General features: G+C 40.3%; 5 protein-coding genes, 5 non-coding genes and 1 pseudogene across 12 annotated transcripts; 7 read left to right on the forward strand and 4 right to left on the reverse strand.

Annotated features, from left to right (window-relative positions):
- Positions 1–296: 296 nt before the first annotated feature.
- Positions 297–12,626, forward strand: FBXO43 (F-box protein 43). The gene is made up of 4 exons (XM_049773905.1): positions 297–1,729; positions 8,356–8,458; positions 12,062–12,271; positions 12,381–12,626. The coding sequence occupies exons 1-4, from the start codon at positions 306–308 to the stop codon at positions 12,624–12,626; spliced, it is 1,983 nt and encodes a 660-aa protein (XP_049629862.1). The 5' UTR covers positions 297–305.
- Positions 12,627–49,957: 37,331 nt separating this feature from the next.
- RGS22 (regulator of G protein signaling 22) lies at positions 49,958–197,345 on the forward strand. Its single transcript, XM_049772955.1, is given in 27 exon segments — positions 49,958–49,992; positions 51,753–51,852; positions 53,596–53,658; positions 67,647–67,868; positions 71,575–71,660; positions 74,430–74,598; positions 78,809–78,941; positions 81,424–82,039; positions 84,600–84,761; positions 86,074–86,248; positions 88,928–89,061; positions 89,657–89,768; positions 93,052–93,174; positions 94,518–94,619; positions 121,061–121,255; positions 124,396–124,488; positions 129,590–129,762; positions 131,983–132,145; positions 135,686–135,844; positions 164,330–164,491; positions 168,010–168,189; positions 173,266–173,418; positions 179,400–179,498; positions 182,054–182,147; positions 183,557–183,658; positions 185,271–185,341; positions 197,190–197,345. Coding segments are annotated over 27 exon segments (4,032 nt in total).
- LOC126010064 (small nucleolar RNA SNORA51) lies at positions 190,458–190,590 on the forward strand. Its single transcript, XR_007496203.1, has one exon. It is a non-coding gene; the product is annotated as a small nucleolar RNA SNORA51 (small nucleolar RNA).
- A 22,411-nt stretch (positions 197,346–219,756) lies between the features above and the next one.
- LOC126009498 (cytochrome c oxidase subunit 6C) lies at positions 219,757–225,881 on the forward strand. The gene is made up of 4 exons (XM_049773954.1): positions 219,757–219,815; positions 220,191–220,319; positions 224,628–224,756; positions 225,761–225,881. Exons 2-3 carry the CDS (start codon positions 220,209–220,211, stop codon positions 224,739–224,741), a joined length of 225 nt encoding a protein of 74 aa, XP_049629911.1. The 5' UTR covers positions 219,757–219,815; positions 220,191–220,208; the 3' UTR covers positions 224,742–224,756; positions 225,761–225,881.
- On the reverse strand, positions 223,688–223,794 carry LOC126010574 (U6 spliceosomal RNA). Its single transcript, XR_007496596.1, has one exon. It is a non-coding gene; the product is annotated as a U6 spliceosomal RNA (small nuclear RNA).
- A 1,250-nt stretch (positions 225,882–227,131) lies between the features above and the next one.
- On the reverse strand, positions 227,132–951,343 carry VPS13B (vacuolar protein sorting 13 homolog B). 2 transcript variants are annotated; one of them, XM_049773957.1, is made up of 61 exons: positions 951,197–951,343; positions 929,577–929,720; positions 911,629–911,749; positions 901,924–902,091; positions 898,972–899,153; positions 894,760–894,934; positions 888,802–889,070; positions 882,280–882,375; positions 881,707–881,829; positions 880,904–881,041; positions 878,525–878,612; positions 868,736–868,927; positions 863,978–864,147; positions 860,216–860,410; positions 844,168–844,292; positions 806,370–806,551; positions 755,555–755,689; positions 754,642–754,815; positions 670,532–670,641; positions 664,496–664,643; positions 627,907–628,034; positions 609,878–610,112; positions 586,665–586,885; positions 578,723–578,920; positions 560,303–560,474; positions 559,792–559,906; positions 557,067–557,208; positions 553,174–553,582; positions 546,998–547,109; positions 504,777–504,980; positions 487,804–487,930; positions 484,388–484,531; positions 427,765–428,455; positions 409,206–409,343; positions 382,714–383,097; positions 362,456–362,658; positions 358,366–358,573; positions 357,825–358,009; positions 310,135–310,331; positions 298,085–298,266; positions 296,670–297,019; positions 290,847–291,008; positions 268,989–269,144; positions 260,774–261,040; positions 260,131–260,214; positions 259,781–259,956; positions 259,089–259,262; positions 258,040–258,241; positions 256,535–256,723; positions 253,864–254,010; positions 252,556–252,839; positions 250,900–251,027; positions 250,019–250,218; positions 242,400–242,518; positions 238,865–239,661; positions 236,011–236,187; positions 234,721–234,891; positions 233,289–233,459; positions 231,228–231,330; positions 230,588–230,837; positions 227,132–227,449 (listed from the first exon to the last, which is right to left on the reverse strand). In XM_049773957.1, exons 1-61 carry the CDS (start codon positions 951,341–951,343, stop codon positions 227,207–227,209), a joined length of 12,027 nt encoding a protein of 4,008 aa, XP_049629914.1. In that variant the 3' UTR covers positions 227,132–227,206. The 2 variants fall into 2 exon arrangements, with proteins under 2 accessions (XP_049629914.1, XP_049629913.1); XM_049773956.1 differs by lacking the exon at positions 557,067–557,208 and adding an exon at positions 557,715–557,781.
- LOC126010519 (U6 spliceosomal RNA) lies at positions 416,256–416,362 on the forward strand. The gene has a single exon (XR_007496544.1). It is a non-coding gene; the product is annotated as a U6 spliceosomal RNA (small nuclear RNA).
- On the forward strand, positions 583,659–583,765 carry LOC126010626 (U6 spliceosomal RNA). Its single transcript, XR_007496645.1, has one exon. It is a non-coding gene; the product is annotated as a U6 spliceosomal RNA (small nuclear RNA).
- Positions 869,170–874,038, reverse strand: LOC126009370 (eIF5-mimic protein 2-like; annotated as a pseudogene).
- A 75,829-nt stretch (positions 951,344–1,027,172) lies between the features above and the next one.
- Positions 1,027,173–1,030,200, reverse strand: OSR2 (odd-skipped related transciption factor 2). 2 transcript variants are annotated; one of them, XM_049773923.1, is made up of 3 exons: positions 1,029,527–1,030,200; positions 1,028,323–1,028,422; positions 1,027,173–1,027,355 (listed from the first exon to the last, which is right to left on the reverse strand). In XM_049773923.1, exons 1-3 carry the CDS (start codon positions 1,030,186–1,030,188, stop codon positions 1,027,173–1,027,175), a joined length of 945 nt encoding a protein of 314 aa, XP_049629880.1. In that variant the 5' UTR covers positions 1,030,189–1,030,200. The 2 variants fall into 2 exon arrangements, with proteins under 2 accessions (XP_049629880.1, XP_049629879.1); XM_049773922.1 differs by having other exon boundaries at positions 1,027,199–1,027,273; positions 1,029,527–1,030,188.
- Positions 1,030,201–1,044,327: 14,127 nt separating this feature from the next.
- On the forward strand, positions 1,044,328–1,044,456 carry LOC126010159 (small nucleolar RNA SNORA51). The gene has a single exon (XR_007496291.1). It is a non-coding gene; the product is annotated as a small nucleolar RNA SNORA51 (small nucleolar RNA).
- The last annotated feature ends 108,977 nt before the right edge of the window (positions 1,044,457–1,153,433 follow it).

Genomic DNA, 1,153,433 nt, shown 5'->3' on the forward strand with positions numbered 1-1,153,433 from the left:
ATTAAACCTGGGTCAGCTACATGCAAGACAAGCATGTATTACTGCTTCAGCCCTTTAGGTCATTTGCCTTGCACACAGTTGATTCCAGGATGGGAGGTAGTTCAAATGTACAAAAATAGTGCTCAGGGATCACTTCTGGCAGTACTGGGGCCCTATATGTAATGCTGGGCTCACACCAGGTGGCCATGTGCAGGGCAAATGCCTCAGAGTCTATTCTCTGTGTTCTGGATATAAAAGCTGTCCAATTGCACATTTCAGAGGAAGAACCACCTTTGTTTTTTCCTCTGTAGACACAGGTTTTAAAGATGTCTGAGAAGCTTTCGGGCGAGGCTTGCATGGGAGAACGCGAGGAGGCAGACATTGCCCTCAGTTTCAAGGAGTCCAGCTTTAGAGACTTTGGTTCAATGTCCTCGCAAGACAGCGGGTACAGTGAGCTATTAAAATCTTACAGTTTCGAAAACGCTGATAAAGATGTTTGGGGAAAGAAAGAAGGAAAGCCAACATCAGACGATGAACACCCCACGACTCCTCTGCTGGGCTTCCCATCCCCTCTGAGATCTCTCACGCACAAAAAGAGATTTCTCTCGCACCAAAAGGCAAAGGATGACGCCCTAGAACTCTGTGAAACCCCCAAAGTGGGTGGGAAGAAGTTTTTGCCTCGGAGAAAGTTGCACATCCCCTATGCCCGGCTACAGGAGGTTACGGAGTCACAAAATGGTTCTCTGGAAAATCAAATCAGCCACCTTCTAAGTTTGGAGGCAAATGCTTCCAGCAGTGCAGCAAGGAAACAATATTTGAGTCCTTTAGTTTTTAGCACTCGCAAGCCAGAGGCAGAAGCTGAGAAACTAAGGCTGATTTTTGCTCAGCAGAAGACTTCCACAGTGGACGAGTCCAAAGAGAGTAGTTGTGGCCTCTTTGAGGTGGACTGTCTGTCTCCGATTCCTGGAAACAGTTCTCAAGACTCTTTCCGCCATGAATTTAGTGACAGCAGCCTATGTGTCAACGATGACAAGATGCACGCTGGGCCCCTGGGCGCCTCCCTCTGTAGAACTGCTGATGGGTCAGACGAGGATGTGTTTATGACTCCAATAAGTAATCTCGGAGCCAGCATGAACTTTAATGCCAGACAGAGGTTCTCACTTTCCACACAAACCAGGGGCAGCATTTCTACCCCCAAAGACAGCGGCTTTGACTCACTGTCCTGGGACCGAGCTGAAGAAAGCCTCTCGGATCAGGATCAGGAAAGTTCTTTCCAAGAACTGCTGGAGAAACCAAAGGGGCCATTGAGAGTGGGGGACACTGTGAAAGGGTCCCGGCAGCTCGTGAGGCTGAGAAGACTGTCCACACTCCGGGAGCAAGGCTCGCAGTCTGAGACAGAAGAGGAGAGGCCGGCCCAGAAAGTCTCCTCAGAAGTGACCCCCGACAGCCCCGAGACACAGCGTCAGGGCAGAGCTGAGGCACGCAGTGCCCTGGCGGATCTCTCAAGCACCCCGGCCTTGCAACTGGTGCACGAGCTCTTCCTGACCAACAAAAGGAAACGATTCCAGCAGGAATTCTTGGAAGAAAGGGATGGGGGCCGGATCGCCGTGCTGCAGTGTGTGCTGGCAGGGTTGATAGGCAAGAAGATGGGGCTAAAACAACTGGACATCCTAACGGAATTAAAGCAGAGGAACTTGAAGCACGTCCTTGCTATGATTTTAGATTGCTTGATGGCAGAAAGCCTGTGCAGGTAAGACTTAAGCAAAACAAATAAAACGGCCATTTGTTCCCATTGGAAACGTTTTCCATGAGTTAAGCACTGCCTCTGGTCCCCCTGAGCACCTCCATGAATGATCCCTGAGCTCCCACGTGGGTGAAGGTCATGTCACTGTTGGGGCCAGAGCAATAGCACAGTAGGGAGGGTGTTTGCCTTGTATGCAGCCAATGCTGGTTCAATCTCCAGCGTCCCATAGACACCCCTACACCGTCACAAGTGATTCTTGATTGCAAAACTAGGAATAACCCCTGAGCATTGCCAGTGTGCCCCCAAAACTAGAAAAACAAAACAAAACAAAAATGTTCATGTCCTTGTCATTAGGAAAAGAGTTTCTAAAATTTGAACTTAAATTTTTCCAAACAGGTCAGTGGGATGAAGCAAAAAAAAAGAATTTTTTTTCAAGACAGACAGTAACTTTCCAAGTTATTTAATGATATGCTTGGTAGTTCATAACCTCTGATCAGCTGGAAAATTTTATTGCTTTTATGACTCTCAATCAGAAATAATGTTAAGCGGGCCGGAGAGATAGCATGGAGGTAAGGCGTTTGCCTTTCATGCAGGAGGTCATCGGTTCGAATCCCGGCGCCCCATATGGTCCCCTGTGCCTGCCAGGAGCAATTTCTGAGCCTGGAGCCAGGAATAACCCCTGAGCACTGCCAGGTGTGACCCAAAAAAAACCAAAAAAAAAAAAAAAAAAAAAAAAAAAAAAAAAAAAAAAAAAAAAAGAAATAATGTTAAGCACCATGATCCTTTAAGAAATGGCAACACGGGGCCAGAGAGATAGCAGAGAGGGCATTTGCCTTGCATTCGGCCAACCCAGGACGGACCTGTGTTTGATTCCTGGCATCCCATATGGATCTCTGAGCCTGCCAGGAGGGATTTCTGAGTGCAGAGCCAGGAGTAACCCTTGAGCATCTCCCGGTATGGACGGACGGACACACACACACACACACACACACACACACACACACACACGAAAAAGAAAAGTTAACTCTGAAACATGGTATCTTAAGCTGGGCACTGTTGATATTCAGTATTCAGACCAGATGCTTTGTTGTGAGGTTCATCCTGTAGATCAGGGGCCGCAAACTGCCCTCTGTACAACATTTTGTGGCCCTGCCCTAGAGGAATCTTTTTTTGTTTTGTTTTAGCTGTTTGGGTCATACCCCCCAATGTTCAAGTCTTACTACTGACTTTGCACTCAAGGATCACCCCGACTTTGCCTCCTGCGGCCCCCACGTAAATTGAGTTTGAGACCCCTGCATAGATAGTAGGATATTTAACAGATCCCTGGTTCTACCCATTGGCTACTAGTAGCACCTGCTCATCCTAGTTACATTGTCACCAGGTGCTTCTTAGGTGAGAACCACTGTTCTCTAAAGGCTGTGTTGTAGGGAAGAAATAGTATTTGTTTTAGATATTTTTGGGTTATAGAACATGTGTTTATTTGTTTTTAAATTGTACTTTGACGCATGAACTTTTTAAAACTATTGTCATAGGTTTCTCAGACTTGAAATCTTAAGATTTATTACCTTTGAATAGCTGTATAATAAAGGAGAAAAAAAAAATTTTTTTTTTTTTTGTTTTTGGGCCACACCCGGCAGTGCTCAGGGGTTACTCCTGGCTGTCTGCTCAGAAATAGCTCCTGGCAGGCACAGGGGACCATATGGGACACCGGGATTCAAACCAACCACCTTTGGTTCATGGATTGGCTGATTGCAAGGCAAACGCCACTGTGCTATCTCTCCAGGCCCGAAAAAATTATTTCTTACAAAGCTCTAAACTCAAGAGTAAAATCCATTTCTCATTAATCCTAAAGATTATAATTTCAGGCAAGACTTTAGCAAATACTTACTGGAAAGTAAAAACAATTAAAATTTATAAAAAAAAAAAAAAAAAAGAAAAAAAGAAAAAAAGAAATGGCAACACAAGGATATCATTAAATGATTTCATTTCAATTAAGAATCCAGGCGGTGGCGCTAAAGGTAAGGTGCCTGCCTTGCCTGCGCTAGCCTTGGACGGACCGCGGTTCGATCCCCCGGTGTCCCATATGGTCCCCCGAGCCAGGAGCAACTTCTGAGCACATAGCCAGGAGTAACCCCTGAGCGTTACCGGGTGTGGCCCAAAAACCAAAAAAAAAAAAAAAAAAAAAAAAAAAATAAAATCCAAAGACGGGGCCGGGCGGTGGCGCTGGAGGTAAGGTGCCTGCCTTACTTGCGCTAGCCTAGGAGACGGACCGCGGTTCGATCCCCCGGCGTCCCATATGGTCCCCCAAGCCAGGAGCGACTTCTGAGCGCATAGCTAGGAGTAACCCCTGAGCGTCACTGGGTGTGGCCCAAAAACCAAAAAAAAAAAAAAAAAAAAAAAAAAAAAAGAATCCAAAGACAATTTTAACAAATCTTTAAAATTTACGATTTGTCCTTTCCAGAAACAAGAAAATTTATGTTTGTTTTTTTTTCCTTTTTTTTTTTAACTACACCCGGCTATGCTCAGGGGCTATTCCTAGCTTTGCTTAGGACGCCTTCCTGGCATGCACAGGGGGCCATGTGGGATGCCGGTGACCGAACTCAGGTCGAGCGCGTGCAAGGCAAGCGCCCTACCCGCTGTTCTATCGCTCCGGCCCCGAAAATTTATGTTTTTTGATGTCTATTGCTAGTGGGAATTTTGAGTCCTTAGAAGCAGAAAAATTCATGTTGACAGAAATTTCAGTATGATTTTTGCTGTGCAAAGAAAGAGAAAGTGAAGTCAGATCTTTTGGTTTGGGTCCACACCTGACAGTACTAATTCTGCACTCAAGCATTACACCTAGTGGGTTCTTGAGTATATGGGATGCCAGGGATTGAACCTGGGTAAACCTTGTGCAAGGTGAGCTTCTTACTTGCTGCACTAAATAAATCAGGCATTTTGGAGTATTGGAAGCAGGGGCCAGGGTTACAGACTAAAATGGGACTATATTGAGTCTGGTAATTTGTGGGGGAGGTGGAGATGTTATAGGACTGTCAGAAGAGAATGCTCACGAGAATGCTGTGACCAGGAAGAGAGGAGACCTGGATGGTGGGATTTCTGCATGGTCATGATTGCGGGAGAGGTGAGCACGGCCAAGTAAATAATTTCTAGGATTATGTCAAGAATCTGTCAGACAATCCTTGCTGTCTAGCAGATGTTTCTGTGGGGTTTTTTTGTTTGTTTTGTTATGCTCTTCAGTGCTAACTAAGGGCAGGAATGTTCTACCTTCTCACATTTCATTATGCATTTTGCAGACCAGGAAACTGAGCTCCAGGAGGTTGAATGACCTGCTAACCTGGGGAGAGGGAGACATGAAGAGAAAGGTCCATAATCTGTTCTCAGACTCACTGTTTGCCACAGTGACTCTCAGCCTTTCAGATTAAAGAAGATCAGGACCTATCTGATATAGCCGAATAGGTCTTAAGCAGATTAGCTCATCCTTATGCTGCGTGAGTGCAAATATGTGCTTAAAAAATTCCTTCCTTCCTTCCTTCCTTCCTTCCTTCCTTCCTTCCTTCCTTCCTTCCTTCCTTCCTTCCTTCCTTCCTTCCTTCCTCCCTCCTCTCCCTCCCTCCCTCCCTTCCTTCCTTCCTTTTTCCCTCCCTCCCTTCTTCCTTCTTCCCTCCTTCCCTCCCTCAATCCCTCCCTCCCTTCCTTCCTTTTCCTTCCTTCCTTCCTTCCTTCCTTCCTTCCTTCCTTCCTTCCTTCCTTCCTTCCTTCCTTCCTCCTTCCTTCCTTCCTTCCTTCCTTCCTCCTTTCTTCCTTCCTTCCTTCCTTCCTTCCTCCTTCCTTCCTTCCTTCCTTTTTTCCCTCCCTCCCTTCTTCCTTCTTCCCTCCCTCAATCCCTCCCTCCCCTCCTTCCTTCCTTCCTCCCTTCCTTCCTTTTCCTTCCTTCCTTCCTTCCTTCCTCCCTTCCTTCCTTTTCCTTCCTTCCTTCCTTCCTTCCTTCCTTCCTTCCTTCCTTCCTTCCGTCCTTCCTTCCTTCCTCCTTCCTTCCTTCCTTCCTTCCTCCTTCCTTCCTTTTTTCCCTCCCTCAATCCCTCCCTCCCTCCCTCCCTCCCTTCCTTCCTTCCTCCTTCCTTCCTTCCTTCCTTCCTCCTTCCTTCCTTCCTCCTTCCTTCCTTCCTTCCTCCTTCCTTCCTCCCTCCCTTCCTTCCTTCCTTCCTTCCTCCTTCCTTCCTCCTTCCTTCCTTCCTCCTTCCTTCCTCCTTCCTTCCTCCTTCCTTCCTTCCTCCTTCCTTCCTTCCTTCCTTCCTCCTTCCTTCCTTCCTTCCTTTCTTCCTTCTTCCTTCCTTCCTTCCTTCCTTCCTTCCTTCCTCCTCCCTCCCTCCCTCCCTCCCTCCCTTCCTTCCTTCCTTCCTTCCTTCCTTCCTTCCTTCCTTCCTTCCTTCCTTCCTTTCTTCCTTCTTCCTTCCTTCCTTCCTTCCTTCCTTCCTTCCTTCCTTCCTTCCTTCCTTCCTTCCTTCCTCCTCCCTCCCTCCCTCCCTCCCTCCCTCCCTTCCTTCCTTCCTTCCTTCCTTCCTTCCTTCCTTCCTTCCTTCCTTCCTTCCTTCCTTCCTTCCTTCCTTCCTTCCTTCCTTCCTTCCTTCCTTCCTTCCTTCCTTCCTTCCTTCTTCCTTCCCTCCCTTGCCCATATTGGAGATCCATTTGGTTTCAGTGTTCAAACCTGGATCTCCTGCATTCTAAGAATGTGTTCAGCCCATTGGGATATATCTTTAACCCTAAGTCTTTTCTTTAATAACAGTTGCTTGTTGATAAGAAAGTAATTCATGGATATAATTTCTTTTTTTTTTGGTTTTTGGGCCACACCCGGTGGTGCTCAGGGGCTACTCCTGGCTGTCTGCTCAGAAATAGCTCCTGGCAGGCACGGGGGACCATATGGGACACCGGGATTCGAACCAACCACCTTTGGTTCTGGATCGGCTGCTTGCAAGGCAAACACTGCTGTGCTATCTCTCCGGGCCCTATAATTTGTTCTTAACTGCTTCATTCTCATAAACTTCAGGTTATAAGATTAGGAACTTTATAGCTACCCATAATATTTCCTTGATGTTTTATACTTCCAGTGAAGGGTTGAGTATTTTCATGTTTACTGGACTAAAGTTATAGGAAAGGTGCTTTTTTAGAAAATCAGGTTTGGGCAATTGTTCCAGGGGAGGGATGTGTGAGCCCGAATTCTGCCTTAGTTCCTCTCCATAGGACATCGTTTAAAAAAAGAAGAAGCAGCAGAAATCCTTTTGCTGGAGCACAGGCTTTGCATGTGGAAGTCCTGGGTCTAGATCCCTGGTCCCCCAAGCACTGTTAGGAGCAATCCCTTCCCTCTCCGAATCCACTGGGTGAACTTTTTTTTTTTTTTTTAAAAAGTAACAAAAATTATAGTTAATTATTTACTGCATATGTTCTAAAATTTTAATCTTAGTGTCACTTTTGTTTTGGGCCACACTCAGCTGTGCTCAGGGCTGACTCTGGTTCTATGCTTAGGGATCATTTCTGGCAGGGGTCAGGAAACCATAAGGGATGTGGAGGATAGAACCTGGCTTAGCTATGTGTAAGTCAAATGCCTTCCTTGCTCTGCTCTCCCCCTGACCCCTGAAAATAATTTAAAAAATTTGTTTTACAAATTTGGTGGCTGGCTGGATAATCAAGCATTGCTCAGTGGGTAGGAAACCACACAGAGATAATCAGTGACCTAGCCAAGGCTGAGGATTTGGTGCTGCTGGGGCTCTTTATGGCCAATTCTGCATGCAAGGTCCCTCCAGAGTTTCCCCCTGTGACCACGCAGAGTTAGCGGCAAGCCTCCAGCCCTTTGAGTCATCTCACCAGTCTTCATGGCAGAAGCGTAGAAATAGTTTGGTCTCTCAAGAAATGCTTGGGCTGTCATCCTAAATGGCCAATAAAGAATCACCAGGGTCACATGGAGTTCAGAGTCAGGACTGTGGCATGAATGGCCTGCGTTTTGGTCCCCTTACATCTCTCTCTAACCTAGTCCTCAAGTCACATATATATTGTATAGAGGCCTTCCTGGTTGCTCAGAGGATCTGGGAGGCCCTCCCAGTGATCCTTGGCCAATCAAATGGCAGTTTGGTGCCAGAACCTGAGGCTGCTGCACAGCCAGGAATTCCCCTAGCCACCCCCAGGGACGGGGGTGAGGGGCTTCAGAGCTCCACAAGGTGGTGCTCAGGAGATCAGGGCTGGCTCTGAAGATGGAATAAGGATTGGTTGTGTACATATGTGTTTTTACTTCTGTACTTTCTCTTAGCTCTCAAGTCATATTTTTATGAAAAGTATTTTGGGTTTTTTTTTTTTTTTTTTTTGGGCGGGGGCATACCTGGTGGGTTATTTTCTGGCTTTGCGCTCAAGAATCACTCCTGGAAGGCTTGGGGACTATATGGGATGCCAAGGATTGAACCTGGTTTGGCTGTGTGCAAGGCACCCTACCTGTTGTGCTTGCTATATGGCTCCAGCCCTTATTTTCATGGAAGTTTTTAAGATTAAGTTTACTGTGCAAGTTGCTTAAAACAAGTCACATTCAATCTTTTGGGCTATGTGTGTGTGTGTATTTATATACAAGGACTGATCCTTTTTTGCTACAGTGTTTGGAAAGTGAGCAGAAATTGGCAAGACATTATTATTCAAGATAAAAAAGCAAACCAGAGGAGGAAAAGTTACATGGCACAACTGAAAATGGATTCTGAGGTAAATGTAGCTGATTTGCCCAATTTGTCTTGACAGATTAGGTAGCATTGCTACCTAATTACCTTGTCACTGGGCTAACTTATGTGAGTTTCCTGTCATCTTTAGCATCTATTAAATATATATACACACAGATAAGTAGCAATGTTTACTCAGCATTTCTACTTTTCCAAGACTCCATTAACACGTGGAGTAAAGAAACCCCAAGAATTTTAGAGCTTTTGTTGAAGGGTGACTGAGGTTATCATTTTTATTTACTTTGTTTTTGGGCCACACCTGGTAACACTGGGGGGTGTGGGGGGGGAGTTACTCCTGGCTATGTTCTCAGAAATCGCTCCTGGCTTGGGGGACCATATGGAATGTCGGGGGATCGAGTTGCGGTCTGTCCTAGGCTAGCGCTCTGCAAGCAGATGCCTTACTGCTTGCGCCACCGCTCTGGCCCCGAAGTTACCATTTTTTGAGCACCTCCAGAGAGTAGTTTTTTAGAGCTTTCTCTATCCAGAGTTTGAGTCTAGGTCTGGGGCATAAAGGTGGCTCAGTTCCTACTGCAGATGTTTCTGACCTGGTGTTTGCTCTCTAGGGACTCATCTTGGGGGTGGAGAGGGAATCAATCCAGGAAAACTAATGTTTGCCATCCAGATGTGTCCAGGGGAGCCCAGTGTTAGTTGGTGCTGTTAGAACTTGAAAAGGAATGAGTAGTTGCTACTCAGAGGTGGCTTGTCAGAAAATGATTGTCTCAGGTGAGCCCAGAATAATGAGTTGGGATAAACCTGGTGGAGACAGGGCTGGGAAGCTCTGAGCCTAGAGATGAGTGACGTGGAGATAAGCACTGAGACTTTGCCAGCAGCAAAGTCCTGGAGCTTCTTAATTCTTCAAGATTCTTTGAGTGACCACTTGAGGGTGCTTATTTTATTGGATGTTCTGCTTTCAGATCTTTCTCAGGCACACCAAGGTCTAGTTCCTCATACTTGCTGTAGGAAACAGTATTAACTTGATTTATTTTGTATTTTTATTCTTTTGGGGGGGGGCACTGTTGGCAGCATTTATATTCTGTGCTCAGAAATCATTACTGGCAGGCCCAGGGAACCATATCGGATGCCAGGGATCAAACCCGGGTCGGCCATGTGCAAGGCAAAAGCCCTCCCCACTGAGCTCCAGCCCACTTTTTTTGTTTGTTTTTTGGGTGTTTTTTTTTGGGGGGGGGTCACATCCGGCAGCACTCGGGTTAATCCTGGCTCTACGCTCAGAAACCTCTCCTGGCAGGCTCAAGGGACTATATGGGATGCCGGGATTCAAACCACCGTCCTTCTGCATGCAAGGCAAATACCCTACCTCTATGCTATCTCTTTGCCCCCCCTTTTTAATTTTGATTTAAGTTTCTTTTTTTTTCATAGCTAACATAAGTACATGATTTCAAAAGTCAAGTTGGATTTAAGAGGTTTATAAGAGAACATGTTATTTCCTGCCAAGTCCTTTTCTCCTTTTTTGTTTGTTTTGGGTGCTTCTTTCCTCTGTGCACAGAGGTTACTTCTGGTAGCATTCAGCTGAGTGAATCATTCTGTGGTGCCAGGGGTCGAATAGGGTCAGTAGAAACCAAAGAAAGTACTTGAATCCCTGAACTACGTCTCTGGCTGGTCCATCCCTTCTTAGTTTCCATTCTGGCCCCATGAAGACAAGCATTTTGAACTCTTTAAATTCTTCTATTATTCTCCCTTCTTCTTTTTTTTTTTTTTTTTTTTTCGGTTTTTGGGCCACACCTGGCGATGCTCAGGGGTTACTCCTGGCTGTCTGCTCAGAAATAGCTCCTGGCAGGCATGGGGGACCATATGGGACACCGGGATTCGAACCAACCACCTTTGGTCCTGGATCGGCTGCTTGCAAGGCAAACGCCCACTGTGCTATCTCTTCGGGCCCTGTTATTCTCCCTTCTAAATAGCATGGCTTGATTGCAATTGTATTTTGGTTTTCAGAAGCGGGACTAGGTAACTATGTCTTATCTACCCAGCTCTCTCTGTGTTCCTTTTTCTTTCTCGAGTCTGATATAGGTAAGAATCATTTGGAAGTGATCCTGAATTAGGTGCTGGCATTGATAATGCTAAAATTGCATTTGGATTGCTGTGACCTTTTGAGAGTTGTAATGTGTCACACACTATGATAACATCTTTTCTGGTGTAACCCCCCCCCCCCTCAGAGTTATGATTGATTGTCTACTTTTCTTCCTTTTTTCCTTGTTTTTTTTTTCTTTTTTCTTTCTTTGCTTAGTATTTCTCTGTACAGATCCCTGACTCATCTAATATCCATCCAAACTGAAAATCTCTGTGTAAGTCTAAACAAACCAAGTATCTTGTTGCTTCCTTTTCTTAGAAGCAGCATCCTTTTTGGTGCCCTTTACCCTTCTGGTCCAAAACAGATTGGCAGATTGGCTGCTTTCTCCCCAAACTATCCTAAATGTATTCTCTCTCTCTCTCTCTCTCTCTCTCTCTCTCTCTCTCTCTCTCTCTCTCTCTCTCTCACTTCCTTCCATTTCTTTTCTTTCTTTCTTTCTTTCTTTCTTTCTTTCTTTCTTTCTTTCTTTCTTTCTTTCTTTCTTTTCTTCTTTCTTCTTTCTTTCTTCTTTCTTTCTTTCTTTCTTTTCTTTCTTTCTTTTCTTCTTTCTTTTCTTTCTTTCTTTCTTTCTTTCTTTCTTTCTTCTTTCTTTCTTTCTTTCTTTCTTTCTTTCTTTCTTTCCTTCCTTCTTTTCTTTCTCATGGTTTTTGGGCCACACCCAGCGGTGCTCAGGGGTTATTCTTGGCTATCTGCTCAGAAATAGCTCCTAGCAGGCACGGGGACTATATGGGATGCCGGGATTCGAACCAACCACCTTAGGTCCTGGATCAGCTGCTTGCAAGGCAAACACCGCTGTGCTATCTCTCCGGCCCCGTCTCTCTTTTTTTAATTAAAATTTCTAAACCATGATTACAAATATATTTGTAGTTGGGTTTTAGTTATAAAAAAAATAGCTACCCCTCCACCAGTGCAACATTCCCACCTAAATGCATTTTCAATCAGAACAAATACACAGTAGTTACAGGGTGGCTTCCTGACATTTGCAGAGCGTATATAGATGTGTTTCTTCAAGCTGAACACTGTAGTGTGGGGAACCCAGGAAGTCCCATCAGTTGCATACAGGACAGAAGATCTTAGTTTTCTGTTTGGGACCCCAGTGAGAATGAGCAGTGGAAGGGGAGGAGGAAGGGTAGGCACTACCTTCTGCTTTGACTTTCTCAAGGTCCCTGGACGGAGGGGTGATGCCTACTTGCAGCATTCTACTCGCTGCTAATGCGAGGGTGAGGGCTAGGTTTGGTGAAATTCTGGCATTGGTGAGCATATCCCTTGATTGACTTCTTTGTCTCTTGAGGGGAGAGAGGGAGAAAGAGAGGAGAAGCAGAGAGGACGGATGGATGGAGGGAAAGGGGGAGGAAGGTGTAGGGAGAGAGGAGGTAGGCAGGGGAAATATGGGAGAAAGAAACAAAACATACTTTAGGTTTTACGAGGACAAAGATTAGGCTGTTAACATCTTTAGGTATTCTACAAATATATGTTGATTGAAAGTTTCATTTCACACAGGGAATGGCTGTCTTACATGTGCAAGATGCTGGTACTCGGCTTCATCTTTTAAATCGATCTGCTTTAAGATTGGTGCAAGCTCAGGCCAGGACGCCAGCTTCTCAGAAATACCAAGTTCCAATTGTGTCTCCGTGGGGAGAAGCATCGTGGACTCCAGGAACAAGCTGTGGCGCCCCACACTTCAGTCGCAAGCAGGAGGAGTATGTGAAGGTGAGTGTCCGAGGGTTCTGTCTGAGAAGTGTGCGTTTCGGCGGACAAAAAATAAATACACTCCCGCTTGGACCCCGGACCCTTTCAGTGTTGTCTGCTTTCATCACAGGTGGCCCAAACCCTTTTTAGTGACGAAGCCTTAAAACCCTGCCCGAAGTGTCAGTCCCCAGCTAAGTACCAGCCACACCAGAAAAGGGGATGGTGCAGCCGCGCTGCCTGTGGCTTTGACTTTTGTGTGTTGTGCTTGTGCCATTATCATGGGGCTGAAGAATGTAGGACAGTGGCCAAGTCAAGACATAGGAAAGATGCCCTGCCAGGAAGTACGCGGAGTAAACAGAATTTAAAGCGTCTCTAAAAAAAAAAAAGACTTGATGGGACCAGGACCACCTCGACCCCGACACGTTTTGTTTGCTTGCCTTACAATTATGAGTATTTCGGAAACCCTACAAGTTCCCCTGCTAATGATAGATTAGTGATTCGTTTCTCTTGTATATATTAGAATCCATGCCATTGTCTGTGTTCCTTAGAATGCGAAGTTTTGAGAAGTATTTATTTGACAAGGTCACTTTGACTATTTTAATGAGTTGGTTTTTAAATAAAGTATTTTCAGCCTTTTATATAGATATATATTTAACTGTTTCCCAGTACATGCTCAAATTTGTGCCCTTCAGCACCATGCGCTGAAATGGTTCAATTTTATTTTTTTTTTAGTTTTCCAAATAATATTTAAACATTTGGACTCAAGACAGATGTTCTTACTGATTTGGAAAATAAATATTGGAAATGAAATAAAAGCTTTTTAGAAATAAATAAAACCTTTATTTATTTATTTATTAAAAATTTTGAAAGAAATCAAACCTTTCTAGAAGCTGTATTTCTTGAATGCATTATATAATTTCAATCTTTCTCTTAATTTTGTACCTCATTCAGACAAATTTAAGGTGAAATAAAATTTAATGTTGTGACCTGGGAACTGGAGAGAGTACTGCAAGCAGGTAGGATAATTGCCTTGAATGTGCCTGACCCAAGTTCGATCCCCAGCATCCTATATGGTCCCCTGAGCGTTGCCAAGAGTGATTCCTGAGTGCACAGTTAGAACTTAACCCTGAGGATTGCTGAGTGTGTCTCCCACAAACAAACCCTTAATAATTAGGAAGCTGGGGGCCAGAGCGATAGCATAGTGATAGGGCGTTTGCCTTGCATGCAACCCACCCAGGATGAATCCTGGCATCCCATATGGTCCTCGAGCCTGCCATTAGTGATTTCTGAGTGCAGAGCCAGGAGTAACCCCTGAGCGCCGCTGGATGTGACCCCTCCTAAACCCCCCAAATTAGGAAGCTGTCAAAGGTGAGATGAATGTGACTATTCACATTAGATATGATAGCCAATTAATAAACCCTTCCCACTCACATTTTATAAAAGTAGTTTTAAAGAGCTGGAGCGATGGCCCTTTTGCCTTGCACGGCTTACCCAGGACAGACTTTGGTTCGATCCCCTGCATCCCATATGGTCCTCCAAGCCAGGAACGATTTCTGAGCGCATAGCCAGGAATAACCCCTGAGCATCACCGGGTATGGCTCAAAATTAAAAAAAAAAAAAAAAAGTTGTTTTAAAATGTTCAGAACTCTTTTCTTCTTCTTTTTTTTTTTGGCCACACCCATTTGACGCTCGGGTTACTCCTGGCTAAGCGCTCAGAAAATTCCCCTGGCTTGGGTGGACCATATGGGACACTGGGGGATCGAACCACGGTCCTTCCTTGGCTAGCGCTTGCAAGGCAGACACCTTACCTCTAGCGTCACCTCTCCAGCCCCAAGTTTTTTTTTTTTTATTTGGATCAGAACTCTTGTTTTGTTTTAGGGTCACACTCAGCAGTGCTCAGATGTTACTCCTGGTTCTGCACTCAGGAGTCACTCCCGGCAGTGTTCAGGGATACTGGTGATCACAGCTGGGTCAGCTGCGTGCAAATGTCCTATCCACTGTATCATCTCCAGGCTCATAAAAATTCACATTTTAAATGTAGCTCTTTTTGTGTTTTCTTTTGGTTTTGGTTTTGGGGCCATACTCGGTTGGTGCTCAGGGCTTATTTATGATTCAGTATTCAGGGATCACTCCTGACAGGGGTCTGGGGGACAAAATGTGGTGCTAGGGATCAACCCAGTTTGGCTGTGTTAGCAAGTGTTAGCAAATAATGCCTGCTGTATTATTTTTCTGCCCCTAAACGTAGCTCTTAAAATTTCAAAATGTGAGGTAGAAATATTTAGAAAAAGTTTCCTTAAATTTTAATTTGTTGAGGCTGGAGAGATCCTTAGATACTTTTTTTTTTTCTTCAATTTTTGGGCCCCACCTGGAGGCACTCAGGGTTATTCCTTGCTCTCAGCTCAGAAATCACTCCTGGCAGACTCAGGGGACCATATGGGATGCCAGGTATCCGAACCCTGGTTTGCCACATGCAAGGAAAATGCTCTCCCTGCTGTGCTATCCACTCTAGCCTCTCCCTGCTTTTTTGTTTTGTTTTGTTTTTGTTTTTGTGTCACACCTGGCAGTGCTCAGGAGTTACTCCTGGCTCTGTGCTCAGAAGTCGCTCCTGGCAGGCTCTGAGTACCATATGGGATGCTGGGATTCAAACCTGGGTCCGTCCTGTGTTGACCAGGTGCCAGGCAAATGCCTTACCTCTGTGCTATTGCTCCAGTCCTCTCTGTTTATTTTGTATTATTTGCTACAGCTCAGGTCTCAGGAGTTGTTCTGTTTGACTTTTCAATTCCAGAAGGACAAGGATTTCCTCTTTCTATTTTGTCTTTGTTAGAAATAAGTGCCAGTTGGGATTGGAGAGATAGCATGGAGGTAAGGCATTTACCTTTCATGCAGAAGGTCATCGGTTCGAATCCCAGTGTCCCATATGGTCCCCCATGCCTGCCAGGGGCAATTTCTGAGCAAGGAGCCAGGAAAAACCCCTGAGCACTGCTGGGTGTGACCCGAAAACCACAAAAAAAAAAAAAAAAAAAAAAAAAAAAGTGCCAGTTAATTAAAGAGGAAACTAAAGTTAGAAAATAGCTGAAGGTGGGGGAGGGGCAGAGTATCAATGGTACTAGCCCTTCCTACTTCTTTCACATGACAATTTTCTCTGGGCGCAAGTAGGAGATATCTATGTTCAGTCTAGATTTGGAGCCTTAACATCATCTTAGGCTTTCTTAGCAACTGAAAGGCAGAAAGTGTGGTTGAGGAAACAATTTTGATGCTTAGCTGAGTACAACACTATGCCATTTTCTTTGCTACCATAATGACAAGTGAACTACAGAACAAATTCCCTTTTTTTTTTCCTTTCTTCTTTTTGGTTTTTGGGTCACACCTGCGGCGCTCAGGGCTTACTCCTGGTTCTGTACTCAGTAATTGCGCCTAGCAGGCACGGGGGACCATATGGGATGCCAGGATTTGAACCACACTGTCCGTTCTGGTTCAGCTGTGTGCAAAGCAAATGTCTTGCTGCTGTGTTATCTCTTCGGCCTCCAGAACAAATTCCTGACAAAAACTTATGCCTTTTCAAAATCTGCGCCTAAGCTGGCATTTTTGTTTGCTTGCTTGTTTGTTTTGCCACACCCATTTGACACTCTGGGGTTACTCCTGACTATGTGCTCAGAATCACTCCTGGCTTGGGGGGAACATATGGGACACCAGGGGATCTAAACGTGATCCTAGGCTAGTGCTTGCAAGGCAGATGCCTTACCTCTAGCGCCACCGCTTTGGCCCATGAGCTGGCAATATTCAAAACTTTTTTATTTCAGGGCCAAAGCAATAGCATAGTGGGTAGGACATTTGCCTTACATGAATGATTTGAACTGGGGTTTGATCCTGACATCCCATATGGTCCTCAGAGCCGACCAGGAGTGATTCCTGAGCACAGAGCCAGGATTAAGCCCTGAGTGCCTGAGTGTGGACCCAGACAAAACAAAAACTTTTTTATATCCCACTCTGAAAATGAATGAGAAGTGTAGGGATATAGTGCAGTAGTGAGTTCGATTGCCATGGTTCCCCCAAAGCACTGTAGGGTGCAGCCTGGGAGGTCCCAGAGCAGAATTGGGGTAGCCCCGGGAATCTCTGGCCCCCAGAAAGCAGCAGCATCTCCTGCTGCTTTCCAGTCTTCACGTGAAGGGGAAGGGGAGCAGGCAAGTGCTTTTTAGTGAGCTGTGTACAGACAGACAGACAGACAGACAGACAGACAGACAGACACACACACAAGTGCTTTTTAGTGAGCTGTGTACAGACACACAGACACACACAGACACACACACAGACAGACAGACACACACAGACACACACAGACACACACACAGACACATACACACAGACACACACACACATACTTGCGGCTGGCAGCTCTCGCAGCCACTAAACCGTCCATCAGGGGGCACCAAAGACTCATGCATAGAGATTTGGGCGTCCCTGCACCCCCCTCTCCAGCAGCCTCCTGACCCGACATTGAGCTTTTTATATATTTGATGGTGATGTGCTGTGACATTGCCAGCTAGGAGGGAAATGTTCCCTGACTTCATTTCTAGAATGTCTATAGAATAAACTGCGGTGGTGGCTATTATGCAGAGTGGGTAATTAAAATATTTGAGCTGGTCTGCAGGGGTTCTGCTTTCCGGGATGGCTTTGCACAAGGGACCCCCCACCCCCGGTGGCCACCCAGCCTTAGCCATCTGTGTTTACTCCTTCATGGGCTCGCCCACCTGGCTGCCCCATGGCAGACCTTGTGGAGTGGAAAGAGCCAGTAGCAAGCTGGAGGTGGGTGCCGACCATGGGGCTCCCTACCAGCATTTCTCCCCAAGGTGCTGCCAGGTTAGTTCTTTTCCAAGCCCCAGTAAATGAAATGCCTCCTTGCAGGTCTCTCTGCTGCTGACGTTTTCCTTTCATCTGAATCTTGCATCGATGTCTGTCGCCAGCTAATTTGTACTAAAATGTGGCTTCAATTATATTGCTCCCTATTTAAGATGTAGTCCCTTTTAGGATCTCCTTAGAGTCCTTTCTAGCTATCTCTACCGATATTCTAGCCTGAATACTTGGCTCCCACCAGTCAGATTAGACTTCTATTTCCTCAACTCCCCCCACCCACCCCTTGGCTAAATCCACCAAATCTGCTAATCTTTTATTTATTTCTCCCTGGATCATTTTCTCATCTCCAACAAGATGGATTTTTTTTTTTTTTTTTTTTTTTTACCTTCTTTCAATGTACTGTTTATCCCTCCCGGGTGCCCTCTCTGGTCTTTACCATTAGCAGATTCCTTTGGGTTAGATTAGTTTCACTCACTTCTCTGCCTTCTGAAGTACAGAATGGGTGATGTAGCAAATATTAGTGGAATGGTTGGATGGTTTCTCTACCCGGTGACAACGGTGTGCATGATTAAATAATAAAATTAAAATATGGGTGGGGCCAGAGCAATAATACAGCCAGTAGGGCATTCGCCTTGCATGTGCCTGTCTCAGGTTCAATCTCCAGCACTCTGTATGGGTCTCTGAAAACTGCTAGAGTAATCCCTGAGTGCAGACCCAGGAGTAAGTCCTGAGCATTATTGAGCGTGGCCCAAAAACAAAAAATTAAAATAAAACAAAAGATGGGTGCTAGAGGGATAGCACAATAGATAAGGCATTTTTGTCTTGCAGGTGGCCAACCTGTGTTTGATCCCTGGCACCCCACATGGTCCCCTGAATACTGTCAGGAGTTATCTCTGAATGCAGAGTCAGGAGTTAGCTCTGAGCATGGTGAGTGTGTTCCCAAAACCAATAGGAAAAAAGGAAAGAAACAAGACATAAAAATATAAAGGAATATAGGATTGGAGCAATAGTATAGTAGGTAGAGGGCACTTAGCCTTGCATGCAGCTGCCTCAGGTTCTATCCCAGCATGCTCTAGGGTCCCTTGAGCCTGCCTCAGAGTGAGCCTGAGTGCAAAGCCAAGAGTAAGTCTGGAGCACTGCTGAGTGTGTCCCCAAAATAAACAAACAAATAATAACACCTTAGCCAAGCAAAAGATCAGTGAAAAGCAACAATGGGTCTGGTTTATTAGAAATATTTCTGCAGTGTCGCTAGCAGTTGGTCCAATGTCAGTAATCTGCAGGAAGGGGACCTCGGGGCACTCTGACATACTTCCATGCTTCTGACTGACTTTGTTTTTCCTTTCCTTTTTTTTTTAAAAATATATTTATTTATTTTTTTGGGTTTTGGGGTCACACCTGGCGGCACTCAGGAGTTACTCCAGGCTCTGTGCTCAGAAGTTGTTCCTGGCAGGCTCGGGGACCATGTGGGATGCCGGGATTCGAACCACCGCTCTTCTGCATGAAAGGCAAAGGCCTTACCTCCATGCTATCTCTCCGGCCCTAATCATCCTTATCTTAAAGGTGGAGGCTATTGAAAAGCAAGATGAGACTTTTTTGTTGTTGGGGCCAAATCTGGTGTTGCTTTAGGAGGGTCAGTCCTTCCTCGTGAGTGACCATACAGGTCAGTTGGAGGCAAGGCAAGCACCTTAACCTAACTTATATTATGTCCCTTGAGTACCATTAAAAGTGCTCCCTGGGGGCCGGAGAGATAACATGGAGGTAAAGCGTTTGCCTTGCGTGCAGAAGATCTGTGGTTCGAATCCTGGCATCCCATATGGTCCCCCGAGCCTGCCATGAGCAATTTCTGAGCATAGAGCCAGGAGTGACTCCTGAGCGCTGCTGGGTGTGACCCAAAAACCAAAAACCAAAAAAAAAGTGCTTCCTGGGGCCAGAAAGATAGCATTTGCATGTATCGGATCCAGGATGGATGGTGCTTCCAATCTGGAGTCCCATATGGTCCCCCGTGCCTGCCAGGAGTGATTTCTGAGCGTAGAGCCAGGCGTAACCTCTGGGCGCTGCCGGGTGTGACCCAAAAACAAAACAAAACTAAACAAAATTCATAGTATCGTAACTTTGAATTTCTGGACAATTTCCTTTATTTGATGTTGCCATCCCTAAAAGAACACCCCAATTTAGTAGACTGAACCTCTAACGAGCTTACTAAACCTTCTGCCATTGTATTTAATGACTTCATTGATGGGCTTGCTATAGAACGTTTTCTCTTTCTTTTTTCTTTTCATTTCCATTTTATTTTTTCTTTCCATTTATGGTTTTGTTTTTCACTTTATCTGGAAACAAATATATTATGATCGACTCTGTCAACTCTGATGCATTTTCTTTCTTTAATAAATTTTAAAAATGTTAGTAACTAAGTGTACTTTTTATTTCCTGAATGTTCATTCCTTTTGGTAAATATCAATGACCTGAAGTTTATTAGAATATTACCTGAAAAAAAGATGAATAATCTATATTTTATTTGTTTTTAAATTAAATAAAATTGTTACTTTTATTGAGATTTATTTTGTTTTATTATATGATTTTATGAAGTTGATTATATTAGAGTTGTTTCAGGAACAGAGTTTTCCAGCACCAGCCCGTGATCAATGTCCTTTTCTTTCCACCTGGGATCTCTGAGGTATTACCAATAATCAGTTTAAGGATGATAATCTGGGTACTCTCAATGGAGTACAAATCTGAGAGTGTCTGTCATCAGCAAAAATCTCAATTGAAGGGCCCGGAGAGATAGCATAGCGGCGATTGCCTTGCAAGCAGCCGATCCAGGACCAAAGGTGGTTGGTTCGAATCCCGGTGTCCCATAGGGTCCCCCGTGCCTGCCAGGAGCTATTTCTGAGCAGACAGCCAGGAGTAACCCTGAGCACTGCCGGGTGTGGTCCCCCCCCCCAAAAAAAAATCAAAAATCTCAATTGAAGATGAGTAGTGGGCTCAGTGGTAAAGTACTTGCTTTGTAAGTCTGAGGCCCTCGGTTCGATCTCAGGCACCAAAACAAATCAAATCTTAATTGAATTGTTGAATTCATGGTTCATTTTATTTTATTTTATTTATTTTTTGAATTTTGGGCCATACCCTGCAACGCTCAGGGGTTACTCCTGGCTCTGCCCTCAGAAATCGCTCCTGACAGGCTCAGGGGATACCAGAAATGAACCGGGGTTGTTCAGGGTTGGCTCTGTACAAGGGAAATACCCTACCACTGTGCTATTGCTCTGGCCCCTAATGACTAATTTTGGGGCCGGAGAGATAGCACAGCGGTGTTGCCTTGCAAGCAGCCGATCCAGGACCTAAGGTGGTTGGTTCGAATCCCGGTGTCCCATATGGTCCCCCGGGCCTGCCAGGAGCTATTTCTGAGCAGACAGCCAGGAGTAATCTCTGAGCGCTGCTGGGTGTGGCCCAAAAACCTAATGACTAATTTTAATAGGATAGAAATTTCCCAAAATATCAATTCTTTTTACTTTTTTAAATATTTTTGTAGGGTGCTGTGAGTGGTTTGCTGTTTTGGTTTGCTTTGGGGGCCACATAAGGTAGTACTCAGGGCTTACTCCTGGAGGGCTGAGGAGAATCATGGGATACTGCGGATCAAACCTACCTGCTTTACTATCTCTTCTCCTTATCAAGGTCTTTTTATCACTCATAAGTCACTTCTTCTTATCCTAGTTGAGTCTTTTAAAAATGATCATGGTGGGACCAGAGCAGTAGGGCATTTGCCATGCATAAGGCTGACCTGGGTTCGATCTCCAGCATTCCATATGGTTCCTGGAGCCTATTCCAGGGAGTGATCCCTCATCGCTGCCAGGTGTGGCCCCCAAACAAAAAAACAAAAACAAAAACAAAAACAAAAATAATTATGGGCTTGGGGCCAGAGTGATAGCACAGTGGGTAGTGTTTGCCTCACAACCAACCTGGATTCGATCTCTGACATCTTATATGGTTCCTCGAGCCTTCCAGGAATACTTTGTGAGCATAGAGCCAGGAATAATACCTGAGCGCTACCAAATGTGGCCCCAAAACCAAAAGAAAAAAAATGTTCTTGGGCAGTACTTGGGATTGAAGATAGAGCCTTGTATTTGCAAGTGACGTGCTCTACTTCTTGAACCTTATCCTGGCTCACCATAGTTCATTTCTTTTTTGTTTTGTTTTGGGGCCACTGGAGGTGTTCAGGGCTTACTCCTAGCTCTGTGCTCAGGAATTACTCCTAGCAGTGCTAAGGGGACCGCATGGGATGCTAGAGATTGAACTCTGGTCAGCCACATACAAGGTAAACGCCCACCTCTCTCCTCACCCCCACTGTGCTATCATGCTGGCCCCATTTCTTCACAGCAGTGAATAACTGTCTGGATTCAGCGATTTATTTATCCCTTCACCCTCTGAAGGGCATCTGAATTGCTCCCAAATGTTGGCAACAAAGAATAAAGTTACTTTGGGGTAAGAGATATTGCATGTAGCTGACCCAGTCGATCCCCAACAAAGAATATGGGTCTATCAAACATTGTCAACTGTGTCCCAAATTCCTCCTCTCTGCCACCCTCCAAAGAACAAAGCTGTCCTAAGCATTCACAAGCAGCTGATTTGGTGGTTATTCTCTGAGCTCTTCTGGGTAGTAAGTAGAAGGTAGCATGATTTCTGGACGGCCTAAGAAAGCTTACACCTGAACTTTCCCAAGAAATCAAACTTTTCCAAGGGGACTACATTCTGTGAATCCCCAGGGAGAGTTTTGGTTCTCTTCTGCTCGGACTTGGCAGAGTTAATGTTCCAGATTTTGGCCATTTCAAAGCTCTACTTGACAACTTTTAATAGGTTCTTTATTACCATATTAAATGATTCATGTAATATACTTCTTTTTGAGCTTTTAGAATATCATGCCATGGGCCGGGCGGTGGCGCTAAAGGTAAGGTGCCTGCCTTGCCTGCGCTAACCTTGGACTGACCGTGGTTCGATCCCCCGGTGTCCCATATGGTCCCCCAAGCCAGGAGCAACTTCTGAGCACATAGCCAGGAGTAACCCCTGAGCGTTACTGGGTGTGGCCCAAAAAACCAAAAAAAAAAAAAAAAAAAAAAAAAAAAAAAAGAATATCATGCCAAATGATTTCTTTTTTGTCTATTTTTGAGCCACACTTAGAGGTGCTCAGGGTTTTTATTCCTGGCTCTGCACTCAGAGAACACTTCTGAAGGTGCTCAGGTGACCATATTGGAAGCTGGGTATCGGATGCAGGTTGGCCAAGTACAACTGCTGTACTGTGGCTCTGGTCCCTCATGCTGGATTTTGTTTTAAGTGTTGGGGCCACAGACAAGACTAGCATATCCAAAAATATCTGACTCAATTTTTCTCTTTGGAGGTGCAGGGCAGTACTACCCAGCTCTGCTCAGAACTTGCTCAGGATCACCATGAGGCAGGGACGTGGGGACCTTTTATGGTGCCAAAGATCCAATGAGGCTTGGCTACATACATGCAAGGAAGTTCCTTAGCCCCTCAATATTTTTTTCTGGCCCCCATATTTGCTTTAAATGGGAGTGGGAAGAAAAGGAGGGGTGGTAATTATGGTATTCTCTGCTTGTAAAAATTAGAATCTCCAGGGGTCAGAGAGATAATACAAGCTTGCCTTATATGTGGCTGGCCCAGGTTCATCCCCAGTATCCCATATGGTCCCCAGAGCACTGCAGGAGTGATTCTGGAACTGAGAGCCAGGAGTAATCCCTGACCATTACCAGGTGTGGCCCCAAAACGAAAAGAATTAGAATCTTAGGCTGAAGAGATAGTACAGTGGGTAGTGCTCTCGCCTCGCATGTGGCCAACCTGGGTTCAATCTTGAGCATCCTATTGGTCCCACTCAAGCACTGCCAGAAATAATTCCTAAGCACAGAGTCATGTGTAACCCCAGAGCATTGTCAGGTGTGACTCAAAAACAACCACAACAAAATTTAGAACCAGTATTAACTTTTTTTTTTTTTTTTTTAAATTTTGGCTTTTGGGCCACACCTGGCAGTGCTCAGGGGTTACTACTGAATCTGGCCAGAAATCACTCCTGGCAGCTCGGTGGACCATATGGGATGCTGGGAATCGAACTCAGGTCTGTACAGGGTATGCCACGTTTAAGGCAAATGCCCTACCACTGTGCTAATGCTCTAGCCCCAATATTAACTTTTGTTTGTTTGTTTGTTTGTTTTGGGCCACATCCGGTGGTGCTCAGGGGTTACTCCTGGCTATCCGCTCAGAAATAGCTCCTGGGAGGCACAGGGACCATATGGGATGCTGGGATTCGAACCAACCACGTTAGGTCCTGGGTTGACTGCTTGCAAGACAAACGCCGTTGTGCTATCTCTCTGGCCCCAATATTAACTTTTTCAAAGTTTAACTAGGAAAAGGTTAAAGACAGAATTATCTCATCAGTTCGTGCAAAAAAACAAAGTAATGGAATATATTGACAATTAGAATAAATCTAAACCAGCAGGCCCAGATGGTAGTTATCTTGGGAATGCTAAGAAATTGCCTAATGAATGTATTAAACTAATTATGTTCCTCCTTCAAAAAATTATGAACTGTTAAGTTAGGAAATAGGAAAAAAATTACGTTTTCCAGTTAAATGTGATACGGATGTGTGTCCTAGTATTCAAGATAGCTGAGATGTATGATTACACAGAAAGGAGAGACCCGGGGGGGGGGGGGAGCTAGGCTCAGTGCTCGCCTGTACTTGGTTCCCCCTCCCCCGCAAGATATCACCCACTCCAGGATCTGCAGGCAGAATCATGGCCAGCTCGGAGAGTCATTCCTGGTTTGACAACTACAGCTTAGCGCTGGGAAGATATGAGAATGAGCACAGGCCAGGGGGACTTTGTCTGGGCCAGGTAGACACTTTCTATCAGTGGGTTATAGAGGCTCAGGAGGTAGAGGAGGAAGGGGAAGGCAGGGGAGAAAAAAAATAAAGGAAAAGAGGGGAGGAGAGAATGGAGAGGAAAAGACAGATTGGGAGAGTGGAGGGAGGGGAGGGAAAGAGGAGAAAGGAGAAGGAAGGGGAGAAAAGATGAAGGGGAGGAGAGAGGGCAGAGAGGGGGAAAGAAGAGGAGTGAATAGGAGGAGAGGAGCAGGAAGGGAGAAGGAGTAGGGCAATGAGGGCAGGGGAAGGGAGGGGAGGAAGGGGAGAGAAGGAGGAGGAAAGATGAAGGGAGGAGAGGAAAGAGGGGAAGGTAGAGGAAAGGAGGGGAGTAGGAGGGGAAAGGAATAGAGGGAAGAGGAGGTGAGAAGGAGCCACAATAAAGAGGAGTCTGGGGATACCTTCCTTGGGCTGGGGATATGCAGGGGGCCCAGGAGAGGTGCTGGCTGTAATCAGTGAGCTGTCTTTGTAATGGAGGTGAGCATATTTCGCTCAGGATGAGAAGAATCATGGGATGATTCCCCCAAAGCAGTTGGCTCCTGAGCAGAAAGAGAAAGAGGACAGAGTCAGATCTGGGGATTTCCGGTGTTGCCTACCACTGAGCTGGCTCCAAAGCAAGGCAGGTGGAGTCCAGGGCTTGCAGAGCCAGAAAAGCACAGTAATGCTCAGCCTGCAAATGCAGCTGGAGGGTAAACTTGGGCCTATGAGGCTGCTCTTCTTCACAGTCAGACCTGGCACCAAGTTGACCAGGACCCCCCACACAACTGAGCCAGGATTGACTAGCCGTTTGCTGTAATTATATATGGTCACCATAATGGAGACTTTGCTCTTGACAGAATATGTCTACCCATGCGAACCAACCTGCCCAACATAAAAGTGCCAGTGCTTCTCAGCCTGAGCCTGAGCTCTGCTATAAATTCATCCTCAGAATGCAGATTGGCCTGGGAGACATTTGGTTTGATGCTCACAGGAAATCTGATCAGTTATCCAGAGCAACTTGACATGACAGCACTTGTCCTGTTCTATGGTGAATTGGCTTCTGGTGGTACTGTAGGTTTAGCTCTTGTGTAGGGAGACTGAGATACAATTGAGGACCAACCCCCAGTTGAACTGCAGGGTGCACTACAGAGTCTCATATTCAAGAAAGGTCACCCTAAACACATCCGATTGAATTGTTCAGAATATGTTCAGAGCCAAGTTTTCTAAACGTCATTCACCGAGTTCTCATAAACTGCTGGTTTTGAATTGCCCTAGCTTTTAACAAGACACACACTAGCTGTGGAGAGGCCATATTTGAAGAAAACAAAAACAAAAACAAAAACATCTAGATTATTTGGACACAGAACTAGAACAGAACATGTCTCAGTGAAATCTGGTCATGGGAAAAATGCAAACTGAACCCTCAGCACTTACATTTCAATCGAAGTAGAATGGCCATGATCAGAAAGTTAGAGGATAAATGGTTGGTAAAGACGCAGGAAGATGAAATGCTCCTCTGATGGTGGAGATATAAAATAGTGCAGCAAACTTGGAAAATCGTCTGACAAGGCCTTACACAGACAAACAGGTTTTGGCAAATAAGTCTACTCCAAGGTGTATGACCAAGACGAAAGCAAATATGCTTAGAACATTCACAAATGCTCACGGCAATATTAAAAATATTAAAAAAAAGAAGATACCTGTAGAATCAAATAATTAATAATGGACCTGGATGGTGGTGGATGGCAATGGATGGAGGGATCTTTCTCTTTGTCATCCAGGCCACGTGGCTCCACAACCCCCATCAAGCCGGCGGGTCCCAGGTTAGGTGAACGGCGAAATCAAACTCATCCAGAGACAGGCATCAGGAAGCATCAGCTTTATTCATACCCTATCCACCACATGTGTGTGGCCTACATCATAACCAATTAAGCATTCAGCCATTCTAGGCTAGCCCTGCGTCTTAACTCCTTTCAGCCATCTTCCTTTGACCTCCATCCTGGTCAAAGACCAAAAGAGGCCAAGACCCAAAAGCCCGAGAGCCCAGCAGGGCAGACCCTGCTCAAGGGTTTATCTACCTATTCCAAGACCCCTCCCAGGAATGGGCGGGGTCTTACAGGTAAGGTCACACATAATATTTGGTTCCCAAGACCCCTCCCAGAAATGGTGGGTCTCAGGTAGGTACACCTACAGATACCAACCAAAAGCTTCTCAAAATATAGACAAGATGTTTTCTATCTGTATCACATTATTTTACAATTAATATTACAAGTGGAAGATTAATCAGCAAGGAAAGGAATAAAGTATACTGACGTATGTCAAAAACAAATTAATCTTCAAAGTGTTTTTTGGAGGTCAAATTTTGGGATGCTTGGAGGTTCTTCCTACCTCAGTGCTGAGGACTTCTGGCAGTGCTCAGGGAGACCAGGTGGGGCCAGGGATCGAATCCAGGTTTCTTGCAAGCAAAGTCTGTTCTCAGCCCATTGGAGTATCTCTCTGACCCCTGTAAAACATTTTACAAAGAGAAAAGAAGCAGTTGCAAAAGTCTACCACTGCATAATGATTTCCACTCATAGGAAATCTCCAGAACAGCCAACATAGAGACAGAAAGTTGCTTAGAACGGTGGAGGGAGAAGAGTGAGGAGGAGGATATGATAGTTAAAGGGTCTGGGGTTTCTTTGATGTGATGACAATGTTCTAAAATTAATTATGATGGTTGCACAACTCTGAACAGACAAAAACTCAGGGAGTTACACACATCCAATAGGTTAATTTCTGTCTGGATTACATCGTCAATAAAACCGTTCCCCCCAAATCCTCAAAACATGAGAATAGCTTATAACCTACCCTTGGGGTTCAATCGACTGTTTTGTGTTATTTTAAAATCACATGAGATTATTTTTAGAGAATTGTCTATCGTGACTGCCAAAGCTCCAAGGGTCGGGATTGGACGGGTCTGGATGAATTTAGAACTTCAACACTTTCAAGCTGTTTGTCTCAGAGCTATGATCTCACCTCCTCAATCCATTTCCTAAATTATGGCAGCTTCTAATATGGAGGATTAACCCATCTCGCCTGCGAGCAGGGCACAGGGCGATGAAAGACACTTCCACAAGTGTGGAGTGAGTGGTGGGTGCTGCAGGGAGGCCAGCTAAGGTCTCGGCTTCTAGAAGCTTTCGGTTGGGTTGGAATGAGGGGAGCAGATGGACTTTATATGAGCAGGGTTTCAGGAGGAGTTTGGACCAAGGATGCAAAGGCAGGAGGCACGGCCAGAAAGCAGGCTTGGGAGATGGTACCCGGTTGAATACTGAGAACGAGGGATACTGCCTTAGCCAAGGCCAGGCCCGGAAGGGCTTGCCTGGAGGCCGGATGGAGTGAACCAGGTCTGAGAAGCTGCATATAGGCTGACATACACATCGCCTCAATTCCAGACTCAGGAACCAAAGGCAAAGGTGGGATATGTGCTGGTTTGGCTAACAAGTGTCTTCCTGTCCCCTGCATGCTGTGGTCTGCTCATGACACAGCTCTCCTCCACTGATGAAGGAAATGCTTGACCCCACCAACCTATGGAGTTACTCTTTACTGGCTTCACTGTTTTGTTCTCACAATTCCGTCAATGCCCTTGACTCTCCTTTCTGTGGAGGGGCTGGGGCTTGGTAAAGTGCCTACCTTGCATTCAGGAGATGTTGCTTTGATTCCAGGCACCCCCACACACACTTCCTCCACCCCCCCCTCCCACACACACACAGTAAAAAAAGGGCCAACGAGAAAGTCCATGGGCTGTGGACTTGCTTTGCATGTGGGAGATCCAGGTTTAATCTGGAATCCTGTGACAACCAACCAAGAACTGCTGGATGTGAAGCCCCCCCCCCCAAATATACACAGACCTGACTGCCCTGCTGGATGTGAAGTCCGTCCCCCCCCCCCCCAATATACACAGACCTGACTGCCATCCCAGGTGGGAGCCAATGTTTCTACTCTGCTGGAAGGCAGAAGTTCCTCCAAACTCTCTGAGGTGTTATATTCCAAGCCTCTCTCCCTCCACTCCTGTCCTGGACCCCTTCCCTTCCCCTCTGTGTCTTCCACGTGTCTGTGACTTGATTTGATCTTCTGTGCTGGGCCCAGGCTGTGTTTAGCACTGAATTTTCTTTCTTTGTTCTACTGAAGAGAGACCATCTAAGGGTGGAGAGATGGGAAGGAGAGTGAAGTGCCTGTGGTCTCATCTACACCACCACCTATGGTACCCTGAGCCCTACCAGGAACGCTTCCTGAACACAGAACCAGGAGTCAATTCTGAGAGCAACAGTGGTGTGGCCTGTAAAATAAAAATGTCCATGGGTGGTAAGACCACCCACACACCGTGTTTTTTACCCTAGGTGGACAGGTCTGAAGGAGAAAGGTAGTGGAGAGGCCTTACACCAAGCTAGCCATGGAAAGATGAAAATGCCATTTGGGGCCTTTTGACCTCATGCTCACTGAGCCTGAACCCCAAGCTAGAATTGCCTTTTTTTTGGGGGGTGGTCTTTGGACGCTCCCATCCCCACCGTTCCCTAACACCCCCCCCCCAAACCAACTCCGGACCTCGCAGGGAGAGATCCCCACCCGTTTTGCCATTGTGCAGAGAAAAGGGGGGCAGGTGCGGGGCAGGCAGATCCCCGAAGCGCACGGGAGAAGTGCGGGTTCCTAGGAGGCCTGTCCTCCGCCCAGGGACCCCTGCAAACGCGCAGAGGGGCTCGCGGGCCCCCCAGTGTCCTCGCGGCGCGGGGAAGGGCCCAGCGGGGGAGCCCAGCGCGCCCCATTGTCCGGCTCCAAGGCAACGCGGCGGCGGCTGCGCGCTCGGGCGGCCACTGCGGGCCGGAGGGGCCCCGGGACCGCGATGACCGAGAAGCGGCTCACGGCGGGTACGTGCGGGGCCCCGGCCCACCAGGGTCACGGTGCATGAGGGGCCACGCGGGGGCCTGGACCCCTCACCCCACCCCGCCCCGGCGGCGCCCCCATTTGCAGCTTCAAACTCAATCCCTGTGCCCAGGCCCGCACCCTGCCCAGCCCATGACCACTCCCAGCCCCCATGAAATGAGACTCTTGTGATGGCACCTGTGACTGGTTTCCAATCTCGTTTCAGAGCCTCCCAACATCACAGAAGAAGAATTCGTGAGTATCTTGCAGGGGTCCTCAAACTTTTTAAACAGGGGGGCCAGTTCACTGTCCCTCAGACCATTGGAGGGTCTGACTCTAGTGAAAACAAAACTTAGGAACGAATTCTTATGCACACCGCATATATCTTATTTTGCAATGAAGAAACAAAACGGATACAAATACAATATGTGGCCTGCGGGTCATAGTTTGAGGACCACTGATAGGGGAACCCCGAGAATAGTGCAGAGGGGCTGCTTGGGCTCTCTGCCCACTTGCCCGCCTTCCCCGACGCTTGAGTCCCGAAATGCTAGAAAAATACTACTACTATTACTACTTTACTACCACCACGACACTACTACTAACTACTACTACTGCTGCTACTCCTACTGCTATTCCTACTACTATGACCTCTTCTTCCTCCTCCTTTTCTCCTTCTACGTCTCTTCTTCCTTCATTCTATGGTACTGCTCTTCTACCTCCTTCACTTTCAGAATTTTTTATTCCTTTTCTTCCTCCTCCACCTTCCTTTCACTTCCACTCTACCACTTCCTCCTTCATATTCTTCTTTCCTTCTTTTCCTCCTCCTTTTCCACTCAGTCCTCCTCTTTTCCCTCCTCCCCCTCTTTCTCCTCCTCCTCCTCTTTTCTTCTCCTTATTCTTTTACTCCCCCTCCCTCCCTCCCTGTCTGCCATGCACCGGGCCGGTTCCTCTTATACTGCTCTGTGCCCAAGATTTGCCCAGCATCAGGCATCTCTGATATACGCCATAACTTCATCTGGAGTCTGAGTTTAGTTCTCATCACTCTCACCTCTTCTTGGCCTTTTTTGGGGGGGGGTCACACCCAGCAGTGCTCAGGGATCACTCCTGGCTCTATGCTCAGAGATGGCCCCTGGCAGGCACGGGGGACCATATGGGATGCCAGGATTCGAACCATCGTCCTTCTGGATTAAAGGCAAAGGCCTTACCTCCATGTTATCTCTCCAGCCCCCTCTTCTTGGTCTTAATCACTTTCTTTCTTTAGCTCTTCATGCTCTTATTGGCTGAGAACATTCTTTGCTTTTGGCTTTATTGACCCAACACACATTGAAAGGCTTTCAAGGTTTCTTCTAGTCCTTGACCAGGAAGGTTCCTTGACTCCAAAGGTCAGGAAGAAGGTGACAGTGCCAAAGGCTGGGAGAGAAGAAAGGGCTAAAACTCCTAAGCAGGCATTTCCCTATAGCTGCTCCTGAGACTCCCCCATCCCTGTGTCCATGTGGCCTGGGGGGACCAGATAGTGATACGTCTGCTATAAGAGGCTTCTCAGAGCTGGCTGAGCCTGTGTGCTCTGAATCAGTGCTCACAGAGCTCAGCACTCTTTGTTTTACTCAGGAATCACTATTTTTTAAAATATGATTCTCAATAGTGTGAACATTTATGCTTTAGGATATCATTGATGTCGTCCCACATCCACCACCAGAAAAGTGATAAAATGCCATGACCACTGTTACTAGCTTATTTCTCCTCTACCTTCCATCAAACTCCCTGATATATTTATTATCTCTATGTTCTTGGGTCCACTCAGTTCTCTCTTTTTAAAAATTTTTATGACTTTATTTAAACAGTGGTTTGCATAGGTGCTCATTATATATTGGTTTTAACCATTTCACATTCAACATCCATCTCACCATCAGTGTAAAATTAATTTCCTTCCCTGTTGTCCCAGATATCCACCTACCCCTAAGCAAGCCCCCTTATCAGGCACAAAATAACTTACTTTGGTTTATAAGTGGTAATGGAATTTATCAGGGGGAGGGGAATACCACAGCAAAAGAAAACCTGTGAAAAATTTTCTATCTCAGAGTAGGGTCATGAAGTCATTGTCTGAAGGTTTACTAAGCTTTTTGTTGCTCATTGATCATCCTGTTATTGGTTTTGCTTGTTAGGTTTAGGTGGTGTGTATGCTACTTTGACATCTAATTTGGTGCATTCCTACTGATGTGTCGGTATTGGAAACTTTGGAGGTGTCGAATGGCTGCATATGGACTGCCTGATCCAGGAATCCCATGTTCTGTGGCTGTAGGGCATAGTTAAGGCTAGTAGAGCTTCCTGAAACTCTGACTCTATGACAGATACTTTTCTTCTCTTTCTCTCCTTACCCCATTTTTTTCCTTTCAGGTATCAGGCTTTGTTTTTGTTTTATTGGGGGGGGGGGCACACCTGGAAGTGCTTAGGGGTTACTCCTGGCTTTGCACTCAAAATTTAATCCTGCTTGGCTCAGAGACTATATGGGATGCCAGGGATTGGACCCAATGGGCCATGTGTAAAGCAAATGCCGCTCCTCAGTACCATCTGTACTATCGCCACACAGGCACCAAGCTATGCAATCTATTACTGAAAGAGTGTCCTGCATAGGAAGGATGGAATAAGAAAAAGAAGAAAAGAAAGAGGGGCCAGAGTGATAGCACAGTGAGAGAGCATTTGCCTTGCACGCTGCTGACCTGGGACCAACACGGGACTGACCTAGGACCCACTCGGGTTTGATCCTTGGCATTCCATATGGTCCCGTGAGCCCACCAGGAGTAATTTCTGAGTTCAGAGCCAGGAGTAACCCCTGAACGTCACTGGGTGTGGCTCCCCAAACAAACAAAGATACCCTAGCTAGGAACACAGCAACACAACACAAAAATGCCTTCTGTGCATCTATATTCATTGCAGTGCTATTTACAATACCCAGAATCTGGAAACATACCAGATGCATCTTCAACAAATGAATGGCTAAAGAAACTGTGGTACATGTATACAATGGAATATTATGCAGCTGTCAGAAGAGATGAAGTCATGAAATTTTCCTATACATGGATGTACATGGAATCTATTATGCTGAGTGAAATAAGTCAGAGGGAGAGAGATAGACAGAGAATAGTCTCATTCATTGTGGGATTTAAGAAAAATAAACGACAGCATGGTAATAATACCCAGAGACAATAGAGATGAGGACTGGAAGGACGGGCCCACAACATGAAGCTTACCACAGAGTGGTGAGTGCAGTTAGAGAAATAACTACACTGACAACGATCACAACAATGGTAGTGAGTGAGAGAAATAAAATGCCTGTCTTGAAGACAGGCAGGGGGTGGGGGAAGGAGGGAGATGGGGTATTGGTGATGGGAAGGTGGGTATTCTTTTTATGAGTGGAATCCAACTGCAAACATGTTTGTAACCATGTTGCTTTAATAAAGATATTATTTATAAAAAAAAGTTAAAAAGCAAGAAAATGGGCCAAACTCTTAACTTATTTTTTTTTTAATCTTCACCTCCTGATAACAATACCAACGGGGGCTTTTGGGGACCTAAATTGCTCACACACCCCTCAGTGGTGGTCTTCTGGCATCCCCTGTCAAGTTTGGTCTCTTTCGCTCTCCTTTTTCCATATCCTGCTCTTCCACATGTCCATGTGCTTCCATGCCTAGCTCAGCTCTGGGAGACTGTAGCAGCCTGAAATTGGGCATGTTGTTACCTTTCAGTCGGAGACTGGATGTGAGAGAGACTCTCCCAGGTCATCAGCTTGCCAAGATGCCTTATGAAACCATTTGTAGGTCTTACTTGTAGCATTGGCTATTGTTTTGCAAGGGGGTAAAGGGACCTCCCCCCTACCCACACATCCAGTATTCTTAGACTAAGTGTGTGTGTGTGTGTGTGTGTGTGTGTGTGTGTGTGTGTGTGTGTGTGTGTGAGAGAGAGAGAGAGAGAGAGAGAGAGAGATCTCTGGTTCCCCCACTTCCACTCCATTCTCTGCTGTGTAACATACACCATGTTCTTGAGAGTAAACCACCTTTCCTAGTGTCCCACAACCACCTTCAGGCCAGTTGAATGTACGGAGAAGCTTTGCATGCTCCTCCTGGGTGATGAATATAAGCCAGTATTTACAGAGATTCAGAGATCACAGAACCACACAGTAAGGAATGACTGGAGCTGTCATTAGAGCCTGGGTCCTTCTCACTCTCACAGTTGAGAAGTCGAAAGGAAAAACGTGCCCTTTTCCTTCTTTCCTACTGCCTGGAATGCAGCTGTGATTCTGGTGCTAAAGCAATCATCTTGGGTCCAGAGGTGAAAGGTGCACATGGCAGAGGTCACAGGTAGAGGTGTGGGTGCCCCCCACCATGGTGGGGAGATTGTATTTGAGAAGCCTGAACTTATGTAGTTGAACAATATTATTTGGCTATCCCATCATTGGCAGGGAAGACGTAGACAGGTAGAAAATGCTCCTGCCATCGTAGGAACTTTCCATATTGTATTTGCTCAATCTGTGTCCTCAAAAGTTCCCCACTGCTGTGCACCAGTGCTGAGGAATTTAGCCTGGATGTGGGGTTTCAGCCCTCAAACCAAGAAGGAATGATTCAGAATAAATCCCTATGCCTTCTGTTTAATTAATTTTCTATATGTAGTTTTGCCATTTTTAGATATTCTAGTTTTCTTTTTGAGAGGAGGTCACACCTGATGCTACTCAGGATTTATTCCTAGCTCTGTGCTCAGGAATCATTCCTGATAATGCTCCAGGGACCACATGGGATTGCATGTGCCAGGATTAAACTCAGGCCAGCCACGTGCAAGGCAAGTGCCCTCCCTCCTGTGTTGTCTCCCCAGCCCTCAGTTTTGCCATTTGTATTTTTTTTTTACACAGGTATAAAGTTGTGTTTTTGAGCTTCAGTGATACAATATACAACACCTTTCACCAGAGCACATTTCCTGCCACCAACATCCCCAGTTTCTCTCCCCGCCTCCAGCCCTTCCCTCTCCCCTTCCTGTCTCGTGGCAGACATTTTTCTGTTCTCTCTTTTCCTTTTTATTTTCATTTAGACATTGCGGTTTGCAATATCGTTACTAAATGGATATATTATTTCCCTTCAGCACCCAATTCCTGTCCAGAGTGATAATTTCCAACTCTCCTGGTCAAAGTGGTTCCTTCTCTGCCCTAACTGTACTTCCTATTCTTTGTCGCAAGCTTTCTTTCATGGACTGGTCCTCCTGGTCCTCATCTCTGTTGTGTTTGAATATTATTAGCAGACTAGCTTTAATTTTTCATATATACCACAAATGAGTACATTATTCTATGTCTATCCCTCTCCCTCTAACTCATTTCACTCAGAATATTCTCCATATTCATCCATGTATGAGAAAATTTCAAGACTTCTGTATAGCATTCCATTGTTGTCGAGGTACCATAGTTTATTTTTTTCAAAGTGCAAATATTATTTTTATTATTTATTTTTAATATCTTTATTTAAGCACTATGGTTTCAAACATGTTTGTAGTTGGGTTTCAGTCATAGAAAGTACACCATCGGGGCCGGAGAGATAGCACAGCAATAGGACATTTGCCTTAGATGCAGAAAGATGGTGGTTCAAATCCCGGCATCCTATATGGTCCCCCAAGCCTGCCAGGAGCAATTTATGAGCATAGAACCAGGAGGAACCCTTGAGTGCTGCCGGGTGTGACCTAAAAACCAAAAAAAAAAAAAAAAAAAAAAAAAAAGTACACCCTCGCTTCATTCACCATTGCAACATTCCTTTCACCAATGTCCCCATCTCCTTCCTCCCCCACTCCCTGCCAGTCTTCGAGACAGACATTCTATTTTTCTCACTCACTACCATTGTCATGATAGTTGTTAGTGTAGTTATTTCTCTAACTGCACTCACCACTCTGTGGTAAGCTTCATATTGTGAGCCAGTACTTCCAGCCCTCATCTCTATTGTCTCTGGGTATTATTAACATACTGTCTTTTATTTTTCTTAAATCCACGATGAATGAGACTATTCTCTGTCTATATCTCTCCCTCTGACTTATTTCACTTAACATAATAGTTTACATGTACATCCATGTATAGGAAAATTTCATGACTTCATTTTTCCTGAGAGCTGCATAGTATTCTATTATATATATGTACCACAGTTTCTTTTTTTTTTTTTTTTTGGGGGGGGTTTTTGGGTCACACCCGGCAGTGCTCAGGGGTTATTTCTGGCTCCAGGCTCAGAAATTGCTCCTGGCAGGCACAGGGGACCATATGGGGCGCCGGGATTCGAACCTATGACCTCCTGCATGAAAGGCAAACACCTTACCTCCATGCTATCTCTCTGGCCCCATACCACAGTTTCTTTAACCACTCATGTGTTGTTTTGCATCTGGGTTGCTTCCAGATTCTGGCTATTGTGAATAGTGCTGCAATAAACATAAGAGTTTAGACCTGGGCCTTTCTGCATTGTGTTTTTGGGTACCTAGGATATATTCCCAGGAGTGGTCATATGATCATATGGAAGATCAATTTCTAAGTTTTTGAGGAATATCCATATTGTTTTCCAATAAGGTCGAACCAATCAGCATTCCCACCAATGGTGAATGGGAGCCCCTTTCTCCTCACATCCTCAAGTTTGGCAATTTTTTTAAACAACCTTGTGAGCCCCAGTCAGTTTGGTTTTCTATCTCAGAGCATTCTGGTATTATTGAGAGTGGAAATGTCACACAATGCCCAGAATGTGCTGTTAGATAGTTCAGTTGGTTAGTGTAATAGCATTATTTATTTGAAAATTTTTTTTGCAAAGCATCATTGGATATTTCTTGAGCATCTCTCTCATCATTTTCCTACTTTTGTATCTTTATTCAATATATTTCATCTTTTATCTTTATTATCTATATTTCATCTTTATTATTTGTATCTTTACTTTTGTATCTTTATTACCTGATAGATCCTTGATAATTTTCTTGGCGACAATTTCTACCCCAAATTTAATATATTCAATATCCTCTCATTACTTCCTTTGGGAATGTATGTTTTATGGTGCAAGCAATGTTTGAACACAGTCTTGTAAATCAACTGATGAAGTAAATGCTTTTCATTACTTCATTTGGTCCCAGCTCTCTTGTTTTCATATTTCATAAAGATGGAAACATAAATCTATCCCAGCATGAATAGTAGAGCTTAGACTGCTTTATGATACATTGGGATTTGATTAAGTGTTAAGTACACACAGAAAAATGTAATGTGACTGACTTCTAAATTTTTTTAAATTTTTTTATATTTTAAAATAGAATATAAATTAGTATAAAAAGGTAAATAGTTGTTTGACTCTTTTTTGTTTTGTTTTGTTTTGTTTTGTTGGGCCACACCCGTTTGATGCTTAGGGGTTACTCCTGGCTAAGCACTCAGAAATTGCCCCTGGCTTGGGGGGACCATATGCGACGCATGGGGATCGAACCGCGGTCCTTCCTTGGCTAGCGCTTGCAAGGCAGACACCTTACCTCTAGCGCCACCTCACCGGCCCCAGTTGTTTGACTCTTAAATACAAAATAATAATTTTTTCCCCTTATACCTCAAAACTAAGTGGGTAAGTATGCCCTGATTTGAAAATAGTCTTTGTAGTACCTATTTCAATAAATATTTTCTAGTAAAGCGGCTGAAGCAACAGTACAGCAGGTAGAGGGCATGCCATTGCATGTAGCCAACTTGGGTTAGATCATAGATATCTCATATAGTCCTCTGAGCACAGCCAGGAGTGATTCTGGAGTGATTCCTAGAGACAGAAGTAACTACTGAGCAATGCCAGGAATGGTCCAAAAGCAAGAAAAAAATTTTCTGGTAAAACAGATACCATTTTACTTATTTTTTTTTTTAATTTTTTTTTATTTTAATTATGACAACAAAGATGTAAAGAAGAGGACAGGGTAAAGTTACAGTGAAAGCCCAATCACCCATAAACAGAATTCTCGGTAGTCCCATCGATATCCCAGCCTTGAACTTTCAGCCAAAGAGCATTAATAAAAACAAAACTGAACCCATGTACAATACAATTCCTTGTCCCTCAAATCCCCAGTTGTAGTACATACTATTTCTTAGCAGCACACAATATAATCTAAAGACATTATACTTATGTAGCTCCTTACACATTGAGAGCAAAGTACATTTCTCTAGTTCCATGTACATACAAACTAGTTTAAGTTAACCTCAATACTTATTTGTTTTTAATTAAAACATTTAAAAGACATTTTGGTGTTTGGGCCACTCCCAGCTGTGCTTAGGGGTTACTCCTGCCTCCAACTTCAGGAATAACTTCTGGAAGTACTCAGGGAATCAAAACTAGACTGACCATGTGCAAGTCAATTGCTCTACCCACTGTACAGTCTCCCCCACCCTAAAACAAATACCATTTTAAAAAGAAATATAACTTATTTATTTATATCACCTAGTTACTTTTCCCCATCTCATAAGTATATGCATATATACTTTATTTTTTGGTTTATTTTGGTTTATTTTTTGGCCACACTTGCTGGGGCTCAGGAGTTACTCCTAGCTCTGCACTCAGAAATCACTTCTGGCAGGGCTGGGGGACCATATGGGAAGTTGGGAATCAAACCCAGGTCAGTCCCATGCAAGGCAAGTGCTCTACCCACTGTGCTATTGTCCAGCCCAATATTGACTCATATTTGACTTGTTCAAAAGAACACTCATTCGTAGCTTATCTCCAGTCTGTTCAATTTTATATTCTGGTATTTGTACAGGTTGAATGAAATTTTAATAAACACAGAATGTTTCCCAAGCATGAGGCAATCCTCCTCATTCTTTTAGATTTGTTTTGTTTTTTGCTTTTTGGGTCACACCCGGCAGCACTCAGGGGTTATTCCTGGCTCTATGCTCAGAAATAACTCCTGGCAGGCTTGGGGGACCATATGGATGCCAGGATTCAAACCACTGTCCTTCTGCATGCAAGGCAAATGCCCTACCTCCATGCTATCTCTACAGCCCCAATCCTCCTCGTTCTAATGCAACATGCAAAATATATATATATATATAAAGACCATGTGTCCAACAGCGATATGTGGGGGAAAAAAAAGGTTTATTACCACTGCAGACAATGACTTGGATTGGACAAGCTAGTATGCCTGGAGTCTAGAAATGGTCTTATGCCAGAAAACTTCAGGGGGTAAGGTCTCCTTCTATTTAGACCAAGGCTTTCCCTTTCCATGTCCCCCATATTTTGCTGTGCCTATGCACACTCTAACAATGTTTTTGCTGTACTTCTTTAAATCTTCTCCTTAAAAACAAAAAAAAGAAAAACTTATTAAACCTTCTGCTAGGTCTTTAAAAAAAAAAGAAAGAAAAAAAGAAAGAAGCTTTGACATTCCTGTAATGTGTGTGATGCTTTGGTTGATTTGATTTGCCTAAAGGATTGCTTAGAGGACATGAAACCAGCTTGCCTAATAAAAGACTCTAAGGAAACAGATGAAACCTGGTACTGCAAAGCAGTTAGTTAAAGCACTGGCTGCTAAGACCAAGGGTAGATTGGAAGTGTCAGTGCTGAAGGGCCAGATCCATCAGACCCCAGGTTCAACGAACACAGCATGAAGGAGAAGTGCCTCAAGGACCAATGAAGGCCCTGGTCACAGCTCTAATGACACTCACTGGGCTGCCATCTCTTCATTTGTCCTCGTACTGTGGATATAAGAGTCTGATATTCTGATTTCAAAGTGAAATGAGGGCTGGAAAGATATAGCACTACAGGGCATTTGTCTTGCACACTGCAGTCCCTGGTGAGTTCAATCCCTGGCATCCCATCTGGTACCCCACCCCAGTGCCATCAGGAATGACCCCTGAGTGCAAAAACAGGAGTAACACCTGAGCACCACCAGGTGTGCCCCCACCCAAAATCAGCAAATAAAAGCAAAAAATATAGGTTTATACCTATAACTACCATCGGCCTGTCTATACTTAACTAGTGTAACTTCTTAGCTCTCTAGTACCCATTATCATGATTAGGACAAAACATTCCCATTCAAGGCACACTGGGCTCAAACCCCATATTTGTCCTTAAATCTAAGCTGTTTGTTCTCTGCTATTCTCTTGAAAGAGCATTTCTTCAACCTCAAGGCTCATACCATTTGGTGGAGTAGTGAGTGACAGACCACCAGTGTCCCTGGCCATGTGTAAACTCAGCCAGAAATGCAAGTAGGTGGTCAGCAACCTGTGTACTTGTGAAACCACTTACAGAGCTTAAGTTCTAATAGCAACTCTGCAGGGCAGGAGGCCTCACAGAATTTGATGCCAACCAGAGATATAAACTCCCTAAAGAAGCAAATAACCTCACACTTTCCTGAAGAGCTTTGGGATCCGTCTCCAGTTTCCAAACTGCCTGTTGGAAATCCTTCTGACATCCCATTCCACACACTTGGGGGAAGAAAGGAGATGGGGGAAGAGGAAAGGTCAGTCTTTCCTGCTCAGCAGCACCTCATGAGAATGCTACCTAGTGGTCCATCCAGGCCAACTTGGGCTCTAGGCTACATCTGACAAAATAAACATTGCAGGTCAGAAAGTTTCCATGTAATTAGGCAGTCTTGTTCACTAGTTTCACCTCACAATTAGAGGGCAATTCAGATAGTCATGCCCTGAAGGCAGGTTGTTGTTGTTATGTCTTCTAGGTGTTAAGGAACCTCTCTATGGAATAGGTCAATGCCAGGGCATTGGTAGAATCTTCTGTGGTAGAAGATTGCTCCCAGATAATGTTATAGACAACTATGGGTGAATGGACAATGCCTGTTCTTCTGAGGCCTTAGCCAGATCATTATGGCAATGTTCAGGTGTTAGGCCCCACTGCTTTACAAGATTTGTGCATTCCTATCTCTATTAGATAAGAACTTGTCTGTATGTATAGTATTTTCCCATTTTAATGTACCTATCCAAAAGCAGAACAATGCCTCACTGCGTTATTGGTGCATATGGGGACCACTTGAATAAGTCCAACAATCCCCGTAACTTGGTTCTAACATAAGCTCTAAATCTTGGGACTCTTTTACCAGAAATCCTTATTGAACAGATCATAAATAGAAGAACAGACAAAACAGTGGGAAAAATCGTCCCTGTATAAGAGAATATTCAGTAAGGGTTATAGCTGTTAAGGGAATACATACAAGATATTCAAAAGACAGGCCTGGAGAGATAGCACAGTGGCGTTTGCCTTGCAAGCAGCTGATCCAGGACCAAAGGTGGTTGGTTCGAATCCTGGTGTCCCATATGGTCCTCCGTGCCTGCCAGGAGCTATTTCTGAGCAGACAGCCAGGAGTAACCCCTGAGTACTGCCGGATGTGGCCCAAAACCCCCCCCAAAAAAAAGATATTCAAAAGATATATGTGTGTGTATCTATCTATCTATCTATCTATCTATCTATCTATCTATCTATCTATCTATCTATCTATCTATCTATCTATCTAAATGTCCCTTTTATGTCTCTGAAATAGTTGGGGGTGTGTTAAATCACTTCAGTCTGTGGTTTGGCTTGTGCAGTCTGATAACCGGCTGGCGATGGACCCATAGCAGGAAAAATCCTTGAACCGTGACTTCTCAGAAACCAAGTCTCTTAGCAAAGGCTCACAATGAAGGAAGGAGGTGGTAAGGAGGCCTCTGAGAGTAGATCAATAGCAACAGAATATTGGGATCTTCTTAGGCTGAGAGTCTATCATATCACTTAGGGTACAGTATGGCAGCTGGTTTTGTATGGGGATAATTATCTGCTTCTTGAGGAGCCAAGAACTGAAGGTAAAAAGGGTTAAATGTCGGGTAATGGTGGTTGGGGGTGAGGGAGTGAAGGACTACACATGAGCTTGTATGGCAATAGGCAAGGGCAGAATATAATATGGACATTCTGCATCTGCAAAACATATATTAATCATAGAAAACCCTATTGATTAATAGTTTTGAGAATGGAGATCAGTGAGAAAGAAAGTTGCTGGTGATTGCCCCAGACCAACCATAGAGTTCTCCCCAGCACCCACATTTCTGGTGGTCTGGGCCAGCACCCAAGCATGCCCCTGGAGTCTGGGAGGAAGGGGGAGATGGCTGGGAGCCTCCCTGGCCTCCCAGAACCCCCAAGCTAGGGAGAGGGCCTTTGGCCTGGGGTCTCCACACACCCCATGCCGGTTGGCCAGAGCTAGCCTCCAGAACAAAAAAGGATTAGGTGTAAAACCGGAAGCTAGAAATCCGCCCGCCCCCTCCCTAATCTCTTACTCCCATGTGCTGGGTGGGGGCTGGGGGTAGTCCTAGGGTCCCCTCTAGAGTCCTCCCTGGAACTCACCTTTCTGGCGGCCTGGGCCAGCACCCAGGCATGCCTCTGGAGTCCAGGTGGAAGGGGGAAGGTTTCTTCTGAGGTGCGAGCCAGTGTGGGAGGCCTGTGGATTAATGTCACAGTTTTGCAGTAGAGGAATTGGACTCAGTACTGCTCTAACAAGTGGAGGAGAAAGAGCACAGGCAGGTGCATGGGGACTAATCCCATGTGGATGAATCAATGTGACTATGGCATGTGGTATGGTCACAGGAGATAAGACTGGAGCCAATCACATTCACTCACTCGGGTAGAAAAGGGGTCACAAGTGGAAGGCTGATTAGCTTAGGTATGGTTAGGAAGGTGGATCCATCGGTGGAGTGGCTAGAGGGGTAGGAAGGATGACGGTGGTTGGTTATGGGCAAGAGAATGAGGTCTGGAGGCCGTAGGAGAGAGGATCCCAGGGCAGTGGACAGAGGCCTTTGAGTGGAGTTTTGGCATCTGTTATCTACTCTGCTGGGTCCTAAGAAGACTGTCCATGGGTACCGAGCAACTTGATAGTTTTTCCTTTTTTATATTTTTGAGTTGGGGCCACACCCAGTGGTGCTCAGGGCTTACTCCTGGCTCTACTTTTAGGAATCACTCCTGGAAAGGCTCAGGATACCACGTGAGGTAACGTGGATTGAACCCAGGAGAGGTTCGTGCAAGGCAAGCGACTTACTGTACTATCTCTCTAGCCCTGCACAAATCATCCCCAATATCTCATTAGAAAAAATTTAAACCTATAGGAAAGAAGATTAATGTAATGAACATGTCTAGATTGACCATCAAGATTTTACAGATTAGGTAGGGCCAGAGCAATATCACAGTGGGGAAAATGCCTCCCTTGCACGTGGCTGGCCTAAATTTGATCTCCAGCATCCCATATGGTCCACTGAGCCTGCCTGGAGTGATTTCTGAACACAGAGCCATGAGTAAACCTTGAGCACTGCCAGATGTGGCACCCCCAAAAACAACAAGAGAAAGATTTTACAGATTATTAATGTACTATTAATTTTACTTGTTTTTTTAATTTTGTTTTGGGGTCACACCTGGTAATGCTCAAGGCTTACTCCTTGCTTTGGGCTCAGGGATCACTCCCATTGGGGCTTGGATAACTTTATGGGATGTTGAAAATCAAACCTGAGTTGGCCACATACAAGTCAAGTGGCCTACCCACTATACTGTTTCTCTGGTCCCATGTTACCCTTGCTTTTTCTTGTTTGTTTATCACTCCACCCATCCATCCATTGATTTATTTTCATTTCTTTTCATGTTTTAAGTTGCCAGCATCAGTCTGGTACCCGTCACCCCTACATTTTTTAGCATGGATATCACAAACCAATGCTCAGTATTAGTTTCTAATTCTTTTGTTGATGAAGAATTTATGCACAGTGAAATGAAGTCCTTGGAATGAATTTAGGTAACTAGCAATAGAATATATGGCTATATCCACATGAAGAACAACTTTATAGCCAAGAAAAACCCTTCAAACATCTTCAAACCAGTTAACTCTTGTTCCCCCTTCCCAGAGACAACTTCTGTCCTACTTTGTACTGTAGATTAGTAATACGAGTTATAACTTGAACTGCTTAAACAGAAGCAGAAAGCAGCATTGGCTTGTTCAGAGCAAAGCTTTTGGGATTCATTGTGCTTGTAGCATGATTCTATTATGTTTTTATGATGCTAGTATATACATAAAATTAAATTGACCATTTTTTTATTTGGAGGAGCTTTCTCATGGTGTGCAGGGCTTATTCCTGACTCTTTCCTCAGAGCAGTACTATTGAGGAACCCTATGCAGTGTCAGAATCTTGCTTCCTGCAAGACAAGTGTCTTAACCCCCTGGACTATGCCTCTGACCCTAACCGTACCATGTTCATCATTTTATTTAACTGATTTAGTTTTTTTCTTAGGGACCACACTCATCAGTACTCACAGCTTACTCCTGGCTCTGTGCTAAGGGGTCACTCCTAGTGGGGTGAGAGTGGGGAGACTTATGCTGTGGATAGAATCTGGGTTGGAATCCAATTGGGTACAGACTTGCTGTGACTTGCTGCACATTTTGGAGGGTTGTTTATTTACTTTATATTTTTTGGTGGGAAGTCACACCCAGCAATGCTCAGTGGTTACTCCTGGCTCTGCACTCAGGAATCACTCTTCTTGGTGCTCAGGAACGCTGGGACTTGAACCCATGATGGCTGCATGAAAGGTTAGCATCTTATCCACTATACTATCACTCCAGCTCTGTCTGTTTATTTCTTAATAGAGTCTTTTGCTGCAAAACAGTTTTTAAAAGCTTGGGAAGTCCTCTTTTGGTGTCATATCTCAGAATTGCCAGATTCAACATCACAAAGATTTATCCTTATGTTGTCTTTTATATCTTATAGTATATGTATATATAAATATTTGGAGGTTATTGGGCCATACACAGAGTGCTCAGGGGATATTGTTATTTCTGTGCTCAGGAGTGACACCTGGCAGTATTTAGGGAACATATATGTTGCCAGGGCTTTGAACTGGGGCTAGTTATAAAGCAGAAGGCAAGTGCTTTATATCCTGTCCTATCTCTCTAGTCCCTAGTATTTTCTTTGTTAATAGAATTTTATAGTTTTGCTTTGAAGTATGAGTCTTGATTCCCTTTTGAGTTAGCTTCTTATATTAGGACCAAGTTTCATTCTCTTGCATATATACTGTCGTTTTCACTTGCATCATTTATTGAAGAGAATTCATTTTCCATTGACTGGTGTTGGAACACTTATTTAAAGTTATTTAATCAAATATGACAGGTTTTTTTTTCTCTGAATTTTAGTCTTTTCCAGAGGTCCATACATATGCCAATACCACATTGTATTAATTACTGTGCTTTGGTTTTTGTTTGTTTGTTTTTGTTTTGGGGCCATACCTGGCTGTACTCAGGGATTACTCTTGGCTCTGCGCTCAGAAATCACTCATGGCAGGCTTGGAGGACAATCTGGAACGCCAGGATTGAACATGGGTTCATCCTGAGTTATTTGCTTGCAAGGCAAACACCCTACTACTGTGCTACCTCTCTACCTCTGTGTTGTTATTGTGTTTTTTTTGTTGTTGTTTTTGTTGGCTTGTTTGTTTGGGTTTTGTTTTTGTTTTTGGATCATACCTGGTGGTGCTCAGGGAACCATATGGGGTACTAGAGGTTGAACTCAGGTTGGCTACATGCAAGGTAGGTGCCTTACCCTCTGTACTATCTCTCTGGTTCATAATAATTGTTCCATTATAGTAAGTTTTAGAATTTGGATATCTGAGTCCCCCCCCCCCCCAGTTTGGTTCATGTTCAGAATTGCTTCATTATTCAAGGTTACTTGAAATTCCATAAAAAATTTAGGATGGACTTTTTTTGGGAAGAAAAAGTCACAGATTTGAAGAATTTGTGTTATATCTATAGAGAGCTTTGTGTTGGTATTTACCTTCTTAACAATATTGTCCTCCAGCATTGAACATGGTATGTCTGCCTTTCCATTTATTTGTCTTCTCTAGTTTCTTTGAGTAACATTCTATGGTTTCTAAGCACAAGTCTTTGCTTGCTTAATTTCTTTCTTTCTTTCCATGCTATTGTAAGTGGATTTTTTGTCTTAGTTACCTGCTGGGATGTATTCAAAATTGAGGTTTTATGCTTGAAGGAACAACACTAAATATTTAACAAAAGTGTTTTAGAGCTGAGATGTTCTCCAAGGGCTGGCGAGCATGCTTGGCATGTGGTGGGCACTAATTTTGACCCCCTGTAACTGTGTGTTCTCCCAAGCACCGTGGCCAATGGGAACATCAGGGTTAGGCCTGGGGACCCACAGCACCACGGGGTCTGAGCAACATATTGGTGGGCCAGACCCTAGCAGTGTACCAGCCCATCCTGAGAGTTGATGGGAGATGTTCTTCAAAAAATGTATTTTTAATTTTTGAGCCACATTCAGTGATCCTGCACTCAGGAATCACTCCTGGTGAGATCCAGGATCAGATTGGGGGGGGGGTGTTCCAGGAATCGAACTCGGGTCTGCTACATGCAAGGCAATCTCAACTCTCACTCCAACTTCTTAAAATCTTTTAAATAATAAAAAATACAATTCTTGGACTTTGTAAATCACAATGGTTTCAATACAATTAAAATTAAAATATACAATCCTTGAATTGTTTTATTATTAAGGAAACATAGCTCAGAATAGGTGTTAAATTTTAGATGGCTTTTACATCTAGATGGTTTTCCAACCATTTAAAATGGCAAGATTTGGGGCCGGCGAGGTGGCGCTAGAGGTAAGGTGTCTGCCTTGCAAGTGCTAGCCAAGGAAGGACCTCGGTTCAATCCCCCAGCATCCCATATGGTCCCCCCAAGCCAGGGGCAATTTCTGAGCGCTTAGCCAGGAGTAACCCCTGAGCATCAAACGGGTGTGGCTCGAAAATAAAATAAAATAAAATGGCAAGATTTAACATAAATGAGGGTTAGAGAGGTAGGGCATTTGCCTTGCATGCTGCTGACCTCGGATGGACCAGGGTTTGATCCCCGGCATCCCATATGGTCCCCTGAGCCTGCCAGGTACAATTTCTTTTTTTTTTTTTAATCTTTATTTAAGCACCATGATTACAAGCATGTTTGTAGTTGGGTTTTGGTCATAAACAGAACACCCCCTTCACCAATGCAACATTCCCACCACCAATGCCCCTCCTACTCCACCCCTGCCTGTATTCTCGACAGGCATTCTACCTCTCTTATTCTTTAACATTGTTATGCTATTTGTTAGTTATTTCCCTAATAGCATTCACCACTCTTTGTAGTGAGCTTTAAATTGTGAGCTAGTCCTTTCTGCCTTCCAGCCCTTAACTCTATTGTCTCTGGGCCTCATTACAATAATGTCTTAAATTTTTCTTAAAACTCATAGATGAGTGAGACTATTCTTTGTCTATCTCTCTCCCTCTGACTTATTTCACTCAACATAATAGATTCCATGTACATCATGTATAGAAAAATTTCATGACTTCATCTCTCCTGATGGCTGCATAATATTCCATTGTGTATATGTACCATAGTTTCTTTAGCCATTCATCTATTGAAGGGCATCTTGGTTGTTTCCAGAATCTGGCTATTGTAAATAGTGCTGCAATGAATATAGGTGTGAGAAAGGGATTTTCGAATTGTATTTTTGTGTTCCTAGAGTATATCTCTAGGAGTGGTATAGCTGGATCATATGGGAGCTCAATTTCCAGATTTTTGAGGAATCTCCATATTATTTTCCATAAAGGCTGGCTATATGACATTCCCACCAGCAGTGAATGAGAGTTCCTTTCCACATCCCTGCCAACACTGATTGTTCTTGTTCTTTATGATGTGTGCCAGTCTCTGTGGTGTGAGATAGTAATTGTAGTTTTGATTTGCATTTCCCTGATGATTAGTGAAGTGGAGCATTTTTTCATATGTCTTTTGGCCATTTGTATTTTTTTTTTGAGTAAGTGTCTGTTCATTTCTTCTCCCCATTTTTGATGGGTTTAGATGTTTTTTATCCTATTAAGTTCTGTCTGTACCTTGTTTGTTTGTTTGTTTGTTTGTTTTGGGGCCACACCCAGCGGTGCTCAGGGGTTACTCCTGGCTGTCTGCTCAGAAATAGCTCCTGGCAGGCACGGGGACCATATGGGACACCGGGATTCGAACCAACCACCTTTGGTCCTGGATCGGCTGCTTGCAAGGCAAACGCCCCTGTGCTATCTCTCTGTCTGTACCTTGTATATTTTCAGTATTATCCCCTTGTCTGGTGGTTATTGGGTGAATAGTTTCTCTCATTCTGTGGGTTGCTTTTGTATCTTAGGCACCATTTCCTTTGAGTTGCAGAAGCTTCTCAGCTTAATATAGTCCCATCTGTTTATCTCTGCTTCCACTTGTTTGTAGAGTGCTGTTTCCTCCTAGAAGATGCCAGTAGTCTCTATGTCATATAGTGTTTAAACCAGGTGTTGTTCTATATACCTTATGGTTTCAGGTTTGATAATCAAGGTCTTTAATCCATTTGGATTTGATCTTTGTGCATGGTGTTAGATGGGGGTCTGAGTTCTCTTTTTTGCAAGTGGCTAACCAGTTGTGCCAACACCACTTGTTGAAGAGGCTTTCTTTGCTCCATTTTGGATTTCTTGCCTCTTTATCAAAAATTAAATGATTGTATGTCTGGGAAAATTATCTGAAAACTCAAACCTATTCCACTGATATGAGGGTCTGTCTTTATTCTAATAACATGCTTTTTTGATAACTATTGCTTTGTAATACAATTTAACATTGGGGAAAGTAATGTCTTCTATATTCCTTTCCCCAAGGATTGCTTTAGCTATTCATAGGTGTTTATTGTTCCAAATTAATTTTAGGAGTGTTTGATCCACTTCTTTGAAGAATGTCATGGATATCTTTATAGGGATTGCATTAAATCTGTATAATGCTTTGGGGAGTATTGCCATTTTGTTAATCTTGCCAGTCCATGAGCAGGGTATGTGTCTTCATTTCTTTGTGTTCTCTCTTATTTCTTGAAGCAGGCTTTTGTCGTTTTCTTTGTATAGGTCCTTCACCTCTTTTGTTAAGCTGACCCCAAGATATTTTAATTTGTGGGCAATAATGTGAATGGGATTATTTATTTATTTTTGGTTTTGGGGTCCCACCCAGTGGCGCTCAGGGGTTACTCCTGGCTCTATGCTCAGAAATCGCTCCTGGCAGGCTTGGGAGACCATAATCCCTATGTTGATTGATTTATGGATGTTAAACCATCCTTGCATTCCTGGAATGAAACCTACTTGGTCATGGTGAATGACTTTCTTGATGATGCATTGAATTCTATTTGCCAGGATTTTGTTGAGGATCTTTGCATCTGTGTTCATCAGGGATATTGCTCTGCAATTTTCTTTTTATGCAGCATCACTGTCTGGTTTTGGTATCAAGGTGCTGTTGACTTCATAGAAACTATTTGGAAGTGTTCCTATTTCTTCAGTTTTATGAAAGAGCCTGAAAAGTATTAGTAGAATTTTCTCTTGATAGGTTTGAAAGAATTAATTAGTGAACCCATCTAGGCCTGGGCTTTTGTTTGGGGGAAGATTTTTGATCACCATTTTAATTTTCTTAATATGATGGGGCTGTTTAGATATGCTACCTCATCCTTATTCAACCATGGAAGGTTATGAGTCTAAGAATTTATCCATTTCTTCTAGGTTCTCATGGTTCATGGCAGAGTTTCTCAAAGTAGTCTCTGATTACTGTTTAAATATCTGCAATATCTGTAATGATTTCACCCTTTTCTTTTTTTTTTTTTTTTTGTTTTTGGATCACACCCAGTAGTGCTCATGGGTTACCTCTGGCTCCATGCTCAGAAATCGTTCCTGGCAGGCTCGGGGACCATATGGGATGCCGGGATTTGAACCACCATCCTTCTGCACCTAAGGCAAATGCCTTACCACTGTGCTATCTCTCTGGCCCCCCTTTTAATTTTTAATCCAGTTTATCAAGTTTCTCTCGCTATTTTTGTGAGTTTTGCCAGTACATCAACCTTGTTTGTTTTTTCAAAGAACCAACTTTTGCTTTTGTTGGTCTTTTTGATTTTTTTTTTTTTTGGATTTCCACTTTATTGATTTCTGCTCTAAGCTTTGTTATTTCCTTCTGACTACCTATTTTTGGTTCCTTTTGTTGATCATTTTCTAATTTTATAAGCTGTGTCAGTAAGCTATTCATGTAGGCCCTTCTTCTTTCCTAATGTGTGCTTTCAAAGCTATAAATTTTCCTCTCAGTACCGCTTTTGCTGTGTCCCTAAATTCTGATAGTTTGTGTTTTTATTGTCACTTGTTTCCAAGAATGTTTTGATTTCCTTTTTGATTTAATCTATGACCCAAAGGTTGTTCAGTAGTAAGTTGTTTAATCTCCAGGTGTTAAAGTCTTTCTTCTGTATTCCTTTGTAGTTCACATCTAATTTCAGTGCCTTGTGATCAGCCAAGGTAGTCTGCAGGATTTCTATCCTTTTGCTTTTATGGAGATATGTTTTATGGGTCAGCATGTGGTCCATCCTGGAGAATGACCCATGCACATTGGAGAAGAATGTGTACCAGGTTTCTGGGGATGAAATGTCCTATATATGTCTACTAGTCCACTTTCTTCCATTTGTCTTTTCAGAGCTAGTATAGTTTTGTTGACTTTCAGTCTGGTTGACCTATCAAGGGGTGACAGGGCAGTATTGAGGTCTCCCACAATTATTGTGTTTCTATTAATATTCTTTTTTAGATTTGTCAACAATTGTATTAATTACCTTTGCTGGTCCCTCATTGGGTGCATATATGTTTAAGGAGTGTTCTTTCTACTATCATCTTGGAAACCTCAGACAGAAGGTCCCACAGCAGCTTCTTGGCACCATGCTACACTCAGCAGCTCAGTGAACTCAACATCAGAAGCCTGATCTCAGTGTCATTCATGGGCAGTATCTTGGGAACAGTGGCTCAGGAATCAGCATTTCCATGGGAGCAAGTTTCATCTAAGGAGCCTCCCGCAGGACAGGGTTACCCCAAAACCTGGGTTCACTATCTTGAGCATGTTGAAATTTTCCATCTCTCCCTCTCTGAGCCTATTTGGGGGTTTGAAGAGGTCTACAGATGGTTTTTCCACTGGATCTGTTGAATACTAACTGTACCTCATTGTCTGCCATTGCACCCCACCTCCCCAAGCTGGTGAGATGTGTAAGACCAGTGATGGACTTGCTTAAGGAGGAGAAACAAAGAACTCAGTGAGCTTCAGGGAAAAAGTGACGAGAGTTTCATTCTAATATGAATTATTTTGGAAAGAGACTTTACCCTCTGCTCTGACTGTTGACCTCCAGTGCACCACTTGAGGACTCTGCAGGAGAAATTCAATGAATGGCTTTGGTTTCATGTCTGAATGGTTTGAGGGGAAGTTGGAAACTTGGATTATTTTTCTACTTCTGCCATTACCTAACTGACAACTTTTACTATGTTTTGCTTTCCTGTCTTGCTCGATCCATACATCACTCTATGCAATTCTCTTTCATGTGTGTTTGTGTGTGTGTGTGTTGTTGTTGTTGTGTTGTGTTTCTAAATCAAGAGACTGAAGTATAGATATAGAATGGAATTCAAATGCTTTTTCTCTTCCCACTTTTGATGCTTTTCTTCTTATGATCAGATAATACCTTTAGGATTGTCAAAGTTCATGGTGTAACTTTCTTAGGGCACATCTTTTCTTCTTTGGCTTGTGTCTGTATTTATCTTATTCTTCTTATTTATTTGTGGGGGTCACACCTGGTGGCACTCAGGGGATACTCCTGGCTCTGCACTCAGAAATCAATCCTGGCTTGGGGGGCCATATAAGATGTTGGGAGATCGAACCTGCATTCGTCCTGGGTCAGCCACTTGCAAGGCAAATGCCCTATCACTGTGCTTCCACTTTGGCCCCTTATTTTCCTTATTTTGAAGGTTGTCTTGACTTGCTTCTTAAAGACTTGTGAAGTGGGTCCAGAACAATAGTATGGCAGGAAGGGTGTTTGCCTTGTATGTGGCCAAATTGATATGGGCATATGGTACCCCAAATCTGCCAGGAGTGATTACTGAGCACAGAGCCAGGAGTAACTCTGAGTACCACCTGGTGTGGTCCAAAAAACAAAAACATAACTGTGAAGAGTTAGTGGTTGATCTGATGATGAGGTTGCAACAAAATAACTTTGTCTACATATGTCTACATATGAATATTGGGCCTATATGTAAATAAATTGGGCCGAACATATATATACATATATATACACACATATATATACATATATATACACACATATATATATACATATATATATATAAAACACAATTAGCAGGTACATGTGTGTTATTTTGCTTAACTTAAAAAAACTTGGAGATTTTGGGACTGCAAATGGAAAAGCTGAGCTTATTTCACAGAGGGCACACTTGTGCTACATAAAAAAGTTGGTTTCCAGAGTATGTGCAGTTCTGAAAAAAAAAATACTTCTCTCTTTCCTGCCATCTCTTGGCAGAGTTTGGCTTAGAGAACTTGCAGTCAGACTCCTGAAATGATGTCATGGAGGAATTGATTATGATTCATTTTTACCCAGGATTGTATACTATTAGCCATCAGCAGTATTTTTGGTTCTTTGGAAGCTGTACAATCCAAATAGAACAACTCTTTTTGGGGGAGTGTGTGGGGTGCCTAGGATTGAAGCCAGAGCCTCTCACAGGTGAGGTGTGTGCTCTACCACTAAGCCACACCCTGACTTCTTACTCATTTAAGTGTGGGACTAGGTTATGAAGACTTAACTAAGTAATGAAGAGAAGAACAAGGCCTTTAAACTTCTTTTGGGCTGCTATCTCTGGCAATTGCCGTACCCACTGTACTATTTCTCAAGTGCCCCATGTATTTAAACTTTTCTTAGAGAATGTTTAATTAAAAGCTTTGTCAACTCCTCAGTGATCAGGAAATGTGTTTTGCCTCTAAAGTGATATTGCAGCCTGTCTTCTGTTGCAGACCCATCTTCCTGCCCTCAGATTCCACAAAACTCCACATGGTAGAAATTGAGATAGAATTGAAGAAGAGCAAAGCAGATGGCCGAGAGATAGCGCAGTGGGTAAGGCCTTGCCTATGGCCAACTTGATCCCTGGCACCAAATATGGTCTCTTGGGTGCTACCAGTAATGGGTCTTTGAGCACAGCTGTGTGTGAGCTCTTGAAAAACAAAACCTCGGGGGCTGGAGAGATAGCATGGAGGTAGGGTGTTTGCCTTGCATGCAGAAGGACAGTGGTTTGAATCCCGGCATCCCATATGGTCCCCCGAGCCTGCCAGGAGCAATTTCTGAGTGTAGAGCCAGAAGTAACACCTGAGCGCTGCCAGTGTGACCCAAAAACCAAAAACCATAAACAAAAACAAACCAAAACCTCACTTTTGGGACTGGAATGATAGTATAGTTGGTAGGTCACTTGTCTTGCATATAGCCAGCATGAGTTCACAGCCCCATACCCCATATGGTTCCCTGAGCCCTACCAAGAGTGAGCCCTGAGCATGACTGGCTATGACTACAAAGTAGGGGGAAAAACACCCTAAACTGAAAAACAGAAAGTTAATTTTAAAAGGCAATGTGTGTGTGTGTGTGTGTGTGTGTGTGTGTGATTAATGAGAGTCTCTTCACAGACTATCACCAAATGTGCTCTGCTTAATTAGATAATTAAATGAACTTGAGTACACTTATGAAACCCTCCATTTACATTGGCTGTTTTCATCAATTCAGGACTTAGAAGCACTAAATGCTTTACTCATGATTTTCAAATAGTTCAGATTTTTAAACAAGTTTCTGAATTAAAGTGTTATGGCTGATTGCTAATAACTGTATGACAATATTACAGTGATTTCAAGAAATTACCCTGAAAATTGATTTTCCAAACTATGTGTTAATATAATTTTATATCTTCCTTATACTTCAATACTCTTAGCGCAATTTTTTTTCTAAAAAATTGGCCAGTAGGGGAAGAAAATATTCAGCCATATGGAAATAATAGCATTGTGTCATATTGTCAACTTTCACATTAGATTTGTAAAATTGAAACATAATTATGGATAACAAAATAAATGCATGGACCATATATACCAGCGCATGCCATGGTATATGCCTTTGACACAATGGAAACAATTACTAATAAAAGGTGTTTCATTTGGAAGAGAGAATTGTTTCTTGGCCATGATCTCCTAGTTTGCCAATTTAAAAAGTGACTCTTATGGTGGATGAGTTTGTCAAGGGAGTAAGCGTATCCAGCTTCTCTGTCTACAATGCAGGCTCAGTCAAATTTCTTTATGAAGAAGGTGATCAGGATGCAGATCCCCAAACTTGCAAGCTGGTGGGGTGCAGGGTGGTGTCCCCAGTAGAGCAATATTTCTCCACTTATCATTTTTTCCCCATTGGGCCGTTTAAAGAAACTTACATTCTGGGTTTCATTTTACCCCTGGACACAGGTTCTGACCCTTTTGGCTTGGATTTTCTTCTTTTATGAGGACATACATGGAAAAGTTACCCTGCAGAGCATGGGTTGGGTCCTGTGATGTCTCTGTTAGGATTTTTCATGTGCTATTTTATGGCTGAGCACAGAAGCTCAGTCTCCTAAGAGTTAGTTTTACTCCATTGTCTTTTTTTTTTTTTCCTGGCCAGAGGTTGTAGCCATGAGCTCTGTTTATAGTGAGTATTCCCAGTTGACCAACTGAAAATGATGTGAAAATCGACCTCATAATCTATTAGTGTCAGAACGAGAGAATATTATTGGCCTCTAATAACACATAGTTTAGTCTAAGCATAAACGTTGTATTTTTAAATTTTCTTTTACAGGAAGATTCTTTGGCAACAGATGGTTTCCTTGTGGATTACTTTAATGAATTCTTAAGTCTGCCTGTGAGTATATTCTGTTTTCTTGAATATATTTCCAAAGCAACATATTGTAATCACTGAATTATCTTGTGCGATAAACTCATCAGGGTGAATTGAATATAATCATTAGAACTCTTTAGATAAAAAAAAATCTGTGTACATGTATTAACAATTTGTACTTGAATCATGGTTAAGACCCTACTTGAAGAAAACTGATTTTTCTAACCATCAAACACATTCTTTTGATGCTTTGTATCCAATTGGATCCAGTTGTATCTGGCACCATGTCAGGCTTTGAAAAAAAAAAACATGATAAGGATGGGAAATGAAAAAAAGATTTAGAGCTAAATTTTATGCCTCTGGGCCATTATTGTCATCCACTTGGACAGATATGAAAGTAGCTTGTGCGTAAAGCAACTAAACTTTCACAGCAAGAAGGTAGAAGATGTATGTGTGTGTCAAAGAATAGATTTTCAATTTTTGTGATTATGAGTAGCAGTGAAGGATCAGGGTGGGTGTGGGGAGCAAAAAGCATTTGTCCTGTATGGAGACAGAGTTAACCAGAGATGTCAGATAAAGGAAAATTTGATAGCGAAAGGTTTCCATGGCTGTTATGAAAACAGGAAACTTTTCCTCATGAAAAGTCTTAGAAGGAGAATATGTGGAATAGGTGTTAAGGAAGTAGATCATAAATGTGGAATCTTTTCCAGTGCAAACGTAAAACATGTCTTTTGAGGAAAATGTGTTGGAGATCCTTGTATCTCTACTGTATTGGTATATACGCACATGTGCTTGTTTCCTGATATTTTCTGTTTTCCAAAGGAATCTGTTGCTCTTGCCCTGATTGGCGCATCTCATGTCTGGGATGCGTATGAGAATGGGGAAGGCACAAGATCCTTCCCCAAATAGGTGGCTTGGTAGGATTCTGTAGGGGGCCTTGCTGGTCTTACTCTTTAGAGATGCTTGGCCTTTTGTACTCTACTCAAAAACCCAGATTGTTTCTTGAAGCCTCTGCATTCTCCAGTCTTTCCCCCTCCTAAGAAAAAAGTACATTTTGGGTAAAGTTTTCATGGAAAATAGCTGTATTGGGTTTGATTTCGATGTTCCAAGATTTTTATCTTATTTGTTGCTCACTGTGGGTGATCCTGTAGATTAGTGCTTGCCAAAGTGGGCAGTACCCACTGGGGTGCAGTTGGGGGGGATTTCTTTCTGTTTGTTCCCTTAAAGAAGGAAAATAATTTCTTTTCCTCTTGGAAATTTAGGAGGCACGGAGTGAATTATTTTTCTTTTTCAAAAAGGGGGCAGTAGGCCAAATAACTTGAGGGAATGAATCCCTTTGAGACTTCATCTTGCTTCAAGAAAACAAGTATCCCTGCCTAATATTCTTGTCTTCTCTCTTGTCCTCTTCTTTTCCTTCCATTTCTTTTCTTTTCTTTTTTCTTTTCTTTTCTTTTCTTTTCCTTCCTCCCTCCCTATTTTTCTTTCCTTCCTTTTTTCCTTCCTTCCTTCTTTCCTTCCTTCCTTCCTTCCTTCCTTCTTTCCTTCCTTCCTTCCTTCCTTCCTTCTTTCCTTCCTTCTTTCTTTCTTTCTTTCTTTTTCTTTCTCTCTTTCTTTCTTTCTTTCTTTCTTTCTTTCTTTCTTTCTTTCTTTCTTTCTTTCTTTCTTTCTTTCTTTCTTTCTTTCTTTCTTTATTTCTTTTTTCATTTCAAAAGTCATTATAGAAGATAGAGAATAAGAGTACAGAAAATGAACTCCAAAATGTAGGAAAACTGCCACATTCCTACCCCCAGCCAGAATAACTGCAGCCTGCTTGTTTTCCCTCAGGTTCAGCGGAATGACAGAGGTTGGTTTTCTGGAACTGCTCTGTGTGGTCCTGTCTTCATCCTGCCACACTTTATCCCTGGGCTATGACTCCTTCCTGCATCCTTTGACCCACTGGACCAGCGTCCCCTCTTCCCATCACTCCATATCTTTCTGTCTTGATACACACACACCATCAGCCCCTTTCAGTTACTCAGATTTGATGCCACCAGAAGAGAAAAGGAGAAATGTGTGTCCAGAGTCTGGGGATCAGGTAGCTGAGGAACGTTGGGTTGTCACATCACAAGAAACTCTGGCAATTTCTCAAATAAATTAGCCAAGGCTTGGTTACTCACACATCTGAGAGTGAGAAGCCATGCTGGGGGTTTACTAAGAGTAATAATGCCAGACAAATCTATCTTTTGGTTAATCATAAAAAATGGTATTTTAAGAAAACATAAATTTAGCTCTATGATTTCATGAAGTAATAATCATGCTGATGGCAAGAGTAATAAAAAGTTATGTCATGTTACTTCCTGCTCCAAATCCTGCCTACTGGCTTCTCTTTTCAATCCAAACAGCATTCAGGATCTTATAGAGTCTGGCTCTTGCCAGGCATCTGGTAATCTTTAGTTCCCTCCTCCTCTTCCTCTTAATAATTCTTTGCCAGCCCCACCAGACTTCTTCACATTTCCCAGACAGACAAACTCCCCCAAATCTCCTGGTCTCTGAGCCTGAAGAGCTGCATGTCACCTTGTCCCTAGTTTCAGTCATCTTGCCCCTGATTTCAGTCACTTTTACTCCAAAAGCTTTTACCTTCCCTGTTAGCCCTCACCAAAAACAATCAACCCCACATTCACTCCACATAGGCCACTTCCTTAAAAACCCTTACTTATCATTAGCTATGAAATTAGTTTTCCAACATTTGAACAAGCTCACTCACCATAGCTAGTCGGGGCTGACCCTTAATAGCCCAGAGCCTGGAGATCACATTCCTAAGTGTGGAGTTCCAGATCCTTTACTGTTGGGCCTCTACCTCACCTTTCTAGCCTTTTCTCTAGCTGGACAATTTTTGCACCCCTCCCCCATTACCTTGCCTTCTGCTTCTCTTCCCACCCCCAATCTAGCCTGTTTTCACCAACATGGTGTGTAATTTCCCTGTGCCCTGCCATGCTTACCAACAGGAAAGCAATAGAAGTGAGTTCCACCACAGCATGTTTACGCTAAAACTTAGTCACACATAACCTCCCCCACATGACTTCATTCTACCATTTTTCTCCTGGGAAGACCATGCAATGCTCTTGCAAGACTCTGGTGTAAGATTAAGATTCCTTCCTTTTCCCTTTCCCTCACTTGACCATGGTGTCTTCTATTGTAAAGTGTGAGGACTGTCACCCTGTTGTCTGGTTGTTGGATAGTTTATCTTCAGCACCACACAAACTGCTCTTGGACTTGATGTTAAAGACAGTGTTTTGTCAGAGATTTGGCCAGAATCTTGAAAGTGAGCCAGTGTTTTCCAATTTAAGGCCACTAAGCTGGGAAGTGACATCGTCCATCATGGTCTATATGGCTTCCAGTTTACCCTTTTATTCCACAGTGTATAAACCTAGTAAGAAAAGACTTGCACTGGTCATTTGGACAGTAGAATGAGCTCTTTTGTTTAGGGTGGTCCAAAAAAAAATGGCTAAAACCAAGCTTATGTATTGTGGGCCAGGGATTTGGACTACACCAGGCTGTGTTCAGGACTTATTCCTCACTCTGTGATCAGGGATCGCTCCTAGTGGTACTCAGGTAATCGTATGAGGAGCCAGTGATGGAACTGAAGTTGACCATGTGCAAGGTAAGTACCTTGCCTGCTATACTATCCCCCTGGCTCCAAGTCGATGTATTTTAAGGTGATGTCATAGAAGAGAATTAAGAATACAGAAGAGGGCCTGGAGAGATAGTACAGTGGCGTTTGCCTTGCAAGCAGCCGATCCAGGACCAAAGGTGGTTGGTTTGAATCTCGGTGTCCCATATGGTCCCCCGTGCCTGCCAGGAGCTATTTCTGAGCAGACAGCCAGGAGTAACCCCTGAGCAACGCTGGGTGTGGCCCAAAAACAAAAACAAACAAACAAACAAAATACAAAAGAATGTGGAATATAGGAAAATGTAAAATCAGTAGATAATTGAGTAAAAAAACATCAATAAATGTTTTTAGGGGGTATCAGGTTGACTTATCAGACCACAGAGTTGCCCTCCTGAATCAGAGAGATAGTACAGGAGGTAGGGCACTTGTTTTTCATGTGTCAGAGGCAGCCATGACTTTAGTTTGACACTCTAGTATGACATATAATATCCAGAGCATTTTCAGAGATCAGAGAAAGCCAGGAATAGCCCCTCTGCACACTGCTAGTTGTGTCCCCACCATTCCCCCCAAAATGAGTTGTTCTGCCAAGTAGATCCAGAGAAACTTACTTAGCCCTTGAACATTATAAATTATATCAGAGGAGGAAGGGTCATGCAGCGCAGGGGTTGAATCTGACTTGGAATGACGACTCCAAGTGTTGGAAGATCTGATAGAGAAGAGGAAGAGATGCTGTGAAACTGAAGGTAGTACCAGGCAATGTTTAGGAGGAAATGGATTTTTTTTTCTCACTAAGAAAGAGTAGATTTGAAGTACTGTGATGAGAGGAATTCATGTACAGACAGGAAAGAATCCTTCATGAAGTATTTTGTGGGAGCTGTTTGGACCCACTCCTTTTCTGTTGTTTTGTTTTATTGGTCCATTTTGTTTTGGGGACATGCCTGCATTCAGAGATATCTCCAGGCAGTGGTTGGTAAACCATATAGGATGCTGGGGATTGAACCCAGATTGGCATCAGGCAAGGCAAGTAGGGATATCCCTACTATCTCTCAGGCCCCTGATCCCTTCTTTCTTATTTGGTTCAGGAACCATGTGGCAGGTTTCCTTGGGCCAGGAGAATGTCTTGTGCCTTTCAGAAAGTACACTGAGGGGGATTCTCTTTTGATGTCTATTCATCCTACAGATAAATGTTCATACCAATCTCCTCTCTTTGTCATGTCTGAGCCCCTTATGCCCCTCAACAATCTGATCCCGAGAGCATAGAAAGATACAGAACCTGCCTGATCATGAAAGATCCTTAGACCCTCCACTCCTGGGCTTTGTCCACGTCTATAGTGACATCATGGCCTTGGTCACCTAACTGGACTATGTCTGCAATGGGCTTAGGATTCAGACCTCTTCATTCCTCCATTTTTTTTTCATTTTGCCCTCCCACCCAGGGGGGCCTCACTGAATGCTGCAGACATGGAGGGCTGGCGGCGGCCTCTCTATTCTTTTCTGATGAGGGGAATCCAGGACAGTTGCTGCTATTACAAATGATTATGGCCCATTCCAAAACCGTGCTTTCATAACTTTGCTCCCTTTGTTCTTGTGCCAGGCTCACATTCAGATATTGTTTTCATTTGGTGTCTGGGAGGTTTTGTGCATGTGTGTGTGTGTGTGTGTGTGTGTGTGTGTGTGTGTGTGTGTGTGTGTGCGCGTGTATGAGAGAGTTTGTTCCTGTCAACTCTTTATGAACAAGTGTTTGCTTATTAAATTTTCTTTTGTACTATAGTGTGAAAACATTTCTCCCCACCTCCTTTTGGTCTTGTTTGGTGTGTTTTATGCTCAGTGACTGTTGGGGGGTTGAACTGATGAGCCCACATACAGATTTAGGTTGGTCCTTGGTGGGTGGCTTGGAATGTTTGTGACATTTATGGTTTGCAGAAGCTGAAGGGGTGGCCTGTTGTCTACCCTCGTGCAGGCTAGGTATGGCATATGTTTGCCAGACAGAGCTTAGCTATGTGCCTTTGGAATTTTACAGCAACCCCCTTTTTATCCTCCTTTTTTTTTCTTTATGAACTGATTCTCTATACTTCCCCCCCTTTTAATCTGTAAACAATTATAATTTCTTATAGCTTTATGAAGGAGTTATATGTTAACAGGATTTGTGGGGAAGGGGAAAGAGAGAAATAGAGGGAGAGAAGAAAAGTGGGGACACATGAGAGATAGAAAAAAAGCCTGGATTTGGGAAATGAGTGGATAAAGGGGAAGGGTGCTTTAGGGTTATCTTATCTCTGCTTGAGTTTACCTGGGCACACTGATTTGTTTTGTTTGAGGCTCACACCTACTGGTGGTACTCAGGAGTTACTCTTGACTCTGTGCTCAAGGTCACTCCTGTTTGATTCCTGGAAAATGATATGAAGTTCTGGGATTTAAACCAGGGTCAGCCAGGTGCAGAGCAAGCACCTTCACCCTGTCCTATCTCAGTGGCCCCAGAGACTAATTTTTGGAGGTGTTAGTGGGCCTTTGAGGGGCTTGAGGGGGCCTCATGACTCAGATGGAAGAACAACACTTACATGACACAATGCAACACATTTTATTGACTCTGGATGCTTTCTGTGGATTTCACATGGCCCAGCGTTCCCACCATCCAGTTAGCGAATATGTTCAGTAAATAGCTCATGGTTAAACATCTAAAATGACAATAAAATTTAGATAAAAGAAAGTTGTTATGAGTAAGTGCCTTGTTGCGGTCAGCTGGTTTTCATTCAGGGTCCAGGATGCATGTTTAAAGCACAGCTTTGGCGCTCAATTAGTAGAGACAGAGTTGGAGCAGAGATGAACATGTATTAAATTAACCTAGTCATTAGTTTTTAATTTAAATACTGTTCAGCTAAATAATTTGGCAGCTGGTGTGTTTCAGTGGTGCTGGGCTGGCGGTTTTAGCACGCCACTAATTATTCACAGGTTTGGGGGTGTGTTTTCTTTTTTTGTTGTTGTTCCTTTCCCTCCTCTTTTCAAAGAAATGTGGAACCAGCAATTTATTGTGGTAAGAATATTTTCATGCACTTGCTTTTTCTGTGAAAATATTTTTCGCACATGGATGACTGGTCCTACAAAGTTAGCTTTCATCACCTTCAGGAAGATTTCTTGCAGAACACTTGGAACAGGAGACACCCTGGAAAGGAGAACATAAAGTTGGGCATTGAGTGTGAGGTTCCATTTTTCTTTATTTTTTTAAACTTTATTGATTAATTGATTGGTGGTTGGGCCACACCCAGTGGCGCTCAGGGGTCACTCCTAGCTTTGCACTCAGAAATCGGGGGCCTTATGGGAGCCAGGAATTAAACTGGTCCCTCCCAGATTGGCCACATGTAAGGCAAAAGCCCTATTTCTATGTCCACTTTTCTTGAAGAGGATGGAGTTGGAAATTCAGTCTCCTTCAGTTAGAAGCTGAGAGATTTCTCATAAGTCTGGTGGTTAAATTCCTTGCATCATTCATCTCTCTCTCTCTGCTTACTCCCCACTTCTGTCTTATGTTGCCATTTATTCTCTTTAAGTAGACAGCAGTACTTGAGGTAACAATCGCAGAGCAGGACAGGCTCTTTCATGCCGGGACATAGATGGCACCACCATGTGATTCTGTATCTGAAGACCCCAAAGTGGTGGCCAGAAGTCGAAGACATGAGCTTTGGGGGTGGGTCACCTGGATTCTGTCCTTCCCCAGCTCAACACCCTTTCATGGTTCCCCATTTGCTACAGAGGTCAGCTGCAACTAATAGACCCTGGGACTTAAAAATGAATGGAGCTCAGAGAGAGGCCAGTCCATATAGCTCCCTACCCTGACCCCAAACATTCTGAAGACAGGGAGGAAAACTGCCTTTCCCTCATTGCACTCTATCTTTCTGCCTCCCACCTGCAGCACCTCATGCTGGTTTTGTAAACCCTGAGCTTTAAACAACCACCCCACCCCCACATCTCATCTGGTCATCCACTGAAACATCCATAACCACCCCCCCCTCCCCAAATGCTGGAATAGTCCTTACAGGAGTCAACTCTCTTTGGAGGCAGAATACTGATGTATTCTGTGGGGATGTTCGAGGATTTTTTGGGTCCCTTTCGATTCGGCTTTCTTCTTCCATGCTAGTGATAGAGAGCCCATTCTCTGCAGCCTCAGTGAATTTACATCTCTTGCTTCTCATTGTGTGGGTGTCCGCCCTCCAGCACCCCTCCACATTCCTGAGGCTAGAGCCCTGCTGGGGGCTCTGGGAAGGGTGCTCTGATGGGCTCCAAGTGCAGTAGGAAGTCTCTTGTCATGTAAGAAGAAATCAGTACATGCACTGAATGAGAGTAGAGATAAGATGCAGGGGAGTTGGGTGACCCTAAGTAGGGACCTTGGGAGCAGTACTGGAGTAATGGATGGTCTAAAGGAGAAGGCCAGGGACTGGAGAAAAGGTTCGAGAGAGCTAAGTGCTTTGCTTATACTTCTTGTGCAAGGTGGGGAGGGAAGCTGTAGATTGAACCTGGTTGGCCATGTGCAAGGCAAACACACCATCCTCACTGTGCATCATTCAGCCCCATGCTGACACTTCTTTCTATTCGCCATGTTTCCTGTCCACTCCTGAAGTGTTTCCTCAAGCCCCGTGTCCTAAAGTACAGGAATAAGCTATATGCAGCGATCCAGGTTTAACCCTGGGTGCTTTGCAGGCAACCCGCACTGTGGTTGTGACCGCTGGATTTATCTGGAGTATCCGTCAATCTTTGTTGCCTTGTCCTCATAAGGAAGGAAGAAAGAGTGTGGACTGTGACCTGCAGAAAAAGAAGCCATATTCTGTTCTCCTTCCTCTCCTCTCCTCTCTGGACACTGCATGGTGCCTGGATAATTTAAAAGTTCTGTTGGGCCATAATCAACAATTGGGAGAAGTGTTGACTCCATTTTCCACCACTTCCATACTCTTGGAATCAGAAGTCTCAAGCTCACAGCTTCCCCCCCCCTCCTTTTCTTTCTCTCTCTTTCTTTCTTTCTTTCTTTCTTTCTTTCTTTCTTTCTTTCTTTCTTTCTTTCTTTCTTTCTTTCTTTCTTTCTTTCTTTCTTTCTTTCTTTCTTTCTTTCTTTCTTTCTTTCTTTCTTTCTTTCTTTCTTTTTCTTTCTTTCTTTCTTTCTTTCTTTCTTTCTTTCTTTCTTTCTTTCTTTCTTTCTTTCTTTCTTTCTTTCTTTCTTTCTTTCTTTCTTTCTTTCTTTCTTTCTTTCTTTCTTTCTTTCTTTCTTTTTCTTTCTTTCTTTCTTTCTTTCTTTCTTTCTTCCTTCCTTCCTTCCTTCCTTCCTTCCTTCCTTCCTTTCTTTCTTTCTTTCTTTCTTTCTTTCTTTCTTTCTTTCTTTCTTTCTTTCTTTCTTTCTTTCTTTCTTTCTTTCTTCCTTCCTTCCTTCCTTCTTCCTTTCTTTCTTTCTTTCTTTCCTTCCTTCCTTCCTTCCTTCCTTCCTTCCTTCCTTCCTTTCTTTCTTTCTTTCTTTCTTTCTTTCTTTCTTTCTTTCTTTCTTTCTTTCTTTCTTTCTTTCTTTCTTTCTTTCTTTCTTTCTTTCTTTCTTTCTTTCTTTCTTTCCTTTCTTTCCTTTCTTTCTTTCTTTCTTTCTTTCTTTCTTCTTTCTTTCTTTCTTTCTTTCTTTCTTTCTTTCTTTCTTTCTTTCTTTCTTTCTTTCTTTCTTTCTTTCTTTCTTTCTTTCTTTCTTTCTTTCTTTCTTTCTTTCTTTCTTCCTTCCTTCCTTCCTTCTTGCCTCCACCTCCCTCCCTCCCTCCTTCCCTCCCTCCCTCCCTTCCTTCCTCCCTCCCTTCCTTCCTTCCTTCCCTCCTTCCTTCCTTCCTCTCTCCCTCTCTCCCTTCTTTCCTTCTTCCTTCCTTCCTCTCTTCCTCTCTCCCTTCTTTCCTCCTTCCCTCCCCCTCCCTCCTTCCCTCCCTCCCTCCCTCCCTCCCTTCCTTCCTTCCTTCCTTCCTTCCTTCCTTCCTTCCTTCCTTCCTTCCTTCCTTCCTTCCTCCCTTCCTTCCTTTCTTCCTCCCTCCCTTCCTTTCTTCCTTCCTCCCTCTCCTTTTTTATTTAGCTGAGATCAAAAGGGTAGGGAAGAAGTCCATGTATGCATACTCAAGAGAGAAACGGGCCTCTCCAGGGTGGTAGAAGCAAAGTGGAAGAGAGATAAGCAAGTGAGATTCATGTGCAAGGGAGAACACAGGTTTGGGAAGCCAGTCTGACTTCTAACCTTGTTTTTTGTCTCTCAGCTTGCAATAACTGCACAGGCTTTAATTTATTTTCATGCGGTGCCAGGGCTGGAACCAGTGTGTCACATATGCAGAGCATGTGCTCTGCCGCCAAGCTCTGCCTGTAGCCCTCTTGCCCAAGTCAACTCCAACAGAGAGACATCCTCAAATTTATAAACTGTAAAGAGTTTAACATATCATCCAGCTGTGTTCACAAAGGGGAGAGGTCTTTTTTGTATGTTTTAATCTGCGTAATTTTGGGGGGCAGTGCTCGGGGACCTCCAGGTAACTCTGGCCTGGTGCTCTCAACTGGACCCTCTGCACCCCAAACTCCAGCTCTTTGAACCTCCCCCCTGCCTCTTGGAAGTACAAATATGGTTTTCTTCTTTCTGGTGTTATTCTTTTGGTAATCAACAGCTCCTTCATTTGTTTATATTCTTCAGCTCTTTGTCTGTTGAGTTTGGAGTGTTTGGGCCACACTCAGAGGTGCTTTAGGAGCCATTTCTGGGGTTGGTGGTATGAAAGGAAGCATCTGAGCCCCTCCCTGCACTATCTCTCTGGCTTGCATCTTTCATCTTTCCCTTTCTCACAAGGGATCTCAGCTCCCTGACTCAGTCCTCACTTCATTTTCATGAGCAGCGGAACCTTCATCACAAATGAGATTGTGTCATATGAGGGCATCTGTGTGGCAGTTTATGTTTTGATTTGGGGCCACATCCAGTGGTGCTCAGGTGTTACTCCTGGCTCTGCACTCAGAAATCACTCCTTAGGCTCAAAGGATGATATGGGATGCCAGGGATTAAACTCAAGCCAGTCTCATGTGCAAGGCAAATGTCTTGCCCTCTGTGCTATTAACCCCTAGATGACAATTTTTAGGGGTCTCGACAGACGTTTGGGAGTTGGGCCTGACTCCAACTGACAGAATCCTGTGTTCATGACAACAACGATGAGCAGTTGCTGATACCATGAACCAGAATCCCCTGTGCTAGGTCTGATGTAGGTCTTGCTTGAAATCATCTCCCCTTGTCAGCTGTGGGAAACTGGGCACTTTGGTGGCAGGAAATATGCACTGGTGAAGGTTGTTGTTCACTATATGACTGAAACTCAATCATGAACTGCTTTGTTATTGTGTTGGGGGACCCTATATTATGAACAACCTTGTAAACACAACAGCCTTGTAAACAATGTAAACAATTAAATAATTTTTTTTTTGGTTTTTGGGCCACACCCGGCGGTGCTCAGGAGTTACTCCTGGCTGTCTGCTCAAAAATAACTCCTGGCAGGCACGGGGGACCCTATGGGACACCGGGATTCGAACCAACCACCTTAGGTCCTGGATCGGCTGCTTGCAAGACAAACGCCACTATGCTATCTCTCAGGGTCCAAATAAAGTAATTTTTAAAAAGAAAAAATGGAAAGAGGTTGCTGGCTGTCTGCCCTGGGCCCTGAGTGGCAGGGACAGTCATCCCATTTGGAGAACAGAACAGCCACACTGACCCAGCTGGGCTCCCCTCACACCCTCAGCCTGCTGCTCTCCGAGCCTGGCACCCCCCCCCCCCCACTGCTCCCTGAAGACCTTCAGATCTGCATCCTGTGTTTCCCATCATATGCTCCATCATGGTTGAATCCTGTGAGCCAGAGGCAGGGCCTGGGCTACACTGCCAGGCCCAGCTTCCCAGCCATTCAATGAGTTCCATGTGCCAGTTGTCTCTAGGACTGGCTGCTCTGGGACTCCAGGTGGGAGGAGAGTAGGAGAACTGAACAGGGAAGAAAAGTGCAGGTCAGTCTTGTTCACTGCCACTGGGACACTCAGGACTTGAGGAATCCCTCCCAGATGCTTGCCTTTGGGAGATACCTACCCTCAGTTTCTGAGGCCCCTTATCCCCCCTCCTGAGTGTCATGCTCTTCTTCACCACCCCAAGGACCAGCAGTTGGTGGGGCTGCTCAGTGATAGGGTGACTCAGACAGGGTATGGTACATTCAGATCAAGTGGTGGTTTGAATCTAAGGTTGAAATACAGCTATTGTGGGTCCTCATTGACATGAATTTGTAAATCGAAGGGCCTTACACACCATTCCCTGCTGCACAGTTTTAGAGTTACACGTCATCTTCCAAAGCTGCTGGGACTATGCAGTGACATTCCTATTTATTAAATCACGGGGGTGGGGTGGGGACTGGAGAGATAGTACAGTGGTGTCACTCTTGGGGTTGCTTGAGGGACCAGATGGGGTACCAGGGATTGAGCCTAGGTTTGCTGTGTGCAAGGCAAGCTCCCTCCCAAAGGCAAGCTCCCTCCCAACTGTACCATGTCTCTTGTCCCAAGAGCTCTACTGTTATCTGACATTGACATTGCACACACATATGTACCTTATTATTTCTAACCCCAGTGTATCTTTATTCTGCCCCTTACTGACTTTCAACTCTGGTTTATCTTGCAATCCTGGTAAATTTTGAGAGAAGTAAAGAACCTGGTTTCTGGTCCTTGGGGAAGAGTCTGTCAGCTGTCAAATGACTCAAGAGATATACATTAATCCATTGGAGGTATCATGCCCTAAAATCAATCAGTATTTTCAAACAGCTCTATTCCGAATTTGGGGTGTCTGAGGGGAAAGGAGAGCTGAGCTAACTGCTTCTTTGTGAAGAAGCTGGTGTTCCAGGTGCTGCTATTCTCCCAGTCACAAAGCCTATTGGCAAGTGGGTATCCAAACCCCATGTTTCTGGCTGGGGCAAATTAACTGACTGCCTTTAAATAAAAGTTGGCAGCCCCTAGCAATTACTGAGAAAAGCTCAGAAATGTTATTGTCTTTCACTTTTTTTTTGGATACATTAAGAAGAATGGTGTTGAAATGCTTCTAAATGAGGAACACATTCACTTGATTTTCTCCTTTTGGGGCAAAGGGAGCCAGCTTTATGGCTCCTAGGGATGAAAGAGAGCCTGAGTGTTAGTTCTTCCCTTTTCTCATTCTTTCCTACTAATACAGCCAGCCAAAGTGGACTACATTGCTTCAGTGAAATAGGTGTATGTCCTTTTTCAGTCCCAAAGAATCCTAGAGACTTATTTAAAGGGAATTTCTGCTACCACTTACTGCATAAGAAAGGATTCAGTGGGTTACTTTGCCTTGGAATTCCAAGCTGCTCAAGGGAAGAGAACATAAAATTCAGGGGCCAGAGTGATAACACAATGGGTAGGGGGCATTTGCCTTGCACTCAAACAACCTGAGTTCAAGCCTCGGCATTCTATATAGCCTTCCTGAGCATAGTTGGGTGTTCCTTAACCCCCCCCCAAAAAAAAACAATCCAAATTCAATATATCTTTTCTATATATACATAAAGAATATACATTTTATCTTTCACATTACAATTAGCTCACTCACTAATTTTTTAATTAAACACATGGATTAGTTATGTTATCTAGAACTCTAATATCAGGGTAAGTTACAAATTAATTGTTCTAAGGAGGGATTAGGAATGAGAGTGAGAATAATCACTGGTTCTTGGGGCCATAGCAATAATACATCTGGTCTTCCAATTCTGTCAGGAGTGATCCCTGAGCACAGAGCTAGGAATAACACCAGAGCACCACTGGGTGTGGCCCAAAACCCAATAAAAGAAAAAATATTCAGAATGTGTGTGTGTGTGTGTGTGTGTGTACATATGTGCATGCTTTTATGTAATATATGCTATTGGTAACAGTTTCTAGTTTAGAAAAAGTTAGGTGACTAGGGTGATAATACAGCAGATAGGCTGCTTGTCTTGCATGCAGCTGACCAGGGTTCAATCCCCAGTACCCCATATGATCTCTTGAGCTTCCAAGAGTGATTCCTGAGTGCAGAACCAGGAGTAATCCCTGAGCATGGCCAGGTATAGCCTCAAAAAAATAAAAATAAAAACCACCACCACCACCAACAACATCAACAAAAAAACCTAAAGTTAAAGGGACCAGAGAAATATTACAGTGAGTAGAGCACTTGCCTTACATGTGATCGACCCGGGTTCAATCCCCAGCATCTATAGGGTCTCCAAACCCCACCATGAGTGATCCCAGAACACAGAACCAGGAAATAAACCCTGAGCACTGATGAGTGTGGCCCCCAAACAAAGCGAAGTGAATTGTTCCACACATTTCTATTTTGCAGACTTTTCCAGAGGCAATTCGATTTAATGCAGATTATAGCATTTTTGAAGTTATTAACAATGCTCCACAACTCCTGGAAAAGCAACTGAAAAGAATCCTGAAAACACAGCAGCCTCGAAATCCTGTCTACGATGTTATAAGAAGAGGAAAGTCTGATGTGAAACCCCTTCAAAAGAGTGGCCCCCATGAGGACGAGACTGTAAATGTCAACTACAGTATCATGGTGAGACAGTCAGTGTTCTGAGTGTGTCTTCCAAGATTGAATGCAGGTGAAACTGACAAGAGTAACAACAATATTTACTTTCCCAGGGGATACCCATCATGGTCATTTCCAAGTGGCTGTTTTCACCAGGCAATCCGGCTGCTTTTTATCATGAATAGGAAAATTCACCAATGCGTAGTTAGGCCTTCAAGGTTCCAAGTGGTTAATAAAATATGTGCATCATCTCTACTCTTAGATGCATTCTAGAAATTGGGGTTGCGCCATGAATTATTTTCATCTGAGTTCTAGCCCTTCCAGCAACTTGGGAATCAAGATTTCTGACCCTCTAAGTAAGTGTTGTGACTCTGACTTTTCTAGTCTTTAATCAACTCTCAGCTTCTGTGTTTTATGTCCTTAGCATAAGGTAACAGGAAAACCACCCAAACTCAAATGTTGGCTCTTTAATGTACTAGCTCTGAAGAAGAACAAATCATCACCTACTTCTTGGGATAGATATCTGGAACAGATTAAATAGTAATAAAATGTCTAGTTTTCTATTAAGTAGGCTAAAAAGAACCCTCAACACTTAGGAAATCTCAAGTTTAAAAGTTCTTCAATTTTTTAAGGATTTAGGTTGATTTGTTATTATTATTATTATTATTATTATTATTATTATTTTTGGTTTTGGGGCCACACCCGTTTGACGCTCAGGGGTTACTCCTGGCTATGCGCTCAGAAATCGCCCCTGGCTTGGGGGACCATATGGGACACCGGGGATCGAACCGCGGTCTGTCCTACGCTAACGCTTGCAAGGCAGACACCTTACATCTAGCGCCACCTTCCCGGCCCCTTATTATTATTATTATTATTATTATTATTATTATTATTATTTGGGTTTTTTGGGGGGCCACATTTGATGGCGCTCAGGCTCTGCACTCAGAAATCACTCCTGGAAGGTTCGGGAGACCAAATGGGATGCTGAGAATTAAACCCAGGTCGGTCCCTGGTTGGCCGCATGCAAGGCAAATGTCCTACTGCCATGCTATCTGGTCCCTCTTTAATTCTTTTATTGAATTAAAAGTACAATTCTGGGACAGAAGTGAGAGTACAGTGGGTAGGGCACTTGCCTTGCACACAGGGCACCCTGATTATATTCTAGCATCACATATGGTTTCCTGAGCACAGACAGGAGTGACTCCTGAGTTCAGAGCCATGACTAATCCCCTTAGCATTTCTAGCAGTGGCCTCAAACCTCCCCAAAGTATATCATTCTTTCTCACTTCCATTAAAAGAACATATAATGATTATAGATATTGTTCATAATTAATAAAATTAAAAGTGGTGATTGTTATAGCATTTTTGATGCTGAGACAAGTGATGTAATCCATTACAAATACTAGGGCAATAATATTATAGGAAAAAAACAACAACAGCACTCAAGCCCAAAAGACAGGGAAAAAATAAAATGGAAATTAAAAATATGGAAAGCAAGAGGGTATAGTTTTTATATCTTCCAAAAGCAACTGTAGTGAAGCTGGGATTGATTAATATGCAGGAGTGAATTATTAGAATATGGTCAAAAATAAACAACATAATTATTAGTAGCACATTAACCACATATGTAAATAATTACATCTAAGTGGGTTATATATCTCAATTAAAAATCAGAGTTTGTTTGGCTAAAAAAGAAAGTCTCAAATATTTTCTGTCATCAAGAAACCACTTGCACAAATAAATAAAAGGGAAAGATATACCATTAATCTTTTCTTGAGAACTTCTGATAACTATATTAATTTCAGACAAGATATATCAAAATGAGGAATCTTGCTATGTTTATTTTTATTTTATTTTATTTTATTTTATTTTATTTTATTTTATTTTATTTGGGAGTTGGGTCACACCTGGCAGCACTCAGGTGTCGCTCCTGGCAGGATCGGGGGACCATATGGGATGCCGGGATTTGAACCACCATCCTTCCTGGTTCAGCTGCTTGCAAGGCAAACACCCTTCCTCTGTGGTATCTCTCTTGCTCTGATCTTGCTATGTTTAAAGAGGATATTACATAACATAAAGATTGATGCACCAAGAAAGCATAATAATATATGCTCAGCAGAGTTTCAGAATTTACTAAACAAAAGCTGTTAGCACTGAAAGAAGAGAAAGAAAACTCCAGTAAAAATGGTGAATTAAAACCCAACAATATATAGGAAAAAAAAGACATAATCTCAACAAGGGTATTAGAGTTGGAGACAAAAGTCATTCAAATTGATGTTTATACAATACTTCAAACAACTTTCTTTTACAAGCACACTCAGAACATTTACTAAAACACACTATTCCTAGGCCATAAAACAAGTTATAATGAATCTGAAAGATTCAAAAACTGAAAAAATGTTCTTTGCTCATAGAAAAATTAAACTGTAAAAACAGTAATACAAGGATACCTGGAAAATATCTGAGATACTATTTAAGTGACCCACTTCTAAGTAGTACATAGGTACAAGAGTGAGTTTCAAGAAAAATTAGAGATTTTGTTAAATTGGGTAAAGTAAGGCTCAATATAAAATTCAGATGATATGCCTGAAATAATAAAGAATAAATAAATATTTATTCCTTGGAGATAAAGAATCAATAATTCTTGGAGATAAACTTATGATATTATGTGCTTAGATGAGTATAGATTAAAGGTCTTGAATAAAAGATTCAATTTTCTGCTTTGAAAAATAGAAACTAGAAAAACATGAAATATTCACTATATTAAAATAAAACAAAAAATAAAAATATTTTAGTGAGCTATGAAAATATAAAATTTGAAATGATATGGTGATAATCATTATGTTTCAGTATATTAAATAATTTCCTTTTAGATAACTCTTATATTTTACAAATTATTTATACAAATTTGATAAAAAAATATTGATATTCTCTGAAAAAAAGAAATCAACCCAAAATAAATAAATAAATAGAAAATTACAAATAAATGAAAATAGATTTTCTTAAAAGAAAACAAATTGGCAAACTTTCAGCTAAACTTATCCGAATGAATGATAGAAAAGAGCAAGATCACAGGGGCTGGGTGATGTAGAGTGGGTAGGACATTTGCCTTGCATGAAGCTGAACTGACTCTGATCTCTAGTACAGCTTTATGGTTCCGCAAGCCTATCAGGAGGAAGCCCTGAATACTGCTGGATGTGCTCTCCAAACAAAAACAAAAAAAGAAATCAAGATCACAAGCAAAGTGGAGGTCATCATATAGAACCAACAGCCATGCAGAGAAAAATAGGGGAAAATTTCAATATCATGTTCATAAATGTAATAGTTTCAATGAAATGGACATGCTCATTGAAATATACCAATTTACTTGAGGGACAAAGTAATTGTACATAGATTCTGTCTTATTTATCTTAATGTTCTTTGGCTGAAATTTCAAAGTTAAGATATCAGCAAGGGGACTTCTGAGAATTATGTTATGGGTGATTGTCCTTCCACTGTAACTTTACCTTGTCCTCTTTCTTTGCATCTTTGTTCTCATAATTAAAAATAAAAAATTAAAAAAAAAGAAATATACCAATTTACGAATGTCCATTAGCTCTAAGGACCATTTTTCCCCTCAAGGATGAAAAAGCATACATCCCGGGATCTCTCTGCTGGTATATTCAGACCTTGTTGAATCAGGAGGTGACTTTTTATTGACACCTTTTTTCTTTTTTCATCCCATCTTTCACAGTGTCTCAGCCGAGAGGAAGGGATTACATGGGTCAAGAAAGAAAGACTTCCAGCATTTCTGGAAAGCGACTGCTACTTTGAGTACAGGTACTATTAAATCACTCTATCAGTGGGTCTTCTCATAGGAATGACATTGAATCTTACAATGCTCTGGGAATACTGTCAATTTGACAGTTAATTGTTCCATGAATTAAAGTGGCATTAGCATAAATAGGGGATGCATTTCCATTCCCTCTTTTATTTCTCTAATTTTATTTTATTTTATTTAGTCCTCTTTTTTCCCCTTTTAATAGTGTTTTCTAGTTTCCTCTGTATAAGTATTTTGTATCTTTTGTTAAGCTGATTTCTATCTAGGTGCTTGATTTTTCTGGGGCACAAATGTTAATAGCATTGTTTTAAACATGTCTCTTATTTCATATTTGTTTTTTTTTTTTTTTTTTTGTGTGGTTTTTGGGTCACACCCGGCAGTGCTCAGGGGTTATTCCTGGCTCCAGGCTCAGAAATTGCTCCTGGCAGGCACGGGAGGACCATATATGGGACGCCGGGATTCGAACCGATGACCTCCTGCATGAGAGGCAAACGCCTTACCTCCATGCTATCTCTCCGGCCCCTTATTTCATATTTGTATGTAGAAAAACCGCGGATTTCTGCAAACGGATTTCTGCCACTTTAGCTATGCAAGTCTGTTGTTTCTACGAGCTTTTTTTTGTGTGGAGTCTTTAGGGCTTTCTAAATATAGTATCATGTCATCCACAAATAGTGAGAATTTTACTTCTTTTCCTCTCTGGATACTTTTAATACCCTTTCCTTGCCTAAATGCTATGGCAATGACTTCGAATATTATATTGAATAGAAGTGGTGAAAGTGGGCAACCTTGTCTTGTGCCTGATCTTAGATGGAAGGCTTTCAGCTTTTCTTCACTAAGTGTGATGTTTGGTGAGGGCTAGTTGTGGACTTAAATGACTTTAATTATGTTAAGAAAAGTTACTTTAATTTCCATTTTATTGAGATTTTTAAAATTATGACAGTGCTGATCTTGTTATATACTTTTTCTGCATTTATTATTTTACTTTTTCTTGTATTAATATGGTGCTATGTTTATTGATTGCATATATGAAACCAAAAATGCAATTCTAGGATGGATCCTACTTGATCTTGGTGTATGACCATTTTTATACATTGTTGGATTCGGTTGATTTATATTTTGTTGAGGATCTTTGCATCTATGCCCATCAGGAGTATAGATTTAATTTTTTTCCCCTTTTTTGGGTGAAGCTTCGGTCTGCTTTTGGTGTCAGGGTAGTGTTTGTCTCATAGAAACTATGAGAATTCCTTTATTTTCAAATTTCTGAAGGAGTCTGAAAAGGATTGGCAGTAGCTCATCTTTAAAGATCTGGAAGAACCCATGAATAAACTCAATTGGGTCTAGGCTTTTGCTTTCATGGGACTTTTGATTACCATTTTTATTTTCTTGATAGTAATTGTTGTTCTTAGGTGTCCTGCTTTTTTTTTCCAAACATGGGAGGTTATTGGAGTCTAGAAATCTATCCATTTCTTCTAGATTCTCCTGTCTGTGGCATAAATATTGTCAAAGTAACCCCTAATAATCCTTTGAATTTCTGTAGGTGTCTGTTGTAATCCTTTCAATTCTGATTTTACTTACTAGAGGTTTCTCTTTTTATTTCTTTATGATTCCTGCTAGTGGTTTGTTGATCTTGTTTATTTTTCCAAAGAACCAGTTCTTGGTTTTGCTATTTTGGCTTTTTAAAATTTCCATTTACTTAATTTCTCTCTTTTTTTTAAATTAATTTCTTTTTTCTTGCTTTAGATTAATTTTGTTGATATTTTTTTAGTTGTTCAAGCTATTCAGTTAGATTATTTATATGAGCTTTATTTGCTTTCTTAGGAATGCTTGCATAGCTATGAAATTTTCTCTAAACAACACTTTTACTGTGTTTCATATGTTTTGGTAGCTCATATCTTCATTCTCATTTACAGGAATCTTAAGATTTTTCTCTGACCCACTATTTACTCCGTAGTTAGTTCTTTAATTTCCAAATGTTTGAGTATTTTTTCTCCTTTCTGTTTGTGATTAATATATATTTTCAACACATCATGTTCTGAGAAGTTAGTTTATGTAATTCCCATGCTCTTGGTTTTATGGAAGTATAAGTTTTGTGGCCCAACATGTGGTCTTTGTATAGAATGTCCCATGTTGCACTGAAGAATAATGTGGAATTGAGTTTTGGGTTTGTGAAATCCCTAAGCTTGTCTCTTCCAATTAATCCTTCAAAATCAATGTTTTCTTGTTGAATTTTAATCTAGTTAATCTGTCTAGAGGTGATAAAGCAGGGCTGACATTGCTAACTACTGTCAATATCTTCCTCTAGACTTATTAGTAGTAGTTTTATTTTTAATGGTTACTCATTGAATGCATAAATGCTAAAGAGTGTGAGTTCTTCCTAATGTATAATAAGATATCTCCATTATTGTGTAATAAGAAATTGCCATCCATCTCCTACAACTTCTTTTTTAAAGATAGAAGTCTATGTTGTCTGATAGATGTATGGACACCCAAGCCTTTTAAGGTAATTGTTTCTTTGGAATATTGTTTCATAGCCTTTAACTAACTTCAAGCCTGTATTTTCCCTGATTGTTCAAAAGTGTCTATTGTAGGCAGTAGAAAGTTGGGCTCAGTTTTTTCATTTGCTCTGTATCTCTTAATTAGTGTATTTTTGCCATTGACATTGAGTGAACTTATTGACAGAGTTTCTTTGCTACCTTTTTGCAAATATTAAACATGTTTGTGAAAGTTTACCCTATATAAAATTTACTTCAAACATTTTTTTAATGCAGGCTAGCCAAATTGATCTCCCAAGCAAGATGGAGTCGAACAGGCATGAATGTGACAATAGGTACAGACTTTTCTCCATGGCTGCAGAATAAACCACCCAGTCAACCACCTCCTGCCACTGAAAGTGATGATACGATAATTATGAAAAAGTTCTACGTTTCTTTGGGCGAGGTAAAAAGATGAATATTTATTTGGGATGGGACACTTTAATAAAATTTATTTTCGAAAGGTGTTAGGTTTGTGGGGATGGAGAGATAGAATAGAGGTAGGACTTTTGCCTTGCATGCAGAAGGATGGTGGTTCAAATCCCAGCATCTCATATGGTCCCCCAAGCCTGCCAGGAGCAATTTCTGAGTGTAGAGCCAGGAGTAAACCCTGAGTACTGCCAAGTGTGACCCAAAAACAAAACAAAACAAAAAAAATAAAAAGAAAGAAAGAAAAATAAAAAAATAAAAGAAAAAGGGTGTTAGGTTTGCTTGTTTTTCCCATATGAACGGGAAGTTATTTCAAATGCTTTTAAAGCACAGACAGAAAATATTCTTAGAGATTTATGCATTTCTCTCTCTATACTATCTTCTGAATTGCAGTAAAAGTATTACTGTCATTGTTTGAAGGAGCAAAATCAAGAATGAAGGAAGTGAGCACCTAGGGATTAAAAAAGTGTTTATGATTTTATTGCTCATGGAAAAGTATTATTTGGGTCCTGTAATATGTACAAAACTATGACAGATTGTTGTTCTTTCCCATTGTCTAGAGTTTTCCTTAGGGAGTCACTGAGAACTTAACAGGTTAGTGTGCTTGCTTTCCATGCAGGAGTTCTGGACTTGATCCCATCTATTGTCCCCTGAATACTACAAGAAATGGCCCGTGCCTGAGCATTGAGCTGGGAGTAGTCCCTGAGTATTGCTGGATATTGTTAGGACTTGGGGAAGATGGTTCTTTAGTCATGGAATGCATTATTGATTGATGATCTGTTATCAGAATGTTGTCTTCCATGAGTGGAGAAATGTTGGGTTGGGTGAGTGCATTTGTAGAGATCCAATTAGAATCAACGCTTTTCTGAAGATACAGAAATCTTTTGTTTGATCTTGGCCTCTGATCCTCAACTATCTGTGTTGGGAACATGCTTACCATCCACAGTTCAAAAACCAGGAATGGCAAATATGCAGCCCATGTGTTGCTATTCTTCCAGTCTCCTCTCATGACAGACATACCTAATCAATTGTGGCCATTTCCCTGCTGAGTGTGGACTTGGTTCCAAATTTTTTTCAACACAACACTCTAGGCAGACACTTTCAATTGACCAAAGATGTCATGCAGAAAGGAAAGCCATTTGGCGTATTTTTTAGAATGGATATACTTATGCTATTTTACTTGAACATTCATGTGTAGCTTCTGTTTAATTTTGTACTTTGGCATTTCTATCAGTGATAGTTGGCCAAAATGTTTAAAGTATGTTAATCTTATTATTTATACTGAAGACGCTTAGAGATGTAGCAAAGACGTGTTTTATTTATTTTTTCCCTTATCTTCATCCCTGTTTTTCTTTCTCATTCTTTATTTTTCTAGTTCAAAGAGATAGTACAGGGCCTAAGGCATTTGCCTTGCATCCTGCAGATTCCAGTTTGACCTCTGGCAACACACAGGGTTCCCTGAGCACTTCCAGGGGCCACTCCTGAGCACAGATTCATGTGCAGCCCCTGAATACTCCCAGGTAGGGGTAGTCCCACTCCCCAAAAAGGTTTTCTTCATATATATATATATATATATATATATATATATATATATATATATATATATATATATATATATATATATATATATATAATCACAGAAATGTCAGGAATTTCTGGCACATAAAACTAATAGAAGAGGTCAGTAAACATCAATGAAAGAATGAAAGAATTATCCTAGGAAATAATTCTGATTCCTTATATGTAAATTTAGCCAAATATATGAGAATTGAGAATTAAATTCAAACTAGTTTATTTTTGCTGGTGGTTTTGTGTGTGTGTGTGTGTAAACCTCCTATTGGATTACTTAATACTTTAATTCTGTGTTACTTCTTAGATAACTTTTGAACTTAGTGTTGTTTTTTTTTGGGGGGGGGGTGAAGGGAACAACACCCAGAAGTGCTCAGGAATAGCTCCTGACAGGATTCAGAGGATTATATGGGGTGCTGAGTATTGAATCCAGACTGATACATACAAAGCAAGCACTTTACCCAATGTACTATCTCCCTGGCCCACAACTTTTGAACTTTGAGTATTCTATTTCTTTGGGTCCTTAGGTCATTTGAACCTTGCCTATAGTTAGAGATTATCTTTATACGAAAATTTTTCTTTTGAATCTTCAGTAATACCAACTAAGTAGAAGCAATTGACCCATCTCTTAAGTATATAGTAAAATAATATTTAACTGTTCTCATGTCCGATCAACTTTCTTCACATTTCTTTCTCTTCCCTTTTCTCTATCTCTCATTTTATGGGCTATACCCAGTGATACTTATGCAGTATCAGAGATAATATCTGGGGCTTCCACATGCAAAGTATGTGCTTTTCAACCCTTTGAGTCATGTCCCAAAGGGTTGTCTTTCTCCCTTTTTGTGTGTAATTAAAATTTCAAGGGATGCTCTTGTCTATTGATCTCTCTCAGTTCTTAGGAAGTTCATTCTTCTGATCTCATTGGTTAAGATACTGCTTGAAAGAGGGGCCAGAGCAGTGGCACAAGTAGTAGGCATTTGCCTTGCACACACTAACCTAGGACTGACCTTGGTTTGATCCCTTGGCATCCCATGTGGTCCTCCAGCCAGGAGCAGTTTCTGAGAGCATAGCCAGGAGTAACCCCTGAGCATCACTGGGTGTGGTCCTGAAACAAAAAACAAAAACAAAAACCAGGGCCTGGAGAGATAGCACAGCAGCGTTTGCCTTGCAAGCAGCCGATCCAGGACCAAAGGTGGTTGGTTCGAATCCCGGTGTCCCATATGGTCCCCCGTGCCTGCCAGGAGCTATTTCTAAGCAGACAGCCAGGAGTAACCCCTGAGCACCGCTGGGTGTGACCCAAAAAAACTAAAAAACAAAACAAAAACAAAAACCAGATACTGCTTGGGAGAGAGTAAATGGGTAAAAAAAAGAGCTCAGTAAATGGGTGTTGAGTGAACATGTGTGTAGTAATAGATGATTTGTTTTATATATATTTTTGGGGGGGTGGGAGGGCACAACTGGTGGTTCTTGGGGGCTACAAGGCTACTCTCAGATGAAAGGTGCTGAAAGGGGGTTTGCAGTCGAGATCAAACCCAGGGCCATCTTTGTAAACACAAAGCATTTAGTCTCCTAGTGAGCCACATCCCTGGTACAGATGACTGGCTTTGGAAAAAAGGGGGGAAATACCCCAAAAGGAAATGAAAGTCTCTCAGAGCTTGTATCCATGCAGGATACCACCCTTCTCAGAGGGACAGAGACTGCTCCGATGGTCCCTCTCACTTTTCTTACTTGCTTTGGGCCTGGTTGTGCAACCTGACTTGCAAATTCTGCACAAACAATAGGTGCAACCTGGATTCCTGGCCCCTCATGTGAATGTTCTTTAAAACCAAGGCCAGCCAGCTAGTCCAGGTGGATAAATTAGGGGCACGCTGGATTGACCCCTCCTCTCTGCTTCTGTCAGATAGGAGGGACCTTCTTGCAGAAATAGACGAAGACAATACTGAGTAAAGCAGGCAGAGGAACATTCCCCCAGAGAAATGAGGGTATGCAGAACTGCAAGCCAGTTTGGGAACTAGCTCAAGGTTACGGAGAACAAAGGCTCCATTGCAGGTCCCACTGGGGCAGTGGAGTCTGGAGGAAGTCATGATGCAGCCCAAAGCAAGATCTAAAACACATTCTAAGGCTTGGACTTGGGAGAACTTTCCGGGGTTACACGAGCAAGTCTTTGTGATACTAGATCAGGATTGTTAGAAAGAATGAGCCATGAGCCATGCCAGACAAAATCGGGGCCCGAGTTTCCTCCTAAACAGGAGAGACCAACGAATGTGCAGTCAGAGATATGATAGCCCAGGTCAGCTGAGGTGAAGCAGTCAGTGGGAACTGGTGGGCAGTCAGGAAGCCCAGGATCACTTGCCTTTGGTGGAAAAGAATTTACTGAGTCTTCCTTTTCCTTGCCTTTCAGTCATCTAACATTGAAAGTAATCTCAACTTTCCTCCTGGTTATTCATGGGTTTTCTCTAATGGGTTTGCTTATGTGCACTTTCCTCGCATACTTTCCCCTTCCATGTCCTGTACTCTACTAGCTGAATGTTATACCCTGACAGCTTTTCCAGGTTGCGGGTGGGAGAGGGCTGTTAATCTCATGTCAAAACAGCATGTTCCTGTTCCTTTCTTCCTAGGCCTCCTATTCCCAAACAAAAAGTTGGTTTGACTTGGCTAAGCAAAGCCAGAAGACTATGACAAACTTCTTACCTGCTTCCATTTGCTACAACAAAATTGAAGTGCCAGCACCAACCATCACATCTGTGACTGGTAAGTGGGAAAGGACAAAAATGATGTCAGAACATCTCTAAGTTTTCTGGTCTGTCATTGATTTTTTTGTTAGTTTGTGTGGAGGCCATATCCAGCAGTGTTCAGGGATCACTTTTAGTGGGGCTCTGGGAATTATTTGTGGTAATGAGTATTGAACTGTGGCCAATTGCATAAAAGGCAAGTGCCATATCTGCTGTATTATCTCTCCTGACCTATTATTGATGTTCTTTTTTTTGTTTGTTTTGGGGGCACAAAACTACTGGTTCTGCACTCAGGGATCATTCCTGGAGGTGTTTGGGGAATCGTATGAGTTGTTGAGGATCAAATCCAAGTGGACTATGTCTTACCTGCTGTCCTATCTTTCTTGCCCTGTTGTTTATGTTCTTTTTAATTTGGGGGGGGAGAGGCTGGGGGTATTGTTTTCTTTTTTTTTTTTTTTTTTTTTTTTGGTTTTGGGGCCACAACTGGTAATGCTCAGTGGTTAGTCCTAGCTCTAATCTTAGGAATCACTTCTGGCAGTGCTTGGAAGGACATATGGGATTCTGAGGATCAAACCTAGGTGTGCTGGGTGCAAGACTAGCTTCTTACCTGCTATATAAGCGGAGCCCCAGGTTCCAAAACTAGGACCTGGAGAAAAGCAGGTCTGGAAGCAAACATCAATGCAGGAAATAATCCACACAATGAAAGGATGCAAGAACAGGTTCAGGAATTCCAACACTCGAACCAGGAATCTCATCACACAAGACTTCTGCTCCTAAGAAGGAAAGCATCTTAGTGGAGGAAGACCAAAGAAATGAGTGCTTTCCTTCCTGAAACCCAGGCTTTTTTTTTTTTTTTTTTTTTTTTTTTTTTTTTTTTTTGGTTTTTGGGCCACACCCGGTAACGCTCAGGGGTTACTCCTGGCTATGCGCTCAGAAGTCGCTCCTGGCTTGGGGGACCATATGGGACGCCGGGGGATCGAACCGCGGTCCGTCTCCTAGGCTAGCGCAGGTAAGGCAGGCACCTTACCTCCAGCGCCACCGCCCGGCCCGAAACCCAGGCTTTTATTAACAAGAAGTAAGCCACACCCTAGTGTGGAGAAGGAATACCAAGTAAGGAGAGATCTAGTAATCCCATCACCAGATCACACCCTAAAGTGGAGTATGAATACTGATTGGGGTAGAACCAGTAATCCAACACTGCTGTACCCCAAATGTTACTTTATTATAGTAAAGGAAGAAAAATTTATTTTCCACCTTAATCTCCAGCTTCCAACTTCACTTCCTACATTTTAAATTTAACAATTGTGCTTCAGGGAATAAAATATCTGATAATAAGCTTATCAAAAAAGATTAAAGACTTACAAAGGAAACCATAGGGGCTGGGGAGATAGCACAGGAGAAAGGGTACTTGCCATGCACAAGACAACTGGCTTCAATAACCAACATTCCAGATAGTCAACTGAGAAACACCATGAGTAATTTCTAAGCACAGAGAAGGGTGTGTACCCCCAAGAAAACTATAGTTTTATTGTATGAAATTATATATGAACTGGAGAGATCGTACAGTGGGTAGGGTATTTGCTTTGCATTTGACTGACCTGGGTTTTATTTTATCCCTGGTATTCCTGAGTACAACCAGGAGTGATCCTTGAATGTAGAGTTCATAGTAAACCCTAAGCACCACTGGGTGTGGCCCAAAATAAAATAAATCAAGTCAAGAGGAAGGAGTGAGGATTGGAAAATAGGAGCTAAAAAGTCCATGTTTAGAAAAATTGCTGCCATTTTATCCATTTAATAACAGCATGCAAGTGTGACAGTAATTGAATTTTCTAATACAATAGTGAATTTCTGAAAATTGCTGCTTTGACTCCAGTTCTGATCAGTTCATCCATGAACTCATGACTTTTGGCAGTTAACTGCACTCTATCATGCAACATATAATACTAAAGTACCGAGTATAGTGTCATGTACACATTTTGATTCTTCAGTAGATTTTCTGTCCCTGGTATATTGCCATTTTCTGTCCATCTGAAATACTGTAAGTTAATAGTCTTCATTTTGGATGTCAAATCTGTTCGTTCTCCTCTTACCATTCCCTCACATCTCCTGGAAGACAAGACTAATACCTACTGGCAGGTTTCCTTCTTTCCATAGGCACCAGATGCAGCTTTTGATGTCCTTACAACCCCATCTGTCCAGTCACTACCTGTGATAAACTTGTTGGGCGTGCTGGATCTTGTTTATTTTAATATTAAGAATAATAAGCCCTTCCTATTTCTTTGGGGAGGGTGATTTGGACGGTACTGGTGATGCTCAGTGCTTGTACCTGGCTCTACACTCAGAGATCACTCCTGGTGGGTTTGGGACCATATGGAGTGCTGCAGATAAAACCCAGGTCAGCCACATGCAAAGCAAGGCCCCTACAAACTTGTACTATCACTACAGCTCCACCTTTCCTATTCTTATTCTGATCTCATAGTTCTTTGTGCCTTTTGATGCAGAGAGTTCCATCTTTGATTACGGACTTCAATCCTGGACAGAGAAAGGCCTCCCTATGACTGAAAACTTGCTTTCTCATCTTGAAGAGGAATATGGGTCTACATCTCTACAAGACACAGCATCTCAAGCGCTCCTAAGAATCTACCTCGAAGCCCAGCGGGATGATGAGGAGCACGTGACCTTGCATTTCAAAAATTGTGAAGAGTTTTTAAAATCTTACATCTTACATATTTTGAAAGTAGCAATGTACCAGGTCCTGGGGTCGCCCTGTCCAACATGGCCCAATGACGTAGATTTCACCAATGTCTCTCAGGTAGTGGTGGAAGAGATTAAGCCGCGACATAAACAGGACCAGGAACCTCTGCCAGAAGAAGGAGCCGAGATCCCCATGCAGATGCCAGCAGAGTTAGCTGAGAAGGAAAGTTCAAAAAGTGAGAGCTTGGCCTCGGAAAGCAGGGCTGCCTGGTGCATGTCTCATCGGACCTATGACATTGGCAACAGGAAAGAGTTTGAGAGATTTAAAAAATTCATCAAAGGCACCTTGGGCGAGAAATACTGGTGTCTGTGGATGGATATTGAGAGATTAAAGGCATTGAAGCACTCTGGAAGACATCAAAGGTATTTCTGTTTTAAGTTTTCCCAGCAATTAAAAAAAAAACAATTAGATTGGGCCAAATAAACAGTACACAGAGAGAAACTAAGGCATCCAACTTGCAAGTGGCTAACCTGGGTTCAACCTGTGGCACCAAAGATAACCCACTCAGTCCCAAGAGGACTGTTGTTCCCTGACAGTAGAGACAAGAGTAAGCCTTGAGCTGCTGGGTATTATTTAAAAATAAATAAATAAATAAATAAATAGAAACCTATCCTAAAATATTAGTCTGAGTCATGTCTTCAGGCAGAAAAGCCTGAAGTAATGACGGTATAATTTATGCTTTTAGAGGAAAGGATAATCATAAAATTTATTTCACCTCAATTTCCTCACATAGATTCTGAGGCTGCCTTCATAGGAACCACTCATTTCTTTTTTGTTTGTTTTACTGGGACACACCCAGCAGTGCTTAGGGGTTACTCCTACTCTGCACTCAGGAGTCATTTCTGGTGGTGCTCAGGGGACCATATGGGATGTTGGAGGATCAAATTTGGTTTGGCCACATGCATGGCAAATGCCCTACCGACTATACTATTGCTCTAGTATGCTATCTTATTTTTATAATGGTAAGAAGTTTTGGCCACATTTTTGTGTTAGTAGTATTAATAGTTATGATTTATTTTTTGTTTTTTTTTTGGGGGGGGGTGCACATCCAGCAACACTCCAGGTTACTCCTGGCTCTGCATTCAGAAATTGCTCCTGGCAGGCTCAGGGGACCATATGGGATGCCAGGAATCAAACCCTGGTCCATCCTGGGTTGGCCGCTTGCAAGGCAAACGACCTATGCTATGCTATCACTCAGGCCCCAGTATATGATTTTTTTTATTGTTGTGTTCTTATTTGTTTGGGGGCCACATCTGGCAATATTCAGGGGTTACTCCTTTTTTTGTTTGTTTGCTTTTGGTTTTTGGGCCACACCCAGCGGTGCTCAGGAGTTACTCCTGGCTGTCTGCTCAGAAATAGCTCCTGGCAGGCACAGGGGACCATATGGGACACTGGGATTCGAACCAACCACCTTTGGTCCTGGATCGGCTGGTTGCAAGGCAAACGCCGCTGTGCTATCTCTCCGGGCCCTCAGGGGTTACTCCTAATACTGCACTCAGAAATCATCTGTGGCAGGCCTGAGGAATCATATGTGATACAAAGGATTGAACCTGGGTCAGCTGCATGCAAGGCAAATGCTATCCCCTCTGTACTACCACTCCAGCCCAAAGTTTATGGTTCTGATGTCTGCACTTTACCCATCACCAACAGGCCCGAGACCCTCCATCACTGTCCTGGCATTCCTTCTATTCACTTCTTCCTCCCATGATACACATTTCTAGACAAAAACCCAATCATGATCCTTATAATCTCTCACTAGGGCACAAGAACGTGCCTAGGGTGAAAGATGGCCCATGCCAACATGTAGACCAATGGCCACTGCTGTCTGCTCAGTTAACAACTTCCACTACTGCCTGAACATACAGCAGAGCCACTTTGGATATTTTTGTCATTTTAGTTCTTCGATGGTACTAAGGCTGGAACCCTGGCCTTCCAACATATGAAACAAGCTCAAGTCCTCTGACTCTGGCCTTTCTCCTGGTCAGGCTTTCCAACATATGAAACAAGCTCAAGTCCTCTGACTCTGGCCTTTCTCCTGGTCAGGCTTTTTACCACATTAACTCTTTAGGAGAAAACTCTTTTCTAAGGAAGGCTCTTCTAGGCTACACGGGTCCCAGTGACCAGGTCCTAGTGACCTGCTCTTTCCATGCTTCAGATCCTCAATTCCGTGATTGTAGAAGCACTGAGAGAGAGCAAGAGTTCTCACAAGGCTGCTTGTACTACTAAGCAGGACTATCTTTCCAGACTGGTATTATTAGCACCTGCAAGCAGCCTAGGTAGGCTTGCCAAGATCCATCTTACATCCATTTATTCTTTTTTGTTTATTTGTTTATTAATATCTTTATTTAAGCACATGGTTACAAGCATGTTTCAGTCATAAAAAAGTACACCCCCTATACCGAGGCAACTGTTCCACTACCAATTTTCCCACCATATTTTTTTTTTTTTTGGTTTTTGGGTCACACCCGGCGGTGCTCAGGGGTTCCTCCTGGCTGTCTGCTCAGAAATAGCTCCTGGCAGGTACGGGGGACCATATGGGACACCGGGATTCGAACCAACCACCTTTGGTCCTGGATCGGCTGCTTGCAAGGCAAACGCCGCTGTGCTATCTCTCCGGGCCCTTCCCACCATATTTTTTATGAATAATTTTTTATTGAATCACTGTGAGATGTACAGTGACAAAGTTGTTTGTGATTGAATTTCAGTCATACAATGTTCCCACACCTATCTCTCCTCTCATACTCCCCATTTTCCTCCTAGCCTTCCCATACCTTCCTCCACAGCAAGTATATTTTCACATTTTTCTGCATTCTCTCTCTCTCTCTCTCTCTCTCTATCTATCTATCTATCTATCTATCTATCTATCTTTTCCTTTTAGGCACCATGGTTTGCCATATTGTATGTGTGTTGCTTGCATTTCAGACATCTCGAGAAGATGAAGAAATTCTACCTGGTGAGTAGTGGAGATTGCTACCTTTCCATGGAGATCTTAACCAAGTTTAAACTGCTGGATGGGTCTCAGTGGAATGAAGAGCATTTAACTGATATCCAGTCTGAGGTGGTCAAACCCTTACTTCTGTATTGGTAAGAAAAGGACATGAACCAGAGTTAGTGGCTTGATCTGCAAATAGAGTACAGCGGACAGGTCACTTGCCTTATACATGGCTGACCCAGGTTCTGTAGAGCCTGGGCATTCGGGTACCATGTCCCCCAAACCCTTCCAGGAGTGATCTCTGAGCACAGAGCCAGCAGTAAGCTCTGTGCAACACTGGAGGTGACCGTCCCCTAAACCACACTGAGTGGCTTTTCGGGCCTGGGAACATTGCTCAGAGGACCGAGCATCTCAGACATTGTATGTAGGAGTCCCGGGTTTGGTCCTCAGAGCACCAGTGGGGGACTTTTGTAATCTCCACTCTTAAGGTTAATAACTTTTATTTTTCTTAGTTTGTTACATCTTTTCTGTCTTATGGACGTCAAAGTTTTTGTAAATTTTGAATAACAAGATTATTGTGATCTTGTTCTCCTTTTAAAGTAACCATTTGCCAACATTATAATGGGAGAATTTCAACACTGACGGAACTGAATGGAACTGAAACTCTTTCTGAGCTCCATTTGGGTCTCATTTTTCCATTTTAGGTAGCTCATCGGATTGGGGGATGTGTGTATAAGTGTATGTGAGTATATGTATGAATGCATGTGTGTGTAGGGGTTACCTGTCACTAGTTGAAATGCATCACCTCAGTAAACATTTGGGGCTCCCACTAAGCCCAATGCTGTGCCAAGAGTGGGTTCAGGGCCCCTGGGCAGAGTCTCCAGAAGAATAGGAGAAGAAGCAGGTAGAGGGTCACAGGAAGGCTGTGGTTCAGCCTCAGCGAAGGAGCAAGAGGTGTGGTAGAAAGGGGTGTCCCAAAGGCAGGGAGCCATCAAGAGATATGCCTGCCCCTGCCTCTCCCTTCCAGTCCTCCACATTACCTCCGGGTGCTGGACTTCCTCACAGAAAATGTTATTTCTTCTCTCTTCCCAAAGTTCTCAAATACTTAAGATATTCTGAAAAGTATATTATACTATTGTAGCCCCCATTTAAGACCCACTGTCCAACTCATTAAAACATTGCTAACATAGCCTTGCACATGGTTAACCCTGGTTGGCTCTCCAACGTACATAGGGTACCTCCTAGAGTGATCCCTGAGCTTAGAGCCTGGAGTAACCCTAGGCACTGCCAAGTGTGGTACCAATTACAACACAAAGGCAAAACTGGAAATCCCAGAAAGAAGTGGAAGTTACTAGAAATAGGGCTTGGCCTGGCTCATGTGAGTTCTCAGCCCCAACTATTGAAAGCTTTCAGTGTATATAACCTGTTTCCTGGTTTATCTTCCCTTTGCTCTCTCTCGGCCAGGGCACCTCGGTTCTGTGCCACTCACTCACGATCCACCAAGTCTGCCAGTGCCAAGCTCAAGTTCTGGCATGTCCGCCAGGAGAGACCCAGGAAGGATGTGGATCCCTTCCCACAGATGGCCACACTGCTGCCACTGCGGCCCAAATCTTGCTTTCCTCGGATTGCTGAGATGCAGGTAGGGTTGGCAGCGTGCTAGTCTCCTCAGGAAGTTCACAGCTCCTCACTGCCAGCAGAATTGCTCTGGAGGGGTTTTTGGGCACTCATCCCTCTTTCAGCTTCACTTTATTTGATTGATTTAATTTGGCACAGCTGTGCATACTGCAGAAATTGGGATAAGAAAATCTCGTGCAGCTAAAGTGATGCTTTAAAAGTATGTGATCAGTGGCGTTTGCCTTGCAAGCAGCCGACCCAGGACCAAAGGTGGTTGGTTCGAATCCCAGTGTCCCATATGGTCTCCCGTGCCTGCCAGGAGCTATTTCTGAGCAGACAGCCAGGAGTAACTCCTGAGCACTGCCGGGTGTGGCCCCCAAAATAAAATAAAATAAAAGTATGTGATCAAAAGAGAAGGAAGGATACAAACAAAAAAAAAACCGACAACAACCAAAAAAATTAAAAACAAACAAACAAACAAAACCCTCAAGAAATTAGAAAAATAAAGTGAGGTATATCATTCACCTGCTCAAAATTCCCTTGTGGTCTTCTGTCTCTTCCTCAGTGAACATTAATCTTGGTCTGGGGGATTGTGGCTCTGCAGGGGAGCAGCTGCCTGGTATGTATGAGGCCATAGGTTGGCCTGCAGTCAACCAATTAAAGCCCAAATCCTTGAACTATTGTGCTTGCCTCATTAGATTCTGGTGTTTTTGTGTTGCATTCCAGTGCGGCTGCCTCGTCTGAGAACACACCAGCCAAAACCTTGACACTGGTCCTTACTCTTCTCTCCACTGGGAGCTCTTATTTTGTCTGCAGGTGTCCACATGTTCTTGTCCTCTACTCACTGGGGACTCTTCATCAGAGAAGATCTCTGGGACTCTGAAGTGAAATGGCCCCATTGCTGTCTGCTCACAGCTCTGTTTTTTCTGTAGCTAGACTGTCCTGGCCACATTACTCACCTGCTCACTGTCCTGTAGCTTCTGCCCCTAACTAAGAGACTTTTCACTGGGGGCGGGTTGCCTCCAGCATCTGGAGCAGTGCCTGGAACTACAGACATTGGGCACTGGAGTTAGAAGTTGTAATGATCAGGGCCAGAGTGATAGTACAGCAAGTAAGGCATTTGCCTTGCACAAGGCCTACGTGGGTTAGATCCCGGACAATATATAGGGTCCTGCCAGGAGTGAACCCTGAGCTCACAGGTAGGAGTAGACCTTTAGCATAACTGGGATCATCCACAAAAGTAGTACTTATTATTTCACAAGGGAAGATGAAAATAGTATGGACAAATTAGAGGAGAAAGTCTGAAAAAGAAGATAAGTTCACTTACATGAACTTTGTAGCTATGGGTAGGATATACTCTGAAGCAGTGAAGAACATTATCTTCACTTTTCAAGGTGAATTGGAATTAAATGTTAAGTTGTTTGATTTTGTTTGTTTGGTTGGTTGGTTTTTGGGCCATATCCGGTTGCCCCTGGCTTGGGGGACCATATGGAACGCTGGGGGATCAAACCGTGGTCTGTCCTAGGCTAGCATGCACAAGGCAAATGCCTTACGTCCTGCGCCACCTGCCACCGCTCCAGCCCCTAAATGCTAAATTTTAAGAGTCATTGCCAATATATATACATAGTTGTTTTATGTCACTTAAAAAGGCAAGAATTCCTTCTTTTTTCCAATAAACTATTCTATCTTTATTAAAAAATATGAAACGAGGATATTGTGATGTAATATTTCAAGTTTGCCCTGTCCTATGATTTAAAGGTGGGAGGACCCAAGAGGTTTTCTTCACCCTGAAACAAATAGGAACCTGTATTCTGCCTATAAAGATCCACATATCATTGAAGTGGGATGGCTCAGGCTTATTCTGTAAAACCAAGGGATAGACCTAGAACTGACAGTCCGATTATTATTCTTTTCTTTTAGGGGGACTGAGCCCAAGACCTCACACATGCAAGGCAAATGCTCTCCTGCTGAGCCCTAACTAAGACGGTTGTGATTTGAATGTTAGGCATTGCTCTCTATTGTTAGGCTGGTGCTTCTCAAACACAGAGCATGTGGAGGCAGATTCCTGGGTCCACCTGATCAGTAGGGTTGGAGCTGGGACCTCACATGGTTTCGTGTCTCACATGGTCCTTCCTCACTTTGTGTTGGTCCAGCACCACACTTTGAAGGAACATCACTCACTCTAATGTCCTTGTGGTTTCTTCCCCATCGTTGTGCCCTCGGCTTCACTCCTTTGCCCTTTGTGGCTTTCGCATGTGCTGCTCCATTGAGGAATCTGATCTCCCAGTGGCTTGTGGGACTCATCACCAAGTCAACCCGCACCTCAGAGACTTAAAATAAGGAGAGGCCTGCTGTTATGTCAGCATTAGTTCAAATAATGACATAGAACATTTTTCTCCTAGAAAACCTTTGTCTCCACTCCCACCCCTGGCAATGATGAGACTAAGGAACATATAGATACAAGCCTCTGCCTGTTTATTTCTTATAGTCTCAAGTGCTGCTGCATTTTAACTTGCTGATTGCATGAAAGTTGGAGTTGGAAAAGCAGAATATTTTGATTGGGAAAATGGGAATTTAGAAAATCTCATACCTTGTGGAAGGCTGGAGTCCTCTAAAGAACAACAACAACAACAATGTGCAGAGCTGTGTGTTTGTATAGGTTTTGTCCATTTTCTCCTTTATTATCTTCATTTTCCTTTTGTAGAAAGAACAGTCCTCTGCAGTACAGCCTCCAAAATCTCCCAGGAAGACTCTTCTCCCCAAAACAGCAGCTCAAAAAGCCTTTAAGAGTGAGCCTTCAAGTCAACCTCCTCCTAAGGAAGATCTGACTGACAGAGAGTGAGTATAGGCAACTTCTCTCGCTGAAGTTGCCTTTTCTGCAATAATTGGATTTTCCAAGTCTTTATACATTAAACAGACATGATTAAACAACCTCCACCCTTTAATTTGGTCTGGTGCCAGGAAAGTACATTTATTTTGTATTCATTAACAGTGGTGGTGATTGAAGGCTCTCACTTTCCTTCACAGTCTTAAACTAGAACAGAAGGCCAGATTTTGAGCAATTTGAAACAGCTCATGCCCCTAATCTGAAGAGAACCCAAAAATGGATGAGGAGCCTGATCTCTGATTCATTTGGTTCCATTTGGTATAATTCCATATCCTCCCACTTGAAAATTCTTAAGACTCTAATAGCTTCATTAGTTACTACAGTCTGGCTTTTTTTTTTTTATTATCATTTTGTATTTTATTTGTCCACATGTTTACTTACATATTTGAAATGGGATATTTTCCTTTTAGTCTGAGAAAACCTTCTTCAACATTGACTTTGGTGTAGGGTCTGCTGTCTTGGGAACGTGGTATCCCAAGGATGGCAGCAGTCAGGGCCGCTCCCCATCCCTCTCTTGACTTCTCACCCCTCACTCCTTCAATACAGCTCCAGGTACAAGACTGAGTGCAACAGGGTCTTCCGACTGACATCCTTCACAGACATTTCTGAGTGTCTGAAGCCCGAGCTGGAAAGAAGGTTTACGTACACTGAAGAGACTGTGAGTATTTTTTTTTTTTTTTTTTTTTTTTGGTTTTTGGGCCACACCCGGTGTTGCTCAGGGGTTACTCCTGGCTGTCTGCTCAGAAATAGCTCCTGGCAAGCACGGGGGGACCATATGGGACACCGGGTTTCAAACCAACCACCTTTGGTCCTGAATTGGCTGCTTGCAAGGCAAACGCCGCTGTGCTATCTCTCCGGGCCCAGACTGAGTATTTTGAAAATGGATCAAGATGATTTGGCTGCTTATTATCTTCTGATTTTAGATTCTTTTTTTTTTTTTTAGTGAAGCAAGAAAGTTGTTATTGAAACATATTTAGGCAGATGTGAGGGAATAAAAAGAGTCTTGTGTGTTTGAGAGAGAACATGAGAGACAATATTTGTGTATTCCCCAGAGTGAGAATAGGCAAGGAGAGACAGAGACCAGCCAGTGAGGTATGTGTTCAAAGGAGAACGTGAACTTGAAGAGTTAATTTGAGATAATTTTTACTGATTTGTCATTGTATTTTTCTTGACTAAACAAGACATTTTCTTTTCTTTTCTCAAGGATTTTGTCTCAAACATGTCTCCAGTTTCCTTGCATAGAGCCGTGTTGTGATTACTGCTTTCAGAATCAGCCATGGTCTTTATTGATACATAAATGAAGAGTCGAGTCACTTTATTAGATTTTATTAAATAAATTAAATGAAAATTTATTACGTTTTAATAAAAATTTATTCTAGCAAATCATTAAATTTTAGTAAATCAAATACATGTATTAATATTTTATTACATTTGTAATATTTGATAAAAATATCTGATATCAGATTTAGGGAGTATACACATTTTAAAAGGTAGAGATAGGGGCCAGAGCAATAGCACAGAGATAGGGCATTTGCCTTGCATGCAGCTGACCCTGGATGGACCCCTGTTTGATTCCCAGAAGCCCATATGGTCCTCGGAGCCTGCCAGGAGTGATTTCTGAGCGAAGAGCCAGGAGTAACCCCTAAGCGCCACTGGCTGTGATTCCAAAACAAAACAAACGAAAAGTAAAAGGTAGAGAGTATTAGTTCTAATAGCATGCATTTAACACACCAGTTATAAGTGGAAACTACATATTTCCTAAAGAGATAACATGGAGGTAAGGCGTTTGTCTTGAACGGTTTGCTAGAATAAATTTTTATTAAAATGTAATAAATTTTTATTTAATTTATTTGATAAAATCTAATAAAGTGACTCGACTCTTCATTTATGTATCAATAAAGACCATGGCTGATTCTGAAAGCAGTAATCATGAATCCCGGCATTCCATATGGTCCCCTGAACCTGCCAGGAGTGATTTCTGAGCATAGAGCCAGGAGTAACCCCTGTGTGCTGTCGGGTGTGACCCAAAAACCAAAAACCAAAAAAAAAGATTATTCTGTTCTTTGTTTGTTTGCTTTGGGGTGTTGGGGATTGAGCTCCAGACCTCCTGGAAGGGACACCCTCTTCTTCCCTCTCCTTTGAGCTACATCCCTGACCCTATTTCTTTTTTTCTAGTTTCAGGTAAGATAATTTTATAAAACTTTCTGCTAAGTCTGCATCATTATAAATCGGCATTGCTTGTGCTCTATAAAGTTCACCACTTGAGGGCCCGTAGTCATACAACAGTGAGGTGGTCATTTGCCTTGCATGTGGCTGACCTAGGTTTGATCCTCTGATCTCACCAGGAGAGATTCCTAAGCACTACCGGGTATGACCCCAAAACTGAAAATAAAAGTTCACCACACAAAGTCCAGTTCTAGTCTTCACTGTGCAGTATAACTCTTCTACCCAGTCTCCAAATTCTCCACCACCACCCTCACCTCTGTTACCTTCAGTAACTATTAATTTAATCTGACTTTTTTTTTTATTTAACCAACTTTATTACATACATGATTGCGACTAAGTATTTGTTTTTGTTGACTTGTTCCTTTATATTTCTATGCACCATAGATGAATGAAATAATACAGTGTTTCTACTTCTTTCATGGAGTTTGATCTAGGTCTATTTGTGTTGTCAAAAATTATAGAATTTCATCTTCAATATATGGAACTAACAGTTGTACTCCATGGTGTATAATGCATATACATATTATATACCATATATATGCCTTTTCTTTAGTTGAGGATTATATTTAGTAAAAACGTTGTTGTCCCAATTCAGTCTGAACACTTAGATATAAATTAGTAGAGCTATTTATCATAGTCTAAGCAAACTATACTACTTCTAACAGTGTATTTTATTCACTGCTAGCTAAAATATTGTTGGGTTTTTGTTTGTTTGTTTGTTTGTTTGTTTGGAAACACCAACAGTTAAACACTATTAAAAATTAATTAGTTAGGGTAGGAGAGAGGCAGAGGGACAATACAATAAGGCAGAACAAGATCCTTACATCTATTAAACCTTAAATTGTTCATGCTCCATATTTTGTTTTGTTTTGTTTGTTTGTTTGTTTGGAGAGCAATACCCAAAGGTGCTCAGGGGCTATTCCTGACCCTCTGCTCAGGTATGACTCTCCTGGATAGGAGAGAATCATAATTTAAACCAGGTCAGCCATGTGCAAGACATGTGCAAGTCGTCTCTCTGACTCCTCCATGTTTCTGAGGATGAGAAAGAAGTAGGAGAGGGGAAACCCAAATAGCACAAAGCTGATGTAAATTAAGGGGTCCCCTTTTATAGTTTGGAGTTTCTCTTGGGCTGGGAGAGTTTGCCAGTCCTGTGTTTCAAGAAGAGGCTTGCCAGCCCAAATGGCAGAGCAGCCTATGCTAGCAAACTTTTATGAGTTCTTCTCTGCCATTGAGACTTTGTGGGCCATGACCTGTCCACAGGGAAACCCCCTTGGGACCATTAATGAGCAGCCTGGTTAGACCAGAAAAGAGTCAGCCCTCTTGATAACTCCCTTGTCATTATGATAGCAGCTCTTCAAGGCTAAAATAACAGTCAAGAGAAAGGAGGAAGGCCACCAACAGAGATCTGGAAGTTTCCAGGAATGCTATCACTGTTCCTGAAATTCAGGCTAGTCAGTCACTGAAGTTGGAGAGTCCCTTCAGCTTCACCTTTGGAATCAGGCTGCTTGTCTCTACCCTGGCTTCAGAAAAGCATCTTATCGGACAGTCAGAGGCAAACATTCTGTCTTGATTACATGTCAGGCTTCCAAATGAAATCGGCTGGTTAGAAAATGACAGGCTTCAGGCTCAGAAGACCTCAGGGCTGTGCAATGACATTAAAAAAAAAAAAAAAGAGTATTTGAGGGTGCATAATGGCCTTCTGTGTTGTCATCCAGGTGAAATCCTCAGCTAATGGTGCCCTGGGAGGATCTGACATGGAGCGTTTGCTGCAGTCTCTTTATGTAGAAACTCGAGCTGGATTTTTCTTTACTAAATTCTGTGAACAAACTGGAAACAAGGTAGAAACTATATATATATATATATTTTTTTTTGCAAGAAACTATTTTTTTCAAATGACATTTCTCCAACAACATAACTGCATTATTTTTGGCTTGGTTGTTTTTTCAGGTCATACCTGGTTGTACTCAGGGGTTACTCCTGGCTCTGTGTCCAGGAATTACTCCTGGTGGGCTTGGGGGACCCTATGGGATGCCAGGGATTGAACCCTGGTCAGCAATGTGCAAGGCAAATGTCCTAACTACTGTACTATCACTCCAGCCCCTGTAACTACATTATCAAATAACAGGAGTCCAAATTGTTCAGTACCAAAATAACAGTATTTGATGTTAACATTTCTACCTCCTCTCTTAAAGATTGTAATTCAAAATAGTTTGTAGAAATGTATATATCTCAAATTTTATTCTTTGTGTTCTCTGTCATAAAAAATATAAAAGGACAGAGAAAATGAATTATTGATAGAAAGAAATTTACTTTCATATTTTTAGCAATAGTTGATTGCTAAACATGACTTATTTTCAGCGTAATATATTCTATTTTACTTTCATTGCTATCGGGTCATGCCATGCTGGGGAATGAGTGGTAAATGTTGCTGAGATAAAATCTAGGGCCTTGCAAATCAAAGTGTCCTCTGTTCCATGAGACCAGTTCCTGTCCCTTTCATCTATTTTAAATTGAGAATGGATTTGTAATAGTCCTTTAATTATTCTAACAAGTACAGATGATAGTAAATGGTAGCAAATATATTTCCAGCTTTTAGTTTAGTTAAAAAAAGAAGCATTTTTAATTTTGGGAGCACACCCAGAAGTGCTCAGAAGTACCCTAGAGATGCTTCTGGAAATGCTTGGGTCGGGGAACATGCTTGGGATAAAACCTAGGACTCACAAATACAAAGCCTTGCAGCCATCCCCCAACCCATTTCTACCTTTCTAAATTGTCTTCACAAGCTATCTTCATTGTGCTTAATGGAAAGAATTTAAGAGGCTCAATGACTAGGGCCAGGCGTGAGGTTCTGCTGAGTCTCATTTGTCCTGATATCTCAAAGTACCTTAAGATTTTGGTCTAGGGTCAGAAATATGGACTATCTTTAACTAACTAGAATATGTGATATTTTAATGACCAAGTATGTGAGGCTATACATGCAAAACTTGAGTACATGAGTGATAATACTAATCTGTATCTAGTATGCTACTCATTTTGATAATAGAAGGTGGAACTATCTTTCCTGGAGCCTGATTTATGAGGTGCTAAACTTCAGGCATGTTTGAAACGAGAGCTTTGCTGAGTTTTTTGCCAAAATTTCTGGACATGGTGGTGCTAACTTGTATGCTTTCCTCCCCCACAGCTATGGATGAACTGTGTCTATTTCTGGTTTGATCTCCAGACTTACCATCAACTCTTCTACCAAGAAACACTTCAGCCTTTTAAAATATGCAAACAAGCCCAAGTAAGTAGTAAGTCATGTTGGTTTTGCAAGAACTTCCCAGGACAGAGATAAACGAAGAGCCATGTCCAGACCCAAACTGGAGAAAGTGAGGGGTACAGAAAGAAGGCAGCAATCAGCTCACTTCCAGTCCAGGCCACTTCAGTGGTCTTGTTTTATCATCTGATTTGTGGCTTCTTTTACTTTATTTCTGAGTTGGTTCATTTTTTTATTATTGTTAATGATTTATTTTAAACCAAAAGACATCTCATATCTATGTCAACTTATTCTACCAGCAAAAGATACCCCGTGCCATCTCTCTCCTCACTTATTCAACTAGAAAGACATTCCATCTCTCTTTCTCTCTCCACTTATTTAACCAGTAAAAGACACCAGCATATCTCTCTCTCCCCCTCCCCTTATTCTACCAGCAAAAGACATACCACCTCTCTGTCTCTTTCTCTATCTGTCTCTCTTAGGCCTTTTCTGTTTGGATGTGAGTAATTTCAGAGAGAACTCCAAGAGAAGGACTTCCATGGACCCCAGAAGGCTGGGTGCACAGACCACTATCAATTTCTGAACTTTGGCAAAAAGTAGCTGTTGAGCAACCCCATAGTCAGGGCCCCTTGAGAAAAGAATGGAGGCAGAACTGCAGGACTGTACTCCGTGTCAGGCAGACACTCAGGGATGGCGAAAGAGGCTTTCTCAGAGCCATGTTGGAGCCCATCAGGGAAAGAAGTAGAAAGAAGAGAGAAGGAAGGACAAGGTTCTCAGGGAATGGTGACAGTAGCCTTTGGGGAGATGGTAGAGGGGGGGAGAGGAAGGATAAGAAAAGGGAATAGAATCCAGCTTTTGCCTTTCCAGGTCTTTAGACCCTTCTATCCGAGGTCTTGAAGTGTAACCAACAGCCAGGAACTTGGCATCTGTTGGCACACCACTGGCTCTTGTAGTCTGGAAGGACCCCAGCCACAAGAACTACCCTGGAAAAGCTCTGTTCTCTTGTCATTGCCCTTGGATAACCTTATGCCAGACCTCAGGGAGTGTGTGGGGTATCTGCTGCCCCTCCCCATCTCCTCTGGCATGACCGACTTTGGGGTTCAGAAGTGCGTCCTATGCATAGGGTACCCCTGCTCATTAAACCCTTCTCTTGTCTTCCTCTTCTCATTCCCACCCCTCTCATCCTGGCTGCTAAAGTATTGCCCAGCATGAATGATGCCTCACTATTACATGGCATCCTCCACTCAGACCTTCAGCTGCTCAGTCAACAAGGTCATTTTGCTGTGGTAATTTCCGTGCACAAGTGGAAGTTCATTGCACTTAGTAGGTCTATTTATTCGTATACTATTTGATCGGCGATGAATGACTGAGAAACAGAAGTCTGTTTGGGTTGTTCTGAGATGGAATTTTCTGTTTGTGGGTTATCGAGGCCTGTAATAAGCTTAAAAATTTTTTCTTAAATCTTAGTCACCGTAATTTACAATTTTACAACAGTGTTAATGATGGTGTTTCATGAACTCAGCACTCCCAATACCACATCCCATGAGTATTCTGTTTCCCTTCACCACTGTCCTAAGGGTTCCCCCCACCCCATTTTTTTTTTTGGTTTTTGGGGCCACACCCATTTGATGCTCAGGGGTTACTCCTGGCTAAGCACTCAGAAATCATCCCTGGGGCCCGGAGAAATAGCACAGCAGTGCTTGCCTTGCAAGCAGCCGATCCAGGACCAAAGGTGGTTGGTTCGAATCCCGGTGTTCCATATGGTCCCCCGTGCCTGCCAGGAGCTATTTCTGAGCAGACAGCCAGGAGTAACCCCTGAGCACCGCCGGGTGTGGCCCAAAAACCAAAAAAAAAAAAAAAAAAAAAAAAAAAGAAAAAAGAAAAGAAAAGAAAAGAAAAGAAATCATCCCTGGCTTGGGGGACCATATGGGACGCCGGGGGATCGAACCGAGGTCCTTCCTTGGCTAGCGCTTGCAAGGCAGACAGACACCTCTAGCACCACCTTGCTGCCACCCACCCCCCCACCCCCCGCCCCATTTCTCTTCTCTTCCTTATGCCTCTCCCAGACCCCTGCTTTCACTGCCAGGGCCAGCTCAGCTCTGGAGAGCATGTCTTAAGATTTTGTTACTGTTTGCCTTCTGTTAAACCCTTACTATGATGATTTCTATCTCAGGTAAGAAGTTTTTATCTAGCCCTGAGTTTTCTTTTGAAGCCAAAGCAAATTGGGAAGGTAATAGTGGAAACAAATATTTTGAAGGTGAACAGGAAGGAAAAAAGGGAAATAACCATGTGATTTTTTTAATCTGTTTTCTTTTTGCATCTATGGTTACTTTGGTTTCTGTTAGTGTAGAAGTGATGGCTTAAATTGTTTAAGATTTTACTTGCCAGGACTGCTATACCTATATTTAAAAGAATCACCTCTAATACCATAATCCTATGGATTTGCTTCACACAAGGAAACCCTATTCATTTTTTCAACAACTGCTTGAATGCTGGGGCTAGGGATGTGGTTCAGTGAGACAGCAATGTTTCTTGCATGTGTGAGGCCTTGGGTTCCATTCCTGATCCTAGAAACAAAAGCAAAACAAACAAAAATAAGATATAGGAAGGGCTTTCTTCAAGGGTAGGTACATTTACAGGACAGATCTTTGGACCGGCAATGCCAGTAGCAGAATCGAGTCAGCTGACAATGTCTTCAGGCTACTGTAAGTTTGATTTTTAGAGATTTAATGCCTCTGCCAAGCTGGAGGACAGACAAAACTTACTATATTTTTCATACCATAAGACGAACTCCCCCGCCCCCAAAAGATGCATCATATGGAGTGAATGCCGCCTGGAGCTGAGGCCTGAGTGCAGGGGGAGGAGAACATCTAAAAACTATGTGTGTCTTATGGTCAGGTGCTTCTTATAGAGTGAAAAATATGGTACTTTAGAGAGACTTGCATGGTTTTTTTTTTCTACTCTACGAAGCACATTGTTTATATTGATGCTTTCCGAGCTCCTCAAGTGCTGCAGAAATATATGAAGCAGGGTAGAATATTCTTTGGGTGGAGGAGAGTTTTCAGGGGGGGAATCAGTGATAGTGATTTCATAAGGCTTAAAATCATAGCCTAAGAATTGGAACTGTAGTCTTGGTTTCCCTTAACCTCATGGTTTCCAGAACAAATAGGACAATCGAAGCCAAAAGAAATGCCCTTGGCAAGAAGGACAAGGAAGTGTACTGCAGAGATGAAAAAAAAATTTTTTTTTTGCTTTTTTGGGCCACACCCAGTGGTGCTCAGGGTTACTCCAGGATGTCTGCTCAGAAATAGCTCCTGGTAGGCACGGGGGAACATATGGGACACTGGGATTTGAACCAACCACCTTTGGTCCTGGATCGGCTGCTTGCAAGGCAAACACCGCTATGCTATCTCTCTGGGCCCCAGAGATGAAAGTTTTGATTCTGGCAAGAGTCAAGGAAATGACCCAAAGGGTTAGAGCATATGCTTTGTGGGAACCCCAGCTCTGAGGCCCTAGGGCTTTATGGGCCCAAGTGCTTCTGGGAGTGTTTCTAAGCATCTTTGCCCATGACTGGAGCATGCTAAGATTTGGAGTAGAGGGCTGCCACCAACGGTCCTGCAAGTTAATCCTGTGATTAATCTTGTGCAGGATAAAGTAGAAGTGGATGTGACTAGCTTTTGTTGCTCAGTTCCTCCTCAAAAATCTCTCTAACAAATGCCATGACCATACAACTTGGGATCTATCATGCTCCGCAGCTTATGTCCTGACATAAACACACACACACACACACACACATACACACACAACTATGTGAGGCCTAACTATTGGTCGCACTTACAGATATGTATCTAATTATACACAAGCATGAGAAAATAGTGAAAATGAGAGCCCTGAGTCACTTTGGAGAAGGTAAGAATGAGGGGTTGAAGAGGGCAGGTAAGAAAGAAGTAGGATAGTGCAGTGCTGAAATGAACATAGGAGGACAGAGGGCTTTTCTGCATTGTTTTTTTGGGTTCCTAGTATATATTCTCAAGAACAGTATCTCTGAGTCATAAGGGACCTCAATTTCTAGGTTGTATAGCAACCTTTGTTTATTAATTTTGCTTTTGAAGCCACACCCAGCAATGCTCAGGGGTTACTTTGGCTCTGCACTCAGAAACACTCCTGACAGGCTTGGGGACCATGTGGGATGCCAGGGATTAAACAGCATGCAGCATACAAGGCAAATGCCCTACCTACTGTGCTATCCCTCCAGCCCAAACTCTAGGTTTTGAGGAATGTCCAATATTGTTTTTCAAAAAGTCGACATTCCCACCAACAGTGAATGTGAGTTTCTTTTCCTCATATCTGCACCAGTTCTATCTGCACTAGTTCTTATCTTTTGCGATGAGTGTCAATCTGTGTGGTGTGAGATGATATTTCATTGATTGCACTCATTTGAAGGTTATGCTTTTTAAAAGACACTATAGTAAAAAAAAATACCCAAAACAATAGAGATGATGGCCAGGAGGACTGGTCCATTATAGGAAGCTTGCCACCTATAAGAGTGGGGGAGTGAAGTTAGGGTAGAAAAGGGACCACTATGACAATGGTGGTTGGAAAAAATTACCCTGGACAAGACTGGGTGCTGAAAGCAGGGATAGTGATAGGCATAATACCCTTTCATTAGCAATATTAAAAAACACAATGTCTAAAATTAGAAAAGAGAGAGCATGATATGAGAGAGAGAGGGAGAGAGAGAGAGAGAGAAAGAGAGAGAGAGAGAGAGAGAGAGAGAGAGAGAGAGAGAGAGAGAGAGAGAGAGAGAGAGAATGTCTGCCATAGAGCCAGGCAGAGGAGTGGGTAAACTAAAGGACATTGGTGGCCAGAAAAGTGCACTAGTGAAGGGACAATATTGGACATTGTATGACTGAAGTTCAATCATGAACAACTTTGTAACTGTGTATTTTATGGTTATTAAATAGAAGAATTATATATAAAAAAGAATAAAGTAGGAATGAAAAGGCAGAGGATCCTTCCCTAGTGAGCCCCACCTCCCACTCGTCCCCCACTTTCTACCCAGCTTGAAAGCTTCTTCCCTGTGGAATTGGGACAGATGGCTGCACGCTGTTACTTTCATGGCCTCCTATAATGGCCTCCTAGATATAGAACTTGAGTCTACAACACATAGAACTTTGAGCTGAGAGACAGGAAGGTGAGACTCTGAGTACCCAGTGAGTAGCAGGTTAAATCCGGTCAGCAAGTTTAAAGGACTTAGTTCTGGTCTGGAGAGATAGTGCAGCAGTGGGGCATTTGCCCTGTATGCGGCAGACCCAGGAGGGACTCGGTTCGATTCCCGGCTGCCATATAGTTCCCCAGCCTGCCAGGGGTGATTTCTGAGTGTAGAGCCAGGAGTAATCCCTGAGCACTGCTGGATGTAGCCAACAGCCAATCAACTAATTAATAAATAGTTTAATAAAAATAAAAGACTTAGTTCTGTAGGACAAGAGATGCTACAAATATATTAGTGGCTCTAAGCCAACTTCTAAGATCTGAGGAAATATGTCTTTTATTAGTTCTGGAGAACCGTCAGCCATTATTTCAGTTTGTTTGTTTGTTTATTTATTTATTTATTTATTTTGGTTTTTTTTTTGGGGGGGGGTCATACCCAGCAGTGCTCAGGAGTTACTCCTGGCTCTATGCTCAGAAATCGCTCCTGGCAGGCTCGGGGACCATATGGAATGCTGGGATTCGAACCACCGACCTTGTGCATGAAAGGCAAATGCCTTATCTCCATGCTATCTCTCTGGCCCCCTTTCAGTTTATCTTGGTAGGCGGGAGAAATGGCTCGAAGGGTTGAGTCCATACTTTTTATGCAGAAGTCCCCGTGTGACCCCCAGCATCAGATGGATCCCCAAATCCCATCTCCATAGCACAGGACTAGCTTCCAAACACTGCCAGGTATGGCCCAATTTCTTTTCCCCAAAATAATTCTATCCTGTTAATGTTCTGCGTCTGTCATTCTAGATTCCCTGTCTGCTCAATATTGGTGCCCTTAAATAAGCCTATTTAATTCTATCCTCTACTTCTCTTTTAAATGTTTCCAATTTTTTTTTTTGCTCTGTGATATATGTTATATAGCAACATTGGTCAATTGCCTCTGATCTGTTTACCAGTTCACCATTTATTTCTTTGGCAGATTTTTGGTCTGTTTATTAGCTCACCCTGTTGAGTTTAAACATTTTAGAAGCTGTATTTTATTTTTATATTTTTATTGTGGGTTTTTTTTTTTTTTTTTGGTTTTTGGGCCACACCCAGCAGTGCTCAGGGGTGACTCCTGGCTGTCTGCTCAGAAATAGCTCCTGGCAGGCACGGGGGACCATATGGGACACCAGGATTTGAACCAACCACTTAGGTCCTGGATCGGCTGCTTGCAAGGCAAACGCCGCTGTGCTATCTCTCCTTGTGTTTATATTTTATTGTTAGATGTTCTGTTTAGGTTTTTAGAATCTTCTTGATTTAAAAAAATCTGTCTTATTATTTTATGCTAGATTTTCATGCTAAAAATTTTTCTTTTGTGCCCTTTAGTATTTCAGTTATGCAGTCTATAACTGTGTTATCTATAGCTCTCTAATACTATTTTTGTAACTCGGTCTTTACACAGCACATGTCCTTCTTCACACTCAGGCCCAAGGGGTACCCCCAGAATCCCACCATCAACTTCTCATTTTTTGTTTGTTTTGGGGCCACATCAATGACACTCAGGGGGTTACTCCTGGCTCTGTGCTCAGAAATTGCTCCTGGCAGGCTCAGGGGATCATATGGGATACCTGGATTCAAACCCAGGCTCATCCTGGGTCTGCTGAGTGCAAGGCAAAGGCCTTACCACTGCTCTATCACTCCAGCCCCCAACTCCTGAATTTTTAAACTCACTCTCCTCCCAGCCCTGGGGGATTTTTCTTTGCTGGCCCTGTCATGCATTTGGAATCATACTTGTGCCTTATCCAGTATACTTCAGAAGGGAAGGGGCTTCAGGGAACCACGTCTGCCAGGGTGCTGGAGAAGAGAGTCTCCACAAAACATCTGAACAATGTGTGATAAGGCAACAATACCAGGAAGCTGGCCAGGGAACCTTAGATCATCTCTTACATTTCAGAAGTGTTTGTCTTGCCATATTCCAAACCTGGGAACCAAATGAAGTTCAGACTTGTGCCTCTGCAGGCTTGCCTGGGCCTCTATGCTCTTGGCCTTTCTACCCCAAAGGACTTCCATATAATGGTGTCAGTGAGAAGTGTCACCTGCTATAGAGCAGTTCTGCATTTGAGAAATCTGCACTATTAAGACAGGGTCCCGGGGCTGGGGAGAGAGCAAGGAGGTAGGGCATTTGCCTTGTATGCAGAAGGACAGTGGTTCGAATCCCAGCATCCCATATGGTCCCCCGAGCCTGCCAGGAGCAATTTCTGAGCATAGAGGCAGGAGTAATCCCTGAGCGCTGCTGGGTGTGACCCAAAACCAAAAACAAACTTAAAAAGATGGCACAAGAAATAGCACAGTGAGTAGGGTTGTTGCCTTACACGTAGATCCCATATGGTCCCCTGAGCCTACCAAGATTGATTCCTGAACACAGAGCCAGTAGTCATGCCTGAGTACCCCCAAATCAAAGCAATCTAACAAAAATAAAGTTATCTACATAACAGGCATGGAAAGTGGGAACCTAAAGGGCAAAAAGCCTGGAGAAAGAGCAGCCACAATCAAGTCATCTGTTCCACCAACATGTCAACTTACTCTGAATTCTGTAATACATCTTCAGTGGAAAGACCTCATAAAGACATTAACCATATATCACTAACCATGTATAGATATTAAGAAGTTGGCTTGAGGATGTCCAGCAGGGCTCATGATCTAATCCTGGATCTGTACTCGTGGTCACCCCTGCCAATGGTGCTGGGGATCAAACCGGGGTTGGCCGTGAGCAAGCACAGCCCTCTACTACCTCTTTGGCCCCAATTTTCATATTTTACTTTCTTGTTTGTTTTAGGGTCAGACCCTTCAGCGCTCAGGGGTTACTCCTGGCTATGTGCTCAGAAATTGCTCTTGGCTCAGGAGACCACATGGGATGCTGGGAATCAAACCTAGGTCCATCCTGGGTCAGTCGCAAGACAAATGCCTACCGCATTTGGCCCTCAAGTTTCCATATTTTAGAGTATCTGTTACTTTTGTTAATTTTGGTTCAATGAAAGAATCAATGCCACTTAATGTTCTGAGAATATCCCATGGCTCTTAGCTTGAAGCACTCGCTTTTCAGCAGGAGACTGAAACATTTGAAACATGCTTGAAATAAAGCCAGACCATAGCATCTTGGCTGGAAATTAAGTATGTTGAGAGCTGACTACATGCTTGGTGAACTGTAGATTCAGACTTGATCTCCAGCACCACACAGTGTCCCATACACCACTGGGAGTGACCCCAGGCACAGAATGAGGAGCAACTTTTTTTTTTTGAGGAGCAACTTTTGAGTGCTGCTAGATATGGGTCCAAACCCAAAAACTGAAAAATAATTTAAGTTTCCTTTTTATAGGGCCGGAGCAATAGCACAGCGGTAGGGCATTTGCCTTGCACGCAGCTGACCCAGGGTGGACCTGGGTTCTATTCCTGGCATCCCATGTGGTTCCCCCAAGCCAGGAGCAATTTCTGAGCACATAGCCAGGAGTAACACCTGAGCATCACCAGTGTGGCTCCCTCCCCGCCAAAAAAGATTATATATCTTAAAGTGACCAAGATTAGCTTCTTTTCAAATCTTTGTATGGGGACAACCTTATTTCCTTCATTGGGGGCACACCCAGCTGTGCTCAGGGGTTCCTTCTGGCTCTGGCTCAGGGATCATACCTGGCGGTGCTTGGGGGACCCTATGAGATGCTGGGTATCAAACCCAGGCTGGCCACATGCAAGGCAAATGCTCTACCACTATGCTATCCCTCTGAGTCCACTTCACTCATGTTTTTGAGCTATCAGTTTTCACCATCCTTTATTCTTCTTTCTTTTTTGGGTGGGCCATACCCGGTGATGCTCAGGGGTTACTCCTGGCTATGCACTCAGAAATCGCTCTTGGCTTGGGAGGATCATATGGGACACTGAGGGATCGAATCGCAGTCTGTCCTAGGCTAGTACTAGCAAGGCAGATGCCTTACTGCTCCGGCCCCTTTTATTCTTCTTTCTGCCCCCCACAAAATACATCTCTCACTTTTAGGGTGTAAGCCTTCAAATCAAAATAAGCTGATCTATTTCTGTCTAGTGCTTTGACCAGTGGCCCTGCTGTTCAGTGGTTTTCATCAGAGTTGGATGAGTTCTTGGCCTTGGGCAGTTAGTTTCTCTCCTGGCACATCTACTAATCTGACAGCGTGGGAAGTCACTGGCCTTGCAGCCTCTATTTCTCTACACCCTTTCCCCCCCCAAATCCTGCATGCAAGTCCCTCTGCATTCTAGCCCTCTGGATTCAGGGGCACTGACGCTGAGAATTGGGCCTGGGGTATCCGCACTGCTTTCTCTCTGCCCTCTTGCTCCATCTCTCCAGCCCGGAACCATTTCTGTATCCTGTTAGGTGACTCGAGTTCCACTAGCTGGGCCCAAAAGAAGTTTCTGCTGGCCTCAGAGTTGCCCAGTGTATACGATAGCTCCAACTACATAGTATGTTTGTAGAAATGGGAAACCAGTAGCAATCAGAGAGCCCTGAGACCTTCAATTAGAAACATGTTCTTCCTGGCCTGGAATGTTTCTGTTGCCCTCATGCCTGTTGATAAGGCATCTAGTACTTCAATTCTGGGAGGTCTGTGCTGAACCAGGCATATGGGGTGCTGCAGATTCCTGATTCTTGAGTTGAAGAATGTGTTTTTCAGAAGAGAGATCTGCCTGCACTGAGAGGACAGAGCTGAGCATGGACCAGGAGCGACCATCAAACTGAGCAGAGAGTAGCCCCTGTGCTCCACTCTATGTGGCCACAAAACAGAACAAAACAATATAAGGTAGAATGTGCTTTTCCAGAACCTCCCAGAAAAATGAAGAGAAGGGGCCATGTAGTTTCTCACCCATGACATTTTCATGGCTTTGCTGTTTCGCACTAAATGACGAGCTACTTTTAGGTGACCCCCTAACCTCACAGAATCCTTTGAAAAGGCATTTTTATAGCCAAAGCAGGGCCGCCTTAATTTTCCTCTGATCAGTTTAGTTTTTCTTCACATTCTCTCATCTATTTCCTCATTTGGTTTAGAGGTTCCCAAACTTAACAACCTACTGCCCCTTTTCAGAGAAACAAAAGACTCAGTGCCCCTTGGAACTCTACCTTCTGGAAACCAATGAACAAAGCACCTCCTAAATGAAGCTAGTACTGTATCTAACCCCCAATGACATAGGGCTTCCTGGGTTAGAGGTTCCACTGATTTGGGGCAACACTGACTTAGCTCCTCATCCTTGGCATTTAGGGCCACAAATAAGCAGGGTACACCGTGGCATTCTATGAGGTGCCTATGCTGACCTTGCTTCTCTGATGGCTATTGTTTTCTGCTCTCCCTGCCCGCAGTATGAGCACTGAGCACTGTTTCTGGGCACCTTGGTGAACAGCACCTGCCATCTTTTTCTTCTTTTTTTTTTGTCCCGTGAGCCTGTTGGCTTGGGCTTGACTTCACTCATTTTGCTCTGTTTTCCCTTCTGATTCTTCAGTCTGTCCATAGTGATTCAAGTTTGTTTTAGTCTTTTCTCCAGTGCCCAAGGCTCTTTGGAGCCATGTGGGATTTTCAGCATGTTGAGTCTTGGGAATTGGGCTCCTTCTTGAAGCCAACTGTGACCCCTTGGCTTTGTTGTCGGTGTGTTTTTGTTACTGGATTGAGGGTGTCTCAGACACTTTGGGCTGGGATTCCTGAGCAATGTGGATCCCCCAGCATTGTTGCAGCAGACCCTTCCCTGCATTCTAAAATCAGGACATTATCATTAAGAACTGACACTATAGTATTCAATATTCATTCTACACCCCAGAGAGTATGATCTGGTGTTGATTACTGGATCCCTCCCTACTTTGTATTTGTTTTCCACCCTAGGGGGTAGTTTTTTTTCTTGCTAATAAAAAGCCCAGATCTCAGGAAGACAGGGCATTTATTCTCTAGTCTTTCTCCACTAACTTACTTTCTTTTTAGGATTGGAAGACATATGCTTGGAATTCCTGAACCTGTTCTTAGCCCCTTCACTGTCTGTATTATTTCCTGCATCAACATTTGCGATCTGCATCTCTCCAGGTCCTACTTTTGGAGCCTGGTGCTTCATTCACAGACACGCACAGTCTGACTTTCCACAGTGGCAAGGAAAGAATGTTCCAGGGCTGGGAAGATAGCTCAGCAATACAACACATGCCTTACTTCTCAGAGGGCCTAGGTCCTCTCATTGACATGTGACTTCTGAGTACCAGCTGATACAGCCCTGGGTATGTCCCCACTAATGGCAGCAGCAAAAGAATATGCCATTGAAGGAGCCAGAGAGATAGTGCAGGGGTTAAGGCATATGTCAGGCATGTGGCTGGTCCTCACTTGATTCTGGTGGCTTGTGGTTCCCTTGAGGATATTACACTGCATCCTAGGACTGTTATTTGATGCCACCAGCCCTACCTTCCCCAAAGAACATTCCTTAACTTAAGAAGAGACTGTGGGCAACAATGCCATGTCAAGAAAGGACACACAGAGGAGTCTGCCTTTGACCACTTGAGGGTGCTGGTTAGCTTAGTCCATTCATGAATTTTGGGGTGAACCAGAGGGATTGACTCCCAGAGGGACTGATGGTTTGTGAGTCTTGTGAGGACCTCCAGAATCTTTTGTATTTTTTTTCTTGTTTTGTTGGTGGTGGGCTGGTGTATCCTCTTCTCTGACTTCAGAATTTTTCATTTAGGAGTGTCCCCACAAACATTGGGGTGGCCATGCTCAAATTCTATGAACCATTTCATGCTTAGTTTTCATGGATATAGATTAGCGTCCTTTAGAGGCAGTCCTTTTTTTTTTTTTTTAAGCCAAACTTGTTCCTAATAGAGTCACAATTTTCTTATTGAATTATCCCTTGCTTGTGGATTTTCAAGAAATTTTTATTAAAGGTTAAATAATTTCATTAGTTTAAAGACTCATTTTGTTTTCATCGACTTAAGGAATTTGTTGTTGTTGTTGTTTTATTTTGTAATGAAATACAAAATGGACAAAATAAAATACTTATTGTCACCATAAGCCTATTAATAATGATCCTCTTGTGTGATTGTTTATTTTGTTCCCTCATCTACTTAATCATCTGGCCTGAACTGGGCCCAGGCCTTTTTTTTTTTTTTTTTTTTGTCCCTTGAGCCTGTGGTTTGGGCTTGACTTCACTCATTATGCTCTGTTTTCCCTTCTGATTTTTCACTCTGTCCAAAGTGATTCAAGTTTGTTTTAGTCTTTTCTCCTACTGGCCTCTTTGGCAGGTCTTGCTTGCATTGTCTTTCCCTTAGTGGCAGGTGAGTCATTGCTAGAGAGTCTTAGAACATTCTGGTGCCATGTGGGCCCCCCTGGGAAATCTCCCGGGCCCCAGAATGTCTCAGTCTCTCCACCCCATCCCTTTGAGCCCTAATTGCGAAGCCCCAAGCCCTTCCCCTGAAACCCCACTTATGGAAAGCCCAGTTGTAATTTATTCCCTCTGGCACAGGCTCCTCAGCTGTGTTCTTGAGTCTTTCATAGGACATGAGAGAGGTCATTAAACATAATTTTTTCCTCTTTTTGCAGAAATGAAAACATGCGATTGCTGGCACTTTGCTCATTATTTTCTTTTTCTGCCTCATCTGAACTCTGCCTGCTGGAGTTGTGAATGGTCATTTTGAACATAGGCTGGTCTGTTCGGGGCTGTAACTACTTGGTGAATTCCAAAAGTATTCTAGCTCAGGGCATTTATTCTCCTTTAAGAAACTCCTCTGGGGACTTGAACATTTGTAGAACCTGCTTCATCTTCTTGTTTCACATCAATCCCAGTCAGAGAACTGTGAAGCACAATTGGGAAGGCCACACAGCTCTGGTAGCCAGACGTGGCTGTATGTTTTTCTGTGGGTGTGACAATGTCATGGGTATCTGCTCTGCGTGCTGTGGTAGACCAAACGGTATATGGAGTCACTATACATTCAGCGGGGTGCAGATGCTGCTCCTGTTGTCCTGACTTCTCATGCTGCTTTCATGTCTTCTTGTCACAACAGAGATCAAGTGAACACTCTTTTGCCAACGACACTCATTACCTCTTCCTGTCTGCTCATCACCGTCAAGGAAAATTTAGAGTTGGAAGAACTTTGCTCTTTTGTTTGTTTGTTCGCTTGTTTATTAGGTCACACCTGGTGCAGCTCTGGTTACTCCAGGCTCTGCACTCAGAAATTGCTCCTGGCAGGCTCAGTAGACCTTATGGGATGCTGGAGACTGAACCCAAGTGCTTCCATACAAGGAAAAGGCCCTAGCCCTGTGCCCCGAGTTTTGTTCTTTTCTAAAGATGTTCTGAATGGAGACCTTGTCAAAGGCCAGTCAGCATCCTTGCTTCTACTGGTAGCTCTGCGTTATTGTGACTGAACTATTAAAAAGTAACTCTCTGACCAGGTAGAGAACTTAGTTACAGTGCCTACTTTTGAATCATGGAACCTCATCCCTGACTTCAGCACCACCAGGTGCAACCTTGGAAGCTCTGGGTGAATCTGGTCCCCAATTTTGAGGGACCTGAGCAGTACTGCATTCCCGGACCCTTGCACTGAACTACTCCTAAGTAGTGCCAGGAATGATACTATGTCCATACATTTTTTTTTGTTTTGGGGCCACACCAGTGATGCTCAGGGATTATTCCTGACTCTGCACTCAGGGATCACTACTGGTAATATTTGGGAATTGTATGGGACTATGGGGATGGAACCTGGTCTGCTGCATGCAAGACAAAAGTCCTCCTCGTTATACTATTGCTTCAGCCCATCTGTGTCTATACTTTTTAGTGGATTTCAGTTCAGTAGATGTGAATTTTTAAAAAGCAGTATGTAATTAAACCAACAAGCCATCTCAAGTGAAACTTGGTTCATTCTGGTCTGTGGCTTTGCCGCTAATAAATCTTCAACGTAGAGTTTGTCATTTTTCTTTTTTCTTGTTATTTCTCTTGCTAAGCAGCTAGGAAGGGAGAAGAGTCTTTGCCTTGAAGATGTGATGATGAGGGTCAGCCCCAGCCCTTAGGCAGAGAATGGAGCCCCACTGGGCAAATTTGCTACTGCCCGGCTTCTCTCCCACCAATGAGTCCAAGCTGTCAACACAAGGCCCCTGACACAGTGCTGAGGAGCGACTCCCAGTAGCCCTGTTACGTGGCAGCACTACCAAACAGCTGGGACAGAGATGGGACCTCACAGCAAGAAGATAGCATGGTCATGGGAAAGCAATGAGCTTCAAGGAGTACATTGTTTTTGCTTTTAGTCAAATGTAATTACTTATGGGCTGGAGTAATAGCAGAGCAGGTAGAGCATTTGATCTTTTTTTTTAACAGTTTATTAATTGATTGGTTTGGGGGCCATACCCAGCGATGCTCAGGGGTTACTCCTGGCTCTGTGCTCAGAAATTGCTCCTGGCAAGCTTGGGGAACCATATGCGATGCCAGGAATTGAACCAGGTCCATCCCAGGTCGGCCGCATGCAAGGCATTAAATGCCCTATCGCTGTGCTATCTCTCTGGCCCCAGGAACAGCATTTGTATTGCATGAAGCTAACCTGGGTTTAAGCTGCAGCAACCCATATATAGTTCCCTGAGCATCACTGGGAATGGTCCTTGAGCATAGAGCCAGGAATAAATCCTGGGCACTTCCAAGTGTGGCCCAAAAGCAAAACCAAAAATTTGACTAATAAATGAATGTTTTTTGAATTTTATATAAAGCCTGGGCCTAGGAACTGGAGCAATAGCACAGTGGTAGGGCATTTGCCTAGCACGTGACTGATCAGGGATGGACCTCAATTTGATCCCTGGCATCTCATGGTCCCCCGAGCCAGGAGCGATTTCTGAGTGCATAGCCAGGAGTATCACTGGGTAAAACCAAACCAAACCAAACAAACAGAAAAAGACTGGGCCTAATAACCTCTTCACTGAGTTCCTGAAAATAATTGGATTCTCTTGTGTGAGCTGTTGAGAACTGGCTGTCATCTGCTTTGAGACCCCTAGATCACTGGTAACTGAGTCCCTCTACTCCTTCATGTCTCCAAGAAAGTATTCTGTTGGAGCCAGAATAATAGCACTATATGTAGGGCATTTGCCTTGTACGCAGCTGACTGGGTTCTTTATTGACTTCCCATACATGGCAGTCCCTCGAGGACTGCCAGGAGTAAACCCTGGCTGGGTGTGAAGTAAAAACAAACCAAAACAAACAAAATGTGTTCTTCGTCTCTCAAAATGGTGCAGGCAGAGACTCCCCCTTCCACCTTCAGTTTTCCTCTCATCCCTCTGTGCCCCTCCTTACTTGCACCTACCAGAGAAGTAAAGAGGCACCTTATCCATGGCCCTCTGGCTCCAAACTCCAGCTCTGGGGCATGGGTGACTGCGTTTGTCAGAGGTGCCAATGAGAAAGTGTCATATATTCCAGCAGTCAGAGATGCTTCTTCAGTCTTGGACTTTAGAGTGTCTGAATCCTGCGCCATAAGCTTGGTGGTAAATGTCTGTTGTCCTCTGGGGGGGCCAGCTGGGTCTTTGCTGCTCCCACCCTGTCTGGCAGAAACCCAATGCTATGGGCAGAAACAGTAGCAGACAGCTGTAGTTCTCCTGGGCTCCCTCGATGGGCACCCTGGACAATCATGCAGGAGCCATCACAGATGTTTAGCTTTCTGCTGTCTCCAGCCTCACACTGCAGCAGCATACAGGTCAAGAATGGGCCTGAACCATTCGATCTCAAGGATGGTAGCAAGAATGTTTTTTCTCTTCTCTCATAGTACTTTAATCTATTGGGTGGGAAGTGGGGTTTTTCAGTCTCCCTACTCCCTGTGAACCAGCTTATATGCCCCTTCTAGATGTCTTCCCTGAAGTAGTTCTATGGTCCTGCCACATTCATGTTAAGGCACAACCTTGTCCACAGTGAACAGAGCACCCTGTTAGAATAAAATGTCCTTTGAATATGAAGTTGAAGCTTCTTTTCTTTCTTTTTTTTATTAATTATGTAAACACTGTGGTTACAAGGCCGTTCATATGCAGTTGGTTTTCATCTCCCATAATTGCAAAGTTGTTCATGATTGAGTTGAAGTCGCACAATGCCCAACATCCTTCACAAGCGCATATTTCTCAACCTTAATGTCCCAGTTTCCTTACCATTCTTTCTTTCCCCTTCCTTTTCTTTTTCTCTCTCCCCCACTCTCTTCCTCTCTCAGTTTCCCTCTCTCTGTGTCCTTCTCCCCCTCCCTTTCTGTTTTCCTTTTAGGCACTGTGGTTTGCAATATTGCTACTGAAGGGGTATCATGCCTATCACTTTCCCTCCTTTTAGCACCTTTTAGCATCAGAGTGATCATTCCCAACTCTCATAACAAAGAGCAGAAGAGTGCAGTTAGGACAGAGAAGGGACCACTATTACAATGAGAGCTGGAAAAGAAGCTCCCTTGCTTGCTTCTAGCCCAACCCAGTGGGGACATCAGAGCAACATGCACCTCGATGGGATGTCTCCCAGACAACCCCGCAATGTGCAGACATGCATAAACACACTCATCAACCCCATCATATGAAGTCCTCCCATAAATAGAACAGCTGAGACGTTTACATGATAAAGCCACACCCGTGTCCCCACATTTCGGTTACTTCTTGACTTTGCTTTTTAAAGCTGTACAGAACCGGGACTTGTTTTCATTGGGACATAGGCAGCGGATATCAGGCTGCAGTTCACCTCAGAGCCTTTTCTGGATGCTTCCCAAAAGCACTGCTCACCTTTGGCATGACCACAAGATGCTGCCTGTGCTCTGCAGTGCCAGTTGGAATTTTATTCCCGTCCTGTCATTCAATCCTGGGTACAATGAGAAACCCAAAGAATATAAGCTGTTCTGGAAAATTGATTTTTACTTTTTCTTGTGACACTGTTTAAAAACCAAGAATAAAGGCCAGAGCATAACACAGATGGTAGGGTGTTTGCCTCGCATGAGGGCAACCTGGGTTTGATCCCCAGTATCCCAGATAGTCCCCCCCCCCCCCCCGAGCATGCCAGGAATAATTTCTGAGCACAGCCATAAGTGCTGCTGGGTGTGGTCCCAAAAGCCAAAACAAACAAAAACAAGAATGAATTCAGTCAACCATCATCTTCCTCCAAATTCTCCTTTCCCAGGTATGTTTCTATAGGCCTTTCAGTGCAGTAAGCACACTCTAGAAAGTGAGAGTAAGTTAGATGATGTGTATGTTTGTGTGTGTGTGTGTGTGTGTGTGTGTGTGTGCTCGTGCGCATGCTCACACGGAGAAAACTGAGTCTTTAGTGCAGTCTGATATATCTGCAAAGACTCGGGGATGCACTTCCATCCACAAGACTGTGTTTGATAACATAGACTTCCAAAAGGATTTTGAAGACTATTACATGGCCTTGCTGAAAGTTTGCATGAAAAATATCTTTGGGCTGGAAAAAACAGAACATGTGCAGTGGCAAAAGTCCTTTTCCATCACTTGAGTCACTTCCTGTGAGGTGCAAGGCAGCTGCTGTTTCCAGGCCATTGGGTCTAATTAATAAAGCCTTTGAGGTCGCCTTCAAGAGGCAAATATGAAAATATGTTTCGGCTTGGTGGGTTTCTTTTTTTCTTTTTTCTTTTTTTTTCAGTCCTATAATGCCAACAAGCAATTTGGCACCAATATTTAAATTATTTCTCATCCCTTTGCTGTCCTTTAGAAAGCAAAAATTAACCCCAAAAATCATCGTTTTGGGAGCTAGAGCAATAGTGCAGTAGGCAGGATATGATTTGCCTTGCACATGGCTGACCTCAGCATCTGATTTGGTCTCCCGAGTACTGCCAGGAGTGATTTCTGAATGCAGAGCCAGGAGTAAGCCCTGAATAATGCCGGGATATAGCCCAAAAGCCAAACAAACAAACAAAAAGGCAAGCAAGCAAGCAAGCAAACAAACCATTTTATTTCCAGTTCTCCTGGTGGCATCTCTGTTCAATGCAGAGCTTCCAATCACTCACATGTCTTTTTTCTTCCCTCCTTTTCTTCCCCTCCCCTGAGAGTCCTGTTTAACAACATCATAGGAGTCTTGAGAGCTTGAATGAAAAAATTAATTCCCAGAATTTCAAGACTGCGAGTGTTTTAAAAGAAAGCCATTGCTTTTCCCCAAGCGGCCCTCTTTGACATCCTCCAAATCTGACTGTGCTGCCAAGAAAGTGAGTCAGAGGCACAGGTGCTGAGTGGTCTGGGCATGTGGCCCAAGCCTGCTTCCTGATTGCATAAGCTCAGAATGGCTGCAGGAGCTATGGGTCTGCAGGCAGAGCTGTGCGCACTGTCAAGCCACACTCTCTCTCTTCTCTTCTCCTCTCTCCCCTCTCTCTCTTTCCTCTTTCTCTCTCTCTCAATCTCTCTTTCCTCTCCCTCCCTCTCCTCTGTCTGCTCTTTTTCCTCTCTTCTCTCTCTCACTCTCTCTCCCTCCCCTCCCCTCACATGCTCAGAGCCCTTCTCTAACCCTCCAACCCTCTTGTCAGTGGCTAAAGCATCCCAGGCCCATGTTTAATTTGGACTCGTGTCGGCCACAGCTGCAGCCCAGAGCCCAAATGCCATGGGCTTTAGTAGGAATCAGGATGAAAAGAGCAACTTTTCTTCTCCAACACGAGTTGCTACGTGGTTGTTTCCACAGAGGTTTCAACGGAAGAACTGGGTGGCCAATAAAAAAGGTGTGTTTTTTTTTTTTTTTTTTTTTAAAAAGCAAGTGACCCAAGAGGTCATGGTTAGCTGTGTGTCAACCTTTCCGAGACCATAATTAGACTATGACTAGCTTTCCATGGGTATGTTCTTTGTATTCCAACCGAGAGTTAGTTTTCTTCGAGTATGATTTTCATTACCTTGATAAAGATTTTAAAGATGGTTTAATGAGCATTCCTTCCTTCTTTCCTTACTTCCTCTTTCTCTTTCTTTTTTAAAATGTTTAAACTTAAACACCATTGGTTCATAATACAGCTTTTTCACAGATAAAGTTGTTCATGGTTGAGTTATCGTCCTACAATGTACAACAACCTTCACCCAGGTGCATTTCCTGCCACCAATATCCTCAGTTTCCCTTTCACCCTCCCTATCTCTTTATTTTCTTTCTCATGCTTTATTTATTTTTCCTCTCCCTTTCTCTTTCTTTTCTTTTTCCTTCCTTCTCTCTCTGTTTCTGTCTTTTTATTTCTTTCCTCCCTCTTTCCTCCACACCCACTGGTGCTCAGGGTTTACTCCTGATTCTGTGCTTGGGGCAATCCTGTCAGGGCTCAGGGAACAGTATGTGGTACTGGGTCAACTACATGCCAGGCAAGCACCCTACCCACTCTACCTGCTCTACTATTTCTCCAGCTCCAGTGTTTAAGCTTTTGGTCTCTTTGCAATCATTTTGCTCTAAATATAATTCTTTCCTATCTAAAAGGATGATCCACGTTCAATCCACAGTACCATATTGGATCCCTAGAGCAGAATGAGAGGCGACTCCTGAGCAAAACGTCAGGAGGGGGGCCTGAGTTCTACCAAGTATGTCCAACCCACCTCAAAAATTGTTCAGTATCACTTAAACCTTTTTTTTTGGAGGGGGTTGCAGGACTTTGTTTTAGATATTTGGTTAAAACATTTGTATTTGTGACAGTGATCAGTTTTTCTGATGGGTCATAAGTTAGTAGAAACATCAGAAAGATAATAGCATTTTAATGGCATGGTTCTATTGAATGTACTATATGATTACAGTGGTCCCAGCTTTCAATGGGCCATCACATTAAATTTTGTCTCCTCTCCCCTACCTACTGCTTTGGTCCTGGTTAGTCTAGAGAAGAGAGCGGGCCCAGAAGAGTGTGGATCTCAAAGGAAGAGCTCATTTGGGCTTGAAACCCCATAGCAGGATGACTTTGCAGCTGGTTTTCAATTTTCCTGTTGTGTGATTTTACCCAAAACTTACAAATATTAGGAGGTGAGATTATGAAGGCTATTGGTTATTGGTATTTGTTTCTAACAAAGAAATGGCTTAAGGGGCTGGAGTAATAGTATAGTGGAGAGGGTGCTACTTTTCACAGGGAGAGCCAGGTTCAGTCCTTGGCATCATGTATCACATATGGTCCTCTGAGTGTCACCAGAAATAATTTCTGAACACAAATCCATGAGAAACCCCTGTGCAACTGCTAGGTATTCCCTCACCCAATAAGGAAGTTTAAGTGATACTGAACAATTTTTGAGGTGGGTTGGACACAATTGGTAGAACTTAGGGCCACCTCCTGGCTTTTTGCTCAGGAGTCACCTCTCATTCTTCTCTGGGGATCCAATATGATACTGTGGATCGAACCTGTATCATCTTTTTAGGTAGGCAAGAATTATAGTTAGAGCAAAATGACTGTAAAAATACCAAAACAAATAAACACAAAAGAAACCAGGAGGGAGGGAAATCAAACCCTGAATTTTGGTGCTAATTAGGTAGAGAAAAAGCTTTTATTTTTCATTTTCCTTTAAACTTTAAATTTAAGCACTGTGGTTGTTTGCAATGAGTTTTCAGGCAATGTAGCCCCTCCCACCCCCAATCTCAACGTTGACCCCATGTGCCCATCCATTCACTGATAAACCCCAGGTTCCCTCCCAACCAACAGCCTGACTCCTTGACAATTAATATTTTTAAGTTTCGTTGCTGGAGTTTGGATCTTTGACTTAGTATTGGCCCTAACAGTTTAGACATACAGATTATTTGTATACACTATAGAGGGGCCCTAATCCTTGCACCTATTTTACTTATGATCTCTTCCTCCTGTCCCTTCTATCCCCTTTGTCTTGGTATGATTGTTTCTGTGATCCAGAGTAGATGCTTTTAAATCTCCACCAGGGCTCTCATGTCCTGACTTTTTTCTGCGCAGGGAAGGCTGTGTAGCTTCTATATCTAGTCTCTAGAATTCATTCCTGAATTGGCTTTCCTTTATCGCTCTTCGACTCATTTGCTTATGGACTAGACAAATCTGTGTCTTCGTGTATCTTTGCAAGAAAAGCCTCTAGCTTTTCTTTCATTGACCTTCAGATCCTTGTCCTGTATTTTCAGGGGAGTTTTATTTTTGTGATTACACAGACACAGCCCTTGAGTACAGGAAGACCTTATCATTTATCATCCAAAACAAGACTCTGTCAGGAATAAAAAGGGAACTATTAAGAATTAGGCTGGGACAGTGAGCTGACCCCAGAGTAGAACCATCTGCCTCCTGAATTATGGCTCCTTGCGACAGAGGGGTGTGCAGGAAACTTGCTCACAGGGGCCCTGAAGGTTCCAGAGAGTCGGGGGGGGGGGGGGAGGGCTGAAGAGGCAGTTCCAGCCTGCATAGGGCTGCCTGCCTGCTTGCTCAGCTGAGCTATGGTCCTTGTTGGGAAGGAGCAGCCCCTGCTTATTTCCTTCTCCTCCTCTTAACTTTTTTCCTTCTTGTACCTGAATTCCTAGAATGTGCTTTACGGAAGAAAGCCAGGAAGAGATTTAGCCATAATACATTATCAATGAGAACCTGAAACAATGGGAAGGGAGAGACGTGGGGGCTTGGAAAAGATCATTGATGTGGGGCTGGGAAGGTGGCGTTAGAGGTAAGGTGTCTGCCTTGCAAGTGCTAGCGTAGGACAGACCGTGGTTCGATCCCCCAGCATCCCATATGGTCCCCCTAAGCCAGGAGCAATTTCTGAGTGCATAGCCAGGAGTAACCCCTGAGCGTCAAACAGGTGTGGCCCAAAAAAACAAAAAAACAAAACAAAAAAAAAAAGATCATTGATGTGTTATCAAGTCCCTAAACTCAACAGTTCATAGACTTGCTCTGTAGTTCCGGTTAAGAGGCAACAAGAAAATAGGTCCCAAATCTAGGAGGAAACCAGTTCTTGATCTATGTCTATTGTCTATTTGGATGTCTTTTGCTTATCTGTAATTAATAAGTCCTTGGAAGTAGGTCAAGTCTTTGATGGAAGCATTCACTCTAAATTTTGCTTTGTGCTAGATCTTAGCTCTCAGAAGTAGGCTGATTGCAGAACTAAAGCAAGAAGATCTTATCTCTGTCCTTACAGGGCCTGTGGTCCAATGGGAGAAGCTAACCAGTACAGATACAAGGGTCACACAAAAGAAGGACACCCCAGCCAGATTTTAGGAGTCAGGGAAGGTTGAATCCTAAAATGAAAAGCTTAGCAAAAGGGGAGAGAGGCTGAAAACAGAGTAGAGAGAGAGGTTCTAGGGCACATTGTATACTAGCAAATGCATGGCACATACATGAAACTGAAATGAGTAAGCCAAGTTTAATGAGATAAGGAGAAAGTGATATGGTAGGAGAGAGGATCAAAAGGAGGATAAGCGGGGCTGAAGAGATAGCACAGTGGTAGGGTATTTGCCTTGCAAGCAGCTAACCCAGGACCAAAGGTGGTTTAAATCCCGGCATCCCATATGGTCCCCATGGCTGCCAGGAGAAATTTCTGAGCAGTTAGCCAGAATAACCCCTGAGCACTGCGGTTGTGGCCCAAAAACAAACAAACAAACAAACAAACAAAATGGAGGGAAAGCAACATTGTGAAATTAGCTGAAGGACAGAAGGAAGCTTATGAGCTGGTGATTGTGTGTTCTGAATTTTAGCAAGTGTTTGATAGAGGCCAGAGTATGGTGGAAGACCAAGTGAACATTTAGTGAAGATTATGTTATTACTATTAATATGTTTTGTTTTTGGTTTTTGTTTGTTTGGGTTTTTTTTCGGTTTTTGGTTCACTCCTGGTGATGCTCAGGGGTTACTCCTGGCTATGCTCTCAGAAATTGCTCCTGGCTTGGGGGATTAAACCGAGGTCCTCGTAGGCTAGCAGCGCACACAAGGCAGATGTCTTACCACTTTGCACCACCACTCTGGCCCCTGTTTTTATTATTATTAAGATTATTATTATTAAGTTAAGATTATGGAGAAAAGAGAGAGATGTGGGATGACCTTGGTGGACATGGCAGTCGAGGAAACAATTTCCAAAGAGAAGAACACTAGTTGGTAGCTTGGCCATCTAAGAAAGCAGATTTAAACTCTGGGAAGGTTGGTTCAAACCCAGTAAGAAAATCAAGTATAGCAAGATTGAGGGACAGAGAGGATGGATGGAAGGAATCAAGAGCACCCATTAATGGTGTAGCCTTGGAAAGGAATCTCTTGGAAACATCAGTGGAATAAAGGAAATATTTGAAGAAAGCTCTAGAGTGGAAAATGGAGCATATTCATAGCAGCATTTTTCCTCTGGGCTCAGTGGGAGATGAATTCTGTGCAAGTAAAGGAGCCCCAGGGGACAGTTTGGAGCTTGTAGGTAATGTGGAGAAATGAAAAGCTGGAGCTGACTAGAAATGAGCAACAATAAATCCAAAATGACCACATTTTGGGCCAAGAGAGCTGGTTCGGAGGGCCACAGCACATGCTTTGCATGTGGAAACCCAGGTTCTGTCCTCAGCACTGCATGGTCCCCAAACATTCTAAATGTAACTCCCCCAACAACAGACTTTGAATTCACAGCACATGTGTTACAAAATTACTGATTGACTGTCTTTGTCTTTGTTTAATTTAATTTTTATTTTTGACTATGGCCCCCCACCATTTGTGCTCAAGACTTACTCCTGAGTCTACACTCCGGGGTCACATGAAGTTCTCGGAATTGAACCACATACACGGCAGCCACATACAAGGCCAACACCCAAAGCCTCTCTTATTTCTCCAACCCTTTTGTGTTTAAACTGGATTTTTCCTTTGGCTCATGTCACTGCATACTGTCTTGGTTTACTCCTTGTTTATCTGGCTTCTCTTTTTCAGGGTCTTTTTACTATTCTGGCTTTGTTCATTGTTGTTATACATGACCTACATATGTATGCTCTCTGCTGTTCTCTATTCAGACCTGCTGTGATCTTGAGTCTCTTATTTATATTTTTGATGGCATCTTCATTTTGTTTTCTATTGATTGGGTGTTTTTACTGGGTTCACCATGATACCTCAGCAGTTACTGTCAGTGGGTCACAATGTGGGTCCATCCCTGCCTTCAGGCTACTTTGAAAACCTCCATTCTTTTAATAATATCATATGACTATAATCCTTGTTCCCATACACTGAGAAACTTTCAGATACCTCATTAATGGTAGTTAGAAGGACATGGGCCTTGATTCCACTTGAGAGGAAATTCCTTGGAGCAGCTGTAGAGAGGAATGATGTGATAAATGGCCTTTTGGATACTTTGGTTTGAAAGAATGCAAAGACCAGTCAAATCTAGAAGACTAGTTATTAGACTATTGCAAAAATCAGGTGACATGACATCGGTTGTCTTGTCATTGAAAAAACTTCTGAACTGCTTCAACTCTTAAGCTCTTTGAACAATTTCTGGTGCTCCTGAATGTCACAAATAAAAACTACCCCCGGGTGTCATTTATTTGTGATATTCAGTGATGTCATGGTTCAGAGTAGCCCCATTCATTCCTTCAGGTGAGAAAAAAGTCCTTAGCTCCCAAAGATTGAAAAGCATCAATCTCTAGGGTCTGGGCCCCTTCCTAGAGCTTTCTCTTTTCCTCCCTTTATTCTTGATCCACTGTTGCTATTATGTGAATCCTAGATTCCCTTCTATCAAACCCTTTTGCTTTAAATCTTCTCTAATCACCTTTATAATAGCTTTACTTCTTTTTCCAATTAACTCGACTTTTCTTTAAAGACTTTAAGAATGAGCTTCCTGGAAATGAGCATCTCAATCTTTGTCTTCTCCTTCCAAGAGATAAATAAGTTTTTGGAGTTCAGTGTCACTCAATAAACAATTTAAATGGTATATGGGTGAACTTGAAAGTAGTCATTGAGAATCTTAGTTGAATTGATTGCCTTAGTTGTAGGATTTAATCTGCTCTATTATAATATTATGACCATTTGGTAGACATCTCCATGTTACCCTCAATAACTCCTTCAAGTAGGGCCTTAATCATAGCATCAACCCAGTATCACAGTGTAGTAGATACTTGGTAAATGCTTGTTTCATTACATGTGGATCCTTTAAAACCTTTGAAAGATATTTCTGGCATGTTTCTTTTTTTTTTTTTTTTTTTTTTTTTTTGGTTTTTGGGCCACACCTGGCGTTGATCAGGGGTTACTCCTGGCTGTCTGCTCAGAAATAGCTCCTGGCAGGCACGGGGGACCCTATGGGACACCGGAATTCGAACCAACCACCTTTGGTCCTGGATCGGCTGCTTGCAAGGCAAACACCGCTGTGCTATCTCTCCGGGCCCTCTGGCATGTTTCATATGATTTATATTTGGTATGCATTTTTTTTACCAAACTATATTTACTGTTTCCAGTGGGGGGGGACAGACTGCCACGCCCCACACCCCATGCCCCCTCAAGCAGGCTGCACCGAGATCCTGGAAGGTTGGAGAATTGGTATGCATTTTTTACCTGCCTATTTATCCATTCATTCATCCATCAATCCATCCACTTATCCACCCATTCATCTCTCACTCACCTGGTTTGTCAGGATTTTTAATATGTTCAAAGTCTTAAGTATAAAGATTTAAATTGAAATTAAATGCAGTTTACTAAGGATTTGGAGTAAAACTGCACTTAGAGCTGGCACACCAAATACCACATATTCAGGATTTAATATTTAAACAGTGAAATGTTAAATTGCTTCCCAGCTTTACAAAGGTACTGAGAAACAAATCAGCAAGAATAAATAGAATAGCCATCCCTCTAGCTCTGTTTGGAAAGCTGAGATTAGTTCCACGTATTTCTCTCCAGACATTCTTATTTTCTTCTTGAAGCTCTCTTACAATGTTGGAACACCAGATGGAGACATTTTTACAGCAGAAGAGGTTAATCTGATGCAGTTTGAAGAATTCTGTAGCACAATTAGAGTAGGGCCCATAATGTGTTGGTCCTGTAGATAGAGATCCAGCTTTCTAGTCTGAGTGCTTTCCAAAGGGTATTTCAACACCATTGAGTATGCTGTATAAATGTGCTAGAAATGGGAACCTAAGGGCAAAAGTAATCAGGCAGTCTGTGTTCAATCCTAATAATGCATAGTAGTAATCTGAGAAAAGTTGGCACATCCAGATCACAGACTCTTGTGGAAAATCAGTGGCTGATTGGTTATTGATGAGGATATAATGAGAAGGGAATGTCAAGTTAAGCATAATGCTTTGTCTTTAGTCCTTGCTTGCATCTTTTGGAGAGAAAAGTCTCTTGTGTGCTGACCTTCAAAGAAAACTACTGAGGAAACTGGTAACCCATGACGGTTTATGCCAACAGCCTCCCCTTTCTTCCCCGTCCCCCCTAGTACCTTTTTGCAACATATGTGGCTCCTTCAGCACCTTTTGACATCGGGCTCCAAAAGGAAAAGAGAGGAGAAATTTACAAGCAGATATACCCACCTTTTGAAGACCTTTTCGACACAGCAGAGGAATATATCCTGCTCCTACTCCTAGAGCCCTGGACAATGATGACCAACGCAGACATGGACACTTACAAGCAGGTACATTGGACCTCACTGGCAAACTTCCTTCTTCCTTTTCTTTTTTTTTTTTTTTAATTTTATTTAAACACCTTGATTACATACATGATTGTGTTTGGGTTTCAGTCATGTAAAGAACGCCACCCATCACCAGTGCAACATTCCCACCACCAATGTCCCAAGTCTCCCTCCTCCCCACCTAACCCCTGCCTGTACTTTAAACAGGCTCTCCATCTTAATGATGAGCTAATTTTTAAATTGGACCGTTATGGTTTATAATGCTACTATATCATAGTTCACTCCTTATCCTCCACTTCTTCCTCCTCTTTCTCCTTCCTTTTTCCCCCTGTTGCCTTTTAACCAATATTTAATTCAGCATCAGAGCTTTACTTCTCTGTGCACTGATACGAGCAGAGAGAAATCTAGGTTCTGGCTCCTAATGGGGACCAGCCAGAATGTGCCGTGATTCGGGCCATTACTGGCACTACCCACATATCTCTATTTCTCAGCAGCAGCTTTAAATTTGGATCAAGGGAAACTCTCATTTAATTTCCATCTGAGTGAGCGACCATATCAGAAAGGGAGAAACAAGAACTTTCTGTGTGCACTAGGGAGGAGATCCCTTATTAAAGAACCCCAGATATGTATCGGGGCAGGTTGATTGTTTGGGACGTCCTTTCAACATTCATTCCAAGCAAGTTCATTTAAGACTCAAAGCTTGTATTTCCCCCCTCCCCACTTATTCTCAGTGATAAGGGGGTGGGAGAAGGAAATGTCGTTATCATTATTCTGTTTGTTTTGGCTTGGTTTGGGAGGTCATAATCAGCAATGCCTAGGGGTTTCTCCTGGCTCTGTGCTCAGGGAAACCATATAGAGCTGGGAATAGGACTCTTGTATGCAAAGCCAGTGCTCCAGCCCATAGAGCCATCTCCCTGCCTCAGGACATTGCTTCACATAGGTACTTTTGAGTTACAAACTACAGCCATGTCTGAAAAAAAAACGAACTTTTTTTTTTTTTTTTTTTTTTTGCTTTTTTGGTCCACACCGGCAGTACTCAGGCGTTACTCCTGACTCTGCATTCAGAAATCTCTGCTGGCATGCTTGGGGGACCCTATGGGATGCTGGGGATTGAGCCTGGATTGGCTGTGTGTAAGGTTCTACTCACTATGTTGTTGTTTTGGCCCTATTTTTGAATTTTTTATGCTAAGCTAATGCAGTGTTTGAGATGATTACAGGCAAAGCTTGGCTGTCTCTGTGCCCTCAGCAGCCTCTTAGAAGAGACACAAGTTATGTACCATACCTTTGTCATAGGTTAGATGTGTGATTAAATTGATAAACAAATACCAAGGAGACTGACCTTATAGAATTAATTACAATGAGCCTTTTGGTCTACTAATTTATTTTTTTGTGGGGACAGATCTCCTAAGTCGTACCCAGGAGGCCAGGGACCCATCTTAGTGACTCTCAGCCAACTGGGCTCAAGGTTCAATGCTAAAGTCTGGAGGTGATACTGCTTACTTTGAAATGCTGTGAATTACTTAAGATACCCCAGTACTACTCAAGGATAGCCAGGACCACACCTGGGAATGATTTGGGGACCATGTAGCACTGGAGATCAAATTGAGGTTATCTGTATACGAGGCTGTATTAATGCTCTGATTCCTGGCTTACTGAGGTAAATGACTGAACTCATTATACTTTCATTCCTCATCTCTCTTTGTCCTGAAAAATGAGCAACCCATCGAGGGATGTGTGTTGGAACATTGTACAACCGAAACTCAATTATCAAAAAATTGTTAACTGTATCTCATGCTGATTTTATAAAAAAGAGAAAGATAGTAATGTGCCTTTCTCTTATCAAAAAATATGCACATTACTCAAGGAAAATTAATATATCATGTGAAATTTTAGAAATTTTTTTCCAGACATTATTATCTTAAATGTCATATATGGTATACAGGGAAATGGTATTGAGATGACATAAATGAACTTGAATTATTAGTCACATCCCTTTATCAGAGAGTTTGGATATTAGCAATGATTCTTATCAAAGGCGAGGGATTAATTTATCTATTTGTTTTAATAATAGATAAGGGGCTGGAGAGATTGTACACTTGGCACATATACACAGTTGATCCAGGTTCAATTTTTGGCACTACATATGGTTCTCAGACACCTGCAGGAGTGATCCCTGAGCACAGATCCAGGAATAATCTCTAAGAACTCCTGGTTGTGCTCTAAGCACCCCTGGTTGTATAAAGGAGGCAGAGAGGGAAGGAGGTAGGGAGGGAAGGAGGAAGGAAAGGGGTTTTATTTTAAGGGCTGGTCCCCTTAGCACCACTAAGAGATATCCCTGGACATAGGGCCAGGAGTAAGCCCTGGGCACAGCTGGATGTGAACCAAACACCCACAGATACACACACACATACTGAGAGGAGGAGGAGGAGGAAGGGAGAAAGAGAGAGAGAGAGAGAGAGAGAGAGAGAGAGAGAGAGAGAGAGGGAAAGAGAGAGAGGAGAGAGAGAATGGAAAGGAGAGAGAGAGAGGAGAGAGAGAGAGAAGAGAGAGGAAAAATAAAAGCACTCAATTCTAGAAATACTTTTGCAAAAGATTTCAGCCCTAGGCCTTGCCTGAAATTCCAGCTGGCTGGATCACATGGCCTGTTTCCCGGGAAGGGTCACCACGGAGACCCCAAGCTCTTGAGTATGAGACCATCTCTCCCCTCATTTTGGAACTTGGATGTCACCTTGTCCTGCTGACTGTGGGACAGTGTGATGCTCATGTCTGAGATTGCTCACAAGGCTACAGAGCCTAGCTCCCTTGGCTTTCGTGGGCCAGTGAGCCACAACTCTTGGCCTCCTCCAATGAGAAGCAGCTGGACATGGGACTCAGTGTGTCCTGTTGCCAGTGAAGTCCGTGGTGTTTCCAGCAAGGGGCTGTGACTTTTGATTTTGTTCGTGCCCTTCTTTCCCATGTGCATTTAAAGTCAGACTCTGTTCTCATACTTCCAACTCTGTCTTTCCAACCTCTACCGCTCACATGCTTTAGTGCCAAGTGTGTGTCTCTTCAGCCCCTTCCTGTTGTGATTGTTGTTCGTCTTCCACTTTCCTTCGTAAAACACAGCCGTGTCCATGTTACAAGCTTGGTCATTCTTTGACTAGGTAAAACTGGTTCAAGAGACCCGACAGTTGGACTCCGCATACTTCCGAAAGCTGCAGGCCTTGCAGAAAGAGACAGTGTTTAAGCAAACCGAGGTAAGACAGCTCTCCCCTTGGGGGGAAAAATCACAAATACATCCTGGAGAAAAGATTACTACTGTGATACTGGCAGGGGAGTGGAGCATAGATGGAAAAGATCTTCTAACTATGGTAGAGGACAGGCAGCTCCATTGTTCTGCAGCCAGTAAACCTAATGGGATCACATGTCACACATCATTGACACATTTATTAGTCCAGCAGGTAGGGCTGAGGGTGGCAGACACACCTGACTGAGCTAGCAGCCTCCCCAGCTTAAGATCTAAATGTTACAGTTCACTTTCCATCTGCCAGTAATCCTGCTTGTTACCCAGATACAAGAATACAAATAAGAAGCAGCAAAAGGGAAGACAAAGATGAAAGAAATACAGAAAGAATTTGGAGGAGTCTGTAGGAGGGTTGGTTGGATTGCTAGTATTAGCCTGTCATTTTGTTTGTTTGTTTGTTTGTTTGTTTTATTTTGGTGTTTTGTTGTTGTGGTTGTGGGTTTTTTTTGTTTGTTTGTTTTGTTTTGTTTTGTCTTTGGCCACACCTGGCAGCACTAAGGGGTTACTTCTGCATCTGCACTCAGAAATTATTCCTGATAGATTTAGGGGACCACATGGAATGCCAGGGATAGAATCCAGATTAGCTGCATGCTAGGCAAATGTCCTACATGCTATGCTATCACTCCAGCCCGTAGCCTTTCATTTTGATTGATCAAGTTGCGGCATTTGAATTGACTTCATAAACTATGATAGGTCAGAAAGTGCGTCTAAGCTACATATAAAGAATTGTATAGTGGCTGAAGAGATAATTCAGAGGTTAAGGCACTTGCCTGACATGTGTTTGCGGCTCTGAACCTGCTTTGAATTTGACACTGCTTATGGTCCTGGGAGTACTACCAGGCATGGCACCCCAGCACCCCTAGGTGTGGCCCAAAAGCCTAAAAGAGAAAGATGATAGTTTATGTACATATCTAGTGCCATGGTAAAGCTCAAGACAGACTCTTGTAGAACGATGTAAGAAACAAACGAGCTGGCATAATCCTTACATTTATTTAGACTCACAGAGATTGGTTTGTATGCAGGGATCTGTGAAAAAGAAACCATTTAGATTTGCTTCCCACAATTTTTATCTCATGGTAGCTTTGGGTGGGAGAGATTCTGGCTGCTGTGTTAGTCTTTTTTTTTTTTTTTTTTTCCTACCTGGGTGAAATTTTTATTATTTTGAATTGTGCTCCAATAAAGTCTTACAAAGACAGTGAATGTTTTGTTTTATCTTGTTTTCGGTTCACACCCAGTGGTATTCTTGAATTACTCATGGGTCTGAGCCAGAGATCACTCCTAGAGAGGTTTAGGGGACCTTTTTTAATGTCAAGGTCTAAATGCAGGTCAGCTGCATGCAAGGCAAGTACCTTAACCACTGTGCTGTGTCTCTAGTTATCATTCTTTAAGTGTATCTGATGAAAACATTTAAAGAATGAACTATTTCAGGGCCAGAGAGATAGCATAGAGGTAAGGTGTTTGCCTTGCATGCAGAAGGATGGTGGTTCGAATCTCTGCATCCCATATGATTCCCTGAGCCTGCCAGGAGCGATTTCTGAGTGTAGGCCAGGAGTAACCCTGAGCGCTGCCAGGTGTGACCCAAAAACAAAAACCAAAAAAAGAATGATCTATTTCAAACTCTTATTTTAATTTACATGAAATTTAATTTATGAACCATGATTTCTAGTACTGTTAGTTATAGAGTTTCATGTATACAATGTTCCAATATCATACACCCTTCAACTATGTCCCCCTTAACTTGTATCCCATCCCCCCACCAAAGTAAGCTCATTGGAAAAGTATTATATTACTCTATAACTTTTAAAAATTCAGATAGAAGAATGTTTTAATTTCATGATATATTGTTTTAAAAAATGAGGCTAGAGGGGCTAAAGTGATAGTACAGTGGGAAGGGTACTTGCCTTACATGCGGCCAACCTGGCTTTTGATCTCTGATATCTCACATGCTCTCTCCCACCAAGCATGCCAGGAGTTCCTGAGCATCACTGGGTATGGCAAAAAAAAAAAAAAAAATTAAAGAAAAAAGGGGCTCTATCTATCCTCTCTTGAGTTGAAGGCTAGCTCTAGCCACATGGGGTTTGGGGAGACCCCATGTGGAAGGCCTTCTCCCTAACTTGGGTGCGCTGGGAGCCTTGATAGGCCCCCAGCCTTGCTCTCTTCTGCCCCCGGCCTCCAGGCCTTCTGGGGTGGCAGCCCAAGCGGAAAGACAAGGTGGGTATGGGGGTCCCTCCTGGATAGGATCCCAAGCTTACCCCGCCCTTCCCCCAGCTCTAGGGTGGAAAGGGCACAGGGTGTAGGGTGGGCAGATCCTGCTTCCGGCTCTCTATCCATCCTCTCTTGAGCTGGAGGCTAGCTCTAGCTGGCATGGGGTTTGGGGAGACCCCATGTGGAAGGCCTTCTCCCTAACTTGGGTGCACTGGGAGCCTTGATAGGCTCCCAGCCTTCCCCTCTTCTGCCCCCGGCCTCTAGGCCTTCTGGGGTGGCAGCCCAGGAGGCCAGATATGATGGGTCTTAACTTGGGGTGTGCTGAGATTTGCTCGGTTGCGCTAAGTTTGTCACTGGCAATTTCTGACTAGTCCACATATGGAAAACCGTGCAGGGGCTAGTGCCCCCGCGCGCACTGCATGTATCCCTTATCTTTATGTTTGTTTGGCGTATCCAGAATGTCCATTTTGTATTCTTCCCTTTCCCACACCCCTACAAAGCTCATTTTTACTCCTTAACTCTCTCACCCCCCCAAACATCACTAACCCACATTACTCTTTCTAACTTCAGTATTGCACAATCCTAATCACAGACCAAAGCTGTGCATTGTGTGTGACAACCCCAAACTGTTTCAAAAGACATAAAATGGACACGTATTTCTTTCGAATATTTTGTGTTTTTTTTTGTCTGACAGCTATAAGTCTTACTAAATATTCTCTTATACAGTGACGATTCTAACCACTTTTTATCTTCTCTTTATGAGCTGTTCAACAGGGAATTTTGTTGAAAGAGTCCCCCAGTTTAATGCTTATGATTGAACCATGTCATGGGGATTGTTGGACTTGTTCTTATGGCCCCCATATGCGCCAATAATGCCACGTGACATTGCTCCTTTTTTGCATAGGCACATTAAAATGGGAAAATACTATACATACAAGTAAGATCTTATCTAAAAGAGATTGGAACACACAAATCTTGTAGTGCAAAAGGACCTTACACCCTGAACATTGACATAACGACCTGGCACAGGCCTCAGAAGAAAGGGCATTTTCCATTCACCCCTGAACCAGGGAAGCCATCCAGGAAACATCCAGGTTTGTCTATAACATCACCTGGAAGCAATCCTCTACCATGGAAGACCCTACCACTGCTCAGACATCGACCTGCTCAAAAGAGACTTCCCTTAACACTGAGAAGACTTAACAACAATGACCTGCTTACAGGACAGGGCTCTCTGCATTGCCCTTTAATGGTGAGGTGAAACAAGAGGACGCTCCACATCCTGACTTCAATGTATGATATGCAGATTCCAGGATATTTAACACAGAAACATGATACCAACAACAGAGACTGTGTGAAAGATAAAAGTGTGTTGGCACTACAAACAATGTCTTGAATTGGACGATCTAGCTTGCCTGGAGCCTAGAGTTGGTCTTATGCCAGGAAACTTCAGGGGTTGGGTCCCTTTATATTTAGGCCAAGGTTATTCCTTTCCATTCCCCTCATATTTTGGTGGGCCTATGCAAACAACAATTGCCACTTTAACACCATTTTTACTGTGCTCCTTTGACTCTAATCCTTAAAAAAAACCCACTTAAAATTTGAGGTTAACTTAAGCTAATATGCATGTACATGGAAATGTAAAAAATACTATGCCTCTAATGTTTAAGGAGTTACATAAGTTTTATGGCTTTAGATTGCCTTGTGTGCTGTTAAGAAATATAATGTGTTACAATCTGGGGACTTGAGGGACAAAGTAATTGTACATGGATTCTGTTTAATTTATCTTAATGTTCTTTGGCTGAAACTTCAAAGTTAAGATATCAGCAAGGGGACTTCTTTTGAGAATTATGTTATGGGTGATTGTCCTTCCACTGTAACTTTTCCTTGTCCTCTTTCTTTGCATCTTTGTTCTCATAATTAAAAATAAAAATAATTAAAAAAAAGAAAAAAGGAGGACTGGAAAAATAGTACAGTGGGTAAAGTACTTACCTTGCTTGCAAGCACATATGGTCCCCCAGCTCCCTGCCACGAGTGATATGTGAGCACAGAGCTAACCAAGTGCGGCTCTAAAGCATACAAACAACAGCTGCAAAAAGAGCCAAGTAAAATGCATTCATTGGTCATCCCAATGAATTCATTTTATTCTGCTTCATCTATAATAGATTACTTTTATATTTTCTTTTGTTTTTTTTTGTTTTGGGGCCACACCCGGTGGTGCTCAGGGGTTACTCCTGGCTGTCTGCTCAGAAATAGCTCCTGGCAGGCACGGGGGACCATATGGGACACCGGGATTTGAACCAGCCACCTTTGGTCCTAGATCTGCTGCTTGCAAGGCAAATGCCGCTGTGCTATCTCTCCGGGCCCTAGATTACTTTTATATTTGCACAAAAGAAGACTAGAAGAAGGTCATATAAAATTTCATTACGTGCAATATTACACATATACCTTAGTATTGGTTCTCTGAATAATGTTACATATGCTTTGTATTTGTCTGTTACTAAAGCAGAACTTCTGAACTAACAAATATAAAAATATATTATAGCATTTCGTAACTATTCTTGAAAAAAGGGGAGTGGGATGCAAAGAAACAGACTTCATTCTAAGACTGACCTTGGCTCTGGATTCTTTATCTAGTTCTACTCTTGAATTCTTAGGTGGACTAGAAGTGGTGGAGGATACGGGGTGCTTTGGTGATGGTGAGGTACAGTGCTAAACACTATTATAACCATGTTGCCTAATACAGAATCTTTCCAAAGCAAAAGAGTTGACTTTTATAGAACTTCTGTTCCTATTTGGAAAATACGGTGCTACATTTGAGACTTTTATGAAAAGTATTGTTTTCCTAGGAAGCAGCAATGGATGTTGGACATGGGTTTTTACAACTTCCTAGTATTTCTAAGCAAACAGAATATTGGAATAATGTTCCTGAAGAATTTAAAGGTTTTACTTTTAATGATTTGCTTAACAACAAACTGGAATTTGAACATTTCCATCAGTTTCTTGAGACTCATTATTCAAGGTGAGAAATAGAACCTTTTAAAAAGTGTCTTTCATACAGGCAGCCTGGAAGGGGGTGTTGAGGAGGAGAAACTGGGGACTGGTGATTGGAAAGGTGCACTGGTGAAAGGATGGGTGTTGGAACAGTGAGCGACTCACTTTCGGTTGTATATACATATCATTCATAGACATATACGTAGACTATATATATACATATATATATATACAGTTATAAACAACTGTATAACTATCTCATGGTGATTCAATTAAATTTTTTATCTCTCCATTTTTCCAAACTTCCTTTTATGAGTAAAAAATGTTTCTTATTCTGATTCAACTTTATACTAGTTACTTCTACTAGATTTTACCCAGGTTCAATAAATGTTAATGACCATAATATTTGAAAACAGTTGGAAAGTGAGTACTGATACTAGGAACCTCCCAAGTGTTATTTATTTATTTTGGTTTTTCTTTTTGGGGCCATACCCAGTGATGCTCAGGGGTTACTCCTGATTATGCATTCAGAAATTGCTCCTGGCTTGGGGGAACCATATGGGATGCTGGGGATTAAACTGAGGTCCGTCCTGGGTCAGCTGCTTGCAAGGCAAATGCCTTATTGCTGCACTATCGCTCTGGCCCCAGTTATTTTAAGTGCTTTGATGATATTTCTTATTTCACATCAGTCTCTCATTTTTTATGCCTCTTCTACTTTTCTTTAATATTTCCTAGGCAGATGTTTTCATTGCCATTTCTGATAGTTTTTATATATTTCCCTAAGTGCTTGAACTCTGTATACTGTTTCATAATTTTTTACAATCTTGATTCTTTGTGATATATTTATTTCATATAACTGAAGTACTGATATTTCTTTTTAAGAATTTTTCTCAGCAGAAGCTGGTTGAACCTGGGAACCAAATTTTACTTGTGGTATCTACCTTTGTTGTTCTAAGGATTTTTTCTGAATTTAGTGTGTTACCAATTAGATTGGCAGCAAATGGGCATTTCCCCATGTTGACAGGTCACCTACACACCAGTCTTGGTGGTGGTCTCCCCTGATTCCAGCCCTCCTTCATCCTTTTATGTTTGACCCTTTCTGGAAGGGTCAAGAATAGAAAAATTGTTGGCTTTAGTTCCATAAGACAATCACTTATGCTAATTGGCCAAGACAACCACTTCCTTTTTTTTTAAAATCAGGTTGTTGTTGTTGTTGTTGTTGTTGTTGTTAGTTTTTGGACCACACCTGGTGGCACTCAGGGCATACTCCTGGCTCTGGGCTCAGAAATCACTCCTGGCTGGCTCTGGGGACCATTTTGGATGCTGGGGATTGAACCCAGGTCCCTCTCAGGTCAGCAACATGCAAGGCAAATGCCCTACCATTGCACTATCACTTCAGCCCCCGTATTTATTTATGTTTTTATTTACTTGGTTTTTGAACCACACCAGTGAGTCTCTGTGCTCCAAGAGAGATCACTCCTGAAGGGATTCAGAGGAACTATATGTGGCACTGGGGTTTGAAACAGGATCAGCCACATGCAAGGCAAGTGACTTAACCTCTGTGTTACATCTCTGGCCCAACAACCACTTTCTAGTTCTGTTCAAATTATGTGTTTGATTACAAGGAGCAGGATTTATCACAGTAAGTTTGTATGTCAATATTCTAAACATTAGCACTATTGTTGCCATGTTAACCTGAATTATTAAAAAATAATAATTATTATTATTTTTTAGTTTTTGGGCCACACCCAGCAGTCCTCAGGGGTTACTCCTGGCTGTCTGCTCAGAAATAGCTCCTGGCAGGCACGGGGGACCCTATGGGACACCGGGATTCGAACCAACCACCTTTGGTCCTGGATCGGCTGCTTGCAAGGCAAACGCCGCTGTGCTATCTCTCCGGGCCCAAAATTAATTTTTTTATAAAGAATTTTTATTAGGGGCTGGAAGGATAGTACTGTGGGTAAGGCATTTGCCTTGCATGCAGCTGACCTGGTTTTAATCTCCAACACCATGTACTCAGGTCCTCTGAGGTTCTCAGGTCCTCTGAGCCCTGCCAGGAATAATCCCTGAGCACAGAGCTTGTTATAAGCTCTGAGTACTGCCAGGTATGCCCCCTACCTCATCCGAAACAAAGCAATTAAAAAAAGTCTTTAAAAGCTTTGCGCACACACAAACAGAGTAAACATAAGTTCTTGTTTGGTATTGGGGAGAAATAACTAATAAGTCTACACTTATGTTTGTATTTTAGCATGGACCTTAGGTGCTGGATGGAAATTGAGCAGTTTCGAAGAATACCATACATAGATCGCAGTCAAAGGGAGGCAAAATCTGTACTCATTAAAAACAAATACCTGAATAAAAAATATTTCTTTGGACCCAATAGTCCTGCTTCTCCGGATCAGCAGAACCAGGTACCTGTTATTTGTTATCTTTTCTATACTTAAGTATGAAAATCCAATGATTTCTTTCTTTTCACCAACCACCTGAAAGTTGACTCTTTTGCTTTTGTGCATGTTGTCCTATGGGGTCAATAATTTGGGATTGTGTCTTTTTTTTTTTTTTTTTGTATTTATAAGACTCTCTGAACCGAGTGCCTCCTTAAAATTCTCCCATATGTTACATCTTTGTGTGTGTGTGGGGGGGGGGGGGGAACAAAGTGTCATTTTAAGCGCATAAAGACTCCAGACTTCATTTGTGAGAACTCAAGGTTTGAACCTCAATCCTGTGTCGTTTCTCCCAATCACTTCACCAGGAATATCCCCCAACTTCTTCAGGGTATGGCTAAAAAATATCCAACACACCTCCAGACTTCTTTTTAAAGCAATTTGTAGAATTGTAGAGCTGTGCTCAGGACTTACTCCTGGCTCTGTGCTCAGGTTTCACTACTGGCAGGACTCGGGGAACCATATAGGGTACTGGGGATTAAACAGGGTGGGCAGGCAGCATGCAAAGCAAGCATTCTGCCCTCTGGTCTGGTATTCTGGACCCTAAAAATGACTTTCATTCATCCACCGAACCATCCATTCATAAAGGTGAGCGCCCACGTGAGATGCCAGGCAGTGCCCAGGTGTTCAGGATAGGGGGTATGAAAGGGAAGGGGATTACCACTACACCTATCCAAAGCAGGAGAACAGCCACTCTGGCCAGGTATCCCCTTTATTGCCTCTTTTCTAGGGCTCTCTTCACTTATAATGCTTTGAATATACTAAATAATCTTGGAAAATTCCTATTTATTGTTCCCAGAAATTATCTCCATTAACTAAAAACAGAAGAAGCAAATGGGGTCTGGACCTGGTTCTGCACTCAGTAATCTCCCCTGGCAGGGCTCAGGAATCCATATGCAATGCTTGGAATTAATTTAGGGCCAGTTACATACAAGGCATGCACCTTACTTGCTTTACTATCTCTCCAGCCCACATTTGGCATTTTGTTAGATACAAGTAAAATGATCTTTTCCATCAATCAATCCATTTTTATTTATAATAATCATTTATCCTGAGATTAAATGCTTCCAATGGTAATACAGTAAAAATGTCAAATTGAAATTCAGCAATAGGATTGAGTACTCCTATAACATACTGAGCGCATGGAATATGCTAAATTTTTATTCTTTTGCAATGACAAGAGTTAAGAATTATCATTTCTTTCATTTAAAGTTGACTATGATAAGTACCTACTATGTTTAGTATCTAAAGATCAACTGTATGGCACTGATTTTTTAATCACCAATACTTAGCTAAAAGAATATCTATTCCTGGGACTAGAGCTATAACACAGCAGGTAGAGCATTTGCTTTGCAAACAACCAACCCCAGTTCAATCCCTGGCATCCCATATGGTGGTCCCCTGAGCCTGCCAGGAGTGCAGAACCAGGATTAACTCCTGAGTACTGCCAATATGCCCAGAAACAAAAAAAAATGCCATTCCTAATGGTCTATATTTATAAAAAAATATTGACTGCAGATCAATGTTAAATCTAATAACTTAAAGGGGAAAAAATCAGAGGATATATCACATATATGCCCAGAAACAAAAAAAAAATGCCATTCCTAATGGTCTATATTTATAAAAAAAATATTGACTGCAGATCAATGTTAAATCTAATAACTTAAAGGGAAAAAAATCAGAGGATATATCACATTAAGAAATGAGATCTAGAAGTGACAGACAAGGAAGAAATGGCAGGAGGTGAATGAGAGATCTTTGAATTAAGGAGAGGATAAAAGGCCTTCACCAAATTTGCTGTTGGTCTCCAGAACAGAGATCTGGGATGGATTAGCAAACATGGCTGGGTATCTCTATAAACAAGTTAAGAAATAAACAGAGGGGAAACGTTGGTTTTCTATCTGGCATGTGCCTCATTGTGTGGTTTTGTGGTATCTGACGCTACTGTGTGAGCCCTTCATGTCTAAGTGGAAAAGTCACCCACTTCTCTCAGAGAAAATGGCTGTGCTTCCTGCACTTCCACAAGTGTCTTGTCATCTCATCTCTTTTTTTTCTCTTATTTTCAGTACCAATCAGTACCAATGACGCTTTCGTAGATCTTATCTCCTCCCATTCCTATATCTCCCCTTCTCTTCCTTCACTTCCTCCTCCTGCTTCTCCTTCCTTTTCCTCCTCCTTTTTCTCCTCCTCCTCCTTCTTTTCTCCCTCCTATTAGTAGTAGCAGAATTAGATTCTTTTTAATAATCAAAAGAGTGCTAAGGAGATAATTTTTCTGATAAGCACTCTAAAATTGTGGGAGCCAGTAATTGTGCAGAAGGGAGATTTGGTTGTAAAAATCTCTTTTAGAATAATTGAACCTTGCAATCACAGAGTATTGCTGATAGAGTGACTTTTCTATTTCAGCTGCTTCAACTTTCTTACAAGTTGTTCCTGCAGATAGATGTTTACTTCCAATATCACTGTCTCCACTCTCCAAGCCAATGGTTCCATACATATATAAAAAATCTGAGTCAAAGCTGTTACCCTCATGCATGGAAGAGAATGCTCTCATAACTCAAGATGACTAAATCAGATACTTAGACTATTAGACCCTGAGGCAGAGCCAGTTTTCTGCTACTCTTTTAGCCAGGAGTGAGCCTGCGCATAGTGCCCAAGAGTAAGCCCTGAGCACAGCTAAACAGAACTAAAAGAATATTATCAATTTAATTTGCTGCTATCATGTTGAGTCCAGTTAGTCAGAGGAAGAGGTACAGACCTAGAATGAACTTTCATCTGTGGGTTATAAAGACACCTCCCAGGAGAATATCAAATGCTCAAGGCAATAGAAATAGGAATAAAGAGCAGAGAACTGGTCTCCAGTAAAGAAGCTTACCTCTGGAGGGCAGGCGATCGATAAGTTGGGAAAGGGCACATTGTTAGAACAATGGTGGAGGAGGAAAGTGCCTACCACAGCGGCAGGCTGGGAAAATTGGGGACATTGGTAGAGGCTAGTGGACACCAGTGAAGGGATAGATGTTAGAGCATTGTATGCCTGACATTCAATCGTAAGTAGTTTATAATTTTATCATTCCTGATGATTCATTGAAAAGAAGAAAACGAAGAATATTAGACATACAGGCGAAGTTGGAGAAGGAGTATACTAACCCCCTTATTTTAACAGTTGACTATACTGGAGACAAGGTGAAAAAAATAAAACAACAAAACAAGCCATAGTGATCATTGTCATATAGACCCCACTGTCGCTTAACCTAGACTCTCCAGTCACCAGTCCATGATGGAGAAAGATTGAGTCCATTGGTCTACACTAACCCCTCAGTTCAGGGATTGGCACTGTGGACTCACACTTCTCTGGCCATCCCACAACATGAGGGTGGCCAGGGTTTTAGTTGGAGAGGGAGAAGAGCGCCACCTGTTGGGTGTCCAGCCTCTGGCTTGGAGGAGAAGGAGTCCAGCTCCCTCCTGAGGACTAGCCTTGGGCAGCTCCCATCTCCTCTCTCCTTTGCCCAGATCATGTTGTTAAATGGCGGCTGGGGCCAGATTCTGCACGAGCACCTGGACGCCTCTGTTCTCCTGGAGATCCAGAAGCATGTACTGAAGCGGCTGGAAAATGTGTGGCTGCCCTTGTTTCTTGCAAGTGAACAGTTTGCAGGGAGACAAAAGATAAAGGTATGGACGTCAGCGTGGACTTGGGGTGGCGCTTTCTCAGCCCTGTCTGACATCAGGGGTCGCTGTCACCCAGACACTATCCGCAAAGCTTTGTGAGTAAGAACAAAGTCAGATCAGGGGAACTTGGGATAGAGCACATGCCCAGCCTCTGAGGGGTCCTGAGTTCAAGTGTCACTGTGTATTCTCCCATCACCACTAGGCCCTGGGTATCACCAGGACTAGCTTTCAAGGGCAAGGCTAGGAGTAACCCCTATATTTATTTTTTTTTTATAAAGTCAGATGTTAAATCTCAACACTGTCAACTGTTAATCGTACGACCTTACCTTTTATTTCCTTAGTTTCCTCATTTGACAGCCATGGGTAGTAACCATTGCTTTCTGAGATCACCATGAAGAGGAAATGAAATGACGTGTGTTTGGTTTCTTGGCATGGTGTCTTCCTTGCCAACAAGCACACCCAAGAAAACTTATCTAAAAGATGGTTCTTTTCTTATTTTGTGGAGCCAGAGATTGAACTCAGGACATTACATGGGCTAGGCAGGTGCTTTACCACATAAACACGTCCCTAAATCTGTGATAAAAAAATTATTATTATTATTATTATTAAATACTCATATAAAAGGGCATGGATGGACAGATAAGAAATCAAGAAAAATTCTTGCTATGCAAAATTATGAAGTTTTGATGTAAAATGTGGACAAGTTGCTTGCCTTGTATGTGGCTGAGCCGGGTTTAATTTCCAGCACCCCACATGGTCACCAGGAGTGATTCCTGAGCACAGAGTGAAGAGTAATCCTTGAGCACCTCCACTGGGTGTGGCACCAAACCAAACCACCACCACCACAAGTCAAAGAGAGATAGAGACTTGATTGTAAATCAGTGTGGGTTATCTGTACACAGATCTGATTCCCGAAAGGGCAGGAGATCTGATTCCCGAAGCATTAAGGTCTAGAGTGATACAAGACAAAACAGCAAGAGTCCTCAGCTCCTTTCTCCGAGGCAACAGCCATTAGGAAGATTCAAGTGTGGGCTCAAGCCCACCTCTCTAGTGAAGCTCTGTTTCTAACTGTTAGAATGGGGACATAGAGTCCCATGGGCACAGCATAGTTGTGGGAGTGCTCCCATGCACATCAAAGATATGGGAGTGCTTCCCAAGAAAGGGGAAATACTGTCATTGAACCAAGCCTCCAGGGCTGAGCGTCATGGTACTCTCCTGAGTGTGCTATGGCTTGAAAAGCACACAGGACTGTGGGAAGAACCCCAGCCTTGGGATCCATGGCATCACTAGTATGCCAACCCTGGGCAAGGCTGCACCCTCTCTGCCTGGCTGGCTGGGACCTCACTACTTGCCTGGAGCATTATTATAAGCATCTGAGCAAGACTCCAAGTCTGATCCTATGTCTCTCCCCATTAATAGCCATCCTGACCTCCAGCTCTCTTTTCTTTTTTTGGAACTACAACTAGAAATTAGTTTATTTTCTTTTTTTTTTTTTTTTTTTGGTTTTTGGGTCACGCCCGGCAGTGCTCAGGGGTTATTCCTGGCTCCAGGCTCAGAAATTGCTCCTGGCAGACACGGGGGACCATATGGGGCGCCGGGATTCGAACCAGTGACCTCCTGCATGAAAGGCAAATGCCTTACCTCCATGCTATCTCTCCGGCCCCAGTTTATTTTCTTTTTTATTGTTAAATTATCTTTATTTAAACACCATGATTACAAATATGATTGTAGTTGTATGATTACAGTCATGTAAAGAACACCCCCTTCACCAGTACAAGATTCCCACCACCAATTTCCCAGATCTCCCTCCTACCCACCCCACCCCAGCTCTCTTTTCAAAGCAATAAATTGGTGAGTGGTTTAGCACTTTGGCACATTAGGGCTAATTGGGGTGCCCTCCCCTGCAAGATATCTTCGCCGTTATCTTGGCTGGGTATTTGTGAATCCAAGAACAGTCCCCAGAATGAGAAATTACTTCCCATCCCCTTGTCCCCTTTCGGGGGAAGACCTTGGTAATATTTATCCGCAGCAAGTAATAATCCACACAGACAAGAACGATAGGGTTTAAAAGATCGGGCAAGGAGAGCCAGAGAATCCTCCTGCAGCCAGCAGCTTTTCACAGAAGGCCCCTCACTCCTGTCCCTCAAGCTATTTATTGCCAACTCCACAGCGCCCCACCTGGAAGGGTTAGGTGGGGCAAAAGTCACAGAACAATCCTAAGGAAACACTTTTAAATACAATTCCAAGAATCATCTTATGGAAACTTTTTCATATGCTACAATTCCCCCTTTTTTGTAAAGAAACAATAAACAATAATAATGTACAGAAATAAATAATATATATATATTTTTTAATTGTAAAAAGAATAACTAAGCAATTGTAAAAGAGTGGCTTTTTGCATAAGTGCATCACGGGAAAAAGTATAGAAAAAAAATTTTTAGCCTAACACAGGGTGTTCAAAACCAGAAACAGATGTAAAGGAATCAACTACAAGCTCCAGAGTAGAATAAAATCTACAGCATCCAAGATGATCAATTCCGAGTAAGTATTCCCTTGAAAAGCAGAAGTCGAGTAAGAAATTCCAATATTCAGGACCTAATAGGCCATGGGGAGCTCCCGGGGCAATCACAAAGCCCGAAAGTAATTCGGAGACAGAGATCCTTAGATGAGATGCTCACAAGGCTGCGTAGCAGGTTAGAAGACACACATTTTCCATTCCAGTCCAGTTTGAGCAGAAGAAAGCCCATCTTTGGAGGCAGTGAATTAGGCCCCTATTTCGAAGGAAGAGGCACACACACACACCCGCACAATGGGCGCCAAAGTAAATAAGATCCATATGTACTTGAATTCAATCCAAGATGAGTTCTAGTCCAGTCAGCAGTTCATAAGAGGTCCGAAAATGAAGAACCATGTACGGCCGATTATTAGGTGGGAGCTTAAGTTCAAAACCAAAACAAAATGCTTAAGGCAGAGAACTTCCCCGTGTAAATGAAAAAATTGAGGGTCTATGCAAAATGGATAAAACCTCCTTTTGCACCTGCTATTTTTTCCAATGATGCACCCATGCAAAAGGCCAAAATACCAGCCAGGATTACAATCTAGCAACTTATATATGACAGTATCTAACCCCTAATCCAAAGCAACAAAAGTAAAACCTTAATGAAATACCATATCAATTTTGAGAATTCACAACTAAAATGTAAAAACATTAATTACAGTAATCAACAAAAGTGTAGACTCAAATATAACTTTACAGGATTACAATTATAAAACTACAAGAGCTGAAATTTCTCCCAAGTTCAAAAACTACTATGAAAAGATAGGGAGTCCAGAACTCCCAAAAGTCCCACCAAAGAAACTTGATGAGTCAGGGAAAGCAGTTGTAATAAGAAGCAGGATACAGCACTGCAACAGTTTACGATGTCTTTCTCAGTCAGAGATCAGGAGGCTTGTCATAGTGGGTGATGATTTGCACACGATGATATGCAAATGTGGAGGGATTCCTGAAAATAGACTGTTAGGGACTCGGAAAAAAGAGGGAAGGATAAGTAAGAATAAATTGGGGAAGATAAAGTCAGGAAAAAAGAACTATATACAAAACATGTAAGACATACAAACACACAAGACATACATAAACATATTTCACACAAACATGGCCATCACTCACTCATACTTACCAAAAAATGTTAGCTGGGAGGATCCCAAATAGAGCGAAAACAAAAAAAAAAGCAAAAAATTCAGCTGAATCAACAAAAAGCGCTTTAAAATACAATAGCCGGCAAACAGTTTAGATGAAAATCTTCAAGTTCACAGCAACAACAAAAGATATATTTTTAAGGCATAGTCGAGTAACTCTGCAAGAGAATTTCATGCACAATACGACCAAGGAAACCAATAATACAAGTAGAGACAAGTAATTGTATCGTAACCATAGATGATGAGCACTGTAAAGAGAGTCCACCTAAAAGGTACTGTTATGTCAAAATTATGAATTCACCTCCATCTAGAAGCCTAAATTGAGGCAAATAAAACAATGACGTTAGAGTGAAAGAGTGAAAGTTGTTAGATGAGTATATCTCAATATATTGCTATATAATACCTTAGTACGATGAGGAAGCTTTCTCTCGAGTGAGCCTGGATCAATAGTGGTGATAAGACATAAATACATCATACAAGCAACTACAATGGGGATTCATCATAATAAATCCTATTCAGCGGGAGTACCTGTGAAATGAATCATAAAGCATTAATGACAACTAACAAATAAAATAAATAATTATTAAGCATTTATAGTAGATCTCTGAGAAGTATAAAACAGGATGTATGCTGCTGTGGATTTTACCGATGCAGTAGGAATTTTCTTGATTTTCTTGTAATCAAAATTGATTCAGTGTTGTCTTGAGTCAATATTACAGTATGATGTACAGTGTCCAAAATGAAGTTTACCAAAATGGTTAGACACTGATGATAAGATGTATTTTTCAGTTTTGTAAGTTTTTTCCTGAGTGAATTCTGCTAAGTTGAGGTCTTCTAAAGGAAAATGCACATAAGTGAGTAGTTTTTTTTTTTTTTTTTTTTTTTTTTTTTTTTTTTTTCCATTTTCTTTTTTTTTTTTTTTTTTTTTTTCCTTTAATTAATTTTTTTATTTTGAATTATGAGAAAAAAAGATGCAAAGAAAGAGGACAAGGTAAAGTTACAGTGGAAGGACAATCAGCCATAACATAATTCTCAGAAGAAGTCCCCTTGCTGATATCTTAACTTTGAACTTTCAGCCAAAGAACGTTAAGATAAATAAAACAGAATCCATGTACAATTACTTTGTCCCTCAAGTCCCCAGATTGTAGCACATTATAATATTTCTTAACAGCACACAAGGCAATATAAAGCCATAAAACTTATGTAACTCCTTAAACATTAGAGGCATAGTATTTTTTACATTTCCATGTACATGCATATTAGCTTAAGTTAACCTCAAATTTTAAGTGGGTGCATTTAACCTCAAATTTTAAGTGGGTGCATTTTAAGGATTAGAGTCAAAGGAGCACAGTAATAACGGTGTTAGAGTGGCAATTGTTATTTGCATAGGCCCACCAAAATATGAGAGGCATGGAAAGGAATAACCTTGGCCTAAATACAAAGAGATCCTACCCCTGAAGTTTCCTGGCATAAAACCAACTCTAGGCTTCAGGCAAGTTATCGTCCGATCCAAGACATTGTCTGTAGTGCCAACACACTTTTCACACAGTCTCTGTTGTTGGTATCATGTTTCTGTATTAAAGATTCTGGAATCTGCATATCCTAAATTGAAGTCACGATGTGGAGTGTCTTCTCGTTTCACCTCACCATGAAAGGGCAATGCAGGAAGCAGGTCGTTGTTAAGTCTTCTCATTGTTAAGGGAAGTCTCTTTTCAGCAGAACGATGTCTGAGCAGTGGTAGGATATTCCGTGGTAGAGGATTGCTTCCAGGTGATGTTATAGACAAACCTCACAATTAAGGGGCAATGCAGGAAGCTCTGTCCTGTAAGCAGGTCATTGTTTTTGTTAAGTCTTCTTAGTGTTAAGGGAAGTCTTTTTTTTTTTTTTTTTTTTTTTTTTTTTTAATTTTTATTCAAAAAATTTATTTTTATATAGCTACCATGAAATTTCAAAGTTATTCATAATTAGGCTTCAGACTGAATACAATATTTCAATCCCAATCCCAACACCAATCCCCTTAACAATCCCTCTCGCACCCCATGTGTCTTCTATCAGTCTGCTTTTACAAGAGGTACAGTTTTTATATACATATAAAGTTTTGCACAGTGGTTTACAGTACTGTTGCTGGTAGAGCTTCAGACATAACACTTTACCACCTAAGTAGCACCACTTCCTCCTCTGGTTGAACATTTTCCTCCATCATAGCATTTCTCACCTACTCCATCTCCATTCTCCCCAGTCCTATCCTCCAGCCTCCTCAGGGGGCTATTTTCTTTTACATTTTTCTTTTATCTTATTTAAAAAAAATTTTTTTTTTTTTTGGTTTTTGGGCCACACCCGGCGGTGCTCAGGGGTTACTCCTGGCTGTCTGCTCAGAAATAGCTCCTGGCAGGCACGGGGGGACCATATGGGACACCGGGATTCGAACCAACCACCTTTGGTCCTGGATCGGCTGCTTGCAAGGCAAACGCTGCTGTGCTATCTCTCCGGGCCCAAATTATTTTTATTTTTAATTTTTTGTTAAAACACCCTGGTTACAAGATTGTTCATAATACGGTTGTCCTTTTTCCACAAATAAAGTTGCTCATTATTGAGTTACAGTTATACAATGTACAACAACCTTCACCAATGCACATAACCCACCACTAATGTCCCCAGTTTCCCTCTCACCCTCCCCAAAGAAGGGGCTTGTTTTTGTTTGTTTGTTTTTTACTAAATATCAGTTCTCATGTTCTTTGTTTCTGTTCTCTATTTCTATTGTCTTTAGGTTTCCATTATTCCACCTTTATGTTTCTTTATATCCTACATATTAAGAGATCATCTGGGTCAGTCTCTCTCCCTCTGAATAACTTCACTCAGCATGATACTCCCCAGATTTTTCCATGCAGCTGCAAATTGCCTGACTTTATCTTTTCTTACGGCTGAGAAGTATTGATGATCCTTATATTTTTCCTTTTGAACTCATTCCATAGTTCTCTGCTATGTTGTTCCTTTCTTTTCAGACTATTTTTCACCTTCAGTTTTTTTTCTAGCTGTTTCTTTCTCCTCTTGGAATTCCTAGACCTTTTGCTCAGTTGCTATTATCCTGAGCTTTTGTTGAGTTTATATTTTATATCACCTACTATGCTCTTAATTTTTGTCACTTCTGTTTTAGTGGGTTTTTATTTTTTATTTTTTATCTTTATTTAAACACCGTGATTACAAACATGATTATAGTTGTATGATTACAGTCATGTAAAGAGCACCCCCCCTTCACCGGTGTAACATTCCCACCACCAATTTCCCAGATCTCCCTCCTCCCCACCCCCCCTACACCTGTACTCGAGACAGGCTTTCTACTTCCCTCATTCATTCACATTTTATGATAGTTTTCAGTGTAGTCATCTCTGCAACTGCACTCATCACTCTATGTGATGAGCTGCATGTCCTGAGCTGCACCTACCAGCCCTCATCTCTCTTGTCTCTGAGATATTGTTAAAAATGTCCTTCATTTTTCTTAAAGCCCATAGATGAGTGAAACCATTCTGCGTCTTTCTCTCTCCCTCTGACTTACTTCACTCAGCATAATAGATTCCATGTACATCCATGTATTGGAAAATTTCATGACTTCATCTCTCCTGATGGCTGCATAGTATTCCATTGTGTATATGTACCACAGTTTCTTCAGCCACTCATCTGTTGAAGGGCATCTTGGTTGTTTCCAGAGTCTGGCTATTGTAAATAGCGCTGCAATGAATATAGGAGTAAGGAAGGGTTTTTTGTATTGTATTTTTGTGTTTCTTGGGTATATTCCTAGGAGTGGTATAGCTGGATCGTATGGAAGCTCAATTTCCAGTTTGTGAAGGAATCTCCATATCGCTTTCCATAAAGGTTGTACTAGACGGCATTCCCACCAGCAGTGAAAAAGAGTTCCTTTCTCTCCACATCCCCGCCAGCACTGCTTGTTTTCCTTTCTTGTGATGTGTGCCAATCTCAGTGGCGTGAGGTGGTACCTCATAGTAGTTTTGATTTGCATCTCCCTGACGATTAGTGATGTTGAACATCTTTTCATGTGCCTTTTGGCCATTTGCCTTTCTTCTTTTTCAAAGTGTCTGTTCATTTCTTCTCCCCATTTTTTGATGGGGTTAGTTGTTTTTTTCTTGTATAGTTCTGTCAGTACCTTGTAAATTTTGGATATTAGCCCTTTATCTGATGTGTATTGGGTGAATAATTTCTCCCACTCAGTGGGTGGCCTTTGTATTCTGGGCGCTATTTCCTTTGAGATGCAGAAGCTTTTCAGCTTAATATAGTCCCATCTGTTTATCTCTGCTTCCACTTGCTTGGAAAGTGCTGTCTCCTCCTTAAAGATGCCTTTAGTCTCAATGTCCTGGAGTGTTTCACCTACATGTTGTTCTATATACCTTATAGTTTCAGTTCTGATATCAAGGTCTTTAATCCATTTGGATTTTACCTTTGTATATGGTGTTAGCTGGGGGTCTGAGTTCGCTTTTTTGCAAGTGGTTAACCAGTTGTGCCAACACCACTTGTTGAATAGGCTTTCCCTGCTCCATTTAGGATTTTTTGCTCCTTTATCAAAAACAAGGTGGTTATATGTCTGAGGAACCTTCTCTGAGTACTCAAGCCTATTCCACTGATCTGAGGGTCTGTTTTTATTCCAATACCATGCTGTTTTTATAACTGTTGCTTTGTAATACAACTTAAAATTGGGGAAAGTAATGCCTCCCATATTCCTTTTCCCAAGGAGTGCTTTAGCTATTCGAGGTTGTTTGTTGTTCCAGATGAATTTCAGAAGTATTTGATCCACTTCTTTGAAAAATGTCATGGGTATCTTTAGAGGAATCGCGTTAAATCTGTACAATGCTTTTGGAAGTATTGCCATTTTAATGATGTTGATCCTGCCAATCCATGAGCATGGTATGTGTTTCCATTTCCGCGTGTCCTCTCTTATTTCTTGGAGCAGTGTTTTGTAGTTTTCTTTGTATAGATCCTTCACATCTTTAGTCAGGTTGACTCCAAGATATTTGAGTTTGTGTGGAACTAATGTGAATGGGATTGTTCTCTTAATGTCCATTTCTTCCCTATCATTATTCGTGTATAAAAAGGCCATTGATTTTTGTGTGTTAATTTTGTATCCTGCCACTTTGCTATACAAATCTATTATTTCTAGAAGCTTTTTGGTAGAGTCTTTAGGGTTTTCTAAGTAGAGTATCATGTCATCTGCAAACAGTGAGAGCTTGACTTCTTCCTTTCCTATCTGAATTCCCTTGATATCTTTTTCTTGCCTAATCGCTATAGCAAGTACTTCCAGTGCTATGTTGAATAGGAGTGGTGAGAGAGGACAGCCTTGTCTTGTACCAGAATTTAGAGGAAAGGATTTTAGTTTTTCTCCATTGAGGATAATATTTGCCACTGGCTTCTGGTAGATGGCTTTGACTATATTGAGAAAGGTTCCTTTTATTCCTATCTTGCTGAGAGTTTTAATCAAGAATGGGTGTTGAACCTTATCAAATGCTTTTTCTGCATCTATTGATATGACCATGTGATTTTTATTTTTGTTGTTGTTTATGTTGTGTATTATATTAATAGATTTACGGATGTTAAACCATCCTTGCATTCCTGGGATGAAACCTACTTGATCAAAGTGAATGATCTTCTTGATGAGGCACTGGATCCTGTTCGCCAGGATTTTGTTGAGGATCTTTGCATCTGTGTTCATCAGGGATATTGGTCTGTAATTTTCTTTTTTGGCAGCATCTCTATCAGGTTTTGGTATTAAGGTGATGTTGGCTTCATAAAAGCTATTTGGAAGTATTCCTGTTTTTTCGATTTCATAAAAGAGCCTGGCCAGAATTGGTAGTAGTTCCTCTTGAAAGGTTTGAAAGAATTCATTCGTGAATCCATCAGGGCCTGGGCTTTTGTTTTTGGGTAAATTTTTGATTACAGTTTTAATTTCCTCAATAGTGATGGGGGTGTTTAGATATGCTACCTCTTCTTTATTCAACCGTGGAAGGTTATATGAGTTCAGAAATTTATCCATTTCTTCCAGGTTCTCATATTTAGTGGCATAGAGTTTCTCAAAGTATTCTCTGAATACCCTTTGAATCTCTGCAGTATCTGTAGTGATCTCCCCCTTCTCATTTCTAATACGCGTTATCAAGTTTCTCTCTTTCTTTTGCTTTGTGAGTTTTGCCAATGGTCTATCAATCTTGTTTATTTTTTCAAAGAACCAACTTCTGCTTTCGTTGATCTTTCGGATTGTTTTTTGGGTTTCCACTTCGTTGATTTCTGCTCTCAGCTTTGTTATTTCCTTCTGTCTCCCTATTTTTGGGTCCTTTTGTTGAGCACTTTCTAGTTCTATTAGCTGTGTCATTAAGCTACTCAGGTAAGCTCCTTCTTCCTTCCTGATGTGTGCTTGCAAAGCTATAAATTTTCCTCTCAGTACTGCTTTTGCTGTGTCCCATAAGTTCTGATAGTTTGTGTCTTTATTGTCATTTGTTTCCAGGAACCTTTTGATTTCCTCCTTGATTTCATCTCGGACCCACTGGTTATTGAGTATGAGGCTGTTTAACTTCCAGGTGTTAAATTTTTTCTTCTGTGTCCCTTTGCAGTTCACATCTAACTTCAGAGCCTTGTGGTCAGCAAAGGCAGCCTGCAAAATGTCTATCTTTTTTATTTTATGGAGGTATGTTTTATGTGCCAGCACATGATCTATCCTGGAGAATGATCCATGTACATTGGAAAAGAATGTGTATCCAGGTTTCTGAGGATAGAGTGCCCTATATATATCTACTAGGCCTCTTTCATCCATTTCTTTTTGCAGGTCTAGTATATTTTTGTTGGGTTTCCATTTGGTTGACCTATCAAGTGTTGACAAGCCTGTGTTGAGGTCTCCCACAATTATTGTGTTATTATTGATATCCTTCTTCAGATTTGTCAACAATTGTATTAAATACTTTGCTGGACCCTCATTCGGTGCGTATATGTTTAGGAGAGTGATTTCTTCTTGCTGTACAAATCCCTTGATTAGTACATAATATCCATCTTTGTCCCTTACAATTTTTCTGAGTATAAAGTTTGTGTCATCTGATATTAGTATGGCCACCCCCGCTTTTTTAAGGGTGTTGTTTGCTTGAATGATTTTCCTCCAGCCTTTGATTTTGAGTCTATGTTTATTCTGACTATTCAGGTGTGTTTCTTGTAGACAGCAGAAGGTTGGCTTCAGTTTTTTGATCCATTTCGCCACTCTGTGCCTCTTAACTGGTGCATTTAGTCCATTGACATTGAGAGAAATAATTGTCATGGGATTTATTGCCATCTTTGTGTAGAAGTTTGGTGTGTTTTTTGTTCTGTCTTGTTTTTAGAGTAGATCTTTCAGTTTTTCTTTTAAGGCTGGTTTTGAGTCTGCAAAGATTTTGAGCTGTTGTTTATCTGTGAAGCCGTGTATACATCCGTCAAACCTGAAACTTAGTTTTGCTGGGTGCAATATTCTTGGCGAAGCATTTATTTCATTGAGTTTTGCCACTACGTCCCACCACTGCCTTCTGGCCTTGAGTGTTTCTGGTGACAGGTCTGCTGTAAATTTCAAGGATGCTCCGTGGAATGTAATTTCCCTTTTCGATCTTGCTGCTTGCAGTATTCTATCTCTATCGGTGGGTTTCATCATGGTGACTAGGATGTGTCTTGGGGTGTTTCTACTGGGGTCTTTTTTAGCTGGTACTCTTCGGGCATGCAGGATTTGGTCACATGTTTTCTTTAGCTCTGGTAGTTTCTCTGTGATGATGTTCTTAACCATTGATTCTTCCTGAAGATTTTCTTCTTGGGTCTCTGGAACTCCAATGATTCTGAAGTTGTTTCTGTTGAGCTTATCAAAGACTTCTATTTTCATCTTCTCATATTCTTTGAGTAAATTTTCCATTGTCTGATCATTTGATTTGAGGTTTTTTTCTAATCTCTTCTGCTGTGTAAAGTTGTTATGCATCTCATCTTCTAAAGCACTAATTCTATCCTCAGCTGCTGTTAACCTGTTGGAAAACTCATCCATTATGTTCTTCAATTCGTCTATTGAGTTTTTCAGACCTGTTATCTGATCTGATATTTCAGTTTGGAGTTTTCTGATTTCTGTCTTCATATTCTCTTGATTTTTATTAGTGCTCTGATTTATACTTTCTTTGATATCTGATAGCAACCTCCATATTTCGTCTCTAAACTCCATTTCTGAAAGACTGCTTAGGTAGTTGGTCGTTGTTGGGTCATCAGAGTTTCCATCTTCATTCTCTATGGTTGAAGTTGGTCTGCGTAGTCTCCCCATTGTCTCGCTTACGCTGTGGGTTTTTCTACGTGTTGTGGTGGTACTCATTGGCGAGGTGGAGTGCGCGGCCGCGAAGCGCAGCGGAGCGGCCGCGCTCCGGCCCCCAAACACTCACCTCAGCCGAGGCAAGCCGTCAGGGGATGCCTGGGGAGGCCCCCAAGTGTCTGCCAAGCAAAGAAACCAGCACAATCCACAACTCCAACAGAAAACTCACAGCCCCAGCGAGACACGCCTTGAAGAGATTAATGCTGAATCAGGTCAAAGTTCCCAGGTTGATGCAGGCTGGGGGAGGTCCCAAAATGTCTGCCGGGCCTAGGGGTCCAGCAGTCAGCCTGATCTGCAACTCCGGCCCCCAAACACTCACCTCAGCCGAGGCAAGCCGTCAGGGGATGCCTGGGGAGGCCCCCAAGTGTCTGCCAAGCAAAGAAACCAGCACAATCCACAACTCCAACAGAAAACTCACAGCCCCAGCGAGACACGCCTTGAAGAGATTAATGCTGAATCAGGTCAAAGTTCCCAGGTTGATGCAGGCTGGGGGAGGTCCCAAAATGTCTGCCGGGCCTAGGGGTCCAGCAGTCAGCCTGATCTGCAACTCCGGCCCCCAAACACTCACCTCAGCCGAGGCAAGCCGTCAGGGGATGCCTGGGGAGGCCCCCAAGTGTCTGCCAAGCAAAGAAACCAGCACAATCCACAACTCCAACAGAAAACTCACAGCCCCAGCGAGACACGCCTTGAAGAGATTAATGCTGAATCAGGTCAAAGTTCCCAGGTTGATGCAGGCTGGGGGAGGTCCCAAAATGTCTGCCGGGCCTAGGGGTCCAGCAGTCAGCCTGATCTGCAACTCCGGCCCCCAAACACTCACCTCAGCCGAGGCAAGCCGTCAGGGGATGCCTGGGGAGGCCCCCAAGTGTCTGCCAAGCAAAGAAACCAGCACAATCCACAACTCCAACAGAAAACTCACAGCCCCAGCGAGACACGCCTTGAAGAGATTAATGCTGAATCAGGTCAAAGTTCCCAGGTTGATGCAGGCTGGGGGAGGTCCCAAAATGTCTGCCGGGCCTAGGGGTCCAGCAGTCAGCCTGATCTGCAACTCCGGCCCCCAAACACTCACCTCAGCCGAGGCAAGCCGTCAGGGGATGCCTGGGGAGGCCCCCAAGTGTCTGCCAAGCAAAGAAACCAGCACAATCCACAACTCCAACAGAAAACTCACAGCCCCAGCGAGACACGCCTCAGCCGAGGCAAGCCGTCAGGGGATGCCTGGGGAGGCCCCCAAGTGTCTGCCAAGCAAAGAAACCAGCACAATCCACAACTCCAACAGAAAACTCACAGCCCCAGCGAGACACGCCTCAGCCGAGGCAAGCCGTCAGGGGATGCCTGGGGAGGCCCCCAAGTGTCTGCCAAGCAAAGAAACCAGCACAATCCACAACTCCAACAGAAAACTCACAGCCCCAGCGAGACACGCCTCAGCCGAGGCAAGCCGTCAGGGGATGCCTGGGGAGGCCCCCAAGTGTCTGCCAAGCAAAGAAACCAGCACAATCCACAACTCCAACAGAAAACTCACAGCCCCAGCGAGACACGCCTCAGCCGAGGCAAGCCGTCAGGGGATGCCTGGGGAGGCCCCCAAGTGTCTGCCAAGCAAAGAAACCAGCACAATCCACAACTCCAACAGAAAACTCACAGCCCCAGCGAGACACGCCTCAGCCGAGGCAAGCCGTCAGGGGATGCCTGGGGAGGCCCCCAAGTGTCTGCCAAGCAAAGAAACCAGCACAATCCACAACTCCAACAGAAAACTCACAGCCCCAGCGAGACACGCCTCAGCCGAGGCAAGCCGTCAGGGGATGCCTGGGGAGGCCCCCAAGTGTCTGCCAAGCAAAGAAACCAGTGAGTAGTTTTTTAATTTGTTTGCCATCAAAAGCAAAACGTTTCAAATGAATAATTAATACTGGAGGTAATTTCCACAAGTATGTCCTCTTCAAAAAGTCCCTTTTAGTGTTGCAGCTGTTACAATGAATTCTATTGTTACCTTTCAAATCTTCTTCTTTAAAGAATTCAAGGAGGCATTCTTGTAACGTACATTTATCTGTAGGCTTGATTGCCAGGGACAACTGAACAAATGTCTCATATACTTTAGACTTTTGGTGACATGTGAGACACTGTAGTATAGATTTGAACTGTTCTTGAAAGAGGTCATATATAAGAGATTTGTGAGCCTTTTGGTGTTTAGGCCTAGATTGTTCATGTTTTTCATTGTCTATTAGGTGTATAGTTTTATCTGCTATTGAATTTTCAGTAAGCAAATCCTGATGTAGTCCCTCTATAAGGAACATCAATAATTCGTGAGGATCCTGTTGGTTGTGTCCGGCAAATTGGTTATTAAGTAAACCAATTGTTGCTTTGAAGTGTTCAGGATTGACATTCCTATGACATCCATCTCCCATGATTTTTATGAGATGACCGAATTGTTTTGCTAATTTACCTTTATGTTCACTTGGATTTTCTTTGTTAATGTCTTTTTTATAATGATCTTGATAAAAATACTGAGTTAAGTCTGAAATATTATACAGGCATTGTAATATTGAGTTCATATAGCATGAGTTCCCTAAATTTCGTAATCCTGTAAATGCAGGTCTCTGTTTCTCTATTTGCATTCTGGAATGTAAGGGCTTCTTACTCTTGTTTGCCTTATTCAAGGTATTGGGTGTAAACGTTAATCCCTTGTTTACTTTCTCAGAGGCCACAGCAGTGTTACAATTGTCAGTGTTTTGGGCATTTTGTATTTGACGTGGGGGCAGGCTTGTAGTCCCAGCAACCTGATCCTGGTGGTTTGTACTAATTCGATTTCTGATGAGGCGTAAAGGGACCCAAAATTTCTTAGAGGGGTTGTCATTTGTACCAACATATGCATATCCCCTTCCTCTCAGAAGAAGATATCCAGCGATCCATTTTTCATCCTCTTTGATCCAAACAGGTATATGTGATGTTTCTTGTCTCTGAATATCTTCTTTAAAATGTCTTTCCCCAGCAGTGTAACTTTCCCCTTGGGGTAAATTTAGGTAATTTAGTGTAAGAAGAGTCAAAGATAACAGCTCAGTAGGTGCTAAACCTCTTTTTCTATTCTTTTGTAATTGAGTTTTTAGCGTCCTGTGCGCTCTTTCCACAATGGCCTGTCCTTGGCAATTATAGGGGATTCCTTTCAGATGTTTTATCTGCCATTCTTTACAAAAGAATTCAAAAGTTTTGCTGATATAGGCGGGTCCATTATCAGTTTTAATGGAATACGGAACACCCATAACTGAAAAGCATTGTAAAAGAAAACTGCAAACTGCCTTAGACTTTTGGGAAGACATAGGGATTGCCCAAATAAATCGAGAATAAGTGTCCACCACCACATGAAGATAAGGTTTCTTTGGAAATAAATCTGTTTGAGTTACATCCATTTGCCACAGTTCATTCGACTGTAAGCCTCTTGGGTTTGCTCCTGCTATGTGAGTCTTTTTTGCTAATGGGGCACATATGTCGCACCTTTCTATAATTTCTCTAGCTTGCCTCCAGGGAATCTGGTAATTTACATGTAAGCGGCGAGCATTTGTGTGTAAAGCTGTATGTTCTTCTGTAGGTGACTTGAATATAGGCATTGCCAACAAATCTGCAGTTTTATTTCCTTGAGCCATTGGCCCTGGAAGACCTGAGTGGGCTCTAATATGCGTGATGAAGATGGGTTCAGTTCGTTTTTGAATAAGCTGTTGTAATGTTTGTAGTAAATTCTGTATAATTGGGCTATGAGCATTGAGAGAGGCCGTGGCTATCACAGGACATAAATTTACCACATACAAAGAATTAGAGACAACATTCATGGCGTCAGATACATTTTCTAATAGGTAAATTAACGTTGCTAATTCAACTTTCTGTGCTGACTTATACTTGGTATCTATAGTTATATTCATGTTTTCTCCAGTTATCCCACCCCTACCCCCGCTGGACCCATCTATGTAAAAAACCTTCGCATTGGGGATAGGAGAGTCTCGAACGATAGAAGAAATAACAAACTGAGTCTTTTTCAAAAAGTCCCATGTCTTTCCTGGTAGATAATGAGAGGAAATTTCTCCTGTGAAATCTGAAAGGGCCCTTTGTAAAGATTCATTAAGAGGCAATATTGACTCAATTTCCTTTTTTGGTATTGGCAATACTAATATATCAGGGTCAAATCCTAGTAAAGATATAGATCTGAGTCTTGCTTTGATAATGAGTTCTGAAATTAAATCCAAATAAGATATCACAGACCGAGGCTGTTTGTTATGTAAATATACCCATTCCAGGGGACCTGCCTGTTGCATCAATGCCCCCGTAGGGGTTTCTTTTGTAGGGAAAATTAATAAAGAAACCTTCTCTCCCGGGATGAATCTTTTTTTTTTTTTTTGAATTAAAAGTGATTTTATTGGGCATTTGAGAATAAAAGATACAGTTTAAATGTACAAATAGCAAAACAATGATAAACATCTAAGAGCCTATATAGATTAACCTTGATGTTTCTAGATGACTTTAGGGAGTAAAAATTAGAATAAGAAGACAGTCTTTGTTAACTTGTACTGCTTTAACAAAATACCATAGATTGGGTGACAAAATTAATAGGAATTTATTTAGTACAATTCTGTAGGCTAAAATTCAGGATCGAAGTATCATCAAATTCTTAGTAAAAGCCTTATCTAACCCTAATTATATTCCAACCATTCCATCCCCTAATACTATCACTTTAGGGGTGTTAACATCAACAGATAAAAAGGGGTCATAAATATCCAAGTCATAATAGATAAGTACTACGTCCCCAGGATGCATTGTTGATACTACAGAAAAACTAAAAGAGTATGAAGTGGGAGGAGATAAAAACTAATGTCTCGAGCTTTATATTTTAAAATACGTGGGAGCCGGGATGGAGAGATAGCAGGGAGATAAGGCGTTTGCCTTTCATGCAGAAGGACAGTGGTTCAAATCCTGGCATCCCATATGGTCCCCCGTGCCTGCCAGGGGCAATTTCTGAGCGTAGAGCCAGGAGTAACCCCTGAGCGCTGCCGGGTGTGACCCAAAAACCAAAAACAAACAAACAAAAAAAGAAGTAAGTGGAAACCAAGTTCCTTCAATAGCTCAGTTGATCCTTGAGTGAAGGATGTAAAATGCTTAAAGGCCAGAAAGATGGGATACACAATTTTGTGCTTTGCGTGCTATTGATCCAAGTTCAACTCTCAGCTTCACACAGTCCCCACCACAAATTCTTGAGGCCCCAGAACACCACTATAGTAATCCCAGAATTCTCTGGCATTGCAGAGCCAGTGCACTTATTGCACCAATTAGTCTAGGATTCTCTGAAAGAGGTTCCTATTTTCCTGGAGGCTCACAATAATCTGAAATGAAATTTAATTTAAAAAAATTTAAAAACAAGACCTTAACTAGGACCTGGAGGAATAACACAAAGATGAAGGTGGTAAGTGTGCATCCTCCTGCATCCCACAAGAACGATTCATGATCCTGCTCTCTACGACCCCTGGTAAATGATTTCCAGCTGCACCGTGGCCAATTATATGTGAGTGCCACAATATGGGGTTTGATCACCAGTGAGCACTGTAACTGTGAAGATATATGAGTGCCCAAGCCAGGAAGCAGGACACCCCTGGCAAGCCATGTTTTTTTTTTTTTTAATGCATAATTTTTTTTTATTTAAACACCTTGATTACATACATGATTGTGTTTGGGTTTCAGTCATAAAAGGAACACCACCCATCACCAGTGCAACATTCCCATCACCCAAGTCCCAAATCTCCCTCCTCCCCACCCAACCCCCGCCTGTACCCTAAACAGGCTCTACATTTCCCTCATACATTCTCAATATTAGGACAGTTCAAAATGTAGTTATTTCTCTAACTAAACTCATCACTCTTTGTGGTGAGCTTCCTGAGGTGAGCTGGAACTTCCAGCTCTTTTCTCTTTTGTGTCTGAAAATTATTATTACAAGGGTGTCTTTCATTTTTCTTAAAACCCATAGATGAGTGAGACCATTCTGCTTTTTTCTCTCTCTCTCTGACTTATTTCACTCAGCATAATAGATTCCATGTACATCCATGTATAGGAAAATTTCATGACTTCATCTCTCCTGACAGCTGCATAATATTCCATTGTGTATATGTACCACAGTTTCTTTAGCCATTCGTCTGTTGAAGGGCATCTTGGTTGTTTCCAGAGTCTTGCTATGGTAAATAGAGCTGCAATGAATATAGGTGTAAGGAAGGGGTTTTTGTATTGTATTTTTGTGTTCCTAGGGTATATTCCTAGGAGTGGTATAGCTGGATCGTATGGGAGCTCGATTTCCAGTTTTTGGAGGAATCTCCATATCGCTTTCCATAAAGGTTGAACTAGACAGCATTCCCACCAGCAGTGGATAAGAGTTCCTTTCTCTCCACATCCCTGCCAACACTGTTTATTCTCATTCTTTGTGATGTGTGCCATTCTCTGGGGTGTGAGGTGGTATCTCATCGTTGTTTTGATTTGCATCTCCCTGATGATTAGTGATGTGGAACATTTTTTCATGTGTCTTTTGGCCATGCGTATTTCTTCTTTGTCAAAGTGTCTGTTCATTTCTTCTCCCCATTTTTTGATGGGGTTAGATGTTTTTTTCTTGTAAAGTTCTGTCAGTGCCTTGTATATTTTGGAGATTAGCCCCTTATCTGATGGGTATTGGGTGAATAGTTTCTCCCACTCAGTGGGTGGCTCTTGTATCCTGGGCACTATTTCCTTTGAGGTGCAGAAGCTTCTCAGCTTAATATATTCCCATCTGTTAATCTCTGCTTTCACTTGCTTGGAGAGTGCAGTTTCCTCCTTGAAGATGCCTGTAATGTCCTGGAGTGTTTTGCCTATGTGCTGTTCTATATATCTTATGGTTTTGGGGCTGATATCGAGGTCTTTAATCCATTTGGATTTTACCTTTGTACATGATGTTAGCTGGGGGTCTAAGTTTAATTTTTTGCAAGTGGCTATCCAATTGTGCCAACACCACTTGTTGAAGAGGCTTTCCCTGCTCCATTTAGGATTTCCTGCTCCTTTATCAAAAATTAGATGGTTGTATCTCTGGGGAACATTTTCTGAGTATTCAAGCCTATTCCACTGATCTGAGGACCTATCCTTATTCCAATACCATGCTGTTTTGATAACTGTTGCTTTGTAGTACAGTTTAAAGTTGGGAAAAGTAATTCCTCCCATATTCTTTTTCCCAATGATTGCTTTAGCTATTCGAGGGTGTTTATTGTTCCAAATGAATTTCAAAAGTGTCTGATCCACTTCTTTGAAGAATGTCATGGGTATCTTTAGAGGGATGGCATTAAATCTGTATAATGCCTTGGGGAGTATTGCCATTTTGATGATGTTAATCCTGCCAATCCATGAGCAGGGTATGTGTTTCCATTTCCGTGTGTCCTCTCTTATTTCTTGGAGCAGAGTTTAATAGTTTTCTTTGTATAGGTCCTTCACATATTTAGTCAAGTTGATTCCAAGATATTTGAGTTTGTGTGGTACTATTGTGAATGGGGTTGTTTTCTTAATGTCCATTTCATCCTTATTACTATTGGTATATAGAAAGGCCATTGATTTTTGTGTGTTAATTTTGTAGCCTGCCACCTTGCTATATGAGTCTATTGTTTCTAGAAGCTTTTTGATAGAGTCTTTAGGGTTTTCTAAGTAGAGTATCATGTCATCTGCAAACAGTGAGAGCTTGACTTCTTCCTTTCCTATCTGGATTCCCTTGATATCCTTTTCTTGCCTAATCGCTATAGCAAGTACTTCCAGTGCTATGTTGAATAGGAGTGGTGAGAGAGGACAGCCTTGTCTTGTGCCAGAATTTAGAGGGAAGGCTTTCAGTTTTTCTCCATTGAGGATAATATTTGCCACTGGCTTGTGGTAGATGGCCTTCACTATATTGAGAAAGGTTCCCTCCATTCCCATCTTGCTGAGAGTTTTGATCAAGAATGGGTGTTGGACCTTATCAAATGCTTTCTCTGCATCTATTGATATGATCATGTGGTTTTTATTTTTCTTGTTATTGATGTTGTGTATTATGTTGATAGATTTACGGATGTTAAACCAGCCTTGCATTCCTGGGATGAAACCTACTTGATCGTAGTGGATGATCTTCTTAACGAGGCATTGAATCCTATTTGCCAGGATTTTGTTGAGGATCTTTGCATCTGCATTCATCAGTGATATTGGTCTGTAATTTTCTTTTTTGGTAGCGTCTCTGTCTGGTTTAGGTATCAAGGTGATGTTGGCTTCATAAAAGCTATTTGGAAGTATTTCTGTTTGTTCAATTTCATGAAAGAGTCTTGCCAAGATTGGCAGTAGTTCCTCTTGGAAAGTTTGATAGAATTCATTAGTGAATCCATCTGGACCTGGGCTTTTGTTTTTCGGCAGACATTTGATTACTGTTTTAATTTCATCAATGGTGATGGGGGTGTTTAGATATGCTACATCCTCTTCCTTCAACCGTGGAAGATTATAAGAGTCCAAGAATTTATCCATTTCTTCCAGGTTCTCATTTTTAGTGGCGTAGAGTTTTTCAAAGTAGTTTCTGATTACCCTTTGAATCTCTGTCATATCAGTAGTGATCTCTCCTTTTTCATTCCTGATACGAGTTATCAAGTTTCTCTCTCTCTCTTTCTTTGTTAGGTTTGCCAGTGGTCTATCAATCTTGTTTATTTTTTCAAAGAACCAACTTCTGCTTTCGTTGATCTTTCGGATTGTTTTTTGAGTTTCCACTTCGTTGATTTCTGCTCTCAGCTTTGTTATTTCCTTCTGTCTTCCTATTCTTGGGTCCTTTTGTTGAGCATTTTCTAGTTCTATTAGCTGTGTCATTAAGCTACTCAGGTAAGCTCCTTCTTCCTTCCTGATGTGTGCTTGCAAAGCTATAAATTTTCCTCTCAGTACTGCTTTTGCTGTGTCCCATAAGTTCTGAGAGTTTGTGTCTTTATTGTCATTTGTTTCCAGGAACCTTTTGATTTCCTCCTTGATTTCATCTCGGACCCACTGGTTATTGAGCATGAGGCTGTTTAACTTCCAGGTGTTAAAGTGTTTCTTCTGAGTCCCTTTGGAGTTCACAAATAATTTCAGAGCCTTGTGGTCAGCGAAGGTAGTCTGCAAAATTTCTATCCTCTTGATCTTATGGAGGTATGTTTTATGTGCCAGCATGTAGTCTATCCTGGAGAATGTCCCATGTACATTGGAGAAGAATGTGTATCCAGGTTTCTGGGGATGGAGTGTCCTATATATATCCACTAGGCCTCTTTCTTCCATTTCTCTCCTCAGGTCTAGTATATTCTTGTTGGGTTTCAGTCTGGTTGACCTGTCCAGTGTTGACAAAGCCGTGTTAAGGTCCCCCACAATTATTATGTTGTTGTTGATATTATTTTTCAGATTTGTCAACAGTTGTATTAAATATTTTGCTGGCCCCTCATTCGGTGCATATATGTTTAGGAGAGTGAATTCTTCCTGCTCTACGTACCCCTTGATTAATATAAAATGTCCGTCTTTGTCCCTTACAACCTTCCTGAGTATAAAGTTTGCATTATCTGATATTAGTATGGCCACTCCAGCTTTTTTATGGGTGTTGTTTGCTTGGATAACTTTTCTCCAGCCTTTTATTTTGAGTCTATGTTTGTTCTGACTATTCAGGTGCGTTTCTTGTAGGCAGCAGAAGGTTGGATTGAGTTTTTTGATCCATTTAGCCACTCTGTGTCTCTTAACTGGTGCATTTAGTCCATTGATGTTGAGAGAAATAATTGTCCTGGGATTTAACGCCATCTTTATTTCAAAATTTGGTGTGTCTTTTGGGTAGTCTTGTCTTAGATTAGGTCTTTCAGTTTTTCTCTTAAGACTGGTTTTGTGTCTGTGAAGTTTCTGAGCTGTTTTTTGTCTGTGAAACCATGTATTCTTCCATCAAACCGGAAAGTGAGTTTTGCTGGGTATAGTATTCTGGGTGAAGCATTCATTTCATTCAGTCTTGTCACAATATCCCACCACTGCTTTCTGGCATTGAGCGTTTCTGGTGACAGGTCTGCTGTAAATCTCAGGGAAGCTTGCTTGAACATGATTTCCCCTTTTGATCTTGCTGTTTTCAGAATTCTGTCTCTATCTGTGGGATTTGTCATTGTGACTAGGATGTGTCTTGGGGTGTTTTTTCTGGGGTCTCTTTTGGTTGGTACTCTTCGGGCATGCAGGATTTGATCACATATATTCTTTAGCTCTGGAAGTTTCTCTTTAATGATGTTCTTGACCATTGATTCTTCCTGGAAATTTTCTTCCTGGGTCTCTGGGACTCCAATGATTCTTAAGTTGTTTCTGTTGATCTTATCATAGACTTCTATTTTCGTCTGTTCCCATTCTTTGACTAATTTTTCCATTGTCTGCTCATTTGCTTTAAGTTTTTTGTCCAATCTCTCCTGCTGTATGGAATTGTTATGTATCTCATCTTCCACAGCACCAAGTCTATTCTCAGCTTCTGATACCCTGTCCCAGAGCTTATCCATTTTGTCATTCACTTCGTTTACTGACTTTTTCAGGCCTGTTAGTTGACATGTTATTTCAGTTTGGAGTTTTGTCATTTCTGCCTTCATATTTTCTTGGTTCTTATTAGTGTTCTGTTCAACTCGATCCATGGTTTCTTGGAGTCTGTTGAGCACCTTCCATATTGCTAGTCTAAAGTCCTTATCTGAGAGGTTGATTAGTTGTTCAGTCATTATCTGGTCCTCAGAATTGTCATCTTCATTCTCTATGTCTGATGCTGGCCTGCGTTGTTTCCCCATTGTCACACTTGTATTGTGGGTTTTTCTACGTGTTGTGGTGGTATTCATTGTCTATATGATGTAGGCAGCACACTCCTCTGGCTCCTCCCTTTCTGGATGGGCTGACTTGCCTCTAAGGGAGGGGAGTCCTCCGTGGATGAAGCCTCACACTGGGTCAAATCTTAGGCCCGAGCATGCAACAGAGAAGACAGTCCAGAGAGAAATGTTTGCTTCTGTGATATAGCGCCGTTCTTAGTGTGATTTTTCCTTCTTGTTGCAATGGAGTTCTTTCCTTAGAAAGAGTGCACGGCCGTGTAGCGAAGCGGAGCGGCCGTGCTCCTCTGAGCCTCTTTTTGCCCCACTCACAAGAGTTTCACGCAAGAGGACAGTAGACAGACATAGACAGGTCACACTCACAGTCTTTCACAGCTGAGCCCCACTGGGCCGGTGTACTTTCGCGGATTTTCCCCGCCTGGTGTCACACACAGGGAGCCAGCTTTTGCAAAGGTTAGCCGTTTTTTATGCTCTGAAGTCCCTCCCTGAAAATGGCGTCTGGGCGAGCGAGGTTTCTGGAGGCTCTTTTTGCCCCACTCGCAAGAGTTTCACGCAAGAGGACAGTAGACAGACATAGACAGGTCACACTCACAGTCTTTCACAGCTGAGCCCCACTGGGCCGGTGTACTTTCGCGGATTTTCCCCGCCTTGTGTCACACACAGGGAGCCAGCTTTTGCAAAGGTTAGCCGGTTTTTATGCTCTGAAGTCCCTCCCTGAAAATGGCGTTCCGGGATGAATCTTGAGAGAAATGATTGTTGCAACCTGTTCAAGAAGAAGTCCAATTCATTTTTTGCCTCTATAGTTAAATTTCTCGGGCTGTCTAGGGCAGAATCACCCTCCAACGTTTTAAACAAATTAGACAGTTCTGCATTTGGGATTCCTAGCGCAGGCCGGAGCCAATTCACGTCACCTAAAAGTCTCTGAAAATCATTAAGTGTTTTGAGGTTTTCTTTTTTGATGGAGATTTTTTGTGGACGTATAGACGTTCGGTCCAAAATAAAACCCAAGTATTGATATGGTGGCATAGTCTGTATCTTTTCTAAAGCTATTTTCAGTCCTGCTGTTTGCAAACAGTCAATAACAAAAGAATATACATCCTGTAGATCTGTTTCATTGTTCATTGTGATAAGAATATCATCAGTATAATGAAAGATCATGGCTTGAGGAAATCTTTCTCGAGCAGGGCTCAAAATCTTATCTACAAAAAATTGACACATTGTTGGGGAATTCAGCATGCCCTGGGGGAGGACAGTTCATTGGAACCTCCGGCAGGGATGGGTATTGTTTATAGAAGGAACTGAGAATGCAAACCGGTGTTTATCATCCGGGTGAATAGGAATATGGTAAAAACAGTCTTTCAAGTCAATTATGACTAGTGGCCATTCCTTTGGGATAACTACAGGTGATGGTAAACCTGTTTGCAATTTTCCCATGGGTACCATAGATATGTTTACTGCTCTCAGATCCATCAACAGTCTCCATTTTCCGGACTTCTTTTGTATGGTAAATATAGGCGAATTCCATTGAGAAAATGAAGGCTCAATATGCCCTAATTCTAGCTGTTCTTCCACTAATTCTGTTAGCACCTTTAATCTATCAATTTTAAGGGGCCACTGACCTATCCAAATTGGTTCATCAGATTTCCATTTTATTTTTATCGGTGCTGGGTTCTTTCTGTCAGTGGCCCCTACCAAAAATTCTGAGTTTTCATTTCAGGAGAAGTTCCAGACTCTTCTGGAGCTAATGGGATGTGGAATTCAGCTTTCCACTGCTTATGTAGGTCGCGACCCCACAGAGAAGGTGAGAAAGGGCCCACATGAGGTCTAATTATGGCCTTTTGATTTTCTGGGCCGTGAACTACCATAGTCCTTTTACTTAACAGACAGGAACTTAAACCTCCTACTCCTTCTAGCGAGTATGGAATTTCTTGTAGAGGCCAATTTTCTGGCCATTCCTTATCAGAAATTACTGTGATTTGCGCCCCGGTGTCTATCATTCCATTAAAGGGTCGCCCCTGAAAGTGAAGTTTAATCATCGGATTTTCCTCTTTAAATTTAGTAACCAAAGCGATAATTGGGTTATGGGCGGCCCCTGGATCTGTGCTTCCAAAACCTCCAATTCGTGTCTTATCTGAAGTCCCAAATTTGACATACGGCACTATTACTATCTGGGCAATTGCCTCCCCCTTTTTGAAAGTCCAAGTATACGGTACCGTAATTACTACAACAATTTCTCCCTTTGAATCTGAGTCAATGACACCTGTGGTTACTGATATACCCTTTACATTGAGGGAACTTCTGCCGAGAATCAATCCCATTGTATCTGGTGGTGGCGGGCCCACAATGCCAGTCTTTAACATGAAAGGGCATGCTCCTGGGTAAATTGTAATGTCCTCTGGGCAAGTTATGTCGAGCCCAGCGCTCCCCGCAGTCGCATGAATTAATTCGCTAATTGTGAGCAATCTTGGGCTGGGCTCAGAAGAAGTATAGTTTGTGGACTTTGCCCCTGATTTGCACGGGCCTGGGGACTGGGGTTCAAAGGCCATTAAAACAAGAGAGGTGAAAGCTTGCACCACCTCTGGCCAAGGCCCAGAACTAAAACTTTGTTACAAAAACCAAAAACCTCGGCCTCTTCAAAAACTTATTAAAAGTCTAAATTGGAAACGGAGGAGAAAAAAGACTGTATTTAAAGTGGACTGATTTTCTAAAAATGACCTTTGGCTTGAATTTGGATTTCGACTTTGGAAATTTCGAACTGAACTTTTAGTTTAAATCACTTGAAACTCTGAACATCCATAAGCTGCTTCCAAAGTGCGCCCGGAGGGAAAAATAAGGCAGCGGTGAAGCCCCTCCAGCATCAGAAAAGTGGCCGAAAACTTGCTTGCAAAGTGCGCCCAAAGAAAAAAAAAAGCTGCGAAAAGCTCCAAGCGGCTGGGCTCGGCTCAGCTCGGCTCGGCTGGGATCGGCTTGGCTGGGCTCAGCTTTGCCCGGAAAAGCGAAAAACCTGGAATCCTCGCTCCAGATCACAAACCGGCAGCGGAGCCTGGAACTACGGAAGAAAGCCACGTGGTAAGATCAGCGTGGGACAAACCAACATCTGAACTTTAAAAGTTTACAAAAGCCACGTGGTGAGATCAGCGTGGGACAAATTAATCTAAACTATGGTTTTAGGTGTAGAAAATTAGTGGGTAGTAATATTTTACTCATAGTTGGTGATGGAATAAGTTTTAATTAGTTAGTGGTTAAAAAATAAAAATATAAGGGAGGTAATACAGATTAGCCCATTTTAACATCTAATTTCTAACCACCTGCATCTTTGTCTTAGTCATTTTCTTTATGATTTAAATGTGTTTTGTTGTCTTTCAAAGTTAATATTTTCAATTGCAAAATGTTTTACTGTGTATTTTAATGTACTTAGCCTGTTTTTAAAATGTATGTTATGCATGTATGCTGCAGTACTTGTGTATAGAAAAGTTATAGGAACAATGAAGTTCCCCTAATATAGTTTAAAAGTATAGGAACATGAAAGTTCCAAAATAGTGCTTGGTAAAAAAGCATTAATAAAATTTTAGGTTACAGGTGTAAAGTATATTTTGCAAATAATATGTTTTTGAAAAGGGCTGGTATATTAATTTTCACTTTATTACGTTGGCGCATGAAAATATTTAAAAAAGGGGGAAATGTGGTGTACCCCAAGACCCACCCATATCTGGGAGGAGTTTTGGGAACCGGATAATAGGTGTTACTACCTGCAAGACCTCCCATTTCTGGGAGGGGTCTGGAAAAGGATAGATAAACCTCTGAGCCAGGGGATTCGGGCCTTTTGCCGTTTCTCTCTTGGCCCGGCTTGGCTTCCTGGCTTTTGGATCTTTGGGCCGCATGGAGCCCAAAGGGAAGATGGCTAACAGGAGATAAGATGCAGGGCTAGCAAAATATAGCTGTGCTTAAAAGGTTGACATAGGCCACACACCTGTGGTGGCAAGGGCATGAATAAAGATGATTCTTCCTGATGGCTGCGTGTGAGTGAGTAATTTCACCTGGGCCTGGAACTCGCCGGCTGCATGGAGGTTGCAGAGCCACGTGGGCTGGATGGCATCCTTCACCATCCAGCCCCATCGTTATTTATTTAACACAACACTCCCCTTGTTTTGGCTTGTTAGATTCAGCTGCAAGACATCACCGAAGAGCTCATGCTACAGAAACAAGAGAGGAAGATTGGTGTCTGGAAGGCAAGTGGCCCTTTCTTGTAGTCTGAAATTTTCTTCTTGGGGCCACTGGGTGGGAATTCCATGCCCCAGGGCAGGCATGGCTATCTAAGCACCCCAGATCCTGCAGTTGCAGAGTTTGGAGCTCAGGAGAGCTAGGAATCTATCCTAACTCCTCTTCTTGACCTGTTCAGCTCTATAGCATGTGTTTGGACTTATAAATATGTATTTTCCTTTCTTTTGCTTTTGATGGCTTTCCAGGGACTAGCCTGTGTTGCTTTATCCCCGAGAATTGATGATGATCTTAAATGGAATGAGGTATATGCAGAGGAATCCAGGTCAAACTTAGAATGACCTTTGAGCTCTAAGGAGAGCTAGCTCTTTTCAGCAGTGTTTTACCTCTCTCTTGTGAGGCCTTGGCTAGAACTGGCCTTGCTACACCTTTTCTTTTGAGCCCATGAAATGCATTTTGGATTTATCCCGCCCTGTGTTAAAGACAAACTGCACCCTAGTGGACCCCTCAACCCACAAGCAAACAGGAAGATTTCTTCAGATTGTAGAGGCTTGTCCACTGTGGGGATCCATATACTCCAAGACACCCCTTCTCTTGAAAAGAAACTGTTCTTGGGCTTGTCTTTTACAATTCGTTTATATTCAGTGCTATTGTACACTAGATACCAGAATATTTTCTGGTGAGTTTCATGATAGGCTTTGTTAAATTACTAACTGTTAGCACCTTCAGAAGCAGGTCTTAAGGCCCTGCTGTTGGGTTTTGCAAAAACATCAGGAGCTTAATGATCCTTTGTTCTACTTTTGGTTCTAACTGTAATGTGAGGTCAAATGCGGTGGGGTTAGGACCCCTCTGCCTCAGTGACCAAGTGAAGATGGTGTTTCCAAAAGTGGGATGTGCAGGCCCTACCCTCCAACCATCCAGAAAGCTGACAGTAGCACCATTGGGGAGCCTCCTGCTGGATTGCGTAGAGAAGGAAGACTTTTTCCAAGGGGGCACTTACATTTTAAGTCAAGATAATTAATTGATCATTTTCTCTAAAAATTTTGGAAAAAAATCCAAGAGTTCAACTATGTTTACTTATTCGTAGAGTAAATTAAAAATTACTAGAGGGGTTGGAGGAGTGAAAGAGGCATTTGCCTTTCCCACTGACCCAGATTCAATTCCCAGCATCCCATATGGTCCCCAAGCAGTATCAGAAATGATTTTTGAGTGTAGTGCCAGGAGTAGGCACTTTGCACCCTGAGCATCACCCAAAAACAAATACACAAATAAAAAGTGGGGAGGATTAGATAGAAGTGAGTGAAGAGAACAAGACAGACTTTAGCCCAATAATTGACTTGAATTCATTACTCTTGAAAACATAGCTCATTTTCTGCATTGCGTTTTCTGTCTGGCCAGCCTGTGGAGAGTAAGTGGATATCTTCATCTGGTGAAATCATCGCTTTCCGTAAAGCATTATTGAATCCAATCACCGCCAAACAATTTCAGCGATTTGTGTCTCTAAAAGGAGATTTATTGGGAAATGGGGTACTCTTTTGGCAAGAAGTACAAAAATATAAGGTATTTTATTGGGAGCTTGGGGGGACGTCCTGTTTCGAGGAGAAAATAATGCATTAATATATCTATTTTATCTTAAGAGATTTTAAGAATTAATAACTAATTAACATATTATTAACATATCTATATTATTATTTTAAGTCAATAGATTTTAAGAATTAAGAATATTAACATATTAGTGTGTTTGTGGAAAAGATCTGTATAAAATATTCCAATTTTCTCTCTTTCTACCAATATGGAGGAGACATTTATATTTTTATTATTATGTAGGGAAGGGTATTAGTGAGCTCAGAAATTATGTTGTTGGGTTTTTTTAAGGTATTCCAAAGTTATAATCTAATAAGAATGTCTCTGAAAAATTTTTGCTTAGTTTTTGCATATAGAACCTCTATAAACATACTAAATGCCTGTGTCCTGAAAATAGCTCTATTTAATATTTTAATAAAGAAGTCTTTATAGGAATCCCTCCCAACCATGTTCACAATGAAAGTAACCAGAGACCACGGATTACAGATAAACAACCTAACACAGTTGAGAGTGGTGTTTGATAGGATTTGTATATGTAGCAACGAGGGCTCACCCTAAAAGTCTGCCTGTACTCCCAAAAGAGTAGGAACCTAGGGACAGTGATGGTGGGATATCACATTATCACTGACTCGAGTTTACTGATTAATGGAATGTGATGAGGTTTAAAATACTGCATGCTTGTATGTGTGTGCTCTAAGGAAGACTGGGAGCATGTGTTTACTCAACAGCTGAGCACCTGAAAAGACCCAGGTTAAATTGTGAGGTGGTCCTTCTGGCTCATCCCCTCCAAGAACAGGCAGTATCCCTTCTACGGGATGGGGACACAAGTCACTAACTTGTGTGAACAGAGGGATGGCAGGACTGTAAGGTGTATGTGGAAGCTTGTGAGACTAGCTTGGATGGAGGTGGGCTCAGGGAAATTAGCTTGGCTAGAAACTTTGGCTGTAGATATTCTAAGAGGGCAGATAAGTAAGTAGAGATCCATTCTTCCCAATTCTCCCCTTTCACCCTCAGAATTTCAAGGATGGCTAGAAGACCATTTGTCTGCACTCCCCACACCTCAGAGTCCATAATTATAACCAGACTCAGGAAAGAATTCTATGTTATGATCTTGTTTGCAGTGCCCTCCCAATAAAACCCCGTATTTCCAGTAACATACCAACCACATGTGTTGCAAACAGGCTTTTCCTGAAGGATGCTCAGTGGAATAAAAAGTGTTAACTTGGGGCCGGAGTGATAGCACAGCAGGTAGGGCGCTTGCCTTGTATGTGACTGGTCCAGGTTCGATCCCCAGCATCTCAATCCCATATGGTCCCCCGAGCATTGTTGGGAATGACCTGAGCGCAGAGCCAGGATTAACCCCTAAACACCGCTGATGTGGCCCCAAAACCAAAAAACAGTGTCACCTGTTGTCACAGGTACCAATGATACCAAGCTTCTTTCACTCATACCACCTGTGCCAAATCTTAAGTCAGACCTCTCATGGCAAAATCCAGAACTTTTTTTCTTGAACTGTGTCTATATAACATGGATGACTTTTTTGGTCGAGAATTCAGTTTCCAAAGCCTGTGTGATGATGTATCTTAACGTAGTAAGTAATGCCATCATTCCAGCTAAGCTTTCACCTTCAATTCATTTTATATTATCATATTTATTTCTCATTATTATTGTTTTATTTCATTGGGCCTCCCAAGTAATGCTGGCAGCTATATGGGCCACCAGGGCCATACTTGGGCAATGCTGGGGTCACCAGCTCTCCACCTGTTTTTGTTTTGTTTTGTTTTTGAGCCACACCCAGTGGCACTCAGGGGTTACTCCTGACTCTGCACTCAGAAATCACTCCTGGTAGGCTTGGGGACCATATGGGATCCCGGGGATCAAACCCAGGTCCATCCCAGGTCAGCAGTGTGCAAGGCAAATGCCCTACCATTGTGTTATCACTCCAACCTACCAGCTCTACACCTGATTGTCCATCAGGGGCCATGGGTGCTCAGAAGAGAGTTTCAGGGCTCTGGTCTACCCAGTCTGTGCTCCAACCCTTTGAGCAATTAGCCTGGCTTGCCTCTTTGTTATTTTTTGTTTATTGTTTGTTTTTTGGGGGGGAGGGGGTCACACCTGGCAGTTCTCAGGGGTCACACCTGGCTCTGCACTCAGAAACTGTTCCTGGCAGGCATGGGAGACCATATGGGATGCCGGGATTCAAACCACCATTCGTCCTGGATTGGCTGCAGACAAGGCAAATGCCCTACCATTGTGCTATCTCTCTTTGTTTTTTAAAAAGAGTACCCGGAGGGCCGGAGGGCCAGGACTTAAGACACTTGCTTGCATGTGGCTGACCCCTGGGCATCACCTAGGATCCCCCAAGTTTTATCCTGAGCACCACCTAGGATCCCCCAAGCACCACCAGGAGTGACCCCTAAGCACAGAGCCCAGGAAGAAGCCCCAAACACCACTGGGTATGATGACAAACTTTAAAAATAAAAGAAATCAAAGCCCTTCATCTGCACCATGACACCAAGCTTAGTTAATATTTTATCACCATATGAAATGCTTCCATATAGAGGACTATATGATGGTAACTAGAGAAATGCAGAGCCTAAAAGATGCTGTCAGCAGGTAGAGCCATGGTACGTTGAGGAGGGCACTTGCCTCCTCAATGCTGAAGACCTGGGTTTGATCCCTGGCATTCCATATAGTCCCTGACCCACCACAAGATATTTCTGAGTATTGTTGAGTCAGGAGTAATCCCTGATCAATTCCAGTGTGGGAAATAAACAAACAAACTAACTAACTAACTAACTAAAAGAGATGCTATTGGCCAACTTGAAGTGCCTCAGCACTCTGGTTCCTTTTGCTTCCTAGAGCCTAAACCACCTGGGCCTGAAGCAGTTCTGTCTGAGGAAGCCTTGGCTCCCACCCATTCATAGGGTTGTTTTGTGTCCCAGGACTGTATCTGTCTCTATTCATATCATGACAAGTGTGCCCAGGCTGCTTAATATGTTCCTAGGCCCCTGGCCCAGAAGAGATGCAACTTTTCTGGGGCAGGTCCAGTGACCTGGGCCTAATTCAGTTTATAGTTAAGAAATGGAGGCACAGTGGCCTCTTCTTGCCTTGGAGAAGTTATGATAAGGTGGAGACAAAACCTGTATTGATTAAAAAAAAAACTGCTGTCTTCAGTTCCTCAAACTCTAGTCATGTTTGTTTGGCTTTGGACACTACACCTGGTTCTTTGCTGAAGAGGGTCAGGGATTAGGGAAACCCTAGGCTGTGCTGGGGATCCAAACAGGGGTGGGTTCCATGCCAGGCAAACACCTTACCCACTGTGCAATCTCTCTGGCAGGGAGAGACTCTTACAGGGAGTCTTAATGGGCTCTAGTCCCCTCTCAGTTGAATTTAAATGTCTGTCTGGACTGAAACCTATGTGCCTGTGAGTTGGTCAGGCATTGCCTCACAGGGGTTGTATCATCTCTGTTGTCTTTCCCCTCCTCGCACAGGACCTGTGCCATTCTCACTGTGATGAGGCCACCATCCAAAAGAAGATCACAATGATCATCAACTGCTTTATTAACTCCACAATCCCCCCAACTCTACAAATCGACATCCCACAAGAGCAAGCCCAGAAGATCATGGAGCACAGGAAGGAGCTGGGACCATATGTGTTCCGAGAGGCCCAGGTGAGACAAGGCCTTCAAGTTGAGTCAACAACTGGATGTTCCTTGAGAACTCTGGGGGCTCTCATATTTGGAAAGTCATTTTTTGTTTGTGTGTTATTTGGGGAAGGGCCATACCTGGTGGTGCTCAAGAGTTAGACCTGACTCTACTCTCAGGAAGTACTCCTGATGGTGCTCACGGAAACCATACGGGATACCAGGAGTTTAGCCTGGGTCAGCTATGTACAGGACAAGCACCCTACCTGCTGTGTGCTGTGCTGTCACTTTGGTGCCAAGTCCACTTTTTGTTTATTTTGTTCTCATTTGGGAGCCACAACAGGCAATGCTCAGGGGTTACTCCTGACTCTACATTCAGAAATCACTCCTGGCAGTGCTTGGGGAAACAGATAAGATATTGGGGAGGGAACTTATCCTCAGTCCACTGCACACACACTGTGCTCTTGTTCTGGCCCGAGTTCCAATTATTTTAAAACAAGTAAACAAGTAAATATCTGTTCTCTTCTATGAAAGCTGCTGCATGGAGGCCACAGAGCCAGTTACTTGTACTTTTGCTGCTGCTGCTACATAGTAAATTCAGTGATTATAAGTCACTTCCAATTTTAAAATTTGTTTCTAGTTTCTAAAACTTCAGCTTATCCTTCCTTCCTTTTTCATCATTCACGTTTCTTTTTAAAAATATCTGCTGCCACTAGTGTATAAAAAATATGCATGTCTGAAGATTTGCGTATTTATCTGGATGGGAATGTTATCCTGATCACAGAATCAGAAAACAGATGGGTATGCCTGGCCCACACAAAAGTCCTTCAGTTAACCTGCTTGAGTTAAACTCTTATTTTTTTTGATAAGTAGTTGGAAAACCTGATTTGGCGAGCAGAATTTATTTGCGTTTTGAAAAGTCTATTAGTATGTTCTTGAAAATGATTAAGAAGAATACATTTCCATAGGGGTACTTGTGAGGACCCTGGCGTGACTGCAGCAATAGGAAGGAGAGATTTGGGGTATAGGTGTCTTGGGGCATGAAAAAAAGGCCATTGTTCCTTTACATGATTGGGGAGGCAGCTATGTTCCCAGGCCTCAAGGAGCTAAAAGTGGCCTTCCAACCCACATGATGCATTAGGAGAGGCAGAATTGGGGAGGAATGATAGAGCACATGAGAGAGAGAAGCGGAGGAAGCCCAGGAATAGAACACTGGTCTGTCCCAGCTAAGATCTTGGGGACTCCTTAGCCCAGCCAACGTTTGCTAACAACCAACCAGAGCTGGTCTGACCTGAGAGAGGGTTTCTGATGGTGAAAGTCAGGGGCTACTTCCAGGCTGAGCTGGCTGCTTTGTGCAGGTGGGCAGATGGCACTCCTTCTCATAGCCCCTTCACTCAGACCTTCTACTTGACTTTCTAAAGCAGAGGCCTTAAACCTGGGACAGGGAGCTGCTGAAGTTCACAGACGATTTCTTAGGAAACCTCACCTCCCACCAAACCACATCTTCCCTCCAGCTACCTCAGCACCTCAGAACATTTTCCCTTAGGGAAAGGTGCTGATCTGTCCCGTGGGAACCTTGGTTTCATCCCCAATACTTCATGTCCTCTGAGTACCAGCTGGTGTGGTCCCCAAATCAAACAAATGAGAAACCAAGTACTTGAGAGCAAGAGAGTTAGTACAGGGGTTAAAGGTCTCACTTTTTGGTAGGCAGCCAACTTGGCATTCATCCTCTGCTGACTCAAGAACTGGGATTAGGGACCAGAGCAGTGGAGCAAGCTGTAGGGCATTTGCCTTGCAGGCACTAACCTAAGACTGACCTGATGGTGGTGTGGTTTGATCTCTCTTTGACCCATATGACCCCCAAGCCAAGAGTGATTACTGAACGCATACCCAGAAGTAACCTGAACATCACTGGGTGTGGCCCAAAAAGCAAAACAAAAAGAAAAAACAACAACAACTGGGATTAGCACTGGATGTATCCCAAGACCCTCAAGGAAATAAACAAAAAACATACCCTACACTGAGCCCATTGTCTTCGTCATCTGAGATTCTACCAGTGTTTACCTTTCAGCTTTCTCACAGTGCAACCTGAGTTCTGTGAATCACCAGACTTCTAGCCTCAGAGACACCCCAAACTATCCCCTCTGCAGCATGCTCTGGAGCCACTTTGTCAGTTGTCCATTTCCCCTCCCCCGGACCTCTCAGAACCAAGTCCACTTTCCTTTTTTTCCAGCCACAGCTCTCACTTCTGCCTCCTCACTCAGGACCTCCAGAGCTCCAGGCCCATATCTGAAGTAGCCCCAATGCCCTGCTGGCTTTCTCTGACCTCCCATTTAAGCAGGAAATGGCTGTGCTGGACCCAGTCTCCCACCCAGGCTGTGAAATGGCCACAAGGGCATCTTTCTTGGTGACTTGCCTGGCCTACTTTTGCCACCAGTAGCAGCAACTGCATTTCTGAACCTAGGAACGAATGCTGTGAAGGAAAGGAGTAAAAGTCAGCGATAGTTGAGAGCCAAGTTGAAGGGTTGGGCCTGATTGTAAGCAAAGAGCCTCAGCCTAGCCCATTTAGGGAGAGTTTTCAGGAAAGTCTCTACTTGTCTCCCCCCACTCCCCCCCCCCACATATCTGCATCCCTAAGTGCTTGAAAGTTTACATTAGCCCTTTGTCTGCAGGCCTAAACTACTGCCCAGTTTCTGAGAGTGAGAAAGAGAGAGAGACACATGTGTGAACATTTTCCTGCTATCCTAAAAGTATGGTGATTTTCTCACAGTTCTGCAAGAACTAGATGGTTTTTATCCTTAATATGACATTAGTAGCCCATAGCTTTCCCTGTCACTCTGGGAAGAGTAGAGTTTTGTGTCTTCTAGTCAGAAAATCAAGTTCCCAGTGTAAGGAGGACCTACTTAGAAGGGAATGACTGTATTAGAGAGAGGAGGGAGTGGTTTGGGAAAGGAAACCAAGGTCAGCAATTGGTCAGTAGATGAAGAGGGTGAAAAAAGTAAATTTAGGAGATGAGACTAGAACTAGATTAGTACAGAGCCAGGAGTAACCCCTGAGTGCTTCCGGGTGTGCCCCAAAACAAACAAACAAACAAACAAAAAAGTAAAGTTCAGATGAACACTGAATATTGTAGCAGGGAATTAGCTCATAAAATGAGTGGTAGGTAAATAATGTAAATAAAAAATATTTTTGTTGGGGGGGGCACACCTAGTGAAGTTCAGGGTTACTCTTAGCTCATTGCTCAGAGGACCATTTCAGGTGATATAGGTGGCACCATTGATTGAACCTGGGGCTTCCAAATGCTTTACATGTGCTCTAGCTCCTTGACCCATCTCCCAGTCCCCTGAGAACAAGGTTAAACCTGCATTTCACCAGACAAACCATCTCTAGGGATTTGTACACAATCCCAAAGTAGCTGTCGAATTCGATGACAAAATTGTGTTTTAAAAATACATAATTGGAAGGCCCACAATAGCACAGTGAGTAGGGCATTTGCCTTGCATACAGCAAACTTGGGTTTGATTCCCTCGCATCTCATAGAGTCTCCTGAGCCTGCCAAGAGTAATTTCTGAGCACAGAGTCAGGAGAAACCCCATAGCACCTCAGGGTGTGCCCCCCACAATAAAACCCCCACAAAAAGTAAATAATTGGTGTGTTCTACTTGGGGCATGTCATTCCTATCTTTTTCTTTATGGCGTTCCCTTCTCTCTCTCTCTCTCTCTCTCTCTCTCTCTCTCTCTCTCTCTCTCTCTCTCTCTCCTCTCTCTCTCGTCTCTCTCTCTCCTCTCTCTCTCGTCTCTCTCTCTCTCATCTCTCTCTCGTCTCTCTCTCTCATCTCTCTCGTCTCTCTCTCTCTCTCGTCTCTCACTCATTCAGATTTTCCAAATATAAAACTATTTGAATTCCCAAAAAGAGAAGCAAGAAATTAAGAGAATTACTCATGATCTTCCTATGTGGCCGAGGGGAGCAGTGAAATAAACCCATGCAACACTCCTTGAACACGCCAGCATTCACTTTTTAGAAAAAATAACAAATTCCTCCTTCCCCATGAAGAACTGGCTTAGAGCCTAATGGGATGGTTCATTTTCCTCCAGGGCATTCGGTAGAGGCCATTCACAGCACCAAGATGTTGGGCTTGATCTGATGCGGGCAACTCCTACCTCTTGGAAGTCAGGTTTGCCTCTGGAACTAATGGGAAAACTTGGCCCAGGGACATGAGTAACGCAGCTTATCTCCATAAATATCACAATTAATCACTTAATGTGGAGTGTCCTCATAGAAAGCATTTGTCTAGGATTCCACTCTGCTTTTTAAATGTTCTTTTCTTGCTCTCACATAAAAGAAAGATTATATCATTTAAAAGTTACTCAAGATTTATTCATAGATCTACAGCTTTGTTTAAGAGCTTTTCCAGAGGCAAAATGGTATTTCCTTTCGCTAAAAGAAAGAAAAGGGGGGTGGTGAGAGGAGTTTCCCCATGAAGTGCATAGGAGGGAGTGCTGGCATCCAATAGAAAGTTCGGGAGAGGGGTTTGCAGATCAACCAGTATATGTTTTAAAAGAAAACATCAATTTCATATTTATAAAGTCCTAATGGATTCTTTATTAATACAATCAATTGGTTAGGGAAACATAAGGAATAAAGTGACTTTTAAGTGTGTTTAAGTGTATTTTTTTTTTTTTTTTTTTTTTTTTTTTTTTTTGGTTTTTGGGCCACACCCGTTTGATGCTCAGGGGTTACTCCTGGCTATGCGCTCAGAAATCGCCCCTGGCTTGGGGGAACCATATGGGACGCCGGGGGATCGAACCGCTGTCCGTTCCTTGGCTAGCGCTTGTAAGGCAGGCACCTTACCTCCAGCGCCACCGCCCGGCCCCTAAGTGTATTTTTTAAAAAGAGAGAGACTTCTTGTTGGTAGTAAAAAGCCATTGATGATAAGCATGTGTTGAGCCAAACTCCACCAAGAAGTCTGGAGACAATAACTAGCGGAAACATGCTGGATGTTGAAGATAGAATCGTGAATCCATTATGATAGTGAATTAGGTTAAATTAGTACATTTGTATAAAATTATAATCGGAGACATGCTTTCTTTTTTATATATACAGATGACAATATTTGGGGTCCTGTTTAAGTTTTGGCCTCAGTTTTGTGAATTTAGGAAGAATTTAACGGATGAAAAAGTTCTGAGTGTTTTAGAGAGAAGGCAGACAGTTAAGCAGAAAAAGAAATCGGTGCTGGAAGATGAAAAGTTTACAAAGGTAAGTCGAAACTCATTTGGAGTTGACTCATGATTTCTTAAAAGCTTTGCCATTTAGGAGAGTTGATAGAAGATTTTTGGTGTTGGAGGCACACTTAGAGAATATACACTCTAGAGGCTTTCAAAGCTGGTTTTGGATTTGGCTTGGATTGGAATTCCTGTGAATGCATCTCAAATGCCCCCTTTTCTATGCAGGCTTCCTTCTTGGCCTGATCAAATATGTCACAACCCCAATTCTCACTAAACTATCGATTTCACAGTCACTGGAAACTCTCCACTTGGGTGCTTCTCCCTCTCCTCTTCTGCTGGCCTAAGGTCTGTGGTCTGAATTCATAGGTTCATTTACATATGTTTGCCCCTGATTGGTCTCTTGAATTCACTTAACTCCCAACTATCCCTGAAGGAGATCTTTCCCTATTTGCTTTTCTCCTGACTGACCCAGGAGTAAGATCTAGCATAACCCACTCCAGTTGTATCCTTGCAGCAGCTGAAGGCTGATGTTCATCTTTTCTCCTATCTGACTAGTATTCCAGGATGGGCCTGTAGACCACAACTTCTTTAGCATCTCATCTGCCACTAGACACTTGGATTGTTTCCAGCACTAGACTATTGCCAGTAATATCACAGATGTGATCCTGGGAGTTCTACCTAGGATATGTGTTGCTGGATCCTATGGACGATCCATGGGGAATATTTTGAAAGATCTCTGGACTTCTTTTCACAAAGGCTTCACCAATACCCATTTTCACTTTGAGAGTAAAGGATTTCTTTTTCTCCACACCTTACCAGCACTTCTCATCTCTGTCTGCTTGACAAGGGGCCTTTCTACTAGTGTCAGGTGGCATTTCCCTGTCCTTGTGAATTCATTTCCCTGAGTATCTGTGATAGATGGGTATCTCTCTATGTTCCTGTGGACACTCCTGTGTCTTCTTTGGGGGAAATGCTCTGTTTGGTGTCTCCGCCCTAGTTTTTTGATAGTGAGTTTTTTGCTTCTTGAGTTTTGTGAGACCCTCCTATATCTTGAATATCAGACATGTAGTGTTTAAATGTTCCCTCCCATTCACTAGATTGTCTTTTCATTTTAATGATAGTTTCTTTTACTTACGGGAACTTTTAAAATTTTATTATTATTATTATTATTATACTGATTTGAAAAGTTTTTATAATACAATCATTTTAGACATTTAATATTCCAGCTCCAACCTCACCACCATTGTGACCTTCCTTTTACCAATGTTCCCAGTTCCCCCCCTCTTAGTAGGACAAACAAATTTACTTCATATTTATTTTACAATAAAAAAAGCACATGGAATCATCAAAAGTTAGATTAATAAGGGGCCAAAGTGATAGTACATCAGGTAGTGTACTTGTCTTGCATATAACCAACCTAGATTTTATCCCCAGAACCCCAAATCCCTGGAGCACCACCAGGAGTGACCCCTGATTGCAGATTTGGGAGTAATCCCTGACCACTAAAGGATATGGCCCAAAAACAAAACTAAAAAAAAAGGATAGAGCAATGGAATTACATTTGTGAAAATAGTTGTACTTCACAATGGTGTCACTAAAGTCATAGTCTGAGGGTTTAATGAGCTAGTTGGTGCTATTTGAGCCTTGTGTGTTATTGTTTTTACTCATTGAGCTTTGTGGTCTTGTATGCAACTTTCCCATCATCTTTGCTGTGCGTCTACTGAACTATCAGTACTATGAAATATGGAGGGATCTATGGAGTGATTTGGTGACATGGTGGCTCGGTGGCTTGATGAGGTTCAGTTGAGAAGCTGGGCCATTACTATTTTGGAAGATATCAAATGTGGGTGGGGGCTTCTATGCCTTCAGGCAGAAGGGGGTATCTACTTGTCTCCATTCTTTAGAAGATCTCAGAGTTCTCCTGGACTGTCTACCTGGAATAATACAGTGACATCATGTTCTTTTGTAGATTAATTATGGAGCTGGACCACTTCTATGCGGAAGATTTTGGGTGTGGGCTGGCAGCTGCTGAGTCTCTTGGAGTGAGGGGAAGGGTAGGGTGAATGCAGAAGAAACATTTTAGTTTTATATAATCACATTTGCTTAGTTTTTCTAGCTGCTGGAGTCTAGTCCCTAAACACCCCAGATCCTGTTTGCCAGATCCAGTTTTCAATGTAACTTTATGAATCTGGGTCTAACACCTCAGTTGAATCAAGGCAGCTGGGTTTAGTTTTGGTTTATTTTATTTTATTTTATTTGTCCTCTGTCCTTTCATCCCTCTCCTTTACTCTCTCTTTTCTCAATTTTACCTAATTGCTTTTATTCTGAGGATGCAATCAAAATGGAATTTTCCCCATGTAACTTGAAGAGTTTTCATTTTTTTACTTAACACAAATGCTCATAAGATTCTCTGAGTGGTGTTTTCCACAGTTTGTGCCTTTTGTTGGTGAGTGCTATGCTCTGGTATCTCTGTGCCTACTTTAACTGTCTACTTTTTGGGGTCTATTGGGGTCATGCTTTGTATGGACAAGCAAATATTAATAGCTGCTGTCATTGGCCATTTGCTTCCCATTTTTCCATGTACAAAAAGTGCTACGGTTAAATGCCTGTAGATGTCTCTGTGGTCACATGTGGAGCTGCTGAGTATCAGTGCATATGTGTTTTTAGTCCAGTTAAATGCTTTCTTCCCTTTGCTGTTATTTTAGTACTCTTGTTTCATAATAGCTTGGTTGAAATTGAACTCACATACCATAGACCTCACACTTTTTAAAAGTGTATTTTGTTTTGGCTTTAGTAGAATCAGAATTGTGCAACCATCACTAAGACTTAATTTTAGAACATTTTTATCACACACACACCTCTCCCAAAAGAAACTCGATTCCCATTAGCAGTTCCTCTCCTCTTCCTGTAACTCACAGAAAACACTGATCTATTTCTGCTGTTTCCTATTTCAGATCAATGAAATTATACAATAAAGAACTTGCTTTGACTGGCTACTTTTCCTTGGTCTGTTTTCAGGGATTGGCATATTGTAACATATGTCTGTAGTCCTTTCATCATCAAATAATAAGTCACTGTATGGCTATAGAAGATATTGCTTACCCTTTCATCTGTTGGCATACATTTGGATTATTTATGCTCTTTTGACCATGATAAAAAAACACTACTATGAATGTTCTCATGCAACATTGTGTATTGACAAATCATTTTATTGTCACTTGTGGAGGGTGGAGAACTTGGAAATGAACTCGCTAGCACATATGATAACTATGTGAGGGGCTGCCAGACTCCTCCCAAACTCTGACCCAGCTTCACTCTCTTGGAGGTACATATCTGTGTTTCTCATTCTTTCTTTCTCATGGCTGCCTCTATCATGGTATTCAAATTAGTCTCCTTGTAGACAGCTTAGAGTTGCATCACAGTTTTTTGGTTTGTTTTTTTTTTCATCTGCTCTGCCAGTCTGTCTTTAAATAGATGTATTTTGTCTCTCTTTTATAAAAAAAAAAATGAGAGTTGACATATAACATCATATTGTTCCCAGGTGTACTAAATATTGATTCCATGTTTGTATAAATTAGAAGTGATCACCATAAAAATATCTAGTTAACATCCATCATAAAGACAGTTACACATATTTTCCACATGATGAGAACTTTTAATAACTCTCTTAGCTATCAACTTTGCAATACAGTGTTATGAATGGCCATCATCAAACACTGTAATATGTTTCTGTGACTAATTTGGAGCTAGAACTTGTCCTTAAACCCCTTTACCTTTTCTGTCCAGCTTTTCATGACCACCAATCTGTTCTCAGTATCTTGAACTTGAACATTCTTTTAAGATTCTACATGTAACATCATATAATGTTTTTCTCAGTGCTCTCATAGTCCAACCATATTTTCAGAAAAAAAAATCCACCCCCCCTTTTTTTTATTAGGGAGACATATCTGGAAATACACAGTATTATTCTCAATTTGGTGCTCTGGGATCTCTCCTGACAATGTTCAGAGGAGCAGAGCATTAACCCCAGGCCTCCCGCTTGCAAAGCATGTGCTCAGCCATCTCTCTGGCCCTAAGAAAACTCCAGGGCATCTACTTAATGGTGGAATAATATTCCACTACATGTACATATACACTTTCTCCCTTCTTATTTCTTTCTTTTCTTTCCTTTTTTTTTTTGGTTTTTGGGTCACACCTGGCAGCGCTCAGGGGTACTCCTAGCAAGCTCAGGGGACTCGTCCTTCTGCATGCAAGGCAAACACCTTACATCCATGCTATCTCTCTGCACCTCCCTTCTCATTTCTTACATTGATGTAGTGCCAGTGTCCAGGGATTGCATATATGGTTGTGAAATTCAAGGGGAAATGGGGGGGAGTGATTAGCTTGCATGGTGGTAGCGGTGCTCACACATACTTTGCTATGGTGCTCTGGAGGAAACATTTGTCATAATATTGGGGATGCCACCCAGAGGTGACCACACTTAATGAGTAGATGGGGCCAATACTGTAGGGGTGAATTCACAGCCTCACAGATAAGACAGGCTGCTCTGCCCTTAAGCCACATGCCCTGGTCCTCTGCCCACGTTTCTCTCTCCTTCATTCATCAGCAGACACTGGGGTTGTTTCCATGTCTGGTCTTTTGTAAATGATGCTGCAGTCAGCAGGGTGGGAAATGCATTGGGGGGGGGGGGTTCTTCCTTCACAGAAACTCTCAGGAGTGGAGTCAACAGGTCCTCATATGGCAGTTTTCCTTTTTAATTCCTCTGGAGGGAACTTTATACTGTTTTGGATAGTACAGGAATGAACACCAATCTCATCATCAGTGTAACCTTCCTTCCACCATTATCCTGTTTCCCACCACCCCCCAAGCCTTCTCCATTGGCAGACACAAGATAATTTATTTGATATGGCTTGTTACAATTAAATGGTAATATAATTATTGGGGGAAATATTTAGTAAGAGAAATGTTGTGAAATCTGCTCTACCTCACATTGGGGTCATTAAGTTTGTTCTCTGAAGGTTTACTGAGCAGTTTGCTGCTTGTTGAGCCTTCTGTGTTGTTTTCATTTTGTGAGCTTAGGTGATGTCTCTGCTAATTTCCCATCTCATTTTGTGCATTTCTACTGAGCTGCTAGTATCAAGGAATTTGGAGGAGTCTTGTGGCAGCAAACATTTCAGAAACTCCAGGATCTGTGGAGCTAAGCTATCAGCTGGCATGTTTGTTGATGGCTTTAGGATGTGGGTATAGCTGCCAGGGTTTTAGGAAGTACAAGGTGAAGGAAGATTGGCCACCATCACTTTGAGCATGCCTCAGGGTTTTCAACCCCATCAACCAGCATACATGGAGTTAGAGTCAATTTGGTGTCTCTGCAGAGATCAGTGATGATACAGAGAAGTTGGGTCTCGGGCATGGGCCAACTGTGGAGTGTAGATGTAGTTGCTGGAGCTCTTGCAGGGTGAAGACTTAGCTTACCCCCTCCCAAGAGTTTTGGTAGGCACTCCAGAATTTTCAGTATATCCATGACTTTTAGCAACTTGGCTGGCTTCTCTACCAAGAATAGTGCCCGTCTGTGGAGCTGGCCAATAGATTTACCTGGCAGAGGCTGTGGGATGTGGTTCCATTGCTTACTTTTTGTCTTCTTATCACCGGACATTTTCTATTGCCTGGCTTGGTTTCTCTTGGTCCCATAGAGGAGTGAAACCCAGGATTTTTCTTTCTTAGTCTGATTTGTTTCACTTAGCATGTCCTACCCACCATTCCCTTTACCTCCAGCAGAGTCTAGAATATTCCCTTGTAGTCAGAGAGAACAGCTTCCACACCCCTTCATTTGTCCTGGAATGGTCTGGCTCCCTGTCCCAGCTCTATGTGGAGATCAGACATTCACCCAAAGCTGCTGTACTCCATACCTTTAAATCTTGCACTTTAGGAGTGACTAAGATGGCTCCTCACTTAGCAGAACACTGTTCATATGAAATAATGTACTTCATTTGGAATCTCTTTATGCCATTACAGGAGAGCTCAAAACATCGTGGAAGTATTTCAGGGTCTGCACCCAAAGCTGGTACATTGAACAGTGATACAGGACTGGGCATGTCAGTCTACGGAAAGCAGGTGAGTATAACAAATGCCACCTCTCCTGTGGATGTTGCACCAGAGAAAATGCGTGACATGTCAGACCAAGAAGTGGGAGCTGGTTTGAACAGAAGGTTAACATTTTAACATTAGGTGCATGAGACATAGTATAGCTGGGAGGGTGCTTGCCTTGCATGTGGCCAACCTGGATTCAATTCCCCCCACCACCTTTGGTTTCCCAGAAACCAAAAAGCAATAACATTTAACACTCAAGTGTCTAGAAGGGAATTTCCTTGAACCTTCCAAGAAAGCATAATTTGGAAGCTAGTCTTGGACATTATCATTGAGGAAAATTATTTCCTGAGCCCCCAGGAGAATTCTATGGCAGAGGCTGGAATGATGATGTGGACAGGCTACAATCAGTTAGAGAGAACCAGAGACATGATCTATGTGCTGAGTCTCTGACTGAGCGAGAAGAAAAGAATGTCCAAGGCCTTTGTCTCAAGTTTTTATTTCTTTGAAGAGGTCATAAAATTAAACAACGTGTGATAATCTATTTAAACATTTACAGCTTTAAGTTTATAGACACAGTAATGCACTGCCTGAAATCTCACAAATTTAATTTATGTGTATTTTAAAGACCCATGTGGAGTGTTTACCTCTTGGAGATTGAACCAGGTCTGATGCGTATAGATCAAACGCTGGACACCACACTATCTCTCCAGCCTCAGAAGTATTTACTTCCTAATATAATAATAGGGTGATAAACAGACCCTTTGGGTACTACTATTAAGGACTACCAAATCAGTGCTGGATAATAGCACAGTGGTAGGGTGTTTGGCCTGCATGCTGCCAACACAGGACCAACCCAGGTTCTATTCTTGGCATCCTATATGGTCCCCCAAGCCTGCTAGGTGTGATTTCTGAGTACAGAGCCAGGAGTAATCCTTGAGCACTGCTGGGTGTGACCCCCAAACAACAACAACAACAACAACAACAAACAAAATCGGTTAATCTACCCTGTTAGTTTTAACAGATAGACTATGAAGCTATTATTGAGAGAATAAAATGCCCAACTTTGGGGAATCATTAATTCTGAGGAATGGTGTTAAGTGCAAAAATATGGAAGTAGAGATACCAAGCTTTTGTCTCATTTTTATTTTTTGTTTTGGGGTTACACCCAGCAGTGCTCAGGGCTTACTCCTGGCTCTGTGCTCAGGGATCATTCCTAGTGCGGAACATAGGTGATATTGGGATTGAACCTAAATCACCCACATGCAAAGCAAGCACCTTACTTCCTGTCCTATTTCTCTGGCTCCTCCCATTGTCATTTTCACTATTCTTTTTAAGTCAGTACTCGGGAAGCCTGAAATAAAAATTACCTAATTTCTTTAAGCCCTTTTCCTTGTCTATTAAGAAGAAGGGGAGGAGAAGGAAGAGGTAGAAGAGGAAGAGAATATGCTGCAATTATAATCTTGTAGCTCCAGGTTTTGAGAAGAAATGAAAACTTTTGGAAGCCAAGCACATTTAATAAGTATATTTTTTTTCTTTTTCATTTTTTTTTTTTTGGTTTTGGGGTCATACCTGGTGGCAATCAGAAGTTACTCCTGACAGGCTTGGGGAGGCATATGTGATGCCAGGGCTCAAACCTAGGTCTGCTGTGTGCAAGGCAAATGCCCTACCAGCTGTGCTATAGCTCTGGCCCCTATACGCATATATTATTTTTAATTTAAGATAAATATGTTTATGTACCTATGTCACTTATTATATGATATTGTTTTAATTTTATAAGTATAAATTGAAATCACATTATAGAAATAGTATAACTTTCTAGACTGAATAATAGTCATAAAATTGACAAAGCGATTGCACCAGGGTTTCACAGAATAACAGAACATTTTTATCTTCATCTGCTCATCCCAGGCCACCTACCAAGGGCCAGAGAATCCAAAAAATGCAGATGAAGATGATAGAAAAAAGTGCCTTTCTTCATCATGACTAGGTTATACTAAAATGAAGTGAGGTAGACTGATAATAAATTGCGGTATGCAGTTAAAAGTTCTGTTTGTAGGTCAGGGAGATAGCACAATGGGTCTGTCTGTGCCTTGCTTGTGGCTGACCCTGGTTAAATCCTCAGCATCCCATATGGTTCCCTGGGCCTGCCAGGAGTGATTTCTGAGTGCAGAGCCAGCAATAACTCCTGAGTGCCAATGGGTATGAACCCCCCTCCCAAAAAAAGAAGTTTCATTTGTGGGACAGAGAGATAATACAGCAGGCAGGATGGGCACTTGCCTCACATCATCAGAGCTGGGTTCAATCCCCATCACCACATTTGGTTCCCAGAGCTCCGCCAGGGGTGATGTCTGAGCACAGAACCAGGAGCGAAAACCTGAGCACTGCTGGGTATGTGCCCCTCACACAAATGCTCTTTGTAGAATTTTTATGTAAGTATAAATATATGTGTACATGTTCCGGTGTCTTATGCTTCAGTTAAATCTCTGCCGGTCGAAAGGCATTGATAAAATCCACCTTACCTTCTGTTCATTTCCTGTGGCAAGTAGTTCCAAAATTCACCATGAAAATGCTTTTTCCAGCCAACCTGGTGTTACTCAAAGTACATAGAAGCCTTAGAACAGGAGAAGCTGCTGCTGAAGATTCAAGAGGAACTGGAGAAATAATTGTTTGCAGGTAAGATTTGATGGTGGCCTGATACCTGGCTGTATCCCAGAGGAGGAAGAGGCTGTGCTCATGTCACTTTTCCTTAGCATCCCATTTCTGTGCAGTCTCTTCATCTTTTGCAAACTTTAAATCCCATGCTTCACTTTTCTCTCTGGAAAAAAAAAAGTCTCTCCAAAGCACCCTAGAGCAAGCTGCCAGCGTTAATCTGTCTCTGGTCCTTTCTTTTCTTTGCATTTTTGTTTGTTTGTGGAGTGAGGAAGGGTTTGAGGCTACCTGCCCTGGTGCTCAGGGAATGACTCCTGTCTCTGTGCTCAGGGATCACCCATAGTGGAGCCCAAGAGACCAGGTGTGGTGCCAGGGATTGAGTTGGGTCTGCTGTGTACAAGGCAGTGGTCTTAAGCCCTGAACTAGCTGGAGTCTTTCAGTGCTTTTTTTCTTAGAGATCGAGCCTTGACCTCGACATTCAGACATGAGGAGGCAAAGAAAGGCCTGCTTCCCACCAACTGTCCTGACCCCCAGCATGTATGTGTGTGTGTGAGAGAGAGAGAGAAAGAGAGAGCACTTTGTGAGTACCCCCAATATCAGGAGCAATTTCCATGTTTGTCTTTGTCCTGTCTGTGTGCCCCATATTGTGTGTATCCATTGTGTGTCTGTTTGATTCCATCTTGCATGTGTGTTCTGCATGCTGCTTTTCATGTCCATCTTTCTTCCTGCACCAACACGGCTTCTACTTTCCAGAGTGAGCAACTGGGAGAAGGTCCTACTGCTGAGGGCTGTGTGTATGGTAAGTCAGACCCCACCACGCCCCTCTTACCCCCCTACAAATACATAGGCATGCCCCTGCCCCAGCCACACTTGAACACATGTGTGCATGTCAGAGCAGCTCTTCTAAACTCATTCAGCATCGAAATTACTTTCTGTGCAAACCGCTCCATTCCCGTGCTCCCCCGCACAGCCTTCTCTCACCCTGGAACAAAATTGCAGTGGGTGAGGCTGAGCACTGGCTTCCTGGAATAGGAGGGCATCTGAGGTTGGGAACTAATAGTTCCTACTGCTGTTGATGTTCTCAACCACTTTCTTTCCTTTTCCAGGGTTCCCACCACCCCAGTCTGCATCTGAACACAGCCATTCCCGAAAGCTGTTTGTTCCACTTGCACATGAGACAGTGGGATTTGAACCTCCTTGAAAAACTTATCTGGATTAAGAGCATCTTTCTTAAAGACCCCAACAGTTCTGCAGTCACTGAATTTAGGGGAGCCTAGGAGTGTGACCCTCAGGCAATGTTTGAACACAAGTTGAGCCTTTTCAGTCCTTGGATAGAAGAGATATTTAGTAGATGATCAGAGAATTAATATTCATAGACCCTAAATAGAAAAAAAAAAAGAGATTTCCTGGCCTTTTGTTCTTCTCACACGAAGATTATGAAGCAGAACAGCACTTCTCTGATCTTGGCGTAACTGGGCTGACCAGGCCTCACCATGGATTCTGGAAAAACCTAGGCTTCTGCGGGCAGGACTCAGGTACGGTTTCCTCTCCCAGACAAGACAGCACCTGGAACCCCACTGTCTTGTCCCAACAAAACTGAGCGGGGAACCAGAAATGGCTTGTTCACCACACAACTACAAAGGAGCCCACTTTTTCAAAGGATACCCCACCCTTCAAAAGTACTTCAAACACCTTTTTTACCCAGACTTTCCTGTCCTTTGTCCCTTCACTGCTGACTTCTCTATGTGCGACAGTCATTGAATGTACCATTGCTATTCTTTTGAGAAAATTGTTATCAATTAGAAATAAAAAAAAAATAAAATGTATCTTTGGCTTTTCATTTAATACCTTCTAGGAGGTTCTTGCCCTCTTTCTCTGGCTTCTGACCTGCATCATTTCACTTTTGTCTGAAAAGTTCCTTCTACATTTCTTGTAATATGATTCTACCACAGACAAATGACTCTAGTTTTGTTTTGATTTTGACTTTGATTTTGTTTTTGTTTGCTGTTTTTTTGTTTTGTTTTGTTTTTAGTTTTTGGGTCACACCCAGCAGTGCTCAGGGATTACTCTTGGCTCCACGCTCAGAAATCGCTCCTGGCAGGCTTGAGGGACCATATGGGATACTAGGATTCGAACCAATGACTTTCTGCATGAAAGGCAAATGCCTTACCTTCATGCTATCTCTTCAGCCCTGTTTGTTTGTTTGTTTGTTTGTTTTTATTTAAAAAGTCTTGGTTTCTATTTTGTGCTTGAGGAATCATTCCTCAATTTTGGAGAGAATTTTTGTTCTTTCAACATTAGATATTTCACTTGCATGTGTGAGTTCTGAAGAGATAGCAACTACTTCCAAAATGGCTTCTTTCTACATGCTCTATTTCAATTTTCTGTGATCTAAATAGTATGTGTTGGGGCCAGAGCAATAGGACAATGTGTAGTCAAGTGCCTTGCACTTGACTGACCCAAGTTTGATCCCTGGCATCTCATAAGGTCCCCAAAGCACTGCCAGGAGTAATTCCTGAGTGCAGAGCCAGGAGTAACCCCTGAGCACTACCAGGCATGGACCCCCCCCAAACACAAAAATGATATGTTTAGGTAATGTTCTTTTTTCAAGCAAGTTCTTTGTGATTTCTGAAATCTTGTTTTGTGTATTGCTAGTTTTGTCCTTCTTCAGTCCTGATTTCTGCAATTCTTTTATTTTTTCTCTTCTAATATTTCCACTAGATTATAACATGATACCATTTATGATATCCCCCAGTTACTGGTTGTTCCTTGTTTCTTTTTCCAATACATCTTTTTTTAATTTGCACTTTATTTGTGAAACTTGCAGGCCTGTCTTCATGCTCATTAATTCTTTCTTCCATTGTATTGTTTGACTGATGAGCCTATTAGAACAAGTCTTTATTTTTTCATGTCTCCAGCATCTATGCTTCTCTCTCTCTCTCTCTCTCTCTCTCTCTCTCTCTCTCTTTCTCTCTCTCTCTCTCACACACACACACACACACACTTTCTCCCTGTATTTACATTTTTATGTCACCCACTTTTTATTAGGTCTATTAACACATTAGTCATAGTCATTTAAAAAAATACTACACAATATTTCTTTCTGAGGGTTGTCTTTGAGGTTCATCTCCCACTATTGACCCCCAGATGCCTACAAAATAGACTCCATTCTCATCTTCCCTTGGATGGCAGCTTCTCCATTCTTCCCTCAGCAGCAGGTACTGTATCATTTCTTTACATCCCCCCAACACAAGTCATCCTTGCATTGACATTCCAGCATTCTGAAAATCGGACATTTCTTAAATAGTAGGGGGGTTACAAAACAAAGCAACCCCCCCAAAAAAGAAATATCTCTGCTGTAAAATCACGGGAAGGCAAATAGCATTGCCTCATGCCAAGAATGAAAACCAGTGTCAGGTTTATCCCCATTTCTCATTTTGCAACTGAGTTGGTAGAGGCATTGCAGGGTCACAGAGAGTGAAGCACCCAGGTCTTGCTACATCCCTTTTCCTCTGTCTCAGTGTCATCCCATCTTTCAGCAAAAAGTGCTCATTTCCTTACTAAAGTGGCCTGATACTGACTTTAGGCCCAGCTTTGGCATGGTTGGCAGTTCTGCTTAGTGAGTATTTCTGCTAGGGCTGTTCCATGCATTGTAAGATGTGAGCATTGTGGGGACCCTTTGTCCATGGGAAGTCCGTATAATCCTTTTCCCTCTGCCTGACACACACCCTTAGTTGACAACCACTCTGAGAACCACTGCTTTCCATTCAGGACCACACTGAGGGCTTGGTTTTTGACATCTCTGTGTACACCTTGCAATTCTAGTTCTGACTTTAAAAAACAGCACCTCACTTTCTATCTCTGACATTTCTCCACAGTGTAGTCACACCCACATGGTTTATGTTAGCAAGTATATCTACTATACCTCTTGTCTATATACTTTTGTAATACCTAATCCTAGAAGTCTGTCTACAGGAAATTCTAGCTTCTATTTATTCAATAAAAATTAAAAATCCCTTACTTGAATTTAATGTTAACATATGCTGAATTTTTTTTGAGATTATCTTCTGTGTCCTTATATCTAATGTGGACTCATAAAAATAAGTAAATAAATCTAATTGTGCTAAATGTGCTTCTTGATTTTATGGGTTATTATTCGGAAAAAAAAAAAGAAAGATGACTCACTTTTAAAAAGTTCTTTATATTTAAAACCACGCAAATTACTATGTATAAACATCATTTAGGCATTCAAAATATAGGAGAACTGCTCATACGGATTACATTATTTTGGAGGTGGACAAAGATATTTGAAACAAATATAATAGTGAAGTAATTCCAAGGTAATACAGAAAGTTGGGACAGATTCAGCCTATGTATATTACTTTTATTATTTTTTTAAATATTTATTTATTAATTTTGATTTGGGGTCAATACCCAGCAATGTCCAAGGCTCTGTGTTTGGAAGTCATTCCTGAGAGTGCTCAAGGATTGAACCGGAGCCTTCTGGATTCAAAGTCTCAGGCATTGCATAGATTATTTTTAATTAAAATTTTCAATATTAAATGTGTAACCACCAAAGGGGGATGGAATGATAGCACAGTGGGGAGGACATTTGCCTTACACACAGCTGATCTGGGTTCGATCCTGGAATCCCATATGGTCTCCTGAGCCTGCCAGGAGTAATGTATGGCTGCAGAGCCCAGAGTAACCTCTGAGCACTGTCAGGCATGGCTCAAAAAAACAAATAAAAACAAAACAAAACAAAAAAATGTGTAACCAATTCATTTTTCTTAAATATATCATTTTTACTAGTCGTGTGGTTGAAATGTTTTGTCATATTCAACATAGGATGTGGTTTTTGTTTTTAGTTTGCACACACATAAAATTATTGGGAAAGTACCGGAGTGATAATACATGGGTAGAGTGCTTGCCTCACATACAGCTGACTCAGATTCAATCCTTGGCACCCAACATGGTCTCCTGAGCCCTACCAGGAATAACTCTTGAGCACAGAGCCGAGAGGAAGTCCTGGAACACAGTTGGATGTGACCCAATACTAAAAGAAAATAAGAAATAAAACTAAAGTAACAGTTCTACCTTAAAAACTCTGTCAGTGAGCCAAGAAGATTGCCCAGTGGTCAGAGATGCACACTTTGCTTGCACAGAGACCTAATTGATGCCTTCCACTGTCTGCTTTAGTGAGGTGGCCCGGTTGAACCCAGCACCACTAGGCAAAAGGAGCACAATAGGGCTGGAGCAGTGGTGCAGAGCGTAAGCATCTGCCTTGAGCGTGCCAGCCTTGACGGATCCCTGACATTCCATATGGTTCCCCAAGCCTGAAGCGATTTCTGAGCGCATAGCCAGGAGTAACTCCTGAGCATCACTGGGTGTGGCCCAAAACCCTCCAAAAAATTAAAAAGAGGAGCACAATACTATGAGAACCAGCCAGGCATTGAACTATCCAGCCCTGATGGGCTGAGTATGAATAAGAGTATCTCCCATTTCCTGAACATTACTTGGGGATCCCCCACTCCCAAAATCTCTGAATATATTCTATCTACTTATATAATATGACTAAGTCAGTAGAGTTTGTTTGTAATCTTGAGTCTGTTACTGTCTTTCTGATTTGAGGCCATTTTGTTTACCCCTTTGCAGCTAGTTTATTTAAGTATAAAAAGCACAGAGTTCTGTTATAAGGGGAAAATCTTTAATATTATGCAATTCTGTGTTCATATCATCAAAGCTTCAGAAGGCATAACTGCCTGGAGTTTTGTTGTACACGTCAATGAGCAATTGTTGCTGTATTTTGAACTAGAATATCATTAGGTCAACATGTGAAAAAGAAAAATGTTCCTGGGGCCGGAGAGATAGCATGGAGATAGGGCATTTGTCTTGCATGCAGAAGGATGGTGGTTTGAATCCCAGCATCCCATATAGTCTCCCGAGCCTGCCAGGAGTGGTTTCTGAGCATAGAGCCAGGATTAACCCCTGAGCGCTGCCAGGTGTCACCCAAAAAAACAAAAACAAAAACAAAAAAAGAAGAAAAAGAAAAATGCCCCTTCTCTGCTGTTTCCTTTTTTGATTCACGGTTTGAGCCTAACTTGAAAGAGTGGCCAGTTTAGCAACTTCTAAATAAACCAAAGAGCAGCTTACCTTCTTACCAAATAAGCAATTGCTACACTAACTTAGCAGCTTAAACTTCTCATTGATTGTGGCAGTCATAAGATTTATGCTCGCACTTGGTAAAGACAAATAGACTCACCTGCCCAGATAGGTGTCATGTGGCCATGGGCCACCCATCCCAGGGATGACTGAGAACTTTGTTCCCTCTTCTGAGCCATGTGGTCCTCTAATAATGCTCATGACCCTGTACCTGGGGCTGTAACCTTCTAAGCAGGTGGGTGTGTCCCCAGGTACTATGTCAGGCTGCAGGGCTGGAAGCAAAGTGTTGAGTACCCACTTGACACTGGCCAATCATTTGCCCTGGCTCCTCCTCCAGTACTGTGGCTCGCAGATGTGGTGCTGGCCCCACAGGGACACCAGGTGGCAGGTCCCTCCCTATCGATCTGTGGAGGGCTGCCATGACCTTGTGGAAGTGTATCTCTCTGGTTGGTTATAGGTGTGGGACAAACTCTTGTTAGGTGCTTTATTTGTGGACTTTTGGTCAGATTCACTGAAAAAGTGGTTAATGTGTTTGCCTTGCATGCAATTGTCTGCAGTTCAATCCCCAGTATTGGGGCCCGAGAGATAGCATGGAGGTAAGGTGTTTGCCTTGCATGCAGAAGGACAGTGATTCAAATCCCGGCATCACTTATGGTCCCCCGAGCCTGCCAGGAGTGATTCCTGAGCATAGAGTCAGGAGTAATTCCAGAGGTCCATGCACATGGACAAGAACAAACCGGCTTTCAAGCAGAGATGAAAACCAAGGAACTGTGGGATATCTATCTATATGTATATATGTATATATATGATAGTATGGTAATAATATCCAAATATTAATAGAGACAAGGGCCAGGAGGACCAGTCCATGTTAGGAAGCTTGTTACAAAAGGCAGGAAGGGCGATTAGGGCAGAGAAGGGAAAGGGACCTACTTCTCTAAGAGTTGGAATGAGAGTTGGAAATGATCACTCTGGACCAGAACAAGAAAGAAGATAAAGGTGATAGGTATGATACCTCTCAGTAACAATATTGTTAACCACAGTATCGGGGCTGGAGAGATAGCATGGAGGTAAGGCGTTTGCCTCTCATGCAGAAGGTCGGTGGTTCAAATCCCGGCATCCCACCTGGTCCCCTGAGCCTGCCAGGAGCGATTTTTGAGCATAGAGCCAGGCGTGATCCCTGAGCATTGCCAGGTGTGACCCAAAAACAAAACAAACAAAACAAAACCACAGTGTCAAAGGGGGAAATTAAAAAAAGTGAGTATATGTACCATAGTTTCTTTAACCATTCATCTATTGAAGGGAATCTAGGCTGTTTCCAGAGTCTGGCTATTGTAAACAACGCTGCAATGAATATAGGTGTGAGAAAGGGATTTTTGTATTGTATTTTTGTGTTCCTAGGATATATCCCTAGGAGTGGTATAGCTGGATCGTATGGGAGCTCAACTTCCAGCTTTTGGAAAAATCTCCATATCACTTTCCACAAAGGTTGGACCAGACGGCATTCCCACCAGCAGTGAATAAGAGTTCCTTTCTCTCCACATCCCTGCCAGCACTGCATGTTCTCATTTTTTCTGATGTGTGCCAATCTCTGTGGCGTGAGATGATACCTCATAGTTGTTTTGATTTGCATCTCCCTGGTGACTAGTGATGTGGAGCATTTTGTCATGTACCTTTTAGCCATTTGTATTTCTTTTTTGTTAAAGAAACTATGGCACATATACACAATGGAATATTATGCAGCCATCAGAAGAGATGAAGTCATGAAATTTTCCTATACATGGATGTATATGGAATCTATTATGCTGAGGGAAATAAGTCAGAGGGAGAGAGATAAACACAGAATGGTCTCACTCATCTATGGGTTTTGAGAAAAATGAAAAACATTTGTGTAATGATTCTCAGAGACAAAATAGAGGAGGACTGGAGGGTCTAGCTCCTGACATGAAGCTCACCACAGGGATCGTTTAGTGCAGTCACAGAAATAATTACACTGAGAACTATCATAACAAAATGTGACTGAATGAGGGAAGTAGAAACCTGTCTAGAGTACAGGCCTGTGTGGGTTGTGGAGGAAGGACACTTAGGATATTGGTGATGGGAATGTTGCACTGATGAAGAATTTATATATATTATATATATGTATATATTAAAAACAAAAAAAAGAAAAGATAAGGCCTCCCAATTCTTACCACAGTCTGTGTTCTTTACACTGACAGTAGAGAAAAAGGAGGTACAGTAAATGCACCCCATATACACCTCAACCCAGGCCCTTTGCCTGGTCTGTATTGTGAATTGGGGGACCAAAAAGTGAGACTGAGAAAGAGAGGAAGAGGAAGGGAGAGAGAGAGAGAGAGAGAGAGAGAGAGAGAGAGAGAGAGAGAAGATGTTTGCCCCATAGACAGACAGGAGCAAAGAGGGGGGGGGGGAAGGAAACTGGGGCTGCTGGTGGTGGAAAATGTGCACTGGTGAAGGGTGTTAGACATTTCATGACAGTCATAACTTTGTATAATAATAACTTTGTAGCCTTTTCTCTGCTGAGCCTGCCTACATCCAAGAACTAGAGCCTCTTCAGGACCCATCCCGGTAAGATGTCCCCACCCAACGCACATGGGGCCAATTCCTGCCGTGATTGGGTACCCAGAGACTTTTAAACCACAGCGGCCTTGCTCTCTACCTTTTCTCTGCTGAGCCTGCCTACATCCAAGGACTAGAGCCTCTTCAGGACCCACACCCGAAACGCGGCCGCTCTGCTTCACTTCGAGGCCACGCTTATCTTGTAACCCCTGAATTCCATTTCTGTACATTTTAAGAAGCAATCTACAGCCTTGCCAATGGAGTAATTTTGCAGTACACCCCCATATTTACAGAAATCAAGAAGGCTCCTCTAATAATCTAAAAAGTAGGAAACAAATAGGTATCCTCTCAAGAAGTTTAGAGTAGAATTATGGAAAATGTTCAGGGAGCTAAAAAAAAAGCATCGATAAACTTGACTGGAGCAAAATTAAGCATCAAGTTTTGTCAACTGAAATTAGAAATTTTCACACTGAACTAACAGATCAGAAAAACTGAACTTACTGGGACCCTTATTCCTAGCCTGAGGAGTGCTGGGAGGCTTGGCAGGCCCCCAGCCGTCCTTGTCTTTTCCCCCTGACTCCAGGCCTTCCCTGGGTGCCAGCCCAGATGGCCAGAGGTGGGTTCAGGTGGACTCTTAGTGGTCCTCAGGTTCCCCCCTCCCTCCGTACTCCAGGGGGGAGGTGCATGGGGAGGAGGGCAGGCAGACATCTGGCTTCCAGTTTCCTCTTTGATTCTGGAGACCAGCTCTTGCCAGGTATGGGGTTTGGGGAAGCCCCATACCAGAACCTTTCTCCCTAGCCTGGAAAGTGCTGGGAAGCTTGGCAGGCCCCCAGCCGTCCTTGTCTTTTCACCCTGACTCCAGGCCTTCCCTGGGTGCCAGCTCAGATGGCCAGAAGTGGGTTCAGGTAGACTTTTAGTGGTCTTCAGGTTCCCCCCTCCCTCCGTACTCCAGGGGGGAGGTGCATGGGGAGGAGGGCGGGCAGACATCTGGCTTCCGATTTCGTCCTTGATTCTGGAGACCAGCTCTTGCCAGGTGCAGCTAATGACATGAAGCTCACCACATAGAATGATAAGTGCAGTTAGAGAAATAACTACACTGAAAACTATCATAACAATGTGAAAGAATGAGGGAAAAAGAAAGCCTGTCTTGAGTACAGGTGTGGGTGGGGTGGGGGATAGGTAGATCTGGGAAATTGGTGGTGGGAATCCTGCACTGGTGAAGGGGGGTGTTCTTTACATGATTGTAATCATACAAGTACAATTATATTTGTAATCACGGTGTTTAAATAAAGATAATTAAAAAATAATAAATTTGTATCTGGGGGAACAATTAAACCATGATGTTTAAATAAAATATTAAAAAAAAAGAAAGGAAGAAAGCCCAAGGACTCACCTCCTCCAATGCACAATCATCATGACAACAGATGTGGGGTCTGATGGTTAAAATCTTCTGAGTTGGACCAGTCACCTGCCCACCCCCCAGCCTGCCTCTCTGCTCACAAAGCAGAGACTTTGGGTAGGCCCCTTTCCAAACTTTTCATCCTGGGTCATGGCGTCAGCTCCAAGGGTCAGAGCAGAGATCTTACATGCCGATGCCCCTAGTTGGATTCCAAGCACCGTTTGGTCAGCTGAGCAAAGCCAGGGAGACAGGAGTGCGCCTCAAGCACTACGAAGTATAACTCCCAAACTCACACTGGATTAGATTAAACCAGCTCTATTGAAATAACAAGAACTGTGCTCAGCACACAGGTGTGTGAATGAGAGATCTGTCAGGCAGGCAAGGATTGGGCATGGCTTTATGGTGTTCAGCTTGTTGGAGTTTGGGTGGAGACCTGAGGGGTCGAGGCAGAACCCCATGCTCTGCTTTCCATGGGGGCTGCTCCAGCTGCGTGCTGGGGAATCGAACTTTGAGCCTTTCCTTTGCCTGCAGTTTTTGTTTGTTTGACATAGGCTCATACGCTCATTTTATTTGACTGTGATTTTTGAGTCATACTTAGCAGTGCTCTCAGGGCTAACTCCTGTCTCAAGGCTGATTCCTGGCTCTCACTTGCAATACTGGGGATTTGAACTCAGGTCACCCACATGCAAGGCAAGTGCCTAAGCCCCTTTCATATTTCACCAGTCCAGTCTTGGTATTTTCATCTCATCTATGTGGGGCATCCTGCAGATCTCCTGGTGATTTCTTCAAGAGTGAATTGCAACCTAGTCCCATTAGAACTTTCCCTGCTGCCCCAGCTGAATTGCCCACACTGAATTTCATCTTCTTGTGGTAGCTGTGTGCACAGACTTTACTAGGGTTTTCAACAGTTGTGCTGTGATTTTTATTTGTATTCTTATCTCTCTTCTGACAGTACTTTAATGAGGCTGAATGTTTTCTTTATACATCATTTTTTATTTAATCAATCGTTTTAATTACATTATTATGAGATACAGAATGACAAAGGTATTCATGATTGAGTTTCAGTTATACAATGCCCAACACCCCTCCCTAGTACACATTTCCCACCCCAATGTCCCCCCAGTTGCTCTCCTGTCCTCTCTGTCTTCCACCTACCTCTCTATGGCAGACATATCTCTTCTTCTTCTTCTTCTTCTTCTTCTTCTTCTTCTTCTTCTTCTTCTTCTTCTTCTTCTTCTTCTTCTTCTTCTTCTTCTTCTTCTTCTTCTTCTTCTTCTTCTTCTTCTCCTTCTCCTTCTCCTTCTCCTTCTCCTTCTCCTTCTCCTTCTCCTTCTCCTTCTTCTCCTTCTCCTTCTTCTTCTTCTCCTTTCCTTCTTCTTCTTCTTCTTCTTCTCCTTCTTCTTCTTCTTCTCCTTCTTCTTCTTCTTCTCCTTCTTCTTCTTCTTCTTCTTCTTCTTCTTCTTCTTCTTCTTCTTCTTCTTCTTCTTCTTCTTCTTCTTCTTCTTCTTCTTCTTCTTCTTCTTCTTCTTCTTCTTCTTCTTCTTCTTCTTCTTCTTCTTCTTCTACTTCTACTTCTTTTTCTCTTCTCTTCTCTTCTTTTCTTTTTCTTTTTTTTTTGTGGTTTTTGGGTCACACCCGGCAGTGCTCAGGGGTTATTCCTGGTTCCAGGCTCAGAAATTGCTCCTGGCAGGCACGGGGGACCATATGGGACGCCGGGATTCGAACCAATGACCTCCTGCAAACGCCTTACCTCCATGCTATCTCTCCGGCCCCTCTTCTTTTCTTCTTTTTCTTTTTTCTTCCTCCTTCTCCCTCTCCTCCTTTCCCTCCTCCTTCCTTCTTCCTCTTCTTTCTCTCCTCCCTTTCCTCCTCCTGCTTTCTCCTCTTCTTTTTTCCTCCTTCTCCTCCTTCTCCTCCTCCTTCTCCTTGTTCTTCTCCTCCTTCTTCTACTTCTCCTTTTCCTCATCTTTTTCTTTCTTTCCTCCTTTTCCTCCTCCTCTTCCTCCCTTCTTTCTCTTTTCTTTTTCTCTCTCTTCCCTTTCCCCCTTTTAGACTCTACGGTTTGCAATATTGTTACTGAAGGGGTATCATCCATATATCACTTATAGCACTTATAGCAATTCTTGTCCAGAGTAAAATTTTGCAATGGTCTACTAAAAATCAGCTCAATGACTACTTTTACTTTTGTGAGCACTGTCTGTTTGGTTTGTTGTTGTTGTTTTTTTTTTTTTTTGAGGGGTCATACCCAGCGGTGTTCAGGGATCACTCCTGGCTCTGCACTCAGAAACAGCTCCTGGCAGGTTGGGGGTTCATATGGGATGTCAGGATTAGAACCACCACCCATCCTGGGTTGGCTGTGTGCAAGGCAAACACCCTACCATTGTGTTATTGCTTTGGCCTCATAGAAAGTCCATATTTTTGCCACACCCAGAAGAGCTCAGGGGTTACTCCTGACTCTGCACTCAGAAACTGCTCCAGGCAGGCACAGGGGACCATATGGGATGCTGGGAATGAAACCCAGGTCAGCCTTGTGCAAGGCAAATGCCCTGCCACTGTGCTATCTCTCTGGTCCAAGTACATACTATTGTCTGCCATTATACTAGGCTTGGTGTATGTGGTCCAGCCTATTCTTATGCAGATATAGTTTTTAGACAAATTTCCTTATGTATTAATTACCCAATACACACAAGTTTCACTGCTAAAAGTGCTGAGATTATATATAATCATTTTTAGCCACGTCTGTTTTATCTTTTCTGTTTGCTTTTGTTTTAATGTCATATTCATTAACAAACATTTATTAAACTTTTCATATGGTCAAAAGGAGAAAATGGCTGAAATGTCATTCAGAGAGTAATTTGCCTCATATGAAAACACTTTAAACAGTGATAACACTTATTTCATCTATGGATTTTAAAAGGATTATTGCATAGAATCAGTCACTTTTTTTCATTTTGTATACTCTTCATTTGTAAGGCTTGTCAACGTACAAGAGCAATGCACTTAATGGGTTGTGACCCTATCCGAAGAGTTTTTGGGGTCCATTATGACTATTAAAAGGGCCTGGTGTTTTCATGCCAGATGTGTTTGAAATGCCCCTCTTGCCAGAAATATAATTGTTTTCAAGTCAAGAGAATTATCTCTTCTAAGAAAAGTATTATTGCACACAGAAAAGCAATTATCTCATTAACTAGCATGTGAAATGAGACAACTGACAGGACAAACAAGGAACAAACACATTGTCATCTGGGAAGAATGTGCTAGCATGCAAGGCCTTACGTGTTACTGCTGTGAAGGCAAATAATGAAGATGCATCAACAAAATGGAACAGTGAGCACGAATTTTATAAATGTAGGTGTACTGTGCAGAGCGTGGCTCTTGCTGATACATTTTTCTTCTACTTGATTCAAAGGAGGATCCCTACTTTAAGTCAGTGATCATGTAGTGAAGACCTTGGTGTAATCGTTACAGCTATCAACAACCTGACTCATGGGCATTTGGTCCAAAAGTTACCAAAGCTGTTTCTGAGCTCTTGTCTGTACCCACCATCTTAGGGTGACATCAGAATGCAGGCATGTGGTGGAACAGACTTCAAAGACTCAACTTAGACTTCTAGCTAGCTTAGCTTTTTTCTTTTATTGGTTCATGTTTTCCATTTGGCTTCCATATCCTGTTCTTGCTTGATGCCCCTTCTAGAATTTCATTTACAAATCTCACAGTATTGGTTGGTGAATTCACACTAATTCATGTGGTGATGCAGGCTGAGGATTTTAGCAATCTCATTCCTCCTGCTTGGAAAAATATCTGCTGTTTTTCCACCACCCAGTCTAGCATCATATTGAACGCAGCAAAATGCGTCTTAAATGGCTCTCTAAGTGCATTTAATCAAAATGCATTTAAGGAAGACTGTTTACATTATCTTCTGCCAATACTATTAATCATGGTGCTCAAACCCTTGAGTGAAACAGAAATCTGATATTTACTTTTTCCTAATTAGATTTTTTAAAGAAAGAAGAAAACAATCAAAAGCAGGACATCACAATATATTTTTAAAGTCCCAAGTATTGCTTCCAGTTAGCAACATTCCAGCTTCATAAAATGGAGTAATGACAATTCGATGGTATCTATAAATCTCTTATTATGTATTAAATGCTATTAATTCAAAGTATAAATTCTAATCCTTTTGATCTTTGGTCTACATGGAAACCAGGCTCCCATTGCAGTTGTCTATGGGCAACTTTTCCAAATGTTGTGGCTAGTGGTATGGTACATCTGTCATTTTGTAGTCGAAATTGCATAACCTTAAAATGACTAGATTTGGGCCCGGAGAGATAGCACAGCGGTGTTTGCCTTGCAAGCAGCCGATCCAGGACCAAAGGTGGTTGGTTCGAATCCCGGTGTCCCATATGGTCCCCCGTGCCTGCCAGGAGCTATTTCTGAGCAGATAGCCAGGAGTAACCCCTGAGCAATGCCGGGTGTGGCCCAAAAACCAAAAAAAATAAAAAAAATTAAAAAAATTAAAATGACTAGGTTTGCTTTACCTCATCCAAGAGTTTAGATCCAGAAGGTACTAACTAGATGTTTGGAATTGAACCTAGGCCCCATTTCTTGGCTTGCGGTTTTGGGATGGTCCTGGAGGTGCATGCCAATTCAGTGGGGCTTTATTTTTTGAGTGAGAATGTAAAGGGAAGCGAGGTGTGAGAGAGAGAAGGTGACAATTTAAATGACCTCTGTGCTCAATGGTCATATGTGGAACAGAGATTAAACTGAGCCAGCCTCATGCATGGTAAGATGGATAGAATTTAGGGGCCAGCCTTGTAAGCAGGCTTTAAACCTTTGGGAAATAGTTGATAACTTTATAAGAGATTTCTTTGTGGCTTCTGAAATGATTGTTCAATTTCTGACTCTTGGAACTCTCCATTCCTCGCTAACAGGCGAAGAGCAGAACCCCAACTTCTCTTGAAATGCCAAAGTTCATGAGCCGGAGCACAACTTCCGGGTTCAATGGACTGGTTTGGCCACATCTGTTTGCTAAGTATAAACTGGGGGTGATGAAAAGGATGTTTTGTGACTCTGTGCTGGAGTTGTAGCAGCCTTCCCTGCCAAGCACAAAGCTTACTGCCAGGCTCCCTTACTGTCCAAATCCTCCCGCATTTGAAAGCTTTATGAGACCCTGGAGTCTACCGATGGCTGCGATTCCACCTACTTCCAAGAACTTGGGGATCCAGGATGAACTCATGAAAACATCACTTGTAGCACATATACCTGGAGAACTCATTTGCAGCGTTTGTGCCAACACAGTTCCTGTGCGTGTGCGTGTGCGTGTATGCTTGCACACACACAAACCCAAAGGAATGACAAGCTGGCTCCAAAACAACAATTTGTAAAGTACAAGGGGAAAACTCTGGATGGGACTGTTTTCCTCATTATTTAAATCAACTGAGGTGAAATGCCAGGATTTTTCCTAACATTTCATTAAATATTGCAGTCGAAAATTGAAGATGAAATTGAACCTTTCCATGCAGGTCAGAAATGTGTCCCCTGATTTTTACATTGCGTACATCTGTTTCAGTTCTTAGGAGCCTAAGCACATGAGCCTTTGATGGCTCATATGAATGATGCTGGTCATATATATTCTTTCAAGACATAGTAAGAAAGACTTGATAAAGCAGAATGTCACATTATCTTTCACAATCTTATATAAGGTAAGAGACAAAGGTGCAGCCAGTATTAATAACGTCACAGTTTCTTTCTTTATGTAGTGATATTATTGATGCAGATTCCTGATATTTGTTTCAGACACTGCTCCTGGCTCAGGCATTACTCCAGGTGGCACTCAGGGAACCATAGAAGTGTTGAAGATCGAAACTGGGTCTTTTACATGGAAAGCCTGTGTCCCTCCCATTGAACCATCTCTTTGGCCCGATTTCTAACTAGCATTTGTTAAGTAGTTATTTGTACCAGTTATTTTTAGCATAAAGAGTTCTCTTTTTATTGTGAGGCAAGATAAATATGTCTTATTACTTTAATAAAATACACTGGATACAAGGTTGTTCATAATAAAGTTGTTTTCTTTTTAGTCACAAAGTTGTTCATGATTGAGTTCCAGTCGGACAATGTCCATCTCTTCACCAGTGTACATTTCTTCCACCTATATCCTCCAATTCCCTCCCACCCTCCCCTCCCTGCCTCTATAACAGACACTTTTGTTCTCTCTTTCTCTCTCTCCTTCAATTTTTCCCTTTTAGACACTGTAGTTTGCAATATTGTTGGTGAAGGGGTTCATGCAACTCAAGTGCCCAAGAACAGTGAGTGGATTAAGAAACTGGTGATGGGTGGTGTTCTTTACATGACTGAAACCCAAATACAATCATGTATGTAATAAAGTTGGTTAAATAATAAAAAAGAAAGAAAGAAAGAAAGAAAGAAAGAAAGAAAGAAAGAAAGAAAGAAAGAAAGAAAGAAAGAAAGAAAGAAAGAAAGAAAGAAAGAAAGAAAGAAAGAAAGAAAGAAAGAAAGAAAGAAAGAAAGAAAGAAAGAAAGAAAGAAAGAAAGAAAGAAAGAAAGAAAGAAAGAAAGAAAGAAAGAAAGAAAGAAAGAAAGAAACTGGTACATCTACACACTGGAATACTGTGCAGCTATCAGGAAAATGAAGTCATGAGATTTGCTTGTACATGGATGGATATGGAAAGTATGCTTAGAAAATGAGTCAAAGGGAGTGGGATAGACATAGAATAATCACACTCATTTGTGGAATATAAAAACAAGATAGTATGGTAATAATATCCTGAGACCATAGAGATAGGGCAAAAGGACCGTCTATGGTAGGAATTTTCTTACAAAAAATGGGAGAGTGAAGTAGGGTGGAAAAAAGGATCATTATGACTACGAGAGTTGGAAATAGTCACTCTGAACAAGAACTGCGTGATGAAAGGAGATAAGTTGATATGCAACAGAATTTTTATTGACTAAACACTTAGAAAGATGCAAGAAGGTAGCAGGGAGAAGGAATGAAGAACACGAACTTGAAAGAGTGAATAAGCTAAGAGGCATAGAGACAAGCAAGCAAGAAAATATGTGCTCAACAGGGAACATAGACTTGAAAAGAAAGCCAAAATGTTTGAATTTTTATCAAACATAAATTATTTCTTTATTGGTGATTCTGGTATAATATCTTTTTTATTTATAATATCTTTATTTAAGCATCTTGATTACAAATATGATTGTGATTAGGTTTCAGTCATGTAAAGAACACCACCCTTCACCAGTGCAACATTCCCACCACCAATGTCCCAATGTCCCTCCATCCCACCCCACCCCCACCTGTACTCTAGACAGGATGTTCCAGTTCCCTCATTCATTCACATGGTTATGGTAGTTCTCAGTGTAGTTATTTCTATAACTGCACTCACCAGTCTTTGTGGTGAGCTTCATGAAGTGAGCTGGAAGTTCCAGCCCTCCTCTCATTGTCTCAGGATTGTTGCAAAAATGACTTTTATTTTTCTTAAAACCCATAGATGATTGAGACTATTCTGTGTCTCTCTCTCCCTCTGACTTATTTAACTCAGCATGATAGATTCCATGTACATCCATGTATAGGAAAATTTCATGACTTCATTTCTCCTGATGGCTGCATAATATTCCATTGTGTATATGTACCACAGTTTCTTTAGCCATTCATCTGTTGAAGGGCATCTTGGTTGTTTCCAGAGCCTGGCTATAATATCTTTTTTAAAATGACCTATTCCAAAGTAACAACAATTTGTGCCTGTCTTCTATGAATTATGGACCAGTGATATTTTTTCTTTATGTCTTCCAAGAAGTAGAATCCTCAGTATAATGATAACTTTACAGAGGAGATAGCTGGGCTACAAAGAATTTCTGACTTATACTGGTCACACTGCAACCATTTATATCAGTAAACCACAATGGCCTCCTTCCATTCCTGGGGATATGGCCCAGGCATTCACACATGCAGGATAAAATAAAGGCTGTATTGCTGAATTATACTTCTCACCTCAAACTACTCCTAATAAAAAATAAAAATGAAGAAAAAACATTTTTTTCATTTAGAAAAGAAAGTTTAAGAAAAACAAACAGGGCCCAAGTGATAATACTGGAAGGGAGGAGTTTGTTTTGTATGCAATTTATCCTAGTTCAATCCCAAGCAGCACATGTAGTCCCCTGAGCACTTCCAGGAGCAACTTCTGAGCAAAGAGCCAGGAAAAAGTTCTGCTGGATCACTTTGTGGTCCAACACCACCCACTCCACCAAAGGAACATACAAAAAGAAACCCAGCCCAGAAAAATATCATTAAAAACATAAAAACAATATACCAAAACTGTGTGCCACACCTGATTATCATAACAATAAAACCAACACAACAAAAGGAAAGAGATGGGAAAATCAAAATTAGAGTTAAAAAATTCTACTTGTGGACTGCAAAGATAATATAGGGGCAAGGTGCTTGCCTTGTGTGCGGTCAACTCTGGTTCAATCCCTGATACTGTATATGGGTCCCCCACCAATGGTCCTGAGTGCAGAGCTAGTTGAGCACTGAGCCTTGAACACTGCCAGTTGTGTTCCCAAAGCATAAAGAAATGAATTAACTTCTTTTGGGATCCTGAGACAATGGTGGTAAGAAGTGGGCACTCTGGTGAAGTCTGTGGAGTTGGAATATTATATACATGAAACGCTATCACTAACAGTACTATAAATCACTGTGCTCAAGTTTTTTTAAAAAAATCAGCATCTGTGAACTTCTGATAGACCTCTCACTCTGTCTAAAAAATTGATAAGACACACAGCACCATTGCCTGCAGGATTTGGACAGTAGGACCCAGTACATAGCTGTTAGTCTTTGAGAGGGGAGAACCATAAATCAAGAGCACTAGACTCACACTAAGCATTTCCCAAATAAGGTGCAGGGAATTGAGCAGAAAGCATCTGCAAGACTCAGATTTTGAGCTGTCTGGGAATACAAAACAACGTACAAAGAAGGAGTCCCTGGTATAGGCAGGATCCAAATCCTAGGTTGCAAATAAGCCTGATGAGATACTACAAGATTTGGGGTTCAGAGGTGATAGAAGATATTAACCCAACAGAGGGGAACTTCCCAAAAGACCAGGCCCTTGGAGGAAGAACAATGCCATCCTTCCATCAGTGCCAGAATTGAATCCCTCAAATGGCAGAAAGTCGTAAATAGACCCCAAGTAAAAGCCTATCACTGCTGTCGTTCTCATACAAAGCGCAGGATATTGTGAGTTAAAGAGTTCAGTGGCATCCAGTTCAGTTCAGCGCCTACCTCTTGAGCTCAGCGGTGACTTGTGGACTGAGCTAAAGTACCGACGGCCCCCTCCAGCAGCCTGGAAGCAGAAGACGACTGGGGACTATGTGCATTTGATTCGGTGTGCGCGCACTGAATCCAATAACCTGCATGACCCGAATATAAACCGAGTTTGGGGTTTTGTGCCAAAAACTCGGTTTATACTCGAGTATATACGATAATCTTCTGTAGATCAAAGAGGATCCATGGTCAATTAGTTTCTTTCTAGAACACTATTCAACCCTCTCCAGGTAACAGTTGGCACTTTGTGCCTGCCTTGTCTATCAATGCCACACCCCTGTGTAAGGAACTCTGACCCTGAGACCAAAGGAGGACACCAGGCTTGAGAGGCCTTAATTGCCTTTACCCACAAGGGAGGGTAACAGGCTCAAGAAGCCATCTGTACCCACAAAGGAGGGCTTTTAGGCACTGAGAGAACTTGGCTGCCTGTTCATGAGGCACAGGGAAATGGGGAAACTGATAGGGGATGTTGCATAAATATTATTTGAGACATAACTTCACTAGCATTTTAAGGATTTTTCTTTGAGCGATTTTGTGTATGCCTAAGCAATTCTTTATTAGTCTTACAAAATTATAAACCACCCTCAAACCTAGCTTTGCTATTAGCCTAAGAGCAATCATATTAAAGGTTAATAATTCAGGCCCCACCTCAGAATGCATGAACTGGAACAAGGCCAAAACAATAAGAAGTACCAGTCTTTGTAAACTGACCTTGCTAGCAAAAACTTCAGACAAGATAGCTAAAGCAGCAGAGGAGCACAGAAGTTTGCCCTGGGTATTTTGTTTAGGTTCAGTGTAAGAACTAACAGTCATGTTTGCAATTATGATGCCTTGCTAAGAAGTTAAGTATAAGCATTCCAGCTTTAACATTCAATAAACAGGGGCCAGCGAGGTGGTGCTAGAGGTAAGGTGTCGGTCTTGCAAGCGCTAGCCAAGGAAGGACCGCGGTTCGATCCCCCAGTGTCCCATATGGTCCCCCCAAGCCAGGGGCAATTTCTGAGCACTTAGCCAGGAGTAACCCCTGAGCATCAAACGGGTGTGGCCCGAAAAAAATTCAATAAACAGAAGAGAGTTTGAATCCCACTTCTGAGTCTTTGCATCTCTGATCCCATTTGCCAATTTCATGCACCCACCTTCCTGAGCAGGAGCCTGGAAATTCCTTTAGTGTCTGGACAAACAGGCCATGACATGTGCCTCCCTCTCCACAAACATGCACACACACACACACACACACACACACACACACACACACACACACACACACACACCATCAGAAAATATGGCTCATTCTTCCCTGGTGAAGACATAGATTGCAGAATGAGAGATTGGTTGATCTAGCTAATTTGGATTTAATACTTTTGTGGTAATGAGGACACCTACTCATTACATGTCAAGAATATAATGTTATTGACTTTTATCAGCATCTATACATTAGATCTCCAAGATTTATTCAAGTTCCTTTCTTTTTCCTTTTTATTTTTTTGTTTTGGGCTCTGCACTCAGAAATTGCTCCTATCAGGATCAGGGGACCATATGGGATACCGAGAATTAAGGCAAACGCCCTACTGCTGTGCTATCACTCCAGTCCCCAACTTCTTTTATTTCTTTTTAAAAATTACAGCTAATCTCCCCAATATTTACTGTGCCTATGCAGAAAAAAAAAAGAAGTAGCACAAAAATATTTTTTTTTGGTTTTGTTATTATTGTTGTTGGGTGTTTTGTTTTGTTTTACTTTTCATTTTTCTGTGCTTTGTTTGGTTTTTTATTTCAGGGCTGTAGTTATTGTGTGGTGTTTGTCTTTATTGCTGTGGTGCTTTTTGGATTTTTTGTTTGGTTTTTCTTTTTGTATTGTTGTTGTGTTTCTCTTCCTTTTTCCCTCTCTTTTCTCAAATTGATATGTATAGCCTCCCTAAAAGGACTCGACCCATTTTTTGCTTGTTTGATTTTTGCCCCATTTTATTTTTTTATTTTCTTCAAACAGAACCACATAACTTGAACCATCTTATTCCGCCTCACAAATTGAGGGGGAAAGAATGGGGGGTACCAAGACCAAACAGTTGTGTGATCACTAAGTAGTAATAAAAAAATGATTGGAATTAAACACCAAATCCAAAGCCAATGACAACAGAATCGATACCCAATCTACAAGCTAGACACAGAGGGGACCACTTATACTAGCAGCCCAGGGGGTAAGGGAGAGGGATATGGGATGCATGCTGGGAATGGGAGTGGAGGGAGGACAGCTTTGGTGGTGAAAATTCCCCTGATTCAATGTCAATATGTACCTAAAATATTACTATGAAAGATATGTAATCGACTTTGGTACATATAAAAATTATTATAATAAAAATAATTATAGCTCAGGTAATATATGGGTATAGCAATATTAATGTTTTTAGTTCTAATGTACAAAGTACATCACTACTATAGTACCCACCGATTTCCATCTTCTTCCTTTTTTCTTTCTTCTTTCTTTCTTTCTTCTTTCTTTCTTTCTTCTTTCTTTCTTTCTTTCTTTCTTTCTTTCTTTCTTTCTTTCTTCTTTCTTTCTTTCTTTCTTTCTTTCTTTCTTTCTTTCTTTCTTGTTTATTTCTTTCTTTCTTTCTTTCTTTCTTTCTTTCTTTCTTTCTTTCTTTCTTTCTTTCTTTCTTTCTTTCTTTCTTTCTTTCTTTCTTCCATTCCTTCCACCAACTTCCCTCTATTTTCTCTTTTCCTTTTTTTTTTCTTTTTGCTTTTTGGGCCATACCCAGTGATGTTCAGGGGTTACTCCTGGTTTTGTGCTCAGAAATCGCTACTTGCTTGGGGAACCATATGGAACACCAGAGGATTGAACCTCATTCCATCCTAGGTTAGAACTTGCAAGGCATCTTTCCTTCCTTCCTTCCTTCCTTCCTTCCTTCCTTCCTTCCTTCCTTCCTTCCTTCCTCCCTCCTTCTTTCTTTCATTCTTTCTTTCATTCTTCCTTCCTTCCTTCCTTTCTTTCTTTCTTTCTTTCTTTCTTTCTTTCTTTCTTTCTTTCTTTCTTTCTTTCTTTCTTTCTTTCTTTCTTTCTTTCTTTCTTTCTTTCTTTCTTCTTTCTTTCTTTCTTTCTTCTTTCTTTCTTTCTTTCTTTCTTTCTTTCTTTCTTCTTTCTTTCTTCCTTTCTTCTTTCTTCCTTCCTTTCTTCTTTCTCTTTCTTTCTTCTTTCTTTCTTTCTGTCTTCCTTTCTTTCTGTCTTCCTTCCTTCCTTTCTTTCTTTCTTTCTTTCTTTCTTTCTTTCTTTCTTTCTTTCTTTCTTTCTTTCTTTCTTTCTTTCTTTCTTTCTTTCTTTCTTTCTTTCTTTCTTCTTTCTCTTTCTTTCTTTCTTTCTTCCTTTCTTTCTTTCTTCTTTCTTTCTTTCTTTCTTTTCTTCCTTCCTTCCTTCTTTTCCTTTTTTTCTTTCTCTTTTGTGGACCACACCCAATGGTACTCAGGAATTATAAATATACTACCCTGAAAAGAGAAATGGAAGAAAGAGGACTAGTAGATATATATAGGACACTCCATCCCCAGAAACCTGGATATACATTCTTCTCCAATGTACATGGGTCATTCTCCAGGGTTTGATTCTTGATACCACACGTTGCCTTGAACAATATGCTGGGTATGCCCTCCAAACAAGCAAACAAATATCATGACTCATATAGGGGAAAATATTTAAATATGCACCAATGAGACCTCAACCAGTGAGACAGTGAGACTGTTCAGGGTTAAGGTACTTGCCTTGCCTATGGCCAGTCCTGGTTGGATCCCAAGCATAGCCAGGAGAAACCCTTATACATCACTGGGGGTGGCAAAAAAGTAAAATAAATGAATAAAATAAACATTCATAAGCACACCAAGAAATAACTGTCTGCTTGGGATGTTAGTGAGATAGATGGGCGACATTGTACAAGGGAAGAGAGAATACAAGAAGGAAGGCGCTTGCCTTGCATGTAACTGTGGTAGGTTTTGAATGTGGGTAGTTGTTGTTTGCATTTTCATTTTTACTTAATTTAAACACTGTGGTTACAAGTTTGTTCATAATAAAGTTGTTTGTTTTCCACAAATACTGTTTCATAGTTAAGTTTCAGTCAGACAGTGCCCATTGTCCAGTGCACGTTTCCTGCCACAAATGTCTCGAGTTTCCCTCCCACTCCAGTCTCACTGACTGCCTTTCCTCTTTTTTCTTCTCTTTTTTCCCTTTTAGACATTGTGGTTTGCAGTAACATTACCAAAGGTGTTGGAAGCCATAAGACTTAGAGAGCAAAATGGAGTCTCTGATGCCTGAGAAACCAAAGGCCTGTGTACCTGACAGGCTGTACTGTGGCATTTTTCCCATGGGCCTAAAGGAAAGAACAGCCACATAGTTCAGTTAGCAAAAGTCACAAAATGCTCCAATAAACCTTCTGAGTTGATAGGATATAGCTCACATCCTGTTAAGCTACCATTGTGAAAGAATGTCTGTATGATCTAAGGGTATGCTGTAAAACTGGAAAGTCCATCCTGTACGACCCCCCTACTTTTCTATAGACGCCATGGAAAAGTACTGACTGTTACTTCCGTATTTTGCTTATCTATAAAAACTAGCCCCCTTTCAATAAATCTCAGCTCTTGATCAGCCAGCTTGACTTGAGCTCATTTCTTTCTCAGCCTCTTTCCTCCATTTCAGGTCGGATCCCACTCGTGACCCACGAATTACTTCGTGATCCTCATTCTCACACCCCCACGGGTCGGGGGTCCCCCATCGGGGGTCACACAAAGGTATCATGCCTATAAATATTATACCAGTTCTTGTCCAGAGTGATCATTTCCAACTCATATTATTATAGTGGTCCCTTCTCTGCCCTAACTGCACTCTTTGTGGCAAGCTTCCTACCATGGACTGGTCTGTCTTGCCCTCATCTCTATTGTCTTTGGATACTATTACCATACATTTTTAAAATCCCACAAATGCATGCAAACATTCATGTTTATACCTCTCCCTCAGACTCATAATTCTCTCCATATTCATACATGAATAATTGAATTAATGACTTCATTTTTTACCAAATGCTGTGTAGTATTCCGTTGTGTAGATGTGCCCTAGTTTCTTTATCTACTCATCTGCTCTCAGGCACTTGGGTTATTTCCAAATTATGGCTATTGTGAGTAGTGCTGCAATGAATACAGGAGTTTAGAGGCTTCTCTACATTGTGTTTTTGTTTAGGGTATATTCCTAGTAGTAGTATAATTGAGTCCTATGGAGAATCAATTTCTAGTTTTTGAGAAATGTCTATATTGTTTTCCAAAAATGGCTCGACTAGTTGACATTTCCACCAACAGTGAATGAGAATCCCTTTCTCCCAAATCCATGCCAGCACTGGTTGTTCTTGTTCTTTATAATGTGTGCCAGTCTCTATGATGGGGAGATCATATTTCATTGTCGTTTTGATTTGCATTTCTCTAATGACTAATATTGTGCAGCATTTTTCATGCTTTTTTTGTTTGTTTGTTTTTGTTTTTGGTTTTTTTTGGTCACATCCAGCAGCATTCAGTGGCCACTTCTGGCTCTGCATCCAGAAGTCGCTCCTGGAAGGCTTGGGGAACCATATTTCACCTTTTTAAGCCTGAAGTCTATGCTATCTAATATTAGTATGGCTTCCTCAGATTTTGGGGGGGTGATCACACCCGACAGCACTCAGAGGTTACTCCTGGCTCTATGCTCAGAAACTGCTCCTGGCAGGCTTGGGGGACCATATGGAATGCCGGGATTCGAACCACTATCCTTCTGCATGCAAGGCAAACACCTTACCTCCATGCTATCTCTCAGGCCTCATCTCCTCAGACTTTTTAAAGGAGTTGTTTAATTGAAAATTTTTATTCTAACCTTTGACTTCAAGTTTGTGTTTGCTCAGACTATTCAAATGTGTTTCTTGTGGGCAGCGAAATTCTGGATTCAATTTTCTGACCCAATTGGCCATTTGTGTCTTTTAACTGGTGCATTGACAGTAATAGAGATTATTGTCATGGGGTTTTGTGGCATCTTTTTGTAGACGTTTGTTATTTTTTTGTTTGTTTGTTTGTTTTTGTTTTTTCTTAAAGTAAGTAAACCTACCTTTAAGGTAGGTTTTCAATCTGTAAAGTTTCTGTTGTTTATCCATGAAGCTGTGTATCCTTTTGAGGGTGGGCACACCCGGTGACACTCAGGGTTTACTCCTGATTATGTACTCAGAAATTGCTCTTGGCTTGGGGGACCATTTGGGATGCCAGGGATCGAACTGCTGTCTGTCCTGGGTCAGCTGTGTGCAAGGCAAACACCCTACCTCTGTGCAATAGCTCCAGCCCTAGTATCCTTCTTTTAAACCTGAATGAAAGTCTGGATGGGTAAAGTATTCTTGGGAAGTGTTCATTCTATTGTTTTGTCACTATATACCACCACTTGCACTAGGCCTTGAGGGTTGCTAAATGATAAATTTGCTATAAATCTAAAGGATATTTCTTTATCTGTAATTTCCCTTTTTAATCTTGCTGCTTTCAGTATTTTATATCTATGGTTTTTTTTTATCATTGTTACTAGATTGCCTTGAGGTGCTTTTACTTGGGTATCTTTTAGGTGGTATTCTTTGCCCTTCTCTGCCTAACTGCACTCCCCCACTCTTTGTGGCAAGCTTCCTACCATGAATAGTATTCCTGGCCCTCATCTCTATTGTCCTTGGATACTATTACCATACTTTTTTTTTTTTTTTTTAGATTTTGGGTCATACCCGGCAACTCTCAGGGGTTACTCCTGGCTCTACACTCAGAAATCGCTCCTGGTACACTCGGAGGACCATATGGGATGCTGGGATTTGAACCACAGTCTTTCTGCATGCAAGGCAAACACCTTACCTCCATGCTATCTTTCTGGCCCCATTCTATTTTTAATATCCCAGAAATGCATGTAGACATTTATGTCTATGCTTCTCCTTCAGACCCATTTCGCTCAGCATGCATGCAACATGCATACATGCATTCTTTAGGTCTGGGAACTTCTCAGCAATGGTATCTTTGACTGTTAACTTCTTCTTAGGGGTTTTGTTTCTGGCTCTCCTGGACCCCAATTATTATGTTGTTTCTGTTGACTTTATCCCAAAGATTTATTGTTGTCTGTTCACTTATTTTGAGGATGCCCCCGACATCTTCTGTTTGTTCCTTTATGTTAAGCTCTTCTTCAACTTCTTCTGTTGTATAGAGGGGTTATACAGCTTAACTTCTAGCTTACTGATTCTGTCCTTAGCAACAGTTTCTCCACTAGTGATGCCTTCCAGTGAGTTTTTCATACCAAATTTTTCAGTTCTGTTATTTCTGTTTGAAGTTTATTTTTGTAATTTATATTTTCATATCCTCTTGAATCTTATTGGTTATCTGTTCTATGGTTTATTTTGCGTTCTTTCAACATCCTCAACATTTACTCTCTCAAGTCCTTATCAGAAAGGTCATATAGGTATTTGATACTAGTTGAGTTTTCAGAACTATCATTTTCATTCACTAATGATGGAGTTATGTGTTGCCTTTCCATTGTGACTTTTGCACAATGGTGGTATTTTTTATATGTTGTGCTGGGTCTCTTTGACTAGAAGAAATGTACAGCGACAGAGTGAAGCAGAAAGGCTGTACTCTTCTTGGGATACACTGACCTGGGTTGAAAATAGCCTTCCAAGTCAAAGAGGAGTTTTTTTTTTTTTTTTGTCTGTCTCAGTTTCTTGGGACAGTGTGGCTGTTTGGAGCTCAGCTGGATGGTTGTAAGACCACTTCCCTCATCTTGCTACTTCTCTTTCCCTAGGGGCACACTGATCTGAGGAAAAAAAAATGGCTCTCCTGAGTCAAAGAATATCCTTTTGTCAGTCTTTCTGCCTTGTGTTTATAATCTTCTCTGGGTGCATTAACCTGAGTTCAGAATGGCTCTTTTGATTCATAAAGCTGTTGCTGCCACTCTGGTCTCTGGACCTGTCTGTCTCACAGCCACATTCTTTTTCAGAGTTTCTTCAGAAACACCAACCACTCTCTTCAAATATTCTGTGTTTATCCTGAATGTCCATTCATTTATCTGTCCATCCACTCTATTCAACCATCTGAAACCTATCTATTATCTTTCCATTTATCCACTGACTCACTCACCCATTTGCTCATCCATAGATAGCTCCATTCTTTCATATATCTAATTATTTTGGTTATCTACTTACCTATCATATATCTAAGATATCCCAGAATATAAAACATTAAAAGCAGGGTTCCAAACTATTAGTTCTGCATCCATTTTCATAGCAACATTGCTCACTACCTAAAAGCTGGAGGTCCCCAGCACCACCACTCTGACCACTTCCATGGGACAGCACAGAGCTATAAACTCCAAGAACCTCCAAGTGTAGCCCCCAAATCTAAACAAATAAAAATCATAAACATTGACAAACACGAGTAGGCTGGAGAGATCATCTCAACTCATTGTGTACAGGCTTTGCACACAGGAGACTGGGATCCAATACATGGTCCTGAACAATAGCCAGAGAACATAAACAATGCATGTCCAGAGACAAGCATCTTCAAGTGTGACCTCTTCAAATCAAATAATGGCAACAAAAAGATTCACTATAGTAACCGTGTTACCTAAATGACAATAAAATGTTGGGGTTGTGTGGAAATTGGGACTATGAGCATGCCAGTCGGTGCTCCCCATTTCCTTTCCTAAGGCTTAAAAGTTGATCCTATTCCCTGTCTGTTCACTAAAGTAGCACCTGCCTGCTGACAAGCCCTACAAGCAAGGATATAGAAACCAAGGTGGGCTTTTGTATTGTCTTATGACTAGGCCTAGCTGAGCATGTCTTCAGAGACAGAAGTGTACAAGGACTTGACTCAGGAAAAACTTTATAATTTGTATCCTCAGCTCTCTGTCCAGATACTTATCCACCCACCATCCATCCATCAACCCATCTCACCATCCATCCATTTATCCATCCATCCATCCATCCATCCATCCATCCATCCATCCATAGATTCATCCATCCATAGATCCATCTAGTTATCCATCTAATGATCCATGTATCCATTCATGCACCCACTCATCCATTCACCTATCCATCAATCCATTTATCCATCTATCTACCCATCCATCTACTTATTTATCCATCCTTTCATCCAGGTATCTGTCCATTCATTTATCTGTTCATCCACTCTATTCAACCATCTAAAACCTATCTATTACCTTTCCATTTATCCACCCACTCACTCATCCATCTGCTCATCCATAGATAGCCCCACTTTTTCATATATCTAATTATTTTTGTTATCTACTCATTTATCATATATCTAAGATATCCCAGAATATAAAACATTAAAAGCAGGATTCCAAACTATTAGTTCTGCATCTATTTTCATAGCAACATTGCTCACTACTTAAAAGTTGGAAGAAACCTCAATAGATGAATGGATAAATTCTGGCATGTATTACAACATGGACGGACCTGGAAGACTTGACACTAAGAGCCAAAGGAGACAACAGTCTTTGAATATACCTATGTTAACTTGATTCAGGCAAAAGAAAAGTCCTTTTTACCACAGGCCAGGAAATTATAGCACAAAGGGCAATGTCAGCATACTGCTTTGATCACTGAAGTTTTATTGGAACATGGGCCAACTCATTTTTTTTTCTATTTGAACTGTGTTTGCTCTGAGTTCTGGCAGCAAGCAGCAAATCTGGCCCTGATATGCAATGGTCTACTAACCCCTGATTTATTCCCCATGACCAGCAACCCCTACTCCCCATACTTGCCTGCAAACACCACTTACACCATTCTGAGGCCAACATTTATAATGCTCTTTGGTTGGCAGCTATTTCAATGCTATTTCCTTAATATTATAAGAAGCTAATACACATTCAAATTTCCAGTAACCTCCAGGCTGATAAAACTCCAGGCTATATCCAATATTTTGTTTGTGTTTCTTTCATTTTGGTTAGAATCAAAATTCAGTAAGTCCGGGGTCGGTGAGGTGGCACTAGAGGTAAGGTGTCTGCCTTGCAAGCGCTAGCCAAGGAAGGACAGCGGCATCCCATATGGTCCCCCAAGGGCGATTTCTGAGTGCTTAGCCAGGAGTAACCCCTGAGCATGAAACGGTGTGGCCAAAAAAACAAAAAAAAAAAAATTCAATAAGTCCTTCCCATTGGGATTGTCTGTGTTATTCTGAAGTCATTTTAACTTATTTATTTGGGTTTTTTTTTTTGGTTTGTTTGTTTATGGTTTTTGGGTCACACCTGGCAGCACTCAGGGGTTACTCCTGGCTTTATGCTCAGAAATCACTCTTGGCAGGCAAGGGGGACCATATGGGATGCCGAGATTCGAACCACCATCCTTTTGCGTGCAAGGCAAATGCTCTACCTCCATGCTATCTATCTGGCCCTTTTTATTTGGTTTTTGAGGGGGTCACATGCCAATGTGCTGAGGGGCTATTCATGGGGAGCACCATGTCCAAGTATGTGCGAATCATAACCTGTTGTGTGAGGAAAACAACTGGAGGAGGACCTAGTACAATACCAATAATAACAATAGCAATGAAGGGAAGAGAGAGTAAGAAAAATGAGGACAGGATAGTTTTCTTAGTGAGTAGGGCATTTGCCTTGATTGTACCTGACCTTAATTGGATCCCCAACACCACATAGGGACCCCTTTAACCTGCCAGGATGGATTTCTGAGGTCAGAACCAAAAGTAAGCTCTGAGCAACACTGGCTGTGCCCACACCCCTCAAAGGAGATGTTGGGCAGAGAAGATTGGGAAATTTTTAAAGGATTTTAAAGCAGATTCTATTTTTGGCTTTTTTGATATTCTATTTTATTTATATATTCATTTATGCTTTAACATTTTAGTTTATAGCTGTTCTGTGATATATAAGGCTGTTAATGATGGTTTCCTCTGTGCATAATTCCTACCCCTGTGTATGGGCAGATTTTATTTTAATACATATATTTATTTAAGAACCATGATTACAAACACACACACACACACACACACACACACACACACACACACACACACATATATATATATAGTTGGGTTTCAGCTATATAAATAAAAATAGAACACCCCTTTACCAGTGCAACATTCCCACCACAAATCTCCATCTCCTTCCTCCGCCACCCCTTGCCTGCATTCAAGTCAGGCATTCTACTTATCTCATTCACTACCATTGTCATGGTAGTTGTCAGAGTAGTTATTTCTCCAAATGAACTCACCACTCTTTATGGCAAGCTACCTTCCAGCCCTCATGTCTATTGTCTTTGTGTATTATTGCAGTATTTTATTTTACTTTTTTTTTAAAACCCATACATGAGAAAGACTGTTCTGTGTCTATCTCTCCTTCTGACTTATTTAACTCAGCATAATAGAGTTCATGTCCATCCATGTAAAGGAAAATTTAATGACTTCATCAGTTGCATAGTATTCCACTGTGTATATGTACCACAGTTTCTTTAGCCACTCATCTATTGTTGGGCATTTGGGTAATTTCCAGATTCTGGCTATTGTAAATAATGCTGAATAAATATAGGTGTGCAGAAGGCATTTTTGTGTTCCTAGGATATATTCCTAGGAGTGGTATTGCTGGATTATATGAGAGCTCAATTTTCCAGTTTCTTGAGGAATCTCCAAATTGTTTTCCATGTAGGCGGAACAAGATGCATTCCCACAAACAGTGAATGAGAGTTCCTTTCTCCCCACATCCCCGTCAGTCAGCACTGATTGTTCTTATTCTTTGATATGTGCCAGTCTTTGTGGTGTGAGATGGTATCTCATAGTTGTTTTGATTTTGCATCTCCCTGATAATTAGTGATGTGGAACATTTTTTTTTTTGTGGTTTTTGGGTCACACCCGGCAGTGCTCAGGGGTTACTCCTGGCTTCATGCTCAGAAATTGCTCCTGGCAGGCACGGGGGACCATATGGGACGCCGGGATTCGAACCGATGACCTTCTGCATGAAAGGCAAACGCCTTACCTCCATGCTATCTCTCCGGCCCCGATGTGGAACATTTTTAATGTGTCTTTTGGCCATTTGTATTTCTTCTTTGAGAAATTGTCTGTTCATTTCGTTTCCCCATATTTTGATGTAGTTAGATTATTTTTCTTGTTTAAATTCTGTCAGTACCATGTATATCTTAGATATTGGCTCCTTATCTGATGGGTATTGGGTGAATACCCAATAGTTTCTCCCATTCTGTAGGTTGCATTTGTATCCTCGTCACTATTTATTTTGAGGTACAGAAGCTTCTCAGCTTAATATAGTCCCATGTTTATCTCTGCTTCCACTTGCTTGGACAGTGCTGTTTCCTCCTTAAAAATGCCTTTAGTCATTAGCATTTCTTCTTTGTCAAAGTGTCTGTTCATTTCTTCTCCCCATTTTTTGATGGGATTAGATGGTTTTTTCTTGTAAAGTTCTGTCAGTGCCTTGTATATTTTGGAGATTAGCCCCTTATCTGATGGGTATTGGGTGAATAGTTTCTCCCACTCAGTGGGTGGCTCTTGTATCTTGTGCACTATTTCCTTTGAGGTGCAGAAGCTTCTCAGCTTAATATATTCCCATCTGTTAATCTCTGCTTTCACTTGCTTGGAGAGTGCAGTTTCTTCCTTGAAGATGCCTTTAGTCTCAATGTCCTGGAGTGTTTTACCTACGTGTTGTTCTATATATCTTATGGTTTTGGGTCTGATATCGAGGTCTTTAATCCATTTGGATTTTACCTTCGTACATGATGTTAGCTGGGGGTCTAAGTTGAATTTTTTGCAAGTGGCTACCCAGTTGTGCCAACACCACTTGTTGAAGAGGCTTTCTTTGTTCCATTTAGGATTTTTTGCTCCTTTATCAAAAATTAGGTGATTGTATGTCTGGGGAACATTCTCTGAGTATTCAAGCTTATTCCACTGATCTGAGGGCCTGTCCTTATTCCAATACCATGCTGTTTTGATAACTATTGCTTTGTAGTAAAGTTTAAAGTTGGGGAAAGTAATTCCTCCCATATTCTTTTTCCCAATGATTGCTTTAGCTATTTGAGGGTGTTTATTGTTCCAAATAAATTTCAAAAGTACCTGATCCACTTCTTTGAAGAATGTCATGGGTATCTTTAGGGGGATCGCATTAAATCTGTACAGTGCTTTGGGGAGTATTGCCATTTTAATGATGTTAATCCTGCCAATCCATGAGCAGGGTATGTGCTTCCATTTCCGCGTCTCCTCTCTTATTTCTTGGAGCAGAGTTTTAAAGTTTTCTTTGTATAGGTCCTTCACATTTTTAGTCAAGTTGATTCCAAGATATTTGAGTTTGTGTGGCACTATAGTGAATGGGGTTGTTTTCTTAATGTTCATTTCTTCCTTATTAGTATTGGTGTATAGAAAGGCCATTGATTTTTGTGTGTTAATTTTGTAGCCTGCCACCTTGCTATATGGCCAAAAGACACATGAAAAAATGCTCCACATCACTAATCATCAGGGAGGTGCAAATCAAAACAACGATGAGATACCACCTCACACCACAGAGAATGGCACACATCACAAAGAATGAGAATAAACAGTGTTGGCGGGGATGTGGAGAGAAAGGAACTCTTATCCACTGCTGGTGGGAATGCCGTCTAGTTCAACCTTTATGGAAAGCAATATGGAGATTCCTCCAAAAACTGGAAATCGAGCTCCCATACGATCCAGCTATACCACTCCTAGGAATATACCCTAGGAACACAAAAATACAATACAAAAATCCCTTCCTTACACCTATATTCATTGCAGCACTTTTTACCATAGCAAGACTCTGGAAACAACCAAGATGCCCTTCAACAGACGAATGGCTAAAGAAACTGTGGTACATATACACAATGGAACATTATGCAGCTGTCAGAAGAGATGAAGTCATGAAATTTTCCTATACATGGATGTACACAGAATCTATTATGCTGAGTGAAATAAGTCAGAGAGAGAGAGAAAAACGCAGAATGGTCTCACTCATCTATGGGTTTTAAGAAAAATGAAAGACATTCTTGCAATAATAATTTTCAGACACAAAAGAGAAAAGAGCTGGAAGTTCCAGCTCACAACAGGAAGCTCACCACAAAGAGTGATGAGTTTAGTTAGAGAAATAACTACATTTTGAACTGTCCTAATAATGAGAATGTATGAGGGAAATGGAGAGCCTGTTTAGAGTACAGGCGGGGGTTGGGTGGGGAGGAGGGAGACTTGGGACATTGGTGATGGGAAATGTTGCACTGGTGATGGGTGGTGTTCTTTACATGACTGAAACCCAAACACAATCATGTATGTAATCAAGGTGTTTAAATAAAAAAAAATCTAAAAAATAAATGCCTTTAGTCTCAATGTCATTGAGAGTTTTACCTATGTGTTCTTCTATATACCTTATGATTCTGGGTCTGATATTAAGGTTTTTAATCATTTGTATTTGACCTATGTGCATGGTGTTAGATGGTGGTCCAAGTTCATTATTTTACATGTGGCTGACCAGCATCACTTGTTAAAGTGGCCTTTCTTGTTCCATTTTACATTTCTTGCCCCCTTATCAAAAGTTAATTGGTTGTATGTCTGGGGAACATTCTCTGAATACTCCGTCTATTCCATTGATCTGAGGGTTTGTCTTTATTCCAGTACCATGCTGTTTTAATGACTATTGCTTTGTAGTACAATTTAAAGTTGGAGAAAGTGATGCCTCCCATACCCCTTTCCCAAGGGTTGTTCTAGCTATTCGTGGGTGTTTATTGCCTCAAACGAATTTCAGGAGAGTTTGATCCACTTCTTTGAAGAAAGTCATGGGTATCCTTAAAGGGATTGCATTAAATTTGTACAAAGATTTGAGGAGTATTGCCATTTTAATAATGCTAATCCTTCCAATCTATGAGCAAGGTATGTGTCTCCATTTCTTGTGTCCGCTTTTATTTATTTATTTATTTATTTATTTATTTATTTATTTATTTATTTATTTATTATATTAATAATTTTTATTTTGACCAAAATGGTTTACAAATTATTCACAGTAGTATTTCAGGTACATAGTGACATTGAATCAGGGCCATCCCCACCACCAATGTTGTCTTCCTTCCACCCCTGTTCCCAGCCTACATCCCATATCACCCCTTCTTTGCCTCCTGGGCTGCTAGTACAGTGGTCCCTTCTGTATTTAGCCTGTTGTAGATTGGGTATTGTTTTTATTGTAGTTGGCTTTAGATTTGGTGCCTCTTTTATGTCTTGAAGCAGGGTTTTTAATTTTCTTTGTATAGGTTCTTCACCTATTTAGTTAAGTTGACTCCAAGGTATTTGAGTTTGTGTGATACTGATGTGAATGGGATTGTTTTTTTAATGTACATATCTTCTCTGTCATTATTTGTGTATAAAAAGCCATTGAATTTTTGCATGTTAATTTTGTAGGCTGCCACTTTGCTATGTGAATCTATTGTTTCTAGATGCTTTTTGGTAGATTCTTTAGGATTTTCTAAATATAGTGTCATGTCATCTGCAAACAGTGAGAGCTTGACTTTTTTCTTTCCTATCTGAATGCCCTTGAGATCTTTTTCTTGCCTAATTGTTATGGCAAGTACTTATAGTATTATGTTGAATAGGAATAGTTAGAGAGGGCAGACTAGTCTTTTACCAGATTGTAGAGGAAAGGCTTTTAGTTTATCTCCATTGAGAATAATATTAGCCATTGTCTTGTGGTAGATGGCCTTTACTGTATGGGCAGATTTTAAATTGTTGCTCACTGACAGGCAAAATGAAAGAGACTCAGTTTTTTGATTAAGTGTTTGGGGATTCTTGTTTTTGGTAACAGATGCTGACACTGTGGGTTTGAAGTTGAAATTTTGTTGTTAGCTGATTTGTAAATAAATGGTAAATTAAAAAAAAGAGGGGCCAGAGAGGAGGCTGGAGCAATAGTGCAGTGGGAAGGGCATTTACCTTGCCTGTCGCTGATTTCGGTTTGATCTCTTGCATCCTGTATGGTTACCCAAGCTTTCTAAAAGTATTTCCTGAGAACAGACCCCGTAATTACCCCCTGAGAATCCTTGGATTTGGCTCCAAAACAAACGAACAAAAATAGGTCCAGGGAAACAGCTCAAAGAACTGAACCCTAAGTCTTACATGTGAGTCACCTCAGTTTCCATCTCCCTCACTTCCGGGTACACCCAAGTAGTGGGTTGAACCCTAAACTGGCAGACCAGTCTAGCTCTTCCAAGTACCATTGGGTCCTCTGAGCATTGCTGGGAAACCCAAGAAATCAAGCCACAAAGAGTCAAAAACATTCTACATGGACTAATCTAGAACCTCCTTGCAGTGCGGATGGACAGCCACTCCTCACCCATGGACTAATCTAGAACCTCCTTGCAGTGGGGATGGACAGCCACTCCTCACCCATCTTGTACTGCCAGAAGCCTCTGCAGACATACACACACACACACACACACACACACACACACACACACACACACACACACACACACACACACACACACCTCACAATCTCCGGTATATAAATGATAGAGCTTCAGGACTAATTTCAAGCGATACCAATTCCAAAACAACCTTTCTGTTCTACAGCTCCTAAAATATGTGGCCACATATGTGGCTATGGGATATCTTCAAATTCTGCAAAACTGTTATCCCAGTAGGAGCTCAGAAAAGTAGATGGGAAAGTAGCATAGAAGCCCATTAAGCTTGATAAGTTAAACCAATAACACAGGAGGCTCAACCAGCAACAAATAGCTCAGTCAATTTCAGACAATAATTTTAACAATATCATTGTGAGATATAACAATTTTTTTAGGTTTGTTTTGGGGTCACACCCGGCTGCACTCAGGGGTTACTCCTGGCTCTATGCTCAGAAGTCACTCCTGGAAGGCTCAGGGGACCATATGGGATGCCGGGATTCGAACCACCGACGTTTTACCTCCATGCTATCTCTCCCGCCCTAATAAAGTTTTTTTTTTTTTAAAGATACTTTTCTGGGCCAGAGCCATAGCTCAGTAGGTGTGCATTTGCCTTGCAAGTGGCCAATATGGGTTCAATCCCTGGCATCTCCTAGAGGTCCCCTAAGCCTGATAGGTGAGGCTCTGGAGCTCAGAGCCAGGAGTAACCTCTGTTTTGACCCAGAACAAAGCAAAAGAAACAAAAGATCCTATCCTGTGCAGTAGCTGGGATTCCTGGTGAGGAGAAACTCCTCCATGTCTTACTGTCTTTTACAAATGGTCACCTTTACCACACAGCCTCAGAGCCCTCAGAGGAAACAATTCTGCTTGACACAAACTTGTATATCTTCCCTCTCCTTGGGATTAGTATTGATTTTGGTTTTCGTACCATCCATCTGTTGGGCTCTGAACTCTTAGAATATGGTGTTCTTGGTCCTTAGCACCGAAGCATTTTGTTAAGGGAAAGATAGTGAAAACGATGGTTTGTGCCCATGTTTGGACTCTCCGTGGGGCCACACTGGCATTTGTTCGCAAGATTGTTTTTATGGAGTACTGGGGGTGCAAGAAGAGATCACCTCAGGTCAGGATGTAGCTCAGTAAAGAAGCAGGTGACTCTCTTGTCTTGAGGCTCCAAATTAAAATAAAAATGCCTTCATTCCCCTGAAAGCCCATAATACTGCAAAACAATGAGAAATCAACAAAGAAAACAAACAAAAATTATGTTAGACTATATTGGGGGTGTGCTGCGTTGGGGTTCAAATATTTTGCATGTGTAAGCAGTGCCACAGTGCAGTTTAGGTGCACCGTGAGCTGCACCCTGAGCCCTCAAATGTCCTCTGATTCCTCCCAAATGCGATGCATTTATTTGGGAAAGCCATAGTCTTTCTTAGATGCCCAGAGAGAGGCTTCTGAGATCAGTGCTTAAATGAATCTTTCCAGGCCTTGCTTGACAGCTTGCTTGGTCTTCCTCTTATCCACACCTCTGACCTCTCTATGGAGTTCGTAGAGACGGAGTGAGATGAATCTCACCGATGCCACAGTAGAACTACTCCAGATCCCTCCTACAAATCCAAGGCACCAAACAAAAATCCACCTCCAGTGAAAGCAAGGCCTTTTCTAAACGCAGGAGGCGTGCCGAGGTCTTTTGGGACCCGTCGGCCGCCGTCGCGTCGCGACTGCGCCTGCGCCCGGGCACCGCGCCTGCGCACTTGTGTGTGCCGCGGTTATTTCTCCTTGGTCCCTGCAAGGACGCGGCTGCTCCGGTGCGTGGGGCCTGTGACCTCTGACCTCGGTGCAGGTCTTCGGGGATTCGAACCTCCTGGCGCCTGGTGCTTTGGGGGGTCTCGCCTGGCACCCCGAGGGGGGGACGAGTCAAAGCGGGGCCGCTGCTTAAGTGGCGCCGATGGATCTGCATGGAAGGGGGTGGGGGTCGAGTTTTGGGCCCCCCAAGAATCACCTTGCTTGAGCACTTGGAGTGACAGCTTCCGCCCACTGGCTGCCAGAGGTGTGGGGTGCGGGGCTGGCTGCTTTGCTGCGCTTCTTGCTCTGGGTGACCCCTGGAGGGGCTCGGGGTGATTTTGGGGGGCCTGGGGGGTGCTCAGTGGTGCCCCCCTGATGATGATCTCTTTCCCCTCCAGGAACAGAAGGGCGCGAGCATGTCTTCTGCCTTGGCGAAACCCCAGATGCGGGGCCTGCTGGCCAAGCGCCTGCGCTTCCACATCATCACCGCCTTCTTCGTGGCCATGGGGGCCGCGTCCTTCTACAAGGTTTGGACCCCCAGTTCTTCTTCCCCTTACAGCCTCCCTGCACAGCAGGACTGGAGGACCCACACCCAGTGACCCTCCTCTCCCAGAAGAAACTTAGCAAATTTCATCATTATTTATTTATTTATTCATTCATTTATTTATTTATTTTTGTCCCTGTTCTGGAAGCCCAGAGCCAAAGTGGTGGTTCCTCTAAGGTTCCTTTCACCTTTCCTGATTTCTGGGTGCCCCTGGTATGTCTTCACCAGGGCCTTCTGCCTGCTTTTGTATTCACCCTCTGGAACCCTGGGCCTCATGCTGGGCTCCAGTCCACAGCCCCAGATTTATTTTCATCAGAACCCAAAGCCCATTTATTGGATTAGGCCACAGCCATAACACCTCATTTGCACTCCACATTTCTTTTTTTTTTTTTTTTTATTTTTATTTTTATTTTTTTGGTTTGCTCAGGGGTTACTCCTGGCTGTCTGCTCAGAAATAGCCCCTGGCAGGCACAGGGGACCATATGGGACACCGGGATTCGAACCAACCACCTTTAGTCCTAGATCAGCTGCTTGCAAGGCAAACGCTGCTGTGCTATCTCTTGGGCCCTGCGCTCCACATTTTTTTTTTTTTTTGGTTTTTGGGCCACACCCGGTAACGCTCAGGGGTTACTCCTGGCTATGCGCTCAGAAGTTGCTCCTGGCTTGGGGGACCATATGGGACGCCGGGGGATCGAACTGTGGTTCGTCCAAGGCTAGCGCAGGCAAGGCAGGCACCTTACCTCTTGCGCCACCGCCCGGCCCCCCTGCACTCCACATTTTAATCTTTCTGCCCTTTTTGTTATTTTCACTTTTACATTTGTAAGGAAATCATGTCATTAGTTTCTGTTTGACAAGATCTTTTGAGGGCCATCTGGGAGGGTCCATACCTGCCGTGCTCTGGGCTTAGTCTTCACTCTGCTTGCTGGCTGTATGTAGCTCAGCGGACTGTATGGTGGTGGAGATAATCAGGCAGCCTTGTGCAAGGAGAACCCTTCAACTACTGCATGATCACCCCAACATAGTTTATTGGTTTTGGCCCACACACAGCAATGCTCAGGGAACACTCCTGGTAGTGCTAAAGGACGATATGGGATGCCGGGGATCAAACTCGGTTCAACCACATGTAAGGCAAGCGCCTGGTCTACCGTGCTTATCACTCCAGCCACCAAGATATTTTTTTTTTAGTTTGTTCCTGCCTAGATCAGCCTGAGATATAAACTTCAGGTCTTCTTAGGTGTAGTTTTTTTGAGCCTGAGCCTTTTCCTGGGGCCTGTGTGGCCATTGTTTGTTATTTTCCTGCGGGAATTAAATTTGATTTAATAGGAAATTAAATTTAAATCTGAAGAGAATGGGAGAAAGCAGGACTTGTTCCCAGGAGGTCATACTTGGAGAGGCCATCAAGCATTAGGACTGTTGTAAACACCATGGTGTTTAGTAAATTAATGCATTTAAAGTAAATTGCATAATGCTTAAAATATTAAAAAGTCACCCCATTTTTTGATGTCTGCAAAAATAAAAGTGTATGAACCAGAGAGCTAGTACAGCTAACTTCCATTGAGAACTGAGCTCTGTCAAAGGCTCTGCTAGAGTTGGAATTTGAATCTAAATGCTAAATTTTTTAACTAAATGCTAAAAGGAGGAGGGCAGATGGACAAGCCTCAGGAGAGGGCTTTGCTTTTTGGGAGACACTAGGACTCAGCGCAGACCTCTGGGACTGTTGGTCGTCTTCACTAGTTTGAAAGGTCTGCTGAAAGTCGGAAATGGCAGCTGTGTCTTTCCCACTCCTCAAACTCGGCCCCTCCGAGCCTGCAGGAGACTGGTCAACAAGATAGCCTTGTTGAGTTTGCCCAAGGAAGAGAGCCTGCAGAGCTAAGAAACTCGCTCCAAAGCTTTCTTAGATGCTGAGGCTGTGGGAATGGATCTATCCTGTCGTCGGGGCAGGACTGTTACAGGTGGTCAAAGTGCCATCCTGGTCTTCACTGGGGCACTTTGTCCTAACAGTTTCTCTGGATGGGTCCCATAAACTTTCCTTTGTTATAGCCACCAGCAGCCCTTCAGCATGGGCAGCAGTCTCAGGCCTTGGTGGCTGACCTTGCCTTCCCCCCACCTTGTTTGAATCTTCCCCTCTGCCAGTTCCACCTAAAGACTTACCTGCACCCAGATTTGTATTCTCCCATGCTTTTGGACAGTGGAACTGCTGATCTCACTGGCAGATGTCTTCCACAGGGGTTCTTTCCTCCTGTTTTTCCCAGGAGTGACTGGAACCTGTCTGTGCAGATGGGCTGGCTGTGACCTTCTCAGTCCTGTGGTACCCATGGCAGGCCTCATTTTGGGGGAGGGGAGACTTATCATATTTATGATAATGTCTTGGGGTATGGGACATATTGGAATTTAAATAATACTTCTAGGGGATTACTTAGACTTGGGTATAATTTATTAAAAAAAATAAGTTAAGAGCTGGGGCCCTGCCAAATGCATGGTCGTGAGAGGTGAAAAACAGACTGTCAAATCAGTGGAGTGCACCTGATCTGAAGGGACACTCCCCCAGCATTGGGAAACCTGGGTTTTGGGTTTGGGGCCTATACCTGGTAGTGCTCTAGGGCTACTCCTGTCTCTGTGCTCAAGGGACAGTGTGGTGCCAGGAATTGAATCCAAGAGCTGCATGCAAAGATGCACTCCAACCTATTGAGCTCTTTCCCTGAGCCAGAATCCAGACTTTTTTTTTGTCTTTTGTTTGATACAAAATAGCTTTTTATTAGAAGAATTGTGAGGGGGGAGAGAGAGACATTCTTTTTTTTTTTTGGTTTTTGGGCCATACCCGTTTGACACTCAGGGGTTACTCCTGGCTATGTGCTCAGAAATCGCCCCTGGCTTGGGGGGACCATATGGGACACCGGGGGATCGAACCGCTGTCAGTCCTACGCTAGGGCTTGCAAGGCAGACACCTTACCTCTAGCGCCACTTTCCCGGCCCCGAGAGAGACATTTTCAAGAGAACAGTTTCTCTAGAGGGGAGAATGCCTTATCCAGACCCTCACCGATGGATGAGGCTGGGATAAAATGAACATAGTAAACTGCATTTTCTTTACCAAGTTGAATGCTTTGAAAGATTTTGTTTTCATAATTTCAGTTTTTTTACTTGATGTAGCTATGTAATGGATATTTTTAAATAAAGTCTAACTTTAAGGGACATATGAACTTGTTTATCTGGAATAGAAATTTTTTTGACCAATTGCTATCATAAACTAGTTGTTCTTTGCCTTTTAGATACTGTTCATGTCTAAAAGAATTGTGTTTGGTCAAGTTGATATAAATGATTCATATTTTGTTGTCGAAGTCCACAGATATTTTTTTAAATATGGAATGCTTCATAAATTTGCGTGTCATCTTTACGCAGGGGCCATGCTAATCTTCTCTGTGTCGTTCCAATTTTAGTATATGTGCTGCCGAAGTGAGCACGAAGTCCAGATTTTTAAAGTATAACAATAATTTGTGTATGGTTATAATAAATTGTTTATTTTGGGGGTTTACTGCCTTTTGCTCCATATTTTTTCAAATGAGGGGTCAAAGAATACAGGAGGTAAAGTACTTACCTTACAAGTGGCATATTCTAGTTTGATTCCCCAGCAGTTCGAATAATTCTCATCTGAAAAAAATTGCCTAGGTCTTTTTTGGAGTGGGGGACAACTGGGTGGGTGGTGCCGGTAATGTTACTGGGGACCATACTCTGGGCTCCTGCGTACAAAACGGGCACTGGTACTCTAAGCCATCTCACCAAAGTTTTTTTCCTTTTTTTTAACTTTCCCTTTGTGTGTGGGGGGAGGTTGGCCCATGTATGTTCAGGTCTTACTCCTAGCTCTGTGCTCAAAGGTCACTACTGTTGCAATGGCCATAACTGCTGTTCCAGCCCTTTGTGGATTGTATGTGGATCCTTATTCACATGTTAAAATCTACCAGGCAGTGTTTTGTGAAGAAGTTTTTCTCTCTCAGCTCTGGAAATACTTGTGCTTTCATGGTGGGGGGTGGGGGGAGTGGGTCCTGTAAGTTCCTGCTCCTCCTGCTCTCCTCCCCCTGTCCTGAATGAATAATCTGACCCTAGGAAGCTGGGCCCCTCTACCATCCTCAATCAGGCTCAGCTCTGAATTGACTTTCCTACATCATAACTCCTTCACTTTTTGTCTTGGAATTGAAGTACTTCAGATCACGGTGAACACAAGCACACGGATGGGCCTTATCTTTCTTTAGCTTCTAATATGTAACAAGCCCAAATGATGTTTTCTCTCCTGTTTTAGTTTGGCGTGGCTGAACGAAGAAAGAAGGCATACGCAGATTTCTACAGAAATTACGATTCCATGAAAGATTTTGAGGAAATGAGGAAGGCTGGTATCTTTCAGAGTGCAAAGTGACTTTGGAACTGAAAGGTAACATGGCTATTTAATACACTTCTAAATACAAACAACATTTTGTTTTCTGGGCCATACCTGGCTCTTTTTGGGGGTCACTGCTAGAGGGGTTTGGGGGACCACTTCTGTGCCAGGGGTTGAATCAGGGTGAGGTACCATCTATCCAGCTGTTGAAAATAATAAAATAGCCCCCAAGATGTATGAACTTTTATGTCTAAAATTATTTCCCCTATTCTGGACTGTGATGGCATGAAATTGAGAGGGATAGAGAAAAAAGAAAAAAGTGTTATGTGGAGAAAAAAGGCTGCTTCTGGGGCCCCGGAGTGATAGCGTAGTGAGTGGTAGGGCATTTGCCTTGGCACGCACTGATCCAGGACAAACTGATTAGACCCCCCCACCCCCGGGTGTGGCCCAAAACAAAACAAAAAGGCTGCTTCCTACTTACCAAGGGCCAATAAATTGATTCAGAAGCCTGTTATCAGGCACGTAATCAGATACCAGACTCTGGAATCTTTGTGTTTTTATTCAGCACACCAGAAAACCCCATGGGTCTCCTGTTTTTTGAACATGCTGTACCTAATTGGGCATCCCAGCCATAATGTGTATTTCTTCAATATGTGGGGAAGACTGTTGGTGTGAGAGCTTGGTTTTCCAAAGATTCCAAGGAAAATTTGAAAAGCCTCCATTTCTACAGTTTCCTAGTGTTACTGAGGGTCACTGGAGCAATGTGGAGATGGTGGAGGTAGCATTGATGCAATTTTGGGTGGGTGTTTTGTGGATAATGTCGACTTTTGGGACTTCCATGATTTCTCCTCCTGCCCCCTCTGAAGACGAGGTGGTGAAAGTGTGAAAATCTCTTAACCTAACACCCAAAAGTGTAGTACGTACAGCTAGGTCATGCAGCTAAAGGCAGACAGGTGGTCAAGGGAAGTGAGCAAATGGAGGCTCCACCGAGAGTCAGGTAACTATTTAACATGTGTGCTGAGAGAAAGCGGTCGGTAACTCCCCTCTTTTCTCCACAGAATCGTCTGTTGACTTCTATGGAAGCTTGTCACAGGCCTGTTTTCCCTGACTATGAAACATGACTATTTAAGCTAAAGGTAGCTTCTCTTGGTCAATAAAGAATTACCAAATGCCATATAAGTCTGATCCTTCTTACGGGTAATTCAGTTTTTTTGAACACAGGTGAGATGTGGAGGAGGTGGGAGGTGGACTCAGTAAACCTGGGTGTCCTCACATGCAGGTGCTGCTGAGTACATGCAGGTGTGCCTCTGACATGTGGCTTTTCTGTACTCGGTGGTTGCCTTAGTGGAGAATTGGTGTTGTGTCTGTATTGCACATAAGTTGTTCAGGTGAAGTGTTCTTGTTGTGATCCAATTGGTTTTATAGGGAACTTTCAAAAGAAAACTATCAAAGCTAATCCAGTCACTGATTGTCACTTTATTAGGTTTTTATTCTTTCAACTGAGTCCTCATGACTCAGCTATTCAGAGAAACTATCTTAAAAGTGCCCTGGTGGTAGTAACCCAAGTATTCCTTTTATCTCAATTAATTTTTATATAATAACTTGGTATGCAAAATCACCATAAGAGATTGAATTAAAACATATTTACAGCTCTTAAAATAATTACTCTTGAAATTAATCTGACAAAAGTCTTGTGACGCAGGTTCATGAACTATTGTCCATTGATAATGTTGTTTTCCAGAAACAACTTTGAAGGATTTCTCACACCCTACAAGACTTAAGGATCAGCAGGCATTGGAAGTCGAATTTATTTAATGTGGCACAATTGCAGGCACTAGACTGCAGTTTCAAATCTGGATATTACCAGTTGAAATGTCTTTGGATATTACTGAAAATTAGGGAACTGGTGCTCTAGGCAGTATGAATCCTGCTTCCAAATCCTCACAAGGGCATATTCCAAACAGTTTCTACTGTATTTGCTTCTGGAACCCAAGAAATTCACCTGAGCATTTGGGGTCTATTTTTATCCAAAAAGATGGGAGGTTCATGCAAAACTGGAAAACATTTTCTGAACATGAACCTGGCCTGTCATCAGAATACAGTAAAACATAGAAATATTATACACAGAAAGATTCAGTTTACAAGTATCAGACTAGCATTACATTTCAGTAATAGTCTAGCCGACCAGTAGCATTTACATTCCAAACCTTTTCCTAAAAACAGATGAAATTGGGAATGTAGTTTCAACTCTGCCTCTGTGCTGATGCTTAACTGACCGTACTTTGCAGAGTTTACAGATTTCCAGTTACAAGGAATACATTTTCTACGTGTGCTGCAAAGTATTCTAGTTACAGACTGCCTCCATTTAAAGTAGCCTTAGGAAAGAAAGAAGAATGTGAATTTTAGAGACTAGAAAACTTCTAGAAAAGTTGCATCCTGGCCAGCTGTTAGGATGCCAGTTAATTTATTTCCCAAAAGTACATTCCACGCTGGAATCAGCAGTCTCAAGGGAAGCCCTTCCTCAGAGCTTTATTCTTCACCATGATAAACTTACTGATGAAGACTTGAGCAAAATGAGCATCAACCAAGTAGTGGTAGGTCTTCACGGGGCAGAGGGGCGGCTCCACAGGCACCACGGGGCAGGGTGCAGGTGAGCAGCTGGGGGCCAGGTGGCAGGATGTCTTGGTGATGTAGTCCACGAGTCTGTTGTACTGCTGCTCTGAGAGCCGCTCTCGGGTGCCGTCCACCTGGGAGCCAAACCCACATAGAGTTAAGTGAAAGGGCATCCTGCTCTGCCTCGTTGCATTGAGACACCACCTTGGAGTTTGTGTGTTCGAGTCATTTAATCTAGGGGCTTGAGTGACAGTACAGAAGGTAAGGCCAACCTGGATTCCATCCCTGGCATCCATATGGTCCCCTGAGCACTGCCAGGAGTTATTACCGAGTGCAGAGCCAGAAGTAAGCCCTGAGCACTGCTGTGAGTAGCTTACCTCCATCCCCAAAGTCATTTAATCTAAAATACTTAACCTCTGAGCTGTTAGTGCAGTGTCCGCTAAAACTGCACAAGAATACTTGGATGCCTGTCCTTTAAATCATCATTTCTTAACCTTTTTCCTCCTTGTGGTTCCCAAGTTTTGTGCTGTGCCCACCTTCCATTTATGTGAGTTTCCCCTTAGAAGATCATGGGAGTGAGTGTACATTACAGGGGGTGTAAGACCCCCTGTCTGAGAATTTGTGGAGGTGGGGAATGCGTTGGGCCACATCAGCATTGCTCAGGGCTCACTGCTGATTCTGCTTCAGGGATCAGTCCTGGTGGTTCTTCGGGATAGCTTTACAGGATCAAGGTTCTACCCGGCCAATATTGTGCAAGTACCTTAACCTCAGTACTGTCTCCAGCCCAAGAAACATTGCTTGAAATAAGCACTTGGGTATGGACTTCCCTTGTATTTAAGGCTGATGTTAGTACTTGTCAACTAGAAAAACGTCTGTCACGGCTTTCCCAACCATCCCAGGAACCATCCATCCTCTTAAGAGGCACTCGAAGGCAACGTGAAATCCAACTTTACCCTGAAATAAGGGTCTGGTGGCTGCCAGCCTCTTCAATAGGAGTGTGGTGAAGAGTGCTTTCAAATCAGTGCCTTTGGACAGACAATTTTTAAAAATTACACCTTTGGGGGCTGGAGCCATAGCACAGCGTTAAGCCTTGCATGCAACCAACACAGGACTGACGGCACTTTGAATCCCAGCATCCCATGTGGTCCCCCGAGCCCGCCAGGGGTGATTTCTGAGCACAGAGCCAGGAATAACCCCTGAACATCACCGAATGTGACCCAAAAACCAAAAATAATAATAATAATAATTTTACCTTTGATTTATAACTTTAAAAAACTACTGGGATCTAAAGCCAGAGAAAACAAAAACTAGGCAGAGGAAGAGGACTATTTTATGGAAAAGGGGAGGGACAAAAGGTACATTTATGGTTTAGAGATGCCTGGCTGGCCTCGGGGTGTAGAGGACTAGCTATACTGACCAGACTCTGCAGCGGCTCATAAAGGCCCTTCAGCTGTAAGCGCTGCTTCCCGGAGTCCTGCTCTAGCCCTGTACATCAGACAGCCCTCACCCTTTCCTGTCCTTACCTACTGAAGGCCAGCCTGGGCTTTGAATGAGGGCTTTACTCCTAGGGCAATGTAAGGAATTTGCCTTTTTGTGTAGCCTAGAAACTGGCCCTGCGTGGGTGAAAGTGCAGGGTCTGTGCGGAGGACGCAGGGACCATGGGGGGGCCCTGTCAGAGACTTGTGTGCAGGAGTAGGGGTCTGTTCCTAAAGGCCAGTTAGAGAAGGCTCCCCAAGAATTCCTGACATCAAAGTATGCCAGAGCACTACTACAGGCCCCCTTCAGCTGGAGAACTACCTTCACAACGGCTTAGGCAGCACTGGAAACCCCATGTTGGGAGAGGAACCTGGCCAGGGAAGTTAAGGCCTGATGGCTGCTGGTGGACAGAAAGTGAAACCTGCTGGCTTGGCAGCTATGCAAAGTCATCTAAATTAGTTCCTTCCAGATCCCAGGGGCCAGCTCCTGGCAGCAGAGCAAAGAGGCACCTGAAAAGAACCTTGCATGAAGAAGAGCAGTGGTCTAGTCTTCCCCACCTCTGGTCTGATTGGGGTGCAGCGGAGGAAGGAAATGTGTGGGGTTATAGTATTTGTTAAAGACCCAACTGCCCCATGAGCAAGAGATGAGCATTTGTTGTTTTTAGATCCACACCCAAAACACTCCGAGGTTAGTCCTGGCAGGCTTGAGGGACTATTTGGGATGCCAGGTATCGAACCCAGATCTCTGGCCCCATGAGACAAGCATTTTCTTTGGGAATGTGGGCTGCCTTGAAGAGGGGCTCTTAGGAGGGCTGTGGGGAGCTAGGGGGCTCCTTGGCCTGGAGCTCCACTATCTCACCTACTCATATCCTGGGGTGCTTCCAATATCTGTTCCTTATTCAGAGCACAGGGAACCTTATTCTGAGCTCATGGTCTGGGCCATGGTGCCTTGGCCTCTAGCTTTAACAAGCCACGGTCCTTCAGGAATAAAGGCAAGAGAAGGCTCACCTTTGAGAACAGGAGAGACAGGTGGGCAAGAGGAGTGTCCGTTGTCGGCGTTAAGACCTGGGATATTCCCCCAATAGCAACTGAAAAATAGTGGCTGGGAGCTCCTCAGGAACCTGGGAACATTCTTGTAGGCCTGTGGCCTTAAAAACAATGGCTCCAGGGCTGGAGCAATAGCACAGAGGTAGGGCATTTGCCTTGCATGTGGCCGACCTGGGATGGACCTAGGTTCGATTCCCGGAATCCCATATGGTTCCCTGAGCCTGCCAGAGTGCCGCCAGGTGTGTCCCAAAAACAAATGATGGCTGCTTGCCTTTTTGTGGGACTGGGAAATTTTGGCAGCCACAAAGTCAGACCAGGTGCATTGGGCCATCCACGTGAAGTGGCAGGTCCAAACACCAGTGCCTCGGGCCTGGCTGATTACAGACCCAGGAAGCAAAAACTTGGTGGTGCTATGGCTGGTGGTCATCCAAGCTCAGGGACTCCTGCCTCACTGTGGGGAGTAGGGGCAGGCAGGGAGAGGCCGGGGATGGGGTCTGCTGTGGCTGACCTAGCCACAGGGAAGGGTCCCTGAGGGGCTCTTGACTTCGTCACGTTCCTCAGAAGCCACCTGGGGTCAGAGGCGCCATTCCTGCCTGTGCTGGAACAGCTTTGTCCTGGGTCCCCTACGCCTTCCTGCCACCCTGAGACACGTGCGATCCTCCAGCCCCGAAGTCCCGGGGTTAGGTGCGTGTTGAGCCAAAGCTGATTGGTTAGCTCAACCCCCAACACCTCTGCACAATCCTCACTCACCTCCGTGTCACAGGCCACTCGGGGCTGCTGCAGGCACACTACAAGTAGGTTGCTCTGGCTGCTGTGGCAGGCACAGTCAATCTCGGTGACCGGGAAGGCCTGTTGCTGCGCATCCTCACTGACGCTCACCACGAACAGAACCTCGGACGTCAGCAGCAGGCAGCCCTCATGCTCCTGGCCTGAACCTCTCACCAGCATCACGTCCAGGGCCATGTGCACTTCTGGTCTGCCCAGAGACTGCAGCATCTTCCTGTGTCCAAGGAAGATGCATTTCATCACTCACCCAGCAATGCTTGGGGGACCAAGTGGGGTTGGGCATGAGGCTTGGGGCTCCTTCCTGTATTTAAGGCCTGCACCCTAGTTCCTGGCTCCCTCTCCCTGACCAGTAACTCATTTTAACTCTCAAGCTACTTGGGATGGCAAGAACCCTGCTCCCGGGACAGGACTTCTCGTCCTGAGGAGCATCACCTCAAATTACAGCACTGGAGACCCAGAGTATCTCAGGTATCCCTCAGTGCAGACTCCCCTGGGGTCAGGGCTCTGTGGCCACCTCTAGCCAGGGCGTCATTTCCTGGTGCTGCTGGACCATTTGGGATGGCAGCTCTGTGGGGTTCCCTGCAAGCAGGCCAGGGAGTCTTACCAGATATATTTGACGTGGCTGTTGGGTGCCTGGTCAGCGAGGAGAGTGCGGGGCTCATGACGCTGTTTGGGGAGCTGGGAGAGCCCAGCCCCATGTAAGATGCCTGTAGTGAGAGAGGGAGAGTGTGACAGGGACTTCCAGCAGTAAGACCACCTGGGCCCAAGACAGACACAGTCCTCCCTCATCACCCATGCTCCCCCCTCCCTCCCACCCTCCCTCCATCTTTCCTTCCCCACTGCCATCTGCAGAGTGCTCTAGATCCAGGAAGAGGCTAGCAAGTAGGGTGCTCCCACATCCAGCCATCTGAGGATGTGCCCAGAGTTTGGGAGGGGTGGTCCCTGCTCCCTAGAATTGACAGCTGAGTCCTCCCAGCCACGTGCTCTGTCTGCTGCTGCTGAAGCCACTTCACCCTCAGCGCAACAAGCCGCAGGCTCGGAGACAGTGAGCGTTGGCTCTGGCCTTCTGCTGATTCCCTGAGGGGACATCACAGGGTTGGGGGCCCTGCTGCCCCCCAAGAGCCCAGAACAGTGTGTGTGTTTCCTTGGGGCTTGTAAATGTTTACCAAGAGGCCCTTTCATTAGGTGGAGAGTTCGTGTCTGTAAAACCTTCAGTGTGGCCATAAAAGTTTTACGGGGAAGGAGGGAAACATGGTTGTGGAGAGCTGCTCTCGCTCAGGGAAGGGGCAGACACAGCCTGTGGGGAGGCACCCTCCCACCCAGCTCCCTGGATCTTGAAAAAAAAAGAAAGCATATTGGTGACTGTGCACATCAGCTTGGCCAGGGGTGCTGGCCAGGTCCTCTGACAAGCGGCCCAGCTCTGCACAGGGCCCAGGAGGGAGGGATCTCTCATGGAGGGGCACAGCCACCTGCTCCTCAATAGGCTGGGAGGGGATGATGCCTACCACCCTTGGGTCCAGTTCTCCAGGCCCTGTGCTGTGATGGACTGCAGGGGAGACATGGGGGTGTTATGGCCAGAGGCCAGGAGGCTGGCAGGGAGAATGAACAGTGAAGAAGCTAGTGCCAGAAAAGGAAGGAAAGGTGAGCCAAGGTAGGGGCACATGTTCACATGTACAAGTCATGTACCCACGGCACACACAGGCCAAGTACACAGATGTACAGACACATCTTTTGCTCAATCTCTAGGCTATTGTGTTTTGGTTTTTAGGTCCCACCCGGCAGTGCTCAGGGATTACTCCTGGCTCTACGCTCAGAAATCGCTCCTGGCAGGCTCAGGTGACCATATGGGATGCCAGGATTTGAACCACTGTCCTTCAGTATGCAAGGCAAATGCCCTACTTCCATGCTATCTCTCTGGCTCCTAGGCTATTGTTTAAAATATCTTTCTGGGGGCCGGAGCAGTGGTGCTAGAGCTAAGGTATTTACCTTGCAAGCGCTAGCCTAGGAGGATGGACCGCGGTTTGATCCCCCAGCGTCCCATAAACCAGGGGTGATTTCTGAGTGCACAGCTAGGAGTAACCCCTGAGTGTCAAACAGGTGTGGCCCCCCAAAAAAAGAAAAAAAATCTTTCTGTCCTGAGACCTAGCTTTCTTCTCAAGTAACTAACCAGTAAGTTGACCATTCTCGTCTCTGCTTGATACAGTGCCTATGTGCTACCCTCAACCTCAACTCATGATTGTTCATCGAGGTTGATTCTGTTTCTGTGCCACACTCAGCAGTGCTCAGGGGTGATTTCCTGGCTCTACACTCAGGAATCACTCCTGGCAGGCTTGCGAGACCATACAGGATGCTGGGGATCATCTGCGTGCAAGGCAAACACCCTTCCTGCAGTACTATCACTTGACCCCAATCTAGGTTCATTCTATTAAATGCACTTAACAAGATTCTTCCGTGAACAAATACTGAAATTACGGGTTCGTTTCCTGTCCTGACTGATGATTCAGATCACACCACTCTTCCAGTTAAACATGCAGACGGAGATGAGGAAGCTATTCTCACAGGCCTGCCCACTCTGTCAGGCCTTTGTTGAGTGAAGGGCTGGCTGGCTTGGGGGCCAGTGAAATCAGAGTGCCATGTGAGCAGCTGTTGGCCTCCCCCAACTCACCATAGCCAGTCTGTGACACGAGCTCTGCAGCACCCCCAATAGGCTTGGTCAGCACCCCCATGATCCCCTTCCCCACTCCTGAGATGACGCCCTTGGCTTTGTGTCCCATAGAGGCCTCTGATGTCCTCTGGAAGTTCTGCATCGGCTGATCTACGATGCCTGCGATGGCACCTGTGGAAGGGCAGACACCCCAGTGAGGAATGAGGATTAGAGCCAAGAAAGGCCATTCTCCAGTGACATCCATCCGTGAGGTGCAATGTCACGGGGGAAGGTTTGTGTACACCCAATAGTATCCTTCTGTGGTGGATGACAGAGCCTGAGCCTGACCATCCTGTGAAGCAGCTCTGACCTTCAGGTCTGGGACAGATTGATAGGGGATGGAGCCCAGCATGGTCCTGCCCGACTCTCGTCTTCCCACCATACACTGGGCAGTTCTTGGGCCCAAGGTTCAGGCAGGGGACAGAGTCTACCTCTGAGGAAAGGGCAACAGCTTGGGCCAGGCCGGTTCAGGCTGGGGAAAGTCCTGAGTGTGGAGCCAAGGCCCCTTGCTGGATGAGGACACTGCTATGGCGATTCAGGGAAGGCCTCCTTTCTTGGCTCCCCAAAGGTCTTGGCAGGGCACCACTCTGGTTCCTCACAGACTGATCAGTCATGGGGTACATCTTCATATGGGGAACTTCCCTGCAATAGTCTCCATAGCCCAAGACTGCCACTGGGCCCAGCAGCTCCCAGTCCAGTGGACAGGCTCTCAGGTGACCAGGTGTCATTTTCAGACCTTCACCTGCTCCATGCAACTGCTTGCTCCCCCTGGAGCAGTTCCAAGCAAGTTCCAAGCTGCAGGTCAAGCCACCCCCACTCTCTCATACACCCCTCTACACCCAGCCCTCCTCTCCGGGCCCTTTGATCTTGGAGGACGCACATGCCTTCAGATGCTCCATGGGCGTGCCGCCAAGCAATACAGTTTTAAATTCCTTTGCAAACAAATAAACAAAGATGCCCTTGAAAATCCTGCTCTGCGAAGTCTCAGCTATAAGGATCTTCTTAGCCAGTATTTGTAAAGCGACTGTGTTTTCAAACATTTGGGATATTTGGAGACGAACATCCGTGGCACTCTTGGTTGCTCTCTGTACCATCTGCTGCTCTGCAAACAACCACTGGGCACCCTGTCCCTGATAAAATGAGCTTCAGTGGTGTTGAAGACTCGGAATGCTCTGGGGAGAGCTGCTAAGGCCAGAGATGGGGTCACCTGAGAGGCCAGGAAGCAGGCATGGGTGCATGCCGGGGCACTGGGCCATTGGCACAGTTGCTTCTCCTGGCGAAAGGTACCCCAGGATTTAGGAGAAGGCCCCAGGCTCTGTCTTCCAGAAGCCCTGGTGGTTCCAGGACTCAATACCCCCTACTTGCATGTGCACTGGGCACCCGCGCCCCTTACCGAGGAGGCTGATGCCCAGACGTGACAGGCCCTCTCGGAGTCCCTCGCCCAGACTCTCGGGGAGCCTCCGCCGCCACTCCTCCTGCCGGCTGGAGTGCTCCTCGTCCAGGGACAGCCGGTCCATGTTGCGGGCCAGGCTGGTGGCCAAGTTGGTGATGGAGGTGAGGGTTCCTGTGGATAAAGAGCACGGGGTCGGTTGATCTCCTGGGCAGAGCACGGAGTAGGTTATGTGGCCCTGGGGCAGTCTGGAGCAGAGCAGAGCCGAGAGGAAGCTGAGTGTCAGGAGAGGGGTGAGGTAGTTTTCCAGAGGGCAGATGAGACCATCCAAGATGGGCCCTACCATACCCGCTGGTCTTCAGGGAATGCACCTAAGTGTGAGTGGACCCATGTGGGCCGGACTCTGAGAGAGAAGCATCAGAGCACCTATCTGCATTGACAGAATGCCAAGCACCTCCCACAGGCGCTGAAGTGCAAACCACTTCCCCCTCCTGCCCTGGAACTTACAGTATTCTGGAAACCAGTGATCCCTACCTGGGGATATTTGCCGTGGAAAGCCAGCCCCCACCCCAAAGGGGAAATGGTGGGGAGCCTAGTCCCCAACAGACTCATCCTCCCCAGCAAGTCTGCAGCTCACAATAACCTTCCAGGCCTTGAACACCAGGGAGGGCCTCTGCACAAAAAAATCCCTGGTAGGGCTGCTACACATACACGTATGCATGAATACACCAACACATATTTTTATGCATGCAACTCAAACACATACGTGGGACACGCACACCTATGCTCACATACACACAGGCACGCATATAGACACTCGCACATAAGCACCCCCAGGGGGGCCTACACATATAGACACCTGTAGGGGTTTCCACATGTACACTCGAACCCTGCACAGACGAGAGTTGGGTTTTTGCCTAAATACAAGTCCCGGAAACCCCCAAGATCCAGACACCGCACATGGTGGGGGCCACCCCTGAGTATAGGCTGGGAACCGGTTTCTGGTTCCCGCTGTTGTGGGCTGCTTGCTTGCCCTGCTCCATGGTCGAGGACTCTGCAAGTTCAAATTCCTCTGAGTCCTTTAGGAGGCCTCGGGAACCCGCCCGCACAGAACTGGGGGCCAGGGCTCTGCAGGCGAAAGGGGACCCCGCAGCCCATCCATCGCCCACCTTCTAGGGCAGAACCTCGAGCGACCCAGCGGGGCCGCCAGCAGGTGGCACTGCGCTCACGCGCACCTGCAGGAGCCGGAGGCTGGGAGAAGGGGCGCGCAGCCCAGCCCGGGGGTCACGTTACCTTTGGAGATGTGCTTGACGAAGGACGAGGTGCCCCTGGACACTCCGCTGACGAAGGCGCCGGGGCCCCGCGTCAGCCCCTCGTAGGGCAGGCGGAAGAAGTCGGCCACGCCGGTGCCGATGCTGCGCACCAGGCTCACCGGGCTGCCCAGGATCTCCAGCGACCCCACCACCCAGCCTGCGGGCCAAGGCGAAGGGCAAGAGATTAGCTTGCAGGGCGCTGCCCAGCCCGGCCCCCCCCCCCCCCATGACCAGAATGCCGGCACCGGGGACGGGGGAAGCCTATGGCCCGCTCCATGTCACTTAGGCTCGAGGACCTTGGCACTGGGCCCCTCCACAGGACCCCCTTCCAGATTGCTCCAGGCCTAGAGTTTGTCCTTGGGTTCATCAAGATGACATCAAGAGTGTTCCCCTTACCGGGACATTTTAAAACCAGGATTTTCAGAAGGAACATGCCACAGAAGATGAAGGCATGGAGCAGGGAAATATGTGGGCCCAGGCACTTCAGACGACCTTCCCATCCATCCCTAAACTCAGGGGAGCAGAGCCAGACCCCTGCCTGGCTTCCTTCTAACAACCCTCCCCTCCTCCCCATGCTCTCTGGTTCAAAAACCAAGTCCATTACTGGTCTGAGTCACACTGATTATCCTCAAGTGGGTAGGGATCAGGAGGGCTGTTGGACTCTCCCAGGTTGACGGCCCAGAATGTTCCTTCAGCCCGGAAGGCCTGAGACTGCCCTAACAGCATCTCCATGTCCCTCCTTGCCGGAGGTTCCCAGGAGGAGAGCTGAGAGACTGTTACTGCCTAACAAAGTCACTGTTCTGGCCTGGCAGAGCAGTTACAGGCAGGAACACTCACCTGTCCCTGCCAGCAAAGGAGGCCCAACAGGGAATGCTAAAGCCACATTGGGATTTTGGTTTGGGGGCCATACCTGGCAGTGCTCGGGGCTCACTCCTGCCCTGCACTCAAGGATCACTCTGGACGGGGTTGGAGGGCCAGGAGTGCAGGGCAACAAATCCAGACCTGCGATGTGCAAGGCAAGCGCCCTCTGCACTGTACTCTTTCTCTCTCTGGCCTCATAAAGCCCACGTTCTTTCCTTCACAGCGAGGCATTTATTCTCTTGTTTTTCCCATTTCCTTTTTTTAAGGGGTGCCATATCTGGCTCAGTGCTTGGGGGACCATGCGGTGCTGTGGACGGAACCCCGCACCCCTACTTCAGCCCTTTAGGCCTCCTCCCGCACCTCTGTCTCGGTTTCTTCTGAAAATCACCTTCAGGGTATCTCTTCAGAGCTCTCTAGAAACCAAGCCCGGCATTTCTTCCACTCGGAACTGCATCTATGCAGGTGGGCACCTCCCACTCTGGGACCCCCGCCCCCGACCCTGCCCCGGGAATGCAGGACTAATCTGCTAAAACTGGGTGGGTGGCGGTGGGTGAATGCTGACCACCTTCCCACTCACCACTTCCCTCCAGATAAGCCCCAGATTGTCCGCAGGCTTTTAGTGACCGAATTCTCAACAGGCATGAGAACTTGGCGCTCGTGTGAGAAGTTCTTGTCTCTGCGTATAATGAGGTTGGGGCAATAGCTTAGAGGATTTTTAGGTGGATTATAGAAAATCCAAACAGAATGTGCTTGTGAAAGCTCATTAAAAACATAAAGCAAGAGTGAGCGAGCAAGTGAACGCATTCGGAGCACATGGGCCGCTGTTCCGGGGCAGCGCCTCTACCAGTGCACGGCCCAGAAGGGTCCACCTACCCTGGCTGTGGCCTGGGGTGCCCGCTCCTTCCCAGGACCCCCAGTCTGAGCCCGGCAGCCCAGGCCTGCTGCCCAGGCTAAAAAAGCACAAGCTGGCTGCAAGGGCAAGTTTTCTGGGATTGTTTATAAATAGAGCCAGCAATTAAATGTGAAATGTTAACTGCTTATTTTTAAACCATTTCTTAGCGAGGGGGAAATATTTCCCTCGCCGTTGTGCAAGCTATCAAAACATGGACTCTGCAGGCCTCCCTGGGTCTTGTCATATTCAGTTAAGCGCTGGGGCTGCTCGCTTAGCACTTATGAATTTCATTATGAGCAAACCGGATCTCTGCAGCCGAGCGACACTACGGGTCACTGAGCCTCCCGCTGACCATATATGGGCACATGTTTCTCAGCACCGAGGTTCCTGGGCTGTGACCATCAGAAGCAAGAAGTTTATGTTGAGTTTAGGTTTTCCTTTGAGGGGGACCTCCTAGGCAGTACTCAGGGGTTCTGAGGGGGTACATCCAGAAATACTTGGTAGTACCAGGCCGGAAGGCTCAGAGCTGGTGATAAGCCACTACACTGCCCTGGTGAGCAGTGTAGGGGGTTGCTAGGCAGTGCTGAGGGCTTAACTCAGGGCCTTTCTTGTGCCTGCAGGAGTGTCTGTGGGTCCTCTGATTTACCCACCCTGATAAGGATTCCTCACTCTTCATTACGAGGGGCCCTGCTTGGGTTCATGGGAGCTGAGGGGAAAGCCAGATCATTATCAAACAGGAACCAGTACTGCCAGCTCCCTGCACACATTCACCCCTCAAAGCCCCCTACAGAGGTCTGGAGAGTGAGGGCCGGATGCTGTCCTGTGCCAGGAACTGGTATTCCTTTCCCAATGTGTCCAGTGTGCCTCTACTGATGCATAGATGTGCCATGAGGTGGCCCACAAAATACAGGAATTGCCCTGACTTTATGTGGACTGGAAACTAGCTCATGGTGGGGCCACAGCCACAAGGTAGCTCGTTAGGGGCCCAGAGGCAGAATGGAGACGAAAGCTACTGAACTCCCACATCAGGCACCAATGCCCTCCATGTGCTGCCTTTCTGCCTTCCCAGCTCGGGCCTTACCTGCTCGGAAGAGCGCCCCGGCAGCATAGTGCATAGCCAGGGCATGGACAAGCTGGCGGGCTGTGGTGAAGACGGGGCCTCGCTCAAACACCGAGAAGGACAGTGGGGTGTGGTCGGAGGCAATGTACAGTTTGAGGGAGGCATGGATGCTGACCAGCAGGCTCACAGGCTGGATCACCAGCTTCCGGAGCCTCACAGGGTGCACCAATGCACTGGCATGCTGCCGGACCTGCAGGGGCAGTGCCTCCTGGCCTTCGGTGATGAGTGCTGGAGTGTAAGTGGCCGGCAAGTAGGACTCAAACAGGGTCTTGATGTAGTAGATGAACGTGTCTTCCACGTAGAGACGGCCGGGCTTCAGCTCAAAGTGGAACTCGTGGATGTCCAGGGGCGAGCGCATGCTTGCAGCCAGGGTGAGGCCGAGGCGGACGAAGCAGTTTTCCCGGAAGCCCTCCAGCTCCTGGGTGGATGCCAGTGGCCCAAGCGCTCGCAGAAAGGGCATTGGCTCAGTCTTCTCACCCTGGCACACCAGCACAGCAAAGTGGAAGTTGGACTTGCTGAAGAGCTGGTTGTCAAGCTGTAGGTCTCCACAGCAGGCCTCCAGCTGGTAAAGCTCTGGAAGTGCCCCCAGATCCTCGTCCCCAGGGAGCAGGTTGGCCAATGGGGCCACCTGCAGCAAAATGCCGTCCAGGGTGAGTCTAAGCAGTTCCGAAGAAGCTCTGTGGTGTGTCAGGTCATCCAGCATGATCAGGCTCAACTGGGTGACAGACACTGTCAAGGTCAAAAGCCTGTTCAGGTTCCTAGAGAGAAAAGAAGAGAAGCTTTAATCAATTTCTCTGGCCTCCATGCTTCCCTCCAACACAGCTGGGCCTTCTAGAACCTTTTGCTGTCCCGGCCCATTCCCCTCAACAGCAAATGAGTATCTGAGCTCCAGAAACCAGTTCGCGAGTCTCTCCAGCCATCCAGGCACTGCCATGTGGCAGCCTGTGGGGCCCTGATGGGCACTACATTTGTCCTCCAGGGTCTGTCTTTCCTGTCTGTGGGCAGGATGGCTGCCCTAGCCCCACAGTGCTCCTGGAAAGGCCACGTAGCCAGTCAACGCCCTTCAGGGATACTGAGTGCCAAGAACTGCTGGCCTGCAGGCAGGCCCTCAGCCCGGCTCTCCCTGTGTTCTCCATTTCAGTAGAGCTGCTCCCACTCAGGAAGACCCATGGAGTGCTGGATGCCTCGATCTCAATTTGGTATCCAGGAATTCTCCACTAATTGAACTGCGGGCTTATCAAGGAGCCCAGGATGATATGCTGCTGGGCCCTCAGAGCTGGGAGGGACTCCACTACCCAGCAGTGCTGAAGGGACTACAGGGCCAACCCCAATGATACTGGTTTGGGGTTAGGGAGCCTCCAGGAACCCAGGAGAGCCTATGTGGTGCCAGGATTTGAACCAAGGTCAGCCATGTGCAAGGAAAGTGCCTTATGGTCTTTTTCTATCTTTTTTTTTAATTTTGATTTTGGGCCATCTCTGGCAGTGCTCAGTGGTTACTCCTGGCTCTGCGCTGAGAAAGCCCTCCTGGCAGCCTCAGGAGACCATATGGGATGCTGGGGATGAAACCTGGGTCTGTCCTGGGCCATGTGCAAAGCAAATGCTCTACTGCTGTGCTCTCTCCGGCCTCTCTCTTTACCCTTTAATTTACTGCTTTAGATTCTTAAATGAGACATGACTTTACACCCGTAAATGAAAGTGTCGTAAACTAACATTACCTCAATGCAAAACTTATTTAATTTAATTTTTTTTTAACAGAGCAAAAGGAAGGAAAATCCTCTAAGAGTTCTCAAGCCAAAGGGAATTTGGGGTTTATAAATGCACCTGGCTCAAGTACTTTGAGAGAACAGAAAGATTTACTCCTCTCTAGGTCTTTGATGATGGGGGAAAGTTATTACCTTATTACTTAGGCATCTCCCAGATTACTTGCATTTCATTGTCCTAGATTTTCTGTGGAATGTCTTTTGCCCTTATTTAATATGGGCACTGGGGTATATAAAGTTCTTATTCTGGGACCAGAGCAATTACATACCAGGGAGGGTGCTTGTTGCCTTGCATCCCATGATCCCTGCATCCTATATGACCCAGAGCCCACCAGGAGTGATTCCTGAGTGTAGAGCCAGGAGTAGCCCAAAACAAATAAACAAAAAGTTCTTGTTCCCCTGAACTTTCTAAGTCAGAAGACAAGGATCTGAGCTCTTCGGCTTTGCTTGTGAAGCCCATGGGCAGCTCTGAGTCTGCAAGGGGAACACGGGGCTCCAAATGGCTAGTTGACTTCTGAACCGGCACAAATGGCTAACGTGTAGGTCAGTATGTGACTGCGGTGGGTTCATTTATATTTCAGGCTGAGACTGATGTGCTATCTAAGAAGCACACTTTGAGCTGTGAACCAGTTTGCTCTACTTGTTATAGAAGAAAATCCCAGAAGGCAATTCAGGATGCCTATAGCAAAAAGGATTTACTTTCCTTTCCTTTTGAGTCACATCTGGTGGTACTCAGGGATTATTCCTGGTGGGGAATCATATGGAGTTCTTGGAACCAAATCCAGGCTGGCTACATGCAAGGCAAGTGCCCTGCTTGCTGCAGTTGTTCTGGCCCACAGGGATGATTTATTTATTTATTTATTTATTTATTTATTTATTTATTTATTTATTTATTTTTGGTTTTTGGGCCACACCCAGTAACGCTCAGGGGTTACTCCTGGCTATGTGCTCAGAAGTTGCTCCTGGCTTGGGGGACCATATGGGACGCCGGGGGATCGAACCGCGGTTCGTCCAAGGCTAGCGCAGGCAAGGCAGGCACCTTACCTTTAGCGCCACCGCCCTTTGTATTCTTTATTTTGGGTTTTAGAGACATCTCAAGTTCAGTGCTCAGGTGTGAACTCTGGTAGTGCTCAGGAGCTATTCCTGGCTCAGTGCTCAGGAGTGTTCCATGGTGCTCAGAGGACTGAGTGTAGTGCTGGGGATTCAACTGTCCTTGCCACTACTGCAGCAAGTGTCCAGCAGGTACAACTTTATGCCAAGACACAGATGAATGAGTCACACAAGAATTCACCAGAAACTCTAACATTTATCTAGGCTGAGCAAGGATGGTGGGTTGTAAATTCACCACTTGCTGGAAGGGGAAAGAGTACTTGGCTGCTACGGCAAAAAGTATAAAAAAGGGTTTGTCTGTCCAGGGGCCAAAATGAGTATACAGCAGATCAGATAAGGCCCTTGCCTTACATGCAGCTGGGTTCATTCCCTGACACCCCATATGGATCTGGATCATGGCCAGGAGTGATTCCTGAACAGAGCCAGGAGTAAGCACCACCAGGTGTATCGCCAAACCAAAAAAGTGTTCTTCTGTTTGTTTTGTTTTATTTTTTTGGATTATTTGGAAGAGGTGCTCTGGGTCCCTGAGGGGTGGTGCTGGGATGACAAAGGGGTCAGCTTCATACAAAACAAGCACCTAGCCCCCCAGAGGATCTCTCTGGATCTGGAGTTGTACTTAAACCTACCTGGGGGTACCAGTCATAGCAGGTCCTGCCTTCTCTTCTGGGGCCACTGTGATGCACAGGGTGCCACATTGATGGCCAATGTCCACGTAGACATAGCCAAAGCCCGTCAGAAACACCACCTGCAGAAAACAGCCATATCTGAGTGCCAAGGAAGCATTGCCACTGAAACACTTGCTTTGCACTCTGTCCTGTGATTCAGTGCCACAAAAGCCCTGGTTACATTTCCCTGTAACCAAATGAGTGGTTGGAAATGAAAGGGGGTAGCGAGGATTAAAAAAAAAAAAAACGCAAGCTCAGATTTTTCAATATCCAGTTGTCAGGCTTGTGGGGAGCAGTGTGGAAGGTGGGGTGGGAGGGTCCCCATTCTCAGTTTCCTGGGAACTGACAAATACTTGTCCATGGGTTAGAACTTAGCCAGGACTGGATGCAGGTGCATATCTGAATTTCTGCAAGGAACAGGGGAGCCTGGAACATGGGACTTGAAATATGAGGCTCAAGATGCTTCAAAAGTACTGACTTTACCATAAATATGCCATTTCCTCATTTCTTAGCTGGAGACCTAAAATCACTGTACCCCCCACTCCCCAAACAGATGGACACTAACCCCTAGACTAGAGCAACCCACCAATGCTGCCTGGATGGGGCATCAGAGGCCAGGGAGGTCCCTGAAGTTTCTTGGTCATACCTGACTGTGTACGTGTGCCAGGAATCAAATTTGGACTGGCTTCATAGAAGGCCATGCCTTAACTGCATCTCTCTGTCTTTGTCTCTCTGTCTCGTCTCTCTCCAATCCCTAAAGCTGCTTAAACTTGACCCTGGGGACTCTGTGTCCACAGTCAGTAGCACCTGGTGGTGTGGTTAGAAGTGCCAGATGTGTGGTTGTTGCTGGTGAGTGGCAGCACCAGTTAAGCCCAAGACTTTGCTTGGATTGTGAGTCCCAGGAGTGAGACATCTTGGGGAAGGACCAGAGCCAGCAATGGGTGACCTGGATGGGCCACACTTTTATCATGAACTTTACAATGAAGAAGTTCCAGCAGGGGCATGGAAAGGACCACAGAGAGGACCCCAAATGCAAACATGAACTGGATTTCCATATCCTGGTCTTTTTCTTGGGTGCTGTCCTGCTCTGGAAATCCTGACAACCCCAGCAGCCAAGGTACCTGCTATCTTCTTGGTTTCCTCCTTCTTCTTGGTTGGGGCAGCCCAGGAGTCACCTGGTCCTCCCACTTTCCCGCAGTCTCCCCAACTCCATCCTACTCCTCCCTTCATTTTTTACAGGCACAGAAGAAATACATCACAGGACCCAGCCTCTCTCTGGTGCAGTAGCCACCCCAGGAATTAGGCCCCTAGCCTCAGGCCCCCATAAATAAAAATTAGAGCTTTTTGGGGGTGTGATTAGTGGGGGATGGTTCTGATTCTCAGTGCATTGGCCAAGAGGGTCACTTATATAGAACGTTAGTCATAGACCTACTGCTGGAGTCAGTCCTCAGCTGCTCAGCAGGAAAGCCAAGTTGATGACAAGTGAGAGTCTAGAGAGGGGCATGGCCAGATGAGCACTATACAGCTGCTTTGGGGGGCCCCATATAGAGGCCCCTTGGCCCATGTGCTGAGTTGGACAACCCATGTCCAGAGCTCAATCACTGTGTTTGGGGATGCCTGCCAGTCTAGACTGCGCCCCCTCTTCTAAGCATTTAGCAAGATTCCATTCCTGACCCCATGACTTGCTGTATGTGGAGCCATGTGACAACTTGCAGTTACTGAGCAAAAACAGGCCAGATTTGTTCCTTTGGAGCCAGAGCATCAAAGAGGCAGCTTTCCACCATTGCAGACACTAAACACTCAAGGGCCCTGGTGGGCCGAGTCCAGTCCATGGCCTGATACCAAGTCTGAATTGCACCAGACACAGTTTCTGGGATGGAGAGATGTACACTTTCTTTTCTACTGGCTCGAATGGCAGAGCTGAGAAACTGGGAACAAAGATGCAATTGGCCTGCTAAGTCTGAACTATTCTAAACCTGTTCTAGTTGGTTCAGTACTCTGAACATCTCCTACCCATGCCTGTGTGAGAGCCTAGCTGTGCTAATAGGTCAGCAGCAATTATTTCCAGTGGGAGAGGAAGTAGCTTAGAGGCAATGGGGACTGAGTCCACCACTTGCCAACACAGGAGGCTGCTGATCCAGACTCCGTCAGACAGGATGCTAGCTAGCCCTTCTGGGCTTGCCCCACCCATCTCCTCCACTGGGGCAAAGCAGCAAGAGTGAGCTCAGTATCACCTTGGACACCAATGTCTCCCCAACAAAACCCTCAAAGATCAAAGAACTAGTGCATCCCCATTGTTGTGTATGTAAATATTTTGGGGGATTACTATGTTACTCACCCTAAACTGATTGGTGATTGTGCCCTACCCTAGGGTGTGACCTGGCATTCTGCCCCCACCCTAGGGTAGGACCTGATTCTGCTTTCACCATTGGTTGGTATCTGATCCCACCATTGGGTGGGACCTGACTCTGGAGTATAAAAACGGGAGTCTGTGGAAGGCCAGGAGCTTTTGCTGGCTGGGACTGAATCTGAGTCTTTGGACTTCGGTTTTGTCCATCCGAATAAAGCAAATATTTCCACGAGCCTGACTGTCTGCGAGCTGTTTACCCGCCGTTTCACCTCAGAACCGTGGGCTAGACAGGGTGGCAGACGCGTGCTCCGAGCTGGAAGAAAAGGGCCTCATTCTCCATCCTACCATCAGTCAACCTCTTCAGGGGCTGACCTGCTACACCCATTATTTCAAGCCTTCTGGTTTGGTTGTGATTTGCTACACAGGTAGAAAGAATTGGATGGTATCTCCAGCCTTCTGGTCCCTGACTGATGGTGTAGAACAGAGACTCCTGAGTGAACAATGATAATCTTAGAGCCTGAGCAAGAAGAAGATTAGAAAAACAGCAGAAGACTTGGGATTAGGAGGCAGGGCAGAAGCTGAAGACTGGACAGAGGTTTTATTTCTGCTCTTGGCTTCATGAATTCCTAGGAGAGACTTGAATTGACACACATGAAGCGTCGTGTCAGCCATGTCAACTGACATGGTTAGGAATTGACCAGGCATTCAGAAGAAATGCAGCCTGATGTGACCAGGGAGGCAGTTCACAAACCTCATCAATGGGTAACCCCAGAAGGCAAGGTTTGAAAACAAGACCCTGAGAGTAAATGCTGGCCACTGCTAAGAAAGAGATAATTCAAAAAAAAAAAACAACTAGGCAGTTTGCAAACAAAAATGAAGGGACTAGAGAGAAGAAATCCAGCCCCTTGCAAAGCTAGACATGGATTTAAAGCCCCAGACAGCAAAAGATAAAGCTGTACAGGTGTAACTGCACCTTTGAGCATATAAGCTGAGTAACACAAGCCTCAGGGCTTGGTGCAAGCAAGGGACTTGTGGCTGAAATGACTCAGAAGGAAGTTGCTGAATGCAGCCTTCCCATTGAAGCACTCAAATCTACAGAGGTCAGGAAGAAGACACGGCCTGGTAGGTAGATTCCTTAGCAACTCAATAGGTAAGTTATAGATGTGGGAAGCTAGAGTGAAAGGTTTGTGGTTACCTGACATTTTGAGCTGGTTCCAGACACAGCCAAGAAAGAGCTTACAGTGGGCAGAAATGGAGACAGAAAGAAGGATATTGAATTCTGTGAGCAGAACAGCTCAAAGACCATGGCCTGCCCCTTGGGCCAGATGCCAGTAAGCACCCAGAAAAGCTTCACCTGTAATTAGCGTCCCTCTCCCCCCATCTTCCCATTTTCATCCTGCCCTGTAAAATAGCAGCATGGGTGGGTGAACTTAGCATGTCTTGGTGGAGTTTCACCCTGATGCACTAGATGGCCAGTGGGAGGAGGCAGGATTGGACCCTGGGGAGAGACCACTCCACTCTACTCCATGTGAAAAGGACAGACTTGCTGATGGCCTCAGGAATCATGTCTTCCTGTAATGTAGAACAATTGAGCCAACACCCTTGGGCCCCATCAGTGCATTCCTTTTCACAGAATTGTGGCAATCTGCTCAGAGCTGAACCTAAACTGAGCCCCACTTTCCAGGGGTTTGGGCAGCAGGACATAGCTGTTTGGTCCCTGGCAGTGGCTTGTTAATCTCTGCAGGGAACTGGGGAGTATTCTCAGGGCTCTGCCCATGGTGCAATAACCAAGTGAGTGGCAGCTAAAGAGAAGAAATTAAGGGATGAGAGCTGGACCCGAGAGAGATGCAAAGGCTGAAATGCGAAGGCAGATGATAACCAGAGATGAGTAGGGGTGGTTTCTTCCAGGACAGGGGGACTTTCTGAGTGAAGGGGAAGGAGTTGAAAGACACTAGGTGCAGGAGAACAAAGGATTAAAATAATAATGAAATGGGGTTGGAGCGATAGCAGGGCGATAGGGCATTAGCCTTGCAGGTAGCCGATCCAGGATGACCCAGGTTTGATTCCTAGCATTCCATATGGTCCCCTAATCCTGCCAGGAGCGATTTCTGAGTGCAGAGCCAGAAATAACCCCTGAGCACCGCTGGGTGTGGCCCAAAACCCCAAAAATAAACAAATAAATAAAAGATAGAAAAAGTATGTTCAGTGGGAGTGGTGGCACAAATGGTAGGGCATTTGCCTTGCATGGGCTAACGTAGGATGGACCATGGTTCAACCCCCGGCGTCCCATGTGGTCCCCCAAACCAGGAGCAATTTCTGAGCGCATAGCCAGGAGTAACCCCTGAGTGTCACCAGGTGTGGCCCAAAAAGCAAAAATAAAAAAAAAGAAAAGAAAAGAAAAGAAAAAGAAAAAGTATGTTCACAAAGCCTGGACTGGATCGCTCTAAAAGTTGGCTAGGCACTCACCAAAGGCAGGTGAGTGAGGCCAGCGAAAGTATCTGCCTACACACTCTGAGGGACACACACTAGCTTGGCTTAACCACCTCTTTGCTATGTGAATTCTCATGGGTGGAGTGGCAGGTATCCCCCAAAATGGGTGCATGCTCTTTACATAAATGGACTCAGAGTTGTCTCCTCTGCCCCATACTACATGGATTGCATTACACAGGTGAGTCCTGATTCATTACAGGACACCCAAAGTATCCCATAATTTTCCTCTCCCATAGGATGACTTGTGGGGAGGTTCTTTCTAGCACCCATTCCACCTAAAGAGCATTGGGGAAGTGCCAGTCAGACTAGGGCAGCAGTTTAGAGATCCTACACATTAGAAGAATATCTATTGATTCTCAACAGCACAGGGCCTAGGGCTGGCTTTGTTCAACATGTTTATTAATGACTTGGATGAACATGGAGCATGCATGCTTACCACATCTGTAGATGACATAAAGCTACCAGGATACTTAATATGTTGGATGAAGGTTTCACCCCACCTCTCTCTTTAAAAAAAAAAGTGATTTCAACAAGCTGGGCTGGGCCAACAGCAACAAGATTTAATTTATTGGGGATAAATGTAAAGTCGTGTCATTGGGTTCAAAAAGTCAATGGTACTGCAAGTTGTGAGATAAGGACCTGGGGGATGTGGTTGACCACAATTCAGTAATAACAGACGGTCTGAGCTCATTAATAAGGATGAACTCAATCTTCTCTTTCATGAAGGGAAGCCCGGGTGGGTCAGGTCACATCTGGACTCCCATGTGGAATTCCAGTTGCCAGCGCTTTGAGAGGGGTCCCAGCAAACTGGTATGTCTACACCAGGGTAACTGGAGATGTGTCTGGAAATCACATTTACTCAAGGAATGATGGGAGGAACCAGAAATGTTTGGCCTGGAGAAGAGAGTTTAGAGCGAAGGATGGAAAAGGTCCTGCAAGGGCAGTGGTGCTGTGGTGAGAGGGGCCATGAGGAACTGGGAAGGATAGATAGGGCGGGGGTGGGGGGTAGGAGGAGAAGGAATCCCTCCCAGGGGCTCAGTGCCAGCACGGGCCAAGGAGAAACTGTCCGCAGGTGCTATGACCTGGCAGGGCAATGGTTTCAGGAGGTAACTTGCACAGGGATGCACCTCTTAGAACACTTTCGGGGGTCAATGTCGGTGGCCAGGCACTATTCAAAGGGCAAGCAATGGTGGCCTGGTACAGGGAGATGAAGCTCAGGCCTGCCATTCTGACTTGCTGAGTTCTAAAACATTGACATTCTCCCAGGTGGGGAGAAGCCTAGAAGTGACAGCCTGGCCACCTCAGAATGTTCCAGCCACCCGAGGCCCCGTTTCATCACTCACTACACTTGACTTAGTAGGTGGATACCTAGAAGGCCAGGATTGTGTCATATTTAGGGCTTTGGCCCCCAGAGGGCTCAATAAAGGTTTCCAAATAAAGAGGGAAGGAACAGAAGCTGTGAGATGATGGGACTTTCTAAAGCCCCCACCCTCTTCACATCCCATGATTTGACATCAGAACACACTGTGCTGAGTGTGAGGTTAGAGAACATCTTGGGCTCTGCAGAGGAGCACTCACTAAAGAGAAAACGTCATTCACAGAGGACTCACCCATAGAGGGCACAGTTTAATCTACATTCCTATTTTATTCTGCAATTTCTAGGACTCAGAAAATGTTTTATGTAAATAGCTCAAGGGTCTAATTGAAGAATCAATCCCCTAATGGGATGCAGGATTTTGCCAGCTTGGGGCCTTTCTTATTTGTCCCACTCGTCTCCCCCACTTTTTACATGGCTCCATTGACATAGGACCTTCAGAGAATAGCATACCTTCTCTGACCACCAAGGCTTTATTTATTTCTTATTATATTTTATATTTTTTTTGGGAGGATGGTGTTTGGACCACACCAAATAGTGCTCAGGGCTTACACCTTGCTCTGTGATCAGAAATTACTCCTGACAGGGCTCAAGAGACCATATGGGGGCTCGAAGAAATAGCACAGCGCCGTTTGCCTTGCAAGCAGCCGATCCAGGACCCAAGGTGGTTGGTTCAAATCCCGGTGTCCCATATGGTCCCCTGTGCCTGCCAGGAGCTATTTCTGAGCAGACAGCCAGGAGTAACCCCTGAGCACCGCCGGGTGTGGCCCAAAAACCAAAAATCAAAAAAAAAAAAAAAAAGAGACCATATGGGATATTAGGGATCAAACTGAATCAGCCATATACAATGCAAATACTCTTCCCACTAAACTATCTCTATCTCTTTCATCTTTTCTTTTTAAATTAGTATCTTTATTTAAGCACCATGATTATGAACAAATGAGTTAGGTTTCAGTTATAAAAAAGGACACGCCCTTCACCAGTGCAACATTCCTACAACTAATGCCCCCAATCTCCCTTCTCCCCCACCCCATGCCTGTATTTGAGACAGGCATTCTATTTCTCTCACTCACTTCCATTGTCATGATAGTTGTCAGTGTAGTTATTTCTCAAACTGCATTCACCACTCTTTGTAGTAAGCTTCATATCCTGAGCCAGTCCATCCAGCCCTCATCATTATTGTCTCTGTGTATTCTTACAATAATGTTTTTTATTTTTTGTAAATTCTGTAGATGAGAGAGACTATTCTATCTCTCTCCCTCCCTCTGACTTATTACACTCAGCATAATAGTTTCCATGTCCATCCATGTATAGGAAAATTTCATGACTTAAGGGGCCCACCCTGGACCAATAGCACCCACTCACCTGAGTGCCTTGACTATTGGTGTCCACAGGATCGCTCCACTCCATACTGGCTCCATCCAGCAACTCCACCCTCAGAGAGAGGCTGGGCAGAACGTCTTTGGTCTTGCAATCAGGGTAACTGGAAAGCTGGTGATACAGTTCATGATGTACTGCACACTCGGAAGGAACTCTTCTGCAATAAACCTCAAATTTTGGTGCCTCTGGAATGAAGAATAAGTGATAATGAGGCCTGTGCATACTTGGATCTGGCAGACAAAGATGTAGAGACAGTAAACCTAATGTGGCTTAAACTTCTCAAAGGAAGAAGAACATCTTTTTTTTTTCTTTATTGTTTTTTTTTTCACTCCCTCCAGGTTGTTTATTTAATAATTAAAAAAAGACACACACATACATAAACCTCATCTTCCTCTACTATTCCTTCTTTACACCCAGTAACAAGTTCCAAAATGTAAAAATTTTCCTTGTCCCACCTGGGGACTCCATTCCCACTTCCACATCCCTACCCACCCCCAAAACACAGAAAAACAAAAGAATAAGGAAATGCACACACCCCAGTTCAACTTCACTCAATACCCTTCAGGAAAGGAGGGGCTGGGTTTCATAGATATTAGAGGAGCCCTAGGTTCCCAAAAGGGGCAGAAGAAAGCTGAACCCCCTAACCTCCCAGTAAGTGCTTGACTCCCATAACCTAAGCTTTCCTTTACCAATTGCCCTAGGACATAGGGAAATTAGAGACTTGGTCCCCCCGCCCACCCACCACCCCACGGTCTAGGTCAGTGTGAGCTGCAGAGGTCAAGGATGATTGAGGTAGAGGGGCTGACCACCAACCTACAAATGGGGTCCTCGTTTGGACCAATTTATAGTCAAGCCATAGGCAGTACCTTTGATGTTTTCCTTCACCAGTATTGTCACTGGACATCTGTTGTGGAGAATGATCCGTGGACTAGGGTCTTCTGAGAAAGTTAAATAGGTCACTCCAAGGTGTTCTTGATAGGTCAGAGCTATGGCTCTGGGGCAGGAAAAAAAACAACAGGAGAAAGTCAGGAATGAACTTGGCGCAGCCTTTCTTGGTGTTTCTGCAGCAGGAAAGGCACGTGCTTTGCATACTCCAAGCCAGCTTAGATTTCTGGTAACCCAGATGGACCTCCAGGAAGCTCCAGGAATGAACTCTGAGCACAGAGTCAGGAGTAAGCCCTGGGCAAAGCCAGATGTGGCCTTAAAAACAAAAAACTACCCACTTATATAAATAAATAATATCTAACACAGAAAAGAAAGAAAACCTGTGCTGTCAGTTCTGGCTTATCTCTGCAATGGTTTGAAGGAAGAAGATGGACAATAAAGGCATGGTGATGACCAAACAATATTTCATATCAAAACAGGGGAAAGACTCTCCTCTGAAGTTTTAATTACTTGGACCGACTGTTCAAATTAATCCAATAAATAAGATCTGTGTCAAATGTGGTCCTGAGTTTATGCTGATTAAAAGTGCCCTGCCTTTTCAAAGTAGTTACCTTTTAAAATCATCCTACTAAAAATTTCTGCAGACATCAAAAAGTTGGGATGGCAGAAACCACTAAGAAAGGCTATAAATTTCTAACTGCAAGAATAAGATGCTGCCGCACTATGCTTTCTTTTTTACTCTGTAAATTATCCCTGACAGCTAGAGAAGGTGAAATCCTTTGCAAAAGAGATAGCACAGAGGTAGGGCATTTGCCTTGCATGCAGCCCACCCAGGATCAACAGCGGTTTGATTCCCGGCATCCCATATGGTCCTCTGAGCCTGCCAGGGGCGATTTCTGAACTCGGAGCTAGGAGTATCCCCTGAGCATCACCAGGTGTGGTTGAAAAAGAAACAAACAAACAAACAAACAAACAAAAGAGCCACAAAGTCCAAGTCCAAGTTGGCACTAACCATTCTGGGAATTTTGTGATGGTCTGGCTCTGCAGCCATGTTTGTACAACAGGTTGCAAGTAACTGCAGTGACTACTGTGCCAGTAAAGCCACAGAAAGATCTTCCACAGAATGGCATGGATCTCTCCAAGTTCTTTCTTTGACTTTCAGTGATTTGGAAGGAGATGTAAAATATGGGAAAAAGGAAAAGGCTTCCTCATTCAAATCTCATTTTCCTTATCTCTGACTTATCAACTGTTTGGCAGGGTCTAAAAAAAGCCATCAATGAAAATAAATCTCCTTTTTCCTGGATACCATGGCTGGCCTATGACATGGACACCCTCATTTCCTTCTGGTATAAGCCAGGAAGGGGAAAACCTTATCAGCTCATCCCTGGGATCATTGACATGTGACTGTCATATGGCACCAGTTACCCAGTTATACAGTTATACTAGCTACACATAGTATGGAGAAGCCATTCAAAGGAATTGGCATTGGAAGCCACTAGTTTTACTAATTTTACTAGTTTTATAGGGGAACCTGATGTTGGCTCCCACTTCTGTCAGCCCCAAGGAGAGCACCAGGCAGAGACCATATCCTCTGGAAAAAAACTTCTCCCCAAGTTTACCGTGTGGCCATCGCATACCGGGTACAAAGTCCATTTTCCCCAAAGCTTGCCAAGGGCACAGCCACACTCTGCCTGGGAAACTCTTGTCGGACCGGGGCGGGCAGGCTCCAGCACGCAGTCCCATCAGCAGGGGCACCGGGTGAAAAAGTCAGCAGGATTTGCTTCTGTAGTGGCTCTGTGTCCCAGGTGGTTGGGCTGGCATTGGGCAGGAGGTCCCAGCATGGAACAGAGCTGCAGACCCCTGACTGTTGCTGTCCCCGGGGACCAAGGCTAAAAGTGGTGCTGTCAGGGATGTGGAAGAACTGGAAGCAGAAAAGACCAGTTAGAATACATATTTACCACTAACACACCATGCAGAGTCCTGCTCAGTAAAGCCCACTGGAGAAACCAGAACATGCGTTATTCCCTGGAGATGGTCCTCAAAGCCCTGATCCCACCCTATTTGACTGTACTCATGTAATTTTTTAGGAGCAGACAGAGAAAAAAAAATAAATGCACATGGCAAGAAACATCATTTTTCCTATCGTATCCTTTAACAATGTGCAATAGTTTCACTACTTAGCATATGCTGGGGACTCTTGTTGGTCTTTTATTTGGTTCTTGGGCCATGCCAGGCTGCTCATGGGGGTGGGGTGGTTGAACCTGGGGCCCAGACCTTTGTTCCAAATCCCATGACTACAGCATATTCTATTTTTAAGCCCTTGCTTGTAAAGTCCTTTACTCGCTCAAAATGTGGCTGTTCGTTTGAAATGAATTAATAGCCAAGCTGAAAACTCTTCCTGGACTTGTTTCTTGCTCCCTCCCCCTCAGAGATAGTCCACTCATGTAGACTTCCTGGTGTGTGTGTGTGTGTGTGTGTGTGTGTGTGTGTGTGTGTGTGTGTGTGTGTGTGTGTGTGTGTGTGTGTGTGTGTGTGAATGTTGCCTGGGGCTGCTCAATTCCCCCTGGCTTCCCCCTATACCCTCCACACCCCAACCTGCCAGGCAGGTATACTTTCCCAAGGGACTGAGGACCAGTCCTTGGGGCCTTCCCTAGCTTAGGGGGTGGCTGGGGTTCGAAGAGCAAGTATGCTGGCCATGTGGTCTTTTCAGTTAGGGTTTTAGCTGCAGTGGTCCGGTAGAACATCAGGGTCTCTCCCCCAACACCCCAGGATTTCTGCACATTAATGAATCTGGAAGCTCAGATGAAAGCCATGCCAAGCATAGTTTTAATTAAAGCAAGTTTCTTGATGTTGACTCAGTGCCAGCTTTGGATTTGCTGTAGGTTATCAGCAAAATAACTATTTCTGTCCACAGAGCACAAGTCAGACCAAAGGCTCATGCTTACCTCCTGCCCAGTCTGGGCCCTGGGTACAGTGAGCTGTGGCTTGTAGAAGAGCTGGTAGGGTGTGTTATTGATGACTGTGGTCTTGTCCTCGATCTGGAGGATCTGGATGCCCTGCTGCACCATGGAGGAGATGCAGAACTGACACAGCTGCAAAAACAGTGTGAAGAGTCCTTCACCAGTGAGCCCAGGGCAGGCTCAGCTCTGCCTTCTATACCATGGAATAGTACCATAAAGATGCCTGGCCCTATGAGGCACCTGCCCTCCCCCATTACTTTCTGATCTTTTTCTCTGGGGTCTTCGGGGCTCAACATAGGGCCTGTTCCTGGCTCTGTACTCAGGAGTGGCCCTGTGCAGTGTGATGGGGAACCATAGGTGGGGCCAGGATTTGAACCAGGGTCACGGCCATCATAGCCGCATGCAAGACAAGTGCCTCAGACCCCGGAGCCCCAATTGCGTGCTTAGCAAAGCACTTATAGTCTTCCACTGTGGAGGCACTGAGGCTTGTTTTCAAGTCATTGGTGCATTTCCTCTGAGAGGATCAACTTATAACATGCTTGATGTGAACAGAGAGGCTGGTCTGTCAACCTAGAGAATTCTACCTGTGCCCTCCCTTCCGTCACAGCAGCCACCTCATCAGAGGTCCCATTGAGTGCTCGATTATTCCTAGGGATGGTAACTACATAAAGTTACTCAGGATTCTCTTGGATCCCATGTGGGGACATCCTCATTTTAGGATTAAACAGCATAGAGAGGTCTGAGGGGACAGTGGTCAAATATTGGGGTTGGGAGTAGGATTGTATGTTTAGGTTAGGCCAGCTCACCCTCATCTCACCTCACTCTACCTTACCTTCACCTCACCCTCTCAGCTCATCCTCACGTCACCTCACCTCACAACACTGAGGAGCTGCAGTGCAAGGAGGCAAGATTTGTTCACAGTAAACCACTGAGTGACAACAGGTGAGTGGATCCCCAAGTGAGGTTGGGGCTCCCTTGGGAAGGTCTCTGAGAGCCTTTCAGGGTCTCAGGTCAGAACTTCGTGTATATTTGTGTGTGTTATGCTAAGGATCGAACCCAGGGTTTAAGATCTATGCTACATCCATGGCTAGAACTATTTTGAAAACAACTCTTAGATGGCATCGGTGTAACCCTCACCCCCTGGATTTTCTCCTGAGTATCAGTGGAAGTTTCCAGAGGCTCCATGACAGCTGGTTTCATAACTGTTAGGGCTAAAGAAATGTACATATATAAAGAATTCATTCTTACTTTATAAAAGTCTTCATTTCTCATTTGATACCCATCAGCGGGCATAGTCACACCAACAGAGGCTTACAAATCCTCAATAATTTCTAAGAATATGGAAGGGCCTAACACTGACAATTATGAGTCACTACTAAAGAACGGTAAGGTAATAAAAAAATGTATGTAACAGTCTATTTACCAGTTCATGCATTTGCTTACTATTTACCCTTCAAGGGCCCGTGGTTGCTCTGTAAAGTGGCTGGAGGGATGCTTTGTTTGACTCTATACCATGACATTTCTTCCAGGCTGGGATGGTGGTTCTCAGCTTACAGCTATTCAAATGGGGGTGAATCATGCTCCCAGCTCTTGGCCATTTATACCCATACTGCCATGCCTGGGCCAACAGAGCATAACATGTGTTACCCAGACAACTTGGAGGAAATGGATACCAGCCTTGAGTCCCGTGGAAGGCCTCATTTCTTTGTATCTGGGAAATTGAAAGTCACCAAATGACCCTACCCACCTTTGCTCAGTAACTTCTTCAAAGATCTGCTCATAGCCTAACTTCCCCCCGAGAAAGTCAATCTGCATTATACTATTCAGATCAAGTATCTCCCTCCCCCCTTTTCAGAACAGTTAAAAACACGTCCATATTATTAGGTAGAGTCTGAAACACTGCATGGCACATCAGAATCCTTTAAGCTCAATTAGTTCAAGGTCAGCAGTTCCCACATTATTCTGCTGAGAACAAATTCAGGCCCTGCAGGAAATACTAGGCTAAAACTCTGTATTTTGTATAGGAATGGGTTGAGCAAATTTGGGGGAGGCCATCCCCAGTGGTGATCAGGGCTTAATCCTAACCCTCAATCATGGGATTAGAATGAGGGATTGAACCAAGGCTGGCTTCATGCAAACAACATGACCTAACTTGTACTTTTGTTCAGGCTCTTCGAGTTGTTGTCATCATGTCTTTGTAGACAGGGCAACAAGACCCTCCCTCTCATAATGTGGGTTCTCAGGGAAATGCAGAACCCCTCCACATCCACATCACTCTGCTCAGATCTTTCCAGAAACAGAGCCGTCACTACTAAAGCCTTTTTCCTTTGACATGGGGCTTCAGTGCCATCCACCTAACCTCTATATGAAAGGAAACTGGGTACAACTGGGAGATATTTTAGAATCAGCCCAACCTCCTGCTACCCTTCCTCAATCCCAGTTGATAAATCAAGTAATTGTTGCAAAGGGTTCTGAAAGAGAGAGTTAATTGGGTAAGTGATGTAACACAGGGAAAGAAAGGGGAAAAAAAAGATTAAGTTATCAAGTTTTTCATTGTTACAAATGGCCTGGGATGAGCTGTACCAAATGGGACGAGGAAAGAAAAGATTAGTGAATGTCCAGAGAGCTGAAGGGAGGACCCAGACGCTGTGTCTACCTTCTGATGTCCTGGGAATGCCCCGAGTCGGATCTCGGCATCCACACAGCCCTCCTCGTCCAGCATCGCCACCTCCCCATTTCCACCATCCTTCCACTTGGGCGATGTCAGGTCGTGGACCACTTTAATTGCAACTGACTTGTGCACAGTGTTGGTATTTGCCCAGTAGATGCCAATTTGAAAAGCTTCCTGGAAAAAGAATGCCTCAATTATAAAGTCATTTTTGAAACTTTGATATTTTTACCTCAATTCTCAGGAATTTTGTTTTATTATATAAGAGGCTTACTTAGGCAACCAAATCCCTTCAAGTTTTTTTTTTCTTTGATAATGGCAACATACATATTATTTGAGTTCCCAATATTTTCTTTGATTTGCAATGGAAATCCTAGTTATAGGGAGGGAGGGGACTGAAACAAATCCAAGTGCGACTACCCTGTAAACGCCGAAAGTTCATAAAAAGAAGGTTTCATCTCATGTGACAAGAGAGTAATAGGTTCACGCAGGTCAACATTCCAGTTTCATAAGGTAACATCATCTGATTATTTAAAAAAAAAAAAAGGAAAATGCAATTGAATAAAGATGTTTATTGAACTGGAGCTCAGAAAAAAGGACTTTGAAATTGTTTCCCAGGAAACAGTCAGAAAAACATTTTATTTAGTAGTTCCTCTATTTTCTTTTTTTTTTATTTATTTTTTTTTCCTCTATTTTCTTATGGATTGATGTGTCTTCTTAAAATTGGGCTAGTCTTATGGAGAATACTGTGTGGTGAAAAAATAAAAATGATCTCCTGGTGAAGTTTTGTTTTCCCAGTAACAATTCCATGTTGTTATGCTCCATAACTGGACAGAAATGAATGGTTATGGGCATCCAAGACTACTTACAAAAAGAACAGGAGCTGGATAAGAAATGATTGCCCAGAAATCCACATTTCTCCCTTATCCTACAAATATCAGAGAATTTCTATAGAACCACAGAATAACCTATGGGGTGCACAAGCATAGAACATGGTTATATCTTTATCATATCATTTTTTGGAGGGGAGACCACACCTAAAGTGTTCAAGGTTACTTTAAGCTCTGTGCCTTGGGTGGGTGTCATTCTGGTGATATGGGGAGAACCATGCTTTGCTAGGGATCATACCCAGGCTATCTGCAAGCAAAGCAAATGCTAAGCCCTCTGGGCTCTCTCTCTAGCCCCAGCAGCCTGAATGTCTAACAGGGAGGCCAAGAGGAATGCTTGTCAAATACCCACTCCACAACGGTAATGAGAAAGCAACCAATGCAAGGCCCCAAATATAAAGTTAACTCAAGCCTAGTAAGTGCTGATGGAGAAGAACGATGTCAGAAACATATCAAAGAACATTCTAGCCTCCTTACAGAGGCATCTTAGTGGACAGTTTTTCCACAACTGACTGATTTTTTTTTGCTAAGAACATAAATGTAAGTAGGGAATAAGAGCTTAGTCGCTGAAAAAGAAAAATTTCCATTTTCTCAGAAAAGTGGTACCTGAAAATTTGGAGGGATGATAATTTTGCCCGCAGGAACCTGCAGAACAATCTTCTCCCCTTCAAACAGCCAGAGGTCCCACTTGGACTGATTGATGAGCAGGGCCCAGGGCAGGAGTTCAATCAACAAGGTCTTGATGTATGGCTTCCAGACTGATAGCTTCACGTGCATTGGGCTGTCCCACTGACTCAGGTGCTCAGTCCTGTCCAAATACCACATTCCGGGATTGAGAGAGATACCACTACTCCAGTATCTCCAAAATACCAAGTCCAGGCACACAACACTCATGGGTGATACCTTTTTCACACCAGAGTCCCTCTCTGCTGGATTTGCATCCAGGAGGAAGCCACTGCTTTAAATGTTCTACAACAGAGGTTCCCACATTTGTTCATTGCTGCCTCTTTGGTACACTAAAAAAAAGTCAGCACCCACCATGAAGATCTACTTATTTTAAGAGAATAAACAGAAAGTGGATGGGCTGAAGAGATAGCATGGAGGTAGGGCATTTGCCTTGCACACAGAAGGACGGTGGTTCAAATCCCAGCATCCCATATGGTCCCCTGAGCCTGCCAGGAGCGATTTCTGAGCATAGAGCCAGGCGTAATCCCTGAGTGCTGTCGGGTGTGACCCCCCCTAAAAAAAGTGGCCCCCAATTATACTCAAGGATAATTTTACTCTGCTCCTGCACCCCCAGGCAATAGTGCCACCCACTTTGGAAAAGCTCTAAAACCTAATACAAAAGTTGCCAGAAGATAAGCAGATTTCATCTTTTTTTTTAAATTTTGGGTTTTGGGCCACACCCAGTGGGTCCTCAGGGATTACTCCTGGCTTTGTGCTCAGGAATTACTCTGGCAGGCTTAGAAAACTGTATGTGATGCCAGGGTTGAATCTGGGTCAGCCTTATGCAAGGCAAATGCCCTCCCCATTGTGCTATTGCACCAATCTGATTCCATCCTTTAAAGCCCCTTTATTGTCTTGGGCATTTTTGTGAAGGGCCATTTTTCTCAATACCATAGCTGCAGAGAACAGCCAAGAGTGGAGGCCATTACCTGTCTGCATCCTTTGCATGGTATGGCCAGCTGGGCCCATGAGTCTTTTCTATGCCATAGAACTCATCGAGGATCTGATGGGGAACGGGGCCCACAGGGTGCATCTTGGTGGCAATCTGCTTCACAAGGGCAGTTGAGACGGGGATGGCACAATCTGAAGCACCCTCCTCTTCCCTGGGGAAAGGAGGAGATGACACACAAATAAAGAAAAAGAAAACACCAAACAACCAATGACCTGGACTCCCCACTCTATGCTAGGAAGAGACCTTTGGTCTCTTCTGCTACCATGAGAAGCACAAGTCACATTGTTTGATCCTTCTCTATCTTGCTCTTTTATTCTCTTTTGATTTTGGGTCATATTGAGAATGCTTGGGGGCTACATCTGGATCTGTGTTTGGTGGATTTCCCCAGGTGGGTGTGCTCTGGGGGAACCCCTGGAGGTGGTGGGGATGGAGCCCACCAGCACAAGCATGGAGCTCTCTCTCCAGCCCTGATCAACTCTTTCTCTGACAGTTTCATTTAATGAGAGTGAGCTAGATCTGAAAATAATGACAAGAAGAAGGTAGGGCAATTTACAAAACAGGACCCAAACACCCATTTTTCCCAACCTGAGAAGTAACACCAAAAGCTGGGTCCCTGCCCACCTGCTGTAAACAAACCCCACCAGCTTCCCTACCAAGCAAACCCAGTACCTTGCTTGAAAAGTCAGGTGGTGGGTAAGGTCAGGTTCGATGTTCTGCAGTGCTTTCTCCTGCCCTTTTCCTGGAATGATTTGTGTTTCACTCAATCCCAGACTCCTTTTCTCCAAATGGATGATAATGGGGTCTGGCAGATGACTCCTCATGATAAAAAGAGGGCTGAATGCAATCTATAAACATAAAGGACAGGACAACTCTCATATTTGCTTTGTTGCAGGGTCCCAGCTGTTTGATGCTAAAACCCAAGGACCATAAATCTCCTCCCTGGGTCAGCCTGACCTTTTTTGTATGGAACAGGAGGGCTCAGAATCCCCGACCATGTGTGGGGGGCGGAATGCACTCACCATGCGCTGTTCTGCTGGCGAGTTGGGCTCCACAGTCAAAACTGTGCACCAGACATAAATCATACAGCTGTCTGAGGATGGCACCTGCCCGGAGACAGAGACTCCAGTTAAACACCAAATGGGGCATTAACGAGTCAAAAGAGAGTAAGAGGCCTGGACAAGAAAACTTTTTAGAGGGTGAAGTTTCAAGTAATTGGGGGAAAAAAATTTTTTTAAAATATGCAGTTAAGCAAAACGAGACTTGATTAAGGTATGACACAAAGGCAGTTCATAGAGCCAGCCAGGACATAATGGACCATATTTGCATATGGTGAAGATTACATGGACTGGGGGGGGAGGGAGAGGAGACACTTTCATGTGTGGGTGGGAGCTAATGGGGCTCAGATTGAAGAAGAAACAAAGAATAAAAAAAAAAATGAAGGAACAGGATCTACACCCCCGAATCTTCTGGAAAGTGCTCACCCCCTTGCGCTAGAGTGTTCTTGAGATCGGAACATCAGAATCTTTTTGAAAAGTAGCCCAGTTCAAGCCTCCTAATGCAATTTCCCATCACCTCCTCTTCATTTGAGGAGCTTAAATGCCAGCCTGAATCAATCAGAAACAGGCTGAGGGCAGTTATACACTTAATGCTGCCCTGACCTACCTGAATGACAATGCTGCTGTCCTCGGGGGTCTTGGGCTCCAGACGCACGTCCCGTGACCAGTCCTCATCCCCTCTGGCCCTTACACACAGCTCTGTGAGTTCACTGTTTTCCAAGATATAGGACGGCAGCTTCTGCTTGGCTGCGAGGCAGTCAAAGTGTTCCCGAACCACGGCCTGCCCATCTTGCCCAATATAATGCTGGACCACTTTCAGTTCAATGCTCTGAGACAAGTAGCTGCAGATCGCCTGTCTCCCACAGATGATGATCTGAAAGACAAAAATATGGGACCAGCATGCCTACAGATAAGGCTTTGGCGACTCTCGTTTCAGGGACTGATAGTGCAGACACATTCTGTGTAGACCAGGTGACTTTTAATGGAGAGAAAAGGCTTCCTTGAATTTTAGGAGAGAATAGAAGAAGGAAAATCAGGGTGGGAGGGGGGGCAAGGCAGACTGCCCCCAGACTCCAGTCACAGCACAAAGAGTGGTTTAATTAATTCAAATGTAATCTTACTCTTTTCTTCAATGAGATGATGAACTAGAAAATTTGTCACTCTGAGCAGAAAGCATTTTAATGGACATATTTCTGATGCCATTATGAATTATTGTGCTTGTCTTGGCAAACAAAAAATTATTGTGCTTGTCTTGGTAAACAAAATAGCTACTTACATACATATACAAGTAGAACTAATCATTTGTATAATTATTGTAAATGAACTATAATTTTTGCCCCAATGAACCTGTTAGTCTGACAATCCCAAAACCAAATGGCATTATTTCAGTTCACATTATTTGAATAGTGAAATTTAGCTTTTTCCTAGCCTTCAAATTTGCTGAGGAAGAGAATTTTACAACTGTAAAAGTCAGGCCATGTTTCACTGCTTTATTTCACACTGGCCATTCTAATGGTCTAAATAAGGACTGGACAATAACATCAAAGTCAACAGTCCTGAGTTCCAATTCTGGAGCCAATAGGCAAGCAGTGATTACAGATGCTCACAAGACCGTTTCACCTCCAAATTTGATGGAGTCTATGAAGCCTTTGTACCTCCAGATTTAATGGGATCTCTGAAGGCAATTACCATTTTCTCATCACTCTCCCAATGCATGTGTGCTTAGGCCTGCAACGTAGGCACACACTCTGCTGCAGTGTAAGAACCTTTAGAAGATTCAGGAGAGAAGGCTGCTGTCTCTCTCAGAAACCACAGAAGCTCTGTAGCCCTGGGGACTCACTTTGTTTAAAGACAAAGATCACCAGAAGGAAAAAAAGGAAAAGAAAAAGGGGGATGGAAGGCATAGGGAGGGAAGGGAAGGGAAAGGAAAAGGAGGGAGAAGGAAAAGGGAAGGGAAAGGAGGTAAGGGGAGGGAGGAGAAGGGAAGGAAAGCAGAAAGAGAAAGGGAGAGGAAGGGAGGGGAGAAGATGGAAAAGGAAGGGAAGCAGACACAAACTTCTTGGGAATCTCTGGTCCATCAAGTCATGCCCTTGGGTACCTTCTTTTCAGACATCTTTTGAAGCCACTTTGTTGGTGGAGGTATCTTAACACTGCTAGTAGAGGTCAGCAACATCTTTCTCATCATCCCCATGATGATGAAAATCAACAATGCCCAAGATCACTTCTATTATCAGGTTAACAAGGATGTCAACTTGGTCACATACTTTCTCTTCTGCCTGGCTCCTCAGTCCTACCTTACTCATTTTTTCCGCGGTTATGCTGGTCAGTGAACTCTGGGCATCTTTCTACTGGGTATCTTGCTAATGTTAGTGTCATGATCTTCATCTACTTTTTCCACCTCCTCTGCTTTGACTTCTGTCTTCAATGTGTCCCCATCCAGCAACACAAGTTCCTAACTGAGTGAGGTAGTACCTGGAAATGGATTGTATATGTGGCAAGGATAGCAGAGCCCACTCCACATAAACTGAGAAGAGACATGGCCCCAAGCCTGGGGCAGGCCTTTTACCTTCCAAGTCTGCACCCATTACTGAAAACACTAATTAATGAACGTAAAGAGAGGGCAGGGAAGGGAAGAGGATGGGGACTTAGAAGGAGGAGAATCCAACATGGCTTGTGCTGAGTGGGGCTCATCAGAGTCGCCCCATGAGGCTGCAGAGGCAGGCCTGCTTTGCTTCAAATGGCAACATTTCCAATGTCTTTGTTTCAAAATTATGGTTCCAATTTCAAGATTAATTTATCAGTTGGAGACAGCTACCGATTTTTTTTAAATAGGTTTTTCTCTTTTAGACACATTTCCAGGTTTCACACTAATTCTTCTCTATTCCCAAAGCCACAGAGATGTGTATTGAAGATTTCCACATATGATTTTACTTAGCAGGTTTCAGAACTCTCATTTGAGTGGCGCCAAGAAGAATAGTGATATTAGAGACCAACGCCAGCGCACCAGATGCCCTGGAACATTATCCTGGAGCCATGGTAAAAAGTATATGCAAGGAGACACTTACATGTCTCCGCATACAGGAAGACACAGGTGTATGAAAGTCTGGCTGGGGCAATGCTTTCCTCAGTGAAGAGACAGAATGTCTGGAAGTAAACCAGTGGGCCTGGGAACTGGATGAGATGTCAAGCTTCTGAGAAATTTGCAATAATGTCCTATTTCCACTCAGTTGTAGAAATATATAGGAAAGGCCAGGTACAGTAGTCCTGTGGTCAGGGCATAGTGCATGAGACATAGGCACCCACTCACATGTCACCAACTTGGCTATGCTTGAAAACCAACTTCTCAGTGCAGGGGCATAGAAAGAAAGAACCCAGGAGTGGCGAAGGCAGAAGCACTTCTGAAAGAATGGTTTATCTTTCTTCCTTTTAAACTCTTACCCTGGCTAACAGAGGAAATCCTGGGCCTTGGATGTGACTGAGCCAGAATCCATCTGAAATTAGTCTATATTGGCAATTAAAAAAAATACATGAATCCAGTGGAAAAGAATGTGGACACTGTGTGTGTGTGTGTGTGTGTGTGTGTGTGTGTGTGTGTGTTTGTGTATAATTGGGGTTTGGGGTAAAGACAGGCAAAGAATAGCAAAAAGAAAGGTCGAAAAACAGCAACCCGGGGCTGGAGAGAGATGGGGGGGGGAGGTGTCAATGACCTCTGCATGCTTTACTATCCCTAAATCAGAGTGACCCCTGAGTACCAATAGGTGTGGTCCGTAAATATCCTCTCATCACCCCCTTCCCAACAAAAAGCACTAACTAGAAAGATCTTTCACAACAGAGACATGTACAGTTATTCTCAAGTTCTTCTGGCCTAGGGGCCAGAGTGGTGGTGCAGGGCATATACCTTGCACTAGCTAGCCTAGGATGGATTGCAGTTTGATCCCCCGGTGTCCCATATGGCCTCCCAAGCTAGGGACTATTTCTGAGCGCATAGCCAGGAGTAAGCCCTGAGTGTCATCGGGTGTGGCCCCAAAACAAAACAGAACAAAAAAAGTTCTTCTGGCCGAATGCCTACTGAATCTTGAGTGCTACCTGGGCTTATTGGAAGCTATTTTCCATCTGCCTGTTTTGTTTGTTTCTGAGCCACATCGAGTGGTGTTCAGGGCTTACTCCTGGCTCTGTGTTTAGTGATCACTTCTGGTGGGGTTTGAAAGACCTTCTAGGGGTGTCCGATCACACCTAAGTGTGCTGCATGCAAGGCAAGTGTCCTCCCCACTGTATTCTCACTCCAGCTCTGATAATTATTATTATTATTTTTGGTTTTTAGGTCACACCCGGCAGGGCACAGGGGTTACTTCTGGCTCTACGCTCAGAAATCACTTCTGGCAGGTTCGGGGGACCATATGGGATGCCAGGATTCGAACCACCAACCTTCTGCATCTAAGGCAAACGTCCTACTGCTGTACTATCTCTCCAGCCCCTGATAATTAAATTTTATGGCAAATTCTTTTAAAGACATAGCCAAGGACTTGGTCACATATGTAAACACAAAGATAACTATTGGATGATTTAATAAACAACACTTTGGAAATGGTCTGAAGGCTAAATAAGGACCTGTGCCTGGCCTGACACCTGCCAAGCTGTGTACCCTTCTGAGGCTATGTTCCCTAGCCCTGTAGAGGAAGATCAGTTTCTGATGTTAAGTGGAAGAAAGAAGGTAAGAACTTGCAGCTGCAATCAGGTCTCTGGGTGAGTCGTATGGGGCCCTGGGACATCCAGGTAAGATGAAACCTGCTTTGACAAGCTGAGGCAGGGAGCATTGTGACCAAAAGAGGTGTGAGCACCATAGCCAAGGGCCAACCTGTTTGTGCACTGCCCAAGCATCACAGAAATCTATGGAAGAAAACAGAAAACTACCTGCAGGGGAAAATAAAGTCCAGAAAAGCAAAACATAGTATGTCTTTGGGTAGCAGAATTATGATTCATTTTATTTTTATTTGGGGGGTGGGTCACACCCAGCATTGCTTAGGGGTTACTCCTGGTTCTGTATTCAGGAATTACTAATGACAGTGCTCAGAAGACCAAATGGGATGCGAGGGCTTGAACCCAGGTCAGCCCATGTGCAAGGCAAGCGAGTTAACCACTGTACTATCGCTCTGACCCCTGAGTCATTTTTATTTTCTCATTAGACTTTTTCATATTTTCAGAAATAATTTTGTGTTAACATTAAAAAAAAGTCTGTTAGACTGAGTAGTTATAGGATGCTTTCTATCAAATAAAAAGGAATATGAGGTATTGAAAGATTTGCTTCTGGGGAGCCAAAGAGGCTCAGAGATCTAGTAACCTTCCTTAAAGGCCTAAGATCAAGAGTTACATCTCCAGTTCCACCCTACATACCAAAAAGTTCTGAAGACAGCATGATAGCCAGCCCTGGCTCCATTACTAAGTATTCTTTTGCAATAGTGGAGAAAGAACAGTGATGAACGGGGAACAGCGACAAAAAAGAAATGTGTCTCAAGTCAGATAGTGTTGGATTAACATGATGATGATGGATTCAGTATATGCTTGTTACTCATTGGTCGGAAGCACTTTTGGATGGAAACATTCTTTGAATTGGTTCCTTAGATCACCTGCTCTCCACCCCAGGGTGGTCTGACGTTTTCCTAATAAACCCAAAAATAAACCTAAAAAACCGCTTGCAGTTTGGGTTTTCCACCACTGAGCTTCTTAGGAACGAAAGGCTTGCTTGTGGAATTTCTGAACCTGTTTTATCCCCTTCACTGCATTGGCATTTGCTTCCAGACCCCATCTCTCCAATGTTCTGGTCTTGGGACATGAAACTTCCACTTCAAGACAGGATTTTCTAAATCGGACAGTCGAGTCCCCTGGGAGTACAGGAATGATCAGGGCAGCAGGAGTCTTGGGTGCAACTAGGGGGGCACTTTCTGTCTGTTTACTTAAAAAAGGGCAGTTACTGGGAAGGAGGGAAGGCACAACGTGAATATTTATTTTTATAAATATGGTAGGCCAAATAAGTTTGGGAACCTCTTGAGGAAGTTATGAAGTACTGGGCTGGGAAACCCAGGAAAAAAGAAAACCAACCAGAAAAGTAGGGAACATTTTGTGAGACTTTTTAAAAAACATTTTTTTTTCTTATTTTCATGACTGACAGGCGCCTTATTAGAATGTTGCCATGAAAAATGTCAAATTAGCACACACACACACACACACACACAAATAGTATCACTCACATATGGAGACAGTTGATTATTCTTTGGGTTATGCCGGGTTCAGGCTCCTTTTACCATAGAAACTCATTTGATACTGGGGCCAGAGCGATAATACAGTGGGGAAGGTGCTTGACTAGCTTGCGATCAATCTGGGTTTGATCCCTGGCACTCCATATGGTACCCTGACTTCTGCCAGGAGTGATATCTGAGCACAGAGTTAAGTCCTTAGCACCTTTGGGAATGGTCCCAAAAAAAGAATGAAAAACCTCATTTAATCCTCATTCTGACAATGTGAAAAAGACACTATTATTCTCTCTCTCCTCCCCTCTCTCTTCTCTCTCTCTCTCTCTCTCTCTCTCTCTCTCCACTCTCTCTCTCTTTCCTCTCTCTCTCTCTCTCTCTCTCTCTTTCTCTCTCTCTCCCCCCCCCCCTTAAGACATGGTTCAGAGGGCTGGAGCTGGAGCACCTGTCTTGTATGTGGGATCATGGGTTTGATGGCTGGTCTCACTGACTCATAGAGCACAGTTGAGAATTACTCTAAATCACTGAGCTGGGTATGCCCCCCAACAACAACTACTATTACAACCCTCATATTTGAGTGGAGGTTTTATGTCCTTCTATTCACGGTTAACTTCTTGTTGTGACTCTTTGCAAAAGAGCCAAATGAAATCAGAACATTGAGATCAAAACCCTGATGGTCAAGATGATCCTGAGACTCAGCGTCAACATCACCTCAGAACTGGTTGGAAATACAAATGATCACACCAGGTCTCAGACCTACTGACCCTGGATCTCAGGGCTTGGTATAGTAGTCACTGTTTATATCTGTTGTATGCTCAAGTGTGAGAGTTGACCACCAGCAAAAGGGAATGAAAAGAAAATACATATTTACTGATGCTTCTGGAGAACAACAACAGAGAGCAGAGAGGTGATTGACAGAATCGCTACCAAAAAAAAAAAAATCAGCCTGTGCACCTCCTAAATTTCAAGGAACTGACTAATGGCTCAAAATTAGAGGAGAACTTAACTGATCTGGAAGTCAGATACAGCAGAAAAGGCTGTGGGCAGGAGAGTGAGCACTCATGGCCAGATGTCCTTTTTGGGGAACAGAAAGAGGCACAAGGTGTGCTCAAAAGATCCTTTCACAGTAGAGCCAGAAAACTAGTGTGGCCCAGTGGGCAGGCATTTGTGAAGAATGAATTTATTCATGTCAAAGTCCCAGGGTCTGATGGAACTTGGTGACACATCTTCTTGTTCCAGCGCAAAGGCTTAGAGCAAGGTGGGTCCCCTGTATTACCTCACGAAGACCCATTATTTTACCCCTTGTCTCTGGCCTGTTCTAAATCCAAATTTGCCACATTTTCCAAAGCCTCACTCAAGTCTCCCTTCCAAGTGTACCCTTTGAGCTTCCTTTACACTGTCGGTTTGGATTTCATGTTGGGTTTATAGAATTGTTTGATTTTGACATGGATTATGTCCCTTTGGTGCCATTTTGCTCAGTTCACTGTTAGCAATCAGCAAGCAACTGTGGCCAATGACAAGGAAGATGAGATCAGGGGCATGTTTCTTTTTGGACATTCCTGAGTATTGCCTCTCTTTTCACTTCTCTTGTGTGGAGAAGCCCCACTGGACCAGTTCCCTGCTTAAATCCCAGTAGAGCAGGACATGAGTTGGGTCCTTCTGGTCTCTGACAGCATTAGGCTTGCACTGGGGAATCAAAAGCTCCTTTCCACTATGTCCTGCCTTCACTTAACCTGGTGAGATCTTGCTCATCTCGTGTGTGTGTGTGTGTGTGTGTGTGTGTGTGTGTGTGTGTGTGTGTGTGTGTGTGTTCAAACTCGGACAACGAAGCCCATGATTATGTGTGCTGGGAAGTGGGCTCTCAGATTTTATTATTTCCGCCTCCCCTGCACTCCCTTTCCACTCCTGTCATATGTCATATGCTCCATCTTTAAAAAAAATATTTTCACATCTTAAGAACACACACAAGAAAAGTGTCAGATACTTCCCCCCCCCCTTTTTTGCCGTCTTAGAACTTCAAAACCAGCCAAAAGGAAGTTTTATAAAATACATTAAAATATGTGCTGAGAGCTGAGGTTTTATATGCCAAGACTCAGACTGCAGTGAATTTTTATTGCAGTTAATATGAACTCCTAGAGGAAGACAAGCCTGCCTAGAGCTAGGCCCTCCTGAAGGGCAAGAAGTGGGGGGACCTCCTTTTCTTCTCTTCTCAGGTAAGGCTCAACTCTCAGTCAGGGATAGGTGACCCCATGTCCTTTTCTTGGTGGACTTTTCAGGCCCAGAAAAGGCATTCTGGCCATTTCACAGCTCATTAGCACCTCCCAGGAAGGTAGGTGGTGACAGGGAGAAGAGGTGAGATGAAAAATCAGTAAATGTGACTTATCGTTAGCAGCTCTTGTAAAAAATGCTGGGACAGGGGCTGGGGACCATCCTCTCTCAGCACTGAGGTCTTCCTCCAGCACTGAGCAGGTGCTCTCAAGCAGAGGAGCCAGAGGTGCATCATTTCACACTGTCTTTCTCTCCCGAAATTCAGGAATTATGAGTGAGAGATCCAGACTGTTGGAAGGAGGGACATACCTGCTTTTGTACCCCGCTGAGCTGCCGCACCTTGATGATGAGTGAGGCGGTTCGGCCCTTGTACTGAATGGTTCGGATGAAAGTCCCAGCCTGGTCCATGCTGAAGGGCTCCGACCAGCGCCAATTGCCCCAACCTTCGATACAGATGTGCAGCAGCTGGAGAGAAAAACAATCGTCATCATGCCGAAAGTGCCAACAAAAATCCCGTCCTGAAATGAAAAGCCTAGTTGGCGGAAAACCTTCGTATTTGGAATATTCCGCATCTGTTTTCTTTCTAACCTGCATTATTCATCTACTTCCAGCTTATCCAACCAGGCTAAGAATAGCAAATATGCCACATAGAGTCAATGTGGTTTTCCAGATCACATTTTAAACCTTCTTAAAAATAATTGTCCTATCAACTGGGAAAGGGCCTGTTGAACATTTCAGCAAAGACCACTTCATTCATCTGGAGGACAAGAGAGCTGAAATGGGAGATCAAAGGACCTTGGTCTTGGCAGAGTTTGAGCCTTCTTATGGCGAGACAGTAATTAAAGCTAACTTTGGTTTGGGGCAGTATTTTTTGACCCTAATTGTCATTCCTTATTTTTCCCTCTGATAAAGAACAAAATAGCAATTTGAAGATGCAGTTCTCAATTCTCAGTTTTCATTCACATACAGCTATCAAATTAGAAATACCTTCAACTTTTTGAATGTTAGAGAAAATGTCCTTTTCCATTTTCCCCCATATATATTTATTGTGACTTTGACCGACGAGGTTTCCTGATTGATATTCCTATTATTTTGGTCACCAAATATCTCCTATACCCAACTCTTGCTGGATAGCTGCAACTACACACACACACACACACACACACACACACACACACACACACACACACACACACACACACAAAAGCAAAACAAAACAAACAAACAAACAAAAAACCAGTTGAAACAGGAATTCCAAAGCACCCATTACAGCTTCTTTAGGAAAAGCATTTAAATGAAACTGAAGATCTGTATTATAAAAAAATATGGGCAGGGGCTGGAGCAATAGCACAGTGGGTAAGGTGTTTGCCTTGCACATGGTCAACCTGGGATGAACCTGGGTTCAATCCCTGGTTCCCACATGGTTGCCTAAGCCTGCCAGTAGTGATTTTTGAGTGCAGAGCCAGAAGTAACCATGAGCACTGCCGGGTATGGCCCCAAAACAAAATAACAACAACAACAACAACAACATTGATTTGTATTATAAGAAATATAGGCAGGGGCTGGAGCTATAGCACAGTGGGTAGGGCTTTTGCCTTGCACATGGCCAACCTAAGTTCGACCCTGGTATCCTAAGCCTGCTAGGAGTGATTTCATGTGGCCTAAAAACAAAATAAACAGCATCAAAATGATTTACTTGAGAAATGCCTTTAAAACTAATGTCTCGTGGGAGAAAGACTACTTTTTCGTTTCATGTTAGGAGCCTTCAAGAAGCCCTTAGCCTAAAAAGTTTCCCATTCTCATCATGGTCTGGTTTCTGGTGAAAACTCAAGAGAGGGATTTGTTTTTAAAATCTTAATAAAAAATTCAATGAAAAGCCCTTAACTTATTGTTCTGTTTTCAACATGACCCTACTCTGAGCTCCTCTTCCCTATAACTACTATGCTGCTGTGGACCAGGAAAGCGATGAGGCAGCTGACAGTGGAGGAAAAATATCTTGGACAGAAACGCCCCAGGGAAAACTCAGTCTTCTATACATGGTACAACATGAAAGTACCAGAGTATCTTTGATGTTTAAATATTCCTTACAGGGGGAAAAGGGGGAGGGAAACAATAGCAGAGCTTGGAACCACTTCAGTTTTCTTTTTCTTTTTTTTAATAACAACAATTGGGACTAAAGCTCAGGGAACACACCAAACTAAAAGCAATGAGAATTGTGTTCTTTGGAGAGATTGGTAGCTGAAAATGACAATGATGATGATAAGGAGGAGGAGAGGAGGAGGAAGAAGAGGAGGAAGAGGAGGCATAGTGCCTCACATCAAACTTAGTTCTAATTTCCTTGCAAATTCCAGAGGCTCTAGAGTTTCTGGGACCTAGTGAAGCCGAAGGGGGAAAGCACTTATGTTCAGGCCAAGCTCCATTCCAGGAGGCCAACCACACCACAGCTGCAGGATTCACCTGGCAGCCACTTGACATTTGTTTTTAACCTTTAATTTTATTATCATTTAAGTAACTTGATTTCCAGCTATGCTTGAGTTCTGAGGTTCAACTGTCCTCCTCCACCTCCCCATGCTAGAAACCTCCTCCCACCATCCTCATGGTGCTGCAAATTCTCTTCATTCTGCCTCATCCCTTCCACCCACTGTTCCCACCTGGTGACCCCTATTCTGTTGTCTGAACCTAAGGGTTCAAAGGAAAGCACTAGTCACTGTCTTTCCCTTGCTTTGTTTCTTCCTATCCACTAGATGAGTGAGATCACTCAGCATCTGTCCTTCTCCCTCTAACTGTTGCCCTCACCTTCACTCCCTCCAACTCCATCCCTGTTAAAGAAAAAGACAAAACTTCATATTCTCTGAGAGCTGAGTACTAGTCCATGGTGTCTAAAGGATGTGATTTCTTCAGCCTGTCGTGGGACATTTGGTTAGCTTTCAGCTGTTGCCTACTCTACAGAATGCTTGGGAAGCTCTTTGCTCTCAGAATGCTGGAGCAGATACTTGCTCTATAGTATGAAAATTCACACATTTGGATTTTGTTCAAACCGAAAAGCCAAATAGGAGGCAAAGGTCCCACTTTTCCCATTCATGCATCATCAGTTGAGTATCTGTAATGGGTAGCTGGCCATTAAGAAGTTTCTGAGCAGCACTGGCCATTCAATGTATAAAACATCTGAGGGCAAGAATCACATTCCTGAGAAGGAAGCCAGAAACAGGAATGCAGGAATTCCATATTCTTCCTGCCCAAGGCAAGCCTGCGCTGGACACTAAACATCAATGCTCAGCTCGCTAGGGACTAACTACAAGGAAGAGGTGAACTTGGATCTTCAGATCTATGAGCAGTGTTTCACAGCTAGAAGAATTTGGAAGCAACACATTCATCCATTTAGTGGCCAATACTCATACATCTAGTTTCATTTCTTGACTGAAAAGACTATGGAAGTAGGCAAAGACTATGTGAATTTTCTGTTAGATTGTCAAATCCTCCTGAGATTTCTTCCTTCCACCCCATCCATGTCTGACTCCTAGGAGGAAAGAAAGTCCATCTGCAAGACACCAGGGAGGCAGAGAGGGAACCTGGCTCTGAAGGTCTTAGAAGAAAAACAAGACCAGGCAAATACCCCAAAAAGTCTGAGGATGGGGCTGGAGAGATAGCATGGAGGCAGAGCATTTGCCTTGCATGTAGAAGGACAGTGGTTGGAATCCCGGCATCCCATGTAGTCCCCTGAACCTGCCAGGAGCAATTTCTGAGCATAGAGCCAGGAGTAACCCCTGAGCACTGCCGGGTGTGACCCAAAAACCAAAACCAAACCAAAACAAAAACAAAAAGCCTGAGGGCCTGAAGAGTACATGAAATGATGTGAGAGTTAAGATCATAGAGGATCTATTCCAGTGTGCAGGGACGGGAAAGCTTCTGGAAACAATGGGTCTCAGGTTGGATGAGATTTTTAGTGGCAAAGATGAGGGTTCACTTCCAGGTCAAAAGTAGTCTGAAATGTGAAGGAATTTTGCTTGGGACCAGGTTAATTCTCTCAGCTGGCCTGAGAAAGGAGACAGGAAATAGCCGGGAGGAATAAGATCAGACAGACCCACCTCAGTTCTCTACTTTGATCAGAGATGAGAGGCCACCCAGAGGCCTGGGTGTATGGGAGGAATGCACTGAAGCAGCTGATATGAACAGTGCAGGAGAGAGGTCTTGTGGTGGGTGCCTAAAATATAGGGTGAGGAAGACATGGGTTTGGCAGTGAACATTTCTATCTTCGTCTGGGGCCCAGGTATTTTTCTGTTTCTTATCACACTGGAAATTTCCTTTCCCCTCTGTGAAGTTTCCTTACTGACTCACTTCCTCAGACTTTTTATTCTCTGGCTTACTTAAGCCAGAGTAATAGTTTCCATGGGGGAAAGAAGGTGAAACAGGAAGCATTCTTGCTTCAATGTTTCAATGGGAACTGAACTTCAATAGTAAGGCAGGTTGGTTGTTCTATGTCTATGACCCACCACACTCACTGAAAGGCCCAATGGGTTATATTTTCTTTCTTTCTTTTTTCCCTCCCAGCAGAATACTCTCAGTGCTGGGCTAGCAGCTAAATTCATAGCTTTTCTTTTTTTTTTTTTTTTGGGGGGGGGTCACACTCGGCGTTACTCAGGGGTCACTCCTGGCTATCTTCTCAGAAATAGCTCCTGGCAGGCACGGGGGACCATATGGGACACTGGGATTCGAACCAACCACCTTTGGTCCTGGATCGGCTGCTTGCAAGGCAAACACCGCTGTGCTATCTCTCCGGGCCCAATTCATAGCTTTTCTATTGAAAACCTCAAATGGGAATACATACAGTTTTTCCGCTTAAAAAAAAAAAAAGAAAGAAAGAAAAAAGATTTCACTACAATGCATGCTGAGAACAGGGTTGGAGGGAGAACACTGGTGGTGAGAATGCTCCTGATTCAATGTCACTATGTACCTAAAATATTACTGCGAAAGATTTGTAATCCACTTTGGTCAAAATAAAAGTTATTTAAATAAAAAATATTAAAAAATAGGGGCCGGGAAGGTGGCGCTAGGTAAGGTTTCTGCCTTGCAAACGCTAGCATAGGACGGACCTCGGTTCGATCCCCCGGTGTCCCATATGGTTCCCCCAAGCCAGAGGCGATTTTTGAGCGCATAGCCAGGAGTAACCCCTGAATGTCAAACGGGTGTGCCCAAAAACCAAAAAAAAAATATATATATATATATATTAAAAAATAAATACTAATAAGGGGCTGTGGATCAGCACTGAGGACCACCCAGAGTCATGTCTGAAAGTAGAATTCCTGGATAGTCTGAAGAGGAAAGAAAAAGAGGATACATTTTAGGAAAACTGGGCACACCAAAGAAGAAAATGAGAAAGGGCTGTTTCAGGAAAAGTTTTGAATGGTATCTTACATGATAAAGGTACTTTTCCTATGGACTGCATTTCATTATTCTATATTAAAGTCATTGGCAAGATTATTGCTTCCTATATAATTACAAATTAAAAATGTACCTTCAGATTTATTTGTGTATTTGTATTTCCTAATAATTTATTGTGCAGTAAAATACAATAAAGCTAAAAAAAAACAAAATTCCAAAAATTTTTCCAATCCTTTGTAGAAAAAACTTAAGTCCTAAAAAATTAATATGCAAATCAATGAAAAGAACTTGAGACCATTGAATTATCTCGGACAAACTAGTTCAAACTGAGAACTCCGGGGACTTCTCAAAATGGGGCTGGTATATCCCCCTTTCTGTCCGAAGTCCCCAGAAAATAGCAGCCCCCAGACAACCCTGACATGGTCCAGGTCCACAACTGAACCTCACCAAGCTGCCAAGTCATCCCAGCTTCACTGTTCCCTCCAAATTTCACAGGACTGACAACCCAGTAGGAACACAGACTGATGGGTAAATTATGTAGATGACCATGAAGCTAAATCAGTAACATGGAAGGCTCAACTACCAACCAACTCAATGAAGTCTCAGCGACTTTAGTAACACCATTGTGAGAAATAACAATGATCACAAATTGACTTTTTTGGTTTATGCTTTGATAGTCCATTTGCCTTTTTGTTGCAACAAACATTATGAAAGAAATCTTTGTGTGCCTGCTCAAGGTTGGATGGGAAACTGTAGGAACTGGTAGAGGGAACGTCACACTACTGATCACTAGTCCATAAAACTGGTGAAGGGAATGGTGTTAGAACAATGAATGTCAGAAATGATTATACTATGAATAATTTTGTAAAGCATAAAAAGTGCAAAGCAAGTGGAAAAAATCTATTAATGGCATATTGACAGTAAATATACTCATATGTAGTAAACTCTAGGCACTCTACTTGTTTTTTCTTTTTTCACTAGCAGTGGAGGCCATTCAGAAGTGGTGTCAATCAAGCGGTGCCTGGTGGTCTTCAGAGCCACAGTGCTGGGAATCAAACTCAGAGTATCACACGTGCAAATCACATGCTCTGCCACTTAAGTCACATCCCTGGCCCTCATACTTATTTAATTTTAACTGTTGATCCCTAGATCCCAGAGCACTGTAGGCATTCAGTAAACATTTGCTGAATAAATCAAGATAAGCCTTGAATTAGCAAGGAAGATAGCCAAGTTTTTGGTGGTGATATTTATGCCTATAAGTATCAAATAAAAATCACATATTTAGGGGCCGTCGAGATAGCACAGCGGTAAGGCTGTTTGCCTTAGGTGCAGAAGGACGATGGTTCAAATCCCGGCGTCCCATACGGTCCTCAGAGCCTGCCAGGAGCGATTTCCGAGTGTAGAGCCAGGAATAACTCCTGAGCACTGCCTGGTGTGACCCAAAAACCAATAAATAAGTAAATAAATAAAAATCACATATTTAGGAGCCATCCCTTTGAAAATCTTTTGGATTTGGGGGCCACACCTGCCAGTAGTAGGGGGCTAATAATGGGAATGCTGGGAGAACCATGTGATATCAGGGGTCAAACCCCAAACTCCCATGCGCAAAGCATGAGTTTCAGTCTTTTGAACACTCTTCCTGGCCCATTATTCCTATTCCAAATGACCTTTCAACACAAATGGTTTTTTTTTACATGCACATCATCAAACTATAAATCAATGTAATCTTTCAGATCCATAGATGAGACCTTGTAGTACTAATATAAAAAACATAAAATATATCCCAATGATATAAAGAGCATCATAAATGGAAATAAGTTAAAAAATTACGAGGGAACTTTGTCTTTCTGTCTAGATGGATGCTAACTGGAAAGCTACAGAGCAAATTACACAGATCCAAGTCCCATGTTTGTTTGGAATGCATAAGTGGAACTGATAGTACATTTCACACCAATAAATTAACATACAAATAAAGCGAAACATGCTGTTCATCATTGTTTTGTCAAGGCTGTTGAGTTTCAGGATGCTCCTGGAGAGCAGAAACAATGTGAAAATCCAGCTGGATTAAGTTTTAGAGATGGGAGAGGGCTCAGCATGGCTCTAGCTCAATGTGGGAAGTCTCAGGGCCGATCCTCTCACATGTATAGAACAGTCTCCTTCAAAAAAGAGTGAGGAAATGGAAATGGATCAAATATTTCAGTTATTTTCTACTAAGCAACCTTGACACTGGAGATGGAGGAAAAGTACAGTGGGGAGGGTGTTTGCCTTATATTCGGATGACCTGGGTTTGATTCCTTGCATCCCATTTGGTCTCCCGAGTACCGCCAAGAGTGATTACTGAATGCTGAGCCAGGAGTAACCCCTAAATATCGCTGGGTGTGGCCCCAAAACAAGAGCAAAAACAATTACAAAAACAGGGGAAAATATCACCCTGTACTCCAAGGCAGTGCCTTCTGGAAGAAAAGGAGAGAGGAAGGAAGCTTTCTGGACACACACCTGAAGCCTTCCTGCTAGCTCTGGTGCTTTCCTTCAAGACTGTCTGTTCAATGGAAGTGGTAGGACTGTGTAGATCACACAGAGCTTTGGCCTCTGGGAAAGAGGAAATCCTGGTTTGTGCCCAGGTTGTGTGTGTGGAGGAAATTGTAGTTATAAGGTAATTCTCTAATCAGAAATCTCCTTCCACACTTCCAGGTGCATCAGTGCTCCAGAGGACTGGGTCCTCTGGTAGCAGTTAGAGATAAGCACAAAAATTTACCAGGAGGTGCGTTCACGGGGGCATTGCTTTAATAAAGCAAACTGAGCAATACCAGGAAATGGGATCAAGGAAATCTTGTGAGAAAAATCTCTCATTTATTTGCACATGACCTGCCAAGTCTTGGGCTAAGTGCTCTAGGTTATAACTTTGCATTTAGTCCTAACAACTCTGTTGGATGCTTTTGCTTTACAGCTCAGAATGTCAATTGAGCTTTGCAGGGGACTCTTGAACAGGGTCACAGATCTGAGGAGGGCAAGGTCTGAGATTCAAACTGGGGGGAGATTCTGAGCCTTTAGTTTTTTTCCCTCGACTTTTTTATATCAATCTTTATTTTTTAAATTTTTATTTTAACCTGTATTAATGATTCTTGGTATAGTCAGGCATGAAATCCAAGGCTTCTCACATACAAGGTAAGTTCTCTGCTGCTGATCTATATCCCTAGTGCTGAGCTTCTATTCTTTCTATTTGTTTGAAGGCCCCATCCAGCAGTACTCAAGGGCTCCTCCTGGCTCTGTGCTCAGGAGATCCTATGAGTTTCCAGGGACTGAACCAGGGTCTCCTGCATGCAATACCTGTAAACAGTCTATTAAGTTTTCTCTTGGCCCTGGGCCTCTATTCTTACATACTTAGTTGCAAAATCCTGGGTCAGTGAGAAAAATCACAGCATGGAAAAAAATGGTTAATAGTATTAACATCCGATAAACTGGAGAAAGAAAAACGAAAAACCAACCTACCACTGGGGGAAATGCAAAGCTGTACCTGATTTTGGAAAAGTGAATAAAAAAGTATGCCTGGCTATTCCTAAGGAAGAAAATGGCTAGAAAGGGGCCAGAATGCTAACAAGGGATATCTTTGGGGTTATGAGGTTATGTTTTTTAAGCTTCCTGTGTGTGACTTATGTACTTTTATATAATTTCTAAATTTCATAATATAAATATGTATTATTTTGCAATCAGATAAAATTAATGCTATTAAAATGGGGGAAAAGGTTTAATAGAAAGCATACAGTGACTGTATTTCAGGCAAAAAAAGAAAAAAAGAAAAAAAAGAAAATTTTCTTTTTAAAAAATCGAGTTTGGCCTCCGCCATCTGGGGTCACTCAGACCCTCACCTGATCCCCACTTTCTCAATTGGCTGAAGGTAACACAATGTTAAAAGTCACTGCTGGAGCCCCACAGATCCTTCCTCAGGGACAGGCATGTTCTGTACTTCATGTGATTCCTAAAGCAGTTTTAATATAGTTATTTCACATATCCCCCAAGGGAAATAGTGTTTTTTCCATTTAGCAAATATTACCAGGATCTACAGTTATTAAATGTTTACCATAAACCATGAGAGGAGACATATTCTTTACAGTTACCATTCTTAAAAGACAGTGGGAAAAAGGGATAATTGGGAGGAATGAGAGAGGGTGTGGAAATCATCCAGTAAAATGAGAAGAAGGGAAAAATAGTTGCAGGGCTCCTGAGGTACATATTCAGCTTGGAAAGTGAAGCTTAACCAGAGGACATATTTTACTTAACCCAAACAACAACATGCAAAAGAGCAAGTTGAAATCCAGTTAAAGATATACAGGCCCATTATTTCTGATAAACGAAAGCAGATGACAGCTTCTCTTGGAGGGGGCTCTCTGCTCAACATTTCTATCTACCAGGCACATTGATCACATTACAAGGATAAGTCATAAAGGAAATAAGCTATGGCTTCATGACATGTGTCAATGTAATTTGGAAAATTAACTTTCTATTAGGAACTCATCAACTCAGATTCCTCTAATAGCTCTGATCAGAATTCAAATAAAACCACTGATTTTTGATCCCAAAATGCAAGAGGCAGATGAGAATAAAAAAAAAAATCACAGGTTTATGAGATCCACTCTGGGTTCAACAATCAAGAGGTCTATGTATGCATTTTGGATTAGGAGTTTTAACTCTTGAGTCTGTAACTGCCATTTTCCCCTAAAGCATTAGTTATGTCTAATAAATACCAGCACGAAAGGCAATAAAATGAAGTAAGTCAAAGGAGGAGATTTTGAGCTGTAAAAATATAGGTATGTAAAAATACCATACGACTTTCATATCTAATGCCTAGAATCTTCCTTACTTTGAAACAGAGCTTCTTACCATTTCACTGAGTGGTTTATGAGAAAACATTTTCCATGTTTCTATGTTTCAATGGCTAAAGGGAGATAAAAATGTTATATTTTTCAAGCTAGCGTTAAAGCCCAATTAATGTTTTTTTAACAACTTTATGCTCAACTCATAGACTCTTTAAAAGTTTTATTTTAAATGAATAATGATCAGAGAAATCTCAATTCCAGAACTGACTATAGTTTCTTCATGATTCAGGCATTTAACTCTATGTAATCTCTGGCTGAAATGGACACATTGAGAGAAAAATGAGTTGGAAATAAAGCAATAGTCTGAGTAAGGTGTATAGGAGGAGTACAAATCTCTATAAGACTATGTATGCTCAGTGAACACTGTTTTCCAAAAATAATCTAACGTTAAGTTAGATTTACTTTATACACATTGTGACCAAAAGATTAAGTAGATTATTTCACATCTAAGATATAATTTAATGTGTCTTTTTAGAAACATGTCAGTTATTACATCAAATAGAAATGCACAGTCAAAATATGACACTATTGATAGGCTTCTTTAAATAAGGTCATTTCAACACTATATGTAGCTATTGCTTTCGTGTTTCTAAAGGTCTTGGTTTACTCTACAGTTAAGTGGTATGTGACTAAAAATATATGTGCTGTGATACTAATAATGACTCTATCCTAAAATTGTGTGGCAGACTTTCAGACCATTTTCCCTTTGAGTACCACAAAGAGGAGTTATATTAAGAATCAGGAGCTTGGGCCCGGAGAGATAGCACAGTGGTGTTTGCCTTGCAAGCAGCCGATCCAGGACCAAAGGTGGTTGGTTCGAATCCCGGTGTCCCATAGGGTCCCCCGTGCCTGCCAGGAGCCATTTCTGAGCAGACAGCCAGGAGTAACCCCTGAGCACCACCAGGTGTGCCCCCCCCCCCAAAAAAAAATCAGGAGCTTCTGGTGCTCTGTAGATAAGTGCTCTTAAAAAGAATTTGCTTGAGGCTCTCCTGCTCTGGGTCAGCCCAATCTTCAGTGGGAGAGATGGGAGTGTGTTGGATGGAAATAATAAAGAACAGTCTTGGTGATTGGAGAAATGGAGGCTAGTAAGGAACTGAAGAAACTATTGGGTAGTTATTAGAATTTAGAGAGGCATCCTGACTGTGGGCAAAATTATCAGCTTTTGTTTGTGTAAAATAAATTTTGACCAAACACATTTAAAAATAAAAGAGGAAACCCCAGCAAAATTGGATGTGAGAAGTCCTTTTGAATGATTCTCAAATGTAGAAGAGAGGGTCTGCTGACACTTTTACTAAGAAATCATCAAGTAGTTTCATGAAATCTTTAGTTTCAGTCATCATGGCAATTCAGGCCATTTTAATAGTTTTCCCTTACTTCTAATTAGCCACCCCCCAAAAAGTGTATGTATGTAAGTGTGGGGATAGGAATCAACAGATGGCTATAAAAGAAATCCAAAATTTTTTACAGTTATTTATTTTCATTTAACTAAACAGCCTTGCCATACTAAGAAAACATTTTTGTAAAGGTTAAATAAAGTATTTCATGGCAACCGCTGCTTCTCAGGGCCTGTATAACAAGAAACATGAGCCCGCCAAAGTTGTGCAAGTGGGTTTGCTTTCCCCAGTTTGGGAATGCGGCATCGAAGACCTTGTCCTAACTCACTTTATCCCCAAGTGTAAGTCAAGCAAGTCAAACATGAACTAACGCCTGAAGGGAAGGCCCTGACTCCAAAAGTATGGATTATTTCACATTTATCTTCAAATCTGCTCTCAGAGTTCTTAAAATTCACTCACTTGGCAAGTGGGGAATTATCAGGAGAAATGAAATAATTTCATAACTATGAAGTAATCCAACATTCCATGCATCTGACACTCACTAGGCTTGGCCATGTCTTGGGCATTATGCTGACCTTTAGATAATAAGTTCTTCAATATCCTGTTCAGCATGGAAATCATTAAAAAGTGCCACAGCATAATAGGTATGGCCATTGTCCCTAATAGAGTTACTGCTTTTGTTACACAGATTTGTGGTAAGAGGTTATGATTAAAGACAATCATATTATGTACGCTGAAGTCTTTATAACATTCTTAATCAGTATTTCCCAGTACAGAGAAATGGCAAAATACCATGCTTTAATGACCCAGCTGCACGCTTTTTCTCCAAGCACTCTGTATTAAAATTCACATTTAAAACTAGTTCAGTAAAGGACCTTTATGTTTAGACATCAAGAATTCACATTTGCAGAGCATTGGCTCGTGAAAAGCCTTTGAGTGTCTTGTAAAAAGCTGAAGGAATCTTCAGTACATTTTTTTCCTCCCAAAGCTATATTTCAATAACTAAAATTTATTGCCAGAGAAGGGATAGGGAGCCCATTAGTGGCATGTAGCAGTCAGCCCTCTGGGTGCTCCACAGCTGAAATAACCCCCAGTCTTTTTTTTTTTTAAGCAGGCCTGTAGAAAATTCCAGAAACCTGCCTTGGGGCTGACTCAAGCACCCTATCTTGCTTCTGCCTGTACCATTTCTTGTGAAGGACTTTAACAGTCTTTACCAGGTCATGTTGGGAGCCACTATTAGAAGGAACTTGGAAAAACCCGCCTCCAAACTTCTGCTCCTGGTTTACACGGAGTCAGCCTGTTTCCAAGCAGAAAAACAAGGGGGTTACCGAAAGATGCTCTGTCTACTGAGACACGGTGCAGCCTGGACTGGGAGAGTCTTGCTGGCTTCCCCAGGCACAGCAAGCCTCCCGCAGAGAATGGGGGTGGCCTGGAATGTCTCATAAACTCAAGAGTATTTTATGGGTGAGTGAGGAAGGACCTGTGCTGATGGGTCTTCCACTGGGCTGTTAGCATCACAGATCCAGACAAAACCCAAAATATGGGTGCTAGTGACTGGACCGGAGGTCTTGGGGATGCACACGGAGTCAAATGTTTATAGAATAGTTTCTAGATGAAAGTCCTTTGCCAGATGGTCCCAAGAAGTGTTTACCTCACTGTTGATCTTAGTGATTGTGGGGTCACAACAATAAAAAGGAGGCTTGGGATGGGAGAGTGGAGGCAGAAAATCTCTCCCCTCCTCCAGCCCCACAAGTGGCCAGCTCCAGACAGCTGTCCTCCCTTCACGCACTACTGTGGGCTCCTGGGGACCTGGTCCCAGAGTTATAGAGAGAAGGCGGATGGTACTTTTAACTGGTAGCAAGGCCTTTGTAAGGTCTGAATACCAAACCCCTCTACTGGCACCAATGGATATGGGAGACCATGATCCAGAATAAACACATAGCAGGAGAGGGCAGAAATGGGCTCCCTGGGAGGCTGGAGTGTGAAGAGAACAGTTCAAGGGCCTCTGTGGCCTTTTTCATTTTCAGCTTTTCAGAGCAATTTTGCCCAGAGGCCACTGGGGGTGGAGGGAGAAGTGTCAAAAGGGGCCAGGTGGGGTGGGGAGTCCTGGGGATGGTGTGTGTGTTTGTGTGGTTAACAAAGCTTCTAGCATGATGTAAAGGGTCCCATTGCCAGCTCCACATAGCTAAGATAATGAAACCTTTTGATATATGGTCTTCAAAGGTCAGAGACACTACATGAACTCTCAAAAGTGACTGGGTCAAGATTTACTGAAAGCTGAGTTAGACATTGTGGGACTCGCTTGCTTCTAGCCCTCCCTCTCTGTACCCCAGGATCTGGATGACTCCCTTCTTCCCCTCCCAGACCCTGTGCCATCCATCACTCCCTCTCCCCTACTCCCCACACCTCTCACCCACATACATGCCACCCAGACCCTCGCCTGACCTCCAAACCTCCTCCATCATGATCTTTAGCAGCTCGACTCTTCCTTGCCTCCACTCAGAAAAACACAAATGACTTAGCACACCCCTAGAAACGGACCTTCTTTAAGAAAACAAAGTACCTTCTCTCCAACTGCACAGGAGAAAATTACCATGCATCATCTAAATTGTTCCAGTATGCCTGGGAGGCACTGCCCACTGTGGGCGCTCCACCGCAGATGCCCACCCTTGCTCTTAACAGCACCATTATGTCCTACTTTTGTGGTGAGTCCTTACTGTGCTCACTCCTTTTTGGTTTGTTTTGGAGCTAAACCCAACAGTGCTCAGGGCTGACTCTAAGCTGGGCTTAAGGGACCAGTTCTGGCACTGGGATTCTATCCTGGATCAGCCGCATGCAAGGCAAGACCCTTACCCACTGTACCATCTCTCTGGCTGCTCCTTATTCACTCATAAATCTCAGCTTCAGCCCTAAGTTCCTTTTGGCCTGTCCACAATGTGTGTCTGTGCCATCATAGCCCACTTCACGTGAACTAAAGCTCTCCTCTGGGCTTGACAACTCTTCCTCAGAGCACTCTGACTTGCCTCCTCACTGCACAGCCCTGGGGTTCTCTGGGGTGAGGAAAAAGGGAGTGAGAGGAAGCTCTGGGCACAGAACTCTGTGCCCAGGAAAATCATGGCTTCACAGGCTTCTCATGGTAATTGTCCTGTTGTGAAGGAGATGGGCCCAAGGAAGCATTCAGGGGCTTGTAAAGCTCTGGCGCTCTGCTGGCAGTGACCCTAATGCCAAAAGCCACTTCCGGTGGCACCACCACCAGGCATGTGTGGGCACCACAGAAAGGTGTGGAACCCTGGGAAGCACCACAGCCATCATCTGTGTGGAGCCTGTGCCCAGGTGAGCTCAGGGCCAAGCATCAGCAAGAAAGGGGTTCGAGTTCCAGGCTGTACCCTGATGTGTGACACCTGGGGGGCCCTACATCTGGGTGTGTGACAACCCATGGTCACTGACAATGAGGGGAACAGGAGGGTTCAAATCATTGTATGGGGTGCCCCAGGTTGCCCCTCCTATTCGTGCTCTCACTTCAGAATTGACATGGCAGTACCTGCTGGAGGGCACAGTGGAGACCTTCAGAGAAGGGACTGCCAAATATTCAAGAGCTCCATGACTTGGCTGCTGAGTCACAGGTACACTGAAATGGGCTTTGAGGGAAGTTATGTCATGAAAGCTGCCCCCCCCCCCACTGGACTTCCCTACTACCTCTGGCCATGTAACAAGCTCACCCTTCCTCACAGAAAAACCCAGCTAATGTTATGTCTGGGCCTACTTGTCCTGAGCATGACTTGCTGTCTCTCCATCTGTTCAACCATTCTTTCATCCATCAACCCGCCCACACATCCATCTGTCATTCAATCCATCCATACCACACATCCATCCACCCATCCGTCTGGCCCTCCATCTTTCTGTCCATCCAGACTGTTGTGTTCCCAACACTTCTGTCTACCAGACATGCCCTTTGAGTCCAGCCTCTATGGAGAGTCACATTGGGCCCTCTGGGCTGCAGATTACCTTTAGGCAGTGCCTATCTGCATCGTAGGGTGCCCTCTTGGCCTGCTCCAGGTCTCCTTCTGATGGAGCCTTGCTTGCCTGCTTTCCTGCAGCCCTGTTCACCCAGCCCCTCTTTCCTCCACTGCTGCTTCATGCCTCTGTGTCTTTCACAAAAGCTGGTTCTACTCCCTGGATGTACTACCTTGGCCATCTATTCACGAGCCTACCTGATTCATTTCATTGGAAAATTTTTTTAGCAGAGCACATATTTTATTAGACCTATAAAGTCACAATAAATGTAGGGCTACTGAATAAAAAGGGGTGGTGATGGAAGGTGGCACAGTGGTTAGGGCACATGCCTGGAGAGCTTCTGACATGGTTTCAATTCCTGGCACCACTGGAACAGCCCCAGAGGTCTTCAGAAGTAACAGCATGACCCGGGTATCTCCAGCACTGTGGGGCTCAAGCAGAATCAGATCCTGATGCCCTGAGACTCCTGGGAAGCATTTGGGAGTCTCCATCACAAAAGAACGAAAGAAAAAGCCATGAATGGGCATGAAAGCCATGCCTACAGGTTGAATCTTGGCACCCTGTGATTCCCAAGCACTGTGGAGGAATGTGGTGAGCATTGAATGCTTCTGGGAATGGCCAGTGGGCCCTCTGAGCACTTCTGGGGAGCCCCTACCACAAGTAAGTGGGAGGGGAGGCTGGATGAGAGGTGAGAGAGTCAGGTATGTGCAAGAGGTATGTGCAAGAGAGTCAGCTAAAGCTGCCAGGCCACTTAGAAATCAATGGCTGCATAACGGAGAACACTGTGGAGATTTCTGAATGGGTGTTGATAATCAACATTCTTTAGGAGATTGATGTGGGGTATATTCTGCAAGATAGACTGGGGAAGTGGAATGCTATAATGAAAAAAACATCCAAGGGGAAAAACTATGATTTTTATGAGAAGTAATATAGATGGTCATGGCACTGCCATTGTCCCAGTTAACATGTGGAACCCTGGTCCTTTAGACTAGCCATCACAATTCCCAGGAGTCTCTGTCAACTTTGTCTAACTGAATAATTTATATCCTTTACCTGAAAAAGTTGAGACATGTAATAATATGATAAAGGAGAAGAGTTCCCACCCCCCAGAGGCAATCACAGAGAACCTACCCTGCCCAGTCGTTTTCTTATGCATTTTTCTTTTGTGGTGGAGCCTATGAAGCAAATGTAGATTTTATATTCTCCTTTCCTGGAAAATACCACGGCACTGACTAAAAACTTAAACATCTCCTAGTAGCTTATTTTTTAAATATGTCACACATTTCTTCTTTCCTTCAAAGTGAACATTTTGGCAATTACTTTTCTAATATTATAAATGGATTGTAATGAATATATCTGCATCAGAATCCTCATTTTAACTTCATTTGTTTCTTGAGAGCTGATGATTAGTTGAGTTACCACATTAACATTTATAATAGTTGATGTTTTTTATAAAATCAAATTGCTTCTGGAAAAGAAAAAGAAATTCTGTTGGGGTCTGGAATGATAGAACAGTGGGTAGGGGATTTGCCTTGCAATTGGTTGACCCAGGTTTGATTCCTGGCATCCAATATGGTCCTCCGAGTGATATCCAGGAGTGATATCTGAATGCAGAGCCAGGAGTAAAACCTGAGCACTGTCAGCTGTGGCCCCAAAAGAAAAATAAAAACCATTAATATACATGGCAATACTCAAGAATCACTCCTGGCCATGATTAGGGGACCATATGTAGGTAGGAATTGAGCCCAGGTCATCTACATGCAAGACAGATGCCTAAACTCTTGTACAATGTCTCTGACCCTCCTTCTTATTGAGAATGGACCTGCCTGATGGTGTGGGGCCATCTCAGGGCTACACTGTAGGTGCTGAGTTGGGGCCTATGGGTGCGGGTATATTCTCTGCCATTTGAGCCATGCCCTCAGGCCCTACATTTCTTCTCAGTAAACTTTTCCATATATGTAATGTGTTCCCTACATTACAGGTTAGTACTTGAAACATTATAATTCAAAGTTTGGTCAACACAGGGCATTATTCCTTTGCTTCCCAAGTCAACTATTAAAATTTTTTGTCATTGTTTTTTAAGTTTGTTTTTGTTTCTGGGTGGCTTGGGTATGAATAGAGGGTCTTATACAAGCAAAGCATGCTGTCTACCACTGAGCCTATTTAAATCTTTTAGTTGTGATGGTGGCAAAGGATGCTCTTTTTATAAAGTTATGTATACACATGAATTATGTATCTCATGTTTATTATGGGGAGAATAATAAGAATTGCATTTTATTTGATGAAATTGATAAATGAGGGGCCAGAGAGATAGCATGGAGGTAAGCCGTTTGCCTTTCATGCAGAAGGTCATCAGTTTGATTCCAGCTTCCCATATGGTCCCCCATGCCTGCCAGGAGTAATTTCTGAGCATGGAGCCAGGAGTTTCCCCTGAGCACTGCTGGGTGTGACCCAAAAACCACACACAAAAAAAAAAGCAAAACAAAAAATTTGGGGCCGGCAAGGTGGCCCTAGAGGTAAGGTGTCTGCCTTGCAAGCGCTAGCCAAGGAAGGACCGATATTCGATCCCCTGGCGTCCCATATGGGCCCCCCAAGCCAGGGGCAATTTCTGAGCACTTAGCCAGGAGTACCCTGAGCATCAAACGGGTGTGGCCTGACAAAACAAAAACAACAAAAAACAACAACTAAAAATGGGACTACATGGTGTGGGGGATAAAATTAGGGTCAGGTATGTGCAAGGCAAGCACTGTAAGCTCTCCTGAGCCTCTCAATTCTTACCTAGTTAGTTTGCATTTTTGACACATCTATCATCTCCCTTAAGTTTATGAAAGATCTGATAACATAAATTTATTTATTTAGTTTGGTTTGGGGGCTACACCCAGCAGTGCTCAGGAATTATTCCTGGCTTTGCACTCAGAAATCACGCTTGACAGGAGGTTTAGGGTACCATATGGGATTCTGGGGCTCAAACCCAGGTCAGCCGCATGCAAAGCAAATGTCCTTCCTGCTGTGCTATTGCTCTGGCCCCACAACATTCATTTTAAAGAAACAGTTTATTATTTCCTATGCTTTTCCCTAAACTCATTTTCTTTTCTTTTTTCTTTTCTTGTCTTTTCTTTTCTTTTCTTTCCTCCCTCCCTCCCTCCCTCCCTCCCTCCCTCCCTCCCTTCCCTCCCTTCCTCCCTCCCTCCCTCCCTCCCTCCCTCCCTCCCTCCCTCCCTTCCTTCCTTCCTTCCTTCCTTCCTTCCTTCCTTCCTTCCTTCCTTCCTTCCTTCCTTCCTTCCTTCCTTCCTTCCTCCCTCCCTCCCTCCCTCCCTCCTTCCCTTCCCTCCCTCCCTCCCTCCCTCCCTCCCTCCCTCTCTTTCTTTCTTTGTTTTTGGGGGCACACTTGGTGGCGCTCAGGGGTTACTCCTGGCTCTGCGGCTCAGAAGTCACTCCTGGCAGGCTCGGAGGACCATATGAAATGCCCGGGATTCAAACCACCATCCGTCCTGATTGGCTACATGCAAGGCAAATGCCCTACCGCTGTGCTATCTCTCTGGCTCCCCTTAAACTCATTTTCACCTAGTTTTATTTGGTGGCTAAAAATCTCCCTGGGCCTTGGAACTGTGCCCTCTGGAAAGATGTTATAGTGTCATAGCAAATACAGGTCCTGATGAACTGGAGGGAGGCACTTCAGTTGAAAGTTGTGGAACTGGGCAATGGTGCTCTCGGTTTACCAGATAAGGAAGTTACCAGATAAGGAAGTTCACAGAGCAAGGGCTCTATGAAGCCTGTCATTGCTGACTATATTGGATTTGCTTCCATCAAACAAAAGTCTCTTAGCTTGAACTGCCCATTTCTGGGGACAAGAGCTCATAAATGAACAATTCCAGCCTCTGTATTCAGCTTCACAGGATGAGAAGCACATCTTTCAACATTCATCTCTCAATGGGTCTTTACTTCTTCCGATCTGCTCTCAAGTTCACTCTGTTGGGTGGTGTAGGGCCCTGTGTGGTGGCAAATGGGACAGTGCAGCTGAGCATGCTCTATTATTCCCTGGAAAATCATTTTCTTCTTCCTTTGTTTGCTTAGGCAAGAAACTGCTGTTGGACGTCCAGCACTTTTAGTGACTCTATTTTGGAACATGTACAAGGGCAGTTTATAACTTTTCATTTCGGCAAAGGTTTTCCGGCTAGGGCTTTCTGGAATTGTTTGAGTCCATGTCCCATCCCCTCCTGCCGAGATTTACTGTTGTTAGCAACCTCCGGGGTGGTGCAAGGGCCAGATGACCTCTGAAGCCCTGCCAGGTGTCACCCCTCTTGTGTGGCTTCTGCAAGCTAAAACTCTGGGTTTAGTAGAGTTAATTTCTCCCGGCTTCAGAAACCCTCCCTAAGAAGATGAGCTGGTTAACACCCAAGGTCGTGTCAACACATAAGACTAAGGTCATGTCAACACACAGACCTAACTACTCCCTAAACCTAGTCCGCTGTGCAACGCTTGGAGTGTGGAAAAGGAACATTGTGTTCACTTGTGAGACACTGACCCCTTCCAGGTGCACTCTAAAGCAAATGGAGTTTGCCTTTTTGCTTTTTAAACTATTTTTTCCCCTCCTGATCCTCAACTGTAACTCTCATTAGAAAACTGAGTTTGAAATTGGGGATGTAAGGAATTCCACACAGACCCTCTGGGTCCATTAAGACCTCAGACTTCCAAGGGTCCTAAAACAAAACTTCCTTTCACAAATGTAGATGGAGTTTAAGAGAAAGATTTTTATAAGTCTCATCTAAGTTTTATCCTAAATACTAATGCCATTGGCTTATCCAGAAAATGTAGTAGTAAATTCAAAGGTAAAATAGAAACAACAGACCAATTGCCCTTGTCATTGCTGTGTGTTATGGTTGTGGTTTGCATTGGGCAACACAAGGAAAGATCTGCCAGGGCACATCCTGGATCTGGATGCCTGATTTCGTTTGAAAGGTGGCATTTTAGTGCCCTCAATGATTCCCAGCCTTTTGTTGCCAACCTGGTGGCTGGGTTATTCTAAGAGACAAATTGTGTGTCCTGAACCTAGGAGTTCACCCATGTTGTGGTAATGGCAGTAGAGAGATTATTAAAACACATGGATTCAGTCCCAACTCACAGCTCTCATTGCTGACCATTCCCAGATAAATGTTAGACAGCCCCGGAGGCAACATGAAACTCAGCAAGAAGCAGACACAAAGGCTAAAGAACAAGATGATGTGAGAATCTAAATATGGCCAGGCATATCCATCAGGCTGTCCTACGGCTCCTCTCACACACACCCCCAACCCCGCCCAGCTGCCAGCTCTGCTTCTGGGCATGAGACTCTCTGTTCTGAACTTAGAGAGTCTCTGGGAGCCAGGGTGGAGTCTGTACCAGGAAAGGATGGAGGCTGGGGGTGGTGGTGCATGGTGCTTACTCTGTTCTGTTTCCTCTTACCAAAGCCCCAGCTGCTGTAGGAATGCCTAAGGAGATAACAGGGGATTGGGGCACTTGCCCTCAGGAGTGTCTTGTTCTAAAGAACGCACATCTCCAGAAAGATCTCGAAGGTTCTATAAGTATGAACATGGGTTCTCTATGAGTGTTAAAATCTCATGTATTCATCTGTATCTGTTATAGTCTCACTTTTAGAGCTAAAAACAAATAAGCAAACAAGAACAAAGAGCAAAGAGAATTCATTTTGACCCAAACACAGAAGTGTCCTTTGACTATGTCACAAGCTCAAAGAACTGAAACCTGGTGCCAGGGAACTTTGCTGTGGAGAAGCCAGATCATGCAGCAGGGCTGCATGTGCCAGACTCAAAGAAGCCGAGTGGGATGGCGTGCCTCCGAAACATTTCCTGAGAACCTCGATTTCAGAAAGATTATTCATTATAGTTTTCTCACTTCTCATCAGATGAAGTCAAATTCTGTAAGAACTTCCTTACTTCTGTATGAACTTCCTTGAAATTTTTACTAGCAATGTGGCCAAAGCCGGTCAGAAGTCACCATCTGGCTACTGGGGAGCCTGAGGGCACCTCTGGAGGAGCAGATGGGAAAACCTGTTTGCTAATTGAATCATATTAAATCACTCTTTAATCACAAGCAGACAGGATTTTCCTTATTTGCAAAATAAGGAATAGCAGTCCTCTGGAGGACTGCTAGAGTTTCCTTGTGGAATCTTCCCTTGGGCTGCCTTTTCCTGGGCTCTTCTGATGGATCCTGTGCTGCCTCTGAGGGTGAGTAGGATCTGAGGCCAGTACAGAGCAGCACAAGGGCAAAATTCAAATCTCTTATTGCACCCTGAATTGAACTAGAAAAGCACTATGCTGTGGCTGGCATGCACCTATTCATTGAGCCCTTCAATCCCCCAGAAAGCTTTTCTTGGATCTCCTATTTTCCATTGAGGAGACCTTGGGACTTGCCATCACTACTCTGCAGCTGCCCAGCTTGGGTCCCTGCAGCCCTCAACTGCAGGAGTTTCCCTGGAGGGAGCCTGGGTGGACCAGGCCTCATCCCCCGACATTACTGTGTTCCTCACATGGGGGTGCAGTGCGTGACAGGGGCTGGGAGAGTCCTTTTACCTGTGCAGATCTGTGTGAGCGCCAGCTGTATTGATGACTGTGTAGACTGGCCAGCAGAATATTCTCGTCTGTGTCCACCTGGCCAAACCGCAGTGTCTCCTGAGTGTCATTACAGATCACAAAATGGCTGAAGACCAACTCCTCGACCTCAGGGCACTTGTTCTGAAAGAAAAAGAAGACATGAGCCAACGTGCATCAGATTAATCGCAAGCTGTTTGGCAGCTGTCTGCCCAGTGGCCACTGTTAGAGCGCAGAAAACTCTATGGGAACTGTTGTCATTAGCTCTGGTATACAAATATTCTATACTTCAGGGTGAACACAGAAAACCCCATCAAGAGATCTGCAACGGTCCAAGGGTATGTTTCGATTTAGGCTCCTGCAAAATGAATCAGAGACCTAGAAGAGTTGAGAACAATGAGATCCCTGAAACACTGAACATTTTCCAATGAATTAGCATGCACTGGAGAGAGCAGGTTTGGGAGCAGAGCACTGGCAGATAGAATTACCCAGTTCCTGGCCTTCTCTATGCAACAATCAGGGCCAATCCCCAAAGACATACATTGTACGTATTGTACAGAAAGTAAGGATCATTTAGGTAATATGGTTCCATATCCCCGAAGGAGAAAGAGCAAGAGGGAAAGAGAGAGAGAGAGAGAGAGAGAGAGAGAGAGAGAGAGAGAGAGAGAGAGAGAGAGAGAGAGAGAGAGAGAGAGAATGTGTGTAAAAATCCACTCAAGGAGACATGTATGTAAAACCACAACTTTCCCTCTATTATGAGGTTGAACATATAAAACAGATCAAGTCTAAGAATAGTATAAGCCAAGTTGTCATTTTTCAAGAGGAATCACATGAGTTAAAAACCAGTTGCTAGCAATTGTTTCAACTCATCCATCAACGATGTCACCTATTAAAGCCGCCCAGGCTCAACAAATTAGTAATACATTTCTGTGATGATACCTCATCTGTGTGGTGATATCTCCATTGGCTGCTGTTAAACCAAAACACTGGCCAAGTGATAAGGCATTGTCAGTGGTTATTTATTTATCAGGCTGGCTAGGTGATGGCTTTAAGAAGTCAACAACACACGCCCTAATAAATAGGCCTTTGGTAAACATATAGCTTTAAGTACATGATAAACTGGGTACAGAAAATATATAAAATATATATATAAAAAAATTGGCCAATCTGTAGTAACAGCACATGAGTTACATGGATGCTTTTCTAGTCGGCCTGCATTTCCCAGATGTGGGTGTAAATAATGTCACGATGCCATAGTCTGTCATATTCCATTTGTGGGATGAGGAAAAATATAGGAGGCCACCACTCATGCCTATAGTTGTTTTCACTGAAACTTGAAACCCAAGAGGCCCAAGGACAAAAATTCTAGGAGCCCTGTGCATGCAAAGGACAGGAGAGAGGGTCGGAACTGCCATCACATCCTGCAGGTCCAGGTGGTGAAGTTATGCTCTGGGTTGTCAGGGATGGGGATGAAGGCCCTGAAATGTCTTATTTTTCCAGACTGTTGCTCTATCAGCCATCTAGTCTTCTGAATATCTCTGCCAGTCACACTGAGATAAGAACAGTTGCAGCCAACACTCATATGGTGTGGCCCACTGTCAATCTTTCTAAGCTGAGGTCCCAAAGCCCAAATGTCCCATTGGACTGTCCCCAGTCATCCCAAGCCACTCCTAGCCGGTTCTTCTGGCCCTTTGGCACCCCCCGACCCCCCGCCCCAAACACTCTTTCACTGACTGACTTCTCCATGAAGCTCAGGTGCCAAGTTTCAGGCCACTTCCTCAAAGCAGCATTCCAAGGTCATCCAGATCCGTATTTTATGCTCATAGGATATTCTTTCTCTAGCCCTTCTTCCCAGCACTGACTCCACGTTAGGATCCCACAATCACCTGTGTGACCAGTACTATCCTCATCATGAACTCTTTGCTGCCCAGAGTACACAAGCCTGTCTGTTAGCCAAGGCTTGGCTAATGGTGATGTGTCTGGTAAGTTCTATCAGCACAGAAAACAAATATATACAAATCTGTTTGATGTTCAAATGACACATGAAATATTATGTTCACTGTATAGGAATTAGAAAATACAGAAATCATGTGTATTTTTCCCCAACTCTCTAATTTTATATTTGGAGGTAACTGCTATGAATACATATTTATATTTGGGGGGGGTTGGGCCACACCTAGCTTTGTTCATGGTTTACTCCTGGCTCTGCATTCCTGGTGGGCTCAGAAAGACCATATGTGGGGCCAGGGATCCAACCTGGGCCAGCCAAGTACAAGGCCTTGCTTATTGTATGCTCTCCCAATAAATATTCTACTATAAATATTTTGATTAATTTTCTTCCAAAATATTTTTTCTTTCCTGTACCCTTACTGTTCTTATCTGCTCCTCATTTAGCCTCTGCATATACATTCATTTATCCAAACCTATGGTCAAACTAATATCACAGGATCTAAATCATTCAGATGAAATATTTCCAGATTTCATCATATAATTACATCACTGCTCTCCTGTAAACACTTTTTACTCCTTTCAGATCCAAAAAGACAAATATGACGAAAGGGCTAAGATTCCAAACTCCCACTTAGAGATTCAAAATTCAGTTTTCACACTGAATTGGGATCCCTCTGTGAGTAATGCAGAGGTTAAGTTACCAGGTGGAGCTCGATTAGAAACAAACAAACCAATCAAATTACTTTCCTCATCTCTGAAAACTGACCTTTAATACATCTAAGGGTGGGGACGAAATGTAAATGGAAAAGCACAAGGGGGTTGTTTACATTTTTCTAAGGAATACTCAAAGTCCTCAGAGGACAGTTTCTAGAGTGTTCCTTCATCTGTGGAGTTCATTACAACTATAAGTTGAAACATTTATGGGAATGCCTTAAATTCTGGTATCTTGTAAAAGAAAAGTTCCTACACATTTTATGTGATATCATACTGGCGGAGTCTCAGAATACTCAGATTTGAAATGAAAAACAACTTCTTCCTATTGAAACTTTGTGTTAGAATGCTATAAAGTTTTGCACTTAACAGAGACATCATTTTTATGTAAGGAAAGATATCTGGGAAGAACCTTAGTTTTTAAATCAAAATCCTCCTGAAGAGCATTGGGGTCAAGGCAAAGAAAGAAAAATTGAACCTGAACTGAATTCAGGTTCTTAATCTGGTTTCACAAGACATTCATCATTTATGAGAAAGAAACCTACAGCTGGAGAAACTTGATACTGAGGAAGGCTTCTGTTCATCTTGATCTTGTGACCTATAAGTGAAAGGCCAAATTGTTTAATGCTTCAACTGTCTGGTCCTTCCATGCCAGGGACAAATGACTTGCTTGGGATATGAGTCTGATGGGAAGTACATGGCTACTCCCATGGCCTATCCTAATTGATTACATTTCTGTTTCTCCTTGGTGACAATTTCGCTGCAGAGCAGTTGCCTGCCTATTCCTGGGAAAACAAAAATTCCCTCGTTAGTGGATAAAGCTGATTCAGAACATCTTAGAAAACAATGAACCTAATAACCCTTGGTAAGCCCATTTCAATGTCAAAAGTCCTGTGATTTCAAAGTGGTATGATTTCTGTATTTACTTTAGAATAGAGGGCTAGATGCCTACCACATTAAAACTTGGTGGCAAGTACCCTTGACATGAGAGGAAACGAGAAAATTACAGCAACAATTACAGAAGTATATCCTCTTGTGGCTCATGTTAGCATTGCCAAATCCCTGTATAAATCAGAACCAACTATTCATAGAATGTACCTATCAGCAATATGCTATGTGACATATGGCTCTACTTAATGAAATATAGCATTCCATTAAAAAAAGAATATTCCTTCAAGGCACTGTATTAGCTAGTCAGTCATTCACACTCTGATGTGGCTTAAAACATTTCAGTATTTATGCACTGTATTGTATTTATGTGTATATCTGTAGCTAAGAGAATGCTTTGACCTAGGGAGGAAACTGATAGTTCTGAGAGACATTTTTGCAGTAGTTGCCACACGCGAGTCCTTTTTATATATTGACCTGATACCGGGACGAAAATATCCTAGGTTTAGATGCCCTGTCAATGACTCTTTTATATTTTCTGGTTTGTTTTTTATTAAATGCATTGTTCAAAATATGACAAAAAACAGAAATTGGAGCCACAAAGGTTTTTTTCACATTCGCTATTTGAACCAGCTGCAAAGATTTAGATCACACTAGCTCTTATTTTACGCATGTCCTTTGCAACAAGAAAACCATGGAATGCCCTTAAAAAAGAATTTCAAAATATGAAACAGATGTGTTATCTTCTTTCCCTTTGCTATTGTAGTGCCATGTTAGGTAATTAATTCCTTAGTCTTGTATAGGTCTTCATGCATATAAAGAAAATAGTTGATTCCCATAAAAATTGTTGAGTTTGAGAACTAAGTCCCCCAGCCCCACACCCCAACCTCCCCTGTCCCCACATGAGGTCAGTGAGGAATAAAGGATTGTTTCTCATGGGGAGTCAGCTCTAGTACAAGTGTATGATACATACACAAAATGTGGGGAAATGGCTCAGTCTTAACAGCTACACAAAATTTATGAAAACATCCTACTCCTCTGAAAATCAGTAATAGAAGCAGAGGTGTTATGCTCTTGAATCATTATGGACCTTATTGTATTTGTTCTTAAATCACTGAGCACAGTACTCTATTGTGCCTTGGCAATATTTTCCTAGTAGCAGAGATATATGCATCTCCCATATTAACTAGCTTATTCAGCAGCAGAGACTTTCTCGGCATAGACTTCATCATATTTTGGATATGGCTAATTTCTGAATAGTGAGAAAAGTAAAAAGTCATCTCACTCATTTTAAGGGCATGAGAAAAAATAAAAGATAGTATGGAAATAATATCCAGAGAAAATAGAGGGCCAGGAGGACCAAACCATGGTAGAAGCTTGTCACAAAGAGTGGGGGAGTCCAAGTAGGGTAGAGAAGGGACCACCATGACAATGAGAGTTGGAAATGATCACTTTGGACAAGAAATGTGTGCTGGAAGGGGATAAAGTTATATGCATGGTACACCTTAATTAATAAGAGTGCAAACCGTAGTGTCAAAAGGAAAAAAATAGGAAAAGAGAGAAGAGAGAGGAAAAGAGAGAAGTAAAATGCCTGCTCTAGAGGCAGTTAGGGAGGAGAAAGTGGGAGTGAAACTGGGGACATTGGTGTGAGAAATGTGCACTGGTGAAGGGTAGTATACACTGACTAAAATTTAATAATAAATAATTTCATAATCACTGTGCATAAATAATTAATTTTAAAAAAGTTAAGAGCTTTTGATTAGAACAATGATGCCCTGGTAAGTGCTTTCTCTGAATGAATCTGCAAGGCAGCTGCTGGCAAGCTCTGTGGTTCTCCCCCATTGCTACCTGTCGCTTCCTCTGTCTGCAGGACATGATCCTCACTATCTTTTTTTCTGCTGTGGATACCTGGGCCATCTGAGACAGAGCTAAGCTGAAAGCTTGGCACCATCGAGCCATAACACTTGGAAAAAATGTCTGGGAATAGGTTCCTTTCCACACAGATGTGGTACATTAGTTACAAAAATGTGGGTATGATCTACGACGCATGCACAGAGAACCCATATTCCCCAAGTCTTTCAAAATAGCATGCTGGCCCTGGCTACAACAAGGACAGCCCATTGCAGTTTGGGTGCCCGTCAAATGCTTTACTCTCTCCCGTTTGGGTCTGCCCTGAACTTCTTCAGAGGAATGATAAGAGACTGCCCAGCCCACGAACACACAATGGCCAACAGTTGTGCTCAAGAATGTGCTTACTTGCTGCCAAGCTTGGATGGCCGTGTTGAGGGAATGGACCGCATGCTGCCCAATATTTAGGAACAGGGAGTCAACGGTGACCGTCGTGTCCAGCACCTCTTCTCCCACGTTGCCAGACCAGGCCACCTGGCCTGAGACGCCGAAGGGCAGGATCACGCTCTGCATGGTCACGTTCCGATACTCAAGAAGTTTACAGTCCATTTGGGCTGAGAACCGAAGCTTCTGGCAGACACGGCTGTGATTCCACTGCTGAAAGTTCCCGTGAGGGTCTTTGAGGGAAACTATCAGGTATTCGAGTTCGGATGGCAGGTTCTTATCGGAAATAAAAGGCTGCAGGTATTGTGGTCGAGCTGTTGAGAAATAAATAAAAAGAGTAAGAAACAAACAAACAAAAAAACCCAACAAAACAGTAGCTGAGCTGAGCCCATACTTTATGGAAAGAAAAAAAGGTATTTCCATTGTTCACTTGGGGTTACTAAGCTCAATGCTTGCTATCAAATGACTTCCAAATTCTCTTAAAGGAAAACAACATCAACAACAAAATAAATTATCTCGAAGGTAATGCACTATTTTGATTATCACATGACACTGCAAAACAAACTTTTGGGTTCAATCAGGGCACTATTCGTTTCTCCTTTGTTCAAAGGTTACATTCATTTCCAGAGACAAACACTAGGGGGCTAAAAAGAGGGGCTAATCTGTGTTAGCCCTGGGTAACCCTCCTTTATTCCCCACCAATAGTCCCCTAAGCCCTGTCACTGAGCCAGGAGTAAGCCCCAAGCATTGCTCGGTGTGACTCTCCCACCTTTCAACAGTCATAATTAAAATGGTAAAACCTGAAACGTCATAATTTCCTTGAAAATTTTCATGAGGAAGAATGCATAATAACTTCAGACACTCAATAACCTTGATGAGGGGTGGGGCCATCAGAAAGAGGCTCTGGTGAGTGAGACAACATGGCTACTGAGGATGGAACATCACCGATGCTCACATGCAGTGCTCACCAACCTTTCTTCACTTGTGCATATGAATCTAAAGCCCCCTGAGCTAATGCACAAAACAGAAATTCCTCCAAGACATTTCACTTCCTGAAAAGAAATCCACTGAGTAAAAAAGGATGTACCACATTAAAATAAAAAAAAAACCCTCAAAATAAACAAGCCTAGAAAAAAAATAAATAAATAAAACCTCAAAGCAAAATGGTAAATACCAAGGGGTATTCTTTTTTTTGGGGGGGGGGGGGAGGTCATACTCAGCTGTGCTCAGTGCTTACTCCTGAAAATGTGCACAGGGAAGACTCCTGGTGGGCCAACAGGACCTTATGGAATGCTGGGGATAGAACCTGGCTTGGCTACACGAACGGCAAGTGCCACTCTGCTGGACTGAGACTGTTCCATTCTGAAGCTTTACGTTACCTGTGCCTAGTTGGTCGAGGTGATGACAAAGATGGAGCTCAAGGTAAGCAAACTGCAAGGCGACACAGAGAGAGGGGACAAACCATGGCGTGAAGCAGGAGTCAACCCTAGTGCAGGCAGCCAAGGCTGTGGGTGTTATTAGTTGGTCGCAAGTGCTCTGAGAGCCAGATTCACTAGCAGAGCTGCGGGGAGGAAATAATAAAAGTTCAGTAATTACAATCTCCCAAAATTCTGTAAGTGCAGTACACTCTATAAGGGTTTTTGAAGCTGGTTCCCATCGTCTGAGAGTCAATCTGTGCTCATCTAATCTTGTATGTTTTACTCATACCATAAACATTTCTTATAAAAATGGTTTGTCTGGATTATTTTCAGTGAATTATGAGCAGAGAAGTCTCAAAAGTTTCCTTGAACCCCAGGCCATGTTGACCTTCTTTCTAACCCACACTTCCTTCCACATTTCCCACAACTTACCCTCCTCATAGTTTACGACTAACACAATTCCTCAAGTGATGCTGCTGCCCAAACACCCACTTTCCAGATCACCATCAGTGCTTCACCTGTTTTACTTCTCCAAATCATCTGTGTCCACAGATATAAACAGTCAACATGCAACTGAAGATTGTCCTATGTGATAGAAGCATTAGGGTCCTGAGGACAATGACCCAGCTGTCTTCACTTGCATGGTATCTATCAACATCTTCAATGTACACAATGGGATAAGGTGAAAAGTGAGGGCAAGAGCTGGAAGGAAGATAAGAATTTGCCATCTGGTTGCCTCACTTCCATGGAAACTACCAGAAGCACAGGAACTGCGCTTGGGGAAAGGTTGGAAGGTATAATCTTCACAGTGCTTCCTGGCTGCTTGCTGTCCTTCTCCCTGTTTCCCATCTGCTGACATATATTGCCTTAGAAACTATGGTATGTATATACAATGGAATACTACACAGCTATAAGGAAAGATAAAGGAATGCAATTTGCCTAACCACCATACTATCTCACAGCTCCTGTGCAAATTATTTTTTTACTATTTGTTTTTTGGTTTTTGGGTCTTACACAGCAGCGCTCAGGAGTGACTCCTGGATGCGCTCAGAAGTCACTCCTGGCAGGCTCGGGGGACCATATGGGATGCCAGGATTTGAACCAGGGTTAGTCCTGTGTTCGCTGCATGCAAGGCAAATGCCTTAGCGCTGTGCTATCACTCTGGCCCTGGGAATTTTTTTAATAAACTTCCTTCCTTCTTCCTTCCTTCCTTCCTTCCTTCCTTCCTTCCTTCCTTCCTTCCTTCCTTCCTTCCTTCCTCCCTCCCTCCCTCCCTCCCTCCCTCCCTCCCTCCCTCCTTCCTTCCTTCCTTCCTTCCTTCCTTCCTTCCTTCCTTCCTTCCTTCCTTCCTTCCTTCCTTCCTTCCTTCCTTCCTTCCTTCCCTCCCTCCCTCCCCCCCCCTCTTCTTTTCTTTTCTTTTCTTTTTGTGGCTTTTGGGTCACACCCGGCAGTGCTCAGGGGTTATTCCTGGCTCCATGCTCCGAAATTGCTCCTGGCACGAATGGGGGACCATATGGGATGCTGGGATTCGAACCAATGACCTTCTGCAGGAAAGGCAAATGCCTTACCTCCATGCTATCTCTTCGGCCCCTTTTATAAACTTTCTAATTGATAAAGAGAACTTATTTGGGCTTTACTATTTAGTCAATAGTGTAAAGATACATTCAAGATGTGATAAAAGATAAATAGCTTAAAAGGACAGGCTCACAATTTGAAGCTCACCACAAAGAATGGTGAACACTGTTAGGGAAATAATTAGACTAACAACTAGCATGACAATGTTAAAGAATGAGAGAAGTAGAATGCCTGTCGTGATACAGGCAGGAGTGGGGGATGAGAGGGGGCCTTGGTGGTGGGAAGGTTGCACTGGTGACTGAAACCCAACAACAATCATGCTTGTAATCATGGTGCTTAAATAAAAATTAAAAAAAAAAAAGATACTCAGGCCAGGATTTAATTATCTTCTTTCCAGAAGACACCTGAAGGTTAGGTTTTTTGTTGTTGTTGTTGTTATTGTTTTTGGATCATACCCAGTGACACTCAGGAGGGGTTACTCCTAGATCTGCACTCAGAAATTTCTCCTGGCAGGTTGGGGGACCATATGAAATGCTGGGGATTGAAACTAGGATTGAAACTGTCCTGGGTCAACTGCATGCATAACAAATGCCCTATCACTGTGCTATCTATCACTCTGATCACTGAAGGTCAGTTCTAACCTTTTTTTTTTTTTTTTTTTTTTTTTTTTTGGTTTTTGGGTCACACCTGGTGGTGCTCAGGGGTTACTCCTCACTCTACACTCAGAAATAGCTCCTGGAAGGCTCAGGGGACCATATGAGATGCCGGGATTTGAACCACTGTCCTTATGCATGCAAGGCAAACACCTTACCTCCATGCTATTCTCTGGTCCCAGTTCTAACCTATTTTAAGTTAGAAATTACTCTCTCTCAAATGCACACTTACAAAAACAATTACCAATCACTTGCCTTAATTTAATTTTCATATGCTCAAGAAGAAAACTAAAGATGATGAAATATAATTGTCATCATATGTCAAGTCTAAATTAAAGATAATGTGCCTGTACATAAACCTGTCTGGGATAGACAGCACAAGGCCTACAAGAGTGAATCTCTAGTCTTGGTGCTCACCAAATAATGTGCCTATTTACATTCAGGTTCTGCCATTTAGTTGCCCTACAATCTGGGAGTCTTATGGAAGCTGGAGGAAAGATCTCTACATCTCTACATCTCTCTCTCTCTCTCTCTCTCTCTCTCTCTCTCTCTCTCTCTCTCTCTCTCTCTCTCTCTCTCTCTCTCTTTTCGTTTTTGGGTCACACCTGGCAAGGTGCAGGGGTTACTCCTGGCTCTATGCTCAGAAATCGCTCCTGGCAGGTTCAGGGGACCATATGGGATGCCGGGATTCGAACCACTGTTCTTCTTCATGAAAGGCAAACACCTTACCTCCTACGGCCCCTCTACATTTCTCTCTTTTAAGATTAAGGTGCATAGGACTGATTTTTGTGTGTGTGCCTCACTGGGGATTCTCAGCCAACCAGGCTGGTGATATAGTGAAGTGGCCTCAGGAAGTGGTGCTGTTCAGGCCACATGATGCTGGGGATATCTGGTCATGTGTGTGTGTTGGGGGGGCCAGGTTTAACTAGTCAGTGCTTAGGGGACCATAAGCACTTAGGGGACATGAGCCAAACACATGCTAATCATGTAGCCTAACCACCATACTATCTCACAGCTCCCGTGGGAATTATTATTATTTTTTTATTGTTTGTTTTTGGTTTTTGCATCACAGCCAGCAGCGCTCAGGAGTTACTCCTGGCTCTGCACTCAGAAATAATTCCTGAAGGGAGGGACTTCAGAGCATAAAAGCCGGCTATCCTTTGCAAAAGCTGGCTCCCTGTGTGTGACACCAGGCGGGGAAAATCCGCGAAAGTACACCGGCCCAGTGGGGCTCAGCTGTGAAAGACTGTGAGTGTGACCTGTCTATGTCTGTCTACTGTCCTCTTGCGTGAAACTCTTGCGAGTGGGGCAAAAAGAGCCTCCAGAAACCTCGCTCGCCCAGACGCCATTTTCAGGGAGGGACTTCAGAGCATAAAAACCGGCTATCCTTTGCAAAAGCTGGCTCCCTGTGTGTGACACCAGGCGGGGAAAATCCGCGAAAGTACACCGGCCCAGTGGGGCTCAGCTGTGAAAGACTGTGAGTGTGACCTGTCTATGTCTGTCTACTGTCCTCTTGCGTGAAACTCTTGCGAGTGGGGCAAAAAGAGCCTCCAGAAACCTCGCTCGCCCAGACGCCATTTTCAGGGAGGGACTTCAGAGCATAAAAACCGGCTATCCTTTGCAAAAGCTGGCTCCCTGTGTGTGACACCAGGCGGGGAAAATCCGCGAAAGTACACCGGCCCAGTGGGGCTCAGCTGTGAAAGACTGTGAGTGTGACCTGTCTATGTCTGTCTACTGTCCTCTTGCGTGAAACTCTTGCGAGTGGGGCAAAAAGAGCCTCCAGAAACCTCGCTCGCCCAGACGCCATTTTCAGGGAGGGACTTCAGAGCATAAAAACCGGCTATCCTTTGCAAAAGCTGGCTCCCTGTGTGTGACACCAGGCGGGGAAAATCCGCGAAAGTACACCGGCCCAGTGGGGCTCAGCTGTGAAAGACTGTGAGTGTGACCTGTCTATGTCTGTCTACTGTCCTCTTGCGTGAAACTCTTGCGAGTGGGGCAAAAAGAGCCTCCAGAAACCTCGCTCGCCCAGACGCCATTTTCAGGGAGGGACTTCAGAGCATAAAAACCGGCTATCCTTTGCAAAAGCTGGCTCCCTGTGTGTGACACCAGGCGGGGAAAATCCGCGAAAGTACACCGGCCCAGTGGGGCTCAGCTGTGAAAGACTGTGAGTGTGACCTGTCTATGTCTGTCTACTGTCCTCTTGCGTGAAACTCTTGCGAGTGGGGCAAAAAGAGCCTCCAGAAACCTCGCTCGCCCAGACGCCATTTTCAGGGAGGGACTTCAGAGCATAAAAACCGGCTATCCTTTGCAAAAGCTGGCTCCCTGTGTGTGACACCAGGCGGGGAAAATCCGCGAAAGTACACCGGCCCAGTGGGGCTCAGCTGTGAAAGACTGTGAGTGTGACCTGTCTATGTCTGTCTACTGTCCTCTTGCGTGAAACTCTTGCGAGTGGGGCAAAAAGAGCCTCCAGAAACCTCGCTCGCCCAGACGCCATTTTCAGGGAGGGACTTCAGAGCATAAAAACCGGCTATCCTTTGCAAAAGCTGGCTCCCTGTGTGTGACACCAGGCGGGGAAAATCCGCGAAAGTACACCGGCCCAGTGGGGCTCAGCTGTGAAAGACTGTGAGTGTGACCTGTCTATGTCTGTCTACTGTCCTCTTGGTGAAACTCTTGCGAGTGGGGCAAAAAGAGGCTCAGAGGAGCACGGCCGCTCCGCTTCGCTACGCGGCCGTGCACTCTTTCTAAGGAAAGAACTCCATTGCAACAAGAAGGAAAAATCACACTAAGAACGGCGCTATATCACAGAAGCAAACATTTCTCTCTGGACTGTCTTCTCTGTTACATGCTCGGGCCTAAGATTTGACCCAGTGTGAGGCTTCATCCACGGAGGACTCCCCTCCCTTAGAGGCAAGTCAGCCCATCCAGAAAGGGAGGAGCCAGAGGAGTGTGCTGCCTACATCATATAGACAATGAATACCACTACAACACGTAGAAAAACCCACAATACAAATGTGACAATGGGGAAACAGCGCAGGCCAGCATCAGACATAGAGAATGAAGATGACAATTCTGAGGACCAGATAATGACTGAACAACTAATCAACCTCTCAGATAAGGACTTTAGACTAGCAATATGGAAGGTGCTCAACAGACTCCAAGAAACCATGGATCGAGTTGAACAGAACACTAATAAGAACCAAGAAAATATGAAGGCAGAAATGACAAAACTCCAAACTGAAATAACATGTCAACTAACAGGCCTGAAAAACTCAGTAAACGAAGTGAATGACAAAATGGATAAGCTCTGGGACAGGGTATCAGAAGCTGAGAATAGACTTGGTGCTGTGGAAGATGAGATACATAACAATTCCATACAGCAGGAGAGATTGGACAAAAAACTTAAAGCAAATGAGCAGACAATGGAAAAATTAGTCAAAGAATGGGAACAGACGAAAATAGAAGTCTATGATAAGATCAACAGAAACAACTTAAGAATCATTGGAGTCCCAGAGACCCAGGAAGAAAATTTCCAGGAAGAATCAATGGTCAAGAACATCATTAAAGAGAAACTTCCAGAGCTAAAGAATATATGTGATCAAATCCTGCATGCCCGAAGAGTACCAACCAAAAGAGACCCCAGAAAAACCACCCCAAGACACATCCTAGTCACAATGACAAATCCCACAGATAGAGACAGAATTCTGAAAACAGCAAGATCAAAAGGGGAAATCATGTTCAAGCAAGCTTCCCTGAGATTTACAGCAGACCTGTCACCAGAAACGCTCAATGCCAGAAAGCAGTGGTGGGATATTGTGACAAGACTGAATGAAATGAATGCTTCACCCAGAATACTATACCCAGCAAAACTCACTTTCCGGTTTGATGGAAGAATACATGGTTTCACAGACAAAAAACAGCTCAGAAACTTCACAGACACAAAACCAGTCTTAAGAGAAAAACTGAAAGACCTAATCTAAGACAAGACTACCCAAAAGACACACCAAATTTTGAAATAAAGATGGCGTTAAATCCCAGGACAATTCTTTCTCTCAACGTCAATGGACTAAATGCACCAGTTAAGAGACACAGAGTGGCTAAATGGATCAAAAAACTCAATCCAACCTTCTGCTGCCTACAAGAAACGCACCTGAATAGTCAGAACAAACATAGACTCAAAATAAAAGGCTGGAGAAAAGTTATCCAAGCAAACAACACCCATAAAAAAGCTGGAGTGGCCATACTAATATCAGATAATGCAAACTTTATACTCAGGAAGGTTGTAAGGGACAAAGACGGACATTTTATATTAATCAAGGGGTACGTAGAGCAGGAAGAATTCACTCTCCTAAACATATATGCACCGAATGAGGGGCCAGCAAAATATTTAATACAACTGCTGACAAATCTGAAAAATAATATCAACAACAACACAATAATTGTGGGGGACCTAAACACGGCTTTGTCAACACTGGACAGGTCAACCAGACTGAAACCCAACAAGAATATACTAGACCTGAGGAGAGAAATGGAAGAAAGAGGCCTAGTGGATATATATAGGACACTCCATCCCCAGAAACCTGGATACACATTCTTCTCCTATGTACATGGGACATTCTCCAGGATAGACTACATGCTGGCACATAAAACATACCTCCATAAGATCAAGAGGATAGAAATTTTGCAGACTACCTTCGCTGACCACAAGGCTCTGAAATTATTTGTGAACTCCAAAGGGACTCAGAAGAAACACTTTAACACCTGGAAGTTAAACAGCCTCATGCTCAATAACCAGTGGGTCCGAGATGAAATCAAGGAGGAAATAAAAAGGTTCCTGGAAACAAATGACAATAAAGACACAAACTCTCAGAACTTATGGGACACAGCAAAAGCAGTACTGAGAGGAAAATTTATAGCTTTGCAAGCACACATCAGGAAGGAAGAAGGAGCTTACCTGAGTAGCTTAATGACACAGCTAATAGAACTAGAAAATGCTCAACAAAAGGACCCAAGAACAGGAAGACAGAAGGAAATAACAAAGCTGAGAGCAGAAATCAACGAAGTGGAAACTCAAAAAACAATCCGAAAGATCAACGAAAGCAGAAGTTGGTTCTTTGAAAAAATAAACAAGATTGATAGACCACTGGCAAACCTAACAAAGAAAGAGAGAGAGAGAAACTTGATAACTCGTATCAGGAATGAAAAAGGAGAGATCACTACTGATATGACAGAGATTCAAAGGGTAATCAGAAACTACTTTGAAAAACTCTACGCCACTAAAAATGAGAACCTGGAAGAAATGGATAAATTCTTGGACTCTTATAATCTTCCACGGTTGAAGGAAGAGGATGTAGCATATCTAAACACCCCCATCACCATTGATGAAATTAAAACAGTAATCAAATGTCTGCCGAAAAACAAAAGCCCAGGTCCAGATGGATTCACTAATGAATTCTATCAAACTTTCCAAGAGGAACTACTGCCAATCTTGGCAAGACTCTTTCATGAAATTGAACAAACAGAAACACTTCCAAATAGCTTTTATGAAGCCAACATCACCTTGATACCTAAACCAGACAGAGACGCTACCAAAAAAGAAAATTACAGACCAATATCACTGATGAATGCAGATGCAAAGATCCTCAACAAAATCCTGGCAAATAGGATTCAATGCCTCATTAAGAAGATCATCCACTACGATCAAGTAGGTTTCATCCCAGGAATGCAAGGCTGGTTTAACATCCGTAAATCTATCAACATAATACACAACATCAATAACAAGAAAAATAAAAACCACATGATCATATCAATAGATGCAGAGAAAGCATTTGATAAGGTCCAACACCCATTCTTGATCAAAACTCTCAGCAAGATGGGAATGGAGGGAACCTTTCTCAATATAGTGAAGGCCATCTACCACAAGCCAGTGGCAAATATTATCCTCAATGGAGAAAAACTGAAAGCCTTCCCTCTAAATTCTGGCACAAGACAAGGCTGTCCTCTCTCACCACTCCTATTCAACATAGCACTGGAAGTACTTGCTATAGCGATTAGGCAAGAAAAGGATATCAAGGGAATCCAGATAGGAAAGGAAGAAGTCAAGCTCTCACTGTTTGCAGATGACATGATACTCTACTTAGAAAACCCTAAAGACTCTATCAAAAAGCTTCTAGAAACAATAGACTCATATAGCAAGGTGGCAGGCTACAAAATTAACACACAAAAATCAATGGCCTTTCTATACACCAACAGTAATAAAGAAGAAATGGACATTAAGAAAACAACCCCATTCACAATAGTACCACACAAACTCAAATATCTTGGAATCAACTTGACTAAATATGTGAAGGACCTATACAAAGAAAACTATAAAACTCTGCTCCAAGAAATAAGAGAGGACACACGGAAATGGAAACACATACCCTGCTCATGGATTGGCAGGATTAACATCATCAAAATGTCAATACTCCCCAAGGCATTATACAGATTTAATGCCATCCCTCTAAAGATACCCATGACATTCTTCAAAGAAGTGGATCAGACACTTTTGAAATTCATTTGGAACAATAAACACCCTCGAATAGCTAAAGCAATCATTGGGAAAAAGAATATGGGAGGAATTACTTTTCCCAACTTTAAACTGTACTACAAAGCAACAGTTATCAAAACAGCATGGTATTGGAATAAGGATAGGTCCTCAGATCAGTGGAATAGGCTTGAATACTCAGAAAATGTTCCCCAGAGATACAACCATCTAATTTTTGATAAAGGAGCAGGAAATCCTAAATGGAGCAGGGAAAGCCTCTTCAACAAGTGGTGTTGGCACAATTGGATAGCCACTTGCAAAAAATTAAACTTAGACCCCCAGCTAACATCATGTACAAAGGTAAAATCCAAATGGATTAAAGACCTCGATATCAGCCCCAAAACCATAAGATATATAGAACAGCACATAGGCAAAACACTACAGGACATTACAGGCATCTTCAAGGAGGAAACTGCACTCTCCAAGCAAGTGAAAGCAGAGATTAACAGATGGGAATATATTAAGCTGAGAAGCTTCTGCACCTCAAAGGAAATAGTGCCCAGGATACAAGAGCCACCCACTGAGTGGGAGAAACTATTCACCCAATACCCATCAGATAAGGGGCTAATCTCCAACATATACAAGGCACTGACAGAACTTTACAAGAAAAAAACATCTAACCCCATCAAAAAATGGGGAGAAGAAATGAACAGACACTTTGACAAAGAAGAAATACGCATGGCCAAAAGACACATGAAAAAATGTTCCACATCACTAATCATCAGGGAGATGCAAATCAAAACAACGATGAGATACCACCTCACACCCCAGAGAATGGCACACATCACAAAGAATGAGAATAAACAGTGTTGGCGGGGATGTGGAGAGAAAGGAACTCTTATCCACTGCTGGTGGGAATGCTGTCTAGTTCAACCTTTATGGAAAGCGATATGGAGATTCCTCCAAAAACTGGAAATCGAGCTCCCATACGATCCAGCTATACCACTCCTAGGAATATACCCTAGGAACACAAAAATACAATACAAACACCCCTTCCTTACACCTATATTCATTGCAGCTCTATTTACCATAGCAAGACTCTGGAAACAACCAAGATGCCCTTCAACAGATGAATGGCTAAAGAAACTGTGGTACATATACACAATGGAATATTATGCAGCTGTCAGGAGAGATGAAGTCATGAAATTTTCCTATACATGGATGTACATGGAATCTATTATGCTGAGTGAAATAAGTCAGAGAGAGAGAGAAAAACGCAGAATGGTCTCACTCATCTATGGGTTTTAAGAAAAATGAAAGACACCCTTGTAATAATAATTTTCAGACACAAAAGAGAAAAGAGCTGGAAGTTCCAGCTCACCTCAGGAAGCTCACCACAAAGAGTGATGAGTTTAGTTAGAGAAATAACTACATTTTGAACTGTCCTAATATTGAGAATGTATGAGGGAAATGTAGAGCCTGTTTAGGGTACAGGCGGGGGTTGGGTGGGGAGGAGGGTGATTTGGGACTTGGGTGATGGGAATGTTGCACTGGTGATGGGTGGTGTTCCTTTTATGACTGAAACCCAAACACAATCATGTATGTAATCAAGGTGTTTAAATAAAAAAAAAAATTAAAAAAAAAAAAAAAAAAAAGAAATAATTCCTGGCAGGCTCAGGGGATCATATGGGAATGCCAGGATTTGAACCGGGGTCAGTCCTGTGTTGGCTGCATGCAAGGCAAATGCCTTACCTCTGTGCTATAGTTCTGGCCCTGGGATTTTTTTTTTAAATAAACTTTCTTCCAGTAATGTCCAACCAATGAACCTATGTACTTTCCAAATGACTGAGAGTATTCTTTCTGATAAGAACATCTCTGGGCACAAAAATAGACTCCTATTTGTTCAGTTCTAGGTTCTTAGATGACAAAATATTCTGGATCAGCATAAATGCAATAGTTTCCTTTTTGTAAAGAATGTTGACATAGCATTGAAGTTCTGATTTTTTTCTTGATATGGAATGAAATTTACGACTATCCATCTTGAAAAGTGCATTACTGGTGTTTTACTATGTTGATTCTGAAGCCAACAGTTGGAAGCAATTTCATATTATCAGTGTTTATCTGAAAAAGAGTTTGTCTCAAAGCAGAGAAACTCTGCAATCATAGGAATGCTGGAAATTCCAGGTGAGGACAACAGACTTGTGACTGCCATGTCAGAAGCCTAATAAAAAGTTGCTTGAACCCTTTTCACATCTATTGTATTCTGCAAAATCTTCCTGTTTCTAGAGTGCCAAACTTCATTTTTATGAATCTTTCTGGTTCAGAGTAATCAATGAATCTTTCAGTTTAATCAAGAAATTAATTTCTAGTATTAATGAAACTATTAAAATTATATTAATGATCTGTATCTCTTTTTTATAATTTTGGTCCCTGTTCAAAAATGTCAATTTTCCTCTCCATCCACTAACTTTTCGCAGATGAAACTGTTTTACTAAAGTACAGGTAAAAAAAAATCAAAACTGCAATTCTATAACACATGTTCACTAATTGTACATCAGCAGGTATTATACTAATATATTTGTATACAATGAGGGATTAATTTTAAACAGCCCAAATGATGCTGAAATTAAATACATACATTCTTATTAAACATACAAAGTAATCAGTGAAAAAGATTAGAGTACTACATACTAGTGAACTTTAATCTCAGTGTGGTGGGATTACAGCTGGTATTATTTTATTTCCAAAATGTTTTTCAGTGAACATCTTTGTCATTATTAAAAATTATTTTGTTATTTCTTATTATTTCATTTGAGCCACACTTGGCTTTCTCCTGACTCTTATGTCCAGGAAGCATACCTGCCACGCTCAGGGGACCAGAGAAGATACCTGGGAATAAACCTGAGTGGGCCGAATGCAACGCGAGTGCCCTCCTTGCTGTACTATTATTCTGATCCTTCCTCTATATCCTTTTACCTAGGATGACTATGACATTTTTGGTTAGTTTGATGCTTTTTTTTTTCTTCCATTTTTGATTTGAGGGAGGGTCCCTGTGAGGGTTGACAGGGCTGTATTTGGAATAAAACAGGACTTTTAGTTCACAGAGTTGAAACATCAGCTTGAGTAACCTGTACTCCGTTGTAGCTATGCCCGATAGAACCACTGACTAGCTGAGGCGAGCCCAAGAAGGATCCCAGATGACAGGAACAGATCTGCCAGTGGATGCCTACCATGCTGCTATCTCACCATTCCCCAGTTACCTTTGGTCATCAGCTCCACTCTGGTTGCTGTTCAACACGATTCTCCACAGATCCGAGGACACCAGCTGCTTCTGGTCACCTACAAGGTTGATATCTGGCAACTGCAGTTCACAAACTTTGCTCTCGGACAGACTAAATTCTTGAAATGCCACAAAAACCTTCTGGAGTTCATCCCAGTATTCCAAACTACAAGGAACCTGTTTGAAAATAATAAAGATTTTAGAAACTGCAATAAAAACCATGTTGCTGTATTAGTTGAAAGACTGGTAATGAAAACATCATAAGCATTATGAAAAGGAATACATTTGTAAAGGACAATACTTGGGCTTTCTTTTCATGCTATATTTACCTTGCTTCTCTACATTCCTTTAAAAGACCATTTCAAGAATCATATGTAAAGCTACTCATAAGGAGTTTTACATAAAAGAGAAAAAAAATCTGGGAAACCTCTCCTAGGTTATAAATACATTTGAGTTATAACAATAAAAAGGGTTGGAATCATAACATACAGATAGGCTAGAAGAATAGTATAAAGATGTAAGTATAGATACATTTTAGACTATAATGAAGATATTATTTCAAACAAGTTGGGGAAAGATGAGGAAGGAGATTGCAATAATAATAAAACTGGCTGGCCAGTTGATAAAGCCCACATAATTTCTACATGAAAGTAAACAGCAAAAGGATCAAACAATAAGGAGGAAAAAGTAATTTGGTATTTTAATCATTAGAGGGCAGACTTTTCTACCCATGAATGGAAAAGAAATGATAAAACCCACTTTTTGTTTTTGAAGAAAATCACTTTTTTTTTTTTTAATAAAGCAAGCCTGACAAGACACAGAATCTTCAAGGATGGATACAGGATCATTACTGTGACTGTAGAGTTGCTTACAAACCCATCAGAATGTTTGCTTTTCAGTGGACTCAGAGCCTTAAAGGCAAAATGAGCATATTATCTTTCTTGAGGGGGGATAAAAGTGGATTTTACTTGAAAGTACTGAGGAAGGTGAGGGAGAGAATAAGAAAGAGAGAGAGTTATGAGTTATGTTATAACTCATAACAGAGAGAGAGAGAGAGAAAGAGAGAGAGACAGAGAGAGATACTAGTACACAACCCATCATGCAGGTAGCGAAGTAGGAAAGTCTAGATCTCAGGAGAGAAGATGTGGCACCATGTGTTTGGACACCAGATATTGAGACAACGCATATTCAACAGTCCACATTATTAAAGAAACATTTTTGGCATCTCGTGTTCTGGGCATCATCTGATCTGAGTAAAATCTCCCTAAATGAACAGACGGATTCACGATCTTTCTTTTCTAGAGGAGTGATTCCCAGTCATTTAATGAGAATAAATTTCCCTCCACCAATAGTAAAGTTCCTTAGCACAATGTACTGAGATGTGTTGAATAGAAGGAAGAAGGAGAAAAGGGGTCAGAAGAGGTGAACAGAGATGGCAGAGTCAGAAGCTATGCAGAATGGTGAAGACACACACTGCAGTATTCCTCTTGGAGTTAGCTTTTCTGAAAATTAGGTTTTCAACGATTTGTTTCCATACTTTGTTCTGCCTTTACCTATCCTTGAAAGGGTTTTGGTGATTATATTCTCTTTCTGACAGAATCAGAGGCTTCCTCATGCTCATATTGAAATAATAATTTACCTTCCAATCTATTAAGGTCCAAGTGAGGTACCACCTTTCATTGAGCCTCTTCACCTCCCCAGAAGGAAACTCTCTCTCCTTTTTCTGAGTGCCAACAGTGCATAGAACATGAATCTGTTTCAGAGCCCCACTCACTGTACACCTCATGCAATAGTTATTTTCACACATGACATATTCCCTGGGAGACACATTCCTTGAGGAAATGATTTCCATTTGGTTAAGCTTTGGATTTACATAGTACCTGACAAAGTGTACAGTGTGAATGTTCAAAAAAAGGTTGTTGAATGAATGAATGAATAATTCATGAATGAATGCATGAATGTATGTGCATATACTGGAGGATGCACCCCTTCCCTGGCACATTAAAGATTCTCCACAAAGTATAGAAGATAAAAAGCATAAAATTTGAAGTCAGACCAAATAGAATTCATATATCAGCTCTTCTAGCAATAAGCACTTGGGCAAATTCTTCTAACATCAGTTTCCAATTTCTAAAAAGGTAAGAGTGACAAGACTATTCTCACTGATTTTTATTGATTAAATGGGACAAAGCATCTTATTTAATGCTGCTTAGTAAAAACTTGGGAAATATGAACTCCTCCTGGTCTTCCCTGCTCATGCAAAAAGAACATTCAGTTCCAGCACATGGAGTCAGAATCATGCCTGATGTCAGGAGGAGACTTGCTTGCAAGAATTTCTTGTTAGAGCCCTTTCTTTTTGGAAGAAAATAATAAACCCGGGACTTGGATGCTCAAGAACATGACAATCCAGTTCAGTATGGCTTTCTGGCCATAACTATTACAATGCTGGCCAAGACGTAAGGGAGAAAGAAACCTCACATTGTTTAACTCCACTTTGGAAAGTGAGGTGACAAAGTTAGTGTTATGGCTTAGGGCGCTCATAACCTGTGGTGGACATTGAGATAAGTGGGGGTTAAGACATCTAAGAATACAAGAATCTCATTGGGGGAAGGAAAATAAATTTAGAAAAGCCTATACAAACTTAAAGAAAAAGGAAAAAGACTATGCAGTAAATTGATTTATAATACAAATAATGGAAGTCCATTAGAAAGTCCAACATCATTTTCTTGGTAGAGAAGTTATACAGGAAATGGGGTGAAAAAATGCCTTGTTTCTGGTATCATCTGCAGAAGTTTTCCATTAAAATTAATACCTGTATGAAAATGATGAAGCTTAAGAAAATTAGCTTCATCATTTTCATATATATTGGGAGGCCCTGGGAGACCCAAAAGAAAAAAGGCCTCGTCAGTTATGCTGGAGAAGAGAGTTCTGGAACACAGCCATACTCTAAGGCGACCAATCTGGGAACCATTGTGGGCGGCCATTATGCAGTTTAAGGCCCATGAAAATGGACTGAACCAAGCGAGTGGCTGATGGAAGGAGGCGCTGTGGGAGCTAAGGAGATATCTGGGAGGCATCCAGAAACAAACTTTATTTAGTCCAGAATTTAGTGTGAGGCTGGCTCTGTGGTTACATACTTCCATTGGAACATTCCAGGCTATTCTACAAATTCAGAAAACAATAGGCGACTACTATAGAATGCAACCCAAAATATGCCAGCTATGTATTTGTCAGGATTTTCCTTTATACACCCTATTTTCCTGGACTAATAAAGAGGTTATTAATAAATTCACTCCACATGTAAACTTCAGTGAGAAACATTTCAAATAGTATACCTATATTTGAACAACCCACACACCAATTTTTCTTTTGTTTCGTTTTTTGTTTTTGGGCCACACTTGGTGATGCTCAGGGGTTACTCCTGGCTTTGTGCTCAGAAATCGTTCTGGCTTTGGGGACCATATGGGATGTTGGGGAATCGAACCGTGGTCATCCTAGGTTAGTGCGTGCAAGGCAAACACCCTACTGCTTGCGCCACCGCTCCAGCCCCCAATTCATTTTTTTTATTTCCTTTCATTGTTGTATATTTATCCTAAAATTTTCTAAAGAGCATCAGGGAGCGAGATTTAAAAGGAATGAATCACATACTGGAGGCCTGGGTTTGACCCTAGGCACTGCAAAGTCCCCTGAGCATCACTGTAAGTGACTCCTAAGCCAAAAGTCAGTACTGGCTGAAAAAAAGGAACACCTCAAAATTTAAAAAATAACAGTCCCCAAACAACAAAAGAAAAACCAAACAATTTCAAAAAAAAATTCTAGTCACAATACTGAGTATAGAATCTCTTTCAAAGTTAAGTTTGGTCCATTGTCTTTGCAGATATACACTGTGAGGTAAGTTCATGATCCACATGAACTTTTTTATGTTTTCTCATGTATCCATTATAAAGAAATCTTCTTACTCCCATTGAGGAGAAAACCCTGGCCCTGCCAGTAAGGTCATAGCTCTGTGAACTGAGAGACTTTCTTAGGAATCTGCACTTTACCTCCCAAATCTGTAAAGCGTAGTATTTGTGAAACATAAAGTTTGTAGGTAGAGCAATAATAATCATTAATGAAAGAACCCTGATTTGTTGTTGGTGCAAAGGTAAGCCAGTTCAGCCTAGTAGATATTTCTTTGAAAAATTAGAAACAGATCGGGCCCGGAGAGATAGCACAGCGGCGTTTGCCTTGCAAGCAGCCGATCTAGGACCAAAGGTGGTTGGTTCGAATCCCGGTGTCCCATATGGTCCCCTGTGCCTGCCAGGAGCTATTTCTGAGTAGACAGCCAGGAGTAACCCCTGAGCAATGCTGGGTGTGGCCCAAAAAACCAAAGAAACAGATCTATCATAGCATCCAATAAACCCACCTGTAGGCGGCTACCCAAAGAGTATAAAACACAGACCCAAGAAGGTGTATGCCCACCTATGTTCATGGCAACGTTATTGACAATAGCGGAGGGCTGGAGCCATCTCACATGTCCCACTATAGGTGGGCAAAGAAGAGATGGTGGGAGAAGCCATGGAAGATTCCCTTGCAATTATTGGGAAGATGAAGTCTTGCCTTTTGCTACAACTGTTAAGTCACAAGGGGTCATGCTGAATTTATGCTGAAGGAGACAAACACTGGATGAGCTCATTTGTGTGTGGGATAAAAAAGGCAGGGAAGAGGCAAGGGCCATGGAAGATGAGAATCAGACTGTAATTCCAGAACTGAGGATACCAGCATGGGGAAACGAGGGGGGCTGAGGGCTGAAAGAGTTTGATGGACTATGGCAGAGGAATATTGACATTTTGGTGATGGGCAGGCTATTATAATCTGTACTCTTCGAAGAATATAAACACTCTTGTATACAGTATTATCTTGTTGTTTTACAATTTTTATCACCCTAAACAAAGCTGACTTTCTGTCTCTTCCCTGCCCTCTTTATATCAAAGAGACTCACCTAGGTGGAGTTCACCCATACCCACCCCAGTGTGGTCTTGGTACTTAATAAAAAAGGGTGGTTTTCACAGGTGTTCTCTCTTGCCCACCAGATCGAAAGCTCCCTGACTACACATGTGTTTTATTCTCTCAAACTTGGCCTGGTTCATATCCTGTGGTGACCCCTGCTTCAGATCCATTTTCCTAAGGTTAGATTACAGTGTGTGCAGCCCTACATTATCTCAATAAAAAGAATACAACACTAAAACCAAATTGTTATACTGTGGTCTTTAACTTATACAGTCTTTGTCACTCTACCTTGAAAATTAATCTGGGGGAATTTCAATGTTTTTGAATAAATGGCTAATTTTCTCCATTATATCTTTGGGGAGGGCCTACATCCTACAGTGCTGTGAGGACCATACAAGGTACTGGAGATGGTACCAGGGTCTATTGTGTAGAAGGCAAATGTGCCATCCCCTGGTAATATCTCTATCATTATTATCTATCCATTATCTATGACATTATTATTTATCCATTATTTTTATTTTATCTTAAAATAAAAAAAAAAAAGAGAGAGTCGGGCCCAGAGAGATAGCACAGCAGCGTTTGCCTTGCAAGCAGCCGATCTAGGACCAAAGGTGGTTGGTTCGAATCCCGGTGTCCCATATGGTCCCCCGTGCCTGCCAGGAGCTATTTCTGAGCAGACAGCCAGGAGTAACCCCTGAGCAACGCTGGGGTGGCTCAAAAACCAAAAACTAAAAAAAAAAAAAAAAAAAAAAAAAAAGAGATAGAGTCTGTGAATGGGGCTCAGTGGTTAGTTGCGCCTTGCGTACATGAGACCTGGATTGCAAAACAAATTTTTTCTTTAAAAAAAGATATTGTTGGGTCAGAGAGATAGCATGGAGGTAGGGCATTTGCCTTGTGGTTTGAATCCTGGTCATTCCATATGGTCCCCTGAACCTGCCAGGAGCAATTTCTGAGCACACAGCCAGGAGTAACACCTGAGTGCTGCTGGGTGTGACCCAAAAACCAAAAACCAAAAAAAAAAAAAAAAAAAAAAAGATATTGTTGAGGTGGTCTCCCATAAAAAAAAAAAAAAAAGATGTTGTTTTGGGGCCTGAGAGACAGCACAGTAGCACAGTGGTAAGGCGTTTGCCTTGCACGGCGGCTGCCGACCCAGAACCGAAGGAGGTTTGATTCTCAGCATCCCATATGGCCCCTTGAGCCTGACAGGGCAATTCTGAGCGGAGGAGTAACCCCTGAGCATCGCTGGGTGTGACCCCCCCCCAAAAAAAAAGAAAAAGATAAAAAAAAAGGGCCATACTTGTCTATGTTCACTTTACTGTGTAAGAAGAATGCTATTCTGGCCAGGATGAAATGTGGCAGAGATGTTAGTCATGTCTCACAGGCCACAATAAAGAACAACAAATTGGCTTGCTGTCTACCCAAAATATACATCGTATCTCTTACACATATCTATCAATTAAAAGTGAAAATAAGGGGCAGAGTTGGATATGGGGGAGATTAACTGAAGCTGGTGCAGTCTGTTTGGTATTAAACAGAGATGCAAATACACAGAGGGACGGTGAACAACCAAGTGCAGACTCTTCTGTTGTTGGAAATGGCCAGAATACGACTGTGAAGAGTTAGAAGGGATATGAAACCAGTGGGCTGAAGTCCCGGGAACAAGGAGAGGGCAATGCAAGTATGTCTGAGTGCCAGGCTGCTGAGGGGAGCAGGCTAAGGGAGTGGGGTGGCAGGGGTTCGGGATGTGGTCAGGAATGACCTAGGGAGGAGGAGTAGGCTGGGATGATAGCAGGGACTGGGGGCGAGTATGGACTCAGAGGGTGAAGTAGGCGGGGAAAGGAAGCTGGGGTCAGGAGGGGTGTGGATATTTCGGACAGAGAAGAGAAAGGCAGGAAGCCAAGGAGCAAAGACCTATGAGAAAGAGAAAAAGAGACAACTGCAAAGATGAGTGAGGACTACTCATCAAGGACGGGTCTAGGGGGAGAGGGGCAAGTCTCCAAAAAGGGGACAGCACCAGCAGGTGGCGCCAGTGAGATGGGCCAGAGACTCCTCTCCTGACCCCCAGGCCAAAGAATGGGGAGAAGCAAGTCTTTACCTCGGGGCTTGCAAAGGTGCCTGTGTTAGGAGGGACTGAGAGGAAGAGGAAGAAGGAAAGAAGGTGGCAGGAAGAATAAAGAGGGGTCCCAGTCAGGACGGTGGGAGGATCTTCCTGAAAGCCGGGCCAAGAGGAAAGTGAGGAGATAGAGTTGACCTTGAGTCTGGACTGAAGAAGGGTCTTGGAAAGGGGGCAAATCTGCATGGGGCCTGCTGGGTTTTGTGTGCCTATGTTGTCTCCACCATCACCACCACCACCACCACCACCACGGGAGCAGGCTCCACTCCTCCCCTTTCCCAGCAGAGGCTACTGTGTGGTCGAGAGAATAAATTGCTTTCTATTAATGAAGATCAGTGTTGAAAAGGCAACAAGCTCACCTTGAACAGTCTGTTCTCAAACACGGGGAGGCTTGTCGCATATTTGAGCTCACCCTCCAATTCATTTGCAGTCATGCCCACTTTCTAACAAACTTTTCATCCCTCATGACTCTGTCTTTCAGCTGGAGGTGGACGTGGCCCAGCAAATCTCTGGGCTAGTAGTAACCTAATTAAGCTGAAAATGGAAGGCAGTCCTAGTGCACTTCATCTGGTAGCAATTAATTATTCTTCAGGAATAAATCTGGCCTCTATTTGTGTGATCTATTTAAAATAACTTTATTATGTGCTTTTAGGCTTGAAAGATATGCGAATGATCTTTGGTTACATATCTAGAGCTGGGGATTTATTATTAATGCTTGCACCAAATAACTTGAAGGAAAGATGACTATTCCAAGAAAGTTTGGTTGCCAAAAAATAGTTGAGAGAGCCTGAATATCTAGTACTGAGTCATGGGAAGTGGGAATAAGTAAATTGGTTTCACTGGAAAACATTCCACATGTAACACATGGTACATTTCAAGTGACTGTCAAGATTATATATTTTTTTATTACATTTTGTTTTCCTATCCATTATTTGACAGGACCTAAAAAATTAGCCAGCCATACATAATAAACTGTACTCTAAGCATATGTGGTCTTTGCATATGAATACATTTTAGGCTGTATCTTTGCCAGTTGGTAAGAGCACATGTATTTTTGCATTTAAAATGTTATTCCACAATTTGTTTCCATTTGATGGCTAATTTGGGAAGATTAGCATGTGTGTTGGCCATTTAAAAATATTTTTGGTACAAAGAAGATTTTGGCACTTAATTTGTTTTTATTACTTAATAGTACTGCCAAGACTATTAACAGGGTTGCAACTGCCATCTGTCCTCCCAGGGAAATCTCTGGTTTCTGTGTGCTGGGTGACTGGCCTTTGCCCACTCGATCCCTCTAAGCAGCACAGGCAATGGACAGGGGCAAGAGGAAGCCTGCAGGTGGACAGAGATCTAGTGAGTGAAGTATTTGTTCATCAGTCACTTCAATATTCCCTTTCTCCTTCCCACAAGGACAACAGAGACAGCTAATGGGAAAGGACTGTGAGTGAGACAAAAGGGTGCTGGAGAGAACAGGGGACATGGCATAGATCAATACTGTACCCACAGATCCCAGGCTGCCAAGACAGCAGGTGAATATGCAGGCAGGAGAAGGGCTGCTTTGCAATAAGAACAACAGTTTGGATGCTAGTAATAACAATACTTATAGCTACCACTAGAGAAAAAACCAACATGCCAAAGCCCCTTTGCAAATACAAAGGTGTCTGCTTTTTTTGTGGAGGGTTGATGCCACATCTGGTGGGACTCAGGAGTTATTCATGGTTCTGTACATAGGAGTGACCCCTGGTGGTAAGTGGGAGACATGTGGTGCCAATGATTGAATTTTGGTTGGCAGCATGCAAAGCCCCTGTATAATTTTGTGGGACTCAGGCCTTTTTTTTAATTTATAATATATTGTTTAAAGGAGAAAATTATTATTCCCATTACATAGGTAAGTTAATTAGCTGTGCGGTTCAGAGTAGTTAGGTAAAGTGTTTAAGGTTACACATTTAGGGGGCCGAAGAGATAGCATGGAGGTAAGGCATATTTGCCTTGTGTGGAGAAGGTCAGTGGTTCGAATCCAGGCATCCCATATGGTCCCCCGAGCCTGCCAGGAGAGATTTCTGAGCATGGAGCCAGGTGTGACCACTGAGCGCTGCTGGATGTGACCCAAAAAACAAACAAACAAACAAAAAATTACGCATTTAGGGCCAGAGAGATAGTAAGGCATTTGTCTTGCATGCTAAAAGGGCGGTGGTTCAAATCCCAGCATCCCATATGGTCCCCCGAGCCTGCCAGGAGCGATTTCAGAGAGTAGAGCCAGGAGTAACCCCTGAGCACTGCCGGGTGTGACCGCCCCCCCCCCCAAAAAAAAAGCAAGCTAAAAAAAATGATTACACATTTAGGGGGCTGGAGAGATAGCATGGAGGTAGTGTGTTTGCCTTGCCTGCAGAAGGATGGTGGTTCGAATCCCAGCATCCCATATGGTACCCCGAGCCTGCCAGGAGCGATTTATGAGATTAGAGCCAGGAGTAGACCCTGAGCGCTGCTAGGTGTGACCCAAAATCCCAACCCCCCCCAAAAAAGATTACACATTTAGTAAGTGGCAGGCATTTTGGCTGATAACCTATGTTCTTTAAAGGAATTACATGTTTATTAAAGAAGAAAAATGGGCCCGAGCTGTGGCGCAAACAGTAGGGCATTTGTCTTACACATGCTAACCTAGGACAGTCCTGGGTTAGATCCCCGGTGTCCCATATGGTCCCCCAAGCCAGGAGCTATTTCTTAGCGCATAGCCAGGAGTAACCCCTGAGCATCACCTGGTATGGCCCCAAAACTAAAAACCACCACCCCCCCCACAATAAAAAAGAAGAAAAACAGGGTATGTAATTTATTGTTTCCTAGTTCTGGCTTCCTTTAAGTGAAATTTTAGGGATTAGATCGATAGCATCTATGCCAATCATTTAGGGTCATTTGATTTGACAATTTTTCTCCTTAGAATCTTTGTTTTTTTAGCACTTTCAACAAGTTCTTTCTCTTCCCTGGATGTTTTGGTTTTGTTTGTTTGTTTGTTGGGTCACACCCCGAAGCGCTCAGGAGTTACTCCTGGCCCTACACTCAGAAATCACTCCTGGCAGGCTCGGGGGACCATATGGAATGCTGGGATTCAAACCAACTGTCCTTCTGCATGCCAGGTAAATGTCCTTCTTCCTTCCTTCCTTCCTTCCTTCCTTCCTTCCTTCCTTCCTTCCTTCCTTCCTTCCTTCCTTCCTTCCTTCCTTCCTTCCTTCCTTCCTTCCTTCCCTCCTCCCTCCCCCCCGCCGCCCTCCCTCCCTCCCCCCTCCCTCCCTCCCTCCCTCCCCCCTCCCTCCCTCCCTCCCCCCTCCCCCTCCCTCCCTCCCTCCTTCCTTCCTTCCTTCCTTCCTTCCTTCCTTCCTTCCTTCCTTCCTTCCTTCCTTCCTTCCTTCCTTCCTTCCACTCTTTCCTTCCTCTCTCTCCTTACTTCTTTCTTTTTCTTTTTCTTTTGGTTTTTGGGCCACACCCGGTGACACTCAGGGGTTACTCCTGGCTATGTGCTCAGAAATCACTCATGGCTCAGGGGATCATATGGGATGCTGGGATTTAACCCAGGTTAAACCCTGGGTCAGCCGTATGTAAGGCAAATGCCCTACAGCTTTGCTATCACTATGGCCCCTCCAGGAGCAATTTCTGAGCACAGAGCCAGGAGTAACCCTTGAGCACTGCTGGGTGTGGCCCCAAAATTTAAAAAAAGTAAACATTTAAAAATATATACAATTTTATTATATAAATGAGTATCTTAAACTCTACTACTACTACTACTACTACTACTACTACTACTACTACTACTACTACTACTACTACCACCACCACCACCACCACCATCACCACCACCATGTTATGAATCAATAATGGCATTCATGGATTAAGATTCTTTCCTGTCCCAAGGCCTTCCTGTTATTGCTAAGTCTTGCAACTATTGTTTTAGTCTTATTCATGAGTGAATGCTAAAAGGAAAGTATTCTTTGTTGTGTGGCCACTGAAGTCTCAACTTGGTGAGCTTAGCAGTCAGCTACCGATTGGGTATTTCCTTAAGGTCTGGAATCAATAAGACTCCTGGTCTTTGCTGAGGGGCTCTGTGTGGAAGGTAAAGTTTGCCTTCAACTCTGCTTGCACAGAGCCTTGAGGTGGGGGAGAAGTGGGAGGACAGGGCCTGCCCAGGTCCATCCCGAGTGTCTCTATAGCCAGGGCCAGTTCTCAGCCCTCTCTCACTGCCTGGCCTTCTGGTATCCCAGGAATCCATTCAAGCTTCTTAGAGACTCGGTGGACATCTCATTCCCCAGTTTCCTTTTAAGGTTTTTCAATGGCGTAAAAGTTTATCTGTTCACTACTGCCTCAAGCAGCCTGCAAATTAATTGATTTCCTCGCATTCCTTCTGACATACAACACTGAGGCAGGGGTGTGTGGGGAGTGGGGGGAGGCATCTCATACTGGAACATTCCTAGTCGATAACTTTTGAAAGAGTAATTGTTATGAAACTCTTATGTTAGTAGAAAGTTATTTTACCTTATTAACCAAGTAAAAGTATATTCTGTATTTATACTAATGTCAAGGTGGGGATAAAATAAAAAGTAGTCCCCAGCTGGGAAAGTAGTGGAAAGACTAGAGGGAGATAGTTCAAAGTTCTTAATTGATGATTGGAAGAAAGTAGGCTAGTGGAGAAGTACAGAATACAAAGTGAAGTCTGAACATAAAAATAGCAGATACCCTTCTTCTATGCATGCCTCCATGCAATATACAAGAACCCATATTATTGTGCAAGGGCTCAACAGTTCCTTCAAACATGAAGAACATTCCTACCAAGTATTTAAAATAGGACCAAAAAATACTTATTGCACAAATAAATGCTACTGAGTAGAGACAGATTTAGCATTTAGTATGAGCTTTCAGTAGCTAATATTTAGAAAGAAATGCTTACTATTTTAAGACAATGCATTATGATCCTAGCATTTTTCCTTTTCTTCTGTTTCTGAGTAAACCTACCATTTCCCAGTCATAAAATAAAGCATGTTTGTAATCTCCAAAGTTTTAGCTTCTATTATAGCTTTGTATATGTATTTGCTTTTTGAGTTGATTTTCAAAAAAGAAAAGAAAAGCTTCTATACATCTTCAACTAATAGAAGTCATCCAAGGGGGAAAAAAAGCTCTTAAAAATATTGGAACCAGTTGAGAAACCACAAGTATTCAAATGCAGGAAATCATGATTTTATAACATTTTAATGTGATCTACTCTTGGGAAACAAAGTTAACCAAACCCTATTTCTGTACAGGAAATATTCCAGCATACAGTTGTAATACGTTGTGGTGAAGGGGTACAGCTGCAGTTTTCACCTGTAATGCCCCGCTGGTATTGTGGCTTACTGCATTGCATCAAGACTGCTTTCCTGTCCGGAAAACCCTCTAAGTACAAACAAGACTCTAAGTCCAGATTTTATTTTCCCTTGGTATCAGAATATGGTAATTTAAGAGCCCTGAGAAATACTTTTTTAGCCTTTAAAAGGAAATATGTAACATTCTTTTATTCGGATCTATGTTTGGGTTGGTTTTTCAGAAAACTTAACATCTGACCCAGTTATCTTATCAATTTATCAAGCTACCAAGTTTCAAGCAAATGCAGGTGCGTCATATGACATCTTTCAAGATAATATTTTTCCTGAAAAAGAAATAATAAAAGTATATTAAGAACTTCTGGGTCAAAACTAACTTAAAGCAGAGGTAACTTTACTATTTTTATGTTTCTTATACTGTGACTACAAGCAAGCTCTCAACTCAAAGATTACGTTTTTCATCCTTTTTTCCAGCTCTTTGGAAATTTTGCCTTTGTCACAAGCTTTCAAATGGAATGGGATAATGTGAAGAGCACAGAAAGTGTAATTCCAATCTGACTTAGCTGCGAACCAGTTTTGTCATCTTGAGCTGAAGTTACAAAACCATTCTGCCTTTTTTCTTTTTTCTTTTGATTTTTTTTTTTTTTGGGTGGGGGCACCACTGGCAATGCTCAGGGTTTATTCCTAGCTCTACACTCAGGGATCAGAACTCAGGGAATCATATGGGATAGTAGAAGCTGCATGTGAAGCATGCATGTATTGCCTGCAGTACTATTTCTCCAGCCCTGACCTGAGCCTCCATTTTCTTTTCTTTTCTTTTTTTTTTTTTTTTTTTTTTTGGTTTTTGGGTCACACCAGGTGGCGCACAGGGGTTACTCCTGGCTATTTGCTCAGAAATCACTCCTGGCAGGCACGGGGGACCACATTAGGTCCTGGGATTGGCTGCTTGCAAGGCAAACGCCACTGTGCTGTCTCTCCGGCCCCGAGCCTCCATTTTCTTAACCATAAATAATTAGATGTGGGATAAGATTACTCTTTCCAATTCTAAAGTGATATATAATTTTTGTATTTGCATTTTAAAGTTTCTGCTTTGGGAAATCTTTATATTTTAAAACACACACTTAGTGACAAAATTTACATAATTTTATTCAAGCTTATATGATATTTAAATTAGAGAATTATCAACTTTACAGATGAGGACAATAAAGTCCAGACAGTTAAGCAGCCTGCGAAGGATCTCAGTGCAATTAAGTGATAGAGCCAAGCCTGCTGAGTTAGAATCCAGCAGAGGGGCCGGAGAGATAGCATGGAGGTAAGGCGTTTACCTTTCATGCAGGAGATCATCGGTTCAAATCCCGGCATCCCATGTGGTCCCCCGTGCCTGCCAGGAGCAATTTCTGAGCCTGGAGCCAGGAATAACCCCTGAGCACTGCTGGGTGTGACCCAAAAACCACAAAAAAAAAAAAAAAAAAAAAAAAGAATCCAGCAGTATTCAGGGAGCACCTTCATTTCAATACAGACTTCCCCTTTTAGTGACTGATGCTGTAGGGTTTCAAAACTATTAGACTTGGTGACAAATAAGCAGTACACATAAACTAAATACTCGTGGCAATTCTTGGTGACACTTCTAACAAGCTTTCATAAGGAGAACTACAGGGCAGACTGAGCAGCTTTTGATCATTGGGAAGAAGAGAATATAGATTTTAGAATAAAGAAGACTGAACATTTTAGCACACAAAGCAAGCTTAGTATATTGGGTAAAGATGTGCCATAAAATTAATGTCCATATTAGGACCCAACATTTACCTAAGTGAAGGGAGTAGCGGCGAATGAGAGCCTTTATGCTAACGAAGCTGCTGAAACTCTTTTCTCTGGAGCCTGCAGAAAATACCTAGTAAATGTACCAGCGTCCCAGGGAAATTTAATTTAGGAAAACAGGTAGGTGTGTGTGTGTGTGTGTGTGTGTGTGTGTGTGTGTGTGTGTGTGTGTGTGTGTGTGCGTGTGTGTGTTGACATCTGGCTTATTTTATCCCTTGGCTAAATAGAAAGCATTGTCCTGGACATACCCTTTATTTTTCTTTTAACATTTTTTATTACTTCCTATAGTTGAGATAACATGGTTTACACTAGTTTATGCTTTTACTTTATGTGGCTTTGTTATGCTTTGGCTGTATAAAGCTAAAGCACCACACCTGCCATCCAAGTGTTACCTGCCAAAGTGCCAGATACCTCCCACCACAGTCCTCACATCACTGCCCCATCCTCCCCACCAGTTGCACCTCCTTGCTGTTCAAGCTTTAGGGTTTGTCTGCATTGGTCACTGTCCTTCTCTTGCTTTGTTTCTTCCTATCCCTCAGATGAATGAGATCACTCAGCATCTGTCTTTCTCCCTCTGACTGTTGCCTTTACCCTCACCCCCTCCTGCTCCAACTCTATTGATTCCATCTTCCCACTGAGGTGAGTAGCAGTCCAGTGGGTAGAGAGGAATGCTCATCTGCTGGGTGGGGGGCAATTCTTAGACTGCTCCAGACTGTCGATGAGAACAGATGTGTGGCCAATAGATGTAGCAGCCTTGGCAGGGCTGCCCACCAGGAGAAAGGCAGGATGCTGGGCCTCAGGCCCCATGTGAGCAGGAAAAACACTGGTAGGCAATGGCCTATCTTTTCTCTGAGGCAGTAGCCCCAGGTTTTCTAAATATTCTGTGACAGGCAGAGTAGCTGACATGCTATTGGAGTCACTTCTCAACAACAGTTTAGGCATATTTTCTCTTCATCATCAATGTCACATACACACACTCGGATGTGTGAGGAGTGTATTTGCCTGTCCTTTACACATCGTTGCTACTTTGAGGGGAAGAAAGGATAAGGGATAATGCTCACCAAAGTGGCAGGCCTGGTCCCCCACTTCATGAACTGATGACCCGCTATGCAAAATATGCATCTGCCCACCAGTTACCACACACTTCTTTGGTAAACTCGCACCTATCTCTATAGCTGCCATCAATGGGGTGTACTGGCATAAGTGTCACTTCACCAAGTGTGAGTTCATAACTTTAAATGATTTTTTGGGATAAATGGTCCACAGAGCTGCTAGCTTATTGGCAAGTGGTTGGCATTTCTGACACTGATGGAGGTATGATGGGAAGCATTTCAAAAAAGGTAGGAACAGGAGGGGGAAAGAAGAAAAAGTGGGAACTATTTGAAAAATGAGGATTGCCTAACTGGCTCCTGAGCCAGGGCAGACCCTCACAGTATATTTTCCAAGCAAAAAAAATACACGTAGGGGACCTGGCTATTTATTAGGCTTCGTGTTCCAGGGGGATAAACTTAGTATGGTAAGAATGAAGCTGAAAAAAGAAACAAACAAACAAAAAAAGAATGAAGCTGAGTGCAAATTCCATGGCCACTACTCAGTAACTAGGTCTAGGTTCTGGCCAACTCTCCCCTATCCTTCTCATTGGCCAGGGCCTGCACCAGTGAGTCCCCCTCAGTGCTGCCTGAAATCTCATCCATCTCTCAAAACCATTCTCTTCACCTGCTCACAGAGAAACCAAACTCCACACTAAACCCAGAGCCATGCTAATTATGGAAATTAGAAGTGATTGCTTTTCTGGACAGCTCACACACCCAGCTTATATGCCCCACCCCTAATACACACACACACACACACACACACACACACACACACACACACCCAGCATGGACCCATGCCTCTCCCTGACTGGCGTACCTTTCTTGCTCTTTCCAGAGGAACCCTTTGAAGAAGACTTAGCCGGATGGCTGCTCTCCTAGTTCAGACCACTTGATGGGAATAGTCCCACCCCTAATACACACACACACACACACACACACACACACACACACACACACACACACCAGCGTGGACCCATGCCTCTCCCTGACTGGTGTACCTTTCTTGCTCTTTCCAGAGGAACCCTCTGGAGAAGACTTAGCTGGATGGCTGCTCTCCTAGTTCAGACCACTTGATGGGAATAGTGCAAGGTTGAGAGTCACCTTAGCTTCAGCCTGCTCCTGTGCACCCTAAATCCACCTGAAATCACAGCAGCATGGGAAACAGCAGGCTGCAAAGATGACTCGGGATAGGACCTTCCTGTGGCAGTTATCTTTAGAAAATGGTTTTGATGCATTACCTTAGTCTCCTCCATTTGGCATCCATCAAGTACCAAATCAAAACCAAAGATAAATATCTTTTTTTATTTTTATTTTTTTTTATTTTTTGGTTTTTGGGCCACACCCGTTTGACGCTCAGGGGTTACTCCTGGCTATGCACTCAGAAATCACCCCTGGCTTGGGGGGACCATATGGGACACCGGGGGATCGAACCACGGTCCATCCGCTTGCAAGGCAGACACCTAACCTGTAGCGCCACCTTCCCGGCCCCAAAGATAAATATCTTAAAAGCAATGCCCTCAAAGATCCCAAAAGAAGGAGGGAATCCCTGATATACCTTCATGACTAATCTCTGCAGAGACACAACACTGGCAAAAACTCCAGGTATAGTGGTTAAAAGGTTGAAAATTCTAGGGTCTTCTTGGAGTAGGTGGGTAGCTTCCGTCCACCCTTCTGTACTTCCAGAAACCCTGGCAGCTATACCTCTATCCCACAGCCCCCACCATGTCAGCTCATTAGCCCAACTCCAAAGACATTGTAGTTCCTAGAACTTATGGGCACATCTCTAAATTCCTCACTCCTGGCACCCCAGTAGGAACACAGCAATTCAGTGTGGCAGTAGCCTAAAAGCCACCACACTCCACAAACAAAGCCAATAACAAAGGCACAACTGCTTAGTAAACCTTCAAAGACTTGAATACCCCGTCTCCCATCTACTCCCATCATGGATAGAATAATTTTCCCTATATTTTTTAATAATTCCATAATCATTTAGTTGTGACAAGAAATATAGAGTTGAATTATTTTGTGCCTGCCGAGAGGCCAGGTTTAGGGGTGGGTAGAAAACTAGGGACAATGGTGGTGGGATTGGTACTGGGACATTGAAACAGGAACAACTGTATGATAAACAAATTTGTAAACAAAGGTGTTTATAAAAATTTTTAAAAGATTGGAGTCCAAAAAGAGGAGAAATTACCTAATATATGTGGAAAAAGAGGATGTCAAGGAAGGCTTTTTGGAGGAAGGATAAAAATAAAAGAACAGAGACATTTATACACCTGAAAGATATGTTTGATCTTTCCAGGATTCAAGTCAAGGTTTTCCCTACCATGAAAACACATTATGAGTGAATACAAACATATTCATTGCACTAAAACTAAAAGAACTCTTGCATTTAAAATACATATAAATCCAACTGACGAAACATGCATGCCAAGGTTCTTGCCACAAATAGTTGAAGAGTGTGTGTTTGAAAAAAAAAAGTCTCTGAATAAAACTGGAAAAATACAAAAGCATGAACATTTTGCCAACATAGATACATTCAATATTGTTAACCGCACAAAAAACTATTTGGAATTTTAGAATGTATGTTCAAAACTTGAGAGAGCAAACCTGAGTAAATGGTCTAGTTCCCCCAAGATATCAACATTCTCAAGGGACACTCCACTTGGCAGTCCTGTCATAAAATGCAAAGAAAATGGGGGGAGGCAGATCAGGCTTCACACCACTGCTAGGTAATGTGAATGTCTTTGATACTGATCAGGGTTCCTTTCCTGTTATCTGTCATATCAAATTTGCCTGAATAATGACTTAGGGGGGTTTAGTGCCAATCACACTCAACCGGAGCCTTCCCTCCTAGACCGTTAAGAGTCACCATGGTCTGGAGGAAAACATGTCTACTTACATACCTATGGAACAAGGCCAACCACAACTCTGCCTTGTTTTCAGGTTTCAGGTGGCCACAGAACAAAGACCACTCTTACAGCTACCTGTGATTATTAAAGTTGCAAAATCATATCAAAGACAAATCTACAGAAAACTGCATTTTCTGAGCTGGAAGGACTGGCTCTTCCTGTGTGGAGCTGCCGATAGAATTTCTGGCTGGACTGATTACCATTTCTTGGTGGTGACCTGTGTTCTTTTAAGCGAATCATCATGTAGAAAGAATGTAATGTAGAAAAGATGAGCTTTAGAATGGATCTGAGACAATTTCCCTCAATCACAGAAGAGAATAAAAGTCACAGGTACCTAATGTACCTCAGAGATCTTATGGGGCAAACTTGCTCTCTTGAGATGCCCAGAAAGATAAAAATTAAATGGTCAATAGAAACCCAACAAGCAGTTGGGATAGAGGTAAGAGCCGTGCTGCATTCCAGCTGTGCCTGAGGATCCAGTTTTGGGTCACAACGCATCATCAGGCCCCTTCTTGGGTGTTCCCAGCTCAGTTCCATTTCCTCTGACCCTACTCCTAAGGGAAAAGTATTCTTGGAACATGTCATCCTCAAAAAAAAAACAAAACAAACCAAAACAAAAAACCAAAAAGAAAAAAAAATCCAAAACCACAAAGAATAACTTATTTTCTCTTCCCCAAGACAACCAATTCTTTACAATTTAGTAAGCAATGAAAAATAAAGGGCATTTATTTTAGAGGCCATTATAGAGACCTTTCCAGGAAAGACGTCAAAAGAAAGAAATGCCTCCTGTGATGGTTAAAATGTCCAAACACGGCTGCCATCTCTTCCATAATTAGGAGCTACATTTTCTTCTCATTTCTCTTCTTTTCTTTATTATGTTCATTTAAACACCGTGATTACAAACATGACTGTAGTTGAATTTCAGTCACGAAAAGAACACCCCCTTCACCAGTGCAATATTCCCATCACCAATGCACCCCATCTCCCTCCACCCACACCCCCTACCTGTATTCGAGACAGGCATTCTACCTTTCTCACGTGTTAATGTTGTCTTGGTAGCTGTTAGTGTTCTAACTGCACTCACCACTCCTCGAGTGAACTGGTCCTTCAGGCCCACATCTCTGGGCATCATTACAATAATGTCTTTGATTTTCCTTAAACCCAGAGATAAGTGAGACTATACTGTGTGTCTCTCTCCCTCTGATTCATTTCACTCAGCATAATAGTTTCCATGTCCATCATGTATAGGACTATTTCATGACTTCATCTCTCCTGATGGCTGCATAATATTCCATTGTGTATATGTACCACAGATTCTTTAGCCATTCATCAGTTGAAGGGCATCTTGTAAATAGCACTGCCATGAATATAGGTATAAGGAAGATATTTTTGTTTTGTGTTTAGTTTTGTTCCTAGGGTATATTCCTAGGAGTGGTATAGCTGGATTATATGGGAGCTCAACTTCCAGTTTTTTGAGGAATTTCCACATTGTTTTCCATAAAGGCTGGACTACACAGCATTTCCACCAGCAGTGAATGAAAGTTTCTTTCTCTCTTCACATCCCCACCAGCACTGATTGTTCTTGTTCTTTGTTATGTGTGCCAGTCTCTGTGGTGTGAGATGGTACCTCATTATTGTTTAGATTTGCATCTCCCCGATGATTAGTGATGTGGAGCATTTTACATGTGCCTTTTGGCCTTTTGTATTTCTTTTTGGAGAAATTGTCTGTTCATTTCTTCTCTCCATTTCTTTTCCCCATTAGATGGTTTGTTGTTGTTGTTGTTGTTGTTGTTGTTGTTAAGTTCTGTCAGTAACTTGTATATTTTAGATATTAGCCCCTAGTCTGACAGTATTGGATACATAGTTGCTCCCATTCTGTGGGTGGCTTTTGTATCGTAGGTACTATTTCCTTTGTGATGCAGAAGCTTCTCAGCTTAATATAGTCAGATCAGTTTATCTCTGTTTCCACTTGTATGGAGAGTGCTGTTTCCGCCTTGAAGATGCTTTTAGTCTCAATGTCATGGAGTGTTTTACCTACGTGTTGTTCACGGGTCTGATTTCCAGGTCTTTAATCCACTTGGATTTGACCTTTGTGCATGGTGTCAGATGGAGGTCTGAATTTGCTTTTTTGCAAGCAGCTGACCAGTTGCTCCAACACCACTTGTTGAAGAGGCTTTCCTTGCTCCATTCTGAATTTCTTGCCACTTTATAGAAGATTAATTGATTGTATATCTGGGCACATTCTCTGAATACTCAAGTCTATTCCACTGATCTGAGGGTCTGTCTTTATTCCAGCACCATGCTGTTTTAATGACTATAGCTTTGTAGTACAATTTAAAGTTTGGGAAAGTGATGCCTCCCATACTACTTTTCTCAAGGATTGTTTTAGCTACTTGTTGGTGTCTATTGTTCCAAATGAATTTCAGGAGTGTTTGATCCACTTCTTTGAAGAATGCCATGGGTATCCTTAGAGGGACTGCATTAAATCTGTACAATGCTTTGGGGAGTATTGCCAATCCATAAGCAGGGTATGTGTCTCCATGTCCTTGTGTCCTCTTTTATTTCTTTTTTTTTTTTTTTTTTTTTTTTTTTGGTTTTTGGGTCACACCCGGCAGTGCTCAGGGGTTATTCCTGGCTCCAGACTCAGAAATTGCTCCTGGCAGGCACGGGGGACCATATGGGACGCCGGGATTCGAACCGATGACCTCCTGCATGAAAGGCAAACACCTTACCTCCATGCTATCTCTCCGGCCCCCCTCTTTTATTTCTTGAAGCAGGGTTTTGTAGTTTTCTTTGTATAGGTCCTTCATGTCTTTAGTTGACTCCAAGATACTTGAGCTTGTGTGACACTGATGTGAAAGGGGTTGTTTTTTTAATGTCAATTTCTTCTCTGTCATTATTGGTGTGTAAGAAGGCCATTGATTTTTGCATGTTAATTTTGTAGCCTGTCACTTTGCTATGTGAATCTATTGTTTCTAGAAGCTTTTTGGTAAAGTCTTTAGGGTTTTCTAAATATAGTATCATGTCATCTGCAAACAGTGATAGCTTGACTTCCTCCTTTCCTATCTGGATGCCTTTGATATCTTTTTCTTGCCTAATTGCTATGGCAAGAACTTCCAGCACTATGTTGAATAGGAGTGGTGAGAGAGGGCAGCCTTGTTGTGTACCAGATTTTAGAGAAATGGCTTTTAATTTATTACCATTGAGAATAATATTTGCCATTGGCTTGTGGTAAATGGCCTTGACCATACTGAAAAAAGTTCTTTCCATTCCCATCTTGATGAGAGTTTTTTTTTTTTAATCAAGAATGGGTGTTGGACCTTATCAAATGCTTTCTCTGCATCTATTGATATGACCATATGGTTTTTATTTTTCTTTTTTGTTGATATGGTGTATTATGTTGATTGATATGATGATTATGTTGATTATTTTTGTTAAGTTGATTATATATATTAAACCATCCTTGCATTCCTGGAATGAACCCTACTTGGTCATGGTGTATGACCTTCTTGATGAGGCATTGGATTCTATTTGCCGGAATTTCATTGAGGATCTTTGCATCTGAGTTCATCAGGAATATTGGTATGTAGTTTTCTTTTTTGCGGCATCTCTCTCTGGTTTTGGTATCAGGGTGATGTTAGCTTCATAGAAACTATTTGCGAGTGTTCCTGATTCTTCAATTTTATGAAAGAGCCTGAAAATATTGGGAGTAGTTCCTCTAGAAAGGTTTGAAAGAATTCGTTAGTGAATCCATCTGGGCTTTTGTTTTTGGGAAGACTTGATTATTCTTTTAATTTCCTCAGTAGTGACGGGTCTATTTAGAAATGCTAGATCATCCTGCTTTAACCATGAAGAGTATAGGAGTTCAAAAATTTATCCATTTCTTCCAGGTTCTTATGATTGGTGGCACAGAGTTTCTCAAAGTAGTCTCTGATTACCTTTTGAATCTCGGCAGTATCTGTAGTGATCTCACCCTTTTCATTTCTAATCCAATGCAGTTTATTAAGTTTCTCTCTGTTTCTTTGTGAGTTTTGCTTGTGGTTTATCAATCTTGTTTATTTTTAGAAAGAACTAGGGGGCTGGAGAGATACCATGGAGGTTTGCCTTTCATGCAAAAGGACAGTGGTTCAAATCCCGGCATCCCATATGGTCCCCTGTGCCTGCCAGGGGCAATTTCTGAGCATAGAGCCAGGAGTAACCCCTGAGCGGTGTCGGATGTGACCCCAAAACAAAAAACAAAAAAGAAAGAACCAACTGGGCCCAGAGAGATAGCACAGTGGTGTTTGCCTTGCAAGCAGCCGATCCAGGACCAAAGGTGGTTGGTTCGAATCCCGGTGTCCCATATGATCCCCCGTGCCTGCCAGGAGCTATTTCTGAGCAGACAGCTAGGAGTGACCCCTGAGCACTGCCGGGTGTGGCCCAAAACCAAAACAAAACAAAATAAAACAAAAAAAAAAGAACCAACTTTTGCTTCCATGGATCTTTCGAATATTTTTTTTCCATTTCATTGATTTCTGCTCTAAGCTTTGTTATTTCCTTCTGCCTACCTATTTTGGGTTCCTTTTGTTGATCATTTTCTAATTTTAAAAGCTGTGTCATTAAACTATTTATGTAGGCCCTTTCCTTTCTGATGTGTGCTTGCAAAGCTATAAATTTTCTTGTTAAAATGGCTTTTGCTGTGTCCCATAAATTCTGATTGTTTGTTTCTTCATTGTCATTTGTTTCCAGAAATGTTTTTATTTTTTATTTTTTTTTTGGTTTTTTGGGCCACACCTGTTTGATGCTCAGGGATTACTCCTGGCTAAACAGTCAGAAATCACCCCTGACTTGGGGGGACTATATGGGACACTGGGGGATCGAAGCGTGATCCTTCCTTGGCTAGCGCTTGCAAGGCAGACACCTTACCTCTAGCGCCACCTCGCCAGCCCCTTGATTTGCTTTTTGATTTCATCTCTGACCCACTGGTTGTTCAGCAGTATGCTGTTTAATTTTCAGGTGTTAAAGTTTTTCTTCTGTGACCTTTTGTAGTTCACTGTTAATTTTAGTGCCTTGTGATCTGAGAAGGTAGTCTGTACAATTTCTACCCTACTGATTTTATGGAGATGTTTTATGGGCCAGCATGAGGTCTATCCTGGAAAATGACCCATGTGCATTGGAGAAGAATGTGTATCCAGTTTTCTGGGTTGGAGTGCCCTATGTATATCTACTAGTCCACTTTTTTCCCATTTCTTTTTTAAGAGCTAGTATATATATTTTGGTTTTGGGGCCACACCCAGTGATGCTCAGGGGTAACTCTGGGCTAATGTGTTCAGAAATCACTCCTGGCTTGGGGGACCATATGGCATGCCAGAGGATCAAACCGCAGTCCATCTAGGCTGGAGTGTGCAAGGCAGACACCATCATGCGCCACCGCTCTGGCCCCAAGATTTAGTATATTCTTGTTGGGTTTCAACCTGGTTGACTTATCAAGGGGTGACAGGGCAGTGTTGAGGTCTCCCAATATTACTGTGTTGCTATTGATGTCTTCTTCAGTCAACAATACAGTCTTTAATACAGTCAACAACTGTATAAATATTTTGCTGGTCCCTCATTAGGTCCATATATGTTTAGGAGATTGATTTCTTCCTGCTGTACATATCCTTTGATTAGTACAAAATGACCTTTGTCCCTTATAACTTTTCTGAGTCTAAAGTTTGTGTCATCTGTTAATATGGGCACTCCAGCTTTTTTTGTTTTGTTTTGTTTTTGGTTTTTGGGTCACACCTACTGGCACTCAGGGGTTCCTCCTGGCTCTATGCTCAGAACTTGCTTACCTTACCTCTATGCTATCTCTCCGGCCCCTCTCCAGCTTTTTCAAGGGAGTTGTTTGCTTGAATAGTTTTCCTCTAGCCTTTTATTTTGAGACTATGTTTGTTCTGTCTATTTAGATGTTTCTTGTAGGCAACGGTATGTTGGTTTTAGCTTTTTGATCCATTTTGCCACTCTGTGTCTCTTTACTGGTGTATTTAGTCCATTGATATTGAGAGAGATAATTGTCATGGGATTTAATGCCATCTTTGTGTAGAAGTTTGTTGTGTCTATTGGTCTGTCTTGTCTTAAAGTAGACCTCTCTGCTTTTCTTTTAAGGGTGGTTTTGAGTTGGTAAAGTTTCTGAGCTGCTGTTTATCCGTGAAGCTATGTATACTTCCTTTCAAACCTGAAAGTGAGTCTGTCTGGGTGCAGTATTCTAGGTGAAGAATTCATTTTGTTGAGTTTTGTCACTATATTCCACCACCGCCTTTGGGTCTTGAGGGTTTCTCATGACAGGTCTGCTGTAAATCTTAAGTATGCTCCTTTGAATGTAATTTCCTTTTTGATCTAGCAGCTTTCAGTATTCTGTCCCTATCTGTGGGATTTGTCATTGTGACTAGGATGTGTCTTGGGGTACTTTTATTCGGGTCTCTTTAGCTGGCACTCTTTGGGCATACAGGATTTGGTTGCATGCTATCTTTATCTCTGGGAGTTTTTCTGTAATGATGTCCTTGATTATTGATTATTCCTGGGGATTTTCTTCCTGGGTCTCTGGGACTCCATTGATTCTTATGTTTCTGTTGAATTTGTCAAGGACTTCTATTTTTATCTGTTCACATTCTTTGAGTATTTTTTCCATTGCCTGATCATTTGCTTTAAGGTTCTTTTCCAGTCTCTTCTGCTGTATGGAGTTGTTCTGCATCTCATCTTCCAGCTCGCTGAATCTGTCCCCGGCTGCTGTTACTCTGTTTGAGAGGCTTTCCATTGAGTTTTTAATTTTATCTACTGAGTTTTTCAGTCCTTTTATTTCAGTTTAGAGTTTTCTGGTTGTGTTCTCTTCAGCTTGATATTGTTTCTTTGAGTTCTATGAGCATCCTCCATATTACTACTCTAAACTCCTTTTCTGAGAGGTTGACTACGTAGTTGGTACTTTCTGGGTCATCAGAGCTGGCATCTTCATTCTCTATGCATGCTGCTGCCCTGCATTGTTTCGCCATTGACACATTTATAGCAGAGCTTTTACTGTGTGTCATGGTGAAATTCATGGGCTAGGAGATGCATGCAACCATGGAGCAAAGCCGAGCGGCCATGCTCCTCAGTTTCCTGGCTGGTGACTCTTTCTGGGATTAAGTTCACTGGGGTCTTCCTCAGTAGTCTCCCGCAGGGATCAGGAAGCCCTTTCTTCTCATTTCTAATTCCCGAGATACACAAAAATAAAAAAGCCCATTCCAAAATGTATCAAAATTGCTGGGCATCTGAATGAAAAATCCAGGGCTATGGAGTATCCAAAAGGTTTGATCTCGTCTGGGTCTGGGCAGCTGAGAACTGGCCTGCGTTTCCTTGAGTGTAATGAACTGTGATTATTTTTTCTCAAAAATAAATCTTCAACCATAAGAGTTAACTGTACCTCAACTGATTCTTATGGCTTTATAATTCTATCTAAGTATTTAAAAAAAATGCTTCTGGCTAAAAGCCAAGTTGAAAGCACTTTCTTTCCTTCTTTCTTTCTTTCTTTCTTTCTTTCTTTTTTTTTTTTTTAGTACAATAACATATCGATTTCTAACTTCTGGCCTGCACAGCCCTTTGGACCTCATCCCTGACAGACATCTGTATTTTGTAACTTTTCCTCCATTTTGGCTCTGAAGAGACTCTGAGTTTTGGCCCAATAATCCTTTTCTATTTGAATTCATTAGTGTGAGAATCATGGGACTGGAAAGGAAGAACTTGGGGAGGTCATAGAGCCATCAGTTTGCTGCTCTGGACAAGACCAACTTCACAAAGATAAATGATGCTTTGAGCCTTGTAGAAGTGCTTGGACGGGATGGTGATGGGTCTTCCTCACTACCTGGATGAAAGCCAGTCTTCAAAGTTTTGAACACCAGCTAAAGAAAACCCCACCTGACAGTTGGTCCCCACAGACACTGGAGCCCCTCGACCCTAGACTGATAAGAAAAAGAAGCAGCTGGTGTGGATAGCACAGGCTTCCCCACGAGAAGACAGATTTAGCCTCGGACTTTGAATCCCTTTCTCTTTCTGTCCTCAAGCACTGGATTGACAAAGTAATGCCTTCCGCCATATACTTCACTACTAAAAGCGTGTGTAAAATGGAGTACATGGGGGAGCCTCTCAGACTTATGGGTCTGCTTCTATGCTGACTCAAAAGCTTTGCCTATTACCTGGCATATTTCCCTAGAACAAACTCAAGAGCCCACCTCCTGCGGTTCCTCCTTGTCTCTGGTTATCAATAACTTGGCATAGGAAACTCAGCTCCTGATTCTTTGTGAAGAAGAGGACACAAGGCCAGAGGCACCAGAACATGAGTATTTGTTTGGGTCAAGAGCCCCCCATTTCACTGGCCCCTCAGCTGGCTCTCTGCTGCGCCCTGTGAAGGTAGTACAGAATTGGCTTCCAGAAAAAACCCTTGATTGTGTGAAGGGACAGGAGATGGAGGGCGCCTGGGCCCAGCGCACCCTGCTGTCCCTGCAAGAATACCCTGGAAGAAATAAGAAGTCACTTGTGTCAGCTTCCAGTGTCAGCTCCTGGCTTTAAAAGGGAAGAGTCCTTTACTGGGATATTTGAGTCTTAGGGGTCCTGCCTCTAAAACAAGTTCCAAATCTGGAGAATGATCATGTTTATGAGTATCCCAGTGAACTGTAGCCACTCGAAAGACCCGTTTATAGCTGCTGCCCACCCATTGGGTGCACTAGGGTTCTGGAACTTTCTAGGAGGGAGGTTGAATGACAGAAAGAAGGGAAAGCCTAGGGTTCTGGTAGACATGACTATGAACTTCACACAGGAGACTACTTAGAGCTGACAGTGGGTAGAGGGGCTGAGATCTTCAATTGTTTAGAGATCCAAACTCAAAATATTTCAAGATCAACTATTTCAAGACCAATCAAGGTACAACTAAATAACTAACTAACTAGCCTTAAATGAGGAAAGGCTGCTTGACCTGAAATAATCTCTCCTTTCTGCTAAAAATCTTGTCTCACCCTCTTTGGGGCTACAGATACTTCCCATTTGTTCGATATAATGAGTCTTTTTAAATTCGGGCAATGAGGGCTTTTAAAAAGACAAGACAGAATTTGGCAAAATTTCGAGATTTCCTGAGTCAATACTGGCAGGCTTAACACACCTCATGATTTGAAAATAGTCTGTGATCGAATTTTCATTTGATAAAAATGTTATCTGGCAGACATTGAAGCTTTCTATAAAATGGATGATAAGATTCTATTTTATATTTTGAATCCACTGATGGGCTAGAATGAGTACATTATTTGCTGGCCCCCAACAGACCAGAATATTTAAGGCAAGGGAAGATTCAATGGTATAAATGATATTAATATTGATTTGGCGGGGCCAGAGAGATAGCATGGAGGTAAGGTGTTTGCCTTGCAAGCAAAAGGACAGTGGTTCGAATCCCGGCATCCCATATTGTCCCCTGAACCTGCCAGGAGCGATTTCTGAGCGTAGAGCCAGGAGGAACCCTTGAGCACTGCTGGGTGTGATCCAACACCCCCCAAATATTGTTTTGGTGATAACAGAAGTGCTATTAATATTGTTTTATATATATGTACATATATGTACTTTCTCAGTTGGTTTTTCATGTCAATCCCCATAATCTCAACTCTTACATAAGAATTAGGATGCAAAACATCTAGGTTCATTTTTTTTTTTTAAATTCCTACACATGGTCTAGGTTTATTGGTTATATGACCCTGATCAAATGCCCTATACTTGAATTTTCTTTACCAATAACATTATAATGATGGAACACAGAAGATTTAAGAACGGATGAATAAAGAAGACATAGTAAAAAGCCAAGTAAAAATTTTGGCATATAGAAATTACTCAATAAACATCCCCCTCCTTCTACCACTCACATCCAGGCACTGTTGATTCTAAATTCAGATGTCTTACTTTCATTTCCTTGTGAATATCATCATCACAACCATTTGGTTCCTCTCTCCTCATAACTTGAACAGAACAGACACTAAGTAGAACAGATAGAGACTTAAAATGTGTTGACACCAAAATATACATCGAACGAATGGTAGGTGAGTAAAATGAGCTACAGCCATAGAATGAAACAGGATTTGGTCATGCAAAGGAGTGAAATACTGGCACCTGATCACACATGAAGTGGGAAAAACATGCTAAATGGCAGAAGCCAGGCACAGAAGACCAAACACAATTCTATTAACATGAAATGTCCAGAAGAGGGAAATAGAGTCAAAAAGAACATTAGGGCTGGTGAGATAGCACAGGGGTTAAGGGGCTTGTCTTGCATCTCACTGGTCCCGGTACATATACCTGGCACCACATATATGGTTCTCTGAGTACTGCCCAGCGTTACTCCTGACCACAGAGCCAGAAAGAGCCCCTGAGCACCACAGGTATAGCTTTCACACCCCAACCTCTTCTCCCATTCCAAAATGTAACTCGGTGGTGGACTGGGGCTGGAGACGAATAGTTAAAGGGTCTTAGGTTTCTTTGGAGATAATGAAAATATCCTGAAATGGGTGTGATGGCTGGATAATTTTGTGAAATTACTAAAAATCAATTCATTATGTCCTTTTAATAGTGAAGGGTAATGTTTATGAAATTTTTAAAAAATATATTGTAAATTTTCTTTGCCTTTTCTTGTTCTTTAATAAAAATTTTTGGCTCCTGGCAGACTTGGGGGAGCATATTGGATGCCGGGGATCGAACCCGATCGACCTCGTGCAAGGCAAATGCCCTCCCTGCTGTGCTATCACACTCATTAAGTTGTTGACTGAGTTTCAGTAACACAATCTTCCAAAACGTGTCTCTTCACCAGGGCCCATTTCTGCCACCAATATTCCCAGTTTCCTCCCACCCCCTTCCTCAAAATTGCTTCTAAAGTAGAAATTTCTCTCTCTCTCTCCCCCCTTTCTCTGTCTCTCTCCCCTCTCTGTGTCTGCATCTGTCTCTTTCTGTCCGTCTCTCTGTCCCTGTCTCTGTCTCTGTCTCTGTCTCTGTCTCTCTGTCTCTCTCTGTCTCTGTCTGTCTGTCTGTCTGTCTGTCTCTCTCTCTCTCTCTCTCTCTCTCTCCCTCCTCATCTTTCCTAAATAAACTATTTTTGCTTCCTTGTTCCCTTCTTCGTCTCCTCCTGAAATTCTCTCCAGCTTGGATAAACAGTGCTCACTGGCCCAGGACTGACTTTCCTTTTCCTGCAAACGGCAATGCCTAGGGCCACCCCTTGCTCAAGACTCATGTATTCTAAAGACTCTACCAAAAAGCTTCTAGAAATAATAGACTCATATAGCAAGGTGGCAGGCTACAAAATTAATACACAAAAATCAATGGCCTTTCTATACACCAATAGTAATAAGGAAGAAATGGACATTAAGAAAACAACCCCATTCACAATAGTGCCACACAAACTTGGAATCAACTTGACTAAAAATGTGAAGGACCTATACAAAGAAAACTATAAAACTCTGCTCCAAGAAATAAGAGAGGACACACGGAAATGGAAACACATACCCTGCTCATGGATTGGCAGGATTAACATCATCAAAATGGCAATACTCCCCAAGGCATTGTATAGATTTAATGCGATCCCGCTAAAGATACCCATGACATTCTTCAAAGAAGTGGATCAGGCACTTTTGAAATTCGTTTGGAACAATAAATACCCTAGAATAGCTAAAGCAATCATTGGGAAAAAGAATATGGGAGGAATTACTTTCCCCAACTTTAAACTTTACTACAAAGCAATAGTTATCAAAACAGCATGGTATTGGAGTAAGGACAGTCCCTCAGATCAGTGGAATAGGCTTGAATACTCAGAAAATGTTCCCCAGACATACAATCACCTAATTTTTTGATAAAGGAGCAGGAAATCCTAAATGGAGCAGGGAAAGCCTCTTCAACAAGTGGTGTTGGCACAACTGGCTAGCCACTTGCAAAAAATTGCACTTAGACCCCCAGCTAACAGCATGTATGAAGGTAAAATCCAAATGAATTAAAGACCTCGATATCAGACCCAAAACCATAAGATATATAGAACAACAAACACATAGGCAAAACACTCCAGGACATTGAGACTATAGGCATCTTCAAGGAGGAAACTGCACTCTCCAAGCAAGTGAAAGCAGAGATTAACAGATGGGAATATATTAAACTGAGAAGCTTCTGCACCTCAAAGGAAATAGTGCCCAGGATACAAGAGCCACCCACTGAGTGGGAGAAACTATTCACCCAATACCCATCAGATAAGGGGCTAATCTCCAAAATATACAAGGCACTGACAGAACTTTACAAGAAAAAACATCTAATCCCATAAAAAAAATGGGGAGAAGAAATGAACAGACACTTTGACAAAGAAGAAATACAAATGGCCAAAAGACACATGAAAAAAATGCTCCACACCACTAATCATCAGGGAGATGCAAATCAAAACAATGATGAGATACCACCTCACACCACAGAGAATGGCACACATCACAAAGAATGAGAATAAACAGTGTTGGCGGGGATGTGGAGAGAAAGGAACTCTTATCCACTGCTGGTGGGAATGCCGTCTAGTTCAACCTTTATGGAAAGCGATATGGAGATTCCTCCAAAAACTTGAAATCGAGCTCCCATACGATCCAGCTATACCACTCCTAGGAATATACCCTAGGAACACAAAAATACAATACAAAAACTGCGTCCTTACACCTATATTCATTGCAGCACTATTTACCATAGCAAGACTCTGGAAACAACCAAGATGCCCTTCAACAGATGAATGGCTAAAGAAACTGTGGTACATATACACAATGGAATATTAAGCAGCTGTCAGGAGAGATGAAGTCATGAAATTTTTCTATACATGAATGTACATGGAATCTATTATGCTGAGTGAAATAAGTCAGAGAGAGAAAGAAAAACGCAGAATGGTCTCACTCATCTATGGGTTTTAAGAAAAATGAAAGACATTCTTGCAATAATAATTTTCAGACACAAAAGAGAAAAGAGCTGGAAGTTTCAGCTCACCTCAGGAAGCTCACCACAAAGAGTGATGAGTTTAGTTAGAGAAATAACTACATTTTGAACTGTCCTAATAATGAGAATGTATGAGGGAAATGGAGAGCCTGTTTAGAGTACAGGCGGGGGTCGGGTGGAAAGGAGGGAGACTTGGGACATTGGTGATGGGAATGTTGCACTGGTGATGGGTGGTGTTCTTTACATGGCTGAAACCCAAACACAATCATGTCTGTAATCAAGGTGTTTAAATAAAAAAAAAATATATATATATATATATAAAGACTCATGTATTGGGGATCCTATCCTTCATGTGCAGAGGTAGCCTGCTGGGGCTGAAGGGACCCTAGAATCAGCGCCCTGCAGGTCTGGGGCAAACCTGACAGCACCAAACCACCTGCACCCCCCACCTCCACAGCAATTTGTGGAGGACACGAAAGCAGGTCCAGCAGGCGACAGACAGCTCGATTAACCAGGAAGAAAAGGACAATCAGGATTTTTATGTCACTAGAGCAATAGCACAGTGGGGAGGGCATTTGCTTTGCATGGAGCTGACCTGGGTAAGATCTCGGCTGCTTTGCATGGACCAAAAGCAAAACTTAAGGTTGCTACAGGGCAGAGCAATATTGAGGCAGGCAGGGGGCTTCTCTTGCACCCAGCCAGGCTGAGCTTAATCTTCCTGAATCCCCTGAGCACTGCACTGCACTGTCAGAGCAGCCTGCACTGGAAAAGGCATCCTGGAGTTTGATCAATGATATGAGATACATGACAGAGAGTGCAGTAAAAGGTACCAATGCACAGAGGAGTAAAAATGAACCCCCAGGAAATGATCGATGGCCAGTGTTGCCTGTGCGGGGCCCAAGGTAGCTCTGGAGACAGAACCCCTGGGTTCAGATCACAGTTCTGTCATTTAGTGGCTCTGTGAGTGATTTTGCAGCTTTTTCAGCTCTAAGTGGAGTCGCCAACAGCGCGTCCATCCCAATGGCAGCACATTCTCTCTCTCTCTCTCTCTCTCTCTCTCTCTCTCTCTCTCTCTCTCTCTCTCTCTCTCTCTCCTAAGTGGAGTCGCCAACAGCGCGTCCATCCCAATGGCAGCACATTCTCTCTCTCTCTCTCTCTCTCTCTCTCTCTCTCTCTCTCTCTCTCTCTCTCTCTCCTAAGTGGAGTCGCCAACAGCGCGTCCATCCCAATGGCAGCACATTCTCTCTCTCTCTCTCTCTCTCTCTCTCTCTCTCTCTCTCTCTCTCTCTCTCTCTCTCTCTCTCTCTCTCTCTCTCTCTCTCTCTCTCTCTCTCTCTCTCTCTCCCTGTCCCTCCCTTCCCCTCTCACCCCTCTTCCTTCCTTCCTTCTGTCACACCCAGGGCTGCTCAGGGGTTATCCTTGGCTTTGCACTCAAGGGTCACTCCTGCTCTGTGCTTGGGTCATTGCAGCTGGGGATTGAACCAGGTCGACTGTGTGCAAGGCAAATGCCCTACCTGCTCTGCAAAAACAAAACAATTTTTTGTAATTGAATGAGCATGAGATAGTTAAAAAGTTGTTCATGGTCCAGTTTCAGTCATATATTATCCAACATTCTTCATCAATTCACATTTCTCACCACCAATGTCCTCCAGTTTCTCCTGTCCATCTCTATGGCAGACATTTCTTTTCTACCCTTCCCTCCCTTTTCTCCTCCTTTTCTCCCCTTCCCTCCCCTCCTCTCTCCTCTCTTCACAGCACTGTGGTTTGCAATATTGCTACCAAAGGGGTATTATGCATATTATATTACTTTCCCTCCTTTTAGCAACCAGTTCTTTTCCAGAGTAATCATTTCCAACTATCACTGTCATAGTGGTCCCTTCTCTGCCCTAACTGCACTCCCCCACTCTTGATGACAAGCTTCCTTCCAGGGACCAGTCTTCCTGACTGTTATCTCTATTGTCTTCAGGCATTATTACCATACCTATGTTCATTGCAGCGCTATTCACAATAGCCAGAATCTGGAAACAACCCAAGATCCCAAGAATAAAGATAAAGATGTAGAAAAAGAAATGGTGGTACATCTACACAATGGAATATTATGATGGTGCTAGAAAAAATAAAGTCATAAAACTTGCTTATACATGGATATGGAGAGTTTTACACTGAGAGAAATAAGTCAGAGAAAGAAGGACAGAGAATGATCACACTCATTTGTTGGATAAAATAATATGTTTTAGAATAAAACTTCACCCCCCAAAAAACTATAAGCCCTTTGTTTTTAGGAGGGAGATTTGGGACATTGGTGATGGGAATATTGCACTGGTGGTGGGTGGTGTTCTTTACATGACTGAAACCCAAACACAATCATGTATGTAATCAAGGTGTTTAAATAAAGTAAAATATATTAAAAAAAACAAACAAAAAACCAAAAAAACAAACAAAAAAAAGAAAACTCAGATGCTGGAGCCAGAGTGGTGGCGCAAGTGTAAGGCATCTGCCTTTCCCACACTAGTCTAGGAATGCGGACTGTGGTTCGATCCCCCAGCGTCCTATATGGTCCCCCAAGCAAAGAGAGATTTTTGTTTTGTTTTGTTTTGTTTTGTTTTGGGCCACACCCAGGGGTTATACCTGGCTCTCTGCTCAGAAATCACTCCTGGCAGGCATGGGGGACCATATGGGATGCTGGGATTTGAACCACCATTGGTCCTAGGTGGGCTGCTTGCAAGGCAAATGCCCTACCCCTGTGCTATCTCTCCAACCCCAACAAAGAATGATTTCTGAGCACATAGCCAGGAGTAACCCGAGCATAACCAGTGTGGCCCCAAAACAAAACAAAACACAAGAAAACTGAGATACTTCATTTTCAAGAAATTTTTGGAGGTGCTGCTACAAGGCATGCAACGTCCTTAAGCCAGACTGTTTTTCAAATGCAACATTTTTGTAAAAAGCAGTTTATTTTTGTTTATCAATATCTTTATTTAAGCACCAGGGTTACAAACATGTTTGCGGTTGGGTTTCAGTCAAAAAAAGTACACACCCCCCTTTACCAGTGCAACCTTTCCACCACCAATGCCTCCTGTCTCCTTCCTTCACCAACTCCTGCCTGTCTTCAAGACAGGCATTTTATTTTTATCATTCACTACCATTGTTATGATAGTTGGAATAGTTTTTTTTCTCTAACTGTACTCACCAGTCTTTGTGGTAAGCTTCATTTCATGTACTGGACCTTTCAAACTTCATCTCTATTGTCTCTGGGTATTATTACCATACTATCTTTTATTTTTCTTAAATCCCACAGATGAGTGAGACTATTCTGTGTCTATCTCTCTCCCTCTGAATCATTTCACTCAGCATAATAGTTTCCATTCCCATTCATGTATAAGAAAATTTCATGACTTCATTTTTCCTCACAGCTGCATAGTATTCTATTGTGTATATGCATCACAGTTTCTTTAGCCACTCATCTGTTTTTTGGGCATCTGGGTTGTTTCCTGATTCTGGCTATTGTAAATAAAGCTGCAATGAATATAGGGAATGCTGTCCAGCCTTTTTGGAATACAATATGGAGATTTTTCAAAAAACTGGAAATTGAGCTCCCATATGATCCAGCTATACCACTCCTTGGGATAGACCCTAGAATACAAAAACACAATACAAAGATGCCCTCTGGGCCCGGAGAGATAGCACAGCGGCGTTTGCCTTGCAAGCAGCCAATCCAGGACCAAAGGTGGTTGGTTCGAATCCCGGTGTCCCATATGGTCCCCCGTGCCTGCCAGGAGCTATTTCTGAGCAGACAGCCAGGAGTAACCCCTGAGCAATGCCAGGCGTGGCTCAAAAACAAAGATGCCCTCTGCACTTTTGTAAGGAAAATTGTGTGAAGGCAGCTCTGCTTGGGAACATAACACAAAACTGCCTCATTTGATCACTACCTTTGTGACAGGGATGGACAAAGAAAGAATTGGCCCTTTCTGATCTGAATCTGATTTTTCTGGGGCAGGATAAAGCCTATGGCAGAACTGAGGTGGCACAAGGGCAGGCTCCTGCTAGGTCCTGTCCTAAGGGCTCTGTCCTCCCTACAGTTATATCTGCCTGATAATTCCTCCAACGCTGACCACTGCAGCACTGCAAGCAGTCTCGGGGCAACTCTGTGGCCTCCAAGCAGCTAGAAAGTCTGATGCTAAACCCAGGACTGGGCTGAGCTGTCTCTGGACCTTACCTCCTCCTCCTTCCCCTCTTTACTCTCTTCAATAATGTAGTTTTTGGCCAGAGAGATAGTATAGAAGAGAGTAGCACTTGTCTTATATGTAACCAACCTGAGTTCAACCCCATCACCCCACCTGTTTCCTTGGATACTGTCAGAAGTGATCCCTGAGCACAGAGCCAGGAGTGAGCTAGGCGTGCCTCCCCTCCTTCCCCAGTTATAGCTTTCAAGAAATAATAAATAAGGTCTCAATAATGTTCACATTTACTGAGCATCTCAGGTTAAAATACTTCTATTTAGGGGAGAATAATTCATAAAAATAAAAAGATCATTGAAAACCATCAATTGATACTTAACTACCCTTTCCTCTTTTTTTTTTAACACCCCAAACACTCTTAATGCGAGTGGTAAACATCAAGCTTAGCTCTTCAGTCCCAGAAAGAAAAGCTGCTCTCCGCCCCACTTTGTAATGCAAGAGTATTTAATAGGAAAAGAGAAAATAGGCTAATAAAACTTCTACCACCAAATAAAGTGACAGGACAAAAATGACTTCAGAATTCTTCCACTTTGCAAATGTTTTCCATTTACTTTAAAAGCACGTCCCATTGACAGTCCATCCCCACCTCTTACTTTTCAGAAAGGCAAGGAATGTGGGAATGTGAGCATTTCACAAACTCATTCCTTTTTCTTCCAAAATCTCTTTGTCTTGTTAAGTTTTTTCTACAATGTTTGCCTCAGCACACATTGTCTAAAGAGCAAGCAAGTGCCACCAGGAACTCCCCTTAGCAGCCCACAGGGCTTGGGGTGCCCTGTGGGGAAAATGGTCTGACTGGAAAGCATAGAGCAAACTGGAGCCTGAGGCTGGGGAGCTGAGTTCTCCCCTCTCCCTCCAACCTCCCACAGCCATAATTAAAAGTTGCAATTTCCTCTGGAATCAGAAGAGGCCTAGTGGCACATAGGATCTGAGGTTCAAGGAAGTTTCCGGAGGAAGAGGGAGATCTCTCTCTCTTTGTCTCTCTGTCTCTCTCCTCTCTTTCTTTTTCTCTCCTTCTCTTTCTTCCTCCATCCCACCCTCTCCCCGTGGCAGAGTCATGGGCTGCCACCTTGCCCCATAAAGGAGGTGTATGCTGGGCCACAGAGCAGTGGGAAATAGAGACGAGCTCATGGGACTCTGGGGATCCACCTTAAGGGTTCACGTCATAGGAGAAGTTCGGCCTACTTAGTTTCTTCTGCTTCTCCTAAGGTGGCCTTTTATGACTGTTGGGAATTTTGACAGGAATCTAGAAACCTCTGCAGATGGTGTTGAGTCTGGTGGATGTGGGGGTCACAGTGATTTAGGAGACTATCCTGGTGCTGCATGTTCTTTCCCATGTTCAGGCATCAGGGAACATGTGGCCCAGTGCAGGGCTTCTCCTATAGTTTCAGATGTTAAGCTGACAATGGTGCTGTGTGCCGCTGAGGCCCAACACGGCAGCTATCTGATGTCTCTTGTGCCTCTGCCTCAGTGCAGCCATCCTGACCACAGTCCTTGGCCACATGCAGGCGCCTGGTTTTATCCACACACAGGCTAGAACAGCGTTTTACAACCACTGTGCCACTGCACACTAGTGTGCCGTGGGAAAAATTCCAATTTTATCTGTAACATGTGGCTTCAGCTCACAAATAAACCAATCATTATAAAATACATTATTATTTCATAATAAATTAATTATAAAATAATTTCTTTGTTTATTTAATTCCTATTCAAGAGAATTACTTTATATATAGTCAATATAGTCATAGAGTTAAATATTTTTAACATTTTCTTTTTTTAATTAAATAAGTTCTTTATTTAAACACCGTGATTACAAACATAATTGTAGTTGGATTTCAGTCATAACAAGAACAACCTCCTCCCTGCAACATTTTCTAATGGTGGTATGCCTCATGATTTTTTTTTTTTATGAAAAACGTGTGCCTTTGCACAAAAAGGTTGAAAAACACTAGGCTAGAACACAGCAACACCACTGGGCTCTAGATTTTCCTCCCTCCTAGACACTCTGAATAGTTCTCTCATTCTCTCATCCCTACTCCATTCTGCTCTTTCTTTGAGGGCCAAGTTCCTGGCAAAGCTGGCCCAGGGCTGTCCGCCAACACCTAGAGCAAGAAATACAGTTTTTTCTGACAAAGTGGTCAAAGAAACACAAGACAGAGAAATAACTGTGGACTCAGGCACGGGCTGAAGGCCTAGGCCAGCCCCTTGGCTGGCTTTGTGATCACTTCTTAGAAACTGTATTAGTTTAGCTATAACGAAGAGAGGAAGACTGGGGATGGATTTAGAGTGAGGGACCAGCACAGACTATGTGCTCAGTAAACACACCTGCATAACTTTCTGCCATCACAGGGACAGGCAGGCTGTCCCTCGGCTCAAATAATCAACACCACCAGTCTTGCCCAGGTATAGACCACGGCCTCCCAGATACAAGTTCTCCTGACTCAGTTCTAAAGGTTTGTTCGAGCTGCTTTTTCTACATGGCCTTTTGTCCCCTCGTGACCTGCTGCAATCCTACCCAGCTCTGCAGGGGTCAGAGCTGCCAAACCTCTGTCACTGAGTGAGGGCTTCACTTGGGTTCATTCCCCGTCACGTTTTACCTAACAGCTCTAGCACACACTCTGAAGCTTCTTTATCCTCCAGTTGCTCAGGCTCCTTCTTAATCCTAATAGTTTGGTAAAATATTCCTGGTCAGATGAGAACACTCGGTATCACCCAGTGGATGACAAGCTAGACATGGCCACCCAGTAGAACTCCATAACTGCCTCCCAGGGGAGTGTTACAGAGAAAAAGGTTCTGATTCAGCTCAGGGCAACACCCTCAAAAGGAGAACTGGCTGTGAGGCATTTGTAATGGAATGTGATTCGCCTCTTTGGTGCACAGCTTGCCCCCTGGCAGTGGTCTTTTTTCTTATTCTAATTGAAGGGCTCTAGTACCCAGAGAGACTCAAGAAATCCGTTGGGAGAAAATGGTCTATCTAGAGAGGAGGTAACCACAAACTAGTAATACAACAAAAGGTCAACTTTATGGGTATTCATCACAAAAAGACAGATGACAAACCCCACTATTTTGAGAAAAATGTCATTAGTATTCTCTTCAAGCTTGACTAGAAAACCAAAGTAGAGCTGTTTTTGACCCAGACAAAAATGAACTGGCCTCTTGCTTGGTTTTCCATTTTAGTGACCCCTTCATATATCATAAGAAAAATGTATATACATATATTTATGTGTATTTAAGAATATATGTCTTACTCTTGATATAAAACAGCTAATATAGTAGATTGTAACCATAAAAACATAATCATGTACAGTGTTATGAATTGACTGAATAAAGTTTTTTACAAAATTCAAAAACAAAACAAAAAAAATCACTGACTAAAAGGAAGTGCTTCTGGGGATAGCTTTCACCTGTACACATATTCCCAGAACCTCAGGCCATTCTACTTTCTAAGCATCTTCTGTCCATTGGCAGCTGCACTGATGTGGATGGAGACACTCTTTAGCATTACGGACACAGGAAGATGCCGGGTGCTGAGCAAAAAAGAAAAAAAAGCTTGGTGGATGGGCCCGGAGAGATAGCACAGCGGCGTTTGCCTTGCAAGCAGCCAATCCAGGACCAAAGGTGGTTGGTTCGAATCCCGGTGTTCCATATGGTCCCCCGTGCCTGCTGGGAGCTATTTCTGAGCAGACAGCCAGGAGTAACCCCTGAGCACTGCCGGGTGTGGCCCAAAAACCAAAAAAAAAAAAAAAAAAGCTTGGTGGATGACACAGAAATGGCACAACACAGGAGTTGGTGGGTCTCAGAGTGAGGAGGGCTGAGAAGAATCCAAAGGGGGTGGCCAAGGCTTCTGAACAGTAGTAAGCAACAGCCATGCTGGCCATCTGCAAAGGCCAAACTGGAAGAGTGAGAACAGAAAGGAGGAGATCCTGGAGGGGGCGGTAGTGGGGTCTTCATAGAGAACCTTTGCCTGTGGGGGCTCTGCCATATGCATGTAAGTACAGAATCCACTAAGAAGATCTTTGGTACAGACTAGAATGCAGGTACTGTGAGGCCACCACTGACCCTGGAAAACTAGAGCAGGAAGATGTGAAGAGGAAGGAAAAGGTCTGCTCAGAGGGATCTGCCACATTCTCTTGGCCCAGGTCCTCAGCCCGGCAGAAATGTGTCTCTACCCATGGTTGTGGTGACTGAGCCAAGAAGTACAAGAGTTCCGGACACCAAACAGGTTAGTGCAGAATGTGGACCAGGGCTAGGAGTGAGGGTTGTCAAGGTGACTTGGGGAGTGGAGTGGTAGATAAATAAAGTGCATCTGATGGAAAGAAATGAAGCAGATAAGTGGGAAACAGCTGTATCTTGCTATCTTCTCTGTGGCTCCCACTGTAGCTTTGATACTAGACCTGTCTGTTTCTGGGTAAGTCAGTTCAGGGGGCATCTGCTCCCTGCAGCCCAGAGGGCAAAAGTTAACAGTCAAGCATCATACTGTGCCACTGTGGAAAAGAGTGGTGTCACTTCCAGCAGCTTTTCCTGGTGAGTGACAGCAGCCAGCATCTATGCCTTCATTACGTGCAGGGATGGGCAGCCCAGGGCAGCAGAACCCAGATTCCTGGGTGGACTGATGGGGTTGTGGTGATTATGATAAAACAGGAAGCAGTTCTGGTCACAGGGCCCGCCACAGGCAACTAAGTGTCTGACTAAGGAGGAGCTTCAGAAACATTCTCTCAACTTTTTAGAACTCTGGCTGGCAGCGAGAGCAGAGTCTTGGAAAGGTCTGTGCTGTATGGCATGTCAGAGAGGTGCCCACCTGGGAAATGTTGGGGAATGCTGAAGGCCAGGAGCCTCATGTATATTCTGCTTGATGGATACCCCATGATGGCATCCTCTGGCAACCTTTGATTGATTATGGGGGTCCACAAAAGGTCCTGGGGATGCTGAGTCAGAGCTGTGTTATAAAGCAGATGCCAGGCTAGTCATTTACCTTGGGGTGCTGAACTGCCCTGGGTACTGACACTGTCTTGGATAGGAGCAGCTTCCTCATGCGGCAACAGCATCAGGAGTCCCACTTTGAGAAGATGGTGTGGAGGTGAGGAGAATGTTCACAGAGGAGACTGAGCTGCCCGATGAAGCGGATGTGGACTCCATCTCTGGAACCTACCAGGAGGGCCTTGTGCCAACAAATGCCCCTGTGGCCTTCAAGATGTTTCTGCTGACCAGTGCTTTGGAAGGAATCTTCTTTTGATTCTCCTGTGCCCACTCCATGTTGCCTACCCATGAGTCCTATTACTCCAGGTTCTCTGGCGCCCCTTTGTCATGCTGGAAGGTCTGAAGGGAAAATTTCCCTTCATCTCATGTTTCTCAGCAGAGCAGCTCTCCAGAACCAACATGGACCATCAGATCCGCCCAAAGGGCCCAGGCTCCGGAATCAGACCCAAAATGAAATTCAGGTTCAGACTAGTGCATCTCCCAGAATGAAATGACATTGAGTAAGTCAGGGGTGCAGAAGCCTTAGGTGGCTGTAAAATGCAGATCGCCAAACATCCAAGATGCGATTTTCCCTGGATAGTCCTTCCAGTGTGGTTTCACTTTGAATTTTATAATCAGCTTAGTGTTACTTTAGAAACTCATTTCCCTGACTTTTGAACTGGATAAACAGCAGTGAATCAGACACAAAATACTGATTTGTTTGGCTCACAGCTTGGCTTCTCCACCAGCAATAGACAGAGAACCCAGCTTTCTCGGGTCTCTTTTCTTCCTGTTAGCCCTTGAATGTCTCTTTTAAGAACTCTATGCCTGACTTTTATTTTTTAATTCATGGATTTTGCACTAAAATTTGAAGCTAGAAAATGCCTTTTAAACCAAGGATGTGGTATGAAATCATAGTTTTAGGAATCATTTTTCCCCGAATTCAATTTTCACTTCAGCTGTGACAATTCCCCAAATTATACGATTCCTCTATAGAGTAATAGTTTATAAGCTTGCATATGTCATAAATTACATTCACTTTTTTCCCCATGAGCCTTTTTAGGGTGGGTCCAGGACTTTGGTGTGTGAGCTTCAGATCAACTATTTGTGAGGGAGAAATGTGATGGGGTAGAAACAGACAGGTTTCTACCTCCTGTGCTCATGCGAGCCACAATTTTTAAAGGTGTAAACTTGAACCAGAGTCTGATGGTTCTAATGTAAAGTTTTTTGTTTGCTTGTTTGTTTTGTTTCTGGGGTCATACCCAGCAGTGCTCAGGGGCTGCTCCTGGCTTTGTACTTAGGAATCACTGGTGGGTTTGGGAGACCAAGTGCTCTACCCACTGTACTATTGCTCTGACCCTCTAATGTAAATTTTATGGATGGTGTAAATGTGGACCCAAATTGCTTCTTTTTCTTTTCAACATTTTCTTTCCTTTTTCTCTGTGGTTGGCACAAAGAATCTTTTTTTGTTTGTTTGTTTGTTTGTTTTGGGGCCACACCCAGTGACGCTCAGGGGTTAGTTACTCCAGGCTATGCGCTCAGAAGTCGCTCCTGGTTTGGGGGGACCATATGGGTTGCCGGGAATCTAACCCAGGCTCATCCTGGGTCAGATGTGTGCAAGGCAAACCACTGTGCCACTGCTCCGGTTCCAACGCAAAGAATCTTTTTTTATGTCCTTTTTTGTTTTTGGGTCACAGCCTGCATGGCTTAGGGCTTACTTCTAGCTTCATGGTCAGAGATCAAGCCTGGTGCAGTTTTGGGGACCATACGGGGTCGAACCTGGGTTGGCCATATACAGGGCAAATGTGCTACTCACTGTCCTATTGCTTCAGCCCCTGTATGTCCTTCTTGCACTAGAGAAAGTCCTGACTTTATATTTCTTCTTAATCTACAGTATGTTCTCCAGGTCAAACTATGCTTTCATTTTACTTCTTTTGTCAGGGGCTGGGAGGAAGAAGCCATGTGGTACCAGGGATCGCACTCATCAGGGCTCTGTGCATGAAAGCATCTTCCTGGTTCCCCATGTTCCTTCTTTCACTTTGCTTTCCACGTATTTAGATCTCAACCCTTTCTGCATGTGTCTTGAATTGAAATGCTTACACTGTATTCTCTCACGATCCTTGGGGAAAGATGTTTAGTTTGGTCTGTTGTCACAGACCAGATGAAGAGATGGAAAAATTTAGTGCAATACATAAATGAAAATTAATGTGCAAACAAGGAGAATACAGAATTGAGAGAATAAGAAGAAGCATGATGACAGAATGGTGTGAGAATGCAAATATTCACTGCCAATTTGTCACAGAGGATGAATGAAAAGTTTACAACCTGAAGAACTGGGGATATGATTTGAGTGGTTGAACACATTCCTAGCACCCCAAGACCACACAGTTCCCACTACCTAGTACCAAGATCTTTGCCTTGATGACTGCCCCAAGTACTGCCAGGTGTGGTTCTCACAATGATTAAAAAAAAAAAAAAAAAACGGAAACATGGGTATTTCCAAATTGGCAACCCTAGTTGGGAGTGGAGGCAGGATGTGGAGTGAGAAAAGCTTAGGGCATGCCTGAGACAGATTGAATTTTCTTATTTAAGCTTGTTTAAACAGAACAACACTCAACATTGATGGCATTCCTCTACCTCACAGAGCCTCTCATTTTATTAACAACTAAATATCCTACCAATACTCAAAATGTAACATGTGAAATTGCACATAAACCACAAAATTAGGCCTCTTTTTGCATTCTGAGAATAATAACTTCAGGGTCTCTATCAAACCTATGGGCAATTTGATTAAATATTATGAACCTTTTACCCACAGTTTTCATTATCTTTCCAAAATAAATTCCATCAAGTCATCTGTGGAGCATATAAATCCCACTTTACTCATGGAAAGATCCACAAATAGACAAATATGTGCTTGTAACATCACCAAACCCTTATCAGCACAGTGTTTTATGAACCAAAGGGTCCTGCAGGAAAGAGTCAACTGAGCTCTACTCTGTTTTCAGGATCAGCATCAAGGAACTTATCTTTATTTTTTAGAACTTGCCTGTCTTGGGGCAATGGACTTGGCCAGATGAGTGAATGACCTCACTGGTCTGTGGAACTTAATGCCATTTGTCTACGTTTATGGTAGATAATACCACTGAAACATAACAATGCACCCTGACATCAACTACTCTGCCAAATGAAAACTCCTGCAGCAGTCCCAGAAAATCATAATAAGCAATATGATACTTTCAGACAGTGACACTGCTGCTCTTGGTCACCTCAGTAGACTGATGGCATATGACCACTGCTGTGAGTGGCCACAGAATGCCTACTCTGATACTGTTGTTCCCTTTGGAAACCAGAGCTAAAATGTGCCAGGCAAGGTGTAGGTGGCTCCATGAAGGGGCTGTGGCTATCTGTTGGGCAAGTTCATGTGGAAAGCTGAGTTTCCAGATCACACACATCTGCCCTGTCTGACAGCAGGAACAGTTTTCAGCAGAGGAGTGAGTGGAAAAATGAAGTGAGATCTGAGGGGATTTCTGGGATCTGTGGGGATGCTTCTGGGTTGGAGTAGGTTGCTCTTGGGATCTGAGGGTGCTGTCCTAGGGATCTGTTGGGCTATCCCAGAGATCTGAGGAGCTGCCCAGGCTTGCTCTGGAAGATCGGAAAAGCCATCTTTTCTAGAGATCAAGAGCAAGGGAGCAAAAGGCAAAACGGGGCACGCGGAGTAGATGAGTGGGCAGTACTGAAGGCCCCTGAAAGCCAGTGTATATGCAGAGAGAACTAAATGACAGAGCAACCTGGGCTTTAATAACTTGAGCTGCTGTGTTTGTTTTGCTTTTGTTTTGGGGTGACCAGCAATAGTTTGGGGTTGTTCCAGGTAGCCCTTTGAGCTCGACCCACCCCCCTTTTCTCCTCTTTGAAGGACTTTGTAAGTCTATCTGAAACAAGGTTAGCTTCTGTTTGGGAGGTTCTTTTAGTGATTAAGACATTAGCATGGGAAGTTAGTGGGAAAGGAACTCAACATCTTTTAAGTGTTCACTCTGTCTATGGTAATAATTTAAGTGATAATATAGAGAACAAAAAGAAATCAAGGTCCAAAGAGTTCAACAGCTTACCTGGGTTGGCAAAAAGGGGATAGACGGGGACGGGGCTGCTCATTTCAGACTTTAATGGGTTGATGCGGGGCCTTCATTACATAAGTTCCCTGCAGTTCCAGGTTGGAATTTCGGTATTTCTGCAGTGCCTGGAGGCAGACCACAATATGCCCCTGACCTCCAGCACTAATACTGACCCTGGGACAAGGCTGCAGAGAGCCTCTCTTTATTAGCTTATTTATGCAATTCAAGCAGTAGTTCCCAGCATACATACCCTGCCCCTGTGACTGCCCCAAATCTCTGAAACTACTCCAGATTGGGTGTTCTGGCAGGTCCTCTCTGCTCCTTAAAAGGAAGAGTTTTAACACTGCAGCCAGAGAGACACTAATACCAGAGCTTCCCTCTGGAAGCAAGAATTGGTGAAAATGGTCCATCCAGGGCAGCAGCAGACATAGCCTCGCTACTCAGAGAAACTCAAGAGGGGCCACTGTCTTCTGTCCTGGGGTCCCTGGAGCCAGCCCTGAGCTGGGCAGTGCAAAAGGGCCAAGGAAAGAGGCTGTACTGGGCCAAAACTGTGAATCAGGCAACATTTGCTGTTTGAAAGAAAGAAACCAATCTATTCGAGTCTAAGATTTATTTCCACAGATGAGCCCAGGGAGGAATTCTGCTCCCTGTTAAGACAGCCAACTACTGGCTATTCCATTTGCCCATCCTGGGGGCTGATTCCAGGGGTGTGTTTCTCCTCTGGGTCAAATTCTCTCTTCTGATTGACAGAAGGTGCTGGCCTGTCGTGCTTCTTAGGCCAACACCTCCATCTGTGACCAGTTCTGATCTCTCCAATAAGACAGGAACTAGAGCAGGTCTATTCATCCCAGGCCTTTATATTGTCTTGCTATATACATCTATACATACCCTGCCCCTGGGACTGCCCCAAATCTCTGAAACTACTTCAGGTTGTGTGTTCTGGCAGGTCCTCTCTGCTCCTTAAAAGGCAGAGTTTTAACACTGCAGAGCAGTGGTGCTAGTCAACTGTTCTGTGCTTTACAAATACAGATTTCCATGCTCTCAGCACTGTACTGATGATAGTAAGACAGAGGTTAAGGTTTGTGGCTAAGGTGACATGGTTTGCAAATAGTAGTCTGAAACAGAACACAGGAATACAGTTTACTCAACTCTCCACTGAGCTTTCTTACCTCTCTGAAGGCAGGGCAAAGTTACCGTGATCACATTTTCTATCTTTAATACCCTGCTTACACAACTGACAAACTACTGCTACTAACAGTTACCAGACTTATGTAAATAAAGCATCAGCAATAAATCTGAATGTCCAAATGATTTAGAATGAAGTCTTTAGGTGAAGCTTGAATATATAAGAATTTTGACTTTAATTGAAAATATTGCAGATGTTCTGCATTTCAGTAAATCTAATAAGACAGTGAGATTAAAACTTATATTTGGCAAGAAAAAGCCAAGAATAAGAGAAGGGAGATAACATCATAGAAGATAATTATGAACATGACCTTCAGAGGAGGGGAAACCAACCTGAGTATTTAAGAATCAGAGCCAGGCTAGAGAGCGAGGGAGCACAGGGGTTAAGACACTTGCCTTCCAGACTGTCGAGCCCAGTTCTATCCCCAGTACATATACAATCTCCCATCAAGCACACCCAGAGAGACTAATGAGCACCCAGCCAGGAGCAGCAGCCTCTGAGCACTGTCAGAAAATGGTCCACAATCTTCCAAAAATTAATTAATAATGAATGCAGAGTTGCTGAGAGCATAAATGACACAGGAGGAAAAATGATCAGGGTCTATAACAAACTAATGGCAAATTGGCTAGTTGGACCCATTCTTAATTCATATGACAAAATGCTGACAGGCATCATATATCAATGTAGAGATGAATCGAACGCATATATAATAATCTGAGATGTAAATTAGGCTCCAACGGGGATATAATATAACCTATGTAAGGAGGAATGTGTCTTGAACTCCTCTCGTTTGTACCATGGTTCTGATATGAGGATAATGGTGACCAAAATGAAATAGTGAACAGATCTTTATGCACTGGGAGGTGGAAAATATGGTACTAAGCCATATGAAAAGTTTATTTTCTAGGGCTAGAGAAGAAAATGTCAGTAGTCAGAAAAGAAACTAATGCATGGGCTAGTTTGAGGTTCACTGCAAGAACTTGAAGCTAGTGAGGTGAGGATGAGGAGGGCAGCAAGGGTATAGGGCTGGCACCTAATTGGACAAAGGTGGGAACTAGAGCCTTGATTGAGGCCAGGTGTGGTTCTGTCATAGTGACAAAAGGGTGTTAGCTGAGGGAGATGGGCTGTGGGCCAGTTAGAGCCTGACTTGTACTCTAAGACTGGGATGAAGGCCATGTGGGTCTCAAGTTAGGGATTGGGTGGTCTGCCTTATATTTGAGAAACACAGCTGTCTGAACAAAGACTTACTGGAAGCTGGGAAGCTATAATGATGGAACACAGCAGAGGGTGGTCTGAACTGGAGCTGTACTAGCAGGAACAGAAGTGAACAGAGCAGGAATTTATTGAGGAGATAGAAGTGGCAGGACTTGGGGTGAACAGATGTGGAGAGTTAGGGAAAGTGTGACCAGGCATGACTTCCAGTCTCATGTGGATGGCTCTATGAACCAGAACAAAGAGGAAAGCCATTTTAGGAGGAATTTAGATCTTGAGAGTACTCAATGAGTAAAAAGACAGTGGGGGCCATAGTGAGCTTCAAAGTAAGGGAGAGCTGAAGTGCCAGACACTTGCACAAACTCTTTTCCACTGCTTAGATGGATTTCCACAGAGCTATCTCCAGTCCCCAGGCCACTGTAAGACCTGGAAATGGAAACCAAGTTATCCACCAGAATAAGATGCAGACAGATCTAGAAACACTACAGAGGGGCTATGTGATAAATGTCTAGTGACTCTTTGCCCTATTAAAGCAGACCATGTGTCTACAAAAGTAGGGCTGATAACTTCAACTGTAATATTTAATACGAGTACGTTAGCATGTTTTTACATGTGTACACACATACATATGCATATATGTTGCTCTTTGATACCACTGATAAAAAAGATGGCTCATTCTAAACCTTTTCCCACCTGGTAGGCACTTCCTTACATGACTGAGATTTTCCAACGTACCTGGAGCACATCTCCCAGGTCAGCTGTGCTGATATCCGGATCCTCCGTGGTGTTGAAGGGTACGGGCGTGATTCGTACCAGGGTGAGCACTCTGGGCTCGGGGTACCGCCACAGCATCATGCCTGGGCTCTCTTCCGTCTCATTGGCAAAGACCACTTCATAGACACCAGGCAGTCTCACGGGGTCTGGCAAACCAAAGTGTGATTAGATGCATTTGCGTGAGGGAATCAGTTGGCTGATGTAAACAAGAACAAGTTAGGAGGACAAAGGAGGTTCACGAGATCACTATTGTTTGAAACAAGGATGAATAGCTTTCTGTCAAGTTGGCATAGTAATAAATGACTTTTATATCATGTAATTATTGCTATTACTTCTGGCAGTGCCTCACACACTTAAAATAAATGTTCTACCATCTTGAAGCCCTTGCTGTTTGTGGTGCAGGCACTAATGTGCTTTGCAACTGACTTTGATGTCAACAGATTTCAGTGACTATGCAATGAATGCTCACACACAGGACCCGATATGCATTGTGGTTACGTACCAGCATCCTGTACGTACTGAAACAGTCCTGTCCGCAGGTCATCTGTACTGTGTTCACTTTTAAATGGCGGCCTCTTCTCCATGGGAGCTGGCATTTGGGATTCTGCCTCTGAAGTATGCACTTTCAAATTCCCCTGTTTCTGAAGGTATCCATTGAGCAGTTCATGCAGAAGAACTAAACAATTCAAATGTTCTTGGCCCCAGAAAACCTACAAAAATCATACGAAAAAATTTAGTGGTTTTTAAATACAAACGTTTCAGGAGGGTAATTGGGCCCAATCATATCTGAATGAACACAAGACTGCAATTACGCTCAGCTTAATTACTGACAATAACTAAACCGTAGTCTCTAAGAAGCAATCAGCCCATGAAGTACAATTCTACTACTTGAATAACTGTATCAGAACAAGAAAACCCATTATTTTCTATATCGTATGAATGGCAATCAATTTAAAATCCTGAATTTAGAGTGAAATTATGGTGCTGTGGGGTCACATTTATGAATATTTATTCAGTAAGAGGGAAAAAAGGCCTGAGAGGGAGCAAGAAACATACTCTAGCTTCATAGTTAATAAAATAGTGAGAGTAATATCCTTATCAAATAGCTTCCCACACTTTATCATGAGAGTAAAAAAAAAAACACATATTAATGATACCTTCCTTCCTTCCTTCCTTCCTTCTTTCCTTCCTTCCTTCCTTCCTTCCTTCCTTCCTTCCTTCCTTCCTTCCTTCCTTCCTTCCTTCCTTCCTTCCTTCCTTCCTTCCTTCCTTCCTTCCTTCTTTCTTTCCTTTCTCTTTCTTTCTTTCTTTCTTTCTTTCTTTCTTTCTTTCTTTCTTTCTTTCTTTCTTTCTTTCTTTCTTTCTTTCTTTCTTTCTTTCTTTCTTTCTTTCTTTCTTTCTTTCTTTCTTTCTTTCTTTCTTTCTTTCTTTCTAATTTTACTCTTCACAGACAAATACAGAGTACAGCTCAGTAAATTTGAGGTTAAAATGAACACAACTCAGTATTTAGTAAATGTCATAACACACAATATTCCATGGCCCCCCAAAATCAATGGCATAAAAAATCACACTAGATTTAGAACAAGGTTCTTGGTGCTTCAAGAATAAAGTTTTCTGGGGCTGGAGTGACAGCACAGCAGGGAAGGTAATTTACCTTGCACATAGCCAATCTGGGTTTGATCCTGTTTCTCATATGGCCCCTGACCCTGCCAGGAGTGATTTCTGTGTGCAGAACAAGGAATAAAGTCTGGGCACCACAGGGTGTGTCCCCAAAACAAAACAACATTTTATTTTTCTGTGGCTGTACAATATTTGTCTCTAACAACGGGGTGGGGGAGGACAGTTAAGGGTTAAAGTAAAAGGGCTCAAAATTTCACTGATGTCAGTTTTCTCTGAATGTGTAAAAAAGGCCACAGACATTGCTTTTAAGAAATGAGATAACAAAAAGGATGTAGTTCTATGGGTTTTAAGAAAAATGAAAGACATTTTTAACAGTATCTCAGAGACAAGAGAGATGAGGGCTGGTAGGTGCAGTTCATGACATGAAGCTCACCACATAGAGTGATGAGTGCAGTTAGAGAAATAACTACACTGAAAACTATCATTACAATGTGAATGAATGAGGGAAGTAGAAAGCCTGTCTCGAGTACAGGTGTGGGTGGGGTGGGGAGGAGGGAGATCTGGGAAATTGGTGGTGGGAATGTTGCACTGGTGAAGGGGGGCTGTTCTTTTCATGACTGTAATCATACAACTATAATCATATTTGTAATCATAGTGTTTAAATAAAGATAATTTAAACAAAAACAAAAAACAAAAACAAAAAAAAACAAAAAAGGATGTAGTGAGAATGGAATAATTCCATAGCCCTAAGCCCAGCCCTGTTTTCTGGAATTGAGGCATATGGAGCTGAACATTAGAGATGGGACACCAAGTTCATTTCTGTTCCTCCACATTCTTGCCTTTACTGGATTATGAGCACAGAGATAGGTGAAAAGTCAAGCTTGATAGTGTAACACGGTGCCCCAATCTTTAAATTGTCAATAGGCAGGGATTTTTATAATGCTGAGAAAATACTTTGATATTTTTATTCCTTTGTGTTTTATTTGTTAAATTTATTTATTTAGATTTTTGGGGCCATACCCAGCAGCGCCCCGGGATTACTTCTGGCTCTGTACTCAGAAATCACTCCTGGCAGGCTCAGGGGACCATGTGGGATGCTGGGAATTGAACTTGGGTCCATCCCAGGTGGGACAAATGCAAGGCAAATGCCCTACCGCTGTGTCATCACTTAGGCCCCTCCTTTGTGTTTTAATGTGGAATTAACTTTGTTGTCTTGACAAAACAGTGAAATGATTATTAGCTTTGATTAAAAAATTCATGAAAAGGGGCCCGGAGAGATAGCACAGCGGTGTTTGCCTTGCAAGCACCCGATCCAGGACCAAAGGTGGTTGGTTCGAATCCTGGTGTCCCATATGGTCCCCTGTGCCTGCCAGGAGTAACACCTGAGCACCGCCGGGAGTGGCCCAAAAACCAAAAAAAAAAAAAGGAAATTCATGAAAAGCTTATTAAATACATGATTTTCTCCTAGTAGATAAAAAAATCTTCAAAGCAATATAATGCAGTAGGTTGTTATGATCTTCTCATCCAACCTTTTTACCACAAGCCAGTTAGAACACTGGTGTAGGGGCCAGAGATAATGCAGTAGTAAAGGCACTTACCTTGAACTCATCTGACCCAGCTTATGTCCCCCAGAACTGCATAGAGTCCCCAAGCACCACCAAGAATGATTCCTTAGTGCAGTGCCAGGAGTAAGCCCTGAGGACTGCTGCGCATGGCTCAAATACCAAAAATATTTTAAAAGGAAAAAAAAACACAACAACACTGGTGTAAAAATTGAGGCAACAAAGTTCAGGTGAGAACAGGGAATTCATGCAGAATATCCCTTCTAATTAATTATTAATAAAGTATTTCATTTTTTCAAGACTTGTGAATCTTTTGAAATTTTTGGATTCATGTTAATTTGGGGAAGACCAAATCATAGCCAAATACATTTAAATCTGTCAAAAAAATTATGAAAATACACCGGATAAGTTCATCTGTACTATGTTAGGTTGCAGGCTAAATACCTATGAGGTTACAATCTGACTACCCTGTTCAGTGTTAGTCATCAGACATCAATATGCATAAGGAGCCTGTTCTTAGGAAATGATTCTCATATACTGTGGGTGATACTGTGCTTGGGATATGTTCAATATTTTATAATTAGAAAAGGCCATGCATTAAAAAACTAAAAAAAATTAATGGTTCAGTAATTCTATTCCTAGCTACATTATCCAATAGAACTGAAATTGTATGTTTATACAAAGCTTGAGCATAAATGTTCATAGCAGATTATTCATTCTATTGCTCATATAATGGAATATTACTCAGGCACAAAAAGGAAAGAAGTCCTGGGATCTGGAAAACATTACACTAAGTGAAAGAAATAACAGAAGCCCACATATTGTCTGACTCCATTTAAGGAAGTATGGATGGAGCACAGTCAAATATGGAGACAGACTAGATGGTAATGACATAGGCCTGGAGGGGAACAGGGAGAGAGCATAAAAGGAGATGATTTTTGACTAAGTATGAAAATTTCTTCAAAGTAAAAATGATCACACAGGGGCCTGGAGAGATAGCACAGCGGTGTTTGCCTTGCAAGCAGCCGATCCAGGACCAAAGGTGGTTGGTTCGAATCCCGGTGTCCCATATGGTCCCCCGTGCCTGCCAGGACCTATTTCTGAGCAGACAGCCAGGAGTAACCCCTGAGCACTGCCGGGTGTGGCCCAAAAAACAAAAAACAAACAACAACAAAAAAAAAGATCACACAACCTGAAAGCACAGACTCACCATTGAATCATAACTTTGATGGAGTGAACTGCAGGATTTGTGACTCGCAAGAAAATGGTTTTCAAAGCTTAACAGAGAGTAACTGAGAGTGTATTTCTGTTCCCACACAAAAACTTAAAATTTAGTCAGTTAGAAAATAAACGAGCAAGCTCCAGTTTCCCACAAGATTTAGGGGAGTCAGTCTGGCCAACCCCACACACCTGCAGCAGGCCTCCTTTTAAATCAATGGATACTTTTGGTGTGGACTGCTCCGAGCCTGGACTGCCGCTGTGTTTGCACCATTTAGCATCCAGATCCATAGTGACACAACATGGTCCCAGCAGAATGCGACTCCTTTCTTTAAGACTTGTTTTAAGGAGCAAATCATTTATGCTGAGAAGAAATGATGACCCAAGAATTACACCTGAAAAACAAAAAAAGTGGAGATGAGTATCTATTATACGTTTTTCCTCATCAAAAAAGTATGTTCTGGCTAAGAATTATCTGTATTTTTTTTCTAATTTTTTTGAAGGGGGTGGGGAACACCTGGCAGTGTTCAGGGGCTAGGCGTTATTCCCAGTGGTGTTGGGGATCAAAACTGGACCTCCCACATACAAAGCATGTCCTCAGTCTATTGAGTGATCTCTCTGACCTTATAGCTGTATTTTTAAAGCACATTAATTCAAATATTCTTTGTTACAATTTTCTTTTTTCAGTTGGCTTACGGTGTTTGGCCAACTCTATAGAGTTCAAGTTCTGGCGCAGGTATAGCTCATTCCCTTTCCCAGCAAGGCTAGATTTGCCAAAACATTATGACTTATTCCACGTGTGCATATTTTAACTTTTATGAGCAGAAACATTTTTCATTAAACTGTGCACGTTTTTCAAACAACTACATTAAGAATAGGAGCAGCTGCTTCACTTTTCTGTTGTTCACAGGGGTGGGAAAGTGCAATTTTCTGGGGGTTTCTTACAGTAACTGAGCATAGTCTATTACATGTGAGATATGACTGGCTCATCTCAAAATTCAAAACTACCAAATATATAACATGTGCTTTCTAAAAATTCTGGTTTAATCCAAACTTCACACATTATAACCAATTGAAGTTTACAAAGTCTTAAAAACAGATAGTGGCAGGTTAGATTTATGAGAAAAACTCTATGCTACAGTTCAAAGTAAATATACTCAGAGAAGGAATACACTTTAAGATGTAGGCTTTCTTTTGAACTTCAACTAGAAATGTAGATCAAAACCTTTTCATAAAGCCAATGGTGCACATTAAGATACTTGAATGCAAAGTTAGACTGGAGGGGTGGCATGCCTAAATTTCCCCCAGGGAGCTCCTATTCTGAATTGTCATTGTGAATATTGAATTTCACTGGACCGTATTTGTAATGCCCATGGCTTATTTTTCTAATGATATTCAATCCTTAAAAGAGATGAAAGATTAAAAAACACCTTAGGCCCACAGTAGACATATTTCAACAATAGTCTTGTTGACTTTTCAATTCTGTGGAGGCTTAAAAGCTTCATGCGTGTTGTATGTTCCTACTGCAAAGCTAAGATACACAACTTCTAATCTTTCACAGGAGACAGCATACCTACAAAAATGTTGAGACTAACATCTCTGCTATGAATTATGATGGCAAAATATTCAATTCTCTAAATTTCTTTGTCAAACATATTGCATACTGATTTCCTTTATGTATTATATATATTTTTTGATTCAAAGTTGTGCTTCACTTAAAATAAAGGAAAACAGAAAAATGGAAAGGAAGACACAGGTCCCCAAGTACCAGAGTTAAAATCTTTTCTTCATTTATGGAGATTTTAATTTATCATGATTTCCTACTTAACTGCATGCTGTTTCTGGAAGTATTTAAGACATAATAAGTATCTGTTAAGTTTATTACTCAGGAATCTGTCATAATGGGATTAAGAAAGTCTAGGCTTACTCCTGCATCTTCAGCAGATTAGCATTTAGGGAATGCTGAGATTATAATTCCTGCAACTCCTTCAATCTTTATGCATTCTACACCCATGTCTCTGGGGGTAATCTCAATGTCATCATCCTCTGGGGCTGCACACAGGAAAGGTCTCATTTCAATGCCTTTCTAACTCACTTATTTTATATTTACCAACATTTCAGAAACCCATACTGAAAAAAATATTGGAATCCTTGTCTGGGGCTCCAACTGTCTCTGTTTCCAAGACTTAATGATTTATACGATTTGATCCAGTTCCTTTATTTTAAAGCAGCAAGAAAAACTGTTGGTTGAAGTGTTTGAAAGGGAAGATTCAGGAAATGGAGGAGGCAAGGACTGCCTTATTTGGTGTAATACTATGACAGTATAGTAGAGACATGTCCCACAGAACGCAGCTGACAGTGTAGTATAGCATCTGATCCTATTTGAAGTTGTCTTTGTGTTGTTTTGTTATTGTTTTTTAAACTTTGTTGTCATTGTTGTTATTAATTAAATCACCATGAGATACAGAGTAGCTGATGGTTGAGTTTCAGTCTGCAATATTCCAACACTCATCCCTTCACCAGTGCACATTTCCTGCCACCAATGTCCCTACTGGAAGAAAGTGAGGAAACCTTAGAACTCTTTAATATGCAGCATCCCAGGCTCACAGAATCATCCCTTAACTCAAACCTCCATCCTTGAATGTTCCACCCATCACAAAGTTGTGAATCTAGAGTTCCCACATACGGCACATAGCCCATGGCCAGGGCTGTGAGCATAGTCCCGATGCCGAAGTCAGGACATTCATACAGATGCACAAAGTTACCTACACATATGACTCATTCCCACCAATGTCTTTTTTTAGTCCAGAATTCCATTCAGGGTCCTCATTGGATAGTTCAAATCTCCTGGGTCTCCTATGCTGTAGCAGTGTCCCCCAGCTTGCTTTTGTTCAGGGTTCAGAGGTCTGGGACACCAGAGAGTCAATGTCCTTTTCAGCTTAGCTGACGCATGTGATGTACCATGCTTCATAACCTGTACTAACTGCCTGGCTAAAGGTGTCAGCTAGGTTTCACAGCAGTCAAATTTATATTTTTCAGTATTTTTTTAAGCCAGACAAATCGAGCAGTGTGTGTGGGGGTTATATACCAACTTTTGTGATACTAATATTAATAAGTTCTGGTAAACCACTGCCATCGGACCAGCCTATTTTGCAGTTTTTAAATAATAAATGTCTTCTGAGGAGACATCTAGTTGTGGGATGCTGGGGATTGAACCTGGGTTGGCCACATGTAAAGCAAATGTCCTACCCACTGTGCTATTTTGTTATTGTGTTTATTATTATTGTTATTATTATTATTATTATTATTATTATTATCATCACAAAATCTCGCAATTTGTTCTTTAAAGAACGTCTTTATTTTCTTGTCACATAGTATTTGGGGTTATGAGGTACACATAAATTATTTTCTACTTTTCCTATCAATCTCTAATATCAGCCATTTCTGCCAAGATCCTTGTTTCTCTTATTGAAACATGGTGTTTAGTAAACCAAAGTGGAGAGGGAGGTTAGCTCAGACTACTTGGGTGTTCATTACAGCTCTGGACCATCTTAGTATATAGAGCTAAGGAATGAATGTCCACATATGACCAACATATACCTAATATATAATTCTATACCTATTCATTAAACAGTATCTAAAGATCCAAAAATTCACATGGAAACTGCTGGTGATTTCCAACTTGCTCCTTTTTATTTGTAAAAATTTTCATATTTCAGTGAGAAATCTGCCTGGTACCTGTTCATATGAGCTGATTTCTTTTTTTTGGTTTTTGGGCCACACCTGGCGGTGCTCAGGGTTCACTCCTGGCTGTCTGCTCAGAAATAGCTCCTGGCAGGCACAGGGGACCATATGGGACACCGGGATTTGAACCAACCACCTTTGGTCCTGGATCGGCTGCTTGCAAGGCAAACACCGCTGTGCTATCTCCCAGGCCCATGAGCTGATTTCTAATTAACTAAATCATCATATTGCTTTCCAGTGTGCAGTCAAAGCAAAAGCCAAAGAATGAAGACAGGATACCTTTATGAAAGCCAAGGAAATGATCTAACAAAGCCAAAGACTGTCAAGAGAAGAAAGTGGCATGACTCTAACAAGCCACGGTTTATGAATGGCCTCATGCTGCCTGAGTGAGGAAGGAGAACATGTCTTCTCCACAGCAGCTGCTGATGCACAGGGAGTTTGGTAAACATGTGACAACATTGTGTAAAAATAACATATAAAATTTAAGTCTTAATTGATAGCTTCACAGGTAAGAACAACTTCAAATTAAGAATATAATATGGGAGCCGAAGTGGTGGTGCTGACCTAGGATGGACCATGGTTTGATTCCTCGGTATCCCAATTGGTCCCCCAGTCAGGAGCAATTTCTGAGCGCATAGCCAGGAGTAACCCTGAGTTTCACCTAGTATGGCCCAAAAAACAAAACAAAACAAAAAAGAATATTATATGATCTAAATTACTTTCTGGGTTTTTGCCTAAAAAAAGACTAGTTTCAGAGGGCTGGAGAGATAGCATGGAGGTCGGAGGTTGGGTGTTTGCCTTGCATGCAGGATGGTGGCTCAAATCCCAGCATCCCGTATGGTCCCCCGAGCCACCAGGAGCGATTTCTGAGTAGAGAGCCAGGAGTAACCCCTGAGCACTGCCCCTGAGCACACCCTGAGCACTGCCGGGTGTGACCAAAAACCAAAAACCAAAAACCAAAAAAAAAAAAAAAAAAGACTAGTTTCAGAATGACAAAACGAGCATTATTTCCATTATTTCATCTATTGAATGCTTCTCAGAAAGAAGTACCCACCTCTTCTCAAAATGATTCCATAAAGGAAGGCAATGTGTGTGTGTGTGTGTGTGTGTGTGCGTGCCCATGTGTGCATGTGTGTTTGGGTCATACAAACTATGTGCAGGAGCTACTCCTGGATAAGTATTTGGGGTTTATTCCTGGTGGTGCTTGAGGGATCCTGTGGTGTTGGGGGTGGACACTGGGACTCCTGCATGCAAAGCATAGGCTCAGCCCACTGAGTGATCTAAGGGCTTCATAAGCATTATCTTAACTTCCAAGGTTCAGCACTGGAAATATTTAATAAAGAACAAGTTCTAGACTGGAATTATTACAAAACCAAGCACAAAATGCTAAGAGCTGTCACCATATCACTGTATAAATAATGAGACCACAGCACCTTCAGCCTATTGACAAGCCCAATTTCTCTTTGACTCTGGAGAGACAATAGGTTGTGAGAGTCCTCAGGTGACAAGAAAGAAAAAGAAAGAAAGAAAGAAAGAAAGAAAGAAAGAAAGAAAGAAAGAAAGAAAGAAAGAAAGAAAGAAAGAAAGAAAGAAAGAATGAAAGAAAGAAAGAAAGGAAGGAAGGAAGGAAGGAAAGAAAGAAAAAGAAAGAGAGAGAAAGAAAGAAAGAGAAAGAAAGAAAGAAAGAAAGAAAAAGAAAGAAGAAAGAAAAAGAAAGAAAGAAGAAAGAAAAAGAAAGAAAGAAGAAAGAAAAAGAAAGAAAGAAGAAAGAAAGAAAGAAAGAAAGAAAGAAAGAGATCCAGGACCAAAGGTGATTGGTTCAAATCCTGGTGTCCCACATGGTCCCCCGTGCCTGCCAGGAGCTATTTCTGAGCAGACAGCCAGGGATAACCCCTGAGCACTGCTGGGTGTGGCAAAAAAGAAAGAAAGAAAGAAAGAAAGAAAGAAAGAAAGAAAGAAAGAAAGAAAGAAAGAAAGAAAGAAAGAAGGAAGGAAGGAAGGAAGGAAGGAAGGAAGGAAGGAAGGAAGGAAGGAAGGAAGGAAGGAAGGAAGGAAGGAAGGAAGGAAGGAAGGAAGGAAGGAAGGAAGGAAGGAAGGAAGGAAGGAAGGAAGGAAGGAAGGAAGGGAAGGAAAGAAGGAAGGAAGGAAGGAAGGAAGGAAGGAAGAAAGAAAAAGAAAGAAAAAAGAAAGAGAGAAAGAAGAAAGAAAGAAAGAAAGAAAGAGAAAGAAGAAGAAAGAAAGAAGAAAGAAGAAAGAAAGAAAGAAAAAGAAAGAGAGAGAGAAAGAAAGAAAGAAAGAAAGAAAGAAAGAAAGAAAGAAAGAAAGAAAGAAAGAAAGAAAGAAAGAAAGAAAGAAAAGGAAGCCACAAGAAAATGGCCTACTAGTAGAAAGCATGGCCAGACAGGTTGGAAGCCTGGAATAAGAAAGAAGATGGAGGGAGGAATCAGACTCAGGAAAGCACTGAGGAGAAGCAGGAGAGCTGGGCCAGCATCTACCCTGCTCAGCTCCTCCAGTGGCATCTAAAATCCATTACTGGCTTTTGCAGGAAATCTACTAGGTCTGGAAACTTCCTGAACTTTCTAGAATGCTCGTATTTGGTATTCTCTGGAGTCTGATCTGGCTCGGGGGTGAATAAAAGACCCAAAAAGGTAAGAAGGCACAAAAATACTTTCAAAAAACGGAAAGCTCCCCATCTTTCAAGTTAAGAAATCAAAGGAAGAGGCCGAAGTGACAGGAACAGTGGTACAGTTTGCCTTGCATGCTGCTGACCTGGAATGAACTGTTTGTACTGTTCAATTCCTGGCATCACATATGGTCCCCTGAGCTTGCCGAGGCAATTTCTGAGGGCAGAGCCATGTGGCCCAAAACCCCACCACCACCACCAAGAAAAAAGAAAAGATGCTAGAACATTGGGTGGACATACTCATAGTACCTGCAGCACTGACTCAGGCTTTCACCCAGTTGAAGGCTGTGATCCCCCAAGCCCAGGTTTCTTACAGTTGAAAGCCTCCAAGGAGGCTCCCCCTTAGGAGATTCCCAACTGTCTTTTGTCCATCTCTGATTTAAAATAATACAGAATTCTGTACCTAGTTACTAAATACACTAAATACACTGCTGATTTCAGTGACTGTCTCATGATCTTCAGGCTGAATTCTGTCCTAATGACAGCACCCCTAACATCACCATTTTATTTATTTTATTTTTTTGGTTTTTGGGCCACACCTGGCAGTGCTCAAGGGTTACTCCTGGCTGTCTGCTCAGAAATAGCTCCTGGCAGGCACGGGGGACCATATGGGACACCGGGATTCGAACCAGCCACCTTTGGTCCTGGATCGGCTGCTTGCAAGGCAAACGCCGCTGCGCTATCTCTCCGGGCCCTAACATCACCATCTTAATGACAGCACCCCCAGTCACTCCCCAACAACACCAGCGTGTAACACAGGCACTGCGCCCAGGCCTCCATGGCAGCCATTCAAATGTAGAGGTTCTGGCAGGTCTCCATGCCGATCCTCAAATTACCTTGGTTTCCCGACCAACTTCTGTCAGGCATCTCGCATATTTGGGGTATGTAGAGGGAGCTCATTCCTGGCTCGTTTGCTGGCGTCAGGTTCTAAGGTGTGTGTTCTAAGCATGAGTGGAATTAAGAAAATAGCAGGCACTGATAGATGGACTTTGCAGGCAAGTGGAAACAAGGAACACCACCTCTAGCACTGCCCCGCTTTTTGCTTCAAGGACATGGTGTCTGCATGGGAGTCACACTCAGTTTTTCCTTCTTGCTTTCCTTTGTTGCTTTTTAGCTTGGGGGACACATCTGGCAGTGCTCAGGGCTTACTCCTGGCTCTGCACTCAGGAATTACTCCTGGTAGGCTCGGAAAGTGAATTCAGGTAGACCACGTGCAAGGTAAATGCCCTAAAAATGAACTATTGCTCTGGCTACTCACGTTTTCATAGATTTTTTTTTTTTTTTGTGGTTTTTGGGTCACACCCGGCAGTGCTCAGGGGTTATTTCTGGCTCCAGGCTCAGAAATTGCTCCTGGCAGGCACAGGGGACCATATGGGGCGCCGGGATTCGAATCGATGACCTCCTGCATGAAAGGCAAACGCCTTACCTCCATGCTATCTCTCCGGGCCCCTTTCATAGATTTTTGATTGCATAAATGCAATGTTCCGAATGCTTATGCTCCAAATATTTAAAGTGCAGATATTTAGATATTTCATACAATTAAAACTACTCAATAAATGCAAATGGTTTTGTGAAACTTCTACCCTGAATTTAATATGAAAAATAACTAACATTAAAATAAACCAGTTTCTAGAGATAACTACAGAAAACTTTAAGTACTTCATGTATGCTTTGCTTTGAATTTTAAAACAGTTTCAAGAATAATAAAGTACTCCATCAAAAAAAAATTTGGAATGCCAAAGATGAAACCCAGGTCAGTGGCCTGTAAGATAGTACACTGTGCTGTACTCTGGCTCTAGCCACGGCTTTCCTCTATTTTTTCTTCACTTGAATGCTCATCCTCAAAGTCCATATTTTAGTTTCTTTCACCCTTTTCAAATTTGTACTGTTACTGAGCAAGATTTGAGCTAACAAAGAGAAAATATAAGAGGCTGAAGATGGCAGTGAAGACAGAGGCTGAGGTGTCTGAGAGACGAAGGGAAAACAAGGTCTTCCAGCAGAAATGGGCCTCCCTGTGTCTCTTTCCTTCTCTGTCATACCCCGTCAGTGAAGACTGAGGTTGGGTTGCTGTCTGAGAGACTGAGGGGAAGCAATGCTCCAAGCAGAAATGTGCCTCCCTGCACCTCGTCCCTTCTCTGCCACACCTCGCCAGAAAATGAGACAGGGCTCACTACTAAGAAGTGGGGCTCACTTGCCTCTCATTCTACCCAGGAATACCTGCTTTCTGCATGTGTGACATCCTGTGGTGCTGGGCTGTCCTTGCCTCCTCACAAGGACTCCCTGTTCCCAGCCACTTTGGACAGGTTCACCCACAAGCACCAGCTTTCAGGTTGGAAAGAGCTGTTGTCTCTCTCCCTTTGGACAGTTCCTACTTAGCTTTACAAAAAAATAAAACTTGAAGAAAATAATAGAGAAGTATGTTGGTTCAAGTGGTTTTAATCTTGGTGTAAATAACCAGTAATAAGAGGCTGTGGTGACCACTGAATAATGAAAAGTGGGGATGAATTTCACAGGGTCATTTATAAATGGCAAACCACACTTCACACTTGCACCACAGAATAGGAAAATGATCCCCGCTCTCCTGACAGGGCTATTAATTCTCCTTTCTCTCTGTGAGAAGCTGTCCTCTTGCCTTACGGCTCTTTTCATCAGGAAACGTGCTAAATATTCTCCCTGGGAGAAGGTAAGTCTTATTTTTATTTGTCACCACACATAGAAACTGAGGGCCCCTGAGAACACTCTGTGCTCACAGAGCCTGGAAAATTCCACATTCACGACAAAAAAGTTAAAGAGGCTGGAGCCACAGTACAGTAGGGAGGGTATTTGCTTTGCACATGGTGACCTGGTTTAGAGCCCCAGCACCCACATATAATCCTAACCCCAGACAGAATGAGCCCTGAGCACAAACCAGGAGTAAGCCCTGAGACCTGCCAATAATCAAGACAACATAACAACAACAAACATCTGCAAAAACAAACAAACAGACAAATAAAAACAACCAAACCAAACCAACAAACCAAAAAAACTCACAATTCGGTATAAATAGCAAGAGAAAGCAAGGTGAGGCACCCTCTTTCCTAATAGAGATGTTAATGGGCAAGCACAAATACAAGGACACTCTCTTGGGAGAACAGGCAGCTACTTAGTGACATAAATGAGATGCAGCAACATGAAGAAGTGATTTCAGAACCCTGGTGTAATGAACAGAGGCAAGCTTGCCTGGTCTGCACACTGACATCCTTCCATTGAGTGGAGAAGTAGAGTTCAAGGAGCAAAGTAGCTCCATTGCCGTTATAGTCCTCCATCAGGAGTTGATAGATGCAAACCACTTGTTGGGGAGGAGACTGACCACTCATTCACCCTTGCCAGCCCCCCTCTGCGGATGCCTACTCTCAAGTTGGCTGCAAAAGACAAACTCATCAGGCAGCCGTGTGGCCTTTTAGGGAGGACCACATGGTCACACTGGGAGCAAAGCACAGCTGGTATTTGTCTTAGATGGAAGTCATGGGAGTCTAGCAGGCAGGCAGCATATATATTCTTTGTGCATACGTCTGTCTGTAGTGAGGCATTGGGATGCCTGCACATGTGGGCTGGGCAAAGGGACAGGGACTAAGAGCCAGTTGGCCCTCCATGATGGAATGAGAGGAACTACATTTTCTGACAAAAATGATCAGATGCTTTCTGTTTCTAGTGCCTTCAATGAGTTCTGTTGATTCATGTAAACTGGCACCTAAAAGTTTTTGTCATGGAAAAAGTCCAGTCTTCTCACCTAGATCTAATGGTGTGTGTTGACCAGATCCTGCTGACCTGCATTGTGTTTGATAAGCTTTTATATTTGTGTCTATTAATACGATGAACTAAAACATGAGGGAAGATTGCCTTGCACATGGCACTCAGATTAGATCCCCAGCACCACATATAATCCTGACCCCAGATGAAATTGAGCGCAGACCAGGAGTAAGAGCTGCGAAATGCCAAAAACCAAAACAACGTAACAACAAACATCGGCAAAAACCAAAACCAACCAAACAAACACAAAAACCCACAACCCGATAATAAAAATGCCAAAGAACTACAGGGACACAGCTAAGATGAAAGGGGGTGCCAGTCTTCTTGATTACTTGCTAGGAGTTGCAGTTGTCCAAAAATTCACTAATCTGTCACAGAGTAGTGTATCTGGCCTCTGGATTTTTTTTTTTTATCTAGTTCTCTCTGGAGAGAGCAAGTTGGGACTCTGAGTCTCTTTCCAGTTTCTCCACTAAGATATAAGAAAATGCCAGTGACAGAGGTTTCCCCTTTGACAAAGGGAGGCTTGCTCCTGGCAGGTGAAATGCCTGTTCACTCTTAGCCCATGGAGAGCACCTGGGAGTAATGTCTAAGACTCTAGGATCCTAGACAAGCAGAATATTAAAATATCGAAGGGTGATGGAGATTATGCTTTGTTCCTTCTAACTTTGCCGCTGACCTGTCTCCTGTGCTCACTGTTTGAAAGCATGTCAGAGTATTGGAAACACTAGCTCCACTGAACAGGCAGGATGTTCTAAGTAAAAAAAAATACAGGCAACTCTGACTATGCACACTGGAAAGTGCGGGCAAACCTTCTCGCAGAAAAAATAACCAGGAAAGACTTCTGAAGTAAGTGAGATGAGCATACTAGCTGTTTGGTTGAGCTACCTGAGGAAAATACTGGGGACACATTAAAGACAAAAAAAAAAAAAAAGAATTCAGTCACAAGGATGGAAGAATGGGTATCTATTATTCCAAACTAGGCTGAAGGCAGAACAATTTACTAATGAATTCGATGCAGTGGCTTAGAAAATGATGCTAAGCTACAAACCTCAGGGTGCAATGCCTGGTAGGACAGGAAGACCAGGGGTTTGTGTTGTAGACACAATCAACTGCATGGTGGCCAGGTCAAATCGCATTCCTCATCATTCTGCCCTTAACTCAGTGAGGAGTAAGGTTGGCCTGGGGTCTGAATGAAGTTTCGAAGGGAGTGCTCAGTAATGGCAGTTCTGGGGGTGGGACTCAGAGTTTCAAGGAGCCTGTAGGAAATCATGCTTTTGTCTGAGACAAGGCCACATCAGTGGTATTGTCATGTTACCTGAATGCAGCATGTGGGGCAAGAGTCACTGGATTAAAAGGCTAATAAGCATTCTTTTATTAGAAAAGGATGACCTTGACTACCATTCTCAGATTTAAAAATGAATAATAACCAATGATCTCAGCTTTTTTTTTTTTTTTGCTTTGTGGGTCACACCCGATGATGCTCAGGGGTTACTCCTGGCTATGTGCTCAGAAATTGCTCCTAGCTTGGGGGACCATATGGGATGCCAGGGGATGGAAGAGGTCTGTCCTAGATTAGCACATGCAAGGTAAACGCCCTACCGCTTGCATCACCGCTCGGGCCCCTCAGCTTTTATTTATTTTTTTTCATATGGGAACTAAATTGCCAGTTTTTTTTAAATTTTATTTAAACAACTTTATTACATACATGATTGTGTTTGGGTTTCAGTCATGTAAAGAACACCATCCATCACCAATGCAACATTCTCATCACCAATGTCCCAAATCTCCCTCCTCCCCACCCAAATCCCGCCTGTACTCTAGACAGGCTTTCTATTTCCCTCGTACATTCTCATTATTAGGATAGTTAAAACGTAGTTATTTCTCTAACTAAACTCATCACTGTTTGTGGTGGGCTTCATGAGGTGGGCTGTTACTTCCAGCTCTTTTCCTTTCGTGTCTGAAAGTTGTTATTGCAAGAATGTCTCTCATTTTTCTTAAAACCCATAGATGAGTGAGACCATTCTGCGTCTTTCTCTCTCTCTCTCTGACTTATTTCACTCAGCATAATAGATTCCGTGTACATCCATGTATAGGAAAATTTCATGACTTCATCTCTCCTGACGGCTGCATAATATTCCATTGTGTATATGTACCACAGTTTCTTTAGCCATTCATCTGTTGAAGCGTATTTTGGCTGTTTCCAGAGTCTTGCTATGGTAAATAGTGCTGCAATGAATATAGGTGTAAGGAAGAGATTTTTGTATTGTATTTTTGTGTTCCTAGGATATATTCCTAGGAGTGGTATAGCTAGGTCGTATGGGAGCTCGATTTCCAGTTTTTGGAAGAATCTCCATATTGCTTTCCATAAAGGTTGAACTAGAGGGCATTCCCACCAGCAGTGGATAGAGTTCCTATCTCTCCACATCCCCGCCAACACTGCTTGTTCTCATTCTTTGTGATGTGTGCCAATCTCTGGGGTGTGAGGTGGTACCTCATAGTTGTTTTGATTTGCTTCTCCCTGGTGATTAGTGATGTGGAGAATTTTTTCATGTGTCTTTTGGCTATTTGCATTTCTTTGTCAAAGTGTCTGTCCATTTCTTCTCCCCATTTTTTGATGGGATTAGATGTTTTTTCTTGTAAATTTCTGTCAATGCCTTGTATATTTTGGAGATTAGCCCCTTGTCTGTTGGGTATTGGGTGAATAGTTTCTTCCACTCAGTGGGGGGCTCTTGTATCCTGGGCGCTATTTCTTTTGAGGTGCAGAAGCTTCTCAGTTTAATATATTCCCATCTGTTAATCTCTGCTTTCACTTTATTGGAGAGTGCAGTTTCCTCTTGAAGATGCCTTTAGTCTCAATGTCCTGGAGTGTTTTTCCTATGTGTTGTTCTATGTATCTTATGGTTTCGGGTCTGATATCGAGGTCTTTCATCCATTTGGATTTAACCTTCGTACATAATGTTAGCCCCTCAGCTTTTATTTTATGTGACATGACTAAATTGTGAGTGACTGTGTGTAAAATACAAAACAAAAAAATCAATATTTATTGAGCATTCCATTTATGCCAGAGAATGCACAGTATGTAGAGGCCCCCATATATGTGATCTCACCTCACCCGCTCAACAGCCAGGTGAACAAAGGGGGTTTCTCTTGGGGAAGCGTATGCTGGAAATGAAACCCAGGGCCACATGCCTATGGCTAGCACCCTTCCACTGAGGGATACCCCCAGACAAGTATTCTTGCTTCCCCTAATGAAAGGGGCTATGTTGTCCATCAACTACCCATGAGCAGGAGGGTTGGGATTTGGATCCTGTTTTCCTCTTTGCCACAGCATGTTGCTTTTGAAAATCACTGTTAATACTTAGTACTTAGTAGTTTCATTTTTTTCCACTAGGAAACAGGTTGAGAGGGACTATTTCTTCCTTTCTCCAGCTGTCCTGTCCTTCATGGTCTCTGCAGGTTGTGCCCACACAGTCTACAGGCTCAGGGGCCACCAATGAGGAAAAGAGCATTGCAGACACATCTGTAATCACTCATTAGTGGCTGGGTTTCACTGCCAGAAACTTCTAGCAAGTAGCTTACTGGTTATGTGCATAAGAGGACAATTTGCTGTGGCCATGGGCATAAGACTAAATGCCATCCCAGGTGGAGGCCAGAGGGCTAAACTGACACATTTTTTTTCACAGTGGTTTACAAAATTGTTACTAGTCCTTCTAACGCTCCCTTCCCATAGTTCTGGAGCTATGGGTACTAAGGATAGTACCCCTTCTTCCTCCTTCCACTTAAAGACTGATAAAAGGATTATCATCAGGGTGCAGGGGAGAATATAAATATCAAGAAAAGAGCGCTGTTCCCAGAAGCATGGAGAATGTTTCCTGTTAAGCAGCAGCATAGGCCCCTTTCCTCCTGCCCCAGCAGCACATTGCTAACATAAGCATGTGAAACATTTTTATCAGTTGGCTCCAGTGCCTTTCTAAACATCCGAATCTAGAGCAATGTTTCTTTGCTTTACCTTTGAGACCAGAAAAAGGAATGAAAAACAGGGGGTGTCTTTGTTCTGTGTGTGAGTAAAGACTAACATTCAAAACTAAAACCAAGAAAGAGCTTTCTAGTTGCCTTAATTTCGGAACTTGGTAACTAAAAACTCTAGGGAGAATGAGTCTGCTTTAGGGAGGAGCAAGATTCGAAGGGAATAGACTAGGAAGAGCATGATGACTTGACTCGTGGATTACTCATTAGCAAAAAGTAGTCCTATGGAAGAATTCATCTTCCCCAAGAGAGCCATATTTACACAATTAACAATCATTTTGTTAAAAAAAAAAAAGAAAGCTTTTCATTATTGGATTTGGACACATATGGGCTGTGTAAAAGTAAGATGTGTAACACACGGTAAACAGAAAGTCATGATCTTAAACAGGCCAAACCCTTGAACTCGTCATTAATAAATGTCTGTCCTGCATTCAGCTACTCGGCTGCTGGGAGCCTGTTTTCTTCAAACACTGAAATCCAGGAACATTTATTATTTTAATCCATTACAGGCAGTGCTTGATTTAACTTTATTGGTTGTGGTGGTGGTAATGGTTCTAAGTGGGGGACGGTAATGTTCTTTTACACATCATTTCAAAAGGCCTTAATTATATTTTATAGTTTGGGCCAGGAATTCTGCTTGTTTTTCTGTCGAACAAGGTTCAAATGGAGTTCAGGTTGGTGATGAATCAGAAGGCATAGTCTGAGATGGTTATCTCTGGGCCATGAGCTCATCTCCAGGAGCAAAGGGCCTGGGCAGGTACTCGAATCCACCCCCGCAGGCAAGGGCCTGGGCCTTGGAATCGGTCCTTCATGGGTGATTTTCTACTGCCTATGCAGCAGGCCCCAAATGCACCCACAATGCACCGAGGGGCCATCCGTTGCATTTCTGAAGTCACCAGCCTTTGTTTTTTAAACACTTCCCACTGGAATATAAAACTGACTGTGGGTAATCACCTTCAGACGAACGTACATGCAGGATGGCAAGGACATAAAAGTTGAAAAAAAAATACTGTTAAATGGTTTCTAAACCCTCAGAGGAGAGATGGAGAAGGCTTCATACACACCCTTTGGGTAAACAAAAGAGTAAGTGACTATTTAAGCTTGTCTTAAAGGGAGCAGATTTCTGTTAGCTGGGGACTTTTCAGAACAACAAACATTCTTAAATGATTACTTGTCTGTGTAAGTGTGTGAAGAAAAGGCCATTTCAGGTAGTGGCTTTGGGTTGCTTGTTATTGCCTAAAATCGGACCTAATAATATTTTATGATGCTCATTAGAGCCCAGGAGAATAGAAACTGAATGAACTTCTCCAGTTGCATGTGATTACTTAGCGGAGAACATGAATTTCACCCCCAACAGTGACATGGACAGTTCTGGGTTGTTTCTTACCATAGTAGCAAAATTATATGACCTAAAATTTGTAAGGGGGTATAGTTGGAATTACAAGAACTTTATTTTCCTCTCCTTATTTATTCCCATTCAAATTTTAAAACTTCCTATTCCAACTTTTGGGGAAAGTCTCGAGGACCTACTAATATGCAGAGAAGTATGGCCCGGCTAGGAGCCATACAGGAGAGTTGAGAGCAAAAGGGGGACAGGCTGGGCATCAGTAGCCACTTTGAAGCGCCTTTACGGAGAGCACCAGGAGCAAATGGGAGCAGGATGGATGGTGCACTGGCCTCCACACGGTGGTGTCGGGTTACCCACTGGGCCATCTGCTCTGCCTGCCTACATTTGGCTTCTGCAAAACCATAAAGGCACCTCAACCTCAGGGACTCTAAAAAGGCATTTGAATTCTGCTTTTCATTATCACAAGATTCAGTAACTCATTTCATTGTCAAGATAATCCCCTTTTACTCTCTTTATTTTTTTGTGCTTGCAGGGTATGCCAAAATGACAAAGTCCCAGATGTTACTGCGCTACAGCGAGGTCTCCACCTTTCCGTTCATGCTGAGTTTCAGCTACTTGGGGCACAGTGTCAAAAGTGACAGGCCCCTGGTGCCCACCCCCAATATTTGTGTAGCTGTGCATGAGGGGTCATTCTAGCTTTCCCGAATGCCTTCAGAAGCTGGTCCGCTGGTGCAAACTGTCCAACAATTTGTGTGCAATTGTTGGGGCCTGGGAAAGAGATGCAGTTTCTTTGAAAAAGTCAAGAAAGCCTTGGGAGGTGTTGTCTTAAATAACTGGTTACAAGTTACCTTTTGGAAGGCTGTGGGATCTGATCCAGGCCTTGACTTCCTGGGGCACTTGAGAGGGCCCTCAGAGGGAGATTCTGCTTCCGAGGGATCTATTTCCTTGTGGAATGGACAGCCAGAGCCACACTGGAGACCAGTTCATGACCTGGTTTCACTTTTTTGGGTGTGCACAGGGACCCAAGGTTCTTGACAGTTTATTGGGCCCCGAATTTTGTGAACATGAGAAGAGGTCTTTGTGTACATGAAAAAGAATAATGTGGTTTTGCTTTCTTTCTCCAATTTGTGTTTATACACAGAGATAAGTACATCTGGAGGACAGAGGCCCAGGGAGTGAAAGTTATTTAAACCACACTCTTTGACTCAGAGGACTTCAGATCCCTGCTTCCTGCCAGGATGAAAAGCACCCCGAGTGCCAGTAAAAAAGGCATCCTAAGCCTTTCCCCCAATTCTGACTAACGTGTCAGCCACGAAAGCCTCACTGAAGCTCTCCCCAAGATCCCCTATGGCCCCTCACTAGTTCCTATCCTGAGTCCCTTGACCAGAGGACCCTCATCTGAGGGTCCCCAGAAAGAAAAAGGCAGGTAAGAAAGTGCAGTGACTTCCCTGTCCAAAGCATGTCCTCTCATTTGCCCAAGTCCCTGGCTTGCCAGCTAATAAAGCCATAATTTACTGTGACAGGGGAGCAGGATCCCCACCCTGCCTGCACGATGTGCTCCCTGGCTAGTTCACAATTTACAGCTACACACGAATGGTTTCTTCCCAACATCATACTTCAAACAGTAAGAGGATGTGTTGTATGTGGATGGGGGTGGAGTAGGGTTTTACAGAAGAACATGCTATGTGCTAGACTGGATTTAACAAATTGCAAGAGAAATATTATCTGCCTTAAAATGTTTCATAAAATAAGACTAATTTTAAATGATACATCCTTTCTGTTAATAAAAACACAACAATTTTGGGGTACCCTTAATTAACCTTAAGAAGAAAAACATTATGTTTACTTGTCTGTCTACTCAAATCAGAGCATCAGGGTCATTTTCCTCAAGACATCTGGGAGAAGATAAGTATTCTAGCAGAAATATGAGTTAGGCCATTATAAGTCAAAGTCATACTCACATCTGTGGAGCAAAACTGGAGAAAAAAAAATCAAGTTCCTTCAAACTTTCATAATTCAAGGCCACAAGAAATCAAGAAGAGTGCAAAGTTTCACATGTTTTTTTTTTTAAAGTGAAAATATTTAACCATTTGTTTCAAATGATGAAATTAGTATCTGTTTCCTATTTAGTTTATAAAGCCAGTAAGTGGCTCTTGAAAGCCTTTTCAGATTTCAATGTCTTGGGAAGAAAACTAACCTCACCCCACATTCCTTTATTATTCCCTTTTCCTAAGTATTTCTCCAACATACATCAATTTAAATGACAAGGACTAGAATTCATAGGCAAACAAATCATTTTGGTCCCATTCAGCAGTGATAAAACAAGCCTACTGTGTTCCTAAGCACATTCCCAACTTCATTTCATGGAATGTTCCTGAGAACACAAGAGTCCTTGCAGGCTACAGATCTATTTCAGCACCTAAATTCCAAGTCATCTGGAAAGGACCATTGTACTCTGTTTATATAACATTGTCACATAAAGAGTGTTAAAAAAATATTCGCTAAAAATAGCTTGCGTAAGTTAGGGATTAGAGTAGTTTCTGCGGCTATAATTGTTCCTTTGTAGTTTTTTCCATGATGTTTTTGCACAGTGTTTTTGACTATGTTTATTAAAGTCCGCACATCAAAAAGGATCAAAGGGAAAGTGAGTGAGAACCAAAGAAACCCCAAGTGTGTTGTCTCATTGGGGAGTTATGCAGATTCGCATAAACAAGTGCAAATTGTTGAGGGTTTAATGAAAATTTCGTACAATTATTTTATCTGAAGTCATTCTATACAATAACATCTGTACAGCAGATGGCTATAAGGAACCAGAGCAATGCTCCTTGTTCTTTCTCTGTTTAATAGTACATCTGAGATGACTACTTTTGTCACTGTGCTCAATTTGGTTCAGCAAATAATTTGAAAAGTGCAGCTGCTGCAGATGGTCACAATAGTTATATAAACTATAAAATCAAAGACACAGTTAAATATTTCTTCAGTTGAATCAAACTATAAAAATATGACATTAGCTTGGCTGAGCTCAAAGAGAGACTATAAAATAATTGGTTGGATGTCACTTGAAGAATACCCCCAAAAGTGGGATTTTTTGGATGAGGTGGACTATTTTCTACCACTTAACAAAAATATACCTCGGAAATGTATATATGTCTATTTTATCCAAACTGAAAGGCCTGAGTTTTTTTTAAGACAACTAACTATACAAAAAATTAACATTCACTAAAGCTTAAATTTTTCTGTTCTTCAAATGGTAGACTTGAATGTAGTATTTACCATGGTGATTTTTGATGATGTATATTTGAAACACATTATAATGAATGCTACTGCAATTAAAAATTAGAATGCAGTGATATAAAGATTATATTTTACTTTGAATAAGGTTAGATACTTAAAAGTTAATTTTGAAAAATGTAATATTTTCTCAATGCCAAGCTACTAGAAATGAATCTTCACCAGTAACTAGAATATAACAGTCTTATTTCATATAATTATTCTTATTTTGCTTACTTCATTATTTTCCTAAAATTGCTTGACTATGTCACTGCATTAAGCAGAAATGTAAAGAAGATTAAAAATTGAATTAAATATGCTTTCAAAATAAAATATTCCTATTACTTGGCTAGCTTTACTTTTGACTTGATTTGTTCCTATCAGGTACTAGAGAGATAACAGGCTTTATAAAGCGCATCTTACTTCAAGCTACTGTTTCAATTTTGGCTTTGAATAGATTTAAGAGATAACTGTAAAAGGAATGGGACAGAGTATCAAATGGAAAAGCAGAATGAAGACATTTAGAGTTCAATGAGAAGCTCTGGCCAGCTTTTGAGACGTTTACTTAGAAGAAACACTATTCAAAGTTACTAAAATGGGAGCATTGGGTCCTGGCACAAATGGAAAGGAGCACCTGTTTTGCATGTGTGAAGCTACAGGTTCAATTCCAGGTGCCTCATGGCTCACTAGTATTATTGGTGTGGCCCTGGTGACCCCCAGCACTTCCAGTCTTTGTATCTCTGGGAGTGAAGCAAATGTGTATTTTGCTAATGATTAAGACAATGAGGCCATTTTAATGAAAGTGAAGCAAGGGCCTGGCACTGAGCAGGGATCTACAGCTGTGTCACCTGGTCATGGTAAGGAAGGGGTGAAATGCAGCCCTCACTCTCATCTGCTTTCCATCGGTGACTTTGGCATGTAGATAAGGCATGGGAACCCCACCTCTGCCATTAGCTCGGGCTGCTGCCAAGGCACCAACCTGGTAAAGCTTTGATCCCAGCCCCTGTGCTTCCAGTGCATTCCATGTTGCAAAAGTGTCCAGTTTACTGTCCTGTAAGGCCTGTCAGAACACAGATCTCTGGGATTCACCTCTGACTCTGTTGGGCAGGTGTACTGTCCAAGAAATGAATGTTTTAGAAGGTTCCAGGCAGTTTTGAGATCATGTTTCTCAGCTCACATCTCCATGACTGACTTTAACTGATCCTGCTTTTTTTTCAGATATTTCCAGAACAAGGAGATTTAGGGGTGAGCAGAGGTACAAGCAATAGGATGACCAGAATAAAAAGGTGCCAAGGTACAGTCTAGCACATCAGTTACTTGTTTGGTTTACTGCGCAGAAAAAAAAAAATCAGTGTCCCCACAATCTACCCCCTGCTTCCCAACCATTCCAATCCCCTAGGAGGCCTCACTGCTCACTTTGGGAACCACTGGTTTGGGGTGTTCAAAGAGTTGGACTTAAAGAACCACCAGAAAGCAGCCCTAGAAGAAGGTAGCAAGGTAAAGGCTCTGGTCTGTAAGAAGCAGGGTGACCTTTCCCTTGTGTACCCAGTGCAGTGCTGACGAGCTCTCCCACTTTCCTCTGGGACTTACCAGGGGCTCTGGCTGAGGCTCTCATGTGCAGGCTCCCGGTGAGGGCAGATAAGGATGCCAACAGACAAGGCTTCTGGGGGTGTGGGACAGGCTCCATGGAAACCACTATCTGCCTGGTGTGGACCGAAATCCTTTGGAAGCAGGACACAGCTCTCCACAGGCTTTCTTGAAAGGGGGTCTCTGGCTGGCCATCAAATTTCAGTGGCTTTCTCTGATGGCCTCTGGGGACACATGACTCATCTCTGCTCAAAGTGGCCTCAGCTGGGCTGGTTGGCTCCTTGCCATGGGCACTGGTGACCTTCTGTAAAAAGTTGCTGATCTGGTCCAGTTTGGTGAAACTCAGGTTGGCCTTGAAGGGCTTCGACAGGTCCAGGTTGATGTCTGCTGTGGGGCCAAAAAGGAAACAAGTAAAGCTCTGGGAGTCAAAAGGGGAAATGAGTAAAGCTCTGGGAGGAAACAGAAGGCTTGACCTCCAGGTCTCTGTGGGACGCTCAGAGGGACTCTCCTCTGGGATCTGATCTGTCACAATCCAATTATTGACTTGTGGGAATACATGGGCTCTGCCGTTTGCTCCTGACAAAAGTAAGTAGAGCTCCATTCACACTCAAGGGAAAAGAAGCCCCCCAGCACACTGGCACAAATAAAGATAAAGGGGTACACCCATATCTGAGTGGTGGGCTGACCACAATCCTCATATAGCAAATGTACAAAAATCTTTCTTTCTTCTCTCCCTCCGTCCCTTCCTCACTTCTTTCTGCCCTCCTTTACCTTCCCTCCTTTCTCCCTTCCTCCCTCCCAGCCTTCCTTCCTTCTTTTCTTTTTCTTCCTTCCCTCCCTCCCTATTTATTTATTTATTTATTTATTTATTTATTTATTCATTCATTCTTGGTTTTTAGGCCACACCCGGCAGCGCTCAGGGCTCTGTGCTCAAAAATTGATCCTGGCAGGCTTGGGGGACCATATGGGATACCAGGGATCGAACTTGGGTCTGTCCCAGGTCCTTTGCATGCAAGGTAAATGTCCTACTGCTGTGCTATCGCTCTAGCCCTTTCCCTCCTTCCTTCTTTCTCTCCCTCCACAACTGGTAGTCCCTAGGGATTACTCCTGACTCTACTCAAAGATCACTTCAGGCATTGCTTGGGAGATCATATAGGAAGCCAGAGATAGAACCTGGTCAGTCACATGCAAAGCAAGTGCCCTGCCTGCTGTAGTGCTGCTTCACTGCCCCACCATTTCTATGTTTTGCAAAATGGGAGTGATACCCAAATTTAAAGGAATTAACTTTAAACATCCTGTTGACATATTTATAACCCATACACTCAGTAGTTTTTAATATATTCGCAAGATCACATAATCACCACTAATTCCCAACCGTTAGCTCACACACAAACTCATGCTTCCTCATATCAATTAGCAGTCGTCCATATTCACCCCTTATCCTCAGCCCCCAGTGCTTATTGATCTGATTTCTGTTTCTGCAGAGATATCTATTGTGGACATTTCATATAAATTTCTTCATTTCCTAGGGTCCCATAAACACAATGCAGAAAAGCTCTCTTTAGTCCTATGTTTATTGCATCACTATTCACAATAGCTAGAATCTGGAAACTACCAAAGTGGCCGAGAACAATTGAGTGGATAAAGAAATGATGGTACATCTACACAATGAAATACTATGCAGCTGTTAGGGAAAATGAAGTCATGAAATTTGCTTATGAATAGATATGGAGAGTATTATGCTGAGTGAAATACGTCAGAGGAAGAGGGATAGACACAAAATGATTGCACTCATTTGTGAGATATGTAAGGGTAGGGGAGGGTAGTTAGGGCAGAAAAGGGACCACTAGTGATAGTTGGAAATGATCACTCTGGACAAGAATTGGGTGCTGAAAGGAGATAAAGTGATATGCATGATACCCCTTTAGTAACAGTATTGCAAACTACAGGATCTCAAAGCAAACTGGGGAGAGAAAGAGAGAATGTCTGCCATTGAGACAGGTGGGGAGGTGGATGGGAGGAAAAATGGGGACACTGGTGGTGGGAAATGAATTGGTGAAGGGATGTGTGTTGGATATCATATGACTAAAACTCAATCATGAACACCTTACAGTGATTCAATGAAAAATTTATTAATTAAAATTACTATTAAGATGTATTCATTCGGGGGCCGGAGAGATAGCATGGAAGTAGGGCATTTGCCTTGCATGCAGAAGGATAGTGGTTCGAATCTGGCATCCCATATGGTCCCTGGAGCCTGTCAGGAGCAATTTCTGAGCATAGGAGGAGGAGTAACCCTTGAGCGCTGCAGGGTGTGACCCCCCAAAAAAAAGATGTATTCATTCAAATCTGGCCGTTTATGTCTGGTTTTACATTTTTACTGTTCTTTTTAAGTTTTGTTGGAACATGTAATGTGCATATCAGTCCATGTTAAAAAATGCATTGTACATACATCAGTCTTCCTTGAGGCTGACTATGACTCCCTGAACTGGGATACTGCATTTGGCTTACTAGTTATCCATTGATGTTCCCCTGTTTTGCTATTAAGAATATGAAGATTCAGGGGGCCGGGCGGTGGCGCTAGAGGTAAGGTGCCTGCCTTGCCTGCGCTAGCCTTGGACGGACCGCGGTTCGATCCCCCGGCGTCCCATATGGTCCCCCAAGCCAGGAGCAACTTCTGAGTGCATAGCCAGGAGTAACCCCTGTGTTACCGGGTGTGGCCCAAAAACCAAAAAAAAAAAAAAAAAAAAAAAAAAAGAATATGAAGATTCATATGCAAGTCTTTGTGTGAACTTGTTTTCATTTCTCTTAAGTATCCAGTTAGGGGTAAGACTTGGGAGGTCATATCTGATTACAGTATCCTGTAGATGGGATTTTGACTTGTATTGTCTCAGAGACTAAATATACAATAGGCAATTTTATGTGCCTATTGATATTAACATACCGTATATATTCATGTATAAGCCAACCCGAGTAGAAGCTGACCCTCCTAATTTCACCCTAAAAACTGGGAAAACTTGAGTATAAGTCAAGGTGAAAAATGCAGCAGCCACTGGTAAATTTCAAAAATAAAAATATATACCCCAAACAATTACAATAATTGAAGAATCAGTAGGTTAAATGTTTTTCACTATTTATTGCTAAAGGAAAACTGTAAACTAGCAACAATAACTTTAAAACTTTAAATAAAGTGCAGAAAATGTAGTTTAACAGGTAATCAAGCTAAATCACAAAGGTTCAAATCCTTCAAAACTGGATTCCTCCTCCTCCTCATCTGTATGTCCAAATAGAGCTTTAGCTGTATCTGATGTGAAGGTAACAGCATAGACATTGTCATCATCACTGAGTTAGAAGATATCATCACTGCTGTCGGAATATTGTGGGTTAAACAGTTCAGTGGCATCCAGTTCAGTTCAACAGCCTAGCCTACTTCTTCAACTCAGCTGCGACTTGTGAACTGAGCTGAAGCACCGCCCCCTCTAGCAGATTGCAGAAGACGACTGGAGACTACGTGCATTGGATTCGGTGCACATGCACTGAATCAAGTAACCTGTATGACACGAGTAGAAGCCAAGTTTGGACTTTTTGGCACAAATTTTGTGCCAGAAAAACTTGGCTTATACTCAAGTATATAGGTTTTTTTTTTTGTTTTGTTTTGTTTTTGAGAAATGTGTATTCAAATCCTTAACTTACTTATCAATATTTACTTATTTACTAGGGATCACCCCAGGTAACTCAGCTCAGCAGCGTGGGCCTGATGGTTCAGTGTTTAGTGGCTACCAGGTGACTTGTGGTTTGAATTCAGTGGTGCTTGGAGACCACTAGGGCTATACCTGGTGACAATGGAAGAAGGAACAAGTTGCTAGGGATCAAACCCAGGTGCCCACATATGACAGACATATTTCCAATTCTATCAAATATCTCCCAGCTTCCTTCATTCACTTAAAATTAGGTTGATCTTTTACTACTTAGTTGCATGGCTTCTTTGTATAGCTTACATACTAGTCTCTATCAGAGACCATATTGCAAATATTTTCTTCCATTTTGTGGGTTATCTTTTCAGTGTTTTTGATGGGATCATATGCAATACAGAATATAATTTTTGTTAATCCCAATATGCTTATTATTTCCTTGTGTTTTTGGTAAGAAGAAATTGTAGCTTAATTCAAGGCCACACACATTCACACCTGTTTCCTGTTATGGGTTTTATAGTTTTTACCATTTATATTTAGGTCTGTAAGTTAATTCTGAGTATTGAATGAGATAATAAGGTAGAGAACCCACTTTCATTCTTTTGCATGAAGATAACCAGTTATTCCAGCAACACCTGAAAAATTTCCCCTTCTTCCTTTGGCTTAGTAGACTTTTAGTTACTAATAGAGTCTGGTGGGTAAATGCTTGTATGGGTCAACCACTCATATTTACTGTATTTTCCAGCATATAAGACAACTGGGCATATAAGACCCCCAACTTTTCCTGTTAAAATATAGGATTTGGGTTATATTCGCCATATAAGACTACTTCTCTTTTAATACACACCAATGGAAATTAAAAAACGTAAGAGAAAAAGAGTAGAACCCTCAAAGGTTAACAGTATATGTTTAAGCTAGATATGTTTAGCTAGATTTTGGACTGCCAACAATCATTTTACATTTGTAGTGAGTGATTTGTGATTTGGGGGGGGGGTTTGGGCCACAGCCGGTGACGCTCAGGGGTTACTCCTGGCTATACGCTCAGAAGTCGCTCCTGGCTTGGGGGACCATATGGGACACCGGGGAATCGAACCACCGTCTGTCCTAGGCTAGCGCAGGCAAGGTAGGCACCTTACCTCTAGTGCCACAACTCGGTCCCGATTTGTGATTTTTTAATTGTGATATACTCTGTATAAATGGCTACACTGAAAAACCTGGAACTAAGTGCTAATGAGGGTGTGGAGAAAAATTAAAAACGAGCGATCATATGACTGAAGAGGTCCACCCTTGGTATCTATCCAAAGAACACAAACCCTCATTTGAAAAGAAATATTCATGCCGGTAATCACTGCAACACTGCTTAAAATAGCCAGGATCTAGGAGCAACATAGATCAAGATGTAAGATGTCTACACAATTGAATACTTCACAGCTATAAAATACCAGGAAACCTTGTCTTTTGCAATCACATAGGTGGAAGAGGGAAGGAATTAAACTAAGTGAAATAAGTCAGAAGGAGAAAGACTAATGCTGAATGGTCTCACTCTTGAGTAGTACGTGAAGAAACAAATCTAGTCCTGAAAGATAGTGCCTGGGATAAGGTGTCTGCCTTGTACGTAACCAACTTTGTTCAATTCCTTATAAATGTAGTCTCCTGAAAATCACCAGGTATAGCTCTGGAGGATCTCTCACACATAGCACCTCCACTGAGCACAGAGTCCCTCACCTTGCCCCTTGCAGAATATATCCTGTTCTGTGTGCTTTGTTTGTTTTGTTTTTGGGGCCACATCTGGTGATACTCAGGGCTTATTCCTGGCTCTGTACTCAGGGATCATTCATGGTGGGGCTCAGGTGACCATGTTCAGTGTATGATAACTCTAATACATGCAAAGTGAGTGCCCTACCTACTGCCTTATCTCTTCTCCACACCTTACCTCCCTGCCCCATTTTATATAAATGAAAGAGTTAGACTGCCCCATTTGGGCAAGTTGATCAGCACTTTGGGTTCAAGAGCCCAAGAATGTGAGTTGAAAGAGCGCTACACAGTATTACTAGGCAATTTGAAAGCAGCGGGCTGCCCAAGAGAAAGGAAACATGCAAAAATATACAAGCAGCACAGAGAAATTATACCCTTCATGTAAAGTCCAACAGTGTGTGACTCTGTGGCATTTTTACACTCAAAATAAAAATTAAACAATGTACTTTCTGGTCATTTAAATTTATTTACTTATTTATTTATTTGGTCACACTCAGCAGTGCTCAGGGGTTACTCCTGGTTCTGCACTCAAAAATCACTCCTGGCAGGCTCTGAGAACCATATGGAATGCGAGGAATCGAACCTGGGTCTGTCCTGGGTTGGTCGCAATCAAGGCAAACACCCTACCACTGTGCTATTGCTCTGGCCCCTACATTTATATTTTAATTGTTTTTTTATAACGAAAAGAATTAATGAAAAGCATTAACTCACTATAAAGAGGAAAACATTCAATAATAAGAATGCAAAGGTTGGGCCCGGAGAGATAGCACAGCGGTGTTTGCCTTGCAAGCAGCCGATCCAGGACCAAAGGTGGTTGGTTCGAATCCCGGTGTCCCATATGGTCCCCCGTGCCTGCCAGGAGTTATTTCTGAGCAGACAGCCAGGAGTGACCCCTGAGCACCGCCGGGTGTGGCCCAAAAACCAAAAAAAAAAAAAAAAAAAAAAAAGAATGCAAAGGTTGGGGCCGGAATGGTGGTGCAGTGATATAGCGTTTGCCTTGCATGCGGCTGACCCAAGACAAACCAGTTTGATCCCCCATATGGTCCCCCAAGCCAGGAGTGATTTCTTTTTTATGGGGTGGGGCACACCTGGTGACACTCAGGGGTTACTCCTGGCTATGTGCTCAGAAATTGCTCCTGTCTTGGGGGACCATATGGAATGCTGGGGGATCGAACTGTGGTCCACCCTAGGTTAGTGCGTGCAAGGCAAACGACCTATTGCTTGTGCCATCGCTCCGGCAGGAGTAACCCCTGAGCATCACCGGGTGTAGCCCCCAAACAAACAAACAAACAAACAAGAATGCAAAGGTTAAAGAAATGAATTAGAAAGTTTTATCCAATAGAGATAGAATGGAAGCTACATACAATACTTTTTACAAGAGTTGGAACTATCTCTGGATAACAAACCAAGATGGACTGACTGTTCATGTGAATTATATTCCATTATTATCAGATTCTTCTATTAAAGGATTCAGAGCTTTTTTTCTTGGGGGGGGGCACACCTGGTGACGCTCAGGGGTTACTCCTGGCTATGCACTCAGAAATCGCTCCTGGCTTGGGGGACCATTGGGCACTGGGGGATAGTACCGCGGTCTGTCCTAGATTAGTGCATGCAAGACAGATGCCCTACCACTTGCACCACTGCTCCAGCCCCCAGAGCTCTTTTCATATCCCTCATTGAACTTTAATAAATGGATTGTTTTCAAAGTTTAGATTTTAAGAATATGAAGTCAGAGAGAAGATCCCTGCTGAGTCATCTATTTCTCTGCCAGATCTAACTTCTCACCATTCCCAAACACATTCTCCATCTTTGAGTTTCCAAATAAACTCCTGCCTGTCAATTTTTTGATTCTAATTACCCTTCAAAACTTTCTGAACAGCTACCATGAAAAAGAATGATGGAATAACTATGGAGTTAAGAAGAGATTAGATAAACACAAATAAATTCTACTTACTCCATATTTCCTCAACCTAGGAGATGACTTACTAGTGGAAAGGAAAGAACTGCATTGTGATGATAAAATCAGAGTGAGATCAGAGGTGACAGCCTTTCGCATATGTGAATGCACACCTTGTGGGGGGACCAAACACCAACTGGAAAAGTTCTCTGAAAACTGTTCCAGCTAGTTATTTTCTCATTTAAAATGTTCCAAGTTTCCTTGACCCATTAGTCATCATATTACTTACATTTATGATCTATTTTGAAATCTATTCCCCCAAACCCAATGGATTCAATATGGCTTGTTAGACCCCAATCAAAACATTTATCGAAGAAAAAAATTTCTTTGTTCACCCTTAGAAATTTTATTTATAAAAGACAAGGATTTTTTTTTTTTTAAACAAGGAAGCTTTGCTAAGAGAACAGCACATGTGCAGATAGGGGACAGACAGCTGAATGACAATTGCACTTGGTCTCCATCTTAGAGAAATAAGAGTAAAATAAAAAAACAAGTTTATAGTCAAGCATGACTTTATATATAATAACGACAATAAAAATATTTTTCCAAAACCAGAATGCTCCTATTAATATTTTTCTTTTTTTTAAAATAATATCTTTATCTAGGCACCATAATTACAAGCTTAATTGTAAATGGGTTCCAATCATAAACAGAACACCACCCCTTGCATGTATTCAAGACAGGTATTATAATTCTATCACTCACAACTATTGTCATGATAGTTATCAATGTAATTATTTCTCTAACTGCACTCACCACTCTTTGTGGTGAGCTTCATATCATGAACCATTCCTTCTAGTCATCTCTATTGTCTCTGGGCATTATCAAAATAATGTCTTTTATGTTTCTTAAAATCCATAGATGAATGAGACTATTCTGTGTGTGTCTCTACCTCTAGCTTATTCACTCAGCGTAATAATTTCCAAGTGCATCCATGTATAGAAAAATTTCATGACTTCATCTCTCTTGATGGCTGCATAATATTCCATTCTGTTTATGTTCCACTGTTTCTTTAGCCATTCATCAATTGAAGGGCTTCTTAGTTGTTTCTAGATTCTGGCTATTGTAACTAGTGCTGCAATGAATATAGGTGTGAGGAAGGCATTTTTGTATTGTGCTTTTTTGTTCCTAGGGTATATCCCTAGGAGTGGTATAGCTGGATCATATGTGACCACAATTTCCAGTTTTTTTGAGAAATCTAAATAGTGTTTTCTATAAGGCTGGACTAGATGGCATTCACGATAGCAGTGAATTCGAGTTCCTTTTCCCCCTCCTCCTCACCAGCACTGATTGTTCTTGTTCTTTGTGATGTGTGCCAGTCTGTGTGGCGTGAGATGGTACCTCATTGTTGTTTTGATTCGCATCACCCTGATGATTAATGATGTGGAGCATTTTTTCATGTGCCTTTTGGCCATTTGTATTTTTCTTTGAGAAATTGTTCATTTTTCCCCCATTTTTTTGATGGAATTAGAATTTTTTTCTTGTTAAGTTCTGTCAGTACCTTGTATACTTTAGGTATTAGCCCCTTATTTGATGAATAGTTTCTTCCAATCTGTGGGTGTATCTTTTGTATACTAGGTACTATTTCCTTTGAGGTGCAGAATCTTCTCAGCTTAATACAGTCCCATCTATTTATTTTTGCTTCCACTTGTTTGGAGAGTGCTGTTTCTTCCTTGAAGATGCCTTTAGTCTCAATGTCATAGTGTTTTACCTATGTAATGTTCTATATACCTTATGGTTTCAGGTCTCATATCAAGGTCTTTAATCCACTTAGATTTGACCTTTGTGCACGGTGTTAGATGGAAGTCTGAGTTCACTTTTTTGATGTGGCTGACCAATTGTGATAACACCATTTGTTGAAGAGGCTTTCCTTGGTCCATTTTGCATTTCTTGTCCCTTTCTCAAAGATTAATTGATTGTATGTCTGGGGAAGATTCTCTGAATACTCAAGGCTATTCCAGTGAGTTGATTGTCTTTACTCCAATACCAGGATGTTTTAATAACTATTGCTTTGTAATACAATTTAAAATAGGGAAAAGTGATGCCTTTCACATTCCTTTTCTCTCCAATAAAAATAATTAAAAATTTTTGGTCATAGTGTTTTAGTTTTTTCTTTTTCAAATCAGTAATTTACACTCACTTTGGATAATGTCCATGAAGGGATTCATAATACTGGACAGTGAAGACTGAATACTTGGAGTGAGGTAAGAAACCTGTAAAACTGAGCAAATGATGTCATTGGCATACTTTCAATGAAGTGGAGTGTGACATCCTCGAGGGTACAGGAAGGAGTGTTCCAAGGGGCACTAGTGCCCTGAGTAGTTGGGAGGCTCAGACACAGGGGTGGCACTCGGCTTTGACTGGCACTGTTCATGCTGCTAATCACAAGGATGGAGGCCTCACCCAGATGCACAACTGACTAAGCATATGGTCAGTCACTAACTTCAACTGACATTGTCCTACCATAAAACAGTAGCATGAATACACTCTGGCTGAAGGTTTACTACACCTTTACAAAAATGATGCATTAAACAAAACTCACTTAAATGGATCATCTCCCTTAACACAGACATAACAGTTAAATATATTTTATGTTTTTCTGTCCTTTTTGGTATTCTTGAAGTAGTCAAAATAGAAAGCTAAGTATATATGTGTCTTCATTTTTCCTCTTTGCTATTCTCAGTGATAGTAAATACTTTTCTTTGGAGACAGTGGATCTGATTTTTGGGAACAGCCAAATGTTCTTCTGAGATAGGGGGCAAAGATTTCAGAAGGAAGGCCACTGAGCAGCCTGAGGGAATGCCTGTTTACAGAGGGTTTTACTACCAGTGATGAGGCAATTTGAAGTGATTAAAAATAATGAGTTCAGGAGAATACCAACTAATTAGACAACTAATCTGACATATACTAATATACTAATACTAATACCTAATCAGAGTATACTAGAAAACCAACTAATCTCCCTCACACCTACATATAGCAAGGTATAACTGACAAATTAAACTATAAGCTACTTAAAATATGCATAATGAGGAAGATAAATGCATATACTATAAAAAATTTCTTCCCTTCTAGAAAACCAACTCATTATAAAAACAGGTAGATGGTTAGGGAAAGAATCAAACTTTTATACTGGCTTTCTTAGGTGAAAAATACTGAGTAATTTTTTTAAAGAAATATATTTTTTCTTTTTTTCGTTTTTGGGTCACAACTGCCAGCACTCAGGGGTTACTCCTGACTATATGCACAGAAATTGCTACTGGCAGGCTCAGGGGACCATATGGGATGCCGGGATTCGAACCACCGTCCTTCTACATGCAAGGCAAAAGCCCTATCTCAATGCTACCTCTATGCTCTTGCCCCAGGAATATTTTTTTATACCCTATGAAGGAGGACTAGTAAAATAAAAAAAATTTATGTTTGCAGCCTCTAATTCAGGCTGAGAGGATCAATAACTTCTATATTCACACAAAAAAATAAACCTTCAAACATAATTTGATCAAAGCTCTTGCTACACACAAAACCACATACACACACATACACACCCTTGAAACAGATAAAGTCAACCACCAATTTAATGCATAAAATAGAACAGAACCTGGGGAAAGTACAAAGTGGAAAATGCTACAAGTTTAAACTGGTTAATTCAAAATATAAATATTTATTATAAGTAAAAAAAATGACAGAGGGACATGTATAAACTATAGAAACTTGAAAGAAATACCAATTAATAGTGATGTGTAGATCATAACTAGGTCTTGGTTAAAAAGGAAAAATATTAATAAATAGTTGTGCACACAAATCATGCATAATTACATCTTTTACATGAGATAATTGGGCATCTGAACAGGTATTATGATCTAAAGACTGAGTTTTATTTATTTATTAAACTTGAGAAAATTAAACTTCATTGGTAAAATTTCAGGTTGCCATTGGTTAGGTTAGTGATAGAGAAATGATTGGCCAGGAATGTCTTTAAATCCATATATAAATACTGGGAAAGTCGAGGTTAATGTGTTGCTTTGCACACAGTCAGTCCTTGGCATTGCGTATGGTCCCCCAAACTGCCCAGGGTCACTCTTGAGCACAGGGCCAGTAATAGACCCTGGACAATGTTCTCATTCCATCCCCAGACCCAACTCTCTCCAAATAGACCTCACTCCAAATGCAGTTTTCTCTTTTGCTTTTGGCAATAATGATGGTCATGAAAGCCACATTCCCTGAGGGAGATAAGATGTGGATAGATAGCCAAAAGACTGCTAGGCTTGGGCCCGGAGAGATAGTACAGCAGTGTTTGCCTTGCAAGCAGCTGATCCAGGACCAAAGGTGGTTGGTTCGAATCCCGGTGTCCAATATGGTCCCCCGTGCCTGCCAGGAGCTATTTCTGAGCAGACAGCCAGGAGTAAACCCTGAGCATTGTCGGGTGTGGCCCAAAAACCAAAAAAAAAAAAAAAAAAAAAAAAAAAAAGACTGCTAGGCCAGCTTGGAAAGTTTGCAGACCATCTATTCCCTTAGCTATTCTCCTTAGCTCATGTGGAGGAAGTTCTTTTTCTATTTGTCAATTAAAAAGAACAGGAGTTTGTCCTGTGGATGTCGAGCATGGAGAGTACATGCTATTTCCCAGCTCTGCTCATACATTGGACTTTACCACCATGTGACATCTTTTCCTGCTCCTGCTCCTCTGCTTGTGTTTCTTTTTTCTTTAAATATCCTTCCTCCCTCCCTCCTCCCCTCCCTCCTCTACTTCCCTCTCTCCTTTACTTCCCTCCCTCCCTCCCTCCCTCCTTTTCTTCTTTCCTTCCTTCTGATTGACTACTGTGCAATACAGAGTTAAGAAGTCATTGGTGGCTGAGTTTCAGTCATATGAATTTCTAACACCGATCCCTAAAGTCTGAGCTCTAGTTTGTGAGTGGACTTATAATTATATTTTAGAGGTATATATTGAAATATTATGGGCAATAAAACATGATACATTGGGTATGCTTCAAAAATGATGCAGATGTAGCAAACAAGCAATATAAATTATTTTATTCCATGCCTGCCAACGGGGTAGGCTTAGGAATGGGTGTGCGAATCCAGGGACAATGGTGGAGGGATTTTTACATTGGTGATGGATTGGTTTTAGAATAAATGTATTGTGAGGAACTGTGTAATATATGATCCTTAAGTAATTTATAAAAAATGATGAAGTAGAGAAATAGGGGACATAGGGAAAGCAATGGCCACAAGTCCAGAACTGTCTTATGTCATAAATTCCTTGAATCATCAGTGGACCTTTTCATGTTTTTCCATGTTTTCCATCAAGGAAGTTTTAAAAAGCTACCAGAAATGGGAGCAGCCTGGCCAATCAAGTCTTAGTGAAAGAGGGACCAAGCTTCTAACTTCACAGAGAAAGTGAGGGGTATGAAATCCCCCCCCCACTTTTTTTTTTAACCGAAGTAGAAATCAACCTCCATATTCCAGAGGCAGTTGTTGAATTCTCCTTCCTTTTGCCCAAGGAGACTATTTTATCTTTACACAACTTACTTTTAAACCCGAGTCCTCTTGCTGTCTGTCATTTGAACATGAGTAAACTCAAGTCTCTTTCTTCATAAACATAAAAATTTAAAACTTCAATTTTCTTCCTAATTCCCCCTGAGTAATTTAACCCATGTCTATGATTTAATCAACCTCTTAAGCTCCCAGTCTCCCAAACATTCCCTTCTCCCATCACTGGTCTTCAGCTCTCTTGTGAATTCCCAAAGCATCTTTACAACGGTCAGAGATTCAGCAGAGCCATGGCAGGACTCACACCCTTTCCCTGTTCTTGCCAATAAAACCAAAGCGGTCTCTGTCCTGGGCAGGAAACAGGAATTGCTCCTGTTTTAGTTCATACTGTCTCAACAAAACACCAGGGACTGTGTGGCTTAAACAATAAAATTTTTTTTCTCCTAACGCTCTTGGCTGAGACTGAAAGAGCAAGGAGACAGGCGACTTCTTATGTAAGGTGCTTTATCACTGTAACCACATGAGAGAGAGGGGACAGCAGAGTGCTTGGGACACTGCAGAGTGCAGTGGTCTCTCCCTCCAGAGCTCAGATGGAGTAAAACTGGAGAGATCTGAGCCCTGAACCTCCACCTAAGAATTGGATGGGGGTCACAGTTCCCAGTCCATCAACTCATGCGTGCAGTTAGTGCTGTGGGGAGCCCAGAAATAATGCTTAAACTCTGAGCAGCCTCAGTCAACCCTACTCATTAGTATAGTTTGTGCACTGGCTCACTCCGTCACTGCACTCCATCCACTTCCCCCAGGCTGACCCTGTCCTTAAGCCAGTTTCTTTTTATTTAATGTTACTTCTAACTCAACTCCAAAATGCCTCTGACTCCATACCCTCTCTGGTGCCCTTCTCTATCCTATGCCCTGCAATCAGTCATCTTCACAGAATGCAACTACAACCACTTCAACACACATTTATATGCCACACACACACACACACACACACATGCACACGCACACACATGCGTGCATGCGCACACCCCTTTCACTTCTCCTACCACTATGCTCTCTTTAAAACTAATGGTTCAGGGGCCGGGCGGTGGCGCTAAAGGTAAGGTGCCTGCCTTGCCTGCGCTAGCCTTGGACGGACCGCGGTTCGATCCCCCGGTGTCCCATATGGTCCCCCAAGCCAGGAGCAACTTCTGAGCACATAGCCAGGAGTAACCCCTGAGTGTTACCGGGTGTGGCCCAAAAACCAAAAAACAAAACAAAACAAAAAACTAATGTTTCAAAGACAAATAAATAAACAAATAAATGAATGAATAAATAAATAAATAAATAAATAAAACTAATGGTTCCCTATTAGTTTCAAGATAAAAATCCTAAAATCCCTAATTTTAGCCAACAGGGCTGGACCTTTGCTTTTCCTCCAGGTTGTTCCTATTTTTGTCTCCTTCCTTGTATGTGTTGCAAGTCAGCCCTCGATGGGGCTGACTGATGGAGGATGAGGTCTTTCTCCTCCAGCTCGGAGCATGTGTCTGTCACCCTGTTCAGCCGGCAGTTCTGAGGTGAATGCGGTGAAAAGCTAACAGGCAGTCAGGCTTCAGAAAATATCAGCTTTATTCCGTGGACATGGCTAAAGCCAAAAGCCCCAGAATCAGCCCTCGAAAAAAGCCCCTGCCTTCCACAGACCCTTGCTTTTATACATCAGAATCAGGTACCACCCTAGGGTGGGAGCAGAATGCCAGGTCACACCCTAGGGTAGGGCACAATCACCGATCATGGTAGGATCAGTAACATAATGATCCCATGGAAATGTTTACATACACAACAGTATGATGCTTCCCCTCAACATCATCTGTCTTTTGCACATTGTCTTTCAGAAACACAGCCTGCTTTTTCACTTCAGTAACTTCTGTCCCTCCCACAAAACTCAACTTAGTCACTCTGAGTAGCTTCCCTGAAACTCCCTTCATCTGAGAATCCAGAGAATCCAATGTAGTCATAATGGAATTGCACTTGCTTATACTGAGATATTAACTCCTCTGACTGATATGGTCATCGATTTCTTCCTTTTTACTAGATTGTGTGTGTTTCTTGAGTAGAGAGGAGGTCTCTTGCTCATAACTGTATCCAATGCCAAGAACAACGGGAGCATTGTACTTGACATGAAAGTGGTGTTTGAAATAAGGTAGAGAATCCCATTAGGGAATTGGACCATCACGTTGGTTCAGATGACACCAGGTTCTAAGAGCCTTGAGAGCTGAGCAGATCTTGGATTTGGTAAACTGAGAGAGTTTGGAGTTTGGCAGGGCAGAGGCAAAGTGAACAGTTAGAGCATAGGGAGAGCTGCCAGGAAAAAGTGACAGAAATGAATTAGGGCAGGAACCCACACTTAGTGAAGAGGCATCCTAAAGGATTGTTTGAAAGGACAAATGAAAGAGTTAGGGGAAAAGGAGTGGCTAAAGGTGATGGGAAAATGGCGAGAGGACATGGCAGAAATAATGTTCCCATTGGCAGGTGCAGCTGACTGAGGATTAAACTTGATGAATGAAAGAGGAGAGGGTGGGAAATGGCTTCATTTAACATGAACAGGGTGAAATTTGAATAGTTAAACCTGCAAAGAAATAGAATGAGAAAGTTTGTGAGTTGGACAATGAGTCAACACTAGGACATGATAGTCGGAAAGATACAGCTGAGGTGACTGCAGAGAACAGAAGGTTCACAATTGGCAGGCAGAGGGCTAGTCAGGAAGGACTGGAACCTGGGGCCCAGAGAAGTCAGAAATGTCCTATTTCTCTTCCTGTTTTCACTCCATGTTCCTCATAGAGATGCCTGCTGCCTCATCCTTGTCTCTAGCAGAGAGAATCCAGATAGAACAAGACCAACAGAGAAAAAAGAGCCCTGGCAAACTGCCTTATCCCCAACCCCCAACTTCTGCCAATCAAGGCTGGTCCCTCAGAGGTGGCTCTGGGAGCAGGCTCTTCAAGAAAGTCTTTGTTTCTAATTTGGAGAGGGATTCAGGCCTTTCTCACAGGCTCTTGGTGACTGCTTGGAGGTACCACCCAGCGGTGCTCGAGATCCTGCCATATCAGCTGCAGGCAAGGGGTGTGCTCCAGGAAGATGTAGAGATCCAATACTTCAGTGCTAGAAATCATCTAGATATGACTTCCTGATCAAAATGGGACCCATATGGGCCCGGAGAGATAGCACAGCGGCGTTTGCCTTGCAAGGAGCCGATCCAGGACCAAAGGTGGTTGGTTCGAATCCCGGTGTCCCATATGGTCCCCCGTGCCTGCCAGGAGCTATTTCTGAGCAGACAGCCAGGAGTAACCCCTGAGCAACGCCGGGTGTGGCCCAAAAACAAACAAAACAAAACAAAACAAAACAAAAAATGGGACCCATAAAACTCTGGAAATGGGAAAATCAAGACTCTTAGTGTTTTATTCACAGCTCCCATTTCTTAAATGGAAAGCCAGCCCTGAGTGGGGTTGCAGAACTGGGCTAAAACAGGGACATAATTCTTAGGTGGTAGGTAAAGGGTCAACTCTCAGGGCAGCATCAAGAAACATAAACTAACTTTGGCCTAATTTTGCCTTGTTTTTAATGGGCCACATTCAGTGACGTCTGAGTTTATGTCTTGTCGAGCTTGGAGAACCCTATAAGGTACTGGGGATTGAACCCAGATCAGCCGTGCAAGGTGAGCTCCTATCTGGTGTGCTATCTCACTAATCTTAAATTTATTTTTTTTCTGTCTTAGGTTACACATGACTGGGCTCAGGCTTACTCGTGGCTCTGCGCTCAGTGCTTAATAACTCTTGTCAGCAGTACTTAGGGAACTCTATGGAATGCCGATGATGGAATACATGTTGGCCACGTGCAAGGCAAAGCCCTACTTGCAGTACTATCTTTTTTTTTGTCCCCCCCCTCTGCAGTACTATCTTTGTCTCCAAAATTAACTTCTTAAAATACTTTCTTAAAAATATTAAAAAAATATTTTTGGGCACGGAGAGATAGCACAGCGGCATTTGCCTTGCAAGCAGCCTATCCAGGACCAAAGGTGGTTGGTTCGAATCCTAATGTCCCATATGGTCCCCCCATGCCTGCCAGGAGCTATTTCTGAGCAGAGAGCCAGGAGTAACCCCTGAGCAACACTGGGTGTGGCCCAAAAACCAAAAAAAAAAAAAAGAAAAGAAAAAGATTAAAAATATTTTATTAAAGTTATTAATATAATCTCTTAAAATATTAAAAATACTCTTATTGTATTTAAGCATCAAATTTACTAGTGTTCATTTTTCATACCTGAAAATATCAGGGAGGCTACTTGGGGTATCTTTTTCAAGTGTATTATTTCCCTTGAATCTATCACTTAACAATATATCTGAATTAATCTCTACCCAGTAATCAATAGCAGAAAATAGCAGAGTTCATTAATGGAAACAAAAAATATTTCAAAATGGAGCCTGAAAGTTAGTATAGTGAACAAGGTGTTGCCTTGCACAGGGCCAACCTGGGTTTAATCCCCAACATCCATAGGGTCCTTCACAAGCTCTACCAGGAATGATCACTGAGTACAAAACCAAGAGTAAACCTGAGTACTCTAGGGAATAGCCTAAAATGCAAAATAAGTTTTTACAAAATTTACATACAGATGTTAGCTATTGTTATAATTCAATAGTTGTAACTATTGCTATATTAAACTTATAAATTTCACAATAAATATATCACAATCACTATCAATATACTGTATTACTTACAATTTTATAATTATGTGGGAAATATCTCAGTTAAAAAAAATCTATGAGGGGCCGAAGAGATAGCATGGAGGCAGGGTGTTTGGCTTTGCATGCAGAAGGACGGTGGTTCGAATCCAGGCATCACATATGGTCCTCTGAGACTGCCAGGGGCGATTTCTGAGTGTATAGCCAAGAGTAACCGGGTGTGACCCAACCCCCCCCCCAAAAAAAATCTCTGAGTAACCTAGCAAAAGGCTTTTTCAAATTAGAATAATATAATTTACTGACAGATACTTTCATATCCAATAAGTCACCTTGACAGCTATAGGCTTACAAGACTGAGGCTCGCATTAAATTAAAGCTGAGTCATAAGTTAAAATTAGTGAAATCCAAAAAAGTAGTAACTTATTTCATTAAAAATACATGAAAAAAGTGTTTTAAATAGAATTAAAACCAATGGAAAGCCAATCAAAATCAGCAGAAAATGACACAGGTAAGCTGAAGACAAAGTTCAACAAGGAAAGACTAGCAAAATGAGTTCATTCAGAGAAAAAAACATCAGTGGCTTTATATTTTGAATAGAGATACCAGATATATATGTATATATTAAAACCAATGTGAAGCTCTATATGTAATTTTTTATTGATAAATCATGTCACATATAAATGTGGTTTACTGATTCATACTAAAATGAATAATGTGGAATTATTCTCATCTGGCATTTCTTTTTCCTTTGTTGTTACTTGAACTTCATTTCATGACTCCGGGAGTGTTCAAAAACACTGTCTGCAAAAGAACAACAACAAAACAAAAACAAAAAAAACTCCAAACCTCTAACAATTTCAAACTACCAGGGAGCTCAAATTCGTTTGCAAATAGCTGAGCTAATGAGAAAAATCTGCACCCTTCCCAGTTCTTCTCACGTGTCAGCTCTCATTAAATTAAAAAGAAAAATCACATTTCAAAGTTAAGAAATCCTATGGCTAATACAATTTTTAAACTAGGCACAGTCGGGCACATTCCTGCACTTCTGTATGATGTCAGAGCGAGCAATTTGCAGACACATTTGGATGTGCAGGAAGTAGTAATGATTTTCCGCTATCAGTAGCATCTCGACTCATGCTAATTTTTCTGGCACAGGCCAACTGGGCTGGGAGAAGCCAGCCCCACTTTCAATTAGAAAAGGCCCATGTGCCAGTGTGCAAGCCTGTATTAGTTCACCTTCGCATGGGGCATTTTCCTCGGTGGGGACTGGATTTATTATGGCTTCACACATGGAATAGAACTCATGTCAGCTGAGGGCAGTGACACACCATATGATTCTTATTAACCTGCTGTGGACGGTTCCACAGGGCTTAGGTGCTGTATTGAAATGACGACATTTTAAAAACATTTTAAAAGAAATCAGGATTGCTCAACTGTCATGGTTCCAATTTGTTCCAACTAATCTATCACCTGTTGGAGATAATATTCTAGGGGGTCACTGGTAGTTGCTGTTTTCCAGGTCTTTCCAAGCACTGACCTTCCTAATGGGCACAATTGTTGGCTTAGCTGAATGGGCAGTGAGAGACAAGGAGAGTTGGGAAGAGCTTTGATGTGCAAGCTGGAAGCCCCTATTTGTTCAAAAAAAAAAAATACTGCTAGAGAGATTATAGCAGATATATATGGGGCTAAAGAGATTATAGCAGATAGGACACTTACTCATACAAGTGGACAACATAATTCCATATCCAGCACCCTATCTGGTCCCCTGAGCCCTAAGGGCCTGGCATGGTCCCTGAATGCAGAGCCAGAAGTCAGACTTGAGCACTGCTGATTATGACCCCAAACAAACAGAAATACCATCACTGAAAGGAGGAATTAAGGAATTATTCAAGAACTTGAATTCCTTTTTCTAAAAATGAATGCTGCAGAAAAGCTTTAGTATCACCCCATATTCACATGCACATAAAATTGAAAGCATTATTTACTATAATAATATTTTTAAATGTTTTTAAAGGACATAAATTATACTGAGAAATGTTATAAAGCTGAAACTTGCATCTCAACACAAACAATATTCCTTTAGTGTACTATTATTTAAAATCTGGGAAATGTGAGATTTTCTTGAATTGCTGAAAATCTCTTACCCTACGCTGACACTCTAATACATTCTTTTCTTTTTTTTTTCGGTTTTTGGGTCATGCCCAACAGCGGCACTCAGGGGTTATTCCTGGCTCTGCACTCAGAAATTGCTCCTGGTGGGCTCGAGGGACCATATGGGATGCCAGGAATCAAACTGGAGTTCATCAGGGATTGGCTGCATGCAAGGCATGCGCTATCATTCCTGTCTCTCTAATACATTCTTTTTTTTTTTTTTTTTTTTGCTTTTTGGGCCACACCCTGTGACACTCAGGTGTATACTCCTGGCTATGCACTCAGAAATCGCTTGTCTTTAGGAACCATATGGAATGCTGGGGATCGAACCAAGGTCCGTCTTGGGTCAGCTGCTTGCAAGGCAAAGGCCCTACCACTCTAACCTTTTCTTAATACATTCTTATGGTAACAATGTGCCCAGGTAGTCCTAGTGAAATTTTAATTTCGGGTGTGTTATGAGATACAAAAAATAATAAAATTTTCATAGCTGATTCATTTTGAAGAACAAATTGCTCATAATAAAGCCTTTATTCCTTAATCTGGATCAGTTCAAGTCTTTTAGGTTATTTTTTTTTTTTGAAAAACACCATTAGATACTGAATTAAAAAGTTGTTATGATTGAATTCAATCATACAATGTTCAATACCCATCCCTTCACCAGTGCATATCACCGACAACCAATATCCCCAGTTGTCCTCCTGCCCTCTGCCCTGCCTGGCTCTATGGTAGAAATTTTCTTCTTTCTCTCTCTCTTTTTTTATTACCCACACCTCCATACTTTCTCTTTTAGACTTAAAGGGCTACTGTTACTAAAAGTATATCATGCATATCATGTGTATCATTTTCCCTCCTTAATGGAATCCTACAAGGCTGACATATTAAACTAACCTTTCCCTGAGTAATACTGCAGCAGGTATGGCACTTGTCCTGCACATGGAAAATCTGAGTTCAATAGCTGGTATCCCAAATGGCATTCCAAGACCTAACGAGAGTGATCCCTGATCACGACTGAGTATGGTGGTGATCAACCAACCCCCAAATATAAAATAATACTTTAAGCAAATCTTCTCTAAAATATTTGAGTAAGGAAAAGTACTCTTGATTCCAATGTTTTAGACTCTGAAAAGCTGAAAGCAGTCACTAGGCATGATAATAAAAATATCATAAAGAGGTGCTGGAGCAGTGGCACAAGCAGTAAGGCGTCTGCCTTGCACATGCTAGCCTAGTACAGACCGCTGTTTTAGCCCCCAAAATGGCAGCCCATATGGTCCCCTAAAACAGGAGCGATTTCTGAATGCATAGCCAGAAGTAACCCCTGAGCATCACTAGGTATGGCCAAAAAACCAAAAAAAGAAAATATCATAAAGAAAAAATCCACTGTTCTGAAGAGCAGAAAGCTCAAAGGCCTGAGTGTGTGCTCGACATGAGGAGGTCTGGATTTGAGACCTGATACCACATGGTCTCCCAAGTACCACCAGAGGAACCGCTGAGCTCAGCCAGGAGTAGGTCCCAAGTACCACTAGATGTGGCCCTGTCACCTACAAGTGTGTTGTGAGAATCCAGGCATGCACCCAACCCAGTATGGGCTCAGTATGGGTCTGTCTCATTTATTCAGGCTCTGTGCACTAGGTACCTCATCTATATTGCCAAACAATAGATGAATAATGAACAAAACAAACTTCCCCTTTGTATCATTCCCTCTTGTGCTCCCATAGATTGAGTTTGATTCTCAACGCTTTAATGGATGAGCCATCAAAAACATGGGGTGAGCAGCTGAATAGATTCCTCCCAAAGAAGAAATACAAATGACAACAGGCACATGAAAATGTTCATGAGCAAGGAAATGCACATCAAAAGTGATACTAAGATCCCATCTCATACCAGTGGGAATGACAGGTATCAGTAAGTCTGGGAACAACCCAGGGTGGTGGGGGAAAATGACAAAGAAATCATCATTCACTATTGGTGGGCTTAATTCTGAAAAGATGCAGTGCAGAAACTTGTCAAATGGTGAAAACTCAAGGTTTCATATGATCCAATAATTGCACTCTTTGGGTCTACCCCCAAACCCCCCCACACTAATTCACAAGGTATATGTGTATTGTTCACTGAAGTTGCAATAACCAAGATTCAGAAACAACCTACGTGCATAACAACAGAGGAATGGACAAAGAGACAGTCATATACACACTGCTTAGCTTAATACAAGAATGAAATATGCTTTCAGCTACAGTATGGATGGACTGAGAGGAAGTCATGTTAAGGGAAATAAATCTGAGAAGAAAAATGCTGCATATGTGGGCTATAAAGAAACAAAGACAGGGACTAGACAAAGAAACCATTAATCTGCACACGTTGCCAAAGTCTGAGCAGGGGAGTAGAAGGGAGGTGTGTAGAAAAACTCTGTTTACTTACTTTGATAGAAATAACTCTTCAAATATTTGTTTGTTTGTTTTTTGGGTCACACCTGGCAGTGCTCAGGGGTTGCTCCTGGCTCTATACTCAGAAATCGCTCCTGGCAGGCTCAGGGGACCATATGGGATGGCGGGATTTGAAACACTGTCCTTCTGCATGCAAGGTAAATGCCTTATCTCCATGCTATCTCTCCAGTCCCAACCCTTCAAATATTTCTTGCAAGTACGTGCAGGCTAGAAAAGAAAAAACTTAAGAACTGGGCCAACAAAAGGCACATGAAAAAATGTTCCACATCACTAATCATCAGGGAGATGCAAATCAAAACAACTATGAGGTACCACCTTACACCACAGAGTTTGGCACACATCACAAAGAATGAGAACAAGCAGTGTTGGCGGGGATGTGGAGAAAAAGAAACTCTTATCCACTACTGGTAGGAATGCCATCAATCCAACCTTTATGGAAAGCGATATGGAGATTCCTCCAAAAACTGGAAATTAGGCTCCCATATGATCCAGCTATACCACTCCTAGGGATATACCCTAGGAACACAAAAATACAATACAAAAATCCCTTCCTTACACCTATATTCATTGCAGCACTATTTACCATAGCCAGACACTGGAAACAATCAAGACGTCCTTCAACAGATGAATGGCTAAAGAAACTGTGGTACATATACACAGTGAAATATTATGCAGCTGTCAGGAGAGATGAAGTCATGAAATTTTCCTATATATGGATGTACATGGAATCTGTTATGCTGAGTGAAGTAAGTCAGAGGGAGAGAGAAAGATGCAGAATAGTCTCATTCATCTATGGGTTTTAAGAAAAATGAAAGACATTCTTGCAATAATTTTCAGAGACAAAAAAGAGGAGGGCTGGAAGTTCCAGCTCACTTCATGAAGCTCACCACAAAGAATGATGAGTGTAGTTAGAGAAATAACTACATTGAGAACTAGCCTAACAATGAGAATGAACGAGGGAAGTAGAAAGTCTGTCTAGAGTACAGGCGGAGGTGGGGCGGGGAGGAGGGAGATTTGGAGCATTGGTGATGAGAATGTTGGACTGGTGAAGGGGGGTATTCTTTACATGAGTGAAACCCAACCATAATCATGTTTGTAATCAAGGTGTTTAAATAAAGATATTAAATAAAAAAAGAAGTTGACAAAACTCAATAAACAAACAAAAATAAATTATAACACAGCAGGCTCAACTAGCAACAAATGGCTCAGTAAACCTTCAATGACTATAATAACCCATAGTGAAGTATAATTTTAATGAATTTTCTTTTGTCAAACTGTTTTTCTTAAAAAAAAAAAAAAAAAAGAACTCGGCCAAAATGTATTGACAGGGCCAAGGAGCAAGTACAGTGGGTAGAGTGCTTTGCACACAGGCTGTTCAGGGGTCCTCAAACTTTTAAATAGGGTTCTAGTTTGCCGTCCCTCAGACCATTGGAGAGCCAGATGATTTTTTTAATATAATTGTTTTATTTAAGCACCATGGTTTTAGAATTGTTCATAGTTGGGTTTCAGTCAGAGAATATACATGAACCTTCACCAGTGCAACTTTCCCGCCACCTATGTGTCTCTCATTTCCCTTCCATTCCACCACCACCACCATCTCTATGGTTTACACCATTATTGATGAGGGGGTGCCATGCATGTCACTTTATCCTCTTTCAGCACCCAGTTCTTGTCCAGAGCGATCAGTTCCAACTATCATTGTCATAGTTAACCCTTTTTTACTTTAACTGCACTCACAGCTCTTTTTTTTTTTTTTTGGTTTTTGGGCCACACCCAGCAGTGCTCAGGGGTTACTCCTGGCTGTCTGCTCAGAAATAGCTCCTGGCAGGCACGGGGGACCATATGGGACACCGGGATTGGAATCAACCACCTTTGGTGCTGGATCAGCTGCTGGGCCAGAGGAGGCAGTTTTGGTTGATTTTTATTGTTGTTGTTCATGAGAAGGAACTGCTGTTGCCTCTGCCATTTCTGGCTATGGTTGTTGGGTACAATGGCCCCCACCTCTGGGTCTGGGGTGCATTGGTTTTCCACAGCAGTTTCCTAGTCCATACAGGACTATTTTCCATTCCTCCCACTGTGCAGAAGACTACTAGAGCTCTTAAGCCATTGGAGCTTCCTTGCTGTAAATATTTGTGAGAGAGATCTCAGGAAGCTTGTGGACCTAATTGGCTATTCTCAGCCAACCACGTGGAATGTCAATGTAAAAGCCCATGGAGTGGGAAAGCTCAAGCCCTGGGGCAGCCCATAGATTTCCTGGGTTTCCAAGGCTGTGTCTGGCAATGCTCTGGGAACCCTGTGGCACTGAGGGGTGGTGCCAGAGCCAGAAGCATAAAAGGTACATGCTGTAACACTTGCACTAACTCTCTGGATATTTATTTTTATTGTTTTAGAATGAAAAATCTAATATTCATCTGATGACAGTTTTGAAGAACTATAAGTATGAACAAAGAAAAAACTAAGATGTAATTATTTCTGTTAAATAAATTCTGTTTCTAACTGAAACCCAACTACAATCATGCTTGTAATCCTGATGCTTAAGTAAAGATCTTTTTTTTGTGTGGTTTTTGGGACACACCCGGCAGTGCTCAGGGGTTACTCCTGGCTCCACACTCAGAAATTGCTCCTGGCAGGCACAGGGGACCATATGGAATGCCGGGATTCGAACCGATGTTCTTCTGCATGAAAGGCAAACACCTTACCTCCATGCTATCTCTCTGGCCCCTTAAGTAAAGATCTTATCAAAAAAATTAATCACAAAAATAAATTTAAAGATGTGTTCCAATAGATATACATAAAAAAATAGTTGAACTTTTACTGGGCTGCAGGAAGAACATAAAACAAAGAGGAGGTGCAACATGAGATGATGGAAGAGGAATAGAGTAGAAGGACATGGAAGAGGAGGAGAAAGAACAGAGAACTCTTTATGCTGTAACCAGCGTGGCACAGCTGAGTCAATTCATTCTGAACTTTGGGGGTTTACTTCCGTTTTCTGAATCAGAGCTTCCTCATCATAAAATAGGAATGATTTCTATGTTTAATTCTGGGTTTGTATGAGTATGTACAACACTCAATATATTTTACATATTTATTGAATTGTTGGCCACACCCAGTGATGCTCAGGGGTTACTCCTGGCTATGTGCTCAGCAATCACTCCTGGCTTGGGGACCATATGGGATGCCAGGGATCTAACTGACGTTCTTCCTGGGTCAGCTGCATGCAAGGTAAATACCCTATTGCTGTGCCATTGCTTTGGCCTGATTTTATTTATTTATTTACTTATTTATTTATTTTGTTTGGGGGCCATACCCAGTGATGCCAGGAAATCACTCCTGGCTTGGGGGACCAGATGGGACAATGAGGGATAGAACCACAGTCCGTCCTAGGTTAGCTTCGTGCAAGGCAAATGCCCTACCAGTGGGCCACTACTCCAGCCCCTGATTTAATTTATTTTAATTAAAAATTGTTTAATTAACATAGTTTAAGTTGCCTGTTAGCAACAGTGTTTCTGTTTATGGTTTTGAAATGAAGTTGCCACGTCTCATTCCCACCAAAATGTTCAGACCCTGTTTCAGATCCTTGTAATCTTTCCAGTCCACTCAATACATCTGGACATGTCTCAAATACTCTTTGTTCTATAAGTCTCAAGCAGTTTGAGACATTAAAATAAAGGTTTGGGGCCGGTGAGATAGCATGGAGGTAAGGCCTTTGCCTTTCATGCAGAAGGTCGGTGGTTTGAATCCCGGCATCCCATATGGTCCCCCGAGCCTGCCAGGAGCGATTTCTGAGCATAGAGCCACGAGGAATCCCTGAGCAATGCTGGGTGTGACCCAAAAGCAAACAAACAAACAACAAACAAATAAATGTTTAGTAATCTAATCTCACCTATCAATGTACACTGCGTTATGTATATGTTGTTGTTATATGTATGTTGTACCTCATCCATCCATTCACCCATGCACCTACCCACCCATTCACCCACCTGTCATCTTACCCTCAATTCTTCTCTCCCTCTTTCCTGTCATCCATCCATTTTATAATTTCCAGAGTAAGGACACAGATAAAACTACATGCTAAAAAGGTAGAAATGAAACCTCAAATTTTTGGCTTCTAGTCAAATATTATTTAAATAATATTTTTTCAAACTATGGGTCATTTTAAATATTAATATTTGCCTTTTGATCTCTTGAATGGCAAAGAGTAGTTGTGGTAATTCATTTTGGGCAAAGAATGCCAACGTGCCTATTTACATGTTAATATAGTCACATATGTAAGGTGCACACATTTGCAGAATGGCTGTCTTACCTGGTCCATTAAGAAAGTCTTTGATTTGCAGCGTTATAAGAGAAGGTGGAATTCCACTTTTGCTGTCTATTTCTCCAGGCACTGTCTGCAGCCAAACTGTGGAGTAGTCAAGGGCTTCTGGCAGAGTCTTCCCAGGATCTAAAGTGACCAAATGAAAAATACTTATTACATCACAAACATCTCAATTTGGCAGAAGTTTCTGAGCTTATATATGAGCAGGAAAGTCCCAATAGTTGTATGCAACCTCCACTGACGTGTGACGTGTGTCACAACAGGTAAACATTAGATGGAGAGAGAAGAGCTGCCTGAGCAAGGCGGGTTGCTAAATGACACCTACGAAGGAAGCCCTTCCACACCTGGCCTTTCTCATCTCAGAGTGGAAGGAAGCTTTCTGCACTCTTAATTGCTGACCAGTTTAACTCCCTAGATTAAAAAAAAAAAGGGGGATGGAGGGGTATGTTGGAAACAAATTAGAGAAAAAAGGGCTACTCCTTCAGCTTAAAAGAAAGCATCTAGGGCCCGGAGAGATAGCACAGCGGCATTTGCCTTGCAAACAGCCGATCCAGGACCAAAGGTGGTTGGTTCAAATCCCGGTGTCCCATATGGTCCCCCGTGCCTGCCAGGAGCTATTTCTGAGCAGACAGCCAAGAGTAACCCCTGAGCACTGCCGGGTGTGGCCCAAAAACCAAAAAAAAAAAAGAAAGCATCTACAAGTACAAAGATGCAGAGGATTAACACTGCTTAGGGGCTATTTGATCTGTTTCAGTGTTTTACTCACATTACCACCACTTTTGTTTTGTTTGGGGGTCACACCTGGCAGCGCTCAGGGGTTACTCCTGGCACTATGCTCAGGGGACCATATGGGATGCTGGGATTTGAAGCACTGTCCCTTTGTATGCAAGGCAAACACCCTACCTCCATGCTATCTCTCTGCCCATTACTACCACTTTTTATTGTGAGGCTTTTGAAGTTCACTTCAGTAGCCTTCTCATAACCTTCTTGAGGGACAGAAAAACTAGACTATTTTTAATAGGCCCAATTTTGATCAAAATCTGACATTTCCACCCCTGTTCTGACCTTTCTATTAAATATTAAGTTTTAAACATTATTTTTGGTTAAGACTGTATATCATTTCAAAACAATTTTTCAGCTCTTGGTAATGGCAAGTTGAATTTGCCTTTTAATGCTTGGCAATGCACTATTTCTATTGCAAAACCTCTTTAAGAAAAAAAATGTTCTATCTTGGCATACATTTCAATAGGCTCTTAAAAATTCTAAATATTCAGTTTTCCTTTAGTTTCAAGATGGTTTGACTCTCTGCATTTTAATGGCCTCTGAATGTCAATTTTACAGGGATATTCTTGCCACAGAGTACATCTATTCCATTTTCAACCTATTTGAAACATGTGATTAAAGTATTATTTGTTTTAGGCTTTGCGAATTGGATCGCTTTCAAGAATAGCATTTATATACACTGTGTTATATTCAACATATGGTTATATAGTATGACTGTCACATATGAACTGGACATATATACTCTGTATTGGTATTTGGATTTCTTGACCTTGTCATGTGATCCCTTTGAAATTTGGCACATATGAGCCTTTACATGATTTCAACGAAAATACTGAAAGCAATTGATTGTGATGTTACATCTCTGTGGTCAAGATCAAACACCATGTCAGTTCATCCTTCTCTTTTTATGTGACAATGTGTGGTACAGAGCCACTGCTGAGCAACTTGAGCTCTTACTTCCAAGCAGAACAGATATGGTGGGAGGATGGCCCAAGACGGCTGCCTGAGTATCTACTGCAGAGTCTCATCTATGAAGCCAGTGTCAGGAAGCAGTGTCCAAGTAAGGTACTATGTACCTTTTTACAACACTAAGTAACCTACACAAGGAGCCATCATTTTCAAGAGAATTTAGTATAGGAAGAAAACAGTGGTGAGACAGAGAAAATAGAGTGATGTTATGAAATAAGTAATGCACAGAGAGGAATCAATATAATTATAAGGAAGATATTTAAAAATGGTAAAAAACAAAGGTTAATAAAACAAATGATAGGAATCATGTATCCAAACCTAGATGACAAAAAAGGAATGACTGACAAGGTTTGTATCAAAACTGAAACTAGTAGAAAATGGGTAGAAGTTAAGATAGGTGATTATTATTATTGATTTTTAAAAATCTCCCTTCCCCTCTCCTTTCCTTTGGTAATGGTTTATTTGGGTTTTGGGTCACACCGGGCAGTGTCAGGGGTTACTACTGGCTCTACGCTCAGAAAGCGCCCCCGGCAGGCTCAAGGACCCATATGGGGTGCTGGGATTAGAACCACCTTCCTTCTGCAGGCAAGGCACACCTTACCTCTGAGCTATCTCTCCGGCCCATCCTTTGGTAATGTTAATGTTGTGATGAAGATTACACACAGCCTGGTTGTGGTCTTCTCATTAAAAAACATTTTTTCCACACCAGTCTCCAGGGCTTTGGCGTCCCTCCATCTCTGCTTCTTGGTCCCTTTCATCATATCCAAACCCCAGTAAACTCTACAGGCACACTGTTAACATTGGCTACTGTTGATTCCCTTACCTGTTTCTCTAGACCCTCTGTGAGTGAGATCAGTGTCTGCCCTTCCTCTGCCTCACTTTCTGCAGCATCCACTGGGCTCTCGCCTCTATTCCATTGACTCGAGAATCTTCCTTTATTCAAATACCACACTGTTTTGATTTCTTTACTGCATAGTTTAAAGTCAGGGAAAGAAAAGACTCCCATTTCCTTTTTTTCTCAGAATTGTTTCTGGCTCTTCAGGTGAGGTTTATAATTCTCTTTAAAACTTTTCTTCTATGTCCCTAAAAATGCCTGGGGGTATTTTTAGGGGTACTGCATGGAGTTTTTAAAGTGCTTTAGTTAGGAGTGCACTATTTATTTTTTTAAGTTATGCTGCTTACTGGAGTTGCACATCACATTGTTGTGCTCATACACTTACATGGTATTTACTCATACCTGGCTGCAGTATGGCCAAAGATCACTGGCCAAGACTCATGGGCAGCAGAGTTCCAGGGTCACTCAGTACACAGACCTGAGATTTGAGTCCTGGGATGACATCATGATGTGTCCACGTCCTTCTCAAGATCAAAATAAACAATTATCTGGTGAATCAGGAGGACCAGTCCATGGCAGAACACTTGCCACAAAGAGCTGTGAGTGCAGTTAAAGTAGAAAAGGGTTAACTATGACAATGATAGTTGGAACTGATCGCTCTGGACAAGAACTGGGTGCTGAAAGAGGATAAAGTGACATGCATGGCACCCCCTCATCAATAATGGTGTAAACCATAGAGATGGTGGTGGTGGTGGAATGGAAGGGAAATGAGAGACACATAGGTGGCGGGAAAGTTGCACTGGTGAAGGTTCATGTATATTCTCTGACTGAAACCCAACTATGAACAATTCTAAAACCACGGTGCTTAAATAAAACAATTATATTAAAAAAATCATCTGGCTCTCCAATGGTCTGAGGGACGGCGAACTGGAACCCTATTTAAAAGTTTGAGGACCCCTGACTAGCCTGTGTGCAAAGCACTCTAACCACTGTACTTGCTCCTTGGCCCTGTCAATACATTTTGAAATTATACTGTGTTTTATTTTATCATTTTATTTGGGGGGCTTGGGTCACACCCAGTAGTGCTCAGGGGTTACTCCTAGCTCTGTATTCAGAAATTGCTCCTGGTAGGATTGGGGGACCATATGGGATGCCGGGAATCATACCAGGGTCTGTCCTGGGTTGGCTGCATGCAAGGCAAATGCTCTACTGCTGTACTATTGCTCCAGCCCCTATACCATGTTTTAATTTCCAGCAATATTGATGCCAATTTTAGCATTACGGATGCTGTACAACAGGAGTTACCCAAACTATGGTCTGCAGGCTGCAAGCAGCCTGCTCAGGACATTTATCTGGTCTACTAGGTGTTTTTGCCTCAGCTGCCCGTTCTACTTAGCAACCAACCTGTCCCTGGCCTGCAGGGGTCCTTAAAATACAGCCTGCTAGACGCAGGCCCATAGTTTCCACTGAAATACTGGTAAGTTTGTTCTTTTAACTTGCTCTTCATTTTAAATATTTTTTTAAAAAAAAACTTCAAAATAAGATATGTGCAGTGTGAAAAAAAATTGTTCATAGTTTGTAGTTTGCTTTTTAAACTATAGTCCTGCCCTCCAATAGTGTGATCTGACCCCCTGTTTGTAAAGTTTGAGGATCCCTTCTGTAAAATTAGAATTAATGTGCTCCAAACTAACTACTGCAGAGTTAAATTTCAGGAACTTGTACTTATACTCTTAGGACACTGAGCTTTCTTTCTGAGAGCAGGTTTTGAATCGAATATCACAAATTTCCCACATCCAGTACAGATGATGCAACATTGCAAATAGCCTTGAGACTGACTTCAGTCTCTGTTTTATAAATTCTGGAGAATCCAGAAAATTCTACCTTTTTATTTATTTTAAAGCAGAAAATGATATGTTTCATTCATCCTTTTGCTGTCTACAATGAGGCTAGTTAGAAGAGTACTCAAGTCAGCTCGGGACCATGAGCTCAGGGTTGGCCCCCCTACTTCAGACCAGAATGGCTGTCGAGTGAGCCAGTTCTCTTTGGGGAAAGAGCCTCGGATGAACTGCTGGGCTCTGCCAGGACAACTGGCGGGTGACCTGATATTGTCTCACAGAATAGACAAGTCCCTGGTTTGACATGGAGCTGGTGTGGACAGGATACAGCCTGCTTCTCAGGTTGCTTTCTCACCATGATTTCACAGAGGCACTTGGAGGATGTTAGAATAGGGGAGAAATGGCCAACCACAAATAGAACTTAAGCAGCAGGCAAGCCTGGGAGGCCCCAGTTCCTTTCAATACAACTTCCCCAAATTCCAGTTTCCTTGTTTCCAAAATTGGTATAATTAAATTGTGGGGCTGTTGAGAATATGATATAAAGTGTGTAATGTGATTTGTATGGGTCTTGTCATGGTGTCACTATTTTGTTTCTTAAGCACAAACTCTAAACAAAACAGCAGTGTGTGGGGGACTAAGGGTATGGTATGGCTTTCAAATATTCACCCTTACTAGTTTGCCTTTTTTGTAAATAAATAACATCATTTATACCAGTAGTCTAAAATAAGAGTAATGTAATATAAAAGGTAAAAATTAAAAAGCTTTGCTTACTCATGAAAACTGTACCCGATTTTGATCTTTAAACTAGTAAGCTATTTAATTTTTAAAATAATAATTACTGAGGCTTGAAATCCTAATCCACACTTTTCTCCTTCCCTATTACATTGCTCTGAGGAGAAATCTGAGAACTGACAACATCCGTGACTTTGGGCCTCATAATTACAGAGATTACACGCTTACCCCTTTCCTAGCTCAGAGCAACATAAGGCCGCCTGGAATAGAGGAATGAAGTGCACTGCCAGCCCAGTTTTGAAGACTAAAAGCCAGAGACTTGGGTTATAAAGGTGCCTGGGCATACTGACCTCTCCACAAAGAAGAGTCGGAAATGAGGCTTCAATTTACAAATGAACATGGTGAGACTATGAGACTATCAGGCTTTCTATCACACACAGATTTCGTTCTTAAGGAAGATCAAGTCAAGTTCACAACTAGCTAGAGGGAAAATGGGGAGAAAACACCCACAGAGAAATCAGGGTCCCAGATGTGAGTGGAGAGGTCCCCTTGCCCTCACCTTCCTAGCCAAACATCTCTGGAGTATCCCAGGAGGCCACTATCAGAAAGGCCTCTTCAGGATCATGAGATGTGTGGAAGCAAAGCCTCAGGCCCACCTTCCATTTTCTCTAGCTCTTTTATGATCCTTACAAGAAATGGAGTTTAGTTTTCCTTTCCTTTCCATTTATGGGAGAGGAGGGGACTCCCAAGCAGTGTTCAGGGAACCCAGTTTCACTCCCTGTGATATACAACCTAGTGTTGCTTGGGTCCAGCAGTGAAAGAAGCCTGCAGGGAGTCCACTGGTAGTGTTCAGGGGGGGGATTGAGAGGACCATCTGGTGCCTAGAATCAAACTCGGGGTCTCTATGAGCCAGGCATGCACTTTGAGCTATTTCCTCAGAGTTATTCTATCTTTACTCATTGGAGCTACAGAATGTCTACAGGTTCCTTTCTATGCAGGAAAAGTAAAGTAATATTGAACCTAGGTCAGTCATATGAATTAAGTTCAATGTCAGGTCAGCCAAGTCAGCCCAGAACCACCTCCATGCCTGTGTCCAGATCCCTGACTCCCTCCTTAAGTCCTTGTACCACACTCTGAACTCTGTGTCTCTCAAGTCATCGCAGCTTAGAAGGCAAGGTCTGGGGCTCCTGGGAAAAGGAAGCATGAAAAGAAAGGATCAAAACAGCCATAGAGGCTGAAGATATGGTGCATGGTTCTGGGGTGCTACTTTGCACCAGGGAGCCCTGATTCTATCCCCAGCAACTTACAGTACCTGGAGCACAGCTGGAAGTGACTTTCAGGCACCAAGCTTGTAGCCATGACATTAACAACCAAAATTTTTAAAGAGGAGCTTCTGGGATCTATGGTCACGAGTACCTACTGGCTCTTAATTTTAAACCAAATCTTCCATGTATTTCTGGAAGGAAACACATCATTTCTACTTAAGGATGTTAACAGCGGGGCCGGAGAGATAGCATGGAGGTAAGGCGCTTGCCTTTCATGCAGAAGGTCATCGGTTCGAATCCCGGCGTCCCATATGGTTCCCCGTGCCTGCCAGGAGCAATTTCTGAGCATGAAGCCAGGAGTAACCCCTGAGTACTGCCGGGTGTGACCCAAAAACCACACACACACACAAAAAAAGGATGTTAACAGCATATAATGTGTGAAATTTTATAGCAAATTGAAGGAATTCCTTCAAGTTTTTATTTTAATTACTGTGTTGTCCTCTGATATTCTTTGTTTCCTATCTGGTTATTTACCTATTAAATTCTATAAGATGATATTTGATTATCTGACTAAACTTCAGGGCAGAATTTTAGAAGATGAGGTACAAAAATTAAAAAAGTGCTCGCTTCGGCAGCATATATACTAAAATTGGAACAATACAGAGAAGATTAGCATGGCCCCTGCACAAAGATGACAGGCAAATTCGTGAAGCGTTCCATATTTTTGTGATTAGAGAAGTTTCTCTGATCGTGTAGAGCACCTGAAGTCACAAGGAGGAGCCAGAGCGTCCTCTCCTGAGCGTGAAGTCGGCCCTAGGTGTTGCTTCTGTGACTGCCTTTGGCCATTGATGATATTTCTCCCTTTCCTCTGGAAAGGGTAGAGGGAGAGGATGCAGTCTGAGTGGTAAAAAAGAAAAAAGAAAATAAAATAAAAAAGTAATCATAGATCCTAGAAAAGTTATTATTATTATTATTATTATTATTATTGGTCATAACTGGTGGCTCTCAGGAGTTACTCCTGGTTCTGCACTCAGAAGTCGCAAAGGCAGGCTTGGGAGACCATATGAAATGCTGGAATTCGAACCGGGGTCCATCCTATGTTGGCTGCATACAAGGCAAATGCCTTACCGCTGTGATATCGCTCGGCCCCTAGAAAAGTAATTCTAACAGCAACTCAAAGACTCATTTCTGCTCTAAGCTGAGTCTGGTGTCCATAAGACTGAAAGCCAAGCCAGGGGTTACTCATTCTCCTAGTTTTCACTTCTTCTAAGTAAATACTGATGACTAAAATTGTATCTAAAGGGTCAGGACATGAATCTTTTTCTTGAGTCCCCAAAGGAAAGCTCTCTTTTATTGCTATCAACAATTACTGAATGATATGTCATGACCTCAAGGCATTAATAAATATTATCTCATTTGGAGATCAGATTAAGTGAATAAAGCATAAAGGCCAGATATCATCATGCCTACTTTATAAAGATAAGAAAATAAAAGAAACAACATTTAGTTATTTTTATTAAAGAGTGGTGGCATGAAAGCCAAGACTGAAAGTCAACATTGCTGGGTTTTGTTCCCAGGACTTCTGAGTCCTTCCTTCTCCTACACTGAATTTCCCCACAGCCGGAGGACCTTCCTTTCTCCTCACAGTTCTTTGATTGACAGACCAGAAAGCCTCTCATCTAAGGGACCTACTACTTGCTGATTCCTGTCAAAGTAAAAATTTGTTTCACATTATTGGCCAGTAAGAAATGTTCCCAGCAGCTAAATTTTCAGATAAATGTTCAAGTTGTGATCATTTTGACATTAAAGTCACAGGTTAATTTTAAGCCTTTCCAGGGACATTAGCAAAACCTTTAATTCTAAAGAGACATGTAATTCAATCCCGCTCTAAAAGTCACAATAACTAAATGAAATCAAGATATGATTTATGAGGTGTAAGAAGCCATTTTATGATTTTCCAACTGTTGGTTTACTCAAATGTCTTTGGCACATTTTCCACAGTTCTATTCATGAAAGGGCAAAGGAGCCAATTACTGGAGTGGAAAAATTTCAAACTACACAATAGCTATAATTGCACTGAAATGATGTGAATATCGTTTTTTCAGCATTTACAACCACCATTTTTTATAGTGGCAGAAAGATATTAACAGTAATGATAAAATCCATAGCAATGAAGCAATATTACTAACACTCACTGCATTACAGGCCTGTGCTGGGAACTGTGCTGAGAACTCCAGAGACATCTAGAATTCTCCTGACAACCCTCAGAGGCAGCTACCCATGCTCTCCCATGTCACACAGATTAGGAACCTAGACGCACAGATGTGAGGTAATGGGTTAAAGGCCATGGACAGAGCAGTGCAGCTGGGGTGAGCGCAGGATTGAGCTTCCAGTATCTTCAGCTCCTACTGACAAAACTGTTTCGTTAGGTCTTGAACATTTATATAACTTCAAAATGTGACATGTGTTCCTTCTAGAGAGAACATTTGTGGAGGCTCCTATCCCACAAAGTATGTTATTACTTCTTCTGTATTTCTGGATTTTAACTTCTCTGCTGCTTGAAACATTGTTAGAGGTCAAGGAGTTGCAAGAGGACAGAAACAATTTTTCAAGGGAGTCTGGTAATTTCTAGTACATAGGACAGAGCCTTGAGATCCTGCGCTGTCCTGGGGGTGAGTTCTGTCTCCCCCAGAATGGTCCAACTCCTTCACAATCAACCAGATGGCACTGTCACGTCTTCAAAAACAAATGAAAAGCCCCAAACAAACAAAAAGAAAAATGACTTTTTGAGGCTGCCTTTGGGCTACATTGTCAAGACATGAGGCAACTGCAAATCTGGACTCCATTACACTAAGCAAAACAAATACCGATTTTTAAATATTTATAAACACAACTAATACGATTATGTTAAAAACAACTACATACATCTTTATTTAAATGAGAATTGCCAATAATACAGCTGCTGCCTATCAAGGTGCTGGCAGAAGCTGTCATTCCTGACACAGGCGGGGCCAGGTGAAGAAGACAAAGCCTGGTCACAGTATTCTAGCATTTTCCAGAAAAACCTGCTACTTCATGATGGAAATATCACTTGTAGGTCACTAATACTAATTGTCATTCACATTGATGGTTTAGCCTGCAAAGAACCTGCCATTCTACAAACTATTTAAAAGGAAGCACAGCACTGTGCTTGCATTTTGCTAGAGCTGGAATCGTTGCAGATCACCAAACTAGCCAGATTTTATTAACAACACTTCCAAAACAAGAAGCAACTATTTCACTTTGTATTTCACTTCAGATTTCTAAGATAAATGGTGTTGTAGGTTTACTCAGTGGTCTGATTTATTATCTTTTCTGGCCAACATCTCACAAGACCGAGACTTTTGTTAATATGTGCATAAATGGTGTGGACAATACACCCATGTCTACAAGTCAGTCACTGATTCTGCCATGGCAAATTGACACAAGGGCAATGAGCTTCACAGTGTTTCCTCCTCCAACTTGATCTTTATGATATTTGAAAGGATCTTCTTAAAGAAAACAGGGTAAGAACACTGTTTCCACCTTTGAGTGTTTGGACATATTCTTTGCCTCATGGTGACAGTTAATTCTGACAACTCCCTGGGAGCAGTAATTACCCATTATCATATATTTAACTGATCTGTGCTTGGAGACATAAAGATATTAAAGTAGCACTTTTGGAGGAAATCTCGTTTTAGGTTTCACAAAAAACCATGACCTAGAAGAGATTTCTATTTATTTTTAAAGTGCAGGAATTCTAGTGCCCACCCAAATGGGAGTACATTCAGTGTAGTCTAACTACTGCAGCTTACAATTATAAACTCAATAGAAAAAAAAAAAAAACATGAGTCCAAGAGATAATACAGCAGGTCAGCCACTTGCCTTGTATGCAGCACAACCAGGTGAGATCCCTAAGCATTTCTCAGGAGTAAAGCCCCAACATCAAAATAAGCAGGCAAACAAGCATACAAAAACAACCCAGTTCTTGATGACTCTGATAAGCAAACAAGAACAATGCAGATTTGGGAACTGAGACTCTTCTTGCTGAGAAAAACAGGATGAGAGAGCTAGCTGAGTTTCCACTTTTCTCTCCTAGTAACTTGGACTTGAGAGGTGCCAGAAATAGCAAGTCTTGTCAGAGTTCCACACAAACTCTGTGTGGAAAATCACGCACCTAGGGTTTCAAGTATGTGGAAGAAACTCAGTGCTTTTAATTGTTATTTTTCTCTACAGTTTTTTTTTTTTTTTGCCAAGGGAGTGTCGCGCGCGCGTTTTGTGTGTGTGCGTGCACTTGTCTGTGCATGTATCTGTGTGCACGTACTTCAACAAATGTTCAAGCACATAAGAACAATTAGTGCTGAAAAAGTAACAGAAATAAGAAAATGTAAAAAGCAAAGATGACAAAAGAAAACATGGGGCCTGACAAATGTGTAGAACAATACTAAAAAAGTTTAAGGTTGGAGTCCTAAGAGAAGAAAGGAAGACTGTATAAAGCCTACTTGGGAAAAAAGCCCTAAATTTAGTTTAAAAACGTTTTATGGGGCCCGGAGAGATAGCACAGTGGCATTTGCCTTGCAAGCAGCCGATCCAGAACCAAAGGTGGTTGGTTCGAATCCCGGTGTCTCATATGGTCCCCCATGCCTGCCAAGGAGCTATTTCTGAGCAGTCAGCCAGGAGTAACCCCTGAGCACCGCTGGGTGGGGCCCAAAAAACAAACAAACAAAAAGTTTTATGAACATATTTATTCTGTATAAGCGTATTTACAGAATCAAGAACTTCAGAAAATCCTCAAACATGATGAATTCAGAGAAATCAAGCCCAGACTCATCAACTTATAGAAAGCCAGTGATAAAAAATATATTGAAAGCAATAGAGGAAGAAAAAAAATACTATGTACATGGGACAATAACTGCAATTAGCACATATTTTGTGTCAGAAACCAGACCTGGGAGAAGATAGAGTTACAGTATCTCTAAAGTGCTGAAAGAAATATTAACCCAGAATCCTACAGCTAGTAAAAATATTCTTTAGGAATGTGTGTGTGTGTGTGTGTGTGTGTGTGTGTGTGTGTGTGTGTGTGTGTGTGTGAAAAAATATTTGGATGACAGAAAACTAAAAAATTCATTCCCTGGGCCAGAGAGATAGCATGGAAGTAGGGCATTTGCCTTGCATGCAGGAGGACGGTGGTTCGAATCCCTGCATCCCATATGGTCCCCTGAGCCTGCTAGGAGTGATTTCTGAGCGATTTTAGAGCCAGGAGTAACCCCCGAGTGCTGCCAAAAACCGAAAGAAAAAAAAGAAAAAGAAGAAATTCATTCCCATTAGGCTTGCTCAAAAAAATACTAAGAAATTGTTCATACACTGGAGGAAATTAGACCAGAGAAAAACCTATTATTACTTTAGGACTAAAGCTTTTGACATAATAATACCTGAGAAGTCAAAAAGTCTAGTTTTTCCCATTTTAGTTTTTTCCCCTTACATTCTTCAATTTTTAGTTCTTTATGTAAAACTGTTGTACCAAAATCATAATGTCTTTTTTAACACATATTAGTATGTGATCATTGTAAATAGAGAAATAAAGGACCTAATATAGTCTCCAGGTTTTTCCCTTTTTCCAAGAGTGATTAATATGCCCCTTTGGCCCAGAGAGATAGCACAGCGGCGTTTGCCTTGCAAGCAGCCGATCCAGGACCAAAGGTGGTTGGTTGGAATCCCGGTGTCCCATATGGTCCCCTGTGCCTGGTAGGAGCTATTTCTGAGCAGACAGCCAGGAGTAACCCCTGAGCAAAGCCGGGTGTGGCCCGAAAAACAAAAAAACAAAAAAACAAAACAAAAAAAAATGCCCCACTCTCTCTAGTATCTCTCTAGCCCCTATAAAATTAATTCCGAGTTGCAGCTTGAATCGAATCTAATAAAATTGAATCTGAAGAGTAATTTTCAATTCCTTGCTCTGTATCTAAGCCTTCCTACTTAAACAATCCCAGGTAAATGACATGATACCCTGTCAACTGTCTCTTGAAGTAGATGTTATATCTCTTAACCTAAATCATCCTAAGCATTTACTTCATGCCTATACATTATCTTCTAAACTTTAATTACTTTTCAATAGTAAACATAATTATTTTGTTAAGAAACGTAACTGCAGCAGAAATTGGGTTTCTCTGCAGCTTGAACATGCTTAATAAACGGTATTCAAATTGGGTGAATATGTGAGTACTACCAAAGTAGACTGAATTATAAATGAAAACTAAATAGGGACGTGAGATACAATCTAATATCATGTAAATTTGATCATGCAAACAGAAATCTTATGTGTGGTTTTAAAAAACAAAATTAGTTTAATGGGATTTGTGATAATACACTACATTCCAAAAATACCAGGAGGATATTTTGTACTGGCTTTGAGTACCTTCATTATAGCCTCCTAATTAGTTCAAATAAAACAAAGTCACTTTTTGGCAGGTAAGAGGGAAGCACAGGGCCCGGAGAGACAGCACAGCGGTGTTTGCCTTGCGAGCAGCCGATCCAGGATCAAAGGTGGTTGGTTCAAATCCGGTGTCCCATATGGTCCCCCGTGCCTGCCAGGAGCTATTTCTGAGCAGACAGCCAGGAGTAACCCCTGAGCACCGCCAGGTGTGGCCCAAAAACCAAAAAAAAAAAAAAAAAAAAAAAAAGGGAAGCACAACCCAGTGGAACTCAAGGCTTACTTCTGACTGTGCTCAGAGATCACATCCGGCAGGGTTCTAGGATCACATGCAGTGTTGGGGACTGATCTGGGATGAGGACATGCCCTAATTCTGTATCTTCTTCCTGACTCCTAAAACCAAGTCCTTATGAATTAATGTTAAAAACTATGTCTATTTTTGTAGAATCACCCAGAGCCATATAGGAACAATAAAGTTAACAACTAAGTGGCTCATACCAATTTTCAGGATCCCCCATGGAGAGAAAATGGGAATCTGCAAAATAAGCAGGCACTATCTAGGAGATCATCAGTCTCCTGTGTCTGAATTCCTAAGTAAACACTCTTACCAGTTCTCTCATTAGTTAAATAAGATATTTGAAAATATATTTTATATTCTTGTAAGGATTAGAGGAGTTTAAGGGGAAATTATCCTTTAAGTATACACTTTGGTGAAATAAAATCGTGTTTGCTTTTTGTTCCATGTCGTCGCTAGAAACAAGAATATGTGTGGATAGTAAAAGGACTCCTGACTTGCAGAAGGTCATGCTGTGGTGGGATTGGCAACAGAATGCCTGAAACAACTGCATTATGAAAAATGGTAAGTCACAGGACATCAGTTGTTTTTTAAATAAAAGCACAAAAAAACGATGAATCTTAGTATTAAGAAAGATGTATCTTAATATCAAGAAAGAAATACTAACACTCTAGAAAGATACAATCAGCTACATCTTTGTTTTGTTTTTGTGCACACACAGCTGTGCTCGGGGGTTACTCCTAGTTCTGTACTCAGAAATGATTCCGGTGGGGTCAGGGGACCATATGGGATGCCAGGATCAAACCCAGACTGGCCATGTGCAATGTAAATGCCCTAGCCACTTTGCTATTGCTCTGACCAGCCCTCAGCTAAAACGACAAACAAACAAACAAACTCCTTTTTGTCCTTTCAATTAAGATTTGTCTTACTGTTCATTTTAGAATCAAGAAAGAGAACTGGCACTTTCACCCGCCAGGCTTCCTTAGTTCATGCTTAAGGTAGAGGCAGCCAGTCTCTTTTCCACCCACATGATTACTATTTCAGAACAGAAAAGTGCTACATCATGTGTTTTTGGACAACTGAATTGGTAATGGGACTTCGACAGTTCATCCAAGTAACCAATTTACTCCAGAAATTCCCCCCAGATCAGTGTTTCAAAATCAATTTTTCGTTAACATTTAATAAAATGTACCTATTTAAAACACTGAATAAACTAATTAGTGCCATGCTAGGTTTAACAAATGAGAACTTACATCTTTACAATTAAAAATAAACTTGAATCTGATTGGCTTATAAATGCCTCAAATTCAGGCGAGGGGTGGGAGAGGAGGGAGTTGGGGGCATTGGTGGTGGGAATGATGCACTGGAGAAGGAGGATGTTCTTTATTATAACTAAAACCCAACTACAAACATGTTTGTAATCATGGTGCTTAAATAAAGATATTTAAAAAAAAAACAATGTCAACTCTCAGAGGCCAAAGCAATACAGTACGGACATTTTTAGAAAGGTGTGTGGAGCAGGCCAGAGAGATAGCATGGAGGTAAGGCATTTGCCTTGCTTGCAGAAGGACAGTGGTTCGAATCCCGGCATCCCATATGGTCCCCCGAGCCTGCCAGCAGTGTAGAGTAACCCCTGAGCATTGTTGGGTGTGACCCAAAAACCAAAAAAAAAAAAAAAAGTGTGTGGAGGTGGAGAACAGCACAAATTTTAAACTGGAATGGATCTGACAGCTTTCTTGTACAATCGTTTTATAGATAAGGGAATAGGAACCCAAATAAGTGAACTGTCTGGCTATTAGCTCTCTGCTAGTAGCAGGATCAATATAAAACCCAAGGCTATGTAATAGTTTAAACAGTAGGAGTACATATTTATAAGAACCTACAACTGGCTATATTTGATGATAATATTTCCTTGAATTGTCTCTCTTTTGTTCTACAGTTGCCATAGAGAGCCAAGTCTCTGTCCTTGACAGTGAGAACTGGAACCAGGTTTGTCAGAGTACTGAAAGAGCTGGCATGAGTTGGGCACAGAGTGGAAACCTTTAACAACTCCAAATCCACCTGAGGAAAACATGGGTAGGGGCTGGCAGGGCCCAAGGAGGCTGAGTGCAGAAGGTGCAAACATACATCTTTGCCTCTGGTCCTGAGATCCGTAGAGGCTGGGGGCCCAGACACAGGAGTCCAGCAAATCTTAGTTTGAATTTCAGCAATTTTTTATTTTGAGGCTTCACTTGGCAGTGCTCAGGGCTTACACCTGGCTCTGTACTCAAGAGCCCAGGGAACTAACTATAGGATCTCAGTGATTGAAGCAGTGTTAGTCACATGCAAGGCAAATGCCCTGTCTACTGCATCATGCCTCCAGCCCCTGAATTTTAGCAATGTTGATGCTAGGTCTGCAATGTGGTACAAGCTGCTTCTCGACATTTCAGCTTCTTTGTCTGATATAGAATTCTCTGACATCTCCCCTAGATTCACTAAAAGATTAAATGAGATATAGATCAAACACAGCTAGTATAAGTGCTTGGCATAGTGTACAGTAAGTACTTTTGGAAATGTGTTTGTATATATATATATATATATATTGGCTTTAGGGATATAGCTGGCAGTGCTAAAGGGCTACTCCTGGCTCTGTGATTGGGGAGTCACTCTTGAGAGTTCTCTGGGGGGCAACAGAGTGACAGGGACCAAATCAGGCCTTTTTTATGCAAAGCATATGCTCAGCTCTTTGTTCTCTCTCTCTCTCTCTCTCTCTCTCTCTCTCTCTCTCTCTCTCTCTCTCTCTCTCTCTCTCTCTCCCTCTCTCAGAATTTATTCTTGACTTTGTGCAGGGCTTAGGTAATTGTCAGAGTGAGGGAACTGTTGTGTAAAAGGCAAAGGAACTATTTCTCCAGTTCCAAGCTGTTATATTTTAGTATTATTCTAGAAGGTGCTCAGGGATCCCTCCTGACTTTGCTAAGGGAACAACATGGGATGTCAGAGATCAAATCAGATTGGCTGCATGCAAGGCAAGTGCCTACCAGTTATATTATTCTTCTGTTTCCCTTTTGTATTTTTACTATTTGCTTTCTGACAAAGCTCAGTGACAAATCGATGAACTCACTTCTGAAAACATGTTAATTTATATTGATGGCTCTTAGGAACTGGACTGTATGACTATCTGTGTAGATGTGTGGAAAGGCTTTCATAAGGCTGTTACTTAGAGGATGCTTCTAAAGGATTTTCTTTCTGGTAACCCCATTCCTGAGTCAAGCCCTGATTCTGTTCTAAGTTTCATCTACTGAAACTTTGCCGCATGTAGGATTCACATGCAAGAGTTTCTTAGTTATTTTTTAAAGAGTATTTTATCATTTCAACCTAGGAACTAACTGAATTCCATTCTGATTCAAAGGCACATCTTTTGCTGAGCTGGGACTGAATATGCTCGACCTCCCTCCAACAGCCTCTACAGAGGACATGGAAGCTGTTTGCAATGGAAGAACTTGGGGCTCTCAATCCTGCACCTAGCTTTGGCCATACAAAAAAGCTTCTCAAACAGGCCTGAGGTTCAGAGACAGGTGGGACCCTCACAATCCTGTAATATCAGCTTCCTCAGCACTGAGGAAGACACAGGGGGCACTCAGTGAAGGAAAGGTAGGGGTGGAGGGGCTGTAGGTGCTGAACAATTGGCTCTCAGAGAGAAGAGTCCATGACAGAAGCTGTTGCTCTCTTGGCACAAATGCCCACATATGGTTGAATTAGATTAACTAGTTAACAGCTGGGCTTCATTCATCCTTCATCAGCAGGATGAAGATTTGAGCAGGGTGGCCAGCTCAGGCACACCCTGGAGACCAGGCTGGCCTGAGGGGAGCCTGCAACATTTCTCCCCTTTCCTAAAGCACAGCACTGGCACTCCAAAGTGTCAAAAAGCTCTTTAGCCCTTACACTTCCTAGGCTCATCCCGACCTTTGTGCCTACTTTCCAGTCTCCAGCAGCCTGTTGTATAGATGATTCATCTCAATGACAAGAACGAGTCAGCCCTTAGGTGACAGAGATTTGCCTTGCAAGTGGCCCACTTGGATTTGATCCCAGCATCCCAAATGGTATCCTGAGCACTGTCAGGAATGGACTCCAAACACAATGCAACTCAGACTCACTCCTAGTCTAGACAGTTCTCCAAGTAGCTCACTTCATCTGCCACCTCAGAGCCCTCAGAAGCCTGAATTAAACTGAAGCTTGCGAAGTTCTTTTCCGGTGTTATTAGATGATAACGCTCACTTCTCTGGTCTTTCCAGCCGAAACTCTACCTTTACCTTCACTCAAGAAAAAGGTGGTTGAACTGGCTCTATTTCTAGTAGCCCTTGTTGCTTCTCAGCCAGAATATCTTACTTCTGAACTGTGGTCATTCTCCCCATCTAAATGGGGAAACTCCTAACTTCAACAATGATAGACAAGTTTTCTGTTTCTGTTTATAGGTCATGCTGAACAGTGTTCAGGGCTTACACTTAACTGTGAACTTAGGGGGTCACTCCTAGTGGGGCTCAAGGGAGGAGATATAGTGCTGGAATCCAATCTGGTTCAGTGGTCTGTGAGACAAGCACCCTACCCACTGTACTATCTCTCTGGCCTCTGTCTGAGCATCATACTGCCAAATGCTTCTTGGCTACATATAGGGACAGAGACAGCAGCAAGGCCAGTTGGCCAGCAACACTGACTGTTGGTTATTGTACTATATGGTTATTGTACTTTAAAACCATCTCTCTTTTATTTATTCTGATGCTGTTTTCATAAGATGATTGGATGCAAAGTCTTATCAAAACAGACTTGTCTTCTGAGGGTTTTCTGTGCATTAATATGGAAATCACACCTGAGGTTTGATCTAAATGTTTTGCATTCTATTTCACATTAATACCAAGAAGGAATTGCTTCCTAATCACTGGAAATTTTTTTAGAAGGCCCATAGTCCAGAGTTTCATTCTGCATCCAATTCCTGAATGAAAGTGAACAATTCGGTCCAGAGGAAAATACTAAGACTAACCCTGGATGTGTAGCACACACTTACTAAGCCATGTTTGGGTTGTGGGACACACACTTTGGGGACTTCCATCTTCTGCCAAGAAAAGCCTTGTGTGGTTTGTCTGCATTCTTCTATGTGAATGATCCTCAACCTCTGACACATGGACATCAAACAGACATGGAGTCAATTTACTTCCCATTGGCTGGAGGTTCTTTTTGTTTTGTTTTGTTTTTGGGGGGCCACACCCATTTAATGCTCAGGGGTTACTCTTGGCTAAGCGCTCAGAAATTGCCGCTGGTTTGGGGGGACCATATGGGACGCTGGGGGATCTACCGCTTGCAAGGCAGACATCTTATCTCTAGCACCACATCGCTGGCCACAAGGGAGGTTCTTACCTGTACAGACGTAATCTGGGGTGACCCCTTTGAGCACGGCGTCGAAAATGGAGATTTCTACCCTCTGCTTCCGATGATGACAGCTCAGTAGCAGGGAAGGCTGGGACAGGATGGCATAGAGAAAAGGCTGGAGCTGCAGGCCAGCCACACCCCTGCGTCCTGGCTGCCGGACCACAGTTATGCCCAGAGCCTGGCGGGCTGAAGAGCGGCTGGTGGCATGGAGGCTCTCTAGAGAGATAAGCCCAAGTTTCCTCCCTGGTGGGAAAGTGAAGCTGCTGCTCAAGAGGTCTTCAGCTGTTACCATAGAAATACATGCCGGGCTGGGCTTGGCACTCTGGGCCTCGGCCTCCAGGAGATTGAGGGAACTCTTGCCTGCTTTTCCATCATCTGTCACTGGTGCCTGTGATACGATGGGAGGAAAGGGCACACAGGCATAGGTCATGAGGGAGATGCGGCTGGCTGTGATGAAAATGTCGAAGGGAATGAAGTTCAGGTTTTTTACGATGGATGAATGGCGTGACGGGCGGGCCAGGCGGTGCTGGCTGGTGCCACTGTCCTGCTCAATCTGCACAATCCGGATCTTCACACTGTCGCTGCCGAACCCACTGTCCCGTGTGCCACTGTCCCTGGAGCATGTCTCGGCTGTGCTACTGCTAAATGTGTCTGCTCTGCTGTGTTCTTGCTTGGAGCTCTGTAGGGACAGATGAGAAAGGCATCAGCAGTTGCTCACATTCGAAGGGTTCTGTGTAAAACATGCTAAGTCTATATGTCCCAGAGGGGTCAAGAATAATGTGCAACGGAATTGTCATAAAACAAAGTAAGGTCTGTGCAAAAATATGATTCATGTTAAAATAACAAAGGCCATTCTGAGAAAAAGAATTGAATGTGGAATTTATGGTCATTGAAATATACATTTAAAGGGGAACAAAATGATAGCACTGTGGGAAGTGTTTGCCTTGTATCTGATAAGTAGACTTGGTTTCGATCCGGGCATTCCATATGGCCCCCAACGACTGCCAGGAGTAATTTCTGAACATAGATCCAAGAGTATCTTCTGAGCTCTATGGGTGTAGTCCCAAACTTAAAAAAAAAAATACACCTGAGAACCAGACTTTCTCTGGACTAATAAAATTAGTACATATGAAAAAGTCTCTGAATAATAGTATTCCTTAAAACAATTTTCCAAGTGCCATTTTTCAAATCATGTTTACAAAGCTGAAGAGCTAGCACAGGGCATAAGATGCTAGTCTTGTAAGCTCAATTATTTTATTTATTTGTTGTTGTTGTTGTTATTGTGGGTATCCCCTTTCCCAAGTTTCTGTTTATCCCACCTGGATGGTCAGACCCACCCACACTTGGGAGGGGTCTGAGGTTCGGAATAGAAGTAACCTGAGAAGAAGGGAGGCAGACAAAGAAGCAAGGAATCATGGAGGACAGTAGGAAAGAGGCTACTTAGCTTAGAAACCATGAGGAGAAATGGCACATGGCAGTTAGGACCATGTAATCAAACTGGCTGCCTCCTGAAACTTCATCTGACTGCTTTGTGAATTTATGTGCCATTATCCTGCACCTTCAGACCCACCGGCCATGGGGCTACAGGACCTTGCCGAGAAAGGGCTAACCCCAACACTAGAACTCTATATTTTATATTTATACAATTTTTTTTTGGTCTATATCCAGTGGTGCTCAGGAGTTACTCTTGGCTCTGTGCTCAGGAATTGTTAGGTCCGTGCTAACTGACCAGTGATAAGAGACCACACAGCAATGCAAGTTACAAAGCAGGGGTTTATTAAGCCAGCATACTGGGGTCTAACTGCTCCTGTCACAGCAGGCTCAGGTTTGACCCCAGTCTAAGGATTCGGAGTTTATATAGCCATTATTAGCTTGTTCATGCATCAGGGCAGGACATTCAGCCCCAGGAAGCAGATGACGAGACACATAATTCAAATAACATAAGCAATATAATTCAAATGGTACAAGGCTGGTCTTGACAAAATTCTTTCTGTTCCTGAGCATACAGATGTGGGAGAGCAGTAGAGATATTAATTTGCGAAGGTAAGACATAAAATAGATGGGTCATATGCCAGGTCAATGCCGGGCTGGGTCCTTTCATTAGCATGCCCTTAAGAATCACTCCTGGTGAGCTTGGGGGATCATCTGAGATGCCGGGGATCAAACCCAGGTTGGCCGCATGCAAGGCAAATGCCCCACCTGCTGCACTATCACTATGGCCCACAAGTTCAATTCTTGGTACCATCTGTGAACTCTCAAGCACTGCCAGGGGTAACCCTTAAGCACAGATCCAGGGTGTGAGCACCAGGATGTGGCCCAAACATAAGTTCCTGACCATCCCCTGCAACCCCACCCAAGCCATCAGTGGTTTGTGGGGTGCTAGTTGAGACCTAGATTCTTCCCTTTACTCAAGAAACCATAAACAACCTGAAAAGCAATCTGAAAAAGAATCCCAATCTCTTGAGTTCCCATCTGATCATCCACTATACCCAATCATATTATTTTTATCCCTAACTATGCCAAGGTGTGCCCCACTATACAGGGTTATACTGTGTTTAATTACCCAAGTTCATGATGAGCTACTGTCTCCTTCAGAAGTCTTAAAAAAGGAAGCTGGATTTCCCTCAAGAAAGTCTTAGAAGAGGAACCTTGATCAATCACACAGTGGGTAGAGATTTGCCTTGCATGTGGCTAACTCAGATCCAACCTCTGGCATCCCATATGGTCCCTGAGCACTGCCAGGTAGAATTCCTCAGGTGTAATTCCCGAGTGCAGAGTCCACAGTAAGCCCTAAGCATTTCTGAGTGTGGCCTCAAGACAAAGCAATGTACACGTATACACACAAAAAATGTCTCATAACTTTGAATTTTCTTTAATCAATCCTATCCAATTGGACATTCAAATGTTCAATTTTTGCCATCAAACATCTATGACAATACCTAATATTATTTCCTTAGGCTCATGAGTTTGACCCCTAAGATTCAAACCCAGCACTTGGTAAGTTTTAAATTAAAGAAAAAAATAGGGAAAAAATCTCACTGAGTAGGCTTCCTATTTGACAAACAGCATTTTATATATCTTTCTTTACTAAGTGTTACAATCCTTTGAAGAGGCTATTGCTAGGTCCATTTTACAGCTCAGAAAACAGACTTATGAGATTAATAGATAAGTCCAAGATTGGAGGGCTGAGAAATCAAAGGTAAGAGGAACTATGGTTCAGGCAGTATCCCTAGGCCATGCCACATTCATTATGGAGCACAGCTGACTGTGGGTTGACACATCTAATTCAAATCCGAGATGTTATTTGTAATCATGGTCTTTAAATAAAAATTAAAATAGGGCTGGCAAGGTGGCGCTAGAGGTAAGGTGCCTTGCATGCACTGGCCAAGGAAAGATCGCGACCGTGGTACCATATGGTACCCCAAGCCAGGGGCAATTTCTGAGCACTTAGCCAGGAGTAACCCCTGAGCATCAAACAGGTGTGGCCCGAAAAACCAAACCAAACCAAACCAAAACAAACCAAAAAAATTAAAAATTAAAATAAATATCATTCAAGATAGAATTCTGCCCTTCACTAGCTGTAAAGATTTGTACTTAGTACTTAGACCTTAGATATATCTGGCTATAGATTTATCTTGTTTTATAGATTAAATAAAGGAAATGATTAATATTAAAAAAAGTAATGATAGAATTCGACCCATCTCTGATTTGGTAAGGGTTGCTTTTAATTTTGTTAACTATTATTTATTTATTTTTTTTTTGGTTTTTCGGGCCACACCCGTTTGATGCTCAGGGTTACTCCTGGCTACGTGCTCAGGAACTGCCCCTGGCTTGGGGGGACCATATGGGACGCCGGGGGATCGAACCGTGGTCCTTTCCTTGGCTAGCGTTTGCAAAGCAGACACCTTACCTCTAGCGTCACCTCGCCGGCCCCAATTTTGTTAACTTTTATACCAAAAAATACTTTTGTTTGTGAACATCTTAAGGGCAGTTTCAGTAAAATAATTTTATACACAACATTTAGATGCTATTATTAAGAAAATGGAGACTGGGCAAATAACACACAAAAAAGTTCTAGCGGTCTTGGTATGAGGGTTGAGAGACTCTAAAAGATGCTATATTTATTAAAAGCAAAAAAAGTAGCAAAAATTTATTAGAGGGAATGGGAACCATTAACATAAACAAAAGATAAAAAAATAAAAAGAAAAAAATTTGGTTTAATAAAATCAAAACAACGATCAAAATGACTGTTAATTTTTTTGACCATTTACTGCTATGTTAGCTATCCCTATCACAAAAATATCAATTGTACCTCCCAATCCATTACCAATTAGAAATTCTCTAATAATACATAAGACAATAACACCAGATACCACGTGGTCACAGTGCAGTGAAGACTCACTGTCTACAATTCAAGGCAGTACAGACTATGCATTTGTAGCAGAGCTGAAAAAGAATTCTTTATATTAGAGCCTCAATGAACTTGAATAAAGAATTCAATATTTCTATTCCAGCGATCCAGGAAGACAACTAGAGCACAACACATGAGAACAGACTTTGTTGGTCTGGAGGAAAGGTGTTTGGGATCATCATATTCAGTGGTGCTCGGGACTTATGCCTGGTAGTGCTCAGGGAACCATATGCGGTATTAGGGATCAATTCCAGGATTGACTACCTAAGCACATACTTTCTACGTACTATTTTTCTTCCTGATGTACAGATGTGTATGTCAAATCTGTTTTCTCCCCATGTGTGCCAATATGCCAGAACAAAGTAGCCAAGGTAGGGGAAGGAAAAGCAGAGTCCAGACCTCTAAGGAGGCTATGTGTGATGATACCCTATATTAGCCTACCAGGAACTCATTCTAGTCCAGTGAAGGGCCCAGTTATGTATGATACCCCACATTACTCCACCGAGAACTCATTCTAGGCCCTCAGAGTGGGATGAAGTTGGATCCAGTGCTGTAGAGATGAAAGACTGATTCACAGAGAAAAGTAGGAAGAAAAAAAAGAACACAACCTTCCCCATACTAGAAACCGAAATTCTCCAAGTGGAGGTAAACGCCAAGGTTCCCTTGTTTTTTATGTTTCCACATTCTTGGTAGGTCTGAGACAAATAAGCTGGTGATTTCTGAGACATATTTTAAATGCATGAGTTTGTCACCAGGCCATCACACACTTATCTATTACACTGAAGAATATCTGTCCTGCTATTGAGAACCTTTTATAATTAATTATGTGTGCTCCACTCTGAACTTGGGCATCAATTTACAATTCCTTTGTGGAAAAAGCAAAGTGCACAGCGTAATCACTCTGAAAATAACTTCTGCTTTATGATGGTCCAGGGGGACTAATCATTTAAGTTGTCAGGAGTTGGCTTTGGCCTTGCCGTGAGTGAGCTCTGGAGAAACGCGTGGCTCTGTGTCCTGCTCTAATCTTGGCTCTCGCACTCTTTACCTGACTCATTGAAATGGAACAATAAAAGTTTTCTTTAATTAGCTACTGGTGTGCATTAACATGATCATGATTAAACCATAAAAACCAACTGTACATTACTTCGGTCCTCTCTTCCATATGTTTTGAATTACTCTGTTTGAAAATGTACTTTGCGTCCCTTTTAAAAGTTCAACCTTCTGCTTTCAGAGAATTAAATGCATATTACTGTAGTGAAGAAGATAATGTTTCAGACCTCCAGGCATATATTAAACACACTGGCAGCACTTGAGACAAAATGCTTTACTTATTAGATACTTCCTATTCTAAACAGTGCCATCAAAGGCTAAAGCCCAAATCCATATAAAAGCTGCACAATGCTTCCACACAGAACCGGTGCCAAAATCCCTGTCCTTTCCAACTAATGAGGAAAGGATGTGTACTCTTAACATATGAATGTAAGATTTTCCAAGCATTCACTTTAGGAAACTAGGCTATTGATTCCATATGGGTTATGTTAAACGAAACTGTATTGGTAAAATAACCTTTAAGATATCTGGCATGATAGCTATAATTAAACAATATTCAAAGGACTAAAACAAAAGGGAATTTGGTTCCACAATGGCTAATTAAAATAAAATGAAAAAACACAGCATGCCATCGATCAAGATAAATTGTTATTGTTTGAGAACTATTTAAATACTGTTAAAATATACTTTTAGATAAAATCTGAAAGAGCTGGAAAAATATTTGTGGCTTAAAAATGAATAGTTTGGTGAAGAAAAAAAAAGTCTAGGACTCTGAAATTTTACTCGGAGATAACAGCTTTAAGGCCTTGAGCACAACCAGATGGTCCTTAAATCAGAGGAATTCTGCAGTTCCACTATCAACAGTTTGCAATGGATGAAGGTTTTCAATCGCTAGGAAAACAAGAGTTCCCTTCGAAGACGATTCTGGCACGTTTTCCCATCCTTGCACAGTTAGATGGCGCAGATGTGGCTACACGAAAACGGGGGGTAAGTGGCCATCAGGGTCAGAGGTGTAGACCGTGCCTCCCTGGGGGCAGAAACGGTGTGCTGATTAGGTCACTCTGGGGAGAGGGACCAAAGCACCCTGGAATGAGACGGCAGCAAGAGCCAGAGGACAGGGTCACAGTTTCCAGCATGTTTCACTAAAAGCTCTTCCTGCAGTAGCATTTTCCAGGGAAGAAAGATAATGGTGTTAGGTCATATCAAAATTTTTACAAGCACACTCAAAAGGCAGCCTTCTAATAAAAAAAAAAAAGGCTGCAAATAAATGGATATTTAAATGATGAAAGAAAATATGCATGAATCAACTCTGAAAATTAAGGAGGACTAAAACAAGTAGCATTTTTGTTTTACTGACTGAGAGGGTAATTCAGCAGCTCATCCGATATTTGAATTCACATAATTTCCTTTAATGTCTTTTTATGGAAGCCATAACTCTATACCACACATAAACATACCCAGATTATGTCTCACTGTCTTATCTTAGGTTTGTATAACAGCAATGCTTGCAACAATGCATCAGCCCGTCTCTAACCTTGATTGAGCTAGCTTTTGCCAACCGTGAGATTGCTCTTCCCATCTTTCAACTCAGGAAAACGTCAAGTGTGAAACCACAAAATCTGAGTGACAATCACATCGATATGTCACTGTGACATTTATTCTGATTTTATTGCCCTTGGTAAAATGTAGTGGTGTGTCTGATTAAATGAATGCCTTCTCTATCTTGAAAAATGGAATAGAAGGCAAACAATCTGGTGGCAGCGTCATAATGACCACACAAACTGGAATCACATAAGAGAAAGCATGTGGGCTTTCAGGTCCTCAGCTTTGGTGATGCAACACCTGCATGTGTAACTGGTTTTGTTGTGTCTTACTGTGTCTTGGACAGTAGGACTGGGGGTGGGGAAAAGCAGTGAGGCCTGAGCAGTAACCTGTCTTGAAACAGGGACCTCTGGAAGCTTCATGAAGAGAAATCCCCAATGCCTCCTCTCTCAGGGTCACAAGGGAACAGAATGACGTCAATCATAAAAGTAGAATTTTTTGTTTGTTTGTTTTTGGGCCACATCCGGTGATGCTCAGGAGTTACTCCTGGCTATGTGCTCAGAAATTGCTCCTGGCTTGGGGAACCATATGGGATGCTGGAGGATCGAACCTCAGTCCATCCTAGGCTAGTGTGGGCAAGTCAGATGCCTTACCCCTTGCGCCACCACACCGGCCCACAAAAGTAGAATTTTTAGTCAGATTTTCAACAATGTCAGCATTATATTTTACATGGTTTTACCACTTGATTTTTAACATGTGCATTATCCTCCTGATTCAGTGGCATTCTAGGTAAAATCATCGAGGTAAAATCCATTCCATTTTAAAAATATTATCAAGAAGAGTGGCCACTACTGAGATAGTACAGCACAAAAGGTCCTTGTCTTGATACATTTGACCCAAGTTCATTCGCCAGTATCACATATGGTGACCTGAGCCCTCCAGGAGTGATCCCTAAGTGCAGAGCCAGAAGTCATCCTGAACACCACAGGGAATGGCCCCAAACCAAAAAAGTTAATGAAGAATGAATTCACTTTCATATGTTGCATCTCCTTCACTGTCATCAATCCATGTTATATTTTTACTTGAAAAACCAAACACTTTTAAATAAGCACTGTAGGCACTTGTATAATACAGGCACCGAGTATAGAAAGCAAGGGATTTTTACATCTTATTTCTCGAAACCAAATGTTATACAAAATCCCACATAATATAATTGTTCCCAGTTGGATGGCAAAAAAAAAAAAAATCACAAATGTAGTAATGATGCAAAAGGGGAGCACTAATGATGCCCATCACTGGTTAACAGAATGGCATAGTACTATAGATTCAGGTTTTCCTTTCATGAAGTCACTTTTCCGGCTCCTTGAAGTAACAGTGTGAGGCCACTACTACCTCTGATGTATCCATCCAACTGTTCACATTCAGGCCCAGTGTGGAGACAGGGCAGGTTGGAAGGCGAATGACTTTTGCTGGTGTTCAGTCTATTGTTCTCATGGACCTTACATGAGTGGTGAAAAAGGACCCACTCTTTGCTAAACTGGATCATTATTAGTGTGTTTTCAGCCTGAGAAACCAAATAAGCAAAATGCATCTATGTACAGAAATGGGATTGAATCCCATTCACTGAGATTTTTATCTGCACTGGTGAACTTAGACTTCTGTTTCCGTCCTTTCACTATGTAGGATTTTACAGCATAAGCTTATTTTCAGGAGAAAAAAATAGTTCCAGGAAACACTTTGCATGCAAGCTTCTAATTTCGAAGTGAGTCTGATTCTCCCTTTCTTTTTTGTCTCTCACCTAAGCAACTGCTTGGCCATTTTGATTAGAGAAAACTAGATCTAATTGATTTATATGAGCTTCCAGGCCTAAGCTGGACTTTTTTGCTTTCACCATGCGTTTGGTTTTTGAAAAATAAAACTTGACTCATTCTGGGAACTTCCATATTCATTAAAACAGATGACCTCAAGTTTGAGTCACACAGATTGATTCTACATTGAGAATAACCTGCCTGGAAACAGCAATGGTGGTAATTCTTCAAGCATGACTACTGTGTGCAAGATAACTGCTCTGCAGATTGCTAAAATCCAAGGTTTGTTCTGCCGATGTCAATGTGGAAACCATTTTGTCCCATGGCTGCTTAAAGATTTTTCAATAGGATTAAATCAGCTGCAAGTCCTCATTATATCAGGGTTTACAATTGTGTCTGAGCGGGAATCTGTTTCTCATAGAATTTTACTTGGAGACTGACTTAGATTGGCTCCTCAGACCTAGTCTGATTTTACTAGAAACAACTGTATCACATCAGTGACTCTCATAAACTCCTCTGAAGATTGAATCAGCTCTGACCCTGAATGATGAAAGTGTACCAGGCCTATGTTCTCTGCAAGTCACAGGAATGTTTGCATTTCGTTTCTGCGGTGATGCAGAAGCAAATATGTTTGTTTACTGTTCCAGAGGGCCCCTGCCTTACAACTATGCACCTGATTTTCTAATAAGAAAATGGCAATAGAACCTGGGGAAATTTTCATCGATAAAAATACATGCAAAACGTTACTTGATTTTTTTTATTCATTTGATCGCATATGCTCCTTTAAACAAACTATATAGGGCTCATGTGAGTGAGAAAAAAGCAGACTTTTAAAATTTACTTCTGCCTACTATTTGGTACAAGTTGAAAAATAAGGAAAGTGGTTTACATATATCCATAATTAATTTTACTCAGTAACTGATTTTGTGACCAAATAGGATATAGTCAATGAACAAAACTATTGGGCTTACTTTCTTGATTATGTAATCAATATAGAGGTTGCCTCTACATTGCCGATAAAGATTGGCAATAAAGAGGTTCCCTCTCCCACCCATGGAAGTTTCTGCTTTTGCTAAACTGCTTCTGTATATCCCCTTCTTAGCTTGTGGGAATGTGGCCTTCAGATAAGAGTTAGAGACAGAGGAGACACAAGACCCGGAACACAGCACCCACATCCGGAACATGGCACCCACATCCGTGCCTTAACAGATCAGCCTTGTAACATCTGAACTATGTATCTTGTGGCATTCGAATTGGTGTTTCCCTTTTATCTGCTTCCTGGGTTGTACATTCAGCTCTGACGAATGGATGTGATGGCTATATAACCTGAGTGGAAAGTGGCTCGAGGTCCTTGACTGGAAACCTGTTCTCAGGTGGAAGTCCTGGACCCTTAACTAGCTAAGTATATAAAACCCCCACTTTGTGACTTGCATTGCCAGGTGGTCTCTGGCTTATCACTGGGCTGCTAGCATGAACCCAACAAGAGAAAAGTGAAACAAACCTTTGAAGAAAACTGGAATCTCTTGATTCTCTATTATTATCTGATTTTGGTGAAGTCCATCAACACTTTATAGAATAAGCCTTTTACAGACTTTCTTTAACTTCATGATGGCAGATCAAATCCAAACTAATTTGAAATTGCACACTGATTATATATTTTAGTATGGTATATGCTATCAATACCTTAATGATGTAAGAAACTTGATGTGCAAAACGAATGACCAATAAGTTAGAGAGAGCATTTGCTTATGCTCTGTAGATAGCAATTCCTCTACTCCTGTAAGAAAGGCATTAAACTTCTATGCTACACCACTAAAAGTTAGTTTAGGCCAAATAATCTCTACACTAGATTAATTATATCAACTTTCTTCTTGACACTTAGAAATTTGATGTATTCTCTAAAGCAGGGTCTAAAACTCTCGGCCCGTGGGCCGTTTGCGGCCCTCCATACAACATTTTGTGGCCCGCGGCCAGCCTTCAAATATTGCAGTATTCGCGACTATTTGCTTACCAAATAACTGCAATAAAAATCACATTAGTAAGAAAAAATTGCATTAAACATTCGCATACCCCAAGCAGTTCCGTTCGGAGTATGCAAATGTTTAATGTGATTTTTTGTGATTTCTTTTCTTACTAATGAGATTTTTTATTGCAAATATTTGGTAAGCGAATAATCACGAATACTTTGTGCCTAGCGCAGGCGTCATTTCTGCTGCTTCTGCCCGCTGTCCCTTGCATTATCAGCGGACTAAGGGAGAGAAGCTTATTACAGAATTAGATTTTGTCATACCTTCATCATGACTTCATCAAAGCCCGCAATGAAGAGAAAGATTGATGATGAGCACAGACAATTTCAGGAAAACTGGGAGACGCAGTATTTCTTTGTTGAGCACAGGGGCATCCCGAAATATCTTATTTGCTCAGAGAAAGTTGCAGTGCACAAGGAATACAACTTGAAACACCATTATTCAACTAAACATACTGAGGAATGTGCAAAATATCAAGGAAATGAGAGAGCCAAGTGGGTTGCCAGTTTTAAAGCATGTCTAAAGAGGCAACAAGATTTCTTTAAGAAAGCAACCAAAGAGAATGCTGCATCAGTCGAAGCTAGTTACATGATTAGTGAGATGATTGCTAAGGCAGGGAAACCATTCACAGAAGGAGAGTTTGTTAAAAAAAAATGCATGTTATAGGATTCAAGTATTATCTGTCCGGAAAAGAATGGTCAGTTTAGCAAAATCAGCCTTTCTGCCAACACTGTGGCAGAGCACATTTCTGACATGTCAAGTGACATTTATCATTAACTGTGTGAGAAAGCCAAATGTTTTGATGCATACTCAGCTGCTCTTGATGAGGGCACAGATATAACAGACACTGCACAGCTCACAATTTATGTCCATGGTGTTGATTGCAATTTTGAATTGACAGAGGAGCTGCTCACAATAATTCCAATGCATGGCCAGACCACCGCTAATGAGATATTTCGGCATCTGTGTGATGCCATTGAGAATGCAGGTTTGCCATGGAAGAGGTTTGTTGGAATAATAACAGATAGAGCACTATCAATGACAGGGAGGAAAAATGGACTGGTGGCACTTGTTCAGAGAAAAACTTGAAGAGGAGGGTGTAGAGAAGGCCATTGCTCTTCACTGCATTATCCATCAGCAGGCCGTTGCAGTAAATGCCTGCCGTGTGACAATGTTATGTCTGTAGTGAAATGCATCAACCAAATCAGATCCAGGGGCTTAAAGCACAGGAGGTTCCATGCTTTTTTAGAGGAAATGGAGTCAGAATATGGAGATGTGCTCTATTTCACCGAAGTATGTTGGCTCAGCAGGGGAAATGTCCTGAAAAGATTTTTTGAGTTGAGAGAAGAAGTGAAAGCCTTCATGGAGAAGGATGGGAATGCTGTTTCTGAGTTGAGTGATCACAAATGGCTCATGGACTTAGCTTTTCTTGTTGACATCACACATAAGCTGAATGTACTAAACAAGATGTTACAAGGTCTGGGGCAGCTTATCAGTGCTGCCTATGACAATGTGAGAGCATTCTCCACAAAACTTGTGTTATGGAAATCCCAGTTGTCTCAGACAAACCTTTGCTATTTCCCAGCATGCAAGGAACTTGTGGATGCAGGCATACCATTCAGTGATGAGAAATATGTTGATGCTATTTTTAAGCTAGAGAAGGAATTTGATCACAGATTTGCAGACTTCAAAAAGCACAGAGCCACTTTCCAAATTTTTGTGGACCCCTTTTCCTTTGATGTCAAGATGCCCCTCCTGTGCTTCAACTGGAGCTCATTGACCTGCAATGCAACTCGTTTTTTGGGCCACACCTGTTTGATGCTCAGGGGTTACTCCTGGCTAAGCGCTCAGAAATTGCCCCTGGCTTGGGGGGACCATATGGGACGCCGGGGGATCGAACTGTGGTCCTTCCTTGGCTAGCGCTTGCAAGGCAGACACCTTACCTCTAGCGCCACCTCACCAGCCCCACATGGGCAGTTTTTGAGAGAATTGCCCCCCAGCTTCCCTGAGCTTTCCCGAATGTTCAAGCGCAGCATGTGCCTTTTTGGGAGCACATATTTGTGTGAAAATTTATTCTCCACATTGAACTTCAATAAGTCAAAGTACAGGTCTAGACTTAATGATGATCATCTTCAAGCCATACTGAGGGTCTCCACTGCTTCCTCTCTAAAGCCAAATGTGGTTCAGATTTGTCAAGTCCCTGGCAGCAAGGAATAGGCAAAAGATGCCATGTTCAGAAGAACTGTTCATGATCTTCACTCAATGTTCTATTCATGTTCAGAAGAAATAATTAAAACTATTAATAATGATGTTTGAGGACTTTTTTTTTGTGATATCCCTTATGCGGCCCTGCCTCACCCCGACTTTGCCTCCTGTGGCCCCCAGGTAAATTGAGTTTGAGACCCTTGCTCTGAAGCAAGTAAATATTTCTAACAACAGCCTTATTCAGCCCCGAAATGTCAATACTTTTTTTTGTTTGTTTTATTTGTTTGAGTGTGACACCCAGAGATGCTCAGGGCTACTCCTGGTTCTACGTTTAGGAATTTCTCCTGGTGGTACTTGAGGAACAGTATGGGATGCTGGGAATTGAATTCAGGCAAGCAGTGTGTAAAACAAGAGCTCTACCTGTTGTATTACAACACCATCACTAAATTTTCTAATGTCTATATTTTCCAAGTAACTAGTATATTCTAACTAGGAGATATAGCTTGGCTAATAGTCTAAAAAGTCAGAAACAATATATATTATTTCTATCAAGCATGAATTCACAAATACTAAAAATACCAGTGTTGAAAATGCTTTCAGAAGACTTTTTCAAATAGGTATAAATCAGAAAATAAAGTTTAATCCTAAATGGCATATGGCTAGGTGTTGTCATCTGTAAAATTATAAATAACTGTAAAGTCACTTTTTACTTTTTCTTTTCTTCTTTCACCCTTCTAAACTAATTAGTATAAGTACCATTAATTACATCAATTCTGCCCCTCAGGTGATTTATGTTAAATTCAAGCTAATAAAAACAGCTCAGGGAAGAACTCAGAGGTATAGAAAGCAAGAGAGAATAGCAATAGGGAGCACAGCAAGCGAGAAACCAGCAAGCTAAAAGAAGACAACTGGATACTAGAGACTGCTTAACCCCTTGGACTGATTTGCACCTTCTCTCATGACTTAGACAATTTCTTTTTTGTACGAGACCACATGCTATTGACCTGTCCACCCTAGGGTCAGCATGAACATGAACATGGCAAGTACCACATACTGCAGGCTGGAAGCAGGTGGCAGCCATCACCCCTGAAAAACAGCCAAGAAGTTCCCTACAGCTAGAGGTTGATCTTATAAAACTGTCTCTATCTCTTGGTAAAGTTAAATTTTGAAGATCATATTTATAACACAAATTGGAAGTTAACACTACCAAAGAGTGTTGTGTATGTAAACATTTTTATGGGATTATTATGTTACTGACCCTACCCTGATCGGAGATTGTGTCCTACCCTAGGGTGTGACCTGGCATTTTGCCCCCACCCTAGGGTGGTACCTGATTCTGCTTCCACCATTGGGTGATATCTGATCTCACCATTGGGTGGTACCTGATTCTGCTTCTACCATTGGGTGATATCTGATCTCACCATTGGATGGTACCTGATTCTGGGGGATAAAAACAAGGGTCTGTGGAAGGCGAGGGGCTTTTGGCTGGAACTGATGCTGAGGCGTTGGACTTCAGTCTTGTCCACCGAATAAAGCTGATATTTCCACAAGCCTGACTGTCTGCGAGCTGTTTACCTGCCGCTTCACCTCAGAACCGCCGGCTGAACAGGGTGGCAGATGCATGCTCCGAGCTGGAGGGGAAAGACCTCATCCTCCATCCCTCCATCAGTCAACCTCTTCAGGGGCTGACTTGCAACACTCTAGCATATAAAACTTCAGTTACTGAATAAAGTAAATTTTATCCTTTTTTTATTCTTTAGTCAAGTATCATTGAGTTAGAACAGAGAGCAGGGGAGACAGTTCAGTGGGATTGAGCATAAAAGCTTTGAGCATGAATCCAAGTTCACAGCATGGTTCCCTGAGCACCACCAGCAGTGACTTCCAAGACCTGAGCATGGTGCAGCCCGAGTACAGAAGGGTTTGTAGCCTTCCCGCTCTCAATAGTTAAGACCAGAAGTTTCCAAACTTATCAGGCACCTTTCAGAAAACAAACAAAATTTCTTAGTGTCAACCTGAAACTCTACCTTCTTCAAGCTAATAAACAGGAAGTACTCCCCACCCAATCCAACCAATTGGTTGAAGTAGAAGCGACAACTGACCTGTACTATTTCTCTGACTCAACCAATAATTACTGAACATTATGTGCTGGAACTGGCCTGGGTATTACAGAAACAAGGTCTCTGCTTTCATGAAGATGGCCTTCTAGCGTAGAAGTCAAAAACGAAAATTTAAGGGCAGAGATAGCATGGAGGAAGGCTGTTTGCCTTGCATGCAGAAGGATGGTGGTTTGAATCCCAGCATCCCATATGGTCCCCCAAGCCTGCCAGGAGCGATTTTTGAGTGTACAGCCAGGAGTGACCACTGAGTGCTGCCGGGTGTGACCCAAAAAACAAAAAAACAAAACAAACAAAAAAAAAAAACCCGAAAATTTATTTCACTGTTAGATATAACACACCCATATTTGTTAATGGACTGGATGGTGACCATTATGTGAAACAAAAGTAAAAAGTAATTTTAAGTGTTGTTTTGCTTCTTCTTTATTATTTCTTGCTTGAACAACTACAAGAATAGAAATGGATTATTTTCCTGGGTGTATAGTTAGTGTCATGCCAAACCTTTAACAATCACCATTTTCAGGCTGAAGTAAGAGCACAGTGGGTAGAGTGCTTGCCTTCCATTCAGCCAACCTGTGATTGATCTCCAGAATCCCATATAGTTTCCAGAGCTTGTCAGGAGTGATTTCTGAGGACAGAGCCAGGTATAACCTGAGCGCCGCCAAGTGTAGCCCCAAAACCAAAACCCATAAAACAAAAACAATTACCATTTTCAAAATTTATTAATTTTTCCAGTGAACAGTGAACAACTTATGTTAGGAGATGAAGTGCACAGTCATGGTCAATGTTACAGAACCTTCCACTCAATCACACTGTCTTCCTCATTCCTCCAGCAATCCAAAGCCCCAGGCAGCTAAGAACCATCCAAGGAAGGGCTATGATTAAGATGGTTTTCTGGGGTTGGACCTATGCCTCATTCTAGCGAACACTTGGAAAGCACAAAAATTAAGCCAAGATATGAAGTCATGTTGCATCCTGAGAAAAACCAATGACTGACACAGATGATTTTCTGGAGAGCTTTAGCTTTGGAACAGCTGAGATTGACAGAATGAGTTGAGTTGGAGAAGGGGGAAAACGGAGGCAAGGCTCTTACTAAATTTCTATATTTCTAACTGCCACTGTGCATTTCTATTTAGATGCTCCATTATTACTGACACAGCTGAAAGACGAGCATAATCTGTAAACTCTTCTCCTCCAAATAGCGTCTCTATATTGCAATTTTTTATTTATTTGCTCTTTTTCAAAGGGCACACATTAAGTATACCTAATTATTCCTGTATTTTGTTAATCATTCTTGCTGTTTCCTTTGTATTTTCTATTCTCATGGATTCTTTCCACTGCAGACTGGCTAATTACAAGCCCTCCCTGACTAGTTTCTTCTATGGGTCTTTGTTTTTCCTGCCCCATCACCACTAACCACTTCTAGTCTTTTCTTCTCAAAACATGCCCAAAACATTTTATAAACATGTGTATTACTAGAAAGCCATGTTCATGAAAATGAGACTTTTGGGGTCATTGTAACTTTTCTCTATCACCAGTACCCAAATGGTGCTTGGCAGTTAGTAAGCACTCATCACATGTAGAGAATGAATATAGTAGAGTACAAATAAAAGGCCTCATTTTCAGGGTGCTCATGTAGGTGCCTAATGAGAAAGTAGACCTAAGGATCAATTAAATCTGAAGCCTTCTAGTCGAGATACTGAAAGAGATGAAAAAAAAAATTAAAAAGGGTGGAGGAGGACAAAAGAGAAGGCTTAGTATAACTAAATGTATGGAAACTGTGATCTCTAGTCTGGCTCCGATGAGAGGTATTATGGGAAGCGCAGATGCTGAGGCTGAAGGCAAAGACTTCACACATGGCAAGGTGGAGACCCAAGGTCAGTCTTCCTTAGAGCAGGGCCTCTTGACCACATCAACCAGAGGCAGACTCACCTGGTAAAGCTGAGTATGTCTGCTACCCCTGCCAGAAGCATCTTGACCTAGAACGGGGGTTATGGTTAGAGGGCTGGGGGTGTATGGCTAACCTGTGGAAATCCCCAAAATAAGCAAATAAAAACAGGGGTTGGGAAGCTAGTATAGAGGTTCAATCTCTGGTACAACACAGCCCCCCCCTGAGCATGGCCAGGTGTGGTCTTGGTGGCCCTCACACCACATCCTTAGGCCTAAGCACTGAACTGCTAGGCATGCTGTCTGAGCAGCTCCAGCAAGCATCCCCAGGTCTCCTGGGCATGACCTGGGAGGACAGGCATGACCCTGGTCCACATAAACCAATAAAAACTAAGACTCAGAAGCAGCTGACCCAAAATGGAGTCCTGGAGAACTGTGTTTATACAAACTCCAAGTCAGTACACACATGCTAATTTCACAGACAACTGAAAACTAAGATTTTTCTAAGCAAATGAATGACTAAATGGAAGTGAAGGACAATTGGGAGAGGGGGAGCCCAATGGAGAAGAGGAGTAAAAAAGAGGTTGCTGGCCATGGTGCCCATTATAAAGCCATTTGGCCAAATGGACCAGAGGAGTGTGACTGAAAGCAGTATATGGGTGGTGGCCTTGGATGAATGTGGGAAATCTGGATGGCCCAGCTCAACATCTGGAGGATTCGATGTAGGACATGACCTACTGAGTCATCTCAGGAAGATGTTAAAACCTCTTTTTCCACCATCTTTTTCTGTTTCTTAGCTCATATGTTTGTTCCACCTCAGTGCTCACTCTGGCTTTCTCCCCGTGTGAGCCCAGTATTCTTTTGCCTCCTGCTTCTTTTCCCTTACCTGATTCTTAAGAGCTGGCTTCCTTTTGTTATTACTGTATTTTGCCTTTTACGCTTTATCCTAACTAGGTAATAGAGGTAATAGAATCCTTTATTTATGAATGAGTTTATGTGGTATATCACCAGAAATCAACATACATTATTCATGTATGTTTCTTTCATTTACTTACTTCATTTACTTTTTTTACTTACTGCTTTCTTTCCTTGAAAGCCCATTCTGATAGGACTTTTAAGTTCCCAAACAGTCCATTTCCCTTTTTAAAAATCCTGTGATAGGGCGTTTTGCTTTGCACGTGCTAATCTAGGACAAATCATGGTTTGATCCCTGGCATCCCATATAATCCCCCAAGCCAGGAGCGATTTCTGAGCACATAGCCAGGAGTAACCCTTGAGTGTCACTGGGTGTGGCCCCAAAACAAAACAAAAGAAAACAAAAAACTTGTAGGTGAGGCAAGAGCAGCAGATGTGGACGAGAATGATGATGATAATGATTTAGATGACAATAGTAGCTAAGAAAATATGAATCTATCAAATTTCTTGATAAAATCTCAAACCCAGCTTCTTAAATTATGGGGAGCAATTCCAGATGGATCATAGAATTGAATGTGGCATCAAAAAAACAAAAAACAGAAACAAAAAAACAACAAAAAAAAATGACTACCAACATAAAAGATTTCTGAATGTGTATGACTGAAAATGAAAAGATCCACTGACTAGAGCCACTGCTATATCTGCCCATCAGTCAGTGCCATAGACTCATTGAACTCTCAAAATAGATAAACCAAGCTCTAAAAGCTCATGGTCATATTGGCCTTGCAGCTGATCACACTCAGAAAAAGTATGGGGCAAGTCTCCTACTGTGATGAAGCCTACTCGGATGTACACACCCCCACAATTACCGCCACACCAATGACCGAATTTTACTGCTTTACCTTAATCTCTGTAGAAATCCCTAACCTCTCCAAATTCCAGGCTTGCCAGTTTGGGAACTGAGATCTCTGGGGGCTTCTTGGAGTAAAGGCAAGCTGCCCACCACCCCATATCCTTGCGTCTTCAAACTTCCAGAAGCCTTGGAAGCTACACTATTGACTCACAGATGACACAATGAACTCAATCATCCAGCTACACAGATTCCCACAAGTTCCAGGCTGTATTGGGTCATGCAACACTTTCATATTTTTTAGTATTGGCATCCCAATAGGCATATATCAAATTAGATGTGAAACTATCATAGAAACCAGCTAAGCTGAACAAACAAAACCAACCACAGATTGCTCAACTAGAAACAGCCTAGTAAACTTTCAGACAATGGCATAATGACCCCACTGCAAGATGACAATTTTCACAAATTTTCTCTTAATGATATTAAAAAATAATTTCATTACCATCTAGTAGTAATAAGCAATATTAAACAAATTCATACCTGCTATGAAGCAGGCTTGGGGGAGGATGGGAAACTGAGGACAATGGTGGAAGGAATGTTATCCTAGTGATGGGATTAGTGTTGGAACATTAAATGCCAGAAATTACTATTATTACTATTATCACAGATCCTCAGTATCCTCAGTAAACCACAGGATTTAAATAAATAAATTTATATAAAAATAAACTGACTAACAAATCAGAAATATTTCTGGCATTGGTTGCCTTACTGCTTGCCATTCTTAGACAAAAAGGATTTGCAATTGGATACATTGGATAAAGAGCCTTGTTCTAAAGCAATTAAAGCAATGGGGTTGGAGTGATAAGACAGCAGACAGGGTGCTTGCCTTGAATGAGGCTGACTTAGGTTCTATCTGCAGTACCCCAGATGGTTCCCTCAGCTCCACCAGGAGTAATCCCTGATGACAGAGTCTGAGGTAAGCCCTCTGCACTGCCAGGTATGGTCCCAAGATGATAGCAAAGCAGTAACAGCAATGAACAATAGAGAGCACTCAATGGCTCGTTAGAATGTGCCAGGTCCTCTTCTAGGTGCATGAACATACACAAGGCTAATTTCTAGATCAACATATTGATGGATCATCAGGCAGCTCCAAAGTTACCATTCCCATTTGTAAGATTAAAAAAAAATTAGAGGCTCCTAAAAGCCACCTGGTCCCAATCACAGATGAGAAACAGTGACAATGGACTGAGTACTGGCAGTGAGACTCCAGAGCTGATCAGAAAATCACAGCCTACAGTAAGTATCTAGGACTATTTCTCCTCTGTTTCTCACCACAATGTTACTTTGACAAACTTTCAGTTGCTGTTTCAAACCTATAATGTATATCCCCTGCTAGATGGCAAGGCCTGCGGTGGAGTCTGCTGCCTTCAGCACTGTATAAACACATTTTGAAACACTGAAAGAAAAAAATGTATGTGCCAGGTGATGGGACCAGGTGACTTTGCTTTAGCAAACCATAGTGTTCAGGAGCAGGAAGTTGAGCTAGAGAGCAAGTCCTGCAACATCAAGCAGGAAGTCTGGCCAGGGATCACAGTTTCCACTCAGTTTTACCTGTGAGCAGAGACGTGGGAGAAAGCTCCATTCAATTTTCCCCATGTTGAAATGGAATTAGAATCGGGGAGTTTGGGCCAAATTCAAATGGTCAGTCTGATGCATCAAGACTCCTATGGAAGCTGGAAGAAGTTCTGGACTCACTCTTTCCAGAGCCTTTTTGACTACTTTTTAGCCACAGCATCTTTTAAAGAAAATCTGATGGAGCTGTCAACATACATGTGGTAGGTAAGGGGCAGCAAGTGGAGAGAAGTGCACAATTACAAAACAAAATTATCCCAAGACAAATGTGTCTGTCTGCAATGTGACTTCAATCCCAATCAATTTCTGTCAAACACTCCAAGATATATTTCAATCTGTAATTTAGAGAATTCAGTTTAAGTCTAGTAAAGTGAACTCATCTGTGTTTTCTGTTCTATTTACAGAATTATGCCACAATCATCACAATTTTAGGACCTTATTATTATTATTATTATTATTATTATTATTATTTACTCCCCAAGAAATCCAATACCCTTAAGTCACATTCCTTTACTAACCTCTCTCCCACAACCGAATCCTGCCACTCCAACTCTCCGCCATCCCAGACATGCTCTGCACCTGGACTCATTTGATGTACTCTTCATGTTAGACTGTGTCCACTTTGATAGCATGCTAATGCTTGCTAGAATCACAATGTCACCATGGACTAGATTCCTTTTTATGGCCGAGTCAAACTACACCACTTTTCACTTCAGGTCTTCTGGGTAGCTCCCACCTCTTGGTATTTTGTTTTATTTGGGGCGGCAATATCTGGTGGTGCTCAGGAGCTACTACTGGCTTGGTACTTGAGGTAGGGGGAAGAATGAACCTTGTAGTACTCAGAGAAAGAGCTGGGGTTGTACCCAATTGTACCCATCTTTTGCATGTGTTCCAGACCTTTCAGTTATCTATCTAATACTAATTCTACTTCTTTTTAAAAAGTTATTATAAATAATTCTCCATTAATATCCAGTACAAGTGTTGTGGTAAAATTCTGTTTTGATTCCCAGAGTTATAGATCTAGGAGCTGTTGTTACCCCGAGGTTTAGTAACCTGAGGAACTTCCAAGTCTGTTTCCAAACCACAGCAACACTTCACACTGGCAAAGATCGCCATCTCTTCATCAACCCTGCTCTCTGCTGTATTGGCGATAGTAGCCATACTGGTGAGGCTGCCATGGGAACTCATGGTGGGCAGGGTTCAGTGTTTATTTCCCAGGTGACAAAGGACACCAACAATTGTTCTTATTCACCATGTGTCTGGCTCCTTGAAGATGCCTGCTTGGAAACTGCACTCATTTGTGGGGGCTGAACATTCTCAGAGGTGCTCAGAGGGGGTTAGAAAGTGTCAGGGCTGGAACACAGGGTTCTCTCATGCAAAGCACATGTTCCAGCTTTTGAACACTTTCCAAGCCCTTTAACCCACTTTGTAGCTGGGCCATTTATTGCTTTGCTATCTAAAGACTCCAGGTAAATGACACAAGCACCTTAACAGAGAGTGGTCTGAAATAGTTTTGCCTATCTGGCAATTTGTCTTTTCACTTTCTTAACTCTTATAAAATCCTATTAACCAACCCATCCAGAGAGCAGTTATTGCCTAAGCTAAGTTCAAATATTTACTTGCGTTTCCTTCTGAGTTTCAATAGTTTAAGCCTTCACATCTAGGTTTTGATCCCTCTGTGCTCTTTTTTTGTGTGTGAAGTTTGTGATAAATTTTCACCAAATTTCTTCCCTTTTCTTCATTCAAGTGTTGTTTTCCTTGGTCAGCTCAAGTGTGTCTTAGTTCTGATCTTTGTTACTGTTGTTGTTGTTTTGGGGACATACTCAGGGGTTAATCTCGGATTTGTGCTCAGAAATTACTCCTGGGAGGCTTGGTGGGACCATATGGGATGCCCGAGACTGAACCCAGGACAGCTGCGTGCAAGGCAAATACCCTCCTCACTGTGCTGTTTACTCCAGTCCTTATTCTGCTAATACCATTTAATTCTGCTCTTATAATAAAAATAATTTAAAAATTCTATTATTTTGTGTCTTTTCTTAATCAGAAACCTTGGGAATAGTAAAGAGTTTGGAGCTGAGCCAACAGCTTTTTCCCTCACCCATCCACACAGATGGATGCATGTCTATGATGGTCCAGATCAGTCTATTTATTGCCATCGTCTTATTCTTTTATGCCTACCTGTATTTCCAAACTATTCTCATGCAGGTGCTCAATGGTTTTGTTAGTCTATGAAGAGTCCAGATCTGTAATAAGGTTTGCTTAGTCTCCATTTAGCACCCTCTTTCTGCCTAAATGGTCATGTTCTTGTCCTCAGGGATAAAATGAAGAAGTGCCAACACAGGAGACATTGCCAGTCAGATGGGTGGATGAAGGAGAGTTGACTGTTTCTTGTTTTGTTTGGGGGCCACACAAGGCAGTGCTCAGGGATCATTGCTAGTTTTGCTCAGGAGACCATTTGTGATACTGGAGACTGAATAAGGGTCAGCTGTGTGCAAAATAAATGCTTTATTTGATGTACTCTTTCGTTGCAAGGGCGAGTTTTTGAGGAAACTCACCAAGAGATAAAACTATGGTTGAGCTTTAGAAAAACATTTCTCTAACTGCTGTGGAGAAAGCAGCCCATGTTGAAGTTACTTACTTTCTGGGGTGGGTGTGTATTTTACATTCTCCAGCTTTATTTGTGTACACACCCTTTTCAACAGAGAGCATGCCCTGGTTCAATGTTGTTGGACAAGGCCTTCATGTGAAATAGCTACTCCACTTGGAGACCAGCTCCCATGCCCTGAACAGTGAATCTACATCTCTTGAATGCTAGGATCTATTAACCGTTCTGTTCTATTTCTCTCTCTGTCTCTGTCTGTCTGTCTGTCTGTCTGTCTGTCTGTCCTTCCGTCCGTCTCTCTCTCTCTCTCTCTCTCTCTCTCTCTCTCTCTCTCTCTCTCTCTCTCTCTCTCAGTTTCAGGGTTACTGATGGTAACTGAGGAAGCTATGTGACTCTGTGCTCAGGGATGATTCCCACAAGTGTCTGGCTGACCATGCAGTGCTGAGATGAAAGCCAGGCCTCTCGTACAGTTTCAAAGGGTTCAACCCTTTGAATCATCGTTGTCCTGGTCTCTCTTCTTCAGACAAGTAGGAGTCTGACCTGGGTGCCTTCCTGAACCCTCACTTACTTCTCAAGCCTCTGATCTCCTCATGTTCCCAGATTCTCGCTATATCCCCTGTTTTTGATCCCCTGCTCCAGGACAGCTTCATCATACCCTGCCTTATGGTGAGGGGAGCAGATGGGATTTCTTCCTTTCTCTGCCCTGAGTTTCTCTCCCAGTGAACTTAGAACCCTGTACAAGGGGGAGTCTGCAGAGGGGGTGCTGAAGGGCACATGAGGTGCCTGTGGAACTTGGGGCTTTGATGAACTGTGTCTTCTTTCCAGGGCCAGAAGACAGCCCTCTAGTACCATCACCTTTAACAACTCCGGCTCTGCTACAGCAGAAGGTACATGTGCAAACAGATCACTGCAGCAGCAATGATAAGTCCTATTTTCCTCATGACAAGGATCAAGGATGAGTGCAACCAGTATTTCTGAAAAGGCCCTGCCCTAATCAAGAAGAAAAAAAATGTTTCAGTGGATTTTCTTGGAGTCCTAAAATCTTTTGTTTATACTAGTTAGACCAGAAATCTGATGTGTTTTATTGGCCTAAATACTGCTTGTTCATCATAAAACTTGTTTTTATTTTAACCAAATCCATATTTTTTATTCTGTTATATTGATCTTTAGGCTTTATATAAGAGCACATTTTGGGAGCTGATGTTTCAAAACATCACAACTTGTTTGTTACCAAGAACTTGCCTAATATCGGAGTTAAATCACAATAAAAACCTGATGATTTAAAGGTTTTATGGAACATCATTTCACAGTGAAGATCAGGAAGGGCCAGGAAATAGCCTTAGTGGCAAAAGCCCTAGGTTCAGTGTCTGGCATGGAAAAAAAATTCAGGACAGCCCAAAGGAAGGGGTTGGGGTTGGGGTTTGCCGTGTGTGGTTCTGAGATGCAAATTCCCGGGGTCCCATAGTCATTTGGTAGATCTGCTTCGTGTGTGATCTTGGCACTAATGCCATCTTTGGCTGTACCACTGCTTAGCGAACAGAGAGGGACAGGTCCTGGTGAAAGTGACTCTGGTGAGCAGCACACCACCACTTGCCATGCCTGAACCTCAGCTAGGCAAGCTCACTTGCATGCGCAGGTGTGAGCAGGTTGCCATGAAAAGAGTATGAGCCTTGGGAAGCACCTCAGCCTCATAGTGACCCCTGTGAGAATATTTAAAATGTGTGGGCATTGGGGCTGGAAAGAGCATATAGTAGGAAGGGTGTTTGCCTGGCACACGACAGACCTAGGTTCAAACCCGGACACTTCGTATGATCTTCCAAACCCTCCAGGAGTGATTCCTGAGCACAGAGCCAGGAGCCAGAGCCTGAACACTGCCGATGTGGTCACCATCAAAAAAACAAACTTCAAGAAAGTACAAATATTGGAGCCGGCGCGGTAGCACTAGAGGTAAGGCATCTGCCTTGCAAGCTCTAGCCCAGGACGAACTGCAGTTTGATCCCCTGGCATCCCATATGGTCCCTCAAGTCAGGAGTGATTTCTGAGTGCATAGCCAGGAGTAAGCCCTGAGCGTCAACTGGTGTGAACCCCTGCCCCCCAAAAAAGTACAAGTATTGGGGTAGGATCAATAGTACAGCAGGCAGGGCACTTGCTAATATCCCATATGGTCACTGAATGCCACCAGGAGTGATTTCTGAGTGCAGAGCCAAGAGTGAGCACTGAGCATCAGTGGGTGTGGCTCTGAAACCAACAAACCAAAAATGGCTAGGTGCCCCAGCCAGGTCTGAGAGTGGACCCTCACACCTACCAAGTCATGAGCTGTAAGGACAGGTAAGGACAGTTGACAATTGGGAAAGAGGCTTTAAAAAATAAAAATCACGGGAAAAGATTACTCTTGTTTCTGGTTAAGAAAGAAGTCAGCGATTAAGCCATTAAGGCTAGAGACAGTCAAGATTCTGGCAGATACTCGGAAGCAAAGTGTGGTCCACTGAATGCAGCTGACTTTCTTCTTAGGGACACAATTTTTAAATGGCAGTGATGGATTTTCAGGGTTGGTTACACCTACCAAGAAAATGACGCCACCATTATTCATCTCTTCCAACTACAGTTTTTACTGGCATCTTCCATGAGTTACACTTTGGCATTTTTCTAAACATCATTCACGAAGCTCAGTCTAAATCAAATATTTTTATAAAGTAAACAATCCAGTGCTAAAAACTACTCCAGTTACAGAGACCTAAGGCTGTTTCAGTTCCAAGGAATGGACTATTTATAGAGGGGAGAAGTGCCACACTTACTACATTACAAGGGAAATGGTGCTTTAACCTAAAGAACTGAGCTAGCCAGAGCACTGGAAAACAACACTGAATCTGCATTGGCCACCAACTGACAGACATAACCTGGAAGTGACCTTTTCCAATTTCCACATACCATGAGCCTATATATGACAAGTGCAGGAAAGTTTATTCACTTCTGGTTAGTTAAGGGAGACTCATACCATGGAGGTAGGGGGGGGAATCCTGCTGATAGAGTCTACTGTCCTAATCCTGGTTAACACTTGAAAAAGTAAAACATTATTCATACTGTTAACACAAAATAGCAATTCTAGGGGCCGGAGATAGCATGATGGTAAGGCGTTTGCCTTGCATACAGAATGACGGTGGTTCGAGTCCCTGCATCCCATATGGTCCCCCGAGCCTGCCAGGAGCAATTTCTGAGCGTAGAGCCAGGAGTAACCCCTGAGTGCTGTCAGGTGTGACTCAAAAACCAAAAGAAAAAAGCACAATTCTAAGCCTAAGTGCATTCCTTTCCAATGATAGATAACTGACAACAGGCTTCTCAGCATGTGGGAAGGATATAATATCTTATTTTTTGTAATAAGAATCACTTTATTGTATGTCCAATATTACGGCAAAAACCTTTGAATTAGATGTTTGATATTGAATTACTGAGATTAAGGGAAAGACAAATGCTACATTTTCATCAACATTTATGACCCATTACAATGCTAATTAATAACATTATATATTCTTTCCATATAAAGTTTGTTTTAAAAATATAAGGATAATCTAAATTTTTTTTTTTTACTAAAAATGACACTTTTTGTATTGCTGATACAATAAAATGGAAGAGGATATTCAGAGTTCCAAGGACAATAAGGAAATTATCAGTAGACCTGATACCATTCCTCTCTCCATCTAGAAACATACAACTGGGAACAATGATGTTAAAACTTTGCTATTAATCTCTTCATCTGTGTATATAAATAATTGGTAGTGTTACTATTTGAATGAAAAATAAAGTTTCCAAGGTTGGACAATAATACAGTGGGTAGGGTGCTTGCCTAAGTCCACCGGGATGGATCCCTGAGCACAGAGCTAGGAATAAGCCCTAAATATTGTTTATCAAATTTTATTTTCTCTTCCAGGTATTTTGAAGTGTAAGTAAAATGTATACATCTACCTTTATTATTATTTCTGGGAGATGTTTAGGGTTGAACCTAGGTCTTCGTGATTTTGAGGTGTACACTTTCACTGAGTCACATTACTGGCATAAATAGCCTGTAAGTCACAGCTTACAGCACATACACATGATACACCTTATATTTATATTTCACAGGTGCACATAAAAGATATTTCACCCCTCTAATAGGATCAATTTAGAGTCAATAACTCAAAGGGGCATGCTTTTGAATTATTGACATATATTTTCTTCATTATAAGCAAATCTGCAGCCAGAGTAATAAATAGCACAAGTGGGTAGGGCGTTGGCCTTTCACACAGTTGAATTCAATCCCTGGCATCCCATATGGTCCCCTGAGCCTGCCAGGAATGAGTTTTGCGTGCAGAGGCAGAAGTAACCCCTGAGTGTTGATGGGTGTGGCCCAAAAGGAGAAAAAGAAAAGGAAATCTCACTCACTGTACTGAAGTACGATAAAGTAACTCTAGAACTGCAATTAGAGATACTCTGATCTGTCCTCTGGTCCCTATTCAAGACATGTGCATATCTTCCAGTGCTACTGGCTCACGTGTATGAAATGCCGTGTCCTATGATGAGCGCTAACTCATGCCTCATCCATGCCCAGCAGTGACCTGATTTCAAAAGTACAGATATCAAGTATTGAAGTTCCAGTGGCAGCTTATTTTCTGATCATTTAGGCTACACTTTAAGTATAGGTATAGGGAGGTGAACAGGTTTGCATTTTATCAATAGTCTTAGAAAACTCAACAAAATGATTTTCACTAGACTGTAAATAAAAACAGAAAATGGTGATTGAGACAGAGGAACACAATTAAATAAAGGGTGCATGCAAAGAAATTTCACTTTCTTAAAAATAATCTTTTTGGGGAGCTCAATCAAAAAATAATCTTTTTGATTTCTTAAAGACAAGTAATAAATATAATAAAAAGTAAGGCTAAAAAAGAGATTTTTCTCGAGATGCTAGTGCCAACATTGAGGAACTAATGGTGTCCATACCTGGAGAGCCTTTAAACTGAGGGCATTCCTTTTTAAGGTGCCCTTCTTTTCCACAAATAAAACGTTTGTTTTTGTTTTTGTTTTGTTTTGTTTTGGTTTGGTTTGGTTTTTGGGCCACACCGGGCAGTGCTCAGGGGTTACTCCTGGCTGTCTGCTCAGAAATAGCTCCTGGCAGGCACGGGGGACCATATGGGACACCGGGATTCGAACCAACCACCTTTGGTCCTGGATCAGCTGCTTGCAAGGCAAACGCCGCTGTGCAGTCTCTCCGGGCCCAAAAAAGACGTTTTTCTCTTAAGTCTTTGTCCTCCTGTTTTTCCATTTTTCTACTGGTGGCCTGAGGATTTTTTCTCTCCCCACATGAACAACTGCCTTGGTTGGTCTGGCTTTCTGTGGGGTGGATTGACCAAACTTATCTTCTCTTGCTCTCTGTGAACTTATTTTGCATCTCTTTGTCCTCCTTGCTTCTTTTCTTTTTGTTCTCAGGGTATCTTTGGTGCTGAGTATCTCCCTGATCTCTCCTTCATCTCACTTTCTCCTCATAGAACAATCCTTCATGAAGTGTCCAATTTTCCACAGATTCGACAACATCTATCATTTGGGGGCTAGCTCTCCTTCAGTAAGTACATCAGGATCAAAAAGTACTCCATTTTTGAGGGACATTCCTTGGAAATCCTTTCACTGATATACCAAATACTCTTCTACCAATAATAAATGCTTTCATTATAAAATTTGTCATTTTCCTTGATAATTCAGCTCCAAGATTATTATTCAAATCAAAGGGATCTTCAATAACAATGTATTTTGAAGTCCACTGTTTCTTAAATGTTGTAAGCGGATTTTTTCTTCTGATGTTAATAACATGTTCTTTAAAATCAAAATCCTCTGTGTAGAAATGAAGACGTCCCAACCATAGCTGAGCAACAGATTCTGTATTTTTCCCATATTCTGGCCAATAGGTGGGCATTTCATCTATTTGATCAAAAAAAATAAATATTCCAGCCATCAATAAATATTTCAGGTTTCGGGGCCGGAGAGATAGCACAGCGGTGTTTGCCTTGCAAGCAGCCGACCCAGGACCAAAGGTGGTTGGTTCGAATCCCGGCATCCCATATGGTCCCCTGTGCATGCCAGGAGCTATTTCTGAGCAGACAGCCAGGAGTGACCCCTGAGCACTGCCCGGTGTGGCCCAAAAACCAAAAAAAACAAAACAAAACAAATATTTCAGGTTTCTTTTAACCTTTGTATATCGACTGGTGGGTGCCACTGTTGGAGGAAATGTAGCACCATAAGTGTGTAAGCATATGATGACAAGCTGCTCCTAGATGCATCACCAATATCACACTTCTTTGTATATACTGTAATGGTATAGTACAGATATTTTACTCTGAGATCAACAGCTGAATAAGCAGATAGAAGTCTTGTATTATGAAGAGACAATGTATTGTACAAACTGATGTCCACTTCCAAACCACTTCTCAAATGGAAGAACTTTACAATTGGCACCTTTGTTGTTGTAATAGACAAAATGTTCCTCAGTCCTGAATGTTTTCTGAGAACTCTTGCCAATTCTTCAATAGCTTTTACACAGTCCAACCCCTCAGCAGTTTTATATCCATTAATTGTCAAATAGACATCCAGGTCACTCTGTTTGAGCGCAAATTAATTTTTGGAGGAGCCAAACAAGATCAACTTAGTTCCTGGAAACTCCTGTCTTATGAAACTTTCTAGGTTTTGTCAAATATATTCACGAGCCTAATCTTCTAAACAGTCGGAGAAAAATCTTTATAACAGTTGGAGAAAAATCCTTATAACACTGCATGCAAACTTGATCTAAGATGCATGAAAATTTGGGCGTTAATGGTGGCACAGGTTCCAGATGGATTCTTTTGTAGTCTTCAGGACAGTCCTTCTTTAGATGATCTTCTTGCTTACATAAACTGCATACTATTGCAGGAGACTTGCCTTTGGTGAAGGAGAGTTTACTAAATTCATAGAAGAAATCAGACTGATCCACAGGTACATTTTCCTCACATATGCCTTTATCTTGAAGACTGACCTTATTAAATTCTGTCAGGAGAGCTCTATATATATGTGTTCCACATTCTTTCAAGACTTCATACCAAGCAGGCCCACCTCCTTTAGACAGGGCATCCTCATCCCCTGATCCAACAAAGGTATTAGTTAACTCATCTTCATTAGCAATATTGTCTTTATCTTCCCTGTGGGTAGTAGAGAGCCTGAGTTCTTCACCCGCCCCCATTCCTCTTCTTCAGAGTCAATGATTCCTGATGTGTGGCTCTGATTAGAAGAGGCAAAGTGGGCCCGGAGAGATAGCACAGCGGCATTTGCCTTGCAAGCAGCCAATCCAGGACCAAAGGTGGTTGGTTCAAATCCAGGTGTCCCATATGGTCCCCCGTGCCTGCCAGGAGCTGTTTCTGAGCAGACAGCCAGGAGTAACCCCTGAGCACCTCCGGGTGTGGCCCAAAAACCAAAAAAAAAAAAAAAAAAAAAAAGAAGAGGCAAAGTGACTTAGAGTACCTTTAGGTTCTTTAGTAGCTTCTATCCATTCTTTAGCAACAACCTGCTCATTCATGCTAGAAAACCCTTCACTTTCTTTAGCTGTAGGATTTTGGCAGACATCTAAATTATTTTATGTGCTGTCACAGGTAATATGATCTTTCTGCTTGTTACAAACTTTTTTGACAGGAAAAAGATGTGTGCTCTCCCTTGCAGTCTTTTCTTTCCCATTTTTATCTTCAGTTTCTCTGTGGTACTCTTCAACATCCTGATAAAGGATAGGATTTCTAAAAGCTATGGAATGCATAGGAGCAAGCTGAGCAGGTAAATCTAAACGAAGTTAACCAATAAAACTTCTTGTGGGAACATCGTAGTGTAGAGATTTTCCTATACTAAAAATAGACATACAACTAGTGGTTACATGGTTCAATTTGAAGTGGGTGGACAGAGTGCCTGGCCTGGCTCAGGACAGGAATACTGGGAAATTCTTGAAGGCATGGCTATTAAACACCTAATTTCCTTGCAGATCTGGGAAAGCCCCATCATGACAAGTGTGTAAGACTCAGGTGAAGCCACACTTCCATCCCCCAAGATAACAAAGAGCATCAGTCTACCTAAGGCTATTATATCTGAACTTGGGCTGCTGGGCTTACTCACTCTCACTTCTACCAGCCCTACCTACCATATTTCTACCTACCATATTTCCACCATGCTGCTAACTACATAGGAATTTTCTCTAAAAAAAAAACTATTGATACTGTGGAGAGGAGCTCATCAAATAGAGAAACATGAATTCATTTAACAGAATAGCACAAGTCCTTCTGTGTGCCAGTAATTGAGGCCCCAAAGTTGACTGAGCAACTACACCACTACCAAATGAGACATGCAAACAAGCCTCTTAAACTTGGACTTTGGGGGTCTGAGGAAAGAGCAAAAGTGAAAACCATAAGGAATAAAGGAATTAGACAGCATGTTGATAAATCATATATGGGATCTGAAAATCAAGAACTAGGTATAAGAAAAAGGGGTAATGGGGAAGGAACAAAGCAACTTTAGATGGGGTGTCATGCTAGGTCTCGCTAAGGAGTAGACACCTGAGTAGGCCTGGAGGAATTCTTGAGAGTAAAGGGTAACCTGAAGGGCAAGATCTTAGGGGTTTAGAAAGACAAAAAAAAAAAAAAATTCTCAAGGGAATATGGAATCTGTGAGCTTCACTTTCAAAAGGACAGCCCTGGATGCCATGGGGAGATGGGAAGGCTGGGAGGAGAGAGGGTGGCTGTTAGGGGACAGAACTCAGTACTCAGCAATCTGCCTGAGTGATCTAGGTGAGAGATGGCTGTGGCTTTGTCCAGGGCAGATGGTGATGAGGATGAAGAATCCAGGTTCGTACGTAATTTGAAGGAAGCGTCAGTAGCATTTCCTGACAGACTAGCTGTGATGTGTAATAGAGAGGAGGTGAGTATGACTTCATCAGTTTTGGCTTTAGTAACTGGAAAAATGGGAGGTGGCAATGACTATGGGTAGGGTAGGCTTAGAGGAAGGGAAAGTTCAGAAGTTCTGTTTTGAGCATGTTAACCTCATATAGTGAAATATCTCTATAATTCCATATACACACTAATTCTAGATCATTTGCCTCATAAATTCAATTTTTTAGGTTTTAAAAAAATTCTAGAGTTCTTTTCTAGGAATTATTACTACCGTCAGTAAGGCACTGATGCTCTTTTATAAAAAAATAGTGTCACTCCTTATGGCCAGGGTTTCTCTACCCACACTAGCTGGAATTTCTAATCTTCCAATTAAGAACATTTTCTTTTTGCCTTTTGTTCACCAAACTCAAATGGGTTCATGACTTCTTGTCCCTTACTTTCCAGAATAATTTGAATGGGAAAAAATTAGCTCTGAATTAGAACTTGAAGCCTCTGTTCTTCCACGTAGCTGTGACAGTACTTTAACACCTTGTGATCTCACTGATGAAAATTTAAAATAGAATATATATTGAGGGCAAATGATGAAAGTGAAATAGTTTTGTGGGGAGCACCTGCAAACTTTTCTAACCCCCTTAATTCCATTGGCAGTACCTTCAAACTTCGTTAACTCTCCCCTTGCTCCATATGGGAGCACCCTGAGGCTTTGCTAACTCCCCCATAACTCACTCAAACTTTTCTAACTCTTCCCTAACTAATCCAAGGTCTTGGCAGGATCTCTTCTTGTTCCTTCTTCTTTAGGCTCTCAGAGATTCAGTGTGGTATTTCTTATCAGGCCACAACTTGGGGGTGCCTGCTGACCTAGGCAGGAGCTAACTCAAAGTTGAGGTACTATATTCCTCCAGACAAGCACAGTGCCTCTGGCTCCTACATTGTCCACAAGTCATTTTCTTGAGTTCCCTCTGTGTTCAGCTTCCCACTACCCCTTCAATTCTGAGTGATTAATCCAGAGTTCTGCTCATGTACACTTTGCTTTTCTTTGATCTCACAGTCAGTGGCTCATACAGAACTGGCTACCAAAAACCCAAGGCTGAAACCCAGAATTACAGACGTAGGCAATATTTTTGAAAATAAATAAATAAAAAAATTAAAGGAAAGAAAGAAAAGGATAGGGTTAAATAAAAGAATAGTGAATTCTAAGGGGAGATTCTCATTTCAAAGATTTACCAGAACTGTCACTTAGCCTTATGCCTGCTACATTGAAAACAAGCAACTTGCTTTCTAGTTTTGCTGAACCACTCTCTATTTACTGCAACACCACCTCTTGTAAATGAATTTTTATTCAACTGTCAACGTGTACAGTTTCATAAACATGAAATGAAGACTGTGGATGGTAAATGGGCACTCCCATTCTCTACGTTCTCTAAAAAACATCTTGCTCACTTGTTTTAACAACTCTCCTGGGCAGAATGGGTCTTGGTGGGACAAAACAAACACTTTTATTTCAGCTACTATTTATACTTTTAAAGATCAATGAAAAAATACCAATAATAACAATTCTTTCTCATTGAATCCTCTTGTTGTTAAGTCCCATACCGATCTTTTTAATCCTTAAGAAACTCCAACAGAGAAACCAGGATTCTGAAGGAGAAAGAAACTGGCTAAGTGGCAGTACAGGCTGGAGTTTCATCAAACCCCATACCCTTTCATGCTAACAATATTTAACAATACCCAAAAAGGAAGGATACGAAGCCAAACCAAATCCAACAACTGAAGCAGCTATGATTGTAACTTTACCCATCACTCCTTTGAACTTCCTTGAAAGAGAAAGAATTTTCTTTCTCCTATCCACATGGTCTTATACCTCAGGGTTATTAATTCCATCCCAATGCCCAGGGCCACTGCTGATCCCTACCCTTGTTTGCAGAACTCAGAGCTGTGCCCATCAGATAGGAATGGCCTAAATCAGAGGGCTTGGTTTAGAAACTAGCATGTGACCTAACTTGGTCTGAAAAGTTGTGGGAAAAGTCTTCTCAGGGATTCCAGGGAAAAGCTTCAATGCTCAGACAGTTCTGGGAAACATCTGGAAATCCTGTGGGGCACTGTTGCCCCAGCACCACTGTGGAAATCAGGCTAAGCCTGAAGCCCCTGGTCATGGAGAGGCAGGCAGCAGTCCAATGAGTCTTCCCATCCAGACACTACCATCAAGAGAGTCTGTGTGAGTCTCATTACACTGCAAACTCTGCGTTTTCTGCAGTTTGTGGTCATGTCCAACACAGCTGATGAAAAAATGCACTCAAAAGAAAAATGCTGTGTGTGTGATGGGTGGGTGGGAATAAACAGCAAAAAGGGGAACAAAGTTGGAGGGTCTTGGAAATGGGAGCTGCAGGACAGAGCAGAGTTTTGTTGTGAAACTGCATCCCCACACTGGCTAATCACCACAGTAGCCATTCCTCAAAGTTGTTTCCACACAGAACCTTCTGACCTTCTCTTAGAACATTCCCACCACTTCCATCAAAGATTATAAAGAAGCAAATTCAAGCTAAACATTAAAAATCCAAGATAAGTCTTAGCCTTCATAAGACTCATGTGCGAACTTCTACATGTAGAAAAGCTCTTTGCCAGCCAAGCCCAGCATTCTCCTTCTACTCTGGAGACTGGCAAGGAATAGGAATTCGGAAAGATTCTAGTTTGAGTGCTACTCAATTTCTTTTTTTTTTATTAAATATAATTTTTATTTGAATCATAGTGGCTTACATATCATTGACAATAATATTTTAGGTACATATTAACATAAAATCAGGGGAATTCCCATCACCGAATTGTCCTTCCTCCACCTCCATTCCTGTCCTTCTTCCCATATCCTCTTCTCTTACCCCCGGGGCTGCTAGAATAAGTGGTCCCCTCTGTAACTAGCTTACTACTTAGTGGTCTTACACCTATTTGGTCTTGGTACCTCCCTTATTCCCCCGCCCCAATTGGGAGGCGGGACTAGATAGTTCAAGTTATGCGGTTTTGTTTGGAGAAGAGAAGAGTAATAACCTGGAGAAAAAAAAAGAAAAAAAGAATCATCTGATTCTCTCAGATGGGAATTTCACTCCGGAATTTCACTCCGGAAATGGGCAGAGTCCTTCTAGAGGCTTTCATCCTTGGTTTGAGAGATGAAGGGGAAAAAGAAGGTGAAACACCACAATAGTACATAAAGAACTGTCAAATAAAATATCCAGTGAGCATTCAAAAAAAAAAACAAAAACAAAAGAAAACAAAACAAAACAAAAGGGTAAGCACCATATAAAAGCCATGGTATTGAGATAAAAAAAATGTTGGCAGAGCACATAAGAAAAGAAAAGAAGAAAATAAATAAATAAATATAAATGGAGACATCCACTTCAATAGCCAAACCACAACAATAAAATCAACAAAAATAGATAAGTAAATAATAATAAAAAATTGTTTTGTGCTTTTTTTTCCCCCTCCTGCAGATGCACAGTAAATATTGGGGTCATTGGAAAAGGAATTTCCTTTGCCTAGGAGATACAGAGTTTCTCCACCCTTGAAGTATATTGTCATGGGATTAACTATAGACTCCTTTCAGGTTCATTTACTCTCCCCTTGGTGCTTTTGTGGTGTAAGGAAGACTTCTGCTCTGTCCTGGGTGATAACATCAGACCTCTGTATCTAGAGGTTTCAGTATCTGCACGAGTCAAGGAGTTGAACTTATGATTATGTCTTTCTTTGTGGATCTAGAAGTTCTGTTCCCTCAGTGTCATTTTAATCCATCTTCTGTGGTTGGTGGTCCTGATCTTAGCATTGATCCTAGGAAGGGGCCTGGGATAGTGTCTTCTGTTATGTTTCCAGAGGTCCCCTTTCGTTGCAATAGTCTCAGACAGACCTCTGGAACTAGGGATCATAGTTGTTATGCAGGTCGTAGCTCACACCCTAGACTAGGGCTTTTTTATTGGTCCCAGGATACATACAGTCTGGCCATGGTTCTGTCAACCAGTCATCTGTAAATCGCAATCTTGGCATTTGGACAGACCAAAGGGTGACAAGTCTTCTGATTTTGTCTTATCGTTAGCTGGTGAGGTAGGATAACTTGCTCTTAGGTCAAGTTGTTCCCATTTTCCTCATTGTCAGGGTATCATATTAGGGCTGGCACTTGTTGGTGTCCGAGCACTATTAAGGATGCCCCGGTTGGGATTTGTTTCCTGTGGCTGTTGTGAAGAAGTGTGTCGTTTCTATGTCTGTGGTCCAGGGTTCAAGGCTGGACGGTTGTCTAATCATCTAGGGTCTAAGTTGGATCCACGTGACATATTTTCAAGGTGGGAGATACCCCTGTATTGTAAACAAGTATGAGTTCTTAACCCTAATAAATAAGAACTCGTTTTTATACGTAAGATTTGTGCCCTTCCATCCTTTTAGGGTTCAGTTTCAACACTGACTGATGCAATTGCTAAAATACTGGTGACACAGCAACATGAGACATTATTCGTAGGGAAATATGGTTTGTTAGTTACTTCCCACTGGTATGAGGACAGCTGATAAGACCATTGTGAGCAAAGGCACAATGCTAAGAGCCAACATTTTATGTAGTGAAAGCAGCAAATGCATCACCCTTTTCCTTGTTGGCTTCCCAGCATATGATACTGAGGAAGCAGATAGAGCTTCTAGATAAGTGACAGGAAAGTTTGTGCCAATATCTCTTACACTGGCGAGTAGAGTGTGGCTCACCAAGGAGGTTTAGGAGGTTTATTATTCCAGGAATAAGTATCAAAAATTAATACCATAAGTATCAGAAACTAATACTACAATGAAGAGATAAGCAGTCAGCACAGGACCACATAGTTGGTAAACATAGAAAAAGGAAAGGAACACGAAACTATTTCTTCTTTTAAGTTCTGTTTGAGCTTCAACTGGCTCTAATTTATACTTGACCTTTGAAGAACAACCAAGCCTAAGAGAAACGAGTAGAAACACTGTTTAAAGACCTTTCTGTATGAGGATTATCTAAGGATAGGGCTCACACTCTCCTCCTGTTTTCTATTTTATTTATTTTTTTATTTTGCTTCTGGGCTACCCAAGCGGCACTCAGGCAATACCATTTCAGAGGAATATTTTTATAGGTATATCTCAAACAATAGGACTTCACTGTTACTCTTAAAAATAGATTTTAAAAAACAAATGCAGGATAGATGACTTTTTTTTTTTTTTTTGCTTTTGTGCTTTTTTGACCTCCTAAGTTAAGCAGTGCCCAACAGCTCTCAGGTCAGTCCTGTTAGTATTTACCTGGCAAGCTGGGGCACAGAGTTCAGTGCTAGAGATCTCTGAGGACACCTCAGTGATGCTCTAAGGACTGCTATAGTAGTCAAACTCAAAGGTGCTGAGGTCTCCAGGGCGTGGTGTTTGTGGGGACCATTGGTGACAGACTGGAATAGAGGTGCCCCAATCCCTGTGCTATAATCCAGCCCAGAGATGTGACTTTAAATTTATGTGCCTACTTGAGTGTTGAAATCTAATGGTTCTTTATTTATTTATTTATTTATTTATTTATTTATTTATTTATTTATTTATTTATTTATTTTGGTCACACCTGGTAGTGCTCAGGGGTTACCCCTTGGCTCTATGTTCAGAAATCGCTCCTGGCAGGCTTGGGGGCCATATGGGATGCCGGGATTCGAACTACCATCCTTCTGCATGCAAGGCAAACACCCTACCTTCATGCTATCTCTCGGGCCCTCTAATGGATCTTTTAAACTGCTATTTATGCATTTCTGCATGAAAATTCTTTCAAACGTTTAATCATAATCTGTCTACAAGTAATGCACAACTTGCATAAAGTCCAAAAACCTTAAAAGTACATTTTATGATTATTTTTTAAGGGTACATTTTAATTTCTCCTCCTCCTACTCTTGTATGTATTTTGCTCCCATTTGTTTTAAATCCCAATTTCACTGTAATTAGCTTTGGACAATCAATGGTCCTTAAAAAAAAACTTTGACAGTAAGGGAGAAATGTCCTTCACAACTACACAGCTACCATAGGCATCTTTCATTTCTTCACTGATATGATATCATTTTCCAACTGTCAAAAAAATTTCCTGTTATATTTTTTTGTAGGGAAACCTATTGGTAATGAATGTTTCAAATGTTTTGAAGTCTGGAACAAAATCGTGACTTTTCCTCAATTTTATTTTACTTTTAAATTGCTTTCTATAGGATCGTGGTTACAAAATTGTTCATTGTTGGGTTCCAGTCATATAATATACATCATCCTTCTCCAGTACACCCTTCTTGCCATGATTGTCTCCCATTTCCCTCCCATTCCCTATCCCCACCCTGCTTGTCTGTAGAACAGAAAATTTCTCTTTCTTTCTCTGACATTGTAGTTTGCAGTATTGACCATAGAGGGGTGCCTTGCATGTCACTTTCTCCCCTTTTAGCACTGAATTCTTGTTCAGAGTGATTAGTTCCAACTCTCATTGTCTAGTAGACCCTGCACTCACCACTCTTTGTGGCAAGCTTTCTACCCTGGTCTGGACCTCCTGTCCCTTATCTCTATTGTCTCTGCATATTATTACTAAAAAGCAACATAGTCTGGCTATAAGAAGCTTGGTTGGCCTTTGTGAATTTTCTGTGCTGCTTCACTGCTTTGCTGCTGCTGTTCAGTACCATTTGGAACAATTAGTTGCTGTTACTGCTGTATTTCAATTTTTTTTCCCTCTGATGATATGATGATAGTAATGATGGTTTCTTCACAAGGGTTTCAAGCAATCTGATAACAGTGCAGTTTTTTTTCATAGTTTTCTTGATAGCAGTTTTCTTCAAATTCAGTAAATTTCTTAGTTTTTCTCAAACTTAGGAAGTACTGGGACATCATTTAGCTTTAAAAAGTTCATTCTCTTCATAATGTAAAATTTTTTGATAACTAGAACTTTATTTAATATAATTTTTATTTTGATCATAGTGGCTTACATATTGTTGACAATAATATTTTAGGTACATATTTACATAAAATCAGGGGGGATTCCCATCACCAATTTGTCCTCCCTACACCTCTGTTTTTGTCCTACCTCCCATATGCTCTTCCCTCACCCCCAGGGCTGCCAGAATATGTGGTCCCCTCTGTACCTAGCCTACTACTTAGTAGTCTTGCACCTGTTTGGTCCTGGTGCCTCCCTTATTTCCCCCTCTAACTGGGGGGGGGGCGCAGGAGAAAAATGAATATGTAAGTGCCTACAACTTGAATAAGAATATAAAATTATCCTAATGTGATTTAATAGGAAGAAATCTGGAAGAATCAGTTTAAAACTGAAAAATAGGTATAAATTAAAAATAAATAAAAGTAAAGGTTTAAATTTAGTACATTGATTATTAGACACAATTAACTGTAGACATAATATTTGTATAAATCAAAATACATGAAAAGATTGTCTTTCTTTATTCTTATTAGTAATTTTATGGAACATTAAGGTTTTTGTCTTTGCTTATATCACATCTAATGGTATACATATAAATTGTACCTATGCTGAATATTGTAATCAAATTATATTAGGTACAGGTTACATGTTTCAAAATACAATTAATAAATTTAATAAAGAACTTTATTTTGGAAAACAAAAAAGTTCATTCTCTGCCCTGTCCCAGCATCAATCCCACACACAGATCTAGCGGCTTACAGCTATCTGATACTCACCACACTCCCACCCCCCACCCACCCCTGTCCCCATTTTATTTTAGTCCCTACAGGTGTGTGTTAAAGATCACTGACTATTTCTTTCTGCTGTCAGTTTATTGCAGATACTGTTCTTATCATCTCTGGAAGTTCAAGTTTAAAAAAAGGTGTTTTCTTTTTTAATCTTTTTCCTCAGAATGCTCATGTTTTTCTTTACCACTTTGTAGGACTGACATAGCTTTTACTATCTGTTGGCTTACAATTTACAACTTGGTTCCACCCAAAACAAAGATCACTCCTGACTTCTTTGTATCCGTTTGTTTACAACTTGGTTTTACCCAAAAGAGAGATTTTCCTACTTATCATGTATCAAGCAAATTGTGGGTGGGACTGGCTCAGGATAGGCCTTCTGTCCTTATTCCCCTGCCTAGGCATGGTCTCTGTACTCAATGAAAACTGCAGTCTGGCAGGCAGCTTTCTCTTTGTCATTTCTATATCTTTTTGTAATGACTAATATTTCTTTATTTGGGTTCTATTTTCTTCATTTCATTATCTCCTATTTTCTACTGGATGCGAGATATGATGATTTCAGCAATGTTGGAAGCAAGACATTTCTGAACCCTGAGAACTTTTAACTCTTTGCTGTGGTACATTTTATATGACCCAGAAACAATCTCTGATCCATGAATATGCCTCCTTGAACTCATGTTTCTCTTTCTCAGTCTTTCTTGTCCTCCAAAGTACATGCTGAGAACTGTGGCTGTCTTTACTTTTTGTGGCTTCTCGGCATTATCTCTACATAAACTGGTGGGCTCTGCTGCAGTCCCTTAGCCCCAAGCCCATCATCTGGGACTCCAGAGAGGAAGCTAGAGCCACAAGAAGTCTGATTTCCTGTGATTCCTTACTTTCAGTCATGAAGTGCCTGCTGTCCAATGCCACCAAACTAATTTAGTTTTGGGGTTGCAAAAGACACCCTGAGCACGATTTTAGAAATACCAGATCTCCTTACTTAAGTGATTATAGTAGTCAAAGAATTTTCTCATTTTCATTGTTCTGGAGACAACTAAGGGTGAACAATAAAAGATTTCTATTAGGGGCCAGAGAGATGGCTCTAGGCTAGAGGTAAGGTGTCTGGCTTGCAAGCGCTAGCATAGGACGGACCGCAGTTCGATCCCCCGGCGTCCCATATGGTCCCCCCAAGAGTAATCCCTGAGCGTCAAATGGGTGTGGCCCCAAAACAGAAAAACAAAAAAACAAACAAACAAAAAAGAAAATATATTTCTATTAAATAAGTTGAATTCACTCTCAAGATCCTCATATGGTTTCCTTCCACCTCTATAATGTTTTTACTTTCTGCCTGTCCAAATATGGGTTAAAATATAAATTTTCTGCTTCCTTATTGTTATTAACTGCTCAACTATCTGTCAGCCTTATCCTACCAAATAAAGACTGAAAAAATGTCTGGAAGCTTTCTGGAATAAAAAGCTCTAAAACCTAATATAGTTCTGTTTATCATAATGATTCAATTATTACATTTAAGACTCTCCCTTTAATCAGTCTAGTACATTAATTCAATGGCTAGATGTCAATAAAAATGACACTGATTCACTGCAGCAAGATGGATGGATGAACACATGAACTACTATACAATAAAACAGAAGAGGCCCATTTGGAATGAAGCATATACTAATATTATAGGTAATAATGTTCTATATAATAATTCATTTTAAATTTACTTGAATTTTCAACATTGAAAATTATTGTTGTTTTAAAAAATAAGAAGAATTATCCATTAAGACTTATAGATTTATAGAGCTGGAGAGGGTAGGGCACTTGCCTTGTATGCCAAAGTTTGATCCTTGACACTCTTAGGCCCACCATTAGTGACCAATGAGTGAAGGAGTAGTCCTGAGCATCACTGGATGTGGCCCCAGAACATAAAACTCAACAACTTAGGTTTATAAAACTTTAAATAATATGGACCATTTTAGTGGATAGGCTTACCTGTTTAATTACCAACAATATTTGTTAAATACATTAAATATATTAATGTATTTATATAGTAAGTATATATAATATATACATTTTCTTGATCTATTTCCCATATTTCATTTAAGCACTTAACATATACTTATATTAAAATAACATATTTTACAAAGGATAACTTTATACAACCGCCTATACTTATAATTGTTTAGAATTTTTCTTGAAAGCGAAGTTAGTACATAAAACTATAATTCATATTGATAAATACCAAATAGCATTATCACTAGTGAACATGACTGGACTGAATACCTTTCTCATCTATCACCTGCTTTTAGCTCCTCTGGGTTTTGCAGAAGTGATCTTATAGATGTTTTCAATTACATGAACTCTACAAAGAATGTTATTAACCCTTTATCATATCATTTGAATATTCACCTATGGAAGGAATTTCTGGTCTTCCACAATGTACAAACTGTGGTTAGCAAGAAGTGCCCTCTTTTAAGAATCCAAGATGCCTTGACTGATTCTGTTTTCACTTAGTAACTGGGATACTTGTCACCTGCAACTTTGCTGAGTGTTAATGACTCTAGCTGTGAACAGAGCAGTCAGTGAGAGCATAAGGATTCTTTTTCAATATTCAGTTCTACAAGCCTTAATTTGGGAACACAAAGAACTCTCAGGATGGTTTGAGTTACATTAGTCCAGTGAGATTTTTTTTCTGAAGAACATGGAGAATGGATTTTGTGGCTGTGCTTCTTTTCAGCAATGAGTTTTGTTCATGAAATGACTGCTTTGAACAATAACTGGGGATGCAATCAATGGTTTCCAAGCATTCAAAAATAAAATAAAATAAAAAAAGAGAGCAAGCAAAGACAAAAAACAAACAAAACCCCCATGGCCATCCCTTGGATTAATCTCCCTCCATTGTTTTTAAGAGATCCAGAAAGCCTGTTCTCTCTTATTGTCACCTCCAACCTCCAGTCTAATCCTGGCAGTGCATGATACACAACAGAGTTGTACGTTCAAGAGCAGCTACAGTGACCCACTGTGTACCACAGATACCATTCATTCACTGGCACCATGTACTCTCAGCTCATCCTCTGCAACTACAATGGACAGAAGACAAAAATGACATCAGTTTACACATGGAGAATTGAGGAGCTGGCAGTACATGGCAGACAGAGAACTCAAGGCCAGGCAGCCTGACACTAATGACTGGGTCCTTCCCAGTAACTAGTGCTGCATTTTAGTGGACACAATAAGTGGGACCAAACCCTTGCAGATATAGTAACTATACCCTGTCACATTTCCATCACCTGCGTCCCTACTGTCACTCTCTTCTCAGAACGAGTCAGCCTCTAGAACAGCCTCTAATCCCTCTCCACGCAGTAGGCTGCCTTCCCCCTGGCCCGGTCCATCTTCACACCTGGAAATCTGCCCTCCACTGCAGGTGTTCTGTGGTTCCATGCACCTGGATTCACCCAGAATTCTTCCCTCTCCTGTCCACATTGTTTCCCCTGCTTATAATATCCTGATACATTTCCTGCTGGGGAAATTTGAGTTAGCTTTCAAAATCTGCTCCAAATATTACCTTTTCCTGAGAGCCATTCATGGTTTCTCCTCTCTCCCTCTGAACAGGGACAACGGACCTGATCTATTCTCTACCTAGTACTCAGCACCCTATTCTTGAAATTCTCCACCTATTTCCTAGCTCTTGTAAACTTACTAATAAACCTAACTGAGTATATTAGGTGTCTAGAGTCTTCATTTTGGCATCTTTAGATAGTCTTCCTTCTCCTCAAAGGAAACAGAAAAGCACATATCATAGAAAAACTGCTGAAGAGAAATCTTTGGTGACTGTAGTGAGCACCCCTACTGATTACAATGATTAGCAAAAACCCATTTACACACACACACACATTTTTATATGTATTTTTATATAGGAGTGTTATGTAGCAATGACAATAAAAATAAAAATTTGTACTTTTAGGATGAACAAGAGTGAAAAAGTTCCCAAAATAATCAATAAATTCTAGTACTGCTAGAGGATTTCATTTCAGATATCATAAATCTCTCATCCTAAAGCTTCTACTCAGGAGGAAACTGAAGACTGGAGTGCTACAGTGATTTGACTTAAATTCTATCATTAGTGACAAAGCAAATCTTAAAGTAATTCCTCTGACATCCAGATCAGATCCATTCCCATAATAACAGAGTGTTAGAGTTACAATTTATGATTTGGGATGTTTGGAGAAATCCAAGGGAAATTTATAAACCAAGAATATTTAAGCTAGTTTACCATAACAAAAGAATTATGCTAAAATTATAAATTCATCAATATTAGCAAATTCAAACAGTGATCATACTTAGAATATTTGAGAGGTACCTCCTAGATACTTTTTAATTTTTTGAATATGTAAGTTCTTGTGAATTTTATAATAAAATTAAGAATAAAAGAGCAATAACTACCCAAGCAGGGTCAGATAAATCGAGCATTTGCTGGGATATCCTCAGCCAAATAAGAGGTAAAGCCAGGATCAAACTGAGACAGGATTTGCCATTATTTCCCCTAACATATGACTCCTAAGCTGTTAGGAAGTCCTTACTAATTAGACATAGTTAGTTTTTGCATTGACACAATGTAATTGGGGGGGGGGGTGTTGGGTCACACCCTGCAGCACTCAGGGGTTACTCCTGGCTCTATGCTCAGAAATCGCTCCTGGCAGGCTTGGGGGACCATATGGGATGCCGGAATTTGAACCACCGATCTTCTGCATGCAAGGTAAATGCCTTACCTCCATGCTATCTCTTTGGCCTCAAAACAAATGTAAATTTTAAGAGATATGAAAAAGACCTCCTGATACTGATTCTGGAAAACAAAAATTTCAATATGAAATCTGGCAAGGGAAGGCTCTCCCCTCCCAGATAATCACATTACTAAAAGGCTAATAAGATAAATTTATATTTAATACAAATAATGATAATGTTTTGTTTCAAGTAATCAAAAATATAAAGATATTCTTAAACAATCTGGATTAAGTCCAAAGGCCCATATAACACTCAATTTAAAATTACCTTAGCCCTGGAGACTTCTCATACTGAAATGCTTTTAAAGGAATAATAATTTGAATAAGATACTTTTATGGAGTTCTTTTTCCTTAATGAAATCACATAAGCTTTTATAGAGTAATTTTTTAAGTGGAAATGTATGTACTCTCTTCAGTTTGTCATTTATTATTATTATTTTTATTTTTTGGTTTTTGGGTCACACCCGGCAACGCTCAGGGGTTACTCCTGGCTCTATGCTCAGAAATTGTTCCTGGCAGGGTTAGGGGACAATACAGGATGCCGGAATTCGAACCACCGACCTTCTGCATGTAAGGCAAACGCCTTACCTCCATGCTATCTCGCCGGCCCTAATTTTATTATTATTTTTAATTGAGGAAAAGAAATTGAGAATTAACGGAAATTGAAAATTAAGAGGCTGTATAGACATAAAGATAACCCAATATTTTCTTGGATCTTCTCTTTTGAATTAAAAAAAGGTTTTGTTCAAAAATGTAATTCTGGATTGGGGGAAGGAATTAGATGGGTACATGGGTGTGGTAGGGGTAGGGTAGTTGGGTGCTGAGGTATGGTGACTGTGTGCCCCAAGGGCATAAATGCCTATAAACACATCACTTAAAGTATAATACATTAAAAAGTATTGTTAAGGGGCCAGGCAAGGAAAAAAAAAGTATTGTGAAGATTGCTTAAGCAGCTATCTCTTCGGTAGGATGGCCTTCAGCTACCTGGTTTTGCTTTTACATTAAGTTATCATTCAGGTCTTACTTCCATGCTCTGAAACTCTGGGATACCCCACCACCAACAGTCTGAAGGAATGGAAGCATTTCCACAGCCCTCCAATTCTTCAAGGTACTAACTGGTCCACAAATTAAAAGTTACTCAGTATTTAATACATGAAAGGAATGATGCTATCTACTTTGATTCTTGACCTTACAATGATGTCTCTCTTAGAAAACTTTGTCAGGTATACTCCATAGCCCCTTACACAAGAGTATTTCTTTAACTGGCTTATAAAAAGTATTCTGTTTTATTAACTAACGATGTGGCTGAATGCCAAGCCGAGTTCGTAATTATGGATCTTCCAAATGTTCTTTCCTGACAATAGGTCAGTTCTATCAGGCTACTGCATCTGGGCCTGATTTGGGGCCTTTGGTTCGCAGGGGAGACCACTGTTTCAGTTACTTCCAACTAAATGAAACCTGAATAAAACCAGGCTGCCCTTCAGCAAAATAGTGTCACCCCACAGGAAGAAACAGAAAAACCAGAGAGGCACATAAGTGCAACAGGCCTCTAGAAGGTAGAAAAGATAAAGTAATGGATTCTTCCCTGAAACTTCAGGAACAAATAGTCTCACCAACACCTGTGTTCAGTCATTCGGGACATTTGCTTGCCACAGACTTTTGAGCTAAGAATAGGAAGACAATAATCCTCCACACCTTTAAATCATCACTGTGGTCATGGTCACAATAACAATAGAAAGTGAATATAATGGTGACAGAAATTTTCATTCTGAATGGTTGTGCGGGACATTCTTACTATAAAGTCAGAAAAAAGTTTTTGCTGCAAGTTTCTTTGCAGGACATTTTTTGAAAACCCCAAATGAGCAACCTCCAATTGATCTGTTATTATTTTTTAATTTTTTGGTTTAGGGGAAACAAATATTTGTTGGTTCTTTTCCCAGGCATCACTCCTGGGGGTGTTCAAATATCCAAATGCAATGCTTGGGAAAGAACTGGGATTGAGCACATGGAAGGCAAGCACCTTGCCCGTCTAAGAATTTTTTCACCCTTCAAATGACCATTTAACTGATGAAGCTCTGGAGTGAGGAAAAGATATGAATAGCCTGGCTTGGATGTATCTGAACTACATGAATTTGATTAGGTTAGAAGACTTTTTCTGGATTCTGTTTCTGTTTCTGTATCTGAGAAACGGCCTCCGAATCAGCAGGGTCATGAGAAATTAAGGTTGACTCCTGCAAGCACTCAGCCTACCTGGCACAAATGCACTTGCAGTCCATGTGCGCTGGCTTACAGATCCTGAGTAGCCTCTTCAGGAGCAAACATCACCAGGAATGGGAACCAGTGCTGCCTGCTGCCTTTCACAGCTTTCAAAGTTGTGCTCCAGAGTGTTTGACCATTTTCTTTCAAGATATGTTCACTTGGGTGTAAACCATAAATGATTAGATTCACCCCATAAAAATGTGTAGTTGGGTGGGCTTTGGCAGTTGGAGATAGTAGTATAAGCATCCCCACAAACAAGACACAGACCAGGATGTTTCCATTTCCCCAGTGTCTCTTTGTATTCCCCAAAGGTGTGTTTTCAAAGAAAAAGGTAGGAGGATCCACTGAAGCCCAAGAACCTTAAAAATTGTAGAAGGAAGATTATTGGGTTGAACCCAGGGTGTTTATTTTTATAAACTCCCATACTCTGTAAGAGGATTTTAAGTCCTTTGCTGCTGAAAACCTTTGAAGAAGAGCCAGAATTCTCTGGGAATAAGCTATTTAAAAATGTATGAAATCTTAGATGAGAATTATATACATTCCCATGGCTCTGATGATAACATTTTTTTAAAGTTGGCCCTTTTATGCAGTAGTAACTGAAAACGCCAAGGGTTGCTTGTTAGAAAAGTCCAAACTGTCACACAGGAAACCAAGCAAAGGCAGGATCCTCAGTCATGAGGAACAAGCAGACCATTTGTTACATTTTTACCTGGGAAAGGTAACATTGCTTAGGTAGACTCCATGGCCTCAGAGCTTTTCGCTCCACATACAGGCCATATATGTATAGGCCTGTACATATAGGCCATTAGGAGCATAATTAGCATTAACATGTAGTGCTAGGAGTTTCAAGAAGATTACAGAGAGGAAATGAAAAGCTATTCAGGTTAAGTATTCTGTCAGAGGGACAGAGAGAAAGAAGTCTCATAACTGAGCAGGGAAAGAAAGAAACAGAGCAGAAGGGATGGGAAGGGATGGAATGGTCTTGGGGAGACCAGAAATAACAACATTACTAAGCAGGCTTTACCACTGGGTTCTGACCACCTTAAGAATAACACTCTAAAAAGAAGGCTTTAGAGAAGGTTTAGTATAATGCTTTCTGTGGCATTTCTTTTTCTTTTGATAGCTGAAGAGAAACAAAATATAATAAATAATAAAAAAAAAACAGTCCCAGAATAGAAACATATATTTTGGCCAAACTAGCCTTTAGAAATAGTGAAGAAACACAAATGAAGTCCTGTATTCTAATGATGGACAATAAATTCCTCTGAGAATTTCCTCAACATATACATCAGCAATCACCAAGAGCTTAAGTACAGATACGAAACCAGCCTGGTACTGCTTGCCAAGTGAGTCAATACCACAATCTGAGGGCAGAGGAGAGCCAAGGAAGTGCCCAGAACCAAGTGGTTAAGTGGAGGAGGAGGAGGAAGGAGAGAAGGCAAAGGAAGGAATGAGCAATTAGCTCTATACTGTCTACACTGTTCTCCAGGATATGCAGTCAAGGATCAAAGGGCCCCCATCTTTGGCTCCCCAATCATGTGGTTCTATTCTTCACCCCTACAATATGGTTTTTATTTTGCTACAAAAGTTTTCTTTACCCTAAAACATTTGAAAATGAGCCTGTGTTCCTCCTTACACACACTGCCTCATAAGAGGGTTTAATAAGATGATTACTTGCTGTTCAAGAACAGAGCAATTACCACAGTCAAATGCCTCTAACCCAGGAACAGCCTGGCTCTCACATCCTTCTATTCAATTTTTAAAAAGAAATTTTAAAAAAGAAATAGAAAAATGATAGTGTCTTGAGAAGAATGGGTGATATCTAATTCTATTATTAAGCTATTGAGCTATTATTAAGCTATTAAGACAAAATGTTAACTCTGACGTTTAAAAGTTCATATAAAACTGAACTGAGAGGATCAGTTTACAATGACCCTGAGCTTCCAACAACCTGCTTGTTCACTTAATCTCCTACCTTCAATTCCTCTGTTCTGCCTGATTAAAATATTAGAGCCTAGCATTCAAAGGACTCAATATATACTCAACTCTTTCTTTTCAACAACCCGATTAATCAATTTGTTCAACTCTTTTGAAAATAAGATACACATTGTATGTTCTATGTATGAGCAGAAACTGGAATTCCTATGACTAGAAACTAATTTATTCACTCATACTCTAAACCAGGGGTCTCAAACTCATGGCCCGCGGGCCGTTTGTGGCTCTCCGTACAACATTTTGTGGCTCGCGGTCGGCCTTCAAATATCACGGTATTCACGATTATTCGCTTACCGAATAATTGCAATAAAAATCGCATTAGTAAGAAAAAAATCGCATTAAACATTCGCATACCCCGAGCAGTTCCGTTCGGGGTATGCAAATGTTTAATGCGATTTTTTTCTTACTAATGCGATTTTTTTATTGCAAATATTCGATAAGCGAAATCCCTTATGTGGCCCTGCATAACCCCGACTTTGCCTCCTGCGACCCCAGGTAAATTGAGTTTGAGACCCCTGCTCTAAACATTTATTCAGCACCAAATACAGGCAAAGGGCTGCGTTTAATCTTAGGGAAGGCAGAGGATACCAGAAGTTCATGTTTATTTCTCCCATATAAACTAATGCCTATTGTTGGTACATGAGATTCCTCACATATGAGGATCCTTTTATTTATTCATTTATATATACTCCTGTATGGCATCTTCCCTTGTGTCTACCATCACATGTTGTATGGGAAGTGGCAAGTCACTTCCACTGTTGATATTTTGAAGAGGAAAAGGAAGACAAGTGAATTCTCCAGAAACGTGCAGGAAGTTTCTCTCTGCAGCTCCCTGACTGTGCCAAAGGAATAAGGTGATTGATGTTAGCTTTCCTCTTTCCACCTTCTGTTTCATCCATTTCTGGCTGTTTAGTCCTTCTCCTTTCTGACATAGACTGTTATTCTTTGTAACACAATGGTGGAGGAAACACCAACGATCAAAACCAAATCCCACTGGGTGACATCTGAACATGATGGGTCAGCACAGGCACAAGTGTCTCCATATGAAACCTTGTTCTTACCAGGCAGAGTCCATCTCCACACCAAAAACTTGGCTGGGCATACAGAGTACTTCAGAAAAATACCTATGAGTGAGTGTGTGTGTGTGTGTGTGTGTGTGTGTGTGTGTGTGTGTGTGTACATACAGAGTACTTAAGAAAAATACCTATGAGAGAGAGAGGAGAGAGAGAGAGTGTGTGTGTGTATGTGTGTGTGTGTGTGAAATCTAATAGTCTGAGTGAAATGTGTGTGTGACCCTTATTTCCTAATAAATTATCTTCTTACAGGGTTGGAGTGATAGTACTGTGGGCAGGGCTTTTGCCTTCCATGCAGAAATCCAGTTTCAATCACCAGTATTCCACATGATCCCACAGCCTCCCAGGAGTTTCATTTCATACCCTTAGTTTCATTGGGTATGGCCCCAAAACAAACAAATTCAATTATAACAAATTTGTCAGCTGACAGTTAAGGGCTCCCAGGACTACCCCTGAGAGTATTAAGGGGCCACATAATGCCAGGGATCCCAGTTAGGCCCATGCACATGTCAGGAGCCCTGAACCATCTCCCTGGCCTTGAGGCCTCAGCGCTTTGTTCAGACATTACATAATATTTCCTCTGAAGCATCAGCTTTCTTATAAGTAAAAAATTGTGCTATTTTAAATATTTATAAAAATAATTAGATGAGCATGATGGACCAATAGGCCTAAGAAGTTCTTCCCAGGGGGATGGTCGACAGAGAAATTGTTGAAGTCTTTTCTGGGTCCAGAGTACAAGATTCCAGGTATTTCAACCCAGCCTCAGAATTGAATTAAGGTTCAGAGTAAATAGACATTTGACAGGATCCTTTGCATATTACTTAATTGCTAGTAGCTGAGCAGGTGCCTCTGAGGGTCACCAGATACTCACCACCCGCCCACACATACAGCCAATTCTTTCCCTCCTAAACACCTCTTATGAGGAGTGCTCTTTCAGGCCATGATGACAGAAAGTGAGATGGAACACAGTCCCACTCCTCTCCATGCCCAAGCCCAACTCTGTCCAGATCCCTGGCACTTGCTAACTATAGAGGTCACCAATTTGCTTCAAGTTCCTGTTGTTTAAAGTTCTGCTCCTCAATGTTTACCATGGCAACAGCATCCGGCATCCCTTTCCTTCTTACTGCACCACCAGTTCTAAGGCTAGTCAGTTGATCAATGTTGATGGTAGAACAATTTCCATTTCTCAAATAAGCACAACTACAAAGAAGATTACTTGCAAGCTAAGAGTTCAAAACCCAGTCACCATGGTCACAAAAACACAGACCCTACTGCAAAAAAACATAAACTCAACACAGGTTATAAACAAAAAGCCCAACATAGGCCCAGAGTGATAATATAGTGGGTAGGGCATTTGCCTTGCCTGCAGTTGACACAGGTTCAATCCCCAGCATGGTCCTCCATGCCTGCCAGGAGTAATCCCCGAGTGTCACTGGGTGTGGCCAAAAAACAAACAAACAAAACACACAACATATATCATGGAAAACTTGAAAAAATAAACAACATTAGGTATACATAATAAATCCCATTTCTATACTATCATGCTGTTTTTATATTATGAACTCAAACTACTGCTTTATAGAGGATAAATGTAAAATAAGTTTACAAACTCCTATTTATAGAAAAACATTGCTTGCTTGACACATTATAATCTCTCCAAAACTTTTTATGTTAATCTCCAAATCCAGCATTTTCTTTCACAGGCACTTTTGTGGCAAGTGTGTAACAAGCCTAGAGGAAGAATGCTCCAGAATGGAAAGGGTGAAAAGAGGATGTTAGGAAAAATGGTTCTGAAGTGAAAAGTTGTGGTGAAAAATGAACTAGTCCAGTATTATGTGAAGTCACTGGTGGGAGTCAGGGGTGGTATAAAAAGAAAGAGAGAAAATATAGATATTTTCAAAAACTGCACAAATAAATGTGGCAGTGATTAAATTCAGGAAAAACAGAGAAGACAGGAAATATATTCATATTATATTACTTCACTAAGCAATGAACAATATTTACATAGTCTTTATAATGAAAACAGTTCCTATTGACTTCCCCATACACAACTGTTTAGGGAAATGGATGAGTATAGGGAAAGTGAACAAATGAAATTCTCATCTGCATTAAAAACAAAGTAAATAGGTAATACTAACATGAGTGAATCAAGAGATGGTAGCCTGCTTATTTTATTCAGAAATATGGAGATAAATACTAGAAGAACAACTTAAAAGCAGCCTGAAACAGCAGCTTACCTGGCAGCAATATCATAAGATAGTACTATTCTGACTTAGTTCAGCAGCATCTGCTTATTAAATGTACATGCTGCTTTGATAAAAATTATTTAAAAGGTATGTCAAGGGGTCGGGAAGGTGGTGCTAGAGGTAAGGTGTCTGCCTTGCAAGCGCTAGCTGAGGATGGACCACGGTTCAATCCCCCTGGCGTCCCATATGGTCCCCCCAAGCCAGGGGCGATTTCTGAGCGCATAGCCAGGAGTAACCCCTGAGCGTCACCGTGTGTGGCCGAAAAACCAAAAAAAAAAAAAAAAAAAAAAAAGGTATGTCAAATTAACAGTTTAATTTTTGTGTCTTACCTATATTATTTATGATTTTGTAGGTTTCAGATGAATTACTGAATGAATTACCATTTCATTACTAATACTAATTACTAATTCAGATGAATTAGTTTCATTCTGAATCACTATCACTTTAAAAATCTAAAGAAGGGGCTGGAAGGATAGCACAGTGTTAGGGTGTTTGCCTTGCATGCGGCCGACCCAGAAGGGACCCGGGTTTGGTTCCCGGCATCCCACATGGTCCTCTGAGCCTGCCAGGAGAGATTTCTGAGCACAGAGCCAGGAGTGGCCCCTGAGCGCTGCTGGGTGTGGCCCCCAAGCCCCGAATAAATAAAGAGAAATGTTTAGGAAAAAATTTAAAAAATCTAAACAAAGCCTCTTTCTCCTACTAAGATCAGGCAGAGGCCCCACACCTGGCTCTTGAATATGGTAAGGAAACTCCTTGCTAGGATAGATAGCCCTGAGCAACCTAATGACATTTTAGACATGTCTTCAGATGGTGGCCCTGAATAGAGCCCTGTTGTATAGAAGGCTGCATTGTTTGGTTCATGTAAATCCACTCCAAGATGTTAGCACAAAACAAGAATTTCTCAAAACATCCCCATTGTTGTAAGCATAATTATACAAAATGTAAGAAATAAAAAAAAAAAAAAGTAAACAGCAAGAATGAAGACATCACACTGTCTTTATTCATAGATTCCATGATTGCCTGAGTAGAATATCCAAAAGAGTTATAAAAACTCCTAGATTCAGAAATGGATATTGTAGCCAGGCTGTTATACAAAAGTCAATTGCTTTCCTTTTATATCCACAATGAACATGTGGAAACAAATTTTAAATATAATTGAAATCAGCACACCAAGAAGTCGAGAGTTAAAATAAAATGTGTATAATGTCCAGAAAAGAAAAACTACAGAACTGTGGAACAAATTAACAGAACCAAATACAGACAGTGCCCAGCTTACTTAATGATGGTTCATTAAGACTGTGTAGCACCAATGTGGGACTGTGAGCAAAAAGCAGCATGTAGCAGGGGTCTCAAACTCAATTTACCTGGGGGCCGCAGGAGGCAAAGTCGGGGTGATCCTTGAGTGCAAAGTCAGTAGTAAGCCTTGAACATTGGGGGGTGTGACCCAAACAATTAAAACAAAACAAAACAAAGATTCCTCTAGGGCAGGGCCACAAAATGTTGTATGGAGGGCCGTGAGTTTGAGACCCCTGTAGCGGCTGTGAAGATTTTTGGAAGAGTGGAAATTGCCTGCTCAGCAATCAGCAATTACAGCCTCTCTTGTACTGGATGGCAGCGAAGCACAGCTGTCCATGACGCGTTGTGACAGGAAGCAGCCCCTGTCAGCTCATTGTCCATACATGCCTTTGCTTCAGTATCAAATAGGGTTTATATTCAATGACTTCACCTAGCTGGATGAGTTTAAGTAGGCTGGGTAAGCTATGATAGACACAGTTTCTTAGGTATATTAAATGTATTTGGGAGTAGGAAAGAGGCCTCCTAAGCTGTGTTTAGAGGTTCTGGGGCCCCTTTTAGTGATCGATGATCAGTTGGGATTGCAGATCAGTGTATGAGCCCACGGCTGTGGTGTGGATCAGGCCCGGTGGTGTTGGGAATTACCAGGTCACCCGAACAGTGCTCATAAGTGCCAGGATACTTGTGATACTTGTGGATTTAAGTGCTGTTGGCAACAGTGGATGCACGTAAAGTATGTGCATCCATGCAGCACTACTCAGCCCCTCATAATTGTATCATAACTTACAATATTTTCAGGTTAAAAATGGCTTATGTCAAATGAGATCTGTAAATGGAGAGATATTTCCAAGTTCCTGGAAAGGCTCACTATTATCAAGATGTCATTTTTTTCCCAAATAAGATACAACACAACCCTAATTAAAATAAAATACATTATTTCATGGATATTAATGAGCTGATTCCAAAGTATATGCAAGAGGAAAAACTCGAGACCAACAAACACAGAGCCAAAGTGGAAGAAGTCTGTCTGAGGATGGATATGCTAGACTCAACATGGACTATAATGCTCATCCTTTGGGAGAGAGCAGAACTGGCTAAGGACCAGACAGATGGAACAATAAGGTAGGACAGAGCCAAAGGAGGCCCTGTACTGATCTTTGACACAAGAGAAAAGGGAACACAATAGACAAATTAAGTCTCTCAATAAATGGTGCAGGAACAATTTAATACCCACATGGAAAAACATTAACCTATACACAAGACTTTTCCCTTTGCAAAAGCCATCTTATTTAATTAAAACAATTTAACTGACCTATTATGATTTTGTGAGATAAAGACAAGGAACATCTGTGCATGTCACAAAGTGGAAGTCCATCCTACATACTAACGCATAGCACAGCTGCCACTACATAAATTTTTTTCTGAAAAAAAAAAAAAAGCTCAACTGTGGAGCAGAAAGATCGGAGGGGGTCCATATTGGAGCGGAGGGCAGAGTCTAGGGTAAAGCAAGCTGTCTGCTACTGTGATGTCATTAGAGGTTTGTCCAAACTTGCAGACAAACAACACTAAGTGAAAACCCCAAGGTAAACTATGGGCTTTGGATGCATAGCAGGCGCATCTTTGATTTTAATAATGCATCACTTGGAAAGTGAGAGTGATCAATGGCCCTTTGCTAATAATATAACATAAGGAAAATATTACTCAAGTTTGCTGACATTGTTTCCCCTTCTTAGTGGCTCATAGAGGCCTGTGGGATACTCTTGGTACCACTTAGCCCAGCAGAGTAGGTCTGCTTGATAGGTCAGCGAAGGTGGTTTTAGGGGTCCAACACAAGTCTTACCACCTGACTCCCTGACTTATCTCTTAATGCTGAAAATTTCCCACATCTAACCCAGCAAGGTGAAATAGAAAAAACTGGAGCACCACTGGTTGTGATCTAACACTCCCCAATCCCCAAATCCCTCTCTTCATGTCATATAATTATATTTCTAAGATAATGAATAATAATAGTTCTTTAAAAAAATACAATGAACAAATAAAATTGCAACTGGTAAAAATATAACTGACCTAGTTTGAGAAGTTCATTTACTAAAGTTTAAGACTTGATCACTATAAAATAGCTCTTTTAACATAGAAAGATTAAGAAAGAAATCCAACAGTTGCATGAACTCTGAGAAGCCAAACCTTTGACGCAGAGACACGAGTTGGAATCTCAATTGTGTCATGTCTCAGGGCTGTGCACATTCCACTCAGATGTCTCTGACCCCCAAGATCCGAACCCCTAAACCGGTGGGAAAATACGCACTTCCCAGGCGGGTGCAGTCACAGGCCTGCAGAAACCTGAGCTCACTTCCACAGAAAACCTGGCCCATGGCCTCACAGCTGCAGGCAGAGAGAAAGGCTCACTTAGATAAGGAGAGCTCCAGGCCTTTCCCAGGCTCCTGTCGAGATTAAAGGCTAGGTATTTCTTAGACAGAAATGCTTTCTTCACTTACGATTTCACAGAACAGTTTCTCAAAGCAGAGATGCGATTACAGAAGTATGTGCACAGAGGGATCTGGAGAAATATCTAACTCGTAGCTCTCTTTGTCTCTGGCTGCCATACTTTGTGGTTATAATGCCTCCAAAGAACACTGGATAGAAATGAAAATTCTAGGCACACGTTCAACTTCTAGGACTGTGTCCATTCTCCACTGAGAATGGGAAAAGAATATGCTAAAAGTAATACACTGATGAAATTTCCATCATCATCTTGCAAAATTCATTTCCAAAAGGGGCCTGATGACCATAATATATCCGAGTGAGGGAAAGTTACACTGAACATTTGTTTTACACTGTACAATCTGCAGTGGCTAATAAGACCGTTTCTGGAAACAGGTTTTTCTGAGGTGAGACCATAATTAGATTGCATAGATCATGAGAAAAAAATAGGACGATGCTAACAAATTTTACAAAAAACCAATAGCAACTGAAACCTATTTATGACCATAGTTTCAAGAAAATTCAATAAAGAATAAGGAGCAGACAGGCTGGAGAGATAGCACAGCAGTAGGTCATTTATCTTGCACACAGCTGATTCAGGACAGACGGTTCAAATCCTGGCATCCCATATTACCCCACCCCTGTGCCTGCCAGGAGCGATTTCTGAGCGCAGAGCCAGGAGTAACCCCTTGGGCATCGCCGGGTGTGACCCCAAAACCATAAAGAATAAGGAGCAGAGATGATTTAGTCACCACTGCCCCTTCTTCAGGCGTGCACCAACGGGGATGTTGAAGCAAGATTGACGTTGAAAGACGTGGAAGCAAGGTGATAGTTACCTCTGTGGTCTTGTGTGCTGGCTCCAGTCCATTAAGATTTGCTGCTATTAACTGATGCAAGAGCTGAACTTGAGCCACGCTGAGGAAGAAGTCCAGGTTAGTGGTTATGTTCACTTCCAAGGAATGGCCACACACTAAAATCTCCTGCAGGAAAGAAGTTTAAATCCTGATGAAAACCATGATAGTCATTAGATGGTAATTTTTCATTTTTACTTATTTGACCTTTATTATTTTGATTAAGTCCCTTGGGCTGCAAGTCCATATGTTAATGGAAGCAGCAGTAATGGTGAGTAGAGCCACTTGACATAATGTAATGGATTAATTTAATAAACATTTATGAGAGCCTGCTGCGCACCAGGCCCTTCGCTAGCAATAAACTAACAATACAACTTTTTCATCTTTTCACATGCGTTTGCTTTTTCATAACTCAACTACTATTACTGTTTCAAAATGCAGAGAAATTATCTACTTCTGCAGCAGAATCTTGACTCTTCCTGCCAACCAACAAATAATTATGGTGCATTATCTAAGAGACATGTATTCTGTCCAAATACTAGAAACATCACAAAAAATAAGGATGGCCTTGAAAGAAAAGCTGCTCTTGGAAAAAAAAAACAAAACATTGGGCAAACATAGGTAAACAGAGAGTCACATTTGCAATTGGTACAGCTGGAGAACTCTCCAAAGGATACAATCAGAATAATTTATAACAAGAGGAACTGCTGAAGCCAAAGATAACTAGACTAATTAATTTCCCTGTTCAAACTGCTAAAATCTTGGCAGCATCAGGTGGATGTCCACTACTTACTTGTAGCTGTTAAACCTAACGGAGTCATTTGAATGATCATTATTGAAAAATAGTCAGAGAAGAAAACCAGAACTAGAAAACAACCCAGAGCTTCGTTTACTAAGCAGAAGTTCTGTCTCTTATCATGAGCAGCATGTGGACAATGTTCAAATGCTCAGAGACATCCAACAAGTGTTCTCCTTATTAGTGTTATCCAAGGGAACAGATTGAAGAAGGCTTGCGACTGGTCCAAATGCAAACTAGACTGCTCAGAAGAGCATTTTGTTTGTTTGTTGGATTTTTTGGGTGGTCACTGGGCGTGACCATACACATAATGCCATACACAGGCATGCATACTTTCTGCTGTACTATTATTTTGGTCATTTAAATTATCTATTGATTAATTTAATACTCAAAAGACTCTAGAGGGCAGAATGAAAGATGCCTCAAAGGATGAAGTGGAGTATAGGCGTAAAGACCTAGGTACTCTATGATCCTCTAACACTGTGGGGAGTAGCTCCTGCCCTTCCAAAATAAGCTGAAGGGCAATGATTACAGACACAAGGACAGAGATGATCAAAAAATTTGAGTGGAAGACAAAGACAATCTTGAAGATGAAGAAGCTGAGTGGGCCAAAAGTAGATTTTTCTGATATTAACTTTATACTAGAAATGCAAACTTTTAAATAGAGGCTCCAAATTAGAAGATGAGTTAATTAATGGTATTTTATAAGTGCTTTGATGTATGTTACTTTTGTTTCTGAATTTCATGATGATAAGTAAATATTTGGAACTCAAAGTAAAAGCTATTACCCGGGATAGATAGTTCAATTGGCTGTACAAAATGCTAGTAAGCAAAAGGCCTTGTTAAATTCCCAGCACCTCATGGTACCCTGAGCACTGCTGGGAGAAATTCTTAAGCACTAAGCCAAAAGTAGGCCCCAGACACCACTGGGTGTGCCCCCTCTCTCAAAAAAAAAAAAGAACTGAAAGTATTTTCAGTGGAAAATATCCTCACAATTCAGAGTGATTATATTTCATTTTTATAAGCCAAATAGGAAATAGTCAGTATTAAAATGATTTCAATGTGTGTTATGATTCATATTTTCATAACAGCATTAGTATAAAAACAAGGTACCACAAGAAGCATTCTGTGTACTTTAAATCAACCAACTAACTAATTGTAAAACATTAGTAGACATAGTTAATTTTTACCCACCTTTTGTGGGTATATAAGAAAAAGCCCAATTTTGATTTTTCCCTGTAGGGCTACTGTAAATATTGAATGTTCTTTTAAAAAACTAAAAGAAGGAAAGTAAAGTTTTATTGATCTCGAGTCTCGATGGCGAACTTATGGCACGCGTGCAAGTGGTGGCTCGGGAAGGCCTTGCCATTGGCACGCGGGAAGGGGTTCGTAGTTAAGATATGCAGCCCGGCAGAAGGCAAGTGTGCTGATGTCTACTTTGCAGCTCACCTGGCAACAGGGCTGAACTGGCCATTGGGAGGATGTGCTGGCACTTTGAGGAAATTCTTTGGTTTTGTGCCGCAGTTTGAGCACTTGGGCTCAAAAAGGTTAGCCGTCACTGATTCTAGAGTAATGTAGTTAATATATACCTATTATTTTGTTTTGTTTTGTTGTTTTTTTTTTTGGGTCACAACCGACAGCGCTCAGGGGTCACTCCTGGCTCTACGCTCAGAAATCGCCCCTGGCAGGCATGGAAGACCATAGGGGATGCCAGGATTTGAACCACTGTCCTTCTGGATGCAAGGCAAACCCTTAACTCCATGCTCTCTCTGGCCCCATATATACCTATTTTTTAACTTTTTTTAACAACTGCATATAACCCTGTTGCATGATCATATATTTCTATGAAGAATACTTTTAAGTTATGATAGAATAAATACTTCTATTTCTGAACTGGGAATAGAGAAAATGGGACAAGGTGACCAGACTTGAAACTCAGGGTCATTAATGATTGTTGGGTAACACACGGCTATGCCACCCCATATTCTGATCTCAATTTCCTCACTTAGAACATGGACTAATATATCACTCTCGGAAGGACACTGTGATGAATACCAAAGGCATTTCCTGCCTGCTCTCTCTGGAAGGTAATTCACAGCAGCTTTCCAGGAGATGTGCAGATGAAAGAGATAAGGAGAGAAGGGGTAGGGAATGTGCGGTCTGGAGCCAGACCACTGAGGTGCACATACCAGCTTTGCTACTAACTGCTTAGGAAAATGTGGGTAGCTCTGCTCTGCGGTGTTAGCCTTTATATGCTGCATTTCCCTCTTCTCTAAAAAGAAGCTAATGGAAAAACTTATAATACTATAAAGAGAAGGCAGGACAGTAAAGGTATTTGCCTTGCATATGCCTAACCTGGGTTCTATCCCTCACACCCCATGTAATTTCTTGAACCTGCTAGGAGTAATCACTGAGAGCACAGCCTGAACATAATCTCTGAACAATGCAGGATGTGGCCCCGAAAAAGACCTGAAAACCTATAAAGAGAATTAATTTATTTTAATATCAAACTAGGTTGATATCCTGTCCATTATCTCATGAAAGCCTCAGAAGCACAGAAGAGTTGATCTAATACTTAAAACTAAACTCTTAATAAAGTTCCAACCTCAGTGTGCATGTTTTCTGGAGAAATGATCTTGGTAAAAATGATGGCAGGTGCTCCAGTTATTCGAACAGAAAAATCTGTTAAAATGGGAGTCAGTATTGCTCTTCTTTCTTGATGCCGTCGTATGCTAAAAGATTAAATAAGAAATTATCAGTGACATATTTCAAAGGACACTTTTCATTCAACTGAGGTACTCTTTGTATGTGTGACAAATTACACAACAGTGTTTTTTTTGTTTTGTTTTGGTTTTGGTTTTTGGGCCACACCCGGTGTTGCTCAGGGGTTACTCCTGGCTGTCTGCTCAGAAATAGCTCCTGGCAGGCACGGGGGACCATATGAGACACCGGGATTCAAACCAACCACCTTTGGTCCTGGATCGGCTGCTTGCAAGGCAAACGCCGCTGTGCTATCTCTCCAGGCCCCACAATAGTGTTTTTTTGATGATGACATTTGGAGTATAATTAGTGATTCAATTCCAACAAAAACAAAATTAAGGAAATGGAGTACTGAGAGATAGTATAGTGCTAAGATTGCTTGCTTCACATGCAGCTGATCTTAGTTTGATTACTGGCACTTCCCATAGTCCCCTGAGAACCTCCAAAAATGGCCCCTAAATACAGATCTAGGAGTAATCTCTGAAAACAGCCAGGTGTGTCCCCCCAAAGTATAATGCATCAAATAAGCTTCTACATAAATTCTCATTTTGTAGAAAGACATAAAGACATTCTAACTTTCTTTAGTAAGAGCAGGACTTATGCATACAAGAAAATTAGAGTAGTTTCCATTCTAATTTATCATGCCAAGTGGGCTAACAGTAAGAGATAGGATACATCAACAGATAATCATAAAGGCAAGTCTCATGAACTAAGATTAGGCAACACTTTACATTGGTTCAACACTAAGGAACAAATAAATTGAGGTTGTGCACATTAACTGACTCAGAAATGTATAAATCCATCACATCACGTTTTTTTGGAATTATAAATCCTTATAATGCTTCTTAGTAATAAATATAAAGCATAATATAACTAAATAAATATAATAATAATAAATAAAACTCTATATAATGAGCATGGTGGTCAGAATTGCCTAAAATAATAATATGAATTTCTATTTAGGACCAGTACTTTCTGCTCAGAGAACTCTATTTGTGTGTGTGTGTGTGTGTGTGTGTGTGTGTGTGTGTGTGTGTGTGTGTGTGTGTGTGTGTATTTTTATTTGTTTGGGGCCATATCCAGCCTCGCCCTACAGCTGTGCTATTGCTCTGATTTTCTGTTTTCAATGAAGGATAAAAAAGATAGAGACACAAATCTATAAGAGATAAATCTAATCTATTTTCATTAATCTAATTTCAAAATGAAGGAAAAGACTGATAACAGAAGTTATTCACATTTCAAAATCATTAAGAATAATGAGTAAGCAAAGCATTCAACTATTAGACTTTCTTACTCTTCTACGAGTTAAAAAAGTAAAATGAGGGCCCGGAGAGATAGCACAGCGGCATTTGCCTTGCAAGCAGCTGATTCAGGACCAAAGGTGGTTGGTTCGAATCCCGGTGTCCCATATGGTCCCCCGTGCCTGCCAGGAGCTATTTCTGAGCAGACAGCCAGGAGTAACCCCTGAACACTGCCAGGTATGGCCCAAAAACAAAACAAAAAAAAAAAAGTAAAATGAGGGTATGGTATTTAATATTACACATAGATACATATATATATAGTTTATATCTGGTAAAGAAATTATTTTGATAAATGGAAATGATAGCATACACTGAACATCAGCATAGATAGAATTTAGAATACAAGTAGCTTAATGTTGTCTATTGCCATCTTACTTTAATCCACAGAATGAGTTATTGGATGAAAACCCCGTACTAATCCATAAGAAAAAAGACTTGACAGTTTTATGTGCCTATTTATATATTTCAAAATAATTTTTTTTTTTTACTTTTTGATTTTGGGCCATACCCAGAAACATATGCTCAGAGCTATTCTTGGCTCTGCATTCAGGAATTACTCTTGGAGGTACTTGGGGTTTCATATGGGACGCCAAGGTTTGAACCCAGGGCAGCCAAATGCAAGGCAAGAGTCATACATGCTGTGCGATCTCTCTGGCCCCCAGAACCAAACTTTTCTATCTTTGGTTTATAACTTTCAGTTAACAAAAGACAGCACAAAAAAATCATTAAGAAACTCAGGGACTAGAGACCCTTTAGCAAATCCTAGGGCATTTTAACAATTTTTTGCTTTTATGTTTTTTTTGCAAGTAGTTTAGTATCTCTTTTGTTACCAAAAATACATTCTAAATAGTTATTTTGTAATTACTCTGTTTTCTATTTTTAATATTTCTGATCTTTTATTTGACAACTGCCACTTTTCTTTTTTTTAAATATAAAATAATTAAGCACCATAATTACAAACATGATTGTAGTTGGGTTTCTATCATAAACAGAGCACCCCTTTCACCAGTGCAACATTCCCACCACCAATGCCCTCCTGTCACAGTATTAACATAATAGTAATCTTAATATTTCTAGAGGAAATCATTCAGAAGACCCACTAGGAGGTTCATACCCTTAGCATAGGTAGCTGATCAAAAATTCTTGAGGAAATATTACTAGCAGGCCCACTGAGAAGTCTTTTCCCTCAAGTGTGGATGGCTGGAAGATTCCTGAGAAAATTTCTCATCAATAGGCCCACTGAGTCTTTCCTCTCAGTGTGGATAATTGAATGAGATGCTGTTAATGAAACTGACATTCATATATACATATATATGTAAATATATACATATATTTATGTATTTATACATATATGTGTGTATATATATTTATGCACTCCCTTCTGCTTTGTATATAGTAAAACCTTTCTCATTCTAACATAAAGATTTTACAGGCAATATAGCCCTGATTAAATTTATCTTTACCGGGAATACTCAGCATCAAAAAACCAAATTCTTTTCTCCTTGTTTTTAAACACATAGCAGTTTGTTACAGAAAGGATTGCCTTGCTTCAGCAACTTCCCCTAGTCACTTTGAATACCTGCTAACTTATAGTCCAAAAAGGTTTTGCCAGTATAGCACTGGGTTAATGAATTTACTAGGTATAATTCTGTACCTCTCTCATCTAAGTTTTATCTCTTTCAAAACCAGAATTTAAGAAGTTAGTCTTAGCCTCGAAGCTAGAAATCTGTTCCCTTAGGTAAAGGAAATTTGTTATAGGAAACCTGGTTTCTTGCTAATCTCTTAATTTACATCAGTATGGTACCTAGGGCTAGGCCAGAGAGGAACTACTTTGAAATGTAAGAAATCTGCCTTCCTTTAGTCCTCTGAGCTCCTAAATGAACTATATTCTATTCTTAGATGACAAACCACATAGAGCCATGTGTATTGTTTTAACAATCAAATGATGTACACTGATAGTTTTCAGTACATTGTAAAGAAATAAATGTGAGCATTTTTCTCATATGTATGACTGTCCCTTTACCCCTTTAAATACTCCTAACATGGAGATAAAATTTTGTTACACGTTTGCCAGAATGTGAGTCCCCATACTTCGTGTATGGTCATCATTTCTTCAACATTATTCTTTAGACCGATTCGTGTTTTTACCCACTTCCTGAAGCTGGCTCACTGAAGTCCAGCTGGCATTGCCGAAGAGAAGCCGCTGGCAACACCCTGCTTCCCTCCTTCACAACCCCATATCTGTGTTCAAGACAGGCATTTCACTTCTCTCACTCATTAAGATAGACATGATAGTTGTGAGTGTAGTTATTTCCCTAACTGCACTCACTACTCTTTGTGGTGAGCTTCATGTTGTGAGCCAGTCCTTCAGGTCCTCATCTCTATTGTCTATGGGCATTATTACAATAATATCCTTAATTTTTCTTAAAACCCATAGATGAGTGAGACTATTCTGCACCTCTCTCTCTCTCCCTCTGACTTATTTCACTCAGCATAATAGATTCCATGTACATTCATGTATAAGGAAAATTTCATGAATTCATCTCTCCTGATGGCTGCATATTCCATTGTGTATATGGTACCACAGTTTCTTTAGCCATTCATCTGTTGACGGGCATCTTGGTTGTTTCCAGAGTCTGGCTCTTGTAAATAGCGCTGAAATGACTATAGGTATGAGGAAGGCATTTTTGAATTGTATTTTTGTGTTCCCAGGGTGTATCCCTAAGAGTAGAATAGCTGCATCATATGGGAGCTCAATTTTCAGTTTTTTGAGAAATCTCCATATTGTTTTCCATAAAGGCTGAACTAGATGGCATTCCCACCAACAGTGAGTTCCTTTCTCTCCACATTCCTGCCAGCACTGATAGTTCTTGTTCTTTGTGATGTGTGCCAGTCTCTGTGGTGTGAGATGGTACCTCATCGGACAACTGCCACTTTTCTAACTTACTAGGTTCATAAACATATCTCCTTAGTCTTTGATCTCTACTTCCACAGGTTTTAAGTGTCAAATGTAAAATGGCGTTTGTGGGTTCTTTCTTCATACTTTACAAAAGTCCTGTGTGCAAAGAAAGAACTATTACTAGCCTTCCATTAACTGGAGGAAATGGGAAATGGGAAGAAAATTAATAATCTCACTCATTTGTGGGATATAAGAAAAATATAAGTATAGTAATAATGTCAAAAGACAATAGAGATGAGGATCAGGAGGACCAGTCCATGGTAGGAAGCTTGCCATAAAGAGAGAAAAATGTAGTTAGAGTAGAAAAGGGTCTACTATGAAAGTGATAGTTGGAACTGAACAATGGACAAGAACTGCGTGCTAAAAGGGGATAAAGTGAAATGCATGGCACACCTTCATTAAAGAATGGTGTAAACCACAGTGTCAAGCAGGGGAGAAAGAGAGGAGGAGAAAGAGGGAAAAAGAGAAGAAGGGTGAAGAAAATTGTATGCCCCAGAGACAGAAAGAGGAGAGGACATTTGGGAGGTTGAGAAGGAAACTGGGGACATTGTTGGCAGAAAATGTGCACTGGTGAAGGCACACTGTATGACTATAAAACTCAACCATGAACAACTTTATCTGTGGAAAAATAAAAACTATTATGAACCACCTTTTTCTTTTTGTTTTGTTTTTGTTTCTTGGGCCACACCTGTTGACGCTCAGGGGTTACTCCTGGCTATGTGCTCAGATTACTCCTGGCATGGGGGACCATATGGGATGCCAGGGGATTGAATTGCTGTCCGTCCTAGTTTAACATGTGCAAAGCAAATGCCCTACCGCTTGTGTCACTGTTCCAGCCCCTATGAACCACCTTTAACCATGTTGTTTAAATAAAAAAAAATCCTATTCATTCACAAACAGAATGAGGGACTAAGGATCAGAGAGATAGTACAGGTAGAGTTAGGATGGGTAGGGTGCTTGTCTTGCATATGTCCAACCCAAGTTCAATTCCTGGCACCACACATGTTCCTCGAGTCCTACCAGGAGTGATCAGCACTGAGTGTAAGGCTAGGAGTAAAGCCTAAGCACAGTTGGGTGTCACACTCACACTAGCATGTACACACACACACACACACACACACACACACACACACACACACACAAAGGGAGAGAGTAAGTTAATGAGAGAACAAGAAAGAAAGAAAGGAAGGAATGAAGGAAGGAAGAAAATAAAGAGGGAGGAAGGAAGGAAGGAGTAAGGGAGGAAGGAAGAGAAGGAAGGAGGGAGGGAGGAAAAAGGGAAGGAGGAAGGAAGGGAAGAAGGAAGGAGGAAAAGAGTAAGGAAGAAAGAAAGGAAAGCAGGAAGGATGGAGGGCGGAAGGAAGGAGGAAGGAAGGAGGAAGGGAAGAAGGAAGAAAGTATGAGGGAAAGAGAAAGGAAGGAAGAAGGAAGAAAGGAGGGAGGAAGGAAGAAAGAAAGAAAGGAGGAAGGGAGAAAGAAAAAAAGTAGGAAGGATGGAGGGTGGAAGGAAGGAGTAAGGAAGAAAGGAGGAAGGGAAGAAGGAAGGAAGTATGAGGGAAAGAGAAAGGAAGGAAGAAGGAAGGAGGGAGGGAAGAAGAAAGGAAAAAGGAGTAAAGGAGGAAGAAAGGAAAGTAGGAAGGATGGAGGGCAGAAGGAAGGAAGGAGGAAGAAGAAAGGAGGAAGGGAAGAAGGAAGGAAAAGAGGAATGAAAGAAAATCAGAAACTGCTACGCAGTGGGAATAAAGTACTAGAATTGGGTCTGGAGGGCATGTTGATACTAGAATGGCTTTTGGCTTCTGTTTCCAGTTTTCCTTACACATTCTTAGATTTAACCAATTATTTAGCACCATATTTTTATTCTACATTCAAATTTGCTAATCATTTCTAATGAAGCACCACATATGTGAGGGAGAATAAAACTGGAAAATATAATTGGGAAACGAAAGTTTGTCCGAGAGCAGATCTTCACGTTTATTATGTATATTCTAAGCTTTCATTTTATGAAATATAACTTTCCATTTAATGGCAAGCCATATGTCAAAAGTTCCTTTGAACTATTAATTTAATATTCCTTTCAAATGTCCTTATTATTCCCTTATATAATAAAATGATAAAGTTGAGATCAGAGAGTTGGCAATAACTCGTTTCATGGAAAAGTCCAGATAAAACTAGTTTTTCTTTTTCCATTTTTTTTTTTTTTACCAAAGTGGCTAAAGAATACTAGAATTTTTTGTTGAACTTTGCAATGGGCAGAGCTTCATATGTTGTCTGCCAAAAAGAAAATTGGATCATCTGGTTCTGTGACACAGGAGTATTGGATTTCAAGAAAGTCAGTTTTAAAGAATTAAGAGGTCTGGTGAATGGAAGGTAACAGGATGAAGTATTAAAATCTGTGAATACAGAGGAAGGGCTGAGATCCTGAGAGACATCATAATTACAGCCTAATAGCTCAGATTCCATAAAATGACCAATCTGAGAACCATGGAACATCTGATGTGCTGTCATAGGGGAGCGCTTAACTTGATGCAGTATTAAAATTACCTTCAAATGGAGAAGATGGCAGATAACCAAAGAAGAGCAAACATTAGCTCCAGCCTGATGGAAGGGAGAAAGACTTGTTCATATCTTGCTCTTTTCCCATTATGCAATGAATTAATTTAGTAACACAATATACTGAAGACCCATGATGTTAGAAGGAACAGAAACTTTGAAGGCAAAAGTCCTATAAAATGGTACCTCTTCTCGCATAGAATAGTAACTTTTCCTTTTTTGTCACCTCAAGTAAATATGAGAGGGAATGGCACATCCAATGATGGGTTGGACAGAAAGAAAAGAGAAACAAAAAATAAGTACGAGTTAAGTTTTGCCAATATTTTACTAAGTGCCTAAGATTTAAAATAAAAGAGGGAGAGTGAAGCTTAAAGTTTTTGCAACTATTGTAAGTAAACTCAGGATCCAATCAACTCCCAGGGTAAAAGAGGCAAACAACTATTCCATGGTCATATTGAGACAGTGGGTTAATTGCTCCATCCCTAGTATGTGAGCATGTGGAAAAGGAGTAGCGCACCAATATCAAGAGCCTTTCAGGGGTTCCCAAAACTGTCCATCAGAAGCAGGAAGAATGAGGAAATCTGCCTGTTCAGAAAGAGAGCTTACAGAAAGAAACTAGATCTCCCTGGAAATGAAAAATAATGGGAAAGCCCTCATGTGTGTTTTGCAGCTGTAATTTATATCATCTGTTGCAATACTGTGACTCAGAAAATACACACTTTTGGTCTCCATCCACAATACCAGGCTCATAGTCCCCCAAACCAGAGGAATGTCCTCAATGTGAGAATGATGAAGATGTCTTTTTCATTTGTTTGTTTTCTGAGCCACACCTGGTGGGGCTCAGGGGTTATTCCTGGCCTGGGACTCAGAAATTATTCCTGGCAGACTTTGGGTACCATGAGAAGCTGGAGATTTAACTGGGGTTGGCTGAATACAAGACAAACAACCTGGTGTGCTATTGCTCCAGCCCTTGAGGAAGGTGTCTATTTATGTGAGTGAGATAACTTTGGAAATGGAGCAGGCTAGGAAGGTTGGGTTCAGGTGATCAGGAGCATTGAGCATGTGATGAGAGCTGACATCTCTACTCGTATATCCTGCTGCAAAAGGGAGAGGGACTACAGAGTCTAGCAACTGCTATCAACCCAAAAGGGCTGGACTCAGGGCTCTCTGTGGTAGGAGGGCATGGGTATTGGGGAGATTGGGACATCAGAGGAGGATGAGGGCATCCCCCTCCCCCATATATCTCCTTAGAAGCTGCTCCCCAGGCAACAGCTTAAAGAATACACCAGCAATCAAGCATGTGAACTGCTTCTCTGAGAGCCACTCTAGCAAATGGACTGAACTGAACCCAACAGGCAGGGTGAAACCTAAGATTTATAGCCGGTCTGACTGGTGACCAGTCTGGAAAGATCTGAAAAGATGTAAGATCTCCATGTACACAGCTACGGAAATGACAACTTGAAATGGGAATACTTTTTTTTTTTTTAACAGTATGGTTAAACCAAATGCTAGTGCAAAATTAGTCCGACAAAATAAAATGTTTAAACATCCACATTCTTTCTGCTTTCTGGGTTGTGCTTTGGTTTGGCTTTTGGGCCACACCTGGTAATGCTCAAGGATCAGTCCCAGCTCAGCATTGGGGTCATGAGGTTCCAGGGATCAAACCCAGACCTGTATGTGAAGCAAGTTTCCCAGCCCAATGAGTTCTCCCTCTAGCAAAATATTCTTAACTCTTAAAAAGAAAAAAATAAAACTGGAATCCTCTGCTAAACAAATAACAAAGCAAAATAATGGTTAATAGTTGTGACATACTACATTTATTATAACCACTGGGATTTTAATACCAACAGATCCATCCTCCCACAGGTTTAGAGCTACCTACTCAAGAAGTCCAGGACCCACACACTGGAATAATGTGTCGACTTAAAACTCACCTTGTTAAGCAAATGATATGGAAATATCAGCTAATTCAATTTTTTCTGAGCAGCTCAACGGATAATAACTTCAGTTTAGTTTCAGATTATTCATATCTATAGTGTGGAACTCCTGCAATTAATTCTACTTGGGAGCTTTTTTTTTTCCTGGAATAAATTTCAGAATAAGCTCCAAGGAGGAGGGGCTGCATAGGAAGACTTCTAAAATTTCCTCACAGAGAAGATCATGAGGAATTTTGTGTTCAGAATCTGAGTGGGAATCCATCAAAGGTGAGATGACAGGACACTGATTTTACTTCATTCCATTTTACCACACAAAGACCCTGTAATAATTCATCAAATAGAGTACTCACAAAATTCATCAGGGTGTTGTCTAAGAGCTGAATGTGACACATATATTTGCAAGTAAATTCTTGCTATAACTTGGCTTATCTCTTCTGAGTAACCTCTATCATGCATCATGATGTAAAAGAAGCTGACAAAACTAGAGGTCTCTCTGTCCTTTTATCTCACTCTATGCTACCTTTTCAGGTTGGCAAAGACAGCCTCAGTCACCAGGGTCATCAGGGCAGAAGTCAGTATTCGCTACTGAGAGAGAGATGATGACAGCCAGGTGCTGGAGCCATAGTGCAGCGGGTAGTGCATTTGCCTCACAAGTGGCCAATGCTTGGTTTGATCCCTGGCATCCCATATGGTCCCCGAACCTGACAGAAGTGATAGTGAGTGCAGAGCTACAGCTGTGCAGCTGTGTGTAGCCCCTAAACAAAACAACAACAAATAAAATGTTGATACTCCTTTCCTCACACCCAGTCCCAGACATCACAAGAGCAAGACTCATGGAAATTCATGAGTTGAAGGTTCAGTTGAAGGAAAATATTTTCAAATCATATCATCTAAGCAAGTTTAATCACATAAGGCATGGATGTCTGAGCTATGGAATTGTGCCTAGGTCTAGTTTGACATTCTCATAAATTTATAAGATGAAACTGATGGTTTTCAGGCTGTAGATTAGAAACCTAAGAACATCTTTCCCTTCCCAATTTTGTTAATGACTTCAGGTAGATTTTGAAAGAAATTTTATGTTTGATTAATCACAAATTAAAATAGTTAAGAACTCCTATAAAGAGCTGAGCAATATTTCATTTAAAACAAAGAAAATAAGTGATCAAAACACAGATGAACTAGTCACAAACTCTCTTAAGGCTGATAATATATACCCCTGGGATTTTTTTGTCTGTTTGTTTTTGTTTTTGGGCCACACCCGGCAGTGCTCAGGGGTGACTCCTGGCTGTCTGCTCAGAAATAGCTTCTGGCAGGCACGGGGGACCAAATGGGACACCGGGATTCGAACCAACTACCTTTGATTCTGGATCGGCTGCTTGCAGGCAAACACCACTGTGCTTTCTTTCCGGGCCCCACCCCTGGGATTTTAATACCAACAAATCCATCCTCCCACAGGTTTAGAGTTACCTTCTCAAGAAGTCTAGGACCCATACACTGGAATAATGTGTAAAATTAAAACTCACCTTGTTACGCAAATACAGCAGAAATTTTTTTTTTTTTTTTTTTTTTTTTGGTTTTTGGGCCACACCCGGTAACGCTCAGGGGTTACTCCTGGCTATGCGCTCAGAAGTCGCTCCTGGCTTGGGGGACCATATGGGACGCCGGGGGATCGAACCGCGGTCCGTCTCCTAGGCTAGCGCAGGTAAGGCAGGCACCTTACCTCCAGCGCCACCGCCGGGCCCCTACAGCAGAAATTTTTAAAGCTACAAAATGTGTTGAAGGGTCCTGGAGCTATAGTACAGTATAAATTTAGAAGAAATTACTTAAGTGTATTCAGCATGGTGACAGGGACCAATTATTGTGATCAAGAGCAATTTTATTTCATCTAAAATCAAATCCAACTACATCCTCCCTGCTTTTATTTGGTATTAGGGCCATCTCTTGCAGTGCTCAGGAATCCTTCCTGGAGGTGCTCAGAGGACAGAGGAGACCTGATGCTGAATATGGGCCTCCTAATGGCGGAGCATCGGAATCATTTCCCCAGCTCTCAGATGATTTCTCCTTGATACATAAGAGAAATAATACTTAAAACCGAAACCTTGAACACCATTTTAAGACACACGCCTTCAGAAACACACGTTAGTTAATTTATGAGAAGAAAAGCAATCCTTGCGAAAGAATGAAAACCTTTTTTCTGGGGAGTGGGGCAAGCAAACCTGGCGGTGCTCAGGGGTTACTCTTGGCTCTGCATTCAGAAAACACTCCTGGAAGGCTCGGGGGACCATAGGAAATGCCAGGGATAGAACCCTGGTCTGCCATGTGCAACCCCTGCCCTACCTCCTGTGCTATCACTCTGGCCACTGTAAGAAAGCCTATTAAAGAAACCCTTAGACACACTTTCTATGACACTGCTACACCACCACCTGCTACTGGACGGACATGGATGTGGCATCTGCGTGTGCCATGCATCCACAGTTAAGTTCTCAGCACTTTATCTTCTCAAATGTAATAAAAGGGCTACTAAAATTAAGGGAAACAGTGAGCAGCTGAATGTGAAGTGCAAGGCGCTTGGCATCTAGCAAAAGAAGAGGAGGTGAGAGGGATAAGCTTGGATGCAGATTTAGTTGTTTTAAAGTGACATTGGATAAGTGATGAAACCTCACTGAAACTATTTTCTTGTACTGTTTTATTTTTTTTTGAATGTGCAATTAAGCTTTATATTAATATATATTTTTTTGTTTTTGTGTTTTGGGCCACACCTGTTTGATGCTCAGGGGTTACTCCTGGCAATGTGCTCAGAAATCACCCCTGCCTTATGGGGACCATATGGAATGCCAGGGGATTGATCAGTCCTAGGCTAGCACTTGCAAGACCCCTTACCTCTAGTGCCACCTCTTCGGCTCCTAGATTAATACTTTTTAACTTAAATAATTATTTATTTAAGCAAAATGATTACAAATTGTTCAAGATTAAATTTCAGTTCCATAATGTGCACTACCCTTCGCCAGTGCATGCTTCCTGAAGCCAACAATGTCCCTAGTTTCCCTCCTGCCTTTCCCACTTCATGCCTCTGGGCAGACATTTTACTTCTCTCTTTCTTGTCATGTTTTTTGTTCTTGTTGTTGTTCTGTAATAACTCTCTAAAAGTGATCTGAAGGTCACTGTTTGTCAAAAATGAAAAACAAAAAAACTGTGTGGTGGAAATGCTGTCTAGTCTAACCTTTATAGAAAGGGATATGGAGATTCCTCCAAAAATGAAAATTGAGCTCCCATATGATCCAGCTATACCACTCCTCAGAATATACCCTAGGAACACAAAAATAAAATACAAAAATCCCTTCCTCATACCTATATTCATTGCAGCGCTATTTATAATAGCCAGATTCTGGAAACAACCCAGATGCCCTACAACAGATGATGGCTAAGAAACTGTGGTATATATATATATATATATATATATATATATATATATATATATATATATATATATATATATATACAATGGAATATTATGCAGCTATCAGGAGAGATGAAGTCATAAAATTTTCCTATACATGGATGTACATGGAATCTATTATGCTGAGTGAAATAAGTCAGAGGAAGAGAGAAATAGATGCAGAATAGTCCCATCTATGAATTTTAAGAAAAATAAAAGACAATCTTGCAATAATTTTCAGAGACAAAAGAGAGGAGGGCTGGAAGTTGTAGCTCACTACATGAAGCTCACTATAAAGAGTGATGAATGCAGTTAGAGAAATAACTCCATTGAGAACTATCCTAACGATGTGAATGAATGAGGGAAGTAGAAAGTCTGTCTAGAGTACAGGAGGGAGTGAGGGGAGGAGGAGGGAGATTTGGGACACTGGTGATGGGAATGTTGCACTGGTGAAGGGGGTGTTCTTTACATGACTGAAACCCAACTACAATCACAATTGTAATCAAGGTGTTTAAGTAAAGATATTAATAAAAATAAGACTGTGACTGAAATTTGAAAGGAGTGAGGAGAAGGGTAATGATGGCCAAGATCCCTTGCTATCACTTCCTTTCAGTGCATTGAGCCCTCCCCCACCCCAGGTAAAGGACCCCTTCATACTCTCACTCTCCATGCCTCACACAGCAGCTTTTCTCTGGCAGTGCAGGCCCATCTTCAGGCCTCCACATCCCTGCAGTCACTGAATTTAGCTGTGCTGGCTTCCCAGCTTCCTTGGGGAGCCATGAAAAGATTTATACATCAATATGGGCCAGGGGAGGGTGCAAAATTCTTTTATAGGCATCTTTTTTGTATAGTATGAATTTTTCCCTCTAAAATCTATTAAAAAACAAAAATAAAACTTAATTCTGGTCTTGTTTGGATGTCTGCCAAGAGAACTGAACTATATCATACCTGAAATATCTTGTCTTTATTTGAATCACCATCTCTTAGAAACATTCACGTTAAATCACTAAATTTGTTTGCTCAATTGAGTCATCTAATCCTCTTTCATGAACCCACTCAACCCTTCATTAATATTCCCAGGAGACAAGAACAATGCTGGTTTTGTTTGTTTCAGCATGCACTAACAGCCTGCACTTAGGAATTACACCTGACCAGGTCTGGGGAGTATGTGGGATGTCAGAGATTGATCCTGAGTCAGCCATGTGCAAGACAAGCACCCTACTCTCTGTACTCTCTCTCTCTAGCCCCCAACCACAATGCTGGGCTTTGAGTATTCAGAGTTAAGCATACAAGTCACTCTTGGCCATTCCAGGCCTATGGCCCCTCTGTTTTCGAGATTCAAAAGTTCCTGTCTTGCACCTGCCACGTGGGCTCCAGAAGACCAATCCAGAGGCCATGTGCTCTATGAAATGTTCCCTCAGAGGCAGCCAAGAGAATGAGCCATTACATTCCATGCGTTGTATCAATGTTGTTTTCTGATTAATTTGTTTTGTTTGCGTGACTGTCAAAGAGAGGACCTATGTGCAATGCTAAGACCCTGCATTTGTTTCTAGGATGACTCTTTTTCTACCACTCTGAGTTAATGAGTGAATGTGCTTGCCTGATCAGATACTGAGCTCCAAAGGGGAAAGCCACGTGTCAGAAATGACTCTTTGCTCCGCTTGTGGAAAGGTAATCTAAGTTTGACTGCCCATTGCATAAACTGGACAGCCAAAGGTCTGTTCATTGCTCTCCCAAAGATGCAAGAACAATTATGCCCACAAGAGAAAGAACAAAGACAGACTCACCTCAGATACAAAAACACAAACCACATCCCTCCCCCAATAGTCATCAATTAAACTATAGATGCCACCATGTCAAACCTGTGAAATAAAATATGCGTGAATCTGCATGATTTGGGGATTAAATGTGGATCCACATGTGAAACAACAATTACTGCAACTAAAAAATCAGCCAGACGGCCTGGAGCTGCTCTGACAACAAGGCATGTGCTATTGCAGTTTGGCCTCAGGATAACAGGGTGCTGTGGAATCTACTGAGTGTTACTGGGGTGGCCCTGGTGCCCCCTCCCACTGCAAAACCACATCTTCTCACTTGGGTATGGAATCCAGTATCAATTGGGTAGTTCCCAGGGTCCCTGAGCAACCCCTGGGATGAGTTCCATCTTTCCATGAATGGCAAGATTAAATCACATAGATGTAGTTAAATTGAATCATATCAATAAAACTGTATCTCACAATGGGAGGTGGTTTATGAATCTCTCAGTGAGAGCAGTTTTCCAGGATGAATGAGAAATGGTGACTGGAAGCTCATAAGCTCAAAGTCCCTAAACTGGGAAAGCAAAAGGGGTGGAGGAATAAGGGACATTGTCTGGGATGCACAGAAGTCAATGGAGATGGACGGCAGGTGGGTACTGTGTGAGGCTTGTCCTTGCTTTAGGACCAAAACCTCTTCCCCAAAGCTGGCTCAGGAGTTGCCTGATGACACCTGGTGACTATACCCTTAGACCCCTCTTGTCTACAATACATGCACCTTTGTAGGCTGTGGGGTAACGCTGATCCCTGTTCATTCTCTTCCACAGAGGCACATTCAACCCCTCATCAATGAAGGGTTGCAATTCACTTTCTACCATGAAAAGAACTGTGCCGGGCCGGGCGGTGGCGCTAAAGGTAAGGTGCCTGCCTTGCCAGCGCTAGCCTTGGATGGACCGCGGTTCGATCCCCCGGTGTCCCATATGGTCCCCCAAGCCAGGAGCAACTTCTGAGCGCATAGCCAGGAGTAACCCCTGAGCGTTACCGGGTGTGGCCCAAAAACCAAAAAAAAAAAAAAAAAAAAAAAGAACAGAACTGTGCCACAGATCATCACTGACCAGGAGAGCAGATGTTGTGTTATGGTTCTTCCTCAGGAACCAAAGCACATACAAAAGAATAAAAAGGGCACATGCTCAGCTTGGAGATAATCGCCCACAGAAGGGCAAGCTGGCCTTGATCCTGGGGGTCAATGGACTTCCTGGAAAATGGCCGATCTACTCTGAGAGTAGATGGAAGTGAAAAGGATGGGCCAGAGTTCCAGTCAAGAAAGTGGCCACACACAATAGCATACTAACAAATGACATGCCTTGTGCTGAGGAAGGCATTCGAGCTGAGGATGCAAAAAGCAGAATGGACCGTGAAGGGCCCTGCTGTGGGAGGGCTGTGCAGGCCGACACAACCACAGAACTGGTGGTCGAAAGCCCAGTGACTTGAAAGAAATGATCTCATCAGCATAATTAGAAAACCTAAGTTGTAAAAATTAAATAGGATGAAGTGGTGAATCTGCATGTAACTTGGTTCTGAGGCCTTGTGATGCTCAGGGAACTATGTGGTGCAAGGGAATGAATCCAGCCCTTGGAATTATCTCCTGGTACTGGATAGTTTTGGTGGAAAAAAATCAAGGCAATCAATTTATAAGACATATGATATAGTCTATATATAACAATTTAATGTTAGTGGTTTCAACTAAGGACAGCCTGCAGGTATGAAGGTGTGGGAGGAAAAGGAGTTTTAAAGGAACACAACTAATAACCTGTTATAAGCAACAAAGGTTTCTGAACCCCATAATGCAAATAGGAAATAAACATAATTTATTGAAAATTGAAAACTTCCTTAAAATCATTAAAGGCTCCCTGTGGCACAAAATCAAAGCCTTTTTAATGCATATCACCTATATTAAAGCAGACTCACACCTAACACCTGGACAAGAGTTATGAACAAAAAATAACTAGGATAAGACACAGTGACTCTTAATGGCTTGAGATAATTAAGAGACAATAGGTGAGGATCTTGGGCTCTTTGGTGGTGGTGAAGTGCAGTAACTGTACATTAAAACTATAAACATTAACACTAAGGTACCCAGACTACAAAGAAATTTAATAAAAATTAAAAAGCCTCCAATGGAAAAAAAATTCATTATGAAAATAACTGCATTAATTAAAAACAAGAACCGGGGGCCAGAGTGATAGCACAACAGATAAAGCATTTGCAAGTAGCCAATTTTGGTTCAGGCATCCCATATGGTACCCCGAATGCAGAGCCAGGAGTAATAACCCCAGAGCACTGCTGGGTGTGGCCCCAAAACAACAAAACCCAGCCTGGAAACCACTCAGTTTTCCTTTTCTTTTTATAAGCAAAAAGAGGAGTGGTTTTTTTTTTTTTTTTTTTTTTTTTTTTTTTTGTACTTTTTGGGTCAGACCCGGCAGTGCTCAGGAATTATTCCTGGCTCCAGGCTCAGAAATTGCTCCTGGCAGGCACAGGGGACCATATAGGACCCTGGGATTTGAACCAATGACCTCCTGCATGAAAGGCAAATGCTTTACCTCCATGCTATCTCTCCGGCCCAGAGTGTTTTGTTTTGTTTTGTTTTGTTTTTAATTAATCTGAACACAAAACAATGCATTTCAAGGGAAAATAAAAAGGCAGCCTGAGCAACAAGGGGACTCTTCCATCATATCAATAAGCTTTTCAGAAAGAAATGGAAGTAGGAATTTTTGCTTATGTTGGCTATGAAATGCAGAAGAGCAGAAGAATATCCCAACATGTTCATCAACTGTTCTCGTGGGGAAAGAGGAGAAAACAGAGCATTTCTGTCATTTCCTACCTGCTGGCCATATTCCACTCAAGTGCAGGGTTCTGAGAGTTTCTCTCATTCTCAGAGAGTGGCCCTCCACTGCCACTGTCCTTCTCTGGCTTTAAGTGGGCCCAAACGGCTGTGCCAATGTTGATGGACTGCAGGTCTATTTGGTATTGTCTGTCTTCAATTTCTGACCCAGGATCTCGAAGAATTCCTAAATTCAAGGCTCTCCTGGAGATGCGAGAAAAGTAAAAAACATTATAAATGCCATATTTATTTATTCATTATTATTTTTTGTTTTTTTGGGTCACACCGGTGGCACTCAGGAATTACTCCTGGCTCTGCACTCAGGAATTGCTCCTGGCAGGTTCAGTGGACCATATAAGATGCCAGGATTTGAACCACCATCTATCCTGAATCAGCTACATTCAAGGCAAAAACCCTACCACTGGGCCCGGAGAGATAGCACAGCGGCATTTGCCTTGCAAGCAGCCGATCCAGGACCTAAGGTGGTTGGTTCGAATCACGGTGTCCCATATGGTCCCCAGTGCCTGCCAGGAGCTATTTCTGAGCAGACAGCCAGGAGTAACCCTGAGCACTGCCCGGTGTGGCCCAAAAACCAAAAACCAAAAAAACAAAAACCTACCACTGTGCTATCTCTCCAGCCCCAAATGCCATATTTTACATTGTTCATTAAAATAACAACATTTTCATAAGTTTTATCCATTCTAATTATGGATGAACATACTGGGTTATCAATATATGAGGCAGGGATTAGAAGCTTATGATTCAAATATGTATACAAAGTTATCCTTCCTTTATAGTACTCTCCCCTATGTTGACTGATTAAGCTTTTCCCAAGACTTTTCTGTTTTCTAAATACTCTTACATACATCATTTTAACACAACACATTTTTCTTATAATCTCCATTTTTAGCAAAGACAAAGTAATTCAGACCTAAAAAAACTTCACAAACTAGTAATGGTCAAAGCTGGCTATTTTAATCTAGTTTTCCTCATCAAAACTTAATGATCTGTCTGATGCTAATTATTGTCCTTCTGTAATCCTCAAATGACCTAAACAAAAATGACAGACTTGTTAATCTATTTCTTCCTCATGCCTTGCTTTTAGAGTTTTAGACAACACAACTGCCAAATAGTTAATTGCTAATTATTTGTCATATAGTAACACAATGAACACCACACAAATTAGAACTTTAGTCTACTAAAATAAAATGAACATAAAATGAATAAATTGAATCAAAGTAGATTAGAAAACGTTTATGGATATGTTTTCATAGACGTTTTTTGAACATAAATAGAAAAGTGGTAAAGTAGGGTGAAAGGTCTGGGGTCAGGATTTAGAAGCCAGATGAACTGGTTTATAGAATTTGAAAAATGTTTGGTTTTGGGGCCAGAGAGATAGCATGGAGATAGGGCATTTTGCCTTGCATGCAGAAGGATGGTGGTTTGAATCCTGACATCCCATATGGCCCCTGAGCCTGCCAGGAGTGATTTCTGAGCATAGAGCCAGGAATAAATCCCTGAGCACTGCCGGGAGTGACCTAAAAACAAAAAACAAAAATCAAAAAGAAAAAGAAAAAGAAAATGTTTGGTTTCACTTGTTCACAAATACAATTAAGTGAATTATCAAAAGAAAAATACTTGATACCTTGAAAATTTTCAAGCAACCCGAAACTTGAAATCATATAAAAGATAAAAAGTGAAAAGAGATAACCGGCAAAAAAAGGCAGGTCTCCTCCATCTGTGCTGTCAGGCTGAAGAAATCTGCCTGTGCTGAGTGATTACCAACTGCAAAAGACTGTGAGTGTTGCCTGTGCGTGTTTTCCTACTGTCCTGTGTCCTGAACATCTCCTGAGTGGGCCAAGAAGGGCCCAGCAAAATCGCTCTCCTAGAGGCCCCGGAAGAGCACACTTTGCTTCACAGCCATGCGCTCCTTCTAACAAATGAACCCCACCACAACACGCAGAAAAAAAATCACACTGCAAGTGTGACAAAGGGGAAACCTCACAGGCAAACACCATGCGGAGAATGAAGATGATAGATCTGATGACACAAAAAATACAAACCATCTGATTAACCTCTCAGAAATGAAGTTTAGAATAAAAATATGGAGGATCCTCATGGAAATCAAAGAAAATATAGCTCTAGCTGAACAGAACACAAAGACAGAAATCAGAAAACTCCAAACTGAAATAACATATCTGAAAAACATAGTACCTCAACTGAAAAACTCAGCCTCTCCATCAGGGTAACAAGAGCCTAGAAAAGAATCAGTGAACTGGAAGATCAAATGCAGAACGCCTCCATACATCAGAAGAGACTTAAAAAGAACTTTAAGGCAAATGATCATACAATGGAAAAAATACTCAAAGAATGTGAACAGATGAAAATAGAAGTCTTTGATAAACTCAACAGAAATAACGTAAGAATCATTGGAGTCCCAGGGGCCCAGGAAGGGGATTCACAGGAAGAATCAACAGTCAAAGACATCATCAAAGAGAAACTTCCAGAGCTAAAGACTGCATCAAATCCTGCATGCCCAAAGAGTCCCAGCTAAAGAGACCCAAAGGAAAAAAACTCAAGACATATCCTAGTCACAATGACGAATCCTACAAATAGAGATAGAATACTGAAAGCAGCAAGATCAAAAATGGAAACTACATTCAAAGGAGCATCCATAAGATTTACAACAGACATGTCATAAGAAACTCTCAAGGCCAGAAGACAGTGGTGGGATATTGTGTCAAGACTGTATGAAATGGAGGCTTCATCTAGAATACTGCACCCAGCTCGAATCACATTTAGGTTTGAAGGAAGGATACATAACAACAACTCAAAAACTTCACAAACGCAAAACCAGCCTTAAAGGAAAAACTAAAAAGTCTATTTTAAGACAAGAGAGACCAACAAACACACTAAACTTATACACAAAGATGACGTTAAATCCTATGATAATCATCAACCTCAATGTCAATGGACTAAATGTACCAATTAACAGACACAGAGTGGCGAAATGAATCAAAAAGATGAACCCAACCTTCTGCTGCCTTCAAGAAACACACCTGAATAGTAAGAACAAACACAGACTCAATATCAAAGGCTGGAGGAAAACGACCCAAGCAAACATCACCCTTAAAAAAGCTGGGTTGGCCATATTAATATTTGATGATACCAACTTTATACTCAGAAAAGTTGTAAGGAACAAAGATGGACACTTCATACTAATCAAAGGATATGTGCAACAGGAAGAAATCAGACTACTAAACAAAATGCACCCAATGAGATACCAGCAAATTATCTAATACAATTATTGACAAATTTGAAAAAAGACATCAATAATAACACAATAATTGTGAGAAACCTCTAGATGGCCGTCAACACTGGATAAATCAACCAGACTGAAACCCAACAAAAATATACTAGCCCTGAAAAGAGAAATGGAAGAAAGAGGCCTAGTAGATATATATAGGACTCTCCATTCCCAGAAACCTGGATATATATTATTCTCCAATGTACATGGGTCATTCACCAGGATAGATCACATGCTGACACATAAAACATGCCTCCATAAAATCAAGAGGATAGAAATTTTGCAGGCTACCTTTGCTGACAACAAGGCTCTGAAATTAGATGTGAACTGCAAAGAGACACAGAAGAAAAACTTTAACAACTGGACATTAAACAGCCTGCTACTGAACAATCAGTAGATCCGAGATGAAATCCAAGAGGAAATAAAAACTTTCCTGGAAACAAATGACGATGAAGACACAAACTACCAGAATCGATGGGATACAGCAAAAGTGGTTCTGAGAGGAAAATTTATAACTTTGCAAGCACACATCAGGAAAGAAGAAAGGACATGCCTGAACAGCATAATGAAGCAGCTCATAAAATTAGAAAATAATCAACAAAAGGAACCAAAAATAGGGAGACAGAAGGAAATAACAAAGCTTAGAGCAGAAATCAGTGAAGTGGAAACCCAAAAAACAATCTGAAAGAACAACAAAAGTAGAAGTTGGTTTTTTGAAAAAAAAAAAAAAAAAACAAAAAAACAAAAACAAAAACAAAAAAAAACAAAAACAAAAAAACCAAGATTGATAGAGCATTGGCAAAACTCACAAAGAAAGTGAGAGAAACTTGAAAATTGAACTTGAAATAAAGAAACTTGATAACCCATATTAGAAATGAAAAGGGGGAGATCACTACAGATATTGCAGAGATTCAAAGGGTAATCAGAGACTACTTTGAGAAACTCTATGCCACTAAAGATGAAAACCTGGAAGAAATGATATATTCTTGGACTATTATAACCTTCCAATGATTGAGTAAGGAGGATGTAGCATATATAAACACCACTATCACTATTGAAGAAATTACAATGGTAATCAAATGTCTGCCCCAAAAGCCAAGCCCAGGCCCAGATGGATTTACTAATAAATTCTTTCAAACCTTTCAAGAGGAACTACTACTAATCCTAGACAGACTCTTTCATGAAATTGAAAAAACGAAACACTTCCAAATAGCTTTTAAGAAGCCAACATCACCTTGATACCAAAACTAGAGAGAGATGCTGCCAAAAAAAAAAATTATAGACCAATATCCCTGATGAACACAGATGCAAATTTCCTCAACAAAATCCTGGCAAATAGGATCCCATGCCTCATCAAGAAGATCTTTCACTATGATCAAGTAGGTTTCAAACATTCCAGGAATGCAAGGATGGTTTAACATCCATAAATCTATCAATATAATATACAACATCAACAGCAAGAAAAATAAAAATCACATGATCATATCAATAGACGCAGAAAAAGCATTTGGTAAGGTCCAACACCCATTCTTGATCAAAACTCTCAGAAAGATGGGAATGAAAGGAACCTTTCTCAATATAATCAAGGCCATCTACCACAAGCCAATGGAAAATATTATCCTCAGTGGAGAAAAACTAAAAGCCTTCCCTCTAAATTCTGGTACAAGACAAGGCTGTCCGTTCTCACCACTCCTCGTCAACATAGTACTGGAAGTACTTGCTATAGTGATTAGGCAAGAAAAAGATATCAAAGATAGGAAAGGAAGAAGTCAAGCTCTCACTGTTTGCAGGAGACATGATACTCTATTTAGAAAACCCTAAAGACACTACCAAAAATGTTCTAGAAACAACAGATTCATATAACAATGTGGCAAGCTACAAAATTAACACACAGAAATCAATGGTCTTTTTATACTCCAATAATTATAGGGAAGAAATGGACATTAAGAAAACAACTGCATTCACATTAATGCCACAAAAACTCAAATATCCTGGAATCAACTTGACCAAAGACGTGAAGGACTCATTCAAAGAAAATTATAAAACCCTGCTCCAAGAAATAAGAGAGGACACACGGAAATGGAAACACATACCCTGCTCATGGATTGGCAGGATTAACATAATTAAAATGGCAATACTCCCCAAAGCATTGTACAGATTTAATGTGACCCCTATAAAGATACCCATGACATTCTTCAGAGAAGTGGACCAAACACTTTTGAAATTCATTTGGAACAATAACTACCCTCGAATAGCTAAAGCAATCCTTGGGAAAAAGAGTATGAAGCATTAAATTCCCCAACTTTAAATTGTATTACAAAGCAATAGTTATCAAAACAGCATGGTAATGGAATAAAGACAGACCCTCAGATCAGTGGAATAGGCTTGAGTACTCAAGAATTTTCCCTAGACATTCAATCACCTAATTTATGACAAAGGAGCAAGAAGTCCTAAATGGAGCAAGAAAAGCCTCTTCAACAAGTGGTGTTGGCACAACTGGCTAGTCACTTGCAAAAAATTAAACTTAGACCCCCAGCTAACACCATGTACGAAGGTAAAATCCAAATGGATTAAAGACCTAGATATCAAACCTGAAACCATAAAGTTTATAGAACAACATGTAGGTGAAACGCTCCATGGTATTGAAACTAAAGGCATCTTTAAGGAGGAAACAGTACTCTCCAAACAAGTGAAAGCAGAAATAAACAGATGGGACTATATTAAGCTGAGAAGCTTCTGCACCTCAAAGGAAATAGTGCCCAGGATACAAGAGCCACCCACTGAGTGGGAGAAACTATTCACCCAATACCCATCAGATAAGGGGCTTATATCCAAAATATACAAGTCACTGACAGAACTTTACAAGAAAAAAAAAATCTAATCCCATCAAAAAATGGGGAGAAGAAATGAACAGACACTTTGGCAAAGAAGAAATAAAAATGGCCAAAAGCACATGAAAAAATGCTCCTCATCACTAATCATCAGGGAAATCAGGGAAAACAACTATGAGCTACCACCTTATATCACAGAGATTGGCACACATCACAAAGAATGAGAATAAGCAGTGTTGGCGGGGATGTGGAAAGAAAGGAACTCTTATCTACTACTGGTGGGAATGCTGTCTAGTCCAATCTTTATGGAAGGCGATATGGAGATTCCCCCAAAAACTGGAAATTGAGCTCCCATACGATCCAGCTCTACCACTCCTAGGGCTATACCCTAGAAACACAAAAATACAGTACAAAAATCCTTTTCTTACACCTATATTCATTGCAGCACTATTTACCATAGAAAGACTCTCAAAACAACCAAGATGCCCTTCAACAGATGAATGGCTAAAGAAACTTTGGTACATAGACACAATGGAATATTATGCAGCCATCAGGAGAGAAGTCATGAAATTTTCCCATACATGGATGTACATGGAATCTATTATGCTAAGTGAAATAAGTCAGAGGGAGAGAGAAAGACACAGAATAGTCTCACTAATCTATGGGTTTTAAGAAAAAAATGAAAGACATTCTTGCAATAATTACCAGAGAGAAAAGAGAGGAGGGCTGGAAGTTGTAGCTCACTACACGAAGCTCATCACAAAGTGTGACGAGTAGAGAAATAACTACATTGAGAACTATCCTAACAATGAGAATGAATGAGGGAAGTAGAAAGTCTGTCTAGAGTACAGGCGGGGGTGAGGGAAGGAGGAAGGAGATTTGGGAAATTGGGCATGGGAATGCTGCACTGGTGAAGGGGGGTGTGTTCTTTACATGACTAAAACCCAACCATAATCATGTTTGTAATCAAGGTGTTTAAATAAAGATATTAGAAAAAAGATAAAGTTTTACCAGTATGAATACTGAGAAGAGGCAATTTCAGATATCTGAAAAAATATAATTTGAGTGAAGACTAATGAAACTAGCTTGTATGTGGTATGTATGTGTGTTCATTTGCAAATATGCACACAAGTGCACACAGGAACAATGGAGTTTTCCAAAGAAGGACAACTATGACTAAATAGCTCAGCTATGTTTGGCTAGTATGTAAGTAGTGGATATGAAATGGTGATGAAAGGAGTGGTTGGGGATGTGGGTCCATTGCTGAGATCAGGGGCTAGAGCAATAGCACAGTGGTAGGGCATTTGCCTTGCACGGGCCGACCCAGGACAAACCCAGGGTTGATCTCTGGCATCCCATATGGTCCCCCAAGCCTGCCAGGAGCAACTTCTAAGCGCAGAGCTAAGAGTAACCCTGAGTGCCACGGGATGTGGACAAACAAACAAACAGAAACCATTGATGAGAACATTGTATTATAAACTTATGATCCTGGGTTTAATTCCCAGTACAAAGAAGGAAGGAAGGGAGATTAAGCAAGAGGGAGGCGGAGGAGTCAGGGACGAAAGAAAACTAAGGAAGGTAGCTCATGCAGCTGTGTAGGAACGAAGACCCTTACTTGGAGCTAACATTCGACTGAGAATTCTAACTGTATGAATAAGTGGATGGGAAGACTGGAATGAGCTGGGTCATTGGAAGGAAACTACAGAAGATGCTACACAAAGGGGCCCCAGAAAAATAGGCATTTTTCAGGAAGTCATAACAGGAACTGGCAAAATAGACACATTTCATTGTTCCTAAGAACAAAAAAACAAAACAAAACAAAAAAACCTAAGCAAAACATTGAAATTAATAAGCCAAACACAGAACAGAAAAAAATTTTCAAAAAGAGGGAAGGAAACATAAAGTGGATACTAAAAAAGATAAAAGAGAGAAAAATCAACAAAACCCCAAAATAGCATCTAAGAAAGAGATAAAGATAGAAAGTCAAATAAACTGGATCTGCCATAAAAAAGTAAACAGCCATAATATTGTGGAGATTTAACAGATAATACAAAGATATTAAGATGATTTATAAGGCAAAGATTTTGTACTGTGGGGAGAAACAAAAATGTCTCCATATCAGTCTCCAGAAGATATTCTGTATCCTTTCCACTGTGGGTTAATTCAGAGGCTGCACTCTAATTTCTTCCATCAAATATATTACTTTCCTTCTATAGCATTTTCTTTATATTAAAAGTACTTTCTTGCTTTTGGGCCATACCTGTCAATCTTAGGGATAACTCCTGGCTCAGTGGTCAGGGATTACTCCTGCAAGATTTGAGAGGCCCTAAGGGGTTCTGGGAATAAAACCTGGGCTGGCTGTCTATAAAATAAGCACCTGAGTTTTTAGTACTGCTCTCTGGCACCTGAAAATTATTTTAAAAATATAGCAATCAGGGCTGGAGCAAGAGTATAGCATATAAGATGATTGCCTTGCATATGGCTGACCTGGATTAGATGTCTAGTACCCAATATGGACCTCTAAACCCACCAAGAATTATTCCCTAAGCACTGGCCAGGAATAAGTCCTGAACATCATCAGGTGTATATACTCCCCAAATTAAAAAAAATATAACAATATATTTTGGCACTGGAGAAGTGCAGGACAATTCTGGTCGTGTGTGGGGACCACTGGGATAATACCCTTTTAAAGTTGAGGAGACCATAAAGTGCTGGGGGCTGAACTTTGCTGACTTTGTATGTATTAGGCATACGCTCTATTATCTTAGCCATCTTTCTGGCTACAAAATGAGGCTCTTCTTATGGACATACTTTCGGTCTTTCTGTGTTCATGGTTCTTTCCTTTCATTTCCTTTCATTTTAAATTTGAGAAGGAAGCACAGGGAGCTTTCTTCCTTTATTTGGGCCACATCCAGCAGTGCTTAGGGCTGACTCTAGACTCTGTGCTCAGGGATCACTCCCAGCAGGGCTCAGGGGACCACATGGGTCAGTCACTGCCAGGCAAGAGCCCTTCCTAGTACTACCCTTCCAGTTCCTAATAAGTATTTCTTGGGGATGGGGGGGGGCTCCCAGGTGTTGCTCCAGTGCCCTGGGCTAATCTCATGATTTTGGTCAACAGAGAGTGGTTCGATGCAAGGTCCAGAAGAGAAGCTGCTTGGGCATGAGGTTCTGGGAACACACAGAGCTGCAATAGTATTCAGGAGCCTAATTGGCCATGCAAAGTAATACTAGGGGATATGGGAGAACCTACAGGGTGAGGGGCCTGAGTCTAGGTGACATGAGGATGTGCTGGGCCCGCCTCTATTACATCAGGTTCTGGATTTTTATTCTTTAAAGAATAACGTGGCCCATTATTTTCTATGACTTTAAAATAATTCATTATTATCTTAGAAAAATACTTTGCTTCATTATACTAAAATTCTAAATTCTAAATTTTATAATTATAAAATTATATATAAACAAAAAGCATTCAAAATATCTTCATCCGAATAGCATATGTTAACATTTAATAGATGCCATGAGAGCAAAATGTCTTTTGAAAGACTTATTCAGTATATAATTCATGACACACAGATTTTAAACAATATCTGGGTATAACAAGATAAATGGGTTATGGGCATAGTTTTGAAAATAATTCATTTTTATTTTTTCAAAGACTGGAAATCATTTTACTACTTTCAAGACACCATTTTCCCTAAATAAAGTTACCAACAGCCTAGTTAAGAGTGAAAAACAATCTGACTGAAAAGTCATAAATGAAAGTATATTTCATCCAAATGTTGATTTAGTGGACCACATGTTCATAGTAAAAGAAACCATCACAATTACCCAGGAACCATCAGAGCAAAAAATTCTCTAAGAAGGATACTGTGTAAATCAGGGAGTTAATCACAGGAAGAAACTGTGGAATCCTAATTTCTAGTTCTAGCAATGTCCATCTTCGAAAAGATGTTTTCTTTTGGAAAACATCTTAACTAGAAGAAAAATTTCATTTTCTAATAATTTTTTTCTAAAAATGTTTGATATCACGAATGATGGGAATCAGTGTTTTGGTTAATCCACATGCTGCTAAGAGCTCTATGAAGTCTGAGCATCCCATTATTGCAGCCTTGGAAACCTTTTAGCAATTCAAGTCAGGAAGGGGGGTGAGACAAGATGCCCAGAACTTCCTTACACTCAACACAGAAAGCTGCTGTGCAGGCTAAAAACGTAGGAGCCCTAATTGTAATTGCTTTGCCCTTCCGAAACTCCTCTCCCATTGCATTGGAACCATTCGGCAGGTGGTGTAGGAGGATAAACTCAAGTCTGCCATAGTTGGTCAATAATATAATCATAAGGAACCAAAGGAGACTAAGTATATAACAGGAAACATAGCTTTAATGTTTTCCTTTTTAAATTGATTTAGTCTGGGTCAGGCCTTTTGTATGTTTACATAAGGCACAGCTCATGTTGAACCATTTACTGCTCACTGCTCCACAGACATATCTGGGAAGCTCACTGCTAAGAAGTCAAATTCATTACAGCTCAATCGAGAGCCACAAAATGTTAAACAAGCCAGAAAATAGGAAGGTTAAAAAAGAAGTCACGTCTATAAATCTTGATTACATTAAATGTCTCTCTTTATATGTTTTAATCACTGAGTTTTTCTAAGTGACAGGACAGGGTGTGTGAAAGGCTGAACAGCCATTGGACTGGGAGCAAATGCTAGCTTCTGGGTCCAGTGACTCAGGGCAGGACAGTCATTGCCAGAACACAAATATTCAATAAAAAACAAACAAACAAACAAAAAGCAAAAACAAAATAAAAGCAAAAAAACCCAAAAAAAAAATCAACCAACCAACCATCCACCACCACCACCAACAATAAAAACCCTGCCACCTGCAGGGATTTTGCTTTGTCATGTCTGGATGAGCCCCCAGGAATTCCCTTACTCCCTCTTATTAGCACTCACGGCACCCTCATTGATTCTAAAAATACACATTCAGAAGAATAGCGTATCACATATCATTGATGTGATATTATAGCCTACTCTCTGAAGTCAGAGGAAAAAGGAAAAGAGCCATCCAATGTGCAGTATCTTAGGAAGAATTGCACCTCCACAGGAACCAGTCCTGCTGCATCCTTTACTCCTTTCTCTAGAGAAAGGAGGCCAACATCTCTATGATGTGACTTCACCTTAAAGGTGAGTCTGTCTGGATTCTCACATTACAGTGAACTGCTGAACTTGCTTCGGTCTAGGCTTTAAACACACAGAAACTGAGTAACTTCTTTGTTCCCTTTCATTTCCCTCAAGGACTTTATTCAACCAGTTTTTCTTTTCTGCATCTCTACCCTTAAAACAACATTCTTCAACCTTTCGACACCTGAGGCCCAGTACCCGTATGTGGAGAGAAGTTTGCACTGCCTTCAACTAAACTCATCCAAACCACTCTCCTTGTAAAGGAGGCAATTCGGTGGCCACCCTTTCTTTCATGGCTCCTTCCTGCCATGAAACTCTTAATATTTACCTATATTTCCTCACAATTAACCTCTTTTAAGAAGCAAAAAACAATCAGAAGTCATCCCTTCCTTTCCTCTGGAAATTTTTGAAAGACAAAAATTTCCCAAATGCTTTATTAATGACTAGATCAAACACTCCACCTAATTTCTTTCGTTCTACAGGAGTTGGGATATGTCCTACTTGCATTTGTGACTCTGGTTTGCCCCCTGAAATGGGTGTCTAAGAGCAAACTCAAGTTTCAGGGCTTCATTCTATTCAGATCAAAAGCCAAGCCCTTCAGGAGAGTAAAAGGAATTAATACAGCAAAGTAATATCTGACCAGAGTGTTTAATGTATATTAGAAGCTACAGTTATCACTCTCTTGCTAATTCTTGCAACTTCCCTCCACAAACTTGTATCCCCGCAATTGTCCTTCTTTTATCTCCTTTACTAGGTTCCTGTTCCTTTTATGAATCTTTGCTGCTTCAATATCAGTGACTTTATTTTATGCCTTATATGAAATTGATAGCATACATTATCCACCAATGCCAAAGTATAGACTTCACAATGCTTTTTTCAACGGAGGGGAGCAATTTCTAAGCATTCTCTTCTATTTTCTAGTTCATTTTGGCCTGATAAATGACTAATATCAATGAGATCCCCATTAAGGTTTCAGTCAAGGAGGACACTGTAGAATCATGTTCTATTCAGTGAAAGTGCCAAAATTATGTTAAAATTCTTTTGTTTGTTTTTTTGGGTCACACCCGGCAGCGCTCAGGGGTTATTCCTGGCTCTATGCTCAGAAATCGTTCCTGGCAGGCTCAGGGGACCATATGGGATGCTGGGTTTTGAACAACTGACCTTCTGCATGCATGGCAAACACATTACCTTCATACCATCTCTCCAGCCCCCAATTATGTTAAAATTCTATTCAAATTCAGGTGCTACCACTTATAAGCTATTTATGTTTAGGAAAGCTACTCAATTTTAATAAATATTAGTTCCTTACATACATTTTCTCTGGGAATAGGCATAACTTTACTGGGCTAATTTACGTATAGATGATACTTGGTCATCATTATCAATAGGTAAGAAGCCAAACAAGGCTGTCCCAACAAATCAGTATGATAGGTCCCATTCACATAAGCATAGCATTTTCTGGAAAATTTCTAACTTTCAGAAAATGAAGTTCATTTTTGCTTTCCTGGGATTTTTGGTTTGTGTGTTTGCTTGATGGTTTGACCACACCTGGCTCTGTGCTCAAGGATCCTTCCTGGTGGGGCACATACAAGGTGTCAGTGATTGAACTTGGATTGGTCAAGTGTAAGGCAAGTGCCCTACCTGCTGTACTCTCTGAATTTAATTCTTAATTTTTAAAACTTTTACTTCCTCTGTAAAATTTATTGATTCTTAAATTTGTTTAATTTTTAACAAATACTGCCCTTTTTTTTTATTTTTGACATTTTTGGGTCACACCCAGTAGTAATCAGGGGCCACTCCTGCTTGGGGAAATCTACCAGGTGGCTCCATGATTCAAACTGGCTTCCACCTTCAAAGCAGGAACTCAGTCTCTGCTCCCAAATACAATTTTTTTTTTTTTGGTTTTTGGGTCACACCGAGCAGCACTCAGGGGTTACTCCTGGCTCTATGCTCAGAAATCCCTCCTGGCAGTGACGGGGGACCATATGGGATGCTGGGATTTGAACCACCGACCTTCTGCACACAAGACAAATGCCTTACCTCCATGCTATCTCTCTGGCCCCCTAACTACAAATTTTTAATATAGTTCTATGATGAGGCAGTTATATGACCTTTTCAGTTATACAATTATTAAAATATTCTGTGTAGCTCTGCACAATGGCAGTGATAGCCAATAGGGTTTATCCAAAGCTTGATTCTTGCTAATTGAAAATTTTTTCCTAAAATACTTCAGCTAACTTCAGCTAGTATGACAATCGAGTGATAAGAATGTTACAGTTTTTACCATTTCTTTTGACTGAAAATCTATGGCATCTTCATTAGAATATAAAGGGGGGTATTCTTTACATGACTGAAACCCAACTACAATCATATTTGTAATCATGAAAATATTATAAAACAGAATATAAAGTACTTATTTCCTCTTCTGGAAGATTCTCAAATTTCAGCAGATTGAGCTAACAAATCATCGTTAACTCACCAAATACCTTAAGTAGGACATATTATCAAGAGGGTATATAATGATATTCTAAAAGTACATTAACTTAACCTATATAATCATGACAATTTTGCTGATAAATCAAAGATCTCTTGTGTGATCTTAGAGAAATTACTGAGAGAAACAACAGAATATAAAGAAATGAAAATGATTTTTACTTTTATAGACAGCTGAATTTATAGTATTGATACTCAACAAAAATGACTGTTCATTCATCACAAGACTTGAGCACTTAGAATAAATAATATTATCTCCTGGGAATTGAATAAAAGAGTTAAGAAGAAATCAAGTCAAAACATATTCATTTCCGGGGTCGGAGAGATAGCATGGAGGTAAGGCGTTTGCCTTTCATGCAGGAGGTCATTGGTTCGAATCCCGGCGTCCCATATGGTCCCCCGTGCCTGCCAGGAGCAATTTCTGAGCCTAAAGCCAGGAGTTTCCCCTGAGCACTGCCAGGTATGACCCAAAAACCACAGAAAAAAATTTATTTTCCTTTTTGGGTTGCATTATCATGATGACAAATCATAAAACAGCATCTATTGGATGCAATTTGGTATCCTTGAAATATGTAAATGGCTGCATTAATTTACTTATTAATGATAAATATGGACTTGATGAAAGCATAGTAAAATAGACTTAGAGTTGGTTTCATATCAGATTTAATTATTTGGAGTCAGGTCTTTAAATATGCCAGAGAGTATGGCTCTGTACAATAGTTTTTATCTCAAGATTTAATGACGTTATATAAATCTGCCTTATCAAATTTTCCAAAGCAGTTTATAAACTGCTTATATATATATATATACAGCAAATGAGAAAATCTAGATTTAGTGTCTCAAATTTAGTATCGCAAATACTGGAATAAAAAAATCAAACTTGGAATGTAAAATTGATCAGAAGAAGTTCGAGCTGGAGCTTTAGCACAGCAGGTAGGGCATTTGTCTGCACTCAGTAGTTATTTCTGGCAGTGCTCAGGGGACTGTATGAGATGCCTAAAACTAAACCTGGGTTGTCCACATTCAAGGCAGGAGCCTTACCTACTGTACAATCCATTCAGTCCCTATTATTTTTTTAAAGCATCATAGTTCCCACCAATAGAGGTGCACATCTAATTAACCTTATCAGAGTATGACAGCATTAATGTACAGCTTCTATTTGTAGACAGAAAATATTTTTCTTAGGGTTTCCCACTCATGTTTTCCTACATGGCTCCCATTCATATGGTTTCCCACTCAGATCCTGTGCTAAGGACAGTGCTGTTTGTGGTAGCTAATGTAACAGTATTATATAAGCAACTCTCTAAACATAGAGCAATGGCTGCTGACTCATTCCTACAGACATAGGCTCCCAGTGAATGGTAAATATAAGACAGTCACTTTGGAGAAATGACTGAGTTATATTTAACAGCAGAGAAGCTTTGCATAATATATGATGTTGCATTTCTATCCCAACATGTAAATTTTAGAACCATATAGGCTAATACAACAACCAGCTAGAGGTTCCAACTGGAAATTAATTAGAATGAAACCAATTGAAAAACTTGAGTAGCTTAGTTGCAGGACACAGTTTGTATATTCTGTATATTCTGTAGCCACAGAGGCAGTGACTACTGGTATGAATAGTGCAAGTACAGGGTACTTCCCTCACCACAAAGCATTGAAGAAAATATTACATGTTTTCAAGAATGCAGGCAAGAAACACTTGAGCATACACTTGATAGACAAACTTAAAAACTTACAAACAGAAGGAACTATAACTGCTGTCCATGTAGTAGACTACTGAGTAACCATACATTATAAGTATTTAAGTGATGAGTATTACCCACATCAGTACAGTTTTGAAAGCTAAATTGAAAATATATCAATCTCTATGTTAGGTAGAAAAATAGCCAAGATATGGAAACTACCCAAGTTCTCTCAATAAATGACTTGGGAAAAACAAAACGAAGATATAGTATATACAAACAATAAAATATTCCTCAGATGTCTGGAACAAAATAAAACACTAAAAAGGGTGAAACTGCTATTTGGAACAACATGGATTGAACTTGTAGGGTTTATGCCAAGCAAAGTAATCAAGAGTAAGAGAAATAACATGATCTCATTCAAATGCAGAAGACAAAATACAAGAAATACAACCCCAAAACCACCTCTGTGATTCTTCCAAGAGAATGGTGATTAGCAGAAAAAGTGACAGATAAGTAATCTAGATAATGAAGGCGAACTGTGCTTTGGTAGATGGAAACTAGAAAGTGTTTAAACCTTCAATGCCATATAGAGTTATGAGGTTTCAAACAAAGGTGCGGAGGTATTGATGCATATGGGATGTTCTATTATGCACTCTATACTACAGCTGCTTAATTTGTGGTTGACATCCCACTGAGATAGTATAACAATCTGGGATTGGTGAAATATCTTAAAATGATTTAAAATAAATTTATAAATTACTGTATGTATATATTTTGTTTTGTTCTTGTTTTATGGCCAAACCTAGTAGTGTTCATGGCTTATTCTTGGCCTGCATTCAGAGATCAGTCCTAGCAGGGATCAGAGGACCATGTGGGGTGCCAGAGATCAAACCCAGATAAGCTGCAAGCAAGGAAAGTGCCCTTCCTGTTGTATTACTCCCCAACCTAGTAAATGTCTGTTTTGTGTGCCTATTTTATACACTTGTCTACTTGGGGTTATACACATTTCTCAGGTGAAAGAGGCCATAAGTGTAAAACAATGAAATCTATGTTATGTTCATGCAATTCATGCAACAGTATAGTATGCTCATGTAACTGTTTCTATAAAAGGAAAGAAATATGGTGTTGTGGTGGTAGATAGGAGGTAAACTATGTGAAAGTAAAATATACAATTTAATATTATTAAGCTGGGCTTAAACGTCAAATTAGAAATCTCCAAAATATAACATTATCAAGGTATGATGAATTACAAGGATATAAGTATACTCAACTATTCTGTTGGCAATGAAACTGTAAGGACCTCCTTGTCAACAATAAATGGATTTTGTCCAGTGAATAATATGTGAGCAATTTTCCAAGGTTTAGCATTAAAATTTTATTATTTTGAAAATTCTTGCCTGGAGAAATGTAACAAAGTGAGATTTTAGAAAGATATCACTAAATCTAAGATTTCAGAAAAAGTAATATTTAGAATGTTATATTATTATATAGATTCAAGATATACTGTAGACATTAATGACATTGAAAGCAATTCTGGAGAGATAGCACAGAGGTAGGGAATTTGTTTTACATGCAGCCAACCTGGAACAGACCTGGGTTCAATCCTGGCATCCCATATGGTCCCCCCAAGCCTGCCAGGAGCAATTTTTGAGCTCAGAGCCAAGAGTAATCCCTGAATGCCACTGGGTATGGCCCAAAACACACACACACACACACACACACACACAGACACACACACACACACACAAAACCAAAAAAACAAACAAAAAAGAAATGGAAAGCAATTCATACCTATTTCAATCAGAAACTGAAACCCTATTATGCCATTACTAATTGATGATTCATTTTTCCTTTAGTAAAGTAAGAACATGAAAATCTTTCCCTATCTTATTCCACCCCCCCCCATTTTTTTTTTTTTTTTTTGGTTTTTGGGTCACACCTGGCAGTGTTCAGGGGTTACTTCTGGCAGGCTCAGGGAACCATATGGGATGCTGGATTTGAACCACTGTCCTTCTGCATGCAAGGCAAATACCTTACCTCTATGCTAACTCTCTGGCTCATTTTGTCTCTAAAAATTTAAGAATATTTTTACATGGGGCATTAATGTCTTAACACACAAAAGATTTAAAAATATTTAGATATAAATATTTAGATAACATGTTATATGATTATTCTTTTTTTGTTTTGTTTTGTTTTTGGGTCACACCTGGCAGCGCTCAGGGGTTACTCTTGGCTCTATGCTCAGAAATCGCTGCTGGCAGGCTCTGGGGACCATATGGGATGCCGGGATTCGAACCATCAACCTTCTGTATGAAAGGTATACTCCACACCAGCCTGACTTCAATGTAGGATGTGTAGATACAGGATCTTTAATACAGAAACCTGATGCCAACAATAGAGACTGCGTGAAAAATAAAACTGTATTGGCACTATAGACAATGACTTGGATTGAACAAACTAGTTTGCCTGGAGCCTAGAGTTGGTCTTATGCCAGGAAACTTCAGGGGTAGGGTCTTCTTGTATTTAGACCAAGGCTTTTCCTTTCCATGTCCCCCATATTTTGGTGGGCCTATGCAAACAATATTTGCCACTCTAACACCGTTTTTACTGTGCTCCTTTGACTCTAACCCCCCCCAAAAAGAAACCTCTAAAACTTTTGATGTTAACTTAAACCAATATGCATGTGCATGAAAATATAAAAAAATACTATGCCTTCAATGTTTAAGGAGTCACATACATTTCATGGCTTTAGATTGTTTTGTGTACTGCTAAGAAATATTATGATGTACTACAATCTGGGGACTTATGGACAAAGCAATTTGTACATGGGTTCTGCCTTATTTTTCTTAATGTTCTTTGTAAGTTCAATATTTAGGCTCATCAAGGGGATTTCTTCTGAGAACTCTATTTATGGGCGATTGTCCTTCCATTGTAACTTTACCTTGTCCTCTTTGCATCATTGTTCTTATAATTAAAAATTAAAAAATTAAAAAAAAATCAGAAAACTCCAAACTGAAATAAAAGGTCTGAAAAACTTAGTCGACAAAATAAAAACCTCAAGGAAAGCCTTTCCAACAGGGTAACAGCAGCTGAAGACAGAATCAGTGAGCTGGAAGATGAGATGCAGAACAACTCGATACAACAGAAGAGATTGGAAAAGAGCCTTAAAGCAATTGATCAGACCATGGAAAAATTACTCAAAGAATGTGAACAGATGAAAAGAGAAGTCTTTGATAAATTCAACAGAAACAACAGAAGAATCATTGGAGTTCCAGAAAACCAAGAAAATCGACAGAAGAATCAACAGTCAAGGACATCATTACAGAGAAACTCACAGAGCTTAAGATTGTAGCAACCAAATTCTGCATGCCCAAGGAGTACCAGCTAAACTCCAAGACACATCCTAGTCACAATGACGAATCCCAAAGATAGGAATAGAATACTGAAAGCAGCAAAATCAAAAAAGGAAATTATATTCAAAGGAGCATGCCTAAAATGTACAACAGATCGTTCAAAAGAAACCCACAAGGCCAGAAGGCAATGGTGGGATATAATGACAAAACTCAATGAAATAAATGCTTCAACTAGAATACTGCACCCAGCCAGACTCACTTTCAGGTTTGAAGGAAGTACACGAAGTTTCATGGATAAACAACAGCTCAGAAACTTTACAGACCCAAAACCAGCCTTAAAAGAAAAACCGAAAGGACGACTTTTAAGACAACACAGACCAATAGATACACCAAACTTCTACACGATGACAATAAATCCTATGACAATTATCCCTCTCAACATCAATGGACTAAATGCACCTGTTAAGAGAGACAGAGTGGGAAAACAGATAAAAAAAACTGAACACAGGGGGTGGAGTGGTGGCACAGTGGTAGGGTGTTTGCCTTGCATGCAGCTAACCTAGGGCAGACTGTGGTTCGATTCCCTGGCATACCATATGGTACCCCAAGCCAGGAACGATTTCTGGGTACATAGCCAGGAATAAATCCTGGGCGTGGTGTGGTCCAGAAACAAAAACAAACAAACAACAAACAAAAAATCTAAACAAACCCATCACTACAGAGAAAATTAAAATGGTAGTCAAAAGTCTTCCCAAAAACAAAAGCCCAGGCCCAGATAGATTCACTAACAAATTTTTCAGATCTTTCAAGAGGAACTACTACCAAACCTCTTCAGGTTCTTCCATGAAATTGTAGAAAGAGGAACACTTCCAAATAGTTTTTATGAAGCTGACATCAACCTGATACCAAAACCAGACAGAGATGCTGCAAAAAAAAAAAAAAAAAAAAGACTACAGACCAATATCACTTGCAAAGATCCTCAACAAAACCCTGGTAAAGAGCATCCAATGCCTAATCAAGAAGGTCATTCACCACGATCAAGTAGGTTTCATCCTTGGAATGCAAGAATGGTTTAACATGAAAATCAGTAAACACCACCTCAACAAAAAGAAAAATAAGAACCATATGAATAGATGCAGAGAAAGCATTCTATAAGGTCCAACATCCATTCTTGATAAATACCGGGGGCCCTTATAACAGGCAGAAATCTTAGCTAAAACCAGGGCCTTGTGACAGGCACAGAACTTTGCTAAAAGCAGGCCTTGCAACAAGCAGGGAGCCTTGAGAAAGAAATGTAACCATTTAAGGCTCATAGAGTGACAATGAAGGCATAGAATTTTAGCCCTGGGAAACTGAGTCTATCTGAAGTTCCCATTATATGTACATTCTGACCCACTCACTGATGGGTCATGTTATCTGGGTATTCTGGCCTAATCAATGTTTCATCTCCTATCGACATGTGTCCATGCAGAACTGTGCCCAAAAAAGTATATAAGCCAGGCCTTGTGTTTCAATAAATGAATTTGTCTTTGTATTAGTATCTAGAATCCTTTTCCCAATTCTTGTCTGTCTCTGTATCTGTCTTGGTCTGTCTGTCTCTGTGTCTGTTATTCGTCAGTGTTTATGTTATGAATGCACGGTCCCTCCAAAAAAAGTAACCCACATATTTATTGTTGTCCCCTGCAAGCAGGGGCACTCACAGATAAATACTCCCATCAAGACGGTAATGGAAAGAACTTTTTATGGTATAGTCAAGGCCATCTACCAAAAGCCTATGGCAAATGTAATTCTCAATGGAGATAAAAGAAAAGATTTTCTTCTAAAATCTGGTACAAGACATGACTCCCTTCTGTCACCACTCCTATTCAACATAGCCATGGAAGTTCTTGCCCATATTGATTAGGCAATAAAAAGATATCAAGGGCATCCAGATAGGAAAAGAAGAAGTTAAGCTGTCACTGTTTGCTGATGACTTGATACTACATTTAGAAAACCCTAAAGACTACCAAAAAGCTCTAGAAACAATAGATTCACATAGCAAAGTGGTAGGCTACAAAATTAACACGCAAAGATCAATATCATTCTAATACATCAATAATGATAGAGAAGAAATGGACATAAAAAAAATCCCATTCACATTAGTATCACAGAAACTCAAATATCTTGGAGTAAACTTAACTAAAGAGGTGAAGGACTTATGCAATGAAAACTACAAATCCCTGGCAGGATTAACATCATTAAAATGGCAATACTCGGGCCCGGAGAGATAGCATAGCGGTGTTTGCCTTGCAAGTAGCCGATCCAGGACCAAAGGTGGTTGGTTTGAATCCCGGTGTCCCATATGGTCCCCCGTGCCTGCCAGGAGCTATTTCTGAGCAGACAGCCAGGAGTAACCCTGAGCACCACCGGGTGTGGCCCAAAAACCAAAAAAAAAAAAAAAAAATGCAATACTCGGGTCAGAGAGATAGCATGGAGGTATGGTGTTTGCCTAACATGCAGAAGGATAGTGGTTCAAGTCCCGGCATCCCATATGGTCCCCTGAGCCTGCCAGGAGCAATTTCTGAGCGTAGAGCCAGGAGGAACCCCTGAGCACTGTTGAGTTTGACCCAAAACCAAAATAAAAAAAATAGCAATACTAATTCCCAAAGCATTGTACAGATTTAATGCAATCCCTCTAAGGATACTCAGGACATTCTTCAAAGAAATGGATCAAACACTCCTGAAATTCACTTGGAAGAATAGACACCCACGGATAGCTAGAGCAACTCTAGGGAAAAGGAGTATGGGAGGCATCACTTTCCCAAACTTTAAACTGTACTACAAAGCTATAGTCATAAAGATAGCATGGTACCGGAATAAAAACAGACCCTCAGATCCAGTGGAATAGACTTGAGTATTAGAGAATATGCTCCAGATATACAATCAATTAAGTTTTGATAAAGGGGAAAGAAATGCAAATTGGAGCAAGGAAAGCCTCCTCAAGTGGTATTGGAGCAACTGGTCAGCCACTTGCAAAAAAGCAAACTCAGACCTCCATCTAACACCATGCACAAAGGTCAAATCCAAATGGATTAAAGACCTGGATATCAGACCCGAAACCATAGGGCAGGGGTCTCAAACTCAATTTACCACAGGAGGCAAAGTCGGGGTGATCCTTGAGTGCAAAGTCAGTAGTAAGCCTTGAACATTGGGGTGTGTGACCCAAACAACTAAAACAAAACAAAACAAAAAAAGATTCCTCTAGGGCAGGGCCACATAATGTTGTACAGAGAGTTGTTTGGGGCCCCCGGGCCGCGAGTTTGAGATCCTGCCATAAGATATACTGAACAATATATAGGTAAAACACTTTGTGACATTGAGACTAAAGGCATCTTCAAGATGGAAAAAGCACTCTCTGTACAAGTGGAAACAGAGATAAACTAAAGTTGAAAAGCTTCTGTATCTCAAAGGAAATAGTACCTAGGATACAAAAGCCACCCAGAGAATGGGAGCAACTATGCACCCAATACTGTCAGACAAGGGGCTAATTTCTAAGATAAACAAGTTACTGACTGAACTTAACAAGAATAAACATCTAACCCCATCAAAAAATGGGGAGAAGAAATGAACAATTTCTCCAAAATGAAATACAAATGGCCAAAAGGCAAATGTAAAATATGCCTCCACATCACTAATCATCAGGGAGATACAAATCTAAACAAAAATGAGGTACCATCTAATGCCACAGAGCCTGGCTCACATCACAAAGAACAAAAACAATCAGTGCTGGTGGGGGGGGATGTGAAGAGAGAAAGGAACTCTCATTCACTGCTGGTGGGAATGCTGTCTAGTCAAGCACTTATGGAAAACAATATGGAGATTCCTCAAAAACTGGAAATTGAGTTCCCATATGACCCAACTATACACTCGAGGGATATAACCTAGGAACAAAAAAGCACAATACAAAAATATCTTCCTCACACCTATATTCATAGCAGTGCTATTTACAAGAACCAGAATCTAGAAATAACCAAGATGCTCTTCAACTGATGAATGGCTAAAGAAACTGTGGTACACATACACAATGGAATGTTATGCAGTCATCAGCAGAGATAAAGTCATGAAATTTTCCTATACATGAATGGATATGGAAACTATTATGCTGAGTGAAAAAAGTCAGAGGAAGAAAGATAGACACAGAATATTCTCACTGATCAAGGGTTTTAAGAAAAATAAAAGACATTATTGTAATAATATACAGAGACAGTAGAGATGAAGGCTGAAAACACCTGCTCAGGATATGAAGTTCACCACAAAGAGTGGTGAGTATAGTTAGAGAAATAAATGCACTAACAGCTATCATGACAATGCTAATGAATGAGGGAAGTAGAATGCTTATCTCGAATATAGACAGGGGTGGAGGAGGAAGGAGATGTGGGACATTGGTGGTAGGAATGTTGTGCTGGTGAAGGGGGATATTCTGTTTATGACTACAACCGTACTACTATCGTGCTTGTAATCATGGTGCTTAATTAAAGATACTATTTTAAAAATAACTGAGTAAAGCCAGTGGTGAAGGAAAGGGTTGTTTGTCACATTTTAGCAACTGATATGAGGCAAAATACATTCAAAAGAAAATTTATAAACAGAGAAAGATGTCAAACAGGAAGGAGAGAGGGAGGGAGAGAGTGAGATGAGAGTGAAATAAAGAATGAAGAAAAAAGAAAGAAAAAGAAAAAACAAAAATGAAAGAAAAAATAAAGAAATGAATGAAAATGAAAGAAAAAAAAAGAGAAAGAAAGAAAGAAAGAAAGAAAGAAAAAGAAAGAAAGAAAAGAAGAAAAAAGAAAGAAAGAAAGAAAGAAAGAAAGAGAAGAAAAGAAAGAAAGAAAGAAGAAGAAGGAAGGAAGGAAGGAAGGAAGGAAGAAGAAAGAAAGAAAGAAAGAAAGAAAGAAAAAGAAAGAAAGAAAAGAAAGAAAGAAGAAAGAAAGAAAGAAAGAAAGAAGAAAGAAAGAAAGAAAAGAAAGAAAGAAAGAAAGAAAGAAGAAAGAAAGAAAGAAAGAAAAAGAAAGAAAGAAAGAAAAGAGGAAGGAAGGAGGAAGGAAGGAAGGAAGGAAGGAAGGAAGGAAGGAAGGAAGGAAGGAAGGAAGGAAGGAAGGAAGGAAGGAAGAAAAAGTACCTGCTATTAAAGTAGGGGGTGGGTGGAAAGGAAACTGCAAACACTGGTGGAGGGAAATGTGCACTGGTGAAGGGACATGTATTGGAGTATATGACTGAAATTCAACCATCAACAACTCTATAATTTCTTATCTCAAGATGATTCAAATATGAATATTTAAAAAAGGGGCTGGAGTGGTGGCACAAGCGATAAGGCTTCTGCCTTTTGTGCACTAGCCTAGGATGGACTGTACTTCATTCCCCTGGTGTCGATAAGGTCCTGCAAGGCATAAGTAATTTCTGAGCGCACAGCCAGGAGTAACCCCTGAGTGTCATCGGGTATGGCCCAGAAATGCTTCAAGGGTTGGAACTACAATACTGCAGGTAAGGCATTTGCCTTATACATGACTGATCTGGGTACAATTTGATTCCCAGTATCCCATATGAGCCCCTAGTAGTTACTACCAGGAGTATCTATTAAGTGTGAAGCCAGGAGTGACCCCTGAGCATTACCAGGTGTGGCTCCAAACCAATCCCAACCAAAAGCTGCCTCAAAGATGACTCCCAACTCACCTGGTTTTAAGTCACTCTGTTCCTGTGAACAATAGACAGTATTCCTTAAATAGAACTATAGAGAAAAAACGCAAATGAAAACTGTATTTTTGCTTTCAAGTACCAAGACCAAGATGCAGGAAAGACTAAGAGCATCTACTCTCTATATAATAAGAGGCACTACTAACATTCGTTAAGCACTCTCTAACAACTATCTACTACATTTCTACATTCTATCAGTTTTCTTTAATAATGCACATAAACTCTGTCCTTAAATCCTCATATCATTTGCTAGTCACAGTCCATGTGCATTAATAAAACTACATTGATATTAAATATGGAACTTTTATTCAACATGAAAATATTTCTGAATTGTACAAGTGATATACCTAGGTCTTAAAATGTTGCAGAACACTGCAGAAAACTGTTCCTCTGTCAAAAGGAGCAGTTATTTAAAAATCTATTATTGGTGAAAAATCTAAAATTATCTTTGTTATTTTTATACTTCATACTTATATATACTTATATATTCATATAATTAAATAGCTTATAATATCAGATTTATTTTGAATCTTATGTTGTTTTTCCCTGTGGCCACTCTTAGTGGTCCATGGTCCCAGCTCACACAGTGACAGTGTAGGGGTAACATGCCACCTACACCATCTCCATGACCCTTTTCTTAAATATGACTCCTACTCATGACCTAAAAAAAAAAAACCCAATCATTTCTAGAATAGGAAATAAATGTAGGCACTACAACATACTATTCTATGTGAATTTGTTTTGGGGACATACCTGCGTGCTCTGGGCTTGCTCCTTGCTCTGCGCTCTGGGATGATTCTTTGTGGGCTCAGGGGATCATATGAGTACCAAGAATTGAACCAAGGTCAGCTGTATGCAAGGTAAATACTCTACCTGCTGTACCAACATTCCAGTCCCAATATACTATTTTATTTAATTTACTAAAAATATGTTGTTGTTGTTGTTGTTGTTATTGTTGTTGTTTTTAATTTTAAGCCAAACCTAGCAATGCTCAGGAGGTACTTCAGGCTTTCCACTCAGAAATAACTCCTAGTGATGAATGGGGGACTATATAGGAGACTGGGGATAAATCAAGTCAGCTATGTGTAAGCCAAGCATCCTACCTACTGTACTTTGTCCTCCTAGTATGCTATTTTTAAGTTCAGTAGTTCTTCCTTTATGTTTCAAAAGTTCTATTATTTACATATATATACATATGTATATATACACATACACACATATATACATACATACATACACACACACACACAAACACACATATTGGTTTTTGGGCTAGACCCGGTGATGCTCAGGGCTATGTGCTTAGAAATCGCTCTTGGCTTGGGGGACATATGGGACGCAGGGGGATCAAACCGTGATCTGTCCTAGGTCAGCCATGTGCAAGGCAAACACCCTACTGCTGCTGCACCAATGGGCCTAGAAAAATAATTTTTTAAAGTCAATTCATTACTATATTTTGAGTGTAATTATAGAGATGACTAAACTACACTCTATGAAGACAAAGCCAAAACATACTTATTTATAGTATGGCTACATAACTTACAAAAATGATCAATAGTCACAAATATTTTGGAGTAAATAAATTACATCATAAATTTGGTTTACAATGTAAGAAATTTTAATTTTAATATTAAATTTTAATTTTAATATTATAAAGATAAGATTGGCAGCTAGTATATGACTTGAATTTGAGTCAGATAAATGTAATAATGATCTATTCAGCCCCATAATTGAGAAAAAAGACAAGTATTGAAAATATCTGTATATTCATATTAAAAAATAGATAAAACTTTTTCAAAAAAATAGAAAAGTAACTGTACACAGAAAATTGCATCCCAGAATAAAGTACATATTTTTTTAGAACCGTAGCTGTCCTCATGGGTGGACTAATGATATCATCCTAAACACAAAGTTTAAAAGACCACAAAAAAATGAGTATGAAATAATCAAAGAAGGACATGCTGTCATCATATTTTATATTTAGTTAAAACAAAAAAATTTTAAAAATCATGCAAAGAAATTGAGAAAAGTCTAGATTCCACCTGGAACTTGATTTGCAATATCTAGCAATAGGAAGTGGGAAAGAATGGCAGAATGGTATAGGAGGTAAAAGGAGGGAACCTAAAGTGCATCCAATTACAACAAAATTATGTTGGCACTGAATGATCTCTTCATAAAAATTACATTTTCTAGGAGATGAGCCAATTATGAAAAATAAATCTTTTAATGAAAATGAGAGGTGATTATTGAAAAGCAAATAGTATCTTTAATTACTATATTGCTGCTAGGGATTCTTAATAACCCTATATGTTAAGGAAGGCCGAAGTTTAATGACCGGGACCACACCAGGGTCACAATTGGTAGCAGAACATTGATCAACATATAAAAGCCACAAAACACATGAAAGGAATTACTGTACATCACACATCAAACATTTTGGCCTGGTGCTTCCTTCCTCTGATCCGACTGGCAGGAAATGCTCTACATATCCTTTGAGGTGACCAGACACGTTTAAAAGTCTTCCCTCGTTAAAAGAGCTCTTGGATCCTGCAATTTTCTCCAAAGAGGAGAGCAATTTTTGCTCGGCACTAGGAAACACTTCTACTAGCAGCAAAGAAATGAAGCACCACCAGTGAGGTACGGTAACTGCATATTGTACTTTCTTCCATGGGCTAAACCTGAAGAAAATAAACTTGGGTAAGTATGTTCTGACAACATATTTGATATGCTCATCATCAAATCCACCCACAAATGTTTTATTTAACTATTTTATTAGAGATATATGTAAATAAATGAATATATCTGATATACTTAAACAAGTTCTGGTCCATATCACCTTACAGGTTCATTTTTCACCAGACTATATTCATGGCACTCAGAAAAAATTTTAAATAGATATTTTAAATATGCCCATATTTGATCTGGATAATCTACCAAGGATTGTGGTGCATTTTCAAGTGAAGAATGCTAAATTTCTGAGAATGAACATCAAATAAATTAATGCACTGAAGGAAAATACAAATTTAGATGGCAGAATAACTTTCCTAGGCAGATGCTTGTTGTTATGTGAAATAGAATTAAAAATCAAAAATACTTAATTTTATGGTTTCATTATAAGCTATGTTCAGAACATAATCTGTACCATTTATCAAAATGCAAATATGTTGTTCACTATGTTTTTAATTATTCTGTCACTAAACTGAACAAATGACATCACGAGTCCTATGATTATGCATGTTATATTGTTCTTTAGTTTGTGGATGCTTGGTCAAGTTGAGTGGTACTATACCTCAGTTTTATCAGGTGTTATCTAAAATCACCTGGGAATACTGAGGTTGTGTTTCACTGAACATGAGCTTCAAAATTTCAGTTCGGAATGAAGTGATGTGGGTATGTTCAGTGGCAAAGACACGCTGTCCATAGTGTGTTTGATAAGCTGATATGGGACAGGGATGTTTTCACTGTTGTGTCAGTTTATCAAACCCATACCTGGATGGCAGGCAATTTCAAACCCATCCCTGGATGGCAGGCAATGCAGTTAGAATGGAGTGGGAGGATACAAATTATTTTTCCTACTGAAATAGTATATCCTTGGCTACATACAAATAACACATACACATATATAACTTGTACCAAACTGTATCAATAAAGTTCATATAAATTGTTAGTTTTCATAACCAAAGTTATTAACAAGTGGATTTTTTGCATAAATTTATTATACAAAGAAAATACAGTAGATATGTATATACATATTTACTGTATGATATTAAAGTATCATACATGAGAACTTTACTTCTCTGACAAAAATACTTTCTATTTTTATACAACTTGAACTAGATTAGAACTATGTCAAGAAAACTTATAGATGATGAATTATGTGGAGAAAAGGATTCCACAACTTAAAAATTCATTTTAAACAAATGATTCCGAACAAATAATCTTCGTTGTGAGACCAAGTTATCTTTGAAATACAGATTATAGGTTGGGAAGGAAGATCTGTGGGGTGCTGAATGTAGGTAACATGACTAGACGCATATATAAAAGTTCATTAAGCAAATCAGAGTATTGAAAAGGAAAAAAGAAAGTAAGAAAGAGAAGAAAGATGTCTGTCATAGAGGTAGGCAGTGGGAAGGGCGGGAACATTTGTGGCAGAAATGTGTATTTGTGAAGGGATGGATGTTGGCCATAGCATGACAAAACTCAATCATGAACAACTTTGTAACTGTATCTCATGGTTATACGATTTAAAAAATATATTAAAATATTTTGTTTTAAAAAGTTCATCAAGTTTACAAATGTTAAATGTACTTTCCTCTAAGTATGTTATAATACAACAATAAAAGTATGATGAAAACGCAGACTAGAAAAAAGTAGCTATGTGCTCATTTAATTTCTATTTTTACAACTGTTTTGCTATTACTGTCTATGGGCAATGGCTTTCAAGTGTGCTCATTTTGCTTAAAGTTTAGTGAGGAAATATTTGCTCCTCAGTCATGGTTTCCAAAAAGTATATCTCCTCCAAGAAAGAGAATTAATGGTATTATTTATTTGAGGATAGAACACTAGAATAATTGCCAGTTGTTTGAGAATACCAGTGGAAACAGGATTCAATATAAAATGAAAGTAACTAGATATGTCCAATTATGATCATTTAAATTAGTATCTTAAACAATAACAACACTTGATTTCTACCCAGCTACCTTCCTAGAGTCCATTTCTACCAACTACCACCTGTTGTTCCTATTTAATCTACTCAGGATGATGAACAAGATACAAATGTAAGTGGTATAAAGATAAGTATGCAGATTACTCTTTAGTTCTACTATAACATTTTTGTTACTAATGAAATAAAAATTTAATACTTCCCTTATGAGAGACAGGAGCATAGGCTTTATACTTATTGAAGGAAGGTCCTAGTAAATAATTATAATATTTCAGAGACTCATATATATGTTAAAGGTTTATTCTGCATTCTCTTGTTCATCTTTGAGAGGTACTTAGACTATAATTTCATGACAATGATAGTGCTTCAGTGAAAATGCACTATCAGGAATGTCAAATAAGATATGCACTGTATGATCTATGAACAGAAATGATATTGATATTTGATAGAAAATAGATCTTTTACAGTTTATAATATAAACTATTATATGAATTCAAATTTATTATAGCATCGTACAATTACATTTAACAATATTTCAAGAGGAAAGCATCAAAATATCAATAAAAAAGGATCTAATGTATATTTAATGTACTATCCCAAAATTGATGACAGTAGAACTTAGAGTAATTTTCAACACTGTTATTGAGGTAGCTTTTGGCAACAAATAGAAACACATTCATGGAAACCTACATCCTGCTCCAGGAAGCCACAAAAGAAGCCACTTCTCTGGGAAGGGCCAGATCGAAATCCAAAGCCTTCACACTAGATCAGTTGAAGGACTCGACAGGACTCGGCATCTGCCAGCAGTATTTTCAAACAAAGCTTTTAGGCGAGTTACTCAAACTACCCAACATCCCAATCTCTCTCATTTACTTAAAAGAGAGTTATCTGAAACCAACACTAAACATTATAGGATTAGGAGCATAACGTCACTAGATAGGAAACATACCTTGCCAAAACCCAAAACAATGGTTATTTTGAGAACACTTATACAGAAAGAAAATTGGGGAGAAATTAAAGGGCGTTGTTTATTTAGTTTTAGATTTAAAGAATCTTATTTTTACAAATGTAAGAACTACTGCTCAGTGTTAAAGTAGAAGATAAATTAGGTTTAAGGAAGATTGTACAATAGGGAGAAGAAATTCTCAAACTTGAGCTGCATATTCATCTGGAATAAATGCTATTATTAAAATGCAATAAAATATAATGTTCTGTTTTTAAACAATTTTATAAAACATACACAGTAAGAACCAATGAGGTGAATCTCTCCTGTGGATGAGATGGTGGTAACTCTATCCATGACTATCTGAGGCTTTAGCCCTTGACTGAGTCTTTATATGTCTTGGTAAATTTTTCAGGTAAAATGAGATTAAAAATAAGATAATCTCAAGCTTGAATTACTCTGGTCCCATCAATTTAAGCTGAGTTCATAGAGGGAATATTACCATTGATAAGATGACCATAAGTAGGTAAAACTGATGAAAAGATATTGTTAGACTATTAATGTTCAAAACAAAGATGTGTGCAAACGTCAGTTCTTGTTTTTTATTTTATTTTATATTTTTTGGTTTTAGGGACACACCTGGTGATGCACAGGTTTTGTTCCTGGTGAGGGTCAGGGTGTCAGAAATTATAATGCCAGAAATTTAACTCAGGTCAACAGTATGCAAGGCAAACAGCCTACCAGCTGTACTAGATCTCTTCAGATCCTACAAACATCAGTCTTCTGAATTGTTTCAAGACCTATTTATTTAAAAACTTGAATAATTTACTTAATTCTTATTTATTTTTAGTAGACTACGACTTAAAAGAATCGCAGGAAACCAATTCTACAGATTAAAAAAAATTAAAAGACACTGCTTAGTAGTTTGAAAAATTCTCTTAGTTTAATGAGCTTCCATTTCCAATAAGGAAATGTACATTTGGTGTATTGAACATTTGTCCTTTTGATATTAGTTCTAAAGTGAATTTTGGTATGACGAAAGTTAAACTTTTCATCATCTACAGAAGAACAAACACACTTTTTAACTGTTCCAGTGACTGATGGTGCCCTAACAGGGGTGTGTTGAGCAGCAGAGTTTTCATAATTGCAAAAGTTTCTCATAAAAAAGAAATAAACAGCTTTTGTTTATTTTGTTTATTTGTGTATAGGATACTGGCAGACTTCTACGAATGCAAGTCTCTGAATAATGAAGTAAATCAGCTTTTTTAACTTTTAGAATCTTTTAAGAAAAAAATTCACAAATAAAGCTGCCCACATAGAAGGTAACACCTGTCAGAAGTATCATTTCAGATACCTGAAAGATGTCTTCCCAAAATTTGACAGTTACTATGGATTTTTTATATAACACTTAATAATAAGTTTTGAGAGAAAAATTATCAATAAAGAAAAAACAGAAACCCAATATTAGATTCAAATCAATTAAGCTCTAATGCACCAAAAGAAAGAAAAAGGAAAAAAGGATTAACAAATGGCTCCAAAAAAGAAATGGCTGAAATAGTCAACAACTGACAAAGTTTGTAAAGAGCTATGGGATAAATTAGTCACAGATAAAATCCCAAAAGGAACATCAGAAGACCCACAAATATTTATGGTATGAACCTAAAGCTGAATGCAGAAGTTCACAAACATCTAAGTACATGAAGGACACAGCTCTCTCCAGCAAAAGTTGAAAGTTAAAAACGTTCTTAATTACAAATGGTACAACAAAGATTCTGTTGTGAATATTTTTAAATGATTTTAGCAAGTAAAATCTTTTTTTTTTTTTTGTTTGCTTTTGGTTTTTGGGTCACACCCGGCAGCACTCAAGGGTTACTCCTGGCTCCACGATCAGAAATCGCTCCTGGCAGACTTGGGGCACCATATGGGATGACTGGATTCCAATCAATGACTTTCTGCATGAAAAGCAAACGCCTTACCTCCATGCTATCTCTTCGGCCCCATGTAAAATCTTTTGGAGAAAACCATTTATTAAAAATTAGCACTACAGGGGCCGGTGAGGTGGCGCTAGAGGTAAGGCGCCTGCCTTGTAAGCGCTAGCCAAGGAAGGACCACGGTTCAATCCCCCGGCATCCCATATGGTCCCCCCAAGCCAGGTGCAATTTCTGAGCACTTAGCCAGGAGTGACCTCTGAGCATCAAATGGGTGTGGCCTGAAAAATCAAAAAAAAAAAAATTAGCACTACAAGCACAGTTTTCTTCTTTAAATCTCTAAGATTTGGAGTCAAAGGACTATGGCTTTTTTTTTTTTTTTGACAATATGACAGAAAAAGATAAAGGGACATAATATTATAAAGTGTACAATCGTACATTTCTATCTCAATCTGTAAGACCGATTTCATCCTAAAGACTTCTCCACAGGGCCAGGAGGAAAAGTCTAAACTACCAGATATCTTCATGATATGCTCAGTCCACTTTGACATAATTTTGGTGTCTTTAAATGAAATCAACTAGTAGGACATAGTTTCACAGTTTAAAAGTATAAGATCATTATTATCTTCAATACATGAAAGAAATACAATGACTGGAAAGAAGTGAAAAACAAAAAGGTGACATTCGAAGTTATGTCTTTTTTTTTTTTTCTTTTTGGGCCACACCTGGTGATGAGCAAGGGTTACTCCTAACTATGAGCTCAGAAATTGCTCCTGGTTTGGGGGACCATATAGGATGCCAGGGATTGAACCAAGGTTCATCTTGGATCAGCCACGTGCAAGATAAACGTGCTACCACCATTGTGCTATTGCTCCAGCCCTAAGTTTTGTCATCTTTTATAATTTTGAGAGAAAATTAAATTAAGAACTTAATTATAATCAGGGGAAATAGAAAGAATATGTTTTTGCTTACAGTGATTTAAATATTCTATTAGAAATAAAAAACTTAGTGAGTCAAACAAAGCTATGCTAATATTTGTATTTAACCATTACTCACTTCATAGCTTATAAAAGTTGTGGAAAGCTTGCCATTTAGATGATGTAATATGAAGCAATTATCTGTACAGAAAGTGCAAAAAGTGCATCCTAAAAAATTCCTTTGAAACAGATTGTGTAGTCAAGTAGTATCAAAGATTAAAAACACCTCTAAAGAAGAATTAGAATTTTCACCATAACTAAAGGTTCTAATATAAAATCCAATTTAACTTGGAATATTTTAAGGAAATCTAATAAAAGTATATTGATATTTGTTTTCTAATTTTATTCATGCTTAAAAACAATGTTATGGGGGAGGCCGTGACATCTAACGTTTGATGGAGTATGAATGTGAAATTTGAAAAATATTTCAAACATGCTATGTATTATCTAATTATACAAGTTAACTGAAAGCCATTCTGTCCAATAAGATTCTTAGTTCTGGGCTAGAGAGATAGCATGGAGGCAGGGCATTTGCCTTGCATGCAGAAGGATGATGGTTCAAATCCCTGCATCCCATATGGTCCCATGATCCTGCCAAGAGTGACTTCTGAGCATAAAGCCAGAGTAACCCAAACAAAGAAACAAGCAAAATAAAACAATAAAAAGATTCTCAGTTCTGGCTATAAAGAAAAATCAGCTCTGCCATTTGTTTTATGTGTAAAAATATATTTTTTATTTACAAAAATTTATTTATGCTTGTAGACTCAGAATTATAACAAAATATAAAGAATCATAATACTTGTTTACTTCTGTTTTGGGGTCATTTCTAGTGGTGCTCAGGACTTACTCCAGGCTCTTTGCTTTGAGACAACTCCTGACAAGACTTAAAGAGAACATATGCTTTTAGTATCAGGGGTAAAATCAGAATCAGATATGTGCAAAACAAATGCCTTAACTTCTGTGCTTTCTCTCCAACCTAACTCTTATGGCTACTGTGAGATAAACACTGTTTTGAACACAGCAAACGAACTCCAAGGAAGAAGTCAATAAATGTTGGTTATTGGGGTCAGAGTGGTAGCACAAGTAATAGGGTGTCTGCCTTGCACACATTAACCTAGGATGAACCTTGGTTTGATCCCCTGGTGTCCCATATGGTCCCCCAAGTCAGGAAAAATTTCTGAGCACATAGCCAGGAGTAACCCCTGAGTGTCACCGGGTGTGACCCAAAAAACAAACACACAAAAAAAAAAGGCAAAACAAAAAACAAATGTTGGTTTTTATTCTAGGATGATGATGATGACTATTATGATTGTGACTACTGTGAGAACTGCTACTATAACAGCTTTTTTAAAAATTTCAATTGCAGTATGTTAATTCAGAAGTTGGTACAGAAGACCAAGGAACAAGGGTTATTTCCAAGTAAAATGCTTCTGAGAGGTTTCAAAAAAAGAGTGGGAGTTCAGCACGACTGCTTCTGGGCATTTATGTAAAGGGCAAAAACTCCCACTGATTTGAATGAATATTTCACTTTTATCTTCACAGCAGGATTTACTATTTATTCATGATAGCCAAGATGTGGAAACAACCTATTTACCCACTGACAGATAATTGGGTCAAGCTAGGGTATGTAGACTTAATGAAAGACTATGTGGACACTAAGATGATGAAATGGGTAGATTGGGGAGATAATGCTGAAATTATGAATGAGGAAGTTAAAGACTTCCTTTAACTTATCAGGTGGCTTCAGTCATAGGTGAAATACAAAAACTCTTGCCAACTGACAAAAAATCAAATCAAGACCTAATAAAACAAATTCCAAAGGGCTGGAGAACAGTATGGGGTTAAGGCACTTGCCTTGTATCACCCCAACCCCAGTTCACATCCTTGGCACTGCATATGATCACATGCAGTGATCATGGAACACCACCATAGGCCACTCCTAGGTGGAAAGCCAGGAACAGAGGCCAAGCATCACCCTTCCTATTCCCCACAAGTAACAAACCAAAACAACTCCGAGATTAGGTGATAGCTAGAAGAGGGAAAAAGATGGGAGAAAAATGAGCTGGAGTCTGGGATGGGCCAGCTCTGGAACTTTGGTGACAGCTGTGGAGAGTCCTAGATAGAGATAAAAAGACATAACCCTGAAATTCAATCAATACTGTGTCCAAAGATTAGTGAGAAAAAATGAATTTAGAATGGGATTAAAGAAAACATCACTTTTGTTTTTGTTTTTTGGATTACAGTTGTAGGTAACACTCAGGGGTTACACGTGGCTATACATTCAGGGGTTACTCCCGACTATGCACTGAGAAATCGCTCCTGGCTTGGGGGACCATATGGGATGCTGAGGATTGAATCCAGGTCTGTCTTGGGTCAGCTGCGTGCAAGGCAAATGCTGTACCACCACACTATTGCTTTGTCCCAAAATGTCACTCATGATGGATGGTCTCCCATATTGAAATTCAGGAGACTCAGGGCTATCTCTGGGGGATTCTTTGTTTTGTTTTCAGTTTTTGTTTTGTTGGTTTTGTTTTTTAGTTAGGGGCCACAACTGGCTCTGTGCTCAGAGGATTATATGGTATACTGGGGATCAAATTTGGGTTGACTGCATGCAAAGTAAGTGCCCTATTCAATGTACTATCTTTCTGGCCCTTTTTTGTGTGTCCCGCCCAATGGGTTGGCTGTTAAACACAAGGCCCTGCTGGGAGCTGCCAGGGCCACACCTGGCAACACTTAGAGGCATCTATACTGTACCTGGTGATGGAAATGGAAATGGTGTCCAGCAGAAATAATGCACTTGTGTCTTAATCCCTATATTATCACTTTAATTTCAAAATTTGATTCTTACCATTGTAATTCTTTAATTCACTATGCTGAAAACCAAAACAATTTTTAATTGCTCCATAACCTCATCAGCATAAAATTTTTTATTACAAAAACATGCTGAAAACTGAGCTGGAACAAATCTGTATTTCAAGAAAGTTGAAAATGCATCCAAAGAACAGAACATTCTAGATAACATTGAGGTAAACAAAATATTTCACTTGAATAAATGTCTGTAAGATGGTAAGAGGAAAGATATGACAAAGAGGGGAGATTTGGTCACAGATTTGAGTTGGGCATGAGGTTTGATTGTGTGAAAAATTAATAAGCAACAAGATATTAAATGCAGTTATTCTCATCAGATAAAGTTTCAAACTGGCATGTGAACAACAAATTGTCAAGAAAATTTTAAACATTTTCATGAATGTAGTGGTTTTGAATTACTTGACCTCTGCAATTCAAATGGTAAGAAAAACATTTACACTCTCCCATTAGTTCAATATAGCTTTTTAAATAAAATAAAATTAAAAATATTTTTATCAAGACACTGATTTACAATGCTGTTCACAATAAAGTCTGAGGCATACAATGGTTCAGCACCCATCCACTACTAGTGTCAACTTCCTTCCCAGGTTCTCCCACCCCACAGACAGTTTCTTGACACATTTAGGTTTTGCTGTTGTCTTTTGAGTTCTGCTCACAGTGCTGCTAGAGCTCCACATCACCCATGTTCTCCAGGTCCACGCCTGTTACCTCCTTTCAGCATTTTCTTATTTCCCCCACAATTTTTTTCCTTCTTTGCCTTCATCCTCCTTATTTTTCAGAGACCAGAGTAATCTAGGTATCCCTGATATATTTATTCTTGGAGCATCACCTTACTAACAATTTTTCTTAAGAAAACAGGTTTTCTCCCACAGAGAAAATATTCTTAGGATATTAAAATATTCTTAGGATAATGCTTTGAAATCTGGAAGTTCTGCCCACAGAATATCATACACAAATTTTTCAGTATTAATAAAGCCTATAAATAACAAAATGCATTGTTGTTTAGAAATGTTTAGTGTTTTGATCTGTATCCCCTAAATTTGTACTAAAACTGGCACATAATGAAACTAAAGCAAGCCCATGACATATGACTGAGTTTAAAGTTACCATACATGTAGAGGACAAAATAAAGACACTCTCTCTCAGTCACACAAGCACACACACAGTTAAAAGAAAACTGATAGCCATTCTCAGGATCTGAAAAGAAAGGAAGTGGTAGCAGCAGCACTTCCAGGAAACCCTGGCTAGGAGAGGCTTCCTGCCATACAGACTCCACTATTACCACTAGCAGTACTTTTGAGCCACACCTGGAAGTTCTCGGTCCTCCTGGTTTTGTGCTCACAGATCACACCAGCAATGATAATATAAAGAGTATTTTTTTTTTTTTGGGAAAAAAGTGGACTGGCATATAAAATCAATTTGAAAGAAACCAAACTATATGTATTTATATATAACAGAAAGACAACCAAATTTATTAAACAAGATGATTCAACTACAATTAAATATTTAATTTTACTTTGCAATTTCTACTTTTTCTTACCATTAGTCAAGAAGGAACATACTTTTGCCAGAGGAGTGTTTTTTAAATCTGCCATAATAACCTTTCATCCTGAACCTTTTCTTTTTCAGTTTGAGAGAGAGCTAGAATTTCCTCACAGGACAAAAGAATTGTTAAAGCTTAAAAAAAAAATTCCCAAGGCAGACTGTGCTTGAGAACCACAGATCAACTTCTGGGAAGTGGGGGACAAATGCTTGGAATGGGAGAATCTCAGATCAAGAGAAAGGAAATTGTGGCTGTCGGGGCCCAGAACAATCAGGCAGAGCACCTCTGAAGAAGGAAGGGAGAAAGGGAGGCTCCCGGCAGGATTGCTGGGCCCTGGAGTTGAGTCGGGAACATGCTGGGTTGTCATTTGCTGATAGGGCAATTCTGAGACTTGTGAAAATACTCTTTCATATGAAGCATCAGTGAGCTAATAACTTTTAAGAAGTTACTTCACAGTTTTGGATTAGTAGATTAAGTCTGTGAAGAAAAGCCTCCACAGAAGAGTGTCGGTTTGAAGAGGCTGGCAAGGGATCAAGATGCTCAGATTATGAGAATCTTTTACCATGTGTGAGGTTTCAGCATTAAAAGTGATTAGTAGTCAGTAAAAAAATATTTGTTTATTTATTTAGTTTAAATCCATTGTTGAAAAGTCTGGAGACCAATGATGGCTCCTGGACATGGGTTTGAAAGCAGCAATTCAGTGTTAAGGGGTGTCCGTGTCACCCCAAATCATGCAGGAACATGGGATAAAAGTGGGGTTTTAGGCCACATCCCAGACCTGCCAAGTCAAAAGCTGCATTATTTTTCTTTCTTTTTTTTCTTGTTTTGGTTTTTTTTGTTTTTTTTTGGGGGGGGGGTCACATCCAGCGCTCAGGGTTTACTCCTGGCTCGAAGCTCAGAAATTGCTCCTGGCAAACTCAGGGGACCATATGGGATGCCGGGATTCGAACCACTGTCCTTCTGCATTCAAGGCAAACACCTTACCTCCATGCTATCTCTCCGGCACCCCAAAATTCCATTTTATTGTGGAAGAATAATTGAGCTGTTAGCAGGCTTCTGTGTTGAGTTTGTTTACTGGTAACCCCACATCTGTGTGGATCTATTTGGGTACTTCAGATCTCTCCACATCCTAGCTATACACTTGTGCTCAGAGGCGTGGTGGAAATTGGGGTGGATCCTGAGTTGCTCTATGGTGCATTGCCATCATGTCAGGGTCGCTTCAGCCCTAAGGAAGCTGCAGGACATACCTGGTGGAATCAGTAGGTTGGGTGTGGGACTGAATGAATTAAACAATGACAAGTAATTGTGTACGATGCTGAGTATTGGAGGCCATCTTTAGACATTAGTGATACTTTTGTAACCAGAAATATGCCAGAGGAAGTTCACTCTTACAACTCTCTACTAGCCCATGGTTGCCTTGGTTTCATTCTGTGTCATCTCCCTTAAAGTTACCATTTCCAGAGCACTTACTGAGGAACCCACCAGATTTGAAGATGAGTCATACATGGGATTAAGCCTGAGGAGATAAGGATAATTCATCCAGTCTAAGTAGTAAAAGGGTGGAATAGGTAAGGTGTTTGCCTTGCATGCAGAGGGATGGTGGTTCGAATCCCGGCATCCCATATAGTCCCCAGGACCTGCCAGGAGCGATTTCTGAGCGTAGAGCCAGGAGTAAACCCTGAGTGCTGCCAGGTGTGATCCAAAACCAAAACCAAAACAAACAAACAAATAAAATGGAATTTTGTTCTCTGAAGACCAGCCCTACCTCTGAATTTGCTCATGACTGTGAGTTTCTCATCACGTCCAAAACCCTCACCTCCCAGTCAAAAACCTCTTCCTTCCCTGCCTTACATACAACCTCTGCTTACATACAACCTGGACAATTGAATTCCCTGATCACAGATTCTGAGGATTTAGCATGTTGAGGAAGAATTCCAGCCTGCTTACTCCAATAAAACTCATGCCACAATGCAGCTGATTCAAGTAACAGAACAACTGCCCCTCTTTGAACTCTGACAGTTTTAAAATGCTTGTTTCACCTCTCTTCAAATATGTAAATTTACTCACTTCTGGAGATCTCTTCATTTCTTTCTGAGGAAGACACTCAAGTTAATGACCAAAATATTAATTCAATGTTAGAAATTGTTGCAAATATAGATTATTTCCCTCAGGTCAGGAATCTCTCTCAAAAGCACAAAGTCTTCACAATGCCCCCACTGGGTTCTGTGCCACTGTGGCTGCCTTGTAAACTAATAACAGCCCCAGATACCTGAAGGCCACTGCCATTCTGCTCATGCAGAACCACTCCCCCCTCTGGATCTGTCCCTCCTTGAGGAACAGTCCCCTCAAGTAAAGATGTGTAGTCTACCCGTCATGCCTGTTTCTCTCTTCTTTTCTCTCGCTACTTGTTGCCTCCACTGCACTCCTTAGATCCTAAAAGATCATAATTTTTATTTGTTTATTTCTATTTCTTTATACCATTCAAAGTGACTACCCCATGTCCAAGATTTTTCTCAGTTTTTTGTGTGTTTTTTCGAGCCACACCCTTTTGATGCTCAGGGGTTACTCCTGGCTAAGCTTTCAGAAATTGCCCCTGTCTTGGGGGATCGAACCTAGGTCTGTCCTAGATTAGTGTGTATAAGCAGATACCCTACTGCTTGCACCACCACCCTGGTTCATAAAAATTTTTTTGGGGGGGGCACACCAAGCAGTGGTCAGGGGACCATACGGGATGCCAGGATTCAAACCACTGTCCTTCTGCAAGCAAGGCAAATGCACTACTGCTGTGCTATCTCTCCGGCCCCCATAAATTTTTTTGATAAGTAATTCTGGAAGGTAAACTTATGGAAAATATGATGCAATTGAATTTCTCATCTTTTATAGTGTCATTTTATAATGCCGATCATTCTAACACATAACTACTAACTTGGCGCCACAGTTAACATACATACTGGAATTTTAGACTTTTATAGGCCTTGACAGTAGACAAGCACACTAGGGAAGAAAGGTGTGCAAAAACGTAATAAATGGACTTTAACAGATACTGCTATTAAATGGAATGTTTAGGAGGAAGTTGGGTCTTCAGTCAGTCTATTTGGAGAAATAGAACTGAACCCTAACAGCACCCACTCATATAATTCAAACAAATTTCTTAGCAGGTGATGATACACTTCACAGGAAGAGCCAGCAGAAGGAAAGGATAGGACAGGAAAGAAAGTATCTCACTTTACTGATGATACTAAGAGGCTCTTTTCACAATCAACTTTTTTTTTTCACCAAAAACTGGTTGCCATTTTTAAAGTACAAATGATAAAATATACTTGAAAATATTTACAAATTTTCAAAAATATTATTTTTAAGTATAAAGACTTTTACTCTAATCTTTTCCTTTGATACTGAAGGAGTCTCTCTCTTAATCATGTAGCAGCATATTCACACTAGGTAAAACTTGCAACTGTAGAACACTGGATTTAATAAATAAAATATTATCTATATGACTTTGGTTTCTATCTTAGTGATCAGCTGATTTTTTAAACTATTTCACCTATTTTTCCTGGTCCATAGGTCTGAAAATGTGGAAGAAAACTGAGTGCAAAGACACAAGCTGTGATTGTGACTCTCACTATATTTTTAGAGATAGTTCCTATTTTGGATCAAGTTGCCCTAATTAAGGACACTGGATTAGATCATCCCTAATGGCTCCTTCAGTTCTGACATCCTAAGACTTTCTACAATAAACTATCCAAAGTAAAACTAAAAAAAAAAGTTCGATGTTTCTAGAAATTTTAGACAAAAAAGGGGAACATGATATATAATTCAAAAGAAAAAAAAAACCCTATCTACTCAAATAAATTCTCAGGTTCCCTTAGAGTAAAAATAGCTGTCACCCTCTAGGTGGTAAATGCTTTACATAAATTTAAGCCTCCTCTGAGCAGGAACATTTACTAGAGAACAGTAGGAATTTATTTTTTTAAAGGGTGAGCCTCTGACATCTGAAAGGCAGACCAGCAGAAAGAATAAGACACTTGTTCATCTGTATTTCTGCGACTCTTCTCACTTGGTCTTATTTGCAACTGCGCTTTTATGTCTGGCAGCAGTGTCAACTTCAGTATGAGTGATGTATTATTTTTATCACGTTGATTACATATGTTCACCAGTTTACTTGTCCATATATGCTTGGTGTGGTTTTCTCAACTATTCGGTGACAAAATCCAGAGCATGGCATTTTCACAGAAAGTGTTTACTGTGAAATTTCTCCTTAGAAGTTTGCTTTTCTTTACAGCTTTGATCCATATGACAGCCACAGTCCTACATTTCAAATAATGGCTTAGAGCTAAATTAAGGAAATGCTCCAAGTTGCAACAGCAACACGATGGTAGGATGTAGTGGTTCTACAGAGGACCTCATTTTCTTATGTGATTAGAGATTTGGTCACATTGAATGTCTGCTAAAATTTTCCAAACTTTGCTTCTTCAGTTTTATGGAGAGTTGGTACTGGTCCTTACATTCTGTTATTCATCAACACTTCACAGAAATACTTGATTTGTCTGAATGAATTTAAAAACCCACAACTGAAGAAAATCAGAAAAACCTGGTTTTAAATATCAAAAGATCTTGAATGAAATATATTTCTACAGGCCACACTCTGTTTTATTGATCAGTGTACTTTGGAGGATGAAATGATTGCAAGATTGAACATAAGAAAACAAACTTACTGGTAAATGTCTTTCCTGAGGACAAATCTGCCAAGGGGGTTGTCAGCCTGGGGGGCCATGGCAACAGAGCCAACCTTCAAGACCAGAGTGTCTTCTGCTGCTGCCTGATTAGCTGATTAGAATAAAAGAAAGGAAGTTAGGGGATACAAAAGAAATATGTGCACAGCTGTATGCATCTTGAACAGTGGAGGTAGAGGCACATCCAGATAAAGCCAACACATAATACAAGAGAAAATGTTTAAAATACAATTACTTGATGCTTTTCTATTTCCATTATAACCCCTTTGTTACAGACAACCAAATTAGCAATAAAAATTATTCTCACATAAAGCATTAATATCTATGGTACTAAATTCCTATAATAGCACAGAAACAGGAATTACCTAATTTCATAATTTAATGCAATTACATCTTCACCTGATTTTTCATCCTGAGTTTTTAACACGGCACTGTTGTCTCCAGATATATTAAAGGGTGCCATAAGGTTAGTGATTGATTCTAAAAATCATTTAGCTTTATATAAGAATGATTCATTACAACGTAGGTACATACATATACACAGAAATACACCTTATTGCACTTCATTATAAAATGCTACAAAATCAAAAACAAATATATAGATCACAATACATTTTAAAGAAAAGCCTAAGTTGTTATATAGTAGGCAAGGGCATTGAAATGGTTATCCTAGGCACTTCTGTATTCCAATAACTTCTACTGTTAGGTTACTTCAGAACTAGCAATTTTATACCTGTGTAAATGTTCTACCTCCTAAAGAAGTCTCAAGGTGAGGTAATTCTTTATAGATAAAGATAATGTCAATTCCAAAACTTTTACTTATACTGAATAAAACTTGGCTGTATGTTCTCATAAAGAGCAATAGTTTTCTCATATATGACCTAAAATTTTACATCTCTTTTGAGGAGTCTTTGGTATGGATAAACTTTCTTGATAACACTATTCATACTAAACTCGACTTTATCTTTCCTTCTACAGATGATTCTGCAGTGGAAGCTGTTTAAAAATAGTTAACAATAATCAACTTTTTGAGGTTTGAAGAAAACATACGCCAAAAGTAATTTCTCTCCAGAACTATCATCTTGCCCAAGTGAAACAGAAAAGGACTGGCTGCAAAGCCCCTGAATAGCCTGAACAGAACATGTCTACAAAGGCTACATTCCAGATTCCCCAAACTGTGGTGCCCAAGGAATGTGAAAGCTAAGAGATTATTTCCAGCTGCTTCAGCTGGATACATGGTATGGTCTGCCTTCGATTAGACTCAAAAAGAAAGTTAGGATTTAGCAAACCAAAAAAGTAAGAAGAAAGATACTCAGTGAGAAAAGAAAGGACCTCATATAAGATGCACATAATGATGTGGCTGAATGGCAGGAAGCAGAGGTTTGAAGAAGGACAGCTAAGGGAGCAAAAGAAGCTGTATTACCCTACTAAAATAAATGTTTTTGTGCTGCTACATAGGTAGGACTTTCAAGTGTTCACAGCAAAAAAGATCAAATAAAGAAGTACTTCTTATGCAGCTGCACTATTTCCAAATGACTAGAGGTCTGGCTTGATTATAGGTCCTTACACTATGAATATTGTTTACATTTCACAGATCTTGAATTTTATGCCAACCTTATCAAATAGTTCCATGTGGGCAAAACCTCTGATTAAGCAGCAGGCATAAATTAAATCAATAAATAGTAAGTCTGGAGAATGGACCATACCCAGAAGGTGCAATTAGTGTACTTGCTAACTGTTCTTCCAGGCTTACAGATACAACTCACATATGAAAGTCTAATGCAACAGAAACACTGCAGTAAATGAGGTACATATGGATGAAAAGTGATGTACTTGGTGTTATATACAAAGCCAGATCCAAGAACAGAAGTTTAATTCAGTTGGAGTCAAAAGTATTCTCCTAGAATCTACTAGAAAGTTATATTAAAAATACACTTAATGCAGATCATTCACAAAATAAATAGGATCCATTTCATTATTCCATTTATCACAATTTATCACTTGCAATATAAGAAAATTAAGAGTACATTTATATAAAAAAAATTGCCCTGGATCACTTCTTCAGTTACAGTTTGGAAAAAGAAAGCTTCCCCCCTTATTTGTTTACTTCACCTACACCATACACTCTAGAAGCATTTTCCCCATGACAATGAATGACTTTTTCTTTATTTTTTTAATTAAAAAAATTTTTTTTGCTTTTTTTTTTTTTGGAGGGGGGCACACCTGGTGACGTTCAGGGATTACTCCTGGCTATGCACTCAGAAATCACTCCTGGCTTGGGGAACCATATGGGATTCCTGGGGTTCCAACCATGGTCCGTCCTAGGTTAGCACATGCAAGGCAACCACCCTACCACTTGTGCCTCTGATCAGGCCCCGACTTTCTCTTTTTAACTGTAGTTTTTTTAAACTAAGATTTGTGAGGTACTACTAATTATACAAATCTCATATAAGATCCTTCAGAGTCCTTTTTCTGGAATAGCATGAACTGGAAGTCAGACAACTATAGATTTAGAATCTTGACAAGCATTATATACAATGCAAATAATATTCAAGCCAAACACTAGATTTTCTAATACTTTCTTAAATAAAATGTTACAATGTTTACTGCAATATTAAAATTGAATTGTATGCATGATCTATGACATGGTTTCACATTTAATATATCAAATATACTTATAAAATATTTTTATTGGGGATTGGCTTATTGTATGGTAAAAATAAATAATTCTGAAACATGAATTTGTATCAGTCGCAAAAACCTTAAAGAGTAAAACATCTGGGCAATAGTTAGATAACACGAGACTATTGCTTCTAACAATTTTCTTTTTTTTTTTTTTTTTTTTGGTTTGGTTTTTTTTTTTGGGCCACACCCGGTGACGCTCAGGGGTTACTCCTGGCTATGCGCTCAGAAGTCGCTCCTGGCTTGGGGGACTATATGGGACGCTGGGGGATCGAACCGCGGTCCGTCTCCTAGGCTAGCGCAGGTAAGGCAGGCACCTTACCTCGAGCGCCACCGCCCGGCCCCTCTAACAATTTTCTTAAATTCATCAGAAAAAAAAGTTTTGAAGTTCTAAGTTTTCTTTTTTTTTTTTTGGTTTTTGGGCCACACCCGGTAATGCTCAGGGGTTACTCCTGGCTATGTGCTCAGAAGTTGCTCCTGGCTTGGGGGACCATATGGGACACCGGGGGATCGAACCGAGGTCCGTCCAAGGCTAGCGCAGGCAAGGCAGGCACCTTACCTTTAGCGCCACCGCCCGGCCCTCTAAGTTTTCTTTTAAGAATCTCAATATAAACTTAATACAATGCAGTACCTTATGGCTCAAGAGGATTTGAACTCACTACTTTTCAATGGATGCTATACTTTCTAAACCTTAACCTGAGTTCCAGCCTCACACAAAAACTACCAATGAAAGGTTAGTTAGCTGCAACTGAATACCAAGTACAATAAAAGTATGATATAGTGACTGTTGTTTCAATGAAAAATATGGTTGTATCCAGTTGATGAATTCCTCAAACATATAGACATGGGTTTGGGGGGTTAATAAGTAGAGTCTGGGTCCAGAACGAAGGCGCAGCGGTAGGGAGGGATTGCCTTGCAGGGAACTGACCCAGGACGGACTGCGGTTTGATCCCCAGGCATCTCACATGGATGAGATTCCAAAGCAAGGAGCGATTTCTGAGCACATAGCCAGGAGTAATCCCTGAGTGTCACAGGGTGTAGCCCCCCCCCCCAAAATATTAGAATCTTTGGTCTGAGCACACTGCCTACAATCCCCCCTGGAGATATGGACTTCGTTAACTTTGCCTCTTTGCTACACCTGCATTTCCCATGACCAGAAATATACGTTGCTTCTTTTCACTTTGAGAAGCCCATGGAACACATGTCTTTATTGACTTCTTGCCTTTATTCCCCAAATACAGATGTTTTACTTCAGAAGTAAAACATAGTTTCTACTCTAAAGTATGATGTATAAATAGCTATGTTATCATCCTTATTAAGTTATAGTTTATACTTATTTTCAGTTTAGCTGATTTGATAAAAATATAATTTAAGAAAACATTTTAAAAGCTTTTGAGGCATAAAATGAAAACTATGTTCTTGACTCAGTAGTGTGAACCATTTTTAAAAACCATTTAAAAAAATAGAAAATAATATATCCGATCCTTAAGTTATGTTTTGTGTATGTAGAATGTCCATCTGGTATTCTGCTCTTTCGCACATCCCTGTAAAGCTCATTTTCACTTTTTAACTCTATCACCCCCAACAATGAGTAGCCCCCCATTTACCCTTTTTAACTTCAGTACTGCACAGTCCTAATCACACACCAACGTGGTGCACTGGATTTAACAACCCCCAACTATTTCAAAAGACATAAAATGGACACGTATGGCTTTGGATATTTTATATCTATTTTCTTTGACAGCTAACTTTTACTAAACATTCTCTTATACAGTGAGAGTTTTCCCCACTTTTTATCTTTTCTTCTCTCTGTGAGCTGTTCAATAAGAAATATTCGGTGAAAGAGTCCCTCAGTTTAATGCCTATGTTTAACCATGTCATGAGGAGTTTGGGACTTGTTCTTGCAGCCCCCATATGGGCCTATTATGCCATGTGACATTGTTCCTTGTTTGCATAGGCACATTAAAATAGGAAAATACTATACACACAAATAAGTTCTTATCTAATAAAGATTAAAACACACAAATGTTGTAGTGCAATGGGACCTTACACCCTGAACATTGACATAATGACCTGGCACAGGCCTCAGAAAAATGGGCATTCTCCATTCACCCCTGAACCAGGGAAGGTATCTATGAAACATCCAAGGTTTTAAATAACAACACCTGGAAGCAATCCTCTACCAGGGAAGACCCTACCGCTGCTCTGACATCTATCTACTCAAAAGAGATTTCCCTTAACACTGAGAAGACTTAAGAACATCAACGACCTGTGTACTGGACAGTGCTCTCTGCATTGCCCTTTAATTGTGAGGTGAAACTAGAGGATGCTCCACATCCTGACTTCAATGTAGGATATGCAGGTTCCAGGATCTTTAATACAGAATCATGATTCCAACAACAGAGATTGTGTGAAAAATAAGTGTGATGGCACTACAGACAATAACTTGGATTGGGCAAACTTGTTTGCCTAGAGCCTAGAGTTGGTCTTATGCCAGGAAACTTCAGGGGTAGCGTCTCCTTGTATTTAGGCCAAGACTTTTCTTTCCATGTCCTTCATATTTTGGTGGGCCTATGCAAACAATTATTGCCACTCTAACACCATTTTTACTGTGCTCCTTTGACTCTTATCCTTAAAAAGAAAAACCCACTTTTGAGGTTAACTTAAACTAATATGCATGTGCATGGAAATGTAAAAAAAAATACTATGCCTTCAATGTTTAAGGAGTTACATAAGTTTTATGGCTTTAGATTGCTTGATGTACTGCTAAGAAATATTATGTATTACAATCTGGGGACTTGAGGGACAAAGTAAATTGTACATGGGTTCTGTTTTATTTTTCTTAATGTTCTTTGGCTGAAAGTTCAAAGTTAAGATATCAGCAAGGGGACTTCTGAGAATTCTGTTTATGGGTGATTGTCCTTCTACTGTATCTTTACCTTGTCCTCTTTCTTTGCATCTTTGTTCTCATAATTAAAAATAAAAAATTTTAATAAAAAAAAGAAAAAAAAACGTTATCCAGTCATCCATAGCAGAAGCTTTTAAGTTTGGCTGTTGCTCAAATAAGATTCTTCACCCATTTACAGTATTCTTCCATTCACATCACTCCAACTCATTTCATTTTAAACCCTAGAATAAGGTGAGGGGGTGCTAAGAGTATAGAAGAAAGCATGGGTGTTTGGCTATTTTTTACAATAACTCTTAGCTAACTTAGGCATACAGAACCCAACTTTTGGATTTAACCAAATAAATGATGGAAAGAATAAGTTTTACTTGCACAAGTATATAGGAAAAATTATACTTCTTATTCCAGTAACTAATAGTTGAAAATATACCCAGCATATTTTTTACCTCTTAAAGGTTTAGTATTCTCAAAATACAAACTGTAGTTACCATGTTAAAGTCAAAATAGAAAATTCAAGTCTTTAAAAGAAAGTTATTTAAAGATCAGACCAGAAAAATTCAGAAGATAATACCTTCAGTCGCTGGCTGTCTTTCTTCTGATTTTGGAACAAAAATTCTAATGATACTGGTGTTGATATAAATCAAAGGTAAATTGCGCGAAGTCAGCGTATGGGTCCTCATGGGCTGCCCAGCAGATTTTCTTTTCTCTTTTTGGGTCCTTGGTACTTTTGCTTGAAATATACTTGCAATGGCATTTAGTAAAGGAAAACAAAGGACAATATCAAAGGCTTGTGCTGAAAGAAGAATTTCATGAAGAAAATGAGGGGACCCATCTGTTAAACCTTCAGATAACTTATGTAAACTTTTTCTCTCATTCCTTGACGTTAACTTGTGGCGGACATTTTTTGTAACAGCTTTCGTGTAAGTCAAAGAAAGAAATCCATGCTGCTGATGGGAACCATCTAGAAGTTTTGCAGTTGTCTGTTCCAGAAAAAGGAAACATTTCATTAACAAAAGAGAAGAAAATAGCATCTGAAAGTAGAACATAATCTCAGTTAATGTTATACCATTTTATTATGTGTACACTTTTAAAGTACAGTTTGATCAATTTTACAGAGGAAGCAAAGACTTATAAAACTGATAAAAATGATTCCACTGATATATTAAAAAATCAAAATAAAAATATCACTGAGTTCTAATTCTAGATACTGAGAGATGTTATTAAGTACTTTGTGCTGTTTTTGGTCACTTCTGCATTTTCTGTAATATCCAGGTCTTGGAATCTCTCATCTCCTAATTTTATCTTCTCATTCTCTTATGGGGTCTTCCCTGTGGTACTAGGGGACCAGGAGGATAAGTGGCTTCAGCAGGGCTTGGCTGATGGTTCTGTGCTAAGGCACAACAATGTACTGCTACTGGTTTATTGGTATTGGAGCCACAAGGACTAAGCCCAGTGGTATTCAGAAAGTCATGGGATACCAAGTATTGAACTCAACACCTTACACGCACAACTCCAGTTCCTTGCGTTATCTTATGGTCTGGTCATTTTTCTTTCAGAGGACCAATATGTTGACATTTTAAGGGTTACAAAGGGGGTGTTTATGCATGACCTATGGAAACATCTATGCTATGTATTTCTATTTGTCATCAACAACATGAGTAGACAAGATATTTATCAGTACTTCATTTCACATTACTAAGAATTTTTGTCTTGATTCATTTGGCTAATTTATATGAGAAATGCATAAAGAGCTTCATTGATATTATGCTTTAATAACTACTTATGCATGTTTAACTAGAAAGGGTAATATAATACAAAAATAAAACATTTATCTTCCAGAATTTGTCTACAATTAATGGTTGTCATATTGTTTTTAAATTTATCCAGTCTTCTACAAGTGATAATACTTTGGCTTAACACTGTGCTAATATATGTACAACATCTGATTGAGAATTAAAATTGTTATTGTAACATCAATATTTCTCACACTCATTCAAATTGCACACTATAAACAAATCACAGTAAACAGTATATTTTGAAGAAAAAATCAAAATATATTCTTTGCATTTCAATCAATATGTGAAAAAATTTTGTAAAAGTCTGAAATTTGATGAACCAATTATTATACATAAAATCCTGTTTTATTAATTAGGAAACCCAGAAGGAAAAATCCAGTCTCCTGAGAAGGAAACACTGGAAAGAGAAGAGCAGTGGTGAGCCTGCACCTAGCACTGACTCAGGGAAATGGCTTCTACTCCATTTCCTTCTCCCTTGGTGCTGCTCAGCATCCAGTGGCCTGGTCAAGCAAAGAATGCAATCTCAGGGATTGTGGGTGTGGACAGTTGGGGGTGGAGTGAGCCCAAGTGATGACAAGACCCCTAATTACAGAAGACAGATTACAACAGTGATGGAACAGAACTTCTAGAACTGTAAAAGAAAGACTCCATCCTAGACTTTGTCTTATGACCTGTGTAAATACCAAGATCTCTAGTTACAGAGGCCTGATTTTTTCATCCACAACTGAGTGGAAAGTTTCCTGGCACCATAAAAAGATCTTGAGAAGTGAAAATGAGCGTGTATGGAGCCTGCAGTTGTTCCCATGACAGTATGCTTCAAGGGTGAAGAAACTCAATATGTCTTAGGCCAAGGAAATTCCCTTTCTAATTTCCTCAATATTTACTGTAGCTTTGCAAAAAAACAAACAAACAAAAAAAAAAACAAAAAAATTTTTTTTGGGTAATGCTGGTTTTGGATTTTTTATTTTATTTTTTAGTATCTTGCTTTTTATTTGTTTTATATAGTTGCTGGGTTTGGTTTATGTTGTTGGCATTTTTTATGTTTTTCTTCTTTTTCCCCTTTCTTCTTTTAAATTAATGTTTATAACATCTAGAGAGACTCCTCCCAGTTTTGTGGGTTTTTTTTCTTTTTTTTTTCTTTTTTCTTTCCAACAGAACCACTTAACTTGAATCATCTTGTTCTGCCTCATAATTTAAGGGGCAAATAAATAAATAAATAAATAAATAAATAAGTAAAAGTGGTACCAGGACCAAGCAGCCGTAGGAACATTGAGTGGAAATAAAAAATAATCAGACTTAAACACCAAACCCAAAGTAGAAGACAACAAAATAGATACTCAAGCTACAATAAGCTGTAATAGAGGGGACCAGTTACATTACCATTCTAGGGGAGAGGAGAAGGAGGGAGATATGGGATGCATGCTGGGAACAGAGGTGGAGGGGCAACAACACTGGTGGTGGGAATGCTGCTGATTCATCATTCCTATGTACCTTAAATATTACTGTGAAAGATTTCTAAGTCACTTTGGTCACAATAAACATTATTAAAGAAAAAAGAATGCTTCTCATAGTCACCAATATTCAAAGAGGAAAAAAAATAAATTTAAGCTGGCCTTACATGGATACAAATGTCACATTTAGAGAAATGAAATTAGAAAATAACATTTGTCAGACAAATATGACATTAAACAGTAAGTGAAGAAACATAATCATTTAAAATATTTTTATTAACTTCCATAATGTTAAATAAATATTTTAAATCCCTTTTGGACAAAAAGAAAAAAAATTAAGCACATAGTTCACATGTGCTAAAGGAGTATCTAATAATATTTTCAGTGATATAATAAAATATTTTTTTGTTTTTGTTTTATTCAGCCACACCCACTGATGCTCAGAGGTTACTTCTGGCTCTGCACTCACAAATTGCTCCTGGCTTGGGACGCTGGGGGATTGAACCGCAGTCTGTCCTAGGCTAGTGCTCGCAAGGCAGACGCCTTACACCTTGCACCACCGCTCTGGCCCCAGATTTAATAAAATCATGAAGAAATCAATTACTATGGTGATAATCTGTTCTTAATATATGAAATAATTACAAAAATTTTTATAAGAATAAGATGAATGGCTTATTTTGATATAGTGTGCCTATAGACAAATAGTAAAAAAAATCAAACTTTTGGTGCCACACTTGAAAAGCCAGTAGTTTATAGTGTAGCATTCATTGATCTATCCAGTCAAAGACAGTTTTGTCCGCATTGAAGAGGGTACAAAAAAGGTACCTTGAATAAGTTGTGAGAAGGAAAAAGCATAATAATAGAAAAAACAATCTAAGTGCTATTCTAAAAATATTACCAAAAACAGCATATTCAATTCTTTATCATTCACCAAAAGCACAATTAAAAAAAAAAACACTGAACTTAATTCTCTTGATTTTCTTATGTTATGGTAAAAATAGTTTATATTAAGAAAACCAGTGACAAATAGCTTATGCAAGTAAATTAGAAGTGGACTACCAAGGAAGCTCAGGTTACAATTTAAAACACAGTAAAGCTCATTACAAATACAGATATAATGAAGGAAGATGAAAATCAAGAGTTGACTTTTTTGAATAAACTCCTCTGGGTTCCTCTTAATGGGTGTTCTGTAGCATAATTTTAAAATGATTTCTTACAGAAGGAAAGAAGCCAGAGCAATTACTGAAAGGGTCCTGCTTGATGATGGGTCGAACCAACAAGGTGCATCTGTTGAGCTTGTCAGTAGAGGAAAAGAAGACACCTCCATATTGCCCCAGAGACCAACAGTCTTCCCCAAGGCTTGAGGTGATAAGAATGTAAAAAGACAAAAAGCAATAAGAGCCATAAGCAAAAAACCTGAATATTTTTAATTTTGCTGAAGTTTTCATACACTTGAGGTTTGAACAACTCCTACATTTGGCCTCTGTATCATCTTCTGCAAAACCATTGTTAATAAAAATAAACAAAAAATAATCTGGTTTTTAGTTTATGTAACAGAAAATTCAACACAAACTTATTTATCAATAAAAAATGATTCTACAGTCAACATAATATATAAAGAGAAAGCACATTAATAAAAGTAATTCTATGCTTGCCTTTATAAAATAGTCAATGGTCAGAACAGAAAAATGGTTACAAAACAGAAGTAGCTTAAAGTAAGTTTTATTTTATAATGTAACTTTGGAAGAGTAGGTCAAAGGAGTTTTTTCCAAGGTCTAATTCTTGAAACCATTTAGTCCTATTGCATTAAAGAACAAAGATAAGCAATTTGCATTTAAAGATCATAATTACTAAATGAGTCTCACCACAGGTTTTTCTTTGCACTGCAGAAATACTCCTTCAAAAAGTCCTGACTGCCAACCTTCCCCTGGCCTGGAAAACATAAGTTCACCTTATCTGTTCTCTTCATGTTTTCTGAGTTAAAAAATCAAGCATATGTAACTATTTCAAATAGTTATGATATAAACAACAGTACACTGAACATGGATGTCATGATGCAATCATTAGCAATTCATATTAGTACCACAGCCTTGTACTTTTATGCCAAAACATTTATGTTTTGTATAAAATGATAAACTTAGGTTTATCGTTGGGTTGATTTGGTTATCATTTGTTATATGGTTGGTTATTTATTCCTATTTTACCCTTGAGACTGTTAACATCAAGAAAAGCATGATTTATGTTTAGTTAAATGCTAGTATCTGCAATGCTTATCATAATGTCTGTCATTAAGTACAGACTTAATATTGTGATTAAATGAATTAAAATATTAAATATTAAAACTTACAATATTTAATAGCAAATATTATATTTACATCGTATTATTTACAAAATTTAAACTATGACTTACAAGATCACCTTACCAGAGATATTCCATTAAAAAGGAACAAAACAGGTAAATATTCCATTATCAAAATCTAATTAGTTATTCACTATTAACACAATAAAATTAGCAATTATAAATTTGCTAAGATTTTACTATTATGATCTCATATTCAGCAAAATATACAATAAATACATAGCTAGGTACATTTTATAAATAAAATATGTATTCAGTAAATTTTAAATTACATATCTTAGCTGTGATACTATAACTATTGGTTTAAGAAAAATGATATGTATGAATAAAATCCAAATGTTTTAAACACATTTAGAAATTTGTTAAATAAGAAGATAATTTTTAGGGCAAAAATATTTGAAAAGAATTATGGTGCAAGAAGAAAGGTATAGAAACATAATGTGATTTTGTAGGTGCACAATAAATGTGAAATAAATATTCTTCAATTCAGATAAAATACTTTGATGCTATTTTAGAAATATTATTTTTAAATATAAGAATTTTATGGCATGTGGATTATGTGGATTATTTTCAATTAAAAGTGAATCTTAGAGAAGCTCCAGGCTTTAGTATACAGCTAATTTTTAGTTTCAGGCTTTAGTACACAGCTAATTTGTGGAGAGCTTTATCACTCGATAAAGAAAGCTTTATTGAGGGGTAAAGCTCAAAAAAAAAAAAAAAGTGAATCTTAATAAGAAAAGGAGTAATGACAAAAATACAAAAAGACACGGTTTGAGTCATAAAGCCTATATACAGCTTTGAAAAATCATGGGACTATTTTTCCTAACATCATTATTATTATAAAGACATGAGTACTCTGCTAGAACTAGCTATTTAGGCCCTCCCAACCTGGGTTCTCGGGGTGTTGGTCTACACTTGCAGCAATCAAGACTTAGCTGCCTGGGCTGAACAGTTCAAAAATGCTGGGCCCAAGTATGTGGTGCTGTTGGCCCTGTAGGGTCAAGGACCACAGGAGTCATATCTAGCAGTGCTCTGGGCCTCCAGGACAGCACTCAGAAATGCTTGGGGTCGTGGGGTTCATGGCTGGGTTGGAACTCGGTTTAAACATATGTGTTTATGCACTGTACTACCTCTGTGGTCCTTTTATGAAAACATATTAGAAAAAGAGAAACATGGTTGTAGAAACAGCTATCATGTGTCATCTGTGATATCATCTACAAAATGCAAAGGCTCTTGACAGATCATTTCTCTTCAATCCATGATCCTAATGGTACAGGAATACCCAGGAAAAAGAGCCATCAGGTCTGTGCCAGGCATTAGAGCAAATACACATGTGCAGCAAACATTAAGTCTCTAGTAGAAGCAGTTTAGATCATGAGAGGGTATTTATAAATGGGCTTGTCATCTTACTAAATGTTATTATATTCAATAGACAAAGAATAACAACTAAATTAAGAATTTTATCTGTCAAGAATAGTCTGTGGAAATGTTACTTTAAAAAGTAGCCAATTACATTAAATGGGAAAATAATTCACTTGTATTTTCTTCCCCCAAATATAGATTTTCCCATACTTAATACTTACCTGCTTCGATAATGATCGATATTGAAACTTTCGATTTTACATTTCACTTTGGTATATACATCCTGGACATCTATGGAAGCACTGAGATCTTCGAGTTCACTCACCACACAAAGCTCTAAGTAAATATAGTCATACAGGTTTCACAATTAAGGATAGAAATAAAAATTAAATAATAAAAAGAAAAATGTATAACATGTAAATAAATAAGATATTTATATATAAATAAAAAATTAATAGAAATTAAAGATCTATGGAATTTTTCAGTGAGTATGTTATAATGTAACAGGCAGACAAGTAAAGAAATAACTCTGGCTTTTGTAGTACATCATGTAACAAAAAAAAACAAAACAGAACTTTTAGTTAGTATGTTATGACTAATTAAAATATATTAAGAGAAATCACCTAAATTAGACCTAATAATACTTATATAGAAGCATAAATCTAATTTCTAATATTTTCTCTAGAAACAATATTTAATCTGTCAGTAGAGAAAAAATATGTACTTCTATACCTGTGCCTTGAATTTCAGGGTCAGGAGCAAAGAGCTTTACAGTGATTTTGGGAAGTACCCACTGCATCCACAAACTAACACGTCCACTGGATCCCCCAATGTTACTCGTAGTTTGTTCCAAGGTAATAGAATCTGAGAATGGGGGATCATCACCAGCTTGTACAGACTCTCCCTGGAGTGAGAAATGACATTATTTTGTAATTGAGAGGAATAAAACAATGGTCATTTAAAATCTGTAAGCATTATTTATAACATTTCATATTATAGAGGTATTTATTGATGTGCTAATTACATCACTGGTAATGTCCACATATAATGCTTTGAATATACGCTGATGAGATGATTTGATAATTGCTAGAAACATGCCCATCATCCTGTTTCTCTAATAGAACGGCACCAGTTCTATTAGAAATCAGTGCAACCCAGTGAGTATTTCCTTAGAGCAAAGTTTGCAAGCTACAGCCAAGGGCCTGAGGTGAAAAAAAAAGTCTTAGCCAACAGCCGCATCCCTTCATTTCCCCACTGCATAGAGCTGCCATAAAGCAAAGAGCTCAGTCCTCTCTTTAGTGATACTCTGGTCCCAAAAGCCAAAAATACAGATTAATTCTCTAAAAACAAAACAAAACAAAAACCCACTTGCCTAGTTACTGACTATAACGAAGACAATGGAATGAACAGAATTAGCAAAACATTAGCAAAACATTCATCAAAACTCCCACATTTTAAAATAAGGAAACATTGAAAAGTTATCAAATTGAACAATTCCCAGTTTTATATTTTGTGTGGTTCAAACTGCTTTTCATTCCTCTTCCCCTTTGCTGTGTGGTTGTTGTGATGTCTGGGGTGACAATCACTCACTTCTTCGCAGTGCTCATAAATGGCCTTGAGGCTCCTTGAGGCTCCCAGTGGCTGTCCAGGACATACTGTAAAGATGGTGCCAGAGACTCTGGGTTTGGGAGTTCAGAAATTGTGGCACTAGGGAACACAATTTGCAGTGCTGCTGGGATTGTACCTGGCATATAAGGTGGCTCTAGGGATGAGAACTGGGAACTTCCTGTCTGCAAAACAGGCTAAGCTCCACACTCCCAAGCTTCCTAGTTAAAAGTCTCAAGTAGAGGTATTGGGCATTAGTTTAACTAATCAACTGAACTGAATTCCAGAGTAAAGCTCCAAATGTGGTACTTCACACACTAGTCATGCCAAAAAGACTTTCCAAGTTTATCTGCTTCATTGGAAAGAAAAAAATAATAAGTTTTGATAATACCTCTTGATGGTTGTTATGCAACAGAAAGAAAATGAAAATCAAGTGATCACATAATAAACAATTCACAAGCAGCAGTTATAATGAAGATGATCAAGCTGATCCCTGCTCAGAAAATTATAAACTTGCACTCTTAGAGCATTCAATATTTAAACCCTCTGCTTTTTCTCATTTTGTCATATTTCTATCTTCAGAATATTTTTCTATTTTAATGTCTCAAACAAAAATGTTCATTTTTCATACTAAGTAGTTATTTGTCAGCAGGCAAATCATCTTTTTTTTGGAGGGGGGTTTGGGCCACACCTGGTGACACTCAGTGGTTACTCTTGGCAATGTGCTCAGAAATTGCTCCTGGCTTGGGCGACCATATGGGACTTCAGGGATCGAACACAGGTCCACCCTGGGTCAGCTGCGTGCAAGACAAATGTCTACCACTGTGCTATTACTCGGGCCCCAGATCATCTTTGTAAAATATCAAAAAAGGCATATTATTAGGATCTGTATATTATTCTCTATAAAAAAAAAACAACAAATTACCAGAAAAGGCACCTACAAACAAGGAGGATAATAGTAAAATTCCAGTAGAATAAAATGAAAACAAACAAACAAACAAACAAACAAACAAAAAACAGCTTTCACCACCTCACAATGATAGTGAAACAAAGGAATATTCAAATCCAGTAAGAAATTGTTAATATGTTTTGTTTGTTGGCTGGTTGTTCCGATTTGAGCGCCACCCCACAGTGCTCCAATAGAGAGCCCAGGTCTCCTGTATGCATCGCATGAGCTTCATTCAGTCATCTCCCAGCCCTCAAAATTTTTATCTATACCTCGATTTATTACACTGTTCAATGAGAAGAATAAAGCAATTTCCTTGAACTCCCAGAAGGAGACAAAATAGGGCAGATTTTCATAAAATAGGCAAGTATTTTGTGTTGGAACACTGAGAACTTGATCCTAGCAAAGCAATGGTGCCTTCCTGTGATTTACTGTGACAGAAAACAATAGATTTAAACCTAAAGATAATAGCCATTTCTTGTTCCAATTATGCCAAGCAAATAGCTCACTTTTTTTATATTTTCATATAAATGCTTCTCTAAAATATATGGTTCTAAATCTACTGCAACTAAAATTCCCAAAATTTGAGAATAAAAAGATTTGCAGGTTTTGGGTTACACTTTAAAGCAAAACATTTAATAAAATGCACAAACTAACCTCTCAAAAGGATGCATTTTTCCCAAGTCAAACACAATAAAAGACAACATAATGTAATCAGTATGCCTTTTTTTTATTAAATAGGTTTTTATAGAAGTATTCGTGAATATTTTCCCTCCCTGAGTGAGAAAAGCTGAATTTTGCAGAGAAAAAAAGCATTTCAAATCAATGTGACCATGGTTTTTAACACTACTAATTATATTCAGTAGGAATGCAAAGACTATAGTTTTAAATTAATAAGTAAACACTTTTTAGAATAAAGTTTTGCCTTTCTTGTGCTATTTCAACTTTCATTTTAGATTTACAACATTCGGTGTGGTATTGTTAAATATGTTTGTGTTGATTTTCTGTCCTATTTCCAAATCCATAATAAAAATAGAGCCAGAATTGGAGAGGCTGGAAATATTTTCCCACACCTCCTTAAGCCAAATTCTAAAATACACAGTTTAATTCTTTCACCAATTTGTTGCAAATTGACCAAAATGCTAAGTTTATTTTCCTAGATCAATTTTATCTTTGTTCATTGGGAAGAGCAAACACTTCAGTTCCTCATCCTTGGCCTGCTGCAGAGCTCAGGACTGATTAACATTTGGGCCACCTGCTACTCTCCTTATCAAAATAACTCCGGTATTCTTGTTCAATAACAAAACTTCCCAGAGGACTAAACACTTGCACCTCTGTTAGTACTTAACAGTAATAAGTGGCCTGCTGTGATACCTTACTACGTTTGCTCTATTTCAAGGCTGGGAAAGCATTATTATTGCAAGGGGTGGGAAGTAGTTTTAACTGTTTTAAAACCCCAAACTAACACTAACTGCTTCTCAAACACCTTATTCCTGCTTCCACCATTCAGATTGTGATGGGAAGTAGAGATTACAGCTGCCAAAAAATATGATGCCTCCATCGTGCCACTGTGAAAAGAATTACTCGGACATCACTGAAAGTATGAATCATCTAAGAACTGGAGTTTATGTGTAAATCATCTAAGGATCATATAAACAAATATTTCTCTTCTATTTACTACAACTATTGGAGTGTTTTTTTGTTTTTTCGTTTTGTTTTGGTTTGGTTTGGTTTTTTGGGCCACACCCGTTTGATGCTCAGGGGTTACTCCTAGCTAAGCGCTCAGAAATCTCCCCTGGCTTGGGGAGACCATATGGGACGCCTGGGGATCAAACAGTAGTCCTTCCTTGGCTAGCGCTTGCAAGGCAGACACCTTACCTCTAGCGCCACCTCTCCAGCCCCTTGTTTTGTTTTTTTAAAGATTCATTTATAGTAAATTCTTTGTAGTTGAAACAAGTTAAGAAATAATACCTTTGTGGTGAAATTCCTACCCTGGGCTAGACCTCTGACCCTTAATTCTTTGTCTCTGGATACTGTAACCATACTCTCTTTTTCGTATATTCCTCAGATGAGTCAGGAGGTCCAGCTCAAGGTAGTTAGAATAGAGAAGGGTCTCGTAGGACAATGGTAGTTGGAACTGATATCTCTGGACAAGAGCTCGGTTCTGAAAGGGGAGAAAATGACATGCAAGGCACCCCTCTATTGACAATAGTGCAGAATACAGTTTCAAGGGGGGGGAGGGAGAGAGACAGAGAGAGAGAGAGAAGATAGAGAGAGAGAGAGAGAGAGAGAGGAGAGAGAGAGAGAGAGAGAGAGAGAGAGAGAGAGAGAGAAGACAGGTGGGGGGGTAGATGAGAGGGTAATAAGGGAGGGAACATTAGTGGTAGGAAGGGTGCACTGAAGAAGGATGATGATGTACATTGTATGAGTGAAACCCAACAATAAACAATTTTGTAACCATTGTGCTTATTAAGTAAAGCAATTAATAGAAAAAAAACCCTTTGATCAAATTCAGCAAGAAAAACTACTTTAAAAAAGTAATCTTTTTTGGGGCTGGAGTGATGGCTCAAGGGGTAAGGAATCTGTCTTGCCCACACTAGCCTATGACAGACCATTGTTCGATCCCCCCGGCGTCCCATATGGTCCCCCCAAGTCAGGAGTGAATTCTGAGCACATAGCAAGGAGTAACCCCTGTGCCTTACCGGGTGTGGTTGAAAAACCAAAAAAAGAAAAAGAAAAAGAAATAAAAGGTAATTTATTCATTTTAACAAACCTCTTAAAGAAAAATGTTAGGAAAAAATTTAATAAAAATTGCTATTTCAAAGTGATCTTCACACACATAAATACTAGGAGTACAAGAAATATAGGGTAGTCTCTGATTTAACGATTCATACTTTAAAAGTAAAACTATTTAAAACTTTAAAATTTAGGGTCAGAGTAATAGTAGAATTGGCTGATTTTGCATTAGGGGCTTTCCCTGCGTATAACCAACCTGAGTTCAATCTTTGGCGCTGCATATGCATCCTGATGCCTAACACCACCAGAAGGAATCACCAGAAATGATTCCTGAGCAGAGTCAGGAAGAAGTTCTGAGCACTGTTGGGTATAGCCCCAATTCTGCTCTCTCCTCTAATGTTAAAAATAAAATGATATCGACTGATAATTAAGACTAACGACATTTACTGTTGGTTATTATGAAATAACCAAAACACTACATGCAGAATATCTTGTATTTTCTTTTACTTTTAAAACATAAATTATTAATCTTAAGTTTTCTATATTTCTTGTACTTTGGTGAATGCGGGTAGAAAACTATATTAGAACTGGCATGAACTCCTATTCTTACAACACATGCAGTATTGCAAACCAATGTTCCTGATTAATGAGCTGAATTTCTGAAACTCCAAAAATGAATCCACATATCTAGTAACAAAATGAGATAAACATATTTAAAACAGAAAATAAAACCAAAACGAAAACCAAACTCATAAGAATATGTTTATATGCATTTATACCGAAATATCTCTGTATTGATTTACAAAACCCTGTACAATTAATCATATTTAATCCAAACACAGTATGAGTTAATATTCCAAAGTTGTTTAACATCCCTATATTCAAGAATAAAACTGACATGCACTCTGCCTATATTAGAGCCACCTTCATAGGTGCAGAGACATGGGTGTTGGAAAGTTTTTATTTCACTTTTAATACGGCATTGAACGAATACAATTCAACGGTGGAGCTGTCAGAAATTCCTTGGCATACATATGACCCTGACAGTACTGGCTTTGAATTCAAAATTCTGCCCTTGCCAGGCAAGTGCTTTAAGCCTAGAGTCATCTTCCAGCCCTGGGGAGTTACAATATACGGAGAATAGAATTTCTGGATAATTAGATTAGTTGCACAACAATGTGTATAAATATGCCATAGAAAGGTAATCTTAAAAGGTTATTTTTATATTGTTTAACACAATAAAATGGATCACATTTTCCAGTAATAAAAACGAATTTAATAAGAAATAGGTTTATTATTTTTGGTTTTGCTTGTTTTTCTTTTTTTTAATAATAATTTTTATTTTGACCAAAGTGGATTATATATCTTTCACAGTATTATTTTAGGTACATATTAACATTAAATAAGGGGAATTCCCACCACCCCTGTTCCCAGCTTGCATCCCATATCCCCCAGCTTAACCCCTAGGCTGCTAGTAAAGGAGGACCGCTCTGTGTCTAGCTTGTTGTAGGTTGGGTATCGATTCTGATGTCATTGGCTTTGGATTTGGTGTTTAAGTCCAATCATTTTTGCTACAACTTAGTGCTCAAATTACTGTTTGGTCTTGGTATCCTCCATTATTTCCCCTTCAATTGGAGAGGCGGAACAGGATGGTTCCGGTTATGTGGTTCTATTTGAAGAAAAAAAAGCAATAAAATGGGGTAAATATCAAACAAGCTGAAAATAGGTGGAGTCCTTAGAGGCTCTCAACATTAGTTTGAGAGAAGAAAGGGAAAAAGGAAGAGAAACACAACAATACAAAAAGAAAAATCAAACAAAAATACAATGAGCACTACAGCAATAAAGACAAGTACCACATATTAAAAAAAAAGAAAAGAAAAAAATAAGAACAAAACAACAATAACAAAACCAAAAAAAAAAGTAATAAATGAAAAAAATTATTTTGTGCTGCTTCTTTTTTTTCCCCCCTGAATAGGCACAGTTAATAATGAGGAAATTAGAAAGGGAATTCCCTTGGCCTAAAAGCTTGTTTTTCTTAATTTTCTCACAGTTTACACATAGTAGCGGTTGGGGAATTGAACTGGAGCTGGCTGTGAGTAAGGAAAGTACCTTAACCCCATACTACTTCTCTGGTTCCGTCAGTAGTTTGATTTGATTCAAAATGAGTCACTTGTTCAAATTGCCATTAAGTATTATAATTTAAAAATATAAAATTAATGTTTTAGGACACAGCAGTCTCAGTATTGGAATTGAGATCAGGATCTAAATTTATTATTTTCGGTCTGGATGACAAGACTGGGGAAAGGGGCATGCATGCAAGGCAACTGTTTTGTTCTCTAATAGTACCAGCCCAACCAAGAAGCATCAGTGCATCCTCAGACCCTTTGCACTATGCTGCTATCTCTGAGCTAAGCATTGGCATTGAGTGGCCCTGGGGATCCATGGGTATCACTTGGGAGTCTGCCTCCCCAAAATGTAGATTCTCTTTAGAAGAGTACATTAGCATCCTTTGCCCCTCTAGTCCTAACCACTTAATTCTTCCCTCTTTCTAATAATAAAGCTAAAACTTCCATATCCAACACCCTACAATTTAAAGGTGCAAAATGCTATATCTAAGTTTCTTTTTAATTACCTTTTAAATAGCCAGAGGAACTTATAAACACTTTCAACATAAAAATCACTTTTACAGAGAAAGGAAGAAAGATACTTCCTTTCTCAATTTATGAAGACAGAATAAATCTGACACCAAAGGGCCATTATAATTTTGAGAAAATTAAAGGCCAGAACCACTCGTAACTATAGATACTAAAATCCTAAACAGAAGAGTAGCAAACAATCTCCAAGTTATAAAAGCATAAGTATATTAGAATCAATCTGGGTTTGTCCCAGAAATATAAGAACAGCTTAGTATCGGAAAAGCCTTAAATGTAATCAGCTACTTTAAATAAAAGCAAACAAATATAATTTCAATTACATTTACATAATAATTCAAATGTAATTTTTTGTTTTGTTTTTGAGCCATATCCAGCAATGCTCTGGTCTCTGCACTCAAGAAATCCCTCCTGGTGGTACTTGGAGGACCATATGGGGTGTTAGGAATTGAATCCAGGTCAGGGATAGAATCCAGGTCAACTGCATGCAAGGCAAAAGCATTACCAACTGGTCTAATAAATTATTATTTATAAATAATTTAAATATATTCAAATACAAAAGAACATATCTATTATAGACTGGGCAAAAATTAAAAAAAAATAAACTTAATGAAACTAAAGACACATAGAGGGATAACCATGTTCATGATAGGTGAAAATTTAATATTCAATAGTGGTTGTTGTCATTAAGATATATCTGACCATTATCCCAGTTTTACAAATGATGATGGAGGTCATAACAGTTAAAGAATGTGGAGCTTCACTGTTCATAGGTCACATTACTGTGCACATAGCTGAATTCGCCCTGTCCTCACTAGACACCACAGCTCAGGATTTCAGCTTTCTCCTACACATAATACAGATGTGAGCTCAGTAAACTACCTCAGAAACCCTTTCAAGAACCAAACTGGTCTTCTGTTTGATTTTTGCTTCTTTTTTTGTTTTGTTTATTTTGTTTTTTGTTGTTGGTTTTTGGGTTTTATTTATTTATTTTTTTGGTGAGTTTTTTTGTTATGTTTTCTTTTTTTCCCTTTCTTTTTTTTTTTTTTTTTGGTTTTTGGGCCACACCCGGCGGTGCTCAGGGGTGACTCCTGGCTGTCTGCTCAGAAATAGCTCCTGGCAGGCACGGGGGACCATATGGGACACCGGGATTCGAACCAATCATCTTTGGTCCTGGATCGGCTGCTTGCGAGGCAAACACCGCTGTGCTATCTCTCCAGGCCCCTCCTTTTTTTTTTTTTTAACTTTGCTTTTTGGGCCACACTCATTGATGCTCATGGGCTACTCATGGCTATGAAATCGCTCCAGGCTTAAGGGCCTTTGGGGGAAGCCTGGGGATCAAGTGGCAGTCTGTCCTAGGTCAGTGCATGCAAAGCAAATACCCTACCACTTGCACCCTGATCTGGCCCCTCCCTTTCTTCCTTATTAAATTGATATATTTTTATACTTTTTATTTGATTGTTTTTTTGATATTTATTTGTTTTTTTGTTTTTTGGGTCACACCCAGCAGCGCTCAGGGGTTACTCCTGGCTCTCCGCTCAGAAATCACTATCAGAAATCACTGCAGGCTCGGGAGACCATATGGGATGCTGGAATTCGAACCACCGTCCTTCTGCATGCAAGGCAAACACCTTACCTTCATGCTATCTCTCCGGCCCCATTAAATTGATATTTATAACCTCTAGACAGACACCTCCCAGTTTTTTTGTATATTTGTTTTATCTTTTTCTTTTTCTTATTTTCTTTCAAACAGAAATCAAATAACTTGAATCATCTTGTTCTGCCTCATAAATTGAAGGGAAAAAAATGGATGGTAGCAGAACCAAACAGTCATATGAACATTGAATAGAAATAAAAAAAGAATCACTTAAACACCAAAACCAAAGTCAATGATAAAAGAATCGATGTCCAATTTTCAACAAGCTATAATAGAGAGGACCAGTTATACTAGCAGTCCGGGGGTCAACAAAGGGGGATGCTGGGAACAGGGGTGGAGGGAGGACAATACAGGTGGTGGGAATAACCCTGATTCAATGTCACTATGTACCTTAAATATTACTGTGAAACATTTGTAATTCATGTTGGCCACAATAAAAATTGTTAAAAAAAAGAACCAAACTGTGAGCTTATGGGATAAATAGGAAAATACTTGCCCCCCCCCCAAAAAAAAAAGAAACTACAAAACTAAATAGGCATGTAAGAGACAAATATCAAGTTAGTTCTAAGAAGGGAGAAAAGACACCTTTGAGAAAATAAATTACTAACACTATTTTCTGTCTAAGAGGCTGCCATGGAAACTAAACACTCTACTCTAATTTTCCCTACAGCGCCTCCATTCCCTGCCAAGACTTAGTACACTGGGGATGATATTAAGTGCCACTATGATTCTGGTCTGTCCATGTTCATATTAAGCAAATGCACTAAAATGACAGAAAAGTGTTCTGAATCAAAAAGCTGTGCTCTTACGAATCAAAAAATAGGTACCAAGTAAATATGCTTAAAGGCTCTGGATTTCCTCTCTTTCCTAGTTTTTATATCAAATACTTCAGCTGTAAGCTTATTTCAACTGGCAAATAAAGCATAAAATAGAAATTTTGTATTTTTATAGATTAACCTGTCTGAACAGTATGTATGAATAATCGAATCCTTCAGTTTCTAGTTGGTCTTACAAGAGATACAACAAAAGGAGAGGAAGATAAAGTATATTTACACCTCCCCAACCCTTTTGAAATCAATTATCAGCAACATGATGCAAGTGTATAGCTCCTAAAATTAAGATATTCCTTGGGATTTTCTTTCCCAGTCAATAACTTTCTTTATCTCTGTCTCTGTCAATGTCTCTCTCTCTGTCTCTCTGTCTCTGTCTCTGTCTCTGTCTCTGTCTCTCTCTCTCTCTCTCTCTCTCTCTCTCACACACACACACACACACACAAATAAAAGACATTAGGCTGAGAAAGGCATAATTTACTAATACAGAAGTCAAAAATTAGCATTAGTTAAAAAACAGATCTTATATTGTTAGAGGAGTTAGAAGGGAGAAGAAAGACATATCAAAAGTACTATTCCCCAAACTGGGCAACAGGGCAATTAGGCTCCCCAAGGATGCAGTAGGATGAAAGGGGGCAGTAACTTCAGGTACAGATGGGGTGAGGGGAAAGACTGGGGCAGCTGTTTCTGTTAGTTTCATTATTTTTTTAAATATAAAATCTTCATTTAAGCGCCATGATGACAAGCATGATTATAGTTGGGTTTCAGTCATAAACAGAACACCCCCCTCACCGGTGCAACATTCCCACAACCAATGCCACCCCTTTCTTCTCCCCCATCCTTTCCTGTACTCCAGACAGGCATTCTACTTTCTCACTCATTAACATTGTCATTCTAGTTGTTAGAGTAGTCATTTCCCTAAGAAACATATATTTCTAGGGGAAGAGGCACTGAGTTATTTATTTTTTAAACTGGGAGATGGAGTAAAGGCATTTTCGTATCCATTAAGGTTCTAGAGAACAGACATGGAGCTGAATCAGAACACTTTACCAAAGGTGAAGCCCAAAAGAAGCAATTCACATTTTTCCCACAAAAAAGACAATCCACACAATGTTCCCATGATGAAACAGGAGCCAAGAGTGTTTCCCACCGTGGTATGGGAAGAATAAAGAAAGCACCCAATCTATTCTTCCACCTTCCAATCTTCCAGTAAGGATTGGGGGCCTGTGGAAACCAAGTGGATTCGATTATTTAAGTAGAAATTAATAAATGAGAGTTTAAATGAGAAAATGAGCCAGAGAGAAAACAAAGCTGAAAACAGTGGAAAGATGAATGGTTAAAAATGGGGGAAGGAAACAAAAGGTGTAGGAAAAGCATGCTACTTGTAACAAAGCATAAAAAGAGTTATAGAAAAAGAGAAGTTCAAAAATGAAGGAATATTTCCTAAAATGGTAGCCTGAAAAGTTTGAAGAACAATATTCCACAAAACCTCAAGTGTGGAACAGAATAAAAAATACACTTATTTTTGGTGACCACAATTAACTTCACTAACTTTACTTTACTTCTGACCACAAAGTCAAATTCTAGAATACATATGAGAGTAATATTAGAGACACCAGCATCTGAACAGAGACTTTTATGTCAGCTTTACATGTCCTATGTAGAGCAGGAATATCCAGTCTTTTAACAACTGGCTGGATCTGGCTGGCAGTCCAGCTTGAAAATAGTTAAGAGGCAATCATCTCTCCGAAGACCTGTGGGAAATATCAGTGGGCCAGCAGGGACCAGAGGTTGAAACCACTAATTGATATGAGCTCAAGCAAATCACTGAACTTCTGTAGCCAAATTCTTTACTGCAAAAGAAAAATGACCCTACTTCCTATGTCAGGGCATTGATTTGGGGCCAAGGAGGCAGTACAAGGTTAGGGTACATGCTCTGATTTTTTGGCACCCCAGCTCACTGAACACTGCTCATTCACTGTGGTCCTGGGCACCCACAAGAGTCAGACTACATACTGGGGGCTTTAGTGCCTGATAGATCACCCAGTTTCCAAGCACGGCTATGAGGAGTCCCATTCCTAAAAAGAAGAGTTTGTAAAATGGTTTGCTCAGTGGGCACTAAAAACCCCATAAAGTTGAAAGTTTTGAATATCAGTCTTAAGTAAAGACAAATTTCTATATATAAAGACTCTCAATTCAATAAAAAGTAGTTCTCTTAAGACTGGAACAACATTAGGATTTATTTATAACTAAATAATAATTAATCATATGCCTCATGTAACTTGCTAACATATTTTCTTAACTTGTTACGTTAACTCATAAACTTACTGCAGTTTAAACTTTCATTTCCCGTTAGGCCTGGCTGCAAAAAGTTCAAGCACCCTTATGATATTCTACCACAGCAGTCCTATGTCCTATCCTAATTGTGTTTTAAGAGGAGATATAGGGGGCCCAGAGAGATAGCACAGCGGTGTTTGCCTTTCAAGCAGCCGATCCAGGACCAAAGGTGGTTGGTTCGAATCCCGATGTCCCATATGGTCCCCCGTGCCTGCTAGGAGTTATTTCTGAGTGGACAGCCAGGAGTAACCCCTGAGCACTGCTGGGTGTGGCCCCAAACAACAAACAAACAAAAGAAGAGGAGATATAGGGCTGAAATGATAGCACAATGGGAAGGCACTGGTCTTGCATGTTTGGCTGACTTGGGTTTGACCCCTGGCATCCTTTAAGGTACCTTGAGCATGGAGCCAGGAGTAATCCCTGAGCATCACTGGGTGTGGGCCAAAACCAAAAAAATAAATAAATAAAAAGAGTAAAGAAGATATAATTTCAAAGTAACAGTTTTATTTAAATCTAACTAGGGAAAAATAATGGTCTTAGGAATACATTTATTATAAAAGTATTATAAGTCAGAATCTCCTCACCAGAGTGCTGAGAATCTCCAGGAGGTGTAACTATGTAGAAATGTGGATCCCTTGGCCTGCAGAGCTATGAAGCTGAACTGAAGGGAACATCCACCGAGTTTAGTTAGAGAAATAACCACATTGCGAACTCTCCTAACAATGAGAATATATGAGGGAAGTGGAAAGCCTGTCTAGAGTACAGGTAGGGGTGGGGAGGGGAAGAGGGATATTTGGGTTATTGGTGATGGGAATGTTGCACTGGTGATGGGGTGTCATCTGATAAGACTGAAACCCAACCACAATCATGTTTGTAATCAAGGTGTTTAAATAAAAAATATTAATAAAATAAAGAACTGTTCTGATAACTCCAAATGAGATAACTGTGAAGCATATGACTATTTTTCTATCTGTGCAATGCCATGTAAAAGCAAAGGATCATCGTTATAATGACTTGGAAATACATCACCTGTATATAAACTGTATGCATATAGTTCTGATGTCAACTCTTGGGTTATTTATAAAACACCTTTCTAAAAGAAACAAAAATAATGAGACAATGACTACCAAGATGTGCAATGGGAGCCAGAGTAAGAATACAGCAGGTAGAGCGTTTGCCTTGCAAAGAGCAAAATGGATCTGAGCCAGCACTGCTGGTGGTTCCCTGAGCACACCAGGAATGATCCCTGAGTGCAAAGCCAGGAGTAAGTCTTGAACACTGCCAGGTATGACCTAATCTTCCCACTCCCCCCAAAAAAGTGGAATGGATGATAAACCTTTCTAGGGCTTGCTAATCCAAATAGGCAAAGAGATATCTAAGTAGAAAAAAATAAAATCTATGAGTGTATGCTCCCCATTATTCTCCCTAGCATCATTCATGAGTTAGCTACCTTAGTACCAAAGTAAGGTTGTATTTCTATTAAGAAAGTAACAAAATATATAAATGCACCAAAAAAAGATAGTATTAACATACTTACCTTGCTAGAGCTTAAAAGAACAAAATGAACAATTCAAAGGTCACTTCATACAGTCCTAGCATCACCATAAACAAGGGAAATGAGAAATAAAAGCCTGAATAAAAATTTCATTCGGAATCAAATAAATAAATCTGTAGTTTTACTACAGATTGAGTCATCTGTGAAGTATTCATACACACAGGAGGAAAATTGACTATATTTTCTTATTATCATCATTTAGCAGCTAATTTTTAGAGGGAAAATTTAAATTCCAATGCATACATTTTGATCTCTGTGAATATTTTCTCATGAATAGAAAGTATATTAAACATTACTTCAAGAATACCTCCTTCTAAGTTGAAAGGTAATGCTTTTGATTCAGTTTTAATACTGATCTTCATAACAGTATTTGTCACAAAAATCTTCCTACTCTCTATGGAAAACAAACCAGTTAAAATATTGTCAGATATTTCTTGGGGTACAAGCTTCACAAGTGACCAGGGGCCCAGATTCAGACTGGACTGCCAGAGCTCACCCCCTCTGTCTAACCACGCGATGTCAGCAAAAAAACCACTTTGAACCTACCTGTTACTTTCCCTCACTGACTACATAATAATTCTGTAAGGTACTTTCCACACCCTTTCCTGAAGAGCATAAAAATATTTGTCAATAAGATTCTTTCTTGGGGCTAAAGCAATCACAGCACAAGTAGGGTTTGTGCCTTGTACTCAGCTGACTCAGGTTCTATCCATGGCATCCCATATGGTCCCCCGATGCCTACCAGGAGTGATTTCTGAGCACAGAGACAGAAGTAACCCCTGAGCACCACTGGGCAGGGCCCAAATAAACAAATAAATAAAAGATTCTTTCACTGTCACATCTTTGCCCAAGCAGATCAAAGCCATCACTAGCACAAAACAAACACATTAACTACAAGAATTTTCATTATTACCATTTAGAAGACAATTTAGAGAAAGATTTCAACATTATAATTTAAGTTAGTCATGGAAAGAACTTACATAAAAATCAGAATTTCTTTTTAGATGACGAGATAAAACCACTATTACTGGCAATTTTCTTTCTTCTTCACTATGGCTAATGAATACAACATTCCTCTCATCAAATATAATTTGTATATATCTACAAAAAATTGTTACTAAAATGTCTGTATTAAGATCCAGATAAAATATTACTTCCTAAAATACCCAGAGATTCTACAAACAAATTGGCTACTCTCTAACTGCACAACCTATTTGTTTCCATTACTTCTACCAGGCCACCCATGTCCTTTGCAGTTGGGCCCGTGCAATTGAGAGAGAACTATTCATGCTGTGCTTTGTGCCAGTTATGGTTTTTAGATAAATGACCAACAGGTGAGACTATCACCTGGGAGTCCTGTCTTTTTTTTTTTTTTTGCCGAGGTGGCTGCTTTGTACGGGTGAGCTTCCATCCTCTTCTCATTGCATTACTGACTGCCATTGATAGCAGGGTACGGGCCTGACATTCAAGTGCCATCCATTTTCAGGACTAGTTGTATCAGCAGATGAGTTGTTATACACTCCTTAGAGGATTCTGATTTCCACCTTGTATTTTCTGGACATACAATGTCTTCTTATATGTCTCTTTCTTTCTTTCCTTTTCTTTTCTTTTCTTTTCTTTTCTTTTCTTTTCTTTCTTTCTTTTTTCTTTCTTTCTTTCTTTCTTTCTTTCTTTCCTTTCTTCCTTCCTTTCTTCCTTCCTTTCTTTCTTTCTTTCTTTCTTTCTTTCTTTCTTTCTTTCTTTCTTTCTTTCTTTCTTTCTTTCTTTCTTTCTTTCTTTCTTTCTTTCTTCCTTCCTTCCTTCCTTCCTTCCTTCCTTCTTTCTTTTCTTTCTTTCTTTCCTCCCTCCCTCCACCCTCCCTCCCTCCCTCCCTCCCCCTCTCTTTCTCTCTTTCTGTCTTTCTTTCTCTTCTTTCTTGCTTTCTTTCTTTCTTTTTCTTCCTTTCTCTTTTTCTTCTTTCTTTCTTCCTTTCTTCTTTCTTCCTTCCTCCTTCCTCCCTCCCTCCCTTCCTCTTCTTTCTTTCTTCTTTCTTTCTTCATTCTTTCTTTCTTTCTTTCTTTCTTTCTTTTCTTTCTTCTTTCTTTCTTTCTTTCTTTCTTTCTTTCTTTCTTTCTTTCTTTCCCTTCCTTCCTTCCTTCCTTCCTTCCTTCCTTCCTTCCTTCCTTCCTTCCTTCCTTCCTCTTCCTTCCTTCCCTCCCCTCCCCTCCCTCCCTCCCTCCCCTCCCTCCCTCCCTCCCTCCCTTCCTTTATTTCTTTTTTTTTTTGTGGGCCACACCCAGCGGTGCTCAGGGGTTCCTCCTGGCTGTCTGCTCAGAAATAGCTCCCGGCAGGCATGGGGGACCCTATGGGACACTGGGATTCGAACCAACCACCTTAGGTCCTGCATCGGCTGCTTGCAAGGCAAACGCCACTGTGCTATCACTCCAGGCCCTCTAAATGAACTTTCTAAAAATAGTCATGTTCATCTTGATATTCCACTGAATAACTGGCAAAAAATGTTTAATGGAATGCTCTCCATTGTGCTACTGAAATGTCTCTAAGATTTACTCCAAGTTTTAATTTCACTTATGTTATCTGGGTCTCATTATTTTTGATAGCATTAACAAAGTATTTCACAAGGCCACTCTATTCAATGGTAATATATAGGTTATGATAAAAGGGTCTTTGGGGAAAAGAGTTTAAAAAGTACTGCATCAGGGGCCTGTGAGGTGGCGCTAGAGGTAAGGTGTCTGCCTTGCAAGCACTAGCCAAGGAAGGATGCGGTTCGATCCCCCAGTGTCCCATATGGTTCCCCCAAGCTGGGTGCAATTTCTGAGTGCTTAGTCAGGAGTAACCCCTGAGCATCAAATGGGTGTGCCCCAAAAAACAAAAAACAAAAAAAAAGTACTGCATCATGGGGCCGGAGATATAGCACAGCAAGAGGGCATTCACCTTGTATGAAGAAGGATGGTGGTTCAAATTCCGGCATCCCATATGGTCCCCTGAGCCTGCTAGGGACAATTTCTCAGCATAGAGGCAGGAATGACCCCTGAGCGCTGCTGGGTGTGACCTCCACCCCCCCCCAAAGTACTACATCATATAACATTCATTTATCTTTAACACAAAAGCTTCCGCATTCTAACATGAGAAATCTCAAAGGAAAAATTCACTGTTTCACTTTAGAAAGAATATTCCCCCAACGACTTCACATGGGCACATTTCCAACAGCTTTGGCTATTTCTTATTGGACAGGGGGAAGGTACATTACTTAAGACACTGTAACAAGCAAGGACAGAGAAACTGCATGTACAGGGGTCCAGCTGATTTACTCAATCTGTCTTTAAACACTAGTACAAGTATAAGAAGAATAAATTTCTCCTTTAACTGAATGTGTTGTCTTTGATTGAAGGAAGAAAAGAAGGATATTTACACCTTCATTTTATTCTTTCTCTGTTCTGTTTCGTTGTCTTATGTTTTGGTTGTGCGCAGGGGTTATTTCTGACTCTGTGCTAAGAATCTCTCCTGGTGGTGCTAGGGATCAATTGTAGGTCAGACAAGAATTTGAGTTGCTGTACTAGCTCTCTGCACCTCCTGCTATACCCAGACATTCAATATTTTGCTAATAACACTGTTTCCAAAAGAAATGGAGTTTGAGACCAAAAAAAAAGGGGGGGGTCTATCTTAGCTATTACATTGGTTTGGAGATGAAAGCTAAGTCACATAGGAGGGATGATATGAGAAATATATAGAAATGATATGAGTGACTTGGTTAATTTAGTGTTGGCATTTAAGGTTTAAGAGGAAGACATCTTTAATAAATAGTACAGTCCTAAAACTCAAAATTATCCCACAAGTTTTTTTATAGGTAAAAATCCTGTTCATAAATATTTAGGCATAAAATAAAATTCTATTCTAAATTGAAACACTATTATATTTTTGTCTTCCTGCATGACTATTTTACATGCAAGGAAATCCAGAAATGCAAGAGTCAATTTTGTTTTGTTCAAACTTCACAAGAGTTGTCAATATTTCAGAAAATCATGTCCTCAACCACTAAAACATGTTATGTAATACAGAACTGCATGCATCTATGTGTATCAGACATATTCACAGTAATTATATGTATCTGATTACTTTGTCATGTCTTCTAAGGTACTGAGCATATATATATTTATATGTAAATAAATTATATTTATTATATAAATATATACACATTTATATATAAATAATTTCACCTGATTACTTTCCATTATTTATATTTTAATTAGTATATCCTTTAAACTATAGCTTATACTAATTAAAATATAAAAGGAGAGACTTATAGGCTCAAAGGGCTTGAAGTAACCTCCCCACCCCTTAATAGCGAAAAAGAGCTCCAAGGCTCCAATGGAGGAGAGAGAGTGAGCTGTTTTATCCATGGAAAAACATAAAAAATCACTCAGGCCTAAAAGGGACAAAACACATAGTCAGGACATAACAGTCATGAGAGAACAGTTAGGATGAAACAGACAGGACAGATCACACAGTCATGCCAGCACAGTCATGCCAAATCACATAATCAGGACAGAACACTTAGGACTAAACACACAGGACAGAATAGTCAAGACGGACACAGAGTAGAACAGAACACACAGTCAGGACAGAACAGACAGTCAAAAAGAACAGCCAGGACTAAACACATAGTGAGGACCAAACACAATCAGGATAAATCACAGGACTGAACGAAGTTAGGGCAGATCACACAACAGACCCCATGGACAGGTGCAGAGCTAGCTCCCTCCCCTACATTGCCAGGGGTGGGAGTGGGAGTCCAGCAAACCCTGTTTAACCAGGGACTCGTGGGCATACTCACGGACCTCAGTCGTGGTCCCAACTTCGGCAGAGGGGCTGCAGGTGCTGGTGTCGGGGGGAGCTGTGCCCACACTGCTTCTCACAGGAGAGCCAGGCAGGGGCCCGAACACTGCCTCTGGCAGGGTTGCTGCACCACCACCTTGCTTTTGGAGCTTTTGCCATACCCGGTGCATGGTGTCCGTAAGCTCATACAAGAGCTGAACCTGCATAAGTATGAAAAGAAGATGGACAAAAGTCTGGCAATGCAAGTCACAGGTGAATAGAGGTTATAAAAGAAACTGAAACAAGTCTAGGGAAAGAAGAATAACTGGAATTAAAATCATATATGATCACTGATATTACAACATAACCTATGACCTAAAAGGATTATGTAAATTACTAAAATCTATCATCACAAATAGTTTATGATATAAAGTATAATGACAAAGAAAATAAATTAATATAAAAACAACCACATTAAATATTTTATCTGTTTAGGGACCATATCCCATGATGCTCAGGGATTACTCTTGGCTCTACACTCAGAGAATCACTCCTGGTAGAGTGATTAAACCAGGATTGCCAAGTAAGCACCATACATGTTACACTATATCACCAGTCTCCATATTAAGTATTTTATAAATAGGGGCCGGGCGGTGGCGCTAGAGGTAAGGTGCCTGCCTTGCCTGCGCTAGCCTAGGACAGACTGCGGTTCGATCCCCTGGTGTCCCATATGGTCCCCCAAGCCAGGAGCGACTTCTGAGCGCATAGCCAGGAGTAACCCCTGAGTGTTACCGGGTGTGGCCCAAAAACCAAAAAAAAAAAAAAAAAAAAGTATTTTATAAATAATGTGATCTCATTTATATTTAAAGAATTTATTTACACTTGAGATTTGTCTCATACAACCAAGCAAATTTTTTATTATTATAAAAAGTAATTTTCATGATAGTAATTCTAACTTAGTAGCTTATTAAGGAGACAGTATCCTTTATGTAGGAATAATATACAAAAGAAATGCTTCTAAAATAGAAATCTGAATCAAAATTAGAAATCAAATGTATCCTAGCACACATGACTGATTAGGAATACATGATACAAATGGCATTCTAACATGTTAAATTATATAACATAAATTTTGTTCTTTTGAAAAACAGATCAACAACTAATTGCTTATCTAGTAAAATTATGTGATTAAGAATGATCTTACGGATTAGTAAAAGGAAAAGATTATACGCAAGTTTTCTTGAGATAAAGAGCATACACTTGCCCACTTACAATTCCCCTTGGGTTTTTCATTCCAATAGTCAGAGAAAAAATTGTTTAACTTATACATTGTTTGACTAAGTTCTGAGATATTAACACAAGATTTCATAAATAAGCATTAATCATGGAATTTGTATGACATGTTGCTGTATATTGTATCAAATAAGCCCAGGGAAAAATGCTAACACAATATATATAAGCAAATCCACAGCTGGATACCATATTCTTCTTGAAATTAGGTGAAAAAAGAGCCAAATTTCGATATTTCTAAGAAGTTTCAGACATGGGACACATCCAGATAATAAAGCTGGCCTCTTCCACGGCAGAACAAATGCATAAGAACATTCTTGTCAGCCCTAATTTGAAATAAAGCAGTACATGGGTTACATTTTTCTCATCATTTTTTGGTGTGCGGTAAGGTGTCAGATCTATGTTATAACTGCTTTTGTTTAGAAAAAAAAGAAACTTTATAAACACCTTTTAGAATAAAATTGATTTTAATTTTTTTCTTTCATCATAAGTTTTGCTCTTAAAAGAAACAACGGTTGAAATCCAAATTTTAAAGCAAGACTTCACACTTTTTAAACAATTAGAATTGACAAATAAAGAAACCATCAACCAAATAAAACATATCAAAATCTTTGAAGGGTGTCCAGTTTAGAAAACTGACATGACCTTAATGATCACTACTTCTGATTTCATTAACCCTTACAGTTAAGTAATTTGGCACCAATGTCATTAAGTGTACTTTGTACTTAACATGCCACGTAAATATCTAAATAAATCTTAAACTTTTTGAGGGGAAAGAAGCTTGGGGTCACATTTAGTGGCGCCCACAGTTTTACTTCCTGGTTTTGTGTTCAGGGATCACACATAAAGATACTCAGAAGACCCTATGTAGTTCTGGGTATCAAAAACAGAATGGTTGAATATCAAGCAAACAACCTACCCACTTTCTCTGGCCCTTTAGCTCTTGTAAATTTAAACCGGGTCAACATAACATTGTGCTCTGGATCTGTATGCTACGGAGGTCAGACTTCATTTCACTTTACAATGGTGATCAGTGGACCACATGCTATTGGGAAAAAAAACTGAGGCTCTGCATACAAATCACATTTAAACTACTTGAAAACTTTGTTTTAAGCAGTAATTTAACGTTTAATTACATTTACAGAGTAAACATTTCACATGTAACTGTAATGGATAAACAAAAGAATTGTAAATAAATTATTTTCTTAAAATGTTAAAAAAGTTCATGTACTGGGTATATAAGTTCACAAAGATAGAACAACACATAGGTAAAACACTCTATGACATTGAGACTAAAGGCATCTTCAAAGAGAAAACAGCACTCTCCAAACAAGTGGAAGCAGAGGTAAACAGATGGGACTATATTAAGCGGAGAGGCTTCTGCACTGCAAAGGAAATAGTGCCTAGGATACAAAAGCCACCCACAGAATGGGAGAAACACAACACCCATCAAATAAGAGGCTAATATAAAAAATACACAAGGTACTGTTAGAACTTAACAAGAAAAAAAACATCTAACCCCATAAAAAAATGAGGAGAAGAGGGACCAGAGCAATAGCACGGTGCTAGGCCATTTGCCTTGTTCATGGCAGATAAAGGTTTGGCAGATCCTGACCTGGTTTGATCCCCAGCATCTCATATGGTCCCTCTAGGCAGGAGCAATTTCTGAGCATAGAGCCAGGAGTAACCCCTGAGTGTTGCCGGGTGTGACCCAAAACCCAAAAACAAACAAAAAAAATGGGGAGAAGATAAGCCTCGCCCTGGGAAAACCACCTTCGTGATCATGGTATCTCCCCTGCCAGGTAAGTATAACACTCTGTATCTCTTAACTGGTGCTTCTAACTATTCTTAGAATGGTTAAAAACAAATCCATGGCACAAAAATGCACAACACAAATCTATACCTTTTCCTTATAAAATATGCACGCACACCGAAACATAATAGAGAGGAAATAGTAAGCAACCACTCGTGTTAATAATCACAAAGAAAAAAGAAAAAAATGAAAACAGCTAAAGAAATGTTAGAATCCTGTGGAAAAAGTATCTCCCAAAGAGAAATCTGGAATTGAGATAGTCTCCTGGAAGTTTAGGGATTTCAGAGGGTCGAGGGCGTGCAAAGAATGCCAAGGGGAAGCACACATGCACCCATGAAAGTAAAGAATCAACAGGGTCTCTTAAATGTAGAGAGCAACAAAAGGAACATCAGTGGGAAATTGTCAGGACTTTAGAGCTGAAGGCTGTCCTTTGATTGGCTGTGTGAAATAGCCCACTCTCGACCCTTCTGGTACCTGCTGATTATGATGTGCTTATAAACTGTCCTTCATGGCTGTCCACCTACACAACACATCACATTCTGGAATCCAGAGAGGGGGAGTAATACTCTATTGAATAAATGATCAGTCTGTGATCTCACTTCAGGCTGCACAAGCTACCCTAGAACTTGTGTTTGTGTCCTTGTGTGTTTGTTAACCTTATTCCTTAAACTGTGGCAGATGGAGGTTAAAAGTATCCTCCTTATTATAGAAAACTGCCATAGAATTTTATATGCACATTGATATTTCTATTTTCGGGGGGGATTTGGAACACACTAGCAATGCTCAGAGTACTCTGCACTCAGAAATTACACCTAACAGTGCTTAATGGGACCATATCAGACACCTAGGATAGAAGACAGATTGGCTACATACAAAGCAAGCTCCCTACCCACTGTTCTCTTTAGTCTCATTATACTCTTTCTATAACATAGAACACCTGTAAAATAAACACATGGATATATATATATATATATATTTAAAGATTTCTATGTGTTTCATTATGATTAAGCATATTTGGTAGCCTGTCATAAGTTTAGGGCTCGTAATAATAGAATATAATAGAAGTTCTCCTAATTGCTAATACATTTAAAAGACAATCTGGATAAATGATAACTTCACAAATGCAAATTTAAAAATAATCAAAATGCTAATCACCTTATTAGTAATAGAAGAAAATGTAAATGAGTTGTGAGTTCACAAGAGCCAATTCAATGACAGAACAATAAATATTTGAAAGGTTTCATTTTCCTTAAGAATAAAAGGAATTCTTTTATAGGTACAGTTTACTGGTGATGGATTATTAAAGTAAAAATGTGTTTACTCAGTCTTCATTCATTATTAAAATTTAGATTTCAGAGTTAACAGATATCACTGGAATTTCAAAATTTAAGGACTTTTTCAGAACGATATATCTTGTGAGATACTGATAATCATATTTTGACTTGTATTTTTGTCATAATGTGTGTAGTATGTTTATCTTGTTATCTAATCTTTGTTTCCTTTACTTCTGGTTTTTATGTATTACTCAATAAATATTTGCCGAACCTGCTAAGGAAAATATTGTCATCCTTTGTAATTCTGACACAGCCCAGAGGGAATCTGGAAGAACAAACACTCCACATAAAAGAGGTTCATTTGCAGCTCTAAAAAAATTTTTTTTGTACACCAGGACATGAGAATATCCATTTCTCAGTAAGCCTTTGAATATACTTTAATTTCTCAAAAGAGCTTACAGATTGTGACTTCTTATCCCTGCAGGAATTATCCTAAATTCCCTAGCGTATTCCTAATAATTTCCAAAAAGGTTCATATGCTTCAGCTTAGAGGCTCAGAGGCTCATCAAAATCAGAGATTCCATGCTCGCTTCGGCAGCACATATACTAAAATTGGAACAAAACAGAGAAGTTTAGCATGGCCCCTGCACAAGGATGACACGCAAATTCGTGAAGCATTCCATATTTAAAAAAAAAAATCAGAGATTCCCAAATTTACTTGACTACCACTCCTTTTCAGAAATCATTCACTCAAAACTCTTGAAATTGACCTTCTCTAAGGCAATCTATCTCCTTATGCAAAGAGGTAAAACTCCAACTATACCCCAGGCTACTCTGCTTCCTCCAGAAGAATTCCAATGTTCCCCAAAAGGGGATGATATATACATCTGGAAATTCTGATCTAACTTAACAGAAACAACAGCAAACAAACAAACAAAAAAAAACCCAAAACATCCAATTACAAAAAAGTTACTTTATTTGGGGGAGGAGGAGAGGGGTCACACCTGGCAGCACTCAGGGTTAACTCCTGACTCTGCACTCAGAAATTGATACTGGCAGGCTCGGTGACCATACAGGATGCCAGGGGTTGAACCCAGGGCTGTCCTGGGTTTGCTGCGATCAAGGCAAATGCCCTACCACTGCTATTGTTCAGGCCCCCTTCTGGACCACTGCTATTGCTCAGGCCCCCTTCTGGAGAGTTTAAATTACACAACTTGAGTGAACTTCAAAGTAATTCTTTTTTTTTTTTTTTTTTACCTTCTTTTTTTTTTCTATTTTTTTTTTATTTAAACACCTTGATTACATACATGATTGTGTTTGGGTTTCAGTCATAAAAGGAACACCACCCATCACCAGTGCAACATTCCCATCACCCAAGTCCCAAATCTCCCTCCTCCCCACCCAACCCACGCCTGTACCCTAAACAGGCTCTACATTTCCCTCATACATTCTCAATATTAGGACAGTTCAAAATGTAGTTATTTCTCTAACTAAAGTCATCACTCTTTGTGGTGAGCTTCCTGAGGTGAGCTGGAACTTCCAGCTCTTTTCTCTTTTGTGTCTGAAATTTATTATTGCAAGAATGTCTTTCATTTTTCTTAAAACCCATAGATGAGTGAGACCATTCTGCGTTTTTCTCTCTCTCTCTGACTTATTTCACTCAGCATAATAGATTCTGTGTACATCCATGTATAGGAAAATTTCATGACTTCATCCCTCCTGAGAGCTGCATAATATTCCATTGTGTATATGTACCACAGTTTCTTTAGCCATTCGTCTGTTGAAGGGCATCTTGGTTGTTTCCAGAGTCTTGCTATGGTAAATAGTGTTGCAATGAATATAGGTGTAAGGAAGGGATTTTTGTGTTGTATTTTTGTGTTCTTAGGGTATATTCCTAGGAGTGGTATAGCTGGATCATATGGGAGCTCGATTTCCAGTTTTTGGAGGAATCTCCATATTGCTTTCCATAAAGGTTGAACTAGACGGCATTCCCACCAGCAGTGGATAAGAGTTCCTTTCTCTCCACATCCCCGCCAGCACTGTTTGTTCTCATTCTTTGTGATGTATGCCATTCTCTGTGGTGTGAGGTGGTATCTCATTGTTGTTTTGATTTGCATCTCTCTGATGATTAGTGATGTGGAGCATTTCTTCCTGTGTCTTTTGGCCATTTGTATTTCTTCTTTGTCAAAGTGTCTGTTCATTTCTTCTCCCCATTTTTTGATGGGATTAGATGTTTTTTTCTTGTAAATTTCTGTCAGTGCCTTGTATATTTTGGAGATTAGCCCTTTGTCTGATGGGTATTGGGTGAATAGATTCTCCCACTCAGTGGGTGGCTCTTGTATCCTGGGCACTATTTCCTTTGAGGTGCAGAAGCTTCTCAACTTAATATATTCCCATCTGTTAATCTCTGTTTTCACTTGCTTGGAGAGTGCAGTTTCCTCCTTGGAGATGCCTGAAGTCTCAATGTCCTGGAGAGTTTTGCCTATGTGTTGTTCTATATATCTTATGGTTTGGGGTCGGATATCGAGGTCTTTAATCCATTTGGATTTTACCTTCGTACATGATGTTAGCTGGGGGTCTAAGTTCAATTTTTTGCAAGAGGCTAGCCAGTTGTGCCAACACCACTTGTTGAAGAGGCTTTCCTTGCTCCATTTAGGATTTCCTGCTCCTTTATCAAAAATTAGGTGATTGTATGTCTGGGGAACATTTTCTGAGTATTCAAGCCTATTCCACTGATCTGAGGGTCTGTCCTTATTCCAATACCATGCTGTTTTGATAACTATTGCTTTGTAGTAAAGTTTAAAGTTGGGGAAAGTAATTCCTCCCATATTCTTTTTCCCAATCATTGCTTTAGCTATTCTAGGGTGTTTATTGTTCCAAACAAATTTCAAAAGTGCCTGATCTACCTCTTTGAAGAATGTCATAGGTATCTTTAGAGGGATAGCGTTGAATCTGTATAACGCCTTGGGGAGTATTGCCATTTTGATGATGTTAATCCTGCCAATCCATGAGGAGGGTATGTGTTTCCATTTCCGCATGTCCTCTCTTATTTCTTGGAGCAGAGTTTTATAGTTTTCTTTTTTTTTTTTTTTTTTTTTTTTTGGTTTTTGGGCCACACCTGGCGGTGCTCAGGGGTTACTCCTGGCTGTCTGCTCAGAAATAGCTCCTGGCAGGCATGGGGGACCATATGGGACACCGGGATTCGAACCAACCACCTTTGGTCCTGGATGGGCTGCTTACAAGGCAAACGCCGCTGTGCTATCTCTCCGGGCCCAGTTTTATAGTTTTCTTTGGATAGGTCTTTCACATTTTTAGTCAAGTTGATTCCAAGATATTTGAGTTTGTGTGGCACTATTGTGAATGGGGTTGTTTTCTTAATGTCTATTTCTTCCTTATTACTATTGGTGTATAGAAAGGCCATTGATTTTTGTGTGTTAATTTTAAAGTAATTCTTAATGTAGTCACTATATTGATAGCCTAATTAAAAATAATTTAGACACTGAATAGAAGAGAAACCCTTCAACAAAATTAGCAGCAATTTTCCTTAAATAATGTTTTCATTTCCTTTCATAAACCAAGTGTACCAACCTGGGGGTCTGAGCACTTCATCTCCACCGATTCTAGGTCCACATGCAGACAGACAACAAATGAGTGTCTGGTATCAGGTCCCGTAGCATGCAGCTTCTGAGAGGTGACAGCAAGTGTAGATGTACAGCCCATAGGTTCCACTAGGCCAAATGTCACTTGTTTTCCAAAAAGGGTATATATACTGAAATGATGTAAGCTGACAGTCCAAGGGAAAGCATCACCTGATAGCAAAGACAAACAACGGGCGAAGCACACACACCGTTAGTTGTAACACTATAGGAAACTCCTCTTTCAAAGTGATAAGATTCAATAAAAAATGAACAAGGCATCTCAGAGACCAAGAATCCAAACTTAAAGTCTACTTACTATTTAAAATATATTTTAAAAATGCTTCTTGGGGCCAGAGAGACAGCATGGAAGTAAGTAAGGCATTTGCCTCTCGTGCAGAAGGTCATTGGTTCAAATCCCAGCATTCCATAAGGTCCCCCATGCCTGCCAGGAGCGATTTCTAAGCATGGAGCCAGGAGTGACCCCTGAGCACTGCCGGGTGTGACCCAAAAACCAAAAAATAGTATATATTTCTGGTTTGTACTCATATCTCCTTCAGACTCTTTGGTAGTAAGAAACAAAATTCATTTTGATATCCTCCCTAGGTTTTTTACATATATATAGTACTTTTAAATATATATGCTTGATTAAAAAAAATAATTGCAAGGATTAAAAGCAAAATTCCTTTTCTTATTCATACCTTTGTCCTTTACTAAATAATTGGACAATTCATCTATATAAATTAATTAGATAAATCATCTTATCTTTAATCTATTTTATTATTTTTACCAATTATAAATACAAACATTTGATAATAAAATACTTGACATTGTTATAAAGCAGGCATTTATATAACAAGAATGAAATATATAATTCAACATAAATTTTTTGTTTTGTTTTGTTTTGAGCCACAGCTGGCTGTGCTCAGTGCTTACTCCTACCTCTGTGCTCAGGGAATATTTATAGCGGGCTTGGCGAACTGTATGATGGGGCTGGGGATAGAATCTGGGTTGAGTACATGTAAGGCAAGCATCCTATCCACTGTACTATCTCTCCAGTCCCACCAGCTTCACTATAAAACAAACAAGCAAAATCCTGAAGGGTCTAAGAGTGAGCTCTAAGCTCAGAGCCATGGGTCAGCTTTGAGCACAGCTGGGTGGTCAAAAAACAATAAATAAAGCAAGTAGGATGTCTTACAGGAGACCTTAATTATATGTATTATATATACAGGTAGAATATATATATATATATAAGAAAATACAATGTTTTAGATTAGGGTATCTAGATCATCCTTGGCTCCAGAATATAAGTAAGAGAAGAAAGGGAAAAGCTGATGGTGGGAGAAACACAAATGGGAAGCAAAAGGGATAGGGGGATCTAGATATATAGATAGCATCAAGATATAGCTAAATATCCAAACCACAGAGTCACAGATTTCTGACAGCAAGAAATTCAAACTCCATCAACCCAACTTCAAAATGTGCCTATCAGGATTGGGCAGGCTGGGGCTGGATTGGAGTTGGCGGGAACCTGGGAACCCCAGAGGACAGAGTAGATACTGGTGATGGAAAAAGGACTGGAACAATGCTAGACTAAAACTCCATGATACATAATTTTTCAAAACATGGTACTCTAATCAAATAAAAAATAAAAAATGAAAACGAATAATTGCAAAAGTTCCATGGAGTATATGAATGAACTATGTATACCTAAGACCAGAAACAATTATAAGATGTACATTAATTTGGCATGCTAAAAGTACTTTCTATAGGGGGTGGAGTGGTGGCACAAGCGCTAGGGTGTTTGCCTTGCATGCACTAACCTAGGACTGACTGAGGTTTGATCCCCTGGCATCCCATATGGTCCCACAAGCCAGGAGTGATTTCTAAGTGCACAGCCAGGAGTAACCCCTGAGCATCCCCGAATGTGCCCCCCAAAACAACAACAAAAAATACTTTCTATTAAATTATGTCTATGTCTACTTATGTAAAACAATCCTTTCATTCCTGGAATGAATCCTACTTGTCGTGGTGTATGACCCTCTTGATGAGGCATTGGATCCTATTTGCCAGAATTTTGTTGAGGATCTTTGCATCTGTTTTCATCAGGGATATTGGTCTGTATTTTTCTTTTCTTGCAACATCTCTGTCTGGTTTTGGTATCAGAGTGATGTTAGCTTCATAAAAACTATTTGGGAGTGTTCCTGATTTTTCAATTTCATTGAAGAGCCTGAAAAGGTTTTTGTAGTAATTCCTCTAGAAAGGCTTGAAAGAATTCATTAGTTTTTGTTTTTGGGAAGACTTTTGATTACTCTTATTTTATTTATTTTCTATTTTAATTAATTAATTCATTAATTAGTTAATTAATTTAAAAACAGTGGTTACAAAGTTGTTCCTGATTTAAGTTTCAGTCATACAAAAATTTATACATTATTCTTTACCAGTGCCCATTTCCCACCAACAAAGTACCCAAGTACCCATTTTCCATCCCTGCCATCTTCCTCTCTGCCTGCCTCTGGGGAAAATATTTGACCCCCCTTTTTTGAGCTGTTGGACTATTGTTCTTTTTTTTGTTTGTTTGTTTTTGAGCCACACCCTTTTGACGCTCAGGGGTTACTCCTGGCTATGCGCTCAGAAATCGCCCCTGGCTTGGGGGGACCATATGGGACGCTGGGGGATCAAACCGAGGTCTGTCCTATGGTAGCGTTTGCAAGGCAGAAACCTTACCTATAGTGCCACCTTCCCGGCCCCCTATTGTTCTTTTTTATATCTTTATTTAAACAACGTGATTACAAACATGGCTGTTGTTGGGTTTCAGTCACAAAAAGAACACCCCCCTTCACCAGTGCAACATTTCCACCACCAATGCTCCCCATCTCCCTCCACCCACACCCTCTGCCTGTATTCAAGCCAGATATTCTACTTCTCTCACTTATTAACATTGTATTGGTTGTTGTTAGTGTTCTAATTGCACTCACTCCTCCTTGGAAAATCATCCAAACAAACATCTCCTTTGCAAAAGCTGGAGTGGCTATATTAATATAAGATGACACAAACTTTAGATTCAGAAAAGTCATAAGGGACAAAGATGGTCCTTTTGTACTAATCAAAGGATATGTACAGCAGGAAGAAATCACTCTTCTAAAAATATACACACCCAATGAGGGACCAGCAAAATATTTAATACAATTGTTGACAAATCTGAAATAAGACATCAATAGCAATACAATAATAATGGGAGACCTCAACACTGCCCTGACACTCCTTGATAGGTCAACCAGGCTGAAACCCAACAAAAATATACTAGCTCTGAAAAGAGAAATGGAAGAAAGTAGACTAGTAGATATATATTATATATAGGGCACTCCATCCCCAGAAAACTGGATACACATTCTTCTCCAATGCACATGAGTCATTTCCAGGACAGACCACATGCTGGTCCATAAAACATATTTCCATAAAGCCAAGAGGATAGAAATTGTACAGACTACCTTCTCAGATTACAAAGCACTAAAATTAGAAGTGAACTAAAAAGGGTCACAGAACAAAAACTTTAACATCTGGAAATTAAACAGCACACTGCTGAATAAACAGTAGGTCAGAGATGAAATCAAAGAGGAAATCAAAACATTTCTGGAAACAAATGACAATGAAGACACAAACTATCAGAATTTATGGGACACAGCAAAAGCGGTACTAAGAGGAAAATTTATATCTTTGCAAGCACATATCAGAAAAGAAGATGAGGCCTACATGAATAGTTTAATGCACAGTTTCTACATTAGAAAATGATCAACAAAAGGAAGAAAAATAGGAAGACAGAAGAAAATGAAAATGCTCAGAGCAGAAATCAATGAAATGGAAATCACAAAAACAATTTGAAAGATCAATGAAAGCAAAAGTTGGTTCTTTGAAAAAAATAAACAAGATTGTAAACCACTAGCAAAACTCACAAAGAAACAGATTAATAATTAAGTAATTAAAAATAAGATAAATAAATAATAAAAATTAAAAATAATTAATAAAAGGATTAGAGATGAGAAAGGGTGAGATCACTATATATACTGCAGAGATCCAAAAGGTAATCAGAGACTACTTTGAGTAACTCTATGCCACGAAACATAAGAATGTGGAAGAAATGGATGAATTCTTGGACTCCTACAATCTGCCATGGTTAAACCAGGATGATCTAGCTGTGCTATATCTCTGGCCCCAATTGTATTAAATATTTTGTTGGTCCTTCATTGGGTGTGTATAAGTTTAGGAAAGTGATGTCTTCCTGATGTACATATCCTTTGATTAGTACAAAATGATGATCTTTGTAACATAACTTTTCTGAGTCTAAAGTTTGTGTCATCTGATAATAATATGGCTACTCCAGCTTTTTTAAGGGAGTTGTTATGTCTATGTCTATTAGTTACTTTTTATTTCAAGAAAAAGAAAATTGATAATTGATAAAAAAAATACCATCTCAATTTTTATGGTGGCTATCAAGTATTGTGAGAAATAACTTTTAATGTACTCAGAAGTTAGAAGCATTATTGGAATGCCGATGTGATGGAAAAAATATATATGGAATATATATTAGATAAAATATATATTTTATGGCAATACCTAATGATATACCTGCTAGAGCTTGGGAACCTTGTATAGAAATGAGAATTGAAAAAGGACTGGGTGCACATAAGACAAATGCCTTAACCCCTGTGCTATTTCTCTGACATATTTCATTTTCCCATTTTATTAGTACTTATCTATATACAGAAAGAATAGTCCACACTTATAAAGTAGTTTTGATGATTTCAAAGCAAACTGAAAAAATTCTCAGCAGTTAAAGAGTATTAATAGCTCCGTAAAGATAGTTTAGAAAATGTAACATATAAAGAGGAAAAACAGGGGTTAGAGACGAAGTATCTTAGGATTTTTATTTCTGCCTTTCTTTTGGGACTATACCCAGATTACTCAGGGTCTGCATTCAGGAAGTACTTCTGGAGATCTCAGAAAACCAGAATGCTAGGGATGGGATGCTGGAGATGGAACCAAGGTTGACCACATACAAGGCATGAGCCTTCTCCTCTGTTCCATATGTCCTGCCCCATAATTTGAATGTGAATGTTACATGTCAAAAGTCCACATTCTCTCATAACACTCCATCCCTAGAACCACTAGAAGTGAAATCATACCATTGCCTGTGAGCACTGCATTGTGTACTGCACCCCACAACCTAAAGTAAGAAAACTCAAACTTCTAATAATTTACCTTTCTCCATAATACTTCCAATAGTAAAACTTATAAATATTAATAAATTTCACCCAAGTTTTTTTTCACAATGGTAGTGGACCAGGCTTATAAAGAATTACATGCGGGTTACACTAGAGTTTCATATAACTTTTTAGTGGCAAAATATTCCAAGTATGTTACTAGGTGAACTAAACTACAAATCCAAAATTAAATATGCATGTGTATATAAAATATATGAATTGTAAACAGTGATTCTCAGTGAATACTAAGGGTAAATACTCCTAAGTTTGAACATTCAAATGATCTGGACCAAATAAAGTTAATAAACTTGAAATTAGAAACTTTAAAATGGAGACTAGGGTACCACAATAAATCAAGCTACATAACACTTCACAATAACTTGACTGGAAACAATGAAAACTGCATAATAATATGTGGTCAGTACTGTACTGCTGTCTTAAGACTTAAAATATTTTGCCCCCAAGAAAGAATGACAAATTTAAAATCATCTGTAACTAATTTTAAAATTATTTAAAAACCTACATAAAGTTCCATGCTATTTACCAAAAAAAAAAAAAAAAGCTTTGCCAAATTTGACTTAAAATATTTGGAATGATTTCAGATTACATATTTTAAAACTGGTAGTAGAGCTAAATATAGTTCTTCAAACTTTGTGATCCAAGAAATGCTAAGTGATGGTTATACTGGATGAAGAAGACCACATTTAAATTTGTTAATTTTCTTAAAATATCATATGATTTGCGTACTATCTCAGATAAATGTTTCTGCTGCTTCTTTGGAATCAGACCAGTAGACAAAAATTAAGTATACTATACTCTGTCTTAAAAAAGAATCGATTTCTTTCTTTTTGCACTCCAGCATGAGATGATCTCAGAACTGAAGTCTGTTGTGTGGTGCTCATCTTTATTGCTGTGGTGCTCACTGGTTATTTGATATTTCTTTTCTGTATTGTGGTGGTGTTGAAATCCTCTGAAAGGACTCCACCTATTTTCAGCATACTTGACTTCTTTTTTTTTTTTCCTCTTATTTTGTACCCCAATCTATTGCTTTTCTTTCCTTCAAACAAAACCACATAACTCGATTTATCTAGCTCCGCTTCTTAAATAGAGGGGGAGACAGGGGAGGGTACCAGGACCAAACAGATATATGATCACTAATAGTGAGCTGGACAAAGAGGGGACCACCTACTCTAACAGTCCGGGGGGGTGATGGTGGGGTAAATGGGTTGCAGAAGGGGAACTGGGTGGGGCGGAGGACAAATTTGGTGGTGGGTATTCCCCTGATTCAATGTTGATATGTACCTAAAATACTACTGTGAAAGATATGTAAACTATTATGATAAAAACAAAAAAATAAAAAAAAAACCTATTGAGGAAATAATTTCTGGATACGTACTTTGCATACGATTGTTTGAAAAAGTATACTCTACTTAGATGGTGACAGTTTAACAGGTAATGATAAAAATTCTACAATTAATCACTGAAAATAAAAATACAACTGATTATTTATGGTCATTAAGATCCATCAATACTATTAGACATACAAGCACATAATAGGATGCACATGTATATATACACAAAAATAAAAACAACTTAAATTTACTTCTAACACTGACAATATTATGTTTTGGGGCCTATCAAATATATGTTCAGTCATCCATGATGGGTCAAAAGCAGGCACTATTCTAAAACCTCAGAATTCGTACTTTGACTTAGAAAGTTTACATATTAGGAGACAGGTCCTCCATTCATTAGCAACAAGTTGACAGAATTTAGAAATGTTCTAAGAAACTGCATAAAGAAAAAAATAAGGACTGCTTAGCTTTGGTCTAGGTGCATTAGATAACTTCTATGAATCTTCTCCAGGAAAGTAGGAACACGAACAGTGGTGAAATATGAAAAAATGAGGTGCATAAAAGGCTGTGCAGGAAAATAGTGTTCTAAATTTTAATGTGAAGAAGCAGGGGTATATATGGGGGATTTTACCATCACAGGTATGAAAACAATGCTCAGATTTGTTTTTATGCAAAGTACAACATATCTCTCTTGTAAAAGGAGGCTTTATACATAGTTTGATACGCAAACAATTCATATGGCTTTCCTTGGTACACAGATCTGATGAATAGATACATTTCAAGTAAGAGTCCAGAGTTAAAAAGAGAAGGTTAATTTTAACATCTCAAAGCAGTTCCTGTCAGGCTAGTCCTTGGATGTCAATACTGATGTAAATTAGTGGATTTTGCAAGGAGCTGGGTTTCCTATCAAACTTCCTATTTCTGAGGGAAGAAGTTTTTGTATTAGGGGCAAATAAAAGAGACAAACTATATCTGAAAGGGATGCATATCTATACTGGTAAAAGTTCTCAACATCCAGGGCCAGAGTGATAGCATTGAGGTAGGGCAGTTGCCTTGCATGCTGAAGGATAGTGGTTCGAATCCCGGCATCCCATATGGTCCTCTGAGCCTGCCAGGAGCAATTTCTGAGCTTAGAGCCAGGAGTAGCCCCCGAGCAGTGCCGGGTGTGACCCAAAAACCAAAAGAAAAAAAAGGTTCTCAACATCCCAATGCTAAATCCTGACCAAACCTTTAGGATGTTAATTCTAGGTGAAAATTAGTTAGCAAGTACTCAAAATCTCTTAGAGATGTCCCAAAAGCAGAGTACTCCTTTTGGTTTAAAACTGCAAGGACATTTTAAAAGCAAAGAGGAATAAAAGTTGTCTTTAAGTGTCATTTGGTGCTGAGTTTTCCAGGTAAAGAGAAATTTAATCAAGGCTATATATGCCTGTAAAAATCCTTATGTTTAGGGGCCAGAGAGATAACACAGCAGTGGTATGTTTGCCTTACATGAGGCCAACCCAGGAGGATCCAGGTTCGATTCCTGGCATCCCATATGATCCCCCAGCCTGGTAGGAGTGATTTCTGAGTGCAGAGCCAGGAGTGGCTCCTGAGCACCACCGAATGTGGCCTAAAGACCAATCAATCAACCAATCAATCAAATTTTTTAAAAAAAATTCTTATGTTTGGAAGTAAAAAGCTCAAATGTATACACACTTAGTACAGCAGAAAGGAGATTCATATTTAGGCCAAATAAGTGAGAAATATCACTTTCGCTATAAAAATTTTTGGTCAGCCAGCATATGCACTGAGGAAATACTTTTCAATGGGCCTTCTGATGAGATTCTCATTAGCTAGCAGGGGTTGATAAAGACAATGCAAAGAGACAGTATATTCCATTTGTGAATTTGTGAATCTTCTACGCTTCAAATTCTCAAGAAAAAAATGGATCATTCTCAAGAAAATACTGACCATTTATATAATAATTTATATAAAAGATGTGACTGTGCATAAACAATCTATGTGATTGTGCTACATATATTAACAACACAAGAAAGGCCTCAGTGAATATTTACAACAGGGAAAAATTCTAAGGAAGCAATTTAACATATTTCTTTACATTGTATCTTGTGCTTCTGATTATTTACTATGATAGGAGCAGAATATAAAGAACTGATTTAAATATCACTGAAGACATTATTTTTCTTATTACATTCACTGTCAAAATTTTTATCTTACTATACTTACCACATTATTTTTACTGCAATTTCATGTATTTTATCAAATTTATTTGGGATATCTTTGATGGTTTATTTTATTTTAATTTCTTTTTTCTTTTTCTTTCTTTCTTTTTTTTTTTTTTTTGGGTCACACCCGGCAGTGCTCAGGGGTTACTCCTGGCTCTACACTCAGAAATGCTCCTGGCAGTATAGGGGGACCATATGGGATGCCGGGACTCGAACCACCATCCTTCTGAAAGCAAGGCAAATGCATTACCTCCATGCTATCTCTCTGGCCCCTTTTAGTTTTAAATTTTGGGGTTTTTTGGGGGGCCACACCTGGTCACATTCAGGGGTTACTCCTGACTCTGTGCTCAGAAATCACTCTGGCTCAGGGAACCATAGGGGATGCCAGGGATTGAACCTGAGTCTGTCCTGGATCAGATGCTTACAAGGCAAATGACCTATCACTATGTTACTACTCTGGCCCTGATGGCTAATTTTTATATGTCAGCTTGGCTAGACTATGAAATTTCATTGGATACATAATCAGACATAGATGCTGTGAATTCCTTTTCTAATGAAAGTGACATTTAAGTCATAGCCTCTGAAGCAAGCAGGTGACTCTAATGTAGTTGGGGCTCAAGCAATAAGCTGAAGTTCCTAGGAAGAAAGAACACTAACTCTGCTAGCTTTTGGCCTTTCACCTCAACTACTACATTAATGGTCTCCAGCCAGCCTCCTACACAGCAGATTTTGGACTTGGTAGCCACAGTAAATGCATAAGCCAATTTCTTTATAAATCTCTACATATTCTATTTGTCCTCATCTCTGGATAATTTGGACTATTGTAGCATCCAACAGCAGAGAACTAAAGGATATCATTTTATTTTGCAACATGAAATGAAATGCTCTTGATTCAGAGAAAAATAAAAATAAAAATAATTCTGATTTGTGGCAAATGCAAAACCAAAGTACTGTCTGCAAATATGTAAATATGTAAATGTGTAAATATCTCACCTCTTCCCCTGCATTAAAGTTCTTCTAATAGTTGATCTAGGTTCAACCCTCACATCCTATATGGTTCCCTAAACTAACCAGGAGTGATTCCTGAGTGCAGAGCCAGGAATAATCCTCAAAACTGGGAGGTGTGAGCCCCCCAAAACCAAAAAACCCAAGTTCTTTAATGAAACACAATAATGATCATTATGATTATGGCCTTCATCAGTTGCCTATCTTGATTCAGAAATATCACACTCAGAATGCCCACTTTCCAATAAAGCACATCAAGAATTTTGTATAGCCAGAACCAAAAGATAGTACAGTTGGTAAAGCACTTTCTTTGTACATGGTTGACCCAGGTTCACTCCCTGGAACCCATATTGTCCCCCAAGCATTCCAGGTGTGATTCCTAAGTGTCAAATCAGAAGCAACTTTTTTTTTTTTGGGTTTTCGAGCCACACCTGGTGATGCTCAGGGCTTACTCCTATCTATGCCCTACTGCTTGCGCCACCACTCCGGACCCATCTTTTCTATCTATCTTACTCCTATGCTAAAATGTGTTAAATATTTATATGTTAAAATTTAGATATTGAATGTTTTGCCATATGTTTAATACTAGTTTTAAGTTTTATGTGAAATTTTATTCTTATTTCTGGGGTCTGTGAATATTGACTAAATATATATGCAAACTCTAATCATAGATAATAAATGTATCATGATGGGCAGGGAGCTCTGATTTTGGAAGATAATCTGCCTTTCTATTCTTCAAGATGTTCTGTTCTCTTATGGGAAGAAGTCCTGTACTTGGAGGAAATTGGAGTCATCCTGTGAACATCAATGAGGCAGCAAACAAGGAATGAGGGTCAGTTTTGGACATAATAGGCTCAATTCCCTTTATGTTCATTATATTAGTCATTAGGTGAATGACTTTAAAAACCAATTAAAAACTGCCTTCATCTGCTTCCTAATCCTTTTTTGCCTTATGTTTCACAATCTAGTCTGATCAAGCAGATTTTTTTTCAAGTATGAATCAATATAAGAAGAAATATATTACTATTTATATCGGGAAGCTCATAAGCTCATAAGCCTTTGGAGTTAAGTTAGAATATACAGGTATAAGTGAGCCAAACTGCTGATCTTGTTTCTCCAAACCACTCAGAACATAATTAATTGACTTAAAGACAGTTACAATAAAAGAATCTTCAAATTCAAGTGATATTAATGTAAGTAATGAGTACATTTAAGGAATGAAGGGATTAAAGTGATATAAAGTATAATCAAATTTCCTGGTTAAAGAGAAGAACCAACTGCCTGAAAGAGGTAAATGAAAATAAGCAACTTCTTAGTATTATTTCCTCTGTAACTAAATTCAGCATTTGGAATAAAACACTATTTTGACTAACAATGTGAAATGTATTACATGTATAAAATGTAATAATAATGATAAAATGATGGATAATTGATTTCAAATTTGTGAAAGATTTTCTACACATCAATAAAACCAAATATTCCCTGCTAAAGCTATTATTCACTTCTGAAAGTTATTACTGACTTAATCATAACTCAATCATCACAATTTTATTATTTCAGAAAGAAATATAATACTGGTTGGTCTTCATGATTCTTTACAACTTATGATTTCAATTATAAACAATAGAAACCAGAACAATTACAGTTTTGAAAGCTAGCATTGACCTCAAAGAATTAGCAATGTCCATCGGGCAATTATGTCATTAGTAAAAACTTACAATTTTGAAAGTGGTACCAATACTGTATCAATGCAGGACTTATTTAGGATAACACATAGTCACACTGCTGGACACACAATAAGTTTGTAAATATTATCTTAAAATAAATTTCACATGTTTTCCAAAGTGACTTACCACTAATAGCATTCTTTACCTCTTGCATTATTATACAAAATATTCTATACTAATTCAGTCTTATTATAACTATCATAGTGATATGATTCAAGATTTAAAAAAGAAAATATAGGGTATTTTAACTGTCTTTATTTAAATATCCTATTATATTACACCTAACTATTATTTACTTCCATTTTTCTTAAATATCTAAATAGCCATCCTGTCCCTTATTAAAGATATTAAGCAATGCCAACAGCTCTGCAATTTGTATGAATTAAGTCATGTCTAAGTCTAAGCCACCAGAGGTATGTACTGGCATCATATTAACTAAAATGTATTTTATAGGTATGTTCTCAAAATTGTAAACAATGAAGGACTTTCTATACAATGTTCCCTTTCAAAATTTTACTTACATATTTATAATATTAAAAATAAATGCTTATAAATATTTGCAACACAAATGTCCTATATACTACATAGATTATACTTGGGTGGACATGATCACATGATACAAACTGTTTTTAGTATATTTAAGTTACTCCAATGTTCCCAGGCCTTCTACAAAGAATTGTTTATGACTATTAAATAAAGTTAAGTAAATTTACATCATTAACTAATGATGTAAAAGTTTTACAATGTTAACTGTTTTAATAAAAATACACATTTATGCATTATGCATATTATTGATAGCCTATACTACTTAACTTCATAGAATGATGTATTAAGTGCATCATAACACTATGACACTGTTTGTTATGAAAAAATAGAACCAGAATATGGAGTTTCCTCAATAAACTGGAAATTGAACTCCCATATGATCCAGCTAAACCACTCCTAGGCATATACCCTAGGAATACAAAAACGCAATACAAAAATGCCTTCTGCACACCTATATTCATTGCAGCACTATTTTCAATAACCAGAATCTGGAAACAACCCAGATGCCTGACAACAGCTGAGTGGCTAACAAAACTGTGGTTCATTTACACAATGGAATACTAAGCAGCTGTCAGAAAAAAAGGAAGGCATGAAATTCTCTTATATATGAATATACATGGAATCTATTATGCTGAGTGAAATATGTCAGAGGGAGAAAGATAGACACAGAATACTGTCACTCATCTATGGATTTTAAGAAAAATAAAATACATTATTGTAATAATGCCCAGAAACAATAGAGATGAGGGCTGAAAGGACTAATCCATGATTGAAGCTCACCACAAAGAGTGGTAAGTGAAGTTAGAAAAATAACTACACTGAGAACTAAGTGAAAGAAGTAGAATGCTTGTCTAGAATACAGGCAAGGAGTCAGGAAAGAGGTAGTTGGGGAGTATTGGTGGTGGGAATGTTACACTGGTGAAGGGGGTTGTTCTTTTTTATAAATAAAACCCAACTACAGTATGTTTGTAATCATGGTGCTTAAATAAAGAATTAAAAAAAAAACAAAGAGAAGAAAATCCCTGTTTTCTTATCACAGAATTTAATTATAAAATAATTTTTTTAAGTTCATATACAGATCTTTTGGTTCAAGCACTTATTTCCTATTTGAAATTCTAAAGTAATAAGTTTAAATTAGTGAGTCTGGGACCTGAGTGATAGCCAGCAGTAGGGTGTTTGACTTGCAAATGGCTGACCCAAGAAGAACTTGGTTCGAGTCCTGTCATCCCATATGGTCCCCCAATCTTGCTAGGAGTGATTTCTTTCTTTTCTTTCCTATTTTTTTTCCTTTTGGACCACAGCCTGTGATGCTCAAGGATTACTCCTCGCTATGCACTCAGAAATCACTCCTGGCTAGAAGGACCATATGGGATACCAGGGGATCGAACCATGGTTTGTCCTAAGTCAGGTGCATGCAAAGCAAACGCCCTAATGCTGCGCCACTGCTTCGCCCCATGCCAGGAGTGATTTCTGAGCACAGAGCCAGGAGTAACCATTGAATGCTGCCAGGTGTGGCCCAAAGAAACTAAAACAAATAAACAAACATATTAGTCAGTTATACTTAGCCAAAATCTCATATAGAAGGGAACTGGTTGTAAGGAAATCCAAGCTCTAGAGATAGTACATATCTGAATCATAATGTTTCTAATATCTGGGGTTCATGTAAACTACCTTGAAGACATCCTAAATATGACAATACTACCAAGACCTGTAAAATTAGGAACAGAATGTTCTGGCACTAAAGAGTGCAGCTACTTCAGAAGGCAATCTTCTGTCAAACCATCACTGTGCTAAAAAACAAAGAAATCATTTATATGGTATCTTTCAGGTTCAGAAACCATCAAGCAAAAATTGAAAGTACAAACATGATGAGAAAACAGAAAAGTTATGAAAAAGGACACATTAAGTGAAGGACAGAGGTAAAGGGGTGAAATACTCTAAGGGATACACAGAAATCCAATCCGAGAGTGGTGGCCAGAAGTTATAAAGTAACAAACTGTCAATGTGACAACTAAGATGCTTGTTTAGCTAATTTAGAAATTCAAATTTTTATATGTCAGTAGAGGTTAAGTAAGGTTCTAAGTGATTAAGGAAGTTGCTTAAAATATATGTATAGCATCATATTCAGTATATAAAGAAACATAGAATGATAATATCTAAAAACAATAGAAACCAAGACAGGGAGGACTGGTCCTTAGTAGAAAGCTTGACCAGAATGGGAGAAGGTGGTTAAGTCAGAGATGGAACTGTTATGACAATGATAGTGGGAGATGATCTCTCTAGGCAAGACAAGGTTTGAAAGGAGGGAGAGTGATATGCATGATGCCCTTTCAGATTAACAATATTGCAAACCAAGTGGCTAGAAGATAAAAAGAAGTGTCTACCACAGAGGTGGAGTGAGATGAGGGAGGGGAGAGACAAGGATGTTGTTGAGGAAGGAGGACAAGATGAATGGATGGATGCTTGAACACTATAGGGTTAAAACACAATCATGAACACTTTGTAACTTTGTTTCTCAGAGTGATTCCATAAAACAAAAAAGAAAAGATGGGTCCGGAGTGGTGGCGCAAGCTGTAGGGCATGTGCTAACCTAGGATGCACCTTGGCATCTCATATGCTCCCACAAGCCAGGAGTGATTTCTGAGCACATAGTCAGGAGTAACCTCTGAGCATCACCAAGTGTGCCCCCTGCTCAAAAAAGAAGAAAACCGACATATACTCCATACATTATCTACTCTAGAGATACTTGTAGAAGAATTTTGAAATAGGAAAGTGAATTGTAGTTTACAATGGAGCAAAAATCTGCTACCTCCAACTTGATTTTATAGAAAAAGAGTGATAAAATTGAGAGGTCTTGTGACAGATGTGTTTCTGTTCTCGCTATTAAAAAAAATGCGACCTGATAAAAGTCTTGGCTAATGCTACAGTGCAATTGAACTGTTATAAATATGTAAAGCGAACATGCTATCTACCTTAAGCAGTTTTTTTTTTTTTTGTTTTGTTTTTGTTTTTGGACCACACCCGGCGGTGCTCAGGGTTACTCCTGGCTGTCTGCTCAGAAATAGCTCCTGGCAGGCACGGGGGACCATATGGGACACCGGAATTCGAACCAACCACCTTAGGTCCTGGATCGGCTGCTTGCAAGGCAAACACCGCTGTGCTATCTCTCTGGGTCCTTAAGCAGTTTTTTAATGTTAATTACATTACAATTAAACTTCTCCTAATGAGACTATCTTACCATAGTATCAGTTCTAAAACTAAAAAAAAGCCAAACAAACAAACAAACAAAAAAAACACTCCACATTTTGATTATTTTAACACATGTAGCTTATATTGTTCTCTTTTAGGATCACACCTAGTAGTGCTCAGGGCTTATTCCTGACTTTACATCCTGGCAGTGCATGGGATACCATATAGGATGCCAGGGATTAAACCCAGCCTCATGTAAGGCAAGTTCTTTACCCACTGTATTATCATTCCAGCTTTATTATATTATGTTTTAAAAGTAACCAGAGAAAAATGATACCCTCCCCCCTCAAAAAAGTAGTATATCTACCACACTGGCTTTTAATTTTTTCCAAGGAATTTCATTTGATATGGTTTAAGATTTAAAGTTAAAGGCACTAAAGATGGAAGAAAATGATAGAAAAATAGCATGTCACCATCTTTTAGAACAAGTGAAAACTTTCATCATCAAACTATGATCTCTTTGAAAAATCTAAAGTGGAACATAATAAATAAACCATTCAAATGAATCAGAATCACATGGAAAAATTAGTCCCAGTGTTTTATTTTTTTTATAGATGCTCAACAATTTTCAAATAAGTTTCTCTTAAAACTTACTAAATCCAAAAACAGCAAAGTCCTAATTTACAAATGATCTCAAAATTCCATTTCTGTCAAAATATTTTATTAAAGTTGCAGGCAACTCTTTCAAAGAAGGAAAAACAAACCTCTGCCAGGCACTGTGCAGAAACCCATCTGGCCAGAGGTGTGACCTCAATGTGGTAAATTACATCTGTGATCCTCCCTGAAAGTGCTCCCTAAAGAAACTCAAGATGTTGACTTTGACCCAAACTACCTACACAGATATCAAAGACCAGTCCACCCTTTCCACAGCAATTCAAATCATACGACACATTTCAACAAATGGTTCCTCACAATAAATCCTAGAATTCACATTCTGTCAAGAAGGAAATTCAATCAATAACACAAACACCTCTTATCCATCCAATTGATCATCTTTGCAATGTTATAGGTTTCCTTTCTTTCCTTTCATAAGAAGGCATTTTAAGTAGTTGCAGTGAACCTGAAGTCACACTAGAAACTCACATTTTTATTGTTACAGTTTGTCTCCTATCAACCAACTATTTGCTGCACATTCTATAACAGGCTAGATATTACACTCTACAAAGCATTTATTTAGTTTTCACTCTGTGTCACATGTTGTGCTAGATGATAAACAATGATCAAGGCAGAGAGTTTCCTGCCCTCTGCACCCTACTTGTAGGGGAATCAGATGCTCAGTAGAATATTGGAATAAGAATGGTAAAGGTGCTAAGTCAAGTCAAACATAGATCCTAGGAAATTGGCAAGTAAAATGGGCTGGAATATGATGGATGAATAGGAAAAGTAAGGTTGAAGAAGAGATGAAGATGGAGGAGGAGGAGGTGGAGGGCATAAATAGAGCTCATGAAAAACAATGGGAACAGAGCTAAGCTAGTATAGAAGGCACCAGAAATTACCAGACACAGGGTTGGGCTAGAGTGTGGAGAGCAGATGAAGGTAGGATTGGATTTTTGTTTGTTTGTTTGTTTTGTTTTTGGGTCACACCTGGCAGTACTCAGGGGTTACTCCTGGCTCTATGCTCAGAAATTGCTCCTGACAGGCTCAGTGGACCATATGGGATGCCAGGATTCAAACTACTGACCTTTTGCATGCAAGGCAAATGCCTTACCTCCATGCTATCTCTCCGGCCCCCAAGGGATAGATTTTTAAAGGCAGGAGGGCAAACATTCTTAAACAGTATCAAATTGGTAATGTTAAGGATTTAAAGTTTATTCAAAGATTGATGGAAGTCAGGGAAGGGGAAGCAGGCAAAGATAACTAAATTATTCTGCATGACAAAGAAAGAAGAATTTGAAATTCTTTTGCTCAGGATATTAAAGAGAGAAGGGGAGGTAGAGAGGAGGAGCACTAGGTGCAGAATTAATTACCAAGTAAAGGTCCTGAAGTACATAAAATATTTTTAGAAATTTAAATACAGTTTGACAGAGGGTCTCCCAGTACTATTTCTTTCCCCTAAAAAGAAATACTCTCTGGACCTGCGACTTAATACTTTTATGTGAATGAAGAGTTCCATGTTCTTTTCATTTAAGGATACCACACATGGTTCCATCAAGTGGACAGTAGAAGAATCTAAATGTTTGGGGAAAGGCAGCAACTGAAAGCCAGGTTATATATTCACAAATTCTACTTACATAGCAATGATCTAAAAGATTCTATACTAAAATATGGTCATTTAACAGAAACTTTTATTTTATTTCAACTTAGTTACCATGGTTTACAACACTGTTAATGATAAGAGTTTTATGCACACAACATCCCATTATTTTTTTTTTTGTTTTGTTTTTGTTTTTGGGCCACACCCGGTAACGCTCAGGGGTTACTCCTGGCTATGTGCTCAGAAGTTGCTCCTGGCTTGGGGGACCATATGGGACACCGGGGGATCGAACCTCGGTCCGTCCAAGGCTAGCGCAGGCAAGGCAGGCACCTTACCTTTAGCGCCACCGCCCGGCCCCACAACATCCCATTATTATACCTACCTCTACCTGGGCACTTTCCAACACAACCGACCCACACTTCTACCCCATAGACTCAGTTCTACAGACCAGTTCTCAAATTCTGTTGCCTCTGGTTGCTTATTGTTCTTTGATCATGTTTATATTCAACAAATTAGACTGTCGGTATCTGTCTCTCACCTTCCTAATTAAGCCACTGAGCATGATATTCTCCGGATGACCAGACTGACAAATTCCATGGATTCATTTTTTCTTATCGTTTAGTATTCCATTGTGTTATAGATTTGTTTTGCTCTTTTTCTTTCTTTTTTTGGGGGGAGCCATACATGGTGGGGCTCAGGACTTATTATTGGGACCATTGTGGTGGAGGGAACTGAACCTGGATCTGCCAGATTGAAAGACAAGTGTCATATGCACTGTTCTATCTCCTGGCCTTATTCCTATATATATAATCTGTTTTGGGCATTAATGTTCTTTTTAGACTCGAATTATGGTGAATAGTGAAGCAATGAACATAGGAATGCAAATGTCTTTTTGTAACAGAGCTTTTGGCTCTTGCAGAAGTATATGTGCAGAAGTAGAATTGCTGGATTGTGTGAAATTACTCCTGTTGTGTTTGGAGGACCATAGAGGATATTGAGGATTGAACCCAGGGTTGACAGTGTTGGATAAGAACGCTGTAACATCTCTCCATGGAGCTCCTGGTCATTGTTTCTTTTGCAATACAAAATCTTAGTTTGATGTACTCCCATCTGTTTATTTTTGCTTGCATTTGATTGGTCAATGGCATTAAATCCTTGAAAATTCCTCCAGATTCAATGTCGTGAAGATTTTTGCCTCTGCCTGCCCCAATATTATTTATACAAGAGAGGCACATTTCCATTTTTCTTGTGTCTTTTATTTCTTTTAGTATGATTTCTCTTTTTCCCTAGATAAGTCTTTCGCCTATTTTGAGAAGCTGAATTCAAGATACTTGATTATTTTTGAGTCACAACTATATATAGGATTTCTTGTGTTAATCTCTCTTCTATTTCATTGTTTTCATATAAAAATGCCATGAATTCTGTGTTAATTTTTTAATCTACCACATTAACATTTAAGATTATTTCTCAAATATTTTTATATAGCTTGAGTTTTTTAAGTATAGAATCATATGATCTGCAAATACTGATAGTTTAACTATTACTTTTCTTTTTCTTTTTCTTTTTTTTTTGATTTTAGTGTCACACCCGGCAGTGCTCAGAAGTTACTCCTGACTCTACACTCAGAAATCGCTTCTGGCAGGCTCAGGGGACCATATGGAATGCCGGGATTTGAACCACTGACCTTCTGCATGCAAGGCGAACGCTTTGCCTCCATGTTATCTCTCCACTATTACTTTCCTAATGTGAATACTCTTAATATCTCTTGCTTGCCTAACTATAAAATCCATGAATTCAAATATGATATTTAATAATAGTAATAAGAATGAGCAATCGTACCTTTTGCTTGGCCTAGGGGGAGGTTTTCAGTGTTTTACTAATGAGTATGACATCAGCTGTGGATTTGTGATAAAAGTCTTTAACTGTATAGTAGATATAACCCTTTGTACTCATTTTTATTGGGTCTTTATCATACATGGGCATTGGATCTTGTCAAATGCTTTCTCTGCAGCTATTGTTATAATCATAAGGTTTTTGTTTTTCTTAAAGTAATATGCTATATTACAATAATTGACATACGTATATTAAACTGTGCATCCCTGGGATAAATCCTACTTGGTCATCTCCCAATTCTTCTTAATCGAAGCACGAATATAAAGATAAAAAGTAATCTCATCATCACAAACATTATATCCAAATATTTTTATAAACACCCATTACAGTGAATAAAAATTAAACTTAAGGGTTATTTTTTGTTTTTATGTGATAATTTTCTTTTTCAAAGGAAGTTAGAAGTCATAGTATTATAATAACTAAAGAAATTTAAGTATCTTCAAATAGTCTCCTCTCCTCAGGACAGATTTTAGGTAATAAAAATAACCATATGGTATAAAAATTATTTTAAATCTTGGTTTCAATTTGGTTATGTAGTTTACTCTATAGTCTCCTAGGGAGTATGAAAACTAGACTCTAAAAGTTTCTATTTGATTCTAGCTATTCTCCATCTGGTATGTAATACTATAATAAAAAAGACCAAAAATTTTAAAAATGCTATCTGACGCAGTTCTAGAGAAATGTCAAGAGAATATATTTTATGCCTTAATGTAGATATTTCTATAGTTATATTATTCATAGTGCTTTTAAAAACTTTTTAATAAACTTATTTGCCATATGTAGAGGACAAAACAAAATTTGGCAGAGAAGTATTCTAAATAGTCTAAGTATTAAAAAGATAAAGAAGACTGGCCTATATATATTTTTATACATGTAAATGTAAATTTATATTCAAATATATACATATAAAATTTTTGAAAAAAGCAAATCCAGAGTTCAAAATATTCATGACTACCCAGGAATAGGGGAAGGGAAAATAAGTAAATGATTTAAATTTTGATAGGATGATAAAACTTATATAATTTTATATTTTAAAAGAAACTTTTTACATTATAACCACTATATCTTTAAAAGCTATATTTAAATATTACTGAAATAAAAAGTATCAGATTTAATAATTTTACTTCTATGTATCTATTCTAAAAGAACACAAAATAAACTAATTCAAACAGATATGCTCATAAATATCTTCACTGTGATATATTTACAACAGTAAAGATGGAGAAATAACTCAAGTTCCCATGACAAATGAGTAGGAAGATGCAGTATAGAAACAAAATGGAGTATTAGTTGGCAAGAAGAATAAAATATTCTGTGTGAGAACATAAATAGAACTGGAGGATGCCATGCTAGCAAGTAAAGTCAATAGATGGTCTAAAGATATCTGGGATATAAGGAAACAAAGCAAGGAGTTCATGTCCAATGAAAATCAACCTTAAGACTCCAAAGACATACTATGGTTATAAGAGGGGAAAGAACTGAATGGGCTGAAAAGACCATACACTAGCATGCATTGATCTGTTTGCACTTGCAGGCAACAGGATCTAGTGGATCAGCACTTAGATCCACTGTACTAAAACACTGATAACCCAGCTGATTACACCCAGGGATCCTCAGTTGACGATCACCATTTCAGACAGGAGGAGGAATGTTGCACTTTGAGAGTGGGCATGATGTAATAACATTATACATCTAAAATAAACATTTATACTCTTATAAGTTTATGCTACCTCAATAAAATATTTATTAAATCAAGGAATAAATATTACAAAATTATTCCAAGACTAAAATAAAAGTACCCTCCAGCACTTTTTAGTATAATAAAAGTTAATGTGGTAATGAGGGATTCCCTAATCCAAAAGCAAATGCCTAATGGATATAGACAATTTGTCAAAGAAAAAAATTCTTGGATCAAGACAAACATTCTATAAAAAGTCTAAAGAAGGGCCCGGAGAGATAGCACAGCAGCGTTTGCCTTGCAAGCAGCCGATCAGGACCAAAGGTGGTTGGTTCGAATCCCGGTGTCCCATATGGTCCCTGGTGCCTGCCAGGAGCTACTTCTGAGCAGACAGCCAGGAGTAACCCCTGAGCACCGCCGGGTGTGACCCAAAAAAAAAAAAAAAAAGTCTAAAGAATTTTGGAGGTATGAAATGCATGCTGGGATCTATGTTGGAGGGAAGTCAACCCTGGTGGTGGGAATGGCCTATATTTACTGTCACTATATGCTTAAATAAAACTGTAAAAGACTTGTAATTCACAATACTCTCAATAAAAAGTTTAAAAAAAAGAAGAAAAAACACAAGGAGCTATGAATAAAGGTGGTGGGTATTTGTAAAAAAGATTTATAAAAACAGTTTCCTTCTAATCCTTCAATTCTATGCTTTTTATGTTATTTGTATTAACAATGTTAATTCTGAATAAACAAATAGTGAATTGTATTTTTTAAAATTAGATTTTAATAAAAAAAATTAGTATCAAGTCAAAGTAGACTTGCCTGCTTTTTAATAAAAGTATGCATAATAGGGGCTGGAGAGATAGCATGGAGGTAGGGTGTTTGCCTTGCATGCAGAAGGACTGTGGTTTGAATCCTGGCATCCCATATGGTTCCCAGAGTCTGCCAGGAATTATTTCTGAGTGTAGAAGCAGGAGTAACCCTGAGCGCTGCCGTGTGTGATCCCCCCCAAAAAATATGCATAATAACCTAAATATTAAGAATTATACTTATAGCCTAATGATATAAATAAGGAGCTAAATTGTTCAGTACTATCCAAAATGTATGCTTTTTTTTTGGTTTTTGATTTTTGAGTCACACCCAGCAGCGCTCAGGGGTTCTTCCTGGCTCTGTGCTCAGAAATCGACCCTGGCAGGCACAGGGGACCATATTGGATGCTGGGATTCAAACCACTGTCCTTCTGCATGAAAGGCAAACGCCTTATCTCCATGCTATCTCTACGGCCCAAATGTATGCTTTTTTATAAATATTATATATATATATATATATATATATATATATATAGCATACAGGGGGCGGGAGTGATATATATAGCATAGGGTAGGATGTTTGCCTTGCATGCGGCCAACCCAAAACAGACCTGGGTTCTATTTATGGCATCCCTTAGGGTCACTAGAGCCTGTCAGGAGTGATTTCTGAGAGCAAAGCCACAAGTAACCCCTGAGCACTGCTGGATATGAGGGGGAAAAAAGCATACAATGTTTACTTTGCCATTAAAACTTCCCCGGTTCATATATTGTTTGAAAAAATGTCAAAGTTCAAAAGGATAAATTTGTAAATAGTAAATCTAGAAATAGTTTCCCATAAATAAATTCATCTTTATTTTCTTGCCTATATTATATACATTTTATATTGTTATATATAGCTTGTTATAAACATTCATAGTGTATAGTATATATCAAGATCAAGCTTATTTTACCTAGTGAAAACATCCTAAATCAGTGCTCTTCTCAAGCTTTTATCTAGTGATTATTCAATGTAATATGGAATATGAACTTTTTATACACCTCTTTGTATAAAATCAGGTGTACACATCAATAAACACTATCAAATCATTATTTTGTGTTTTTAAGATCGAATTTGTAGGCCCCTTTGCTTATTTTCATGTATATCCTCTTTAGGATCTACATTTACATGCACTGGCATAGTCTAAAAAACTGAAATGACAATAACCACAGAAAGAACATCTAAAAAAGTACCTTCTTCAAGAATAGGTCGCGGGATGGAAAAGGGAATTTCCTGCAGTGGCTCCATGGACTTGTGGCCGGCACTGAGAATCTTCAGTTGAGGCAAGCAGAGAATGAGGGTTCCTGGCATGCTGGTCTGTGCATGGTACCAGCTTCTGACTGTTCCAGGAATGTCACCAGATACAATTGTGCTTGGCGAGGGCAGGCTACCATTGGGAATGAATACGCAACAAGACTGTACTTCAAGCTAGAAAAGAGAAGTAGAGTTAATATATTTGAATAAGACTAAAGTGGGGATCAACAATCCCTCAGGCACCTAATATCTGTACCAGAATGAACTGCCAAGCCCCAAAAATGAAACATTTCATCCATATGGCTATGGAAGTTATTTCTGCTAAAAGAACAGAGCAAGAGTTGAAAAGGTATTTCTTGCTATAATTTTGATCAAAAGGGCATAGAACATGAGATGAAAACATAGCTGCCTTTCCACAGCTCTTTCCAAGGAACATGATTGAGTTAGAAAATGTGCTGGCAAAAAAAGGTGAGAAAATTCTCCTTCTTTTGCAGTTCATTAGCTTTTGCTAGTCCCAGCTCCAGCGGTATAACTAACACTTGATTGCTCTTACTACAAGGAAATACAAACAGTGGTTCCATGTAAATCTAGTCATTCTTTGCATTTTAGGCAAAAATAGAAATACAACAAAAATGATCTCTAGACAAATATTAAAGGACATTGTGTGTATATTATATACTTTATAGAAATGTATAATAGCACATGGATAAGCAACTATATAGTATATAAAGAACATTCAGAGGACTTATCATACTTTTCAATTATTAGCTTAATAGTAATTTTTAAAATTATTACCTTGGTTGTGATTTCACCTAAAATTGTTATGCTTCCCTTCCCTCAATTTAAGTTTCCAGGAGATTTAAAGTAAACTAAGCAGTCCATATTTTTAAAAATCATCATGATTTCTCAATAATTCATAAATAATTAAAAATATATTATAAATGATTAAACGTGTATTATTTTAGTTGGATTTTTTAAGGTAAACATTCTGTTTCTAGTTATTAAGTTGTCCACCTATCCTAGAATACTGAACTATTTTTTTTTGTTTGTTTTTTTGTTTTTGGGTCTCACCCAGCAGCGCTCAGTGGTTACTCCTGGCTAGAAGCTCAGAAATCCCCTCTGGCAGGATCAGGGGACCATATGGGATGCTGGCATTTAAACCACCGACCTTCTGCATGCAAGGCAAATGCCTTACCTCCATGCTATCTCTCGAGCCCCAAATACTGAACATGAAAAACAATTACGTTACCACTAGTTTAATAATTATATGATAATATAAATTTTAATTTTCTATAGTATATGTGACCCGTAAAATATTGGTAGATGCTTGACTAACAAATTATATTAGAAAGCATATGCTTTATATGGAAGCAATAGTGGGTAGAGCTTTGCACATAGCCGACTGAAGAATACAGTACAAAATTTAAATTCTAAGCAAAAATAAAAGACAGATAAATGTCTTGTTAAAGATAAACTACTTAAGATGGCAAAATAGATTATCTAACTACATAAATTCACTGATTTGATATCTTTTTTACTCAGTGATATTCAGAGAAAAATGATAAATTGGAAGCATACCTGACGTTCATTACACTTAGAGATAAAATTATGAAAAATCAATATTTAATATTTCATGCATATTTGGTGGTATTTGGAAAATGTTTTCAATACTGGAAGACAAATATATATGTGTCTTGAGAAATGTGAATTGTGCCAAAATTTCCAAACTAACAATGTATTCCAAAATTCTACTGATGTAAAATAATTTTTTTATTTTTTGATGTAAAATAATTTAATCAAATCAAAACGATCTAAACAATGCAGACAGCTTGAGATAGGTAACAACACTAATAATAAACTTTATAAAATATGTCTAAGAATTCCTTTAGTGATAAGAACCAAAACATATACTTATTCCAAAATGTTCTAACTTATTATAATGTTACAGCTATTTATATACAAAAGCTATCATATAAATCTTTTTACACTTTTGAAATAACTGTTAAACTGTATGTCTAGAATTGTGATTTTAATGTAAAATGTTGAGTGATTTATGTATGTGAATATAAATCTGCAGCAGTAAATTTTGCATTAATGTAAGGATCTGACAATCCAAGGGAAAGAAAATGAAGTAATCTGCCAGTAAGAAGTCCTCAAACTGGGGGTCAGATCATGTTCATGGAAACCATCTGGTTGGGACCCTCTGAGCCACACCAAACACACATGATCTTTGAAAAAAAAATATCCTCTTCATTAATGCATCACAGCTGCACTGAGTGTTACTTCATTTTTCCATGGCAACATCCTTTCTGTTTCAAGGATCTTATTTCAGTTTTGGTAGCAACATGCTCCTTTGCCAATATTGAACACATTTATGTGTTAAAGAGAAGGGATTATTACAAATTCTTCAAGTAGAACCACCTCAATTTTGATTCCTCTTAGGTCAAGAGCTACATATCTAAGTCAAATATACTGAGGATCAAGCTTTAAAGTAGAAATTATGTGAAATTCTTATTTTAAAAATAAAGAGATCGTCAGGCATTTCCCCCTAAAGTTTCAAGTTATGTGACACACGAAAAAAATGTTATAGTATACCTTCATATATGAGGTTTGGTAAACTTAGATTTTTCTGTGTTAAGCCCAACATCTGTGGTACAACTCAGTTAAAAAGATCAAGACATTTATCAAGATTTATACACGAATCTGAGCAGTTAGGTTATGATGCTGTTCATCATGTAGAACACTAAATATAAAAATGATTTTAAAAGCTGAACAATATAATCTGTCATTTTAAATTAATTACCTTATTTATAATTCCTAGACAGTATGTTTTTCTTTCTCTATTACTTGTAAAAGTGATAATTACATTTTGTAAATTGTTTAGAGAATGAAATTTCTTTCAAATGCATGTGCCTTTTTCAAGAAAGTTTCCAATAAAAAATGAAGCAGTGCAGATTTTTATTCATTTTTCCTTTGTGATTTTTCTGTTCTCTATTATTTACCATAAACTCAGTTAGAATTCAGGAATAAAGAGACAAAAAATAATTTCAGTACTTTAAAACATGGAAGCAAGAAGGTTTTAAAATACTAAAGGCCTTACAAATTTTCACTAGACCATAAACTCTATAATTTTAGAGACTTTTTGATCTTTGTATTCCCTATAGTTTCAAGATGTCATTTAGCATATACTAGGTACTATCCTTATTAAGCAGTGATTTTACTAGCACCAGAAAAACTATCAATTTAAATAATTGTGGAATACAGTCTTTTCATCATATTTTCCTAGAGAGGTAACTAATAAAATGAACATGTCAGCAAGATAGATTCAATTCCAGCTGTGGACCTTGGGAAAAGTTATTTCATCTCTTCAAACTTAGGCTTCCTCATATGTAAATGGGGGGAAGTCAACAAGACATAAATACATTAACAAATTAACTTAAACATAAATGTTGGCTAAGTAAGCACAAAGAATAATAATTGTTAGCAAATTTCCTATATTTGCTTTCATAAATTTAGAAAATGTGCCCAGTCCTTTTTTAAAGCCCTATTGCTTATAACTTAATATGGATAATGATCCAAAAATATGCAATATTTTGCTGGGGCAAAAATACAGCAGGTAGGACTTTGCCTTGGATACGTCTGGACCAGGTGTGATCCCAGCATCTGGTATGGTTCCCCTGAGCCTGCCAGGAGTATTTTCTGAGTGCAGAGGCAGAAATAACTCTTGAGCCCCAAAACAAAAATATGCAATACTTTATTGGTAAAACAATATATAAACTACTTCCCAAATCAGTTTTCCTACTTTATAAGTTCTCAAACATTATGAAAATTTGGAGTGTCTTATATGCAGATCTAAATATATGTAATTGAGGATATTTATTTAAAAGCCTCAAAAGTAACCTTTTTTGTCCTTTTTTGCAGAATAAGAGATATCAATTTCCAAACTTTCCCCATAAATACTATCTTAAAACAACAACAACAGCCTCCAGGGCCAGGTCTCTTCCTTCTTACAAACTATCATGTAATAGCAACCACTTTCTCAACACCCAGAAAGGAAAACATGTTCCTGTTGAAAGTGATCTATTGAGCCTGAATGACTTTGTTACTTCTGGTACCAATCCAGGGAGTTCACTGTACATGAAGACAGCAAGGCTGACACAGTTGGGTCGCTACAGTCACTGGTCATGTTCTACAGACAGCTTCTGAAAAGAGAGTTCCATTATCAGTGTTCCCTAAAGTGGGAATGACCACCCACTAGGCAGTACAGGAACATTAAGTGGAGGTGGTGGCAGAGTGGGAACAACTGGTGGGGAGGGGAAATCAATTTCTGTATGTTTGCCTAAAGAAAGATTTCCTGGGATGGGGTGGTACAAGGTGATTTTCTTCCTGAAAGGGAGGCAGCAGGGCAAATAAGTTTGGGAATCTCTGGTGTAGATTAACTGGCTTATGGTACCAGAGACACTTTAACAAACTCATCAAAATCTCCCAGAATATTGACAGAAGGTCCCTATAGGGTTACAGAGCATGAATAACAATAGACTGAAAGGCTTGTATGGGAATGAAGACTTCATTCCTATAAAGACTACTTGGAAGATTTGAGAAACTATGAAAGTTACCAGGGCCTGGAGGCACCACACCAGTAAAACCAGTTTGTAGGAGTAGCTCAAGGGGCCTCCAAGCACTGCACCAACCTCTGCAAATTCATTCAGGAAATGCCATGATCTTCAATGTGAAAGACAAGAAAACGGGATTGGGGGAAACCCAGGGCAATGCTCTCCTTTCTAAATACATTCCAGATCACATCATTTCTACTCTTGTCAAATTGCATGTAACTGCCAATAATGTACTTCTGAAATTAAAATTTATCTTTTTAAAATTGAATAAATAGATAGGAGCTTTTCTGGTTCATAACTAGAAAAAAAACAAAATGCAAAGAAAACCTGAGTTTCTGGTAGTTTTTGTGGAAAACAAGTTCTAATTTAAAAGCTACTCAAGACTATATATGCTACTATAAAATAATCCATTACATGGAGTCTGGAAGTTCCTTTTCCACCAAAAATAAAAGAAGTTATAACTAATATTATTTAAGGGCTTATAAAATATGTCTTTCTATCTTCAATAATAAAAAAAGAACAGAGATTTAGCAGATATCAATTTTGGTTCCAAAAGCAACTTTCCAGAAACTCTTAATCCAAACACATTTACTTGCTCACACTTTCATTAAAGTTTGATGGCTTCAAGTTATGATGTTCTGTTTTTATCTGATGACAACTTTAGAGTTGCTCATTTTATATTTTGGCTCATAAAATGTCTTATGGAAGGACTCTTAGATTTTTAAAGAAGTCGGAATTTGAGAAAATATTTTAATTATTTCATCAGAATTTAATTTCATCCTTAAACTTTTCCAAGATGAATTAACATCTGGAAATATCTGCATACATAGGATTGATAGTACATGGCTTAGATGAGGGGTAAGATGGACAAAATTCTTAAATTATATTCAAGATAACATATACTGGGCTTTAGCACTCCTCATTATTATGTTCATGTAGAGTCAATAAGCTTAGTCAGAAAAACATAAAATTATATAATTAAAATTTAAGATGAAACCCATGTTTTACATAAAATAATTTTAAAGAAAAAATTGTTTTCAGACTAGTTTAATTATATGCCTTTTTTTAATTGTTTAAGATCAATCTAGTCCCTGCTACTTCCTAGTAGGCAGAAAAGGCATATATCTTGTTGTATTATAACATTAACTATTGGGCCAGTGTGATAGCACAGCAGGTAGGGTGTTAACCTGACCCAGTTTCTATCCTAGATATTTCATACTGTCCCCAACCCTGCCTGGAGTACTTTCTGTGCATAGAGCCAGGAGTAGCTAGGCATGTCTCAAAAACCAAAAAAAAATTAAAAATAAAATAAAAATCAATTATTACATTCTTATATCTTACAAATATCAAAAAGCTATCTAGTCATTTGGAATCTTAAATTTAAATTTTTTTTCTACAACTGTCAAATACTCATAACCTAATGTCATAATGAAACAACTTTTGGGATTAAAGGTAAAGAAGCAAAATTGTTATTATTATATTTGGTTTTCTGTTGTTTTTGAAGCATATCAGACTGGGCTCAGGGCTTCCTAATGGCTCTATCCTCCGAATTCATATCTGGTAGGGATGGGGGAATTATATGGAATTATATGGAATGCCAGGGGTTGAACCTAGGTTGGCCCAGTGCAAAGCAAAGAGCCTTCCTGCTATCTCTCCAAGTTCAGTAGCAAAATATTCTTGTGAGGTATTACATTCTAGACAATTCAATAATTTAGAAATCAATCACTACACATCTGGAATGAGATCTAAGTTCACCATGAACCAGACTATGTGTAACTTAAGTTTAGTAACTAGTACATTAATTAAGGCATCTTCATTTCTCTTTTGAACAGCAAAAGTTTGCCCTTCCACTGAGAATAAGAGATGCCTCCCACTGAGAAAGGCTTTTTACAAGATATTTCAAGTAGTTACACTTTCTTTTTTTCCTGTAACTAGAAATACCAGGATTTATTTGTGACTTCCTCTATATTTAGAATAAAAGCATAAAATACAATAAAATAAAAATATAATAACAAGTAAGTGCTAAGTGTAAAGGATGATTTCAAAGAATAATATATGATGAATTACTACTAAGTAAAGGAGGTTATTCATAAAGTTTATACTAGGGTATTAAAAGGTTAATATGATTATGCTTATTTAGCAAATATTTGAATATTAATAGGTCTTCTTCACAGAGACAAAATTTATTATATAGACTCTACTCAAGAGGCCGGGCTTGGAGTAAGTCTTCAATACACCTGACTTCATAATTTGAGGATCAAAGTTCAAGCCCTTCATTTTTATTCTGCATAGGGCCTCCCCACTGTTGAGTGCTTGAGGCTGAGGCTACTTCCAGCTCTAAGTTTGGTTTCTAACATGGAACTACTGGGGTTCATGGTACTCTGGGGTAAATCGCTCAGCGGTGCTGAGGTGGGGGTGGGGGGAGAATGCAGGGATATGGTACAGGTGATCAAACCCACGGCCTTTTACATGCATGTGTATGCTGCCTCTCACTGAGATACCTTTCTGACCCACTAACATAATTAATTCACACACACAGATCTGCTGTAACACCACCACAGTAGACCTTTATAAACACATACATGCATACATATACATACATATATATTTATATGAATGAAGGCCATTTATTTTGACATTAAAGAAACCACAGTAGGTTATAGAAGAAAAGTTAAGCAGCAGGACTTGTACCATTTAAAGGAGAAAACTATTAATAGTTAAAAAGGGCAATTTTTGTGTAACAGTTAAAACATCAAAATTCAAGAGAAATTTTTACTATGGTGATCTGTTCTATACTAAGTAAGACTCAGAAAAGACAGGCAAAGCATTTCTTCCTTACCACAATTCTTATTCCAATTTAAAACTCACATACACTAACTCTTAAAATAAGGTTCTACAAAGGACCATAGAGTAGGGTGCTTTCGTTGATGTGACCAATCCAAATACAGTATGACCCATGATGACGGCCATGAATGACCCCTGTGTATAGAGTCAAGAGAAATACCACTGGGTGTGGCAAGAGAAACAGGGAGAAGGAAAGGGGAAAACAGACAGACAGACAGACAGACAGAGAATGATATATAAAGAGGCTATAAAAATTACAAAATAACTAGCTTGAGATCTGGATTTAGATCATTCACAACAAAGATAAAGACAGTCTCTTCAACAAATGGTGTTGGAACAACTGGATAATCACCTGTAAGAAACAAAAAATTGATCCATATATCACCCCATATCTCACAAAAATCAACTCAAAATGGATTAAAGAAAGACCTGGAAATCAGACCCAAAACTATAAAGTTCAATGGGGGAAAAATAGGTAGAACACTACAAGACTTATACCTCAAAAAAGTCTTTGATGATGGAATGCCAATAGCAAGAGTAATAATTTCAAATGTAAACAAATGAGACTACATGAAACTAAAGAGTTTAGTATGGTGAAAGAAACACTAGCTAGAACTAAAAGACAGCTAACAGAATGGGAAAAAAATTTTCACACTCGACACATCAGATAGAGGACTGATATCTACGATATACAAAGCACTTAGAAAGGTGAGCCCCACAAAATGCAATAAAGCCATAGAAAAATGGGGAGAAGAAATAGACACTTCTCCAAGGAAGACCGACAGATGGCCAAGAAACACATGAAAACATGTCCAGTCACTCCTCATTAGAGAAATCCAAATTAAGACAACAATGAGGTACCACCTAACACCAGTGAGGATGGCACACATCAAAAATAATGGGTCCAATCTCTGTTGGCGAGGAGGTGGTAGAAAAGGGACTCTCATCCACTGCCTGGTCCAACCCCTATGGAAATCAGTATGGAGGGTGCTTAGTAAACTCAGAATTGAGCTGCCATATGATCCAGCAATTGCATTCCTGGGTACCTACCCCCAAAATGGAAGAATATTCACCCCAAAGTATGTATGCCACTCCACTATTCCTCGCAGCACTCAGCACAATAGCCAAGAACTAGAACCGAACTCAGTGCCCAACAATGGATGAATGGATCATAAAGATGTGGTATTTATACACAATGGAATACTATAGAACAGTTAGAAATGATATGATCATGAATTTTGCAGCAACATAGATGGATCTCCAAAATATTATATTAAACAAAATAAGCCAGAAGAAGAAAGATTCTTTGAGGTATTCAAAACATATGCCACATTAACATATAGTAATCCATGAACAAATATAAGGGTGAAATCTCTAAATACTGTAGGTGCCACCATATAACATGGTGAAGTGTCCAAATGAAATGGAAGGGTGGCAACATAAAGACGTGAATACCCATTATAACCTAAAGAATCCATCAACAGTGGAAGCAACAGTTTTGAGTGAACAGGTATGCAATCAACTTCTAACCACAAAGGTCTAGAATAATGTCTTAATGTATTTTTCCACAAAAGCAGGCGCAGAATATGATTGGAAGCCTGGTCTCTCACTGCAGTGACTACTAAAAATGTGCTTTAATGCCTTAATTTTATCAAGTATAAAATAACACTTCAGTTTCTTTGTCCACAGGGGGCCTCGGAAACAAAGGGTGAAAACCCTAATTTTAAACCTTGGTCGTCAATCATGATGGATACCATATATAGTGCCCATTATGTCAATGTCTTGATAAGATACTCTAAATAACCCACTTCCTTTTGTTTATGTCTTCAGTTAGGACCCAAAACATGTGATTATTCAGACCAATGGAACTGTCAATGATGCACCACAGACCAATGCTACAGGTCCCACTCATCAAATACATTTTGGCAAATCACTATGTCTTTTTTTCCTCTCTCTTTCATTTTCTCTTCTTCCCCTACTTCTTTTCCCCCCTGTCCTTTACTCTGCTTTGTCCATTCAATCCATTGAACTGTAATTATTCTTTTCTCCTCTCTCGTATCTTTTGTTTTCCCCTCATAAGCCATATCTTAACCAATTATTTATCTCTTCTTAACTCAATTATATCTTAAGACCTCAGACCCAGCCTATGAAGGTCAACCTAAGAATACAACACTAACATCTATCTTTATGTGGGCATGAGTTTGTACACAGTGGACTGCTCTCTGATTGCCAAACCTAAATAGTAAACAAGCCATGCCCAAATTGTAGATAGCCCCTCATATATTACTCTTCTTACCCCATTCAGAAATCCTTCTAGCCTCTCCTCTCTGAATCCTGACCCATAATTCTTCCTTATTTAACCCCCTTTAACCTCAGTTATTAGCCCAGTAGGTACCGGGACCAACCTCCTGCTAACAAACCACCATCAAGCTTCCAAACCGAAAGGACACCCTCCCAGCCCCACATCACATGCCTTGGCAAGAAATTACAACCAAACACACCTGCTGATTCATGCTTCATGACCCTTCTTCTCACCCTCCTAATCATGGACTGTTGAATGCCACTGACTCAACCCAAGAAGGACCCAAGTCCAAGGACACTTCCCTCAGGGGCACAATAATTTCACAAACTCAACAAGACACAATGTGTGATGCCACAAGAACATCTCAAAAGACTCAATGGGAAGCCTATATTTCCTTTAACTGTTTAATACCTCTATAATAATACCGCCTGGTCTGTTTATTCCCAAAATAAAGTCAGCCTCATTTATAGCATTTTTTCTTTAATGCCTTTTATAAATGTTTTTTATTATTTTTCTATCTATCTATATAAATATATATATATATAATTTTCTTTTCTTTTCTCTCTTTCTCTTTACAACTTCACCTGTTTTGCTTCTGCCTGATACGAAAACCTACAAGAAAAATCTTTCCTGGGATAAAAGTTCAGGTCAAACCAGGGCTGGCACAGAGATTGTGCAGACTATCATTCTTCCCTCCAAATCCACCAGCAATATACTATGTCACCATATCCTTTTACATAGGCACTCTAAATAAAGGGAAAATTATGCATAAAAACAAGCTCTTATCTATTAGGGATAAGAACCCATATTTTTTAAAAATGCAGGGTCACCTCCCACCATAAGCATGTGCCATGTAGAAACAACTTAGACTCCCTGTGATTGGACAGCAACCGTCCAACCCAGAACCCCAGATCCCAGACATGGAACCAACACAGGTCCCAGCAACAGCACCAGGAATCAAATTCCTCCGGAGGAAACTCTGAATGCCGTCCCGGCATCAACTTGCACCAGTTTTAACATGACACCCTGACATGAGGAAATGGCAACAACTTAAGCTAAGAGAGGGTTGCCCCATCTCAGCACCTAACAGTATGATGCAACCAGGAGATATATCATCCTTTGCCAAATCACTATCTACAGAAGACTGACTTTGACAAATATCTTCTGGAAAGAACCTATCAAGAGACCAACGAGGAAGTTCCTAGCTTAGGCCTCGGCCTAGGATTTGTACAAAAACCAAGATCTCTAATTCCAGAGGTCTACCTTTGACAACTGCGACTGAGCAGAACTTCTGGAACTATGCTGAAAGACTATACTCTAGGCTCCGTCCTAGGTTCTGAACAAAAACCAAGTCTACTAATTACAGAAGACTGATTAGAACAACAGTGATGGAACAGAACTCCTAGAATCATAATGAAAAACTCTCTCCTAGCCTTCATCCTATGACCTACACAAATAACAAGATCTCCAGCTACAGAGGCAGGATATCATCACCCACATCTGAGTGGAAAGTTTCCTGGCACCATAAAAAGACCTTGGGGTGTGCAAATGAGTGAGCATAGAGCCAGTAGTTGTTCCCATGGCAGAATGCTTCAAGGGTGGAGAAACCCGTATCTCTTAGGCTGAGGGAATTCCCGCTGTAATTTTCCCTATATTTACCATACCTATGCAAAATAAGAAGAAATACAACCTTTTTTTTTTTTTTAAGAAGTTGCTGGAGGGGCCGGGAAGGTGGCGCTAGAGGTAAGGTGTCTGCCTTGCAAGCACTAGCCAAGGAACGGTCTGTGGTTCGATCTCCTGGCGTCCCATATGGTTCCCCCCAAGCCAGGGGTGATTTCTGAGCACAAAGCCAGGAGTAATCCCTGAGCGTCAAATGGGTATGGCCCAACCCCCCCCCCCCCAAAAAAAAAGAAGAAAAAAAGAAGTTGCTGGTTTGTTTTTTTCTTTCTTTTTTTTCTTTTTCTGTAGCTGATTGTTTTAGGTTTTGGTTTATTCTGTGTTTATTCTTTTTGTAATCTTGTTGATATTCTCTTATTATTTTTTGTTTCTTGTTTGTCTTTTCTTACTAACTTTTTCTTCTTTTTTCCCTTCCTTCTTCCAAATGGGTATTTATAACACCTAGACGAACTCCTCCCAGTTTTTCTCTCTTTTTTTTTTTTTTTGCCTTTTTTTCTCTTCTTCCCCCAGATGGTACCAAGGTCAGATAGTCAAATGTTCATTTGGTGGAAATAAAAACTGATCAGACATGAATAACAAATCCAAAGTCAACGACAACAGAATCGATACCCAATCTACAACAAGCTGTACAAGGATGGAACAGTTGCACTAGCATGACGGGGGTAAAGGAGGGAGATGTGGGGTGCATGCGGTGAATAGGGATAGAGAGAGGACAACACTGGTGGTGGGAATGCCCCTCACTCACTGTCACTATGTGCCTTAAATATTACTGTGAGAGAATTGTAATTCACTTCAGCCACAATAAAAAAAAAAGTAAATAGCTTGAGATCTGGATCTAGATCATTCACTAATTTTTCATTTGGTTTAGTTTATGGTTTTCGGTTTTTGGGCCATATATGGTGACGCTCTGGGGTTACTTTTAGCTATGCACTCAGAAATCGCTCCTCATTTGGGAGACCATATGGGATGCTGGGGGATCGAAGTTCGTTCATTGTAGGTTAGTGCTTGCAAGGCAAATGCCCTACCGCTTCCACCACTGCTCCAGCCCCTAGATCATTCACTTTTTCTAAAAAACATTTGTCACACAATTTAAATCTAATGATAGCTATGTTTATTATACAATACTAATTAAAATGTATGTTTTAAGTATTGTTTCATCCTAAGTATCTACTCACCACTTTAATATTTACCTTCACTGAGTACTAAATACACTGAGAATTACTCTTGCTAGAGGACTCCTAAAATGGTATTAAACCAAGATTTTGGATAATAATCATCAATGAGATAATAGGAATTCAAAAGAAAAGAATAATCTAAAAATTACAAGTATAAAATAACATAAAAAAGTTTATAATACAGCTACACTACCTCAATTAAAATATATTTTATATATTAAATAATTGTATTTTTAATTTTTGAAAAAATAATATCTTTATTTAAACACCATGATTTCAAACATGTTTGTTGTTGGGTTTCAGTCATAAAAAGAACACCCCCCTTCACCAGTGCAACATTCCCACCAGCAATGCCCCGTCATCTCTTCCCCCCTCCCCCCCGCCTGTATTGAAGACAGGCATTCTACTTCTCTCACTCATTAACATTGTCCTGATAGTTGTTAGTGAGTTATTTCTCTAACTGCACTTATCACTCTTTGTGGTAAAATTTATATCGTGAGCTGGTACTTCCAGCTCTCATCTCCATTATCTCTGGGCATTATTACAATCATGTCTCTTACTTTTCTATTTCTTTTTTGTGTGGTGGGGCAGGGAGCTCACACCCAGCAGCGCTCAGGAGTTCCTCCTGGCACTATGCTCAGAAATCACTCCTGGCAGGATCGGGGGACCATATGGGATGCTGGGATTCAAACCACCGTCCTTTTGCATGCAAGGCAAATGCCTTACCTCCATGCTATCTCTCTGGCCCCGTCTCCTATTTTTCTAAATTCCAAAGATAAGTGAGACTATTCTGTGTCTATCTCTCCCTCTGACTTATTTCACTCAGCATAATAGTTTCCATGTCTATCCATGTATAGGAAAATACTAAATAATTTTAAATTGATAAGGCATTTTAGACTTTACCACATTATGTAGCATAACTCGTTCTGGCACTGTTCATATAATAAAAGTACAAAAATAAAAGTATAAAATACTATTTATATGATTCATTTTTAACAATAATATATAAAAGAAAAACAATAAGATAATACTAAATAACTAAATACTTAATAAGTAATACTAAATACTAATTTTAATCAGAAGGTGAATTAAAATCTCAGGACTGTTCATGAATCGTCCCTCAATAAAACTCTATCCTGAGATTAAAGATTTTATTGTGAGAAAAGGTACAAACATTTAGGTGAATAATTGTAATTAGTAGTAGAGATAACCAAACATGGCATAGTTGAAGGATCAAGAGCAATATAATAAAATCGATCATAGTATGTGTTATTTGAAAGACACTAATATTGATTATAGATGTTCAGCAATATCTTATAAGCCTTCTGAAATGTCCTTCTGAAATTACAGACAAGTTAAAGGAATGAAATGCTTTCTACATTTTAGAGAATAGATGAACCAATACAAGCAGTTACTGGGATAATATCAATAGTAAATCAATAACTGTAAAAGGTTTCTGGCTGAAATGGGTGAGATACAGCTGAGATTTGTAAATGGTTTATTTAAAGAAAACACCAAAAAAATGACAATCAATTCCTTCTTTTTTCTTAATCTTCACGAATTGGAATGCCAGGCATGAAAGGTAGGAATGAAAAGCCAAAAGCTGTCTACTTCCACTTTTATTAGCTATCTACATGTGTGGTCACGGAGACATGTGTCCAAAAATACTTCCAAACTCACCTGAGGGATGGCAGAGCTAATTTCCTCACATATTTAGTAGTAAAAACTAGGCAATATACATAGGAATTGCCATAGACTCCAAGCTACTTTCTGAATACTATGGAATCTAATCAACAAATTTCCTCAAAATCAATGCTCTTTTCTCTTGAATAAATACCACAATTTTTTAAATACTTAATTGTAAGGAAAAGATTTTAAAAGAATTGATATCAATGCACTAAATCTATCTCATTGGTGCATTCTTTTGAATAGAAAATATTGTGCTTTGGAATTTAAGTAGTTTCCAACACTCAGAAACAACTGTGGAGATCTGCTTCCTAACGTCCTGCAGAAATAAGACTCAATTGTAATTTGCTCTCAGTTTGAGGAACTCGGTGGACCGGGCATAAAATGTTAAATGAAAAAAATCTTTCTATATTTATTTTGTCTTTTATATATATATTTTTTTCCTTTTGAGGACAGAGCGTCTGATCTAGACTGGGTTTTTCTGTCTTGCTTTGGGCTACATGTAGGGATGCTAAGGGGCTGCTCCTGGCTCTGCACTCAGAGATTACTCCTTGTGGGGCTTGAGGAAACCATATGTAATACAGGGGATGGAACCTGAGCCTGCCTCATACAAGGCAGTGCCTTCACACTTAATACATCTCTTTGATCCCTGTCACCTTTCTGGTGAGTGTTTTCTGGAATATGTAGAATTCTTTACTAGGAATTTATTTTCCCTTCACAGTAAAGATAACTTTGGGTCTCCATTATTTTGTGAAAAGCTCTTACTCTTTTTCTCTAGCCTGTAATATGCCCATCCCCTTTACTAGACTTAAGTAGTTTCCTATGAAGCATCTAGGCATGATTCTCTATTTCAGGGTCTCAAACTAAATTTACCTGGGAGCTGCAGGAGACGAAGTTGGGGTGATCCTTGAGTGCAAAGTAAGCTTTGAACATTGGGGGTGTGACCCAAACAACTAAAACAAAACAAAACAAAAAAAGATTCCTCTAGGGCAGAGCCACAAAATGTAGTATGGAGGGCCCTTTGCGGCCCGTGGTTTGCGAGTTTGAGACCCCTGCTCTATTTATTATTTCTGACTTCTGTAAGTCTCAGGTTTATGGCTCTTCACCATGCTGAAGTTCTAGCACGCTGAAGTTATTTACAGGAATCTGATAACTCAACCACCTACTGGGCTCAAAATCAAGATAATTTGTAAATCAGCTTCTGCAAGTGGAAACAACTTTCTTTCCTTTTCTTTTTCCTTGTTTTTTTTTTCTTCTAAGTGAAGCAAGGTGGTTTACTTAAACTTACTTAAAATGATGTGAGAGGAGATAAAAAGAGCATGTTCAAGAGAGAACTCAGGATTCTCAAGAGATATGAAACAACCAAGTGTAACAGATATGTAATAGATATATACTTTAATGGAGAACATGGGCTTGAAGAGCCAGAAATGAATGAACGAATGAACTAACTAACTTTCTTTCTTCCTTCTATTTATGGGCCACACCCAGTAGTCTTAGGGATTGCTCCCAGCTCTGTGCTCAGAAATCATGCCTGGCAGGTTCATGGGACCATGTGATATCCTGGAGATGGAGTCCAGATCTGTCCCAGTCAGTAGCGTGCAAAGGAAACACCCTACTGTTGTGCTATCTCTATGGCCCCCCCAAAACAAACTTTCTTTTGCAATTTTCTGTATCTTAAATAGAAGTTGAATGCTAAAACTAAGAAACTACTGTCAGCTGAGAATAAAATTTTATAAAGATGCACTACTATCAACCATTTACACCTTATTTAAAGAGGAGAAATTCTATATTAACACTTAAAATTTTTTAAAACCTGTAAGATTGGGTAAGCAGTTAATTTCATCAAGTAAAACATGAACTTAATGCAGGGTAAATCAGTAAGATTAATATGTCTACTTCAAAAATACCGTAAGAAAACGTAATCAGGAAAAATAACAGTTATAATCATTTTCATAGTTATTTCAGGTTAGGAATGAAAAATAGTTTCATCCAAATCAGTTTTTATCTCACTAGTGAGCTAAGACTATGACTTGTAGTTAGTACTATCTTTTAAAGAATATTTAAACAAAATAAAAAGTAGGATTAATTTTCTAATTCAAGAAATATACTAAAAGCTAACACCATGTATGAAGGTAAAATCCAAATAGATTAAAGACCTTGATATCAGACCTGAAACCATAAGGTATATAGAACAACACGTAGGTAAAAGGCTCCATGACATTCAGACTAAAGGTATCTTTAAGGAGGAAACAGCACTTTCCAAACAAGTGGAAGCTGAGATAAACAGATGGGAATACATTAGGCTGAGAAGTTTCTGCACCTCAAAAGAAATAGTGCCCAGGATACAAGAGCTACCCACTGTGTGGGAGAAACTATTCACCCATTACCCATCCGATAAGGGGCTAATATCTAAGATATACCAGGCACTGATGGAATTTTACAAGAAAAAACATCTAATCCCATCAAGAAATGGGGGGGAAAAATGAACAGATACTTTGGCAAAGGAAAAATACAAATGGCCAAAAGGCACATGAAAAAATGCTCCACATCACTAATCATCAGGGAGATGCAAATCAAAACAACTATGAGGTACCATCTCACGCCATTGAGATTGATGCACATCACAAAGAACAAGAAAAAGCAGTGTTGGTGGGGATGTGGAGAGAAAGGAACTCTTATCCACTGCTGGTGGGAATGTCGTCTAGTCCAACCTTTATGGAAAATAACATGGAGACTCCACCAAAAACTGGAAATTGGGCTCCCATACAATCCAGCTACACCACTCCTAGGGATATACCGTAGGAACACAAAAATGCAATACAAAAATCCTGTCCTCACACATATATTTACTGCAGTGATACTTGCAATAGCCAGACTCTGGAAACAAGCAATATGCACTTCGACAGATGAATGGCTAAAGAAACTGTGGTATCCACAATGGAATATTATGCACCGTCAGAGAGATGAAGTCATGAAATTTTCCTATACATGGATGTACATGGAATCTATTATGCTGAGTGAAATAAGTCAGAGGGAGAGAGACAGATGCAGAATAGTCTCACACATCTATGCGTTTTAAGAAAAATAAAAGACATTCTTGCAATAAGTCTCAGAGACAAAAAAGAAGAGGGTTGGAAGGTTCAGCTCAGGACATGAAGATCACCACAAAGAATGATGAGTGCAGTTAGAGAAATAATTACATTGAGAATTATCATAACAATGTGAATGAATGAAGGAAGTAGAAATAGAAAGCCTATCTCAAGTATAGGCGTGGGTGAGGTGGGGAGGATGAAGATTTAGGACATTGGTGATAGGAACGTTGCACAAGTGATGGGGGGTGTTCTTTACATGACTGAAACCCAACTACAATCATATTTGTAATCAAGGTGTTTAAATAAAGATATTAATAAAAAAGAAATATATTAAAAGTATATATTTTCTTCAGGAAGTATATGCATTTATATTATTTTAATAATGACAACAAAGGAGCTCAATAAACTAGAACACATGTGAAAAAAATGACAACAAAATATATTAATAATTTTCATTAAAATTATAAAACTGAGATAATGAGTACTAACAATGAATAAAATGTACCATTGTTAAGAAATATACCCAAAATGTAAAAATATGACAGAATTAAAACCCTAATATTCCTGACTAAAGTTTACCTGCAGCGTGAGTCTCTTTACGGCATTCCATACAATTCCAATAAATTCTTTCATTCTCTCTTCAGGACTTCTAGAGCCTTCAGATAGATTCAGTATGGTTTTCACGGGAACTGACAAAGGTCGGGACTCTGAATACAAGAACAGAAAATTATTTGCCAGAAATTGTATACTGTAGTTAATTAAAAGTACTTACAACATATTTTCAGATTACTCTTTTCCTTACTTTAAATAAAACATGCTACTCAGCTGTGATATATAGAGAAACAAAATAAGGGTATGTTGAATGAGGACACACCTTTGGCTTTTGATTCCAAAATGGAGACTATCAAGCAGTAGAGGTATAGGGAAGAAAGTAAGGAAGAGGTGGACAAGATGTGACATAAGGACAACATCAACACTGGTGTTATTGTAAAGGTATAGTAATTGGACATTAAAATTATAAATATTAGCACTATTGTAACCATGTTATCTAAAAATATTTTAGGGTTCTACTTAAGAGTGTGAGAAATCACATTACTACAGTATCTTACAAAGCAACTTATTTTTACAACTATGATAAAATAAAATAACAAATCCGTTAAGTCAAGAGAGTATGGAATGGTCTTCTTGGTGAGTGGGTCATGAGCTATAGAGCAATGGAAGAGCCTATACAATTATTGAATACATGGATGTCTTTATTTGGAAAATTTCAGTAAAGCATAATATTAAAGTGAAGAAGAGAAAGAAAATGCTAAGTAAGTCCATAAAAAAAAAAAAGAAATGGTTAACATCAGAATATCTGCAATAAGATTATATAATTCAATCAGCTTCAAAATAAAAGTTTAAAAAAGAGCTTACTAAACCTTCTGCTATTGTATTAATGACTTTATTGGAGATACAATAATTTTCACAAATTTACTTGCTACTAAACTTTTTCTTCTTTCTTTTTTCTTCTCTCTCATTTTATTTTTCAGTTTATCTTTCTATTTTCTTTCGATTTTTTTCAATAACTTTGCTTTTCATTATCTTAAAACAAATATATTATGCTCAGTTATGTTAAATATGTGATGCATTTTCTTTAAATAATTTTTTTTTAAATATGGGGCCGGAGAGATAGCATGGAGGTAAGGCGTTTGCCTTGCATGCAGAAAGACAGTGGTTCGAATCCTGGCATCCCATATGGTCCCCTGAGCCTGCCAGGAGCAATTTCTGAACGTAGAGCCAGGAGTAATCCCTGGGCACTGCTGGATGTGACCCAAAAACCAAAAATAAATAAATAAATAAATAAATAAATAAATAAATAAATAAATAAATAAATAATAAATGAATGAAATGAAAAGATAGCATATTTCTGATGTACTGTAAAGTAAAAAAAAAAAATACTATACTTTGATCCAAATCCAAATGTGTTTTTACAGAGAATATTATGTACCCCATTTGTTTATTCTTGTTTTTATTAACTTTGCCAATGGAATCATATTTGAAAATACCTTTAATGTCAAAATCCTGGGACATTCTGTACATATTTTCCTCACTGTTTTAGGAGTTCTGGACTAATCTCAAGGCCTTTAATCCACTTTGAATTGACTTTTGTGTAAGATGTGCCATACAGATTCTGTTTCACATTTTTGCATGTGGCTATCCAGTTTTCCCAATCCATCTTTTTTTTTTTTTTTTGGGGGGGGTTTTGGGCCACATCCAGCTTTGCTCAGGGGTTACTCCTGGCTGTCTGCTCAGAAATAGCTCCTGGCAGGCACAGGGGACCATATGGGACACCGGGATTCGAACCAACCACCTTTGGTCCTGGATCAGCTGCTTGCAAGGCAAACACCGCTGTACTATCTCTCTGGGCCCCCCAATCCATCTTTTAAAAGGACTATCTTTCCTTCACTTCATGGACCTGGTTTCTTTGTTATAAACTACAGAGTATCTATATCTGAGGGTTTAATCAAAGGGTTTTCAATTCTACCAGAATTTGTCATGTATTTATTTACCTAACACATAGGAAAAGCTATAACACAGAAAAGCCAAGTGCATCTTTGACAAAGATTGCCTCTGAGGAGGATGAAATAAAATTGATAAGGCAAAGGGACTACTTAACCATTTACTCTGAACATCTAAGAACTAAATGTTTTACAATAATGAATGTTTTATATTAAGTTTTTTTAAAAATATATATTCATTTAGTGTACTACATGGAAACTACTCATGACTTAAAACTACTATCAAGTCATGTAAACACAAGAAGAAAATCCAAATATATATTACTAAAAAAAAAAGAGTTTGAAAATAAATCACATACTGTAAATTCCAACTATATGACATTTTGTAAAGGCAAAAGTATAAAGACAGTAAAAAGATCTATGTTTACCAGGAGCTAGTAGGGAAAGACTGAAACATTAAAAGCACAGAGAATTTTTAAGGTTTTTAAACTATTCATGACAACGTAATAGTGGACACATGCCATCATAAATTTTTCCAGACCTGTAAAACATAATCAATGAGCATTCTGTAAAGTCAGAGAACTCTAGAGAGGCGTGGTTCATACCCTTTACATGTGTGAGGCCCCACAGTAAATCCCTAGGACCATGTTGCATCTCTGGATGTGGACACTAAGGTTCCCCACACAGCCTGCTTTCCACAGCACTAAGGAGCTCACCACCTAAGCAAAAGAACCAATGTCTAATCCAGTCTACCAAGAGTTAATAGGAGTGGCCCCAGACTCCCTAAGCACTGACTGCAGGAAACAAATGAATAAACAAATAAAATGTAAGCTGTGGAGCTTTAGGTGGAAAATAAAGTGTCACTATAAATTCACTTCAAGGAAGGACCGCGGTTCGATCCCCCAGTGTCCCATATAGTTCCCCCAAGCCAGGGGCAATTTCTGAGCGCATAGCCAGGAGTAACCCCTGAGCGTCAAACGGGTATGGCCCAAAAACCAAAAAAAAAAAAAAAAAAAAAAACCAAAAAAAAAACACAACAACAAAGTAATTTACAGTCAAATTCTAAATGTTTTAAATCTGTTGATACAAAATACTGTTTAAACTTTATGTTATAGGAGCCGGAGAGATAGCATGGAGGTAAGGCCTTGCTTGCAGAAGGACAGTGGTTCGATTCCCAGCATCCTATATGGTCCCCCGAGCCCTGCCAGGAGCAATTTCTGAGTGTAGAGTCAGGAGGAGCCACTGGGCACTGCCAGGTATGACTCAATAATAACAACAACAAAACAAAAAACAAAAACAAAAAATTTCTATTATAGGGGAAATACTAGGTAGAAGACAGCCAGACTATCCAATATTTCAGCATCAGCCTGGTCTGGATTATTTTATGCACAACCCTGATTCAGGCTCATTCATCTAGAGTTGAAGATATGGCGTGTGGGGTGATTTTACAACTGAAGCACAAACAGCAACTTAGGATCCAGGGACCTGAGAAGACCTCAATGATGGTGAGTAGCTTAACCCTCTGGTTGATCATCACCATGAAGGCCTCTCGAGCTGTACTGAATGTGCCGTGCCTTTCACCTGAACATGGTGAACACAGCTCCTGTTCTGAATGGCTTCATGTTGCACTGGTCCATCTACCTGCATTTCTCACTCTGTAAGTATAACTTACTCTCACACTGTAAGTGCCAGGCTCCCTAGAGATTCTCCTACACACATGCCAAAAGAGGGTAAGAGTGCCTTTCCAGTGATGACGAGTTCTCAATCTAAAGGCCTTCCCAGGGATAATTTATTATTTACTACTGGTACTAAACTATTTCCCAAGAATGATGAGCCAGCTACTGTCTCTGCAGACCTAGAATCTGAAAATGGTTCGACCAGAGATACCCCCACACCCCAAGTACTGAGTTAAGTAGATAAGTCAGTGCTGGCAGTTAAAGACCTGGGCACTGTCAGATGGTTCAGTGTCCAGAGTGATTATGGGTTTATAAACAACAGAAATTACACTAAAGATGTCTTGGCTCACTGGATAGCTATTAAGAGAAACAATCCCAGGAAGTTTCTGTGTAGCACTGTCAATGGGGAGATTGTGGAGTCTGATGTCCTGAAAGGAGAGAGGGGACCAAAAGCTGTTAATGTATCCAGACCTGGTGGAATGCCAGTGAAAGATAACAGATATGCTCCCAATTAACATAGGTTCTGTAGATTCAGCCCCAGGGCTCACTCAGCTGCCCAACTACCTATAGTGGTAGAGGCCCTCTCAGATGGGACAGAAGCAAGCAGCTTCTGAAGACTGGGCAGCATCCAAGACTCCAATGTCTACCATCTTTCCTCTACCAGAGGCACCTTTTTCAAGGAACTCAAACCCCTAACCTGCAGCGGCTTTTAGAGGAGACACCAGTAGCCTAACACAGAAGGTAAAGATAAAGATAGAGAATCCAAAACCAGCTAAAGACGAACTGAGGAGAAACTGTTTTCAGAACTTCTTGCACCTGGGTTACCTCCAAAAACATTATCTTTCATCTACGTTAATCTCTTGACCCTATTTGCATTGATCACTATATTGCTGTTTAAATGTGTGTTTTACCTGTATTAGATTTTAGAGCTACTGCTTTGTTTTATGCCCCACTGCAAACAAAAATATTTGTATTCAACTTTATTTTTTTTGTTTTGTTTTGTTTTTGTTTTTTTTTTTTTGGTTTTTTGGTTTTTGGGCCACACCCGGTGACACTCAGGGGTTACTCCTGGCTATGCGCTCAGAAGTCGCTCCTGGCTTGGGGGACCATATGGGACGCCGGGGAATCGAACCGCGGTCCATCCTAGGCTAGCGCAGGCAAGGCAGGCACCTTACTTCTAGCGCCACTGCCCGGCCCCATGTATTCAACTTTAGTGCTTTAATATTAGTCTGCACAATTTCAGGGAAATGCGTAATGCTGTTAGAGTTTTAAAAGCTCTCAACTACCCTACTGAATGTTTCCCAATTACTATGATTTTGATGTGTGTACTATTTAGCAACTTATTCTCAAAATTATGTCTGCAAAAATACTTTAATGTCTTTTACACAGTAGTAGTTGGAAAAGGAACTTGGCTGCTATAGACTCTTATTATAGTGCTCATTATAAGAATGTTTAGCAAACTTATTTTCAAACTATTTATCTTCAGAAATATTCTTGTGATTTTGTTTAACAAAGTTTATAAAAAAAGAACTTGGGGGTTCTAGACAATGCTCTGTGTAAGAATGTTTAAGAAATTTTAATTAAGTGCATCTGCAAGTGCCAGAAGGACTAGCTCACAATATGAAGCTAACTTCAAGGAGGGCTGAGTGCAATTAGAACACTAACAACTACTATGACACTGTTAATGAGTGAGAGAAGTAGAATGACTGTCTTGAATTCAGGCAGGGGGTGTAGGTGGAGGGAGATGGAGTGTTTTGGTGGTGGGAATGTTGCACTGGTAAAGGGGGGTGTTCTTTTTGTGATTGAAATTCAACTACAGTTATGTTTGTAATCACAGTGTTTAAATAAAGATATAAAAATAACAAAAAAGTGCATCTACTGTTTAGAAAAGTCTATAAAAAGTGTTGAGATGCATGAGACAAAGATATGGAAAAAGCTGATTGTTTTGAGAATGATTTATACAGTTTAAACTTTTATGCTATTACAGCCAACTTTTACTGTGCCTATCTATGCAAAACAACAATCACTTTTGTAAGTTCTAATCCGGGTTCCTGCTTCTTGCAGAGAACAACAGAACATGAGTTATGTACCCCTCTCAATTTTTAACAAAGAAGAGGCAATTGTTAAATTACACCTTATTTTGATTGTTTTATATGTAAACTTGGGCAGAACAGGCTCAGGATAGCTGCCCCACCTGAGGGTGGTACCTGTACTCAATAAAAAATAAAAAAGTTCTGGCAGGCAGCTTGGAGGAGATACCAGGTAGAAGTCGAGACTATAGACGTTTCACCCTCAAAAAAAATAAAATTTCTATTATAATTTTAAAACTTACAAATCTAATAAATTCTAACATGAAAAAGCAACAACATAATTATTAAATATTTTGTCTCTTTTTATAAGTTACATGTTTATTACAAATGCTTTCTTTTCTTTTTTTTTTTTTTTTTTGTTTTTGGTTTTTGGTTTTTGGGTCACACCCAGCAGCGCTCAGGGGTTACTCCTGGCTCTATGTTCAGAAATTGCCCCTGGCAGGCACGGGGGACCATATGGGATGCTGGGATTCGAACCACTGTCTTTCTGCATGAAAGGCAAATGCCCTATCTCCATGCTATCTCTCTGTCCCTACAAATGCTTTATTTTCTAACAAGGTCATCTATTTTAAGAATTAGAGATTCTGGGCCGGAGAGATAGCATGGAGGTAAGGCATTTGCCTTGAATACAGAAGGTCGGTGGTTTGGATCCCGGCATCCCATATGGTCCCCTGAGCCTGCCAGGAGCGATTTCTGAGCGTAGAGCCAGGAGTGACCCCTGAGCGCTGCTGGGTGTGACCCAACCCCCCCCCCAAAAAAAAGAATTAGAGGATCTAGAGAGCTAGTATAGCTGGTAGTGTCCTTGCCTTGCATGTGGCTGACTGATTTTTATCGTTGTAATGCTATGTGCTTCTTCTCCGAGATTGTCATAGTGATCTCTAAGTGCAAAGACAGGAATAAAGCCCTGAGAAACATCAGCTGTGGCCCAAAAATAAACAAAAAATGATACGAATATTAAAGGAGACCCTGGAATCGGAATCCATATGTAATTTAAATGTTCAGTGTAAAAGTCAAGCATGCAACAATGTCACACAATATAATCATAAAACTGCTTTGTTGATATCTATAGACCATTATTCCAGAATTACAATATCACAATTCATCTCTCTCTCTCTCTCTCTCTCTCTCTCTCTCTCTCTCTCTCTCTCTCTCTCTCTCTCACACACACACACACACACACACACACACACTGTACAGGTCTTGCAAATGCATGGCCCCTGTGTGATCCCTGGAGACTCAACCAGTTACTCTGGAAGTCATTCCAGTAGCCACCAACATCACAGGCCTTGGTACTAAGCCATCAACAAGGCTAATGGAGATTTGTGAGAGTGACCCCAGATTCCCTGAGCACTGCTGGAGAGGCCCAAAAATTAGCTTAAAATATGTTTAATGCCATAAAAAGCAGTAAAGTTTCTTATTTAAACAATAATCATCTCACTCAAGTATAAAAATATGCATATATCATATTTAAATTCATCTTAATTTCTAAAAAGGATTACAAATTTAGAAAAAAAAGGACTGGACAATGTTTTTCGCAGTTATATAACTTTACAGTCAGGCTTGAAAAAGTGAAAACCCGTTTTCACCTTTTATATCATGAAAAATTGCCAAACCTAGAAAGACTGCACAGGTGATAAAAGGTTTAAAACCTTCATGTGACAAATGCTGATTTTATTCCTGACACCTCAGTCTCCCAAGTACCACCAGAGGTCACTCCTGAGCAGAACCAGGAACCACACACTGCAAGGTGTGGCCCCAAACCAACTAACCAAACAAACAATTAAAAACACTTCAGCAGGGCCAGAGAAATAGCACAGAGGCGTTTGCCTTGCAAGCAACCAATCCAGGACCAAAGGTGGTTGGTTCGAATAATGGGGTCCCATATGAGCAGACAGCCAGGAGTAACCCCTGAGCACCGCCGGGTGTGGCCCAAAAACCAAACCAAAACAAAACAAAACAAAAAAACAACAACAACAACAACAAAAAAAAAAAAAAACCACTTCAGCCAATGAATCCAATATTTATCATCATAAGGAGCCAGAGGAGAAAAGGAATCAAGGCACCTGACCTTAAAGCACATGACTTCAAGTAGTAGACAGGTGATAATGGATGGAAAGGGCTCTGTTACTCAACCTGTGCAGTGTGACCTCAGGCTCCAACAAATATGTAAGAAATAGGTCGTTTCTACTCTTAGTACATCATATTCCCATAAATAGATCATAAATATGAGATTAGAATGTTCCTACTAGATTTATATAAGATATTCACTGAACATACTGACATAGACTTCATGTTTTCAATAAGAAATAAGATAATAATCTTAAGACCCAAGCTTTGTTGGTTAAAATAAAGTCAATAATCACTTCCTAAGCAATGCGCTTTCTAATGTGGTACAATATTACCCTTCTTTTCAGTGCCATGAAAAAGTACTTCCCTGGAACAACCTGAGGAGTAAATCAGTTATGCCACTTGCTATATTGATTTTGTAAAACCCTTTCATCTTAAGAATCAAAACATAAACTGAAGACCAAAACTGGGATCCACTTTGCATGCTGTAATGCATATAAAAACAATCCATGAACACAACTATAAAAATTAATAAGAGCTTTTTTTAAAAAATATCTGACCACAAAGTAGAGCAAATTCCCAGACAGACCTTAAACACAACTGCCCTTCTTCCCTATCACAATCAACCTACTGTTTTAGTTCCACCTTAAATACCATTTCCTCTGAGAAGTAATCATTTATTTCCCCCAAATTAGATTTGGTCCTTCCTCTATAATCTCATAGAATTATGACATAATTCTGTATAACATATTTAATTCTTCATGGTATAATATTAAACATTTGAATATTTGTCCTCCAAAAGTAGTAGGGCATGGTGATATATGTAGCAACAAATGGATTTTATTCTGGCTTCTATCCTGATCTTTTTCATTCTTCTAATGAGATATATTTTGTATATATTATGAAATCAACATTAATGATATACAATTGATTGCAAAAGAATAAAGATAAATGCTACAGGCCTAAATTCAATAAGTATACTTGGCCTCTCTGAATCAATCAATGACTTAAAATAGCAACAATTCTTGCCTGGAGAGATGGCATGGAGGGAGGGCGTTTGCCCTGCATGCTGAATGATGGTGGTTTGAATCCCAGCATCCCATATGGTCCCCCGAGGATATCAGGAGCGATTTCTGAGTGGAGGGCCAGGAGTAACCCCTGAGCACTGTTGGGTGTGTCCCAAACAAACAAACAAACAAGTGAAAAATAAAAACAGTCCTTTACTCTCTCTCTCTCTCTCTCTCTCTCTCTCTCTCTCTCTCTCTCTCTCTTTTTATTTTTATTTTTGGGTCATACCTGGCAGCGCTCAGGGGTTACTTCTGGCTAGATGCTCAGAAATCGCCCCTGGCAGGCTCAGGGGACCACATGGGATGCCGGGATTCAAACCACCATACTTCTGCATGCAAGGCAGATGCCCTACCTCCATGCTATCTCTCCGGCCTAGTCCTTTACTTTCTTAAGGTTTAACTAGAACCTGGTAGCACAATGTCAAATATCCAGAAACTATGTGGATGAAAGTTGAACCCAGTAGTGGAAATGTATGCCTGAAACCCACCTATGAATAGTTTAGTAAATTACGGTACTTTGATAAAAATTTATTTAAGTAAAACTACGATTTTACTTTACAAAGATACTTCTGATAGTGGTCTGAGCAATGATGTAAATGACTAAATGACAACACAAAGTATTCTACAATGTATACAATACAAAGACACTAAGTACTGACATTTAATATCAAATAACATTCATGAAGTTAAAGATTCTCACAACAATGAGATTATTTTATGATTTCTAATCATCAATGTATATACCGTATTTTTCTGGTGTATAAGACGACTTTTGAAACAAAAAAGAGTCAACCGAAAATCGGGGGTTGTCTTATATGCCGAGTATATCCCGAAAAATGTTTCAATATGCCCCTAAACGAAACAAACAAACAAAAAAATCAGGCCCCAGAGTTTCCAAATCTCTTTCTTGGGGGCTCCCAAACAGTACTCAGGAGATCTGGGGCCACTTCTTGCAAAACCCAGCTAACCATGTTGGTGGTTCAGTGCTAGGGTCCGAGGATGGGGTGTTGTTTGGTTCATGTAGTGAGGGAGATTAACTGATGCCACCAGGGAATTGCCAGAAAAGGTGCTTATGATAAGGGACCAATCACTGCAAGGCTGCTCGGACCGCCTCTCTAAGTTGGCCAATCCAAGCAGGCTTTTGATGCATGCAAATTAGATAATGTTCTGGACACGAATCTACACTGTCAAAAGCCTGCTCAGATGGGCCAGAGTCAGAGAGGAAGTCTATGACAGTAGAACCTTTGGACCTTTGCTTGTTGTGATTGGCTCACTGTGGGACATACAGTTGCAGCACAGGAACGTTCTGTCTGATACAGCAAATATAGGCCTAAACCTATGTTTTAACTGCAAAATTAGAAGTCATCTTATACGCCCAGTCGTCTTATATGCCAGAAAATACGGTATTTCTTCCTTTTCAATAGAGTGCTGATATCAAGAAAATAATCATTTCAATGAAAGAATACTTGTTTTAATGAAAAAATACTTTCATGTAGCATCTTAAAATATAGTAATGCTTTATTTAATACTGATTAAAATTAATAAAAGTATTAATTTTTATCTTAAAAATAACAAATTTTGGATTAGAGAAATGGTACAGTGGGTAAGGCATTTACTTTGCAAGCAAAGCATCCAATCCAAGTTCAATCCTACATATGGTCCCCTGAACATCATCAAGAGTGATGCTTCACTGTATATCTGAAATTCAACTATGAAGGACATTGTAGCTTACAATGGTTTCAATAAAATAAATTATAAAAAGTGATCCTGGGGCTGGAGTGGTAGCACAGTAGATGTTTGCCTTGCATGTGACTGACCCAGGATAAAAGTGTGTTTCATCCCTGGCACTTCATATTGTCCCCTGAGCCAGGAATGATTTCTGAGTGCAGAGTCAGGAGCAACCCCTGAGCACTGCTCGGTGTGTGGTCCCAAAAAACCAAAAACAAAACAAAACAAAAAAAACAAAAACAGTGATCTCTAACCACAGAGTTGGGAGCAAAAACCCTGAGCACAGTTGAGTGTGGTCTCAAAATAAATAAACAATAAACTCAAACAAAATATACATTTTATTTGAATATTTATGTAATCACCAAGAAGTCAGTTTCTTTTTTATATAAATACAAAATACAGATTGTTTTCCTGTCATATATGCCTATCTAAGACAAGACTATATGAATATGACTGTCTTAAACAGAATGATCTGAAAGGAAACATGAAAGGTAAAACCAACTTAACCTATGAAATAGGCCTTATAAACGTAGACTGCAGCTCATTCTAGAGGGATAGAGAGAAGATGACCAGTTACCCAGAGTTACCAAAAAGAGACCATAAAGAAATGGAACTCCTAATTGGTAGAGAGGGAAGCACTAAGAGTTTGGGCAATAGGGAAGGACTTGAACCTTGACTACAGAATTGTTTTTAGCCTTCATGGTGTTGAGAAGAGTTGGGATGGAACTTTTAGATCAAGAAAAGAGGAATTTCAGGCAGAGAAAATTAACATGAGCCAACATGCGTGGTAAACAGTTTTGACTAAATAAGTTATACTGACAGCCAAGGAAACTACTAAAATACAGGACTATAAAGGTAGTTATGGTCAAATTGTGAAGGTTTAACAACTTGAAGCTTATCATGAAGGTATCAGGTCAGTATAATAACGTTTGGGTCATAAAAGTAAAAATTCTGGATATATGAATGATATGTTGCGTTGAATGATTGAGACGCAGTGATGGCTAACCTTTTTGAGCCCGAGTGCCCAAATTGCCACACAATGCCCGGTCCTCCCAATGGCCAGTCTGGCCCTGTTGCCAGGTGAGCTGCAAAGCAGACACCAGCATGCTGGCCTCCAGTCGCGCCACATATCTTAATTGCAGACATTCCAGCGTGCCAGCTGCAAGGTCTTCGCGTGCCACCCCTGGCATGCGTGCCATACGTTCGCCATCAAGGATTGAGAGTGAATAACAGAAGCCCAATTAGGAGCTGTTTTACTAATATGTCATGTTTTTCTCATTTTATCTGACCCCAATATGAAGTTTAAGTTGATCTATTCTGACTTCAATTCAAAGTCTGGGTAGTAATTTGGGGGGGGATCACACCCTGTGACACTCAGGGTTTACTCCTGGCTATGCACTCAGAAGTCGCTCCTGGCTTGGAGCATATCGGACGCCAGGGGATCAAACTGTGGTCAGTCCTGGGTCAGCTGTGTGCAAGGCAAACGCCCTACAGTTGCGCCATCGCTCAGGTCCCCTGGGGAGTAGTAATTTAAATAAATTCATAAAGCCACTTATTTACTCAGTATTTGACTCCTTTTCCTTGGGGAGTGGATTGGAGGGGGCACACTCATCCCAGCTAAGCGCAAGGATCCTTTTCTCTGAGAAAAGATCCTTATTCTCTTCTCTGAACGTTCATGCTGTCTTGTGTCACTGCACTCATTCTACATGTCTGCTAACTATGTCACTTTAATCATTGAATAATTATTTAAGTTTGACTTCCCCAAACTTGTTCCAAATACTTGAGGGTAATGGGGTCAGAGATTGGTCAACTAAGATTCTAATTCTAAAGATACCCAAGAAAACCATTCTACTTTCGTGGCCTGAGAGAACTGACAGTTATGGAAAACTGTCAAAAATCAAACTCTTTTTTTCGCAGTACCAAACACCCTGAATGCTAGACACAATAAGTGACGCTGAATTGACCTTCCCATCCTTTGTAGCCCCGTAGAAATAAAGCCCCAAAGCAAATGATGTTCTGTAGTTCTGCAACAGAAAAATAGCTATTAATTTATACACTGATGGAAAAATTGATAACAGAAATGTACCTTATACAAATATTTTTAATTGCAATAAAATATAATATATAATCTGAATAATCCAGATAGGGTCACACTCTTCCAGACACCAACACTCAGTTTTGCCAACTAGATCTTTCTTATGAGGGACCAGAGAGATGGTACAGGGGACTCAGGAGCCTGCACATAGGCAGCCAACCGCAATTCAAGCCACAGCACTGCAGGATCCCCTGAGCATTCCTAGATGCAGTGGAGGTCCCTTAGCACCAGGGAAGAATTATGTTTTACAGAACCCATTTTCTTTGCCCTATTTAGAACAATTATCAGGAAGAAGCCCAAATGACCCCCTTTTTATCACAGATTTGAACACAACTCTCAAAGTATACAAAGGTATCTGTGACCCCATCTCTCCCTCTGGAACAAAACAGAAATCTCTTCCATTCTGTCTTCTAGAATTCACATAATCAGTAGAATTCTCTATTTCTACCTCAGACTTTTTTTTTTGGGGGGGGGGGTCACACTCGGTGACACTCAGGGGTTACTCCTGGCTATGTGCTCAGACATTGCTCCTGGCTCAGGGGACCATATGGGACACCGAGGATCGAATCCAGGTCCATCCTGAGTCAGCTGCATGCAAGGCAAATGCCCTACCGCTGCGCTATCAGCCCCGCCCCTTAACCTCAAACTTTTGTTTGAACGCTTTTAGAATAAAATGTGAAGACACTGTTCCTGGAAAGTTCCTCTGAAATGGCCCATTTGCCCTGTATCTGAGCAGGGAGAGAAACTAGCCTTCCCAGTGCTCCTTATCTGCTTTGTTTGCACGTCACTGGACCTCTGTCCATCTACCTTCATGCAATAGACTAAATGTGCTTAGATCAGGAGCCTCTGCTGCTCACTCTGCTTCGGAGCCAACAGTGCCCATGGACAGTCCAGCTGGGTTTATGGCTAAAGTATTAACCATAAAGTATGGTGTTTCCTTATTAATTAAAATAATTACTATATTGTATTAGGATTTATTAGTAAAATATATTCACTAGACACACCCCACCCCCTGGCTAAAGAGAGGCTGAGCTGCTAGCCCTGGAGGCAATAAGATTAAGTGTCTCTTCTCCTTACCTTTTCTGCTGACTGGGAAACAGAGCAGCCGAGGGAAGAAACTGGGTAGAAACTAGGTAGAGCAGCAGAGGGAAGAAACATTCTAGGTAACAACTTGGACAAGAGCTAACAAAGGATGAATGCAACAAAACATGTTTTACTTTTCTTCCTTAAAATGACATACAAATGTTTAGGGGGACTTCTGGGAGGGCCACACCCAGGTGTGCACTCCTGGCTCAGTGCTCACGAATCACTCCTGGCAAGGCTAAGGACCACTCATGGTACCAGGGACTGAACCCAGTCTGGCCACATGCAAGGCAAGTACCCTTCCTACTGTATTATCTTTCAGGTCCCTGAAAAAAAGAGATGAGTTCTATTCTGTCACATCAATGAGCTTTAATTTTGTTTGTTTGTTTGTTTGTACCACACCCAGCAATTCTAGGGGTTAATCCTGGCTCTATACTCATGAATCAGTCCTGGTTGACCTGAGGGGACCATATGGGATGCTGGGGATAGAATCTAGGTTGACAGCATGCAAGGCAAATACCCTACTTGCTGTCCTACTACTCCGGCCCCTTTATGATTATTTTTCTACCACTGGACAACAATGTCTAATAGTACATAGTTGAGGTCTCTATCTGACCATTTCTACATTCTTTAAATATTTCTTCTCTTCACTCAGGTTTATCCTCTTCTCGCTAGCAGCTAGCTTTTTGTTTTCTTGCTAACTCTAAATTTTCTAAACCTCTAACTGTTGAAATGTCCCAAGTTCAGTCACTGGCCTTTTCCTTTTCTCTCCTCTCCGTTCTCAGATAATCTCACGTAATGCCCTGGTTGTAAATATCATCTGCATAAGGACAATTTCCAGAGAAATGCCTGAACCTACTCTCTAAACTCTAGTTATCCAACTATCTACTCAATGTCTTTATTTGGGGACTAGGATCTCCAAATTTAGCATAGCTAATGCAGCACTTCCAAGTACCCTTTGCCCTGACATTTTTCATTTTATATATAGTTTTTATTTTATATTTCCTTCATAGCGCTCAGTAAGTAGAAAATTAACCTTACCATTTACTCAGAGAAAAAACGACCAATTCCTCTATCTCACAACATATGTCCAATCACTACTGGAAGACATTCACTGGCTTTACTCAAAACAAAGGCTGAATCTCACCTCATCCGGACAGTAATACTAAAATGGATTCACTGTGACAACTACATGACAATTCAATTGTTTCTATATTTGTCTGTCATCCATTCTCAACACAGCACTCAGAATGATTCCATTAAAATATTCCCAAAACCTCACATCACTCCTCTAACTTATTAAGAGTTAAAAGTCCTCATTATAATTATAATTGCCATATTATTTCAAGATCTGATATCATTGTGATCTTCTTTGTTCTCCTCCAATCCATCTCCCAGTACTTAGTGCACCAGTCAAGTTGTCCTCCTTGATGTTTTGCTGAAGACAATAAAACTGATAAAATAAATTGACAGTGCATGAAAACAGAAGAGGAATCAAGACCTCACCCCTATACTCTCAGGCCTCTTTTTTCCCCAGTCTGTAGGCAACTCATAAAGATCCAGACAATTTCAGAGCAGCAAGCATAAAGGCAGACAGATGCCGACTCATGAATCTTATTATAGTACTATTCTTCCATTCTGTTGGTGTGGTTTGAAAAACACTTGAAAATGAGATAAAGGAAAATTCTGTCCTCTTCCAAGATTTATGAGCTATGGAAAAGCAGCTTAGTTCCATTCAATAAGCATTACCAAGTGCGTACTTAGGCGAAGACCGAGGAAACACAGATGTGTAAGATGGTAGTGGTGTTTAAAGGTGCTTATACACAAGGGAGAGAAATTGAGAGGGAACAGACTTGCTAGATAGAAGGGCATGAAGCTTTTTACATTTGAGAAAAATCTGTCTTAAAGTAAGAAATACAGGAATTTTAGAAATATTTTCTTATGATGACATTTACTTCTATTCTAAATCACCTCCGTATTTAGATAGAAAAAGGACAGAAAAGATGCTATTCAAAATCCTAATAATGACTTTTTTTTTGGGGGGGGTTGGGCCACAACCGGTGATGTTCAGGGGTTACTCCTAGCTCTGCGCTCAGAAAAGGCTCCTGGCTTGGGGACCATATGGGATGCCAGGGATCAAACCAAGGTCTGTCCTGGATCAGCCACTTGAAAGGCAAATGCTGCCCTACCGCTGCACTAATGTTCCAGCCCCCTAATGATTTTTTTTTTTTTTTTGGTGTCTAGGCACACCCAGTGATGCTCAGGGGTTACTCCTGGTTATGAGCTCAGAAATCGCTCCTGGCTTGGAGGAGCATATGGGACGCCAGGGAATCAAACTGTGGTCCCTCCTAGGCTAGGGTACACGTGGCAGACGTCTTAAGGCTTGCACCACTGCTCCAGCCCCTAATGATGATTTTTGTTTTGTTTTTTGGGGCCACGCCGGGTGACACTCAGGAGTTACTCCTGGCTATGTGCTCAGAAGTCACTCCTGGCTTGGGGGGCCATATGGGACGCCGGGGATCGAACTGTGGTCCTTTCTAGGTTAGTGCTAGCAAGGAGACACCTTACCTCTAGCGCCACCTCGCTGGCGCCAATAATGATGATTTTTTTAAAGCCAAACTTTAAATTAAAAATAATATAAATCTGTATTTTATTCCCCTTTCCCATTCTATCTACTTCCCTACTGAAAATGGGCACCACTGTAAAGTAATATAACTGGCATTACTACAAAAAAATGTTCTTCTTACAGTTCATTCCCACAGATAAGCTCAGACATGACTCAATAATGAATACTCACTCATAAAGAATGGCATTCTAAAAACTGAGGTTCTTTATCTGGCTTTAAAACTTAATATAAACTGTTCCTTTTTTCACTACTTCCACTGCAAACTCTATTCTACTCAGTATATTCTTCCTGAGTTCTCTTGTAAAAGAATCTAACCCCTATAATTGGTGAAGCCTCAGATCTAACTTAAGTTGTACCTGTTCAATGACAACTTTTTCACTCCTACAGGAATGGTTTCATTGCTGAATTTCTAAGTTTCAAAAAGCATGCTAATTTCTCATACTATTTTTTTCTCCAGTTAGAACCGAAAGCCAATCATAACAGGAGATTTGCTATATATTGCTTTCAGTTCCCAAATTCAGATTTCTATTTACTATGTTTCTGATGAAAGGTTAAAAGCTACTTTAATAGTCTTGAGTGTATCCTAATATATTGTTATTAAAATTAAATATTTTTGCTAACATTTAAAAAATTTATTATTTAGTTAGTTAACATTGCCTTTCAAAAGTATAAATGTTATGCTGTGTTGTTCTTACCACAAAAATGCCAATACATTGAACCCTTTCAAACCTCTCTTCCAATTCCTTGGAAATCTTAACTTTCTCCGGTTTTTTAGATATATTTTTCAATTTAAACACTATGATACAAATTTGTTTGAAAAACAGTGTTTTGGGAGTCGAGCAGGAGGAGGTTTGGCAAGCCCACGCCATGCCGGAGGCCTGCTTGGCAGGCCTAGGGGGGGTGCGGGACTTGGGTAACCCCAGCACCCCTCTGCCGCCTTGCTCCAGATCTCCAGGGCTTCCCCGGGCCACACGCCTGGGCAAGCCGGTGAGTTGGGTCCCTTGGTGGAGCCTGAAGGTACCCTAGGCCTTCCCCCACTATCCATGCGGCTCCTTAGGGAGGGTCTGGGTGGGGCTCTGAACCTCTGGTCTCCCAGCTTCTTGAAGGATCTCTCCTTCCTGGGAGCCGGGAGTCGAGCAGGAGGAGGTTTGGCAAGCCCACGCCATGCCGGAGGCCTGCTTGGCCAGGCCTAGGGGGGGTGCGGGACTTGGGTAACCCCAGCACCCCTCTGCTGCCTTGCTCCAGATCTCCAGGGCTTCCCCGGGCCACACGCCTGGGCAAGCCGGTGAGTTGGGTCCCTTGGTGGAGCCTGAAGGTACCCTAGGCCTTCCCCCACTATCCATGCGGCTCCTTAGGGAGGGTCTGGGTGGGGCTCTGAACCTCTGGTCTCCCAGCTTCTTGAAGGATCTCTCCTTCCTGGGAGCCCGGAGTCGAGCAGGAGGAGGTTTGGCAAGCCCACGCCATGCCGGAGGCCTGCTTGGCCAGGCCTAGGGGGGGGTGCGGGACTTGGGTAACCCCAGCACCCCTCTGCCGCCTTGCTCCAGATCTCCAGGGCTTCCCCGGGCCACACGCCTGGGCAAGCCGGTGAGTTGGGTCCCTTGGTGGAGCCTGAAGGTACCCTAGGCCTTCCCCCACTATCCATGCAGCTCCTTAGGGAGGGTCTGGGTGGGGCTCTGAACCTCTGGTCTCCCAGCTTCTTGAAGGATCTCTCCTTCCTGGGAGCCGGGAGTCGAGCAGGAGGAGGTTTGGCTGGCACTGGTAATCTCTGTCCAGTCTACATTCTCAAAATCGCGCGGGGGCTATTGCCCCCGCGCGCACAAGAAACATTAATAGTACTCTCACAAGAAACATTAATAGTACTCACTATCATTGAATTATGTTTTTATGTATGCAGAATGTCCATTTTGTAGTCTGCCCTTTTGCATACCCCTTCATAAGTTCTTATTTCTCTTTAACTTCTTTATCTCCTATCATCATTACTCCTTTTTTACCCTTTCTAACTTAAGTACTGTTGAGTCCTAATTCACATTCCAAAGTGGTGCCCTAGAGTTAACACCCACCCAACTATTTTAAAAGGCATAAAAATGACGCATATCTTTTCAACATTTTATGGGTGTTTTCTTTGATGGCTATAACTTTTGCTAAATACTTTCTTATACAGTGATGATCCCCCCCCCCATGTTTTTTATCTTCTTTTTGTGAACTGCTCAATATGGAATTTGGTGTGAAAGAATCCCTCAGTTTAATACTTATGTTTGAACCAAGGTATGGGTCTTGTTGGAAATGTTCTTATGCCCCCATATATCTGATAGCACCACGTGGCTTTATTACTTGTTTGCGTAGGCACACTAACATGGGAAAATACTATACATACCAATGGGTTCTTGTCTAATAGAAATGGGAACACACAAATCTTGTAGTGCAATGAGACCTTACACCCTGAACATTGACATAAAGACCTGGCACAGGCCTCAGAAGAATGGGCATTCTCCATTTACCCCTTGATCTACAGAAGACATTTACAAAACATCCAAGGTTGTATATAACATCACCCGGAGGCATTCCTGTACCAGGGACGACCCTACAGCTGCTCTGACATCGATCTACTCAAAAGAGACATCACTTAACACTGAGAAGACAACAAGAACAATGACCTGCTTACTGGACAGGGCTTGCTGTATTGCCCCTTTATGGTGAGGTTTGTCTATAACATCACCTGGAAGCAATCCTCTACCACGGAAGACCCTACCACTGCTCAGACATCGTCCTGCTCAAAAGAGACTTCCCTTAACACTGAGAAGACTTAACAACAACAACCTGCTTACAGGACAGGGCTTCCTGCATTCCCCTTTCATGGTGAGGTGAAACGAGAAGGCACTCCACATCATGACTTCAATGTGGGACATGCAGATTCCAGAATCTTTAATACAGAAACATGAGACCAACAACAGAGACTGTGTGATAAGTGTGTTGGCGCTACGGACAATGTCTTGGAGTGAACGATAACTTTCCTGAGGCCTAGAGCTGGTCTTATGCCAGGAAACTTCAGGGGTAGGATCTCTTTGTATTTAGGCCAAGGCTATTCCTTTCCATGCCTCTCATATTTTGGTGGGCCTATGCAAACAACAATTGCCACTCTAACACCGTTTTTACTGTGCTCCTTTGACTCTAATCCTTAAAACACACCCACTTAAAATTTGAGGTTAACTTAAGCTAATATGCATGTACATGGAAATGTAAAAAATACTATGCCTCTAATGTTTAAGGAGTTACGTAAGTTTGATGGCTTTAGATTGCCTTGTGTGCTGTTAAGAAATATTATAATGTGCTACAATCTGGGGACTTGAGGGACAAAGTAATTGTACATGGATTCTGTTTTATTTATCTTAACTTTCTTTGGTGAAAGTTCAAAGTTAAGATATCAGCAAGGGGACTTCTTCTGATAATTATGTTATGGGTGATTGTCCTTCCACTGTAACTTTACCTTATCCTCTTTCTTTGCATCTTTTGTTCTCATAATTCATAATAAAAAATTATAAAACTGAAAAAAAAAAGAAAAACAGTGTTTTTCCATAGACAAAGTTGTTCATGATTGAGTTACAGTCATACAATAGATATATAAGCCATTACCAGTGTGCATTTCCTGCCACCAATGTTAACAGTTTTCCTCTCATCCTCCTTGATGACCTCTTCTCTTCCACCTACACTCTTCTGCCTACTCCTGGGGCAGGCATTTTTCCTCTTTCTCTCTCTCTCCGTTCTCTCTCTTACTCCTCTTTTATTTTGTGACATTGTCTTTTGGACTGCTGCAAATGAAGGGATGCCATAATGTCCCATTTTATTAGACTTTAATCTAACTGCACTTTGCAATATTTGTGGCAAGTTCCTACAATGGAATAGTCTTTCTAATCCTAATCTAAAATCTCTAGATGTCTGTCTTTTATTTTCCTTATATACCAGCAATCATTGATATCATTCTTTGTTTATAACTATCACTCAGCATAATACTCTCCATGTCCAACCATGTATAAGCAAAATTCATGACTTCATTTTTTCTAACACCAGCATTCTTGCTAGTCAACTATTAACAAAGTACAACCCCATTGTTCATTTAATATTATATCAAAGAGGGGGGCCGGGCGGTGGCGCTAAAGGTAAGATGCCTGCCTTGCCTGCGCTAGCCTAGGACGGACCGCGGTTCGATCCCCCGGCGTCCCATATGGTCCCCCAAGCCAGGAGCGACTTCTGAGCGCATAGCCAGGAGTAACCCCTGAGTGTCATCGGGTGTGACCCAAAAACCAAAAAAAAAAAAAAAAATATATATATATATATATATTATATCAAAGAGCTATTGTGAAGAAAGGGCAGAATTAAATATTTAAAAATATTTGTTCCTTATGTAGTAGTAAGCTCCGAAAAGATTAAGTGACCCATTCAAAATTAACACAAGTTGTTAACTTCTTGTAACTATTTAATAGGTATACCTGGGAAGACTGAAAGCAGGAAAGCTTATAGGATGTCATCAGCTTTTTATTTTTCTGGTGTTCTGTGGTATCAAGGATCGAACAAAGAGCAAGTGAGAACTCATGAGAGGCAGGCACTCTACCACTGAAACACATTTCAAGCTCACAACATCAATTTAAAACAGTTAAAGAGCAGTGAGAAGAGGGGCTAGAGTGATAGCACAGCAGATAGGCATTTTCCTTGCACATGGCTGTCTTGAGTTCAATCCCCGACTTCCCATATGGTCCCCTGAGCACTGCCAGGAAAAATTCATGAGAGCAAAGCCAGGAGTAACTCCTGAGCATTGCTGGGTGTGTTGTCCCCAAAAAAGAGCAATGAGAAGATAAGTTAAACTGTTATTTTTAAACCAACAGATTAATAAAAATAAATAAAAGAGAAAAAGATTCTCTTATTATTACAATAATTACTTGAGAGTACTTGCTGAATACCTGAAAAGGCTGCTAAGATCCTAGGACAATAAAAGTGAAACAAGATATACCATATTTGCCAGCGTATAAGACAACCCCTAATTTTGCAGTTAAAACATAGGTTTAGGCCTATATTCGCTGTATCAGACAGAATGTTCTTGTGCTGCAACTGTATGTACCACAGTGAGCCAATCAAAACAAGCAAAGGTCCAAAGGTTATACTGTCATAGACGTCCTCTCTGGCTCTGGCCAACCTGAGCAGACTTTTGACAGTGTAGATTCGGATCCAGAACACTGTCTAATTTGCATTCATCAAAAGCCTGCTTGGACTGGCTGACTTAGAGAGGCGGTCCAAGCAGCCTTGCAGTGATTGGTGCAGGATCGAGTTGGAAAATTCGTTTTGTGGCAATATTCAGACAATTTTCGTTTAGCGGCATATTGAAACATTTTTCGAGATATACTCGGTGTATAAGACCCCCAATTTTCGGTTGACTTTTTTTGTTTCAAAAGTCATCTTATATGTCAGAAAATACGGTAGTTCATGAAATACATTCTAGATAAAGAGAAAAAAAAGAATGAAAAATTATGATGTGTTAGGAAAAAGACAGAAATGAGGCATTAAAATCAGGATCTTGGGCCTCATAAAGACCCATTTTATAAAGATTAAATAGAAAATCTAAAGTTTTGTGTTCAGAACACAATGGAGTGTCTACAAGATATCCACTGGTTAGGTCATACAACCTACTTAGGTTCAATTCATGGTATCACATAATCCCCTGAGAGCATTACCAGGTGTGGCCTGAGGCTCCTAAGTATTACCAAGGTGCTCTGTGTTCCATGGAATCCCAGAATCTGATCACTGTCAGATCCCTGGCCTCTGACCAGCTCTGTTTCCTTGAGCCCTGACAGTAAATTGCCAGCCTGAATGGTTTAGCATTGCCAGGAGTACCAAGCTGAGGCCAGATCAAGATGATTTTGAGTTTGAACTTGTTCTGAGTACATATAGTAAGACATCATTGAAAATTTTATAAATGAGAAAAAATGCTCCAATTTATATTCGTAATGAGATGGTTCTTAGTGTCTTATAAGTGACTTAGTCTTAGTGTTCTTAGTTCTTAGTGTCACCAGCATAATAGATTTAGATCACTGAAATGAGAAAATAAGGTAACTTAGCACTGACAGGAGTAAGAACAGTTAAGATATCTATATAAAACTGATACTGCAGGAAGGGTAGCTGCTTTGCCAGCAGAGCCTACATAGGTTAGCCCCACCACTAAGTATTGTTCTACTGAGAAGTGATCCCTGAACAGAGCCAGGAGTTAGTCCTGAGCACTGCCAGTTGTGACCTCCCCCAACCCCCCCAAAAACCTAGAATTAACATGGAAACAGAATACAGAATAGACCAGAAAAGGAGGCCCATAGGATGAATAGAGAAAGACTATGGCCAAAGTGGGGGGGAGGGAGGGAGGGAGGGAGAGGGAGGGAGAGAGAGAGAGAGAGAGAGAGAGAGAGAGAGAGAGAGAGAGAGAGAGAGAGAGAGAGAGAGAGAGAGAGAGAGAGAGAGCCACCTCTCAATTCTTTCTTTCCACTCCACTGATCTCTGGGTCAAGAAATAAACCCAAATCTTACATTAAGTCTGCAAGCTGTCTTATACAGATTTGAAACAAAATAGGTTTAAGCATCTGTAATATACTTGAGCAGAAATAAACTGTCAATTGAATATAATACCCTTACAAACATTAAATTTTTTATTTAAACACCATGATTACAAGGTTGTTGATAATACAGTTTTTCCACCTACAGATGAAGTTGTTCATGATTGAATTACAGTCATACAATATACATCCTTCATCAATGAGCATTTCCTGCCACCAATGTCTCCAGTTTCCCTCTCACAGTCCCTGCTGTGCTTTCTTTTACTCTCTCTCTCTTTCTTTTTCTCCCTCCTTTTCCTCCTCCGTCTTTCCCCCTCCTCCTCCTCCTCTTCTTCCTTTCCTTCTTCTTTTTTATCTTGTTCCTCTTCTTTGACATTGTGGTTTGCACCACTGTTAATGAAGGGGTGCCATGTATGTCAGTTTATCCCCTATGAGCACCGAGGTCTTGTCTATCACTTTCATAGTAAGACCCTTTCTATTTATTTTTTAAGACTGTATAACAAAGCAAGTTAAAACAAATGTAAATTAGATCACTGGTGTGAAATATGTTATTATGTTGGCATAAATAGAAATACCAGGTTTTAAGATAAATTTGAAGATGATGTTAATAAAATATTGAGATCAAACAAAAAAAAACATTATACCTAATAGATAAGCTCATACTTGCCTGAGACCTTTTCTTTTATATATATATATGTATGTGTATATATATATACACATACATATATATATGTATATATACGCACATATATATTCAAATTCTGATCTGTACTTTCTATACTGTAATTTTTATAAATCATTTTGGAGAATTTTCAAATACCTTTATTTAATTCTTATAGCAAGACTTCTGTGTGAGGTATGGTTATAAAGGAACGAAATACAAGTGGCTACATGAAGTCAGCCTGACACGCACAGCGGATGTGTTGAAAACCTAAGTACCCTATTTTCCGGCGTATAAGACGACTTTTGAAACCAAAAAGTCAACCGAAAATCGGGGGGTCGTCTAATACGCTGAGTATATCCCAAAAAAAGTCTCGATATGCCGCTAAACAAAAATCGTCTGGATATTGCCATGAAACAAATTTTCCAACTCGATCCTATACCAATCACTGCAAGGCTGCTCAGATCATCTCTCTAACTCAGCCAATCCAAGCAGACTTTTTATGCATGTAAATTAGACAAAGTTCTGCACCAATCTCTGCAAGGCTACTCGAACCGCCTCTCTAACTCAGCCTATCCAAGCAGGCTTTTTACACATGCAAATTAGACAATGTTCTGGACCCGAATGTACACTAAAAAGCCTGCTCAGATTGGCCAGAGTCAGAGAGGAAGTCTATTCCAGTATAACCTTTGAACCTTTGCTTGTTGTGATTGGCTCACTGTGGGACATATAGTTGCAGCACAGGAATGCTCTGTCTAATACAGCGAATATAGGCCTAAACCTATGTTTTAACTGTAAAATTAGGGGTTGTCTTATATGCCCAGTCATCATATACGCCAAAAAAACGGTAGGTTCTCTGCTCTTAATCTACTAATTTTTCTAGGATACTTTCCTAATACTCCATCTTTGATTTTTACGTTTTTTTTTATGCTTTTTGGGCACACCCTGTGATGATCAGAGGTCACTCTGGCTATGCGCTAAAGATCACCCCTGGCTCGAGGGACCATATGGGACACCGGTGGATTGAACCAAAGTCCATCCTAGATCAGCCGCTTACAAGGCTAATGCCCTACCACTGTGCTATCGCTCAGGCCTCTTCATCTATATTTTTCACTGATCATTATGTCTGGCAACTGCAATTGGCAATATAAGTTTAAATAACTTGAAGAGAATGACCTTCTTATAGTATTACCATTTTTAAAATTCTAGAGCTTAGATAATATATAAAGCATTAAGCATCTTGCCATAGATACTGCAATAATGCCTAAAACTTTTCATCAAAATACAAGCTACATTTGATACTATCACTCCTGAAAGTCCCTTGGGAAATAATGGCTTTTTGGATTCTGCAAGTCAGCGTGACATGGCATGCAAAACTGCATCTCATGCTGAGCCAACCAGGAAAATATATGTCATCACTATGTGACATTCAAAATTTCATCTGGAAACTATAATCCTGTTCTTACTGCTAAAACTGGGGGGGAAATACTGCATACAAAACAATTTAGCTGAATATTTGCTGAATTCTTGCCAATTCGTGTAGAAAGTAGAATAACTTATTTCCAAAGAACTCTGTATTTGAAAAACCTCCAATGCATTTAACATCATAATGCCTTTCAAAGAACTTTAACATTAACTGACATGGCTTAAAAATGTTATAATTCAGATTAAAGAACCTCTGAAAAAATTCTTCATAAAGAAATAGTTGCAAAAATTAATAAATTACACAAAGCAGAAGTGTATTATTCAAGATAGTAAGCACCTCCTAATTGCTTTCTCCCCCATGGAAAAAAACTGTTGCTTGAAGCCAACCAAAACCTGCTATCAAGTCTGCATGCTGACTTACATATCATATCTTTCATATTCTTTGTCCTCCTGCACTGTTTGCATATGCAAGACCACCATCATTCATTTTCTTTATAAAAACAGAGAAATGTAAGTGAAAGTTAGACTAAGTGTTATATAATCAACATTTCGTGTTTCAAACATACTGTGACCAATTACAAAATTTCAAACATGCTAATAGGCATTGACTGGAAGAATTGTCTTTCAAATCATCCCCAGGAGCCACATTTCTGCAATGCCACATTGGGGGATTCGTTTCTCAGGGGGAGGTAAGCTTGGTCCACCCTGGAATGTGCCTGGACTCCCTGACCACAATGAAGGTCTCAGATGCGGGTATGGGGCCCAAGAGAAGTCCAACAAAATCCTCTTCAGCCTGTTTCCAAAACGATTGGAACTACTTTGTCTTGGATCATTACTGTTGTCTTTTCAATCATCGAAGTATAAATTAGTAATGCTATCAACAAAATGTGAGCCTGCTCAGCTGAGTTGAAGGAAACCAAAAACAGTAGTCTTGTTTGCCTCCATTCTCCATTTCTGTTTTGATCTAGCATTGGGCTAAGTAACTGAAAAGGAGGAATGAGGTGGGAGAAGAATAACTGAAATAATATAAATATAAATGTTGAAAAAGTGCATCAACTTCTTTAAACACCTCATCACAAAATCTAATAAGATGTGTTATACTTCAAAGTCAAAACAACTAAAACTTAAATATATAAAAATAAATGATACATAAATGATTCTTCAGATTTTTAGACATAAATAAATGTGCCAAGAAGTCATGGGACCAAGAATTTAAACAAACAAACAAACAAACATAATTATTATTAGCTCAGTTCATAAGAATTAAGGTTCCAAGAAGAAAAGATGTCAAGTGCAAGTGATATATTGCTGCATATATGAAAATGAAAATTATTAAACTTAGCATACTTAACAAATGAACACACACCATCATTATGCAGAGGACAATTTCAACAGTGCTGAAAGACCATGTGGTGCTGGGGATAGAACCCAAGATCCCCAGATGAAAAACCTGCACTCAAGCTTTTTGAGCTGCCTCTCTGGACTCAAGCTTTTTGAGCTGCCTCTCTGGTCCAACAAACTGGATACGTTCTTAAACTTAATCAAAAAGTACAAGACAGTCTGTGTGACATGCAAGGAGTCTTGACAGTGAGACCTGACATCTCTATGTGATCTGCTCATTTGCTTGGGGCCTCCTCACATGAACATGGCAGTGCACATTGCAGTGCACAGTGAAAGTGGAATCATCAGACAGGGCTAGGAGAGATGCCAACAAATGAACAAGATGCTTCAAGAAGCAAGTCAAATAGTGTGAATAAATTAAAGTTAACGTGTGGAGATAACCAGATTGTGGTTAATATATCACATGATCTGCCTTAAGGAAAGTAAGTTTAAGCTGGAAGTTCCAGCTCACCTCAGGAAGCTCATCACAAAGAGTGATGAGTTTAGTTGGATAAATAACTACATTTTGAACTATCCTAATAATGAGAATGTATGAGGGAAATTGAGAACCTGTTTAGAGTATAGGCGGGGGTCGGGTGTGGAGGAGGGAGACTTGGGACATTGGTGATGGGAATGTTGCACTGGTGATGGGTGGTGTTAAAAAAAAAAAGAAAAAAGTATAAAAAAAAAAAAAAAAAAAAAAGGAAAGTAAGTTTAGGAATGTTACCTACGTATTCTTCATTGCCCACAAGTATGTAGGAAAAAAAATCATGTAATAATTTAAATGTTGAGTAATATTTTAAGCTCTGCAAAATGATAATACTCTCCTATAAATTTTATATTTACAAATAATTTTTCTTACAAAGTACGAAGTATTTTTACTAGGTTCTCCAATTAAATTTTGAATGATAACCTTAGTTATTTTATTTTGATTTTACTTTATTTTTTATTTGTTTGTTTTTTGCTTTTGGGTCACACCCAGCAGTGCTCAGGGGTTACTACTGGCTCTACATTCAGAAATCACTCCTGGCAGGCTCAGGAAACCATAAGGGATGCCGGGATTCGAACCACTGTCCTTCTGTATGCAAGGCAAATTCCCTACCTCCATGCTATCTCTCCGGCCCCTATTTTTTAAAACCTATTTCTATTCCTAAAGGGGGAAGTATTTTTAAACTACATTTTATTCCTGAGAGACAAAAATCAACTGCACATTATTCTTTAGTCTGCTCTCATGTTTAGTATTTTCCAATGTAATTAAATATCTAATTAATCACAAAAGAATGGAATTTTATACTAAACTACATGATTAAAGTAACATCTAATATACATAAATCCACAAAAATGTATTTCTTGTAAATTAAAACTAATTCCATATTGTAATTAGGAACATACTTGCTCATATTCCAGCTTAATCAAATTAAGGATGACTTAAACCTTCTCAGATAAAAAGCTATGTTGGTGTGACCAGTTTGACTTAAAATTTATATTTTTAAGTATAAAAATACTACATATATATGTGTATATATCAGTACCTTTGGGAATGAACAATCATTATTTGCAGAAACAGAACTCTCCCTACTTTAAACCATCCTACCAGTTATAACCTGTGGCTAGCATGATTTAAAAAATAGATGAAGAAATTTCAAACATGGAATCATATTAAACTCATCTGAAAAAAAAGAAAGGTAAGAATAATCTTGTATATTTATGTAGATGAAAAATATTAGTTATGTCCCAAGTCTCCCTCCTCCCCACCCGACCCCCGCCTGTACTCTAAACAGGAGTACTCTAAAAGGAGACTTGGGACATTGGTGATGGGAATGTTGCACTGGTGATGGGTGGTGTTAAATAAAAAAAAAAAAAAAACCAAACAAACAAAACAAAACAAAAAATTTTTTTACTGTTATGAATAATGTTGGTTGGGCCGGAGCGGTGGCACTAGCAATAAGGCGTCTGCCTTTCAAGCACTAACCTAGGATGGACCACAGTTAGAAAAAAAAAAAAGAAAAAAAAAAAAAAAGAAAAATATTAGTTATGCATTTAAACAAAGGGACGACCTAAAAAAAAAAACTTTACGTTTCCTGATCTTATGTTCTTTGAAATCGAGCAAAGACAGTACTTACCATGCATAAATAAATACATTTTGTAGACAGAAATTCAACAAAATTAACCATAATGGAACATACTAGTTCTTTCTCAGAAAAAGCAGTCGATCTCCTGTGTGTATGACATCTGACATTGAGTCTGAGCAATGACATCACTGTGAAAATACTATGTTCACAGGCAGTCTAGGTTCCTAAATTCCTATGTAGTCCTTAACAGTTTCCAGGTAGTCCTTAAAAAGTAAAGCTCCTAGCTAGCTCAAAGGGTAGAAGTACATGCCTGGCTGTGAAGGCCCTGGGTTCAATTCCAGAATCCCAGACTTCTCTAGGCATCCCCAGAGTGACACTGGTGGCTCCCTGCACTGCAGGGTATGAGTAGCACCAGGTGAAGTCTACAATGAGTAAGTGTCCTGTTGCTCCCCAGCATTGCTTGGATGACTAACACCCCCCCCCCAATAAAAAGCAATTAAAGTTCCTCTGAGCAATTACCTTGACCAACAGAGATTTTTCAATACCTTTCTTGATGACTGCAGTATACTCAGTCTTAAAACTCTAATTGTGAGTTTTGTGTGTAGCAGAAACACACACTGATTTGTTGCTTGCTTCTCAGAATGATGCTTAACTGTCTCCACTTGCTCTTCCATCTAACTGCTAAATTAAAAGGCCACTCAGAATTGAATTCTGGCCTTTGTTCTCAAATTCTCTCTATGTCTCTAACTCCCAAAGTTCCTCTTCTCAATGGGCAGCATCTACATCACACTTGAACCATATCTGTCTTCTCATGTAACTATAGGAAAAATCATTTACTCCATTTGAGACATTCCCACTTTAAAATAGTGTATGGCTGATTGCAAAATGACTTCTAATATCAATGTTCTATTCTTCCTTACTTAGATCCCATGTGAGCCAAGTACAGAACCATACAGAACACAAAATACACTCCTGAGATACCTATGCAGCTATATATAATCATGTGACTTTCTTCTTGCCAAACACATAGAAGCAAAATGAGGTGTGCAGCTTGAGTGGTGTTTAGCTCAGGAGCTCACAGGAAAGATATGATAAAACACTGAAATATTGCTTCTGAACCATAAAGCCTGGTAATAGTGGCCAATTAAAATATAATAACAGCATCTTGACTGGAAATGCCATAATAATGAATTTGCAAATTAAAGACAAATTAAATCTTAACTTGGTAAAAAGTATTAAAGTATGGTTATAGACTTTCTGATCATTTTCAGCCAAACTTAATCATAAATGTTATTCAGTTCTTACCCAATTTAAAAACGTCGCATATATTTTGGGAAAATGTCTTTAAATGTTCTAAGCAATTTCATTGTCAAGAGAATATTAATTCATTATTTTAGTAGAAATACCACTGACTTGAAATAGGTAAGAATATAAAGAGATGAAAACTATGTGAACGAGTGTTTCACTCACATCCAGGGACATCCACTATAAGTGACTAATAGCAGCTGAAAAAGAGAGAGAGAAAGAGAGAGACAGACAGACAGAGAGAGACAGAGACAGAGCTCATTTTTAGTGATGTACTCCTGAAACATAAAATGGAAAATGCAATTTTAATAAAAATGAAATTTAAAAAGTACTCGGTCAAAGGTTCTCTACATTTTTGACCTTTACTCTTAGTGCTTAACTTCGGTTAATTTTTTTCTTCTTTTTAAAATCCTCAGGGTATTTATTCCTGGCGTTTTGTTCAAGAATTACTTAGGCAGTGGTTGACACGGTATCAGGGATAATACCTGCATCCGCTGCATTCATGGCAAACACTTTACTAGCTGTACCATCTCAAACTCAATTTACCTGCGGGCCGCAGGAGGCAAAGTCAGGGTGATCCTTGAGTGCAAAGTCAGTAGTAAGCCTTGAACATTGGGGGGTGTGACCCAAACAACTAAAAACAAAACAAAACAAAAGATTCCTTGGGCCACAAAATGTTGTACAGAGGGCCGTTTGCGGCCCGTGGGCCGTGAGTTTGAGACCCCTGAATTTATCCTATACCATGTCTCAATTTATTGCTCTAGGCTCTTCATTCTCCCACAGTAGCCAGCTTCTTTGCATCTTGAATTAGATTTTAATAGTTTCAAACTGTGATTTTAAGTTACAATGACTGATATTTGCTTCATTCCTCCTAATTGTGTTTAGTTCATTTGCCAGCAGTTAATTTTTAACTTACATACTGTTAGGTTATATCTTATTTTATCTAAAACAAAGATCATCCCTGGTTCCTTTGTTTCTTTACAACTTGGATTTACCCCAAAACAAAGATTGTCTTATAAATAAAGTTGGGTAGGACAGGCTCAGGATAGCTGCCCCACCTGAGAGTGGTCCTTGTATTCAATAAAAACAAGTTTGGCAGGCAGCTTGGTGGAGATACTAGGTAGAAGATAGCCAGACTATCTGTGTTTCATCTGCAGCCTGGTCTGGATTATTTCACGCAAAGCCCTGATTCAGACACGTTCACCTGCGGTTGGAAATACAGCACGTGGGGTGATTTTACAATATACTATTTACTTCCTTCAGAGCCTTTTTGTTGGTTTTGGATTGCTTTTTTTGTTTGTTTGTTTGTTTGTTTTTTTCATTGGTTGGTTTTGATCAAACCCAGCAATGCTCAGGGACTACTCCTAGCTCTGTGCTCAAAGATCACTTCTGATGGGGCTCATATGGGGTGCCAGGGATCAAGCCCATGTTAGCACCTGCTTTACTTTCTCTCCAGACCCTTCCACACGTTTCTTTTTGAATTGGTTCAGATTAATCTAGAATGGCTCTTCCTCTCTGGGAAGAGAGGCATGGCATCCACTGACTGGGTCTCTACTGATGTACTGAGTGGAAACTGAATCTTACAGATAAAAGAAACTTGGATGCCCTTAAGTGCTGTTAGCTTTGCAAAGCACTCAGACCACACAAGGCTCTGGGCTGTCCTTTGCCAGCCTCATAGAGTCTCCCCTACATCACCATTCATTAAACAATCAAGAAGATTACCACTGCTTCCTGCATAGCTTTCTCTCTTTGGAAACCTGTTCAATAACTGCTAGTCATTTCTGTATTCTTATACTTGTTTAACATCCAATTCAGCAAGACTGCTAAGGTCAACTTGATATTTTTCGTTATCTCATGTTCTGGAAAATGCCCCAGTCGGAAGGTCAGGACCAACACCCACTCAACACATTTGCTTCTCTTCTGGACATTTCTGCACTGCCTTCTGTTCCAGATCCCAACCTGTGCAAACTTTTTTTCCACATGTAAATTTCATTGGTCTGTTACTTAATCGCAGCAGGAAAATAAACTTAGTTTCTGCTACTCCATAATAACCAGAAACTAATGTTCTATGCTATTTATTAATGTATGGCATCATGCTAATGCTTATATCACTATCCCAACTTTATTATCTTGGCAGCATTCAAAGCTATTGTTCCAGGAGAACTTCTATAATTTTTATTTATTTATATTTTATTTTTAATTTTTTGATTTTTGGATCACACCCCATGACGCTCAGAGGTGCTATGCAATCAGAATTTGTTCCTGGCTTGGGAGATCATATGGGATGCCAGGGGATTGAATCGCAGCCTGTCCTAGGCTTGCATGGGCAAATTAGATGCCTTACCACTTGCGCCATTGCTCCGGTCCCAGAACTTCTATAATTTTAACTTAGAATATACAATAATTTAGTTTTAGCTGGGAGTGACCCATTAGCACCTACCTGGCTAGGAGTAACTTCCCTGTATTGTTTGGAACAGTGCCATAACCAAAAACGAAACAATAATTTCAAATTTAGATTTATATAACATTTCCCAAAACAGGATAAACAAATATTACAGCTTTCAGGGGTTTCCTTGTTTTGAAGCACAGACAGAATTTATTGAAGATGACGTAGAATTTTGGAGTAATATGTGATCCTTAAATGAAATATGCTTTTATTTAGGCTGACCTTCCCTGCATGATTGTATCACTGACAAAGTGTTTTTCTGTCAAAGATGTACCAGCACACATACCATGGAACCTCGGAACCACACAGCCTCCCAAGCACCACTAGAGGTGACTCTTGAGCAATGAGTCAGGAGTAGCCTCCAAGCATTTTTGGGCTTGAACTCTAAAACAAAGTTTAGAAATAAAATAATAGCAGTTATCCATTATAAAACTGTCTAAATGTCTATCTTACAACACTGAATAAACAACACTAATGAAAAGTACACTTGGGGCTGGAGAGATAGCACAGCCATAAGGCATTTGCCATGCATGCACAAGGACAGTTGTTCAAATCCCGGCATCCCATATGGTCCCCCGAGCCTGCTGGGGGGCAATTTCTGAGTGTAGAGCCAGAAGTAACCCCTGAGTGCTGCTGGGTGTGACCCCAAAACAAAACAAAAGAAGTACAGTTAAAGATAATTAAACAAGAATTAAAAATGTTTTGTTTTTGTTTTTGGGCCATACATAGTAACCCTCAGAGGTTACTCCTGGCTATGTGTTCAGAAATCGTTCCTGGCTATGGGACACCAGGGGTCGTAACCACGGTCCATCCTAGGCCAGCGCTTACAAGGCAAGCGCCTTACCTCTAGTGCCACTGCTCCGGCCCCAGGAATTAAAAATGTTTAAGATGTGACTACCTACTAAATTCATTAGTTTATGATGCAGTAGAAAACATTAAAATAGGGATAACTATACTTAGAAACGGGCAAATACTCAGAGGATTCGCAAAATATACGTTGAATTAAAAAATAAGAGAAACTCAGGATTTGAATTAAGTTAAACTTCTGAAATACGATTCTAAATAACAATGGCTAACATACAGCACTCTCTATAAAAGAACTACAAATTCTTCAGAGAAGAAAAATAGTGATCATCCAAGGGGCAAAATGTGATTTGATATACAGAATAAATGTATACTCAGTGATTATAACCTTCTATAAATACTCCCAGAGTCCAAACAAGTTCAGGCATTTGTATGATGAATCTTATAGGGTGAAACATTGATATTTTCATCTCCATGTAAATGTAAATATCCACAGTATATCTGACCTAACAGATCTAGTGATGGATAAATACTAGAGACAGAAAAAGCTAAATACTCATAAATCAAAGGCAAAAAACCACAATACACATATGTAATCAGAAATAAAGATCAACACTATTTATATTTGCTAATAATGACAGAAAATTATACTTTTAGTTCTGATTATTTTCTCAATATAAAACAATTTCTCATGAGAGCTGGGAAAGCATAATTAAGTAAAGTAGATCTCAAATATTAATTGTCACCCTTGTAAATTAATCTGTAACTAGTTATCCATAATATAAAACACATAGCTGAACAGGGCTTAGTCCTGGCTTTGTGCTCAAGGATCACTCCTAGCAGGCTCAAGTAACATATGGACTGCCAGGAATTGAACCCAAGTGGGTCACATGCAAGGCAAGAGCCTTATCCATTGTATTATCTTTCTGCTCCAGTATCTGTAATATTTTCTATATAGTTTTGTGACATGTCATTTAAAGTTAAAGCATTTTGACAAACCATTTTCACTCTCCATGAGCAATTACTTTTTCTTAGACCTCTATAGGAATGCTCTGCAATTTTTGGCCTAGAAGTGGAGGTCTGAGGGTCCAATGCATGATCACAGTGCTCCCGAGGCCAGGGGACTGTTAGAGCTACATTTGGCAGAGAAGGGTGCAACGGTCCTGGGACGCTATATATTATCTGAAAGAAACTCAAGTCAAGCTTTCCACTGCTTTGTGCTACCTACCTGACAGCATTATAATAAGACAGTGCTCAGAATCTGCAGGAAGATCAAGTTTACTTTCATCAACTGTCACTTTAGTGAACACCTATTTTGTTTTATTAAAAAGATAAAGCATCATTTATCCTAAAGTGCTTTTTAAACATATTAAATGAAAAAGTAACTGTTACTTGAAAGAATATTTGTATCATTTGTATCACCTCCCACTATCTAGTCTTGTCAGTAGGCCCACTGAGAAGTCTTCCTTTAGTGTGGATGGCGGACCAAGATTTCTGATAGTGAAGGGTGATATTTTTTTTGTTTGTTTTGTTTTTGGGTCACACCTGACAGTGCTCAGCGGTTACTCCTGGTTCTACACTCAGAAATTGCTCCTGGCAGGCTTGGGGGACCATATGAGATGCCAGTATTCGAACCACCGTCCCCTCACATGCAATCTCCATGCTATCTCTTCAGCCCCAGGTGATATTTCCTATGCTTACTAAATATGAACCTCCCACTATTCAATTGGGATCTCATCAGTAGTCCCACTGAGAAGCCTTCCCTCAGTGTGGATAACTGACCAAAATTTCTAATAGTAAAGGTGATAGGAATCTGGTCAAAAGGCCCACTGAGAAGTCTTCCCTCAGTGTGAATGATCAAGATTTCTGTTAGTGAAAGTGATATTCTTCATGCTTAGTAAAAAACATTAATTTCATTTAAATATAAATCTCTCTTATGCTGTATTAAGTGTTAGTTAAATTTTACTTTCTAATATAAGGATTTTTTACAGGCAAATATAGCCTTGATTAAATTTCTCTTTACCAGGAAAAATCAGCACCAAAAGGCACCTAAAAACTACTTCTATCCCTCTTTGTCTTTAAAATGCCCTTGCAGTTTTTAACAGAAAGGAATGTTCTGCTTTTGGGACATCTCTAAAGGACTTTGAGTACTTGTTAACTAATTTTTACTGAGAACACATCAAAAGGTTTGGCAAGAATATAGCACTGGGCTGTTGAACTTTTAACAGAATTAAGATTTGCATCCTTTTTAGATATAGCTACTCTCCTTTAGTTGCCCCTAATACAAAAAACCTCTCCCCCTCAGAAATAGGAAGTTTGATAGGGAAACCTAGCTCCTTGCTAAAATCCCTAATTTTATATCAGAGACTACTCAGACAGGAACTGTTTTTGAGATGTTAAATTTAACCTACTCCTTTTTAACTCTGGGCTCTTGAAATGTATCTATTCATTAGGTCTGCTTACCACCTAAATCCAGGTGAATTGTTTTGTTAATCAAACAATGTATACTAATAAAGCTTCTGTTAATAAGAAAGATATTTGTACTTTGCATAGAAAGAAATATGAACATTCTTTTCATACCACAGAAAAACCGACTGGCAACCCCCCTCATATATACCCCTGATTTTTCACATTAAAAATCAAAATGCTGGGGCCCGAGCAGTGGCAAAAGTGATAAGGCATTTGCCTTGTGTGCGCTTGCTTAGTATGGATTGAGGTTCGATCCCCCGGCATCCCATACAGTCCCCCAAGCCAGGAGCCATTTCTGAGCACATAGCCAGGAGTAACCCCTGAGTGTCACCAGGTGTGTGCCCCCCCCATAAAAAAAGCAGAATGTTGTTCTCCCATATAACCTTGATCCTTCATTTGTTCATATTTCACCATCCGTGCACCTACTCTCCTAGAGGGAACTCAAAGAAGTTCTCTAATATAATTGGACCAAAGTTAGCTGCAGCAAATTTGTGTTTTATTTTCAAAGATGATTTAGCTCGCTGTTTTTCAACTATTTTTCCACCTATATTCATACAGACAATGATTCCTTCCTGAGCATCTTCCTGACTCTGCTGGTTGGCCCAAACAGGGTTGTTGGCCCCAGTTACATGATTTTTACCTCTTATCCCTTAGAAAATTCTGGGACTCTACAGGGGGTCATTCGACCCTACCTGAAAGATGCTGAACTAGCTGACAAAGTGAAATAAGGAAAAGGCAAACAGACTACCCTTGTTCCCATCTCTAGAGAGGACATCAGGCAAGCTTTCCACCAATTAGAGAAGAGCTGAATTTTTCATTCACTACCTTGAGGGCTCCTCTCTGGAAAGCCATTCACTGTACATAGGTATCACCTGACTCCCACCAGGTGCCATTGGAAAAAGCCTTAGACAGACCCAGGAAAAAATTAATTCCTGCTTATAGCTGAGGCCACAGACTGTAAAGCATTTTGTTTCTGAAGGCCCCTGTCAGTAGCCTGTATTGCTGGAACTGTAACAGGAGAGATTGGTAACCTGTTTATTTAGAAGTAAGGTAAGAAGCATAGCTCGTTACAGATCCTGAGACATACCTGTTGCTGTTTTTGTTTTGATGGGACTACTGGCATATTCAGAAGCCTGATATGATTGCTGTTTAGCCAGCGGCGCACTTCCAACAGATACCTCATCCTCTTTTCTTCTGCCAATTGGCATAACCAGAGGAACAGCTACGACAGGTTGCTGCAAATAGTGAAATAAAAACCTGAATTTTGGACCAATAATTAGGCAGCAAAGGTAACATTTCACATTACTGAAGACAGCACATCCTAGCTTGGGGTTGAGGCTTTATGTTTTTGAACCAACTGATCTTCCTTTCCCTGACTCAATACTTCCCTTCCCCTTTCTCTTCCTTTCTCCAGTGTCTCTGATTCACACAAAAATTCATATTATTGGTAAGTTATAAAGACATTTGTGAACTTTAAATTATAGTTCTGAATAAAAATCAAGAGCTTAGACATAGTGAAAGTTTAAAATCAACCTTAGGAATAAGTATAAAGATAATGTGGTATGGACAAATCAAAAATAAAATTAAACTTAAAAACTACAACCGAAAACGGCCAGAGCGATAGCGCAGTGGTAAGGTGTTTGCATTGCACAAGGCTGACATGGGATGGGCATCCCCTAGTCGAAAGCGATTTCTGAGTGCAGAGCCAGGAGTGTGGCCCAAAATCCAAAATACAATTGGAAAATAAACTATTATAAAATTATATTTTGGTACATGTGTCTATAAATTATTTAAAAACGTTAATAAAGGGGGCCGGAGAGATGGCATGAAGGTAAGGTATTTGCCTTGCGTGCAGAAGGTCGGTGGTTAAAATCCCGGCATCCCATATGATCCCCCAAGCCTGTCTGCCAGGTGTGACCCAAAAACCATAAAAAAAAAAAATCGTTAATAATGAAGTTTCTGGGGCCAGCGTGGTGGCGCTAGGCTAGAGGTAAGGTGTCTGCCTTGCCAGCGTTAGCCTAGGACGGACAGCAGTTCGATTCCCCGGCGTCCCATATGGGGACACAATTTCTGAGCGCATAGCCAGAGTAACCCCTGAGCATCCCCGGGTGTGCCCCCCCCCCAAAATTGAAGTTTCCAGACCTTCATATTTGTAAAGAATTGTGGGAAAGCTCTTTTTTCCCCCGGAAAAAGTGATATCTGCAGCATATTTAGAAAGTACAGAAAAATATCTATAGTTAGAGAAAGCTGGGAAACATTATGATATTTTAACGGATGCATGAGTGCTGAGTTGGACAATAAAGCATCTGCTTCATCTTTATTCACCAAATAAACTCTGATGTTACTGCTGCTTACGCCCAATACAAGTTTGTCAGATTTTTGGCAAAAAAAAGGAAGGGAAGAGGGGGAGGGAGAGGGACGGAGGAAAAAGGGAATGGGAGAGAGAGAAAGAGGTAGAGAGAGAGAAAAGGAAAGCAAGAGAGAGGGAGAGAAGTGTTTTAAGTTTGATGCAGAATCAAAGATCTTGTTGAACGTGATTAAAAACAATCATCAAATGTGGGCTTGGGCCACAGTTGAGAAGGAAATTGAAGCTTGGGAAAAAGCAAATCAAAACTAATACAGCTGCATCAGCTGGGAAGTTGGGGACTTGGTCCCATATGCTGGGATAAAAAGTCATTCTCAATATCACAATCACTGGACCATTACAGAGTCAACTTTGTGTTTCACACCAATTTTAGAGCCTAGTTACTATTTACATGGTAACTATTTCCATGAGAACACATGAACATTTCATAACTACATAATATGATCAAATTATGAAATACAGGGGAAAAGAAAAATATTTCACAAGTTTTTAATCAAAGTGAGCGAAGGATAAGACAGTTAAAAAGATAATTCTTGTCCATTCCCTAAATATTAAAAGTATTGAAGGAACCATCACATTATAGAGTTCTTTCAAGTTAAGTGGACAATCTGATAGCATATATACTAATCTAAACAGGAAATATTAGGATCTAAATGAGAAATGTTTGACATATTATGCTTTGCTTTATATAAATTTCTGCAAAAATAAATGGCTAGAAATGTCACCTAGAAAACTCATCATGTTCTGAGTGATTCTATAACCCTTTGAATTACAGGCCATTATATACAAAAATCTGGACTGTTATCAAGTATTATAAAAAATTATAATCAGGGGCTGGAGTGATATCTCAGCAGTAGGACATTTATTTGCCTTGCATGCGGCCAACCCTGGATGGACTCTAGTTCAATTTCTGTCATCCCATATAGCCCCCCAGCCTGCCACAAATAATTTCTGAGCACAGAGCTAGGGGTAACCTCTGAGTGCTGTATGACAAAAAAAAAAAAAAATGAAAAACAAAACAAAACAAAAAAAACAGAAAGAAAGAAGAAAAAAAAGAAAGTGGGAGAGAGGGAGGGAGGGAGGGAAGGAAGGAAGGAAGGAAGGAAGGAAGGAAGGAAGGAAGGAAGGAAGAAGGAAGGAAGGAAGGAAGGAAGGAAGGGAGGGAGGGAGGGAGGGAGGGAGGGAGGGAGGGAGGGATGGATGGAGGGGGAGGGAGGGGGGAGGGAGGGAGCGAGGGAGGGGGAGGGGGGAGGGAAGGAAGGAAGGAAGGAAGGAAGGAAGGAAGGAAGGAAGGAAGGAAGGAAGGAAGGAAGGAAGGAAGGAAGGAAGGGAGGAAGGGAGGGAAGAAGGAAGGGAGGGAGGGAGGGAGGGAGGGAAGAAGGAAGGAAGAGAGGGTGGGAGGGAGAGAAGGAGGGAGGGAGGGAGAGAAGGAAGAGAGAAAGAGAGAAAGAAAGAAAGAAAGAAAGAAAGAAAGAAAGAAAGAAAGAAAGAAAGAAAGAAAGAAAGAAAGAAAGAAAGAAAGAAAGAAAGAAAGAAAGAAAGAAAGAAAGAAAGAAAGAAAGAATGAAAGAAAGAAAGAAAGAAAGAAAGAAGAAAGAAAGAAGAAAGAAAGAAAGAAAGAAAGAAAGAAAGAAAGAAAAAAGAAAGAAAGAAAGAAAGAAAAAGAAAGAAAGAAAGAAAGAAAGAAAGAAAGAAAGAAAGAAAGAAAGAAAGAAAGAAAGAAAGAAAGAAAGAAAGAAAGAAAGAAAGAAAGAAAGAAAGAAAGAAAGAAAGAAAGAAAGAAAGAAGAGATTAAAATCAAGTTCAGAATGAATACATAAAAAATAACTGGAAAATATATGCTGCAGAATAGTGCTGAAAAGAACAATACTGTGTATACCAGTTAAAAAATGTGACAAAGCCATGTTAGCAACCAATAAGAATAAAATCTCATTTTTGGTTGACACTTTGGGTCCATTTTCATATAGTGTAAAATAATAAAGCAGCCAAACAAAATAAGAAAGCAAGTATCTTAGATCTCAATAGTCCCTCCAAAAGTATTTGCAGATTAGTTGATTATATCAGGTAAAATGCTCTAGATAAAGAATAAGATGACTAACTGCATCAAGTTTCAGGATTTATAAAATTTTATTTTTAGGCTACTTCATCAAAAATATAAATATAGAGGCCAGAGCGATAGGTAGGGTTTGTCTTGAACACAGCTGACCTTTTTTCACTAGCATCCCATCTTGTCCCCTGAGCCAGCCGGGAGTTATATACCTTAGAAAAGAACCAGGAATAACTCCTGAGCACTGCCAGCTGTGGCCTCAAAACCAATCAATCAATCAATCAATCAATCAATATAAATAGTTTTTATTTTCAGTAACTTGACATCATTCTGTTGACATTCTTCTACCTAATGGCCCTACCTATTGCCCCAAACTGCAGTGTGACCCTTAATCAAGGTAATTTTTGGCCCACCATTTTCACATGGGCCCCTAATACTGAAAGCCTTTGATCTTCTTTCTATAAAAATTCCTGTTAGTAATAACTATAACATTAGAAAATTATAAGGACTTGAAATCCTTATAATTTGGGAATCCTTGATTATTAAAACAACACCTGGCTATTGTTTATTTTACTTTATTTTATTTTATTTATTTTGTTTTGTTTTGTTTTGTTTTGTTGGTGGTGCTCAGGATTTATTCTAGGTGTTGCATTCAGGAATCATCCTTCAGTGGGTTCAGGAGACAATATGTGGTGTCGGGTGGAACCTAAGTTGATCCTGTTTAAGGCAAGCACCCTGTCCCTCTTTCTCAACCCCTATTTTGTTATTGTTTAAAATATCAATGAATATGTGAGAGCTAAAATCCTTTGATGAATAAGGACCAGCCCATCCCCCTGAGTCAACTACTATTAAACTGACACAATGCAGGGCCAAAACAGTGGCACAGAGCAGTAAGGTGTCTGCCTTGCCGGCACTAGCCTAGGATGGATCAAGATTAGATCCCCTGTGTCCCATATGGTCCCCCCAGCCAGTATCGATTTCTGAGTGCATAGCCAGGAGTAACCCCTGAGCATGAGCAAAAACAAAAAACAAACAACAAAAACTTGACACAATACCTAAAATAATGTTTTATTTTATACTTCTTAATAACTACTACTTAGATGTAAATATAAAAATTAATGTGAAAACAGAAAAGAGGGATAAATTTCATAAGAAAAGTAAAGTACCATTTCCTCTTAAATTTCTGGCCCAAACATATACATTATAAGGAGCAGTTAGGAAAAAATCATGAAGATGTCATCGTATATTCCTTGGAAAACAGATTTTTGAAATAAATAAAATTTTGTGAAAGCTGCATTAAGTCCAATTGCATAACTTTTTAGCAATAAATTAGTGTATTATACAAACATTCCATGATTATTTATATATACATTTCCTTAAAGATATTCATTTGATTCAATGTGTATGTACCTATGTACCTAAAATATTACTGTGAAATATTTATAACCCACTTTGGTCAAATAAAAATTAAAAACAAACAAACAAAAAGATAGTCATTTGAATTGTGCCCACTTTTACACTACTACAATGAAACTACAAAAATGTCTTGTACAGGGGCCGGGCGGTGGCGCAAAGAGGTAAGGTGCCTGCCTTGCCTGCGCTAGCCTTGGACGGACCGCGGTTCGATCCCCCGGCGTCCCATATGGTCCCCCAAGCCAGGAGCGACTTCTGAGCGCATAGCCAGGAGTAACCCCTGAGCGTTACCGGGTGTGGCCCAAAAACCAAAAAAAAAAAAAAAAATGTCTTGTACAAAACGCTTTAGACTTATTCAATGTCACAATGAAAACATAACTTTAAAACGTGGAAATTCGATGTCAAAAGCCAATGAAAAGGATGCATTTTTCTATTTAATAGAGACTACACTAACTTTATTAATTTTGGACTTAAAATGTGATGCCACATTATCCATTTTACTCATTTTTACCACATGCATTCAAGTATGAGCACGATATTGAGTTAAAAAAATTAAAGAGTATTTTTGAGATATGCTTAATTAAATAACAAAGAAATATTATAAAACACCATACAAAACATAAACCAATTCTAAAGATAAATGGCAATATAATAAAGGCTTTAAAATATGTTAACATACCTGAGTTATTTACTATACTTCTGAGAATATATTCAAAATATATTAAGGAAAAGAGCCAAAGTTTAGCTATTTACCCATCTCTATTTTAAATTCTGGTTGAGGAGATATAAATTCTGGATAAGTTGGGTGGTGGGATAGTCCAGCGAGCTGTGTACAGGTCAATAAAAGGGACAACTGAAAACAGACTGTCTACTGTGTAGTCTTAGAAGCAACTGTTATGCAAACTCCCTTAAGACTCAATGAAACTCTACTTCAAGCTGTAATTTCCTATTTTTGTTTTTGTTTTTGGGCCACACCCAACACCACTCAGGGGTCACTTCTGGCAGGCTCAAGAGGACCATATGGAATGCTGCGGATCAAATTCAGGTCATCCACATGTAAGGCAAATGCCCTACACACTGTGCTGTTGCTCCAGCCCCCATGATATTTCTTATAGAGAATTTTAGTAAAAGAATCACTGAAAATTACTGAAAATAGAGTAAAACAACAAAAGAATTCAGGTTACAGTTACTCATTCCTCTGATTTTATGAATCATATATTCATAAAAAGCATGAAAAATACATAACAAGTAAATGACTGAGAAAAAATCATAAAGAGAATTCTAAAAAAATCTCTCACCTGCTGTACATGTCTGCTGGTTCGTTTGTGAGGCTGATAAAGAAGCCAGGTATGTAGAATTGGGTCAATGTTAACTGCTAGTCCTTGTATACTACAAAGAAGAACGGCACCTAAACACAAGGATTTAAAATTTTGTTATAATTTTTCATAGAATGATCATCTTATCGTCACAATAGTTAAAATAGCTGTAATTAAAAATTAAAACAAGGGTTAGAAAGGATTTGTTTTGTGTTTGTTTTGTTTTGAGGGCCATGCCCGGTGGAGCTCCAGGATTACTTCTAGCTCTGCACTTGGGAATTAATCCTGGAGGACTCAAGGAACCGTATGAGATGCCAGGATCAAATTTGGACCAGCCACATTCAAGAAAAACACTCTACCCACTATATTATTGCTCTGACCCCACAACTTTGAAAGTACTTGAAAATGTTGAAATCCTCATAACTTGCCACTACTAATGTAGAATGCTTTACTTTAGAAATCACGTATTTCTTCATGAAGTAAATACAGTTACAATGTAAATCAATTCTATTCCTATATACACTCCAAAGAACTAAAATTAGGTCATAAAAATTTCCGTACGTACTTTTCATAGTAGAATTATTAGTAATAATATCTCAGGGGTGAAAACAACTTGACCATCTAAATTGTTTGAATAAAGAAAATAGGGTGTAGTAATAAAGTAAAGTTATGTATTTGTAAAAAAAAAAAGGATTAAGCATTAGCATTTTGCTACAATATAGATAAAGCTTAGTAGATGAAAGCAGATAGTTACAAAAAGCAATACATTATATGTTTCCACTTATATGAACAGACCACAAGAGAAAAAAAAATCATAGAGTGAGAGAAAAATCAAAGAGATTTATGATGTTTTACACCTAAGGGAAGAAGGAATGGGAAATAGATGCTAAAAGATTTTTTTGGAAGTGACAAAAATAATCTGAATTAGAAAAAGGTGATGGTTTCACAAACTTACACACTAAAATCCGTAAATAATGCCACTTTAAATAATCAATTTTGTGAAATGTAAGTTATTATATTATATTCGCCTTAATATAAAATTGGAGCAAAGCTATCATAATGCAGGTAAGGTGCCAAATTAGAGCCCTGATATCACATATGGTACCTTGAGCAGAACCAGAAGTAAACCCTAAGCACAACCAGTTGTGGCTCAAAATCCAAAATTAACTACATTAAATAAAGTGATATAATAGGCTTAATTTTTTAGGTAGGAAATAATTTTTATATGATTACAAAAGTGTAGTCTTTGCTTTTAATTACAAAATTAATTGATGATAAGAAAGAAAACAGGATCACAACCACACAATACAACATTGCATATCAGTCTTAAATATTCAGAATGAGATGTAAATGAAATACAGGCTAATCATCCGACAAAAGACAAAGCTTAAATAGAATAAGATGCAATTATCTCCTACTTAAAAAAATGTTTTTGTCTCTCAGTAATAAAAAGTACCTAATGCATAGGGCTGGAGTGGCAGCACAAGCGGTAAGGCGCCTGCCTTGGCACACTAGCCTAGGCTGGACCATAGCTCGATCCTCAGGCTTCCCATATAGTCCCCCAAGCCAGGAGCAATTTCTGAGCACATAGCCAGGAGTAACCCCTGAGCATCAACGAGTGTGCCCCCTCCCCCCCAAAAAAACAAAACACAATAAAAGCAAAAGAAAAGATAACTTAGGAGTTAGGAACACATGATGACCAGTTGTTGGCAAATAGTAAATAGTATTCAAAAAATTATTTTTATACTTAGAACTGTGTTTACATATATTCTTTTTTATATACCCAATGTTATATTTAAAAAATAATAAGGTAAAAAGAAAAATTAAACTACCTTTTCAAAACAAAAAAAATCCTAAAAGGTTTGGTCTATCTAATATTATCTATCTCAATTATAAGTCAAGGGCCCGGAGAGATAGCACAGCGGCATTTGCCTTGCAAGCAGCCAATCCAGGACCAAAGGTGGTTGGTTTGAATCCCGGTGTCCCATATGGTCCCCCGTGCCTGCCAGGAGCTATTTCTGAGCAGACAGCCAGGAGTAACCCCTGACCACCGCCGGGTGTGGTCCCAAAAAAAAAAAATTATAAGTCACTATTTTATAGCACAGTACATAAAACATCTATATAAACAAAGTAGCTTTTTAAAACAAACAAGTTTTAAGTTTGAAAACAATTATCACATCTTTTACTTGGAGCTTTGAATGAATAAAAACAAATGCAACAAATATCTTCACATGGAAGATTGATCTTACAAATCATATATTTGTTACAATAAAGTAAAAAAAACTTGAACAATAAGTTTTCTTATAAGTTCTATGGTTATTTAATAAATAATATTACCAAGCTTATGATTGGTAAGTAAAAAACAATAACCTATTAACTTTAATATCAGCTTAGTTGATATAATTTTGCAATAATGGCATTTTAAATTTAAGAGAATATTTTATACTATATTCAATTTATAAAGACAAAGCCCTTTAAAATAGCACAGATGTTATGACTCTACGTGTGCAGACAATTAGTCTGATACTGCTTTGACTCAGAACAGATCTCTCATAAATCACTAAGATTTGGCAATACGTTTATTCTGTTTAATTTTAGCATGGGAGACAACTAATGAGAAAAGTGTGCTTTATTTCTTTGCCTACTGCCAGAATAGCTAACTTATCACATTCCACTTAGGCTTCACTAATTAGTTAAACCAAGGCACCACTTTAGTTACATCCCAAGCAAAGAATGAGAACTGAATTAATAGCTAGAGACCAAAGTTACAGAGTGTTAAAATTAAATGTGAATGCTTTTTGTCAGCAATGGGAGCTCTGTCAGGCAATGAGACTGTTTTGTAAAATATTAAGTTATACCAGAACGATTATTTTTCTTGAACTTTGAAAGAGACTAAATTAATTGAAATAAAAATAACTTGAAGACACAGCAATATTCATATTAACTGAAATAACTAAATCCTACTATTTTCTATGATGCCGCATAGGAAATTGAGAATTGTGTGGCTTTTTAAATATATTTTAAAATATAAATCCTACTATTTTCTATGATGCCGCATAGGAAATTGAGAATTGTGTGGCTTTTTAAATATATTTTAAAATATTTGCTACATTAAAATAAATTTCAGAATGTTGGAGTAAATATATTTTTTAAGGAACTATACTCCCAAAATAAGAATCAGGAATAAAGCAAGGCAAAAAGTAAAGAATGCCAATGGAGGGGTAAAACTACCTTAATCCACTTTTACCAATGTAATTGTCAAATTTAATATGAACAAATATATTTTTCAGGTATTTGTGTTTGGCAAGTCATTTAACTTAATAATTTTCTCTCTTTGGAGAAAATAACAAGAGAATTAACATAACAATATGAACAAGTCTTGTCAAAACTTTTCAGCATTCGGCCGGCGAGGTGGTGCTAGAGGTAAAGTAAGCCTTGCAAGCGCTAGCCAAGGAAGGGACCACGGTTCGATCCCCCAGCGTCCCATATGGTCCCCCCATGCCAGGGGCAATTTCTGAGTGCTTAGCCAGGCGTAACCCCTGAGCATCAAACGGGTGTGGTCTGAAAAAATAAAACAAACAAACAAAAAAAAAACTTTTCAGCATTCATCAGGCTGAAAAGAAATCTAATAAACTAAGATTATAAAATTAAAGACCTCCTCATAGAGAGTGGGAATGAATATTGGCACAGCTAATAGAGCAAATAATAGGCAGAAAGAAAGGCTGATAGGGAAAAAAATTTTTCCAACTGGTCCAAAATCCACAGGGAAATTAAATGTAACCTCAAACTTTAAAGGTCAGTAAAGATCAATACTTAATCATACCAAAGTTTTGTCTTCTAGCTTTCTATTTACAAGAAACCTTGGAGTCACTGGGTCTAGGGCCAGAGAGAGGCAGTACTTGAGATCTTTGCCTTGCTATATTCAACTCATTTGTTCCTCAGCAAATGAATTCATATATATAATAATTCATATAAATAATTATATAATTAATTGATAATTATATTTATATCAATAATACAGCATGAACATGAGATCATTTGGGATCAAATCTAGGCATTGAGATACTTAGGTCATCTACTCTACAAATTGAACCACATCCTTAGCCGCCTCCTCCGCCTCCTCCTCTCCTCCTCTTTTCTTGTCTTGGAATGTTTTGTATTAGCACTTTATCCTTTCCCTATTACTATGCATTATTTTGTCATTACCTATCTTTTTACTTCATCTATTTAAAAAGATGGTCTTCTATTAGATAAATGGTAATATTATGACTTACCATAATATTTAATGACATCTGCATTTTTGACAGTGATGAATTTTGTTTTGAGGGCCATAGTCAGTGGTGCTCAGGGCCTGTTCTGAACTCAGGTAGTTTCTGCAGTGCTAGAAAATGACTCCAAGCCTCCTGCATGTAAAATGTGCTCCAGTCTATTGTGCATTCCCTCTGCTCCTCTATCAAAATACATTTTGATATTTTAAATGACACTACAAACTAATATCTTTGTGCTTCAGAGTCTACAGGTGATTCTGTAAGGTTTTAGTAACTGTATTTTCTGGGTCAGTGAGTATACACATTGAAATCGTAATTACAAATTGGCCTTCAGAATAACTTACTGCCATTATTTTTTTTTTTGCAGATTAGAATGTTTTATTAGAAATCTGATTTTTTAATCTTTTGTTTATCTACCATTAAAGATTACCTTATTTTGCCTTGAATTTCTTCATTTGTCACATTGACCATTAGTGACAGCTAATTATATTCATACTGTGATTCATCTCAATACTTTGCCCATTTGAGGGCTTTGCTTTGTCATTTATCTTTTTCTTAATTCTGTAAATTTTGGAAATAATCCTTGGAATGTCTTTGCATGTCATGAGTATTAAATTTTATGATTTTTTTTTCATATTTCTTCCTACTGTGACTATTTTCCTTTAATTTTGCTTATGGTGTCTCTTAGAAAGCATTTTGATGTTAAACCCATCCGTAGTAGCTTACCATATTGGGAAATAGATTTTCCCAAAGGGTACACAGTGTGTTCTGGCACTGTCAGTCCCATCCTAATGCCCCTAACAAACCAGATCTGTGAGTCAGTGTCTGTACTCAAGAATTTGGTGCTGTTTTTGCCTTCTAGTACCTGTTATAATTTGTAGGACTACAGTTGATGGTGTTTAGGTTCCACCAGAGCTGTATCTTGTAATGTTTTAGGTGACCGTGTGAGGCCATGTGAGGGGATTGAACTTGGGTTGACTGCATCAAGGCATGGCTGTTGACCCCTTTTCTTACTGTACTATCTCTTTGTCCACTGATTTTTTTTGGGGGGGTCTACACCTTACAGTGCTCAAGAGTCTGTATTCAGCAATCACTCCTAACAATGCTCAGAAACCACATGCATGTGAATTCATATACATCTGTATGTATAAAATATGTGATATACTTATGCATGCTCACATCTAATAAAACAACTGTAAAAAAATACAGACAGGAATGGAAAAGGAGGGAGGGGAACAGTGGTGTTGGGAATGTTGAACTGGTGAAGGGGGGTATTCTGTTTGTGACTGAAACCCAACTACAATCATGCTAGTAATCATGGTGCTTAGATAGAGATTAAAAAAAAAAAATTCCAAAGAAATTTCAAAGAAAATTAGGGTCAAAGAGGTCACACAAGTGGTAAGGCATTTGCCTTGCACGTGCAGACCTAGGACGACTGCAGTTCAATCCCCTGGCATCCCCTATGATCCCCCAAGCCAGGAACAATTTCTGAGCGCATAGCCAGGAGTAACCCCTAAGCGTCACAGCATGTAGCCCAAAAACCAAAAACAAACAAAAACAAAAAAAGTCAAAACAAATTTAAACACAAAATATACCTGTTTGTCATGCATACATACATACATACATACATACACACAACACATGTATATTTAAATATAAAATAGTGGTATCCCTGCAGTATGTGTGGATGAATATACATTTGAGTTGACTCTAGAAAAAGTTTCTAGGTCTGGAGAATGGGGCCGGAGAGATAGCATGGAGGTAAGGCATTTGCCTTGCATGCAGAAGGATGGTGGTTTGAATACCGGCATCCCATATGGTCCCCTGAGACTGACAGGAGCAATTTCTGAGTGTAGAGCCAGGAGTAACCCCTGAGCGCTTTGCCTTTCACGTAGAAGAACGTTGGTTCGAATCCTGGCATCCCTGCAGGAGAAGTTTCTGAGCACAGAGCAAGGAGGAACCCCTGAACCCTGCTTGGTGTAACCCAAAAATCAAAAAAAAAAAAAAAAAAAGACTATCATTAATTTTTAATTTCCACTATGCCTTATTTAGAAATTTCATTAGTTTCCCCAATACCAGCAATGCTGTGTCAAACCAGTATAAAATATATTTTGTTTTTATTATATTTATTATATAATTGAATTATAATTTAAGACAATTGTAAAGTCACATATATATATACATAAAATTAGTACCAACTGACTCATATACCACAGTAAAATCCCTTTTACTATTGGTATTATTTTTATTTATATCAGATATTTCTGCATGTTATATAAATCATCTCCAAGCACTGTATATTTTAACTTAAGGATATCTATATATTCAAGTATCAAGACCACATGCACTCTAAAGACACAGCAAACAACAGAATTATCTCTAATGACGCAAAAGATTATGCATGATTACTTAAATTAATTGAGTTTTTAATGATTTAAAGCCAGTATTAATAATCTCTGATCATTCTTAATTCTAAATGTTTAATTTATATTGTACTGATAGTATTATATTTTAGTATTCTTTTCTTTTTTTTTTTTTTTTTTTTTTTTGGTTTTTGGGCCACACCCGTTTGACACTCAGAGGTTACTCCTGGCTATGTGTTCAGAAATCGCCCCTGGCTTGGGGGGACCATATGGGACGCCGGGGGATCGAACCGCGGTCCGTTCCTTGGCTAGCGCTTGTAAGGCAGACACCTTACCTCTAGCGCCACCTTCCCGGCCCCGATATATTTTAGTATTCTTAATAGTAATAATATTACTGTTTATACTATTGGTTTATTATTTACTATTTATTGTTTATTAATTATTTATTATTAATTTATATGGTACTGATAGTATTATTATTAATATGAAGTTAACCCCCTTTGGCATCTAACTTAACCACACAGAGAGAAGTATCATATATATTTTTATTTTTTTAATTTTTTAGGTTTGGGGACATACCCAGTGACGCTCAGGGTTAACTCCTGGCTATGCACTCAGAAATCACCCCTGGCTTGGGGGAACCATATGGGACACCAGGGAATCGCATGCAGTCCATCCTGTGTTAGCTGCGTGCAAGGCAAGTGCCCTACTGCTGCGCCATCACTCCGACCCACATATATATTTTTAGTAAGTTTTAGGAGGAAGTATAATAAAAGGTTTTTGTTATAATGATCTTAGGGGGGTGATTTGTGGGTGCACACACAGCACTCTCAGGGGTTATTCCCTGAATCTTTGCTAAGGAGTCACTCCTGACAGTGTTCCAGGGACCTATGAGGTATGTGGGACTAAATTGGGGTTGACCAAATACCAAATACCAAATACCAAAAAAGCACCTTAATCTTGGTACTCTCTCTACAATACTATATTGATGATTGAGAAGAAAGAAGCCCCTTCAATTACCATAGATGATGACTGTAACTTAAATTCCATGTGCCCAGACAGGTTAGAAAGACTCTTCCAGATAAAGACAGACCTTCCAACCAGTGGAATAGACTAGAGTATTCAGAGAATGTCACTAAACATACAATCAATTAATCTTTGTTAAAGGGGCAATAAATGCAAAACGGAGCAAGGAAAGCCTCATCAACAAGTGGTGTTGGCACAACTGGTCAGCCACTTGCAAAGAAACAAACTCAGTTCTCCATCGAACACCATGCACAAAGGTCAAATGCAAATGAATTAATGACCTTGATATCAGACCTGAAACCATAAGTATTTAGAATAAGACGTAGGTAAAACACTCCATGACTTTGAGACTAAAAGCATCTTCAAGGCGGAAACAGCATTCTCCAAACAAGTGGAAGCAGAGATAAACAGATGAGACTATATATAAGCTGAGAAACTTTTGCACCTCAAAGGAAATAGTGCCTAGGATACATAAGCCACCCACAGATTGGGAGAAACTATGCACCCAGTACCCATCAGATAAGGGGCTAATATTGACGATATACAAAGTACTGACAGAACTTTACAAGAAAAAAGAAACATCAAACCCCATCAAAAAATAGAGAGAAGAAATGAACTGACATTCAAAGAAGAAATACAAATGGGGCCGGGCGATGGCGCTAAAGGTAAGGTGCCTGCCTTACCTGCGCTAGCCTAGGACGGACCGCGGTTCGATCCCCCGGCGTCCCATATGGTCCCCCAAGCCAGGAGCGACTTCTGAGCGCATAGCCAGGAGTAACCCCTGAGCATCACCGGGTGTGGCCCAAAAACCAAAAAAAAAAAAGAAATGCAAATGGCCAAAAGGCAGATGAAAAAATGCTCCACATCACTAGTCATTAGGGAGATGCAAATCAAAACAACTATGAGATACCATCTCAAGTCACAGAGACTGGCACACTTCACAAAGAACAAGAACAATCAGTGCTGGTGAGGAAGAAAGGAACTGTCATTCACTGCTGGTGGGAATGCCATCTAGTCCAGCCCTTATGGAAAACAATATGGAGATTCTTCAAGAAACTGGAAATTGAGCTCCCATATGATCCTGCTATACCACTCCTACGGATATGTCCTAGGAACACATAAACACAATACAAAAACCCCTTCCTCACAACTATATTCATTATAGTGCTATGTACAATAGCCAGACTCCAGAAACAACCAAGATGCCCTTCAACAGATGAATGGCTAAAGAAACTCTGATACATATAAACAATGAAAATTATGCAGTCATCAGGAGAGATGAGTCATAAAATTTTCCGATACATGGATGTACATGGAATCTATTGTGCTGAGTGAAGTAAGTCAGAAGGAGAGAGAGACACACAGAATAGTCTTACTCATATATGGGTTTTAGGAAAAATAAGACATTATTGAAATTATTCCCAGAGATGAGGGCCAGAAGGACTGGCTCATAATATAAAGCTCACCAGAAAGAATGGTGAGTGCAGTTAGAGAAATAACTGCACTGAGAATTATCATAACAAGGTCAATGAGTAAAGGAAGTAGAAAGCCTGTCTCAACTACAGGCAGGGTCAGGAAAAGAGGAAGATGGGGAGCACTGGTCATGGGAATGCGGCACTGCTGAATGGAGGTTGTGTTCTCGTTATGTTTGCAATCACAGTGTTTAAATATACTATTAAAAATAATAAAAAGAAAAAAGCATATAACCCCATCGAAAACTAGAAAGAAGAAAATACACTTCCTCAAAGAAGAAAAAAAAATGACTTTCAGAATGATGATATTTAGTAGGCTAACTAGAATACAGAGTATTTACTTTTGTATTTGAAGAGGGGGGAGAACATATTGCAGGTTGTGATATGGGCAGTAGAGAATGCAACCCAAATTATTTCATTTAATATTTTCCTGTAATTCAAAATACTAACTTATAATTTTTGATAAAAAATTGATCATCACTGTCAAAATGAAAGTAAAATTTTAGAAGACTAGAGACATAGTGCAATGGTAAGGCATATGCCTTGCATGCAGCTTTGACCCCCCAGCACCACATATGGTCCCCCAAGAACAGCTAGAAGTGATTTCTGAGTGCAGGTTTAGAAGCAATCCCTGAAATCACCCAATCGTGACGCAAAAACAAAAACATTTTAGAAAATGGATTCTCTGCATCGACCAAAAATAGCTAGATCAAAACACCACTACCACTCAGAAACATTTCCAACTAAATCTCCCATCTTTCTAAATTTAATGGACTTTTTCTATTTTTTTTTTTTGAGTGTTAAAAATTGAGCTAATGTGCCTCAGTATGAAGAAAGGCTCCTGAATCACAGCCTCAACTCCCAATTTACCTCCTTTTGAACCCAGATGCTTTTCACATACAGATACTTTTTTCTAAAATATACATGTTTTTGTCGGAGTAAATAAAACTAGGTACCCACTTATCTCTACATATGTGACTGTTTTTACCAAAAATTGGGGAACGCTCTTACAAAAATGTTTTTGAACTAAAATATCTTTACTAATAACAAAAGTTCTTTAATTTATAAAAAAAAAAAAGGGGGGGGTGACTCTCTAGTTTCTTAATGTTCCTGGAAAAAATAAATATTTTCATTACAAATAAAGTGAAAATGTAATGTCACTAAAACAATGTAAATGTTCCTGGGTCCATTTCTTTTAAAACATGTGATTTTTATTATTGAGAATCTCAAGAAGAGATTCAAATTCCACTTAGAAAGTTATCAGATCCCAGGTGAATAATAATCAATGTCCATAACTCTCGATCTAATTAACTGATTGATTGTACCTCTTCCCCTCAAATCTCCAAAGTATGTCAAGACAAGTCAGTAGAGGACCAATGCATAAATGAATAACACCCAGGAAGGTGAGGGTACATGGCAAGATGACAGAAATGCTTTACGGGCAGTTCAACTGGGGTCATGGAAACTTTCAGAATCCTTTCTTATTTTCTCCTTAAAGATGAAAGCCTCCACTAAGGAGTGCTTAACAACTCACCTGCCGAATCAACTAGCTAAGAAAAAAAGAAAAAGATGAAAGCCCTCTTCATCAACGGAAACAGATTAAGAGGGCATAATATACCAACCCACTCAAACAACTTACTTAGAAAATACTACTAAAGAAAGATATTACCAACAACAATAACAACAACAAATAGACTCAAAATATTCGGCAAGCTAAGGCTGTGGACCCTACCAAGTGAAAAATAAATGAGGTGAGCCCTAGACTTGTCCATCTTCTTGTCAAAGGAGAATCTCTAAGATACAGTGCAGAACTATAATGAAAAAAGAAAAAACACACACACAAGCAAAGTCCTGCAGGATCCCAATACAGAGGACAGAGACAAGTGCACAGAACTCAGAATGATTAGAATTTTCAGGGCAGAAAGGCACATGCTTCTTTGAAACACACTCTATGGATGTCCTTGTGATGAGTCACAAAATTTTATATGCTCACTATCTATGTACCCATCACCATTTTCAAAAAGCTATAGTCAAAGGGAATGAAATCATAAAATCACGCATAAACACAAAGAATACCCAAGAACACAGAACTGGTAGGGGCGGAGATTGTAGTTGGGTTGCAGTCATGCAAAGAACACCCCCCTTCACCAGTGCAACATTCCCATCACCAATGTGCCAGATCTCCCTCCTCCCCACCCCGCCCCTACTTGTACTCTAGACAGGCTTTCTATTTCCCTCAAACATTCTCATTATTAGGATAGTTCGCAATGTAGTTATTTCTCTAACTAAACTCATCACTCTTTGTGGTGAGGTAACTTCCAGCCCTATGCTCTTTTGTCTCTGAAAATCATTGCAAGAATGTCTTTCATTTTTCTTAAAACACACAGATGAGTGAGACCATTCTGGGTTTATCTCTCCCTCTCTGACTTATTTCACTCAGCATAATAGATTCCATATACATCCATGTATAGGAAAATTTCATGACTTCAGCTCTTCTGATGACTGCATAATATTCCATTATATATATGTACCAAAGTTTCTTTAGCCATTCATCTATTGAGGGGCATCTAGGCTATTTCAGGAGTCTGGCTATTGTAAACAATGCTGCAATGAATATAACTGTGAGAAAGGGATTTTTGTAATGTATTTTTATGTTCCTAGAATATATCCCTAGGAGTGGTTTAGATGGATCATATGGGAGCTCAACTTCCAGCTTTTGGAGTAATCTCCATATCCACAAAGGCTGGACTAGACATTCCCACCAGCAGTGAACAAGAGTTCCTTTCTCTCCACATCCCCCCAGCACTGCTTGTTCTCATTATTTGTGATGTGTGCCAATCTCTGTGGTGTGAGATGGTACCTCATAGTTGTTTTGATTTGCATCTCCCTGATGATTAGTGATGTGGAGCATTTTTCATGTGCCTTTTAGCCATTTGTATTCCTTTTTTGTCAAAGTGTCTGTTCATTCCTTCTTCCCAATTTTTGATGGGGTTAGATGATTTTTTTCTTCTAAAGTTCTGTCAGTGCCTTGTATATTTTGGACATTAACCCCTTATCTGATGGGTATTGGGTGAATAGTTTCTCCCACTCAGTGGGTGCTCTTGTATCCTGGGCACTATTTCCTTTGAGGTGCAGAAGCTTCTCAGCTTAATATGTTCCCATCTGTTAATCTCTGCTTTTACTTGTTTGAAGAGTGCAGTTTCCTCCTTGAAGATGCCTTTAGTCTCAATGTCATGGAGTGTTTTACCTACGTGTTGTTCTATATACCTTATGGTATCAGGTCTGATATTGAGGTCTTTAATCCATTTTGATTTTACCTTCGTACATGATGTTAGCTGGGGGTCTAAGTTCAATTTTTTTACAAGTGACAGAACCTTAATTTTAAAATGTTTATAGAAAATAGGTGGTAATTCCATAAAAGTGGCATCCTTTCATATCACTATAGTAATAGACCCAAGAGGATTCAAGGTCTCAAGATTATATAAACATGTATATATGTGTGTATGTGTATATGCAAAAGAAAGCAAGAAAAAAGAATGCAAATGTACAGACATAACCTATTTGTACCTTGCATATTTAGGCTTCCCATCTTAAAAAATATATATGATTTTCTTTTTTAAAAAAAAATCACCTATGGTGCCACATCCAGCAGTGCTCCAAGATTACTTCTGTCTCTACACTCAGGAGTCACTCTTGATGGTTCTCTGAGGACCATATAGAATGCCAGGGATCAAACCCGAGTCAGCTGCATGCAAAGCAAGAGCCCCTCTTGCTGTACTATTGTTCTTGCTCTAGTGGTTGTATTTTTTAATGTGTTATAAATATATAATAGAATCCTAACTTAAAAAAGGGATTGAAATCTTACCATCTCTATTAGCATGGGTAGACCATGAAAGTATTATGGAGCCAGAAGTCGCTCTCAATGAATACTAGCAGTGCCTGGGGAATAATACAGTGCAAACAAGCAAACTGCCCTTCAAGATATCTCTCTGGAACCACAACCAAACATTATACTACTTTTTTAATCTTTATTTATGGATTGATTGGTTGGTTGGTTGGTTGTGGGCCACACTCAGCAGTGCTCAAGGGTTACTCCTGGCTTTGCACTCAGAAATCACCCCTGGCAGGCTGGGGGACCACAAGGGATGCCTGGAATTGAGCCGGGTCCCTCCCAGGTCGACCACATGCAAGGCAAATGCCCTACCACAGTGCCAACTCTCCGGCTCCCCTTATTTTAATAAAATAATATATATAAAATGGACATAAGAGGGAATGGAGCAATAGCATTTGCCTTGCTACGCATGGACCGTGGTTTGATCTCCCTGTGTTCCTTATGGTCTACCAAGCCCAGAGCGATTTCTGAGCGTATAGCCAGGAGTAACCCGTGAGTCTCACTGGGTATGGCCAAAAAAAACAAAAATAAAATAGACTAAAGGAAATCTCTGCTTTTAACTTTCTTATAATGAAAGCAGTAAATGTTTGTTAAATTGGTAGGCAAGCTTACAAAATAGTTTTCCAAGAGATAGATTTAAGAGACAAAAGTCTCAGTGTCCTAGAGGGAATAGGATACAGTGATCGGATAAGAACAATTAAGAAAAAAAAAAACACCTAATAGGTGCACTTTAATAAAAAAAAAAAAAAAGGTTTTGCAAAAGGTATCTAAGGATACAGCCTTCCATATATAAACCCAAAAGGTACCATACCAAATATAATAATTTTCCTCTATTTAAATGTTATTTCTACAAGAGCAAGATTTGATGTTTAAAATATTATGGAAATATTAAGTGTTCAACCGTAAAAAAAGAAAGTGCCCCAATGATCAACCCTGCATTTCACAGAAAGATGATTACTATGTTGACTGCATACTTACTCTTCCTTTCCTATCAAAGATGTGAGGGACAGAGGCACTGGAAAGTAAATGTAGGCGCAGGGTGTTCAGCATCCACAAGGTGGTGCTGATATTCCCTCATATTTGGCCAGAAACTCATCTCTTGTAGTCTGCAAGTGAGATTGAGGACTAAAGTGAGACTTCCCAACCCACAGAGTGGGTATCAACTGCTACATTTTTTAAGCTGGAAGGCAATGTATTCACAATTATGGAGGTTTTTATAGCTAGTTGTAGAAGGTATGCTTTTATAACTATTGAAAATTAACATCTGATTTGACCAACACATCCCTTATATATTTTCAATATTTGACAGAAAAGATAGATAGCTCTATGAACAATTGTCTGTACACTATTATCAGATAAAACAATTTTTTATGCTCAAGTAATCAACTGACATCATGTACAAATCATAAATTATTTCTTATCAAAAGTGTTCTTACATGAGACCCTAGATCAAATAATAAATCTGGGATCATACAACCCCAAATTCAGAATGATAAAATCTGATTTCCAGATTATCCATTTCATTCATTATTGTACACTTACTCGTTTTTTTTTTGTTTGTTTTTTGTTTGTTGTTGTTGTTTTTTGCAGGGAGGTCACACCCAGTGGCATTCAGAGTTCCTCCTGGCTCTATGCTCAGAAATCGCTCCTGGCAGGCACGGGGGACCCTATGGGATGCCGAGATTCGAACCACCATCTTTCTGCATGCAGGCGAACTCCTTACCTCCATGCTATCTCTCCACCCCCCATCTTACTCATTTTTTAATGCAACTAACTCTCAGAAAAACATGTTAGTTTCCCAGAGATCATGTTCTAAACACAAATATATCAAATGCCGGAATCCTGAGTCTTGAAGTTGTTTTAATCTATTTTGTAGAAAAGGGACTTAATAAGAAAAGAAACTGAGGGCGAGAGCGGTGGCATAAGCAATAGGGTATTTGCCTTGCACGTGCTAACCTAGGACAGACCACGGTTCAAACCCATGCCATCCTATATGGTCCCCCAATCCAAGAGCAATTTCTGAGTGCAGAGCCTGGAGTAACCCCTGAGCATTACCGACTGTGGCCTCCCCCCCAAAAAACAAAATTAAAATAAATAAATAAATAAATAAATAAATAAATAAATAAATAAATAAATAAATAAATAAATAAATGAAAAGAAACTGACAAATTCTTGGCCCTAGACTACAGAACTGAGAATGCTAAGGGTGAAAAGAGGAGTGGAAGAAGAGACACGAGGCAGGCTGGCCAGAACATAAAGAAATGTGTGAGGGAACCTAAACCCTTTGATTGTAACAAGATGAAGTAGATAACTGTGTACCCCACAACCACTAATGCTAATATTATTGTAAATATTTGAAACTACAAAGATTCACTTTTTTGTTAATATCTTTATTTAAACACTTTGATTACAAATATGATTGTTGTTGGATTTCAGTCATGTATTATTTCCCTTCACCAGTGCAATATTCCCATCACTGATGTCCCAAATCTCCCTCCCTGTCACCTCACCCCCACTTGTATTCTAGACAAGCTTTCTACTTCCCTCATTCAATCACAGATAGAGCAACCCTTGGAAAAAGGAATATGGGAGGCAGCACTTTCCCAACTTTAAATTGTATTACAAGGCTATCGTCATTAAAATAGCAAGGTACTGGAATAAAGACAGACCAGTGGAATAGATCAGATAGAATAGAATAGACAAGATCAGTGGAATAGACTTGAGTATTCAGTGATTTATTAACTATGTAAATAACATCAACATACTTTCACTGAATGAATAGCTATTAAGCAAAATCTATCACTTTATATGAATGTTATCCTGGCAAACTTAAACATATCTTAGACAATGTTTCAATGACTTCTGTAATAAATATGTTCAACTAAGTGTTCTAGTATATCTAAATTTATACTCTTAACTTCATCACTGAAAATTTCAGTATTAAATTATACTGTGTAGGAAAAACAATTACTACAAATTCATGTAATTTGGCAAAAGATATTTCAGGGTTTAAATTTTTATTGTAAATATGAATTCATATAAAAATAATAAAATGTTATGCACATGGCTGACCAGTTGTTCAAGAGGCTTTCCTTGTACCATTTTGCAATTCTTTACCACTTTGTCAAGGATTAAATGATTGAATGTCTGTATGTATGTATTCTCTGAATACTCCAGTCTATTCCATTAACCTGAAGGCTGGTCTTTATTCCAATACAATGCTGTTTTAATGATTATTGCTTTTATACACTTAAAGTTGGAGAAAGTGATGCCACCCATCATTTTTCCCCTAAGATTTGCTTTAGCTATTCTTAGGTGTTTATTATTCCAAACAGATTTCAGGAGTGTTTAATCTACTTTTTTTTAATGATGTCATGGGTAGGTGGGAATAAAAAAGAAAAATAATAATGTCATGATATCATTATACCCATGATAATAATGTTATGGGTATCATTAGATGGACTACATTAAATCTGAATAATAATTTTGGGAGTATTGCCATTTTAATAAAGTTAATCCTCCCAATCCATGAACAAGGTATGTCTCTCCATTTCCTGTGTCCTCTTTTATTTCTTGAAGCAATGTTATATAATTTTCTTTGTATAGGTCCTTCACTTTTAGTTAAGTTGACTCCAAGGTATATTAATTTATGTGGTGCTATATTGAATGGGAATGTTTTCTTAAGATCTATTTCTTCTCTATCATTGTGTATAATAAGGCTACTGATTTTATGCATTAATTTTGTAGCTTACTACTTTGCTATATGGATCTGATTTTTTCTAGGAGTTTTTTTGTAGTCTAAGATTCTCTTAGTATCATGTCATCTACAAACATTGTGAGCTTGACTTCCTCCTTTCCTATCTGATCCCCTTAATATTTTTTTCTTGCCTAATTACTATGACAAATACTTCCATTACTATGTTGAATAGGAGTGGCAAGAGGGGGCAGCCTTGCCTTGTAGAAAAAAGGGAAAACAGACCTCTATCAAACACCATGCACAAAGGTCAAATCAAAATGGATTAAAGACTATGATATAAAACCTTAAACTTTAAGGTATATGGAAGAAAACTTAGGTAAAATACCCCATGACTGGGGCCATTGCAGCAGTAGAGCGTTTACCTTGCACATGGCTGACCTAGGACAGACTGTGGTTTGATCCCCCAGCATCCCATATGGTCCCCAAGCCAGGAGCGATTTCTGAGTGCATCGCCAGGAGTAACCCCTGAACGTCACTGGGTATGGCCCAACAAACAAACAAACAAACAAAATATTCCATAACATTGAGACTAGAGGCATCTGCAATACTGTCCAAATATGTGGAAGCAGAGACAAACAAATGGGATTACATCAAACTGAGAAACTATTACACTTCAAAAGAAACAGTGATTAGGGTAAAAAGGTCACCTATGGAATGGGAGAAATTATTCATACAACATTTTTTTTCTGAAGGGGCTAATATCTAAGACATACAAGGTACTGACAGAACTTAACAAGAAAAAATATATAACCCCATTAAAAATGGGGAGAAGAAATAAACAGAAAGTTCTTCAAAGACAAAATACAGATGGCCAAGAGACACATGATAAAATACTCCATGTCACTAATCATCAGTGAAAATAAAAACAGCAATGAGATATCATCTCATGCCACAGAAATTAGCACACATCACAATAAACAACCAGTGTTGGTGTGGATGTGGGAAGAAAGGAACTCTCATTCCTTGATGATGGGAATGCTGTCTAGTCCAGCCTCTCTGGAAAACAATATGGAGATTCCTCAAAAAACTGGAAATTGAGCTCCCATATGATCCAGCAAGACCATTCCTAGGGTTATACCCTAGCAACACAAAAACACAATACAAAAATGCCCTCTGCACTCCTATGTTCATAGCAGCATTATTTATAATAGACAGAATCTGGAAACAGCCCAGATGCTTGACAACAGATGAGTGGTACATCTACACAATGGAATACTATGCAGCTGTTAGAAAAAAAAAACGAAGTCCCAAAATCTTCTTATACATAGTTGGATATGGAAATTATTATGTTGAGTGAAAGATATCAGAGGGCGAGAGATAAACACAGAATAGTCTCACTCATCTGTGGTATTTAGGAAAAAAATCAAAGATAGTATGGTAAAAATACTCAGAGACAATAGAAATGAGGACAAAAAGGACTAGTCCATGATATCAAACTTATCACAAATAGTTTTAAGTGCTGTTGAAAAAAAAACTACACTAACAACTACTATGACAATGCTATAGAGAGAAACACAATGCCTGTCTCAAAGACAGATAGGTTTTGGGGGAGGAGAAAAATAGGGGACATTGGTGGTGGGAAAGTTACACTGGTGAAGGGGGGGGGGAGTACATTTTATGACTAAATCCCAATTACAAACATGTTTGTTACCAAAAACTAAATTAAAAATAAAAAGTTGTGCACAAAATGAAACTATGATATATATACAAAAGGGAATATTACTTGGTCATAAGGAAAGACAAAGTCATGAAATTTACTGCTATATGAAGGGACCTAGAGAGTATCATGTTAGTGAAGTTAGACAGAAGGATAGAGACTGACACAGAATGATATCACTTATGTGTGATGTAAAGAAACATCATGGTGGAATAAAAAATACCCAAATATAATGGAAACAAAGAACATGAGAACTGGTCTTCTAGTAGGAAACAAGGGGACTTTGGCATAGAATAGGGAAGTTCTCAATCAGGGGAGGTAATGCTGAAATGTGATAAAAAATGCCATATATGAAATCTTATCAGCAAAAGTACTGTAAGCCACAGCACAAAACCTTCTATGTATAAAAACAGTACACTCATAGAGGCAGAGTAGTGGATGGGAGGCAAATTGGTGAGAGGGGGTTGTGTGTGAGAGGAATGGATAGAGAATGTAGACACCAGTAAGGGATTTGTGTTAAAAACCATGTATGCTGGAGAGATAGTACAATTGGTAAGGTGTTTGCCATGCATGCAGTCAACTTGCATTCAATCACAAGCATTCCAGGAGTGATCTGAGTGCAGGGTGAAGATCAGTCCTGAACACTGCAGGATGTGGCTCAAAAATCAAAACCAAAGGAAAAAAATAATGTATGCATGAAACTCAATCATGAACAACTCTGTAATTTCACAGTGACTAAATTAATTTTTAATAATATTAAATAAAGTACGGGTGAACCAAACTCTTTTATTTCATAATGTGACAGGGGTAGCAGTGGGGGGGGGGGAATCCTTTGGTGATAAGGAATTATTCCTGGTTCTATACTCAGAAACTGTTGTGGTAGTGTTCAGAGAATCATCTGGAATGCCAAGGATCAAACCCAAGTCTGCCTCATTCAAAGAAAACATTTTATGTGCTGTACTATCTCTTCAACACCACAACAAATTTTGAAAGAGTGACAGCAACAAGCAACACAAAGGATGTCTTTCAAAATTAACAAATTTCTAAACTCTTCTATGTCCAGATAAGACATATTTCCAACAATAAATGAGGCTCTATTAGGCAATGTTCATTCTAAAATTCTATTTTTACATGCTAATTGTAAATTGGTATGAAGTTTGAGGATATTTAAATTTTTAGCATGTAAGCACACTAAAAACATTCATGGAAAATTAAAACGACTCAGGAATCTGATGATATATCCAATTTTAGATCAAAATTTATTTCTTGTATCCTAGGATATTGTTCTCTAGTGTTTATAAAGTACAGGCTTTAAAATACAAAATAAGAAAAAGTTCTGGAGAAGAAATTTAAAACCTGTAAGTATTCAATTATTAAAAGTAAAAAATTAAACTTATTTCACAACGTAAGCAAATTTTCCCAAATACTATTTAACGATAATAAAGTAAACTGTTGGGGCTGGAGTGCTAGCGCAGTGGTAGGACATTTGTCTTGCATGCGGCTGACCCAGGTCGGACCAGGGTTCGATCCCTGATGTCTCATATGCCAGGAGTGATTTCTGAGTGCATAACCAGGAGTAACCCCTGAGCATCATTTGGTGTGGTCCAAAACCAAAAAAAAAAAGAAAGAAATTTTTTTAAAGAGACTTTCCCTGATCTTTACGTCAAGTATAAGAAATGACAGAATATAGACACAACAACACCTCTCCTTCTAGCACTTCTTAATGAGAGATAAAAGTAACAAAAAGGTGCTAATCCCCCTTTTTAAGAAGTTTGTTTGCTAGAATCTCCTTTAAAAGGGGAGACTGTTTAATTTAGACCTGGGTTTTCTTGCCTCCAAAAATCATTCAATCATTACTTACCTTGAAATCATCTTCAACTCCTCACCATATACTCTCTTAAATTGTCAAGGATGAAAAGACTGAGGTTATTTCCTCTAATACCATATGATTGAATATCTTACTGCTGATCTTCTGTCACACAGTTTTCCAGAGAATAGTTACCAGAACTCTCTCCTCCTGGCAATTAGACCCAGCCTGGATGGGTAGACCCAGTATGGCTACTCAAAAGAGAAGGTTATGTGCTTACTGCTAAGCTTCTGACATGCAGTTTTCCTGAAAATAGTCACCAGAACTCTCTCCTCCTCCTGGCAATTATACCCAGCATGGATAGATACGTGTATAACAACTCAAAAGAGAAGGTTAGGTGTGATATTGGTTTTTGTTTGTTTGAAGTCAATTCACTAGAACTTAGATTGGAAGAAGCATTTAATACAATTATTTTATTACATAAAATGTTAGAATTTGCCCTTTGAAATTTCCTAAGGGAAAAGTCTATATTTCAGCCATGAAAAATTATTTTTATTAATTTGCCAGAGCTAGTTTTCTCAGTTATCTACAATTTTTACTTTCACTTTTTTTTAAACTTAACTTCACTCCCCACTTTTGGGATAGGCTATTGAGCTATTAATGAGCCACCAAACCCTTATTCTGAGGAGGAAGATTACAGAAACAGTAAATAAACTGATTAAAATTGTTTCACTCCTATAAACCCCTCCAGCTAACAATGGTGGCAGGACATAACCAGTCAGAGCAAATAAAAATGAAAGTATGTGAGCAACTACTAACGGGTGAGAATACCTTTAAAAATACTGATATAGCTTTGAAATCAAAGTTAGTTTAGTTTGGCTTTTCATTGTTTTTTTTTTTTTACAGTTTTGGAGCTACACCCAGAGGCAGTCAGGGCTTAGTACTGGCTCGGTGTTCAGGGATCATTCATGATGGATTTGCAGGATTATATGTTGTGCGAGGGATCCAAATAGACAAGCACCCTACCCATTGTACTATCTCTCTGAGCCCCACTGTCAAAAACTGAGGGATTTTTGGTATGTTCTTTTTTTTTTTTAGGGAGTTCTAAACCAGGAAGATGAACTCATTTTTAGTAACCCCCTCTCTATCTTTTTGTACATGTATAAAAAGTGCTAAAATTTCACAAAAACATAGAAACATTGATCTAAAGCAAGTACTTTAGTAATAATTTATATTAAAGGAGCTAAGGTCTACTGACTATCATCCATGAAAAGGAACTTATCCCAGTCAAAAATAATCCTTCCTTCTCTTTCATACACTTTAATACCTTATACTACTATCATCCTGCTTAACAATAAGATACGTATATCCTTTCTTAAAGTAACATGTAAATTTTCCATCACTTCTAGAATCTATCATTTTATCACTCTTAATAGTTTATTAAACAATTATCACATTTCAATTTTTCTGAAAGCCAACATTTAATAGAAACATTTAATGGAAAGAAATGGTTTAAAGCAATATTTTAAGTTTCCTGATTAAAATCTGTGAAGATGGTAAGATAAATGGGGGTAAATTAATATTTTAAAAAATAAACCAAACCCACAACCAAAATTGTACAATGAGCATTAGACTAAACAAAAGAATGAAGGCAATGATTACAAAATGCTCACCAGTAGCTGACTCTGTGCTCTGATCTCCCAGCATCCACTCTCACACCACACCTATACATCATTCTGTGCCCTGCAGCCACGGTTAACTGTTCAGAACAGAAACTGATTCCCTCAAAAGCACCAAAATTGCATCCTTCCCTGGATTCCCAGTGTTACAAGAATGAAAATAAAACATTCTACAGGGAACAGTTTCAATAGGTGGTGTGGTCTCTACATCTCTGTCCAGCTTTGCCTGGCCACCATTCATCCTTCTGCTGCTCCCCAACCCCTTTTAGTTCTTTCTACTCATCATGTTCTCTCTCACAGATCTTTCTGTCAGAAACCTATACTATTTACTTAGTTAACACTTTCAAATCTAAACTCACAATTCAAGAAAGTTTTCTATGATCAGGGCTAGAAAGAAATAATGTACTTCTGTAGTTTGATCCTGAACACCCATATGGTCCTCAGAGCCCCATAGGAGTAATCCCTGAACACAGAATGAGTAATTTGCTGGGTGTGGCACTAAAACCCAAACCCAACAACAACAAAAGTTATAAAACTGCGTTTTTTCTCTTCATATAACCTACATTTTGTGTTGCATATAATCTCTAAGAGCCACTGAGTTCTAATTCCAATAAATAAGAATTAATTTAAGGAATGTAAGGAAGAAACTAAACTAAAAATGATATTTTTTTAATTTTCATTTTGATCATATTGGTTTATATATCTTTCACAATAGTATTTTAGGTACATATTAACATTGAATCTAAAATGCTATTTTGAAATATAAAAAGCTCATATCCATTAAAACAACTTATTCTTCTTTTCTTGTTGCAAAAAAAAATCTATTTCAAGAATGAAAAACTGGAAAACTTGAGTATTGCAAGTTTCCTCAAAATCACATTCAAATAACATTCAAATTCACTGAGTATAGTGAAACATTCAACTCTAATTCAACTTCACATATATCTCAAAATGTTTAAACTATACAATGACATTTTGTCATTAAAATCATGGGAGAAATAAAAATAATTTATACTTAGTAGTAAAACATTCGATTGAAAAAAAAGAACAATAAAGGCACTTTTTAGTGAGCTTCCTCACTACAAATAATGGGTTTAATGATTGTACTTTGTTATTCCATGAAGATAAAAAGATACAACTATTCTTACATCATTTAAAGCAAATGTCAATGCAGGCTCAGTTCTCTGATCAAAATCACCTTATTTGACTTTTAGAATAGAAAGTTGTTTTAAAAGGTTCCACGGGGGAAATAGCATCATCTAATTTATATCCATGATGTTTAGCATTGCAGAGGTAAAACAAATAAATATTGCATGTCATCTGAAAAAGTTTATTTTCATATTCTCTTTATTTAGCAATCTTGATTTAATCTATAATCTGAAATGTGATGTGCTAAACATGGACTGAAAATAAAGTTTATTTTTTCAGCAACTTTAAAAAAGAAGGCTAATTCATCAATAAAAGACACAAAGCCATAAAAGAATTGTTAGTCCAAAACAGAAATCTTAGAAAACATACCTCAGAATTGATACTTCTGGTTCAAATTTTACCATAACAAGCAAGGCAATAAAGGGCAATTTTCAAATATGGGTAACAGCATCAGTTCAGTCTATCCAAACCCACTAAAATTCATTATTTCCCGACCATAAAACTGAGAGGTTTTTTGTTTTATTTATTTATTTATTTTTGGGTTTTGAGCCACACCCGGCTGTGCTCAGGGGTTACTCCTGGCTCTCTGCTCAGAAATCACTCCTGGCAGGTACAGGGAACCATATGGGGTGCTGGGTTTGAACCACTGTTGGTCCTGGGTCCGCTGCTTGCAAGGCAAACACACTACTGCTGTGCTATTTCTCAGGCTCCAAAACTGAGGGATTTTAATGAAAGCTAAAACTTGAAAGTATTATTGAGACTCTTGGGGCCAGAGCAATAGAGGTAGGGCATTTGCCTTGCACATGGACGATCAAGGACAGGCATCCATATGGTCCCACAAGCCTGCCAGGAACAATTTCTGAGCACTGAGCAGGAAGTAACCCCTGAGCACTGCCAGATATGGCACAAAAACAAAAACAAACAAGTAAACAAAAAATTATTGTTGAGATTCTTGCACATGTACATAAGAAAATACAAAGAAAAATATCCATATAAGAATGATTCATAAGAAATAATAATGAAAATAACCAGTACTAGAGAAAACTGAAAATACATGCATTTAATGTAATCACAAAAGCAAAGACAAGTAAATAAACCTAATGTAATAGAAGATATACTATAAAGTGGAATAAGAATATAAACAAAAAGATACCTGTTGGCTTTTCTATAAAAGATATCAGTTTAAAACTCACAGTTCAAAATAACTATCAGTTATTTGGCAAATTACTCCACACACTGAAGTGGTCCCAGTGAGGCTAATTCTGATGTCTGCCGTCAGCTACAAGTCAATTGGCTACTGACTGCTGTAGGGGAACATATCAAACTCTCAACATGCTTTTCCATTCTAGGTGAAAGACAGAACTAAACACAAGCACATAAGGGGTTCACTGACGTACAAATGTGAAATCTGAGCCATGGCTGTGGTATAAGAGCTCAATAAGATGTTTTGGAAAGTGGGTGAACAGTATATGATTATGTAAATGGAGTCATGTTGTCAATAATCTTTTTGTATTGTAAAAATATATTCAAGTTACTATTGAAAGCAAGGAAGTGTAATAAGATTTTTAAATATCTGAGTCTCAAAAATATATAAACTCCAAGTCAGTCCAAACTGATTACTAATTTGCCAAAAAGTATTAGCATTTAAACAAGATATTACCAAAGAAATTTTGAAGTAGATTTATCTAAAGAGTTTTAATTGATCATCATGATTTTCTTGTAAAACATTAAAGTAGGGCCGGAGAGATAGCACAGTGGCGTTTGCCTTGCAAGCAGCCGATCCAGGACCTAAGGTGGTTGGTTCGAATCCCAGCGTCCCATATGGTCCCCCGTGCCTCCCAGGAACTGTTTCTGAGCAGATAGCCAGGAGATAACCCAGCAGATAACCCGAGCACCGCCGGGTGTGGCCCAAAACCAAAAACCAAACCAAACCAAAACAAAACAAAACAAAACAAAACAAAACAATCACATTAAAAGTATCCTAGTATTGCCAATGTCTTCTACCACCCACCTATTTAAATGCGGAGACTGTGGAATAAATTTTTGTGTCTCAGTAAATATGCAATATTTTAAATGTAATTATATAATCTCTGTGCAACTTTCAGATTTAATTTTCATCATTAGATTTTAAATTTTAATATATATCAAACTTTACAAAAGTCAAAATGCATTAAGAACTTTGTATTGACTTATTTAAAAATATACAAATATACCCCAAATGCTATCTACGTTAATATTATAACTTGTTTGCCATTTTATTTCTTAATTTACTAGTAAGGTATTGCTTAAACAATTCAGAATCTTTCAATGAATTTCTTTATTAACTATGTTGCTTGGATATTGAGAACATTAATCTATAGTCAGACATGAGAACTCCCTGACAAGGATTCTAACACAAATAAATTTTATTTTTTAAATTATAATATCTTTATTTAAGTACCATGATTACAAACAAGTTTCTAGTTGAGTTTCAATCATAAGAAGAACTTCCCCTTTACCAGTGCAACCTTCCCACCACCAATGGGCCCCATTTCCCTCCTCCATCACCCTATGCCTGTCTTTGAGATAGGAATTCATTTTCTTTCACTCACTCCTCATAGTTGTTAATGAAATTATTTCTCTAACTGCACTCAACACTCATTGTGGTAACCTTTCTATCATGTGCCATCTTTATTATCATTGGATATTATTACCACACTGTCTTTTATTTTCCTTAAATGCCACAGATAAAGAGACTATTCTGTGTCTATCTCTCTCTCCCTGTTTCATTTCACTGAACATAATAGTTTCCATGTCCATCCATGTATACGAAAATTTCATAACTTCATTTTTCCTGATGGCTGCAGAGTATTCCACTGTGTTTATGGACCACAGTTTCTTAAGCCATTCATCTGCTGTCTGGCATCTGGGTTGTGTCTACATTCTGGTTATTGCAAATAATGCTGCAATGAATATAGGCAGGCAGAACGCATTTTTCTATTGGGTTTTTGTGTTCCTGGGGTATATCCCTAAGTGATGTTGCTTGGATCATATGGAGCAAAATTTCCAATTTCTTGAGGAATCTCTATACAGTTTTCCATATAGGCTATAAACTAGATGGCATTCCCACCAGCAGTGAATGAGAGTTCCTTTCTCCCAGCATTCCTGCCAGGACTGATTGTTCTTGTTCTTTGTGATGTGTGCCAGTCTCTGTGACATGAGATGGTACCTCATTGATGCTCTGATTTGCATTGTCCTAATGATTAGTGATGTGGAGCATTTATTCATATGCCTTTTGGCCATTTGAATTTCTTGTTTGAAAAAGTGTCTGTTCATTTCTTCTCCCCATTTTCTGATGGAGTTAGATATTTTTTCTTGTAAGATCTGTCAATACCTTGCATATCTTTGAAATTAGCCCCTAATCTGGTGGGTATTGGATGAGTAGATTCTCCCACCCTATGGGTGGCCTCTGTGTCCTAGTCACTATTTCCTTTGAGATGCAAAAGCTTCGCAGTTTAATGTTGTCCCTTTTGTTTATCTTCTTCCACTTGATTGGTCAGTGGTTTTTCCACTTAAAAAATGCCTCTAGTCTCAATGTCATAGAGTGCTTTGCCTATGTGCTTTTCTATACCTTATGGTTCCAGGTCTGATATCAAGATCTTTAATCCATTTGCATTTGACCTTTATTTACATTGTTAGATGGAGTTCCAAGTTTACTTTTTTGCATGTGGCTGACAAGTGTCTCAACACCACTTCTTGAAAAGGATTTCCTTGTTCCATTTTGCATTTCTTGCCCCTTTATCAAAGATTAATTGATTATATATCTGAGGAACATTTTCAGAATATTGAAGTCTATTCCACTGATCTGATGGTCTGTCTTTAGTCCAACACCATGATGTTTTAATGACTAAAGCTTTGTAATACAATTTAAATTTGGGGAAAGTGATGCCTCCCATTTTTATTTTCCTGAGGGTTGCTCTAGCTATCTGTGGGTGTTTATTATTCCAAATGAATTTCAGGAGAGTTTGATCCACTTCTTTGAAGAATGTCATGGGTTTCCTTAGAAGAACTGCAGTACATCTGTACAATGCTTTGGGAAGCATCGCATTTTAACGATGTTAATTCTCCCAATCCATAGACAGGGTATGGGTCTCCATGTCCTGTGTCCTCTTTTATTTCTTGAAGCAGGGTTTTGTAGTTTTCCTTATATAAGTCTTTCACCACTTTATATAAGTTGACTCCAAGGTATTTGAGCTTCTGTGGCATTATTGTGAATGAGATTGTTAATTTAATGTCCATTTCTTCTCTACCATTATTTGCGTATAGGAAATTTTGTGGTAATTTTGTAGCCTGCCACACTTCCATACAGATCTATTGATTTCAGAAGCTTTTAGGTAGTTTTTATGGTTTTCTAACTATAGTACATGTCATCTGCAGTGTGAGCCTGACTTCTTCCTTTCCAATCTGAATGCCCTTGATTTCTTTTTCTTGCCTAATTTCTTTGGCAAGTACTTCCAGTACTATGTTGAATAGGAGGCAGCCTTGTTTTGTACCACATTTTAGAGGAAAGGCTTTCATTTTTATCTACATAGAGTAAAATATCTGACACAGGCTTGTGGTAAATGGCCTGGACTATACTGAGTAAAGTTCTTCCATTCCCATCTTGTGGAGAGTTTTATCATGAATGGATGTTGAAACTTATAAAATGCTTTCTCTTAATCTACTAGTATGATCATATGGTTTTTATTTTTTCTTTAGTTGATATGGTGTATTGTTTTGAATGGTTTTAAGCCTAAAAGAAACGTTAAGAGTCTAAGAGATAGCATAGAACCCAATTTTGTTTTGAATCCTGGACACCATGTATAGTTGCCTAAATGCTTCCATGGATGATCCCTTAAAGTTAATGCAACCTCTGAAAAGTCAGCCCTGGAGTTGGACCACCTTCTTACCTTGATAGGCTGGTCCCCAATTTCATCCCCAGCACAGTTCAGTATTGCACAGCCTGCTATGGCTCTGATTAACCCTGAGCAAAGTGGGTATGGTTTTGGAGGCTCCAAGTGCTGCTGAAGCAGAACAACTCTGCATCCTGAGCAACAGCAACTCACCAGCTGGCCTGGGATTGTCCAACCAGGTGTTGCTGAGTGTGATCCCAAGCTCCTGAGCACTGTTGGGGAGAAACCCCCAAATAAGGGAGTTAATTCAATTATTGATTATCACTAAAACAGTGAAAAAGGAAATTGTCAATATCTTGATTTTAGTCGTTTAATATCTAAATGTCAATTGTCAATTTCTTAAGTTTCTTTGTGAATTTTTTGTTTTTGTTTGTTTGTTTGTTTGTTTTGAATTAAAAATCATGGTTCTGGAGACTAGATACAAAAACAATGATCAAACTGAAGTTAGTCAAGTGCAAGGCCTAAACCCTCTTCAGCTCTGAATTCACTTCTTTGGTGACCCTTAGAGAGACTAAAGTTTCCTTCCTTAAATACTATTTCCCACAACTTAGAAAGGAAACAACTAAAAATTAAACAATTAAAATGAGGTACTGAGCCTAAATCAAACATATACAAGGCAATTACCTGAACCTTTATTCTGTGTATCTGTCCCAAAAACGTGACATATATATTAAGTGATATTCAGGAAGTGCAATTATATTCTTGTGCTGTGTTTTCTCAATATCTAAAAGAATGTCCAATGTCTTTCCAGAGGCCACCCTTCAAACAGAAAAGCTAGTAGCATACGTACCTTGACACACTCATCTACTGGACTCTGATTAGCACTTTATAGTTACTTTATAGCATTTTATAAGTAATATGAATACGATGACCATGAGGAGATTATTTATCTTTAAGAGTATTTTATATACTTTATGTAACAAAAACATTAGATAGAATAGTACTTCAATTTTTATAAAACCAATTTAAGCTATTGTACATTTTGAAATAGTAGCTGCAACATAACCAGTCCAAATAATTCATATTTAAGTTTCTTAAAATGTTCATTATCGTTCTTCCCTAAAATCCCAGGGCAGTGCTTCTAACATGCTAAGAAATACTGTCACTAAATCAGAGCCCCTAAGGGAATAACTCTCAAAACAAGGGATAATGCTTTCGGCACTAGCTAGAGACATTTCTGGTTGCCAAAATTTGAACATTTGCTGCTTTCTAGAAGCTAGAGACAAGAGATGATGCAAACATTTTAAAATGCGCAATACAGTACCCAAAGAAAGGGAACATCTGGCAAACTATCAACAGAGTCACTGTCAAAGGCTTTTCTCCTCTCAACAAGCAAATTCACTGCCAGGGAAGGTTAATAAAATTATGAACTGTGAGGGTTTCTGTGCTGGAAAATGATACTTGACCCTGGCAGGTGAGTGAAATCCCAGAAAGCACAGTGTGGTAACACACAGGAAGGCAGAGAGCCCTGAGTACACTTTGTGGTCAGTGTTTGATATAATCCACTGTATTAGAAGCTCCCAAAAGAAGGAGCTTAGAGACTGAAACTGGCAGTAACACGGCAAAAAGCAAAATTTAATTTATAATCTGGAACTAAGAGGGTTTTCTCCTTAAAGTGGGTGTATTTTCTTCAACTACTAAAATCACAGCATGGCTTAAAAAAAAAATTTAGACATAAAATTTTTATCAGCTTTCTATAATGTTATTATTACATAAGATGAATAGATCACATTATTCTAACATATTAAATATATTTTACAAAGTCATTCACTTTATAATATCTAATTAGAAATAACTGATTCTAACACATTATAAGACACAATACCTGCTTAAATAGTATTTAATGAAACAAAGGATGCTTTGAACAATACACCCAAAACAAAAATACAGCATTTAGACTTTCCGAAACAATGCCAAAAGAAATAAAATTTCAGTTTTTTCACATTAAAAAAATAAGGCAGGATACTACTTCAGGAATAAAAACATCCTAAAATCCAAGTATACCCAAACTAAATTTCAATTTGGCTATAAGTTTTCCTGGTCAGCACGCCACCCCCAAAAAGTGGGGAATGTTTATACTCCTAGGAATCAAAACTGTAAGCCAAGAGGTAGTCACAGTGATATAACTAGCACAATAGTTCTGAACAGGAGGAATAAACTAACAACTAATAATAGTAAATAATAAACTACAAAGGCAATGACATTACATCCATTCATATCATTAGCACTGCAGTAATCTAATGGCTTCCCAGGGCCATTTCATTGATTTATCTTGAATCTCTTTTTCCTCAGCCTCAAAAACTCTGTACTACAGAAAACTGAAAACTTGGTTTCCTCGGCAGAATGCCACAATTCATTCTTACTGATGTGGCCTGCCTTTGTTGGAGCGCAGGGTAACATTCTCCACAGGGTTTAATATTGTTTCCAAAGATGAGCAAGTGGCTTAAGTTGACATAACCAACAGAATTAAAAAGGACTATCCAAAGAACAAAATGTAATGATAACCTTAATGAACATAAGTTTCTTATATTTAAATCAATAAAAAAAAGGCTCTTTGAATTATTTTAGAAAATACTACTGTTAACAACTACTGACAAAATATACCTTAATTAAATATTGTAGCATAGTAATAGCTATCTTAAAAAAACTCAACTAAAATATATCTATATTTTCAATAATATTTTAATTTTTAGGGGGCCGGAGTGATAGCAGAAGCAGTAGAGCATTTTGCCTTGTATGCAGCTGACCTGGGACGGGCCAGGGTTTGACCCCGGCATCCCATATGGTTCCCTGAGCCTGCCAAGAGCGATTTCTGAGCACAGAGCCAGGAGTAACCTCTGAGCAGTGCCAGGAGTGGACCAAAAAACAAAACCAAGTATTTTAATTTTTTACTCCTCAAAAGTCAAAAGTGAATTGGGATGAAATACTTAAATGTTGGAGCAAAAGTCAAATAAGCTCTCCTGTTAAAAGAAACAGTAAAAAAAAAGTCATAAATTAATCTTTGCTTTGGGTAAATAGTAGAGAACAAAATCTTTCCAGAGAATTTCGATCCCAACCAATGCTCACACAGTAAAGACTAAATTCACATGACCAGTGAAACCCCCAAACCATTCAATAAGTAACCCAATTTAAAGTGATCTCAGGTTGCTAAAGCCTAAATAAACAGAGTAAAAGCAAATATCCACTAAATGCCCTCCTTCCAACTAAGGTAGGCCAGTAGTGATAGCATATGTCATTTATTTTAAAACATGGTCTAATTTCAGCAATGTTAAAATCAGGAGGGTACAGGACCTCAGATTTAATGAAATATGGTATCAGTTAAGTGTGATTAATGATTTATTTGAAAGACTCTAATAAATGCATAAAATTTAATTATCCATATGGAGAGGAACTCATGAAAATACTTTTTAATTACTGCAGCATGTTGTTTAAATCTAGCTGCTGATAAAATCAATCTCTCTGATATATTTTCACTAAATCAACTTTTTTGAAGCAGATAGCTTTCTATCTTTAGTACTAAGTGAAGCTTAGAAGTTGCTGGGAAATGAGATGTCTATCTCAAACATTAAATGTGAATAATACAAGCTATTCAATTTATCTATATTGAGTGCATGCTGAATACGCCACAGACTTGAAGTCTTTTTAACTCAGGTTCCTTACTCAACCATTATACACAAAAAATAATGTGACTATTTTCTCAACTTTTCCAAACACCGTACATAATGAGTATCCTAAATGCAGAGGACAGAAGGGAATTGAAAGAAAAATGCCTAAAAAGAACAAATAATGAGTAGAAGAACCCTTTACTTCCCATAAATTTCTGTTTAAACATGAAGGCACAACTATAAGAAGACTGAGGAATGACTCCCAAAGCCATTTCTAAGGGAAACCATTAAAATTAGGGGAAATATTCGAAGAAAGAAATTATTCTGTCAATAGTAAAGATTTTGAAAAGAATACAAGATTTAAATATTTAAAGTCAATGCTGAGATAAAATTAAAAATACTTTAAAAACTGTAAATCCTGTATAAAAACCAAACCAAAAAATTGGCTAGTACTTAAAATTTTATAGACTTGTTTATCTATGAGAAATTAACAACTTGATTGTCCCCTTTCCAATCATAAAAAAATAATGCTGCTAAGATAATTCAATCATAACACTCTCCTGAAAAACAAGATTTATGAGTGAGACTTTAACCTGTGTCACATATACACAAGGATTAAAACAACTTTGCAAATGTTCCTCTTTATAATAAATTTTACACAACTGTCTTTGAAAGGCTACAGTGTCAATAGCTTTTCAGTAGAACAAAATTATACTGGTTTGTAACACTATGTTAGATAATACATGAATAGGTGTAATGATTTAAACTACTCATTTTAATCAATAGAAAATCAGGACATTATTGTGGGGTTCACAAAATAAAATCAATTGGAAAATTTCTGCAGTAAATTTTTAAAAAGAAAGTAAAGTATAAAGAGAACATTCAAACTATCCAAATTACTCTATAATGAAAGCTGTCAACCTGTCTAAAGCATAGAATGAGAGAATAAAAACACAAAATAATATACAAAATCCTCTTAAAGGAAAAATTAAGTACAAATCAATAAATGGCATTAGCTGCTTGAGTATAATAATAATAATACTTTACATGTTCAGGACCTAGTAAATAAAAATATGAATGGTTAATAAAAATGTTTCAAATTGTATCTTCTGTACTCCTTAACTGTTTATCCAGTCAAAGGAGAAAGGCTTAAAACTGAAAATATAAGAAGTAAAAATATAAAAAATAAAAATATGAAGGTCACTGCTGCACAGTATCAGATAAGGTATATGGGGGCCCTCTCCTGCCTGGGCCACCTCACTGGAAGAGGCTTCTTTATTCTGAATGATGCTTGCAAGCTGTCTGAATTTGCCATTCGGGTTTTCAAATAAATTACATGTTCCTCAGATACTTTCAAATATTTTTTTAAATAATGTAAAGTATTTTAAATAAGAAAAAGCCACATGGGCTTTTTAGATACCTTCACTGTGTACCTCACCCCACCCCTCAGGTTATTCTCTCTCTCTCTCTCTCTCTCTCTCTCTCTCTCTCTCTCTCTCTCTCTCTCTCTCTCTCACACACACACACACACACACACACACACACACACACACACACAGAGCATTTTATTTGTTTGGGTTTTTTGGTCCATTTGACTGACATCACTCTCTCTCTCTCTCTCTCTCTCTCTCTCTCTCTCACACACACACACACACACACACACACACACAGAGCATTTTATTTGTTTGGGTTTTTTGGTCCATTTGACTGACATCAGTCTGTTTTTTTTTTTCCTTTTGGTCAGTTCATCTTGTGGGCTTCTTTTCACCCTGAATTGTTTTCGTATTCACAGCATTAAATATACTTGATAAATTCTGTTGTGGGAATTTATGAAAATCCTGATATTAAAGAAATCTAAAAGCTTGTTTTAAGGATCATAATTTCAGTTAATAAATTCTATATCTGAACTCTTTAAAAGATAGTTTTTAAAAAATGTAAAATATATAAGTCATTGGGGTTGGAGAAATAGCACAATAAGAAGAGCATTTGCCTTGTATGCAGCCAATATGGGTTTGATCCCCAGCATCCCATATGGTTGCACAAGCCTGTCAGGGGTAATATTTGAGAGCAGAGCCAGGGGAAACTCCTGAGCACCGCTGGATGGTGACCCCTCAAAAAAAAAAATATATATATATAAAAGAATCCATAAAGAACTATTCAGAAGTTCTGAAAATAGATATATCTATACATATTTACATACTTTGGTAATGAATTACATAAAGTCCCTTCAGGGTCAAAGTAATAGTATGCAAAGAAGGGCATTTGTCTTACACGCAGCTGACCTAGGCTTGATCCCCAACCTGGGGCATCTTATCTGGTTCTCCAAACACTTTCAGGAGTGATCCTGAGTGTAGAGCCAGGAGTAATTCCTGAGCACAGCAGAGTGTGATCCAAAAGCCAATAAAATATTTCTTTTAATTTCCCACAAACTAAATACTTGATTTCTTAAAATAAAAATGTCAAGATAATCTATAGTCCTGTTATCACTTGAAATATGACAAAAACTTTAATAATAGATGTTATAACTAAAAATAATGTACCTTTAAAGTAAAAAGTAGTTTTGGAACTTAGGAGAATGAGGCCAGAGTGATAGTACAGCTTTGCATGAGGCATACGTGCAAACAATTCCCAACACCACACATGGTCCCTCAGCCTGCCAGGGTGATTCCTGAGTGCAGAGCTAGTACTACCTTGAACATCATCCTGTGTGGCCCCAAAACAGAAAGGAGGAAATAAAAATCTTCGTTAGGAGCAAAACCTTTTGATTTCCCAACAAAATGTTATAAGCCAGATCAACAATAACAAAAAATCATGTGTGAAAACACACAAGCATATATGTACATGTACATATATATACATACACAAGCTTCACTCTAAGTTAACTGTGCAATCTGTTATAAAGGCCACAATTCAGTGTGTTAGTACCATACTCAAGGGTGGCAACAAAGAAAGGGAAAGGGTGGGGCCGAAGAGATAGCATGGAGGTAGTGTGTTTGCCTTGCATGCAGAAGGACGGTGGTTCAAATCCCAGCATCCCATATGGTCCCCAGAGCCTGCCAGGAGCGAATTCTAAGCATTGAGCCAGGAGTAACCCGAGTGCTGCCGGGGTGTGACCCAAAAACAAAAAACAAACAAACAAAAAAAGGAAATAAAGGTAAAGGGTAAAAAAGTAAAGATGCTTAATAGTAGACTAGGAAACCTTGGGGCTCTTTAGGCCACTGGTATTTTTGTTTGTTTGTTTTTTAGGCAACAGTTTTAAAATAAAATTAAATAAAGACAAAATCATCAAATATCACTTGGTTGTCAGGGAATTAAATCTACATGAACAATAAAATTAAATAAGTATCCTATTGACAGGTGGACATATACAAAAGAAATAGACGGTACTCTCTGACAGAGCAGAAAAAAAAGAGGCTGATATTTGGTTAGTGGAAGTGGGTACTCAATAATTATTTACGTCAACAGCTTGAGAAAGTAAAAATTATCATGAGAGAGTCCATTTGCTTAACTTTAATTACTTTCCCATGTTCGTACCACGGCTTGGCTTCTAGGCCTGTGTTTCAATGATGAGTTTGATCAACTGCTGAGTTTAAAAGATCTCCTACCGCTTTTATCTTTTAGTAAAGCTACTGTCTGCAGAGACCTCCCCCAAGAATCATGGTATATGAACTATAGGATACTTCTTGTCTGGTTGCTTGTATCCCAGCCTCTGTTCATTACTTCATCCCATTAACATTCCAACCTAGGAGTCCTTTGCCAGTTTTATGAGGCGAAACCACAAAATGACAGGTTAACAAAATCCTCACACAGCAATTTCACCTTAAAATACAGCCTGTCAGGACCTACTTCCAAGATATTCAATAAATCATTAACTCTATAAAGCAAATTCCGAACTAAGTAAATGCAAAATTCTGCACCAATACACACTAAAGATTAGTTATAACACAAGGTGATTAGTGAGAACATCTCCTCAAGAGGCAGTGTCCAGCAGTCTGATTTTATGTGCTTCTGACAACTTCAGTTTTTCATAATAATTACAAGTACACTTAACTATTATAATCATTTAAAATCATTCAGATACCACATTTGAGGCAGATCTTATAGCAGAGAGCTATTCTACCACTTATCAACTCTGTGACCAAGACAAGGTGAGGCCTGTTTTGTTTTCTTTTGTTTTTGGGGTGGGGGAGACCTTACCTGATGGTATTCCGAGGGCTACTGCCAACAACAGCTAAGGGTATTAGGCCTAGATATTTTTTACTGTTGTAAAACTGAGGAAGATAATTCTTTCATGTTTGAACTATTTTAAATTTTAAGTCATAGCAAGAAACAACAAACATAATGTGAAATAATAATAATGATAGTAACAATAATGATAATAATAATGAATGTCCAATACTGGTAGTGCTTATAAATCTGATAATTTTTTGTGTCCTTTCTTCTATTCCTTTGGCTTCTTTTCTTTGTGCAGAAACGGACTTGCCATTGCCAATAAGAATTACCATTCAAACTGGATTCACCCTGATAAAATCACTTGGTTACTCAGTGCTGCTTACATAACTCATGGAGCTGGCCAGTTAGAGCAGGAGTCTCAAACTCAATTTACCTGCGGGCCGCAGGAGGCAAAGTCAGGGTGATCCCTGAGTGTAAAGTCAGTAGTAAGCCTTGAACATTGGGGGGTATGACCCAAACAACTAAAACAAAACAAAACAAAAAAAGATGCCTCTAGAGCAGGGCCACAAAATGTTGTATGGAGGGCGGCGAGTTTGAGACCCCTGAGCTAGACTGAGTATTAAGAGGGGAAAGAGACACTAAACCCATACATCCACCTTACTTTACCCATCTCCACAGAATGAGAACATGAGTTTGTCAAGTCTTCTCTCCTACTGGATATGGAAGCTCACTGTTAAAACCAAACACTATTGACAATTAAATCATATTGGTCTAAACAAGTATTTCTAAATAAAATAACCTGCTTGTCATTTTACATTCTCTTGGTGATCATGCTACATGGTCTGCTGAAAAAGATTAACAGTGAATTTCAACTACACTCAGACTGCCAAAACAGACAGAAATTAATCTGGGGGGGGGGGGGAGGGGAGGAGTAATGGAGATGAAAACCCACGTTTTTCTGTGGGCTGGAGTTAGCTGCCCAAGAGAGCCATCATCAACCATTTTTTAACAACTGAGCTATCAAGCACAAGGCTTTCTCAGAAGTGTGGGGGAAGGAGGCGTTCAAGATGGCACAGGACCTGGAAGAGCTGCTGGACAAGGTGGAGGCCAAGTTCTATCTGGCCGAGGGTCGCCGAGGCAGCGGCACTGACACCAGCACTGGCACAGGACTGACCGCCGCTGCCTCACGGAGCAAGCCAAGGCGAAGCAGGCGAGCAGATCAACAGAAACCGTTAATAAAGATGATCTTGACACGCTCATTAATGAAATATTTGAAGAACCCAACTTTGAAAAAAACACTTTTGTAAGTCAAGTGTTATAGGTATGTTATTTGTGATTTTAAGATCTGCCTAGAAAAGTCTGAGACTTAGAGAATATACCAGTAGCTCTAAGTCTTCGATCCCTGAGAAATCGTAATTTCCGCTTAGTGGTTCCGCTTAGTGCTATAAAAAAAATAAAACATTTGAAACTTAAAAAAGAAGAAGAAGAAGTGTCATCAGGATCTCGAGAGGAAGGATAGACTCTTTTTAAGGCACAAATGGTCTCTTATCACCTCCCCTCAAAAAATAAAAGAATTAGAAAAGGTGGGGACCCCAAAGCAAATGTAGCTCATACATTAGTGACCACTGATTTAGGTAGCCAATAGAAAGGGGGGTTCATGTTCATGGTACACAACAATGTCTTACATTCTGATTCTTCTCTATAGTTAAATGATAAAAAAAAAACCCAAAAAACAAATTATTTGAGTGGATCATGCAAATGACCTTCTTAAAGCCAGTACATGGTATAGAGTAAACTATTAAGTCAACACATACATAAGAGTACATTATTAAGAAATTGAGCAAAACTATTTGTTTTTTTTTAAGAGACACAATCTGTTTATTATAAACAAGCATATTTTAAACTGTGAGCCATGAAATCAGTTTCATGGGATTATAACCAGGAGTTAAGAACAAAGCTATATAATGGATAAGAGTTGCTTATTATCATGTATTTCCATTAATAACTATAGATTAATGGAATCATAGTCGGACTACGATTTATATAGTTACCTATGACATGTAAGATGTAATAAGTATATTCATAAGATTAAAAACGTACAGTTCTTTCTTGCCATGAGTCAAGTTAAAGAAGTGTTTGGACATCATTGTGCCCTTTCTTGCTTCAGCTGAGTTCTTCAGAGAACATTTCATACGGCTGTATCTACTTTGAAAGCACATAAAGCCTTGAAGAGTAGGTGTGACATCAAATTTACAGCAGATGTCCTTGAATTCTATTACAGCCATTAAATGAAACCAGACAGTAAGCTTAAACTATTTAAGAATTTTTGTGTTATGGTATATTATATCTTCTACCTGTCCTAATTTCCCTCCTAACAATTGAGATGGACATTTTTTGTCTAATTTCTCAAAATACGTTGTAAATGCAGTTAATAAAATAGGACAAGAAACAAACACCACAGGACTCTTGTAATGGCTAAGTCACTGCATATTTATGCTTCCAACCTTCACAACAAACATACAACTCTTTGACAAATGATTGAACTTTACACACAAAATTCCAATTCCAGTAATTAACAGAAATAGTTTAATTTAGTAAAACATAAGGATTCCTGCCATGCTTTGGTACAACGCACTGCTTGCTTTGCCTCTGCTTGGTTTCCTGTCCTCTGCTTGCCTCCATGATGTAGCCAGAAAGCCCTTAGCTACGAAAATCTCTACCCATATATCAAGGTAGGTGATCTCCACCCAAGAAGGGGGAGCCTGATTCCTGCTGTGTGCTTTAGCACAAGTGAAACATCATAAAGGGTTGCAAATTGTTTTGTGCCTGCTTGGTTTTCTGTCCCCTGCTTGCTTCCAAGATGCAGCCATGAAAGCCCCCAGGAAAAAAATCTTAACACATGTCATCAAGGTAGGCAGTCTACACCTATAAATGGGGGAGCCAGAGGAGCACTATAGTTCTGTTTCCCTTCAAAGCTGTGTGCATCTTCTAACCAATGAGCCCCACCATAACATGTGGGAAAAACTACATTAAGAGCTTGAAAATGAGGAAACAATCAGGCCAACACCATAGAGAATGAACATGGAAGCTCTGATGACCTGAAAAGTGACAACCACCTAGTTAGCCTCTCAAAGAAGTAGTTTAGAAAAGAAAAACTGAGAATGTTCACAGAACTCAAAGAAAGCATAGATTGAGTTGAATGTAACACAAATAAGAATCAAGAGCATATGAAGATAATAAAAATTATTATCGTCACACTGAAATAATTATATCTCCAAGCTAAAATAAAGGTCATAAAAAACTCATTAAACAAAATAAAAACCTCACTGGTAAGCCTCTCCAACAGAATAATATCAGCTGAGGATATAATCAGTGACCTGGAAGATGAGATGAATAACAACTTCATACAATAGAAGAGATTGGAAAAGAGCCTTAAAGCAAATGACCAGACAATGGGAAAAATACTCAAAACAAGTGAACAGATGAAAATAGAAGTCTTTGAATAAACTCAACAGATACTAAATATGAATCATTGGAGTCCCAGAGACCCTAGAAGAAAATCCTGAGGAAGAATCAATAGTTAAAGACATCATTACAGAGAAACTTCCAGAGCTAAATACTGCATGCAACCAAATCCTGCATGCCCAAAAAGTACCAGTAAGACACCCGAAGAAAAGCACTCCCAATTAACATCCTAGTCAAAATAAACCCCACAGATAGGGATAGAATACTGAAAGCAGCAAGATCAAAAAGGGAAATTACATTCAAAGGAGCATGTTTAAGATTTACGGCAGACCTGTCACAAAAAAAACCTTAGGGCCAGAAGGTAGTGCTGAGATATACTAACAAAATTCAACAAAATAAATGTTTCACCTAAAATACTGCACCCAGCCAGAGTCACTTTTAGGTTTGAAGGAAGGATACATACATAGTTAAACAGATATACAACGTCTCAGAAACTTTACAGACTCAAAAACAGCTTTAAAGAAAAACTGAAAGGTCTACTATTAGACAAGATAGACCAACAGACACACCAAACTTATACACAAATATGACACTAAATCCCATGACAATTATCTCTCTCAAAGTCAGTGGCCTAAATGTACCAGTTAAAAGACACAGAGTGGCAAATGGTTCAAAAAGCTGAATCCAACATTCTGCTGCCTACAAAAAGCACATCTGAATAGAAAAAAGAAACACAGACTCAAAATCAAAGGTTGGGGGAAAATTATCCAAGCAAACAACTCCCTTAGAAAAGCTGAAGTGGGGCCCGGAGAGATAGCACAGCGGTGTTTGCCTTGCAAGCAGCCGATCCAGGACCAAAGGTGGTTGGTTCGAATCCCGGTGTCCCATATGGTCCCCCGTGCCTGCCAGGAGCTATTTCTGAGCAGACAGCCAGGAGTAACCCCTGAGCAATGCCGAGTGTCGATCAAAAATTAAAAAAAAAATTAAAAAAAATAAAAGCTGAAGTGGCAATATTAATATCAAATGACATAAACTTTACTCAGAACAGTTTTAAGGATGTACATTTCCTAATAATCAAGGGGTATGTACAACAGGAAAAAATCACACTCCTAAACATATATGCACACAATAACAGACCAGCAACATTTTTAATATGATTGTTGACAAATCTGAAATAAGATATTAATAGCAAAACAATAATAGTGGGAGACCTTAACACTGCTCTCCCACCCCTTGATAGGTCAACCAGGCTGAAATCCAACAAGAATGTACTAGCTCTGAAAAGAAAAATGAAAGAAAGTGGCCTAGTAAACATATATATATAGATAGATAGATAGATAGATAGATAGATAGATAGATAGATAGATAGATAGATAGATAGATAGATAGATAGATAGATGGCACTACATCGCCAGAAAACTGGATACACATTCTTCTCAAATGCAGATGGGTCATTCTCCAGGGTAGGCCATATCTCCAAAAAGTCAAGAGGATAGAAATCATACAGACTGCCTTCTCAGGTAACAAGGCACTGAAATTAGAAGTGAACAAAAAAGGGACAAAGAAGAAAAACTTAACACCTGGAAATTAAACAGCCCTTACTGAACAACCAGTGGTCAGGGATGAAATCAAAGAGTAAATCAAGTTTCCTGAAAATAAATGGAAATGAAAGACAGAAATTACCAGAATTTATGGGACACAGCAAAATTAGAACTAAGAGGAAAATTTATAGCTTTGCAAGCAAATATCAAGAAGGAAGATGGGGGGGGGGGCCACAGTGGTGCTAGAGGTAAGGTGTCTGCCTTGCCAGTACTAGCCTAGGATGGACCACAGTTCAATCCCCCAGCGTCCCATATGACCCCCCAAACCAGGTGCGACTTCTGAGAGTGCATAGTCAGGAGTAACCCCTGAGGGTCACCGGGTGTGGCCCAAACCCCCCCCCCAAATAAGAAGGAAGACAGGGCCTACATGATTTAATGACACAGCTTATAAAATTAGAAAATGATCAACAAAAGGAAACATAAATAGGTAGGCATAAGGAAATATCAAAGATTAGAAAAAAAATCAATGAAGAGGAAATCAATAAAACAATCCGAAAGAAAAACAAAAGCAGAAGTTGGTTCTTTGAAAAAATAAACAAGACTAATAAACCACTAGCAAAACTTAATAAACTAGATAATAAAAAGAAGGAGATCACTATACACAATGCAGATTCAAAGGGTAATTAGAGATTACTTTGAGAAACTCTATGCCATGAAACATGATAACCTGGAAGAAATGAATAAATTCTCGGACTCTTATCATCTTCCGTGGTTAAAACAGGATGATCTAGCATATCTAAACAGACCCATCACTACTGAGAAAATTTAAATGGTAGTCAAAAGTCTTCCCCAAAATAAAATCACCGTCCCAGTTGAATTCGCTAATTCCTTCAAACATTTCAGGGGACCTACTATCAATCCTTTTCAGGCTCTTTCATGAACTTGAAAAACAGAAGCACTCCCAAATAGTTTTTATGAAACCAACATAACCTCGATACCAAAACCAGAAAGATTTTTGCAAGAAAAGAAAACTGCAGACCAATAGCCCGGATAAACACAGATGCAAAGTTCCTCAACAAAATTTTGGAAAATAGGATCCCACACCTCATCAAGAAGGTCATAACCACGACCAAGTAGGTTTCATTCCAGAAATGCAAGAATGGTTTAACATATGTAAATCAATCAACATAATACATCATATCAACAAAAATAAAAATAAAAACCATACGATCGTATCAATAAATGCAGAGAAAGCATTCGATTAGGTCCAATACCCATTCTTGATAAAAACTCTCATGAAGATAGGAATGGAAGAAACTGTTCTCAATATAGTCAAGGCCATCTACCACAAGCCAATGGCAAATATTATTCTCAAAGGAGATAAACTAAAAGCCTTTCCTCTAAATTCTGATACAAAACAAGGCTTCCCTCTCTCATCACTCCTATTCAACATAGTTCTGGGAATTCTTGCCATAGCGATTAAGCAAGAAAAAGATATCAAGGGCATCCAGAAAGGAAAAGAATAAGTCAAGCTCTCACTGTTTACAAATGATAATAATACTACATTTAGAAAATCCTAAAGACTCTTCCAAAAAGCTTCTAGGAACAATAGATTCATATAGCAAAGTGGCAGGCTACAAAATTAACATGCAAAAATCAATGCCCTTCTTATACATCAATAATGACAGAGAATAAATGGACATTAAAAAAACAATACCAGGGACAGAGAGATAGCATGGAGGCATGACTTTTGCCTTGCATGCAGAAGGACAGTGGTTCAAATCCCTGCACCCCATATGGTTCCCCAAGCCTACCAGGAAAGATTTCTGAGCACAGAGCCAGGAGTAACCCCTGAGCTCTGACAAGTGTGATCCCCCTAAAATAAAATAAAAATTAAATTAAATTAAAAAAAAAAACAATCCCATTCACATTAGTGTCACATAAATTCAAATATGTTGGAATCAACTTTACTAAAGAGGTGAAGGACATAGACAAAGAAAATTTCAAAACCCTGCTTTAAGAAATAAAAGAGAAAACAGGACAGGGAGACACAAACTCTGCTCATGGATTCAAAGGATTGATATCAATAATATGGCAATATTCCCCAAAGGATTGTGCAGGTATAATTCAATCCGTCTAAGGATATCCATGACATTCTTCAAAGAAGTGGCTCAAACACTCCTGAAATTCAATTGGAACAATAAATAAATAGCTAGTGCAACCCTTGGGAAAAGGAAAATGGGAGGCATGACTTTCCCCAACTTTAAAATGTATTACAAAGCAATAGTCATTAAAACAACATGGTATTGGAATAAAGAAAAACCTTAGGATCAGTGGAATAGACTTTAATTTTCAGAGAATGTTCCCCAGACATAAAATCAACTTATCTTTGATAAAAGGGCTAGAAATGCAAAATGGAGCAAAATCAACTTATCTTTGATAAAAGGGCTAGAAATGCAAAATGGAGCAAAAAAAGTCTCTTCAACAATTGGTCTTGGGAAAACTTGTCAGCCACATGCAAAAAGTGAACTCAGGCCTCCATCTAACACACTGCACAACAGTCAAATCCAAATGGACAAAAGACCTTGATATCAGACCTAAAACCATAAGATATATAGAACAACACATAGGTAAATCACCCATGACATTGAGACTTAAGGCATCTTAAGGTGGAAACATTACTCTCCAAACAAGTGAAAGTGGAGATAAACAGATGGGACTAGACTAAGCTGAGAAACTTCTGCACCTCAAAGAAAATGGTGCCTAGGATATAACAGCCACCCACAGAATCCGAGAAAATATTCACCCATCAGATAAGGGGCTAATATTGAAGATATACAAGGTACTGACAGAAATTAACAAGAAAAAACTTTTAACTCCATCAAAATTGGGGAGAAGAAATGAACAGATACTTTCTCCAAGAAAAAATATAAATGGCCAAAAGGCACATGAAAAAATGCTCCACATCACTAATTATCAGGGAGATGCAAATCAAAACATCCCTGACATACCATCTCACACCACAAAGACTGGAACATATCAAATAAACAAGAACAATCGGTGCTGACAAGGATGTGGGGAGAAAGGTACTCTCAGTCATTGCTGGTAGTCATACCATCTAGTCCAGCCTTTATGGAAAACTATATGGAAATTCTTCAAAAAACTGGACACTGAGCTCCCATATGATCCAGCTATACTACTCTGAGGGATATACCCAAGAACACAAAAACATAATACAAAAATGCCTTCCTCACACCTATATTCATTGCTGCACTATTTACAATAGCCAGACTCTGGAAACAACCAAGATGCCCTTCAACAGAATAATAGCTAAACTCTCGTATATATACAATAAAATATTATACAGCCATAGGAGAGATAATGGCATGAAATTTTTCTATACATAAATGTAGATAAAAGCTATTATGCTGAGTGAAATAAGTCAGAGAAAGAGAGATATACATGGAATGCTCTCACTCATCTGTGGGTTTTAAGAAAAATAAAAGACATCATAGTAAAAATGCCCAGAGACAATAGAGATGAGAATTGGAAGGACTGGCTCACAATAAGAAGCTCACCACCAAGAGTGTTGAGTGCAGTTAAGAGAAATAAATACACTAACAACTACCATGACAATGTTAATAAGTGAGAGAAGTAGAATGCCTGTCTTGAATACCAGCAAGGGTGAGGAAGCAGGGGAGGGAGGGCATTGGTGGTAGGAATGTTGCACTGGTAAAGTGGGGTGCTCTTTTTATGACTGAAACCCAACTAGAATCATGTTTGTGCTTAAATAAAGACATCAATTAAATAAAAAAAAAACATAAGGAAAGTCAGAGAGAGATTTAGGCCATGATATGGGCAGCAGATAATACATCAAGCCAACATTTAAATGGGCATTTAATAAAGCTCTCAGTTACGTAAGAAAAATTTCAAAGAAAATTAATACTGATATTATTCACATTAAACTAACAAGAACAAAAGCCACAAACTTTACATTGTTTTCATTTCATTTTTGTTCTGGAGTTTTCTAATGTGTAAAATACATTTATAACTTTAGAGCAGCATAAGAAGCGGGAGCAAAGTGAGAGCCTCAAGTCCCTGAAAAGGAGAACCTGTTCTCAGGATTCAGTGACAGCATCAGTGATGTATGAAAAAGCCCTCCATGAAAAGAGTCAATTTGATCTACCAACTGAACAAACTTTAAAAAAACATCTGTAGGCGATCCCTGGGTCCATCCAAGAGGAACACAGGAAGCTGAGCTCTCCGGATTCTGACTGAAAGTAGGAGAGAATACAGCTCTTTGACCCCTACCTGGCCTTGGCTACAACAGACTTTTTTTGAGGGCCACACCTGAAGCTGCTTTGTGATCCCTGGGTCCATCCATGAAGAACACAGGAGGAAAAAAAAATAATAATAAAAGGCTCCACTTCGCTCCACAGCCTCGCACTTCTTATACAATATGAACCCCATTGCAATACACAGAATCACAGTTAAAGGGTGACAATGAGGAAACAACAATGAACAACGGCATATGTAGAGTATGAGGATGGCAGCTCTGATGAACTAAAAATTCTAACCACCTGGTTGACCCCAGAAAGGGAGTTTAGAGTGGAGATATGGCAGATGTTCATGGAACTCAAAGGGAGCATAGATCGATCAGAACAGACCACAAATATGGAAATCAGAAAACTCCAAACTGAAATAACGGGACTGAAAAGTGCAGTAGTGTTAATGCAAAACTCTACAGAAAGCCTCTCCAGTAGAGTAATAGCTGCTGAAGACAAAATTAGTCAGCTGGAAGAAGAGAGGAAAAATAACTTCATACAACAGAAGAGATTGGAAAAGAATCTCAAAGCAAATGAACAGACAATGAAAAAAATACTCAAATATTTTGAACAGAAGGAAATAGAAATGTTCGATAAATTCAACAGAAACAACATAAGAATCAATGGAGTCCCAGAAACACAGGAGAATCCCCAGGAAGAGTCAGCAATCAAGAATATCATTATAGAGAAACTCCCAGAGATAATGACTGCATGTAACCAAAACCTGCATGCCCAAAGAATAACAGCTAAAAGAGACTCAAAATTAAGCACCCAAGACACACCCTACTCACAATGACAAATCCCCAGATAGGGATAAGATACTGAAAGCAGCAACATCCAAAAGGGAAATTACATTCAAAGGAGCATCCTTAAGATTTACAACAGACATGTCACAAGAAACTCTCAAGGCCAAAAGACAGTGGTGGGATATTGTGACAAGACTGAATGAAATGGAGGCTTATCCTAGAATAATGTACACAGCCCGATTCACATTCAGGTTTGAAGGAAGGATCCATAGCTTCACAGATAAACAACAGCTCAGAAATTTTACAGATACAAAACCAGCCTTAAAGGAAAAACTGAAAGGCCTTTAAGACAAGATAGACCAACAGACACATCAATCTGATAAATAAATATGGCATTACCTCACATGACAATCATCTCTCTCAATGTCAATGGATTAAATGGACCAAATAAAAGACACAGAGTGGCAAAATGGATCAAAAAGATGAATCCAACCTTCTGCTGCCTACAAGAAATACACTTGAATAGTCAGAACAAACATAAACTCAAAATCAAAGGCTGGAGGAAAATCATCCAAGCAAACCACACCCTTAAAAAAGCTGGGTGGCCATATGCTGTGAGCCAAACCTGTCCGCTAGAGGCCAGCGCCTGCAAACAGATCCTTCGTGGATTTTCGGGAAAAAACCCGCGGGGAGAGAGTGGGTACACGGATGGCGAACGACGGAAAATATGTTGTAGAAATGAATGAAACCACGCAGATTGCATGGGGACTCTCGTTTACAGAAACGGAGACATTTTTATTTTCTGAGCTAGCTGTTTTTAAAGGTTAGAGGCTTGGAAGGCAGATGCAAATTTTAGGCATCAAAGAGACTGGGGAAAGAAAAGGAGGACTCTAGCTTAAATTAGCATATAAAAGAGTTGAAACTGAGGGTGAAAAGGCCAGCTTGTTTTGGGTTCCCTTGTTTTGGGTAAAACAGGAGGAAAAGGTAATTTTCAGGTGGACTGTTTCAGAGTTTCGGGAAACACTGAAGATTACAGAGGAAAAACTGAAAATTGCTTTGTATTGAGTAAACAGAGAAAAACTGAAAATTACTCTGTTTTGGGTAAACAGAGCAAAAAGTGAAAATTACTTCACTCATGAGCTAAGTTGAAAAACCAGTTCTTGGCACCAAGGTAGTTTTGACAGTGGGAGACTTTTGGCTGGATTGATTGCTGTTCTAGTAGAAAGAATTTACTAAGGCCTGATTTTTAATAAAGGTTTAAAATAAAGAGAGAAATAGTTACAGCCCTTATGAAATTATGTCCAAATAATCCACGCAAAGGGTCAAGTGATTTTGACTACTCTAAGCGGGCCTTTTTGGCAGATAATTTCTTTCTCAGGAGGGCACTCTACCTTTTGGTGTGTGCCTCTTCTGAGTGGGGTGTGACAGCCATATTAATATATGATGACGCAAACTTTAGACTCAGAAAAGCTGTAAGGGACAAAGATGGACACTACGTATTAATCAAGGGATATGTACAATAGGAAGAAATCGCAATACAAAATATATATGCACCTAATGAGAGACCAGCACGATATCTAATACAACTACTGACAAATTTGAAAGAGGACATCAGTAATAACTCAATAATTGTGGGAGACCTCAAATAAGCTCTGTCAACACACAATAGGTCAACCAGACTGAAATCCCACAAAAATATATTAAGCTGTACAAAGGTAAAATTCAAATGGATTAAAGACCTAGATATCAGACCTAAAACCATAAAGTTTATAGAACAACATGTAGGTGAAACGTTCCATGACATTGAGACTAAAGGCATCTTTTTTTTTTTTTTTTTTTTTTTTTGGTGTTTTGGGCCAACCCGTTTGATGCTCAGGGGTTACTCCTGGCTAGGAGCTCAGAAATCACCCCTGGCTTGGGGGGACCATATGGGACACCTGGGAATCGAACCGCGGTCTGTTCCTTGGCTAGGGCTTGCAAGGCAGACACCTTTTCTCTAGCTCCACCTCACTAGCCCCTAGCTGAAAGAGAAGTTTTTTTGTTGTTGTTGTTTTTTAAATTTTGGGTTACACCCAACAGTGCTCAGGAGATACTCCTGGCTCCACGCTCAGAAATCGCTCCTGGTAGGCTTGGGGGACCATATGGAATGCTGGAATGCGACTAAAGGCATCTTTAGGGAGGAAACAGTACTCTCCAAACAAGTGAGAGCAGAAATAAACAGATGGGACTATATTAAGCTGAGAAGCTTCTGACCTCAAAGGAAATAATATCCAGAATATAAGATTCACCTACTGAGCAGAAGTAACTATTCACCCAATACCCATCATATAAGGGGTTCATATCCAAAATATACAAGGCACTGACAGAACTTTACAAGAAAAAAATCATCTAACCCCATCAAAAAATGGGGAGAAGAAATAACAGACACTTTGACAAAAAAGATATACAAATGGCTAAAAGGCACATGAAAAAATGTTCCACATCCCTAATCATCAGGGAGATCCAAATCAAAACAACTGAGGTAGCATCTCATGCCACAGAGATTGGCACACATCACAAAGAATGAGAACAAGCAGTGCTGGCAGGGATATGGAGAGAAAGGAACTCTTATTCACTGCTGGTGGGAATGTGTTCTAGTCCCACCTTTGTGGAAAGTAATATGGAGATTACTCCAAAAGCTAGAAGTTGAGCTCGTATATGATCCAGCTATATCACTCCTAGGGATATATCCTAGGAACATAAAAGTACAATACAAAAATCCCTTCCTTACACCTGTATTCATTGCAGCGTTGTTTACAATAGCCAGATTCCCGAAATAGCCTAGATGCCCCTACATTGATGAATGGCTAATGAAACTATGGTACATTATACAATGGAATATTATGCAGCCATCAGATGAAGTCATGAAATTTTTCTATACATGGATGTATATGGAATCTATTATGCTGAGTAAAATAAGTTAGAGGGAGAGAGATAAACCCAGAATGGTCTCACTCATCTATGGGAATGGAAAAAATGAAAAACATTTGTGTAATGATTCTCAGAGACAAGATAGAGATAGAGGAGGATTGGAGGGTTCGGCTCCAGACATAAAGCTCATCACAGAGATTGTTGGGTGCAGTCACAAAAATAATGACACTGAGAACTATCATAACAAAATGTGACTGAATGAGGGAAGTAGAAAGCCTGTCTAGAGTACAAACCTGTGTGTGTGTGTGTGTGTGTGTGTGTGTGTGTGTGTGTGTGTGTGTGTGTGTGTGTGTGTGTGTGTGTGTATAAAAGATAAAAAACAAATCTTCAGGGGCCAGCACAGTGGCACAAGTGGTAAGGCATCTTCCTTGCCTTGCTAGCCTAAGATAGACCTTGGTTTGACCCCCCGACATCCCATATGGTCCCCCAAGCCAGGAGCGATTTCTGAGAGCATAGCAAAGAGTAACCCCTGAGCGTCACCGGGTGTAGCCGAAAAATAAAAAAATAAAAAGAAATCTTCAGAGTAAAAGGTAAACCTTTTGGGGTCGAAAGGGGGGAGGGAATAAAAAACATCTGTAGTGATGGGAAGACCAAAGTCTCACCAAAAAATAGGACTATTCTGCTATTACTGATTAAGAGCAGTCATAGGAAATTACTATTGATGGGTAAATTAAAGTTATAAAGAAAGAAGCAGGGGCCGGTCAGGTGGTGCTAGAGGTAAGGTTTCTGCATTGCAAGCACTAGCCAAGGAAGGACCGAGGTTCGATCCCCTGGCGTCCTATATGGTCCCCCCAGGCCAGGGGCAATTTCTGAGCACTTAGTCAGGAGTAACCCCTGAGCATCAAACAGGTGTGGCCCGATAAAAACAAAAACAAAAAAATAAAAAAATAAAAACAAATAAAGAAAGAAGCAAAAAAAAAAATCCTAAAAAAATCATTTTTATACTGACACAATGGAAGAAGTACAAGCCTTGGATCAAAAGGACTGGGGCTGGATTCATTTTCTGAATCTGTATGCAGAGGACTACCACGCAGTATTTCTGTGGCCCAGCCAACCAACTTGACCAGACTGTTCAATTCTCCAGACTGAGAAGTACGGGCCCATCAGGATCATTCTTGAGGTGCTTGGTAACCTCCAGAATTACATCATCGCACTTCAGAGCAGTGCTCAGAAGCCCAGGTAGGGGCCGGGTGGTGGCGCTAAAGGTAAGGTGCCTGCCTTGCCTGCGCTAGCCTTGGATGGACCGTGGTTCGATCCCCCGGTGTCCCATATGGTCCTCCAAGCCAGGAGCAACTTCTGAGCGTATAGCCAGGAGTAACCCCTGAGCGTCACCGGGTGTGGCCCAAAAACAAACAAACAAACAAAAAAAACAAAAAACAGAAGCCCAGGTAATTCCAGGACTATAACCCCATTTAGGCCCTGAATTTAACTGCTGGCTTCCTACACTAATGGTGGCACAGACAACAAAAAGATTCTTCCTAGGAATCTTGAATTTAATCAGCAACTCAAAGAAAATCCATATACCACATTCTTTCCTCCATATGAAAAAGAAATCTAGTGCCAGAAAATAGCAAGGAGGTTAAGACACAGGACTTGCATACAATAAGCCACAATCCTCTTCCTGTCATCAGATGATCTGAGCATTGCCAACTGAGACTCTGGAGGCCAATCCTCAGGCACAAGCACTGGACTACCAGCCAGTTTGGCCAAGTTTTGATATAGGGTCCTTAGACTTCTAGAACATTGCTTAGGGGACCTTCCCTCACCATTAAAAAGTGGGCTGAGAAGTCTAGAAATTCATTCCATACAGAGATAGAAATGACATGTGTTATTTATAGAAAAAAAACAATCACTTGTGTATTATAACTAATTCTCAGTATAGCCCATGAAATAAAGTTTTTTAATAAAGACTGGGAACAGGGGTGGAGGGAGGACAACACTGGTGGTGGGAATGGTCCTGATTCATTATCACTATGTACCTTAAATATTACTGTTAAAGATTCATAATTTACTTTGGTCACAATAAAAATCATTTTTTAAAAAGGCTCATAAACTTAAAAAAAAAGGCAAAAATTAAATGCTTGTAAGATAAATTGCAAATACTATTCAATCCAAATTGAAAAATTTACATCAGTAGTGTTAACCAGTAAAATATTATCTTATGTAATTATATTTTATTACCTGAGATTATTATCTTATTGTATAATCTCATTACCTGAGATTATATTTTTTTAAAAATTAAACAGTGTATGGAAAAAAATCATTACTAATTATCTATATGATTACTTAAATCTATTCATTAAATTGAGCATAAATGAATCATCAGGGTATTTTTTTCTGTTTTGTTTTGTTTGTTTTTTTGGTTTCCGACCACTGGTCTAGGTGATATAAGAACTGTTTTTGGATTAAGTCAGTGCTGTGGCAGTAGTAAGGCCTTCGTTGGTTGAATTTATGTTCCTGGTGCTGGTGTGGGAAACTTTGTTTCCACAGGTGGAATCCTTGGTTCAGGAGGTGAATAGTTAGTGTTAAATCAATTGGAGTCTAAGCCAAGTCATTATGCTGAGTGTCTAAGGTCCCTCTGCAGTATAAAGAATTTTGTGTTCTCATCTCCATTACATAAGAACATGTTTGCAACTGTTAACTTTTCCCATTTTGATGTTCTTATGCAAAAAAGGGACATTGTCAGAGGGAGTTACTAGTGCATATGGGGGGTTGAGATGTCAAAGACCAACAGATATCTGTGCACCTATATCAGCAGCCAGATAAGTTTGTGGGTTACTTTTTTGTGGAAAAGCTTTCCTAGGTGATATGGGACAGAACACTTGAAGAGAAGGGGAAAAAGGAAGGGGAATAGAAAAGGTACAGCTGGAAAATAGGCTGTAAAATGTTCCCCCTCCCCTTTTAGACCAGTCATGCTTTGCAAAAGTAAGCTAGACTGGTGAAAGGAATAGCCCCACAGCTTTAAGTCAAAGGGCTGATAAGGATGAGTGAAAACCTGTTTTGTAAGACCTGTGAAGGCCCCAGGAATGGGATCCCGATGGCAGGACTCCCAGCCCAGTAGAGGCACAAGATGGCAATGAATTCAAACTGTGTGACACTGGGAGCCAGGGCCCAAGCCAGGCTTAGACTACCTGAACTGCCAGGCCCTGTCCAGTAGGCAGGGATGCTGAACAGGGTTCCCTTTCCCAAAACCCATGTTAGACCCACCTTTCTGTTTCTGAGCTGGAGTGGTCTGAATTCCCCATCAGCCAGTCAAGGATCCGGGATGGGGTCCTGGAGCAGGACTCACAGCCCAGCAGAGGCACTCGGCTTCCAGGTGGCAATGGGGATCATCAGTTTTTAAAAGAATTTAAAGCCATATGAATAAAGCTGAATTATAATCAGCCTTTCAGTAATTTTATAGAATGTTCCAGAATTAGGGGGCCGGAGAGATAGCATGGAGGTAAGGTGTTTGCCTTTCATGCAGGAGGTCATCGGTTTGAATCCCGGCGCCCCATATGGTCCCCTGTGCCTGCCAGGAGCAATTTCTGAACCTGGAGCCAGAAATAACCCCTGAGCACTGCCGGGTGTGACCCAAAAACCACAAAAAAAAAAAAGAATGTTCCAGAATTAGACTTTAGACAAAGAATCTATACTTAACAACAATAATTTTTCTTGTAGAGGTGATGAATATTTACTTAAAGAAGATTAAATTAATTATAGATATAAATAAATTAATAATAAAAAATTTTTAGTTTTAAAGATGTCAGCATGCCCTCCAAACTTAAGAGTAACTAAAATGTTTATAAGTACATTTGCAAAGGCAGTAATACCTAGCCCCATAGTGATCAGCAGCAAAAAAAAAAAAAGAACAGAAAAGTTGAGTATTTTTATACTGTAAAAGTAAGTGGCTGCTTTTAAAACTTTTGCTCAATCATCATAAATATATGTGAATTAAATTTTAATAAGCATTTATTTGAGGGAAACCTTCATATTTCTAAGTCTACCAGTCTATAAAATATAGCACCATTTACAAATTAAATGCTTCCCCTTTTAAACAAACTGAATAGCAATTTAAAATTTAAGAACAGGAGGTCCCCGCGTACATTTTCAATGCAATTAATATTATTAAAATGGTCAGAAATAACTCTTCCATCTTACTCTATGTGTATATGAATTGACATAACTAATGAGAGTTATTAAGTCAAATAAAACAGGAAAAATGGGAACCAAAATTTGCTGGAAAAAATAAGCTGTAAAATTCAATTGACCAACTCAGAGGAGTAGGAAACTATTGAGAAACCTGAAAGATTGCTCAGCAGCAAGCACAAAGACACCTTTGACCTCTGGCACTGCATGGTACCTACACTAGCTGGTAAGGTGAGCCCCATACTAGTTAGTCCCAATATGGTCAGTGAGGCCCTGTGTACCTATCTCTTGAGGCCTGCACAGCATCATGTGTTGGGTCCTAGCATTGAACCATCCAGCTGGGTGGCTCAATTATAAGGAGTAATACAGAGACTCTTCAAAAGGCTCAAGTAACTAAAAAAGAAAGCAATTAAAATCCATGTAACAAAAATCAGAATTAACAAAAGGGTAAATTCCATCTCTTTTGCCACCAGTCACTCTCCATTCTGACATGAACAACTATTAAAATTCTAGAAAACTAATATGCTAACTTTTGAAAAAGATCATCTCACAGGTCTCTTTCAGAAGACAGACTATATTTTATACTTAATTCTCTTTTGGAATGTGTAAATTATAATCACTTAAAGCTAGATTCTTGGCAAAGATTAGGGCTGGCACTAGAGCTCACACAAGCTTGGACTGTATCTATAATTAGCAATCTCTCACTTTTGTACTTTTCATTGTGAAATACCATGTGATATAGGTATTAATAATAAAAGTAAACAATAAGATCCCAGCTGTAATGGAAAACGAAGTGGTGAATAAAAGAGAGTCTATCCCACCTAACAGAAATTACATATAAGCTACCTAAATAATGTATTTTATCCAGTTAACAAGCCTGGAAGGTACAACGTCCCCAATTTTACAGACAGGAATCTGAGTGTGAAAGGTTAACTAATTTGCCCAATATCACAAAGTCAGCAAGAAGTAAATAAACAGAAAAAAAAAAACAAACTAATCAAATCAAGATAAAAGACTAAGCCCATAGAACCATATTCTTTGTTCTACAGCCAGTGAAATATCTGAGGGCTGTACCACCCTTTAGGGGCATTTCAGAAAATTAGTATTTCTCGTCATCAGAATGATTAGGTGACACTACTGATATTAGACATCAGCCAGGCATGTGAGAAGTTGTCCAGGGCTCAAAAGAGTCTGTTGACAACCAAATGAGGTCCTGAATACGACAACATTTTAAAATACTGCAGCTAACAGGATTTGGGTGAACAGCAGATGTGGAGATGACTGACTGAGATTGGGATGATGTAGCAAATATAGAACAAAATAGAAACTGCAGTAAAACATTTAAAAATATTTTTTAATTTAAAATTACAAAAAAGACCTTTTCAAATAAACTGCCAGGTGAATGATAAATCTGTATGCAATTACCTGAATCTAGAATTTAAATCCATTTTACATCTAAATATCTAGTGGTTTTCAACCACTCCAACACACCCTTAGAGTTTTAGAAATTTTCTGAAAGCATAGAAAAAAAAAAAAAAATCACTGAGAATTTGACCAAGAGGTGCTTTCAGAAAATTGTACCAATCATGGCTATACCTATTTGAGTAATTTTATTTTTGTTGTGACTGCATCACATAGAGGGGCAAACGAAATCTGAAATTATGCTTTTTGAAAAAATGAAGGATTGGGGCCAGAGTGATAGCACAGCAGGTGAGTGTTTGCCTTGCAAGCTGTCAACCTGGGACTTACCGCGGTGAAGTTTGATCCCCAGCATCTCATAGAGTCCCTCAAGGCTACCAGGAGTGATTTCTGAACACAGAGCCAGGAGTAACCCTGAGCACGGCCAGCTGTGGCCCAAAAATAAATAAATAAATAAATAAATAAATGGATTAAATGTTTTAAGTGAGCACTTCATCAAGCATTCTGGTCTATTTACACAACCAATACTGATAATATAAGTAATTTTTTATTTCCTGTTTAATAGAATTAAAGCATTATATCAATTGCTCCAAATCTCATCACCTTATAAAGATATATAAACCATGAAATTTTTAATCAGCAAAGTGTTGGGAGGAATAGGTAGGGCATTTGCCTTGCATACAGCTGATCCAGTTCCCTAGTATCCCATATTATCCTCATGACCCCACCAGGTATGATCCCTGGGCACTGACTGAGTAAGAAAGCCCTGAGCACTGACAGGTGTGGCTCAATTACCAAAAAAGAAAAAAAAAAAGAAACAAACATTCCATAGTAGAACAGTCCTGAATAAAAAGTAGATACACCAATGCTGACAGTGTCACCAAAACAAAAAAACAGAAAGCTACCAACGACCAATCAAATAGTTGATTTTTTTTTTACACTGGGTAGAGATTTAAAAAAAAAAATGGTTGGAATACTGAGCCAAAGCTGTTATTTATGTAGATTTGCAGTATAAATTCTCATTATAAATGAAATTTCAGTTTTTCAGTTTAATTTATGACAGTATACATCTGTACTGCCACCAGATAAATAGTAAAACAAATGAATATCTATCTTTCACGCAGAAATCGGTCTCAAATTGAGCCATGAGCAATTATAAAATATCACTGATTATTCAAGGACTGCTAACTGCAGAGTAGTTAAAATATGGAAAATTACAAGACAGATAACTAATCAAATTAAAAATTAAAGCTTTCATAATGAATAAAATTTCCCTAAAGGGACTCAATATTCAGGAGTTCTCAAGCTAGGGCATGATATTTATTTTTCATAAACTAAAAGCACCTCATTTCTTAAAATGTAAAATAAGATAGAAAGTATATGAAGCCAGAGAGAGAGTACAAAATGTTGAGCTCTGGCCTTGCATGCAACCAGCTCAGGTTCAATCCCTGTATCTCATAAGATCCACTGTACCCACCAAGAGTGATCACTGAGCATAGACCTAGGAGTAATCCCTTAGCACTACCTTGTGCAACAAAAACAAAGAAAAGGACTTTTCTTTGTTTTTATTAGCAAAGAAATTTTATCAACAAAATTACATAAAAGCAGACTATATAGTCTCAAGTAGTAATTTGGTAATAATAAAATTTTACCTCATTACCCCTGAAGCTAATAAATATATTACAAACCATAAAGACACATGCAATTTACATATGTGAAAGGATATAAAGCATTTATACGGAACCCTGAAATGTTCCTGCTATTTTCCAAACATCAAAGGTGACAGGTGGATTTCCTTTAATGATAACCAGACTAAGATTTACAAATTTATCAGTTCTGAACCCATTATTAGCTCTTTGAGAGATCTGTAAGAGTGTACTTTTACTCATGGACTAATATGTGTTTAATTGAGTTAATTAATCACAGTCTAACCAAAATATCTCAAGCAGACCTCACACAGCATTCAAAGTGTAGTTCGAAATCTAACCCTCCCTCCCTTTTCTTTAAACTGGCCAGGGGATGAAGTCAATAAATTGTCAATTAATAACATACTTGCTTTGATGATTCTTCAGTAATTTATTGTCATCCCACTTCATAAATTTGTTAGTAAAAGCTTTGGGATTTCAAGTAAAATACCCCTTCCATGGGAAAACTTGGCTTTAAGAGTTTTCTGCTGCCACTAAACCCTATCAGATAAACTAGCAGATAATCCTCCCACACCATACTTTGTGGGTATAAGCACTCAACCAGTGAAAGTTTAATTTGTTCCGCCGATAGAACAGAAATTTATTCACTAGGTAAATCTGACTGTAATTCTCTTGTTTTCTGGTTGACCTAAATAATTCAAAGACAAAAGCAATTAGTCTTGAATCCAGTAAATAAATATACCTGGTAATTCAGCAAAAGAGCCAGGACATGCTCCATTACTCATATGCTCTGTTAACCTCTAATGGGTATTCACTATTAGCGACGGCCAGCCTCCTCCAGGGAGCATTCTCTTCTCACAAGTTAGGTACACACAACAGGGAAGATATCCAAACAGCTACCACACTGACCATCCAAGCATTCCAGAGTTCATTTTACCACCTGTTCACATAGTCCGAACATACATTTACTCAGATTTTAACCTTTTAAAAATTAATATCTTTATTAAGAACCATGATTACAAACATGTTTGCAGGCAAATTTTAATTATACAAAAAGAACACTCCTCTTTCACCAGTTCAACATTCCCACAGCCAATGTCCTCCATCTCCCTCCTCCCCCATCCCTTGCCTGTATTTGAGACAGGCATTCTATTTCTCTCACTCACTTCCATTGTCACGATAGATGTCAGTGTACTTCTTTCTGTAACTGCACTCACCACTCTTTGTGATAAGCTTCATATCATGTGCTGGTCCTTCCAGCCCTCATCGCTATTGTCAATAATGTTATTTCTTTTATTTTTCTTAAAACCCATAGATGAGTGAGACTATTCTGTGTCTATCTCTCTCCCTCTGACTTCACTCAGCATAAGTTTCCATGTTCATCCATGATTAGGAAAATTTCATGACTTCATCTCTTCTGACAGCTGCTGAGTATTCCATTGTAAAATTGTTCCACAGTTTTTATTAGCCACTCATCTGTTGTCGGGTATTTGGCTGTTTCCAGATTCTGTCGATTGTAAATAGCACTGCAATGAATATAGGTGTGAGGAAGGCATTTTTGTGTTGTGTTTTTGTGTTCTTAGGGTATATCCCTAGGAATGGTATAGCTGAACCATATGGAAGTTCAATGTCCAGTTTTTTGAGCAATCTCCATACTGTTTTCCATAACGGCTGGGCTAGACGGCATTCCCACCAGCAGTGAATGAGAGTTCCTTTCTCCCCACATCCCCACCAGCACTGATTGTTCTTGTTCTTTGTGATGTGTGCCAGTCTCTATAGCATGAGATGGTACCTCATTGTTGCTTTTTTTTTTACATCTCCCTAATGATTATTGATATGGAGCATTTTTTCATATGCCTTTTGGCCATCTGTATTTCTTCTTTAAGGAATTGTCTGTTCATATATTCTCCCTATTTTTTGATAGGGTTATATATATTTTTCTTTGTAAGTTTCTGTCAGTACCTTTTATATCTTCGATATTAGCCCTAATCTGCTGGGTCAATTGGGTGAATAGTCTCTCCCATTCTGTAGGTGGCCTTTGTAAACCTTATAATTAGCACCATTGATTATGTTCACACCATTTTTAATAGTTTGTTGCAATGCTTTATTTCATGGAAACAAGAGGACTTCTTTCAAAGCATAATATTTTCCAATAGGTATGAAGATTACAAAAATGTTTCAATTCCCTCTTTCCTAGTTTATCATCTCACAGGAAAGTGATTTCTGATAAGCCAGAAAATAAAGATTGGTTTATTTCTGGTTTGGAGTTCCAGTCACAAACTTTTGCCACCAAAACATGAATAAATATTATCTATAAATGTCAAATACTACCCATGTGCTTTACAAATATGGATTCAATTAATTATTATGGTGGCCCAACAAAATAAATAGACTGCTATTATCAATATTATCAATAATAAAGCTACCGAGGACTCAGAAACTCACCATGGACCAGAGTTAAAATACTGATGGGATGGTACACCCTGATTTGAAAACCTAGGTTTTCATCCAATTTATGACAGTCTGAAATAAATCCAATGATTCTAATAATCTAAGGCATCATGTATTTAAATCTATCCATTTAGATAAAAGCTCTAGACACAAATAGTAAACAAAGAGATGACAGGGTAATGTGATTGTTTTATACACAGCCAACTCTGGTTCTATCCCAAGCCCTGCATATGGGCACGGAGCACTGCCAGGTGTCCCCTCTAAGATAAATAAGCCCTGAGCAGAGCTGGGCTTAAATATAGCACCAAGTATAATAAATAAATAAATAAATAAATAAATAAATAAATAAATAAATAAATAAATAAATAAATAAAATAAAGCACCCAAATACATATAAAAGATTTTAAAAGCATGCATATAAGTGGAGAAAACCTGTGGGGGAAACCTGCAGAGTATCAAGTTCTTTTTAAATGGCAAGCCACACTAAAGAAATATGTATTTTTAAACCTGCATGTGCTAGGGTTCCTGCATAGGATTTCAGTGGCTGCCTCAATGTTTTTATTACTAGAATTTCACTTAGCAACCACTGGTCCTCAATTGGGCCAGTATTTGAAATTCCTAAATTGTTCTTCATTCATAGTCTCCATTCACTTAATGATAGTATCACCAAAGAAAGCATAAGGCTAAAAATAAATAAAGCTAAAACACAATATGAATGATAGGGACAGTCTATGCTATGAGAAATGGATGCCACTGTCCTTAGAATTAAGTTTTCAAAAATGATGTCTTTTTATTTGAGGGAGGGGTTCCCAGTTCTGGGAATCAAATGTAGACTCCTCAGGAAAAGCCCAGCCCATTCAGCTATCTCAGCAATCCAAACGTATGGTCTTTATTTCCTTTGCATCTTTTACTCGGGTGGTCTTATTTTTGTTTTGTTTTAGGCCCACACACGGCAGTGCTTGGGCTTCTGTCTGATTTTGTATTTAGGGATCACTCCTGGGAGGGCTCAGATGATCACATGGTGTGCCTGGGACTGAATCTGGATTAGCCACATACAAGTGTCTTGCATGAACTCTTAGTTTTAAAAGCACAGCAAAAATTTTCATCAGGTACAATTTTTACAGGTGTTCAGCATAGAAATAGCGATTTGTTATTCTGAAACATTAGAGATCAGTAGAAATTCAGAGCATCATTTTAGTAACCTGCCTGGACAATGAAACAGAATGGGCAGAAGAATCGGATAGGGATAGTTATGTTTTATTGTACCTGTAGTGGAATTTCTAAATCCCCTTAGAAATCCTTAAAGTGTACCCCTAAATAGAAAGAACTGTAGAAGTCCTCTGAGTGAATACCTTAGAGTATCAGTTGATCACATAAAATAATCAGTTTCAGCAAAAATCATAAGAAATAAACATAAACACAAATGAGTTAAAACATACCAATCATGAATAAACATGTCAGACTTATTTTCAATTGTGAAGCTATACTAAGAAGCACTGGTTATTTGAAAACTGAACTTGACATCTCATTTTTTAAATTGTCACAACTTCATTTGGCTAACTTTTTTTTTGAGAAATTAGTTTTTAAAAAGATTTATTTATGATTTAGTATCAGTAAATGTTTAATTTGTTTTTTTATTTTTTTTTTGGTTTTTGGTTTTTGGTTTGCAAGGCAAACACCCTACAGCTGTGCTAACTCTTGGCCCCTAATTTGGATTTTATATCCCCAGCTTGAATATGATAATTGGAACTTATCACTCTGGACAAGAATTGGGTGCTCAAAGGGGATAAAGTATCTTTTGTTAACAATAACGATGCACAGTACTCTAGGGTGGGGCCACACTCAGTGTCACTCAGGGGTTACCCTGGCTGTGTGCTCAGAAATTGCTCCTGGCTCATGGGATCATATAAAACACCAGGGATGGAACCTTGGTCCATCCTAGGTCAGCCTCCTGCACTACAGCTGAGGAATAGCTCTGGCCCCCTAATAGTGCCTTTTAATTAAAGATAGTACAAACTTTAGTGTCAAAGGGATAGGGAGGGAGAAGGGATGTGAGGGGAAGAGGAAGGAGTGAGGAGGAGTAAGGGGCAGGGGAGAAGAAAAGGGAAAGGAAAGTAGGGGAAGGGTAAAAAGGGGAAGGGAGAGGGAGGGGAAGGGAAAGGGAGAAGAAGGCAGGGAGGAGGGGGAGAAGGGAGGGGAGGGAGAAGGGAGGGGAGGGGGAGAAGAAGGGAAGGGAGGGAGAGAGGGAGAAGCAAAATGCCTGCCTCAGAGACAGGCAGGGGGTAGTGAATGATAGGAGGGAAAGGGAGAACAATGGGTTAGGAAAAGTGCGCTGGTGAAGGGTGGTGTACATTCTATGTCTGAAACTCAAGTAAAAACAATTTTGTAATCACGGTGCTTAAATAAAATTTTTTTTAAATAATAAAAGACCTTTTTTTTGGGGGGGGCAGAGAGCTTTTAGGGTTTATTCCCAGCTCTTTTCTCAGAAATTACTCCTGGCAGGTGGCAGGTTCAGGAGACCATATGGGATGCTAGGGATTGAATCCAGGTCAGTTGCAAATAAGGCAAATATCCTACCCACAGTACGAGGGCTAGGTCAATACATAAGAACTTCTTGGTGAAAAGGCATCACAAAGGCTAAATGTTTTAGAAGTTATGTTAAATAATGACAAGTGTAAAATTATATAACAAAGTATACCTTTACAGTATAATTTACTGTTAGGCAAATTCACAAATATGATTTTAATGGTTACAGCAACACTTTTACTAGTATAAAATCAGCAAATTCCTGATATCCAGCAATAGTGAAATACTCATCAAGAATACAACACTTATCTTAAGTTCAGTTTAGCCATGTAACAGAATCCTACAATGCCACCTATAGTTAGGATAAAAGCTACATTTACTGGCATAAAATAATGGCTTTAAGTGCTAAAAGTTAAAAAGTGGTATAAGAGACTATATAGCAGAAACTAATTCATGTAGGACTGTATAATTACATACTGAAGCATAGGAAAAGAACTGAGGATATTCACAAAACGTTGAAACTAATTAGAAAATTGTTAATACGTGGTATTTTTCTGTTGTGGGGGGGAGGAGGCATCTTGCTCATCAAAGTGCTATATAAGATTTTAATTTATAGCCCTGGTCTGGAACAGAAGCTATCCAAAGAAATATATAAGGTACAAACTTTAAAAGCGGTCAAAGTGGTTAGAGGGCCAACTCCAAATCCATGTTTAATTTAAAATTTTTAACATAATTTATGACAGATTATTTGGAGTGGGGAAGAGGGAGATTCTTAAGCAGTTCCCAGGAAAGCAGGGGCACCCTCCCTGGTCTTCTTGAATCACAAGGCCAATAGCTCAAGGCAAAGGCCCAAAGACGTGTGTTCAAGCCACCTGGCAGAGCTCTAAGGCTGACCCTGGTTATAAAGGGATGGATCACGTGTTGCTCATAGCCAGGGACAACCCATGGGCCACCTCCCCAGCCTGGCAGATTCTGTTTTTAGTTCTTCCTACTTTATTTTTTAATTACTTTTTATTGAGGTTAACACTTTTATTGACTTTCAAGAGTACCAGCTGAATTAGGGTATTTTTTTTTTTTTTTTTTTTGGTTTTTGGTTTTTGGTTTTTGGTTTTTGGGTCACACCCGGTGGTGCTCAGGGATTACTCCTGGCTGTCTGCTCAGAAATAGCTCCTGGCAGGCACGGGGGACCATATGGGACACCGGGATTCGAACCAACCACCTTTGGTTCTGGATCGGCTGCTTGCAAGGCAAACGCCGCTGTGCTATCTCTCTGGGCCCAAATTAGGGTATTTTTATGCTTCCAAAGCACACCTTCCACCGAAGTGCCAATAGCCCCTTTCTGCCCTTCCCTCCCTGCTTAGTAACCACACTTCAAATCTTCACATTTCAAGGGCTTGTTTTCACTAGACATTAACTTTTCCCTCACTTTATTTCTTTTATTTCACCCCAAGTCGTATCACCCCACTTTTTTAACGTTTTTCTTTTATTTTTATAAGATTTGTTTTATTTTATTTTATCTGAACTTTATATTTATTTTATTTTTGTTAGATTTTATTTTATTTTATATATATAAATCTTTATTTAAGCACCATGATTACAAGCATGTTCGTACTTGGGTTTCAATCATACAAAGAATACAGCCCCTTCCCTGGTGCAACATTCCCACCACCAATGCCGCCCTCCTCCCCAGCCCCTGCCTGTATAGCGACTGGCATTCTACTCTCATTCTTTAACATTATTATGCTAGTTGTTAGTGTAGTTATTTCTCTAACAGAATTCACCACTCTTTGTGGAGAGCTTCCAATTGTGCACCGGTCCTTCCGACCCTCCCAGTCCAAGTAAAGTCTTTAATTTTTCTTAAAACCCATAGATGAGTGAGACTATTCTGTGTCTATCTCTCTCCCTCTGACTTATTTCACTCACCATAATAGATTCCATGTATATCCATGTATAGGAAAATTTCATGACTTCATCTCTCCAGATAACTGCATAATATTCCATTGTGCCTATGTACCACAGTTTCTTTAGCCATTCATCTGTTGAAGGGCATCTTGTTTTTTTTCCAGAGTCTGGCTATTGTAAATAGCGCTGCAATGAATATAGGTGTGAGGAAGGGATTTTTGTATTGTATTTTTGAGTTCCTAGGGTATATCCCTAGGAATGGTATAGCTAGATCGTATGGGAGCTCAATTTCCAGTATTATGAGGAATCTCCATATTGTTTTCCATTAAGGCTGGACTAGACAGCATTCTCACCAGCAGTGAATAAGAGTTCCTTTCTCTCCATAGCCCTATCAGCACTGATTGTTCTTGTTCTTTGTGATGTGTGCCAGTCTCTGTGGTGTGAGATGGTACCTCATTGTTGTTTTGATTTGCATCTCCCTGATGATTAGTAATGTGGAGCATTTTTTTCATGTGTCTTTTTTGTATTTCTTCTGTGAGGAAATGTTTGTTCATTTCTTCTCCCCATTTTTTGATGAGATTTTTTTTCTAATTAGGTTCTGTCAGCACCTTGTATATTTTAAACATTAGCCCCTTGTCTGATGGGTACTGGGTGAAGAGTTTCTCCCATTCTGTGGGTGGCTTTTGTATCTTAGGCATTATTTCCTTTGAGGTGCACAAGCTTCTCAGCTTAATATAGTCCCATCTGTTTATCTCTGCCTCCACTTGTGCTGTTTCCTCCTTGAAGATACCTTTTATCTCAATGTCATACAGTGTTTTACCTATGCATTGTTCAATATACCTATGGTTTCAGGCCTGATATCAAGGTCTTTAATCCATTTAGATTTGATCTTTGGGCATGGTGTTAGATGGTGGTCTAAGTTCGCTTTTTTGCAAGTGGCTAAACAGTTGTGCCAACACCACTTGTTGAAGAGGCTTTCCTTGCTCCATTTTGGATTTCTTACTCCTTTATCAAAGTTTAGTTGATTGTATGTCTGGGGAATATTCTCTGAATACTCAAGTCTATTCTACTGATCTGAGGATCTGTCTTTATTCTAATACCATGCTGTTTTATTTTAAACTTTATTGATTGAGTGACTGATTTATTAATTCAGTCTACATGAAATAGTTTCTGCTATATATTCTCTTATACCACTTTTTAACTCTAGTACTTAAAGACATTATTTTATGACAATAAACATAGCTTTTATCCTAACTATAGATGGCATTATAGGATTCTATTACATGGCTAAACTCAACTTAAGATAATTGTTGTATTCTTGATGAGTATTACACTATTGTTGAATATCAGGAATTTGCTGATTGACTGGTGTTTTGGGACACACCCAGCAGTGCCCAGGGGTCACTCCTGGCTCTGCACTCAGAAATCGCCACTGGCAGGCTGAGAAACCATATGGGATGTCAGGAATTAAACTGGGTCCCTCTTGGGTTGGCCACACGCAAGACAAAGCCCCACTGCTGTGCTAACTCCTAACAAAAAAACCCTGGTTTTTTTTTTTTGTAAGTTTTTTAATTGAATCATCATGCAATACACAACTAAAAATTTGTTCATGACTAAGTTTCAGTCATACAATATCTAATACTTATTCCCTTAACCAGCATCACACCAATTTGTCTTTCTCCTTCTGGCTTATTTTACTCAGCATTTACCTTTCCCTCTTTATGCTTTCATAAACATCAACTGAGTTTTCTCATAAGTGAGTAATCTATATGTATACAACATTTTTATCTATTCATCTTCTGCTTACCACTTTCTTTTTAATCTTGGCTATTTTACACAATGCTAGAATAAATATCTTTAGGTCATATGTATATGTCTTGGGAGAAGTGCCTTTCTGTTTTCTCCCCATAATTTGATGGGATTTAATTTTTGCACTTGGGAGACAGATCCAGAAGTGTTCAGGGTTTACTCCTGCCTGTGCACTCAGGGATCACTCCTAGCAGAGCTCAGGGGACTAAATAGGATGACAGATATCAAACTGGATTAGTCACTTGCAAGGCAAACACCCTACCCACTTTACTTTCACAACTACAGCTATTTGACCTTTTGTTGTTGAGTTTTGAGTTCTTCATATATTCTAGAAATTAGTTGTTCATAAGATACAGAGTGTACAAGAATCTTCTTCCATGGAAAAATATCTATTTTTATGATGGCTACTTAACTATGTAGAAGTTTTTTAGTTTAATGCAAATTCCTTTTTGTATTTTTTTAATTTTTTTCTCTTTATTTGAATGTCTTGATTACATAAATGATTGTGATAAGGTTTCAGTCATATAAAGAATACCCCTCTTCACCAGTGCAACATTATTTTTGCTTTCATTTTTCTAGCAGGATCATCAAAGTCAGCACTGAAACCAGTATCACAGAAAAATCTGTTTTCCTAAATGTTTTTCACAGATTCCGGCCTAACATCTAAGTATTTAATTCATTTAGGGATAAATTTTTATGCATGTTATGAAGATAATGGATGAGGTGTTTTTTTTGGTTTTTGTTTGTTTATTTTTGGGCCACACCCGTTTGACACTCAGGGGTTACTCCTGGCTATGCGCTCAGAAATCGAGCCTGGCTTGGGGGGACCCATATGGGACACTGGGGGATCGAATCGCGGTCCGTCCTACGCTAGCGCTTGCAAGGCAGACACCTTACCTCTAGTGCCACCTTCCCGGCCCCGATAATGGATGAGTTTTAACCTTTTTTACACGTATTCATTTTTGTTTCAGTGTTGTGGAGATTTTCCTTTTTTATTTATATTAATGTATATGCAGATTTATTCCTGAGCTCTCAATTCTCTACCATTTTTTTTTTTTTTTTTGGTTTTTGGGTCACACCCGGCGGTGCTCAGGGGTTATTCCTGGCTCCATGCTCAGAAATTGCTCCTGGCAGGCACGGGGGACCATATGGGACGCCGGGATTTGAACTGATGACCTTCTGCATGAAAGGCAAACGCCTTACCTCCATGCTATCTCTCCGGCCCCTCTACCATTTTTTAACTCTCTGTGCATATCTCTCACTCCCTATCCTGGAGACATGCTTATAATATGAAATGCATATTTTTAAGTCTCAGTTTCTCTTTACCTCTCTTGGACATATCTCACCCTGAGATGTGTACACATACTCTCTGTATCTGCTGGTTTCAACAGTGTGGAGCACTGGCCATTCTTGGTAATTTGGGAGGGGTCGTAGAGCAGTCTGGAGGCAGAACCAGCCAGAGGATCTGACATTCATCATTACTGCCCTGCACTGCCCTGTGCTCATATCTATTCACCTGTCTTACCGCAACACTTAGGCTTTCTCCAGAGAAGGGGGAAACAGCAGAACTCTCACAGTCTTATAGAGCACTAACAGGGAGGGGAGCAAAGCCCATAATTTGCCTAGGACACACCCTGAGTCCTGCAAACTCACATGAAGTCAGGAAGGAGGACCCAAGGTTTCACTGTCTGCCTGAGTCCCAGCCCAGGACTCCATGATTTGTCAGATCTGTGAGCTCTCATGTAGACAGATGCCCAAGGTCCCATTTCCTCTCTGGATCCCAAATGTATTATGTCTTAATTTCTGACAATGTCTAATTCTCTTTTTCAAAGCTTGGTTATTGTGAATAACTATAAATAATCTTCTCAATATGTCACCAGCATACAGTCTACAGATATACTTATTAGTCTTTAAAAAGGAATTAACAAAACATGTTACCTTCGTTACCATCTATATCCATTCAACCAGCGACATGGAATCTTCCTCAATTATATCTCTGTTTGATACTGTCTTAATATATTGGTTTTGATAAAAGGGTAGTTTTACTGTCTGACAAAAAAATCACTGAATATAGCTAGCAACATAAAATACGCTGGTGCTGCAATTTGTATTAAGCCACATATAAATATGAGCCACCATTGGCACGTGAATTGTCAACTCATTAATAAATTCACTTTGACCATGTCAGTTCATGAGTGATGATCTCTATAAAGGAGTATCTTTATATTTTTATGTACTGAACAATCAACATGAAGGGGTTTAGTGTCTGGGAGTGAAATAATTGAAACAAAGTGAAATCAAGTATTACTTAGTACAAATAATAGATTCAGGAGTTAGAATTCAAGACTAACATGCCCAAATGATAGATACTTCCTTCAAATTATATAAACGTTTCTTTCTTCAAATTACATGAATATTTAGGATGCTTACCAGTACCACCAAAATCATATTATACAAATGTTCTTTTAGCTTTGCTCTACCATGCCATAATATTTTCTAATAACCTATATTTGTCTTCTTTTCTGAATAAAATAAAAGAATACAGGGGCTGTAGAGAAAGCATAGAGATAGGGCATTTGCCTTGCATGCAGAAGGACGGTGGTTCAATTCCAGCATCCCATATGGTCCCTCGAGCCTACCAGGAGCAATTCCTGACTGTAGAGGAATAACCCCTGGGCGCTGCTGGGTGTGACACAAAAAATAAACAAAAATAAACAAAATAAAGTAAAAGAATACAAACATAAAGCATAAATAATTAAATACTTTTATAAGCAATTATGATTAAAAGTAAACTATATCCTATATTATAAAAAAGGCATCTAAAAATTGTACACATGGATCTGATAATATAAAATTTATCGAGAAAATAGGTGAGCATATTTTAACATTGACTCTGTTAGACATTGTGAAATAAATATTGGAATATTTAAATTAATATTTAATTTAATAACTTAAGTTATTTTGATTGTTACTATATATCACGAGCTTAGCAAAATTCAACCACAATGATCTAATGTCTGTTTTTATAAAGTATAACATATACAAAACTAAACAAAAACTTTTAAACTACAAACTTCAGAGGCTAACTTCAGAAGCTACAGCCAGTAAAAGTAATGGATAAAGCTAAATGACCAGCAATTAAACTGATCAAGCTGCCCTGAAGGCCAAAAACTTAGTAGATGACAACAGAGCTCAACATTTTCCAGCTGCTAAGAAGAAAAGGCTTTCAACATATAGATGTATGCAGGCCTCTTACTTTCCCAGGTTTTCAAAGTCCACATGCAGGCTGCTGTTCAACTATTATAAATGAGTAATTCAAGTAGGGCATGACTGCTTCTTGTATTAACTTGATAAAGATGTTTCACTCCAGATGCATCAAGGGTTCTGTTAACTCAACCTTTTCATAGACTGACTGAGACTTACTTAAGCTATGCCTTGTTAAACAATGAATCTAATAAAAAAGAGGGTTATTAATTTCTGTATTTGTTTTACTCAAGCAAAAAATTCAAGTTCAACTTAATAATTAACTCTAAGCTAACCACTTAAAGTAAATAAAATATAATAATCCCAATACTGACTTAATTAAAAAATAAATCTTATAAAAGGCAGCACCAGCATGTATTCCAAATATACTATAGAATTATGAAATAAAAACTAAATATAATTTTAATCATAATAATCCAATTATATGAAAATGAAAGGGAAAATTACCCTATCATAAATAAATGCTAAAAACTTTTTTATTATTATTATTATTATTATTTGGTGTTTTGTCCCAAACCCAGTGACACTCAGGGGTTACTCCTGGCTAAGCATTCAGAAATTGCTCCTGGCTTGGGGGACCATATGGGATGCCGGAAGATCGAACTGTAGTCCGTCCTAGGTTAGTGCTTGCAAGGCAGATACCCTACTGCTTGCCCTACTGTTCCAGCCCCTGAATGCTAAAAATTTTTAAACAGTCACAGTTTATGCTTTTATAAAAATATTACCTTAGGTCTAGGGTTACAACTCAGTGTCAGACTGTATACTTACTCATTGTCAAGTCCCTAAGGCCCATTCCCATTATACCACATACACAAAAATATCAAATATTCCAAATAAAACACCTGCCACTTGAAATCATTTACAATGCTTAAACACTAAGAAATTTCAACTTATGTGCAAACTTTTATTATTATTCGAGTCTTAAGTATAGATTCTTCTTTAGAGCCTTTCCTAATACCTCATTTTGAAAACAAACCCCCCAAAAATCTTCCCAAATAACTGCTAGTTTAACGTTGCAGTTTTCCTTCTCTCCTCTTCATCAAGCACCATACCCTATAGGAAGTCTAAATAACCTCTTCTTTACCAAAGGTTATTCCATAAGCTGCCTGCCTTTCATCATCCATAACCCACTTTTCAGAACATCTCATGCACATACAGAAACAAATTCCCTTTAAACTCATCACTACTCTTTCTGTTCCTCTATTAATTCCGATCCAGTGAGCCCAAGAAAATGTTTCATTTATCTGAGTGCAGAAGTAACCTTAACCACTGCTAGCAATCACAATCAATGCTTGAAAGAAACATAGGAACTATTCGGGAAGAGAATAAAAAAAGAAAAGGCACTGATGTTAAAAACTTCTATTGTCCTGGATTTACCCATATTACTCTCTCTGAAGCAATCTCTAATCTTTCATTCTACATAAAGTAATTTCAAATATCAAGTTTATTTTTCTTTTCATGGTTTTAAGTAATGATATTTTACTTAGAAATTTTGAAGGAGGGGCCGGGCGGTGGCGCTGGAGGTAAGGTGCCTGCCTTGCCTGCGCTAGCCTAGGACGGACCGCGGTTCGATCCCCCGGCGTCCCATATGGTCCCCCAAGAAGCCAGGAGCAACTTCTGAGCACATAGCCAGGAGTAACCCCTGAGCGTCACAGGGTGTGGCCCAAAAACTAAAAAAAAAAAAAAAAAAAAAAATTTTGAAGGAAATATTTTATTTAAAGTTAATTGTTCTATCAAAATATTACTACTTACTTCTAGAGTTCTAGCTCGTAACAATATTTATTAAAACTCTAGGCTATTTCAACTTCACTTTAACAAAAATAAATACAAATTTTGTGACCTGACCTTGAATTCTAACTATAACAATTATCTGTCCCTGTACAAAAAAATGCATTCAAAAGGTACCTTTCCTTAGGGATAATCCTGGCAGAGGTTAGGCCTAGAGGTGTGGGGCCTCATAGTCCACGAGTAACTTCCAAGTTAAATCAAAAATCTCTGAGGACGGGGCCGGAGAGATAGCATGGAGGTAAGGCATTTGCCTTTCATGCAGGAGGTCATCGGTTTGAATCCCGGTGCCCCATATGGTCCCCCCGTGCCTGCCAGGAGCAATTTCTGAGCCTGGAGCCAGGAATAACCCCTGAGCACTGCCGGATGTGACCCAAAAACCAAAAAAAAAAAAAAAAAAAAAAAAACCTCTGAAGACTTGTTTTTGTATATTTCTGATAATGAAATAAAAATTTTATAATGACTATGTAAGTTATAATACAAAAGTGTTTGCTTCAGATTTGCTTCAGGCCACACCCTGAGGGGCTTATGAGTTACTCATAAGTTGGTGCTCAAAAACCATACCTGACTGTGCTCAAGGCACCATGTGGTGGTAAAATTAAACATAGCCCCAACATGGTCTTGCCCTGTCCAATTTGCTGACATTTAGAAAGTCGTTTTAAACATTTTAGTCATTAGACTAAGGTATTTAAGGAAAAGTAACCACAGTGCTTAACTGAAGCAATTTATTAAAAAAAAAAAAAAGGAAAAGTACAAATTATACTCCTAAACTCTAATATTTTATTTAGGAATTTAATATAACCCTCAAAACACCTTAAAAAACTAAGTGACTGTGGTTTTCAGGATACTCTCTGCTTTCAAAGTGAAACTGTATTTAAATACTGCAGATTCTAAAAGAATTGATGTACTAGAATAACTACTTGTGAACAAAATAACCCAAACACTGTTAAAATAATATACTGAAAAATAATTTTGCAGAAAAATATTTGCTGAAAATATAAAAATTCATGAAATGGTACAACAGTATGAACAGAACTGATTCAAAATCTGAGCCAATCTGATAAAAAACTATAATACAAGGATATATGTAAACATTTATTTCCCCCTTTTCTGGGGGGGGGTCACACCCAGCAGTGCTCAGGGGTTACTCCTGACTCTGCACTCAGAAATGGCTCCTGGCAGGCAGGGGGGACCATATGGGATGCCAAAATTCAAACCACCGTCTGCCATGGAGCAGCTGCTTGCAAGGCAAATGCCCTACAGCTGTGCTATCTCTCAGGCACCACACTTTTGGGGGGGAGCGCACACCCAGTGATGTCAGGGTTTGGTCCTGGCTCTGTGCTCATTAGTCGCTACTGGCAGGCTGGGGAAACCATATGGGACGCCAAAATTCAAACCAGCGTCTGTCCTGTGTTGGCCACATGCAAAGCAAACGCCTTACCACTGTGCTCAAGGGTCACTCCCGGCTCTACATTCAGAAACTGCCTCTGGCAGGCTGGGGGACCATATGGGATGCTGGGATTCGAATCTGGTCCCTCCCAGGTTGGCCAGCTGCAAGGCTAACACCCTACTGCTGTGTTATCTCTCAGGCCCAACATTTATCTCTATGTATGGCAGAAGAAAACTTTAAAATATAATCTTCTATATGTATATTTATGTTTTTCCCCAACTTTTAATATTCCCATCAAAATATCGTCTGATTATTTTTCTCTAGATAGCATTTTTATAGCCAGAGTGGTGGCGCAGCGGTAGGGTGTGTTTGCCTTGCATGTAGCTGACCTAGGACAAAACCACAGTTTGATCCTCCAGCTTCCCATATAATCTCCCAAGCCAGGAGTGATTTCTGAATACATAGCCAAGAGTATAGTGCATAGCTGAGCGTCACTGGGTGTGCCCCCCTCCAAAAGGATAGAGTACATTATTTCTTAACAAATATTAAGTTAGAGCATCTTATTTGCTAAATTCACCAAAAAGGCACTTTTTTTTTTAACAGAATGATCTAGACAAAGAATTAGCTGAAAGAAACTTAATATAACAAGATTTTAAAAGCTAAAGTCAAGCTTTAGACAACTAATCCAAAACACTCCCAATCACTATCCCCGCTACTATCAGGAAACTGTTACTTCATCACTGCCCTCTGCCGGTAGTACTATTTCCTTTTAAATTTCCCTCAATGTATTGAATCCTTGCCTCACAAAATTAGTTCTGGCCTGCCTCTATATTTAAACCACCCACAGCTTAAAATAGCCTTGCCATCTGGGTTTAGTAAGGGTCGTCGAGGGGGTTAAAAAGTGCTTCAGTGGCAAACTGTATTGTTTCAAATTCATCATTCTATAATTTATCAGAGTTTGATATTATGGTTACTATGTGTTGCCAATACCTTTAAGGTAGCACTCAAATCTGTAAATTGTAGATATCTGATATGAATGAAAAATTAATTCTGTATGTAAAAGATCAACTGGCGTCACTTCTGCACTGCGGAAGAAGCTAATCATGTGTCCATTTGCACAATCATTAGTATTACTGATCTATAAACATCTGTTTTCTAATTAAGTTCACTGCTAATAGTTTGCTGATATCCTGAATCAAAATATATGTGCAAGTTTGCAATATAGTTTATATACACACTCATTGCTGTTGATTTTAAATGATACACACCTAAGACTTACCAGGTAATGGTTTCCATAAAAATAAAAACAAAGTATTAATCATTTCAAATTCTCTTTTAATCACTGTAATATCTATCTGATTCTCCCACTGATAATAATGCTAGTGAACTTTATCATTTGCCCATTTTATAATTATATGAGAGTCATGGTCTTATTTTTTTATTATATTTCCTTTGTAACAGGCTAAAATCAAAAATACATTTTTTCATGAGAAAACAGTTTATAAATTACATGGGCCTGTAGACAATTGAGCCATGTCCAAATGGCAAAAAATTTTCCTCCAGACCACCCTCTTGTTACCAATTACATACATACTTTCATGTTCCCTGTTCTTATAATGCCCAGTTTCCTGGGGAAAGAATCCTATCAGTTCTCACTATTGCTATTCAATCTGGTCCATATGCCACAAAATGACTTAGAAGGAAGTAATTAATTGGGAAGGAGGAAAAGTAGAAGTGAGAAAAAGAAAAAGAAGGAAAAAGTGAAAATAGATAAAAATGCTCAGAAATGTGCTTAGATTCTCACACATTAATGAACTGATTGATCATTTATTTAGAAAACAAACCATAAGAATGTGCATGCAGCTGACCCAGGTTCAATCCCACAAGGTCCTGAGCCCACCAGAAGTGATCCCTAAAATGACCCAGGTATAAGGCCTGAGAACTGCTGGGTATGGCTTAGAAGAGGGAAAATAAAACCATATGAATGATTTTTACATATGCTGTTCTGACTGAATGGAATGAGAAAGCTATTTGTGAAATCACATTTTGTCAGACAGCAAAGACTAATGTAAATTCCACCCCATAGTGTTCTGTAAATTGAATCTTACTGATTCAAAAAGACTTGTCCTTTTTGACCAAAATGACAACTAGTATACAGACAACTTCAAAATCTGACAGAAACACAAAAGCAAATTTTCACTATCATATAAATTATGTCTAAATTATAAAACAAACAAATGTACGTTCTGAAGCTTGTTGACCCACAAAAATATGCCAAACATCATATTTTAGGAAGCTCATTTGTAGCCCATTAAAACCTGAAATACTTGTTGAATAGTAATTTACTATTTACAAATTAAACTATGACTTCTTTACTTTGGATACCACCTTCCTTATATAACCTTCATTAAAAATTGCTTTTTCTTTTTAACTTTGTGCTATAAAAGAAGGAAACAACTGGTCACCCACAAGGCTAAAGGGATTTCTCTTATTGGCTTCCTTCCAGATTCTGGGACCTTTTAGAAGAGCAAGTAAAGTAATTTCCTGTTGCTATTGAGCCTGTTCCGGACTCCTAACATCATGGCATCCAGGAAATGTTTCAATTTGGAAGAAGGTTTGATTATGGAACTAGGTAAAAGAATTTGCTCCTAGATTCAGAGCAACATACTCAAAGGTTTACAAAGTTAACCAGATGAAAATCTGAAAATCAGATAAAGATCTGATGGCATAGAGAAAACAGGTATAAACTGACTTGAGGAAAGTACCTTTACATTTTGAATGAAAAAATTATTAATAAAGAATGCCATTTTAGACTAGTAATTAATATTTAAAGCTTGGTTTAAATTTGACAATTTACACTAGACTTAAGGATACAGAAACTAAATTCATCTATATACCACGTTAGAAAACTATTATTTAAATTTTCTCCAAACAATTATAACCAAAATGCTTTGACAAATATTTTATGAAAATTTGTATTGTGCATGCATCTAAACAGAAAAAACTTGTTTATATCATTATTAAAAATCACTTTTCTCCTCTATTCCCACAATGAGTTCATATGGTAAAGAGATCAGTAAACTTACTTCTATGCATAACATCTTTAACATTTGATCCCCTTTCTGTGCCTGTGATTAAATGTAACATTTTGAAATCCCAAAGTTCTGAGAAAAACATAAATCCTTGTCTCCCAGCTGCTGTTTGACTCTGGAAACACATGCATTTTCTTTTCAAGCATCTACCATCAAAACTCCCAAAGGGCTTGGGCTGCAGAACACCTGCATCTCTTCATTTAGTTCCAATAACAGAGCCTAAACTCCAAAATTACAAAAATAGACCCTCTGTTCAGCTGTAGTTAGATTTTGCCCCTAATTCCCGTGAACAAAAATGCTAGGAGCATGAAATCATTCAGGCAAGCTCTGTCATCAAGAGGATAAGATTTTTTGGTACCAGAAGCCCAGTGGGAACATGATAGAAAACTGGCAACAATTATAGATAAAGTACATAGGAAAGTCCTCAGGGAGGAGAAAGGAAATGTAATAAGATAGATGGGTATAATTTTTACACATTTATGCCCAAACCACAAATGTGAATTGTCTTTAATTGCTACAATATATAAGCATTCTGACTCATGTGTCCTGTCAAAAGTACTAAAAATATAACTTCAAGGCAATTCCCTTTTACATTATGAGGAGACTTTTTTGGAACAAAAAGAAATTCCCCATAAATTAAAATTCACAATATTAAAATACTGTTGCCATTTTTAAAACTCCTTACCAATTGATGTTCTTAGCAATCAATTCTGGATAGTGAAGTAAGAGTGCCTGCATTTGCTGGCATACTTTAAGCAAAGAAAAGAATTATGCCTGCCAATCCCAGTTTACCTACTAATTGCCTGTATGTACCCTTTTAAATAGCAGTTGTCAAATGTTGTCAATATCAGGTGAGTAAAATAAAAATTTTAATACCTGCATTCTAAACGTTACATTTCTAAAGCTGATTACACTGATTACAACACTGGCTTAAATTGTAAGATAGCTAAAGGACATTTTAAGGCGAACACTTACTTTGTAATACTTTAAGATAGCATCAATAACTTATCAAATTTATCTTCGGAGTAACTGAGTCATATTTTATTTTATTTTTAAATATTAAAAGTAAATATAATATTATTAATATGTATTTTTACATATTGAAAGTAAAATTAGCTCTTCTTATTTGCACATGTAACTCAATTCAAAGAGATACTTTAAAAGGCATCTTCTTCATTAATGAGACAAAATCAATCAGAAGACATTTTATATATGTATGTTGTTCTCAATAAAAATTTATCAACTAATGCAGGCATCAATTGCTCCAGACATTTAAAAAGGCAGAGAGATAGCATGAAGGTAAGGTGTTTACCTTGCGTGCAGAAGGATGGCGGTTTGAATCCTGGCATTCCATACGATCCCCCAAGCCTGCCAGGAGCAATTTCTAAGCATAGAACCAGGAGTAACCCCTGAGCACTGCCGGGTGTGACCCAAAAAGCAAAATAATAATAATAATAATAATAATAATAATAATAATAATAATAATAATAATAATAACTAAATAGGGGCCAGAGCAATAGCACAACCATAGGTGCCTTGCACGCGGCTGATCTAGGTCGGACCTCGGTTCAATCCCCAGTGTAGCATATGGTCCCCCAAAGCCAGGGACAATTTCTGAGTGTACATCCAGGAGCAACCCCTGAGAGTCACCGAGTGTGGCCCAAAAAACAAAAACTAAAACTAAGTAAATAAATAATTTTTAGCCTATACCATTCAATTCAAAACCAAAAAATGAAACAAGTCTGTGGCACTTCTATCATTATTTCATATCACGTATAAGACTGAAACCAGGACAGGAAATGGACTTTAGAGAGGATCTAAGAGCAACTGGAACTGCCTAACAAAGATATTGATAGTCTTGCCAAAGGGGGGAAAATAAAAAAAAAGAGGAATCAGCAAGCTAGTGCTAAAATTCAGTTTATTAGGAGACAAGAAACACCAATGACTGAAACATTGACTAATGGAGTTTTGAATATTATGGAGTCAGGCAATTGCAGTGTTGTAGTTCAATGTGTTCTGCAGGGCTGGAGAAATAGCCCAATAGGTGAAATACATGATAGACATGATGGTGGTCCAGCTTCAATGCGCAATACCTCATGATCCCCCAAGCACCACTGGAAGCAACCTCTCAACAAAGAGCCACAAGAAAGTAGACCTTGGGGCTGGAGAGATAGCATGGAGGTAAGGCGTTTGCCTTTCATGCAAGAGGTCATAGGTTCGAATCCCAGCATCCCATATGGTCCCCCGTGCCTGCCAGGAGCAATTTCTGAGCATGGAGCCAGGAGTAACCCCTGAGCACTGCCGGGTGTGACCCAAAAACCACAAAAAAAAAAAAAAAAAAAAAAAAAAGAAAGTAGACCTTAAGCACTACTGGGAATGGCTCAAAAATCAAAAACAAACAAAAAAAAAGATTCAGCATCATTAAAATGTTGGCATGAAAACCGTAAGAAGTGACTGAAATTTGTGATCTAAAAAAAAACTAAGTGGACAGCAAAACTGAAACTTGGTAGGTTGCTAAAATCAAGACTAGTGATTAAATCATCCAAGCAGAAAGCACCAATATTAATCCTGGAAAGGATATATACAAAAGAATAAAATGCATTTAAAGAGGAAATGAAAACCATTCAATAAGGAAAACCAAGGAACTCCACTGATGTAAAGAACTGTGAACATTACCAAAGACAGTTTTATGAGTAACACAAAAGAGACGCCTGAGCAAAAGACAAATTATTTTCTTACTCATAGCACAGCAGCAGCATGAGCCATCAGCATAATCTCATCACTTCCTTTCTGCCCCCAAGCATCATGAAAAAGACAATAAAGATGTATCCATTAATGCCAATACCTGGGGAGTCTAAGGGGCCTGGTAACTGATGCACATAAGTCTAGGTGAGAACTCTTTTTGATGAGTAGTAAGCATGCCTTCTACTGTATGCAGATGGAAACATGAGCTTATCTTTTAAAATTCTTTGTGAAGTCTTTAAAGAAAATCCAGAAAGAGGGTAGTAACTACTATCCAAAAGAGATGCAAGAACAGAAAGACCTATAGAGCTATCTCTTAACATCTGACAGCTAAGAGGTATTGTTTCAAAAGACTAGAGAGGCTGAAGACTGAGAAGGCAAAAGGCAAGAAAAAAGAAAGGTAGTAGTTTTGAAAGGTATAATGAGGGGTGATATATTATTTCATATCATTTATAAGACTGAAACCAGGACAGGAAATGGACTTTAGAGAGGATCTAATAACAACTGAAACTGCCTAACAAAGATATTGATAGTCTTGTCAAATGCAAATGTTTCCAAATGACCAGTACATGAATAAAGAAACAATCAGAAAGAGGGAAAGATTAACATGATTTTGTATATATCTATCTATTAACTATACCATATCATAAAACATCTATCACAAATTCATTCAGAAAGTAATTTCTCAAATACAAATACAAAACAATTTCTCAAATACAAATTTCTAACAGGCTACAGAAGGACTTAGCGAGATAATGATCAAGAAACAGGTAAGAATTCTACCCGCATGCAATTCAGTATCCTAAGGGAGAGAAAGAATATTCAAATTATGCAATACTACATGTAGTTATTCAATTATATGAGTGAATGAAAACAATGAAGAATGTAAAGGGTATTTAATCAAAAAGATTGTTAAGGGGGCCGGAGAGATAGCATGGAAGTAAGTAATTTGCCTTGCATGCAGAAGGATGATGATTTAAATCCCGGCATCCCATATGGTCCCCCAAGCCTGCCAGGAGCGATTTCTGAGCGGAGAGCCAGGAGTAACTCCTGAGTGCTGCTGGGTGTGACCCAAAAATAAATAAAAATAAATAAATAAATAAATAAATGAATGAATGAATGAATAAAGATTGGTAATGAAAGAATAAAGTTAAAGAAGGCTTCCTTAAAAAGAAATGAGCAATGTCTTAAGACTAAGTTGAAATCAGACAAATAAGCAGATATGAAATCCCAAATAGGAAAGGGGAAGGGGAAAATCCATAAGCAAAAACATAGTCACCATTGGTAAAGAGAGAACATATAAAGAGGAGACACAAGAAAAGGGCTCAACATCAACTACAAGTGGCTGGAAGGGCATCTAAGCTGTCTTAATCAATAAAAGTAAATAGTACATACGTTTACTTTATATTCTTAAATATCAGACAATCAGATTTACTTATATATTAATGCCAAGATTAAAAAACTCTTTTTAAGAAGACGAATCTACCATAAATCATATGCAAAATATAACATGTAAAAGAAGAGTCAAAGTTTTTATTTCAAAACTAAGGGGAAAAATTTAGAGGTAATTAAAAATATTTAATGTACATCAACTATAGTTACCAAATGCTTCACTTCAGAGTCAAAAAAAATCAGTTTCTCTATTTTATTCCAAATGTATAAGCAAAAGTTTCATGAAATGGCTCTTCAGAATAGCAATAATAAACACATAATGTGGGCTGGAACATTTTTCCTTGGGGAAAACTTGGAAGATGGGGCAGGGGGGTAGGAGGGAGGTGGAGGCTGGGTGCCAGGGATTACTCTGAGACCTCACACATAAGAGATGTGTTCTAAGTCGAAGGCATATCTCCAACCTCAGACACCAGAAAAGACTTCTGCTCTACGTCATTTCCCTCAAGTGCTTCGTCTCACAAAACAAACATAATCATCACTTATCTGCACATTCACTCACTATTTTGTAACAGAACTCCAGCCCACAAAAAATAGACTAAAAATACAACAGTAACCAGAAAGGAGAAAAACTTCTGATCAAATGAAGCATAAACTACCATCAGTGGGAAAAAATTATAGAAGACACACCAGTCACCTATTCAGTATGACAAATGGTGGGAGAAAAACTAAAGAGTAGAAGTATGTATCAACGTGTATTTGTGTGTGTATGTGAGTGCAAGTAGCAATAAGTAAGGAACAAAAAAATATTTACATACAGTGATTAAAAGTAGTGTAGTGTAAATAAAAAATGACCAGACTGGAACACCAAACAGAATAGATACCCAACCTATAACAAGTTGTAAGGCGGAGACCATTTGCACTAGGATTCTGGGGGGTAAAGGAGGGAGATGTGGGAGACATGCTGGGAACAAGAGTGGAGGGAGGACAACATTGGTGGTGGGAATGCCCTTCATTCATTGTCACTATGTATCGTAAATAATTCTGTGTAATGAACTTCAGTCACAATAAAAAAAATTATAAAAAAAAAGTATTGACCAGAGGATGATATTTAATAAAGGTGCATGTTAAAGAATTATTTCAGTCAAAACATTTTTAAGAGCTTGAGAACAGCAGGTAGCACCTCATTTTGCAAGCAACCAAACCAAATTCTATCCCCAATAATCCATATAGTCCCCAAGCCCTGACAGAAGTGATTCCTGAAAACCAATAGGTGTGGCCCAAACAATCTCTCTCCGTCTCGCTCTCTCTCTCTCTCACACACACACACAATCTTAATTTTGTATAGCTATACTATCAGTTGCACACAGATACATACTCATAGATGATCTATATATTATATATCATTATACAAACATAATAATCAATATTATTTTAAATCTTATGCTAACTATTAAAACCTCATATCAGAAGTACTATATTAAACATATCTAATCCACGAACATATTAACAATTCCAATATGGATGGAAATTGGGGAATAGAGAACACTCACTGGCAGTACCCAGGGTTTACTCTTGGCTCTGTGTTCAGGTGATACTTAGGGGAAACATGGAAAGTAGGAGAACAAAGCCAGGTCAGTCCCATGCAAAGAAAGCACCTTCCTAATTGCACTATCTCTCTGTGCCAGAATTTTACAATTTTTAATGCCCTAAATAAAGCTTATAAAGCATTTAAGTAAAATAAAGATTATATTTCAAGATTAGAACTTACCCAAAGGGATATTTTCAATGTCTCAAATATAAGATCATCCTAAATTTTATACATAGATTCATAAATGCATTACCAAATATAACAGTAATATTGGATAAAAAGATGGAATCTTCGTAATAACAAGAATATAAAAGAGTTACCTACAAAAATCAATCTACTTTTTGTTGTTATGTTTTTTGTGTGGGCCACACTTGGCAGAGCTCGGGGTTACTCTTGGCTCTGCGCTCAGAAATCAATTCTAGCATGCTTGGCAGACCAGATGGGATGCCAGGGATCTAACACAGGTTGGCCGCATGCAAGACAAAACACCCTACCTGCTGTGCTCTAGCCCCCAATATGCTTTTTATAACACTTTACCTTACAGCATATATAAAGGATTAGAAATGTAATATATTTTTGTGGTTCTAGAAATGTATTCAAATTACAAAGAATAATATCAATATTGCTATGAGAAAGAACAGATCATTATTTTTGTTTCTTTTATGTTTGGGCCACATCTGGAGGTAATCAGATCTTATTCCTGGTTCTGTGCTCAGGGATAACTCTTGGCAGTACTCAGGGTAGAATCGCATCAACAACATGCAGATAAGTGTCTTAATCACTACACTATCTATACAGCCAGTAAATTATTATTTAAACAAATGACTCATTGACTCATTCAATGTGGACAGTTAAAACAAGCATATTTAAGAAACATGATAAAATAAGCAAAATTTAATTAATAGCATGATGAACAGGACTAAAGAGATTGTACAATGGGTAAAGCATATACTTTGCAGTCAGCTGAGCAGCTGACCTCCACAGCATCTAAGTTCCCCCAAACACCACCAAGAGTGACCCCTGAGTGCATAGCCAGGAGTAAGCCCTCAGCACTGCTGGGTGTGTCCCCTAAAAATATGATTAACAGAAATATGATGTTTCTTAACATCTAAAACCTCAAACCTATATCCTGTTTTATTAATTAAATTTATCTGGAACACAATCATTATCTAACAACCATTCATTATCTAAAACTATTTTGTGCTCTAATAGTAGTATTACAGCAAATAATTGAGATAGTTAATCTGACACAAAAAGCCTAAAATATCAATCATTTTCTTTATAAAACTGCTTACCAACCACTCCCTCAGAAGATAAGAACATCTTGTATCCAGTATTGTGTCTTGGCCCCTTCATCCCTCTTTTATTTTATTTTTTGGGGAGATGGGTTTTGAAGCATCATGAGATACGAAGTTGTTGATGGTTGAGTTTCAGTCATACAATATTCCAACACTCATCCCTTCACCAGTGTATACTTACTACACCAATGTCCTGCATTTCCTTCTCATTCCTACCCATATGACAGGCACCTCCCTCCCTCCTTCTTTTTTTCTCTCCCTTCCTTCCTCCCTCCTCCCTCTCGCCCTGTTTTTGCCTTACAGGCACTATGGTTTGCAGTATTATTCCTGAAGGGGTATTTTGCATATCACTTTACCTCCTTTCAGCACCCATTCTTGACCAGAATGATTTCTCTCAACTATCATTGTCCTACTGATCCCTTCTCTACCCCACCCCCTTTGTGGGAAGCTTCCTACCATGGACTGGCCTTCTTGGCCCTCATTCATCGCCTCTTTGACATCCTTAGAAATAATTCCATATTTGTTCTCATCAGGCTGAAAACTTTTTGAAGAATATTGTATTTAGACATATGCTCACCTAGACATCTTCAGACTCAACTATCAAATATCTAGTTTTTTGAATGCTTATACCATTCTACTCTTTTAAAACTCATCGTCCAACACTTCTGTATCTTTTATACATATTCACTAGTTTATTTCTTAGAATATTCATCTGCAAATGGTCACCATCTTGTCAATTAATCACAAATCTCCTCATGGTTTCTATCTCAAACTTAATACAGTATTTTCACCATAAGCAGCAGTACTTGTTAAATGATGTTAATGGAGCTTGATTCAGGCTTGTTTTAGGGTTGATATGTTTCTTTTGTTTTAGTTTTGGTTTTTGGTGGGGGTCACACCAATGGTACTCAGGACTTACTCTTGGCTCTGCAATCAGGAATCACTCCTAGGGGCTCTCAGGGGATCATATAGGGTGCTGAGAATCAAACCTGGGTCACCACTGTGAGAGGAAAGTGCTACACAATACACAATGTCCTTTAGGCAGCTTTTGGAACAAAATTCTAATTGATCAATCAATCCTATAGAAACAATTCAATCACCTATCCTTTTTGTTTTATTTGTTTCCAGTTTGTGTTTGAGGTAGGAGGATTGAGCAGATCTGTAATACACGAGGAACCATGGCCTCCTGCATGCAAAGCATCTCAAAACTCTACTGTTTAAGCTACTTCACTAGCCCTCAACTATCTCTGTAAGAAATCTACATAAGGCTATCCCTTTTCCTATTTCAATGACAAAACAACTAGCTTCAGTCATTACATACCAACTGAATTCATACCAAACCTTTTATTCCTCTTCATTGTAATATTTGATCACTCTCAAATCTTTTCAGTGATATCTCTGATTTGCTTTCTCAGCACAAGTAATGATATCTCTATTGAATAAAATGAAAAATGTTCTAAGGGCCCGGAGAGATAGCACAGCAGCGTTTGCCTTGCAAGCAGCCGATCCAGGACCAAAGGTGGTTGGTTCGAATCCCGGTGTCCCATATGGTCCCCCGTGCTTGCCAGGAGCTATTTCTGAGCAGACAGCCAGGAGTAACCCCTGAGCACCGCTGGGTGTGGCCCAAAAACCAAAAAAAAAAAAAAAATGTTCTAGGCCAGTGGTCAGCAGCCTGTGGCTCACGAGCCACATGTGGCTCTTTACACTTTTAATTTGGCTCTTCTGTGTGCTGCTCCAGGAGACAGGACTCCGCTCCTAGCCTCTGTCAGTGTGTGCCCTGTGTGGCTCTCAAAATAAATTTCAATCGTGGTTTTGGCAAGATTTGGCTCAGTTGGAAAAAAAGGTTGCCAACCACTGTTCTAGGCAAAATGATAATATAAAATATATAACTAAAAATATAATCCTGGATTTGAGGTTTTTCCTTAGCCCATCCACATTGTTTTCTTTCTGAAACAATACAGAAGACCTAAGTATTTCCTCTTTTCTGGGGGGCTGGGGTGGTGGTCCACACCCAGCATCACTCAAGGGTTCTCCTGGCTCTGTGCTCAGAAATTGCTCCTGGCAGGCTCGGGGACCATATGGGATGCCAGGATTCAAACCACCATCTATACTTGACTGGATGATTGCAAGGCGAATGTGCTACCACTGTGTATCTCTCCAGCCCCCCAAGTATTTATTTGCTTTTTAGATGGCTAATTGTAGAGCACAAAATGTCACTATCACAGAAAAGTATATTACTTTACGAATGCTTAAATTTCTTTACTCCTTTCCATGAATTACATGATGTGCTATATATATATATATATATATATGCATATACAAATACACATATATGTATACATATATGAAATACTTGACTATATAGGGTGGGTGAGAAACTGGGTAACACCCTGTTGTGGTGGGGATCACTCCTCGTGGTGCTCAGGGAAATATAGTGGTGCTAAAGATTAAAGCCAAGTGGATCAAGTACAAAGCAAGAGCTTTACCTGCTCTCTAGCCCCAATACACTACACTTTTTAAATTCAAATGAACTCCATATAAATCTGAGATAAAGGATTATATAAAACTAAATAATTCCATATAAATTAAAATTATTGTTTTAAATACACGTCATTTATCAAAAATAATATAGAAACTGTTCATATGAATTTTCAAAAAACACACCTGAATTTCAGAAACTAAAATGCAAAGAGTAGTCCATAAACACAACAAAGTCCATAAGCACAACAAAAATGGAGAAAAACAAAGAAAAAAAAAGAAAATACTCCAAATGATAGGCCTCTCAAGAAAAGCAAAATGCAAACTAAGTGAATGAATGCCAAGTTGGTACCTACCAGAATTGTGGCAGTAGTCCATATACTGTGGGACTTGGATGGTAAATGCTATCAAATCTGGAGCAAGAAGAGATTCTGGCTTTCTACTCTCATTGAGCCACTTGCTGCTATGAAGGTCTTTAGTGTCAGAAGGACCCTGGAGCAATGGAATTAGTTTCTCTTTTCCATTGTCACCTAGATGTAAACATTTATGAAAAAGATTAACTTAAAAAAAATCAAATCCCAGAGTAACTTTAGGAGGCTTGATCACAAAATATACAAACATTATATTAAAATTGTATTTTAGTAATTTTAGGTATAGATTTAATAGTATCCTAAAATTATGATTAAAGGCCCTTTTAGCACTAAAAAAATAATATTAATTAACTTAGACCATACAGAAAATTTATAAAGAAAAAAGACTGGAACATATAGTATTCCAAATGTCCATCTAAGTCTGTACCTCTTCATTTTATCTTGACATTTAGTGTGTACAAAAAAATTGAATTACAATACTTTAAGTACAGTTTTTGAAATAAAATACTGGTAGGAAGGTAAAGTCAATTACAGACTTAATTTGGAAAACAGCTGGATTTTTGGTTTCATTTTATTATACCAATAACATTTTAATTTAATTTTCAAGTGTCATGTTATCTATATTTCCTATTTCCCCCAAAGAATAAACTGTTCTCTACTTTTACCCCTACCACATTTATAAATCTATGTGATTTTTCTTAAATAAAAGTTAATTTAATAAATTCCAAAAGTATTATCCTGACCAATTTTTAAAATTTTTAGTAAAAATAAAAATATTTAAAACCTCTGATTCATAGGAACAATGAATAAATTCTTGTTTCAGTAACGCGCCTTGTAAAATGCAAGGCCAATTCTCCTATACAGGCAATAAAGTTTTACATGGTCCAGCTGCACATACCTGGGGCTTTGGCACAAACTTTTATTGATCCCACGGTCCCTGAGGCACATTTGACCAATGATGTGCTGCAGTACTTCAATTCAACATTCTGGATGGAGCCCTCCAGAGTTGGCAGGGGATTCTTAGACTTCACACCTAATAAAAGAAAACTGCAAATGTACTAGCCAATTGAATTTAAATAATTTTTATACTCCTTCACCTAGGCATTTAAACTTAATTATACTTTAATTATCTACCTCAGATGTTCTTACAGTATGTGTGTTAGATTTCATAGTTCAGTGTTTAGGAGGTGAAAGGATGCAATTTTTAAATAAACAGGCTGAGCTCTCATAACTATAATTACACCATCAACTTTGATTAAAGCGCAAGAAGTAAAATATTTAAAATCAATATTTGTTTTATAAAAAGAAGCACAAAAAACTTCTGGATTTGGAATATAAAATGACATTTTCAGTTTTGAGATAAAGTTAACATAACTTTCATTTAGGCAGAGACATTTAAGTAGAAAATCTTCCTGAATAAACAGAGAATTAAAAATATCTTCATCAAGTGAGTGAGGAGAGGGAAGCAATAGAAAGCTCAGAAGATCTCAGGTAAATACAAGCATTTATAAGCAAAACTGAGGTATTTGAGTATATAAATTAGAGGGAATCCACGGATTCTATAAAATTGATTCTACTGATTCTACAAAGAGAATTCTAGAAATTTACCAAGTTTACCAATTCTACCAATAAGTCCAATACCTCTACTGCATGTTTATTAAAAGACATTATAGCACAGAAGGGAATAATTACCAGAATATAAATGATAATGGATACTAATTCAGAAAGAAGAAACATGTTGGCCCAGAAGAGTAGCTGAGAATTAAACAAGTACCGCATTTGCCGGCATGTAAGATGACCCTTCAACCCATGAAAAACTTCCTAAAAGTCGGGAGTCATATTATATGCTGGTATACGGCATGCTGGAACTTGTTCCAGCTTCAGGTACGAGTGATCCGCACCCCTCTTACTTTAAAGAAGTAACTTACTTTTAAGACTTTTAGGAAGTTTTTCATGGGTTGAAGGGTTGTCTGATACGCTGGCAAATAACGGTAGTAAAACCTTAACAACACTATGCTGACAAGATAGAAAACCACTTATTATCAATTAAAATTTACTCTAGGGGCCAGAGCAATAGCACAGCAATATGGTGTTTGCCTTGCACATGGCTGCCCAGGACAAACCTGGGTTGGATCCCAGGTGACCTATATGGTTCCCCCAAGCCAGGAGTGATTTCTGAGCGCATAGCCAGGAGTAACCCCTGAGCATCACTAGGTGTGGTCCCCCAAAAAACAAAATGAAACAAAATAAAAAAAATAAAATTTACTCTAACATGCTATCATGTTATCCCACTTAATCCAAACAATGGGGCTATAATTATTTTTATTATTTTATGTTCAAATAGAAAGTAGTAGAGAAGTAGCTTTTGTTCAAAAACCATAGAGTTAACAGTAAAAGAACTACAATATCTAACACATTTTATACCTTCACAAAGAGGTAACCACTCATTTGCCTATTTTCATAAATATCTATTCAATCATTTTCCTTCTTTTCACTTTTCTACGTTTTGATCAAATATATACCTTCAATTATCCTTGCTATCTGATTGAACTTATGCAGAACTATATTTGATTAAAACAGAATAAATCTCTTATAAAACATATATATTAGACATTATTTTGAAATTTTTGATGTAAAACTTTAGTGAGTTTAACCCCCAAATGTGGGCTGGAGTGATAGTCTACGTAGGACACGTGCTTTGGTTCAATCCCTAGTATCCCACCAAGAGTAATTTCTGAATCCAGAGCCAGGAGCACTTTCAGGTATATCCCCTGACTCCCCTCCAAAAAAAAAAAAAAAAAAAACCCTTCAATTAACTCCCCCCAAGTGCTCCAAATCTTTAGATTCACTTATTGAACTAACACACTTTATTTTCATAGTTTCTATCACTTAAATTACATAGAGAAATAATTTGTTAATACTAACCCTTTTTTAGGAGAATCTAGTCAAAATTCTTCATTTGATTGTTATAGAAGTATATACAGAAGAAGGGACTACAGACCATGAAAACCAGCAAAGCTTTGCAAAAGCCGGCTCCCTGTGTGTGACACCAGGTGGGGAAAATCCGCGAAAGTACACCGGCCCAGTGGGGCCCAACTGTGAAAAACTGTGGGTCTGACTTGTCTATGTCTGTCTACTGTCCTCTTGCGTGAAACTCTTGCGAGTGGGGCAAAAAGAGGCTCCAGTGGAGCACGGCGGCTCCGCTTCGCTACGCGGCCATGCACTCTTTCTAAGGAAAGAACTCCATTGCAACAAGAAGGAAAAAATCACACTAAGAACGGCGCTATATCACAGAAGCAAACATTTCTCTCCGGACTGTCTTCTCTGTTGCATGCTCGGGCCTAAGATTTGACCCAGTGTGAGGCTTCATCCACGGAGGACTCCCCTCCCTTAGAGGCAAGTCAGCCCATCCAGAAAGGGAGCAGCCAGAGGAGTGTGCTGCCTGCATCATATAGACAATGAATACCACCACAACACATAGAAAAACCCACAATACAAGTGTGACAATGGGGAAACAACGCAGGCCAGCATCAGACATAGAGAATAAAGATGACAATTCTGAGGACGAGATAATGATCAACCAACTAATCAACCTCTCAGATAAGGACTTCTTCACAGACACAAAACCAGTCTTAAGAGAAAAACTGAAAGACCTAATCTAAGACAAGACTACCCAAAAGACACACCAAATTTTGAAATAAAGATGGCGTTAAATCCCAGGACAATTCTTTCTCTCAACGTCAATGGACTAAATGCACCAGTTAAGAGACACAGAGTGGCTAAATGGATCAAAAAACTCAATCCAACCTTCTGCTGCCTACAAGAAACGCACCTGAATAGTCAGAACAAACATAGACTCAAAATAAAAGGCTGGAGAAAAATCATCCAAGCAAACAACAAGCAAACAAAATAAAAAAGCTGGAGTGGCCATACTAATATCAGATAATGCAAACTTTATATTCAGGAAGGTTGTAAGGGACAAAGACGGACATTTTATATTAATCAAGGGGTACGTAGAGCAGGAAGAATTCACTCTCCTAAACATATATGCACCGAATGAGGGGCCAGCAAAATATTTAATACAACTGTTGACAAATCTGAAAAATAATATCAACAACAACACAATAATTGTGGGGGACCTTAACACGGCTTTGTCAACACAGGATAGGTCAACCAGACTGAAACCAAAAAAAGAATATACTAGACCTGAGGAGAGAAATGGAAGAAAGAGGCCTAGTGGATATATATATAGGACACTCCATCCCCAGAAACCTGGATACACATTCTTTTCCAATGTACATGGGACATTCTCCAGGATAGACTACATGCTGGCACATAAAACATACCTCCATAAGATCAAGAGGATAAAAATTTTGCAGACTACCTTTGCTGACCACAAGGCTCTGACATTATTTGTGAACTCCAAAGGGACTCAGAAGAAACACTTTAACACCTGGAAGTTAAACAGCCTCATGCTCAATAACCAGTGGGTCCGAGATGAAATCAAGGAGGAAATCAAAAGGTTCCTGGAAACAAATGACAATAAAGACACAAACTATCAGAACTTATGGGTCACAGCAAAAGCAGTACTGAGAGGAAAATTTATAGCTTTGCAAGCACACATCAGGAAGGAAGAAGGAGCTTACCTGAGTAGCTTAATGACACAGCTAATAGAACTAGAAAATGCTCAACAAAAGGACCCAAGAATAGGAAGACAGAAGGAAATAACAAAGCTGAGAGCAGAAATCAACGAAGTGGAAACTCAAAAAACAATCCGAAAGATCAACGAAAGCAGAAGTTGGTTCTTTGAAAAAATAAACAAGATTGATAGACCACTGGCAAACCTAACAAAGAAAGAGAGAGAGAGAAACTTGATAACTCGTATCAGGAATGAAAAAGGAGAGATCACTACTGATATGACAGAGATTCAAAGGGTAATCAGAAACTACTTTGAAAAACTCTACGCCACTAAAAATGAGAACCTGGAAGAAATGGATAAATTCTTGGACTCTTATAATCTTCCACGGTTGAAGGAAGAGGATGTAGCATATCTAAACAACCCCATCACTATTGAGGAAATTAAGACAGTAATCAAATGTCTGCCCAAAAACAAAAGCCCAGGCCCAGATGGATTCACTAATGAATTCTTTCAAACCTTGCAAGAGGAACTACTACCAATCCTGGCAAGAATCTTTCATTAAATCGATGAAATGAGAACACTTCCTAATAGCTTTTATGAAGCCAACATCACCTTGATACCTAAAACAGATAGAGATGCTGCCAAAAAAGAAAATTACAGACCAATATCCCTGATGAACACAGATGCAAAGATCCTCAATAAAATCCTGGCAAATAGGATTCAATACCTCATTAAGAAGATCATCCACTACGATCAAGTAGGTTTCATCCCAGGAATGCAAGGATGGTTTAACATCCGTAAATCTATCAACATAATACACAACATCAACAACAAGAAAAATAAGAATCACATGATCATATCAATAGATGCAGAGAAAGCATTTGATAAAATCCAACACCCATTCTTGATCAAAACTCTCAGCAAGATGGGAATGAAAGGAACCTTTCTGAATATAGTTAAGGCCATGTACGACAAGCCAGTGGCAAATATTATCCTCAATAAAGAAAAACTAAAAGCTTTCCCTCTAAATTCTGGCATAAGACAAGGCTGTCCCCTCTCACCACTCCTATTCAACACAGCACTGGAAGTACTTGCTATAGTGATTAGGGAAGAAAAAGATATCAAGGGAATCCAGATAGGAAAGGAAGAAGTCAAGCTCTCGCTGTTTGCAGATGACATGATACTCTACTTAGAAAACCCTAAAGACTCTACCAAAAAGCTTCTAGGAACAATAGACTCATATAGCAAGGTGGCAGGCTACAAAATTAACACACAAAAATCAATGGCCTTCCTATAAACCAATAGTAATAAGGAAGAAATAGACATTAAGAAAACAAGCCTATTCACAATAGTGCCACACAAACTCAAATATCTTGAAATCAACTTGACTAAAAATGTGAAGGACCTATACAAAGAAAACTATAAAACTCTGCTCCAAGAACTAAGAGAGGACATGTGACAATGGAAACACATACCCTGCTCATGGATTGGCAGAATTAACATCATTAAAATGGCAATACTCCCCAAAGCATTGTACAGATTTAATGCGATCCCTCTAAAGATACCCATGACATTCTTCAAAAAAGTGGATCAGGCACTTTTGAAATTAGTTTGGAACAATAAACACCCTAGAATAGCTAAAACAATCATTGGGAAAAAGAATATGGGAGGAATTACTTTCCCCAACTTTAAACTTTACTACAAAGCGATAGTTATCAAAAGAGCATGGTATTGGAATAAAGACAGGACCTCAGATCACTGGAATAGGCTTGAATACTCTGAGAATGTTCCACAGACATACAATCATCTAATTATTGATAAAGTAGCAAGAAATCCTAAATGGAGCAAAGAAAGTTTCTTCAACAAGTGGTGTTGGCATAACTGGCCAACCACTTGCAAAAATTTGAACTTAGTCCCCCAGTTAACCTCATGTACAAAGGTAAAATCCAAATGGATTAAAGATCTCAATATCAGACTCGAAACCGTAAGATATATTGAACAACACGTAAGCAAAACACTCCAGGACATTGAGACTACAGGCATCTTCAAGGAGGAAACTGCACTCTCCAAGCAAATGAAAGCAGAGATTAACAGATGGGAATATATTAAGCTGAGAAGGTTCTGTTCCTCAAAGGAAATAGCACCCAGGATACAAGAGCCCCCCACTAAGTGGGAGAAACTATTCACCCAATACCCATCAGATAAGGGAATAATCTGCAAAATATACAAGGCACTGACAGAACTTTACAAGAAAAAAAAACATCTAATCCCATCAAAAAATGGAGAGAAGAAATGGACAAACACTTTGACAAAGAAGAAATACAAATGGCCAAAAGACACCTAAAAAAATGTTCCACATCACTAATCATCAGGGAGATGCAAATCAAAACAACTATGAGGTACCACTTCACACCACAGAGACTGGCACACATCACGAAGAATGAGAACAAGCAGTGTTGGCAGGGATGTGGAGAGAAAGGAACTCTTATCCACTGCTGGTGGGAATGCCGTCTTGTTCAACCTTTATGGAAAGCAATATGGAGATTCCTGCAAAAACTGGAAATACGATTCAGCTATACCACTCCTAGGAATATACCCTAGGAACACAAAAATACAATACAAAAAAATCCCTTCCTTACACCTATATTCATTGCAGCACTATTTACCATAGCAAGACTCTGGAAAAAAGCAAGACGCCTTTCAACAGACAAATGGCTAAAGAAACTGTGCTATACATACACAATGGAATATTATGCAGCTGTCAGGAGAGATGAAGTCATGAAATTTTCCTATACATGGATGTACATGGAATCTATTATGCCGAGTGAAATAAGTCAGAGAGAGAGAGAAAGACGCAGAATGCTCTTACTCATCTATGGGTTTTAAGAAAAATGAAAAACATTCTTGCAATAATAATTTTCAGACACAAAAGAGAGAAGGGTGGGCCCAGAGAGAAAGCACAGCGGTGTTTGCCTTGCAAGCAGCCAATCCAGGACCAAAGGTGGTTGGTTCGAACCCCGGTGTCCCATATGGTCCCCCGTGCCTGCCAGGAGCTATTTCTGAGCAGACAGCCAGAAGTAACCCCTGAGCAATGCCGGGTGTGACCCAAAAACCAAAAACAAAAAAAGAAAGAGAGAGAGAGAGAGAGAGAGAGAGAGAGAGAGAGAGAGAGAGAGAGAGAGAGAGAGAGAGAGAGAGAGAGAGAGAGAGAGAAGGGCTGGAAGTTACAGCTCACCTCATGAAGCTCACCACAAACAGGTATGAGTTTTGTTAGAGAAATAACTACATTTCAAACTATCCTAATAATAAGAATGTATGAAGGAAATAGAAAGTCTGTCTAGAGTACAGGCGGGGGTTGGGTGGGGAGCAGTGAGACTTGGGACATTGGTGATGGGAATGTTGCACTGTTGATGGGTGGTGTTCTTTAAATGACTGAAACCCAAACAACACAATCATGTATGTAATCAAGGTGTTTAAATAAAATATATATTAAAAATTAAATTAATTACAAAGCATGAAATAAAAAGTAAACTCAATGGCATATGGCATATCCTGATGACTTGCAGGATAGTCCAAGGGGACCACAGGTGAAAAGTATAGAAATGGGGGCCACAGCACAAGACTTGACAGTCAATCGACAGGACGGAGACCTATAGGAAGGAACAAAATAAAGTTGAAGGGGAACCCAGTCAAAAAAAGGCCGAGAAAACATCAGTCCTTGACTAAGTCTACTTCCCAAGCTCAATGGGCTCTCCACACTCTTGGACCTACTGCAATAATTACTTCGCAATACCAACAAGCATTACTGAGCACATGTATCTAGAAATACACTTCTCTCATTTGTGGTGGGTTGAGTGATGCCTAGTAATGCCAAAGAACTGAATGTGGTACCAAGGATGGAACCAGGCTTAGTAAGGCAAGCACCTTACTCTCTATCCAGTGATGGCTAACCTTTTTGAGACTAAGTGCCCAAACTGCTGCACAAAACCAAAGAATTTCCTCAAAGTGCCAGCATGTCCTCCCAATGGCTAGTCCGGCCCTGTTGCCAGGTGAGCTGCAAAGCAGACACCAGCACAATCGCCTCCCGCTGTGCCGCATATCTTAATTGCAGACCTTCCCCTGTGACAGGTTTAAGGCCTTCTTGTGCCACAGCTGGCACGCGTGCCATAGGTTCACCATAGCTGCCTATACTAGCTTCCCAGCCCTGAGTTTAATGTTTTAAACACAATGATAAATAAGTTTAATAAATAAATACACTGATAAAAACCTGACAAGTAAAACACTAACTTCATATTCTCGGAAAAATAAAGAGAAGTCTTCAGCAGGCATTAGGAACCCTTTCCAGCCAAGGGCCATTAGGATATTTGTAACCTCATTTGCAGGTCACTCAACAAAGGTAGTCAAGATGCAGGCCTACTGCTAGAGAAGCCTGTCTGTTCTGTCAGGAACTAGGCTTCTATAGGCATGACATTCCCTGACTGATTCGCATAATAAATCCTCCCACCTAGCTAATGGAATTAGAAATATAAAGATAGCCAAAATTAAAATTGAGTTCTAAGAGGCTCGTTTCTATATGTCCCCATCATCTAACCAAATGTAGGTATTCTTGGAAAACTAATTTGCAATATAAATAAAAACAAATGTGTTCCTCTTAAGCTTATTTACTTAACTCTGATGACATGGTCTGCTATTATTATGCACAAGTGTAGTAATTTGGACAGTTCTGAGTACAAGAAAGTAGAACAATAAATAGTTCTCATTTGGAAAATGCAGAACTTGGTTAGAATTTTGCAGAACATGCAACTTCTGATAAAGTGCGACATGAAGATTCAATAACTTGACGTGGATAGAAAGAGCAATATCAGGGAACTATCTGAACTTGAACTTGGGCCAAAAAAAAAATACATATATATACATATATATATATAAAGAATTCCAAAGAGGGAGCAGAGGATTCCAAACAGCTTTAGCCCAAAGCTTCATATGCAATAGGAGTTCAAGAACAACTAGTTTGTTTTAGCCCTGACGTTGGTAAGGATAAAAAACTAAAACACTAACAGTAATGTTCATAAATAATGCCGCTAATTTTTCCCTTGGGTTGCATTAAAGGTTTTATATATATCTTTACCACACTGAGATTTCACTACAATGCATATACTTAGAGAATTTATGAGGATCATCAATCTTGTGTGTTTTGCAATTTGCTGGTTTATTTGTTTTGGGGCAATACCCAGCAGTGTTCAGGGGTTACTCCTGGGTCTACATTCAGGAATTACTCTTGGTAGGCTCAGGGAATCATACGGGTTGCTGAGGGATTGAACCGTAGTGCACCAAGTGCAAGGCAAAAACCTTCACTCTAGCACTGGGATATTTAAGAGACATTCTTGCCACTCTTGGTCTCTTCTCCTGAGACTCTGGAGCAATGTAAACAAATGTCTCTTTCTTATACTGCTGGATAGTAGCTCTTGCTGTCAACCTGTATTTCATATACCCATCACAATTTCTAGACTACAATCTGTATTTTCTCTTTCTATTCGTCTTCATATTTACTAATAGATTTTAATGTGCCTGAACTGGCTTCTAATCTCCAAAGTCTGCATATTTTTTAATTCTTTAATCTTATTGGAAATATCTATGCTTCTTTCACACTTTCAAACTTACCTCTTCATTAATTTAAAATATGGTCATTTTATATTGGTTTTGATCACCACTGGAAGTTCTAGAAAATTCTCAGTCTTGGAGGCCTCTGCTCATTATTTTCTTAGTATAGTACTTTCAAGTATCATAATTTGGGATTCTGAGTTTACACTTCACAAATCAGGACACCAAAAATATTTGTGTTTACTGCTGGATACCCAGAAATGTGTCTACTCATGACATTTGATATTAACTTATCAGAGTTCTATCTCATGCACATAAATAAGTTTCACATAATTTGAATTATGCTAAGACCTAAGTTAGAAATTTTCAGGGAAAGTATCTTCCCTTGTTCCCACAAGGCCAACACAAATAAGCTCCTACATAAATTAAAGACTGAGGCAGGTCATGTAATAGTCCACCTACCCACCAGCCTTTATAATTGGAGCTGAGGGAAATGAAACAACACTCTCCCAGTTCCACTTGTCTCCACCCTCTTATGTTGAGTATAAGTCAAGTCTGCTGATGGATGACGTTGCTACAGCCCATTACAACTGTCAGAGCACTAGAGCCTGCTCCCTGTTCTGGCTTTCATTTCTTTCCCTGTTGAGAATGATGTGTGCTATATATTATCGAGCATTGAAGTTCATAAGAAAATATTTTAGGGTTAACTGGCATGGAATGTTACAGAAACAGAAGTCATATCTTTCTATGCCATATGTTCCTTAAGAAAATGTAGCTTATAAATGTAAGTTCTCTAAAAAGAGATTTCTCAGAGGAAGAAAAGAGGACCACCAATAGGCACATGAAAAACTGAACAGAATCACATATTATTTTTAAAAAATCCAAATCAAGATAATCAAGAGATAGCATCTCACACTAGTGAGAATGAAACATAAAAATTGTAGGAAGAGGCTGTAACAATAGTACAGCAGGGAGAGTTTTTGCCTTTAATGAGGTCTATGTGGGTTTATCCCGGGTATCCCATAAGGTCTCCTGAAAATGAAGAGGAGTAATTCCTGTGTGCAGAGCCAGAAGTAATCCCTAAGCAGGTCTGGGTATGGTTAAATATAACAACAACAATAACAACAAAACAGTAGAAATAATCTAGGCTGGAAAAATGTAGAAATCTCATCCACTGCTGGTGAGACAGTAGTCTGGTTCAACTCCTATGGAAAACTGTATAGAAACTGCTCAATAAACCCAAAATTGAGCTGCCATATGGCCCAGCAATTGCACTTTTAATACTTCCAGAATTTAAAGACATTCATTCAAAAGGATATATGCACAGCATTATTCACACACTACTGTTGCACTTAGTGCAATACATAAAATACAGAATCAACCCAATCTAATCAAAGATGAGTGGTATAATCCACACAATGGAACACTATCCAGGCACAAGGAATGATAACATCCTAAAATTTGCTGCAACCAGTTGACACTCATGTTGACTGAAGTACATCAGAAGAACAAAGACAGAAAGGATGATATCCCTTATCTGTACTATATAGAATAACTGGAGCAAATATGATGTAGTCATAAAGGGATGCCCAAAATACACTGCCATTGCCAAAACATCCTTAAACAGGAATAAAGGCAAATGTTTACAGGAGCATTGATAATAACATTGTAGTATTTTAGATGACAATGTATCTTTTAGATACATCTAAAAATAAAGGATAACTGATATAAAAATAAATGAAGATCGAAGGACATTGCAGAAATAAAATAAAATAAAATTTTTCTTTTCCTTTTTTTTTTTGGTTTTTGGGTCACATCCATCGCTCAGGGATTACTCCTGGCTCTAGTCCCAAAAATTGCTCCTGGCAGGGGTACCATATAGGATGCTGGGATTTGAACCACCGTCCTTCTGAATGCAAGGCAATGCCCTACCTCCATGCTATCTCTCCTGCCCCCAAATCTGAAGTTTTCTTTTTTATATAATTATCTTTATTTAAACACCATGATTACAAATATGATTATAGTTATGTGATTACAGTGCAACATTCCCACCACCGATTTCCCAAATTGTAATATCATTACAAAATTATGACTGGATACACTAAAATACACTACAATATAAATTTAACATATTGTAATATTACAGATAAATAAGTAAAAATAAAACAGATGCACTCACAGCAAAAACTCAAAACTGCTCCTTGCTGACAATCAAGCCAGTCAATAGTTAACTTCTCAGGTCAACATCAGTGTCACAAAACTCAAGAACTACAGTGACTGGCTTCCAAGAGCTCACAGGCAAGAAATACAAAAATAAAAAAAAAAATCTTCATCCACAAATTATATGAATAACTAACACCACATCTGGAGAACTGGAAAAGCCGTGACAATGAGAATTCAAATTGAAGCAGGGGTAAGGGTTGGCACCATTTTTCCAAAATAAATAAATAAATAAATAAATAAATAAATAAATAAATAAATAAATAAATAAATAAAAAGCCAGATAGTAAATATTGCTGGGTTTGTGAGCTTTCTTTGCAAGGTTTCTTGTGTTTATCCAAGGTTGTAGCATAGGAGATTAATAGATACTTATAGCAAATAAGCAAATAACCATGTAAAAAAACAGGCAATAGGATGGGCCTTGTACAGATAACATACACTTTGCCAATCTCTGTCCTAGAGCAATTGCTGTCAATGCAAAATTCACATTCAATTGACACAAAGATTTAAATATAAGAAGCCACATACAGATGCAAAAATTTCAAAGTAAAAAATCTGGTTTTAGGTGGGCACAATAGTATATGTTACCTTTAAAAATATTTTACTTAGAAACATCATATTATAAGCTGATTTCCTTTTCCTTATGACAGCATGTCTAATGCTTACTTAATTTTCAGTGTAGCCTTCTCTGAGCTATAATTAACAATTCCTTCAAACATTTTTTATATAGTACAATTACATTCTTATTTCTGCACTTCAAAGAATTTGAAAAGCTACAAATACTGCCCTGGTTGTATAGAGGTTCTGACAAGAGAAACCTTCATGGCTCATGTTCATAAGGCTGAGAGACAAAACAGCAGGTAGACTGTCTTTCATATAGCCAACCCAGGTTCAAACCCCAAGAACCACCAAGATTGATCCCTGAGCATTGCCAGGTGTTTATCGCACACCATAAGGAAAAGGACTAATATTCTTGCATGCAACTATTCTAATATATGATTAAAGAAAACACTATCTGAAGACCAACATATTTATACTCACAAAATAATAGGAATTAAACAAAAGATGAGTATTCCATGACCACTGTGGTATAATTGACAAAATCAAGGCGGATTCAACCAAGGTATCCATAGATTAGGTAGGTAGGTAGGTAGGTAGGTAGGTAGGTAGGTAGGTAGGTAGGTAGGTAGGTAGGTAGGTAGGTAGGTGTAGGTAGGTAGGTAGGTAGGTAGGTAGGTAGGTAGGTAGGTAGGTAGGTAGGTAGGTAGGTAGGTAGGTAGGTAGGCAGGCAGGCAGGCAGGCAGGTAGGAAGGTGGGTGGGTGGGTAGGTAGGTAGGAAGGTGGGTGCGGGGGTGGGTAGGTAGGTGATAGATAGATAGATAGATAGATAGATAGATAGATAGATAGATAGATAGATAGAAAGTTAGATACATGAAATGTATGGTATAGAGTGAGATAAGATAACAGATAAAATATCATCCGACCATTAGAAAAGAAATTCTAAGTCTGCAATAATATATGTGGACCTTCAGGATATCATGCTATGTAAGGCAAAGATAGAAAGACAACTACTGTATGATCTCACCTATGCATAAAATCTAAACAAATATTGAACAATCAAGCTATAGAAAGAAACAAGGCAAAAATGTGATTTCCAAGAGGTAGAGGATTGGGAAACAAAACTGTGGATAAAGGATACATACTTTAAGTAATAAAATTTAAAAGGTAAAAGAATATAATAACTATAGGTGGTAATTTGTATTGTGTAATTAAAACTTGCCTAAAAATTTAAATTATTCTCAAATATGTGTGATTATGTGCTAATCCTTTCACAATGTTTATGAAGATTAGGTCATATCAGGATGTTCAACTTAATTCCTTTACAGTTTACCTACCAATAATACCATAATAAAACAGAACACTCAGTAGTTGAAAAATATAAAATATATTCAAGAATACTTTCTTAGGGCCGGAGAGATAGCATGGAGGTAGGGCATTTGCCTTGCATGCAGAAGGACGGTGGTTCAAATCCCGGCATCCCATATGGTCCCCTGAGCCTGCCAGAGGTGATTTCTAAGATTCGAGCCAGGAGTAACCCAAGTACTGCCGGGTGTGACCCAAAAACCAAAAACCAAAAAAAAAAAGAATACTTTCTTAGCCTTAGATTATCTGAAATAAGAACAAATGATATCTATACTCTAGAATAAATTAGAGACAGCCCTCCAGAATGTTCCTGGGAGATGAACATGTGGGATCAGCTATCAAATTCTAATGCTGACAACACTCTGAATCATTACACTCATAAAGAACATTTCTTTGTAGGTGACATATTTGTTTCTTTAACAGGAAAACGCATCTTAAATAAACCTAAAAAATAACTTTCACTTTCCAGGATTATTATACATCTACTTCCATTTTAATATGTTTTTGAGGTCATATCTGGAAGTGATCTGGAACTATTCTGGATGGGTGCTGGACGTGGTCACTTTGGACAGTGTTCAGTAATTATATAGTCTGAGACTAGTGCCTGATACTGAACCTAGATGTCCTGCGTGTATATCATGAACTCCAATCTATTGAGCTATATCTCTAGCCTCTCCACCTTTCATTTTAGTATCAAAAGCTTTAAAATTTAGTCCTTCTTTCCATTTAAAGATGAGTCTATTAAATAGTTTTTGGTCTGCTAGCATAAAAAAAATTAGTATTTTTTTTACTTACTCTGTCATTATATTTGCTGAGGAAGAAAACTTAGGATTGAGGGACTTAGCAAAGTGGAAGCAGCCAGTAGACTAAAGTAGTTCAGAAGGCTAGAGTAAGTTCTCTATAAGCAGGAGGCCAGAGCTCGATCCCAGCACACATGATCCCTTGAGTACTAGCAGGAGCAACTCACAAGCACAGAGTTGGAAGTAGTTAGTGAGTACTGCCAGGTATGGCTCAAAAAAGTAAAAAAGAAATTAAATAGTAAAGTGGATTCTGAAATTGATAGCAGTTATAAATTAATTCTAAGCTAGTATCCTTATAGTGTCTTATAATGACAAATTATAAGTGCAAAAAAATTATAAGTGCAAAAACTCAAAAAACAGCTAGAAACAAGACAAACCATTCCTTCTACTTGGAAATGTTTAAACTCTAGGGAAAACAGTAATTAAGGCTTACGGGTCTTTGTTTCCTGAATACCACAAAAACAATAATTACAAAATACCCTGAGTTTGAGAAGTAACTAGTCCGAGATAACACCGTATATTGCACAGGGAGCCATTAGACATTGAAGAATATGAACTTCAATGTTATGTAGCCAAGATTCTTTGTCCACTAGAACCAATTACAACACTAAATTGATTGTAAAATAGAAATCAGAAAACAAAATATGGGTATCACTTTGTTTTACTCGTTTGTTTGTTTTTGTTTTGGGGCCACACCCAGCAGTGCTCAGGGGTTACACAGGGCTCTCTGCTCAGAAATCACTCCTGGCAGGTATGGAGGACCATAATGTCGGGATTATCGTTCCTGGGTTGGCCGCTTGCAAAGCAAATGCCCTACAGCAGTGCTATCTCTCCGGCCCCTGTTTTACTTTTAAAAAATATCTTTATTTAAGCATTATGATTACAAACATGTTTGTAGTTGGGTTTCAGTTCATAAAAAGAAGACCTCCCCTTCACCAGTGCAACATCACGTTATTCCCACCAGCAATGTGGGTATAACTTTTTCAAATGAACAAACTCTTGAAAATATTTTGCTCCAGAGAATTTTGGTTTTGTAATCATGCTATAAAATGTGGGATATGTGCCATATGCCACTTTTTAACCACTTTTAAATGTATTAATGAAGATCTTCAGGAGAATCACTAAAATTAAATAAAACCAAATTCTAATATTTATTATTTTAAACCAAAATACTTATTATAAAAATGACATTGTTCAGATTTATTTTTATAATACCAGTCATTCTTGATGCAACTTGAAACATCTATAATATTGCAAATTTCAAAGAATTATTTTATAGCTTGGCTTAATTTGTGAGAAAATAGCTTATATGAATGCCAGTTATATTTCTTTGGAAAGACAAATGTAAACCTATTTAGAGATCTGATTTTCTCTTTCATCTTGTCTCCAGTTTCTGTGTAGATTTATAATGTTCATTGTTTCCAATTTTAACAAATCACCTAATGGCAGAAAGGAAAATATGTTAACCTTGGAATTATTTGCAGTTGGAGAAATCCCTTTTTTCTGGCCCATATAGGGCCTGCAATCTGTTTTAAACACAGATTGTCTGTCTTTTGTCTGACAGCCACCAAGCTGCACAAATTGCTTTCTGCCTGTTCACCTGTTTGCAGCTGCGTCTGTAAGCTAAAGATTCTGCAGTTTGACTTCAGTAACCACTTCAGGATTGATGACATGTGCTGCTGATAAAGTGAGCAATTTGAAGAAATTACTGGCTATAGTTATTGAAAGACATCTGGGCATGAGCTGAGAACTAGAAGCCTTCAATCATGTGTTTGCAACCTGCAGTGGCGGCAGCACTGTTTGAAGTGATACCCCACTAAAAGAAGCTGGCCCAGGCACTAAATAACCAAATGATGTAGGGAGAATAATATCTCAAATGAGTCATAAAAGATTCTGTCTTATAGCTGTAAAAATTTTAAGTCTGATCCTTTATTTCAAATTATCTTTGAAAAAACTTATAAAGCAACAATTAAGCATTCCTTTCCCTATCATCTGCATTAACTCTACACATATCTCGTTTCCTATGGGATTATTTTTTCAAGCTGCTACTACTAATATAAATACAAATAATAATATAAAATAAAAAACTATTACAAAATAGTGTAGATTTATTGAACACTGATTACATGGCCCTCTCTTTAGCCTTTCTATGTTGATTATCCTAATATTCACTTCAACTTTATAAAGCCATAATTACTATTCCCTTTCTCCAGTGGAAAAACTAATGCTCCAGAAAAGCAGTTTAATGTCACACAAGTGTAGCAAACAAGAAAATAACATGTTTCCTAATGAAGACCCCCTTTCAACTACACAATTCAACCTTTATGTTCAGCTTTATTTTGGCTTTCTTCCTTATTCTCTTCATAAACTCCTGGTATGTGATGTGGTACGTTTTGTCTGCATCAGTCTGTCTTTCAAGTTACAAATTAGATTAATTTCTATTCCATGTTTCTCTCTCATAATAACAAAAATTAATTCTGAATGTAGTAGCAAGCTGATGATATATATTTTATATAAGAAAATGCTAAAAGTTCAGACCATCCTCATATTTGTCAAATCATGACTCTTCTGTACTTAATAAAAATACCTCTATAAAAATTGATATGTTATAAATAAAAATAAGCAACTGGTCATTGTTAAGGCATGCTAAGTATTAGCAAATATATGATCAAATAAGAAACAATAAAGTAGTTCTACCAGTACTCAGTCAAAACAAAATATAATTCACATCAATGTCAAAAAGAATTAATCATACAGGTATAGTTATGTTTCAAATGAAAAACTGAATTAGCATTATTACATTAATTTCATTCAAAAATTAATATGAGGTCCAGAGAAATATAACCATGGGTAGGTCTTGCATGCGGCTTACCTTGAATCAATTCCCAGCACCACCACATATTGTTCCTGAGCCCACCAGGATTGATCCCTAAGAGACAGGGGTAAACCCTGAACACAACTGAGTGTGGCCCCAAAGAACAAAAACAAAAAATTTATCATGATTTTTAGATAAGAAGTTCAATCCACTTTAGAAGTATTTATAAAATACTCTAGAAGTAGAAATTAAAAACACTTTTAAAAATATAAGTAAAATAAAACATTTAACAATTCACAAAATTAATTCTCAATCTCTCATACAGTATATATTTCAAATATACTAGAATAAGTTAATGCTTTTTTAAAAAGTCATTATTTTGTTTGTTTGTTTGTTTTTGGGCCAAACCCAGTGACACTCAGGGGTTACTCCAGGCTGTGTGCTCAGAAATCAGTCCTGGCTCAGGAAATCATATGGGACACCAGGGATCAAATCCAGATCCAGGCTGGGCAGCCACTTGCATGGCAAATGCCCTACCACTGTGCTATCGCTCTGGCCCAAAAAATGTTTTTAGGGTTTTGGGGTTGTTTGTTTTTTTGTTTTGGTTTTTGGGTCATACCTGGCAGCTCTAGGGGTTACTTCTGGCTCTGCACTCAGAAATCACTCCTAACAGGCTTGGGGGACCATATGAGATGCCAAGATTCAAACCAACGACTGTCCTGGAACAGCTGCATACAAAGCAAACACCCTCTGCTGTGCTATTTCTCTGGCCCCAAAAGTTATTACTTTTAAAAACAATTGAAGTATGACTATTAACTAGAAAGTGTATGATAAAATTATTCCTTAACTAGATAGCTATAATAGTTCTTAAAATACAATAATTCCAACTCTACATAACCTAGCTAGGTAACAGAAACAAGAAATATAATTTGCAAATATCAATTAAAAAAAAAAGGGTGGGTTACTGACACTACAGATAATGACTTGGGTCGAACAACCTAGTATGCCTGGAGCCTAGAAATGGTCTTATGCCAGAAAACTTCAGAGTCTTAAGGTCTCTTAACTTAAGATCGCCTTGTATTTAGGCTAAGGCTTTTCCTTTCCATGTCCCCCATATTTTGCTGTGCCTATACAAATAACAATTGCCACTCTAACACTGTTTTTGCTGTACTTCTTTAACTCATCCTGAAGAAGAAGGAGGAGGAGGAGGAGGAGGAAGAAGAAGAAGAAGAAGAAGAAGAAGAAGAAGAAGAAGAAGAAGAAGAAGAAGAAGAAGAAGAAGAAGAAGAAGAAGAAGAAGAAGAAGAAGAGGAAGAGGAAGAAGAAGAAAAAGAAGTAGTAGTAGAAGAAGAAGAAGAAGAAGAAGAAGAAGAAGAAGAAGAAGAAGAAGAAGAAGAAGAAGAAGAAGAAAAGCTTATTAAACCTTCTGCTAGACCTTTAATGAGTTAATTGATGATTCAATGATTTTCAAAAATATACTTGCTACTGAACCTTTTCTTTCTCTTCCATCTCGTTGGTTTTTTATTTTTTAATAACTGTCTTTGTTTTTCCTGAAACAAATGTATTATGATCAATTGTGTCAACTATGTGATATATTTCCTTTAAATAAATTTTTAAAAAAAGAAAAAAAAACAAGAAAAAAATCAATTTTCCAAGTCAATTATTATTGTATAGGATATACATACCAGTACTGATTTTTTTAATTTATCTTGTATGGAGAGCAAACTGCCTGCCAGACTGTTATTTTTTTTATACATACTAATTTAAGAAGTTTCTTTCTCTATTAGACATGACACATTAAACTAATATCTCTTTCAAAGGTGGTCTGGAATAAATAACTCTAATATAGATGGTACTGAAATTTCCAAGGACTTGGAAAATATCTCTGTGAATACTAGTTCCTCTCTATTTTTTTTTTCAAGAAAAGTTAAATACAAAGGTAAGTATCCAATATACACGATCCTTCCAAAAAATAAAAAGACTAACACCTTCAAGTATATAAAACTGGCTCACACATTTCAATGTTCACAAATTGAATTAAATGCAAACTTGACTTACTCCAGTCACAAGAGGAAATAAATCATTCATGATTATAATAAATTAAAATTTTATATGGTTATATAGCAACAATATCCTTACAGAGATAACTGTTAAAAGTACCACTATGTCACTGCCTTCTTTCCCTATCATGTCGTGAGTTCCTATTTTTAATAGGCAGCTTTTATTTTAAAAGACCTAAATCGTGAGAACATTCTTAAGTATCACTTCATAACTTTGACACAAAGTACGTATAAAAAGATTAGACTTTATTTGGTATAAAATCAGTTGGCAGTTTTACATCTGTGCATGCAATATAAATACCCCAGCTGGCATCTCCAGCACACACACACATATGGACTTCAAAACAGAAACTTCCTTATTTGCGCCACTGCCAGGGTAATTTTGTATTCTCTACATACTACAGCTATTTGTCAGGGCCCTGCAGGTGTGCACTGCACATAAACACACAGCTGTAGTCCAGCGAGCCAAGTGTTCCATCAAAAACATAAAGGGAGGCCTCGGCAGTTGGATTAGTCATCCCGACAACAGGTCCAGGGAGAACAATATGAGTTAGTATATGGAAAAAGCCGGATGGGAAATTTATGATTATGCTAGTATTACCAAATAACTAGTGAATGGTATCATTTTGAAAGCCATGCCAACTTACTAGTTTTTGTTAGAATGATTTGACAAATTTGTAGTATTTATTTTTTAGTTGAAAGTAAGAACAATAATCCACAAATTAGCTTATCCATTATAAAAGAAAATTCATTTCTGGTTTTTGGAAGTTGCCCATGTCTTGGCTGTAGCATCTAAGTCATAATTAGTGCATGGTATCTGGTAAAAAGCACCTAGCAAATTTATATTACATTTTACTAAAATATCAATTCTATTTTTCAATTCATGTGCATTTAAGATGAACATGTCCACAAGAGCTGCGTGTCCAATATTATAGTTAATACTTAGCTTACATTACCTGCCACATTAATTGGCGATAATCAAATATTAAGTCCTAAAAAAAAATCTACAAACAACTCAAGAACTAAATGAAAGTATAAGACATGATTAGTCTTCAACCATGTGAAAGCTCATAATGAAATTAAATGTGACCTTATTAATATTCTTTAAAAGATCAGGTAAGTACTTCAAGCAGCGATAATCATGACTACTTACATCACATTTCACCCCTCCCCCCAAAAAGCTCGCAGTCCACCTGGCACTTGACAAAACATGAACGATAACTTAGAAAATAAGCTTGAATGAATTATGCCTAATATACTAATCTTCAGTGAACTTGAGGTCAAGGAGTTAGTAATCAAGAAATTCTAGCTGACTCTGAGATCGAGAGTTCATCTTTTCTTATATCTGGACGATAGACAAGTACTTAAAAATTGCTAGTCTGACACAAAGACCACCCTTTAGTATATGAAACCTAAGTCAGAAAAATAAAATTTTAAATAGAAAAAGAAAAGCCAGTAAAGAGTATTAAGTGAAAGATGTTAGTTTGTTCAATTATTGCATGCCTTCCTTCCTTCCTTTATACACCTAAAATTAGGAAATAATACTTGCAATTCAACCTGGATTCACTTCTTACTGATGAGTCCCTAAGGGATGATTCATGGCTCTTGAAAGTTTCCTGGTAGCCTTAAATGCTCAAGGTTCAATCCAGCTCAGTTTCACTTCTGAAATACATTAACTTTATCTACGATTGTTCCTCAAAGATTTACATCAGTATTTCTTGGTCTAAATTACTGCCTTCTTGAAGTGTCAAATGGGGAGTATAAAATATATTTGCCCAATAAAATACATTTAAAATAAATGTAATTAACATCACTGTGATACTGCTTTGGCAATACTCCAAAATTTAGCTACTTTGTTGTTTGCTTTTTGTTTTGGACAGACCTAGCTATGCTGGGGATTCTTTTTTTGACTCCATGCTAAGGGATCACTCTACTCAGGGGTCTCAAACTCGCAGCCCACGGGCCGTTTGCGGCCCTCCGTACAACATTTTGTTGTTGGCCCTGCCCTAGAGGAATCTTTTTTTGTTTCGTTTTGTTTTAGTTGTTTGGGTCACACCCCCCAATGTTCAAGGCTTACTACTGACTTTGCACTCAAGGATCACCCCGACTTTGCCTCCTGCGGCCCCCAGGTAAATTGAGTTTGAGACCCTGCATGGTGCTTCTTACACATTATGAGTGCTAGGGCTTCAAATCCGGTTCAGCCACAGCAAGGCAAACACCCCAACTCCTGTATTAGCTGTTTAGTCAAAAATCAACCTATTTTTAGCTCTCAGTTATGTGGGTGCAACTGGGTGGTTCTTGCCTATGTCTCTCAAGCAGCTAGAGAAGTAGTAAGTGGATATGGCTGGAATCCTCTTGTTTCAAGTGAGCTAGAGATCCAAAGTGCCTTCACTTAACACACCTGATCCTTGCTTGGGCTTAGACAGTCAGAACAGACAGGCCTCTTTTGTCTCCTTCCTTAACTTGGGCTCATTCCTAAAAACCTCAGGAACAGGACTTCCCTTTTATTGTGACTTACTTCTCCCAGAGTATGTTTTCAAGTGACCCAGGCAGAGGTCTCTAAGCCTATTTTTTCCTCAGTTGCTTTATTTTCGCAGCATGGTTACAAAATTTTTTCATTATTGGATTTGTCATAAAATGTGCACCATCCTTCGCCAGTGAACCCTTCCCAAAGTCTCCGATATCCCTCTCATCCCCACTCTCCAGCCTTGCCACCCTCTGGGGCAGGCAAATTGCTTCTCTCTCCCCCTTCCTCCTACCCTCCCTCCTCTTTCCCCACCCCTCTCTTTCTCTTTCCTTTCATAATCTGTGGTTTGTGGAGGACTGCCTTCTCAACTCTAGCTACACTCACCTCTCTTTGTGGTGAGCTTTCTACCACGGGCTGGACCTCCTGACCTTTGTCACTAATGTCTGGATATTATTACCCAAAAACTCCATAGTCTGACTACAAAAAGCTTTGTTGACCTTTGTGAATTTTCCACTCTGCTTCACTGCTTTGCTGCTACTGTTCAGCACCATTTGGAAAAGATGCTGTCACTGCTATGTTTCAATATATTTTCCTCTGAACTTTATAATGATGGTTTCTCCACATGGATTTGAATTTCCCACCAGCAGTGAATGAAAGTCCCTTTCTCTCTGTATCCACAATCCACACCAGTACTGGTCTTTATTTTTCCTTTTTTTGAAGTAGGTGGGGGGATAGTTCTTGGGTCACACCCGGTAGCCCTCAGGGGTTACTCCTGGCTCTACTCTCAGAAATCGCTCCTGGCAGGCACTGGGGACCATTTGGGATGCCAGGATTTGAACCACCATCCATCCTGGATCAGCTGCATGCAAGACAAACTACCTACCGCTGTGCTGTCTCTCCAGCCCCAGCACTGGTAGTTCTTGTTCTCTGTGATGTGTGCCAGTCTCTGTGGCATAAGATGATTGTTTTGATTTGCATCTCCCTGATGATTACTGATGCGGAGCATTTTTTTCAAGTGCCTTTTGGTCATTTGTATTTCTTCTTTGAGGAAATGTCTGTTCATTTCTTCTCCCCATTCTCTGATGGGGTTAATTTTTTTTTCTTGTAAAGTTCGCTCAGAGCCTTGTATATCTTAGATATTGACCCCTTACCTGGTGGATACTGAGTAAATAGCTTCTACCATTCTGTGGGTAGCCTTTGGATGCTAGTCAGTATTTTCTTTGAGATACAGAAGCTTTTTTATTTTCTTTTTGTTTTTATGGGGGGTCATACCTGGCAGAGCTCAGGGGTTATTCCTGGTTCTATGCTTAGAACTCGTTCCTGACAGGCTTGGGGGACCATATGGGATGTCGGCATTCAAATCACCGTCCTTCTACATGCAAGGCAAACACCCTACCTCCATGCTATCCGTCAGGCCCAAGAAGCTTCTAAGTTTGATATAGTCCCATTTGTTTATCTTTGCTTCTACTTGCTTAGCTAGTAATGTATCCTCCTTGAAGATTCCTTTAACTTCAATGTCAAGGAGTGTTCTGCCTATGTTTTCTTTTATGTATGCTATGGTTTCAAGTCTAATATCAAGATCTTTAAACCACTGTTATTTGACCTTTGTGTATGGTGTTAAGAAGAGGGGTCTGAGTTCAGTTTTTTGCATATAGTTGACCAGTATTTCCAGCCCCACTTATTGAAAAGACTTTCTTTGTTCCACTTTGTGTTTCTTGCTCCTTTATAAAAAATTAATAGTTTGGGGCCGGCGAGGTGGTGCTAGAGGTAAGGTGTCTGTCTGCCTTGCAAGCGCTAACCAAGGAAGGACTGCGGTTCGATCCCCCGGCATCCCATGTGCCCCCCCCACACACAAGCCAGGGGCAATTTCTGAGCATGTAGCAAGGAGTAACCCCTGAGCATCAAACGGGTGTGGCCCAAACCCCCCCAAAATTAATAGTTCATAAACCTATAGGTCCCTCTTCAAATATTTAAGGCTATTCCATTGGTCTAAGGGTCTATCTTTATTCTAATACATGCTGTTTTAATTACTATTACAGTTTAAAGTTGAAGAAAGTGAATCCTCCCATCTGTTTTTTTTGCCGAGGATTGCTTTAGCTATTTGTGGACATTTATTTCTCCATATGAGTTTCAGCAGTATCTGATCCACTTCTTTGAAAAATGTCTTGAAAATTTTGATGGGGACTGTATTAAATCTGTACAGTGCTTTAGGAAGTATTGACATTTTAATGTTAATCTTCGCAATCCATGTCCGAGATACATGTCTCCATTTCCTTGTGTCCTCTTTTATTTCTTGAAGCAATGTTTTGTTGTCTTTTTATATAGTTCTTTCACCACATGATATTGTATAAGAAAACCTTAAATACTCCATAAAAAAAACTTCTAGAAACAATAGATTTGTATAGTAAAGTGGCAGAAATAAGTTAATATGCAAAAAAAATATGACTTTTCTATACACAAATAATGAAAGGAAGATACTTAAAAAAAAAAACCAAGTATATTCAAACCAGCACTATCCTTGCTTCTCTTTCTTCAAATGCAAGAACTCTGTTGAAACATTAAGTCATTATCTTTCACATTTGGAAACAAAAAGAAATAAAAGTTCTAAGAGGTGAAGTAACTTAACCAAACTCTGTTGACTAATCAAATAGAAGCCACATTCTGAAACTAAACTTTCTCAGTCATAATTCAGAGTTATTTTTTCTTTCTCTTTTTCTTTTTTCTTGCACTATCTAGACTGAATTACAAATTTTATTAGAGTTTTTAGCTGTTTTCTCTAAACTAAACTAGTAGGTTGGGGAAAATCTATAAATTTATAGGCTGTAAAAGAGAGATCATCCAAAAATTAAGAGATTTAGGTTACTCCAAAATCATCCTTATGAGATAAAAAATAAATCTTAGCTGTTTAAATCTAAGTAATTGAGAAAAAAAAGATAACAAAAAAACAGTGAAAAGTTATGCTCTTGTTATGCATTGGTTATGCTTGAATGGCAGATTTATGGGGAATTTTATTACATCTGTGTTTTATTACTTATTTGATTTCTAAAATTAAAAGATATGCATTACTTATAAATGAAGATTATTAAACTGAAATATACTATTTAACATAAAATCCCACATTTTCATACAATCTTATAGAAAAAATTATGTGCAAGATCATGTTTTTATCTTTCACAACATAAGTAGTGGCCTAAAAGGCATCCCTAAGTTTTAAAAAAACAGTCAAACTACTTCTTATAGAAAGGTAAACTAATTCCTAAACTATTTCTGTTTTCTGATGATGGAGTCCATTTTCCAGGGACTATTATACTTGATATATTTTTTCTTAATTATGACCATTAGGTATCCACTTCTCAATTTTCACTGACAGTTTTATAGGGGTCACATCCAGCAGTATTAGAACTTGAGCTCAGGGCTTATATATGTAAGCATGAGCTACTTGAGCTGCCCAACAATATAAATGTAGAAGTGATTTCCTATTGACTAAAAGTCCCTGGTCTGACAACACATCTTTAGAAGATATTTTCCTATTGATTAACATAAATCTCTTATACTGATCATATGCCCACACGCTGATCTGGATTGTTGCAGCTTGTTATATTTTCAATGAAAACATATTGAAATAAAACAGTGAGTGTTAGGGCAGTGACAGATGATTTTCATAGCAACTTTTTTTGTTGGTTTTTTGGTCACACTCGATAATGCTCAGGGGTTACTCCTGGCTATGCACTTAGAAATCATTCTAAACTTAGAGGACCATATGGGATGCCGGGGGATCGAACCACGGTTCGTCCTAGGCTAGAGTGCGCAATGTAGGTGCCTTACGAGTAGTGCCACGGCTCTAGCACTTTTAAAGCTCTTATTAAATAATCCAAAAAAGTATCTGTTAATAATAATAATAATAAGAGAGGAAACATCAGGTAACCCATTTATTGCAAAAGTTAAATCATGATCATAAAAGTGAAAATTTACAAGCTGCTTTACATCTAAGACAATTGGCAAAGAATTATGAGAAGGAAAACATTTTCACAATGTTCTATACAATACAGAAAAAGAAATATTATTCTAAGAAAAAGAGAAAATTCATAGGATGATTAGATGCTTTGCATGTAGTAGACCTGGGTGTAATCCTTGGCACATGATCACATAAGTGCCACTTAGAGAAACTCCCAAGTACAGAGTAGCGAATAGCCCCCACTTACTGTCAGCTAGGTACCCAAAACAAGGAAGGACCATTCCTTTTTTTTTTTCTTTGTTGTTGTTTTTGGGTCACACCTGGCAGTGTTCAGGGGTTACTCCTGGCTCTACACTCAGAAATCGCTCCTGGCAGACTCGGGGGACCAGATGGGATGCCGGTATTTGAACCAGTATCCTTCTGCATGCAAGGCAAACGCCCTACCTCCATGTTATCTCTCCGGCTCTGGGACTATTCCTTTTTCCATATGTTCTGCACTGCCGTTTTTTTTAGCAATAACATCTAATTTGATTTGCTTGGATTTTGAGCTATACCTGGCTGTGCTGTCCAACACCCATTCATGATTAAAAAAAATAAATAAACCCTCAACAAGATGGAAATGAAATGAACTTGTCTCAATATAATCAAGTCCATTTTCTACAAGTCTATGGCACATATTATACTCAATGGAGATAAACAGAAAGCCAAAAGCTAAAATATGGCACAAAACTAGGTCGCCCCTTTTACACATAAATAATAGTAGATAAGAAGTAGACTTCAAAAAAAATCCCATTCACAATAATATCACAGTAACCCAAATACCTGGGAGTCAACTTAACTAAAGAAGTATAGGAACTATACAAAAAAAAAAAAATTACAAGACACTGCTTCAAGAAATAAAAAGGACACCAGGACATAGAGCTATTTATCTAGTTCATAGATTGGGAGGATTAACATCATTAACAGGGTAATATTCCCCAAAGCACTGCACAAATTTAATGGAACCCCTTTAAGAATACTCATGACATTCTTTAACAAAGTAGAGCAAACACTCCTAAAACTCATTTGAAACAATAAAATGCCCGCAAATAGCTAAAGCAAACCTTAGAAAATGAAGATGAGGGGCATCACTTTCCCCAACTTTAAATCGTATTGCAAAGCAATAGTTATTAAAACAGCATGGTATTCTAATAAAGACAGACCCTCAGATCAATGAAATAGAATTCTTGAGTATTCAGAGAATGATCCCTATATATACAATCAATTAATCTTTGATAAAAGGGGAAGAAATGCAAAATGGAGCAATGAAATCCTCTTCAAAAAGTGGTGTTGGGACAATTTATCAGCACATGCAAAAAAAATAAAATAAAACTTAGACCTCCATCTAACAAATGATGCACAAAAGTGAAATCAATAGAGATTAAAGACCTTGAAAATCTGAGAGATATATAGGTGAAAACATAGGCAAAACACACCATGACACCGAGACTCAAGGCAACTTCAAGGAGGAAACACCAATGTCCAAAAAAGTGAAGCAGAGATAAACAAATGAGACTACATTAAACTGAGAAGTTTTTGCACCTCAGGAAACAATGACAAAGATACAATGGCAACCCACAACTTGGAGAAACTATTCACCCAATACCCATCAGATAAGGGGCTAATAACTAAGATACATAAGGTATTGATAGAATTTAACGAGAAAAGAAATCTAATCCCATCAAAAATGGGGAGACGAAATGAATAGACATTTCCTCAAAGAAGAATACAGATGGCCAAAGGACACATGAAAAATGCTCCACATAACTAATTGTCTAGGTAGATTCAAATCAAAACAGCAATGAAGTATCATCTCACCTCACAGAGATTGCTATACATCACAGAGAACAAGAACAATCAGTGAGGGCATAGATGCAGAAAGTTTCATTCACTGCTGGTGGGAATGCAGACTGTTCCAGACTTTTTGAAAAAGGGTATGGATTCCTATAAAAACTGAAAATTGAGCTTCCATGTTATCTAGCAATAGCACTCCCAGGAATATACCCCAAAAACACAAAATCATAATATAAAAATGCCTTCTGGGGGCTGGAGAGAGAGCAGGGAGGTAGGGCATTTGCCTTAAAGGATAAGAGTAAAAAAAAAAAAATAGTAAAGGTGTGATAGTGGCAATCGCCGTTGTTTGCATAGGCCCAGAAAAATGGGGAAAATGGAAAAAAAATCCTTGATCTGATTACAAAAAAAGACCTCACCCCTGATGTTTATTGGCATAAGACCGACTCTGGGTTCCAGACATACCAGTCCATCTAACTTGAGTCATTCTCAAGGTCCTGGTGAAACTTTTCACACTTTAGCTATTGTTGGTATCAGATTCTTATATTTAAAGACTCTGGATTCTGTGCATTTCTTTCATCAATGTCAGTCTGATGTGGAGCATCCTCTACTTTCAGCATACCATTAAATGCGGAGCGATCTGCCCTGCATGCAGATTGTTGCTGAGTCATCTGGGTGTTGGGAGTAAGTCAATGCCAAAGAAGTGATAGGTCTTCCCTGGTAGAGGTTTGGATCCTGGTAATGTTATAGACAATTGTGGTTGTTTCTATAGATGGTATCCATTGTTCAGGTGTGTGTGGGCAATGCCCATTCTTCTGAGGCCTAAGCCAAATCATTATGCCAATGTTCAGAGTAAAAGGCCTAATTACATTACCAAATTTGTGTTCCCATCTCTATTAGATAAGAACTTGTTTGCATATGTATTTCCCATTTTAATGTGCCTATGCAAAAGAGAAGCAAAGCCACAAGACATTGTTGGTGCATCTGGGGGCCGACGAATACAGTCCAACATTCCCCGTAACTTGGTTCAAACATAAAATCCATACAGAGATACTCTTCTACCAGTATTGCTTATAAAACAGATCTCAAAGGGGGAAAATCAAACAATCAAATAACTAATCCAGTGGGAAAAATTGTCACTACATGAGGATGTTCGAAAAGAGTTATAGATGTTAAGGGAATACATCTGAGATATAAAAAGGAGATACACGTGTCCCTTTTATGTTTTATAAATAGTCAAGAGGGTAGGGGTGTTTCTGAGACACCACTTTGGTCTGTGATTTGGACAAGCGAAGAGAACATGGAGCCATGTCCTCCCCTTGTTGCCTGCTGAAGCTTCCGACTCCCCGAGAGGCATTTGCTTCCTAATTGCTGGAAGCTGAAAGTTCACCAGTCCCCTCTCAGCCCCTTACAGGAACAAGGAAGCCTGGGTCTCTTTTAAATTTCACCTCACAGGAACCCACTTGCTGGGACCCTGAGCAGGTGTCCAGGAATAACCCTGGTGACAGGGAGGAAGGAGAGAGAAGGCTGTGGGGGGCAGCCGAGGCTGCATCTTCACCTTATCTTGGCCAAAAAGCCTACAACATGGAACCTTGCCGTGACGCGTTGCCTGCTGAAGCTTCAGACTCCACCCAAAAAATTACTGTGAAAAATTTGTAATCCACCTTGGCCAAAATAATAATCATTAGTACAGAAAAATGGTTAAATGCGGGGTAACAAGAGATGGGAGTGAGAGAGTAAAGGAATAAAATGAGCTCCTGGACAGCATTCAGATAATGACAAGCAGATGAAACACAATGATATCCATATATTTGTCATAATGTTTCACAATGGACAGGTTTAATAAGGAAACTTCCCAGGTAAGTCCTAATGCCAGAACCTATTGTGCTGCTATTCCCACCTCGCTGGCTTGCCCTGCCATGTGGCCAGGAAAAGCCCTGGAGTACCAGAGGAAGAAGGTAGAGGGGTGCTGGGGTGACCCATGTCCCGCACTCCTTCCTAGGCCTGGTTAAAAGAGGCCTTTGGCATGGCGGAGGGCAGCCAATCGCCATGCTGGCAGGACCTCCCACCTTTTATTATCTTAATTATTTTTAATTTTTATTCATATATTCATTGATTTATTTTGCTTTGCCTGTTCTGATTCTGTTTAGTATAAATTCTAAGAGAAAATTCTTACATGGGATAAAAGCTCAGGTCAAAACCTGGCCACAGAGGGGCTGGAGAGATAGCATGAAGGTAAGGCATTTGCCTTTCATGCAGAAGGTCAATGGTTCGAATCCTGGCACCCCAGATGGTCCCCTGAGTCTGCCAGGAGTGATTTCTGAGCATAGAGCCATGAGTAACCCTTGATCGCCGCTGAGTGTGATCCAAAAAAAAAAAAAACTAAAATAAAAACAAAGAAAACAGGCCACAGAGATTGTAGAGCCTGACATTTTTACCCCTTAAAGCACCAACAATATAAAATGGCACTGTTCCTTTTTCACAGGCATACTAAAATGTGGAAATCTTAAGTATAGAAACACATTCCTATCTAGTATATAGTTTATAATACAGGAGTCCCTCCCACCCTGAACATTTGTCATGGGAACTCGACCTAGACCTCACATGATCATACATTGACCATCCAACTCCAAACCTTAGATCCCAATCTTAGAACTGACACAGTTCCCTGCAACAGCACCAGGAATCAAACTCCCCCTGAAGGAGTCCCTAATACAGCCCTGGTGGCAACTTAAGCCAGGACCTGCTCATACAACATCCTGATGAGGAAACAGCAATAACTTGACCTAAACACAGGTTGCTTCACCTCATCACCTAAAGGTGAGATCTGTACAAAAACCAAGACTACTAAATACAAAGACTGACAATAACAACTGTGAGTGAACAGAACTTCTGAAAATATAAAGAAAGACTCTATCCTAGACTTCCTTCTAAGACCTGTGCACAAACCAAGATCTCAAATTACACAAGATTGACTTTGACAACCACAACTGAGCAGAACGTTTCCTGGCACCATAAAAAGACCTGAGGGTTAGACAATGAACATGGCTTGAGCTCGTAGAACAGCGTATTTTAACCACTGTGCCACAGCACACTAGTGTGCCGTGAGATATTGTCTGGTATGCCATGGGAAAAATTCCAATTTCATCAGTAACATGTGGCTTCAGCTCACAGATACACCAATCATTATAAAATACTTTATGATTTATTAATAAATTAATTATAAAATAATTTCCTTGTGTTTATTGATTTTTACTCAAGAGAATTACTTTATATATAGTCAATATAGGCACAGAATTAAATTTTTTAACATTATCTAATGGTGGTATGCCTCATGATTTTTTTTTTTTTTTCATAAAAAAGTGTGCCTTTACACAAAAATGGTTGAAAAACACGACCGTAGAAGATCCCATGACAGTATGCTTCAAGAGTGGAGGAACCCTATATCTCCTAGGCCAAGGAAATTTCCTTTCTGATTTCCTCGATACTTACTATGTTTATGTATGACAAAATATAACAAAACACACTAATCCTATTTTTATTTTTGTTTTGTTTTGTTCTATTTGGTTTTGCTTTTCCTTTTTCTCTCTTTGTCTTTCTTCTTTTAAATTTATATTCATAGGAGCTCCTCCCCGGTTTTTTAAAAAAAAATTTTAATTTTTTCCTTTTATTTCTTTTTCTTAGCAACTGAACCATAGAACTTGAATCATCTTGTTCTCCTGCATAAATTGGCCTACCCCTGTATGTACCTGATCAAGTTAAATGTTCTACAATTTTATTGATAAAGCAAAATAGGAGCTAGAGAGATAATACAATGGCTGAGTACTTGCTTGCCTTGCAGCAACACATATCATTCCACAAGTCCTGCCAATGAGGAATGATGTCTGAGCAATGAGGAGTAAACCATAAGCATTTCTGGGTGTGGGCCAAAACAGAGAGAGAAAGAGGGAGAGGGAGATGGGAAGGGGAGGGAGGGAGGAAAGGAATGTGAAGGGAGAGAGTAGGAGGGAGGGAGGAGGGGGAGAGAGAGTAGGAGTGGGGAGGAAGGAAGAAAAAGTTCTGACCTCAATTTTTCTAGTTTTAACAGTAAGGTTGAATAACTATAACCATCATACTCAATCCTTCATTATTTATTTATTTATATACATATTTTATATATCATATAAATAATAAACTTATTAAATAAGTTCCATTTTGTTTCAGGAAATAGTTTATTAATGTTAAAATTAAAAACCAGTATGGGAGCCGGAGTAATAGCATTCCAGATAGGGCATTTGCCTTGCATGTGACTGACCCAGATTCAATCCCAGCATCCCATATGGTTCCACCCTGGCCTGCTAGGAGAGATTTCTGAGTACAGAGCCAGGAGTAACCCCTGGGCACTGCCGAGTGTGGCCAAAAAAAAAAAAAAGAATTTAGGACACTTCCTTACAAACATACCTAGCATGTGAGCATAAATGCAAATAACACACAGGAGAGAGTGTGGTATCTGCCAGAAAAGTATTTTATGAATTATAATATTTTTTATTTTGAGATTGCTTAAGACCAATAGTTGTCACACTAAATTCTTCCTGTGTATCTCAGAGTGATTTATTCATATAAAAAAATATCAGGGGCCAGAGTGATAGCACAGCAGGAGGGCATTTCACTTGCACACAGCTGACCAAGGACAGACCTGGGTTCAATCCCCAGTGTCCCATATTGTCCCCCAAACCAGGAGCGTTTTCTGAGCGCATAGCCAGGAGTGACCCCTGAGCATCACTGGGTGTGGCCTAAAAATCTAAATAAAATAAAATAAAATATCAAAGTAAAAAATCACTAGATTGTTTTTTAATTTGAGTTAAAATTGGCACACAGCATTACTCCTGTACACACCAGAATTGGTCAACAATTTTTAAATACTACTATTTTAAAGGAAGGCTAAACCCTCCCATAGGAAATAAAAGTGGAAATGAGTCCAGGGGAGAAATGGCTTAGTTCCACATCTTAAAATTGCCTACAGCAATGCATCAAAAAATAAACCCCCCCAGAGTCTAGGTCAGGGGCATAATGTTACAACTTAAGCATTGGGTCAGCAGTGGCACAGGTAGGTTGATTAAGGATTGAGGTAATGTATTTACTTACTATAGTAAGCAGTGTAATAGTACCACCAATAGTACAAAGAGTTCTTGTGTGGATATGTACAAAGTAATACCATAACCATCTGTTTATATTTTAAAACTGAAATATGAAACAAACCAGAATAACAGCTTAAACAAAAGAATAAATACAGATAAATTATAAAAACTAATCATTCAACTTAGTAAAAAAAATAATTCAATTTTTTAGCTCTTTAAACATCTTCATTTCTATTACTCATTAAAATCTAATCTTAATTGTAATAACCCTTCACTAAAAATAAAAGCAAAAAAAATAAAACTATGATTTTCAAATAACTAAAATATAATTTTTCAACTTACAGAATATAATACTGATTAACCTTACATTTAACAGAAAACTACAATCACTGTAATAAGCATATATAAATTATTCATACTGCTGTAAAGCTGCCAGAAAACTCATTCTGCAATTAATCAGGAAAAGAATTAGAAAAGCTATCTTTATCACCTAAATCTGTCATAAAAGACTAATATGCAATAGTATCCATACCTCTTTATAGAAATATCTAATGGATATCCCAAAGCTTACTTTTTAAGAAGAAAATAAATCTTTAAACACCAAAAGTGTTCCTGATAGCAAGAGTTTTGACTTCGAAATATCACTATTTTTAGCCTAAACATTTTTAGGCAATATTGCACTAAAATCATTACCCAAAGGATGATAACCAAGAGTCATAAAATGTCCTCATCTTTAATTCAGTATTTCTACTCCTGAAAATTTTTTCAAAGAAATATAAAGAAACATTTAATAATATTGGTAAGGGACTAGGGAAATGATTACAAAAGGATCTCAGGTTCAATACTTAGCACCAAATGGCCTCCCTAATACTGGCAGGTGACGTCCAGATAGCCTCAGCACCAGTGAGGAAGACTCCTCCTGATCTACTGAACAGGAATAAAAACCCAAAATGCCTTAATAAACTGGAAACTATCTAGATCCCAAGTGTGAGAGTTCTTGAAAAACTCAATCACAAAACATTGAATGATAAATTAAAAGTCATTAAAATTTTATATACATTTGACATCATATTAGAAAGAAAACCCTGGAGACCTATGTCTAACTAAAACTGAAGAATATAAAGCTTGAGGAAATGTGAAAAGCCTCTGAAAAGTAAGAGAAAGCAATGGTTAGATAATAAGAAAGGTGCTCTAGGATCCATTAATGTTCTGGGCAATAGCAAAGAGCTATGAAGACTACTAACTACAAATCAGGTAAATACAGGGAATTAAAGTTGTTTTTCAGAGACAAGACTGCCAGAAGAAATGAGCTTGCACTGTTAGGCAAAGAAATTTCTGTTTTACCTTGAAGACAAATGGCAAACCATCCAAGGATATGTTCAGAATTCCAAGGTATAAAGATCATTGAGATACTGCATGAAAGAGAAATAAAACTAAAAAAAGAGTAAGATAGGAAGGTGGTAGTAAGATATTACAATTCTAGCTCGAAATAAAGATACATAGCACTCAGAAATGTTTAAGATGAAGCACAAAGCAAATGCGATGAATCTAAGGGGGGCTGTACATAGGAAATGGGAGAAAGGTGATGATACCATTAGAGAAAACAAAATTGATTTGTTTAAATATAGCAAATTTCAGATACCTTGATATATCCAAATGAATTTCAATTTCAGGAGGTTCTGGGCCAAAAAACTAAAGTTTTCAGTTTGTGGGTGGTAGCTGAAGTCACACAAAAGGGAGAGATTACTGGAAATAGCCCCTCAAGGTCAAGGATTAAGGACACACAAATTAAGATGAGAGTTCTATGTGTGCAAATATGTAGCCAAGAAAGATGAAAACCACTAAACATACAGTGAATTCAGCATCAAAGATAAGTGGAAAAGTCATGTGTAAGTAATTCTAAGTTATTTCTCTGTGAAGGAAAAATTGAAGATAAAAATGAGAGCTCACAAAGAATTTAGAATCTTAAAAAATATTTTTATATTCACAATGGGAGAAAAAATTATATTACTAGTGACAAGAAAATTGTCAATGTACTGTTATAGAAGAAAAGCACAACATAAAATGGTATAAATATGTATGTTCTTATATGTTAGAACATGTAAGGCATATTTAAAACATATGAAGTCACATACTTGTAATCTTTCCTTTTGTAATTTCCTTTAATGCTGTCTTATGCCTTTAAACTCAAAGTAAGCAGTAAAAACAATAACTGCTCTATACATCTACATTTCATCAAATTTAAAAATATTTGAATAATTAGAGCTTGATAGTATTATGTTAATTTAATGAAAACTAAAATTGTGATTTGGTCCTTGTTTTCAAATAATCATGTAACTTTCTCCTAAAATGTACATTCCTCAAAGTGATCTGGTTGTTTCAAAACATCCTAGTACTGTAAGACTTCCATGTCTCACTAAACTTGGAAAATATGAGGCAAATGACATGTTACTTGAACAATCATAAAAATGCTTAGAAAGTAAAAGGCTCATTTAATAAAAAAAAAAAAACTTAGAAATGTTTCCATATGTTTCTATGAAGTTTTCCTCTCACTAAATGAACACATTCAATATTTTGTTTCTGGCTTTGCTTCAGGGGGAGGGGAGGACCCATCTGCATAGTACAGCACTTACAAGTACATCTCAGTCATGCAATAGTTATGTCACAGCTCATATATCAAATAAAAATCACATTCAAGCCCACACAACCTCACAGCCCCAAAGTCTTCCTTTCTCTTTGGAGTATTCCTGAGAGAACTTACTGTGCAGCTTGTTATGTCACATGACTTTTGTTAGAGAGTTAAATCCAAAATTAAAATATCATAAAATATACAGGAGTACAGTTTGTATATGACTTAACATTTTTTTCTGTACTTGAATACTATGAATATTTCTGTTTTATAGAAACAGGTGCAGAAATGATGAAGAGACTATTACTATGACTCACCACTCAGTGACTTTTTAAAGTAAAATATTATACATTTAGAACATGGTAAAATGTGTCACATAATACTCATAATAACCCTGATACTCTGAAAGCATTTTTAATGCACATGAAGTGATATGACACTTCTGCTACTTAGTACATCAATAGCCCAGGACAAGGCTGTCCATCTCTGGGATGCAGTTTCTCACTTTCCCATTCGTACACCCTCTCAAATCTGATGATTAACGACTCAAGAGATACATCAAATACTTAGAAGAAAAAGATCTGGTACATGGTAAGCACCAAAGTGTGGAACCTACTTTCAGCCAAAATGTTCCATCTGACTCTAAGCTGCCAAGTGGAGACCTCTAGGAGAATTAAAGAGCCTGCCTCAGCCATTTGGTGACTATAAAAAGTAAAATAAAGTGCTGATGTTGACAGGAAAGCCTCCATGCATACATACTGCAGAGTCCTGACTTTCTGCCCACCCATTGTGAACCATCAAAGGGACTTGGAAACCATTACAAAAGTGACAGCACAAATAGCCTAAGCTTAAACTTCTCCCTGCTTCAACTGCAAAACTCCTTTCCATGTTGGGTCTGGCTGGACTGAAGATTGCAGCAGGTAGGGCTCTTGCCTTGCATACAGCCAACCCAGGTTCAACTCTGGTATCCTATATGGTCCCCCGAGCCCCACAGGAGTGATCACTGATCACAGCTAGATGTAACTCAAAAAGAAACAAAAAAAACTTTTCTACACGCTCAGACTATTGGAGCTGCCCCTTGGTAAAGACACCCAAGTCAGGAAACATTCTCAACTAAATGCCTTACTAATTATATTACAGCCTTATTACTTTCCAAGTCAACTTATGTTTTTCTATGACTTTATTAATAGAAATTTCTACTTTCTATAACTCTTGCTAATATTTTTCTATAAATTTTCCAACAGTTCGTTACTAGCACTTTTTTATACTTTTACATTTCATAAGCAAATTCTTCTGTACTATTAAGCAATCTGAAATCATGGGTATAATATATATTGGTAACTTAACTATTAAAGGGACACCTTTTATAGCAGATACTAAGGGAGAGTACTAAAAGGGCTGGAGCAAATGTGCTTAAACCCCAGTTTGAGCTCCTGCACCACACTGGTCTTCCTTGTATCTCTGGGTATTAGCTGCTATATAGCCTTTGACTCAACAGCACCACTGAGCTGGGCCCAAGTAACAAGAAAAAAAGTAAAAAATGTGTGCCTCAGGAAAAAATAAAATCAAAACCCAGTTATATGTGATAAAACATTTCTAGGTATTACTAGGAAAACACACAATGCTTTCAATTAAATAAAAAATGCCATGCAAGGAATAACAACATACATTTCCTTCTACTTTCAGGAATTTAAAAAATACAACAAGCTTTTTCATCAAATAAAATTCCTTCATGTTTTAACAATATTTTTCCTTCAAAGAAATTTAAAATTCTATTAACTTTCATTAAAACCATAAAATAATTCATTACATTTTAATACTGCATTATTGCTGTTAATATAACTAGTAAGAGTTGGCCACCAATTATGAAGACAGGCACTGTGAAGAATTTTATCACAATAAAATCATAAAAACATGAAATTTCAAATACATAAGCCCAAGTTTCTTAAACTGTGGGAAGCACAACTGAAAGTATATGTGTCTTGGGGAGGGAGGAATGGCACTACAACAAAGAAAATCTTAAATATTTTACATTTAAAATAGACTGAGTTATGGCTTATCAGTAAATGCTATTTTATAAACCTATATACCTATGATTATATAAAAGTTCTCTGCCAAAAAACAAACAAACAAACAAAAAAAAAAACACAAGTGGAAAAAAAGCCTAAAATCCGATCTAAAGCAACAACTTTAGATGCCATTGCTAGTAAAGGGCAGTGGAGAAGGGTGGCGGGCAGCATAGGAAGTTGAGCAGTATAATTTAAACCCTAAGGGCTTATCCTATGCGACAGTGAACAAGCAGACAGATGGGAACTGACCTTCAAAGTAGTCATAAGCTAACTACATCAATGTTCTATTAAACAAACCAGGTTAGTACTCCTCATTTGTAAGTACATTTCCACATGGCCTTAGTCCATCACTGGTAAAAAATGCCTCTATCTAGTTTTGAGAAATGATACAATGTCTTTAGGAAAAAGAATATAGTTAATGTATTTCTTTTTAAAATACCTGTAAAAACACAACTCTTCTCTTTATGTTTAAACGAAAATAATTTTCTTTATGTGTCTACATTTTCATATGGCTTATATGAAACTTCTTGAATATTATTAAAACTTTCTGTGATGAACTCAAAATTACACATTTGGAATCAATTAATAATTTTGTTAGCTCTCTTGTCAATATATTAACTAATATTCAAACTATTACTTCATATTCCCACAATATCTAACATAACTCCAACTTTTCCTATTTACTCTTATCAAGCCTTTGCTTTCAGATTTTATTTCTTTAACCCAAAGCACATTTTAACATCTCATAATTTTTTCTGGTTTTAAAGATTTACTTCATATGAATTAATAATTCAGAACTTATACCTTGTTTAATGTGTATGTATTTTTCTTTCCTTCCTCCATTAAGATTAACAGAAATGAATCTAATTTAAGTACCAATTAGTATACCTAATAAAATGCCAAACTAGCAATAATAATACTTTTGTATCAGATATGTTAAAACTCATTTATTACCAGTAAGAGAAATCAACTGAAACTAGGTACCAAACAGAATCTCAAATGAATTCAGATCGGTTTAACTGTTTCTTTGAATCACTTCAATTCTCTATATACCTAATTTCTCAACCTACCCAGTAACTCCCAATTCTTACTTTTTGTCTTTCTGCTACTAAAAATTCATAACCTCATTTTTCTCTAACAAAACTTTCAAAAATACCAGAAAAGAACTGTGCTTGGCCCATTTTAAAGTTTGCAGACATCTTACTACACACAGCTGACTCTGTAAGAGTACGGTGCTTTTCCTTATCAAATAGAAATGGCAAATTGGGAGCCTAGGAAAATGGTGAAAGCACTAGACTATACATGCTGAGAGCTCCAAGCTCAATCCTCAGCACTAATGATCCACTGAACACCTCCAGGAGCAGCTTCCAGCAACATAAGAAGTGGCCCCCAAAACAAAAATTACAAAATATAGTAAACTGGAGAGCATTTATTGCTAGAGCCAAGTAACATTGTTGATTTACATTTTAAAAAAGTGGTGATTACACCTTGCAGTGATAGTTTACTTATATTTTACCATTTGAAGCAAAGTTAGGGGCTAAATAGGAAATCAGATATGTAGAGCTTCCCCATAATGTCTAATGTCAAATGGTTCAGCTAAACTAAAGCATAATATTAATATTGTCCACTTTTGCTCAGTATCTATTCTAGTAATTGGAAAACCAGCTCCTGGGGCAGACTTCAAGGCCATTCTCACAATTCTGGCTAGTACTCTCCTTGACAAATTTTGTTTTAATTTACTGATCCTTGGATTATTGCCAGTGGCCTACCTATTTGGCCAGCAACTTAGAAAAATACTACAGACTAGTATATTAAGGACTGGATAGTAATAGATATAAAAAAATAATTGCAGCTATGAAATAATCTGAACCACTAGTAATTTCAAATCATATGTTTGGTTTGGTTTTTTGGGTTTTTTTTTTTTTGAGTAACCCTAAGTATCACTGAATGTGGCTCAATAACCAACCCAAACTGTGAATGTAAGTCTGTAAGAAGTCAGTACTTTAGCTAACATGACTTGATTTGTGACCTATCTATATACCTTGGTTGTAATTTTTTTATTTTTTAATAAAATATTTACTTAAGCACCATGATTACAAATATGTTTGTAATTAGGTTTCAGTCATAAAAAGTACACCCCTTCACCATTGCAACCTTTCTGTCACCAATGCCCCTCATATGTTTTTTATCTATGGAATTCATCTATACAATCTCTTCCCAAGACACATCACTGTATCTGGTATGGAAAAACATCCACCAACATAGAGTACAGTCTATATATTATGCACTTGGTGGATGTTTTTCCATATATATCTTACTCTTTGCAGCAGCATAGCATGACTCTTTTTATTTTTGGTTTTTGGGTCACATCCAGCAGCACTCAGGAGTTACTCCTGGCTCTGTGCTCAGAAATTGCTCTTGGCATACTCGAGGACCATATGGATTGCGGGGAATTGAACCCGGATTTGTCCTGGATTGGCTGCATGCAAGGCAAATGCCCTACCACTGTGCTTTTGCTCCGGCCCAGTATGACTCATTTAAAATTACTAAAATTTGGTCTGAAGTAAGAACATAGCAGAAAGCATACACTAGTATGCATCAGATCCAGGTTCAATTCCAGGCATCCCAAGCCTGCCAGGAGTGATTTCTGAATGAAGAGCCAGGATTAATCTATAAGCACCAAAATAATAATAATAAATATAATTACTATAAGCCTACTATTTACCATGTGATGTCACTAGCCAACAATTAGTCTGGGTCAGGAAAAAGGGGGTCATCCAACTGATGAGAGCCCAGCCCATGGACATGGTGGATATGTGGACATTCCTAGATGTAGCCCATTCAGAAAATAAGGTGTTGGGGTAGGCGAAAGACTTGGAAGGTAAAGAGATGTATGAGAAAGGACGTGCCCCAAGGAAGAACCATAAACATTTACAAGAGGAACCCCCAGCAGACTTGGAGCAAATGTGGCTCCATGGACAGAGAAAGGAAGGGAGAGAAGGAGAGAAAGAAGAAATGAGGGAAGGAAAAAAGAGGGGAGAAAAGGAGAGGTGGGGAGAAGAAAGAAAGAGGTAGGAGGGAGAGAGAGAGGGAGGGAGGAAGTTCAATAAATATAAAATTTTTTCACAAAATGTCTTTTTTTAAGTACAATGTTCTAAAACAAAAATAAAAAATAATTATTGTTCAATTAGACTGCAAAGATCTTTTAAACAGATTCAAAAATCTAGCTCTTAATATAATTATTACTATTATCCACAATAATACCAATAAAGTAGAAAATCAACTCTATGCTGATTAGTAAGAAAATTATGTATTGAGTAAATAGAGTATATATTAAAACTAGATAGATATTAATGTGTTAGTATTAGAAAGGAAGCTTCCTCCCTTTCCCTAAAAAGCCTCTGGCAGACTTGACCCCGCAAGCAATGAAGAATGGGTCTTAAAACACTGGGGAGTCATGACAATTCTTGAAGAGAATTTAATGAAGTTAATATTTTCTACTTGGTACAGAGCATAAGAAATGTGAACTCATATGCTTGAGTGGCCAGGGAGAGGATGGAGGAAACTTCCAGTCACAACAGGAATCTTAAGCAACAGATATAAGCCCTCAGCAAGGAGAGGAGAAAGAGAATGAAGCTCGCTCCCCAGAAAATTTTCTGGCCCAATCTATCCCCAATTCTAATACCACCATTAAGGTTTTAATGTGATCTTGTCAAAGGCCCACAGGCCACAATGCTGCCTACTCACCAGCTCCAGGGTGCCTTATTAAAACAAGAGGACTCATCAGGACCTCTCAGAACCTCTCCAATGTGTTAAGATTCAGAATGCAGATGGTTTAGCTGCTTCCATACACAAATAATTCCACTCAGCAATATGTGTACAATATGCATACAAGGCATCATGCATGCAGAACTACCCATCATTCATTCATGCATGACCAAATAGCAGCAAACTCTGACCAATGAGTCATAACTCAAAACACTTACCCAAAACGCAAACACTTTCATACTTGTTTTATAAGTCCACTATTTCCCTGATTCCAAAGCCAAATAAGGGCAGTAAAGAAAGAACAAAAACAAGTTACAAGCCAATATTCCTAACAAATACACTTTAAAAATCCTCAATGAAGGGGCCAGAGTGGTGGCAGTAGCGATAAGGTGTCTGCCTTGCAAACGCTAACCTAGGACACACCAAAGTTTGATCTCCGGCGTCCATATAGTCCCCCAAGCCAGGAACAATTTCTGAGCAAATTGCCAGGAGTAACCCCTGAGTGTCACCAGGTGTGCCCCCTCCCAAACACACACACACACACACACACACACACACACACACACACACACACACACACACACTAGCATTTTCTCCATGAAATACTAGTAAATCAAACACAGCAGCACACTAAAAGGATCATTTACTATGATCAAGAAGAATTTTATTCCTAGGATCCAAAGATATACCCACAAATTAATGTCAAAATTTTAAAAAAAATCACAAAAATAAAAAAAGCACAAAATAAAATGGATGACAGGACAAAAATGTTATTGTGTCATAGATACATTTAACAAAATTAAAATTGATTCATGGCAAAAAAATCTCTTAACAAATTAAGTATACAAGAAACATGTCAATTCCATATGATTCAGGAATACCACTCCTAGGGATATACTCTAGGAACCCAAAAACATCATGCAGAAAAACCACTGTTCTTTTGCATGCAAGGCAAATGCCCTACCTCCATGCTATCTCTCTAGCCCCATAAACTAATTTTTTTTTTTTTTTTTTTGGTTTTTGGGTCACACCCGGCGGTGCTCAGGAGTTACTCCTGGCTGCCTGCTCAGAAATAGCTCCTGGCAGGCACAGGGGACCATATGGGACACCGGGATTCGAACCAACCACCTTTGGTCCTGGATCGGCTGCTTGCAAGTCAAAAGCCGCTGTGCTATCTCTCCGGGCCCCTATAAACTAATTTTTAACAAAGCAGTCAAGAACATGAAATGGAATAATGACAGCCTCTTCAACAAATGGTGCTGGTACAATGGGATGTATAAAAAATTAAAACTGGAACCTTATCTCACACCTCACACACATCAACTCAAAGTGGATCAAAGAACTTGAGATCAGACCACAATTTATAAAGTACATTAAGGAAAATATAGGCAGAATGCTCTAATATCTATCTAGACAGTAAAGGAGTCTTCAATGATTTGATGCCAATGGCAAAGGTTACAAAATCAAATCTCAACAAAAGGGACTATATCAAACTAAAAAGTTTCTATATGGCAAAAGAACATGGATGAAAACTAAACTAAATGGAAGAAAATATTTGCAATCAACATATCAGATAATGGGTTGACATCTAGGATATATAAAGTGTTCAGAAATATTAATTCTCCAAACTCTAAAAACTCTATTAGAAAATGGAAAGTGAGGGGCTGGAACAGTGGTGCGAGTGGTAGGGCGTTTGCCTTGCTACCCACTAACCTTGGACAAACCACGGTTAGATCCCGAGGCATCTCATATGGTCTCCCAAGCCAGGAGTGATTTCTGAGCGCATAGCCAGAAGCAACCCTTGAGTGTCACCTGATGTGGCCCAAAAACAAAAACAAAAACAAAAAAAAGGAAAGGAAAGGAAAGGAAAGAAAAGAAAATGGGGAGAGAAAATGAAGACACCTCTCTGAGGAAGACCAACAGACAGCCAACAGGCACATGAATAAATGCTCATCATCACTTATCATTAGAGAAATACAAATCAAGATGACAGTGAGATATCATCTTTCACCAGTGAGAATGGCACATAGCAAAAATACTAGGAACAATCTGTGTTGGCAGAAGTGTGGTGGAAAAAGGAACTCTCAAACACGGCTGGTGGAAAAGTTGTCTGATTCAACCCCTATGGAACACAGTATGGAGAGTTCTCAGTAAACTCATAATTGAGCTTCTATATAGCCCAGCATACCATTTTGGGTATCAATTTCCAAAACAGAAAAGCATTTATTCATTATTATGTATGCACAGCACTATTCATCACAGAACTCAGTACAATTGCTAAGAGTCAAAATCAAACTAAATGTCTAAAAACAGATGAGTGGATCATGAAGAAATGGTACATATAAACAATGGAAATCTACATAGGTCTAAGAAATGATGCAATCATTCAATTTGCTGCAACATGAATTTAGAAGATACATGAACTGAAGTAAGGCAGAAGATGGATAAATACAGGATTATCACTTATTTGTGTTATTTAGAATAACTGCATGAAGGAATGCAATGGTTTAAATGGGGGTTTTCTATAACACTCTTGGCACCCAGGGTATAATGAGGAGAAGAAAGAAATTGAGTGGTGGAGAAAGACAGATGTGAAATAATAGGGGACAGAGGCTAAGGTGCATTGGTGATATTAAGGAAAGACAGAACTAAACATCCAAATCACTGAGTCAACAACAATGTATCATGAGACTCAAATTTTAACCACCACATTTAAAATGGTGCCTGTTATAATAGCAGGCGGGAGGAACACTAGAGGAGGGAAGTTAACACCGGTGGTAGATTGGTGCTGAAACATTGTATGCTTAAAACTTAACTATAAATAACTTTGTGACTCACAATAAAGATAATTAAAAATTTTTAATTCTATAGTTTCTATAAATTCACAAAGGACTCCTCCAAATAAACAGTTCCAAAAAATAGCAGAAAATATTATAGATCCTAATTTTAAGCTACATTATAAAGCTATAGTGACTAAGAACAGCAGGAAACTGAGATAAAAATAAATCAATGGGGGCTGGAAAGATAGCATGGAGGTAAGGCATTTGCCTTTCATGCAGAAGGTCATCAGTTCAAATCCGGGTGTCCCATATGGTCCCCCGTGCCTGCCAGGAGCAATTTCTGAGCATGGAGCCAGGAATAACCCCTGGGCACTGCCAGGTGTGACCCTAAATAAATAAATAAATAAATAAATAAATAAATAAATAATAGAATATAACTGAGAACGTGGGAGTAAACTCATGATTGTAAAATCCAAGTACTTGACAATAGTGTCAAGATTAATCAATAAAGACAGTACTTTCAATAAACAGTGAAGCAGTGCCAGGAAGACTGAATATATGCATATAAAATAATATATCTGGGAAGAAGGCTAAAAGCACTGAACACATGCCCTGCATGCAAAGACTCTTGTATGACTCCCCAATACCACTCTGTCATTCCCAAACATCATCAGGATGGCCCTGGCTCCCAGGAGTTCCAAACCTTTGTAACTACACAGTCAAACAGCAACAGAAATGGCTCCTGATCAACATCAAGCCCACATGGTAGTTCCCTCTCAAAAATAATCTGATTACTTCCAACACTCACAAAAATTAACTCAAGATGAATTAAAGACTAAAATATAAGATCCAATACCACAGAGATCCTAGAACAAAACAATAAGGAAATGTTCTTAATATGAGTTTTGAGGGGCTGGAGGGGTGGCAGTAGAGGTAAGGCGCCTGCCTTGCAAGCACTAGTCTAGGACAGACCACAGTTCGATCCCCCGGCGTCCCATATGGAACCCGCAAAGCCAGGAGAGATTTCTGAGTACATAGCCAGGAGTAATCCCTGATCATCACCAGGAGTGGCATAAAAACAAAACAAAACAAAAAAGTCTTTAGGGGTCAGAGTGATAGCATAGTGGTAAGGTGTTTATCTTGCATGCTGCCAAACTAGGATTGACCCAGGTTTGATTCCCAACATCCTATCTGGTCCCCTAATCCTGCCAGGAGTGATTTCTGAGCACAAAGCCAAGAGTAAACCCTGAGCACCGCCGGGTGTGGCCCAAAAACTAATTAAAAAATTAAATAAATAAAATTTGAATCTTGTTTTTTTAATATAACAGATAAAAACAAATAACAAAATGTATGAAAATAAACCATTGGGACTGTATGAAAGAACTTTTGCACAAAAAAGAAATGTTTAACTGCAGACAGAGGCAATTGATGGAAAATAATATCATCAAATCATATATCTGAAGATTAACATCCAAAATACATAAAGAAGTCAGAAAAATCAAAAGCAAAAAAATCCAATTTTCAATTGGGAATGTTACTTAGACATTTTTCCAAAATAATATACAAATGATAGGAAAGTGAAAAGATACACAAATTAAAATAAAGATAATTTATCACTTTACACCTATTAGAACAAAAAGATAACAATTGCTACTGGGAATGTGGGAAATAGAGAACCCTTTGTGTTGTATTAGTAGGACTGTAATCAAGTACAACACTATAGGAAAAAAAAAATACAGAGGGTCTCCCAAGTAAAACAGAACCACTATATGATCCAAAGAGTGTATTTCTCATTAAGAGCTGGTGGGACTTTTGCCTAATTCAGCCTCTTTAGAAAATGACTGAAAGAGACTCTCCACAAATTAAGAATAGTTTCCATATTATCCTTTAATTCTATACCTGGGCATCTATCAAAAACACAAAAACACATTTAAAAGAGTGCCTGTATACCTATATTCATTGTAGCATTATTTACAGTACCAAATACCTAGAAACTCAAATTCCCAACAAAAGATGAGTGAATAAAAAAATGGTGACCATATATAAAAGAAAATGCAACTAGATTATGAGAAAAGATTAAATCTTTTTTTTGGTTTTGTTTTTTTTGTTTGTTTGTTTGTTTGTTTGTTTGTTTTGTTTTTGGGCTACACCCAGTTACGCTCAGGAGTTTCTCCTGGCTATGAGCTCAGAAATTGCTCCTGACTCAGGCAACCATATGGGATGCCAGGAATCAAACCCAGATACGCCCGGGGTCAGCAGTGTGCAAGGCAAACACCCTACCACTGTGCTATCGCTCCTGCCCCAGAAAAGATTAAATCTTACAGTTGCTGCAACCTGGACTAAACTAGAGGATGTCATATTAAATGAATCAGAAAGAGTTGAGCCAGAGTGGTAGCACAGCGGCAGGGCATTTGCCTTACATGCATCTGACCCAGGACGAATGTGGGTTCGATCCCAGCATCCCATATGGTCCTCCAAGATAGAAGCAATTTCTGAGCAAAGAGGCAGAAGTAACCCCTGCGCGCCGCCAGGTGTAGTCCAAATATAAAAATAAATGAGAAAGTGATACCAAATTATGTTGTTCAAATGCAGACTTTAATAAAGAAACAAAGCAAGGGATTAAACAATCCCCAATAGAAACCAACTGAGATGAAACCAACAGAACTATAACTCAAGGGGATGGGGGGGGATCTTGGAATAATGGTGAAAAGATCATCACACTTTGGTGATGGTCATAATATATAGCATGTCTATATTATAATAGCATTGGTATTACTGTACAAAAAATGAAAAGTGTAATTTAGAGCACTATTGATGTATATCCCAAGAGAACAGAACTCAAAAACAGGGGAGTTTTATCTCATGATATCAGGATTAATGAAGATTATAGATGAGATGCAGAGAAGTGAGGTAAAAGATGGATTACTCTGTTGTAAAAAATTATTCAGAGATATAAATGGTGATTTCCAGAACACATATGTATAAGTGAGGATAAAAAACGAAATAGAATTCTGGAGGTGTTCCTCTGACCTCTTGTCACTATTACGTAAAACACAAAACTACTCCCCCTCACTTACTACTCAGAATTGTCCTCTTGGTCTTTAGAAATGTTTAGTATTCTTAATTCTTTAAGCTACTCTAATGGATAATAAATAATTATTGATTTCTCAACAATGTTTAAACTTAATGAGTTTCCAATACTTCGATATACGACACATTAAACTCAAAAGATTTATAGATTAATTAGTTTTGCTCCAACTTGATAAATATCAAGAATCATAGTGATAGTTTCTCAATTCAAATTTTATCTTTAAAGTTTAAGTTTTGGGAAAGGACAAATTTATAGTCAATATCTCTATCTGGAAAGAATGTAAAGAAAAATAAAAAAAAGTAATTCAGAACATATTAGGTTTTTCAGATGTCAAAACCAACCTTTTGAAAACAGAGAAATACAAAGTCTATCACTATACCTCAATCTCTGTTCTAAATGGTAAAAAAAAAAAAAAAAAAAAAACCTCTTCAACAACTCCATCCCCTTTTTTCATAAGCACACCTGGGAAGAAGAGGAATCCGCAGCTTTGTTCAGATTTAGACTGATGTGGTTTCAGACCAGATGTTTAAATGTTACAGTATGTATATTTTCTCCCCTCTTCTAAAGCAGAAGTAAAATAAGGGGAATATTTGACTTCACTCCACAAGGACCTATTTAATAGTTTGGCGGTTATGTAAGTAAAGGTAGCTTGGCTAAGTCAATGTTGACGACATACGGAACGACATGATCCTAATGAGTTGGAAAATATTGGCTCTCATGAGAATAGACCAGATGCTACTGAGCTGAGAAAGCTACTGTATTATTGAATTTCATTTTTATGAGGTAAAATTTATTATTCAAGCATTAAGGTATCCCACATGAAATCTTGCATAAAATACTTTTACAGTTCCATTCTGGAAAGTACATTTTTCTTTTAACATTAAGGAATCACTTAAATAAAGGACTCAAATATCTACTTGATATTTGAATTTGTTACCACAAATTTTAAAGTCTCTAAGTTCCTTGCAAATACTAGAATAATGGAACTAGATTGTCAACAAAAAATTGAACTACCTGAAAAGAGAAAAGTGGCAGCAAATCCTTGCTTCCCAAAATAAATAAAAACCACATGTGACTTTCTAGTTATCTTCTGGCAAAATGTGCTAAAAATTTCCATGTTTGTGTACCATATAAACAAAATATATAATGCAATAACTCAAATTATTGCATATTTTTAAAACCATATCTCCTTTAATCTTTATAACTCCTATTTATTTATTCTCCTATATAATCTCTCTTTCTTGGGGGGGGCCACACCCAGTGGCGCTCAGAGGTTACTGCTGGCAATGCACTCAGAAATCACTCCTACCTGGAGGACCATATGGAATGCTGGGGGATTAAACCATGGTCCATCCTAAGCTAGGACGCACAAGGCAGACACCTTTATGCCCTGTGCCACCACTCTGGCCCCATCTCCTATATAATTTCTAACAAAGAAAACTTTAGCTATCTTAACTTTATTTTTATTTCCATTTACCAAAGAGTTACTTTGATCAAGCAGAAATAATAGTGATACCTGGGGCTGAAGTGATAGTATAGTGGGTAGGATGCCTGGCTTGCACGAGACCAACCCAAATTCAATTCCCAGCATCCATTATGGTCCCCAACCACCACCAAAAGTGATTTCTGAGTACAGAGCCAAGAGTAACACCTGAGCATAACCAGAGATAATTAAAAGAAAAGAAAAGGAATAATAGTGATAAAAAGATCCAAATATGGGGCTTCACAAAAATGGCTTACAAAGTGAATATATAGGAGCTGATACTTAATAAGCTAAGTTGTTCTAAGTATTAATTTTCACTTGTGTATTACAGAATATATAATGAATAATATATACATTACAGAATATATAATATTATAATATAATATAATATAATTAATATAATAATATAATATAATATAATTAATATAATATTGGAAATGAAAAGTAGAATTAATGTGTCACAAATATCACATTAGGGGCCGGAGAGATAGCATGGAGTTAAGGCATTTGCCTTGCATGCAGAAGGTCGGTGGTTCAAATCCCGGCATCCCATATGGTCCCCTGAGCCTGCCAGGAACGACTTCTCGCGTAGAGCCAGGAGTAACCCCTGAGTGCTGCCAGGTGTGACCCAAAAAACCAAAAACCAAAAAAAAAAAAAAAAAAACAAATATCAACATAAAAATTAAGGCAAATTTGACTAATCAAGTAAGCTTCATGGTATCCAATCTTTACATTATGCAGCTTACTAGCCAGAGAAATGCTTAGTAGGTAGTTATAAGTGAAAGTAAAATAAAATGGTATAATTTCATATTTCTATTATCCCACAGCTTCCATTTGAGATCCATTATCCTTAGGAATCCCAAGTTAAATGAAATATGACTTACCATACCTACTAAAAGCCTGATATGGCTTCTTGATAAAGGGCTACTGTCAAAAGGACACAATGCAATTTGTTCAATACATTAAAAAAAATAAAAAGTAACCCTAAACCAAACAAGTGTTGTCAATTTTATTTCTCTTCTTACCAACTTCATTATTCATTATTCCATAGCCTTTCTTGCTTTACCTTTTGAATTTACCACTGCGCTCTATGGTTTTAGCAAATACAATATGTGCAAGATACAAAAACTATAAATGCATGAAAAGTGCTTGCCTTGCATGTGGCCAACATTACTTCAATCCCTGGTACCCCATTCAGTCCCTGGAGCACCCAAAAGAAGTTACCCTGAGCAAAGAATTAGAAGTTAACCCTAAACTTCTCTGGGTTTGGCCCAAAACAAGCAAGCACACAAACTAAAAACATGCTACAAATAATATCTTGCATTGGAATCAAAGCAAATTTTCTATGATTAAAAATTAATTAATTCAGCAAGGATATAAATAGGAGTTTGTATCCCATGTCTCCAGGAACATAATTTAATGATATTAGTTTTATCAAAATAATGAAACTTATGTATCATTTCAAATAGTCATTAATCTACTCAAAGTTATCATGCAAATGGCCAATTATATAAGGAGTGCTAAAAAAATAATCACACAACTATAATAAAATTTATCCAGAAATTAAGAACAAGAACTAATTCTGAATAGTTTAAGTCATCTAAGTTTTTACACGTAAGTTTTATATAGTAAAATTCACAGAAATGTGAATTTGCTGCCATATACTTATCAAGAAGATTGTACCTTTTAGATCAAGAAATCGTGATAAATAAAAATAGGGTGATACTCAACTACAAAAGAAGATGTAATCTTGGAGCCGGAGCAGTGGTGCAGACGATAGGGTGTTTGCCATGCATGCAGTAACCTAGGATGGACCTTGATTTTATCCCCTGGCATCCCATATGGTCCCCCAAGCCAGAAACGATTTCTGAGCGCACAGCCAGGAGTAACTCCTGAGCACTGCTGGGTGTGGGCCCAAAACAAAAACAAAAAAAGATGTAATATAATTACATGGAAGTGGATGGTGCAATGTTTTTTATTGTTGTTGTTTTTGGTTTTTCAAATCATACCAGGTGACACTTAGGGATTACTCCTGGCTCTCCACTCAGAAGTCGCTCTCCTGGAAGGCTCAGGGGACGATATGGGATGCTGGCATTCAAAGCCTGTGTTAGCCTCATGCAAGGCAAATGCCTTACTGTTGTGCTATCATTCCAGCCCCGATGGCGTAATGTTAAGCAAAGTCAGAGGGAGGAGAACAAATACTGTATGATCTCACTCATGTGTGAAATATAAAAAAACAAAGCAACTAACGGATAATGGCCAATAAAAACAAACCCTGAAATTCTGCCTACAGAATTTAGTCTGCCAAGAAGGGGTGTGTAAGGGTAAGGGAGAAGAAATTATCTGGGGACAGAAGTATACCAGCTTTCTGCCAAAGGAATGGCGTAGTAGCCTTATGCCAAAACGCTGATGTTAACACTATCATAAATCATGATAACTCAGCTATGTAAAAAGATGTGCTCTTACCTATAGTTTGGAAAACTTCATTCATTAAAGCTTCATTTACTGCTAAAGAGCTGACATTTCCAGCGTGACACCAACTCTGATATATTGCTTGCAGCAGAAGTGCCTGTGCTCTTGTACCCTGAATTGTGAGATTTGGAAGTTCAAATATTCCCTCTGTTATAGGAATCTGAGATCTTTTGTTCCTGCAGGAAAAATAATAATAATGATTATTAGTAAGTTAAGAGCATTTACAAACATAACATTCTAAGGATTGAACCGGGTGCACATATATATAAATATATTCACATTCTAAATGTTCTAATGTAAATATTCACAATAAGATATAGATATGCAATTCTACTTTAAATAAGTGTCAATATTTCAAAAACTTAAAAAAATACAAACTATAGGCAATGGAGCGGTGGCACAGGTGGTAGGGCGTTTGCCTTACACGCAGCTGACCTAGGATAGCTTGGTCCCCCAAGCCAGGAGCAATTTTTGAACGCATAAACCAGGAGTAACCCCTGAGCATCAAGGGTGTGGTCCCAAATCCCCCAAAATACAAACTATAATATCTAGACATATACAATTATAATAAATCAGTTATAATTTTATAATCAATCATTACAATGAAAAGTTTACATTTAAAGGGAATTTACTGGTAGGTTTACAATGTTCCAAATATCTTTTATCCTTTCTATAAGCTACCATTATACTCTTTTACAAGTACTATCTTATCTTCACTTTTTAGACAGTGAAACCAAGTCACAAAACTATAAATTAAATGTTCAACTATCATACCACTAATCAGCCCCAGGAGCGATTTCTGAGCCCATAGCCAGGAATAACCCCTGAGAGTCACTGGGTGTGGCCCAAAAACAAAACAAAACAAAACAAAACAAACAAAAAATAGAATGATTTAATAAAGTAGAAAATCTTAACAATTATAAATTATTGTTAATATAATGTGTCTAAATAAACAAGAGATTCCATTCTTATAAATTGGAGAACTTAATATTAAGATGTAAATATTCAACCAAATTAATCCACAGACTTATTAAAACCTTAGCAAAGAATCACATTTATTCTGAATTAGTAAATTAATTTTAAAATTCATATGAATTTAAAAGGAACCCTGAGAAACCAAAACAATGTTAAAACTGTACATTTAAATTGGATGGTTCAGAGATCCCAATTTCAAAACCTGTAACAAAAACATATAAGTCAAAACAGTGTCATAGTATCACAAAGACAATCATTTAGATCAGAGCACTTGCTGGCGTGAGTGTGAAAATCAGTAATGGGTGTATATATCTTATAAACAAATGATTTTGGAGCAACAGCATGTCCAAAATACAAAAGAATGAAGTTGGACTGCTACTTCCCCCATTATACCAAAACTGACTTCAAATGGATGAAACAGCTACATCTATAAAACTCTTAGAAGAAACACAGGTGTAAATCTTCATGATGCTGGAGTAAAGAATGCTAATGAAAGCAACCCAAGTTCTTTAAACGGGATTTTTTTCTTTTTTTTCTTTTTTTTTTCTTTTTTTTTTTTTGGTTTTTGGGCCACACCCGGCATTGCTCAGGGGTTACTCCTGGCTGATGCTCAGAAATAGCTCCTGGCAGGTATGGGGGACCATATGGTACACCGGAATTCGGACCAACCACCTTTGGTCCTGGATCGATAAACTGGATTTTTTCAAAGTTAATAAGTGTATGCTGGGCTGCAGCTTAAGGAGATGAAATGCATGCCTGGCATGTGTGAGGTTCCAACCCCAGCATCATATGGTTTCCCAGAAATACTGTATATGGCTGTGGAGGCCCTAACCACCAGCAGGCAAAATCTGTGCAGAGTCCGAATCACATTACAAGACAAGAATTGGCAAAAGTGGCCATGAGGTCTGTGAGCATAGCTGGGAGACAGCCTCAAAAGGGTTTTTTTTTTAACCAGAAAATAATTCTGAAAAGACAGTACAACACACAAAATGGAGAAAATTTTTTCCAAACTTTTATCTAGTCTTCAGAATGTGTAAAGAACACACATAATTCAACAACAGAAAAGGGGCCGGAGTGGTGGCTCTAGAGGTAAGGCATCTGCCTTGCAAGCGATATCCTAGGACGGGCCCTGGCTCGATTTCCCGGCGTCCCATATGGTCCACCCAAGCCAGGAGCAATTTCTTTTTTTTTTTTTATTTAACCAACTTTATTATATACATGATTGTATTTGGGTTTCAGTCATTTAAAGAACACCACCCATCACCAGTGCAACATTCCCGTCACCAATGTCCCAAATCTCCCTCCTCCCCACCCAACCCCCACCTGTACTCTAGACAGGCTTTCTATTTCCTTCATACATTCTCATTATTAGGATAGTTCAAAACGTAGTTATTTCTCAAATTAAACTCATCCCTGTTTGCAGTGAGCTTCATGAGGTGAGCTGTAACTTCCAGCTTTTTTCTCTTTTGTGCCTGAAAATTATTATTGCAAAAATGTCTTTCACTTTTCTTAAAACCCATAGATGAGTGCGACCATTCTGCGTCTTTCTCTTATTCTCTGACTTATTTCACTCAGCATAATAGATTCCATGTACATCCATGTATAGGAAAATTTCATGAATTCATCTCTCCTGACAGCTGCATAATACTCCATTGTGTATATGTACCACAGTTTCTTTAGCCATTCATCTGTTGAAGGGTATCTTGGCTGTTTCCAGAGTCTTGCTATGGTAAATAGTGCTGCAATGAATATAGGTGTAAGGAAGGGATTTTTGTATTGTATTTTTGTGTTCCTAGGGTATGTTCCTAGGAGTGGTATAGTTGGGTCGTATGGGAGCTCGATTTCCAGTTTTTGGAGGAATCTCCATATTGCTTTCCATAAAGCTTGAACTAGACAGCATTCCCACCAGCAGTCGATAAGAGTTCCTTTCTCTCCACATCCCCGCCAACACTACTTGTTCTCATTATTTGTGATGTGTGACAATCTCTGGGGTGTGAGGTGGTACCTCATAGTTGTTTTGATTTGCATCTCCCTGATGATTATTGATGTGGAGCATTTTTTCATGTGTCTTTTGGCCATATGTATTTCTTCTTTGTCAAAGTGTCTGTCCATTTCTTCTCCCCATTTTTTGATGGGGTTAGATGTTTTTTTCTTGTAAAGTTCTGTCAGTGCCTTGTATATTTTGGAGATTAGCCCCTTATCTGATGGGTATTGAGTGAATAGTTTCTCCCACTCAGTGGGGGGCTCTTGTATCCTGGGTGCTATTTCTTTTGAGGTGCAGAAGCTTCTCAGTTTAATATATTCCCATCTGTTAATTTCTGCTTTCACTTGCTTGTAGAGTGCAGTTTCCTCCTTGAAGATGCCTTTAGTCTCAATGTCCTAAGCCAGGAGCGATTTCTGAGCACATGGTTAGGAGTAACTCCTGAGCTTCAAACAGGTGTGGCACAAACAAACAAACAAAATATAAACGAAAAGTATACAGCCCAGCCTAAGAATAAAATAGGGCATCAATAGACAGTTAATGCCTTGGGAAGGCAGGAGTAAAGGTCAATAAATTCATAAAATGATTAACAACATAATTTTATTTTTGGAAATCAATGCTACAATGTATATATACATATATATATACACTACACATATAGTAGTTATAATAGTAAAATTAATAAATAAAGCCGGTCCTGGAAACAACGGTGAGTAAAGAATTTGAATTCATAAATTCTGATGGTGGAAATATACAAAGCTATTGTGCCAAATAATTCAACAACTGATAACCCAGAAGCTACACTGTAAGGCAATATTAAATGGAAAACTCAAGACCAACAAATTCATCATAAAAAAATCTCAGTTATTCATTCAGAACAATAGTGCAAAGCAGGCCTGGGTTCAAACCATGTGTTTCCCAAAGTGTTTCATGGTTCCCCAACCCATACATGTGTTTAATCCACCATGAATTATGCCTGAGTGCATAGCCAGAAGATAGTCCTGAGAACATTATGAATATAACCCAATTTCTCCCAATCAAAAAATTTTAATTCAATCATGCATGGCCATAGCATTAAAATAGCTATTTTCCATTAATACAAAATTTCCAGATCATAGGTAATGGCATGGTTTCTTTTTGGGAGTTTTGAAAATGTTTTAAAATTAGAATTATGATAACTGTATTACTCTAAATATTCTTTTTTTAGTTTTTGTTTTTTGTTTTGTTTTAATTTTTGGTTTCTGGATCACACCTGCAACACTCAGGAGTTACTCCTGGCTCTACATTCAGAAATCGTTCCTGGTAGGCTCAGGGGACCATATGGGATGCCGGGATTTGAACCACTATCCTTCTGCACGTGAGCCAAACGCCTTGCCTCCATGCTGTTTCTGGCCCCAACTCTAAATATTCTTAATAAAAACCAATGACCTGTATAGTTTAGCGGATAAATTTTATGTTACATGAATGTTATCTCAAGTAAAACAGAAAATCTTAGAAGTATTCACACAGACCAAGAAAATTATTACTGCCTTCTCTTTCTCAAAAATATTTTAAAAAATAAAATAAAATAACCCTGGAAACACTTGCTTCTCTAAATTTGAATGTTAGGTAATTAAAAATGTATATTGAGATAATTATCATCAGTACCATACCACTTAAAAGTATCTAATAACAGTACGTACTTCTACTTGGTTTACTCTTTCATCATCAAAGTTAGTCATATGTTGCCTTAAAAATAAAGCGCAGCTCAGAGCAATACTATATAGGGCATTTGCCTAGCAACCAACCCAGGTTCAAACATCGGCATTCGTTGGATTTTCTGAGCCCATTAGGAATGATCCCTGAGTAGAGTAAGAATTAAGCATTGCCAGGTGTGCCACTCCCCCAAAAATAATAATAATAATATATTTAAAAGACTGGGAAAATAAGGAAATAAATATGCAATAAAAAAGACTTTTGATCTATGTACCTTATGGTATCGTGTCTGGTATCAAGGTCTTTAATCCATTTGGATTTTACCTTCATACATGATGTTAGCTGGGGGTCTAAGTTCAATTTTCTGCAAGTGGCTAGGCAGTTGTGCCAACATCACTTGTTGAAGAGACTTTCTTTGCTCCATTTAGGATTTCTTGCTCCTTTATCAAAAATTAGGTGATTTTATGTCTGGGGAACATTCTCCAAGTACTCTAGTCTATTTCACTGATCTGAGGGTCTGTCTTTATTCAAATACCATGCTGTTTTGATAACTATTGCTTTGTAGTACAGTTTAAAGTTGGGGAAAGTAATGCCTCCCATATTCTTTTTCCCAAGGATTGCTTTAGCTATAGGTAAAACTCCAAGGCATTGAGACTAAAGGCATCTTCAAGGAGGAAACTGCACTCCCCAAACAAGTGAAAGCATAAGTTAACAGATGGGAATACATTAAACTGAGAAGTTTCTACACCTCAAAGGAAATAGTGCCCAGTATACAAGAGCCACCCACTAAGTGGGAGAAACTATTCACCCAGTACCCATCAGATACGGGGCTAATATCCAAAATATACAAGGCACTGACAGAACTTTACAAGAAAAAAAAATTCTAATCCCATCAAAAAATGGGGAGAAGAAACGGACAATTCGACAAAAAAGAAATACAAATGGCTAAAAGACACATGAAAAAATGCTCCACATCACTAATCATCAGGGAGAACCAAATCAAAACAACGATGAGGTACCACCTCACACCACAGAGATTGGCACACATCACAAAGAATGAGAACAAGCAGTGTTGGCGGGGATGTGGAGAGAAAGGAACTCTTATCCACTGCTGGTGGGAATGCTGTCTAATCCAACCTTTATGGAAAGCAATATGGAGATAGACAACATGAAAACATGTTGACCATCACTTATCATTAGGGAAATCCAATTCAAGACAACAATGAGATACCATCTTACACCAGAAAGGATGGCAAACATCAAAAATAATGAGAACAATCTCTGTTGGCGGGGATGTGCTAAGAATGGAACTCTCATTCACTGCTGATAGGAATGCTGCTTGGTCCAACCCCTATTGAAGACAGTATGGAGGGTTCTCAGTAAACTCAGAATTGAGCTGCCATATGACCCAGCAATTGCAATCCTGGCTATCTATCCCCAAGACAGAAAGACATTCATCCAAAAACATGTATGCACACCACTATTCAATGCAGCACTCAGCACAATAGTCAAGATTTGGAATCAATCTAGATGTCCAACAACAGATGAGTAGATCATGAAGATGTGGTAGCTATACACAATGAAATACTAATAGCAGTAAGAAACGATACAATCATGCAATTTGCAGCAACATGGATGGAACTAGAAAATATTATTTCAAATGAAGCCTGAAGAAGGATAAATACAGAATGATAGCACTAATTTGAGGTATTTAGAATATATAACATATATACATATAATACTCCATGAAGAAATACAATGGTCTAAATGATAGAAATTCTGAGCACCGTTGGTAGTAGCAGATATGGTGGAGCGATCAAATCCAATGGAAGAGAAGAAACACTCTTACTATATCATAAACCATAAAGAAATCGGCAACAAGCAGCTGGTTAGAGCTAACAGGTGTTCAATCAACTTCTCACTACAAAGGCTTATATTAATGTTATAATGTATTGATCCACAGGGACTCCCACTGCAGTGCTTACTATCAATATGTTCTAGTGACTTGATTGTATTAGGTATAAAATAACTATTCAACTTCTTTTTCCACAGTGGTTCATGAAATTTTGCAATTTCAGCCCTCTATCAAATGTCTTGATAAAATATTCCAACTTAATCATTTTCTTTTGATTATGTCTTTTATTAGAATTTAAAGCCTATAACATATTGAGACTACTGAAACAGACAACTGCACAGCACAGATTATGTTACAGGTCTCAACGAGTACATTTTTGAAAATTACTATTATCCCTTTTCCTTTTTTTTTTCTTTCTGTTTCTTTCCTCCTCTTTATTCTTTTTCAATTCAACCTATGTTACTATTACATCATAAAGCCCATGCTGTGAGTTTCTTTTTAGGAAAGGAAACTCAATGCACAAGACATGGCACATGATACTACATACAGGGCTCACTATGTTGCTTAGTACTCTAGCCATGAAAATCATGCTTATCCTAAAATGTTCCATCCACAATCTAACTCTGAAAGACTCCTTTAACAAGGTTCAACCCTGCCATTGATGAAGTGTCTAAAAATTGGAAAACCTTCCAATTCCAAGGTGCCACCAAATTTTTAGCTCATTTTTTCTTTTTTGTTTCCCCTCTTATATCTCTTTTTTCTTCTCTCCTAACCTATATTTTAGCTAATTATTTATCTTTCCTTAAATCAACTATTTCTTAAGCACTCAGTATGAGGGTCAGATCCTCCAACAACTTATGAATAGATCTCTAATGTCTGTCTATAAATAGGCAACAGTTTGTATACAGTGGACTCCTCTATGTCTGCCCAATCTATAATGTAAACAATCCATGAGTATATTAGATATAGCTCATATTATATATTATCCCTCTACCCCTGTAAGAATTCATTCTCTAGTCCCCTCAGTCCTGATCCATTATCCCTTCTTATTTAACTCTCTTTACCTTCAGTTCTTAATTCATTAGGTACTGAGACCAACCTCCTGCCCCAATATGATACCACCCAGCTTCCAAAGTGAAACCCTCTCACCCCCACATCTTGTGGCCCTGCAAGAAATTGCAACCACCACTCCTGCTGTCTCATTCCATGTGACCCTTCTTCTCACACTTCCCCCTAAATATGGACAGTTTCATGATACCAGATTTAGGTCCGGAGGACCCCCAGCTAAAGGACACTACCTGATACCTTACTGCTGCAAACCATTTCTCAATCGCAATAAGACCTATAGTTGTTCCCATGACAACATGCTTCAGGAGTGGAGAAAAACCCTGTATCTCTTAGGCCAAGGGATTCCCTTTTTAATTTCCCCAATAATTATTGAACCTATGCACAAAACCAAACAAACCAAAAAAAAAAAAAAAAAAAAAAAACTTTGCCACACTAGCCCTCCCCCCTTTTTTTTCCCTTTCCCTCTCTCTCTTTTTTTTTTTTTTTTTTTTTTTTTGTGGTTTTTGGGTCACACCTGGCAGTGCTCAGGGGTTATTCCTGGCTCCAGGCTCAGAAATTGCTCCTGGCAGGCACGGGGGACCATATGGGACGCCGGGATTCGAACCGATGACCTCCTGCATGAAAGGCAAACGCCTTACCTCCATGCTATCTCTCCAGCCCCTTTCTTTTTTCTTTCTTATTATTGTTGTTGGTTTGTTTTTATTTTTGGGTTTTTGTTTTTGTTTTTTTTGGTTTTGGTTTTTGGGTCACACCCGGCAGCGCTAAGGGGTTACTCCTGGCTCTACACTCAGAAATTGCTCCTGGCAGGCACGGGGGAACCATATGGGACACCGGGGTTCGAACTGATGACCTTCTACATGAAAGGCAAACGCCTTACGTCCATTCTCTCTCTCCAGCCCCTTTCTTTTTTCTTTCTTATTATTGTTGTTGGTTTGTTTTTATTTTTGGGTTTGACCTTCTGCATGCAAGGCAAACACCTTACCTCCATGCTATCTCTCCGGCCCATTGGGTTTTTTTTTCTTTTTTATTCGATTTTGGGGCCATACCTAGTGACACTCAGGGGTTACTCGTGGATGTGTGCTCCGAAATTGCTCCTGGCTTGGGGACCACATGGGATGCCGGGGGATCAAACCTTGGTTAGCGCATGCAAGGCAAACACCCTACCGCTTGTGCCACTGCTCCGGCCCCATGGTTAGTTTTTTCTTGTTGCTGTTGTGTTTTTTTGCTGTTGCTGGTTGTTTGTTTTGTTGTTGTTATTGTTGTTGTTGTTGTTGTTGTGTTTTTAACCAATAGAACCACAGAACTTGTATAATCTTGTTCTGCTTCATAAATTGAGGGGAAAAAATGTGAATGATAACAGGAGCAAACCATCGCTTGAAATTTGAGTGGAAATAAAAAATGATCAGACCTAAACCCAAAATCAATGACAACAGAATCAGGATCCCCAATCTACAACAGCTATATACAAAGGGGACCTGTTACACTAGCAGTCCTGGGGACAAAGAAGGGAGCATCGGATGCATGCTGGGAACAGGGGTTGAGGAAGGACAACACTGGTAGTAGGAATGGCCCTAATTCACTGTCACTATGTAGCTAAAATATAATGTGTCACAATAAAAATTATAAAAAAAAAACCATACTCAATAATCAGGGCCTGTAACAAAAGTCTATAGTGTGCAGTTGCTTATTACAGTGGTTTTTATGGATGTATGCATTAGATCCTAATAGCAGATATAATAAGGGAAATGGATACGTTGGAGTACATTATCAAGACGTTATCATAATGAGCACTGTATTTAGAATCTAATATAATAGAGCAAAATTAGGGTATTCATCCTAGTTCTCCAAGAACCACTGTGGATAAAGAAGTTGAAAAGTTATTTTATACATATTGAAATTAAGGCATGGGGGACCAGAGAGATAGCATGGAGGTAAGGTGTTTGCCTCTCATGCAGAAGGACAGTGGTTCGAATCTCGGCATCCCATATGGTCCCCCATGCCTGCAAGGGGCGAATTCTGGGCATAGAGCTAGGAGTAACCCCTGAGCGCTGCCGGGTGTGACCCAAAATCCAAACAAACAAACAAACAAACAAACAAAGAAATTAAGGCACTAAAACAGACTGATAGTGAGCACTAAAGTGGAAGTCTCTGATTCCCAATCATATTCTGCACCTGTTTTGTAGATAAAAACATTAGAACATTATTATAGACCTTTGTAGTGAGACATTGATTGGACACCTGTTCAATCTAAACAGCTGTTTCTGTTGATACAGGTTTCTTTGTAGTATAAAAGAGAGTAGAGGTTTTGTGTTTCTCTTCTTCTACATGATTTGTTTCCTTCTCCTTGCTATACTCTGGCACCTAAGGTGTTTAGAGTATCTACCATTTCCAGGGGTCCTCAAACTATGGCCTGCAGGCCACATATTGTATTTGTATCTGTTTTGTTTCTTCATTGCAAAATAAGATCTATGCAGTGTGCATAAGAATTCGTTCAAAAGTTTTGTTTTTACTAGAGTCAGATACTCCAATGGTCTGAGGGACAGTGAACTGGCCCCCTGTTTAAAAAGTTTGAGGACCCCTGATTTAGACCATTGTGTTTCTAATTGGAGTTATTCTAAATAACACATATCAGTGATATTCTGCATTTATCCTTCTTCGTCTGAATTATTTCATTTAACACAATATTTCCTTCTTTAATACATGTTGCTGCAAATTGCATGATTGTATCATTTCTTATTTCTATGTAGTATTCCACTGTACTGTATTTCCTTAACTACTCTAAATAAACATATGAACTAAAAATCACTTATCTGGAAGGCAAGGGATATGACCGAAGAAAAATTGAAGGCCTGCATGAGTGAAAACCACTGGTAGATCTGTCATCACAATAAAGAAAAACTGATAAGAATAAGCATTTCATTCAATGAAGTAAATTTTTTTTATTTAATTCTCTATTTAAGTACCATGGTAACCTTACCTACAAGAAAGAACCTCCCATTTCAGTTACAAACATATTTGTAGTTGGGTTTCAGTCATGAGCGTACACATTCCTTCACCAGTGAAACTTTCATACCACAACAGTCCTCCATTTGCCACCTCCCTAACCCAGGTCCATCTTCAAGAGAGGCATTCTATTTCTCTCTCTCACTATCATTGTCATAGTGGTTATTAATATAGTTATTTCCTAACTGTACTCACCACTCTTAGTGGTAAGCCTCATATCATGGTCTGGTTCTTCTGACCCTCATCTCTACTGTCTCAGAGTATTACTACCATACAATCTTTTTACTTTTCATAAATCCCACAGATTGAATTTAAAATGGATGTGGAGAATTAACATCATTAAAATGGCAATATTCCCCCAAAGTATTGCATAAATTTAATGCAATTACTCTAAGAGCACCCATGACATTCTTCAAAAAAGTGAATCAAACTTCCATAAATCCCATAGAATAGAGTAACTATTCTACGTCTCCTAACTTCAGGCTTATTTCACTCAGCTAGTAACCTCCAAGTCCACCCATGCGGGGAAAATTTCATTACTTCACTTTTGCTAATAGATGCATAATGTTCCATTGTGTAGATATAACACATTTATTTACCAATTATTTGTAGTCGGGCAGCTGGGCTATTTCCAGATTCTGGCTATTGTTAATAGATATGGGATAAACATAAGAATACAGAGGGCAATTTTGTATGGAGTTTTCTGTTCCTTTGGTACCACTCTAGAAGTGGTATGTTGCAGGAATATTTAGGAGCTCAATATCCAGTTGTTTTTTTTTTGACAAAAACCCATATTATTTTCCAGAAAGGCTGGGTTAGGTGGCATTCCCACCAGCAATGAATAAGACTTACTTTTCACCATCTCCATGCTGGCACTAAGTTGTTCTTGTATTTTTCTGATGAGTGCCAGTCTTGGTGGCATGAGATCATACTTCTTGTTATTTTGATTTGCATCTCCTTGATGATTAGTCATGTGGAGCATATGTCCATGTGCCTTTAGGTCATCTGTATTTCTTCAGAAATGTCTTTTCATTTTTCATCTCCCCATTTTTTGATGGGGTTGATGTTTTGTTCCATATTAAGTTTTATCAGTATATCTTATAGATTATGTGATGGGTATTAAGTGAACGGTTTTGCCCATAAAGTGGGTTTCCATTACATCCTCATCCCTATTTCCTTTGAGGTGCAGAAGCTTCTCAGTTTAATGTTATCCCATTTGTTTATCTTTGCTTCTACTAGTTTGAACAGTGCTATTCCCTCCTTGAAGATGCCTTTAGTCTCAATGTCATGGAGTGTTGTGCCTGTTTTCTTCTATATATCTCATAGATTTGGGGTCTAATATAAAGCTCTTTAATCCATTGTGATTTGTCCATTGTTCATGATGTTAGAGATCTGAGTTCACTTTTTTGCATATGGCTGACCATTGTCGAACCATCACTTGTAAAAGAGGCTTTCCTTGTTCTACTTTGAATTTTTGCCCCACCTCAAAGATTAACTGAGTGTATGTCTCGGGTCATTTTCTGAATATTCATGAGTAATGCACTGGTCTGAGGATCTGTCTGTAGTCCAATACCATTCTGTTTTAATGACTATTGTTTTATAATACAATTTAAATTTGGGGAAAATTATGCCTCACATCTTCTTTTTCTTAAACTTTGCTTTAGCTACTTGTGGGTGTTTATTATTCCAAAATAATTTTAGGAGTGTTTGATCCACTTCTTTGAAGAATGTATGGGTATCTTTAGAGAAATTGCACTAAATCTATATAATGCATTGGGAAGTATTTCCATTTTAATGTTAGACCTCCCAATCCATGAACTGGGTATATTTCTCCATTTCCTTGTGTCCTTACTTATTGAAACGGTGCCTTGTAGTTCTTTGTATAGGTCCTTTATCTCTTTAGTTGACTCCAAAGTATTTAAGTTACTGTGGTGCTATTGTGAATGGGATTTTTTATATCTATTGCTTCTCTATGATTATTTATGTATAAAAGGCCATTGATTTTTGCGTGCTAATTTTGTAGTATGCCACTTTGCTATCCAAATCTATTGTTTCTAGAAGCTTATTAGTAAAGTCTTCAGGGTTTTCTAAATACAGTAGCATATCATCTGTAAACACTCAGAGATTGACATCTTCCTTTCCTTTCTGAATAAGGTTGATTTTTTTTTCTTGTCTAAGTGCAATAGCAAGTACTTCCAGTACTATGTTGACTAGAAGTAGCGAGAAGGGAGGCCAGAGCAATAGCACAACAGTAGGGCATCTGACTTGCATGCAACTGACCCAGGACAGATCTGAATAAGATTGCCCAGCGTCGCATATGGTTCCCCAAAGCCAGGAGCAATTTCTGAGTGAATAGCCAGAAGTAACCCCTGAGTGTCACCAGGAGTGTGCCCCCCTCCCAAAAAAAAAAGAAGTGGCAAGAAGGGGCAGCTTTGTCTTGTGACATATTTTAAAAATAAAACAATTCAGTTTATCTCAATTGAGTATATTTACCATAGACTTATCAAAAATAGATTTGACTATATTGAGGCAAGGTCCTTCCATTCCCATCTTGTTGAGAGTTTTATCATGAATGGGTCTTAATACATAACAAATGCTTTTTCTGAATCTATTGGTATAATCTTATGATTTTCATATTTCCTTTCGGTGATATGGTACATTGCATTGATTTTGACTTCTGTATGTTAACAATGTCCATAGTATCTATAGAATGGACAGAAATATTTGAAAGAATCTGTTAGTATTTCCTGCTGGGTCTGGGCTTTTGTTTCTTTAAATACTTTTGATTACAATTTTAATTTCCTCAGTAGTGGTATATGCTACTTAGATAGTATTAAAATCTTATCTAAAATTTTGTAGTGTTATTTTATATAAATAAAATACACTGTGTTAGATAAAAGGTCTATTCAGAGTTACTAAATCATCTTGGCTCAACCTTGTGAAGTTATAAGTCCAAGAATTTATACTTTTCTTCCAGGTTCTCTTGTTTTGTAGCAGTTTCTCAAAGTAGTCTTTGATTACTCTTCGAATTTCTGTGGTATCTGTAGTAATCTTCTCCTTTTCATTTCTAATTCAGTTTAGTAAGTTTTTCTATCTTCCTTTTTGAATTTTGCTAGTTTGAATTTTGTTAATTTACTGACTTTGTTTACTTTTTCTTTTTTTTTTTTTTTTTTTTTTTTTTTTTTTTGGGCCACACCCGGTAACGCTCAGGGGTTACTCCTGGCTATGCGCTCAGAAGTCGCTCCTGGCTTGGGGGACCATATGGGACGCCGGGGGATCGAACTGCGGTCCGTCTCCTAGGCTAGCGCAGGTAAGGCAGGCACCTTACCTCCAGCGCCACCGCCCGGCCCCGACTTTGTTTACTTTTTCAAAGAACCAACTCTTACTTTCATTTGATCTTTTGGATTGTTTTTTGGATTTCCAGGTCATTAATTTGTGCTCTAAGCTTTATTTTATTTTTATGGTTTATTTTTATTTTATTAAGCTTCATTTTTAATTTCCTTCCATTCATTTCCATTGATTTTTGTTTCACTTATTTGATCACTTTCTAATTTTATAAGCTGTGTCATTAAGTTATTTGTTTAGGTGCTTTTTTCCTTCCTGATAAGTGCTTGCAAAGCTATAAATTTCCTCTTAATACTGCTTTTGCTATGTCCACAAATTCTGACAATTTGTGTCTTCTTTCCAATTTGGTTCCAGAAACCTTTTGATTTCCTCACTGATTCTTGTCTCTGACCCATTGGTTTAGTAGTGAACTGTTTAATTTCAGGGTGTTAAAGTTTTCCTTTGTGTCTGTAATTCACTTCTAATTTCAGTACATTATGATCTGATAAGGTAGTTTGTAATCTTTCTAGCCTCTTTATTTTACTGAGGTATATTTTATGGGCCAGGATATGGTCTACCTTGGAGAATGACCTGTATGTATTGGAGATGAATGTGTATTTAGTTTTCTGTGGATGGAGAGCCCTGTATATATCTACTAAGCCACTCTCTTCCATTTTTCCCAACAAAGCCAGTATAGTTTTGTTAGGTTTTAGCCTGGTAAAGGGTGACAGGGCACTGTTGAAGTCTCCCACTATTATATCTTCCTTTAAATTTGTCAAGAACTGTTTTAATATTTTGTTGGTTCCTCATTGGGTAAGTATGTATTTAGCAGTATCATTTCTTCCTGATGTACATATCCTTTGATTATTAAGAAATGTCCATATCTGTCCCTTATAACTTTTCTTGTGTGTGGTTTTGGGTCACACCCGGCAGTGCTCAGGGGTTACTCCTGACTTTACGCTCAGAAATCACTCTTGGCAGGCCCTGCGGACCATATGGAATGCCAGGATTCAAACCACTGTCCTTCTGTATGCAAGGCAAACGCCTTAACTCCATGTTATCTCTTCGGCCCCCTTATAACTTTTTTTAGTTCATTTCGTCTGATATTAATTAGTATAGCCACTTCACCCTCTTTCTTTTTTTTTTTTTTCTTTTTCTTTTTGGTTTTTGGGCCACACCAGTTTGACTCTCAGGGGTTACTCCTGGCTATGCACTCAGAAATCACCCCTGGCTTGGGGGGACCATATGGGACTCTGGGGGATCGAACCGCCGTCCATCCTACGCTAGCACTTTCAAGGCAGACACCTTACCTCTAGCGCCAACTTCCCGGCCCCACTTTACCCTTTTTAAGGGAGTTGTTTGCTTGGATAACTATCCTCGAACCTTTAATTTTGAGTCTGTTTGTTCTGACTATTCGAATGTATTCCCCGTAGGCAGCAAAATGTTGGATTCCACTTTCTGATCCATTTTGCCTTTCTGTGTCTCTTAACTTGTGCATTTAATCTACTAAATGTATTGAGAGATAATTGCCATGGGATTTAGTGTCATCTTTCGATAGGACTTTGGTGTGTCTGGTGATTTGTCTTGTCTTAAGATAGATATTTCAGTACATCTTTTAAGGTTGTTTTTTCTGAGCTGTTACTTATCTGTGAAGTTGTGTATCTATCCTTCAAACCTCAATGCAAGTCTGGCTGTGTGAGTTACTCTTGGCAAAGCATTCATTTCAATGATATTTTTTCACTATATTCCACCACTGCCTTTGGACCTTGACGTTTTCTTGTGACAGATCTGCTCTAAATCTTAAGGATACTCCTTTTAATGTAATTTCCCTTTTTGATCTTGCTCCTTTCAGTATTTCTTTTTTTTTTTTTTTTTTTTTTTTTGTGGTTTTTGGGTCACACCCGGCAGTGCTCAGGGGTTACTCCTGGCTCCATGCTCAGAAATTGCTCCTGGCAGGCACGGGGGACCATATGGGACGCTGGGATTCGAACCGATGACCTCTTGCATGAAAGGCAAACGCCTTACCTCCATGCTATCTCTCCAGCCCCTCCTTTCAGTATTTCATCTCTATTTGTAGATTCATCATTGTGACTAAGATGTGTCTTAGGATGCTTTTATTTGGATCTCTTTTAGCTGGTACTCTTTGGGCAGGCAGGAGATAGTTGCTTGCACTCTTTAGCTTTGGAAGTTTCTCTGCAGTGATGTTCTTGACTGTTGATATTTCATAGGAATTTTCTTCTTGGGTCTCTGGGGCTCAAACGATTCTCATGTTGTTTCCATTGAGTTTATCAAATGCTTCTATTTTTTGTCTGTTCACATTCTTTGATAATTTTTTCCACTGTCTGATTATTTAAGACTTTCTTTTTTTGTTTGTTTGTTTGTTTGTTTGTTTTGGGTCATACCCGGCGGTGCTCAGGGGTTACTCCTGGCTGTCTGCTCAGAAATAGCTCCTAGCAGGCACGGGGGACCATATGGGACACCGGGATTCGAACCAACCACCTTTGGTCCTGGATTGGCTGCTTGCAAGGCAAACGCCACTGTGCTATCTCTCTGGGCCCTGATTATTTAAGACTTTCTCCAGGGGCCGGAGGGATAGCGTTTTCCTTGCAAGCAGAAGGATGGTAGTTCAAATCCCGGCATCCCATATGGTCCCCCGAGACTGCCGGGAGTGATTTCTGAGCGTAGAGTCAGGAGTAACCCCAAGTGCTGCCAAATGTGACCTAAAAACAAAACAAAACAAACAAACAAACAAAAAAAAACCTCTTTCCAATCTCTTCTATTGTATGGAGTTGTAATGCATCTCATCTTCCAGCTCACTGATTCTGTCCTCAGCTGTGTTATTCTGAAGAGACATTCCAGTCTCTTTTTTTTTTTTTTTTCAGTCCTTTTCTTTCAGTTTGGAGTTTTCTCATTTCTCTCATATCTACTTTCATATCCTCTTGATTCTAATTTGTAGTTCGTTCAGTTCGTTCCAGGGTTTCTTTGAATTCTATAAACTTCCTCCATATTTTTTCTCTAATTATTTGAGACTGAAATGGTCCTTGGTACTTTTCAGGTCATCAGAGCTGCCATCATCGTTTTTTCTAAGAATGGTGAAGGCCTGAAATGTTTCCCATTGTCAAGCTTATCGTGTGGTGTTTTCTACATGTTGTGCTCTGGCTTCATAAACTAGGAGAACTGCAAGCTCCTCTGGCTCTGTCTGCCCTTTGGGGCAGAGTCCATTCTCCTTCTTTGATGTGCTGCTTTCCACTGGAGGGGAAGGGGTTATGCTCTTTGGACTATGGTGATCCAGGTATCCAGTGCCATTCATGTGTCAGTGCTGGGTCCACTCATGAGTGATCACCCAATGAAAAATAGTTTTTTATCTTCATTGTTTCATGTCAATTCTGAACTTTTTATAACAATGCAACAAGAGTAGAAAATAATAAATACCAATGTACCCATTTCATCAAAATCATAAATTTCATATATCCATTTCATCATTAATCATAACAACTGCAGTAAAATCAATTTACCTCAAATATTCAAATAAATCAACAGTCTTTACAATTTTAAGTTATTTAGGGGACTCATTAAAATTGTCAATGAAAATCCACAATAAAAGCATTATTTTCATGTACTTTTCAACACTATTATTTTATTAAACTGTTTAAAATATCTCAATAAAATTAATGCTAAAAATATTTTAACAATTCTGCTCTGGACTTACACAAATTTTTTGATGTACCACTAGACCTTATGTATTAAAAGCTAGGTCAATAAGAATAAAATAATTTATTTAACAAATTCCCATTTCACATATCCAGAAGTTCTATTCTGAACATATGTTTCAGAATAGTTGGACAGAATAGGTCTAAAAACTATCGATTTAAGCATTATCCTCAAGGGAAGAATAAATCCTAATGTAACTAGTAGGATAAACATCTCATTAAAACTCAACTTGGACAAACTCCAGGATAAGTCTAAGGAAATATGAGCAAGTAGGCTTGACTATGTAGTAGCAAAGGCTGAAAATGACTGTGCCCTAATTAACAAATACTTTCTAAACACTTCGTTAGTACCATTTGCTAACAAATTATGATATAGAGCTAATGAAATTCCTGAATCATCTGGCCTTTCTATAAAGAATATTATTCTTGTACAATTCAAAAAAAATGTGGAAGTAGTTCTCACTTATTGACATGAAGGAATTAACTTAAACAGTCAGATGTGTTCATAGGAATACCATAAAATTTTTTGCCATCCATACACTTGAGAAATAGCCATCCATTCTTTTAGAGTCAACACACCTCATAGCAACTGAAAGAATATCCCCAGAAACAGCTGGATCTGAAGATTTATATAAAGTCCCCAAATGCAACATTTCAAACTATAAATTGGTTCCAAAAAGGTGTTTTTGCTATTACTCATATCCTGTACTGTAAAATAAATTAGATCACTTTTTCCAAAATAAAATATAAAACTTCTCTATACAACTCAGAAATGAACATTTCAAAATAGAAATTATTTACTTCTGTATACAATGACTCTTAAGCTTATACAATCTTCAATACTCAATGAAATAAAAAGTTTTAAAATATTAATGCTAATTAAAGTGGATATTAAGGCTCTTCTTTCTTCCCTCTGATTCAACAATATCCACAATTTTTCACTACCTTTTATTAGTCTGTCATATACATAAATACCTATCCCTGTTGATTTTCAGAAAATGCTTACATGAGAATTCAATTTACAGAGCATATAATAAATAATTATTATATAAATATTAAAAACATAAACTATGCAAACAGAAAAGCTACTCAGAAAACCATCATGAACTAAAGTTTCATATCCACTTAAAACAAATATAATAAAAAAACATTAACAACTGTTGGAAAGGATGTAGAAAAGAGGATCCCTCATGATTGGCTAAAATGTAAATGGACATAATTACTTTGGAAAATAGATTGGCAGCTTCTTAAAATGTTTTAAACGTGTGTTTACTATGACTCTAAAGAGAACCAAAAGAAATGAAAACTTAAGTCCACGCAAGCTACTACTCATAATATCCATAATATCCACATAAGTGTAAACACTCCAGATTTTCATCAACTGGTGAATGTGTGAACAAATTGTTTCCTAGCCATAAAATAAATACCATTTAGTATTAAAGGTAATAATGATAAATCAAAAGTATAAAACCCATGCCTCACTGTATATAACTAGATTCAAGAATACTGGACTTGCATCCCATCAATTTCTTCCAAGCATTTCTATTTTGGACATGTTTAGACATTATACTCTAAGAAATACATTTTTTTGTGTGTGTGGTTTTTGGATCACACCCGGCAGTGCTCAGGGGTTATTCCTGGCTCCAGGCTCAGAAATTGCTCCTGGCAGGCACGGGGGACCATGTGGGACACAGGGATTCAAACCGATGACCTCCTGCATGAAAGGCAAATGCCTTACCTCCATGCTATCTCTCCAGCCCCAGAAATACATTTTTAAAAGCCACACTGGATACCTCTAAAAATAATGACCAATATAAAATAAACATCAATTTACCATTAACAATAAAAGTCTATAATATTAGCAGTCAGGGTCTGAAGCGGTGGCGCAAGTGGTAAGGCATCTGCCTTGCGCACACTAGCCTAGGAAGGACTGCAGTTTGATTCACCCCCTCCCCCCAGCATCCCGTATGGTTCGCTAAGCCAGGAGTGATTTCTGAGCACATAGCCAGGAGTAACCCTTGAGCATCACCAGGTGTGGCCGGAAAATAAAATAAAAAGAATTCATAGTGCCACACTGTTAAGGATCAGCTGCAAGGCATAACATAATCTCACCCAAGTGTCTAAATTCAATGAGGTACAGATCCCAAGTAAGAAAAAATGCGCGCGCACACACACACACACACACACACACACACACACACACACATTAAAAAGCAGAAGTTCATGTACCCACAATCCATGTACAATGCCAATAGACATTATGGTTTTCCTCATTATTTTATTTCTAACTCCTCTACAAAGGCAAGAAATCTGATCTTAAAAATATATTTCCGGGCCCGGAGAGATAGCACAGCAGCGTTTGCCTTGCAAGCAGCCGATCCAGGACCAAAGGTGGTTGGTTCAAATCCCGGTGTCCCATATGATCCCCCGTGCCTGCCAGGAGCTATTTCTGAGCAGACAGCCAGGAGTAACCCCTGAGCAACACTGGGTGTAGCCCAAAAACAAAAACAAAAACAAAAACAAAATATATATATATATATATATATATATATTTCCTTGTGTTTTGTGGACCATTTGTTTTTTGTGTGTGCGTGACAGTTTTAAGTTATTAGTTTTTAAAATCAATACTTTTTAATGGAAACAACTTGACCAAAAATCTGTCACAGAATTTTGAGACCCATTAAAACAAAGTTTAATGAGTAAAAAACAAAAAACAAAAACAAAAAAATATATATTTCCTTGATTAAATCTAAAAAATACAGCAAACAGATTCCAATGGGCCCAAATCTATATTATCTGCATCACAGCTCAATTCTGAGTTTCTTAAACCTATGCCTGTTGACAAGGCCTCCTTATTCCAAGTCTTTTCAGAACGAGAGGTAGATGCCCTTCCTTTCAATGAGGCATTGGCAGCCTCACTACCTGAACCAAAAGAAATGAAAATTACCATTTCAGATGGCCCAGATTTGTGTCATCACAACCACAATTGCTCATAAGAGTCCCTCAACGAATATCATAACTACTGTCCCTCAATGAAGATAGGCCAAAAAAAGAAAGATCAATTCCTCATTCTTCAGAGACTTCCAGGAGAGTAGACTACAAAGATTCACCCCTCAGCACAGCAAAAACACAACAAACACAATGAAGATGTGTAGAAGCCTACCAAGTCCCATGAGAGAAAATAGTAATATTAAAGGCTCAAAGGGAACAAAAAAGATCAGACAGGACCAATAAGCTCTGTAAATCCTCAAAAAAAATATTCTATTGACATCCTGTTGAGAATGACAATGAGTAAAAGAAACGATGGCACAGTTAATCAGCCAAGTACAGAAGACCATGAGAGCAGAAAAAACTATCTGTAGGGATTGAAATGAAGAGTATGGCAGGTGATATAAAAACACAGAAGGTTTGAACAACAGAAAAACGGCGATAAGGAAAAGATCAGTGAATTCCAAGATGAGATGGAAGAAACTTCTAAAAAAACAACAAAGCACAAAAAAAAGAAAAAAAAAATAAAGAACAGCCCATCAGAAATCTATGAAATGAGTTCAGGATGAAAACATAATACTCATTAATCTTCCTGAAAAACAGGAAGGCACATTAGATGAAGAGTCACTAGTTGGGATTGGGCGGTGGCGCTAGAGGTAAGGTGTCTGCCTTGCAAGTGCTAGCCAAGGAAGGACCGCGGTTTGATCCCCCGGTGTCCCATATGGTCCCCCAAGCCAGGAGCAACTTCTGAGCGCATAGCCAGGAGTAACCCCTGAGCGTTACTGGGTGTGGCCCAAAAACCAAAAAAAAAAAAAAAAGAGTCACTAGTTGAAGAAATCATAAATAAAAATTTCCAAGAGTTGAGAAATATAAACACCAAGATCCAAGTTACCTAAAAAGTTAAAGAAAAAAAAAAAGACATGAATAAAAGACTCCAATATATATTATAATCAGAATGACAAGTCAAAGACAGAGGTAGAATATGGAAAACAGAAAGATTACAAAACGAATTTAGCAACAGTATAGCAAATAGAGTGTCTGCTTTGCATGAGGCCAACCTGGGTTCAATACCAGTATCTCATATAGTCTCCCAAGCCCAGTGGGAGTGATTCCTGGGTGCAGAGCCAGGAATAATCCCTGAGCACCCCCAGGATGGCCCAAAATCCAGAGAGGGAGACAAAAATGAATTAGATAGAAAGAGAAGTCCAAAAATCTACCCAATAACTCTATGAGCCAGAAAAGTACCAAGAGATATAGTACAAAAACAAACACACAAAAAGGAAATGGAACCAAGAATACTCTGTCCAGTTTTATATTATCATTCAGATTTGAAGGAACAATACAGAGCTTCATGAACAGACAAGTTTTGTGAACTTGAAATCTTGAAGCCAATCCTCCAAGAAGCATTAAATAAACTTTTTTTTAATAATGTTTATTTTGACCAAAGTAGATTACAAATCCTTCACAGTAGTATTTTAGGTGCATAGTGACATTGAATCAGGGACATTCCCACCACCAATGTTGTTCTCCCTCCACCCCTGTTCCCAGCATGCATCCCATATCGCCCCTCCTTTGCCTCCCAGGCTTCTAGTATAAGTAGTCCCTTCTGTGTCTAGCTTGTTGGATTTGGTGTTTAAGTCTGATTGTTTTTTATTTCTACTCAATGTTCATATGACTGGAGACAAGACCAACTTTTCAGCATGAGTATCACTCATGGTATTTATGGTCACCCACAAGATTAAGACAGAATTTTTTCTGATGCTATTTGTTTTGGTTTCTTTTTTTTGGACCATACCTGCCAATACTCAGATAATTCCTGTCTCTGAACTCAGAGATTACTCCAATAGGTGCTTAGGGATCTTATGGGGTATTAGGAATCAAGCCAGGTCAATCATATATATATATCAAGCAACTTACACATTGTAATATCTCTTTAGCCCCAAGTAGACCAGGAATAAATCCTGAGAATAGCTGGGTGTGATCCAAAGCAGTAAGAACAAAATCAAGAAATTGCTTGCGGCTGGAGATATAGCACACTACTAGGGCCTTTGCCTTGAATGCATAAGGACAATGGTTTGAATCCCTGCATCCCATATGGTTCCCTGGGCCTGTCGGGGCAATTTCTGAATGCAGAGCCAAGAGTAGACCCTGAGAACTGCTGGGTGTGACCGAAAAACCCCAAATGCCCCCTCCAAAAAGAAACTGTGATCTCTCCCATGTTCATCCAGGTCAACCCTTCTTCCTCTTGCCTCCAAGAGGCAATCATTTCTTTTAGATATTTTTACCAGAAATTAATTTTGCCTATTCTAAAAATTTATATGAATGGAATCATAGAGTATGTTCTTTTTATATTCAGCTTCTTTTGCTCAGGAAACATAACATTTATACCTTCAATTCACTGATCTGTAAATGAGTTGTATTTTGTTACAAAAATATATACCGATTTGTCTTATCAGCTGGAATATTCCATTTTTTTGGATAATGAGAGTAAGAATGCTCCATAATGTGGTTCTAATTTTCACTTTTCCTATGACTAGATATTGAGTACTTTTGCATCATGTATTTAATCATCAACTACTGTTAAAATATTCATTTAAAAACAATTATTATCTAAAACACTTATAAAGACTACAGCATGTGCCCTATAATGTTTGAAAAAGTATTGTGGTTTTATTTTATTTATTTATTTTGCTTTATGGGGGCCACACCAGTGACACTCAGGGTTACTCCTAGCTATGAGCTCAGAAATCACTCCTGGCTTGGAGGAACATATGAGATGCGGGGGTATATAACTGCAGTCCGTACTAGTTTAGTGCATGCAAAGTAAACACATTACCACTTGTGCCACTCCGGCCTCGTTTTGTAGTGTTTTAAAGTGCTTATTTAAAATACTTACAAAAAGCTCAGCATGTGTCATATAACTGTTTGAAAAAGTTTTGTGGTGTTTTATTTTATTTTATTTTATTTTGTTGGGGGGGGGAGAGTTAGGAGAAGGAATACCCAGAATGCTCAGGGTTTACTTTGTGGTGCTTGGGGAGACTATATGAGATACTGGGGATAAAATGGGGTAGGCTGTAAGCAAGGCAGGAGTCTTATTCCTATAGCCTCTCAGGCCCCTAAAACAGTTCTGGGGTTTTTTTGGGTTTTGTTTTTTTTGGAGTTTTTTGTTTTGTTTTGTTTTTGGTCACACTCAGCAGTGCTCAGGGGTCACCTCCTGGCTCCACCGCTCAGAAATCACTCCTGGCAGGCATGGGGAACCTTATGGGATGCGGGATTTGAACCACATATCCTTATGCATGCAAGGCAACGCCTTTACCTCCATGCTATCCTTCTCTGGCCCAATAGTTCCCGGTTTTAATATAGGGATAGACTACTTTATTTTACTTTATCTTCTTCTGGGGTGGGGGTATTTGTTGATTCAAGGTCACTTCTTGGGTGCTCTAGAAACTGTCAGGAACTGAATCTTAGGTTCCCCGCATGCACAGCATATGCTACATTCCTTTGAGCCATTTCACCACTTCAAATTATTCTATTTATTTATTTATATATTTATTCTATCTATTATTGATAGATACTTTATTAAAATATCATATACTTTAATAGATATGAGAATAACACAACTAGTATAGCACTTGCTTTGCACACAGTTGCCCCAGGTTTCATTTCCAGAACTACATATGGTCCTATGAGCACAAAGCTAGGAGTAAGCACTAAATACACTCTAAAGTACTCAAACAAACAAAAAGAACCACAATACCTCCTTTTCCAGGTAAGAAGTCTTTTAAAACCAAAGTCTATTTGGGACGGGAGAGATACTATAGTGGGTAGAGTGCTTTCCTGGCATCCAACTGACCAGGGTTCCATCCCTAACAACTGCATAAATCTCCTAAATACCACCTCGTGTCAGCAGAGTCAGAGGAAAGCTCTGATCTCCACCAACCTTCTGCATGCAAGGCAAATGCCTTACCTCTATGATATCTTTCCGGCCCCTTTAATAAATATTTTTATTTTGACCAAAGTAGATTACAAATCATTCACAGTAAAATTTTAGGTATATAGTGACATTGAATCAGGAGCATTCCCACCACCAATGTTGAAATGTTGACCTCCTTCTCCCACCATTCACAGCATGCATCCCATATCCTCCTCCTTTGCTCCCCGGGCTGCTTGTGTAAGTGGTCCACTCTGTGTCTAGCTTGTTGCAGATTGGGTATTGATCCTGTTGTTGTTGGCGTTAGATTTGGTACTGATCACTTTTTATTTCTACTCAATGTTCATATGACTGTTTGGTCTTTGTAACCTCCATTATTTCTCCCTCAGTTTGAAAGGCAGAACAAGATGGTTCAAGGTATGTGGTTCTGTTTGAAGGAAAGAAAGAAAAGAAAGGGAAGGAAGGAAGGAAGAAAGGAAGGAAGGGAGGGAGGGAGGGAGGGAGGGGAGGGAGGGAGGGGGGAGGGTGAGGGAGGGAGGGAGGGAGGGAGGGAGAAGGAAGGAAGGAAGGAAGGAAGGAAGGAAGGAAGGAAGGAAGGAAGGAAGGAAGGAAGGAAGGAAGGAAGAAGGAAGGAAGAAGGAAGAAGAAGGAAGGAAGGAAGGAAGGGAGGGAGGGAGGGAGGGAGGGAGGGAAAGAGAGAGAAGAAAGAGGGCATAAATCAAACAAGCCAAAAGTGGGAGGAGTCCTTCTTGAGGCTACAAATACCTGTTTAAGAAAAGAAAGGGGAAATAGGAAGAAAAACATAGCAACAATATTAAAAAATATATCCAAACTAAAAACCAAAAAAGCACCACAGCAATAAATATAACAACCAAATAACCCATGATCCCGAAATAAAAAACAAAACAGAGCTCAAAACATAAATCAAACAAAGCAAAACAAATAAAAAAAACCAAAAACAACAATAACAATATAAATATTAATTTGTACTTTTTTTTTTGGCATAGACACAGTATATATTCGGGGAGATTAGAACGGAAAATTCCCTTGGCTAAGAGATACAGGGTTTCTTCGGCTTGAAGTATAATGTCATGTGCATAACTCCAGGTTTCATACATGTTTGTTTATTCTCCCCTAGGTCCCTTTTGTGGTGTCTGGAAATATGGATGATGAGATCAGGCTTCTGTAACTAGCGGTTTTGGTATTTACACAGTTCATAGGATAGAGCCTAGGGTGTAGTCCTTTCTATGGTTCTAAAAGTTCTGTCGCATCACCTGCTGTTTTTATCAGTCTTCTGTAGTTGGTGGTCTTGCTTTTTGCAAAGATGCTAGGTCAAAGCCTAGGAAGGAATCTTTCATTATGTTTCCAGAAGTTCTGCCTCAATTGCAGTTGCCACACGTCAGACCTCTGAATTAGAGATCTTGGTTGTTGTACATATCTCAGGCCAAAGCATAGACTAGGAACTTTTTTATTGGTCCCAGAATAAGTTCTGCCCAGTAATGTTTGTCACAGTCAGTCTTCTGTAGTTAGTTGATCTAGGCTTTTGACAGATCAAAGGATGCCATGTCTTTCTGGTTTCATCTTATGATGAAAACAGGTAAGACAACCTGGTCTTAGATCAAGTTGTTGCCACGGTGTCCTATCAAATCTGGCGCATCATATGTAACATACTCTTATTAGACCAGATTGTAGCTTAGTGAGTAAGAACTTGACTCCAATGTGAGGAACAAGGTTTAATCCCCCAACACACACACTCAACACACACACTCAACACACACACTCAACACACACACACAGAATATTTATTCTCTTAAACTAAATATGCACTATCAACTTTTGAATGTGGGAACCTCCAATGATTATTTATGTATTTCAACAAATTTGAAATTAAATCATAAAACAACTAGGAAAATAAGAGGTAACTTAAAAAAATAAAAACGGGCAAAATTTCGTGATTTCCAACAATTTATTTCCCTTTGAATAAATATACTAATAACTTAGCTTCTGTTCCCAAAAGATAATGAAATACAGACATATTTAAAGAAGAAGCTGTCGTTAGAATAAAATGTCACAGGATAATATTCTCCTGCTGTAGTATATAAACAAAACCAAATACTTAGGAAAAGTCAGTATAATTCTTCTCATAATGATATCGAAAAATTAAGTGTAAAGACACTAGTCCAAAACTGAGCTGTAAATGTTCACATGGGTACCACTAAACACACCAACTTCAGAACTTTTAACAAGGAAAAGACGTGAATCATATGTGCCTATTCAACTTCACACCCAGCTAAACATAAAAATGCCATGTGGAAAACATCAAATTTTTCAAAAGCAAAAAAATCAAAGCAAGCCTCTGTTCTCATTGTACCAACACTCTCCTGCTGTTAACATATATGTGTCACATAATATTTGTGCTCTTACTAAAAATTTCAAAGGAAAAATTCTGACTAAAGATAGAAGCTCTTTACCTTTAGTTGTGGTATTGTTATTATTTGTTATTAGAAGAGGTTGATTTGGGGTTCACACAAGACTTGCTAAAGCTTACTTCTAGCTCCATGCTCAGAAATCATGTCATGAATGTGCCTGGGAGACTAAGTGGGGTAAGCAGAGTTCAAGGCAATCACCTTAATCCCTGTGCTATCTTTCCAGCCCCCTTCCCTGTTTTACTTTGCATACAAATATACTCTCCAAAAAAAAAAATAATAATAAGACTGAGTATCTTTCAACTGTGCATTTAAATACACCATAAAGTATAATGCCAACATTATAAAAATCAAGAATTGGTAGGACTATTTACACATAAACATTGGTCAGTTTTTAAGAGTTCTTTTTCAAATAATAATGCAAAAATAACCTAAAAAATACTGTATTAGTAAATTATGAAAACATTCATACAAGTATATAACAATATTTATAATTTTATAATTGACTATTTTTACATACAGTATAGTGAAGTGTTGAAAGTATCCAAACTGGGGCCGGCGAGGTGGCGCTAGACGTAAGGTGTCTGCCTTGCAAGTGCTAGCCAAGGAAGGACCATGGTTCGATCCCCCGATGGCCCATATGGATCCCCCAAGCCAGGGGTAATTTCTGAGAGTTTAGCCAGGAGTAACCCCTGAGCATCAAATGGGTGCCCAAAAAAAAAAAAAAAAGAAAAACAAAAAAAAGTATCCGAACTAATTTATAAACTTGCAAGCAGAATTTTAAAATTTATGCATGTCAAACATCTGCTTAAAACACTTTCAGAGCAAATTATGCCAATTATTAGATTTACATAATTGGATTGAAAAATTACTTAAAGGCACTATACTTTTAGCACTCAAGTTTACTAAAAATCTTTCAACACAGTTAAATCCACGGAAAATGGAATATATTGAAAGTGTACTAAAAATAAAGCTTAAACTTGTTTTATTGTATATTTTCCAACTTCCAAGTATATAATTGGGTTCACATAATAAAGTTAATCTAATATCAGACACCAGGGGATGGAACCGGTCCGTCCTGGGCTAGTGCAGGCAAGGCAGATGCCTTACCATTTGCGCCACCACTCCGGCCCTTTTTTTTATACTTTTAAAAGTATCTTTTAAATACCTTTATAGAAAAAGACTTAATGAAATGAAACAAAAATATATTGCGTGTGACATATGTTTCAAATTTTAGGGACTGAAAGATAGTACAGCAGGAAGGCTGCTTGTTTTGCACACAAGTCTACCCAGGACTGTTCCCTGGTTCTCCACATTGTACCCACCAAGAGTAATGCCAGAGCACAGGGCTAGAGTAAGTCTTAAGCACAACTGATTGTAGCCCAAAAACAAACAAAAAAATAGATAATTTAAATAGCTCTCTTCATTGAAGAAACATTATTTTACAATGGGAAAACTGATCCACACAAGATGAATACTGGAGGGTTTTTTTTGGGGGGGGGGATCCACAGCCGGTGACACTCAAGAGTTACTTCTGGCTATGTGCTCAGTAATCCCTCCTGGCTTGAGGAACCATATGGGACACCGCAGGATCAAACCATGGTCAGTCTTAAGTCAGCCACATGCAAAGCAAATGTAGGGCAGTGGTAGGCCACTGTGCCACTGCTCCAGTTCAAGGGAATTGGAGTTCTTAAAGAAGGGGGATGGGTATATTAGTGCATGGTGTGGTGAGTGAGGAAACATCATGGACAGACTGTAAATTATAAAACTTCAATTAAATATAAAACATAAAATAATAAAACTAAAAAGATACGGTATACAACGGGAACCAGAAAGATGACTCAAGTGATTGAGCACATGCTTAGCATGTGTGATGTCCTCAGTCTAATACTATGGGTCACAACCCTTGGAGTTACAATGGTAAAACACTGGGCACCACAACTGCAACTCTTAGGGCCCCTGAGCACAAACAAGCCTGAGCATATGCCCATGGACATACAATTTACTACTGCTGAGTATGGGCCCTATAAATAAAAAGTTAAAAGATAAAAAGTAGGGGCTGGAACGGTGGCACAAGAGGTAGGGTCTTGCACACACTAACCTAGGATGGACCGCAGTTCGATCCACAGTGTCCCATATGGTCCCCCAAGCCAGGAGTGATTTCTGAGCGTATAACCAGGAGTAACCCTCAGGTGTAGCACCCCCCCAAAAAAGATTAAAAGTTAAAAATTAAACTATGATGGACTTTTCATACTGACATATGTTGCAGCTCTAATCTGAAATGTCTTTATGTATCTGATTATACATAAAACATGGTTCCTATCTACCTGCATTTGTTAAAAATCTCTTTCATCATATGGGTAATATTATAGAAAATTACAGTTAAAGAGAAATAAAAAAAATAGAGAAGTAGGGGGCTAAAATGGTGGCAAAAGCGGTAGGGCAATTTTCCTTGCCTGTGCTAACCTAGGACAAACCAGAGTTCTATACCCTGGCATCCCATGTGGTCTCCCATATGGCCAGGAGCAATTTCTGAGCACATAGCCAGGAATAACTCCTGAGCATCACCAGGTATGGCTCAAAAAGCAAAAAAAGAAAAAGAAAAAAGGAAAGAGGAAGGAAGGAAAGAGGGAGGAAGGAGGGAGGGAGGAAGGAAGGAAGGAAGGGAGGGAGGGAGGGAGGGAGGGAGGGAGGGAAGGAAGGAAGGAAGGAAGGAAGAAGGAAGGAAGGAAGGAAGGAAGGAAGGAAGGAAGGAAGGAAGGAGAGAGAGGAAGGAAGGAGAGAGAGGAAGGAAGGAGAGAGAGGAAGGAAGGAGAGAGAGGAAGGAAGGAGAGAGAAGAAGGAAGGAGAGAGAGGAAGGAAGAAGAGAGAGGAAGGAAAGAGAGAGGAAGGAAGGAAGAAAGGAAGGAAGGAAGGAAGGAAGGAAGGAAGGAAGGAAGGAAGGAAGGAAGGAAGGAAGGAAGGAAGGAAGGAAGGAGGGAAGGAGGGAAGGAGGGAAGGAGGGAAGGAGGGAAGGAAGGGAGGGAGGGAGGGAGGGAGGGAGGGAGGGAAGGAGGGAAGGAGGGAAGGAGGGAAGGAGGGAAGGAGGGGAGGGAAGGAGGGAAGGAGGGAAGGAGGGAAGGAGGGAAGGAGGGAAGGAAGGGAGGAAGGGAGGAAGGAAGGAAGGAAGGAAGGAAGGAGGAAGGAGGAAGGAGGAAGGAGGGAAGGAGGGAAGAGGGAAGGGAGGGAGGAGGAAGGGAGGGAGGAAGGAGAAGGAAGGAAGGAAGGAAGGAAGGAAGGAAGGAAGGAAGGAAGGAAGGAAGGAAGGAAGGAAGGAAGGAAGGAAGGAAGGAAGGAAGGAAGGAAGGAAGGAAGGAAGGAAGGAAGGAAGGAAATTGTGTGTGTGTGGTTTTTGGGTCACACCCGGCAGCGCTCAGGGGTTATTCCTGGCTCCAGGCTCAGAAATTGCTCCTGGCAGGCACGGGGGACCATATGGGACGCTGAAATTCAAACCGACGACCTCTTGCATGAAAGGCAAACGCCTTACCTCCATGCTATCTCTCCAGCCCCAGTTGTGTGTTTTTTAATTAAGGGAAGTATGCATCATGTCTATTCTGGTAATCCTTCCCTGAATGAATCATTTTCTAAAAATGTATAAAGAAAAATAAGCTTAAGAAAGTATGAGCAAAACAAAGACCTTAGGACATATGCAAAAAAAAAATGCTCAATTAATAAAGGAATGATGATTTCATTAACTAGATAGTGCAAATGTGCCCAGAAGTCACACAACACAAAATCCCACAAACGGATGATTAAGTTACAAAATGCAGAAAACCATTTGGTTTGGTTTATATATATATATACATATATATATAAACTTAAGATTATGACTCATATAAAGCTATCATACTTTGGGGCCAGAAACAGAGTACAGTGGGCAAAAGCATGCAGTCCACCTGGGTTCGATCCCTGGCCACAACATTTGGTCCCCCAAGTCATGCCAAGAATGATCCTGTTGCTCAGAACTAAAAGTAAACCCCAATCACGGCTGAAAGTGACCCAAAACCAAAACAAGTAACACACACATTAGTACATAACACTGGAAGATCTAATCATTAAAAAAGTCTGCTTAAAACTGGGATAACCGGCTGCTAGAAAGAGAACCATTACAGTAGAAAGATATGTTACTAGGTTATTATTTAAAAAACATTTAGTAAGAGAACAACTGGCATTATTTACCTTCAAATAAAACTCACTACATAATGTAACAAGAAGCTGATCAAAATAGAATATTTTCATTGAGTTCATGCTTAAAACCTCTTTGGGACAGACTTAACAAAAAATTTAAGTCAATATACTTTGTATCTTTTAGATAGTAGAATTTGAACTCTCTCCCCTCCTTGAAGGTTGTATGTTCATATGTGTACAATCTAAACTTCAGGTGAACCAAAAGAAACTTTTTTCAAAGGCATTTCAAGTTCAGTTGTGAAATGGATTCAATGAACTCAGTTAATAATAAAGAGATAGCATGCTTAGTTCCCTAAAAATCTTTTTAAAATATATAGAATTTTAAGAATTAGGGAGACGGTACAAATAGTAACTGAGTGCATGCTTTACATGCAGGAGTCCTGGGACCAGTCCCTGTTATTATAATGGTTTCCAAGTACTGACCAAGAGTAGCCTTCCAAGCATTGCCTGGTATGACCCAAAACAAAATTTTAAGGACAGTAAAGTCATCTGATTTAAATGAGATCACAGTTTCTGAAATAATTTTTTATGTTATGAAGTCTGAATCTTATTTTTTATAAATGTGAATCAAGATTTGTTTGAAATAGAAATCTATCAGCAAAGTAAGTCATTTTGAGATCTGACAGTGCTAAATATCAACAAATAAACCCCAGTTCTAGAAGAAATATCTCTTTATTAAAACAGTATGTTTTCTATGTTTGCATTAGTTAAGTATAATCTCTTTTCATAAGATCAATAACATAAATATTAATATTCATCATTAGAGAAATAACCTTGTAATCAGAATGCCTCAGCTAAACTAATCTTACCACTTATTATATATCAAAGGCTATATTTCCATATTCTCATATTTCAAACAAAATAGCAATGAACACTAGACCTCTGATTATTTTAATAAATGCTCACAAAAATCTCTTAACTATTAACAATTTTAGTCACTATCAATAATTAAGTACTATTGCTAGTAATAATACTGTTCCTAAAAACTTCCATGTCTTCTCAAAGCCTATTTTGTATAAAATAAATCAGATGAATGACCATTTGATTAAACTGGTTATTCATTATATATGTATTTTTTATTCTACTTCCTAGTATTGAATTTTATCTGAAAATGCAAAAGTACAGCAATTTTAAGCACTTACCAATGGTAATTAAGCATAAAAAATACATCAGAAGAACAAGTTGGAAATTATCTCCCTATCCTGCAGACGTTACAATATTTCTTTATAAAAATAATTGCTTTTCCTGGGGCCGAAGAGATAGCACAGAGGTAGGGTATTTGCCTTGTGTGCAGAATGACAGTAGTTCGAATCCCAGCATCCCATATGGTCCCGTAAGCATGCCAGGAGTGATTTCTGAGCATAGAAACAGGAGTAACTCCTGAGCGCTGCCAGGTGTGACCCAAAGACCCCAAATAATAATAATAGTAATAGTAATAATAATGGCTTTTCTTCAATCAATCCAGAAGTCTTCAGGTAAGAGTAAAAACTGCTGTCAAGATAAATTTGTAAACAATTGAAAGAATTTTTAACATTTTCTCCTCACCAAAATATAGTAGAACCATTCTAAAAAGGCACTTGACCATTTTTCACATGCAAATATTAATACTAGTAACAATACTAGTTTTTAAGAAAAACTTTATCAAATCACTCGTAAAATAATTTCAAACAAATAAGAAAGACTAAAATAAACAACAATCCTGTGAGTCTAACCAACTCCAAGACTGTAAAAGAGAATGTCAATCATAAAAACAGAGTCATTAAAATATTCTCGGCTTGTAAACAAGGGAATCAACATCTATTTTTCTCGCGGGGCATTAAAAACAAAAAATCTCAATGTTGTTGAATATTCTAGGTTAGATATAGTAAAATAAAAAGCATTTGGGCATCCCTATGGGATGAATCACTCATTTTCTATGTTTGCTAATAAATATTCCTGGCGTTTTTTACTATTTTATTAATATTTTATTAATAATTTTATTAATATTTTGTCACATTTTTATTATTATTTAAGGATCAGATGAAAGCATTTACTATGATGTTATTCTGAAAAAATTATTCCCAGAAAAAACCGGGAACATTAACTTCTATTTCAAGGGGACAAAAGAATCAGAATTTGACTCAACTATTGATAGACACATCAATACCACACAGTAACACAAAATCCAGTATTTTCTAATTAACACAGCCATCAAAGATTAATTCCTCAAAACCTTGTGCTTCCCACAAATTAAATGGTCAATAATTCCATTAGTCAAAACCAAGCTAACTAGCACTGTCCTAAGTAAGAAATGTGGACTTGATCCCTCACTATTGTAAAGAAAGCTGCTTCCCACATTTTATAAACAAATGATGTTTGACAAAATTTGTCAAACATGAGAGAAAAGAAACATGAAAGTAAATTTTAATTTAATGCAAGGATTTTAGAAATGACAAATATTAATCTAGCTGTCTAACAAGAAGAAAACTCCCCGAATAAAATACTCAATCTGCGGATAGATGAATATAAATCTAAACTTTACCACAAACATTCAAATATTGAGATACTGCCCAATATATTATAAGCTCATTATCTACTATTTTGTGAAATCAGGATCATAACAATACCTAGCAGAGTGCATATTAGCTATACTATCAAAAGTAGTACCTCAGTTTACAGAAATCCATTTTAATTATAAAGAAAGAAGTTCAGGAATATTTAAAGACAATTTTATTTTAATGCATATCTTCCATTCCTTTAGAATCAGATCACCCCCAATGAAAATCCTTGCCCAGCCATGGTATGACTTTGGACAAATTATTTAGCTTCTCTAAGTTTTCATTCTGTAACAGGAAATATCGATCTAGCCCACAGAAAATAAGAAAATGTTAAGTACTCTAACAATGGGAATTAAGAGTACAGAATTTTTTAGATACTACCCACTCTTCAATTGTTTCCTTTAAAATTACCTTCTCCATATTTTCCATGACTTTCTAGGCAAAATAAATTTGTGTTTTGGGGCCACACCCCACTGTGTTAAGTAAGGGCTTTCTCTTGGCTTCATGCTCAGAAATCAATTCAGGGTCAACCACATGAAATGCAAGTGCCTTAATCACTATACAGTATTTTCTGGCCCCTCAAAAATAATTTTACACCCTTTCATAAAATAACATATATTGTCTCTTTAAGAAAAAAAATCACACATGTTTAATTGGGAAGCTACAGGAGAAAGTGAACTTGAGATAGTATGATTTGCAATTAATAAACTTAATCAGGAAACATGGAGCTCAGGAGCCTGCAATTAAAAGAGCTTAACTACTAAGAGTTTGCGTGTGTTGTAAGAACACATCCTTACTTATTACAAGTTTACATACAGGTATCTTCTCAGATTCCTACCACATTAGTATCCACTCATGGATTCAAGGATCTCATCCTGACTTGGTTTAAAATCCACTATTCCAAACCAGCTCTTGATAACTTGTCTGATTCAAGCATTACTGTTCAACTCTAAGTTTCTTCTTCTTTAAGGCTATTATGTTCCAGGGAAAATTTGTATTCCCTTTAAATAATACACAACTTAGGGCTCAATTTTGCCAATGAAACTAAACGTAAGTACATTGTCGGGGCAAGAAGAGATAGTACCATGGGTTAGTACTTGCCTTACACATAGCCAACCTAGGTTCAATCTCCAGCACCCAATATGGTTCCCTGTGTCCTGCCAAGAGCAATCACTGAGCACAGAGCCAAGAACACTGCCAGGCATGCCCCCCCCAAAAAAAAATAAGAACAAAATAAAACAAAAAAGGTAAAAGGAATTAAAGTATAGATGTTAATCCATAATACAAATGAATTCAACAAACTATTTTGCATGACAGAAGTGAATCCAAAGGGAATACAAAGTGGAAGAATAGACAAAACTAATCTATACAATTAGAAATAAGGTTAACTTTGGAGAAGAGTAAATGAGAGAAGTTTTTAGGATACTACAAAGATTCTCTTTCTTTTCAGCTGGTTACCAAATGTTCAGTTCTAATATGAAACAAAATAATATAAGCAGCTCTTTTGTATACATTTTATAAAGAGTTGAGTATGTACTGTCTCACTTTAAAAAAAATGTCAAAGCATAACTACTATGACAAGATTATAATGCTTTATTTTAACCCACTAACGAACCCGTTGCTGATATTTAAAATATTTCTTCATAATTTAAAAAAAATTAAGTTCAGGAACTACAGCAATAGTATAGCAGGTATGGTGAATGCCAAGAGTTTATATAGCTCGGTTCAATACGCAACACACTATATCTTCTTCTGAGCACTGGTAGGACTAATCCATGAGTACAGAGCCAGAAGTAAGCACTGAACACAGCCAAGTATGGTCCAAAACTTAAAAAATATATTTAAAAGAAAACAATTCAAATCTAAGTTATTGTTCAACATTTCTGCCATTAAATACTAGTGGTCACAGACTTTCCTACCTTATTCTATATATTTCAATCCTGTTTTAAGGGACTAAAAGAATTAAATATTAACCAAATTAAAAACAATTATTTTTAATCTTATGTAAAATACATAGAACAGAATGAAAGATAAACAATAACAAATATATTCTTTAAAGTTAATTCTAAGAAACTGGAATTTAGTAACAGCTTGTTCATTGTGGTTGTCATTTATAACATAACCAGGGTGTCTTAAAAAAATATCCTTACTCACTGTATGAGAACAATAAAATTCACAGTTCTCATTTGATTTTGATTTATTTCAAATGCTGCATAGTGTATTTTATTTACAGCATATAATTAAGAAACATCTAATTTTATTGGATTTGGTATTCACTTTCTGAATTTAGAAGTTCTAAGAATAGATTGTTTACTTTCTGTTTATTATTGAAACTATTTCAAAAGACTGTTTTAAAGCAACATACTTCCAGAACAGTGATCACAAGAAGCCGGAGCAGTAAAAAATAAAAATGACTGCTAATAGGTATAGAATTTCTGGAACTGACAGCAGTGATAGTTGCATAAGTAAATACTACAATCTAATTATATACTTTGGGTAAACAGCATTACAAATGAGTCTACAACTCTAAAACTGTTATAAAAATTAAATACAAAATGAAGCAATATATCTCTATAGAGCAGAGAAAAAATATCACTGAAATAATGTAGAAGTGATTTAATTGCATAAAATCAAATCACATCCAGATATTAGCTCATACTTTTAGTGATCTCATATCTTTAATATTTATTGGAATATTTTATGACAACAGACTTATCTTAAATTGATTTTTATATTATTTCTTGTTGGATAGTTAAATATGTGCTTCTTTTCAAGTAAATTATTAATTTACTTTGTATATGGTGGGTTTTCATTAATAAGTTTTCATGTGGCAGTGTATGACATAAAATTTTGGTGTTGTCAAAGAAAATTTTTAAATGAGTACATAACTAAAAATGAAAGTATTTACAGCATCTACTGTAGTCTATGTCAATATAGCAAACAGAAATATGCAAAGGTATTTAACAGATAAGAATACAAAACCAGGAACAAATGCAATATACTAGTTGTATGGAAATAAAAAAATGTTAAAGTGAATTTCTACACACATAACAAGTGACATATTCAGAAGATGGATAACTAAGATCAACACTAAGCTTGCTGAGAGAAAATAAGAATATTTAATAATTTTTTAAATAAATTGGTTTTAATATTTTAATTAATTAAGCTCAACTTTAAAATTTTTCTGGATCAAAGTAAAATATAAAAAGTTAAATACTTACAAGTATCATGTTTAAAATTGTATATTAACTAAAATTTTACCAAATAATTCATTAAAATTAATAATTATTTTCTGTAAGTTACACATTATTGACAAACTAATGGAAAACATCCTATAAACATATGATTATGAGGGTTAGAAAGCAAATATATATTATAAATAATTAAAATAATTTAAACTATAAAATATAACTGCACAGGTTTAAATAAGTATTTCATCATTATAGCTAAAACTTTGTTTTCAACCCTCAAGAGGTATAATTAGTAACTATTGATTTTCTTTCTAAATCTCTTTTAAGAAAGTATGACCTCCAATAAGCCAAGTGAATAAAAATTAAGGCTTAAAAATCAGCTTCTTTCTAAATGGGGTGAGGAAAAAAAGTCAAATATTCTAAACTTATATTATGCTTATATGCTTCTCAGTGCTATAAATACACATGAAATTGTTAAGGCTAACAATTAGCCTTGATATTACTATATAATGTTTTATTAAAGCTTTTGTACATTAACAAAAAGAGGATGAAAGAAAAGGTGGAGTGAGAGGGTTCTTCCTTTCGGTTCTTACTTATATTGTAAACAACAGAGAAACACTGAAAATAGAGAAACACTCTGCTCTTAGTCTACCACTGATAAAACGACTACACAAAAAATAATTTTAATACCACAAATGATACTACGACCAAATACACTTAAGTTTTTAAAGAATAGTTTTTCAGTAAGAAATAATATAAATTCCACTGTTTTTCACAGGTCTTATATGAAACTAAGTACTAGCATAACAGAGTTCCACTCGCCGTCTGTCCCCTAAAATAAGGACAACTGAACATTACCCACATTTTAAAGTAATACTTACCAGCACGTAGGTAGTTTCAGAAATTTGCCATAGAGAGCAGTGCTGAAAGAAGGAATAATTGAAACAGGTAAGCAGTAAGAGCCTCTACAGTCCAACGAAGTCAGTCCTGCTTGGAAACCAAATATCTGAAACAAAAAGGAAAGATCCAAATGTTCACAAAGTTTTAATAAGCACAGGATGAAATACGTCAGTTTCAATTTGCTCTTCAACAGCTGCACATTAAATATGTTCCAAAGGTTTTTTTTCCAATTCCCAAATGTCAACTTTTCCTTTTATTCAATTTCACATTAAATAAGTCCAAATTAAAAGATTTAAATGTATATTTCTTTCATATCACTGAAACTTCAAATCGCATCATTTATAAACACAATTTTCATGTAGTGTATTATCTGCAACACACATTTCAAATTAATATAAGCAACTTCCAGCATTTTTTATTCTTTGGATATTAAGTTTATTAGTTTTATTAACTAATAAACATATTAAAATTGCTATTAACATGATCAAAAATTGCAATATTTTAGTAATACTAATTACAAGAACAATCTTAAAGTGGTTTGCTTTCAATTTACACCATAAACACACTAAAAGGATATGCAAGTATAGCCTAAAATATTATACCTCTTCCCTTTCTATTGTGAAATTAATTATAGGGTGGTTTTTAATCCCAGAAAATTTGGCTCATGTCATAAATTATTCCTTTTATTTATAATTAAGAACAAAAGATTTACAGTACTCTTTGTATACATACATACAGATAAATATATTTATTTTAAATAAATATTTATGTAAAATTCATTTACATTCTTCCTTAATAGGAACAATAAAAAATTACAGTTCATATCAAAGTTGGCAGAAAAATAATTATGTTTTTGCTCCACTTATTTTAAGGTAAAAGAGAAGCATCTTACTCAAAAAATATTTGACAGAGTACTAAATAAACAATTGCTGTTTTGCAACAACATACAAAACATACAAAAACAGCATAACCTCCAAAATTAGCTACTATATCATCTTATATTCCTTGGGTGTAACAACTGACTTTCCTATGTCTGGAATTAACAATAACTTCTACATTCTCCAACAGGGTCTCAAACTCAATGTACCTGGGGGCTGCAGGAGGCAAAGTCGGGGTAAGGCAGGGCCGCATAAGGGATTTCGCTTACTGAATATTCGCTATAAAAAATCGCATTAAACATTTGCATACCCTGAACGGAACTGCACGGGGTATGCAAATGTTTAATGCGATTTTTTTCTTACTAATGCGATTTTTACTGTGATTATTTGGTAAGCGAATAATCACAAATACTGCGATATTTGAAGGCCGGCCGCGGGCCACGAGTTTGAGACCTCTGTTCTACAATGACATGTTTAAAATTTCCCACTAATTTACAGAATAAAATACATTTAATGAACATGAGTGATCAATTTCGAAGAAAGTATTAAGTCACTAGAAAGTATCAAGTCACTATTATGCCCCAATTATTCATCAAACTGACATCAAAGTATTTTAATTCAGTTTCTAATAAACAAAGTACTCTTCTAAAAATAAAAGTATTTGTTTTCAAATAAAACTTGATTTCAAAGCAACTATCTTATTTGTTATCATAGAAATAGTAATATTATCTAAAAAAAGAAATATTAATATTATCTACAAGAATTACTATAAAGGGACAAGAAACAGTATTAAAAATAAAAAGCATGTTTCTAATATTTAAATAATTAAAAATGACTTATTCCATGTTCTTTCTCTCTGAAAATTTTTTTCTGAGTAATAAAAAGTGAAGAGAACCTTGGACATTGTACAACTCCAGCTTTTTATGTTATATCTGAAAGGCTATTATTTAAAAATTCTAAAATTTGTAATTATTAACGTATCTAGTATAAACATAATTATTAAAACATCATCTTATCCATCCTAAAATATTTGTATAAAATAAGGACAGTATTTTATTACACTGGATTGTCTGTACCCAGCTAAGTGCTATTTCTAATACTCTATAAAAATGGCCCAGCAGGACATTGACTTATCATTAACTATACTCATATGAAAATGGGTGTAGAGATCCCCTGCTGGTTGCTTGCAGAACTGCAAAGGATGCAGAAGAAAATACCTAACATTTTCTCTCTTTTTTTTTTTTTTAAATTTGTTAGTGCAATTAAATGCTGTCCAGAGATACAGAACAGCAAAGCATATATAAGTTAGAAAGAGGTAATATCAAGCACATAAAATCTGATGCAAAATAACAAAGTAAAAAATCTTCAACTCCATCTTAAATCATGATAAAATACATATATCTATAATCTAGTACAGGAACAAAACAACAAGATTTACGACAGCAACTTGTAAACAACTCATGGTCAAGAATACAAAAAAATTTCAACTCTTGGGGCCAAAGCGGTGGTGCAAGCCGCAAGGCGGTCGTCTGCCTTGCGCGCATGCTAGCCTAGAATGGACCTGGGTTTGACCCCCAGAGTCCCTTATGGTCCCCCAAGCCAGGAGTGATTTCTGAGCGCATAGTCAGGAGTAATCCCTGAGCGTCACCGCCTGTGGCCGAAAAGCCACCCCCCCCCCGAAAAAAACCTTTAATTCTATGAACCGAAGTCACTTGCTCCAATATATGTGAACCTATATATATATTTTTAAAAAAACCAGTATGGGGGCAGGAGAGATAGCATGGAGGTAAGGTGTGGCCTTGCATTTAGAAGGACAGTGGTTCGAATGCCAACATCCCATATGGTTCCCTGAGCCTGCCAGGAGCGATTTCTGAGTGTAGATCCAGGAGTAACCCCTGAGCGCTGCCGGGTGTGACCCAAAAACAAACAAACAAAAAAAAATGGAAAATATAATAAAAGTTGTAATTAAAAAAAAAAACATTTTAAATGACATCATTTTAAGAAAAAATATATCTACTTTTTTAAGAATGTATAACTGGAATATGCTTTGGCTGAAGAAAATATCAATTTGATTGAGATTACATTTTAGAGTAAATGAGAAGTTTAGCACACACTGCCACCTTTTAGAAAATAAAATATATATATATATATATCATCTATATTTAACACTTTAGAAATGTTTCTGAGTTAACATTTATTTCAATAGCTGTAAATTAGAAACATAATTTTTCTTTTGTTTAAATAAAAACTAGTCCAATGGATTACAATCTGCAATGGTAAAAAGCAGAAAATATATGAAGCACACATAGTTGAAGTGACTTTGAAAACAGTATTTGAAATTGTTGTAAAAGAACAACAAAAATCAAGCATTGCCATATGTCTAAGGTTAATCTATGCATAATAGATATTAGAATATATAAAAACTCAAAAATGATTAAAACTAAATTCTACAGGTTAATATGTATGTTAACAAGAAAGTCTTCCATAAAAAAAAACGAGAACTTGCTCTACTAAAATTATACAAAGAAAGTAAATTAATTATTTCACATATGGTAAAAATAAAATACAGGAAGAACAAGGCATTGTTCAAAACATAGATGGTCGGAGCACCATCAGACTGATGCTTCTTTATTTTTTTTTAAATCTTTATTTAAGCACCATAATCACAAGCATGTTTGTAGTTGGGTTTCAGAATACCCCCCTTCACCAGTGCAAAATTCCCACCACCAATGCCCCCTGATGCTTCTTTAGATCTAATTCATTTGTTTGCTGACGAGCTTCTAGAGCTTTGGTAGCAGAGAAGCCATGGACAATGAGTAAAAACAGAAACAAAAAGTGTTCAACACTACTGTCATTATGTAAAATCAAACAAAAACAAGACAGCATTTCATAATCATCAAATCAAAAGAAAGACATTTGCTGGGAGGAAGCAAAGAACAAAAATCTCTCTCATCCACTACTATCAGGACAGTAAAACAAGGCAATCCCTTTGGGGGGAAAAGTTAAGCAGGTTCTAAAAGTTGTTGGGGCTAGACAGATAGTACAACTGGAAAGGAGCTTGCCTTGCAGACAGCTAAAACGGGTTAAATCCTCAGTACCAGAAAAGGTCTCCCAAACCCTGCAAGGAGTAATTTCTGAACAGAGGCCAAAGTAAATCTTAAGTATATGGCCAGCTATGACCCATAAAGAAATAAAATTAAAATGGAGTTGTTTTAAGATCAGGCCAATCTACACCAAGACATCTGTGCTCACACAAAAACTATTATTCAAAAATGTCAAAAAGTAGAAACACAAAGGTTCATTAATAAGTGGGTATGCAAAGTAAGGCCATAGTATTAGTATACTGAATATAGTTGAATATTATTATTCAGCTATTAAAGAGGCATGCTGCAACACTGATGAGCCTTTGAAGACATTACAGTAGTAAAAGTAGTCACAAAAGACTGCATACTATATGATTTCCTTGCTATGAAATTTCCAAATTATGCAAATCTGTTGTCATATACCTTTAAAATCACTTTACTTTTTCCTTATGTCAATCCTGAACCTCAGATGATTTATGTTAAACTCTGGCTAATAAAAGTGACAGGGAATGAGGTTAAAGTGATAGCAATGGTAGGGCATTTGCCATGCACATGGCCAACCCCAGGGTGAACTGGGATTTGATCCCCGGCATCCCATATGGACCCCCAAGCCTGCCAAGAACCATTTCTGAGTGCAGAGCCAGGAGTAAGGCCTGAGCACTGCCGGGTGTGGCCCAAAAATCAAAACAAAGAAAGTCAGGGAAAAGCTGCAGAAAAAGAAGCTTGGCTTACTCAGTCAGATCCAAGAAACTACTAAGCAAACCCTGACCAAAATGAACCTATTCCTGTGACTTTCTGATTTCTTGTGTTAAACTTCAAGCTGAGACCCTCCTTCCTTCAGCTTGGAAACTTGGGCCTTTTTTAGAAAAACCCCCTTTTTAATTTCTTCCATTATTTGTACCTCTCCTATTTCGAACATTCCAGGTTTTCATGAAGATGGATCATCCTCTGCAAAAGGTGGGATTGTTGGCCCTCCCTGAACACATGGTTTACTCCAACTATAACTCTGTACAACAGGTGAAACTTGCCATATTGATCTATCTGCTCTCCACCTAACAGGTCCACAGTAAACAACTCAACAGCATATGTAGTTGGTTTTTTTCTGAATATTTTCACTGCTTCAAGTAATGCTCACAACCCAGTGGTTCACAGCGTACTTCACCAGCTGCAATTCATATTATAAAAAAGATCTGTGCCTGCATATATCACTCATATAACATCTCATTCTGATCTCCCTGGTTCTATGGCTTTTGGAAATGACAACTGATCACATAGCAATGCCAATATTTACATCAACTGTGAAAGAATATAATGCTCTTCACACAAATGCCTATGGCCTTCATGTTCATTATCACATCCCACTAAATCAGGTCAGACAGAGAGTTTGAAGTTGTTCAGTCTGTGTTCCTCTGCACTGTAAATCTCATGTGGCTGAAGCTAACCCTAGAGATCTAAAGATGAATGTTACCTGGCAAATGATATGACTCATATTTTTAATTTTATTCCGAACAAGCCATAATCTGCATGTAGTTATTGATACATATTCTAATTTTATCTGGACAATCCCTATGACTTTGGAGAGAGCTAACGCCAAATGTTCTCTTTCGTTACAATGCTTTTCTGTTATGGGAGTTCCTAACACCATTAAAAAAAGATAATGGACCAGCCTACACCCGCAAACTTTTCAATCTTTTTATAATGAGTGGCAAATTAAGCATATTATAGGGATCATCAAGAACAAGCTATAGTTGAATATGTGCAAAGGACTCTTAAACCCAACTATTGAAAATAAAAACAAAAAACAAACTTCCTTGACTTGATTTTCTATACTTCATTCTCTCTAAATTTTCTAGACCTGCTACAAGAAGAACCCTTTACTGCTGCTGAAAAACACTTCCAGGAAGACCTACAAGTTCAAAAGACAATTAATTCGCATATTTGGATGAAAACTTAAAGATTGAGAAGCAGGAAGCAATCATCAGAAGAGGCTATGTATATATTTCTAATGAGGACAGTCCCAAAAATGTAGTTCCACTATATCTTGTTAGAACTCATCAACCTTGAAGACAGGAATCAAAAAATAGTCTTTTATTTTTTTTTAAAAAAGAAAACTTTTTTCTTTTCTATTTATTTTCTATTTATTTTTATCCCCTATCCTTAACTTTAACTAACCCACAATGCCCCATATCAACAGGAAGTAGCTAGAAGATAACAACTTTGTCTGAATTCCTAATCTTTGAGATTTCACTCTAAGATAATTATAGGTTTAGGTTCATTTAATTTTCTTAATTTTCAATAACCTTCTGCATTTTGTCCTAACTAAATAATTGATGTTTCAAATTTTCTCTTTTTCAGGCTATTTATATTCTGTATTCATTCAGAAAAATTATCTAATTCTGGAAAGTTTCATTTGTTATTAGTTGCTTTTTCTAGTATTTCTTTTTCTTTTCTGTTTCTGTCATCAACCCATCCTTAAAATAAAGGAACTGCTGCTCTAATCCAGCCTTCTGAACCAGCTTTAATAGCATGCATTCTCTGACTGAGATCCTGATGAACCTACAAAGAAATTGGCAGCATCCTAACTGCTCTGTGCAGACTGAAGCCATCAATAGCTGCAGCCCTTTCCAAGCTGCAGTCCTTGGATATCACTCACCAGAAACTTACTCAGCAACATGGATAAAATTCCTCTCCTAAAAAAAAAAAAAAAAAACCTTTTCTTTATACTAAGTCATAGAGAATTCTTGGAGACAGAGCCAAAAAAAATGAAGGTTTGTCACTTTAAGAGCAAAGAATTCTCTCAATTAGAGACTCTGGTATCAAAGTGAAAAGCAGTTGCTCCGGGTGCATAAGAATCCAAACTGAGGTAGTTTGTTGGTTGGTGTGGTGGCAACTGATATTGGCTTTTGTGTTGAATATTGATTGCTAGCTCGATTTTCCATAAGGCTTTGCTGTAGACTGTGGTCTCCTTCCTATCTCTTCTGTCCTCTTAACCCTTTCAGAAAAAAACCCTGTCTGGCTGGACTCGTTCTTGCATCCAGGACAACAGGAGAAAAGCATTTCCTTACACAAATCTATGAAGAAAGTAAATTCATGGCCACAAAGATAGGTGTAATTGTGAAGTAAATGCTAAGTGGTCCAAAATGTGATAAAAATGTGGTAAAAATGTCCTAGTATTAGTAGTGATGGCTACATTATGTCTAAATGTACAAGACCCAATAACTTCAATGCTTTATGGTGAATTACCATGTATGAATTATCTTAATTAGTTACTTTTAAAATACTTGCAACATAGGGGCCGGAAAGATAGCATAGAGGTGGGGCATTTGCCTTGCATGCAGAAGGATGGTGGTTTCAATCCCGACATCCCATATGATCCCGAGCTGGCCAGGAGTGATTTCTGAGTGTAGGGCCAGGAGTAATCCTGAGCGCTGCCCGGTGTTACCCAAAAACAAAACAAAACAAACAAAAAATCTTGCAACATATCTGAAGTATTCATTATGACTGTCACGCTAACCTCCAAACTCCAGAATACCTACATCTATTCTCAGGAGGTTTGGTTTGGTTTGGTTTGGTTTGGTTTGGTTTTAGTTTAGTTTAGTGCCAGTTTGTTATGCTTTTATAAATTCTATTCTCCCCACGAACAGTACTGACATAAATGGCATCAGATAGTATATTCTATGTGACAGAAAGAATTTTAATTTTGTGACCAAAAATTATGTTGTATCTATGTGGACACTTGGAGTCCTCCAATTGTATATATCTTTATGTGCAAAATATCCCAGGGCCCAGGTTCAGCAAATTAGATCATAGGTCAAATTTTACCTCCTTCATATTTTGACATGGTTACAAACTAATGATCACCATTCACAAGGATGTTTGTGATTGATTTGATGACAGAAAACACTAATTTGGAAGCTCAACGTAAAAACGTAAAAAAATGCTTTCCCATAAAAATGACTCTATTCTTGGGCCACAAAAATAACTCAGTGGTCAGAGACACATACTGTGAACAGAGTTAGAACCCTAGAATATGCTATCTCCATATCCCAGTATGACTAGGTATAGCCCTGTGGTCCCTGACAGTGAACCTGAGCAATTCCCTGTCCTAGGACCCTCATAGAAACACCTGGTCTAGTAGCCAAGGGTCACCTGGAATGGCCCACAAATCCCTTGCGTGCTGTTTGGGATGCCCTCCTCAAATTAAGTTCATGTCATTAATAAAATTGTAAAAACTCAAAAATTCCGTTTTCAACTCAAACTTATGCTAATTTGTTTTCAAATATTATCTGAGCCTTGAGAAAAAAGCTAGCTGATCACTAGTGTGAAATATAAATTGAAAACTGAATGGTAAATGGTGAATATAAATCAGTTTATAGTTAACTGGTAACTATAAGGTAAATGTGCTTGCTTTCATATTTATTTGATTCTGTGAAAGTATCCCCAGTTTATATGTCCAATACTCATTTAAATCCCCAGGGAAGTCTCCTTATTCAAGATCAAAATTTACCTAATCTAAAATTTTAGGGGATTATGGTAAGCAAAATAAGTCAGGAGATGGACAAACACTGGATGCCTCACTCAGATATTAGTTGCCTCACTCAGATATTAGTTATGAACAAAATTAAAGAACAGAAAAATAAAAGTTAACTTCTGCAAAGCTTCTGATTATATTCTGACTAAAAAACTGAGGTTCCCACAGGAGAATGGAGAATGAGAGACAAGGGTAGAGATGTCCCAATAAATCAGGGGTCTCAAACTCAATTTACCTGAGGGCCACAGGAGGCAAAGTCGGGGTAAGGCAGGGCTGCATAAGGGATTTCGCTTACCGAATATTCGCAATAAAAATCGCATTAGTAAGAAAAATATCGCAAAAAGTCGCATAAAACATTTGCATACCCCGAACGGAACTGCTCGAGGTATGCAAATGTTTAATGCGATTTTTATTACGATTATTCGGTAAGCAAATAGTCACGAATACTGCGATATTTGAAGGCCGGCCACGGGCCACAAAATGTTGTATGGAGGGCCGCAAATGGCCCGCGGGCCGCGAGTTTGAGACCCCTGTAATAAATTATGGTGGAGAATTGGTTATTTTTCTTTGGTGGTGGGCATGATAAAACAAACACCTGAATTGTGAACCTAAGTTATATAATGATGTAAATAATGCTAGTTCAACTTTTCAAAGTTACTAATCTGAAAAATATAAAAGGTATTTGGCTTTTACTATCTCCTTGATCTTTCAGAAGCATCTCCCATAGATGGCCTTGAGTAGAAAGGCCCTAAATTTACAAACTATTCTGGAGTTTGTTTGTTTTTTTTTCACTTTTTGTTTGTTTGTTTGTTTTTGGGTCACACCCGGCGGTGCTCAGGGGTTACTCCTGGCTCTATGCTCAGAAATGGCTCCTGGAAGGCACGGGGGACCATATGGGACACCGGGATTCGAACCAACCACCTTTGGTCCTGGATCCGCTGCTTGCAAGGCAAACACCTCTGTGCTATCTCTCTGGGCCCTATTCTGGAGTTTTTAAGGTGCTTCCAACACTATGTTATTTGCTTGTTTCAAACATTAGAAGCCTTGCAACACTTAGACACTCGACCCCTACCATAGTCAAAGAGCAAGGTTAGCAGTTAAAAAAAGAATAATATAGAAAGTTGTATCTTTACACATTTATACAATTTTCAGTCATCACATGAAATGAAAACTATACACTATTTCACTTCATAGTTGATACATAGAATTTAGCTATACAAAATTAAAACTTAAACATCAAGTATTTGGGGCCGGGCGGTGGCGCTAAAGGTAAGGTGCCTGCCTTGCCTGCGCTAGCCTTGGACGGACCGCGGTTCGATCCCCGGTGTCCCATATGGTCCCCCAAGCCAGGAGTAACTTCTGAGCGCATAGCCAGGAGTAACCCCTGAGCGTTACCGGGTGTGGCCCAAAAACCAAAAAAAAAAAAAAAAAAAAAAAAAACATCAAGTATTTAAAATTACTTAAGAGTCAAAATACCAAATATAAATATGAAATACAAATTAAATCCTCTAACTTAAATATTTTAACATTATAATTATAAAAATAAAGTTTAGAAATCTCCTCAAAGATTACTGTAATCTTTCCAAGTAACATAAACTACTATAAACTTTATAACAAATTGGTTCACTTTGAGCTGATCCAAATAGTCATACAAAGTAAAACTATTAATCCTGAAAATTGAAAAAATATTAGACCACTGAAAAGCATCAAAATTTTAATGATATTGGGACCGGAGAGATAGCATGGAGGTAAGGTGTTTGCCTTTCATGCAGAAGGTCATTGGTTGAATCCTGGCATCCCATAAAGAAAAAAATTTAATGATGTGGGGCCACAGAGATAGCATGGAAGTAAGGCATTGTCTTTGCAAGCAGAAGGACGGTGGTTCGAATCCCCCGAGCCTGCCAGAAGCGATTTCTGAGCATAGAGCCAGGAGTAACCCCTGAGCGCTGTCAGGTATGACCCAAAAACAAAACAAAACAAAAAAATAAAATAAATAAAATTGAATGATGTATTCTGGGCTCCTGGCTCAAGGGACCATATGGGATACAGTTATAGTACAGTATTTATTTTTACTGACAAGAACCTTTAAGATTCACACTCACTCGATCTTTTTTTTTTTTTTTGGTTTTTGGGCCACACCCGGTGACGCTCAGGGGTTACTCCTGGCTATGCGCTCAGAAGTCGCTCCTGGCTTGGGGGACCATATGGGACGCCGGGGGATCGAACCGCGGTCCGTCTCCTAGGCTAGCGCAGGTAAGGCTTACCTTACCTCCAGCGCCACCGCCCGGCCCCTCACTCGATCTTTATATAGACAATAGACTATTAGTAACCCTGGTCATTATGCTCTATTTTTCTATCAACAGAATAAACTTTTAACCTCATCTAACAATTCTGAATTCCAACTACCACATTACCCTCCCGCACCCCACTATTCTTAACCCCGATAAGTTCTCTGTGTTATAAGACAACTACCAATAAATTCTCTGTATCTATGAACTCCGAAACTTCTGTGTTTTGGTTTGGGGGACACATCTGGCAGTGCTCAGAGCTTACTCCCAGCTCTGTGCTCAAGGATCATGCCTGGCATTACTGAGAGGCCCATATGTGGTGTCAATCATCAACCCAGATCAGTCATGTGCAAAGCAAGCACTTATCCACTGAACAATCTCTCTTGTCCCCATGGCCAAATCTTAATGTAATAGAGTTAAATGTATCTGGGAATTATCTAAAACTGGTGTCTCTAAGTTTCTTTATTCTCATTTTACAAAATATAAGAATATTTAAGGGACTTTTTTCCTATTTGAGGGGTAGGTGGGAAAAGGCACTCTAGCTAGCAATATTTTGGGGCATGAGCTTAGTAATGCTTGGAATACTGCAATGGCTCAGGGGCTACATTACACTAGACTAGGCAGTACTCAGGGGAGTCATACAGTGCCAGGGATCAAACTCAAGGCTTCACACCAAGCAAACCATGTGCCCTGCTGTTAGTCACATCTCCATTCTGTGATTTTTGTTTTGGGGGTTATTTTCCTCTAGAAATAATACCCAACCTTGCTCAGAGACCACATGAACTAGATCTGGTGTGTGTGGATAGGGAAGGGGAATCCAGAAGTAGAAAATGGTAAGGTGAGGGAAGCATACAATACAAAGACAGGAACTCACTTAAGCTAATTCCTAAGTTAAACATTAAAAAACTCCTTTAAAGACATTCCTGGGGCCGGAGAGATAGCATGGAGGTAGGGTGTTTGCCTTGCATGCAGAAAGACAGTGGTTCAAATCCCGGCATCCCATATGGTCCCCGAGCCTTCCAGGAACGATTTCTGAGCGTAGAGCCAGGAGTAACCCCTGAGCGATGGGTTGTAGCCCAAAAACAAACAAACAAAAAAATATTTTTTTTGTTCAGGTGTTCTCACCATTCTGAAATGAGATTATTTATTTTTGCTTTTTATTTCTGCTGAGTGTTTCATGTATCTTAAATTTTAGTGCCTCAGCTCACCATCAAGAGTAGTGAGTGCAGTTAGAGAAATAACTACACTGAGAAATATCATAACCAAGTGAATGAATGAGAAAACTGGAAAGCCTGTCTAGAGTACTGGTGGGAGTGGGGTAGGGTGGAGGGAGATTTGGGACATTGGTGGTGGGAATGTTGCACTGATGAAGGGGGGTGTTCTTTACATGACTGAAACCTAATCACAATCATGTGGTAATCAAGGTGTTTAAATAAAAATAAAATAAAAAAAGAATTAAGTACTAAAAGTAGAACTGGGAATTAGAAAGATGTGGGGAAAGTGTCAATTTGTCTTCAACATAAGTTTATAAGTGCTATTAAATTGGAAAAATAGTTTACAGATGTCATTACTTTTATTAATGAATATATAACTTTATGCAAAATATATCTGCATTGTGCCTATACATCAGATATAATACACATCTAAATACATGTACAATTATACAAATACATAGGCTTATGCATGCCCTAACATATTTTTCTCTAGTATAATTGATATTGTGGTTTTGTTTCTATATTACTAAGAGAGGCAGCCAGCTGCTTTTTGATTTTTCAAAAATTGAAGATCGTCTTGGTGCAGATCTTCTTTGTCCTGCCTTGGGTCATCTGTGTGACCCTTTCAGTTATGCAAATATGGGGCAAGTAAAAACTCATAGTCCCAGGATTAGGGTATAACAAGAATTTTTTTCCATGTGATTTAGCAAAATCCACTTCTGTGCAGAACTCAGAGTTAGAGAAAGATCCTATTTGCATAATGACTCTGGGAACTTTGTGACCAAGGTGGAAAGCTTGAAATTGCAATTAGTGCCTGAAATAAAAATGTTGTTGATTCTAGGTGGGTAATTTATCCTTAATACAAGAATAAACCTAAGAGTCTGTTAGTTGGAATGGATTACCCAGTAAATACTTGAAAGCTCTTTCAGACCACTCATAAATTGAATTTATGATGAACTTAACTGTAAGCTGTCATAAACTATAGCCTTGGTATTCATCATGGAGTCACAATTAGGTGTTACAGAATACATTATTCCTTAATGTTAACAAGTATCATCCATTGATCTTTGCAAAGCAAGTTACCGAGGGCTCCCCTACATGATGGGAAAAAATAATAGCAATTGTAAGCTAATTAAGTTCTACTTCTCCCTGAATGTAGTAATCAAAGAATTGATTATTATAAATGAATTGGTAAAACTATTGCCCTCCAGAGAGCTCACAAGTATACTATTAATAGAGTTATGAGTTGCAAATATTAAAAAAAAATTTTAAATGATTTAAAAGAAAAAACATTTTAGTGCCTCGTAAGACATGCAGCAAATACTTTCTCTGAATCTATAGAATGTCCTTGTTTTTTCTAACAGTTTGTTCCACAGTGCCTGAACTTTTAGTTTGATATAATTCCATTTGTTCATTTTGACTATTTTCCCCCTTTATAATGAAGTCAAAGCTCTGAAAATATACATCTGAGACCATTATTATGGAGAGTTTTGACCGGGTATTATTTTTCAATGGATTAAATAGAGTTGGGCCAAACATCTAGGCCTCACAGTCACTCTAAGTGTGATACAGTGGGCAATTTCATTCTTTTACATGTCTATCCATTTTTTCCAGCACCATCAACTGAAAAGGCTTTCTTTAATCCATTTTATGTTCTTGGCTTCATTGTTAGAAATTGATTCTCCATGTTTCAAATACTTTATTTCTGGAGTCTGAATTCTATTCCACTCATTAGAATGTCTCCTTTTATTTCTAAATCATGCTGTTTAGATTGCTATAATTTCACTGTATAAACTTCAAATCCATAATGCTATACATCTCCTCTGTTCGCAGAAAACGAGAAAAGCCAAATGTTCAGTCAAAAGAGTTTTGTGATTCCATAAAAAAATTGCAGTATTTGCTCTACATCTTTGAAGAATCACATTGGGATTTTTATAGGTATTGCAAAGAATCTGTATAATGCTTTTGGTTTAACCTTCATATTAATGATGTTAATTCTTCCCATTCTTTCTGTTGAAATTTTAAATGTTTTTTTTTAACTTCTAGAGAAATGCAACAAATTTTTGTATGTTGATTTTTTAGCTGACCAGTTTACCATTTTGGTTTATTGTTTCTAACAGGTTTTTGGTGGAGTCCTTCAAACTTACAACATAAATTATCATTTAATCCTCAAGTAATGATAAGTTTTACTACTTCTCTTCCTATCTGAACCTCTTAAAATTTATTTTTCTTGCCAACTGTGACAACTAGAACTTGCAATACTATTGAGTAGCAGTATTGAGAATGAAATCCTTGTCTGGAACATAATCTTATCACTCAACAGTTATTTATGTATGTATTTTTATATATTTTTGTATATATTACTTATTTACAAAAATTAAAATAAAATATATGGAAATGCTGAGCAAAGCCACAAATAATTAACTTTATCTAGTTTGATGTTTGTTTTTGTTGTTGTTTTTGTTTGGATCATACCCAGCAATGTTTAGATTTTATTCCTAGCTCTACACTCAGAAAATACTCCTGGAAGAACGTGGAAGACAATATAGAACACCAGGGACTGAACCCAGATATATGCAATGCAAGCACCCTACCAACTGTACTATTGCTCCACCTCCTTACCTAGTTTGACTTAGAATTTGCTTCTCATTCAAAAAAATTAAGGGGCTGGAGCAATAGCACAGCACAGCGGTAGGGCGTTTGCCTTGCATGTGGCTGCCCAGGATGAACCTGGGTTCAATCCCAGCATCCCATAAGGTCCCCCAAGCCAGGAGTAATTTCTGAGCACATATCCAGGAGTAATCCCTGAGCGTCACCAGGTGTGGCCCAAAAATTTAAAAAAAAGAAAATTTAAGATGACTTCTAATAAGAATATTTAACTATTTTATGAAATCCTCTTTCTAAAACATTCTGTCACATGGATATTCTCTTGTAAAAAATCCTAAGTCTTTTTAAAGCAATATTTCTCAGTTGGGTGTGGTAGAAACTCACCTTATAGATGCCTTTCCTCTACACCCATGAAGGGGGGCATAGGTGAAAAAAATCACATAAACTGTAGGGGAGATAAAGGCATGAAACTAGGGAACCTATGAATAGAACAGGGGTCCACGAGTGAAAACCGTAATACTGGAAGCAGCCCACATGCAGAAAAAGGTTAAAAAATTGTGTTTCAGGAGCCGGAGAGACAGCACAGCGGTGTTTGCCTTGCAAGCAGCCGATCCAGGGCCTAAGGTGGGAATCGCGTCCCATATGGTCCCCCGTGCCTGCCAGGTGCTATTTCTGAGCAGAGAGCCAGGAGTAACCCCTGAGCACTGCCGGGTGTGACCCAAAAAACAAAAAATAAATTGTGTTTCAAGTATGACCATAAAAATATGTGGGTCTCGCTATTTATAAATATTATGAGATCCTAATGTTTCTTTTTTTTTTTTTTTTTTTTTTTTTTTGTGGTTTTTGGGTCACACCCGGCAGTGCTCAGGGGTTATTCCTGGCTCCATGCTCAGAAATTGCTCCTGGCAGGCACAGGGGACCATATGGGACGCTGGGATTCGAACCAATGACCTTCTGCATGAAAGGCAAACGCCTTACCTCCATGCTATCTCTCCAGCCCCGAGATCCTAATGTTTCAAAAAGTATCATTACTAATATCTTATAAGCACAATATTCCAAACAGTTAAAATGCATCTTTTAAATAGTTTTACTTCCTATTTTAATCATATTGAGTAATAAATATATTTATCATATTTTATTTTTTGCCCAAAGACTACACCCAGTGGTGCCTAGAGACAAGTGTCAGCAAAGTGTTTGAGATAATTCTCAGTGATGCTAGGTAGACAGATAGTGCCAGGGATTGAATTCAGGCTTCTAGCATGGAAAGCATGTACACTATTTCTTTGATCTTTCTAGCGCCTCTATCGTATCTCATTTAACAATTGTAATTTATTAACCAAGTATGATCACAACTCCAAGAAATAAAAAATTTGTTTAAGTCTCCCAAATCTAACAAGATAATAAAGAAGGAAAATTCATTTTACATACCTTAAGATAGCAGTGTGCATAGCAATAATGAAGCAAATTGTCAGAAGGCTGAGAGAGATTGCTGACCATATGTACTAACTGTTCAGCATACATTGGCACAGAATGTTCCAGATTAATTTTATCCACTACTATCTGAATAGCTGGCAATGGACGAAGAGATTGGAAGTTTGTAGTATTCATAAAGTTACTTGAGCTCTGGAAAATAAAAGGATTACTTTATATATCAGGAATAAAACAGTGACTAATATACAATGTCATCTACACAGCTTCAGATGACACATTTTAAGTTGATGTAGTCATTCTAGAAATTATACCTTATTTGAAACTCTTTACCATAATCAATAAAAACACCTGCATATTTTATGTGTCAGATTCAAATAATGAATATTCAGTGAAAAAATTATCACTTCCTTTTCAGCTAATGTTGGGTATTTTTGTTTGCCTGTTTGTTTGTAAGTTTTGGTCAAACAAGACAGAAAGGAGTAAGGTCATTAATGTTTTTGTATGTCTTTGGTTTCAAGTCCTCAAACAGACAAAGGGAAGGTATTTTCTTACATTTGAGGAGGAAGTCATCTCCTCCTTGTGTTTCAGGGAACACCAAGTACTTGTGAAGGGCATCAAACCTAGAACTTTCAAGTACAGAGCAAGGAATCTATCCCTGAGACATCTCTGAGTCGTTAAAATTATTTACTTGGACTCAGCTCCCTACCAAAACTTTCAGATAACTGAGATCCATTCACTTTTTTACCTCCTTTCTCTTTAATCACTTTTAGCTAAATAAAGAACTAAGTAAACTGTTCAAAACAGGGTAAAAGAAGCTAATAATATGCAAAGTCTGAAGAACAGAAAAAAGAATCTTATCCATATTCTACCTGCCAAAAATATGCATGCTAAGTCTCATAAATTTCCAAGAATTTTAAGATGAATTTGGTCTTTTCAGAGCTGTAGAATTTCCCTAAGCTTCCATATAAATGCAGATATACTTATTACTTTTTTTTTTTTTTTGGTTTTTGGTTTTTGGGTCACACCCAGCAGTGCTCAGGGGTTACTCCTAGCTCACACACGGAAATTGCTCCTGGGAGGCTTGAGAGACCATATGGGATGCCAGGATTCGAACCACCATCCTTCTGAATGTAAGGCAAACGCCTTACCTCCATGCTATCTCTCCGGCTCCCGCAGATCTATTTCAAGAAGAGTATGGACACTGATTTACAAGCAATCCTTTCTTGTTTCATAACTGACACTCTACCTTAGGAGCGATTTCTGAGCACAGAGCCAGGAGTAAACCCTGAGCGCTACCAGGTGTGACCCAAAAAGAACCAAACAAAATAATCCATATATTAGATTCTCAATAGAGAAAGCAATAAATACTTCACCTTCAAAAGTAAAAATATGTGGGAATAGCAGTTTTCTGGTTTTGTTTTATTTATTTATTTATTTATTTATTTATTTTTGCCTTTCATTGTCACAATTGGGGGAAGTATTGAACTTTAGCAGGCATTTGCTAATGATAGTAAAAATCTCTCCAAAACCCAATTGCTGGAGTTGGAAGAGAGAACTCAGGGGTGGAAGTGGAGGAAAACCTAAATTTAATCCCTGCCACCTAGAATGCCCCCTCCACCAAGCATAGCTCAGAATATTGAAGAAATATTGAATATTGGAATCTGCTGACCACTGAGAGGGTGTTCCTAAAAGCCCTAATACCTGTGGACCCAAGCAATACTGCAGCACTGGCCCCAATAATAACCCATCCTGTCTAATTGGCAGATAATAGCTAGAAGGGACCTTCAGATGCCCTGAGTATGCTTGGAAGATGCCCCCACCCCGACCTCTACAAAGTGAGTGAAAAGTACCATTATTGAGGAACAAAGAGGACAAAATTAATAAACTGAACATATAATCCTTTTATGATGCACTGTTGTTCATTTCTGAGTCATTATATTTTAAGAAAGTTTACTTGACCTAAGGCACACAAATCTTAATTGCAGAAATTAATTTTTACATCCGCAATTACTATGCAATTCAAGCACCCTAAAAGACTCTCTATATCCCTTCCTAAGTCATAATGAATCCCTAACAGAGAACATGATCAATATTATTATTTCAATCATATTAACTTGTTTTGTCAGGTCCTGTACTTGTATTCATGCCTACTTGCTTATACAGAACATGCCATGTGATATTATGTTGTCCAATCTTTAACAGTATTTTTTTTTGAAGTACCACTATTTCGAATGGTAATCTTTCTACATATTATATTAAGATAGCTGCAGTATCTTCCCTATAATTTTTTTTTTTATAGTGCTAGGAACTGAACCCAGGAGAGACACATATAAGGCATGTGATCAGTCAAATCCCAGGTCCTTTGGTTAACCCTTTTTTATTTTCAAATAGCTTTTAGGCCACACATAGCAGTATTCAAGGCTTACTTCTGGCTCTGTGCTCAGTCAGGGATCATTCCAGACAGTACTCAGAATACCATTTTATTTGGGGGTCAACTCAGGTCTGCTACATGCAAGGAAAATGCCATACATGCTGTACTATTTCTTCTAGGCCTTCCTTTGATAAACATTTTAACAGTATATTGTTTACCTATTCTTTAAATTCTAATGTATCAATTTTTAGTTCCAAATATGATTTGCTTCTTTTCTATAAATTGTTTCTTTAGAAAACTTCCACCTGGCCGGAGAGATAGCATGGAGGTAAGGCGTTTGCCTTTCATGCAGGAGGTCATTGGTTCGAATCCCGGCACCCCATGTGGTCCCCTGTGCCTGCCAGGAGCAATTTCTGAGCCTGGAGCGAGAAATAACCCCTGAGCACTGCCGGGTGTGACCCAAAAACCACAAAAAAAAAAAAAAAAAAAAAAAAGAAAGAAAAGAAAACTTCCACCTTACCCAACAATAAACAATTTTGTAACCACGGCATTTAAATAAAGCAATTAATAAAAAATAATTCAAATAAAAAGAAATCTTCCATCTGTCTGCCTTATTCCTGAATTTGTTAATAAAGCAACTACACAGTTCAAATCTCAGAGCTAAAGTACAGTGGGTGAGAACTGAACCCAGATCCAATCTAAGCACCCCACAGTTTCCTCTGAGGCCATGAGGAGTGATCTCTGAGTCAGGATAAAGTCCTGAGCACAGCAGGGTGTGACCCAAAAGTCAAATAAAGTTCCAGTCTAATACTGACATATTTTAATTTTATCTACTAAAATCTTCATCAGAGGATCTCTTGACTTAATAACATAGCAGTTAACAGTACCCAATATATAGTAAATAATTATTAACAACCAAAAGCTACTATCTAAAATACGGTCTGTCTGCTAGGCCTGTGTTCTACATTTCTTTAAAAATAGCTTTAGGGTGCCAGATAGGTAGTGCAGTGGTGGGGCATTTGCCTTGCATGTGACTGACCCAGGATGGACCTGGGTTCGATCCTTGGTGTCCCAGATGGTTCACAAATCCAGGAGTACATAGCCAGGAGTAACCCCTGAGCATCACCAGGTGTGGCCCAAAAACCAAAAATAAAATAAAAATAAAATAGAAACAGCTTTCAACTGAAGCAATTTTATTGAATAAAATATATATGCATATATACAAATAAGCATATACAGACATAAATGACTTTCTGAAAATTCAGTTACATTCCCTTAATTTGATAATGAATAATTACATATTCTTTGTTTAATCACCTTTCTTACACAATTCCATCAGAGCCACAAATATGCCTGATATGATAAAAACAAGTAATCACAAAATATACCTTTTCTCCCATAATGACAGGAAGCAAATGATCCAGCAAGTTAAATTCAGCCATGAAAATAGTGCAAGTACTTTTGAGAAGTGTAACACTTGTATGTCGAGTAGGAATATATTCTTCTAAAGATGTCACATCTTCAGAATTCAGTATTGTTTCATTCTCATTCCTAACATCTAAAATTTAAAAGATTGTTAAAAGATAAAAATATTTTAGTTTATTTTTTTAAATAATTTTAAGATTGAGGCCAGATACAAAATATAGAAGGTAAAGGGGCTGGAATGGCGGCGCAAGCGGTAAGGCATCTGCCTTACCCGCGCTAGTCTAGGACAGACCAGTTTAATCCCCTAGTTCCCATATGGTCCCCTAAATCAAGAGCGATTTCTGAGTGCATAGCCAGGAGTAACCCCTGAGCATCACCAGGTGTGGCCCAAAAACAAACAAACAAAAAAAGTAAAATAAGTTTGTTTTTGTTTTGTATGCAGCTAACCTTTGTTCAAACTCTGGCCCACATCTAATATGCCCATCACTTCAGAATCACCCTTAAGCACAATGGCAGGACTACCTTGTGATCACTACTCTTATGTTGCTCAAAAATAAAATAAGGGGGCTGAAGAGATAGTATGGAGGTAGAGTGTTTGTCTTGCATGCAGAAGGATGGTAGTTCGAATCCAGGCATCCCATATGATCCCCGAGCCTGAAGGAGCGATTTCTGAGTGTAGAGCGAGGAGTAATGCCTGAGTGCTGCCAGGTGTGACCCAAAAACTAAATAAATAAATAAATAAATAAATAAATAAATAAATAAATAAATTTCTTATATCGATATTCTAAATTTTAAGGTCAAATTCTAGTCTTTTAGAAGTTAAACAATTTAGGGGCCAGTGAGGTGGCGCTAGAGGTAAGGTGTCTGCCTTGCAAGCGCTAGCCAAGGAAGGACTGCGGTTCGATCCCCTGGCAACCCATATGGTCCCCCCAAGCCAAGGGCAATTTCTGAGCGCTTAGCCAGGAGTAACCCCTGAGCATCAAATGGATATGGCCGAAAAAAAAAAAAAAAAGAAGTCAAACAATTTAAAGACTTGCCCTTAATAAATATCTCTAGAATGCTATTTATGTTCACTGATATATTAAATATTTTTTAATTTTTAAGTATTTTAAATAAGTTATTCTCTCTTTCATTCAAAAAATAATTCTTTTCGTAACAAAATCTCTACTGAGATCATGAAAAACCATGAAAGGCCAGAAATATTTTCCATATATAACAGAGATAGTTCTAAAAAGATTACATACTAATATAATTGTTATTTACTATTAATATTTAACAAAAAATAATGAAAAATGCCGTGAAGCAGCAAGAGTTAATATATCTAGCCAAAAATTATATCCAATACCAGACAACTAACCTTAGACACCAAAAGACTGAAAATAAGTTCAATTGTGATAAGTGCCAAACATACACCTATCAGAATGGCTACATTTTGATAAAAGACTAAAAATACTAAGCCATCACATAGTAGTTCAGATAGGGGAACACAGTCACCCCAAGCTTAAAGCTCTATGTTTAAACCCTAACATGGCATGGCCTGCCTGAGCACCACCACTTCCTTAGCACTTCTGAATACCCCTGTTGCCTACAAAAAAGATGGAATTTGATGTGAAGATGGTTGCTCCAAACACTGCCAGGCTTAGGTAGCATTTGCAGTCTTAAGAACCTAACTCTCAGAGTAGATACCCATGAGTCAAGTAGAATAAAGTGTAAAGCCTACTTTCATGAGCACATTAGAAAGGCCAAAAAACAACATACAAAAAAGAACCCTAAGTGTTGGCAAGTTTGTAGACCAAACATTTTCTATGCATAAACATACATAAATTTTTTGTTGATTTGGTTTTGGGCCACACCTGATGGCACTCAGGAGTTAGTTACTCCTGGCTCTGTGCTCAGAAATTGCTCCTAGCAGGTACGGGGGACCATATAGGATGCCAGGATTCGAACCACTGTTGGTCCTGGCTCGGCCGCTTGCAAAGCAAATGCCCTACCACTATGCTATCTCTCCGGACCCTAATTTTTTAGACAATCTGAGCTATAGTCTATCTAGTTTCTCAACTCAACTAGTTATATAAAGGCAGCTAGGAAAATATATCACTGAATCAACATGACATGCTTCAATAAATCTTTACATATAAGAATGTAATATTAAATGTCATAAAATGTTCATGCTTAATAATGAAGTAGTTTTGGGGTCAGAGAGATGGCATGGAGGTAGGATGTTTGCCTTACATGCAGAAGGACGATGGTTCAAATCCCGGCATCTCATATGGTCCCTCAAGCCTGCCAGGAGCGATTTCTGAGCACAGAGCCAGGAGGAACCCCTGAGCGCTGCCAGGTGTGACCTCCCCAAAAAACAAATAATGTAATAGTTTTAATCACTGAAAAATGTAAAAGCCATAATCAGGTCAAGGTCTATACAAAAAGAGGTAATAATTCATAGTCTGCCAACCATTGACCAAGAATAAATAAAACTATCTTACGCTGCTTGTTGGAATATAAAGTATTTCACTCTCTTATAAAGAGTTAGAAAATATATACTAAAGAGTACACATGTAAATTATTTCATCTTTAAATATTCAAAAAATGAGTTCACAGAATACTACTGGGCCATAAGAAAAAAATAATTTCTCTGGACCACAGAAAATCAAATAAAAAAAAATCCAAACGAAAATCAAGAAGACCTTTAACAAGACTTTTAGTAGACTTCTGAACTGTTCCCAAATATTCGCCTAGACCTTGTAAATTTTTAGAATCTACAAAAGATTAAATTGTTTATTAATATTGAAAGTATAAGTCACATGCTGTGTTTTATTATTATTATTCTCTCATCTTTTTAGTTTATAGATTGCTGCTACATGAATGGATCTGGAGTGTATCATGCTGAGTGAAGTGAGGTATGGGGAGAGACACTTCAGAATGTCCTCTCATATATGTGGAATACTTAATAAAGGAATCTATATAAATAATCTATATAAAGAATCACAAAGACCCAAAGGCAATATAAATGAAGAACAGAAGAACTGAGGCTTCAGTATGAAGCGTGCCACAGGGAATGAGGGTGAAGAGGAATAAGGTTGAGAACACTACAACAGTAATGAGATAAAGGTCATGTGGAGGGAAGTATGGGACTGGATTGGCAACACTGGTGGAGTGAAGAGGAAACTGGTAAAGTGATTGGTACTAGAATGTTGTACACCTAAAACTTAATAATGAATAATTTGTAACTCTGTAATTCATGGTAATTCAATATGAGAAAGAAAATTAGTTGACACATGTACCAAAAGAGCTATATATTATGAAAATATTATCTTGTATCATGAGCCAGAGAAATAGTATAGGAGTTTCCTAAATATCTACTGATTGAGGTTCGAATTCCCAACACCACATATGGGCCCCCACCTACAGCACCAGAAATCACTCCGGAGCATAAAGTCAGAAATATTCCCTGAGCATCATTATGTATAACCCAAAATACAACCCCCACCAAAAAATTATAATGCTTGTAGCATCGCTTCCCTAATAAAACTACAAACCAAATCATCATCAGCTTATGAAAATCAATACAATGCAGTAAAATATCTCTAAGAAGGAAGTTTATGACAAAGCAGACCTACCTATCTTAATAAGTAAGAATCACAAATAAAAGGTCACACAAAAGAAATTAGAAAATAAAAGCTAACCACAAGTTAATAGATGGAGCTAATAATAAAAATTAGAGAAGATATTTAACCAGAGTTAAAAAATACAATCCAAAAGAACAACAAAGGGCTGGTTCTATGAAAATGTTAAAGATATAAACAAATCTTTATACAAATGAAACAATTACTACAGCGATATAAAGAATTAAGGGTATTCTGAATAATTTAGGACAACAAACTGGACAATACACAAGAAATGAACATTCTTATAAATATACAATATCTAAAGATGAATTGGGTGTCCATAAAAGAAAAAGCAGACAGTAACAAAATTTAAACTGTACTCAATGCCTCCAGGGCCAGATGGCTTTAAAATAAGGGAATTTTAAAAGAACATTGAAAAAAATAAGACCTCTCCTTCTCCAAGTCTTCAATAAAATTGAAAATAACCTCTCTTATATTGGGATATGATGACATACAGGAAGAAAATGAAAATGGCCAAAGACAATGGAGCCTAGAATGGAGTACAAAGTTGAGTTGACCATGGTGGAGGACAGGAACAAAGGAAAACTCTGTAGTAGAGCAAATGGTATAGAACACTGAATGTATTTTTATACATTATACATTTATACATCTGTCATTGACAATTTTGTAAATCATAGTTCCCCCAAAGAAATTTTTCTTAATTTGAAAATAAGGAAAAATACCCAACTATTTCACAAAATAAATATCTATCAAACAAGGACATCATAAATAGAAAAAATTATAGATTAGCATCTTTGATGAATACAGATACAAAAGTCATTAACAAAATACCAAGAGAATTTAACAAGGCATTAAAAGAATTATGCACCATAATCCTGTGTCATTTATTCCCACAGACAATAAAATGCTGGCAAATAAAGTACTTTTTCACATGACTTCGAAATCTGAGCTTCTCCATAATTCCACACATTTATTCTTTAACAACTGAATATATGAAAATCAGGCAAAATAAACTAATAGAGATAAGTTAGCAAAATAGAACAAGCTGGCATTCAAATCACCAGATAAGTGAGTCCAAATTTAAAAGAAACAAACCTGGTTTTAGTCTGCTGTATGGTTCATATTCGTGTTCCATGGCACAAGCAATCATTTTCAAAATTCTGTGGACTGCACTGCTATCCAATCGAAAATCAAGAGGACCTATAACAAGACTTTTAGTAGACTTCTCCTGAACTGTTCCCAAATCTTCACTTTTCCCTGAAGTAAAGTCTTGCAGATTTATAGAACCTACAAAAGATTAAACTTTTCATTAATATTGAAAGCTTAAGTCACATCTAGGTTTTATTATTATTATTATTTTCTCATTCTTTTAGTTTATAAGCTTACTGCTTTAAAAAAAATCTGGCAGTTAAGTACACAGAAACTTAATAGTACATCATTTCCTCTGCACTTATGAGAAAATATTACCAACAAAATAAAAGCTGGTGTGCTGAGAGTAAATGCATGCCCTGCATATAGCTGACCCTACTTCAATCCCTAGCATCTCCAATGATTCCAAGCAAGGCCAGCTGCAATCTAAAAATACAAGGAATTAAACAATTACCATTTTTTTAAGATTTTAAAAATAGTTTTAACTATTAAAAAACTTTTAACATTTCCCAAAAATAAAGCCACACAGACTGGGTTTTCTAGTCCTTTTTCTGTCCTCATAATTAAATACAACTAAGCTGTCTCCTAAAGAAAATCTATGCTCCACAAACAGATATTTCTTCTTAGTATACTCCTTACATCAGAGTTTTTCTTTTACTAATAATTCATTTTTTATCTTTATTTAAGTACCATGATTACAACCATGTTTGTAGTTGGGTTTCAGTCATAGAAAGAACCCCCTTCACCAGTGCAACATTCCTAACACCAATGCCCCCTTCTTACTAATCCCCCACCCTCAGCCTGTCTTCGAGACAGGCATTCTACTTCTCTCTCTCATTAACCTTGTCATGGTAGCTCTTAGTGTAGTTATTTCTATAACTGTATTCACCACTCTTTGTGGTAAGCATCATACTGTGAACAAATCCTTCCAGTCCTCATCTCTATTGTCTCCAGGCTTTATTACAATAATGTCTTTTATTTTTCTTTTCTTTTTTCCATTTCTTCCAGGATTTCATGGCATAGGGTTTCTCAAAGTAGTCTCCAATTACCCTTTGGATCTCTATTATCTATAGTGATCTCCCCCTTTTTATTTCTAATCCAGTTTATTAAGTTTCTCTGCCTTTGTGAGTTTTGCTAGTGGTTTATCAATCTTGTTAATTTTTTCAAAGAACCAACTTGTGCTATTGTTAATCTTTTGGGTTGTTTTTTGGGTTTTCACTTCATTAATTTCTACTCTAAGCATTGTTATTTCCTTCTGCATGCTTATTCTGGGCTCATTTTGTTGATTGTTTTCTAATTTTATAAGCTGTGTCATTAAGCTATTTATTTATGTAGGGCCCCTTCTTTTCTGATATGTTCTTGTAAAGCTATAAATTTTCCTCTAGTAGCACTTTTGCTGTGTCCCATAAATTCTGATAGTTTGTGTCTTCATTGTCATTTATCTCCAGAAATGTTTTGATTTCCTCTTTGATTTCATCTCTGACCCACTAGTTGTTCAGCATTGTGCTGTTTAATTTCCAAGTATTAAAGTTTTTCCTCTGTGTCTGTTTGTAGTTCACTTCTAATTTCAGTGCCTTGTGATCTGAGAAGGTAGTCTGCATGATTTCTATCCTCTTTATTTTATGGAGGAATGGCTTATAAGCCAACATGTAGTCAATCCTGGAAAATGACCCATGTGCATTGGAGAAGGATATGTATCCAATATTCTGGGGATGGAGTGTACTATATATATTCACTAGTCCGCTTTCTTCCATTTCTCTTTTCAGAGCTAGTAAATTCTTGTTGGGTTTAAGTTTGGTTGATCTATCAAGGGGTGACTGGGCAATGTTGAGGTCTCCCACTATTATTGTGTTGACACGTATGTCTTCTTTCAGATTTGTTAATAATCGTACTAAATATTTTGCTGGTCTGTCATTGGATATGTATATGTTCAGGAGTGTGATTTCTTCCTATTGTATATACCCCTTGATTATTAATAAAGATCCATCTTTGTCCCTTATTTTCTGAGTAAAATGTATGTCACTGGATATTAATATGGCCAGTCCAGCTTTTCTTTTATTTTTCTAAGTGTAACGAAGGACTTTATTTAAAAAAAATGTCTTTTATGGACTATAAATTATAAAGGAAAAGCAGATCACTATGTAGAAACCTAGTTAATACATTTGCCTGTGCAGAAAACTATCAAAGTTATTCATTCAACAATTTCACCCAGTTCACAATAGTATCTATTTTATTTTTCTTCATAATGTTACTATGCCTTTAATTCAAAATATATTCACATTACTCCCTCAAGATGAACTTTTTAAAACACCAAACTCCTGGCTTTTAAAAATGGCACTTAAAAAAAAAAAGAATGGCACTTTTGAAAGGGGCATTTCTAGTAAGTAAGCTGCTGGCATCATTCCAAGCTGATGCTTTTACCAAACTTAATTTTTTTTTTTACTTTAACACATTTTCCTAGATGCTGAATTATGACATTTTGTTTTCTAGAAGCTACATATAGATGGGTAGCAGCAAATAAATACAGAAATTAAAGGCAGACATGAAAATTAATGGATCAACTGTACAGATGAGATACCTGGCTCAAGGCAATTAAAAAAATGGCAACTTGAATACTAAAAGCCAGATACCTAAGTCATTATTGAATATATTCAGAATAAAGCCAACCCAGTGTGACAAAGTGAAAACGCAATATCATCACCAGACTTCATTCTTTACAACAAATACTTTAAGCCAAAAGGAAAACCTGTTATATTTAAACTCCAATTAGAACATGCTTTATAGTTTCAACAATTTTTACTGAGTTTAGTACAGTCTTTAGTCACTACTTTGAGTCCTAGTAGTCCTAGTCCTACTCTTCCTTATCTAAGAGTACGACAGGTAGGATAAAATGACAAGACATTTTGAAAACAGCTGTATGGAAAGAAGATCCATTTGTTTTGTCTTATTTTGGAATATGTACATTTTATCAATGGAAAAGAGCCAACTTTCTTTCTTCCCACCATTTCTGACAAAACATCCCCCAGTTCCCAAGTTGCCCTTTCAAGTCTGTTCTCCAGGACTTCTTGCCCTAAGAGGACAATGAAGCTCATGGGCATCTGGGGTTATAAAGGCAAGGAAATATTAACAGCAAGTAATGGTCCAAATAATTAAGATTTAAGAATTCAACTGTTGTACATAAGTTTTTCACTGATGGGTAGGGCTTTGGGAATTCCGAATTATTACACAAATCATTGCCTTTAAGACTTTAGATACTTTTACAGTTTAATTTGCAATTTCTATAACAAATTACTTTTAATCAAATCATATCTTGAAAACTTTTATATAGAAAACCCAGGGAATAAAATGAACTGTTCACTGTGGAAGGCCTTAAATTACATTATTATAGTAGAAAATACAGGAGGGAGAAGAAAACTGAAAAGACGAATGTAACATTGGATTTAAATCAATAGTTTCTGTAGCTACTTAAAACATGGTTTTTAGAAACTAAATCCAACATTTCCAGTAACCATAGGAACAGTTAAAATAAAATTTGCCATGAAAGCCCTTCTATCATGGTTATACAGGGAGGTAGGAAGATGTGAGAACCAGGACATATGAGACATGATTTTACAACTCCTGCTCACTTTACTGAGATGCAGTTCCACAAGGCAGTCACCTTTCGCTTCAGACTCAGACTCCTTTTCAGCATTTTTGAGCCACTCTCCAAACTTTTTCATGTGTTCTAGGAAGACACAGATCCCTTTTGCAACATGTGAATCCTAATGCCACTTCAAGATGGGCTCTTCACTTAGGACTTCAACCTTATAAAAAGAAAAATTAAAAAAAAAAAAAAAGCACCACTATTTTCTGAAAGGCTTTGATAAAATGAATGCTGTTGTAGCAGTACTCCTGAATCTTCAGTAACAGAGTCAGCTCAGACTAACCTTGAGTAGTAAAGGCAGCAAGTACAGGGCTGTATTGCTTCAAGTGCTTGGTGGTTTGTTCTGCTACAAGCTCCTCCTTTTTGTTCCAGTCCGCAGTGCTCATCACAGTAGACCAGACTAATCCGATGACAAGAGATTCTGGGATGTTTTGCTATTTTTTTCATTTCTTCCTTGACATACAAAATTATATCCTTAAAAGGATCACCACAGGACATTTGTTCTTGAAGTTCTTTCTGAAGTTTCTTGAGAGTTCCTAAGGTTTGCTGATTTCGAACATATTCTGAGAGCTCTTTCAAGCCTGCCTCAGTGAAATATTTGTGAAGTGTTCAACACTTGGCAGGGAAAAGTTCCAATAGTCTATTATCTATGCTGACTTTCCGAAGACTTGCAGCTAAGGCATTGATATCTTTTTCACTGATCCATGATTTAAAGAGCTTTACAGCAAAAGCTGCTGAAACCCCTCCTTTAATCAAATTCTCATTATAAAGGCTATTGAGAATGGATGCACTGAGTGTTCTATTAGCCAGATAAACACAAGTTAACATAGCCCAGGTGTCGGCAACCTGCGGCTCCGGAGCCGCATGCGGCTCTTTTGAAGGCTTGCCGCGGCTCCGGAGCCGATGTCAGAAAAAAAAAATACTGCTTTAATCTCAGCTCCGCTTCTCTCCGCTATATCTATAGCAGTGAGGCGGAGCTGAGGAGCGGAGCCAATGGAGGCAGCCGTACCTGGTGACGTATATAGCATTAAGGTAAGAAACAATATATGCAGTGTTATATTTGTTTTAAATGTTGCAATGGTTTTGCGGCTCCCAGTTTCCTTCGGAAACGGGTCCAAGTGGCTCTTTATGTCTGAAAGGTTGCAGACCCCTGACATAGCCAGTTTGTTTCTCTCTGACTCTGAAAACCCCTTCAAGAACAGCAGCAATTTTTTTACTTGATCTTCAAATCCTCTCTCCGGGTATTTGTAGCGCCGTATTAACTAGTTAAAACCTGAGCAAATGATTGCATGGCCTCTAAGTCTCCTTGTGCCGCAAATACACAGACATCTATCTGTACGCATTATGTCATCTGCCAGTGTACCACCTGGAGCCAGCATTCCAACAGCCACCAGAACGTCAAAGAGTGTTTCGGCATCAGCAGTAATCATTTTGGTCCAGAAGCATCAAAAAGCTTTGCAACTGCTTCCAAATCAGTACCAGTTTCAGCTAAGCCTTGAGTAACACAGTCTTGCAACTGAGTACGGTCAAACCTCTCTTTTTCATCTCCCTTTCTGATTTTAAAACGCTGGCATGATATTGTTGGCTTTTGCTTCTGATTATTCATAAAAGACACCTGAATTTAAGGCGAGGAGAAAAAGAGCCAGGGAAGCCCGAGGTGACGGTGACGGCAACACCAGTGGGGTTCTCCAGTGTCACTAGAACTAGTGTGGGACGAGGAGGGCATTCCAGCTTTTCTAAGGGAGTTGTCTGATTGGATGATTTTCCTCCAACCTCTGATTTTGAGTCTGTGTTTGTTTGTGTTAGATAGGCAGAAGTATGTTGGAGTCAGTTTTTGGACCCATTTTGCAACTCTATGTCTCTAGTGCATTTATTCCATTCATGTTGAATGAGATAACTGTCATGGGATTTAGTGTCACCTTTGTGTAGAAGATTGGTGTGTCTGTTGGTCTTTCTTGTCTTAAACTAGACCTTTCAGTTTTTCTTTTAAGGTTGGTTTTAAGTCTGTAAAGTGTCTGAGCTGTTGTTTATCGGTGAAGCTAGGTATACTATTTTCAAACATGAAAGTGAGTCTGGCTAGATGCAGTATTCTAGGCAAAATTCATTTCATTGAGTTTCGTTACAATATTCCACCACTGCCTTCTGGCCTTGAGGGTTTCTTGTGACAGGTCTGCTGTAAACCTTAATGGTACTCCTGTAAATGTAATTTTCCTTTTTGAACTTTCTGCTTTCAGTATTCTATCCCTATCTGGAATTTGTCATTGTGAATAAGTTGTGTCTGGAGGTGCTTTTCTTTGGGTCTCTTTTAGCTGCTTCTCTTTGGGCATGCAAGATTTGGTTCCATGCAGTCTTTACCTTTGGGGGTTTCTCTGTAATGATGTCTTTGACTGTTGATTCTTCCTGGGGATTTTCTTCCTGGGTCTCTGGGACTTCAACGATTCTGATGTTGTTTCTTTTGAGTTTTTCATGGATTTCTGTTTTCATCTGTTCACATTCTTTGACTATTTGTTCCATTGTCTGATCATTTGCTTTAAGGTTTCTTTTCCAATCTCTCCTGCTGTATGAAGTTGTTCTGCATCTCATCTTCCAGCTCACTGATTCTGTCCTCAGCTGCTATTACTATATTGGAGAAGCTTTCTATTGAGGTTTTCATTTGATCTACCAAGTTTTTCACTCCTGTTATTTCAGTTTTGAGTTTTCTGATTTCTATCTTTGTGGTCTGTTCAGTCTATGCCTTCTTTGAGTTCTATGAACATTTCCATATTTCTACTCTAAACTCCTTATCTGAGGAGCTAACTAGGTGGTTGGTACTTTTCAGCTAATTAGAGCTGCCATCTTCATTCTCTATGCATGGTGTTGTCCTGCATTGTTTCCCCATTGGCACGCTTGTAGTGTGGTTTTTAACTACACGTTGTGGTGGGATACATGGGCTAGAAGATGCATGTGGCCACAGAGCAAAGCGGAGACAGCCTAACTTGTGATGGGCCCTGACAATATTATGTTCGCTGACATCTTGTTGGCTGTCTCTTGCAGGAAAGCAAGAAACCAGGCAGGGAGCAAAGAGGCAGGCTTTTATAATGGCACTCGGTGCTCTGTGCCCTTTGTAGACAGAGACAGCCTACCTTGTGTTGGGCCTAGGGAGATTATGTTGGCTTTGTTGGCTGCCTCATGGAAGAAAGCATTCCTGCTTTCCAGACAGGGAGCCTTTTATAATGGCTCGCTGTGTCCAAACACCTGGCAGGAATCACTTCACTCTTCATTGGCAGAGACAGCCTACCTTGTGTTGGGCCATGAATAGATTGTGTTCACTGGCATCTTTGTTGACTGCCTCACTCAGGAAAGCAGAAAACCATTTTTACTAATAATTTAACTTGAAGCCATTTTATTCTAATTAAAATATATATATATATGTATATATACACACACACACACACACACACACACACACACACACACACACACACACACACATATATATGGCTTTGCAGCATTATCTTCAGAATTTAGGAATGCCCAATAAAGCAGAAAAGTTCTCTACATATACCTTCTAATAACTGTTTCATAATTGTTTTCTCCATTTCAAAAAAAAAGACTTCTATCTTTAGTCTCAAATTAGTAACAAAAGTGATCACACGGACTTAAATACCATCATTAAATCAAATCACCAGTTCATTTTATATTAATATATACATAAAATTAAGTCCCACTACACTTAAACAATACACCATTCACAAACCATGCTCTTTTATTTACTTTGCAGAGGGTAAGATTAGAGATCAGACTGTGAATTGAGGAATTACTCCTTAGTGCTCAAGAATCATTCATTCCTGGCCGACTCAAAGAACCAATTGAAGTGTAAGTTTGTTGCATTCAAAGCAATCTCCCTATATGCTGTAATATCTCACCAGTCTTTCATTCACTTTTTTTAAGGAAATATTACTAATCACCCAAGGCACTGCTGAACATTATCAGACATTTCTAGAGTTATATTACTAAAACAAGATAAAGAAAAGACAACCAAAACTACAGTTGCAACGCACAAACCTCAAAGGCAAGGGAAAATACCCTACTTTGAGTTCACAAGTATAAGCCTTCCTAAACAAATGCCACTGCATAAATACTTTTATAAATATCAAATACCTTTAAAATGATAAAAAAAATAACCTCTACTGTACTTTATTTCTGTATAAACCAACTCAATTATAATGTACTTTAAACTTCAAAGTCAATGTACCTCCCTAAAAATGTTGGGTTGGAGCAATAATAGTATGGTGGGTAGGGAACTTGACTTTCACACAGCTTTGGTCCTGGCATCTCATATGTCCCTTAAGCCTGTCAGAAGTGATCCCTAAGTAAAGAACTAGGAGTTTCCCCTGAGCATCACCAGGACTACCACGAAACCAGTAAATAAATAAGTATTAAAAAATAAATAAATTGCAAAAATATGATTAGCAGTTAGCTATACATTTTCAATATATGTACAGCCGAAGTATATACTAGCTGTAAATTTTCAACAAGATATATTTGGTGCCCTCCCTCAAAATACCCAATCACTCCAGTCTCCTAAATGTTTGATCTTTTTATTAAGAGGAATGATGATATATAGTTAACCTTATGAAATGAAGGACTTCTCATGTTTCTAGGAAATCCAGGGGCACCACCATTTTAATTTATTTGAAGAAAATAAATTTTCTCAAACTCTTGAAAGGAAATCTGAAGCTATCTAAATAATTCCTTATTATTCCAATCAGAAAATCTATGACCTAAATTATACTCTTTCACTAGTGACTCAACTGTTTTCTTTCCCAAACAAAAGTTTGTTTGCATTTATCTCATAACTTAAAAAACTTGGATATCAAAATCAGAACTTTAAGTAGAAATTATGTAATAATCAGGTAATATGGTACGAATATGTCCAGTACAAAAGAAGCAATGAATTATGCTTTTCTTTCATCCTTTCCTCAACCCAATTTTATCTTGAGAGGCAATAATGATAATATTTCAGGTAATGAGGGGATTTCCTTTGCATAATACTGAGCCAAGTTTGATCTCCAGCACCCGATATAGTCCCCATGCCCTGCCAGGAATGTTCACTAAGTGCAGAGTCTTTAGAGGCCCAGAAACAAAACAGATTTTTAAATATAGATTGATCTTATGTTTCTTGGGCCTGGAGCAGTAGCACAGCGGAAGGGTGTTTGCCTTGCACATGGCTGACCTAGGGATGGATCACAGTTCCATCCCCCAGCATCCCATATGGTCCCCAAGCCAGGAGTGATTTTTGAGTGCAAAGCCAAGAGTAACCCCTACGCATCACTGGGTGTGACTTAAAAAACAGACTTAAAAAACAAACAAACAAAAAAAGTATCTTATGTTTCTAAAAATATCAACCACCTACGTTAGACTTACTAAAGCATTTATGGAGCAGGAGAGATAGCATGGAGGTAGGACATTTGCCTTGCATGCAGAAGAACGGTGGTTCAAATCCCGGTATCCCATATGGTCCCCTGAGCCTGCCAAGAGCGATTCCTGAGCACAGAGCCAGGAGTAACCCCCTGAGCGCTGCCGGGTGTGACCCAAAAACCAAAAAAAAAAGCATTTATAATAATTTCAAATATTATAAATAATAATTGTTAGGAATAGACAAAGGGGTCATTTTAATAGTGTGATAATACTGGAACTTTTCAGAGAACATGAATCTTATATACAAGTGTGTATTGTGAGGCTATATTCCTAATTTTTTTTTTAAGTTTTTTTTTGGGGGGGGGGGGTTGGGCCACACCTGGTGACGCTCAGGGGTTACTCCTGGCTATGTGCTCAGAAGTCCCTCCTGGCTTGGGAACCATATGGGACGCCGGGGGATCAAACCGCGGTCCGTCCTAGGCTAGTGCAGGCAAGGCAGGCACCTTATCTCTAGTGCCACCACCCGGCCCCAATATATTCCTAAATTTTTATGATGCTGCAAACCAATTATAAATGGTTTCTTTAAATTAACCCTCCCTAAAACTAAGAGCATAACCAGTCATAGACAAACTGATTCTAAAGCATTCTGTTTCTGTTAAGGAAAAGCAAAGCCAGAAGAAAGAAACCAGTACCTTTGCCACCAGTGTTCTCCATTGTATACAAGTAATCCATATAAAAGGCACCAAACCTCTGCATTCCAGATATCTCGGTGTATGCCTCCTGCAACAAAGCAAAGCAAACAATACATTGTATAGAAGAAACTTTACTTTTAGGTAACACCCAAAAATGTTCAGGATTTATCTCTGGTTCTGTATTCAAGAATCAATCCACGCAGACTGGGGGGATGGTGCCAGGATTCAGACCCAGGTCAGCCAGATCTAAAGCAAATGCTCTGCCCAGTGTACTATCCCTCCTCTAGCCATAGAAGAAACTTTTGACCTTATAATTTAAAATCTCATAGGTAAAGAATGAATATACATTCTTATATAGATATGTATGCCCTCAAAAAAAATCACCAATGGTAATAATAACTGTACTGTAGCCTATAGTACCACAAAGTACATTGATAACTTTACTAGATGTGTTGACAACTCCTGGTTATTGAATATACATATATATATATATATATATATATGGGAGATGATACTCTAACTTTTATCACCATCAGAAAAACTAGATAATGTACATTCTCAATATCTAATTCTTAAGTATTTCATGATGTTTACATGAAACAGTTCAAACACTAAAAGTATATTAAAGGGGGCCAGAGAGATAGCATGGAGGTAAGGCATTTGCTTTTCATACAGAAGGTCATTGGTTCGAATCCCAGCATCCCAAATGGTCCCCCGAGCCTGCCAGAAGTGATTTCTGAGCATGGAGCCAGGAGAGTAACCCGAGGGCTGCCAGGTGTGACCCAAAAACCAAAAAACAAACCCAGAAAAAAGTATACTAAAATATTTTGAATGCAATTAATTATGCAGATCAATACTATTTTCTTTATTCCCAATTATAAAAGTAAACCTTGGGGCAGGAGTAGTAATATAGTGCATAGGGCACTTGTCATGCATACAGTCAACCTGGGCACCTGGGTTTACTCCCTGGTCCTGAGCCCACCAGGAGCAGCCTATATACATAGTGGCAGAAGCAAGCCATGAGCACCACAAAGTATGGCCCAAAAAATGTTTTGGGTTTTTGTTTTGGTTTTGGTTTTAGTTTTGGGGTCACACCCGGCAGCACTCAGGGGTTACTCCTGGCTCTACGCTCAGAAATCACTCCTGGCAGGCTCAGGGGTCCATATGGGATGCCGGGGTTTGAACCACTGACCTTCTGCATGCAAGGCAAATGCCTCACCTCCATGCTATCACTCCGGCCCCCCAAAAAAGTGCTTTTATAAAAAGGAAACTAGGGGCCGGAGAGATAGCATGGAGGTAAGGCCTTTGCCTTTCATGCAGGAGGTCATCGGTTCGAATCCCGGCGTCCCATATGGTCCCCCGTGCCTGCCAGGAACAATTTCTGAGCCTGGAGCCAGGAATAATCCCTGAGCATTGCCGGGTGTGACCCAAAAAAACCACAAAAAAAAAAAAAGGAAACTAACAAAACATGCCACAAAGAGTGGTGAGTGCAGCTGAGTAGAGAAGGATCTACCACAACAATGATAGTTGGAACTCTGGACAAGAACTGGTTCCTGAAAATAAAGAAGAAAAAAGAGAGACAGGAGAGAGAAGAGGAGAGAGAGAGAGAGAGAGAGAGAGAGAGAGAGAGAGAGAGAGAGAGAGAGAGGGCGGAGAGAGAGAGAGAGAGAGGGGAGTGAGAGAGAGGAGAGAGAGAGAGAGAGAGAGAGAGAGAGAGAGAGAGAGAGAGAGAGAGAGAGAGAGAGAGAGAGAGAGAGAAGCAAAATCCCTGCCCAGAGATAGGCAAGGGGTAGAGGAGTAAGATGGGAATAGGGCATATTGGTGCTGGGAAAGTTGCATTGGTGAAGGGCAGTATACATTCTATGATTCAAATCCAACTTTGAACATTTCTGTAACCATGGTGCTTAAATAAAAAATATATAAAGAAAATAAAGAAAAATATAACCATAGTAAAGGGGCTAATTTGTAAATTAACAAAGGCTATTCTTCAAGCAACTTTTTTAATTTTCATTCAAAGTATATTAATACAGCTGTATTTAAAAATTCAAACACTAAGACATAAATATAGTAAAATGTGTAATTTTTTGTCAATTCCTATTAAACCTATACCCCAAAACTAACTGGTATAATATATAATTCAATCTTTTTCTAGAACTATTAAGCAGTAGGGAATGAATATGTGAATACATATTATATAAATATCTTTGTGCACTCTTTAATCATTGCTAGATATAGAAACTGGGCAAAAACATTCTAAATCTTCCAAAAACCTACTAATATTCAGAATATATTTTAAATGATAGCACTCACAAATATTCACAAAATAGTTGCCAAAATATAGCAGAGTCTAAGCCAAGTATTTATGCTGTGTTCTCTGACCTTATGATGAACTGCATCCAAGATAAATTCTGCTCGAATACCATTATTTTCTGGGCTTCGATAATCAAATAATGAACTTGTAAGATATGTGAAACCTTTCATACTCAAATTTTCACCACAAATGAAAAAACAGGCTTCCTGAAATTAAATGCAAAAATTATGAATTCGGGGCAGAGAGAAGGGGAAGGAAATGAATGATTAAAATGTTAAAAAAAAAAACTTATTTTAAAATATTCATTAACAGTTAACAGAGAAAATATTACAACTCTTAAGTTCTGTGAAAAGACAAAGAATGCTGTCTTCGGTTTGTTTCATTTCCTGTTTTGGCAAAGAACATTTGCTTAAGGAACCAAAGAAACTCTAAGTACGTAGATTTCATAACTAGAGAGAAGAAACATTTATGAATTGGAAAGCATTTAGAACTACTGTCCAGGTACTAAATGCTACCAACTTTCTAAATTCCCTGAGCTCTATAATTTTTCATAGGGGAAAAGAGTCAAGTACTTTTCTCTCCAGCCAAAGATACACGTAATCTAAAAGGTTTTTTTGGTTTAGTTTAAATACATCAATAAGCACTTCACAGGGCCAGAGCGGTGGCACAAGTGGTAGGGCATTTGCCTTGCACGCACTGACCTAGGACAGACCACGGTTCTATCCCCCGGTGTCCCATATGGTCCCCCAAGCCAGGAGAGATTTCTGAGCGCATAGCCAGGAGTAATCCCTGAGCGTCACCAAAACCCAAAAATAAAGGGGGGAGGCACTTCGCTATCCCTATAAAGAATAGGGAAAAAACTTTGACTTACAGTTTCATTTCTATTCATAGCCTCTTCAAAATCTTTAACCCCCATAATTCCTTTAAGGCACAAGGCTCTGCAACCTACAAAACCAATCTGGCAATCAAAGAAAGGTTCTCCCATCATAAGGGCCTATAAAAGGAAAGAAAGAAACAGAGGTGAGAACTTCAACATACTTTATATGTTTCAGATTTTCTCAGAAAATTTCTAAATCAGTTGAAATATCTCTAGGATTATGACCTTTCTAATCTATTCCTCCTCAACTAATATATTGCATTAAAGCAACAAAAACTATATTTATCTCTACAATGTCAAACCTTTATATCTCAATGACAGGGAGTTCATATTTCTTAATATAGTCAAACACAAGTTAAATTTTAAAAAAAAATGTAAATGTATATACCAAAGTAAAACGTTAAAACTATTTTAACCAGAAATGAAATATAAAATAGAAATATGAAACTCAACTATAAAAATTCAAACACTTTAAAACTTTACTTTAAATTTATAGTAAAAACTATTATTAACTTTAAGTATCATTCAAAAGATTAAAAATACATATGTTCAATGTTGAAAGATTACCTCAATGGTAGTTCCTTCTTGTTCCCAACACAGCACTTCTTTAGATTTAACTTTCTGAGGGCTATAGTAACTACTTTCAGCTTGCATTTCAGTAAGCTAAGAACCGAAGTAAAAATATTAAATTAATTCTGAACCATAATATACTACCATTACCAGAAATTGATGGAAATAAGACCAATTTTTAAGATATTAGGGATTTCATTATTAAGCAAAAAAACAAGAGCAACAAAAACAGCTATCACAAATTAGCCATATCTCATCTAGAAAATCTAAACATCAACCTCTTGTTTAACTTTGTATGGGTGTAGGGTATATGTAAAGGATTGAATACTGGGTCTCAAACATATAAGGCAAAGTGAGCATCTATTAATGACTAACATCCTCATGCCTCTTCACTTTCTTAATATTGCTCAAGTGGATCAAAACTAGTTGTAACAGTCCCATAGTCATAAAATGGTTCATATATTCTGCCCAAAGTGTACATTATTTTAACTCCAACTAATTTTATATGTATGAATATATTTGCATAATATATTCAATCATGTTTTTAGTGCAATTATTTCTAAGATTCTCTCTGTCTTTGTAATTAAAAAAGGTTTTAAAGCTCTGAAGACATACAAATACATAAAACAAAACTCTAATTCTCTGAGGGAGGAGGAAGGTTCCTAGGTATTTATATTCAAAGTATTTACCTCACATGATCAAAAAATAAGTTAAATGCAAAGTCAAAGATGACATTTTTAATGCAAAACTTAACTTAACCAAACAGAACTAGTTGAACCAAAAAGTTAAAATTTCCAGTATAAAAAAAAATCTTTATATTGAGAATCAATTAATTTTTCTCTGATTTTCTTTTTTTTTTTTTTTATTTTGGTTTTTCGGGCCACACCCGTTTGATGCTCAGGGGTTACTCCTGGCTAAGTGCCCAGAAATTGCCCCTGGCTTGGGGGGACCATATGGAACCCGGGGGATCGAATCGTGGTCCTTCCTTGGCTAGCGCTTGCAAGGCAGACACCTTACCTCTAGCGCCACCTCTCTGGCCCCTTCTGATTTTCTTAAAAGTGATTCATTGAAGCTTTTATATACTGAACCTTTATAGAACTGTTTTTTAATAATATTCAGTTTAAAATTAAGTAATCTAAAATGCTTAAAATTGAATATTTTAAACTTCATTAACCTTCTGCTATTTATAATTACTGTAGAAGAAACGTAATTGATTAAAAGAACTCAAGCATTACAAGAACAATTTCAAACATTATTTTTTTTAAATGCTACATTTAATTTGGGATGGTTTTTGTTGGATTGATATCAACTGTTCTGATACTAATGTAGAAATATGACCTTATTTTCTGACCAATATGAACCAAAATTAAGTCCACACATTCTTTAAATCCAAACTGAAAAGAGTTGTTTTCCTCCCACATTATCAACAGAATTACCCTTAAAGATATAAATGTTTCACCCTTTTAACAATGACAAAAACTGACCAGAAGTGCGCTAAGTCTATGTAGTTTTCTATCTATAAATGCCTATTCTGATATTAGGAAGGTAACTTTACTACCAAGTCCTTGACCTCTCTCAGCAACTCATTAAACTATCCTATCTTTTAATCGCCCATACTGATAATACATCTAATAATAGCTGAAAAGTTAACTTTCCATTATAAAACTTTTAAAATGTTATCACCTAGTCATGATTTTACAGAATGACTGACATTATTTAATCAAAGTTAAACCAGTGAAGTTCAATTACGAAGACAATTGGAATTCAGATATAAGCAGTGTTCAGATAATGTATCTAATAAGTACTTTTGTTACTTTTACTCTGTACTCTACTATGACAAAAACATTTGAACCAAGTAGTGACTAAACTTTTGCTGAAACTTACTCTATTTTTAATTTTTGTCATATTAAAATACAATAATTACTTTAAAAGTCTTGAGACTAACCGAAATATTTTTCTTCTTGTTTTAGTCTTTACTGAAACTTACTTGGAAAGATGTGAGGGTAGAGTGAGATGTACCTGTTTGAGGGGAATAAGAGGCTTCTTCAAAGTTTTTGGAAATAAGCAAGGAAGAAACATAAAGACAAGCAAACCAGATACATGTTCAAAGAGGAACATGGGCTTGTGGAGCAAGCTATTTAAAGTATTTTTTCTATTTTCCTTTCTTTTTGGTTTTTGAGCAACACTTGGCAATGCTCAGAAGTTACTGCTGGCTCCGCACTCATGAAATCACTCCTGTTGAGTTCAGGGACCACAAAGGATGTCAGGAACCTATCTAATCCAGGTCAAAGAGAAAGGCAAGCAAATTACCTGCTGTATGCAAAACAAGAGCCTTAATCTCTAGACTATCTTTCTAGCTCTCCCTAGAATAATTATTCCCAGTCATCTACAGATCTCTCTTAAATGTATTATTATGGTGGTCATCTATTTTACCTGAATTATTATATCCTTCTTATGCTAATAGCCAATTCTTCCTTACTTTTCTGTAATACCCTCATAATCAGTGGGCATATCTGCATTTATAATAACTTAGTGATTCTGGAAGGCAATGATTTGCATCTGATCTTGTAAGTGCAATTTCTAGACAGACCTAACAGCATAGAACTAGAAGGGTATTAATATTCATTTGTCAAATAAATTAGTTTCCTTTCAGGAATATGATACATGTGGTATCTTATAAAAAAAAAAGCCAAGAAATGAAATATAAAGAAAATGAAAAGGGGTATAACAAATGCCCAAATGCAATAAAAACTGAAAACTGGACTGGGGGGATTACAAAATGGAGATACTAAACAATGATAGAACCAAGTGAGCACTCAAGGGAAGGGAGTGGTGCTGGACTGTGTTAAGTATGAAGTCTTACTATTATCAGTATTGTAGACCACAATTTTTTAATAATTAAGTCATTATGAGTGGTGAGTGAGGTTCGGGAAATAACTATCATGACAATCTTAATGAGTGAGAGAAGAGAATGCTTGTCTCAAATACAGGCAAGGGTTGGGAAGGGGGGCATAGGTGGTGGGAATGTTGCAATGGTGGCAGGGGGGTGTTCTGTTTATGACTAAAACCCAACTACAATCATGCTTGTAATCATGGTGCTTAAATAAAGATTTCATAAAAAAATAATAATCATAATTTTTAAGTCATTAAATTGGTCTAGAGTACTAACTCTCCATTCTTGCTCATTGGATTTTTTTCCTCTGCGGTGGCAGGGATTTTCCCCCCTGGGTACCCACACCCAGCAGTACTCAGGGACTATTCCTATTCTGTATTCAGAAGCGGCATTGCTTGGAGAACCATATATGGTACGAGGGTCTTAAAGTAAGGCTAGCAGGATACAATGCAAGCACACTGATCCCTATACTATTCCTCTGGCCCCTATTCCTTGGTTTTTCATAAGAACTGCAGGAGGTACGAGGTATATCTGTAGCACCACATGGTCCCCCGAGCACCACTACTAGTGACTCCCAAGCACCAAGCTGGGTATGCTCAATGATTTTTTAAAACTTTATGCCAAAGAATAAACAACACAAAATAAAGGTTGGGCTATCTTTGAGAAGCAGAAAAGAAAAAGATATTAACAAAAAAATTACATAAAGAGTGCTGAAAAACTAATGGTCTTTATCAAAAATATATTTCTCAAGTTAGAAAAATAGTACAGTAGGTAAGGCACATAGCGCTTCTGGAAAAGTCTCCAGCATCCCTGGCAAGGTCCTCCCAATGCCACCAAGAGTGATCTGAGCATAAAGTCAAGAGTAAGCTCTGAACACTGCTGAATGTGACCCAAAAACAATTTCGATAGATAGATAGATAGATAGATAGATAGATAGATAGATAGATAGATAGATAGATAGATAGGTAGGTAGGTAGGTAGGTAGGTAGGTAGGTAGGTAGGTAGGTAGGTTGGATGGATGGATGGATGAATGGAAGGATGGATGGATAGAGATAGATAGATAGATAGATAGATAGATAGATAGATAGATAGATAGATAGATAGATAGATAGATAGATAGATAGATAATGTATAGATATACATATGTTTTAAAAGTGTGTCTAATGAGGCATGTATTATTATTTGTTCTTAATATATATGCATTTGTAAATGGAGTTGGCTAAATAAAGTATATTAAAAAGTGCTGAAAATGGGGGCCAGAGCAGTGGTACAGTGGTAGGGCATTTGCCTTACATGCGGCTGACCTAGGATGAACCTTGGTTCAATCCTCCAGTGTCCCATAAGGTCCCCCAAGCCAGGAGCAATTTCTGAGCACATATCCAGGAGTAACCCCTGAGGGTCAACAGGTGTGGACCCCCCCAAAAAATAGAAATTGGACAGTCCTAAAAAGTGGGAAATTAAAACTGCATAGAAACAACTCGTGTGTGTGTGTGTGTGTGTGTGTGTGTGTGTGTGTGTGTGTGTGTGTGTGTGTGTGTGTGTGTGTTTGGTTTTTTGGGCCGGGACAGTCTTAAAAAGTGGAAAATTAAAACTGCATAGAAACAACATGTGTGTGTGTGTATGTGTTAAAAAGTGGAAAATTAGGGGCCGGCGTGGTGGCGCTAGAGGTAAAGTGTCTGCCTTGAGAGTGCTAGCCTAGGACGGACCAAGGTTCGATCCTCCGGCATCCCATATGGTCCCCCAAGCCAGGAGTGACTTCTGAGCGCATAGCCAGGAGTAACCCCTGAGTGTCACCGGGTGTGGCCCAAAAACAAAAAAAAAAAAAAGTGGAAAATTAAAACTGCATAGAAACAACGTGTGTGTGTGTGTGTGTGTGTGTGTGTGTGTGTGTGTGTGTGTGTTTGACTTTTTGGGACGGGTGGGTTACTCCTGGCTATCTGCTCAGAAACAACTCGTGTGTGTGTGTGTGTGTGTGTTTTGGGCCGGGACAGTCTTAAAAAGTGGAAAATTAAAACTGCATAGAAACAACGTGTGTGTGTGTGTGTGTGTGTGTGTGTGTGTGTGTGTGTGTGTGTGTGTGTGTGTGTGTGTGTGTGTGTGAGTGATTTTTTTGGGCCGGTGGGTTACTCCTGGCTATCTGCTCAGAAATAGCTCCTGGCAGGCACGGGGGGCCATATGGGACACCGGGATTCGAACCAACCAACTTTGCTTGCAAGGCAAACACCCCTGTGCTATCTCTCCGGCCCCTTAAGTATATTTTATAATGAAAGTACACAGATAAAAAATACCCAAAAAGATTTACTGAAGTGAAAAGTTTTAAGTGCAATTTTTTGTCTGCCCACCCACCCACAATCATTCGGCACAGCCTATTTTTTTTCCTTCTTTATTTGAATATCTTGATTACATAAATGATTGTGATTAGGTTTCAGTCATGTAAAGAACACCCCCCTTCACAAGTGCAACATTCCCGCCACCAATGTCCCTAATCTCCCTCCTCCCACCCTACCCCCACTTGTACTCCAGACAGGCTTTCCAGTTCCCTCATTCATTCACTTGATTATGGTAGTTGGCACAGCCTATTTTTAATAGAATTATCATTTTACCTTTGTATGTCAACTGAAATATTAAATTAGATTAAAAAAATTTCCCAAAAGTTGATAAAAAATTAATTATAGATTAATGTGTTGCTGATTAAAAGTTGATTAATCAAAATTAAATAATATATTTAATTAAATAACCAATTAATTTGTTGTTAATTAAAAAGTTGATTAAAAAAAGAAAAGAGCCGGCAAGGTGGCGCTAGATGTGTCTGCCTTGCAAGTGCTAGCCAAGGAAGGACTGCGGCTCGATACCCCGGTATCCCATATGGTCCCCACAAGCCAGGGGCAATTTCTGAGCGCTTAGCCAGGAGTAACCCCTGAGTATCAAACAGGTGTGGCCGAAAAACCAGAAAGAAAAAAAAAAAAAAAAAAAAAAGGGCCCGGAGAGATAGCACAGCGGCGTTTGCCTTGTGAGAAGCCGATCCAGGACCAAAGGTGGTTGGTTCGAATCCCGGTGTCCCATATGGTCCCCCGTGCCTGCCAGGAGCTATTTCTGAGCAGACAGCCAGGAGTAACCCCTGAGCACCGCCGGGTGTGGCCCAAAAACCAAAAAAAAAAGAAAAAAAAGAAAAAAAAAAAAGAAAAGAAAAAATATTGAATTAGAAAATTATCCCAAAAGTTGATTAAAAAAAGAAAAAAAAAGTTTGATCACCCAGTGTCGCATATGGTCTCCCAAACAAGGGGCAATTTCTGAGTGCATAGCCAGGAGTAACCCCTGAGCATTACTGGGTGTGACCCAAAAAACCAAAAATAAAAAAGAAAGTAGAGAATTCCATAAGATAGGAAGAGATAAAGATTCAGAGTTCACAAGAGTATATGGGATTTTAGGAAAACCTGTTAAGAGAATTTTCTAAAGTAAAACTTCAAGCTGAATTATTTTTTTAATATCTTTTTTTATAATACCTTTAAGCACCATGATTACAAATATGTTTGTAGTGGGTGTTTTTTTTAATATGTAGGCTACATTCTTAATAGAAAGCAAGAGCATTAAAGTTGACAGATGAACAATAACAAAAGGAAACCTACTTTGAAAGTCACAGTTGCTTTTGTACAATAAAATCCTATGGAAACAATAGGATCCTTCACAGTCTGTGCTTTGTGCTGATGTGGTGCTGATGCAGGATCATCCCCAAGGTAGTCTTCCTCACCATCATCATAACTGACTATTGCAGGCACAAATGACCAGGCCCATGATACCCATCCCTGTGTCTGCTCATCCTCAGTATGCGAATACATCTCTTGGCATTTGTATTGAGCAGGATATTGCATATCTATTCTTGTTTCATCTTCAGTACCTTTAAGTCAAAATAAAGAAATCTTAAGAGGACTCAACTCAAAGGAAAATTATGAATATAAATTCTACAGAAGTGCTTCTCCAACATTCTTCTTTCTACATATAAAATGTTAACAAATAACACACTGATTATTCTTTTAACCAACAAATTAGCAATTCAAATGTCTTTACTTTCAAGTTTCTATATGTAGTATCATCCTCCTTTTTTATGAATGGTATGAATATGAATGGTATTTGAGTGGTAGTTAGCTACAAAGGATTTAAATATTTGATATATACAATTTTAAAAAAAGTCTACCTCTTCATAATAAAATTAATATGTTCTTTTAACTCCCTTTTCTTAAAAAGACAATATCTACAAAATAATCCTAGGCAAGTTATTTGTTTTCTGATAAACCCAATGGTAAAAGAGAATGGCGAGTACTCCTAGGCAAAATGTATAAGAAAAACAAAAACGAAAACAAAACACCTTATTATACAGGGACAAGAGAATAGAAGAGCAGGTTGGTCTTCTGTCTTGCAGTTAGCTTCGGTTTGATCCCCAGCATTCCATATGGTCCTCTGAGCTCCCTTAGGAGTAATTCCTGAGAGCAGAGCCACACCTGACGTACTGCCAGGTGTGGAAAAAAAATCAAAACGTAAAATTCCTACATGGGGGCCTGGAGAGATAGAACAGCAGCATTTGCCTTGCAAGCAGCCGATCCAGGACCAAAGGTGGTTGGTTTGAATCCCGGTGTCCCATATGGTCCCCCGTGCCTGCCAGGAGCTATTTCTGAGCAGACAGCCAGGAGTAACCCCTGAGCACTGCCAGGTGTGGCCCAAAAATCAAAAAAAAAAAAAAAAAAAATCTTACACAGAATGAAATCAAATATAATAAAACTATTTGTACACAAAGGTAATAAAAATAATAGTGTTGGTGACTTTTAGTAGTGGGTAACATAAATTATTATCTTTCCTGTTCTACAGATTAAAAAAATAGACAACTATTTTTCTTTTATTTTTTATTTTAATTTTTACATGAATTGGCAGGCTATAGATATAAATTTTCAGCATACTTTGAATGACAAACTCCATCAAAATTCCAACATCATTTTAACAAAGATAGTGAAAGCGAGAGATCAACATGATATTCAAAAAAAAATAGTTTCTAAAAAATTTGAAACAAACAACTCCTCGTCGTTGATAAATCTAAATACAAATAATACTTTAAAATACTCTAAATTTTTCTAGATAGAAAAGCTTAATGCTTGTTTTCATCATTTTAACAGGAGATTCTAGAACATGATTCACTTAGAGAGAGATCCACAAAAATCTTGCTCCAGCCCCTAGTTGAGTATAATTAGTTTCAAGTAAAATAATTACTCAGACCACAGTGCAAAAGAAACAATACCCAGGTTTATACAAAATTAGTAATAGTATGTCTACTCACCAGCTGAAAGAAAAATAATTCTCGGGTTATATACCAGGGAAATTGTCTCAATCATGGAACAAAAATTAAGTTAATGGGAGCAATAATCCCACTAAAAAATTTTTTTTAATTTTTTTGGGGGGAGGCTGCACCTGGTGACACTCGGGGGTTACTCCTGGCTATGTGCTCAGAAATCACTCCTGGCTTAGGGGCCATATAGGACACCACTGCTCTGGCCCCTAAAGAATTTTTTTTTGATGTAAAAATCAAGGATGTTGCTCAGGAAAGTATTTGTCTTGCATGTATGCGGTCCAGGGTTTGATTTCCAGAATAGCACCAAAATTAATAATGCATATTAGAGAAATAACTACATTAACAATTATCATGACAATGTTGATCAGTGAGAGAAGTAGAATGCCTGTCTCGAATACAGGCAGGGGGTGGGAAAGGAGGGCGATGGGGGCACTGGTGGTAAGAACGCTGCACTGGTGAAAGGGATGTTCTTTTTATGTCTGAAACTAAACTACAAACATGTTTGTAATCATGGTGCTTAAATAAAGATATTATTTAAAGAAAAATAAAACTTGGAAGCAAGGCTCAAGTTACTTGCTTCCAAATAACTAACAACTGTTTACTCCAATACAAATCTAGCACCCAGCAAGGTCAAATTCATAATATCTGGCAATGGATTAAAATTTAACCAGTATGGGGCCCAAACAATAGCACATTATTTCTGGCAGGGCATTGACCTTGCATGCAGCCCACCCAGCTTCATTCACCTTGCATTCTCTATGGTCCACCCCCCAAGACTGCCAGGAGTGATTTCTGAGCACAGAGCCCAGAGGAGCCACTGAACGATGCTATGTGTGAACCGAAAACAGAACAAAAAAATTAACAAGAATAAAACAGAGAATGAAGAGGAGAGTCAATGAAAACAACATTCAAAAAAGATATGTAGATACAAAATAATAATCATCAAAATACACATTGATAGATAAGGAATAGATACTTGTTCTATTTTTTGATTTGGGGACTACAGCTGACAATGTGTAGGTCTTACTCCTGGCTCTGTGCTCAAGGAATACTCCTAACTCCCGGTGGGCTCATGGAACATGAGGTGCCAGGAATCAATCTTGAGTCAATGCATGCAAGGCAAATAATTGTCTTATAACCAGTATATATCCCTAGCCCCAAGATACACTTTTGTTGTTGCAATTGTTGACACTCATGAGTTATTCCTGACGCTACGCTAGGTAATCATTCTGGTGGAGCTTGGGAGAATATATAGGATGCTAGAGACCGAACCCAGGTTGACCATGTGCAAGGAAAATGTTCTAAACTCTGTCTATCACTCCAATCCAGATATACATTTTTTAAATACAAACTGAACTTCTGGAGAAAAGAAATATAACAGTTTCTATAATGGAAATTACATAAGATTAAAAGAAATCTTGATACAGAATATTGGAAAATCTAAAATGCATGTTTAAAAAAAAGGGAAAAAACGAAAAAAATTAAACAAAGGTATCAGAAAAATTTGTCTAATTTCAAGAACATTAATGCATTATAACTAGAAGTACCAAGGGAGAGTTTAGAAATATAATTGAGAAAATAATGCTAAAATATTTCTAATTATAATATTAAAAACTATAAATCCACAGATTTAAACAATGTAAAAGGGGCAAGAGAATATGTGGTTAAGTCGGATGCCTTGCATTTGGTCAACCCTAGTAAAATTCTGAGTACCACATGGTCCCCAGAGCATAGTCAGTGCAGCCCAGGGGGCTATTCAGCATTGTCAGGGTTAACCAGGGAATTCCTAGTACTAGCAGCAACAGAGCCTAAGCAACATCATGTCCTCCTACCCCCATAACTGAACCAAAAGAAAAAGGAAAAACAAAAGGAAAGTTTCCAAATACAAGTAAATGTGAAAAAAAATGACATCACAGCACAAAAAAATTCAAAAAACAATAAAATTATCTAAGACACCCCTCAGCCTTACCTAAATGACTGAGGAAAACATATCACAAATGATAAACAGTTGTGGCTACACACTTTAGATATGAGAAAACAAATCTGGACTCCTCTAGAATAAAGTTGCTTTCTCCTTTTTAACATACAATAAAAATATGCATCTTCTTATAGTCACAGAATACAGTAGTTAGAAAAAATCATATTTCATCAAAACGGAAGGAAGGAAGGAAGGAAGGAAGGAAGGAAGGAAGGAAGGAAGGAAGGAAGGAAGGAAGGAAGGAAGGGAGGGAGGGGAGGGAGGGAGGGGAGGGAGGGAGGGGAGGGGAGGGAGGGAGGGAGGGAGGGAAAGAAGGAAGGAAAGAAGGAAGGAAGGAAGGAAAGAAGGAAGGAAGGAAAGGAAGGAAGGAAGGGATGGAGGGAGGGAGGGGAGGGAGGGAGGGAGGAAGGAAGGGAGGGAGGGAGGGAGGGAGGGAGGGAGGGAGGGGGGAGGGAGGGAGGGAGGGACGGGAGGGAGGGAGGGAGGAAGGGAGGAAGGAAGGAAGGAAGGAAAGGAAGGAAGGTAAGGAAGGAAGGAAGGAAGGAAGGAAGGGAAGGAAGGAATGGAAGGAAGGAAAGGAAGGAAGGAAGGAAGGAAGGAAGGCCAGAGCAATAGCAGTTGGTAGGCCATCTGCCTTGCATGCAGCCAATGCAGGTTCAATCCCCAGCATCCCATATGGTACCAAGCCTGCCAGAAGTGATTTCTTTAGCTCAAAGCCACTGAGTGCCACTGGGTGTGACCCCCCCAAAAAGGGAGGAGGAAAGCAGAGAGGGAGGGGAGTAGGGAGGGTTGAGGAGTAGCCCTGAGCACTGCCAAGAGTGGCTCTTTCTTTAAAAAGGGGGAAAGGATCTAATCAAAAGAGAGCTATTTGAAAATTAAAATAAAATTAAAAGGATTAATTAAAAAAACAATTTTCAGTCACAGGGACTGGCCTTAGCTCAGTGGTTTCAGTGGTTACTTTGGCAAACTTGGCTGTATGATCATGTTTGGGGGTTCGAGACCCACGGGTACCTTCCAGTCCTTTAAACAATTTTCAATCACAGGTTTGAAAAAAAGCTCCTAAATTATATGACAAGATAGTCATTAGACTCTCTAAATGAATACCTAAAATTAGTAATGAAACCAATAATAGATTTGATATAGACTAACAGCTAACATATACTTTACAATGGGTGTACATACATGGTCAACAGACTCAAGAAAAAATTCAAATGATTTTTCATCAGAGAAATACTAATTAAATCCTCTAAGGATATAACATATTCATACACATATCAAAAAGCAAAAAATAGCCCAACTGCACCAAATGTTGGTAAAAATGTGGAGCAACTGTAATTCTCATATCTATAGATAAAAACATAAAATGAACACATCACCTAAAAATTCTGGCAGTTTCATACAAATGTTAAAATTTTAATTAAAAGGAAAACATCTTTAATTTTGTCTCTGTATTTATCCCACATTACCAACAATAGTGGCCTACATATAGTAGGCTTTAAGCATATGAATTGATTAAATCAATTAAGCCACTGTCATCATGTAATGAACATGTAATTATTGGGACCAGAGTGGTGGCAGAAGCAGGAAGGCATCTATCTGCCTTGCCCACACTAGCCTAGGAAGGATCATGGTTCAATTCCCCCGGAGTCCCATATGGTCCCCCAAGCCAAGAGCAATTTCTGAATACATAGCCAGAAAAACCCTAAGCATCATCAGGTGTGGCCCAAAATAAAAATAAAAAAAAATCAAGTACTAATCAAAGATTTGTAACAATGCATTAATTAAAAAGCCTGGCAAGTCTTAGCTGAAATACTACCAGCACTGTAATTTACTAGGAAAATATAAGATTGTTCTATGTTAAATTTTATATATGCATATTCTGATATCTAACATCTACTGGACATATTAAAATTATTTCAGCACTTATTTTAAAAATTGGAATTGGGACATGAGAGCTAGTATGGGGAGTGAGGTGCTTGCCTTGCAAGCAGTAGGCCCACTTAAATCACTAGCACCACATATGGTCCCCCAAGTATTCTCAGGAGTGTTCGCGAAGCACAAAGGCAGGATTAAGACCTGAGCATTACTGAGCATCATTGAGTAGAACAAACAAGCAAATAAAAAAAGTGGACTAGCATTCAGCATAATAGAGAAAATTAAAAAATCAATAGTTTCAAAACTGCAAAATACAGCCTAATGTATTTTTCCTTTTCATAATGGCGAAAACATTTTATAAGAAGAGGAGACAAAGTAACATTTGTATATACTTACTTGTAATGTTCCCTAACATATCTTTATTGTGACAGGTAGAGTCTTCTATTTCTCCTTCTTTAAAATGACCTAATTCACCATAGTAAAGAGCAATCCCAAGTTGCATTATTCGGATAAACATTGGCAGCTGCTGATCTGTGATAGAAAGTTTCAAACTCTCTACTAAGGTATGAATCTGCAGTGTGAAAACAAAAATAAACAAATTTATGCTCAAAGAGAGCAACTTTTAACATTATAGAGAAATGTTGAAAGTTTTCGAATGAAGTACATATTAAAAAATCATAGTTGTAAACATTTGTAACATTTAAGCCAAAATAAAATAAAAATTTAAGATCAATAAACTTTAGAAACTGAATTAAGTCAATAATAAATGCATAAAATGCTAAAGTATAAATGCACACTAGGATTCAGAACACTATCAAATATAGAAAAACAAGCAAAAAATATTTTTAAGCCTTCCAACAACTCTATTCTTTTGATATCAAGTAAGACATTTAACCATAGTACAAAATATACCATATAGGTCCAGGGAGACAGCCAGGAGTGAGCATGGTGCACCTGAGCAGTGCCAAGAAAGACTCTAAAGTACAGAATAAGGAGTAAGCACTGAGCACCCCAAATTTCACCAACCACAAAATTTGACCATCCCTAGAAACAGATAAAAATGTGTGAAAGGCCAGCGTGGTGGCGCTAGAGGTAAGGTGTCTGCCTTGGCAGTGCTAGCCTAGGACGGACCTCAGTTTGATCCCCCAGCATCCCATATGGTCCCTCAAGCCAGGAACGACTTCTGAGCGCATAGCCAGGAGTAACCCCTGAGGGTCACCGGGTGTGGCCCAAAAACCAAAAAAAAAAAAAAGAAAAAAAAAGTGTGAAAGAGGGGCCGGGTAGGTGGCGCTGGAGGTAAGGTGTCTGCCTTGCAAGCGCTAGCCAAGGAAGGACCTCGGTTCGATCCCCCGGTGTCCCATATGGTCCCCCCAAGCCAGGGGCGATTTCTGAGCGCATAGCCAGGAGTAACCCCTGAGGGTCACCGGGTGTGTCCCAAAAACCAAAAAAAAAAAAAGAAAAAAAAAGTGTGAAAGGCTAGAGAGAAGCTCAAAAGGCAGGGTGCGTGCTATGCTTACTGGTCCCCAGATCAACCCCACTCAGGCTCATGAGGAAGGCTCTGAGCACAGACCTGGAGCTAGTTCCCCTCTCCCAGGAACACTGCTTTGGGTTCTGGCCCTAAATTATTATAATTGTCAAAATTCTAATTTAAATTAAAAACACATGTCAAGGGCTCCAAACAGAGCAGTAAGTCACTGAGAGCATTTTGGAAAATTCCATCTTTAAGATGATCAATGGGGCCGGAGAGAGATAGCATGGAGGTAGGGCGTTTGCCTTGCATGCAGAAGGATGGTTTGAATCCCGGCATCCCATATGGTCCCCCGAGCCTGCCAGGAGCGATTTCTGAGCCAGAGCCAGGAGGAACTACTGAGCACTGCCGGGTTATGACTCAAGAACCAAAAAAAAAAAAAAAGATGATCAATGAGGTTAATTTGCTAGATAACCTTAATAAATGCATTTTGTAAGAGTAAGAAGAATGACAGGTATAACAAGGTGGCAAATCTTTATCAGAACATTATTAATAAAATACTCAATGTATTAGAAATGTGAATGATTACATTATAAATTTGATGATTCCCAGAATAAGAAAACATTACCACTTTTTACAATAGAATACAACTTATTAATGTTGAGAATACATGATTATTTATGCCAAGACTAAGTATTCTGTACATTCATTTTTTTCTTTTCTCTAACTTAACCTACCCTAGAGTAAACAACTTGTGCTAAATATCAGTGATAGTGCTTCATAGATAGGATTACATTTAGTCATTATTTGCTTTTAAACTATATCCTGAACTTACCTTAAATTCCCTAATTGCATTAGCAAATTCAAGGCAAAAACAGTACAGTAAAACAATATATCCTGAGATGCAGGTATCAATGCTATAAAATAATCCATCATGTTTATCTTTGCCAAAGAAGTTCTTTGGCTTCTTTTAAGGGGCAAAGCATGGATAATTGAACATTACCCAAAAAGTAAGTAATTTCATATATTAAATATATTTAATTATATAATTTACATATAATATAAAATGTTAAATATATTTAAATTTAATAAATCTATTTGAGCCATAGAACTAAGCCTTGCATGTTTTATAAACATAAAATACATTTATACAGCTATATACAAAAAGCAATCTCAGTGTTTGGATTTAGAGCCTACTTTTCCATTATTGAACATTAATATAAATTAATAACAAAATTTCACATTAAAAATTAATTAATATGGGGCCGGAGAGACAGCAGAGTGGTAGGGCATTTGCCTTGCATGCAGCCTACCAAGGACAGATGGTGGTTGGAATCCCGGCATCCCATATGGTCCCCCAAGCCTGCTACAGAAATTTCTTTTTTTTTTTTTTTTGGTTTTTGGGCCACACCCGGTAACGCTCAGGGGTTACTCCTGGCTATGCGCTCAGAAGTCGCTCCTGGCTTGGGGGACCATATGGGACGCCGGGGGATCGAACCGCGGTCCGTCCTAGGCTAGCGCAGGTAAGGCAGGCACCTTACCTGCTACAGAAATTTCTAAGCACAAAGCCAGAGTAACCCCAGAGCGCCACTGGGTGTGACCCAAATAACAAAACAAACAAAATAAAAAACTACTTAACTAATGAGTCACAATGCAAACCTTTGTGGGAAGAAGGGGGACTTGGAGGTTCTACCTAGCTGTGTTCACTCAAAGCATATTCCTGTTCTATGCTCAGAAATCACTCCTGTCAATACTCAAGGGACTATTTGCAGTATCAGGAACCAAGCTAGGGTTGGCCACTGGAAGGCAAGCATTTAAACCCCTGTCTATGTCTCCAACCCCATGTGAAACTTTTAAAAACACATATTAGAAAACATATGATAAAAATATAAGGCTCTACATTGACATTATATATCAAATCTTTAATAATAAATGTTCACACATAGCAAAGGACATTACCTGACAGTATCTGTGCCCTTACATTTAACTGCATTTTGAAATCATCAAAATCTAAAATTTCCTGAACCAAAAAATGTTAACAAAACAACTTTTATAAAGTTATCTAAGAATGAGAAGGGGAAATAAGCATAGTTGCTTTCAATTTCTAAGAATACAAGACAAAAACTCAGTTCACTGAAGGCATAAACTTTTAAAAATTATTTGTATCACATGGGAACTGGTATCCAATAGGCAAAAAAAAAACCCTTGAGAAGGATGGAGGGTAGTGGAAGAAGGAGATAATGGGATGGGAAATGCCTATTGTGGAGGAAAGTATTCATTCAACTGTGAGAGAAATTGAAGAAAACTATGGAGTGAAAAGTAGCTGACAAAGACTAGCATCAAAAAGAAAAAACAAGGTGAAGACTTACAGTCACAGGAAGAGAAAAAAAATAAGGCGAAAATTTACAGAAATGAAGGCACCTGAATCATGAGAGCATAAAAACTGAAACAAAACAGTTTCAGGTAAAATCTTTGTTCTTCAAAGCCATATCAGCCATAACTGCAATTTTGCTTGTGTAAATCTGCTCACTTGCAGGTTTCACAGTGAAAAAGGTAAAGGGAACAGTGTTAAAACATTGTACGCCTGAAAATCAACCATAAATAACTTTGTAATTTCACAGTGACTATAAAATAGTAAGATTTAAAAAAGAAATTATTCCCATCTATTTGAAGAAAGACTAATAAACAGTAAAACAAGTTAAAAACTATAATAAAACTTATCACTACTGAAATATAAAAAACAAAAAATATATAACATATAAAATGTATGAAATATAACAAAAATATGTACAATGTATAAAATATAATGTCTAAGTTACAAACAAACATTTTGTTTTGTTTTGTTTTGGGGCCATAACTAGTGACGCTTGGGGATTACTCCTGGCTATGCATTAAGAAATCGCCCCTGGCCTTGGGGGACTATATAGGATGCCAGGAATAGAATCAAGGTCCATCCTGGGTCAGCCTCGTGCAAGGCAAATGCCCTACCACTGAACTATCGCTCCAGTCCCAAAGATTTTTATTAAAAAAAAAATCCACATATATGTTTAAGATTACTTTCTTATGGTTTTTAATAATGATTATCATGCACAATTAAAAAATAAAAACAAGTAAAATTCAACCAGTAGAGAAATACCTACTTTAATAACAGAAGGCATCTTGGAATTTAGATTATCATATGTAAAATGCAGACGAGTTCTGAAGGAACACTTGTACAACAAAGGATCCTGATAAAATTCTATTTTACCACTAGCGTTTCGTTTATCAAGACAAACTGTACAATCAGAAAAGTTGATAACCTTTCTCAGCACCAGATAAATTGCTAAAACAAGAAGAAAAATATTTTAGAATATTTTAGAATAGAAATTAAGAGAAAATGCAATCTTTATTGGTACAAATATCAGTAAAATATAGCTAGTAGAAAAGATTCATGGAGTATTCAAGATAGTATATCAGAACCTACCAAAAGAACTTCTCATGTATTTTATAATTTAAAAATCCCAACAATGAAAAAGGCATAATCCTATATTTTATGCTTTTATGAAGAATTGTAAATCAAAGAAATGAAGTAAAATGACCCAAATTTGCATAATAACTAATTACAAATCAAAGACAATTTAAACACTTGTTATTTTTTTGCAATTCCATTGAATTTTTAATTAGTCTTCAAAAGTCATATTTAAAATAACATTTCACCAGTCTCATTTAAACTTTTACACTGAAAAAATCATTTCTACTCACTACACATTTATTGGTTCAATATGATAACTACTGTAAAGATGTAATGCAATCCCTCTAAGAATACCCATGACATTCTTCAAAGAAATGGATCAAACACTCCGAAAATTCATTTGAAACAAAAACCACTCGTGAATAGCTAGAGCAACCCTTGGGAAAAGGAATATCAGAGGTATCTCTTTCCCCAACTTTAATTTGTATTACAAAACAATAGTCATTAAAACAGCATGACACTGAAATAAAGACATACCCTCAGATCAGTGGAATAGACTTGAGTATTCAGAGAATGTTTCCCAGGCATACAATCAATTAATATTTGATAAAAGGGCAAAAAATGCAAAATGGAGCAAGGAAAGCCTATTCAATAAGTGGTGTTGAGACAACTGGTCAGCCACATGCAAAAAAGAAAACTCGGACCTCCATCTAACACCATCCACAAAGGTCAAATCCAAATGGATTAAAGACCTTGATATCAGACCTGAAACCATAAGGTGTACAGACAACACGTGGTGAAACACTCCATGACACTGAAACTAAAGGCATCTTCAAGGAGGAAACAGCACTCTCCAATCAAGTGGAAGCAGAGATACACAGGTGGGACTATATTAAGCTGAGAAGCTTCTGCACCTCAAAGAAAACAGTGATAAGGATAAAAAGGCCATCCACAGAACAGAAAAACTATTCACCCAATATCCATTAGATAAAAAAGGCTAATATCAAAGATATGCAAGGTACTGACAGAACTTAAAAAAAAAATCTGGGGCCAGAGATATAGCACAGCGGTGTTTGCCTTGCAAGCGGCCAATCCAGGACCTAAGGTGGTTGGTTCGAATCCCGGGCGTCCCACATGGTCCCCCGTGCCTGCCAGGAGCTATTTCTGAGCAGATAGCCAGGAGTAACCCCTGAGCATAGCCGGGTGTGGCCAAAAAAAAAAAAAAGAAAAAGAAAAAGAAACATCTAACCCCATCAAAATGGGAAGAAGAAATGAACAGATACTTTCTCAAAGAAGAAATACAAATGACCAAAAGGCACATGAAAAAATGTTCTGCATCACTAATCATCCGGGAGATATAAATCAAAACAACGAGGTATCATCTCACACTACAGAGACTAGCACACATCACAAAGAACAAGATCAACCAGAGCTAGCATGGATATGGGGATAAAGAGACACTCATTCACTGCTGATGGGAATGCTGTCTAGCCCAGCCTTTCTGGAGAACAATATAGATATTTCTTAAAAACCTGAAATTGAGCTCCCATATGGTCCAGCAATACAACTCCTAAGGATATAGATTAGAAACACAAAACACAATATAAAATGCCCTCTACATTCATATATTCATTGTAGCACTGTTTACAATAGCCAGAATCTGAAAACAACCCAGGTGCATGACAGCAGATGATTGGCTAAAGAAACTGTGGTACCGTATTTTGAAACAAAAAAAAAAGTCAACCGAAAACCGGGGTCGTCTTATACGGTGAGTATATCCCGAAAAATGTTTCAATATGCCACTAAACAAAAATTGTCTGAATACTGCCACAAACGAATTTTCCAACTCGATCCTGCACCAATCACTGCAAGGCTGCTCAGACCGCCTCTCTAACTCAGCCAATCCAAGCAGGCTTTTGATGCATGCAAATTAGACAATGTTCTGGACCCGAATCTACACTGTAAAAAGCCTGCTCAGATCGGCCAGAGTCAGAGAGGACGTCTATTACAGTCTAACCTCTGAACCTTTGCTTATTGTGATTGGCTCACTGTGGTACATACAGTTGCAGCACAGGAACGTTCTGTCTTATACAGTGAATATATGTAAAATTAGGGGGTCGTCTTATACGCCCGGTCGTCTTATATGCCAGAAAATACGGTACATCTATACAATGAAATACTAAGCAGTTGTTAGGAAAAATGAAGTCATGAAATTTGTCTAGGAGGCTACTATGCTGAGTGAAATTGAGTCAGAGGAAGAAAGATAGGCACATTCATTTCATTGATCTGTGAGGTTTACAATAAACAAAAGACAGTATGATAATAATACCCAAAGACTCTAGAGATGAGGGCCAAAAGGACCAGCCCATGATATGAAACTTATCACAAAAGAATGGTGAGCGTAGTTAGAGAAATAACTACACTAACCTCTACTGTGAAGAAGAGAAACAGAATGCCTGTCCTGAAGATAGGCCGGGGTTGGGGGAAGAGGAAGATGGGCAACACTGGTGGCAGGAAAGTTACACTGGTGAAAGGTGGTGTCCATTCGACGACTAAAACCCAACTCTAAACATTTTTGTAACCATGGTGCTTAAATACAAAAATTATTTTTAAATATACATTATTCTTAATATATACTCACGAGAAATATCCATGAATGCACGATCCCATAATTCATCTACTGTATAACATTCTGCAGAAGTAATATTGACTGAAAGAACAATGTCATCTTCAACATATTTTAATATGAGATTATTTATAACAATATTTACATTATTTACAACCCGTCTAATCAAACTCTGCACATAACCTACAAAATAGAAAGAAAAGAAAGAAATTAAGTCAGTTATGGTCTGAAATTTTTCTTAAAATGTTTATGAATTTAAAGAGGTAGATATTATTTAGTAGATATACTGCAAAGAGGAAACTGACATTGAGATAGGTTAAAAAAAAAAAAAGGTCTGTCAAAGCTACATAGCTAATAACAAGTTCAGTGGAAATAACCATTATCAACAGAATGAACTTTTTATGTTCTAAGGAAAACAGAATATAATACTTTTTCAATATCATTCTGGACCCCCTTCAACAAATTAATTTCTGCCTATTGCATGAACACTTCCCAAATGAAACAAAGTTATAGTAGCTGATAACATAATACATTAGAACAAATTTCTTAAGATTCTTTTTGATCTATCAAGATGCGATTTCCTAGGGAGGCTGGGAAGATAACTCAATAGGTGAAGCATGTTTTTGTTGCCCAGTTTTGATACACAGAACAAATGGTCCAGTTAGCACTAACAGGAGCTCTCCCAGATCAAAAAACCAGCAGTAGGGGCCAGAGCGGTGGCACAAGCGGTAAGGCGTCTGCTTTGTGCGTGCTAACCTAAGACGGACCATGGTTCAATCCCCTGGCATCCCATATGGTCCCCTAAGCCAGGGGCGATTCTGAGCACATAGCCTGGAGTAACCCCTGAGCATTATCAGATGTGGCCCAAAAGAAAAAAAAAAAAAAAAAAAAACCACAAAAATATTCAAAAATTCAGGGCCAGAGTGACAGCGCAACAGTAGAGAGTTTGCCTGGCATGCAGACAAGGTGGACCCAGGTTCGATTCCTGGCATCCCATATGGTCCCCCAAACCTGCCAGGAGTGATTTCTGAATACAGAGCCAGGCATAACCCTTGAGTGCTGCAAGGTATGGCCCAAAAACAAACAAACAAAAAAAATCAAAAATTAGATCTTGCAGAAAGAAAGATAGGAGGAACAGTCAACCTAGTGAACATTTAACAACTTTCACTTGCTAATATATAATGTTGAAACGGAGAAAATTAAATAGGAAAATGTTAAATGTAGAATAAGAAAGAAAATATTAACTGGGGGAAATAATATAATAAAGTTTTTTAAATGATAAAGTATTATAAAGGAGAGAATAAACAAAGCATAATGAAAACATGAGGAAATAAGATAATTCTTTTTTAAAAACTCAAGAATTAGTGAACATTACTTTTCTCCATAGTTTTCTTAGTATCTCAAAAAGTTTCTTTTATGTTTCAAGCTACTATAGACTACTCTATATCTTTCAAAATTTTCTCACACAATAGATATACTTAATTGGGTAACTTAAAAATATAAATTTAGTTTGGGGCTGGAGCAATAATCCAGCAAGCAGGTGTTTGCCTTGAATGTGGCTGACCCATGTTCAATCCCCAGCATCCCATATGGTCCCCCAAGCCTGCCAGGAGTAAATTCTGAGTGCAGAGCCAGAGGGTTGTGACCAAAAACTATATATATATATATATCTATATATATACACACAATATATATGTGGTGGGTGTACATATATGTGTGTATGTACATGTATACACACATATAATTCAATTAAATATGAATAACATTTAATAAGAATATTTAAGAGAACCAACACTGTTGCTCAAAGGCTAGAGCTAATGCGTGAGGTACTGGGTCCAATCACTGATACTATGAGGCACACACATATTCTCCTGCCAGCAGCTAGGTGTGGTCCATCCATATAATAGCAAAAAAGAAAAAAAGGAAAACTTTAATGTACTCAAACCATTACTTAAAAGCTAACTAAAAAAGCTAACTAAAGTCTAAAGATATTTCATGAAACTATTTGCTCATATTCCTCAGTCAGAACTCTACTGGGCAAAACAGTACCAAGTTCTGACGCTGTTCCTACAGTCTAATGAAAGTAATATTTATTTTTAAGTTCCTCAACCATAACAAGTTTGTAAAAATCAACTCCTTCATTCACTCAAATCAGATTCCAAAAAATTTAAATGTTTAACTAAATTAAACTGTATATCAAAGCCATCAGAAGTATTAAAAGTCCTATTATATGTCATAAAATTAACATGTAAACTTTAAAAATTAGTAGTTTAGTATTGTAGTAATTTAATTTAGAAACTATAAAATTATTAATTTACTAATTTAAATTTACAATTGCAAATTTAGTAATTATATAAACACTTTTTTTAAAATATTATACTTTTCTATCTCTCTACACCTGAGCACCCACAGCTGCCTGAGGTCCATAAACTAGCAGTTAATAACCACTGTGATAGATCATGACTTTCACTTTTTTAAACACCTGTGTGCTGGAAATGGTCCATAGACAGAAGTTGGAAACCACTGCCCCAGAATAGCATCATTCACAGAGCACTAAACATTTAGGAATTAAACCTTTTTTCTACAATAGCAATTTTTTTTAATTTAAACTATTACAGCTCTGTGTTACCTATGTCTTCAAATTTAATCTATTATAGTAAAATAAGGGTTATCCAATTATTATCTCTTCCATAACAAAATATAAACATTAGATAATGTAAAATTTTTCAAATAATATCTTTATTTAAACACCATAATTACAAACATGATTGTAGTTGGGTTTCAGTCATAAAAAGAACACCCCCTTTCACCAGTGCAACGTTCCCATCACCAATGTTCCCTAACGCCCTGTATTTGAGACAGGCATTCTACTTCTCTCACTCATTAAAATGGCCATGATAGTTGTCAGTGTAGCTATTTCTCACTAACTGTACTCACCACTCTTTGTGGTAAGTTTTGAGATATTGTAAATGTTATTGAAAAATATCTTTAAGCATAACCTACCTCAAAAGGATCAATATATTAATAAGAAAGAACACCTGTATGAAAGAAATAACATCAATACCTGGGGCTTCCCTTCCGGATTACTGATACATGACTTATAAGTCATACATAATGCAAATACTTCTCATTGAAATTTGAACAGAAAAATAACCTTCACTTCCAATCTGAGGATTCAATATTCAGAAGCAGATAGGTCTCCAAACTCTCCTCCTTAAAAGGTTAAAAATAGGCCTGGAGAGACAGTATAGACCTTCAATGGATCAACCCTGTTTCAATTCTTGGGCCCAGTATCACCAGGAATGATCCCTGTGTCAGCTGCAAGCTGAATACAGTGCAAAAATGGAAGAGAGATTGGAAGGGTAGAAAGAGGGAGTAAAAGAGAAATAGAAGAGGTGCAAGAAGAACAGAGAAAAAGAGAAAGAATATGAAAGGAAGAATTAGCAATAGATTTCAGTCTCTGGGCGTGAGCAGAACCTCAAGATAAAAAGAACACCTTGGCTGCTCTTGCAACAGTCTTCAACATACCATTTCTGTTATGTTTTCTTTATAATCCCCTGAAACTTGGAGGTTAATAAATCTGCCAATTAACATTTACCTAACTTATTTGGCTTGACACCATTTCAAATTTTTAAAAAATGTATCAGTGGAAGATGTTAGACATTAAAAAAAGATTATTTTAATGCACAAAAATAGAATTGAAGTAAGCCCAGCATCTTTTTCATTTGCAACATGATCTTGCCTACTATTAGATGTTCCAGAAGTTACAGTCATTGAATCCTTTTAAACTTTTGTCTTGCTCCACAGGCAAATAGAGGGGAGGTGACTTTGCTACTTCTGTAACAATACACTAACATTCTAATTCAGATTTGTGAAAGTGTTTCTGGTTTTTTTAAATAAGACAACATGAACCCCAGAGCCACCATGAGCAGAGTTCATTGTTAAAATATTTTACAAGTATTTTTAAGTTACCTGATACATATTCTCACTCTCCTTTCAAGAAAAATTTCAAAAAAACCATATACACTGTCCAAGATAACAAGCATTTCAGCACACATGTTTACATGCGTACATAACATATATAAAACCTTCAATTTTATATTCAAAGCCTCTACAAAAACAAATTTTCGAATAAGTGATCCAAAATGTAATTATTTCTCCTCAAAGATAGCTGACTTTTTCCATTTTCTCATACACGGAATATGGACTAGGAAACGTAACTATATCTATGGATTGACTTCAGAGGGCATGTAAAATATCCTAAAATTATATGCAAATCTGAATGGGTTTATAACTTTTCAAAATGTTTTCAAGACTCCATGTGCCAAAAAAAAACAGACTACAGACCAGAAAAAACTAAAGCAGTTTCTTATTCAACACTGACTATGACTCTTATTATTAAGTAAGGGAAAAAACGTTGATTTGCACAGCTCAATTTTTGCAGTGCAGCAAATCTGTACATGAACCAGACACTGTATGAGATTAGGAGTTGGCAAAATAATGCCTGTGACATCTGTTTTTGTATATAAAGTTTTATTGGAACAGAGATGCATACATTAGATTGTGGCAGATTTCACATTGTATCAAAACTACTATGACAGAAAACAAATGGTTTGCAAAATCAAAAGTATTTATTACCTGGCCCATCAGAGAAAATGTTTGCTGACATCTATGCTAAGGAATGTAGAGGAATAAATCATAATACAAACCAATTGGACAGCACAACTTCTAGTTTCTCCAAACTGCAAATCTTTCTAATCAAATATGTATATGCATATATATACTTTGAGTAAAAAGCAAAGAGAAGAAATTAAGTAATTTTAAAGATAGTTATGCGGGCCCGGAGAGATAGCACAGCGGCGTTTGCCTTGCAAGCAGCCGATCCAGGACCAAAGGTGGTTGGTTCGAATCCCGGTGTCCCATATGGTCCCCCGTGCCTGCCAGGAGCTATTTCTGAGCAGACAGCCAGGAGTAACCCCTGAGCACCGCCGGGTGTGGCCCAAAAACCAAAAAAAAAAAAAAAAAAAAAAAAAAATTTTATTTATTAAAAACTCTAGGACTCAAATATATCTTATAGCAGGGGTCTCAAACTCAATTTACCTGGGGGCCGCAGGAGGCAAACTCAGGGTGAGGCAGGGCCGCATAAGGGATTTCGCTTTGCTTACCGAATAATCGCGAATACTGCGATATTTGAAGGCCAGCCACAGGCCACAAAATGTTGTACGGAGGGCCGCGAGTTTGAGACCCCTGTCTTATAGGATATAAGCTAACCCCACACTTCAAAATTTTTTTTTTTTTTTTTTTTGGTTTTTGGGCCACACCCGGTAACGCTCAGGGGTTACTCCTGGCTATGCGCTCAGAAGTCGCTCCTGGCTTGGGGGACCATATGGGACGCCGGGGGATCGAACCGCGGTCCGTCTCCTAGGCTAGCGCAGGTAAGGCAGGCACCTTACCTCCAGCGCCACCGCCCGGCCCCGCTTCAAAATTTTTTATTATTATTACTAGCAGTAACTGAACATCCTAAGACAACATTAACTGAAAAGGAACAGGAAAGCTTCATATCACAGGGCAAGTGCATACATAAACTTTCTTGAAATAGTAACCTTTGCTACATGCTGTACATCAGGGGTCCTCAAACTTTTTAAACGGGGCCAGTTCACTGTCCCTCAGACCATTGGAGGGTCTGACTATAGTAAAAACAAAACTTATGAACGAATTCTCATACATACAGCATATATCTTATTTTGCAATGAAGAAACAAAATAGATACAAATACAATATGTGGCCCACGGGCCATAGTTTGAGGACCACTGCTGTACATTATAAAGTTTTAAATTCTATGCCATTGCTTAAATACACACCATAAACCAGCAAATGGTTATATAATGCACTAAATAATCAAAGTCCATAATCTAAAAATCACATTTATATAATCAAAATAAAAATTGCAAAAGGATGTTATATATTTACTTTTATTTCTTTCTTATTAGAGAGTCTCCCACCTCAAGAGTACAAAAACAAACTATCGGCAACAACAAAGCTTTTCTCAAAGAGCAGTTCTGGATCTATGTAACTGTTAAAACTCTGAAACTTTGTAACCCCAATATTGGAAAAATAATCTTTCCTAGGGACCGAGATATAGCACAATGGTAAGGCATTTGCCTTACATGCAACCAACCAGATGGTGATTTGAATCCCAGCATCCTATATAGTTCCCCAAGCCTACCAAGAGGGATTTCTGAGAGCAGAGTACCCTCTGAGCACTGTTGGGTTTGGCCCAAAAACCAAAAAAAAAAAAAAAAAAAAAAAACAAGAAGAAGAAGAAGAAGGAGGAAGGAGGAAGGAGGAGGAAGGAGGAGGGAGGAGGAGGGAGGAAGAAGGAGGAGGAAGGAGGAGGAAGGAGGAGGAAGGAGGAGGAGGAGGAAGAGAAGGAAGGAGGAGGAAGGAGGAAGAGGAGGAGGAGGAAGAGGAGAAAGAAGAAGAAGAAGAAGAAGAAGAAGAAGAAGAAGAAGAAGAAGGAAGAAGAAGAAGAAGAAGGAAGAAGAAGAAGAAGAAGAAGAAGAAGAAGAAAGAAGAAAGAAGAAGAAGAAAAGAAGAAGAAGAAGAAGAAAAGAGAAGAAGAAGAAGAAGAAGAAAAGAAGAAGAAAGAGAAGAAGAAGAAAGAAGAAGGAGAAGAAGAAGAAGAAGAAGAAGAAGAAGAAGAAGAAGAAGAAAAGAAGAAGAAGAGAAGAAGAAGAAGAAGAAGAAGAAAAGAAGAAGAAGAAGAAGAAGAAGAAGAAGAAGAAGAGAAGAAGAAGAAGAAAGAAGAAGAAGAAGAGAAGAAGAAGAAGAAGAAGAAGAAGAGAAGAAGAAGAAGAAGAAGAAGAAGAAGAAAAGAAGAAGAAGAAGAAGAAGAAGAAGAAGAAGAAGAAGAAGAAAAAGAAAACATCTTGTCCTAGGAAAAAAATGAAAATTCTATGGTTTGCAGGCAGGTTAAGATAACCAGAAATGAGTCTCTTTTTGTTTTGGTTTTGGTTTTGGGCCACACCTGGTTACACTCAGGGATTACTCCTGACTCTGCGCTCAGAAATCATTCCTGGCTTGGGGAACCATATGGGACTCCGGAGATCAAACCGTGGTCCATCCTAGGTTAGCGCGTGCAAGGCAGACGCCCTACCACTTGTGCCACTGCTCCGGCCTCTCAGAGATGAATCTTGAAGAAACCAGATGAGTAACCCTTAAATAAAAGAATTTGGCCATTGTTTAAATGGATTCTGAAATTATCCCTTTCTTCCTTTGGCAAGATTAAGTTTAGCTATTCTACGTCCCAGTAACTTCCCAACAACTTCAGTTACTTCCTTTAAAAGTTCCTTAATAGTGATTTATGTCAGCATAAAAGAGGATATAAATTCTCCTGTTAGGAAGTCAGAAAAAAAAAATCACATGCTAATTCAAAACTACCTCACACAGTTCATTTAGAAAACAGCTCTGTTTTATGCCACCAAAAATAGGATATTTTCTATTACATTTATGTTTTTTTTCTTACCAAGCATCACTCCAGTTTACACATATCTGAATACTGATAAATATTCTAATACAGTATCATCAAAAGTATGCTACTATTTTGAATTCCTATACAGGAAAAAGCATATACATAAAACAAAATTCAGCAATTACACTCCAAACTAATCTTTTGCCTGCCATAATAGGAAATTCTGAGCAAATAGGGGTTTGCCATTTAATAAAGAAAAGGCTACAGTTTATAGTTTATCAGGGTTTTATTTTATTTTTAAATTCTTATCAAAAATTTAGGAAGTTATAAATAAAAGTAACTTCTTCTAACAACTTCCCCACCATAAAACGTTTATTCTATTCTGAAGTCAAAGGAATTACCACCAAAGCTTGTTAGTTGAGTGTTGAGAAATAAAAAAGTACCAGTCTTAATATCACTTTACAACACTAGCTTAAAATTTTCAGTTTAAATGTAACTTCAAATATAAATTGGAGGAAGTAGACTATGAAATATATTTCATAATATTTATGAAGTATACCTAATTCCAGCCTGTTAAAACTCAAGAATATGGTGCCAAAACACTGTCAAAAAAAAGTAACTAGGTTAAAACTAGTAGAAAGCTGCAAACTTTTGAAGTAAAAAAACAGATATACACTAAAGCCAACTATACCTCAGGAAAAAAATAAGTGACAAAAATAAAAATTCAGTAATAAAACAACTACTGTTAAAAAAAAGTTTTTCGGTGGGCCAAAGCGATGGTACAGCGGTAGGGCTTTTGCCGTGCACGTGGCTGACCAAGGACAGACCACGGTTCGATCCCTCAGTGCATTCCATATGTTCCCCAAGCCAGAAGCAATTTCTGAGCGCATAGACAGGAGTAACCCCTGAACATCTCTGAGATTGGCCCAAAATTTAAAAAAAAAAAAAAAGGCTTTTTTAAAATTTTTGTTTATTTACTTTGCGGCTACACCCTGTAATATTCAGAGTTTTCTTGCCTCTGTACTCAGAAATTACTCTTGGTGGTACTTAGGGGGACCCATATGGGATGCCAAGGACCAATCCCAGATAAGTCATATGCAAGGCAAGTGCATACCTGCTGTATTATTGCTCAGCCCCTTGTTAAAAACAAATTTAAGATAGCATACACTTTAGCCACAGAGCTAACATAATGATCATAATGTTTTCTTCATTAAATATTTAAGCAGTGACATATATTTGTAAGTCAGTTCTCATCCAGGTAAATAAAATTTTCAAGAAAAGAAAAGCTAAAAAGACCATCTCTCAAAAATTTTAATTATGTGAGGAAATTCCTAGTTTCCCAAAACTCAGAATTATCCAGTACTTTTATAGTTTAAAAAACAAACAAACAAACAAACAAAAACCCTCTAAGTGGAAAATCAGAAGTAAGTCTTTCCTTGGAGAGTATGTAATAAAGGATTTCAAAGATAACCAGATAGACAATATTTAAGAATAACTAGCTACCCCCCATCACTGCTCAATTTGACTGGCTTTAAAAAAAAGAATAACTAGCTAGAGATAATATGCAATTAGGGTGCTTGCCTTGCACATGGCTGATAGAGGTTCATGTAAGGTCCATGTAAGGAGTGATCTCTGAGTAGGTCCTGAGCATTTCCAGGTGTGAGCAAAGAAAGAAAGACAACTAGCAAAAACAAAACATCAAAATTTGAACGGAAAAAATGGGACAGGAGAGCTATTTGAGTTATTTGCCTTGCAAACACCCACTCAGGTTCAATTCCCAACATACTAACTATATGGTCTCCTCCACCCTCTCCTAGTCTGACAGAAGTGATTCCTGAGTGCAAAAAGAAGAGTAAGCTCCACTGGGTATTGCCCAAAAAATAAAACAAATTTTGGTTGCAAACATTTGGGAGACCTCTAGGCTAAAAGTTCAGCAAATACACAGACTACAGCTGCGGAAATTCAAGGGTCGGAGGCTGCTTTTCTGTTTGGGCTCTACTGGAATTATCTGGGCCATCCCAATGCTGCTGGAAAGAAGTGGAGGTGGCATCAAAAAGTGAACACATGGTACTTAGGAAACCATGTGGTACCAGGGATCAAATCAGGGTCAACTATATGTGCCTTACCACTGTGCTATCTCTGGTCACTACTTCAAATACTTTATTACACTAACAAACACTCAAAGGGCTAAAATAATAAGTGACAATAATAACTGAAACTTTGGCTTTATGAACCCCATTAGAAGTTACCTGGAGGTAAAACAGGATCTGTGGGGGCAGCCTGCTGAATTCTTCTGGGTTTCACTGATGATTTTGTGTTCTCAGAGGTACTACGAACAATAGAATTAGAGCCACAGCTGTCATGATCGTCCTATATTTATTTGAAAGAAAATAAAGCATTAAATAGCATTCACATCCAATATTATAGGATGCTTTGTTGAATATACAATTATGATTGCTAAATGATCATTATCCCAATTTTATGTTTGCCTCTAAAATCTATATAACTGAAATTATTAATTTGCATCTTAAGCAGTATTTTAAAGACAGGGAGCTTTAAAACTCTTTATTAAACTGATATCAAAAGATACTACTTGGGGGCCACAGCAGTGGCACAAATCATAGGGTGTCTGCCTTGCTCATGCTGACTTAGGATGGACTGAGCATCCCATATGGACCCCAAGCCAGGAGTAATTTCTGAGCTCATACTGAGTAGTAATCCCTGAACATCACTGCGTGTGGCCCAAAAAGAAAAAAAAAAAAAAAAGATACTACTTGATATGTCAAAATAATTCCTATGTTTGAATTACCTAAAGAGTCCCATTTACTGGAAGTCTGGAAGTTTTTCTTGAACACTTTCTATCTCTGAGTACAAAACAAATGAATAAATGTCCTCTTTGTTTACATATTTGGGCTCTGCAATAAAGCATTAGTTTGCATGTATGTGACATCTTGAATTCAATTCCTAGCACCACAAGAAGAAAATAGAAAAAAATCTTTATTAATCTGTCTTCTTAATCATGTTTAATAAGAAGCTTAATCTTTCTAAAATGCTTTGCATCCTACTAAATGTTTACTGAATTATTATTCAGATAGGAAAAGGGTTGTGTTTTGATGTAGAAAATACAAGAACTACTAGTCACATATATTTATAATGTAAATATTATATTCCTGCTTTAATTTAATATATTAACATAATTCTCCTATGTATTAATCTCTAAATTTATAAAGACAAATTTAACACCAGCCTCCAAGGATGTAAGAGCCCATTAAAAATATTTAAGTAATTTAGGGGCCGGAAAAATAGCACAGGGGTTTGCCTTAGACGCAGAAGGACAGTGGATCGAATCCCAGAACCCCATATGGTCCCCTGAGCCTGCCAGGAGCGATTTCTGAGCAAAGAGCCAGGAGTAACCCCTGAGCACTGTCGGGTGTGACCCAAAAACAAAACAAAAAAAAAAAAAAGAAAGAAAAGAAAAGAAAAATAAGTAATTTAAATAGTTCAACCAAAGCCTTTCTCTTTTTTTTTTTTAATAATTTTTATTGTGACCAAGTGATTTACAAATCTTTCACAGTAACAATAATATTTAAGGTACATGGTGAAATAAATCAGGGCCATTCCTACCACCAGTGTTGTCCTCCCTCCACCTCTATTCCCAGCATACATCCCATATCTCACTCTCTTCCCCCTTTCTCCTCCCCACCACTTGCTAGTGTTAACTGCTCCTCTCTGTGTATAGCTTGTTGTAGACTGAGTATCAATTCTGTTGTCATTGACTTTGGGTTTGGTGTTTGAGTCTGATCGGTTTTGTTTTGTTTTGGTTTGGTTTGGTTTTTCAGGCCACACCCGTTTGTTGCTCAGGGTTTACTCCTCACTAAGCACTCAGAAATTGCCCCTGGCTTGGGTGGACCATATGGGACTTGCAAGGCAGATACCTTACATCTAGCGCCACCTCGCCGGCCCAAGTCTGATCGTTTTTATTCCCGATCAATGTTCATGACTGTTTGGTCTTGGTACCCTTCATTCCCCCCGCCCTCAATTCATGAGGCAGAACAAGATGAATCATGTTATGTAGTTCTGTTGGGAAAAACAACAACAACAACAACAAGAAAAAACTGGGAGAATTCCTTCTATAGTTTATAAATATTGATTTAAAAGAAGAAAGGGGAAAAAGAGGGGGAAGGCAAAAACACACACACACATACAAAAATCAGCATCTACCAAAAAAGGCACCCAGCTACTGAAAACAACCATCATCATATAATAACCACAGGAACGAAAATAAACAAAATTTAAAATAATAAAAAAGAAAAAGAAAAAATAGAGAAGAGAAAAAGAAAAAAATAGTAAGAAGAAAAAGAGAAAAATGGGCCCGGAGAGACAGCACAGCGGCATTTGCCTTGCAAGCAGCCAATCCAAGACCAAAGGTGGTTGGTTCCTTCGAATCCCGGTGTCCCAGGTCCCCTGTGCCTCCCAGGAGCTATTTCTGAGCAGACAGGCAGGAGTAACCCCTGAGCAATGCCGGGTGTGGCCCAAAAACCAAAAAAAAAAAAAAAACAACGAAGGAAGGAGGCCTATCATGATGTGGCAAGGCTTTGTGATTTTTTTTTTTTTTTTTTGCATAGGCACATAGTATTGGGGAAATTAGACAGGGATTCCCTTGGCCTAAGAGATACAGGATTTCTCTGCTCTTGAAGCATACTGCCATGGGAACTACTACAGGCTCCATACATGCTCATTTTCACACCCCTAGGTCTTTTTATGGTGCCAGGAAACTTTCCGCTCAGTTTTAAATGACAGCATCAGGCCTCTGTAGCTAGAAATCTTGAAATCTGCATAGGTCATAGGATGAAGGGTAGGATAGTCTTTCTTTACGGTTCTAGAAGTTCTGTTCCATCACTGTTACTGTAATCAGTCTTCTGTAATTAGTGATCTTGGTTTTTGCTCAGATCCTAGGACAAAGCCTGGGATAGAGTCTTTCAGTGTGGTCCAGAAGTTCTGCTTAGTCGCAGTTGTCAAAGTCAGACCTCTGGAATTAGAGATCTTGTTTTTTGTACAAATCCTAGGCTAAGGCCTAGGGTAGGATCTTTCTTATTGGTCCCACGATAGAAATCATGCCCAATCATGTTTGTCAAAGTCAGTCTTCTGTAGTTAGCGCTCTTGGTTTTTGCACAGAGCAAAGGATGACATGTCTTCTGAATTCATCAAACTGTTAGGTGATGAGATAAAGCAACCCTCTCTTAGATCAAATGGTTGCTGTTTCCTCATGTCAGGATGTCATATCAAAACTGGTGCAAGTTAGTGCCAGAGCAGATGCAAATCAAAACAACGATGAGATACAATCTCACACCACAGAGATTGGCACACATCACAAAGAATGAGAACAATCGGTGCTGGCGGGGATGTGGAGAGAAAGGAACTCTTATCCACTGCTGGTGGGAATGCCTTCTAGTCCAACCTCTATAAAAAGCGATATGAAGATACCTCCAAAAACTGGAAATTGAACTCCCATTCGACCCAGCTATTCCACTCCTAGGAATATACCCTAGGAACACAAGAATACAATACAAAAACCCCTTCCTCACACCTATATTTATTGCAGCACTATTCACAATAGCCAGGCTCTGGAAACAACCAAAATGCCCTTCAACAGACAAATGGCTAAAGAAAATGTGGTACATATACACAATGGAATATTATGCAGCCATCAGGAGAGATGAAGTCATGAAATTTTCCTATACATGGATGTACATAGAGTCTATCATGCTGAGTGAAATAAGTCAGAGAGAGAGAGACGCAGAATAGTCTCATTCATCTATGGGTTTTAAGGAAAATGAAAGCCATTTTTGCAGTAATTTTCAGAGACAAAAGAGAGGAGGGCTGGAACTTCCAGCTCACTTCATGAAGCTCACCACAAAGAGTGGTGAGTGCAGTTAGAGAAATAGCTACACTGAGAACTACCATAATCACGTGAATGAATGAGGGAATTGGAAAGCCTGTCTAGAGTACAGGTGGGGGTGGGGTAGGATGGAGGAAGATTTGGGACATTAGTGGTGGGAATGTTGCACTGGTGAAGGGGGGTGCTATTTACATGACTGAAACCTAATCACAATCATATTTGTAATCAAGATGTTTAAATAAAGAAAAAAATGCAAAAAAATAAAAATTAAAAAAAAGAAATTCTCAGGAAGAAGTTTGGTTCCTGGTGCTGTAGCTGGGAACTGTGTCAGTTCTACACAAGGGGTTCTGGGATGGACAGTCACTTTCAAATCACATGGAGTCTAAGTTGGGTCCACATGACACATCAGAGCTTTTTTCTTTCTATCTAAGCAATAGTAAGAAAAAGAGTATAACTAGAGGGAAAGAGAGGCCAGGCCCGTACAGCTAAGTGTAGCCCTGTTAAGAGGCCAGAAAGAACAGTGGTCAGGAGCCAAAACCTTAATTTAAACTCTGACCTGAGAGAGCTTTCTGAGCATAGTTGGGTATAATCCTGGAAGCTACTAAGCACTATGGTCCTCAAGTGCCATGGGGAGGCCCTGGGACTGGCACCACAGGGCTTAAGCAGCTCTGCATCCTCAGGCCCATGGCCAGTTGTCTGAAAACAGCCAGGAGTAGGCCCTGGACTCCCTGAGTGTACCCCCATAGAGAAAGAGAGAAGGAGAGAGAGAGAGAGAGAGAGAGAGAGAGAGAGAGAGAGAGAGAGAGAGAGAGATATGATCTAAGCAAAGGAAAAAACTCTAAACAAAAGAAATAGTATAAATATATGTAATATAAATGTAAATTCAATAAAGCCAGGGTAGGCAGAATAAAGGAGGAAAAAGGAGAGAAGCTACCAGTATGAACTAGATCAATAAAATAGAAATAATGTTAGCAATTGTAGAAATGTTCTTGATCCTCATTCTAGCTAGTGTATTTAAGAATTTGGATAGTAGAACCATTCCAATAACCTATAAGAAAGAAGATTAGCAGCTCCATATAGTCAAGCAGCTAATAAATCTACTTTAATAGAGAGTAAAGGAGAAATTTAGAAAATGATAGGCATAGATTTCTTACCAAGAGAGGCATTATAAAGAATAAATGGATGTAAAAGTAATGAAAGGTTGAAAATTCTGGCATCTTATTCCTATTTAGGGACAAAAACACAGATACCTTTAAAGAGAGATGTATATGAGGAATAAAAGATAAGATACCAACACAAAAGGCAACTGATTGTGTACTGTTTTCTATCAACTCATCAATAATATAACTAGGACCAGAGAGATAGTATAGAGCTAAGAGGTTTGTCTTAAATAAAGCTGACTGGGTACCATATGTGATCCTCGAATCATCACTAGGGGTGACCCCTGGGAAGAGTCAGTAAAGGAAAGGGGAAGAGAAAGGGGGAGAAGTAGGGAAAGGAAAGAAAGCAGGAAAAGGGAAGAGAAGGGAAGGGAAGGGGAGGGGAAGGGAGGGGAGGGGAGGGGAGGAGGGGAGGGGAGGAGAGGAGGGGAGGGGAGAAGGGGAGGGGAGGAGAGGGAAGGGGAGGGGAGAAGGGGAGGGGAGTAGAGGGAGGGGAGAGGGAGGGGAGGGGGGAGGGGGGGGAGAGGGGAGGGAGGGGAAGGAAGGGAAGGGGAGGGGAGGGAAGGGAAGGGGAGGGGAGGGAAGGGAAGGGAAGGGAAGGAGAGAGGAGGGGAGGGAAGGGAAGGAGAGGGGAGGGGAGGGAAGGGAAGGAGAGGGGAGGGGAGGGAAGGAGGGGAGGGAAGGAGAGAGGAGGGGAGGGAAGGGAAGGAGAGAGGAGGGGAGGGAAGGAGAGGGGAGGGAAGGAGAGGGGAGAAGGGGAGGGGAGAAGGGGAGGGGAGAAGGGGAGGGGAGGAGAAGGGGAGGGGAAGGGAAGGGAGGGGGAGGGGAGGGAAGGGAGGGAGGGGAGGGAGGGGAGGAGAAGGAAGGGGAGGGGAGGGGAGGGAAAGGGAGGGGAGGAGAAGGGAAGAAAAGGTAAGTTAGAGTCCCCCAATAAAATTTTAAATTAAAATATGCATTAGAGGCCAGATAATAGAAAGGTCAAGGTGCTTGCCTAGAATGAGGTTACAGGAGCACCAGCGGTTCAAATCCTAGCTCCATTTATAACTGAAACCCAACTACAAACATGTTTATAACCATGGTGCTTAAATAAAGATATTATTATTTAAAAAATAAAACTATCAGATTTCTCACTTAAAAAAATATCCCAGCTCCACATATGATCCCTTGGGCACCATCAAATATGGCCCCTTACCACAGAGCTAGTAATGACATCCCAGTAATGAGTGTGGCTCAAAACTCCAAAATAAATAAATAGCATAACTCATTAGAATGGTAATAAACTTCATTTTCTTATTTTATAAACCTGAAGAGAATTTCAAAAATAAGTATACTGAAAATAGTACTAGGAGCAAATAAGAACAGTAGACCTCCCCAGGAAATAAAATTCTTACTCAGTAGCACAATAAGAGGGTTACATAGTAATAAAAAATGCATCTTTTATAAGAAAAAAATGACCAGATTTTGGTGATAAAAAAACTAAAGAGAAAATTAGTTGAAACTAATGTAAAAAAATAAAAGAAAAAAAAGAAAAATGTAAAATATTTGTTAAAATTAATGAAAAACAAACTTTAGTGTTTTACACACAACTTTATTATTTAATTTTTATGATATCTGTTATTTTGAGGAATGCTATTAATTTTAAATTAAAATATAAGTAGTGTGAATAAAACCTTAATAATTACTTTTAATTCACCTTATATGCTAAAAATACATCTACAGTCATACACTTCTGTACAACATTGACATTATAAGCACACTATTAATTTTTGAAACATACAGTTGCCTCAAAAGTCCAGAAGCAAAACATGTCTATTAAAGAGATGTGAAAAAGTTCCAAATGAATTGCCAAAACTAGCATAATTATAAAAATATTTAACACTGAGGCCATCTGAAATCACATACTGTATATATGTTACACTGATGTCATAATAAACATTCTAGCCAAAATGCACGAAAACTACTGCAGTCCAATAAATCTGGCATACATGAGGTGACAAATACTTTGAAGCAAAAGAACAAATTATTTTTATTTTATTTTTAAGAAGTTATTAGCAATAAAACAGTGTAAAGTATGTAGACTAAATACTTTTCAAATAATTTTCAAAAACAGTGAATAAATTTTTCTTACAAGATACACATATTATTCAATGAAACAAAATTTATAATAAACCCAAAATTTTAGTAAGCTTTAAAAGTAAACATTAATTGTGGTAGTTATGGAAATACATATTATGAAACAAACGTTACCAATTGGTAGACACTTCTTTTTTGAGATCAAAAGTACAACTTTTCTAAGACTAAGAACAAAATCCTTCTGATAATTTGATTTTGCTTCAAATTTTTGATAATCTGATACATTTTAATGCAGCAATATGATTTTCTATTCAAAAACTGCTCTACTTAAACTAAAATAAGAACTATAATATTTACAATTGAAATTTCTATGACTGAATTCATCATCTGTATGTATCACTTTTACACATTTTAGTTCATTAAAAACTCCTGGTTTTTAATTTAAAAAAAATTCTGTTCTCAAAAATACTAGCCAAAAAAATGTTTTGAGATAATTTTTAGCCCCCAATTCATTACAGTGCTATCTTTATTTAGGTTGCAATTTTCCAATGACTGGTAAGTATATTCCATGGCAAAAGAATGTTTTCTCTTGAAGTATTACATTGCTATTTTTGTAAAGACTGCCCTTTGCTCTTTATGAAACAAGCAGTGTCATTTCCTTGCAAAAGTTCCTAACAGTAGGAAAATGTGGTGGACACTGTATGTAAATTGATTCATTACATTCTTATTGACAGATCATGGGAACATGCTACTCACTTTTCATCTTAGGCTACTAAATTAAAACTTGAAAACCATCAACTCTCAGATTCACAATGTTTTCAATAAGTTAAGAACAGAAAATGGGGCAGTAGCGATAGCACAGTGGTAGGGTGTTTGCCTTTCATGAGGCCAACCATGATTTTAAAAAGTCCCCGCCATTCTATATGATCCCCAAGTTTGCCAGGATAAACTTCTGAGCACGGAACCAGGAGTAATCCCTGAGCACCACTGGATGTAACCCAAAAAATAAACAAAGATTAAGAGCAAAACTAAAAACAAGTAAGCAAATCATTCAAAGGTTTCTCATTATATGAAAGACAATGTGCTTTATCATCATCAGCCTCAGCGCCAATAAAGCAAAGAGCTAGAGACTCACCAAAAAATATTAGTCAACCAGAAAGCTCCTGAAACAGAGTAGTGCCTTGAAAAGTAACTGCTACAGATGGCCAAAAGGCACATGAAAAAATGTTCCACGTCACTAATCATCAGAGAGATGCAAATCAAAACAACGAGATACCACCTCACACCACAGGAATTGGCACAAATCACAAAGAACAAGAGCAATCAGTGCTGGTGTAGATGCAGAAAGAAAGAGACCCTCATTCACTGCCGCTGGGAATGTAGACTGGTCCAGTCTTTTTTTGGAAAACCGTTCAAAAAATTAGAAATTGAGCTTCCATATGATCCAGCAATACCACTCCTAGGCATATACCCTAGGAACACAAAAACACAATTCAACAATGACTTCTGCACTCCTATGATTATCGCAGCACTGTTCACAATAGCCAGAATCTAGAAGCAACCCAGGTGCCTCACAATAAGTGACTAAAGAAACAGTGGTATATCTACACAATGAAATACTATGCAGCTGTTAGGGAAAAAAAATAGTCATGAATTTTATTCATATGTGGAAGGACATGGAGAGTATTATGCTGAGCAAAATGAGTCATAGGGAGCAGGATATATATAAAATAATCTCACTCATGCTGGGATATAATGAAAATAAAAGACAGTGTGCTGTTGATATGCAGTCAATCAGGAGGACCATTCCATAGTAGGCAGCTTGCCACAAAGAGCAGAGAGCAGTTAGAGTAGAGAAAGTCTAATATGAAAAAGGCATTCATGACACCATTTCATTTGCAATAGTACAAACCACAATATCGAGAGAGAGAGAGAGAGAGAGAGAGAGAGAGAGAGAGAGTATGAGAGAGAAAGAATGAGAGAGAAAGTGAGAGTAATATGCCTACCCCAGACACAGGCAGGAGAGGATGGGAGGGAAGGAAGAGGGCATAAGATAGAGTGAAAGAAAAACTGTTGACATTGGTGGGGGAAATGCACACTGGTAAAGGTTGTTATACACTGTATGACTGTACCTTAATCATGAACAACTTTATCTGTAAAAAAAGAAACAGTTTTGTAAACAACCTTGTAACATGGTGTCTAAATAAAAAAATATATTTTAAAAATATTAAAATGCTGAATTAAGACCAAGAAATTGTTTCTAGTTGTGCTAGAATCTGAAGAGACACTAAGTGACTAAAGACAGAACTTTGGGGAGCAATGGGGGAAAGCAGGAAGGTAGGGGTTTTTGAGGGACCGCATCCAGCAATACTCCAGAGCTATTCCTGTTCATTGCTCAGAAGTCATCGCTCCTATGCTTGTGAGGACCATGAAGTGCCAAGAATAATACCCAGGATTCCTTGCTTAGAATGCATACTCTGCAGCTCCTTGATCAATTTTTCCACTACAGAACAAAAGAACTTTGGGGGAAAAAGACTGTGTGAATTACAACACATTAGTACTCTACAGCCCAAATGACCATCAAATAAATAGAAAAACAAGACAAAGTGTAAAAAAAGAAAAACTGCTCTACTTGGGACCAGACAGATAGCATAAAGGTAGGGCATTTGCCTTGCATGCAGAAGGACAGCGGTTCAAATCCCAGCATCCCATATGGTCCCTAAGTCTGACAGGAAGGATTTCTGAGCGTAGAGTCAGAAGTAACCCCTGAGAACTGCCGGGTGTGACCCCCCCCCCACCAAAAAAAGCTCTACTTATACATAAAATGTCTATATTCCAGAAAAATTCTGCCATGACGAACAGCTAGAAGCTGGTAAAAATATCAAAAGTAAGTTTAAGTTGTCTCCCCTACTTTAAAAGAGTCATTCTGAATCCCTTAATTAACATAATTAATATAAAAATAAATACCTTTGAGTCTCATTTGGCCTAACATAAGCTTTAAAAAAAGGCAGTCAAGATACAATTTTAAGGGGCCGGGTGGTGGCGCTAAAGGTAAGGTGCCTGCCTTGCCAGTGCTAGCCTTGGACGGACCGCGGTTCGATCCCCCGGTGTCCCATATGGTCCCCCAAGCCAGGAGCAACTTCTGAGCGCATAGCCAGGAGTAACCCCTGAGCGTTACCGGGTGTGGCCCAAAAACCAAAAAAAAAAAAGATACAATTTTAAAACAATTTAAGAAATAAATAATACATAATATTCTAGAGTCAAGAGTAAAACTGAAACTTCTCTGGACCACTTGAAATCTATAGAATGTCACAATAAAAATTTTGTCATTAGGGGTTGGAGCAGTAGGTAGCGTCACCGGGTGTGCCCCCAAAACAAACAAAATTTGTCATTAATAATTCCTGAAATCAAACCAATCCGACATATCCAACATCTTAACCCTGTATATTAGAATAGGTCTACTTTCAAACTTTCCAAATGTAAATATGATACAAAGGATAAAAGAAAATACATACTTCATTTCCAAGATTTTCCATACTTAAACCATATATATATATATATATATATATATATGTAATTTTTTTGTTTTTGTTTATTTTCGGGCCACATCCGGTGACGCTCAGGGGTTACTTCTGGCTATGCGCTCAGAAATCGCTCCTGGCTTGGGGACATATAGGACGCCAGGGGATCAAACTGCTGTCCATCCTAGGTTAGTGCCGACAAGGCAGACGCCTTACCTCTCTGCACCACTGCTCACCCCTTAAACCATTTTTTTTTAATAAAACTGTAGATGGGAGTTCAAGGAAAGAGTTTTGGGGATTTTGGAGTTTGTTTTTCTTTTCTTTTCTTTTCTTTTCTTTGTTTTTGGGTCACACTGGACAATGTTCAGAGGTTACTCCTGGCTCTGTGCTCAGAAATCCATTCTGGCAGGCTCGGGGGACCATATGAAATGCCAGGGATCGACCCCGGATTCGTCCCAGGTCGGCTGCATGCAAGGCAAGTGCCCTGTCACTGTGCTACTTTTCCAACCCCAAGGTTTTTAATCACTCAGTAAGTGCTGAATATTTTAAAAAATATTTTAGAAAAATCTGAGAATTTGTTGCTAAATAGACAGAATATAATGACCACATAACAAGAAATTTCTAGTTAGTATATTGTAAATACATATCACAATAAATATACAAACCCAAAAATTTTTAAATGTTGATTTAAAAAGCTAGACTTCTAGCCAAAAAGTGTAAAATAAATTTGATAAATTAGATACATCTTAGAAAATCATTTGGCAATATACTATGTTGTAGCAACCTTCTCTGAATTAAACCTCACATTTAATCATCTTAAATAGTTCTTTAATGTCATATTTATAGTATTTTATTTAAACTAAATTTATACCTAAAGTAATTCTTTTTTCAAATATCAATTTTATTTGTAAAGCAATTCCTATGATTCTCTAATAGCTGGAAGATTAAAGATGAGTTTATTCGATTTTATTAACACAGCAGATTAATACACTCATCAGCTAATATGTAAAAACAATCTATTAAATGAGTTTTAACTATTATATTTAGATATAAAAATAATTCTAATCACTAGTATAAACCAAAGTATTAATCCTTAGGGGTAGACACTGCAGAATAATTTCTCCAAATGTCAACTGCAGTTTTCAAAAATCCTTTCTACTTCAAAATTTCAAACATCTGTAAAATTGCTTGTTTTGAGAGTGGTTTACATTCATAACATTTGACCTTTTGATGTACACAACACAAAATTCAGGTTTCAGATACCAAGGCAAGCAGGAAATCTGATCATTCCTGCAGTAGCCATCTGCAAGGTCCAATATCAAATATTAGTTCTAGGTTGAACAAAGTCATGTGTTACAAATCTTTTTCTTCAGCCTCTATAATTAGTTCTAATTTGTCTCTTTTAAAATGTGTTTCTTATGGCACATCTGGCCTTGAAACTTTCACCTTCCTACTGAAAAAATACTTAGGGTCTGGATTTCTCCCCTTCCCCTTAATATGGTGAGCACTTCATGGGTGGCATAACCAATTCCAGACTTTTAAAAAAAATTAAACTCCAAGAACAAATAATGATTAAGAATCTTTTAAGTATCACCAAATAAAAATGTAAAATAAAACTCTGTACAACATATCTCTATATTTCCAAGTCAATCTCACAAAAATTTAAAGTTCAAAAGATAAATTTTCAATGAAATAAAACATTGGTGAAATATAACACTGGTTCTACTTATTTCAAGAACTACTATATTAGTAATGTTAAACTGAATACAAGTTTATAAGATTTCATAAAAGGAAAAAATAAGATTTAAGCCCAGTGGTTTCATAAAACATTCAAATTATTTTAACAATTTATAAATAGTTATCTAAAACTAAATACCCAAGAGAGACTGATGGTACATTAAATTTTCTTTAAGGATCTTATGAAGACAATTTTAAAGCAATAATCAATACACTTGTTCTAGAAAGTTCCTTAAACTGAAAGGAAAACATGGGCTAAGTAAAAATAAAGGAGACTCTCCTTTCTACAAGATAAAAGTAGAATAGTTATTCATACTGCTGCAATATCTACCTCAAACTTTGATAAGAAACTCCTATCAAAAATTGTGATACACGTTTAGAAAAAAAAATAAAACATGAAAAAGAAATTTAAGATGGGCCAGAGAAGAAATTAACAGAGAAAAATAAACCTCAATTCTGATGCCAAAACTTTAAAGATATAATGATTTTAGTGTGAAGGTAAAATCAATAATTTTAACTTTTCTAAAAAAAAAAAACCTACAAATTTCATCTCATTTAGAAATGTCATTTTCACCTATGTAAACAACAAAAAAATCAATCATAAAAGTTTCTGGCCACAATTCAGAAGCTTCCATCTAAAAATTGGTTATTATCACCATAATTCCAACAAAAATAGGTAATGAGCAATCTAAGTGATCCTGATTAGGAGTTATCAGATTAAGCAAAATTAGTAAGTAAACATTCTTTAAGATATTTTATCCAAATTTAAGAATATACCTTTACAATATTTTACAATGTTTTATCCAAATTTAAGAATATACCTTTAGTACATTATGATATGTCTTTATAGCAAGAGGTTGATTGAACACCTGTTCAATCTAAATAGCTGTTTCTGCTATTGTAAGTTTCTTTGTAACGTAAATGAGAGTCTAGGCTTTATGTTTCTCCTCTTCCACTTGATCTCATCTCCTTGCTATATCCTGGAAGTATCTACAATTTAAGACCGTTGTGTTTCTTTCATGGAGTTATTCTAAATACCACATATAAGTGATATCATTCTGTATTTGTCCTTCTTCTTCTGGCTTACTTCGTTTAACATAATATTTTCCAGCTCCGGGGCCGGAGAGATAGCATGAAGGTAAGGCATTTTCCTTTCGTGCAGACAGTTGTTGGATCAAATCATGGCATCCCATATGGCCCCTGAGCCTGCCAGGAGTGATTTCTGAGCATAGAGCCAGGAGTAATCCCTGAGCGCTGCTGGGTGTGACCCAAAAGCCAAAAACAAAAAAAATTTTCAGCTCCATCCATGTTGATTGTATCATTTCTTATTGCTATGTAGTAGTCCATTGAGTATATGTACCACATCTTCAGGATCCACGCATCTGTTGTTGGCCATCCGGGTTGATTCCAGGTCTTGGCTGAATGCTGCAATGAATAGTGCTGTGCATACATACTTTTAGATGAATGTCTTTCAGTCCTGGGGTAGATACCCAAGAGAAGGATTGTGGTGTCACATGGTAGTTCAATCTTGAGTTTACTGAGAATCATCCATACTGTTTTTCATAGGGGTGGGGCCAGGCAGCATTCCCACCAGCAGTGGATGAAAGTTCCTTTCTTACCACATCCCTGCCACAGAGATTGTTCCTGTTATTTTTGATATGTGTCATCCTCATTGGTGTAAGATGGTACATCATTGTTGTCTTGATTTGGACTTCCCTAATGATGAGTGATAATGCAAATGTTTTCATGTGTCTATTGCCATCTGTTGGTCTTCCTCGGAGAAGTATCTATTCATTTCTTCACCCCATTTTTCAATGGTTATTTTAGATTTTGTGTAGCTAACCTTTCTGAGTGCTTTGTATATCCTAGATATCAAAGGCAGAAAATAATGTACTAATGTTTTTATCCACAGAATCAGGTGCAGAATATGATTAAATGCCAGGGATTCCCACTACAATGCTTACTATCCGTACATTTTAGTGCCTTAATTTTATTATGCATAAAATAACTCTACATTTCCTTTGTTCACAGAGGTTCGTGGAGATATAGATTGGATACCCTAATTTCGCAATTCAATGCTCTAACACATTAGACTCTATATATAGTACTCATTATGACAATAGCATGATAAAATACTCCATGATATATCTTCTACTATAACCTAAAGCTTATGACCATGGAGATCACTGAACAAGGCAACTGCACAACAGAAACATATGTCGCAGGTCCCACTCATTGAGTATGTTTTTGCAAATTACTATTATTCCTTCTCTCTATCGTTTCTTTTTTCATTTTGCTTTGTTTCGGCCACACCCGATGATGCTCAGGAGTTACTCATGGCTATGCACTCAGAAATCGCTCCAAGCTTGGGGAACCATACGGGATGCTGGCAGTCCATCCTAGGCTAGGGAGCACAAGGCAAACACCTTACCGCTTTGCGCTACCGCTCTGACCCCCTTTCTCTCTTTTTTTTAATCTTATTTTTTCTTTTTTATTTCCTTTCTTTTCTTTTTGATTTATTTATTTTGTAATTTTACTTCTCTTTTCTTTTTTCCTCCTTCTTCAATTCAAACTATGTTACCATTATAGCATAAGGCCCATGCTGTCACTTTACTTTCAGGAAAGGGACCTCAGTGCACAAGACATGAGGGAGGATACTACATAGGGTAGAATTCTCTTATAGTGCTTGCTATCATATTGCTTAGTACTCTAGATGTAAAAATTATATTTATCCTAAAATTTAGCAGATGATTTAGCCATTGATGAAGTCCCTAGAAATTAAAAAACCTTTTCTCTCTGATATGCTAGCCCAATTTATTTACCTATTTTTTTCTAATCAATTTTTCTTTTCTTCTTTCTTTTAATCAATGTTTTCACCTATTTTTTCTTAATTCAACTTTTTTTTTTTGTTTTTGGGTCACACCCAGCAATGCTCAGTGGTTATTCCTGGCTCTACGCTCAGAAATCATCCCAGCAGGCTCAGGGATTCGAACCACCTTCCTTCTGCATGCAAGGCAAATGCCCTACCTCCCTGCTATCTCTCCAGCCCCATGTTTAACTTCTTACTAGTACACCTCTTAGTGTATTTATTTCTAAATGTAAAGGTAGTCTCCTCCATTCCTTTTTTCTTAGTTCCAATTTTTATTTTTGCTTGTTTATTTTATTTCTTTTATTTTATGTCTTTTATATGTATTCCTTTTGTTTCTGCTTAGCATGAAATTCTAGTAGAATAGTCTTGCTTGGGATAAAAGTTCAGGTCAAAACCAGGGCAGAAGGATGGTAGCTTCTCAGTTTTTCAATATATACTATGGTATAGTACCTTTCTGCATAGGCACACTAAAATGGGGAAAACTTATGTATAGAAACAAGATCTTATCTACTAGGGATAAGAACCCATAGATAGGGGCCAAAGCAATAGCACATGGCAGGGCATTTGCCTTGCACACAGACAACACAGTACGACCCCAGTTCGATTCCTGGCATCCCATATGGTCCCCTGAGCCTGCCAAAAGTGATTTACGTATGAGTGCAGAGCCAGGAGTAACCCGAGTGCTACCGGGTATGATCCAAACACAAATAAAAAGAACCCATAAATATTATAATGCAGGGGCACCTTCCACCCTGAACATAAGTCATGGGAACTCTACTTAGACCTCATGTGACCAAACATCGACTGTCAAGCAGCGAACACCAGATCACAACCTTAGAAATGGCACAGTTCCCTGCAACAGCACCAAGCACCACTCCAGTACCAACCAACTTGCCCAGGATAGATTCATATGACATCTTGTCGATGAGGAAACAGCAACAACTTGATCTAAGGGCAGGTTGCCCTACCTCATTACCTAATGGCAAGATGATATCAGAAGAAGACACTGTGCAAAAATCAAGATCACTAAATACAGAAGATTAACTATAACAACCATGACTGAGCAGAACTTCTGGAACCATAAAGAAAGACTCTATCCTAGATTTCATCCTAGGATCTGTGCAATTACAGATCTGTAATCTCCAATTGCAGAGAACTGACAACCATAACTGAGCAGAACATTTCCTGGCACCACAAAGAAAGACTTTGGGGTGCGACAACGAGCAGGTCCAGAACCTGTTGTCAGGCTCATGACAGTATGCTTCAACAGTAGAAACATTCTGTTAGGCCAAGGGAATTTCCTTTCTAATTTCCCCCAATACTTGATGTGCCTATGCCAAAAAAAAAAAAAAAAAAAAAAAAAAAAAAAAACACTCACCATACCAGTCCCTTCTTTAAAAAAAAAAAAAAAAACATATTTATAGCTTCTAGAAAAGGGCTCCTGTCCGCTTCTTTTTTATTTATTTTTTTTGACCCACACCCGTTTGATGCTCAGGGGGTGCTCCTGGCTAGCGCTCAAAAATTGCCCCTGGCTTGGGGGGACATATGGGATGCTGGGGGATTGAACCGCGGTCCTTCCTGGGCTAGCGCTTGCAAGGCAAGCCACCTCGCCGGCCCCTCCGCTTCTATTTTTTAATCAGAGCCACAGAACATGAATCATCTTGTTCTCTCTTTTTTTTTTAATCAGAGCCATAGAACATGAATCATCTTACCTTTTATTTCTATGTCTTCCTAAAAACTGGAAGAAAAAAAAAGTGCATGATACCAGGGGCAAAGCACATGAGCACTGAGTGGAAATAAAAAATGATCTGTCTTAAATACCCAACTCAAAGCTAATGACAATAGAATCAAGAAGCCCAAACCACAATAAGCTATACATAAAAGGGACCTGTTTTACAACAGTCCGGGGACTAAAGCTGGAGGTATGAGATGCATGCTGGGAACAGTGGCAGAAGGTGCCAGGGCATACCTAAACTTTTAGTGGGGCTCAGCCCACCAGATGTATCCTCAAATTTTCCTGGTGGGTAGAACTAATTTAACCCCCATGGGGTTCCTCAAAAGGCTTGCTGTGGATGCCTTTTTCCCCTGCGTGGATGGTTGAGGAATTTCCAAAGAGACGCCTGGCATTACATTTTCAGCCAGTATTTGACTATCTCTCCTTTGTATATATCAGGCAAAATAATGGTCTCTATCAAATAATTTGGCTCAGAAACTCCAGCACCAAAGTTTATTTGAGGACCCCTTTTTCTGTATATAGTCAGCCCAAAAAGCAAAGACAATTTTTCTCTTTGCTACTGCAGTTTCTGGTAATCAAGGGCATAGCCAGAATGCAGATCTTGGCCCTCCTTTAGAAATAGGGAAGCTCATTCTTGAGGATTTGGTTCCTCCCTTCACTTAACCTATAAAACTATAGAGTTCAGCCTAGAAAGATCAAGTTTCTAGATATTTCCTACTTTCTCCTAATCCTGATTTTGTATTTAAAGTAAGCTTGCAAGGAGTTACCTTGAGTTGTGACCTTCTCTCTTGCAACCTACTCTCCCTAAAGTGGATTCACTGAAATCTCACTGATGGTTGTAGGACAGAAGCCGCCTACAAGAAGGAGGTCATCACTGGTGGTGGGAATTGCCCTTATTCACTCTCACTATGTATCTTAAATATAACATGAAAGTCTTGTAATTCACATTGGTCTCAATAAAAATTTTTAAAAAAGAGCATACCTTTAAAATAAAGAACCCATAGCCACAGACATATAAAAAGTAACAACTATATATCTAAAGTTTATACAATTTATACAAAATTTTTATTTCCTCCAATTTAAACAAATTTATAAAATTATGATCCATTTATTTAAATAAAGCTAATATATTTGAAAAGTTACAAAAAATATTAAATAGCTATTGAAATAGGTTAACAAAATTAGGTTTAAATCATTTCTTACCTGTATTCCATCTTTAAGTTTCAAAATGATTTCCATCGTATTGATGGTAATTACCACCGGTTCTGAACCCAGTTTTGTCCATGGTACATGTATTCTCAATTCATGAATATGTCCACTTAAAAATGTGAATGGCAATTTCAATTCCTTAAAAAAAAAATTAAATAAAAGTTAGTAAGTGATTAATTTTTTCATTCTTTTGTTTTGTTTTTCTGGGTTTACTTCTGCCTCTACACTCAGGAATCAGTCCTGGGTGGTAAGGGCATCCTATGAGATGCCAGGAAGGAACTCGGGTCAGCTGCAAGCAAGGCAAATGCCCTACCGCATGTGCTATTACTTTGGATTCCCAGAATGTTTATGTTTTATCAACCAAATGAATTCTTTCTGAAAAGACAAAGAAAACTTCCAACATCGAAATATTTACAGAATTTTTGTTCATCAAAAACTAGAATCAAGTTTTGTTAGACTACAAAAGATTCCAAAAAATATCATGTAAGTTACATTTAATGAGCTTCTTAACCTGATTAGGTCTCATTTTCATACTCCATTCAAAGAAAAACTATGCAATATCTGTTACATGATTAAAACTTAAATATGGTAGTGACATCTTTAAGTTTCTGGTAGTTATAGTAATAACTAGCAGCAGTAGCAGGGATATCTTCAATAGCAGATTGTCTGAATCTCTACATCAGGGGTCTCAAACTCGTGGCCCGCAGGCCATTTGCGGCCCTCCGTACAACATTTTGTGGCCCGTGGCTGGCCTTCAAATATCGCAGTATTCGCGAGTATTCATTTACCAAATAATCGCAATAAAAATTGCATTAGTAGGAAAAAAATCGCATTAAAAATTCACATACCCCAAGCAGTTCCATTCGAGGTATGCAAATGTTTAATGCAATTTTTTGCAAATTATTTTCTTACTAATGCTATTTTTGATTGTGAATATTCGGTAAGCGAATAATCGTGAATACTTTTTGCACCTAGCACAGACGTCATTTCCGTTGCTCCAGCCCGCTGTCCCTTTTTTTTTTGTGAAATCTCTTATGCGGCCCTGCCTCACCCCGACTTTGCCTCCTGCAGCCCCCAGGTAAATTGAGTTTGAGACCCCTGCTCTACATCAACAGACCAACCTTCATATCTAAAAAAAAAAATCTCCAGTTACATCAGCAGATCAACCTCCACATCGCAGACCCTCAGCTTGTTCCTCTACACTCCAGGCTGACATTCTCTGGAACCAGAAGCAAATTCCCCTTCCCTTCTGGTCAGCAGTCTCCATGTTTTATCTTCAACATCTCAACAGCCCTACCTCTGACATGTCCTAAACTGTCTGGCCACTTATGCCAGCTCTACTCATCACAACTTATATGGCTCACAATTATATCTCCTGTTCATAGGGTCAAGGACAGCCAGGGAGGAAAAAGAGCAATATCCAATCTAATATTTCGTAGAATTCCATAATGGATAACTACAAAGATTCACCCTCAATACAGGAGCACCAAACACAATGAGGAAAAGCATAGATGTCCACAAATTTAATGAAAACAGCAACCTGGAGGACTCCACCAGTACCAGCCTAGTAAACTTTCGGAGAAAGACTTGACTGACACCAATGCTCAATGAACTAAAAAAAAAAAAAAAAAAAGGCACAGGTCATCAGCTAAGCACAAGAAAATGTAAGTGCAGAAATGAGACAACTACAATCAGAAATTATAAAAATGAAGGGAAATGGGCCCGAAGAGATAGCACAGCAGCGTTTGCCTTGCAAGCAGACGATCCAGGACCAAAGGTGGTTGGTTCGAATCCCAGTGTCCCATATGGTCCCCCGTGCCTGCCAGGAGCTATTTCTGAGCAGACAGCCAGGAGTAACCCCTGAGCACCGTGTGGCCCAAAAAAAAAATAAATAAATAAACCAAAAATAAAAAATAAAAAAAAAAATGAAGGGAAATATTAAAAGAAAAACAATAGGGGCCGGGCGGTGGCGCTGGAGGTAAGGTGCCTGCGCTAGCCTAGGACGGACCACGGTTCGATCCCCCGGCGTCCCATATGGTCCCCCAAGAAGCCAGGAGCAACTTCTGAGCGCATAGCCAGGAGTAACCCCTGAGCAGGGTGTGGCCCAAAAACAAAACAAAAAACAAAAAACAAAAAAAAAAAAAAAAAAAAAAAAAAAAAAAAAGAAAAACAATAGAAACTCTGAGCAGAATACATGCAGCTGAGGAAAAGATCAAGGAGTTCTAAAGGGAGATGCAAGATACCTCAAATAACCAGCAAAATATGGGGAGCTGAATTCAAGAGGAACATTAAAAGAATCATTAGTCACTAAAGAACATGAAGGTGAATTCGATGAAGAACTATAAAAGAAATTTCCCAGGGGAGAGCAGGCACCCAGATGATTGAGGAGTCCTATAATAAGTATACTCAAATAAAAAAACTCCAAAGCACATTATAATCATAATAACAAAAGCCCAAAACAGAAGGTTGAAACAAGATCAAAAAAGGAACTTACATACAAAGGAAATCCCATAAAATTCACAGCTGATCTATCAAATGAGATGCTACAAACCAGAAGAGAATAGTGGTATGTGTTTAAACAAAAAACAAAAAAAACAAATCCACAATGAAATGAATACTCTATCCAGTTAGATTACCATTTAGATCTGAAAGAATACCTGAGCTTCATGGACAAGCAACAAACAGTTCAGGGAATCATGACCTTGAAACCAGTTTTGGAAGAAGCACTAAAAAAGCTTCTTTACAAACTGGAGAGAAAGTACAGTACAGATAGTACCTGGGTTCAATTCATGGTACCCTAAATGATCCTTGGAACTCCACCAAAAGTGATCCCTGAGCCAGGAGTAAGTCCTGAGCACCACAGGTGTTAACACCCCCCAAACCCCAGAATAATAAGGGAGTTTCTTTAAAAGACAAAAGGTTGAAAATGGGCCAGCATCCAGTGATACACATGAAGGTGACTGGATTCAGTCCCCATCAAATTGTATGATTCCCCAACCAGGAGGGATCCCTAAGCACATAAACAATAATAAACACTGAAACCACTAAGTGTAGGTAAAAAAAAAGTCAAGACAAATTTCTCAGTTCTTGCCATTAAGTATGATATTAGCCCGTGGGACTTATGGTTATTTGTCCTCTACTAAATTAAAAAAGATCTCTTTACTCCTAGCTTTCTAGGAATTTTATACTTTCTTTTTTTTAAATTATCTTTATTTAAACACCATGATTACAAATATGATTGTAGTTGTATGATTTCAGTCATGTAAAGAGCATCCCCCTTCATCAGTGCAACATTCCCACCACCAGTGTCCCAAAGTTCCCTCCTCCCTACCACACCCACACCTGTACTCAAGACAGGCTTTCTACTTCCCTCATTCATTCACATTGTTAGGATAGTTCTCAATGTAGTTATTTCTCTAACTGCACTCATTACTCTTTGTGGTGAGCTTCGTGTCATGAGTTGTACCTTGCAGCCCTCGTCTATTTTGTCTCTGAGAATTATTACAAAAGTGTCTTTCATTTTTCTTAAAATCCATAGATGAGTGAGACTATTCTGCGTCTATCTCTCTCCCTCTGACTTATTTCACTCAGCATAATAGAATCCATGTACATCCATGTATAGGAAAATTTCATGACTTCATCTCTCCTGACAGCTGCATAGTATACTTTTCAATAATGAATATCAATGCTGCATTAATATTGAATATCCTATGTCTATTCAGGTGGTATTTTTATACTGATAAAGATTTTATAACAATCTTTTACTTGTTAATGCATATACTTAAACATTTTTAATCTCTTTTTTTTTTTTTGGTTTGGTTTTTGGGTCACATCCAGCAGCACTCAGGGGTTACTCCTAGCTCTATGTTCAGAAATCACTACCGGGGGTCCGGAAAGATAGCATAGTGGTAGGGCATTTGCCTTGCATGCAGAAGGATGGTGGTTCAAATCTCGGCATCCCATATGGTCCTGAGCCTGCCGGGGGCGATTTTTGAGCGTAGAGCCAGGAGAAACCCCTGAGCACCACCGGGTGTGACCCAAAAACCAAAAAAATAAAAAAATGATCGCTCCTGGCAGGCTCAGGGGAGCATATGGAATGCCGAGATTTGAACCACCATCCTTCTGCAGCAAAGGCAAATGCCCTACCTCCATGCTATCTCACCAGTCCCATCTTTAATTTTTTCTTTTTTTTTTTTGGTTTTTGGGCCACACCCGGTAACGCTCAGGGGTTACTTCTGGCTATGTGCTCAGAAGTTGCTCCTGGCTTGGGGGCCATATGGGACACCGGGGGATCGAACTGCGGTCCGTCCAAGGCTAGCGCAGGCAAGGCAGGAACCTTACCTTTAGCGCCACCGCCTGGCCCCTCTTTAATCTTTTCTAACATAAAATCCAATATTTCCTTTTTAAGATAAAACACTTTTACGTTTCAGTTCTATTCAGATATTCATTCCCTTACAATTTTCTTAATTCTCCTCACTGGTTAAATTGTATATTTGTAGGATTTATCTATTTCATGTAAACTATAAATGTATTACAATATAATTACTCACAGTATTAATTTTTAATTCACACACATGTAAAAATTAGTCTTGGGGAAAAATTATCAACTATTTTGTGGACTTTCTGAAGTTTAATTTTTATTCACTTACATATGTGTAAATGTAACCACCTCCAAAATAATTTTTTAAGCAGTCCCTCCTATGTAGAATATGAAGAAGCATAATAAGGGAACAAATGGTCAAAGTCATCAGAAATGGAGATATGTCTACAGAACTGAACTTCCATGGGAAGGGACTTGGAGGGCCCCCCAAAAATATAGTGGAGGTAAGCAGACTGGAATGATGTATGCATGACAAGTATATTTAACTATACTGTAAATCTCAGCACCTCAATAAAAAATTTAATTCAAAGTGCTAAGTAAACAAAAAACATCTAACAGCATATCCTCAAAAATGTGTATTTTCCTTTCTCTTCCCTTTGTTGTTAGTGTTGCAATGACAGGAAATCACACATACTTGGTTGTGGTGCTCATGCACTTTCATGGTTTTATAGCACTTGCACAACTCTTAGTTGTGGTCCTTACCAAGGGTCCTGAACTTTAATAGTGGTACTAACATGAAGGGTCTGTATTTTTGTTGCACTACATCACAGATCACAGCCCTGTTTAGGAGTTGCCTCAGAGACCACAGATGTCAAGAATACTTTTCATGAATGCAAGAGTACTGAGCTGGTACAAGGGGTAAGGAATCAGTCCAGTGAACCCCAGGTTTGATATCTGGCATCGTTGAACTAACAGCATCAACTTGCACAGCAGTTACTTTGCTAGTAACTCTCCTATCCCCAGAGCCCCCAAAAAATGCATTTTCAACTAATATTTATGTGATGTGCAATCCTGAAAATTACACAGTAAACTAACCACTAACTAACCAATAAAACAACATTTTTTCAAATTAAAGATTATATTTGAATACCATTTGGTTATAAATTTTGTTTACTAAGTTTCAATTTTTACTAGAAAGAGTAGAAATTAAAAAGTACATAAATATTACAATAATCACTTTGTACTAATTATTTCATAGCCATATAAAATTCTTATTACAAAACAAAGAAAAAAATTGTACTTAGTTTTTGCTTCCATCAAACTTTTACAACTAACTTCTTTTGAAAGTGAAGATAAATACAGAACCAACTTGTTCATCCAGCAACTGTCTGTTTACTTGAGTTAGCAAACAGTAGCAACAGACTATATATATTATGTATCTCAAAGCTGTTAAGAACAAGAACCTGGATTCAAACCAAGGATTTAAAACCTGCCAAACTCTGAAGTTCTGGAGATAGTGCATCTCACACAGAGGCCTAGTTTCAGACCTAGAACAGCTTCAGTCACTGAATCCGAAGGGTAGCATGCTAAGAGCTGAGCCCCTAAAAAAAAAAAAAAAAGAGCTGAGCCCCTAAGGTCCAGTAGGTGTGACCCCAAAACAAAAATATCTGTACTAACTACCAAATTTCTCAAGTTCTCCATTTTATTGTTCATGTTATAAATGGACAAGATATTATCATTTGGGGGGTGGCAGCATACATACCTAGCAATGCTCAGGGCTTACACCTGGCTCTGAACTCAGAAATTACCGGTACTCGTGGTAGTGCTCAGGGGACCATATGTGATGATAGAGATCAATCCTGGGTTGACCCCATGCAAAGCAAGTGCCCTACACATGATACTATCTCTCCAGCCCTGATAAAGAGTAATTTTTAATAAATAACAAATAAAACCTTAGCCCTGCCATTTACTACCCCTAAAAAAGGGCAACATACTTAATGTATCTCTACCTGTTTCTTTATCCATAAAATCCAGGTATCTTTGAAGATTAAGCAAATTTTTATCAATGGTTAGATCAGTCTTCTTCAAGGAGTATTATAAAGATGTAATTTTTTACTACAAATGTGCATGTCTTCATATGTTTTTGTAAAAATGCAGAATATCTCTGCTATTCTAATGGAAGTCACAGGCAATTTCTCATTGCTGTATTAGTTTTAAAGATGCAATGATTTATTCAAGCATTCATTAATCAACTGCACAGATTATTTTGACTAAGAAATATGTACCATATTCTGTATGAGTATTCAATCCTTATATAAGAACCAAAAATCACGGGGCCGGAGAGATAGCATGGAGGTAAGGCGTTTGCCTTTCATGCAGGAGGTCATCGGTTCGAATCCCGGCGCCCCATATGGTCCCCTGTGCCTGCCAGGAGCAATTTCTGAGCCTGGAGCCAGGAATAACCCCTGAGCACTGCCAGGTGTGACCCAAAAACCAAAAAAAAAAAAAAAAAAAAAAAAAAAAAAAAAAAAGAACCAAAAATCATTGCTATTAGTATTAAATCTATTTTACATATCATGAAACTATGATGTCAGAAGTTCTGGGATGATGCATCTAGCTAGGAAGAAGCAGAACTCAAAAATGAAGAACATGAGCCCTTGCTAAAATACTATTACTTACACTTATACTTCCACTAAGATTACTGAATGTGCTTCTATTAGTTATCCATTTACTTGAACAATGAGTGAGTATTTCTACCTCTAAGATATGGCCTTGTGTAGCTGAAATATTTGTAAAGTGGTTACCAAGGTTGTAGTCCTTATGAAAAAACAAAATCATTTTGAGAAAAGCACTTAAGTCAAGACATGAGATCATCAGCTACTAATAAGTAAACTACTAGGCAACATTAACACAGAGGAAGCATTCTACTTTAGAATACATGGGATTTTATATATCTTAAGAGATATGGGATTTTAACCATATGGCCAATGTTGAGAATCCCACTGAAGTTTAACAGTCATTAATCATCTGACTATAAGCAAGGCCATTTCCATTTGTCAGCACACAGCTGTTATTATTTTTTTAAAAAAATGAGAAATCGTTAATGGCAAAGCTAAAATGTGGACTGCTATAATAGACCATCATTAAGGCAACTTTAATAACTTTCTTCCCATTCCTTTTCCTTCTCAAAGTATATCCTACAACTTTTCTTTTCTTTTTTATTTTGGGGGGGGGGGTGTCACACCTGGCAGTGTTCGGGGGTTACTCCTGACTCTACACTCAGAAATGGCTCCTGGCTGGCTCAGAGGACTATATGAGATGCTGAGATTCAGACCACCGTCCTTCTGCACACAAGGCAAATGACCTACCTCCATGCTATCTCTCTAGATTCAACTTCTTTTTTTTTTTTTTTTGGTTTTTGGGCCACACCCAGCGGTGCTCAGGGGTTACTAAGACATTGTAGCCCTTTATATCAAAATTTTCTCCATCAATGGACTAAACTTTCCTGCCAAAAGGTACAGAGTGGTTGGATAGAATTGGAAACAAAAATCTATCTATTTGCTGCTTATAGGAAATACACCCCAATACAGGCTAAATACAGGATCACGAAGAAAGAATTAAAAAAAAAAAAAAGCCAATGATAGACAATAAATAAATAAATAAATAAATAAATAAATAAATAAATAAATAAATAAATAATAAAGGCTAGAACAGCCATAGTTAATCTTACCAAATACTATTCAGTCAAAAGAAATTAGGGAAATGGATACTTCTTTTGTTTAAGATAACAAGAAGGGGCCGGAGAGATAGCATGGAGGTAAGGTGTTTGCCTTTCATGCAGGAGGTCATCGGTTCGAATCCCGGTGCCCCATATGGTCCCCCGTGCCTGCCAGGAGCAATTTCTGAGCCTGGAGCCAGGAATAACCCCTGAACACTGCCAGGTGTGACCAAAAACCACAAAAAAAAAAAAAAAAAAAAAGATAACAAGTACCTTTTTTACCCTGGTTTTAAGGCCACTCCAAAAGTAATCAGGGCTTACTACTGGCTCTGTACTTAGAGATCACTCCTTGTAGGCTCAGAGGACCATATGAAATTTGGGGATTGAATCCAAGTTGAACATAAGCAAGGCACATGCCCTACCAATGCTCCAGCCCCAAATCAAGAAATACACTTAATTTAATGTGTGTGTGTGTGTGTGTACTGTTGTGTAAACTGCTCACAAACTAAACACATTGAATCACATCAGCAATCCACTTTTGCCACTAAACAAATCAACCAGATAGATTATCAGTAAAGATACTTTTATCAGTAACTAAGAGTTAAAACTTAAATTAATAGACATATTCAGGAATCCGCAATTCCCAAAAAGCTGAGTATAAATTTATCCAGGAAAGATCACATACTAGGTATAATTCAAAAACATAAACTTATAAATATAGAAATCATAACTAGCTCCTGCTCAGACCACAGTGACATGAAAGGAGAAAGTAATCACAGTCAGAAGAGGAAAACTTCCAACAAATGAGAGCTGAATAAAATACTGCTAAGTAACAACTGAATCAAGGAGGTAATTGAGGAAGAAATTAAAAGATTCCTTGAAACTCATGAGAATATGCAAACCAAACAATGAAACTAATCAGAATGAACATCCTTGAAACTAATGAGAATGAATAAACAAAAAGAAAAGATATCATAATTTATGGAACATAGCAAAAGCTATACTAAGTGGGAAATTCATAATCATACAGGCCTATGTAAGGAAAGAAGAAAAGGCTCAAATCAACCGTGTAAACACAAATCTCAAACACACACCTGGAGAAGGAACAGCAAATGAATCCAAAAAGTAGAAGGAAATAAAAATGCATTTTTTATCTACGGCAGAAATAAAGAAATTAATAGAAATGGGGCCAGAGAGAGAGCATGGAGGTAAGGCATTTGCCTTGCATGCAGAAGGTCGGTGGTTCGAATCCCAGCCTGCCAGGAGCAATTTCTGAGTGTAGAGCTAGGAGTAACCCCTGAGCGCTGCTGGGTGTGACCCAAAAACAGAAAACAAAAAAACAAAAAAAAATTAATAGAAATGGTCAATGAGAGGGGCCGGGCGGTGGCGCTGGAGGTAAGGTGCCTGCCTTGCCTGCGCTAGCCTAGGACGGACCGCGGTTCGATCCCCCGGCATCCCATATGGTCCCCCAAGAAGCCAGGAGCAACTTCTGAGCGCATAGCCAGGAGTAACCCCTGAGCGTCACAGGGTGTGGCCCAAAAACCAAAAAAAAAAAAAAAAAAAAAGAAATGGTCAATGAAATTAGGAATTAGTTCTTTGAAAGAGTAAACTAAACAAACCTTTACTAGACTTGTGAGGGAAAAAGGGAATATTCAAATCAATTAGAATAAAATCTATAATGGAGAAATGTCTAGAAGTTCTAGACATTAACAGAGGTTACTATAAGCAACTTTACTCTAGATTCTTAGGCTCACATAATTTAATACAGAGAAGAAAAAATAGAAAGTCTCAAGAGGCCACAAGTAATGGAACAAACAGTAATTAAGCATCTCCCCAAAACAAAAGCTGTGGTTCAGGTGGTACACTAGTGAGATCTACCAAATCTCAGAAAAAGTTTACTATACACTATATTTTCTCCTTAAACCATTCCAAAATATTGATGAAACTGTAACCCAGGGGTCTCAAACTCATGACCCTGCCCTAGAGGAATCTTTTTTTGTTTTTTTTTTGTTTTAGTTGTTTGGGTCACACCCCCCAATGTTCAAGGCTTACTACTGACTTTGAACTCAAGGATCACCCCAACTTTGCCTGCTGCGGCCCCCAGGTAAATTGAGTTTGAGACCCCAAATCAACATTATACTAATAAACAAAGCAAAAAGACAACCCTAGAGCATTTCAGAGCAATTTCACTGATGAACATCAAAGCAAAAACCCTCACAAAATCTTAGAAAATTGAATCTAATAAAATACTTAAAAATCCTATACCAGAATCAAATAGAATTCATACCAGGGATGCAAGGATGGTTCAACATATACAAATCAACAATAAAATACACATCAATAAAGGGAATTTAGATAAAAATCATATGATCATATCAATCTGCAGACAAAATCCAACATCTATTTGTGATTTTTTTTTTTTTTTGGTTTTTGGGTCATAACCAGCGATGCTCAGGAGTTACTACTAGCTCTGCACTCAGAATTCGCTCCTATCAAACTCAGGGGACCATATGGGATGCTGGGAATTGAACCAGGGTCTGTCCTGTGTTGGCTGCATGCAAGGCAAATGCCTTCCTGATGTGCTGTCGCTCTGGTCCTCTATTCGTGATTTTTAAAAATCCTCAATAAAACAGAGATATAGTAATGGCCATCTCAAGATAGTAATGGCCATCTATAACAAACAACAGCCAGTATCCTCAATAGTGTAAAACTGAAAGTATTTTCTCTGAGCTCAGGTACAAGGTAAGGGTGTCTACTATTTTGATTTTTTGGAGGGGATTACATCCGGGTGCACTCAGGGGCTACTTCTGGCTTTATGCTAAGAAATTGCTCCTGGCAGGCTCGGAGGACCATATGGGATGCCGGGATTTGAACCACCATCCTTCTGGATGCAAGGCAAACACCCTACCTCCATGCTATCTCTCCGGCCCCTATTTTGATTTATGTTAATTATAATATTAGAAATCCTATCTACAGCAATAAGATAAGAAAAAGAAATTTAAAAAATCAAAACTGGAAAAGGAGTCAACCTATCAACCAACTTGCAGATGACATAATATACACAGAGAATCCTAAAGAGTCCACAAAAAAAAGCTCCTAGAAACAATAAATCAAATACAGCAAAATGACCAGCTACAAATCAACACAAGAATTGGGTTGGAGCCATAGCACAGTGATAGCACATTTGCCTTGCAGCACTGACCCAGGATGAACCTGGGTATGATCCCTGGCTTCCCATAGGGTCCCCCAAGCCAGGAGCGACTTCTGAGCGCATAGCCAGGAGTAAACCCTGAGCATCACCGGGTGTGGCCCAAAAACCAAAACAAAAAAAAATTAATCACATTCATGTAGAAATACTGAATTAAATAGAAGATAAAGTGATCAAAGATACATTCAACATAATTACCAAAAACTAAAGTATCTAAGAGTAAAATTAACAAATGAGGTGATAGAAACTTGTAAACCTGTACCCCCGATTTGCCAGCCCCATTTTTAAGCACTCTGTCCCATCCCATAAGGGTCAGTCCTTCCAAATGCAACCTATGAATAGATCTCCAATGTCTGTCTCTAAATGTGTGTATGTATGTGATGGACTCCTTTGTTTGTCTAATCTGTATTGTAAATAACCCTGCCATTTTTGTAAATATGTCCCTTTTATATACTATTCCCCCTCCCCAACCCCCCCATCTCCACCCGGGTTTACCACCTTACAAATCCTCTTTGACCCTCTTACCCAGTCAACCTTGATCCATTATCTCTCCCTATTTAACCCTCTTTACCCTCAGATCAGGAACTCATCAGGAACCAGGACTTTCCCCCTGCCCCAGCAAGCTGCTACCTGGCTCTCAAAGTGAAATGTTACCCTCTCAGTCACCCACCTCTCACTTCAGCAAGAAACTGCAGCCACTGCTCCTTCTGACTCACTCTATGCAACCCTTTTTCTCCAACCTCCCCTAACTGTGGACAGTTGTTTGCTACGGTATTCAGTTCCAGGAAGAACCCCAAGCTCGAAGGCACTACCTGACCCCTGACTCCAGTGAACCATTTCTCAGACTCCACAAGACTAAGGTGCAAGATAAAAATGTGCCCTGGGGGCCGGGCGGTGGCGCTGGAGGTAAGGTGCCTGCCTTGCCTGCGCTAGCCTAGGACGGACCTCGGTTCGATCCCCCGGCGTCCCATATGGTCCCCCAAGAAGCCAGGAGCAACTTCTGAGCGCATAGCCAGGAGTAACCCCTGAGCGTCACAGGGTGTGGCCCAAAAAAAAAAAAAAAAGCAAAAAAAAAAAAAAATGTGCCCTGGATTTTATCCTCGCCCCCCCCCCCCACTATCTCAAAAGACTTAAAAGGATATCTTTATTTTCTTTGCATGTTTCTGTATATGCATTTCCTTAGTGTTTGTTTCCATATGTAGAGGTAGCTTTCCCTGTCACTTTTGGGGGGGGGGGGGGAATCTGCTTAGTAGGAAATTCTAGTAGAAAAGTCTTGCTTGGGATATGAGCTCAGGTCAAAATCAGGGCAAAGAGTATATCTAGCTTGTTATTTTTTTTTAAATGACAGACATTTATTAGAATATATAACAGCAAATCTTACACAGTGATATTTAAGGTACACAGTGACAATAAATGAGGGCCTTTCCACCAGCAGTGGTGTCCTCCCTTCATCCCTGTTCCCAAGCATATATCCCTTATCTCCCTCCTTTATCCCCCAGAATGCTAGTGTATCTAAAAGCATATATGTCAACACTAATGTAAATCTTTTTCTTTTGCAGTTCCCAATATTTTTACTAGTGGTTTCTTAAAGGTTTGGAGTCAAAGGAGCACTGTAAAAACAATGCTAGAGTGGCAATTATCGTTTGCATGGGCCCACCAAAGTATGGGGGTCATGGAAAGGAAAAACTTTGGCCTAAGTACAAGGAGACCCTACCCCTGAAGTTTCCTGACATAAGACCATTTCTAGGCTCCAGGCAAACTAGTTTGTCCAATCCTGGTCATTGTCTGTAGTACCCTTACAGTTATATTTTTCAGTCTCTGTTGTTGATCTCACGTTTCTGTATTGAAGGTCCTGGAATCTGTATATCTTACATTGAAGTCAGGATGGTGCAGAGCGGCGTCTAATTTCAACTTGCAATTAACGGGCAATCCAGAAAGCCCTGTCCAGTACGCAGGTCATTGTTGTTGTTTAAATCTTCTCAGTGTTAAGGTAAGACTCTTTTGAGTAAATCAATGTCAGAGCAGCAGTAGAGTCTTCCCTGGTAAAGGATTGCTTCCAGGTGATGTCATAAACAATGTTGGATGTTTCATAGATGTCTTCCCTGGTTCAGGGGTGACTGGAAAATACCCAAACCTCTGAGACCTGTGCCAGGTCATCATGTCAATGTTCAGGGTTTGTAAGGTTCCATTGCACCACAAGATTTGTGTGTTCCTATCTCTATTAGATAAGAACTTATTTGTATGTATAGTATTTTCCATTTTAATGTGCCCATGCAAACAAGGAATAATGCCACCAGGCATTATCAGTGCATAAGGGGGCCACAAGAACAAGTCCAACAATCCCCGTGACCTGGTTTAAACATAAGAATTAAACTGAGGGACTCTATCACCAAAATTCCTTATTGAACAGTTCACAACGAGATTGGTGCGTATGGGGATGCTTAGAACAAGTCCAACAATCCAATTGACTTGGTTCTTATATAAACGTTAAATGGAGGGACACTTCTACAAACTTCCTTATTTAACAAATGACAAAGGGAAGGAAAGATAGAGAGGGACTCTTTCACCAAAATACCTTATTGAACAGTTCACAAAGAGGAGAAAAAATAAAAAGTGGGGAAAATAAACAATCTAACTTAAGACAGTGGACTCAATTGTCACCGTTTATGGGAACTAATCAGAAACCTAGTATGGGAGCAACCACAGTTACACAATGAAAGAAGGAAGAGGCCAAGAGGCCGCTGAGAGTAAACAAGTAGGAAAAGAGTACTGGCCTCTTCCCAGCCTGAGAGTCCATTCTCTCATTTTTATTTTGAAAATATATGGTACCCCCACCCGAATTGGTCTCTTCCCAAACTGAGAGTCAGTCCTCTCATTTTTATTTATTTTTTTGTTTGTTTTGTTTTGTTTTGGGTCACACCCGGCATCGCTCAGGGGTTACTCCTGGCTCTATGCTCAGAAATCACTCCTGGCAGGCTCGGGGGACCATATGGGATGCCGGGATTTGAACCACGGTCCTTCTGCATGAAAGGCAAACGCCTTACTCTCCATTCTATCTCTCCGGCCCCTCATTTTTATTTTAAATATATATGGTAAATATATAATGGAGTCCACCTGGAACCCACAGCAGGCCACCCAAGGTGGCACTCAGGCCAGGCCTAGAGTCCAAGGGGAAATAGGAGTACGGCTGGAGGCCTGCCAAGCCTCCCAGCACCCCCCAAACTAGGGAGAATGCCATCCACATGGGGTGTCCCCTAATCCCATACCTGGGAAGAGCTGGCCTCCAGGATCAAGGCACCGGAAGCCAGCTATCTGTCCGGACCCTCCCTCTGCTCCTCCTCCCTAGAGTAGGGAAGGGTGGGAAGCCTGGAGAACCCTAAAAGAGTCCACTTGGAACCCACAGCAGGCCACCCGAGGTGGCACTCAGGCCAGGCCTAGAGTCCAGGGGGAAATAGGGAGCGGCTGGAGACCTGCCAAGCCTCCCAGCACCTCCCAATCTAGCTTGTTATTTTTTTTTTTCTTTTTGGTTTTTGGGCCACACCCGGTAACTCTCAGGGGTTACTCCTGGCTATGCGCTCAGAAGTTGCTCCTGGCTTGGGGGACCATATGGGACGCCGGGGGATCGAACCGCGGTCCATCCAATGCTAGCGCAGGCAAGGCAGGCACCTCACCTCTTGCGCCACCGCCCGGCCCCTAGCTTGTTATTTTTTACCCCCAAATGCACTAGTAATATCAAATGGCATTGTTCCTTTTTTGCACAGTTATGCTAAAATGGGGAAATCTCATGTATGAAAGAGTTCTTACAGAATAAGAACCCATAAAATTCATGATGCAGGGCACCTTCCACCTTCCACCCGGAACATTTGTCATGGGGACTTGACTTAGAACTACACTAGTAGACCAAGTGGCTAAGGGTGGAGGTATGGGATGCATGCTGGAAACTATAGTAGAGGGAGGTCAACAAGGGTAGGAACAGCCCTAATTCACTGTCATTATATGTGTGAAATACAATTGTAAAAGACTTGCAATTCACAATTGATCTCAATAAAAAATTTTAATGAGGTGAGAAATCTATAATCTGAAAACTTTAAGTCACTTAAAGAGATAGAAGAAGATAAGATAGAGCTTAGGAAATGGGAAAATGTTTTAGTTCCTAGGTTAAAAGATTAAATATTGTCAAAATGAGCATCCAACCGAAGTTATAATAGATTCAATGCAATCCCATCAATATACTGGTGCATTCTTCAAAGACTTAGAAAAGTCAATAATAAAGTTTGTCTGGGATCACAAAAATATCCCAAATTGCCAAAGCCATACTGAAAAATAAACAGGGAAGGCTTATGGCTTGGGAAGATTAACATATTAAAATGGCAATACTCCCCAAAACACTGTACAGATTTAATGCAATCCTGATAAGGATACCCATGACATTTTTCAAAGAAGATGGTATGGCATTAATATCCAAAGACAATAGAAAGAATGGCCAGTTCATAGTAGGAAGCGTGCCACAAGTAGTAGGGGAGAGCAAATAAGACAGAGAATGAGACCACTATGACAATGATAGTTGAGAATGATCACTTTGAACAAGAACTGGGTACTGGAAGAAGATAAAGTGATAAGCATGATACCCCTTCAGTAACAGAGTTGCAAATCACAGTATCTAAAAGGGGAAAAGGAGAGAGTAATGGGGGATAATAAGGGGGAGGAGAGGGAGAGAGAGGGTGGGAGGGAGGGAGGAGGAGAGGGGGAGGGAGGGAGGAAGGGAGGGGGAGAGAGAGAGGGAGAGAGGTGGGAGGGGGAGAGAGGGAGGAAGGGAGGGAGGGAGGGAGGGAGGGAGGGAGGGGGGGAGGGAGAGAGGGAGGGAGGGAGATAGAGAGAAATGTCTGCCCAGAGGCACGTGTGGGGTAACTGGGGACATTGGTAGAGGAAATTGTGCATTTATAAAGGAAGTTGGACATCGTATGACTGAAACTTAATCACAGACGACTTGGTAACTGTGGGAGAAAAACAACTGTATTATGAACAACCTTGTAACCACAATGTTTATAAGTAAAAAAATTTTAAAGTGCCCATCAAGGACTGGAGAAATGGGAGGAAGGAAGATTATCTTCTAGGTATACACCTACACCTAGGGTCAAATAATACCAAAGTCCACCAAAATACATATTCATAAGCACTTTCTTTACAATAGTCAAAAGAGGTGAATCTGGCCCAGTAGAACAAATACTTAGCCTGTATGATGAACTTAAAAAGGGGAAACAACCCAAATGTGTACATGAATAGAAAAACAGCAGCGCCAATTCTGTGTCTTACCATTTAAAATGAAAACTAAAAGGACACTCATACAACAAATCTGAGTTCATCTTGGCCTTGTTAAAGAACTCAGCCAGGGGCCGGGCGGTGGCGCTAAAGGTAAGGTGCCTGCCTTGCCTGCGCTAGTCTTGGACGGACCACGGTTCGATCCCCTGGCGTCCCATATGGTCCCCCAAGCCAGGAGCAACTTCTGAGCGCATAGCCAGGAGTAACCCCTGAGCGTTACTGGGTGTGGCCCAAAAAACAAAAAAACAAAACAAAACAAAACAAAACAAAAAAGAACTCAGCCAGACACAAATGGACAGTTTATAGACGTTTCAAAACGGGGTAAAAGTTATCTATGTTGAAAGGGTCAGAATAGCAGTCACCTGTTTTAGGGGTGAAGACACTGATTATCAAGGGGCATAAGGGAACCATTTGGGTGCTAGAAATGTTTCAGCTCTTGACCTGCATGGGGTTACAGATGTGCACACTTATGTAAAAAGAAACCCTACAGTTAGGATTTGTTAGGATTTCTTGCTCATCTTATTTTTAAATAAAAGCATTCAGATAATTCTACCTGGAGAGAAGAGGCCAAAAGTCTATCTTGATGTTAATTCTTGATTCAGCAGAGGAAGCAGCTGAATACCCACAACTAGCCAAGTGTAAAATTCCATCTTCTGTGATTTCCTAAAAAGCAGCTGCCATCAGGCTTTGAGAGAGAGGATGACTGTATCCTCAAGCCTAGCTCTTACGCAGCCTAGGTGAGTAAGAAATGCACGGAGTGAATAAACCTGGACAAGAATGAGACAACTCCGTCCAGTATCTCTGCTTGCTCCTCAGGAGGAAAGAAGCAACCCAGCAAGAGACGCAGAGCAGACCGGGTGACACCTCTCCAAGCAACACTTCCCAAGTAACACTTCCACGCAACGTCTACCAATCTCCGTGTCTAATTTCCCATGCTGCAAATTGCAAAGAATCGTTTCGCTGCAATTCTCAGTGCCCTGCTAGCAGCTCGGCCGCAAAGACGCGGGTCTAGTAATCTTACTAACAGAAAGAACTTGCATCCCAGATCTAAGTTTGCTGGAGGGGGGGTGGTGGTGAGAGAGAAGATAGGGGGGGAAGAGAGGGAGGGGAGAGAGAGAGAGAGAGAGAGAGAGAGAGAGAGAGAGAGAGAGAGGAGAGAACGTGTGTAAAATCCACTCAAGAAGACATGTATGTAAAAGCACAACTTTCCCTCTATTATGAGGTTGAATCTATAAAACAGATCAAGTCTAAGAATCAGTGTAAGCCAAGTTGTCATTTTTCAAGAGAGAGGAGAGAGGAGAGAGAGAGAGAGAGAACGTGTATAAAATCCACTCAAGCAGACATGTATGTAAAACCACAACTTTCCGTCTATTATGAGGTTGAACCTATAAAACAGTTCGTCTGAGAATCAATGTAAGCCAAGTTGTCATTTTTCAAGAGAGAAGAGGAGAGGGAGAGGAAGAGAGAGGAAGAGAAAGAGAGAGAGAGGAGAGAGAGGGAGGGAGAAAGGAAGAGAGGGAGGGAGAGAGAAGGCGAGAGGAGGGGAGAGAGAATATGTGTAAAATCCACTCAAGAAGAGATGTATGTAAAAGCACAACTTTCCCTCTATTATGAGATTGAACCTATAAAACAGATCAAGTCTAAGAATCAGTGTAAGCCAAGTTGTCATTTTTCAAGAGAGAGAGAGAGAGAGGAGAGGAGAAAGGAAAGAGGAGAGGGAGAGGGAGAGAGAGAGAGAGAGAGAGAGAGAGAGAGAGAGAGAGAGAGAGAACGTGTGTAAAACCCACTCAAGAAGAGATGTATGTAAAACCACAACTTTCCCTCTATTATGAGGTTGAACCTATAAAACAGATCAAGTCTAAGAATCAGTGTAAGCCAAGTTGTCATTTTTCAAGAGGGGGGGGGAGGAGAGGAGAGGAGCGAGGAGAGAGAGGGGGGGGGAGAACACATGTGTAAAATCCACTCAAGAAGAGATGATGTAAAACCACAACTTTCCCTCTATGAGGTTGAACCTATAAAACAGATCAAGTCTAAGAATCAGTGTAAGCCAAGTTGTCATTTTTCAAGAGAGAGGAGAGGAGAGAGAGAGAGAGAGAGAGAGAGAGAGAGAGAGAGAGAGAGAACGTGTATAAAATCCACTCAAGCAGACATGTATGTAAAACCACAACTTTCCGTCTATTATGAGGTTGAACCTATAAAACAGTTCGTCTGAGAATCAATGTAAGCCAAGTTGTCATTTTTCAAGAGAGAAGAGGAGAGGGAGAGGAAGAGAGAGGAAGAGAAAGAGAGAGAGAGGAGAGAGAGGGAGGGAGAAAGGAAGAGAGGGAGGGAGAGAGAAGGCGAGAGGAGGGGAGAGAGAATGTGTGTAAAATCCACTCAAGAAGAGATGTATGTAAAAGCACAACTTTCCCTCTATTATGAGATTGAACCTATAAAACAGATCAAGTCTAAGAATCAGTGTAAGCCAAGTTGTCATTTTTCAAGAGAGAGAGAGAGAGGAGAGGAGAAAGGAAAGAGGAGAGGGAGAGGGAGAGAGAGAGAGAGAGAGAGAGAGAGAGAGAGAGAGAGAGAACGTGTGTAAAACCCACTCAAGAAGAGATGTATGTAAAACCACAACTTTCCCTCTATTATGAGGTTGAACCTATAAAACAGATCAAGTCTAAGAATCAGTGTAAGCCAAGTTGTCATTTTTCAAGAGGGGGGGGGAGGAGAGGAGAGGAGCGAGGAGAGAGAGGGGGGGGAGAACACATGTGTAAAATCCACTCAAGAAGAGGTGATGTAAAACCACAACTTTCCCTCTATGAGGTTGAACCTATAAAACAGACCAAGTCTAAGAATCAGTGTAAGCCAAGTTGTCATTTTTCAAGAGAGAGGAGAGAGGAGAGAGAGAGAGAGAGAGAGAGAGAGAGAGAGAGAGAGAGAGAGAGAGAGAGAGAACGTGTATAAAATCCACTCAAGCAGACATGTATGTAAAACCACAACTTTCCGTCTATTATGAGGTTGAACCTATAAAACAGTTCGTCTGAGAATCAATGTAAGCCAAGTTGTCATTTTTCAAGAGAGAAGAGGAGAGGGAGAGGAAGAGAGAGGAAGAGAAAGAGAGAGAGAGGAGAGAGAGGGAGGGAGAAAGGAAGAGAGGGAGGGAGAGAGAAGGCGAGAGGAGGGGAGAGAGAATGTGTGTAAAATCCACTCAAGAAGAGATGTATGTAAAAGCACAACTTTCCCTCTATTATGAGATTGAACCTATAAAACAGATCAAGTCTAAGAATCAGTGTAAGCCAAGTTGTCATTTTTCAAGAGAGAGAGAGAGAGGAGAGGAGAAAGGAAAGAGGAGAGGGAGAGGGAGGGAGAGAGAGAGAGAGAGAGAGAGAGAGAGAGAGAGAACGTGTGTAAAACCCACTCAAGAAGAGATGTATGTAAAACCACAACTTTCCCTCTATTATGAGGTTGAACCTATAAAACAGATCAAGTCTAAGAATCAGTGTAAGCCAAGTTGTCATTTTTCAAGAGGGGGGGGGAGGTGAGGAGAGGAGCGAGGAGAGAGAGAGGGGGGGGAGAACACATGTGTAAAATCCACTCAAGAAGAGATGATGTAAAACCACAACTTTCCCTCTATGAGGTTGAACCTATAAAACAGATCAAGTCTAAGAATCAGTGTAAGCCAAGTTGTCATTTTTCAAGAGAGAAGAGGAGGGAGGGAGGGAGGGAGGGAGGGAGAGAGGGAGAGAGAGAGAGACAGACAGAGACAGAGAGACAGCAAGAGACAGAGAGACAGTGAGACAAAGAGAGACAGACAGAGACAGAGAGAGAGAACGTGTGTAAAATCCACTCAAGAAGACATGTATGTAAAACCACAACTTTCCCTCTATTGTGAGATTGAACCTATAAAACTGATCAAGTCTTAAGAATCAGTGTAAGCCAAGTTGTCATTTTTCGAGAGAGAGAGAGAGAGAGATAGACAGAGAGAGACAGACAGTGAGACAGAGAGAGAGAGAGAGACACAGAGACACAGAGAGACAGAGACAGACAGTGAGACAGAGAGAGAGAGAGAGACACAGAGACACAGAGAGACAGAGACACAGAGAGACAGAGACAGAGAGAGAGACTTTTTGCAGCCTCCTGCAGAAGCCGGGCAACGTCCAGACGCCCAGAAAGAAAGCAGCCTGGGGTTGGGGGGTGTCGGGCGACAGCGAGAGAGAACGTGTGTAAAATCCACTCAAGAAGAGATGATGTAAAACCACAACTTTCCCTCTATTATGAGGTTGAACCTATAAAACTGATCAAGTCTTAAGAATCAGTGTAAGCCAAGTTGTCATTTTTTGAGAGAGAGAGAGAGAGAGAGAGAGACAGAGAGAGAGAGACAGAGACAGAGACAGAGACAGAGACAGACAGTGAGACAGAGACAGACTGAGACAGAGAGAGAGAGAGAGACAGAGAGAGAGACAGAGACAGACAGTGAGACAGAGACAGACAGACTGAGACAGAGAGAGAGAGAGAGACAGAGAGAGAGACAGAGACAGACAGTGAGACAGAGACAGACTGAGACAGAGAGAGAGAGAGACAGAGAGAGACAGAGAGACAGAGACAGACAGTGAGACAGAGACAGACAGACTGAGACAGAGAGAGAGAGAGAGACAGAGAGAGAGACAGAGACAGACAGTGAGACAGAGACAGACTGAGACAGAGAGAGACAGAGAGACAGAGACAGACAGTGAGACAGAGACAGACAGACTGAGACAGAGAGAGAGAGACAGAGAGAGAGAGACAGAGACAGACAGTGAGACAGAGACAGACTGAGACAGAGAGAGAGAGAGAGACAGAGAGACAGAGACAGACAGGCTGAGACAGAGAGAGAGAGAGAGAGAGAGAGAGAGAGAGAGAGAGAGACTTTTGCAGCCTCCTGCAGAAGCCGGGCAACGTCCAGATGCCCAGAAAGCAAGCAGCCCGGGGGTTGGGGGGTGTCGGGCGAGGCGACGAAGCCAGCCAGGCACGAGGCGCTTCTCCTGGCGGCGCGGGGCGCGAGGGCCGGGCAGGGCGCCGCCGCCTACCTGCTCCAGCACGTCCAGCCGGAGCTCGAGCTTGCTGAGCACCACGTCGCCGCCCCACAGCGAGAGCTGCAGGTCGGACGGCTGCAGGTTCTTGATGTAGCGGTGCACGTAGCTCATGAGGATGGGCGTCACGTAGGACTCCAGCATCTTGGGCGGCGAGGCGCAGGGACGCCCGGAGCCTCCCGCCGGCCCCTAGGCAGCCGCCACGAACCGCGCCGAGCCCGGGGACCCGCGGCCGCGCGATGCCCACGCCTGACACGCCGCGGACAGCGCGGCCGCCTCCGACTCCGACTCCGGCTCCGGCTCCCGCTCCCGCCCCCGGCGCGCGCGACTCCGGAACAGCGCCACTTCCGGGTTGCCGCGCTCCGTGCCGCCGAAAGAACGTTCCCCGCCGCCCCGCACTTGGGTGCCGCCCAAAGGTTCCGCCTCGGCCCTTGGGGTTCTAGGATGGGAAGAGCAGACCCCCCGCCTCCCAAAAGCTGCTTCTCTCCAAGAGACCACCTCACTCATCCAGGCCGCCCGCCGCCCCGAGCCCTCTCTACAACCCTAGTTGGAAGGGAGGCCGAGATGGAGGAAGGTGCCCGGACGGGTTAAGCGGCTACACCAGCGCGCCGGAAGTGCGCTCGGGCCGGGCCGGGCTGGGCTTCCGGGTTGGGACTGTCACCGGGCTGGCTGGCTGGCGCTTGGCGCTCGCGGGGTGCGGGTGCGGGGTGCGGGTCCCAGGGGGTTTGCGCTCTCTCTTGAGACGTGAAAGACGGGGGACCGGAGCGCTGGCGCAAGCGGTAGGCAACCTGCCTTGCCAGCGCTAGCCTAGGACGGACCGCGGTTCCATCCCCAAGCGCCCCATAGGGTCCCCCAAGCCAGGGGCGATTTCTGGGCGCAGAGCCGGGAGGAACCCCTGAGCGTCCACGCAGAAATGGAAGAAGGGCTAGAGGGCCTCGGGGTGCTTAAACGATGCAAGGAAGGCCGCAGGTAGAAACGAGGAGCGTCTGTCAAGGTGCACCCCGAGTCTGCAACCAGAACTGGAGAAGCTGCGGGTTCAGACCTTGAAGGGATGAATGAATGATTTAGTCAGGGGTCCTCAAACTTTTTCAACAGGGGGCCAGTTAACTGTCCCTCAGACCATTGGAGGGTCTGACTCTAGTCAAAACAAAACTTAGGAACGAATTCTTATGCACACTGCATAGATCTTATTTTGCAATGAAGAAACAAAACAGGTACAAATACAATATATGGCCCGCGGGCCATAGTTTAAGGACCACTGAAATTTTTAGGTGGACGGGCTTGGACCCGGCATAGGGGCCATCTCTGGCCTACTTTACCATGTGGCAAGAAAAATCAATGCCCGGGCCGGAGAGAGCATAGAGGTAAGGCGTTTGCCTTGCATGCAGAAGGATGGTGGTTCAAAACCCGGCATCCCATATGGTCCCCTGAGCGCTGCCGGGTGTGGACCCCCCCCCCCAGAAAAAAGCAATGCCAGGAAGCACAAAGGGTGGAGTTTGGGGGAGACTTATTTGCTCGCTGCCAACTCGGGTTCTGTTCTCCCACCGACTAATTGAAGAAGCCTGCACTGACATTAAAACAATGGGCGGCAAGCTCGTCTGGTATTTGACGGATTTTCTCATTTTTGGAAACACTGAAAAAAATCACAACACTGTATGTATTTTAAATTCTTTCCATTGAGTCACCCAGACCTACAGTTACAGAATTGTTCGGGAGTTTTTACCCATGCAGTGTTCCAGCACCCATCCCTTCAACCAGTTCACATTTACCAACACCAAGGACTGTCCCTAGGTTCCCTCACAGCCTGCCTCTAAGAGTCTAAGGCATTCTCTCTGTCTCTCTCTCTCGCTCTCTCACCACCCTCCCTCCCTCTCCTTCTCTCTCCTTTTAGACACTGCTAATCGGGGAATAAGGCTCTGGGCTTTAGTTATGCTGGTGATTTGGGAGAGTAGTAATAACTATAAACCCAAATTACAGACTTAACAAAACTGAAATCATGAGAACAGTTGCGACCACTGAATTTTGCAACGTGCCTGTGAAGGTGGCAGATACGGGTGTGGGAGAGAGGGTGTGCAGGTTGGGGGATGACTGTAGTATGAGAGCATTGGTGATGAGAGTTGACACTAGTCGTGGGATTGGTGTTGAAGTATTATATACCTAAAACTCAACTATCAGTTACTTTGTAAACCATGTTTTCTTAAGTAAGAATGATTAGGGCCCGGAGAGATAGAACAGTGGCGCGGCGTTTGCCTTGCAAGCAGCCAATCCAGGACCAAAGGTGGTTGGTTCAAATCCCGGTGTCCCATATGGTCCCCTGTGCCTGCCAGGAGCTATTTCTGAGCAGACAGCCAGGAGTAACCCCTGAGCACCGCCGGGTGTGACCCAAAAAAAAAAAAAAAAAAAAAGAATGATTAAAAGAGAAAATGTTTGGTGTAGGTGGAAATCCATATTCCCAGCTCTCTACCCATGACATGCTTCTTGAGTTCAGTCTGTCTCTCTAGACAGTGGTTTACTGATCTTTCATTTCAGACTGAGTGCCTTGGCATCCCTTTAAAGTCTGAAGTTCTAAGAAACTATTACTTAGTTACTGTACTAGTATAATTATATCTAAGCATAGCACTTGGAAACATGTAAAAGGATACAAATTACTTTATAATGTTTAACAAAACATCTAGTTCATGAAAATGAGAATCATTGCAAACCTAACCACTATAAGATTGTGCAAAATAAAGTCATTCCAGAAAATAAAGACAAGAAAATTGTTTTAAAAATGACCTCACTATGTCTCAAGTTTGATCTTATTTAAGTACATATCATCTGATATTTATGCATGACTTTGATTTATTATATAAATCTCTTTTTTACATGTTATTTAAAAACTACAATCATTTAAATATGGTAAAGCCAATTTTTATTTTGTTTTAAATATATATAGATTTTTCTCTAAAAATACTTATAGTGTTGGGCTAGAGCAATAGTACTATGGGTATGGCATGCAGCAGACCCCGTTTCAATCCCAGGACCCCCATATGGTCACCTGTGTGTAATTCCTGAATGCAAATCCAGGAGTAATCCCTGAGGACAGCCAAATGTGACACAAAAACAAAAACAAACACATATAGGGGCCAAAGAGATCACACAGTTGGCTGAACACATGTTTTCACATTTTTAGCACTGCAAAATCCCCAGAGCACATGTGTCCCAAAGACCAAAAAAATCCACGAATAATAGGACTACTCTCAGAGCACATGCTTTGCATGTGTGAAATCTTGGGTTCTATCCCCAATATAGAACAAACAAAGCAAAAACATATAAAGCTCATCATGTTACCAAAAGCATTTCACAATGTAGAATTTACATGTGAGAAATAATCAGGTAGGATCATTTTGTTAAAGGGTATCTTCAACCGTCATTATTGCTTATTGTTGCAAGTCAGCCCCTGAAGAGGTTGACTGATGGAGGGATGGAGGATGAGGTCTTTCCCCTCCAGCTTGGAGCATGCATCTGCCACCCTGTCCAGCCTACGGTTCTGAGGTGAAACAGCGGGTAAACAGCTCGTAGACAGTCAGGCTTGTGGAAATATTAGCTTTATTTGGTGGACAAGACTGAAGTCCAAATTCCCAGCCACAGTTCCAGCCAAAAAGCCCCTCACCTTCCACAGACTCTTGTTTTTTTATCCCCCAGAATCAGGCACCACCCAATGGTGGGATCAGATACCACCCAATGGTGGAAGCAGAATCAGGTACCACCCTAGGGTGGGGGCAGAATGCCAGGTCACACCCTAGGGTAGGGCACAATCACCAATCAGGGCAGGGTCAGTAACATAATCCCATAAAACGTTTACATACACAACAAACAATATTGTCTACAATTATTAAAGGAAAAATTAGTCAATAATAAAAGAGCGGCTGTTTGCATAAGCACATCACAGGAAAATGTAAAGAAAAGCTTGTAACCTAAACACAGGGTGTCTAAAACCAGAAACATGTATCAAGGAATCAACTACAAGCTCCTGAGAAGATAAATCTAAGACGTACATAGATCCTTCGAAGAGACGCCAGAAAGGTTGTATAGCAGGCGAAAGGAAGCACCTTTTCTTTATTTGTTGTTGTTGTTGTTGTTGTTGGTTTTTGGGTCACACCTGGCAGTGCTCAGGAGTTAATCCTGGCTCCATGCTCAGAAATCGCTCCTGGCAGATACCGAACCCATTTTGATTCAAGTGGGTGAGTGGACCCCATTCTCACTAGGTACTGCCACATCCTGGTCTTTCTGCAAGATAGCCTGGATACCGCAGCTAGAAAAAATGAAATAGGACCGCGGTTCTATTTTGTTTGTTTTCGGAACTGAGGCCATGATTAAGAGGGACGGCCGGGGGCATTGTATTGCAATGCTAGAGGTGAAATTCTTGGACCTGCGCAAGGCGGACCAGAGCAAAAGCATTTGCCAAGAATGTTTTCATTAATCAAGAACGAAAGTCGTGAGGTTCAAAGACGATCAGATACCATCGTAGTTCCAACCATAAATGATGCCAACTGGCGATGCAGCGGCATTATTACCGGGATTCGAACCAATGACCTGCATGTGAGGCAAATTCCTTATCTTCATGCTATCTCTCCGAACCCATTTTCATTCAAGTCCAGGTAGACCAGAAAGCCCATCTTTGAGGTCATTGAATTAGGCCCTTATTTTGGAGGAAGAAGCATATACCCCCTGTACAGTGGGGGGCCACAGCAATGATGATCAATAGGCTTCTGAACTTAATCCAAGGTTTTAATCCAGGCTGAAGTCCATATGATGTCCGAAATTGATGTACCAATAAGGTCGATTATTTATAGATGGGAGCTTAAGTCACAAACTAAAACAAAATGTTTAAGGCAGAGACCCTCCCTGTGTAAATAAATAACTTGAGGGCCCATCCACAATGGATGGAACCTCCTATAAACCTAGGATTTTGCCTATGATGTGCCCAAGCGAAAAGCCCTGAGACCAGACAAAAATATTATTTAGGAAATTATAGACAATAATATCTAACCCACTAATCTAAAGCCAAGAAAGCAAAACCCTAATGTAATACAACATCAATTCCTAAGATTAAAAACTAATATAGAAAAACATTAATTACAATAGTCAAAAGAAGTATAGTACCAAATATAAATTCAAAGGATTACAATTATAAGAAAAATACAAAAGGTGAAATTTCTACAGAGTACAATACCAATCTGTAAAGATAAGGGGTCTGGAACTCCGAGAAGACCAGCAAAAGACACTTGATGGGTCTGGAAAAATGGGTTGAAGCCATCATGAGTTAGTTGGGCTGCTGCATTTCCTTTGGGATTGGTGCAATCTTGGGTAGCCATTGTAGAAATGGTCAACGATAGCACTGTGTATGTGGATGGAAAACCAGAAATTTAGATAGCACAGTTTAACTGGGATACAGAGATTGTGGGTCTTATCCATGGATCTTTTCTCTGGGGATATATTATGACACAAATTCCAGGTGGCTTCATTTCCAACTAGTTTGCAGCAAACATGGTACAAAACTCCAACAGTCACGGATTTCTTCCACAGGCCGAGATCAGGAGGCTTGTAGTTGTGGGTGAAGGAGATGAGTTGCACATGTGAAGGGAATCCTGAGAATTAAATGTTAAGGACTAGGAAGGAAGGATAAGGAAGACTAAATTGGGGAAGATAAAGTTAGGAAAAAGGGGACTATATACAAAATATGCAAAATATACAACACTGAACAAAACATACACATACAGGCTTCACAAAAAATATGGCTATAACACTCACTAATACCAAAAAATATTTGTTGGAAAGGATCCAAAATAGAGCAAAAGAAAAGAGAATTCAGCTGAATCAACTAAAAGCGCCTTAAAATGTAATAGCCGGCAACTGTTTAGTTAAATCATTTTCAAATTCAAAAAAAAATTTTTTTATGGCAGAGCAGAGCAGATCTGAAAGAAAATTTTATGAATAATACAAACATGGAAAACTCTACTATAAGTGTATAACAGTATATATACAAAGTTATTGTATAACAGTAACTCTATGATAATCAATCCAGACAAGAAGCACTGTGAAGAAAGTCCACCTAAAAATTATCGTTATGTCAGCATCTTAAAACCTAAATTGAGGGAAATAGAGCAAGATGTTAAAATAAAAAGAGTGAAAGTCATTAAATGAGTATACCTAGAAAAAAAAAACAACATTAATATGATGAGAAATTTTTCTTTCAGGTGAACCTTGACTAAATTAAATTGTAAGATTTCATGATTAACTGAGGCCTAGAGCAATAATAAAATTAAGATATAAATCCATCATACAAGGAAACACATTGGGGGTCCGTGATTTTCAATCCATATTCATTGATCATGCCTGTGGAAAGAATCCTAGAGCATTAATAGCAACCGATAAGGAAGTGAAATTATTATCTGGTGTTCATTGTAGATCTTTAAGAAGTATAAAACAGAAAAAAAAAGAAGTATAAAACAGGATGTATGCTGCTGTGGATTTCACTAATGTATTAGGGACTTTTTTGATCTTCTTGTCATCAAAATTGATCCAGTTTTGTTTTGCAGCAATTTTACAGTATGAAGTGTCCATAGTAAACTTTACCATAATAGTTTGACACTGATGATAAGTTGTATTTCTTAATCTTGCTTTTATTCTCTGAAGTGAATTCTACTAAATTGAGGTCTCCTAAAGGAAAATCTACATAAGTGTGCCTTTTTTTTTATTTGTTTGCCATCAAAAGTAAAACGTTTCAATTGTATTATAAGTATTGGTGGCAGTTTCCATAAGTACGTTTTTTTTGAAAAATCTCTTGTAGTTTTGCAGCTGTTGCACAGAACTTTGTTGTCATCCCTTAACTCTTCTTCTTTAAAAAATTCAGAGAGGCATTCCTGTAATGTACATTTATCTGTAGATGTAACAGCCAGAGACAAATGAACAAATGTCTCATAAACCTCAGACTTTTGGTGGCATGTGAGACACTGTAGTATAGATTTGAATTGTCCTTGAAAGAGATCATAAATAATAGATTTGTGAGTCTTTTGGTGTTCTGGACTAAATTGTTTATACTTTTCATTTCCATAAGATGTGTAGTTTTGTCTGTCATTAGATTTACAGTAAGCAAGTCCTGATGTAGTCCCTCTATTAGAAACATCAGTAGTTCGTGTGGATTCTGCTGATTGTGTCCAGCAAACTGGTCATTAAGTAAACCAATTGTTACTTTGAAGCTTTCAGGGTTAAATATCTATGAAATCCATTTCCCATGGTTTTGATGAGGCAACCAAATTCTTCGGCTAATTTACCTTCATGCCCCATTGGATTTTTTTTGTTAATATCCTTTTTATAATGATCTTGATGAAAATACTGAGTCAAGTCTGAAATATTATACAAGCATTGCAATATTGAGTTCATGTAGCAAGAGTTTCCTATATTTTGGAGCCCAGTTAAGGCAGGTTCCTGTCTTTCCTTTTGCATCTCGGAGTGTAAGGGTTTATCACTACCATCAGTCTCACTCAATGTATGGTGTGTGACAGCTAAATCCTTGTTCCCTGCCCCAGAGACCTCAGCAATATTACTGCTGTTACTGTCTGGAGTATTCTGTTTTTGCTGTGAAGGGGAGTTTATATTCTGAACCTGGTCATTTGTGCTAGCCCGATTTCTAACAAGGCGTAATGGAACCCAAAATTTCTTGGGAGGGTTGTCATTTGTAGAAACATAGGCATAACCCCTTCCTCTTAAGAGAAGATATCCAGCTATCCATTTTTCATCCTCCTTGATCCAAATAGGTTTATGGGTTGTTTCTTGTCTCTGAGTGTCTTCTTTAAAATGTCTTTCCGCTTGGAAAATAAATAAAATGTCTTATCCCCTTGGGGTAATTTTAAGTAATTTAGTGTGATAAGAGTCAAAGATATCAAATTCGTTGGTGGTAAGCCTCATTTTCTATTTTTTTGTAATTGTTTTTTTAAGGTTCTGTGAGTCCTTTCTACAATGGCCTTTTCCCCTACAATTGTAAGTAATTCCTTTCAGATGTCTTATCTGCCATTCTTTACAAAAAATTCAAAAGTTTTGCTAACATAGGCTGGCCCATTATCAGTTTTTATAGAATATGGAATACTCATCACAGAAAAACATTGTAAAAAAAAACTACAAACAGCCTTAGATTTTTGAGAAGACATAGGAATTGCCCACATAAAACGAGAATAAGTGTCCACCACAACATGAAGATAAGGTTTTCTTGGAAATAAATCTATTTGAGTTATATCCATTTGCCAAAGTTCATTAGACTGTAAGCCTCTTCGGTTTGCTCCTGCTATGTGAGTTTTTTTTTGTTAATGGTGCACAAAAATTGCAGTTTTCTACAATTTTTCTAGCTTGCCTCCATGGAATTTGGTAATTCACATGTAAACAGCAAGCATTTGTGTGTAGGGCTGAATGTTCCTCTACAGGTTATTTAAATATAGACATTGCTAGCAAGTCAGCAGTTTTATTTTCTTGAGCCATCGGTCCTGGAAGACCTGAGTGGGCTCTAATATGCATGATGAAGATGGGCTCAGTTTGTTTTTGAAGAAGCTGCTGTAATCATTTAGGTAAGTTCTGTATGATAGGGTTATTAGCATTAAAGGAAGCAGTGGCTATCACATGGCATAAATTTACCACATACAAAGAATCAGAAACGATATTCATGGCTTCAGATACATTTTCTAATAGGTAAATTAACGTTGCTAATTTAACTTTCTATGCAAATTTATATTTGGTATCTATGGTCATATTAATGTTGTCTCCGGTTATTCCTCCTTTTCCATTTTGGGATCCATCGATGTAAAAAAACCTTGGCATTGGGAATAGGGGAATCCCAAACAATTGAAGAAATAACAAACTGAGTTTTCTTTAAAAAGTCCCAAGTTTTTCCTCTGGATAATGGGAGGATATTTCTCCTGTGAAATCTGAGAGGGCCCTTTGTAGAGATTCATTAAGAGGCAATAATGACTCAATTTCCTTTTTTGGGATTGGCAAAACTATTATATCTGGGTCAAAACCTAGTAAAGACATAGATCTGAGTCTTGCCTTGATAATAATCTCTGAAATCAGTTGCAAGTAGGGGACAATTGAGTGAAGCTGTTTGTTATGTAAATACACCCTTTCCAAAGGTCCTGCCTGTTGCATCAAGGCCCCTGTGGGGGTTTCTATAGTAGGGAAAATTAACAGAAATATCTTTTCTCCTGGAATGAATCTTTTTTTGTTGTTGTTGTTTTTTCGGGCCACACCCGTTTGATGCTCAGAGGTTATTCCTGGCTATGCGCTCAGAAATTGCCCCTGGTTTGGGGGGACCATATGGGATTCCGAGAGATCAAACCGTGGTCCTTTCCTTGGCTAGCACTTTCAAGGCAGACACCTTACCTCTAGCGCCACCTCGCTGGCCCCTCCTGGGATGAATCTTAAGAGAAAGGATTTTTGTAATCTGCTCAAGAAGATGTCCAATTCATTTTTGGCAGCTGTTGTTAAGTGTCACGTGCTATCTAAAGCAGGGTCACCCTCCAATGTTTAAACAGATTAGATAACTCTGCATTTGGGATTCCTAGTGTAGGGCGGAGCCAATTTACATCACCTAAAGGTCTCTGAAAATCATTAAGCGTTTTGAGGTTTTCTTTTTTGATAGAAATTTTTTGTGGATGTATTGATGTCCGGTCCAAAATAAAACCCAAATATTGATACGGTGGCATTATCTGTATTTTTTCTAAAGCTATTTTCAGTCCTGATGTTTGTAAACAGCCAATAACATAAGAGTATAAGTCCTGTAAATCTGTTTTATTGTTCATTGTGAGCAAGATATCATCTGTATAATGAAATACCATGGCTTGAGGAAATTTTTCACAAGCAGGGGTCAAAACCTTATCTACAAAAAACTGACACATTGTTGGGGAATTCAGCATGCCTTGGGGGAGAAGAGTTCATTGGAAACATCTGCAGGGATGGGTATTATTGAGAGAAGGGACTGAGAATGCAAGACATTTTTTATCATCTGGGTGGATAGGAATATGGTAGAAGCAGTCTTTCAGATCAATTATAATTAGTGGCCATTCCTTTCGAATAACTACAGGTGATGGTAAACTAGTCTGCAATTTGCCCATAGGTATCATGGATAAATTTACAGCTCTAAGATCCATCAAAAGTCTCCATTTACCGGATTTCTTTTGTTTTGTGAATATAGGTGAATTCCATCGAGAAAAGGATGGTTCAGTATGTCCTAAACTTAGCTGTTCCTCCACTAATTCTGTCAGCACCTTTAATTTATCAGTTTTAAGGGGCCACTGACCTGTCCAAATTGGTTCGTCAGATTTCCATTTTATTTTTATTGGTGCTGGTGTTTTTATGGTAGTGGCCCCTACTAAAAATTTGGGGTTTTTAAATCAAAAGAAGGTTTGGGCTCTTCTGGAGGTAATGGGATGTGGAATTCTGCTTTCCACTGTTTGTGTAGGTCACGGCCCCACAGGGATGGTGTAAATGGACCCACATGAGGTCTGATTATTGCTTTTTGATTTTCTGGGCCGTAAAATATCATAGTGCTCGTACTCAACAGACAGGAGCTCAGGCCTCCTACACCTTCTAGCGAATATGGGATTTCCTGAAGAGGCCAATTTTCTGGCCACTCTTTATCAGAAATTATGGTAACCTGAGCACCTGTATCTATCATTTCGTCCAAGGGTTGCCCTTCCAAGTGAAGTTTGATCAATGGGTGTTCATCTTTAAATTTAGCAACCAGAGCCACGATTGGGTTTTGAGCAGCACCCAGATCTGCGCTTCCAAAACCTCCAATTCTAGTCTTATCTGAAGTTCCAAATTTGACATAAGGCACTATTACTATCTGGGCAATCGCTTCTCTTTTTTTAAAGGTCCATGTAACTACAATGATTTCTCCCATAAAATCTGAGTCAATGACACTAGTGGTTACTGATATACCCTTTATGTTGAGGGAACTTCTGTCAAGAATCAAACCCATAGTATCTAGGGGGTGGCGGGCCCACAATGCCTGTTTCTAACATGTAAGGGCATGCTCCTGGGTAAATTGTAATGTCCTCTGTGCATAATATGTCTAATCTGGCACTCCCTGATGTGGAGTGAATTAATTCCCTTATCATGATGAATTTTCTTGGGCTGGGCTTGGAAGGATTATTGTCTGTGAACTTTGCCCCTGATTTGGAAGGGCCTGGGGGGAGGCCCTGTGGGCGTTTCCCTGCATCTTGTATGTGTGTCCTTGAGGAGCTGAATTTATAAGGAAAGGACAATTTCTTTTGAGATGCCCCTGTTTTCCACAATGGTAGCAGGTGATTTGCCTCCTGGGAATTGTATTGAAACCTCTACTTAGGTTATTATCAATGAGGTTTCTGGATCTGCAATCTTTCACCCGGTGGTGACCCCTTTTGCATTTTGGGCAAAGACCTGGTTTATGGAAAGTGTCCTGTCCCTGAGGGGAGTAAGGCATCATTCCCTTGGTAACTGGGAAGGTTTGTATTGAGTCTAAGTGAGGTGAGGGTTGGGGTTCCCCATAGACATTCCTACAAGCATAAAGGAAATCATTCACATCTGCCTTTTCATTTAATGTATTCAATACTAATCTACAGGCCGAATTTACATTATGATAAGCCAAAGATTTTACTAGGAAGTTTCTCATCTCCTCATCTTCGACTTGTAACTTCAGAGCATCTTTAATCTTACCTACAAACTCTGCATATGACTCATAAGGACGATGGGTAATTTTTAAAAAGTTTCCTCTACCAATACTGTTAGAATCAATTTTTCCCATGATGACAATGCAATATCCCTAATTAAATTTAAGATTTTTTTTTAGGTAAACTGCTTGTATCTGAATATTTGCAAATTGATTTTCTGCCATCAATACTTCATATGATAGAGTAACACCTGCCACTTGCTTTTTCATACTATCCGGGCTATATAATTTGGCTTTTACGCCTTCTGAATAGTACATTTCCCATTCACTTCGCTGTTTAGATGACAGGCATATTTCAGCGATTCTTTTAAAATCATACAAATTCCAAGATGAGTTATGACTCCAAAGTCTTAGTAATTCCACACTGTATGGTGATTTTGGGCCATACTCTTTACATGCTTTTTTAAACCGATCTAATCTTCCATATGATAGGGTACATAGTTAGAAACATTTACCCCGTGTAAAGGGGATGAGGCCAGATTAGCAAAATTACTTTGAATAGAGCTCTGAGGCCGTGCATGTAGTTTATCGTCTGAATCTGCACTGTTGTGTGATTCAATTTTGTGAATAGAACAAGGCTTCACTTCTGGAGTTAGCACTGGAGGTTGATCCTTGTCTGAGTCACTACTGTCATGCGATTCATTAAAATCAGGCTTAACTTTCCGAGTTGTTTTTCTTCCAGCAAAAATTTTTATATTGTTGATGTTGGGGCTGGATTCGTCAGCCCGCACCTTGGTCTGAATTTTTGTCGTAAAGAATTCCTTATTATCCATACTGGTTTTAGCCTCACTGTTTCTACACTTTCTATTTTCTAAATACCAGCCAATAACTATGCTCACAGTAACAACGTGAGCCAACACAGAAATTCCACAAACTATGACGGCTGGAGACAATGCAATTTTCATTTGAAATATAGACCACAACCATCCAACTGCAGTGATTGTCCTTAGATCATAACCAATTAGTTTTAAACAAAATGGAAAAATCCACTTGTATACTAGAGAACCAATGCATAAGCAAAAAGGTGGCAGAATCCACATGACTAACCACAGAAACCATTTAATGGTCATCAGAGGAAAATTCCAATGAAGTATTTCACTTACAATTATTGAAGATCCCTGTTCAGGCACCATTATGTTGCAAGTCAGTCCCTGAAGAGGTTGACTGATGGAAGGATGGAGGATAAGGTCTTTCCCCTCCAGCTCGGAGCACACATCTGCCACCCTGTCCAGTCGATGGTTCTGAGTTGAAACAGTAGGTAAACAGCTCGCAGACAGTCAGGCTTGTGGAAATATTAGCTTTATTTGGTGGACGAGACTGAAGTCCAAAGTCTCAGCCTCAGTTCCAGCCAAAAGCCCCTTGCCTTCCACAGACCCTTGTTTTTATCCCCCAGAATCAGGTACCACCCAATGGTGGGATCAGATACCACCCAATGGTGGAAGCAGAATCAGGTCACACCCTAGGGTAGGGCACAATCACCGATCAGGGTAGGGTCAGTAACATAATAATCCCATAAAATGTTTACATACACAACACTTATAAACATAAATATCTGAAAAGTCTACAGGTAAAACAGTTTCTCTAATAATTCATACCAAATAAAAATTTTACAGTAACAATTTATAATTATTTTTTCAAATAGTCAGATTCTATTTATTTTTAATTTATTTTATTTTATTTAAACACCTTGATTACAAACATGATTGTGGTTAGGTTTCAGTCATGTAAAGAACACGTCCCTCCAACAGTGCAACATTTCCACCACCAATTTCCCAAATCTGCCTCCTCCCCATCCGACCCCTGCCTGTACTCTAGACAGGCTTTCCATTTCCTTCATACATTCTCATTATTAGGACAGTTCAGAATGTAGTTATTTCTCTAACTAAACTCATCACTCTTTGTGGTGAGCTTCATGAGGTGAGCTGGAACTTAATTTATAATTATTTTATTCATTAATAAAATTATTTTATCCATTCACTGTAAGGTCAGACATCTGAGATAGAGCTGATCTTATGAAATGCTTCAAGGTATACATGAGATTTAAATGCTTGATTTTTTATTCACTCTGATACACACAATCTAAAATGAGACTCTGGGTTTTCTTTGGCCTGAAAGATCAAGAATATGATAGTTTGAATTGAGCTGAGGTGTAACACCAGAAAGGGCAACTGTAGGCGGAGGCCAGAGTTTGGGCTTAAAAAATGACAGTTTTGAATCAAACTCAGGTACATAAACCCAGCCACAGATGCTTATTGGTTGTGAACAATTTTGGGGTGGGGGTGGAGGGAAAGGTCCCAGTTTGAATGAAGCTGAGGTTTGTGAGACCAGCAGGAGTGGCTGTAGCCAGAGGCCAGAGTGTGAGTTTTAAAAGGGGCCAATTTGAATAGAATTTGAGGTATGTGAATCCAAATGCAGCAGCCTGGTGGTTGTGGGTGGAGTTTGGTGATAAAAAGCCCCAATTTGAAACAAGTTGAAGTTCGTGATACCTGCAAAAAGCAGCTTTAAGTGGTGGCCAGAGTTTGTATTTTAAAAGCACCAGTTTGAAACGAACTTGAAGTACTTCAACCCAGCCACAGTAGCCTGTAGGCTGTAAGCAGAGTTTGAGGAGTGAAAAAGCCACAGTATGAATCAAACTGAGTTGTGTAAGGCCAGAAAGAGCACAGCAGTTCCTCTTCTCACCATGGCTATGCATTTCTTCCATCATGAAGTTGCACCACAACACATAATAACAGTACCATATAACAAAGGTCACAATGAGAAAATTACACAGAAACTCACCATATCTTGTAAGTGAAGATGCTAATTCTAGAGAACTAACCAACCCCAGACACATAACCTATCTTAGTGTGGAAATATTTTGCTGTTGTTGTTATTCTGGCTTCTGTTTCTCTGTCATCCTCCAACTGGGAGAAAGAAACTCATATTTTTTTATATTTTTTATTTCTAATAATGCCTTTATTTAATCACAGTGATTACAAACATGTTTGTAGTTTGGTTTTGATCTTAAAATGTACATTCCCGGGCCCGGAGAGATAGCACAGCGGTGTTTGCCTTGCAAGCAGCCGATCCAGGACCAAAGGTGGTTGGTTCGAATCCTGGTGTCCCATATGGTCCCCTGTGCCTGCCAGGAGCTATTTCTGAGCAGACAGCCAGGAGTAACCCCTGAGCACCACCGGGTGTGACCCAAAAACCAAAAAAAAAAAAATGTACATTCCCCCCTTCACAAGAGCAGCATTCTCATCACTAATGGCCCCCAACTTCCTCCTATCCCACCCTAGGCCTCTTCTAGATTGGCATTCTATTTCTCTCACTATCATTGTCATGATAGTTGTTAATGTAGTTGTTTCTCTAACTGTGCTCACAACTCTTTGTGGTAAGCTTTATATCATGGGCTGGTCCTTCCATCTCTCATCTCTATTATCTCTGGGTGTTATTACCATACTGTTTTTTGTTTTTCTTAAATCCCACAGATGAGTAGACTATTCTGTGTCTATCTTAGAGAGGAAATGTTAAGGATGTTCAAAGAACTTAAACGACGGAATAGATAGTTCATAAGACTCAGAGGATATGAAAATAGAAATGAGAAAAATTCAAACAGAAATATTAGGGCTGGAAAACATGGTAGGTGAAATGAAAACTGAAAAAGCCTACCAGCAGAGTAACAGAGCAGAGGACAGAATCAGTGAGTTAGAAAAGACCTGGGACCAGCGAGATAGCATGGAGGAAAGGCATTTGCCTTCCATGCAGAAGGACGGTGGTTCGAATCCCAGCATCCCATATAGTCCCCTGTGCCTGCCAGGGGTGTTTCTGAGCGTAGAGCCAGGAGTAATCCCTGAACACTGCTGGGTGTGACCCAAAAGCAAAAACAAAACAAAACAAAACAAAAAAAAAAGAAAATGACCTGCATAATACCTACATACAACAGAAGAGGCTAGAATAATCCTCACAGACTTCTAACAGAAAACTCTGAAATAAACTCAATAGAAACAACTTAGGATTTTTCTTGTAATGATGACTAGCGGCATATTATTGAACATCTTAGTATTGTTCCAAGTTGCAATGTTCTATGCTATCTAAACAGGAAGAAGTTCTTATTTCGTGTGCTACTTTAGAAAACATGTCTCTGTATTTGAGCAAGACAAGGAAAGTAGTCAGAATAATTATAACAATTATTAATATTATTATTAGTAATTAGAGTAATTGGGTTCCAGAAATCCAAAAAGAAAACCCCCATGAAGAATTAAGAGTCAAGGATATTATTGCTGAGAAAGTCCCAGAACTAAAGAGTGCATGCAACCACATCCTGGATGCCTGAAGAGATGCAAAGAAAAGCAACCTAACACATCCTAATCACAAAGACAAAAACCAAAGATATGGATATAGTACTGAAAACAGCAAGATATAAAGGTGAAATTATATACAAAGGAACATCTTTAAGTGTTACAACAGAATTATCACAAGCAACTCTCAAGGCTTGAAGGCAGTGGTGGTATACAGTAACAAAAAGTGTAATCAGTTTTTCTCCAATACTTCATCCAGCCAGACTTTAATTCAGGTTTGAAGAAAGAATACATAACTTCATGGATAAATAACAGCTCAGAAACTATACAACCTCATAACCCAGCCTTTAAAAAGAGCTGAAGGGTCTACTTTAAGGCAAGGCAGACCCAACAAACACACCAAGCTCCTACAGTAAGATAATACTTAATCTCAATGAAATTAATCTCTCTTACTGTCAATGGAGTAAATTCACCAGTTAAAAGACACAGAGTGGCAATATGGTTCAAAATGTTGAATTCAATAGTTTTCTGACTACAAGAAACACATATGAATAGTCAGAACAAAAAATAGATTCAAAGTGAAAGGTTGGAGGACAATCATTCAAACAAACAACTCCCTTAAAATTTTTGGGGTGGCTATTATCATCAGATAACAGAGACTTCAAACTTAAAAAAGTTAAGAGAAACAGAGATGGACATTTTTAATAATCAAGGGATATGTAAAACAAATAAATTACACTCCTAAATATATATGCACCCAATAAAGTGCCAGCAAAATATTTAAAACAATTGCTGGCAGATATGAAAAAAAATCTTCAACAGCAACACAATAATAGTGGGAGATGTAATAATAATAGTGGGAGAAATCAACACAGCACTGACTCCCCTTGATAAGTCAATCAAGAAAAATTCAATTAGGATATATATATATATATATATATATATATATATATATATATATACTGACTCAGAAGGAAGAAATGGCAGAGAGTGGTTTAGTATATATGTATATATATATATACATACATACATATATATAGCTGTCCATAAAAAAAGCTGAATATATATTCTTCAATGTATATAGGACTTTCTGTATCTACTCTATGGGGTACACTCTGGTCTGTATACAGACCACCTGCTGGGCCACAAAGCATACCTCTATAAAATCAAGGGGCTATAAATTGTATCAGCTACCTTCTTAGATCACCATGCACTGAAATTAGAAGGGAATTACAGGCAGACACAGTGAAAAAACATTAACACCTGGAAATCAAACAGCTCATTATTGAACAGTGAGTGGGTTAAAGACAAATGCAAAGAAAAAAATCAAGATTCCTAGAAACAAATGAAGTTGTGAGACACAACAAAAGTAGTATTCTGAGAAAAATTTATACCTTCACAAGCATTCATTATGAAGGAAGAAAGAGCCTACATAAATAACTTAATGACATAGCTTAAAAAAATTGAAAAAGATCAAATAAATGAGCTAAAATTAGACAGACAGAAGAAAATAATAAAGCTCAGAGCAGAAATAAATGAATGAGAAACCAAAAAACAAACCAAAGATCAATGGAAGTAAGAATTGGCTCTTTAAAACAATAAACAATATTGATAAACCACTAGCAAGCTCACAAAGAAAGATAAAAACTTAGTAAAATGAATTATAAGTGAAAAGGTGAGTTCACTACAGATACTGCAGAAATTCAAAGGAAACTCAGAGATTACTTTGAGAAACGTTAAGCTATAAAACAAGAGAACCTGAAATAAATGGATAAATTCTTGGACTCTTAAAACCTCCAAAGGTTGAACCAAGATGATTTGGAATATCTATCACTATTGGGAAAATTTAAATGGCAATTTTTTAGCTTGCCACTTTCCTATACAAATGTATAGAAGCTTTCTGGTAGAGTCTTTAGGATTTTTAAAATATAGTTTATGGTAAAGGTAGAGTTTTTGGTAATGGTATCGTTTTGCTAATGGCTTTCCCAAAATAAAAGCCCAGGCCCAGATGGTTTCACTAGTGAATTATTTCAAACCCTTTGGGTCACACCTGGTGGTGCTCAGGGATTACTCCTGGCTGTCTGCTCAGAAATAGCTCCTGGCAGGCACGGGGGACCATATGGGACACCGGGATTCGAACCAACCACCTTTGGTCCTGGATCGGCTGCTTGCAAGGCAAATACCGCTGTGCTATCTCTCCGGGCCCTATTTCAAACCTTTAAAGAGGACCTACTCTGGCTGGAGAGATAGCATGGAGGTAATGTGTTTGCCTTGCATGCAAAAGGTTGGTGATTCAAATCCCGGCATCCCATATGGTCCCCCGAGCCTGCCAGGAGCAATTTCTGAGCGTAGAGCCAGTAGTAACCCCTGAGCGCTGCAGGCTGTGACCCTAAATAAATAAATAAATAAATAAATAAATAAATAAATAAATAAATAAATAAAATAAAAATAAAGAGGACCTACTGATAATCTTTTTCATGCTTTTCCAAGAAATTGAAGAAACAGAAATGCTTCCACATAGTTTCTATGGCACTAAAATACCCTGATACTAAAAACAAACAGAGATGCCACCAAAAAAAAAGAGAGAGAGAGAACTAAAGTTTATATACTTGATGAACAAAGAAGCATAGATCCTCAACAAAATCCTAGCAAATAGGATCCAACGCCCGTGAAGAAGGTGATATACCATGAACAGTAGGATTCATTCCAAAGATGCAAGGTTATTTCAGATATGCAATTCAATCAACATAATACACCATATCAACCAAAGAAAAAAATAAAAAGCATATGAACTTATTAATAGATGCAGAGAAAGCATTTGATAAGGTCCAACACCCATTCATGATAAAAACAAAAAACTCTCATCAATATGGCAATTAAATGAACTTTTCTCAATATAGTCAAGACCATTTACCTCAAACACATGGCACATATACTCAGTGGGGGAAAACTAAAAGCTTTTTTCTCTAAAATCTCACATAAGACAAAGTTTCTCTCTTGCTATTTCTGTTCAACATAGTACTCGAACTACTTGCCATAGCAAGAAATAGGCGAGAAATAGGTAACAAGGGCATCCAGATAGAAAAGGAAGAAGTCAAGCTCACACTGTTTGCAGATAACCTGATACTATATTTAGAAAATTCTAAAGACTCTACCAAAAAGCTTCTAAAAACAATAGATTTGTATAGCAAAGTAGCAGGCTACAAAATTAATACACAAAAATATTCATGGTTTTCTTATATACAAATAATTAAAGAGAAGAAAGAGAAATTTTTAAAAATTCCATTCACAATTGTGCCTCAGAAAATAAAATACCTTTAAAAAATAAATAAAGTACATTGGAGTCAACTAAAGTGGTGAAAGACTTATACAAAGAAAAGTACAAAATACTGCTTCAAGAAAGAAAAGGCACACACGGAAATGGAGACATATAACCTGCTCATGGATATGGAGGATTAACATAATTAAAATGACAATACTTCCTAGAGAATTTACAGATTTAATGCAATCCCTCAAAGGATTCCAATTACATTTTTCAAATAAGTGGGTCAAATACTCTTGAAATTCATTTGGAACAATAAACTCCCATGAATTGCCAAAGCAATTCTTAGGAAAAAGAAATGAAAGCATCACTTTCCTCAACTTCAAACCATACTATAAAGCAGTACTCATTAAAATAGCATGGTATGGAATAAAACCAGACCTCAGATAAATAGAATAGACTTGAGTATTCAGAGACTGATACTCATACAAACAATTAGTTAATCTTGAGTAAAGATGCAAGAAATACAAAGTGGAGCCAGGAAAGCCTCTTCAACAAGTGATGTGGGAATAGCTGGCCAACTTCATGCCAAAAAAAGTGAACTCAAACCTCTTTAACATCATTCACAATGGTCAAATCAAAATGGATTTGAAAACTTGATCATAGAACTGAAAATATGAGGTACATAGAGGAAAACAGGCAAAACACTTCATATCATTGAAACTAAAGACATCTTCAAAGAGTAAATATCCCTGTCCAAACAAGTGGAAACAGAAATAAACAAATGGAATTGCATTAAGCTGTGAAGCTTTTGCACCTCAAAGGAAATAGTGACTAGGATATAAAAGCCACCTTGGTATCGGAGAAGCTATTCACCCAATGCCCATCTGATAAGGGGCTAATAGCCAAGATATTAAAGGTACTAACAGAACTTAACAAAAATAAAACATCTAACCCCATCAAAAAATGAAAAGAAATGGACATATATTTCCTCAAAAAAGAAATATAGATGGCCAAAAGGCACATGAAAAATGTTCCACATTACTAATCATCAAGTTGATGCAGATTAAAATAATAATGAGGTACCATCTCATGCCACAGAGACTGGTACAAATTACAAAGAACAATCAATGCTGATGGAGATGCAGGGATAAAGGGATACTCATTTTCTACTGGTGGTAATGCCCTCTATCCAGCCTTTCTGGAAAACAATATAGATATTCCTTTTTTAAAAAATTGGAAATTTTGCTTCCTTATGATTCTGCATGAGTATTCGTAGGGTTATACACAATGAACACAAAAACACAATTCAAAAATGACTCCTGCACTCTTATGTTCATCACAGCACTATTTATAATAGCCAGAATCTGGAAGCAACCTAGGTGCTCAACAGCAGATGAGTGACCAAACAGAACAGTAGTATAGCTACACCATGAAATACTATGCAGCTGTTAGAAAAAAAATGAAGTCATGGATTTTGCTTATACATGGATGGATATGGAGAATATTATGCTGAACAAAATGAGTCATAGGGAGAGTGATAATAAAAAAACATGATAAACCTATAATCAAGAATACAATAATAGACAAAAGCAGAGGAGCAAGCCACTCTGCTTTGCTCTGAGGTTGCACTTATTCCCTAATCAGTGTACACCAGTACAACAATAGGAAAAAAACCACACTGTAAAGGGTACTATGGGAAAACACCACAGAACACCATCATTCTTAGAGAAATAAGATGATGGATCTGAAGACCCAACAAATGCCATAGCCTCTCAAAGGAAAACAGAGATATTTGTAGGATGTTCAAGGAACTCAAAGAATCCATAAAATGAACCAGAAGAATCACAAATAAGAATCAAGAGGACATTGAATTAGAAATAAGAAAACTCCAAACCAAAACATCAGGGCTAAAAAACTTGGTAGAAGAAAGGAAAACCTCACTCAAAAGCCTCATAACAGCTGCTGAAAACGGAATCAGTGACCTGGAAGATGAGGTTCATAACAACTCCATTCAACAGAAGAGACTGCAAAAGAGCCTTAAAACAAATGATCCTCAAATCCTCAAAGAATGTCAATAGACAAAAAAGTTTTTGACAAACTCAGCAGAAACAGCATAGAATCACTATAAAATACTTAAGTAACATTATAGTGTTAAATTGTGTTCATTACTATTAAGGACATTAAAATGATAATTAAAAGTTTCCTCAGAAACAGAGCCCCAGACCTTGATGGAGTCACTAGTGAATTCTTTTAAATCTTATTAGAGGGCCTACTGTTGATCCTTTTCAGGCTCTTCCAGGAAATTGAAGAAACAGAAATTACCCCCAAATACTTTTTACAAAGCTAACATTACCCTGATACCAAAAGCAGAGATGCCACCAAGAGAACTTCAGACCAATATCCTTGATGAACACAGATGCAAAGATCCTCAACAAAATTCTAGCAAATAGGACCCAATGTCTCATCAAGGTCATATACCATGATCAACTAGAATTCATCCCAGAGATACAAGGATGGTTTAACATATGAAAATCAATTAATGTGGGGCTGGAGAGATAGCATGGAGGTAAGGCGTTTGCCTTTCATGCAGGAGGTCATCAGTTCGAATCCCAGCGTCCCATATGGTCCCCCATGCCTGCCAGAAGCAATTTCTGAGCATGGAGCCAGGAATAACCCCTGAGCACTGCTGTGTGTGACCCAAAAACCACAAAAAAAAAAAAAAAAAAGAAAATCAATTAATGTAATACACTATCCCAACAAAAGGAAAAACAATAACCATATGATCATATTAATAGATTCATAGAAAGGATTTGATAAGATCAAACACCCTGGGATATACTCTAGGAATACAAAAACACAATACAAAAAAAGCCCTCTGCTCCCTTATGTTTATCACAGCACCATTTACAATAGCCACAAACTAGAAACAACTCAGGTGCCTAACAACAGCTAAAGAAATGGAGGTAAATTTACACAATGGAATACTAAGCAGCAACTAGAAAAATTGAAGTGATAAAATTTGCCTATACATGGACAGACATGGAGACTATTATGCTGAGTGAAATGAGCCAGATGTAGAGAGATAGATATAGAATAGTCTCACTCAGGGCCTGAGAGATAGCATGGAGGTAAGGCGTTTGCCTTGCATGCAGAAGGACGGTCGTTCGAATCCCGGCGATCCATATGGTCCTCCAAGCCTACCAGGAGCGATTTCTGAGCATAGAGCCAGGAGGAACCCCAGAGCGCTGCCAGGTGTGCCCAAAAAAACAAAACAAACAAATAAAAAAATAGTCTCACTCATCTTCAGGATATAAGAAAGAAAAAAAAAAGATAGTATGGCAATAATATCCAGAGAAAATAGAGCTATATGCTGGGAGGACCAGCTCGTGATATGAAGCTTGACACAAAGAGTGATGAGTTCAGCTAGAGCACTAACCACAATGACAGCTACCATGACAATGATAGTGAGGGAGAAAGGCAGAATGCCTGTCTGAGAGACTGGAGGTTGGGTGAGGGAGAGAAATTAGGGGCATTGGTGATGGGAAGATCACACTGGTGAAAGATGTACATCCTATGTACATTCAATGTACTTCTCTTTTTGTTTTGTTTTTGTTTTAGTTTTTGGGCCACATCTGGTAGTGCTAAGAAATCGCTCCTGACTTGGGGAACCATATGGGAAGCTGGGGATCTAACTGAGGTCTGTCCTGGGTCAGCTCGGCAAATGCCATACCGCTGCACTATCACTCCGGCCCTCAGTGAACATTCTATGACTGAAACCCCAGTATGAAAATTTTTGTAAACATGGAGATTAATTTTTTTTTGTTGTGGTTTTTGGGTCACACCCGGCAGTGCTCAGGGGTTATTCCTGGCTCCAGGCTCAGAAATTGTTCCTGGCAGGCACGGGGGACGCCGGGATTCGAACCGATGACCTCCTGCATGAAAGGCAAACGCCTTACCTCCATGCTATCTCTCCGGCCCCTGGAGATTAAATTTTAAAAAATTACGGGAGTTTATTATTTCATAATAGGCACTCCACAAAAATCCAAAATCAATCTGGATCGCTTCTATCTGTCAGATATACAACCAATCCCAGGAAACTTTTTGGGCTTTTAGTAGCTTTGTCAATCATGGACATTCTTTGGAATGTGGCTATATTTATATTTTCATCTTTGCCTATCTTCACAAGGTCTTTATCTTTGTGTGTCTCTGTAGAAGAGATCTTGTTTTTCTGTGTCATAAAGAATAATCATTTAAACAAGAAGAATAAAATAATATTTACCAGGGTTTGTTTTTACTTTTTTATGGGAAAAACATTCACAAAATACCTTTTTCATATCTAAAATTAAAATACAAAATAAGGAAAAATAAGAATATAAGAAAGTACTCATATGCTAACTATAAGCTTTGTATGCAATTATAATAATTTCTTCTCCTGTTAGCATCACCATCATGTATTATTTAATTTATTATTATGTGAGTAATCTAAAATTATAATTTATCATCATATATATTATAAACTAAAATTACCTTACTCAAAATTTCAAAATATGAAGTACAAACTTCAAAATACTTCCTATCTATCTCAATAAAAGCTTTAAAACTATCATATATAACAAAATAAAAATATTTTAGAGATAAGAATGACAATGTGTTTCTACATTTTTCTGCATTAAAATGCTTTTTGTTTAACAAACTAATTTTATTTCATATCTTTGAAAGTATAAACATTTGTATTAATGTTTTGTTACCACTGCCATGGCAACATCATGATCTAAGGAAATGCTTTCATCATGGAAAACAAATTCTGGTAATACTTGTTTCATTAACTTTGGAATCTTTTCTTGGTTATATTTGCCCATGTTACATCTCCTGCCATTTGTACTAGTTGTTGTCTATTTGAAATTTCTTTGTAATAGTAAAATAAAAGGGGAAAATGTGTGTATCATGATATATATTTACGAATTCATCTTCTTAATTTGCTAATGTAAACTTTTTTGGTTTTGTTTCTTTGTCTGTTTTGCTTTTTTGGGCCTCACCTAGTGATGCTCAGGGGTTACTCCTGGCTATGCACTCAGAAATCGCTCCTGGCTTGGGGGACCATATGGGATGCGGGATTGGGGGTGGAACCTTGGTCTGTCTTAGGTTCGCGCATAGCAAGGCAAACATCCTACCGCTTGCGCCACCACTCTGGCCCCATTGTAAACTTTCTTTGAAACATTTTATCTTAATAGTATTTAACACAAAACAAAATAAAATGGGCCGTAGCCAGAGATGGCTCAGTGACTAAAAGTACCTGCCTTGAAAGCATGAGGCTGCATGGTCCCTGGGGCCACCCTCAGGATCTGAGCCTGGGGCCAGTGGCTTTGTGTCTGGAATCCTGGTACCACAACATAGTGTGAGCTTACCAGCACACTCAACCAAGTGTGTGAAAGTGATTTCCAGTAAGCAAAACAATAGAGATGTGCAAGTACTATGGCTAGATTCTAATGTGAATCCCAGTGAACACAATTATAAGCACCATAACTAAAGCGTGTGATCCTAGCAAGTCCCATAACTCAGCCTGTGCAAATAAATAAAATAAAATAAAATAAAATAAAATATAATAAAATAAAAATAAAAACAAGGGCTGGAGAGATAGTAGCAGGTAGGATATTTACCCATTAGGCAACATCTGAGCATAGAAATAGGAGCAAATCCCTGAGCATCACTGAGTATGAGCCAAAGGGGAGGGTAAAGCAGGAGAACAAAGGCAAAGCTACTTTGTTGGAGCTTTTTTTTGTTTTGTTTTTTTGGGGGTGGGGGCTTGAGGGAGTGGGTCAGAGAGAGATCACACAGATGGTGCTCAAGGTCTATGCTAGCACTACGCTCAGGATTAACTCCCAGACCTTAAACTTTGTACTTTGTCTTGTTGGTTGAATGGCAACGATGGTCAAGTATTTAAATATTGACAGCTGGATAGTTACTGTCCTCAGGGATTGAAAGCCACCTGTCCATCCCAGCACTGAAAGGAGCTTTCCAATTAAAACCCGTCATGGGTACCATCAGGTTCTGTTACCAGCAGGTGGGAAGACTACACAGACAGATGGTATGCTTAGGAAGGTGATGTTTGGAGAAAAGAAAAGAAAAGAAAAATGCTAAAAGACAGTTCATAGGAAATCCCATAATCATTTCTTGTGGAGAATGTTTAAAATTGGATCTTGGTTCACAAAAGTCGCAATATTTTTTGTTTGTTTGATTTTTGGATCACACCTGGCAGTGCTCAGGGGTTACTCCTGGCTCTATGCTCAGAAATCGCCCTTGGCAGGCACAGGGGACCATATGGGATGCTGGGATTCAAATCATCATCGCTCTGTATGAAAGGCAAATGCCTTACCTCCATTCTATCTCTCCGGCCCCAAAAGTCACAATATTTTAAGGAGCAAGGAATATTTTTGAAATAATAGAAGTCTGGGGCTGGAGAGATAGCATGGAGGTAAGGCATTTGCCTTGCATGCAGAAGGTCGGTGGCTTGAATCTCGGCATCCCATATGGTTCCCTGAGCCTGCCAGGAGCAATTTATGAGCATAGAGCCAGGAGTAACCCCTGAGCGCTGCATGTTGTAAGATACTAAAACAAAGAAAACTAACAAAAGTAATAAAGAAAAAAACAATGAATGTCAAAACAACATCAAATAAATAACATAAAATAAAAATGGGTTCTGTGGCCTAGAGCCTCTACTTTGTGTGAGGAGGGTTGGGTTGCAATCCCCAGCTCCTCATGGGGCTATGAACCACTGGGAGGGACAGAAGAGCACACAGCTGGGAGTAACCTCCAAGGACTTTGGATGTGTTCCAATTAATTAATTAATTAATTAAATTATGGTCTCTCCTTTTAGAATCCTCTCATCCTTGCAAGAGTTATTTCTTTCTGCTTTAAACCTTACTTAGCTCCTTTTCAAAGTTGTTCCTGAAAACTTTAGTGGTGATGAGCTCATTTCAAATGGCGTATTTACCTGCCCAGAGATTTATATGCCACCTGCTTTGCGTTTTTTCTACAGATGCAAAGTCAGCCTCTGGGGCAAAATCCCAGTCCCCTCCTTTCTCTGCCTGCCACACAAGTGGTAAATAATCGTATTCAATAAATGTTAGCATTTCCCCCCAAATGTGTAGGATACAAAAAATGTATTCATTCACACGCGATATAAAAATGTAGGCTCACACTTCAGAAATCAACAGCCAGGCCATTTCTCACTCGAGCCAAAGGCAAACAAACATAATTCTCACTGGCAGCTGGACAACATTCCAAGCTGCCACCACATTAATTAGCTCACCTCAATCAGATTCCACTTCAGCTTGCACAGTTTGCTGCCAAATCGCCCGGCAATAAATTGTTAGGTTAAATACTGACCAAGGTAGAGAAATCCCGTCTTGTGGGCAGTGAAGTGGGGTGGGACAGGCATGCTTCACACAGGAGTAGGGCTTCCCATTTGCTTCTTACTGTTGTCTCTGGCGATTTGGGAGGAACAAGCTAATACCCTGGTTGATAAGTGATCTTGCTAGTCTGGTTGAAAGGAGTAGACAATGGTGACCCTTTGCCCGCCAGCTCCTTTATTTCCTAAATTTCAAGACAGCAGCTAACTTGGAACCTACTGATGTCAAATCATTTATATTCAATTTGAGAGGACTGTTACAGGGTGAATAAAATAAGTCAATTACATTCCTTCTTTGTGGAAGTCTATTCCAACTGGATAGCTAGATACAAACTTCAGAGAGTAGAAAAAATTTAATCTGAGAGTCAAAATATTTGAGTCTAAATCCAGTTTTTTCTGTTTACTGTGTCACTTTTTCCAGTCATTTCACATTGCTTAGCCTCGATGAGCTTATTTCACCTTATTTATCAGCACAGAGATTTATAAGCCACCTACTCTGGCCTTTTCTACACATTATTTTCTCCTTTATTAAATGAAGTAGCCTGACCAGACCTTAATAATAATATATCTGTTTTATATATATATATATATATATATATATATATATATATATATATATATATATATATATATATATATATATATATATATATATATGTTAAACGAGTTTGAATCTGATGTGGAGCCGGAGACTGTAGTCATAAGGAACAGGAACTTCGTTGACAGCTACAAGATGAACCATTATAGAAATGCTCCTTACCTCCATGGTGCATTGTTTTGCTAGTCTGTCTCATTTACTGCTTTGATAACTTGAGATGTGATATTTATGAAAGAGATAACACTGAAGATGTTGATTCAGAACTTAATATGCATTAGGTAGTTCAAATGTCTCAGAAGGGGAAAAGAAGACTAAAAATGCCAGATTATGACTAGCAAAGTATAGGAAGCATTCACCTGATTGTGGGCAAGTAACAAGTAGCAGCTAGACTTAAAAATCTATTGTCTAGGGGCTGGAGCAGTGGCGTAAGCTGTAGGGCATGTGCCTTGCACGTGCTAGCCTAGGATGAACCGCGATTCAATCTCCCAGCATCCCATATGGTACCCCAAGCCTGAAGCAATTTCTGAGCGCATAGCCAGAGTAACCCCTGAGCATCACCGGGTGTGGACCCAAAAGCAAAAAAGAAAAATCTATTGTCTAGAGGGGAAGACTCCAAATCTAGACAAAGGAAAGTATAATCAAAGTGCCATGCAGATTCATTCATATCTCTAATCATTTACTTGGACAGACGTATTTCTTTTCTCTCAGAGTTTGGTAATAAATGCTTGTTTCATTTTTCTTCTTGTATATCTGGTACATTCTGCTTTGATTTTAAATGTTAATTGGAGTAGGAGGAAACTTTTTTTTACAAGCCTAAACAAGGCGAGGAACTTTTGAAAACCTCATTCTTCCTAGCTTCAAGGCCATGATTTAGTAAGAAAACTAACAGACTTTACATGTATCTACTTTGAGTTTATTTCAAATAGGATCCAAGCTAAGTTGAATATCTTTTCTCCTCTGAGATCTCATACACTTTTCTGGGAATCACCAAAAAAGAGAAAAGAAAAATGAGGAAAGAAGCACTGTGATAGGACCATTTAAAAGAGGATACAACCCTGTCTAATCTCACTACTGAGAAATCCTCTTCGTTCTTAATTTCTGTATGTGGAGGATATTAAAAAGACAACACAAAAGGTATTTTTACTGTTCTGTCTGCAAAACAGAAAACGGATTTCTTGAGATTCCTAATTACTTTCTTTCAAGCTGCTGTCAGCACCACGAAAATCTTCAAGTTCTGGCAACATCCCTTCAAATCTGGGTACTGGTCTTCTGGGCTGCATCTTCTCAACTATGAATAGCAGGCTCCTGGCTTAGTAGATGCTCAATAAAGGAAGGCTAGAGGAAGACCTTCTGGAGGAAGAGGAGGAGGAGGAAGAGGGGGAGGAGGAGGAGGAAGAAGAGGAGGAGGAGGAAGAAGAGGAGAAGGGGGAAGAAGAGGAGGAGGAAGAAGAAGAGGAGGAGGAAGAAGAGGAGGAGGAGGAAGAAAAGGAGGAGGAGGAGGAGGAGGAGGAGGAGGAGGAGGAGGAGGAGGAGGAGGAAGTGGAGGAAGTCCTGAATCTCCCGTTGCAGACTCCTGTGTGCCCTGCAGGTGGTGCTGGGACACAGGTTCTTTACTGTGCTGGGAAAGGTGTTCCGAGTGCTTGGTCAAATTCTGTGGTAATGATCTGTCCCCCACCTCCCACCCCCTGCCTAGTTATTTGGGTAGAGAAGAAAGGAAAAAAGAAAAAGGAAAGATCAATGGAGGTCTCTGCTTATGCTACCTAACCAGGAATTGGAAAACACTGTAGGGCTTCAGGGGAATGAGACTATACACTTGTTTTTTTTCCACAGGAAAGGGCTTTTCAGTATTAGCTGACTCTCCAAATTCTCCTGTACTAACCTCAGTACAGTGCTGATCCTGCCATTCTACCTGTAGTATTTCCTAAGTGAGCGCTGGCTGGGTGTCCGCTCTGCATCTCCCATGGAACTTAGAATTGTTTTAAAGTGTGTCTTTATCACCCTTGGATCAATGAGCTCTTAGTTTGGTGCTTGGAATGTAGGAGACACAAAATAACTGGAAAGTATGAGTCACTCAGTAAATCAGTCGGAACTCTGCCCACCGCCTAGCTTCTTATTTCCCAGACCAATGTCTAACTTGCTTCACTACACACAAACATACAAAAACATCAATTTTTTTTTCAGGTTATACTGATTTTTCAGGTTATACAGATTTTTGTAGTTATTTTCATTGTTGTTATTTTTGAGTCATTCCTAGTGGTGCAGGGACTGACTCCTGGCTCTACACTCAAGGATCATTCCTGGCAGACGTGGTGGACTATCAGTACCCAGGATAGAATATGGGTCAGCTATGTGTAAGGTAAACACCCTCCTCACATATATTTGCTGTCCAAAATATATAAGTTTAAAAATATAGAGCTGGGGGAGGTTCTTGGTGGCTAGAAGTAGGCCAAAGATATAGTCCAGAAAGTAAGGTTTTGCACGAAATCAACCCATGTTTGATCCTAATATCATATATGACCCCCTGGCACCACTAAGAGGAAAGAGGCAAGAGTAAGACCTGAGCACTTCTGGATGTGACCAAATCCCAAACTAATTATCTAACTAACTAAATAAATGTACCTGTTTGGCTGGCACAAAGCCATGAGTCACCCATGTCACCCACATACACAGAACATGTTCTAGGCAGTTCTTCTGTGGCCCCTAGGACCTCCAACAGAGAATACAACATTCTGTTGGTAGTACACCCAAGCACGTGTGAGGATCATGATTTAAATGTGTGATCCCCAGCAAGCATTGTGACTGAGAGCTTATGGTCAGAAATGGGTCATAACAGGACCCCAGACAAATACTAGTGTGGACACCATCAAAAGCCCCAGTACTCCTGACCACCTCAATGCATGTAAGCACTACATGTAATTTACATCTGGCATACACCCGCACAACAGCACAATCAAGTACAGTGAAACTATAACTAGGCACAAGTGACCCTCACACTCATCAACAACAGCAGTAAAAGGGAAGGGAGGGGTGATGATCAAATTAAAAAAGATGCAGAAATCATTAACTATAAAAAACATATAGATTTATTTTTGCAGTGATGGAGATCAAACCCAGGTCTCATTCACACAATGGTTGTACTTTATCACTAAGACAGTTCCCCCAGAAATTGTTTGAAATTGCACAGAAATTGTTTGGGAAAACAAACAAGCAAACAAACAAAAAAACATTGACTACCCTTGGGGGCCGAGAGATAGCATGGAGGTAAGGTGCTTGCCTTGCATGTAGAAGGTCGGTAGTTAGAATCCCAGCATCCCATATGGTCCCCCGAGCCTGCCAGGAGTGATTTCTGAGTGTTGAGCTAGGAGTAACCCAAAAAGAAAACATTGACTACCCATGAATTCCAGGGAAATCCTTCTGCCAGGCACATATGAGAACTAAGACAAAGTCTGTAAGAATTGCATAGAAGTAGTGATTCATGTATTTTCATGAACTTGTTTAAAATTCTGTTGTCCTTTTCAAAGTCTTTGACAAGTTATAACTTTATGAACTGTAGAAGTGTAGAAATTTGCTCTATAAAAGCAACTTTGGTCCAAGAACGTGGACTAGAACATTTGGGTCTCTCTCCTGCCAACAGTGTCTGGAGAAAGGCTCCAGCCTGAGGTTCTAGGGCTGGAATCCGTTAGATGTATTTTTTCCTTTCTGATGTTAGCACACAGGGAAATACACCTGCCTCAGAGAGTTGATCGTTTACAAAATGATCTGAGAGTTCTTCCTGGTGCCAAAAACTGTCCATGTCAGATGCTTTCACAAAGCAAAGAGAAAAAATTCCCTTGATCCAGAATTTCGAGGGCATGGTACAATTTGCTGTCTCATCACCAACAGATTCTGGGATGCTGACAGGAAGAAGTTAGCAGTGGGGGATATATAGAGGTCCATCTCCTTGGCTCCTTATTGATATAAGAGCAACATCACCAAGAAAGTGTCTCTTTGCCCATTGCTGGGGTAAGTTGAGGTTATTGGATCAGTTGCCAACTACCAATAAGGTTATCAAAAAACCTGTAATGTGCTTTACTTTTGGCATAATTATCTTTTATTTAAACAGCACCTTTCAGAGCATATTCAACTTTTTTTCCACATTGAAAAACATTCAGATCTTTCTACAATACTTATTAAGAATGCTCCCTGAGCACAGAGCCAGGAATAAGTCCTGAGCACTGCCTGGTATGGCTCCAAAATAAAGGAGTCAAGAAGTGATGTTGACTAAGGACTCAACCCAAAGTGAAGTCTTCATGACTGGAACAGAGCTGGGCAGAAAACAGGTGTCCCTAGGAACGAGCTGGTCTGATTTTACTGTGGGAAGTAGAGAAATGTGTGAAGAACAACTAGATAGGTAAAAATGCAAGTTAATTCCAAAGGAAGCCTTAGATCTCTGATCTCTGAGAGCGAAGTCATCAAACTTCAATATACTAGGAGATTTTTTTTTTCTCTCCTGTAAATGGATGCCATAAAATTCTTCTTCTTGCCAGTCAGGTACTTTAAACAGGAGGGAACTTTTTTATTTGACTTAAAAATAAATAGAATTTCTTAAAATAGGACTGTATGGTTTCCTGCCTTCAAAATATCCACCGTCTGCATCTTAAGGGTTTTGGAAAAATTTTTTTATTGCTTTTGTAGATGGGCCAATAAAACATCACACACATTTAAAAAAAAACTTTCAAAGCTGTTTTAATTACTTATTCTTCCAAAATTAACAGATTAATGACCAAAAGAATAAAAGTAAAGTGGTTCTAAATAGGAAATATAACCCACCATTTAAAAAAATCTTTTTTTTTTAGGAACTGGAAGCAAAAATCTTTTCTTGCTCTTTCAAAACCCAGCCAAGAACTTAAACTGATGTTGGATTATATGTACAAACAGTTCCTGACTCCTTCACCAAGTGAAACAAAAGTAGCAAATGTTTTTCTAACCCTCTCCTCACATTTTGGGTAAGTTCCTAAAAGGCAAAAAAAAAGGACCTTAATTCAATTAAATTATATATACCATACGCACTCAAGTTCAGTCACACTGTGACCATACAAACATGTACACACACACACATATACACACAACGACACTTATTTTCCTTTCGTTTATTTACTGGATTTACATAACTCCTATTGCGTTAAGTTGGAATCACAAAAGCATTACTTAACTTTAATGCTGAACGAAAGAAATTGCTTTTCTTTCTCAGGATTTACTTCTTCTCCAGGGAACACAACCACACAAAAATAAATGGAAGAAGACAATAAAATAAATTACGACAATATTAAAAATAAGTCAAATATAATTATCTGTGAGGATCGAGACAGTTAAGTTTCAATTGTTTTGTACTTTCCTTAGTCATGGATAACATTTCATCTTGTGGGCAAAATATCTGACTGATAAATATAATTGATCTGATACTGGTAAAAATCTAATTAATCAAAATTATGCAATTTAAAAAGCTTCTTTTATTTGAATAATAAATATCTTGTTAAACAATTTTGCAATAAATAATTCAAATTGTCAAAAATAATTGAAACTATTCAATATTCCATAGAATGACCATTTGGATTTTTTATATTTAAGTACACAATAATAAATCTTAACTCATATTAAAACTCTTATGATGGGACCAGAGCTATAGCATAGTGGTAGGGTGTTTACCTTGCATGCGGTTGACTCCAGATGGACCTGGGTTCCATCTCCAGCATCTCATATGGTCCCCTGAGCCTACCAGGAGTGATTTCTAAGTGCAGAGCCAGGAGTAACCCCTGAGCGCAGCTGGATGTGGCCCAAAACCAACCAAACAAAAATAAGAAAAAAGAAATAGGTTAGATTTATTTAATGTGAGGAGGAATCTAATTAAAAGAGCAATAGGAGGACAAGAAAGATAGTACAGCAGGTAGGGCACTTGCCTTGCATGAGGTGGACCCAGGTTCAATCTGTGGCATCCCATATGGGCATCTGAGCACAACCAGGAGTGATTCCCTGAGTGTAGAGTCAGGAGTAACCCCTGAGTACAGTAAAGTGTGACCCAAGCCGTGAATATAAAGAGAGAAAAAAAGAAAAGAAAAAGAAAACTAAATTTCTGTTTCTGTTGTGTTGATTTTAGCCTCTTACATACTTATCCAGAATTTGTGCAAGGACCATAGTTGCTTTATTCTTTTGTTTTATTTCTTAGCATAAAATGAAGACCATATAAGATAATGATAAGAATTTTCTTTGCGGGGCTGGAGAGATAGCATGGAGGTAAGGCATTTGCCTTTCATGCAGAAGGTCATCGGTTCAAATCCCAGCGTCCTATATGGTCCCCCGTGCCTGCCAGGAGAAATTTCTGAGCACGGAGCCAGGAAAAACTCCTGAGCACTGCCGGGTGTGACCCAAAAACCACACACACACACACACACACACACACACACACACACACACACACACACAAGAATTTTCTTTGCAAATAGAAAAGCATTTTTATGTATAAAAGATTAAATTTATGAGACACTTCATGCATGTTCTCGTGATTAAATGATATATATGATGTACATAAAATGACTTGCTCAGAATAAGCACTTAATCATGGTGGGACTGTAATGTTATTAACATCTAATATGATATTAGATTTAATTTCATAGAACTATCAATAAGCTGAGATATTGTTGTTGGGGTAGCATGATTATAATAGTGTTAAATTTTATGCTTTTGATATGCTAAGTTACTACACTTTCAAAATTATTTAAATCCTCAGACACTCCAGCACTGTCTATGTCACTTCTAGTCTGTTCTGGGTTTTTGTTTGTTTGTTTGTTTTGGGGCCACACCCAGTGATGCTCAGGTGTTACTCCTGGTTATGCACTCAGAATTGCTCCTGGCTTGGGGGACCATATGGGACGCTGGGGGATCCAATGGCAGTTCATTCTAGGTTACCTCTTTCGCCACCGATCCGGCCCCAGTTCTGTTGTTTTGTTTTGAGGTCACACTTGGCTGTGCTCAAGGCTTACTCCTCAGAACTGTACTATCACTCTGACCCAAAACTTAGCTTTTTAACTTGTAACTGCGATTTGATATCTATTAGATAATATTAAAACCAGAGGATGTAGTTTCATATTTTAGCACATTTATTTGATTAGGTAAGAGAGCTTAGGGAAAATTGTAATTAACAATTTAAAAATAATCAGCAAGCATTTCAATGCATTTTTACAGTATTTATGGTATACAAAAAGAAAATAAAAGAGGATAAAGAAGGAAAATTAAAAACAAAAATATTAGACTGGTTATACAGTTCAGAGGTAGACAACTTGCCTTCCTTATGTGATGTCCTGGATTCGATGTCTGGTTCAACAAAAAAGAAAAGAATAGAGGCTAAAGAATTAAGGTGATAGATTGCCTTGGATGCATCACACTGGGGTTCAATCTCTGCATTTCATGTGGCCCCCCAAAGCCCAAATAATTCCTGTGTGCAGAATCAGGAGTAACCCCTGAGCATAGTGAGTGTAACTCCAAAATGAAAAATGTTTTCCACAGAGGCAGGCAAGAGAAGGAGGCAAGGGGGAAGGTGGGAGGAAAATGTGTACATTGGTGGCAGGAAATGTGAACTGGTGAAGGCTGTTGGACATTGTATGACTAAAACTCAATCATGAGCAACTTTGTAACTGTGTATCTCATGGTGATTCAATTAAATGTTTTGTTTATAAATTAAAAAATAAAATGAAATACAACAGTTTAAATGCAACAAAAACATAACATATCAATAATAATAACAAAAAACAGAAAGAGAGGCTGGAGAGAGACTACAGCTCTATCTTGTTTGCTTTGCAAGTAGCTAACCCAGGACGGATGGTGGCTTGATTACCGGCATCCCCATTTGTCCCAGGGTCTGCCTGGAGCGATTTCTGAGCACAGAGCCAGTAGTAACCCCTGAGCACTGCTGGGTGTGACCTAAAAGCAAATAGGAAGGAAGGAAGGAAGGAAGGAAGGAAGGAAGGAAGGAAGGAAGGAAGGAAGGAAGGAAGGAAGGAAGGAAGGAAGGAAGGAAGGAAGGAAGGAAGGAAGGAGGGAGGGAGGGAGGGAGGGAGGGAGGGAGGGAGGGAGGGAGGGAGGGAGGGAGGGAGGGAGGGAGAGAGGGAAAGAAAGAAAAAGAAAGAAAGAAAGAAAAGACTAGAGAATAGAAAGGGCAAAAGGAATATGAGAAAATGAAAAAAGAAAATCCTAATTAAAGAACTTGGAATAATCAAGCTAAATACACTGAATACAAAACATAAAATATTGGAATAATGATAAAATAATTTATCATTAAGCACATAATAATTGTAAAAATTATCTGATTTATTGATATAATTTATCTCATAGAAATCAATGGATAATTAATTATTTATATTTTATTTATTTTAGTTAATTCCAGAAAATGTTATTGAACTAGTTAAATATTTATTTATTGATTTTTTTTTTTTTTTTTGGTTTTTGGGTCATACCCGGCAGTGCTCAGGGCTTACTCCTTCCTGGCTCTACGCTCAGAAATCGCTCCTGGCAGGTTCGGGGGACCATATGGGATGCCAGGGTTTGAACCAATGCTATCTCTCTGGCCCCTTAGTTAAATATTTCTTTTTTTTTTTTTTTTTTTTTTTTGGTTTTTCGGGTTACACCCGTTTGATGCTCAGGGGTTACTCCTGGCTAAGCGCTCAGAAATCGCCCCTGGCTTGGGGGGACCATTCGTGACGCCGGGGGATCGAACTTCGGTCCTTCCTTGGCTTGCAAGGCAGACACCTTACCTCTAGTGCCACCTCGCCAGCCCCTAGTTAAATATTTCTAAGCAGAAACTTTATTTTACAAATTGTTGCTATAAATTAATAGCTGAAAAATTCCTGAGAAACTTTCATAAATTTTGTTCTAATGTTGCTAAAATATAATTTTGAGTGGAACTTAAAAGTTACCAAAATATTTGATAAAACACCTCCAAAAGTATTAAGAATGTAATTGTTTCATTTCTTTTAATGGGATAATTTAATTAACTAATTAATTAATTAATTAAAATTATATTTATGACAATAGTTAAAATAAAAGTTAAGCAAATATTATTATAGGGAACAACTAATAGAAGAAAAAAAGAAAATTGTGATTTATAAACAAATAGTATTTGACTCAGACTCATTTGAAGAATGGTAATAAAGATTAAGTTAAACATTTACAAGACATAGATCTTATTTTTTAGAAAAATCACACCAAGTGAAAGTTTAAGTTTCACCTCCACACACAGTTAGAAGAAAGCCACTAGATGGCTGGGAGTTGACAGTTTCCAAATAAAATTATCAAAGAATAAATACTGCGTTAAAATAATGGCATCCCAAAGAGAGACAAGTCAGCACTTGATTTTCTGGCTTCTTACATCGACCAACAGGTTGTTATTTTGAGTTTAAATAGAAAGTGACTTACCTCTTCTCTTGTATTTTTACCTCCATCATCTAAATACTTATAATTTTCTCCTAATTTCTTTCAGTGGCTTTAGGCAGCTACCAGAGGAAAACCTCATGGACAGTATTTTTGTGATTCAATGTAAGAACAAATAGTATTTGAGAATCAACAATAGCTCAACATAGACCTAGGATGGGGGGGATAAAAGTTAAGTAGAATGTTGGAATTACCCTTTGCAATTTAATTTTTTAGCAAGAAGTAAGATAATTCTCTGGGTTTCTGACTAATGGTTTGAGAAGAGTACAATGGATTAGCACTGAATAGAAAACTTCACCATGACTATGTCAGTATTGTTTCATACAAATTTTGCTCCAACTATCTCCTCAGGCCCAGCTATACTGGAACACAATAGAAGATCTTTGTCATTTTTGCAGTGTAATATTTCATCTCAAGGGTCACAGTTAAAAATTTCAAGATGGGGGCCGGAGAGATAGCATGGAGGTAAGGCGTTTGCCTTTCATGCAGGAGGTCATTGGTTCGAATCCCGGCATCCCATATGGTCCCCCGTGCCTGCCAGGAGCAATTTCTGAGCCTGGAGCCAGGAAAAACTCCTGAGCACTGCTGGGTGTGACCCAAAAACCAAAAACCAAAAAAAAATTTCAAGATGAGGAAACCTCATTTAGGAAACTATGTACAGGACCTTTTCACAAAATTGTTCATTTTATATAGCTGTACATAAGTTGGTAACCTAAATGTATTCATCTCAATTAACTGACAAGATGGAAGAAATATTTTACAGAACGGAGTCAAGAGCCAACAATGTCCTTCTTTAGAAAAAAAAGTTATCATTATTTAGATCTCCTTTATTGAAATATTTGCAAGTCAATCACAATGCTTGGTAGATCCAGCCAAATATTTTTATCATTAGTTAATATGACATCAAGATAAATAAAGGCAGTATTTCTCGGACATGCTTGGGACTCCAGAGAGGAGGACCAGGGACACAGTTCTATTACTCCTGCTACTATTCAATTAGAAAAAGTATACACATATCTAATTTGTAAGAAAAAAAATGCTTCTTTAAAGATGGTAAACCACTTTCATATTAATCAAGGAGTGCACAGTATCAAAATATTTACATTATGAAATGCTAGGTAATTTCAACAGTACCAACAAAAGGTTGACTAGCCAGTCATGCCAGGGTCTGATTCATTCCAGCTACACACACATATCAGAGCTCTGTAAAGCTTAGGATGTTTACTGACTTTTTAACTATTGAAATGCTTACCCAGCCCTAACCAACTTGAATCAGAACTAACATCTTAGTCAAAGATTTGCAACATCTTTGGACTGTTCAGTAAAAATCTTGTGAGGGTCCACATCCCGCAGTGTTTAGGGCTTACACCTAGCTCTGCGCTTAAGGATCACTCCTGGCAGGGCCAGGGGTAGGAGATGAATGTGACAGAGATTGAATCCAGTTCAGTCATGAAGAACGAAAGTGCCCTGCCCACTGAACTATCTTTCTGACCCTGTTGAATGCATCTTTATCTCAGCTATAACTGACAGAACATATTTGTTCAGGTGTCCAGCATAATTTGCTATTTTCATAGTTACTTGGAAGGCACCCACAAATAGTACTAAATCTAGCCTATGCTGTTTTTTCCTATAGAGACTATTTTCTCTACATAGACATCCATATCTATGATAAAGTTTCATTTACAAAATAGGTACATTAAGAGATTAATAGCAATAATTAACAGTAAAGTGGAACAATGATAAACTATAATGGAAGCCATGTGAATATGTTATTTCTCTCAAAATATCTATGGTATAGAATATTTTCAGACCCTGGTTATCTGCAGAATGCAGATAAATTGTAGAAAGCAAAAAAAGGTAGATGGGGGGGGGAACTATTGCATTATAAAATGATCATAGTGGGTCTCGTTAATATCTGTCTCCAGATGAGGGCTGGAAGGTTCAGCTCAGGGACTAAAACTCACCACAAAGAGTAAGTGCAGTTAGAGAAATAACTACACTGACAACTATCATAACAATGTCAATGAGTGAGGGAAGTAGAAAGCCTGTTTTGAATACAGGCAGAGTGGGGAGACGGAAGATTGGGAGAGCATTGATGATGGGAATGTTACACTGGCGAAAGGGGGTGTTTCTTATATGACTGAAACCCAACTACAATCATGTCTGTTATCAAGGTGTTTAAATAAAGGTATTTAAAAAATTTGTCTCCATGTACAGTTGTATAATTTCTTTTGTGTAATGAACATTTTAAAATATGTTTCAAATATGCAGCATCGGAATTTTTATTTTGTTCAGTTTTATTTTGGGTGCTCAGGGCTACTTCTGGCTTATTAGAGTTCAGGGATTCCTTCCTGGCATGCTGGAGATCATATGGGATACTGGAGATCAAACCCAAGTAGGCTGCCCTACCCATGGCACTATCTCTTTGGTCCTGTTTTTGTTTGTCTTATTGAAAGAAACTTACTTTCCATAAGTTGTGAAAGGAAAGAGAGGGATACGTGTTCAAGAAAGAATACAGGCTTCTCCAGAGTCCAAAAAACAACTACAAAGGGATAGAAAAATACATGTTCAAAAGAGAAAATGACATTTCTGTGACTAGCCTATTTTGTAAGTGAAAATGTGTGTCTTCTGAATTGCTTTCTCTATTTAATCTACCTCAAAAGTAGCTGATATTAAGTTGTGTTTTATTTGACAAAAATGTATGATTCAATATTTTAACTCTATTCCACTCTTTTTCTTTGGAGAAAAATTCCCTGGAAAATCTGAACTCGTGCTTTTGCAGCTGACCCAAGCCTTAATTCTTAAACAACTAAGTTACTAAGTGTTCATGGCGGTTGCTTTGACCTCACAGAGCACTAAAACACAAAAGGAGAGAGGTTAAAGGTCACATGACTACCCTTTTAAAAGATGGCAACAGGATCTCAGAGAGGTTCTGAGTGTAACAAGATAAAGAGAACTTAGACCTTCTGATTCCTTGTGCTCTTCTTGACACTCTACATTTGGGTTCGGCTTGCCTTCATGTGCATCTTTGTTTTTTCATTTTTCATTATATGCAAATAAATTCTGGGCATTTAAAATATTAAGACAGGACTCAGAGACATAGTACTGGGTGGGGAAGGGCATTTGCCTTGCACATGGCCAATTCAGGTTCATTCTTGGTACTGTCCCCAAGCACCACCAAGTGGGATAACTGAGAATAGAGTCAGGACTAATCCCTAAACAACCACTGGATGTAACAAAAAAAAATTGTGGGGTGGGTTTGGGGCCACACCCAGTGGTGCTCAGGGGTCCTTAGTACCTGGCTCCGCACTCAAGAATCACCCTTGGTGGGCAATGGAGACTAATCATATGGGGCCAAACACCAGTCGATGGCATCTAAGTAAGGCAAGCCCTACCTGCTGTACTATCCCTCTGGCGCCAAATAAAAAGATTTTTCAAAAAGGGATTGTGATTCTAATAAATGATGTAGACCTTAGTACAACTGCACATGAGAGGAGGCAGTGTGTTTTAATTCTTCACATTTCTAGAGAGGTTCGCTATATAACACTCAATAAAAAAGTTGATGTTTATTTGAAGAATTCTTCACCGAGTGCATACTATGTGCCAAAACTACACTCAAGAGTTGTGAGGCATTAAAAATATTAAAATACATAGAAAAAATGCCCTTGGGGCATTCCAGTCTCAGAGGGACAAAGCATAAAACTAATGCCTTAAGTGCAAGACTGTGACTAAGTGCCGAAATGAGCAATTCCAGAAGAAGGAGGTCAGGTTGGGGAGCAGTCGACTTCCATGTCAAAACCATAATTCACTTTAACAGTCAGGAGCTGTCAATATTTCACAGCTGTCAAAGTTGGCCTAGTGATTTATAGTCTAGAGCAGAAATAGTTTGTAATTGGGTAAGAGAATTCTGCTAGTCACGCGCACGAAAAGCTTACATTGAAAAGCATCATAACTTGAGCCTTTACTCCTTGGATTCTCAGGCAGAGTTTCTTTAACATTGACTCCAGAAATAGACTCTTAGCAACAAAAGTATGTGGGATATGGAGAACTAACACCGCCGAGTACATACAACTGCTATAGAGAATAACAGAATTCCCCACTAAGAGCACATTGATGTGACAGTCTAGAGTTTCAGTTCCACTTGCCTTAAAGTTGTTATAGTACATGTCTTTGAGACAGGCATTCTATTTCTCTAACTCATTACCATTATGATAATAGTTATTGGTGTAGTTATTTCTCTAACTGCACTCTCCAATCTCCTACAAAAAATTCTTAACTCCAACTTTACTAAATTTGCAGATTTCACTGATCTCTTATCTACTATTCCAGTGCACATGACACCTGAAGTAATGGAGGAAGTGAAACTAGGAAAATTGATTTGTTCATAAAAATGCTTGTGAAGGGCCAGAGTGCTAGAATAGGGCATTTGACTTGAACACAGCTGACTTGGGTTCAATTCCTGGCATCCCATATGGTCCCCTGAGCCCAATAGGTGTGAGTGAGTTCTGAGTACAGAGCTAGGAGTAACCCCTGGGTTCTTCTGGGTGTGACCCCAAAACAAAAACAAAACAAAACAAAACACAAAAATACTTATGAAGCCTTGTCAATTCTTTCCATCCCTGCAATGTAAAGAACTAGAAATAAGAAAGTTAGGAAATAGGAAATAATAATAGAAAAAATATATAAATCATAAATCAAATCCATTTTAGTTTCTTTGTTGGTTCCTCTCCAGAGTCTTAAAGTTCTCCTAATATTACCAAAAGCTGGGTTTTAAGCCAACCATGACAAACAAAATTACTTTGTATTACCCTTCTCTCTCTCTCTCTCTCTCTCTCTCTCTCTCTGTTTTGTTTTGTTTTATTTTTGGCCATATCCGGTGACACTCAGGGTTTACTTTTGGCTCTGCACTCAGAAATTGCTCCTGGCTTGGGGGACCATATGGGACTCCGGGGATTGAACTGAGGTCAGTCCTGAATCAGTTGTGTGCAAGGCTTACTACTGCGCTATCACTCCGGCCCCAACATTACCCTTCTCTTAAGGAAGTTGAATTCATAGTCTGAATATAGCATGAACTGTGAAGTGTTTTTAGAAGTTATTTTTCATAACAACTAAATAAAGCAAAGGCAATATTCTAGCTGTCTAAATAAGAAGAACATAGGCTGACAGAGACTCTTTAGAGGCAAAAATGGAGAGATGCCTCTAAATGACATCAGATGACACCTTTTCTTGACTGACTTGACTGAGGATATGATGACTGATTTGGGTTGAGTCTGATATTTTTCTAATGAGGAGATTAGGAAATTGCTCTAAAGAAGCCTTATAAAGACAAAGGAACATATGGATGAAGTGTTGCTGGTGACATATAAATATAGGACTTGAAGTAGCAAGTGAAAGTTAAACATTAATAGTTGGTGCTCGGGAACTGGGAGAGGAAAGCAAAGCGTTGCTTCAGACCCGCAATTCCCAGTCCAGCAAGTTATCTTTGGCTGTTTCCTATTTCAAGTCACCTGGTCTAAGTATATTACATTTCAAAGTTTAAGGAAACAAACTTAAAAAACTTAAAAGGTTGCTTTTCTTTAACTTAACCAACACCAATAGTTTCAAACTGCTGAAATTGTTTATGATTTCTTTTTTTTTTTCTGTTTTAAGGACTATTTTGGCTATAAACCTATCCTATGTCTGATTTTTAAGGATTTCCCCATTGGTGTTTGTACATATTCACTATTGGGCCAGAAACACCATCAACTCCTCCCCCAATTCCCCATCTCTCTCTCTCTCTCTCTCTCTCTCTCTCTCTCTCTCTCTCTCTCTCTCTCTCTCTCTCTCTCTCTCTCTCTCACACACACACACACACACACACACACAATTCTCTTGTTTCAAAAAACTGTCTCACCACTGTACTTAGTGTACTTCTGTGTACACTAAATTTCTAAGCAATTGAAGAGTAGATGGGCTGGAGAGGTTGTGCAGGGGATAAGGTGCACCATCTTTGACTGCTGCCAAACCTGACTCAATTCCAGCTTCGTAAGCACTATCACGAGTGATCTCTGAGCACACACCCAAGAGTAAACCCTGATCACAGCCCTGTATGACACCAAAACTGAAAATAAAGTAAAATATTTTTACTGGGTGTTTACTCCAATTGCATGGCAGTAAGAGGTCAATGTCCTAGCTAATTTGCTTGAAGCCATTTGTTATGCTTATTCACAAGAGTATGGAATCAGTTTCTTTCAATAAATGTATCTATTCATGTCATCTAATAACAATATAGATGCAAAATTACAGGTGTGAAAATCAAGACTTTTCCACTTTAGATTAGAGATCAAATTATATCCTTCCTTTGAGACCAAAGAATTTAAACTTTGGAAACAGAATAAAGAAAGCTGAGAATCTCTTTTGTCTCAAACTTTTTTCTTAGGTAATAAAAACTAGTCATTTATGGCTCTGCTCTTTCTATTTTTATTTTGTTGTTGTTTTGTTCATTTGGGGGCCACATCCAGCGGGGCTCAAGGGTTACTCCTGGCTCTGTGCTCCAAAATTACTCTTGACAAGCTCAAGGGATCAGCTGGGATGCTGAAGATTGAACCTGGATCAAATATTTGCAGGTAAATAAATGCCCTCCCAACTATGCTATTGCTCCAACCTTATAATCTTTTTTGTTTGTTTGTTTGTTTTTGTTGTTTTGGTTTTTTGGGCCACACCCGGCAGTACTCAGGGGTTACTCCTGGCCGTCTGCTCAGAAATAGCTCCTGGCATGCACGGGGAACCATATGGGACACCGGGATTCGAACCAACCACCTTTGGTCCTGGATCGGCTGCTTGCAAGGCAAACGCCGCTGTGCTATCTCTCCGGGCCCCAACCTTATAATCTTGCCATTGAACAACTTATTTCTTCTAGAATTAAAAAAAATTACTTTAATAATACCAACTGTCAGTTCTTCCATTTGAAAAAATGTTTGTAATGTTCTCAATTTATATCTCTCCTTTTTTAGTTATAGTTTGGAGAAGAACTATTATAAAATTCGGTCAATGAGTTCTATTAGTAATACAATTTTTTTTCTGAAAAATCCACATAATTTTTGTTTGTTTTTGGGCCACACGAACTGTGCTCTGAGGTTACTCCCAGTGATATTCCAGGGACATAAAGTACCAGAATAACAATCCATGACTCTTGCATACAAAGTATGCACTCTCATTATTTTAGGTATCTTCCTCATAATTTTTTTTAACTTTTTGGCCCACACCCTGTGACACTTAGGGGTTACTCCTGGCTATGTGCTCAGAAATAGCTCCTGGCTAGGGGAACCATATGGGATGCCGGGGATAGAACCAAGGTCCGTCCAGGATCGGCCACGAGCAAGGCAAACACCCTACCACTGTGCTATCACTCCGGCCCTCTCCCTCATAATCTTTTACGTAGGTATGTGACTAATGATAAAATTGCAGTTGATATAATTCTAAATGCTAGTTTTACATCACAAAGCAGTTGTAAACTACCTTTAACAAAAGCTACTATGACCAATAATGAATTTATAACTTTTTTTTTCAGGGAAAATTTCCTATTTGCTCATAAATATTACCATAAACACAATAAAATTATATAAAAATCGTTATAGGTTGTATATGTGAATAGATTTTGTTTTATTTTAGTAGCTGACATTAATGGACTATGATAATGGTAAATGTCATTATTTTTGCTTGGTATAAGTAAATCTAGGTATGAGTAAATCTAGGAAGCAAGATGAATGGGAAGTAGTTGAAACAGATGAGTGTTTTAAGAGAGAGACAATGCCACAGGATAATTTACAAGTGAGAGAGATCAAAGAAGAATTTCACAAAAAATACAGTATCTCAATTTTTTCAGATTGAAATAAGAATGTCTAGTTTGTTTGGATTGAATATAGGCTTTGCAGATCAGGTAGAATTTTCTTTTTTTTGCCACACCCGGCGGTGCTCAGGGGTTACTCCTGGCTGTCTGCTCAGAAATAGCTCCCGGCAGGCACGGGGGACCATATGGGACACCGGGGGATCGAACCGCGTTCTGTCCTAGGCTAGCGCTGGCAAGGCAGACACCTTACCTCTAGCGCCACCTCCCCAGAATTTTCAAAGAGATTATATGAAGGAGAATATAGGCATCATCTATATATATCTATCTATATATATATATAATACACATGTTATACTCAGTAAAGTCCAAGTGGATGTAACTTGATAAAGGTTCATCTATTAATAAAACTGGATAAGTTAATAAAATTTTTTGTCCATTGCTAGATACATATCATGTAAGAAACAAAAGTAATGCTTTTACATAGAAAACCAACAAAACATGAAAACAAAAAGAGGTTATTGATAAAAGTTATCAAAGTTTAGGTATTTGCATGTTGTTTGCCATGACTATTTGAATCCAAATTTTGCTACATTTCTCTCATACCTCCAATCCTTTTTTCTTTTTTAAAGTAAAAAAGTCATCCACAAACTGAGACTGAGTAATCTGAAAGAAATTTTGGTTAGGAAAATATGCTTAAACTATACAACTTAAATGGAAAGAAAGAAAGACAGACAGACAGACAGACAGACAGACAGACAGGACAGACAGAAAGAAGAAAGAAAGAAAGGAAGGAAGGAAGGAAGGAAGGAAGGAAGGAAGGAAGAAAGAAAGAAAGGAAGGAAGGAAGGAAGAAAGAAAGAAGAAAGAAAGAAAGAAAGAAAGAAAGAAAGAAAGAAAGAAAGAAGAAAGAAAAAGAAAGAGAGAAAGAGAGAGAAAGAAAGATAGAAAGAAAGAAGGAAGGAAGGAAAGATGAAGGAAAAAAGGCATTCCTATCTATATCTATGAGTTAAATTCTAACTCTGCCACAAACTAGCAAATAGGGACTTTCAAGCACGTTGAACCTTTGTTTCCCCCATTATAAAACCAACAAAGTTTTTATGTATTGTAATATTTAATTGAAATAAATCACTAACATTTAAATGAAATAAAGTTACCAAAAGCTGCACACAGTAAGGTAATATTATTACAACTTGATTCCCTGTGTAATTCTACCACCAACTTACATTTTACCAAATAAATAAATAGAATGATTTTCAAGTTTCAGATCTTGAGGTCTTGAAAAGTCTAGAATAGCGTCCACTTCCAAAGTCAGTATCATAACCGCCCCCCAATCCTGACAGACAGCCCCCCCTTTTTTCAAACTATAAGCTCTTTGGAAATAGTTCTTCCATATATGTCAAACTAATCATTAACACAGGCTTAATTGTCACTACAGCCCAAACATTTTCATCATCTTGCATCTATAAATAATGGTGATTTAATTCCAACAGGGCCAACATTGTTCTTGAGTGTCAACTTCTACCAGAAAGCCATTTCTCTGGAAGTGTGCCAAGAATAAACAGACACCAATTGGGTCCTCGAATTCCCTCACTGTACTTCACTCCAGTCCTGTCTAGGAGGGATTCAGAGATTTTCCAAAATAGAATTTTTAATTATGTGCTGATGTGATTTGGTGGTCCTCACTGATAAAAGACACATTTCATTTTCGCCTAAATCCCAGTGGCTTCATTATTAAGTTATAGTCACAGATTTTTATAGATTGATAAAGGCCATCAAACGCACGTCATAACACGGGAAGTTCAATGACATGTCGACACACTTCTTAATAGCAGTGACCAGAGAGAAACAAACAGAAACTCCCTAGCACAATACAATCAGTAACAAAAAAAATTTTTAAATAAGCAATAAACAGAAACTACCTGTATGCACCTTTATTTCTATTTTTAAAATGGTGAGCATGTTTCCTAAAGCAGTTTAGACTTTGGCGACCATAGACAAGATCTCTAGAGGGTCAAAAAGGAGCAATTTGTCTTACCTCTTCCTTGGCCCCGTTCAGCAGTCTGCAGTTGGGACTTTCTGCTTTTGCAGCCCCTTTGCTAGCATCCTATCCGCCTAAGCGTGGAGTCGCACGGACACACAAACACAAAAAAAGAGGCGATGAACCAAACCATCCCACCCCAAGCTCTGATCCGGGGCGCGCAAACGCCCCGCACCATCACCCCATTACCCCCAGCAGTCGGTTCCTCTAGAATTTGTCCGCACAGCGTCTCCTGCCGGCCCAGGAAGGCTCTGCGCCCCGCTAGGAGTCCAGGGGTGTCCAGCGGCCTCTCTCCGGGTCTCCGCTGCGCCCTGGAATGGACAGCCCTGCGCCCCAGGCCCTCGCCTCTCTCCCTCCGTCGCGCTGGCCGGACTCTGGGGACACCCCCGCAGCCCTTGCTCTCCTCTGCGCCCCAAACCCAGGGCGCGCACACCACCGATCCGTTCTGGGCTCCCACGACGCGCGGGACAGAGACAGGGCGCCCTGGAGCGGACCGTGGGCGAGGGCTGGTGCTGCTGGGCTCAGCCGTGGGCGCCCGGCGCAGCGGTCCCGAGCAGGGCTGGATGTGTGCGCCCCCGGGATTTGGGGTGCTTGCTAGGTAGGGAGACTGCCCAGGGGTGTCTGGGAGTCGGTGAGAGGTTTGGGAGGAAAGGGGCTGGGCGGTCTCTCCTCTCTCTCTGCTCTCTCTCAATCTCTCTCACTCCTCTCATCTCTCTCTCTCTCTCTCTCTCACTCTCTCTCTCTCACTCTCTGTCTCCTCTCTCCTCTTCTGTCTCTTCTTCTCTCTCTCTCTCATCTCTCTCTCTCTGTGTCTCTCTCTGCCTCTGTCTCCTCTGTCCTCCTCTCTCTCTCTCTGTCTCCTCTCTCTATGTCTCCTCTCTCCTCTCTCTGTCTCCTCTCTCTTTCTCTCTGTCTCTGTGTGTGTCTTTCTGTGTGTCTCTCTCGCTGTGTGTCTCTCTCTTTCTCTCTCTGCCTCTGTCTCCTCTCTCTCCTCTTTCTGTCTCCCCTCTCTGTCTCCTCTCTCTTTGTCTCCTCTCTCCTCTCTGTGTCCTCTCTTTCTGTCTCTCTGTGTGTCTCTCTCTGCCTCTGTCTCCTCTCTCTCTCCTCTTTCTCTCTCTCTCTGTCTCCTCTCTCCTCTCTCTCTGTGTCTCCTCTCTTGTCTCCTCTCTCTTTGTCTCCTCTCTCTGTCTCCTCTCTTTCTTTCTGTCTCTCTCTCTGTGTGTCTCTCTATGTCTCTCTCTGTCTCTGTCTCTATCTCTCTGTCTCTGTCTCTATCTCTCTGTCTTTGTCTCTCTGTCTCTCTCTCTCTCCCTCTCTCTCTCCTCTGTCTCCTCTCTCTGTCTCCTCTCTGTCTCCTCTCTCTGTCTCCTCTCTTTCTTTCTCTCTCTCTCTCTCTGCCTGTCTCCTCTCTCTCCTCTCTCTGTCTCCTCTCTGTCTCCTCTCTCCTCTGTCTCCTCTCTCTCTCTCTCTCTGTCTCTCTCTCTCTGTGTCTCTCTCTATCTCTCTGTCTCTGTTTCTGTCTCTCTCTCTCTCTCTCTCTCTCTTCTCTCTCTGTCTCACCCCCCCCCCCTCGCTCTCTCCCCTGCCAGGGCCTGAGGTCGCCTCTGGATCCTCCCTGCCCTTTCCCCCCTTTCCTAGTGCTCCCCTTCCATCCCCTGTGCTCTGCCCTCTGCGCTCAGACCTTCCCTCTCCCCTGGGCCCTTCCTCAATCTAGATGGCCTGTCCCGCCTTTCCGTCTAACCGACTGGTTCCCTGGCTCTAGGGACAGAAACTCTTCTGGATTTCAGGCAGCTTTGTGGTGGTGGTTGTTGTTGCTTATCGTTGTTGTTGTTTTCCCAACCCATACACAGAGAGTTCTGGAACACGCGGACCGCTGTAGAAAACCCCAAAAAGCTCTGAAAAAAGAGAGCACGGAGGTCAATCCAGCGCAGGTGTTGGGCGAGCGGTTGGTCGCGGCTGATGGAAGCCAACCCCAGCCGGGCTGCCTCTACCTGCTCCCGCCGCGTCTGGGCCTCGACCCCCGGCGGCTCCCAGTGCAAGCTTTTCTTACTCTGCGTGCTTGGGAAAAAATAGAGATTTGTTGTGAGTACAAGCAGTCTTCAAGGAAGAGGAGATGACTGAGACAGGCACTTGGAAGATGGCCCCTAATGAAAATACTGCTTCCAGCTGTCTAGGACAGCCTCATCCCTTTCATCCTTTTCTTTCTTCATCCTTTCTTTCTTTCATCCTTTTCTTCTTTCTTTCTTTCTTTCTTTTCTTCTTTCTTTCTTTCTTTCTTTTTCTTTCTTTCTTTCTTTCTTTCTTTCGTTCTTTCTTTCTTTCTTTCTTTCTTTCTTTCTTCTTTCTTTCTTTCTTTCTTTCTTTCTTTCTTTCCCTTTCTTTCTTTCTTTCTTTCTTTCTTTCTTTCTTTCTTTCTTCTTTCTCTTCTTTCTTTCTCTTTCTCTCTCTCATTTTCTATTTCCCTTTCTCTTTTTCTTTTTTTTTCTTTTTCCTTTCCAGTTAGGGAGAAAGTGTGTGGGGGGAAAGAAAGTGACCAGTTCATTTTACATGTTCAGTTTGACAAGTAGAGATAAAACCAAGCATAGCTCAGAAGCTGTGTGAGTTCAGGTTTACATTGGAGCCCAGAAAGTAAAACTGCAGTGGGGATGCAGAGCTGCTTCCAGGGTGCCAAGGCTCTTTCTCACCTTCCCCAGACCTGGTTTCTGTCACTTTGAGTAATTCCTTGCTCTATCACATATAATGGAAAGCTGCCATGTCTTTTTGTTCGTTTTTTTGGGGTGTGGGTGGAATAGCCCTACTGGCCACCAACTGTACCTGGTGTCTATCTCAGGCCAGACAATGGGGTGAGAGAGGGAGGGAGGGAAGGAGGTGCTGTGCAGGTGCCAGACCCTCATGAGCTCTATCCCTTTAGTCTCATCCACAGCCCTAACAACTGTCAAATCTTCAGTTCTATGGCAGGTGGTAGAACCAGGCAAAGGAAGAATAAAAAAAAGCCCCTTCGGTCTGGGGACACCCAGGGATCAGGTCAGGTGTCTAATTTCTCTTTACCTTGGTTTACTTTACCTTGGGTTACTCTCTCTCTCTCTCTCTCTCTCTCTATATATATATATATATATATACATATATATATCTGACTCAGTATCCCCCTTCTACTTTCCTATATTTAAAACAAAAAGAACAAAAATGAACAATGAAGCCAGAGGAAATAGTTCAATGGACTGGAGCACATGCTATGTATGTGGGCTTGAATCTAGGCACTGCAAAGTCTTCCAGTATTACCAGGAGTGAACCCTGGGACTAAGAAAAAGTAGCATCTGGACACTTCTGGGTATTGTCTTAAACAAAATTAAAAATGAGTCCTAGTGACCAGGTAGGGATGTCAATGAAGGGATTTATGAATCTCAAGCCGCCTATTATCTCCTCTCCAAACTTGGCCTTTCTTTCAGTCTCTTAGAGTTATGGGAACTGTTGGCAAGGGCTGAGGAAGCAACTTGGTTTCTGACATTGTGCAGTTGATAAGAGTTGAGACTAGAGGAAGATGCCAGGAATACTGCATTGAATTGTCTTTGGGGTCGAGGTCAGGTTGGGGTATGAATGTACAGTCTCCTCCATGCTTGGAGAGCCTGGGGGCAGTAAGGAGAAATGCCTTATAAAGTTCTCATAGAGTCCTGAGGGCTGCCCAGGACCTGAGCTCAGTGGAGAACAATGGGTGGACTTGGAGGCCAGAGCATAGAATTAGCTTCCTTGGGGGAAACTCAAGTAATCCTCAGAGCAAAAACAAATGGTCAAAAGGAAAGAAAGAAGTGTGAGGAACAGAGCTAGAGAAGAGCTCTGAGGCTGCAGAAAAGCATAGTGGAGAGGGTGTTTGCCTTGCAAAGGTGAAACCAAGTTCTAATCTCAGTATCTGATATTGTCTCCTGAGATAGGAATGATTTCTGAGTGCATAGCCAGGAGTGACCCCTGAGTGCCAATGGGTGTGCCCTAAAATAAAACTAAAGCTTCATTTGTGGGTATAAAGTAAATATAGCATGTTAATAATATCCAGAAACAATAGAGACAAGAGCTAGGAGGACAGTCCAAGGTAGGAAACTTGCCATAAAGAGCTGAGAGCATAGTTAGGACCAGAGAAGGAACCACGATGACAATGAAAGTGGGAAAGATCACTGGACAAAAACAGGTGCTGAAAGGAAGAAAACTGAAATGGATGATACCCCTTCAATAATAATTTTGCATACCACATGTCTAAAAGGAAGGGGGCAGGAGAGAAAGCAGGCAGGAGGGAAACTGGGGACATTGGCATTAGTGGCAGGAAATGTGCACTGAGAAGGGTGTTGGACTGCATATGACTGAAACTCAATCGTGAACAACTTCATAACTGTGGGGGAAAAAAACTATGGTGAACAACCTTGTAACCACAATGTTTAAATCAAGTAACTTTTTAAAATCATAAAAATAAAAAGTGCTCTAAGTTTGAACTTTGCCTCCAAATCTATGTAAGGTAAGCTCTTAAAGAACTGAAAGGGAGGGCCCGGAGAGATAGCACAGCGGTGTTTGCCTTGCAAGCAGCCGATCCAGGACCAAAGGTGGTTGGTTCGAATCCTGGTGTCCCATATGGTCCCCCATGCCTGCCAGGAGCTATTTCTGAGCAGACAGCCAGGAGTAACCCCTGAGCACCGCCAGGTGTGGCCCAAAAACCAAAAAAAAAAAAAAAAAAAAAAAAAAAAAAAAAAAAAAAAAGAACTGAAAGGGAATATAAGTCATGTGATTTAAAAAAAAAAAACAACTCTTTGAAGGGGAGGTGGGAAAGCTCCCAAGCAGTGTTCTGGGGCTCTTAAACAGTTCCATGCTTGGGGCCAGGGGCCAGTAGAGTAGTGCTAGTGTGGGGTTGCTAAGGTGTCTCTAGGACATGCCCAAAAGTCAGTGTTCAGGCCTGCAGGGCTACACCTATATTCCCAACGGACTTGCCTTTATTTGTGGGGTGGGGATAAGGGATGTTGGGCCGCACCTATCTATGCTCAGGGCTTACTCCTGACTCTGTACTCAGGAATCACTCCTAGCAGTGCTCAAAGGACTATAATGGAATGCCAAAGATCAAACAGATTAGCTACACGCAAAGCAAGTGCTCTCCCCACTGCACTATGTTTCCGATCCCAAGGATCTGGCTTTCTTGTGCATGCAAGGAGTTCCCACCCCCTAGAGAATCTCTAAAACTATGTGTTTGGGAAAGATCCCTTGGCCATATGTTGAGGACACATGGACAAGTTGGGTGGGTTGTAGGGAAACCAGTTCGGAGACTATTGCAGCATCTGAGAGAGGTGATGAGAGGTGAGACTTCAGTGATGGCTCCAGGAATAAAGCTGAGTGTGGAGAAAGAGGGAGGGAGGTACTGATAGTAGTGATAGCAGGGAGAAGACCTGTTGACTAATGGCTTGTAGAATAAGTGAGAAAGAGAAGCAGTGAGAGATTCCCAGGATTCTGTCTGAGTAGTGGCTGGGATGGTACCATTTGCTGGAAGAGAAGCCTGGTTTGGAACCGGAAAGTGTCAGATGGTTGGGTTTGGAGTTTATTGGAACCAGGGGAGTTCAGCTCTAGGGGAAGATTTAGAAGTCACCAACTTAAATACTTCAGAGGAAATCGAGGGTGTGGTTAGCGCCTTCAGGAGAGGGTTATATGAAACCAGTAGTGCACATCCCCCAAAGACAACAGCTGGAAGGATAATGAGAAGAAAGAGTCAGCAAGACAGATGGACAGTGTGAGAATAAGCAGTAATTTGGCAGTAAATGTGCTCTTCCTGTCAATGGCCTGCAATTTTTAGATACATAATTTTATTTATTGTTGACTGCTTCAACCTCTTGAAAAGGCAGGAGTTTTCCAATGGAAAAACATAAGTTTGAAGGACTTAAATCATTGAGCTAGAAGCATATGCTCAGCCCTTGCCCTCAGTAAAATGAAGGCTAGAATCTCACTTCCCCAAAGCTATTGGGCATGTGTAAATACTAAATCTGGGACCACAGAGGTGGCAAAAAGGGCATTATTTATAAAAGGTATCCCTCGTTTAGATCTTGGGCACTGCACAATATCCTGAGTACTGATGGGATGTAGGCTGGAGAAACAAACCTTAATCTAAATCTTGATTCCCTCATACACAAAATAAAATCTATCTCTGAAGATTATTGTCAAATTTAGATGAGAGATCAGTATTTAAATGCCTGGAACCTATCATCATTATTACTGATAGTGTTATCCTTTTTTAAGAATAATGACCTTGGGGCCCTGAGAGATAGCACCGCGGCATTTGCCTTGCAAGCAGCCGATCCAGGACCAAAGTTGGTTGGTTAGAATCCCGGTGTCCCATATGGTCCCCTGTGCCTGCCAGGAGCTATTTCTGAGCAGACAGCCAGGAGTGACCCCTGAGCACCGCCAGGTGTGGCCCAAAAACAAACAAAACAAAACAAAACAAAAGAATAGTGACCTTATATCACCATGTAAAATCGAACAGTTCCTGTCTTGTCTCTATCTCCATGGAATTCAGTTTCTCCTCTTTATATCTTTAGAGCTTGGTTTGTTTCTGAGCCAGGCTATAAAGGATGATAAGTCTTTACTTAAGAATAATTAGATAGGAACAAACACAGGAAGGAACACAAAGCAAGACCATCTGCAGTTGTGTACTTCATCTCAGGGTCCTTTGTTGGGAAATGCCATCTTCTGCCTAGCACCAGGAAACATCCAAAGTCACAATTTGCCTTCAAGTTTAGCTAAGTGCAATCCAAAAGGATTTTATGAGTTCTTAGTCAAGTACTAGACCCACCTTTCTTGGTGGTGCTACTTGATGGAGAAGCTGTCCTGTCAGGGTGATTTGAGATGGAGGATGCTAGGGGTCAGAATAAAACTCAAAAGGTAGAGCATCTGCCTACCTATGTGGCCAACCCTGGTTCAATCTCCATCATGGCATATGGTCCCCTGAGCTTCCCCAGAAGTCATCCCTGAGCACAAAATCAGAAGTAAGCACTAAGCACTGCCAGATGTTACCCCAAAAACATACATACATACATACAAACACACACATAACATTCACTTTAGAGAAACAAGAAACAAGGCTTACACTGTGAACTCAGAAGGAAAGCCTTGTTAAAATACAATAACATAAGACAGCATTCAGTTTGCACTCTTCTATTTACCCCTAATTTTTTAAAAGCAACATTCTATGGGACCAGATAGTACAGTGGATAAGGCACTTGCCTCACACTTGGTTGATGCAGGTTGACCAACATATCCCCAGGTACTACCAGCAGTGATTCTTATGCACAAAGCCAGGACTAAAATAAGCCTGTCAAATATGGCTCAAATTCCTTTCCCCTCTAGAGTAATACTGTATTATTCAAAAAAAATTTGGGGGTCACATCTGGCAGCGCTCAGGGTTGCTCCTGGCTCCATGCTCAGAAAATCGCTCCTGGCAGGCTCGGGGGACCATATGGGATGCCGGGATTCGAACCAATGACCTTCTGCATGAAAGGCAAACGCCTTACCTCCATGCTATTTCTCTGGCTCCATAATACTGTTTTATTAATTCTTCATATAATTCCTTGAAAACCTGAGATCTTCTGCTCAAAATCACTCTGAAAGGTAAGTTTGAATAAGGCCAGAAACTACTGTCCATGAACAAAAAGACATCAAGCAAAAGGCAGCCCACTAGATTAAAGTAAAAGAAAAAATGTTGTCTCTAATTGTGAAAGAACCACAAATGCACGTTTTCAAAGTGAAAAGAGGTATGTCAATAGTGAGATGAATAAATTATTGGTTAGGGTTCACTCATGTGCTTTAATCCTGTAATATGATTAGGTATTTCAAAGTCTAGGGACTTTTGATCATGACTTTGGCACCATTCACAATGGCAGCTCTTTTATTTGTTTCTTCACACTTGTTCCAAGGAATGTAGAGACATATTCTGCCCTAGGGCGGCAGATTGTTCACCTCCAAGATGGAAAGTCTATGCAGATATTTTTTTTGGGGGGGATTTGGGCCACACCCAGTGGCATTCAGGAATTACTCCTGGCTCTGTGCTCAGTAATTCCTCCTGGCAGGCTCAGGGAAACATATGGGATGCCAGTGATCGAATCCTGGGTGGGTCCCAGGTCAGCTGTGTATAAAGCAAATGCCCTATTTCTGTGCTATTGCTCTGGCCCCTATGCAGATTTATTTTTAATATTATATGGCCCGGCTTAGTGGTTCAAAAAACAAAAGCCTCCAAGATATGACTCAATTTTTCTACTCTGAAAACCATCCCCATAAATAGTCCTCTGTAAAACTGAGAGACTGAAATATATTACATTGACCTCCAACATCCATTTTTTTTTGAGGAATTAATGGCTTGAGTCAATAATGATTATTGACTGGCCTGAACCTGCCAACTAGGTATGTCCATGAGAGCAGAAGAGGAGGAAATATGGGAAATGTGGGGTAATGCCTCATTTTGACTACAGGACTTCTTAGGGACATTCACTGTTGATATACATTATGTCATATCTTATGACTTTGATTATAAAATCATTTTGTGTGTGTGTTAGGGAGTCAAAAGAGGCTTTGTGTCATGTTTTAAGCTTTCAAGAAGATTGCTTCTTGCCAGGACTATCTAGATTATCTGGTCATTGCCAGAATAACATATTCCCTAAGAAGAAGTCAACATTATACTTGCTCAGCATTGAACTCACTTTGGCCCTGACCCTTCTTCCATCATTACAAGGAAATCTACCAGATCCTTTAAATTAAATTTAGTATTTTTGTATTTGTTACACTGACAATGCTCAGAAGCTACTCTTGGTTTTGTGCTCATGAAACCCTTTGTGGTAGTTGGGATTGAACTGGGGTCAGTCACAAGCCAGGCAAGTGACCAACTTCCTGTCTATTTCTTGACTTCTATGGAAGCCAATACACCTCTGGATCATAATATCTATGTTTTCTAATGCACACCGTTTTTTTTCATTTTTAATTTATTTAAAGAAAATGCATTACATAATTGACATAACTGATCATAATCATTTGTTTTAGGAACCAAAAGCAACATGGTTTAAAAAAATAGAAAATTGAAAGAAAAACTAAAGAGATGGAAGAGAAGGGAAAGAAGAAAAAGCTCAGTAACAAGTATATTTTTGAAAATTATTGAATTACAATGAATTCATTGAAGCATAAGCAAAAAGTTTAGTACGCTTTCTCTCTTTTCTTAAAAAAAAAAGAATAAGTGTTAAAAATACAGTAATAAAGGTGTGAGAGTGACAATTGTTGTTGTTTGCATAGGCCCAGCAAAATATGGTGAAAATAGAAAGAAAAAAAAAGCCTTGGCCAAAACACAAGGAGATCTTATCCCTGAAGTTTTCTGGCATAAGACTGACTCTGGGTTCCAGGCATAATAGGTTGTCCAACCCCTGAATCATTCTCTGTGGTCCTGGTAAAATTTTTCGCACATTAGCTGTTGTTGGTGTCAGGATTATGTATTTAAAGATTCTGGCTTCTGAAAGCACATCTTTTTAATTCTTTCTATAATTTTGGGGACGGGGAGTGCTTGAACTACACTTGACATTGCTCCCTGGCTTACTCCATGCTCAAGGATCACTCTCGCAGTGCTTAGGGGGTAAAATGGGGTACTGGGAATTAAAGTGGGGGTCATTCACATGCCAGGAAAACTGCATTGCTCTGATTCCTGTTCTTTTTTTTAAATTTTCTCTTATATTAATACAGTGATTAATGTGAGACAGAAATACTCAAACATTTGCTGAGTGAATTTCACCTAAACAAAACTATTGAAATAATATAAATTCAAGCCCAGGAAATTTCTAGTTATAGATAGATAGGCCTCCAACCTTTCTACAACCTCAAGTTGTATAAAGTATAAAAGGACCCTACCAGCTCTTGTGACATGCCCTAGGCAAACACCTATTCCATATTCTTTGGTCTAGGCAACCTTAATCATTACCAAGAGCTCTTGTGAGTGGAATCATAGCTGTATAATTCCATTGGATTGTTTCCATAAGGCTTTAACTCAAGAGAGAAACCATGACCAGGGAGGAGGAATCCTTAATTACATCTTAAAAATATGATCAAAAGCAACTTTTAAGAAAAGTGTTTCCAGGGTAGAGCTGAGGATGACACCCGGTTTCTAATAATTCATTTTCCCAACCTCACAAAGAGTGATCAAAGCTGATAAACATTATCTCAGGCTTGGTACCAGGGCTACTCATTTTTCTACCTTACTTTTTTTTTTGAAGTTATTATCTAGATGGATAAATAGATGAGAAAGAGCCAAACTGAAATCATCCAGGTGTGGAATCTAAGAGTCCTACTGTCTGATCTGTCATAATTTCTTTCTTTTTATTTATTGAAATGAAGAAGCTCTGGGTTTTGGCAGCTAGAGATACTATTGGGCAAATCTGGCCCTTTGGATTTGAGATAGAAACAGAATTACATGTTAAAACTTGCAGGAGGAAGACAATGGAACCTCCTTATTAAATGTGGAGGGGGTTTCAAGCAGAGTATTTATTAGGTAAATTGGTGTGGTTACAATTATTTCTGACAACCTGTATGCTCTCTCTGGGTTCAGTTGCGTAATCGAGGCAAGAGAGATTGAAATGATTCAGACCCAATAAGGGTTCAGCTCTAGTCGGCTAATCCTCTGCATGCCACTTCACTAGAGGAGGAACTAAAACTATAGAACGTCCTACCCTTCTCTCCTTCCATAAGGCATGCTAAGGTTAATTCATTGACCATTGTAGTCCAGTGTACAATGAAGGCTGCAAACTTGCCACTTGATGGTGTGGTCACACTATTCACTGTCAATTCTAGACACTTGACAAAGTTTACTCATCTATTTATATGAGAAGAATTTTCTCTCTCCCCAGGCTTTATAAATTAGATTTATAAATTTATAAATTAGAGAAACGAGTGCACAGGACTGGGCCAGTTATTGGTAGGGGAAACAAAGTGGATTTCTGATGAAGCCTTTTCCTCCATTGATTCCATCTCTGTAGTGAAAGCTTCAGTTTCACAAAGCAATGTGTTAGTGATTCTGTATTAGGATTGGACAAGAGCCTTTCTTAAGTTCCTCCCAATCCAAAGATACTACTATACTGGAAGAAAAGGAAGGTCACCATTCTGAAAACAATATTGCTGCCCTCAGGAATAAATCTGTTCTCTCAACAAAGTATCATCATTTTGGATAGTAAGAATGCTTACTGAGGATATAGACAGAAACCAGGGATCTCTAACTACAGAAACCTGACACTAACAATAGAAATTGTACAAAAAATTTTTACTGGAACTACAGAGTACAACTCAGGGGTAGGACAACCTAGTATACCTGGAGCCCAGAGTTGGTCTTCTGCCAGAATACTTCAGGGGTAAGGTCTCCTTGTATTTAGGCCAAGGCTTTTCCTTTCTATTTCCCTCATATTTTGCTGGGCCTATGCAAACAATAATTGCCACTCTCATACCGTTTTTACTGTATTTCTTTAACTTTTATCCTTAAAAAAAAACTTACTAAACCTTTTTCTAGTGCTTTAATGAGCTCATTGGTGATTCAATAATTTTCAAAAATATACTTGCTACTGAACTTTTTCTTCTTTTCTTTCTCTTTCATCTCTTTAGTTTTTCTATTTTCTATTTTTTTTTTTTTTTATTTTTTTTTTGGTTTTTTGGGTCACACCCGGCGGTGCTCAGGGGTTACTCCTGGCTGTCTGCTCAGAAATAGCTCCTGGCAGGCTCAGGGGACCATATGGGACACCGGGATTCGAACCAAGCACCTTTGGTCCTGGATCGGCTGCTTGCAAGGCAAACACCGCTGTGCTATCTCTCCGGGCCCTATTTTCTATTTTTTTAAATAACTTTTTTGGTCATCTTGAAACAAATGTATTATGATCAGTTTATGTCAACTGTGTGATGCATTTTTAAAATAAATTTAATCATAATAAAAAAAGAATGCTTACCAAGAAAGCTATGGATTTGAAATATACCCCAAAGTTATATGTGTGTGTGTGACACACACACACACACACACACACACACACACACACACATACACATATAAAGCAGCTTGAGAAAAACAAATACTTTTTTTTTTTGGTTTTTGGGCCACACCCAGTGATGCTCAGGGGTTATTCCTGCTATGCACTCAGAAATCGCCCCTGGCTTGGGGTACCATATGGGACACTGGGGGATCAAACCATGGTCCATCCTAGGCTAGCTCGGGCAAGGCAGATGCCTTACCACTTGTGCCACTGCTCCAGCCTCAGAGAAAAACAAATATCTTGAAGTACATATTCTTTGTTGTTTATTGTTAATTTGTTTTTTTGTTTTGTTTTTTTTGAGGGTGGGGGTGGCATACTCAGCTGTGCTCAGGGCTTATGCCTGACTCTGTGATCAAAGATCACTCTTGCCTGGACCATATATGTGTTGCTAGGAATTGCACCCTGATTGATTGTGTTCAAGGCATTACCCACTGTATTGGCCTTTCTTTGTGGCATATTTTAAGGGAAATATTTTAAAGTTGCTCTTTCCAGGACCAGAGCAATAGCACAGTGGTAGGGCGTTTGCCTTGCATGACCATCCAGGGACAGATCTGGGCTCGATTTCCAGCATCCCATATGGTCCCCCAAGCCTGCCAGGAGCAATTTCTGAGTGTAGAGCCAGAAGTAACCCCTGAGAGCCGCTGGGTGTGGCTCAAAAGTCCCCCCCCCCAAGTTAGTTGCTGTTTCCAAGAGCAGAAAAGAACCCATGTTTGCTTGAATAAAGATTTTTTGATCATTGGCACTATTAGATACTCAACATGAGAAGAATGTTGGTGAAAATTTATAAAAAATTTTACGGAAATTCTTCATAAAGCCACTTTTCTTTTTTCTGTAGTTATCATTTCTATTTCGAGTCACACACAGCAGGACTTAAGGTGGAGGGCAGTCACTCCCAGCTGAGCTTCAGAGGCTATGCATGTATCAGGGGATCGAACCTGATCCTATGTGAGAAGCATGCTCTCCTACTCTTTCAACTATCTCTTCAGGTCCATAAAACCAAATTTCAAATTTGAAACTCATGCTTAGTAATAGTTGAAAAGGCCTAAAGATGAATTTTCAACCCGATATTTTCCAATCCTGCTACTTGTGTAATAACAAAATTCTTTTTCTTTTTCTTTCTTCTCTTTCTCTTCTTTCTTTCTTTCTTTCTTTCTTTCTTTCTTCTTTCTTTCTTTCTTTCTTTCTTTCTTTCTTTCTTTCTTTCATTTCTTTCTTTCTTTCTTTCCTTTCTTTCTTTCTCTTTCTTTCTTTCTCTCTTCTTTCTTTCTCTCTCTTTCTCTCTTCTTTCTCTCTCCTTTCTTTCTTTCTTTCTTTCTTTCTCTTTCTTTCTTTCCTTTCTTTCTCTTCTTTCTTTCTTCTTTCTTTCTTTCTTTCTTTCTTTCTTTCTTTCTTTCTTTTCTTTCTTTTCTTTACTTTCTTTCTTCTTTCTCTTCTTTCTTTCTTCTTTCTTTCTTTCTTTCTTTCTTTCTTTCTCTGTCTTCTTTCTTTCTTTCTCTTTCTCTCTCTCTCTTCTCTCTTTCTTTCCTTTTCTCTCTCTTTCTTCTCTTTCTTTTCTTTCTTTCTTTCTTTCTTTCTCTTTCTTTCCTTTCTTTCTTTCTTTCTTTCTTTCTTTCTTTCTTTCTTTCTTTCTTTCTTTCTTTCTTTCTTTCTTATTTCTTTCTTTCTTTCTTTCTTTCTTTCTTTCTTTCTTTCTTCTTTCTTTCTTTTCTTTCTTTCTTTCTTTTCTTTCTTTCTTTCTTTCTTTCTCTCCCCCCCCTCGCTTTGCTCTCAGAAATTGCTCCTGGCTTGGGGAACCATATGGGATGCCGGGGGATTGAAACCCCTGTCTGTCTGGGTTAGTACAAGTAAGGCAGACAGACACCTTACTGCTTGTGCCACTTCTCTGGTCCCCACATAAGATTATTTCTAATATTTAAAAATATTGCATAACTTTAAATTGGTTCATGAGGTGGGCAGGAGAGAGAGAGTCCAAGGACTGAGTACTTATTTTGTATGTGGGAAGCTGAAATTCATCCCCAGCACTGTTTGAACCCCTGAGCACCATGGGGACTAACTCCCAAGCATAGAAGTGGTAGTAAGTACCCCTGAGAACTGCCAGGTATGGCTTCAGCGATCCCCTTCAATTGTCTCCTACTTTAGGCATAGGTTAAGATCTTCTGTTATCTATACTGATATATGCACATATGTATGTATACATATAATTCAATCTATCAAGTCTACTGTAATTTTTTTGTTTTTAAACACCTATTATGCCATAGTCTATATGTTGGAAATCTTCACAATATATTTATTTGGACAAATGATCCTGAGCTAGGAGTTAGCAGAGGAACTTACGTTATTTCAGAGAATTTGTACAGCTAAATAATGTATGCAATAGTAATGATAACAATTATTATAATGAGGCTTCAGAGACGCTTTCAAAAATACTTTCAGATAAGTTGTTCTACTTTATTTTTTAGTCCTAATTGACTGTTTCCTGATAATAGTTTTATTCAGATATACTGTATATGCTATAACCTTTATTAATTAATTTAAATGATTCATTGATTTTCATAGTAAGAAATCAACTTGATGCTACAGAAAGAAAAAGTCAACTTAACACAAATAAGAAACTTTTTACTAATATTTACATTTAAGTATGCTTTATTTGGATTTTTGTTGTTGTTGCTTTGTTTTTTTTTGGTTTTTCACACCCAGTGGTACTCAGGGCTTACTCGTGGCTTCTCTGGCTTCTCATTCATGGTGGTGCTCACAGGAACCATTTGTGGTTCTGAGGGATCCAACCGAGTCAGCCACTTGCAAGTCAAGCTTCCTACCTGCTGTACTATCTCTTAGGTCCATGTTTTAAGACAGTTTGAAAAGAAGAAATTCATTAATTCATTTAGTCCAACTTAGTAGGAAAGGCAGAGCTTGAAGGGAGATTAATGATATTGCAAATATAATAGAAGAAAATAGAAGCGGACAATAATTGCTAGCAGGAGGACAGGGAGGAGAGGGGAATAGAAACTCAGTTTTGGTTCCGTGTGGAACATCAGGAGGTCTGATCTGGGCTTGTGAGAGAGGATGGGAAAGATGAAGAGACTAGCTGAGTTAATTGGGGAAATAAAGGTTCACAATAATAAGTTCAAGAACTATTTAAGAGTGTAGATACCTCAAAAAGGTAATTAAATAAGAGGAAGAACACATATAACACAAGAGCAAAATCAGATCAACTTCACATCAACATCTGAAGTTCAATACAAGGCAAAAATAACTTGAATACATTCTTCTTCTTCTTCTTCTTCTTCTTTCTTTTCTTCTTCTTCTTCTTCTTCTTCTTCTTCTTCTTTTCTTCTTCTTCTTCTTCTTCTTTTTTTCTTCTTCTTCTTCTTCTTCATTCTTCTTTCTTCTTCTTCTTCTTCTTCTTCTTTCTTCTTCTTCTTCTTCTTCTTCTTCTTCTATCTTCTCCTTCTCCTCCTCCTCCTCCTCCTCCTCCTCCTCCTCCTCCTCCTCTCTCCTCCTCCTCCTCCTCCTCTCTCCTCCTCCTTCTCTCTCTTCTTCTTCTTCTTCTTCTTCTCTTTCTTCTTCTCTTCTTCTTCTTCTTCTTCTTCTTTCTTCTTCTCTCTTCTCTCTTCTTCTATCTTCTGGTCAAACCCGGCAGCGCTCAGGGGTTACTCCTGGCTCAATGCTCAGAAATCGCTTTCTCGCAGGCTCAGGGGACCATGATGGGATGCTGATTCAAACCACCATCCATCTGTATGCAAGGCAAAATGATTACCTCCATCTATCTCTCCGGCCCCACATTCTTCTTTTTGTGTGGGGGTAAGGAGCTCATATCTATCATGTGCCCAGGATTTAATTTCCCTGACTCTGTGCTCAGGGAATCAACTCCTAACAGAGCTCGAAAGACCATAAGCAGTATTATTGATTGAATCTTGGTCGGCTGCATGCAAGGTAAGTGCTTTAACTTCTTTAGTATCTTCTCCCTTTGGTATTCATTTATTTATTTTGCTTTTGTTTTTTTGGGTCAAACCCCGGCAGCGCTCAGGGGGTTCCTCCCTGGGCTCTATGCTCAGAAAATCATTCCTGGCAGGCACGGAGGACCCATATTGGGATTGCTGGGATTTCGAACCCCGTCCTTCTACATGCAAGGCAAACAACCCTACCCTCCATGCTATCTCTCTGGCCCTTGGTATTCATTTTAAATATTAGAAAATTTTAATATACTCAGTGGGTGCTTCTCCTTAGAATTAAATTCACATATTCACTTTTCTACCTGTTAATTTGAATTTGTTTGTCTTTGTTTAAAGCGTAGTTTGCCTCTCAATATAGGTCAGTTCATGCCAGTTTAGGTAAAATGAGAGAAAAAAATTAATTGAGCAAACAAAAATTAGTACTAGTAAATTTAACAGAAGAAATTAAGCTATTTTGCTTTTGGTACCAATTGTATTACCAATACATTTGTGCTTGTCAATTATACGACTCTTTACATTATGAATAATAATCTTACTTTGTTAAATTTGTTTGTATCAGAGCATATGTGTAGGTAAATTTAATAATAGATAATTTTTCACAAAATTCCAGCATTTGTTAGTATTTAATAAGTTTGTTTTTATTAGCCTTTTAACAACTATGTACAATTATTTTCACTGTTTATTATAAAAAGATACATTTAAAATTCTGCTCACCACTATTTACAATAACCAGAATCTGAAAACAACCCGAATCCTGACAACAGATGAGTGGCTAAAGAAACTGTGGTCTATATACAAAATGGAATACTATGCAGCAGGTAGGAAAAATGAAATCATGAAATTTTCCTATACATGAATGAACATGGAAACTATTATGTTGAGTGAAATAAGTAAGAGTGAGAAATATAGACATAGAATAGTCTCAATCATCTGTGGAATTTTTTTTTTTTTTTGTGGTTTTTGGGTCACACCCGGCAGTGCTCAGGGGTTACTCCTGGCGCCATGCTCAGAAATTGCTCCTGGCAGGCACAGGGGACCATATGGGACGCTGGGATTCGAACCGATGACCTCTTGCATGAAAGGCAAACGCCTTACCTCCATGCTATCTCTCCAGCCCCTCATCTGTGGAATTTAAGAAAAATAAAAAACAGTATGGTAATTATACCCAGAGACCATAGAGATGAGGACCAGAAGGACCGGCCCATGATATGAAGCTTACCACAGGAAGTGGTGAGCACAGTTAGAGAAATAACTACACTAACAACAATGATAGTGGAGTGAGAGAAATAGAAATTCCTGTCTCAAAGACAGGCAGGGGTTGGGGAGGAGAGAGATGGGGGACTCAGGTGGAGGGGAAGGTTGCACTGGTGAAGAGGGGTATGCTAAATATTTTAATGGCTGAATCCAATTACGAACAAGTTTGTAACCATGGTGATTAAATAAAGATATTATTAGAAATAAATAAAGTTCTTGCTCATGGGCCAGAGGGGAGAGTAGGTAGGGGGGGGTTGCCTTATTTGGGGCCAACCTGAGTTTTAGTTCCCCTACGGAGTCATTCCTGAGCTCAGAGCCAGGAGTAAGCTTTGAGCACCACTGGCTGTTGTCCAAAAATAACAAAATTTTTGCTACATTCAGGTACTTTGAAAAAATATTGAATACTTAAAAGCAAAAGAATATACCAATTAGCCATTTTTGAATCATAGATGTCTCTAAATATCTGATGAAAGCTAAAACTCCCCCTCCGAAAAAGTAGATTTGGAAGTTTGCTAGCAGTTTCCAGAGGTTCCTGCCCTTCTGAAGTCAGCATTAGACCAACCAGAGAGGTCTGAACACTCTGGGTTAGGAACATCTACAAGAAACCCACCCTTTGCTGGGCAAGATGGAAAACTGTTTCAAGGTTTCATTCTTCAGAAGCATTTATATGAAAGGAATTGCTATTTTTTAAAATGTCTTATTCCCTTAAAATCTTTGGCTCAGTTAGCCCTCCTGTTTAGCCTTAAAATGAGGACCAATTTCCTTTGGGTCAAACCCCAAACTCTTAGTGTCTTGACTTTCTAAATGGTTGACAACTAGAGACACTTTAATGAAATCCAAATGGGTGAAATTCAACACTTCATTCTGATGCTCTTTACATATGTTCTTAATAAGGATCCCAAAGAAGTCCTTAGAAGCCCAGCTTCACACATCAGCTGAGGGTAAGAAAGAATTCATTGGAAAATAAAGATAATAAGAAATTCTGGAAGTGTTTCTTGTGCCAACCAATATGGAATGCTTACAATATAAACCTGTGATTAGCTTTGTGGGTAGGTAGGTAGGTGGTGCAGAGGGGCAAAGGCTGTGCAGATATTTCTAGTAGCAATAGAATTAGCCCAACTTCCTTCTGCGGTCAGATCTTTACATTTTGCTCAGTTGGGTCCCAGGAAAGAACTCAAAGGACTGGAGCAGATGACAGACGTAAGACCCAGGGTTCGATCCTTTACACAGCACAATCTTCTGAGTTCTTGTGGCCCCTAGCACTTCTGGGGGTCCTTACCCAATTAAGTAAGTAAATCCTGCTCAGAATAACTTTTTCCTTAAGGAATTCTTTCTACATGAAGACAGAAATTGGAGGATGGACACAGGAAAAAGAAAGTCACACATGGTCTTTGGCTTTCATAATATCAGAATAATATTACAATAGACTAAAAAGTTTCAATAGTTTAATATTTCAATTATCTTAATATGTATAAAATCGATCGTTGGTGATTTAAAAAAGAAATGCATATTGGCTGGAGAGATACTACAGGAAATTAGAGTTTCTTGCCTTACTCACAAAGGAACTGGGTTCAATTCTTGTCTCCACATATGTTCTTCTGAATCCACCAGGAATGGTACTTGAGCACAGAGCCAGAAGACCAGAACTGAGCGTTTGTAGGTGTGTCAAAAACCAAAAGAAAAGAGAGAGACAAAGACAGACACGGACACAGAGGGGGAAATGTTATGAAGAACTAAGAATTTCCATGAACAGAAGGAAGGAAGTGCTAAAGCCATTTGGGGGTGGGATCACCCACATCAACTCTGCACTCTGCTTCCTTCACTTGCCAACAGTGGATAAAAGCGTCCCCTGAAATGTGTCTCCCAATGCGGAATGGAATACATGATAATCTGGGAAATGATTTTCCCAGAGCATTCTTTGGAAGATCATCTGGAAAGAAGGTTTGCACACTTCCATGGCCACAGTACTTATATTAAAATTTTTTAGCCAGAAAATTTTGCAACTTTGAAGGGTGAACAAAATTTAATGTGTGGGACACCATCACAGAATTTTTTCTTTCTTCTTTTTTTTTTTTCTCTTGGTTTTTGGGTCACACCCAGCAGCACTCATGGGTTACTCCTGGCTCTGCACTCAGAAATCATACCCTGGCAGGCACAGGGGGACATATGGGATGCCGGGATTTGAACCACCGTCCTAGATGTAAGGCAAATGCTCTACCTCCATGCTATCTCTCTGGCCCCACCATCACAGAATTTTTCAAAGCATGGTATTGACATTAAGGGGATGTGTGGAGGCAATGCCAGTCACTTGTGAAAGAAAAAAGTCAGTAGGATTTAGGATTTTTGCCCCTGATTTCTCTGAGTTCTGAATTCTGATCCAGAGCCTGTCATTCTGATTTATTACAGAGCCCTAAGCAATGTGTTCACCCAACATTACTCGCCTAGTTTTCTTTCTTCACCTTGGAAGTGAAGATAATGCTGACTTACCTAATAAGAAAGTTGTGTAAATTGAATATCTTGTTCAAAATAGTCCAAAAAGTTCCAAAGAGCATTCCAAATTTCAGTCCTGGTCCTATTTGCACCTTTTTTTCTTCCTGTTGGAAAGGGTTACAAAATAAATGAGACACTATCAAACCAGCAACCATTAGAATATCATTAAGTTGGGTAGGGACCTACGGAATTCAGAAGAACATAATCAGGCCAGGAAAGAAGAGGAGGCTCTAGAATGGGCTTGTTCCTTAAGAAAATTACTTAACACTTTCTGTAACTCATTCTGAAATGAATGGAACCCTTCCAGGGGATCCTTACTACTGTAGTTTTGGTTTTTTCACAGGTTTGTGTTTTTATGTGATCTCTCCAATGAATGAGAATATAGTGACCTGAGCACTCTAGGACACCATCGGTGTATTGTATCATACAATAGCTGCTCACTAACTGCATGGTTAGATAGTTCCCAAAGTCTTTTTGACTCTGAAAGTTTAATCATTCTGAAACAAGAGTTTTTAGTTGAAAATTTTCCAAGTATTATGCATTGTACAGAAACTAATATAATATAGATTCCAGCACAGAGCCCTCTGTTAATTCTTGATCAATTCTGTTTTTCTTCAGATATTGGTTTTCGTTGTTGTTTTGGTTTTTGATCCACATCAGGAGGGTGCTCAGGAAGTTACTCAGGAAATCACATCTGACAGGCTTGGGAGACCATCTGGGATGCCAGGGATCAAACCTGGGTAGGCCACATGCAAGACAAACACCCTACATGCTGTACTATCACTACCGCCTCAAGCTTCAGAAATAAGAAATCATGAATTCAATGAAAGCCCCTCACAATAGTGTACCAAGCCATGATTTCTTTAGTTTTTCCTCAAAAACAACTATAATTCAGAATTTAACATTTGTTACTTTCAATAATGCTTTATATTTGTACTTTATACAAATTCTTTATGAGGGGACAAATACTTGTTCTGCATTTTGCTTCTCTTCACATTACATGCCTTGAGATAAATGAATGCTGATTCCATGTAGTGATAACCCATTTTACTAATATGGTATATCATTCTGGGAACACTAATTATTTCTTTATTCATCTTCCTTGGAATGAACATTGATGCTCTTTTCAAATTTTCCCTCTAATATAAACAATATTTCCAGCAGTATTTCTTGCTCAAGTCTCTTTCTGCAGATGTTTTAAGTTTCTCTAGTGAAATTGCTGGGTAGGAAGTACTTTAATCTCATCATCTACATCACAATATCTCATTCATTAGTTTATTTCCCAATGGTCCCAGTTATTTTCTTTCTTCTTTTCCTTCTGAGAACAGGAAATTCACGCAGTGAAGTTGAAAAAAGCAAATAATTTCTAGTCTAAAATTATGCTACCTACACAACAGGTTGACATGGGGGCAGAACTCAAAAGTCAAAAAAAAATGAGCATGAAACAAGGAGATCTCAAATGACCCAGATCAGAACCACATGAAAACATGGCATGTCCTGTCATCTCATCCTCTTACTGGCATTACATCACTGCACCGCAATTTATGAGGTTGACAATAAAGCATGGTGCCATAGTGACATATATTGCAGAGGTATGTGTATGAGTTTTAGGCATTTGTGACATTAGCCTCAAGCTCACAAGTGAGAAACAAAGAAACCTTGGCTTTTGAGATTATAGAAATAATAGTCGAGTAAATAGGACATGGGTGACGTCCTAATATCAACCTAAACTATTGCTTCATGCTGCCCTTAAATAAGGCAAAAATTTCTGTTTGCCATTTTGATGTTCTAAATACTGGATCTTGTGCAATTATTTAGCCCTGAAGGCCAGTTGATCTATTTGGATAGGAGTAGGTGATGTGAAAAAGTCACTCAGTTTCTGTGTGTGTAATGCAATCTTTATTATATTTCAATCAATGTGCCCTCAATTTGATAAATATTGAAAATAAACAAAAGTATATGAAAGCATTTGTGTTCTTCTTTGGGGTAGCTTTGTTGATCTAGAAAGTGTGGGGGCCTTCTCAGTATGGTTTCACTGAGAAGTTTGTCTTGTTCAAAAGACAGGAGCTATTACATTCTGTCTTGTCGATGACCCATGGATAATGGGTCACCAGAGGATTTAAGCACTGTCTCTTTCAGTTCTCACCAGGGGGAGATAGTAGTGTGCACTGATGTAAAAGGACTAATATGACACACCTTGAAGAATCTTCAGAACCCTCAGGCACTCTCTCAGCTGCCATCCTGAAGCTGAAGGACTAAAGGCTGTCAGTTAAGAGTGGAATGTTTATGAATAATTTCAGTAACAGAATAATTCTAGCATTTCTCCGTGTTAAAAGTCTAATGAAAATAATTGAATCCATTACTTCTCAAGTTAAAAAACGTCCTTAAGGGTGGTTCCTCCTTCCCACTCATTACAAGAAGATGTGAATGTGTACTGAGAGAGGAAAATATTCTGTTGTGTCTCGATGGAGCTTTATTGTCACTGGGAGGAAAGGAAGTAAGTCAACTGTGATTATCTTGGTATGTTTCTGTTTTGAAGTCTGTGCTTCCATTTTCATGTCAGCAGCAAAAGGTCTCAAAAACTATAAACACATTCATGCCGCCTCCAGAATTTAAATTAGGAATCATTATGAAGGGAGGGAGAAATAGGGACTATAAATATTACTATAAGTAATATTTCCTTCATTGTTTGAAAATTTTTAAACAAACGTGATCATTTTTATCATCTAAAAAATAGTGTAACACATTTTCTTTTGAGTTTAAAAACATTCCCTTTCAATCAAGGTGTTTCCTAAAAGAATGTTTACTCAACAGGAGACCATCTGCTCCCTGTGTGCCTCCAGATTACTCCAAGGAGAGGCCACGGATGTAAGTTATGTAATTGTGGGGGTCATATCATCAAGACTAGAAGGGCAAGCAGTAGGACAGGGAGGGCCACTGGGAAGAAGAGGAGGTCAGAAGATGCCCATGGTTAGAAGAGATTGAGAAAACATTGTTATAAAGAGCCTCCAAAATATCAACAAATTACAGGAAAACAAAAGCTAAGATAGTTGCAAGTAGAAATTTATCAGTAAATCTACATTTATTCTTACTGAGCTAAGGAACATTCATGGGAGTAGATCTGGGATGTGGATCAATGATGGAGATCATGCTTCTATATGTTCTAGATTTAGATATCAACATTTCTTTCTTTCTTTCTTCTTTCTTTCTTTCTTTCTTTTCTTCTTTCTTTCTTTCTTTCTTTTCTTTCTTTCCTTTCTTTTTTCTTTCTTTCTTTCTTTCTTTCTTCTTTCTTTCTTTCTCTTTCTTTCCTTTCTTTCTTTCTTTTTCCTTTTTTCTTTTCTTCCTTTATTCTTTCTTACTTTCTCTTTTCTTTTCTTTATGTCTTCTTCCTTCCTTTCTTTCTTTTTCTTTCTTCTTTTTTTTCTTTCTCTTTTCTTTCTTTATTTCTTCTTCCTTTCTCCTTCCTTCTTCTTCCTTCCTTCCTTCCTTCCTTTCTTTGTTTCATTCTATTTTCTCTTCTTTCTTTCTTTCTTTCTTTCTTTCTTTCTTTCTTTCTTCTTCTTCTTTCTTTCTTTCTTTCTTTCTTCTTTCTTTTCTTTTCTTTCTTTCTTTCTTTCTTTCTTCTTCTCTTTCTTCCTATATGTAATAATATTTTTTTATTTATATCCAGCCCTCACACACAGAAGGCGATTTCAGGAGAAAAAAACTGACAATACTTCTTAGTATTGTCTAGCTTTTATAAAATCAATACTTACCTAAGAATACACTTATGGTTGCCTCAATGATAAGCATAAATCCCTCTAATTAGAAAAGCCCTCATTGTTATAGTTCAAATTTCTCATTTTAAAGCTGAGAAATTTGGTCACAAGGAGTTTTAGTTATCTTGTTCACACACAACCCTAGAGGTTAAAAAAAAAAATCCATTTCTTCTCTGACTTTATACTCTTGGGTGGAATTTCGCCACCAAAAAAAATGACAGGCCTCCTCTGAATATACTGAAGTATTAATATAAATCAGTTAAGTGTTCTTTTAACTTTACTATTAAAACCAACATCTACTCTACACCTCTATACATAAAGTAATATTCAACCAAATTAATGTTTGTCAGGAAGGAGCTGAAGAAAACAAGTCATCTGGGGACAATACTTCCATTTACAAGTTGGAAAGAACATTTGTTGTCACTGCTATGTTTTTCTCAGCTTCCTTTCCCTTCCTCTGCCTCTTGGAATTGAGGGAATTTAATAAATTTGGGGACAACACTCAACTGGGAAAGAAATGTCAATGACGAGGATCATGAGAGAAGTAGAAGGAAACCAAAACAGATAAATCTTACTTCAAGGACAGTGAGGTAAATAAGTAAAGTAGGGTGAGCTTTGTTTTATGTTTATTTAGGGTAGGGTACAGAGTTGATGGCTGATGGAGCAGATAAAGGCAATGATGGTGCCAAAGGCTAGAGCTGTTCTCCATTGTCTGATATATACAAGATCTACTTGGAATGTGTAAGAAAACTGCAGGGTCCCCAGTTTTTACCAATTCCAAAAGTCATCCACTGATTAAAGAAGACCTTGAAATAAGCACACTGAAAAATTCTAATGATCACCAAGAAGAAACAATGCAGTCAAGTTAATTGAAGCATCTTAAAAATGGAGAAAACAAAGAGCCAGGAGTAGAAAACTAGAGAAGAAGAAAAATAGAAAAAATAAATTGAGAATGATTTAAGTGAAAATCAAGAAAAGAAAGAGAAAGGAGAAAGAGAAGATATAGCTAAATGAAATTAATAGTTTGGTCTGAGGGATTATACATGTGAGTATGTGTGATGAGAGACAGAAAAGACGGCTCAGAAACAGTAATAAAAGCAAGATGGGGAGGGAGAGACTAATGAAACAGGCAAGGCTTTTAACTCAGATTTAAAAATTGTGTTTGTTATTTATTTCCTTTAGAAAAGTTCTACATGCTCATTTGGAAGAGTTGAAACAAGAAAGAAGAAAAAAATATGTCCTTATGAATTTGTTGTAGTTTGAATAATCTAGTATATATCATTAAATATTGAATGTCTGTAAATAATTAATACTTCTAACAAAGTTATCAGTGGGAAACCAGCTTAATAAAAAATATATCAGCTTAATATTCACAATAGGTTCATTCTTTTATCTTCATGTTAACAGAGATCAGCTTTTAGAAGGCAAATTTTATTTCATCTAAGTCCATCCTGAGAGAATTCCATTCTCTTACTAGGTGATTGGCTGAGAAAGGAGCCAGTGACCTCATTCTGGCCAATAAGGTACCCAGGGCAAGTCCAACAAGTGGGATTTATGATAGAGATAGGAGAAGAGATAACCCCTTTTTACTGCCCCAGGAATGTGCGTGAGAAGGAAATCCCAGCACTCCATGCTGGAGTTGCTATGACTAGTCTGTCTGTAGCCATGAAGGGAACTCATCTATGCCTCTAAAGATGGAAGAACAGGAGGAAGCATTACCCTACTGTTGATTTTTGACACTCAAATAATATACGTCCTCTCAGGGACTCTTTTGATACTTCTTATGTGGAAAAACGAAGTCCCAACTGTTTAAATCCCTCTTGGTCAGATTTTTCTGTTTCTTGCTGGGAAAAGTATCCTAATTATATAACATTATAAATTATAATCTATTTGAACAATTTCTTTTGTTTTCTTTTGTTTTTGGGATTATATGCATTGGTGCTCAGGGTTCATTCCAGGCTCTGTGCTCAGGAATTACTCTTGGTGGGTTGGGGTATGGGGTATGGGGTTGGTGGTAGGGCTAATGCATGCTGGGATACAAACCAGGTCAACGGCATGCAAGTACCCTACCTGTTTGTTCTATATTGCTACAGCTTCATAATTTCCTCTTTTGCACTACTTGTATTAGTGTTGCAGTTTGCACTATCATGTTTTGTTTGTTTTGGATTTGAAGTAGTTTTAAGGGGACAAATATGTTACTGAGCTAAGATAATAGATGGTTGTATTGGAGTGGGGTGGGGGTGAAGTATAAACAAGTAATGATAACATTAAAAAAAAAAACAAGAATGAACTTGAAATACTTCAGGTCATCAAAGCTGAATCATTCTCTCTCTCCACTCCCTTCTCTTGCTCATTGCTGTCAGCAGAGGTGTTATCAGTAACAAGTTACAATTCAGAAGAAAAAATTAGGAAATACAGTTTTAATATAATATACAGATAATTCACTACACAGAAAGCCATTCCTGCTTTTTAAAATTATTTTGACTAGGTGAAAGACAGTCCATTCTTTTAAAAATATAGTGATATTTGTCTTATATTAAAGTTTTCCTTAAATGTTAAACTGGTTCAATCCAAATGAATCTGGTTGACCTTGTTCATAATATTTAAGACCTAATATCTCCAAAGTGTTTCCTGGGAGAAGCAAAACTGGGATCAGCAGCCCTGTTTAAACATTAATTAAATGAAGAGGTTCCAGAGCCTATTCAAACATTGGACAAAATGAAGAAACTTTCAGTAAATGCCTTGGATGTCATCACTATTAGTAGTTAGAACTATTTATGAGAAGATTTGGTATTCTTTATTTTAAAAATATCTAGAGTCAAATACGTAATATTCATCACCTTCCTCCCTTTGCCTCACATGTGTAGTTTCTTGGGTTTGGTGTCTAGTAATTCAAACAAAATAAAGTAAAAATGAAATTGTTTCATCTCTCTGCCCCTAGAGTCAAATTTTAGAAAGGCTACCTCATGTAAAATGCCATGCTTGCATAACAAAGAAATTTTAATTTACTGTAATTATAAAGCACAAATACTACAATGACCCTTGTTTTCCCCTATTAGCATACAGGCATGCAACCGTACATTCATAATTTAGCATGACAGTAGATGATAGTCACCCATTTTTAAAAATTTATATTTTAAACACCACTACACACATAACTAACAACTCAAGATTCAAGGCACAGCTTAAAGCTTGGCTTGAATGTGATGTTCTGGAGCACTATACTCATGACAGAGGAAATCTCCCACTCCTGGTCTCTCATCAGAGGTATTGATTCCCGAGTTGACTATGGTGAGGGTGTTGGAGAACACGGACCTAAACTCAAATAATAACTTGTCTCTAAACAAAACCAAACCCAACCAAAAACCCTTATGCTAAGGTCAATTTCCTCAGGTACAAGATACGATTTTCCCAAGATGCCTCAGAAGTGTGTCTCACCCACGATTCATTTCCTGCATGCCAGAACATTCTGGAGGAGGAAACACAGCTCGGAATGTGGCTCAGGACTTACTGTTAAAAGTTCACTTGAAAACATGATGTGGGTGTCATTTGCCAAGGCCAAATCCTGTGTGTGTCACCATAGAATTTAAATGTTTAAATGGGTTTAAATGTCCAGATAAGTACACAGATTTTTAAAAATAGGATTAACATAACTTTTGAATATTATTTTCAGATTCCAAAAATGTGATCATGACAGGCAGAGACTGTGAGAATCATCTGGACCTAGCACAGACAGGACCCATTAAAAGCCCATAAATGGGGCTGAAATCATGACTCGAACCATCAGTGAGCACATGTGTACCTGAGTCTGGGAATGGAAGTTGCTTCCTCCACCTTTTCTTCTGCTTTTCTTCCCTACTTCTGAGGAGGCCCATTTTTTTTTCAACCAAAATGGTTGATAGGTGCTGCCTATCTGCACGTCCCTGTGACCTAGACTTCGAGGACAGGCCTGAGCTTGATAGTGAGCAAGGGTCATTCTCTGATAATTCCCCTGAACCCTGTGCCATGCAACCACGACGCTGGGAGGCAGTTGGGGTGGGTGGGGCAGCGAGACTGACTACATGGAAAAAGCCTGCAGGATTAGGAGAGCTCTGGGGACAGTCAATGTGTAACCCTGCCCTAAAGTATTTGACTCCTCTGTGCCAAGGCAGGCAGGATCTTGAGAGAGTAGGGGGTAGGGATGGTCACGAAGTTAATTCTGTACAAACAAAAGAAAAACAAATAGTAGTTTTCATTCTTCCAAATACCACACACACACACACACACACACACACACACACACACACACACACCTCTTCAAATCCATCCCTTCCCCCTTCACGGTGAAACCTTTGTGCCCATCCCATGTTGGGAAATGCATTTCTCTGAGTATTGGGCATGAAAAAATGTGAGTAGATACTTCACTGGAAGGATCTGGTTGCTGGTGAGAAGTTCTTGTGAGTTCCTGCCTCTTCTCCTGAGAACAGAGAAAGCTATGGACCAGGCCACTTTTTGGACTTTTCTCACAGAGAGAGTTTGAATCTTGACCTCCCTTCCCTACCTACCCTTTTGGGTATCCTACTTCTATCAATGAGATATTTCTCAACCAAACCACGGGTGTCTCCTTCCCCAGGAGCCATTTTAAAAAGGGTGAATGAAGTACCTTGGAAGCTGACTAGAATGATCTCTCTACACAGAGGAACCTGTATTTCTGGCATTTTCCCAGAAGCAAAGGGCCTACTAGGGATGACAATCTTACCGGTGACCTCAGTTTGCTTTACTGAGCAATCTCTAACCTAGAAGTAAGCGTCTCCACCCGTGGAATGAAGAGTTTGTGCAAACTTAGCTCTTTCTCTTTCTCTGCTTCCTGGCTCCCATCTTCTTCAGGGTGTTCTTTTCCTGCCTGCTTTGGGGGGAGGATTTTGACTTCTCCTTTGTGGATAGGATAATGTCTCTGTCTTTAAGAGCTAAATTAATGTTCAAAGTCTACTGGCAGGAGAATGCTTCTGTTATAAATTTTCACAATTAGCCAAGACTGGTGAAAAGTGCTCTCTCTCTCTCTCTCTCTCTCTCTCTCTCTCTCTCTCTCTCTCTCTCTCTCTCTCTCTTCCATCGGTGCCTTGTTAGTGATGATTTGACATGACTCTTTGGAAAGGAGTGATACCGGAGAGAATGAAATCACTGAGATCAAAACATCTGGGTGCCCATTTCAATTCCTCCAAAAAACCAATAAAAATGGCACCTGGGGGTCCAATGCCAAAATGCCACAGTAAGTAGAGAAGCTGAGTTTCAGTAGGAGAATGTCTCATCTCTAAGATACGGGAAGAGAAAGAATCTTCAAGTTCCTTTAGGGGAGGGTGCATAATCCAGAGGAGGAGATGTGAACAGGGGTGGGGGTGAAGGTCAGGGGAGAGGTGAACACGTACACATTAAATAGCAAGACACCTTGGCAGGAGTGTTGAAACAAACAAGAAGAAGAAAGTTTTATTGGGAAAATACAGAAAGTCCTGAAAGAGAAAAGTGGCTTCCACATCTTTCCATATCTAGGTGCATCCAACGAGATACAAAAACTAAACAAAAACAACTGTGAAGGCCCGTGATGTCCTGCAGCTCGAAAATGAGCCACGGAGATGAAACTAGCACATGGGTCCCTGGCGTGAGGGACAGAGTGTGGCTTCCTACAGTTTTCAGTCCTTTAGAAGACAAGTTGAACCTCCCCACAACTGCGTTTGGGGCGGCAGCCAAGGAAGAGCTGGAGTCTGTGAGGGGAGTGGGGGTGGAGCTTCAGGGAGAGGGCCCCCAGGGGGAGATGTGGAGAGGTAACTGGGAAGGGAGCAAGGGGGACCCCAGCCAGATCCTGGGCTTCTTTAGAAGTCGTGCCGTGGGGTGTGAGTCAGGCTGTGCCGCCGCAGGTCACAGTTTCGCCTGAACACTTTGCCGCACTGCTCACAGCTGTAGGGCTTGATGTCTGTATGGGTGAGAAGGTGAGTTTTCAGATTACTTCTCTGATTAAAGGTCCTTCCACATGTGGGACATTTGTGTGGAGATTCCTGTTCAGATGTGAAGCAAGGCAAAGGATTAATCCTTCACACCCCCATGGCACCCTTTCTCAATAGCTTTCTGGCTGATCTCTATCACCAGCACCTCACACCCGCACCACAGCCAAAGGGGAGGGAGCAACAACACTGGCAGGAACCCATTCTGGGGTCCTAGTCCCCTCGCCCAGGCCCATGCCAGTCTCAAGAGGCCAATCCTCCGTGCCCATGCCCGATGGTAGGCTCTGGTGGCCTCCCAGTTACTGACATTTCAACACCAAGTCAGAGGCAGGAAAAGGGAGGAGGAATCGCTCTAATCCTCTCTTAAGAAGCAACCCTTGTCTCAGCTGGAAACTTAAACTATTCCTCAACATTCTGAAAACTAAAAATTATAAGACCACTGGGAGAGGATTCGTATAGGATTTCACCGCAGCCTCCATTATCCAAATTGCCTTGATTTCCTCCCCAACACCCGAGCTTTTAAAAGCAGGGCAGATTAGGCAAAAATTTGAAATGTGGGGGCCAGAGAGATAACATGGAGGTAAGGCATTTGCCTTGCATGCAGAAGGATGGTGGTTCGAATCCCGGCATCTCATATGGTCCCCTGAGCCTGCCAGGAGAGATTTCTGAGCATATAGAGCCAGGAGTAATCCCTGAGTGCTGCCGAGTGTGACCCAAAAATTAAAAAAATAAAAAATAAAAAATTTAATAATTCTAAAATTAGATTTTGGATTAGAAGGGGATTTTTAAAGGAGACTATATATATATTACAAATGTTTGTGCTCAATAGATTCATATTAAAAAATATGGGAATGTGGTGCGGGAAGTGGCTTTCTCCACCTAGAAATGGAATTTAAATACAGCCTCTTATTTAAACAACCCGCCTTTGAACACTTAGGAGGTAAAACAAAATGAAAACCAAGCCAAACCCAAAAAAGGTAACCAACCAGTCACTGCTTTCAAAACAAGAAAATGAACTTACCTGCATGTGTAATGTTTTATGAACTGCTAGAGTTCTAGACTGGCAAAATCCTTTTCCACACTCCTGACATTTGAAGGGTTTTTCTTTAGAGTGGATATACCTGAAAATCAATAGAAAATGTCATTGGCTCGGTTTTATCTGGCACATATGGGGTTGGGGGAATGCCTTTGGACAACAATCCAAAATTAAGTCATAAAAGGACAAAGGAAACTGGATTCTCATTAATTATGTTTTCAAAATACCCCCAGCGGGGCTATTCTGTAGATGGTTAACTTTCTCTAACCAACTCTGGCCATCCCAGACCTCTTATCTACACTCCGTCGCACTGGCAGTCCCCTGGCTCCAAGCTTTGACCAAGCAGCTCTTTTGAGCCTGGGAGGTTTTGCTTCAGGATTTTAACTGGCCACCGTAGGACTTCTTGTCAGAGGAGAGACCCAGTTTAACCGAACTCGTTTTATGGAATCTCTTCTCAGCCCCAGAGGGCAGTTCCTAAAGTCTCCCCATCCCACCTGCTGGGGAGCAGCAAGAATCTAAGAAAAGCTTCTTCTCTTCATCCTCCAGATTTTGAACTGGAAGAAAACCCTCCCGGTTAAAGCATCTCTTCAGTTGCAGAGTTTAAGGTGGTGGTGGAAAGTAGCCCGATGTTCTAAAATCCTGTCACCTCCAAAACCCCACATGTATTTTAAAAGAAAGAGACCTAGCTGGAGACACAGGTGTGTTTGGAAGTTTGAAAGGGTTTCAGGAGAGAGCAAAGGGAAGGAAGGCATCCAGAGGGGGTGGCTCGAGAAGCGATTCAGACGTAGATCCAACCGTCAGTACTGCACCCTTAAAGGGAATATGGAATCCTCTTGGCTTGATTTGCTCCCCAAACTGCGGATTGGACCAGGGATCAAGGCCAACCCACCTGATTAGAATCCCCTAGGGGTGTTGGAAAGCCCCTTGCCTGGCCCCCTGCCAGCATCCCAAACAGACCACAGTAGGAGTTGGAGAAAGAAAAAAAGTACATTTACCGGGGTGGCCCAAAAACCAAAAAGAAAAAAGAAAAAGAAAAAAAAGTCCATTAGGGGCATCTGGGTCTTCCTGATTGAGTTGGTGGGTGAGTGGGAGATCCTGAGGGTCCACTGGCTACCCTGACAGTGCTGTCCCTATGGGACATTCCTGAAGGGGGTCTTCTCTTTCCTACCCGGCCCTGGTGCCCCCTTACCTGTGATCCCGCAGATGGTCTTGCCTCCGGAAGGCCTTGTGGCAGATATCGCAGGTGTAAGGCCGCTCGTCCGTGTGGGTTCTCTCGTGGATGAGTAAATTGTAAGATTTGGTAAAGTGTCTGCCGCAAAACTTGCAGATAAACTCTTTTTTCGTTTTGGAGGGCAACCTTCCTCGGGAGGGCTTTCTGTCTGGAGTCAATTTACTGAGGCCCGAGATGGGGCCCCCCAGCCCCGAGGTCAGCTTGGTCAGGTCCCCCATCTTAGGGGGGTCCTCTTGGGTGGCGGCCACGGCCAGGTTGGCAAAGTCAAAGCGGGGCCGGTCCTTGTGCAGGGCGGGCAGGACTTGGGCAATGGCCCCTTGCTTGGGGTGGAAGAGGTGGGTGGTGAAGGGCAGGGCCGGGAAAGGGAAACGAGCCTCCACCAGGCCCTGCGCCGCCGCCATCTCGGTGATTGTGGAGCGGGTGATCTCGTGCATGCTGGGGTAGCCCAGTGTCCAGTGGTTCATTTGCATGGTCTGCACCGCGCTCAGTCCGTAGAGGCCTTGCAGTTGGTCCACGTTAGGGAAGGTGTTCACGGCCTGCAGGAAGGAGTAGTTGGCGTAGTTGGCGAGCTGCAGCGACGGGTGCAGCGGGATGGGCGCCGGCAAGGTTTTGCTCCCCATGGTACCAGTTGCTGGGGGACGAGGGGCGCGGGCAGAGGGCGGCCCCGTTCTTCCAGAATTCAGAGGCCAGTGGGCTTGAGACCACGACGACGTGAAGAAAATCCTAAGGTGAAAAAGGTAGCAAGAGAGAGAGAGAGAGAGAGAGAGAGAGAGAGAGAGAGAGAGAGAGAGAGAGAGAGAGAGAGAGAGAGAGAGAGAGAGAGAGAGTTAGGCTGTTCTCACAAAGAACTGGGCAGATCCTGGGGTTCCTAAAAAGCCAAGGGTCCAGCCAAAGGGGCCCATATGGGTGCGTCTCCTCTGAAAATAGGAGTATCAGCACCAACGGAGTGAGGAGAGGAATGCGTCCTGAGGAGCGAGACCAGCGCCCAAAGGGACTTCGGCGGAGGCCACCCCAGTACAGCTTCGTGCACCCCCAAGTCGGCTAGGCGAGGAGCGGTCAACCGCGACGCCAACACCCTCTGGCCCTGGCGTAGCCTCTGTCCGGCCGCGTGCCCGAGCTTGGGGCTGGAAGGATGCGCTGGGAGGTGGAGGACCAGTTCACAGCCTCCACGGCTTTGGGCCCTGCTCAGCCCAAACGGGGGCGCGCGTCCACCCTGGACCCAGAGCCCAGGGACAGACAGTCAGGACGCCCTGCCCTGCGCCATCTCTCAAGCGGGTGACAGGGCGCAGGAAGGAAAAGTGACACGAAGGGTGCGGGCTTGGGCCGAGGGTTGTCCTCCAGCCCCAGCGAGATCCCTTCCAGAAGGTCGGGGCGCGCAGAGGAGGCCGAGCAGCTTCTCGCAGGAGCTCGGAGCCACTTCCCCGCCTGGCACGAGGAGCCGGCTTACACCTGGCCTTGGACTTGGCCAGACGGGCCGTGGGGACCCCGGGGCAGAGGATAGGGGTGCGGTGCCGCTGACCAGGCTGGAGCCGTGAGGAAACATCCTGCGCAGCCTGGATAAGTCGGGGTGCCGAAGTCACCACTGGGGCCGGGCGTTGCGCACCACCTCGCCTTCCTCGCGCGCTCTGAGCCGCAGCAGAGCGCATCTCCTACGTCCAATCCCCAACTTCTCCCACGCCCAATCGCCAACTTTTGTTTGGGGGTTACAAAAGCGTTGCCCAAAATTTAGTCTTAACTCTGGAATCACTTCAGGCGGTGCCTGGGGGACCGTCTGGGATGCTGCGGGTCGAACCCGGGTCGGCCGCGTTGGAGGCCAGCGCCTTACTTAATAACCACGGCGCTCTCTTTATCCAGGTGGGCCCGGTGCTCTCCTGGCAGGTTCTCCGAGGGCGACCCCACCCCAAGTGCGGAGCGAAGTGCTCAACGCTTTCTGCGGAGCCAGGCGGACTAGCAGGAGGGACACGTCGCCTTCCCTGCAGGACTTTGAATCCCAGCGGGTCGGTTTTACCCTCCCTAGCCACCTCGGTGCCCGGCTGCTCATCTGGGAAGCGTGGCCGTGGTGCTCCGGGAGGGACCCCCAGTTCGGGTCCGAGGAGTCTGCTTTCTCGCCCACGCCCACACCAAGTCTCGCTCCCGGTTTTGGAAGGCTGGGAGACTGGGATTTATTAATGACCCCTTCTGCCCGGCGGTATGCGGTCTGGGAGTGGAGGCCTGAGTTAATGAGATTTGGGGAACTGTCCGAGGGCTCGGAGCATTCAACCGAAACTGTAAACCTCCATTAGCAATCAGCGTTCCCACCACAAATCAAGAGTCAAGTCGGTTCTGGGCGGCCCTCGCCACCCCCAAATCCTGGGTTAGATAGGGAAAGAAATAAAATAAAAAATAAAAAAAAAAGGGACTTCGACTCTGTGATGTGACAAACATCCCGGGTCATCTGATTATTTTCTCTCCTTTAAAAAAATAATTCATACATGACCCCTTTATTTCCGGCTCGCTGCATAACGAGTTGGGGGGTATTTTGTTGGTATTTTTGTTTGTTTGTTTTTGCAGACTCACAATATGTTTCCCTTGATGTTAAAAAAAGCAGCTTCTCCCCCAACATTGAGAGGAAACCAAAATGATTATTTGGGTATCTTCCCAGACTGGAATTTTTAGAAATAAGTCCATCATGTTCTCTGTGTATAGGCAGATATGGCCACGGCTCGACGGAGTACGAAGACCCGTGATTTTGATTCTAAATGCACCAAGGGACTTTGGCGACGGATAGGTGCCTTCTTCATATGGTGGACAGGCAGCAGAGTGCTAGCCGCTGTCCCCTTTCCTCCCAATGGCCTATGACACCAGAACGTAACCACTACCATATCATTCTGCTTGTTGGTGTCACACAGGAGCCGTTTCAATGTTCATGTTTGTTTTAATTTATGGACAAATAGTTTCTCCCCACTCCCCAGCCAGGATGAGCAAAGGCGGTCTCTGGTGACTTCTGAAGCTGCCTATCCAGCGGAACCCCCCCTAAATTCCACCTAGCACTTTCGCCGTCAATAACAGTGGGAGTTTATATCGTCCACTTTCTGGCTGAGTTACTGGGAATATATGTCAAGAGATATTTTAAGTCATCAAAGGAATCTAAAGTACTTTCGTTTTGTCTCGAGCCCAGCCTGCATTTCTCTAGGCGTTTCGGGCAGCCCAGCTCACTGTCACCTCTCACTATCCTGTTTAGTGATGGCGGTGATAGGGACCTACAGTTAATTTGCAGTTTGCAAGAAAAAAATAACTTCCACCCATGGAATAGCGTAAATATTTGGGTGAAGCAGAGACTTCATTTTCTTTCAACAGCCTTATTCTTTCTTCTTCTTCTTCTTCTTCTTCTTCTTCTTCTTCTTCTTCTTCTTCTTCTTCTTCTTCTTCTTCTTCTTCTTCTTCTTCTTCTTCTCCTCCTCCTCCTCCTCCTCCTCCTCCTCCTCCTTCTTCTTCTTCACGGGAATTGCCAGGCAAGTACAGAAGTTTTTGACCAAATGTAGCAGCGCGCTGGCTGCCAACTCAGTAAGATGTGTACATAACTAATTTCAGTTCAGGGGCACTTTCAAAACACTGGAGACAAAAAGGCATACAGTAATTTGATAAGGAGCCTTGGCCCTTCGTAATGGTGTTATGACACGGAATTATCTAAAATAATATACAGATAGGGGGGTCTGCTAGAAATGACTCTTGCATTGAGCAGACATCACCAAGGAGAACCTTGTTGAAATCAAAATCATAATCTATAAAAACGGCCACGAAAAACAGGGGGAAACTGCCTTTTGGAAGCGTCTCCGCCTTTGAAAGCACCTAATTCAATGAAGGCGCCGGCCGCCTGCTTTGGGTTCTGCGTTTGCCCCTTCGCTCCCTGGACGCGAGTCCTTTTCGTTGTGCTCGGGCTACAGTTTGCTTAGTTCCGAAAGGAACCGTGTGTCCAGGGCGCGCTCCGGGAAACGCGGCGCCCTTTTGTTCTCTGCCTGTAGGACAGGTAGGGGGATCCGTGCAGAAACGCCATTCTTCTCTCTTCCTACCCCTCAGCTCCTTACCCCGTGGGGAGAGCTCGCGACCCCGAAAGTTCTAAGTGTGTGTGTGTGTGTTTGTTGTGTGTGCGTGCAGGGAATGGGGGGTGCACTTCGCAGTTTGGCCTTCTGTTCCCCCCTTCTCCAGAACGGAGGGTTGGAAGAGAAAAACAATTATTTTAAGACCGACCCAAGTTCGATAAGAACTCGTCTCCTGGAGCGCGCTGGAGAGGCCGGCGTGCTACATCCCGGGCCTTGGCCCCACGCGCGGTGCAGGGCCCGCGCGGCCGGGCCTGGGTGGCCGGGCCCGGAGGCACCAGGGAGAAGCGGAGGCAGGGGTCAGCAGCACGCTGAGGGTGGGGGGCGCGGGGTTCGCAGATCAGTCCACTTCACCCGCAGGGAGAAGTAGGGCCCAGCGCGCTTGGATGCAACGCCGCAAAAACAAAACTAAAAGCGGAATCTCCGAGCCTTGAGCGCTGGAGAGAAGGGGCTCTGAGGGAGCCGAGTTGGAGAGCCTGGGTACTTGGTCCCCCTAAGTTCTCTCCGCGGTCCGGGACTCTGCCCCCCGGCCCCGCAAGCGCTGGCCTTAGGCAGTGTCCAGCCCCCTTCCAGCCCGACGCTCGACTCACCTCGCAGAGAAATCCCGCTCAGACCCGCTGCAGGCAGAGGCGCGCGCGGCTGGGGAAGGTCCTGGGGACCTCGCCGGGCCAACTTGTGGATCCGCGTCGAGTCCCGCGAGCCGCGGACATGATCCGGGGGACGGCGACGGGCCGCCAACGTGCGAGGGGATCCTCGATGCCGCCCTCGGGCCGCGTGGGAGGACGTGGAAGTCCGGGAGAGCCCGGACGCGGGGCCGCTCAGCGCGCGCCCCGAACTGCGCGCCTCGGAGAGGGTCCGGCCGTCGCCCACTCCGGGTCCGGCAGGACGCGGCAGCCTCGCGGGGCCATCACCCTGCGGCCGAGAGCCGAGCAGCTGAGCCGGGTGCCGTCCGTCCCGCGCCCCTTCCCTAGGCTGCTCGCCGCCCCGAGTCCCAGGCTTTAGTAGCGGCCCCGCCTCCCCTTCGGGTTGGCGACACGCGGGGCCCCCAGCGCCCTGGCTCCGCCTCCGCGCCCCGCGCCCCGCTAATGGTCCTCTCTGTTTACTTGTGTTTGGATAGCAACAGAGTCTTAAAGGCGCAGGTTTGCTCGCGGTTTCACGGCTCCAGAGACAGAGCCGGTGCTCTCTCTCTCTCTCTCTCTCTCTCTCTCTCTCTCTCTCTCTCTCTCTCTCTCTCTCTCTCTCTCTCTCTCTCTCTCTTTCTCTCTCTCCCTCTCCTCCCTCTCTCCCTCTCCTTCCTCTCTCTCTCCCTCTCCTTCCTCTCTCTCTCCCTCTCCTTCCTCTCTCTCTCCCTCTCCTTCCTCTCTCTCTCCCTCTCCTTCCTCTCTCTCTCTCTCCTCTCTCTCTCTCTCTGTCTCTCTCTCTCTCCCCCCTCAAATGCTCACATGCATTTGAGCGAGACACACACACACACACACACACACACACACACACACACACACACACACACACACACACACACACACACACACACCCTTACTTCGCCCATTCTCCTCCCTTCTCCGTGCCATTTTCCTTTCACTGTCAGGAAAACTAGTTCTCAGACTCCCAACACCAGGGAGAGTCTAAACTCCGCGGGGCATTTTGTGGTCCAAGTAAGGCGCCCTGGAATCCAATCGAAGTCCCACTTCTTAAGAAGCTGAACCGAACCGTCTTTGGGGGGTGAAGACGATTCGTTCTAAGGGCCTGCATGTAGCTCAGTGGTAAGAGCGCACGCTCAGTGTGGATGGAGGAGGCCCTGGGTATCCTCAGAGTACTCTGTAAAAACAAACCACCGCCATCAAGACAGTTTCCAGGGCCCGGAGAGATAGCACAGCGGCGTTTGCCTTGCAAGCAGCCGATCCAGGACCTAAGGTGGTTGGTTCGAATCCCGGTGTCCCATAGGGTCCCCCGTGCCTGCCAGGAGCTGTTTCTGAGCAGACAGCCAGGAGTAACCCCTGAGCACCACCGGGTGTGGCCCAAAAACAAAAACAAAGACAAACAAACAAACAAAAAAAGACAGTTTCCATCAATATGAAAATCCTTCCTCCAACATTTAAAAAAAAACATTTTTCGTGCATATTTTTGGTCGCTGGTGACCAAAAGTGTCATTTGCTTTCACCAGCTGTTTTCAAAACGAAGTTTGTTTATAGAGGTGACAATTGACTAATTTCCTAATTACCGTCAAGAAACATGTGGAGTGTCCCCGGAGTAATTTCTTCCAATATTTAAGCTGTAATCAGCCCCGTGTACATTTCATAAGCAGTTAACTCAATTGGTTGACGGGGCGGCCATCTGCAACCCATTGGCAAACAACAAGAAAAATAATTCATTCGGAAGGGGCGAAGAACAACCACTTTTCAATTTTAGGAAAAGACTAGCCTAGGTTCTCAGAACCTGAACATCTTCATTCCCAGGAAAAAACAGGTTTCGTTGCTGAATGTGGGTGTAAGGGCAGTGGGTTTGAAGTGCAGTCATGTCTCGTCCTAGTTCCCAGTAAGAATTTATTTCTTGTGCGTGCAACAGCCGAGCGCTCCGAGCTGCCCTGGTAGGCGGGAAGGGCGGCTGCATGACAAAAAGGACATAACACACTCGTGGTAAGCGGCCTGAGAGCGGTGCGTGTAAGCCTAAACAAGTGTTTTGCCCTAGACAAAAATTTGCCAGGGGGGTCTTGCATTCATTTCCCAAGCCTACAGCAGTTATTGCAGCCAAGAAGCCTAAGTGCTTTACCAAAAGATGGGGTTGGAGGTGACGCTTTGGACAACTATCCCTTAGGTGTGTTTGTCCTAAACACACCAAGACGACAGAAAACTGTCAGTAGCTTGATCGGAGATGGCAGAGCGAGGTGGCAGAGCAGAGATGGTTTTAAGCAAGATAAAATTCCTTCGATATCATTTATGCTGAGGTGGCCAGATTTTTTCGTTCCTTTCGGGAAACGTAATTCCAAGAACTAGTAGATTTTCTTTCTTCCTTTCTCCTTCCCTCTTTTCTATTCGCAAAGGCTTCACCGGGAACCGGGAACAGGGAGACCCAGTGCCTTTTCACGTCCGACCGTTTGAAATTGCTTCAGAGGTTTGTACGAAATGCATGGCAGTGGCAGCCTGTCACTATAAAACAACAACTGGGTTGTGTGTGTGTGTGTGTGTGTGTGTGTGTGTGTGTGTGTGTGTTAGGGGTTCTTTCATTTTAGCGCTCCAGGCTGCGCCTCGAAGGAAGATTCGGTTGCCTGCGGTCCAGTCCGCAGCTTTCCCCAATTTGCCAGATCTGTGGGGACTTTCTCTTCTTGCAGACCTCAGGACTCACACTCGAGGGGTGCTGATAGCTGACCCGACGGGGGGGGAGGGAATCCTGCCTTTTTCTTCCATTCCCTTTGCACGAAAGGGCCCCCGACGGAGGCGCCACCACCGCATGCTTCACAACTGCCCACCGCGTGCGCACGCGAGAAAGCGTGTGCGCCTGGGTTCAGGCCATTGCGTGTCCGGGGGCTGCAGCGGCCGCGTTTGACATCGGGGAGGCCACTTGATTTCCAGCCACCCCCGAGCTGCGGCGGCCTCTGGGCTCAAACGCTCTGGCCCCAGGTTTCCCCCAGCAGCGAGTTCCTCGCACCCCTTCTAACCCCACGAAGTGCCACCGCGCAGTCTGGCCCCTGCCTGCCCCGCGCGGTCCGGCTGGCAAGGTGGGAATCAGAAGACGACTTGGGGCGCACTTGAGGGGGGTCCTGGAGCATTTGTCTGGTTAGGCTGCAGGCCCCGAGGTCAAGATCCGCAGGTGCTCTCTGCTGGGCCCGAACTTGAGCCAGGCCGGCATCTCACAGCACTACACTTAGGGCTCCCCAGCGAGCACTGTACCTACAAATTCTGCCCCCCAAAACCCTGCCAGCGCCCCGGCCGGCAGTACGCATCGCATCGTCGAGGCCCATCCCGGAGCAGCCTTGTCAGCAGGAATTTCCCCAAGCCCCTCCTCGACAGGCCCTGGGTAGCAGGCCGCCTGACCGTGGCGACTTGGGGGGTTCCGGTCAGGGGCCCTTGGGGGGCTCTGCAGCGCCCCATCCTACCCCCTTCCCAAGGCTCAGCAGTGGCTCCCTCTGACATTTCCGCGGACTCGGCCATCTGCTGCCCTCACGGCTCGGGCTTTCTTTCCATCCACACCGAGAAACTGCCAACAGACCCACCCGGGGCGCAGGAGCCCGAGCCGCCCGCGCCCCCAGAAGGGAACGCCTCTGGTGAAAGGCGAGGGGGCCCGCAGCCCGGGCCCACCCACGAGCAGGTGGCCAACGCGGACTCGGGGGCCTTCGCTGGCTCCTTGGTTCCCGCTTAGGATCGCCGCGTGCGTCCCCCTAAGGGGGCCTTTGGGAGCGCAAGGGAAATCCCACCTCGCCCACCCGCCTTGCTCCCAGATAGGGGGGGAACTCACCTCCCTTCTCCTCGGGTCTATGCGGGGCGGGGACCCCACGTTTGCATTTAAACATCCCGCACTTTGGAGCGTCTGAACGCCCCTGCCCCGCGGCTCGGAGGAGCCCGGTTGGGGAATTGGGGAGGCGCAGGAGGAGGAAGAAAAGGCTCTTGAGCTCCTCCATAAAACAGGAGAAGGCGCGCAGATACCCAAAGTGGGCCTTGCGCCCTACAGGCAGAGATTGGGGTGCAGGCCAGAGCTGCCCCAGAAATGCAAAAAAAAATAATAGGACACGTTTGTGCCCGCGCGCCCAGCAGGCTGGGACGGCGGGAAGAGCCGCAGTGCCCTCTGGAGGCACAGGCTGAACACTGCGTTTCGTGGCGCCGGGGGTTGGGGGTCCATCCAGAAATCTGCGGGCAAGTTGGGGTCAAGGGGTCGCGGGGCGCACTGGATCTCAGTGCTCTGTACACACCGCCCTGGGCCCCTCCACGGCGCGGGAAGAGCCGTGCGTGTGGCCGAGGTGATGGGGAGCTGGCCTAGGCCTTTGCCAGGAGGCCTGAGTCGGTTTGGTGACGGTCTCCCGCGGGTGTACCCCCAAGGGACTCCGCTCCAGGAGGACCCCGAGGCTCCAGTCATCGCTCGGGGCCGATCTGACTCACGCACAGCAGGGCAAAGACCAGTTCCGAGCCTGGGATCTTGTCCCCGGGTAAGCCACGCAGGTTCTGAAAAGTTCTGGAAGGACAGGGTGTATAGGACGGTGGCCCCCACTTTCCCAGATTTATAATCCCGCACCATGTGGATGGACCCGTGTCGGGCAGGTACCCCAGGGTGGGCTGTGCGTGGCGTGCCTTGATCCAAGGATCGTTTCCAAACGCGCTGGAGGCCTGGGACCCTTTCCAAAGTGGGGGAGGCCTGAGCGGGAGCCCCCACCCCCACCCCAACGAGGGTCCAGCGACTCCAGAGTCAGGGTCAAGCCGGACAGCCTCAAATTCCAGCGGCCGGACCTGGTCTCTTGACCCCCGTGGCGCGGAGAGTGGAGCGGGCACCCTGATTGCGCTGCGCCTTTGCGCTCAGCTTCCATGGAGGTCGCCCGCTGTCGGGGGCGCAGAGTCGTCTCCCGACGGGTGATGGGGAAGGCAGCTGCCCAGCATTCCCAAGCCTGAAATTTAGGGTCCTAAATCTGAGCGCTCGGGGCCCCAGCCCTGGCACGTCAATCTTTTAGGGAGTTCCCTAAAAGGCAGTGGGGTGCCTTTGCACCGGTCCCGAGGCTGTGCGTGTCCAGTCTTACACACTCCGACTCCGACTCCAACTCTGGAGGACTGGCCTTGAGGGACGCTCCGGGGTGTCTCCAGCATCGAGTGGGTCTGTCCAAACCGTCGTGCCCCCGAAGAAACCGGGGCAGAGCTGCGACCTGAATGTATGAGACTCTCGCTTCATGCAATAAGACCGCGGCCAGGGCGAACCCTCGCGTCCAGGGTGCTTGTTGCAAGGTGGCCGCGCACCCCAGCGCAGAAGTCCTGGCGCCTCCACGCCAGCCTCTGGCAAAGAGCACCCCAGGATGGCCCTGGGTCTCCCGAGTCGCGCCTCAGACGCCGTTTCTTTGCGATTCTGCATCGATCTGTAGCTACGTCCTCGAAAAGCTGCTCTAAAATGTGACCCTGGGCTGCGGGCTGGGCGGCAGGAAAAGTGAGAGATGCGGATTGCCAGGCCCCGTCGACGGAGTTTGACGCTCTGGTTTGTGCTCCTGAGGCTGGCAAAAAGGATGCAGGATTTTCTCTTTGGGTTTCTCTACCTCCTTCCAGCTCCCCCTCTTTTCGTCCATCCTTCTTTCCCCGTCTTTCCGTCTCTCCGTTGGTCCGGCTCCCTCCAGCCGCAGAGCCTGGCCTAGGGTGGCTTGTTCCTCAGTTAGCTCACGTTCTTTCCTTCTCCCCTGAATCTCTGAGGCTGCTGCTACCCGCCCACAGCGGAGATGGTGGATGAAGTATGCAGGAAGGAGCCACCACCACCTCCTCCAGCTTGCAAAGCAAGTCTCCAGCCCTCAGCCCCCTCCCAGAGAGGCAGGAAGAAAGCAGAGGCTCCCCGGGGCGTTTCAAGGCCCATTGTTCTTGTTGTCTTCTTCTTCTTCTTCTTCTTCTTCTTCTTCTTCTTCTTCTTCTTCTTCTTCTTCTTCTTCTTCTTCTTCTTCTTCTTCTTCTTCTTCTTCTTCTTCTTCTTCTTCTTCTTCTTCTTCTTCTTCTTCTTCTTCTTCTTCTTCTTCTTCTTCTTCTTCTTCTTCTTCTTCTTCTTCTTCTTCTTCTTCTTCTTCTTCTTCTTCTTCTTCTTCTTCTTCTTCTTCTTCTTCTTTCTTCTTCTTCTTCTTCTTCTTCTTCTTCTTTCTTCTTCCTTCTTCCTTCTTCCTTCTTCTTCTTCCTTCTTCTTCTTCCTTCTTCTTCTGCTTCTTCTTCTTCTTTTTTTCTTCTTCCTCTTCTTCCTCTTCTTCCTCTTCTTCTTTCTTCTTCCTCTTCTTTCTTTCTTTCTTTCTTTCTTTCTTTCTTTCTTTCTTTCTTCTTCTTTCTTCTTCTTCTTCTTCTTCTTCGTCGTCTTCTTCTTCTTCTTCTTCTTCTTCTTCTTCTTCTCCTCCTCCTCCTCCTCCTCCTCCGGAGATTGTTCTCTGGTGTCAGGAAATTCTATTAGGGACTTTCTCCTTTTAGTTTTGACCTACTGGTTCTTGCTCCCCTTTCTCACTCTTTCTATTGAAGAGAGGGGTGTGGATACACCTGGCAATGTTCAGAAGTTACACTTGGCGGGTGCTTGAGGAATCATATGGCATGCCAGATTGGCCCTTTGCAAGGCAAGCCCTCTCCCAACTGTACTATGGCTCTGACCCCCAATCCTTTTTCAATCTTCACTACACCAGTGTACTCTATCCCCTCCCTCCCTCCTGCATTGACCCAGAGTGTCTAGGTGGGAAGATGGGGAGGGGGTGCCTCACAATCACTGGGCTGCTATTTGGGTGGGACTCAAAGCCCCTGTGTCCTTGAATGTCCCAAAGGCTGCAATGAATACTTTAGGATCATGGACATGAATGTGGCCCACTCACCCCTAATATTGGCTTCCACCTCCTCCTCCATGGGGCATCCTTCAGCATCACTCCTGGACTTCTGACCCTCAGGTTTCTAATTTTATGATCCCCAGTCTGCCATCTGAATTTTGGACCTTGTCTCCTTATCCTTAGATTGGAGGCAAGGGCCTCATTTCTGCTTTCTTTGTAGAATTCCAAGGTAACTCATTCTCTGGTGTTCTGAAGCCCACCTATACCTGTAATCTCTCACTTCACAAGTTCTTCCTTGTTCCTTTCTGGAGTCATCCTTACCCTGGACCACTGGTTGATGGTCACTTCGTCTCTTAGGGCCACTAGTCCCTTAACACCTTCACACTGAGGCATGTCACTGATGGCTCATGCTTTGATGCGATTTAAGTAACACAAATTGCACTGCCAACGTGTTACACCAGGGAGTCCAAAAGGAAAGAGTCACGGTCTACTTTCAGATTAAGAAAAAGATGATGGGGCCTGAGTGAGAGCACAGCAGTAGAGCATTTACCTTGCATGTGGACAACCTGTGACAGGCCCAGACTGGAGTTTGATCCCTGACACCCTATATGGTCCCACAAGCCTGCCAGGAGTAACTTCCGAGCAGAGTCAGGAGTAACCCCTGAGCACCTCCGAGTGTGGCCCCAAAACAAAACAAAACAAACAACAACAACAACAAAAAGAGACAGATTTCAACTGGGCAAGCTATTGCTGGGGCTCCACTGCCCACGTGTACATTTCCCCAGCTGATGCTGGAGCTGGAGCGGGGGGGAGGAAGAGGGGGAGGCATAAATCAAGTCAAAGTATCCAGGTCTCTTTGACAAAAGTTGCTATTTTAATATGACCTGTTCTTTGGGGGGATTTTCAAGGTATAAAATGTAAACTGGTCAGGAACATGATAATCTCTTTACAACCTGTGATCATATTTCTTAACAGGATTTCGTTTCCCCGTGCAGATGTAACATTCAAAGCAGCCAGCAGCACTTAGTTAGGAAATGCCAAGGCCAATATTTGAGTGCACATACAAGTTTTAACAAAGGAAAATGTAGATCCCTCTAGCTGTTTGCCTGTGAATATTCCCCAGAGGATTAATAGGCTCTTCTTGACTCTAATCCAAGTCTGCAAACTCGAACAAAATCGGTGAGGTGCCAACTTTTAAGGCATGTATTTGTCTCCTTGTCAGCGAAGGACTCAAGGTGTTGTGAGTTTGCTGTGATTCAGGTACTCGGCTAGCAAACGTGTTTTTCTTTATGACTGGAGACTTTCACTGGGATTTTTGGGGGTGGGGACAAGCAAGGGCAAGGCAAGTGGGGGATTTAGCACTTGGTTTCCCCTAGTTTTGTTCAATTGTGAAAGTATTTGGACTTCGCAGAGATCTTTAAAACATTTATTGAATTCTATGTCGCTGTTAGGTCATTTTTTTACAAGTCAAGGAGAGAAAGTTGGTGTTCAAGCCAACTCATTTATTAGGAATCTAGTGCCAGCACCGGCTTAACTTTTGGCTTTCCAATGTGGAGAGCTTTATATCATGACAGAATTTTACAATAATGTTATTTCCATCAGGCCTGGGTGTTAATTTTGCTGTAGATTTCTTCTGATTGGGGACTAGAGCTTACTCCAGCCTGCTTTTCCTGGCTAAAGACTAAAGAGCTCCTGAACAAGAACAACAAAAACACAGTTTTTCTTCCCCATCACCTTTGCAGTCCAGTGGCAGGTGAAGTGGCAGACAGGACAGCGAGGCTGGCTTTGCTGTCATTCATTCTTTGAGAGAATGTGGAATTAGGTTAGTTCGGACTCCACTGGCTTCAGGGACCTGGATCTGACTCAAATGATGACTTGATTTTATTATTATTCTTTGGGTGGGGGTGGGAGAGTTGCACCCTATCCAGGGATGCTCAAGGTCTCCTCCTAGCTCAAAGCTCAGGGGCCACTCTTGGAGATGCTTGTGGTAGGGGACAGTTCCAGCAATTGAACCAGGGTTGGCTGCATGTAAGGCAAGAGCCTTCGATCCTATACTATCACTAGCCTGAGCTCTCTTATCTATTAAGCTCATAAGACCCCAAGACAGCAATTTCAGTGGATCTGGGAGCACAGAGATAAGCCAAGAGATCCCACTCCTCTTTGTTTGTGCTGTCTCCAGAGCAACCACTTCTTGCATCCTACAATGGCTGAACCATCTTCCCACATACTTCTCCCCCATACCCTCTCCCACCCATGCCTAGAGAAAGGCACCTGCCTCCAGGAATCAGCCTAGGTTGGTACTGGGATGTCAGGATAGGCCACAGGGTTTCTACCACATGACAAACCATGGAAAAGTACACAGAGTGTAAGTCGTCTCCAGGCACAAAGCACATATCTAAAGAAAGGCCCTACGTGTTGGGTCCACCCAGGCCCTCGAGAGTGTGTCATCTGGGTGTATCCACCAGGCCTGCTTCCCTCTCTCTCATTCTTGACCACATTCCCTTGATGGGCCATATGGCCTGGGAGTGACCTGGAATATATTATAACAAGGGAAAGGCAGAATAGGATTTTGGACTGGTTCATTCAGTGAGAGAATATAGATTGATTTAGGATATTTGAGTGTGGCTGGTCCTGCAGAATCAGCACTGTTTAGTTTTCTTTTGGAGCCACACATGCCTGTGCATGGGGGCACCTCTCAGTCCTGTGCTTGCTTTTAGTGGTGCTCATGGGAGTATGGGGGATTGAACCTGGGCCTCCAGCATGCACTCAGCCTGTTGTACTAGATCTGTAGCCCCAAGATTCGGCAATGGATGAAGAAGCTACTGGAGAGAAAAACAGGAAAGCAGACATGAAGAATATAGTAGGGTCAGAACTCCTGGAGCTGAGACCCCTGGTTAACAGGGTATTATCTTTGTGTTTCTGAGTTTCTGAATATTCAAACTAAGGACATTCTAAGGGTGAGATGAAATGAATCAATGCTGTAAGCATACTCTAAGTAGTTTTAGTTCTTTCTTACCCATCAACTTGATGGCACCATATCAGCACAAAATGCTTCTCCTCCATTTCTAAGGGTTTGGAGAGGAGGCTGGAGCTTCTAGACAATTAGATACATAGGTACCTTCTGTCCTCCACCAACTTCAAGAAAACAACTTTCACCTTTAAGTCTGAGATGGCTGCATTCCTGCCAGCAGTAAGAAAGAATGCGTGATAAAAGATAAGCCTCAGGCCTCCCAATTCTTACCAGAGGCTGTGATCTTTACACTGTATAGAAAGAGGAGGTATAGTAGATGCACCCCATATACACCTCAACCCAGGCCCTTTGCCTGGTCTGTATTGTGAATTGGGGGACAAAAAAAAAGATAAGCCTCTCCTTTATCTTATTTTAGCTTTAATTTTTTGGCCACACTTAGCAATGTTCAGAGGTGACTTCTGACTATGTGCTCAGGAATTACTCCTGACAGTGCTGTGGAATGATATGAGTTGCCAAGGATTGAACTGGGCCAGCCATGTGAAAGCCATGTGAAATGCCCTGCTCACTATACTATCATGCTAGCCCCAAGCCACTCCTTAGAAAAAAAAAAACTTTTTAGTTGGATCATCAATAATTCCAAAGTTATTTATGATTAAATTTCAGTGTCTAGTGTTTATATACCCAGACCTTATCCAGTATCTACTTCCCTCCACCGAAGTCCCCGGTTTTCTTTCTGCCTCCCAGCCTGCCTCTGCAGTAGACACAATTTTCCTTTTCTTTTTCCTTTTGAGCACTGATGTTTGCAATACCGTTATTGAAAGAGTAATCTCCACTCCTTTAGGGAATACTACAAAAACCTAAATCTAATTATACCCAGTCCCATGGCAAAGGTGCCTGGGAGATGTAGTCTTTGCTCTGGGTAGAAGAATCCTCAGCTAAATTTTTATTTTCCTTTTTTCTTTTTTCTTCTTTTGGTTTTTGGGTCACACCTGGCTGAGCTCAGGGGTTGCTCCCGGCTCTCCACTCAAAAATTGTTCTTGGCAGGCTCAGGGGACCTTATGGGATGCCAAGATTCGAATCACTGTCCTTCTGCATACAAGGCAAACACCCTACCTTCATGCTATCTCTCTGGCCCCAGCTAAAATTTTCTTTGTAGGTTACACCAAGAAATACTCAGGGGTTATTCCTGATTCAGGAATCACCTGCAGACTCGGGAGATCATATAAGATGCCAGAAGGATTGAACCAGGGTTGGCCAAGTGCAAGGCAATCTTCCTACTTGCTGTGCTATCTCTCTGGTACCCCAGCTAAACTTTAAACTCAAAAAAAATGCATATTTATGGATGATCAACCACCTTGGTCCTAGGATGCTTAGTCCTGGTGCTTGGTACTTTATGTTAATGTAGACATGTCAGTTCCATAATTAATGTCACTGATTCTGGAATGTGTTTCTTGCCTTTATGGCTGCTTTTTGGGGTTTTAAGTCCTTGAATCAGTGGCAAGATTCTTCCCCTTTCTTTTTTTTTTTTTTTTTTTAGGTTTTTGGGCCACACCCGGCAGTGCTCAGGGTTTACTCCTGGCTGTCTGCTCAGAAATAGCTCCTGGCAGGCACCAGGGACCGTATGGGACACCGGGATTCGAACCAACCACCTTTGGTCCTGGATCGGCTACTTGCAAGGCAAACGCCGCTGTGCTATCTCTCCGGGCCCTCTTCCCCTTTCTTGATCCCTCTATTTTTGGGAGGTGGGGGTACAACTGGCTCTTGTGCCCAGGGTCCATACCTGGAGCAATCTGGGGACTGTATGTAATAATAGTGCCTGAAGGAACTGTGGATTCAGCTTCAGTCGCATGCATGACAAGTACCTTGATTTCTGTCTTATCTCTTTGGACCCATTCTTGTATTCTTGTTCAGTCTTTTTGTTTGGAGGGCACACACCAGCAGTGCTCAGGGGTTATTCCTGGATCTGCGTTCAGAAATTGGTCCTGGCAGGCTTGGGGAATCATATGGTATGCTAGAAATCAAACCGGGTCCGTCTCAGGTTGGCCACATGCAAGGCAAATGCCCTACCACTGTGCTATCTCTCAGCCCTTGTTCAGTCTTTTTTTTTTTCCGGCCACACCCGTTTGATGCTCAGGGGTTACTCCTGGCTAAGCACTCAGAAATTGTCCCTGGCTTGGGGGGACCATATGGGACGCCGGGGGATTGAACCGTGGACCTTCCTTGGCTAGTGCTTGCAAGGCAGACACCTTACCTCTAGCGCCACCTCACTGGCCCCAAACCTCCCTGTTCAGTCTTAATTGCAGTTTCTGGCCCCTGACTATTTGCTTATCAACCCAGAAGCACTATGAGGCTTAGGCACAGTGTTACAGATCCAGGGGCTACTTGGTTGTGAGTTGCATCGTGCGATGTGGTACTCTTTGCGGATGGAACTTGCTATGGCAGTTGGGCCTGGGCACTCAAGAGTTCAGTTCCTTGGATGAAGGGATACAAAACGAGACAGAAGGAAAGTGGAAGCTCCGGATTCTTCCATCCCTGTTAGGCTAGGAAGCATACTTGGGGCAAGACAGAAACCAGAAAGAACCTCTCTGCAACAACAACAACAACAACAACAAAAAATGTGCAATTTGGTTGTTCAAGAAATGAAATCAAAACTTCAAGAAGCCGCCCCCCATCACCCTCCCCACACACACAGCAGAAAAGCCCTACTCAGACTGAGTCCAAGGACAATCTGTAAAGATAAGTGTGGAGAGGGACTTAATGACCATTCCCAGTTGTCCTAGCCTGACCTCTTTGCCTGATAAACTGCTTCTGATCCCTCTACCCAGTTCATATTCACAGGCTAGATTCTCCCCTTTGGCCTAGGAGGATGCTTAGAACCAACCTGACATTTTAGTGTCAAGGAAGAAAGTGGGTGGGACTTATGGATCTTCCTCTGGTCTCCCCAGCAGTCCCCCTAGAAGCTGCAGCCTACTTTAGGGGCAAGTCCAAGCATGGATGTGATCTGCAGAGCATTAATGCCCATGTGTGGGGAGATGGGTTCATTCCCTGCAGAAACATCTGGAATGACACTTGGGACTTCCCAAACACATTTACAGGAGCCCAGGGGCTGTGCCGTGCCTGAGAAAACTGGCTCGATAGCCCCTGGTCCACATTTATTTCCTTAGAGCAAAGATTTTATATTCAAGTCTGTAATCCAATGCCTTTGGCTCCCCACCCTGCTAAAAAGAAAAAGAACACACAGTCCAAACAATTTTTAGAACCCAAATTCCCCCCTCCAAATAGCAAATGTGCACGATGTGTGTAGCCTTTATACACATCTGTAAGTTATGACTTGTTTATACCAGCCCTTCGAATATTTTAAAAATAAAGTATAATGTTTTTCAGTCTGTATACAATAGCGTTTTCTTTTATCAACCCCCCACAGGCACACACATTTCCTCGTTTTAGGGTGTAATTACATGTCTAAATAGTAATGTATACAAGTGATATACAGGCAAGACATGTATGTTTTATAGCAAATATACCAGGAGGATGGTTCTCAGATTGAGTCTATGCAATATGGTAACTACTAACCCACAACCTTAGCCCAGGCCACCTAAGTCAAGCTGGCTTAGTGCTGGGTATTGGGTTGAGAAGTGTTTGGAGCTGGAGAAAGTACGGAGTGTCTGCATATTGGTCATTTTACCCAATTGGCCACAGGGCTTAGGTGGAAAGACATTTGCTCAAGGAGGCTGACCCACAGCTCTGAGCTGGGACTTCAGGTATTGGAGGTTAGTGGGGAAGGACTTTGGGTCCCATCTGGCAATCTCATCTCTAGCACAGACCAAGTCTCCACCTGGAAGAGACACTGCCTCCATCCTTGTGCCTCGTTGAGAGCATCCCTGATGCATATCCCATTGTCCTCAGGGCTGAGTGTGAAGTACTGACCTTGTGGTTGGTGACAGGCACACACACCCAGACCTGCCAGGGGACCAGGCAGTGCCAGAGTGGGGCTGGAGGACACAACCTACACATGCAAAGCCTATGCTCACCTCCTGGTGTTCTTTCTCTACCCCCAGATGCTTTCCCCTCTTATTCCTTTCTGTTCCATGGCCCTCTCACTTGCTCCCAATTTGTGAAGGTGACCTTTGTATGATTCTCCAAATTTTCTTTTCCCTTGTCCTGCTTGTTCTAGCAGGGGTCAAATATCTGCAAGGCCCCTGGAGAGCTTGTGGAGACACTGTGTGAGACACTGTGTTGACGCCCCCCTGGCTGACCCATTGGCTTTGGCTCACCTGGTTTGTAAGTGTGGTGTCCTTTGTCCATTACTGCCTCTCCTCAAGCTGTGCTCTGGTCCCAGGGACCCACATTCCCCATTAATGAACTCCATTTGTTTAGAGTCAAAGAAAGCACTGGCCACCATGCCCAGCCTTAACTTATGCTAACAGGTTCCAGCAGAGGGGCTGCCTGGGTATAGTTGAGTGCAGTCCAGTTCAGAGTTAGAATTTTGTTCAGATTTAAGGTGAGGCCAGTCCATGAATATTTTTTTCCTGCTTGTAAAATGAAGCATTGACCACATCCTTTGCCTCTCCTGGCAGTACTCTGTCCATGGGTGATAATATCTGCTGAGTATCTCTCCGGCTTATCGTTGACCCCCATGGAGGCCTGGGCATTATTTGCCCCAATGATTTTCTCTTCCTCCCCGTCTTTCTTTCTTATATTGAATATGTGCAGGATGGATTGGGAGGTGTCGGGTCTTGCCCTGAGTATTTTGTGTGCTTTCGCAGCATTATGCTACTTTCATAAAGTCGACTTTATGAGCTGGAGGCTCGCATTTTTGTTTTCTGACTTACTGTTCTCTATCCTACATTGTTCGATAAATTTGATAGCAGATGATCCCAGCCAAACATTTGTTCCAAATACTGCCAGATTACGGGGAAGTTTCCAGACTAAATCCTATCCAGGGACCTTCTTAAATAAGCAGAACATCTTCCCCTACCCCATCCTCCCTCACTGTCTTTTCAGGGGGGTGTTGGGAAACTGGTGGGGAAAGGCATCATTTATGAGCACTCTCCTGTACCTCTTCCCCCAGGTCAGCTCCTTCAATAATCTGCAGCCAGGCACTCCCAGAGGCATTTCTGATGGGACTTCAGCAGCAGAAACTGGGCTAAGGCAGAAGCAGTGTCTGTGTACCCCTTCTGAGTTTGGAGAAAAGAAGTTGAAAAGTGGGGGTCAAGAGTGTTCTCCCTCAGAGAGAGCCCACCTTCGTGTCATCATCATAAATTCCCATGGGAGTTTGATAGTCCAGGAGGTCAGCTTGAAAGTTAACTCTAAGATAAATAGAACCAATTGACACCATTTCAGTTTCTCGCTTTAAATTTAAAAAACAACAAAACAAAACAACATCACAGTTGCCAGATTGGGGTCCTGGAAATTCCAGAAATCGGAGGCATGTGATTTTCTACCTTTTCCAACTGAGGCAAATGAGGGCCCTCTGAAGAGACCAAACCCCCGTTGCTCTCATTTTGTCTTGGTCTTCAGTTTTGCTTGCATTTTGGGAGGACAGAGAACAATTGTTTCCTTTTCTTTTTTCTTTTTTTTTTTTTTTTTTAATGCTGCATAAGTAGTGGTTTCTGTTTAAATGGGAAGGATAGAAGGTTGTAATCTTTTTTAATTCAGACCTTGGAGCAGCAAAGCTCTGCTCACTGGGGAGCGAGTTGCATTATTCAGGACCATGCGCTGTATGCAACAGTCAGGAGCAGAATCCATACTTTATAATTACAATGTGTGTGTGTGTGTGTAGAGATGGGGGTGTGTTTCAAAGCCATGGAACTTGGAGTCAATCCGGGGGTTCCTGTGGGCTCTCGGTGGGTAGAAGCTCCAGAATACATAGGAGAGAAAAAGAAGGAGGAGGTTCCTTCAAGAACTCCTGGGAACATTTGGAGGTTGCCTCTGCTGTGATTCCAGAACCAGGACAAAGGCTCTAGCTTACATTTCTGCTAGCACCCACTTTCAGCCTCTAGTAAGTTGCTTACTCTTTCTTCTCCTTATCCATGAAATTCTTTTTTTTTTTTTTTTTTTTTTGGGCCACACCCGGCATTGCTCAGGGGTTACTCCTGGCTGTCTGCTCAGAAATAGCTCCTGGCAGGCACGGGGGACCATATGGGACACCGGGATTCGAACCAACCACCTTTGGTCCTGGATCGGCTGCTTGCAAGGCAAATGCCACTGTGCTATCTCTCCGGGCCTCTATGAAATTCTTGATGGAATTTGCCTGGTAGTGTCCTTGAAAACAACAGTGCTTAGGGACCAAAGAGAGGGGACAGAAGTTAAGGCGCTTGGCCTGAAGTGGCTTGAACCCCTGACTGATCATCTAGAGACCAATGACCACCAACTATAATCCCCAGAGTGCTACTAGGTGTGGCCCTTGAGCACTGCTGGATGTGGTCCTCCTGAATAAATACATTAAAAATAAACAGTGCTTGGCATGGAATAAGACACAAGAATTGCAGGAATCTGGGGTACATGAACCCTAGTTCTATTCCTGGCACCATGTGATCTGCCTCCATTATCACAGGGTGAAGCCTGGGGGCCCCCAAACACTACAGGGCATTGAACCAGTGGCCACTAAACATTGTCAGGGTGACTTTGGTGATCCCTAGCACCAGAGTCCAAGTATGGACTGATAGCTTGAGAATCTCTGGGAGTGGAACTCCTGAGCATCATGGGAACACCCGTCCCCCAAGAAATAATAAATAAAAACAAAAAGGAAGAATGTTTCCTCTAGGATCTCTGCTAGCAGGAGAAGAGTTGGGGAGTCCAGAATAAAATTGATTCTATACTAGGACTTTAGAGTCAACTTTATTTTCTAAAAGGGGTAGGACATCTCATGTTGGAACAGTTTTGGAGGAGAAAGTATTGCTAAGAAATTAAATGTTGTGAAGAAAGATGAGAAAAGGGCCGGAGTGATAGCACAGTGGTAGGACTTTGAGAAAGATTGTTTCTGGATCTTTGCTCCACGACTCAAAACTCAGAATTGTGTGGAACAGTTCGGCAGGAGAGATTCCTGTCGAAAACAGTGTTCTTTGTCTCTGTGTGAGTTCCAAGTTCCTTTCCGCTATGAAATCATTTCAGGCTCTTTCTGCTTTTCAAGATAGCCAGTTCATGTAATGACAGAAAAAAAATTGTGACATTCAGTTTTAAAAATTGGGGTATAACCTGTTTAAAAACAAGAGGGATTTAATTGCCCTTGTATGATTGAAACTAGAGATGGACACAATTTAATCGGATAACCTAATCCTTTCACCAAACATTAATTATCCTTCCTCATTCACTGGAAAGTTTGATGTACTATTTATTACAATACGAAGAACCCCATATGGTCCCCTGAGTACCACCAGAAAGTGATACCCTGAGAGCAAAGTCAGGAGTAAGTCCTGAGCATAGCCAAGTGTGGCCCCCAAACAAACAAACAAACAAAAAATTAAAAATATTTTCTTGGGCCAGAGAAATAGCTCAACAGACTGAGCACATGTTTTGCAAGCTGGATCCCTGGAATTCATCCCCAACATGGTATGGGTGACTCCTGAGCACTGAGCAGGGTTATCCTCCAAGCATTATTGCGTGTGGCCACCAAAGAAAATAATCTTTTATTATTTATTTATTTACTGTATTTAAACACCATGGTTACAGGTTGTTCATTATACAATTGTTTTTTCACAGCTACAAAGTTGTTCATGATTGAGTTTCATTCATACAATGTACCACATCCTTCTTCAGTGCACATTTCCTGCCACCAATGTCCCTCCCCCTCGTCTCCCACCTGCCTCTAGAGCAGACATTTTCTCTCTCTTTTTTTCTTTTAGACATTATGCTTAACAATATTGTTACTGAGAGGTATCATGCCTATCATTTTATTTCCTTTTAGTGCCCAGTTCTTGTCCAGAGTGATCATTTCCAACTCTCATTGTCATAGTGGTCCCATCTCTGTCTTTTTTTTTTTTTTTTTTTTTGGTTTTTGGGCCACACCCGGTGACGCTCAGGGGTTACTCCTGGCTATGCGCTCAGAAGTTGCTCCTGGCTTGGGGGACCATATGGGACACCGGGGGATCGAACCGCGGTCCATCCAAGGCTAGCGCAGGCAAGGCAGGCACCTAACCTCTAGCGCCACCGCTCGGCCCCCCATCTCTGTCTTAACTGCATTCACTTCCCTGCTTTTTTGTGACAAGCTTCCTACCACGGGCTGGTTTTCCTGGCCCTCATATCTATTATCTCTGGATATTAATAATATATTATATTTTTATATCCCACAAATGAGTGTGATTATTCTATGACCATCCTTCTCTCTCTGACTCATTTCACTCAGTATAATATTCTCCATATTATCCATATAGAAGCAAATTTCGTGACTTTGTTTTTCCCGGAAAATAATTTTTTTAAATGGTCTTATGCATCCATATGTGAAACTGTTGTTTAGACATCTTTCTAAGGCTTGCCCAAGTTGGTGGGCTCTTTCCTCTTTCTTTATCCCAGCATTTGTTGATTAGAAAAACTATACCAGTGATGAAAGACTTATCAAAAACCCAAGTAAAGAAGAAGGGGGTGAGGGCAATGAACATTTAACTGCAATCCAAACTCTGAGGTCTGGGAAGTTGGTTACTCTTATCTTTCATTTATACAATTCTATTTGGGGGGGGGGTGGGTCATACCCAGCAGCACTCAGGGGTTACTCCTGGCTATACACTCAGAAATTGCCCCTGGCAGGCTAAGGGACCATATGGGATGCTGGGATTTGAACCACTGTCCTTCTGCATGCGAGGCAAACGCCCTGCCTCCATGCTATCTCTCCAGCCCGTATTTTTTTTTCTTTTAGGGTGAGAATTTAGGCCAGTTTTATTAGTGCTCATGTGTTATTCCTGGATCTGTGCTCACAAATCATCCCTGATAGGGCTCGGGAGACCACCTGGGTTGCTGGGGATTAAAATGGGCTTGGCCACATCCAGGGGAGGCAGCTTACCTCCTGTGCTATCTCTCCGGCCCTACATAATTCTTTTGGAATTGTTTTAATATAGTTGCCACTGTTAGTGGCAGAGTTGGGCACCTCATACTCAGTGATAGGCACCAGCAGAAATCTCAGCCTCATACATATAAAGGGCTACACCACTGAGCCCCACCCCCAGACCCTAGTTTCCTCATTCTTAGTGCTTACACACCCTAGAGTCCTAGGCAATTCCTTTCTTTTGTAGGAACAGCCCAGACCCAGGGACCACACTGTCTCAGTAGAAGTGTGTTTCTGACACCAAGTTGTGTGATCATGGATGAATTATCATGTGTTCTTTTCAGTTCCTTTCTTTAGCAAAGGGAGATAATAATATGTCTATACATTTTTCCTGCTGCTTGAGCCTCTCTTCTGCAAATTACTTGAGTCTATGGTGTTGGCCTCTTGTATAGACATGGCAGAAGGCTCTGGTTCTGGGCATGGTTGCCAGGATCATCTGGAAGTACAGAGATGAGGGGGTCAGTGGCCTGGAGGGCTCCAAAGCTCCCTGTAGATGTCAGCTACAAAACCAGCATCCTTGGAGCGTTTGATGGTTTGGGATCTCTGTAAGAGATGAGTGGAGAGGAGATGAAGCTGAGCCATTGGCAGGGAAGCAGTTGTAGGGCAGATCTGAGTAAGTAGCCCCAGGGCTTATGCAGGGTGTGGATGGTAAGAGACTTGCCTTCAACCCCTTCTGAAAGGTCTCAAAGGTTATTTTAAAGCTAGAGTGTTTTTATTTCCCTCTTATATCACTGTTCTAAACACCTCCCAGAGGTACAAAAGCAAATCAGAACATCTGGTCTACTTGTTCATTATAATTAGTCAATGTGGCTCCATGTTCTCTCCCATCACCATCTGCATAGAAACAAACATGGGGTTTTGCCATGTTGGGATCTGTATAGACACAGGTCTGTATTCTGCTTTTTTCCACTGAACTTTATTCCATGTGCACATTTTCTTGACTTGGCTGCTGCTCTGGACATAACAAATTAAAAAAAAAATTAAGTCACATCCAGTGGTGTGGGGATTAAATAATTGGGGATTAAATCTGGTGAGGTTCATACGCAATGCTGTAATGCAAGTCATTGGGAGAAGTCTTGGGAGCAGCCACATGAAAGAAAATGAATGCCCTAAGTTCTGCACTATCTCTCCAGCCCATATTAATGACAATAGGTTTTCATCTGGTTCATTGACCTGGAGTTGTCAACTGTTTGGTTTCAGCCCAAGGAATATCTCTTTCGTACTATAGAAATGATTCCTGAAAGTCTAGTCTTAAGGCATATCTGTTTCAGATGTCCAACTGCCCTTGGGCATTCTCAGGGAGTGCTAGACTTTACAATTTTTGTTTTTATGAAGTCTGTGGTACTGTTTCTCTTTTTGTGTGTACAGGTATATGAACTTCCCCCTTCTGACATTTTTGATCAAAAAAATTTTGGGATTACACCTGGAATCACCTGGAATCAATTAGGAATCACTTCAGGTGGTGCATGGGGAACCATTTGGGATGCCAGAGATCCCACCTAGATCTGTTGCATACCAGGCAAGTGCCCTACCCACTTTGGCCCCAGGAGGATGAACATTCTTTTATTAAAAGTGTCCTATTTATCTTCATTATCTGTCTGTGCACTTGTCCTGAAATGAACTCAAGGCTAGCTCAAAACTACAAGTAACTCACTTGCTGCCAATTGTTTTTGTTTGTTTTGGGGTCACACCTAGTGGTTCTCAGGGTTTACTTCTGGCTTTGAACTCAGGAATCACTCTTGACAGGGCTTAGGGTTGCTGGGGATATGCCAAGTCAATCTCCACTGTGCAGGGCAAGTGTCCTACCCACTGTCCTATCTCTCTGGTGCCTATGTTGCCACCTGTTGATGGAATTTTCATTTCACTTATCTGAGATAGACTCTTCTGAGTTGCATAAAAAAGAAAGAGAAATTTTATTATAATTGCCACAAATTCAAATCCCAGACATGTTAACATAATATTTGCATTCTCAGTTCTTTTTGTTGTTGTAGACCTTCTTCTAATGTGGGTCATTGGTTGCCAGCTAGGATAAATTTTGCTGCATTACAATTTGCATCAGATAGATGTAAAACTTTTCCATTTGATCAAGGATTCACATTTCTTTTTAATTTAAAAGTTCCACACATCAAACATTTGGAAAACCCATGAGTAGTGCATATCCTCGTACTCTCAAATGAATGATGTCAGCAAACAGCCAGAGCCTGACAATCTTCAGCGGAACCAATTTTAGCTAATTTCAAAGGAGAAAAAAATAGTTTCCATATTTCAGTGAAGGGCTCTACTAATAAACTCATAGAGGGTGAGTTACTTGGGTTTTGCCATAGACTCTAGAGAATGAAGAGATGTCTGTAGATATTTGAAAAACTAGCAAATAGCATGCACTTTGGTAGACCATAATCTATAAAATGAGGACCCAGTCCTGAGAACTCAAAGCTAGGAAGTTGCAATCAGAATTATGCCATTTCACCTCCTGGTTAGCACCTTCTTTCAAAGCACACTACTAGACTTGCCAGGCCCCCAAAGGCCCTAGAAGACTCTGGACAGGCCTTGGAAGGCCCCACAGCTACACATTTCTTCACTTCATTATCTCCCACAGAGAAGATACACTGACATTCTAACTCTAGTCAACTACCACACAACAGCACACACCAAACACCTCTAGCATGTAAAAGTCACAATAAGAAAGCAAAACAGAACCAACACCCCCAACCTTTCTTACTTAGTGAATGAAGATGGTAGCCCTGAAGACTCAACCAGTAATAACCAGTAATACAACTTATCTGATAAGGACATTTGGAAGGATGATAGTCAAAGGGCACAAAGAAACAATGGAACAGACAGCCAGTAAGTAGATATGGGAACAGAAATGTGAAAACTACAAACTGAAATGACAGGACTAAAGAATTTGTTAGGTTAAATGAAAATCTCACTGTGAGGACTCAGATCAGAGGGACAGTTGCTGAGGACTCAGTGAAATGTAAAATGAGAGGCAGAAAACCTCCAGACAACAGCAGAATGTAGAAAAAATGACTACAATAAAAGAACAGCAGAAGAATGAGAATTCTGAGATGAATTTAAGAGGAACTCACTCATCTAATCAAAGCTCCAAGTACTGACCAAATACTTCAGCCAGTATTGGGCTGGCATCTCCAGGACTCTTTTTTGGAGTAAATACAGGTACCATTTCCTTGCCTTTTCCTAGTCTGGAAGCCAAAATCATGTCCTATAAAAGTCCCAGTATCAACAATAATGCTTAGAGTTCCTGGACAACTCCATTTTTTTTTTTATTACTGCTCTCCTACAGACACAGCAGGTTAGATGCCAATATGTATCTGAAGCCACCTAGTGTTCAGAAACAAAAGAAGTAACAGAATGATCATCTAGTAATAAGAGCTTACTAAACCTCTGTCAATGCCTAATGACTTCATTGTGAGATACATAATTTTCAAAAATTTTCTTGTTACTGTACTCTTTTTTCTTTTTTCTGTTTTCCTTTCTTTTATTTTATTTGTTTTATTTCTTTTATTTGTTTCCACTTACCTGTAGTATTGTAGTATGGATATAATATTTTATTTGTTTCCACTTACCTGTAGTATTGTAGTATGGATATAATATACCAACTATGTGTTATTAGTATTTAAATAAAGTAATTTATGTTAAAAATGAGGAACAACATAAGAACCACTGGGGTATTGGAGGGACATAGAGGCAACTACGATGAAGAAGTAACAATTAAAGAAAACATGAAAAAGTTTTTGGAGCCGGAGAACACATGCACCCAGACCCAAGAGACCCAGAGTGTAACAGATAAAAGATACCCAAATAAAAATTCTCCAAGACACATCCTCATCATAATGATGAAATCTATAAAGATAGAATATTACAGAATCAAGATCAAAGAAAGAAATTACATACAAAAGAATTTTGACAAGTTCAGCAGATTTAACATACAAGGCCCTGTGGGGCTGAAGACAATGGTAAGTTATAACTTTTAAGAACTCAATGCTTCACCAAGAGTACTTTTACCAGCCAAACATTTAGACTCTCATTTATGTTCAAAGGGTCTGTACAGAACTTCATGAATAAAGAAATCTCACAAACACACCAAAGTTCTACAGAGAGGTGGCACAAAATTCCAGGATAATAATTTCTCTCAGTGTCAATGGTCTAAATGCACCAATTAAGAGATACAGAGTGTCAGATGTATTAGAAAATGTAATCCAACCTGCTGCTTATAAGAAACATGTTAGAACAGTAGGGCAAATTGAGACTCAGAATCAAAGGGTGGAAGACAATATTTCAAGAAAATGAAAATGCCAGGATGGTCATACTGGTATCAGACAACATCTACTCCAGGATTTAAAAAGTTGTAAGAGGGTCATTTCATAATGATCAAGAGATATGTACATCAGGAAAAAATTCATATTACTAAACTTATTTGGATTTACGGTGGGGGACATAAAACATAAAACAACTGTTAACAGTCTTGAAGGGAAGATATTGATAATAACACAATTATAGTTGGAAATTTCAACACCACTTTATCACTGCCTGATCAACTGGAATAAAACTCTGCAAGGAAATAGTGGATTTGAGGGAAGAAATGGAAGAAGGATACTTATCAGTATATCCTTTAAACACCACAAGCAAATTATATTCTTCTCCCGTGCACATGTGACATTCTCTATGATGCTGAGCCACATAAGATACTTCCATAAAGTCAAATGGGTAGAAATCCTATTAACTATTTTCTCAGACCATGATGCTCTGAAAATAGAAGTTAAACACAAACAGGAATGGAAAAATAACTCAAACATCTGTAAGTTAAAATCACTTGCTACTGAAGAACTAGTGGTAAAAGAATCAAAGAGGAAATCAAAAGATTCCAAAAACGAGGACAGAAGCTACCAGAACCTAGGGAACACAGCAAAAGTGGTATTAAGAGAAACGTTTATAGCTTTGTAAGCATTCATTAGGAAGGAAGAAAAGAACCATATAAGTAACCTAACAGCACAATTTAAGACTGGAAAACTAGCTATGAAAGAATACAATGCAAGCAGGAGGAGAGAATATAAAACCTAGAGCATAAATTAATTAATTGAGATAAAAACAAAACAAAAAACAACGAAAAACACCAATCCTCCCATACACCCCCCCCCAAAAAAAAAACCCAAACAGTCTAAAATAATAATGAAACAAAAAAAACTGGTTCTAAGAAAAAAGTAAACAAGATCAATAAACCACCATCCAGCAAGACTCACAAAGGAAGAGAACCCTAATTAACTGATTCAAAATGAAAAGAGAGACATCACAACAGTTACCACAGAAATTCAAATGAAGTGCTGGAGCAATAGGATAATTGGGAGAGCACTTGTCTTTCAGGCAGATAACCTGGGTTTGATTGTAGTCCCTCCCTTTGCAGTGCCAGAAGTAATTACTGAGTGCAAAGCCAGTAGTAACCCCTGAACATCACTGGGTGTGACTTCAAAGCAAACAATATTAAAAAAAAGAAAATCAAATGATTATCAAAGATTACTTTGAATATCTTTATGCCACACAAGAAAACCTAGAAGAAATGGATACATTTTTAGACTCATAACCTCCAAGGGGTGCCTATGATGTAGGGTGATATTGGGTATTGAATTCTTGGCCTCTTGCCTGCCAGGCTGTCACCCTCCCATCAAGCCTCATCCCCAAGTAAGGGTATATTGGTGTTTTCCAGGAATAATATGGGGATGAAGCCCCAGAAATCAGGTTATCTGAGTGTTTCTGCTCTCTAGTCTGAAATGTCACTTCTTCCATCTCTTGCTTTTTACTGTAGGTTTCCCAAACATTGAATCCACAGTCTACTCTCAGAGCAGAAAGTAGCTTAATCTGGGTTTGATCACTGGCACCACATAGAATCCTCTCAGTCTTTCAAGGAGTAAACTCTGAGTGCAAAACCAGGAGTAATCCATGAGCACTGTTGGTTTTGCCCTAAAAAAAATCCCCCCAAACAAACAACAACAACAACAACAAAAATAACAACAAAAATAGCCCCAAAGCACAAAGAACCCCTTCCAGATGGAACGCTACACAGAGCATCTGCTGACAATGTGCCCACTGAGGTCTAGGGTCTATTACATGAATCAAACCATATTCAAGTGTGAGCCTTGGGCTAGGTGTTGGTATCAACTTGTTAAATCAAAAACATCACTGATTGGCCATGCTCAGTGGGGAGCTTGGGGCTTCCAATGGTGTCTCCAGCTAGTCCCAGAGAATTGTGGACCCCAGAACTACCAGGGAGAATGTGAATCCTTGAATTTCTTAAATCAGTTTCTTTTGGGGGGGGTGCTTCTAATTTGTTCTCAGGCAGCTTGAAGTCACTCTGATTATACTTGTCCAACCAGGTTGGAAGTGTTGTATAGAACCTGAGTCTGTAGTGCTGTTCAGGTCTTGAGGTACACACAGGTCACGTGGTATTTTCTGGGGGCCTGAGGGCCACATCTAGCAGTCCTGGAGGAATCGCATGATACCAGGGATGAAGCCAGTCATGGATGAAGCTAGACCTGTATCCAAACTGCTGTTCTTTCTTTTGTTGTTATTGTTTTCTTGTTAATTTTGTTTTTGGGCCATACCCTGCAAGTGCTCAGGGGTTATTCCTGGATCTGCACTCAAGGGTCATTCCTATCAGTGCTCAGGGGACCATATGGGATGCTGGAAATCAAACCCCGAATACCCCATTTGTTGTGCTAGTGCTTCAACCCCTGAACTGCCCTGGGTTTTTTGCTTTGTTTTGTGTTGTTTTGTTTTGAGGCCAATCCTTGTTTGCTTGAACCCCAGCTCTCTCATTGTCTCTCCTAACACCAGAGAGCTTGTGGTCAGGTGGAGAGCATGTCCACAGGCCAGGCTGGGGACCTGGCTCATGGAATACGTGCAGCACCCAGGGTCATCTGAAGCCACTGGGAAAGACGAGCACAGAGCCCCAGTTATGGGAACACATCCATGGTTTGGTCAAGCAGAACCAGTGGTGGCCACAAGAACAGCCCCAGCCCAGTCTGAGGAATGTGCTCTTGGCAGCAGTTAAAAGGGGCCTAGCCCCCCTTTGGCCTAACCCCCAACTAAGCCCCCAGCTTCTGGACTCAGCTGCTGGGCCAGGTGCACACTGACAGGAGACTGGGGATTCAAAGGGGCAGAGAAGTGATGGGGAAGTTTGGCTGTGTTTGTCTCCTGGCTGCTCATTTTCATGCTTTTGCAGGATGAGTTTGTGTGCAGGAAGGCTGGGCTCTGTTCCCTCCACGCCATAGTGTGGGACAGGTTTTTCAAGGACATTACAACTGGTGTGTAGGCCGTAGGACCTGGCCTCTAAAGTCTCTTACTGCAGGGATCTTCAAGCATGACTTTCCTTCTGCTTCCTGTTCTGAGAAGTCCCATAGGCTTGATGACTGAGCCTTCTAATACACAAAGTAAAGTTTCTCTCACTGTTAGAAAGTTCAGTGAGCAAGGGCCAGCTTTAGAAAGCAAGAAAAATGTCCCTTTGACAGGAAACATGCATGACACACAAAGAAACCTATCGTGCAGCACTGTTCGTATCAGAATGTGTCTATTAGTGTGTGAATATATTGGTGCATGAGCAGAAAGGCATGTGGGATGTCTGTGCATATAAAAGTATGTGACTGTATTTGTGTGTGAGTCTGTATTCTGTGTGTAATAGTGTGTATTTGTGTGTGAGTGTACTTGTACATGTATGTATTTGTGTGTAAGAATATGTGTGAGTTTATCTGTGCACGTAAGAGGGTGTGAGTAAATGTGCAGTAATGGTGTGTGAGCCTATTTGCGCTGTGTGTAAGAATGAGCATCTTCGGGCCCGGAGAGATAGCACAGCGGTGTTTGCCTTGCAAGCAGCCGATCCAGGACCAAAGGTGGTTGGTTCAAATTCCGGTGTCCCATAGGGTCCCCCGTGCCTGCCAGGAGCCATTTCTGAGCAGACAGCCAGGAGTAACCCCTGAGCACCGCCGGGTGTGGCCCAAAAAAACCAAAAAAAAAAAAAAAAAAAAAAAAGAATGAGCATCTTCAAAAGGAACTCTTACCCACTGCTGGTGGGAATACCGTCTAGTCCAACCTTTATGGAAAGCAATATGAAGATTTCTCCAAAAACTGGAAATCAAGCTCCCATATGATCCAGCTATATCACTCCTAGGAATATATCCTAGGAACACAAAAATACAATACAAAAAACCCTTCCTCACACCTATATTCATTGCAGCACTATTTACCATAGCAAGACTCTGGAAACAACCAAGATGCCCTTCAACGGACGAATGGCTAAAGAAACTGTGGTATATATACACAATGGAATATTATGCAGCTGTCAGGAGAGATGAAGTCATGAAATTTTCCTATACATGGATGTACACGGAATCTATTATGCTGAGTGAAATAAGTCAGAGAGAGAGAGAAAAATGCAGAATGGTCTCACTCATCTATGGGTTTTAAGAAAAATGAAAGACATTCTTGCAATAATAATTTTCAGACACAAAAGAGAAAAGAGCTGGAAGTTCCAGCTCACCTCAGGAAGCTCACCACAAAGAGTGATGAGTTTAGTTAGAGAAATAACTACATTTTGAACTGTCCTAATAATGAGAATGTATGAGGAAAATGGAAAGCCTGTTTAGAGTACAGGCGGGGGTCGAGTGGGGAGGAGGGAGATTTAGGACATAGGTGATGGGAATGTTGCACTGGTGATGGGTGGTGTTCTTTACATGACTAAAACCCAAACACAATCATGTATGTAATCAAGGTGTTTAAATAAAATATATAAAAAAAGAAGAATGAGCATCTCCGTATGCATATATGTGAGGGAGTGCATACATATATACTTTTGGTTGAGTGTGGAAAGGTCTAAACACCCAAGAAGTAGTGGTAGATCCTGATGATGCACCCCAACCTCCACCAGCGATGCGACGCTGTGTATATCTTCTTCACCACATTGCTCAGGATTGAAGTGGAGGCCAGTTTGGGACTGAAAACCTGTGACTAACTCTGTGCTTCAGGGTATGTATACCCAGCAGTGCTCAGGAGGACCATATGCTGTGCCAGGGATTGAACTAGGGTCAACTGTATGCAAGTATCATGCCTTACCCCCTGGACCTCTGGCCCCTCCACTCTGATTTTATTTATAGTTTGGGTCACAGTCAGTCATGCTCAGGGCTTACTCTCATCTCTGTGCTCAGGGGTCACTTCTGGCAGTACTCAGTGGACCATATGCATTGCCAGAGATTGAACCTGGGTCAGCGGCATGCAAAGACAGCACCTTATCCCTTGCATGATCTCTTTATCCCCTCCACTCTGCTTTCAACACCTCCCCTTGCTCTGTCCGTGTTCCATGTGGTGCTAATAGATGACAATGGTCCAGGATACTGCAGAAAGAGCAGATGCCTAGAGCTAGTGCATTCAATTAGCTTAGCCCTTCTTTCCTATGTTGTTGTGATGATATGGGGTGGCATATATTTGGTTGTGCATCCACCAGGGTTCCTACAGCGGTCACGGTCTTGAGCTCTGTTCTCCTTCCTTGGTGTGGGTGTGAAGTTGGCTGCAGAGCACACACAATTTGCATACATTTAGCTATTGTGTTCACACACACCAAACCACAGTGCACTGAACTCACACTCCCCACTGTGGTGACATAGAACCCAAAGATCAGAGCCAGAGCCATAATAGCCTTGCTTTTAGGCATGTGGGCATCTTCAAGGAGGGTAGAACCCCTGGTCTCACATATATTTAAAAATCATTGTCAAATGGTATTTTTATATGCTTGCTCAACGCTGAGTAATAATAACTCACTGTTTAGATAAGGCTCTTTTTTATTTTTTTGGTTTTTTGGGCCACACCCGTTTGATGCTCAGGGGTTATTCCGGGCTACACGCTCAGAAATTGCCCCTGGCTTGGGAGGGGGGGACCATATGGGACATTGGGGGATCGAACTGCGGTCCTTCCTTGGCTAGCGCTTGCAAGGCAGACACCTTACCTCTAGCGCCACCTCGCCGGCCCCTAGATAAGGCTTATTAGACATTTATTATCACATGATCTTTTCACAAACCTGGGGAGACAGATAAGAGAGAAACCAAATCTATGGCTGGACTGTAAACATGGGGGTTTTGAGATTTCCTGCTTCCTTCTCTGCATGCCCAGCAGCAAGCTGTACAGGGTGGAGGCCAGCCCTGGCTCTATCTGAAATAAGTGACCCTATGTGCAGAAATTCTGGGCACAGCAGGTAACAGAACTTCCCAGCTGTGAGGGAGGATGTCTGCAAGACCCCAAGGAGGCCCAATGCTACCTTTCCCTGTAAGAGTCATAGCAAGAGTTTTGTCCAAACTTTGGTGGTTTCTGGAAGAGCAATCTGAAACGAGATGGGGAAAATGACTCCTTTCTTCTTTTATTTTCCTTTCCCCTTTGGCTCTGCAGGGGCTTGAACACAGAATCTCACCCATGCAAGGCTATTATCCTACCACCAAGCTTCATCCCTGGTGTTGACCCTTTAGTTCTTGATTTCTCTCATGGCAAGAGGAAGTAGGAGGTGTTAGCACTTTGGGTGAGGCTGCTCCTCTGAGAACTGAGTGGATTGGGGAGCAGAGAGGGAGAAAAATTGTGTTCCTATGACGAGAACATCCTACCTGAGGTCCCCTGGGTAGGTGGGTGATGGATGGATATATGAATGGATGGATGGATGATGGATGGATGGATCTTATTCAATGAATGTTTGTTCAGGTGGAAATCTGTCGATAAGTAAATTTAAAAGTATTCATGCAGACCTATTTTGTCCATATGTATGTTTGAGTGTTCAGGGTTTACTCCTGGTTCTCTGCTTAGTAATAACTCTTGGCAGGGCTCGAGGGAACCATATGGCTGCTGGGGATGAAATGTAGGTAGGCTACATGCAAGATAAAATCATTACCCTCTGTTGTAACTCTCCAGCTCCATGTCCATTTAACATATTGTAAGATTGTGGAAAATCCTCTGGTGGAAAGTAAGGGTGGGAATAGGGGGTGAATGTTTTTATTAGGGGCACCAGAGGTGTTCTGGTTTTTGGTATTTTCGCTACACCAACTGAAGTTGTTGTTTCTTTATTAGAGGCATATTTCAGTATGGCATTCTGTAAGTTACAAGTGGGAATCACTAAAAATCAGTAGTTGGGTCCCCAGAAACAGTAGTGAAGTACCTGCCTTGTAGACATAAAAAAGTGGGTGCATTTGATCTCTGGCCTTGCCCCACATGCATGTGCCATCTGAGTTCTGTCACACCACAACAATGTTTGCACCATGTCTATGTCTGTGCAACACCTCAGGCTTGTGTAACAACAGCTAAATGGGGAGGGAAGCAATAACTTAGTTGAAAATGATTGAGAGGATCGACGAGGTGTCTGATTGTCCTGAAGCTGCCCCGCTTAATGGAGGGGTATCTTGCCTCTTACACACAGCCCACTGCCTTAAGCAGCATCCAGAAGAGATGAAAGAATGAGAAAGTATGCCTGAATAAGGAGGTCCACTGGCAGCTATACCACTCCTAGGAATATACCCTAGGAACATAAAAATACAATACAAAAACCCCTTCCTTACACCTATATTCATTGCAGCACTATTTAACATAGCAAGACTCTGGAAACAACCAAGATGCCTTTCAACAGACGAATTGCTAAAGGAACTGTGGTACATATACACAATGGAATATTATGCAGCTGTCAGAAGAGATGAAGTCATGAAATTTTCCTATACATGGATGTACACGGAATCTATTATGCTGAGTGAAATAAGTCAGAGAGAGAGAGAAAAACGCAGAATGGTCTCACTCATCTATGGGTTTTAAGAAAAATGAAAGACATTCTTGCAATAATAATTTTCAGACACAAAAGAGAAAAGAGCTGGAAGTTCCAGCTCACCACAAAGAGTGATGAGTTTAGTTAGAGAAATAACTACATTTTGAACTGTCCTAATAATGAGAATGCATGAGGGAAATGGAGAGCCTGTTTAGAGTACAGGCGGGGGTCGGGTGGGGAGGAGGGAGACTTGGGACATTGGTGATGGGAATGTTACACTGGTGATGGGTGGTGTTCTTTACATGACTGAAACCCAAACTCAATCATGTATGTATCAAGGTGTTTAAATAAAATAAAAAAACAAAAACAAACAAACAAAAAGGAGGTCTACTGGCTGGCATTGGGGAGAGAGGACAGTTAAAGGTCAGGGGGACTATGCCAGTGGCCCTGGTGGATAGCTGTAGAGAGGAAGTACTGGTGGACCCTGACCTTGATAGTCTTACTCAGACTTGCTGAAAGTCTGTTGATAAGAAGCAGGTAGGGACAAGAGGTGACAGAAAGCTACTAAGAGACTAGTTTAATGGTCCAGCAGAGAAATAGGGGGCAGGAAGCTGAAGCAGGGGGAATCAGAGGATAGGGAGCAGTGGCTGGGTTCTGTGTGTGGTTTGAAATTACAGTCCAGAGCATACTGAATGGATTTAAGGCAGCAGATTTGAAAGGGCCACTGAAGGGGAAATTTAGGGATGGGACTCATCAGGAATAAGGTTGGGGACAAATGAATTTTGAGAGGCTATTAGTCCACAGAGGGTAGTGGGGCACCTTTTCAAGGGGGTGACTATGGTTCTAAAGTTACTTCAGTGGGGGACTATTGACCTGTTTTAGGAATCTTTGTAAGTCAGTTGTATCAAATGAACAAAGCTATTATAAAAATAGGAAGTTATATAAATGCACAAAATGTGCTAATTATACTAAAATTAGGGACCAGAGTGATAGCACAACAGGTACAACATCTGCCTTGCACATCATGGCTGACCTGGGTTCAGTTCCTGGCATCCCAGATAGTTCCCTGAGCCCGCCAGGAGTGATTTCTGAGTTCAGAGCCAAGAGACTCTGGAGCACTGCTGGGTCTGGCCCGCAAACAAACTAACAAACAAAAATTAAAAAATGATGCTAAAACTAAAGTGATACATATACACACATGCATATTATATATTTGTTGCTCTTTTTTGGCCACCCCCAGAAATGGTTGGGAGCTGCATCTTGGCTTAGTTTTTGGGGGAGGTCACTTCTTGCAGTGCTCAGGGCCAAACAAAGCCTGAACTCTGACCCTATAAGCCATCTTCCCAGTCCCCCAAGTCATTAGTAGTTTAGAATTGATCACTTCCTTGTGTTGCTGTTGTCTGTGATGATGATTCGTCTTTGGAATCTGTTCAGTGTGTGAATAGTCATGAGTTCTTACCCCTTCCTGGCTCTCTCAGACCTACAGGTTCGAAACCACATACATATGGTTAGCTGTGATTCAAGGTCCTTCCAGTGATAGTGGAACTTTAACATTCCAAATAGCCTTGGAGAGTACTGGACAGGATGCCAGCCCTTGGCTTGGCATTGTCTTTTTTAATCCTCACCACCTCCCCTACCCAAAGTGGCTGTTTTATCTACACTGTTTAGGGGGGGAGTGAAAACTCAAGAGATTATGGGCTATGCCTAGAGTTACAGTGAGGGGCAGAAAGAAATCTGGATGGTGTTCTAATCAGGGAGTGTTTTATAGCACATTAAAAATGATTCTGCTGGATGAAAGATTGATTTATCTTTTGGGGGGTGGCTTTTCCCTTCACTCATCCCCTCTTCTTTTGTCCCTGGGTCACATTTCCATCTTTCAGCCAAGTCTTTGGGGTTCCAGTCCCACGGTCTCTTGCATGCCCCCAAGCCTGGGTGCTGGCCCAGCCCTTCTGCTAGGAGGAGAGGACTGTGTTTGGAAATGTGTCCCACTTAAAGAGAGATGAGGACAGTTTGAAAGGACTCATAACAACCTGGGACAATTAGCATGTCAAGAGCAGTGCGTTGAACACACTGCTGAGTAATTTGGGCCTGTGTGAACAGACAATGGAAATATTTTCAACTCTACTTTGGAGAGGGTGTACGCACATGCAGGCGGGCCAAGCAACATGAAGATTTTGTTTAAAATAAGAATTAAGGGCTAATCTAATTGTTCAATGAACTGAGCATAGGCAGGCAGCCCTGGTTGAATCCTTGGCACTTCATTTTCCCCCCAAAGGGAGTATTCCCTGGTACTGAGTAGGGAAAGCCCTCAAGCACCACATATGCTCTACCCATTGAACTGACCCTTAATATCATTCACATAGTAGGGCATCATATAAGGTGTCCCAAGCACTACAAAGAGTGATCCCTGAGTACAGAGCCATGAGTAAGTCCTGAGCTCTACCAGGTATAGTTAACCCTCCTTCACCAATAAATAAATAAATAAATAAACAAACCACACACAAATAAATTACCCAAACCTTAAAAACAAAACTACCTCCACCACCACCACCACATTTCAAAACAACATCAATTATCACCAAAATAAACAGGCATGAAGTGAGCAACCAGTTACTGCAGTAATTTATATTTTATTGGAATATCAGAATATGGAGCTGGAGGCTAATGCCATGGGGAAGGATTTTGTTTCCATCCTGGATCCATCCTGGAACCCTAGAGTTCGAGCCCCACTAAGAATCATCCCAGAGCCAGGAGCAAGCCCTGAGCACAGTTAAATGTTGAGACAGTCAGAATGAACTGATTTCCACCAGTGAACTTCAGCATATGGGTTACTCTTTAGAGATGAGAAAATAGGGATTGAGAGAGGCCCCAGCTGCCAGAGGTCCCACATTTGGGGACATTCTTTAGGCTGGCACCTTCGTGAGAGTTTGCTGCTCCCTGCAGGGGGCCTCTTTGCCAAGACCTGGCCCAGGTGCACTGGAAATCGGTTCTTTTACTATTATAGCAATTCTACGTGGTTATCTCCTTCCCTCTTGTCTGGAGGCTGGCCCTGTCCCTCAGGGTGGACAGACTCAGAGAGAATGCTAAGATTGCTCTGAGGACCTCGGGTGACTTCGAGTAGAAAGGCAACCTTGCCTTTCTAGCAGGACTGGCTAGATTCACTTTTTAGGGGTGGCTGGAGCCTCCCAGGTGGGACTCAGGAGGCCTTGGGATGGGGGAGTTCTTAGCCACCATGGCTAAAGTGTCAGTGTCAGGATCTGAGGACAGGCACTGTTTGGGGTCTGTGAGGCTGGGGAGAGCCAGGCCACTCTGGGAGCTCTAGGGAGGTCTCCAGGGCTGTACTGGTGACGCTCATTGCTCAGGGGACTGTAAGATGGCAGGATCCAACCTGGGCTGGGCATACTGGGCTGGTGGTGGCCTCCCTGCTGCACTATCTCTTGGACCCTCACACTGAATTCATCTTTTATAAAAGTACTCTTTTATTTAAACACCATGGTTTACAAAGTTGCTCCTAATACTGTTGTTTCTAGCCTTCAATATTCCTACACCAGTCTCACCACTAGACCTTTTTTCCACCTTTGTCTTCAGTTTCCCACCTGCCTCTGGTAGGCCCAAAATAATTTGCTTTATATAGCTTGTTACAAATAAATGGTGATAGAATTATGTGAAGAAAGTAAAAGGAGCATTGTGTAAATTGTTTTATCTCACCACGGGGCCATTAAATTATTATTTGGAAGTGTACCAAGCTGTGTGTTGACCCGCCTAATGACATAGAAACACAGCACTCATTAGACTCCAGAAACACACAAGAAAGGGACCAGGTTAGATGTATTTCCTGATAAAAGCACACAGTGCATCATTGAAATAGTCTAGTAACTGCACGAATATGATGTGAATATGATTCAGTTACCAGTTTCCAGAAAAAAAAAAATCAGGTATCTAGAATATGTTACATGACACCAGCCAATGGTATGAACTAAAGTCTAGATGTGGGGAAATTGGAAGAATCAGTCAATGAATATATGAAATGAACAGAATGAAAAACTGAAAGGGGTTGGAGAGATAGTACAGAGGGGAAGGCTCTTCCTTGTAGATAGCCAACCTGAGTTTGATTCCTAGTGCCCCATCTGGTCCCCCCCCCAAACCACCAGGAGTGATATCTGAGCACAGAGTCAGGAGTAACGCCTGAGCGTTGCTGGATGTGGCCCCCCAAAAAGTGTGAGGAAGGGAGATCCCTCTAGATGAACAGAGAATTGAAATTCCCATCAATAAATGAAATATTCAAGCCTAGCCTATATCTTGATTAAACCAACTTTCTGAGAAAATTGGGGAAGTCTGAATGCTTTCTAATTGGAGAATGGTGTGATGGAATTACTACCTCTTTTTAGGCACTATTAAGATGTTGTAGTTCTAGTTCTCGAAAGAGCCTTGATCTGAGACAATACATAGTGAAAGATTTTAGGATTTAATTATGTCTTATCTGGGATTTGTTTTAAAACAATTCAGAAAGATGGGTGAGAGAGAGAGAGTATGAATAAATACTGATTGTGAGTCATAATCACTGCAATTTGTAAGTGCTTTATTTAATTTTTGAAAATTTCAGCAATAAAACATGTAGTGGTAGATCACTTACTTTGCATATGTGAGACCCTGATTTTATCCCTGGCACCACACCCTTACATACTACTATATTAATAATAATAGTCTTTAACTTGAAGGAGGAAACAGCACTATTTACAAATTAGTTTGGTAGAAGTAAAGATGAAATGGCCTAGAAAGTGGGGCTAATGATACTGGTGAAATATGCCCATCAAGGATTTGAATAAAATCTTTTCATGAGGGACCTGAGCGATAGCACAGTGGGAAGGGCACTTGCCTTGCACATGTCTAGCCTTGGTTCATCTCCAGCATCCCATATAGCCTCTCAACCCCCTCCAGGATTGATCCCTGAGTAAGGAGCAGGAGTAACCCCTAAGTGTGTCTGGTGTGGTCCCCAAAAACAACCACCAAAATGTTTTCATGAAATGGATCATTGGGGAGGAAAATGAACAATCCATATAATATATTTATAACTTTATATATGAATTTTAAGCAAAGATAATAAATTTATAAGTAAATATGGAAGTAGTTTATCTTCATGGCCTAAAGGTTTCATGTTCTAGTTTTTGGAATCGCCTTGAAAAGCTCAATTGCTTCATTTTTTGTTATGGTAATTTGGTATTGCATAATTCTCAGAGTGACTTTACTTAGGCATAGTTAACATAAGTAATTATGTATTTTAAGTCAAGTATTTAGTATGTCGACTAGGCATGTTTGCATGCTGTCACAAAACTGTGGCAACCATAATTTTAATGGCCTCAGAACACAGTGGGAACAGCCTGGGGATAACCAGACATTGGATTGCGTCTTGTACCTACACAATATTTGTATTTTATAAGTAATGTTCAGATCAGTCATTTTATATAAAAGCAATTTGTTTTAATTTTATTTTTTCCTTTTTTGTGGGGGCACCATACATACTGTGCTCAGAGGTTACTCCTGGCTCTACTCTCAGGGATCACTCCCAGCTGGCTTAGGGGACCATATGGGATGGCCAGGATCAAACCAGAGTCTACCACATGCATGGCAAGCACTTCTTGCTGTACTAGCTCTCTGTCCCCAAATGTTATTTTCTTATAATTGAATCCCTAAAGTGTAGTTACATTTTAAAATTCTTAATACATGTCACTTTGTTGTTTGACATTGTTTTTTTTTTAATATCTTTATTTAAACACCTTGCTTACAGACATGATTGTGGTTGGGTTTCAGTCATGTAAAGAACACCCCCCTTCACCAGTGCAACATTCCCATCACCAATGTCCCTAATCTTCCTCCTCCCCACCACACCCCTGCCTGTGCTCTAGGCAGGCTTTTTACTTCCCTATTCATTCACATGGTTATGGTAGTTCTCAATGTAGTTATTTCTCTAACTGCACTCACCACTCTTTGTAGTGAGCTTCATGTAGTGGGCTGGAACTTGACATTGTTTTCTTTCAGAGAGACAGTTTAGGATTAAGGCTAAGACACTGGCCTTGCATGTGGCTGACCCCAGTTAAGATCTCTGTGGCATGTGTTGTCCAATTGAATTCTTCTTTTTTCTTTCTTTGTTTGTTTGTTTGTTTGTTTCTTTCTTTCTTTCTTCTTTTTTTCTTTCCTTTCTTTTCTTTCTTCCTTCTTCCTTTCCTCTTTTTTCTTTCTTTCTTTCTTTCTTTCTTTCTTTCTTTCTTTCTTTCTTTCTTTCTTTCTTTCTTTCTTTTCTTTCTTTCTTTCTTTCTTTCTTCTTCTTTCTTTCTTTCTTTCTTTCTTTCTTTCTTTCTTCTTTCTTTCTTTTCTTCTTTCTTTCCTCTTTCTTTCTTCTTTCTTTCTTTCTTTCTTTCTTTCTTTCTTTCTTTCTTTCTTTCTTTCTTTCTTCTTTCTTTCTTTCTTTCTTTCTTTCTTTCTTTCTTTCTTTCTTTCTTTCTTTCTTTCTTTCTTTTCCTTTCTTTCTTTCTTTTCTTTCTTTCTTTCTTTCTCTTCTTTCTTTCTTTCTTTCTTTCTTCTTTCTTTCTTTTCATTCTTTCTTTCTTTCTTTTCTTTCTTCTTTCTTCTTTCTCCTCTCTTTTCTTTCTTTCTTCCTTTCTGCCTTTCTTTTTCTTTCTTTTCTTCCTTCTTTCTTTCCTTTCTTTTTCTTCCTTCCTTTTTCTTTCTTTCTTTCTTTCTTTCTTTTTTTTTCTTCCTTCCTTTCTTTCTTTCTTTCTTTCTTTTCTTTCTTTTTTCTTCTGTCTTTCTCTCTCCTTTCTTTTTTCTTTCATTCTTTCATTCCTTCCTTCTTCCTTCTTTCTTTCTTCATATTTCTTTCTTTTTTCCTTTCTCTTTCTTTCTTTTTTCCTTTCTCTCTTTTTTCTCTCTTCCTTTCTTCCTTTCTCCTTTCTTCCTTTCTCCCCTTTCTTTCTTTCTTTTCTTTCTTTCTTTCTTTCTTTCTTTTTTCTTTCTTTCTTTCTTTCTTTCTTTCTTTCTTTCTTTCTTTCTTTCTTTCTTTCTTTCTTTCTTTCTTTTCTTTCTTTTTTCTTCTGTCTTTCTCTCTCCTTTCTTTTTTCTTTCATTCTTTCATTCCTTCCTTCTTCCTTCTTTCTTTCTTCATATTTCTTTCTTTTTTCCTTTCTCTTTCTTTCTTTTTTCCTTTCTCTCTTTTTTCTCTCTTCCTTTCTTCCTTTCTCCTTTCTTCCTTTCTCCCCTTTCTTTCTTTCTTTCTTTCTTTTCTTTCTTTCTTTCTTTCTTCTTTCTTTCTTTCTTTCTTTCTTTCTTTCTTTCTTTCTTTCTTTCTTTCTTTCTTTCTTTCTTTCTTTCTTTCTTTCTTTCTTTCTTTCTTTTCTTTCTTTCTTTTTCTTTTCTTTTTCTCTTTCCTTCTTTCCCTCTATCCCTACCTGTCCTTTAAAGAGGCATTCTAATTCTCTCTCACACTATCATTGTTATGGTAGTTGTCAATGCAGATATTTCTCTCACTGCTTTCACCACTCTTTGTGGTAAGCTTCACATGGGCTGGTCCTTATAGTCCTCATCTCTGTTGTCTCTGGGTATCATTACCATGTTGTGTTTTTTATATCCCACAGATGATTACTTAAGCAATCATTCCTGTGCCAAGCTCAAGAAGATGTGGTGATAAAAATGGAAACATGCTCTTTGTTTGTGTGGAGCTTAAGTTTATAAGAGAAAGAATTATTTCATAAGTTTATAGTGAGACAGAACTAATTCTGGTTAGCTTCTTTTATTCTTAGGTTAGGGTTATGGTTTATGAATTAGGGTTAGGGTTAGGGTTAGTATTAGAGTTAGGGTTAGGTTTAGGCTTAGGTTTAGAGTTATGATTAGATTAGGGCTAGTGTAAGTAGTATTGTGAGGTTTAAGGTTAGGGTAGGCTAAGTAATGTTAGGGTTAGCATAGGGTTAGGGTTAGGTAGAGGTAAGTTTAGGGTTTATTTTATTTATTTTTTATTTTTTAATCACAATGTTTACAAATTTTTCATACTGGAGTTTCAGTCATGTAGTGTACACCGCCCTTTATCCGTACTTCTTGGTTTACTTCTTGGCACTAAGAAAGGCACTAAGAAAGCACATCAGAAGGAAGTCTCTCATGCTGGGCATTAGAAAAAGTTCTGGTGAGAAAGTGACTACAAAATCGAGTCCGGAGTGTTGTCACACACTTGTCAAATCACCTTTTTCTTTTTCCTTCCAGCTTTTCATACACAAACCCTGATACTCAGGTGATTTATCTTAAACTCTGGCTAATAAAAGTGTCAAGGAAAGAAACAGTGTTAGAAACTTAACTGTGTCAATATGTTTCAAGAGGCTGCTCAAAACCCCCTGGCCAAAATTCACTCTCTACTGTGATTCTGTCTGGTCTCTTGTGCTCCTCTCCTTGCTGCCAACCTGTTCATTCCAGGGTTGGCATCAACCTCTGGGAAACCAACCAACTAGTGAGCCCCAGAATTATCTACACAGTTAGTTTGGCACCCAAACTGGGACATGAAAACTTCAAAACAATGAGTGGAGTAACAAATTTCTTGGAGTACTGAATAATGAAACTGGTATCACCATGTTGGCCTACTCTTGCTGTACTCAATGTGCTATATCTCCTTCTGAAATATTAGCTTGCATAACCCTTCTTTTGAGTTGCCTCATGTTGAGCTGGAGTATTTAACAACATTTTTCTTTTTTTGTGGGGGGGGGCATACCCGGTGATGCTTAGGGGTTATTCCTGGCTATGCACTCAGAAATCACTCCTGGCTTGGGGGATCATATGGGATACCTGGGATCGAACCAAGGTCCATCCTAGATCAGCCGCATGCAAGGCAAACACCCCACCACTGTGCTATCGCTTCGGACCTTACCAACATTTTTCAAGATGAACTAAACATGGCATATCTGTTAAAAATTCTCCCATGCGGGGCCGGCGAGGTGGCGCTAGAGGTAAGGTGTCTGCCTTGCAAGCACTAGCCAAGGAAGGACCAAGGTTCGAACCCCGGCGTCCCATATGGTCCCCCCAAGCCAGGGGCAATTTCTGAGCACTTAGCCAGGAGTAACCCCTGAGCATCAAACGGGTGTGGTCCAAAAACAAAAAAAACCTCTAGTTGTTGCACTGGTGATGGGTGGTGTTCTTTACATGACTGAAACCCAAACACAATCATGTATGTAATCAAGGTGTTTAAATTAAAAAAAAAATCCAAAAAAAAAAATTCTCCCATGCACATGCCTCAGGAAGGAAAGAGTGCTTTCACAGTAGTGAAGCACTGAAGTGACTTACTCAAAAGATTTTCCCAAGTCTGGTACTGGACCTGGTAGGATAAGCAAAATTGCATTAATAACATCTGACAAATGTGTGCAGGATACAGTAGTGAAGAATTCTCACTCAAAAGACTGTTTCCAGGGTCAGTATAGGACTCAGTGGATGAGCAATGCAGAGACAGAAAAGCCAGTGCTGGCAATTCAAGTCTTAGGTACTATTAAAAGGTTCAATGTTCAAAATGGCTATGAATTAATTAACAGAAATTACACAAAGCAGGGAGTTTCTGTTTACCAGACAGCCATTAAGAGAAACAACCCCCCAGGAAGTTATTGCATAGAGTTGGAGATGGAGAAATTGTGGAGTTTGATATTGGTAAAGGTGAAGAAGCTGCTAATGTATTTAGACCAGTGCAAGGCAGCCACTGTAGGTTCTACCTATTCAATCTTCAGACTCACCCAACTGAGGCTCCCTCATAAGGGACTGACTGAATCGGGCAGTGAAGAGGAGCAAGCTGAAGACTCTGAGCCATGCCCCAGATGCTGATGCCTACTGCCCTTCTTCAGAAAGCACTTTGTGGGAGGCCTCTCAACCTTAGCTGCAGCCTATCAAGGACCCTGATCAACTGTGTATGCGTAGATGTGTGTATTTTTGTCCATGTTGTAAGCAAAGCCTTTTCTCTATCCCTCTAGTATCTTCCTTTTGGGCCTTGAAGAATTCCTCTCCTGTATCTTTTCAGAGTCGTGCTATGAGAGACAGTCACCACTTGCAAACAAGCTGATCACATGAAGTGACTTTTTTTGGGGGGGTGGCCACACCCGGTGATGCTCAGGGGTTATTCCTGGCTATGTGCTCAGAAGTTGCTCCTGGCTTGGGGGACCATATGGGACGCCATGGGACAGAACCGCAGTCCGCCCAACGCTAGTGTAGGCAAGGCAGGCACCTTACCTCTAGCGCCACCGCCCGGCCCATGAAGTGACTTTTTATAGTGTATGATGATTCAGACCAGCACCCACAGGAGATCATCATCCCCCTGACTACTCTTCACCAACAGATTACTTCATCAGCTGATCACTATTCAATAATTTCCCATTCCAAGAGTCTTTTTAACAAAGGAATTGTTGTCATACCGCTGTAAGATCACTTATTTTATTTTTTGGGCTACACCCAATGGTGCTCAGGGGTTACTCCTGGCTCTGTGCTCAGAAATTGTTCCTGGAAGGTTTGGGGTACCATATGGGATGCTGGGAATTGGATCCTCATTGACTGCATGCAAGGCAAATGCTCTACATGCTGTGCTATTGCTCCAGTCCCTAAAATCACTTTTTCATTTTTCCTTTCACCTTTTCTGAGTTGATTAGTACAAGTACCCTTAATTACATCAACCTTGACCCCCCAGGTAATTTACGTTAAACTCCAACTAAGAAAGTGGCAGGAAAAGCAGCAGAGATCTCGAAGTTTGGGTGGCTCAGTAAATTCCAGGAGGATGCTCAACACCTCCTGGCCAAAATGTACTTTCTCTGATGGTTTCTTATATGTCATTCCTTATTGGTGATCTGTAAATTTCAGGGTCAGCACGGACATGAACACTGCGAATATCCTTAACTGCAGTTGGCAGATATCAACTTCCAGGAAACCAGCCAATCAGCAAGACCCCAGATTACCCCAGAATTACCCTCACACCTGAGGATGAAGAGGATTCAGCCCTCTGAGTAAACAGGTGTTGGGGACAGATAAACCATATATGCAAAGGCCTGGAGACTGGCTAGAGCTTGAGGTATATAACTAAAGGCAGGATGGTATGGCTGAAATCTAGTCAAGGAATAGGCTGGTGAGGTGGGCAGAGTCCTGCTTCCTCAACACCCCTCCCCCAATTGTGTGGAGGGGTTTGGATTCAGTGCAGATGGAAGAGAGAGGCTGGTCAAGACTGATTTAGTTTGGTCCTAACTTCATGTTATTCTAGCTTCATCATTGTGGGCTAACAAGTTCCTCTCCCTCAGTTTCCTTTTCTGTAATACAGAATATTGAGTACGGAGTAGTACAGAGTCCCCGTGAAAATTTTTTATAGGGTGCCTGGAACATGGACAGTCATTAATACCATGGGTGGGAAAGTAACAGAGCCCCACTTCGCACATTGTCAGGGCTGTTTGCATGCCCAGGTGGGGTCTCAGTCCAGGAGGGTGCACAGTGAGGGAAAGCAAGGAATAGTGGAGAAGAGGGATGAGAGAGCAGGGATGGGGCAGGGCAGTGGGAGGGCCCAGGATGGCATGGGGGTGGGGGGTCTCAGGGATGCAAATTTCCCAAGAGTGAGCTCACAGTTGGGAAAGATGAGCTACATTTAGGGTCAAGCTGATAGAGCCCAGAAGAGCCATTTGAGTGAGACCTAGAGTTTTAGGAGACATTAGAATATAGGTTGGGGAAGAGGTCATTCAGAGATGGGGGGATGATCAGAGAAAAGTAAGGATGCACAGTGACATGGTGGTGGAATTGATGCTGCAACAGATGTCTACGACCCAACTCTGGAGAACTTTGTAAATCATGGAGCCTTAAAATAAAAAATAATGGAGGCCGGTGAGGTGGCGCTAGAGGTCAGGTGTCTGCCTTGCAAGCACTAGCCAAGGAAGGACTGCGATTCGATTCCCCGGCATCCCATATGGTCCCCCCAAGCCAGGGGCAATTTCTGAGTGCTTAGCCAGGAGTAACCCCTGAGCATCAAACGGGTGTGGCCCCAAAAACCAAAAAAAAAAAAATAATGAAGAAGTGAGGGTGCAGAGCCTGGGCAGGGGGTGCCCAGGACAGTTAGAGGTCATGCTGGAGAGAATAAACCACAGGATCAGGGAGAGAGAGAATGTGTTGAGGGGGGAGGAGAGAAGAGAGAGAGAGAGAAGAGAGAGAAGAGAAAGAGAAAGGAGAGAGAAAAGAGAGGAAAGAGAGAGTGAGAGAGAGGAGAGAGACAGAATGTTAGAGTTCCTGGAAGTGGAGGGAGGGTGTAGGGTGTTTCAAGAACCAGGGCTAGGTGGAAAGCTATTGGAATCTTCCAGCCCCAACCCAGATTCTTTCCTGGAGGGGTGGAAATCAGGTTCTTCTGAGCATTGTTGGGCCTATAGAATGGAGAGGTAGATAGAGAGTGCATGAGAAGGCCTGGGCCAAGCCTCCTCCTTGCTCTTTCCTTTCTGTCCACCCAGCTTGCCTTTTTGGGAGTTCCAGCTGGCTCACATTTCCTTTGACCAGCAAATGCTTTCTGACAACTGAGAGGCCCTCAGAGCTGCATTGCCCTGCCCAGCTGCCTCCTTGCAGTCTCTAGAGAGCCAGGCTGGATAGAGAAGCCAGGAGGGAGCAGGTGGGCACCCCCTTCCTCAGCCCAGCAGTGCCCACCTGTACCCTCTGAGCTACCTGGAATGGAATTTGGGGCACAGGCCTCCTGCTGGGCCTGTAAGCCAGACCGGTAGGAGGTGCAGGGCCAGTGCCTACCAACTGTTCTCTGCTGACTACCCATCTCCAAGCAGTCTGTCTAGCCCTGGAGGAAGGCCCTGTGAATGTGGGGTTGCAGGAGAGGGCAGAGGAAAGAATGTTCAGAGGGCACTAAAGATGGCGCTGGGATGGGCCCGGAGACATAGCACAGTGGCGTTTGCCTTGCAAAGCAGCCGATCCAGGACCAAAGGTGGTTGGTTCGAATCCCGGTGTCCCATATGGTCCCCCGTGCCTGCCAGGAGCTATTTCTGAGCAGAAAGCAAGGAGTCACCCCTGAGCACCGCCAGGTGTGGCCCCAAAACAAACAAACAAACAAACAAACAAAAAACCAGAATTCCAGTTATCAAGGGAGTCTTAAACTCTGGGTTAAAAAGGAATTTAGAACTGTGGTTTATAAGGTGTAGTAGACCTGAGGTATATAAAGGGACACTAGAACAGAGGGATATAAAGGGAGCCTAGAATTCTTGTCTATAAAGGGCAGCTTGATGTCTGGTGTATAAAGTGAGACTAGAATGCTGATACATAAGGTGAGACTAGAACACTGGGATATAAAGGGAGACTAGAAATCTGGTACATGAAGAACTCATGCACATAAAAGGACATTAAAACTGTGGTATTTAAAGAATTGTGGATGTAAATGTAGACTAGATATCTGGGATATAAAGGGACATGAACTGTGGTATACAAAGGGAGACTAGAACTGTTGTACTATCTCTTTAAGAGACACTAGATCTCTAGCATATAAAGCAGGGGTCTCAAACTTGTGGCCCACAGGCCGTTTGCAGCCCTCCATACAACATTTTGTGGCCTGCGGCTGACCTTCAAATATCGCAGTATTCACGATTATTCGCTTACCGAATAATTGCAATAAAAATCGCATTAGTAAGAAAAAAATCGCAAAACTCTCAGCAAGATGGGAATGGAAGGAACCTTTCTCAATATAGTTAAGGCCATCTACCACAAGCCAGTGGCAAATATTATCCTCAATGGAGAAAAACTAAAAGCCTTCCCTCTAAATTCTGGCACAAGACAAGGCTGTCCTCTCTCACCACTCCTATTCAACATAGCACTGGAAGTACTTACTATAGCGATTAGGCAAGAAAAAGATATCAAGGGAATCCAGATAGGAAAGGAAGAAGTCAAGCTCTCACTGTTTTCAGATGACATGATACTCTACTTAGAAAACCCTAAAGACTCTACCAAAAAGCTTCTAGAAGCAATAGACTCATATAGCAAGGTGGCAGGCTACAAAATTAACACACAAAAATCAATGGCCTTTCTATACACCAATAGTAATAAGGATGAAATGGACATTAAGAAAACAACCCCATTCACAAAAGTGCCACACAAACTCAAATATCTTGGAATCAACTTGACTAAAAATGTGAAGGACCTATACAAAGAAAACTATAAAACTCTGCTCCAAGAAATAAGAGAGGACACATGGAAATGGAAACGCATACCCTGCTCATGGATTCGCAGGATTAACATCATCAAAATGGCAATACTCCCCAAGACATTATACAGATTTAATGCTATCCCTCTAAAGATACCCATGACATTCTTCAAAGAAGTGGATCAGGCACTTTTGAAATTCATTTGGAACAATAAACACCCTTGAATAGCTAAAGCAATCATTGGGAAAAAGAATATGGGAGGAATTACTTTCCCCAACTTTAAACTGTACTACAAAGCAATAGTTATCAAAACAGCATGGTATTGGAATAAGGACAGGCCCTCAGATCAATGGAATAGGCTTGAATACTCAGAAAATGTTCCTCAGACATACAATCACCTAATTTTTGATAAAGGAGCAGGAAATCCTAAATGGAGCAGGGAAAGTCTCTTCAACAAGTGGTGTTGGCACAATTGGATAGCCACTTGCAAAAAATTGAACTTAGACCCCCAGCTAACATCATGTACTAAGGTAAAATCCAAATGGATTAAAGACCTCGATATCAGCCCCAAAGCCATAAGATATATAGAACAGCACATAGGCAAAACACTCCAGGACATTACAGGCATCTTCAAGGAGGAAACTGCACTCTCCAAGCAAGTGAAAGCAGAGATTAACAGATGGAAATATATTAAGCTGAGAAGCTTCTGCACCTCAAAGGAAATAGTGCCCAGGATACAAGAGCCACCCATATTCATTGCAGCACTATTTACCATAGCAAGACTCTGGAAACAACCAAGATGCCCTTCAACAGACAAATGGCTAAAGAAACTGTGGTACATATACACAATGGAATATTATGCAGCTGTCAGGAGAGATGAAGTCATGAAATTTTCCTATACATGGATGTACACGGAATCTATTATGCTGAGTGAAATAAGTCAGAGAGAGAGAGAGAAAAACACAGAATGGTCTCACTCATCTATGGGTTTTAAGAAAAATGAAAGACATTCTTGCAATAATAATTTTCAGACACAAAAGAGAAAAGAGCTGGAAGTTCCAGCTCACCTCAGGAAGCTCACCACAAAGAGTGATGAGTTTAGTTAGAGAAATAACTACATTTTGAACTGTCCTAATAATGAGAATGTATGAGGGAAATGGAGAGCCTGTTTAGAGTACAGGCGGGGGTCGGGTGGGGAGGAGGGAGACTTGGGACATTGGTGATGGGAATGTTGCACTGGTGATGGGTGGTGTTCTTTACATGACTAAAACCCAAACACAATCATGTATGTAATCAAGGTGTTTAAATAAAAAAAGAAAGAAAAAGAAAAAAAAAAGAAAAAAAAAAAGAAAAAAATCGCATGAAACATTCACATACCCCAAGCAGTTCCGTCCAGAAAAGAAAGGTCAGTTTAGCAATATCAGCCTTTCTGCCAACACTGTGGCAGAGCGCATTTCTGACATGTCAAGTGACATTTATCATCAACTGTGTGAGAAAGCCAAATGTTTTGGTGCATACTCAGTTGCTCTTGACAAGGGCACAGATATAACAGACACTGCGCAGCTCACAATTTATGTCTGTGGTGTTGATTGCAATTTTGAATTGACAGAGGAGCTGCTCACAATAATTCCAATGCGTGGCCAGGCCACCGCTAATGAGATATTTTGGCATCCGTGTGATGCCATTGAGAATGCAGGTTTGCCATGGAAGAGGTTTATTGAAAAAATAACTGATGGAGTGCCATCGATGACAGGGAGGAAAAATGGACTGGTGGCACTTGTTCAAAAAAAACTTGAAGAGGAGGGTGTAGAGAAGGCCATTGCTCTTCACTGCATTATCCATCAGCAGGTCCTTTGCAGTAAATGCCTGCCATGTGACAATGTGATGTCTGTTGTTGTGAAATGCATCAACCAAATCAGATCCAGGGGCTTAAAGCACAGGAGGTTCCGTGCTTTTTTAGAGGAAATGGAGTCAGAATATGGAGATGTGCTCTATATCACCGAGGTACATTGGCTCAGCAGGGGAAATGTCCTGAAAAGATTTTTTGAGTTGAGAGAAGAAGTGAAAGCCTTCATGGAGAAGGATGGGAATGCTGTTTCTGAGTTGAGTGATCACAAATGGCTCATGGACTTAGCTTTTCTTGTTGACATCACACATAAGCTGAATGTACTAAACAAGATGTTACAAGGCCCGGGGCAGCTTATCAGTGCTGCCTATGACAACATGAGAGCATTCTCCACAAAACTTGTGTTATGGAAATCCCAACTGTCTCAGACAAACCTTTGCCATTTCCCAGCATGCATGGAACTTGTTGTGGATGCAGGCATACCATTCAGTGTTGAGAAATATGTTGATGTTATTTTTAAGCATGATAAGGAATTTGATCACATATTTGCAGACTTCAAAAAGCACAGAGCCACTTTCCAAATTTTTGTGGATCCCTTTTCCTTTGATGTGCAAGATGCCCCTCCTGTGCTTCAAATGGAGCTCATTGACCTGCAATGCAACTCTGATCTCAAAGCCAAGTTCAGGGAGATTAGTGGAAAAGCAGACATGCATGGCCAATTTTTGAGAGAATTGCCCCCCTGCTTCCCTGAGCTTTCCCGAATGTTCAAGTGCACCATGTGCCTTTGTTGGGAGCACATATTTGTGTGAAAAGTTATTCTCCGGGGCCGGGCGGTGGCGCTAAAAGTAAGGTGCGCCTGCCTTGCCTGCGCTAGCCTTGGACGGACGGAGGTTCGATCCCCCGGTGTCCCATATGGTCCCCCAAGCCAGGAGCAACTTCTGAGCGCATAGCCAGGAGTAACCCCTGAGTGTTACCGGGTGTGGCCCAAAAACCAAAAAAAAAAAAAAAAAAGTTATTCTCCACATTGAACTTCAATAAGTCAAAGTACAGGTCTAGACTCAATGATGATCATCTTCAAGCCATACTGAGGGTCTCAACTGCTTCCTCTCTAAAGTCAAATGTGGTTCATATTTGTGGGAAAAGCGCTGTCAAGTCTCTGGCAGCAAGGAATAGGCAAAAGATGCCATGTTCAGAAGAACTGTTCATGATCTTCACTCAATGTTCTATTCATGTTCAGAAGAAATAATTAAAACTGTTAAAATGACGTTTGAGGACTTTTTTTTTGTGAAATCCCTAATGCAGCCCTGCCTCACCTCGACTTTGCCTCTTGCAGCCCCCAGGTAAATTGAGTTTGAGGCCCCTGATATAAAGGGAGACTTGCGCTCTGGGATTTAAAGGGAGATTAGAAATCTGGGACCTTAATGGGAGAATAGAACTTGGAATATAAAGGGAGAAAAGAATTCTGGTACAAAAAGGAAACTTCAACTCTGGTATAAAAGGCTATACTAGAACTGTGGTATATAAAGGGAAACAAGAGACTGGAACCATGGGCTACCAAAGGATATTGAACTCAAAAGGATATAGACCTCTGGGATGAGAAGGGAAACTAGAGCGCTGGTATATAAAAGGAGATTAGAACCCTAGTGTATAAGTGGAGAATAGAACTCTGGATATAAAGGTATACTGGAACTGTAGAACATAAAGAGAGACTATAACGCTGGTGCATAAAGTTAGACTAGAACTCTAGTATATAAAGGGAGCCTAGAACTCTGGTACATAAAGGGAGACCAGGACTCTTAGATACAAAGGGAGACTAGAATTCTGGTCTAACTAGAACTTAAGTTCAAGAAGTAGGGTGCTTTCAATGAATGACCAGGAGCTCATGAAGAACCCTTTAGTGCCAACTCTTAAGCTAAGTGTTTGCAGGTTCTTGGAAAATATCAACTCTCAGCAGTAGGGCTGTGGTGATAGTCACGTGGTAAGGGCACTTGCTTTGCACGCAGCTTTCGTCTCCCTTTCCATTCTAGAGTTGTCTCCTTTAGGTTATAGAGTTGTAATCTCTCTCTATAAATTACAGTTCTAGTCTCCCTTTATATACCAGAGTGCTAGTCTCTATACCACAGAGTTTTATTATCCCTTTATGTCCCATAGATCTAGTCTTACTTTATGTACCAGAGTTCTAGTCTCCCAATATGGACCAGAGCTCCAGTCCCATTTATATTCCAAAGTTCTAGTATCTCATTATACACCAGAGTACTTGGGACTACCCCCTCAGAGAAACTTTCCATAAATCTGCAGTAGCACTCTGAGACATTTTTCTGAAAGCCATGAAAACAAACTCAAAATAATTAAAATTGGTATTTGTTCCTCTATGTTCATAGCAGCATGATTCAAACTAATTAAAACATGGAGCCAGCTTGAATGCCCTTGGATAAAAGATCAATAAAGAAGATCTGCTGATTCACATTATCACTGGAGACTGCTCTGCTGTGAAAGTTGAAACCATGCCCTTTGGATGCAATGAATGGAGTTTATGATGATTGTGTAACTGAAATAAGGAAGTGAAAGACAGAGGGTACTTTCACTCTCGTGTGGACTATGAGTAACTAAAAAAAATATAAACTGGCAAAAATATGCCCCCAAAACCAGGCGCATACACACACACACACACACACACACACACACACACACACACACACACACACACACACACAGCAACAATCTAATTCCTGGACTTAGTAAAAACTGGCTGGAAAGGAGAGAGGCGGCTGCCTTGGTGGGTAGCTCCAGAAAACTACCGGTGAGGTGGCGTGAGAGTGCCTTGACAATGTGGAGCTACATCCTGGCATTTCGTAAGACTGTGAGTGAGTGATTCATCCATAGAAAAGGAGCCACCCCCCCAATGGATAAATAAGACACGTGGCAAAATAAAAACAGAATCAATAATGGTTGAAAAGAGAATGGGGGGCTTGAGAGATAGCACAGTGGGGAGGGTAGATTTGCCTTGTACGGGGTCAACCAGGTTTTAATCCCCAGCATCCCATATGGTCCCACAAACCTGCCAGGAGTGATTCCTGAGTACTGCTGGATATGGCCCATAACTGAAAATGAAAACAGGAGAATGGACCTCATTTATATACTCTCTCTTTCTCTCTCTCTCTCTCTCTCTCTCTCTCTCTCTTTCTCTCTCTCTCTCTCTCTCTCTCTCTCTCTCTCTCTCTCTCTCTCACACACACACACACACACTTTTGAGCCATGCCCAGTGATGCTCAGGAGCTACTCCTGCCTCTGTGTTGCAGTTCACTCTAGTGGCACTGGGGAGAAAACCTGGTCTCCTACGTACATAAACAGTGCAGGCTTAGCCCATCAAGCTTACCTACCCTCTTGGAATGGGCTTCCTGAGGCAATAGCAGTTCTGGGGTTCCAGGGCAGGAATGAAATATTTGGATTGTCCTGGTGGAATGGCAAAAGCAAAATCTCTGGAGGTGAGGGTCCTGTGGTTTGAGGAGATTAATTAATCTTCCAGTTGGTCTATGTAGAGTTGGGGTTCTGGATGAGCTAGCCTTGATCTTGGGCTTGACTCTAAAAGTAAGACATGATGTGGGGCTTGTTCTGCCCAGGAGAGAATCCAGGGGGCAGGAGACAAGAAGTCGTGGCTGAGCTTGAGAGAGTGGAAGCAAAGAGGCAGTTTTCACCATGAATTGCTGGATGATCACTTGAAGTTGGTGGTCAAGTGTAAAATCACCCATATGCCATATCTCGAACTCCAGATGAATGAGTCTGAATCAGGGTCATACATGAAATAATCCAGACCAGGCTGTGTGGCAGTCTTCTACATCATATCACCACCAAGGTGCCTGCCAGAACCGTTTGTATTGAGTACAGAGACAACCCCTGGTTGCAGCAGTAAGGACAATTTAAGGACAAATAACTTAGGCTATCCTGAGCCGGTTCCACCTAGGCTTACAAGTAAGACAATCTCTGTTTTGGGAGTAAATCCAAGTTCTAAACAAACATATAAAGGAACCAAGGATGATCTTTGTTTTAAGTAAAATAAGGTGTAACCTAATAAACAAGTAAACAAACTCGTTTTACATTTTTCTCCCTCCTCCATACAGGTCTAATAAGAAAAATCTAGTGGAGAGGGGAGTTTGTTTTTCTGGACCATACCTGGCAGTGCTCAAGGCTTACTTCTGGCTCTGTGGTAAGAAATTACTCCTGGCAGGCTCGAGGGACCAAATGGGATACGGGGATAGGATCCTGGGCTGGCTGCATGCAAAACAAATGCCCTACCTGCTTGGCTATTGCTTTGGCCCATGAATTAATATTTTTGGAGGAATGTGGAGGGCCAGCAGAGACTAGAAGAACATGGAAGGATGGAATCTGGGCTTCCTCATGCAAATCATGTGCTCCAGCCTTTGAAATGCTATAGATTTTAGACTAAACTTTATTTGTGCCCCCAAAGAGGCCATTCTTCCCTCCTCAGTCACTCCTGTCTTTTCCTTTCTGTTGGGGCTTTCTCTGGGCTGCACTTCGCCTTAGTCTGGCCCTTACTTCAACAGAGAGCTGTAGTAAGGCTCATGATGCTAGCTTGTGAAGCTGTTGCTTTGCCACAGAATGTAAGAATTCATCTGTTCAGCCATGTCACAAGCCATTTGCAAACTCTTCTGTAGTGAGTACTGTAAATACAGTCATGAAAAAAGTGAGATTCCTACCAAATACATAATTCAACTGGGAACAAAATTAAACAGTGCAGGGGCCAGAGCACAGGAGGTAGGGAGTTTCATTTGCCTTGCATACAGCCAACTCAGGTTTTATCTCCAGCATCTCATATGATCCCCTGAGTCTGTCAACAAAAATGTCTGAGCACAGAGCCGGGAGTGACCCCTGAGTGCTGCTGTGTGTGGCCCCAAAACAAAATTAGACATTGCAATATTTCAAGCTTGCTTCATTAGAAAGTGCTGAAACATCATTAAAACAGCATGGCACTGGAATAAAGAGAGACCCTCAGATCAGTGGAATAAACTTGAATATTCAGAGAATGTTCCCCAGACATACAATCAACTAATCTTTGACAAAACGGGCAAAAAATGCAAAATAAAGTAAGAAAAGCCTCTTAAACAAGTTGTGTTGAGACAACTAGTCAGCCACATGCAAAACAAGTGAACTCAGACCTCTACTAACACCATGCACAAAAGTCAAATCCAAATGGATTAAAGACCTTGATATCAGGCCCAGAACCATAGATATATAGAACAGCATGTAGGTAAAACTCTTCATGACATTTGAGACTAAAGGCATCTTCAAGGAGAAAAGAGCACTCTCCAAACAAGTGGAAGTAGAGATAAAGAGATGGGATGCTATTAAGCTGAGAAGCTTCTTCTCCCCAAAGGAAATAGTGCCTAGGAATCAAAAGTCACTCACGAACTGGGAGAAACTAGTCACCCAATACCCATCAGATAAGGAGCTAATATAAAAAATATACAAGGTTCTGACAGACTTAACATGAAAAAATCTAACCTCATCAAAAATGGGGAGAAAAAAGGAACAGATACTTCCTCAAAGAAGAAATACAAATGGCCAAAAGACACATGAAAAAATGCTCCACATTACTAATCATCAGGGAGATGCAAATCAGAACAACAATGAGGTACTATCTCACACCACAGAGACTGGCACACATCACAAAGAACAAGAACAATCAGTGCTGGTGGGGATGTGGGGAGAAAGGAACTCTCATTCACTGCTGGTGGGAATGCCGTCTACCCCAGCCTTTATGGAAAACAGTATGGAGATTCCTCAAAAAACTGGACATTGGACTCCCATATGTTTCAGCTATACCACTTCAAGGGATATACCCTAGGAACACAAAAACACAACACAAAAATGCCTTCCTCGCACCTATATTCATTGCAGTGCTATTTACAATAGCCAGAATCTGGAAACAACCCAGATGCCTAACCACAGATGAGAGGCTAAAGAAACTGCGATATATTTACACAATGGAATACCATGCAGCCATCAGAAAAAATGAAGTCATGAAATTTTTTTATACATGGATGGACATGGAAATTATTATGCTGAGTGAAATAAGTTAGATGGATAGAAATAGACACAGAATAGTCTCACTCATTTATGGGTTTTAAGGAAAATTAAAGACATTATTGTAATAATACCCAGAGATGATAGAGACGAGGGCTAGAAGGACTGACTCACGATATGAAGCTTTCCACAAACAGTGGTGAGTGCAGTTAGAGAAATAACTACACTGACAACTATCATGACAATGGCAGTGAGTGAGGGAAATAGAATGCTTGTCTCAAATACAGGGATGGGTGGGGGAGGGAGATATGGGGGCATTGGTGGTGGGAAGGTTGCACTGGTGAAGGGGGATTGTAGCAGGTCAGCCCCTGAAGAGGTTGACTGATGGAGGGATGGAGAATGAGGCCCTTTTCTTCCAGCTCGGAGCACGCGTCTGCCACCCTGTCTAGCCCACGGTTCTGAGGTGAAACGGCGGGTAAACAGCTCGCAGACAATCAGGCTCGTGGAAATATTTGCTTTATTTGGATGGACAAAACTGAAGTCCAAAGACTCAGATTCAGTTCCAACCAGCAAAAAGCCCCCGCTTTCCACAGACCCTTGCTCTTATACTCCAGAGTCAGGTCCCACCCCATGGTGGGATCAGATACCAACCAATGGTGAAAGCAGAATCAGGTCCTACCCTAGGGTGGGGGCAGAATGCCAGGTCACACCCTAGGGTAGGGCACAATCACCAATCAGTTTAGGGTGAGGAACATAGTAATCCCCCAAAATATTTACATACACAACAGGGGATATTCTTCTTTATAACTAAAACCCAACTACAAACATGTTTGTAATCATGGTGCTTAAATAAAGATATATTAAAAAGAAAAAAAGAAGAAAGTGCTAAAACAGTGCTCAATTTGGAGTTGAAATCTTTGAGGAGAAGAAAAAGGGAGGACATATTTGAAGCACAGGGGTGAACTTGTACAAATACCAAAAGTGAGCATGAATGGACCAAGTAAAGGCAGGTGGGCAGTGGCCAGGGCCAGACCCCAAGGCCTGAGAACCCTCCTTTCGCAGAGGCTGGGCTATGTGGTGCCAGTGAATGGTTTGAAGCCAAAGTTTTCTCATAATCAAATTTGTAGCTTTTGATCACTTTAGTGGCAGTGTACAGAGCAGCAGACGGGGGTGGGATGGGGGCTGGACACAAAGCAGGAGAGCTGAGTACTGATGCTGTGGGAGAGAAGAAAAATTGAGAGCCAAGGTCAGCACTGTGCATCGACCCTGTGATGGATGGACCTGGGTCAAGGGAAGGAGCCTGACGAGTCAAGGATGTTCTTCCTGAGAGCTCCTAGCAGGAAGGCAAGTCTACTTAATTGCAGGCATCCGTGACTGGGGTCCTCGGCAAGGCAGTTTTTTGGGTGGGGTATGTACTTGTCACACTTAAAATCACATTATGCAAACAGCTGCCTACCTCAAATATTTACGTTTGAGGATGGTTCTGGTGCTCATTTGCACGGGCTGGCCCAGGGAGGGTATTTTTTTGGTGGTGCCACGAAGGGTGTGTTTGTGGCTTGAGGGTTTTCTTTTTTTTTTTTTCTTTTTTTTTTTTTTTTTTTTTTTTTTTGGTTTTTGGGCCACATCCAGCGGTGCTCAGGGGTTACTCCTGGCTGTCTGCTCAGAAATAGCTCCTGGCAGGCACGGGGGACCATATGGGACACCGGGATTCGAACCAACCATCTTTGGTCCTGGATCGGCTGCTTGCAAGGCAAACGCCGCTGTGCTATCTCTCCGGGCCTGCTTGAGTGTTTTCAAAGTGCAGTGAAGGGCTCACAGAGAATTTCCTCGAATTCTTCAGCTGATTGGCAAGTTACAGCTCCCTACAGCCTCCCAGAGACCTTGGTCTTGGCCATGATGGAGCATCATCTTCCTGCCGTGTCCTTCCCCTTAGTCCTGAACTTCCTTACCCCTATCTCAGAGCAGTCCCTGATAGCTGCAAGCCTGGAACCAGGGTGCCACTTTGGAAGGAAGCAACCTTCTTGGGTATTTATATCTGGTTGTTACTCACACTCATGACTTGATGTTTGTTTATTTGGAGGCCACACCTGGCAGTGCTCGGGGACTCTTCCTGGTCCTGTGATCTGGAACCTATAAGGTGTGAGAGATGAAACTGGTATTGACTATGTATATGGCTCGTACCTTATCCACAGGACTATGTCTAGCCCCCCTACAGGCATCCCAAGAGAACTAGAGCAGAGATATTTAGAACTTAGACATCCTAAGGAATCTACATAGAATGAGTAGCATTAAATATGCCTTTTTGTTTTATTTTGTTTTGGGGCCACTCCAGTAGTGCACAGAGCTTACTCCTGGCTCTGTGCCCAGGAATCACTGTTGGTGAGTAAGGCAAGGCAAGCACTTTACCCACTGTACTATCTCTCCAGCACCCATCAAATATGTTTATATTGGGGAGGAGACACACTCAACAGTATTCAGGCATTACTCCTGGAGGGCTCGGGGGACCATATGGGATACCGAGGATAGATCCTGGATCAGCCATGGTCAACTGGCTTCCCCAACTGTACTGTCTCTCCAGCTTTTGTTTTCTATATTAGTATGCTTGTACTTATATACATATAACTATTATAATGAAGCAAAGACTACTAACAGAGTTTTAATGAGGTGGGGAGAAAGCCCAGAGGGCTAGAGCATTTGGGGTACGTTTAAGAGCCTCTGTTCAATGCCTAAGCACTACCAGGGGCAGATTTCCCACCTACACCCACCTGGGAGAAGCCCCTGCACACTATCAGAAGGGTGTGTGCTCCAAAACCCAGAGAGGGGAAAATAAATACGAGTACAAAAGTCTTAAACCACACATGAATATAAGAATATATCTGACCTGCGGCTGCTTTTAAAGGGAATTGAGTGTGCTTGGCCTGCTTGAAATGCTTTGTAAAAGACTCTTTTAGCAAAGTGCCAGTAAGTGAATGGAGTCCTTTTCTCCTGCAGCCGCCAGCATGTTCTTCAGCCAACTCAGCAGCTGCTGGGACTGTGGCTGTGGGGCCCAGCCAGGCAGCACAACTGCGGCACTTCCCAGACATCGCTAGGCACTCTTTGGGACTTGGATGGTCTTGCTCAGGCCACAATGCTTTCAGCCTTGCCCGAGTTAAAGGAATGAGAAGCTGCTGCCCTTTGGGCAGCAGAACCATCTTTCATCTCTCGGGGCCTGGCATGGATAACCCCGTTCAAGGCTAAGGGGTCATTCTTCAACCCAAGGACAAACGACTGGCTGGAGGGGAGACGGGTGGACGCTGCATCTTGGCGCCGACCAGGGTCTAGCTGGAGAGCTGTGTGTGTTTTCAGATGATGCATAGTGTGGCTGCTAGCCTGAATGCGCACGGGGTTATACCCCCAGGTCTCTGGAATGAAAAAAAAAAAAAAAAACCCAGCACATTTTATCAGTGTTTGCTTTTCTTCTTTCTGGGATTCCAGTGGCTGAATTATATGTTGCACCAAGGTCTATGGAAGAAGAAGCAGAGAGGAAGGTCTGGAGAATACAGAATGATGTGACCTCTCCACCTCTCAGAGCTCATGAGAAGGATGGGTGCCCCCAAAACATTTTTATCTAAGATGTGTCTCTGCTTGCTGGTTAGAAAAATGACTCCACAATCATTCATTTGATCTGAATGAATGACCCTGCTCCCTTCCCCATTTTGAGTTAGCAAGAATTCAGAAATGAGGGGCACCCCCACTGGGGATCTCTGTCCAGATGAGATGTCCATGCAGGGGACCACTTTGTGCAAAGTGGCTCAGAGGCTGAAGGGAGAGAAAGTGTTTATGGGGGTCCTTCCTCATCCCCAATGATCAGCTTTTCCTTCGACTCCTGCTAACACCATAGCTGGGCTGAGAGACCTTCCCCTTCACAACCAGGACCAGTTCGGAGCCCACCAGATCTGAGTCCACAACAATTAGTCAGGCCATGCCTCCATTCCCTGACGATCTAGATCTACCCATTTCACCTCCGATCTAAATTGGGGAGAGGGTGGTCTTCACCTTTGCGTGAGTGACCCCTTTTCTCTGGAGAAAGACAACAGGTGGGCACTACCAGCAGCACCTCGGGCTCACTTAGACTGAGTTTGAATTCAGTTTGGATTGTTGCATATCCTGAAACCTTTCACTGAAGACAAAGTTTTGGTTATGTGACACTACAGGGTCAGACATTGGCTTGGGAAGTGAGGCGCTCAAGCAGGGTATCCTCACGTGAGGCAGACCAGAAGAGATATCCCTGAGGACCTCTTGGAATTCTCATTCTTTCATCCCCTTAGGAATGAGGATCAGAGATGGGGGAGCCATAGGCCCAGCAACTTGAATTGGAACAAGCTATTTGGGGAAATTCAGAGCGCAGTGCACACATTGAGAAGATGCAGCCCTGCATCTCTTAGGTTTTGCTTCTTCTGGTAGAGTCTAAGAATTTGGTGTTTTTAATCTCAAAAGTCACCCAAGGGCACTGGTAAAATGAGATTTAAAATGAGCTGAGTTAGCTCTGTCAAAAAAAATTGTCACATCCCGGAGAGATAGCACAGCGGCGTTTGCCTTGCAAGCAGCAGATCCAGGACCTAAGGTGGTTGGTTCGAATCCCGGTGTCCCATAGGGTCCCCTGTGCCTGTCAGGAGCTATTTCTGAGCAGACAGCCAGGAGTAACCCCTGAGCACTGCCGGCCCAAAAACCAAAAGAAAAAAGAAAAAAAATTGTCACACTTAAACATATCTACTTAAAAAATATATGCATGTATATAAAATTGAAAAATAATAGGCAGCCCCAAGGTCAGAGATGGCTCAAAGGACTGGGTTGCAATGTTTCTGGAGTCCAGGGTTTGATCTCTGGCAGGGCATAGCCCCACTCCAGCACAATGTTGGGAATAGGCTCTGAGCTCCACTGGATGTGGTTCCCCAAGAAAAATAACAATACCTAAAAGAGTGGCCCAGGTGGGGCCGGAGCGGTGGAGCTAGAGGTAAGGCGTCTGCCTTGCAAGCGCTAGCCTAGGACAGACAGCGGTTCCATCCCACAGCGTTCCATATGGTCCCCTAAGCCAGGAGCGATTTCTGAGCACATAGCCAAGAGTAACCCCTGAGCATCATCGGGTGTGGCACCCCCCCAAAAAAAAAAAAAAAAAAAAAAAACAGATTGGTCCAGGTTAGAGCAAAGAGAATTCTGGGATGTGTAGCTCATTGGCAACAAGAGAGTTTTGTAAAGGGGCATGAGGATTGTCTCCCTCGCAAGGCCTCAAGTTTTCCAGGGCACCCAGACTTGGTGAAAAGGAGCCTCCTGTCTCTGGGGTGGCTCCCGGGGAGAAGCCAATTGTGCGTGTTTGTTCTGCTTTTGGAGCTCTAGCTTTCTGTGCCTTGGCTGGCCTTGTTTGTAACTGAAACCAGCCTTTCTAATCAGGTCAGCATAGAGGCGGTTCCCAGGTCTTGCCTGATGCACTGAGGGAGCCTCTGCACTCCATGTAGCTGGATTTACTCTCATTTATCTGAGCAAGCTCCAGGGTGGTTGTGTCTAAGAGGCCAAGGTGCTGGCTTATTCTGCTCCACTCCAGAGTAACAGCGCTGCCTTCTGCACTCTGGACACCTTAGGTAGCTCTGTGATAACTACTGGCCCCATTTCTCTTGTATCTGTGAATAGTAAACTCTGAATTCATTACATGTCTAAGCCCATCTGGCTCAAGTTTAGCTTGTGGGCCTTGAGGGAAAGATTTAACCTCCTAAATTAGAGAGGCCCCAGGGGACTTTCCAGAGAGTATGAATTGCTGTGCTATATAATTCAAAGTTCTCATAGGTTCATTACCCTGCCCCAGCCCCCCCCCCCCAGGAAATCTGAGACATTCTAGCTCATTTCCAGCCTTAAAATTTTGGGAATGGGGGCCAGAGAAGTAGTACAATGGGTAGGGCACATGTTTTATACACTGTCAACTGAGATTTGATTCCTGGAACCCCAAATGCCCCCCCCCCCCCGTGAGCACCACCAAGTATGATCCCAGTAAAAAATAAAGAAGAAAAGAAAAATATGGGGCACTTAGGGCTTATATTTGTGGGGATGCAGTACAGTCATTAAAAATATTAGGTAATGGAGTCGGAGAGATGGCATGGAGGTAAGGCGTTTGCCTTGCATGCAGAAGGGCTGTGGTTTGAATCCCGGCATCCCATATGGTCCCCCGAGCTTGCCAGGAGCGATTTTTGAGCATAGAGCCAGAAGTAACCTCTGAGCGCTGCGGGGTGTGACCCAAAAACCAATATTTATATTAGGTAAGGCTGGAGCAATAGCACAACAAATAGGGTGTTTGCCTTGCATGTAGCCTATCAGGATTCCATGCCAGATATCCCATATAGTTCCCCAAGTACCACCAGGAATGACCCCTGAGCACAGAGCCAGGAGTAAGCCCTGAGCACTGCTGGTGCGGCCAAAACAAAACAAAACAGATGGCACAAGGCACAATGTTATACTCCACAGTGTCTAAAAGGGGGCAGGGGTTGTAAAAATGTCTGCCCTATAGACAGGCAGAGGGAGGACAAGAGGGAAACCAGGGACATTGGTGACAGGAATTGTACACTGGTGAAGGGTGTTGCACATTGTATGAAACTCAAAATGAAGAACTTCTTATCTGTGAACAAATAACCAACCGTATTATGAAGAACCATATAATCACAGAGTTTGAATAAAGTAATTTTTTTAAAAAGGCACAAGGCATTGGACACATCATAGTTGGCCTAGGCCTCAAGGGAGCTAGACTCAGTGGAAAAATGAAGTCAATACCAATGATTACATAATGCAAGATTTCATTTCTATAACTTTTTAAAAAATTATGGCATAATGGAGATGGGCATCTACTGGATAGAAGAGAGGGGAAAGGAGTGAGAAAGATTATAAAAGAGCAGCAAGAGCAGGCCAGAGCAATAGTACAATGGCTAAGGCGCTTGCTTTGCACATGGCAGATCTGGATTCGATCTCTGGCACTCCATATGGTTCCCTGTGCACCGCCAGGAGTGATTCCTGAGGGCAGAGCTAGGAGTAAGCCATCAGCACTGCTTGGGTCTAGGGGCCCGGAGAGATAGCACAGTGGCATTTGCCTTGCAAGCAGCCGATCCAGGACCTAAGGTGGTTGGTTCGAATCCCGGTGTCCCATATGGTCCCCAGTGCCTGCCAGGAGCTATTTCTGAGCAGATAGCCAGGAGTAAAACCCCTGAGCACTGCCGGGTGTGGCCCAAAAACCAAAAAAAATAAAAACAAAACAAAACAAATAAAAAGACTGCTGGAGAGATTTTGGGGTGATCAAATGATTCTGTATCTCAGCTGTGATGGCAGTCACATGTATATATACAAGACAAATGTACAGATCTCTCTCTGTGTCACAGGCTTCTGTGACTTGTATCAATGTCAAAGAGATTTTTACCTCTAGAGGAAATGGGAAAGTGTACATCAAAACCTTGTACAGAAAAATCTTGCTATTGTTTTGACAACAGCTGTGAATCTAAGGTTATGTCAAAATAAATAAGGTTTGTGTGTCTATTGGGGGAGCTAATTGGGATATACACACTGCTGCTTAGACTCGGTTTTCGGTGGTGCTTGAGGAACAAGGTAGTGGTGCTGAGACTTCAGTAGGAGTCAGTTATATGCAAGATATGTGCCTTAACCCCTTTCCCATCTCTTCGGCCATAAAATGAAGCTTATTTTGTGGGCCCAGAGAGATAGCACAGTGGCATTTGCCTTGCAAGCAGCCAATCCAGGACCAAAGGTGGTTGGTTCGAATCCTGGTGTCCCATATGGTCCCCCGTGCCTGCCAGGAGCTATTTCTGAGCAGACAGCCAGGAGTAACCCCTGAGCAATGCCGGGTGTGGCCCAAAAAACCAAAACAAAACAAAAAAAATGAAGCTTATTTTGTGTGTGTGTGTGTGTGTGTGTCTGCTTTTAAGCTTCACAATCCGTAGTAAATAAACATTTGCCTTCATTTCTTTCTGAATTACCAAGCAATATAGAAGGCATACGCTTTAAAAACACACATTGGAGTTGAAGTGATAGCACAGCAGGGAGGGCAATTTCCCTTGGGTTTGAATTCTGTCATCCAATAGGGTACCCAGCAGAACCCTCCAGGAGTGATTCCTGAGTGCAGAGCCAGGAGTAACCCCAAAGTGCTGATGAGTATGGCTCCAAATTAAACAAAACAAAAGGTACACATACATACACAAACACACAATGGCACAAGTGAGCAATCAAGAAAAGATAGTTTGGAATCTATAATGAGGTGGTCAGAGGAAACTCGTGATGGAAAGGCTGAAAATACAGTGGTTGCAAAGCTTCTAGAGAGCTAGCAGATTCATTCTCCTGAAGCTCTAAAATGTCTGAAACAGACCCTTCCAGACCTAGATATGTAGGACTGGAGTATGGTGGGGTTTCTGGGAAACTCGGGTGTGGGGAAGCAGACTGCAGTGCCTCACTGCAGTTTTTGGTCCCAGGATGCCCAGAGGTGGATGCTGAAAACAGGAGCCAAAGTCAAGGCTTCAAATTAGAGCTGATGACAGGCTCCCAACACTGACTGCTGACCTCAGCCACCCCAGACAGGAGACATGAGACTGGTTTGCAGAAACTCAGCAACTCACGCAGAGCCCTGGAGTCACTGGAGGTTGACAACAGAGGGCTCAAACCTACTCTTTTAGAGCCAGGAGGTGACCCACAGCTATCAACTTCTGTGCTCCATCTGGAAGAGCCAAGGCTTCTAAGTGCCATAGATATTAGAGGGAAGCCTAAAGCCAGAAAGCCAGAGCCTAAGCTAATAAGGAAGGGAAAAAAAAAAAAAAGAGCAGAGAAAGTGGAGGCAAAGCAAAAATATACAAAAAAAAATGGAGGAAGAGAATGGTGTGCCTAGAAGATTAGCATGTTAGTGGAACAAATGTTGAGAGAGGCCATATAGCCTTGCAGGAAGATAGTGCACTTGCTTTGCATATGGCGATCCCCGGCATCCCATATGGTCCCTTGGGAGTAATACCTGAGCACAGAGCCCTGAGAACTACGAGATATGCCTCCTCCCAAAAACAACAACAACAACAACAACAACAACAAAAACCAAAACCAAGAATTGTTGAGAAATGTGAGACTTAAATTCATTTGCTAATAAGGCTTTCTAGTAAAAGACTTGAAGAATAAGTTGAAGATAAATCTCTAGCAAGTGGAAATAAAGAGACACACAAAGATAAATTGGAGAGAGAACCTAAACAAAACTCAAAATTACTATATGGCATAGTTTATTCAACACATTCATATGAACAGAGAGAAAAAGTGTTGTACATTAAGAGACTAAGGAAAAGTGTTGTATATTAATAACCAAATACTCAGTGGCATTAGCAGAGTCTTGAAATCAATTTCAAGCCATTGAAAAGATATTTTAAAAATAATCATAGAAATTTAAACATGAGCTAGATATTACATGATATTAAGAAATTGTCAGTTGGGGCTAGAGCAATAGTACAATAGAAAGGTCACTTGCTGGCATACAGCCAAACTGGGTTTGACCCTCAGTACCTCATAAGGTCCCTCACATTTTTTCAGGAGTGATCTCTTAGTTGAAGAGCCAGAAGTAAGCTCTGAGTACCAGCAGGTGTGGCCTAAAAACAAAAAATATAAAAACTCCTACAACATAATAAATCCATATAAATTTTATGATTGAAATAATCTAGTATCTGAGATGTGCCTTAAATATACTTAAAATAATGTTAATAATTAATTTTTTCTTTTCTTTTTTTTTTTAGTTTTTCGGGCCACACCCATTTGATGCTCAGGGGTTACTCCTGGCTAAGCGCTCAGAAATTGTCCCTGGCTTGGGGGGACCATATGGGATGCCGGGGGATCGAACCATGGTCCTTCCTTGGCTAGTGCTTGCAAGGCAGACACCTTACCTCCAGCACCACCTCACTGGCCTTTTAATAATGTTAATAATTAAAACTGGGTGATGAGCAAATGGAAAAGAAATGATGGAAATAGAGAAAATAATCAGTTCAATAAGATTTTTTTTTAAATCTCTATGCTGTTTTCTGAAGAAAACAATAAAACAACTTCAATTTGTGTATCATTGGTTAACAATGCTATAGAAACCCACTCCTGGTGTATATACTTCTCATCCACCTGCCACGAAAGCCCCAGGACCATCCCTCCATTCACAGAACCTCTGTCCACTGCTCCCTACCTCTTCCCTCCAGTAACCACCATAGTTTTCACCAAGCCTAGAAGTGAGCTCTGTTTTTGGCCAATTTGTTTGCCCTCATTCTTTTTTTCTTTTCTTTTTCTTTTTGGTTTTTGGGTCACACCTGGCAGTGCTCAAGAGTTATTCCTGGCTGAGGAATAATATTATTGCTGAGGAATTCCTCCTGGCAGGCTCAGGGGACCATATGGGATGCTGGGTAATTGAACCCAGGTTGGCTGCATGCAAGGCACATGCCCTACCTACTGTATTATGGCTCTGGTCCCTCACCCTAGTTCTTTATATCCCACACAGCAATGGTCTTTTACTTCCTGACTTATTTCACTTGGCACAATCACCTGGAGATACATCTACTTAGTTCTAAGGAGTACAAGTCATCATTTCTCACAGCAGACAGCAGAGTAGTATTCCGTTGAGCATTTAGTCCACATCTTCTTCATCTAGTCTTCAGTTGATAGAAAATTAGGTGGATTCCAACTACACTGTTCTATTTGCCTTGATAAAGTAGAATATTTCAAACGCATTACTTTTACTCTTTTCAAATGCCATTCACTTCCCTTGGATCCCAGTCTCTGCTCCTCACTCACTTTTTAGTAGTGTCCAGGCCCAATATAGCCAAGAGTGTGCTTGCTTTTCCAACAGGCCACTATTACTATGGAGATAGCACTACTGTATAATGTCTGCAGGCTTCTTCCCGCTATGTCATTTCCCATCCACTCTGGTCTTTACCCAAGCTCCTATCAGCAATCTCATTATTATCTGCTTTTGCCAAGGCTGTGAGGTCTGTTATCTTTTATTTTATTTTCTAAATAAACTTTGATTACTCAACGAACGGTTCAAATGCCTCCTTCTTCAACATTGAGAAGGGCAATTTCACCAGTTCTAATAGAATCTTTAATAGAATCTAATAGAATCTTTCTGGGAATTGTCAGGAACAGATGGTATCTCTTATGCATTTTGGGCAGTAGTTTTCTGTGTTTGTTTTGATTCTTTAGCCATACCTAGAGTTGTTCCAACTACTCCTGGCTTTGAGTGGGGGTCATTCCTGGCAGTGTCACAGATGAGGAGGACCATGCACTTCAACAGGATCAAATCCAGGCCTCTAGTATGTAAAGCCTATGCTCAGACCTCTAAACTGTCTGTCTCCCTAACCCATCTAGAGAGTTTAATCAAAAAGTGTCTTATGGGCTAATAATTATAATGATTATGCTGTTTATAATAATAGAAATTATGGTCATAATTATAGGACTTATAATTATAGGAATTCCCATGGTTAATGAATTCAGAGCAAAAATTTCTACACCTAAAGAATGAGGGTCAGAAAATAAGATAGAAGGTTGTGGATGTAATTCACGGTAGAACTTGTGTAGCTTGGATGAGGCCATGGGTTTGATGCCCAGGATTATAAAAAAGAAAGAGAATAATATAATTAATCAACTTAATTTATATTAATGCTTTTCTTAGCAAGAAGTATAATTGAGTGATTACTAAAAGACAAATATAGAATATTTGCTGGAGCAATAGCATAACAGGTATGGCATTTGCTTTGCATGCAGCCAACCTGGGTATCTCAGTATCTCATATGGTCCCCCAAGCCTGCCAGGGGTGATTTATGAGTGTAGACCCAGGAGTAACCCCTAAGTGCTGCTGGGTATGGCTCAAGAAACAAAAATAAAATTAAATAAAGGATGGTGAGGGGCCAGAGCAATAGCACAGTATAGCACAGATAGGGTATTTGCATGTGGCTGACCTGGGTGAGATCCCTGGGATCCCCTATGGTCCCCTGAGTCTGCCAGGAGTAATTTCTGAGCATAGAGCCAGTAGTAATCCCTGTCAAAATCTCTGTTTGGGGGCAAGGTATGGCTCAACCCCTTCCCCAAGGACAGTGATGGGAAAAAAGTTATATGGAAGAATGATGTAGGAAGAGAGTCTGAAATTCCGAACCTGGAGAAGTAAGGCCAACTGGGGTTCAATCCTTGACACTATATATGGTTCTTTAGTACAGCCAAAAGTGACCTTTAGCATGAGCTTGGAGTAAGTTTTGACTTCTGGGTGCAGCTTGAAATTAAAAGAAGTCTGAATGCGGAAGGAACGATTTTCTACCCTTTGCCTTGTTGTCACCCTTTTTCCTTCTGTATGTTGCCATGTTATTGTGATGACCCAGGGGCACTTGACCGTGGTGTTTACACACTTTCACGGTGGTGCTCACAGAACAGGCTAAGTGCCAAAGGCCAAATGTCCTGTGGTAGTACAAGGCCACCCAGATAGCACTAGAAGTCCCAGACAGACAACAAGAGCTACAGCACCATGCTCATATTTGGGGAGGGCACCCAGGATTGAATTCAGGGCCTAGGGCCTACAAAGCAGGAGGATTTGCCACTGAACCAACCCCTGGTAGCAAACAGTCAAATTGCATGTCCATTTATTATGAGAATGTCTACACTGACACTATGCCAATGATTATAGCAGTTTCAATTATCTAAAGATAAAAAAAAATGTTTCTTTCAAGATGTTGGGATCAACAAGAAAAAAATAACAATCTTGTATATTACTGATCTAGGTGACTGGCATATGGATGAGTATGGACTGTGTTTTGGTCCACCACTTCTGGGATATTCCATAATGATCTCAATAAGTAGGTTCCTACTCAAGGCCTCCTAGTTTGAAAAGATTTCAGTTCCTTCAATATTAGGAATATCCTAAGATATTCAACCAACCCATAAGAGGAGGATGTGTTTATAGAAATTCATTAATTTGTAACAGCCATCTTTCTAGAAGTATCCTCTACCTCTCTAGGCCTCTTATTACTATCTGACTGGGTTTCAGTATCACCGCTTTGGACATCTCTATTCACTCAAGTCTCTGGATTCAGTTTTATTTTTTGAAAACTTTATTTAAAGCATGTGATTTACAAAATTATTTATAGTTGTTTATTTGTGGTTTTAGACATACAACGGTTCAACTCCAATCCCATTACCAGTTCAACCTCCCACCACCGATGTCCCCAGAATTTATCCCATTACTCCCACCTACCTGCCATCATAACAGGCACCTTTTTAAATTTGGTTTCATGATCTCAGTGTTGTTGACTCCATTTATTTCTGTCCTTCCTTCACACCACCAATGTACCTGTGGATTCAGTTTTCTTCCTCAGTAAAATTTGAGAAGCAGCTAGTAGTTTTTAGAGGTTTTAGCATTTAGGTTTTAGCATATTTTATTTCATTGTTGCCTCTACAGAGTCTGAAAAACATTTGAAGATAAAACATAGTATTGTGGGCCCGGAGAGATAGCACAGCGGTGTTTGCCTTGCAAGCAGCCGATCCAGGACCAAAGGTGGTTGGTTCGAATCCCAGTGTCCCATAGGGTCCCCCATACCTGCCAGGAGCTATTTCTGAGCAGACAGCCAGGAGTAACCCCTGAGCAACGCCGGGTGTGACTCAAAAAAAAATAAAAAACAAACAAACAAAAACAAAAACAAAACAGTATTGTTCCATTCTCTTTTACATAACACATGGAATATGGAGTTTATTAACCTGGTAGTTTTTCTAATTTTTAAGAGACCTATGAATTAAAAAAAAAACACTGAATGTGGGGCTAGAGTGGTGGTGCAAGCCATAAGGCATCTGCCTTGCACATGCTACCCTAGGACAGACCACGGATTGATCCCCCAGCGTCCTATATGGTCCCCCAAGCCAGGAGTAATTTCTGAGCGCATAGCTCAGGACCCCTGAGCATCACCAGGTGTGGCCCTAGCATTGTCTGAAATGGTCACGTGTCAAGTAAAATTTCAGGAGTCAGAGAGATAAGGCACTAGCTTTGTATATGACTCACCTGGGTTCTATCCCCAGCAACCCATAAGGGCCCCAAAGCACTGCCAGGAGAGATTCCTGCATACAAAGACGGTAGTAGCTTCTGAGCATCATTGGGTGTGGCCCCCAAACAAACAAAAAACACTAGTAAAATTTTGGATTTTCAACTGAGGATGTAACTTGGTGGTGAATTGCATATGCTTTTATCTGATTTTTATATGCTTCTATATGTATAAAGTCCCAGATTCAAACTATAGCACCAAAAATATGTGAATCAAAATGAAATGAATATTGCAATTGCTCTAAGAATGCTATGCTTTGTTTTGTTATAAAAATGCCCTTTGGTGTTTCCCATGGTCAGATATACATCTGTTGGCCTATACAACCTTTGAAAGAACTGTTTGCTGATTTGAAGGTCATGTGTGGTGCTGGGGATCAACTGAACCCAAATTTCATGTGTGCAGAGCCTGTACTTTAGCCCTGAGCCACCCACCTGCCCAGAACTTGAGACTGTTGTTTGAAAACAACAGTTTTGGAATAAATGCAGTAATTGCCCTTGCAATGGTCTATGTGAGCTATCTAATCAGAAACATCCTTGATAACAGAGTTTGTGAAACATAATGATGCTACAGGGTTAAGTTCAATGTTTAATGTTGGATATTTTTATTCTGGACAGAATCAAAGTTTTTTTTTTTTTTTTTTTTTTTTTTTTTTTTTTTTTTTTTTTTTTTTGGTTTTTGGGCCACACCCGGTGACGCTCAGGGGTTACTCCTGGCTATGCGCTCAGAAGTCGCTCCTGGCTTGGGGGACCATATGGGACGCCGGGGGATCGAACCGCGGTCCGTCTCCTAGGCTAGCTCAGGTAAGGCAGGCACCTTACCTCGAGCGCCACCGCCCGGCCCCAGAATCAAAGTTTTTCCTTAATCCATTCTGGAAGGAGTTGGTAATAGACTTAAGGGCATGCTTAATTTGCCAAAATACAAATTTACCAGCTTGTTACTTATGTTTTAAAAAAAAAAAGTGTCTTTTTTGCTTTTGCTCTGTTCAATAGTTCCTTGCCATTGATAGGAATGTGCTCCTGGCTTTTAGGTAAACCATGTTTTTGAGAAGCAGCACAGACAGGGAAAGGGAAAGGGAGAGTGGAAGGGAAGGAGAAAAAAAAAAGAGAGGGCAGGAGAAAAAATGGGCAGGAGGTAGGAAAAGATGGAGGAAGGAGGAAAGGAGGGAGGGAAAAAGAGAGGGAGGGAGATAGGTTTCCTCATTCACACACCCCTAGTGGGAGTGGGAGTGACACATTGTCCCACCCAGGGGAGGATCCTACTCTACTCTACACTCTACTCTACTCTAGACCAAAAAAAAAGAAAAACTGTTAGAAGCTCAGTAGACTGCAACTATATTCCTCACAGTGACTTTGCACTGTGACCTCACACTTCTTGACTTGGTGGTATCATCCGTGGCACCAGTGCTTCCTGATTCCTGAAGAGTCCCAAATCTGGACTTTAGGCTCATTTCTCCCTAATCAGACAGTGTGATAGCTGGATCCATTAAGATGACTTTTTTGTTGTGTTGCATGCAGTGAAATAACATTCAAAATGAGTGAGAGGCCAGAGCAATAACTCAGGGATCAAGACACTGCCTTTGCATGCTGCCAACCCTGGTTTGATCCCAAGTACCATATATAGTTCCCTAGTGTATGGCAGGGGTCCCTCCTGAGCATCAGGGCAGGAATTGCCCCTGAGCAAGTTGGGTGTGACCCCAAGTCAATAAACAACTAAACAAAGAATCAAATGAGAGAAAGCATTATTCTCTGTTGTTTCTTGGGCCACTCTTCTGGGTAGTATGGGGCTGGATGAATGAAAAGCCCTTTTCTGGGCCAGAGAGATAGCATGAAGATAGGGCATTTGCCTTCCATGCAGAAGGATGGTTGGTTCAACTCCCGGCCTCCCATATGGTCCCCCAAGCCTGCCAGGAGCGATTTCTGAGCATAGAGCCAGGAGTAACCTGAATGCAGCCAGGTGTGACCAAAAAAAAAAAAAAAAAAAGCAAGCCCTTTTCTAACTCATCTTTTCCTGATCCTAGAAATGTGGGACATGGTTGGTCAAGAGACAGAGGGAGCTCAAGGGCTAAAGGACCCAATGACTTGTGCCACAGAGTGACCTTTGGAAATAGTAGGAGAAGAGTGAAGGGGACCAAAGAGGACAGTGAGAGCAGTTACCTGTGAGGCCTCTGTAGAAGTTCCTTGTAGTTTGCCTTGGTACCACTTGGTATCACTTGGTCTGATAGAGGAAATGGGGTCCTGCCTCTGGAAAGTCTACCCCCAGTCTCAGCCTGAAAGGATCTGTAGGGTGGTGGCCTTCTTAGTATTTTCTTTACTCTACCTCATTCCCATGCCTTGCTTGCCCAACAGGGGTGCCCCATTTCTTTTAAGTACTTACTGCAGACCTTGCCCTGTGCTTACTTAGTAGTTTATATAAACTCCAGCATGACAGAACAACTTGATTACAAAACAGACTCTATCTTGTGTTCAAGGCTGTCAGATCATCAGCAAAGAATGAGAGGAATTTTTCTATATCTCCTAAATGGAGCCCAGACATTGTGTTCCAAGTCTTGGGTTTCTTTACTCCCCACCCCCAAAAGCCAAGTGGCCGTATTTATAAATAAATTCCAAGTGGTGTGCTAGAGGTTGAGCCTCTGTTCTCATTCACCTGCATTTGGTTGGTTGGTTGGTGGGTTTGGGGACCACATCCAGTGGTGCTCAGGGATCACTTTTGGATCTATGCTCAGGGAATCATATGGGGTGCTAGTGATTGAACCTGGGTTAGCCATGAGCAAGGCAGGTGCCCTACCCTGAGTGTTCTGGCTCCTATTTGGCCTGTTTTAAGAGCATTTGAATTAGAAACTTACTTAAGCATGAACATAGGAGATTTTGCATGTAAAAAAATGTGAATTTTCAGTATTACTTGAAAAGCCAAATTGATAACATTTAGGTTGACATCTTTGTGACAAAAAGCAGGAAAGATGAGGTGAGGGTTTGGGAAAGGAGACTCTTCCCAGAAGCCAGCACACCTCAGACAACCTCAAGGTTGTTCACTTCAGGGGAGAAATGAGCTGACACTCACATGTGTACTTGCATGTTTGATCTCTTTTCTGGGCTTATTGAAGAGATGAGAAGGGGTTCAATGCAGATTATGGGGGACCCTGGACCTGTCCAGAAGTGACAAGAACAAGAAGACAGGACTAGGGATCACTTCTGGGCATATATGTGTGGATAAAGCTCCAATAATAATGATGATGATGATGGGGGAGGAGGCATGACTAACTACACACCTAAATGACATGCATCAAAGGTGTGGTGTAGTTCTGTGCTGTGCTTCCCAGGGGAATTGGGGTAAAGTTGTACCCCAAAGGCACTGATCACTGTCCCAGATTGTAGGGTTTGGATTAAAAAGTAAACTAAGTCTTTTCTTTCTTTGTTTGGGGGCTAGCATGGCCATGCTCAGGTCTTATTCCTGACTCTACATTCAAGAATCATTCCTGGCAGTGTTTGGGGGACCATATGGGGTGCTGGGATTAAAACCAGGTTTGGCCATGTGCAAAGCAAGAGTCTTACCTTATTGCTCCAGCCTCATTGAGAGCTGAGCAATATACTTTCCTGCATATTCTGAGCCTTTAGGAAAAACACCCTTGGTAAGGAGGATGATATTGAGAGGACAAGACAGCTCTGGGGCACAGTTTCCTCAAGCTGTTCTGCCTCCAGCATCGCACCTCAAAGAGGTGCACATGGTTTTTTGTTTGTTTGTTTGTTTGTTTTTTGGTTTTTGGGTCACACCCAGCAGCACTCAGGGGTTACTCCTGGCTCTCTCTATGCTCAGAAATTGCTGCTGGCAAGCTCGGGGGACCATATGGGATGCTAGGATTTGAACCACCATCCTTCTGCATGCAAGGCGAACAAACATCCTGCCTCCATGCTATCTCTCCAGCCCAACGTGGTTCTTTTTTCAATCCTAATGGATTCACCATCAAACAAGTTTCTGAAATAAATTAGACCCAATGTGCCATGGCGCCATCACTGGGCAACGTGTATCAATGTGCCCAGAAAAGGCATCATTCTTTGATTCTTTGCCTCTGGTGGGCAAGACACAGCAGCCTCCAAAGGCAGAATTTCCTTGGGATGTGGAGATAAGGTGGGGAGGTCCAGGGCTGTAGTCTTGTGATCACAAGTTGAGTTTAATCCCTCGAAACCCAGTGAGCCTTTAGCAGTGATAGATTCACGTCTGGGCTGTAGGAATCTTCGGTGCTGCAGAATCCTCACAATCCTCATCAACAGGTCCAAGCATTGAGCTCAGCAGGGTTGGCAGACTAGCTGGGATGGCCCTCAGCACTCCTGACTATATTTTTGTTTGGAGGTCACACTCAAAGATTACTCCTGATTTTGCACTAGAAGTAACTCTTGACAGTTCTTGGGGACATATGGGGTGCCAGGAATCTAATCAGTATTATTGATCTGTTCCTTCAACTCATCATCCCTCCTAAAAAAAAATTGAACAATGAGAAGAAAAAAGAGACCAAAGCCATCATAAATCACTAAGGTATTTCTTTTACTACTTCCCCAGTGTAACTGTGCTCCAACATCCATCTTGGTATCTTGGTGATTGGTGTTGGTTGAAGGGTGGGCCAGGGTGCTCCTCTACCCCACTGAAAGGGAACCTTGTGCCTCAGAAGCCAACACTATCTCATCCAGGGATAACAGGCCTGAGCTGTGCTAACTTTTAAATGCATTTTACACCCTTGGCAGCCGTGGCCATCATCAATACCACTTAACATATTTCCAGGGAGTCTGGTATGCTGGGGAGTGCCTCTAGCCTCCAACTAAATCGGCCAACCCACAGGCTAAGTGCTTGAGTCTAGATGAGGCTGGTTTGAACCTGTTTCATGTACATAAGCATGAAAAATCATAGATATCTGTCACTGCATCCAATTATTATCTACAATTCATCCATTAAGAGGATGAAACACTTAAGGTCATCCTGCTCCTTCAGTTGAGGCCATGTTCATGCATTTGACCAGTAACCATAGTTTTTCCTTCTAGTTTCCTGAAATAATGATGCTCAATAAAATCCCATGTGCTTGAATTGCATTGACTCTCACTGATGACATTTGAGCATTCTCATATCTCCAAAAAGCTCTATTTAGTCTGGAACTGAGTCATCTTGAAATGGGAATCCAGTTCCTGGCAAGAAATAGTTGAGGAGAATGTAGACTAATGTGCTAGTGAAGGAGATGGCAAGTACACAGTTCATTGGCTTCAGTCCACAATAAGGCCATGTAAGTAGCTTACTTCTCTGGTTGGAGCATGGATTGATGGGTGGTTCATTTGTTTAAATTCTGATAACTTGGGAGATCTAATGTTGAGATTTTTTGTCATCAAAACTTTAGCCATAGATCACTTTCAACTTCTGAAGAGTTTAACACCCTTAAAATCTGGTTCAACATTAGTTTCCTGTGTCAAGAAGGGGGAAAATTCATTGCTCTGGGGGTTCTCATCAGCTGTTTTTGTTTTTGTTTTGTTTTTGCATAAAGCTAAATGCCTTCTTTTTTGTTTGGTTTTTGGGTAACACCCAGTAACGCTCAGGGGTTACTCCTGGCTCTATGCTCAGAAATCACTCCTGGCAGGTTCAGGGGACCATATGGGATGCCGGGATTCAAACCACTGACCTTCTGCATGCAAGGCAAACACCTCACCTCCATGCTATCTCTCCAGTCCCATAAATGCCTTCTTTTGTATATTAGCTCTGGTGCCTGGTAGAAGTTTAGAGTCACTGAGTGACTCTTGTGACTCTTGTGTCCTCCCTTAATTCTCTGGATTTATGGATTTCCTCATGGCCCACCCAATAAACTGCCCTCCTTGACTTCCCAGCCGTGTGCCTTGAATTTTGGACACATCCTTGATAGGAGAAAAACTACTCAGCATTTCTAAGTGGATTTTCACTTAAGCTTGACAAGAGCACTTGTACCCCCAAATCATCTGGGCTGACTTCTTTTTAATAAGGACAGCCACAACTGCTAATGTGTTTACTAATCGTTGCTTTACTCAAAGAGAAGCCAGAAAATTGGACTTGGCAGCCATCTTGGAGCTAGGACTTTTAGGGCTGCTGGCCTTAAATTATTAAATTGTTTTGTTTTAGAAGATGCATGTATCTCTAAGTATGTTCTAAAATTGGAAGTAGAGCTATGATAGAACATATTCATCCATGTGTGGGCTGTCTTTCCCAAAGACCTTTGGAAACTTTAATTTCTGAGTGAAATGACGCTTGTCCTCCTGGGCTCTTTGCATTTTATTGGGTCAAAAGCTTTAGTCCACACACACACACACACACACACACACACACAAGCTCATAGTTTTCCTGTGAGAACCTTGATTGAATGTTCAAGGTAAGGTGTTTGGCTTCCTTCTCCCATCCTGGTTTCTGCTTCTGTGTGTGTTTTCTCTCTTTATTCATAATTTCTCTTCCTGAGCTTGCTGTTCCTCACTCTTCCTGAAAGTAGAACACATAGAGAGCCTCTACTTCCTGTTTCTCCCCAAAAGTGACAAAATGCTGCATACCTCATGTGGATAGGATCTCCTGTTGGGTATTGAGTTTCCCTAAAAAAATTTTTTTAAAAACCAGGTTTTCCTCCAAACTGACTGGTCTGAATTCCTTTCCCCTGGCTAGAAAGTTCTCCCTTTGCTAATAGGACACACTCTTTTTCTTCCTAAGCAACCCAGAGACACATTCCATCTTTTTCATTTGTTTTGTTTCCTTCCCAACATTTATCCAGTTAATAGGATCAGGTTAATTTTTTATCTTTTCATAGGAAATGAAAAAAAAACTCATTAAGCACCATGAAAACTGGAACCTTGTCTTGTGGACTGCAAGTTGTCTTATTTCTCTGGGAAGATTTGGGGCTCCCCCATGGCAGAGGGTCTCTGGATCTTCCGTAGACCTCAGCAGAATATGTCTCCTCATTCTAGTTTCCCAGTCATTTTCTCAGTCTTTCCCATTCTCTGGTTTCTAACAGAACCCAAGAAATGCCATTTTCCCTCTTGCCAAAGATATAATCAACTGGGCACTCATCACCTGAATCTGTGTGTTCTGAGGGTGGCCACTTTTGTCTAGGGTGTCCTTGTCTAAGCTCAACCTTCATGGCCACGTCAAGTCATGCTTCTGGCTCAGAGAAGCTAAAGGGCTAAGTCACATCAGGGTCCAGAAAACATTCAGTCAGAGGTCAACCTGATACAAACCTTTTGAACCTCAACAGAACATCTCTGAGGCAAGGCTCCTTGATGCTGTCCACATCCCTTAAGCTTGTTATGATTTGGCCACCAAATTCCTCTGTGACTGGATTTTGTCTTATCTCCCCATTCAAGTGTTTGTGAATTTGTACTCAGGCCAAAATGCATCTGTCACTGTTCGTTTATGTAGTTTAGAGCTGTCATTTTGGCATATTACCACTTATAAAAATCTAATATTATTTTCAGATTTTACTCTGCACTTTCTTTCTAAAACATAATACACCATTACATCAGATTGGCCAGAGATGGATTCTTTGGGAAACGCCCCAATTCACCTTTCTCCGCTGAATAATGTTTCTGTCCATTACCTTAACACCAATTCTTTATCTATAACAAAACTTTCTGCCTACTGCTAGGAAACATCTATTAGTGTGAAAAGCTTTCCAAGACCTTTTTTTCCAAGAAGAGAATATCTTTTGATTTTCCTTTTCTCCAAAGATTTCATTTCTTTCTGAAAGAATTTTATAGGTTAGTCAGGCATATTATTTTCTGATGAAAACTGACTTGACATTTTTCTAATTTACAAATATTCTATAATGCAATTTCTCATTCACATTTCCACAAATGTGCAAATATCTGTTTTTAGAAGCACCAGGCCCTCCCCCTAGTCCTTCAGACTGAACAAATAATGCATAAGTCTAGACCTCAATTTTCAACCTTTATTTGCTGATATAGGAAGCAGGGTGAGAGCATTTTTTAAATACCACTAAGTTGGTAGAGACTTGAATATATGACCCCATGGTAAAGTAAGTGCCTTTTATGAGTATGGCTCTGAGTTTAATTCCCCAGTGTCATGAGTGTGGTCCTCATACCACATTTGGGTCCCATCTGAGCAGCCACCCACCTCAGACACCCCAACAACAACAACAAAAATAAGGAAAGAAAAGAATCTATGATGTGGTTGAATGCAAACTTCCAGTTCTATGGCCTGATATTTATATTAATACCTAGTACCACCATGTGCATGTTCTACTTTATTATATACAAATATTATTTAGTCTGTGATAAAAAGCAATGGTTCTTAGTGAGTCATTGGTTAACATGCAGGGAAGTAGTAAAAACATTTTCTCATCAAAACAATTTGATTTTCTAGTCTTCTCCCTAAGATGTACTTCCTCTTTCTTTTGCTCTTTCTCTAGTCTTGTCTCTTCATTAATTCTTTTATCTTTCTCCTATCCAGGTAGTGGTACAGTCTCTTTCTTAGGTGTTAGGTTTCTCTTTACTTTTATCCCTAACTCAATAACTCTGTATTTATACGTTTCATTGTTTGTGGCCTGTAGTTGGTCTAGTCATGAATTTTAACTTGGAATACTTCTTTCATCTCTTCTTTGAGGTCCTTGATGTCACACTTAGAAGTTTTAAATGGGCTTTAATGCATCAGTCCTTCATTTAGAACTTGAAATGCTAGTAGCTTTTAATGAAGCTTAAACTCTTTTATTATTCTATAGCAGACTTCTCTAAACAACCTGAGCAAATAAAACATTTACTCTTTGCTCTTTATTCTGCTCTCCTTGATAGAGAGCTCAGTGCTCTTGGGTTGTTAATAGGGCAAATAAATTTTCTTTTGAAACACATGACTGGCTCTATACTTGTACTAGAGTCACAAGATTATAAGTTCCCTAGTAATGTTTGAAAATGCTCTTTTACCCATAATTAATGGCAAAATAAACATATGCATGAAGCCGGACCTTCAGGAATCTCTGTTAGACATTAAAAGCTGATAAAGGTTTTGAAAAAATATCATAAAATGCAACTCTGGAGTTGATTTGGCTATTGTTTTTCTTTAACAGAATGGTCTGGATATGTGAATTACATGATATACAATTATCTTTAGACTGGACTTTTTAACGTTTTGTGTTTGTTTATTTATTTATTTAGGTTACAGACCTAAATTATGCGCAATTATTGCACAGTAAGAATCTATCACCATAGGTAGAATGTTTTTATCACCTCAAGATGGAGCCAGGATCATAGCTCAGTAGGCTGACTGCATGATTTGCATGCAAGTTCTGAATACTCAGCACTGCTTGCTTCCCTGAGCACCACCAGGAGTGACCCTGGAACAACATGCCAGATATAGCATCTGGACATAATGGATGCGGCCAAAAATAAAATGAGAAGGAAATGTTGGAGGAGGAAGAGGAAGCAGAGAAGGAGAAGGTAAGTGAAGGAGGAATAGAAATCCATTGTTCTTTATTCTCATATCTTTAGCTTCATTCCTATCCTCTCATCTTAAGTGACCATTAATCTACTTATTTTTTGTTTGTTTGTTTGTTTTTTGTTTTCGAACCACACACACCTGGTGACTGACACTCAGGGGTTATTCTTGGCTATGCGCTCAGAAATCACTCCTGGCTTGGGGACCATATGGGGTGCCGAGGATCGAACCGAGGTCCATCCTGGGCAGCCGAGTGCAAGGCAAATGCCCTACAGCTGTGCTATTGCTCTGGCCCCAATATACTTACTTTTCTATAGATTTATATTTTTTAGGTCTTTATATAAATTGAGTCATATAGTACAATGGTTTATTATGATTAATTTATTTCACTCAGCATGTTTGCAATGTTTAATATGTTGTAGTCATGTTTCTGTACTGTTTCTTTTATGGCTCTATAATATTCTCTTCACTTATCCATTCATTAGTGAATGACATTTGTGTTGTTTCCATGTTTTGACTGTTATAAATGGTGCTGCTATTGACATTTTTTTCTGTGCAGGCATGTTTTTATTTCTCTTTAGCATATACGTAGGAGTAGAATTACTGGGCATAATATCCTCCTATATTTTATCATTTAAAGAACTACCAGGTTGTTTGCCAAAGTGACTGCACATTCTAACTAGCAATTTTGAAGGATCCAACTTTTTCAAGTTCTTTACTATAATTTCTGTTAACTGGCTACCTCATTCTAGTCATCCAACTGGAATGAAGTGACAGTCACTTTGCTTTTGATTTCCATTTCCCTGATTTAATAAACAACAACAATAACAATGTCCAATATATTTGTCTGAGGGCAGGGTTTGAACAACACCTGGTGGTGCTCAGGAGTCATATATGTGGTTTTCAAGGGGCAATATACTGTGCTGGAGATTTGAACCAGGGTCAGCCTACATGCAAGCCAAGTGCCTTACTTACCATATGATCTCTCTGGCCCTTGTATCTTTCCATAAGCACATTGGTCACTTTTACATCTTTGTGGAAATTTCTTTTCTTTTCTTTTCTTGAAACCATTGTGATTTACAAATTCTTTTATCAGGGCAAATCCCACCACCAGTGTCAATTTCCCTCCACCTTCCCAGAATGTATCTCATACCACCACCCTTTGCCCCCCATCCTGCCAGTATAACAAGCCCATTTAAAATTTAGATGGTTAGAGATTCTATTTAGTTCCTTCACCTAATTTTCATAGAGATATTTGTCTTTTTATTATTGAATTTTAGGTACTCTTTATATTCTTTTAACATGAGAGTTTTACATTTATGTGCTGTCCAGTTAGTTTTTTTCTTTGTTACTCTTGCTATTTGTGTCTTATTTAAGAAACTGAGTACAAATCTAAGGTTATCCATGTTTTCTTCTAAGAGTTGTTACATTTGTGGCTTTTATCCATTTTAAGAAGCTTTTTGTATATAATATTAAATAAAAGTACCAATTTCGGGGCCGGAGAGATAGCATGGAAGTAAGGCATTTGCCTTTCATGCAGAAGGTCATCAGTTCGAATCCCAGCGTCCCATATGGTCCCCCTCGCCTGCCAGGAGCAATTTCTGAGCATGGAGCCAGGAGTAACCCCTGAGCACTGCTGGGTGTGACCCAAAAACCACCACCAAAAAAAAAAAAAGTACCAATTTCATTCTTTGGCAAATTAATATTTTGCAAACCATTTGTTGAAAAGACAGTTGCTTTCCTGTTGGTGTTTCACACCTTTCTAAAAACAATCAGTTGATCGTAGTTGTGTTTTTTTCCTAGACTCTCAATTCTATTTGCTGATCTATATGTCTAGCCTTGTACCAGAGCATATTGTTTTGATTTCTTGTTAGTAGTTATTTAAACTAAAAAATATTAATTATTCTACTTAATTTTTCCTTTTAAGAGTTGTTTTGGCTCTTCTAGGGTGCCTGAAATTTCACATGAACTTCAGAATCTGCCTATTTATACAAAAAAATCATTGGAATTTTGATAAAAATTGCATAGAATTCTATAGATTTCTTTAGAGATTATTGACATATTAATACTGTTCAATTCTAAGATGTGGGTTTATAGAGCATTTACTTTATATATTTAATGTTTTAAAAATTAATTTTAGGTTTGCCATCGGTCCCAGGAGCAGGAAGGCGTGGGGGCTGAGTGAGTGAATGAGACTTGAAACAGCCAGAACACCGAAGCAGCAACTGTGACCTACAGACTTCATTCTGCAGGCCCTACTCATCGAACACATTCAAGCAAACTAGCATTCCCTCGCCCTTTCCTCCTCTCTTCTCACTGCTTTCTTTTTTTTCTTCTTTCTTTCTTCTTCTCTTTTTCTTTTTAATGTATTTTCTCTTTTCTTCTTTCCTGCCCCTTCCATATACTTTCCCCTTTCCCCCCTTTGGAAATCAGACTATCCCTTCACTCCTCAATCTCATCCACCTTATTAAAACCCTTCACCCTCAGTTCTTAATCTATTAGGCATCAAGACTGACTTCCTACCCCAATGAACCAGTACCCAGCACCCAACCGAAGGGACACCCAGTTAAACCCACACCTCATCCCCGGCAAGAAAAGGCAACCAACTCCCCTGCTGATTCAAGCTGCCCGGCCCTCCTTACCAACTCTACCTAACATGGACTGTTACTTGAAACCAGACTTAGCTCTAAAAGTATCCCCAAAGCAAGAACTCTTCCCAAGACCTCCCTGCCGCAAAGCTTTTGCCAATCTCAAGAAGTTTAGGGTGTGTGATGAAAAGGCGCCCGGGAACCCACACACCACAAGAAAATCTCAAAAGACAATGGGGAAACCTATACTTCCATCATAAGTATAAGACCTGTATTGCACTACCTCTTTACCTGCTTTTCCTCAAATGTAAGATAGTCTATAGCATCATTTTGTTCCTTTAATTACTTTGTTATTTCATTTTTAATCTTTGTTCCTTTAATATATATATTATATGAGCATATATATTTTTACTTCTATTTTTTATCTTTATTGGGTGTGTGACCTGTTTCCATTTTCTTCTTTTATCACCCCCAAATGCACTGGCAATATAATGTAGCACCATTTCCCCCTGCAAAGATACAGTAAAAAAAAGGGGGGTGGAATCTTAACTATAAAAATGAGCTCTTATCTACTAGGGATAAGAACTCATACTTGCTTAAAATACAGGGACATCTCCCACCTTGAAAATATGTCACGTGGACCCAACTTAGACCCCAGGTGATTAGACACCATCCATCCAGCCTTGAACCCTGGATCCCAGACATAGAATCAACACCGTTCTTCACAACAGCTACAGGAAACAAGTCCCATCCGGGACATCCTTAATACTCTTCAGCCTCAATCATTTGCTTTATTAATTCCATTTGAGATTGACCTTAATTGCCTATGTATACTGCATTATTGGTGAACTGTTTTTTTTTTTTAGAATAGATTTTTAGCAGATTTCTTAGGATCCACTTTCTATAAATAAAATAACTTTAAGTGTGAATATAGTTTAATTTCTTCCTTTCCAATCTGTAAATCTTAGTATTTCTTTTTCTTGACTAAGTTTCTTTTTTGATTTTTGGTTCACAATCAGCTGTGCTCAGGGATTAGCCTGGCTCTATGCTCAAGGACTAACTCTGGTGGACAATATGGGATAACAATGGGCAATATGGGATAAATGGTGGAGAATATGGGATTGAATTTTTGTTGCAGAACAACCCCTTGATGGGGTTGACTGATAGATGAATGGAGGATGAGGTCTTTCTCCTACAGCTCGGACCACGCATCTGCTACCCTGTTCAGCCAGTGGTTCTGAGGTGAATGCGGCGGGTATAAAGCTAACAGGCAGTCAGGCTTCTGAAGGTAACAGCTTTATTCCGTGCATAAGGCTGAACCAAAAGCCTCAGAATCAGCCCCTGAAAAAAAGCCCTTTCCTTCCACAGACCCTTGCTTTTATACATCTTAATCAGGTACCACCCTAGGGTGGGAGCAGAATCAGGTCACACCCTAGGGTAGGGAACAATCACCAATCAGGATAGGATCAGTAACATGATAATCCCATGAAAATGTTCACATACACAACAAATTTGGGGTTGATTACATGCAAGGCAAGTGCTCTATCCCTTGTACTACTCCAGCCCTGCCTTAGTTTCATTCTTATATTCCTACTCCTACTCCTATGCTGGGGATTGAACCCAAGACCTTTCACATACAAGACAAGTCCTCTACAACTTGCTATATCCCTCTATCTTCCATATTCTTTTTTTGTTTGTTTGTTTGTTTTTGTTTTTTTGTTTTTGGGTCACACCCAGCAGTGCTCAGGGATTACTCCTGGCTCTCCACTCAAAAATTGTTCCTGGCAGGCTCGGGGAACCATATGGGATGCCGAAATTCAAACCACCGTCCTCCTACATGCAAGACAAATGCTCTACCTTCATGGTATCTCTCTGGCCATTCTTTTTTGTTTGTTTGTTTGTTTTGGTTTTTGGGCCACACCCAGCGGTGCTCAGGGGTTACTCCTGGCTATCTGCTCAGAAATAGCTCCTGGCAGGCATGGGGGACCATATGGGACACCGGGATTCGAACCAACCACCTTTGGTCCTGGATCGGCTGCTTGCAAGGCAAACGCCGCTGTGCTATTTCTCCGGGTTCGGTTTTTTAATATCTTTATTTTAAGTATCATGATTGCAAACATGTTTGTAGTTAGGAGAGATAGCATGGAGGTAGAGTATTTGCCTTGCATGCAGAAGGATGGTGGTTCGAATCCTGTCATCCCATATGGTCCCTCTTGCCTGCCAGGGGTGATTTCTAATCATAGAGCCAGGGGTAACTCCTGAGCACTGCCAGATGTGACCCTCCCCCCCAAAAAAAGAAAATAAAATAAAAGAACACCCTCTTCACCAGTGCAACCTTCCCACCACCAATGCCTCATCTCTGCCCTTCCCATCCTTTGCCTGTATTCGAGACAGTCATTCTATTTCTCTCACTCACTACCATTGTCATGAGAGTTGTCAGTGTAGTTATTTCTCTAACTGGACTTACTACTCATAGATAAATAAGACTATTCTATGTCTATCTCTCATCCTCTAACTTATTTCACTCAGCATAATAGTTTCCATGTCCATCCATGTATAGGAAAATTTCATGACGTCATTTTCCCTGACAGCTGCATAGTATTCCATTGTGTATATGGACCACAGTTTCTTTAGCCACTCATCTGTGGTCAAGCATCTGGCTTGTTTACATATTCTGGTTATTGTAAATAGGACCTACAGTATGAGTATACATAATGCCTTAGATGTTTTGATAGAAATCAGTGATGAAACCATTTGATCCTGTGTTCTTTCTTCTTAATAAACATTTCTAAGATTTCTTGTTCAATCTACTCACTTGTTACAATCTTATGGCATATTTTTGAGTTTCAGTAGTTTGTACCTTTCTCTTGGTTCCTGAATTGATGATGAATTGATGACAGTGGTGAAGTGTCTACACCAAGGCCATGAACCACAAATGATTGTGGCTGGATTCAAGATTGGGAAGCGATTTGGGGGCTTCCCCGGGCATCCCCTGATGGCTTGCCTCGGCTGAGGTGAGTGTTTGGGGGTCGGAGTTACGGATCAGGCTGACTGCTGGACCCCTAGGCCCGGCAGACATTTTGGGACCTCCCCCAGCCTGCATCAACCTGGGAACTTTGATCTCCTCCAGCATTAATCTCTTCAAGGCATGTCTCGGCTGAGGCGTGTGTTTTCTGTTGGAGTTGTGGACTTGTGCTGGTTTCCTTAGCTTGGCAGACATTTGGGGGCTTCCCCGGGCATCCCCGGGCATCCCCTGACGGCTTGCCTAGGCTGAGGTGAGTGTTTGGGGGCCGGTGCGCGGCCGCGCACTCCACCTAGCCAATGAGTACCACCACAACACGTAGAAAAACCCACAGCATAAGCGTGACAATGGGGAGACTACGCAGACCAACTTCAACCATAGAGAATGAAGATGGAAACTCTGATGACTCAACAATGGCCAACTACCTAAGCAGTCTTTCAGAAATGGAGTTTAGGGAAGAAATATGGAGGATACTCACAAAACTCAAAAAAGTATAGATCAGAACACTAATAAAAACCAAGAGAATATGAAGATAGAAATCAGAAAACTCCAAACTGAAATATCAGATCAGATAACAGGTCTGAAAAACTCAGTAGACGAATTGAAGAACATAATGGATGAGCTTTCCAACAGGTTAAAAGCAGCTGAGGATAGAATTAGTGCTTTAGAAGATGAGATGCATAACAACTTTACACAGCAGAAGAGATTGGAAAAAAGCCTTAAATCAAATGATCAGACAATGGAAAATTTACTCAAAGAATATGAGCAGATGAAAATAGAAGTCTTTGATAAGCTCAACAGAAACAACTTTAGAATCATTGGAGTCCCAGTCCCAGAGACCCAAGAAGAAAATCTTCAGGAAGAATCAATGGTTAAGAACATCATCACAGAGAAACTACCAGAGCTAAAGAAAACATGTGACCAAATCCTGCATGCCCGAAGAGTACCAGCTAAAAAAGACCCCAGTAGAAACACCCCAAGACACATCCTAGTCACCATGATGAAACCCACCGATAGAGATAGAATACTGCAAGCAGCAAGATCGAAAAGGGAAATTACATTCCAGGGAGCATCCTTGAAATTTACAGCAGACCTGTCACCAGAAACACTCAAGGCCAGAAGGCAGTGGTGGGACATAGTGGCAAAACTCAATGAAATAAATGCTTCGCCAAGAATACTGCACCCAGCAAAACTCAGTTTCAGGTTTGAAGGATGTATACACGGCTTCACAGATAAACAACAGCTCAAAAACTTTGCAGACTCAAAACCAGCCTTAAAAGAAAAACTGAAAGATCTACTCTAAAAACAAGACAGAACAAGAAACACACCAAACTTCTACACAAAGATGGCAATAAATCCCATGACAATTATTTCTCTCAATGTCAATGGACTAAATGCGCCAGTTAAGAGGCACAGAGTGGCGAAATGGATCAAAAAACTGAAGCCAACCTTCTGCTGTCTACAAGAAACACACCTGAATAGTCAGAATAAACATAGACTCAAAATCAAAGGCTGGAGAAAAATCATTCAAGCAAACAACACCCTTAAAAAAGCGGGGGTGGCCATACTAATATCAGATGACACAAACTTTATACTCAGAAAAGTTGTAAGGGACAAAGATGGATATTATGTACTAATCAAGGGATTTGTACAGCAAGAAGAAATCACTCTCCTAAACATATACGCACCGAATGAGGGTCCAGCAAAGTATTTAATACAATTGTTGACAAATCTGAAGAAGGATATCAATAATAACACAATAATTATGGGAGACCTCAACACAGGCTTGTCAACACTTGATAGGTCAACCAAATGGAAACCCAACAAAAATATACTAGACCTGAAAAGAGAAATGGATGAAAGAGGCCTAGTAGATATATATAGGGCACTCTATCCTCAGAAACCTGGATACACATTCTTTTCCAGTGTACATGGATCATTCTCCAGGATAGATCACGTGCTGGCACATAAAACATACCTCCATAAAATAAAAAAGATAGACATTTTGCAGGCTGCCTTTGCTGACCACAAGGCTCTGAAGTTAGATATGAACTGCAAAGGGACACAGAAGAAAAAATTTAACACCTGGAAGTTAAACAGCCTCATACTCAATAACCAGTGGGTCCGAGATGAAATCAAGGAGGAAATCAAAAGGTTCCTGGAAACAAATGACAATAAAGACACAAACTATCAGAACTTATGGGACACAGCAAAAGCAGTACTGAGAGGAAAATTTATAGCTTTGCAAGCACACATCAGGAAGGAAGAAGGAGCTTACCTGAGTAGCTTAATGACACAGCTAATAGAACTAGAAAGTGCTCAACAAAAGGACCCAAAAATAGGGAGACAGAAGGAAATAACAAAGCTGAGAGCAGAAATCAACGAAGTGGAAACCCAAAAAACAATCCGAAAGATCAACGAAAGCAGAAGTTGGTTCTTTGAAAAAATAAACAAGATTGATAGACCATTGGCAAAACTCACAAAGCAAAAGAAAGAGAGAAACTTGATAACGCGTATTAGAAATGAAAAGGGGGAGATCACTACAGATACTGCAGAGATTCAAAGGGTATTCAGAGAATACTTTGAGAAACTCTATGCCACTAAATATGAGAACCTGGAAGAAATGGATAAATTTCTGAACTCACATAACCTTCCACGGTTGAATAAAGAAGAGGTAGCATATCTAAACACACCCATCACTATTGAGGAAATTAAAACTGTAATCAAAAATTTACCCAAAAACAAAAGCCCAGGCCCTGATGGATTCACGAATGAATTCTTTCAAACCTTTCAAGAGGAACTACTACCAATTCTAGCCAGGCTCTTTTATAAAATCGAAAAAACAGGAATACTTCCAAATAGCTTTTATGAAGCCAACATCACCTTAATACCAAAACCTGATAGAGATGCTGCCAAAAAAGAAAATTACAGACCAATATCCCTGATGAACACAGATGCAAAGATCCTCAACAAAATCCTGGCGAACAGGATCCAGTGCCTCATCAAGAAGATCATTCACTTTGATCAAGTAGGTTTCATCCCAGGAATGCAAGGCTGGTTTAACATCCGTAAATCTATCAATATAATACACAACATAAACAACAAAAAAATAAAAATCACATGGTCATATCAATAGATGCAGAAAAAGCATTTGATAAGGTTCAACACCCATTCTTGATGAAAACTCTCAGCAAGATAGGAATAAAAGGAACCTTTCTCAATATAGTCAAAGCCATCTACCAGAAGCCAGTGGCAAATATTATCCTCAATGGAGAAAAACTAAAATCCTTTCCTCTAAATTCTGGTACAAGACAAGGCTGTCCTCTCTCACCACTCCTATTCAACATAGCACTGGAAGTACTTGCTATAGCGATTAGGCAAGAAAAAGATATCAAGGGAATCCAGATAGGAAAGGAAGAAGTCAAGCTCTCACTGTTTGCAGATGACATGATACTCTGTAGCAGGACAGCCCCTGAAGAGGTTGACTGATGGAGGGATGGAGAATGAGGCCCTTTTCTTCCAGCTCGGAGCACGCGTCTGCCACCCTGTCTAGCCCACGGTTCTGAGGTGAAACGGCGGGTAAACAGCTCGCAGACAGTCAGGCTCGTGGAAATATTTGCTTTATTCTGATGGACAAAACTGAAGTCCAAAGACTCAGCTTCAGTTCCAGCCAGCCAAAAAGCAAAAGCCCCTGGCCTTCCACAGACTCCTGTTTTTATACTCCAGAGTCAGGTCCCACCCAATGGTGGGATCAGATACCAACCAATGGTGAAAGCAGAATCAGGTCCTACCCTAGGGTGGGGGCAGAATGCCAGGTCACACCCTAGGGTAGGGCACAATCACCAATCAGTTTAGGGTGAGTAACATAGTAATCCCCCAAAATATTTACATACACAACAATACTCTACTTAGAAAACCCTAAAGACTCTACCAAAAAGCTTCTAGAAATAATAGATTCATATAGCAAAGTGGCAGGCTACAAAATTAACACACAAAAATCAATGGCCTTTTTATACACTAATAATGATAGGGAAGAAATGGACATTAAGAGAACAATCCCATTCACGTTAGTTCCACACAAACTCAAATATCTTGGAGTCAACCTGACTAAAGATGTGAAGGATCTATACAAAGAAAACTACAAAACACTGCTCCAAGAAATAAGAGAGGACACGCGGAAATGGAAACACATACCATGCTCATGGATTGGCAGGATCAACATCATTAAAATGGCAATACTTCCAAAAGCATTGTACAGATTTAACGCGATTCCTCTGAAGATACCCATGACATTCTTCAAAGAAGTGGATCAAATACTTCTGAAATTCATCTGGAACAACAAACAACCTCGAATAGCTAAAGCACTCCTTGGGAAAAGGAATATGGGAGGCATTACTTTCCCCAATTTTAAGTTGTATTACAAAGCAACAGTTATAAAAACAGCATGGTATTGGAATAAAGACAGACCCTCAGATCAGTGGAATAGGCTTGAGTACTCAGAGAAGGTTCCTCAGACATATAACCACCTTGTTTTTGATAAAGGAGCAAGAAATCCTAAATGGAGCAGGGAAAGCCTATTCAACAAGTGGTGTTGGCACAACTGGTTAGCCACTTGCAAAAAAGCGAACTCAGACCCACAGCTAACACCATGTACAAAGGTAAAATCCAAATGGATTAAAGACCTTGATATCAGAACTGAAACTATAAGTTATATAGAACAACATGTAGGTGAAACACTCCAGGACATTGAGACTAAAGGCATCTTTAAGGAGGAGACAGCACTTTCCAAGCAAGTGGAAGCAGAGATAAACAGATGGGACTATATTAAGCTGAGAAGCTTCTGCATCTCAAAGGAAATAGTGCCCAGAATACAAAGGCCACCCAATGAGTGGGAGAAATTATTCACCCAATACTCATCAGATAAAGGGCTAATATCCAAAATTTACAAGGTACTGACAGAACTATACAAGAAAAAAAACAACTAACCCCATCAAAAAATGGGGAGAAGAAATGAACAGACACTTTGAAAAAGAAGAAAGGCAAATGGCCAAAAGGCACTTGAAAAGATGTTCAACATCACTAATCATCAGGGAGATGCAAATCAAAACTACTATGAGGTACCACCTCACGCCACTGAGATTGGCACACATTACAAAAAAGGAAAACAAGCAGTGCTGGCGGGGATGTGGAGAGAAAGGAACTCTTTTTCACTGCTGGTGGGAATGCCGTCTAGTACAACCTTTATGGAAAGCGATATGGAGATTCCTTCACAAACTGGAAATTGAGCTTCCATACGATCCAGCTATACCACTCCTAGGAATATACCCAAGAAACACAAAAATACAATACAAAAATCCATTCCTTACTCCTATATTCATTGCAGCGCTATTTACAATAGCCAGACTCTGGAAACAACCAAGATGCCCTTCAACAGATGAGTGGCTGAAGAAACTGTGGTACATATACACAATGGAATACTATGCAGCCATCAGGAGAGATGAAGTCATGAAATTTTCCTATACATGGATGTACATGGAATCTATTATGCTGAGTGAAGTAAGTCAGAGGGAGAGAGAAAGACGCAGAATGGTTTCACTCATCTATGGGCTTTAAGAAAAATGAAGGACATTTTTAACAGTATCTCAGAGACAAGAGAGATGAGGGCTGGTAGGTGCAGCTCAGGACATGCAGCTCATCACATAGAGTGATGAGTGCAGTTGCAGAGATGACTACACTGAAAACTATCATAACAATGTGAATGAATGAGGGAAATGGAAAGCCTGTCTCGAGTACAGGTGTAGGGGGGTGGGGAGGAGGGAGATCTGGGAAATTGGTGGTGGGAATGTTGCACCGGTGAAGGGGGGTGCTCTTTACATGACTGTAATCATACAACTATAATCATGTTTGTAATCACGGTGTTTAAATAAAGATAAAAAAAATTAAAAAAAAAAGATTGGGAAGCATCCTAGAGCAGTCTTGGGTGTAGCATGTGTAGATCAAAAACCAGTATATGCTGCTTTCTGGCTAAAACAGAGAATTCAGCATCCAGCATGCAAAGCATTATGGGAGAACACATACCAGACAGAAGGAGAATAGGAACCAGGGAGCATGTAAATCTGAAAAAGGAAATAATGAAAGGAAAAGTCAAGCCTTACATGGGCAGGAAGTGGAAGGATCAGCTGAAGAACAGGCCTGAGATCTGGGTCTATCTAAGTATGGTAATAATACCCAGAAACAGTAGAGATGAGGGCTGGAAGTACCAGCCCATGATAAGCAGCTTGCCACAAAGATTGGTTAGTGCAGTTAGAGAATAACTGCATCAACAACTATAATGACAATGGTAGTGAGTGAGAGAAATAGAATACCTGTCTCAAAGACAGGGAGGGGATGGGGGAAGAGGGAGATGGGAGACATTAGTGGTGGGAAGATTGTATTACTGGTGAAGGAGGGGTGTACATTTGTTTATGACACCCAACTACAAATATATTTATAACCATGATGCTTAAATAAAGATATTTAGAGAGAGAGAGAGAGAGATCTTGGTCTGAGTCCACCTCTGTGACATCCAGGAGTGCTGCTGAGATTCAATCCTTCAGGCTTGTGGGACTATCTAATCATATCAGAAAATGAGCAAATGAGTTTTGTGGTCATTGGAGAATCCTACAAGGAACTCTATAGCCCACTCAAGACACCCTAAAACCCAATCCTTAACTTTGACAGAGCTATCCCAGAGAACAATAAATTAAATCTAATATTAGGCCACATAATTTAAAATTCATTATGGAACTAGACAAGAGTCTTCCACACTTAGCCTGACATTTTATATGTCCCCCAAAATAAATTATTTTCTCATATTTTGGAATATGAAATCCAAGGCTTTACTTCAAATTAATTCTTTTCCAAAAAGCCTGAGTAACATGAGTCCATTAAATAAATAAAAGAAGTAAAATGGAAAATATTTTTGATCACATATTTGATTAAAATATTTAGTATTGTGTATCTGGAAAAAGACGCTCCCTTGAGGAATACAAATTCCAAGTAAGATGGGGTTTATTTTAAAGGGAGAAAGCCACAGCTATGTTAATAATCCCTTTTAAGATTCTGTGGATAACATGAGACCCCCAGTACTATCTAACATAAACATGTAAGGCAATTTGAGAGAAGCACAACAAAAATAAACTTGAAAATCACCCTTCCAAAGTTTTTTCCACCCCATGGCTTGTCTCACATGTGAAGGAAAGAAACACTAAGGAGAATAAAAAATGAGAAAGAAAAGATTCTGACAAGTGAATTTGTGAATTACTTCCTTAAAGTAAACAACATATAGCATAAAGAGAGATTTGTTATTAACAAATAACAGGACTTGAAAGTTCAAAAAAAAAACCACACACAAAAAATGTAATTAACTCCAAAGGTGACTTGTGGTTCATGTAACTACAGAGTATAAGGACCAAGATGTTGCTATTTATCATCACTCTCATGGATTCTCCATTTCTAAACTCTGCCTTTCCCTTCCTCATTCTTTATATCCTTCTTCTCTTCCACCATGTTGATGGACTAGGAAAGCGATTCTGAGGTGGCTGGAAAAGATAGGCTCTTATTCTCTTGGGATTTCAAGATGGACTAAATCAAAGAATGAATGAACAGGCTCCTTGGCAATAGCAATGTAGAAGGTATGGAGAGCTAAGTGCTGGGAGAAGGGCCCTCCCTGAAAACCCCTCTGATAGTAACTTTTTCCCTCTGAGTTCTTTTCAACCATGACTTTACTACAAGTAAATGCTTTTTGCGCATTGTCTGAGCATAAAAAATAGCTCTGATTCATTCCATAGTCGTCCCACTCCATGTGTGTTCTTAAGCTTCTACTACTTATATGTCTCTGGGCGGTATAGAATTCACAAAAGTGTGAAACAGAATAGCATGCAACCTTATTAAGAGGTCCTTGCTTCTGTAGCCTATATGTAATCTTCTGTCCCCAAGAGTCTGCTAATTATGCACATTTGAAGATGGCTAAGAAGTGTGGTTCTACTGAAACCCAGAGTCACAGTTCTGTATATTGAATGTTGTTTGGTACCCTGCAAAGCAAGCCCCCTGTTCACTGCACTCTCTCCCACCCCTAAAATTTCTCTTTTCTGATAGAGTATTACTTTTGTGTTTATTTTTTTGGGGGGGCACACCAGTAATGCTCAGACCTTACCATGGCTCTGTGCTCAGGGGTCACTCCTTGTGATACTGGGGGCCATATGTGGTGTTATGAACCAAATAAATGTCAGCTATGTTCAAGGCCAGTACCTTAACTCTTGTGCTATTTCTGTTCTATCTGCTCCGCTATTTGGAGGATGGAGTTTATATGAATTCTTTTGAGAAAAGCCTTTTCCATGAGAACTATCTCTAGAACCTTATAAACTGGTAAATATTTTGGCTTCCATTTGCCAGAGTACAAAGTTACACAGAAAAGTAAGTTCCAAGAAGGCAAAGATTTATATGTGTTCTGCTTACTAATATTACTAGTATTTTTAAGTATCTGTTATGAAGGGCTCAATAAATAGAAAACAAGTTATGCAGAAAACCTAGGTAGCAGAGAACAGGCCTGAGATGAGTGAGATCTGGCGTTCAATTCTAGCATCACATGCTGTATCTCTTCTAGTACTAGCATAGCTGGAATTTGGCACTGCTATGATTGAGAATCAAATGGTATGTAGCCCTGATAAAAAATTCAAAACACAGGGGCTGGAGCGATAGCACAGTGAGTAGGTGTTTGCCTTGCAAGTGGCTGACTCGGGACGGATCCCATGTGGTCCCCAAGCCTGCCAGGAGCAATTTCTGAGTGCAGAGCCAAGAGAAACCTCTGAACACCTCTGGATGTGCCCTCCCCCCCAAAAAACAAAAAAAAATAAAAATACAAAGAAATATGGGAAGCATCTCAGAGGTAGAAAAATTTCCTTGAATGTCTAATGTTGTTTCAATTCCTGGTTCCCCTTGCACTTCTAAAAGTAACCCTAGAGCTGTAAGCAGAAGAAGCACCTATCAGGTATGGAAGGAGGGAAGGAAGGAAGGAAGGAAGGAAGGAAGGAAGGAAGGAAGGAAGGAAGGAAGGAAGGAAGGAAGGAAGGAAGGAAGGAAGGAAGGAAGGAAGGAAGGAAGGAAGGAAGGAAGGAAGGGAGGAAGGGAGGAAGGGAGGGAGGGAGGGAGGAAGGGAGGAAGGAAGGAAGGGAGGAAGGGAGGAAGGGAGGAAGGGAGGAAGGGAGGAAGGGAGGGAGGGAGGTAGGGAGGGAGGGAGGGAGGGAGGAAGGAAGGAAGGAGGGAGGGAGGGAGGGAGGGGGAGGAAGGGGGGAGGGAGGAGAATTAGTCTACCTTTTATGCTATCTCTCTGGCCCCAATATGTGGGATTTTTTTTAAATAGGAAGGTACATCTCTGTTAAGATTTTTAACAAGCAATAAAAATATGCTCTATATGCTCTTGCTCTTAGTAGATGACTCTAGGAAGCTGGAGAATTAAAACAAAATTGAGGGGGGAAAGCAGGGTGTAATCAAAGACCCAGAAATACAAATTGACCATCAGGCAGGGTCATCCCTGTCTTTCTCTGCTACAACTGTTATTGAATTTTATGTGCTTTTCTCTTATTTGCTTATCAGCAGGTAGAAAGGAGCATTTTATAGCCCCATAGCTATATTGTAGGGCCCAAAAGCTATAGTATCCCACCTCAGTTGTCTGTTCAGTTGTTCTTCCAAGTGGAATCATTCTGTAATCATGCCAGTTGCAGCCCACTGTGTCTTCAAGATTGTATGGGAAAGATTTTCATTCCCCTCTTCCAGAAGACTTTCCTTCACTCATCCTGAGCCAGAAGGCATCATATTCCCATTCCTAAACCAATTAATTCAAGGAGAATGGAATGATTTAAATTTAGGCTGACTCTAATTCAGAAGCCCCCTCTGGTCCTGGGGAGGAGTACAGTCTCCTTGGGGGCACATGGCTGTCTTATAACTTTAAAATTAAAAAGGCCTAGTGTTTAGCAAGCAAAAACAGCTGTTGAGTTAGGCCACAAACAGTGGCATTAATATTTGAAACCCCCTGGGGGTGGAGTGTTGCCTTTGATTTATTCTTTTACTATGGAGAGAGAGAGAGAAAGATAAAGAGAGAAAACGTTGGTGTCTTCAATTGATTCTTCTTACTGTATTAGTTGAAGAAAAAAATCATTAAAAAAATCTGAAGTGTTTTGTTTTTGTGGGGTTCCCCCCTCTATTGGTAAGAATATTCTATTCATCACAGAAATGAGACAAAAATAAAATGATTAGTCTTGGGTTTTGGTTGAGTCAAAAATATGTAATTGACTAGGTTCAGGTTTGTCTTTACTCTGAGGTAGGTTGCAATTAACATCTATGTACCAGAAATTACTATTAGCTGAGAAAGAGTCTTTTTTTTTTTTATTTTTGGGTCACACCTGGCAGTGCTCAGGGGCTACTCCTGGCTCTAAGCTCAGAAATTGCTCCTGGCAGACTCAGGGGACCATATGGGATGCCGGGATTAGAACCACTGACCTTCTGCATGTAAGGCACATGCCTTTACCTCTATGCTAGCTCTCTGGCCCCTGAGAAAGAGTCTTAAAATGTTCCAGAAAGTCTTATTTTTCTCATCCTGGGATGTACTTACTCTATTTTTTGGCCTTTAGCAGTCTTGAGAAATAAACTTTTACTATTATAACATGGAACCCATGTTTCCCTGCATGTGGGAAGCTGGAGTTTTCATAATCATTTATTCTCTTTGGAAACAGAATGAGACATGCCCATTGCCTAGATTCAGAGCAGGCCTTTATTCACCGCAGAGGGTATTTTGTTTGTGCGAATCACATCAGTCTTTTCTTTAAGTTTGATCTTTTAATTTTTATAACTAATTCTTTAATTGCATCATCATGAGATACAGTTACAAAGTTATTCATGATTGAGTTTCAGTCATAGAATGTCCAACACCCATTCCTTCACCAGTTCACATCTGCCACCCACGTCTCCAGTTTCCCTCTCACCTCCCCTTGCCCTCTCCCTTGCCTGCATATATGACACAAATTTTTTTCTTGCTCTCTCTTTTCCACTTTTCCCCATTTAGACTCTGTGGTTTGCATTATTGTTACAAAAGCGGTATCATACGTATGACTTTATCTCCTTTCATCACACAGTTCTTGTCCAGAATGATAATTTCCAACTCTCATTGTCATAGTGGTCCCTTCTCTGCCCTAACTGCACTCCCTGCTCTTTATGGCAAGTGTCCTACCATGGACTGGTCCTCCTGGCCCTCTTCTCTATTGTCTATGGACACTTATACCACACTATCTATTTTATATCTTACAAATCCCATCAGTCCTTAGTGAGAATAGAGTCATGTCTAGAACAATCTGATGACCAAGTAATCTGGAATTCACCTCAACTTTCATGACTTCATCTTCTCTAATGGCCACATAGTTTCCCAGTATATCTGTGTACCACAGCTTCTTTATCCAGTCACCTGTTCTTGGACACTTGAGTTGTAAAAACCTTCTGCGTCCAATTAAGAATTCAGGGAGGCAGAATCTCCTGCCTATCAGTGATTTCTTTTTTTTTTTTTTTTTTTTTTTTTGGTTTTTGGGCCACACCCGGCGTTGCTCAGGGATTACTCCTGGCTGTCTGCTCAGAAATAGCTCCGGGAAGGCACGGGGGACCATATGGGACACCGGGATTCAAACCAACCACCTTTGGTCCTGGATCGGCTGCTTACAAGGCAAACGCTGCTGTGCTATCTCTCCGGGCCCCTATCAGTGCTTTCTATCTGGTCAGAGTACTTTGAGGGACAAGTAGAAGCATGGTACTTGTGCCGGAAAGGGCAGAGATGAGGTTCAGTGGTTGACATTGGCTTTGCTTGCATGTGACCTGAATTTGTTATGGTAAAACGTTAAGTTCCTAAGTGGGTCCTTGGGTACTACTTAAATGATTGGTGACAAAAGTCGAGGTGTCTGTAGTTATTTACTCAATAGCTTTAAAGGAGTAGTTTTAAATGTTCTGTCTTCCCAATATTCCAGTTCCAGAGCTGTAGCTTGCCAGGATCCCTAAGGAGGGAATGTGTGCTATGCCATGGTAAGTTATGTTCAGTTTCCAGCCACTCTTTTCTCTAAGAGAATCTATTTACCCACCAATTTCTGAGTCAGCCAAAGGACTGGGGGGTTCAGCAGGTATGAGGAAATGGCACCATGCTGGTTCTCATTGGAAGCTTAAAAATAATTAGCCAGGGGGCCCGGAGAGATAGCTCAGCGGCGTTTGCCTTGCAAGCAGCCGATCCAGGACCAAAGGTGGTTGGTTCGAATCCCGGTGTCCCATATGGTCCTCCGTGCCTGCCAGGAGCTATTTCTGAGCAGACAGCCAGGAGTAACCCCTGAGCACCGCCGGGTGTGGCCCAAAAACCAAAAAAAAAAAAAAAAAAAATTAGCCAGGGCCCGGAGAGATAGCACAGCGGCGTTTGCCTTGCAAGCAGCTGATCCAGGACCAAAGGTGGTTGGTTCGAATCCCGGTGTCCCATATGGTCCCCCATGCCTGCCAGGAGATATTTCTGAGCAGACAGCCAGGAGTAACCCCTGAGTACTGCTGGGTGTGGCCCAAAAACCAAAAAAAAAAAAAAAAGAAAAGAAAAAGAGGGCCTGGAGAGATAGCACAGCGGCGTTTGCCTTGCAAGCAGCCGATCCAGGACCAAAGGTGGTTGGTTCGAATTCCGGTGTCCCATATGGTCCCCCGTGCCTGCCAGGAGTTATTTCTGAGCGGACAGCCAGGAGTCACCTCTGAGCACTGCCGGGTGTGGCCAAAAACAAAACAAAACAAAACAAAAAATGATAATAATTAGCCACTGTTAAATCACGAAGTTATTCATGATTGGATGTCAGGCATAGAATTTTCCCACACCAATAACTTCACCTGTTTCCACTTCCCTCACCCCCATTTGCTTTCTATCCACTAGTCTGCTTCTATGAGAGGCACTTCTTTATTTTTATTTTTAATTGCTTTATTTAAACACCACGGTTACAAAATAGTTCATTGTTGCATTTCAGTCATACAATGCATACCATCCTTCACCAGTGCACCTTTCCCACCACCAATGTCTCCTGTTTTCCTCCTACCCCTCCCCACCCCCTCTGTCTTGCCCTAGGGCAGGCAAATTGCTTGAGAGGCACTTGTTTAAAATAATAAATGTTATTCCATGGAGACATGGCTGGCGGGGTCACGGCCCAAAGAGCATGGTGACCCCAACCACAGTTGCGCAGCCTGCTGACGCAGAGGCTCTTGTCCGCATCCTGGGCAGGTTCGAAGGTCTCGGCAGCATCCTCAGACCCCAGACCGCTATGGCCATGCACTCTGGACCTTCCACCCAGGACCGTGGGGAGTACCCTGGGTTTGCCCAGTTTCCTAGAGCTGCTGCGTGTTCCAGGCTGGGGCTCTTTCTGCTTCCCTTGGGCTGTGCTGTGCAGGCTCTGGGATTTCTACTGGGCCCAGTGGGCTAGGCCGTCTTGGACATGCGGGCAGGACGTGGTGGGTTTGCTGGACAGGCAGGCCCGGCCTGAGGTGCAACCCACTGGACACAGGACTGGGGAAGGACAGGGCAGTGAGCCCCCAGTATCTGCAGGATTCCTGCCACCTCTGTTCCCAGCATCTGTGCTGAAAGCTGGCTCGCACCTTCCAGAGACCCCCCCCCCCAAGTTCCTCCGGGGATGACCTCCAAAGCCAGAGCTGGGGGCTGTTCTCCGAGCGGCAGGACCAGGAGTTCTGGCCGCTCTCCCCAGGGTGCTGCCGCAGCTGTGGCCACTTCTGCCAGCCTCCATGTCCTGCCTGGGGCCTGCTCCACCTTCCAGTCACTCACTTGCCCGCTGACATTCGAGTCTAGAGTCCGGAGCTCAGCAGAATAGTCAAGGCGAGGTTAAGGATCCGGTTAAAGACCTCGTTTCCTGGGAATGAGTTTCTTGGGGCCTTGGAACTTGCATTTTGTGGCCTCTGTTTCCCACCCTCCAGAGTCCATGATCACTGAATCCATTGCATTTAGATGAAGCTCCTTTTGCCTGTGGTGGTGCTAGTTGTTTAAAGTTATCATTTCCTGCTCGAGTTTATAAAGCTGTATCTCTTCTTCATGGGACCTGGTTCAAATCCTGGTTGGATTCTGGAGTGGGGCCATGTCCCAACGGCCTTGTCTTGAGCTTTTCTGCCAGCCCATTATCTCGTTCCCATGTGCAGAGTTAGCATCATCTATGGAAGACATAGCATCCCTCTTGGTGGGCTTGTCAGGAGGGACTTGATCCAGGACCGAGCTATCTTGACTGAGTTTAGGGTACATGGCGCAGGGGGTGCTCCCATGTAGAGAAGGCTTTGGGTAGGTCCCTGAGTCCTTTGAGTGAGTCATCCTGCTATGCCAGACCCAATCTTATATGGGCATTGAGCTGGAAGGAAGGTCAAGTCCTCCGGGCAGAGAATATCAAAACCACAGCTTCCTGAAGTGGCAAGCTTTTATGAGCTTAAACTGCAAGCTTTCTTGGTCTGGGGTGGGATCCAGAACTATTGATGGAAAGGTTCCCTGATCTTGTGGGGCCAGGGACTGGCCCCTAACCCAGTTTCCCGACATAGGTTGATTAAGTCTTGTTCTGGAGCAGACTGGTTTTTGAGTGGGTACAAAAAGAAGTTGTGACCTACATTGTTTTCATAAATGCCCCATAGTGCCACACTTAATGGGTTCAATGCCCATATAAGATTGGGTCTGGCATAGCAGGTGACTCACACTGACCTCATGAGATAGTCTTTGGACACCTCCCCAGTTGCTCAGGAGGCGGTTAGGTACTGAATGACAGTCACTTGCCCAATGAAATCCCTTCTAACACCTCGGACAAGGACCACATGGTTTCCTTGGGTGAAAGCCATTGATCTGATTTCCTAGAGTTTGCCTCTGAATGGCATATGTGCTGTGATGGGGAAGAGGGGGACATTTCTAAGTCCCAGGTGTTCTACAAGCAAGTAGAAATCCCATGACATGTTTTTTTTTTAATCTCTCTCTCTCTAATAGGGTGTAAGATAGCCTGACAACATTCATTGGCATTATCAAAAGCTAAGGATTTTTTCAAGAGCTATTGAATTTCCATATTTCTAGCCTGCCTGTTAATTACCTCTATTTTCCCACGAATTCTGCATATGGCTCTCTAGCTCCCTGAATAATCTATGTATAGCTCCCCATGAAGTATGTATCTGAGTCATTTTTTTCCCCAAGACTTCAATGCAAATTCCCTGACAAGTTTTAAAACCACCTGGGTAGTTTTACCTACCTATTTCCTTCTGTGTACTGTCCTTTACTTATCAGCATTTCATAAGATAATGTGACTCCTACAACCCTCCTTCCAGAATGAACTAGATTATTTTACTCTTTTTATTTTTATTTATTTATTTTTGGTTTTTGGGTCACATCCGGCAGTGCTCAGGGGTCACTCCAGGCTCCACACTCAGAAATGGCTCCTGGCAGGCACGGGGGACCATATGGGATGCCGGGATTCAAATCGCCGTCCTTCTGCATCAAAGGCAAACACCTTACCTTCATGCTATCTCTCTGGCCCTGACTATTTTACTCTTAAAATTTTCTTCAAACCACATTTTCCATTATAAATATTGAGAAGCACTCAAATAGGTTTTTGCTAGTGATAAAGTCCTGTTGGCTCCAACACTCACCATCACTCTAAGTACCAAGGTATCCAACACAAACAGAAAAGAGGACCATCCTCTGAGCATGCTTTCTTAAATCTGAGTTTCAGGTTCTTGTTCAGGCAACATCAGAGTGCCTTGCTAAAAAATGAGGATCTGGTGAGACTGGGGTACGGAAGCAAATGTTGATGCCGGAAATACTGTAATCCACACAGTAGAAAAGTACAAGAACAGGTTTAGGACATTCAACACTCAAGCTAGGAGGCCTGCCACACAAGCTTTCTGCTCCTAGGAAGGAAGGCATCTTAGTGGAAGACCAAAGAATGAGCACCTGCCTTCCTCTGACCCCTGCTTTCATTGACAAGAATCAGGCCACACCTAGGGTGGGAGGGGAATACCAAGTAGGGAATAATCCAATAATATCTTCACCAGATCGAGTATGAATATTGATCAATGTGGGACCAATAATCTAATAGTGTACCAGCCCTGACCAGGCCCTGTGTCATGGCCAGCCTTTGTTTGCAGTGGAAGGATGATGTGCCTCCTTGAAAACTGCTGTGCGCTGCCCTCCTGTGCCCTGTGGCCTGGGTGGGGGTCCTGCCAGTGGCCAGTCTGCTCCTTCTACCTCTTCTTTGGGATGCTTGCTTGTCTTGCTCCCTCTTTCCACTGGCTGAGATGCATTCAGCCTGGACTAGCACCTCGATGGGCCCATTGCCACAACAAGCGCTTTCCTTGGCATGCAGAGGGGCTGGTCATGTTGGGGTCTGGACAGTCTCCCAGCTGACTTGGCCATCAGTGTATATGATGTGTGTGAGCCAGGTTGCTCTGTTATCTGCTAGTTTCCCCACTGCTGTCTGCTCCGCCATTGAGTCATCAGGCCCCTGCACATGGCTCATTAATGGGCTCATCATGTGCACGAAAGAGGCTGAAGGACACCTGGGCAGTGTGGACCTCAGGTTCAGGCGGCTCCGGAAAAAACAGACTCACGGCTACCAGCTGCCTCGGTTCCTGCTGGTGACGAGGGTCCAGTAAGTGTCTCAGCAGGACTCATGGCAGTGCCCACTCATGCTCCTTCTGCCCTCACCACAGCTCTGCAGCCAGGTAACCCTCTGGCTCCCCCGAGTAAGGTCAGTGGGGGTGACCTCCCGGCCCAGTGGGTGCGAGCATCCCAGGAATCCTCCTAAGATGTCCTCATAGCTGCACATCCTCTCATACTTCTACCAGGTGTGCAGAGCTCAGGTCTGCCCTCTGCGCCGATCAAGGCCGGACACCCCACTCCAGACTGGGACTTGCTGGGGCAGGCCAATCTCCTTCCATCTGGAGCCAGACACTCCTCCTCCCCTGACTGGGGCCTCTCCCTGGACTTTCTCCCTTCCTGACCCTTCCCTAACCCCTAGATTATCTCCTCCCTGACTGGGGACCCAGCTAGGGCTGAGGCTAGGCCAAGACAGTCTGTCAGGGCCCTGGATGGTTTCTGGACAAGCCCACTTGAATAATAGATTCCCTTTCCCTCACCTATTTTGTCCTTGTAAATAATGTATATCCACTGACCAGAGAAAGCATTTCTGTAAAAAAAAAAAAAGTCACTCAAGTCACTTAAGTCTGCCTTTATTATGTAGATGAAGTAAAAATTTGCAGCAAGGGCAGAGCGTGTCCCCAGCCTCCTCTGAGCCCTCAGGCACTGAAGGGGTCACAGTCCAGACCTGGAAAACAGGATCAAGGCCAGTCAATGAACCTGACTCACTCATTGTAATGCAGGGCAGGGTTCTTGTACACCCTCCCTCACACATTCCCCTCACCAGGCTGTTTCTGGGGGGCTTCTCAGAGGGGATATTAGAGTCAGCCAGGACCCCTGTGCTGTGCTGGATTGGCCTGCTCTGGGGAAAGGAGGTCTTTGCCTCGCTTCCTCTGGAACACCAAGGATGCTCCTTCCTGCCGAAAACTTCCCTTCCCTCTCTCCCCACCCTGCCCTGCCCCTCACTGCTTGGGCAGCTGCCGATCTCCTGACCCTTTCGGGGGTGGGGGGGACTCCTGGGCACATGTGGATGAGTTGTAGATGTTTGGATGGGAGGTAGTTGTGAGTGTCCTATGTTTATTTGTAAGTGTGAAGTATGACTACTCAGTGTAGGTAGGTGCATCTACCTGTGTGTATATATATATAAGCATGTTGTGTGTTAAGTATAGGTGTGTTGAGTATGTATGTGGAGGTATGTGAGTCTGTGTTATGTATATATGTGCCTCTCGTGTGTGTTGAGTGTGTGTATACGTGTGTGAAATGTTCATGTGAATATCTATGTGGGAAGGGAGCTCTGAACACCTAGACATGGCCACGGTGAGGCATCAGCACATTCACACTTGCTCCCCAAACTCAGGCTGCCTCTAGGCTTTGTCCCTAGTGGCAGCACTTGCCAGGCACTGGCACTGGGTCTCCTAAAGCCTTATAGGTCAGGAGGTGACCCAGCCCACAGGCTCCACGTTCTTCGGAAATTTCACCTTTGGTGCTACTGGTCCTGCTGAGATCATCAATGTCTCTGATTCCATCACCGGTGCCCTTGGATCCACTGAGACCTCTGAGACTACTGGGTCTGCCAAAGCCTCCAAGGGCCAGGGATCCTCTAAGGCCACCCAAGTCACTGGGTCCTCTGGAGCCACCTGTGATACTGGGTCCACTGGATCCGCTGAGGCCACCCAAGCCACTGGGTTCACCAAGGCCACCTGTGCTGCTGGGTCCACTGGGTCTGCCAAGGCCACCTAAGCTGCTGAGTCTACCAAGGCCACAAGCTGCTGGGTCCACCGAGGCCACCAATGACACTGGGTCTGCTGTGTCTGCTAAGGCCACCCAAGCCACTGGGTCCTCCAAGGCCACTGAAGCTGCTGTGTCCACCAAGGACACCCAAGCTACTGGGTCCACTGGATTCCCTGAGGTCACCCAAGCCACTCAGTCCTCTGGGTTTGCAGAGGCCACCCAAGTCACTGGGTCTGCTGAGGCCACCCAAGCTGCTAGGTCCACGAGACCACCATGCCGCTTGACCCACTGAGACCACTGATGCTGTTGGTCCTGCCAAGAGCACAGATGGTAGTAGAATGCTGAGACTACCAGAGCTGGTGTCCCTGTTGAGATCGATGCTGCTGGCCTTGCTGCTGCTGCTGCTGCTGCTGTTGCACCAGATGTCACCAAAGCAGCTGCTGCCACTAGTATCATTGCCATTACTAACCTCTACCTCTGCCTTGGGTGCTCCAAGGAGAAAGACACACAAGTACTCTGGGAGTTGCATAGCAGTTCAGAAGGTGGGGAGAAGCAAACCACTGCATGGACTGTGGCTGTCTGGGCTGGTCTCAGTGGGTACAGAGTAGAGATGGGCTGGGGTGCAGAATGGCTGCTCATGCCCAGTTCCTGTGGAGAGGAAAGGAAGAGGCCAGGGATCCTGTGTGTGTGTGATTGTATATCTATGCACAGTCTGGGTCTGACTATGTCTGTATCTACGTACATGTTCCTATGTCTCTCCAATCACATGTATGACTGTGTATATGCAGATGTGGCTGTGTGATTTCACATGAAGTCTGTGTGCCTATGTGTCTGCGTGTCTGTCTCCTGTGTGGTTGTGTGTGTATACATCTTTTTCTCCTTGCTACCCACTCTGCATACAGGAGCTGACCTCACTGGCATTGCTGGTACCAAAGTCTTGGTTCCTGGTGAAACAGGGAAGGGAGGTGGGGTGTTGACCTTGTGCCAGAGCACAAGACCTTGTGCCCAAGAAGGACAGGACATGGCCACAGCGCAAAGAGCTTACCAGCAAGAAGATGTGACATGGTTGCCCATGAGCACCATGGGCTATGAGACTGTGAATTTGTGCTCAGGAGGAAGATTGTGGGACTCTGAGTCCCAGGAAATGCCTAGGTGACAGGAAATCCCAGGAAATCCCTAGTGACTATTGTTTTGGGACCAGTGCTGGGCACTGAATTGGGAGCCCTCCTCTGACTAGAGAAGGCTAGTGTGCTCTGTTCTTCCCTCTGGAGCAGAAAACTGGGGAGCCAGTCCTGCCTGGCACAATCTTCTGTTCCCTGAGAGGAAGGCAACCACAGTACGACAGCAGAAGAATGAGCTGCACCACTTTTGTGATCAACAGCTCCATGCTTCAACTGAAACTCCTGTTTCAGAAGCTCTTGTTTCTGTTTCAGTCACAGAAACTCCTATGGCTCCTCACCACTGGGAGCAAGGTCCCTGCTCTAGGAAGTCATCTGGTGGCACCATGGATGCCAATGAGGGACGAGACATGCTGGTGAGGCCTGTCGGGTCACATATGCTCTTCCATGAAGGCTGCCTTGGTTATCTGGTCCTTTCTCATTTCCTCATGAACAGCACCCCATAGACCCATTCAGGAATTCCCCACTTTAAGGCTATGCATTGTCTAAGCTACGTCTTGTACATGAAGCTCTGTATCACTCCTTTAAATCAAAGCAATAACCTCATTGGATAGAATATTCTTGGTGACTGGTTCACTCCAATGAGTTACACGGTGTTTTTTCTGTATCCCTCCATTCCCGATGGCTCAAAGTCCCACTTAATTGATCTGTGAATCTTCTGGGACTCCTTTTGTATGTGAGTTCCTTCTGCGTTTCAATAGTCTGCCTTGGGTTTTGGAATTCAGAGTGCAATGTGTCTTGGAGTTTTTCTAGTTGGGTCTATTTTTGCTGGGACCCTTGTGAGTTCTTGGACACAGGTGCCTGTAATCCTTAGCTCTGGAAAATCGTTACCTGTATGTTGTTTTAATATAAAATAAAAAAAACCTAATGTCCTAAAACAAATAATAATAAATGCTTGCACTGTGGATTCCAGTACCTTTGCTGATGGGGTTTCATGTATGACATTTTATGCCCTTTCAGCACCACCTCTTCCTCCCAGTTGAAAACTTCCCTCTGCCACAGATATTGCCACTCTCTGTCCTATCCCCCAGGCTCCTCAAGTGGACTATTTCTCCCCCTTTTTTGGTTTGTTTCTTTGGGTCACACCCTGTGATGCTTAGGGGTTTCTCCTGGCTTTGCACTCAGAAATTGCTCCTGGCAGGCATGGGGACCATAGAGAATGCTGGGGATCAAACCTACTTCTGTCCTGGGTCTGCTGTGTGCAAGGCAAACACCCTAGCACTGAACTACCACTCCAGCCCCAAGTGGACTATTTCCTACTGAAGACCAGTTCTGATGTTCCTTGTTTCATGTCTTTGAGTATTTGTTATTCCACTATCATGTATATCCTATATATGAGGGAAATCATTCTGTGTAGGTTATTCTTCCTCTGACTAACCTCTCAACATGATACTCTCCAGATCCCTTCATATAGTAATAAATTTCATAACTTCATCTTTTCTTTTTATTAAATTACTTTAAACATTGAAGTTACAAGGTTGTCTATAATAGTTTTTTTTTACAGATACAAAGTTGTTCATGATTGAGTTTCAGTCATACAATGTCCAACATCTTTCTCCACTGCATATTTACAGCCAATTCCCCAGTGTTCCTCCCTTTTTCCTTCCTGCCTACAGGGAGACATTTTTCTTCTCTCTCTCTTTCTCTCTCTCTATCTCTCTCCCTCTATCTATCTATCTATCTATCTATCTATCTATCTATCTATCTATCTATCTATCATCTATCATCTTTCTCTCTCCTCCTCTCTCTCTCTCTCTCTCCTCTTTCTCCCACTCTTTGTTTTGACTTCATCCCTTGATGGCTGAGTAATATTCCATCCTCTATCTGTACCATGATATCTTTGACCAGTTATCTATTTTTGTGCATTTGGGTTATTTGCAGATTTTGCCTCTTGTGAATAGTGCTGCAAGGAATATGCAAAAAATGTTTCTGATCAGAAGCTTGAATGAACAACAGACACCCAATTGCCCTCTAGAATGAGACTGTCCTATGCCTGGAATGGATCATGATCCCACTAAAAAATGTCTGCTTTGGGAGGGAGCGGAGAATTCAAGTTTGTTATGGCAGCAAACCTGTCTGCCAGAAATAGTTCTTTTTGGTGGAGAGCAATTTGGGTCTTAAAAGTAACACAGAAGCTTGATGTTGGAGCTAAATTTAGTTGAGCAACTAAATAAGACTCAGTTTTTTGTGTGTAAGAAACTATTTCTTAATCTGGTTTTCCTTCCTAAGGTAGACTGGGGGAAATTAAAAAGGAGAAATCCCAGACCTAACCATGTAACCAATGAAGGGGTAATGACCAGACATTCAGATACTTGTTAAGACTTTCAGGTCATGCTGCTCTAATTTGTGATTTTTATATTATTTCTATTTGTTCATGTATTTAATATCCATGCACTAGATAGTAATATGCTTTTCTTTTGGGGGGTGTTTTTGTGTTTGAGGGCTATTTCTTCTCCTCCATTTCCTCTCTTCTTCCTTCTCTAGCCCCACATCCTTCTCCACCTTCTCTCCCTCTCTTTCTCCTTCCTCTCCTTCCTCCCTCTTCATTATCTCCTCCCAGGTTACATAGCCAAGCAGTCAGGGCCTTATGGATTAGGTGCTCCAGGTTGAGAGAGGAACTTGGGGGCCATCAGGCCCACACAGCTGAAGGGGGGGCATTGTTTCTCCCAAGCCACAATTTGATTTTGATGGAAATCAAAGGAATCAAAGTCCCACCCAGGTTAACTGTTCAGGATAGAAAGCAGAGAAACAGCATGTCAAGTCTATCCACATCCTATCGAGCTTGAAGGGGCTGTGGGCCTGTGAAGCTCCTGATGGTTTTTACTGCTGCAAACCAGGTGGGACTCAGTGGAAATAGAAATTTTCTAGATTTTTTTGAGGGTATATTTTAAGAACTAAAAAAATAAGAGACTTTTTCACCTCTGGTAGAAGCCCTTGTTGCTTCAATGTAGGATATGCAGATTCCAGGATCTTTAATACAGAAACATGATACCAACAACAGAGACTGTGAAAAGTGTGTTGGCACTACAATGTCTTGGATTGGATGATCTAGCTTGTCTGGAGCCTAGAGTTGGTCTTATGCCAGGAAACTTCAGGGGTAGGGTCTCCTTGTATTTAGGCCAAGGCTTTTCCTTTCCATGCCCCTCATATTTTGGTGGGCCTATGCAAACAATAATTGCCACTCTAATACCGTTTTTACTGTGCTCCTTTGACTCTAATCCTTAAAAAACCCCACTTAAACTTTGGAGGTTAACTTAAACTAATATGTATGTGCAGGAATGTAAAAAAAATGCTATGCCTTTAATGTTTAAGGAGTTACATAAGTTTTATGGCTTTAGATTCCTTTGTGTGCTGCTAAGAAATATTATAATGTATTACAATCTGGGAACTTGAGGGACAAAGTAATTGTACATGGGTTCTGTTTTATTTATCTTAATGTTCTTTGGCTGAAAGTTTAAAGTTAAGATATCAGCAAGGGGACTTCTTCAGAGAATTCTCTTTATGGGTGATTGTCCTTCCACTGTATCTTTACCTTGTCCTCTTTCTTTGCATCTTTGGTCTCATAATTAAAAATAAAAATTAAAAACAAAGAAGCCCTTGTTCCCTCCTAAATACCACAATACCCCCCCTCTCTTCTTCCCCACATTTCTCTAAATTTTTTTAAATAAAGCTATTTAAAATAATCCTTAAAAAGTGCTCTATCAGGGGTCAGAGAGATAGCATGGAGGTAAGGTATTTGCATGCAGAAGGTTGGTGGTTTGAGTCCCAGCATCCCATATGATCCCCCGAGCCTGCCAGGAGTGATTTCTGAGTGTAGAGCCAGGAGTAACGCCTGAGCGCTGCCAGGTATGACCCAAAAACTACACACACAAAAAGTGCTCTATCAATTCTAACTGCATAGTAAATTTGTGAAGCCCAAATAATATTTGCCCCTCATCTGTAAATGTTTCAGTGTCAGGAAATTTACTAGAATATCCTAAGGATAATAAAGGAAAAAATATCCCTCATTGATCACTGAAAAATGATTGAATGCCACCTGATAAGTAAAAATTAGTACTTAGAGGGAAAAACCTCTTTTAAAATTATAGGACAGGGGTCAGAGTGACAATACGGTGTAATAGGGCTTTTGCCTTGCAAGTGGCAGACTCAGGTTAGATCCCTGGCATCCCATATGGTCCCCGAGCCTGCCAGGAGCAATTTCTGAGCATAGAGCCAGGAGTAACTCCTGAGTGCTGCTGGGTGTGACCCCAAAACCAAAAAAAAAAAAAATGACAGTCTGAAGAGATAGCACAGAATTTAAAGCACTTCCTTGAATGTAGCCAACCCCTACCCTCGTGCCCTCCCCCCCACATTTTTATTTGAAGCATTGCAGTTGGCACCTTGAGCACTGCCAGGAGTGATCTCTCAGCTCAGAGTCTGAAATGATTCCTGAGCATTATAAGTAGAAAATAATATTACAAAGATTTTTTTTACAAAATGACTTAAAACTATCATTGTGTTTTTTGATGATAAAATCCCTAATAATTTTTTTCTGAAAAAAATTTTTTCTTGTTTTTGTTGGGTCACACCTTGCGGCTCTCAGGGGTTAAATCCTGGTTCTTTGCTCAGAAATCACTCCTGGCAGGCATGGGGGACAATATGGGATTTTGAGATTGGAACCACCATCTGTCCTGGGTCTGCCATGTGCAAGGCAAACACCCTAGTGCTGTGCTATCTCTCTGGCCCCTTTCTCTGAAAATTTTTAAACATCCCTTTCTATCACCCTGCTCACCTCTTTTCTGTTGCGTTGTCATGGGAAAGCCACTCACTCTTTCTTGTGGTGCTTGGACACCTTCAGCTGAGGTGTCCTGGCTCATTTTGGTCACTTCTCAAAGGCACACATATGGAAAGGGGACATATATGTAATAGTTGCGGTGTTTGCTAACACATTTTGTGGTCATAAAAGGGATCCCAAACTGTAGTGCCCCCGGATGTATAAGGGGAGGTGCTGGAATCAGGCTTTCAGTCTTGCTCTTAAAAGCTCATTGCAATTAATTTATTTCTAATTTCATTTATGGACTTTTACCCAACATATAAAGGCAAAAAGGAAAAAATAAAAATTGTGAATGCTAGAAAGTGTCTATGTCACTAGAAATTATTATATTGGAGAATTATTCATTTTGGAAAAAAATGAGAAGTGATAATGTTTGGGAAACAATGAAATTTTGAGGTAATGGGATATGGGCTACACCCAAGAGATTTGGGCTACATCCAAGTATCCAAGAGATACCTACTCTTGGCTCAAAGCTCAGGGATAACTCTCAGAAGAGCTCTGAGGTGCTCCCAGACCATGTGGTGCTGGGAATTGAGGCCAGATTTGATACATGCAGAAAAAGTACCGTAATCCAGCCCATTATTAATATTTGTTGATAAAATGAGTAACTAGGATATCTGAATGGATTGTGGATGATGTTAACAAGATAGATACATGTAAATAAAATGATAGCAAAGAAGACACTATATTCCTGTCAAAGAAAATAAATAATTTTTAAAGATGTCAGTCTGAGGCCTGAGCACTGTTGAATATGGCCCCTAAGTACCCCCAAATATGTCAGACTTTTCCAAATTAATATAGACTTTTAAATTTTCTTTTAATTTTATTTTATTGAAACTATTGTGATTTACAAAGCCCTTCATAGTGGTATTTCAGAAGTACAATGAGTCAGGGCCAGTCTTACCACCAGTGTCGACCTCCCTCCCAGAGTACACCCTATACCACCACCCTTTGCCCTCTGCCCTGCCAGTATAACAGGCCCATTTTAAGTTTAGATTGTTATAGTTTGGGTCTCTTGATTCTATTGTTGTTGACTTTGGCTGGGATATTTAGTTCTGTCCTTTTTTTTTTTTAACACTACCAATGTACCTTAGACTGCTTGGCCCCTGGCCCCCATCCTTTCTCTTTTGCCCCCTTCTTAATTTTATAGAACAATGCAGAAATATAAGGTATAAAAAAGTAATTCATGTCACAAGGTTCTCTGAAAAAGGTGGGAGCTTCTATCTAAAAGATAAAAAAAAAGGGGGGTGGTAGTTTGTTTTCTTTCTGCAGAGTTGCAGCAAAAGTTGGGGGAAATAGAAAGAAAAAGCCTTTGGCCTAAAAATAGGGTGTCCCTACCCATGAAGCATCCTGCCAAAAGACCAAACTACAGGCTCCAGGCGCACTAAGTTGTCAACCCCCAAAGTTTCTCTTCATGGTTCCAGGAAAAGTTCTGCTCAATCACAGTTTTCATAGTCAGGCTTCTGTAATTAGAGATCTTGGTTTTTGCACAGATTCTATGTCAAAGTCAGAGTGTCATGGAGTGTCTTCTGGTTTCATCTCATTGTTAAGTGGTGAGGCAGGGACCCCACCCTGAAAGCCAGTTGTTGCTGTTTCCAAGTCTGTCTCAGGGTTTTTTTAAAGGCTCTCATTTGGGGCCAGAGCAATAGCACAGCAGGTAGGGCTTTTTTGCCTTGTACATGCCTGAACCAGTTTGATCCCTGGCACCCCATATGGTTCCCCCGAGGATTTCTGAGTAGTCAGGAGTAACTCCTGAAGAAGAAGGAGAAGGAGAAGGAGAAGGAGAAGGAGAAGAAGAAGGAGAAGAAGAAGAAGAAGAAGAAGAAGAAGAAGAAGAAGAAGAAGAAGAAGAAGAAGAAGAAGAAGAAGAAGAAGAAGAAGAAGAAGAAGAAGAAGAGAAGGAGAAGGAGAAGGAGAAGGAGAAGGAGAAGGAGAAGGAGAAGGAGAAGGAGAAGGAGGAGAAGGGGAAGATGATGGGGAAGGAGAAGAAAAAGAAGAATAGTAGTAGTAGTAGTAGTAGTAGTAGTAGTAGTAGTAGTAGTAGTAGTAGTAGTAGTAGTTGTTGTTGTTGTTGTTGTTGTTGAATTTCTATTGCTGGTACAGAAAACTATGCGGAAAAAAAAGAAAAAAGAAAACTATGCAGGTTCCAAAATGAGATCTAAGGTTCAGGGGTGAACAGTCGATGTCCAATTGACTGAAGCCTAAGTCAAGTCACTATGACAAATGCTCAGGGTGAAAGACTCCCTGCAATATAAAATTTAGGAGTTCCTATCTTTATTATATAAGAACTTCTTTCTATATGTAAGATTTCACCATTTTAATGTACCTATTTTCTTAGCTATTTCATTTCTGGGCTCTGTCAAAATGCACCGAAGTTTTCTTTGGAATAATAAACACACTGTAGTAGCCAAGAAAAATACGAATGAGCTGAGTTGCAAGAGATAATGTGTCCTTTTAGATGAATTCAGAAGAACCAGGATGAAGGCCCAGGTTTGATCCTCAGCACTGCATGCAAATCCCACCACCACTAGGGGGAAAAATGGCAGAATGATATCAGAATAAAAATACAAAATTGCAGAGCCCTGAAATAAGAAAATAAAACAAACCCTGAGCGTTAGAGCCAATAAACTTGCTGTGATATACACATGTTCAGTAATCTAGTACAATCTATGGAATCTCTGTAAGCAAAGTGCGTGTATACATAGCCCTGCTGTCTCACAAATCCACCTGGCCACATGCAGCCCAGGGCAGCACCTCATCAAGAGAATTTCCTCGAGCATCTAGGCTTAGTGAGGCTCTGTGACATGTTCTGATCAGCAGCAGAGACAGAAGCAACAAAAGAAAACTTTCTTTCCACCAGCCAACTCATCCTTTCCAATACTCCAGTTGCCCACTCAACTTCTCTAGTGAGCTGCACCCCTGTATTATCAGGGCTGCAGGGACAATCAAGGCCCAGTGGAAGTTGCTCCACAGACCCAAGACAATTAATCCCTGCTGTTGTTAGCCTGAGGAAATGATGCTGTTTCCAAAAGGAGAGTCTCAGGAATTGGTACTGACACACCTGCTGACCTCTGATTGGACAAACAGTGGTCACCGAATATGGTCATCGGGGAGGTTAGGTAACATTGTAAACCCTGACTCTATGTTCAATTGCTAGGAAGAAGGAGAGAACAGGCCAAATGGGACAAGATACAGGCTACAAGCCACATCGTTGGTTAGCCATCATTCCTGTTGATTTTGTTGATGTACTATTAAGGGTTCAATTTGGGACCCCTTGCATGCAAAGCTACCAACTAGCCACATCCCAGGACCCTCAAATCCCTATTGAATTTGTAATGTGTCTTCAAACATACATCATTTCTTATTTTTTATATAAATGTTATCATTTCTCCTGATGGTTTATCTGTCAACTTTTGTCCTTTAGAGAGTTCTCTAAGAGAAAAATATGTAGATCCAATGAACTCTTCATATTTCCCATAATACAGTCATAACACAATCTATTTGACAGTTTCCCTTTAGGTTATTTCCACTTTTCCCCCAGTTCAAGCAGTGCTGAAACGAAACCCCTGTACAGCCATAGTTGAGTATATATGTAACTATTTTTGTTGGCAAGATTCCTAGAAATGGGATTATTGCTTCAAAGTATATTTTTTTTTTATTTTAAAAAGATACTATAAAATTACCTTCCAAAAGTCTTTAGTAATTTATATTTCCAAACGACTTATAAGAATATCTTTAGGAAAGCAATTTTGACAGCAGTATATCAAAACCTTTAAGCTGTTCATGCTTCTTGTCACATTAATTTTGTTTATGGACATCTATCCCCAAGATAATTTCAAAACACAAAATAGACTCTACAAATATATGCATTATACTATCATATTTAGTCATGAAAACTATATAGAACATAACTCTTTTAATGGAGCATATGAATATAAAGTCCCAACTATAATTGGTGATTGCAGACTCTTTAATAGCATGGAAAAAATGTTTATGGCATAATGTTACTTGAAAATGGCAAGATTTAATGAAAGGGTTAGCTAAAATATTAGGGACAATTATATGTTAGATGTATAACTATTGCTACCATTTTCTTGTGCTTGTCTTCTTACTACTTGTCTATACTTCTCAGATCTTTGCTTTTGTTTTGCAGTGCTAGGGTAGTGGTGTTGGAGTGGATGCTGGAGGTGCAGAAACCTGAGCATGCAAGGCATGTGCTCCACTTTGAATGATCTTCACTACCCAATTTATTGGGTCTCTTAAATAAAAGAGTTTATGGGACCAGAGCGGTGCTGCAGCGATAGTGTGTTTGCCTTAAACAGGACTGACCCAAGATGGATCTCGGTTCGATCCTCGGCGTCCCATATGGTCCCCCAAGCCAGGAGTGATTTCTGAGATCATAGCCAGGAGTAAACTAGGTGTGGCCCCAAAACAAAAACAAAACAACAACAACAAAAAGAAGGGTCTACTCTTATAATTAAAAAGTATTAATCATACCATTTATGCAAGACCCCTTGTCAGATTGTCCCCAGACAAATCATTAAAAAATAGCCATTTAATCATACAAGGCAGCAGCCATCTTGGGCTTAGCCACTGTCCTGCAATTATGTAGTTCTCATCAGCAGCCAAAAGGTAAGGAAGAAAACTTCATTTGCTTTCTGGCATTCGTGTTACCTTTTGTTCAGCTCAGTGTTTATATTCCATTCTCTTTTCTCAAAAGAAAATCATATTTATGCTAAACTGGTAATAGCATCCAGAGCTTTGGCACTTAAAAATAAGAAAACACCCCATCCAAGTCTAAGCAAAGAATAAGAGTTGATAAGTAATGATGCTTGTGGTGCTGATAAGGCAAATCTTGTCTGTAGGACTGAAATAGGACTTTGTGGTGGTGGTGGGAAGGGATTATCCTCCATTCTAGAATTTTCAGAATATTTGAAGCATGCCTGGAATTTCCTTCTTAAGCAAAATATGATGGATCCATAGTCTGTGATAATGCTGAAGACAACTATGATGGGAGCAGTACTCAAGCCCTTCTGAAGTCTGTTTATGGTTTCAGCCCATAGGACTGCCTGGATGTGTTGTGAACCTCTGTGAAGACCTGTTATATAACATTAGTGTTTTATTTTAGAAAGTACTCTTAACATTGCTTCTTGAAGCTTCAAGGGGCATCCTCTCCTGTTAATATTCTTCTATTTATGGAGTAAATTTAAATTAACCCTATCCATATTTGATGCTTGCCATGACTTTATAAGTTAAACCATATGAGCTGACTTACTTCCTCTTAGGCACCATGCCTAGAATTTGGTGCCCTCAGGTAAGTGGTTGGGTTTGGGCCTGGCCACATGCCCAAAGTTAAGCCTCCTCCAGCTGTGGGCAACTAAGATTTAGAGCCTCAACTTTTCCACAACATTTTTTTGTCTCCCCCACCCCCATAAAGATAACCATTTCCCAAACCTAGACTAAATCTAAATTAGATACTAATGACAAGCCCTTAATTTTTAGGGAAAATAAAACTCAATGTTAAGTCTACAAGTATGGCTGCCTGGAGGCATTTTGTGTCTTCCTGAGTACGCTTCAGTGCTATGGCAATCAAATGGGATTCGGTTTCTCTCACAGCGCTTCAGTAAACGTATGCCTGAGTCCAGAGACATTTGGAACTCATATACATTTCCAATTCTGAGTCAGCTCCCTTTGTTTACAGAGCGCCTCTATAAAGCAAGTACCTTCTCACCCTCAAATTTATCAAGCTTGTTTCCTAAGTAAAGGTAGCACTAGTTTTCGTTCTACCTCACTAAGTTCTGTATGAAGCTTTGCAGCACAACTTCCAACTGTCTTGGACCTCTGCAGGTCTTGAAACAGCTCTGCATGTTGGAAACATGTGCTTTGAACATTGATATGTTCAAGTTGCTCTGAATGTCAAAGATTTACTCAGCTCTTCATCTGTTTCCCCTTTCCACTCCCTCCTCTGCCTGCCTCTCTGCCATCCTCTTCCTTTTCCCTTATTCCCCTGTCTTTCTAAAATCAAAGACTTAAAGTCTTTGCTGTTGCTTCATTTTGTATAACTTGAATATTGGTGAGGTTGAATATCTTTTACATTTATAGTCATTTGAATTTTTCCTCATGATTTCTTTCAAATGTAGATATTTTGCTTTATCTTGAGCTAGAGGTTCTTCTACTTATTTACTTCATTTTTTCTAGAGTTGAATCCTTTAATAGATATGTTTCAGATACTTTTATTTTATTATATTGGCTGTGTATTAGCATTGGTTAGTATTAACATTGGTGTTTAGATTTTTTTCTTAGAGGAGCCACACACAGCAGCATTTGGGGTAATCTGCGGTGCTGAAAATCAAGTTAGGACTTCACATAAATGTGGTACTCAAGCCAAGACCGCTCTCAAGTTTTTCTTTTATTCCTTTGTCTTTTGCAGTATCAGGAATAAATCTCATTCATGAGACAGGTCTGTCTCATGCATACATGTCAATGTTTTCAGTTCTTACACAGTCAAATCTGTTCAACTTGTCCTTTCTACTTTCTGAATATTAAATGTGCTTATCAGATCTTTCACTTCATGATTATAATAGCCTTCTTTTAGAACCTGCGAGACAGTCGAGGGATTAGGGCATTTTTTTGGCATGTGGCAACCAACTCCAATCCAATCCCTGATACTACATATGGTCTCCTGGGCATTATCAGAAGTGATTGATCCCTGAACAAAGTGCCAGGAGTAAGTACTGAGCACTTCTGGGTGTGGCCAATAAGACAAACCAGCCAACAAAAAGTATTCTTTTTTGGGGGGGCTACACCCGGCGTTGCTCAGGGGTTACTCCTGGCTGTCTGTTCAGAAATAGCTCCTGGCAGGCACGGGGGACCATATGGGACACCGGGATTTGAACCAACCACCTTTGGTCCTGGATGGGCTGCTTGCAAGGCAAACGCCGCTGTGCTATCTCTCCGGGCCCAAAAAGTATTCTTTATACTCTGTTAAAAATATACTGTATCTTGGAGGTCTTTGGGTTTATTTTAAACAGTAACTGATAAATTTATTGTTTTATTTATTGGTTTGGGGCCAAACCTTGTGATGCTTAGGGATTATTCCTGCTCTGTACTCAGGAATTACTCCTGATAGTGCTCAGGGAACCACATAAGATGCCAGAGACTGAACCTGGGTTGGTTGTATGCAAGGCAAGCTCCCTAATATTTCTCAGGCCCCAAACTTGTTATTTTTGGAAAAGTTACAGCTTTAGAAAAAGAGTTGGGATTATAGTACAAAGAGTAACCATAGAGCCCCTACCTATGGAATTTCTTTATTTAACATCTATATAAGCATGACCCAACCTTGATGCTGTCATTAACTAAAACATATGCTTTATTCAGGTTTCCTTAAGTTTTTACTGATATCCTTTGAGTTCCAGATGTCCTAAGACTTTCAGTCCTCATCTGGCCTGTAATACTTTTTTTAAACTTTTCTTGTTTTTGACTATGATCTTGATAGTTTGTAGAAATAAGTATCATTATATGTTTTCTTGGATTTGCCCAACACAATTTATTGAGTGATTCCTCCTTTCTTTGTAATGGAAACATGTCACTTAATTGTAAATAACATCTCCATATAAAATGGTTATTTTGGGTCCATCTCTGCTTATTGAGTTTTTTTTTTTTTTTTTTTGGTTTTTGGGCCACACCCGGTGACGCTCAGGGGTTACTCCTGGCTATGCGCTCAGAAGTCGCTCCTGGCTTGGGGGACCATATGGGACGCCGGGGGATCGAACCGCGGTCCGTCTCCTAGGCTAGCGCAGGTAAGGCAGGCACCTTACCTTGAGCGCCACCGCCCGGCCCCTTATTGAGTTTTTTTAAAGCTTAAATGACCCTAAATTTACAGATTAAAGCTAGAAATCACTATAACCTAGCTAATTTGAGAGATTCTGAGTTAACATGTGCCTGAATTTCTGACTTAGATGACTAAGATGTGCCTGAATATATGTTTTACCAACAGAAATCAAAGAATCACTAGCCTACAAAATTAAGCAATCTGTAGATGAACAATTCAACCAACTCAAAAAAGAACATTTCCAGATAATGAGAAAATCCATACAAATGTTACTGAAGGAACGAAAAAGCACGTTAGCAACCCATAGTAGCAGAATTACACAGGTGGAGAATTACATAGACAAATGCAAACTTAAATTATAAGTCAGCATTGATAAAGAAGTCAAAAAATTTCATGACTTTATCTCTCCTGACAGCTGCATAATATTCCATTGTGTATATGTACCACAGTTTCTTTAGCCATTCATCTGTTGAAGGGCATCTTGGAGAACTATCATAACAATGTGAATGAATGAGAGAAGTAGGAAGCCTGTCTAGAGTACAGGTGGGGTGGGGTGGGGAGGAGGGAGATTTGGGACATTGGTGATGGGAATGTTGCACTGGTGATGGGGGGTGTTCTTTACATGACTGAAACCCAACCACAATCATGTTTGTAATCAAGGTGTTTAAATAAAATAGTATTAAAAAAGAAACAAACAAAAAACCTACACTGACAAAAAATCAAACAAAAAATAAAGATATTATTAAAAACAAAACAAAACAAAAAAAGGCGTCAAAAGGCACCGGTGAGGTGGCGCTAGAGGTAAGGTGTCTGCCTTGCAAGCGCTAGCCAAGGAAAGATCGAGACCATGGTCCGATCCCCCAGAATTCCATATGGTCCCCCCAAGCCAGGGGCAATTTCTGAGCGCTTAGCCAGGAGTAACCCCTGAGCATCAAACGGGTGTGGCCCGAAAAACCAAAAAAAAAAAAAAAAAAGACGTCAAAAAAGAAAGAAGAGACAAAACAGTGGAAGAAAATTTAAGATAATTAATGAACAAAGACAAAAAAGGAATCTCTGACATATAGGAATACCAGAAGGGGAGGAAAAAGGGAAAGGGGAATAACAAGTTGTGAGACAGATAATAGCAGAGAACTTTCCTACTCTCTAGAAAGAGGCTGCTGTACAAATCCAGGAGGCAAAAAGAGTGCCAAATAAAATAACTCTAACAGAACAATACTGAGAATACAGTGATCAAAATGGGAAGAACAAAACAAAACAGGGAGAGATGGACTCTTTAAAGCAGTACGGGAGAAGAAAAACTTTAAGTATAAAGGAAAGAGCATAAGAATCAAACCAGATCTCCCATTTGAAACAATACAGGCAAGAAAAGACTGAAATGACATATTCCACTCTTTCCTACATGAGACAGCCAAGAAGACAGCAAACATAACCTCTTCAGGGCCCAGCACAGGATAAGCTGTCTCCACCCATTAAGAAAACTGATTACTGCAGTGTGTTTGGGCACTAGAGCCATTATAAAAGGCTACTGCCTCAGTCCCTGCCTACTTTCTTGCATGAAGCAGCCAAGAAGATGACAGCAAACATAATCTCATTAGGGCCCAGTACAGGGTAGGCTGTCTCCACCCAATAAAGGGGGAGCCAAAGGAGCATGCAGCCACAGATCTTGGCTCTGCAGTTGTGCACATCTTCTAGCCCATGAACTCCACCACAAAACGTAGTAAAAACCACACTACAAGTGTGGCACTGGAGAAACAACGCAGGACAACAGCCTGCATAGAGAATGAAGTTGACAGCTTTGATGACCTGAAAAGTACCTATCACCTAGTTAGCCCCTCAGATAAGGAGTTTAGAAATATGGAGGATGTTCAGAGAACTCAAAGAAAGCATAGATCGAGCTGAAAAGACCACAAAGATAGAAATCAGAAAATTCTACACTAAAAATAACAGGTCTGAAAAACTTGGTAGATAAAATGAAAACCTCACTAGAAAGCCTCTCCAACAGAGTAACAGCAGCTGAGGACAGAATCAGTGAGCTGGAAGATGATATACAAAACAACTTTGTACAGCAGAAGAGATTGGAAAAGAACCTTAAATCAAATGATCAGACAATGGAAAAATACTCAAATAATGTGAACAGATGAAAATAAAAATCTTTGATAAACTAAAACAATGTAAGGATCATTGGAGTCCCAGAGACACAGTAAGAAAATCCCCAGGAAGAATCAACAGTCAAGGACATTATTGCAGAGAAATTCCCAAAACTAAATACTACATGCAACCAAATTCTGCATGCCCAAAGAGTACCAGCTAGAAGAGATCCAAAGAAAAGGACCCCAAGACACATCCTAGTCACAATGATGAATCCCATAGATAGTGATAGAATATTGAAAGCAGCAAGATTATAGCCTCTAGAAGGACTCCTCCCATTTCTTTCTTGTTTGATTTTCACCACCCCCCTTTTTCTCTTTCTTTTTTCTTCCCTCCAAACAGAACCACATAACTTGAACCATCTTGTTCTGCCTCACAAATGGAGAGGGAAATAATGGAGGGTACCAAGACCAAACAGGTGTATGAACATTGAGTAGAAATAAAAAATGATCATACTTAAACACCAAATCTAAAGCCAATGACAACAGAATTGAAACCCAATCTACAACAAGTGAGACACAGAGGGGATCACTTATACTAGCAGCTGGGGGTCAAAGGAGGGGGATATGGGATGCATGCTGGGGACAGGGGTGGAGAGAGGACAACACTGGTGGTGGGAATGCCCCTGATTCAATGTCACTATGTACCTAAAATATTACTGCGAAAGAATTGTAATCCACTTTGGTCAAAATAAAAATTATTTAATTAAAAAAGGGAATTAAATTCATAGGAGCATCCTTAAGTTTTACAGTGGACCTGTCACAAAAAATCCACAAGGCCAAAAGGCAGTGATGGGATAAAAAATTCAACGAAAAGTGACAAGCCTCAACAAAATGAATGTTTTGCCTAGAATACTGCACCCAGCCAGATTCACTTTCAGGTTTGAAGGAAGTATACATAACTTCACAGATAAACAGCAGCTCAGAAACTTTACAGACTCAAAACTAGCCTTAAAAGAAAAACTGAAATGTCTACTTTGACAACACAGACCAACAGACATACAAAACACCTATATAAAGATGACACTAAATCCCATGACAATTATCTCTCTCAATGTCAATGGACTAAAATGCACCAGTTAAAAAACACAAGTGGGGGGCCGGGCGGTGGCGCTAAAGGTAAGGTGCCTGCCTTGCCTGCGCTAGCCTTGGACGGACCGCGGTTCGATCCTCCGGTGTCCCATATGGTCCCCCAAGCCAGGAGCAACTTCTGAGCGCATAGCCAGGAGTAACCCCTGAGCGTTACCGGGTGTGGCCCAAAAAACCAAAAAAAAAAAAAAAAAAAACCACAAGTGGTTGGGCCGGAGAGACAGCATGGAGGTAAGGCATTTGCCTTTCATGCAGAAGGTCATCAGTTCATATCCCGGCATCCCATATGTCTCCCCGTGCCTGCTGGGAGCAATTTCTGAGAATGGAGCCAGGAGTAACCCCTGAGCACTGCCGGGTGTAACCCAAAAACCACACACACACACACACACACACACACACACACACACAAAACCACAAGTGGCAAAATGGATCAAAAAGCTGAATCCAATATTCTGCTGCCTATAAGAAACATATCTGAGGGGCCAGAGAAGTAGCATGGAGGTAAGGCATTTGCCTTGCATGCAGAAGGTTGGTGGTTCAAATCCCAGCATCCCATATGGTCCCCTGAGCCTGCCAGGAGCGATTTCTTAGCATAGAGCCAAGAGTAACCTTTGAGCGCTGCTGGGTGTGACTCAAAAACCAAAAGCAAAACCAAAAATAAACATATCTGAATAGTCAAAACAAACAGATTCAAAATCAAAGATTGGAGGAAAATCATTCAAGCAAACAACTCCCTTAAAAAAGCTGGAGTGTAGCCTAGGACAGACTGTGGTTCGATCCCCCAGTATCCCATATGGTTCCCCCAAGCCAAGAGTGATTTCTGAGTGCATAGCCAGGAGTAATCCCTGAACGTCAATGGGTGTGTCACCCCCCAAATAAAAACAGCTGGAGTGGCCATGGGGCCGGAACGGTGGCACAAGCGGTAAGGCTTTGGCCTTGCATGTGGCTAACATAGGATAAACCGTGGTTTAATCCCCTGGCGTCCCATATGGTCCCCCAAGCCTGGAACGATATCTGAGCACATAGCCAGGTGTAACCCCTGAGTGGGACCAGGTGTGGCCCCAAACCCCCCCCAAAAAAGCTGGTGTGACCATATTGGTATCTGATGACATAAACTTTAGATTCAGAAAAGCTAGAAGGGACAAAGATGGGCATTTTGTACTAATCAAAGTATATATACAAAAGGAAGAAATCACACTCCTGAGCATATACACATCGAATAAGGGACCAGCAAATATTTAGTACAATTGTTGACAAATATGAAAGAAGGCATCAATAGCAACACAATAATAGTGGAAGAGATCCTGTTTCCCCTTGATAGGTCAACCAGGCTGAAATCCAACAAGAATATACTAGCTCTAAAAAAAGAAATGGAAGAAAGTGGACTAGTAGATATATATAGGGCACTCCATCCCATAAAACTGAATACACATCCCGAGAAACTCTATGCCATGAAACATGAGAACTTGGAAGAAATGGATACATTCTTGGATTATTATAATCTTCCACGGTTAAACCAGGATGATCTAGCATATCTAAGCAAATCCATTACTACCAAGGAAAGTAAAATGGTAATCAAAAGTTTTCCCAAAAACAAAAGCGCAGACCCAGATGGATTCATTCAAGAATTCTTTCAAACCTTTCAATAGGATCTACTGCCAATCCTTTTCAGGCTCTTTTATAAAATTGAAAAATATAGGAACACTCCCAAATAGTTTTTATGAAAGTAATATCAACTTAATACCAAAACCAAACAGAGATGCTGCATAAAAAGAAAACTACAGACCAATATCCCTGATGAACACAAATGCAAAGATCTTCAACAAAATTCTAGCAAATAGAATCCAACACCTCATCA

This window comes from Suncus etruscus, chromosome 5 (assembly GCF_024139225.1).
Source record: "Suncus etruscus isolate mSunEtr1 chromosome 5, mSunEtr1.pri.cur, whole genome shotgun sequence".
Taxonomy (NCBI): Eukaryota; Metazoa; Chordata; class Mammalia; order Eulipotyphla; family Soricidae; genus Suncus; species Suncus etruscus.

Bases quoted from the DNA above. Each gene is read 5' to 3' on its own strand.
- FBXO43 (XM_049773905.1), top strand. From the start codon at position 306: ATGTCTGAGAAGCTTTCGGGCGAGGCTTGCATGGGAGAACGCGAGGAG. The intron at 1,730-8,355 runs GTAAGACTTAAG...TTTTTGCTACAG, and splicing joins ATGGCAGAAAGCCTGTGCAG to TGTTTGGAAAGTGAGCAGAA. The intron at 12,272-12,380 runs GTGAGTGTCCGA...CTTTCATCACAG, and splicing joins AGCAGGAGGAGTATGTGAAG to GTGGCCCAAACCCTTTTTAG.
- LOC126009498 (XM_049773954.1), top strand. From the start codon at position 220,209: ATGTCTTCTGCCTTGGCGAAACCCCAGATGCGGGGCCTGCTGGCCAAG. The intron at 220,320-224,627 runs GTTTGGACCCCC...CTCCTGTTTTAG, and splicing joins GGGCCGCGTCCTTCTACAAG to TTTGGCGTGGCTGAACGAAG.
- VPS13B (XM_049773957.1), bottom strand. From the start codon at position 951,343: ATGCTGGAGTCCTACGTGACGCCCATCCTCATGAGCTACGTGCACCGC. The intron at 929,721-951,196 runs GTAGGCGGCGGC...TTTTTTTTTAAG, and splicing joins GGCTGGACGTGCTGGAGCAG to GAATTGAAATTGCCATTCAC. The intron at 670,642-754,641 runs GTAGGTACCAAC...CCTTGTGTTTAG, and splicing joins GGACTACTGCCACAATTCTG to GTGCCGTTCTTCTTTGTAGT.
- OSR2 (XM_049773923.1), bottom strand. From the start codon at position 1,030,188: ATGGGGAGCAAAACCTTGCCGGCGCCCATCCCGCTGCACCCGTCGCTG. The intron at 1,028,423-1,029,526 runs GTAAGGGGGCAC...ATTGATTTTCAG, and splicing joins GACCATCTGCGGGATCACAG to GTATATCCACTCTAAAGAAA. The intron at 1,027,356-1,028,322 runs GTAAGTTCATTT...ACATCTGAACAG, and splicing joins ATAAAACATTACACATGCAG to GAATCTCCACACAAATGTCC.